This window comes from Peromyscus maniculatus, chromosome 3 (assembly GCF_049852395.1).
Source record: "Peromyscus maniculatus bairdii isolate BWxNUB_F1_BW_parent chromosome 3, HU_Pman_BW_mat_3.1, whole genome shotgun sequence".
In the NCBI taxonomy this organism is placed as follows: domain Eukaryota; kingdom Metazoa; phylum Chordata; class Mammalia; order Rodentia; family Cricetidae; genus Peromyscus; species Peromyscus maniculatus.
In genome coordinates, this window is record NC_134854.1 from 34439 (window position 1) to 1187871 (window position 1153433).

Below are 1153433 nucleotides of genomic sequence, written 5' to 3' on the forward strand. Positions count from 1 at the left end.
TATCTTCTCCTGTAGAAACAAAAGCAAAACCACGTCCCCAATGTAATACATACCCTGGTTTCCATTCTGAGGTCAGCACATCCTTAAAGTATATAGGCTGATTTAATTCTGTAGTTTTTTCTATTATCCAATGTCTCTCTGCAGCTGTTGTTCCTTTCTCATTGGCATTCAGAAAATTCAAAGTTAGAAGAGCATTATGCAGTCTATTTCTGGGGGTTTTTGTTACCCATTTCTGTTTATTTAGCATATCCTTTAGAGTTCTGTTTGATCTTTCTATAACTGCTTGACCTGTAGGATTATGTGGTATGCCTGTAATATGCTTTATATTGTAATAAGCAAAAAACTGTTTCATTTTAACAGAGACATATGATGGAGCATTGTCAGTTTTGATTTGTGCAGGTATACCCATGATGGCCATAACTTCTAGCAAATGAGTGATTACAGAATCAGCTTTTTCAGAACTCAAAGCAGTTGCCCATTGAAATCCTGAATAAGTATCGATAGTGTGGTGTACATATTTCAATTTTCCAAATTCTGCAAAGTGAAACACGTCCATCTGCCAGATTTCATTTCTCTGAGTACCCTTTGGGTTACATCCTGCTGGTAATGGCGTCTGATTGTAGAAGGAACAAGTAGGACATTTCTTTACTATTTCTTTGGCTTGTTGCCAGGTTATGGAAAAATCCTTTTTTAAACCTTTACTATTAACGTGATGTTTTTTATGAAATTCTGAGGCCTCCAGCACATTTCCTATCAATAATTTATCAATTTCATCATTGCCTTGTGCTAGAGGGCCGGGCAGACCAGTATGGGATCGAATGTGAGTTATATATAAAGGATGATTCCTTTTCCTGATTGTATCTTGTAATTGAATAAATAGTGAAGTTAATTCTGAAGCATCAGGGATAAATTCTGCAGTCTCAATATGTAACACCACTCTTTCAGCATACTGAGAGTCAGTTACTATGTTGAGAGGTTCTGAAAAATCCATTAATACCAACAGAATAGCATACAATTCTGATTTTTGAACTGAATTATACGGACTTTGAACCACTTTACTTAAATTTTCTGATTTGTAACCTGCCTTTCCTTCTTTGTTGGCATCTGTATAAAATGTACGAACTCCAGATATGGGTTTTTGCCGTACAATTCGAGGCAAGATCCAATCAGCTCTCTTTATAAGATCAATTCTATTGCTTTTGGGATATTTGCTGTTAATTTCTCCCAAAAAATTACTGCAAGCTCTTTGCCAAGGTTCACTTTCTGTCCATAATTTTTCAATGTCCTCCTTAGTTAATGGTACGACAATTTCTGCTGGGTCTATGCCTGCTAATTGACGAAGTCTCATTTTTCCTTTGTAAATCAAGTCAGAGATTTTTTCCACATAAGTTTTTAATTTTTTATTTGGTTTATTTGGTAAAAATATCCATTCCAATATAATATCTTCCCTCTGCATTAATATTCCAGTAGGAGAACGCCTAGAAGGTAAGATAACCAAAATGCAATCCAGCTTTGGATCAATACGATTCACGTGTCCTTCATGCACTTTCTTTTCTACCAAGGCTAATTCTTTCTCAGCTTCAGGTGATAATTCTCTTGGACTATTTAAGTCCTTGTCACCTTCTAAGGTTTTGAACAAATTAGTCAGTTCATCATTTTTTACCCCAACAATAGTTCGTAGATGAGAAATATCTCCAAATAATCTTTGAAAGTCATTAAGAGTCTGTAGTCTATCTCTCCGAATTTGCACCTTTTGGGGTCTAATTTTTTGTAGCTCTATTTTATATCCTAAATAATTAATAGAATCTCCTCTTTGTATCTTTTCAGGAGCAATTTGTAATCCCCAGCGAGGCAAAATTTTCTTTACTTCTTCAAACATTATTTCTAAAGTATCTGCATTTGAGTCAGCTAGTAAAATATCATCCATATAATGATAAATTATAGATTTAGGAAATTTTTTACGTATCACTTCCAATGGCTGTTGTACAAAATATTGGCACAGAGTTGGGCTATTCAACATTCCCTGTGGGAGGACCCTCCATTGAAATCTTTTAACCGGTTGAGAATTATTATAAGTAGGCACTGTAAAAGCAAATCTTTCTCTGTCTTTTTCTTGTAAGGGTATTGAAAAGAAACAGTCTTTTAAATCAATAACTATGAGAGACCATCCTTTTGGTAACAGAGTAGGCAAAGGCATCCCAGATTGTAGAGAACCCATTGGCTGAATTACTTTGTTAATTGCCCTAAGGTCTGTTACCATTCTCCATTTACCAGATTTCTTTTTAATAACAAATACAGGAGAATTCCAAGGGCTGGTTGATTCTTCAATATGCTGAGCATTTAACTGTTCTTCTACCAGCTCTTCTAAAGCCTGGAGTTTCTCTGTTGTTAAAGGCCATTGCTGGACCCATACAGGCTTGTCTGTTAACCATTTTAAAGGTAGAGCTGTTGGTGTCTTTGGAAGATCATCAGTTATTGTGCCCTGTTCTTGTATAATATGGATGGCTGGTGACCACTCATTAGAACAATATCTTCTAATATTTCTCTCAGTAACATGTGCTAGTTTATGATTTGTTTCTGAGATTGGAGGGATGTTAATCTGAGTATTCCATTGTTGCAACAAGTCTCGACCCCACAGGTTCATAGTTATGTTAGCCACATATGGTTTTAATTTTCCTCTCTGTCCTTCTGGACCTATACATTCGAGCCATCTTGCACTCTGTTTCACCTGAGATAATGTCCCAATTCCTAACAGTTGAACGTTTACCTCCTGAAGAGGCCAAGTTGGATGCCAAAATTCTGGTGCAATTATGGTAACGTCCGCACCTGTGTCTACCAGACCAGACAACAAAACACCATTTATTTTTATCATTAATTTTGGTCTTTGTTCATTAATAGAAGTTTGCCAAAAAATTTTCTTTATGTTTTCTCCTGAATTTTCTATTCTCTCTGTTTCATCATTCTGACCAGCATGATTTATTCCAATAGGCATTTGGTTATTTAATCGCTCTCCAGAGCAGGCATTTCCTCTATGGCTGCCGGAAAGGTTTGAACTGGATTTGCACTGGGGGCCTGCCTGAGGCCCCTCTGGGAGTTTCCTGAAGACTGAGGCAAAGGATTACCCTGTCTGTCCTTTGTTGATCTGCATTCGTTGGTCCAGTATTTTCCCTTACCACACCTTCTGCATACTCCAGAAGGAAGGGGCATTCTGTTGCCATTGTTCCTTGAAGAAACATTGTTTCTGGAAATGATCTGTCTACAGTCCCTTTTCAAATGTCCTTGCTTTCCACATCCAAAACATCTAACACTCCTCAAACCTTTTGAAATTACTTCTCCTACCCATGTATCATCATGCTCATCAGCTTCAACATTAATTGTTTCTCTAATCCAATCTTCCATAGGTGAAGATCTTGCCCTTAATGGCCTGATTATTCTTTTGCATGCTGCATTCGCATACTCAAAGGCCAAAGATTCAATTATTGCCTTACCAGCTTCTGAATCCGAGACCGTTCTCTTTACTGCTGAAGCCAGTCTTTGTAAAAAATCTGTAAAAGACTCTTTTGGGCCTTGCTTCACCTTTGTAAATGACTCAGATTTTTTTCCTGGTTCCTCAACTTTGTCCCATGCATTCAAGGCTGCCGTTCGACATAAAATTAGGGTTTGGACATCATATAAACATTGTGCTTGTGCTGAAGCATATTGGCCTTCGCCCATAAGCTGATCCTGGCAAACTTGTACTCCTTTATCCCTCCATTGTTTTTCTATGTTTTTAGCCTCCTCCTTAAACCAAGTCAGAAATTGAAGTCTCTGGCTGGGTTCCAGAACACCTTGTGCGAGGTCCCGCCAGTCCTGTGGTACTATCCTATTATATGTTGACCAAGTGTTTAACATTTGCTTTACATATGGGGAATGCATGCCATAAGATACTATTGCCTCCTTAAACCTTTTTAAATCCAACATTTCAATTGGAGCCCAAGTATTTTGTGTAGGCATTTGATCAGGCATCTGCTGTACTGTTACAGGATAAATTAAGGGTGACTGTGTGAAAACAGGCTTTCTTTCTGCAACCTTATGATCCCGACTTGAAACAACTTCACTGTTAATTTCTTCTGTCTGAATTTTTACAGGTTTAACAAGTTCTTCTAACGCTGTTATCCTGGCACTTAAATTGACTATCTTTTTAAATATTAAAATGTGGATTATTATAGTGATGAGGTGCATAATTCCACCAATACTAATATTATATAGTTGTTCCATTGCCAGACTGCCTAAAATTTCGAACAAAAACCAATTTTCTTCCAATGTACACATAAAACCCATTTGTTTTTTAATGTGGAAAAAAATTCTCTTTTAGATAGTTTCCTTTAAAATATCTGATATATTATGACTTACCAAATCTGCGTAGAACAGTAGAAATCCGAGGGGATTTTCAAAGCAGCCACCTAGTGTCCCAGGTGTAAATCCAGAGAGAGAGAGAGAGAGAGAGAGAGAGAGAGAGAGAGAGAGAGAGAGAGAAGAGAGAACGCACAAGAAAGCGTAGCCGGCTAAAGCTTAAATGCAGCCACGTGTTCCCTCTTGTGCCGAGTCAAGGCTTGGGTCTGGCTTCCTTAAGCTCCGACCACGTGCGTTGGCTTTACAGGCAGGGTCCTGTTCGGCAGGGCAGGTCTGAGTTGTTTGTAGCACCGGCTTTAGGCAAGCTGCTCACAGACCTAGGCCCGGGCTAGAAGTTGCTACCTGGACTAGGACGCCAGCAGCTCGGACTAAGAAGCCGATCCACGCCGGCCGCCGTGTGCCGCCGCTGTCGCCGCCGCTGCCGCCGCAGGCCGCCTGCCGCCCTTGCGGGAAAGCGGACCTGCTGCCAAGCCAAGCAGTTTTTAATGGATTCTTGTCACGTTGGGCGCCAGATGTAGATGTATCCAACCGTCTTATTAAATAAGAAACACAGAAACAATGTAAAAGAGAAAGCCGAGAAGTCAGAGCTCAGAGCTAAAATCTCACCCTTCCTCCTGCTGTCCCAGCTTTGCGAAAAGAGACCTACTTCCTGTCGGTTCGTATTTTTAAAGTATGTTGTTCTGCCTTCTCATTGGTTGTAAACCCAAACACATGACTGCCTCGTCACTGTCTGAATGTACAGCCCCCTAGGTCTTAAAGGCATATGTCTCCAATGCTGGCTGTATCCCTGAACACACAGAGATCTTATGGGATTAAAGGCATGTGCCGCCACCGCCACACTCTTGCTATGGCTCTAATAGCTCTGACCCTGAACACACAGATATCTATGGGATTAAAGGCGTGTGCCACCACCGCCACACTCTTGCTATGGCTCTAATAGCTCTGACTCCCAGACAACTTTATTTATTAACATACAATCAAAATAATAATTCAGTACAATTAGATTATCACCACACCCCCACAAAAGACTGCTGGCAATGGTCAAGAGACAGCCGGGACTGACCTACTCTGGTGATGGGATAGCCAAACACCCTAATAGTTGTGCCAGAAACCCCATCCAAGGACTGAGGAATCTAGATGCAGACATCCATGGCTAGGCCCCAGGTGGAGCGCTGGGAGTCTAATTAGTGAGAAAGAGGAGGGTTTATATAGCGAGAATTGTTGAAACCAAGGTTGGATAAAGCACAGGGACAAATAGCCAAATGAATGGAAACACATGAACTATGAACCAAAGGCTGAGGGGCCCCCAACTGGATCAGGCCCTCTGATTAGGTGAGACAGTTGATTGGCTTGATCTGTTTGGGAGGCATCTAGGCAGTTTTACCAGGTCCTGGGCTCATTGCATGTGTTAGCTGTTTGAAACCTGGGACTTATACAGGGACGCTTGGCTCAATCTGGGAGAAGGGGACTGGACCTGCCTGGACTGAGTCTACCAGGTTGATCTCAGTCTTTGTGGGAGGCTTTGCCCTGGAGGAGGTGGGAATGGGGGGTGGGCTGGGGGGAAGGTGAGGGGGGCAGGAAGGGAGAGAACAAGGGAATCTGTGGCTGTAATATAGAACTGAATGGTATTGTAAAATAAAATAAAAGGAAAAAATAAATTAATTAATTAAAAAATAGTATAAATATAAATAAAATCTCATGGTATTTTTTTTTAACAAAAATAGATTCATAATAAGACAGATTCAAATGTAATAGTTTACCATGTGTGTAAAATATATGTAGGCTTGAAAGAGTCAAAAATGTGTTATTTACAGTTATATAAACAAATACATAGTTTTAAAAAATAACGTTTTTAAAGAGACAGTAAAACTAATATAAAAAATAAGCCACATAAAGATGAATATTACACAGAGAATCTGGATTGTGTTGTCTTTGGGATTTTTTAACTGGAGAAAAACATTTGATCATAAAAGATGTTGAGTTAAACCAATATGTATATTTTAAAGATACCTTGACTTCAAAGTTTGAATGTAAAGATGTGTTACTTTGGAAAGGAGACTCTGCTTTTGTTTCCACAGAAAGCCAGAGGCTATGGATTTGTTCTAGATTAAGATAAATTAGGTTTGCCGGGCGGTGGTGGCGCATGCCTTTAATCCCAGCACTCGGGAGGCAGAGCCAGGCGGATATCTGTGAGTTCGAGGCCAGCCTGGGCTACCAAGTGAGTTCCAGGAAAAAGGCACAAAGCTACACAGAGAAACCCTGTCTCGAAAAACCAAAAAAAAAAAAAAAAAAAGATAAATTAGGTTTGACCACGCAAGACCCCTGAAATTTCTCCAATGACACCATGGCCCAGATGATCCAACATCCAGAATGGTTTGAAGGCAACTGGCTCAGACAATACAGTCTCATGGACTATTCCATAATCCTAAAATTTTCTTTGTGTCCCCATAAGATAGAGCGCCCCCTCCAGCAGGAAGTAGTAAGAGAAGCTAAGCCCAGATTCCAAAATTATATGTAATTTTACTTTGTTTAGGTTAAAAACTACTTTTTGAAAAAAAAAGGGGGGGGTAGTGCTGTGGGATGTTCTGTATGGTAAATGTGTTGCTCTGATTGGTCAATAAATAAAACACTGATTGGCCAGTGGCTAGGCAGGAAGTATAGGTGGTTCTAACAGAGAGGAGAAAAGAAAGAAAAGAAAGACAGAAGAAGTCACTGCCAGGCGCCGCCAGGACAAGCAGCATGTGAAGATGCCGGTAAGCCATGAGCCATGTGGCAAGGTATAGATTTATGGAAATGGATTAATTTAAGCTATAAGAACAGTTAGCAAGAAGCCTGTCATGGCCATACAGTTTGTAAGCAATATAAGTCTCTATATACTTGTTTGGGTCTGAGTGGCTGTGGGACTGGCGGGTGACAAAGATTTGTCCTGACTGTGGGCAAGGCAGGAAAACTCTAGCTACAGTTCCACTCTGTTTGTGAAGGGGAAATTAACATTGAGTTGCATACAAGAAACATAATCTGCTTTTGAGAAAGGAGCACCCTACTACTCAACCGTGTTTCCTAAATAGTCAGAACACAGAGCTTGCTAGAACAAAAGAAGTGTGCTTTCTACATCAATGGGCCATATCTAGTTCAATTCTGCTTAGGAAACAGAAGTAGCTTCTCGTACTTCCAATGCACTGTACTTGCTGGGAACAGAAGACGGTGCTATTTGCACTGTGGAATCAATAACAGCCCAATAGTGTCTTTCCTTTCCAATAAAGAACTGTTGCTCATAGGACAAGAGACAGCATGTGAGAAAATTCTTTTTATGAAGGGGAATTCAACACCAATTTGCTTAAAAGAAACACACTTTGCTTTTCAGAAGTGAGCATGCATCCTCTATACTGTGTTTCCTATAGAACCAGAAAAGTGAGGTTATGCAGAACAAAAGAACTGTGCTTCCTACTTACACGGGCCATATCTATTTCAACTCTTCTTAGTAAACTGAGAAGAATGATACCTTCTCTTACATCCAATATGCTGTAGGTGCTGGGAACACACACGAGTGTAATTTCCATGGTGTATTTCAACAGGAGCCTGAGTGACTTTCCTTACCTGTAAAAAACTGTTGCTTGTAGGACAAGAGACAGCATGTAATTCAACTCCTTTAAGAAGGGGAATTCAACACTGAGTTGCCTTACAAAAAACATCTTCTGCTTTTGAGATAGGAGTACTCTTCTACTCTACTGTGTTTCCTAAAGAGCCAGAACAGTGAGCTTGCTCAGAACAAAAGAACTGAGCTTCTTACACACAGGCCATATTAAGGTCAACTGTGCTTAGGAAACTGAGAAGAAGAGTAGCTTCTCTTCCATTCAATGCACTATACTTTCTGGGAACAGACGCAGGTGTTATTTGCACTGTGTATTTCAATGGGAGCCAAATAGTGACTTTCCTTACCAGAGAAGAACTGTTGCTCATAGGAGAAGAAGCAACATGTGGTTCAACTCCATTTATTAAGGGGATATTAACACTGAGTTGCCTTATAAGAAATACACTCTGCTTTGGAGAAAGGAGCTCCCTTCTATTCAAATGTTTCCTGTAGAGCCAGAGTAGTGAGATTGCTCACAAGAAAAGAACTGTGCTTCCTACACACACGGGCCCTATCTAGTTCAACTCTACTTTGGAAACTGTAAAGAACCATAGCTTCTCTTAAACCAATGCACTATAGTAGCTGAGAACAGATGCAGGTGTTATTTGCATTGTGTATCTCTATTGGAGCCCAATAGTGACTTCCCTTATTTGAAATAAACTGTTGCTGGTAGGACAAGAGACAGCATGTGATTCACCTCCTTTTATGAAGGGGAAATTAACACTCAGTTGCCTTACAAAAAACAGACTCTGCTTTTGGGAAAGAAGCAGTCATCTACTTTACTGTGTTTCCTATAGAGCCAGAACTGCGAGGTTGCTCAGAACAAAAGAACTGTGCTTTCTACACACGGGGGTCCATATCTATTTCAACTCTGCTTAGAAAACAGAGAAAAACCATATTTTTCTTAGATTCAATGCACTGTATTTGTTGGGAAAGGACATGATTGCTATTTGCACTGTGACTCAATAGGTACCCTTATTGACTTTCCTTACCCGAAAATAACTGTTGCTGTTAGGACAAGAGACAGCTTGTGATTCAACTCAGTTTATGGAGGGGAAATTAACAGTGAATTTCCTTACAAGAAACACACTCTGCTTTTGAGAAAGGAGCAATCTTTTACTCTACTGTTTTCTATAGAGCCAGAAGAGTGAGCTTGTTCACAACAGAAGCAATGTGTTTCCTACACACACAGGCCATACCTAGTTCAGCTCTGCCTAGGAAACTGAAAAGAAATATAGCTTCTCTTACATCCAATACACTGTCGTTGCTGAGAACAGATGCGTGTGTTATTAACACGGTATATCTCAATGGGACTCCAATAGTGACTTTCTTACCTGAAAATAACTATTACTCGTAGGACAAGAGAGAGCATGTGATTCTACTCTGTTTATGAATGGAAAATAAACACTCAGTTGTCTTACAATAAACACACTCTGCTTTTGAGTAAAGAGCACTCTTCTACTCTATTGTGTTTCCTTTATAGCCAGAACAGTGAGCTTGCACAGAACAAAAGAACTGTGTGTCCTACACACATGGGCCATATCTTGTTCAACTCTATTTAGGAAACTGAGAAGAACCATAGCTTCTATTACATCCAATACATCATAGTTTCTGGGAAGAGACATAGGTGCTACTTGTACTGTGTATCTCAATGGGAGCCCAATAGTGACTTTCTTTCCTGAAAAGAACTGTTGCTCATAGGACAAAAGACAGCATGTGATTCAACTCCATTAATGCAAGGGAAATTAACACTAAGTTGCCTTACAAGAAACACACTCAGTTATTGAAAAAGAAGCACTCTTCTACACTACTGTGTTTCTTATACAGCCAGAGTGTGAGCTTGCTCAGAATGAAAGAACTGTGATTACTACACACTCAGGCAATATCTAGTTAAACTCTACTTAGGAAAAAGAAATGTAGATTGTATTACATTAATGAACTGCAGTTGCTGAGAACAGATGAGGGTGTTATTTGCACTGTGAATCTCAACGGGAGCCCAATAGGGAATTTCCTTATCCGAAAAGAACTGTTGCTCATAGGACAAAAGACAGCATGTGATTCAACTCCATTTATAAAGGGGAAATTAACACTGAGTTGCACTCTGCTTTTGAGAACCAGAATGCTTCTACTCTACTGTGTTTCCTATAGAGCCAGAACAGTGAACTTGCTCAGAACAAAAGAACTGTGCTTTCTACACACACGGGCCATATCTAGTTCAACTTTGCTTAGGAAACTAAGAAGAATTGCAGCTTCTCTTACATTCAGTGCAATGTAGTTGTAGGGAACAGACTTGGATGCATTTGCACCGTGTGTCTCAAGGGAGCCCAATAGTGTCTTTCTTGACACAAAAAGAACAGTTGCTCATAGGACAAGAGACAGATTGTGATTCAGCTGTGTATATGAAGGGGAAAGTAACACAGAGATGCCTTACAAGAAAGACGCTCTGCTTTTGAAAAAGGAGCACCATTCTACTCAACTGTATTTTCTATAGAGCCAGAAGAGTGAGCTTCCCCACAACAAAGGAACTGGGCTTCCTACACATGGGCCAAATCTAGTTAAACTCTACTTAGAAAACTGAGAAGAACCAAAGCTTCTCTTATCCAATGCACTGTAGTTGCTGGGAAGAGACTCGGGTGCTATTTGCACTGTGTTTCTCAAAAAGAGCCCAATAGTGACTTTTCTTACTTTAAAAGTACTGTTGCTCATATGACAACATACATCATGTGATTCAACTCTGTTTTTAAAGTCGAATTCAACACTGAGTTGCCTTAAAAGAAACACACTCTGCTTTTGAGAACGAGTACTCTTCTACTCTATTGTGTTTTTTAGAGAGCCAAAAAAGTGAGCTTGCTCACTGCAAAGAAAAACTGTGCTTCCTACACACATGGGCCATATCTAGTACAACTCTAATTAGAAAACTGAGAAAACCATAGCTGCTCCTACATCCAATGTGATATATTTGCTCAGAAGAGAACCAGGTGCTATTTGTATTGTATATCTCAGCCAAATAGTGATTTTTATTATCAGAAAAGAACCATTGCTGGTAAAAGAAGAGGCAGCATGTGATTCAACTTTGTTTATGAAGGGAAAATTAGTAGCCTTACAAGAAACACACTCTGCTTTTGAGAAAGGAGCACTCTTCTCCTCTACTGTGTTTCCTATAGAGCCAGAACAGTGAGATTGCTCAAAACAAAAGAATGATGTATCCTACACACATGAGCTATATCTAGTTCAACTGTGCTTAGGAAAATCAGAAGAACTGCAGCTTCTCTTACATCCAGTGCACTGTAGTAACAGGGAACACACAGGTTCTAATTTCACTGTGTATCTCAATGGGAGCCCAATAGTGTCTTTCGTTACCCAAAAAGAACTGCTGCTTGTAGAAAAAGAGACAGCATGTGATTCAAATCCGTTTATGAAGGAGAAATTAACACAGAGTTGTCTTACAAGAAACACACCCTGCTTTTGTGAATGGAGCACTCTTCTACTCTACAGTGTGTCCATTAGAGCCAGAACAGTTAACTTGCTCACAACAAAAGAACTGTGCTTCCAACACACACGGGCCATATCTAATTCAACTCTGCTTATGAAACTGAGAAGAACCATAGCTTCCATTATATCCAATATACTGTATGTGCTGGGAACATTTGAGGGTTTTTTTCCACAGTGTAGCTCAAAGGGAGCCTAATAGTGACTTTACTTACCCAAAAAGAACTGTTGCTCATAGGTCAGGAGACTGCATGTGGTTAAACTCCATTTATTAAGGGGAAATTAACACAGAGTCTACTTACAAGAAACACACTCTGCTTTTGAGAAAGGAGCACCATTCTACTCAAGTGTGTTTCCTATAAGCCAGAAGAATGAGCTTGCTCACAACAAAGGATCTGTGGTTCCTACACATAAAGGCCATATCTAGTGCAATTCTACTTAGGAAACCGAGATGAACCGTAGTATCTATTACATCTAATGCACTGCAATTGCTGAAAACAGATGATGGTGTTATTTGCACTGTGTACCTCAATGGGAGTCCAATAGTGACTTTCATTACTCTAAAATAACTCTTGCTCATAGGAGAAGAGACAGCATGTCATTCAAATCTGTTTATGAAGGGGAAATTAACACTGAGTTGTCTTACAAGAAACATACTGTGGTTTTGAGAGAGGAGCAAAATTCCTGTTTACTGTGTTTCCTATAGAGCCAGAAAAGTGAGCTTGCTCACTGCCAAAAAAACTGTGCTTCCTACACACACAGGCCATATCTAGTTCAACTCTGATTAGGAAACTAAAAAAAAAAAAAAAACACATCTTATCTTACATCCAATGCACTGTAGTTGCTCAGAACAGACCCGTGTGCTATTTGCATTGTATATCTCAATGGGAGCCCAGGAGTGACTTTCCTTCCCTGAAAAGAACTCTTGCTGGTAGGAGAAGAGACAACATGTTATTCAACTAAATTTATGAAGGGTATTTCAACACTAGTTTGCCTTACAAAAAACACACTCTGCTTGTGAGAAAGTAGCCCTCTTCTACTCTACTCTGTTTCCTATACAGCCAGAACAGTGAGCTTGCTCAGAACAAAGGAACTATGCTTCCTACACCATGGGCCATATCTAGTTAAACTCTATTTAGGAAACTAAGAGGAACTGTAGGTACTATTACATCCAATACACCATAGTTTCTATGAAGAGACACAGGTGTTATTTGCACTATGTTTCTCAATGGGAGCCCAATAGTGACTTTCTTTCCTGAAAAGAGACATCATGTGATTCAACTCCGTTTATGAAGGGGAAATTAACACTGAGTTGCCTTACAAGAAACACAATCTGCTTTAGAGAAAGGAGCACCCTTCTACTCAACTGAGTTTCCTATAGAGCCAGAGGAGTAAGCTTGCTCACAACAAAAGAACTGTGCTTCCTACATACAAGGGCCATATCTAGTTCAACTATGCTTAGGAAACTGAGAAGATCTGTAAGCTTCTCTTACAACCAATGCACTGTACTTGTTGGGAACAGACATGGGTGCTATTTGCACTGTGAATCACAATGGGACTCCATTAGTGATTTCCTACCCAAATAGTACTGTTGCTAGTAGGACAAGTGATAGCATGTGATTCAACTCCGTTTATGGAGGTGAAATTAACACTGAGTTGCCTTACAAGTAATACACTCTACTTTTGAGAAAGGAGATTTCTTCTACTCTACTTTTTTTCCTATAGAGCCCAAACAGTGAGCTTACTCAGAACAAAAAAACTGTGCTTGCTACAAACATGGACCATATCTAGTTCAACTCATCATAGGAAACTGACATGAACAGTAGCCTATCTTCTGTCTAATACACCGTACTTGCTGAAAACAGACACGAGTGTTAATTGTACTGTGTATGTCAATGGGAGCCCAATAGTGACTTTCCATACCAGAAAAAGAACTGTTGCTCCCAGGAAAAGAAACTGCATGTGATTCAACTTTGTTTATTATGGGGAATTCAACAGTAGCTTGCCTTACAAGAAACACACTCTGCTTTTAAGAAAGCAGTATTCTTCTAGTGTACCCTGTTTACTATACAGTCAGAACAGTGAGCTAGCTTAAAACAAAAGATTTATGCTTCCGACACACACGGGCCATATCTAGTTCAACTCTGCTTAGGAAACTGAGTAGAACAAGAGTTTCTCTTCTGACCAATACACTGTACTTGCTGGAAACAGGCGCAAGTGCTATTTGCACTGTGTATGTAAATGGGAGCCCAATAGTGACTTTCCTCACCAGAAAATAACTGTTGCTTGTAGGACAAGAAACTGCATGTGATTCAACTCCATTTAGGAAGGGGAATTGAACACTAGTTTGCCTTACCAGAAACACACTCTGCTTTTGAGAAAGAGGCACTTTTCAATTCTACTGTGTTTTCTATACAGCCAGAACAGTGACCTTTCTCAGAACAAAAGACCTGTGCTTCCTATACACATGGGCCATATCTAGTTCAACTCTGCTTAGGAAAACTGACAAGAACAGTAGCCTCTCTTCCATACAATATACTGTACTTGCAGTGAACAGACTCGTGTCTGTGGATATCCTTCTCTATAAATGAAACACTGACTGACCAGTGGCCAGGAAGGAAGTATTGGTGGGACAAGCAGAGGGGAGAATTCTGGGAAGCAGAAGTCTTAGGGAGACACTGCCAGCCACTGTCATGACAAGCAGCATGTGAAGATGCTGGTAAGCCATGAGCCACGTGGCAAGGTATAGATTTATAGAAATGGATTAATTCAAGACATGAGAACAGTTAGCAAGTAGCCTGCCACAGCCACACAGTTTGTAAGCAATATAAATCTCTGTGTTTACTTTATTGGGTCTGAGCCCCTGTGAGACTAGGGCATGACAGAGATTTGTCTTGACTGTGGCCAAGGCAGGAAAACTCTAGCTACAAATGGCACCCAAAGTGGGGCAAGAGTTTCCACCTAAAACCTGAGAAAAAAGATTTCAAAATGGAGCTAAAAACAGTTCCTTGTCATTTCTCTCAAGTTAGTGGCAGCCTGTGTATTTGAGCTACTAGTGTGGGTTCCTGGAGTGTGCGCTCGACCTGCAATATGGCTGGAATTAGGCCTCTGCAAGTGGTGCATTAAGCTGCCTGGTTGATTTAGCCTTTGCTAGTGTACAAGGAAAAAAAAGAGGTTTCCAGGATACACGCTGCTTTGATAGAAACATAGACCCACTATTTCTGAGAGTTGATGGCTCCCAGAGCAGGCAGAAAACATACCACCACCATGTTTAGAAGCTGAAGTTGGCGGAGCCAGCAGCCACAGTGCCATTTCTGTCTTAGAATGCTGCAGTTTATAGCAGCAGTTTCAAGGTAATATAAAAAATAAGCCACGTAAAAATGGCTACCACACAGAGAATCTGGATTATATTCTCTTTGATATTCATAACTGAAGAAAAACATTTGATTGTAAAAGCTGTTGAGTTATGCCAAAATGTATTTTTTTAAAGGTACCTTGATTTCAAAATTTGAATGTAAGGATATGTTACCTTGGAAAGGAGGCTCTGGTTTTGTTTCCACAGAAAGCAAGAGGCTATGGATTTGTTCCAGATTAAGTAAGATACATCAGGTTTGACCAGCCAAGACCTCCTGAAAGGTCTACAATGACACAATGGCCCAGATGATCCAACATCAAGAATGGTTTAAAGGCAATTGGCTCAGACAATACAGCCTCATGGACTACTCTATGATTCTAAAATTTTCTTTGTGTCCCCATAAGATACAGCGCCCCCCTCCAGCAGGAAGTAGTAAGAGAAGCTATACCCAGATTCCAAAATTATATGGAATTTTACTATGTTAAGGTTAAAAACTTCTTTTCTGAAAAAAAAAAAAAGAAAAGGGAAAGTGATGTGGATATCCTTCTGTATAAATAAAATACTGATTGGCCAGTGGCCAGGCAGGAAGTATAGGTGGAACAAGAGGAGAGGAGAATTGGGAAGCAGAAGGCTGAGAAAGACACTGCCAGCCATTGCCATGATAAGCAGCATGTGAGGATGCCAGTAAGCCATCAGCCAAGTGGCAAGGTATAGATTTATAGAAATGGATTAATATAAGATATGAGAACAGTTAGCAAGTATCCTATCATGGCTATACATTTTTTTTAGGCAATATAAGTCTCTGTGATTACTTTGTTGGTTCTGAGAAGCTGTGGGACTGGTGGGTGACAGAGATTTGTCCTGATTGTGGGTAAGCAAAGAAAACTCTAGCTAGAGACACGAGTGCTATTTGCACTGTGAATGTCAAAGGGAGAGAAAAAATGACTTTCCTTACGAGAAAAGAACTGTTGCTCATAGGAAAAGAAACTGCATGTGATTCAACTCTGATTATGAAGGGAAATTCAACACTGCTTGCTTACAAGAAACACACTGTGCTTTTGATAAAGGAGCACTGTTGTACTCTACTGTGTTTCCTACAGAGCCAGAACAGTGAGCTTGCTCAGAACAACAACAACAACAACAACAACAACAACAACAACAAAAACTGTGATTCCTACACAAATGGGCCATATCTAGTTCAACTCTTTAGGAAACTGATGAGAACAGTAGCTTCGTTTCCCTCTGATAAAATGCATTTGCTGGGAACAGTTGCGAGTACTATTTACACTGTGTATGTCAATGGGAGCCCAAGAATGACTTTCCTTACCAGAAAAGAACTGTTGCTTGTAGGACAAGAAACTGCATGTGATTCAACTCCGTTTATGAAGAGGAATTCAACATAAGCTTGCCTTACAAGGAACACACTCTGCTTTGGAGAAAGGAGCCTTCTTCTACTCTTCTGTGTTTGCTAAGGGCCAGAAGAGTGAGCTTGCTCAGAACAAAAGACCTGTGTTTCCTACACACATGGGCCATATGTAGTTCAACTCTGCTTAGGAAACTGACTAGAACAGTAGCTTCTATTCTGCCAAAAAACACTGTACTTTCTGGGAACAGACACAAGTGCTATTTGCATTGTGTTTGTCAATCGATGCAAAATAGTGACTTTCCTTACCAGAAAAGATCAGATGCTCATAGGACAAGAAACTGCATGTGATTCAACACCGTTTATGAAAGGATATTCAACACAAGCTTGCCTTACAATGAAAATGCTCTGCTTTCGAGAAAGGAGCAATCTACTATGTTTCCTATGCAGGCAGAACAGTGAGCTTGCTCAGAACAAATGAAATGAGCTTCCTACATCTACAGGCCATGTCTAGTTCAACTCTGCTTAGGAAACTGACTAGAACAGTAGCTTCTCTTTAGTCCAATACACTGTACTTGCTGGGAACAGATGTGAGTGCTATTTGCACTGTGTATGGCAATGGGAGTCCAATAGTGACTTTCCTTACCAGAAAAGAACTGTTGCTTGTAGGACAAGAAACTGCATGTGATTCAATTTGTTTATGAAGTGGAATTCAACACAAGCTTATCTTACAAGGAACACACTCTGCTTTTGCGAAAGGAGCACACTTCTATTCTACTGTGTTTCCTATACATCCAAAGCTGTGAGCTTGCTCAGAACAAAAGAACTGTGCTTCCTACACACACGGGCAATATCTAGTTCAACTGCTTAGAAAATGGACAAGAACAGTAGATTCTTTTCCATCCAATACACTGTACATGCTGGGAACAGATGCGAGGGCTATTTGCACTGGGTATGTGAGTGGGAGCGCAATAGTGACTTTACTTACCAGAAAAGAACTGTTGCTCATAGGAGAAGAAACTGCATGTGAACATGTGAATCAACTCCATTTATGAAGGAAAATTTAACACCTGCTTGGCTTATAAGAAACTCACTCTCCTTTTTAGGATGAAGCACTCTTCTTCTCTACTATGTTCCTATACAGCCAGATCAGTGAGCTTGCTCAGTACAAAAGACCTGTGCTTCCTACACCCAGGGGCAATATTTAGTTCAACCATGCTAAGGAAACTCACATGAACAGTAGCTTCTCTTCCGTCCAATACACTGTACTTGCTGGGAACAGATGCGAGTGCTATTTGCACTGTGTATGTCAATGGGCACACAATAGTGACTTCCCTACAGAAAGGAACTGTTGCTTGTAGGATGAAATACAGCATTTGATTCAACTTGTTTATGAATGGGAATTAAACACAAGCTTGCCTTACAAGGGACTCACTCTGCTTTTGAAAAGGAGCCCTCTTCTACTCTACTGGGTTTGCTATAATGTCAGAAGAGTGAACTTTCTCAGAATAAAGAACTTTGCTTCCTACAAATGTGGCCCATATCTAGTTCAACTCTACTTAGGAAACTGACAAGAACAGTAGCTTCTCTTCCATCCAATACACTGTACTTGCTGGGAACAGATGAAAGTGCTATTTGCATTGTGATTATGAATGAGAACCCAATAGTGACTTTCCTTACCAGAAAAGAACTGTTGCTCATAATACAAGAAACTGGATGTGATGCAACTCCATTTATGAAGGGGAATTCAACACTAGATTGCCTTACAAGGAATTACTCTGCTTTGGAGAAAGGAAGAATATTCTACTCTACTGTGTTTCATTTACAGGTAGAACAGTGAGTTTGCTCAGAACAAATGAAATGTGCTTCCTAAACATACAGGTCATATCTAGTTCACCTCTGCTTAGGAAAATGACTAGAACAGTAGCTTCTATTCTGCCTAAAACACTGTACTTGCTGGAAACAGACGCAAGTTCTATTTGCACTGTGCATGTCAATGGGAGCACAATAGTGACTTTCTTTAACAGAAAAGAACTGTTGCTTGTAGGACAAGAAACTGCATGTGATTCAACTTCATTTATGAAGAGTAATCAACACAAGTGCACCTTACAAGGAACAAACTCTGCCTTGAGAAATGATCATTCTATAATCTACTGTGTTTCCTATACAGCCAGAACAGTCAGCTTGCTCAGAACAAAAGAAGTGTGCTTCTGAAAGACACGGGCCATACCTAGTTCAACTCTGCTTAGGAAACAGAGAAGAACAGTACCTTCTTTCCCATCCAATACACTGTACTTGCTGGGAAAAGACGTGAGTGTTATTTGCACTGTGTATGTCAATGGATGCCCAATAGTGACTTTCCTTACCAGAAAAGAATAAATGCACATAGGACAAGAAACTGCATGTGATTCAACTTTGTTTATGAGGGTAATCAACACGAATGCGCTTTACAAGATACAAACTCTGCCTTGAGAAACGATCATTCTGTAATCTACTGTGTTTCCTATACAGCCAGAATAGTCAGCTTGCTCAGAAGAAAAGAAGTTTGCTTCCTAAACACACGGGCCATACCTAGTTCAACTCTGCTTAGGAAACTGAGAATAACAGTACCTTCTTTTTTTTTTTTAATTTATTTTATTTTTTTCCATCACAGGCAATTTATTTTGTTCTATTCATCACAGTTAATACAGAAAATACTTGGAAACATTTCCATATAATGTTTGACACAGAAATCATCAAATAGAAGTATACAATGTTGACAGGAGGCAGTACATTTATAATTTATAACCCCAAATGTATTTATAAATTAGAAATGGAAAGATCTACAAATGAAATTATGAAGGTTCACCAAAGTCATTTAATCTGTCAGTTTCTCATTCATTTTTATGTCTTAATAATATTCTACTGTATGAATAAGCCACATTTTATTTCTCTCCAGTATTTGATAGCTATTTGAGTTGTTTTAACTTTTTTACTATTAGCAACACACTGCTGTAAACTTTCATGTACATGTTTCATAAGTGCACATTTTCAGTAGTTTGAGGATATATTCCTAAGGGTAGAACTTTTGAGTAACAGAGTAACAATGTTTTGCATTTTGACCAACCACCAAACTCTTTTGCCAAAGTGGCACACCATTTTACAATCTCACCAAATCCTTGTTTTTAAGGCTCTGATTTTTGTACAAAAGCATTCAATCATTCTGTCAGACCAAACCAGGAAAAGTAAGCTATAGTTCAGAGCTGTTCTATTCCGTTTACTATGCAAAGCCATTCTTGGTGTTTGCAACTCTCAGCCCTTTTGAGTATTCTTGCAGTGTTCACCTTTTCCTCCACCACTTTTTTTTCTTCTTTTTTTTCTGGTTTATTTCTATCTATTACAAATGTATAAAAAATCCTCCATCAATGCTGCTGTTAGCAGCAGAACCTTGAGAAATATACCTTTGGTTTGCCTCAGAAAAGGAACACATATTGCACTGTAAAGTTTATAAAATTGGCGCAAAACATTGTGATAATGTTACAATACCAGTTTTAAGAGTTCAGTGACTAATGGGGAAACAGTACCTTCTTTCCCATCCAATACACTGTACTTGCTGGGAAAAGTCTTGAGTGCAATTTGCACTGTGCATTTAAATGGACGCCCAATAGTGACATTTCTTACCAGAAAAGAATGAATGCTCATAGGACAAGAAACTGCATGTGATTCAACTCTGTTTATGAAGAGATACTGAACACAAGCTTGCCTTACAATGAACACACTCTGCTTTGGAGAAAGGGGCAATCTACTATGTTTTCTATACAGGCAGAACAGTGAGCTTGCTCAGAACAAATGAAATGAGCTTTCTACACCTACAGGCCATGTCTAGTTCAACTCTTCCTAGGAAACTGACTAGAATAGTAGCTTCTCTTCAGTCCAATACACTGTACTTGCTGGGAACAGACGCGAGTGCTATTTGCACAGTATATGGCAATGGGAGTCCAATATTGACTTTCCTTACCAGAATAGAATGGATGCTCATAGGACAAGAAATAGCATGTGATTCAACTCTGTTTATGAAGGGATACTCAACACAAGCCTGCCTTACAATGAACACACTCTGCTTTGGAGAAAGGAGCAATCTTCTACTCTACTGTGTTTCCTATACAGGCAGAACAGTGAGCTTGCTCAGAACAAATGAAATGAGCTTCCTACATCTACAGGCCATGTCTAGTTCAACTCTGCTTAGGAAACTGACTAGAACAGTAGCTTCTCTTCAGTCCAATACACTGTACTTGCTGGGAACAGACGTGAGCGCTATTTGCACTGTGTATGGCAATGGGAGTCCAATAGTGACTTTCCTTACCAGAAAAGAACTGTTGCTTGTAGGACAAGAAACTTCATGTGATTCAATTCGTTTATGAAGTGGAATTCAACACAAGCTTGTCTTACAAGGAACACACTCTGCTTTTGCGAAAGGAGCACACTTCTACCCTTCTGTGTTTGCTATACATCCAAAGCTGTGAGCTTGCTCAGAACAAAAGAACTGTGCTTCCTACACACATGGGCCATATCTAGTTCAACTCTGCTTAGAAAACATACCAGAACACTACACTGTACTTGCTGGGACCAGATGCGAGTGATATATGAGCTGTGTATGCCAATGGGTTCCCAAAAGTGATTTTCTTCCAGAAAGAACTGTTGCTTGTAGTACATGAAGCTGCATGTGATTCAAATGCATTTATGAAAGGAATTCCACACTAGCTTGCCTAACAAGAAACACACTCTGCTTTTTTGAGAGGAGCCCTCTTCTATTCTACTGTGTTTCCTGTACAGCCAGTTCTGTGAAGTTGCTCAGAATAAAAGAACTGTGCTTTCTATACACATGGGCCATATCTAGTTCAACTCTACTTAGGAAACTGAAAAGAATATTCCCTTCTTTTTTGTCCAATACACTGTATATGCCTGGATCAGATGCGAAGGATTTTTGCACTCTGTATGTCAATGGGCACCCAATGGGGACTTTCTTTGCAAGCAAATAACTGTTGCTTGTATGACCAGAAAGTGCATGTGATTCAACTTTGTAGCTAGAGTTTTCCTGCCTTGCCCACAGTCAGGACAAATCTCTATCACCCGCCAGTCCCACAGCTGCTCAGGCCCGACCAAGTAAACACTGAGACTTATATTGCTTACAAACTGTATGGCTGTTGCAGGCTTCTTGCTAACTGTTCTTATAGCTTAAATTAATCCATTTCCATAAATCCATACCTTGCCATGTGGCTGGTGGCTCACTGGTGTCTTCATATGCTTCTTGTCATGGCAGCTGTCAGTGTCTCAATCTGCCTTCCTGTTCTTTCTTTTCTCCTCTCTCTTAGTTCTGCCTATACTTCCTGTCTAGTCACTGGCCAATCAGTATTTTATTTATTGACCAATCAGAGGAACAGATTTGACAGACAGACCATCCCATAGCACTTCCCCTTTTCTTTTTTTAAAAAGATGGTTTTAACTTTTACACATCTCCAAAGCCAGTTTGGTATATTTGGGAATTTGGGCATACCTTCTCAATAATTTCTGTGGGAGAAGGGTGCTGTATCTTATGGGGATACAAAGAAAATTTTAGGATCATGGAGTAGTCTGTGAGGCTGTATTGTCTGAGCCAGTTGCCTTGAAATGATTCTGGATGTTAGATCATCTGGGCCATGGTATCATCAGAGACCTTTCAGGGGGTCTCAGCTGGTCAAACCTGATGTATCTTAATCTGGAACAAATCCATAGCCTCTTGATTTCTGTAGAAACAAAACCAGAGCCTCCTTTCCAAAGCAACATAACCTTACATCCAAGTTTTGAAGTCAATGTACCTTTAAAATATACATGTTGGCATATCTTAACAGCTTTTGCAATCAAATGTTTTTCTTCAGTTACAAATATCAAAGACAACATAATCCAAATTCTCTTTGTGGTAGCCATCTTTACCTGGCTTATTTTTTATATTACATTGAGCCTATTGCTTTAAACTGCAGCCTTCTAAGCCTGAAACAGCACTGATTGGTGTCTCTACCCACTTCAGCTTCCCAACATGGTGGTGGTACATTTTCTGCCAGGTCTGGGAGCCATCAACTCTCAGAAATAGTGGGTCTGTGCTTTTATCCAAGCAGAGTGTAGTCCAGAAACCTTTTTTGTTTTGTACTAGCAAAGGCTAAATCCACCATGCAGCCTATTGTGTCACTTGCAGAGGCCTCATTCTCAGAGGCCTCATTCCTGCCAAACTGCAGCTCAAGTACACACGCTAGGAATGCACCAGTAGCTCAAACTGGTAAGCTGGCACTCATTTGAGAGAAATAATTAGGAAGTTGTTTTTAGCTCTGTTTTAGAATCTTTTCTCAGGTTTTAGGTAGAAACGTGTGCCCCACATTGGGCGCCATTTGTAGCTAGAGTTTTCCTGCCTTTCCCACAGTCAGGACAAATCTCTATCACCTGCCAGTCCAACAGCTGCTCAGAACCGACCAAGTAAACACAGAGACTTACATTGCATACAAATTGTATGGCTGTGGCAGACTTCTTGCTAATTGTTCTTATAGCTTAAATTAATCCATTTCCATAAATCTCTACCTTGCCATGTGGCTGGTGGCTCACCGGTGTCTTCACATTCTTCTTGTCATGGCGGCAGCAGTCAGTGTCTCCATCCACCTTCCTGTTTTTTCTTTTCTCCTCTCCGTTAGTCCCACCTATACTTCCTGCCTAGCCACTGGCCAATCAGTGTTTTATTTACTGACCATCAGAGCAACAGATTTGACATACAGACCATTGCACAGCACAACTCATTTTATAAAGGAGAATTCAACACTAGTATGCCTCACAAGAAACACATTCTTCTTTTGAGAAAGGAGCACTCTTCTACTCTACTGTGTTTTCCATGCTGCCAGAACAGTGAGTTTGCTTGGAACAAAAGAACTGTGCTGCCTACAGACACGGGTCATATCTAGTTCAACTATGCTTAGGAAACTGACTAGAACAGTAGCTTCTTTTCCATCCAATACACTGTACATGCTGGGAACAGATGCGAATGCTATTTGCACTGGGTATGTGAGTGGGAGCCCAATAGTTACTTTCCTTAACAGAAAAGAACTGTTGCTCATAGGACAAGAAACTGGATGGGATTCAACTCCAATTAAGAAGGGGAATTCAACACTAGATTACCTTACAAGGAAGAAACTCTGTTTTTGAGATACGATCACTCTGTACTCTACTGTGTTTCCTATACAGCCAGAACAGATGCTTGCCCAGAACAAAAGAACTGCGCTTCCTACACTCACAGGCCATACCTAGATCAACTCTGCTTAGGAAACTGACAAGAACAGTAACCTCTCTCCAACCCAATACACTGTACTTGCTGGGAACAGACGTGAGTGCTATTTGCACTGTGTATGGCAATGGGCGCTCAATAGGGACTTTCCTACCAGAAAAAAACTGTTGTTCTTAGTACAAAAAACTGGATGTGATTCAACTCTGTTTATGAAGGGGAATTCAACACTAGCTTGCCTTACAAAGAACAAACTGATTTTGAGAAATGATAATTCTGACTCTATTGTGTTTCTTATACTGCCAAACAGTGAGCTTGTTCAGAACAAAAGAACTATGCTTCCTACACACATGGATAATATCTAGTTCAACTCTGCTTAGGAAACTGACTAGAACAGTAGCTTCTCTTTCATCTAATACACTGTATTTGCTGGGAACTGACGCGATTGCTATTTGCACTGTGTATGTCAATGGGCGCTCAATAGTGACTTTCTTAGCAGAAAAGAACTGTTGCTCTTAGGACAAAGTACTGCATGTGATTCAACTATGTTTATGAAAGGGAATTCAACACAAGCTTGTCATACAAGTAACACACTCTGCTTTTGAGAAACGATCATTCTGTACTATACTGTGTTTCCTATGCAGCCAGAACAGTGAGCTTGCTCAGAACAAAAGAACTGTGTTTCCTACACCCACAGGCCATATCTAGTTCACCTCTGCTTAGGAAACTGAAAAGAAGAGGAGCTTCTTTTCTATTCAATACACTGTACTTGCTGGGAACAGATGTGAGTGCTTTTTGCACTGTCTATGTCAATGGATGCCCAATAGAGACTTTCCTTACCAGAAAAGAACTGTTGCTTTTATGAGAAAGGAAAGCATGTGATTCAAATTCACTTATGAAGGGGAATTCAACTATTCCTTACAAGGTACACACTCTGCTTTTGAGAAAGGAGCACACTTCTACTCTACTGTGTTTCTAACACAGCCCAAACTGTTTTCTTGCTCAGAACAAAGAACTGTGGTTCCTACACACAGGGGCCATATCTAGTTCAATTCTACTGCAAAACAAACAAGAACAATCAATTCATTTCCGACCAATATACTGTACTTGCCGGGAACAGATGTAAGTGCTATTTGCACTGTGTAAGTCAAGGAGACTCCAATGGTGACTTTTCTTACCAGAAAAGAACTGTGGCTCTTGGCCACAAAACTGTTTGTGATTCAACTCCGTTTATCATGGGGGATTGAATACTAGCTTGTCTTACAAGAAGCACATTCTGCTTTTGGATAGGAGCACTCTTCTACTCTACTAGGTTTCCAAGACCGCCAAAACAATAAGCTTGCTCAAAGAAAAGAACTGTGCTTCCTACACACCAAGGCCATATCTAGTTCAAATCTGCTTAGGAAACAGACTAGAGCAGTAGCTTCATTTCCATCCAATTCACTGTACTTGTTGGTAACAGACACAAGTGGTATTTGTACTGTGTATGACAATGGGAGCAAAATAGTGACTCCCTTACCAGAAAAGAACTGTTGCAACAGGACAAGGAACTGCATGTGATTTGACTCCATTTATGAAGGGGAATTCAACCCTAGCTTGCTTTTCAAGAAACACACTCTACTTTGGGTAAGGATCCCTCATCTACTCTACTGTTTTTCCTATACAAACAGATCAGAGAGCTGGCTTAAAACAAAAGAACTGTGCTTCTGACACACTTCCATATCTCGTTCAACTCTGCTTAGGAACCTGACAAGAACTGTAACTTCTTTTTTGTGAAATACACAGTACTTGCTGGGAACAGATGCGAGTGCTATTTGCAATTTTAAGTCAATGAGACCCCATTTATGACTTTCCTTACCAGAAAAGAACTGTTGTTCAAGGACAACAAACTGCTTGTGATGCAATTCTGTTTATAAAGGGCAATTCAACATGAGCTTGCCTTGCAAGAAACACACTCTGCTTTTGAGAAAGCTGCACTCTCAACTCTACTGTGTTTCCTATACTGCCAGAACAGTGAGCTTGCTCAGAACTAAAGAACTGTGCATCCTACACAAAGGGTCCATATCTTTTTCAACTCTTCTTAGGAAACTGACAAGAACAGTGGCTGCACTTCTGTCCAATACACTGTATTTGCTAGGAACAGACTGGAGTGCTATTTATACTGTGTATCTCAAAGGGAACCAAATAGTGACTTTCTACCCTAAAGAAACCTTTGCTCTAGGACAAAAAAAACTGCATGTGATTCAACTCCATTTATAAAGGGAAATTCAACACAAGCTTGCCTTACAAAGAACACACTCTGCTTTTGAGTAAGGAGACATCTTCTACACTACTGTGATTGCTATAGCACCAGAACAGTGAAATATCTCAGAACACACGGGCCATATTTAGGTCAAATCTGCTTAGAAAACTGACCAGAACAGTATCTTCACTTCTGTCAAATACACTATACTTGCTGAGAACTTAGGCTGAGTGCTATTTGCACTTTGTATGTCAATGGGAGCACAATAGATTTATTCTTTACCAGAAAAGAACAGTTGCTAGTAGGACAAGAAAGTGCATGTGATTCAACTCCATTTATGAAGGGGAATTCAACACAAGCTTGCCTTACAAGGAACAAACTCTGCTTTTGAGAAAGGATCATTCTGTACTCTAATATGTTTCCTATACAGGCAGAACAGTGAGCTTCCTCAGAACAAACAAACTGCTTCCTAAACACATGGACCATATCTCTTTCAAGTCTGCTTAGGAAACTGAGCACAGCAGTAGCATCTCTTCCCTCCAATGCACTGGACCTCCTTGGATCATATAGGAGTGCAATTTCTGCTGTGTATCTCAATGGGAATCAAATTTGACTTTCCTTACAAAAAAAGAACTGTTGCTCATAGTGTAAGAGCCTGCATGGGATTCAACTCTGTTTACTGAGGAGAATTCAACTCTGGTTTGCTTAACGAGAAACAGAATCTGGTTTTAAGAAAAAAGCACTCTTCTACTCCTCTGTGATTCCTATAAGGCCAGAACTGTGAGCATGCTAAGAACAAAATAAGTGTGCTTTTTCACACAGTGGCCATATCTAATTCACCTCTTCTTAGGAAACTGTGCACAAACATAGCCTCTCTTCCATCCAATGCACTCTTCTAGCTGAGAAGAAACAGGAGTCCCATTTCCACTATGTGTCTGAAACAAAACCCATTATGGATTTTCCTTACCCAAAAAGATTTGTCGCTCACAGTATAAGAGACTGTATGTGATTCAACTCCATGTATGAAGGGGAATTTAAACCTGGGTTGCCTAATGAGAAACACAGCCTGCTTTTGCAAAAGAGCACTCCTCTACTCTACAGTGTTTCCTGTATAGCCAGAACAATGAGCTTGCTCACAACAAAAGAACTGTGCTTCCTACACACACAGTCCATAACTAGTTCAACTCTGCTTCAGAAACGGAGGACAGCAGTGACTTCTCTTATGTCCAATGTACTGTACTTGCTTAGAAGAGATGCTAGAGCTATTTGCACTGTGTATGGCAAAGGGAGCATAATAGTAACTTTCCTTACCCAAGAAGAATTGTTGCTGCTAGAATGAGAAACTGCATGTGATTCAACCACGTTTGGAAAGGGGAATTTAACCTTAGCATGCCTTACAAGAAAAACACTTTGCTTTTGAGAAAGGGGCACTCTTGTACTCTACTGTGTTTCCTATAGGGCCAGAACAGTGAGCTGGCTCAGAACAAAAGAACTGTGTTTCCTACACACACACACAGGACATATCTAGTTAAACTGCTGAGGAATCTGACTAGAACAGTAGGTTCTCTTCTGACCAATACACTCTACATGCTAGGAACATATGCGAGAGCTATTTGCACTGTTTATAACAAGGGGAGCACAATAGTGACTCACCTTACCAGAAAAGGCTGTTTCTAGTTTAACTCTGCTTAGGAAACTGACTAGAACACTAGCTTCACATTCGTCCAATACACTACTTGCTGGGAACAGACGTGAGTGCTATTTGCACTTGGAATTGTGGTGGGAGCAAAATAATGATTCTCCTTACAAGAAAAGAATTCTTGCACGAAAAAGAAGGAACTTCATGTGATTAAACTCTTTGTAGGAAGGGAATTGCCTTAAAAGAAACACTCTGCTTTTGAGAAATCGGCACTCTTCTACTTTACTCTGTGTCTGAAAGGACCAGAACAATGAGATGCTTAGAAAAGTAGAACAGTGCTTCCTAAAAATAGGACATATCTAGTTCATCTCTGTATAGGACAATGACTAGAACAGTAGCTTTTTTTCTAACCAATACACTCTACATGCTGGAAACAGACATAAGTGCTATGTGCACTAAGTATGGCAATGGAAGCTCAATAGTGACTCTCCTTAAAGGAAAAATACTGTTGCTCATAGAAAAAGAAACGGCATGTAAATCAACTCCTTTTAGGAAGGGGAATTGAACACTAGCTTGCCATATAATAAACACACTCTCCTTTTGAGAAAGGAGAACTCTTCTACTCTACTGAGTTTCTTATATGGCTAGAACATAAGAGCTTGCTCAGACCAAAGAACTGTGCTTCCTAAAACAGGCTATATCTAGTTCAACTCAGCAGAGGAAACTGACTAAATCAGGAGCTTCTCTTCCGTCCAATACACTGTACTTGCTAAGAGCAGATGCGAGTGCTATTTGCTCTGTGTATGGCAAGAGGAGCATAAGAGTGTCTGTCTTTACGCCCAAAATACTCTTGCTGCTAGAACTTAAAACCGAATGTGATTGAACTACATTTAGGAAGGGGAATTGAACCCTAGATTGGCTTACAAGAAAAACACTCTGATTTTGAGAAAGGCACACTCTGGTACTCTAATGTGTTTCCTGTAGGGCCAGAAGAGTAAGCTGGCTCAGAACAAAGGAACTGTGCTTCCAACACACACGAGAAATATCCAGTTGAATTCAACATAGGAAACTGACTAAAAGAGGAGCTCCTCTTCAGTCCTATACACTGTACTTGGTGGGAACAGACTCCAGGGCTATTTGCACTGTGTATGGCAAGAGGAACACAAGAGTGGTTGTCCTTACCCCAAACTTACTCTTGCTGCTAGAACTTGAAACTGAATAAAATTCAACTCCATTTAAGAAAGGGAATTGAACCCTAGCTCTGCTTTTGAGAAAGGGACACTCTGGTACTCTACTGTGTTTCCTAGAGAGCCAGAAGAGTGAGCTGGCTCAGAACAAAAGAAATGTGCTTCCTACACACATGGGCCCTATCTAGTTCAACTCAGCATAGGAAACAGACTGAAACAGGAGCTCCTCTTCATTCCAATACACTGTACTTGCTGGGAACAGACCCAAGTGCTATTTGCACTGTGTATGGCAAGGGGAGCACAAGAGTGGTTGTCCTTGTTCTAAACTAACTCTTGCTGCTAGAAGTTCAAACTTAATGAGATTCAACTCTGTTCAGGAAAGGGAATTGACCCTAGCTTGGCTTAAAGAAAAACACTTTGCTACTGAGAAAGGGGCACGATGGTACTCTACTGTGTTTCCTATAATGCCAGAACATTGAGCTGGCCCCAAACAAAAAAACTGTGCTTCGTACACACATGGGCCATATCCAGTTCAATCAGGGTAGGATACTGACTAAAACAAGAGCTCCTCTTCGTCCATTACAATGTATTTGCTGGGAAGAGACAAGAGTGCTAATTGCACTGTGTATGGTAAGGGGAGCTCAAGAGTGGTTGTCCTTACCCCAAACGAACTCTTGCTGCTAGAAATTCAAACTGAATGAAATTCAACTCCATTTAGGAAGGGGCATGGAACCCCAGCTTGCCTTACAAGAAAAACACTCTGCTTTTGAGAAAGGGGCACTCTGGTACTCTACTGTGTTTCTTATAGAGCCAGAACAGTGAGCTGGCTCAGAACAAAAGAACTGTGCTTCCTACACACACTTGTCATATCCACTTCAACTCAGCATAGGAAACTGACTGAAACAGGAGCTCCTGTTCATTCCAATACACTGTACTTGCAGGGAACAGATGCACGTGCTATTTTCACTGTGTATGGCAAAAGGAGCATAAGAGTGGTTGTCCTTACCCCAAACTTACTCTTGCTGCTAGAACTTCAAACTTAATGAGATTCAACTCCATTTATGAAGGGGAATGGAAGTCTAGCTTGGATTACAAGAAAAACACTATGCTCTTGAGCAAGGGGCACTCTGGTACACTACTGTGTTTCCTATAGAGCCAGAACAGTGAGCTGCCTCAGAACAAAAGAAATGTGCTTCCTAAACACATGGGACCTATCTATTTCAACTCAGCATAGGAAACTGACTAAAACAGGAGCTCCTCTTCAGTCCAATACACTGTACTAGCTGGGAACAGATGTGAGTGCTATTTGCACTGTGTATTCAAGAGGAGCACAAGAGTGGTTGTCCTTACCCCAAACTAAGTCTTGCAGCTAGAAGTTCAAACAGAATGTGATTCAACTCCATTTAGGAGGGGGAATGGAACCCTAGCTTGCCTTACAGTAAAAACACTCTGCTCTTGACAAAGAAGCACTCTGGTAGTCTACTGTGTTTCCTATAGAGCCAAACAGTAAGCTGGCTCAGAACAAAAGAACTGTGATTCCTACACACATGGGCCATATTCATTTCAACTCAGCATAAAAAACTGACTGAAACAGGAGCTCGTCTTCAGTCCAATACACTGTACTTGCTGGGAAGAGACGCGATTGTTATTTGCACTGTGTATGGCAAGAGGAGCACAAGAGTGGCTGTCCTTACCACAAAATACTCTTGCTGCTAGAACTTAAAAGCGAATGTGATTGAACTCCATTTAGGATGCAGAATTGAACTCTAGATTGGCGTACAAGAAAAACACTCTGATTTTGAGAAAGGTTCACTCTGGTCCCCTAATGTGTTTCCTATAGGGCCAGAACAGTATGCTGGCTCAGAACAAAGGAACTGTGCTTCTCACACACAAGAAATATCCAGTTGAATTTGACATAGGAAACTGACTAAAACAGAAGCTCCTCTTCAGTCCAATACACTGTACTTGCTGGGAACAGACTCAAGTGCTATTTGCACTGTGTTGGCAAGGGGAACACAAGAGTGGTTGTCCTTACCCCAAACTAAGTCTTGCAGCTAGAAGTTCAAACTGAATGGGATTCATCTCCATTTAGGAAGGGGAATGGAACCCTAGCTTGACTTACAAGAATAACACTCTGCTTTTGAGAAAGGGGCACTCTGGTAGTCTGCTGTGTTCTATAGGGTCAGAACAGTGAGCTGGCTTAGAAGAAAATAAATGTGCTTCCTACACACGGGCCATTTTCAGTTCAACTGAGCATAGGAAACTGACTAAAACAGGATCTCCTCTTCAGTCCAATACACTGCACTTGCTGGTAAGAGACCCAAGTGCTATTTGCACTGTGTATGGCAAGGGGAACAAAAGAGTGCTTATCCTTACCCTAAACTAACTCTTGATGCTAGAAGTTCAAACTGAATGGGTTTCATCTCTGTTTAGGAAGGGGAATGGAACCCTAGCTAGGCTTACAAGAAAAACACTCTGCTTTTGAGTAAGAGGCACTCACTCTAGTACTCTACTGTGTTTCCAATAGGGCCAGAACAGTGCGCTGGCTCAGAACAAAAGAAATGTGATTTCTACATACAGGGGCCACATCCAGTTCAACTCAGCAATGGAAACTGACTAAAGCAGGAGCTCCTCTTCAGTCCAATACATTGTACTTGCTGGGAACAGACGTGAGGGCTAATTGTACTGTGCATGGCAAGAGGAGCACTAGAGTGGATGTCCTTATCCCCAAATAACTCTTGCAGATAGAACTTCAAACTGAATGGGATTCAAATCCATTTAGGAAGGGGAATGGAATCCTTGCCTTGTTTAAAAGAAAAACATTCTGCTTTGAGAAAAGGGCACTCTCATACTCTTCTGTATTTCCTATAGTGCCAGCACAGTGACTGGCTCAGAACAAAAGAAATGTGATTCCTACACACACGGGCCTTATGCAGTTCAACACACCATAGGAAACTGACTAAACTAGAAATTTCTCTATAGTCCAATATCCTGTACTTGCTGGGAATAGATGCGAGTGCTATTTGTACTGTGTATGGCAAGGGTAGCACAAGAGAGGTTGTCCTTACCCTAAACTAACTCTTGCTATTAGAAGTTCAAACTGAATAAGTTTCAACTCTGTTTAGGAAGGGGAATGGAATCCAAGCCTGGCTTACAAGAAAAACACTCTGCTTTTGAGAAAGAGGCACTCTAGTACGTTTCTTATAAGGCTAGAACAGTGAGCTGGCTCAGAACAAAAGAATTCTAATTCCTACACACAGGAGTCACATCCAGTTCAACTCAGCAATTGAAACTGACTAAAAGAGGAGCTCCTCTTCATTCCAATACACTGTACTGGCTGGGAACAGACGCGAGTGCTATTTGCACTGCATATGGCAAGAGGAGCACAAGAGTTGTTGTCCTTATCCCAAAAAAGTCTTGCAGCTAGAAGTTCAAACTGATTGGGATTCAACTCCATTTAGGAAGGGGAATGGAACCCTAGCTTGCCTTACAAGAAAAACACTCTGCTTTTGAGAAAGGGGCACTCTGGTAGTCTACTGTGTTTCCTATAGGGTCAGAACAGTGAGCTGGCTCAGAAGAAAAGAAATGTGATTCCTACACAAGGGGCCATATGCAGTTCAACTCAGCATAGGAAACTGACTAAAACAGAAGCTCCTTTCAGTCCAAAACACTGTACATGCTGGGAGCAGATGCGAGTGCTATTTACTCTCTGTATGTCTAGAGGAGCACAAGAGTGGCTGTCCTTACCCCAAAATACTCTTGCTGCTAGAACTTAAAAGCGAATGTGATTGAACTCCATTTAGGAAGCAGAATTGAACCCTAGATTGGCTTACAAGAAAAACACTCTGATTTTGAGAAAGGAGCACTCTGGTACCCTAATGTTTTTCCTATAGGGCCAGAACAGTAAGCTGGCGGAGAACAAAGGAACTGTGCTTCCCACACACATGAGAAAATTCCAGTTGAATTTGACATAGGAAACAGACTAAAACAGGAGCTCCTCTTCAGTCTTATACACTGTACTTTCTGGGAACAGACTCAAGTGCTATTTGCACTGTGTATGGCAAGAGGGCCATAAGAGTGGTTGTCCTTACCCTAAACTAACCTTTGCTGCTAGAAGTTCAAACTGAATGGGTTACAACTCCGTTTAGGAAGGGAAATGGAACCCTAGCTTGACTTACAAGAAAAACATTCTGCTTTTGAGAGAGGGGCACTCTGGTACTCTACTGTATTTCCTACAGTGCTAGAACAGTGAGGTGGCTCAGAACAAAAGAAATGTGCTTCCTACACACGGGCAATATTCAGTTCAACTGAGCGTAGGAAACTGACTAAAACAGGATCTCCTCTTCAGTCCAATACACTGCACTTGCTGGTAAGAGACCCAAGTGCTATTTGCACTGTGTATGGCAAGGGGAACACAAGAGTGGTTGTCCTTACCCTAAACTAACTCTTACTGCTAGAAATTCAAATTGAATGGGTTTCAACTCCATATAGGAATGGGAATTGAACCCAAGCTTGCCTTACAAGAAAAACACTCTATCTTTGAGAGAGGGGTACTCTGCTACTCTAATGTGTTTCCTATAGGGGTAGAACAGTGAGCTGGCTCAGAACAAAAGAAGTTTGATTTCTACACACACGGGCCACATCCAGTTCAACCCAACATAGCAAACTGACTAAAACAGGAGCTCCTTTTCAGTCCAATACACTGTACTTGCTGGGAACAGTTTTGAGTACTATTTGCACTGTGTATGGTAATGGGAGCATAAGAGTGGTTGTCCTTACCCTAAACTAACTCTTGCTGCTAGAATTTCAAACTGAATGGGTTTCAACTCCATTTATGAAAGGGAATGGAATCCTAGCCTGGCTTACAAGAAAAACATTCTGCTCTTGAGAAAGAGGCATTCTAGTCCTCTAGTGTGTTTCCTATAGGGCCAGAACAGTGAGCTGGCTGAGAACAAAGTAACTATGATTCCTACACACACGAGCCACATCCAGGTCAACACAGCATAAGACACTGAATAAAACAGGAGCTCCACTTCAGTCCAATACAGTGTACATGCTCAGAAGAGACACCAGTGCTATTTGCACTGTATATGGCAAGAAGAGCCCAAGAGTTGTTGTCCTTACCCCAAACTAACTCTTGCAGCTAGAACTTCAAACTGAATGGGATTCAACTGCATTTAGGAAGGGGAATGGAATCCTTGCTTGGCTTACAAGAAAAACACTCTGCTTTTGAGAAAGAGGCACTCTAGTACACTACTGTGTTGCCTATATGGCCAGAACAGTGAGCTGGCTCAGAACAAAAGAACTGTGACTCCTACACACAAGGGCCACATCCAGTTCAACTCAACATAGGAAACTGACTAAAACAGGAGATCCTCTTCAGTCCAATACACTGTATATTCTGGGAACAGACATGAGTGCTATTTCCACTGAGTATGGCAAGGTTAACACAAGAGTTGTTGTCCTTACCCTAAACTAACTCTTGCTGATAGAATTTTTAACTGAATGCGATTCAAATCCGTATATGAAGGGGAATGGAACCCTAGCTTGACTTACAAGAAAAACTATCTGCTTTTGAAAAAGGGGCACTCAGGTACTCTATTATGTTTCTTATAGGGCCAGAACAGTTAATTGTCTCAGAACAAAAGAACTGTGAATCCTACACACACAGGCCACATCCAGTTCAACATAGCATAGGAAAGTGACTAAAACAGAAGCTCCTCTTCTGTCCAATACACTGTACTTGCTGGGAACAGACGCCAGTGCTATTTGCAGGGTGTATGGCAAGAGGATCCAAGAGTGATTGTCCTTACCCCAAATAACTCTAGCAGCTAGAACTTCAAACTGAATGGAATTCAACTCTGTTTAGCTCAGTCGGTAGAGCATGAGACTCTTAATCTCAGGGTCGTGGGTTCGTGCCCCACGTTGGGCGCCATTTGTAGCTAGAGTTTTTCACCTTGCCCACAGTCAGGACAAATCTTTGTCACCCGCCAGTCCCACAGCCACTCAGACCCAACCAAGTAAACACAGAGACTTATATAGCTTACAAACTGTATGGCTGTGGCAGGCTTCTTGCTAACTGTGTTTATAGCTTAAATTAATCCATTTCCATAAATCTATACCTTGCCACGTGGCTGGTGGCTTACCGGCATCTTCACATGCTGCTGGTCATGGCGGCGGCTGCAATGTCTCTCCCCTCAGCCTTCCGCTTCCCAGAATTCTCCTCTCTCCTTGTCCCACCTACTTCCTGCCTGGCAACTGGCCATCAGTGTTTTATTTAGATATAGAGCAATATCCACAGCACTAGGGGAATGGAACCCTTGCTTAGTTTACAAGAACAACACTCTGCTTTTGACAAAGGGGCACTCTGGTACTCTACTGTGTCTCCTATAGGGCCAGTACATTGAGCTGGCACACAACAAAAGAACGGTGTGTCCTACACACAGGACATATCCAATTCAACTCAGCATAGGAAAGTGAATAATACAGGAGCTCCTGTCAGTACAATACACTGTACATCCTGGGAACAGATGCAAGTGCTATTTGCACTGTGTATGGCTAGGGGAGCACAAGAGTGGTTTTCCTTACTCCAAACTAACTCTTGCTGCTAGAACTTCAAACTCAATGGCATTCAAATTTGTTTAGGAAGAGGAATGGAACCCTAGCTTGCCTTACAAGAAAAACACTCTGATTTTGAGAAAGGGGCACTCTGGTAGTCTACTGTGTTTCCTATAGAGCCAGAACAATATGCTGGATCAGAACAAAAGAAATGTGATTTCTACACACACGGGCCATATGCAGTTCAACTCAGCCTAGGAAACTGACTAAAACAGAAGCTCCTCTTCAATGCAACACACTGTACTTGTTGGGAATAAATGCGAGTGCTCTTTGCACTGTGTATGGCAAGGGGAGCACAAGAGTGGTTGTTCTTACCCTAAACTAACTCTTGCTGCTAGAATTTCAAACTGAATGGGTTTCAACTCCATTTAGAAGGGGAATGGAATTGTAGCCTGGCTTTCAAGAAAAACACTCTGCTTTTGAGAAAGAGGCATTCTAGTCCTCTAGTGTGTTTCCTATAGGGCCAGAACAGTGAGCTGGCTCAGAACAAAAGAACTGTGATTCCTACACACACGGGCCACATCCAGTTCAACACAGCATAGGACACTGACTAAAACAGGAGCTCCACTTCATCCCAATACACTGTACATGCTCAGAACAGACACGAGTGCTATTTGTACTGTGTATGGCAAGAAGAGCACAGGAGTGGTTGTTCTTACCCCAAACTAACTCTTGCAGCTAGAACTTCAAACTGAATGGGATTCAACTCCATTTAGGAAGGGAAATGGAACCCTAGCATGGCTTACAAGGAAAACACTCTGCTTTTGAGAAAGAGGAACTCTGGTACTCTACTGTGTTTCCTATATGGCCAGAACAGTGAGCTGGCTCAGAACAAAAGAATGGTGCTTCCTACACACGGGCCATATCCAGTTCAACTGAGCATAGGAAACTGACTGAAACAGGAGCTCCTCTTCTTTCCAATACACTGTATTTGCTGGGAACAGACCCGAGTGCTATTTGCACTATGTATGGCAAGGGGAACACAAGAGCCGTTTTCCTTACCCTAAACTAACTCTTGCTGATAGAAGTTGTAATTGAATGGGTTTCAACTCTTTATATGAAGGGGAATTGAACCCTAGCTTGGCTTACAAGAAAAACACTCTGCTTTTGAGAAACAGTCACTCTAGTCCTCTACTGTGTTTCCTATAGGGCCAGAACAGTGAGCTTGCTCAGAACAAAAACTGTGCTTTCTACACACACAGCCCATATCCAGTTCAACTCAGCATAAGAAACTGACTAAAACAGGAGCTCCTTTTCAGTCCAATACACTGTACTTTCTGGGAACAGACGTGAGTGCTATTTGCACTGTGTATGGCAAGAGGAACACAAGAGTGTTTGTCCTTCCCCAAACTAACTTTTGCAGCTAGAACTTCAAACTGAATGCTATTCAACTCCATTTAGGAAGGGAAATGGAATCTCAGCTTGCCTTACAAGAAAAACATTCTGCTTTTGAGAAACGGGCACTCTGGTACTCTACTGTGTTTTCCGTATGGCCAGAACAGTGAGCTGGCTCAGAATAAAAAACTGTGCTTCCTACAAACACTGGCCATATTCAGTTCAACTCAGCGTAGGAAACTGACTAAAACAGGATCTCCGCTACAGTTCAATATACTGTACTTGCTGGGAACAGATGCGAGTGCTATTTGCACTGTGTATGGCAAGGGGAGCACAAGAGTGGCTGTCCTTATTCTAAACTAACTCTTGCTGCTGGAAGTTCAAACTGAATGGGATTCAACTCTGTTTAGGAAGGGGAAATGAACCCTAGCTTGGCTTACAAGAAAAACACTCTGATTTTGAGAATGTGGCACTTTGGTACTCTAGTGTGTTTCCTATAGAGCCAGAACAGTGAGCTGGCTCACAACAAAAGAACTGTGCTTCCTACACACAGGCCATATCTAGTTCAACTCAGCATTGGAAACTGACTAAAACAGGAGATCCTCTTCAGTCCAATACACTGTACTTGCTGAGAACAGACTCGAGTGTTATTTGCACTGTGTATGGCAAGAGGAGCACAAGAATGGTTGTCCTTACCACAAACTAACTCTTGCAGCTATAACTTCAAACTTAATGGGACTTAACTCCATTTAGGAAGGGGAATGGAACCCTAGCTTACCTTACAATTAAAACACTCTTTTTTTTTTTAGAAATGGGCACTCTGGTACTCTACTGTGTTTATACAATCCCCATCTTGTGGTTATATTTTACTTGTGCAAAAATGTTATTTTTATTTGTATGTTATAAATAAAGTTTGCCTGGAGATCACAGGTCATCACAAACCAGGGACAGCAGTCAGAGTCTCTGTGTGGTCAAGGACACAGCCAAGCATTGTGTCCTTTGAGTCTTTAATCCCAGTACCAACCATATAGAACAAGAGGTCTGTATAGACAGACAGTGATGAGAAAGTCACTTGACTGGGCTTAGAGTCAATGAAATTCATGTGGCAGAACAGGAAAGCAATAAAACTCAAGACACACAGGAAGAAGCTCTCTCTCAGGGGAATGATGACAGCGAGTGGTAAGCTAAAGGGGGTCTTGGCTCTTGCTCTGATCTCTTAGGCTTTAACTCTGTATTTGGCTCTGTGTTTCTTAGCTAATAAGACCATTTAGAATTTTGTCTACACTGTCTTAATTCTAACACAAATTTTCACAGATCTTGAAAGATCAATTTTCAGCTTCATATGGAAACTCTCTCTCTCTCTCTCTCTCTCTCTCTCTCTCTCTCTCTCTCACACACACACACACACACACACACACACACACACAACAAAGACAGAACAAACAAAACAAAACAAACCCCCAAAATTAAGGATTGCGGCGCGCTCCTCGGCCAGCGAGGAAGAACGCCCACCATGCGAGGATCCTTCTCAGAACACACTTTATTGGAGCGCCTCTTGATCAAGGGAGAGCGGGAGGTGAGGGGCCCCGAGGACTAAACTGCAGCTGCTTATAAAGGGAATCAGGCAAACGTGCCGTACTGTGATTGGGTCCTGCCAGAATGCTCACACGGGGAGCCACGGGATAGGCTGAGGACATAAGGTCGATTACCATACTCGTGCATCATAGCCAAATATGGAGTTGTTTACAGCTAGGCTACCAGGAAGCCAGCGCCATCTTAGAATGGCGGCTCCCTACATCTCCCCCCTCTTTATTAATTAAGCCGCAGGAGAGAGTATAGGTCTGATTTCTGCAACACAAGTATTTCATCCAATCAGGTCCCCACCTCATGATGTGTTGACCGATCGAGGATGAGTTAACTGTGCATACTTGCCTGCATACCTTCCCGAGTGCAATGGACCAACCAGTCCCTGGGGTGCAAAGGCTATGCATGTAACAATTGTCCGCATACCTTCCCGTGTGCAATGGACTAACCAGTCCCAGGGGTGCAAAGGCTATGCGTGCAACAATTGTCCACACACCTTCCCGAGTGCAATGGACTAACCAGTCCTGGGGGTGCAAAGGCTGTGTGGATATTAGGTAAAGCCAGATCTGAGGGGAGGAGCCACACTCCAAAGCGGCTAATGCTTGAGTGATAATGACCTTGTCCTTTTTTAGTACGTGCTTGCAAATGGCAGACCAACCACAGACAAAACACACATCCTCCAAGGCAGCATGCCAAAAATATACCCTACCCCCACCCATTCTAAACAGGGAGAAGGTAGAAGCAATCCAGGAGGACAGTCCCTCCGCCATGCTGAGATCCACTCATGTAGAGTTGATGGTCACCACTGCCACTCTCAGTTTTTCCAGTGTCTATTCAAATTCTCCGGACCAATTTCCTATAAGATAACTGGACAATCGTTTAGACAAATTCGCTGCTCGGGAACCATTTTGGAACTGTACACTAGTGACACACAAACCAGGCATTCTCCACTCACAGCCCAATTGGGCCAGGTGCCAAAGGATGTCAACTTGTTCTTGTACCAAGTCAATGCACTGGTTAAGCACCATAAGGCCACCTTTCAACTGTGCATTTAGAAAAGTAGAGGTATGAAGGATGGTTTGGAGCCATTAACTCCTTCCACCTGAAGAGGCTGAAATGGCCAAGCTTGCATCTCTGGAGACAGGGACCAGCTGCAGCAGTTTGAACCTCCACTGCAAAGGTGATGCCTAGCACCTGGCCCCCAGCCAGCACAAGGATTCCCCATAACATCTCTGAGAATGATTAGAATAACAAGTAATGTGTGATATCTGTTGTTTGCGGATCTTCAAAGACTGGAAACGCGGAAGCTAGCCGCGCCCAATGTGTCTCTCCTGATAAAACGACAACCTCCACCTGTTTGCGGATACGAAGGTGTTGCCGGGGGTGGATGTGGTCCCGAAGGCCCCATTGGTTCCACATTCACCCCAGCAGAAACATTATAAGGAGGAGGCCGCCACCGCCACCCGTATTTCTCTTCCTCATATTCAGCGGTGGCTTTCTCTAAATTTTCCTCCTCATCTGAATCTAATTCATTATCAGATAAATCAAGTTTTGCAAATTTCTCTAATACTAGATACAAAGGGTTCCCTTTCTTTTCTGAATTTCCTTCATTCTCTGGCTTATTTTCTCCATTTTCCTTTTCTTTATTCTTTTCTTTCTTCTTTTTAGGCCTACTTAAGTTCTCCCCTTTAAAGTCTGATTCTGATAGACTATCCTGGTGCTTAATTAATGCCTTGCGTCCCTCTCTAATGATTTCCACATTGCGTCCTTCCTTAAGACATGCATGTACAAAACAGCAAAGAGGAACAACAATTGTCATAAGAATGAACACAAGAGCAAGCACAAACGGATTAATCCCAGCAATCAGCATACCTGGAGAACTTACCGACGTCACCGCCGTTCCTGGCGAACTTACCGACGTCACCGTTCCTGGAGAACTTACCGACGTCACCGCTCCGTGTGCTGAGTTCTGAATCCTCTTCGACCCCTCACCTGGTGTCCGAAGTTTCCTTCCCGTCCTGGGTTTCGGCACCAGTTGGTGTCCGAAGTTTCCGTCCCGGGTTTCGGCACCAGTTGCAGCGAGCTCCTCGGCCAGCGAGGAAGAACGACCACCACTGAGGATTCTTCTCAGATCACACTTTATTGGAGCACTGCTTGGTTAAGGGAGAGCGGGAGGTGAGGGACCCCGAGAACTAAACTGCAGCTGCTTATAAAGGGAATCAGGCAAACGTGCCGTACTGTGATTGGGTCCCGCCAGAATGCTAGCACGGGGAGCCACGGGATAGGCTGAGGACATAAGGCCAATTACCATACTCGTGCATCATAGCCAAATATGGAGTTGTTTACAGCTAGGCTACCAGGAAGCCAGCGCCATCTTTGAATAGCGGCTCCCTACAAAGGATAGCTCAAAACAATCCAGAATAATAAAAGAAATGCTGGAGCTAACACTATCCCTGATTCAGATTGTACCACAGAACTATACTATTTTAAAACAATATGGTGTTGGCACAAAAACAGACATGTTGATCAATGGGATCAAATTGAAGACCTGGACATTAATCCAGTCATTATGGACACTTGATTTTTTTTGATAACGATGCCAGAAATATACACTGTAAAAAAGGCAGCTTCTTCAACAAATGGTGCTGGTCAAATCACATAGCTGCAAGTAGAGAATCCAAATTGATCCATACTTATCACCACGCACAAAACTCACCTCCCAGTGGATCAAAGACCCCAAAATAAAACCAGATACACTGAACCTGAGAGAAGATAAAGTGAGGACTAGTCTTGAACTCATAGGTCCAGGAAAAGACTTTCTGAATAGAACACCATTACACAGGCACTAGGAGCAACAATTAATAAATTGGACCTCATGAGACTGAAAAGCTTCTGCATGGCAAAAGACACCATTATTCAAACAAAGTGACAGCTTACAGAGTGAGAAAAGACTTTTACCAACTACACATTTGATGGGGACCTAATATGCAAAAACATAAAGCACTAAAAAAACTAGATATCAAGAAAGAACCCAATTTAAAAATGGGGTACATATCTACAACAAGAATTTTCAAAAGAGGACACTCAAATGGCCAAGAAACACTTAAATGTTCAACATCCTAAACCTTCAGGGACATGCAGTCAAAATGACGTTGAGATTGTATTTGCCTGTCAGAATGCCTAAAATCAATGAAAGAAGGGACAGCTCATGCCAGAGAGGATGTGGAATAAGAGGAATACTCATCCATTGCTGGTGGATGCTGCTTGTCCAGCCACTATGGAAATCAGTTTGGCAGGTTCTTAGGAAGATGGAAATCCATCTAACTAAAGATCTAGCTATATCACTTTTGGGCATATACCCCAAAAACTTCAACCTACCACCGAGGCACTTGCTCAACTATATTCATTTCCAGAAACTGGAAAAAACCCAGATGACTCTCAACCGAAGAATGAATAAAGAAAATGTATTACATTTACACGATGGAGTATTACTCAGCTGTTAAAAAAATATGACCTCATGAACGTCACAGGTAAATGGATTGGACTAGAGTAAGGTATCCCAGACTCAGAAAGATAGGAATTATATGTGCATATTAGCTGTTAATTAAATGATAACTAAGCTACAGCTCATAGAACCACAGAGGTTAGGTGTAGAGTAAGGGACTGGGGGGGTGAGTAGGCAAATAGATCTCCTTAGGAAAGGGAAATAGAATAGATAGCTTTGGATGGATGGGGGATGGAATGGGAGGATCGAGGGGAGAAGGGGAGGAGAAAGAGGGATGAGGGAGGGAATATAGGGAGAGATAGTTAAAATTAAAGGGCATTTGAGGAGTAGTATGGGAAACTAACACAGCAGAAACTTCATAAAATATACATATATGAAGTTTATCTAAATGAAATTGCCAAATAGTGGGGAAGACAGAGGCCCAACTGGTCATCATTTGTCACCAAATGACGCTTTCAATACCAGGATATGGTTACATCTAATTTGGTGGTTAGACAAAGGGTTCCCAAGGGAATCCCCAAACAACCCAGGCTCTTATCAAGACTACACACTGCTCTCGACAAACTGATGGCAAGGTCCCATTGCTGAAGACAACACTTGCACAACTCATTGAACATGGAGAAGTTGAGCTGGTGCCTTCATAGAGGTTTCACCCCTATGTTCTAATGTCTTTGGTATAGGAAGGTACTCTGCATGCTAGCAAAAGAGATTTAAGCACAAACCCAGACACAATCCTTTTGATCTATAGTGCTGTCTTGCTTGCATGAAATGTTAAGGCCATGGTGGCACAAAGCTTGTGGAAGTAAACATCCAATATCTGATTTGACTTAAGTCCCACTCCATGAGATGTAACCAATACCTGACAATGCTTGGGTAACTAAGAACCTGAGACTAGATAGGGTAAAACCAAATAATAGTGTTCTAAAAAAACAGCAATAAAATGCCTTTTAATGACATTCTATTCTGCTATATTCACAGATCAGTGCTTTGCTCAGCAACCATTGGAGAAGCTTCCTCCTTCAGCAGATGGGAACAAGTATAGAGACTCACAGTAGAGAGCAAGAGACCTTGGAACATTCAACCCTAAGTGGGATATCTCCAACAATTCCCTCCCTTCAGAGCTTAGGGAACCATCTGGAAAAGGAAGTAGAAAGAGTGTAAGAACCATAGGGTATCGAGGAGAGCAAGAAAACAAGGCCTTCTAAATCAACATATCGAAGGTCATATGAACTCACAGAGACTGAAGCAGCATGCACAGGGCCCACATGTGTGTGCACCAGGTCCCCTGTTTATATATTATAGCTTCCAGTTTAGTGTTTTATGGGACTCCTGAGTGTGCTAACTAGGGGGCCTCTGATTCTTGTGTCTTCTCTTGGGCTCTTTCCTTCTGATTATTTGTTTTGTCTAGCTCTGCTGTGTTAGTTTTTGTTCTATACCATGCATATTAATATATTACGTTATTATATCTTAAAAGCCTGTTTGTTTTCTAATGAGAGACAGAAAGGGAGTGGATCCAAATAGGAGGGGCAAAAGGAGGAGCTGGGAAGAGTAGGAACAGGGGAAACTCTAGTCAGAATATATTATGTGAGAAAAATGAATCTATTTTCAATAAAAGGGAAAAAAAGAAACTAAACTATATTTTACTGGGGAAATGAGAAAGTAAAATGTATCATTTTTACACTTGATATATGTGTGTGTGTGTGTGTGTGTGTGTGTGTGTGTGTGTGTACACATATGTGTGCAATGCTCCTAGAAAGCAGAAGGGAGAGATAGCTAGAATAAAATTTGGAAGGAGATAATGTCAAAACAAGCAATATCTTCAAAGACAATGAAGTAGATATTCAATGGCTTCATGAAAAAAAAATGACTTTCAGGATGTATACTGTATTTTCTGCTTGTGCATTTAGAAAGACGGAGTAGACCAGGCTGGTCTTGAACTCACAAACATCCACCTGCCTCTGCCTTCCAAGTGCTGGGATTAAAGGTGTGTGCCACCACTGCCAGGCTGGTCTACAGAGCAAGATCCAGGAAAGGCACAAAGCTACACAGAGAAACCCTACCTTGAAAAACCCAAAAAAAGAAAGAAAGAAAGGAAGGAAGGAAGGAAGGAAGGAAGGAAGGAAGGAAGGAAGGAAGGAAGGAAGGAAGAAAGAAAGAAAGAAAGAAAGAAAGAAAGAAAGAAAGAAAGAAAGAAAGAAAGACGGACGGAGCAAAGTTTTACTTTTCATTACTTATGTGCCTTAAGCATCATCATCTATCTGCAGTATGCTCCAGTGCATATCTAATCATAGATTAGCTAACTCTAATCCCTTTCCTATCCTATGTACTATACTATTTACCACCATTGGCTAGGAATAGCAAGTGCTGGGAAAAAAGAGACAACAAATGACTAAATGAAACAAATTGAATACACTTACAAGAAGCAACTTACAATTCTTTATTGTTGCAAAGAGCAGCCTTAGGCAATTGTTTCTGGATTCTCAAATTCTCTCAAGGAACTATTATCTGTTTTGATTCGTCCCCCTTTTCTCTTTTTTCCCTTCACTCCTTTCAATAGATAGTTTTTTTTTCTTTTATTGAAAATAGATTCTTTTCTTATACAGTATATCCTGATTATAGTTGTCCTTCACTCTACTCCCCTCAGTTCTTTCCTGCCTTCCTTCCCCTCCAGAACCATTCTCTTTCTGTCTCTCATTAGAAAAGAACAGGCTTCTAAGAGATAACAACCAAACATGACAGTAAAATATCATAAGATGAAGCAAAAACTATCACATCAAAGTTGGACACAGCAACCCAACAGGAGGAAGAGAGTCCCAAGAGCAGGCACAGAATTAGAGACCCACTCAGTCAGGAGTTCCATAAAAATACTAAGCTGAAAGCTGTACTATAAACACAGAGGACTTAGTACAGACCTGTGTAGACCCTATGCTTGCTGCTTCAGTCTTTGAGAGCTCATACGCACCCTCCTTAGTTGATTCAGAGGACCTTCTTCTGGTATCCTTCATCCCCTCTGGTTCTTACAATCTTTCTGCTTTCTCTTTCTGGGAATTCCCTGAGCTCTTAAGGGGAGGGATTTGATAGAGACTTCCAATTTAGACTCTCTCTCCACATAATTTCTGGCCGTGGGTCTCTGCATCTGTTTCTATATGATGCTGGAGGAAGCCTCTCTGATGATGACTGTGTAAGGCACTGATCTATATGAATATAGAAGAGTATCAACAGGAATCATTTCACTGACATTTTTTTAAGACTACTAGTGTTTGTTTTTACCCTAGATCTCTGAGCCATCTAGTCTTTGGTTCTTGGGTATTCAAGCAGTGTTGGGTATGGGTTTCTCCTCATGGAGTGGGACTTAGCTAAAATCAGACATTGGTCGGCTACTACCACAGATTCTGTGCTACCATTGCCCTGGCATAGTTTTCAGGTAGGACAGATTGTAGGTCAAAGGTTTTGTGGCTGGATGAGAGTCCACATTTATTTTTTAGTAGCCTACAGAGTACTTCCTCACATTAAAGAGACTAGAACATAGGGGTGAGGGCTCCATGTGGGCATCAACTTGACTTTCCCATGTTCAATGAATTATGTGAGTGCCATCCTTGGCAATGGGGCCCCACTGTCAGTTTGTGTAGAACAGGGTTTTGTTTCAGCAACAGCCTGGGTTGTTTAGGGATTTTCATGGGACCCCCTTGGCAAACAACTCAATTGAATGTACCTAGTCCCAACTCTGGAAGCCTTGCCTGGCTACAAGAGATGATTAGTTGAGACTCTCTATCCCTCTTTACCAGGACTCATTAGGATCACATTCATGGATTCCAGGAAGTTTCCACAGCACTAGGTCTTGACACTACCCTCTCCCTGCACTCTCCCCCTCCACCTTATCCCTTTCCTTCCACCCCTTCTCACCCCAAGTCTATTAATAAAATCTAATCTATTTCCCACTCCCAGAACCCCTAGACTCCTCTTCTTTATCTAACCTCTCTGGGTCTATGGATTGTAGCTTAGTTATTATTTACTTAATGGCTAATATCTACTTATAAGTAAATATATACCATAATTGTCTTTCTGGGTCTGGGTTACCTCACTCAGAATGTTTTATTTTGCCTAAAAATTTCATGACGTCATTTTCTAAACAGCTAAGCAATACTCTATTGTGTAAATATACCACATTTTCTCTATCCATTCTTCTGTTGAAGGACATATAGGCTGTTTCTAATTTCTGACTATTATGAATAAGACCACAATGAACATGGTTGAGTAAGTGTCCTGTGGTAGGATGGAGCATCCTTTGGGCATATGCCCTAGAGTGGTATAGATGGTTTTGGAGGTAGATCTATTCTCAATTTTCTGAGGAATTGCTGTATTGATTTCCATAGTGGTGGTACAAGTTTGCACTCCCACCAGCAATGGAGGAATGTTCCCCTTGCTCCACATCCTTGCCAGCATGAGTTGTCACTTGTGTTATTGATCTCAGCCATATGAGATTACTCTATTGAGAATTCTCTGTCTAGATCTGTACTTCATTTTTAATTAGATTGTTTGGTTTTTTGATATCTAGTTTCTTGAGTTCTTTATATATTTTGGATATTAGTCTTTTGTTAGGAGTTTAATTGGTAAAAATCTTTTCCTGTTCTGTAGTCTGCCACTTTGTACGATTGTCCATCGCCTTACAGAAGCTTTTCAGTTTTATGAAGTCCCATTTATTAATTATTGATCTTAGTGCCTGAGCTATGGATGCTCTGTCATTCAAAGATTTTTCTCCTGTACCAATGTGTTCAAGGCTATGCTTTACTTTCTTTTCTTTAAGGCTCAGTGTATCTGGTTTTATGTTTTGGTCTTTAATGCACTTGGACTTCACTTCTTGCAGGGTGATAAATATGGATCTTTTTGCATTCTTCTACATGCTAACATCCAGTTTGACCAGCATCATTTGCTGAAGATGCTGTCTTTTTTCCAGTGTGTATTTCTGGCTTCTTTATCAAGAATTAGGTGTTCATATGTGTATGGATTTATGTCTGCATCTTTCATTTGATTCCATTGGTCAATGTGTCTGTTTTTATGCCAATATCATGTGGTTTTTCTTTTTTTTATTACTATTAGCTCAATAGTACAACTTGACATCAGGAATGATGGGACGCTCTGCAGTTCTTTTATTGTTCAGGATGTTTTAGCTATCCTGGCTTTTTTCCCATATGAAGTTGAGAATTGACCTTGGAAGGTCTGTAAAGAATTATGTTGGAGTTATGTTGCAATTTTAATGGGGATTTCATTGAATCTGTATATTGCTTTTGGGATGATGACCATCTTTACGATGATAATCTTTCCAATCCATGAACATGGGAGATCTTTCCATCTCCTGATATCTTCTTCAATTTCTTTCTTCAAATGCTTGAAGTCTTTATCATTCAAGCCTTTTACTTGCTTGGTTAGAGTTAACCCAAGATATTTTGTATTATTTGAGGCTATTGTGAAAGGTGTTATTTCTCTGATTTTTTTCTCAGTCTGTTTGTCACTAATATATAGAAGGACTACTGATTTTTGTGTGTGTTAATCTTGTACCCAGCCACTTTGTTGAAAGTGTTTATCAGGTGTTCCCTGGTGAAATTTTTAGGGTCACTTATACATATTATAATATCATCTGTAAATAATGATACTTTGACTTCTTCCTTTTGAATTAATATCTCCTGATCTCCTTCAATTGTTTTATTGATCTTGCTAAAGCTTCAAGAACTATATTGAATAGATATGGAAGGAGTCGACAACCTTATCTTGTTCCTGAATAGCAGAATTGCTTTGAATTTCTCTCAATTTAAGTTGATATTAGTTAGCTATGGGCTTCCTGTAAACTGTCTTTATTATGCTGAGGTATGTCTTCTGTCTCCCTAATCTCTTCAGGACTTTTATTATGAAGAGGTGTTGGACTTTGTCAAAGGCCTTTTCTGCATGTAATGAGATGATCATGCAATTTTGTTCTTTCAGCTTGTTTATATGGTAGATTAATTTGACTGATTTTCATATATTGAACCATCCTTGCCTCTCTGGGATGAAACCTACTTGATTAAAAAGATCATGGTGGATGATCTTTTTAATGTGTTCTTAGATTTGGTTTCAAGTATAAGGGAAGTTGATCTGTAATTTTCTTCCTCTGTTGAGTCTTTATGTGGTTTGGGTATCAGGGTAATTGTGGTCCCATAAAATAAATTGAGCATTGTTTCTTCTGTTTCTATTTGTGGAATAATTTGAGGAGTGTTGACATTAATTCATCTTTGAAAGTCTCATAGAATACTGTGCTAAAACTATCTATCTTTGGGCTGTTTTTGGTTTGGGAGACTTTTAGTGACTGCTTCTATCTCAGTAGGGGGGTATAGGTCTATTTAAATTATTTATCTGATCTTGATTTAACTTTGGCGAGTGGTATATATTGAGAAAATCATCCATTTCTTTTAGATTTTCCAGTTTGGCAGAGTACAGGTTTTCAGAGTTTGTCCTGATGATTCTCTGGATTTCCTGGGTCTGTCGTTATGTCCCTCTTTTCCTTTCTGATTTTGTTGATTTAAATATTCTCCCTCTGCCTTTTAGCTTGTTTGGATAAGGGTTTGTCTATCTTGTTGATTTTCTCAAAGAACAAATTCTTTGTTCCATTGATTCTTTGTATTGCTTTCTGCTTCTATTTTATTGATCTCAGCCCTTAGTTTGATTATTTCTTGCCATCTACTCCTCTTGAGTGTGATTACTTCTTTTTGTTCTAGAGCTTTTAGGTGTGCTGGTAAGTTGCTAGTATGATATCTCTAATTTTTTTATTAGACACTTAAAAATTTCTCCAATTTTTTTATATCCATGCTCTGAACTTCCCTCTTAGTACCACTTTCATTGTGTCCCATAAGTTTGGTTATGCAGTTTGTTCATTTTTCATTGGATTCTAGAAGGTCTTTAAATTCTTTTTTGTTTTTCATTCAGTAGTGAATTGTTTTGTTTCCATGACTTTGTAGGCTTTCTGTTGTTTCTGTTGTTGACATCCAGCTTTAATCAATGGTGGTCTGATAGAATGTAGGGAGTTACTCTAATTTTTTATATATGTTAAGGTTTGGTTTGTGTTTGAGTATGTGGTCCATTCTGAAGAAAGTTCCATGAGGTTCAGAAAAGAAGGTATATTCTTTTGTGTTTGGGTGAATTGTTCTGTAAATATCTGTTAGGTCCATTTGGTTTATAACATTTGATAGCTCCTCTGTTTAGTTTTTGTCTGGATGGTCTGTCTATTGGCAAGAGTGAGGTATTGAGGTCTCCCACTATCAGTGTGTGAGAACCAATATGTGATTTAAGCTGCAGTAGTGTTTCTTTTACAATCTTGGGTGCCTTTTGGGGGGGCACAGGTGTTAAGAATTAAAATGTTATTTTGGTGGATTTTTCCTTTGATGAGTTTGTAATGAACTTCCCTATCTCTTTTAATTAATTTTGTCTTGAAGTCTATTTTGTTAGATATTAAAATGGCTACACCAGCTTTCTTCTTATGTCCATTTGCTCAGAATACCTTTTTACAACCCCTTACCCTGAGGTAATGTTTATCCTTGATATTGAGGTATGTTTCTTGGATGCAACAACAGGATGGATACTGTTTGCATATCCATTCTGTTTGTCTGTGCCTTTTTATTGGGTAAAATTGAGACCACTGATATTGAGAGGTATCAATGACCAATGATTGCCAATTCCAGTTATTTTGTTATTGTTATTTTGGTGGTTGTGGTGTGTGTGTGTGTGTGTGTGTGTGTGTGTGTGTGTGTGTGTGTGTGTGTGTACTTTCCTTCTTTTGATTTTACTGGTGTGAGATTATTCCTTTTGTTTTCATATGTATGTAGTTAACCTCCTTAGGTTGGAGTTTTTCTTCTAGAACCTTGTGTAGGGCTGAATTTATAGATAGATATTATTTAGATTTGATTTTACCATGGAATCTTATTTTTTTCATCTATGGTCTTAGAAAGTTTTGCTGAGTATAGTAGTCTGAGCTAGAATCTGTGATCTCTTAGAGTCTGCATCCTTTCAGTACTTAAATACACACTCATCTATATTAAAAATGCCAATTAAATGTGAAGATGTGAAAAAGAGTGATTGTCTTTATGTGAATCTTTCACTAAGCTCCTAAAATTCTACATAAGGGAGTAATCACTGAGGGAAATATTTTTAAAAATTACATAGAACATAATTGAATAATTCAAGTATTGAAGCCATTTCAAATTGTTTTATGGTCTTCCCCAAAGAAAACCTGAGTGTGCATGTATGCATATGTGTGCAAATGTGTGCATACTGTGTTCCTAGGGAGCTGGAGTGAGGGTTGGTTGAAATAAGACCAGGAAGGAAATAATATCAACACAAGAGATGTTATTAAATTGATCATCTGTATCTGAGATGGTCAATCTTTAGAAAGAATCTCAGAACTGTTAATTTAAAGCATGAAAGAAAATAGTTGTTTTCAAGGACATGAAAACATCTGAATTTTGCAAGTAGTTGCTCAAAGGTATTAATTAATGTTTCTGCACTTTTGAGTTACATTTTTAGGAGTACAAGAAAGTCATATATGTTTTCTATGCCACCTGAGTAGAAAAGATGCAATAAAGGAAGTTGGGGAGAAGTATCAAGGGCTATGGATTAAGAATTGTTGAATCACGTCTTTAAAAGATGACAGCAGCTGTCATAGAATTCATTATGATGGCTGTAGCTGAACATGGAGACAGGAGATTTTGAGACAGGACACAAATCAGTGGATCTATAATCATGCAAAGTGTCAGAATTTCATCACCTTAGTTACATAATAGACTCATGCCAGGAAGAAAGCATTCACCAGATAAGAACCCTAGAACTTGGACCTCTGAAGAATGAGCCAAAATAAACCTCTTTCATGAAAAGTTTAAAACATTGTATTTACCACTTTATACCTATGGTATAACTTATCTATTGTTTAGTGTTTAGCTTGCATTTCTTTAATTGTGAGCTCCATTGGGATAGGAATGTTTGTTTCTCTCACTAATGTCAGCCACTAATGCTATTCAAATATCTTTTGAATGAATGATTGGTACATTAAAAAAAAACTCACCCCAGAAATGATCTTTCATTATTTGAAAACTACCAACCACCATGATTGCCATTTTCCAAGAAAGAAAACTGGAGCTCAGTGAGGTTAGCTATCTTGTTCAATCAAAACGAGTTAGTACAAGCGAGTGACATGGCATATTCTGGTCTTTTTGTTTCCAAAGTCTGTGTGCTTCCCTCAGCGCCAGCCTCCCACCCTCTGGAACAGAATTATGGTTCCTAAAACACAGAATGAATCATGGTTTGCTATAGCACGATGGAAGAAAGTCACACAGATCAAGGGAGCTTGTGGGCTTTGTGAGTCTAAGCTTGAGCATGAACTGTGATGTAGTCTTGAGATTTTAGAGTAGGGGCTTGAGGATCAGAGAAAAGGTGCTATGAATGATCTGAATGCTTATCCCTCTAAAAATGTATGTTGAAATTCTAAACCCCTGAGTTGATTATTATTAGCAGCTATATACTTTGGGAGGTGGTTTGGCTACTAGGATAGAACACTTAATAATGGGATTTGTAGAGTTTGAAAAGGCAGGTACTCTACAAGACTAGATGATGCAGATCCTAGAAGCAATACATTATTAAATAAAAACCCCAGTACTAAGTGTGGCAGACCTTTAGGAGTCATTGGTCAGAGAAGCCCCAGAGGTACCCCAAACAATACAGGCTCTTTTAATTCTTCTTGATTACCCACTAGAACAATTGGTGAGATCCTAATGCTGTAAACATCACATGTCTAGGATGCATAATATAGAGAAATCAGGCTGAAATTGGGCTAGAAGATTCCTCCCTGCCTGCTGGTTCTCATGGTCCTGAACGATGCTATGTAGGCTGCTGGGTGATGAAGGCACTGATAGTCTAGCCCAGCTATGAACTTTACAAGCTGTAACACCAACCCCCCAGGAAGGATATGACCACTGCTGTCATTAGTGGCATTACTGTTATGGGAGTAAACAACCACTCTCTAGTTGAATTTGAGGTTTGCTATAAATAAAACCCCACCTCTTAAATATCTATGTTTATATACACACAGACTCAGCTTTAAGTAGAGAAGCCTATCCTTGCAGTAAATGAATATAAATGCAAAGACCCATAGCTGTACAGAGTGCTGAGAATAAAGGATATTTAAGGGTTCAGCCGTAGACAAGAAAATTACGTCACCCCCTTAAAACACAGAGAATGTTGTGGAAGAGGAGATGGAAGGAATGAAAGAGCCAGTTCATGGGGAGAGGGGCTGCAAAGAGAACACCTCCTAAGTAGGACACAGCCATGGCTACCATGAAACTGACCAGAATGGCTATGCATCGGGCCAACCCTCCTATAAGTCAGCTGGACACACACGCACACACACATACACACATACACGCACACACAAACACACACACACACACACACACGTGCGCACACACACATGCACACGCACACACACACACACACACACACACACACACACACACACTGTGCATTCTTATGCTTTTGCTTCCCCATCCTTTCACATTTCCTTTTTGTCCCTGCAGTCCTATAAATTTCTTTCCTCTACTAGTTTTAGTAAGGATGGCTTTTTTTCCCCTAATAAAAAGGGTAATTCACCTGCCACAATGTGAGGCTCCAGCTAGAAGGCACCATCTATAAGTGAGAAAGGCCTTAACAGACACTCTATCTTTGGGTACCCTTGATATGAACTTTGTAGCCTTCAGACCTATAGGACATAAATTTCTATTGTTTATAAGTCACATGTTTTGTTATAACAGCCTGAAATGACTCGGACAGAGGAAATGACTGCAGAGAGATGAACTACATATTATTGAATTTGCACATAAAATAAACTAATCTAGAGGAAATGGGAGAAGAATCATATAGATATAGTTGACTAGAATGTATTAATAGAAGAATGGAAATAATTGATAGCAAGCAATGTGACATTTGGCTTGATTTTTATTTTTGGGTCCTTGTTTGTCCAACGTCTCTTAAGATACACCACTCAGACTTGTATGTGTTTAGATATTTCCTAAGCAGTATATTAAAAATTAACATCTGCTCAACTCCAGAGGTGCTCAGTAAGTAAGTTTGTGGACCTCAAAATCTACATTCTCAACAAGCTTTTAAGTGACGGTTTTGTCAAGCAGGTGACCCAGAGATGACAGCCTGAAACCTGGCCCCAAGGCTTGTAAATGAAAAAAAAAATGACTTCAGGGATGTATCAAATCTCTGAAATGTTGAATATTTAAATTTTATCCCTTTCTCTAAAAAAAAAAAAAGTGGAGAATTATGTCATATTAAGACATTTAAATTGGCTTAACAGCTCTCTCTAGGGAGCCTTTGCCATTTGGCTGCTTAGTGGTTGGAGCCTGCTGACAGGGAGAGATTGAAATATGCAGTCCTTGGGTGCAACATGCCTTCTGGTAATATTTCTTGAGTCAAAATGCAAATGAAAGCTAATAATTATTCTCTCTACATCACCAAGCTTAAGCATTAATGTCTTAAGCATCCACGTTGCTAAGCCACTCTCCCAAGCTCTGTCTACGAGTAGTCCAGGGTGGTGAAAACACTGAAGAGAAGCCTTCAATTGTTGAGAAAATACACTTCTCCTTAAGTTCTCTTTGTTATCAGCGTGTAGTGGCCATATATAACTCAACAGAGTTGTCGTTAAGAGGTGGCCTAATCGTAGAGTTTGCTAATATGAATAGCATTCTTCTATTGCCAACAGGCAAGCAGAATTCTCACTGTACCCTCACTCCAGTTTCAGGTAAGGGGTTGGCTGGTTGTCTTTCTCAAGGGCAGCCTCAGAGGTTGCAGTTTTAGACTGGCAACTCTAGCTCAGGGTAAAAGACGATTTATTTATTTGTTTGTTTGTTTATTTGTTCGTTCATTCATTCATTCATTCATTTATTTTTAATCTATTTATTTATTTATTTTGGTTTTTTGAGACAGGGTTTCTCTGTGTAGCTTTGTGACTTTCCTGGAACTCACTTTTAGACCAGGCTGGCCTCGAACTCACAGAGATCCGCCCGCCTCTGCCTCTCGAGTGCTGGGAAAACTATTTTTTTTTGGGGGGGGGGGAGACTATTTTTTAAAGCCATGAAATTAAACTTGTTATTTCATGAGGCATAACCTGTCTTAGGGTTGACTATATAAAGATGAATTCACAGGAGACGTTAATGACAAACTAGAATCCCAATGTACCCCTCCTGGGTGGGTCTAGCAGGATTGCTGGGAATGTCCCCAGGCTGTGCAAGCTGAAGAGTGAGGAAATAAGGTGTTATGAAGATAGTACTTAGCCTAGGTAATAGTGCTTTCCAGGTTATTTTTCTCCAGTTTAGGATTTTGTTTTTCAATAGGGCCTGATTATCTATTTGCAAGAAATTCTCTTTTTTCTTCTGAGCTGGAGTTTCATGTATTTATTTAGATGAATCCGTTTTTTTTTTAATTTTTCATCAACTACCACACACTTTTATTATAACATCTCTTCATAATGATACAATAACTTCATTTTTATTGAAAAATTATTATTATTATTATTATTATTATTATTATTTATATCCTGACTGAAGTTTCCCCTCCCTCTTCTCCTCTCAGTCCCTCCCCCGACCCCCCCTGTACCCACCATGATGATAGGCCTCTCATAGATATCAACCAAGTGTGGCATATCAGATTGCAGTAAGACAAAGCACCTCCCCACATATTAAGGCTGAGCAAGGCACCCAGTATGAGGAAAAGGGTTCCAAAAGCCAGCAAAAGAGTCAGAAACAGCCCCTGCTCCCACTGTTAGGAGTCCCACAAGAGGACCAAATTACACAACTGTAACAAATATGTGGAGAGCCTAGGTCAGTCCCATGCAGGCTCCCTGATTGTCCGTTCAGTCTCTGTGAGCCCCTATGAGGCCAGTTGAGTTGGTTCTGTGGGTTTTCTTGTGGTATCCTTGACCCCTCTGGCTCATACAATCCTTCCTCCCTCTCTTCAGCAGGATTCCCTGAACTTGGCCTAATGTTTGGCTGTGGGTCTCTGCACTGTTTTTATCAACTGCTGGATAAAGTCTTTCTGGTGACAATCGGGCTAGGCACCAGTCTCTGGGTATAGTGGAATCTCATTAGGATATAATTTTATATTGTTACATTTTTAATCATTATTTTCTGATCCTCAATTTTATTAGCAAACTATCTGAATCAGCTGTAATAAGAATGATAACAGCTAGTTTCTCTGAGGACTTAATCTTGAGGATGACCTTGAGGATCAGAGTGGTTTATGACATATCTAAGGCCACTTAGTTTGTTAGTGTCAGAGTCCTAAGTCCTTCTGTGTCCTCAGCATGGCCTCTTTCCTTTGGCTTATATTGTCTTCCACTCCTATAGAAAATGGAAGCAAGGAGAACAGTTTTCAGTGGTAGAACTCAACATCATCTAGGTCCTCTTACAAGAGAAACTATGGTCTAGATCTTCTCTTCACTGCATTCTGAGGAGAAGCCATTCTGTAGGCTTCTTCAGATCAACAGTCATCTCCTTGCCATTATGGAGGGGATGATGGGATATGCTTGTTTCCTAAAGACCTCAATTTAATTGCTGCATCTTGAGGGACTTGCTTAAGAATTGCCTAAAGTTTTCATTATCCTTATTTTCTTGAAAATTTCAAATATCAGCATTTGGACCTTGTATTTTCCTTACCAAGTTAAAGCCTTATTTTTACAAAGTCATAGAATTTCAGAGTTTAATTGCCTTCCAATAAAAAAGGAACTATTACATGTTTTTAATATGTTAAAAAACCTATTTGATGGCTTTGTACAGCCCTATAATTTGAAAGTAATTGCAATTTCTCAGAAGTTCATTTTTCTGCATTTATTAGTACAGAAATATGTACATTCTCAATAAATAAAAAATGAATGAAAATATGTCTACCTTTACCTTTGAAAGATTTAATAATTGTCTTGTTTACCAAGACTGAACTATCTGTATTTGTATTAGTCACTGAGGGCAAAGGATGAAGATAACAGGACTGTTAGAGAAGAGAAACCAGATGCCTAGGCACTAGCTGATGTCTGAATGCATTGCGGAGCCCTAGAACCAGGAGGAACATTACCAGATGCCTAGGCACTAGCTGATGTCTGGATGCATTGCGGAGCCTGAGAACCAGGAGGAACATTAGTTACCAGATGTTTCCTTACTGATGTGTTTTCAAAATCCCTGATAATTTCTGTAAAGAGAAAAATTGTGATTATTTCAAATATAAAACAAACAATTGCCAACATTTTACTCTATTCGCTGATGAATAAGGGAACCAGTGATATGTTACATCTGAGTAAGAGAATACTTCAGGCATCAGGCATTTGTAGGCAGTGCCAAAACAGGATGGAAAGATCAAATTCTAAAGTGGTTAACAGATAACAGAGCCATAAAGCATAACCTCTCTGGTTATCTGTTCTACCAAAAGAAAGTTTACAAGTTAACTTCTGTCCCTACAGACTTATCAACTGGCCAGAAAATAAAAAGCCAAATCTAGCACAGCCCTATAAGTGTTCCTGACAATCCCTCCCTCTTATTTTGGTATTCCCCCTTCCCAAGTCCTGAGAGTACTGGCATGCAGCAGTATGCCTGCCTAGCATTCCTCCCTCCCTCCCTCCCTCCCTCCCTCCCTCCCTCCCTCCCTCCCTCCCTCCCTCCCTCCCTCCCTCCCTCCTTCCTTCCTTCCTTCCTTCTTCCTTCCCTCCCTCTCTTCCTTCTTTCCTTTCTTTCTCTTTTTTTTTTGAGAAGATATTTTGAATAGAAAAGAAAATATAAGGGGACTTGAATATTCAGGGTGTTTCTTTTTAAGCAATTGAGTGAAGAAACTCAATAATGGGTGTATTAGCTAGCTCCCCATTACTGTAAGAGAAATATCCAAGGTATTTCACGGAGAGAAGATGTATTTGGTTCACAGTTTTGGAAGATGGCTCTGTTGCTTTGGGCTGCAATGAGGTGACACATCATGGCAGGAGTATGTAGTAGGACAAAGCTTCTCACCTCATAGCCTGGGAGCAAAGAAAGAAAACTGTGGAAGAGGTCTCCACAGTCCCCTTTAAGGGCATACCTGATGACTTAAAGACTTCCTGGTAGGTTTCACTCTCTTAAAGACTCCACACTCCTGCAGCATTGCCCCGTGTACTAAGTTTTAATCGTGACCCACTGATCCAAACTACAGCACAGGAATTCCAGTCACTTAAGAATGTATTTGCTGTAGAATTATTTTATTTTTGGTTTGTGTTCTGGAGGACAGAGGATTGGCTGGTTGGTTTTTGATTGGTTAAAGAAAGAAAGGAATAGAAGGGAGAGAAGGCCATCATAGAAATTCCACCTTGGTGTGATGCACCCCAGACAATGGAGTCCTACTGAGAAGCGGGAATAGAGCAGGCAGAGAAAATGAGCTCTCCAGAAGCAGAGAGGGCTCCACAGCCTGGCTATTATTCATAGACACTTGTCTCAACCTTTTAGAGAGATTGGACTGTAAACCACTTGCAATCCACCCCTGAGAAGCCAGGTACCTTTGCCCTAGATGAGGGCAAATCCTAAGAAAAAGCATTTCCTTGTCTATACAATTTGCATGTGTATGGATGCTTCCAGGACTGTATAATTTAGTTTGACACATTTTAGTTGTCTGAGCTGTCTTCATTAAAGAAGAAATACTCTGCATGTGTTAAGAACAGAGTTTCCATTATTATCCTGGTGTAAAAATGTTCACAGTTCAGTAAGACAGTGGCCGGAGACCCAGGTGAGATTAACTTAGGGTGAGAAGCTTGGCAAGGTTTGCCAATTTGTCAGCATGGCCAAGAATTTAATCCCATTTTCACTGAGAGGTACAGGACCTGTCCTTTCTTATTAATATATCTTGAAAATAAGATTAAATATATAAATCTACAGCGAGGACAATGCCATGCTCAGGCATAGGTGATGCATATGTGCTTTGGGAATCGTAAATAAGTTTCAGTGTTCATGTTCTTATCTGTCTCCTTCTTAGAAACTGCTTGTGCTTAAGACTTTTGGTCAGGTAAATTAAAAAACTCATTAAACTTCAAAGCATGATTTAGTAGAGAGCGTATTGTTGCTGTAGTTTGTAAAGTATGTTATATAGATCAATCTATGAATACAGATGAAGACCCTATAATGCTACTATAATAATATAAACCTTACCTAATAATATAACAGACATACACAGTGTGTGTGTGTGTGTGTGTGTGTGTGTGTGTGTGTGTGTGTGTGTGTGGAGAGAGAGAGAGAGAGAGAGAGAGAGAGAAAGAGAGAGAGAGAGAGAGACTGATTAAGGTGGAGTATACTTTCCCCCCTTATATTCTTAGGTCCAGAAGTATTTTGGAGTTAGGAGATTTTTCTTGAAGTTGGGAATATTTTCGTATATGTAATGAGATAATTTGAGGATGGGACCCAGGTCTAAAGTCAGAGTCTTCAAGTTAACTTGATATAATATTTTAAATAACTTCATGCAGGAAGCAAAGTGTCATGGTACAGAATTTCCACTTGAGGCATTATGCTCCACTCAAAGTTTCAGATTCTGGAGAATTTATCACTTCAGATTTTAGGGCAATGGATTCTCTACCCGTATATTCATTTTAGTTCTTTTTTAATGTAACTGAAAAAAAAAAAAAGGTCCATTATACCCATGGCTAATGCCAAGTTCAGCAGCTCCAGTCTCCTAAGAGTTTGTTAGCAGCATGATTCTGAGAATTCTCTGCACACGTGTCTCTCATGAGGCCAGTCTTTTACTTACATCCTTTTTCTCAGCACATTGGGGGACCTTGGACAAGCAATTTTCTTGCTCTGGGCTTCAGTTTTCATTATGATTGATATGAAGACTTGGATAAGATTATCTCAATAGCCTTGTCTAGTTTGAGGATTCTAGATATAACCGAGGTTTGAATTGTGAAAAAAAAAATCTGCTTTTTTTTGTGACTTTAATTCTGTTCTTTGTTCTGTAGCAACTTTCTGGATTTTCTCCCTGCCTTGTCTTATTTTCTTTTCCCCTTTTGTCTTTTTCTTTGTCTTTCTTCAGAGCCCAGGTGGGAGTGCCAGTTCTCATTAGTAGAAGAGAGATACAAATTTCTTCCCCTGGATACTTCTGAACATTTTATAAAAGAAATTCTCAGTGTTTATTTGCTTAATTTTTGCTTAAAAACTGTATGTGAGAGGATGTATTTGTCTCAAAACACCTCTTTAGAGGAAGCTGGTCTTGCCAGATGAAAAGATGTCTCCCTGCCTGCTCTGATGGGTAGCCTCATTGTAGCCTGGGAAGAGAGGATTGTATTGTCTGTTTATTATGCAGTTTACAAGGCCCCTGTCTGATTCAGGCTTGAACACAATAACATATATAAATATCTTTATGATAGGGTACTGGGTTTGCCAGCAATGGTTCTGGTGTTGAGAATGCTTTTGCCTTGCCTGGTGGTGGTAAAGGTGAAGTCTCTCCTGGACTGTAGCAGCTGGGTAAGGGGTGATCCAGGGACACTCAGGTGTCTCTGGGATTTTTCCTAGTCAGCGCATGGCTGTCACACTGTTCTCATTAAACTGCGGCAGTGACAGGATTACACCTCATGGTGCAGCAGCTGGAGGCCCTGCACATGCTGCTAAAATACCCTCAGTACTGAGGTGAAAGGTTTAATTTTAGGCCTTTAAAAATCTAGGCTCCCTCCTCTGAGTCTGAGATTAAATGGTTGAGTGTAGCAGGAATCTTAACAATTCTTATTAATAAAATCAAACCTGAGGCCAGTTATTGGGGTGAATGCTGGTAGATGAGATGCAGAACAAGCCACAGCTACCTCACCTTGCCAATTTCTCAGCTGGTCCTGTTTCCTCAGGCTGGAAGCCTTTGAGTCCTCATCCCAATGGCTCTCAGCTGAACTGCTGCTCGAAAGTCTGAAGCTTAACTAACCAAATGCTTAACCAGCCAAATGCTTCTAGTTTCTGGTCTTCACGCCTTATATATCTTTCCTTTCTGCCATCACTCCCTGGGATTAAAGGCATGTGTCACCATGCCTGGCTGTTTCCAATGTGGCCTTGAACTCACAGAGATCCAGAGGATTTTCTACCTCATAAATGCTAGGATTAAAGGTGTGAGTGCCACCATTTTCTAGCCTTTGTATCTAGTGGCTGTTCAGTCTCTGACCCCAGATAAGTTTATTAGGGTGCACAGTACCACCACAGTTGAGTCCATCTTTTGGCGTCATGCTGGCTGTGAAGTTCTTGACTGTCATTTGTCATAATGTGATATTGTGTTTGCAACAGCAGAGTCCCTCTTCGTACTGACTTTGTACTGTAAGAAGCCTTCCAGCATTAGGCTGTCTGATTTTAAATTTGACACAGATTTGATAGTTCATTCTACTTTCCAATCGGAAACCTTGGGGCTTATTTTGGAAAATAACCCTTCTGTAAATGGAGAATTTACTGATAAGGATATTCTTGTAGCCTGACAGCCGACTATAACACATAGGGGCTCAGCTCACTTCAGAGTTCTCAGTACGGTTACAAACTTTTGTTTTTCATGGAGAGAAAATGAATTGGCATTCAACACACTACAAATAATATAACGAAGTTAAAACGAAGTTTTCTAACAAGTAGCCAGCTATCTAGGTTCTTCTCCTAAAAACAGGGAACAAGTCATTCTATTCTGAAAGTAAAACACATAAAAATACCCCCGGTTCTTGATAAAAGTCACTTAAGGAGAGAGGGCCAAAAGAAATGAACAAAGAAAGCTGAAAGGAAGGGAGAGGGGAAGAGAAAGTTAGGGGACAACGGTAGAGAAGCTGAGGTAAGAGAGAAATGAGCAAGCACAAGACAGAGAGGGGGAGTTTGCATGGACCAATCTGAACCCTTCTTAGTTTGCCCCCGCCCCCATAATATATCCCTGAGGACAGATTGCTTCTTCCCTGGCTCTCTTCCAAGTTCTCAGTTTTCATAAACCCTTATCTGGACTTAGATCTGCCCGTAGCTTCTGAGCTGAGTAGATCCCCCTCGACTGCTTATGGGCGGGCCACTGCCCTGTGCTCTGTTTCCATAGCTACTGCCCATCACACTCCAACACTCCTTACAGCCTGCAGTGTTCCCGGCAGCGCCCCGTGTCTCCTACAGGCTGCGTGTTTGCCCCATCGTCACGTTTCTTCCCAAGCAAACACACAAAACAACAACAGCACAACAGTAACAAAAACCCGACTACACCAGAACTTGCCTGGGTTTTCTGGAGATTCAGGTTTCTTCTTCTGAGACAAGAGGGGGATCTTTATCCTTCACATTTTCAGTTTCAGGCAATAAAACACAGCAGTGACTGAGGCTTACCACCCTTGCTCCTCAGGGGGTCGTGGTGGTAGTGGGTCACAACTGCCTGTAACTTCCACTCCAGTAAATCTGACTCTAAAATACTCTAAGCAGTTGTTTCATAGACCACCTACACAGCATTTTCATTAACAAAGAGCGAACTGTACTCTGCAAGGGTATGCCACACACTAACCTCACATCTCCCTGTGGCAGCGGACTGCTGGTAGAGGTTCCCATAATCCCTGTTTTCTTGTACCCACACCATACGTAATCTCCTTGTTTCGCTTCAGTGTGGGCTGGACCTAGAGTGTCACTTTTAATGAACAGAATATGACAAATACGATGTGATGTCACTTCTGATATTAGGTTACAAAGGGTTGTGACTGCCATCTTCCTGGCGTTCATTGCTCTCTTTCTTGCTTACTAATATGATGAAACCTGATGTGGTGTGAGCTCCTTACTGGGAGGCTTGTGTAGCAAGGAATTAGCGGTGATGGCCAGTCAACAGCTAGCAAGGATTCCTGATCAACAGAAACTGGGAGACACAAAAACTGCTACAGCCATTCGTTTAGAGGCAATTTGTTACATAGCAGTAGGTAGTATGAAATGAACTCTTTAACAGGCATACTCCCTCTGTTTCTGAATATAAAAATGAGTTCATGGTTTGATTGTCTTTAGTTATATTTTACAACTAGAAATTCGCATTTTAGTAAGATTCTTTTGAACAATTCTGGAAGGGGAAGCTGTGTCTTACAAGTGTGGTAAACCACAGGTTACTCTTCTCTCCACATCCTCTCTGAACCAGCTTGATCTTTTCCCACAGCCTCTCCAAACTCTCAACATACCCCAATCTGACCTACATGATTTAACGGCAGGTTGTTAATTTTGTTGCATTATTGCACATCTGTCAGGGAGGATTGGAATGCCTTATGCTGTAGTGGCTATGGCTTCATTTGGGTCCCTGAGCCAAACAGTAATCATGAGTCATTTGATTATTAACCTTGGAAAGATTCAAATAGCTTAAGTGGACTTATTATTGAGTTCTTGATCATTTATGTACTTTATTTGGCATCAATACCTAGCCAGCCAATAGACAGCAACAACAAAATTCTGCCACCGGAAGTCTCATTTCTGAGTTTCACAATTATCACAAAAATCTTTGTTATAAATCTGAACTTTCATGGAATGCAGATTGTTTTCTAGATAATATGAGCTATAGCTCCCTCGTATGTTCTTTTTATTTGCCACCATGCTAAGCACTTTCTGATTCAAATCTCAGAGATCCATGTTTAAAATTCAATTAATAATTTAAAAATAATATAAAGTTTAAGTAAAATTTAAGCTCAAAGAGCTGAAATGGAAGTCACATCAAGACCCAAGTTACATGTAGTGGTTTCTACAAAATGATTGAAAATTATGGTATGTGCTAAGATTTCTTTTGTGTCACTTACTAGCCTGAGAGGGGATGATGTTCTGTCTAGGTGCTGGTGACAGGGCTAGTGGTGGTGGTGGTGATAGTGGTTGTGTGGTGGATGTGGAGGATGTGGCGGGTGTGTGTGTATGTGTGTGTGTGTGTGTGTGTGTGTGTGTGTGTGTGTGTATGTATGTGTGTGTGATAGTAATGATGCTGGTAGTGAAGATGTGTCTATTTGATTCTTTGCATGGTCAATATTCAAGCAAGTTCTGATTATCTATTATATGCTCAGGGACCCAAAAGTAGCCATTACCACTAGACCAGAGGACAGTCTAGTTCAGCATAACAGACATATGACAAGAGACAAAATAAAGGAAGACCAGCAAAAACATCTGCAGTCTGTGGACCACATTTGTTCTGGGAATTGGAGAGGTGTCTGAGGAGATGATAGTACTAACTGGCCTGCTGAGAAGCGATCTAGAAGGAATAACATGCTCCAGTACAGGTGTGAGCCACAGAGTTCTCAGGTGGTGTAAGAAACATGCTTTTGGAGACTTGGAGGAAGTCACATGAAAGCTGAAAGGCAATTCTTCTCTTTGGTACAAAGACATCTCTGAAGCCAATGCTTCAGGAAAGAGGCAAACACCACACTGTGGCATAGAGCTGTCTTCTCCCAGGCTAGGCCAGGCCAGTGGGAAGGACCAGGCCAAGGGAGGACCAGAAGGTAGCCCTGTGCCTTTAAGTACATAAGTGTTACTAAGGAAGGACATGTAACCAGCATTTCACTGGGACCACACATTACCATGCTCACTTTATTAGTATGAATACCACTTGGTGATGTCATGATTAATTCCCAAGTTTCAGTGACTTAACACAAGTTTCTTACTTTCTTAACAATGTGCAATCAATGTGAATACTTCTGGTGGGTAAGCAGCATTCTTCAGCATGGAGACATGAAACCCAGGACCCCATCACCTTAAGTTGATATATTAACTTTCTGTCACTATGACAAATATTCAAAGTTTTTAATTAGTGAAATTCATTCTTTGATAATTTCATACATTATATAATGCATTCTGATTGCTCTAGCCCTTTGATCTCCCTTCTTCTCCTGTCCACATGCCCCCACCCACTGGACTCTTTCCCATATACATGTCCTTATGTCCCTCTGGGTTTAACTAGTGTCTTCTGTGCAATATTGTGATTGGAACTTGCCATTGGAGACTGGGGTATATCATTTGGTACCCAGCCAAGGACAATGGCTTCCCCTTTGCCAGAGCCCCTCAGTAGCCTACAGTTTAGCAGTAAAGGGTAGGGGATCATGAGCCCCTCTCTTTTCCATGACTGACTGTTGAGAGGCTCTGACCTGCCCAGGCCCTGTGCAAGTAATCACAGTTGCTGTGAGTTTGTAATTAATCACTTATGCTGTATCTAGAAGATGGGATGTCGCTGCCTTTCTCCTCACCTTTTGTTACCTACATTCTTCTGGCCATCTTCTTTCTACCTTCCTACATTTTTTTATTCTCTCTTTATCAGTGTTTGCTAAAGCATCGGAAGAATGGTATAAAATGGCCTGTTAAAGGCTAAGCCCTCATCTGTCACCTATTCACAGCATCTTGGGGCAGCCACAAGTCTCTGCATTTAGCAGTTATCATTGAAAACAGAGGCTTCTTTCTATGGGTTGAGAGAAATGTTTATATAAAGATGTAGACATAAAAATTAGAAGGCAGATCAGTTTTATGTCTATTTGGTGAAGCATCAATAGTAATTTCCCTCAAAGGGACTATGACCTTACAAGGCACAAGGCATGGGTTTTTGCCCAGGCACAAGGTATGGGATCAAATCCAATCAGAGAGCAGTTGGTTGACACCATAACTATCATGCCACTACTACACAAGTGGGCCTATCTTGCCAGGTATGCTATAGTTCATAGAGTTCACTTCTGGGTAAGACCACGGATGTCTTTTCTTCCCCCTGCAGCCTGCACAACACCTCTTAACACTCTGAAAGCTAGCCAGCAGAGAGGAGGCCTCCAATTCAATACCAGATTGATTCCTCTAAATCTTAAAACCATGGTGTTTTCAGAAAAAGGGTTTTATCATCTAGTTTTGCTGGGAAACCAAACAGAAAGGTAAGAGTCTGTGTTGCTTTGGAGGCTTCTGAAACCTCCCTGACAAGTAACTCCTATGGAGGTAGTCCATACCTGGCACTGAAGTTCTTGCTTAGGGCCTTGTTGCTTCTAGGAGCAGAATTATCTAGCCAGACTGGGAAGCCTCCTTCAAACTTTTTAATATTTTTTAATTGAGTTATAAGATAATGGGTTTCCACATGGTATGTTTTCCTTTCCCACACCCCACTTCTTCCCCATCTCTATAACCCTCTCCCTTTTAACCCTTCATATCCCTGGTTCTCCCCCTTTCTACTTCCATTTTACCAATGTTTTAGTATCATCCATCCCTTAAAATGCCTACTTCCACTTGCCCCTCTGTAGTTACGTGGCTTCTACAGGTATTTTAAGTTAAACACACAAAAGAATTAAAACTACGATCCACTTATGAGAGAGAACACTGGTATCTGGTTACCATACACAGAATAGTATTTTGTAGTTTCATCCATTTACTTGTGAATTACATCTCTTTCTTTATTGCTAATAAATTTTTATTGTGTGTATGTATCACATTTTCATTATTCATTCATCCATTGTTGGACATCTAGGCTGATTCCATTTCCTAGCTGTTGTGAATAGAGCAGCAATTAACATGGATGTGCAATTATCTCTGCAGTGGGGTGTAGATCTGTTTGGGTATCTGCCCAGGAATGGTATAGCTGGGTTGTATCAGTTTTATTTCTAGTTTAAAACAATATTTACTTTTATTTGTGTGTGGGTTTCTTTCTTTCTTTCTTTCTTTCTTTCTTTCTTTCTTTCTTTCTTTCTTTCTTTCTTTCTTTCTTCCTTCCTTCCTTCCTTCCTTCCTTCCTTCCTTCCTTCCTTTCTTTCTTTCTTTCTTTCTTTCTTTCTTTCTTTCTTTCTTTCTTTCCTTCTTTTGTGTGTGTGAATGTGTGCTGGTGTCTGCAGAGGCCTGGAGAGGACATTGGCTCCCCTAGACCTGGAGTTATAGCTAATTGGGATCTTCCCAACAAAGACGCTGGGAACTGAACTTAAGAAAAAAAGGAAGTGTTATTAACCACTGAGCCATCTTTCTAGTATTTATTTTCAGTTTTTTGAGAACCCTCCAGGTTGATTTTCAAAGTGGCTTCACTAGTATATACTCCACCAACAATGTAAAAGATACCCTTTAGCCTACAACCAAACCAGCATTTGTTGTCATTTGCGGCCATGAACAGGTATGGGCAGTCTAGACACCCATTCCTGGGGTATCCAGTTCCTAAGACCTGCCTCCTTGGGCAATGCACTGACTGTATGCAGGAGAATGATTTCTCAAATGCTCTGGATTTCAAATTTTAACAAGCATTCATCAGACTCACTATGTATTTGGAAAACATGCAGATTCCCAAGACTTACATTATCAAATCTCATTCAGACAACTTTACAGCATAGCCTATGAACCTGTGTTTTATAACTGGCATCCCAGTATCCCTGAGGGCAAATGGGTGATTAAGTCACTCATGAAGAGATAGCACTTTGATGATAGTATGCTTTATGAAGTTTGCCTGAGACAACTTTACAGACTGGTCAGTACTTATATATCACCTGCCCACTAACAGCCAACACTTGTACCATCTCCTACAAAGGGAGTACTGGAGATTAACATCATCCTAATCAACAGCTGATAGGTGCTGGGCTATGGATCCTCTACTTCCTTCAGCTGTCTGTTGGAGCCGCTCTGTTGTATATATTTTATACTGGTTTGCAGAATTCTCCACTGGGAGAAGACTGAGAACAAGTTCCAGGTACCTATAGTAGTGCCTGGCTTCATTTCTCTTCCTGACAACTCAGATTCACTTCTCTTCCTGATGACTGGGATTTCCTCCTCCTCCTCCTCCTCCTCCTCCTCCTCCTCCTCCTCCTCCTCCTCCTCCTCCTCCTCCTCCTAATTAAACTATCTGCCCTGAAATCTTTGTCTTAGGTTGTGTTTCTGGGAACAAATGAAAACGACAGAGACTATATACATCCTCTCTGGGAATTTTCCCTGTGGTTCCACGTGGTGGTTTGAATGAGAATGGCCCCCATAGGCTCCTATATTTTTCGTGTTTTGTCCCTAGTTGATAAAACTGCTTTAAGAAGGAGTAGGAGGTGTGACCTTGTTGGAGGAGGTGTGTCACTCAGGGTGGGCTTTGAGCTTTCAAAAGCCCACACCAGGCCCAATCCCTCTTTGTCTCCAGCTTGTGGATCAGAATGTAAGTACTTCTCCAGTGGTAAGCCTTCCTGCCTTCCTGCCGGGATGATCATGAATTAACCCTCTGAAACTGTAGGCCAGTCATGGGTTAAATGCTTTCTCTTATAAGTTATGTTGGTCGTGGTGTCTCTTGACACTCCACTCTGTAGGTATGCAAAGTGTTCTGACTGTTGCTCTCATGAAACTCATTGGCTCTGGGTGACTGTCACTCTAACATGTCTGATCTTGATTGCAGCAGACAGAACCCACGTGATACACTCACTGACACTTTCAGAAGTCTAACAGAGAAAGTACTGTCATTGTTTCCAAAATCTGAGGTGCCATTCCTCTTGGGGGAGTGGCCTTCCTGATCTCACCATTGTCCCAACCAGGAATTGCAGCATAAATCTCCACATGTGGACTACATCTTGCAGTTTGAGTTAAATGGCCCCTAAACATATGGTATTTTTTTTTGCATTTTCCCACACATGGACAGTTTCTCACATTTTAAATCAACTGAAAATGAGAAGATTATATTCAAATCTTCTTGGAGGATTAACTACCAGGAAATGTGTTTGATTTACATAAATATTTGTGGTGGATATGATAAGGTCAGACTCTTTGCAAAGACATATTTCATACCGAAGAAATTGGAATTTCAAGAAGTGTCAAGGTGGATGATTCTGGAATCACAGGCTTGTCGGGGCTGGACTGCCATACTCTATTGCCTTAGACTGTAGCAAAAGGGAAGCAGAGGATGGGATGGGGATGGATAAACCAAGTTTAAACACCTTTAGATAAGAGGTGTTTTTTTTTTTTTTTCATATGAATGCTGCCGACAAGGATCCATCTCCACAGCAGACAATCTCTCTCCTTTTGTGATATTACTCCATGTAGATTATAATGTATATATGAGCCCAAGTCAGATGTTCAGGGACTTCAAGGTAAAGCCATTGGAAATACTTGTATGTAGAAAGGTTCTATTCCCTATTGACCAGATTTCATGTGGGGTTTGAGAGATGATGATTCTATACTGTGCATCGAAGAAAGGATGATGCAAAGGATACTGTCCCTGAGAGAGATCAGGCCCACTTATTTCTCAGAGGTCTGCATCAGAAAGGGCAGCAACATGCCTGGAAGACAGTGGTTCTCTGCAGGTGATGATCAATAGGAAAAGGAGAAAGGCAGCTCATTAGCCACTTCTCTCCCTAGCAGCTCACTGGGCCTTGTCAAACGTCCAAAGCCACAGCCAGCTGTGTTGTCCTCATTATGGAAATGGGCCCACCAGAGCACTGCCCTCTTGGCTAACACTAGGCATTAACACTGCAGGGACTCTGGGCCAGACCCTAAAGACCAGAATGTGGTCAGCAGCTCTGTTTTTCAGTGTTTTCAGCCTTGAGCTGTCTTCTGCTTCCTTTATGTTCATCTTTCACCTAAATGTACCAAGACACACGCAGTAAAGAGCCCAAGGAGGAGTTTATTCAAATCCATACACATCCTAGGATAGCTTTACTCAGACAGAGGTCACCAGTCTAGATGACCGCAGGGCCCAGATTGGTGACCTGAGCTGGGCTGCCTGCATAGAAACCAGGCTGCCAAAATTGCCTCCCTACCTCCAGGGGGAGGAGGGAGCAACTCAAGTCCCCAAGGAAACTCCTCAACTCCACCGCAGAGTTGCAGTCATTGAGCCTATTCAGTCCATTTCGGCATCATTTCTGGTTTCTCTTCACCTTAAAAGGTACTGGCTTATCCCTCCAAATCCCCCCCCCCAGTTATCTGTGGCCATAAAAGAATGATTTTAGAAGCCAGGAGTTTCTCTTGTAGAGACAAGAGACAGAGTGAATGAATAGGGAGGAGGACCCCAGATCTGCAAATCTATTGACTCTTTGCTAACAGGGTCTGGGTGGCTTTAGGAAACCAGGGAGGAGACTGTGGTCTTCTCATTGGAAACTTCATGCCTTAATGCCAGACTTGGGGACAGCGAGGGCATCGGGGAAGTAATCATCTATAGAGATTTTCAACTCCGATTTCCAAGGCTGGCACTTTCCAAGAGTAGCTATAAATCCAGATTTCTTTCTTCCTCTGTAGAGAGGGATCAATAATTTTGATCATTTTAGAGTTGGTTAGAAAGTTAAAGAAACGTGAACAGGATAAGGTTCATAACCTGTACCTGTGACCTGTGATGAAGCTTATAAAGTTCACGATGCTTATGAAGTTGAAAAAAATCTCTGTAGCGTCCTGGGTCTAACCTCCTCCCGCCTCAACCCCTCTCTTTTCATTGATTACGTGCCCCCTCCCCCCAGCCCCCAACTCCCTCCTCTCTCCTGGGCTCTGGTCTTGGGCTGCAGTTGCGCGCGGCCACCTCTAGATGGAACTTTCTCACCAACCCAAAGCTAGACTGGCCAGAGCACCCCTGGTTCAGGGTGTTGCGGCGAGGGGGTTCCCTCCTTCTCTCCGCGGGACGGGCGCCCAGTGGAGGCATCTGGGCGGTAGCCAGCAGGAAGGGGCACGGGCTTGTGCACTCGGAGCCCAGCGGGTTCTGGGCCGCTGAATGGGAGGGAATCCTGAGGTTTCCCTGGTGAGCGAGCTCCTCAGGAGTTTCACGCCTTGATCTGGGCTCCTCTAATCCTCTCCACAAAATGACAGTCACCTCGGTTGCCTGGTCCCGTACAGTGCTCACGGTGGGACTGTGCTCTGTCCCTCCTCCAGCTTCAGGGGCGCGACAGAAGGCGTCCCCTGGCATCCTCCGGTGTCCAAGCCACTGGGCTGTACAGAGGACCAGACAGCCCCTAGCGGGAGGCAAACTTTGCATGGAAGTGCGCGGCTTGCGGGCGCTACTTTGAACATCACTGAAAGAAAGCAAGTGTCAGGACACTTGTCATCTGTCATGGTCACCCTCCTCGGAGCTATGCTCATTGGGAGGGAAGGGGTCCCGGGTTCGCCAGAGCCGTCTCTCCCCACCCCCCCCTTCAGGTCTGCATCGAGCAGCGCTTTTCCGCGTGGGTCTCGAGCTCACTGGGCCGCTGCCGCGGTTCTCTTCCAGCCACCCCGTCTTTCCCTATCTTCGAACCCTCCCTTCTTTGTCCGGGGCGGGGCAGGTGGGGGTGATATTTAAACAACACCAGCAACAATAAGAACAAAAACCAGAACTCTGTTATTCCTGGTCCCCGAGTTGATTCCGACTTGAGCGCCGAAGGGGTCCTGCCACTGGGACGTCCCCGTCACTACCCACGCCGGGGCCTCTGCCCCTCGGGGATCCTCCTCCCTCTTTCCGGGGTGACTGGTTGGCGCGAAGCGATTGGTGATCCCGGGCGCGATCCCGAGCGCGGATCCACGCGCCGCGTGGGGTGAATGGCCGCGGGAGGAGGATTGCGAGGCGCAGGGCGCAGACCAATCGCGGCCGCCGGTGGGAGTATTTGTTATTCACATGGAAGAGACTCTCGGGTGGCTCGGCCAGCTCAACCCCCTCAGCCCGGAGATCAGCCACAAGTGCGGCCGCGGTGCTCGCCTCGCGCGGTGGCGACGGCGGCGGCGGCGCTGACTTGGAGATGCGGGCCCCCAGCGGGCTTCCTCACCTCGCCCTCTGCGGGGAGCAGGGTAAGACTCTCTGCTGAACAGCAGGCACGGAAGAAGAAAGCAAGTGCTGAAGCACGCCAGAAAAGCCCCCACCTTTCAACTCTCCCCCAGCCCCAAGCTGGCTGCAAAACTAGAACCCCCCGATTTTATTGCCATTTCCATTTTCTCTCCCCAAGCCATGCAGCTGACAGCCAGGTGTATGCTTTCTTCTCTGATTACTTTAATGATCTGCTTTTTCTGGGCACAAGTAGATGGCTTTGCACACCAGAGTCTGGGAAAAAAAATTGGCGGGCGGAGAAACGCGGATGGGGAGAGAGGGGGAGTGGGCACCAGGGGGCGAGGGGCTGGCCGGGCATTGGAGCTTGATTGGGTGTCTGTTGATTTTACGTTGCAAATAACAAGGCGGCCACCCCTCTTGTCTTCCCATGATTACATTCCAGTGAAGAGGTGTGGAATAGAGGGAGCTTAGCTTGGATTTCCCAAGACTTGGAGATGTGATCCCCCGAAAGTTTAGACGGTGAATGGGAGACTGAAGGGTGACGGGAGTGGGCCGGCGCTCCTAGGATGCTCTAACCAGGCGTGCGGCGGCAGGGTTTTAAATCGCTCTAACTGAGATTGCTTGGCCTGAGTAACCTCCTGGACCTGCCTTGACGGAATCTGGACTTGCCCGGCCGAGATGTCCAGGTACATTGGTTATGCGAATCTAAATCGAAGGATTTCCGAAGTTAGCGGCTTCCGGGATGAGTTGGGGTAACCCCCGCCTTCCTGAGCTCCAGCTAGATGGATGTGTAACAAGGATCTGGGGAAGAGTGTGTGTGTGTGGGGGGGGGGTGTCGCAGGAAAAGCCTGATGATGTAGGGGGTCCTCGAGACCTGCAACCCCTGTGTAGCGCACACACTCTGCCTTGAGTTTGTGGTCCCCAAGTTAGCTCCGCGAGGTTGGGATTTCCTTGCCCCTCCCCCCAGCTCTGGGGAAAACGCTGGAGTTCTGAGTCCTGTTGGGGGTGGGGGGAATCTAGATTCCAGGATCTAGAGTTTCCGAAGCCAAGGCAGACGCTCCCTGCAGCTCCTCGGCAGCACCTACGGTCAGAGTGGCCCCTGTATCTGGCGGACCAGAGAGGGGTGTGGGCGTCTGCAGCCGGCAGGTGTGGCGGGGGCGGAGGCGCTCTCGGACCGGTGCGCTCAGGAGACTGGAGCCTAGGGCGCGCGGGGGTGTTGGTGGCGAGGACTGGGGCGGTGCCGGGGTGACTGGGAAAAGCTAGAGTAACCAGGTCTTTCCCCGCGGCCCTACACTCTACTGTGCGTTGGGATTTTACTGTTTAAGGAACTGGGAAGGAAAAGGAAGATGCGGCGGGGAGGAGGGGACCCCGGGTGGGGTGAGATTTAGATGGAGACCTCTCAGCCGCGAGGCCGGAGTGAGCCCATCTACTCAAAGGGCTCCTAGGTCCCTTGAGGTTCATACAGTTGGTGAAAAATATAACAGAATCATATCCCCACCAGTACCCCCCACCCCCGTTGTCTGACACGCTTCTTTGGTGCAAATGAAATGCAGAGGCGCGTGCGAGTCACCCGTTGCGCAAGAAGGCACCTCCGAGCTTCCCTGAGGAATTGCTTCTAGCCTAAATTGGGGAGCCAGTCTTCAAAGGATGTCTGAGTGCTCAGGATAGTGGTGGTGTGTGAATTGCAGAAGACCGCCCCCCCCCGGGAGTTCCACCCCTGGAGGGAATACCTTATTTGTCAATTGGGGAGTGATCTTTTCCCCTAGACCCGACAGTGTGGGAATCTCGTGAACATCCGAGAATACACTAGGATCTTGGCCATTAATCTTACCACTGGAAGAACTGAAGACAGGGTTTGCGGTGGAGGTATTTGCAAGAAAAATTACTATCATGACAAATGCATTCCGAAGATAGCTTGTGTTTTGCTTGAAAGAAAAATGAAAAGAGAGAAAGAGCCACCAGCAGGTAGATCTTGGATAAACAGCTTATTGCACTTGACTGTAATTTCCATTTTCCGTTATGAAACTGTTTGTCAATAATTGCAAATGGCTACAGGAACCACTCGAGTTTATCTTGGTCACTTGCTTGTGAATAGTGTCTTGAAAGATCTCGATAGGAGACAATCAGCTGTAGAAATGCATTCTCCGGGTCTTGCAAATATATGGCTTGATAATTTTGAAAAGAGTCCCATTCACCAGAGAAATGCTTTTCTAATGCAATTTTCCTATCTCAGAGTCAACTACAGGTTGTACTATACCCGAGATAAAGAGAATATCTGCTCTTAAATAAGGCATGTGGAAACAATTTAGGAGGGGAAGCTTTCTAGGAGACATTTTCTCAGAAGATGCTGAGAACACAGTTGAATACTGTATTGTAGGCTCAATTCATTCTATTTGGTTTGTGCTGGCTAGCTCTGCCCTGCTGTGCGCCCCCACCCCCACCCCCGCCTCCCATTACAAGTTGTGGCTGATTGAACAGTTCTAACCATTCAGATGCAAAAGAAAGAGGGGAAAGGATGAGCCTAGATGAGCTGAACTGGAGGAGTGCAGAAGAAAGTTAGAGGTCTGGAGTGATGTGCTCTTTTCAGACTTGGCTGGGCAGGTTGAAGCTGCTTCTGGGCTTATTTAATTGATATTTATGCAGCAAACAGCCCAGCTGACATTCACGTTGGCAGTATCAAGTGCCAATCTTTGTATAAGAATGTTCCATTGTCTTTAGGGCATGGCGCACTGAATACTGCACACACATGCTTGTGCAATGATATTTTTCCTTCTAAGTTTTTATCCCACTGTCTTCTCCCAGTGGGGAACATCAAGAGGATCCTGCTTTAGTCAGAGTGCCATTGCTCTGTCTCAGTATCTTAGACCAAGACGCTATATGGATTTATCTTTTGCTTAGAACCACAGCAAAAATCTGACCATATCCCAGTGCCTGTTGAATAGGCTGGCTTTGAAAGGTCCAGGAAATGGTTTCTGTTTTCAGGACAGAACCTGGGTGTTACCAGACTCTCATACTAGATTTGCCTAGCAGGAGTGCTTAGTGCATGTTGTAAGAGGAGAGGTTGTGACCCTGGCAGTCAGTTGTATCATATTTTTATTTCCATTTCAAGGGAGCTTTTCTTTACTGTTAGGAATTTAGGTTTCCCTCCCTCCCTCCCTCCCTCCATCCCTCCCTCCCTCCCTCCCTCCCTCCCTCCCATCTTCTTTTCCTTTCTCTTTCCTTCCTTCTCCTTACCCCCTCCCTCCCTCCCTCCCTCCCTTTCTCCTACCCTCTCTTTCTCCCCTTCCTGTCCACTTGTCCACTTACGTTTTTTCTGATTTTAAGTTCTTCTTGGTACTTTGGCAAGTTGGAGCAGACTCATCCACTGACTGGGAGGACCTTGAACATAGAGTTGTCTTATCTGGGCCCCATCAGGTCTTGACACCTGCAGATGAATGTACTTACTCCCCCCAGGAGAACCAAGGCCAAGAGAAACATAGTTTTGAGGTCCTTGACTACAGGACACATCAGTCTGTTGGGCAGCAGGAGCCCACTCTGTAAAGGGGCAGGGAACAGATAAAGGGAAGTGGGAAGATGTAGAGAAAGCCCCAGAGGATTATATAGCAGTTATTGAACACATGTATTGTCAATTTCCTACTTTTCCTGGCAAGGTAATGCATTCAGATGCAAATCTGCTGGCTGGGTTTTCCAGTGCTAATAGTGTTATATTTTGTAATACTTTAGTACTTTGTACACTTTAGTACTAAAAGTGTTATATTTTGCTTACTACTAAAAAAGTTTTCCTGTTTTCACTGAAGAAGGATGTCTTGTATTTTAAGAATGGCCCTTTGGGTGCTTTGGATATCTGTGGCCTTCAGGTCAGATATTGTAGTTCTAAGAACTTCCCCTCGTGCCTTCCAGTTTTCCTCTGAGATCTCCTTTTTGGTATGGACTTTCTAAAGTTGATTCTTGGCTACATGCCTGTTGCTAAGGTCTGACCCTCCATGCTGGTCATGGGAAAGTGTTTCCCTCAGCTCCAAGTATGATCTATGAGTAAAATATTTTAGTACCGGGACTGGTTATTACACCAATACTACCCCTGTGCACTCTTATATCACTTGACAGTTCAACAAGTCCCTTAATGTACATTATGACTTTTGATGTCATAATTCAGCAGGGGGGCAGAAATCAGTTCACACTTTAGGAAAAACAAACAAACAAACAAACAAACAAACAAGCAGGCTAACTAAGTAACTTACCCAAAGACTAGACTTAGGCTCCCCTAGGATCCCAGGCATCCTACTAACACCTTGCACAGTTTGGTCAGAGTCTCACGCCCAGAGGCTTTGGGGGTGGTGGTGGACAGAATGTAACTATAGTCCTGCATGTGAACTCTGGCCTGAGCCTCCAGACAGCCACAACACCTGTCTGCTATCAGGTTCTCACATCCAGATGGGGGCTGTGATGCCAACCTTCTAGGTGAATTTTAGGAGGAAATGAGACTGTGTGTGATGGTTCCACTGTCAGCATTAAGGAAGCGGGTTTCATGCTCTTCCCCTCCTCTAATCTGATACATACTATAAATGTGCTCTTTTTATCCAATGGCTGTGTTATCTACAAAGAAGGATGTAAATTGAATTCTACTAAATCAGATTGTTTTTTAAATGCATGGGGTTTAGGTATTTAAAGGAAACCTGTGGTGAATTCTTTTGTTATGCAAATAACCACAGTCTAATTTATCTTTTTAGTAGTTGAGAGTCTTCTGGACCCGATTTTCTTCATGTCTTCCCTGCTTGTATAAATGAGCTTTTAGAATCTTCTCTCACTGATTGGGGGTGGGTGGGGGTTACCTGCTTGCAAACAAAACCAGTTATTGTACTCAGTTGACAAAGCCTTGCACTCCTGTTTGAGTGCAATCCCTTAGTCCCTTATTACTGAGTAACACAGTCTTAGAAGAGGAAGCTGGAAGACACCTTAGAGCTGGTCAGCCACAGCACCATTTCACAGACTAGCAAGTGGGAACACAATGAGATGAGGTGACCTGCTCAATGTCTCCAGCTAGTGACTGACTGTCAGTCAAAGACCCAATTCCAGGCTTCTGTTGCCAGGGGAGCACTCACTCTGTCTCCACTAAGAATCCACACAGGCAGCAGTCTGGGACATAGACAAAATATGATGTATTTCCAAACAATCTCAAGAGCTGCAAGTGTGGAAAGTGCCTGGGTTTGCAGCCTTAGGAGCTGATGGCAGTGCTTCCCCAGGATAGCCCTTGTGTTAGAGAGCTGAACAGATACAGTACTTCCCCAGGATAGCCCTTTGTGTTAGAGAGCCAGACAGATCTAGGATTGGACTGCTGCTTTTGTAAGAAATGCTTTTTATTTCTTGTCTAATGCTATTTTTTACACAAGAATCTTACTCTGGCAGTGCTACACACTCATGGAAGGCATGAGGGGTGATCTTGATAGACCCTGTTTGTGCGGGTGGTCTTGTCCCATTGGCAGTAGCTGGCCAGGAAACCAGATCTGAAGTTTGGAAGTTCAGGTATTTCCCGACCCTTTGAGGGGTTCAGAAATATCCCTTCTGGAAATGTCCCACAGCTGTCCCTTTCTAATTTGCACATTGTTTCTTGAGCTAACCATTGGAAAATATACACAATTATAAAAGATTTCCGTGGAGTGGTGGGGTCCTCACCCTCATTATACCGTCACAGCCAGGCTCTGCACTGCTGGGGCTGTCTCAAAGAACAGCGCCCACCTTGGGGATCTGATGATTTTGGGGGTGTTGCTGTTTACTATATATGGGCTCAGGGCTGAACTTGTTTTATCTGAGTTTTTTTCTCCCTCACTTAAACAGAGTTAATAATAAGCAGCATTTGGAAATCCTTTGAGATACAGTTATGTTCTTGGAGACTTTGACATCGGGAACACACATAGAAAGTAAAATGTGGGCCTGTATCACAAGCCTATCATCCAGCCAGGGAATTTCTTGTAAAGACATCCAGGTCTGTAGGACAGTCAGGGTCAGTGGCACAGCACTTAGAGGGGACAGAGAAAGAAAGGTGAGATGGAAGAGTGCATGGTTAAGCTCCCTGAGTGTTAGCCACCATGGTGTGTCAGCAGCTTACTGGCCTCAGAACTGCCAGAGAACAGGACTCTCACCTTCTTGAAAAAGTCTATTGGAGCAGGAAGGGTTTCAACCAAGCTGAGAGTATGGTCAGCTTGGGGGGAAAGCTATTTTACTTCAAATCAAATACAGCACATGAAGAAAAGCTGTATGGATCTGTAGGTCAGAAAGGTCATTATTTCTTTAAAAATATTGATTCCATCACTGTTTGGATTAAAGTCCACCAGAATTCTAGGAGAGCTGGATTAAGCAGTATAAGATTATGCTGTGAAACATAAAGTTTGTAGTTATTTAGTCTTTCACACATTATTTGTCCTTAGAATTTAAAAGAGAAACTGAGAAACCTATCAGGTCTGTGATTTTTATGGCAATGTATCAGTCTCTGAAACAACTGCAATATTTAAATATTTTATACATATTTTTATGTTTCAAGCAGTAAGCAGAATTCAGTAAACACTTCACCAACTGGGCGAGTAGTCAAAAAGTTGCTTTGCTTTCCACTTAAAAAGAACGACAGACCAGACTGACGCCTGTTTCCAGAGCACGTACCCTGGGCCAGATGCAGTTTTGCAGTGTGTGCCCATTGGCAGGTGCTCTCCCCCCTTACAGACAAGAAAACCAAGGGTTAGAGAGCTTGCCTGCAACGAATTTCATGCTGCAGAGGAGGAAACTCCAGCAAAAGTCTAACAAGCTGTCCAATAATCGATAACCCAAGTGGAAACCCCGCCCCCCACTTTCCATTTCCGTCTTTGTCTGCTAACCCAAATGGTTCCCACCTCATTGCTTTCCATACCCCAACCTTTCTTTAAATTAGAGCTCTGAACAGAGTTATGGGATGCTGAAGAGACTACACATTATGGCAAATACCAATAATTTGAAAAGAAATTAATTTTTAGGAGTATACCAGCAAGTGGAACTAACTTAGTGCCTCACGAGTAGATGTGGAAATGTGAGCAGCTGATGGAGTGCATCTTTGTAGGTGAAAACTGTTTGTCCTCTTAGGCGTGTAAGGGTGTTTGCGGTGGTTTGGCTCAATGAAGACAGGCTTTGGAGTACGGGCCTACCCTTGAAATTTCTTCTTCTTTTTTTAACTTTCTTTTTATTTATTCTTTGTGTCTTTCACATCATGCCTGCTATTCCCACCCATCTCTCACCCCTCCCATAAAACAAAATAAAATGTAAGAGAAAAAAGGGGGGCGGGAGGGAAGAAGGGGAAAATCTGATCATGGAAGCTCCATGTGGCACAGTGAGTCACGCAGTAAACTCCTTTATTCATATATTTTTACATGTGGACCTTTATCAAAGAGAATCATTAGTCTGGTTTGAGGCCCCTGGTGTCTGCTATAACATTGAGTCCTCACTGGGACTCTTTCTGGACATCCTGTTGCTGCCCTGTGTTGTGGAGACTTGGGTCTGCAAGACTGACATCATCCCCGACACCCCCTGCCCCTGTGCTCCAGTAGATCACAGATGGGGTGGATGTTGGGGTGGGCCAACACATAACTCTGGTTCTGGGTCTGGGTCATTGTAGGGTTGGTCAGCTCACCAGCTCTCCCCTCCCTGAGTGAGCTCTCCAGCAAGGGGTGGGGTCAGTTCTCCCACACCTGTACCTTCAGGGCCCCAGCTCTGCTGTGTTGCCCAGGTGAGCTGTGGGTGCTGCAGCTGATAAGGAGCTGAGACAGTTCTCCTGCTCTTGTGACCTTAGGGCCAGCTTTTCCACTTGCCTGAGGCATTGATGGGTGGGGGAGGGGGCTTCTCTCCCCCTCCCATGCTGCCACATGACAGATGAGTCATGGGGACGGCTCTCCCATGCTCATGACATCAGGGCTGGCTCACCCACACCTCCACCAACATGGTTGGCTCTACTGTGCTGCCCAGGTGAGGTGCAGGGCCTGCTCTCCTGAGTGTTGCTGCTGGTTGGGGAGGGGCAGAGCCATTGAAATTTCTTCTTCATTTGCCCATTTATACTAGGTTCAGCCAGTGTGGACTTGGTCTCAAACTCTAAATTAGTGGTCAGCGTTAACGACATTTTACCATGATGCGACTAGTCTTCTCTGTGAGACTGTAAGACAGAGTCCTAATTGTACTCACCAGTAATTAATTGCATATCCATGTTCATCCAGAAACTCAGATGGGCTTCCTTTTGTGGACTACTTCAGGTCAGGCTGTTGTGAACTCCGACGGGAAGCAGCTGCCAGGTGAATTGGGTGGTGAGGAAATCGTAAAAGGACTACATGTCTGGGGCAGTGCAGAGGGAATCAAGGTACAGCACGTGCCAGGAGGCAAGGGACATTTTTGTGTGAGCAGCCTGGAAACATCTCAGCAGAAGGGCCAGCACTTGGCTGGGGCTCCCAGCACACACGCCGGAAGCCAGCACAGTGGTCGGCTAAGAGCCTCTTTTCAAACCTGGAAGTGAAAAACAGTGTAACTTTCCATGAAGGCGCTTGGGCATATGTTCAGTTGTCCCCTGGGGAGGCACCATCCTTTTTTTTTTTTCCCCTAGGACAAAGAAGATGGAAAGAGAATTTTATGAACTGGAACTTGAAGGAGTGAATGGGAAATACAAGCAGATGTGGGTTGGCTGGGGTGAAGGGAAATGGTCCAGATTTCAGATTCAAGTGGAAATAGGTTAGAAGTGAACATTAGATTAAACATCCTGCCAGGAGATATTGTTGCTGCTCATGCTCTTCATTACAGGAACATTTCAAATCTCAGATTCCCTTCGCTAAGTCAGTTCTCGTTTCCAGTTAAACTTCCTTCAGAATTGTTCTGTAAGGGTCTTGTGGAATTCTTTAAGGACAAAGGCCCCAGAATGAGGTTTCCTCTCGATTTGCCCATAGACACTTTCACTCTAGGTTATTTCTAGTCTTGATGAAATGACTGTTTTCCCCACTGAGTCAGACAAAATTAAGAAGCTTTCCAACTGATCTGCAGCTCCGATGTGTTCCTAGTGATTCTCGAATCAAGGCGTGTTTACTTCAGAACTGCAAGCGTGCCCATGGCTTCCACCCTGACAAATTAATTGGGAACTCTGACAATGGTAACAGGAAGATCTTCACACATAACCCTCCCTATGTGTTTAATTTTCAAGTCTTTGTTTTATTGCCAGAGAACAATAGGATAGTTGCTATGAGGTAGCGGATGTTCTCTGCTAAATGTTTCTGCAAGCTACAAGGTATTTTCAGACCTTTTGGCAGCTTGTCTCTCTTTTTCTCCCTTCCCTCTTCTTTCTTCCTTCCTTTTCTGTGATGGAATAGTCACTGTTTCCCACTGGGAAATCTGGGATACTAAAAAAAAATTCATTAACAGATGACTGGCTTGTTGAACACATCACAGAAAATAACTTTTCATTATCTTGTGGACAAGATTTAAATGTGAAATTTATGTAGCTGTAAAAGGTAAAGCAAATTTGACAAATAATGCCACCGATCACAGGAATTTTACCTTTCTAGAAATAGGACTTATTGAAATAAAATGATAAATAAAAATATGTTCTGGTTTGAAAGAAGTGAGCTAGCTGCTGATACTTTTCTGTTTCTCTTGCTCTAAACATGTCATCAATCTCCCTGCTTAGATGTGGTGCAGCCAGGTGTTCAGAATCACAGGGGACCAAAAAGAGTTAGTTCTTAGTGAATAGGGGAAATAAAAAAGTTGGAGCAGACAGGGCTTAAGTATATAAAAAATACAGCCTCATTGAACTGAATTTCCTCCTTTTCCTTTCTCCCCAGGAGTAATTCTGCTACAGGGCTGAATTCAAGGACATGAATTGTTGACCTCATCCCAACATCACAACCTCAGATGTTATTCTAATTTATTTGCAAGCTGGCTTTATGTGGAAATAAACTTGAACCGAAGGTCTGTTGGAAATTCACTGTGACGTTCAAATCAAGAAAACTTGCTGAAACCCCCGGAGCCTTCCCCCATGGGCCCTGATGGTAGACTCCAACAGGTGCAGCTTCAGGTGGTCCCCCTTCTTCTGTGACAAGAATAAACTTCAGGTCACTGATTGCAATACCACCTGTGGAGAAAATGGTATGCGAGGGAAAGCGCTCAGCCTCTTGCCCTTGTTTCTTCCTCTTGACTGCCAAGTTCTACTGGATCCTCACAATGATGCAAAGAACTCACAGCCAGGAGTATGCCCATTCCATCCGGGTGGATGGGGACATCATTTTGGGGGGTCTTTTTCCTGTTCATGCAAAAGGAGAGAGAGGGGTACCTTGTGGGGAGCTGAAGAAGGAGAAGGGGATCCACAGACTAGAGGCCATGCTTTATGCAATCGACCAGATTAACAAGGACCCCGATCTCCTCTCCAATATCACTCTGGGTGTCCGGATCCTTGACACATGCTCCAGGGACACCTATGCTTTGGAGCAGTCACTAACCTTCGTACAGGCATTGATAGAGAAAGATGCGTCTGACGTGAAGTGTGCTAATGGAGATCCACCCATATTTACTAAGCCTGACAAGATTTCTGGTGTCATAGGTGCTGCAGCAAGCTCCGTGTCCATCATGGTGGCTAACATTTTAAGACTTTTTAAGGTAGGTAAAGACATTGCCTTTTCAACCAGTGTGAGAGAATCAGGAATCTTTGTGACTCAAAATGTGGATTTAAAGAAGAAAGCGGAGATGCAGATGCCAGGAGACACTCTGTGTCACTGGGGTCCTCAAATGGGGCATTTTGTGCTGGGTTTTTTACCTGTATCACTTTAGTTCCTTTAGTTATGATCAAATGGACCAATCCTGACTGTGTTTTCCCAAAGAGAATGTGAGTAAGTTCTGTGAAGTGTTTGTCCTTGCTGTCTTGGGATAACCTCCCCAGGGAGGCTCACTTTAAGTCAAATCAAGCATCTTTAGAGACTCATAAACCCTTAGCACATTTATCATACAGAACACTTCCTCTCTACTAGAGGTATGTGTGAGATAATTTACTTGGTGAAACTTCTTCAAGGTGGGATGCTCTGTTATGACAAAAAATTTCTGTATGAAGAAACAGTATTTATTACTAATATGTAGATGGTAGTGACACTCTAGGAGATAAGATGGCCATAAAGTTGTCAGGCTTATTATAACTTGAATAGAGCAGAACCTCATTAATTCAGAATACTGTGATGCTGACTGGAAATAATTACATATAATTCTTATTGAGTTAATAGTTCAAATTTAGTAGGAAGCAATCAAGACATTTTGACTTAGGTTTGATGATCTATTATCAGTACACTTTCGTTATAATATTGACTAAAATTTCCAATATAAAATAATATATGTGAAAACACTTTGGAAGTAAAAAGTACCATAAAAATAAAACTATTGTAACTCACCATTTTTATTAACTTTCTCATTTTATTTATTAATATCCATTATGTAGTCTTTTGAAGTAGACATGATTTTTTAAATTGAAAATACTTTTCACTCTGATTTCTTACTCATTGGGATTTGACTTTTCCAACTGAACTTGAATTAATGAGGCTTTATTTTATATTAGAAAAAACTTTTCCTATGCATATCAGATTTAAAGTTGGGCTGATGACAGAGAGAACGACAAAATTGAACAGAGCGGTGGAAAACTTCACAAAAAAGGATGAAAAGGATTGAATCAAAGGCTTTCTGCTTTGGGAAGATATCTTAGGGGCCGGTCTAGTTTAGTCTGTGTTTCATATTGGAATCCTCTCTGTAACATTCCCCAAGAGACTTCCCAGCCTCTGTATGAATCTCCTTCATTAAGGGATGAGAATGCTAAGCGGTAGTTTAATGGCTGTTTCCAGATTGATGGCATTGCCTCAAAGAAGGAGGCTGCTCTTTGTGTCTCATAGAAGCCCTGTGTCTAAGGCATTCTGAAGGGGAACAAAAAGACCCTAGGGAGCATGGGAGACACTTTAGCAAGATATTAGAAGAGTCTCCTGGCAGTGAGAGGACTTGAAATGAGAACTGGCAGCCAAAAGTCTCTCATTCTCCATCTCAGGAAACATCCAAGAGAAGCTAGGCAGTTGTAAATAGTGCCTCTAGGGATGACAACCTCCTCTCCCAGAGGCAAGACACAAAACTGGAACTCCTCCAGGATCCTCCCACCTACAGGATCTAGGGTTCTTCTTGGGAATTCTGATCTATGCCTCATGGTGTTTTCTGCTCATGGTTAGGGTTCAGACCAGCTATTTCCCAAGCCCTTCAACTTTTTCCCATTCAACCTCCCTCCTCACTTGTTCTAAAATGTTTCTTGACGAACCCATTATTAGAGATGAGGGAAAAGTTCATGATGATTTTCTCTCTTCTGGGAACTTCTCTGTGTATATTAATTACTATTCCTGTCACCCCATAGTTACCTTTATACACTGCTTTCTTCTGTGGTCTGGTTACCATCCAAAAACGCACAAGAATTTGAAGAATGGACAAAAGAGATAAGGTACTTACCTGAGATAGTCAAAGGTCATTTATTTATTTATTTATTTGGTCACAGAATGAACTTATCTATAAGACAATGTTAATAATAATTCTATATTAGGTTGTTGGGTTTCTTCAGTGAGAAAATACAGGCAACATGTGCTGCCAGTACTTGGTTGTACTCTTTGTTTCCTAGGCTGCTAAGGGACATTTCAAGCCATCTGAAGGTACGAGGGGGCTTTTGTTTTATAAAACTGGGCCTGTCTTGTCTCTGCTGGGTTCTTCCCTCATTAGACAATTCTGTTGCTATTTTTGGATACTTGGAGAGGAATTTTATTTGATGGAGCGAAATACTCTTGGTCCTTTGAACACCAGACACTGGCCTGCACACCTACGGGTCCCTTGTCTACCTCTTGATGGACATGTGGGGATGAGGTCACTTTTAGCCAGAAGAGGGCAGTGACAGTGATAAATGACGCTACCACCATCAGCACACTGGCACAGAGAAACACTTAACTAATGTCTTAATCACATTACTAGATTTGAAAAACTGATCTCATTCAAAAGTCAGTCAGCACAGGGTGTAGGTAGATGCTCCTCCTATCTTCCAGCTGAACCTGAATCGCAAGAATGCAAACCAAATCATTTCAACTTCTCATCGTGTTGTCTCCATTTACTTGCATGATGGATGTGCAACCTTGAGCTTGCACTTCACAGTGATTGTAATTAGGAGATAATGATGGCTGTTCATGGGGAAGAAAATGGCCCTCTTTAATGTAGATGACTTCTGCTTACACCCATATGCTAGGACAGACTTGAAATATTATAATAGTTATCAAAGGAATGATTAACAAATTATTACACCAGAGATTGAGATATAGTTCCACTTTGAAAAATATTAATTTTCTTAGGGCAATACTATGATGAGATTGAATGACAAATGAAAGTAAGTTTTAGGAGTGAACTTTGGACAGTTTGTAGTCCCTGCAGGACAGTACATGACCCATAGAATTCAAAAGGATGCCCAGAAATCCATGTGTCGCACTTACCTCCCCTTGGTTCTCGAGGGAAGCAGTGTTGTTCTATCTTTGTTTCTCGTATCAAAACTCTGAGGCAAATGAGAAAAATCAGCCCCTTAACTTAGAGACACGCTAGACAGGGAGTTGGAGCAGGGAGTTTCTGAAAATAGGAAATGCCCACCATCTCTGAAGCTCCATCAGAGGAAGGGTCTTCTGTCCTAGGGAGATACAGCTTCTGTCACTTTTCTACTCACCTTCAAGGAAGCTTTTCAAACTGCATGGCTTGTGAGTAAGTAGAATTACTTGCTCTCCTCTGGGGACTGTTTCCACCAAGAGAGGAGAGGATATGACTCAACATCCCTCAGATGTGTTGGGAGTGGAGCTGAGCTTGAAAGCCACAGAGTCAGATTTAATGCATTGAACTTTATAGAAGCATTACTATGCAACACACACACACACACACACACACACACACACACACACACACACACACACACACACACTGATATCAGGCAGAGTGGTTGTCTAGGTGACCTGCATAGCAAGTTAATGACTTTAGATAACAGTAGTATCAATTGGGATAATGTGTAATTCTGAAGTAGCAGAGTTCCTTTGATTTCAAAGGTAAAAGTGCTGTGTCTGGGATTCTGAACCTTAGAAAACTCAATGAAGCCAGGGACTTAAAAAAGTTTCAAAATCAGGTGTCTTTTGAAAACTCTAAGATGCCCAGAGATGAAATTTTTTACATTTATAAAAAGCTGTTCTCTAAAATGTTTCCCATCTTCATCTTAGAACGGGGGGGGGGGGGGAATCAACTTCTCAAAACATTAACCATATGCCTTACTTTGAGTAATGATTGAGTTTTCTAGGTTAAAGGTGACACATTGACACTGGAGTAACTCACATTAATGTCCACAAAGACACATGGCTTACAAGAGGACAGTGTCAGATGCAATTTCTCTCTGTCTGGTTTGGCTAGTTAACTTTACCTGGATTGTTAATTTTCCATTCTTGAAAAATAGCCCTTAGATAGCCTGTGGTGTGTCCTTCCAAAGCAATCAAATGAAATGTTAGTAGAAATCATTTGTGTGTGGGCTAGATAATTTCTCCCCATGTGGATTTGTGCTAGTTATAAATGACTAAAATTGATCTTTATGTTAAGTCAATGAAATACAGAGAATTCTCTTATTCTCCTGCAAGTCTTTGTCTACCTTACAATGAGACCTATTTTTCTCCATGAGACTCAATTGTACCAACTGCTAAAGCCATGCGTCTTGTGAGTTATTTATTGCACGCAATGGGTTTTATTAGCTGTGAACAATGAAAGGAAAATCTGCCATGTTCAGGTTCACCCAGTTAGGATGGATGGATAAGTGGGCATACTGAATAACATGCAGGAGATAACATTTCATGTAAATCCTATTTGATATCAAATAAACAGAGAGAAGTGGAAAGTGAGACTCCTTCACACAGTCCTTCAGTTTTGAAGCATCTCTGCTTGAGAAAGAGCGGCCCCTTTTCAGAGGAGTCAGATGGGCCCTGACCGACAATGGTACTGGCAGTGGTGTCACACTGAGAAAGGGCACTTCTGGTGGCCAGTGGGAGCCATCTATACCACACTCAGACTTGTTAATGTCTCCCTCCTCAACACTCTCTAAGAGCTACGTCCCCTGCACCCCAGGACAAATGCCTGCCTCTGCTATGCAAAATCATCGTCCCTTGCTTGCCTAAGTTAACAGAGAAGCAGCCCATACTTCCTCTTCTTGGCATTTATCCTATACTGTTGTAGTTGCTTACCTGGCTGTATCCCCCACTATACAAGCACCAAGTGGGCAGGATCCATTTCTTTGTTATTGGCTATTTTATTTCTAGCCCCTAGTCTCTCCCTGTCTAGGAACCTAATAAACATGTGAATGAATGAATGGCTGAATCCACCATACCTTCTACTCACTTTCTTATTCCAATACCAAATACTGGAAATAATATTTACTTAGATAGGAAAGTAAAATCAAATTTTACTCTCTGTGTACACTGTTAGGAAGAGAAACAGAAGGAGTAAGGGAAGAAAAAAAGAAAGCAGTGCATTTTGGGAATTCCTATTTTCACATGCTTCCTTGTGCCCCGTGCCTTTGCATCTTCCTTAGATAGACTTTCAAGACTGAAGATTAAACAAGTACTATGAGTGAATTCTCATTTGGGAAGATTTAAGCAACAGATAATAGTCTGAAATGGAAGGAGTCCATTTCCTGGCACATCTATTAATAAATTGACACATGCAGACATGATTTTATTTATAGATATGCCTTATGACTTTCTTTTCTACTTAATATATGCAGGAGAGACTTCTGTGTTGGTTAATGCAGGTCTGCTTTAGTAACTCTCAGTTCTGCAAACCAGAATTACCTGGCTAGATGGATGCTCAAATTCTTACCCGATACCAAAGAAAGTGGGCAAAGCCCTACCTTTATACATCTTAGAGTATTTCCAGGTGATTCTATGTTGGTCTAGGATTAGGAAGTTACAAGACTTGCCCCTTCATTTTAGTGGCTAGTGGGTTTTAATTATGGATAGAACATAATTTATTTTTACAAATCCCTAAAAGGGAAGTAATCAGAGATTGTTCCTTTTTATTTCATTTGAAAAACTGTCATAACAATGCCAAGGCCTTATCCAAATACTGTTTGCTCTAGTGGGAAGTTTTGCATCATAGAACTCTTTCTTGGATCAACACAGAGGCTACTTATGAATAACCAAGCCCATTTCTCCATAAGGCTGTCTCACACAATTCAGGCGTGTATTGCAGACCAAGACTTTTCTCAAGATGCAGTAACTTAGAACCAGTGTCTTAGTCTCATGCCCAGACTATGAAAGGGAAGTCATGGTTCCCGTTTTGTGGAATAGATTTTTAAGCTTAGTGAATTTAAATCTTTCTTACTTTCCTTTTCTGAATCCCCAAATAGCCTGAAATCCTACAGTGAATACCGAAGACATCTTAAGAGCTTACTTGGTGATTAATGCCTATCTTTTGGGCTCTTTGAGCAATGAGGGTGTTTTAAAAGTAGTGAAAAGGCTTTCTAAGAGAATGGCTGGTGATGAGATAAAATACGACTTTTTTGTTATTGTTCTCGTTTAAGAGTGGTCTGCAAACCTTTCTGAAAAAAGTTAGAGTAGAGGCAAATAAATAAATAAATCTGTATAAGGAGAGTACTTTTCTACTCATTTTCCCTAAAGATGCCAATTAAAATAAAATAAAATAAACATGTTTCTTTTACAGGCTTTATTTATTTATTTTTCAGCCAGTTTTGGGTTTACAGAAAAGCTAAAGATTGCAGTGATTTCATTTGGCTTTCAGCACAGGTGTCTTTCATAGATTTTGTTTTTATGTTATTTATTTTTTTATTAACAACGAAAGGCTACCTCTTCCTAAGAAGGCTTAAACCCTGGAGGCAGTCTTGTGGCTTCGGTTCAGTGGCTCTCCAACTCAGCTTGCATCAAAATCACCCTGGGGCCTTGTTGAAACACAGATTGCTGAGCCCACCTTTGGAGTTTCTGATTCAGTAGGTCTAGGAACAGTCTGAAAACTGGCATTTCTAAAGGTTCCCAAGTGTTGCTGATGCTGCTGTTTCACAGCCCATGCTTTGAGAACCAACGCTCCACATAAATTGCTGGCTGGCTGACTTAGCAAGTCAAAGGATGCAAAACAGAAATGAGATTTAACCACCTTCTGACTGACAGCAGCCTTTGTCTTTGACTCATACCTGGTTAATCTTCTGTTCCGGCAGGTTGCAATCACTGCGGCTGCCTTGGGGATCTCGGTTTAATTGTGTGCTCCTTTGGAAGTTGTGTTTTTTACTAAATAATGCGTAGCTCAGAAGTCACAATCAGTGTCACGGTCACTTAAACATGATCTCAAAAGCAGGGCTATCCAGATTACCATTTTTTTTTTTTAACTAATGAGACCATAGAGAAAACTGATTTTAAAAACTTAGACTGTAAGATACACATTAACTGGGAGTTGAGAACAGTAAGAAGTGAAGAGGCTATGATTTGTCTCAGCTCCCAGCAATTTGTCTTCAGAAACCATGACAGCTACCTCCTGATTTCCATTATGCAACGGGATTGCAAATAACACCCTACAGCAGTCTTAATCAATAGAGGGTCACCAGAGCTCTTCCTCTCCCACACTGGGGAAAGGGCCTATCTATCCACTTAATTGATATAACACAGAATCTGGCAAAAGAAGGAGACCCCTCCCTCTCTCTTCTCTTTCTCTCTCTCTCTCTCTCTCTCTCTCTCTCTCTCTCTCTCTCTCTCTCTGCTGTAACAGGGGGACTTTTCCTTCTCCTAAGCATTTTTAAGAATATAAGCATATGTAACAAACACTTGGTAAGACAAAGATGTCTGGGCATAGCTTTGTCCACAGACACCTTGATCTGTCGTCAGAATGAGGCTAATCTCTGCAGTTTTCCTGATTAGATCCAGAAAACCGGTAGGCATGTGTTCAGTGATGGCCATTCATGTTCTCAAGTCTCTTCAAGGTTCTGGCATAGGGAAGCTGATTTCCCCAATGTGCTAGGCTATTGGCTGGTCAAAGTTTTAGTGAAGCCATATTTATTTCTCCACATCTCCCACAGCACAGTGCCACACAAGGCCCGTCATGTGTGCATGGCAACATTCTTACACTAGCAGCTCCTTCCTGTTTCTCTTCATCTGGATTGAGGAGAAAATCCAGTTTTGATTAATGTTTGCATTATCTCTTACCTTTTAAATCTAAGTATTTTCATTATGACAGTTCCATTTATTATCATCCTTAGAAAATGTTTGTGTTTATGTTGCTTATAGAAATGCCACATCCTGCTGCTTATGTAGATTTCTTATATTTTCTTATAGATATGATCAATATTCTTATAATAAGATGTCTATTGAAATGGTAGATCATTGTAATGATTCTTCTAGTAATATTCATATTCTTTTGATTAAAACAGATGAATATGAATTTTATGAAACAGGTCAGGCTCTATAGTCAGACTTGCTAGGTTCAAAATCTGATATAACATTTATTAGCTGTGTGATCATAAGCCAGAGAATTAATCTCTCTACGGATAGTTTGCGTACATAGAAACAGTTGACAGGAATTCTAGTTCTTCAGAAGGTTTTGAATGGATGCTAACAAGACAAACTGCAGAGTCCTAAGTAAAGCTCTGATCCCAGTGAGCACTGTATTTGTTGTGATAACGTTGAAGAGGAAATTATCTACCACTCTTAGATGCTTTGAGTTGTACCTCTCGTCCAGTTCCTCAACCATTTGTATTAACCCTGTCTTGTGAGAACAGTACACTAACATAAAATCACTGGTCAAGAAATAGAACAAAGCAGAATTTTGGTCAACTGAACTTTGGGATATGGCATGGCTATCCCGTGGTTAAGGTTTTCAGTGGGAACTCATTGGCTCCATATCTAGCCAGGTGAATTAAGAAAGTAGCATATTGAAGTCTATGTGGTCGGCCCTCAGAAACACTTTATTTAAAGAAATAGCAAGCCAAGGGAATGGTTAGGTGACCCAAAGATAAACTTTGCTAAATTTTAACAGTGTTTATATATTTGAACAAAAATTTCCATTATGATTGAGTTTTGAAAAAAATAAAAATCAAAGCATTGGCTGGCCTAGACCTTTTTTTTTTTTTTTTTATAAAAGATTTATTTATTTATTATGTACACAGCATGTATGACTGCAGGCCAGAAGAGGGCGCCAGATCTCATTACAGATGGTTGTGAACCACCATGTGGTTGCTGGGAATTGAACTCAGGACCTCTGGAAGAGCAGTTAGTGCTCTTAACCTCTGAGCCATCTCTCCAGCCCCTGGCCTAGACCTTCTTAGAAACTCCAGACTTTCGGTGGAATTGTAGGCGAGGAGGAACAACTGACTAACCCTTGGGGATGGGTGGTAGATGTAAGCTCATTTTGGATGTAAATTACTTTTTCTAATTTTCATTTTATTTATATTTTTTTCTGTGTTTGTTGTGGTGACTTGAAGAATCAAATAGCAGGCTCATGCTGGATAATGATGGCTCTTCTTTGTTGAGGGGAGAACTCCTTTCTCCCAGAGATGTAATGAGTATTCTGTGTAATACTCATTCCTGCCACTGGGTACAAGGGTCATAAATGACAGCACTGAATGAATCCAGAGGCACTTGCTCTTGAAGTCAGATTCCTCCTCGGACAATCAGAAGAAGACTGCAACTCACTATGTTAAATTTTGATTCCAACTGTCACCATCTTCTTCTATTTACATGGGAATAACTAAGTTAAACATTTATTATGTTATGCTAAGTTGTCATTTTGGTGAAATATGGATAATTTAGTCCATTGGAAAAGAATTTCATAGAGAAGGAGAACGTGTTTGTTCAATGCATACTTAACCAGACTGATGAGAATGAACCCATGTAAAACAGAATGCTATGATAGGCATGGTCAAATAATGGCAAATAGTTCTTGGTGTGAGTGATAAATTTCCATTCGACAAAGAGAAGTAGAGTAGTGTGAAGAGATATGAGCATTTTATCCATTCATTGTTTTTCTTTTTCTTTTAAAAAAATTTTTTATATCAATTCTTTTTGCATGTATGTCTGTGTGAGGGTGTCAGGTTCCCTGAACTGGGGTTACAGACAGTTGTGAGCTGCCATGTGGGCTCTGGGAATTGAACCTGGGTCCTCCGGAAGAGCAGTCAGTGCTCTCAACTGCTGAGCCATCTCTTCAGCCCCCCCTTTTTTTCTTAACAGGCAAAATAGTCAATCAAGTCACCAATTGGTATTCATTCAGAAGCATACATCCTATAGATATATACACCATATTTTACATAAAGATTCAGACAGTATGTAGGGAGATACCAAACTAAGCTATCCTGCTACTTAAAATCCTGCTGAGGAGACCTCACTAACATATAAAGTAACAATGATGTGTATGAGATGATATAATAAAGACTACATCATTGGGGAAGCTCCTGGGATGCAGTAGAAAGTTTGACTTCATCTGAGGAAGGCAAAGTTATTAGGCAAGCTGTTTTAATTAGCTTGGGCTGCTCAATAGAATGGCATAGACCCAGATATTTAAAATGTTCTCCACTTAATTACCCTTTGTTGTCTGCAAAGTTTTTATGCAACCACAGGAACGTAAATACATAAATAGATATACACATCAAACATCTACTGTTAGTATTCATTAAGAAACTTATTTTAAAATAGTTCTTTCACTTATGCAATTTTCCATTATAAAAGATAAAAGCAAATGTACATAGTAGTGAGGTAGATATGTTTGCTTATTTTTACATAAATATTTAAGTCTTAGGTGAATATTTAATACTGCAGGATGCTGAGCATCTTCAGTGCTTTTTTTTTTGGAGTTGATCAACATTTTGTAGCTATTGATGATGAGCAGTACAATTCACAGAAATATTTACTACAAAACATACAGAGGTATGTTTACAGTGATGTAGATGTAACCAACCGTCTTATTAAATAAGAAACACAGAAACAATGTAAAAGAGAAAGCCGAGAAGTCAGAGCTCAGAGCTAAAATCTCACCCTTCCTCCTGCTGTCCCAGCTTCGCGAAAAGAGAGCTACTTCCTGTCGGTTCGTTTTTTTATAGTATGTTGTTCTGCCTTCTCATTGGTTGTAAACCCAAACACATGACTGCCTCGTCACTGTCTGAATGTACAGCCCCCTAGGTCTTAAAGGCATATGTCTCCAATGCTGACTGTATCCCTGAACACACAGAGATCTTATGGGATTAAAGGCGTGTGCCACCACCCCACACTCTTGCTATGGCTCTAATAGCTCTGACCCTGAACACACAGATATCTATGGGATTAAAGGCGTGTGCCACCACCGCCACACTCTTGCTATGGCTCTAATAGCTCTGACTCCCAGACAACTTTATTTATTAACATACAATCAAAATAATAATTCAGTACAATTAGATTACCACCACACAGTCCCCTCAGAAACTCTTGGAAAATATATCCTAATTCCAAACCCAAATTCATTTAGTATTTTTTTTTAAAGTTAAACTCAAGTCAACTACCGAAACGATAGTTGGGTATGTATGTGTGGTGAATGCATGTGTATTTGCATATGTGTGTGTGCATGGAGGCCAGAGGTCAATGCTGGATAGCTTTCTTTATTGCTTCTACCGTAATGTCCGACATAGGCTCTTTTATTGAACGTCAAACTGGACAGCAAGATTCTGCGATTCTCTTGACTCCACACCTGATGGCTGGCATTGCAGGCATGCACTTCCACACCCAACATTTTAAAATTTGCTAAAAAAATTTCTTGTACAATAAATTTTGGTCAATTCTTTTCCCTACCCTAGCTCCTCTCAGATGTTCCCCTCCTTACCCAGCTTCTTGTTCTCTCTCTTAAAAAACAAAATGAAACCAACACAAAACAAAAACAGACACACAATCACACCACCCCCCCCCAAAAAAAAAGAAAAAGTAAAAGGAAACTGAAAAACAAAAACCATGGAGCCTGTTTTGTATTGGCCAACTATTTCTGAGCATGTAGCCTGATTTGGGATGTAGTTGCTATATTCAGGGCCACTCCATTTACCAGCAGCTATCAATTGCAAATAACTTCTTGCTTGGGAGTAGGACTTTGTGCCCACTTCCCCTTTTCATGCTGCACATCCGACTTTTTATGTGGGTGCTGGAATATGAACTGAGTTCTTCATGTTTGCATGATACACACTTTTCTGTTAGCTCTAGCTCTTTAGTTTCTCAAGCAGCAATTAAAAAACAAACAAACAAACCAAAAAACCAAAAAAACCAAAACCCACAAATATCATAATACAATGAATACAATCCAAAGATATATTAATTTGGTACTTAATGCTCAAGAATGACAGCAGGAAAACGTTAAAAGCCTATTTTTCATACATTACAAGAGCAGATAGCTGTATGTACAGTGAAAACTCTGCAGTTTATAACATACAGTAGTCTAGAATCTGGAGGTGTTTGGGGTTGAATGGTGGTATCTGATCTGTTGTCATATGCAGTGCTTAGTAGACAGTATGTGTTCAAAACCCAGGTTGCCATGAACGCTGCCATGGAACAAGGTGAGTGCTTCCAGGAACATCTTGGGCTTTATGATGTTTGACTTTGAATTAGTTTTTGACCCCTGCATGCTCAGAAACCTCTTACTGTTGCTATATTTTTCACAACCCCAACATTCAGGAATGTGGTCCCATGTAGGGTTGTGACCCATAGTTTAAGAATCTATGCCATAGAGTGGACGGTGGATGGTGCTTATTTCTTAAAGTGGAATGTCTGAGACCAGAGTACTTCATGAAGGGCTCTTGGTGAAGTCCTCTTTCCTGATTTGTAGATGATTGCCTTCTCTTTTTGTTGTAACAGGGGAGCAGGAATGAATGAGAGAGAGGTGGGGGAGGGGAGAGGAGACCCAAACAACAACAATGAAATCCTTCAAACCAAGACTCTCACCCCTTTCTTTTAAAAATATAATATTTTATTCATTCTTTGAGAATTTCATAAATATCATTTTGATTATATCCACCCCTTCCCCCCCCAACTCTTCCCAGACCCACCCCTCTTCTCTACCCTTATACTTCACCCTCCCACCCCCCAAGGACACTGTCTCAAAGCAGATGCTCTGGTCCTTTGGCTCTTGCAATCTTTGCCCCTGTCTCTTAAAATGGCACTAATCCAGTCATGAGGGCTCCACCTTCATGACCTAACATCTTCCAAAGGCCCCACCTCCTCCTCACATTGCATTGAGGGTTAGAATTTCCAACTGAATTTGGGAGCACCGGACATTCATTTCATAGCACAAGGCTTTGTACAGTGGTGTAGAACTGGGTTGGTCTTAGAGGAGTAGGTAAGAGTGTATAAACTTAGAGGCCAGAGAGAGGAAAGGACCTTCTAAGCCTGAGATACCCATAAACTTTTGGCCTGATGTCAGCTCATGCTAACCTATAAGAAAGAAGTAAGTACAAATGTCTTTTTCTCTTCAGGCCTTCTCTCTGCTATGGCACAGCTTCAAAGATTACTTTAAGGGTCTCCTAGGAAGGTTAAAGATGAAGCAGTTGGGAATACTATACCCCTTGCTTCCACTGAGCATGGAACTGGGGGTTCCAGTTAAAACCCAGGCCAGTGGGCATGGAGCCCCGAGAGAGCAGAATGCTGCACCTTAGGAGGTGAACTGGGTTTAAGGAAGGAGCTATCAAACCCAGGAGACCTGCTGACCTGGTTCTTTGGAAACTTATAGAACCTAAAATCAAAACTTACTCTCTTTTTCGCTTGCCCTGTGACTATCATTACAGTTTGGACTATTTTCATTATTCACAGATACACGGATAATGGCTCAAAGAGAAACTAAGCACACTGTCAGTGAGTTGATTTTATGTTTCATAGAAGAGCCCGTCCTGCAGGGCTCACTGCTTTCTGCCTTCCTCCTCTTGAGGCTCATCAGATCCACACTGTCTCTATTTCGTCAGGTGGTCATAGATCTCAGTAAGGGAAAGTGTGGGTGAACAGGCAATGTTTTGATTGGAAAGCATTTAAGGTGTTTGGAAATAGGATCTGGATTGAAAATGGCATGTGATTATTTTCCTTGTTAATGTTGCAGATTTTGCCTTATAATTTCATCCTCATAACCTCACCTATTGAAATGGGAGGTATTTTGTTGTCTTAGAAATGACAGGGATGGAATTTTAAATTCGTGGAGTTTTCCCCCTTTTGCCTGAGGAAAGAAGATACTGTAAATTCAATTTTTAAAAAAGTTTAGATTCCTTTATTTCATTGATATTCATGCAGCTGAAGCATCTAGTGAGTTTGGCTGGTGTATAAATTAATATTTACAGGTAAAACCTTGCTGAAAATAAAATAGATTAAGTGGAGAATATTTTTCCCATAGCTTCCTTCTCCAAAGAAAATGAAATAACTCTGTACCATTCCTCTGCTGAATGCCCCATCTGTCAGCTGCACACTGATCTGATCCTGCACCATCTCAGGAGTGTTTTGGGCCAGGGGCTTCATGAGAAGCAGGGTGGTGGTGTGCATGAGTTAGCACCCACTGGGAGAATTGGGAGTTAGGGATTTAGACTTACCTTTAAATATTTCTCTGATTATAGGGTTCTGAAATGAAAATCTAATTCTAATCTGGATTCTAATTACAATTACATTTTAGTCTCTGCTGATCAATATTATACATACATAGCATGTAACTATTTTAAAAGAGATATTTATCAAGGATTCTAAAATACATGCTATAAGATCAATGAATAAATATTATTTTAGCATATTTAAAAATTTTATGATGCTTAAACTAAGTATTAATTTTATACTTCACTAAAATAGTATGAGTCTAGGTTTGGATGTAAAAATAAATATAAGGCTTATAAATAGTAAATACAACATGCATGATGGGAATTACCCCTGAAGGATCTATGCCCACATAGAAACTGGTTCTCAGGAGGGTACACAGTTTTGCATTGTGCTTTGTTTCAAATACCTCAGAATTAAGTTGAGCAGGTTTTGGCTCAGGCCCAGGATTGTCTGTGGGCAGTTGAATACTGTGCCCAGTGACTTCTAGATATTTTAAAGGTATTTTAAGAAGTTTGACACATAATAGAGATATATTTTTAAAAAGTGATTGTTTTCCTTAGTTTCCAAGTACTTGGAGTCACAAAATCATTGTTATGTTAGAAGAAACATTTAAAGTCTTCCTTTGTAATCTGGCACACAAATCAAAATATATTCTGTGGGACCAGACATAGTGGCACATACCTGTAAGTCCAGAATTTAGAAGGCAGAAGAATACAACAGAACAAACAACAATAACAAAACCTCGTCTATTAAGACCTTCCACTGGGGTAGACTTGTCTCTCTTGGGCCAAGTGTAACTCCACCTAACCCTGTCTTCTGATGACCTCTCCATCACTGAGCAGCCCTTCAGCTACCTGAGGGCCCCTTTTGTTCCCAAGCCCTGAGTTCTCCAGCATCCATCCCTGCTGCCTTATCTGCTTCTTAGGCCAGCAGCACAAGCACTAACATTTATTGACAGCTTCCCAGATGCCAGGCACGGTGCTAAACACTCGATATACCTAATCTTGTTTGCTCCCCATCACAGCTGTCAGGGAAGCATGGTTTTTGGATGAGGGAAAGACGTTTGTCTAAGGTCACTCAGAAGGCAAAGGCCACTCCATAGAAAACCTGGGTCTGATGGACCCATACATCTTCAACTATTGCTTTATGCTACCTTTCTGTGGTATATTTTCAGATTTCCCGATGGTTTCCTTTATTTAACTATACTCCTGCTGTTACTTTAATCCAATTCTGAGTTAAATCCATTTTTCCTTGCCATTTTCTAAAAGCTTGCCTTTGAGTAGAGAAGTTAAACCCTCCAGATGGGAGGTGTCAACTCTGCAAGCCTCACATTCTCAGTGTGTAGGTGGCCACGATGGTAGGTGGGCTGTTCAGCATATGCACAGTGGACAGTAGCCTCCATACAAGGATGGGAACTTACTTCCCAGGACCCTGTGTGCCTACTTTCTTCTGGATTGGTCACGTGGCTCTCAGGAAATGTTGGGAGGCTTGTATTTCTGTAGCAACTCTAATGGGGAGCTTTCCATTGTCCCAGATGTTTTCTGAGGACATTGGACGGGAAGAGTTTGTATTATTGCAGATGGTCAGAGCAATTCATGAAGCAGGAAGCTTTCCATGGAGTGGCTATCCATACAGAATTTTTTTCTGAAGTTGATAGCAGGATGTAGTGAAATTACTTGAACTTTAGGAAAACACTGAAAACATCAAAATAAATACATGTGTTTGTGCCTACTCCTTTCCCAAACTGAACTGTTCCCCGTGACTGCATTTCCTGAACATATGGAATCGAGTTTCAGATCAAATGGAGAGATAATAAAGGAAGACTATTCATGTGAAGGCTCTTTCACTTGCTTCTTATTTCAGTAGAGTCTGGACTTGAGTAGCTGGGCTCATATGTTAGGACAGGGAATGGATGGCATTCATGATGTCTGGAAAATAAGCAATTCATACTCCTATTTGTGAGGAGAGGCCAGAATTCAGCCCTCATTCTTGTACCTGGGCAGAAGAAGAGAATCGAGTTCTTTCAGCCTCTTCATTTGGGGAGTAAACTTGGCCCCACCTGCCCGTGTGTTATACCAGCCCAAGAGCTCCTCCTCAGTGCTGCTGCCTGTCTACCACTGCTCCAAGCCCCGTCCCTCCTCTCTTAACCCATCTTGATCCTCTATTCCAAGGCTGTTTAAAACCACAATGTTTGGTTATGTCTTTACTTTGAAAACACTTTTGATCTTTTTCAGAGTTCCATTAGATAAAAACACCTTTTTATACCTTTTGTTTCCATGGCAATGGATTCTGGGACTGCTTTCGAAAGCTGCTAGCCTCATGTGCCCATGGAAAAGCTTCATACTGTGGGTGAATACAGCAAATACCGAAGTACCTGGATAAGGAGCACAAGGCTGATAGAAGCACTTAGAAGACTTGTGGAGAGATGAAGTTGTTCATGTGCACATGTGTGTGTGCTCATCTCTCTCTCTCTCTGCATGTGTGTGGATACATTTTAAAAACTGCAACCAGTGCAATCTGGAAACAGAGTCCTACACTGCAGGCAAATAGCTTGTGAACTTCAGAATGAAATTTAGTGTTCACTAGTCAGTTTAGTGCAGAAGGAGCAAAATTAACTTGAGACGTTAGTTTCAAGTTTAATAATATATAAGAAGCAGTGGAAGCCCCCTTTCTGAATTTTGTATGACCTTCTTTCATTTTTATAAGTGCCATTTCTGTTTCTAAGAATTTAAACATGGGAAGAGAAGCTTTCTCGAGCTGTTTGCCTTTTGCTGGAAGAAAGAGTATTTCCCTAATCCCAGGATTGTCTTTCTGGTAGTGTCTACAAACACATCCTTTGGGAATCAGGGGGCATGTATCAGAGTGCAACAGAAGATTCTGTTAAGAGAGAATTAAATAAATACAAAATAGAGTGTTTCTAGGAAAAACAGAACGGCTGTTGCAAGATACTTGAGGCTGCTGAGACTAGAAAGATGTATTCAGGACCACCCCCCTTATCTTGTCATTCCTGATTTTGTCCCCTGCAGACATGGTCTTTGTTGTGTGGGGATCAGGGCAAGGTGGAGGAGTGGAGAGAAGTGAGAATCAGACTGGAGGGAAAAGGGTTGGAGGTTGGGAGGAAGAGGACAGGAGTGTGCTAACTTGGTTGTGATTGTGCTTTTTTGGAAAGAGGCAATGAATCAAAGCCCCATTTTCACTAATGTAGATTTTAATATTTTAAATTGCCAGTGCCATTATTAATAATATTAAGATGCTTTTATGTTGAAATGACTAAAGTTACTTTCAGAATAAAGAATGACATTGGCGGTAGGAATACCCTTCCCAAGATTGCTTTTTCTTTAAACTTTTTTTTTAAAGACAGGGTTTCTCTGTGTAGCTTTGGAGCCTGTCCTGGATCTCACTCTGTAGACCAGGCTGGCCTTGAACTCACAGAGATCCACCTGCCTCTGCCTCCTGAGTGCTATTTTATACTTATTTATCTGCTTCCTCCTATGTGTGTGTTCATGTGTGCAGGTTCTTGTGGAGGCCAAAAGACCTCTTGTAGGAGATTCTCTCCTTCCGCTTTGTGGGTTCCGGGGATCGTACTCAGGAGGTCAGGCTTGGCAGCAAGCACCTTTATCTGCTGAGCTGTCCCTCTGGCCCTGCCTTTTCATTTTATGCCTTATGTGTAAACATGGTCAACAACTATAAAAATGCAATATTTTCAAAAGTGTTTTTCTAGGAGACACAAAGTTGAGGGGCCAGAAACCCAAGTCCAACACACCATATAAAATGATTTATTGTAAGACTTGGGGAAACCCCACTTGCCCAGAGAGATTCAGTACTACTGTCCCTTATAAAATTAAAAGGAAGACCATCCATTTCAACATTCGGTATTCATTTTCATCCCCATATTCTTTGATTTTAAAGTACCTGCTAGAACATGCTTCTTCTCTGCTATAGACCTTTCACCACAGCGGGCTTTGGGAACCTGTCACCGGAATACAGGGGACACTGCTTCAAACAGTTGTTTCTTCTTGCTCCGCCACACAAGACCTTATAGAAATCTCCCTAGCCCTATTTTCTTACTACACAGGTTACACACCAAGAAGGACTTTGGACATTTGTAATCAGGATGTAAGCAGAGCCTCTCCACTCAGAGAGAGCATCCTCCAAGCAGAAGATTAGCTAAGACTCAACTCCTGGCAAAGAGTCCTTTGGGTGTGTTGGCAGGTCAGCTGATAACCTTTGAGAAGTGCTCTTTGGGGACATCAGTACAAACTTTATCAGCTACCATTACACCCAGAACAGAACTCAGAGGGGTAGACTGCTGGGATCTTCCCCTGTTGCACTCCAGACATACCCTCAGAGCAGCAGAGGGACTGTGCGTCCTGAGAAGAAGGTCCGGTTTGCAGCAGAGTGGCCCTGGCAGAAAGGGAGATGACTCTACCTCCCTTCATTATCTCTTTCACCTTCTGCTTGCTTTCTTCTAGGTAATTTGAGCTTTTTATAGAATCCATTCTGGTTACCTATAATGTTTTAGAGTGTATCCCTTTATATAGCTTTTTACACACACATGTAAATAATTTATTATGGTCTTCGGGTGGTGCCATTTCGTTGGTTCCAAACAAGTATAGGAACTAAACTCTTACTACCTGTTCTCTTTTCTAATATACTGTGCTAAATATTTCCTTCGTGTCCTCTGAGAAGCATGTGAGGTGGTGATGTGCTTTTTGTTTTAATCATTAACTAAATTTAGAAAATTCAAGAGAAGCAAATTCTATTGTATTTACCCATATTTTAAATTCTTTTTTCCTTCCTTTGTGCCTTCATTCCTTCCTTCTCCCTCCCTTTCTCCCTTCTCTTCTTCCCTCCCTTCTTGATATCTTGACTTTTTTTATTTTGCTTTTTGCTCAGAGAACTTCTTTAGCCACTCTTTTAGGGGCATGTCTGTTAATGACAACTTGCCTTAGTTCTCCTTCCCCCGTGGATGGCATCCTTGAGGAATACTTACTCTGGATGTGGGTCTGATTTACAGTCTATTCTTTCAGCATTTGAAAACATTGCACTACTTCCTTTGGGCCTCCTTGACTCCTTTGGGGAAATTCTTTGCCATGGATGTTTTTTCCTCCATGTAAGTGATGTGCTGTTTTTCTCTGGCTTGTGTCTTCCTCGTCACTGTGCCCATACAGCGTCTTGATGTGGTTTCCTTTCGTCTTGTCTGTTATTGCTTATTCGGATTCTCTTCTCTGCTTTTTGCCAACTTTGGACAGTTTTTATCCATTATATCTTTAGCTACTTCAGCTGCACATTTATGTTTCTGATCCTCATGCGAGTCAGCTGACTTACATTTTAATTCTTCTATTGTCCCACGGGTCTTTGAAGTGCTATTAATTTTCCCCCAGTGTGAGTAATCATTATCATTTAGCTTAGGCCATTTTTATTCTATCTTGACAGTCATGAAATTTTCCCTCTGATTTACTCATTCTGTTGTGGAGTCCATCTAGTGAGTTCCAAATGTTTACTTGGTTCTTCTATATTCATTTTCGTTGCTGACTCTGTTGCTTTGCTAGCTGGCTGAAGACATCCTCTTCCCCACCAAGACTGTTGGCTGTTACTCTTTGAAGCCAATAATGCTTTGGTTGTGAGGTGTAGAAGGGTCTTGTTACCCCTTCCCATGTGACTTCCACTGATACTACCTGGACTATGGACCACCTCCCACTGCAGAGTAAGAAGTCCTTACTCTCTCTACACCCTGACAGCACCTCAGTGAAGCATTGTTCCTGGCAGAGGTAAAAGTCCAGCCTCCCCACTTAGCTCTCTTTGAAGGAACTGTGTGGTAGGGGTGTTGGTCACCTATGTAGAGTCTAGGCTCCTCACTGTGCCTCGTGTGCGTGCATGTACATGTGTGTGCTTGTGTGTGTGTGTGTGTGTGTGTGTGTGTGTGTGCTTGTGTGTGTGTGTGTGTGTGTGTGTGTGTGTGTGTGTGTATGTGTGTATGTGTGTGTATGACTACAGTTCTTCTGTGGTGTTTGGCTCCAGTAGAGGGGTTTATTATCTAAATATTTCCTATTTAAAAGGGTCCATCTTGTTCATTTTCCAGTTCTTTGGATAAAGTAAGAAGGCTTTTTTGTTTCTTTGTTTTTAATCTATGCCTGTTGGATCTTTAGGATGAACATATATGGAGGTCTTTTATTTAAGGTTTCTCTAACTGTGATAAAACACCAAGGCCACAAACAACTTGGGGAGGAAAGGGCTTATTTCAGCTTACCACTCTCAGGTCACATTGCCACTAAAGGAAGTCAGGGCAAGAACTCAAGGCAAGAACCAGGGGCAGGAACTGAGGCTGAGGTCGTGGAGGAGTGCTGCTTACTGGCTTGATCAGTACGCTTCCTTATACCATCCAGGACTAGGGGCTCGGAGATGGCACCACCCCCAGTGGGATGGCCTCTCCCACATCAATCATTAATCAGGAAAATGCCCGCACAGACTTGCCTACAGGGAACGTTTTCCCAGTTAAGGTTTCTCTTCCTAGATAACTCAAACATGTGTCAAACTGACAAAGAACGATTCAGGATAACGGGAAAGCAGCAACAGCAATAACACTCAGAAGGAATATGGAGAAAGAAGAAAACCCAAGAACTTTAGTACTCTTTTGTTCCCTGGGTCCAAAGGTCATTAACCTGCTTAACTCATATGTCTACCTCTCAGCATCAGTGTTGGATCTAACGTCCAGACATTAATTGGACTCATTGGATTGGTAGGGAAGAGCACATCTATTCTAGCATTCTGTCAAAGCCTCTTTGCACCTTTGTCTTTTTACATACTAGATGTCATCTATATTGCTCTCCCTTTCAAGGTCAGAGGATTTGATGTGCTTTCAAGAACACTTAGTTACTCTTAGGAATCTCGGCTTGGAATAGAAAGAGCTGCAGCACAGAACCATTCTTGCACTAGAGCAGTAGCAGTGATGAAGTGGTACATTTGCATGCTTTGTTGTTAGACAATCCTGGGTTTGAGTCCTATTTTTACTGTGTATTTGTTATTCAATCTTGATAAAGGCATTCAACTGTCTATTCCTTTCTTTTCCCAGACGATGAGTGAGGAGTGGTATGCTTCTTGTGCCTGGCACGTATTAAGTTCCATAAAAATACGATTGCTATAATGCAGATTATAAATTTCCCAGATATTTTGTTAATAATCTCATCTTTACTAGGAAAGAAAACAGTCCTAACTATTTCCTAGGATGCTGTTTTATACAAACAAAGTTATCATTAGACAGTAACTCCCAGGAACCAGCTCCCCATTCTATATTCTGCCTCCAGAGAAGAGCACCAGTTAGAACATGGAGCAAGAACAGTGATTTCTCTGAGCAATGATGTGACATTACTTTGATGGAACCCATCGATTTACTTAAAAGTCAGTTAAAGGGTGCTTGGGGATATTTCTTTGTTCCCCAGGAAGGACTGAAAAAGTGAGTATTTTAGAGAATATTCTGGTACTGGGAACCTCAGCTTGATCAATTTTAGAATATCTTTGAGGCCCTCACTACAGGTTAGATGAGAGTGGAGGGGTCAAGAAATAGGACACTGGTACTTTTCCCTCGAGGAAGAGTAGCATTCAAAGCCAGAAGCGAGATTAGGTTATTTCTGTTGGTCTTCTAGATATGGAATCATGGAGGTCATTTGGTCATTCTGGGCTTGAACCAATGTGCCAGCTTGAAACACTCATGGAGAAACTCTCAGGTCAAGCCCCCTAGAAGCAAGGCTGAAGAGAGGCGAGCCTATGTAAATTATCTGTTAAAGAGCATTCTCAGGAGAAGGGATGTGGTCTCAGGCAAAGTCTAGCCTCGGTATGATCCAGTGGGATGTTCTGGAGTATTAATCACAATCACGTCAGAGTCTACCCTGCATTGAGACAAGGAAGTAGGCATTTTGTATCTTTACATCCTGAGCTACATACAGCCTAGTATTAAGTTAGGGAAACTTCCTAGGTAGCCTTGGGCAATGAGACTCTGTAATTAAAGAGCAAATCTCTGTATAAAGTGTGAGGGTAGCCACAGGACTCAGAATGGATCGAAGAGAGATCCCTGAGAATACAGGTAGGGCTCCACGTTTACAAGTTTCATCGTGATCATGTGAAAACCAGTGGTTTGTACAATAGGAGACCTGGCTTGTAGTCCTTAATTGCTGTGTGACCTTGAATAAATCTTTGAGTCTCTGGCTTACAGGAGAAAAGGATTAGCATACATAGATGCTTAAAGTCTGTTTGACTCACTCAGCTCAGGTGATTGAAAATGTTTGATTTGGTAAGACTAGGGCTTCCTGGCCTATGGACCATGTAGATCACTAAGAAGACCAAAGAAGGTAGGTATAAAACTGTTGCTATGTGGCTTGCAGTCTAGGCAGACAACTTTTGGGGTCTGGAGGTAAGGAGGCTTAGTAGCTTGGTGTCTTCTTTAGGGTTTCTACTGCTGTGAAGAGACACCATGACCTCGGCAACTCTTGTAAAGGGAAACATTTAATTGGGGCTGGCTTACAGAGATTTAGCCCGTTGTTCCATGGTGATGTACAGGCAGACATGGTGCTGGAAAAAGGATTGAGAGTTCTACATCTTGATCTGCATGTAGTAGAAGTGAACTGAGACACTGGGCATGGCTTGAGCATATATGAGACCTCAAAGCCTACCTCCACAGTGACACAATTCCTCTAGTAAGGCCACACCTACTCCAACAAAGCCACACCTCCTAATAATGCCATTCCAATGGAGACCATTTTCTTTCAAACCAACACACTTGGTGACTGAGGGATAATCAGGGAGTTCACATCAAAATTTGAGTCTTGGAAGTGGCTTCTAGGAAGAACTAAGTCTTCCTGTTCTTTTTCTGTGTGTTACAGTGGGACTCTGCTCTTTTTTTTTTAATTTTTAATTTTTATTTTTTTTCCCCCTGAAACAGGGTTTCTCTGTGTAGCTTTGGAGCCTGTCCTGGAACTCGCTCTGTAGACCAGGCTGGCCTCAAACTCACAGAGATCCTGCCCCTGCCTCCCGAGTGCTGGGATTAAAGGCATGTGCCACCACTGCCCAGCAGGACTCTGCTCTTTTTAGGCATTTGATAAAATATTTCAAGTATCTGAGCTTCAGTTTCTGCATTCTGTTGCTTTCCCCTTGGTTTTCATTTTATCCATCTAAAAGAGATCCATCCTTTCTTTTTACAAATTGATTGCATTACTAGTAATATTTTACAATCCTTATTTTGCAATAATCTTTGGCTCATTAGTACAGTTTGTGCCTTATCAGGATGACACAATTTTTTTCATATTTTTATATGTGCCCTTGTGTTGAGACTCAAGTGTTCTAGGGAATAGTGAGAGAGGTGAGGCTTCATAGATGGATTAAAACCATAGCAAAGCCAGACATTTCCCATATCAAGGGTAGGAGTTACTAAGGATAATATGTCATTGTTATCTGACACAAGTGGTTGATGGTTCACCATTATTCTTGCTGAAACAGTGGCACAGACTCACTGCTAGTGTCTGAGTTTGATGTCTCATGAACGTAGAGGCCAACACTCATCAAACTAGACTCCTGGATGGTTTCTCCTTTTCATGCAAGGGATTTGGCTTAGAGAGCCATCCCATTCTCGAACTCCAGTTCCTCCCATGTGTACCCTTCCAGGCCAGAGACCCTGCATTGAAGAGTTGAACTTTAAGGCCAAATCAACAGGCTTTGTAGCAGACTGTGGAAAAAATTTTGAGCAGGCCTTTTTCTCTAGGTGTGGTTACTTTTCATCAGAAGCTACGTATTTCTTGCTTGAAAAAAAAAAAAGATGTTTCTAAGGAGTTTTCAAGCTTGGTTAATTTATTAATAAAATGACTGAGTTCTTATGAGACCTTTTCCTGGAAGATTTTGCAGGCTTTAGAATATTTGAGAGGGAAAAAAACCCAGACTGGTATAACCAATGGGAAGTCTTGTCAAGCAGGGAGCTGCTTATTTGTGTGGCTCTTCCTAAGTTTGGGTGGGTCCTGCTGAGATTGGGTGTTGCTCAGTGTGTTGACTTTTTAAAAAGAAAGCCGCCCTCTGTGGTTGGCAGATCTGTAGTCTGCTAGGACTTAGAATTTATATGCCTGTCCCTCATTCCCACCTCAGGCCCCATCCCCACATCTCCTTCTCTGCCTCCTAGGTGGATGGTTTGGGATGAGTCCAGATGCTTGTCTGCACCAAAGGATTTCAGTAAGGCTGGGGTGACAATACCACCTTTTTTTTTACTGACTCTCCTTTCCCCCTGCACCCTTGAATTATCTATGGTTGTAAATAGTGATTTGTTTAAAATTTTATGTTCAACTCTAAAAATAGTTTTATTTGGAGAGGAAAAAATTAATAATTTTAGTACATCCTTAAGATTTAGTAGAAATATGACTTTATAGAGTAATTTCTTGTCAGAAAGGTAAAAAGTTATTTGTCTTGTTTCTGAGTTTCAATCTTGAACTCTCGGCTGACATTCTCAGGGTGTAGCTTCCTTCCTTGGCAGAGATGTCATCTGGACAGATATCGCCATTTGCAGCTAATGATGACTGATGTGAGTTCCAAAAGTTCTTCTGTGTCAAGAGGGCACTTGGGAAGCTGGCTGTAAAGAGCGCTGCCCGGCATGGGAAAGCATTTGTTATCACTCATGCTTTGATGCGGCAACCCATTGCAGTTCTTGGCATAATGAGAGTCAGGTTTCAGGAGTTACTGCTGCACCCAACTCGTACCTGCCAAACTATAAAGACAAACTATATTGAGGATTAAAGGATGGAATTCCTTTGTGTCTCAGAGGAGCAGAACTGAAAGGTTCATAATGACAGACAGGACCATTAGGAGGCATGAAAGGAAAAGCAAAAAGCCAGGCTGAAAATGTTCTGGGATAGAAAGGAGTTGATGCCCTTTGAACATATAGGTTCAAATAGCGTGGCATCCTTTATCTCCAAAGACAACACTCCTGACCTGGAGAGTGTGGAGCATGTGCTGCAGGGTTGTTCTCCAGCAGAGAAGATGGGTTTTCTTCAGCTCCATCTTGTGCTAACCAGAGTTCTTATATGGGGCCAGTGACAGGCACTGAAGTGCCTGGAGGAGAGGAGGTGAGATGGTGGTGGCCAGTGCATGAGTGCTTTATGTTGACCAAGTCTCCTTGTCAACACATTGCCTGCATCACTTCCATTATTCTTCACACATAACACTATGAGGTAGGGATGTGTCTAATTTGCACCTAACAAATGGGGCCATTGAGACCCAAGGAGGCAAAAGAACATTCCTAAGGCCGTACAGACAGTGAATGGTGTGGTAGAGTTTGAACTCATCGATTTTGGCGTCAAGGCCCAAGCTCTGAAGTATGAAGTACTTTGTCCTGCTAAGGTTTAGTGACAGTTGGAAACATATCTGGGAGCCAGAGGAACAGGAGCCTTTCCATAGTGGACTTCCGTGTGAACTTGGGAAAGCTTCTTAAAATGGTCGAGGAAGGAAGGAAGGAAGGGAGAAAGCCCATTGTTGCCTTTAGTATTTTGTTTATTATTTGGCTTTTGCCCCAGATCAGAACAAAGCTAAGGGCTGATGCTTCTCCTCTTGAGGACTTGTAAGAAGGCATTACTTGGGTATTGTCAGTGTTAGCAGTGCTTTACTGACTTGGCCCCACTCAAGAGGGATTCCCAGTTAATGGCTCTGGGGTATAGTGGTTGGCTGCATACAGGAACCTGAGTTTGAAACAAGGGCTTTAAGTGACATGGAGTGAGTGGTCATCCCATTCCACACTGAGAAGCTCTGCAATGTGGGAATCATAGGCCCAAGGCAGCTGCCCCTGCTCTGGTCCAACCTGGCAAGACTAGTTCTTCAATAGGTGTCATGAACAAGGCTTTACAAACAACCTGATTTAAAACTATTTTGTAATCAACTTCTTCATTTTGTCATAACTGAGTGATGAAATGGAACACAGACAACCTGTAGATTCTTTCTCTTAATAACTAACAAATATAAGCCAATAAAACATGTAGTTACTGTAAACAGCCAATGGGTTTCAGTGCTGGGCTGATTCAGCCCAGAGAACCTAAGGGGCTTCAGGCTTGGGGAGCTTTAAAGATCCCTGCTTTGCATCCTGCTTTTTATAGAGGCTGAGCCCGAGGGCCCAAGAACTGATGGCATCTGCTGAAATGTAACATAACCAGTCCATGTTTGGACATGTGGCCACCTCTAGACAAGGGGCCCAAACTTGAACCATTTGGGAAGCTCTACACTTTTCTAATTCATGCTGATAGCATAAGGAAGAAGAGATCTCACATCTCCTGGGGCTCTGCAAACTCATTTTCTATGTGAAGACTTTCTCTTTTTCTTCCTTGAGATGCAGTTAGGGGATACATGTTATCCATTTGCAGACACCACTGATTATTCATATGAATCCTAAATGGTCTTATAATTAAAAACCCAGAGCCAGATATTGGGGAAAATGCTGAAAGATCAGAGGAAACAAGCCACAGCTACTTCTCACCTTGCCAACTCCACGAATCCTCAAACTGAATGCCTCTAAGTCCTCAGCTGAGGCCTCTTTAGTTCCTATCTCCTCACACTTTGCATACCTTTCTTTGCCCAGCCATTTCACTTCCAATCTCAACCTTCCTAGTGCTGGGATTAAAGGTGTGTGTGCTTCCCAAATGCTGGTAGCAAAGGCATGAGATCTCAAGTGCTGGGATTAAAGGTGTGTGCCACCACTGCCTGACTCTGCTTCTTTTAGATTGGATTAATCTCCTGTAGTCTAGGGTGGCCTTGAACTTACAGAGATCCAGATAGATCTCTGCCTCTGCCTCCTGAGTGCTAGGATTAAAGGTTTGTGCCACTACTGCCTGACCTCTGTGGCTAAATCTGTGGCTAGCTCTATTCTCAGATCTTCAGGCAAGCTTTATTAGAGAACAACAAAATATCACAACAGAACTGAGCACTTGGTGTGTATGGCAAGGGTATCTGGAGACTATAGAAAGATGTGACCACCATAAATGAGAAAATGCAGAAATGACTAAGTGTTTAGATATTGATATGGATGCTGAAGGAAGTAAAACATGGATGATGTCATAAATGATCTGGTTGGGGGAAGTCATTTTGACCAAGTTGTCAGGGAAGGACTGCTCTCAAAATATCTTGTGTGAGCTGAGACCCAGGTAGCAAAATGTGGGATCCATGTAAATATCTGAGAGAAGAGAATTCTAGATACAGGGCAAAGAATATGCAAAAGAACTTAAAAGGGTATTAACAGAAAGAGTGGGATGGAGTGAGCAGATTAACATGGTGAAAAGACAGGCCTATTGTAAACCAAGGAGTTTGGACTGTAGTATAGAAGAGGTGGTAGGAGACACTTATATATACTTAAGCAGGGAATTGGCATGGTGTAGTTCACCTCTTACAGATCAGTTTTATTCACTGAGCCAGGACTTGTCTCAGATTCTCAACACAATGCTCCGGGCAGTCTCCAATTGTCAGTCAGTTTGCATATCTTGAGGAAAACATTTGAAAGATTCTTGCTATGCTGTGTGAGGACTGAATTCACGTTTTAATCACTTTTTTAGGCTTTGCATTCGGCCCCTGGTAAAGAATAAGTACTTGGTTATTCTGTATAGAGCTGAATGGTTTCTATATTATTGTTCCTTTGGAATAAAGGAGGGACAATCCTGTTCCTGTTGAGTGACTTTTTAGCAAGTGATGCGTGCAAGCGTATTATGAAAGAGGGTCAGTTGACATCCCAGCTTAGTTGGCCTCCCTATTTTTGGGGGGTGAGTGATGTTCTAGAAAGTTAGCTATAGTTCAGCTAAGAGGTGAAAGAGTGTACAGGTGCAGCAATATTGTCATAGCAACCTTTAAGAAGCAGGCAGAACTTGGCAAGTGTCTGCCGTTGGCACACTGACAGATTGGATACCGAGACTCTTTTCTAGAGAGGTGTAGATATGTTAGACATTATATAGAAAGCAACCTTTTAAATGCCTAAATAAACGTATAAATTACAAATTAAATTCATAGGTGCTAAAAATGGGGAGAGAGCTGACATCAGGGTGATGAGCAAACAACCAAGCTATAGGTTGCTTTGCAGGATGAGGGTGTGTGCTCATCACAGAACGCAGAGCTCTGGTTTTTAATATTACACAGTAGGAGATAAGTAGGTAAGTGTGTTGGGGTGGGAAAACAAAGTGATGGGTACTACAAGGTTGGTAGAATTGATAGGCAGCCTGCAAAACTAAGAAGCTTTAAAGATGTGAGTTCTTAATGAAAAAAACGTGTTCTTGGTGAAAAAAATCCATCTAGCAAAAAAAAAGTTGTTATGAAAATTGTCTGTCTCAGCCTTTGCTGGGAATTGGGAATAATAAAAAAAGAAGAGTTTCACGTAAGAATTCAGACCTCATGAGGGTTTGGGGTTTAAATTTATATTCTTTGTGTATGCTGTCCAGGAACTCTCAAGGGATCAATTAATTAAGTTGATTGTGGTATAAAAAAAACTAAACTGGGCTGACAGATTCAGAGACGAATCCTCTCTAGAGGCACTGTCCAAAGTAGGGGCTCTTCAGGAGTTTCACAGATTAAAACCAGCCATGTATGAGCTCATGACAAATAGCTACCTATTGTATGCGATAAACAAGTAGAAACAACAAATAGTAGAACTAGGCTTCCCAAGAATTTAAGTGTGAGAATGATCAGGGGTCAGAATAGAAATGAAGTATCCTTCAGACGGATACTAAAATAAAAGATGGAATAGAAAGCATGAACAAGAAACAAAGGCAATTTAAAATGACTAGACAGTGTTTGAGAACAGAATCAGAATAAAATTCTAAAAATAGAGACTATTATATTTGAAATAAAACCTAAAAAAAAAAAAAAGCTTTAACCTTCAAATATTTGGAAAAATCATTGACAGGAATTCGAGCATACAATGTTTTCAAAATGTGATATGCATAGAAAAGCATAAAAATAATAAATATTCCATGATGAATTCCCAAAAGCTAATGTGCATAGAACTAGTACCCAATTTAAAAATAGAAAATTAAAAGCATCTCCGAAGCTTTTCCCCTGTCCCTTTCCAAGCAATATTTCTCCAAGATTAATGACTAATTTGACTCCTAATACTGTTAGTTTTGCCTGTTTAAAAACATCTTATGAATGAATTTATATGGTATATACTCTTTTATTCATGACACTTGGCTCTCAGTATTTAACAATAAGTAAAATAATCCATATTTTAAGAATAAATGTAGTTTTCTTATTTAAGGCAGTATTCTATTATATAAACATACAATGATTTAGTCAAGGAGCATTGGGTAGTTACCTACATGTGTTTTTACAGTTGTCTATTTTCACTCATTAGGCTTTTTTTCTGGGATTAGAATTTCTGGTTGTAGAGCAGGCATATGTTTATTTGGTACTAATAGAAACTGCATAAAAACTTACAACAATATAAAGAACTCAAGAAACCAGATATCAAAATACCAAACAATCTAATTAAAAAATGGGCTATGGATCTAAACAGAGAATTCTCAATAGAAGAATCTCAAATGGCCAAAAGACATTTAAGGAAATTGCTCAACATCCTCAGTTGTCAGGGAAATGCAAATCAAAATGACTCTGAGATACCATCTTACACCTGTCAGAATGGCTAAGATAAAAAACAATAATGACAGCTTATGTTGGAGAGAATGTGGAGCAAGGGTAACACTCCTCCACTGTTGGTGGGAGTACAAACTTGTAGCCACTTTGGAAATCAGTATGGCGACTTCTCAGGAAATTGGGAATCAATCTACCTCAAGACCCAAGGATACCACTCTTGGGCATATACCCAAGGGGTGCTCAATCATACCACAAGGACACTTGCTCACCTATGTTCACAGCAGCATTATTTGTAATAGCCAGAACCTGAAAACAACCTAGATGCCCCTCAACTGAAGAATGGATCAAGAAAATGTGGTACATTTACACAATGGAGTACTACTCAGCAGTAAAAAAAAAATGACATCATGAAATTTGCAGGCAAATGGATGGAACTAGAAAATATCATCCTGAGTGAGGTAACCCAGACTCAGAAAGACAAGCATGGTATGTACTCATTCATAAGTAGATACTAGAAGTAAAGCAAAGTAACCAGACTACAAACCACAGCTCCAGAGAAGCTAGCTAACAAGGAGGACCCTAAGAGGGATGAATGGATTGTCCTGGGAAGGGGAAATAGGTGAGATCTCTGGAGTAAACTGGAGGTGAGGGGGGCAATAGAGAGGAGTGGATGGGGCATGAGAGCATGAGGGAACAATGTGGTCAAGCTAGGAGAGGAATGGAGTGGGAGAGCAATGAAAGAGATATCTTGATAGAGGGTGACATTATGGGGTAAGGAAGAAACCTAGTGCTGGGGATGTTCCCAGGAATCCACAAGGATGACCCCAGATTAGACTCCTAGCAATAGTGGAGAGGGTGCCTGGCCAATCCTCATAATCAGAATGGTGAACACCCTAAAGTCATCATAGAGCCTTCATCCAGTAACTGATGGAAGCAGATGCAGAGATTCACAGCCGAGCACCAGGCCGAGCTCCAGGAGTCCAGTCAAAGAGAGGGAAGAGGGTTATATAAGCAAAGGGGGGGGGGTGCGGTGAGGCGGGGGGGGGGGGGGGATCAAGATCATGATGGAGAAATCTACAGAGACAACTGAACCAAGCTCGTGGGAACTCATGAACTCTGGACCAATAGCTGTGGAGCCTGCATGAGATCGAACTAGACCTTCTGTATGCAGGAGACAGTTGTGTAGCTTGGTCTGTTTGAGGGACCCCTGGCAGTGTGATCAGGATCGATCCTTGGTACATGAGCTGGCATTTTGGAGCCTATTACCTATGGTTGGATGCTTTGCTCACCCTTGATTCGGGGGTGGGGGGAGAGGCTTGGTCCTGCCTCAACTGAATGTATCAGGCTTTGCTGACTCCCAGTGGGAGGTCTTACCTTTTTGGAGAAGGGAATGGGGGTGGGTCGGGAGGGGGAGGGAGAAGATGGGGGGATAGGAGAGATGAGAGGGGCATCTGTGGTTAGTATGTAAAATGAATAAATTAAAAAAAAAATAAAAACAACAGAAACAAAAACAAAATTCCAACAATTTTCTAACTCAGTTGAAATTTTGTATGGGAATTCAGTGAACAATACCACATTAAAAATGCCAAGCATGGTGGCACAAGCATTTAATCCTAGCATTTGGGAGGCAGAGGCAGATAGATCTCTATGAGTTCGAGGCCAGACTAGTCTAGATAGTGAGTTTGAGGCTGGTCAGTGAGACTTTGTCTCAACAAACAAACAAAAAGCCTCAAATGTCAAGACACATAAAGACCAGATGGGATGGATAGGTGGACAGCAGATAAGGCTCAGTGAAGGAAGGAACAGATTGACATGATAAGACTCAACTTACACCTACCTGAAGAAGACCCAGTAGAATTGAAGAGAGCTCAAATTTATCCAATTCAGCATTACCTAACAGGAGTAGAATGTGAAGCATGCATGTAATTTAAAAATTCCAGTATTTAAATTTTCATTTAATCCAATATATATTCAACATATATAAAAATTTTTAGATAGTTTGCATTCTTTTTTATGAATCATTGGCTTTATTAAAACAAGTTTTTAAATATTTGTTTATTTATTATTTTTAAGAGTATGTGTGCATGAATTTATATGTACCATATGCATTCAAGAGCCTGTGGCTACTGAAAGAGGACATTGAATTTTTTTGAACTGGAGTAACAAAGTGTTGTAAGCCACATGTGTGTGCTGGTAACTGAACCCTGCAAGAGCTGTGAGCTATCACTATGAGCTATCACTATAGCTCCAAAACAAGTTAAAATTTTTTTATGGTTTGGGTATATTTATATATAAAGGTGTTTGTGTTTTAAAAAAGAAAATATGATCACATGAGTGTTTTCCAATTACCTTAAGATTAAAAATTATGAGTTATTTTTCTTGCTTTCATTTTTAACTTTAAAATTATTATTTTTAAATTAAAATATAATGACATCATTTCCCTCCTTCTCTTTCCTCCCTCCAAAACCTCCCATTCTCCCCCTCATTCCTTCTCAAGTTGATGATCTCTTTTCTTTGAATTTTTGATATGTATGTCAAAAATTTCTTTGATTATTTTGTTAGATATATACAAAACACAAAATACACACATATATATGCACAAATATATAAGTGCAACCCACTGAGCCTGTTTTCGCATATATGATTTCAGAACACTAGAATTTTGTAAAAATGTTTTTTTGTGTTTGTTTTCACTTAATCTTTTAAACCTAAATATTCTCTGTATTAATAAATATTTAAAATTGACAGTTGCCTTCTAAATGACCAGGTGGTATTGTATCCTGTAGCTGCCTAATGCACATAAGATACTAGCTAACTCAACTGGGTGGCACTTTAGGACCCGCTCCCCCATCCATGCTGGAGTTTGTCTGTCTTGATCTTGTATAGGCAGTCACAGCTGCTGGGTCTGTGTGTAACTGCACTATCATGTCTGACAAAGTCTGTTTCACTGCCGATGTCCAGCGCCTCTGGCTCTTTCTGTCCTCTTCTACCTTGGGGATAATTGTCCAATTTAGAACTGAACACTCCAAAGGCATGCTTTCATCCATACTAAGCCTTTAAACTCTAGTGGTTTTATGCTTACTATGTATTTAATTCCAGACATGCTATATTTTAAGATATATTTTAAGAGCTCCATAGTCATGTGTAGCTAGTGGCTACTATATTAGTACAGGGCTAACCAGGGAAGGTGAAGGAATGAAGCGAAGACCATTAGGGATTGGGAGAAATCGGCCAGTTACAACAGAGGGCTATGTCATGGAGATGGGAGGAATGTGTGTTGTTGAGTTGCCGGTGTGGCAGCATCCAGCTTTGGGTTTATACTCACTCATATCCTCTGTATACTTGTTATATCCTCCAGTGTCCAGTGCATGATAAAATACAGCTGTTGAGTAGTTCAGAGCAGCAGTAAATAATAGCTGAGTACAAGAAGAGAAATATATCATATCTTCTGAATTAAAGAGGGACTTGGGAACTCAAAATTTAATTATCCCCTTGGAAATTTGACCAGAAGCCTAAAGTGACTACTTCTGACATTTACATCAAAGTTCACTGTGTGTGTTAATAAAAGCAGGCAGATTGGAAGTGGTTTTCATTCCTTTGGCTGTAATGATATGAAAACTTGACAATGAATACAAGGAGATTGTTACTTTGGTTTTCACATCTCAGTTAAAAGATAGTGTCATATCCTTGGGTGCTCACACAACACAAAAGGCATATTATTGGGCTCCGGATCAACTACCATATAAACTTGACTGGAATAACCTCAGACTTCTGGAAAATTCTGTGTCTGAGTAAAATACGTGACTGTAGGCAGTTGGTTTGCTTTTGCAACAGCTTCAAAAGCAGTGAAGCAAGGCACTTGAGTCTCTTCTAGCTTCTGCTGTTTGAAAGGTAGTAATAAAACTGAAAATGTATTTTTGTCCTGAGAAAAACCTCCAAATGCTGTGTTTATTTCTGCAAAGATAACACTTTTTAAATGTCTGCTCTGTCATCCCAAAAGTCGGGATGTGAGGACTACACAAAGAAGTCTGTTACAGAAGCTTGTGATCTGGATGACAAGGATGTTCCTCTTTGCCTCAGACTTAAGAAAGGAACTGACTCAAATATGTGTCGCAATTATGTTTGATTATGTGATCAACAGTGAAAATTTTAGTTTAATGCAGCTAGCCCAAATGCTACAACAGAGTATTGTCTTACTCCAGTCTTAATGCAATAAGAAAATGAGTAATTTATAAACAACAGAGCCTTATTTCTCAAAGTTCTGGAGATTGGGTTGGCTAGGACCAAACTTGAGTCCTCTTTAACAGCAGTTCAAAACCTTAAGCTTTGCACCACCTCTTCACCCCCTCCCCACATTTCAAAGGGACACTTACATTTACATCATGCAGGCGTTCTGGAATGTTCTATCATAATAACTCTCAATACACTTTAAGTTGGCTTTTGCAAGTTTTTGAAACAGCTCAGACTAAAGTTACCTATGCTCAGTTGATACCTTACAAAACGTGTGAAAGCATATCCATCAGACATTGTGCCTTTTATTTGTGCTCCTTGTCTGTGAAACCAAGAGCCAGTGTTCAAGTGCCCTGGTATCTTGAGACTGTGTGAGATCATTCATATCCAGGTGCGAGTTGGAGGGTCTGATTATATAACTTGGTGCAAACTCACACATCACTTTACATGTGGGTGCCTTTGCCCTACAGGTTCATCATGTGTGTTAGGATCAGAATGAATCATAGGGGTTGTCTATTCTTACCTCAGATCAAAATGACTAGAACTCTCTAAAACATTTGTGTTAAATTTTTGTCTGAATGGGCCCTTACAACACTACACATTCCATTGCTTAATATCTTACAGTTAGAGAATTCTCCTGTGCATTAGAATGCTCTACTTTGTGGATCTAGAAAGGCAGCTCAGTGGTTAAGAGCAATGGCTGCTCCTTCCAGAGGACCAGGGTTCAATTCCCTGAGCCCACGGGGCAGCTCACGGCCATCTGTAATTACAGTTTCAGAGAATCCTCCACCCTCTTCTAGCCTTTGTGGGAAATGTGTGTATGTGATGTACAGATATACATTCAGTCAAAACACATACAGAAAATAAAATAATAATAAAATATAAGAAGAATGGTCTATTTTGCATTTGGTCAATACCTTTTAGCCAGTGTTCAATTCATAATAGGTTTGTGAACTAAAATATAACAAGTTAACTTTTTTAAAATAAAAGAGTAAAAAGACAGTATGCAAATATCTATTGCTGTTTTCTAGCATAGAACTGAACAGATAGATTCTAGACTAAATACCCAAATTTTTGCCTTTATTTTATCACCCTTCCCCCAAATGGGAGAAGTAGTCATATTTGTGGTGTTACTTTATAATCCAGGCACTTCAAGTAGGGAAAAGAATTTTGCCTACAGCCTGAATATATACTCTCTCTCCCTCCCTCCCTCCCTCCTTTCCTCCCTCCTTCCTTCACACACACACACACACACACACACACACACACACACACACACACTGATTTTATGCTTACCTTTAGAATTTATTATTGAAACTCTTTATGTGGTTAGAAATTCTCCCACTTCCACTAAAGGCTTGCTTGGCAGCAGGTAGAACCTTCTAATTTTCTGTAGTTCAGAGTGTTGGAAGAACTGTGTTCTGGGGATGCCATTGTATAATGGACTATCCCAGAACTACAGTGTGTCTTGATTTATTCTGTATACATATGGTATTTGCTCATTCATTCACTCAGATACTATTTCCTGAGAGTTACAGTTAGTTCTCACCACTGCTTTGAGTCAGGAAGCTCTAAACATTCTCTCCAGCCTCATGTGCCATTGTCAGGGGTCTTTGATGAAGATGGCACTATCCCACCTGGCTGTGGAGGCCAAAGGCCCCTGCATCTACATCTCTAGGATTTTCCCTGGGGTGAGTTTGTATCTCCCTGTTAATCTTTTTCTCTCTACAAGCCTGGGTGGAGAATGCTGGGCTCATCCTTTGCTTGCTACTCTGCATTCTCTGGGTCTATGTTTGAAGGCTGGGGCGTAGACTCGCAGGCACAAAGGTGGTAAGTCTCAGCAACCAACCAGGCAGAGGCTGCTGAATTCTCAGCTTACCCCACTGTTCTGCTCCCATTGAAGAGCAAACAGTCGAAGTCTTGGCTGAGCTTCTTCTTGGACAGTGGATTCCTGGCTTTTTAAAAGATGGTGGGGAGTTAATGAGCTTCCTTTCTGATTTAGCACTTCGCTGATTTCTTTCCAGCAGCTGCTGTGTCTCCTTGCTCCTTATCAAATGAGGTTTCCAGGTGAATTTACTTCCCCAACAATCTCAGGATGCAAAATGAAGGCACAGTGTCCTGTTCTAGGGGCTAAATCTTGTTGAGGTAGAAAGAGAAGAAACCTAAGCTATATTTAACTCAACATGGCAAGTCCCTCAGCTCACAATTGGGCTGCCCTTGGTTTCTCACAGTAGTGGGGCACAGCAAATGAAACCTCTATTTTAGGAATTTTATTCCCCAGATATTAAAACAAACACATGCTACTCAGCATTCCAGAGTAACACTTTTTGTGGGAAATGGAATTGGGAACTACATGTCTCAAAAGAAACACCAGGGATCCAGGGGGGGAAATTGACAGGGAAAAAGCTGGGTTTCTTGCAAACTGGAAAACTCAACACTGCTGAGCATTGAAATGACTGAAAACAAAAGACTGCTGTGATCCCAGGAAGGGAAGGGAGAGTGTCAGAGCACATCAGGTGAACAGCCAAGTGCACTGCTAGAACCTTGGTGATCTGGGAGATCTGAGATAACAAACTGGGTGGTAACCAGGAAAGCTTTGATATAATTTGCTCACAAGTCCTGCCAATCCAAGGGATCTGGAATTCCCTGAGATGGTACAGCAGGATCTGGCTGTACCAGGTGTACACACACACACACACACACACACACACACACACACACACACACACACACTGTAGCTCTTGACTCCTGATCCAAGTCACTGAATATATTTCTACATTAGCTTTATTACCTGTAAAGCAGCAGCTGTAACATCTACCTGTGCTTAGCATGGAGGTTGCAGCTCCTTTCTTGCTGTATATTGGTACTATATTCTATAGTCCAGATCAGTACTTGGATCATGACTAATGCTCAGCAAATGTTTGTTGAATAAAAGTGAGTTTTTCTTAGTGTTTTGAAAAAGTCTCATCTTCAATTCGTCATCTCCCTTATTTGCTGGCTAATATATAGTTTGCTGTACCATTAAGACAGACATCTGTAAGGGCTCTGAAAAATAATGATCAAATGCATAGATAATAAATGTAAATATTTTCCTCTTGGGAATATAACATATATTTTGTAAAAATTAGGAATATAATTCCCACTATATGTTTCATCATTTTTCAAATATAAATCACTATGCAATTACTCATATTTCTTTCCAGGTCTGCCCCTCCTATGTTTCCTAAAAAGCTGCCCATAACTTTTCCACTCTGTAGAAAATCTTAGTTACTGCTTACTTACTGCTTTCTTTCCTCTATCCCCCTATGTGTTCATGTGTATAGGCATGAAAGCCATGTTTATTTCTTCTTCTGGTTGGCCTCCGAATCTGTCTTGTGTACCTTCCTCCACTATTATTGGTTTAGGCCAGCTACTGTCATCTCTTGTCTACACTAATACCATAGTGCCCTGACTGATAATTAAGGGAAGATCTTCTAAGAATGTCTGAGGTAACCGATGATTGAACTTCCTGCTGGCAAGCTCTCTGGTGCTCATACACATAGGTCTTATGAATGATTTAAGCAGCTTGGATTTCCATGGGCTTGCAGAATGTTGGAGGTGCTTGCTTTCTCTCCTACAGAATTATGTATGAGCAGACTGCTGCTGAGGCTAGTTGGATGTGCATTTGAAGTGCACAGAACTTTAGGTTGTTCTGAAGTTTGTTGCTATCATGGAGGGAGGTATGTTAATTCTGAGGAAATAAAACTTACCATTGCAGAAGATGTAGCCCCACAGCAACCCAATACAGAAAGATGAGGACTTTTATGTATATTATGCAAATATAATGTATTTAATCCAGATTTCTTCAGCAAAGTATGCATGTATACTTACAGTGCAAGGAAAGTCATATAGGGTTATGGAATCAATAATTCAGAATTCAGAGGCTGAACATTGCTGTATTGACTAGGACACCTCAAATTAAATGGATGCAGAGACTCAAATCAGTGCTCCTAAAAGATGATATTCCCATGTTTGGGAAAGCTTATTGATGGCTTACCAGGATGGCTATGGGAGCTGACATGGCAAGGATCATAAAGTTAGCATGCTGATGAAATGGTATGGCTACAGCTCACCCACAAGGCCCCGTTCTCGGTGTAGGAAGATGGTGAGGGAAATGCTCAGATATAGTGGTTGGGTGGAGAACACATTTGTCAGAAAATAGAATTGTCTGGTTCAGAGACTGGCTCTGTTGCCGGTGCTTTTGGTGCCAGTGGCTTTCAGTTTTCTTATCTGTCTCCAACCAGCAGGGCCTCCTAACAGAGCTCAAGGTGGACTGTGGCTTTTAGAACATTGGGTTCATCAGTCCCATGGAGATGAGGTTGCATGAGATTAATGTTCACATGTTCATAATTAGTCCTGTTTCTGAAAGAATAAGAAGGGATCTGGTTTTGTGTATATGTGCCCAGAGAGAAGAAGAAGAGTAAAGAGTAAAGGGAAATGTGTTGAATCTTGGGGGGTGGGAGAGAGAGAGAGAGAGAGAGAGAGAGAGAGAGAGAGAGAGAGAGAGAGAGAGAGAGAGAGAGAGAGAGAGAGAGGTTGGGCACATATAGAACTGTGGGACTCAGGTGGCCAAATGTGACATTAGCAATGAGCCTCCAGTTTTCTCATTTTGCCATAGATCTCCCAGATGAGGTGTGACACATTGCATGCCCACAGTGAGTGCAGCAGAGTGACAGAATTACAAGTCAGTGGCATCATGGGAGCCTGGGAGTTAGAGCAGCGAGTGTGCATTTTACCTGACTCATGCAGAAGTGACTGGTAAGTTTGTCCCAGTGTCAGTGTGGAGCATCGTGACTGTTGGTTTTTTATTTATTGGATACAGCATCTGTTAGTATCTTCAAATGGGGGGAGCTTGAGGAAGTCTGAGCCCTGGTAATTCAAGCAATAGTGGAAATATGATTGGATTTGTTTGTATCCATGGGCTGGTGACATCTGGAGTACTTGGAATTGTATACAGTCTCTTGCTATGATTATGCTATATTTAATAGTATTCACACATGGTGAGACAAAAAACTACTTAGCACTGATTTGCAAGTGAATCACAGAATTTTTAGCCCAGGAAGAAACTTTAGGAATCATCTACTTCAACCCCCACAGTTTAGAAATTAGAATCAGAGAGCAAAAGATGGGAAGTGACTAAGCCCTGGGGTGTCAGGCATGTTAGTAGCAGAATTAAGGCTGTATCTAGATCTCCAGGGCCCTACATTTGGTCAATTTAAGACTGAAAAGAGGAAGGAGTTTTATTTTTTTTTAAATCAGTAAAAAAATATCAAATAAAACTTGGCTTCAATCAAATCACAAGTTTTAAAAATCATATTTTCCCCATAGTTTTATACCAAATCCCTTAGTGGCTCTCTAAATAATGGCGCCCATTTAAAGGAAGGATCACACTCCAGCTGTGTGATTAGGTTGCAGCATAAATTGTGTCTTTGGTCACTGCATCTTGTCTCTCCATCCCTGATGGATTTCTATTAGGTTTTCTTTTTTTTTTCTTTTTTTTTTTTTTTTTTTTTTTTGGTTTTTCGAGACAGGGTTTCTCTGCGTAGCTTTGCGCCTTTCCTGGAGCTCACTTGGTAGCCCAGGCTGGCCTCGAACTCACAGAGATCCGCCTGGCTCTGCCTCCCGAGTGCTGGGATTAAAGGTGTGCGCCACCACCGCCCGGCTCTATTAGGTTTTATGGTGGGATTGCTGCTGAAGGGAGCTCAGGCCTCAGATGCACTGCTTGCTCACAACTGAGAGCATTGTTCTTCTCTTTCTTCTCCCTTAAGTACTCTTCCAAGGAATCATCCCCAGACTCTTTCCTCTTCTACATGCAACTCAAGCATCATCCTTTGAAGGACTTCTCAGCGTCCCCATTCCCCAGGTTCCTGCCTATTTCAGTGGCTGCCAACAGAAGTTGCCCCCCAGGGAACATCGCCATCATCACCGCTGGAGTGCTAGTAGGTGGGGGCCAGGGGTGGTGCCAAATAGACTACATTCCATAGACACCTCGCTGAGACTAAAACTCAGCTAGTCAAATGTGTCCGTAGCACTGACATTGAGAAGCTCTCTTCTAACCTATTCCCTCTGCTCTGCTGTCCCCAAACACTTCACTGAAGGCTTATTTATTTGTTTATAAGCTTTCTAGTCCATTTCCTCCCATTCCTCTCTCTCCCCCCAGTGAAGACTCTGTGAGTCCAGGAAATCTGTTTTGTTCATTGTTGCATAAGCTTCCAGAACAGTACTCTGCACCTGCTAGGGACTCCATAAATATGGATGGAACTGATTGAATGAATGACTCCATTACCACTGCTAGAAAAATAGCATGCAGGCCCAGCTGTACTGACGATGCATCATTCTCACAGAGGGAAAAACACAGGCAGGCCCAGGTAACACAGAATACACAGATTTGGTCCTCACTCAGTCCTGATGCTGATGATCAGGGTCAGTACATTTTTTTTTTTTCTTTCTGAAAATGAACAAAGGGTGAAGGTTACTGAAGACAGGTGGATACTGCCTGGGTGACAGCTGTCAGTGCAGCCCTGTAGCTCCAATAACTGTGGTCATTTCTGCTCCTATTGAACAGGGATGGGAATGAAGCCATTTGTGCAGAAGCTACAATTGGCGAAGAGTAACAACTTATTGATTCCGTCTGTCCAGGAAGGCCATGTTTCTTCTCTGTGTCTTTTCACTGCTAGTCTAGGTTGAACTGAGAACACAAATTCTTCTCAAATGTATTAACAGCTTTCTAATGTAAGCTATCAGTTGTGAAGAAATGAAAAGAATGATTTGAAGCACCAGAAAAGGCCTGAGTTTCAAGCTGGTTTATTTTTACCTTGTATGTTATAAATAAAAAAGGAAAGAAAGAGCAGCCACGCACCAATGTCAAGTTGGAGATTGATCTGGCACTACTTTCTCAGTAGAACAGAGTAATATAGTAATAAGGGCACCTCAGTAGCAAATGCGATTAGGAGCTTTGTGGAAATAATGACAGAAAAGTGCCTTAATAGCTTTAAAATCCACAGATGGCAAATCAAGGAAAAGATGTATTTGTCATCCTCCAAACACTCTGTAAAATGCACACCACAGGGCTAGGATGCTTCTTTTGGCAACTCCTGCACTTCTAGAGACCTCAGTAGGATCGTTGTCTCTCTGATATTCAGCTTTTACAGTGTCTGGTGGCAGTCTGGGGAAGCCACTCTCCTGACCACACAGTGTTGGTTAATTGCAGCTGGGCAACCTCTGCTTTGCCTGGAGCAGCTGCAGGGGGAAACCGGGGAGTCAGAAATGTGTAATCATGCATTTGAGATGGGTATGCCATGTGCTGTGTTTCATTAAGCCTTGCACAAACAGTTTGGTATAGAACAATGTGCAGTATTAGCAGCTGCTTTCAAGTGTTTGAATTCTTTCTGTCTCCAGTTTTACTGCATGTTGTGTATAGTAGCTACATGACTCAGTGTAGCTGAAGTATTCCTGGTCCCACTGGCTCCCATGGTCCTGAACCAACTAAACACATAGAAGCTTATATTAATTATGAACTGTTTGGCCTATTGGCTCAGGCTTCTCACTAGCTAGATCTTACTATCTTAAATTAACCCATTTCTATAAATCTATACTTTGCCACATGGCTCGTGGCTTACCAGTATCTTTACATCTTGCTTCTTCTGGTGGCAGCTCACAGTGACTGCCTTGCCTCTCCTTTCTCTTCCTGTCTATCTGTTTGGATTTCTTGCCTGCCTCTAAGCTGCCTTGCCTGCCTCTAAGCTGCCAAATGGCTTTGTTTATCAAACAGTCAGAGCAACACATATTCACAGCATACAGAAAGACATCCCCAGCACTTCCCTTTTTCTTTCTTCTTCTTCTTCTTTTTTTTTTTTGGCAGCATTTGTAGCTGGAGTATTCCTGTGTCCACCTGGCTCCTGCAGCTGCTCAGACCCAAGTAAACACTCAGAGACTTATATTACTTATAAACTGTATGACCAAGGCGGGCTTCTTGCTATTTGGTCCTTACATCTTAAATTAACTCATTTCTATTAATCTTTAAGTTGCCACGTGGCTTGTGGCTTACCGGTACTTTCACATCTTGCTTTCTCTGTGTCTGGCTGGCGACGCCCGACTCAGCCTTCCTGTTCCAAGAATTCTCTTCTCTGCTTGTCTCGCCTATACTTCCTTCCTGGCTACTGGCCAATCAGCATTTTATTTTTTTAACCAATCAGAGCAACAAATTCACAGCATACGCAACGATATCCACAGCAACTCAGAGGGTACTTTCCTGTAACATCACAAAAAATATGAGTCAATAAATTCCACACTTGCCTAGAACTCAGTACATTTTGACCACAACTCTTAGATTTAGCCCATTTTATATATCAAACACATTGCAACCTCAGCTACCTTTATTTGCATATGTATTAGAATATTTTACAAAAGTAAAAAAAAATGTTCTACAATTAGGATAGACTCTCTCTAGCTATGAAATCTCTTATTTTTCTCTCTCTCCCTCTTCTGCCTATCTTATTCTCCTTTCTCCCCTCCTTAAAATAATTATACCAGGCTTGGCCATTCAAGAACCCCAATCTAATCGCCTTTACAGAGGTTTTGTTGGGGCTGGAGAGATGGAGGGTGGTTAAGAGCAGGTACTGATCTCGCAGAGGACCTGAGTTTGGTTTCCAGTATTCACGTTGGGTGGGCTTGTAACTTCACCTGCAGGAGATCCTATGCTTCTGGCCTCCATGGGCACTGCATTAGCACACACACACACAAACACACACACACGCACGCACGCACGCACGCACGCACGCACGTGCGCGCGCGCGCGCGCACACACACACACACACACACACTTGAAAAGAACTTTAAAAAATGTTTGCATTTAAACACAGTAATGACTAATACATAAAATAATGTAATTTTTTTTATGTCAGGAATCTTTATGGGATGGATTGAGCTCTGCTCTTCTGAAACCTAAATCTTGGTGGAAACTGCTATGTGGCATAGGGCCTTAAGACAAGGTTTAGAGGTGCCTTCTAATTGCTAACCAGTAGAGGCTCAAGAGCGCTGACTTCATTGAGATGAATTTATCCTGAAGGTGAGGGCTTATCATTAGATAAGAAGAATCTCAAAAGATGAGAATGGCTGATTAAGTTTTCTTGAAAGGTTCATAATTTTGTAACTGGACCAGTGGCTAGTTTTCTTTTGTGGAGGTAGGCTTTGGAGTTAGGTAGACTCGAGTTTAAATTCTGTCTCATCCATTTACCAGGTCCTGAATGAATGACTAAAATTTCTCAGATGAGTCTGATATCCTTATGCCTGAGGAGGCCGTGTGTGTGTGTGTGTGTGTGTGTGTGTGTGTGTGTGTGTGTGTGTGTGTTCTTGCCTAAAATAAACAAATGAGGCAAATATTTATAAGACAAAACTGATATAATTCAGTATAACACACACATACACACACAGTGAACACATATACATGTATTCTATTCTGGAGTCTGTTCTGAGACTCAAGAAGGCATCTTTTAGTGAATTTAGCTTCTCAGTGAAGGCACAACTCCTTAAAGGCTGAGTCAGAACTGTGTGTCCTCTACTCTACTTTGTAAGGTATGTTTAACAAGTTCTGGTTGGTTTGCAAGGTAAAAGTGTGTTCAAGTTGTCCTCATTCAGGAAAAGTATCTTTCATCTGTTTTCTTTATTAAGGTTATGGCAATTTTCACTTTTTAGGTTTGGGGTGTAGCCCTCTGGATGGATCCTTCTATCAAATCATTGGGTCCCTTCTCTGTCTGTTGAAGGGGGTCATATGATAAGATCACTAAACAAATTTCAGGAAATCCTGATCATGAGTAGGTTTACTAGAAGGCAGGTTGTGTTGGGAGGGAAGATTGGAAACACTATGGTCTGGGAACATAGCTCTAATGGGGATGTTGTCCATCCCTGATCTGCTTTTACCACTTGCCATCTCAGGCACATGTACCTCACTCATCTTTACAATGGAAATGGTACCACATAATGCTTACCTTGCAGTTTTTTATGGATAAAATGAAATTAATCACGTAACAGTAAGGATACTATGTAGTAGAGCCAGTATTTAATACATTTCTTCTCTCTCTGATTTAACTATAAAGAGTTTAGATATTCAGCAGGCATGTCTAAGGGTGACTCTGTGAATTTGGGAGCACTGTATTTGAGCATCAAATGAGATAGTATCAAAGCACTTTTCAAATGTAAAGCATAACATCAATATAAGCAATGAAAATGATTATGATTTTATAATTCCAGGTATGACAAACTGTACATTTGTTGAGAATGACAAACTGTACATTTGTTGAGAATTTGGTCAAGATTTCAATTAACTTTGACTCACTTAGAAATTACTTGGTAGGGGAGAAGCAATTGGTTTTGTATCCTATATGCAGTGGGTTGAATAATGTTGCCCAAAACTCTTGTGCATTTGAAATTTAAGCATCTGGCTTCATTTGGAAATAGTATTCACATATGTAATAAGTTAGGTGAAATGAAATCATATTAGCTTAAGGTGAGTCCTAGAGGAATGACTTGTGTGTGTGTGTGTGTGTGTGTGTGTGTGTGTGTGTATGTGTGTGTAGTGTGTGTGTGTGTGTATGTGTGTGTATGTGTGTGTGTGTGTGTGTGTGTGTGTGTGTGTGTAGTGTTGTGTGCATACTTGTTAGTGAGGAGGATATATGTTGTTGTATAGCATTTCTTCCCAGAAGCTCATTAATACTTAGCGAAGTTTGGAAGGGAGCTCCTTAAGACTCTGAAAGTAAAGAACTCAGAAGTCTCAGGAAGTCCCTAAAACTGACTGGGTGTACTAAGCCTTTCCATCCTCAAGGTTATGTAAGTAGTAAGGCACTCGCAGGCCAGAGGAGCTGCCCAGAAGAGAAAGACCAGCCAAGAGGCCTGGAAGAGATACTCCCTCACCTGTTAAGCAGCCCACAAGTCATGCAGACAGTTCTGTGGTGGTGCAGATAGATGCCTGTGAGTCATCCAAGCTCCTGTTAGTAACTTCTAATGTGCCTGCCTGTGATTAACCCCGATAAAATCCACTAGTTTAACAAGCTGTTGGTTCACTATCTGGGATGATCCTATATGGTGTAAGTAGACATTTGTTCATGACTCCCCAGAAATAGTATTACCCAACATTTGCCAGTATACATGTGGAAGTCTGAGGTCAGTGACAATGTCTTTTCTCAATCACACTCTGTTTTTATTTTTTGAGGCAGAGTCTCTTGTTGAACTTGAAGTCATAGATTCAGCTAATCTGACTGGCCAGCCCTGAACTTCAGAGATCTGCCTATCTTTGCACTGCCACCCTCCACCCCCACTCGCAAGTTGTAGGGTTACAGGAGCATGTGGCCTCCCATTGGATTTTTTACATGGTTTCTGGGGATCTTAATACAGGCGCCCATGCTTATGCAGCGAGTACTTTACTTATTTTCTAGTCCTATCTCTCTAGTTCCACCATGTTTCCATAAGAAAAGAAACAGATGCAGGTGGTTGTATGCAGGGAATGAAACCCCGTGAACTGGAGCAGAGATTAGGGTGATATATCCAAGAGCCAGGGAAAGTCAGGGATTGTCTGCAATAAGCAAAGAAAGATCCTTCCCAAGATTATTCACAAAAATAATAATCTTCCTGATCTCTGATGCCAGGAACAGAACCTCCCAAACCCAGAGAGAAAACATTTGTTGCTTTGAGTCACTCAGACTTGTGGCATTTTCTTACAGAAGTGTTCACCATACACAGGATCCTTGACTTAAGGTGATCTGACATTTTTAAACTTTGTGATGTGATCTGACATTTTTAAACTTTGTGATGGTACAGAAGTACCCCGATACAACCATCCTGGTTTTCACTTTCAGTGTGGTGTTCCATAAGGTCCGCTAGGTAGTCAACACTTTGTTATTAAATACATTTTGTGTTAGATGATTTTGCCTATGTGTAGGCTGAAGTATTTTCTATGTTTGTTCCATCTAAAGCAGGCTAGGCCAAATTATAATGCTTAGTAATTTTGGTGTATTAAATGCATTTACTTATTTATTTCCATTTTATGTGTATGGGTGTTTTGCCTATATGTATATGTGTGCTCCATGTGTATGCATGGTGCTTGCAGAGTCTAGAATAGGGTATTGAATCTTGTGGAACTGGACTTATAGATAGTTGTGAGCCACCATGTGGGTGCTGGGAACTGAACCTGAGTTCTCTGTAAGAGTAGTAAATGATCTTAACTGCTGAGCTGTCTCTCCAGTCCCCATATTAAATATATTTTGATTTACAACATTTTCAACTTATAAGGTTGTAACTCAACATAAGTTAAGGAGCAGCATTACTTGCCCTCCTTTCACTGAAAGAGAAGTGGGAGAAATGGCAATTAAGTTTTAATTAAAATAAAAAATGTATTAAAAAGTGATTTGCATATTTTAAAATGATGCAAGAATGTCAGTTTAACTTGCAAACAAAGCTTATTATGAGGCATAAGCATTCTACTGAAATCTTGATGTAAGTGGAAGTTAAGTCTGCCATTATGCATATATAAAAGCTTCCAACATGCTGGATTTTTTTTTTCTTTTTTGAAATCCATTAAGGAAGATGGAATTAGCTCAGAGTTGGGAAAAAGCTTCCAGTTTCCAGATGATCAGTCCCATCCACTGGATAATCATGTAGAGCAGAAATGAAGTGGTTGTTTTGGTGTGTGTGTGTGTGTGTGTGTGTGTGTGTGTGTGTGTGTGTGTGTGTGAAAACTTGGTAGAGCTTTGTAATAGATTTGAAAAAGTGCTAAAATCATGTTAGATGTCTTAATCATTGTCTTAGTTACATTTCTATTACTGTGATAAAACACCAGGACCAAAGCAACTTGGGCAGGAAATGGTTTATTTCATCTTAGACTTCCAGGCAATAATCCATTGTTGAGGGATGTCAGGGTAGGACTGATGCAGATGCCATAGAGGTGTGCTACTTACTGGCTTGCTCCTCATGACTTGCTCAGTCTGCTATTTTATAGCACTCAGAACCACCAGCCCAGGGGTATGACCACTCACAGTGGGCTATGCACTCTCATGTCAATCAATAAGAAAATGCTCTTGTTCCCTAGCTTCTCTGGAGTTGTGGGTTGTTGTCTGGTTATCTTTTGTTTTACATCTAGTATTTACTTATGAGTGGGTATATACTATGTTTGTGCTTCTGAGTCTGGGTTACCTCACTTGGAATGATGTTTTCCAGCTCCATCCATTTACCTGCAAATTTCATGATGTTATCTTTTTTTTTCTTTCTTTCTTTTTTTTTTTCAAGACAGGGTTTCTCTGTGTAGTTTTGGACTGCCCTGAGTGGGGGAAGGAGATGAGATATCCATTAGTAAACTGGGGAATGAAGCATAGGCATTGGAGGGTAGGGAATAGGGGATGAGAACATAAGGGAATGGGATGGTCAAGCTGGAACAGGGATGGAGTGGGAAAGCAATGAAAGAGATACCATGACAGAGGGAGACATCATGGGAACAGAGAGAAACCCGGTGCTAGGGAAGTTGCCAGGCATCCCCAAGGATGACCCCAGCCTGGACTACTAGAAATAGTGGAGAGGGTGCCTGAACTGAACTGGCTTACCCCCATGATCAGATCAGTGAATACCATAACTGTCATCACAGAACTTTTCTCCAATGGCTGATAGAAGCAGATGCAGAGATCCACAGCCAAACACCAGGCAGACCTCCAGGAGTCCAATCAAAGAGAGAAGAGGCATTCTATGAGCAAGTGCATCAGGATCATGATGGGGAAACTTGCAGAGACAACCAAACCAAACTGGTGGGAACTCATGAAAGTTGGATCAGTGGCTGTGGAGCCTGCATGGAACTGGACTAGGCCCTCTGTATGGCAAGATCTTGTATCTTGTGTAGCTTGATCTGCTTGGGGGAACCCCTGGTAGTAGAGTCAGAATCCTTCCCTAGTGCATGAGGGGGCTTTTTGGAGCCCACTACCTACAATGGGACACCACATGCAGACTTGATGCAGGGGGAAGGGCTTGGACTTGCCTCTACTGGATGTGCCTACCCATGGGAGGCCTTGCCTTCTTGTTGGAGGGAGTGGGGAGTGGGTTGGGAAGGGAGGCTGGGGGGTTCAGGAAGAGGGAAGAGGGGTATCTTTGATTGGTGTGTAAAATAAAAAAAATTTAAGAAAAAAAAAAGAAAATATTCAATAGGCTTACCTATAGCCTGGTCCTATGGAAGCCTTTTCTTAATTGAGGTTTCCTCCTCTCAGATGACTCTAGCTCGTGTCAAGTTGACAAAAAACTAGCTAGTACAACCATGATCACATAACTATTTTATCTGACAAACAGTTGTAGGCTATTGTGTAAACTGCAGAAGGTAGGAAAATGGAGTGAGTTTGGCAATGCTTGTATTAGTTCTCCCAGGGAGAGAGTCTGTTTTCTTCTTGGTATCTGGGCCTCCAAACCATGTGCAGACCTTCCCTCAGGCCTCTGGCAGACATTGGTTGCACCAATATGAAGTTGGGTTAAAGACAAATGGCAGCAGGATTGAGTTGCTATTTCCTGTGGGAATAGAGCCACACACTGAGAACATCTCAATTACTGTTCAGTTTTAACTTGTGTAGATCAAAGAAATGCACAGAGTTTAGGAGATTTCATCTTCTCACCTGTCCCCAAGATCAGACTTGCAGCTCTGCAGCTGATCCATGTTTTGCTTCTGTTCTTTAAGAGAAATGTATTTATGCATGACAGTACTTGACATGTGATCTAAAATATTCCTGGTTATTGAACACACATATGAAAGTGAAACAAGTTAAATATTCCAAAGAGCAATAGAATAATGAACTGAATAGTATTTTATCTGAAGTCTTCTTTTCCTTTAAAGACCTTTCTGCCTAAAATAGGCCCTGCCATCGTCATCATGTTCCTCTGGTTAATTAGGATCTTGTGCAGTGCTTGGATTGGGGGCAGGCATGGTTTGAGTTTTTCTAAAGGGAGGCACCGTTTGCATCATTTCAAACAATAGGCTGTATGGATTCAGACAGGGCTGCTGAAAGGTAAGTGAAGAGAAACCTATCCTCAAGTGCCCCTTTTCTCATAATAAACCACAAGTGATGCGGATGCTGGGAATGGAGTGTGGTGTCGTCTGAAAGGGGACTTGGCATGCAGAGGAGCAGAAGCCAATCGGAAACATGTATTTTTACAAGGACCCGAAGAACCCTCGCTTTTTGCTTTATACAGACACATGTGCCTGTAAGAAAGAGAATTCTAACCAGTTCAGTGTTTTAAATGTATCTTGTCTTTCCATGTACATTTGTGTTAGGACTGCCTCCTTAAATCTGTGGTGTAACTTGTTTTATTTGAAAACAATTTAAATGCCTCTTTACTAAGCATTCATGAGCTGTCTCCCAGAATTATCATTAAAGAGAGCTGAGTTAAAATCTATCATAGAATATGAAATGAAAAATAGCATATGTTGTTAGTATTGGACAATATAAGCCAGAGATCAGGTCCCAGATAAACATAATAGACCCCCAAAAAAACAAACAACACAAACCAAACAAAATAGACAAAATCTTCACACAGTATTTCAATGAGGGCAATAACAATAGCTAGGCATTTATTAGGGGCTGTCACTCACTGGGTGTGCTACAGAAATTAATGTACTTGGCCTTTCCAGCATTTATTTAGGGACAAGTCCCATAATTGCTATCACTTAAACTTCTTTTCTAGTTGGTTTGATAACATGTCTTAGGCCATTGAGTACATTTGGGATCCAATTCAACAGTGACTACATGTCTGTGCTTATTGTGACATAAAGGTTTTTGTCTGGCTTCTATACATCATGAGGACATGATCTGTGCCTGTAATAACATAAATATTGGTTAGAATTAAGCAGTTGGTATTCAAAATGAAGGGAAATATCAGCAGGCCTACATAAATAATAAAATCTCCCTTGGTTAGTCCCTGTCTAGAAGGCATAAGGCAGAGAGCAGTGTGCCATGATTTGGAATTTGGATTTTGAGTAGTTTCTGATAAAGGAACAGCAGAATCGCCATGTACTAGTACTCAGAGGAAGTCAGTTTATAAAGTATACGTTTTTTTTAAACCACATTTTGTGCCCTAAATCTTTAACATAGATGCAACTGAAGTTAGAACAGTAGAGAATAATGTTGTCTTTCTACTTGCCTATGCCAAAGTTGCATTCAGTTTCCCCTAAGTGTTAGATGTTTGGATGCTTTGTTATTCCCAATAAACAGGCAATTTCAAAGAATTTCCTGGCACACATTTCAGTTTCAGCTTCTATTTTCTCTCTTTGCTCTGAGGGATGTTTTCCCTTTGCTACAGCCCCTTTTTCTTTTTCTAACAGACATGTTTCTTTTTTCATTGAAAGAGATGATAGAAACTTTTTCGTTTAGTGAGCCAAAACATAAAAAAATAAAAATGCCCATATCAATCAATGACTTTTGAGTTACTGTGTGACTCTTTCTGGGAAGATACAAATAAATGTCTACCTAACCCAGACTAGAAATGAGAACAGAACAAAGTAACAATTCTACCAAAGTCTAGCTTGGCCAACCAATAAGTTTATTGAGGTTAGTTACAAGTGTGTACGTGAGGGTTTACTTATGGGAGCATTGATGACTCAAAAGCAGATGCATCACTAAAAACCTCAACTTAGCATGGGTGATAACTCATAGAATCTGAAATCTCAGAGCTCTCTGTATGACTTGCAGACTGCTTGACTGGAGGGAAAGTCTTTCCCTGGCAGTTTACTGCTTCCATATTGGGCAGGAATCCTGTGAATCTGGTTAGTTTTAGAAACTTCCTGAAATTTGTGAGTTGTTTATTTCTTGAGTCTTATGAACCTCCTTCCACCTTTCAGTATAATATCTTAGAGTATCTCCCCTTGATGGTTAATGAATGACTTCTCTGAGATGAAAAATAGTTACAGTGAAAGACCAGGCTTTGGTTTTGGTGCCTATTTATTTATTTATTTATTTAATAATTACTTGTCTGTATACGTTGCTAAAATTTTGTGGAAACATCTTCAAATACTGTGATAGTTTGAGTGAAAATGTGCCCCTTAGGCTCATTCAACACTTGGTCCCCAGTTGGTGAAGCTGCTTGGGTAGGTGGTGTAGCCTTGCTGGAGGAAATACACTACTGCAGATGGGCTTCATAGCCCTACCCCACTTCCAGTTCATTCTCTCTCTGCTTCGTGCTGTGGTTGTAGATGAACTCTCTTAGCTTCCTGCTGGAGCCCCCCTCTGCTGCCATGCCCACTCCATCACCTGGACTCTCCCTCTGGAACTCTATTTTTCATTAGTTGCCTTTGGTTTCATATTTTATCACAGTAACAGAAAAGTCACTAATATAGAAGCAGCTTAAGTAGACATAGAAAATTAGGTAATTGTAACTTTGGAACGGGGGAGGGGGATTAACCTGGATTATCTTATATAACAAGTCTACTCAAGTCCTTAAAAGCTGAAAATTTCTCTTGACTATGGTATAAAATTGAAGGTAGTAGAAGGAATGTGTAGCTGAAGTTTTCCTGTGTCCCGGCCTGCCAGCAGTCGGGACAAATATCTCCCACTTTCATCCCCCAAGTAAACACACATAGACTTATATTACTTATAAACTGTATGGCCATGGGAGGATTCTTGCTATCTGTTCTTATATCTTAAATTAACCCATTTCTGTAAATCTATACCTTGTCACATGGCTTGTGGCTCACTGGTATCTTACATCATGCTTCTCCTCGTGGCAGCTGGCAGCGCCTCCTGACTCCTCTCTCTTGTTCCACCTACACTATACTTCCTGCCTGGTTACTGGCCAATCAGTGTTTTATTTATCAATCAATCATAACAACATATATTTACAGCATACAGGACATCCTACAGCACTTCCCCTTTTCTGTTTTTTCAAAAAGGAAGATTTTAACTTTAACATAGTGAAATTACATATAACAAAACAATTATCAAGCAAGAATTATAGTTACAATATATATTTATAATATCTAGTCTATTTGTATTTGGCAAAATTAAAGAAGATATTTTACCTATCTTATATTTGTGAGTCTAAGGTTTTATATCTAACTTATCTTTTATCATAACTAAGGAAATTAAAACTATCTAGGCTTCAACTACATCAAAGACCTCAGAAGGATATAATATTACCTGAGAAATGGGAGAAGGATGTAAGCAACTTTTGGGAGTCTTGTGAGAGTAGACAGAGACAGTTGGCAGCCTGGAAAGTCATCCAAAGTTCTTCTGTAAAGTTGGGGGCATCTGTCTTCAGCCCACAGGCCTAGAGTCTCTCAGTCACGTCTCTCTGTGTCCTGTTGAATGACTGGTAGTTTCCTCTGTGAAGCAGGAACCTGAAGGACCATTTTACCAAGCAAAGTTCAGTGGTCACCTTCCTATGGTTCTTGCATGTCTAGTTGATCAAGCAGTTCAGGCAAGAACAATTTCTTGCCCAAATGGCTATTTTTGCCAAGAAGAAGATAAACTCCATATATAATGTCTTCGATGCCCATCCTCCTCTCTGAAGTAAATTTGTGCTGCCAGGAGCAGACATGTCTCACTGTCCAAAAAGTCTAAATCTTTAAAAATATTTTAAATGACATATTCTGGAGGTCTTTGAAGTGTTTGAGGATTACCAACCTAACTGAATTATATCTATGCATACCTAGAAAACTTAACATGACTATAAGTTTGACTATCATAGAAGACTAATTATTAATCTGTATTTCTTAATTATCCATTACAATCTAAATGATTTACATAAACATAATACCTTAAACAAGAGTAGAAATATATATAGTAGAATAAATCCAACTCTAAAATTGTATCAATAAACTAAAATCTATATCAATGTAAAACATTTTAAACAAGTTGCTCTTTAAAAGTAGGTTCAATAGTCTATCCTTTCATCTTATCATTATCTATACTGTCCCCTTTTTTCTTTAGAAAGAGATTGCATTTATAATCAACCTGCTTTAAATAAAAATATTGGTTTTTCTCTGTCTCATACTAGAGAGCTCTTCTGATATAGGACACAAGAATCTCTCAACCTTTTCTTTTAGGAATATGCTTGGGTTTTGAGAAGGAGTGAGCCAATTTCATCTCTAAAGTCAGCTTGGTATATTTGGGAATTTGGGCGTAGCTTTTCATACTACTTCCCATTGGATGAAGGCACTGTATTCTTTTGGGGACATAAAGAAAATTTCAGGATTATGGAGTGATCTGTGAGGGTATATTGTCTGAGCCAGTTGCCTTGAAACCATTCTGAATGTTGGATCATCTGGGTCATGGTGTCATCAGTGACCTTTCAGGAGGTCTTGGCTGGTCAAACCTGATGTATCTTAATCTGGAACAAATCCATAGCCTCTAACTTTCTGTGGAAATAAAAGCAGAGCCTTCTTTCCAAAGCAACATATTCTTAGATCCAAATTTTGAAGTCAAGGTATCTTTAAAATATACACATTGACTTAACTCAACAGCTTTTATAATCAAATGTTTTTCTGCAGTTAAAAATCCCAAAGATAACACAATCCAGATTCTCTGTGTAATATCCATCTTTATGTGGCTTATTTTGTATACTACCATTACTGCCTCTTTAAAGCCTTTATTTTTAAAAACTCAATTTCTTTATATAACTGTATATATAAAGAAATACATATATATATTTCTCTCTTTCAAGCCCACATACATTTTTATATACATTGTAAACTGTTTATCCCATCTGAATCTGTCTTATTGTGAATCTATTGCCTTAAACTGCAGCATTCTAAGACTGAAAGGCAGCTATGGCTTCTGGCTCTGCCCACCTCAGCTTTTCAACATGGTGGAGGAATGTTTACCGGCAGCTCTGGGAACCATGCTCACACTGACTATGGGAAGCAGTGGGTCTATGATTCCATCCAGCATCATGCAGCCCAGAAACCTCTTTTTTTCTTCTTCTTCTTTTTTTTTTAACTAGCAAAAACTATATCCAACACACAGCATAGTGGGCAGCTTGAAGACACCTCTGTGTAACATAGTGTAGGTCAAGCCTGCATGCCATGAGCCTACCATACAGTAGCTCAAGCCTGCAGGCTGCCGCTACCTTGAGAGAGACAACTAGGAAGCTGTTTTTAGCTCTGTTTTAGAATCTTTTTTCTCAGGTTTTAGGTGAAAACTCTTGCCAACCCATTGGGTGCCATTTGTAGCTGAAGTTTTCCTGTGTCCTGGCCTGCCAGCAGTCGGGACAAATCTCTCCCACTCGCATCCCCCAAGTAAACACACAGAGACTTATATTACTTATAAACTGTTTGGCCATGGCAGGCTTCTTGCTCTCTGTTCTTATATCTTAAATTAACCCATTTCTATAAATCTATACTGTAGCATGAATCTTAAAAGTTCTTATTAATAAAATCAAACCTGAGGCAAGTTATTGGGGTCCATGCTGGTAGATCAGAGAGACAGAACAAGCCACAGCTATCTCACCTCACTGGATCCTCAGCTGGTCTTGCCTCCTCAGACTGGAGGCCTCTGAGTCCTCATCCAGAATGAATATCAGCTGAACTGTGTTGCTCCATAACCCGAAAGTTTAACCAGCTGAAAGTTTAACCAGCCAAATGCTTAACCAGCCAAATGCTTCTAGTTTCTGGTCCTCACGCCTTATATATCTTTCTGCTTTCTACCACCACTCCCTGGGATTAAAGGCTGGCTTTCTGGCATTAAAGGCATGTGTCACCATGCTTGGCTATTTCCAATGTGGCCTTGAACTCACAGAGATCCAGAGGGATTTCTATCTCTGGAATGCTAGGATTAAAGGTGTGAGTGCCACCATTTTCTAGCCTTTGTATTTAGTGGCTGTCTGTTCTCTGACCCCAGATAAATTTATTAGAGTACACAATATTTTGGGGAACACAATACCACCACACTATACCTTGCCACGTGGCTCGTGGCTTACCGGTATCTTACATCATGCTTCTCTTCGTGGCGGCTGGCAGCGTCTCCCGACTCAGTCTTCTTCTCCCCAGCATTCTCCTCTCTCTTGTCCCACCTACACTATACTTCCTGCTTGGTTACTGGCCAATCAGTGTTTTATTTATCAATCAATCATAACAACATATATTTACAGCATACAGGACATCCCACAGCAGGAATGCAATGTTGCTGGCTTTGAAAATGGAAGAAGGCCTGTAGGCCCAGAATGTGGCTGGTTTATAGAAGTCAGCAAAGGTAAGAAGATGGATTTTATTGTAGAGCCTTCAGGAAGGAATGCATCTCTGTGACATATTGATTTTAATACAGTTGTAGCTAGAGTTTTTCCTGCCTTGCCCACAGTCAGGACAAATCTCTGTCACCCGCCAGTCCCACAAAATGTAGCTTGATTTTTCCTGCCTCGCCCACAGTCAGGACAAATCTCTGTCACCCGCCAGTCCCACAGCCGCTCAGACCCAACCAAGTAAACACAGACACTTATATTGCTTTCAAACCGCATGGCCGTGGCAGGCCTCCTGCCAACTGTCCTTATCTTGCTAACTGTGCTTTTATCTTAAATTGATCCATTTCCATACATCTGTACCTTGCCATGTGGCTGGTGGCTTACTGGCGTCTTCACATGCTGCTGGTCATGGCAGCGGCTGCAGTGTCTCTGGTCATGGCGGCGGCTGCAGCCTCTCTGGTCATTGCGGCGGCTGCAGCGTCTCCTTCTGCCTTTCTGTCCTTTTATATCTCCTCTCTGTTAGTCCCGCTTATCTTTCCTGCCTAGCCACGGCCGATCAGGTTTTATTTATTAACCAATCAGAGCAACTTGACATACAGACCATCCCCCAGCACAGCCAAGTGCAGACCATCTCAAACACCTGCACTCAGGCCCATGGTCCTAATCATCCTCTATACGGACCTGCTGGGTAACACCACAAAGAACCTGAGAATGGGCTCCCACAGGACATACAGAACATCCCACAGCACTTCCCCTTTCTTTTTTTTTTTTTAAAAGGAAGGTTTTAACTTTTACACATCTCCAAAGTCAGCTTGGTATATTTGGGAATTTGGGCGTAGCTTCTCTTAACTACTTCCTGCTGGAGGGGGGCGCTGTATCTTATGGGGATGCAAAGAAAATTTTAGGATCATGGAGTAGTCCGTGAGACCGTATTGTCTGAGCCAGTTGCCTTGAAACGATTCTGGATGTTGGATCATCTGGGCCATGGTGTCATCGGAGACCTTTCAGGTGGTCTTGGCTGGTCAAACCTGATGTATCTCAATCTGGAAAAAATCCATAGCCTCTGGCTTTCTGTAGAGATAAAAGCAGAGTCTCCTTTCCAAAGTAACACATCCTTATATCCAAATTTTAAAGTCAAGATATCTTTAATATATACATATTGGTTTAACTCAACATCTTTTACGATCAAATGTTTTTCTGCAGTTAAAAATCCCAAAGACAATATAATCCAAACTCTCTGTGTGATATCCATCTTTACATGGCTTATTTTTTATAAACCTCTTTTTTTTGTTTTGTACTAGCAAAGGCTAAATCCGCCACGCAGCTTAATGTTCCATTTGCAGAGGCCTCATTCCCGCCATACTGCAGGTCAAGCGCACATGCCAGGAGCCCACCAGTAACTCAAACTGGCAGCTGCTGCTCATTTGAGAGAGAGAATTAGGAACTGTGGGGCGTTTACCGACGTCACCGTTCCTGGAGAACTTACCGACGTCACCGCTCCGTGTGTTGAGTTCTGAATCCTCTTTACCACCACGTGAGGATTCTTCTCAGATCACACTTTATTGGAGCGCCTCTTGGTTAAGGGACTTTGTCTTTAGTATTTTTTTTTTTTTTTTCATAACACCGGCCTTTATCCCTGTTCATTTGTCCTTTTTCTTTAGTCCCTTTTTTTTTTCTTCCCTTTTTTTCTTTAACCCTTTTTTTCTTTAGCCCCAAGTTCGGGCGCCAAATGTAGCTTGATTTTTCCTGCCTCGCCCACAGTCAGGACAAATCTCTGTCACCCGCCAGTCCCACAGCCGCTCAGACCCAACCAAGTAAACACAGACACTTATATTGCTTTCAAACCGCATGGCCGTGGCAGGCCTCCTGCCAACTGTCCTTATCTTGCTAACTGTGCTTTTATCTTAAATTGATCCATTTCCATACATCTGTACCTTGCCATGTGGCTGGTGGCTTACTGGCGTCTTCACATGCTGCTGGTCATGGCAGCGGCTGCAGTGTCTCTGGTCATGGCGGCGGCTGCAGCCTCTCTGGTCATTGCGGCGGCTGCAGCGTCTCCTTCTGCCTTTCTGTCCTTTTATATCTCCTCTCTGTTAGTCCCGCTTATCTTTCCTGCCTAGCCACGGCCGATCAGGTTTTATTTATTAACCAATCAGAGCAACTTGACATACAGACCATCCCCCAGCACAGCCAAGTGCAGACCATCTCAAACACCTGCACTCAGGCCCATGGTCCTAATCATCCTCTATACGGACCTGCTGGGTAACACCACAAAGAACCTGAGAATGGGCTCCCACAGGACATACAGAACATCCCACAGCATACAGTGACACTTATTTTTGACTTATCTCGATGATTTTTTATTCTACTAAATTTTGATAATCTGTCATGACAAGGGTGAACTACTAATAGGTATATTGAAAAGAAATACTATTGTAAGGTTATTTTTGTAACCCTCTATATTATGGCTTGAAAATTAAATCTCCCCAATGAGATAATGTATTGATTACATCATTCCCTTGCGGTGATGGATGCTTTAGGAAATGTGGTATAGTTGGAGGAAGAAGGTCATTAAGAGTATGTCTTGCAAAGACTTGCTCTGTCCGTGGTCCTGTCATGTTTCTCCATCTCTGCTTCCTGGCTGTCAGGAACTGAGCAGCTCTGCTCCCCACATCATGATGTTCTGTCTCATCGTGGGCTGGAGACTGAGTCAACCAGTTCTATATTAAAACTTCTGACATTGTGAGCCAGTTGGAAACCTTCCTCACTTAAGTTGTCTCTTTCAACAAGCTTAGAGTTTAGATTTGTCACAGTAATGGAAAAGTGACTAGCACTCTCTGCTCAACACAAATATGGCATTAACTCTGTTTATTAAAAAGTATTCCATCACTTACAGTTGCTCCTCTTCTTGTGCCTAAAGACTTCATTGGAAAGTTGTCATTTTGTTTCTTTTTAAAATAGAAAAGCTTTTTATGTGTATGCTTGTTTTGCCTGAAGGTATGTATATATACTACATGTGACAGAAGAGAGCTTTGGATAGCCTGGAATTGGAGTTAAAGGGCTAGAAACAGAACCCAGGTCTTCTGCAAGAGCAACAAATGTTTTTAACCATTGATTCATCTTTCCAACCTCCAACTATTTGTCTCTTAAATCATCTATAAAGTTAAAAGCCTAAACTTCATGTTACTTATAGATTATTAATAGTCCCATAGCATCAACATATGATAATTTTTAGACAAAGAGATAACATACCACCAATCTGAATGAGGTAAAATGTAATTTTAAAAAATTGGTCATCATCTCAACCTATTTACCAACACAGAATTGTGCTTTCTTTTAAAAACTATAAATTCTCTATTTTCTCCTTGATTTTGCTAGTTGAGAAGTTAGTTTTACTCATATTTAAGCAAGGCATTGATGATTTCAATTTTGGAGGTAGTTGCTATGAACTTGAGTCATCACATTCATGTTTTTTATTTATTTTAAACTTTTTATTGATTATTTGTGAAATTTACATCCTGCACCCTGATCTCACTCATGTCCCCAGGCCCTTTCTTCTGCCCTCTGTCCTTGCAACCTGCTCCCAAAACAAAAGAAAATTTAAAAGTAAAAGCAAACCCCCCCAAACATAAACAAATAAGCAAACCAAAGCCCCCAATAAAAAGAAAGAAAAAAATTTCAGTGTGGAAGCTGTAGTGTGATGCAATGAGTCACGCAGTAAATCTTTTTATCCATAATGTTTTTACTTGCAAGTGTTCATTGCAAAAGTCATTGGTCTGTTCAAAGCCTCTGGCTTCTGCTACACTATCAATATTGGACCCTCACTGGGACTCCTCTTGGATAGCTTACTGTTTCCTTGTCTTATGGAAATCCTGTAGCTTCATATTTGCAGGTCTGGCTCCTTCACATGCTCCAGCAGTTTATAGATGAGGTGGGTGTTGGGGTAGGCTAACACATAGCCCTGGTTATAGGCCTGGGTGGTAGCTGGGTTGATCAACCTGCCAGCTTTTCCTCATTGTCACCACCCTGGAGAGCTCTCCATCCTTGTCCCAGCTAGCTCAAGCGATGCAGCAGGCAGGAAGGAACTTGGCCAGCTCTCCTGCTCTCACACCCTTGGGTGCTGCTCACCTGTACTCACACCACCAGAGCCAGCTCTATCAGAGCCACCACATTTGTTTAAGAGGTAGTCTGTCTTTGTGTTTAAGACACATTGGTTACTACACAGTGTTGAGTGTTGGTTTTAAAACTCATACCTTCAGGAGCACCAGATGGTTTCTTTGTAGGGTTTAGCATTCGGGTAGTGAAGACTTAAGCCAGTATTGGGAAATGGGACATAGTAAGTTTATTTTGGAGAGTCAATCAATTTAACATGGTTGTCAAGATGCACTGGATGACTTTGAGACTATTGGCATTACTCACTTACATGGAGCTAGATCCATGTAATATGGATTTGCATGTTAGAGCGTACTTTCTCTCAAAATAACCACACACGGTAGCATTGCTACAGGGTTCTTGCTTATTCCCCTTTCCAGACACAAATAATTTACTGAAACTTGCCACAATTATTTCAGCACTTAACATTTTTTTTTTTTGTCATTGTAACACATAGAGAAAAATGCTCTTTGGGAGAGTTTGAAATGTAAAATTAGTATAATGTGAATTACAAAATCGATCTTAGGGAGAATTGTGTCTTTGTCAACATAATAATGTCTTAGCCTATTATTGCTAAGAAGAAAGATCCCTCTCATTTCTTCCTAGATTTGTTAATTAATTGCTTTATGCGGGAAGAACTCAAAAGAGTGTCTAAAACACTGTAGGGGTTTCAGGGAAGCAGAAAACAGTGTTTTTAAAACAGAAAGTGTAAATATATTTATTTTATCACTTTTCAATAAGTGAGAAAAAGGCTAGAAAAGATTCAGTCCCATTTAACCTTTCAACGCCGTGGCATGATACTGTTATCTACAGTGCTCATGTTTGGAAACTGTGATCAAGTTACAAAACAGTTTTTAAAAAAGCAACTCAAAATGTGTTAAGTAAGTTTGTGATTTCGTGTTGGGCCACATTCATAACTTACTTTGAGTGCATATGTCATGCCATAGGTTGGCAAGTTTTTATTCAGTAGCAGGTAACATTTTTCTGGTGGAATGAAGTCTCAGGCAAGACAAATCACAGGATGGATGACTAAAGTCACTGGTGAGAAATATTAGGCTTATGGAACTAAAATTTGGGGAAACACCTAGGGAGGTAAGGAGCTGGGTGGGCTGAGTTAGGAAAGCTGTTCTTATTGTGGTGAGGGAAATACTTGAATTGGAGTGTAAACACATGAAGATGAGCAGGGGAAATGACGGCTGAGAGATGCAGGGAAGGAGGAAGGCTGATGGGGTTCTCTGCTACAGGATCCCCACCCAACTTTGGTAAAAGAAAGATGTGTCAAAATACTGGAAGTCAAAGTACAGCTTTATTTTTGATATCTGTATGTTCCATTCACTGTTTCAAGTGGAATCCAATGTGGGAATGGGGGAGGGTACAAACTGCCTGTTACCTGGAAGCTCTTGAAAATTATGCTTTAACTCATACTCATTATGTCCTATAACATATTTTAAAATGGTTTTTATTACGTAAGTGTGACTCAGGAACAATTTATGCTGATTTTGCTGCATGTCTTGCCAAAATCAGTCTCATTACTTGGTATTCACATTTTCCAACCCCTATGTAATTAGTCTATCAGGAAAGCTAGTTGAATGAGGGAGTTAGGATCACTTTTTATGGATTAACTATCAAGAGTTTTGTTGACATGGGGCCATTTTATGAAAGTTATGTTCTTAATTTAAAAAATAAAATTAATTTGATGCTTAAATGAAAAAGCCCAGGGTCAACAGTTACCTTTTCACAGTGCTAGAGGAGGAGCAAATTAAACTGAAGGGTAAATAAAGTCAGAGGGTAAATGATGGAGCAGAATGGATGTTTAGAAGACAACTAACCCAGCTTCAACAGAAGAACGGTATTGATGATAATAGTGCTTATTGATACCTTTATGTTAATGCACTCAAATCTCATCATTTCCACGAACACAGATGGATAAACCAAAGCTTTGATTAATTACTACTCAATTTCATATAACAAGTCATTGTTGGGAATGCTGTTTGAACCTGTGTTTGTTAGACTCCAACGTCAAAGGTCACAGTTTTTGTTATTCTCTACTGACACATGAACGGGGACATCAAAGCAGAGCAAAGCTCGGTTAATGAAAACGTAGGAGTTGTTCCTTACAGAGCTGGGGGCGGTATGTTTTTGAGTCAAAGTCATTAAAGGAAGGCAGTACCTGTGGATTTGGTAATAAAGCCTGTTTTCCTCTCATCCTTGGATGTCCTCTGTCACCAGAACTTACAGCTGCTTGTCTAGATGGAGTCTCCTGTGGCTTGTTCATGATTTAATTATTATTTGTATTATGTCTGGGATTGGATGTTAGGGTTCTTGAGATCTAGGCTAAAATATGCATGTGTGAATGTGTGCATGTGTGTGTGTGTGTGTGTGTGTGTGTGTGTGTGTGTGTCCCGAAGCTTGTAGAAATAAGGAAAATGTTTCCTGAAAACGGATATTGCACTCAGATGGACTGGACTCTACATTTTTGGGACATCCAAGCTTGCAAGGCAGCTTCCTGACCTGTAGACTGTTCTCTCATTTTTTTTTTTCTTTGAAAGTTTCAGGACTTTAATATCTGAGAAAGCGATTCTGAGGATGCATTGCATAACTGCTGTTCTTGGCCCACAGTATTAACAATTGCTCAAGAGAAGCTACTACCTCATTCTTCATGCCCCAGGAACACCTGGAGCCTCTTGAAACGCCCCAGGAGTGTTGCTTTAAATTAGAATTGGGAATTAATCCATCTCACATTCACTTTGAAGTTTTGTGCTATGGAGTTGACCCACACAGGGATCTACCCTGATAAGGAAGTAGGTTTTGACTGAATTGGGTCTTCCAAAAAAATAATATAAAAATTTCCACACCACAGCTTGAAATACCTGCCTGGGCCAATGGTGTGAACTCTTCTACCATGGAATAGTTCTTTGATTACAAGTTAAAGGGAGTTCTGACTTCACATTATCATTCATGCTTGAGGGTCATATGATGTTACTGTATTCTATTTAAGAAGAAAAGATTTAAAATAACAGTACAGAAATTATATAAAGCATAAAAATAAATTTGTCTTTTCTATTTACTCTAAGTAAGGCTCTATGCTCAGTGTTTTGTGTCCTAATAGTGTGTTCTAACATGATTTTATCCTTACAAATTATGACTTAATAGGGAAACAGAATATTGATTTAAGGCATATGGTAGACACAGGAATGACAGAGAAAATTAATAATGTAGTCTATGAAGATAGTATCGACTTTGGCATGGGGTACTGCAGGAGAGTAAGGAGAAATGGATGACCCTTACAAAACGGAAAAGGCATAAGCATGGAGAGATTTGAAGGTGACAAGCATGAAGTCTGTTTGGGGAGATGGAGATCAATCTGGCCCGGTGGGATGAGAATGTGGTATGTCTCCAGGAGAGATAGGGTGAAAGCTGTATTCCAGCCCAGTACCTCTTCTCCAGCATAGAATTCGGGATTTCTCAAGAGTGATGAGCCATTGTGTTTCAATAACATGTAGAATGTAAAGATGGCGGTCAGTTTGCGTTCTTGTTCCAGACTCACCTACATCATCAGCAGTTCCAGAGGCCCCTGTGCTGTTTGCAGTATGAAATGCTCCCAGGCTGGGAGTTCAATATTTTTCATGTCTCTCAGGCTTCCTCTCCTTTGTAGGTCCTGATGGGCTCCCTGCGACTCGTGATAGGGCGAAACCCAGTGGGAGGAAGCTAAGAAGCCATAAATTAATGTTTATTAGCTCAGATAGTCTTCCCTGGGACAGTTTGGCATTCGAGACCACAGTCTGAAATATCGCCCAGAAACAGATTCTTAGAGTTCAACTCCCTAGAGAGAAGCTATTTCCTCTACCTACACCCCTGTCTTTGGAGTTGAAATAAAAAACTTTAAGTGGGCTAAAATTTAAACAAAGCCTTAGTCTCTGTGATACACTTTGATTAGCTATTCAAAATAATGATGACTACTTTGGCAGCATAAAACATACATTTCTTTTTTATGTGTATATTCTATTTACTTCCTCCAAGTTTTAATTTAAAAGGAAACTTTCATGTATTCTCTGCCCAGGTAGTGTTTCCTCATTAGAATTTGGTGCCGATCTTCCCATGTTGAGTATACTTAGGATAGGGGAAAACATTAATGGAAACAGCAGTTGTTAAACATCATTTTACAAAAAAAAAAAGAAAGAAAGAAATAGGTTGATCAGTTTCATCGACACCCATAAATTGAGTGTATATGCAAAAGCATGTGATTTAATAAGTGTGACATAAATTAACAGAGCATGGATCATAGAATGGAGAATGATGTTCCTAAATCAATTTAATGTGATAAGAACACCAACTGAACAACAGATTAGGCCTCTTCAGCATAATATGCCAGAAAAACGAAGGTTTTCAGCTATTGTTCATAGTATATTCTTCATTAAATTGTGGTGGAGAATGTCTGCCAGAATTAAGTACAAAGTCACTTATGAGAGATTTGTCCTCTAGGTAGCTAATGCTGAGAAAACTATTTATATTATCAGGCAAAATAGGCTGGCAGTACCCAAGCAATTATCTAAATTTTATGGATGTGGCTCTGCCCATAAATCTAGGTAATGATGACATATATCTTATGAGACTACATTAGCTCATGGGTTACCATAATTGTATTAAACCAATGGAACATCCACATAAAGATTAAGGCATCAGAGTGACAGTCACAAGCTCATAGACAGCCAAGAAGGTACTGTTCTCCAGCAACAGCAGTAACAATAACAACAGCAAACAGCAACTGTCCAATTAAACATAAAGGAACATAATTTGAATACTATCCTCTTCTATTCAGTGTATTCCCCAGAACTGTTTCATTGCTAGAAAGTTAAGGGATGTGAAATTAAAGTTCTCGGCTTTTTCATAAATAAAAACAATGCAGGTAGTTAAACAGTCAGATGCACTGAACCCAGAAATGGAGCTTCTGAGTTCTGTGGAGATGTAATTTCACTTTAACATCCCTTCACTCTGAAGCTGCTTCTGATATTGCACAGTGATTCACTCTTGGCCCTGATGTGACTGAGTTGGTATTTCCAAAATATAAGCTTACATAATTGAATCAGGTGAGAAATGTAGGAATTGGCATGTAACACCATTTTGTTTTTGTCAAAACTGCTAAACAGAAGTAATCATTAAACATAAAATACTAAAACAAACTTTTAATTTTTCCATAATCTTTATTTTATCTTGTAGGATATTTTATTTCTTCTATTTTCTAAAAATTAGTAAAATGTGTTGTCATCATGGATTTGCAAAAATGTTCAACTTCTTATTAGCTTGTGAAACTATTTATTGTACTAGGCCACTTGACAGAAGTGTTCCAAGAGAAGATGTCAACTCATACTTAGCATAAATGCCATTTACCTCAAGGTAATGCTTACCTAGTTATAATAAAAATAAGATCTGGTGTTCAATAATAATGTCTGAGCAAGATAATATTCATTAGAAAGATAAGTGTCCTCTTTCAGTTTAGCCGACGAGTTCAGTACCTGCACTCATGGATACTCCATGTTAGCAATTAAAATCACTGTTATTTTCTTTATTTACTATTGATTTTATGTTTTTCAGACAGGGTCTCTTGATGTAGTCTATACTGGCCTTGAGCTTAAAATCCCCTCACTCTGGTCTCCCAAATGCTATTTCTTCAGGTGTTCACACCATGCCTGGCTTTGTGGTGTTTTATTTTTATGAACACCTATTTTTTTTTGGTAGAGTACACCATTGACCTCAGTTGTATATCATTCTCTGTACAGCTCCTTGGCCATTTAACTTTATTGTCCATTTCCACTGAGGGCAGGACAAAATTCCCTATCCTTGGGTTTGACCGTTTGGCTCGCTTTGGGTGATAGAATATGGAAGATGGGAGAGGACGGCAGGTTTGCACTTGGGCCTCAAGAGCCCTTGTGCATTTCTAGTGGCAGGCTCTTCTTCCATTGCCATGACAATGCATCTAGATAGTCTGTTGCAGGGATGGAGACATGTGGAACAGACATGAGTCACTCCAGTTGCCCTAGTCAAGACTGGCTGGTATCAGCTAACAGCCAGCTTGCTGTAGACCTGTGAGCAAGTCTTCCCCGGATTCAATGTAGAGCCATTGAACCAACTCCAAGCTGACACAGACATAAAATATGCTTATTACTGAATGCTACTGAGATTTATTTCTGGCTGTTTGTTATGCAGTACTATGACGAAGTAGCTAGCTGAGACACTACTTCTGTTGGTACACTATCAGAGCCTAAAATGGACCTGTGCTTTTCCAGTATTGAGGGTGAGTTGTAATAAATGGGGTTGCTCTTTTTCAGAAGTTCTAGCTGTGTAAATTCAAGATGGACTGATTGGCTTTTGGGCTCCCACACTATTGTTTAATCTTGAAAGGCTCAAGTGGGTCATGAACCAGTGAGAGATACAGTTCGACTTTGACTTCTTCCCACCCGCAATTACTAAGTTTTACTCCCCCTCCCATTTCTTGCTTTTATTTTTCCTTTTCCTTTATTATTCAGCAAACATTAATTCAACATTTTTTTGGTGCCTTCTCTGTCCATCACTGTCGGGATCCATGGAATAAAGGGTGGCTGGCAAAATGTAGTTTTCTGAATTAATCAAGAAATTAGTATTTAGGTAAAACACCAATTTGGGGACATTTGCTGAAATGTGTGTGACTTTTAAGAGACAGAAGTGGTAAGAAATGAGACCTGCCACACAGGGCGAGCCAGACAATTTCCACGGATGCTCCATCAAATTGAATATAATGATACCCATCCCCCTCCAGCAAGTGCTATATAAAGCTGCTTCTCTGCACTGGAGATGAATCATTGTGTTCGAGATAAGGCACTGGAGAATTACTGTTGTTTACAGAAGGCATCACCAGCAGCAGGGTTAAGAATACCCCACAGTTAAAACCCAGACACATTTGCAATGATGAGTGATGGAAAATAGTTTGAACCAGCATAGGTCTGCAGGTCTTCCTCAGCCACTGAATGCATTCCTCTTAGGTAGTGGGGGGAAGAGATGCCCTGTGGAAGGACAATACCCAGGGGAATTGTTTGACCCACATCCAGGTTCTGATAAAGACACTTTCCAAGCTCCTAACTTTTATGGCAGTTTTGGATTTACAGTGTAATATAAAGGTCTGGGTGATTGAAACCATGAGACAGTAAAAGTTCCTTTCAGGACTTCTGAGGCTCGGTGTTTGTAATACCTTTTAATACAAGATAAAAGTCACGGGGATGGGAGTGTGGAAACTGGACTAGAGGACATTTGCTGTCAGCTCTGTCTATATGGACTGGCAGGGGAGCTTCTGCAAGGTCAAGATGAGTGTCTTCACACTGGTCTAGATGGTATGGATTGGACTCTGAATAAAATGAGCTACTTAATTTATTTTTTACTTATTTTTTCAGTATGTAATATTCTCTTTTTATTTTTTATTATTTATTTATTTTAAATTTTATAATTAGTTTATTTTACATATCAGCCACAGATTCCCCTCTCCCTCCTCCTGCCCCTCCTCCCCCTGCCCCTGCCCCTGCCCTCCCCTCAATTCACCCCTCATTCCCACCGCCTCCACTCCAGGACAAGGACTCCCCTGGGGATCCAGCTCAGCCTGGCAGATTCAGTTGAGGCAGGTCCAGTCCCCTCCTCCCATCACCCAGACTGAGCAAAGTGTCCCAGCATAGGCCCCAGGCTCCAAAAAGCCAGCGCATGCACCAAGGACAGGTCCCAGTCTGGCTCAATCAGTTAGCATGCGGTACTTATACAGCAGTATAGGTGTGGGTGATGCCAAGGTTGTGAGTTACTTGATTTATTAACGAGTCTTGTTTACTGTTTGACAAACACTGTAGTCTTGGCTGTAGGTGTCTTTCGTAGATGAGTGGGGGAGGTGAAATGTGACAAGGTCAAGTTAGAATAAAAAATCAGATGTGGAGTTGTGTCCAGTGTAGCCATCTTCACAGGTATTAAGTTGTAAAGCCCAGTCTTCAAGTAATTCACTAAAGGTGTTTCTCCAAGATGTCCATTGTTTTCCTAGTGCTGGAGATAGAGGATTTGGTAGAGATGGTTGCATGGATGCCTGACACCAGCAGAGGAAAGGTGGGGAGATCTTGGAGCTGAAGCAGCCCTTGACATTTTAGCAGAGCTAAGATTTCCCTTTTTAGTATTCTCTGAAGATCTTTTAATGTTTTCACTATTGTTTAAGAGGTGTTTTCATTTAGAACTGCTCACTCTTGGCTTACCACTCATTTATTGTCTGACTTGGGCTGTGTAGGTGGCCACAGTTTTCCCATTTATGAGTCCTCAGTCGTCCCCATCAGGGGTTCTGCAAGGACATAGCAAGCTTTGTTTACAGCCCCATGTAGAAGTGCTCAGATGTGCCAACTGCTCTTGTGCTGTCCCTCACAGCTTCAGCTGTCAACTTGACACAGCACAAAGTCGTCTGATTTCAGCTAGGAGACTGTCCAGATCAGACAAGCCTGTGGCAATGTCTGTGAGGAATTCTCTTGATTGTTGATTGATGTGGGAAAACCCCGCCCACCATGAGCAGTGCTGCATAAGGAAGGTAGACCAGGGTATAAGACAGCTAGCCAATCGTGAGCCAGTGAGCAAGCCAGGAAACAGCATTCCTCCATGGTTCCTGCTTGAATCCCTGTCCCTTCTTCCCTTAGTGATGGACTGTGAACTGGAAGTGTACACTGAAATAGACCATTTCTTCCTCTTAGCTTTTTTTGATCATGGTGCTTACCATCGCAATAGAAAGCAAATTAGAACATGCCTGCCGACGGCAGGTCTGTGTTCTGTGTTCTGGAGCTCAGTCCTGCCCTCTTCTCTGGCAGCCTCCAGCAAGCATGGCTGGGCGTGTGAAGAATGGCAGATGTTGAGGGGCTACCTCTGCAAAGATTATTACATGAGATTGGGAGAATTCTGCAGAGGCATGATAAAATCAAAGCTAAAAGAAACCTTTAATATCACTTAGGCCCTGTCTGTTATCATTTTTATAGATGGAAAGCCAGTCCTGAGTGCGTTCAACATTAATCTGAGCCATTTGAACAGTGAACAGGAGAGTGATATGAGAATATTGTGCTGGGAAAAAGTGAGTGTGGGTGGCAAGATGAAGGAATGAAGGGAGTGAAGTTAGGAGGGGCTGCGAGGGAAGGAAACTGGCAAATCTGACACAGAAGAAAGGCCAGGAGTTCAGGATTTGGACAAGAGGTGAGAACCCTTAAGGCAGATATACAGCAAAGGAACTTGTGCCTGTTCCCATCTGCTACCTGGTACTCGGGGCTCATCTGGCTGTGCAGAAGCTCCCAACTTTATATTCTGATCTCAGGAGTTGGAGGTTCACTTTGATTATTGTACGTACACATACATAATACTTTCTACATGAAAATACATGTTAAAAACTACACTCGCTTGCTTTGGCATGGACACTTAAAAGAAAAAAAAGAATCGCCGGGCGTTGGTGGCGCACGCCTTTAATCCCAGCACTCGGGAGGCGGAGGCAGGCGGATCTCTGTGAGTTCGAGGCCAGCCTGGGCTACCAAGTGAGTTCCAGGAAAGGCGCAAAGCTACACAGAGAAACCCTGTCTCGAAAAACCAAAAAAAAAAAAAAAAAGAATCTTCTCTCAAAATAGTTTAGTGTTGGCAATGGAAACAAAAATATAGATGAGTGTGTGTGAGTTTATGTGTGCACGTGTGTGTAGACATACGTATGTGTATGTTGTAGATGCATGTTTGTGTGTACTTGTATCTGTGTGTGTGTGTGTGTGTGTGTGTGTGTGTGTGTGTGTGTGTGTAACATCTCAAGGTACACATTGTGGTGGTATTGTGTTCCCCAAAATATTGTGCACCCTAATAAACTTATCTGGAGTCAGAGACAGAACAGCCACTAGATACAAAGGCTAGAAAATGGTGGCACTCACACCTTTAATCCTAGCACTCCAGAGGTAGAAATCCCTCTGGATCTCTGTGAGTTCAAGGCCACATTGGAAACGGCCAGGCATGGCGACACACGTCTTTAATCCCAGAAAGCAAGCCTTTAATCCCAGGGAGTGGTGGTAGAAAGCAGAAAAGTTTATAAGGCGTGAGGACCACAAACTAGAAGCATTTGACTGGTTAAGAGGACCAGAAACTGGAAGCATTTGGCTGGTTAAGCATTTGGCTGGTTAAGCTCTCAGGCTTTGGAGCAGCACTGTTCAGCTGAGATCCATTCTGGATGAGGACTCAGAGGCATCCAGTCTGAGTAAACAAGGTCAGCTGAGAAGTTGGCCAGGTGAGGTTAGCTGTGGCTTCTTCTGTCTCTCTGACTATCCAGCATTTCACCCCAATAACTGGCCCCGGGTTTGATTTTATTAATAAGACCTTTTAAGATTTCTGCTACAACCCAGTGCTTAGTTTATACTATCTTTGATGTATTGATGTTAAATGATGTTCTTTCAAATAGTTTCTGCTTGTCTGTGTGAGAAACGACACTTGGACAGTAGCTGCATTTATTAGAAGGATTAAGTTGTGTGTATTTTCAACTCAAGTTGGAGGTCAGGCAGTGGCTCTAGAGATACGAATAAAAAGAGGGTGAAAACACCCTTGTTGGTACTACTATTTGAGAAGACAGATTTACTGAGAGGAAAAGGAGCTCCCTGAATTGTGTTACACTGGAGGTCTCTTGGCTGCCTCCAGGCAGAAAGCCAATTGCAGCTGCTTCAGTGGCCATGGTTCCAACCATCAGAACTCTAGATGTGCCTGTGCTTCTTGTAGCTCTCGCTTCCCATTGCTCAAAGGCTGGCTTCTATTCTCCACTCCTCCATGCCCAGCATAGCCTCGTGACAATTATATGCTACATGTAAGGAAGAGAACAAAAAGGAAGGCCTAGCCAACTCTTAGGACTCAGATAAAGCACATACACTACTTTTGTGGAAGATCTAACTCATTAAAACCATCTTCTCCTGTGGACTGCATAGGGCAAGGAAGCTACTTTTGCCAAGGTATTGACTGCAGACTCACAGATGAGAAAGAGGGACAGAGAAGACCTATATGACAACCCCTACTCCCCCACCCCTCAGAAAAGTAATGTCCTAGATATAAAGCAATGGAAGAGAACTCTTAAAAATTGTGATAAGGCTGCTGAAGTGCAGCTCTCCACAGGTGATGGCTTCTGGTGGGAAGTGCAGGTGGGGAAGGACTCTGTTTTCTTTAAGGGACTGGCAACAGGGAGTTTGATCATGCTCCAGTGAGTATATGGGCAACACAAATTGTAGTTGTTTCCTTTCTTCCGTCCTTCTGTCCTTCCTACCTCTCTATTTCTTTCTTCTTCTTTTTTGAGGGGGAGGGTTACAAAGGTTGGGGGATGGACCTGGGAGAAGTGAGGACTGAGTGTGATTGGGGTTCATGTTGTGAAATTCCTAAATAATCAATAAAAATGTTATGAAAAGATAAAAATCATCAAATTAATACATTGTTTTTTCTCTTTCTGTGGATGCATTTTATACTCCCATCAGTCAGATTAAAGGCATTAACAGAGGGGGAGAAATACAGGAGTTATTTCAGAACTATGAGCAGCGTCGATGGAGGCCAGCAAGGGATAGTATAAACATGGAGGCTGATACTGTTTTAGCTGATGGTACCATCTGCTAATGGTTGTCTTCCAGATGCTCTGGCCTTAAGAGGTGTACATTGTGCATCCACAGGACAATAGGAAGGGGCTAAGAAACTCACTGTTGCCTCTTTCTCTCCCACACCTTTAGTCTCCCACAACTTAGCTTCCACAGAAGCTAGAGTGAAGGCATCATTTAGTGAGGTTCAGAAAGGTCAGGCCTGGGAGGCTTTTGGTTGGGAAGGTGAAGTGCTGTTTTTAGAAGGGTCATGGAGAGCATCCAGCACAATACCTGTTTTATTTCTTGGCTTGACCCTTTAATATGTGGCCCTGTCTAATGAAGACATAAGATCATTTCTTTTCCTCTCCAATATGGGCATAGTTTAATCATAAATTGTAATGACTTATAGCTGATTATTGTTTCTCTGTCCTGTTTATTGCCTTATGTGTGGTTTATACATTTTTTTAAATCATCCTTCTGCACATATCCTGCTTCATTTGCCTGGACAAAACCTTTTGTTTTCTCCTTTAGTAGCCTCTTTATCATGGTGCAATATCTGTGTGTGTGTGTGTGTGTGTGTGTGTGTGTGTGTGTGTGTGTAATTTTCTTTGGCTTCTTTGCCCCTTTATGTCTCAAATCAGTGCACACTACTAATTAAACCTCAAAATACCCCAGTGAGATTGATAGTAATGCACACATAATGAAAAAGATAAGAAAAAGAGATTTATTAAGTTGATTGTTGATTCAAAATTTTATGTATGCAGAAGTGAAAGATTAAAATACATACAATACGGTTTATGTGCAGATCCACATTTTGATTATCTGTTCCTATACAAATATGATATTATCAGGAAGCCTAGATTCCTTCCTCTTAGATCTCCTGAAAACAGAAAAATTATGAGCAGTGTTGCCACCTGAATAGATGAATCTGACTGAGCTCAGGGTATGAGCATTCATCCCTTTATTTAGGTCAGGGAGTAGCATGGGGAAGGGATGCTGTTTAATAAGGTCCAGCTTATTATTACTTTCTATGGACTTTAATGGACCATCCTTTTGATGGTGAACCTACAGATTCATTGTCAAACCCAGGCCACAAGGATGTTTTCCTAGAGATTTATAATTTTGAATTTAGATCTCTGATTCATTTGAGTTAATTTTGTTAAACATGTGAAGACTATGTCTATGTTATTTTTCTTTTATTTTATATAAACAAAAAATCCGGTGCAATATTTATTTATAAAAGCATATGTTTCTCCACTCAACCACCTTTTTGTTTTTGTCAAAACCAGTTGATTATGTTTGTGTGGATACATGGCTGAACTGTCCACACTGTCTGTGGATCTCTATGTCTGTCTTGATCACTATGGCCTTCAGCAAAGGGTTGGAGTTGGCTAATATGGATCTTTATTATTGATGTTCCTCAGTATTGCACTGATTACTCTGCATCTTTGCCTTTCCATATATACTTAAGCATACTTGTATCCATAAAATAGTTTGCAGGGATTTCAATTAAGATTGACTTAAACCTACAAACCAACCTGGGAAAAAATGGATATTTCAATAGTGAGTCTTTTTACAATGAACATAGCATGTCTCTGAATTTCCTTTGTTCTCTGATGTGTTTACCCAAGTCTGTAGTTTCTTCTGACAGCTCTTGTGCACATTGTGTCAGATTTATACTTAAGCACTTCATTTTTGATGTGATATCTCAAATTTGTTGTTTAATTTTAGATTCTAATTGGTTATTGTTAGTTATATATATGCATATATGTATATATATGCAGTTAACTTCTGTAGAGTAACCTTTAATCTTTGTGACCTGACTCTGCTATAGTCATTTTTTTAGGAGCATCCCCCCCTTTTTTTTTTGACATTTTTCTACATAGATCATCATGTGTGAACAAATAGTTTTACTTTCCCCCTCCCAATCTGAATGCTGTTTTTTTTTTAATTGTATTAATTTGTAAAGTAGGACTCTAGTTCATGCAGAAGACATTATTGCCTTGTTTACTATTTAGGAAAAAATTTTTGACCAGTTTCTCACCATAAGTTATATGTTTAACTTGAGGGAAAAATATCCTTTATCAACTTGGATAGGTTTTCCTATTTGAGTAGAGTTTTTAAAACACAACAGTGTTGGATTTTACCAGGTGACCTCTTTTTCTTTATTGTTTTCGTGTGTGGTATGTGTGCTTGTGTATGGGTATTTGCACATACGTGCATGTGCTTGTGTGTATGTGCATCTGGAGGTCCAAAGTTGACATTGGGTATCTTCCTTGATTGATTTCCTGGGCTGCTTGTTCTGGGGATCCATTTCCTTCAGCTCTCATGCTGGTGGGTTTACAGGTAGATCACCACAGCAACCTGGCATTTTGTGGGTGCTGGGGATCTGAACTCTGTTCCTTCCTGTTGAGCCATATCCTCAGTCCCAGATGTCCTTTCTGCATAAATTAATGTAATACTATTTTCTTCTTCAGCTTCCTGTGTAATAGATCACATTAATTGATGACTAAATGTTAAAGCAAGGTTGTATAGCTAGAAGAAATTCTATCTAATTGTTATTATAGTTTGAATAGTAATAGTTTCCACTGCATCAGAGTAATTATCAGTCTTTCTTTGTATGAGTTTTGTTTTTCAAAAAAATTGTTTCATTTCTTATAACTTACCAAGTTTGTTGGCAGAGAGTAGTTATCCTTTCAATGTGCACATGAGTGATAGTGATGACCTTTTATCTCTGGTATTAGAATTTGGGTCTTCTATTTTCTTGGCTAGTCTGGCTAGAAGTTGTAAGTATTATTGATATTCTCAAAGAATCAGCTTGTGATTCCATTGACTTTTCTGTACTGTATTCCCAATTTCAAATTCATTGCTTTATATTCTGATTTTTCTTCTTTTACTTTAGAGTTTAAATTATCGGTTTCCCTCTAACTTCTCATGGTAGAATTTAGACTATGTATTTAAACTCCTCCTACATTTTTCTTCTTTTTTAATGACATAAATTACCCTCTAGACCTGGTTTATTTACCTTTACCTTCTAATAAGTTGTATCTTTATTTCCATTTAGTTAAAAATGCATTTAATTTTCTCTGAGACTTCCACTTTAAGCTCTGTGTTACTTAGAACTGTATTTATTTGATCTCTAAATAATTCTGAACATCCCAAATCTGTTCCTGTTATTGATCTCTAATTCCACTGTGATCATATGCATGTGATTTATGTTTTAATTCTGTTAAAATTTTTCATTTTAAGGTCTAGAATGTGGCCTGTCATGAAGAATACTCCATGTGATCTTAAGAAGATATGTGTAAGGATAGTTACATACTTTGGCTAATAGACCTTTTAATCATTATATATAACCCTATCCCTGATAACCCTTATTTTCTGAAGTCTGACTTGTCTAAAACTGATATGGCTAAACCCGGTTTCTTTAGGTAGCATTAAAGTGGCTTATACACTATCTACATTCCTTTGCTTTGAACTTACTTGTGTTTTTGTATTTAAAGTAGATATCTTGTAGCAATAATAGGCCTTATTTTTTAATGCACTGAAAAAACCTGGTCTTTACTTTATATATTTCACAATGAAAGTGATTATGAATGTGGTTGACATACATGTACTGTGTTTGTTCTAGTAACTGCATTTAATTCTTTGTCCTTTGTTCTGATATTTTCTGTCTTCAATGCTTTTTTCAGTCTCTCTCTTCATGTATGTGTGTGTGCATGCATGTGAACGTCTGTGTGTGTATGTGCATTATGTTCATGTGTGTGAGTGTGGTAGCACACATGTCACAGTGCCCAGACAATGTTGAGTGTCAGTCCTGGCTTTCTACCTTGTTTGAGACAAAATCTCTAAAGTTCACTACTGTGTGCTAGGCTAGACAGCCTACAAACACCTGGAGTTTCTCCTGTCTCTGTTTCTGTTCCCATCTCATATCAAGAGCTCTGAGATTAGAGACGTGTGCTACCATGTCCAGGTTCATATATTTTCTGAGTATCTGAAGGAAGCTCCTCACTTTTGTGACACAAGTACTTTATTCACTTTGCTATCTTCTCTGGTGTGTGCGTGTGTGTGTGTGTGTGTGTGTGTGTGTGTGTGTGTGTGTGTGTGCTCTCGCGCGCATATGAGTGCAGGTGCCTATGGAGGCCAGAAGGTGCCTGATTCCATGGAGTTGGAGTTACAGGTGGTTGTGAGCTGCTTGGCATGGGTGATGGGAACAAGCAGCTCTTCTGCAAGAACAGTGTGTAGTCTTAACTGCTAAGCTACATCTGTAGCCCAGCTTTTAATTTATTTATCTTCACTTCAGTTTCTGACCTGCACCATTTTCCTTCACTTTGAAGAACAACTTTTGTTGTTGTTTTGAAGTAAAGCCCATGATGTATACTTAGAAGTCTCCTGCTTCAGCCTCTCGAGTAATGGGATTACAGACATGTGCCATCACTTTTGGCTTGAAAACTTCTGTAGTGTAGATAATTAAATACATCAACTTTTTTTAAATGAGAAAAATCATTTTTTAATTTTTTTTTATTTTGATGGATTTTTTTAAAGATATGCAATTCTAGTTGATTTTTGACCCTTCACACTCATGATATTTCTTTCTACCCTTCTTGCTTACTTGGTTTTTAACAAGGTGTCTGTCATTTTTCTGTTCTGATAAAGATGTTAGCATGCCAGTGTTTAAATGGGAGAACTTTGTGAATGATGTAGTCAAGACGACTTTAAATCCATTTGAGGGTGAGGAGGGAACTATCTTATATGGGCTGCCAGGGTGGAAGCTGTCACATACAAAGAAAAAAAAAGAAAGGAAAAAAAGAAGAAAAGAAAAAGGGAGATCAGTTACATTCAGTACAAACCTCCCTCTGTGCCCACAGCTGATTGTTTCAAGAAAAAGGTGTAATCTAAGCATTTAGATGTGGGCTTGAGAAGTTCAGGGTGACAAAATTACCATCTCAGATCTATGAGCACTGGCAAAATACTTGGTGTGAGAAAACATCAGAGGAAACTTTCAAGCAGCTTGCTCTTAAGAAATAGTCATTTTTTTATTTGTTCAGTTCTAGCCTTAAAGTCTAACCTTCAGTGGGAAGTGTGGGTAAAACTTGGCATTCGCCTTGATGCATTTCATCTTGCTTTTGATAAGGTTTCCCTCTTGGAAGAGAGTTTAAAAAATAGGAAGTTAAAAGATTTCCATTGTTACAAAGCCATTTTATTGAAAAAGTCTAGGGGGAATGAATGCACTAATCACACACACACACACACACACACACACACACACACACACACACACACACACACACACCAAAACAAACAAACAAAAAAAACCCAAAAAAACAAAAACAAAAAAGCATTCAAGGACCAGGAAGTCTAATTGGCTGTCAGGAGACAACCTTTGGTCTGGTCTCCAGGGAGGAAGTCAGGAGAAAGAGCAGGACCTCAGAAGACATTTTTTCCTTTCCTCCTAAAGCAAGTGACTCAGTCTGATGTGGACTTTGGATCTGGTTCAAACTTGGAGCTACCAACCCTCTCCCCAGGGGTCTCAGCCTCTGTTTCCCACCTCATCCTGCAAGTACCAGGCACTTTTCCTAGGATGGCATTTCTTTTCACTACTTTTTCCCAATCCCTTCATGGAAATGAGAAAATGGGGAACACCGCAGGACAGTGAGTTTTGTGTCTGTCAGCATTACAGTCAATTGTGGCTGAAAATATCTATGAATGACGAAGAGAGAGAGAGAGAGAGAGAGAGAGAGAGAGAGAGAGAGAGAGAGAGAGAGAGAGAGAGAGAGAGAGAGAGAGAGAATTCTTGTGCATGTTTAGGTCCCATTCCTGCTGAATTGCTTGAAAGTTGCTTGGTTACTTATCAGTTAACAGGGATGGATTAACTTACACCAAAAGGTAATTTTCACAGGTTAAAAACATCCCGGTGCAATGTATAGTCTTACAGAAAATTCTTGAAGATATCCAAGACAAAATGATTGATCTCAAGTGTTATAATTTTGGCGTCTGGCAGCACCAGTAGACCCCAGTCCGAGGAGCACTTCCACATGCAGGAGAGAGGGTCGGATTGCACTATCAGGAGGGCTGAAGAGAAAAGGCCAAGGAAATTCGGCTTTCTGTTCAGTTGGAGCAGATGGCTCAATCTTGATGTTGAAATGGTGTTTTAGTCGGTTCTCTCCACATTTGTCTGGGCAGGCTGAGGACTTCTAAGGTGGTTTACTTCACTTTACAAGGAATATTCGTTCCAAAGTCATAACCTGTGTCATGCCATTCTTCTGTTGAAAATCCCACAACGGTTCCATTTTACCCCTAATGAAAGACAAATCCCTTTTAGGGGCTCAATGAGATGGCAACACCTCAGCCTCCTGCTTTCTGCCTTCCTCTGCCTTCACTGTCTCATCAAATCTGCCCCGTCCGCAAGGTTTTCCTTCGAGCACTCCAGGTATGCTTGCTGCTTCAGGCTTTGAACTGACTGTTTTCTCTGCTTTTATTTCTGGAATGTCTACAAGGCTAATTCTTACCGTTTGCAAGTTTTGCTCAAAAATCATCTTCCTCAGGACCCATAACCACCCTATTTAAAGCTTTAACCTCCTGGCGCTCCTTTACCACACGGGATGGATTGTTTCTCCCCACAGCAGTTACTGCATCCGAACACACTAAGCAATCTAGTTGTTTGTCTCTTCTTGGCTCAGCTCCTGTCAAGAAGGCGTTTGTTTGCAGCTGCCTTGGAATCATGCATACTAGGCCAGCTCACCATTTTTGAGGCAAACTTCTATTAGACCTGAGATATAGACCAACTGTTACCAAATCAGAAAGAGCCTAAGGAAACTCCAGAAAGCCAGCGTTGTGTGCAGCACATTTATGCACAGAGTAAATGATTATTGTTAATGTTCCCCTACTAGGTGACAAAGCTATTTTCAAAATGATTTCCTATGAAATAAATGCATGGCAATAACAGCCATAAAAGAAAGGCATAATGTGGAAAAAGTTTATCGAACTTCATATATATAGAAGTACATAATATATCATCAGTAAAAGTAAAAAATGTGTTATAGACAAAAATAAAAGATAATGGATTTGTACTTAATGTTTATAACACCATTTTAAAAATTTTCCTGTAATTTATAAGGTATGTTGAATGTAGTAATCCTTAAGATTTGAATGGGGTGGTGGTGGTGAACCCCTTTAATCCTAGCACTTGGGAGGCAGAGACAGGCTGATCTCTTGAGTTTGAGGCTACCCTGGTCTACAGAGCAAGTTTCAGGATAGCCAGAGCTACACAAAGAAACCCTGCATCAAAAAATAAAATTAAATTAAATTACAGATTCCTAATTGTCAGTAACAACAACAAGAGAACCTTCTTTTCCTTACTACATAAGATAAGGAATTAAGAATACTTTTTTTCTTTTAGTTATGAGATATATAAGAATTCATGTTTCTAAATGTTTTATAAAGTATACATTAATACATTTTACTTATCTAATAAGTGTTTTCTCTTAAACCTGCTTCAATGGGAGAAGTAAAATTTACAATATAAACTATTACAAGCAGTTGTTTTTATAGACTCTACATGTACCTGCACTTTCCATTTTAATGATATTTGTATACATACATATTTACATAAATATTTATAAATTACAAAGCTGTGAAAATGCATTTTACATATATGATCTTTTTCTATAAATATTTTTATTTTATAATTAATTTAATTTTACATATCAGCCACGAATTCTCCTGTCCTCCCTCCTCCCACTCCCAGCCTTTCCCCCCAATCCACCCCCCATTCCACCTCCTCCAAGGCAAGGTCTCCCCTGGGGATTCAGCTCAGCCTGGTAGATTCAGTTGAGGCAGGTCCAGTCCCCTCCTCCCTACACCAAGACTGAGCAAAATGTCTCAGCATAGGCCCTAGGTTCTAAAAAGCCAGCTCATGCACCAAGGACAGGTCCTGGTCCCACTGCCTGGGGGCCTCCTAAACAGTTCAAGCTCATCAATGGTCTCACTTATCCAGAGGGCCTGGTCCAGTTCCTTGGGGGCTCCTCAGCTGTTATTTCACAGTTCACGTGTTTCTGCTAGTTTGGCTATTTGTCCCTGTGCTTTTCCAATCATGGTCTCCATATCTCTTGCTCATATAATCCCTCCTCTCTCTCGCCTATTGGACTCCTGGAGCTCCACCTGGGGCCTGGCCATGGATCTCTGCATCTGTTTCCATCAGTCATTGGATGAGAGTTCTAGCCTGACAGAGTGTTTGCCCATCTGATCACCAGAGTAGGTCAGCTCAGGCTCTCTCTTGACCATTGCCACTAGTCTATAGTGGAGGTATCTTTGTGGATTTCTGGGGACCTCTCTAGCACTCCACTTCTTCATATTCCTATGGGGTCTTCATCTCTTCTATCCTATAATTTTAGCTAATGTAGTCTGTACATGTAATCAGTTTTCAGTTACATTATTATGCTAACACTCTCCATAGTATTGGATTGATATTTTAATATTATGTTAGTGTAAATTTGTGAAGAAAGAGAAAACCTTTATTTATTGGTCCACAATAGTAATGAATGATATTACAATTAGATATCAGTCGAGCAGCAATTCTAGAATTTAAAATGGAAGGACCACAATTAAAAATGTTATCTAAATCTAGGGAAATAATTCATTTACAAATTGAAAATTACACTTACTGATAGGAATATTGCATCTTGCGTTCTATACTTGGGATGATTAATTTTCATCACCACCTGTCTGTGAGAGTGTTTCCAGAGTGGCTTGGGTAAGAAAAAAGACCTTCCTTGAATATAGGCAGCACTGTCCCATGAGAAGGGGTCCTGGACTGAGCAAAAAGGATAAGCGTGGGCAGGACATCAGCATCCGTCTCTCTCTGCTTCCTGACTGTGGACTCAGTGTGACCAGTAACATGTTACTCATGTTACTATTGCCACAGCTCTAACTGCCGGATATGCTTCCCAAGCATAACGGACTGTACCCTCAAACTGTGAGCCAGGATAAAGCCTTCTTTTAAGTTGTATTTTTCAAGGATTTTGTTACAGTAACAAAAAACAACTAATACAATATTCTGTTTTTTTTTTATATTTTTAAACACAAGCACTTCAATGAAATAAAATGAAAAAATGAGTTAGCTATAAGTTGTTGCTGGCGATTAGGATCTTAGCACTGTTTATTACCAATCTTCCAAGGATTTTGATCCAAAAATAAGTGAAATTTTAGGTATACATAATTTTCTTTCCATAAATATATCAGGAGACCTTATACTTTCAATAGTACTTCTTAGAAATGCAAGTATAGAACAGCCATAGAAAATTGTAAAAGAAAGCATCAATTTTGTTATATACTAGAATATCTTATGTTTCTATATCTGATTTTGGATTATATGGTAACTGAAAATTGTAACACACACAAAAAAACTCACTCCCCCCCCCCCCGTGCATACACACACATATACACGTCAACAAGACATTGAATTGAATGTACTCTAAGGATACGGAATAAGACAAGACTTTTTCAGACTGGGATGTGTAAACTCACTTATAGAGTCTGTGTCTGGGACCATGTATGTGTGAGCTCAACTTTGTTGCTGAGAGTTGTGTGAATTAATGTGTAGTCTAAGTGTATATTAAAGGATGAACAGTAAAAAGTATGCTAATTTGCATGTATAATATTAAACCCAGCTGCCACCCAGCAGTAGTAGTATCACTTAGCACTATGCAGAGTTGTTGGTGCATGGTGATAATAATAAGCAGTCTGGTTTTTAGTTAGTTTAACTATTAAAATATTATTCTTAAAATAGAATGCTTAATGATGCTTTAAATTCTTTTCAGAAAGGGCACCTTTTGGCCTCCATTCCAGCCAGACTCTATTTTTTTTTTTTTTGGTCTGCTTTTGGCAAGTCACTGGAAATACCAGACTCTTTCTAAACCTTTAGACCGTAGATTCATTAAAAATTAATTGACTTTGATTGGCATGTTTTTTCTACATATTTTTGAGGTACAGTGTGGTGTTCTGATTCATGCATGTGTTGGGTAGTGATCAAGTTAGGGTAATTAGAAGACCCATCACCTGAGGCTTTTGTCATTGCTTCATGGTGAGTATATCCAAATCCCTCTCTATTAGCTGTTTTGAGGTATATAATGCCAGTCCTCAGATGTTAAAGGATATTTTTAAATTAATGATTTGCTTTCTCAGTGAAGAAATGTTCAGTGTTGTTCAACTCTGGCTCAGTGCTCATAATTTTTAATCCATACACAATAGGAGGTAGAAAAAAAATATCCTCCCTTTGATCTGAATAAAGCATTGTCTGGAAGATTAAAATAAGTTCCACCAAAGGCCACCAGAAGGTGAAACAGCAGTAGTTTAAACATGTTATCTAAATTGAAAAATAAAAATCCTTAAAAATTAAAACTAGAACAATGCATGGCTTTTCTTTTTTAATGAGGCAAATCTCACCAAAGGGATGTAAGAGAGTGGATGGCCTGGGATCTTGGATACTTGCATTTTCCGTGATGTAACACTAAAGACATTGGGCTTTTGTTACCATAGAAGGGAGCAGCATTTTCCTGTCAATTTTTGTTTCTGGAAGTGTTAGCACTTCTGTTGTTCTATGCTGGCTTTCAGAGTGCCTACACCACCAAATGCTGGCCAGTCTCCCAATGGTGCCTCAGTCCTTGCTCCAATGTGGGACATGCAGCGAATGGGAACCTGGTCAGTGTCACATGGCTCTTATTAATCAACATGTTAGGAATCAATTTTATTAATCTAAGTTGTTGAGCTCCTGAATAAGAATTTATGTGGTCTTAATTGAATTCCTGAGATGTTAATGACAATTTAATTTCTAAGCCTTTTTATATTTTCTAATCTTGAATAAGTGCCTCTGAGCTGTATGAAAAAGAAGGGCAAACAGATACACACATTTCACCTCAGTGTAGCCAGGTACAATGGCTCATGTCTATAATCTTAGCACTTGGGAGGGTGAAGCAGGAAGATTGCCATCAATTTGAGACCTGTTGGGCTACAGAGTTAGGTCCTGTCTTAACCCAAATCAGCAAACAAACAAATAAATGAGTGGAAAGACTAACCAAAACCAACAAATAAGACATACCCAGAGCGAAAAACTAGGACTCAAAGAGGAATGTTCATCTGTCCAAGACATCTCTCACATATTTTCAGGATTAAACTATCATGTCCAGATAGCTAGGAATGTTCATGCTTGTGTTTTAAATGCATTCCCTTAAGTCACTTACACAGGACTCATTAGATGAAAAATTTTATTAATAGAATGTTTTTCCCATGGTGGAAATAAGCATTGTATTTATCTTTTTGAATCTCTTGGCACTTTCTAGCCCAAATCCTTATTTGATTACTTTTTGATTCTAATTTTGTCAGAAAAATGATGACAAGGCTTGCCTCGCTTCTTCTCTCCTATGTTCCATTCCTGTCCGTCCCTCCCCCCACCCCGCTCCCATCTGCATTGCATCATTTCTCACTTGCCTCTTCTTCCAAACACTCACCTCCCCCAGGACTGGCAGCATCTTTTGGAATCTCCTGTCACCTTGGCCATATTTGGAAGTAAAGCGAGAGGCAAGGAGGATAGAACTCAGGGACAGTGACTCTACTATAAAAGGGAAGCAGGTGAACAGTAGCCTAAGAGCTGTTTAGAGGTATACGTCAGGTGACTTTTTATGAAATAGAGGTGAAGAAATTAAAAGGCTACATCTGTGAAATGGCAGAAAGAAAAGAACCTGTCGACACTGTGAAGAAGTTGTGAACAGAGAGCACTGTATTTCAACAACTAGGTTAACATTTAAAAAGGTGAAGAAACATAGCTTTAGCCAGATATTGAAGGTTTTAATTTAACTGTGTATTGTCACGACTGCTAAGCTGCAAAACATATGGTTCCCAAATATTTAAAAGCCTTTGATAGCTAGGAATTTTCTTAGGCAGTAAAACTGATTACTGGTTTTAAAACTAATTTCAATGTATTCCTAGTCATCAAAATGTCACCTGCTTAGGGAAACCATCCAAGACCATTTTGTAAAATATTGCTTCTACCATTTTTACTTTGTTTTAGATTTTTCATGACATTTGTAAGATGTTTAAGACCAAGTTTAAATAAGAGGTAAATCAAGCTGAGTTCTGAGATGCAGAAGCTTTGACATGGAGATGAGAGAACCAGATGTGCATCATGACAGGGTGAGGAAAAGCTCACCCAGGAGAGCTGTAGGGGAAGTCTTCAGAAAGCTTTCCAAAGAGGAATGGTGGTTGAGATGAGATCAGAGAGCATGTAAAGGCCAGTCTGAGACAGAAGGTGAATGAATTGTTAGATTTCAAACAATGAAAACTTATATAGATCTTTCCTATATAAGTTTTACAAAATTTTATTGTCTAGTCAACCACAAATTCATTATTTATAGCCTTGCCTTTAAAAATATACTTTAAAATCGACACACCATAATAACTGAACATATTTAAAGGGCATATAGTGATGTTTCTATACATGCAGGCAATATAGAAGGATCAGACGGTGGAACTTGGGATATTTATTGTCTCAAACATGTATCACTTCTTTGTGTTAAAACACTTTTTGCATTCAAAGTTCTCTCTCGCTGTTTTTGGAATATGTAAACAATTTGTGTCAACACGTGTTGATGATTGTCATATTCTCTGTTGTGGGACATTAGACATTAATCTTGCTGTCTAACTGTAAGAGCCTCTGTAAGCTCTTGCGATTTAGGGGTAGTTCCAGACATACTATAGAGTGCAGGTACTCTGTGTTCATTGTTCTATTCTGGAATAAATCCAGCTTCCCATGGAAAGCAACTAGTATCCCATAGGAGATGCATAAGAAGAGTTTTGTTTTTCCCTATAAAAATCTCTGTATGTAGGCTGGAGAGATGGCTCAGCAGATAAAGTGCTCGGCTTGCAAGAGTGAGGACCAGGTTGTTTAGATTCCCAGAATCTATCTAAATGCTGTATAGGTGAGGTGGCCGGTCTTTAGTCCCTACCTGTAGGAGGCAGATACAGGACATCCCATGAGCAAGATGGCTAATAAGGCTAACTGAAACAGTAAGATCTGGGTTCAAAGACAGACTCTGCCCCAGTAAATAAAGTGGGAATGGCAGAGAAAGATAGCTGACATGAATGCCTTGGATCTCTGCACATAGATGCATGAACATGCATGCACACTCCACACATACGTATGTTAAAAAAATTTCTGGGATGTGTAGATGATGGTTCAGTGATTAAGAGCATATATTACTCTTGCAGAGGGTGGCTCACAACTTCAGATCCAGCGTACTCTTCAGGACTTTGTGGGCACCTGTATTCACATGTGTGCATATGTACAAACAAACACACAATTAAAAATGAAATAAATCTTTATAAAAAATTTTATGTAAACAATTTAAAATTGTGCAAAGGCAGAATATTATGAAGACTCTATACTCAATTATTTATCTCTTAGTTTGATAATCATCTGTTCATAGCCAAACATGTTTCATCTAAATAGCACTTAACCCCTAAATATTTTAGGATGTATCTCTAAAAGATCAATATTACTAGAAACATGGCTACACTATAATTGTCATACCCACAGAAGTAGTAATTCTAAGAACATTGTTACTGGAGGGTATATTCTTCAAGAGTTAAGGACAGAGGAACTTCAATAGGGATGACAAAGCATCTGTATTGCTTACTTTTCTCATATGTGGGACAGAAAGCAGGCTGAGGGAGTAAGGGTTTATTTTAATTTGAGGTGTTTAGACCACCATGGTGGGGAACCTGTGGCAGGAAGAGCATAAGGCATTGATCACACAACTTCAGTAGTTAGGAAGTGGAGAGAGGTAAGTAGCTGTACTTCTACTTGATTTCTCCTTTTCATTCAGTCAGGAACCCCATCCTATTGGATGATACTGTCCACAGTAAGGGTGAATCTTCCTTCTTCAGTTTATCTTCACTGAGAACACCCTCAATAAGGCACAGAGAGATGTGTTTCCTAGATAATCTTACCCTAGTCCAACTGACTGTGAAGATTATCATAGAATCCAAGATTTAGCCCAAGAAGAAGCCCTTCTAACTAAGCTTGAAGCTGTTTTAGTTACTAGAATTCCTGTAGCTCTGTAACTGTAGTAACTGTGTCTATGGCAAGGAGCCATAGTCACCACCAATGCCACAGAAATAGAGCAAGTACCATAAGAATTATAGCTGTTCCCTCCTGCCTTCCCATCTCTGGCAACACCCTAGCATTGGATTGGACTCAGAAAGAAGCCAAAAGGAAGGTCAGGCTGCTATGGTTCCTAGCTGTGAGCCTCTGAATAGTAAGATGGTGAAGGGTGCATAGTTGATTCAGAGTTGCAACTCATTCCCACCTAGCTTCATGCAGGTCCCTCCAGGACATGCTTTTCTTTTTTTTGGTAAGGATTCATTTTGAGGCATGCTCTTTACATCACAGCACCTGAAGCCATTCATGATCACTTTGAGCTGTACACATTATCCAGGTAACTGAAGAAAATGATCTACTCTCTCAACAGTCTTGAGCTGATGGAGTTAGGCATTTTGTTAAAGAGCGTTTCTTTCCTCCCTTCCAATGGTATTACTTTTTGCAGCTGATCTCTGTGCTACCAAAAAAAAAAAAAAAAAAAAAAAAAAGAAGCTGTGTTTCAATATACTAGCTTCCAACACTGACAAACCAAGGCATAAGGAAGCGTCACTAACTGCCTTTCGAAGATGCTTTGCTTTGCCGTGTTCCAATTAGGTTTAAGATATTTAGATGAGAAAATGTGGTTCTGGTTCATTTAAGATAAGCCTCCAGTAAGAGGCAGTTTGGAGTTTGCCGTTGGAAGCCGGCAGGGGTTATAAAATCCAGAGTCTAGTTAAATAAATCCTTTAACTATTAAGTCTGTAGTAAGATGGGAAGGAGGAACCAGAAGACTGCCTAGTCTAGCAAGTAGGGAGAACAGGTGTTATTTACAGTTGCCTTGGCCATCCTAGAGACTTGATCAGATGAAGAAAAAAGACCCATGGTCTTGATGCCCATGTCTTAGGAGAAAGACAAAAAAGGCATAGAGGATAAAAGAGTGGGAAATCCATGAACAGAGGTGTTTGGTGAAGGAGGGCGGATACTGGGAAGGGAGGCTTCCAGTGACTGGAACACTCTGCTTGAGCCTGAAGAAAGGGTCAGAACAGGCTCAGAGTCCCCCCAGACTTTCCAAAGAACAGACTCCACCTGTAACTCCCATTTCTCATGAACTGGAAGGCCAGATTATTGCAGTTCTGGAAAAAAAAACCAGAGATTGGCAGCCACAGCCCTTTTAGAACATAAAAAGATCATCTAACACTTACAACCAAGAGATGTGACACTTCTTACAAATATAACCAAGAGAGTTAGGAACTTATCACATATAATGGTGCTTAACAGAGTTGAACATCTTGATCAAGAAACAATCCCAAATATGAAATGATCCAAAATTCCAACCCTTTTGAGACACAACATAACAGAATAAGTGGAAAATTATAGCCCTGACCTTATGTGATAAGCTACAGTCAATACACATACACATTAAAAATATTGTGGCTGGGTGGTGGTGGTGCATGCCTGTAATCCCAGCACTTGGGAGGCAGAAGCAGGCGGATCTCTGTGAGTTCAAGGCCAGCCTGGGCTGCAGAGTGAGTTCCAGGAAAGGCACAAAGCTACACAAAGAAACCCTGTCTCAAAAAACCAAAAAAAAAAAAAATGTGTAAAATCACCTTCCAGGAATCTGGATAAGGCATATATGAAACATAAAGCAATTGCATGTTAGACTTGATTATCATTTCTAGACATCTCATTTTGCATATGCATATTACAGTATCTGAAAACATCTGGAATCCACACAAGTATGGTACCAGCATTTTGGATAAGGGATTCTCAGCATCACTTGAGTTTTTTTCTCTAACATCCCCATGATCAGAAGACCCTACAGCTTATGTGTTAAGAAGGTACAGCATTATAATTCACAATAAAACAATTTTTTTTTTACGATGACACATACAGTAGTACCAGACTGAAGACTGACAACTACCACTTGTTATTCATATATGGGAGGTAAAAGAATTGATCTTTCAGAGATACTCAGTAGGATAGTAGTTACCACAGGTTGGGAAGGGCAGCAAAAAGGGACAGAGGTTTATTGGGATAGAGTATTAATGATTAAACAGATTAAATTCTAGTGCTCCATAGCAAAGTAGGGTCACTATAGCTAGCAGTAATTCATTGTATGTTTTAAAATATATAGGAGGAAAGATTTTTGAATGTTTCAAACACAAAGAAATAATAAATGTTTTAGGTGATGGACATGCTAATTACACTGGTTTGATCATTGCCCATCATATCCAGGAATTCCAGTTCCACCGTACCCCATGATTATGTACAATTACTCTGTTTCAATTATGAATAAAAATGAAATCAGCCATCAAAAAGATAATGGTGCATTGTTTAATCAAGTGATCCTTACGTGTGTTAATATAGAATGAGCAGTGATGGACAGGACATCTTTCTACTGCTACAATCCTGCTCACTACAGTCTTGTTGATTCATCTCTAACAGAGATTAAATTATGAATGGATTTACATTTCAAAAACTTTACTCAAGTAAAGAAATGTGTTTTCTTTCAGTTATAAGTGGATCATATTTGGAATAAATCTTTCTGCTTTTCTTGTCCAGGACTAACACACACACACACACACACACACACACACACACACACACACACACACACACACGTTAGATCAACATTAACTTTTCCTTGCATGTGGGAATGGCAGTTGTATAACGAATCTTCAACATATCATCCATATAGTGCTAACATTTACATTTTTGTGAAGAACCAAGGATATTCATTGTTCTGAGATTGCTTTGAAAGCACACACACACACACACACACACACACACACACACACACACGTGTGCACACACACAATTCCTACAAATAGGAATACATGGAAAAACACATGTTTTGTAACTCAGTTCTCATTTCTGGCATCTTCGTTGCTTCCCTGGTCACAGCTGATAGAGAACTGGTTTTGAAGAGTTGACTTGCTCAGTAAGGGGTGGATCTTCTCAGACAAGAAGACAGAGTTCATCTCCCCAGCTGCTCACATAGACCTCCATGTTCCAGGTGGAGGGTTTCTTTCTTTGATTTTCTTGTTTTCTCTAAATATTCGTATTTTCTTCCTTTTTCTATGACCTTCTTTTCCCCCTCATGGGTCCAAGTACCAAACACTGGGCTTATTTAATGAAGACAGGAAACTCACCTGGTTTGCTATCCTCCTGCCTCAGGCTCATGAATTAAGAATCAGAATAGTCACATTTTTCCTTTCAATAAATTAAATTATTTTTATAAAATTTGTTTATTATAAAGAATAGTGAAACAAATAAGAAAAGTATAAGGAACAAAGTAAAGAAATGATCTCCAATTCCACTGAAATGACAAACAACTACTTTGTCTTAACAAAAATCTTCCATTTCAACTCTGAAACTCCTTTATTGACCAAGAAAAGACAACTCCATTAATATTTGACATATGTACTTAGGAGAAGTTTCACTGTTGGATCTGCTGTTCTTTTTCCTGAGAACAGTCAGGATAAGAGGGCTCAGCTGAGGTGGGCACATTGGTTAGTCTGGACATGTCTCTGAGAAAGAAGCTACCAAATGCTCATCCAATGGTGGGGTGTAGCTACTATTCTAGGAAGGCTCCCCACAGGCTTCCAAATGCTCCCCACATCCATCTTGTGGCTTAGAGGCACCTCTCTCACCAGAGAATGGTTTTATCTCCCCAACAGTCTTTCTATAACTCCCGAGGGGAGAAAAAAATGACCAACAAACTAAGTTGCCTCTCTCCATATTTATTTATTGATGTGAGGGCTTGGGATTTTGTAGCTCTCTGGGGTACCTTGTGAGGGTTTTGTGGGAGTATGTGGGCAAGCCCATGTGATGGCCAGCACAGTTCTGTTGTAGTCCAGAATTTTCTTTTTCTTTCTCTAGGCATTATTTTCTGAAGTGGTGGTCTTAGATTGTGGCTTTTTGTGATGGTTTTAGTTTTTTTTTCATTGCTATTAGCAAATTTTTGTTCAAAACTTTAAACTAGTTTTTGTTTATTTCATTATATTCAGTTAGAAGGAGATGGAGAGGGGAAGGGGGAGAGAGAGAGGGGGAGAGGGAGGGAAGGAGGGAGGGAGGGAGGGAGGGAGGGAGGGAGGGAGGGAGAGAGAGAGAGAGAGAGAGAGAGAGAGAGAGAGAGAGAGAGAGAGAGAGAGAGAGAAAGAGAGAGAGAGAGAGAGATTATAGTCATTTTATCCCAGAAATCCTGTTGGCAGATTTGCATGCTCAACTTCATTGAATTTTGAATTCTCACTACCCAATTCCCAATCTTCCTGCACAGACAAGTTCTGCGTGTCTGAAGATAAACACTGTTGGTTGTTGGTTGAGGTGTTGTCTAGTAGGCAGTGTGACTTCTCTCCTTTGCTACACAGTATTAGCTAAGTGTTTTCTTGAAAGAGATGTACATTAATAGTCTTTAAAGCACCATTTCCTGCTTTTCTCATGCTTAAGTAATGCTTTTGGTAAACCTCTCCATTAAGTGTGTTCCTTTACATTCACCGACATATTTATTCTTTAGCTGAGTTCTGCTTTCTAACTCTGGAAGCAATGGCAATTTTCAAAATTATCTTTTTTTGTGAAAATAATAAAGTAGTAGGCTTTAGTCTTTTGAATATGTTTTATTGCACTTTATATCAGAACTTCAGTGGGAAATCCAGCACTTCATTATTTTGTTTAAATTTGAGGAAGTCTTAATCTAATAAAAAGACAAGTCTTGGGCTGTGATCTATTTGCATTTACACAACATTAACTCTCCTGGAAAGCAGTGTAACACTCAATGGTCCTGTGCACATGTACTGATTTTTAAAAAAAGCCTGGAATTTGATTTACTGAATGAGGAATGTGTTAAAGAGATACATTGGATTTTAAAATTATTAGAATTGTTTCTAGAATTTTTTTTTTTTCAATCTCATCCTTTTTCTTCTCCTAGAGATTTAGGTGCATTCATTCTGTCCTGTTTGGCAATTATATTCAGTTCACATGATCATCTGTGCAGTGGCATACATCTTAAGTTTCAAATGGATTTCTCTAAGAGCTTTTATGTATTTCTTTGTCCCCCATATTCTGTGTAACAATTAATTAGGTCATCTATAAAAATAGATGCTGGTGGCTAAACTCAGCATACGCTTAGACAGTGTTTCCTGTCTATTAATTTTCTGTTTTCACAAGTACTTTAAGCTTGCATCTAATTATCAAACAATGACTAAAAGGCTTAACTTAGATAAGTAATTTTAGATGAGAAAGACCTGTTTGCAGATCATATCTGCTATTATTAGCACACAAAAATAACCTGAAGAATCCCCAAGAGAATCAAAGGCAAAGCCTTCATTGTCCTACATGCAAGAAAGCAAGCATCAGCATTATTTTATCTACTGGAGAGCATACTCTTGGCATGTTTGGGGACCTGCATAACTTGCTTGGAGAGCTTCCTAAGCTGTTGGACTAGCTACGTGAGAACTTTTTAGGAGGCAAAGACAGAGTGGGAATAGTTAGTTGTTTATTGCGCCTTCCTACAAATACAGGGCAGTGAAAGGACTGGGAGAGCATACTTAGTTTCTGTTTCTTTTGTATCAGTGTTGTTATGATTGGGTTGTCTGTCACACCCTGGAACCCAATAACCAATGTGGCTGTACTAAGAAGTAAGGCTTTTGAGAGAATGATTAGGTCATGAGGGTAGCCCTCAGGAATTGGATTAGTGATGTCATAAACAAGACTCAAAGCAAGTTGTCTTGTCCCTTTTTCATCAAGGGAGGACATAGCATTCGGGCACAATCTTTGCAGCAGGAAGGGAGCTCTGAGCCGATGCTGGTTTGAAGGATTCTACAAGAGCAGTGGGTGCTAAGATGTGTGCAACATTGTATTTCCAGTTAAGAGTCTGGACACTCACTGGATTCCTAAGTTCATGCTGCCTCCACTAACAACAGGACAAGCAAATAAGGGCATTGTCCTCTGTTTAAACCAGGAAGACAATTTGAGAACAGTTTCATGGTGAGACAGTTCCGAGTGTTGTCCCCATTCTTCCTTGTGGGTCCATAACATGTCAGTGCATACCCATGAAATGGACTGACAGCATGTCTTCAAATACCAACTTTAGGTCTGATACATCTGACCAAATTTGTGTCCATTCATCTGAACTTTTTAGTTGCTATGACAATTATTTTTTTCCTTCTATATATACTAGTCCATGCCAATAAAATTCCTATTTTCAGTTTCCAATAATCTGTCATGGTGTTGTTTGCTTCTTTTAATTAGACTCAGGCAATGAGAGTCAAACAAATGCCTCTTTGTCCAGAGCACATTGCTATCATCAGTGGGCACACAGCTCTGTACTCACGTTCTTTCTCTTTCATTTTTCCTGACCACGATTCTAATTTCTTCTCCTCCTTAGCATTTACTCTGGTGTCTTTGATATACTGTTTTAAATCTGTGTGCATATCTTTATGAAGTCTTGCTAATTCTTCTATGTGAATGTATTTTTAATTTACATCAATAGTATTGTATCATCAATTGTGCTTTCTCCTCTACTTATATTCCTTAGCTCCATCTAAGCAGCTGGATGTATAATAAATGCTTGTCTGGGCCATAGACAACATAGTTTTCTCACTCAAGCTGCAAGCTTCTTATATGTTGGCTGTGGCTTTTCCAAACTTAAAAGTTACTAAACCTCCCATGAATCTTGTTGTGGAACATATTAATAAAGGAAAACATGTATTATTATATTACAGCTTTGTTTACACTTACATTTTAGCAACTATATTTCAATATAAACTGCTCTATTTATAACGTTATGCTCCATTGTGCGAGTATGTGTGTGTGGCAGGGTTTTTTTTTAAAAAAATGAAACCAAGATAGCCCCAGACTTACAGTCCTGTGGCTTATCCCCTTAAGAACTAATGCATCAACTGGATTTTATTTTATTTTTTACATTCTATTTATTATGTGCATGTATATGCGTGTGTATATGTACATTTACATGTATGTGTATGCATACATTTACATATATGTGTCTTTCTTTTATATGTATGTGTATGGAACATGTTTGCAGGTCCATACAGAGGCCAGAAGAGTGCACTGGATCCCCAAGCAGGGAAGTTACAGGCAATTGTGAGCGACCTAATGCGAGAGCTGGGAACTGGATCAAGTCCTCTCTGGAAGAGCAGCAATGGTTAACCTCTAAGCCATCTCTCTAGCCCATCATCTGGCTTTTAATCCTTTGTATCCTGTGTTGTGAGTTTTAAAACAGTATTTTAGAATGAGTTCACACTATTCACCAGACTGCCAAAGTGGCAGTTTTAACCTCAGTTAAAACACTTGTTCTTAATAATATATGGAATTCATTATTATATATATTTTACCTGCTTTATCTTTTTCCCCTTCTTTTCCTGTGTCTCTTCCTCTCTTTTTCTTTTCTCCTTTCCTTATATTTTCTCTTTTTCTTTCTCTTCTCCCCTTCCCCTCATTTTCTCCTGCATTTAAAAGTCTTTTTTATCCACGGCCGTTTATCGCTCTTTAATTCATAGACATGTCCTGTAATTGTTCTTTCACTGTGGGCTTTCTTCTTTTTCTTTGTTGAGTCCCTTGTCAAAAGACACAGATGCATGAACACCACACATTGTAACTCTTATACTTCACCTCCGTTTTCCTCTCTCAGTCTTTTATGGGAGCGTGCCTAGATTTGATTTTCCATTGACTACATTTTTCTTCAGCTGTACACACTCTGCTTATCATTCTGTCCATGGAGTGGCTCCAACTGTGTTTCTCACATCTAGAGTTTCTGTTAGTTCTTAAGAACTACTTCCCCATTCTTCATGAGCTGGTTTCCTATCCTCTCTCTTTGATGGCATTTTTCCCATTTTTACTCTGTACTTTTATTTTCCATTAGTTCTGATTTATTGGGTATAGGCTGTTCAGCATATTGTCTTTGTGTCTGACTGCAGCTCTGCTGTTTAGGATATCATTCCTATAGAGCATGGTCAAGCCAGTCCTAACCTGTACAACACTGGTATAAGAGAAGAGTGAAGTTGTTCACCAGAATAGAGAGGTCATTGCACTGAGACCTAGACCAAACTTTATACTTGCTGCCCCCTTCACTAAGAAACTACCCATGAGCCAAACTCTCTTTGCCCCTACTCCACACCATTCTGTTCTTAGTCGTTTCTACTTGGCTGCTAGATTTTGAGCTTGTGCTTTCGATGAGTCTTGGAGCAGGACAGTCAGGATAACCCTTTCTAATACAGGCCCCATTTCAGCTCTGAGTGGAATTTACCCCTAGTGCAGAGACACACATATGCTACCAGTCTACCAAGGGGTAAGAGGGTAAGAGGATTCCACAGAGAGAAAAGAACTCAACTCAGAAGCACACACACAGCCAGATGCCCTTGTATGGCTCCTGCTTCCTTCACTCTGAGACTGTTTTCCTTTCAAAATTGTTCACTAGCCATATCTTTCTGCTTAGTGTTTCTTCACAGTTTGTACATTAGATTTTCATATCCACATACTTTTCCTTTCTCTGTGGCTTCTTGAGAATTGGACCAATCAAGGATTTTGAGAGCATTATTGTAGTAGAAGAACTACCTTTTAAGTTCATACATAACAATCACTATATCTGAACAAATATTTCACCAATCACTTGCATATATGTTCTGGCATATGATTTTGTCAATGAGAGAGGGAAAGGATATCAGTCAATGGCTCCTTTACCTCTCAGAAATTCCTTTTAAGAGAATCCTGTACACATACATGACCCTTGAGAGAGTTAACCTCACTTTGTAACACTGGGAACTTGGGTCAGGGAGCATCAATCAGTGAGGAGGGCCTCAGTGCCCAATTTTTTTCCCCATTCTTCTCTGTGCTGAGACAGGAGCTCAGTGTTCTGTTTCCCATGGTATCATGGGAAGAGATTCTTTGATGTTCTTTCAAGTGTACAGAATCAAATTTAAGTTGAAATGAACCTAAGAAGGTAAAACTTGTTTCTCTCTTTTATTTTCTTAAACAATGCTGTAAGGGGTTCCAGGTTGTATATATGCACATTTTAGTTGACTGATGGATTGAGACCGTCTCATGTAGCCCAGTCAGGCCTTGAACTTGCTATGTAGTAGCCAGTGAACTTCTGGACCTAGTGCCTTTACTTCTTAAGGGCTGGGATTATAGGTGTGTGCCACCACAGCTGCTTTTGGATACGATGCTGGGCATTGTACTTGGGGATTTGTGCATGCCAAGCAAGCATTGGTTCAAAGGAACTATCTTCCCAGCCTTCTGTATACTTTAAAAAAAATATTTGTTAAGTGGAGTTTTGAGGTCTTCACACAGGAAAACTTGTGAATAAAACTGTTTTGAATCAAACTTGTTAGTTTCAGCAAAGTTCTTTTTGTTTTTTTCCATTTACTTCCAACATGTTTCAAAAGTGCTCCTCATTATCAAACAACTACTTCAGTCTTATTGATACAGATAGGGTAGAAAAATATTCTGGTCACAGATATCCACTCCCCTTGACTTTCTTCATGTACCCTTCCAAATGAGTCAGCAGTTTAGAAGTTGTTTTATTTTAAATGATTGACAACAGGTGATATAGGATGTATTGAAAGAAGAAGAGGATTTTGTTTTAAGAAAACAAATTCTCCCAGACAAATGGAGCTGTGATTTTCAAAGGATATGAAAGTATCATACTGAATTAGATCAGACAAAAGTGAAGGTACCCTGCTCCTGCCACAGCTATTCTAAAGAAGCAGGGGGTGCTTTATGGGTAATTATTGAGTGGGGCTCTCTGCTGGCAAGGCAAATGGCTCTAATTTGTACTCAGTGACATGTTGGAACCATCACCCTAGATTATAGCTGAGTCTTTCTTGGGACCTTACTAATATTTTCAAGTCAGTATCAGGTCTCAGAATAAGAGTCCCATGTCTGACTCCTGCTATGGAAAGAGGCACTCTCATTTATTTATCCTAAAGTTATCTTTTATTTTTCAGGCCCTAAATCCCAACATTTCCCCATTTGGTGGTGCATAGTCTCATTTCCATATCCAGCCAGGCCTTTTGTAATATTTTATAGCCATTGAAATAATATGAACCTTGAATACATCCCGACTGTTTCACTTAACTGACAGGAGAAATAATCAGGACTCATTTAAATTATTTTCTCTCAAGTTCAAGTAGTACATACATAGTGTATACCATAAAGTTGTGTACAGTTTGGAAAAAATGATTTGTCCTATGATTAAAAAAAAAAAAAAGAAAATGGCAAAATGGACTGATCCCTAGGAGTCATTTGTCTGCAAGGCAGAAAAAGTCAATTTGATAAACACACCTTGAATGTTTATGATTTGCTGGTTGTTGTCAAGTTACAAGAAGACAGGGTTGAAATACATATGTCTTCTTTTATGCCCAAAGATGCATTCAGTACAAAATAGGGATAGGCTCCTTTACTTGAAGGGGCAGGGCAAGCCATACAGAAAAGGAGCTACCTCAGAAGGAAATGCATGCATGCAGGGTTGGTAGGTGTTTATAATTGGTATGATGAGCAGAGAAAGGTCTCATAGTGGGAAGGAAAGTTCCTTACCGAGCTCAGAATTAAAGGCAACACGCAGTGTTCTACACTAGGAAGTAATTTGTAATAGCTGGAGCATAAGGTGTTGGGATGGAAGAGGAAAATGGAGCTGGAGGTAGAGGCAGGTGGGAGACAGCAGCTGGGTCCTGAGGAAAGCGGGGTGCACCTGTCCTATGTCAATGCAGAGCCCAGGCCTCAGGGTTTCCTTGGAGCACATGTTGGACATCACTCTCACCAATTCATTTTGCAACTTAAAACTTCTGATGTACCTTTAGCATCTGTGCATGCTCAGACAATTCAGATGTTTGCTTTTTTAAATGAGTTTCTGACATTCCTCTGTTTCCCATTGACTTACTGGATTGCTAACCTCTCTTTCAGGTCACCATTCTTGCCCGAGAGTCTTCTCTTTACATCTTTCTACCATTTCACAGAGAAATAGAAGATTCACGACCCCGACTATCTCAACATCTGCCAAACATAATCCAGGCTACAGCCAAACTCACCAGGTGTCCCTCCTAGGAGTGTCTGGCAGTTGTTTGGATTTATTCCTCTCTCCCATCCTCATAGTCCCCGTAGTATGAGTTTTTGTTTGTTCATTTCCTTAGAGAATGATTTTCTTTTTTCTTCCTTCCTTCCTTCCTTCCTTCCTTCCTTCCTTCCTTCCTTCCTTCCTTCCTTCCTTCCTTTCTTTCTTTCTTTCTTTCTTCCTTCCTTTCTTCCTCCTCCTCCTCTTCCTCCTCCTCCTTCACATTTCTGGCTTCCAGAGACATTAGGACTGCATGAGCACTGTCTTTGCATAGCACTTGGTTGGCTGTACCTTCTTGCCTGCAGAAGTGCCTCTAATAGCCGTGAAATACATCTTTCCTATGGACTATAAATAAAATGAGCCTCACACTTCATTAACGAATCCTTCCTCTTCACATCCCAAGTGATCCAAATGCTAAAGATACAGTATTTCACAGCAGGTTGTGCGACCTTTTATGTAATATACCCTGTAAGTGGGTTATGGTCTTGTGATTAATGTGGCCTGATGTTCACATTGAGAAAATGGGAGTGTTAACTGGCTTAAGAAACCCAAGAGCCTCAAGAATGCCTGCAAATAAGATTGACTAATTATTTTATTCTACGAATGGGATGTTTATAATTTAATTTTGACTGACAAATGGTTCCAAATTGTGAAGAACATAAGCAGCCTATAACGGTTAATGCTAACTTCTATGACACATGCCTGAAAAATACATTTATTCATGATTTTCCTTTTTGGCAGATTTCCTTGGAGATCTTTGACTATTTTCTCCAAATGTCATCAGATGTGCTTCTGATTTAAAGGAAGGATTTCTCCCTCAGAAATACCTGTACTCATCTATGAAAAGAACTCAAAGCAAATTTGTAAAGGAAACTGCCACTCAAGGGTAGGCTAGGGCAGATTTCCCCGGGATCAGTTATTGATTACCCTGGAGTTTGATTCTGAGGATGGACTGAGGTGAGATCAGATTTAACTGGGATCTTCCTGGAATCTACAATCTAGGCTGAGTGGGTTTCCAGGCAGGATGAAGTTATTAATGGGGTTGGTAGAGTATTTCATTCCCTCATCATATTTAGATTTGTAGAGAAAACTTTGTCCAGATCCTTCATGTCATTTACTGTCTCTGCTCTATTTTATCACCTTCACTTGTCATCACCATCACCATTGCCATCATCCTCTTTGCTGTGTTTTGGATCTACCACACCCAGGGACTTTGTTGGAATTGTCGATTACCCAGAGGCCGGACCCTGCAAAGTGTGCATTGCTTTACAGTTAGTTCATTTTCTATTCAGCAAGTGATAAAACCGGCATGGGAACTCATCTGCTAACATCTGCTCTGTCCCCCATCTGTCCCCTCACCTAGTCCTGCCAGTTGTCCCTATACTTGTAGCTGCTATACCATCACTTTTCAGTAAGGTGACAGGAAGTGGAGCAGAGATAGCAGTTTCCCTGTTCTCAAGCTTAAAATTAAACATGAAAATTCAACCATTAGCAAGTGAGAAAAAGTGAGCATAATGTTAAATTAGCCTAGGTATGTACATACCATATTAAAATAGTCTCTGAGCTGCAAAATTAAAGAGAAACATATGAAACTCAGAATATAAAATATAACTTATATTTAATACATTCAAGAGAAGGAAAATATAGCATCTGGCCTTCTAAAGACCTCTCAATGTACAGAACATCCCTTCTTTAGACTTCTACTCTGCAAACTAAATAGAAACAGCTGTTTCTGTCCGTGCTTCCTAGACATTGTGTCACACGGAAGAGCCTTTGCTCTGTAATTCTCTGCAAACACACAGGCTCAATATTTGATGAGTCTCAATGCATATTTTCTTAAAAGGCCAATAGAGAGCCATAAGCCGAGAGACAAGGACTATGCAGTGACGATGAGAGGGACGTTGGGAGCATGCAATGGAACAGTCCCCAGAAGATCACCTGATGTATTTACTATTGAAAATGTTCATGCTTCCCTCCATCTGGTGTGACTTTCACAACTTCCTTCAGCTAGATTTCGGGGTCATTTTTTTTTATGACACAAACACATAATTGAAAGGGAAGAGTGATCCTCAGGTAGAAGACGGAGGTTCTCGGCAGACCTGTGGAAGAGATAAGTAAACATTCACTTGCAGGTGGGAGATTTATGGGGTGTTTTTTTCTACCTACTCAGGGGAAAACAGAGCCCTTGGGTGGCTGAGTTTATTTTAGATGAGATTTCCTCCAGGAAAGCTGAGGTTGGAGGAGGATGTAGCGTAGCACATCCCCTAGGACTGAAGTAGAGCCCATAGGCCAGGTCAGGAGGCCAGGAGAATATGGAGTTTCAGAGCTTTCCCAAGGAGACCTGACCTCCCACAATGTCCTTGTACAACAACGAGCCAGGTGGCTGTACACTTTGCCATGCAAGCATATGCTATTCCCCAAGGAAGGAAAAATGCTTCATTTTTGCTAACCCTTGGTATTAATTCTAATGTATAACACGTATCAACTGGGGAAATCACAATGTTAAGACAGCATTTTTCAGTGCTAGCCTTCTTAAACTCATGGCAAGGGCAATCTTGCTTTTGAAGCTGGGTCTGCCTGTGTCAGAAATGGATATTCAGTAGCACCCTGAGAGTATTAACTTTGGACTTTGTGAAGCCAGCCAAAGGGACAGGTCTGGTAATGTCTGAGTCCACACTGTGATGAGACCCACATGCACAGCCCCAGATCAGCAGAATGTGGGATAAAGGAGGGCTCAGGTGGGTTCACATCACATGTCATAACTTTCAGTAGTATGCTTTGCTATGAACTTCCAAATCTTTCAGTTACTTCATGTCTTTTATTGCCATAGCCTGAAGGACACAGGCACCACATCTAGCCCTAGGTCAGCAATACCAAGTGTAAGAGACCCTGAAGGACTCTGACTGTTGTTTTCCCACCCAGACGGCAGGCATCCTGTCGCCATTGGTTTTTTTGTCCCCGTGACAAGCCTCGTTGTCCTCTGAGCCCTCTTGTACCCCCCTTTGCCTTTGTCTCATGTCTGAGGATATTCCCAGTTTTAGGGACATTTTTAGGCCACTGCAATGCATCCTTAGTCCAGGACCAGATTTTTAGCTTTTTTTTTCTTTTTTCATCTGGTAAATGGGTTGTTTTTTTTAATCTTATCTAAGCCTTCTATGTTTTCTCCACTCATTTCTTGGTTTACTGAGAGAACAAAAAGGTAATGTTATTTATTTTCATGTATATGTTTAAACAGATTTTACTGTTTGTATTTCAAGTATGTGACAGTGTAAGAGTTACTGCAGTGAAGCAAATGGGCATTTCCATTGTTACATAGTTACCATGTCTTGTGGTAAGAGCAGTTGAAATGTACTCAGAAGCTACATAGTTACCATGTCTTTTCTTTTCTTTTTTTTCTGTTTATTTTTTTCTTTTATTTTACAATACTATTCAGTTCTACATAACAGCCACAGATTCCCTTGTTCTCCCACCTCCTGCCCCCCTCCACTTACCCCCAGCCCACCTCCCATTCCCACTACCTCCAGATCAAGGCCAGCCCCGAGGACTGAGATCGACCTGATAGACTCAGTCCAGGCAGGTCCAGTCCCCTCCTCCCAGATTGAGCCAAGCGTCCCTGTATAAGTCCCAGGTTTCAAACAGCCAACTCATGCAGCGAGCCCAGGACCTGGTACCACTGCCTAGATGCCTCCCAAACAGATCAAGCCAATCAACTGTCTCACCTAATCAGAGGGCCTGATCCAGTTGGGGGCCCCTCAGCCTTTGGTTCATAGTTCATGTGCTTCCATTCGTTTGGTTATTTGTCCCTGTGCTTTATGCAACCTTGGTTTCAACCATTCTCACTCATATAAACCCTCCTCTTTCTCGCTAATTAGAATCCCAGCACTCCACCCGGGGCCTAGCCGTAGATGTCTGCATCTAAATTCCTCAGTCCTTTGTAGATGTAACCAATCGTATTATTAAAATAAGAAACACAGAGCCAAGGTAAAAGAGAAAAGCCGAGAGGTCAGAGCTCAGAGATAAAATCTTACCTCCTGCAGTGCTCCTAGCTTCCCCGAGAGAGGGAGGTACTTCCTGTGTCCCTGTTTAAATAATCTTTCTGTTCTGCCTTCTCATTGGTTGTAAACCCAACCACATGACTGCCTCATCACTGCCTGTAAGTACCGCCCTCCAGGTCTTAAAGGCGTATGTCTCCAATACTGGCTGTATCCCTGAACACACAGAAATCTACCTAGCTCTTCTAACCACCACGCTCTCACTATGGCTCTAATAGCTCTGACCCCAGGGCAACTTTATTTATTAACATAAAATTAAAATAACATTTCAGTACAAATAAAATATCACCACATTTCCCCTTTTCTATTTTAATAAAAAGAAAAAAGGCAAAAGGTTATAACTAACAAAAGAAAAACTATATACAAAAGTACAATAACTATATACAATATATACAAGTAACAAATACCTAAACGATGTCTAGTCCATTTGTATTTGACAAATCAGAGAAAATAATTCCCTTATCTATCCTATTTTAGTAAGTCCAAAATGTATCTAATTCACTTTCTATCCTAATTAATCTTCAACTATAACTAACTAATCTTCAACTCCCTCAGAGACCCAAGAAGGAAATAATATTAGCTAACAAAAATAAAAACAGGAAGTGCACAAAAGCAACTTCCAAAAATTTTGTGAGTTGACAGAAACAGCCAGCTGCCTGGACAGTCACCTGAGGTTTCTCCACAATGTTGGGGCATCATCTTCAGCCTATAGGCTTAGCGTATCTGACAGACTCATTTGTGAAGTAGGTTGTACACAAGGTCAACAGTTCAACCTCACACTGGGTGAGAGCAGTCCATGTACCAGAAACACCTGAATTCCACTAGTGTCATGTCATGATTCAGGATTTTAAATTCTGGAAATTGTTGATGGTTTTTGAATTCAGCTGTCCATTCTTCTTGGCTGTGTACATATGGCTTCATCTAAGCATGCCCTTCTCCACATCCCTCTATTAAATGCCAGTCTACTATTGAGAGGCGTGAGCTTTCAGTTGCTGTTCCATTGCACAACAGAAGCCATCGGCCCACTGCCTGTTCAGCTGCCTTCAAAGAAAAGGGCACTGTACCTTTTCCAGATTGTGAAGGCCACTTCAGGGATGGTGCCATATTGTCCTGGCCTCAGAAGATGCCTTCTGATAAAGCCATAACCATACTTGTTTTGGCAGGAATCGGTAGTCCTTTGTTTCGTGTTCTGTCTGTCCATTTTGTCCTGTTGATTTGAGGATACTTTGTTGTCCAGTGGCTAACTTTTGCCACAATGAAAATTAACTCCATATGCAGTTTCTTCAATGCCCATATTTTCTCTGAAGTAGATTGGTACTGCCAGGAGCTGACATGTCTCAAAAAAGAAAAATTTCTAAGTTATTAAAATATTTTAAATGCCATATTCGTTAGATCTCTGAAGGGTTTGAAGATGACCTGTCTAAAATATATCTGCTCAATTTTTAAAACATATCTAATATGACTACAATTTCTATTGTAATGTCTAACTACTAACTTTAATTTCTTTATATCCTAATAGTTGGTAATAATGTAAAGTATTTAAAACTAGTAATTGTCTTTTTCTTTTCTTTTCTTTCTTTCTTTCTTTTTTTTTTTTTTTAAAACAAGAACCTTAAATCTAATCTCCTTTGCTTAGCCTTTTTCCTAACCCTTGACAACTTGTAACCTACCCCCCTAAATAATGAAAATTATCCCAGACCCAAAACCCATTAAAAGAACCAAAAAAAAAACCACCCGCCCCACACCACCTCTTTGGGAATGTGGGCGTCATTCTTAAAATTGCTTCCTGCTGGGTATGGGCGAAGTTATCTTTATCCTGAAAGAAAATTTTTTAGGTTAATTGTCAAATTCTAGGAAAGATAACTATATCCTTCATTATTATCCAGTCTATGTATAAAGCCAAAGTTCAGGGTTTATCTCAAGTCCTTATTCAAGTAGTCTTTGAGACTGGATCATCTCAGCTAGTCATCTCAAAATTGCTCTGAGCACCTTGTAGTTCAAAGCTGATCTGTAGATGATGTTTGTCAGCTTAGTGATATTATTATTGTCCACGTGGAATTGTTGTTGTTGTTGTTGTTGTGGGGCCCCATCTTCTTTCTGGAGACTTCAGTTGATGTTAGGCCTGGCCGTGATTTCCTGCAGAAAACTGATAAGAGACTCGAACACAAAGACATATATATGCAGCTAACTGAAGCCTTTTTTCTAGAATTAGTTAGTACTCTATATGACCATTCATATCTTAACAAAGTTTAAAATGTATATATATATTAATCTTGTAAATTTTGATATAAAATTTATACTTTAAGAAAAGTTTAAAGAATCAGAATAGAATCAAAGAGTTGAGATTAGTAATAGAATAGTCCCTTAATTAATTTGGCTTTTGTCCTGTCCCATAGCAGAAAATGGCTCTTTTATTCTGTCATGATACAGGGAGTTTGTATTTTCATTTTAACAACATGCTTGAGTTTAAAGAAGGAGAGAGCCATTCTCCAACTCCAAACTCAGCTTTAAATTTTAATTGAACTGGGACTATTAGAAAACCAATAGTGTTAAATCTTTAGAGAAAAGCAGAAACAAACATTTAAGAAGACATAAAATTTTTTAGATAATATATACCCATATGCCATATACTCCAATATACTCTGTTTCCTGGGATAGATGATTTGTCCCTTTTCTTCAGTTGTCTCATTTGTCTTGTGTCCTTCAGATTCCTTAACCTTCATTCTCCTAAAAGACAAAAACAAAAACCTTCCCCCAAGACTAATTTTGGGGATGTTCCTTTTTGGCAAGTTATTATCTGATTAAATGAAAAGACATGTGTTACAGGTACAAGTTAGTTTAAATTGGATGTTCATGCTGGTTGATGAACTATCACCTCCTCTAATTAAGAGGTTTCTCTTGTTCAAATCGAACCTTTATCAATTTTGATGGTACCCACAGCTTATCTTCTCCTATAGAAACAAAAGCAAAACCTCGTCCCCAACGTAATACATACCCTGGCTTCCATTCTGAGGTCAGCACATCCTTAAAGTATATAGGCTGATTTAATTCTGTAGTTTTTTCTATTACCCAATGTCTCTCTGCAGCTGTTGTTCCTTTCTCATTGGCATTCAGAAAATTCAAAGTTAATAGAGCATTATGCAGTCTATTTCTGGGGGTTTTTGTTACTCCTTTCTGTTTATTTAGCATATCCTTTAGAGTTCTGTTTGACCTTTCTATAACTGCTTGACCTGTAGGATTATGTGGTATACCTGTAATATGCTTTATATTGTAATAAGCAAAAAACTGTTTCATTTTAACAGAGACATATGATGGAGCATTGTCAGTTTTGATTTGTGCAGGTATACCCATAATGGCCATAACTTCTAGCAAATGAGTGATTACAGAATCAGCTTTTTCAGAACTCAAAGCAGTTGCCCATTGAAATCCTGAATAAGTATCGATAGTGTGGTGTACATATTTCAGTTTTCCAAATTCTGCAAAGTGAAACACGTCCATCTGCCAGATTTCATTCCTCTGAGTACCCTTTGGGTTACATCCTGCTGGTAATGGTGTTTGATTATAGAAGGAACAAGTAGGACATTTCTTTACTATTTCTTTGGCTTGTTGCCAGGTTATGGGAAAATCCTTTTTTAAACCTTTACTATTGACATGATGTTTTTTATGAAATTCTGAGGCCTCCAGCACATTTCCTATCAATAATTTATCAATCTCATCATTGCCTTGTGCTAGAGGGCCTGGCAGACCAGTATGAGATCGGATGTGAGTTATATATAAAGGATGACTCCTTTTCCTGATTGTATCTTGTAATTGAATAAATAGTGAAGTTAATTCTGAAGCATCAGGGATAAATTCTGCAGTCTCAATATGTAATACCACTCTTTCAGCATACTGAGAGTCAGTTACTATGTTGAGAGGTTCTGAAAAATCCATTAATACCAACAGAATAGCATACAATTCTGATTTTTGCACTGAATTATAAGGACTTTGTACCACTTTACTTAAATTTTCTGATTTGTAACCTGCCTTTCCTTGTTTGTTGGCATCTGTATAAAATGTACGAACTCCAGATATGGGTTTTTGCCGTACAATTCGAGGCAAGATCCAATCAGCTCTCTTTATAAAATCAATTCTGTTGCTTTTGGGATATTTGCTGTTAATTTCTCCCAAAAAATTACTGCAAGCTCTTTGCCAAGGTTCACTTTCTGTCCATAATTTTTCAATGTCCTCCTTAGTTAAAGGTACGACAATTTCTGCTGGGTCTATTCCTGCTAATTGACGAAGTCTCAATTTTCCTTTCCAAATCAAGTCAGAGATTTTTTCCCCATAAGTTTTTAATTTTTTATTTGGTTTATTTGGTAAAAATATCCATTCCAATATAATATCTTCCCTCTGCATTAATATTCCAGTAGGGGAATGCCTAGAGGGTAAAATAACCAAAATGCAATCCAGCTTTGGATCAATACGATCCACGTGCCCTTCATGTACTTTCTTTTCTACCAAGGCCAATTCTTTCTCAGCTTCAGGTGATAATTCTCTTGGACTATTTAAGTCCTTGTCACCTTCTAAGGTTTTGAACAAATTAGTCAGTTCATCATTTTTTACCCCAACAATAGTTCGTAGATGAGAAATATCTCCAAATAATCTTTGAAAGTCATTAAGAGTCTGTAGTCTATCTCTCCTAATTTGCACCTTTTGGGGTCTAATTTTTTGTAGCTCTATTTTATATCCTAAATAATTAATAGAATCTCCTCTTTGTATTTTTTCAGGAGCAATTTGTAATCCCCAGCAAGGCAAAATTTTCTTTGCTTCTTCAAACATTCTTTCTAAAGTATCTGCATTTGAGTCAGCTAGTAAAATATCATCCATATAATGATAAATTATAGATTTAGGAAATTTTTTACGTATCACTTCCAATGGCTGTTGTACAAAATATTGGCACAGAGTTGGGCTATTTAACATTCCCTGTGGGAGGACCCTCCATTGAAATCTTTTAACCGGTTGAGAATTATTATAAGTAGGCACTGTGAAAGCAAATCTTTCTTTGTCCTTTTCTTGTAAGGGTATTGAAAAGAAACAGTCTTTTAAATCAATAACTATGAGAGGCCATCCTTTTGGTAACAGAGTAGGCAAAGGAATTCCAGATTGTAGAGAGCCCATCGGCTGAATTACTTTGTTAATTGCTCTAAGGTCTGTTACCATTCTCCATTTACCAGATTTCTTTTTAATAACAAATACAGGAGAATTCCAAGGGCTGGTTGACTGTTCAATATGCTGAGCATTTAACTGTTCTTCTACCAGCTCTTCTAAAGCCTGGAGTTTCTCTGTTGTTAAAGGCCATTGCTGAACCCATACAGGCTTGTCTGTTAACCATTTTAAAGGTAGAGCTGTTGGTATTTTTGGAAGATTATCAGTTGTTGTGCCCTGTTCCTGTATAATATGGATGGCTGGTGACCACTCAAAATAATGCCTTCTAATATTTCTCTCAGAAACATGTGCTAGTTTATGATTTGTTTCTGAGATTGGAGGGATTTTAATCTGAGTATTCCATTGTTGCAACAAGTCTCGACCCCACAGGTTCATAGCTATGTTAGCGACATATGGTTTTAATTTTCCTCTCTGTCCTTCTGGACCTATACATTCCAGCCATCTTGCACTCTGTTTCACTCCAGATAATGTCCCAATTCCTAACAGTTGAACGTTTACCTCTTGAAGAGGCCAAGCTGGATGCCAAAATTCTGGTGCAATTATGGTAATGTCCGCACCTGTGTCTACCAGACCAGACAACAAAACACCATTTATTTTTATCGTTAATTTTGGTCTCTGTTCATTAATAGAAGTTTGCCAAAAAATTTTCTTTATGTTTTCTCCTGAATTTTCTATTCTCTCTTTTTCATCATCCTGACCAGCATGATTTATTCCAATAGTCATTTGGTTATTTAATCGCTCAGAGCAGGGATTTCCTCTACAGCTGCAGGAAAGGTTTGAACTGGTTTTGCTATGGGGGCCTGCATGAGGCCCCTCCGGGAGTTTCCCGAAAACTGAGGCAAAGGATTACCCTGTCTGTCCTTTGTTGATCTACATTCGTTGGTCCAGTGTTTTCCCTTACCACACCTTCTGCATACTCCAGAAGGAAGGGGCATTCTGTTGCCATTGTTCCTTGAAGAAACATTGCTTCTAGGATTGACCTGTTTACAGTCCCTTTTAAAATGTCCTTGCTTTCCACACCCAAAACATCTAACACTCCTCAAACCTTTTGAAATTACTTCTCCTACCCACGTATCATGCTCATCAACCTCAACATTAATTGTTTCTCTAATCCAATCTTCCAAAGGTGCAGATCTTGCCCTTAACGGCCTGATTATTCTTTTGCATGCTGCATTCGCATTCTCAAATGCCAAAGCTTCAATTATTGCCTTACTAGCTTCTGATCCTGAGACCATTCTGTTTACTGCTGAAGCCAGTCTTTCTAAAAAATCTGTGAAAGATTCTTTAGGGCCTTGCATAACCTTTGTGAATGACTCATGTTTTTTTCCTGGTTCATCAACTCTGTCCCATGCATTCAAGGCTGCCATTCGACATAAAATTACGGTTTGAACATCATATAAACATTGTGTTTGTATTGAAGCATATTGGCCTTCTCCAATAAGCTGATCCTGACAAACTTGTATTCCTTTATCCCTCCATTGTGTTTCTACGTTTCTAGCTTCCTCCTTAAACCAAGTCAGAAATTGAATTTTCTGGCTGGGTTCCAGAACAGCTTGTGCAAGGTCCCGCCAGTCCTGTGGTATAATCCTATTATATGTTGACCAAGAGTTTAACATTTGCTTTACATATGGGGAATGCATGCCATAAGATACTATTGCCTCCTTAAACCTTTTAAAATCCATCAGTTCAATTGGAGCCCAGATATTTTGTGTAGCCATTTGATCAGGCATCTGCTGTACGGTTACAGGATAAATTAAGGATGATTGTGTGAAAACAGGCTTTCTTTCTGTAACCTTATGATCCAAACTTGAACCAACTTCACTGTTAAAATTAACAGGTTTTTCTAAAGCTGTTATCCTGGCACTTAAATCGACTATCTTTTTAAATAGTAAAATGAGACTAAGCATGGTGATTAACTGCATAATTCCCATAATACTAATCTTTTCATATAGTTGTTCCATTGTCAGACTGCCTAAAATTTCAAACAAAACCCAATTTTCTTCCAATGTACACAGGAAACCCATTTTTTTAAATGTGGAAAAAATTTGTCTTTTAAATAGTTTCCTTTATGACTTACCAAATCTGCGTAGAACAGTAGAAATCCGAGCGAATTTCAAAACAGCCACCTAGAGTCCTAGGTGTAAATCCAGAGAGAGAGAGAGAGAGAGAGAGAAACAGAGAGACAGAGAGAAAGCAAAAGCGAAAGTGAAAGTGAAAGTGAAAGTGAAAGTGAAAGCGAAGGGGTAGCCGGCTAAAGCTTAAAGCCAGCCACTTGTTCCCTCTGAGCCGAGTCAAGGCTTGGCTTTACAGCCAGGGGCCCTGTTTAGCAGGGCAGGCCTGAGCTGTTTGTAGCACTGGCTTTAAGCAAGCAGCTCACAGTCCGGCCTGAGCCCAAGCAGACCTGGGCTGGGGCTAGGGAGCCGGCTGCTCCGGCTAGGGAGCCGGCCCCAAGCAGTTTTTAATGGATTCTTGTCACGTTGGGCGCCAGATGTAGATGTAACCAATCGTATTATTAAAATAAGAAACACAGAGCCAAGGTAAAAGAGAAAAGCCGAGAGGTCAGAGCTCAGAGATAAAATCTTACCTCCTGCAGTGCTCCTAGCTTCCCCGAGAGAGGGAGGTACTTCCTGTGTCCCTGTTTAAATAATCTTTCTGTTCTGCCTTCTCATTGGTTGTAAACCCAACCACATGACTGCCTCATCACTGCCTGTAAGTACCGCCCTCCAGGTCTTAAAGGCGTATGTCTCCAATACTGGCTGTATCCCTGAACACACAGAAATCTACCTAGCTCTTCTAACCACCACGCTCTCACTATGGCTCTAATAGCTCTGACCCCAGGGCAACTTTATTTATTAACATAAAATTAAAATAACATTTCAGTACAAATAAAATATCACCACAGTCCTTGCATGGGGTTTCTGGCACAACTATTAGGGTGTTTGGCTATCCCATCACCAGAGTAGGTCAGTCCCGGCTGTCTCTCGACCATTGCCAGCAGTCTTTTGTGGGGGTATAATTGTGGGTTTCTGTGGGCCTCTTTAGCACTTTGTTTCTTCCTTTTCAATCATACCACAAGAGCACTTGCTCAGCTATGTTTATATCAGCATTGTTTGTAATAGCCAAAACCTGGAAACAACCTAGATGCCCTTCAACTGAAGAATGGATAAATAAAATGTGGTATATATACACAATGGAATACTACTCAGCAGAGAAAAACAATGACATCATGAGGTTTGCAGGCAAATGGATGGATCTAGAAAAAATCATCCTGAGTGAGGCAACCCAGACTCAGAAAGACAAATATGGTATGTACTCACTCATAGGAGGATACTAGATGTGGAACAAGGATGACTGGACTGCTACTCACATCACCAGTGAGGCTACCTGTAAAACAGGACCCCAAGAAAGACACGGGGATCACCCAATGACGGAGAAATGGCTGAGATCTACATGAACAGCCTGGACATGAGTGGGAGCAATGAACGGTGAGGGTCGAGGGAAAGAGAGTGGGAGATCCCACCTGGATCAAGAACAGAGAGGGAGAACAAGGAATAGGAGACTATGGTAAATGAAGACCACATGAGAAAAGGAAGAAACAAAGTGCTAAAAAGTTACCATGTCTTGTAGTAAGAGCAGTTCTAATGGACTCATTACCTCTGAGCCATGAACCTTCCTCTTTGGCCTGAGGTTTGCTTGTGCGCCAGGTTGAAATTAGGAGTCTTTTCAAGCTATCCTTACGGAAACTATATTGCTTCCAGGAATTTTCCTGTAAGGGTCCACAGAGCCACGAGCCTGTTCTGTACTGTCTCGATGAAAAGAGTATCACCCTAGAATTCTGTGTTAGGATTCCTCTCAAGGACCTGCATGCTTTTTCTTTATCGTTCCAGAATATAAAATGTAACTGAGAGGCTTGCTATCCTTTGAGACTCATCTATTGCAATTAAAACATAATTAAATCAGAGAAGATTGAGCAATGGATCAATAACTTTTTAAACTTACAGATATGGCTTACTAAGTAAACAGGAGGATTGTCTCTCAGAACTGTTTTCTCTTTTCTTTTTTAAAAATATTTTGATTTTATTTATGTGTATGTGTTTGAACACTACATGTATGTGGATGCCCTCAGAGCCCAGTAGAGGTTGTTGGATCCCCTGGAGTTGTAGTTAAGGAACTGTGATCTTCCAGATGTGGGCACTGGGAATTGGCCTCAGGCTCTCTAGAAGAGCATCAAGTGCTCTTAACCGCTGAGCCTCTCCAGTTTCTGGACATTTTTTTTTCTTGATACCCCTGTGGCCTGATCCTCATATCCTCTGCTGTCCCTGGCAAGGCCCAGAACATCTGCTGGTACCAGATTTTTTGTTTCATAGTTCTCCTTGTCAGAGTCCAAGAGAATGCAAGGAATGGAGAGTCCACTGTCCCCCTTTTCTCAAAGGGACATTATTTATTTTTATTTTTATTATTGTATTTTAAGTAGGGTTCCCATTAAGATACAGAGGACCATTTAGATTTGAATGTCAGACAGACAACGAACAGCCTTTTAGTATAAATACGTTCTGTGCAACGTGGCGAAAACCAAAACACGCTTTTTTGTTTTGCTAAATCTGGCAACCCTCAGAGCACAGCTTGTTCTGCTTTCCTGACAGCACAGCAACTGTTAATATCCTAGGCATCATTTTTCATCCTTTCATACCACTTGTCTTAAAAACATTGAGTAGAAATATTTGCTTTAAGAAATAAAGTGGATTATGCCTAATTTTACACTGAAAAATTAATAATGCCTCTTGACATGATTCAGCACCCCTGCTCTGTTGCAAGGCTAGAGACAGGTGTTCCCAAGATCTGGTAACATGAAAACTGGGGTACCTAAGCTTGGTAACCTGTTTGTTTGGGTCTAATAACCAAGCATGTACCTAATTGGAGAGCCAAGTCCGTACCCAGTTTAATACTGTGGTTTTCCACAAGGACACACAAATGCCGGAAACATGCATGGTATGCAGCAACACTGCTGTTTCCATGTGGTATGAAGGGAAGATGGCTCATAGCATTGAGAAATGGAGCCTGCAAAACTGATTTATAGGCATGACATCATAACCAGGAAAGTACACGAAAGGGAAATGTTTCTGAGCCTGGGTAGTTTGAGGTCACTGTTTTTGCAAGGAGGAATATTTAACTAGAATCCAATTTAGCAATAATTTCGATCAGGCCATTTACAGTTGGGAAAATTAATGAAAATGTCATCTGTTTAATTACTGTTTGTTACTCTTAATTAAAATGTTAATTGAGTACATTTGTGTGTACAACATACTTAATGTGTTTACTTTTGGACAAAGGAGGCAGCAGTGCATTTTACCTTCTGTAGACAACTGTCTAGTTGTCCACTTCAACATTTTGGAGAAAAGATGAATATATTTAGGGGTTTTAAGATTGGGGTTTGAAAAGTCATTTTTCTGCTAGGGCTGAAGGTAGAAGATATGAAGAAAATCAGCTTTTTAATCAGCAGAGAGGAAATCTACCGGAAATGTGCATTTTAGACTTGTATTTGCATATGAGAAAAAGGACAAAAATTAATCAGCTGTAAAATGTCCATTTAGGATGACATTTGTAAGTAAAGAAATTGATTATGGAGAGATGCGCTTTAAACACAGGCTGGGTCCTAACAGTGGAGATTGGAGGATAATGAGGACCTTTGTGCTCTTTTATAGTGATGTGATTTTGACCTTTTCATTTGACCAACATTTGAAATAGTTGTTTAAAACAACATGGAGACCTATGCTTCAAAAGTGGTTCTAATTCTCTTATGAGGATGGCCATGATTTCTCTTTTCCACACAGTCTGACCCGTGTTCAGCAAGTAAGCGTGTGCTATTTTTCTTCCGAAAGGCAAAAATATATCACATATCAGCATAAAAACAAAATGGTTCCTTTTCAAATAATTTATGAAGTGTAATGCTTTCCAAAAACAGCATCAGCCAGGCAGCAGCTTCCACTGTGCAGGATCCATCAGCAAACCCAGCAGCTGAGGAGCATGGAGACAGATGATGGAATAGACACACTTCTCCGCTGTTCCAGGGCTTCAAGCTTAAAGTTTTCTTCTCTCACTGAAATTGCTCTTGTTTTTCTTATTGATACAGTCCCAGACTAGTTTGCTAGAAAAAGACGAACTAGTGCACATGGGGAAGCAATAATCATGAGAATAATAAAGTAACTTTTCTTCTAAGATCTCATTCAGTCATCAAACAATCCTGTGGGTAAATACTAGCATGATTCCCATTATACAGATGAAGAAACTGAGGCATAGCCTTTGCCAGGCTACACAGCTAATAACCAGTGGGGACAGAAGCCAAGACATTTTGGACTCAGAGTCTATCCTGTTTTTTTTTTTTTTTTTCCCACTCTCCCTGTGACGATTGAAAAGATCCAGCTCAACACAAAAACGTGTTGAACAATCACATCTCAACCTACTGTGGCAACTGTAGAAGGTGCTTGTGTTAACACTTCAGCTTTGACTTAATGGCTTGTTTATTTATAGTCTTTTAATGACCATTAACAAATTAAAGGAAGATTAAGAACAGGCAGGAAAGCATACGCTTGTAAAATAAAGTTTTTTTTTTTTTTTTTTTTTTTTTTTTTTTTTTTTTTTTTTAGAATATTTGATCATTTTCTCATACCTCATAAACCATCTCTTTATAGCAAATACATTTGTGGAGCTATGTGGCATCTGAGTTCTGCCCCTTGCTTGCTGGATGATCATGGACAACTTATTTAACCTCAAACAACTTTTCTGTCTTCTTTCAGAAAGTGAAGATGGTAATTTGACCCTCACAGGGTTGTTAGAGGCTTAAGGACACAGCAGAATGTTAAATGCATCCTTGAAGAGTCCAGCCTCAGGTCACACTGCTAAGTGGTTTTTTCCAATTTTTACCCTAAGACTTTACTTGGCAGGTCTCCTGGGGGAAAGCATCCCTTCCATAGACTCCATGGGAGGAACAGCTAAGACAGCTTGGTCTCCAGCCACAACCATCTGCCTGCTCTTATGCACAACTGCATTCCCAGCCAAACACCTTCAGATGACTTGGCTGTGGCCACTTTGCTGGCAGGTCTTGAAGATACTTCTCTATTCTGACTTAGTAGTCAGCAGTTTTCCAATCCCCCTTTCCCTTCTCTTGACCCTTCCCACTAGATCTCTAACATAGCTGAAACCTTTTGTTGAGGGCCACCTTGCCACTGAGATGGTCTTCCATGTTCATATTTCATAGGTAGCTGACCTGCCTCCACAGGTAAAATAGAAAACTGAGAGAATTGGTGTTTTTTTTCCTGTTTAATCTCTTGCTTGTAGATTATCATAGAGATTAAAGTCATGATAGGTGCTGTACAAACAAGAGACAGAGCATAATGATGAGCACATGCTGGATCTGTACTACATATGAGCTACAAGTGGTGCACATTACATGAGCAAGTCTCTGTGTTGACAACGAAATTATCAAGTTGCACATTAGTTAGTGCCTATTGGGATATCTCTGAAGAGATTTCGGGACAATGTATGTGGTTATGTACTTTAACTTGCCTAAGAGAAGAGTTGATCACAAATTTAGATGGTTTCCCTGTAACTAGCAGTGGGTATTTATTTGAAATTAAGATTGAAGTTCTCCATCTGTTACACTATTAAAAATATTTACTAAGAGCTGCTCCACTTTGCAAATTTCTATTCCAACAGCCTTGTCACTTATTGGCATTGTAGAAAACAGATCATCAAGGAGGAAAATGCAGGAGAGCGTGGCTTCAAGGAGCTTATTCTTGAAGATGGGTTTAGAAAGGGACTGGGGACGTGACATGGGCTGTTTTAGCACATTACCCCTGCCCAGGGTTTTCTACAATGAGAAGACAATTATTGGTAATAGTCTCCCCACAATAGGTGTTGGAGAGAATGCATGGCATTGTTTTTTAAATTGTGAAATGCTAGGAAGTACATTTTACATTGTTATGTATATTATATTAGGCATCATAAACTTTTGAATTTTGATCTATTGTTGCACATGATATCCAAGTGTTTAAAGACCCTGATATGTGATAGATACTGAGTATGCATGCTTGTCTGCATCTGTGTGTATACATATGCATGTGTGTGTTGTGTATCTAATCTATATGGAAAAAGTTTCATCATACATTCTTTAACTTACAATGTATCCTGGATTTTTGTTCCATTCCACAGAAGAAAAAGAGTACAGTTAAGGCTTACTACATTAATTTTAGTACCCTCATTGGGGATAGTACCTTAGCAGGGTATGACTTCAAGTTCTTCGAATTGTGATCTGTATTTTAAAAAAGTGCCGCTTGTCACTGGGAACGATTGACTTTATGTGTAAATTGGCTTGTGTCATTGGGACTTCAGTGCCTAGTTCAGCTTGCGTGTTTCCCAGTCCATGCTCTACCTGGGTCCATGTACTTTAGCCATGCTGCATGCTGGGAAGGTAAGTCAATTTATGTGGGGGTATTTGTTCAACTTCTTGAAAGTTCTAAACACATAAGCTGCCCCCTTAGTGTCTCTGTTTTTTGTGAATCCCCAGTAGTACTTGGGTAGTACTTGAGTCTAACCAGGTGTTGTCTGGCACTATTTTGCAATCACAGCAGCCATCATCTTCATTGGAATAGTGGTGACTGCATTCAAGAGATCCTCAATATTAGGCTTGTCAACTGTTGATGTTTCTTCATAGAATGGAAGGTATGGGGAAGGTCATTAACCTGATCTCAGTCACTCCTCTTCATGCTGTCCAGCTAGATGAACATACTTCTATCCTAATTGCACAAGGCCTTATGACTTTAAGATGTGCTAGGGTATGTGTATAGCTTGTGGAATGTTAGCTGAAGAAGGAGCTCCACATGTGCAGCTGTAGGGAAGTCATAATCCATGCTGGGTGAGACTTTCTGGTTTTTTTTGGCACTGGGGTCACCCACACTCCTGTAAGTAACCCCTATCTGTGCTCTGTAATTCAAGCAAGATCATTTTCTTACTGAGTCACATGCGGGTGGTGTCAGGTTTGATGGTAGTGCTTTGTAAGGTGGGTGTACACATTTGTATGTTTCCCTGGGACAAGAATTCCTGAAACACCAGGGTCTATACCTTGCTAGAATGGTGTAGATCCTGTACTCCATTGAAGGCAGAGGATTAGAGAAAAGTATGCCCTGTTAAAACACTTTCTGTAATGAGGTTTTCAGTCATGGAGATGTTGAAATAAAAATTAACTAAAGTAGATCTTAAGACTCAGTCTTTCTGTTTCTAATTTCCTTCTGAGTTATCTGTTCTTAAATTTTATACTCTGTATAGGTCGGAAGAGAAAAAGAGGGTGAAGTAGAGAAATTGATGCAATAAAGTCCTTTGGTAGGTGTGAGAATTGCAATACTCTGTCATTTGCTGAGGAAATAACATGAGAGTAGAAAGGATGATGGAATCAAATATTACATCCACTGTGCGGGGGACTGGAGACTCTGTTCCTGTTGATTTTCTGATCTTCATCCCTATATGGACCATATAACTGAGAAGGTAATAATGGTTACTCTTAATTTTTGAGTAAAATAACTAGAAAAGTTTATAGAATATTAAGTGTAGCATCCCAGGTAGATCTAAGAGTGGCAGCTTACTTAAGGTTACATAGTAGGAGACCTGGAAACTCTGTAAATCTCAAGTATGAAATAGGTGACTAGAAGGAGACAAGACTACAGAAGGAAGCTGGCTGGTGTATGCTAGCAGGCTGCATGTTGGTGAGAAATCAGGTGATAACCACCTACCTAATACAGCCATTGGCATCATACGGGTGTAACTCGGTTCAGTGATAGCCAACTCTGAAGCAGGTTTTGTTAGCCTTCCAAAGGATAAACAAAACAACAGTGGTTGTACAATTCCATCAGCGTGTAGACAGTCACAAATTCTGAATTGGGACTGACAGTGAAGTTCAGGGTCCTAGTCCTGGAGGTCCATGATATCATGAGAGCAATTACAGAAATGTGGAGACAAGACATAAATTATCATCAGTGGGCGACAAGTGGAGACTTTGTCTCCATTTCAGTGCACACACCTGTTTTTCAAAGCTGGGTCACAAGGATACGATTTAATGAAAAATAACAGGTACAACTTGACTGTGAGTGTCAGGATATGGGACTAGACAAGACCAGATCAACCACTGGGAAAAGACGGTGTTGGGAGTGAATCTAAAGATGGGTAGAGTTTGGGACCTGGGGGCTCACAACGGGGAAATAGAGAGATGAAAATTATTTGGAGCCTGGCAGTGAGAGAGACTACTTACCTTTATGAAGATCATTAAGTGTCTTAACACTAGACTGTAGAAGGCAGGCCACTTGAAGTCAGAGTAAGTTATAATTATATTTTACAGGAACTTTTAAAAATAATTGTTGTGTAGTATAGAAGTATTGCATTTGTGTTTCTTTCTGGTTATTGCTTTTGTAGCTCTGTTATTCAAGGTAGCACCACATAGATATTACTATAGTATTTCAAGACACACCAACTCCTAAGTTCGCCCAGTGGTTTTGATATATCTAGGCTACATTTTGCCATCATTTTCCTATAGAAGGAAGACCAGGTGACCCTTAGTAGATATTGAAAGTGTTCAAGGTTCTGAGTAGCTTGGCATCTAAACTGTAATGTCCTGATCCATAGGAAAGGCTTCTAGGTAACTCATAAATCAAGAAATTAGGAGAGATCATTGCTTTCACCACTCTTCACCTAATTTGGGTGAGTGAGTTGGAAGTCATCTCAGAGGCATAATTTAAATTTGTGGGCCTAGAGATCAGATATGCAGTCAGAGCCCCATTTATTATCATGGAAAGTGTTGGACATGTGTCTTAATATCTTAGTGGCTCTTTTTCTTTTTTCAAAATGCTGTGAGCATTATGCAAAACAATTGGGTCATCTGGAAGAATACTAGTGTCAATAAAGTCATAACAAATATTGATTGCTTTAGTTATTATCACTGCTGTTGTTAATCATATTGAGTCATCCATACTTTCAGATTTTCTTATTAAACACTGAGTGAGAGGATTTCTGGGTTTTACAGAAGGGAGGTATGCTGGCTAGTTTAATGTCAACTTGACACAAACTAGAGTTATCTGAGAGGAAGGGGCCTCAGTTGAGAAAATATCTCCATGAGATCATGCTGTAGGCATGACTGAGGGTATTTTCTTAATTAGTGATTGATGAGGGAGGTCTCAGCCCACTGTGTGTGCTTCCATCCCTAGGCTGGTGGTCCTGGGTTCTATAATAAAGCAAGTGAGCAAGCCATGGGGAGCAAGCCAGTGAGCAGCATCCTTCCATGGCCTCTGCATCAGCTCCTACCTCTAGATTCCTGTCCTGTTTTAGTTCCTGTCCTGACTTCCTTAAATAATGAATAGTAATGAGGGAGCATAAGCCAAATAAACCCCTTCCTCCCCAAGTTGCTTTCATTGTGGTATTTCATCACAGCAACAGTAACTCTGACTAAGACAGGAGAGTACTGGTTATTCTTCAGTATCTTTCCTGACTAAATAAAACTTTTTATTGCTTTGGTGTATGTCTATGGAAAATACAAATTTTAGTATTTATGTTGATGTATGTCAAATTTCAAGAGGAAAGTGCTTTATTCACCCAAATATTATTATGAAATATAAATGAGTAAGTCTAGTGCTGTGTCTAAATGCTGGCATTTCAATTCTGGCCGTAGGGTCAGTCAGATGGCTGTGGGGCCTTCATCATATTTATGAAAATGAAAAGATGTAAAGAAAATATGTCTGCTTGGGCTCTATGCTAAATGTCTGGAGAGGTGTTTTTTATGTGAGGACTACCTGAAGTTCTGGAGAAAACTCAAGACTCCAAGACCTGAGGGTGTATAAAATCTGTTCAGGTTGCTAACTGATTTGACTCCCAGTAGATATGTGCAGGAAATATTCAGGCCTCTGGGTATGCCAGCCAAATTATATAAATGTCAGAAATCAACATAAAGTAAGAGGAGATATTCCAGAAAGAGAGTGGAATGAGTGAGAAAAACCTCAGAGAATTATTTGTTTGGAAAAGGTAGAGAGAGGGAGGGTCTTTTTCAGCTCTGTTCTGTAGGCATGATGAAAACTGAAATTGAGGATTGTGAGGTCATACCTGTGCATCTTGTTTGTGTCACACTTTGGGTAGAGGAGATATTCCTGAAGACACTGTGTAGGCAGGTTGAATGTTCCTTTTGCAAAGGGCTTTTGGATTTTAGGTTTCAGATTATTTTTTGGATTTTTAATTATTTACATGTATGTAATGATCAGGACCCAGCGGTAAAATGTAAAATCCATTATGTTTCATATATACCTGGTCCCATAGCCTGTAGGCTAACTTACACAATACTTGCAATGCACCTGCATTTTGACTGGAACTTATGGCATGAAGTCCAGTGTGAAACTTTCTACTAGTGCCAGTCATGTTTTCGAGCATTTGGGAATTAAGAGTTCTGGATTAAGGATTTTCAACCTGTGCTCAGGCTTGGCTTTGTTTCAGTGCAGGTTCAAGAAACCTGGTTGTATTAAGCAGTGTTGCTGACCTCGTGGTAGGACTGAAAATTAGGGTCTCCATTTTAAAAGGGAAACAAATTTAAATACAAAGCACAAATTCTAACTTGAAACATCCCTATGGATTTTTAATCTGGCAAAAATGTTTTCATGCCTTTCCTTTTAAACAAGATTTACAAAAGGAGAAGATTGCCCAAAGGCACAGCTTCTTTTTCTTTCTTTCTTTTTCTTTTTCTTTTTTTTTTTTTCAAATCTAGATAATGATTGCATTTTGCATCAAAAAGCAACTTACCTGCTATTCAGGGCCTACAGTTCTGTCATTAAAAAAAAAAATCTCAAAACAAGTTAAATTTTGCAAAGGGGCCTAGACAAACTCAGGCATGATTAAACACTGTGGGAGTTATAAACTTTAAATTTTAAGTAGAAAAACAACAGCTGATTGCCATAGCTAAGCAAGTCTCGGCCCACGTATATTTAAAGTGGTAGGAGAAAACTTAATAGCTCGTGAACGGAGTCTCTTCATTTTATTTTATGTGAGACACACATCTGCCCATGGGAGGGGGCAGTAGGTATCACCATTTGCAGGTTGGAATTGGTGCTTGCTGCTATGCCCCATGTGATGTGCAACGCCCCTGGGGTTATGGCATCCATCCAGGGTGATCCAGCCATCGAAGGCATTGGCACCTCACATAGGAAGGAGGAGAGGGCAGAGCAGGTAAAGTCTACACAGCGTGGGAATTTGGGGCTCTAGCGATCATTCATCAATATGCTTTCACAGCTGTGTTTCCTAGGGAGTCTGACCTGTGACACTGTGCTAGAGACTTGATCACGTGGTGTGTGTGTGTGTGTGTGTGTGTGTGTGTGTGTGTGTATGTGTGTGTGCACATGTACATATGCACAGATCTATACTGATGATATGATGAAAATTATAATTGAAGGTAGTGCCACATTGTCTGTGTCCTGTTCGGGCCATAGTCTGTGGAGGGGGCCCTGGAGATGCGATAGTTTGAGTACTAGGAGCCAGAGGATCTCATATGTTTGCAGACTTTGGAATATTTTGCACATACATGATGAGATATCTTGGAGCTAGGACCCAAGTATAAAAAGAGGCCTATGATGTAGGATTTCTCTCTAATATAGTAGTATCACATCTACTTTTATCAACATTTTAAGAAGGGGGAATCAGCAAAGCCTGGTACATTCAGTTGAGGCAGCCCCTCCCCCCCATGCATCAAGGCTTTGCAAGGTGTCCCACCATAGGAAATGGGCTCCAAAAAGTCAACATGGGAGGCCTTACCTTTTTGGAGGAGGGTGGGTTAGGGGTGGGGAAAGCTGGTGGTGGTGGGGAACAGGAGGAGGGATGAGAGGGGGATCTGCAATTAGTATATAAAATGAATAAAAAATTTCTTAATAAAGAAAAACAAAAAATGAGGGGGAAAATAAATTTAAGTTATCCAACTTTATCCAAATAGCTATTTTTATTAGTGATTTTACTTTTTATTTTTTACATTTTTATCGTGTGTGTGTGTGTGTGTGTGTGTGTGTGTGTGTGTGTGTGTGTGCATGTTCATGTGTGAGGATGCATCTGTCCCGTCGCTCTTGTGTGTGCAGGTCAGTGGATAACCTAGGGTGTTGGTCCTTATGTTCCACTTTGTGGCAGGGCCTCTCTGTTGTTTCCAGCTACTTTTTGTCTTGCCACAGGGATCACAGATGTATGTTACTACATCCAGTTTTGACATGGGTTCTTGGGATTTGAGTTCAGGTTCTCGTGCTGGTGTGGTGAGCATTTCCATAGCCCTGAAGCTGAGATTAGAATTTAGAAGTGCACACAAACTTGAATTGAATCCTGTGCTCTTTATATCAGAACATTGTGACTTTTACTCTAACCCAAGCCTTTTAAACACCATCAGGCCATTTTGCAATTATTCAGTTTCCAAGATGTGGAAACCTCCTCAATCTGAAATTTCTTATATATGATGGAGATCTTTCTCAGGAATAGAATATTTTGAAAAATCAGCTAGATCTTTTGAGAATATTAATCTGAACCACACTTGTGCACATTATTCTGGGAGAAAAGCTCATGAATGCCTAATACTTCCCAACTGCATACCAACTCACCCTGTTAGATGAGCACTAAATGTGTAGCTAGAGTTTTCCGGCCTTGCCCACAGTCAGGACAAATCTCTGTCACCCGCCAGTCCCACAGCTGCTCAGACCCAACCAAGTAAACACAGAGACTTATATTGCTTACAAACTGTATGGCCGTGGCAGGCTTCTTGTTAACTATTCTTGTATCTTAAAGTAACGCATTTCTACAAATCTATATCTTGCTACTTGGCTCGTGGCTTACCAGCATCTTCACGTGCTGCTTGTCCTGGCAGTGGCTGGCAGCATCTCCTTCTGCCTTCCTGTTCTTTTATTTCTCCTCTGTTAGTCCCGCCTATACTTCCTGCCTAGCCACGACCAATCAGGTTTTATTTATTGACCAATCAGAGCAACTTGACATACAGACCATCCCCCAGTACAGCCAAGTGCAGACCATCTCAAACACCTGCACTCAGGACCATGGTCTTAATCATCCTCTATGCAAACCTGCTGGGTAACGCCACAAGGAACCCAAGAAGGGCTCCCACAGGACATACATTAACATCCCACAGCATAAATGTGCTCTTTGTGAAACATTGAGTTGAGGCTTAAAACACACCCTAGAGTTCGACATATTTTCTTAAACTGATCTCAGGTAGGAATATTGGAAAGATTTGAATCAAATAATATTCCATTCAGTGGAAAGAGGGGTGTCTCAGGTTTACCACAACCTATGTTTAAAGTGGCTTCACGTTTTATGCTACAGGAGTTCTGCTGGTTCATGCTTTATCACACACAGTTGAATGGTACTATTATGGATGTCAACTTCCTTCCTGGAGGTAGAATGCATATAACATAATCCATTCTGCCATAAGATAAGTTATAAGAAGTGACGCTTCTGGCTTTTAGAGGTAAATCATATCTATGGAATGAATTAAAGGTTGGGCTGTTTGTAGTGTATTGAATTTGCTTGTTTCACATAGCATTCATTGAATTCAAATTTGATGAAAGCTGTTCATATTAAATTTGATAACTTTAATTCCAGCAAGCTATAATATCATAAAACTCCTTAGAAAATTATATGGCATTTGTGTTTTTTTTGTCCTTTAATAACTAAGCCATTTTTAAATTAGGTATCCTTATTTAACCATCTATTAGTAGAAGTCTTTCATAATTTATGACTTCTATTGAATTAGTTCTGAATTCAATGGTCTTGTCTGATTTTATCTTAGTGATTTGACATTGGAGAATCTAAAACTAGAAAATAATATTAGTCTTTCAATAGAGTTTGATGAACTTTGAAAGAAACTCTACAATGTACTCATCAGTGTGAAAAATGTAGTTGGCTTGAAAGAGAAGAAGAAGAAATTCCAAGTCTTAGAAAGCATTTTCTGTTGGGATGATGACAGGTAAGATCTGTGTCTCAGGCACTTCCCATGTTGTTTTTATGAAGGACATTCTCTCTGGATTGAGGTAAAGGAGGAAATAACCTGTCTTGTCATACTTCAGAGAATTGCATTTCTTCCTCTCCTTTCCTTTCTCAAGGAGAGGACGGTGGAAAGGGGTCACTTAGAATTAATGAAACATCTTTATTATGAATAGTTAGACTTTTAGCATCATTATTTTCAAATATCTGTAACTACAAAGAATACCTAATGGTACTTCTTGGAATGTCTTCAATTAGAAATTTCTGTGGACTTGTTTGAATGAATAACTAGAATATTAATTGTAATAGGCTTTAATATAATGTGTACATTTATTGATATGGAAATAGGCATTCTTAGGTTTTTTTCAAAATTGCTGTTTTTCTCATTTAGGTTAAGTATTGCTTCACTGTATTCTGAATATGTTTCCATCTTGCTAGTTTACTGAGTCACACTCTCTTTTAAAATAGGTGATAAAGGGTGGCCATGGTGGCGTGTGCCTTTAATCACAACATTTTGGAGGTAGAGGCAGATGGATCTCTGAGTTTGAGGCCAGTCTGCTTTACATAGTAGTTTCAGGCCAGCCCCAGCTGAAATAGTGAGACCTCACACTTTCTTCATGAAATCATAACAGATTTGAGGAGTAAATCAGGTACAGTGGGATTTATGAATGTGGTTTATCAAGCTGAGGTGATATTTCAGGAGGTGAGATCTATAGCAAGGATGCAACTGTTTTAATTGATCTTTGAAGTGTTAGGCAGCCTAAGCTGTTGCAGCATTGTAGATATTTTCTCACCTTTTTGGTCATTCTTTTTTTTTTTCTCAGAGAAGAAAACTATCTAACCTAGGACAAATATACTCACCAACAAGCTCATGATTTGCTTATTCTAATAAGTTTGCTTCATGCTAACAAAACTATCAGTGTTTTAGCTAACGCTTAATCAGCGTTTTATATACCAGCCTCTGTGTTGAATTCATTACCTGAATTACTTTGTTGAACCTTCAACCTCCTCTGTGGCTTGAGAAGCTGAGTGATAACCCTGTGAGGGAGAGAGATAACATCCAAGTCATGCCAAGTATGTGAGGTGGAAGTTAGGATTGGCCAGATGCCGAGTTCATGTGCCTCATAACTGTAGTCACCTCAATTAAGTTCATTGTCTTGGAAGTTTGCCTGCCTTAGCTTGCTAGAATTTTTTCAGCCAGCCCTAGGTCTTACTACATTTCCTGGTACAGACTTAAAATGACTTTCTTTACAGCATTAGGAGATAATCCTAACTTTTAACAACTCTGTGGTTCACTAGCGTGCATATTAAGGAGGATAAAGAAAACAAGAAACATGAAAAGAAATGGCCAATTTAACTTGCTCTTGGCCTCTTATCCCACTCCACCCTTTGCTTCCTAAAGAGTGAGCAAAAAAAGTATGAAATCAATTCATTTTCAAATTGCAACTGCTCCAACAAGAACTTTCCCTAAGAAACATAGGTCTGCAGATATGATGTGCTGTGTGTTCCACTTTTCCCAGTGAGTATGGATGCACCCATCTTCTCTGGTCACCACAGTCTTCTAGTGGACACAGCTGTCTCCTGCACTCAGAATCTTCCACTACTTGCTAAAATTCCTTCCTGGGTGAAATGCTGCCTCTTCAGAAGGTCCTTCTCTGATGCCACAGCTATGGTGAGACTTCACTGGTACCTCTGCAGTACGCACTTCATACTTCCAGCATCATGCTCTTCCTGTGGATGATTGCAAGCTCTACCACCCACTAGCTCCTGAGTTTTCCAATCATGTCTGTCTACCCCAGTACCTAGCAGTGGGCAGGTACCATGCAGGTGCTCAGCTGATACATGAGAAGTGAGTGGAAGGAAGAGTTCTTATTAAGGAGAGAAAATAGACGAAAAGCACAAAATGTGGCAAAACATCTTTTAAATAAACAGCTGAGCAGAGCTAATGGGATGAGTAGCAGCCAGAGGCAGATAAAGGCACTTTAGTTTGTGAATCCCAGCCTCAAGGACCACTTTGAAACTAAATAAGGCCATCCCAGCTTCATCCTCAGAAAAATAGCTATATTGCCAGCTACTTCCTTTATTATGTGAAGACCCAGGTCCAAACTCCAGACTTCAGCTTTGCTGTAACCCCAGGGAAGCAGCTTGCACCCTGCCACAGATAATGAAGACTGGTCGGTGGTGCATAATGGCTTCTTAGTTGTCTCAATTTTTCTTTTCAAGACTTCAGAATTCAAAATAAATGACATGCTATAATGTACTGTTCTTTATTTTGAAAAATGTGATTATTAGAGTTAAAAATTAAGTTCACACTGCTCAGCTTACTCTTTTGCATTTAGGAGTTCAGAACTGCATAGGGTTAGGGGGAAAGATATAATTAAACATAAATAACAGCTGCCAGGAAACAAAAGATCAAGGGAGGAAATGTTAAATTGTAATAGGAGTGTGGTCAGAAATACCAGGCCTGCAACAAATCTCCTTCCACTGCAAACTCATGGTGGAAAGGGTCATTCAACTCTGTCTTTCAAGCCTGGATTGGAGAAACATGGAGATGAGAATGAGAGAAACTCACTTGCCTAAAATATGTGAGCGATGTTATTTCAAGGAAGTTGAAACCTGATGTGGTGAGCTACCCTAAACTAATGCCCTTACAAGCAGGTGAGGACTGAGAAAGGATGCCTGCCATTCTCTAGCTCTGAATTACGGTGCTTATATATGTGGCTGCTTAAAATGAGACCAAAGTGTACAAGGTTAAAAAACAAACAAGAAAACAAAATAATGATTGAAGCTTTAATCTTAAAAATCAAATAGATAAGAAACCTTTCTATAGTTATCCTTTGGTCGAACTGTCCCAATGCTGGTATGTCCATGGCTTTGCATATGTTTCTGGAAGGTCTCCAATGCTGATTTCACTGACTTTATATAATCTTGAAACACGCCCCCCTCCCCCGCCTAGCTTTCTCATTTCATTTTGCAACTGATTTGCATTGCACTGTTGGCTGTTGTAAGTAATCAACAAAAGGTTGATTACCAGGATTTTGACCAGAACAAAACTGATGGTTTGGAAGGGACTAATTTTCAGAGGCCAGTGAATTTGTGAAGATTTTGTTATGACAATTTGCTTCTTCATGCAGCCCCTTTACCAAGGGAGTTGGCTGACACATGCTCAAACAATTAAGAACTCTTGTAATTCTGCTTCCAAACAAAAGCCTTCTTCAGCAGTGCCACAGATCCTCCTACAGAGAAATGATTGGGAGATCGGGAACTTCTAAATTATCTTGATTGGCTACAACAGTGGTTGAAATTCAGAAAATTATTGTTTGATCTATGTATTAGTTTGCTCGAGCAGACTGAACTCACACAAACACCACCTCTTAAGGCTCTGACAGAGGGGAAATGACTACATTTACTATGTGTCTGCCCAGGGCAGCCTTCCAGATGGGCTCACAGCAGTTTAGCTTCCTCTGTCCAGGGAATAAAATCCTTCACCATGTGCAATTCAGACTTACTGAGAAGGTTAGTTTTTTTGGCAAGCTACTCCATGCTTTGTCTTGATAAGGATGAGAAATGAAATTTTGAGTTCTTTAACACAAGTGTTTGGGAATTTTTTAAATTATTATTCTGAGTATTTAAGTTTTATTAGTATTATATTTCTTTGGAGTTTTAGAAGTGATGCTTAAAATTACATTCCAGACCAAGAAGTTTGTTTTGATATCCAAATTCACTTTCTCAGAGATACAGAATCCTTGCTTTGATGTGGGGAAAGTGTTTCAAAGGAAACAAATGTCTTTTCAGAAATTCAAGCCATTTGCTAATAGCTGCAGCAGGAAATAGTAAACAGAAGTGTTAAGTCTCTTTAGACCTCCACTGAGGAGATAATAGCTTTTTTTACTTATACCTTCGATTCTATAGATTTATTAAAAATGTCAGGATGTGAAAATGTTGACTTAACTGGGTTCCTGCAATGAAATATATGATGGATGAAATCCTGACACACTTATAGGCATTCACACTCATTATTTATTTTTAAGAAATGATTTTAGTTAACCAGTGAAGAAGGCATTCTTTTGAAGTCAGAGGATTAGTATTGATAATACCATGGCCTTAATTCATCTGTTGATTTTTCTCCTGTCAGTTTCCTTCCTGTGTACTCAGATATTAGCTATTGTTCATTGCTTTGCTGGGTCTTCTGTGGTGGGAGTTGATATCCACATGCTGATAGGGAAATAACAAATTCTGAATATCAATGTGTGTGGCAGGAAAAACTTCCTGCTTCTTCCTAGAGAAGCTATACAGCACCACAGAAAAGATGTGGTCGTTAGAATTTGACCCATTCTGGCCTAAGCCTGTTTTAATCCTTCATCATGAGCTATATATCATCAATGGATTTATTTAGCTTCCCGAGTCTCAGTTTTCTTATCCATAATAGGCAAATATTGATGCAGATAGCGATGGTATATCAAAAGTGCTTCTCAAGAGTTACCTGAAATGGTGGTGGTTATTGCTGCTATTTGGCCAAATTGAAAGGAACATTTAAAATACACACCGACACTTTGGTAAGAATGAGGGATATACCCGATGTCCTGTGCCAGACTGCACAGGTACTGTAAATAAAAGGACTCTACTTAAAGGTGGGGCTCACTTTCATAGCCTTCAGGCAGTAAGATTTTTAAATCTGGATGGTTATTAGGATACTTGGACGAATCATCATATAGCTGGACTCAAATCCTCACCCCAGGGTTGTAGATGAGGATAGGGAATCAAATTCTTTAAAAGTTTCCCTGGTTTTGTCTCATCAGTCAGCTCTGGGAACTGCTTCTTAAGATTCAGACCCGATCTTTAGGAACCATGGAGTTGGTACATACACATCATTCTTAGGACTCCATATATATATATGTATATATATATATATACACATATATATATTATTGTGAACAGTATTAACATAATACCTTATTTGAAAACTCAATACATAATCTATATTAGCTCTACCTAAATTGTATAAACTTTTTCTTCCTATGGTTGGCTTGTTTGAATCAGTGCCCAAACAAAGAAGGCCCACAGATGGCATTTGGTTGACATATCCATTCATATTATCTGTTTTTAGATCATCGGTTCCTTAATGACACGGTGTCATTTACACTGCACAGAGTTCTACATTTGGGATTTGATTGCCCTCTCACAGTGCCAATTAACACAGTGCTTTATTTTGGTGGTTTTATGTAAACTAGTAATTCAATATAGAGGAATGGTTAGAATCAGGTTCAATTAATTTTTAGATTGTTGCACTTTTAGTGAGTTCCCATTCATTGTGGTAATTATTCCTTTTAATGAACATTTTTGTGTCTAAGGTAAGTGGGGCCTCTAAATTGGCTCTGGTGTTTTTGGACACAATCTGATGTCCTGGATATTTTTCTTGCTTTCCAACCAAATAAGATATCTCAGGTTTACCTTGTTTATATCTAGAAGAAGTGAAAAGAGCCTTGCTTCAGTGGGTCATGGTATTTTGAGATCATAAATCTAAGTACCAGAAGAGTTCATTGCTTCTGTGTGTCAGGACAGTTTTTCTCAGAAGAGAGATGTAGACACTAACATAAGGTAAGTCTTCTTTGCTGAACACACTACACACTTTGGCTACAGGACATAGGGAAATGAATTTTAAACCAACCAGGAAACTTGCTTCCTGCTGGCTAGCTTTCATAGTGCTGGAAGGTGCTATCCAGGCTGCTAGGGGAGGTCTTATGTGGTTCTGGACAACGCATTCTGCAATGCCAACCTGCCAAGAAAGATGTGCCCATGGGTGCAATAGTCCCAGGGCTGTTATGGATAACTAATTGTATTCTGATTGGATTTGAGGCCAACTCCACAGGAAGGATTTTTTTTTGCCTAATACTGTAATCTTAGTCAAAAGCCTGTATCTAGGGAGGTCATATGCCCTAGCATATGTTATTGTTATTTTACTAAATGATCATGTTGTCCAATTGCCATCTGAATGTTATTTATATCCATAGACATAAGCAGCTTTCAACTTTGGTCAGGCAACTTTTATTATTTATTTATTTTACAATCAACAGCAGTCAATGGTGAGAAGCATAATTGGTCAAAGTGCTAGGAATGGGAAACTGAGTGTCCAGTCCTGAACAGGACATCTATCTATATTAACCTTTCATCTCTACCAAGGCTCAGGAACATCTTGGAAGAGGAGGTGGAAGGAATGAAAGACCTGAGGGATGGAGAGGAGTGCTGTGAAGTGCTGTCTTTGGGATATAACATAACTATTGCAGTAATGAACTCACAGTAGCTATGGTTACCAGCAAAAGACCTATGCAAGATCAAACCAGCTGAAATCTTAGATGGGAAGGTGATCTCCAGAACCCACCACAAACTGAGGAGCTATTGGTGATGGGTGAGAGGGGAGGTTGGCCTTGTTTCAGTGGATAGTCCTATACCCATGTACTAAGTCCAATCACTAATTGGACTTTATTTAAAAAAAAAAGACATGAAGTTGTGAGGGGGCCATGTTGAAAAGGAAATAGAGTTGGAAGTGATAAATGGTGATAGAGATGATTGTATTTTGTTGTATGCATGTATGACATTCTCAAAAATAAAAAAATTTTGAAAGCATAAATCACATCAGAGTTACCATTGAACAGTTAGCTTGAGATGTGCATCTGAGATCCAGTTGCAGTTGAGCAAATGAATAAGGAGCTCAGTGAGAAGGTCTGGGCTGGTGATGTAAATGGTCACATGGTGAGAGATTGTCCTGCAAGGTTGAAAGTAGAAGCCAGTATGTACAGTGTTTCTGATGTGCACCTCCATTCTATATCATCTTTATGTACCCCAGATTTCTCATTACCTTTTCCATTTAGGGCTACATGAACAATGAACAGAAGTGTGTCTAGGAACTACTTCAGGACCCTCAGTAGTGCCATCTCCTTCCTCAGCAATCCTGAATTCATCTGTCAGTGTTTGTCAGGTCTAGTCCCCAAATACCTATGCGCTTGTAAAACCCCTTTCTGTTCCATATCAGATGTAGAACATGACAGAAAAACAAACATTTATGTGTTAAATCATGGGAATTCTGGGGTTCATTGATCTTATCCTGTGATGTGTCTCAGCTACTTGGGAAGCCGAGGCAGGAAGATCAAAAGATCAAGATCTGCCTGGGCATTTCTGTCTTTTCCACAGAGGCTGTGATATTTAAAAAGTCTTGTGGACAGACAAAAAAAATCAAACTAGGCTTAGAGGCAATGAGAAAATTTGAATTTTGCTTCCATAGAAATGATTCTTCAGTTATTGGAGGAATTCTTCTATGAAGAACTTTTTTTTTTGCATCCAGTATTTTTTTTACCCTGAATTACTAAAAATGTTAAATACTTGATTTTTAAAATTTTGATTATTAATGTTCAGAGAAATGAGTTGATGTTCATGCAACTTCTAATGTTGACAAATAAACACTTTATTACTATGAGTCCACACATTATTATACTTTTATATTAATTTAATTTTATATTAATTTAATTTTCTTTGGTATGAACATTGTCTCATCCCAGGTAATGAATCCATCTCTTTTGGAGTTTAAAACAGGAATTATGTTGACTCAGTCCTTACTGACAAAATGACATTCACAGTTTATAGGCTTGTTTATTCTATTCTGAGTCCTGTGTCCCTCTGGACTCATTTTAAAAGCAAAATGTCAGTGATTAAATAAGATACTTGCTCTTAGAGAAGGTCATTGTTGACACTTTATTTTATCAGCATCGTGGGCCCACTTGGATCTTTGTCTTAGGCTATATTAATTCATTTATTCATGTTTGTTGAACCTTTTAGTAGTAGGTACTGGGGATATGCTGGTGAATATGATAGACAGGGGTTTGTTCTTGTGAAGCTTAAATCTACCAGGAGATACTAAACCAATAATGATATAACTCTAATGGAAGTGAAAACTATGGAGATACCCAAGAGTGCTGTGTCAGGGGCCATGACCTCAGGGGAATGGGGCAGGAAAGTTCTTTTGATGAAGTGATGTTGTGCAGAAACTTGAAGGATGAACAAAGATTTAGGTTAACTGGCTGTTTGAGCAGGGAATACAGCAGGCGAAAGACAGAGAACAAAGTAAGTGATCGCCGCTTTGAGGATTGAACAAAGGCCACTATGGAAGGCGTGTGGAGACCAAGAGGACCACTGAAGTGCAGAGGCATGCAGGGAGAAGGTCACACCAGACTTTCTTGCTGATGACAAGGACTGCTATGAGTTCAGAGAGCTGTCAGAATATTTTATACACTTGTCTGGAGTATGGGGAATACACTGAAGGTACACAAGAGTCCCTGATGAGATGTCAAAGGAGATTGAGTGAGAGATAATGGGATTCAGGACAAGAGATGAGAGTATGGCAAGGTATGGAGATATTTTGAAGGAAGACAGAACACAGCAACTGCATGAATATGAATGTTGAGGGTGATGAAAATGAGCTAGTATGGTCTCAAATAACTTGAAGGATTTGATTTTGAAGGTACAAGCTGGGGTAGAATGAGAGAGAATATTGATTCTAGTGGATGTAACAAAGAAAGAAAAAGAGGCTATCATTTTGAGAATGAGGTGATATGGAAGAGATGTGAGCAGTCATGGGAGGGCTTGGAGATAGGGTATTTGGGAGGAGCAGAAGGAAGGAACATGATATAATTCTATTGTAATTAAAATGTATTAAAATAAAACCAAGAGAGATAAAAATTAACCTTATTCAAAATTCTCTTACTCTCTCCACATGTACGTGCGTGTGCGTGCGTGTGTGTGTGTGTGTGTGTGTGTATGTATGTATGTGTGTGTGTATCTTTATCAAATTGAATAGTATTATCATTAGTTGTTATTTGAAAGCCTGGTAGAATTCTGTAAATAGTCTTTGTGGCCCTAGACTTTGGAATTTTTTTTCTTATGGCTGCTTCAATCATGCTATATAAATTTGTGTATGTTATTTATTTCATCCTGGTTTAGTTTGGGTGGGCCATATGCATCTAGAAAAAAAATCAAAAAATTCATTTGATCATTATACCATATTAGGTTTTTATATTTGTATATTAATAGGTATTTAGATTTTTTTTCAATTTTGTGCTAAATAAAGTACATCTTGGTGTCAGCCCATAATTTTGTGTCTTCAGTAAATATACTTAGTAAGTGGGAATAGCTGAGCCATATGGTATGTACATATATTTAACTTTCATAACATATATTAACTTTTATAAATCTAAATACATATAAATATAAGTGCATATATATATATATATATAATTTATAGATATAATTCTGGCTGTATAAACTGCCAAATTATTACTGAAAGTGTTTGTGCTGATTTCCATGACCAAAAATGTGGTTTCAGTTGCTCCATGTTGCCTACGCTCCATATCGTCAGTTTTAACGTTAGCCATTATAGTGAGTGTTTAGTTCTCCGTAACTGATTAGAATGTAATGTTTATTTCCCTGAACATTAATGTAGCAGAGCAACTTTCAGTATTGATTTGCATATTTTCTCCTGAAATTTTGTTCAAGTCTTTGGCTCCTTGTGATTAAACTTTGGACCGTTTATGTCATCGTCTTGTGAGAGTTCTTTAAAAGTGTTGACTAACTGGGACTTCTCTGTCACCTCCCTCCTCCCATGGCTCAGGAATATTCAAGGGAGAGGGGCTAGAGAGACTGTAAGAGTCAGAGGCAGTGGATGACTACAAGGAATCAGTGTTTTCCTGACATAACAAGGCAATGGATGTAGGAGCTCATAGCAGTGGTGGCATCATGCATGAGAACTATTCGAGCTGAAGCCAAGCCCAAATCCCACCATGGAGAGATGAAGGTGGGCATGAAGTAGTACCCCAGTCAAGAGGCAATTGCAATTTTATAGCTGCTGAAAAAGGAAAAGTCAGTTTTCTTTAAGGATCTGATTCCCTAGTAGGTCCACACAATCTAGTACAGGCTCCAAACTCAAGAGTATTTGGAAAACATTTTGAATCAATAGGTTAAAAAAGAAAAAAAAAGAGAGAACAGGTAGTTGAAATGGTGTGGAAGGCTGCATCCTTGGAGGAAGGAGTAGTGAATGTGATCTAAGTACATTGTATGAAATTCTCTTATATTTTTGGTTGTGAGCCTAGCCTTTAACGGCTGAGCCATCTCTCCAGCCCAGTTGACGAGAGAGAGGAGGGATTATGAGCAAGAGATATTGAAACTATGATTGGAAAAAGCAGAGAGACAACTAGCCAAACTAGTGGAAACACATAAACTGTGGACCAATAGCTGAGGAGCCCCCATGGTGCTAGACTAGGCCCTCTGAATAAATGAGACAGTTGTTTAGCTTGAACTGTTTAGGGGGCCCCCAGGCAGTGAGACCGGGACCTGTCCTTAGTGCATGAGCTGGCTTTTTGGAACCTAGTGCCTATGCTTGAAAGACCCTAACCCTTCAGGCTTACACCCCCAAGCCCCAGGAAATGAGAAACTAAAAAAACAAAAAACAAACAAACAAAAAAAACCAAAAAACTAGTTCCAAGGGCCACTTGACTTAGCCATTATTCAACCTATAGCAATGTAACAATGTAAAAAGATTTCTGTTAAGAGATGTGCTCAACTGTGACTGGGATAGTTGCAAGTGTTCCAGGAAGGACCACTGTGACCTTTGTGTAAACTCCACTCCCACCCTGATACCCTCCTTGAGGTTTCAGGAAGAATGTACATGCGGACGAGACTGTACCCACTCTGTGATCACACCATGATCTTGTGAAACGAAATTGTATGGGAATTGTAATCTTATGGCTTTTGTGGGTTTTTTTCTTTAAAAGCCCCCATGGGGCTGTAGTAAGAGGCGGCTCTTGCTCTTAGGAGCAGAGTTTGCCCGTCTGTACAGTCGCTTCAATAAAAACCTTGTGCTGTTGCATCAACTGGACTGGAATCTGGGTTCTTGGGGTGCCCACTTGAGACCCAAGATTTTGGGGTCCAACATGCTGAGACACTTTGCTCAGCCTTGGTGCAGGGAGGAGGGGCTTGGACCTGCCTCAATTGAATCTACCAGGCTCTGCTGACTCCCCAGGGGAGACCTTGCCTTGGAGGAGGTGGAAATGGGGGGTGGATTGGAGGGGAAGGCTGGGGGGTGGTAGGAGGGAGGACAGAGGAATCTGTGGTTGATATGTAAAACAAATAGAAAAATATCTTACTAAAAAAAAAGAAATTCTCAAAGCATGAATTATGAATAAAATTATATTGCCAGATCATACTGCAAATATCCCTCCCTTGAAATGGTGCTTACCTTAGAGTTTAGTAATGAGGCTTTGTGAAAAACAGAGCCTCATTTATTTATATTTATTTATTCTTTTTTATAATTATTTATTCTTTTTTTTAAATTGAGCTGTTCTGTTTGAATCCTATATAAATAACTTTGTTTAAATTTGTGAAAATTTTCTTTTACCTTCTTGTGTTTTTAAAGTTTTATCATTTATTTTGATTTACAGTTGATTCACTTTGAATCATGTTTTTATGAGTTGTGTGATAAAGTACATGGTTTGCCTCATATGAATATTTAATTATTCTAAAACTCTTTATTGAGATAACTACCTTTCCTTAAAAAATAATAAAACAGTTACTTTTATTTTCTCTCTCATATCTTATGTGTCTTTTATCTGCACTCCTGACTTCATTGTTAGCTAATATTACTCTTTATCATTCTATTTTCTGTATGTTATAATATGCATATTTGTTTACAAACATACATGAATACATTATATTCAAGGACCCATATGAGGAAGAACATGGTTTTTCTTTCTTTTTTTCTCTTTCTTTTTCTTTCTTTCTTCTTTTTTTCTGAGGCAGGTTTTCTCTGTGTTGCCCTGGTTGTCCCAGAACTTGCTTTGTAGACCAGGCTGGCCTCGAACTCACAGAGATCCTCCTGCCTCTGCCTCCTCAGTGCTGGGATTAAAGGCATACACCACCACACCCAGCTAGTGGTTTTTCTTTTTGAGAGTGGGAGACCTTGCTTACTATTATACATAATAAGTATCTCCATTCCCATGTGAATTTTGTGAATTCATTTTTCTTTAGAGCTAAATAGTATTCCATTTTACACATGTACCAGATTTTCAATATCTATCCATCTGTTGTTGAATAATTAGGATGCCTCCATTTGCTTGCAAATGCCTCCATTTGCTTCCAAAGCAGCCATAGATATGGGGTGCAAATATCTCTGTGGTAGAATATGTTGTTCTCTGAGTATATACCCAGGAGTAAAATACATGGGTCATGTATAGTTACATTTTTAACTTTTTGAGGAGCCTCCACTCTAATTCCCATAAAGATGATGTTAATTTGCACTCCCACAGGCAGTGGATATGAGTTCCCCCTTCTCTACATCCTCTCCAACATTTGCTGTTAGAGTTCATTTTTTAAATTAAATTAATTAATTTATTTTACATCCTGACCAAAATTTTCCCTCCCTCCTCTCCTTCCATCCTCTCCCCTCCTCTTCAGACCCCCCTCATCCAATCTTCCTCTGTTTTTGTTCAGAAAGTGACGGGTCTCCCATAGTTATCAACAAATCATGGCATATCAAGTTGCAGTAAGACTAATACCTACCTTGTATTAAGGTTGGATAAGGCAACCCAGTATGAGTAATAGGGTCCCAAAAGCCAGCCAAAGTGTTAGGGACAGCCCCTTCTTCCACTGTTAGGAGTTCCACAAGTGGACCAAGCTACATAACTGTCACATATATGTAGAGGGCCTAGGTTTGTCTCATGCAGGCACTGTGGTTGTTGGTTCAGACCCATCTGACTGCAGTGAGCTGCTTTCTCAAAGTACTTTTAATTCACATTTTCCCAATAACTAGAGATTTTGAACACCTTTAAAAACAGTTATTTATTTTGTTTTGAAAGCTGTCTATTTAGGTGCTAAGATTATTTGTTGATTGACAGTTCTGTTTCCTTGGTGTTCAATTTCTACAGTGCATTGTAAATTCTGGATATTCACCCCTTGTCATACAGCTGGTAAAAATCCTCCATTCTGTGACTTATCTGTGTACTCTGATGATAATTTCCTTTGCTTTACGGAAACTTTTAATTTTAATGTAGTCCCATCTGTTGACACGGTTAGTTCCTTTGCTATGAAAGTTCTGTTCAGAAAGTTCTTCCTTACTCCTCCAGTATCTTGAAGGGTATTGTCTATGTTTTGGACTATAAGTTTCAGTGTTTCAGGTTTTAAATTAATGTCTTTGATCTATTTTGAATTGATTTTTGTATAAGGTGAAAGATATGAATTTAATTTCATTTTTTTTTCTGAGGGGGACATCTAGTTTTGTTAGAACCATTTGTTGAATAGGCTGTCATTTCCTTCAATATATTTTTTTTTTGTTTTTTTTTTTTTGCCTCATCTGTAAAAGTTTAAGTGGCCATAGCTGTGTTAGTTTATTTTCAGGTCCTCTCTGGTCCCACTAGTCTGCCTGTCTATTTTATGTCAGTACCAGGTTGTCTTTATCACTATAGCTCTGTAGTATAAAAAATTAGGAAAAATATCCCATCCATGATAGCTTAAGAAATTTCAGTGCTAAAGAATATTCTTAACCAAAGATAAGTGAGACCTTTATAATGAAAATTCTGAGATAATGAAAAAGGAAATCAAAGGAGATACTAGAAGATAGAATGACTTTGGATGTACTTAGATTAGGAGAACTAAAACTGTGAAAAGTCAACTATGAAAATTAATCTACATATTTGATGTAAAACTTATCAAAGTTCTGCTATCATATTTCACATTTATATTAAAAAAAAACCCAAGAATTCACATGGAGTCACAAAAGACTATCTATAGCCAAAACAATCTTAAGGAATGCAAACACAGCTGGATGTGTCACAATACCTGACCTCAAATTGAGCTACAGAGCTATAGGGACAGTCTGGTATTCTTTCCTTATGAACTGTCTCAGCACATTTATAGGAATTTAGCCTGTTCTTTCTGGACTTTGTATTTCATTGAGTTCTATGTATAGTCATTTTTTTTTTTAATTTTTACCTCACTGTATGGTTTCTAGTGAGTGTTGAAATAAAATAATGAGTAATTCAAATTTCTTCTTAGTTTTCAAAATTATTTTAGCTATTGTTAATTCCTGGCTTTTGCATCTAAACAAAGGTTCAGGATGCTAACTTCTACAGAAAAGCTTGCTGGAATTTTGGTGGGATTACATTGAACCACTAGATGAATTTGGGGATAATTGATATCACAACAAATTGCGTTTTCTGATTAATGAACATATTATATCCCTTCATTAACTTATGTGTTATTTCAATTTTCTGTGCCATGTTTTGTAGTTTTTTAATGTGCATTTGTTTTAGTTTCTGTTCTATTTCTGTGAAGCGACACCATGACCAAGGCAGGTCGTAAAGGAAAGCATTTAACTGAGGGCTTCTTTAAAGTTTCAAAGGATTAGTCCATGATTAGACCATGACCATTATGGCAGAGAGCATGGTGGCAGGCAGTCAGGCATGGTGCTTTGTTGATGTAACCAACCGTCTTATTAAAATAAGAAACACAGAACCAATGTAAAAGAGAAAGCCGAGAGGTCAGAGCTCAGAGCTAAAATCTTACCTCCTGCAGTGCTCCTAGCTTCCCCAAAAGAGAGCTACTTCCTGTGTGTGTCTTTAAATAGTCTTTCTGTTCTGCCTTCTCATTGGTTGTAAACCCAAACACATGACTGCCTCGTCACTTCCTGTATGTACAGCCCCCCGGGTCTTAAAGGCGTATGTCTCCAGTGCTGGCTGTATCCCTGAACACACAGAGATCTACCTAGCTCTTCTACCAAGTGCTGGGATTAAAGGCGTGTGCCACCACCACCACCACCACCACCACCACCACCACCACCACCACCACCACCACCACGCTCTTGCTATGGCTCGAATAGCTCTGACCCCTGGGCAACTTTATTTATTAACATACAATGAAAATCACATTTCAGTGCAAATAAAATACTACCATATTTCCCCTTTTCTATTTTAATAAAAAGAAAAAAAGGCAAAAGGTTATAACTAACAAAAGAAAAACTATATACAAAAGTACAATAACTATATACAATATATGCAAGTAACAAATACCTAAACGCTGTTTAGTCCATTTGTATTTGACAAATCAGAGAAAATAATTCCCTTATCTATCCTATTTTGGTCAGTACAAAATGTATCTAATTCACTTTCTATCCTAATTAATCTTCAGCTATAACTAACTAACCTTCAACTCCCTCAGAGACCCAAGAATGAAATAGTATAAGCTAACAAAAGTAAAAACAGGAAGTGCATGCAGTGCTTGAGCAGGAGTAGAGAGCTTTACGTCCTGATCACAGGCAAAAGGCAAAGAGGAGAGGAACAGTGGGCCTGGTGTGGGCTTTTAAATCTCAATCCCACCCCCAGTGACACCCTTCCTCCAATAAGGCCATGCCTAATCTTTCTAATGCTTTGCAAACAATTCCACTCTCTGATGACTAAGATTCAAATATAAGATATGAGCCCATGGTGGCCCTTCTTACACAAACCACCACAACATATTTTATTTTGGTAAATCTACCTATAAGTAGTTATATATGATATTAGCATTGGTGTTTTTTGAAGATACCATTCAAATGATGTACTCTATCCATAGTATATAGGAATTGAATTTGCCTTTTATAATAAACTTATCCTGAAATATAACTTTACTTATTCACTTTATTGTACATTCTTTAGGATTTTTATGTAGATAATTATGCCATTCATAGCCTTTTTTTTCAATCCACATGCCATTTAGTTATCAGTTTTTTCATCTATCCATCTGTCCTCCATCCATCCATTTACATGCCTACCTCTCTACCTGTCTGTATATTCATTGTTTGCTAACTCTAACTGCACTGGTTAGGTGCTCTAGCACACTGATGAACAGAAGCCATGGGGTAGATATCCTAGTCTTATATGGACTCTTAGCAGAAAAGCATTGGGCAATTTAGTGCCAGGCATGATCTTGGATGTGTTTTTATGTATGTGTTGTTTATTATGTTGGAGATTTCTGTATGGTTCTACTATGGCAGTAATATATTTACTTAATCACTAAATACTACAACATTTCAAATAACTCTTTTTTAGGAAAACTAAAATGATGATACAGTTTTGTATGCATTTTGTTATATGGTGAATAGATAGCATTCTTATAATTAATCTTGGTCATTGTTTATTATCCTTTTGTGTTTTTCTGAATATTATTGTTAATATTAAGGGTGAGGGATACTGGTCTGTTCTTCTTTATTCCTCCATGGCCAGAAGCACAAGTCTATGCATTTAGTTTGACTCATTTTAAATTTTAAAATAAAATTGTAAAATACAACTGAAGGTTGAGTATCCAGTTAGTGTTTTGATTTTAATTTTAAGGAGTAGTCTGGGTTGAGATAAACTTTGGAATTAAATTCCTAAATATTATAGTCAAAATCATAATCATGATTGGGTATTATTGTATGAGAATGAATGAATGTGATGGAAACTGGGCCTGGGTTAAGGCCTCAAGAAACTTCATTTTTAAATACTAGGCAGAGAAAGATGAACCAAGAGAAGTGACAAAGGAAAGAACATTGAGAGATGAAGGAAATTCCCAGAGAATGTGTTGTAGAAGTCACGGAAGCAAATGTCAAGATGTTAACGTTGCTAGGTCAGGTGAAATGAAAATTGAAAATTGGTCATTGCATTTTGGGACATGAAAAGGTTTGGTTGGTGACCTGGCCCAGAGCAGTTTAAGTAGATATTGAAACAGGTACCAGCTTTAATGTGGTGGAATAAATGAGTCACAAGACAGTGAAAAAAGAACATTTTGATAATTTTTTGAAAATTTGACTGCCAGGGCGAGACGAAGCTAGTTTGAGAGCTGGAATTGGACACAGGTTTGAATAATGGTTTCTTCTTCTTTAAAACAAATTTCTTTTTAAATTAGGAGATGCATGGATTTATAGATATTCTAGTGGAAGATCCGTTTGAGAGAAAGAGATTAATGAGTTGAGAAGAGAGGTGATACCCAGTACTGCCTAGCTCAGAAGTTCTGCTGTGAGTGCAGTTCAGAGTCTAAGTTGAGGCTTGATATCAGACACCAAAAATGACATTTCTTCTTATAACTGAAGGAAGGAAAAGAGAAAATGTGCCCAGGAAGTTATCTTTGCAGGTTTGATGGTAGGAAGTTGAGAGTAGCATTTAACTGATTGTTGTTTCCTCTGGGATAATGTTTGAAAAACATTTGACCTACATTAAAAAAGATTAGAAGTTCTTAGACTACCTGTTAGTATTTAACCTGAAATAATCCATAAGATTAGTCAGCTAGGATTGCTTAGGCTCAGCCACATTGGACTGTAACCTGGCCAGTTTTGTTGTGAAGGGACTGGAAACTGTGGTATGGATGTTGGTGATCACTTTGACCCACGGCTACTTTCTTCTAGAAAAACTGTAGACAAATAATTCCCACAATGGTGGCCCTGAAGCAAGGGTGGGAGGTCCAGGGTGGTGGTGGGGAGCAACGGCGCCTTCTTCTGCCAATGGGAATGGGAAACCCTGCCCTTCCTCCCATTTCTGATCCAGTCCTAACTCACTACATTGGTTTCTCTAGGTACAGCTGTTTTTCTAATCCTGTGCATTTAACTTTTCACACTTCTTGGTCCCTCACCTGGAGTCTTTACATCACTTTCCTTTGTCATACTGGGAAATCATACCCAAGGCCATACCCATGCTAAGCAAATGCTCTGCCACTGACCTACATCCTTTGTCCTCACGTTGCTTATTGAAAATGGTTTTATCAAATATTTCAGTTTTCCCATCTCCTCAAGTGAATTTTTCCCCTGAATTTTTTTTTTATTTTTTAAGATATGGTCATTTATTTGTTACCCTTAAAGACTTATTTTTGACTGAACTCAGACTTAGAAGTAGAAGCTCTCAGAGAGGACAGTTACATTCTCTCAGCCAAAAGTTTAGCATATTCTGCAGCCTCCTCCTTGTTTGTCTTTGTTTGCTGTTTCTTCAGAGCAATACACCGGCATCTGTGTTGCAGGGCACGTGGAGTAACAAGACATTGAATCATGGGTGCTTTGGTCCTGGGCTTCTTACAATAAGGGCTTTCTGACAACAAAGATGGTGGACATCATCTTCTTTAGAGAGATTAAAAAGCTTTAGGATTTTGCTAGCTCTTTTAGGTCCCAACCAGTGAGGCACAATAGTATTTGTCAGTCCAGGAACATCCTTCTCTTCTCTTCTCTCTTCTCTCTTCTCTCTTCTCTCTTCTCTCTTCTCTCTTCTCTTTCTCTCTCTCTCTCTCTCTCTCTCTCTCTCTCTCTCTCTCTCTCTCTCTCTCTCTCTCTCTCTCTCTCTCTCAACAAGAGCTAAGTTGAGAACACTGATATTGGTATCCATGATGCATCCTTGAATAGACTTGTGCTTCATCTCTCCCATTCTCCTTGGTCTATAACAAGAATGCCCCTTACTCAACAGCAGGCTCACTCTGCCATGGGCCAAAATGCCTTGGTTCATGGGAAAACCTGGTTTGTCATTCCCGTCACTGGTTCGGACCACACAGACCTTTCACTTTTCACCCAGAGCATCAGCAGCTACTTCTGTGGCCATGTATTTCTCATAGAATGTACGAAGCTTGCATTCAACCTGTACTTCGATGTGTTTCTGACAGCCGGCGGCAGGGAAGGAGATACTCAGATTCATCTTGACACAGCCAACCACCTAGGAGGTGCCACAAAATAAAGTCCCCTGAATTTTTAAAGCCACTTCAAATTCCACTAATGGTCTTACTTTCTGTTTACAAAAAGGAAAAAAAACAAACAAACTAAAAACAAACAAACAAAAATGTAGTGGGTAGCCATTCCAGCTTTGATCTGGAAGTTCCAACCCTCATTGAGGCTTCGTTAACTGTCATGCCCACAAGGCAGGGCCAAGAGAGGACCCTGAAGACTGGAAATCTGGATGCGCGAGTTCTCTTGGTTCCTAGACCCTGGACACTGAGGGTAGACGGAGCAGAGTTTTCCAGAGAACACCTCTGGACTGCACCATGCCTTTCCTAGACCCTGCAACCTACCTATCCCTTCATTTGTAAGTTACACCACTAAATAAACCTCCCTTTTAACTATGTGGAGTGGCCTTAATAATTTCACCAATACAAAAACCCTCTACATGTTTAGAATTCTCAACCTGAATTTAAAGCAGACTATTATTTCCTTTGTGTGTTTGTGTGGTGGGGGGTATATCTGCTCATCACTGTGTGTGTTTAAGTCAGAGGACAGCTCCAGGCATTGGCTTTTTCTACCATGTTTGAGGCAGAATAATTTCTTTTATTCACTCCTGTACACTAGGATGGCTGTTTTGTGAGCATCCAGCAAGGCTCCTGTCTCTGTTCCCGTCTCCATAGAGTGTTCTAGAATCATCAACACTTGTGTTACTGTGTCAGCATTTAAATGGGTTCTGGGGATCAAAGCTCAGGGTACTGGGTTGTCATGGCAAGGGCTTTAACCATCCAGCCATCACCCCAGCCCCAGGTTATACTCTTAAATACCATCTTGAGCTGCTCTTATTTTCTCCAGTTTTATTCCTTGGAATTAAAAAAAAATAAAGGGCTTCTAAAACACTCTTATGTGGTCAGGGGCAGAGGATACTACTGATTCTAATTATTCCATAACTTAAAATTTGAGACTGAAATAGTTTAAGGATAGAAATACCCAAAATGTATTTTTGCCGTGATTTTGTTTTCTTTAGAAATAGAGTACCCAATGATATTTACATATAGTCTCTGGCAAAGTGTTATGAAGACATTTACATATTTAGATTATTTAGAGAATTAGAGAGAATTGGAAAGACAATAAATGTCTTCATATATCTAAGTTATAGCCTATGAAAAAGGAGTTAGTTACTCATAAAACAGAAAAGTATATTTTTCATTTAAGAACCAAAAATATGGGATGCTTTTGAGAAGCAGTTTTGCTAGGTAAATACTGGATGTTAAAAGTAGGAGCCCTGTATTGTTTTACTTCCATTAGCAGGCAGTTAATCAACAATATATATCCACTGTAGACTACATACAAAGCACTTTCTAGAATCTTCTAATGAATCATAGTATACCCAAGAATATTAGCTCTGCCACTCTGAGGGGAACACAAGGGATTGATTTGTCCTTTGAAACTCAAGTGCTAGGAGCCTTTTTCCATATCAAATAATTGACATTGAGCCACACCAAGGAGGGTGTTAAGAAATATATAATCCTACATTGAGGGCTCAAGGTCTAGTAGTTAACGTTGAAGGAGTATTTACTACAGAGATGCAGCTTTGGTGGTCTATTGAAATGAGGGGGGCTCCCATCCCCTCCATGGAGAACACAGGGAATGGGCTCCTTTGATGAGATTTCCAGGTTTTAGGCATGCTGTTGGAGCCAACTGAAGTTCTCCATCATTTCTTGATATGTGGTGGACCATTGTCCCATTTCTAATTCCTCCTCCTTCTCTACTCTGCAGTTCTGATTTATAGCCTCTGTAAGTCAGTCAAGGTTTCTGGATCAACCAGTGAATCCTCCAAGTATGTTGGTTTGACTCCTTGTAGGGAGGGCACAGAAAGAGGAAAATCTTTTGTGGCTCACCTAAAGCAGCAAGAACCAGGCAGAAATGAGTATCTCACTCTTACTGATGACAAGGTGTATTGCAACACGTTGCTGGCCCTCCATCATCTGGGCTTTGTCAAATTTTTATTTTTCAAAAACTCATCTGTTATTTTCAAATGAATATGAAATATATTTAAAACCCTCTTACTGACTCAACACTTTGTATGATATTCTCTAGTCTATAGATTTGCCATGAGACTAAAAATAAACTCTGTGGCAGCATCTGATTTAAAAGTTGAACATAATGATCTTAAAAATATAACTTTAGAAGCAGGATATTTCTAAAAGAAATTTCTAGTTATTGGGGCATGCTCACCTTAGGGGAAGTGATAAAGTAAAATAGAGGGGATTTTTTTTTTATATCCTTATGATGACTCCAGCCAGCCTGACCAAAATAATGCTTGCAAGGAATGCATTTAAACCCCTTTGAGAATGATATGGATAATTATTTTTTTTAAAAAAAAAACATAGGGGTCTGAGTGCACATTCAGGTTGTTGCCATTATTATTATTATTATTATTATTATTATTATTATTATTATTATTATTAATTTAGCACTGTCTTTCCAACATGCTGGTGCATTAGAGGAACCACCCAGAGACCACATTAAAGTGCAAATTTTCATTTACTAGGTCTGGGGTGGGGCCTGAGGTTTTCCAGTTGTAACGGGCTGCCAGATGATGCTGGTATTGAGGGTTTGCTGAAAACACTGAGGTGGTTATGAAGTCAATGCTACACTTACTGCATTCTTCAAACTAGAAACCTGACCTTCTGTGATGTAAATATATCTGTTTTACCAAAAAACACGAATTTAATGTTTAAAAGGTTATTATTTCCAGTGGCTAGCTCAAAGCCATGCTTTGCATGGCATAAGGGGAAAGCATTCAACACAGCTGCATAACTGGAAGTTGTCACATATTTCAAAGTAAAATATTGTGATATTGTGGCACTCACATGAATTTGGAGTCAGTGTAGTTGGAAATCAACAACCCCCCACCCCCACCCCGCCGCCGCTGTTCTTCAGTTAACTTCTGTTTCACCGGGGTGGGGGGATGGGGGGAGCAGCAGTGTGACAAGTTTTTGTTGCACACTCAAGATGCACTATCATGTGAGTAGGATGTGAGACTGGAATTCAGTTAGAGATTTAAGCCAGTTATAGTAGCGTTTGTATGAAGTAGGAAGAGAAACACAGTACAATGCTGGTGTGGCAGGAGAATAACCAACTAACGTGTTTTAAGAGAAATTTGGACAGTGATTTCTCACACAGGCAAGTAGGAGAGTGGCAGTGTAGCAAATGTTTAACAGACACTTTTGAACTGAAAACCAAAATCAAACCAATAGAAAACAGACTGATGTGTGCTCATGAGCCCACAGTAGCTCAGGGCCTGATGCTGAGTCACTGTATCTCCTGTTTCTCTAAGCAGTCCGTAGTCTTCTATGTTCGTTTCTGTCCAAAGCTGCCCATGTTTCTTGGAATGCCCTTCCATCTCCTACCTTTTCCTGTTGTTTGTTTGTTTGTTTTTGTTTTTGCCTCTGTTCCCTATCTCCTCTTGTATTTGGCTGTGCTTTCTGCCCTTCATATATCACATGAAATGTTGTCAGCAAGAGGGTTTAAAATATTTTTCTTATTTGAAAGTAACAACTGAGTTTTTTGAGAAGTATAAATTTGACATGTTGATCTGGACAATTTTACTGGTACCCTCCTGGGCCCTGAGGAGTGGCAGTTATTTCAATGGATGGATATTAGCAGATGCTTTTCATTCTGGCACTGTGTTGACTACTTTTCTCATCACTATGGCAAAATGCCTGACAAATCATTTAAGGGAGGAAAAGTTTAGTTTGGTTTGCGATGTCAAAAGAAACAGTCTGTGGCAGAGGCATGCAGTGGCAGGGGCATATGGTGGCAGAGACATACAGTGGCAGGGACATGCCATGGCACAGGCATGCAGTGGAAGAGGCATGCAGTGTTAAATGTGTACAGTGGCAGGTTTTCTCATCATTACCTCAGACCAAGAAGCAGAGAGTTCTAGAGTCACCCCTGCTAACGTGTCTTCCAGCTAGACTCCCACATCCTAAAGGTGCCACAATCTCCCCAAATAGTCCCACCATCTGGGCAGCAAATGCTCAAAAAAAAAAAAAAAAAGCCATGTCGTCCATTCCAGAGTCAAACCCACAATGGTTTGTGATGTTTAAGCTGTGGACAAACCATGGCTTATGCTGTTAAAGCAGTTGTGTGAGTGGGAACAGTGAAGTCTGGTTGCTTTTTCAGGATCTTGAACACTCAGGGAATACAGAGCTAACTAGCAATGAACAGAAGCCTCTAATCTGGGAGCGAGAAGTTATTAAAGGGTGGACTGTTAACAGGGATGATTCTTGAGCCATTTTGTCTAGGTTTAAATGCTACTTTGTTATTTGCAAATTAGTCTTGGAAAAATTATTTCTTCAGATCTCAGGGTGTTTTTTTTCCATGCACAAATTGGAAATCAAACACTTAGTATAATTCTTGCCCTAAGCATTGTTAAATGAATGTTGGCAAGAGCAGCATATACCCATGTGCTCACACACACATGCACCATACACATATGCACTCTCACACACACATGCTCCATACACATTTCAGTGGTTAGGTGTAATATGATACATGAAGGAGGTTAATAAAGAGCAGTAAGCCAGGCTTCTCAAAAAAGAGATTTAGATGAGCATAGAGGGCAAATAAGATCACTTTGGGGACATTTAATGCACTGCTCTTTAGACACTATTGATATTTGTCAGAAGAACATATTTTTCAGAGCACTCTGCAGCATGTAGTAGAATAATGGAATGTGGGTCATTTGAGTTCTTTTATCTTCTTTGCCTCTCACTCAATGATTGCCATTTATGAAATCCACTATTCATTCTTTGGAGATGGAGCTGAGATTTTTTTTTCTATGTAAACGGAGCTCTAATTAAGACCTTTAACATCATGAGGTCCTTCTAACAGTCGAGTTCACCAACTTGGATACCATTAAAGAAATGAAAATTCCCACTGGATTTAGGTGTTTAGAATCAGTACCTAAATGACAGCTAGGAGACGGATAATGATTCCAAGACCAGTATATCGGTGAATGTGGATAATCACTGAAAATCACAGAGACTGTCAATCAGGAAACTGATTTACATAGACAAATGTCCTTATCACCATTTCCCTCTTATTTGCAGGATTCAAATCATGGATTATTGAATGGCAAAATGCCAGTCTAAATGGAATATTTGCCAGCTTAAGGTTTATTGACTTCAATTTGTTGGTTATAATTACTAACTTTTATGTGTAAGTGTTCTAGTGCTGACATGCTTGGGGGAGAAATTGAACCACAGTGGTGATTGCACAGCAAGGAAATCAGCAGAAGAGGAAAATTAAATGCTAGGTGATCGTTTGAAGTCAGCAATGATGGGAGTGAGTGGGTGGGTGAGTTAAATTTTTAAGTGATTTAGCAAATGATGCTAAGAAAGTACCATGACATCATTTTGGATTTTCTATTATAACAAATTGTAATTGATCATCTTTTGGTACTCATGTAAGAAAAACCACTTTACAGAAAATTTTTACTGCCCTAAGCAACTCATACCAAAAAAAAATCCCTTACCTTTTGTTGAAAAGAATACCCTGAAATAGATTTCATTTTTAAATCCCAAGTTGCTTGAAAACTTTGTCAAGAGGTATCAAAGAAGTGCCTTTTACTCCAGAATGCACTGAAATCAGCAGTAATAGTTAGAAATAATGAAATCAGGAATGACATTTTTCTGTGTCTCCCTGGGATGGTAGGTCATGGTGTAAAGTTTTCAGAGGAGGACAGATCCATTTATTTCTCTTTCCATATTGTGAGCAAATGTATATTATCTTGTTAAAAAAAAGATGACAGATTATCTTTCTGGGTTAGTTTTAATCTGTTTCTCATGTATATTAAGATCTTACTCCGAGTCGCCCCTGCCTGAGGAGAATGAAGACGGTGATTCCTTCAATTTCTCTTTATTTTTACAAGGAAGCAAATATTAGAGTTTCTAAGTAACTCAAGTTCACATTTCTTTCAGGAGGGTGGTGGACTAGGGTCTTGTCTTAGAGTTGTTCCCTTTTATAGGATTAGTTTCTGCTGTATTTTGTCATTGACTCATACTCTATTGTTCTTCTCATCCACTCATTCATTCCTTACCCATACCCTAGAATTTAGAGATATATGTTTATTCCTTATAACTTTTTTTTTTTTTTTTTTTTTTTTTTTTTTTTTTTTTTGGTTTTTCGAGACAGGGTTTCTCTGTGTAGCTTTGCGCCTTTCCTGGAACTCACTTGGTAGTCCAGGCTGGCCTCGAACTCACAGAGATCCACCTGGCTCTGCCTCCCGAGTGCTGGGATTAAAGGCGTGCGCCACCAACGCCCGGCTTCCTTATAACTTTTTATACTTACTCTCTTCATAGTTATGAGATAAGAATCCAAATTAGGTACATTTCTTGAAAATACATTAATAGGGTGGTTATAGTTCACACTCCTGTATACAATATATTTCAAAGTCTTAGAAGAGAAAACTTTGTAATGTTTTCCGTGAAAGAAATAATGATGTTCAAGGTGATGGATATGTCAATTACCAGGACTCTATCATTATATAATGTACATACATATTTAATGTGTATAAAATCACACTCTATCCATAAGTACATACAAATTATTTTAGGTAGATCAAAAATAAAACAGAACTTAAAGAAAACAAAACTTGTAAGAAGCAGGGAGTTTGATTATTTTAGTTTAATATGATTCAGCCTCAGGCAAGTTTTCTAAACTTAAGTAACTGTCACTTGACTGGGCATCTTCTCTACTTCTACAATTTAGGTGTATACACGTTTGAAAGATAGATGAATATGAAGTCACCCTGGTGGGGTTTAGTCTATGCCCCCTTCCCCCTTTTTTCATGTATTAGCTTAATGTCACTTCATCAAGGAAGCATACTTTGTTCCCCCCAGATCAGGGAAGAGACACTGAGATACTTAGTAGCACTCATTATGACTGAGTACTTATTTGGATTATTGTTTACATAATGCCTATCACTTCCATATGCTCCTTCATATGGGAGGACTACTTGTTTCTTACCGTCTCAGGTTGTCTCAGTGCCTGGCACCTAGTGTGAGCAGATTTGTTGGATAAATTATTAAAAGACCAAAAGTAGTCATTCAGAAATTTACTTTAACCACTCATCAAAAGAAATGCTTGGCTGGCTGCTATGGGCAAGGAAGCTTCTTTTGCAACGGTATTGATGAGTGCAGACTCATTACTGAGAATGAGAGACACTAAAGGCTTCTGTGACAGACCCTCCACCAACCTCCCACCCCCAGAGTCCAGAGAGGAAGCTATTTGAAGACAGTCCTTAAAAACTGTGATAAAGACATTGAAGTGTAGCTTTCCACAGTTGATGGTTCTGTTGGGGTTCGGAAAGGACTCAGTTATCTTTAAGGGGCTGGCCACTGGGAGTTGACCATGCTTCAGTGAGTAGATGGGCAACACAAATTGGACTTGGTTTTTTTTGGAGGGGGGTGAGGGCACACTTGTGGGAGGGTGGACTTGGGAGGAATGAGAAATGAGTGTGATCGACATACATTGTATGGAATCTGAAAATAATTAATAAAAATATTATGTTTGGTAGAGGGAGAAGGGTTTTACTGAATTAACATTTTAAACATGTGTGTGTGTAGTATTGAATTTGCACTGGTAATAATGTCCTAGAAGTCACAGTATAGTGAGTTGTGGAGGAATCAGAAAAGAAGAAAATTCATGACCAGGAGAAGATTTAAATGAGACAAAATATAAAGTTATTTGTAACAGTGAAGTCCCTATATTAAGTAAGGTTTAATCCTACTTGTTAAAACATTGAGATGAATATGTATATAGAATGGCTAGGCTTAAAAATCTTCACACTGTAGCCGGGCGGTGGTGGCGCACGCTTTAATCCCAGCACTCGGGAGGCAGAGCCAGGCGGATCTCTGTAAGTTCGAGGCCAGCCTGGGCTACCAAGTGAGCTCCAGGAAAGGTGCAAAAAACTACACAGAGAAACCCTGTCTCGAAAAACAACAACAACAACAAAAAAAAAAATCTTCACACTGCTAGAGACTTGATAGATTATAGTTGCTCCTTCCCTTAGGAGCTGTTATGCTTTCTCATTGTAAAATGTAATTAGTAGATGTACAAAAAACAGCATTATTAATCATACAGGACATAATTGTGGTTGTTTATATGTAAATTCTTTCATGTTTGTGGATTGCTTGTTTTTCCATTTTAAATAGGCAGGTTAGAAGTCAAATGCTCTCTAGCTTCCTATGGGTTCTGTGTGGGACCAAATAGGAGGTTTATGTGGGAGGAGTTCCTGGTGTAATTTCTTTATGAATTTGTCGGTTGCTGGCTCTGTGACTCCCAAGAAGTCATTGTTTTTCTCAAGATAGCTTCTGCTCTTATGGTCTTCTGATGTCTGTGACTGGTCCTTCCCTTGGCCTGTAGAGCTCATGCATGGCAGTCACCACGCCCTAGGTCCTAAGGCATTATGGCTTCCCACTTTACCCTTTCCATACTGTTGCCGCCTTGAAAATTCCTATATTTAGAAGAGTTGTTTGAATTCCAGTATGCTTTTTGCTCTTTCTTTCCTCAAATCACACAATAGCCTTAAAAAATAGAAGAGTAAATGTGTTCTTCTTACGTTTCAACAGACCAGCCAAATGGATTATTAGAAGCCAACAAATGACCACAAGTGTAATCATACTTAGAGTTTCAGAGGCACATGGAGACAAAACCACTCTCTTTGGGTTTTGAAGAAGGTGTACTGCCTATGACATGATGTGTTTTCTCATTTACTGTTGAAGTTTCAAGTTCATCCTCAGTCACAAGCCATCTTTGAATGATTTATTGAGCAGTGGACTAGCCTTGCCTTTCCCATCACTGGTTGCTTTTGTTAGCAGTGCTCTGCATTGTGAATAGGATGCTCTAGTGGAGGGTTTAGGCTGCATTTTAGCCCATAATGAATAAAACTTATAACCTTAAACTTCCTTATGCAGGATTGTATTTGCTGTGCTAATAAATATAGGCACTTTTAGTGTGGGTACAGATATAGAGCGTCATTTAGAGTGAGCTGATGTAAGGGAGAGAATAAAAATGCAGTACAATACAGGATGAAACCTCTCTTGCTGTCCCTGGGCCCAACAATTTCTCATTTAATAGGCTTCCTGGCTTTATTTTGCTAGTCTCTATCATGTATCAAAACCCAATGATGAGTCCTCCTTGAGAGTCAAGTATGGGAACTCAATTGAGCAGAAAGACAGGGATGAATATTTCACATTTGACATTGACTTGGAGCTGGACGCTTAAGAACTGGACAAACTTGTATTGAGTAGGTCTTGATTTGGGAAGGGAATCATAATTTTGAATGCAAAATTGGGATACTCATCACCCTTCCTTATTTTATTAGCATTTGGCTTCACTTTTTTTCCCTGTCCTCACACTCTCTTTATGTGATTTTCATGAAGCTGAGAGGAGCATGAAAGCTTAAGGCAATGTTGGGAGAGGGGAACCAGTGCTGGGCATTGACTCCTCACTCTTATCTAATTTCTGATTATACACTCATGCCTTGCCAGAAGCACAGGTAGATTTAATACTACAGTGCAATGAAGTCTGAACAGACAAAGTTAATGGCTACAACAGTCATTATGCTTTTTCTGGTCCCCAGTTTTGCAGCTGCAACAAATCCATCCTAAGGATGGGTGGCAGGAAGCAAGCGTTGTGATGGCCATTGTTGCTAAGGCCACCATCACTGAGGAAGTGCTCAGGCAAGCGCTACCTCCTAGGGGAAGAGTGGAGTTTCAAGCTGTTGTCTCACTGGGAAAAAACAATGATGTTATTGAACAACACAGAGAACCCGTCACTAACCTGACCCACCAAATATAACAATGAATAAACAAAGTTGTTTTCAGGCAGGTTTTATCAGCCCCCTCTCCCCCGAATCAACAGTGAAAATTCATGTGAGCCAAGTTTTCTGTCTGTCCATGTTTGTATTCAGATATGTGTGAGCTTCTTTTTTGAAGATGAGCTTACCACAAAAACTAGGACTTCACCTGAGCTGTGTTTTTGGTGCCTCATGCTAGCTGGTCAGGGTTGGGTCTTGGCTTCCATGAGATTGTGGGCAAATCAGAAAGTATGGAAATCATGCAGGACTCCTGTCATTTGAACAGAGAAGGAAAACGTCAAGATTTCAATAATATTTTGATGTATAACCACTGAGAAACCTTTACTAACTGAAACTATGCCCATTTGGGACCAGCAAGACTACAAGTCTCATTTAGTACCAATCTCACCCTTTGGTGATGTAGACTCAGTAAAGGCAATGGGAAGCAACACAGTTTGTAGGAGGTCTAAGCAGCTTTACATCTGTCTTGAATAATCAGTCTACAGGAAACAGTAAATTAGAAGGGGTCTTTGATTATAAGTGTAATTTTTATTCAGTGTTGGATTGAAGTCCATGGGCTTCCAAAGTGTTCCCCAAGATGTTTCTGAAGTCATTGCTGCCATTTCTAGCACCCCAAAGAGTTGACTGACAAGGATATACTTCCCTGCTGTGAGCATGCTCAAGACACAACTGAAATGCACTTAGTTGATTTGAATCGGAATTCTATCACTTCTGCCTGGTAAAACAGATGATCTCATGCTGATTAGTAGATGTACCATCTGAGTGGAACTTTGATTAATAAATAATTTGAAAATTGGCAACTTTCTACTGAAATAGTATTGTAGAAAAATCATTCAATGTTGGTATACATGGAGGAAAGGATGAGTGACCCTTGAGGTTTTCTTTTTCCATTAATATTTACTGACCTTTTACTATATGTTAGGAACTCATATAACATCTATAAACACCACAGCAAATGCCTTTTTAGAGTCTATCTGTTAGTAGAGGAAACAGAATATATACACACAAGTTGTGTACACAGAAGGAAATGTATAGGGTGATGAGATAGTAACTGGAGGTGGGAAGACACAGAAAATGGGGGGGGGGACCAAAGAGGGGTTCTGTTTCAGGAAGAAACAACTGAGCAGAGGCTAAAGGTTAAAGAAATCCAGAGAGGAAAAGGAAGACATATGGACTGCTATGATGAATGAGAATAAGGGAATTTCCTGGGCCATGAGTTGAAGAAGGGCTTTATGGTTGGATCAGGTGATCAAAGGGGAAAGAGGAGCAGATACCAGCTCAAAGGACCCTGTGGCAAGAAGTTTATGCTTTATTCTAAGATCAAAGGGAAAGGAAAATGGTTGAGAGTGTGAACAAGATTTTTATATTACTTTTCGATTTTAAAAGAACGCTTTGGTTGTTGATGTAGTATGGATTTGAAGAAGGAAAGAATGGAAACAGCAAACAGCCAGAGTTATAAGGAATCTAGGCATCACACTGATTTGGTCTAGAGAATGCCTTTTATTCCATCTTTGCTTGGGTACTATCTGTGATAACCCATGGAGCTATAACCTTTTTATGTTTGAATTCCAGGAATAAAAGATGGGGAAGGCATGCCTGGTCCCTCCAGGGACATTTTCAGAAATTCTCTTCACCACTGCAAAGAAGGTTGGAATGTGTAGTTCAGTTTTGAGTGGTCAAGTGCCTAGAGAGTAGTCTATTTTACACACACACACACACACACACACACACACACACACACACACACACACACACACACACACCTATTGTAGCCTTTAGAGGCTACAAGTCAAATGTGGAATCCTTTTTAGGGTATATAAGTCTTAAGATTTGCAGACTAGCTAGTTAAATGTAGATCAAGTAATTAGCTTTATTAACAGCCAGGAAAGCACCAAATAGCTCCCAAGACACATGGCTATCTCTTAAGAACTAGATTGCAGAGAAGCCAGCTTGGGCCTGAGGACAAAATAGTACCTCCTACTCCAATATCACATCTCAACCTTGGGACCTACTTTGCCCTCAGATCAGATTTGAAGTCCTGTAAGTGTAACCAGGAGTGTGGGCTTCTGTCCCCCTTTCACACACATGGTTACCAGAGGTCCATAGCAGGGAGGAGGATGGGCTTCTGCACAAGGAAGAGAGGTCCTGCCCACATGTAGAAAGGAACCCTGGGATGAGGAAGTCTGTGAATAAAGAGCTTGTTATGCACTCTTGTCCAGCAAATGTAGACCTCTGTCCTCAGGCTTAGTTTCCTGTCTGCTGGGGTGAGGACGAAGAAACAGACAACTAGATGGGAAACTTTTGTTCTGTAACTTCCCAAAAGTATGGGATGGGGGTGGGAATGGCACTTAACAGAAAAGTGGAAGCTGAAGCCTTTTTTTAAAGGGAGGGTCTTGTGATGAGTCTTGTGTTGTATAATTTATTGCCTTAAATATGCTTTATTTGGGTAATGGAAAAGGCCTTATTTTAAGCATACATTATAGTCTTATGAAACCTCAGCAGAAAGAAAATGAGAAATGAAGGAAAGCAAGATGACAGGTGTTTTCAAATATGCAATTTGATGCCTTTAGGAGTTGAAAGAGAGAAAAGGGGGCAAAGTCAGTTGAAGACAGCAGCAGAGAGTGTTGAAAGGAAAAGTGGATGGAGGACCAAGAGGTTAGGGTAGGACAGAGGGTCGGGGTACAAATACATGCCATAGGGCTGCATCAGTCAAAATAGCCAGGCTTGCCGGGCGGTGGTGGCTCACGCCTTTAATCCCAGCACTCGGGAGGCAGAGCCAGGCGGATCACTGTGAGTTCGAGGCCAGCCTGGGCTACCAAGTGAGTCCCAGGAAAGGCGCAAAGCTACACAGAGAAACCCTGTCTCGAAAAACCAAAAAAAAAAAAAAAAAAAAAAAAAATAGCCAGGCTTCTGGAGTCCTGGAGAAATGATGGGAGAGGTTAATACAAAGGCTATTTATAAGGTTTATAAGGTGTGAGCAGGTATAGAGGAACTACCATTGGATGATGGGGTTCTCAGGGATGGGCAATAGCAAGTAGACCTGCAGGGGTCAGAGTTGAGGATGTCCATTAGAGCCTGAAAGTGCAACAGCTGAGGCTCAGGAAGAGACCACCTCCACCTACTGGAGGAGTAGATTTTGACCTCTGTCTGGTCTTGCTCCCCTTTCTTACTCCTGTGTCTCCTTTGGACCAAATTCAGCTGGAAGCTAGAAACAGGAAACCCAGGTGATAGAGTAATAAAGAGCATCCTCTTAGACACAGGAGACACAGAAGGGTGAGGAGCGTTGATGGGCAGATGGAGAAGATCCTTGCCATACTGTAGCAGAATGTGGCAGGAGGCAATGCCAAATTTCCTGTCATGGGTGGATTAGTCAGTTACCTCTAAATATTTATTGAATACTTGATTAATCATGTATTGTAGATACCAAATAACTAAAGAGCTAACTTCTGGGAGCATCATAAACCAGCCACCACTCAGGATTCTAATTTCAGATGAGAGGCGCTGAGGGAGTGAGGGCCACTGCATGACAGAGCCAGAGGAGGATTCCTGTGGAGGGAATGACATTGGTGGTCTGTACATCAGCAGGCAGAGGAGCACACTCTCCCTGCACTGTGGTGCACCTGTGGGCAAGGGTGCAGGTGTCAACCACCTGGGTTTTCTGTTTCTAACTCCAATTGACTTTGGCCCAAAGGAGGCACAGCAGCAGGTCAGGAGAACAAGACCAGATTGAAGTCTGGATCTGTCCTCCATCTCCTTTTGCTATGGATGGAATATAACGGGTGGGAGGGGGGATGAGCAGAGCTGACTGGTATCCTGAAGCAGATGGGAGTGTAGATTTTATCCTTAAAATTGTCAAGTGGGGCCTGACACCGTAAAGGACATTAGTTCTTTAGAAGGATAAGTGAGTGATGAGCAATGCTTTCCTTAATGCCTCCTTTTGTTGATACATTTTTTGTTTTTGGTTTTCCTCCTTTGCCGCTCCACTTCTCTCCCCCACCCAGCACCTTTATATTGTTGTTTCTGATAGATAAATCCCCGAGGGTTAAGGGGCTAGTTAAGATGGATCTGACACAGCAAAAAGAAAAAGAAACAGCCTAGGTCTTTAATAAAATTTCACTTCAGTTGCTAGTAGGGGTGTAATTTGAGGGTAGTGGTAATATTGGGGATGCTGGCATAGAAATTAAAATGCTTAATGAGCCAATGCTTAGTGGTTTATGGCAAATGAAGTAAAAATAGGATGTGACTTCATGACAGTTTGAAAAGTTGGCTTGAAATACTATCACTATAGCATGATGTTATTGTAGACTGCAACATGGAAGAATTGAACAAATGAAATTGCAAACACGTACTTGCACATTACTGCTTCACACATCGATCTCCAAAGAGTAAACTCTTCAAGACATTGGGGAGAAAGCCCATTACTGGATTAATCAAACAACCATTTCCTAGCTGCACTTTTATTTTATATACCCTTTACACCTGTTTAATTAATCCTAAACATGATGCTGACTGCTAATTAAACAGCCCTGGAAGTGACTGACTGAAGGTAGTCATTTGAGATAATTAGCTTTGGTTTCAAACACTCAATTTTCACACTTTGTGCTCATTTTTAGAAAGGGGTGGCTCATTATTACAAGCAGGGTGGGGGTTGTGGAAGACATTTTACTGTTGGACTCTGAGAAGCTGAGGCAGTGGGAAGGCTATGTTTTCAAATAGGGCAAGAAGATGGTACAGTGCCGTAGAAGTCCTTACAGAATTCTCGTCCACATACTCACCCACATATACTCACCCACCTACCCATACCTACACCACACCAGCACAATATACCCTAGGTCAGACTGCTGTTTTCTTGTTTAACCTTTTATCGACTCTTTGTGGATTTCACATTATGTATCCTGATCTCATTCATCTCCTCATCACTTCTAGTCCACTCTATGCCTTTGAACCCCCCTCAAGATAAAACAAAATGAAATTTAAAAGAAAAGAAAAAAAAGAAATGGAAGAAAAGAAAAATCTTGTCGTGGAAGCTGTAGTGTGTCACAATGAGTTGCACAGCAAACCCTTTAGTCCATACATCTTGCAAGTGTTCACTGAAACAAATCATTGGTCTGGTTCAAGGCCACTGGTTTCTGCTACACTACTGATACTGGGTCCTCACTGGGACTCCTCTTGGACATCCTTCTGTTGCCCTGTGTCATGGAGATCCTGCTGCTTTGGATCTTCAGGACCCACCCCTTCATGTGCTCCAGCAGATTATAGATGGGGTGGATGTTGGGATAGTTCAACTCATAACCCTGGCTCTGGGTCTGGGTGGTTGCTGGGTTGGTCAGCCCATCAGCTTCCCCTCCTCCTTACCACCAGGATGAGCTCTCCAGCAGCGCCCCCAGCTAGCAGCTAGCTCAGCTAGCTTGCTTTGAAAGAAGCAAGAAGTGGGGCTGGTTCTCCTGCTCTCAGGCCCTCAGAGTCCACTCACCCACACCTACACCACCAGGGCCAGCTCTACTGTGTTGCCCAGGCAAGGTTCGGGGGCCACTCTTCTGAGTGTTGCAGTTGGTTAGAGGCAGGGCCAGCTCCCTCATTCTTGTAATCTCAGGGCCAGCTTTCCCACCTGCCACAGGTGGCAAGGGGTAGGAGATGGGCATTCTCTCCCTTGCTCATACCACCATCTGGAAGATGAAGAGCAGGTCCAGATCTCCTGCTCATATTTTCTGGGTGGCTCACCCATGTGTCATCAACAAGGTCAGTTGAGGTGCAGGGCCTGTGCTCATGTTTTCTCCTCCCTGCCCAGGATGCAGAACCCTGGGCAGGAGGAGGTATGGGTCTTCTTCGCCCCTTCAGTCTTAATCTGCTGAATATTTTTTTAAAATTAGAATATAGAAATGCATATGGGTTGATTTTTGGGAATTTTTTTAATCTAGTACAGGACACGGGAAGAGCTCACTGAGCGGCCAGCATCTCTTCTTCAGGTTTTCTAGAAGCAAGAAAAGAAGTTGAAGAAGGCCAAGGCTGCCATGCTTTGAGATTTGGAGTGGTGTCTTGCTGAGCAGTCACGTACTACAAAGGCACAGAGCCTAATTGAGACATCTGCCTGTCAAGACAGAGCTGGTATGTCTAGAAGAGAGAGCAAAAGGCAGCAGGAGGAGGCTCAGACAGTTGTGATGGCCACACAGTGTCAAGTAAGTTAACATGATCCCCACCAGGAGAAGAGAACTAGGGAGAATTTAGTAAAGGGGCTGAGCCGAGCAGTCACTGCCACTGCTGGAATAGGTGGGAAGCTGGAGCCAGGTTGTGCAGGGCGCAACTGGTCTTTCAGAACTTGGACAGCTCTCAGTACGGTACTTGCTTGGCTTCTGAGTCTGTGAGCAAAGCCTTTGTTTGTGTCTTTAGTGTTGCTTCACTGGGCACCGATATGGTGTGCGGTTCTGTAGATGTAGAGGGGTTATACAGATGTTGAGTGACCTTAAAAATGTCAGAAATGGTTAGGGAATCAACTGGTTAGAGACTGGTGAATGACCATTAGGCCCTGGGATGTACAACCTCTTGTGGCAAGTCAGAATAACTCTTCTGACATCCCCTTTGAGCCCAAGACTTCACTAAATTCTCATTTCAGTTGCCAGCAGGGATTTCATTTGAGGGTATGGAAGTACTGGAGGTGCTGGCATAGACATTTTGTTAACTGCAGGATCTTATGGTGAATGGAATTGTTCTATGTATGAGTTAAGCTGTATTTTCAAGAAACCACCTGAATTAGGGTCTCTTGGAGTCATTTTGACCTCTCAATTTATGCCCACACCCTAGGATGATGACTTAAGAGTGATGAGATGTCCAGGTACATAGTGTACTCTCAGATCACTGAGGAATGACACAGGATTCTCAATTTTAAAAACTCTGTGGAAATTTATCCTGTTGGTGCCAGAAAACATTTCGAGACAGGGTTTCTCTTGTGTAGCTTTGTGCCTTTCCTGGAACTCACTTGGTATGCCAGGCTAGCCTCGAACTCACAGAGATCTGCCTGCCTCTGCCTCCCGAGTGCTGGGATTAAAGGCGCCACCACCGCCTGGCGGAAATATATTTTTATTAGAAGACACACAGTTCACTAGTTGCAAATATTATTGTGTTATTCAATGACTATACCAATAATCAGCGAGGGGAATAGAAAAAATATGTATTTAAAATAATTTATAGCTAGGTATGGTGGCACAAGCCTTTAATCGCAGCACTTGGGAGGCAGAGGCAGGCAGATCTCTATGGGTCAAGGTTAGCCTGAGCTACATAAGTGAGTCTAGGATAGCCAGGGTTACATAGTTGAGAGCCTGTATCAAAAAATAAATTTTGATAATTTAATTTATCAAAATTATAATTTCAAAATTTAAGTGGTATCAAGTGTCAAAAACATAAACAAAAAAACAAAAGCAAAAGTACAACAGTACCTCCCCCCCCAAAAAAAAAACCCTCTCTGTAAATTCCCACATACCCTTTATGTGTTAAAGCCAAAGAGAATTTCTGAGGTGACCTTCTCTGATGCATGTTTGTACTATAGCTTCACTTCTCTTTCATTTTCACACTAGAACAATCATGTGCAGAATAAAAAAGCAGCAACAAAAAGCATGAAATGTTTTCCTTTGGCCTTCGACACAAAGGAACTTGAAGCAAAGCTAAATTGTTTCTCAGTGTCGATGTGTCTGTGCTTCAAAAGGAAGTGAAGCCGTGGACTAGTAGGGAATTATTTCTAATTAAACTGGCAGTCCTAAAACCATATTTTGACCTTCAGGTGGACACATCTATGTTTCTACTACAGCTTTGACCATTTAGTCTCTTATGATACTCTATCAATGTACCAGACACACCATGGATTGAAATGACCTCTCATTTGTTTTGCAGATACCTCAAATTAGCTATGCATCCACAGCCCCAGAGCTGAGTGACAACACCAGGTATGACTTCTTTTCTCGGGTGGTCCCGCCTGACTCCTACCAAGCCCAAGCCATGGTGGACATTGTGACGGCCCTGGGATGGAATTATGTGTCAACATTGGCTTCAGAGGGAAACTATGGAGAGAGTGGTGTTGAGGCCTTCACCCAGATCTCAAGGGAGATTGGTGAGCATGTATTTACCAGTTGATTGTATTTGGAGGAGGTGACAGGTTGTACTTGGGCACATCCAAGTGCTGTCTAATGTCTGTGAGATATTAGGGCTCTCACAACTGTGCGACCCAGGCTGTCCTCTGTATGGAAAGCAAGATTGTAGATGGGTTTATTGTTCTTATTTCTAGCAAGCTTCTAATTTGAGCAGTAGAGATCCCAACTTCAGTGAACATATTTTGAGTTGTCTGTTTTGATGAGAGAGTTTGCAGGCACCTCAGAGCCACAGTGAATTTGAATAAATGACATACTGTTTGATTGTTCTAGATATAAGTTTACATTAGCAAGATATCAAATTAAAAAAAGTCAGTGGAATTTAACATGGATCACTAGAGAGATCAGTGCTTAGAATCATCTTAAAGCAATATTAGATCAGTCCCCAGGGTTAGTCCTAAGTCACACTCTCATTGCCATATTTGACTTTTTCCATTTTTCATTTGTATATAAAAGTCTGGAGCTTACAGTGCAATAAAGGGAACATCATGAAAACTTAGTGAGGGGAAAGTGCTACCAAGCTCGGTCCTAGAATGTCTTCAAAGAGCTTTTCAAACCCCTGTAGCTGTCTCACCAACGTGTATGTTACCTGTGAGGCTGTAAATCTATCCTATGTCTCAGGAAAACCCAGAACAAAGTGACAGCAGGAGGCAGCACACAGAATAAGTCTTACCGATAGTCATTGGTAGAACTTAGTAGGTGGAAGGAGACATTTCACTGGCTCTTTTTTTTTTTCATTTTATTAAAGGGAACTTTTTTGCATATTGGTAATCATGATGTTGTGGAAGTACTAAGTGCCTCGACTATCTTGGAGCCATTTTCAATTTCAAGAAGGAAATTACGTTGATCAGTGAATGGTTAGAAGTTTCAGTTCAGAAGAAGATCATGGAAATGATTGAGATTTTACTATAATTACCTGGAAAGTTTTTCACCTGAGAGTCATAGATGCCTGAAACCTTTCTTCTGGATGTAACAGGACAGGGAAATTTATTTTGCTCAGGACTTTTTATATTTAACATGTGCTCTATGGCCACATGTGCTCTATGTGGCAGAAACTGTAGAGACGAGCCTAGTGAGCAGATGGGGTTAATGGATTTAATTGGACAAATGTTCACGCCAATGCATCTGTGATGCTATAATCTTGGCTTTTTGGAATTTTAAGTTATATCATTATAGCTGTATAGGTGATTCAAAAGCTTCCATTAAACTTTAAATTATATTATTTTCTTGGAAAAAAGTCCTGTGTTTATCCTTAAAGGAAATGCCCATTCAGATGAAAACAATAGCTTTTGGAAGCAGGGTTAATACATTATTCAAGCAGCTGATGTCAGTTCTTACCAGAGTGATAATTCAACATGTGGAGGAAAATAATAGAGTATGTACTGAAATAAGTTTTCTGCAGTGACTCTGGGCATTCTTCAATGCTGGGGCACATTTTGTGTTCATGGAACAGATTACTATGAAAAATTTAATAAGGACATAATTTGCCTATTTTAGAATCTGATGTAATGTATTGTTCTCTAAAAGTTAAGTGAGAGTACGATTTTATTTTGTTTTATTGACTAAAATAAGAAATACTTGATTGTCTTTTTAGGATATATTGCTATAATACTGTCACATAAGAAGACTCAGGTGGTGCCATTCATTATTGCTGTTTCTTCTTAGTCATTAGTATGGGAGAAAATAATTTTAGCACCTCATGTATGCTCCTGATTAGAGCAACACATTTTTTTTTTCCTGTGTTGATCCTTTCAGTATTCTGTGACTTGATTGGTTGTCCATTCTATTTCAGTTCTCACTTATCTGGGGAATGAAGGAGGGATGGATTGTCACTTAATATTCAGAATGCTGATAAGGCCAAATTAGTATCACACCAGAGTATGCCATGGAATATATTAAATATCAGAATCATCCCTCATTTTAATGACAAAGATTTTATCTAGAACAAAAATAGCTGAAAATTCAACCTTTCACATGACAATGATATTAATGGGAATGGCGAATAGTAGCAACTTAACCCGTTCTGGAATTATCTGATGATTCTAATGAAAATTCATTAGCTTGTAACATTTGCCACTCTTACTGAATCACTGATAGAATTTCTGTCACCATGTTACTAGTATCAATTTAGAAATTTCAGTGTCTTGATGAGAGAGAGAGAGAGAGAGAGAGAGAGAGAGAGAGAGAGAGAGAGAGAGAGAGAGAGAGAATTCAGTTTTTGGAATATCTGCCCATTAATAAAATTTTGTATTTACTCAACTCAATGTTTGTATTCACTCAATTTTGTTTTTAAAAAATCCCAGTTCTGTTCTGAGCTTCTCTCTTCAGCAACACTGATTGCTAAGAAATTTCAGTGTAAGTTGAGGCATCCTATATTTTAGCTCTGATTAATTCAGGTAGATCATAATGGGATTCTAGCAAAATGAAAATCCATTTAGTGATACATTGCACGTCTGGTTTAATTAGAGTGTTTTGCATTTTAACAGGATCTGAGTTTCCGGAAGTAGTCTTGGTGAATCTGGGAGAATTAAGATTATGTGTAAATGGTAGTCATGAACAGGTGCTGATGATGGCTAATCTCTGGGCAATATCCCTGTGAAGGAGATAGAAGAGGTATTTGATAAAGTAAATATTTGATATTTTATCTGTCTTAGTGTCAGCCTGGTCATATCTTGGCTATCTCTTTTACAGGAGAAACTCAAAAAATAACAAATGAAACTCTAAAGCAATATAAATTCACAAAGCACAGTTTGACTAGAGTATGGTATATGATGAGGTATGAGAAACAGAACTGTAAACCAGACAGTGATACGTATCTTAGTACTGTAAGTCAAAATATTTTTTTATCCTTGGTGTTCTAAATAATGTCCAAAATTTTTGAGGGCTGAGGAAATCTATCAGGATGAGTAAATAAATGAGGGATGTGAGACTAAATAAGGGCTCTCTGCAGTATCAGTCTTGGTTGAAAAGGAAGCTGAGATAGTAGAAGTAAAAAAGTAGATAGACATGAGAGACATGTCTGAGAAAAAAGTTATAGTTGACCACAAAATTCTGTTGCTGCGTGGTTCAGAGGAGGCAAGTACAGTCACAGAACCATAGTGGGGAGACTGATGTGGAGTGGGGGCATGAGTTCAGTCAGGAACACATTGCTTCAGATATTAGTGGAGACCTTTTGTGGGGAAGAACAGCAGAAACATTGGGCTAGCTAATCAGGAACCAACATGCCAACCCTGAAGGCCAGTCTCACAAAATCATAGCTGAGGAGGAACTGTGGGTGCTGAGGCAGAACATGGAGAAAGTGAGAAACAAAGGAAGCTAAAGATAGACTCCTGGGCTGAGGTTCATGAGAACAGTGGCTCCATATACTAACAGGGAGCAAAGATTGGGGCAGTCTTCTCTCTTCTTGGTGTGTTGGTGGTCATGGAAGGCTTAGTCACTTTTGAAGAATGTTTTCATTAGAGCAAACTTTCAGATATTTTCTTTGAGTATTTTATTTTAATTCAAGGATTATGAATAGTTTTTCAAAAGAGAACAGGAACTTTAGTGAGCATAATGGAAAGTGTGTTGTGCAGTTACAAAGACCCATGATGTATGACCCACAGAGATGAATTATCTTCTCAGAAGTACCAGGACAAAGAACAGTCTGGGTGATTTAAGATGATGCACACTGCTTCTCATCTCTGATATCCAGAAACCTGAAACGTAGGTGGCTTCAGGGCTGTGCTATTTCTGATATCTCAGAGGAGAATCACACTTCCCTTGGATCTTCTGAGCTGTGCCAGCATTCCTCTGTCTTCCTTAGCTTGAAGACACATCACCTCAGTGTCTGCCTCTAAAATCACATAGCCACTTTCTATCTTGTTGTAGGTGTCTTTGTCTTCTTTTGTCAAAGAGATGCAGCCATATTGGATAGGACCATCTTACTCTAATATGAGCTCATCATGATTATTATGTTTGCATTGTATCTATTTCCAAATGGTCTCATTTTGAGTTACCAAGGTGAGAATTTTAGCATATCTTTGTAGGCATGGTTCAGTGCATCACAGGGTATAATTGTGACTGTCTCAGAGAGATGGCATCCAGAGACAAGAGTGGGAGGCAGGCCAGAAGAACAGATTAGCAAGAAACATGTAAAGTGTACTGACTAGACAGAATTTAGTTAATAGAGATGCCTATAATACAGCTAATTTAAATGTTTCTTTGGCATTTTGTGCAATCCACTCTTCTGGCCTTGATTACTTGATTACAAGGACAGGATGGCTTACTATATAATCTAAGATTACAGACTAAAGTAGGTGTGTGTGGGATCCCAGTGTCTAGCTATCCCTGGCTTGGGTTGCCAAGAGCTTCCAGAAGGATTGGCAGGGACACTGTAAATATGACTGTACACTGGCTGTTCCACTACTTTGTTCTGTGCAGTTCCAAAAAATGTCTTTTTAAAAATATATATAACACCTAGAAAATTATCAACTCTCAGAGTGTGACTTCTAGCTTAATTTATTTTTATTTTCCCCTTTGGTCTCTTTTGGCTTGAGGAAAGGGAATGGCTTGGTTGCTCCTGGGTTAAGACTTATTCATCATCCATGTTACATACCCTTGATTGCTGGAATCACACTTCTCTATTTGTCTTGTTTTAATTATTCAATACAAGGTTTCACTGATACTGTAATAAAGGGGTGGATGATATTTGCTCATGCTTTTCCATCACAAACTGTGGGGCTTGTAGTTCCTGACTCAATAAATGACTTCCTTGGGTCTTTAGATGGTTTCTTTCACTTTTTTGTCTTACCTTATTATACCATTTTTAAAGAAAGACAGGATAATAAATGTTAATGCTACTACTATCATTATAAAGGGCAAGAACATTAAGGCTTTATCTTTGGAGATAAAAGGATTCTGTGAAAGCATGATATCTTTTCATTGTGGATTTTCACAGTGAGACGACACGAACACCTCCTTTAATCAGTCATCATGTTTATGAATGACTTATTGAAGATGACAAGGCTTCAAGTCATCACTGCGTATATTACAAGCAGCGGGATAGACCCAAATCTGTCAAACCTTCTACTGTATGTGACTTTTCTTCTAATTTGCCAGTGTTGGACATTCCTGACTATTGCCTGACATGTGTTCAGAATCTTAAAATCTCAGTGTTAGAAAGGACTGTGAAGAGAGTTGGCAATTTCTGTCTGAATAATGGAATGCACCATTTAATTAATTAATTTTGGTATGCAAAATGACTGTTACTTGCCCCTAAATTTGAGTGTGATTTATTTTTTGATGAGGATCAAGCATTAATGGAAAATTTTATTCCTAATATAGAATTGACAAGTACCCACTGATCATATTTCTTAGCTTAGTATATTGTTTTAGAAGAAAGCATTTCCCCCCTTAGGTTATAAACAGGAACCAAATTTCTATGAACAAAAACGGATTCAGTTTTAAGACTAAACATATTTTCAATGACAGAAAGAAAAGCATACATAAAGAACATTTTCCCCCTCAGATGTTCATTGCTTTGGAAAAATGACTTCCAGCAGGCAAAAATCAATTTGACAAAAGTATTAATGTTCTAAAATACTATGAATGAAAGGAAACATTTTAATTCAATTGAAAATTTTACTTTATATTCATGCAGCTGAGTTCCATTGATAACACTACATTTCAAGTTGCAAATCACATTTAATTAATATTAACACCAGGTAATTGGCAAAACTAACTTCAAAGGAGGGCTGAGGAAATCGCAAATTGGAGCTGCAGGTGCAGCCATACTGCAGAGGCTTTGGTGGGATCCAAAGAAAGTGTATATGATTTTAACCATCACTGCAGAACCTGACTGATCAAATAGAGTATCATTTCAAAGCTGTTCTTCTCTCTGGCCTTTCCTAATATTTAGGGCTTAGTAACTGCCAAGTATCAATAACAGCTGTTAATGTGAACTGGCAAACAGCATCCAAACAAATGCTTTAAGACCTGTAATTCATAAGCTGTAGTTAAGTTTTTAGTAAACAATAGTAGATAGATCAGAAAGATGACAGGCACCATTGTCCAGATGCAGGATTTGAGTAGAGAGGGCTTTCCTTGACTTGCTATTGCATCCAAACTAACTGTGTAGTAGTTCTGCCTGAACGACCAGGGAAGGCGATTCTGCGTGGCTCCTGACCACATCCCCCCTCCTGTCTCTTTGCTAGTTCTCCAGGGATATCCCAGCAAGTATTCTGCCCCAAGTCTTCTTTTTGTCACCCTCAGATACCTCAGATAGTAAGTGTTACTTACTATCCATCTGATAATTGTCTTTTCTTGTGTCAACTCTGTAGCCACTTTAACAGTTCTAAAATTCTTTACAAGTTTGCTACATTGCTCCTGTGAGTCCCCGGGCATCATGGTGAGCCACTGCTCACTGTTCTGATAAGAATGCTGATTTGTTTCTGTATTTGCTTCACCTGAGTGTGTTTTTCTAAGTGGAAAACCACCCAGTACCTAGCAAGCTGCCTGTCCCACAGCTCATGCTTGATGGGTTTTTCTTTAATGGCTGTTGTCATCACATTCATGGTTGGACTCTTCGTGTAATTCTAGAGGGTAGACTTCCTCAGGTTCTGGGGATTGAAAGGCAAAGGTGGCTCCAATAATAGCTTGTGCATCTTATTAGCTCATGTCTAATTGTAAGGGAACCTTGAAGGGCTTCTGCACCATTAGGTTACTGTTTCCTTGGTGTTAAAAAATACTAAACCCTGTGTCTTGGGCTCATCCTGACTCTCATCCATTAGCCAGGTAGTGCTGGGCAGTGGTTCAGAGCTTCTGCTGGCTAAGCTTGGGTTTCCATTTTGTCAATGGGACCTCTGCTATCTTCACTGTGTTGTAGTCTAACTGCCTTATCTGTAGAATGAAGATAACAACTGTCTGAGGATGGAATGAGAGCATATATAAGTGGGAGGTTAAGTAGTGGACAAACATCTGTTATTATCATTGTTACTGAGACCGGGCCTTGTTATATACTCCACACTGGATTCAAACTCACAACCCTCCTGTCTTAGTCTTCTGACTACTGGGATCACAAGTGCGTGCTATCTTACCAGGCCTCAGTTTGCATTCTGTTAGAATCCTGGGGCTTGGCAATGGACTTATTTCTGAGTCTGTGTCCTGTTTGCTCAGGATGCATGAGGCAGTGTTCCTGGTACTGACTTAGCATGACAAATACATTACCTAAGATAGAGCTAGCATATAGTTGAATACATGAATTAATTATGTCATCATCGGCACACACCAAATCTGCGTGCTCGTCTTTCTTTTTCACCCTTCTAAATATTATGTGTCAGCTAACATTGCTAGTGTACCTACCAGGTATTAGGCTATATTTGCATCAGTTGTGAGGACAAAGAGATGGACCACAGTGTTTTCTAGCAGGTCCCTGCTGTTATGAGTCAGAGAAAGACCTGCACACAAGCAAACAAAAATTCAGATTATGAACAGTGCCTTGGTAGGTGGCATCGTTTAGAAGCCAAATCCAAGAGCAACACGTCTATGAGAAGGTCTCTTTCAGTTCACATAACAAAAATACTTGTCAGGAGACCTCAGGAAAGTGATTGGTAGGTCCCAAACTCAAAGTATCATGGGAGTTACTTTAAATAACTTCAGCAGAAGAAGCTTTCTGACATAAAGCTTCAAAAAAAAAATAAATAAAAAGGAATGCTGACTATGCCCACTTTGTAATGTAATGCATGTTTGTGGAGTGGTCAATATGTCTAATACACTAGTAGTGTCTCATAATAATACCGTATGTGTTTAATCTACTGGCAACTACTCAGGAGTATTGTCTCCTAGGCCATCCATGTTAGACCTGTTCTAATGTGCAAGTCATGGTCCTTTTGCTCGAACATCACCCATGCCCTTGGCAGAAATTTCAGTTTTGCTCAGTTTCTGAGAGTGAGCCAGGGACCATGGTTAAAATTCAGCCTCAAACCTTAAGTTGTCAGGTTTGAAACTGTATCACTGAATGTGCATCTTTTCATCAGGAGTGAACCCTGGGCCCTTTGCTGTTATTGCAAACCTACAGTGTTCTACCCTTGACTTGACTGCTGGATCTGTTCCTACACTCTGTTTTTTCCAGACTTGGACCACAATGCAGCATTTATTCTGTGCCAGCTTTCACCAGGGCATCTGATCATCTGCTCTACCCAGTGGATAAAGTCTGGCATGAAACCACCAAGCAGGACCTCTACTGTTCCTGACCTCTAGTATGCGCAAGGGTTCTGATCTTGCCTAACTTGCTGTCCTTTCAATTCCATGTACATAGTTAGGACACTGTGAATGAATAGTCATACATTCTACAGAATAAAAGAATTCGCCCTTAGTCTCTAGTCTAATTCTCTCAGAGATTCCTTTCTAAATACTTAGAAAAGGCCAGGCTCTGTCACATTAGAAGTATGATCTCTGAAGTTACCTTTTCTTGTTACCCAACTTGTTTTGCCAACTGCATTAGGTACCTCAGGATGCTGTAACAAAATACTACAAATCAGGTATATTTAAAGAACACAATTATGTTGTTTAGTGGTTCTAAGAGGTTGGATGTTCCAGATGAAAACGTTTTAGCAAGACACCCAACTCCCCCATGCATCTCCTTTAGCGGTATAGTAACAGCTATCTGCCAATTCTTGCTGTTTTCCAGTGTCACTGTGACCTCTGTGATATTGGATGAGGGACTCATCTTTCCTCAGTATGACTTCATTTTAATTTGATTAATTAAATCTACAGTGGCCCTTTATAAATCCAGTCACACTCAGAAATACCAAGCCTTAAGAGTTTTTTTTTTTGGGGGGGGGGAGCACAATTTAATCGATGGCACCAAATACAGTTACTGATTGAACTCAGATTGATGGAGTCCTGTTTGAACGGAGCCCATATTTGCATTTGTCCTTTGCCTGGGTTTCTGATCGCCTGTGTTCCCCTGAGAGACCAGTGTTGGTAGTCAGATAAGCTGTTCCATTAGAACCAAATGCCCAGGTCAGGGCAAGAAGTGTGCTTCCCTCTTTGCTTAGTCCCGAAGAAATCACATTCCTTTACTTTCCTTTGTGAAGACATTTCTATGTTAAAGGCATTTTGCTCAGAAACTTTCACAGTAGCTGAGAGCTTTAAGGTGCAATCTATACTTTATAGTGTTGAGAGAAGCACATAATATAAACACCCTTCTGCAGAAATGAAGCAACATCAGACTCCATTTATGTCATTTTTATAGACTTTAAAAGAGTTGGCCTGAGAATTAGAAGTGTGTTTTCCCAGTTTCCTTCATAACGTCTCAACTAAGCAACAATTATAGTTTCCTTAAAAATAAATGGCTCAAGAATAGTAAAACCAGAAGGCTGTAAGAAGAACAGTTGATTGAACTAGGTGCCAGTTATTTCAAGGGTTATGTCCCTTGGCAGGACTGTGTTGTGTGGGCTCTTCTTCAGCATCTGCATGTCTAATAGACCACGGTCCTCTTTCCTGGCTGTGTTCAATGCTGCCTATCCAAAGCTCTTTCATGACTCCCTGGGGGCTGCATAAGGGGAGAACAGGGGAGGGTGAGAACATGGCCCGCAAGTCAGCACATTTGGTTTCTTGTTAACAGCTCTGGGAAGAGGCTTGGTCAGGAAAGGGATCTGGACTAATGATTTACACATATCTTCTGGCAGTTGTAACAATGATGGGAAACTGCTGCCTCTTATAGCAGCTTATACCCACTTCCCAGGCAGTGGCATACACAGCCATGTGACTCTGGAGTCACATTTGAATCATGTATCATGGCTGGCATGCATGTAATGGGCTATTAAGGGAAAGAGGGATGTTTGGAGTACACTGCCAGTCTTTTGTATTGGATATCATGGAGAGCAATCGCTGTGTTCTCCTTGAAATTGTTGCTTGGTGTTATTGCCTGCAGAAACTCTGTGTCAAATGGAACTATTTATGAAAGCTGATGTGACATGTCTTTCCACAAATATTCGAGTACCCACTACATAGTGGGGCATTGTTCTGGATGGCAGGAATGCAGTGTTAATGAAACTGACCAGGCTTCTGACCTAGTAGGGTTCTTAGTCAAACTTTCTTATAAAATGTGTAAGCTTCATGTCCTTTTAAATAATGGATCTTTCTGGAGTGTGAGAATTTAGTCTAAGCTAGAGTGAGATGTGACTGAAGCCATGGAAAAACTGAGAGTGGGTTTGTCTCTATCAATATACAGCTGGATCTCGTGGGTGTTCTGGAGATGCTGAAGTTTGGTCAGGGTGTATGTGGCTTACTGGTAGTGGTGAGAACCACACATTTGAAAGAAGTAGCATGTGTGCGTGTAGAAGATTAGGTCTGGAGCAGGCAAGGAAACAGGAAGAGTGACAGATTTGGGAAATGCCATGTGTATGAAGGGAACAGAATTCCACACAGACATGAAGTGTAGATCAGAGGTTGTGGTTCTGGTGATGTCCTCAGCCTACAGCAGCATAGCATGAGATTCACGCTCATCACCTTTCTGCCCTGGGTTGGCCTGGTTAACACCCTTTTGTTCTTCCATTCTTGGTTACTTCCTGGAAGCCTTTATTGATATTTACCTCCTCTGCCTTTCAGCTACATAAATTGTCTCTTCTAGATGTTCATGTGTGTGTGCATGTGTGTGCATGTACATGTGTGGGGGTGTGGGTAAATGCGTGTGTATGTGAGCGTGTATGTGCTTGTGTTTGTGCAAGTGAAGGTCTAAGGACAATCTTGGATATCATTCTCCAGGTGCCACTGTCCTTTGTGAAACAGGGTCTCTCCCTGGTTTAGAACTTACCAAGGAAGTTAGGATGGCTGGCCAGGGAACCTCAGGAGTCATTTGACTCCACCTTCCTAGAGCTGAGCTTACAAGCACATACAAGCACACCTTATCTTTATCATTATTTTTTCTTACCATGAATTCTTGGCCTTGAACTTAGGTCCTTGTGTTTATAATGAAGGCGCTATCCAAACCTAACCATCTCCCCAGCTCCTCTTCTAGGTATTCTATCAAGGAAAACTTAGCCCAGGTTTAGACAAAGAGAGACTTTATTTAGAAGAAATATCGCAGTAAAAATGATGAGTCAATCCCAGATGTTAGAATCTATCATACATTTTTAAAAAATAGCCTTTTCTTTTATAATGTGGAGAGCAATAAGCAAATACCCTTTTTTTCTTTGCTCATTCATCTATTCACACAATAAATCGCTATTGAGTTTATGTTCTTGGTAACAAGTATTTATGATTTGCCCTCAGGTTTGACTCAGGATGATCTTTTTATTAGCTCCCACACCCCATCTTCTGGCAGATATCAGTTTGCCCACATGTTTTCAATATGTAATAGAGTGGCTAAAGGGAAGTTGAGCATCAACAACCGGATCTGACAGGACAGCTGCTTGCTGTGATCAGCTGATTTCCAGGGTAAACAAATACAGGGGGCATACTCTACCTTTTGCTCTTTGTGTAGGTTTGGGGAAAACAGTTCAGGGGCCTCTAGGAAGAAGCCCCTGCCTAGACCATATGGAGTATAAGAAGCTGGCCATTGTAAATACTTTTATGGTTCCATGTAGATATTTTACTATTTCATCTTTTAATCCTCTTTCTTTCTACAAAGGTAGAGCACACATTTGTTTATCTTTGCATAGTTGTAGAATCTTGAAGGATGCTTCTTAAATATGTGAAGAAGTGGGAACCTGACAGATGAGTGTAACCTGGAGATAGGACTCCAGGTGGCTTGAGGAAAGGTAGATGAACAGCATAGGAGTCCAGATTAAGAATTCTGTAGCAGATGTAAGACTCTGACCCAGAGTTCAGCATCACATTTTTCCTGGTGGCACTTGAGAGATATTTTTATGGGGCCATGGCTGTTTGCAAAAGGAAGGTATATAGGAAGGAAGGAGAGTCAGAAAAATAAGGTTCAGGGCCAGGTTTAGGTTAGGAAAGAGAAGCATCAGCTTAAGTAGATGACAGTAAGTCTAGGCCCAGATTGTTGTACCAGATGGAGAATGTATAGTTCCAGTAGGAAAAAGCTAACTTGAGGCTCAGAGCTTTGCTGCATTTGACAAAGAGTGTTGGATGCAAAATTCAGGAAGTAGATTAATTTGCTTAATGCATCATTCCTCTTTCAATTGATTTTGGGTTTCCAGGTGTATAAATGTGTGACGTGATTTCTGTTTGCAAGATTCTGCCCAGGTCCAGGGCTCATGGTGCTTCTCATGTTTCAAGTCCTACTCTGAGCTCTGGAGTTCTCCTTGTTCATCTTTCCCTCTACACATGCTGGATGCTTATATGAAGTTCTGTGCTTGTGCTGCGTGCTGTGTGCACTGTAGCCTCACTGGCCTTGGATTCTGGTGAGGAGACTAATTTTAAAAGACAGAAAGGAAACAAGATAATGATTACAGGTTTTGCTTCACCAAGAAAGAAACAAATGCATGCTGATGGTTTATTTGGGAAATGGCCAGGAGGCTGGTGGCTACAATGTTGTAGGAGTGGAAGCAGCAGGATGGGGTGGCAAAGGCTTAATTGACTACAGCTGGCTAGGCCATGGAGGGAATGTGTGGGTGTTAGTGTAGCACAATGGGAATCCTTTCAGGGGGTTTTGATAATGCTATCCTGTTATGCAGGCTTTAAGATAATGCATGGAGACTGGATTTCAGGGAGAAATGGAACAGGAGATGAGTTAGAAGTTTATTGCTGAGCTCTAGGCAAGGTCTGGGGTTGACTTGGATCAGAGTGAGCATGAGAGAAGAAGCAGAAGTTGGCAATAGCAGGAATAGAGATAAGATCCCAGGTCTGGGAGACTGAGAACTTTGATTCTGTGAAGGTCTACATTCTTGAAACAAAAATCCTACATAGGATACATCAGTCAATATCGGGGTGTATTCTACAGCCCTTAGATTGGGATGGTGGTGTCAAGGGTGGCTAGTCAGCTTTCCTGAAAGTGTGGCTGAAGGGTAGAACATCAGAGAAATCATTTCCTTGGAAAAATTTCACTCTAACTGGTGCTTTCATGAGGAATTTCTAAAAAGGTAAATGCCCCCCAGGTTGTTACTTTTCAAAAAGTCTTTTTGGAGATCATTAATTCTCTTTCTCTTGGTAGTAGGTGGACCTGGAATTTAGAGTGTTCTCAATAGTTGTAAATATTTTCCCTTGAACTCATATTTCTTGTTACTTTTTCTTGCTTTATGTATTAATAGTTAATTTTAAAGCTCACTAATTATTATGCAGTTTCTAGACTTTTTTTGTGCTCTCGTAACACAACTGTAGTCATTTTGTGACTCCTGGATCCACATAATCAAAGGTCATGGGAGTGGGTTAGTTCACATCTTTATCTCTAGAAATTAGATTTAGTGTACCTTCTATTTTGAGTACATAAAATTATAATTTGACTTAACTTTTTTTGATTTATAAGTTGTAATGTGGACCATATTCTATTAGATATAACCTATTTACTTATCTGGCTCTTCAAAAGCCTAGGTGGAAGTTTTGGGGCCTTCCTAGGACCCTCTCTTTTTAATCCTCTTATGTAAAAATATAAACTCTCTTTAGCTATTAAGGGGAATGGGAGGGAACTGATGCACAAGTGCTACTTGACATATGCCTTCTAGTATGTTCCTGTGCCATTAGGCAGATATTCTTGTTTCACAGACAATAAAACTAAGCCTTCAATAATATGTATAGACCAAGTTAGTCTAGTTAGTAAGTAGTAGTGTTGAATACATAGCCAGGGTTCCTTGACTCCAATGTACAAAATTTTCATTGCCTCTTCTCTTTTGAGGTTGTGTGTTTTGGATTCTGCATGTGTGGCTGCCATCCTTGCCTTGTGAGGCTGCTGCAAGACAAAGAAACTGTGCTTTGCACACAGCCTTATTTGTAGCTGGAAGTTTTCCTGTGTCCTGGCTGGCAGTCAAGACAAATCTCTCCCACTTGTGTCCCCCAAGTAAACACACAGAGGCTTATATTAATTATAACTGCATGGCCATGGCTCAAGCCTTTTGCTAGCTAGCTCTTATATCTTAAATTAACTGATAACTATTAATCTATATATCACCACATGTTCTGTGTCCCATTACATGTTGCTCCTTGGGCAGATTGCTGGCATCTCCCCACTGCCTTTTTCCTGTTTCTCTTTGAATTCTCCCCTGCCTCTAAGCTGCCTTACCATAGGCCAAAGGATTTTATTTATTAACTAATCAGAGCAACACATATTCACAGTGTACAGAGACATTCCCCCATCACTTCCTCTTTTCTGTCTAAACAAAAGGAAGGTTTTAACTTTAACCATATCAAAGACCCCAGAAGGATATACTGTTACCTAAGTAAACAGGAAGTGCATTGTAAGCAACTTCCAAAAATCTAGAATGACAGAGACAGCTGGCTGCCTGGACAGTCACCCAAAATTTATCTGCAATGTTGGGGCATCCATCTTTAGCCAATAGGCCTTGAGTTTTTTAATCGCTTCTCCATGTGTCCTGTGGAATGTCTGGCAGTCTCCTCTTCGAAGCAGGAACCTGAAGGGCCATCTGGTCTTGCAAAGCTCAGTGGTCACCTTCTTATGGGTCCTGCATGTCCAGTTTATACAACATTTTGTCAAGCAGTCCAGGCAAGAACAATTTCTTGCCCAAATGGCTATTTTTGCCAAAAAGAAGATAAACTCTATATAGAGTGTCTTTGATGCCCATCTTTCTCTTTGAAGTAAATCAGTGCTGCCAGGAGCAGACGTGTCTCACTGTCCAGAAAGTCTAAGTTTTTAAAACATTTTAAATGCCATATCCTGTAGGTCTTTGAAGTGTTTGAAGATTACCTACCTAACTGAATTTATCTATGTATACCTAGAAAACTTAACATGACTATAAGTCTGACTATCATAGAAGACATTATTAATCTGCATTTCTTAATTATCCATTATAATTTAAATGAGTTACATAAATATAACACCTTAAACAAGATAGAAATATATATATGTATATATATTAAAATAAAAAAATCAACTCTAAATTTGAATCAATAAACTAAAATCCATAGCAATGTGAAACATTTTTAAACAAGTTTTTACTATTTATCCTATCATATCTATATTCCCTTTTCTTCTTAGAAAGAGATTGCATTATAATCAGCCTGCTCTAAATAAAAATAAACATTCATAAACAATATTTTGGAAATTTGGACATAGCTTCTCATACTACTTCCTGCTGGATAAGATCACTGGCAATCTAATAGGCATCCTGAGAAAATTAAGAATTATGGTCAAGTCCTTACTGGAGTAGTCTGTGATGCTGTATTCTCTGAGCCAGTTGCCTTGAAGCTGTTTTTGGATGTTGGATCATCTGGGCCATGGTGTCATTGGACACTTTTCAGGGGGTCTTGGCTGGTCAAACCTGATGTATCTTAGTCTGGAACAAATCCATCACCTCTTGCTTCCTGTGGAAACAAAAGCAGCACCTCCTTTCCAAAGCAACATATCCTTAGATCCAAATTTTGAAGTCAAGATACCTTTAAAAATACACACACACACACACACACACACACACACACACACACACACACACACAAACACACACACACATGCTTAATTTAGTAGCTTTTACAATCAAATGTCTTTCTACAATTAAAAATCCTAAAGACAACAACAATCCAGATTCTCTGTGTGATTTCCATCTTTATGTGGCTTATTTTTTATATTACTTTTACTTTCTCTTTAAAGACTTTATTTCTTTAACATAACTGTCTACCTTCCTTTTCCTCTTTCTTTTAAGCCCATGTACAATTTTACACACAGTGTAAACTGTTTAGAGGTTTATTTCATCTGAATTTGTTTTATTGTGAATCTATCGCTTTAAACTGTAGATGGCTAGGACTGAAATGGCAGGTTTGGCCGTTGGCCCCACCCACCTCAGCTTTCTAACCTGGCTGAACTACATTTACCACCTGCTCTGGGGGAGCCATGCTCTCTGCTGACTCTGGGAGGCAGTGGGTCTATGCTTCCATCCAGCAGCATGTAACCTGAAAACCTGTTTTCCTTTTTCTTCTTCTTTTTCTTTTTCTTTTTTTCTTTTTCTTTTAGCAAAAGCTAAATCCACCACACAATGTGCTGCATGGCTCACAGATGCCTCTGTGTACAGTGGCAGGAACCCACCATACTGTAGATCAAGCCTGCACACCACAGCGTCTCTGTATCACAGCTTTCCTGAGAGACACAACTAGGAAGCTGCTCTTGGCTCCATTTTAGAACCCTTTATTAAAGCTTTCTCAGGTCTTGGGTGGAAGTTCTTACCCCATGTCTGCATGCCATTTGCCTGCATGTATCTATGTTTTTTGTTTGTTTCTTTGTTTCTTTTAATTACGATCTCTATGGCCTAATGGACCAGACATTGTTGATGTATTTATTGCTTGTATATACTGTATATAATTACATAGTTTTTCTTATATTAGTTATAACATTTTTATTATTTTTTGTTTTTATTAGACAAAAAAAGGGGAAATGTGATATTTTATTTGTGCTGAAATGTGGTGATATTTTATTTGTATGTTAATAGATAAAGTTTGCCTGGAGATCAGAGGAAATAGCAAACCATTAACACAAAAGTCAGGCAGTGATAACATATGCCCTTAATCCAATCACTTAGTAGGCAGTGTCTCTGTGTATTCAAGGTCATACTAGGAAACAGAGCCAAGTGTGGTGACACACACCTTTAATCCCAGTACCAACCATAGAGACCTGGAGGTCTGTACAGACAGGCAGTGACAAGGAAGTGAGGTAGCTGGGCTAAGAGCCAGTGAGAAGGCAGAAAAGCAAGGCAGTAAAGACACAGGTTAGAGAGGAAATAGCCTGCATTTTGGAAGCTACAGAGTTGGTGAGGTAAGTTGGTTGGTGGCTCTCACTATTTCTCTGATCTCTAAGGCTTTCACCACTATATTTGGCTCCATGTTCTTTATTTGATAAGACCATTTAGAAATGCATCTACACTTATTTCTCTCCTTTCTTGTCACGTTAGCCTGAGCACTTTCTGGTTTCCTGTATGGATCCTGTCTGCCTGTTGGAAAGAGTGTATCCACAGTGTTTTCCTGGAGTGAATTTTATGCCTTAGTCCTGAGCATAAGCAATGACTCCCTGTGCAACATTCTAGGATTCTCTGAAGTAGCTCTGGCTAAGTTTGTCTCTGTGGTTGTTGTACTCAGTGCATAGGTTAGGACAGAGAACAATTTGTCAGTCAAAATTCATACTTCAGCAACAACAACTTACAGACATTAGAAATCAAAGGAAATTTAGAGGCTACTTTGGCTTCAAATGGGTTTAGTAAGTTCTACATTTTAAGATGAAGTTTATAGGATTGTGTCTGGCTATAGCTTCAGTCTGTTTTCTAGTGCATTGGCTCTATTCTTTTTTTTTTTAATCATGTGCTAAGAAGATGACTATCAGTAGCTGTAGGCTTTCATTACTACCACTTATCAACTGTGTTAGTTTTTTAGAACTACCTCAACACATCCTTGCATGGTGGGTGGCTTAAGATTTACTCTACTGTATTGTGGAGTCAAAAGTTCAAAGTCAGTCAGGTGGTAGTAGTTGCACTACTGGCTTTAACACCAGCACTCAGGAAGCAGAGGCAGGCAGATCTCTGAGTTTGAGACCAGCCTAGTCTATAGAGAGAGTACCAGGACAGCCAAGGATGATACAGAGGAACCCTGGCTTGAAAATCCAGCCCCCACCCTGAAAAAACAAAAAACAGTTCAAAGTCATGATATTGGCAGGGCTGGCTTGTGAAGGTGCTGAGGGAGCCACTGTTCCCGGATCCTGTGGTAGCTCTTGATGGTTGCCAAAAATTCTTGGCTTTCAGTTGCCCAGCTTGGTTTCAGTCTCCATTCTTATAATGCCTTCTTCTCTGTTTTTGTGTCTTCTCCTTTTCTGTCTCTTATAAGGACTGTCATCACTGAATTTAGGGCTTCCTTTCATCCAGGATGATCTCATCTTGAATTCACTTTCTTAATGAGTTTTATAGATGCCCATATTTAAAATTAGGTCCTTTTCTGGGCTTCCATGTGCATGCATCTTCTGGGGGCAGGGGGTGCCATTAGGCTCACTGTTAAAATTCTAATGGAAAGAGTATATTATCTTCCTTTGCATTCCTGTAGAAATTCCAACATGCTCCTGCTGTGTGTCAGGTGACTATACCACTCCATAATCACTGTAGCCTTCAGAAGGTCCTTGCCACTTGTTTATATGCCTCTCTTGGGTTCTTGGGAAAGAAGAGAAGGGTTAACCTCACTTGAAGCACCCATAGTCCAAGCTATAGAGTGCTGTCACTCTTCAAAGTTAAACTGGGTTGCTCATCTAGAATGAGGAGAAAAGACTGCCTGGCCTGAGAACAATATAGCTGTCTGCTGTACACACTGCAGCATCAGTCTGTTGACATCTCTTCCTTCTACATAGACTGTGACCTTCTCAGGGGTATGAGCAACCTGGCCTTACTCATCAGTGCCTGGGGCATGATAAAAACTCTATCAACATATGTTAAATTAAGTTACAGAGACCAAAATTTCTCTAAAATAATCCTAGGATCTAAATGTAACTATGAATCATAATATTTGTTAAAAATAGTGTTGGCTTCTACCTAAATGACAACAAAACAGCAGTTTTAAAAATAAGAAAAGGCTTGTGTTGAGGTATTTGTCTCTACTCTGAAAGGCTCTGTGATCTGTTCTACCTTCATCAGTCCTTGTGTACTGGGAACCAAAGGATTTAATCCAGGGACATTACGGGCATCAACAGGGTTATATCTTCCTACCTAGTAGTTACCTGTGGCAGAATGTGGACTCTTTTTTCCCCCTCTACCACCATTGTATTGAATTTCATCAATGAAAATAGCAAATACCATATTGTAAACAAAGAGTTTCCCTAAAGGGATTTCTCAGCCCTGGGTCAGTTCTGCCCATTAGCTATTTGGATGACATCTAGAGGAACCTATATCAAAAGGAGGAAAGACTAGGTAGACATTTTGCTTGGCTGTTAGAAACATGGCTGAATCTTTTACTCCTGAAGTTATTTTTTTATGATTTCTAAATCAATTTTTAAAAATTTCCTAACAAATATGGAATTCTCTTTGTCAGGAAGCACACAAGTCATATGCACCTTGTGATCTTGTGACTCTAGAAAGGAAAAGGTGCTATGTTGCAAGATTTCTTGTCAAACTATGTTTGGATCTCTAGCCCCAAATAATGACATGGAGACTTCTTATTAATTATGAAAGCTTGGCCTTTAGCTTAGGCTTCTTGTCCCCAACTGGTTATTATAACTTAAACTAACCTCTTTCTGTTAACCTATGTTTTACCATGTGACTTTTTTAAAACCTCTTCTCCATTTTGTATGTCTGAGTTGGTCCTTGTCTCATAGGAGTCTCTGTCCACCTAGATTTATCTCCTCTTCCTCTCTGTCCCAAGAAATCCCACCTATCCTTTCCTGTCTAGCTATTGGCCATTCAGTTCTTTATTAAACTAATCAGAAGGAGCCTGGGCAAAGACACATCTCCAAAAAGATTATTCCACAACAGTTCTATGAGAAGTCCTACTATTGAAAGTTGTTAAAATGCAAAAGTAAGTTAAAAGAAATCCTATTGTTAAAATGTAAGAATAATAGACATGTTGACTAGGGTGACTTAATTGTATAACCTCACTGTGTTAAAGTAGACTTCTGTGTGTCCTGTTTTCTCTCTCTCTCTCTCTCTCTCTCTCTCTCTCTCTCTCTCTCTCTCTCTCTCTCTCTCTCTCTCCCTCCTCCTCCTCCTCCTCCTCCTCCTCCTTATTCTATTTGCCTTTTTTTGTGGTGAGAATTCAAAACTGAGATCTACCCTCAACATACCTTGACTACATGAAGCTTTATTGTTGACTGTAGATACAGTGTTGCTCAGCAGACCTCCAGACCTTATTATCTGTCTTGAATGAAACTTTGTTCCTGTTGATTCATAATTTCCTATTTCCTTCCACTTTTATTCTTTGCCAACAACTATTCTACATGTTTTTTGTTGTGGTTTAGAGATTAGTTTAATTTTTACAGGAGTGAGTGTTTTGCCTGCTGTGGCCAGAAGAGGGCATCAAATCACCTGGAACTGGAGTTACAGATGTTTGTGAGCACCATGAGGGTTCTGGGAACTGGAGCTGGGTCCTCTGCAAGAGCAGCTAGTGTTCCTAACAACTGAGTCATCTTTTAAGCCCCAATTCTTCATTTTGAAGCTAACATTTTTAACTTTTCATATTCCAGTAAGTGACATCTTGCAGTGTTTACCTTTTTTGTAAGTAGCATATTTCATAATAGCCTCCAGACTTTTTTTTGTTTTGTTTTCAGAAGTAATTTTCTTCTTGTGGAGTGTACACATGTCTAGGTTTCCCTTTCTCTCCCTAGGAGGTACCTTGGTCTTATATTCTTGCTCCTCTAGTTGCTACTAAAAATATAAACAACATCGTTTCAGTTATTAAAATACTTAAGATCTGTGTAATAAAACTTTGGAACTCAATTGGGATGAAACTTCTCTCCTCCCACAGTTGGGGCTATAACTGTGGGTGTGGAAAACCATTTCAGTGCTGCTCACTTACGTTAATTCTCCTGCTCTGTTGCCTATCCCATGTAGGCATTGCAGTTAAACTAGCACCTAGTGATAAAAGTATTTCTGGAATAAGGTAGCTCCAGGACTTGTCCTTCACTGGAGTTATTTTATCCTGTTTACCAAGGTGTAGTGTTCCTTGGAGAAACTTAGGCTTCTACCTGGGTTTTGGCATTGAGCCCTCCATTAGGTCCAACATATGCTTTGGGTCTTGATCTTAGCAGCATGAACTTATGAGTTCAGCTTTTCTCTTCCTTGTAAATAAAAGCTAGAGGTAGGACTTGATTAATGAGTGAGCGAATGCTCAGCAAGAGCAGACTCTGGCTTCTTTTATTTATGTTACAACACACCATGTCCCTTGATCACACTCAATGAGATGAATTGTACACCAGCTGCAGGCAAGACACTGTGATAGGCACTGGAGAGGGACACAGAGATGGATATGATATGACTGTTACCCTTAAAAAGCTGAAAGCCAAGATAAGAAATTAATTACTGAATCCAGATGTAGGCTGTGGACTGTGTAAGTACAGACAATAAGGCAGTTAGCTTCAAGAGACATTTTGGGAGGTCTTGGTGGAAGGGATGCATGTAGACAGAGATGGGTGGGGTAGGGCATAAAAACCTTTAGACAATGTGTGTTTCGTAAAAGCTAAAGGCATTCATTGATCAACAGTGCCGATTGCTTTCAAATTTGGATACTTATCTCTCTCAATTATAAAAATAAAAACTAATTTGCTTCTTATGTCATGATGCCTTTGTTTTCTTCCTCCTTTCCATTTTATGGTCCTAGAGCGACCTGATCCAACAAGAGAAATTATATTTGTTGATCTCCACATTCCACAGGATGCACTATGCCATCCCCTTTCCTGTTCACGGTAGTAAAAATTTGTTTCTCTGTTCTTACCCTTTTAGCAGTGACTTCTGAACAATGGGGATGGGTTTAGTAAGTGGTGGAAAAGAAATACTCTCCTGGTTCCTCAGAGTAGCATCCACCTTTGTTCAAATGAGTAAGGCCTGAATCCTACCTGTTTTCTAAACAATGACTTTCTTTTTCCTTTCTGTGGTAACAAAATTGTGCTGTAAATTAATTTTATTGGATTCAAGAATTTGAAACTTATTGCAATGGTCTTATATTTCCAAAGAAGTGTAGGACCTATCTCTATGATAAAGGTGACTTGTGGTTTCACATAACAAACATGGTCTGTGGGATACCAGCAATCTTCTGGTCTACTGCTGTAGTTCAAGAACTCAAATGCTTAGCTGCTGGAGGCAGCAGGACTTCGTTTGAGCATCATTTCCTTAAGGGAGCCCACCATCTATCCTGTGTTTTGCCTAGTGTATGCAGCCATCTTGAAGCGGCAGCCTGGTCTGGCCTGGCCTTTCTTACCCCCCCCCCCATCCAGTTGTATTTGTTACCACCTTTCTTTGGAAGTTGACAAGCTGAGCTTTTTATCCCCCAACAAAAATATGCTACCATATGCAATTATTTGCCATTTCTAGGTAATGCTAGTTTTTCTTTTTAAAGACTTGTATTACATTCTGAGATATGGAGTACATTGTTTCACCAAGGGAGCAAGAAAGGCATCAAACTTGGGTTGTAAAGGCTGAGTCTCTGCCAAGATCTCTAATATGTGTACAAAGTATTTGCTTGATATTAGATGTCCAAGTTCTACATTGTTAGGTATTCAGATTATCAAAAGAAAGAAAGTCTTCTGAAGAATTCATAGCATAGAGGAGAATTATTTTCAGTGGTTGGAAAATTCTGTATGAGGCCCCAGGAGGATAGCATGGGTGTATTTTATTTTCCCCCCGAGATATCAGTTAACATGAAATAGTTATGTTTGAGCTGATTTGGGGAGAACAAAGCTGACATTTGAGGTGGAGGAAAAGAACATCTGAAAAACTTTAGAACCAAGAAGAATATGACAATTTCAAGGGAGTACAGAATTTTTTTATAAGGTGGGATGCAAGGAAGGTAAGATTTATGGACCAATGACATAAGATGAGCCTGTAAAATAAATGGGGGCAGGGCTGTCTGGGAACTTCTCAAAAGATTGAAGAGATAGGGCTATTGAAGGATTTAAAACAGGGTGGTAGCATGGCCAGATTTGTGTTTTAGGGAGGTCCTTCTGACAGTAGGTTGAAAGATGGATGGAGTTTCTCCATCCATCTGTAGGTAGTTGGATGAGTTAGAAGGTTATTGAAATAGTCCAGGCAACAAATGACAAGGCCTTAAATAAAGCTGCGCTAGTGAGGCTGGAGGGGAAGTGATGAACAGGGGACAGAATCAATAGGTCACTGCAAGCACTTGGGTGCACAGCAGGAGAGCGGAAGCAAAGTCAGGGCAAGCCTCAAATGTTTGGGTTGAGTATCTATGAGGATGAGTCTGTTGTTAACAAAAAGGAGGAATCTGAAAGGAAGTGTTTTGAGATGAGCTAGTATTTTTAAAGATATTCTTGAGAACCTCTTTTAAGCACAAGTAGACAGTTAAATTTGATGTGTAAATGTGACAGGGTCCCATTGAATAGATGTGTTCAAGCATTGCTCTGGTTGTTTTTGTTAGAGTGTGTTGGATGGGATTGATACTTGGACTTTGAGTATGGTACAGTGCCCTCTATTGTGTGTGGGCAGCCTCATCCTGTTGGCTGATGATCTGAATAAATCAAAAAAGAATTAACCTCCCTTGAGAAGGAATTTGCTGCCTCTTTTCCTCCGGTGTAGCAGGAAGTGGGGTGCTCCGCCTGAGCTGGATCCTGCTCTTGCCACTTGACTGTTATGTGGCAGTGACAACACTGGGCAGACAACTTCTCCAAGCCCCACCTGCCCCACCTGTACCCCAAGCTTAGCAAGGTTGCTAGCTCACACGGTTGTTGTGGCAATTGAAAGATAAAACCAGGGCTGGCAAGATGGCTCAGTGGGTGAAAGCACTTGTTGTCAAGACTGACGATCTGTATTCAGTGGTGTGACCTCACAGGCTGCAATGAGAGGACTTCTATTTTCCTTACAAGCTGTCCTCTGACCTCCACATAATTGCTGTGGCATGTGTATCCCATAAGTAAAATAAGTAAGTTAACACATTAAAAAAAATCAAAAGACAAAATCTATGTGGTTAAACACCCAACAGGTGCCCCCCCCCCCCCCCAGCTTCCAAGCCAGTCCTGGTAGTGTGGCTGTCCTACTAGGTAAATATATGGAGACCTGGTTCCTGAATAGGCAAATCTTCAAGGCTTTTGTTTTATTAAGTACGACTGCTTTCAGGACTCTCAGTCCATACGATATGTAACAAAAGAAGACAAAGAACACCGTGCTATGTTTGCCTCCTTCTGGGAGGAGCCCCTGACCAGGGATTTGTGCTCACCTTGTACCCACCAACACTGTTCATGGTCTCCCTAAGCCCCCGGCACTTCTACCTTTTCTGTTCATTCTGAGGTTACTTTCTTAGAGGTTGTCTCTGAGGCCAAAGCTCAGCCTTTTCCCCAGCCTGCTTCCTTCTTGGCCCCTCTGCTTTCTGTAGCACTGTGGATATCCTTTTCTCCTTGAAACCATTTCTTTTAGCAGCAGGCAGCTCTCCTTCCCCTTGTTCCTTCTCAGCTCCTTTACGTCCTCTTCTCAGTGATTGTATTGAGGGAGCATTCTTGGCAGTCTCTTCCAGCTGTTTGTCTTCAGTGGTCATCTGTATGCTGATGACTCCCCACATGGTATCTGTACTCCTGATGTCATGTCTGAGTTTTCGATAGGAACTATCATTCATATTCCCCTCCCCTCCCTTCCTTCTACTTCTGATCTTCCCTTCTGGGCCAGGCACTGTCATGGTATAGGGTATAACCTATATATAAGTTTTAACCCGTAAGGTCAGGTCTTAGGGAGAGAGAAAGGTGTTAGCTGACATTGTCATAGAAATTCTAACAGTTCAAAAATGTTCATGTGTTATGATGAGAACGAATCTAAGTTTCTGTGGGAACACAAGAAAAGTAAGGATATTAATGTTTAATGCTCATTGGGTAGGGGGAATGGCAGAATTAATTCCTTGAAGCCAGTATCTGAATGACATTGTGAAGAACGAGAGTGTGTTATCCGGGGAAGGTGTGTGTGTGTGTGTGTGTGTGTGTGTGTGTGTGTGTGTGTGTGTATGTGTGTATGTACTTCAATAGCACCAAGGATGGAGGAAATAAGACATGTTCACATTGACAAGCTGGGTGCTTGGGATCAGGAAGAAAAAATAGGCTGGTTCAGTTGGCAAAGGCAAGGTCATGAAATATTACTAGTGCTATTCTGGGATTTTTAATTGTCAGCCAACCATCTTTAGTCAGAATCACATTCTTATAATCTCTCAGAGTGAGACTATCTTTTACTTCAAAAACCTTTGTTTATGTTGTTACAGCTAGAGAAGGATTGCTCAGTGTTTTGTTTATGAAATGAATTAATTTCTGGGAGAAGGAAGAGAGGCTGCCTCTGATGGCCAGCCACAGAGGATCCACTTATACTTTGGTGAGATCAGGGCTGCATTCTTCCCCCATATTCCCAGATGTCTAGAGGTGTGGTCATTCCAGGGGATAGCTATTCGTTCTGTCAGTGCACAGGGAGAACAGGGAGGCTTCAGCATCTCTCATTTTTCTGCTGTTCTGAGCACATGGACTTTCTATCTGTCTAGCTACCGTTGTGATCTCTTTGAAGCATTTCTAGGGACCACATACAGATGGTGCCATCTATAGAAAATAAGAGAAGTTTCTCTTTGTGGATTTCATATTTTTTATTTAAGACCAACACACCCACTCCCAGAAGCTTCCAAAAGACATCATTATGTCTCCCAGGCCAGACATCTACCATATGACTATTTATAAATCAGCACTTGGGAAAGAGAATGGAATTACATTGTCTGGGTTAGATCATGTACTCAACCATGAGAGAGTCATCCTGGCAGTGATGGAAAAAACTCCTTAGGTGAGCGAATGTCAGTGTTCTATGCTGCTACTCTAGGCCACCCAAAATTGAGTGGGTTTGAACAGCTCAAATTTATTATCTTATAGTTTTGAATGCCAGAAGTTCAAAATGGGTATCATTGGCTTGTAATTCAGAAGTAACCATATAGCGGAACTGGGTTTCTGTCTGAATCCATTTCCCTGCCCACTTCAAGGCCCCCTTCTGTTGTCAATGCCAGAAATGACTAATTTTGTCTTTTTCATCATGACTTCTCTGTATTTCTGACTCTCTTGTCTCCATTTGTCTCATATAAGCAACCTATGGTTACATCCAAGACAATTTTTTCTTCTCTAATTTAGTGTATTAACAACTTCATTTTACCTGTAATCTTTTCTTTTTTTCCTTTTTGTTATTGCGGCCCACTGCATACACAGGTTCTAGAGATTAGAAGGTGGACATCTTTAGGGACCATTATTCACCATGGCAGAGGGACACAAACAAGTATCTTAGATGTTACAATGATCTGAGGTCCTTCAAAGTGCAGTATATCTGGGTGTTCAGATTTATTAAGATGAAGATGAAATCTGGAGGGAAAAATAACTACCAAGGCACTATGGGAAGAGAGCTATTTCTGGTTGAGAAATACACATGATGCTTTATGTAGCTGAGTTCCATATCAATGGATTTCATTAATTGTAGTTTGAAGTATTTTTAAAAATATCGCATCTTGCCGGGCGGTGGTGGCGCACGCCTTTAATCCCAGCACTCAGGAGGCAGAGGCAGGCGGATCTCTGTGAGTTCGAGGCCAAGTGAGTCCCAGGAAAGGCGCAAAGTTACACAGAGAAACCCTGTCTCGAAAAACCAAAAAAAAAAAAAAAAAAATATCGCATCTTTAATATATACAGAATTTTTGTTATTCTTCTACACAGTATAATGTTACATCTATTTACACACCATCTATATTGTTTTAGTTATTTCAGTAACCTAGAGATAATTGAAAGCACATAGGGGAATCCACTTAAGTTTAATGCAAATATTGCCACTTCAGAGAAGAGACGAGTTTATCCAAATGCTGGTGTGGGGCTGGATTCAATCTCAGACTGCTGAGGGTTGACATTACTGCATTAGGTTAACTACACGACTGTTTACCTGAATCTCCGAGTTTAATCAATGTACCTGGAAGCAAATGAATACTGCTTTCTGAACAATCTATTAACAAAGAATGACTTTTGAGTACCTTGTCAGTGGAATCTGCTCCAGGGGAGTCATTTGAAGCCAAGACAGGAGAAACTGGAATCAGTTTCAGTGAAGTTTGATAAGACCAAGTCATATAAAACCTATATGATTTCTGTGACCATTTTCTTTTCCTTTTACTATTTTTGTTTTTCTTTAGCTCTGTCTTTAAATAAAAGCAATGAAATGTCTATTTTTGAAAAGCATCAAAGTCTGATTGCCATTAGTTTAAAAAATATATGTTTGAAGGCATTGCCAATACCGTGATTGTGCTTATGGATGCCATGGTTGGGTGACCTGATGGAATAGTATCTGGAAAATGAGATTACAATGGTTGATTAGAAATGTCATAATAAAATTTTATTTCCTTATATGTGGGCAATATTTTTTTTTCTTTTTCACGAACTAATTGTTTATCTAGAAGTTACCATTTGAAATTCCATTACTTCATGAACTGCTCACAAAGCCTTAGAAAATTACTGCTAATTCTAAAATAATTGTACCACTTATCATTTACCCAGTCAAGAAAAATGGGCATTTATGTGTGCTTTAGCAATATTTAGATAGGCTGTTACACCTCTTCTTTTAAAATAGTCCTGATTGCGATGCAAATTGCAAGCTGTGATGGCGTTGCTGAAAATTGGAATGGTAACAATCTCAGCTGGTGGATATCCTCTGTTGACAATGGGAGCCTCTGAAAGCTGTGCTCAGTCGTCTTTGGATCTCTTCACTAAGAGGGTTCGTGTGTGGTCTTTCAACTGAGGCCATACCTTCCATCATTATGCAGTCAGCCCATGGCAATGCATGGCTTTCTTCTAACAGGAATTACGATTACCCACAGCTGCCAATACAACCCCTTCTATTATTCCAGGTTTCATACTAAGACCAGAGGGGCTGCTATATGAACATTCAATTCAATTACACAAGCACTATTAAATACTATTTCTGTGCCAGGGGAGCTGAAAGAGAATGGTCTATGCTGCTAAGCAACTGGGCTGTCTACCAGGTGGGTGAATGGCTGAACTGTAGTGTGTAGTAAGTACCCAGAGAATACAGATGAAGGGGTGACTTGCAACAGTTAAATTACCCTGAAACAATTATCTAACACCCAGCCCCAGCCTTCTTACCACCGTGGAATTTTGGTCCAGATAATCCATTGTTGTGTGGGATTCTGTTTGATGCATTTGAGATGTTCAGCATATTCCTAGTCTCTACTTCATAGATGCCAGTGGCCATCACCTCCTTATTTATGGCAACCATGAATATCTTGCTATAATTGTGAAATGTCCTCTAAGGGGCAAAGTAAATTCTAAGTAGTATGATAAGAACACAGATTCACCAGCTGTCCTGAAGAGATGTGTAAAGGGGACAAGAACATAGCAAGGAAGAATGAAAAGGAATTAGGAAATGGTAAAAAGGTTGTGTTACCAAAGGTTACACAAATGAGGTTACACAAGTGAGGTTAACTTGCCAATAAATTTCCTTGGAAAAGGTCACTTTTAAAACTGGAATAACTTCTGGGCAGCTTGAAGTGGTTAACTGTTTTAATGTAAAACTCGAATCACCTCTCATCCTCTCATATGCACAAGGCTTATGTGGATGGGCTTTGTTTTTGGTGTTTTTTTTTGTTTTTTTTTTGAAGGGATTTGACAACCACATATGGTAAAGAACAGAGAATGTCACATTCATTGCAGTGCCTAATCCATAACTGGAACTATGTTTCAGGAAATAAATGGAAGACCTTTGCGTGGGCAGACAATGCTGTTTTCAGAAGCCAAATGTTACTAAATTAAAATACCAGTTCCATGTGTTGTTGTTGATCTGGGAGATCCCAGAGACACTCCCTTGCCCAGTAATATAAACTATTGCTATTGGTTTTGATTACCCAATGAAAGTGGTTGTTAAGACCCTATTGCTGAAGACAACACATACTTTGAATGCAGGAAACAAAGAAATCAAGCTGGAACTGAAGTGGGTTCCTCCATGTTCACTAGTACTCATAGCATTATAGGCTGCTATGCAAGCTACTGGAAAGAAAGGTAATCGATGGCCTTACCTTTGGACTAAGCTTGGATATTGAATGCTAAAATACCAACTTGCTGGACAAGATACTCCCACTGATGTAATAGTGGCATGATTGTTATGAGGACAACCACTTCATACAGTGAAATCCATTCCTTATCATTTAAATGTGGCCCAAGTCCACGGATGGGTAATCACAGCCCCAAGAAGGAGGATTTTACTATAGTTATGACCCACTTCCTCCTTGAACCCATGTGCCCTTAGGGGTTGTTTCACCTTTCTGGATTTGCTTTCTTCCCCATGAAGACCCATTGTTGAGATACATGGTTAGCTACTCACCGTGGACCTTTCTAGCTCTAACATTCTGAAAATTCACAAGAAGTGAGGCATATCTGACATGCTCCCATTTTCCACTTGGACAAGCCCTGCTTATGAAAGGTCTTTTGTTTATAGAGCCTGGCCAGACTGGCTGGGTGGCGGGAACACTCAGGCTTGGAGCAGGTATGATGGGCAGGCAATGGAGCAAAGGTTCCAGTGGCAGCCTGAGCCTTCAGTCAGCCAATAGATCTTGGGGCATTTCAACCAAACGCTGCTTGTTAGAACTCCTTAGGCAGCATTCTGCTCTGAATATCGTCATTGGAAAAAGCAGGATGGCAAGAAGAGAAGCCTAGGAGCCACTTCCACAGCAGGCACCAAGCCTCTGGCAGGTATTTCAGGAGCTTTCTGTCTCATCCTAATCTATGGACTCTGTTTTCTGTTTTCTCGGACCCAAAGTCTCTGCCTTTTAGTGATTGTTTATTATTGGTAATGATAGCAGCCACCCTTTTCCAGATCCCTGATTTTCTGTCTTCTGGGCTCTCAAGGCAGATCAAACATCAAATAGAAATACAGGACTTTTGTCGTGTACAGCATTAGAAGTCTATCTGCTTCTGTTATCGCTTTTGTTTTTTTCTCAGCTGATCCATTCCTGTTTGGGACTCGGGGGTGCTTTAATAAATTTTTAGCCGTACTATGGCAAGTAGTTTGCTGATTTCTGCTTCTAACACAGCTGTCACATACTCAAACTGTCTATTAGCCAAACAGACACTCTATCAACCACCTTTTCTAAGCTTCTCCCTCTGAAACACAGTGTTTTTGGCTAAACTAAGCATTTTAGTTTTAGTGCCTTTAAAGCATGGTATATGCCACCATACAGTTCAATTCAATATGCATCCCAGCATTTTCTCTGTGTAAGTCCATCTGCTGGTTACTGCTGGGTTGTATAAAGATAAATACAATTATGCTGTTTTATTCAGTTTGAGCTCCAGTGAGAAACTGGGGGCAGGGCAGGGATGGGTAAGTGGAGGGATTTGCCTTCTGTATTCCACACAGTCCACTTACCCCACTAGTTGGTTCATGGTGGCTATTTATATGATTCCCCCCCACACACTCAATAATAGAAAAATTCCCTTTGATAATTGACTAAAAATCAGGACAGTAAAATGATTCAAAATCAGAACCAACAAATCCTTGGAAGATCACCCCTACTCTTTCTGAATTGTCCCACATTAAAAATATGACTTTGTTGTATATATGAGACAAATTCCCTTGTTTACTTCTGATTTCTCTGCTTTTAATTAAACTTCTCACTTTAACATCCCACTCATCAATGTTTGAAATTCCTGCTAAAACAATTCAAGTATTTATCAAGTAAGTTCTGTGCCAGTGAGATTACTGCTTCCACACATTTTATTTAATCAATTATCAGTTTCATTTTCCTAACTACCAATATAGCCACATTTTCTGCAGTATAATCTGTTAGCTGAGCCATTGTGGTGAAGTATCTACTTATAATAGACTTAAGGCTTATGTTTAATTAAGGATCCAAATCCTATTACTGGAGCATCCTGTAACATAGAGTCCTACTTGGTGAAACTGCAAGGTATTACCTGCCAACATCATGCCTTCCACACTATCACTGAGGTCTTTACTAGGAACTTGACTATGAGCAGCAAATTTATGCCCAAAACTTAGTGGAATTAAAACAAACCTTTATATAAAATAGCTAGGGGCTGATATATTAGGTCATATGGGGGAGAAATCACATTTATACTGTTGAGAGCGACACAAATTTCTACAGTGACCTGGCTTTCAGGTGAGGCACACTGATGGGAAGAATGCCACAGTGGGACTCTGATGTATCCCTGAAAAACTTCTTAACCACCAGAATCTCCAAAGAGAAGAAATAGTTAACTCTAGACAGAACTTCACTATACCACTTAGAGTGGCAGGAAAGAAGGTTCCAACAGAAGATGGAATCAATGTAAGACATAGAAGGTAGATAACAGAGATCACACATGTCAATGTGTTCAGATAGAGGACCAGTAGAAGGGATCAAATATTCTGACCCTAGGGATGGACAAACGAACCTGTATACATTACAGTATTGCTAGAAGAAAGTCTAAATTAGCTCTCTTATTTATAATTATAGTGAGGTTTTGTGTGCATTCATTAATGTAAGCTGGTCCCCAGGTGTCTAACAAAATCGTATTGTTGGATAACAGAGTTGAGAATCAGCATGCAGAAAAGGGCAAGTGGGGACATCCCAGAAGCTCTGTCCCCAAGGAAGAGCATCACCCTGCTTCATTCTCTTCCAGCACACACATCTGTGACCCTCTGCTGTCCTTGTCGGTTGCCTATATTGCACAATTTCATGCTCAGTTGTGACGGGTGAATGGAAATTGGAACTATAAAAATGGACTATGTAAAATTAAATTTTCATAAGTAACAAAAAGGCTGCATTTTAACGTGAAGTCCTTCAACCCTTCCTCTGCTCCATTAATGGCACCTGTACTTGATATCATAATTAATCATGATATTATTTTATTGCTACCTTTAATTATTTTACAATTTCAATATTGTTTAGAATATCCTATTAATTCAACACACTATTATATTACCATCTGGGCTTATCAGTGAAACTATTTCATTTACCAGTCTTATTAAACCAAACACATTACAGCAATTTGTATGTGAAACACTCCACCATCACTAAAACTTGTATAATGCTGAAAACACACTAAAATAAGGCGTACTATTTTGGCTGCCTAAGCTTTCAACAATGTTGAAATCTTATCTGTAAAGGATTTTCTCTTCAAGGACAAAATGTGCCTTATAAAAACCTCAAAATATTGAGTCAATGACACATACTAGACAAGATTTTCTGTCTAGTTAGAACACAGTCTTTTTACAGGCTGGAAAAAACAAAACAACAACAAAAAAAAGACCAACTGATCATAGAAGGAATTGTGCCCTAGGGGTTTATCTAGGGCTGGGTCTTCCTTCACCTCTCTGATCTGGTAGCCTGTCCTTTGCTTATGACCCTGGAGGTTCCCCAGTGGCTCCTAATGCTTGGACTCACATGTTCTCATTCCAGCTACTAAAACCCATCCTCCCGGTGTCAAACTTTGTTTCATAGACTTAAGGAAAAACAAGCCATCTCTCCCATGCAATCAAGCAAATACTGTTGTTGGTTTGTACTTTTATGCCCTTGAAAGAGTCCTTGGGAAGTGAAACTGTTTGTGATCTTAAGGCCTGTATCAATTGTGAACACCTCAAGTGGACATCTTTGGGTTTTCACTGATGACTCGTAGACAGTGTTTCTCTGTATTTACTCATTTTGCAGAGATAGTTCATTTTTATGCTCTTTCTACTCATATGGTCAGACTAACCCAGAGGATTTGGGTTTTTGTCCCTTAGGCTTTTTGTGTGGCTAACCCTCTTTGGTTAAGTGGTTTTTTCAATAATAGGTCCCTCTTGCCCATAGAAGTTTTATACCTTGCTCAGGTTTGCTCAGTGGCCTGGAATAGAGTAATGTTTTCTCCTGCCTTCTGGCAGAGGAAGGCTGCCATCCTCCAGCTGTGCCTGTGATGAATGACTGGCTTTCTCTCCTTATTCCCCCTTCACCTTCTCTGCCCTCCTCCAGGACTTGTCTCTGTAGAATAACAATTTTTGAAGCAAGAGAAAAAAATGAGAATGGAAAGAAGGATGGCTTGTTTGCAAGCAACCAGTGAGCTGGCTTCACCTTCCTTGGTCCCTTGCCAGAATAAAAGAAGGGAACTAGAGCAGTAGCTGCTCTCACCTCACCATTCTTCAAACTGCTTCCATATGATGTCTTGAGTTGATCGGGTGGGCTGGCAAAAAAATCAAGACTAGTCTCTCTCCATGTTGTACTTTTTGCCTATGTGTGATCATTCCTTGCCTTTATATGTGCCTTAAGGCGTGTAGAAATCCATCCATTCATCCATTCAGGCATCATGCTTGTGAAATGAGTCATCAGTTTTGGGTGCCCATGCTCTGTGGGGTGCTGATCCGGAAGCCACAAACCTATGCAATTACAGTTCAGCATTTAGCAGTTGCTAGGACAAACAAGGAACAGGAACACTTGAAAAACCTATGGAACAACAGAAGGAAGAATATGACTCAGTTTGAGAATGACTGATACAGATATAAATTCTAAAATGTGAGGAGGAAATCAATGCAATCTGGAGTGACTAGAGGAAAATTTCATTTACACAGTAAAGCCTTGGAGGGTGTTAAATGACAGGATCCTTGGATTGAACTTTATAGACAATGGGAAACTTTAGGGAAATATAAAAGTCTCAAAGTGTCTTATTGGAAGAGGTGAGCACACAGGACTCTTTGAGGAGAAAATGGATCAGCAAAACTTGGAGCAAAGTTTTTCCAGCCTCCAAAGAGCTTTCTTTCTTTTAAAAAGGGTGATGTGAGTGCGTGCGTGCGTGCGTGCGTGCGTGTGTGTGTGTGTGTGTGTGTGTGTGTGTGTGTGTGTGTATACCACAGAATAACCTCAGTTGTCAATCCTATTCTTCTTTGTTTGGGACAGGGTTCTCTCTCTTATTGCTTATCACTGCATATGCCATGCTAGCTAGTCGATCCACAGTTTTGCACACACTTTTCTATGACAACTTTTCATCTTTCTGTAGGTGCGCCAGGATTACAGACACTCACCCACTATAGCACCCAGCTGTTTATGTGAGTTCTTTGATTTTGAACTCAGGACCTCATGCTTGTACAGAAAGCTCTTTATCCACAGAGCTATCTCCCTAACCCATATGAGCAACTCTCTCATCTCTCAAATGCAAACTGTGAAGATAACATATACCAAATCAAGACAGAAGGTTGAAAAGGTAAAGTCTGGGTGAGCCAGATATTGAGCAAGTAGGCAATAGGCAGAGAAACATTTCTGTATGAGGATGAAGCAAGAAATGTGAAAGCCCTGGAAACAGCAAAAAACTTCCTAAGTCTCAGTGGGCAGCATTACAGCTCCTAATACAGCTTGAATAAGGATTGGATCATTGAAAGGAACCAAGAGAAAATGGTGAGTATAGGAGCTATAGAGTTCCCAGGATCAGCAGCATTCCACACAGCAGTGATGTGTGCAGATAGAGAAAAAACCCTGTAAAGTGGCTATTTATCATCTCACCACACCTAACTTTAGTTGGAGGCCTGATATTCCATTTGAAATATCTCGGAGAAAGAAGAGTCCACTTTGATTTATTTCTGCCTCCCCCGAAATATAGAAAAAGTCAATCATGAACTTCGACTCTGCCACCATATTTTTAATTTATTCATATGATTTATACTTAAAGACATGCTCTTTTGAGTTACTGTGTTTCTCATGATCTCTGAACTGACCCCCACAAATAGGAAGAGGAGAGGGAAAATGTCTCTCTGGCCATGCAGGCTGATCTTCCACCCAGCTTTTGATCTGGACCAACTAATAAAAGCCTTGTCGAAGGCTAACACAGGAGGTTCATTGTGGCTAATGTAGAGAACAGAGCCCCAAATGCTCTTAAATTAGTGTCTGTTCACCTTCATGCTTGACTTTGAACTTAATGGCATCAATGTGCAAAGAAGGCAGGATGAGGTGGTCTCAAATCATTATCTAAAACCCAAACCTGTAGAAAAAGGTCCAGTTTTAAGCTCATTATGGGCTACTGCTGAATACTCTAGAATATCAAATTAACCATTAAAAACCTTTGAAAGCTGAGTTGAAAAAACTGGGACATTTTCTCAAACCTTTAGAGATTTCATTTTTGAAGTGAATACAACTCACTTTTTAGTTTTTCCCTCCGCCATGATGAAGAGAACATTAAAGGGCATTGCTTGAACTACTTACAGAAAATCTAAGAAGTACTTTGGAGAGGAATTTCTATGGCAGTGACATTCTTTTCGATAGACTAATAACAGCGACCAAGGCCTGAGATTCATAAAATGCAGTCTGTAACCACTGGTAGGTAAAATCAAACTGCCTGTTCTGACACATCATTTGATTATGTTAGAAATGTGAGGTTGATTCCTGGGGTTTTCTGGCCTTCTAGTCTAGCTGAATTGAGAGTAAATGAAAGACCTTGTCTCAAAAATAAGTGGAGAAGCAATTGAGGAAGACAGCCCAGCACCTACACGTGCACATACATGTACACCAACACACATACCAGTAACTAAGGCAAAAGAAACTGGCATTTGAAGCAGAATATTACTAAAAGGAAGAATAATTCACTTTCTTCTCTCACATAATTTACTGGCAGCAGAGTGGGTTTTAAAGCCTGCAAGACAGCCATTCAAGTGTTACTGTGGTTGCCACCAGTTCTGGGACCCTGAAGAATTTTCCAAGTCATAGTTTAATCACCTGCAAAATGGAGATAATGATAGTGCCTTTAGCACGGAATTATTGTGAGAGATGAGTCAGTTTCTCTAGTTCATATTATATGCTTGGGAAAATCCCTGACATGTGGTAATGGAGTCTATGGCCATACTACTCCAAACATACCTGATCTCATCTGATTTTATCTACCAATAGAAATCAACATTGAGAGAAATAACTCTGATACAAGCCTCCCTTTTCATCAGTTTCTTTATAAGGGCCAGATATCAGAAAAGTTACTGGCTATTTCTTTTATTCATGGAGATTATAATATAATTATAATTTCAGTTATAATTGAATTATATAATTGTATAACATATAATTTCAAAAAATAATTATATTATTTACCCCTTTCCTTTCCTCCCTCCCATGTAATACCCCTTGCTATCCTCCAAATTCATGGCCTCTTTTTTCATTAATTATTGATATATACAGGTATCTCTCTCTCTCTCAAAACAGCACAAAACTTCCTAAACTTGAAAGTGACTTATTTGTTCATCTGTGGACAAGGTCTTGTCATAGAAAATGGAAAAGGGTTAACATTTGTTGATCACCATCCATTATCACACATGCCACCCCATGTATTTTTTTTTATTATCTTCCTCATGTGGGCAACATTCAACCTTACAGGTCTTTAAGTACAGTGCCGACTCTTCAACCCAGGTTTTACATTGAAGATAATAAAAAAAAATACATGGGGTGGCATTATTTTATACAACTGTCCTTATCTAGCAGCAGGTGAACTTTTGGACAGACATAGAAAAGTGAATGGGTTGATTGCCCAGGTTGCATTTTTGAACTTTTCAGGTACAAATATCAGGTTGTCTCTACTAGACACCCATTTATTCTGATGGGTGGTATTTTCAGAAGACATTTATGATTTTGAAGGGTAAAATAAACGTAAAAGGCAAAGAAAATGAACTGGGTTAGTACTCATCATATGGTGATTGAGACTGGCAATAAACAGTGATAATGAACCATTTTCTAAACTTGAAAGTGACTTATTTGTTCATCTGTGGACAAGGTCTTGTCATAGAAAATGGAAAAGGGTTAACATTTGTTGATCACCATCCATTATCACACATAACATCCAGCATGTGCTGTCTTGTGTTCTTCTCACAAAATCCTGGACATTGTGAGTTTTGCACCTTAATTTTTATGGGCGGATAGCTGGCTTCTAGAAGTTAGAGAACTAGCTAAGATTATAATGTCTAGCAATGGAATAAGTGGCTGCTCTAATCATGACACCATGTTGTGGCTCTGTTTGTAATAGGGTGTCACTGCCATGAGCAAAACAACCCATTATGTTGACTATCACTGATAAATTCTGAGATAGGAAGCAAGTGGTGGGACAGGGTGTATGTTAACAGCCCTATTTTACAGATGCTCTCTCATCCACTTCCATGGATTGCACAACCACTACACCACAGCCAGTCATGTTCACAAATATCCATCATTATAAGAATAGAATTTTCTAAACAGAAAAGAAAGATTTCCTTCATATTTTCCTTCTTCAATAACGGCTATCATAGGTGCAGAAAGCTACACTTTCAGTCCGTGAGAAGGATGGGAAGGGGGTTTGCTTGTCTCCCTGTGAAAAGTATGCAGTCTAACAGAAACTAGAACTGAGCATTATGTACATCATGTTTTTAACAGGAAGACTGTACTTCACAACAGCTGGGGAACCTGTTATCCTCACCTTCTTATTTGGGCATTGAAATGGGAGCTTTGCTGTGCTCACACATGCTTAAGGATGAAACAGTTCAACCTGGCTGGAACAAAAGCAAAACATCAGACTGATGAGATAGAGGAAAGCACATGAATGTTAATAATAATAAATTCTTCAAATTTTATTCTCACATTGCTCCTTGCTCTATTGTACTGCCATGTGTATACCAGGTGAGGATCCAGCCTGTCTGCTCTGGGGCCATCTTGTCTTCAACTGAGTCTCAGTGACAGGCTTTAACTGGATACCCATTATCCACATGATGCAGCTTTTGTGTCTCTAGTACAACTTCCACACTGTGTTCTGCTTCTGATGATGCAGCTTTTGCTTCTTTCCTAGGGACAAGTTTTCTGTCTTTTATAGGTCAAATTGAAGAGAATTTCCCCACCTGAGTCTAAAGTGGAGCCTGGTTGTCTAGGTCTGTCCTAGTTCCTACACTGAAAGCCCCAAATCTCAGAAAATTCTAGACTTATAGGCATCCCAGAATAGTCAATGATCCTACAAACTCCATTGTAATGGCTGCCACCCCATTAGATTGATACATGATACCAGATATTCTGATTGTTTCTTGCTGAGTTTGAATCCTCCAGCTAAATTACTACAATCCTCTGTTTATTGCTGGGTGTGTTAATAAATTAAATTTGGGGTACCAGCTGCAAGTTGTCCTAAATGACATGTTTTTGATGAGCAAACAACTCACATCCTTTGAGCACAAATTATAATGATTAAAATTTCAGTCCATTAAAAGGTTTGGTTGATAACAGACATTTGGAGAGGTTGTTTTTAACTGATACAATGAGATGGAAGAAACAGAGAAGACTTCAGCCTCACTATACAAGTACAAACATTTAATTTTGTGGTAAAGCATTTCATGCTGCTGTTGGTTTTCATTGGTCTGAAGGTACAAGGTGCTGACAACTATCAATATGCCACAGCCCCTCCCATGCATGCTTAATCACAAGCCTTTTGCAGAACTTTGTCTAAGGATGTTTTATGTGGTCCTTATATTATTATCATATGTGACTAAAGATTTAAATAATACTAGAAATTAAGATGAAAATATTGTTACAAAATGATTTGTAGAACCAATGAAGACTGTATTTAATATACTACTCTAAATTGAATAAAATTTATTTTTTGCTATAAAAGAAATGCCAGTTTTATCTAATGTTTATCTTAATGTTTGTGTCAAATGTAGAATAATATGCCTTAAAGCAGAGAGGAGACATTTAAGTTCAATGAGGAACTTGGGAGCAGAAGAGAGAGAGAGAGAGAGAGAGAGAGAGAGAGAGAGAGAGAGAGAGAGAGAGAGAGGAGAGAGAGAGAGAGAAGAGAGAGAGAAAGAGAGAGAGAAGAGAGAGAGAAAGAGAGAGAGAGCAAGAGAGAGAGCGAGAGCGAGCGAGAGAGAGAGAGAGAGCGAGCGAGAGGAAGAGAGAGAGAGAGAAGAGAGAGAGAGAAAGAGAGAGAGAAGAGAGAGAGAAAGAGAGAGAGAAGAGAGAGAGAAAGAGAGAGAGAGAGCAAGAGAGAGAGCGAGAGCGAGAGAGAGAGAGAGAGAGAGAGAGAGAGAGAGAGAGAAAGAGAAAGAGAGAGAGAAAGACTAATAAATAATACTTCAGAGTTTCTCAAATGGGCAAAACAATTTTTCACAAAATTAGCTTATAGGAAAGTAAGTCTCCTTTAAGAATATGATCAGAATAAGTTGTATGGAATTCTCCAAGAACTAATAAAAATAATGTATAAATAAGAATTTCAAATAAAAATGAAATTGCATTTGGATACAGTCCTAAGCACTGTTTATATCAGCTATCTTACATAGCAGGAAGCCCATGCTCATGGACAGTTAGGATTAACATAATAAAAATGTCTATCTTACCAAAAGCAATTCAGATTCAATGCAATCCTCATCAAAATCCCAATGCAATTCTTCACAGACCTGGAAAGTACAATACTTAACTTCATATGGAAAACAAAAAACCCAGGATAGCTAAAACAACCCTTTACAATCAAGCCACCTCTGGAGGCACCACCATCCCTGACCTCAAGCTCTACTATAGAGTTATAGTAATTAAAAACAGCTTGGTATTGGCATAAAAACCTACATGTGGACCAATGGAATTGAATTGAAGACCCTGACATTAACCCACACACCTATGAACACCTGATTTTTGACAAAGAAGTATAAACTATACAATGGAAAAAAGAAAGCATCTTCAACAAATGGTGCTGGCATAACTGGATGTCAACATGTAGAAGATTGCAAATAGGCCCATATTTATCGCCATGTACAAAATCCAAGTAGATCAAAGACCTCAATATAAAACCAGTTACACTGAATCTGATAGAAGAGAAAGTAGGAAGTAGTCTTGAATGCATTGGCATAGAAGACTACTTCCTAAATATAACACCAGTAGCACAGACACTGAGAATAACAATTAATAAACAGGACCTCCTAAAACTGAGAAGCTTCTGTAAGGCAAGGGACACAGTAAATAGGACAAAACGACAGCCTACAGAATGGGAAAAGATCTTCACCAAGTCCACATCTGACATAGGTCTGATCTCCAAAATACATAAAAAATTCAAGAAACTAGATATCAAAATACTGAACAATCCAATTTAAAAATGGGCTACAGAGCTAAACAGAATTCTCAACAGAAGAATCTCAAATGGCTGAAAGACATTTAAGAAATTGCTCTACATCCTTAGTCATCAGGGAAATGCAAATCAAAATGACTCTGAGATATCATCTTAAACCTGTCAGAATGGCTAAGATAAAAAACACTGAAGACAGCTTATGTTGAAGAGGATGTAGAACAAGGGGAACACTCCTCCACTGTTAGTGGGAGTGCAAACTTATACAGCCACTTTGGAAATGAGTATGTATGATGGTTTCTCAGAAAACTAGGAATCAATCTTCCTCAATACTCAGCTATACCACTCTTGGGCATATACCCAAGGAATGCTCAATCATACCACAAGGACACATGCTCAACTATGTTCATAGCAGCATTATTTGTAACAGCCAGAACCTAAAAATAACCTAGATGCACCTCAACTGAAGAATGGATAAAGAAAATGTGGTACATATACACAATGAAGTACTACTCAGCAGTGAGAAACAATGACATCATAAAATTTGTAGGCAAATGAATAGAACTAGAAAATATCATCCTGAGTGAGCTAACCCAGATTCAGAGGACAAACATGGTATGTACTCACTCATAAGTGGATACTAGATGTAAAATGGATACCAGACTACAACCTACAGCTCTAGAGAAGCTAGCTAACAAGGAGAACCCAAAGAGGGATGAATGTATCACCTTGAGAAGGGGAAATAGATGAGATCTCCATGAGTAAACTGGGGATGAGTGGTGGACAATGGAGGGTTGGGGGTGGGGAATGAGAACATAAGGGGATGCGATAGTCGAGCTGGAACAGAGATGGAGTGGGAGAGCAATGAAAGAGATACCGTGATAGAGGGAGACATCATGGGGATAGGGAGAAACTGAGTGCTAGGGAAGTTTCCAGGAATTCACAAGGATGACCCCAGCCTAGTCTACTAGTAATGGTGGAGAAGGTGCCTGAACTGGGTTACCCTAGTAATCAGATAAGTGAATACCCTAAATGTTATCATAGGCCTTTCTCTAGTAATTAATGGAAGTAGATGCAGAGATCTACAGCCAAACACCAGGCCAAGCTCCAGGAGTCCAGTAGAAGAGAGAAAAGAGAGATTCTATGAGCAAGGGGCATCAAGATCATGATGGGGAAATGTACAGAGACAACCAAACAAAACTAGGGGGAACTCATGAAATTTAGATCAACAGCTGTGGAGCCTGCATGGGATTGGACTAGGCCCTCTGCATAGTGAGACAGTAGTGTAGCATGATCTGCTTAAGGAGCACCCTGGCAGTATCAGAATCCACCCCTGCTGCATGAGTAGGCCTTTTGGAGCCCACTTCTATGATGGGACACCTTGCACAGCCTTAAGGCAGGGGGAGGGGCTTGGACCTGCCTCTACTAAGTGTGCTTCCCCATGGGAGGCCTAACCTTCTGGTAGGAGGACATGTGGGGTGGGTTGGGAGGGGGAGGCTGGAGGGGCAGAAGGAGGGAAGAGGGAGATCTTTGGTGTGTAAACTGAATACATATTTTTCTTAATTAAAAAATACTATCAATATTTTGACATATCTGTGAATGATATGATATGATATTATGTGATATATATGCATATATATTTACTTGCCTATGTCATTCTAAATATATTCAACATCTTTGAACTTTAAAAAAAAGAAATAGTGATGGGGTCAGTTTTACACAGGTCTTGTCCAGGTAGCCACAGCTGCAGTAACTTCATGATTGTGATGCTGTGGCATATTCAGAAATCACTATGGCTCTTTCTTCCACCATGTTCTCTGAGCCCTTGGGAGAGCAGATAATATAGGGCAGAGCAGTCCATAGTCACTTATTCTTCACTAGTGACTGGTGAATTTGTGTATAAACTACTGCCCACTGCAAAAGTAAGCATCTCCAATGAAGGCTAAAAGCAGCACTAACCTATGGGTATAAAGATAAGCATTCAGAAAGCAATTTGACACCATGTGCATTTAGCAAAACAACAGTAGGAGATTCTCCCCAAGAGCCTATTACCTCCCCAGCCACAGGTACATGACCAGGTTTACAGTACCAGGTATGAGTTCCCTCCTGTGGAATAGGTCACAGATCTAATCAGAAAGTGGTAATTTTCATCTCTAGAAGTTTGACAGGCCCTTTTAGAATATTTTCATGTCTCCATCCTCATATTTTAAAACGCACAGGACTGAGTATGTTGATCTGATAACTTTGTTTCTTTATTTTCTCTGAGTCAATATCAGCAGATCAACTTTTGCTGATTTGTTGCATACATGGTTTTCCTTATTTGTTGAATACCTGTTTATTTTTTAATTTTACATTAAACTTTGTGACTTATAAAAAAAAAAGAATTCAACACTTGTTAGTCCAAGATGTGTACCTTCCTTTGCTGCAGGATGCTAAGTATATGTTATAGAAGTGCTCACATGTGATTTAGTTCATGAGAAAGTAAGTAATTTTGCTTTAGAAATGTTAGCTTGTGATGTTCCACTTGCAGAGTCTATCATGAGAGTTCCTGGTCACCAGAGAGGGGTGGCCAATAAAATCACAGAAACAGGCTCATCATACAAATTGGCTGTCATCTGGGTAAGGATAAGGCCTGTCTAAAAATCCTTTGACATTAACTTTTACCATGTCTATACTGGAGACAGCTCAAACTTTTAACACCAGACTCCTGACTGTAGGTAGGAATCTTTAGGCAAATCACTTCAACTCCTCTCTTGTTCTCAGGTGTGAAATAAAGCCTCTGTCTCAGGGTTGAGCTGAGTATCAGATGAGATAATGTCTGAGAAAGTGCTTTGCAAACTCTTAAATGCTACACAAAGGTTAACTGTTTTCCCATACTGTGGTTTATAATTGCATGTGCTTAGGTATTCTGTGAGTCACAGTGTTCTCTCCAAAGCCCAATGCTGAGAATAGTTGTTGTGTGACACAGATATTAGTTCTCTCTCCAGGTACAGGCATTATAAAAGGTTAGCACTATATTAAGTAATAGATGTATTATCCCGCTAAATTATTCATGGTTATGTGTCCAGTAAATGATTGGTCTGACTGAAATCATCATCAGATATTCCTGGGGCTCTAGGGAGAAAGCTGGTAAGTGACACAAGCTACCTTCAATGAGATGACTTTGCTACCACTAAACATTAAGAAAAACCAATTTATGGATTCACTGTGAAAAAAAAAAAGTCATCAAGTTCCCATCCGGACTTTTAAAGAAATTATCCTTTTTTTGTTGTAATTGTGCTTCTAAAGTATCAAAGATCTGATTTCAACCATTTTCTGCATGTGTTTTTGAAAAAGGAGAAAAATTCATTTCTTTTCAAAGAAAAAGATATTGTGTAGTTTTTGTTGTGAGATGGATGGATGAGTGGATCACCTTGGTTAACCTGGATCCCAGATTCCAGTAGTTGCTGGAAGTGTTTATGCTGAACCTTTTATTGAGAAATGGGTGTCTCCATTTCTAACTGTGACTTCTACATGGCCGTCATAGTCATGATAACCATGCTTAAGCATACTGTCATCTTCTCAAACTGCTCATGATGAAATTAAGTCAACTTCCTCCTCCTAGTCTTTTTCCTTTTGTCCCTCCTACATTACGACAAGCTCCTCCCCTGTCATTCCTCCTGAAGTCTTTGTGTTATATTTGTCTTTTCATTATATAAATAAAATCACACACACACACACACACACACACACACACACACACACACACACACACACACCGGGGGGCGGGGAGAGAGAGAGAGAGAGAGAGAGAGAGAGAGAGAGAGAGAGAGAGAGAGAGAGAGAGAGAGAGAGGGAAAGAGAGAGAGAGACTTCAGTCCACTTAAAATTTCTCTAGTTGGACCCACCCTAGCTTTCACCATGTCTCCTTGGCACCATCTTTCATGTATGACGTGTCATGGTGACTCTGTAACAGTCTGCACCTTCACCCTTCCCCAGTCTTTCTGTGATACTACTTCATTATAATATCCCTTCTATAAACAGCCAAGGCCCACTATTGCATGCTTCATCAGCTCCAGTTATTCTAGGTGTAGCCTTTTTGTTATGTATGTTCTCTTACATTTGCCTCAGCCACCAGTCTGCTCTTTCTTGCAGCTCTCACTCTCTAAACTCCCTGGGGTAGAGCACTCTCCTACAAGGAATTTGGAAAGCCCAGAATCACCGCAGGTTAGATGCTGCTTCAAAATTTGAAGCTTGCTGACTCCAACTTCAATTTTGGAACCCTTGCTTTATCAGAGCCCCACTCCTGTATAAAAAACAGATTCCTCTGGTATGGAAATGAAGTAGACCATTTCTATTGTGATGGGAAAAGCATAGTTCTCAGTTTCTGCATCTGCAACACTGAGTTTGAGAGGGTGAAGAAGAAGAGGTTGGTATGGCTTTAACATCATCCTTAAGAACATATGAGAAGTATGATATATACCCTGGGTATTCTAAACAAAAAAACTTGTGTGCTTAGAGGAGGATGGACACTGGAGAAGATGGAATTATGACTAAAAATTAAATTAGAGAGGCCTCAGAGCTGCAGATTATTAATCAAGCTGGTAACTTAATTTGTGTCCACCTATCTATAAATATCATGAAAAGGATAAGTTTAGTTAATTTTGAAATTACGGTTATCAGCTTACAGATGTGTTTAAGATGTTAAGATATGTATACATATCTATATATTTCAAAAATGATGGACTAACAGATTAATTCAAGCAATAGTTTTAGGTTGTATTATTTAATAATTGTGCTCTAGACTGGCATATCCCTATAATTCCAGTTCCTGAGAGGCATACACAGGAGGATATGGAGTTCAAGTCCAGCCTGGGGTACATAGTGAGACCCTATACTCCCACAAAAACCAACTGTATTTTACTTCAAGATCACCGGGATTAACTGAACTGAGTAAGATAATATATGTAAAACACCAAGCATAATTTTTGGTTAACCAGTAGAGCCTTAAAAAATGAGAGTGCTATCACTCTTTTCTTTCCCTGAATTCAGTAATTTAACTATAATTATCAACATAGTTAAAATCAAAGAATCTCTGTGTGCTGTCTTGTTTTGGTTTATGGCAAAATATACCTCTGAAAAATACTCGAGGTAGAAGGAAAAAAATCTTGGCTAGATTTCATAATTTTGGAAGATGCTATGTACACTATCAGGGGAGAAAAGTAATCACCATTTTACCCAGCTATGAATCCTGCCAACTATAATAACTGGCCTAGCAAAATATGCCCACTGGTGCAATGGCAACAAACATATAGGAGTATCCAACTACCGTCTGACTGGATTTAGGGCCTACTTCAAAAGAGGGAACTCATGCCTCATATTGTTAACTAGGCCTAAAACCAGTGGCTGGATACGTCATAGGCTTCAGGGGAAAAATGAAAACTTATTCTGCTAAATGGATATAATAATAAGCTTTCCCCTAAGTTTTTATCTTTAAATCCAGAGAGTAATTCAACTCTCCACCCTCATCAGTGAAGCTTCTTTTTTCATAAAATGGCAATCAGTACAGAAACCTATGACTAGTCACTGTGCAGAAAATAAGAGGCTGGAGTGCTGGGCTTTGCATCCGCCATTTATATTACAGCCCTTCAGCCACGGAGCAGGTATCATCACAGAAGAGGGTGCAGAAAAACTGCAAGAGCCTGAGTGGGTACCTTCAGTGGACAGTATTTGCCAGACACATCAGGACCATTGCACACACAAACTCACAATGGCTAAGATTGCAGGTAAAAGACCTGTACAAGATGAAGCCAGGCCAAATCCCAGAATAGAGGGGAGACAGGCTCATGAAGTCAAACTTCTAGCTTAGCAGCTATTGGAAATTGATGGATGCACACAGAGAGAGAGTCAGGTTTCTTCAGTGAAAATGGCTACTCATACTCCAATAATGGTCTTACACCTGTGCACGTACAGGTAGCACAAAGGTTTAAAAAGAGACCAGGTTAAATTGAGAAATAAAAGTCATAGGGGGAGAGGAGAAGAATTGGAAGGGTAGTAATGGAGTTGGACTAGATCAAAGCACATTATATGTATGCACAAAAATTTCAATTACTGAAAAGGGGCAAGTGGGGGTATGTGTTATACTTGTCTTAGGTATATAAGTTAGTTATAGAGTATGGAAGATGACAATTTACACATGAAGGTTTCCAGCCCCCACTCCCAAGCTTACTCTATCACTAGTATATAATGACACAGTTAAACAAATGGGTCCCTGTTTAAGAGTGGATGCATGTGGAACTCTAGAATCATAAAGCAGGCAAGTTTATTTGCAGTCATTCTGCTACAAAATTATTTGCTCTCAAAGATACAAATTTAGTTTGAAAATTTTGCAACATGTGTCTATTGCACAAACTGAATTCTAGAAGAGAACCCTAATATAGAGCTGAATAAATCTGCAGAACTTGGAAACTCTGCTCTTGCTATTCTTGCTCCATTTTTGGACTTGGAATTTTTTTAAAGATATAATTCTTTAGGAAACAAATCTTAAAAAGGTCCCTTAAGTTCTGTTGCACTCCAACGGAGTCCAATCTTCTGCATATCATTGTCCCTGTATCTTCTATTGAGGTGGTCTCTCACTTATAATGATTTGATTTACAGTGTCTTTCCTGACTAGCCATAAGGTATGATGCTGTCCTGTAATGCTGCTTGATGGCAAAGCAAGCCGTGGCTCAACCTAAGATTTATTTACAACATTTTCAAGCTAAGCTGTAACCCTTCATCAGTTGAAGAACATCTGTGCTCTGTTTTCTAAAATATATCACTTATTCTATTAAATTTCCTGTTTGTATTTATTATTCCTATTTTGTATATTCTGTATGAAAAAGATTTAATTTGGGGAATTTCCCACCAATTGTTGCTTATTGATGTCTTTGTAACTCTTGGTGTGAATAGTCTTTATATATTCTTATCAGTTATTTGAGAATTTTGTATTAATAATCTTTTTACTCACTTCATAAATTGATATATTAATGAATATATACTTTTCCACACATTAAAGTTTTTATCTTATTTTTAACTAAATAATTGATCACTTGAATTCCAACAAGGTATATATATATACCAGGCTTAGAAAGGCATCTTGAACGTTGCTTGGAAACTTCTTTCTAAACATGAGGAAACTCTCAAAAAGATGAAGCCAAGTCTCTGGAACTTGAAATCTCCTGGGGGTTTCACTCTCTCATTGCTTCTTCTAGGTTTGAAACATCCATTGGGGATTATAAGAGTAGAAAATATCTACCAGTGGTTTTCATGTGGGATCAAGCATCAGACTCTGTTATACTTACCATTGACTGGGTGGAGGTAGTCTACTAATACATTAAAATACAATTACTCATCAATGCTCATTTCAAAGAGGCAAAACATCAGCAAGGACTTTTCTAATACATTTTTATATGCTTACCAGAAAAGAAGTTGCCAATATATCTGTGACTACTCAACTGCTTTCACAAAAGGCTTTGATTTTTATTGTGTATTTGGTTATAAAGAATGAAAGGGTGTGTTTAACTCTGTGGATAGAATATTCTTCTAAAATACAACTGTGCTACGTGATGGAGTAGTTTAAGAATCATCAGAACACTGTATTTAAGATGAAGGATTATGAACATCTGAGTCATATCCCTCCAACTGCACTGGTTTTAACAGATCCTTCTTGAGAAAATATCTACAAATGAATAAATTTAATCTAATATGTTGCAGTCTCCCTTATGTCTAGTTTTTTATAACATCTGAATTTAGATTCTCTTCTCCTTTTATGTTAATTTTCAAGAAAGAACAAGACAATGAAAGATGTTACCTCTTTTGAGGATCATCTTGGCTCTTCTCTACCATCTTCTCCTTTGCTGACCCCCCAGAATCAGCATGTCTCACCGTCATTAGAGCCCTTAGAAGATTGTCTTCAAATCTGTTCACATGTCTCCCTTACTGCTGCATGAGCTTTGCAAGGTGACTCTGCTTCACCTGCCTGACATGAGCCTTTGAACCAGAACAGAGCCTGGCATCTAGCAACTGTATTCATGAAAGAAAGGTCACTCACTGAGAGTATGCATAAACTGCTCCCTTTGTTTCATTAGCTGAGAACTCCATCTCTTTGGAATAATTCAAAAGTAAAGTCAGATAACCTTTGGGGTAAATGTCTCATTTGACCACCTAGGTTGACAGTGGGTGTGAACTTGGAGAGGCTGCTTGCCACACAGACAGTGATAGTGAGAGGCTTTCTCTTACAGATTTCCACACCTCTCACACCTAACAACTGTTTCTAGTCAAAGCCATTTTGCAACACCTATTTCTTACTCTCTCACCCTTGAGTTTTCAGTACACTGTACAGAGGAATGCCAGGGCAAAGGATTCAGAGAAAGTGGATGAGAAGAACAAGAAATGAAGAACAACAAATTAATTTTCTTTTCACACCAACCCAGTGTGATTATAAGCCTTGGGGGACAATGGAAGGGTGGGCATTTGTAAATGTTTAGCTTTAAAATCAGGTTCAAGTGTTATTAGTTATGGGGCAAAGCAAGTAGCAATCAATGAATGCTATCCCCATGACAACCAACCCTTGAACTCTTCCTTGTGACTTTCAAACACTTATAATTGGAGATCAAAGAAGTTCTAAGAGGACAGGAAATTATTTCTCCAGTTGCTGTTTTCTTCTATCAACCAAGACTCTTGACAAGAGCAAAGAAAAACTGTCCATTGCTCCTGCCCTTCCCTGGGGCCAGGCTGTGGGAGTGCTGACGCAATTAATTTGATGATATTATGCCATGACATTGTGTCAATATGCGATGATGTGTTGTGATGGCACAGCGTCATCACGTGGTGACGCAACATCATGACGTAAGACATCACATCGCCAATTAAAGAGGTGATTCCACGAGGTTTTTAAACTGAGCAACTAATGTTGAATTAAGGCTAAATCTAGATCTGAGGTAGTATGGCATCTGAACTGTAAGATACAGGTTGGAAAAATGTTTCTTTGCATGTTTGTAAATCACTCCTAAGAAATTACAATCTCTATTTTCACAAGTCAGGTTTAGAAATCAAAATATAATTCATTTACTAGACTGCTACTCTCACAGGAGGTCAGTGTATGCATTATTTTCTGTAGAATACAGGCTGGTGCTAAATTTAAATATAACTTCACAATGAGATTTAGAAAATATAATCTATTCTTAATTTACATATTTGTTAAAATTATTTAGTGCCTTATAGAGCTCCATGTAAAATGATTTATAATTGAAATTACTTTGTAACTAATAATTTTATGTGCACATATTTTATAACAATAGTAATGATAATAATGTTGCACTAAGAGTCTAATAATATGAAAATGCTAAAAAGGAGAAATGATTTGTGATTATAGTTTCCGTATGTGTTTATGTGTTGTGATCCTGGCTCTATTTTATATCTTGGTTTTACTATTTTGAAAATGAGGATAATGTATTTTCCCTTGACTTCCATAGGGATATTGCAATGGCAAATTATTGGATGTAAATGTAATTTGCTATTTAGAACAAATGTTATGTAAATTTAGAGTAATATTCAGTATTTTCTCCAGAGTTTACATAGGCTCTACTTATGAACTTGACATCAAATGAAGAAAATGTAGTTAAACTAGAACTGAGGTGGCTTTCATATTAGATATTTCATCTTTACTTTTTTTCTCCTGACTGCTTCAGCTTTAGATTTGTTTTCAGAACAAAGCAGATGCTGAAACGAAGACGGTGACATACACAAGAGATTCTATTTGTGACGTTTCTAGGCTTGTTAGCTCCTTTTTTTCCTGAAAATGAAGGGAGGTGTATATGTGTGAGTGAGAAGAGGAACTTTGCATTCACATTAGGGAGAGGAGAGTTCGAGCAAAGGTTCAAAGTCCCCTTATTCAACAATACAGGTTGCTTCGGCAGTTTCTAGTCCAGAGAATAAGAGACAAGTGTCCTTTGCTACTTCTGATTTTCTGCAGTGAAATGAAGAGATTGTTCTGTTGTCTTAAATTTCACATATGCTTCAGCATCCCTTCTATAACTCCAGTAAATTTCATGCCTTCTGAAAGTGATACATGACTTTTTGATGGAGTTTGAAATGGTGGTTGATTACTTTTGAATACTGAAATGCCACTGGCTGCTGGCAGCTCACATCTGCAGCACAGAAAAACAATTAACAAATTTGTGGATTTGCTTTGGTTTATAGATTAAACAAGTGAAGTAATTCTTTATCTCTTTAACCAATAGGCTGTATCTTGACTACAGGATATCATCACTCATTAATAAATATAACTATTTTTAGGTGCTCTCAGTGCCTCTCTATCTTATGAGCTTGTCTTTCTGTACTGCAGTGACTACTGGTCTGTCTACAGGAACCACCTACATCATGCCCAGGGTCTGAAGTTCAAAATCATTGTAGCTTTAAAGACACAGACAGAAGAGCATTAAGCCAAGTACATGTAGCTTCTACACACAGAGCCCATGCAGCTGCACAGGTTGTACACCCTGCTCCCCCATCCAGCTCTGCCAATCACACATCTGGATACACTTAATTCTGTGTGCTGACTCAGAGTTTCTCGAACTGAAGACCAGCTCCCATGTGTTCTAGCTTACCTATAAGGTAAGTTTCAGCTGATTTATAAGACTTTCATCTCTCTATAGTTGATAATCACTTTTTTTTCTTGCTGGTTGTGATATATGGTCATTTTCTTGCTTATCCATACTCAAGGAAACCCAAGGCAGTAAATCTAAAAAAAATTCCTAAATTACTTGAATTAATGAGACTTGATTTAAAGTTTGGCGATGCTGGGTTCAAATGAAAGCTCTTAAAAACACTTTAATTATCTTTGACTTTATGGAGTATTTAGAATAAGTGGTGTTGTTAAGATCTTACGAATATTAATCTTAGTAGATGACTTAGGAGATTGAGAGCATTTGTTCATATAGAAACCATAACCTAATTATTTTTAATGATGCGTTTTCTTGACTGGAAATATAAAGGCAAGCTTTTCTCTAGCAATCTTGTTTACATTCACAATTTACTTTGCAAAGTTTTTTTTTTCCTGAGAGAAAGTAGACTTCAATTCTATTTTCTTATATTTTAAAATTCCAAATAATTGAAAAATTAAATGGTGAAATCTGAACTAATTAGAATTTGATTCATTCTACATTGAGAAAAATGACAGGTGTTTTATGGATGGACAACAGATTGAACTTCAAACCATTGGTTGGAATAATATGGATAGGCCTTTTTCCTTTGTGCTGGAAAAGGAACTCAACATTCATTCAGGCAAAGTCCTGCTGATGTCTGCCTGTTCTCTCAAGTAGCATCCCAGCAACTGTGTGGATTTTTTTCTGTAACCAATATGGAGAAACTCACTTTCATATGCTCTTGGCATACGTTTCTATCTGTGCCATTTACTTCCTTAGGTCCTTCAAATAAGACTGTTTCCATTCTCTGGACAGTTAAAGGTATTTAAAGATTACTCTTGTGTTCTCATTCCATTTTCTTTCTTTCAGATTAAACACTCCTTTTCAAACGTCTCTTTGCTTGATATGATGAACTTTGATTTCCTTGTACCATTCTAGTATGGAAAATTGAATATCTAGTATGTTTTTTTTCAAGATTTACTATCAATTTGTATTTTTAAATTTCAACTTCCAAAGATCTCCAATGTGGAGCTCAGTTGCCCATGCTGACAAGAGCAGGTCTGGGCCTCACTTCTCCAATATATTTTTCTTATTACCATTACTGCACCAAAATGGGTTGCAAACCTATAAGGTAGGCAGACCCATTGATTCAAATGGAACTGGTGTTACCCAACTTTCAATGTCTCTTTCAAAGTAGGTATGCGTATGTTTTTTTAAACATTATATACCTGAGAAGTCTGTTTTTTGAATCCTAAAATTATCTCTGTTAAATTTCAATTTGTTCAGCTTGATCCATCTCTTCACTCTGTCACATCTATTTTGGTTTATGTAACATATTTATTATCCTTCTCAGCTTCTTGTCATCTTTCTTTCTAAGACCTCGCTGACTAAGGCACTGAAACTATTTAGGAACACAAGACCAGGGGTAAAATACCATAGCATAATTCTTTGTGCAGGTCAAGATTCTTTTCTTCACTACTAGCCTTTTTTTTTTTCAGAGCAGTCAACTAGTTACTGGTTATCCTACCCTCCAGTAAGGATTCTTCCAGTTTTTTCCATTCACATGTGAAAAGCCTTGTTACATGTTTTGCTATAATCCAAAGCAAGTTACTGACTTCATTTCTTGACTATGCAGACAGCCTCTCTCAGGAAGTTATGAAGTTCACATACAGGACATGCTATGTAAAGAAGTTTAGTGACGATAAAATAGATGCATAGTCGAATCACACTATCAATAATCCAAGGTAATAAAAGTTTGTTGTATTATCTAAGTGAGAATTAGTTCTGGACAGATTCTACTGAGTTCTTCCTCATTTGGTACCCTCATTATTTTAGCTTGGAGTCAGTTTTCTAATCACTAGCAGAAAATAGTATAAAAATTCATACTAGAGCATTTCAGAGGAGTATTTCATTAGGAATCGTGAAAGTTTAGGTAAATGTTGAAGTGGGTAGAATTTGGAGGGATCCACATGAGAGAAGTACTGTCAAGTCTTTTCAAAGCACTGCCTTTAGGTATTAACACTGTCATGAAAGTGGGTCAGACAGACTCAGACCCTGACTGGGTTTTAATATACAATGATGCTATGCTAGGTAGGAAATAGCCACTTTTCACAATTACCCTAAATCTCAAAGGAGAAATATCCATAAGTTCTTGGCATAGTCTATGACTTAGTATGAACTTGCTAATTAGTCCTATTAATTAATTAACTATATCCTACCATGTGACTGGTATGGGGGATTTTGTAATTGAGAAAATGTGCATTTCCCTTTCTGCTAAATATAAAAACATAATTTATATAATAACTATAAATAAACATAAACACACAACACTGCATTGACTCTAGAACAGATAGATACTATGCATTAATATGTTCATCATTTTCCAACAAAAAGTTGAAAATTTAAATTCAAATATCTCCACAGGGAAGAACAATTGGCTTCTTTGGTTTTACACAGAATCAAAAGATTTCAGATATGGAAGGAACACTTTATACTGCATAGGAGCATTGCACTATGAGATGCTGAATGATTTAAGAAACCCTCTTAGTCCATCTTAGAGCCAGAGCTAGATTTGTTGACTTTTTAACTGTTTGTACCTCGTTTCATTCTTTAATACACATTTGTTGACGTTTTATGTTTATATTATATACTTTTGTTTTTATAATACTTTTATGTGTTTTGAAATTACAGTATAATCACATCATCTTCCTCTTTCCCGTTCCTCCATGCAAACTCTCCCATGTACCCCAACCCTTGCTTTATTTAAACTTACATTTCTAGCCACTCAGAATGACATATATTCTTACACACTACACTAGTCAAATGCCGAAAATGTGCCTGGAACCCTGTAACTTGTGATACAGTATCACAAATCACAACTTGAAAAATACCATTTAACTTGGTCTGCTGATTAGTGGAAAATTATAATAAATATTAGTCAGATATATGTACTTTTTTGTACATTTGAAATATCTTGAAATAAAATTGTCCAATTAGTCATCCTTTGTTCTGATCCTCATGCGACTGAGATAATGGATGACTTTTAAAGAGGGTCTACAATCAACCTATTTGGTAAGGAAATTTTCTATGATAAGGTCTAACCTACATGAAAACAGCAATTTTCTGAAAGTGAGAAGCTAAGCCTTTCTTTATGGTCAGCTAGATAGTTGGGTGGGATCATTTCTGATGCTGGGTAGGGGACAGGGATGCAACTAGGCATAAAGAAACATCACAGTAATGTTGAATATGATGTGCTTGGTGAGATGCATAGCCAAGAAAAAGGACTCTCCTTCAATAAGGGTGATTATAGATTCAAGGTCAGTTGCTCTGTATATCCCACACCACTTGTCTTTGGGCCAAACAGTTCTTTGTTTTATTTTTATTCTTTTTGCCTTAAAATACATCTTAGAGCACATTCCTGTTTTGCGACATGCTATTAGTCCTGTCTCATTTTTCTGGGCCATTGTAAACAAGGGGCTGTTAGGGCGGACAGCTGGACAAGGAGCAAGTGCCTGCAAAGCGCAGCCCATGCATAGACAGAGTAAGAAAAGGAACCGGGGATTTTCTGTTTGAACACAAAAATAGATCAAAGAGAGAATGAGAGTACAAGAGACGGAGGACTGTAGAAGCCTCAGAACTCAGCTTCCTTGGTTTTGCAAGTTAGGAAAGTGAGGCTCAGAGAGATAACACGGTATAACAATAAGGAGCTCTAGCTCCAGACTTGCCCTTAAGCTCAGGCAGTTTGACAGGTTCCAACTAAGGCTTTCCCCTTATCAATATTTTAATGAGGGATCTCATCAGTTTGAAGGAGCATAGCAAACAATGGAAGAAACTCATGCATCTATATCTCTGCTCCCTGGGTCACACCTTAATCAATTGTTGTGTTTTCTTCTGATTTTCAAAGAAACAGAATTGACTAAGCCCTGCTGGCATGCTTTCTCCCCTCCCTTTTCATTCAGTGCTACCTACTTATCACTGCTTTTCTTCCTTCTTCTTTTGTTTATAATTTTACTAATAAAGGCATAATAATACCTTATATTTTAGCACATTGTAAATATTATATAAATGTTAAAAAGTTATACATTCTAACTCTCTTGTTCAACATTATACTTCTGAGATTTTTCTCTGTCGAGCATATGTAGCATCAGGCATTCATTTTTAACTGAGTGTGATTTCAGTGCACAAATACACCACAGCTTATGCGATCTTCTGTAGTAATAGGTATTCAAATAATTTTTCATTATTAGAAATAATGCCAATGGTAAATATTCATATGTATTCATTTCATTTTACTCTATATGGTTTCTCTGCTGCTTGACTGTGAAAGGGCTAGTTAGGTCAGCAGGACTGGGGGCAGCTGAGCCCCTGGGGGTACAGCTTGTAGGCTCTGGCAGCTTCATGCACTTGGCAGTTATGTTCTATAGGCCAATTGTGCAAACACCATCATCTTGCCTTTTTGTTAAGTGTGGGAAGGTGAGGAGGCACTGTTCCCGGAGCAGCAGTTCTTAAAACCAGCACACACCAAATTACCCAGAGGCTGTGTTAGAAATCCTATCCCTGAATCCTCTGATTCAGTGTGTCCATAGCAAGTGAGACCAAAGTATTTATATTTTAGTGAAAATCATAAGTGATGGTAATGTTACTGGTCTAGAGATCACTTTTGAGAGTCATTAGGGTGTGTGTGTGTGTGTGTGTGTGTGTGTGTGTGTGTGTGTGTGTGTGTGTAGGAAAAGAAAGAAGTTGCATTGTCAGTTTCAAATAATTATTCAAATATTTAAAAAAGTCCTATCCTAATTAATTTATCACATAATCTAGAAAGTAATTTAAAAATTTAAATAATGTGATTCTTTAACAGCTTAGAATTTAGAAGCTCCGTGTGGAAGATAGCATTTATATCATGCCATGCTGAGAAACAATTTCCCTATAATAGTAAATTTTTGCATTCACTTGTGAGTAAATAAGCCAGAGGAGAAATTTAGAAAGACAAAGAAGAAAGCAGTCCTTCCTTCCTTTCTTCCTTCCCCGTTATCTTTATGGAGTAATCAATAGGTCCAGTGCCCACTCACTAAGGAAGGAAAGGCTAAAAGGGAAATGCTACAACCAAACCCGTGTCAATCCTCTGCAGAATCAGAAAGTCATCGGAGTGCTGTGGTAGGCAACTTTTTAGAGTGAGCTGTGTCTATTGAGGTCCACTCCAATTTCTACCTGCTAGGTTTGAATATAACTTGAATGTGTACCTTGAAGATTCATTATCTGGTTATGTATACATGTGCACATGTGTACACACAAACATGCATACCCAGATTTAAGGGTTGAAAACTTGGTCTCTGATACAGGCATTGAGAAATGGTGTATCCTTAATAGATAGCACTAGCTTGTGAGTAGGTCAAGGAGAAACTATCACTGGAAGGGTTTAACTCTGCTTTCAAGGGGTGGTTGGATCTTACAGGGATAGATTAGTTCTTGTAATATCAGATTGTTATGAGAGCAAAACGCCCCAGCCCTTTGCTCAGTCTCCTGTTTTCTCTTACTTTGGTGCAAGTCAGCCAGAGGCCATCAGCTATGACAGCCCAGTCTTCCACAGTGTGAACTCAGAACCTCTGTTCTTTATACAAGCAAGCACCAGGTGTGGGGCACTGCCCACATCATTGTACCCCACCTGGGACTCGGCCTTCTCTGGACAACATGGCCTTCATTCCTTTCCTTTCCTTCTGCCATCCTTAAAAGGTACCTATTTCTTTCCCTTTATAAAAATAGCACCCCTCTTTTATCTTCAATGGAAAGAACACACGGAAATAAAATCTTGTGCAAATAACAATTCCTGTTGGTGGGAAGAAGTGATGCTGAAATGGACCTTGCTCTGTCCTTCAGCCCTAAAACACAGCTGGGGTGAAGTTGTCTCTTTCACCTTCCCTTTCTAGAAGCCCTTACATCTTCCAGAAAATGAGGGCTCCTCCCTAGCTCCCACTTTTCATTCACCCCCATATGGACACACTCCTGTCTTGAATTTGTTCACCTTCACCCACTCTTACCTCTACTCTGTCCACATCACCTCACCTCTCCATTCTCCTTCCCTTCTAAGTCACTTTTTCATGGTGGCAGACAAGTCTTTAAAGAGTGAGCTCAACTTTACCACTACTAAAATCCCCCATGAAGTGGCATCTCTTTGCTTTTAGTATTTAATCCACATCTCTTACCTGCCTCCAGCATAACCTTGCATGGTAATTGCCTTGACCTGCTCTGTGCACACCATATCACAGTCTCTTTCTTCTCATTTCTAAACTTCTGACTTGCTCTTGTACAAAGCCCTGGGTATAAGTTCTCTGGTTACTTGAGAAGAGGGAGAAGAGAGGCAGAGGACTATAGATGAATTTCTAATTAAATATTCTAATTTCTTATTAAATAAAAAACATGGAGCCAAATATAGGGGTGAGAGACTTAGATCAGGGAAATAGGGAAAGCCACCAGCCAACCTTACCTCACCAACTCTGCAGCTTCCTAATGCGAGCTACTTCCTGTCTACCCACGCCTTTATTGCCTTGCTGTTCTGCCCTCTCATTGGCTATCTTAGCCTAGCTATCTCACTTCCTTGTCACTGTCTGTCTGTACAGACCTCCAGGTCTCTATGGTTGATACTGGGATTAAAGGCATGTGTCACCATGCTTGGCTGTGTTCTCTAGTGTGGCCTTGAACACACAGAGAGCCTGCCTGCTAAGTGATAGGATTAAGGGCTTGTGCTGCCTGACTTCTTGTTTACTTTAAATGGCTTGCTACTTCCTCTGATCTCCAAGCAAGCTTTATTAAAGCACAAATAAAATATCACCACATTTCAGCACAAATAAAATATCACCACAGAGGACAAATTTGCAAAGGAACTTGGTGGATCCCACTGAGCAGGTACCAAGTGCAAAAAGACTTGAAGAAGATGACAATGAGCAGAAGACCCATAGGAAGAGGACTTCTGTTATGTGCAGGGGGCAGCAAGGAGGTTCAGTGGCTGGGAGACAAGAATAGCTGAGCTCTGGAGAACACTGGGGCTAGAAACCCTGGTGGGCTCTCCTCTGAACAAGAGTTATGGAAGGATTTGGAGCAGTGAGATAGGATGGATTTTCACAGAATGACTCCATGTGTTGTAGGAAACTGTCTGAAGAAGCCACAAGGTCATTGAGGCCACAGCACTACTGAGAGAATGCTTACAATTTGATCTTTATTACATTTATTTATGTGGGGAGGGAGGAATGAAAATGAACATGCCATTGTGCAAATGCTAAGGTCAGAGTCTAGCTTTTAGGAATTGGCTCTTTCTTTCCACTATTAGGGTCCTGGGGAATCAAACTCAAATTGTCATGCTTGGTAGTAGGGGCCTTTTCCATCTGAACTATCACACGGACCCCCTGGTATTTTTATTTTAATTGTTTGTTTCCTCCAACTAGAATGTAAGCTTCCCAAGGGCAAGAAGTATCACTTGGTTCATTTCAAGGGCCTACAGTGGTATCTAGCAAATGGTGTTGAGTTTTCTGAGAGGATGAGTTTGAATGAAATAATCTAGTGAAACATGTGGTACAGACTAGACAGTGAGACGGTCTGGCCAACTTTGTTATGTAATCAGAGGAGTAGATCGTGATTGTGTATTTTTAGCACTTTAGAGTGAGTAAGAAAGAAAAAGGTGATGAGAAAAAGTAAAAAAAAAAAGGAGACAGGAAAGGAGAGACAAAAGGAAAAGGGAAAGAGAGAACCATAAATAAAGAGGAAATAGAAGGAACAGAAATCAGGGAAGCTTAAAAATAAATTACTTTCATTTTGATGCAAGAATGTTGCTAGCTCATTTATGATAACGTTATAGGAATCTAATAGGGTAACTCAAAACTAAATATTTTGAGTACTTCTCTGATGCAAGAATTTACTAAGTTTTTGAGTATCAGGGTGGAATTTTTTTTCTATAATGAGAGGGAGAAGATGAATTCTTTTAGATTTGTGGTCTGTGTTATCTCTGGGTCAGCTATTTAACTGATCTCATAGCTTGAAACCAGCCATGGAAAAAATATAATCCAGTGGTGGTAGTCACTGCGTCCCAATAATTTCCCCATTCTCCTTCCTATCCTCCTTTTGTTTGTTTTTATTTACTTGTGTAAACACAAATAGGTGATGTAGGCTGTAGCTTGCTGACCCCTGGTCCGATCTGTATTGTTGCTTAAGTACTGTTCAGTGTAGACAGCAAAGTAGGGATTAAATTAAGGAAGATGCAGCACTCATCATGACTCAGCTGTGAAAAAAATACTCATAACAAACTAGAAATTCAATGGGCCTGAGTTAACCTGGTAAGGGATATTTATCCAAAACCACAGACACACAAAATAGAGATGAAATTTTGTATGTGCTTTTAAAAGAGATCGATGCAAGAATGTTGCTAGCTCATTTATGATAAGGTCATAGGAATCTAATAAGGTAAAAAAGAAATATGAGTATAACAAAGTAGGAAGGAGCTAAATTTTTTTATTTGTATAGTGTGTCATTATTAAAAGGAAAATCCAAAATAATCCATAAACTGTTTGAACTAACAAAAGAGTTTATAAGGTTCTTAGATAGAAAGTCACTTATGCAAATTAATCATTCTTATAATAAAAGCTAATATTTACATTTGATTAATATGTGCCAGGAACTTTGCATATATTAGCTTATTTACTCCCATAACTTCTTTATAAGGTGTTGCTGGTATTATTTGAAAATTGAGAAAATGAGGGTTTGTACAATTAGGGATTTTCCGCAGGGGCTGGACTAGATGAACTGAGAAATGGAGGCACTGCTTCTCCCTCTTTTTTATTAGAACGCAACCATTAAAATATAGTAGAAGAAAATATTTTCCTTAATGTGAGTAAAATGTATATAGTACCAGGAATAAGTGTGAGAAAACTATATTAAAGCCATTATATTAAATAAAAAAAACATAAGAGAGACTGAGAAGTCCTAAATAGTGAGATAATGTGCCATTTAAATTCATATATTGAGTGTTTCAATACTGCAAAATTGTGTAGTTTTCAGTCAGTTTATAAACTCAATGAAATTTTATTTAAATGATGACTAGTTATGACACATAGATGAAAGAGTTGACATGATTTGAAGTTCATATAGAAACCAAATCATAAGAATTGAAAATTCCAGAATGATTTAGAAAGCAGAAAACAAACAACTGCCCATATAAAAATTTTTAAAAAGGCTTAAATTAATGACAGCAGTTTGGTGTTCAACATTGCCTTGGAGATAAACAAACAGATCAAGTGGAACAGAATAGGTGGCTTGAGAGGTTACTCACCTATAGAACGTGGAAAATGGGGTTGAATTGAAAAGTATTGATCATTAATTATGTTTATTTAAAAACAAAATTAACGGGCTGGAGAGATGGCTCAGAGGTTAAGAGCACTGCTTGCTCTTCCAAAGGTCCTGAGTTCAATTCCCAGCGACCACGTGGTGGCTTACAACCATCTGTAATGAGATCTGGTGCCCTCTTCTGGCCTGTGGGGATATGTATAGACAGAACAATGTATACATAATAAATAAATAAAAATAAAAAAAAAAACAAAATTAACTCATAACTTTACTATGTTTATAGAAATAAATTTAAGGTGCATTAGGGATCAAATGTGGAAAAGGAAACTATGTTTATGAATAAAAGTGTTAGAAAGATAGATAGATAATAGATAGCTAATAGATAGATAATAGAGAGATGATAGATAATATAGTGATGAATGATAGATGATAGATAGATAATAGATAGCTGATAGATAGATGATAGATAGATAGATAGATAGATAGATGATAGATGATAGATGATAGATAGATAGATAGATAGATAGATAGATAGATAGATAGATAGATAGATAGATGATAGATATAGATAGATCTTTATGACATTAGGATAAGGGAATACTATTATATTAAACTATATGAGGTTAGAAATTCCCTAAGTGACAGAAGATCAATCACAAATATAAACTAGGCCACATTTTGTCAGAAGATACTGGCATATATAAAGATGATGCCAATAAATTACCAGGAAAAAAGGCATAAGGAGCCCATACAAAGAAAAGGATACTTAAAGAGCCAGACCATGCATAAAGACTGCTCAATCCAGTAATGGGTGATCAGAAAGTATACATTAATAAAGTATAGAGATAGTGTCTTTATTTTTCTCTAATTGGAAAGAGAAACATTCTAGTTACGTTAAGTATCAATGAGTCTGTGGGAAAGCAGGGTATAGTGAGAGGTGGTAAGTACTAGGACTATTTGGTACTATCAAGTACAATTTGAAGTATTAATATACAAATCCATTGAGTAAGTAACCCTAGGTAAGTGGCTCCAAAGGAATTTTGCTAGGGTATATAAACATTTCTCACAAAATTACTTACAATGTTAAAAAATTAGTAATTATTTAAATACCTTAGTACTAAAGTTGATGGATTCTGAGTCACCATAAAATAGGATATTAAGGAAGTTAGAGTGGCTGAAATTATATTACTCAAAAAATACTTTTAAGCATCACTGTTAATGTGGTCAGTAGAAAAATTATTGAATAAGTTTAAAAAATCCTTCTTTTCCCTTTTAATGAAGAAAAAGAAAACATATAAGAAATAAACTTAATAGATTCTTCAAAGCTTCTATGTCCAATGCAATAGATTAATCAGTAATGATCAATTTTAATTCATACCTTTGAGTTGAGAAAATTTCCAGAAATTGAACTAAACTAAAATAATAAAATCATATTTACATTAAATATTGAGTTGATGCGATAAGTATGTTTTAGGTGATGGACATGCTGATTTTACTAATTAGCTCATTACACATTGTGTATGTGCATTGAATCATCTAACCACATCCCATAACATCTAATGATATTATGTGTCAAATAACAATGAATAAGGACAAGAAGACTGGAAATGTGCCACACTCATGGCATGAGTCACTATCTCTGAGGAGAAAGAACTAGAATTTGGAAAATATAAGTTATCATCTCCAGTTTTTTTTGACAGCATCTGGAACTCATGATACAGCCTAGGCTATTCTTGAACTCATGACAATCCTCCTGCCTCAACTTCTAAGTCCTGGGATTACAGAATGAGCCAACATTATCTGGCCTATATTTTTTAAAGAAAAGTCTGAAACTAATATAACAAAGTGTTATTGTAAACTGTGGGTACCAGATATGCAACATTACAACATTTTTCTTTGTACTTAGAGAAGGTTGAGGGAGGACTTTCCACAAAGCCCTAGGCATGCTGTTGATCATGGGCCATGGTGACTAAACTATAGCTGGTGCTGTCATTGTCTTCAAGATTGCTCCTCTTTATCTCTCCTTTTGCAACATCCTTATTTAACTTTCAGCGTTGCCTGACTTCATCCAAGGCTAGACTTTGACACTGACAAACTTTGTTACTTGAATTCCCTACCGAGGTCTTTTTTCCCCCACTTAAATAGCAAAATTCTTTATTTCAAATTCCTCTTTGTTTTCTCCCCAGATAAAAACATCCCCAGTCGATATCATTCTTTCTAGCACTTCACTCCCCACCCACCACCACCAGAGTTCTTGACTTTCAGTGCAACTATGGATGTGAGTAGTTCCTACTAAGAGACTCTCTATATAATTTAGGTAAATTGCCAAAAAAATTATTTTAATTACTCAATGTATAAATTGTGTTGGAACTAGGTAGACAGTGAGCTCTAAATGGAGAAATAAGTGACCTTTCTCAGCTTGATGGTTGTGGGGCAAGGTGTCATGAGCCAATGGATTGATCTTCCTTCAGTTCCACAGGCTTGTGGAGTTGGAAATCTGGGCTTCCCAATACACTGAGGATTGATAAATCCAGCTCTTGAACTGGCTTATGATCTCCAGTCAGTGATTTGTGCATATGTACATGCATGGGAGAAGCCAGGGCACCACCCCTGAGGTGATTTTACACATGGTGAATGATTTCCTGGAGCACTAGTTTCTCCTCTCAGATTCTTTCATGTCAAATGACATTGCAATATAGATAGTTGTGAGTCACCTCTTCCTTCAGGTGCTCCCATAGTCACTCCCTCATGGAGCCAGCTTAGTGCTCTATGACATCCTTTGCTTTGTGGGTCTCTATCCTGAAAGTAAATGTTTGGATAGGGCTTGATAAATTTAAGTCCTAAGCAAAGTTTTACCACAAAGCTCACCAATGGGACTAAGGAGATGGTCCAGGGCATAAAAACCACTTAGTGAGTAAACATGGGGACCTGAGTTCATACCTCAGCACTCGTGTAGAAATCTAGGTGTTGACACGACCCTGTAACCCAATGCTGTGGGGGATGGAAAAAACTCCTGGTCGCTGATATAGCTCTATGTTTATCAAAAAACCCTTTGTCAAAGGAATAGGAGATAGGAGGTAGACAGTGATGGAGCAGGACACCTGACATCCTTCTCTACCTTCCAGGAGCACACCCAGAGAAATGAGTGTACTGCACATGTACACACTCCACAACACCCCCCCTCACAGAGTGGGGGGGAGAGAGAGAGAGAGATATGAGTGTACCTGTACTTGCATACCTCCAACACCATATACACACACATCAACATAACAATACACACCAACACACACACACACACCAACACAACACACACACACACACCAACACAACACACACACACCAACACACACACACACACACACACCAACACAACACACACATACCAACACACACACACACACACCAACACACACACACACACACACACACACACACACCCCAACACACACTCACTTTTTGTAAAGATTCCCAAGAAGAGTTCATGTGAAAACGTGAAGAAAAATCTTTGTATTTTATTTGATATTCTTTAAAACCTATTCCCTCACACCTATGCAATATCTCTAGGTCATTGTTCTAGAAGCTTGTATTATACTATGCCTGTAACTACACAGAATCTTCTTCAGGTGACCCAAAAGCCACCCATATGCTAAGGATTTTATCTTTGAAATTCATTTTCTTTCCTTCCTACGACCCAACCTCTCTGTGCCTTTGCATGGGCTGTTTCTCCCTTTTCTGTCTAGATCAAATTTGCTTCTGTTCTCTGTGCCACTTGGCTCAGTTCAGAGGACAACCTGTTGCAATCCCAGTGCTCACCCTGCAGCTATTTGCACTCCCTTATCTTTGTTCTGGAGGCCATTTGTGCATAACTTTTTTAATAGAGCTTATCGTTGTACTATAATTGCTTGTTGATCCATTTGTCTCCCTCTTTAGTGTCAGAGACACCAAATTAATTTCATTAATTTGTGTTGCCTTAGCCTTGGGTTTGATCAGGGGCAATAAATGCATGAATAAATAGAACTTCAATTTTGTCAGTATCAGGAGGTACTGGTCAATTTTGAAGTGCAGTGACGCTGTTTGGAGGACATGGGCCATGTATTTCAGCTCCCTCTGACAGTTTTTCACTAAACTTGTCTGATAAAGGGGAGGTAAGATGAAAAATCTCAACCTCTTCTCTTTTACCATATAGCTCTGTCCTTAAAGTTTGTTGGGCCCATTCCATGGTTTGTGACTCATTTTGCTCTCATGTTTTTTGGGTTGAGTCAGGATTCAGGGGACTTCAAGAGAGTCCATTGCAGCTTTCTGCTCTGGATAATTTACTCCTTCCTCACCTGACCACAGACATGCTAATTACAGTCATTTACAGGAACCATTTCCATTTATTACTAACTACCACAAAACTCAGTGATCCAATATGTGTGTCATAATTTATTCTTCATATATGAATTGGACACCTGCTATCAATCACTGAGTTAAGCATTTAACAGAGATACAAATATTTAACTTGCCTGCCAGATTAAGTTAGTTGTATTTTCTTTTTTATTTAATTTTGGCAAATTTTATATTCATGCATTCTTATTTCTCATGTTCTCCATTTTTACATGACTTGTTGGCTAGCCCACAGTTTTTAAACCCAGCCATTTCAAGGAGGACCACAGGCTTGAGACCAGCCTGATCTGTACTGCAAGACTGTTTTAAAACGAAACACCACCACAGAATAAAAACATAAATACCAAACAAGACCAAGCTCAAAAAAAGCACCTAGCAATTTTGGTTCTGTATTCGAAAGAAAGAGAGCAGCTTAAAAGGGGAAAGGTTGAGAGAGTTTGCAGAGCTCTCAGTGACAAACACCTGGCATCCTTATATCCATCCATTTTATAGTCGGCAAGTTGAATTTTTACCATGGTTCTAGTTCACTTTCTATTCCTGTCGTAATAGAAAAGCAACTTGGAGAGGAGAGGGTTTATTTCATCACACAAATCCTGACAACCCTCCACCATTGAGGGAAGTCAGGGCAGGGACTCATGCAAGGCAGGTAGAACCTCAATTAGAGAGCAGAAAGGAACGCTTCGTACTGACTCTACCCTTGGCATGCTCAGCCTGCTTTCTCATACAACCCAGACCCAAGGGTGGCACCTCCCACATCAATAATGAATGAAGGAAATGCTCGACAGACTTGTGTAAAGGCCAACTTACAGAAGACTTTACTCAACCAAGATTCCCTCTTCACAGATATGTCTAGGTTTATGTCAAGTTGACAAAAACCAACCAGCACCAGCACCCATAGCTCCATAGTTTGGAATCCCCCTCGTAAGGTCACCACTGTCCTGTGTTTATATTTTCTACTTGGACAACTTATTCTTCTGACAAGGAATAAATAATTAATTTGTAGGACAGGTATTTTCTACATAGCTAGATTTCTTTAGTCATTTTTTAGAAATCTTTAGTCATGCAGTGTTGAACACTTTACAGAACATAGAACAATATTTGCATTTGAGCAAAATGAGAATACTCTTTAGTCCACATTGTTAACCACATAGAAATGGTTGTTCACTGGTGGAAGTCTGGACAGGCATTTTTAATGTCTGAATGGAATGCCATGTAGAGTGCAGAGGACTTCAAGCAGGTCAGTCATGAGAATTATTCTCTCAGATTTCTGGGTTTAGGGAGTATAATAACTTGACAATTGACAATCCAACTGTATTGTTCCATGAAATCCAGCATCTTTGATGCCTGTGAGCTCCCCTCAGTCAGTACTTGATGTGACCAGGAGACCAAAGCATCCCAGGCCTGGGAGGTAGAGGATTCGTTGTGGTTTTGTCAAGCTTGTCTTATCTGTGTGTGGTGTTCTCAGATACTGCCATCCTCCCCTCTCTGTTACCTTTCTTCCTTTTCTCCACCCAGAGCCAGGCTAACACCATGGACACAGCCAGCCCTGACTCCTTTCTCATTTCCTCTCAAAGGAATGTCTGCTATTACTCCAGTCTTCTAGAATTGCCACCGCTAATATTAAAGACTGGGTGGCTTAGTATCAGAAATGTACTTTTTATACTCTAGATAGCAGAAGCCTGAGATCATGGTGTTGTGAAGGCTGCTTTTGTCTGAAGTCTTTCTCTTTCTAGGTGGCCATCTTCTTTTGTGTCTCCACTTGGACTTTCTACTGTGTCTCTCCCCAAGTCCTCCTCTTACCAGGGCACTGGTCCTACCTATTCCTACCTGTTGGATTCAGAAAAAGACCTTATGATCTCATTTTGACTAAGACTGTATGAAGACTCCTATCTCTAAATACAGTCAGCATTTGAGCTGTAGGAAGTTGATGATATGATGGGTTGGGGGCAGGTAGTTACACAATGCATTCTATAACATCTAATAATCTAATAATAATCTTTATTTGATAATAATGAAATAAACAAACATTTCTTTAATCCTGTATTTACATTTATTTTTGCTTTTCAGAGGATGTGGTTTAACACATTCAGCTAAGGACGTATGGCTTGTCTGACTGAGGCTGGATTGATGCAGTGATTTTGCTAATTCTTAGAGACAGCTGAGTATATGGTGTTCTTTCCCTCTTATCTGTTTTAATGAATTTTCCAAGCCTTTGGCTGTAATTCAGACATGCAGACACTTCATTGCTTTCAACATACACAATGTAATAAGTTTTGCTTTGCTTATCATGAATTTATTAGCCAGTGTCATTAATTTTAGTTGTTATTTAGTCAAGCATTGTCATTACTTTATTAGGCTCAAAACAGGAAGATGAATAAATACTTCCACTTAATCTACCACCTCATTTATGTAGAGAATATAAATTTTGGAGTGTCATCCATTGTTGGAGATCTTATTGTTTAATTTCAAATTATTATTTAATTGTTAAAGGTAGCTCCCTTACTTCTGAATTTTTGTGTTTTAAACAACATTCTAGTCTATGAATATATAAATATATATTTCTATGGATAAATAAATTAAAATGATGTTTTAAACTCTTTGTGAGTTCACTCAAAGCTTATGTCATTATTCTATAATGGGTACATTAAGGTGAATTAATGAGTTATTTAAAAGTCTTGAATGTCTTCTATATCAATGAAAATAATACATATGTTTGAGCTGGAATACCCTTCTGTTGGATTCATACCCTTGATTCTTCTTAGTGGCTAAGATCAAAACTGTCTTTTTCCTTAGGGATAGAATGGTAGTAAGAGTCAGAGGACCAGTATTCTGAGTCAAGGTAATGTCATTTCTGTGTGACAGAGAACTGTACCCATGAAGTCTTAACAGTGTGGTTGCCTATACAAGATCTGTATAATGACAGTTGATATTCCAATGAAAATGGGGAAAATCTCACAAGGCCCTGACCCTTGTTGAAGAGTTATAGGCAATTAATGGCTGCCAGGAGAGGGAGAATCAGTGTTCTCCAGGGCAAAGGCCCATATAAGTTATCCAATCCCAAGTGGTCAGCTCTAAGCACATATACATATAAGCAGCATTGCATGGACTTAGCAGGTTATGTTTATATATACGTGTGTGTGCATGCATGTGCATGGTGTGTGTGTGTGTGTGTGTGTGTGTGTGTGTGTGTGTGTGTAATGATTAGAGGTGCTCAGGAGGAGTTGGAGGAGTATAAAGTGGCGTAGAAATGATGCAAATACACTACACACCTACAAAATTCTAAAGAATTTCCATCTTTCCTCATGTAGGTTTTTTAATTTGGCCTATGAAAAATTTTCCTCTTCCTCCATTTTTTTCTGTAAATAATGTGCTATGGCCTTTTTAGTTATTGTCTCATATAATTTTTTGCTGGTTTCAGATACATACACATCCACAACTAGATTATCAATTTTCAGGTATCTCTTGTGTTATTTAGATGTGAAGGAAAAAAGCAAAATTACTGTAAGATATGACTCCTGATAATATCTCCTTCAACCTTGGAAGTTGTGAGCAACAATCATGATGCTCTGCTCACAGAAAATCACTGTGAACATGCTTGCAAATATTATTTGCAATAATATTAATCATATACAAGTATAGCATTTTACTAGTACTACATTGTGTTAGTCATAAAATATATTTCAGAAATGCATTTATATATGTATATATATTTCATATATATTTTGAAATATATTTCATACATAAATATATAATATTTTATACAGTTAAATTATAGCTTTAGTTTTTTTCTTCTTATTAATTAAGTGTAGACAGCACCAGAGTTTGCAGTTTGCAAGGGTTTTTGTTGATAATGTGTATAGTGTTATTTACACACACACACACACACACACACACACACACACACACACACACACACACACTTCAGCTGCTTCAGTATCTGGTTAATTATGGTTCATTGCCATCCATGTGCTCTGTAGACCTTCATTGCCATCCATGTGCTCTGTAGACCTGCAGTATCTTCCACATTGATGCCTGGTTTTGCATTCTCCTCAGCTTGCATCTCTCTGGTAACATACAAGGTCCTCATAGGTCCTGTGTCTTCTGTACTCAGTCCACCTCTGAAGTAACGGTACAGCAAAACTTTGGGAACAGAGCCCTGATAGCACAGCAGGGTCATGGGGTCACCATATTTTGAGAGGTAGTAGGCGGGCATGGTATAGGAATGCCTGGCAAGGTTACAGAATAAGATGAGTCAATGATATAACAAGAGGGACTATAATTTCACAGTACTTTGGTGGAGAAGGAAGAAGTGAGGGAGAGATGGAGGGATTCAGACTGGGGGAAGTTGGGAATCCTAAGCTCAGCCTTGGTGGCAGGTAGCTGGGAAATTTCCCCAAGTCTTTATCCTGCCCTGCTTTCAAAAATTTCTGGGAGGAAGTATTGAAGTCTTTTGGTTTACTGGAGAAAGTATTTGTTCATTAGAATCCACATGCCATGCTCCAGCCTCAGAGACTGTGAACTCCTGGGCATGTATTTAATGATTTCAGATAAAGTTAGAGTATTTTTTTTCTAGTGAGAAGATTAGTAACTTTATCATTGGTTTGTGCTTTTGTTAGGACTTATGATTCAATATTGGTTAAAAATCCTATCAGTCTTATGTGAAATCATTTTAAGTTCAGTTTTGTGACCATTGTAATATAGTATGGGAGAAGTGTGGACACATGGGTTCTGGGGATACCTGAGTCATAGCAGTATCTAATCTCCACTTATCCTGTTGTTTGTCTACTTTAAATTACAAGCACGGGAAAGCTAAAAGGAAATAAGTGTTGTGTCACTAAGTGGAATCAGGAACAAGACTAAAATGACTATAAAACCTATTTACTTGTTTGAGATAGATCACAAATTTGGTTGTAACCTGAAAGGGAAACCTAGTTAGTTAAGAGCCCCATAGGGTTCATAAGAAAGAGCATTTGCTTTGAGTAAGTTTTGTTCTTGGTACAAGGACCAAGCCAGGATTCTGTTCCAAGAATCTTAATGAAAGATTCTTACTTACAGTTTCTTAACCATGATTCAAATCCCGTGTTCAAAATACATGTTCAAATCCCACAGAGTTAGCTCTACAGGTTGAATAAAAAAATAAATGGTGACGGAAAATATCAATTTCACAAGCATTTCTATCAGAGCCAGTACTGTGGGGATCCAATTGTCCAGCAGTTTGCTGTTCTTGTTTGCAAGATAGGCAGCATATTGAACCCATGGTAATGTAGCTGTAATCCAGGTAGGCTGTAAAATAGATACTTCTCCCATACAGATGGGAGAGCATCAAGTTTGCATTAAAATTGTGGATTTTATGTTGACTCTTGTGCCTTAATGATGATGCTGGAAAAAAGGGTAGAACTCTTATTAAAAAAAATCATTAGAATATGTTTCTTGGTATGTAAAATGAACAGAAAATTTCTCAATAATAAAAAGAATATGTTTATTAACAGAAAAACAGATACTCCACTTCCCTTAGGAAGAGATATAAGAGAATTTTACTATTGTGTCATATGCTAGCTCCTTAACTTCTATATGTATCTGTTTGTTAATACATATGTCAGGTGTGGGCATTACAGCTTTCCTCACATCAGCTTTAAATAAAGCATAAAACAAGGAACAACTGATTAGCGATTTACTATTTAATGCATTACAAAGATCAAACTAGCATAGTTTAACAGATCTGCTCATCCAAAGTTTGAGGAGTTTAATAATCTTTGTGGTTGATAAATATGTACTGATAAACACAGAGCAAACTAGTCCTTTGTAACTGATTGCTCAAGCATCAGAGGCAAGTGATAGAAGAACTCAGAATAAATATCTGCCATTCTATGAAATAATACTTTGTTGAAAGTATGACACATGAAATTGGAAGACGTTAGGGCAAGTAGAGAGGGATAGCAGTACGGAGATGGGAAACTGTGCTGCACACTCATGGAAGAGCCCAGCCAACCTTTGTTTATAGGATATGATGTAGCAATGTATAGGGATTAAGAACCATGATCAGTTCCTATCATAGCACAGTTTGTAAACAGTCAAAATTCCTGCAGGACTGGGTTCTAAGGAGTCAGGTGCTGACCAAGGTGCTGAAGCAGGAGGTTGCTATGAGCCTGGTCTTGCTCTTGTTCAGAGTTCAGCAAGGCAGAAGGGCTTAGAAACAAGCAGTGTGCCACCACTGACTCAGAAAGACAAACATGGTATGTACTCACTCATAGGAGGATACTAGATGTAAAACAAAGATGACTAGACTGCTACTCACAACTCCAGGGAGGCTGCCTAGAAAACAGAACCCCAAGAAAGACACAGGGATTGTCCAATGACAGAGAAATGGATGAGATCTACATGAACAACATGGACATGAGTGGGAGTAAGGAAGGGCAAGGGTCGAGGGAAAGAGAGCTTAGGGGAGTGGGAGATCCCAGCTGGATCAAGAACAGAGAGGGAGAACAAGGAATAAAAGACCATGATAAATGAAGACCACATGAGAATAGGAAGAAGCAAAATGCTAGAGAGGTCCACAGAAATCCACAAAGATACCCCCACAATAGACTACTGGCAATGGTCGAGAGACAACCGGAACTGACTTACTCTGACGATAGGATGGCCAAACATCCTAATTGTGCTAGAAACCCCACCCAATGACTGAGGGAACTGGATGCAGAGATCCACAGCCAGGCCCCAGGTAGAGCTCCAGGAGTCCAATTGGCGAGAAAGAGGAGGGTTTATATGAGCAAGAATTGTTGAGATCAAGATTGGAAAAAGCACAGGGACAAATATCCAAATGAAAGGAAACACATGAACTATGAACCAATAGCTGAGGAGCCCCCAACTGGATCAGGCCCTCTGGATAAACAAGACAGGTGATTAGCTTGATCTGTTTGGGAGGCATCCAGACAGTGGAACCGGGTTCTGTCCTCAGTGCATGAACTGGCTGTTTGAAACCTGGGGCTTATACAGGGATGCTTGGCTCAGCCTGGGAGGAGGGGACTGGATCTGCCTGGACTGAATCAATCAGGCTGAACTCAATCCTCAGGGGAGTCTTTGCCTTGGAGGAGATGGAAATGTGGGGTGGGCTGGGGGAAAGGTGGGGGGGGGGAGGGGGAGAACAAGGGAATCCGTGGCTGATATGTAAAATTAAATTTAATAAATAAATTTAAAAAAAGAAACAAGCAGTGTGTCTTGTACTGTGAAGAAATGGGCAGTGAATGCTGTGGGGGATGGTGTGGTGGTATTGTGTACTATTGTACTAAGGACAGTCAGTGAGAGAGCAGTCAGGAGTCAACCAAATGTCTAACCTATCAAGCAAACCAGTCAATCACTTTAATTTAGGCAAACAACACGGGCTTGAGTAAATGTTTCACTAAATTGACTGGTTGCTTGAGTGAATCAGCCTAATCAAGTGTGTGCTGGCATCTCATAGACATAGTCTTAACAATGCAAATATCATTATAGTCCTTTGCCTTTAAAATAGTTCTGCAGAACTTTCCTGGGGATATGGGCTGAGTACAGTGATGCCACCTGGGTTTTGACTTTCTGCTATATGGTGGGAAGATGATTATTTTTAATAGGACATTAGTCATTTTCTACAAGTATTTCCAAATATTCCTAGCACTGATACTATTCCTATCATTTTAAAAGATCCATTTGAAGTCTGCCTTTGAAGTTTGATAGTCTGTCTGGCTATTCATTGATAACTGCTCTGAATTGAGCTGACTTGGTTTATGACTCTAACTACTTCCCTAGTTTTTAGTAATACCTCCTTTTAAGGTCCTGTAGATATATTTTTTTCCATGCCAACCAGTAACTTTTAAAATGACTTGAGTGAAAGTTCAGAGTTTTATGGGCTTTCCTATAGTGATACTATTTTTAGGAAGGCAAACAGGATTTTTAGTTATTTTCTTTTCCTAAAAAAAGCCACCTCATTTTTGTCTTCATGATCCACTCTGTTATCAGTGTTCAAGGTTATTTGAGGGATGGAGTGAGTACAATTTTGCTTTTATCCCCAGGAGCTTGTAGCAATACAAACACTGGTTTTGTTAAAGGTCGGGTGTATGCTTCTGTCTGTGACGTGGATTCTGTAACCAATTTTGTATTTTAACTATAGCCTCTGGGTCTGAGTGTGTGCCAACAGTAGGAATGACCATAAACCTTGTTACTTAGAGCTGGGTCTGTGGAAGAAAGCAGACTTTGCTGAGAGAACCAGAGCTGGGATTGCAGAAACACCATTGGTCATACAGTGGGGGAACTTCTTGCCTTCTTAAGCCTGTGTTTGGGGAACTGTATTTTTGAGATTTGGGTTATAAGGCCTTCTAATATTGGCTTCTGCCTTACTGATCTACCTAAGGGTTGTGAATAAAAATGCCTGTAGAGATTGGTCCATATTATATAAATAAAGCACACCAGGCTAGCTATGATACAACAGGAAAAGTGTTGCCATCAAATACACTTGTTCAGGACAACTGACATTTTTACATAGGCTGAATTTGTCCACTGAACTTATCGATTTGAAACTCCTGAATTAAAGTGCACAGGAAGGAAATACATTGATACGTAGCTAATGGAGAGATGCAGAAACTAATTATGCAGTGGTGTCTCTGTGTAGTTTTCCTTCTGTGCCCATTTCCAACATGGTTAACGAGATGAGGAAACAGTGAATTAGTGACATTCCATCTCGTAGATTCAGAATTTTCATTTTCGCTGAAAACAATCCCATTAGAACATGGCAATGAATCTTCCGAGCTTTCGGTTTTGTGGTATATTTTCCAGACAGTGTAATTTGTGATGCATTGTTAGTGCTTATGGGAAAATAATTGAATGAATTAAAAGCAATGTGTTTATACATGTGATTTTAGCTTTCATTTATTAATGGACTCTATTACTTTTAATGTATGTGTCCAGAATTTATATTAAGGTAGATTATTCTGTGGGTCACCATTTTTTAACCTCCTAAAACTATGGGGCTGTAGTTTAGTGCTAAGGAAAATTGCTTCCATGGTATCTAGAGTTTTTTTTTTTTAAGTGAAATATAGGTAGGAATTTCTGTAGTCATATAATGCTATGGTTTTTTGCATGGGCTTAGGGGACACCTAAGTGTTCCCATACTTGAATCTTAGTTCTAATCCTTATGACTTTTGCAAACTTGAGAGAAATTCCTAGCCTTTGGAATCTTCAGTTTTTTCATCAATTTTATAAGGTTTTCCTGTATAAAGTTTCTATAAAGCTTAAGTGAATGGCACAGCTAGGATGGATATACACTACCCTCTGTTCTAATCAAGGCCTATGCTATTCAGTTCCATAAAATTAAAGAACTAGTGGATGAGATAGAAGAATATTTTTTTTATAATTTTGAATGGGGAATTTTTTAAATTAAGACAAAAGATAAACAGTAGAACAGACAACAAAAATTATGGCACATACACCACAAAGAGGATTACTATATAAAAACAAATATTTCTATATTTAGTTGGAAGTCAACATCCAACTCATGAAAGTACAACAATTAAGACAGACACTTTGAGAGTAAAAAGATTCCTAACTCACTAGGATCAAAAATATAATTAAAGCAAGATACTATATTGCCAAAATAAAATAAAAATAAACCTGGAGAGAAAAGAAAGGCCTCCAGGTAATTTCCAGAGACCTACTTACTAAGGGTATATAGAATGGCCTTGGAGAGAAATTTTAAATAAAAGTTCTTCTAACCATCAAAGATCTTTCCCAATGCAACCGTTAGCAGAAATAACAATAACCTAAAGGAAAATAAAAATTTAAAAATAGAAAACTCTTATCTTCCTTACATTATGGGAAAAAAAGCCACAAGCTCTTTTACTATCCCCTTTCATATCCAGATCTGGAGGGTATCCAGTTCAGGAAAAGTGGAGTTCTGAGAAGGAATGCATAATTTGAAGGCTAAATGTCCATTTTATATTTTCTTAAATTTCCTATGTTCATACATAGTTAAAGATTTGGGCTATTTGTCTCCAGTGGGAACTAATATTGCTATTGATTTTTTTCTTTTGTGTAGCTTTTATTTATTTATTTTATTTTTTTTTTATTTTTTATTTTTTTCTTTTATTTTACAATACTATTCAGTTCTACATAACAGCCACAGATTCCCTTGTTCTCCCACTTCCTGCCCCCCTCCCCTTCCCCCCAGCCCACTCCCCATTCCCACCACCTCCAGATCAAGGCCACCCCTGAGGACTGAGATCGACCTGGTAGACTCAGTCCAGGCAGGTCCAGTCCTCTCCTCCCAGATTGAGCCAAGCGTCCCTGTATAAGTCCCAGGTTTCAAACAGCTATCTCATGCAGCGAGCCCAGGACCTGGTACCACTGCCTAGATGCCTCCCAAACAGATCAAGCCAATCAACTGTCTCACCTATTCAGAGGGCCTGATCCAGTTGGGGGCCCCTCAGCCTTTGGTTCATAGTTCATATGTTTCCATTCATTTGGCTATTTGTCCCTGTGCTTTATCCAACCTTGGTTTCAACAATTCTCGCTCATATAAACCCTCCTCTTTCTCGCTAATTAGACTCCCAGCGCTCCACCAGGGGGCCTAGCTGTGGATGTCTGGAGTCCTTGGATGGGGTTTCTGGCCCAACTATTATGGTATGTACTCACTCATAGGAGGATACTAGATGTGGAACAAGGATGACTGGACTGCTACTCACATCACCAGTGAGGCTACCTGTAAAACAGGACCCCAAGAAAGACACAGGGATCACCCAATGACGGAGAAATGGATGAGATCTACATGAACAGCCTGGACATGAGTGGGAGCAATGAACGGCGAGGGGCGAGGGAAAGAGAGTGGGAGATCCCACCTGGATCAAGAACAGAGAGGGAGAACAAGGATTAGGAGACCATGGTAAATGAAGACCACATGAGAAAAGGAAGAAACAAAGTGCTAAAGAGGCCCACAGAAATCCACAAAGATACCCCCACAAAAGACTGCTGGCAATGGCCAAGAGACAGCCGGAACTGACTTACTCTGGTGATGGGATGGCCAAACACGCTATTGATTTTTTTAAGTACCCCAAATTGAGGCTGTAAACGAACCTTTATAAAGTACAGGGCTTCAATTTCCCTTCAGTCGCAGTGCTAGGAAGATGGTAGGAGCAATCCTCTCTGGTGGGAGACTGTATGGCATGGGTGTCTCAGTGAATATGTCCTCGAAGGAACAGACCTTTAAAATGCTTTTATTGGTCATTAAACCACCAATAAAAGTGAGCTGAATGTGAGAGGTTTCAGGAAAGAAGTTCTGAGAAATTGGTCATGTAAAAAGAAGAAATGTCAACGTAGAAAGTGGGAGACAGTTGAGCATGTCTGGAAGGTTCATGTCCCTGGGATGGGCATGGTTCTGTTGATGAGGCTCACACAGAGAAACTACAGTTCTGAAAAATGTTAAACCATAAAATGTTTTAAATCTATACAGAACAAATGGAATCATGAAATAATATGCTTACTGCTTAGAGATGATGGTGTAGTTGGATAGATTATTGAGAAAATGAAGAACAATTTTAACCTTAAATGTGTTTCTATTTTATTGTCTTCACAAGAAAATATAATTATGAAGCTGAAAACTGTCTATAATAACAACATAAATACTATAAATAAAGTAAAAAGTAAAAAAATACTATAAATAAAGTAAAAAGTGTATAATATGGATGATAAGCTAATAGGAGATTTAGCTAAAGCATGAGATATGCTAGTTCCTAGTTACCAAAAGATTGTGAAGATGAGGCCTTGGGATTGACAAGGTATTGAGGACAGGTACATTTATGGAACTTAATAGAAATCTGTATATTGGCAAATATCTAACGAGGCAGCAATGATTTATGAAGTTCAAAATAGTATGACAGGATAGTATTTGGTTATTTCCAAACAGTTAATAATTTTTTATGAAGAAAGTAAGCTAAATATTCATATATCATACTAACTGAGGCATGCTTTTAAGATTTAGATGATTTTATTGAAAGAGGCCATGTAACTGTTGTTGATTAACCTACCATTTTATTTCATCAAACTGTTTCTCAAACACTGTAACTCAGTAGCTTTTAAAGGGGGGAGAGAACTAATGAATATGCAAATACAGACTGCATGCGTAGACTAGGTAGATTTGCCCTTGAATGAGCAGCCCTATCTAAAACTCACCAATCCATACATGATGATCTTTTGTAAGATTCCAGAGTCCTGCCTTGGTTCTATTCTCTGCATAACATAGAAAATGTATTAAATAATGCCTCAAGTAAGCATATAAAAATGTTAGTCAAATTTGTAGATAATGACAAATTAGATATCAAAATACAATATAAAATTTTAATAGTCTCTAAATACTAGAATAATGAGAAAAATAAGGGAAAAGCTTACAATTTAACATTTATACTTGAAAAAAAAATCCCTGGAATCAATATGTAGGAGTTAGACGTCTGACTGAAAGATAGAAGATAACCTGGGCTATGAGTTGACCACACAGACATGCCAGTGTGTAGTTGAGCCACCATGTGGCCTCTCTGTTAATAAAATTCACCTCACACAGCAAATTCCTGTAATGTTATGCCAGTATAAACTGTAGAAACAAAAAGGCTGATCCAGCTCTCAGGAGGTGATAACTTGGCTGCTCTTAATTGGTGGTAGACAGCATCTTAAAGTCATATTAATGCTCCTGGAGCAGTGGTTCTCAACCTTCTTAATGCTGCAACCCTTTAACACAGTTCCTCATGTTGTGGTGACCCCAATCATAAAATTATTTTGTTGCTACCTCATATCTGTAGTTTTGCTACTGTTAAGAATTGTAATGTAGCCGGGCGTTGGTGGCGCACGCCTTTAATCCCAGCACTCGGGAGGCAGAGGCAGGCGGATCTCTGTGAGTTCGAGGCCAGCCTGGGCTACCAAGTGAGCTCCAGGAAAGGCGCAAAGCTACACAGAGAAACCCTGTCTCGAAAAACAAAAAAAAACAAAAAAAAAAAAAAAGAATTGTAATGTAAATATCTAGATTTCCCAATGGTCTTAGGCCATCCCTATGAAGGGCCATTTCACCCTAAAGGAGTTGTAACTCACAGAATGAGAACTGCTCTTCTATGGGGTCAGCAAAGGTAGTTAGTGGATTTAGAAACCACATGACTTGAGAAGCCTGGAGAACAGTTGAGAACTTCATCTTTTCTGGAAGACGTTTCAAAAGGATATCATTAAGAAAAGAAATCATTAATCTTCTGTATTGGACAGAAACTGCCTAGAGTGGATGCATATTTTAGCTACAAAATTCTATGCTTCTTTTGATTTTTGTACCAGTAGGGCTATTCAGCATAGTATGATGTACTTGAATCTATACTTTAGAGACTATGCAAACAGTGTTCACTTAGCAGTCTTTTAGTGACCACCTATTTTGTGTACAGCACTGTTTTAAGTGCTAAGGATAGAAGATTATGATGGAGATTATGCAAGGGACATGATCAGAGAGTGCAATCCAATACATGGAGATGTTATTTCTCTTTGCATCTGGGAACTGGGGATTTAGCTCAAGGAAGAACAACACAGGACTTAAGTTCATCTCTTTTTAACTTAGAGTGCTACTGGCCCCTGGAATATCTCTCTTTCAGCACTTACTTGGAAACACTGGTTAAGAAATTGTCATACCACCACTAAACATATCCTTACTAGTGATAATAAGAGGCAGGAGCAGTCAGCTTTTGAGGGAATATACTTAGCACTTGACTATTTCTATCCCTCCTCATGAATGAAATGGGTGTAGTCATTTCTTCTGCTTGAAGCCAAGAAAATAGAGTTCTAACGATCAATTTTGGGGCCCTGCAGAATGGTGGAGTGTCATAGCATTCCCTGGCAGAGTTGTTAGGACTATCTTGATGTTGATGAAGGAACAGAATGGGAGAAACTCTTAAGTGTGGCCTTAGAGGCTAGCAATAAGATGAAGGGTGGGGTGGGGAGGAGGTTGGGGGGAGTAGAAAGAAGGGATGGAAGGGGAACTGTGGTTGGTATGTAAAATGAAAAAAAATAATAAAAAGGATTTCCTGTACTCCTAGTGACATTCAGTTATACCCATAGATCAGTGCCTTGCTCTGCCATCAGAGAAGCTTCTTCCTACAGCAGATGGGAACCAAAAGAGAGATCCACAGACAAACAATATGCAGGATCCACAGACAATAGGCAGAGAATGAGAGATGCTGAAACACTCAATCCTTAAAGGAATGCCTCTATCAAATCCATCCATGTAGGGCTCATGTACCCCTGCAGAAAAGAAGGCAGAAAGAGTGTATGTGTCAAAGGGGATGGAGGACGGTAAGAAATAAGGTGTTCTAAACAGCAAGACTGGCACACATATTAACTAATAGAGACTGAGGCAGCATTCACAGGGCCTGCATGGATTGGCACTAGATAGGGTCCTAGAGCTGAAAGGAGAAGTAGACACATTCCCCTATCCCTAACTTAGAAGCTACCTCCAATTGATAACCCTCTGCAAATAAAAATTTAGTTTCCTTCAAGGGAGTCTCACTGAGGAAACGAATTATTCTTAAAGGCAGGCTGTGTGCCCACAAAGACAGCCAGTAGAAGACAAACTGAACCACATATTTGGAGGTTCCTTGTCTTACAATGTCATGCCAAGGCTTCTTCTTTCTTTTTTTAAAATCTTTTTTGTTTTTTACTTTAAATTTTTCCCCTGTGGGTTCTTGTTCTTTGTGTATACATTACGGCTTCCAGTTTTGTGTTTTATGGGATTCCTGAGTGTGCAAACAAGTGTGTCTCTTAGTCTATATCCGATTCTTGTGACTTTGGGGGGCTCTTCCTTCTGTTTGTTTTGCTCTATTCTGATGTGTTTTTGTTTTATCATATGATGCAATATAATATAATAAATATACTATAATATAATTTTATTACTCTTAGAAATCGGTTTTCTAATGAAAAACAGAAAGTGAGTCAATTCAGATGGGAGAGGAAGTAGAAGGAAGGGAACTACAGTCAGGATATATTCTATGAAAGAAAAAGTCTATAATAAAAGAAAGTAAATAAATAGAGAGAGAAACAAAAGAACACAAAGATTTGCTGCACTTTCCCATCCTCTGATCCTCTCCAATAGAACAGAAAGTTGCTATCTGACTTGGGCTCTTTAAACATAGGGAAATTATATTTTAAATTATGTCTTGGAGACTGCAGACCAGAGCCTAGGGCAAGAGCATGTGGTACAATGGTGTGGGGATTTCACCACATTCAGATGCATTCTAGTTTTCAGAAGTGTGCAAGAGATCCTCTGTTTTCAGCCTGGCCCCAGTTGCAGCCATTTGGAAAGAAGGTAGTGTACAGGAGCTTGGACAAGCTTTGAAATGTTCCTTCTTGGGAAAGACATAAGAATCATGACTGTTCTTGTGAATGGGTAAGAGACAGGGTGCTGTCCTCTGTAAATCCACTCTTCACCTCCACAAATTGCCTGATCAGAGCCAGCTATACAAACAAGAATGAAAAGCTGGAAGACACCACAACCGGCTCCCAGCTTTTCGTTTTCGTTCATCTAGCTGTCTCTGATTTATTCCAGGTACATGAACTAGCTTTTTAGAGCCCATTCCCTATGGTGCGATGCCTTACTCAGCCTTGATGCAAGGAGGAGGGCCTAGGTCCAGCTCCAACAACCCAAGGGAGGCCTTACCCTCTATGAGGAGGGATGGTGGGGAAATAGGGGTACATGGCACGGAGCAGGAGAGGTGGAGGAAGGCAGAATAGGGGTTGGTATGTAAAAGGAAAGAAAATATTTTTTTTAAATAAAAAGGGGTTACTTTAGTTACTTAAAGGGATTTTAGTTTATATGATTAAAAAGTGACTTTTTGTCTCCTAATAAATGTTAAAAACCCTAAAAAAAAGACATCTGAATAATAAAAATAAAGGTATGATATGGCCTTTGTCACACAAAAAGAAAAGCTGGAAACTTTTTGTTGTCAGGCACATAGTAAGAGTCTCCTCAGAGGTGATGGTGGGGGATCTTGTAGGTGTAAGAGGGGGTGGGCAGGGCTCTGTAAGAACTCTCTGTACTTTCCACTCAATTTTCTTTGAACCTAAATCTTCTCTTAAAAATAAATTCTATTAAGATGATATGTTATCTGACAAGGAGGATCTCTATCTCTTAGAGTCACCTAGAATTGATATGATTTTAATTGTTAATTAAAGCAGCTCAAGCCATTTCTATGGAGAACAGGCCTAGCTTCTCTATTCTGAAAACTGATAAAGATTTTGCTAAATACAGATAATAGAGGTTGCTTTTGGCCAACTCTCTTGTGGTCTATCTTTGGATAGGATATTGACTGCCAAAGAATTGTACAGAGCTTGCAAGATAAATAAAAGGAGTAAATATTGAAGATATTGGAGACTCCAGGAAATGTTTGCAAATGTACCTGTTGTAACTCAGTGTGTGTTTGTTCAGATGAAGGAGCAAATTAATGACTGAAAACAAGATAGTTTTGGATCTCTAAACTAACACATACTAGTGCAAAAAATTACACACTTTGGCGAGAATGGGAAAAACTGTATCTTAATAGTAAAATAAAATAAAAAAGCAGAAAGAATCTCTTCCTTGATGTAGCTCTTCTCTGGGGTGTGGTGGGTGAGTTGACCTTCCCAGGAGGTCAAGTGTCTACAGGGAAAAGACTGAAGACATTTAAAGAGATAACAAATGGGAACTGTCATAGAATATGGGTTAGCTGTGCTTGGGAAAGGGCTACAGAACAGCTTTGAATCAACCATGAGACAGATGTTTTGACAATGAGTAGGGTCAAGCCTTAGATGCCAAATTGCAGCTGCTTTTATGAAGACTAAAGCTATGGGATTTAGCAAAAATTCTAGAAGAGACATATTTTCTCACATGAAAGGATTGCCTATGTAGTACCAAGGACAGTGGTTTAATGTTTATGTCCCACAAAACAAAGATTTCTCCATAAATCAATTACATAAGCACATAAGCAAGTAAAAGAAAGCATAAGAAGAAATATGGAAAATAAGATAGAGTGAATGGGAGAGAATGGTGAGGGCCATCCTGGGATGAGAAGAAGAAGTGTTTTTCTTGGTAGGGAACCACAGAGTTACCAGGAAGAGTAAGTATAGCTTTTGAGTAAAATCTATATGAAAGGAGCACCCAACTATATAGACATGAGCAGTGAGCTTGGTAGGCAATGGTAAAAGCAGTTGCAAAGTCTCTGAGTGGGAAAACTATGGTCAAGATTAGAAACATAAAAACTGCCAGGATGGCTAAAGAAGAGAGGTGGTCAGGGATGAAGTGAGGGAGTAGTTTATGGGAGTCCTTGTAGAACCAAGACGGAGGCTGGATTTTATGCTCTGTGTGAAGTTAAGTCTTAGAAGGGTTCCATAAGATGGATGCAGTCTCCTCTGTGTATGGAAAGGATGACTTTGAGTGGAAACAATAAAAGCAAGAGTGGAAGGAAGGGAGAAGGTTAAGTACCAAGCAGCTCCATTTCCTTACTGATATGCTAAAGTATCAGTTGCTGCTTATCATCATTAATGGTGAATACAGAGAAGCAATAAAAAACAAAACAAAACAAAACAAACAAACAAAAAACAAGGGATATCTCTGATGGTGGGTTCTTGTCAAGTCACTCTCTTTACTCCTCAGTTGTAACATGACTGCTGTTAAGATATTAGCAGCTCCCATGGATTGGGTGCTGATGAACTGCCATGTGCTGAGCCAGGCATGCAAATGAGTCTCACCTTATTTAATCCTCACAAGAATATGCCCCAGTAATGCTGTAGAAGAGGTGGCAGCTGTTAATAGCCAAATACAAGACTTGACAAGCTATCAATTTAGTCAAGCAAATGATTAGCAGTGCAGTGATTTTAAAAACCAATTCCATATTCGACTAAATTTCTTCTTTAAAAAAAATGACTTTATTTACAGTACTAGCTTTGGCGAAAAGACTTTAATATCAAAATGAGTACATGAAGTGTTCTCTAGATGCAGATATTTTGAAACCACAGTCATTGTCAGGGATATATCCCTTGCAAATTACTAAATAATTTTGTGAAATGCCCTTAATTTGTCATGGCTTTTAATATTCTGAAATTTTATGTAACATAGAAAAACCATATTGAAACCCACCATTTATGGAGAGTCTCCCTCTAATGAGCAAACAGGCTTCTGCGGAACTGTGTAAACACTGAATGAAGGGTGACCAAGGATTTAAAATTGGATTTTTTTTGTCAGCTGAAGATATTTTTTTTTAGTCTGTCTCCATGAATTCAATTTTACAGTTTTTGCTTGATGAAATGATCAAAGCCTCATGCTTCTAAGCTACATTCCTTTGAAATGTAAAATTAATAGTTCAAACCTTAAAGGAGAAATAAGTGTGATTTTTAGGTTTCTGAATATGACTAGTTGTGATGAATATTTGGAAAGAGAAAGTCTCCTTCAAATCTGAGTGTCCAGATTTGAAGAGTAATCAGATTTTTTTTTTTTCTGTATCAGTGGAGGATTTCCCAAGTGTTTGTCCATTCGGCACAGTGCTATGTGGTTCTGTGATCAGCATGAAAGTTGTTGGCACCATGTGATCATGGAAACTTACAAATATATTTTGCTACAATCATAAACTAAATATAAAGTATGACTTATCTAAATTTTATAAACACTTAAATATCATTTTAAATAAAAGGAAAATTTGTATGTGCATGAATATCTTGCTATGTGTATGTCTGTGCATCACATGTATGCAGTGCCCATGGAGGCCAGAAACTGTCAGATTCCCTGTGACTGGAGTTATAGATGGTTGTGAGCTGCCATATTGCTGCTGGGAACTGAGCCTGGGTCCTCTGCAAGAGCAGCCGGTGCTTTTAATCACTGAGCTGTGTTTCTAGCCAGGCAGTGGTGGCACACGCCTTTAATCCCAGCACTTGTGGGGCAGAGGCAGGTGGATCTCAGTGAATTTGAGGCCAGCTTGGTCTACAGAGTGAGTTCTACAGCAGCCAGGACTGTTACACAGAGAAACCCTATTTCAAAAAACAAAACAAAACAACCCCCAAAACAACAGCAACAACAAAAACAGCAAAAGGAAAACACCCATGATAACAACAGAGAAAGCCTGTTACATAGAAAGTAGCTTGGAAAGTCAAAACACTGATGAAAACATGAGAGAAACAGTACCATTTTTGAGTATTAGAGGAGTGGAGATATGCAGTGATTTCACGCATTATGGCACACGCAAGGACATGAGGCATGAGTGGGCTTGCAGAGAGCTGGATGATATTTTAATATGTAATGTGCTACATCATTATAATATTGGACATTTTATAAGCATTTAAAATATTCTAACATAGATACTATTATCCATTTTATTTTATTTATTCACTTTGGGATCAAGTTGCATGTAGCCCCATCTGGCCTTGAACTCACTATGTAACAAGGATGACATTAAACTCCCCATCCTGCATCTCAGGTGCTGGAATCTCAGACATGTGTCCCCATACTCCCCTGCAGGGTTGAGAAATTTGAGGGGGGAGGATTCAGCTTTGAATTTAGGTCACTCTATTACATTATTTTCAGTGTTGAAAAAACTACAAAATTTAGGTCATTGGTGAAATAAAATGTGTAGAAAGATGTATGATTCTTACATTAAAATCAGTGGGATTCATTTCAGTTACCTTTCTTTCTTGTGCACAGGCTTCTTTCTAGGGAAAGATTGGGAAAGAAAATTCTAGCAGTGGTTGGGAAACTCTGTCTGCTTTTTTGTTTTTTTTTTTTTTTTGGTTTTTCGAGACATGGTCTCGAAAAATGGTCTTCAACTCACAGAGATCTGCCTGGCTGTGCCTACCAAGTGCTGGGATTAAATGCATGTTCCACTTTTTCTACTTTTTGCCCACAATTATTCAGTGCTTTGGGTTGGACAGAGTTGGTGGAGTATTTTTCTTTCCTGATAAATTTTCTATTTATGGCAGAAACTCTCTCTCTTAAAAAATGTTTTTTTATGTTTAAGTGAATTAAATTTTGAACAAATCTCTAAGCACCCAGGCCATCCTTATAGACCTCAGTAAAAACAACTGCTTATAAGATAGGTTAGAATTCAGATAGTTGCCAGGAAATGACATTTGCTGCTATAATATCATTTAGATAGAAAAAATTAAGGAAGTAAGGAAACATGATCAATTGAGGGGAGCAGAGAAAATGGTGTTATTCCCAGGAAGTCCAAACACCATTTCATCATGAGCTGATATCATGTGTGGTCTGTGGGCTGGTTCATTCCTAGGCAGACAGTTCAAAATGATAAGTGCAATTTTAGCACCATTGCCAAATATTAATTGCCTAAGACACAGGACTTGAGTTTGATGGCATATTGTTTTGTCAGCATTCAGCTCAACTCTAAAGTTGGAATAGAAGGAAACAATAGTAAAATTTCCAAAAGCCTGGCATAAAAATTACTCAGAAATTTTCAGTGCATTTTACAACAAATTCTAATCTTATAATGCTCTTACTGCCTTAAAACATAATGAATTTTAGTCCAACAAATGTAGTATCTTGGCGTTCTCAATTATTAACTGATTGTTTTTACTAAAAATGCTTTTTGTGTGTGTGTCAATAATTGAGTTCCTTGCTTTAAATACTATGACAAGAAGTAGATTTTCTAATGATACCATAAACATATGTTGTCTTTCACTAAGGGAAGTCTACCCCAGGGTGTTCAGTGTAACTGTATGGGCTTAGAAGATTTCACAATTGAACAGTGCAGACTGTGGAGAAGGCCCACCTTCTCTTTTGTGTCTCATACAGGTGCTTGGCTCCCCTACTTAGATATGTTGACCCATAACACATAGTTAACTTGCTAGAAGTCAGTAACAGCTGCAGTATTGGTTATTAAAAGGAGTAACTACCAAAGAGAGAAAAATAATTTAGAATTTAGACTTGAGCTTATGTTTCTTTGTGGTCCTCTTCCTTCCTTCCTTCCTTCCTTCCTTCCTTCCTTCCTTCCTTCCTTCCTTCCTTCCTCCCTCCCTCCCTCCCTCCCTCCCTCCCTCCCTCCATCCATCCATCCATCCTTCTTTCTTTCTTTCTTTCTTTCTTTCTTTCTTTCTTTCTTTCTTTCTTTCTTTCTTTCTTTCTTTCTTTCTTTCTTTCTTTCTTTTTTCTTCCTTCATTCCTCCCTCCTCTCCATTCCTCCTTTCCCCCTCCACACTTCCCTCAATTTGCTTTCTGAGACAAGGTCTTGATATGTAATATAGCCCAGGCAAGATACACACACACACACACACACACACACACACACACACACACACACACACACAAACTTGTGGTTCCTGTGCTTCAGTCTCTGAGTGCTGAGGTTACAGATATGTACTACCATGCCTAACTCAAACTTCTATTTCTTTGAAATATTCTACTTCTGAAGCTTTTGGACCAGTATTTCTTCAAGAAGCCATAAGTTCATGCATACATGCATCTGCGCACACAGACGTGCACAGAGCCCAGTGGTGTGGAAGCCAAGACTTCATGTTTCTTCTCTTTCTCCATCTTAGTCTTTCTCTTTAAATAATAACTGCTGCATTTGCAGGATGTACAAATGTGAGTGAGTGTAAGTGGCTTTCTTCTATAGCAGCATTTTGAAAAATGTGGAGATGTTATTCCTTGTAAGCATTAAGACCTGAAGTCAAAGACTAGAAAGTGTTGGCAATTGTACATGACACGATCGCTTATCTCTGTTTCAGTAATGTGTACTTCAGCACAGCACACATTCCCCTAGGAAGCTCAGTTGAATCATCCTTTCTTCTACTTAGAAAGAGAGCTTTAATTTCCTTCCTGTGTCTATTCTGAATGGTAATTGTACATTGAAATTCTTGTTTCCTGATTTATGATGATGATTAGGGCAACAGAGGAGTAATACAAATTTGGCTACTCTCACATAAAATAAAATGAAACGTTGTCTGAATAATTACACGGGTCGATAATGAGGATTCTCTATCCTCTGCCACTTTCCTAGGAGGAAATCAACAAGGCAACACATTTGTATCAACAGACAAATGAACTGACATTTTAAAAACTGGCCAAGAAAATGTTCCCATTCATAGTTCCTTCAGGAAAAATAGGGAGTCTATATGTCCATAAATATTACAACACTTTATCACTAGGGTCCTACTCACATATGTATTGCTCTTACTATCTATTGTCCGACAGCCTGCTCTAAAAGAAGTGAGACAGAGACAATGCATCAGGAGTCCATGCTTAGTGAGGGGCTGCCTTATGGTCTTGAGAAGACGTTTGGTCTGTGTTGTTTCAAGATGAGGGGGCAGATAATCTCTGTGAATGTAAGAATCACAGGAAGGTAAGACAGCACAATTCATCATACCGTGGCTCTATCCCTCACACTTCTCTGCTCAATACTGGTCCTGACATAGCAAGTACTCCGTGCTTACAGTACTGAGAACAATTTCCCAAGGTTCTCTTCTGGTGCATCACTGTGATTATGCAATGCTTTAGCCTTTTGCAAATGGAAACAATCCTTAAAACATTCATTTTAGGGCCCACATTACTCTTTAAAAATGGGAGCAATTGCTTTTTACCACCTTTCCCTAAGATTCTGTAAGGTTATAATCCTTGTTTGAAAATTTAAGTAGAACCTCTTTTTATGTTGCCCTTAATTAGATTGGGATGTGCTCTGCAGAAACAGATTTTACTAGCTTTTACTTCTGCTTCCTTTAATGAAAATTCCTCAAATAGAGTTCAGTGTAGAGAAAGGGCAAATGAGAAAGAAGATATTGTTTGCAGAGTGCTTACTACAGTGGTGTAGACATGACTTTATGCTCACTCTATTTGTTTATAGAAGCTCTGATTTAATACTCACAAAATGCAGGTATTCAACACCAAAGCTCAGGCAGACTGGGTATCTTATTTCTGGTAACCCAATTAGCATAAGATAGAGAACTCAAATCCTCAGCTTTGAGGGCTGCAAAGCTCCACCAGTTAGACATAACTCATATGGAAATGCATGTTCTAGTAGACAGAATTCTACAATTCCCAAGGTAATGATTCTCTGTGTTTACAATGCTTGTCTAAGCTGGCCAGAGTCAATTTTACATACCCTGTAAAACGGCAATGACATGACAGATCAATGTGTATAATTAGAAAAAGGAGAATGTTAGAAATCTATTTATGCCTTAGTAACTAAAAAGGTACTGGTCTCTTGCCAAATTGACATACATTTTGGAGGCAGAGACTCCAAGACACTCTTTGCATGGTACTTATGATAAATAACACTATTTAAATGTTCAGTCAGCTCCTGTAGCACATAGCTCAGCTCTCAGAAGAATATTCTTATCGCTGTCTAAGGTGGTATGGACTGATGTAGAATAATGGAGAAAGCCTCTCTTTTTCTAAGAAAATATTGAGATGCGACAGCTAGATGTTTCACCAGTTTTCTGTAGTTTAAAAGCTAAAGAGCTTCCAAGGGATGACACTCATATTTGTAAGATACCTTCATAAACATATTTTATGTATAGCTTGATTATTCCATGTTTGTGTAGTGATGACAGTGTCAATGTTTCAAAACAGACCCTGAAATAGTTTTCTGCCCATACTCTATCATCACTATTTGATCACAACAATAACAACCCCTCCTGCCATCTCACATAATCTTGTGCCAATGAGGGATTATTTTTGTCTGTAAGTAACAGGTACAAGTCTACACTAACTACCCAGATGGAAGTGTGTGCTTTGTCTTGTAACAGAAGACCCACAGATAGGAAGCACAGGTGGAGCACAGTAACTCTGGGATGCTATCCAGCTGTCTTCTTTGTTCCAGGTGTGTCTTTTTCTAATTGGTGTCTCTTATTTCTGTGGTTGCCTGGCATGACAAGATGACTGCACCATGTTCAGCATTGCAGTGACTTTCAGACAGGGAAAGAAAACAAGGTGTCAAACAGGAAGGAGCTGTGCTGCTCTCTGGAAGCAAAGGTGTTGGGACATCCTCATAGACTCCTGCATGTCTTATTAATGAGACTTGTCAAGAAGTGACTCTGAGCAGGCTGCCAAAATGACTTAGTGAGCTAAGCTCTTAACTGCTCCACCCTCAATAAAGAGTTAGTATCAAAGAGGAGTAGGTGGTGGGTAGAGTTAACTTTGTTCATCCTGATCCTAAACCTAATACTGGACTGTTTACTCTTGCTGTTGAGCTAGCATGAAAATAGCTTGAAGAGAAGGAGGCCTCTTCTAGGCTGCCAGTGGCCTCTTTTTTTAAAACTGAAAATAGATTCTTCTCTCATCCAATACACCCCAACCACAGTTTTTCCTCCTTCCACTGTTCCCAGCTGCTCCCAGACTTTTAGGAGGTTGTCTTCTGGGGGAAGTGTGTTATTGGGTGGAATCTGCTGGAGGTAGTATGTCATTAGCTGCTATCTGCTAGAGGAAGCACATCATTGAATAAAGTCTACAATAAGAAGTATGTCACTGGGGATCTGTGTTGAGGTTTGTAGCCTGGTCCCACTTCCATTTCTCTCTGTGCTTCTGGGTTGTTGATGCAATGGCATAGGCTGGTCTCATGTTCCTGCCATCATGCTTTACTTGCTTTGATGGACCATAACCACTCAGGTACTATAAGCCAAAATAAGTCCATTCTCCTTTGAGTTGCTTTTATCATACGAAGAGCAAAGAAGCCAGGACATTTGTTGAATGAGTTAATAATGAATGAGTATATTTTGTTGGCTCTATCATCTGCTCACTTTCCTTTTTATAAATTTCCTTTTGTCATCTTCCTTTTCACATTAAGCATTATTTAAATGCTGTCATTCATATCCATCTACTCGTTTGTGTTCATTTTCTCTGTCTTTGCCTCTCGATATTCTTTGTCTTCATTTCAAACAGGTATTGTCTTTGTTCACAGTGAATGTTAACACTTTTGTACCAGCTCTCTTCCTTAGATTTCAGTATCACATGTCCAACTGCCTGCAGGTTTTTAACTGGGATGCCTTTCTATCACCCCACATGCAACAAGTTCCAAATGACACTCATCAGATCCCCATCTCAATTTTCTCGTCATTGAAAATAATGACACCTTTCAGTTACTTGCACTTTAAACTTGATGTTATTTGTGGCATCATGTATTTATATCATTAGCTGCTGTTTCTTGAACTTAGCAAATAGCTCTATCTGTTCTCCTTTGTGACTGCTGTCGTTCTGGTGCATGGTGTGTGGGTTGCAGATGCTGGTACATGGGAGATGGCAAGATCAAGGGGCATTAGTCAACTCACTGAGGTTCTCCATCAAGCATGGGGCAGAGGCTTCTCTGGTTCACCACTCTGGAAAATTAACTTTAACACCATATTCTATTGCTTATGACTTGTGCAACAATTAATTCAGATAATGTGGGATTACTCTGCTGTAAAATTTATGAGTGTTTGGCTACTTAAAGTTAGTTGTACATTTTAAATGACAGTAATCATACTGTTGATAATCGCACAATTGATGAAAAGATTACAAAATTCTATTAAAAACTACAGAAGTACAGCTGTAGTAACAGTGGGCTGTATAAAGACAGATTAGATGTTCCCACTCAGTCAACTCCGTAATACAGAAATTAGTAGAGACTTATTGAAATTAATAGGAATGAAATATAGAAAAGTTGGCACAATAGCTTCTCAGATTATCTCATTAATCAAGATGTATATTTTTTCTTTGCAGAAAAATGGTGAATCATAAATACATTGGTTGGATAAATGACTAGGAAAATGTCCCTGATGCAGATTAACTGACTGAAAGGTGAACATTTTCAACAAACTGTTTAGCAATTGTAGTTTAAAAAAAACTGACAAGTTGTTGCGGAGGGGGTCATGTTTGGAAAAAAATCTCTGTACAAACAAAGTCATATTTTAACGTGAAGTCTTTATCAGCATTGTATGAATGGGTAACATTTACATGGCCTTGGATACATGCCCATATAGTATTAGGATCATTTTTCCCATTTCTGTCTTATTCTATAGAGAAGGCACATTTCTTCAGTACCCTTCCTGTTTAGATGGAGAGAAACCAATGGTTTATAACAGTTCATTTTCAGTTTGCTCTATGTCATGCTGAAATTCATTGTTGTCACCATCATGTTCTTTTGGGATAAAGTTTTGGGTAAATAGAAATATAGAGCATAACGCTGAGGTAACACAGCTGGTGTTGAAAACATGGTCACAGTTTCCCTGATTTTGTATCTTTTCTTTGCTTTGTTATTTAAGCATTCCTCTGGAATCTATCTATCTATCATCTATCTATCTGTCTATCTATCATCTATCTTTCTATCATCTATCTATCTATCTATCTATCATCTATCTATCTATCTATCTATCTCTGTTATACACACACACACACACACACATTCCAGGTGAGTGTTTTATAAGGTGCCCATGAAATATTTGTTTACTTTTAAATTTACATTTTTAAAACATAGCTAGTAATGGAATATAGAAATTAGAGCCATATGCTTAGGTTTCTGCCACATTGTGACCCCATGGGAGTACTGATGTCCTGGAAAGAATAGCAGAGATCCAAGAACTAGTCCTCCTCTCTTTCATTTATTATGTCCACAGTTTCTCTCCCCTGGACATGTTCATATTTTCCAATAAGGTAAAATAAATATTGTTTGGGTTTTCATCCATCCTAATACTGCAAGTTACTGTCATGAGGAAAAAATGGAGAGTTGAGTACTAGGGCAGTTAAGATAACTGTGCTTAGTCATGTGGCAAAATGGTGAGGGAAAGGCATAAAAGATACAAGAAGAAGCACAGTTTCATCATTTCTTTCTAATCTCACCGTCATGGATGTCTCAGAACAGATGGATGTAGTTCAGTTCGGTAGAGGCAAGCCAACTAAAGTCATTTTCATTGGTTGTTATTATTCAGCCTTTAAACTGACAGCATCTTCCCTTTCAGCTGGTTGGGTTGGTACTTTTGTGTATATCTAAGCAGTATTCTTTCCCTTGATATATGTCACTCTACTGAGAAGAAAATCATCTCTGCCAAGAATATAAATATAATAGCAGCTGATATGGAGCTTGCATCCTGTTTGTAGAAACTTTATCTTCTACTTTGATTTCTAGGGATGTTAAAAAAGATTCAACACTGGGCTAGGGAGATAGCTCAGTCCATATTGTGTTTGCTGCATTAACATAAGAATCTGAGCTCAATCTCCCAAGCCCACATAAAAATGCTAGGTGTGGTGAAACACACTTGTAATCTTACACTGGGAAGGCAGAAACAGACTGATCCCTGAGTCTGGTTGACCAGCAAGCCTAACTGAGTCAGGAAGCTCAAGGCAAAGGACAGACCCTATCTTTAAAAAGGAACAGACTATCTGGGACTTTGCTGTGAGACAGTAGATCCAAATAATGCTAGAAGCTTCACAGATAAATTACCACCAACATGACTGCCTAAATGTGAGCTGAACAAGGACAGCAACAATAGACATGCCAAAGTGAACGAAGGAAAGATCATGAGACCTCACTATTACACAAACAACTGTAGGACTAAGGAATGCTGTGAACAGGATAGTCTTCCCCAGGGAAGATCACACAGATTGGTTATGTAATACAAAATGGTCATCCCTGAAAACATATATAAAAATGACATTATACAGAATGAGCAGGTTATATGTAGGAACACACACACACACACACACACACACACACACACACACACACACACACACCTGTGCGCATAACAAATGATGAAACACAGAGTCCATGAGTTTGAAAGAGAAAAAGGAGAGGTATGTGGGAGTGTTTAGAAGAAGAAAAGGGAAGGGGAAAATGATGAAATTATAGTATAATCTTAACAAAGAAAAAAAAGACCTTAAGACCTCCAAAGTCATCCTTTGTCCTCTTTATGCACACATGTACATTTTCTATGTGTTCTAGAACACACATAAACATGCACAGATACACAATACACATGTACACAATACATATACATGTGCATGGGCACAGACACTATTCAAAAGCAAAAATAGCTCACACCCAACTTTATGTTTTAATGTGATATATCAGTGAAAAGAATTGTAAGCAATAAGATTCATATTAAGCATACTGTTTAGTGTCCTGTACCTTAGGGTTTATTAAGTTCAACAGGTGAATAGAGAAATGATTTTAAAACTATGGTGGGCTACCTGCACAGTATCCATCCTGACCATTGTTCTATCTATCTGTGCCTTAATTTCCTAAATATTCCAGCTCTGTCCATTGCCTCCCAGTCATTCTGACTCAGGGATTGGTCTCATGATTATCATGTAACCTACTACTAGTACTGTCATTGGAAGGTGAGAAGATCCCCGTGTTGTGTGTGTGTGTGTGTGTGTGTGTGTGTGTGTGTGTGTGTGTGTGTGTGTGTGTGTTGTGTTGTGTGTGCTCTTCTCTCATGTTAGGTGTGAATGAAATGCATGGTTTTATGGCTTCAAGTTGAGTGATTTTCATTCATGAAGACAGATGATGAAACTAATGCTCAAAGTACCAGAAAGAAAGCGTCCTAACTGGCTTAAAACTGTTCCATTTAAAGGTGAGTGACAAAATAAATTCAATGGGCTGTAGTTAATTTACCACTTATTTTAGAATTTTAATGAAAAATTTGAATGTGATGTTTTAGAAGTGGAGAATCAATTTTTTTCCAAGGATGAGACCTTTGATTGGTTTATCCAATCTGAAGTGGTCATCACTAAACATATATACATATGAGCAACATTAAGTGGACAATGTAGATCGTGTGTATGTATGAATGTAACAATAATAGTTAAAAAGAAAAAAAGCGACAGCCTACAGAATGGGAAAAGATCTTCACCAACCCCACAGGTGACAGAGGACTGATATCCAGAATATATAAGGAACTCAAGAAATTAGACATCAAAACGACCAACAGTCCAATTGAGAAATGGGCTTTAGAACTAAACAGAGAATTCTCAACAGAGGAAACCCAAATGGCTGAAAGACATTTAAGGAATTGCTCAACATCCCTAATCATCAGGGAAATGCAAATCAAAACAACTCTGAGATACCACCTTATGCCTGTCAGAGTGGCTAAGATCAAAAACACTGAAGACACTTTATGCTGGAGAGGTTGTGGAACTAGGGGAACTCTCCTCCAATGCTGGTGGGAATGCAAGCTTGTACAACCACTTTGGAAATCAATATGGCGCTTTCTTAGAAAATTGGGAATCAATCTCCCCCAAGATCCAGCTATACCACTTTTGGGCATATACCCAAGAAATGCTCAATCATACCACAAGAGCACTTGCTCAGCTATGTTTATATCAGCATTGTTTGTAATAGCCAAAACCTGGAAACAACCTAGATGCCCTTCAACTGAAGAATGGATAAATAAATTGTGGCACATATACACAATGGAATACTACTCAGCAGAGAAAAACAATGACATCATATGGTTTGCAGACAAATGGATCGATCTAGAAAAAATCATCCTGAGTGAGGTGACCCAGACTCAGAAAGACAAATATGGTATGTACTCACTCATAGGAAGATGCTAGATGTGGAACAAGGATGACTGGACTGCTACTCACATCACCAGTGAGGCTACCTGGAAAACGAGACCCCAAAAAAGACACGGAGAAATGGATGAGATCTACATGAACAGCCTGGTCATGAGTGGGAACAATGAAGGGCAACGGTCGAGGGAAAGAGAGTGGGAGATCCTAGCTGGATCAAGAAAAGAGAGGGAGAACAAGGAATAGGAGACCATGGTAAATGAAGACCACACGAGAAGGGGAGGAAGCAAAGAGCTAGGGAGGCCCACGGAGATCCACAAAGATACCCCCACAAAAGACTGCTGGCAATGGTCGAGAGACGGCAGGAACTGACCTACTCTGGTGATGGGATGGCCAGACACCCTGTTAGTTGTGCCATAAACCCCATCCAAGGAGGTCTGAGGAATCTGGATGCAGACATCCATGGCTGGGCCCCTGGTGGAGCACTGGGAGTCTAATTAGTGAGAAAGAAGAGGGTTTATATGAGCGAGAATTGTTGAAGCCAAGGTTGGATAAAGCACAGGGACAAATAACCAAATGAATGGAAGCACAGGATCTATGAACCAAAGGCTGAGGCCCCCAACTGGATCAGGCCCCCTGAACGGGTGAGACAGTCATTTGGCTTGATCTTTTTGGGAGGCAGCTGTGTGTTGGTGCCGGGTCCTGGGCTCGTTGCATGAGTTGGCTGTTTGAATCCTGGGACCTATGCAGGGATGCTTGGCTCGGTCTGGGAGGGGGGGACTGGACCTGGCTGGACTGAGTCTACCAGGTCGATCCCGGTCCTCGGGGGAGACCTTAATCTGGAGGAGGTGGGAATGGGGGGTGGGGTGGGGGGAGGGGGAGGGGGGCGAGAGTGGGAGAACAGGGGAATCTGTGGCTATTATGTTGAACTAAATGATGTTGTAAAATAAATTTACTAAAAAAAAAAAAAGAAAGAAAAGTTTAAATTGAGAGGGAGTTGGGGGGACAGATGGGAGTAATTGGGCTGTCTCTGGGGTTAGTAGACTCTATTTGCTGCTCTTTCTTCCCAGTATCCCCAGGCACCCTGCCTTCCCATCTTTGACCTTGTCATCATCAATTACCACGCTGTGGGAACCCAGATGCTGCCTTGTCGGATTAACCTCACTGTACTCTGAGGGAAATGGTCCTTTATATTTCTACAGAGGCCTGAAGTCACCAAGAGTCTTCTGTACAACCTATGAGATGGGCAGAGGACTCTTAGTTCCATGATGAGATTAACTGATTTTAAATTTCATGTGCATGGCATTCTTTCGATTATTACTGCTCCTTAACCTTCCACTGCCCCTTACCCTTCCATGGCCTCCTGTATACATAGTTACTCAAAACAAAAGCAAAGGTAAAAGCAAAAATTCCAACTCTTTAAATTAAAACTCGAAGCAAAGAAATGTGTCTAGTTTCTTCTAATGGTGTGTCAATACTAGTGTCTTCAGGAATGGGACAGCTGGCTATGTCTGTGAACAATTTGACACCTACGGTGGGAAATTAATATCATGAGAATTAGCAAAGGGTGTAGACACACTAGAGAAATCCTACCTCCCTACCTCCCAGGAGCCTGTAACCAGGACATTCCTGGTAGTCCCATTTCCTATGGTCCAGAAGCAACCATCTTTCTCCTTTGTAGGTTAGCTCATGGCCATTGAGAGAAGGTGAAAACGAGGTCACAGGTTTATCTCCATGCCTTTTGCTGCTCTGTGGCTCAGAGAAGAAGATGCTGGTTTATGTTCATTGTAATAAACTAGGCTGCTGAAAACTGATCAGAGAAGAGTGAGTTTAGAGGCCCAGGATGGGCACCAGGAGAAGCATCTTTCTTTCCTGTCCTGGCCGTATGCTTTCTAACCATCCTTGACTGATTACCACCAGTTATCAGAGTTCTCAGAAACTGTAATGGGATGCTTTGGGTTGCAGGTGAAGGCTCCCTATTTGAAAGCAGCACACACCACAAGGACATTTATTCTTTGCTAATCATTGTCTATAATTGAGAGGTCCAGTGTTGGCTCATGTCTCAACAGTAACCTCCCTCACACCTAGCTGTTTCTTGTCCTTTCTTTGCCATCGAATAATCTGACCAGTGTTTTCCCTTCCTGTTGTGCTAGATCTAAATGACAGGAAACTTATATAGCACCCAAGCCACGAAGAACATTCCGTAATTGTAACAGAAAGATTAGAAAGGTTTGGTTTTATAAACCTATTCTCCAGATAACTACATTACTTTCTCCTTAAATAGAGTACATGGAATAGAAGAGAATGACAGATTTTATGGGTTATTAAAGATATCTTTATGGTAAAAATAATTTAAGTTATTCACTTCCAATTATTAGGAAACTCTGGTGATTCTATGAGATGAGAAATTAATTAAGGAAGCTAGCAACCAAAGACTATCATACGAGCTTTGGAATGAACTTACAGAAAAAAACATTACATGAAGAATAAGCAAATGTTTTCATTATAACATCCAAGGCACTAAAATGCTATTTAAGTGTAATTGAAGGCCCAAATGACTACAATTATGAAGTATTGAAAATTTTTCACATTAAGAAAAAATAATATTTTTACTTTTATGGGAGGTAAAATGAGATGAAATTGCCATAGGAGGCAAGCTATCTGAAATCATAGGAGTCTTGTGTGTGGCTCCCCCCCCCCCAGCCTGTTAAAAGTGACTTCATTTTCTGTGCTTTCTACTGCTGACGTACGACCTGGAACACCTTGTCTGGTGTCTGTGCTCCACAAGAGGAAAGGACAGTAGAAGAGGAATAAAGAGAACAGTGGTTCAATGGAGAACTGTCAGGGCAGACAGGCCCAGACAGGATGGAAATGACACAGATTGGTATCTGACGGACTTGTGTTCTGATCCAACTCCTCCTTTGTCTGCTTCTCAGGAAGTGGGGTTGGCTTCAGAGTCTGGCTTGGTGAATATGAAAGTCAGTTAGCTTCAGAGTGAGGGATATCTAAATCCTTTGGGGAACCCATTTTCTGGTTCAGTCTTTTTTGACACCTAATATTGCCTTTCTTTTCACATAGTTGAGCAAAATTGTTGACTCATAAATGGCAGATATTTGTATTTAAGAACTCGATTATCCATTCTAGAATAATTTTTAAGGGAGAAGGAGATGGTTAATCCATATGTGAACTCCACTGAGAGGTCAGCTATTATAGTCAAGTAAGATTTATCATGAGCATAAAATGTATAGGAAAACATTTCATGTCTAAGGGAAAGTACTGCTCCATATCTACAGCTCGGGATATGGAGTCTTACAGTTTTTCTTCAGGATTTTTATATTTCAAAATAGTCCTGTGTGAGTACATGTGATATAAAACTTGCTGAAAATTCATCTTCAGTAAATGAGAAATTAAAATTCCTTCAAGTAGGAAACACTGACATTCATTTTTGCATTTAAGGCGTCACCAAACCATTCTTAGAATACAAAAGCTTTTGTCTTTTCCTGTAGAAGTCCTCATTAGGCATCAGACACATAGAAAAGAGGAAGATCATTATACACGCAAGACATTTAATTAATGTGGTATTAAAGCATCACAGTTCTACATCCTAAGCAGGATGGGTAAATCCTGTGAAAACTGCCACTGCTATTACTGTGAAAGCTAGCATTTTTTTCCTCCAAACAAATTTAATCTGTTCTTAAACGCCAAGTTGCGCTCTGCTGAGTATTTGATAGCAAATGCATTAACTTCATTAACTTCAAGCAAACACTGTGACTTTATTTCCCCAAATGTGTAGTCTTTCTTCTCCTAGGATAGCATCATGTATTTTCCAAAGAATATGTCAAAGACTGAGGCTGGAGAGTCTCATAAACCATGCTGTGTAGTTTTAAGGTTGTCTGGTTTTATTTCCAGTGAATTTGTTGTTGACTTTCATAGAATCTGACACTCAAAGGAAATATCTCTTAAGTATTACCTCTGACTGAATAATACATGACTTCTTTAAAAAGACAATATGCAAAAAAAAATGAAATTATATTTAGGAAGGTAAGTAAAATTCAGGGACAATAATAAATAATAATGAACTTGATGATGACGTCAGAGTTCAGCATCCTTTTAACCATAATTACTTTCTTCTTTCTCTGCCTCCTCTCCGTCCTTTAATTAAATCCTTCATGGTTAGTACCTTTGTATATCATGGCTACTCAAAGTATAGCTTTGGAATGAATGATTAATACATAAATGTTTTTATTATACTTATAATGAGGGTCAATATGTTAGCTGTAACCAAATGACTGATTGATAAGTATCCATTAAAAGAAGTTTCTGAACTATGGACTTTCATCTAGGGAGTTGAATTTGATTACTCTTGGGATTTAGTTGAGCTGAACAAGAAACTACCCATTGATTTTGAATAGAAGTTTACATGGATCAACTTTAAGAAGTAAAAAGGAAACATATAATTAAAAAACAATAGTATGGAGCTAGGGAGATGGCTCAATTGATAAAGAGCTTACAGTGCAAGCTTGAGGATCTGAGTTCAGATCCCATCTCCCACATAAAAAAGCCAGACATGATCCTTAGTTTTATTTAATCCTCCCTCTTCCTCCCTCCTACCATCCCTCTTCCCTCCCTCCCTCCTCCCTCTGCACCTATTCTTTCTTGAATCCTCTACTTCTCAAACCTTCCCTCTCTGTCCTCATATCTCTTGTGCTAAGCTGTCCACCATCTTTCAGGGCATCCCTACCCAATGGACCTTTTTGATTTTGATTGCTTCTACGGGTGCTCCAGGTTGAACACAAAAATAAAAGATTTGGCTCTAGGAGCCACTTATGAGAGAGAACACAGAGCATTTCTCTTTCTGAGCCTGGGTTGCGTCAGTCTAGTTTTGTGTATTTTTCTTCATTTATTGTAGATGAATCTTACTACTTTACCAATTTAAAAATGTCAGTTAAAAAAGAGAGAGTTGGAAGGAGACATCTTATATGACAGGATGAAACCTTACCTGAAAGCCCAGGGGTATTAAACAAAAACCCCGGTGCGAGGTATAGACCATCTCCTGGTGAGTTGTTGGCCAGGGAGTCTCTAATGGCCCTGGAAACAGTGGAAATTCCTGCTATTCTTTTTGTTTCCCTACCAGAGCTGGAGGATTAGAACCTGTTTCTGAAGACAATGCATACCTTGGTTGTAAGATTTAGAAAAATCAAGCTGGAGCTGAGCCCTAAGTTTCCTCCTAGCTGGCCAGCAGTCATAGTGCCAAAAGGTACCATGCAAACCACTGGGAGAGGACAGGCATGAATTATCTTATAATTCTAACCTACCCATGATCTATAATTCTAACCTACCAGGCAAGATATGTCCATTGGCGCAGTAGTGACATGACTATGGGGTGGCTAACTTCTCACAGCTGTATTTGAGGACTGCTCCATAAGAGAGAATTCATTCCTGGTACTGTAAATCTGGTCAAAGCCCTACTGATGAGGCGGTCTTAGGCCTCACAGGCAAGTTGAATACTGTTGGTTAACTAAAGTGTCTTAGCAACAAGCTGCCTCTTAAATATTTATGTTTACACCCATGGAAAAATGCCATTCCCAGCTTTTTTTTTTCTTCCAGAAAAGCTTGTTTTCACAATGAACCATGATGAATACAAAAACACATGACTGCTTAAGGTGCTGATAGTGAGTGAGAGTTGACTCTTCCATCCTTAACATAACAAACTGCCAGCATACCATCCCTTAAGGCTCAAAGAACATCACAGAAGCAGGGGGTGGGGTGGGGGTGGGAAGAATGGAAGATAGGAAGATAGAAAGAAAGGTAGTGAAGTGCTGTTTTCTAGGAAGGGCACAACCAGTGCTGTCATGACCTTACATCAGCCGTGGTTGCCTGAAATGGGCCTGCACAAGCCCTGAGCTGTCAACAGTCAGCCATGGATCTGAGAGGAGCTTATGGGACCACACCCTTCTTGATGAACTACTGGCTACTTACATATTCTCGGGGAGGGGAAGACAGTGTTTTCAGTTGGGTCCCACCAAGAAGCCCATTAGGCTCCAGAAGATAGTTTCAAACTCATGGTCATACAGATGATTCTCAGTGACTCTCAAAAACCAAATAAACAACAGAAAACAACAATGACAAAAGTCATGACTGTGGGATGGAGACTTGTAGGCAGGAGAGGTAGTCAAAGAGGTACGAGTGAGACAGAGGTATGCAAATCAGAACCACATTATATGTGTATGAAATTGCCAAAGAACAAGCTCCATGTTTTTTTTTTTTAATCAACAACAATAATTGATACATGAACTATCTTCAGAAGAATCTCCAAGACTTCATGTGGGTTGGAAACAGTCAGTCTCTAATGTTTACATACTTTGTGACTTGCTTTGATTTATTCATGTTACTTTATAGAAAACTATAGTGATGAAGTAGAAGATTATTACTAAAAGCAGACAAAGATAAGTTTTGGAGGCAGGGCAATTTTGCAACAGTAATAAAAAGAGTCATATTTTTCTGTATCTTAAATATAAATATATAGAAGTAAAAACCGTGTCAGATATGGAAGTGGTATATACCTGTAATCTCAGTGCTGGGAAGGCAGTGACAGGAGATCTCTGTGGATGGCTGGGAAACTGCTATAGTCAAATGGATGAGCACCAGCCTCAGTGAGAGAACCTCTCTCAAAAAGTAAGGTGGAGAGTAACTGAGGAAGATATTTGGTGCCTACTTCTGACCTCCACATGCATGCATATAGACATACAAACATGTACATACATGTAGAAATGTATACACTGCGACACACAGTAACACAACCATATACATATACAGAAAAATGATGATAAGAAAATAAACACTGGGAAACAGATTTAAAAAATTGGTTATCCAAGAGGATGGTTTTCCTCTTACAATTCTGTGAAGATTTTTTTCATAGAATGGTTTATGTTTAGTTCCTTTTCTGTTGCTGTAATAAAAGATCATGAACAGAAGCAACTTGTAGAAGGAAGAGCTCATTCATGGTCGTGGTTCAGAGGGACAGAAGTCCACCTTGAAGGAGAAACATGGCAACAAGTGACATGTGTGCAGCAGGAACAGCAGGCTGGGAACTCATATCTTGAACTGCCAGCATAACGGCGGGATGGGGTGGGGGAGAGAGACAGAGAGAGAGAAACAGAGAGAGGCAGAGAGAGCAGAGAGAGAGACAGAGAGAAGAGAGAGACAGAGACAGGCAGAGTGACAAAGAGAAGATAGAGAGAGACAGAGAGCGAGAATGAGAGAGAGAGAGAGAGAGAGAGAGAGAGAGAGAGAGAGAGAGAGAGAGAGAGAGAGAGAGAGAGAGAGAACTTTAATGAGCATGGGAATTGTGCGAGTCTTTGGAAACCTTGAAACCTCTTCTCCAGAAACACTAAGTCCTCCAGCAATACTGAACCACCTAAACCATGCCAAACAGTGCTGCCAACTGGAGAAAAGTACTGAAATGCTTGAGACTATGGGGGGCATTTCCCACCCCAAACCACCAGTTATTTCCCGACATCTCACCACTTTTACTACTTTTATGTTTTTTTATACACTTGCTTACCACCTGCATAGTTATTACTCAGTATTATCTTTACATTTATTTACTTGAATTTTTAATACAAATCTATTTTATCATAAACTTTATGTTAGGGCTAGGACTGGGAAACCAGTGTTCTTTGATGCAAACGCAACACCGAGTCCAGAAATAAAAGTGACGTGACGAGCATGATGTGATTACCATCTGACTGAGATAGCTTGTCTGGAGGAAGCTGGAGCCAGAGCCAAGTGTTCTGGAGGAGTTTGGCATATATTAGAGAAGTCTGAAGACATACAGATGCTAAACTGAGCTTTGGGCTTGAGGACATTGTAGTAGTTGATAAAAAAATAATCACAGAATAGCACCCTGTCTCTACATTAGGTGTATCAGTTTCAAGAAAGGAAAAGAAATAGCTTCCCCCTGCCTCAGGATTCCCTCAGTGACTTCAGTTTCTACTCAGGGGGTCAGCTGAGTGATGTTGGGGATTCTGTTATAATAGCATAGACTGAGCCAGACTTAACTTACAGTATCATCAGTGCCTTGCTGAGAATGTAACTCTAGTAGTGTTCATGAAGTTATGATATTTGTGTGAGTGAGGTTTATTTATATTGTAGTGTCTTGTGGGATTAACTAGGCAGAAAATAGGTTTAAATGATAGCATTTCCAAATTAAGATAAAGAGCTTTAGTATATCAATTCTGAAGTATTTTAACTCATTAGAGATTTCTTTGGGCAGGTAACTCAACATTGGAAAGATTAGTTTTGCTTATATCTGAAGCATAATCAGTTTGATCCTCTAGACTGAAAGAATTGATTTCCTAACAATACAATAATCATCTGTCAATGTGGTCATACTTCTAGCTGTCAGTGACTTTAATCAAAGTCAAACTGATTGTATACAGAGATAGGAAAGAACCCTGTAAATGTGGCACCATCAGTCTTCTTGTCATTTCAGGAAAAATCTCCTTATCCAAAACTGGCTTGGTGAGTTTAAACAAGCAAGCAAAGCAAATGGGAGATGTGATTTGGAAGTTTCAGCTATAATGTGGCTTGCATTGTAGAAGGCTTTTTATGAGAATTTCATAAGTGATTTATTAGATTGGAGCAAGCAGAAAATATATTTGAAAGACTGAAAGGCAAAAGAGTTGACATGCTCGATGAGCAGCAGATGTCCAGGAGACAACCCGCAAATATATAGAAAATACCAGCATGGCCAGTAGTTGAGGCTGCCTTTTAAACGGCCACAGGAGGGTATTGCTCAGGTGGTCCAGTGCCTGTCTGCAAGCATTAGGACCTGAGTTCAAATCTCTGGCACTCATGTAAAAATCTGGGCATTGTGGCCCACATTAGCACTCCCATTGCTTGGGAGGCTGAGGCAGGAGTATCCCTGGATCGCTGCGTTGCTGATCTATTCAGTGAGCTCCAGGTTAAATGAGAAAACCTACCTCAAAGATAAGGAGGATTTTGGGCAGGTCCCATGGGCAGGAGTAGGTAAACACGGAAAGATTCTGTGTTTTTGTGTTATAAATAATTTAAATTGAAGTAAAGGTAGATGGAGAACAACCGAGGAAGAAACTGACTTCCACACGCACATGCCCCACCACACATGTATACCCACACAGACATGTACTTACACACACACACACACACACACACACACACACACACACACACTAAAAGAAACAAAACAAAACTGCAATGTGCTTTTTGAATATTGTCTTTGTTCCTCTAATTGGTTCAAAATAATAATAATAATAATAATAATAATAATAATAATAATAATAATAAATTAAATAAAGCTGAGCAGAAGTGCTATTAGAAAAGAAAATAAATTTCAAGGAAACATTTAACTTTTGGTAGTTTATCTGAACAGACATTGACAGATTAAATTCCAACATAAAATTGTAAGTAGTTTTAAATAATGTAGAGAACGGAGCATCCTCTTCACAAATGGACTGAAAACAGTTTAGTACCCAGGTGCTCAGGCATGGGGAATAATTTCTGGAGTGTTGTTGAAGGACAGGGGATCTCGGGCTGTTCTAGAAATCAGGGAAAGGCTGCTCCTTGCTGGTGGGGGAGGGGACTTCCCTGGGGAGCCATCCAAGGTGGGTGGGGGTATCCTGCACAGGACCAATCAGGGGGAGAGGAAGTCCAGAGTGGGCGGGGCCCCAGCACTGTGACTCCTCCCATCCCTTGATGGGCGCTGTTCTAGTAAAGTTTGTAGTTTCTATTCTTTCCAATCTGTCTACAGCTGGTGTTTCTTTTCCCCATGAATCTGTAACTTTGTGTCCGGGACCCTCAGGATCTCCACTTTCATTCTCTCTGCAGTGGCACCACCTGTATTGGTGTTCTCGTCTCAGATCTGTAAGTGTCAGTATCTGTCAGGAACCCTCTCCTGGTGACATTTGCTTTCAAGTCCCTGCCTCAGATCTCTAGCTGTCACAGTCTCAGTGGCCCCCTACTCTCCAACTGTCACTTCATTTTCCTGTCTGGAAGCTCTTCTTTCCAGGAGATTTGATTCTTTGTCCAGGAGTGGACTTGGTGGCACCCCTAACTGATCGCCTCTCACCCAAGACCCCTGGAACATGCAGCCATGTTTATCTGCATGGATGTACCTTAACTATAGATGATGATTGGATTTGGGCCTATTATTCGATTCTGAGGTATTTCTGAGGGAGTCTAATTAGTTGGATCAGATGCAAACAGGAGCCACATGAGGCTTGAAGGTCTTCCTAGTGTCGTGCCAGTATTGACAAGCATATGTTCAAACCTTGCTGATATGTGGGACTACATGAGAGATTTCAGGGAAAACCTGTTACTCTTTGAATGGTGTAATCAAATGCACGCTTCAAACCTGTAACAGAAAGATAATGACAGGAATGACTGGGGACCACACTTCTGAGCTCACTTGCTTTGCTTGTCCTTCCCTTGTTTCGTTCTCTTTAATTTTCAGATCAGAGCCAAAGCTATAATTAGTCCTAGCAAGCAGTGTGGTTGATCGCTAAGAACTGGTTGCCTGTTACAATTTTAAGAGGATTCGGTAAAACTAATTCTTTAAGGAACAAATAAATGTTTCAGGAAGGTAGAAACCCGTAAAGGCTGTGAATATACTTTGCTAAAATTCCAGATGCTACTGCAAATGAAAAGGTTACATGATAGCTCCTGTTATAATAACTTCTGAATTGGGGCATCTTTGACTCTCAAATTCCATGTTATTGCAGATAATTTGGAGGTAGCCATGGGTATGGATTTAAATCAAGGAGACACTTGATACCATGTTTCAGGATAGGGTTTCACAAGTGTCTTTATGAAATTCATGAGAAAGCTGTTTTAAAATCTGTGATTACAAGAAAATTATCTTGGCCTTGAACTTTCTAAGAATGCAAAAAAATGTTCTCCTCCTTTATTAAGATGTTAATCCTTACTGTATTACCCCATGGTAGCTGATAAGAATTCACTAGTGATAAAACATTGCTAGGAGTCAAAAGTTAATAGTAAAATTAATGAAAAAAAGTTATTAATATAAAGTAAAGCAGAGTGGTGGGAAGAATCAAAAGATCCTTCCCTTAGGGATAAAATGTTTTCTTATTGAAAGATTAACATTTTTTAAGAAATAGAACATGAAATGACATTAGAAACCCCTATACTTTTACTATGTATATTAAGGAAAATATCCCTTCCAGTAATAGGTGATCAGTGAAATATTTATCTTTTAAAATAATGATAATTAAGCAGAAATTACTTCCCATTTTTATAAATAAAAATAACCATGGTATCTATAATTTCAGCCATTCATTGTATCAAATTTATATTCAAATAGTTTTGAGAACATCATGAAACAATAATGTTCCTGACAAGAAGAGAGTTAAGGATTTTCAGCTATCTCTGCTATAAGAAGAAACAAAAAGAATCTTCTAGAAGAGTAGATTCTAAGTTATACAAAAGCTTCTGATTTTAAATAGGCAAGACAACATTTTAACAGTATGATGACATGTGTTCTGTAGAAATGATTCTTGACTTTTTGAATTTGATGTTTCTTCCAGGTATTCAGTCATATGTAGTAGGTCACCATCTACTGATGCTGGGCAGCAGCTCCGGGCTGCAGCTAGGAACTAGCCATGAGATCCCGAGGAAGCCACAAGCACTTTGCATATTTTGTGCCACTAGGTTATGATATCTAGCTTGATTAGTGTATGAAGTGCATTTTTACTTCACTATATTTTCAACTTCCAGTGGGCTTTTCAGGAAATAATCTAATGGCTAAGTAGAGAATCATCCAAGCTAAGGATCCCAGTTTCTGCACCATTTAGTTGACAGACTAGTTGAATAAAATAAATGTTAGTAATGTTATATAGAATGTTATTAATGAAGAAGGAAATAATAGGTGTTGGTTGGGTGTCTTTCACACTGAGAATTGATTGTAAGACTCCTTAGAAAACAAAGAATAAAGGTCAATGTATCCATCTGGGTTCTTCAGAGAAATGGAACAAATAGGATATATTAGTATATTTATATTTCTTCATATGTACAGTATTATTGGGAATTGGATCTTGTGATTATGAAGATGAGAAGGTCCAACACGTACAGATTGAAAGTTAGAAAAGTACAAGAATGTAAGCTGACAGTTCTGATCTGGATCCAAAGACAGGAGAATACTGATGATGTGCTCAAGACATTCAGAGAAAGAATTCTCTGTTTTCCATTCAGTCATTAAGAGACTGATGCCTATCAGCACTGGGAGAGTAGCCTGTTTTACTCAGACCCCCCATTCAAATGTTATTTACCCAGAAGTTCCTTCACAGATACACCCAGAACAATGTTAGCCAAATTTGGTCACTGTGTGGTTGGCTTCAACTGACACTTAAAATTGATTTTCACAGTCATGTCTCACTGTTCATTGGAAACTATAATCAAGATTTCTTATCTAACGTAAGTAAGATACTGGAACTCTCCTTCAAAGGAAAAATGGGGGGGCGCGCAGAGAGGGATGGCTGAAGTGATACACAGAGCAGGAGTACCTTACAAATACTATGCCTTGTGTCATCAAGTCACCACATGCACCTTACTTTATGGAGGAGATGCTTGGCAAGGTGGGGGGCAGGGTGAGGAGGAGTGGTTCAACACAGACTCCAGAGAGGCTCATGTGTACATGTGGACAGATGTAGGACAGCATGAACAGCTGGATGGTGGTGGAAAGGGAGGCACCAGAGAAAGCTAAGGTGTTCCAAAAATTACTAAGCTGAACATGGCCTGTGATGAAATTGTAACTAGTTTACCACATGCTCATACAGAAGACAGTATCAAGCAACACTGTCAAAAGCCTATGGTATCCATAGCAACCACGAGGCAAATCAGCTAGGTTGGTTTGGTAGGTAAATTGTATTTATTCATTCATAGATGAAATACTTCTTGAGCACTTTCTGTGATGCTGATAAAAGTTTCTGACCCAGAGACACAACAGCATTTTTTTTTTACTCTAAGGTTTATAATTTAGTGATTAAAAATAGCGAAGTAGCAGCTAAACACAGAAATCTAAGTACGTACATTTTAATAATGTAAAGCATTATCAGAGTAAAGCAACAAAACTAAAGAACATAGGATAAAATATTAGGAAAAGAAACAATCATTAGAGAAGGTAATCTACATACCAATTTATGGAAAGGCAACCATATATGTGTAAGTACCCCCAAGAAATGGGAAATTAATGTCTTCGAAAAGGCAAGTGGGTCCATGTGGTTCAAACGGTGTGAATAAATAAGTAGTTGAAGGGGTAGGTAACAGCCAGATCATGTGCAGCCTGGCTGAAGAGGAGCTAATAGATACCTAGTTTTCACCATCAAAGAAATGATGTAATCTTCTTTAAAAGTTCAAAAAATGTTTAGTAGAGGTAGGAAGAAGAGTAAGTAGTTATTAGGTGACTACAGTTGCCTGAGAGGTGGAATAGCTTGGACTACGGATAATATTGGAGCTAATAGGAAGTGTTGGGTTTAGGGTTACTTGAAGGTAAAACTGGGAAGATTTCCTTATGGTTTGGACAAGGTTGGGAGAAAGGGGATAATAATAGACCAACTGCTACATTAGTTATTTTTGTGTTGTTTGGATTTAAATACCAGACAGGAACAACTTAAGGGCTGAAGGATTCATTTTATCACAGTGTTCCTGAGGGTTTCAATCCATCGTGATGGGGAAAGTATGGCTGAACAACTCAGTTTATAGTGGAGGGAGCATGTGGATGTTCTTATCTCAGTGGAACAGGAACCATGATGAAGCAGGAAAAGGGCAGGGATCACATACCTCCAAGTACCTACTTGAACAGATCTACTTCTTCCAGGTAGTGGTGTCTCCTAAGGGTTTCATAACCTCCCTAAACATCACCATTTTGTTTGCTAGGAATCAAACATTCCAAACATGCACTTGTTGGGGGATATTTCAGATTCAAACCACAACATCTGCTACAAAGACTACAATTAGGTATTTGGTTTGAAACACAGCAATTGATGGTGCTAGTAGCTGAGGCAAGAATAATCAGAGGATTCTCAAATGTTTTGAAGATATAAATGGAGAGCTGTCTTTTGATTGTTTAAAAGGCTTTTAGACATCTAAGTGAAAATGTTAAATGGGCACTTACAGGATCTTAAGGATTTTGAGCTTAGAATAGAATATTAAACATATAGACTATAGATTATCTATATGATTTGAAAACCATTAGCATATTGGTCATTGTCAACATGAAACTCAACAAGATTATTTATGGAGAAATAAACAGAAACAAGAAAAACAGCCAAAGAATTGAGCTCTGGAGAATGTAAAACAAATGAAACAAGAAGGAGCCAGCAACAGAAAATGAGAAAAAAAAAGAGCCAAAGAATTAAGAGGAAAATCAGTAGAATACCTTTCACTGGATGCCAAGTAAAGCACTTAATTTGAGGGGAAAAAAGCTATTGTTCATTAGCTTAGCACTTTTGAGAAGTTGAGTAATTTAGAGACAGATGTAACAAGATGGAGGATCTTAATGGCCTCAATTTTAACGGTTCCTCTGGAGTGGTGGTGACAGAAGCCTGATTAGACTCAATTAAAGAATGAATGGGAGAGAGGAGAGACACCATCTCCCAAGAAAACAGTGGGGAAATAGGGTAGAGGCCGAAGCTGGGGACAAGTAAGATCAAGGAAGCTCACATGTTGGATTTTTCAAGATGAGAGATGTTTTAAATGCTAAAGGAAGTGATTCAGTTGAGAGGAGTTCTAAAAAGGAGCTAAGAAGGAATGAATGCAATGCAGTTTGGATGGCTGACTTAGATGGGCCACAGAGACTTCCTCCATCATTTATCAGTAAGAAAGGCAAAGTGGGCTTATCAGATGCAACTATGTTAGACAATTTGATGATGGGGGGATGATATTTTCTTCTATTGGATTTTAGGGGCTTTTGAAAATTGTGAAATAGAAGTCAAAGTCATTAGCTCCAAGTGAGGGGCAGAATGAGGAGGAGATATCAAGGATTTGGGGTGAGAAGAAATGTGTAAAATAAATTTTATGGAGGGATAGAGATGAACTTACCATGGAAATATAAAAGGATAATTAAGATACCTGAGGCAATTGATTTATGAAGAGGGAATTTCATTTATTTTTGTTGTTCTGGAGAGTCTAGTCTCATATGAGGCTGCCCCATTGCTCTGAGCCTCTGTTGAGAACAGCACACTATAGAGGGAACATTTGGCACAGTTAATGCCTCACAGTGTGAGCCAGGAAACACAGAGATAAGAAGAGACTAGGATTCCATGAGTCCCTTTGAGCACACTGCCTAAGCAATTTAAAGAACATCTCACTGGATTACAACTTCTAAAGGTCTCAGCACCACCTAGTAGAACCATGTTAGGGCCAACCTCATAATTCATGGACTTTAAGGGTAATAACCATAATATAGAAGTGGTCATAATTTTATAAAAATGAAAGATAACAGTGAACTCAGTCAAATGTTCTTGTCTTTTGACATAGGCTGATGGGGAACATGGCATACATTTTCTTCCTGTCAAATAAATGTTTTTCTTCCATACCAGGGAGGCAATTGGAAGTTAGATTTTAACAGAATTTGAATTGTGGAAGTTAACATGCCGGGAAAAAGGAGAACACAACCATTGGAATCACTGAACACTGCATATGGAACAGTGACAAAGAGATAGTGGACTTGTCACTAAGCCTTACATGAAATGCAAGGGAGTGATTGGGAAGACAGCAGATACTGTAACTGCAGAAGACTTCTTAAAGATAGAACCATGTTTGATAGGGCCACTTTGATCTGTAAATTATGTCTAGTTATGACAGCTCACAGCTCAGCCTTAGCAGAACTATAACAATATAATTATAACCATCAATTAGCTTAAGATTTTTTTTGTCATTAGTACTTCCAACATATAAAGCCAGACATCATCTGGAACAAAGAAAAGCACAGCCTGTGTCTCCAGGGAATTGACATTCTACCAGAGGCTCGCTAGGAAAGATAATTAGATGTAGAAAAAGATCCACAATTGTTTTCTTGAGTAGAGCCTGTTGAAGTGAGAAAGCAACAGGCACATCAAGTTGTTTCTCCACTCTCGTAGAGTAGAATGTAAATATTTATGGAATACAGACCTCTTATAATCAGTAGCACAGTTGGATCACCACAAAATTAGTGTTCTCTATCAGATACTTCAAATTAGAGAGAGGTATCAGGCAAAATTACACAGCAAAATTCTAACATATAAAGTATGAGCAGGAATTTCCAGGAAATGACAAAGATGGCTTCTCATTGATGCAAAATAAACAATGGTCTTTTCTTTATCTCCCTTCATCCTTTCTAATTAATAGTTAAGTGGGTAGGCTATAAATAGTATATTGTTAAATCATTAGTTTCTGCCCACTTCATCTTATCACTTTATAAATTATTAACAATAATTATATTGCTTTGTTGGTTAGTATTAATTACCAACTTGCCAGGATCTAGAATTATCCAGGAGACAAGCATCTGGGCACATCTGTGAAGATTTATCTAGGTTAGGTTAGTCTCTTGGCAAGCCTGAGGAAGTTTGTCTTGATTATATTGATTGTTATGAAAAGACCCATCTTAATTATAGGCAAGACCATTCCCTGGACAGTGGATCCTGGACAGCATACAATGGAGGATGATAGCTGAGCACTAGCATGCATTCATTGTGCTCAGTCCCTGATTGTGGATGCAATGTGGCCAGTAGCTTCAAGTCTCTAACACCTTGACCTGTGAGCCAGAATAAATCCTGTCTTTCATATGTTGCTTTTGTTAAGATATTTTATTGCAGCAACAGAGAAAAATTACTAAGACAATTGCTCTTACAAAAGTAGCACCCACTAATATTACAAATACACTAATGGAGCCATGATACTTATAGCTGGACCACTAGTCTGTTGACAACTTACTGTTTCTGGGAGAGGGACCAGTGAGGCATCCAGTCTTGTGCCATGTGGGGGAGTAAGGGCATTTTTGAGATGCTGTTTGCAGCACCACACATACCCATGCACACCCATTCACAGCACAGACACAGACACAGATACCATAATATACACACACACACACACACACACACACACACACACACACACAATATTTTACTGGTCATTCAAACCGACAGCCAAGGTTCTATAAGGTCCTCACCCATTTCAAAGCTCTTAGCTTTACCAAGTGTTCTGGGTGCTGACAACATAGCATAAAACAAATAAAATGCTTTAGAAAACAGATATACAAACAATAGAGTAAAATCCAAGACAAGATAGTAACTCACCCCCAAATCCCACCTCCACAAATAATCATTATGAATTTGGTGGTTCTTATTTCTGAAATTTCTCTGTTCTTGCTTACACTGGTAAAAGAATGGGTAGCAGTATTATTGACTGTGTTATTTAGATTCCTGCTTTAAAGTTGGATGTTAGTCAACATAACTAAATACTCATGGTACTTATGTCATAAAGAGAAAAAGTTGTTTCTTCTTGGAGTTTTCAAGCTTACATTCTATGATCTAGAGGAACCATTTCTTGTAGGCATCTGGTGGGGTTTCTAGATAGCAGTGGTAGAGAGTGTGTGGTAGAACAACATGCTCACCTCATGGCCAGGGAGAAACCATGGGCCTGCAATCTACATGAAAGCTGCACCCCCAAAGAGCTAAAGGTCACTAATCGGCCCAACTCCTGAAGGTTTACCGCATCCCAGCTGTGCCACTTTGGAGCCTAAGCTTTACCACACAGACAGTTGAGGGACAAACCATGGCGTTAGGGCAAAAGCTGAAGCAAAGCATCTTCCTACAGGCAACCAGACTCTGATCCTTATGCTTGTGTGGCAAGCCCTTTATCTGCTCAACAGTGTCTCTCATTCCCTAGTATATTTTTGCTGTACTCAATGTTTTTCAAATGTTTCTCTATTGAGTAATTTACTCTTCAACCTTGTATAGCCATTTCTTTCATCATGTTAATTTATTTTTAATGTTGCTAATGGTATCCTTTTTGTTCGCACTTTGTGTTCTTTTGCTGTTTTTCTTTTATTTATTTATTTTATTCTTCTCACATATTTTACACTCTAACCACAGTTTCCACTTCCTCCTCTCTTCCAGTCGCTCCCTCACTTCCCCCTTTCTCCCAGGTCCACTCCCCTCTTCCATCTCCTCTCATATAAGAGCAGGCTTCCCAGGGACATCAATCAAACATGGCATAATATGCTACAATAATACCAGGTACTTACCACAGTATTAAGGCTGGATGAGGTGACCTAGTAGGAGGAAAAGGATCCCACAAGCAGGCAAAAGAGTCAGAGACAGCCTCTCCTCCCACTGTTAGGAATCCCACAAGAACACCAAGCTACTCTAACCATGTAGGAAAGACCCTTGCAGGCTCTCTTATCTCTGAGAACCCTCCTGAGTCCCAGTCATTTGATTCTGTGCGTCATGTTCTTGTGGTGTCCTGACCCCTGACCTTGTCTGCTTCCTCAGATCCTTCCTGCCTTCCTCAGCAGGACTCACTGAGATCTGCCTAATGTTTGACTGTGGGACTCTGTATCTGCTCCCTACGAAAAGCAAACTACAGATTCAACACAATCCCCATCAAAATTCCAACACAGTTATTTACAGACCTGGAAAGAGCAATACTCAACTTCATATGTTGTGTTTCTCTTATTTAATTACTTAATTATCTCTTGCTTATTTTTGATTTAATTCATAGCCATGCAACTTAGTTTATTAGTATAGAACATTCATAGTGAAATTTCTCAACATCTTTCTTAGTAGAGTCCTCAGTCCTAGATGTGGTGGCCCAATGCTTGAAATTCTAGCACTTGGAAGGTGGAGGCAGGAGGATCAAGAGTTCAATATCAAACAAATAGCAAATATCAAGTTTGAGGGCAGCTTGAACTACATGAAGGCCTAAAAAAAATGAAAAGAGAAAAGAGCCACTGGAAAAATTCTTACTCACATCTAATCATAATTAAATTGTTGATTAGACTAGCTAGTTTAACACATTATAATATCATTATTAACTATTAAAAGGATTTCCTGAGAATTGTTATAGTTGAATTCTGCCAGTTTTTTTTCCCCCAAGTTGTCTTTCATTTCTCTATCCTTGTCTGAATCCTATGCGGAATCATGCTGGCTCAAACAGGATTGCTCATTTTAAAGATCAAAAGCAGATATAATGGTGGAAAATTTTCAATCTGTCAACCATTGTTCAAAGTGTAGACTCTCACATATTACTTCTGTATCAACTCAATTTTTGTAGTTTAGTTATTTTTTCTCTATTTGACAGGACACAGTTACCCGTAATGTAGAGTGCTCCAGACATCACGGTATACTTTCAATGCACAAGTTACAAATTTTTTTTGGCACAAAACATCCTCCCTTTCTTCTGCTGTTGTGGAAGCCATTTTAGACTCCCTTCCTGTGGGCAGAAGGGGGTAATTTTCCATCTGGATGCCACCTGTAAGAGTTCACACCTTTCTCAGAAGGAATTGTATATATCATAGCAAATCAGTTCATGTTCTTTTAAGCAATCCTTAACACCATTCTCTAGGACTTAAGTATAAAGAGCCTTTATAAGCTGTTTTCATAAGATGCTGCTGTCTATAGATCCATGTCACTTATGTTTGTTTATACATGGTTAACAGAAGCGAAGGTCAGCCATGACTTCTATATTGCCTATGCAAAAATACTCATGCTGTGTCTTTATAAGGGTCACTTTATGGAATGTGTGTGGTGACCCATGTGTTTTGGAGTTCAGATTTGGTTATGAATGATAGCTTGTCAGTCAACTCACTCCAACAAAAATGGATGACTTAAAAACATTAAGTGTTTCTGGCAGAGCAAATGAAAGAGTCTCTCATCAGAATGATATTTCTCCAACAGCATTTGAAGGCCATCTGTAACACATAAGGAAAGTGTTATAGTTTCCTATAGAATAGGAATAGCCCCTATTCCAATAGGCCCTAACTCCAGCCCCTTACATGTTCTGGAGACTTGTTTCATCATGTGAGCATTACTGTTCTCCTGTATACTCATCAGAGAGAAACAAACTTTATAAAGACATTTATAACATCTGCAGGGGTCTAGGTCTAGATCTGCACCACTTGAGTTATGCTTTCTGTAGTTTGTTTTGATTATTTCTTTTTATCTTTGAGATTCAAATATATAATCTCCCTTTCCTTTCCTCCTTCCAAACTCTACTTGTTTCTTTCAAAATTCATGGCCTCTTTTTTCATTATTTGTGGTTATATGCCTCCCTCCGCCCTCTTTCTCTCCTTGTATATATATATATATATATATACATATATATATGCATGAATTCATATGTATATATGCATGTATTCATAACTATATAGATATATATTCATAAATATAACTTGATCAGTCTGTCTGTTACTTGTATCTATGTTTTTAGGGCTGACCATTTGGTATTAGACAATCAACTGGTGTGTTCTTCCCTAGGGAAGATGATTTCTCCTCCTTTCAGCATTATTTATTTGCCCATAGCTCTTTGTGTAGGATTTATGCCTCATAGGCTTTCTTCCATCCACTTAGCCACGTGTATTGTTGTTGTCCTTGTTCTCCTCATGTTTAGGCATTATATGGTCTTTTCACTTGTCTAGTCTTTTTATTTTTAGTCATTTTAATGGGCTTATAATAGTGTTGAAATATGGTTTGATTTGCATTTTCTGATGAATCGTGGAGCTGTGCATCTTTGATGCACTTAGTGGACCTTTGCATTTCTTTTATGAAGTGTCTGCTAAAATCTGTTGTCAATTTTGTTAAAATGAGCTTTTGTTTCCTCATTATTAAGCTGTAAGTTATTAAGTTCTGGATGCAAGTCATTTGTCATGTACATGATAGCCTCGACTTTTCCTTTCATCATTTAGTATAATTTATCAAATTTGGGGGTTTGAAAAATTTGTTCCTTTAGGAAATTTATAGTTTCAGTTTCTACATTCCAGTCTATTTTGGGTGAAATTTGTATATGATCTGAAAAAAAGCAACAATTCACTTATTCATTTGCATTTCTAGATTCCCATACTATTTGAAAGATTCCTTTTTTCCTTTTACTATTAATTATTTTGGTAACTGGTAAAAATTTAATTGGTCACATATGTGAACACCATGTTCTCTTCTATTTATTGATCAATATATCAACTTTTTTTTTTGGTTTATCAAAGCAGAGAGAGAGAGAGAGTGTGTGTGTGTGTGTTTGTGTAGCCCTGGCTGTTCAGGAATTCATTCTGTAGACCAGACTGGCCTTGAACTCAGAGATCCTCTTTTCTCTGCCTCCCAAGTGCTGGGATTAAAGGCATGCACCACCAATTCCCAGCCTATATATCAACTTTTATATAAATACTGTATTATCTTGAGTATTATAACATAATAATTAGTAGTTGGGATAGGTAGTGTAAGTCATATTACTTATCTTTAAAAATGGTTCAGGCTATTATAGGTCCTTATATTTTTACTTTATTAAGAATTTTTTAATTCATTTTGTATGTCAAACAAAGCTCTCCCTCTCTTTCCTCCTCCTTCTCCACCCCCTAGCCTTCCCCCACAACCCACCCACCATTCCCTCCTCCAAAAAGGTAAGGCCTCCATGGGGAGTCAGTGAAGCCTAGTACATTCATTCAGTTGAGGCCCTCCTCATTTATATTTTATCAGCAATTTGTTGATTTTTTTTATGAAAGAGCCATTGAGGATTTTGCTTCATAAAAAATAAGTGTTTTATTATATATTTGCATTTTAACCAATTTTAAATCTTCTGATTGGTAGATGTTTATAATATGTCTTCATCCTCTTCAACTTAGGCTGCCAAAACAAAACACTATAGACTGGATGTCTTATGCCAAAATAATTAATGTTCTCATATTTCAGGATGTTAAGGAGTGCAATCTAAAGTTCTAGTAGGCCAGCAGTATCTTTCTGAAGACTTTCTTGTATGTTTGTGTTGATTTGTAGGCTCCTTTATCAGAGTTATGGCAGGACAAGATTCAGTGTATAACAAGTCTTGATTTCAGTCTTTTAAAGTTTTCCTGTCAACTGTGCTACTTGCTTTTTTTTCTGTGTGACTTAACACCTGGCAAGAAGCAATTTAGAAGATGAAATGCTTATTTGGCCTTAGAGTTCTGTAAGGATACCTTACGTCATGGTTGTGAAGGCATGGAAGCTTGAGGAGAAGGAGGCTTATTATCTCGCAGGAAACTGAGGCACAAGAAGTAGGGCTGCATGACAAGGCCTCAAGTCTCCCCAGACCTCCAGTAACCCATGTCCCGTAGATTCTACAACCTTCTTAAATGGCACCACCAGCTGGGGACCAAGTGTTCTAACACTTGAGTATACATCATACATTTTACATTCAAACCAGATCAGTTGATCTGACATCCTTCAAATTTAATCATTTAACTAGATCTAGTAATTATTTTTGTGACTTTAAAGGTTTTCTATATGCCTAGTCATGTTGCCTATGAATGTGGCTCACATCTTCCTTTTATCTCATCATGATTTTTCCTTTTCCCTCTCTCTTTATTGTCCTGAGTGGGCACCTCTGCACAGTGTGTCATAGAAGCAATGAGAGAAGCATCTTTGTCTTTTCTCAATTCTTTGAATTGTTTTTACATTTATTTGTTTTTCTGTGTGTGTGTTTTGTGGTTGTGCCTGTGTCATGTAGCAAGAATCTTAAAAGTTCTTATTCATAAAAACAAACCTGGAGCCAGGTATTGGGGTGAACGCTGAATGATCAGAGAAGCAGAACAAGCCACAGCCTCCTCATCTCGCCAGTTCCTCAGCTGATCCTGTTTCCTCAGACTGGAAGCCTCTGAGTTCTCATCCAAATGGATCTCAGCTGAACTGCTGCTAAAAGCCTAAAAGCTTAACCAGCTCTAGTTCCTGGTCCTCATGCCTTATATACCTTTCTGCTTTCTGCCATTACTTCCTGGGATTAAAGGCTCATGTTACCACGCGTATCTGTTTCCAGTGTGGCTTTGAACTCACAGAGATCCAGACAGATCTCTGCCTCTGGAATGCTAGGATTAAAGGTGTGTGCGCCACCATTTTCTGGCTTCTATATCTAGTGGCTGTTCTGTTCTCTGACCCCAGATAAGTTTGTTAGGGTGCACAATATTTTGGGGAACACAATATCACCACACTAACATGTGTGTAAAGGTAAGACAACTGCTTGAGGATGTGGGCTCTCTCCTTCCAACGTGTGAGTTCCAGGGTTTGAACTCAGATCATTAGGCTTGGCAGCCAGCACCTTTACCTGCTTTACTTCACCAGCCCTGCTTCTGGGGAATGCAAAAGAGCTGTAAGACATTCTATTTTCATTTTTGTATTTCCAACCAAATGAGATAAAACAATCAGTTTCTTGCTTATATTGGTTTTTCCCCCTTTACCAAGATTCTATAATTAGTGATTATGGAAGCTTCATGCTCTTCAAACCCTGTTTTGATTAGACAATTTCTCACTTACCTATATCATTCATCTGGTTTCATAGCTAAAATAATTTTAGAATTATTGGTCTAATCATATTGACATTTATTCAAGTTCAAAATACCCACTGAACCTTACTGCTGGGCAAGGTGTGGAGGGGGAAACTACTGGATTTTGAAGACCAGTTTTACTTAAGAAAGATGAGCCCCCCCTTGAAAAAAAAACCCTACTGGAATTTAGTACCAAGACCACACTTATTGGTAGTAATGTCTAAAAATATAGATTAAAAAAAGAAATGATAAGAACTGCTTTATGGGATTTTCATTTGTTCTTTAGTCTAATAGAAGCTCAATGATTTTTTTTCATAATCCCAACTATGATGATCTTTATATATTTCTATCTTTTTCAATTCTTTCTTTTGTTGTGACTTATTTAACAATGCTAATTTAGCTGTGTCTTTTGTTGTAATTCAAATCAAATCCTTTTACAAAGGATTTAGAGGCATAAATTATAATTTCCTTTTGAATTAATAAAAACTATTTCATAAAGAGCCTATCTTTTAAATATTTAATTGGTATAAATACTTACCTTTAAGAGGCTTAATGGAAAGCTATAAATGGGATGTCTTTAGGCTTGGAAACAGTGTTTTACTGGCTCCCTAAGATAAGCTTCTAAAGAAAAGCCATGGGAATAATGATCTTGTTGAAGGGAAGCTAAAAAGCTTTTGACTAAAACAAAACAAAACAAAACAAAATTTGGAGATCTCCTATTTCCTTCAGTGATCCAAGAGAAATGAGGGTTAGGTATCCTAAAAATTTTCTAGTAAATGAAGCACTAAAGGTCCAGTCTCTCAGGTTTCTGGGTGAGGTGGTGACATGTCCTTGTGAGCCTACTGTCAGAAAGTTCCAGGTCACACAGTTAGTTAAGGACAGAGTGATTGAAACTGTTACTGTCTTAACCACTGTATCAGCTGGAAGGTATTCACTGTAATTACTTTAAACAAAAACAAAAGTCTCTTTTTACCCTGCACATTAAGCTGGCTGCAGGTGGGGGCTGCTCGTTTGGTGGGCTTGCTTAAAGATCCCCCTTGCTTGCACTCTCTGCAGTGAGCTGGCTTCTCCTTTTCATGCTTTTTGATTCCTGGTTGAAAATTCATAATGCAGGCCCAGCTATCCACAGAGCAAAGAGTGGAGCTGGCAACAGCAGCCAGATTCTCCTTTATGAAAGTCTAGAAACCAGATTCTTCTCAAGAAGCACCCCCCCCCCCGCCACCCCTCATTGGATTTTGCTTCTGTCTCATCTGCCAGCCTTGTGTCGGTGTCTCTTCCAATGCACAAGGAAGAGCAAAATGTTCAGTGGTCCCCGCCACCAAGAGAGAGGGGGCTGGGTCAGACAGTGAATGTTTGGCTCATAAAACTGGTGTTTGACTTGAATAGCATGCACTACTGATGCTCTCTAGGGATTTATGCACACACCTTACACATAGTGATCGAGATGGGGAGCATGAATAAGAATAACACGCCCTTTTTCTTGAGAGGTTACAGCAGAAGGCTTTGGGGTCCTCTTCTCCGTCTTTCAAGGTCTTGTTATTGTGTAAATATGTCCTATTTGTTGACCAAGTCCCTGGAATGGGTGAAATAGCAAACATCTTGTCCCGGTCAATGGATGCCAAGAAAGAGAGACAAGACCCTGACTCTTGCTGTAGTATATGTTTAGTTGAGAGACAAGACAAACAGCATAATAAAGGGTACAGGGGCATGTGATTGACAGTACAATTTTCATCTTAGTAACAACAATATAGGAAAGAAGTATGCCTGAATAATCATGCATTATTAATACAATTTAAGCTAGTAACCCTTAAAGCAGAGTTATAATTTATTACATTGTTGATTTCTACCTTAATATTCAGAACAACTTGAAGGTTAACAAAAGAGAAAAAAATTTAAAAATGAAACACTGTAGTCAGTGATGAAGGGGTAGGCACTACGGAAGTCAAACTGAAGTTAATAAGTGTTGGCGAGTTACAACTTTTGTTGGTTAATTGAGCTAGTTCTATTTAAATTGTTGTGCCTCAAGAATTCAGTATGTGCTCTGCATTTAGGAAGGGTTAACATAAGGAGGGCTATAGTTGGGATATATTTTTATGTGTAAGAGAAAGGTTAAGTGGGGTCACTCATTCATTCAAACAATTGAATATTGATGCAGAGTCTGTGCTAGGGAAAGCATGAAGTCCTGGGGCTACAAAAGTCATGTTTCTTATTCTCAGGAGCTCTGGTCTGGGAGAGAGCTGGCCTTCCAGTGATCATTTACCTCTGAATGAATCCACCAGCCCTAACATCAAATACCAAAGCTTGACTTGACTATTTAGTTAACTAACATTCAAATTCTGCAAAAATGCAAAGGGAATAGTGATAGCACTACAAACACCACACACATACACACACACACACACACACACACACACACACACACACACACACACACACATTGCCATCTGTAGAATTATTAATGTCATATAAAATTGTGTTCTTCCTTACTGTCAGTACTAAGAATTGACTGTCAATGTTATTGGGTCTGACAAAAATCTGGGAATTACTAACCTGATTTAAAATATGGCTTTGCTGGCAGAAAATGATTTATACAAGTAGACCCAATAGAGCACCTAGCATATAATAGGCACATAATTAACAACTTGATAAGTGAATGTTGCTGAATGAAGGGAAATAAATCACAATTTCCACACAGTTTCCAAGAATTAATAGGACTTCTATAACTAAAATTTCTTGCTTATGAAAATAGCAGGCATTTTGAAAAGTTATAGTTCGTGTTGACTAATAAGTCTTATTAGATTCAAATTATTTTGCCTGAAAGACTTCTGTAGGAACTCTGCTGGAAATGCTTAACGTTTTACACAAAGGGCTTCTCGTGGCATATCTAAGCCTACTGTTACGCTGACAAGTTGTTTTGATGTCCTTTGCACAAAATGACACAGTGTCATTTCTTGTGGAGAGCAATGTGCTAACTGGCAATTGCTTGCTTGCTTTTAGGTTTTTCTGGAAGTGTATAGTTATAGAGACTTGCTATGTATTCCAAGACTTACAGTACTCAGTGTACCTATATTGGCCCTTCCCTAGATGAGGGACTTTACAATCTTTGAGATTAAAATCCCCAAAAGTTTGCCCTGTTGCCAGGACAGTATTAGACTACTTATTAATGTATTTTTGCTTACTTATAGATACATGCTAGGCTTAAAACTGGAATGAGTGCATAATCCTATAGGTTAAGAGAAGAAATGATTTATGATCGGAATTGAACTTGAAGTCATTGTAACTTTGGCTGTTGGTAATTTATAGCCATGTTTTATCTATTTTGGTATATATGTTGGTGACACAACTGCAAACAAGATATGCTCCCTGCCCTGAAACAACTTAATATTTAATGTACCAAAATCATGCTAGCTTTGGCTACCCATATTCTCCTGTGTATTCTGCCTTTCCATTCCCAACACTAATTTAACACTTACTGTTCCATTATTATTTCCCTTAACACTGTGTACCACTGAGTTCTCTTTCCCCTCCCTTGAAAGCCCCCACTCTGTGGCCCCTTACTAATTTCCTGACATCTGTGCATAATCCAAATGAAACATACATATATGAAGATTCAATGATAACGTTCAAGAATGAGAGAAAACATATCATTTTGGGTCACCTCACTCACAATAATTGTAGCTTCATCCATCTACCCATGAGTTTCATAATTTAACAGAGTAATACTAAATTCTATAAATATACCATATTTTCATTATCCATTTAGCAATTGATGGTCATCTAGGCTGTTTGTAAATGGCTTTTGTGAATGGAGCAGCAATGGACATGGACCAACAGCTATCTCTAAAGTAGGTTATGGAGTCTTTTGGTTAGATGCCCAAGAGTGGTATAGCTGGATCATGTGGTATATCTATTTCTAGCACTTTGAGGACTCTCCACATGAATATCCATAGTGGCTACAGTAGTTTGTGCTCTCAGCAGCAATGACTAAGTGATCCCCTTTCTCTATAATATTTGTCATCATTTTTTATCTTTGCCATAGAGAATATATACTTACATTTTGTAGATGAATTTCTAAATGGTCTTATTAAATAAAAAACATGGAGCCAAATATAGGAGTGAAAGCCCTAGAGAAAGATCAGGGAAATAGGGAAAGCCATAGCTAACTTTACCTCACCAACTCTGCAGGTTCCAAATGTGAGCTACTTTCTGTCTACCCACACCCTTATTGCCTTGCTGTTCTGTCCTCTCATTGGCTCCCTTAGCCCAGCTACCTCACTTCCTCTTCCTACACAGTTCTTTCAATTTCTGCCTATCTGTACATACCTCCAGGTCTCTATGGTTGGTATTGGGATTAAAGGCATTTGTCACCATGCTTGCCTCTGTTCCCTAGTGTGGCCTTAAACACACAGAGATCCTGCCTGCTAAGTGATAGGATTAAGGGCGTGTGCTACTGCTGCCTAACTTCGTTTACTTAAAATGGCTTGCTATTTCCTCTGATCTCCAAGCAAACTTCATTTATTAAAGCACAAATAAAATATCACCACAATATTTCCATGCTAGAGATTAAATTTGGGGCCTAATGAATACTATCTAAGTAAGCACTTTACCATAGAACTATACTTTGGCCCCCAAAGGACAAAGTTTCTATATGATTAATATCATTTCCAAACATGAAAGTAACTTTAAATATTCAGTGGTAGGTTACTAGAGGGCTTAAGAGCCCACACTTTGGAGCCAAACTCATAGGTTCCTGTTCTCACCTTGTCATCCACTAGTTCTAAGGACTTGGACAAGATGCCTAAACATCTCCAGGTTCCCACATTCCTGTTGGTAAGATGGGATGTGACACCATCTAACCCATAAGGTTGTTGTGAGAATCAAATAAAATTAATATTTATAAAAGGCTTAGAATAATGCCTGGGATAGCAAGTGCTATATTAGTGTTTGCTAAATAAATATTGTCATACAAATACAGAACCATTTTCACACAAATATTTACCCATTACTTTGATTTGGCTTTGCCTCGTCTCAGCTAATGGGGGTAATTCTAGTGCTTCAGATTACAGGAAAATGGCATATTGATTAGATTAGGGGAGGCAAACCTTCTATGTATATTAATATTTATGGATTCATTATATCCATATAGTTATAATTTTGTACATTTTATAAACACTATATTTTCTCAGATTCTACTATATTTATAATACCAGAAACAGTAATTATTATGATGAAAATTAACAATAATATGGACTTAGTAACAAGCATTAGGTAACTTCTATAGTTCTATTTAGGATATACTATAACTACAAAATTAATGTAGCTGTATTAAAATTGAACAGAAAGCTAAAATAATCTCTTCCCCTTTTTTAACTATTAGCATAGCAATAAAAGGAAATTTAATTTTTTGTACATTTAACCTTCAAGAAAAAGAAATATTTTTTAAAGGTGATTAGAATATCCTAACAAAGATTCCTTTAAGAATATTGCTTTAGTGACTAATACATTTAAATCCTAGCTTTGGTTTGGGGCCTTTAAGCTACATAGAAGTCATAAATACAGTTTTGGTTAAAGAGTTTTCTTTTGACCAGTGGAAAAGTTCTTCCAGATTATTGAGTCAAAAGCTGAGCTGATTTTAGCTTGTGGATGTTGATGTAAAAATTGCCAGCTGGAAACTATCCTGTGACTAATCCAAGCTGTTGAGCTTGGGGCCCTGTGGAAAAGGACATAAGGCTGGCTTCATGTGGGTGAGAGGGAAATGGGAGAAGTGTGTAAACTTGGCCACAAGGTGCTAAAAGAATTTTCTGATGCTTCTCCAAACTTCCATTTGTGTCAGACAGTGCAGTAAATTATCTTAAAAATTAAAAAAAAATTGTGTGGATGAATGCTGGGTAAGAAGAAATTTGATGATAAAAGTAGACAATTATCAGCAAAGGTTGAACTAGATAAAATGGGTATACATACATAGGCATATAATGTCACAGGTACCTTGGGTAGAAAACATCTATTCCAGAGACCAACCCTGTTACAATTCTAACTTGTAGATGAAATGGTCATTTTAATAATGGACAAGTCAATTTTAGGCTTATCTTTTGTAAATAAAAAGAAACTTGAGTCCATAGGTGACAGAGAGACCATGGTATGTTCTTGGCTAGAGCAATGCTGTGACTTTTTTCTTATTAGCATATTTATATATTTTCTTTCTGTTATTTATATTCCTTGTTTCCTTCTGAGCCAACTACTTCCCTAGGCTCACCAGAGAGGTCCAGGAGAAGAAAAACCTGAAGCTGATGAGACATAAGGAGAAGGACTATGAGGTGAGATCACTGTTGCACATGATATTGAGAGAGGCCACTAGCAGATAGAGGAGCACCATGGTTTCTCAGAGGGTGAGGTCTAGAATACAGGAAGTGTTGATCCAGAGAATGGGCTCCTGGAATAACAAATGCATCCACAAACCCTCTCTCTTAATTCTTTTCCCAAAGCCAGTTGATCTCACTGTGTTAGCGTTCCAAGCCCCAAGAAACTTAGCTTTTGTGTCTACCCGAAAATAGTCTTGTTTTTCAGGCTGTAAGCAGGGAAAAGGAGGCTGGGAGACATGGAGAGATGAGACTTCTGTTCAGCACTGTGGTAGATAGTGTAGATCAGCACTAGAGAAGTGCCTTCAACTGTAGTTGGGATATGGAGATGAGCTTGGCAAAGGAGCACATGTTCAGGAAGTAAAGGGCTGTGACAGAGGAGATGTTCCAGGGAAGAGAGGGCAACAGCAACTTTAAGATTCATCATGAATTATGCAGATGATCAATTGCAAGGAAAAGAAATTCTGACATCGAGCCTTCTGAGAAGTTTGTTTCAGTGATCCAGGAAAGAGAAATTACAGCCTGGATAAAGGGGCCCAGTCTGTGAATGCAAAGGAGACAATAGTTGAGCAAATGAAAGATTGAGGAGCTCGTGGTGAGAATTTCCAAGAGGGTATGTCTAGAAGTTTGCTATATTGTTTGAGAATATAAAATTTTATATTATAATTTTATAAGTACTTATAAATATAAAAGTAATATATAACAAAAATATAAAATAAATAGAAATATTTATACTATAAATATTTAGTTAAGACATTTAAAACTGAGAAAACAAGCATGGAGAATTACGAGGCAATCAAGTACAGGCAAGAATTATGTCTGGGAAAAATATTAAAGAAACATAGATTAAGTAAAATCTGAAATTATCAATGGCTTCTAGATGCAGGAATTCAAGATACAGACCAACTGTAGTGAGAATGGCTTCTTTATATTAAAAAATAAAAAAATTCACATTTTGCTACAGTGAGGCTAATAATAACATAAACTAGCTTGAAGTTCATAGCTAAAAGCATTGTTTCCACTAGCCTCTAACTATTTATTGCTGGTTTTGGTTTCCTCCAATGAAACTAGGTGAAGGTTGTTTTGTTCATGAATATAGGTTCAATAGCTAGACAGTAATCAGAAACCAGACAGTAGTTTTATAATGGATAATTCAGTAAACACTATCATAATCTGCTATTCAATGAGAGATAAAGTCTGTCAAACTCTAAAAACCATGTTCATCAGGTCATGAATAACATAGAATCCTAGAGCAGTATGGTCCCATGAGGCATGACAGAAATGTGTGTACACCCAGAGCCATGTGACTTTTGAACACTGAAATGTGGCTAGTAAGACAGAGGAGCCAGCATTTTTATCATACTAAATTTAATTAACTTAAGTTCAAATAAGCTCATGTAGCCAGCAGCTAGTAAACTGGAGGACAGTCAGTTGTATAGGATGGCTTCACCAGTCAGGAAAATCTGTCTCCTCTGGGCGTATGTAACCTATGCTGGGACAGTGTCTGTATGCAAAATATGATATGCAAAAGTCATAAAGAATTTGATGTTGGTGCTTTTTAATTAATCCTGAGCCCAAGGGGCAAGAGCCGTTTCCAAACTCACATGAGGTACAAGTCATTTCACCACAGGAGGAGACCTGGGAAGTGTTTGGATCTAAAGCCTCAGTTAGCAAAGAAGCTAAATTAACTTGATGGTCTTGGTGAACTTATACATTAGGGATCTATAAATGCAGGGCAGAGCCCTCTGTGGGAGACTAGGAGGAATTCGACATGTAGAAAGCCTGCATACTTTCTTCTTTGGGCTACAGTTAACAATAACTATATTCAGTTATTAAGAATTCAGCTTGGGAAAGCATCAGCATTGAATATTATAAATATATCAGGCACTCATAATACTTGTAAATTCAAGAATATTTATTAAATTAGACAAACACTTATTCTGTGTATACTTTACAATATCTACTGCTGATAGATTTGGAATGCTTCACTCCTACTGTGTTTTCTGTTTCAGCAGATCCTTCTCTTTAGTTTAGATTCTTCAACAAATAATAGCATCGTTCTGATTGTCTTCAGTTTCCTGTAGCTGGGGTGTGGGGATGCAGAGACTTGTTCAAGAATGTGTTCAATTGGCTTTGTATTCTGAATTCACCGAGCAATAATACATATCAATATCATACGTGTAGGAGCAGATGTTTGGCATGTTTCAAGCTACTTTGGGGAACAGTCCCTATTGAAGAAAGGAAAGAGTGCTTCAGATCCATTCACATAATTTAGGAGACTGAATAGGGATTTCTTACAAAGGAGGAATGCTGGACAGACTATTATATTTAGCAAGATAAAATGAGCTGTGTGCCAATTCCCTAAGTCTGCTAGTATAGCAGAGGACAAGGGGTTATTAATTCATTCCCCAGGAAAGAGATTAGTTCTCTACAGAGCAAACAAGAAAGGAAGTAGAGGAGCCCCATAGGATTTCTTGACAGCTAGGTTCATCAACCTGAGCTTAACTATTTGTTTTCATTGAAAAAATTCTTTTGCAAGAATCTAATTTACATTGCAGGAAAGTATTTGAATATTTGAATCATGAGATTTAGAGAGACTTTTAAAGATTATTTAATCCTATTACGTATTTTATGCCTAAATTCATTTTTACAAAACTTTTGCCTCCGGTCATCCCATTAGGACTTCATCATCTCCTGGAGAGAATGGTCAGTAGCTCTGAACTTGGGGCATTTTGTTCTTTGAGAGCTTCAACACCAAAGTTGTGGTACCTTCCATCGGTCCACCTTGTTCCTCTGGGGTCAATACATGTCTCCATCTTTTTCCTATTAAAGTTCCTGGGATATTTGACTATGGTGATCTGGTCTCCAGACAAAGCATGTGTGATTAGTTTGAGAAATTCATGGATGTTGCTGATTTGAGTGTATGTCTGTGGTCATTGGAATGTACTCCTTACTCAGACTGGTAGCATGTCATGGTCATGCTTCAGATGCAAGTGGGACATTTACTTCTTTGTTTATAGATTTTTCTCTTCTCCTTCATTTCCTTCCCTGCCCTTTCCTTTCCAATGACCTCCTTACTTGCTGTCTTACCTTCTTCCCTTCCCTTTCCCCCACTTTTTCTCTCCCCTCCCTCTTCTCCCCTAGATACTACATTGCATTCACTCAACATGTATTCCACTTACAGGTGCTTGCTTTTACCTTTCTGTAAGGTAAAATCTCCACCTGCCTTAGCTGCCTGTAGTTTTATACGGCCACATCTTTTCCATTGGTGCAGAAGAGTGGTCCTTCAAGCTAGTTCATCTCATTTTAATCTTGAAAAACTTTTTATATTTTTAGACTTAGCTCTTGTTTTTAACCTGTTAGCTTCTTTTTCAAGCCTGATCCAATATGGCCATTTCTCCATCTGCATATTTTTTGATGTCCCCTATATATTCTCATGTAGGACATTGAGTAAAATGTTGGAACAAACAGAACCCAGGGAAACATCTTTATGATTCTGAAATATAATCTGGGTTGTCATTGCCCATCAATTAGGATCCTATGAGCACAACTCTTGGGATGTTTGTTCCTCATCTCTGTCACTGTCCACATACTGGCCACCAACTTACTGCATTTTCCCCCCTCATAAGTAAAAGTTGAAAGAACTAAATAAAGTCTTACTAGGTGTAACTCGTGCTATGTCATCCTTACTTCCCATTCTCCTAAGTATTGTGTTAAAGGAAGAATAGGGCTTTCAAATATTTTTATTTCCTCAAATTTTTGCTCATCATTTCTTCACTTAAAGAGGGGGTTAAAAACATAGAACTAATTGATTTAAAAAATATTTATTGATAATAGATTCTTCTCTCATACAAAACATCCCAACTACAGTTTCCCCTCCCTCCCTCCCTTCCTCCCAGCTTCCTCCCTCACCTCTCCTCTCCCCTAGATACATTCCTACTCTGTTTTGTCTTTAGAAAAGATCAGGCCTTCAAGGGATAACAGCCAATCAGGAAAAAGCAAGATACAATAAGACAAAGCAAAGTCCTGATATGGAGAACAAATTGCTTTGATGTATAACCTGGGTGCTACTACATGCTCATCAGCAGAGGGCTTGCTGATTGATGTTGTGACTAACATAAGTCTGCTCCTGAAGTGGTACCAATGCTTATTTGTTAGAGATATTTTTATATTTTCCAATGAACTGAAAGTATTTGAAATCATTAACTACATCAGTGTCACTAATTGTCAGGAAGCAATGCATATTTTGATTTAAATAAAACAGATATACAAAAAACTCAAGGAAGCCATGAGATAATGTCAGTCAGATAATATAAAGATGGGCAGTACTGGAGAATTTCAATACTAAGCATTGTCTTCTATGTAGTAAACAGGGATTAAATCTGTCCTGTACCTTAACTTGGCAAAACATAGTTAATAAACAAAACAAGGCAATCAATAATCACAATAGAAACCACCAGAACCCTGCCAAGTCTAATATCACAAAACAGTAACCAGTTTCCTGTAGAAAAGTTGACATTCTCTATGGCCAGTATATGTTTCCAAGTTGTTATTCAAGTCATAGGTTTTATACTAAATAATTTTCTATATGTAAAGTTGTTTGAATTACACATTTTATTTAAAATCAGTGTATGTTTTCTTTTTGGATACATTATTTGGATACATTGCTATATGTTTCATAAATTTTGCATTTTCTATTCTATAATTAAAAATAGTAATTCAAGAACATCGTAGCTTTTAAATGGTAAAAAAAAAAAAATGGCCTTATGATGAATCTTTAATGTGTAGTTATTGGAGGGGCTTTTTTATGAGCCAAGACTGAAAAAAATTCCCATTATAAAAATGTATTTTAGAAGGTATAGATTTCCCTGATAGTGTGTAGTTCTTTGCAGTATAGTGAGCAAATACAAGAATTATCATATTCATGTGTGCTTTAACTGGAGGGTTGCTACTGTCCCTATACTCCCTGACTTAAGCATCCCATGTTGTTTTGTCCATTATGATGAGTAGTAGTTAGAACCTGAGGTGAGTTATACTACCCACTTAATCAGGGACTGGTGGTCCTCAGAGGCACAGAGTTAAAAGTTGGCAAGTGTAACTATGTTATTATTTCAACATTTCTTCAGAGATCTTTATGCTTAGATTTTTTTTTAGAAGTTAAAATGAACATTATATTATTTTCTTTATAGAATTAACTCACATGAATGGCAACTGTGAATGATCATTTGTGGAAGTTACTAGAAATTTCAAACTCCCCATAAAAATGTCCAAAGATAACTTCTGGTTTTGTGTTACCTTACAGAGTGGATACATTTCATTTGGGTGAGGATGTGAATGTCAAGCTGAGGGTCGACGCTTTGACTCCCTCACAGTGAAGGGAAATTGCAGGTGCTCTAACTTGGTAGGATGATATTATCTTTGAAATCTCACTTTAAATGTTCAGATGGAGAAGTACTTTTTAGAGCCCAGATTTAATAACGTGGGCAATCTTCGTAGTCCTTCCAGTCTCCATGGGATGTTAAGTCATATTGCCCCTCTTTCAAGGGAGAAGTGTTGTACTTATAATCTCAAAAATTAAAGAAAGTAAGTTAAAATAGCTCCCCTAAGAATTCTAAAATCTCAAGAATGGAATTCATGGTTATGAAAAACAAACAAACAAAAGAGAACCTCACCTCCCCGAACAAACTGTCAGTACTGGTACTCTACAGCTTCCTAGGGGTGCACCACTGTGCTTTGATCTGATTAGCTGTATCCCAATTTGTCCTCAACATGAATGTAACTGCTTGTGGTGGTTAATATTGATCATCAACCTGACACTGTTTAGAGTCACCTAGGAGACAAATCTCTGGGTATGTATGTGAAGGAGTTTCTTCTACATCTCACTAACAGGGATAGGAAGACTGTAATTGTGGGTCATGTCATTCCACAAGCTAGAGTTCCAGGCTAAATAAAAGTGAGAAAGCAAGGTGCACCAGCATTTACCCACTTCTGCTGCTTCCTGACACCAGGGGCATGTGCCCAACTGCCGTGTGCTTCTGCCACCTGTGCCATCTCTACCGCAGTGGGCTAGGGACGCTGAAGGGACTCTAGCCAATGCCAATGTGGCAAACATGTCTCTGGCTGGCCTTGCCCTTCTTCCCAATTCCCCCTGCTTTGCTAAAACTGTCAGATTACATTTCTAAATCTAGCCACCAACTCTATTCCCTTATTTTGCCACTAACTCTTCCTGAAGCTGACTAGGAAAGTCTAGCTATCAAAGTATTGAAGTCCAGCAATAAAAATCCCCCTTTGGCTCACCTAATTAACATGTCCAATTAAAATTAAACACTTCATTCTAACATGGGGTTTCCCCTTTTACCTTTATAAACCACCATTTGACTATGGGCTACATCTATCCCCTCTCTATCCAGAGGCAGTGTCTTGTCCTTCCAAGATGATCTCTGACCCCTCTACCTTGTTTCCCTTCTCCTTCTCCCTCATCCTCTATCTCCTGTCCTTGTTTCTTAGTCTCTGCCCTCTGTCCCTCTGAAGCAAATAAATCTTCTTTGTGCTGAGAACTTACTTGGTCTTGGGGTGTCCTGAGGCAATAATGTTCCTTTCACCCTAAATCAGTAATCCAAAATAAACCTGTCCTTCACTGAGGTGTGTTACCAGGAATTTTGCCTAGGCAAGGAGAAAGGTAACTAAGTTGCTACTGCCTTGTGGCCAAGTTCTCCTCCAAGTTTAGAGGGTGGATGCTGTGACAGCATTTCCTTGACAGCCTACAGAATAATGTGGCAGGTTAGACACTTGCCTACATTGCAGCCTAAGAATGGGATTTCCAACTGGAAACTTCAAGGCATTGAAACTTCCAGTCTTCTTTTCAACTTTCTTACTCACAGGTTAGTGGTTTTGAAGCAGAACTGCCTATCATATAAGCTGGGAAATAAGCCCCATTTCATATCCTTTCATAATACATCTTAGAAATCTCATGATGTGCATTTTATTTTTATATTTTATTATTTCTAAGATTCTGATGTTTTTTAAAAATAAATTTATCGAATTTAGTTGATGTTTGCAATATAATGCTGTGAAATACAAATAGTAAATGATTAATATGATAAATAAATATGTCTGTCCTTGAGCATAGTTGCTTTTCTGTTGGTAGCAGCTGAAGTCTATATATTTAGTTTAAAAAATCCTGAATATGAACAACTTTATTAACTATAGTCCCCATGGTGAACATAAGATCTGTAGTCTTATTTATCTTGGACAGATGCTTCTTCTTTTGATATAATTTTCCTATTTTGTCTCTCTCTGCCCTTGGTGAAACTATTTAGTTTTTCCACTGTATTGTTTATTCACCCTAGAAATTCAATATATGAATCATCAATATTTTTCTTCTTGTTTCTTGCTAATTGCACCTAGATTAATCATGGTTTAATGGTGGCATTTTCTTTCTTACTGTACAAAAGAGAATGATGAATCTTATCTTATACTCAATGAAATATGGAATATGACAGAATTTCTTGGGGCAGAGAATTTTTCCAAATGTTTTTCATTTGAGTCTGATGCTCACCATAGCCTAGGGATATGTTGAACTAGACCTGGGATATGTTTCTTAGTTAACCATAATTACACCCTGATTGTTTTATTTCATTTATTTTTCCCCTTGACATGAAATACTACAATTACCTTTTACACTTTTCTCTTGTTTTATTATCACAACCAATCTACTTATATGTATTTTCTATCCATTGTAAGAATTAAGGAACTGAGGCTTGGCAGAGTAAAGTTATTCACTCAAAGACATGGGCAGTCTGAAGATGCAAACTCAGATGGCTTTGACCTCAAAGCTCTAACCATTAGGTAATATAGCAGTGGCTCTTAAAATGTGGTCGCATCCAGTAGCAGCAGCAGCAGCAGCAGCAGCAGCAGCAGCAGCAGCAGCAGCAGCAGCAACAGCAACAGCAACAACCACAGTAGCATCCCTTGTAGAGAATGCCAGAAATGAAAGTGTTAGGGTCCTACCCTGTGCATAAGGAATGAGCAGCTCTGAGGGAAGTGAGGGAAAGACCCAGTAAGACTTTTACTTGTTTGTTTTGTTTTGTGTTTTTAAAGAAAATTCCTAGTTAACTCAGTGAACACTGAAATTTGAAGACTGTTGCCATACAGGATACAAGACTCTTACAATAAGAAATAGCAGGCATGGCTAATAAAGATAGGACCTCATAAAGTTGATTGGATAGTTGGCTGGCTCATATTATAATCTTAAGATAATTCCATATTTGCAAGGTTGACTAAGCTTTTAGTTGCTTAATAACAAATAAAATTGCATTTGCTCAAATGTGCTTTAATTATAGTTCCCTGTAGGCAGAACTATGGTAACAAAATATACTAGGCACTAATGTTTCTTGCATAATGAGCATATTCAAAGTGGTAAGCAGGAACGTATTACCATTCTCCTCACTAGATGGGACAGCTTTAAAATTTTCACATGTTTTTCTGTGGTCTGACATCCGCTTGTCCTGTTTTAGTCTAAGCTTACCATTTCCTTTCTTCAAAAGTACAAAATGTGGTATTTTTGTTCCTAAGAGGAAAGGACAAACTGACAAGATCCCTCCTAATATTATCTTGAGCTGATTGGTTAAATCTAGCATTCGTAATGTAGATAGAAATAAACAATTTCTGAGCTAAAGCTGATTTAAATTTAGTTGAAAATAAAAACACAGGGCCTGCTTAGTTAGTGAAAAATTGATTGACAACAAGGACTTAAGTATCCAAAAAAGATAAATAAGTTTGATTCCAAAAAGAAAAGGCAGTTAAAAAATAACACACCAAACTGACACAGTATAGAGATGCCTCGTGAATATAATTATATCCACCTAACATCAGTGTAACTATTTGAAAAGCACAGCATTCAAACAGTAATTTTTTTTGCTCTGCATGATGCAAAATAAGCAATTTAATTTTTCTTTTCCCACTAAATTGACTGGCTCTGGAATGCATTATTTGACCTACAGTTCTGTATTATCCACAGCATTTCCCAGATGACTGAACTAAGTCGATGTCTTATTGTTTTTTCCCCTGATAGGCACGTATGGGGGCTGCAGATAGTAATAATTAGAGAAAGGAGGAAGGCATACCATTTGGAACTTGGGAGTAATTTTAGAAACTTGAGTGCTTCTCAGCCTGGAGACTAGTGTTGCTGCACAGTGACCTGCAGACCCTGTCTCTAGCTCCAAGGGCTCGTGCATATTTAGAAATGCAGATTGGTGTCTTATAAGTAGGGCAAAGGTGTTCATGGCTTATTGCAGATTCTGAACTGGTCCTTTTCTTATATCCAGTTTTAACCTTTCTCTCATGTATGTCTTGAACTTTGAGGTGCCACTTGATTTACACCCAAGAGCGGTTTCATCCCAGGTCCATCTGTCTTGAGAGAGTCCTGATTGTATTTCTATCCATGCCCACTCCCTACCCCCTTGTTTGCATGGCAGAATTTTGGGCTCCTGTTACATGCCCAAACCTCAACTTCTGCTTCTAAGATCTACCTGGCCAGAGCCTTGAAAACAAAGTTATCTTTCCTCATAGATTATTTGTTAAGTAGGGAAGGTGTGATAGTGAACTAGTTAAATGAATTCCTGCAAACTGGCATATAATTGAGGTATTTGTTAGCAATTAGTAATTGTGAGGTTTGGAGCAACTGGGCTTTAGTTTCCTCGTGTACCTCCTATCTAGTCAATGAATAAGGTATCCGAAAAAATAAAATATCCTAAAGTGTTTAAGGTGCATAACAAAACCTACACGTGGGGTTTGTGTTCAGCATTGGTTTGCCATGTTATTGCGTCTCCCTCTGCAACATTCTTTGGCTATTTGGTTTTCAAATTGGTACTATGTAGTCTTTGACTACACAAAGTAGTTTCTGGTTATGATCTCTATCTTTTTATTAATGGTGTGTGTGTGTGTGTGTGTGTGTGTGTGTGTGTGTGTGTGTGTGTGTGTGTGTGTGCTGTTTGTTCACATGTATATATGGGTGTATGAGCCTATGTGTATTTTTTTGTATACAGAGAGGGACATCAGGAATCAGTCTCTATCTCATTATCTTAAGACAGGGTCTTTCACTGAACCTAGAGCTTTACTGGCAGCCAACAAGCCTCAGTGATCCTCCTGTCTCCACTCCTGATAAGGATAAGGTTATAGGTGTGTACAACTATATATAACTTTTTGCCTGGTTTCTGGGGACTTAAACCCACTCGACTTCTTATGTGTAGACAAGCAAATGCTCTTTCCCACTGGACCATGTTCTCCGCCCATGATCTCTATCTTGTTGCATAGTTTTGTTTGTTTTTATTTTTATAAGTAGATATCTTATTCACTTGTGTGTGTGATAGCGTAAGTTCACCCAAAATGTGTAATCCTCCTGCATCCACCTCCTAAGTCCTAAAACTAGAGGAAGGCAGCATCCTACCTGGCCCATGGTATTTTGATATATGTGTACCTTGGGACTGACATAATGAAGCTGTTTGGCGCATACATTACCTCCCAGGTATGCCTGCTGCTTCATTCTTGTCACCTTTATCTCACAGTCTTCCTCACTCTGCCCTTAGCAAGAACAAACTGTATTTACCATGAATTTCATAAGCTTTCTAAGGAAGTTTATTGCTGTCCACCATGGCTGATTTTATTGAGCAATATTCAAATGCATTCCTTTAATCCTTGCATCAAGAAAAACATTTTGGGGAGGGTTACTTAAAAAGAAGTCTATGAAGATTGTTTTCAGGAGAAACTGAGGGAACTATAAGAAAGTACAAATGTTTGCCTCCGTGATTCTGATTTCCTACTTGAGTAAATGCCAGAATTTTAGGAATACTACAGCTTAGCCATCTAGCGCTGAGGCTTGCCGGTTTGTTTTTTAGAGCTGCTCAGAAATAATCACTTGGCTTAGTTTAGAGGCTTGACTTTGACTGTCCTTGCAGCAACAGTCAGCTAAGCTAAACCACTTGTCATTCCTTCAATAAAATGACAAAAGGGAGAAGAGTCAGAAGTGCTAAATGTGTTTAAAATCATTACAATTAAAACGATAAAATTTGGCCTTATGACTGACAAGGGAAAACCAGATTGACCAGGATTTGATAACCTCACATGTTTAATGTCCAAAGCATTCACAAACTTCTGAGTTGTTCACTAGATAAATCTTCTGTGGTATTGTAACATGGTGGAGATACAAAGGCAAAACTCATGAATCATGTCTAGTGGGTACCAAAGTGGATGCTTCTCTGATACTAATGTGTGTTCAGAAAACATTTTCATAAGTTGAAGCCATAATGCATATTTATATTGATATATGTGCCTGATACATTCCAAGGTGCACCTTTAAAATGAATGAATATTTACATGAGTTGGGATTCATTATGAGTGCTGAATATGGAATTGTAAAGTCATGGTGGCTTAAACCACTTTCTGGAAGACCTACTTTTTCCTGATTATGATTTATTAGTTTAAACTTAACAGTTGCATGTTAATAGTGCTACTCTCTTTGAAGAGAGAACTATTGGTTTCAAGGTGTATAAGACTTTATGTGAATTTTGGAGCTATATAAGACTTGACAAATTGGATAAAGAAAAAGCATAAAAATATAGTTGAGTTTCTAAACACAAAGCCTGCTTCTTGGTTTGTATTACTGAACATTTTAGACACTTTTGCATAAGCAGTTGCATTTGGGGAGCAAAGGAAGGAAAGATTTTCTAAAACAGTATTTGTGCAATGCATAGAATAATGCAATGCTGTTTTCTCCCATCGCAGGTAGATTTAAGAGTTTTGCAGATGAACTTAGCTTATGGGGTTCTTATTCTAACACAGATTACTGCTCTACACTGCACTTTACAGAATTGTTTACATTATTTTTTCTTTGATGACATAAGTAACAGGAAGAAGCCTTGATAATTCAAAGAAATCTCTGAATTGATACAAGCAATGCAAAAAGTAGGAAAATCCTGACCTCTAGTTCTGCTGAGAGGATTCCAAATTGGCTCAAGTTGAGTTTATAAGTTTATCTAAATTTTCTCTGGTCTAATCATATGTTTGTTTAAGTCCAGTAGTGTCAACATAGTATACAAGGGAAGGATCATGAAGCAGAGAGAGATACGAACCACATAGTGAAATTGTCTCATATGATCATATTGCTTGCTAACATCATAGCCATATGTTTGTGTAAATGCTCACACAGTAATGACATTATATAATGAATAATTTCTTTGAATATATCCCTATCTCCAGGCAAAATATTTGTCTATATAGATGCATGCATACATGTGTAGGTATGTACAAGCTAATAAATAAACTGAAGTTGAAAGATCAAAGCATTGTGAAAGAATGAGACAACATAAATAATTACTGAATACCCACCGATCACCTACTATGCAGTGACTGATCTGTGACCGTCCAGGTATTGTGATGTCTCTAGTATGAGTAAATTCAAACCCAAAATGAGTTAGGACACTACTATGTAAGTCCTTATTTTTCTTCTCTCCTAAGGAAATTGAGGGATGTAGAGAGGGGTTAAGAGTGATAAACAATAGTGCAATGCAATGCAACACAACACCACATCATACTACAACACAAGGTACAATCCCAGCTACCTCAAATGTTTTCCCTATTCTCTGTTCTGTCCCTTCCTCATGATTCTTACCCATCAGACCAGAGCTAAATTGTTCTATCTCTTCCAAAGCAATTATACTTTTCATTGGCTTAATTTTTTCTCCAAACTTGAGGGAAGCCTTAGGTATCAAATTATTATTTTTATTGACCAAATTACAGTGTTTTATTAAGATGACGAGTTTACTAAATCAAAAGTTTTCTGGCTGAGCATGCTGATCAATATAACAGTGTCTCTAGTAATTCTGTTATTTTAAAAAAAATCCCACAAAAACATGTTCACTTTCTAAAACCTAAGTAAAGATATCATGACACATGTTTCTTTCTTTCATGGTAAGATAATCATAACATTAATTACTCTCCAGTGTATAAGTTGATATCTCCTATCTCATTGCTTTCCTTTTAGGGATAAATAATTTAAAATATCCTTAAAGAAATTTCTATGCATCCTTACTTAGCACACAAATTCTTCCTTGATTCTTGTGGAAATACATTTTGACACTTAAGCTGGATCTACAAAGCACCATTTTATCTATTCTGTTTTCTGCTAATTAAAATGACATTTTTGAGTACTTAAGATGTACCATACATTTTACTGAGGTCTGTCTGGAAACAAAAGATAAAAAAGACATGAGTTTGAATTTATGTTACTTACAGTCTTTAAAAAATTATTTAGGTTTTCTGGTTATTTCTTTGTAGGTATAGTTATAATGAGATGCTTATCAGTCATGCATCTTAAATAAAAATGGTAGAGTCATTTGAGGAGGTAGCTGGGAAGGCCTCATGGAACTCAATCGCTCTTAACTCCCTTTGTTGTTTGTTTATTTTTATTTTTAACAAATTTTATTTTTATTATTTTATGTGCTTTGGTGTTTTGCCTGCACATATGAGAATGTCTGAACTGGAGTTACAGAGGGTTGTGAGCTAACATGTATATGCTGGGAATTGAACCCAGCTAAACCAGGCTCTTAACCACTGAGCCGTATCTTCAGCCCCTTATTGTTTATTTTTGAGATTTGTAATTTAATTATTTTTCTCCATTTCCTTTCTTCCCTCTAAACCTTTACTCCTCCACACTTTCCTTCCAATTCACAGCATCTTTTTTATAACTTATATGCACACATATTTGTATATACATATATATTCCTAAGTATAGCCTATTGAGTCTTTATAATGTTATTTGTATGTACGTGTTTAGGGTTTAACATTTGAGACTAGACAACCATTTGCGATGCTCTCTTTTTGGGGAAGACCAATTCTCCCATTCCCAGTTTTCCTCAGTTGTTGATAGTTCTTTGTATAGGGTTGAGGACTCCTGGGGTTTTCCCCATCCAGCTTGGCATCTTCGTTGGTGTCATCCTTGTTGAACTCACATTTGGGCGATCATGTTGGTGAGACTTTATGAGTATAGTGTCTGATAGTAATAGGAGACAGTCTACCCCAAACTTCCTGGTCCTTCTGTCCTCTCTTCTGCAATGTTTGTTAAATCATGGTTATTAGAGGACAATCTTCAACCACTAATCTGCTAAAACAGAATAATCTTTAATAACACTTTATAAACATTTATTCTTATACTGACAGATAAGTGCATTTTCAGCTCTCAGCAAGGGAATTTTTATTTGGAACAGAAGGAGACCACTACAGAAAACCACAACCAATCAAAATGCCAAATTGTAGGGCTGAATTTTAATGGATGCATCTACAAAACACTGTTGCTCCTAAGGATCAGGGAACATTGAGCTACATTTTAAGAAAAATGAGGAAATAATACATATTAGATGTATAAATCCTTAAGGAAGTATATTGGTTAATCTTCATTTTTCAACTTCACTGGATTGAAGATACCAGAGATTGACAGAGCTCAATATTAGGTATCTGTGGTGAAATTTCTAGAGACCATTAGCATATGGGTCAGCAACTGAAAAGAGAAGACCCACCCTAAATGTGAGCAGCCCCTGGCTGGGAGCCAGAATAAAATAACAATGGAAGGGGGAAAGTGTTCAGTAGGGCAGACATGTCTGTGCTCCCTGGCTTCTATTGAGGTGAGCAGCCCTGCTCTGTCATGCTCTCTCTGACATGATATCTGCCTTTCCTCAGGGTAAAAACAATGGCTTTCGTTAACCTTTGACTGAAATGACATAAAAACACAGTGATACAGTGACTCTCCTTTTCGACTGTTGGCCTCAGTTGTTTGTCACAGTAACAAAAACCTGAAGAGATGGGAAATATAGGACACCTATGTCCTTCTTTTACAACTGTATTCAACAGCACTTCATATTATATATCAAAATGATAAAATTTCATGTATATAGTGGGTCAAACAAAATTAATTTGCATGTATTAGACTTTAATTGATAATAATAAAAGTTAGTAATGAACTTGATTTTTTCCCTTTTTAAAGAATGTGTGACTACTAGAAAAATGTTAAAAAAGTCTATTAAAAATTGAAAAATAGATACTGTTTGAATTGTATTTCTATTAAGAAGCACAGATCCACATGAGTTCTTAAACAGAAGGTCCAGAGGTGTTTAATTAACAAGACAAATGCGTAATATATGCCTTTAGACAAGCTAGTTGAGTGTCCATGTTTTGTTCAGTTTGGTACAAATGGCCTCTCCCTTTAGCTACCTATATATATCTAAATAATTCAGATCCAATTAATATTTATTGATTGCATATGTTGTTGAAACTACTGTGCTAAGAAGACAAAATGCTTGTGAAACAATCATAAAACCATTATAGATTACACTGTATCAGATGTACAAAATGAAGTAGTCAGTACTACCGAAAGGAGTTACTTGAGAGTGACCCAAATAAAGAACAATTAAGAATATATAAATTGTTATTTTTTGCCTCACAGATACATGCTAGGGCAAGTAAAAATATTCGTAAACTAGTATCTGTCTCATCGTAAAAACAACCAAATGAAAATCCTGTGATTATTAGCTTTTCACACACACACACACAAAGAGACAAATCCATTCTTACAAGCATATGTAAACATAGATGTATGCTCATGAAGGTCGGAAAGTGATACATAGGAAGATAAACAGAGACACAGATACACAGAATTTAAGACTTTAGAGAATAGGATCATTTTGGATAATAGATGGAGTTCATTTTAGGGTAGATTCCACAGGGATAATCTTATAAAGGATAAAACACTGGGCAAAGCCTGTATGTTGAGAGTGGTGGTGGAGTGTTTGATGTGGGCTGGGGTCATCTGGTTATCATGGTGGGCAACATTTGCTCTAACCACAGGTATTCAAAGAAAACCATGTTAAACGTTTTGAGCAAGCTCTTATTGAAGGGGATTGGTTAAAACTGGAAATTGCTAACTGTGAGTTATTAAGAGACACAGTACCCATAAATCAATTAAGGAGCATTACAGTCTATCCATCCCCAGCTTTCATTTAGAAACATACGGCTGTTTGCTTTACCAAGGCAGTATAAATCAAACATCTAGGCTACCTCAATTTGTTCTGTAGTGTTTGTCTTTTGTTAAAATAAAATTGAAATACGTCTTTTCAGACAAGCTTGAAAGGCAACGCATTTGTATTCAACAAGTTCCTGGTGCTCTGATTTTATTTTTGCTCTGATTCTTATATTCTGACCTATGCATAGAGAAAGCATTGCTTAGTATAGAGTTTTGTCTGAATTTGCAAATGTTACTGGACTGGACATTGTTATATATTAATGGAGTTTTTTTTATCTAAATCTGTCAAATGTTAATGGACTAGACATCATTAATGTAATTTTTGGCTGTATATATTGTATATACTTATTGGATAGTTTTTCTTGTATTAGTTATAAGCTTTTTAAAATTTTAGACAAAAAGAGAGGAAATGTGGTGGTATTGTGTTCCCCAAAATATTGTTTACCTTAATAAACCACTACCATAATAATTGTCATCGTCATTGTCATCCTCATCTTCATCACAGGGTTTTCATATTGTGGATGGGAAATTTAGTTTCTGTGCAATAAAACTATAATTCAAATGAATATTGTAGGTATGAAAAATATTTTTACTGGTGTTACTCCCAGGGTTGTGAAAAAGGGAGGAGTTGTAGGGGTAAAGTCCATGATGGGAGAATGAAGGCACATAGAGTCAATAACTACAACAAAAAAGTTGCCCTATGGCTATCTAGACAGTGGTTCTCAACCCGTGGGTCATGACTCCTTTTGGGTGTTGAAGGATCCTTTCACAGGGTCATTCAAGACCATTGGAAAACACAAATATTAACATTATGATTCATAACAGTAGCAAAAATTATAGTTATGAAGCAGCAACAAAAATAATTTTATGATTGGGGTCACCACAGTGTGAAGAACTGGATTAAAGGGGGTCACAGCATTAGAAAGATTGAGAACTACTGATGTAGAGCTTTGGGGGGCAGAGTAGTGGTGGTGATGGTGGCTTTTAATCTTTCTAGTGAGTGGAGAGAAATCCTCACAATTGGAGCAGGTGAGGAAGGAAGTGTCACAGAGTTAAGTGATCTTCTGGACTGAGGTGCTTGACCAGCAATGTCTGTCCAAAGATGGCTGTAGAAAAACTTTATCCCTCTATCTCCTAAGTCTTGTGCTGGGACAAATGCATTTCCCTGGACTCCATTCATGTCCTGCCTGATCCTCTGTAAGTAGATGAACATGTAGAAAGAACATGTAGAAAGCATCTTTCCCTAGGCTTTTCTGAGACTGAGATACATCAACAGGCTGGACTGGAGCAAATACCAACCTGGCACCGGGTAAAGGTGTATATGTATTGACAGGTTCTCATAAATGCACACATTCTGTGCTTTCCAGGCCCCACAAGTATCTGGAGCGTTCAGCATCTGAATTGTTCCAGGTTTGTGAGAATCTTGTTGTAATTCCTTACACACAGTGGTGACATAAGAAAAGAGAATGGAAATCAGTGAGAAAATGAGGAAAATGTATTAACTTTCTAAAGTCAAGCACTTGAAATGCTTCTCAGACTTCTGCATTTGCATGTTTTACAAACCACTTTGACCAGTGAAGTGAAGTAGGTGCGGAGGTTCACACTTCTTGATTCGTTTTCCAAAGCCTGTTTAGAAGGAACCAGAAAATAACCTTTGTCCCCTCTAAGCTTAGTATTTTATAAAGAAAGGAATTTCGTTATCTCCAATTCAAAAAGACTTCAATAGCTAAGATCAATTGAGTTTAAGAGCCATGCACTTTATGATAATATGGCCAGAACTGTCATCATGAAAATGATGGAGGAGGAATGTGTGATGTGTGACCATTTGCCAGTGCAGAACTGGCTCCGTTCTGGCCATGGCATTTGTTTATATGTCAATCATCCATAATGCTAAAGGTGCAGCAGCTCCTGGAGCTGGAAATGCTTTTTGCTGAATATTAAGTGTTACTAAACCATTTAGCAAGGGGATTTGGGATATCATTTAATTTGTAGAGGAAGTGGGGGTGACAAGGAAAGAATAAAACTAAGAGGCACCGTTTTTAGTACGAGAGTAGTCTGGGTTTAAAAATTTATCTGTCTTGAAATAGCGTAGACCGATGTAGTCACATATTTTAATTCAGTGGTTTTTCACTGTGGATCTGGGAAAGAACATGCAAAACCCATTTTTTTTTCTGGGCCTAGAACAGAGTCAAATCTAAGTCTAATTTTAACAATCCAATATTGTTATCTTGGTTATACTCAAAATAAATTAAGATACTTATTTTTTCACCCTCTGATAGCATCTCCATAGATAAACTTCATGAACTCTAAAATAATTTCCTTAGCAATTTAAAGCCAATAGTCTAAAAATAGTATATTTATCTGTTTATTCTCATTCTACTAAAAATTTACTTCTTGATAATAAAGCTGGTTTCTGTTTTGCTTTGTTTCCCTTTCAAAGTCAAACACTTGAATTGCTTTTCAAAATTTTCTGAAATTTTTGTATGCACGTATGTATTCATGTGAATGGATGTGTGGGTGTTTTAAGCCTGTGTGTATACATGTAAGTGTATGTGCGGGTGCACATGTGTGAAGTCTAGAGGATGCCCCCAATGTGATCCTTAGGAATAGCATCCACCTGGTGGTCAGAAGATCACCAACTGGGCTAGCAAAGCTGACAAGCCCCAGAAAGCCTCCTGGCTCCACCTCCTAGGTGCTTGGGTCACACATGCATCGCTGTGTGAATTCTGGAGCTCAAATGCAGGTTTTCACAATTACAGAGCAAGTGCTTTTCCTACTGAGCCTCCCCCTCCCATCCCGAATTCCTTGTTAGGTTCAGTGCTTTCCCCTTGTGTTTTAAAGTGAGAGTGTGTGTGTGTGTGTGTGTGTTGGTTTGCTGGTATTTGAAGATTGTCTGAGCATCATAGTGTTGTATTAAAAATTTGTCTTCATGTATAAAGACATACAAATTCTGAAATGACTGTGACCTGAGTATTTTGCTGACAAAAATCATGTGTCTTTGCAACAGGTTTCTTGGGTTTTTTTTTTTTCAGCTTGTCTATCTTTAGTTTTTCTAGGTGTTCTTTACCAGTCAGTGCCAGGACTTGTCAGAGTGGAAAAATTGGAAGACTGATTGTTGTCCTTTCTTTTTCATTGATTTATCTGAGTTTCTGGCTGGCTAATAAATGTGTAGCATGAAATAACGTCAGGTATTATGAGTTACGTGTGTGAGAAGAAAAATAAAGAGCTCAGTGACAAAAATAATAAAGATTATTATTTTTAATGTTTTCAGCTTGTTAGGTCTTGTGATAGTTGCTTCAAACATTTTCTTTTAGTGTCTCTCTCTCTCTCTCTCTCTCTCTCTCTCTCTCTCTCTCTCTCTCTCTCTTTCTGTGTGTGTGTGTGTGTGTGTGTGTGTGTGTGTGTGTGTGTGTGTGTGTGCACATATTATAATGCATGTGCATATGCCCATATAGGGCAGAGGTGGATGTTAAGTGTCCTCTTCTGTCATTCACTACGTTATTAAGACTTACTTTTGTGTATGTTGCCGGGGCATGTGCTTGTTCGTAAGTAGCTGGAGGTCAATGTTGAGTGTTTTACTTAATAAGTAATGGAGCAAAATCTTTCAAATGCTAAATCCCATAGTGTTTTAAACCCCAAAGGTAGCTGTATATACATATTTCTTCTTTTTATTCAAATAAAATTTACAATACCTTATATTTAGGCTGAAAACTTGTATTTTATGAAATACTTTAAAATACACATTTTGTTTGTTCACAAGGCTTTTAAGCTCCATTTTCAAAGATAGTTAATAATTAAGCAAACATCACTGATTTGGTCCTATATGTTAATGATATGATAAAGACATATAAGGGCTACTATTTCATTTAATTTGACTATTTAATTCCTATGTGAGATGTGAGTGTGTGTGTGTGTGTGTGTGTGTGTGTGTGTGTGTGTGTGTAGATGTGTGTGGAGACCAGAGAACAATGCTGGGTGCATTTCTCAGCTGCTCTTCAACTTACTTTTTGAGACAGGGCTTCTGACTAAACCTGGAGATCACAGATTCTTCGACCCCAGGCTCTTCCTGTCTCTGGCTCCTTAGTAATGCTATGACAGGCACACAGCACTGTGCTGACCTTTGACCTGGGGTCACACTCAGCTCCTTATGCTTCTGCGGCAAGTATTTACTGTAGACTCATCTCCGTAGCCCCCAGAATTACTTTCAGAAAATTAAAAACGAGACTTCCGGTGGGAATAGGATTCCCATAAATTGCGGAACAATTCTCTTCTCCAAGGAAAATCAGAGCATGTTTGTGGAGCTGACGAAGTCATCAGAATACTTCTTATTAAGGAAATTAGAAGGAAATGGAAAGCCCTATAGAGACTGCACAATTAACTCACAAGGTAAAACAGAACAAAAATATTATTAAAATGTTGGAATCTGTACTTTTTTGATTGTGTAAGAAAAAAGGGTCCACTGGGATGTGTTAGCAGGAAGACAGACTCGAATTGGCAGGAATAATTAATCTCCTGAGAACTGATGAAGAAAAAGAACTCGTTTGAGGCTATAGAAATTTCCCAAATACCTATGAAGACTAGTTACAAAGAAAATGAAACTTTGAGGTGGATTCCGGCTCCTTGAATGTTAGGAAACAATGTTAGGGATGTGCTGGTGTGACTGGACACTTGGAGCCCTTATTTATTTTTTTTTATTTATTATTTATTTATTTATTTATTTATTTATTTATTATTTCTTCATTTATTTTTCTACCCTCCTAGCCGACAGAAAGAATGAGTTGATAGTGATTCAAACAATCAGCGTTGAGAACCTTCCTGTGCTTCTGGTTTTTGCATTCAGCCAAGAGGAAAATGGCATTTTCAAGCCTTTGTATTGGTGATGATGGGTTCTGAAGAGCTTCTGGAGGAAGGGAAGGTGGAGGAGGGAGATAGGATGCTTCTGAGAGAGAGCTTTAAATGCTGGCTCTTATCCAGAGCCAGGTAATCTTGGGAAAGGACTGAAAAGCAGCCTCTCCACACAAATATCTTGCTAGAGGTCACTGTCAATTCTTTTTCTTGTAGGGTTGGTAATAAGTGTGTTTTTAATTTACATATATACTTTTACTTCCTTTTTTGTTTGTTTCAGCTTATCACAGTTGTTTCACTCCAATTCTTTTGCCATTTATTCTAAATTGAAATGAAATGTATAAAACATTGCAAGAAATGTCTGTAAGCTTTCCTTATTCTAAAGCCTGACAGTAATTATTATTAAGGTATTACAGGAAAATCTTACGGTATAATTTAGGGACTCCCAATTTATTCACGGGCTCTCTTCTATCTCTCCCTTGTTTAGCAAAGATACTTTCTGTCTCTTTGAAAAAAATCTAAGCACTGTTTATTAAGTTGCTTGCAATTGCAACAAATATAGTTCAGTGCAAATAGTAATGATGAAAAATTATAACAAAACAAGCATTTATTGAATATATAATGTATAGAGCAGTTTTATACGCTATCCAGGTAATTTGATATAGTTCTCACAACAACCCTATGAAGAAATCAGTGACATAATTATACCATTTGACAGATGAGGAAATGGAGAGTTGATAGGCATGACAAAGTACTCAAATGGTACATATTGAAAGTAATAGGGTCTGTTAAAAAATCTGGGTCTGGCCGGGCGGTGGCGGTGGCGGCGGCGGCGGCGGCCGGCGGCGGTGGTGGTGGCACACGCCTTTAATCCCAGCACTCGGGAGGCAGAGGCAGGCAGATCTCTGTGAGTTTGAGGCCAGCCTGGTCTACAAAGTGAGTTCTAGGAAAGGTGCAAAGCTACACAGAGAAACCCTGTCTCTAAAAAACCATTAAAAAAAAAAACAAAACTGAGTATGGGAGCTAAATTGTGACATACTTATCCACTTGTGAGAGAAGGGAGGGGACTGGTCAGATAAAATGCAGGGCAACCACTTGAATGTGAATTAAAAAAAAATATCCAGATAATTTCTAATGTCTGTATGTCATATTACTACATGGGATTAGAATCCACCCTACATTGATAGCTCTGTATATCCTTGGAATTCTCAATTATTTGCAGAATCAATTTTGACCCAGAAAATTATCCAGGATTTATCTAATTTCATGTCTTAGGGTGCAAGAGAGGAAAGGGTCAGGCATCTTGGATGTTTATACTCCCATGACTGACATCCTAACAAGGAACAGGGCCCTGCTGTGCAGCCTCCCTGGACTTCTCAGTGTTTTACATTTGCCTACCAAGTGAGTTTCTCCCTGTTATTTCTAAGATTTTATCTGTTGCCTGTTTTCAATTTGCTTGACCAGAAAACGAGGATTGCTAACGATGTGAGTTACTGTGAAGGCAGAAAGGCAGAAGCAACAAGTTACAGATCCTGGCTGTTGTTTGTTGTGTGCTGACAGTGCCTGGTATTCTCTCCATGTGCTATCTCATTTGGTGGAACGAGAGGCATGAGGATAATGGTGTATATTTAATATCTACTTGTCCCAGTCAAATTTCTTTCAGACTGTAGCTGGGAGAGCCAGTTTGAATGACTGGTACTGTTATCGGAAAACGAATAAGCAGGAATGCATTTATAAAGTAGTCATCCTTGTAGCAGATAGTAAATTAAAATGTTGTATAATCCACTGGAGTTCAATACTGGGTCATTTTCTTCCAGGAAGAGAGAAGTATTAATTAGTCTGTTGCTCCGAGGCTTCATTATATATGCTTCATTCCCTTTGCTGTTGTAACAAACAGTTCCTGGACACTTGGGCACTGACTGATTAACTTTCGAGCTCCCTCTTGGTAGCTTTCCTGACAGACACTGGTAAATTGGAGGGAATGTGGTTCTAGGGTAGGAAGAACAGAAAACAAAACCAGGCTCGTTTTCTAGTGTGAGAGGGAAAATACACGTGGTACCATGGCAGACCAAATCGAAACACCCCTCCTGTGATGTGTCTTAGTGAAGTGGTTCCTTCAGGCCCCAAAGCAAACATACTGGGAGCTTCCTGAATTGGAGTTGAAATCAACTAAGGTCAGATCTTCTGGGTGAGGGCCTTGTCTTTTGGAGGAAAACTAGTTTACCTTTGAAAATGAAAAACTAGGAGAGATTGCAGTTGAATAAAAACCCCATGTGTAGAGTACTTGAGATAGGTGGTTGATAAGATTCTTAAGTAATTACCATCAAATATAAGAAGTTCTAGGGATATTATTTTCACACGAGTGGTGCTTCACTATGCCCAAATTTGACCTGTCCTCTCAAAAGTGTTTGACATCTTCAAAAGTATTTTCAACCCTATGTAAGAAAAGATAATACCATTTAACTTATATTTTAAAATACTTTTAGTCTTACAATCATTTTGCAGAACTGATGCAGAGTTTCTCTATGTCCTTACCATGGTCTCTTTCAGTACTAAAATCTTACTTAAGCAGAATGCAATAATTGTGAATCAAGAAATTAGCATTGGTGTAACACCAAAAAGTGAACAACCTACAGACTGCACTCAGATTTCATCTGTGTTGCATTGCTATCTTCTCAGAATCCCATTCAGGATTATGCACTGCATTTTGTTGTTATTTCTGGCTGGTCTCCTGAAATCTATAACCATTCTTCGTCTAAGTTTAACCTCTGTGACCTTGACATTTTTGATTAGAACAGATCAGTTATTTTTGCACATGTCTCCCACTTTGGGTTTATCTGCTGTTTACTCATAATTGGACTGAGGTTATGTATTTTTGTAGGAATTACACAGAAATGATGCCGTGTCCTTTACTGTGCATCACATAATAGGGGTCAGGATGTCAATATGTGTTATTACTGGTGGTACTGACTAGGACAATTTTGTTAGCTGATTTCTGCTTCATTTTACAGTTACTATTGTGTACCTTATTGCTGGAAAATATTTTGGGAGAAATGTTTTGATATTACGCAAATCATATTTGTCCTCAACATTTCATCCAATGACTTTGGCCTACAACATTGGATGTTGACTCAGTAATTATTTCTGTGGTATTTACTTAATGATACTTTCCTATTTTCTTCTTTCTATCAACATTTATTAGTTGGAATTATTCAGCAAGGAAGAGTGATCATTCTATTTGTCTAGATAAATATTTGGTGTTCTTGAACATGTCCATGTGGGAATTAATTTGTTTCTATGGTGTATTAGTTACTTTTCACTTGCTATGATAAAAACTTGGGGAGAAAGAGTTTGTTTTGATATACAGTTTTTAAGTGGATACAGTCCACCATGGCAAGGAAGGCAATAACCTATCATAGTTCATCAGCACATAGGAAAGAGAAGGCAGAGTTTGTGTTGTACCTGGCTACAAATGTCAAAATCTTCCCACTCTAGTGGAATTACTTCCTCTAGCAGAATTCTATTTCAAAGTTTCCAAGGTCTCCAAAAATGGCACCATCGGTGGGTGGGGACCAAGTACTCAAACAGAAACCTATGGGGAGCATTTCTCATTCTAACCACTGAATATGGGGATCATCTCCTCTTGGTTAAGTTGCTGCTTCAGTTACTCTAGAATTGGCCACTGAGCACTCCGTCAGATAATTGTTTCTGTTCTTTGGTAAATGCCATATCTGCTTTTTTTTTTTTTTTAAAGAACTTCCTTCCCTGTCTGCTTCATACTACATTATAGGCTTATTTGCGCTTTATCCATTCTGTCTTGATATTGACTAGCTTTCCACATTTTCCTTGGTTGGAGGATGGTCTTCAGGATCTTGGATTATATATAGAGACACTGTAACCTCAGGGTTAATTATTGGCACCCTCTATTTGTAACTTATTTCTCCAAGAGTGAAAAAATATAGTTTTGATTTTACACAATATATTTACCTGTTTAATTGTAATGTGCATGGGTCTAGAATTAAATCATACCATGATGAGAAACATATTTACTACCTAAATTATAGCACTCATAGAATTATTTTTAACTGTAGTCTAATAATATCCAAGAACCTACCACTTTCAATAGTTATTTAGGTTCGTTTTATTATTTATTTCCTTCAGTATGATTTTGATCATTTGTAGTAATGGTTTATCTTTACAATATGTCTGGATTCCTTATCAAACTTTTAGTTGTCAAAAGAAAATTAAAAGGGGTATCAAGATCATGATGGGAGAGACTTACAGAGACAACTGAACCAAGCTAGCAGAAACTCATGAACTTTAGACCAACAGCTGTAGAGCCTGCATGGGGCTGGACTAGGCCCTTTGCATAAGTAAGACAGTTGTGTGGCTTGGTCTGTTTAAGGGGCCCCTGGCAGTGGGATCAAGATCTATCCCTGGTGCATAAGCTGGCTTTTTGGAGTCCATTACTTATGGTGGGACACCTTGCACAGCCTTGATGCAGGAGGAAGGGGCTTGGAACTGCCTCACCTGAATGTACCAGGCTTTGATGACTCTTCATAGGAAACCTTACCTTTTTGGGAGAGGGGATGAGGGGGTGGGTTGGGGAAAAGGCTGGTGGGGGAAGTGTGAGGAAAGGAGAGAGGGGGGTCTGTGGTTGGTATGTAAAATGAATAAAAAATTTCTTAATGAAGGAAAGAATGATTTGTATCACAATAAAAATGATATCTAAAAGGTATAAGGAGATTTTTAACTATATTATTGGTTTTGGAAGGCAAAACTTTACAAATTGTATACCAGAGAAGTGGTATTCCACCCTTGCCCTTGATACCCCAAATCTTTTCCTTCTTTCTTTTTATCCTAACTCCCTCCAGACAATATATATATATATATATATATATATATATATATATATTTGATTTCTAAAGAATTCTTACAATATTTCCTTTTTAAAAATGAACTGTCAATACAAATCACTCCTTTCTTCTACAAAGAGTAGCATACTCTTTCACATCGTGACCTTGAAATCATCATTCTGTTCAGATACATCTTCTTCGGCTAGTTTGTAGCTACATTTTACACAGAGATGACAATACATTCTTTATGTCTTTAGAAGAAAGTCATGCCCTTAGTAGAATAAAGAAATTTAATATTATCATACTAAGAATAAGGGGTGGAAAGCTGTAAAAAGATCTTAAACTATGAAATCTGCATGTCAGACTGCTACATGGCAAGACAAAATAGTAGTGAGTCCTAATGATTTACTAACTTAATATTCCTTAGAGTATTTCTTTGCCCATGTCTTTGATTTCTTAAAAGCACCTAAGGAAAGTAGTTAATTACATTTTTTGCCATTAATGTTTGGGGCATCAAAATATTTTTTTAATAGTTTACTAGTGATATATGTTTGTACAAGTTATTTATCATCTGCATGCCTCCTCTCTGCAAAAGTGTTTTCCATATCTGTTTCTCATATCTGTAAAATTGGGGAAAATAAATCAACTTTTCCCCATTATTAAATATCATCTAGAGGATATACTTAAGGCACTATATGAATAAAAAGCTAAAACATGGGTTTCATGTTTTTTATTTATACATACTTGACAATACTTAGTACTTAAAACTATCAATTTGAGAGAGAGAGAGAGAGAGAGAGAGAGAGAGAGAGAGATACAGAGCAATGAAAAATAAACATTTTTCCTAATTTTAATAACCAGATGAAGTCATTGCTAGTACATAGTGATACAAGTGATACAAATTCTTCTAGATCAGTGGTTTTCAATCTATGGTTTGTGAACCCTTTGGGGGTGGAACGACCCTTTCATAGGGGTCATGTGTCAGATATCCTGCATATCAGATATTTACATTACGGTTCATAATAGTAGCAAAACTACAGTTATGAAGTAGCAATAAAATAATTTTATGGTTTGAGGACACCACACTATGAGGAACTTTATTAAAGGGTTATAGCCTAGGAAGGTTAAAAACCATTGCCCAAGATAATTTCTGATGCTTATGGGTAACATGTATATATTTCAACAAGAGTTGTATAAGTTAAATAAATTATTGTCATATTCATACACATGCCTTACTCATTTAAAATAGTGTTATGGGCATCCACAGTGTTATGTTTTCTGCCTGAAAGCCTGGCCAAATCAGTCTGAATTCTGATCAATCTAATGTGAGCTAAAATTAAACAGACACTAAAACTAGACAAAAACTATCAGTAAACCTGAGTATTTGAGTGCCATGGCCCTTTATCAGTTATTTATTTTTCTATAAATGCAACACTTCCCGGGACTTGCCTAGAAAAGATAGAGTTAAATCCGAGAAATCTATCTTTGCTTTTTAACTTTTGTTGTGATGTTCTTTTTAGTGGTATTGCAAAGTGAAGGAATTAACCTCAACTTCAAACCCACATCTTTGATCAAAGATGCTCTCCAGAAGCCTGCAGGCATCCTCGAAGGCTGTAATTCTAAAGGAGGCATTTTACACCATGACTATGGATTTTCAAAATCATAAGTAAAAGTTTTACAGTTTTAAAGAAGATTAATTAGGTAAAAGTCTCCCAAAGGTCTTCTTTACCCATTTCCTCTTTCCCACTCTTTCTCTTTGCTCCATCTCCATGATGCAGGAAATGTAGCTGGCGTCTTCATATTGCCAACATTTTAGATGGTGTTAAAACATATAATATTTTCAGGCATTGTAAAGAGTGTGCTTTATTCTCCACTGTAACTCATGAGGGTGATAAGTGAGTGGATGAGAATTCAACTAAGTTATGCTGAAGAGGGCATCTTTAATCCTAACGTTGATGTACAAGACCATCACCTAGATGAGCATGCTGTCTTTTCCATGTGAAACATAAGCTTGTCATATGTTCCGTTCTTATATGTAGATGTAACATTCTTGTTAAATAAGAAACACAGAGCCAATGCAGAGATGAAAGCCCAAGAGGTCAGAGCTAAGCGCTAAAAACCTTACCCTTTACTGCTGCTTCTGTCCTCTTCAGCCAAGAGACCTACATCCTGTATGTTTGTCCTTTTTATTGACTTTCTATTCTGCCTTCTCATTGGTTATAAACCCAACTACATGACCTCCTCATCACTGCCCATCTATACAGACCTCCAGGTCTTCTATGGTTGGTATTGAGATTAAAGGTGTGTGTCTCCATGTTGGATGTATCTTTGAACACACAGAGATCTGCCTAACTCTGCCTCCAAAGTGCTGGGATTAAAGGCGTGTACCACCACCACCCAGCTTCTGCTATTGCTTGCTATAAGTTCTGACCCCCAGGCAACTTTATTTATTAACATACAAATAAAATCACATTTCAGTACAAATAAAATATCACCATGCTTATAGCCTTTGAATCTTTTTAAAAGAGGGCCTTCTTGGAGATCCTCTTTTAAAAACATTCTCACTCAATAGTCTATCTAATTCTTTTTTGTACTGACCTAAGTCTACATCATAGCAATGTCACACAGCTCTGGAGCAGGGATGAGGCTTCTTAAATGTAATACTTCCATTTGAGATCTTTAGAAGAAAAACTGGGGCTTGAGATATTGAGGTTAATGCTTCTGGGATCATAGAACTACCTTCCAAGTTCCAGACTCCTTTGGAATGAGCAAGATGTTTGACTGCATAATAACAACTGTTAAAATCATACTTATACATTATAACATGCCTGCTATTTGCTAGGATCTGTGAAAATACTTCTCATAAATTATATACTGATGACACTAGGCAGATGTCATCATTGACTCCATTTTATAATGAGGACCTTGAGTCTTAAAAAGCAAAATCTCCTGTGTGCCATTTTTATTTTGCTTTTCTTTTTTGTTTAATTTCTATTAGTTATTTGAGAATTTTCTATAATGTATTTTGATTATCTCCAACTCTGTCCTCCAGCTCCTAGCATCCCATTCTCCTCCCTTACCCACCCAGCTTTGTGTCCTCTTTTAAATTCATAAAGTCAAATTTGTGCTGCTCATATACTCTTTTTGCTTGTGCCATATATCTTATTCATTAATCTTTTTTTATTTAAGAAATTATTTTTATTCATTTTACATACTCTTGATTGTGTGGTCACCTACTGAAGTAGAGTTGACCTGGTAGTGGCCACGACCTTAAAGAAAACTGACTCCCCTCTCCCAGCAGCTATCAAATGCCAACAGGGCCTCAGTCAGGAGTAGGACTTTATGTCTACCTTCCTCCCCATGCTAAGATTTTTGCCTGGCTTGAGCTTGTGCAAGTTTGTGTATGTTGTCACAACTGCTGTGAGCTCGTGTGTGCAGATGCCCTGCTGTGTCCAGAAAACACTGTTTCCTTATTGTCAGCCACCACCTCTGACTCTTAAAGTCTTTCCTCCTCCTCTTCCACAATGATCCCTGAATGTTGGGAGAGGATGGTGTGATGCAGATATCCCATTTAGGGCTGAGCATTCTGTAGTCCTTAGCATACAGTGATTATATTAAGCAACCATCTGCTGGGATTTAACCCAGGCCTGTGGTGCTCTTTTTTTCTTTCATTGTTAGCTGTAGTTGAGACTTGTGAGTCTCTGGTATCCTGCAAAAGCCCCATTGCTTTAGAACCAGCACGGCCTTTATGTGCTGAGCCACCTATGGCAGCAATGGGCTCTGGTTGTAGGATTGAGCCCTCTAAGACTCCTTCCTGATCATGTCTCACACTTGCCCTATGGGCTTGAGTCCTGGCTTCTGGTAGTGAAATCTAGCAGAGACTTCTGGAAAGAGCAGCACAGATGGACTTGCCTCCTACAGCTCCCATTTCTACTCTAACCATATTTCCTTTCTGAATTATTAACTGAGTTTTCTTGTCTCTTCTTTAAACGTGTGCTCTTAGTTGAGAGCAAGGGGAACTATGTTCTTCATCTGTTATGCTCATTTCTCATTTCTTCTGGCAAAAGTCAAAACTCCTTTCCTCCGTGTTACATGCTCTTGCCCATGTCCTTTCTATCATTGCCTGCCATTCGTAACTTGCATGTTAGGTTCATGTTTATCCATCTGTTCACAATCTCGTGTGTGTGTGTGTGTGTGTGTGTGTGTGTGTGTGTGTGTGTGTGTGTGTCTTTAAACTCTAGACACACTAAATTCTACTACTAGGTTTTCTGTCCCACCATGTCCTGTCCATCTTCCAAATTCCTCATTTTTCAGAATGCAGCTCTTCTGTTCGGTGAAACTTTCTCTGTGTCTTGGGTGAAGGAGGCTTTTGAAGCATCCCAGAAAGGCCTTGCTGAAACATGTTTCACAGAGTTTGACACTTGCTCATTCATTGTTCACTCCACCAGGCTGTGAGCTCTGGGCGAGTGATGAATTTGTCTCAGAACTCTTCGTGTCCCTGATGCCTAGCACAGTATCTGCTGTGCACTTGACAAAATTTTCTTGAACATATTAATAGGCAGACCAAGAATCAGATAAGGTAAAAGTATAACTTACACTGCTAACAAAGTATGATTAGTGACTTACAGAATCTCCAAGGGCCTTAATTTTCTATCCCTGAGATGAAGATCTTGACTGTAATCTCTCTTGTCTGTTACTCGGAGGACATTTAGCTAGTTAAACAAGTAAAGAATTAAGGAGTTGCTTATAGCAACTCCTTTTCAGCTTGCTTTTTGTCAGAATCATCATTTCAGTGTGAGTCTTTCAAATGAGTGATTTGGGCTGCAAGGAAGGATATCAATGTCTCTGGAGACTGGAGTGCATTGGAAAGGTTGCTTTTATAATAGGTAGCCCTGGGGGCTTGTTTCAGGGTCACAGCCTCTTGGAGTGTCAGACCAGGAGGGACCAAAGAGATTAGTTATTGAGCTTCTTTATTAAAAATAGAGGATCTGGAAAGTTTAAGTTACACCTTCAAAGTAATGAAACTAGGCTGTCTCAAAATGCAGTCTGTCACCAGGCAGTGTGGCATATACCTGTAACCCTAACATAAGGAAGCTGAGGCAGAGGGATCCTGAGTTGAAGGCCAGCCTGGGATAAATAGTGAAACTCTGCTTAATAAAGCAAAAACAAACAAACAACCCCCCCCCCCCGAAAAAAAGGAAAATTTTCACTTGTATTCTTAGATTTGTTTTCATTCTGCCTTCTTAAGCACATAATCTCCATAATTAAATCAATATTTTGAATAATAATGTCTGCTGAGATGTGTGGGGAATAGGAGTATTGATGTTATTCTCCAAGCTTCTGGGTCACAGTTGGTTCAGCTTAGTAAACTCAATGACTTGTTAGACCCCCTTGGTTTGTCTTCATCTTCCTCTTGGCTTGGTCTCTATCTCCTGATGTGGTGCAAGCATGCAAATGGTTTGCACTCTGTTTGTTGTTGTTCTTTGTCATTCTCTTTATCAGAGAATCGAAGAAAGGGTAAACAAAAAGGGGATGAACTTTACCAAGGATAGCTGCAATGCTGTATGCTAAGAGATTCAAAAAAGTTATATCCAAGGGGCCACCATTCATGAGGAGTCAAGTTTTATGTAAGATAAAAGGTACACCAGATAAGAAAGTGGACATTATATGGGCAAGCTATTGAAACACCTCATGCAAATTTATGACAATGTCAATCATGGGAACTTGGAGTTGCTACATTTTTTTTTGTCTAGGAGTAGACAAGTCACCTTTGTTATAGTGGATGAACCTTTGTCCAGTCTTAAAATTTTCATACATGATGAACTTTATTGTTCTTTTCTCAGTTGCTGTGATAAAACACTCAAACACTCAGATAAAATGTACCTTATGGGAGAAAAGGGTTTACTTGACTTACACTTCCAAGTCACAGTTCATCATCGAGGGAAGTCAGGGCAGGAACTTGAAGCAGAAACCATAGAGGAATGCTATCTATTGGCTCACTCACAGGCTCATGCTTAGCTAACTTTCTTACATATCCCAGGACCGATTTCTTTGGCAACTACTGTAAAGACCCGGTACTCTATTTTCTCTGAGTTTTTGCTTATGCCAATACCTCAGATTGGACGAGGAAATCTTCACCCTTTAAAAATATTTTTGTTAATTCTCAGAGAATTTTATACAATGTATTTGAACATATTTACCTCCTCAACTCTGCCCATTACCATTCTCTCAACTTTCTCATCCATTCCCATCTAATTTTGAGATTATTTCTTTTCTTTTCTTTTCTTTTCTTTTTTTTTTCTGTTTCTCTACAAAGTCCAATTTGTGTTGCCCAGCTAGGCTTGGGATTGAAGACTTCTTTGCTATGTAGTCAGTCTATCAGAGATCACACCATTAAAGGAAACTAGCTCTCCTTTCTCAGTAGCTAGGAAATGCCAAAATCTCATCAATCAGTGGTGGGACTATGTGCCCCTGCCCCATGCTGAAATTTTGTTTCACTATAGCCTATAAAGGTCATATGCATGCTGTCACAATTGCTATGAGTTTATAGGTGTATCTGCCCTGTTGTTTCTGGCAAACATGGTTTCCTTGATGTTATAAACTGCTTCTGGCTCTTAAGAGTCTTCCCAACCCTTCTTCTTCTTCTTCTTCTTCTTCTTCTTCTTCTTCTTCTTCTTCTTCTTCTTCTTCTTCTTCTTCTTCTTCTTCTTCTTCTTCTTCAAAGATCCATGAGTCTTGGGAGAGAGTTGTGAAGTGACTATTCAATCCAGAGCCGAGAATGCTACAGTGTTTTTTTTTTTTCTGTGTGTTGACCAGTTATGGGTCACTGTTGATCTCGATCTACTGCAAACGGAAAATTCTCAAATTAAGATTGAAAGATGCATTGATCTTTGAGTGTAATAATAATTTACACTGTGTCCATTTGGAATAGTAATAGTCTGTGTTGTGGCTTTTAGAATTCCTGTGATGAGCATCTGACAGAAGCAACTTAAGGGAGGAAGGGTTTCATTTGGTTTACAGTTGCAGCGGTATATCATGGCAGGGAAGGCATGCTGGAGATGTTTCTTTCCTGGTGGTGGGGTCTGATGTACAGCTTATTTATATCTTCCATGAAGTAGAGAGAGCTAGACAAGAATCAGGGCTGCTCTGATCTTCTTTTCAAAGCCCCTGCCCCCCACATCCACACCCACCAACTAGGATCTATGTTCAAAAGCTTCCACTAACCTTCCAAAGCAGCAACAGCAGGTCAGGACCAGGTGTTCAAATGCTTGAGCTTGTGGGAGACATCTCAAATCCAGAGCACAGTATCCTGTCTCCTTGTGCCCAGGGCCATTTGTGGCAACTTCATTTAACTAGATATTACCAATTTTTTCCCAAAAGATTAATCTCAATCTTTCCCAATTGTAGAGTATAGAGTTTATCCTTATTTTAACTCATAATTATTATCAAACTTTAGAAAACATTTTAAAACCTGATGTATATGAAATAATATATTAGGTATTTTTCTTTTTGTAATTGTTATTGAAACTAAGAATTTCCCCACACATATTTTAGACTTTATTTTATTTTTTTTCAATCAAGTATTAACATGACACCTTTTCATACCTTCATTCATATTTTCCTATGGGATTGTTTGGTTTTTCTGAATTGGGTTTTATAATTTCCTTATATATTTGGTAATCATTCCCCATCTTAGGTCAGAGCTAAAGTCACAGTTTCAAGGGCCCTATTCTTGGAATTCCCCTTCAGGATTCTGCACAAAACTCGAGCTCACACTCTTGACTTTTACTTCTCTATTCATGGTCTCTAACTATGTCCTGTCTTTCATTTAAATTTAAATTGCATCGACATATTTATTTTGGTTATTTTCTGTTTGTTAGTGGTCTGACCTATGTTTGTATCAGCCAGTTCTCATATTGCTGGGAGCTCTGGCTAGTATGAGTACATACCATGATTCACGATTCTGATGAATCCTGCCGGTGTCTCGGGTTCTGGTCTAAAGTTCTGCATTCTCTCTCTCTATCTCTCTCTTTTTCCATGCTGATAGATTTATCCCAGGAAAGGAATTAGCTGAGCTATCAGCAAGATTCAGTAAGTATGTGCATTTTAGCCCAGGCATTTTATAATTAAACTTTCATGAAACTCATGGATGAAATGACTCCTTTAGAAAGAAAAAAATACTCAAAATTTGTCTGTCTTAGACAAGTGAAACATTATTTGGTAACTATTTGACAAATGTCTAAACTGATCCATATACAAATGCATATCTGTCTACCTATTTGTTACTTATTCAGTTCATGGCCAATCCACACCCATTTACAGCATTTTTTCTGTGAACCCGATTCTATTGGCCTAATTTTAATGGCCCCACACCTGGTACACATCTAAACTCAAAGGAGAAAAGAAGGTTAGTGGTCAGTTCTCATCTTGAATTATCTCAAAAGTTTCCTACACCTCTGAGTCAAAGGGAAGCTCGAGGCAATGGCGATGTGTCTGAAATCTGCAAGATTTCCTGCAAAGTCCCCAGCATGGGCCAATCTCTGTAGAAGGGATCTGTAAGCCTTTACAGCTTTGCCTTTCTTTCTCTGTATGACAGGGACCTGTAATTGCAGTGTCTTTTATTTCTTTGTTTCCTGTAAGTGCCCACCACACCTATGTCTTTATTGTCATCATGACTACTTCTGTCCGCTTATGATTATGAAGCACCAGTTAAGTGGGATCATCTTCCTGGACCATTTCGATTCTATACTCTTAAAACTTAGATGATGCTGACCAACTAATATCAGTTTTTTTTTCAAATCTTAATTGCCTAAACTCAGGAGACTTAGGAGCATAGTAACCCGAGAAACTCTAGAATCTCACTATATAAAGTGAGGTCCAAGGATGCAGCTGATTTGGCATCATTTGGAAATTTACTAGAACTGAATCATCACTAGGGGGTTTATCTGAATGGATAAAGTGCCTTTAACACAGGTATGAGGGCCTGAGTTTGGATGAGCTATGTAAAAGTGTGGGTTTATCAGTTCCTGTCTGTAGCATTAGCACCCATCCATGGAGCTTTTTTGGTCAAGCAGCCTAGCTGAAACAATATACTCTAGATTTAATTGAATAAGAGAATAAGGTGAATAGCTGTAGCTTTCAGGTGTTGACTCTGGCCTGCATATATTTGTGCAAAGAAATGTATGTACGCATACATAGGTGTATACCCCCACACAAACATGTACTTTACCCTCTGCTCTCCAGAAATGTAGAATTTCAGGTCCCTGTCAAGACTTGCTATCATAATTTTAAGAATAATTTAATATCATGTATTTTAGGAAGAACATCCCACTGTGATCTACATACATTGTTCCATTTTATAGAATCTCAATTTAGTCTTAGGTATCAGGATAAATTAGGGTTCTTTTCATTTTTAAATCTATACCCCACAAAATGATGAAAGCAGCTTCATGTACTTGCCACAGAGGAATGTACCCTATATTTGTGAACCAGGGCTCACAAGTCTGTGTTATAGGTGGGAATGTGAATGTTACTTAGATGTGTCAGAGAGAAAATGATATATAAGAAACAATGAGCCTTAAATTTACAATGCCTTCTTCTGTCCCTAGCCATTGCCCAGTTCCACACATTTACTTTCATCCTCATCCGGGTTGTGTTAAGGACTTGAAACAGAACATTCGTATCCTTCTTATGGCCTGATCTTACCACCACACACTGGGTTAGAAGCCACATGTGCCCTGGCATTTGGGTTATTGTCATGGAACAGAGCAAATGTCCACCCATGACAGGTTCAGAACCTTGGCCTTATTAGCACTGACCTCCAAACTGAGCTTGTTACTGTGATGCCCATAGTTAGGTAATGAGTACTCAAGCACCCACTGCTTCCAATTATAATGAGTTATTGGCAATATGGTCTCAGCCCTCAAGCAACTTTTGCCGTCTGAAATGGGCAAATGATCTAAAGAAGTGAGGACAAAAGGCATGCAGAATGGGAAAAACTGCAACATATAGGCCTTCTGGGCCTATATGTTGTCTTGGGCCACATGCTGACAAGTTCATTGTTGGATGTGCTGGCATTTTAAAACTAGGCACATTCTCAGCATAGTGATGGTGGACTTCCATGCTGTCACTTTATTGGGAATAGGGATGTTTGAGGATATATTTGCTCACACAATCAAATGATTTAGAGCACAGTTTATTGGAACAAGACTCTTAAAAGGTCCTCAGTCCTCAGCAATTCCTTCCTTAGGGTCACTATTCAGAAAACAACTCATGAGGTTAAAAGTCTTTGATGATTTTTCTCTAAATTTTACTGTATCTAAGATGCAGTAAAGTATTATAGAAAAATATGCTAAAATACATTTCAGTTATGAACAAGGTCTACTCTTTATTTTTAAAAATATTTACTTATTTAGAATTTAGTACTTCTTCATGTATGCAAACATTCTACCACTGAACTACAGTCCAGGCATTAAACTTCAGTTTTTTTTTAAATGACTGGGAAATGTGTTTATACTATATACTTGGAAGAAAATACTCCTACCCTCTTTGATGGAAAAGTGGAGAGATTTGCCACTAGATTGCATATTTAAAGAAATGCTTTTTAGCTAAACTTGATTTCTATTTCCAACATTGGTTATTTGTAGCACTATCAAACCTTTGAGGTAACAATTTCATCAACATGTCACAAATGATCTTGTTTGGTAGTTTTTTTGACTGAGAAAAACAAGTGTATGAATTTACTGTGCTAGTGGTACATTTTCAAACACATTATTTTTATTATAATCCTAGGGAGGGCTTTGATTTGCTTTCTTTGATTGTGGCAAGGTTCCATTTCAAAAAGTGAAGAATTAGGGTTTGTTCCTACTTGGGCTAAGGAACTCCCTAGAATGTACAGTGTGCCCAGGGCATCCTATGCCCATGGTAAGGGTGGTCCTCCTTCACCATGAGTTCATAGATAGAAAAGGAAATCAAAAGATGGTGTGAAGCATTTTGACATGTGTCTGGAAATCGTTATCATGGAATGTTTTAGAAGAGGTTCCATAACTGTTCAGAGAAAGGCTCAGTAGAGCAGGAACAAATGAACACAGTCTGGGTGAAAAAGGAAGAATTTGAATATAGATCACAATCCTAGAGAAACCCTGCATTGAAGATGATGAATAGAAACATGTAAAGCTTTGGGCCCAGTTCTCATTTTCTGTCTCATGGCGATGCAAACAAATAGCCTGAAGACTGTCTAAACAAAGAAATAACGGTGTATAAACCCCCCTCCAACAATGCCATCGGCAGTGATTACACAGAGCTCGGCTCTGGGTTGAACACTTCTCTGGGACAGCCAGCCAAGCAGCAAGCAGTTGAACAGACAAAAGAACACATCTTCAAAGGAAGAGAAAGGACACACACACACACACACACACACACACACACACACACACACGCGCGCGCGCGCTCTAAAATGACAGTCATAAAAAATAGCCAAAACGCCTGAGGGAATGCTGTTGTCCAGCCAGGAGTCCTAGAATAATGGTGTGTTGGAAGTTACCTAGCAGAACACTTCAATTCTCCTTTAATTTTGTTTTTGGTTTCAGGAAATCAAGGACCTGTCTGCTTAGGGATAACACAGATAATGGATCTGATGTTAGTTCTGGCATTACCTGGCTATGTGACCAGGGCCTGCAAACCCCCATGGCCTCGGTTAAGAAGGGTGGCAACATTGACTTTCTCGTCAAGTGCCCAGAGGTGCCTACCAGATGCAGCCAAGGCGGCTCCAGGGTCTGTGGCACCAGGGAGTAGAAGCAGATGAACTGTGAAGCCACCCAGCAGGCAGTTCCACAGCTGAGAGAAATCAGCTTAGAAAATTGGGTCAGGCTCTGGTTGTGACTATAATCAGAAACCCATGAGAAGAAGCACTGTGAATGTATTAGCCTCGCGAAAGCGATTGTTTTAGAAATAGCAATGAAATGATGCATTGAAAGCAGCAGTGCTAAATATTGCTGGCCCTGATCCAGGAAGGAAGAGGATCTGGGATTGAAGGTGGAGGGGAAAGGGTTATATTTTAATCCAGAAACGAAAAGGTTTGTTTTCTCTTCAGTTTCCAGCATCATTTTTGGTTTCATGCTCCTCTTGGTGTTATGTGTGGAAGATGTAACCAGATGTTGGGTTAGCCAAAGTTACTAACTGCCCAACTCAGCTCCCTGAAGACTAAGAAAGCATTTTCTTTGCAAACTTAATTTTAGTTTTGTGAAATCATTAGGCTCTGTAAGATGCTGGGTGACCCACGTTGCTGGCATTGTTATTTAGCCAAGCCTGGAGCGGCCATTTGGATAGAGTATATGGTATTAATAAGGAGCAATATGGTGGAGAGAATTTCATGGGAGTCATTTCGCTTGACCCAGAGGAAGGATCTGTGTTTTGTGAAGATATCCTACCCATAGACAACAGATACTCAAAAATAATGTCATGGTACTCATGGAGAATGAGAAAATATGCTTGGATGAGCAGTAGGGTATATCAGCATGATAAACAAAATAGCATAAAGCATGTACATACTTTTCTGTATGTCTAAATCTTATGCAGATACCATTGTCTGATGATACTATTTTATTGAACAATAGCAGTAAGCATCTTACTTGCATTTTCTTACTTAAAGCTTTGGCAATCTACATTGTAGATACTATTGTTTCAACTTTATAGATGATAAAGCCTTATATCAAAGCCCCAATCCTCTAAATATCCCCCCATTGTGGGATAACAGTTCTCAAACCGGTGTGCTTATTTATGTGGATTAGGTATGAGGAAATGGGAGCTAATCTCGCAAACCTAGAAGCTGCACTTTAAAGCTATTGTGAATGCGAGTTTTAAAATAGGTGTATTTATTGTCTTATGTTGGTTGTTTATTTCATGCTAAGGTATTGATGTATGTGCTAAACAAATAACTTGAACTTCTCTTTCTTTAAAGTCCAAGGCAGTAGCCATTCCATGGCTCGTCACAGGAGAAGAAGCTTTCTCCTTGAGGTCACTGTGCTGGTCTTCAAAGAGGGAGCTTTTCAAAATCATGCAATTATTTTAGATGGATTCGATAAAATCTCATAAAGAACTGGGTATCGCCCAAGTGTACTGTGCCTCATCTCATCGAATCCATAGTAAATGCCTGCAGTGTAGGTGCTTGAGGCTTACAGAGCCCAGGCAAGTAGTTCAAGGTCAGAGGCTGAGAACTGGAGAGTTGGGATGTATATCCAGTCTTTCTGTCTTTAGTATCAGGCCCTTTACTCACAGTGATCAAATGCCTCTCTACAATCAGGTTTCCTTTTCTGATGTTTGTATTAAGTATTTTTGATTATGTGTCTATTTATTTCTTAGATGAGTTATTTCATTTTTTATTTTTTTGGTTTACAGATCTTTTTAAATAAATGAGGTGACTTGCTATTACCTTTATACGATTAAAATAGAAGAAAAAAGCTTCCAGGTCACAATTCTTCTTCAATTTCAGATACAGTTTTTCCTATGGATTTTCTCAGCCATGCCTTGGTGAGGGCTAATGGATTTTATAATGCATTCATTTTAGGGCTCCTGTACCTTTTAAAGTGACAGTTTTTTTCCCCCTTGATTTTAGCTCACATATATACAAATACTTGCATACACTAATCTGTACTTGGTATTCAGATCACACTTTGCTCTTCAGTTTTCTCCTGGATATGTGATGAATTAGGGTACACACTTAACTGTTATACAAGCAAGGCTCTGAAACAGTTGTCTTCTCCACTATTTGGAGGAGGCTGCAAGACCATCGGAGCACACACACCCTGACCCCTGCTTCTTTATGCCTTTTCTCTGTGTCCCATGATACTCTCCCTACTTGTATGCTCAGTGCTTAGTGATGGCAGCTAGCATCACATCTGCATTTTAGCCCCTTGCAAGGGACCAAGGGGCTAAGAGGAGATCATGTGATTCCATTTTAAATATCTACTCCATTGTCCACCATCTACACTCTTTTGGTCAAAGTCTGGTTATGTGGCTATTCCTATTCAGCTACAAGAGACTCTGGAAATACAGGATCTGGCTCCGGGCGTTTGTCACTCTCTGGGAGTTGCTTATGTAAAGGGACAAGAGGAGGATGAATGCTGAAGTTAATTAACAATTTCTGTCACAGTTTGGCCCTCCAGCATTCAAGTATCCCTTCCCACCTGTCATTTCAGATAGAGGCTGTGCTCACTGGAAAGAGGCAAAAGTTTTCCCTACTCGCTTCCCGTGGCTGAGAGTTCAGGATGTCTTGTGGATGTCATCACCTCTTTACCAGATCACACATGGCCCCAGTAACCCCTGCACTGAATACAACAATTTATTACTTGGTGCAAAACTCTCATTTGGAAAGAAAGAGGATAACAGGAATCTCAGAGTGGAGGCTAGGCAAAAACTGCTTTGCACTTCTTGTTACATCAGTTTGGCCACACTGAACTTGCTCTCTGGACTTGCTCACCAGCTGTTAGCACCCTTGTTCATTGTTCCCAGTGACTCCTTATGTTTTCTAGTCCCATGTGTGGTGGAAGTTGCAAAGTGCGGCTCCTTGCAAGCCATCTATTTTATAGACTGCGTTTTGCTGTTGCAGGTTTGGGAACTTGGGACCTGGTGTAATAGGTGTGCACACAGTAGTGGTGTCAGTCAGGCTTCCGCTTTCCTTGTGATGTAATTTCCTGTCTATTTGCTGCCAACAAGTTTCCTATGAAACAAGCCTTGGATATAGTTAAATCTGTAGATGAAAACTTTTGGTATATTTGCTTCCGAGCACAGCCCATTCCAAGTGGTGTTCCTCAGTTTAAAGGGTTCTACTTGGAGGTCTTTTGATGAAACAGTTTTGCATAGGAGAACTATGCCTATTTCAGCTGAGTACTTGTGGTTGGACTAGCTCCCCTTGGGTGGCCCAAAAAGACCCTCCATAGGGAGTTTATAAAGCAGGCTCTGCATAACAACCTCCTCTGCTCTTTCGGGAGGCGGAAGCAGATGGCTTTTCAGCAGCAGATAGGAAACACCCTGTGGTTCTGCATCGTGTAATATCAGTTCTGAGCCTCTATGACCTGATCTCCTAGCCACTGCTAAGATGTGTTTGGCTTTGTTACACCGGCACCCCACTGTACAGAGCAGCTCTGTATCAGGATATAGGGCTGCTGAGGCTTAGAGATGATGTGGATTAAACAAGGGAGACGCTTATTTTTCTCCTAATGGCCCCCTCCCCATTGACTGATTACACAGCTAGGGGTCAGTGCTTCTGCTCTACAACATCCATTAGAGAACAGGTTCCCTTTGTTACTATCTCAGTCTCCAGAACATCTCTGTCGGCTCCCACCATTGTGCCCACTTTCTAGTTGGCAGGAGCCCAGAGAGTGGGAGACCAGTTAGAGGGTAAATGATACCTTTAGGAAAACAAAATGGGTTACACACATCTCTGCAAACTGTATTTCACTGGCCAAAATAAACTGTTAGTCACCCTGGATGACTGACTGGTGGAAGGAAGGAGGAGGGTCTAGTGAGCTAGTCCTGTGCCTAAATACCATTCAGAGGATCCTGCTGCAGGCAGGAAGAGTGTGCGCTGGAAGACTAGAGAGGCTCTCCCGGAATACTGCTGTTGTAGAATAAGGTTAAAGCATGACGCGATTCCTGGAAGGTCTTTAGCCGTTTCTCCTTCATAAGGAGCCTATCCATCATGGAAAGTGATAAGAAGAACAATGTCCTATTATCCTAGCCTATTACTTGTTCAGCATTCTCTCTCCTCCTCCGTCTGTCTCTCTTCGCCCCTACCCCTTGCCCCCCCCCGTGTGTGTGTGTGTGTGTGTGTGTGTGTGTGTGTGTGTGTGTGAGTGTGTGCGTGTGTTCTTGCATGTATACTGTGAATAGAATTTTAAGAAAAACTCTCTTAAGACAAGTGACCAATTGTTTTTTTTATTTTATTTAAATAACATTTTTTTTCTTCATTTATTTTATATACCAACCACAGTTTCCCCTCCCTCCTCTCCTCCTGGCTCCTCCTGGCCCCTACTTCCCATCTACCCTACTCCCCTTCCTCTCCTCCCCCATCTCCATTCAGAAAGGGTCAGGCCTCCCATGGGCTTGAACAAAGCATGGCACATCAAGCTGAGGCAGGACCCAGCTCCTCCCCTTGAGTCAAGCAAGGCTGGGGAGTAGGTTCCAAAATCCAGCTAAGCACCAGGGGCAGGCCATGGTCTCACTGCTAGGAGCCTCACAAAGAGACTAAGCTAAACAACTGTCACACACATGTAGAGGGCCTAGGTCGGTCCCATGGAGGCTCCCTTGCTGTTGGTCCAGAGTCCATGAGCTCTACTGTAATCAGATTGGTGACTACCCTAATGGTCATCAGAGATACTCTATTCAGTAACTGATGGAAGCAGATGCAGAGATCCACAGCCAAGCCCTGGGCTGAGCTCCGTGAGTCTTGCTGAAGAAAGGGAGGAGGAATTATATGAGCCAGGGGGGTCATGAAGGGGGAACCCACAGTGATCAAATGTTTTAAGTGTGAATATACATTTTTATTTTTGAGTTCCTTTCTGCCAACCCACATTGTAATTCCATCACAGGAGTTCCATCACTGCTTCCCTGGAAAGGTGTTGCTATCGCTAATTTCAAACAGCATGGTTTAGGCACTATTCATCTTTTTTTTGATACTGACCTTGTTGGCAGCCCTGAATGGAATACAGCTGGGGAAGGATACGTGCGAAAGCAAGCATTTTATCCCAGTGAGTGAAGATGGGAACGCAGTGAGCTATCAACCAGCTCATGCAGCCTAATTTTCTGTTACCTTCAAAAACACTGAATCTATGAACAGAAGTGCGTTTTGGGTTTATCCTGGGGAATAAGGTTTATTTACATTGGCAAGAGAAGGAAGCACCAAAGAGCTACCGCACCTGGAAGAGCAGATCGGGTTGAGAAATGGAGTTTGAAATTATGCGTATGTATTGTTTTCTGACATCGCACGTCCATCTGGACCACCAACAAGTAATTTTTCTTTGACCCTGGCTGCTTTGTTATCAGCCTCACATACAAATGTCAAAAAGGCTGGGTGCATGTGCCCTAGCTCCCCCTCTATTCCTGGAGGCAGCAGAGAGCTGAAGTCGGAGGTGCTGGCGTTGGTCCTATCCCAACCTTGACATTGTTGCTTTCCTCTCCATTTCCAGGAATATTTTGTCAGTTCTCTGTGCTGCTTCCTGCTGTGTGGTGAAGGGTTGCTGGCTTTGTTGTGCTTGGATTTTCCTGGCATTACTGCGGCCTTGGCTTCTTGTACTCCTCTGCTTTAGAATGAGGCTACATCTCAGCCGGATTCTGAGCCTGGCTTACCGGCTCTTCTCATTCTTCCCTTCTTCTGGATGAATGTTTACCAGTGAAATCTCTCCAGCCCAAATCACTAGGTGACTTAGTAATTTACAAAAAACACCACTTGCTTTGTTGCTTCAAGTTTTATTTCTAAACCTGAATCTGAATCTTGTATTCTATAGTACAATTTAACCATTTGTTTAAATAAATAACTTTAATTAGCTTCAGTTAAAACATTCATCTCTATCTCCTTCCACTCTTCCAAGAAAGACTTGACTCGTAAGAAAGCATGCTATGGTTTATCGTGTGGCCTTGAACAGTCTTTTGGCACATGCTACAAACCTTCAGGGAGTTAGTGTCCTACCTGCTTTCTTAGCTAAAGAAATTTGTCTCTAATTGCGGAGCTTGTGCTAAGGCATGTTGTTTTTGAAGGGCAAGTTTTTCTTGCCTAAAAATCACACTACAAATAAGGTTATCCCTCAGGAATTCAGTCCAACCTATGGTTCTGCCCAGCTCTTATTTGACCCCTATCCATAATTATCACTTTTCTTCTGACCTTGGGGCACAAAAGACCTGGCTTTTTATCCCTGGCATGACCAATAACATACCATTTACTGGTCTTTCAACTTCAATACTTTAAACCATTTGAAGACACATTTTTATTCATTTGCCTTTTTTTTTTTGTAGTGCTGCTTTTTATGACCTAGAAATTACTGGCATGTTCATTTTTAACTTTGTGGTTTAGCCTCTGTGTATACCATTATGGAAATCAATCTTTAGAAGTCATAAGTATGCTGCAGAGACCCATCACCAAATGTTTATATGAATGATTTAGAATGGGGCTAAATAATTACATTTTTGTGGCCAAAAGACTTAGCTTAGAAGTTAGAGGAATAAGCCATTTTGACATTTCTTAAATATATATTAGAATTATGCATTTTAATATAAATTTAATAATATTAAGTCATTTTGATAGTGTAGTTGAAGACTGGGAGAATCTGCCTACACCTACATTTAACTAAATTTGGCTCCTTAAATATGAGGAAAGTAGCTGGTTAAATTTAAGTATGATTATCTGAGCCATTAATTGTACAGGACGTATGAAAGGAATGAGTTCTTGCCCCTAATACCTTGGATATATTCACCCCAAATCTCTTCCTTTCCAAGCACTGTCCTACATTTCTGAGGAGTGGTAGAGGACATGGACAGGATCCCTGCTACCATGGATCCAGGGTTATTGTGCTATTATTTATTGAGCATTATTTGCACATCAAACTATATCTCTATAGCACAGTTATAATTTCAGACTCTACTCTTACAAGATCAGTCAGTATGTATGTCATTATCAACCTATAAACTGTAAGTGCTAATATGAGAAACCAGTAGGACTAACAAGAGATGTGGGTGGGTTCAAGGAAGGCCACATGGAGTCTGCTGTGAGTGAAGAGAAACAAGGCAAACTGAAATGCAGATCTCAGCTTTTATTAGGTAAAGCAAGCTTCCAGATGCTCTCTATCCAGTCACCAGTTTCTATGATGTTAATTCCATGGGGCACTGTCTTTTGCATTGCTCTAAGTAACTGTATGACTGTGTGCAGTCTGAAGGAGTCCTCTACTTTCCTCACTTAGCATTGGAACCTACCCTTTTTGAGATATTTTATTGAGAGAAGAGAGAAAAATACCTTTTTAGTTCACTGTATCCTTTTAGAACCAATTCATCTCGAAGTTGAGTATCCAGGAAGGATTCTGAGGGCTTTGTCTTTCCAAATGCGTGAAGGTTGATCTTTTCAAGAGGCTATACACACAGCGGCTCTTAGGGAAATGTCTTGAGTTTTTTTTTAACCATCAAAGTCATTCTCTCTCTCTTTTTCTTTTTCTTTCTTTCTTTTTTTTTCTTTTTTTTTTTTTTTTTTTTTGCTTTTTCTGAGTAGGGAAAGGTGATCAGGGCCCAGAACTATGACAGAACTTTTAGTTGATTACATCTTGATATTGTATAAATCTATAACTCTCTGTCTTTGAATCATCTTAGAGCCAGTTTGGTTTTAATCTAGTATTTGCAAGGATCCCCTCTCCCCACTTCCTCAGCATAGACTGTGCATATTAGTTTTTGACTGTGATTTTGACTGTTTTTCTACTGAGTGACTTGACAATTTTCACTTTTGCCTGGATATGGGATGCTATGCTATGGGTTGCTATGCTATGGGATACTATGCTATGAGATGATATGCTATGGGATGCTATGCTGTGGGATGCTATACTGTGAGATGCTGTCATCCTTTGTCACATATCTTTTTTTTTTTTTTTTTTTTTTGAGACAGGGTTTCTCTGTGTAGCTTTGCGCCTTTCCTGGAACTCACTTGGTAGCCAGGCTTAGCCTCGAATTCACAGAGATCCACCTGCCTCTGCCTCCCGAGTGCTGGGATTAAAGGCGTGTGCCACCACCGCCCGGCTTGTCACATATCTTAATATACAAGATTTGTATCTAGTTAAGAAATTTTTTATTATTCAATTCATTAAAATTTATTGCAAATCTCCAGATATATTTATAAGTTATTTACATGGCATTGTTTGAACTGAATAATACCCTTGTTTATTTTCCCCAGCTAGATTTCATCGTCCTGTTGGAGGGTGAGAACTGTGTTTTTTCTTTGCAGTTTCCCACAGAGACCTTAATGTTGACTAGCTGTTGAACAATCAACAATATATTTCTGAAATAATTAATACTATGTGGATTATTTATTCAGTTGTCTGTAACTTTTTGTTGATGTCAACTTCAGCTGTACTGTGCCAGTTCAAATATGCTCTTTGTTTGAAATTAACTAAGGATAAATAAGCATAAATAATATGCTCATTGAATGATTTTTTTCTTACTTTCTTTTGACATGAAGACATCAGCCTCTTTATGAAAGTTCTCTACTTCTAATAAATGTCAAAGCCTGTGATAGATGTAGACCTTGTTATTCCACACTTAGAAGAGGCCAAGTCAGAAGGATTGCATGAGCCCAGGAGTTCTAAAACCAGCTTAGGCAACACAGTAAGAATATCTCAATAAAAAAATCTAGATGTTGCAAAGAACATACAGAATCTTAAGGAAAGACAACCAAGTTGATCCAAACAAGGAGGCCTACTCACTAATAGACAAACAATGCTGCAGAGAACAGGAAACTAATTTATAGTCACCTGTCAGACAGAGAGATCCTATATTAGAAGGTTTAACCCTTGACAATTCTTGTCTAGGGTGTTGTGGTTTTTTTAAAGTAGACATGAAATTGAAGATATTTAAAAGGAACATTAGCAAAATGAGTATAAAAATGAGGCCTTTGAATTTGTTGTGTTGGTCAATACCTATTTTCTGTTGAGTTGGATGCAAAGTGCTGTGTGGTGCTTTCAAAGCAACCATGATAAATTATTAAGTATTTGTAACTTATTACACACACCAGAGAATAATATATTGCTGTATGAGCTGATGTCACTAAACAGTGCCGGTTGGAGCACTGTCTAGATATTGTGCGAGATTGTCTGAGAAAGCAGTGAGCTCATTAGTAACTCACATTACAGCAGGAGCCTGTTTTCTTCCTCAAGAGGGTTTGTTTTTCAATTCCAGATAGAAAAATGAAGAATTCTGAACATGTGCTTCCAATTATTCAAGTTTCTTAGAGAGAGCTCTCTTTTTGATAGTAGTAGAATAATTACTAACGTTTTGAAAAAAATCATTGATTTATTAAGTTTATTAAGTAAAAAATGACTGAATTTGTTCCTTCCATTTAAACTAAATATTTCCTGAAGCCTTGCTAAACATATGCTTGGACTTTTGGCTTTATCTATGACATGAAATAGTTGTGATTGTTTTTGTTTGCTAACCAAGTTTCGAGCTATGGTTCCTGCTATGTGTAGTGTGATTTTATGAAGAATAATTCAAATGAAACATGCAATAGCATGCTCTAGGTAAGGATTAATTCATAAAGCCTGCAGATACTATCGTTTTTCATCATATCTTTGTAACCTGAGTGTTTTCTTCTACTGATTCAAAGCACATCATTGAATCTATTGTTGGAGGAGAATGAAAAACATTCTTACCTTTTCTTTCTAATGATTACAGGATGCTGTGCCCTATGTGTGGTTTTTTGGTTCTACTGTGACTTAGAAATCTTTAATTTATTTCACATTACTCTTAAAAAATGATTTTTTATTATTATGTATTTTAACTAATGCTTTCTTCTTAGATAATCTCTAGTTTATATCCCTTCTAGTGCATCCAAAAATCAACTTTGATTATAGACAAATTATTTAACTGTATTGGAGAGTTTCTCCAAAAGATTTTAAAGCTTCTACGCAGCCTTATACCAAGCAGTGAGGCTATCTGGAAGGAGGAGAAAGGAAAGGGAAGGGAAGGGAAAGAGGAGGGAAAGGAAAGGGGGTGAAGAGGGAAGGGGAAGGGAATGTGTGAGTGTTAGATGGGAGGATATTGTAGAGAAAGAGAGGTGGTGTGCATAGGTGCAGGCCAGGGTGAAACCAAGATTCTGAATGCAAAGAGTGTCTGAGTAGAAAGACAAAGAGCAGGAGGTTGACAAGAATTACATGATTTTCATTGGTAGCACTGTGTTTACATGAAAACATTTAGCAGTGGGCAGCTTAACTAAGATTTCTAACCCATTAAAAGGAAGGAAGAGTGGCCACCCAATGGGAAATCACAATATGGCTGCTAGCATGATGGAAAAAGCAAGTATCAGGCAAAAGTGAAAACTTGGCTGAACACTCTTTATTACCATTTATTTAATATTACATTTTTTTATTGTCTGGGCACTTGTCTCATTCCTTGTCAGACATACATGAACAAAGTCACGTTACAGTCAGAAGAGGACTGACCCAGACCAGAGCAAAGTGCTTTCCCCAAAGCTTCCTCTAAGACCCATGACCTCAATAGCCATGTGTAATTGCCTAGGTTTACAGTATCAGGCATGAGTTCCCTCTTGTTTGATGGACCTTGTGTTCAATTAGACAGCTGTTGGTTATCACTGAGATGTAAGTGCCACTATTGCAACTTTAGGGGATATCTGCTGTGCTGGCTATTGTGTGGTTCATAGGCATTGATAGTGGGTAAGACTATTTATTGCTTTCCTCTCTTAGCAAATTACATAGTGCCTTCTAGTAATATGAAAACCAGTCCTCAGGGTAGAAGTTTTTGGGTCCATTTCAGCTCAAATTCTCAGAGTGCCATGTCCAAATTGCTGCTTTCAGCATAAGGAACTTACCTTCAACATCTGGAAGGCAACCAAATGCATTAACAATAGGCTATACTATTTTGAGAGTCTCTTGGAGTCCCCTGACCAACAGCTTGAAAGGAGATTTCTCATGCCTGGTACTGCGTTTTTATGAAATAGTCTATGGCTTTTGGGGGGGAAGTATTATGACTCAAAATGGTATAACGTCACTTAATCTATTACTGGATCTGTGTCTGTCATCTATTTATCTATCCACATACATTTATTTGCATTATATATAATTTTATGTAAATACAGAATGATTCCCTGTGTCCTTTTCAAGTGTTCTTTAATGTTACTTTGTCATCCTTCCTTCTCATTCTGTATTGTCCTTGTGCATCATAGACTTATACACTCCCATGCCAAGCTTATAAAAAATATTGGGTAGTGTACTCTGTCTATCAGACACTCCATTCTGTTCAAATGTATCACTTAGAAGTTAATACTACTGCTATTCCCATTAAGCTGAGGAGGCAGTTGATATAAAGAGGTTACGTAGGTTAAGTATGATTAGATGGCTAATAAGTCAGCAGTGGCTTCTGTGAGTAGCCTGGCTCACTATGTTCTTTGCTGCAAGGAACCATATTTAATTTAGGTAGGGACAGAGAGCCAAGGTTCCTTTCCTATTGTCTGCAAATGGAGAGTTCCATATATGATTTTATATTCTTGTTAGATATATAAGAGAACATAAAAACGTATCAATCAATAAAAAGTATTATTTCTTTACCTCTCAAATAGGTAAATATACCCCTTAAAGTTCTCTTCACCTCAAAAAATTGTTTCATTATTTTACTTTTTCTTTTGTATTTTATTTTTTACATTTTAATTAAAATACAATTGTATCATTCCCACCTTCCTTTCCTCCATCAAACTCCTATTTCCCTCCATCCAACCCTCCCATATCTCCACTACTCTCAGATGGACAGCCTCTTTTTATTACACTGTTTTCATTTTACACACACACACACACACACACACACACACACACACACACACACACACACAAATATGCAAATACAATCTGCTGGGTCCATTTTTATTGTTTGTATGATTTCGGTTTCAGGGCGGACTACTTTGCATTGAATAGTCAATCTGGGGGTTAATCCTCAGGAGAGGCTAATTCTCCCTCTCTCAGCCATTATTAATTGCCTGTAGTTCTTTGTCTACACATTGGACCACCTGAGATTTTCCTCTCTGCATTAGTGTGTCTGTTGATATTGTCTTGTTTATGCAGCCATTTTCGTGAGAAGCATTCTCATGGCAGACTTCTTGGTTTTCTGACTCTTAAGATTTTTTCACTAGCCCACTTACCTCTTTTGTAATGTTCTCTGAGCCACAAATGCTGGAGCTGTACTGCAGATGTACCCACTGGAGTTGACAGCTTCATAATCCAATGATCTTTGCATTGTGTCTTGTAGTGTTTTTGTTTTGTTTTTTTGTAAGGGTCTCTACACTGTTATGGGTAGAAGCTGCTTTGATGAAGAGTGATAAATACATTTATATGTGAGCATAAGAATAAGATTTAGTGGAGACCCATACCCCAAGAAGGAGCTCACCCCTGAGGGTCAGGACCTGGAGGTGGGGAGGTAGGCCAGGACATAGAGGTGGGGAGATGGGACAGCCCAGAGACCTAGAATAGAACCAAACATGACTGGAAAAAAAGGGAAAAGTCAATGGAAAGATTCCTAATGATATTCTGCTGTACTTATGGATCATTGCCTAGCCCAACTGGCATCAGAGAGGCTTCATCCAGCAACTGATGGAAACAGATGCAGACACCCACAGCCAAACCTTAGGCGGACCATATTGTAGATAGAGGGGGATACATATTGTAGAAGAGGGGGAGGAAGGGTTATAGGAGCCAGGGGGGTCAAGGGCACTACAAGAAAACTCACAGAACCAACTAATCTAGGCTCGTAGAGGCTCACAGAGACAACTGAACCAACAACCAGGCTCCTGTGTGGGACTGACCTAGGCCCCTTGCGTATATGTGACAGTTGTGCAAATTGGTCTTCTTGTGGAACTTCTAACAGTGGGAGCACGGGGCTGTCTCTGACTCTGTTGTCCGCTTTTGGGACCCTTTCCTCCTACTGGATTGCTTCATCCAGCCTTAAGAGGACAGAAAGTGACTAGTTTCACTGCGACTTGGTATACTATGGCTGGCTGTTATCCATGGGAGGCCCACCTATATCTGAAGAGAAACAGTGGAGGACTGGATGGGGGTGGGAGAGGAGGTGGGAGTAGGAACTGGGAAGAGGAGGGAGGGGAAACTTTGGTTGGTATGTAAAAACAAAAAAAAAATAAACAAAAAACAACTAAGAATGAGATATATAATGTAGTTAAGAAATTATGCTGTACTGGCAAACTGGCAGACCCATGACCTCACTAGTCCCAGGAATTGTCTAGGTTTCTTGTACCAGACATGCTTTTCCTCCTGTTAACCTGGTCTTCAGTAGAATTAGACAATTCTTGGTTGACATCAACATTGTGAGTGCCACTATCACACATTTATGGCTATCTTGCCATAGTTGTGGTTAATAGGTATCACAGATGGGGAGGACTATTGATTGTTCTCTTCCCTTGGCAGTTTACATAGTATTTTCCGGGGCCATGGGAGCTAGATGATAGGAAGGAGACTGTCAAGTTAGATCCAGCTTGAATAATCTGGGTTCTATGTCATAAGTGTGTGGTACTTTTAGCAATAGGGCTTATTTTCAACCTCTGAGAGGTATACAAGGGCAAAATCAGTAGCCTATATTATTTTAGAGAGTCATTTGGATTATCCTGACCAACCATTTAAAGGAAGGTTTCTTGTGCCTGGTACTGACTGAGGTTTTAGTTAGTCTATGGTTCTTGTGGGGAGAATTGTCAACCCAAGTGGTAAATCAGTGTGTATGTATATGCTTATATGCCTTGCATATAATTTGAGGTTAGTATAAAGTAGCATTCCTTGAGGCTTTATCAAACAATGCTGGTGTTATATGTGCCCCCTCCTTCTCTTTCTGTATTACACTTCCTCCTCACTCCCACATTTCAGCTCCTTCTCCACTTTTCCATTTAGTGCTTTATTTCACTGTATCCTGTTGTTCCCTCTCAACCTTCTGCTATCATCCCCTTAGACTTTCCTGAGTTACTCCATGTTACATACTCATATCTAAACATTTGGAAGTAGGAAGTGGAGATGAAATAGAACATTCATCATTTGTCTTTCTGGGTCTTAGTTACCTCACTCAATATAATCTTGTTTTATATCTATCCATTTCCCTGAAAATTTCATGGTTTCATTTTTCTTTATAGCTGGATAATATTCCCTAGGGTATGTGTATCACATGGCTTATTATACATTCAGCAGCTGAAGGACACTTGGGCTGTTTCCATCTTCTATTATGGACAGAACAACAACGAACATGGCTGAGAAAGGATCTGTGGAATAGAATGTTGAGTCTTTTGGACATATGCCAAGGAGTGGTGTAGGTGGGTCATACAGCATATTAACTTTTTTTTTTTTTTGAGAATTCTCCATACTGACTTCCAGAGTGGCTTGACTAATTGCATTCCTGTCAACATCATTGTCAATTGTTTTGTTGATCTTGGCTATTCTGATTGGAATTAAATGAAATCTGAGTTGTTTTCATTAGTAATTTCCTTATTGCTATGGATGAAGAACGCTCTGAGGTATTTCTTGATTACTCTCTTTAGATTCCTAGTCTATTTTTCAATTGGGTCATTGTGTTCTTGACTTTGTTTTTTGAGCTCTTTGTATATTCAGAATATAATTCTCTGTCAGATATATAGCTGGCAAAGGTTCCTTTCCATTCTGTGGGTTTCTCCTTCACTCAATTGATTTTGGCCATTCCGCTTGGGGTGAAATGGAATCCGAGTTGTTTTCACTTGTAGTTCACTCAACTGTTTCCTTAACTGCACAGAAGCTTTTATGATGTCCCACTTGTTGGCCTTAATTCTTTGGCAAATGGAATCCCACTCAGAAAGTCCTTTCCTATACCCATATCACCTAGGGTTCTGCTTATGTTTTCTTCTAGCAGTTTTTGCATTTTTGATTTCTAATTGAAGTGTTTATTTTAAAAATGTCATGAAAGTTTGAAATTCTGCTGTGCTCCAAAATGTTAGTCACTAGCCTCTGTAACTACATTGATTAACTGCAAGTCTTGCAATCACCAGGCCATTGCTTTAACTTTTAGACAGGTTCTCACTGACTTGCTCACATGAACCTAGTCTGTAGAACAGACAGACCTTGAACTTGTGATCTTCCCTCCTGGTGCTTTAGAGCAGTTGAGATTACAGGAAAGGTTGCTATTTAAATTGAAATCAAATAAACTCAAAAGCTCAGTTTGTTAGGTAATAGGCCACCTTCCACACGTGTAATAGTCGTATGTTGCTACTGGATACTGTACTGGATGAGGCTGCTGTATATTGATCACTGTTATCTGCACAGAAAGTTCTGTTGGACAATGCCAAACAGATCGAAAGTCACACTACTCCTTTCCAAATGAGGCAAAATGATAACTCACTCACCTTGCTTGTGAACTATCTCACTTTTTAATTTCATTCATGTTTATAGCACCAACATGTCATCTCTTTCTTTGTCTCCTTACTTATGAATTACTTAAATTTAAATAAATATATTCCCTCCCCCATTTTCTCCTGTTCTCTTCATTTAACCCAGCCTTCCCTACTGAATATGTGTGAAAACTCCTGCTGGAGCTCTTTAAATGCATCAACACCTTTGTCTCTGAGCAGCCTGCTTCCTGACTTGCAGCCTCACACAGTCTTTTCTGAGTGGCACATGGGTTTTCTGAGGCAGCCAGGTTACACCAAGGTATAACATCACTTTGTATACAAGATATCCTGAGAAATTTAACTTCCCTCCTCCTTCTATCCTTCTGTCTTTTCTTTTTCCCTCCTTCCTTTCCTCCTACTTTCATTCTTCCCTATTTCCTATCTGTACAGTGCTTTATTGTAGATTTATTACATTCTATTTATATAAAGAAATTTCACACTTACTGCAAGAGTAGTGTATTTAGTAAGTCATGCAATAGTAGTATTTTGTATATATTTTACATTATTTTAACAATGTCCTTCACATTTTCTCTGAAGATGGGCCCAGTCAAAGGTGGGGGAATTTAAAAGTAACTCTCCAGTTTTAAAAGAATTTAATTTTTATTGTTTTTGATTCTGTGCATGTATGTGTCTGTGCACAATTACAGGTACCTTCAGAGGCTAGAGATATAGGATCCCCTAGAGCTGGGATTACAGGTCATTGTGAGCTACCCAACAAAAGTGCAAAGGACTGAATTCAAGTCCTCTGGGATGAGTGTTTTTAGCTACTGAGGCACATCTCCAGCTTAAGTTTCCAGATTTTAAATGCCAGAATAAAACAGGATGAAAGGTTTAGTGAAATATTTTTGCTAGAAGACATTGTATAGAGACTGTTACATTCATTCATCTGTTTATTAATCCAACAACTATGGATTTACATCACTAAGGGCATGGCTTTGCAGGTCCTTGGAGACCCAAAGTTAGAGGCACATCTTTAACCTTATAGAGACAAAAATCTGTGTAGAAATCTGAGCATCTAAAAGGGCAGCCACAAGACAGTGAGATAAATGTTCTGGTGAAAGGGTTTTAGTCTTTGATGGTGGTGTATCAGAAACTTATTTAACACTGGGAAGGCGTGGATTTGGAGTAGCCTATGAGGGGTCTAGTCTATGATGAACCAGGCAGGGCATGTTCAGATAAAGGCATGTTGCTGAGAAGGTGCGGAGTTAAGGGTCTAAAGCAGACACAACTCTGAACTAGATTATATGCTATGCCATTGAGCTAATATTTCATTTTGAAAGAAATAAAAGACATTTCATAAATATTTGAGTAAAAGAATAACATTCTACTTCAGATCAACATTTTAGACTACATATAATACCAACCACTGAAGTAGAGGCAGAAATGTGGCAGAAGAAATTACTGTGGTAATCCATGTGAAGGGTAAGGGCATAGTGAGGTTTGGGGAGAGGTATGTTTGCAAAGATTTGGGGTTTGAAACACTAGTGCCCCGTGACACACTAAACAAGGGCAATTAAGCACAGTAAGCAGGCTAGGGTAATTGGATAGGCTTCTGTTAAAATTATTGTTGCAAAACCCTGTCTACAAGTGAAAGACTAGGCTAAATAAGATAGTCCTTTTACAGGTCTATGAGTCATAACTTAAAATTTTATTAACTTTCCGGTCAACTAATTATCATAAAATGCAATAAATCCAAAATTTAGCATCTACACAGTACAATGGGACACTGTTTTCAGTGATCACACTAGGAAACCATTAATCTTATGCCGTTTTCTATGGGCAAGGCTCATGGACAATTATATATTGTTGGTAAAAGTATCACTTGGTATTCATCATTCCAAAATTATTTTAATGATGTGTAGTTGTCTATGTCTGTGTGAGTATGTGCACATGAGTGCATGTGCCTGTGAGGTCAGAGGTTTCAGGTCTCCTGGAGCTAGCATTACAGAGAGTTGTGAGTTGCTCCACAAGTGGGCAGAAAACCCAACTTGGGTCGTCTGGAAGAGCAGTAGTACTCTTAACCACTGATCAACTCTCCAGCCCCTGGTTTTTGAAGAACAACTTAGTTTAATGTACTAAAAGCTATAAGTGAACTCTCCCGGCCGTGAACTATGTCACACAGAGTACATAGGAAGTGGGATATAAGAAAGTAATCACGGCAATGGAGGGTATATTGCTGTGGTATTTAGCTCTGTGAAATATTGGTCACGATCTGAAGGTCCAAGAACAAGGATGGGTAGATAAATTTCCTTCCATTCATTCCACAAAAGATAGGGTAGATGAGACAACGATGACTCCATGAACAGTATGGCATGTGCGGACACACCATGTTTTGCTCAGAACCCAGTATTACTTTTGTTTCTTTTTTAAATAGACTGAAGGAATGCCAATGAGATCGTGCTCAGTGGCAACCCCAATGTAAGAAAGTGTATTTACATTCAAAATCACAGACGATGGTAGGTTTCTGTGGATAAAGCCATGATACTTTTAGTGCTAAGATTGTGAGTGCAGAGGCAGCATTTCTCCCCCACTATTTTCTTTAGTGCTCGCTCATTCTCTACATTTTCATGCTGTGATACCATGGTGATATTTTAACAATTATAAAAGAAAATAAAAACAAAGTCTTATTTTTGTTTCAGGATTATATTTTTTAGTCCTACAGCTTTCCCACACGATGGCTTGTTATTATCCTTTCTAATTTAGAAGAGTTAGATATTTAATAATAGAACCCATGTGCAGAGGTTCTAGCATTGCACTCTGCTTTCTAAAAATCCATTCAGCACCAATTTCACAGAAGCCCACCTACACTCTTTGAGCTATTTAATTTTTCACAGTTTTATGCTCATGTTGTGCTATGGCACCCATGCAAAAAAGAAATGAATCCCAACCAATCCACAGAAAGAGAGAAGAAATACATATTATGAGCTCTAGAAAGGATGAGTCTAGTGTTATTTTAGATAGCTTTTTAAGCTTAATAAACAGAGAACTAGAAAAAAAGCCCCTGTTATTAAGATCTTGCTCTCCAGGTGACATTAACCCTAAGTAGTTAAAACATTTCCTAACCTCTGGGTGCTATACCCTTTTACCTTCCTTCTATTCTCTCCTGGTTTGCAGAATTTTCTCTTTCTCTCATGCAGATCAAGTTATTGCCAGCCAGAGTCCAACAGACATCCACCAGAAGCATCTCTTCTGGAAGTAGCATTTATTTGTTTATGGATTTGGTCCACATAAAAGGCTTTTCTGTCCCTCTGGCTCCTCACTTAAGTCCCACATATATTTTAAACTCCAGGAAGTTGTGTTCATTAATTTCCTGCACACAATGCTATGACCAACTATGATATGATAAGAATTTGACTCTCATTTAAAAAATTTAAATTTTAACTAACACATGATTACATCATTTTCCTTTTTTTCTCCCTCAATCTCTCCCATGTACTCCCATCCCTTGCTCCCTTTCAAATTCATGACATCTTTTTCTTTTATATATATGTATACATATATATACATATATAAAAATATATGTCAATTATATATATGTATGAACAAGTACATATATGTGTAAACATACTATAATGCATACATATTACATATATATGCTTAAATATATCAATACATCCTTTTCAGTCCATTTAGTGCTGCTTGTATGTACATGATTTTAGGGCTGACCACTTGATATTGGCCAACTAATTATGAGTCTCTTCCTTGGTGAATGAACACTATATTCCTGGCTCCCTGGACTCCTTAGTTTCCTGCAGTTCTTTGTCTAGGGGTGGGAAAAAGAACTTGATTTTTGCTGAGACCATTAATAGCCACAAAGATTAGCAATCTCTCTTTTCGAGAAAGGAAGGAAGGAAGGGCAGATGGGCAGAGGGAGTGTGAGAAGGAAAGGAAAGAGAATAGAAGAGGTAAAGCAACATTACTCTTGTGAGATCTGTGGACAGGAGTTGATGGAAGGTGAAAAACTATTGTTCTTAGTAAACAATGTGAGAACTAGATTTCCTATAGTCACTGTATCAGGAATGTTAGGGAGACCCAGAGGGATTACATGCTTTAATCCCTGTTATAGAATGACAAGAAGCAGGGAAAGAACTTAATGCATTTTGAGCTGTGTGATTTCTCTCCAATTTTATGCCTAAATAGTGTTATAAAAATCTCCGAGACTTAAGATGAATATTTATTATTTGATAGTAAAATGAAGGAATGCCTTATGAATCTAATTCTTTCATTTTTTTTCATCAGTTTCATCCTGATTCTCTTAGGATCAGGATCTGGCCTTGAGTCCCCTGCCTGTTCAGTGTTCTTCATGAGATTATTCTCTCGCTGGCTAGTGTTTGATTCCCTTTTTTCCTGGGTCAGTGCTGAGAGGCCAAGGAGTCTCCTCATTCTCCATGTGGATTGGAAATAGGTTGCCCATTTGGTGCTGGAAAATAAATCATTACAAAGTCTTTCTAGAACACGGAGAGGTAATTAATTCCAGATTCCCCCAATGCATACCATATATTTAAAGCTACATGCGGATACATTCCAATCACAGATTAATAAAATCTGTGATTTATTTCTCACGTAGGATTCATCAAGTTTCAGTCAGAATGAGTTAGCTGAAATTTGCCAAAAAGCTTTTCCAGATCTTCCTCTCACCTCTTGAAGCAACCTAGTCAGGGGTTCTACCTCGAGGGCTGTGGATGACAGCCACTAGCATGTTTCCTCATCTCTTAAATCACTACTGAACACCCACAAACCTAGAACTTCGTTGACTGACAGCTAGAATAGTAGAGAGCTGACACCAGTGCTCTGCCTCTCAATATTCCCTGTGGTTCCCCCCGTGTTCGCTTCCACCCTGCTCCCATTCTGCCATGGAGCTTCACCTTCTTTGTGTTCCTTGAAATGTTTATATAATATTACTTGGGTAATTATTGCCTATATGTGAGCTCTTGTTTATTTAGGTTTTGGTTCTAATGACAGACATAATACTGAGTGACAAATAGTACCAGGTAGAATACCAGTTATTTAATTTCAATGATATGACTCTATGCCATGAAAACCAATTATTGCATTTGTCTATTGTACTGGGAGCCTTCACTTTGATCCCTACTACCACTAAACAGAAAAAAACCTACTTATTGATACATCTGAAAGGTGTCTTTGGAGTTTAAGCATGAAAAAACTTACAGACAGGTTAGCAGTGGGCACCATAAAATGCTGATTCTTTAACCGTGAAAATATGATTGTCATGTGTTCTTATTTCAGTTAATATATACAACTAGTGTCTGCCTTGTGTACATAAGTAGATTGATCAAGCATCTGCTATACCACTAACCAAAACAAACAAACACATTAATACATGATAATATTAAGGCACAAGTATTAATAGACAGGTTTTAAAGAGGAATTCATCTAGGGAAGATGCTTGCCTTACAGGTAGGATCTGAATCACATTGCCATCTTGAAACTCTTAGGACTTTACAAAGCAAGGTCATTTTTTTTTTTAACAAAATGTGATTGTTCAACCCAAGTGATGTCACATACAGTACTATTGTACTTGATAAATAATTTGTCCCATTCTTCTCACTTGATCTGACTTCAAACAAAAATTGTCTTCAACATCATTAACTATTTCATTGTCTCCAGATTTCCACATAACATGTTTGTACTGGATTTCCTAATTTTTTTTTTTTTTTTTTTTTTTTGGTTTTTCGAGACAGGGTTTCTCTGTGTAGCATTGCGCCTTTCCTGGAACTCACTTGGTAGCCCAGGCTGGCCTCGAACTCACAGAGATCCGCCTGCCTCTGCCTCCCGAGTGCTGGGATTAAAGGCGTGTGCCACCACCGCCCGGCGGATTTCCTAATTTTTAAGCCTTGATCCTATTGTCTTCATAAAATGATGACTTAATTCACTGCAATACACAGATTGGAAACAGTCAGACAGAAACACAAACAGAGACACATATATGCATTCCCAAGCAAACATATATAATTCTTCTTCTTTGAAACGTCTAGTGATATTCTGTACAATTTTTCTTTAATTAGTTTTCAGTGGTTATATTATTATAATTGTGTACATAATGCTACAGTTGGTTTAGATATTACACTAAAATAATTTTTCTTTTATACAACATTTGAGGTTGTTTTGGAATTAATCATCATCCATCATCATATGCTTGATTTTTACATATCTATTATCTATTCATCCCCAGCCTCTGACAGAACTAGACATATTCTTTTGGTATATCTAAACACCCCAAACAAACAAACAAAGCCACAGTTATGCTTCCTTTTCACTTGGAGAGACTTCTAGAGTCTTCTACCTTTCCTCTTTGATCTGGATTTGATGATTTGATCTGGATTTCATGATTGACAAACTTAACACTGACCTCACTTGTTATAACTTTGGGAAATCCCTTTACCTATTAGGCAGACTTTGGGTTTTCTTTCTTATTTCTTTTTTGATTGGATGACATATTCTTCAGAAGCTTTCTAATAAGTATGTATTGGAAGTAGATACTCTTGAGAATTCTGCATGTCTAAACTTGCCTTTATTCTATCCACACACCACATGATTTATAGTTTAACTGACTCTCTTTTTGTTTAGAGTAGAACACATTTTTTTTCCTAATTCTAAAGGTGTTGAACCACTTGCTGTTCTTTGAAGTAAGTAGAGTATCTCAGCTCAGAGTGCTGAAACAAAATACCCTAAATGGTGTGACTAAAACTATAAATACTGATTTCTTGTAGTTTTTGAAACTAAAAGTGCAAGGTCAGGGTCCCAGGAGGGTCAAGTTTTTGGTGACAGTTACTTCCTAGACTACAGATGTCTGTGTTTTCACTGTGTCTTCATGTGTTTGAGAGCAAGAGAAATCTAGATGCTTTTTCTCATAAGACTCTAACCCAGCCCCACAACTGCCACTTAATTTGAACTTAGTAATCTATCAGAATCTCTACTTGTGAATACCAGTAATCATGTCAGAGATAAGGGCTTAAACATAGAAGTTTTAGCAGGACACAAATAAGTAATATACAACTTGGAGATGAGCAAACATATTCTATTTCCAACACCTAGCCAGAGCTCACAACGTGAAAATACTCTTAATAATGTAAGTATGATTAGATTTTTTTCATTTCTAATTGTGTATGTCTACATTGTTATGTAAATGTGTGCCTGTGAATGTGTCAGACCCACTGCAGTTGGAGTTATAGGCAGGTGTGGGACACTTGAAATGGATTCTGTAAACTAAACTCTGGTCCTCTGCAAGAGTAGTAAGCTTTCTTAACTGCTGAGTCACCTCTTTAACCCTTAAAAAAGATTCATGGGTATTTTTTAACTGATGTAGTTATTTTACATCCCAGTCACAGTTTCCCCTCCCTCCTCATCTCCCAGTCCCTCCTTCTTAACCCCTCTGTTAACACGCCCCAATTCACCCTTCCTCTGCTTCTGTTTAGGAAAGGGCAGGTCCCCAAAGAATATTAACAAAATGTGACATATCAAATTGCAGCAACACTGAGCACCTCCTCATGTATTAAGGCCGGGCAAGGCCAAGGTGACACAGTATAAGGAATAGGGTCCCAAAAGCCAGTAAAAGAGTTAGACACAGCCCCTGTTCCCACTGTTAGGAGTCTCACAAGAGGACCAAACTACACAACTATAACATATATCTAGAATGTCTAGGTCAGTCCCATGCAGGCTTCTTGGTTGTCAGTTCTATCTCTGTGAGTCCATTCGAGCCCTGACTAGTTGATTCTGTGAGTTTTCTTGTGCTGTCCTTGACCCCTCTGGCCCCTAAAATCCTTTCTCCCCATATTCTGCAGAATTCTCTGAGCTCTGCCTAATGTTTGACTGTGGGTCTGCATCTGTTTCCATCAGTTGATGGATGAAACCTCTGATAACAAATGGTCTAGGCACCAATCTATGAGTGTAGCAGAATATTATTAGGCATCACTACACTGACATTTTTCTCCCTCCAATCATATTTGGTTCTATCTTAGGTCTCTGGGTCATTCTGCCTGTGGTTCCCCATGCTTCAGGCAGTGTCAGGGATGGGCTTACTCTTCTAGCATGGGTTTTAGGCTAGACTGGTTATTGGCTGGCCACTCCCTCAATCTCCAGGTCACCCTTTCCCCAGGACACCCCATAGGCAGGAGAGACTGTGGGTCAAATGTTATGTGGCTGTGTTGATTTCCCACTCCTTCCACTTGAAGTCTTGTCTGGTCACAGGAGATAGCCAGTTTAGGTTATGTATCCGCTATTGCTAGGAGTCTTATCTGGGGTCATCCCTGTAGATTCCTGGGAGATTCCCTTGTACCAGGGTTTTACCTGACTCTCAAATACCCCCTTTCCAATAGTCTCTTTCAGTACTCTCCCCCTCCACCCCCCAATCTGGTTGTTAATGTTCCCATCCCCACTTACCCACAGTCCAGTCACAAAATCTCTTCTATTTTCCCTTCCCAGGGAGATCTGGATGTCCGCTCGTGACCTGCCCCCTTATTACCTTGTTTCTCTGGCTCTGTGGATTGTAGCATAGTTATCTTTTATTTTACGGGTAATATTCACTTAGGAGTGAGTACATATCATTTTTGTCTTTCTCAGTCTGTATTACCTCACTTCAGACGATTTTTTTCTAGTTCTATCCATTTGCCTTCAAATTTCCTGGTGTCCTTGTTTTTAATAGCTGAGTAATACTCCATTGTGTAAATGTACCACATTTTCTTTAACCATTCCTCCATCAAGGGACATCTAGGTTGTTTCCCAGTTCAGGCTATTACAAATAAAGTTTCTGTGAACATAGTTGAACAAGTGTCCTTGTGGCATGATTGAGCATCCTTTGGGTACATGCCCAAGAGTGGTATAGCTGTGTCTTGTGGTAGATTGATTCCTAGTTTTTTGGGAAACTGCCACACTGACTTCCAAAGTGGCTGTACAAGTTGACACTCTCACCAGCAATGGAGGAGTGTTCCCCTTACTTCACATCCTCTCTAACATGAGCTGCCACGTGTGTTTTTTATTTTAGCTGTTCTGACAGGTGTAAGAAGGAATTTCAGAGTCATTTTGATTTGCATTTCTCTGATGGTTAAGGGTTTTGAGCATCTCCTTAAGTGGTTTTTTGGGGGGTGGGCATTTGAGATTCTTCTGTTAAGAATTCTCTGTTTAGATCTGTACCCCATTTTTAAATTGGATTAGTTTGATGATGTCTAGTTTCTTGAGTTCTTTGTACATTCTGGAAATCAGTTTTCTGCAGACATGAGGTTGGTGAGGATCTTTTTCCATTCTGTAATCTGCAGTTTTTGTCCTATTGGTAGTACCATTTCCCTTACAGAAACTTTTCAGTTTCATGAAGTCCCATTTATTATGTTGATTTTAATGTCTACCCTATTGGTGTCCTGTTCAGGAAGTTGTCCCCTGTGCCAATTCACTTTTCCACTTTCTCTTCAATCAGGTTCGATGTATCTGTATTGATGTTGAGACCTTTGAGCCACTTGGACTTGAGTTTTTTGCAGAATGATAGATATGGATCTATTTGCATTGTTCTATTCGTTGAAGATTCATTTTCCATTGTATAATTTCAACTTTGTTGCCAAAATCAGGTGTCCATAGGTGTGTGGATTCATATTTGGGTCTTCAATTAGATCCCGTTGATCCACCTCTCTGTTTTTATGACACTACCATGTGGTTTTTATTACCAAAGCTCTGTAAAAGAACTTGAAATCAGAGGTGAAAATACCTCCAGAAGTTCTTTTATAGTAGACGGTTGTTTTAGCAATCCTTAGTTTTTTGTTTTTTCATATGAAGTTGAGTACTGTTCTTTCAAGGTCTGTGAAGAATTGTTTGGGCATTTTAGTGTGGATTGCATTGAATCTGTAGATTGCTTTCGGTAAGATGCCTATTTTTACTATGTTAATCCTACTTATCCGTGAGCATGGGAGATCTTTCCATCTTCTGATAGCTTTTCCCATTTTATTCTTCAAAGACTTGAAATTCTTGTCATATAGATCTTTCACTGGTGTGGTTAGAGTTACAGCAAGATATTTTATATTATTTCAGGCTATTGTGAAGGGTGTTGATTTTCTGATTCTTTCTCAGCCTGTTTGACTTTTTTTTTTTAGTTAATCTTGCATCCAGCCACTTGACTAAAGGTGTTTGTCACCTGTAGGAGTTCTCTGGTAGAATTTTTGGTGTCAATTATGTATACTGTCACATCATCTACAAATAGCGAAAGTTTGACTTCTTCCTTTCCAATTTGTATTCCCTTGATTTCCTTTAGTTGTCTTATCGCTCTAGCTAGGACTTCAAGTACTATATTGAATAGGTATATAGAGAGTGGAGGCCGGGCGGTGGTGGCACACGCCTTTAATCCCAGCACTCAGGAGGCAGAGGCAGGTGGATCTCTGTGAGTTCGAGGCCAGCCTGGGCTGGGCTACCAAGTGAGTTCCAGGAAAGGCGCAAAGCTACACAAGAGAAACCCTGTCTCGAAAAACCAAAAAAAAAAAAAAAAAAAAAAAAAAAAAAAAAAAAAAAAAGAGAGTGGACAGTTTTGTCTTATTCCTGATTTTAGTGGAATTGCTTTGGATTTTTCTCCATGTAATTTGATGTTGGCTGTCAGCTTGTTGTATATTGCTTTTATTATGTTTAGGTATGTTCCTTGTATCCCTGATGTCTCCAAGACTTTTATCATGAAGGGATATGTTGGATTTTGTCAAAGGCTTTTTCAGCATCTAATGAGATGATCATATGTTTGTGTTTGTTTTATGTACATGCTAGTGTAGTTATGGGTAGAGGCCAGAAGAGGGCATCTGATCTCCTGGACTTAGAGGCAGTAAGTAGTGAGCTGTATAGTGTTGGAAACAGAACTGGAGTCCTCTGGAAGAGCAGGCAGTGGACTTACCTGGTGGGCCATCTTTGGAGCTTATAACTCTTCCTTTTTGTTACCATTCTCCCATTAATGAGTCTCATACTTAACAGAAAGAAAATAATCTGAGTCTGCTGACTCCACTTTCAGGTTTATTTTTATTTTATTTTATTTTTCACTGATTAGGTTTTAATTTTTATTTTTTATTTTATATCCGGACTACAGTTTCCCCTCCCTCCTCTTCTCCCATCCCTCCCCCACCTCCTGTCTCCCCTCTGTCTCCACCCCCATCCACTCCTTCTCCATCTCCATTCAGATAGCAGCAGGTCAATAAAGCATGGCACATCAAGTTGAGGTAGGACCAAGCACCTCCCCCTGCACCAAGGCTGAGTGAGGCCACCCAGCATGGGGAATAAGTTCCCCAAAGCCAGCTCAAGAGCCAGGGACAGGTTCTGATCTCACTGCTAGGAGCCCCACAAACAGACCAAGCTACAGAACTGTCACAGGCATGCAGAAGGCTTAGTTGGTGCCATGCAGGCTCCCTAGCTGTTGGGTCAGAGTCCGTGAGCTCTCAGGAGCCTAGGTTAGCTGTCTCTGTGGGTTCCCCTCTCATGACCACCCTGGTCCTTACAATCCCTCTTCCCTCTCTTCCACATTGTTCCCCCTAACTTAATCTCTTTCATTACTCTCCCCCACCATTCTGCTCTTAAGCCACCCAATCCAATCCCTCATGTTCCTATCCAACTCTGCCCAAGGGGTGTGAGAAAATAGAACAGGATAAAGAATTGTGAAAGGGGGATGTAAGGATGAGATGAGAAGGAGACCATTGTTAACAGGCAAATGGAAGCCAGTACTGGACAGACCTCCACAGAGATGTTTTCGAGCTTGTCCCTCATGCTCACTTCATTTTTATTGAACTGTTGAGGGATTACAGTTACTGATGCCCAACACCTTGTGGAGGTTCTAACACTCTTACAAAAATTGTCTTTTACGTTACCCATCATACTGACTTAGGAAGCCATGATTTAGACTTTAGAGTTGGACCTGTTTTCTGTTTCCTCAAGTTGTTTCCCTGTAGGCTTTTAAAGAAAGCAATTTATTGTATTTTACATGATGTTCTATTCCCATATTAGAGCTTACATAATTCACAGTACTCATGGGAGGTAGAGTATGTGGTATTCATAGAAACACAAATGGTGAAATTCAAGGGAATTTGGAGCTTGTCTTGCCAAGTACTCTTTACCCAAGAATGGATCGCTGGGCTGAGTGGTTTTGTGTCCTCCTCAAGGTCAGGAAAGGGGCAGGGCCATGATCCAGTGTGGGGATAAGAACAAGATTCTGTGGCATTAATGAATTTGTTATAATGCTAGAATTCAGGCTTCTGTTATGACATTTATATTCTTGGATTTGTTTCTCAAAGCTGAACTGCTTTTCATTTATAGATATTTATGTGCCATATATATGACTAAGCCATAATGCATTTGTAAGGAAGATGAATTTGATTTAGGAGTCACTTCATGAGTGGAAATTATAGAGATTTTATTACAGAAATATACGAGGCAACAAATTATTATCCCTTTGTCATTTACAGTTCTGAGAAGTTTTCATTTTTGAGCTTCGATGATGAAAGTGTTAAAAGCTTCAAAGTTTTCTAAGAAACCTCTTAATAAACAATATAATTAATACAGTATGATATAATTAATATACAATATGATAATTTAATAATGCAAAATATAACATCCTCGCTATAGTTTTATAGCAATGAGGGTTACAAATGTTTATTTTGTTTCCATGAAAGTATATTTGATAGTCAATCCATAAATTATGCAATTTTCAACTGGTGTGCCAATTTATAAAATTTATAATAACAGGAATAGACTTTTTTAGGTTTTGCTATGTTGTAACACTAAATAAGGCTATTCGAGATAGAGATAGCCACTCAGTGGGTTGTGATTAGCATTTATTAAAACCAGCTGGAGTCCTTGGTGCTTAGGCTCACACTTTGCCATTTCCTTTTCAAGGAACCATTTTAATGGCTAATGATGTGCTCAGTATTCCTCCCACCTCCAGGTGAATTGTCTGTTCCTTATCATCAAAATGTGCAATTAAATACCCTTTAATACATAAATATAGGATATTTATTTATACTAAAATTATTAATGACAATTACATTTTAATGAGCAATGCCATGCATGTGTATTAGAAAAAGATGTTTTTCATATTTTGGGATGCTAAATTAATCAAAAGGGTTTTCTTCTGAAGTGTTTTCTGTCATGTGATTCTGGCTGATGCCAAGGTACCATATACAGTGACTCTGACCATATGTTTCCAAGGTCACTAGCAGGAGCCAGTAGATATTATTTACCAGGTTCCAGTCTCTTGATTCTGCATTCCTAAGATGTAGTGTACTATAATGAGCACTTTTCACACCAAGCTGACATACTTGTTTGCATGGTGTATTGTGCATTAGGAGCTACTGAAGACTAGAGGATGCATCCTATTCACTTTTCAAATGTCAAATTCCAACATAGTGTTCAGAGTGTATGAAGAGCTCAGTTAATGTTCTATGAGTGATGGCAAGTATGCTTGAGCTTGTAGGTAGGATATTGTTTGGCAAGAATATTGGTGAAAGTGAATTCTTCTCAAACTAAACTAGACCTAAAACATTTTGTTAAACATAAAATGTTGGCATTCATATATCGACTGTATTCTCTTACCACTGATACTGTGTTTAATTAAATGTATCAAACAGATATAATGGCCACAGAGATATAATAGCATAGTGCAGTGTCTATACTTAGCTATTAGGATGAAGTTTGTGAGGTATGAATTTGACAAAACTAGCTGGGTGGTCTTGCTCAGTTTCTTGTAAAAGGAAGTTTTAATGTCTACCCACTTCTTCAAAGCACTGGGATATTATAAAAGTGAAGTGAGGTGTTAGAATGTGATGAACTAGTATCTTCTATTCAAATACATTATTTTCCATTTGTTCTGAAACAAATCTTTTAAGGAGAAAATAATAGAGTTAATATGTTTAGGGTGGGATGTCTTACATCTCAAGCTACTAATTACTGTCTATTTTAGATAAAATCTGGTCCATAACTTATTTTTAACAATAATTCTTTAAAGAATGACATTGCTAGCCATTTGTTATCTAAAAATTCCATTAACTCTTCTCTCTTAGTGTGGTTGGAACCCAAGACGTTTTCTAGACAGTTATATAATTAACTCCTTCATATTGCAATATGATAACATAGACCAACTTTTGCTGTGGAAAATGATTTTGGCATTGCCAAGAGTAAATCTTTAAGTTGCTTGAAAGTTGGTTGAAAGAGAATGTTACATGTTTTGTGCCTATGTTTGTTTTATTTTCTTTGTCGAAGCTGTACACTGGTCACAGTAGGAGCCCTGCTCTTAAAGTTGCTTAACTAAAATGATAATATTCTTTCTATTCTCAGTTTCTTCTTCCTTAAACTGAGAATGTCACTCCCACTTTGAGTATATGTTGAAAAACTTCTTGAACAAAGACCACTTATTGAAAGCCAGTATGGAGCTGTGCTGAGAACTAGAATAAAATGCAGCTTGATACTTAATGGAGGTTGCTCATTGGTTTGTAGTCTCTCAACCTTCTTCTGAGATGCTATAGAGTGTCCTATTTGGTGTTTGGGGAATAGCTTAAAAGATGTGTGTGTGTGTGTGTGTGTGTGTGTGTGTGTGTGTGTGTGTGTGTGTATGTGTGTGTGTGAATATGCTTTGCCTTTTCTTGATTGACATGACTATAAGACGCAGGCATGCTTATCTTTGTATAGAACAGTCCATGGTAACATTGAGTGGGGTGCCTTGCTTATTTATTTGCCCCTCACATATCCAATGGATGCTTACATGCATCAGGTTCTACTAGCCTCTACTAATACTCTCTGTGATGTCAGAAACCTTTTGCATATTGTTCACTGATATTATCCCTTGTCTAAAAGGGATATCTGATACATATCATGCACAAAATATTTGTCAAGTCACTGAAGAAGAACAGAGATGATTAATGTCTTCCTTCCCCTTTACTAAACCACATGATGGAATTATGTGATGAATTTCTAAGCTAAGTCACCAATTCTGAAATGGACTTAGTGTAAAGCCTAGTGTTTTTTTCTTTGAATCCAGAATAAGTGAGAAATTTAAGCAATGCTCATTTTGATTCAGTACTGTCTTTGGCATAATGATTTTCCTGGGCAATGGGCTGGAAAATGTGAACTTTTTCTTTCCTGGATCTGTTCATATTGGGCACTTGAGCATGTAGGGAGTTTGAGGCCTTCCTGTCATATTGTTGGCTTCAGTTTCTGGAACTGTACTTCACAATGGCAAAAAAAAAAAAAAGAAAAAGAAAAAAGAAAAAAGAAAAAAAACATTTGTGTAAAACTAAAGTTTCAAAATACTCTCTTAAAATACTTAAATGCTTTTGGCTGTTTTGACCTCCCAGAGGATCTGCTTGTTATCTACTTCTGTGAGGACTTCAGGGTTAAATGTTTGTACTTCTCTCTTTTCTTCCTCTGTCTCATTTTCTCATCATTCCTCCATACCATAGCTTACTCAGCATCATAGTGTTTGACCACAGAGGAGAGATTTGTGAATACCATATCACCCTCTTCCTTGAGATGACCATTGGTTCTGTGATGAGTGATGGTTGTGTTGGCCTGGTATAAACACTGACTTTGGGAGCCTGATTCATTCCAGTCTGCCTCCAGACTGGACTCTCACTGAGGGTAGAGATTGAGACTGGTAGTTGAAGGGCCCCTTGGGCTTGTTTTTTATATAATTAAGTGTCCCCACTGCTATCTTTCAGAGCACTGTTGAGAATGGTCATGCTGGATTCATTCCTTGCCTATACAGGGAGTTGCTTCTCCTATAGCACTGCTTGTCATGGTTCATTTAAGAGTCCAGAATGGAATTTCATGGAGGAAGGAGAAAGGCGGGGGTGGGACAGAGAGATGGAGGAGGAGAGGGAAAAGGAGAATAGAATTGGGTGCAGTTTTACTCTTTTAATTCATGTTGGTGAGGAAAGCACTTTTCTTTTACAGTGATGTGCCAGATAAATCTTCACTCTCATCAAGTGCATTTTGAACTGACAAACCTCCACAGTGTCTTCATGCTGTGAACTTTCCTGCTAAGTCCCAGTTGTATATCACATGAGGAGGTGAAAATATTGTTACAAGAGGTGTGATTACACTTATTTGAACCCCAGAAGGAATTTTACACAATTCCCACTAAAGGACCAATTATAGCATGTCAAATTGTTATTTTATTCATCTCTTCAGAAAGATAGAATGAAATGATGCTATGGGTACTTAGGGTGGAAGTCATGTGATTCTGCTATCTTTAAAAATGAAAAAAGAAGTAATCTGAGTACCATGTTTTGGTTATTTGTACAAATAAATAAGAGTTGAGTAACTCAGATTTTTTTATATTATTAGAACATACTTCATAACTACCAATAATTTCTTATTGTTATACAAACCAATAATTTAAATTGATAGTCTTTTTAATAACAGATAAAGTGATATTTTTTTGTATGTTTGTTTGTGAACTCCAACCAGTTTGCAGTATAGATTCATCAAGTTATACAGTCAGGCTGGGTGTGGTATGCATGTTATAATCCCAGTATTTACTAGGCAGACACAGAAGGATCAAAAGTTGGAGATCATCCTTGGTTACATAGTGGGTTTAAAACTAGCCTGGGCTATAGGAGACACTACCTTAAACTGTTATACAATCAGAAACTTGGTCATATTTATAGGAATTAATTTGATAGAAATTATGAGTTAACTTGATATGTTACCACAAAACACAATAGTGGTTGTGTTGTTTTATTAAAAATTATATTTGGTATTCTACACATGGCTTAGTAAGTAATTTCATTCTAATAAGTTAATCCTCAATTTCCATCACAGTTGGAACTTGGTACTGTGGTATTGTTTTCTTCCTCCATGTACTATACCATTAATAGAGATTTGTGTCTCTATTAAAAATAAGCAATATCTAAAGAACAAATCTTTATCCTTTCAGATATTCTTTAAACAAAACTTCTCTACTAAAATACTTGAAAGCTTTATGGTATCTTATCTATGCTGGTTACAATCTCAGCTTCTGCTGTTTGTAGAGCTTGCATTTCCTTGTACAGTAATTCTCCTGAAGAAGATTTTAACATTAAACAGTAAGATTTTGTAATAAATTGATACATAGTACAATTTAAAAGATTTAAAATCTTCCTTTGTCTTTACATTTTAATTTGTATATGTGGTGAATCATCCTTCAAGATCACCAAACAACAAGGGACTTCTTGTTCCTGCCTCTGAGACTTCTGTAATAAAGCAGCTGTCATCTTTCAGTCCCTTGAGGGACTTCCTTGGTTGCCAAGTGCTGGCTCATGTAAAGCTGCCTTCACCCATTCTAGAATGGTCCATATACAATGATTAATTGTATTGACCACTGTTCTCCAGATGAATAGAACAACCCACATGCGTGCATATACTTGAATAAATTTATTATCAGGCATTTGCTTATATAGGCATGTAAACTGGGGAGTCTCTCAATCTGTCATTTGCAGGCTAGAGACTCAGCAACACCTACAGTGCAACTCTAAGGCTTGAGAACCAGTAGTTCTCAGGGTAGAATGCCTGTGTCCCAGTTCAAGCTGCCAACCCAAATCAGTTCCACCTTACTCCACGTGTTTATTGCATCCTGGCCCTCAATGGATTGGATGATGGCAGCTCATATTGGGGAGGACCACCTGCTTTATACAAACTCCCATAGGAATACTCATAAATAATGTTTAACTAGCTGTCTAGGCATCCAACAGCTTAGTCAAGTTGACCCATAAAATTAATCACCTTAATTTACATGGAGAATTAATAGCCTGGCCTCTGTGGCTTGTTTCAAAGTTTCCTCTCTTCTCACAATTCCCTGTGGAATTAGGACTTGTCACTGGGCCTCAACAAGTTAGACCTTTTCACTGACCATTCCTGAGTCTTCTGTAAGGCAAGGGTGGTTTAAATATCTTTCAAACTCATTTTGAGGGTTTGAATTCTATGGCTCCTAATCTGAAGCAGTATTATCTCAACACTCCAGATTCTAATTCTTAATGAGCTACAGCAAGCAATTTGTTAACTTTATCAATGTCCTGAGATTATTTCAATCCTTTCTTTCATAAATGAATATTAAAAAATAATAGGAGTGTTGGTTTAATCCTCTCCAGAGATGGGTAGAATGTGTCACAATCCACTCCCTGGGTTGTCTTTAATTTGTCCTCTAGAGAAACCATGTGAGGAGAAGCCAGAAATGATTCTACAGGAACATGTTTGTGAAGGACCTAGCATGAGGGCAAGTGTGGCTGGATGGCAATACTGGGTCTTCTACTTCTTCATTTGTCATTTGACTCACCCTAGAAAGTTGTCTTGAGAAAAATCCTGCACCATGTAGACAGGAGCACTTTTTTTCTGCTGTCATTGTAGGGCATGGCTATGAAGGAACAGAGGAAGGCTTTGCTAATGCACAGTGCATGGTCTGTACAATAGTATTTTACACCAAGTATTGCTGGTATTAAAGAAAGAAAGAAAGAAAGAAAGAAAGAAAGAAAGGAAGGAAGGAAGGAAGGAAGGAAGGAAGGAAGGAAGGAAGGAAGGAAGGAAGAAAGCCCTTGGGCAAATTCCGAGTTCCTAGAAATTATTATTTGTTTTCTTATTCAAATTATTTTCTCTTTCATGAATAAATTTCATATCATCTTATAGTCAATTTATATATTTTCTAAAATTTAAATTAAAAAAAATTTATTGAGAATTTCCTGCTTGCATACTTTATGTAAAATTCATGACCTCTTCTTTAATTATTCTCATTACACACACACACACACACACACACACACACACACACACACACTGCTAGTTGATTTAGTGTTGCTCACATGTATATTTGTTTAAGGCTGACCTCTTGGGATTAGATCACCTATCAAGGGCTTATCCTTGGAGAATACTGATTCACCTTCTGTCAGCAAGCCATAGTTCTTATTCTAGGGGTGGGGACAGCTGGAATTTTCCTGAATTTTTATATGAGAGTATATAACCTGGAGTAACCCATTTATAGCTTGTGACAGTAAATTCGCATTGACTTTTACTCTGGGTGTGTCTCAGGGAGCCTCTTTCTCCATTTTGCTCTGGCTCAATGCAGTCAATATGGAGAGCAAAAAAGGAGCTTTTCTCTCTGGTGCTCACATCCTACTTAGTTTAATGGTCATTGCCTGATGTGATGGGTTGTCACACTACCTTTGCAGCAGTTGGATTGTTTTCTCAGAATATGAGTCCTTAACCTGAGCCAGTTGTACACTGGAGGCCCAAAGTGCACAAACAGAACTGTCTCATCCTTTTCACAGCTCCAGGGATGGACCTGACTGGGGTCCAGTGGTCTGGGCTGTCAGATGGAGAAGTCACAGCTCTATCTCCACAAACACATCATGTTTGTCACATACAACTGAATAGAGAGGTGAGGTTATTGCATACAGCTGAACAAGCAGGTGGGTTTATATACTGTGTCAGCTAATTTTGGGTTTACTTGACACAAGCTAGAGTCATCTGGAAGGAGAGAACCTCAGTTGAGAAAATGCCTTCATAAGATAGGGCTGTAGGACATTTTCTTCTTAATCAGTGAGTGATGGGGCATGGGGCAGTCCATTGTGGGTAGTTCCATCCCCAGGCTAATGGTCCTGGGTTCTATAAGAAAGGAGGTTGAGAAAGCCATGGGGAGCAAGCCAGTAAGCAGTACTCCTCCATGGCCTCTGCATCAGCCCCTGCCTCCAGGTTCCTGCCTGCTTGAGCTCCTGCCCTCACTGCTTAACTCCTAAATGGGACTGTGAGTGAAATAAACCCTTTCCTTCCCAATTTGCTTTTGGACATGATGTTTCATTACAATAATAGTCACTTTAAGTAAGACACATACAGATAACAGGTTTGTGGTACACATTTAGATTGTGGATCAGTCTCTGTAAGGGAGCAGCCTTCAAGCTGTAAATATATGAAGGAAGAAAGCTATGGTGGATGTTTTCTGCATACACTATCAACATTTGCACTCAGATCCAAGACGAAGGCTTTGTCATTCCCTCTGAGCCTTACCTCAGAGTGGGAGGGAGGTTTTGCCATTCCCATGGGACTAGAGTCCCTGACATGGCCTTGCCCATGTCAACAACACACATTCACCAAGGGCTTTCTCTCCTTTGCACACAAAGCTTCAGGAGTCTGTAGAGATCATTAGGGAACAAAAATCTCTTTTAAATCTGGTTTCCTACCACAGTAGCTCCCAAAGTGTTAGGTGGCTGGTGGCCTCCAAAGTCTACCAGGTCATCATGGGTCCTGGGACCCTCATTTGAGTATTCATGGCTCCCTGGGTAGTTGACAGGAGCACTGGCTGGGAAGACCAGCACAATGATCTCCAGGGCTGCCCAGAATGGAGACTGCCCTGATTCCTGGCAAACTGTTACAGGAAGCAACATGTAACTGTTTTCATAACTTTTCCATCATAGTTTGTACCATTAATACTTGAATAGTATTTCTGTTGCAATTCTCTTATTTTAAAAAGTCAAATTTTAATTAAAATGTGTGTGTGTGTGTGTGCGCGCGTGCGCGCGCGTGTGCACGCACACATGAGCAGAGGTCAAAGAACAGTTTGATAGAATCAATTCTCTCCTTCTATCTTGTGAGTCCTGGGAACTAAACTCAGAATGTCAGGCTTAGAATCAAGAGACTTTGCTTAATGAGCCATCTCATCAACCCCTATTTTAAAATCAAAGTCTTTGAGATACTACTTTTGGACTGCCTTTAGAAAGGGACCTATATAATTGAGGCCAGGAAAAATGCTACTGCATTTCTCCTCTCTATCCTCTCCTGTCCTGTCCTGTCCTGTCCTGTCCTGTCCCTTTTCCTTCCGTTCCCTCCCCTCCCCTTCCCTCCTCTCCCCTCCTTCCCTCTCCTCTTCTCTCCTCTCCTCTTCTGAAATATACTCATTTTGTTCCATGGTATACGCAAGTGAGCAAATGCCACTTCTCAGAACTTGGGATATTTGATGGTGCTATACAAAGAATGATGGATGGTAGAAAAATCAGATCTGTTGAAAACTCCATGTTTCAGATCTGAACATCAAACATCCTCTCAGTGTTGATGGTTTGATGATGATGAGTATTGGAAGTGATAATGTGCTGCATTTTTGAGAACTGTAACCTTCTTATTGGTTTCCTACAATGCACTTGGGTGATGTTATGACTTCCTCTTCAAGGTCACATAGGACCCACTCTCAGGTCTGCAGACAGCAGGTTCATTTTCTTTCACATATCACTTTGTTTCTATACTACCAGATCAATGCACACAAATCTGTCATCTCCCAGGTCTGAGACACAGACCACTCACCCCTAAGTCTCAGCTTCTTCAAAAAGTAATAACCATGACATTGCTTACAAATCTGTTCTTGTAACAATACAACAAATTATAGTGCCACAATACAGATGAGTGCACTACAGCCTAGATAGCTTTCTAACTAATGACATCCTGGTAAAAACAACGTGGGGAAGCTGAGTCCATTTCAGTGGTAAAGTCCTCTGTATTACCATAGTCCCTATTTTATTTTTACATCTATTATCAAGACACATTTTTGACCATATATTCATATGTATCCAATCATTTCTCTACCTGGCTGATGGGCCTATGAAAGCAGAACTGTCTCTATTTATTTTCCTATCTCAAAACTTAAACTGTCAACCACAGACCTTACATTTATTCATCCAATATATGTCCACTGAAATGTCTATGTAATAAGAAAGGTATAGGTATTGGGATTGTTGTGATGAGTAGAAGCAGCAGGATTCAATGGTTGTTGGGTTCTAGTGGAAGGAGGGAGAAGGCAACACATAAATATTGCAGTCACTGTGGTTGCTGCAGTACAAAGATAAAACAGGAGACAAGGGACCCAAGGAAAGTCTTCTGAGAATGCACATTTACAGAAATGATTGGGAAGCACTGAGTATGGAATGACTAAACATTGAAGTTTAAGTCAAGTCTATAAGCTTCCAGAGTTCTAAGTATCTTAATTAAGTTCCTAATACTCGATAGAAGTGCTGTATTTATGTGTCTGTCAATCAGATTTACCAGGAATAACCTGCTGGGTTTTTTAAATGAGTCTTTAAATTTGCTTTATCTTATTCATCAGTGACCTGCAGCCACCAAACCATTATGCTTACAGGTATAGTCAATCAAGGCTGGGCATGGTGAGGGGAAAGTCTGCACTTAAAGTGTTCTGGCTGTGCAGTGGCACTTCAGCCTCCAGCAGCCTATTGATGCACCTGTTTCTGTTTCCCTGTCAGGGAAGTGGTGATGACAGTAACCTCAGGGTGCTGCTGTTAGCTGTGGTGATGGAACCACAGAATGGATGAGAGCAGAAAGCAGTGATGACTAGGGGTGTGCTTACATAGCAGATGATCCTTAGTGATTGCTAAGGAATGAAACAGGGAAAATTATACAAGTGGCAAACAACCAGTCAAGAGATGTTGGAAAACAGTTATAAATTCGGTATTTTTTTTGGGGGGGGTGCTATATGCCAAGCTTGTATACAATTGTTTCTTGCAGCACTGGGTGCTGTAGAAAATGAAGCTAGTGCCCCTTGAATCATACTCTGTTAGTAACTCCTCAGAGTGAAATATCACAGCAGAGACACAATGGACAAATTCCCCAAGGAGAGGCCCTGTCTCCTCTTCCTAGGTGTTTAAACTAAGGCAGTTTCTTCTGGAAATAAAAATATATTATTGAATGCTATGTGGGAAGTACATCTTTTATGAGGACTGAATATTTGTCTGAATCTCACTTTATTTTTAAGTAAATTTTAACATTTGAAATGATTGATTTTTAATATGAATCAGTGGACCATCTGGGACCATGGCTTGTTTGCCATTTATTTCTGTGTTTTGATAGATCTCTTGTGCTACTTTTCATTGTTATCCAGTGTTCCACTCTTGTCTGACTTTCATATGCACGTCTTGTCTCTCAGCTAACTGATGAAACTGCTGAGTGCAGAAAATCTTTGAATGCCTATATAGCTCCTGAAACATAGCAGACCATGAGTGCTTATGAATGGATTAACTGTCTGTCTTTTTGAATGATGTAGAAATAGAAACTGTGAATGAGTTTCAAGGCTAAGGAAGATATTCTAATCTTCTAATGCAAATCACTGGAGAAGCAGTCCCTGTATAACTTAATACAATATCCATAAGGTACCAAACATTAAAATGCCACGTCCAGTGGATTTTCTCCAAAGGTATTGGTTCAGCTGAAATAGATTAAAAATATAGTCTCTACAGAACATTTGGCCAGATTGGCAAGTATAAGGAGAAGGGCAATAATTTGAAAAAAAGTGAAGTGGACATAACCTTTTGTTAAAATCTAACATGCCTAGCTCAGAATTTTATAAACAAAAATCTCTACCAGGTCCTCAGTGAAAAAGTCAGCCACTGAATTCAGACTAAACCATATGTGAAGAATGATTCACCTGAAATGGTTATAATGAAAAAAATTCCAACTGCCATTTCTTCTGGCTCTGGAGTTGGAAGTAGTCTCAGAATGATGCCCAGGATGTAACAGGCCTTTAATGCTTAAGTAGTACTTAAGTAATCCTGGCAATTTAATTAAAAAGGCAATCATATTCTGAAACATTCATTGTTCCTTGAAGAGTTGTCACAGTTTCATGTTGCCCTTCAGCAGTTACCTTATATTGTCATTCAGCCATTCTTGATTTTCAAGGAAATTGTAGTTCTCAGCATTTTTCCAGTCTTGGTTCCAAAATTTTTCTCAAAGATGTGATCTTGGTTTCCAGTCTCTCAATGGATCCCTATCCACAGCACATGATTTGTTTGGATCTCCATCAGCTTCCTTCTTTCTGCTGATCTAAATATCAATCCTCAATCTCAATGCTAGACAGAGTGGTAGCTGCAGTCTCCTTTTTCTCTCCTCAGCTCTAGAAACACAGCCTGATGGATGTTCCCTGGGGATTTTGAAGACACCTGCTTGGAATCAACCCTACCCATATACCTGCCAATCCTCTTGAATTATCCACTTATTTAATCATGTCTTCACAAAAACTGGTCACCATGACTGAATCCATGGAAGCATACTTCGTGCCTTCCTGTTGCGTCACTGTTTATATCAAATCAACAGGAAGCATCATTGATTCTAGCTTGGAACTTCCAACAGAGCTCTCTCTGTTCTTCCTGTCTTACATATTGTTCCCAACCACGTATACCAATAACCTTCTCAGTGGGATTTTTTCTTCCATTCTTTACACTTTGGGTCTCCTTGACATCAGTAGTCCCCATCTGTTTTCCTCCATGAAATGCCATGTTTAGGCAGCCAATGTTTCCTATGGGCCATCAAGGATTTCTCCATCCCTTACATTGTTCTAGCAGCTCTTTCCTGACATTTCCAATACTATTCTCTACATGCGTTTCATCCTTTTGAGGCCAACCAAATTATACCTCTTCAGAGTAGTCTTTCCTGACCACTGACTGGCCAGCCAACTTAAATACCCTTGTTCTTCTTCATAGGGCTTGCAATAATTCATACTTATGTACTTACTGTTTACATGAAGCCTGATTTACTTATATTTCTAAATTCTCTAAAGGCAGAGGCCATGTCCATTTTATTAACCATTGTATCCTCATTCCTTACACATATTTTATAAATACTGGATAAACCTTTGCTCTGTAATGAATTGATCACTATAACTCTCCCTGGTATACTAGTAGACTGGCTAAGTATAGGAAGCAGCAAGGCTATGAACAGCTCTGTCCCCAAGGACTAAAGAATAAGGTTAGTACATTTCTGTGACGGTGTGTGTGTGTGTGTGTGTGTGTGTGTGTGTGTGTGTGTAATATATTCAAACATATATGAAAAATAATCATTGTTTACTCATCCATTCTTGCTGTACACATCAGGTCTGATACCCACGTTCAACCAGTTGTCTCTTGTTAGGCTTGGTTTTCTTCCTAAAAGAAAGCTTATCTCTTTCTGTATTGTTAGTGTTAAATGAATTCTGTTTTTTCAAGATAAAGTCTAAATTATGTAATGTCTTAGTTCAGTCAAGCTGCTGTAGTAGATTACAGTAGGCTGGTGGCTATTAAACAATGAAATTTATTTCTCATACTTCTGGAGGCCAGAAGTCTGAGATCAGAGTGCCAGAAAGGGTAGATTCTTCTGATGGTTCATTTCTTAGTTCAAAGATAATTTTTTTATTGTGTTCTCAGAAGGCCGGTAGTGTAAGAGGGTTCTCTGGTCTCTCTTCTCACTCCTCTTTCTCTTCTCCTTTCTCTATTTCCTTCCTTCTTCCCTCTCTTCCTCCCTCCTTCCCCCTTATTTCTTTCTTCTTTAAGAAAGGATACTAATTTGGTTCATGAGGGCTCAATCCTTGTTACTCAGTCTCCTTCCAACAATGTTGTCTCAATGCCATCACACCAGGGATTAAGTTTCAGTGCATGATTATCTCATATACAGTCCCTCGGAATCCTGACAAATGTATTCTTGCTCTGAACCTGGCCATTCTTGCCAACTTCAACTTTAATCCATTTATACTGTAGGCTGACATTAAGCTAGCTCTTTCACACCGTGTAATCTATTATGTATCTCTCATTTTCCCTCACACAGTGGTGTGTGTGTGTGTGTGTGTTCCTTGAAATCTGGCTTTTTCAAGCTCTCATTTTCTTTCCTCTCTGCTCCCATAACATGATGTATTTTTGTAATTCTCCAGTTTATTACATATTCCATGGCAATTTGTTATAGTATCTGTCTCCAGATTAGATGATATCTCCTAGATTAGACAGATTTTGCAGGATCTAAGGCATAATATATAATGGTAGCCAAGAATTGTTGAGTGACTGGTTATTATTAGTTGTTGATAGTAAAAATAGCCTTGCCTACTGAAGCAGTGTCACAAATGACAATTCATTCTTAGCTGACTCAAAAAAGCCCATTTAAGCTACAATGCAATAAAACCTATAGCTAATTCTATTTTATCTTCCAGTGTTAAAATATGTTTTGTCTATACTCCACTGCAATCAGGAAATCAAAGAAAAACCAAATAAAACAAAACTCTTTCTCTGACCCCTATCTTGGAGTCTCAGAGGTAGAGTCTTCTCTGAATACCTCTTGGCTTCTAATTGTTTTAGAAAAGGCTGAAAGAAGAGTCCCAGATCCCTCCTTCTTCCTCTCTTTCTGTTCTTCCCCCCTTTCTCCCTTTCTTGGTTTTGGCTCAAGTAGCTATTTTGATTTGTATGATGGAAGCCTATGTCGACCGAAGACTTGAGTCTTTGAGACTTGTTGGATAGCCTTGAAGACTATTGTCTCATAATGTACTCTGCTGATGTGTGAAGCAATGCTATGAGCAACACGACGAAATTAACTTTAAATGAGATCTACTAGTAAAGGAAAACAGACAAAGGGTCTTGCTATTTGATAGTAGCCTCATGTGCAATATATAGTGAGAGGTAATTTTATCACTTGCATTTAGTTTTATAATAAATAAATGTAAAATGTCCCCCTTTTCCTTCCATCCCCAGGATCTCCTTACAGATCTTAGAACAGTTACTGTACTTCTCTAAACCTTCACGATCACCACCATGAAAAAACAACAAATGTTTAAATTTGTGAAAGGAAATCAAACTCATATTGATGTTGTTTACTTACTGCATATATTATAATAAACAGATACAATTACTTAAAATAGGCCAGAATGGCAAATGTTTGGAAAAATAATACTTTGTAGTAAATAATGTGCTTTTACAATGCAATTAACCTCATTAAGTTTTAATTAAATAATTGCCTTTTCTGAAACAACTCTTTTCCCCCTCAAACAGGTGGTGTTTGCATTGCTCAATCACAGAAAATCCCACGTGAACCAAGACCTGGAGAATTTGAAAAAATTATCAAACGCCTGCTGGAAACACCTAATGCTCGAGCAGTGATTATGTTTGCCAACGAGGATGACATCAGGTGCTGATTACTTTCTTCCAGGCGATAGGATCAGATTTGTGCCCCACATCCTTTCCAGACATATTTTCTGAACAGTGTAAGAAGCTTGTGAGAGTCACCAGAATTGCTAGTTTCTTAACCCAAAGATAACCTTCTGCTTCTGATCCAACAGCCTTCTTACTTCTATGTCAGCTATGCCTACAGAGTAAAAACTGGAATTGAGAGAGATGAGATAATTCAGAACAAGAGACAGAGTGATGAGAACAGGTCAAGAATTAGCCCAATTAACACATGCTGGAGTCTCAGCCGCATTTCCTTTAGGCGATGATAAGACTCGAGCAATTAGAATGATTGACTAATTGTTTAACAGTGACCTACTGAGTATTTTTAACTTTATAAAACTGGTTGTGTTGGTTTCACTTTTTGTTGCTATTACTGAATACCACACACTGGGAAATTTATTAAGGAAAAAAAAAGTTGTTAGGGCTCTTGGCTCTGGAGATCCAAGAGTATGGGTCTAGCTGCTTCTTGGCATCTTTTAAGGGCCTGTCTTCTAGGTGAAGACATGGAGGGCGTTATATGGTAAGTCAGAGAAGTGTCTCACTCTGGGCTCTGCTTCTCTCCTCAAAAGGACATTCATGTCATCCTGGTGGAACCCACATTCCTGAGTTACTCAAACCTGATTTCTCCCAAGAACACTGCCACCAAACCATTAACATATGTATTGAAAAATTAAGTTTCCATGATACATGGAATTTGGAGGACACACTCGGATCTGCGCACTGGTGTTATGAGCTTCATAATTGTAGTGATTCTCAATAAATGACATGCGTTTGTTTCATTCCATTCCTATAGGAGGATACTGGAAGCAGCAAAAAAATTAAACCAAAGCGGGCATTTTCTATGGATTGGCTCAGACAGTTGGGGATCCAAAATAGCACCTGTCTACCAGCAGGAGGCGATCGCAGAAGGGGCCGTGACAATTTTGCCCAAAAGGGCATCAATTGATGGTAAGGTTGCAATAAGGATAATTCATTTCATTTCAGTCAAATCACAGTTCAGATGCAGTCTGTGGACATAACTTGGTTAGAGTACATATAGCTTTGGGTTTAAACCACAACACTGGATAAAAAAAGGGAATGAAATATTCAAAGTTATAATTCAAATATGAGTTATACCCATCATTGATGATTCTGAATGGAATGTACATACACCTCTGTTGGCACAGTAGTCATATCCACTTTGCAACCATTATATGCTAATAAGTGTACTTTAAAGATTGTTTTCCTTATAAAAGAGTGCTAATATTAAAATCAGACATTTCCATGATGCTAGTTACTGTAGTTTACTTTTATACACATTTTTTTTTGGTTTTTTTGAGACAGGGTTTCTCTGTGTAGCTTTGCGCCTTTCCTGGAACTCACTTTGGAGACCAGGCTAGCCTCGAACTCACAGAGATCCGCCTGCCTCTGCCTCCCGAGTGCTGGGATTAAAGGCGTGCGCCACCAGCGCCTGGCAACTTTTATGCACTTTAATGGGCATTTATGAGGGTTATAGATTGTTGGAGGGAAATAATTTGAATAAAACACCAAACACATTATATTAATTGACCCTATGGAAAAATTGAAACAGAGAAATTTTGGAGGAAAACTTACTTAGATATGGATGTTTTTTCCTAAATATTGTCTGAATACTCTTGACAATGACTTAAATTCCTATTTTTAACATTATCTTCTGAAGTAAGGTATTGTTTCTAGATGTCTTCCCTTAAATGAGGTAGTTACCTGAGAAAACTAATCATTTAGACTACTTAGCCATGACTCTACAAGATTGTATCAGTTCTAATTGCCTTATTGTTAGGAGAGAGAGAAAAGGATTATTTATTTGTTATATATATGTGTGTGTGTGTGTGTTATACATATATAGTATGTATATATTATATACGTATCACCTATAATCATATATAATACATATAATAATTTATAATGTGTTATAAATGTTGTTCAATAAAACATTTCTTCAAAGTTATGGTGGTATTTTGTTTTGGTTTTGAATGAATACTGAAACCATACCTTTTTCCTCTAACATAGGGTTTGATCGATACTTTAGAAGCCGAACTCTTGCCAATAATCGAAGAAATGTGTGGTTTGCAGAATTCTGGGAGGAGAATTTTGGATGCAAATTGGGATCACATGGGAAGAGAAACAGTCACATAAAGAAATGCACAGGTAGACACACATGTCTCCTTTGTTATACTTGTTTTCACATGACCTAAGAGAGGAAGTGTTTCTCTGTGTCATGATAGGGAATCACCTGTTTTCCCATGTCCCATATTTCCTTAGCAGGGATGAACATGAGCTCATCATTCAATAAACTGAAGCTTGTTTATTGTTTCTTACACTTTATCAACAACCATTCATCAAAAATATACCATGTAGGCAGCATTGGGGTATTTCAATTGTATTTGACTAACATATTTTAAGTATCTTCTTTTGGGAAAGTACTTTAATGTGTTTTAAGACAGGCAGTCAAGATATGGTACTATTTTCCAGGCATTCAAACACAGTGAGAGTAATTGATCATAAGTTGTTGCAAGACAAGTGTTTTTAAACTATTACAATGCATTCCTCCATTATACTATTATTCGCAATCTAGCATAACAGTTATTCCCCCAGAAGCCCCAGCAGCTGTGATTTCTGATGCTTTTAGTTTCTATTGCTTGTCCTTAAAAGAATAATCCTTGAGTGTCCCTCTTTAAATGCAAGAACAAAACTATTTTATTTGCAGAGAACATGGTCATGTACATAGAAATAGTACCTTTAGCAGTTACTACTAAGCAGTAAATTTAATAAGCTCATAATAAAAGGTTAATATAAATATTTATCTGTGACATAATTAGAATCTAATATATCAAAACTGATATTTAAAGAGTATTGTTCATAGCATGATTTTAAAACCTCAGAAATCGTTAGGGATAATGACACTGAAAACTACAAGAGTTGATGTGATTTTTCCTCTTCACCTATATTTTGAGATGTCGTACTTTCTGTCTATCTTGCATCTTGTTCAAATGAAGTGGTAATATGCTAAATGTTAGTAAAGCCATCTAATCAGAAAGAAAATGAAGATGCAAAAATTGGTGCAAAAAAAAATCTTACTTCATGCTTCCTGTGCCAAGCATGGAGGGAAGGAAGTGAGACAAGATCCATGTTCATAAATTTACACATGCATCTGAGGTGACAGGAATGAATTAAGTAAATATGAAAGTGAAGCAATATTTCCAGATGCTGAGATAAATTTAGAAGAAATGAAAGAAAAACGAATATGAAAGCGAGGCAGGATGGAATTGGGAGAGAGGATAGCAGTTAGTTTGTGTGGTCCAAGGGTGATTCACACAGGGGTGACACTTGAGAGGATACCTTGCTATCATGTGAAGATATCAGCCCTGTGAAGACAGGAAAATAGCAGGGGCTAAAGCTGGAATGACTTTCTTTTGATTGGATGGAAAAAAAAAACCCAACTGTTGGAAGCCAGAGTTTGAGAGTATGATGATTAAAGAGAAGGATAGCACTGGGCATATGAAGGAAGAATAAGGGATGGTCTTCAGAGTTTCCAGTTGAGAGTTGTGGGCTTTATCCTGCTCACATGGCAGAGCGACTTGGCTTTTTACTCAGAGGAATTGCTAAGATGGGAGTTTCATGAAGATTCTTTTAGCAGAAATGTAAGAAGGTTGAGAGTTCAGGGGAAAAAAGAGGGGATGTCAGTGAGCTCAGCCATAGTCCTGGTGATTGACAGCCACTATCAAGGGCAGTATAGTGTATATACAGGGTGAATACTCTGGTGATATAATTAGCTGACTGAGAAAACAACAGAAAGAAATAGATGCTTTGGGAACTAACTTGGACTTAATTTAGATACAGTCTGTGCAGTTTTTCAGTGGGTGGCAACATAAGGTCTGGGACCCTATGTGGAGTTCACTAAAAGTTCAAATAAAGTCATAAATAGAGATTTTGAAATTAGACACACGGACAGAAGTGCATTTAATCATCAGAGAAAGAATGAAGAATGATAGGAAACTCAAGGGTGGTGTCTGAGTTTGGCTTCTGTCACTGCGATAAAACACCATGACCAAAATCAACGTTTGGATGAAAGGGTTTGTTTCATTTTAAACTTCCATATCATAGCCCATCACTGAAGGAAGCCAGGGAAGAGAAGTCCAAGGGGAATATGGTGGCAGGAACTGAAGGAGAGACCATGAGGGAATGCTGCTTATTGACTTCTCTCTGTTACTTGCCCAGTTTGCTCTCATAAACAACTCAGGACCACCTGCCCTGGGGTAGCACCACCCATAGCAGGCTGGGTCCCCCCACATCAGTCATTCTGGGTCCCCCCCACATAAGCCATCCTGGGTCCCCCTACATCAGTCATTCTGGGTCCCCCCACATCAGTCATTCTGGGTTCCCCCACATCAGTCATTCTGGGTCCTCCACATCAGTCATTCTGGGTCCCCCCACATCAGTCATTCTGGATCCTCCCCATATCAGTCATTCTGGGTCCCCCCACATCAGTCATTAATCAGGAAACACATCATAGACTTGCCTACAGAACCATTTGATTGAAGTATTTTCTTAATTGAAGTTCCCTCTCCTCTGACCCTAGATGGTGACAAACAAGAACTATAACCAGTATGGGAAAAGAGAACAGAATAGTGGGCTTGAGGGAGGGAAGTGAACTGAGTGTTGAGATTATTCTTAGTCTGTGGTGGGGAAGACACAGCACTCAGAGTTGCAGAGAGATATGGACCAGGGAGAAGAAATGCGAGAGACACAGAAACCCTGGGGGAAAAGTAGAACAGAAGAGAGGAAGAAAAGATGCTTCGAAGAGAACTTTAGCAAATAAATAAATAAATAAATAAATAAAATATGCTAAGAAAATCTGAGAAAAAAAATTAAAGGTAAAGGTTTGAAAAGGCTCTAGCACATAAGCATGTTTTCATATAAAATTGGAGAGGAACTTCTAGAGAAACTCCAGGGCGGGCAGTAAGAGGCTGGTATTACTCCTAAGTAATTATCTTTATTTTGGGGAAGTATTATATTTTATATAATACTTTATATATAAAAACCAGAGTGGGAAATTTAGTGATTAATAAATGCTAATTCTCAACTTAGATATGAATAAAGTTCAGAAAAGTACATGGCTCCAAGTACAATGCATATTTGGTCACCGGAAGGATTTGGGAGAGTACCGCCAAGATGGAAGCAAAGGAGGGTCCTCAGGTGAAATCATGGAGCCCTCCTCTGTGACTGACTGGTGGATGACCAGCGAAGGCCCAGCTTCTTAGAGAGGAGGACTCATAAGGAACAGCCGGAAATAAAGGACCAGTCAATAAAGCTTAATAAGAAAAGGCATCCATTACTTTTCCCATCTCAGTGAAAAACAACAACAACAACAACAAAACCCCACCCAATCAAAACAATAAAAGCCAGGTAGGATGTGCTTTGGTTCACAGTTTCAGAGATGCCATTTTAATGGAGTCCGTGGCTCCACTGATTCCACTCCTATTGTGAGGCAGAACATATGGAAAGAGAATGTGGATAAGGAGGTTGTTCACCTCTTGGCAGATACACAGGAAGCAGAGAGGGAGGGAGTGGGAACTGGCTGTGGCTTCAAGGGCACACCTCTACTGATCTAATTCCTCCTACTCTCCCCCGCCTCCCAAAGCTTTCAGGGCCTTCTCCACTGGTAGTGCCACCTGAGAACCAACTATTCACAAAATGCCAGGCTATTGGGACAATTCAGATTCAAGCCACAACAGAGAATTTATATATAGAGTGGCCTGTGTTTCTCACTGATATATAGGAGCCATGAAATATACCAGCTCTTGAAACAGAGAAACTTACTTTTCCTGGTGTGTGTGTGTGTGTGTGTGTGTGTGTGTGTGTGTGTGTGTGTGTGGTAGGAAATTGATTATTAATCTATCACACACATTATTAATGGAATCACCAGGTTTTCCTAACTCCTATTTTCCAAGTAAATTGAGGCATGCAGTTATACCACTGGCATCTTTAGATGACATATGCTTAGTATATTACATATACTAATACTACATTAGTATATATATATATATATATATATATATATATATATATATATCAGATATAAATACTTGTTGAATGAAGCTTTGGTGGCAGGTCTGCTTCATAGTTCCTTGAATTATTTGGACATTGTTATAAATGTAATAATTTGCTCAATCAGAACTATTTTAGTGCAATGAAAGTGGTGTTTAAGTGCTGGGGAGAAATGTGGCTTAGGGAAGGGGGTCAATAAGATTTTCATTCAAATCCCATTTAGGGGACACTGAAGTAGCTTGCCTATACTTTCTAAAAAGCAATGAGTGGTGCTATAATTTACTTTAGGAAAGTAACTGGTGAATGTTTGCAAATTGTAAGAAAAGATATTTGTGCCTTAGATTATTGTCATAATCCATTTTCTTCTCTATTTTGGGGAAGGAGGGAAAATGATAAAACATGTTAGTGGTTAAGTACTTGAGAGGAAAAACCACTGTATTTGCATGAGTTAAGGTTTGCAGGGTTTGGAGATTATTTTTTTTTAATTGACTTTTAAAATTTTAGGGCCACAGAAATGGATCAGTGGGAAAAGGTGCCTGGCACCAAGCGTGATGACCTGAGCTGGGTCTCTGAGATCCACAAGGTAGAAAGAGAAAACTGATACCTGCAAGATGTTCCCGGAGTGCCACATACCACCCCACCCATAAGTTTATTTTTCAGTTCTTGTTTAACCACTCACAATGAGAAAAAGGAACTCTAAGAATGAAATATTCCCAAGGATACCCTCTCCCATTTAGACCATCACTTGTGGATTGCATGTGTTGAGTAAATTTTATATTAGACTATGGTAATTGGTGACTGTAGCAATTTGCTTCCATTGGGGGTGATGCTGGCAATATATTTACATGGATAAGAGTGTGCTTCCCAGCAGCATTGGCATCTGTCTTATTAATTTTTGGGAGACAGAGTATCTTCCAGCAGTGAGGGGCATCCTTTTCCTAACATTAGTGTGGTTCGGGCAGTTCGAGATGATTTCCTCCCCCAGTGTCTCAGGAAAGCTTTCAGAGAGATGTGTTAGCACTTCTAACTTTTGATATGCTGGCCAAACTCCAAGTGAGGTAATTCCTAGCATCCACTTAGCTCTTTATGTAGTTATTATTGCTTCTGAGAGCTGCTGAGTTCTGAAAGCTACCACTACTTAATCCTACTTAAAATTCCCTTTGTCTTTCTCAAGAAGAGAAAAAGAACTCTCCTATACTTGTTATCAGTGATGATGGCTGCTATTTGATAGACATTTATCTGACCTTCCCTCCTTCCTTCCCTCATTCACCTCAGCGTCAGTGTCTGTCCACTCTCCCAAACCCAGACACCCAGACACTCCTGAGCAGTGTGTCTTCATTGTCTCCTCATCTCCACACATTTCCCCCCCCCCCCACATTTCTCACTCTGGCCCTTGCCTTGACTTCTTCCCCATTGTTTTCTATGTTACCTCCTTTTGTTCTCTTTCTCTCTCTTTCCTCTGATCAGTCTCTTCTGTGACTTGACTTTGTTCAGCAAGATTACTACTGGCAGAAAAGGGGTTTTCTTTAGAGATGTCATGTGCTTCATTTAATGACTGTCTTTTCCACTTAGTGTTTTCTCCTGTGAGGGCCGATAATGAGTATTACAGGAACCTGTACATACATTTGAGCACTCATCTCACAGCTGGGCTGTTTTTCAGCTCACATTGTGTCTCTGCATTTATTTCTGCATCAGGAATTAAAAATGTCTTTGCTATTGTCAAAACACCAAGAAGGCCAATGAACTCCATCTACCTCCATAGAATTTTCTGGTGATTCATTTATCCATTCATCCATCAGCCATTCACCTGATGATACATTTGACTAGACCACTGTACGACAGGCACTATGCTCCACCTTTATAGACAAACAGTGCTCCTCCTTTGCCCCCCAGGTGGTCATGGATGAATATTATCCTTTTAAATCTAAAATTATTCCCTTGTTTGTTCTATTTTGATCCTCAGCCAGCCCACTGGGGCACACGGCTTAGCCTGTATGCAGCCGACACTGAGGTTATAAATGGTGGTGAGCATATGCTACATGAAATGGCCTATTGATTCTTATTTATGATGATGGAAATAGTGGTAATGGAAAAAGCAATGCACAAATATGTTTCTTCCTACAAACAAGCAATTTTGTCAGTGAACCAAATAGCAGACACAATAATTAGCTTCTGGAAAGGGCCTGTCAGTTTGTTTCATAGTGCCAGAGCGACTAGGTAAGTTTTCCTGGATCGCCACCTCTCAGCAGCCATTTATTTTCTATGGAAGGCTCTGAAATGAGGATGCTCTCCTCCATTCTCTCAGGGCTCCTGAGGCTCTGCAAATGAATCAGATAGTTAGCCAGGGATCAGATTTCTGCAATTTGATTTGGTGATTCCAAATGAAAAGAGGCCCAAATCATAATAATCTCTGAATTATAGTGTGCTCTAGTAGTCTCGTTTGTCTGCTTGCCCAGACTAAGATTCCACCAGGAAGAGTGTCTGCACATTAGCACTCTGAGGTGGCCATTGGCCGATTTGCTTCTGCTCTTGGCAAGGAAAAGAGCAAAAATTCCAGAATGACTTATTTATTCCATTTCTCAAATTCTGTATTGAATTCCAATAGGTGCATCTGAGATGGCAAAACAGGCATTGATTTCAGACATACTAGATTTTAGAACTCAGAGAGAGAATGTAAAATCAAAATCCTTCTCCAATCTTCTAGATAAAGAAACTGGAAACCAGGGAAGTGAATTATTAAAACCACTCCAAGTGTTAAGTCTCAGAGCTGTAACTGGAATCCTGGAGTCTAATTTGAATTCGTCCTTGTATTTTACCCTCAAATGGTTATTTCCTTACTTCATAATTTTTACCATACTGTCCAAAATATTTTTGTTTGCGCCTCTGTCATGCTTTATGTATATTTTAGCAACCTTTCTCATTGCTATGACCAAATGCCCAAGAGAAACAATTTCAAAGCATACAGTCTATCAGGGCAAGATGGCCATGGAGTCTGGGTTAACTCTGTCTGTGGCAGCTGGAGCTCTGACAGTGTGGCTTGTTAGATCTCATAGGCTAGAATCAGAGAGCTGTGTATGAAATGGTGCTGGGCTGTATTCAGCTAAGCCGGCTCCCACCCCACCCCAACCACCCACATCCTTCAGCCAGGCCTTGCTTCTGAAAGGCTCCACAATTTCCCAACACAGCATCTCCAGCTGGAAACCCAGTATTCAAATACACGAGCCTGCGGGGGACTTTGCATATAACAATAATGCATCGCTGGATTTTAAAATCACTAGCTAGAAAATGAAAAAAAAAAGCAAAGGATATAGTTGGTTGTTATCCAATCACACAGAAAATGGTAAATATTTTAATATTCTTCATATGGCCTTTCAATTATATATGTGGTTTTTGCTAGTGACTCTGGAATACCTCGAAGGTTTTTATATAGTTCTGTGTTCCCCAGCCATTTATAAGAACAGAACTAAGACTCAGATTTTATAGCTCCAAATCCAGTGACACTGAACTAAAGCAGGCTACTTTGCTAAATTATAGTTAGTTTGCCTAATTATTCATTACTTTTGAGCAAAATGAAACCAAAACAAAAACCCCAAATCACTTACTTTTAAGATCAGTTTTGGAAGAGCCATAATTATACCAGTACCTCTAGAAAGGACATTTGCCCACAAATTACCCATGTGCTTTTTTAGGGTGCAGATTTAATTTTGTGGGTCTGGGACGGATTATCCTATATTTCTAAGCAGTTTCCAGGTGGCTTGAGTGCCAGCAAGCTCTGGGGACATGATAGTTAGCTTACATTGATATCAATGCCACCTGAAACTTACTGAGCAGAATAAATATTCAGCTGTACTAAGGATTACAGATAAACTCAAAATGTTGCCTACACAAGATCATATAAATAAAAATTTTAATATTTATCAGCAAATGCAAAATTATGCAATCAGTAACCTATGCTTCATACATTATCCTCAATAAATATGTAGATCAGTAAGCTATGCAGGTGTGTGTGTGTGTGTGTGTGTGTGTGTGTGTGTGTGTGTGTGTGTGTGTGTTTTCCCATAAGGAAATTTGAAAGTGGAAAGCTTTAATTTAACAAAATGCATGCAGATGCACCTGCATTTTTAAAATCTGTAAAGATTATAGACCTTGCCACATCAAGGACAAAAGAAACTCTGAAAATGTCAGAAAATGTACTTTCAATTCTAAGTGCACATAAAGTACAGGAGTTAGAGGTGTTCAGCGGCCAGCTCAATTCTTTCATGTTGGAGAAAAACAAACTGGGGTCCATGTGGTCTAGGCGAACTATCTAAAGCCCTTTAACTGTCTGAAAGCCTGAAGTCTGATTGATGCTTGGTTCTTTCTTTGTTCCTGTCTTAACTCTGAAGGTCTTTGCCAAAATGGGGCTGAGTTACTTTGACCTACTCCACTGATTTTCTTGGGTTAGTAGCCAAGTCTCTCAATGGCTATCCATGTTATTTATTCCATCTGTGTTACTGTGAAGGGTCATATTGAAAATCTTAGTCTGGGAATATTAATTCTGTTACCAAGTAAGTATGCCTCAATGGTCTGTAAATGCTAACATTTTCCAGACAAGAACAAAACAGAAAAATGCCCATTTTTAATGCTAACTAATGCAATGTAAGACTTGATGGTACTCTATTCCTGTAAAGACCACAAGACCATAGAGTTAGTGGGGTCAAGTGGGAGCTGAGCATGTCCAGATGATCTCTTGGATATTCCACTGAAACACTCAGATGTGGAGAAGACCTAAGCAACTGAGTGCTCTTTAAACAGTTTCAGGATCAATCTTGGGATTCTTTTAAACTGGTGTGGTTTAAGGAAATGCTATAGATATTATCATTTGATGAACCAAGAGAGCATTAGCCCAAACATTTAGGAAAACACCTGAACAGAAGAACTATCCAACTGAACAACAATAACCACCACCACCACCACCACCACCACCAACAACAACAACAACAAAAACAACAACAACAACAATAACAACAAATTAAATATTTAAAGGCAGAGGAGAGCTAAAACAAAGTGACCTGAGCTTCCTGGGTGTAATGGAAGAAACTGGAGAGTCTGAGGGATCTGAGGATGTTCCGGTTACTTAGGAGGTTTGTGGAATGCTGTAGTCTGTTTCACATCTCCACTCACAAAGAACATGCTTGGTGAAGACAGTGAGGAAGATCAGGCTAGAGCAACAGTGGTTCTCAATCTGTGGGTTGCGACCCCCAGGGTTGAATGACCCTTTCACAGCACATACCAGATATCCTGAACATCAGATATTTACATTGCAATTTGTAACAGTAGTGAAACTATAGTTATGAAGTAGTAACAAAAATAATTTTATGGTTGGGAGTCACCACAACATAAGGAACTGTTTTAAAGGATGACAACATTAGGAAGGTTGAGAACTACTGTGCTAAAGTTTGCTATTAGGCAGGGCTTGTGTCTTCAGAACTTAAAGTATACTTACTATCTTATAACTTTTAGATAAATTGGTCAGTAATTATGGCCTGCTTTATATTTTGTTTTAAAATCATTGCACTTATTCTATGTAAAGGGACCTCACTATCGCTGACAAGGTAACAGTAATGAAAAGACAACTTGGGAAACAATGGAAAAGATGAGTTAAATATGTATACATAATTCAAGCTACATGTGTTTATTTACTCATTGGGTTTTTTTTGTTACATTCATCAACCCTAGAAGAATAAAGGCTTCATGAGGGCAGGAACTTTATTTCATCTCCTACTGTATCCAGTTCCTTCCATGGCACTTGGCACAAATCCTTTTGTTAAAACATAAATTAATGAGCCCCTGTCATATTTTATTCATTATCTACATTTTGACAAACATCTTCTACTAGATACCAAGGATGTGGCAATGGACAACAAAGAAACAGTTGCTGTTCAAATTGAGCTTAGAGGCTATTTGGAAAGATGAATTATTAAGCCACATCCTTACACTTTTATTTATCCTGTAATAAGATAGGAACACACAGAAGGGAGAAGTAATGTAGGGAATGGAAAAAGTTGTAAACTTTAAGTTGAAATTAAAATATGAGCAGAATTTAGACAAAATGAAGAGATGTATGTTTCTAGAAAACTTTTGTGGAAGAATATAATTGACATGTAGAAAGAATGGAGATGCCAGATGGATTGCCTAAGTATGATCAAGATATTAACTATGCCTTTATTTGCATGTAGGAGAGATAGTTCAAGATCTTTCTAAGTATATCTTTGCATCTGTGGCTAGTAACCTCAATTCTAGATGAATGCAGGAAAAGAATATTTACCTTACAAGGCTATTGGTGAAATTAAAAGAGATACTGTGCACAAAGCCTGTTGTCTATTACACAGAAAATACAGTAGACTTTGCTGCTAGGTGTTGGGCAAAATTTTCTTCTACTTTAGGTCAGAACTGCCCAATAAAAATTTCTTTGGTGAGTAAAATTGCTTTAGATTTCTGTTGTCCAATAGAGTAGCCACCAGCTATGTGTGGCTATCAAGTACTTAAAATATGGCTAGTGCAAACAGAACAGAACACTTTATTTACTTAAGTTATTACACTACATGTAGTGTAAGTGGTCTCCTATGGTTCGTGGGTCTCCTAGTAGACAGAACCATAGAACAATTTTGTTTCAGCACACCCCCAATGCAACTCATTTAATCATGATTTTCTTCCAATTATAGCAGTACTACCTTGCTTACCAGTGTGTGGTGAAAGAGTGGTTGGTAAAGTAGTTCTAGCCAGTGATATAGATGGGAAAGTCTTCCAGGACCCCTAGGAATGGGGTATCTTTGTTGCTTTGGTTACTGTTATGTCTGTAGCTATGTCTGGATGTACAGTTGAGAAACCATGCTGAGCACAGCACAATAGACAGGTGGAGAGAATTTAGTCTGCTACAACTTTGAGTTAACCAGCTCTGCATCACTGACTTTCTAAACTTGACTAGCCAGTTAGTGAAGATAAGATGTGATCTAGTAAGATAATAATGATGTTACAGCTTTCCGGCAATATTTTTTCTGATGTATTTCAACATAATTAGAAAATTATGACATATATAACAAATGATATTCTTTAATTCATCAAAAATAATTCCCCTTTAAACATTATGCCCTCTCTTCTACCAGGATATTTTACAAATGGTACTGATATTTTAGTTACGCTCAGGTGGACAGGATTCCAGCTAAGCACTTTTCTTTGCAGTGTAAGTTAAAACCTGTTCAAAGTGTTGGCAAATATGTCAGCTCTAACATAATACGTAAGAGGAACATGGCATTTCTATTAGGTTTTCTGTATATAGTAAAGTTCTCAGTGCCATTGGTACCTATATCCTAGCTGGATGGTCTCACACAGGTAAATTAATCTTGTTGCTTGTTATATTCTTTCCACACCTCATTTCTTCCTGTTTCTAGAGTTTAGTTTAGATGATGGTGCTCAGTGCTCACAAATGTCATTCAAATTTGTGTTTCCTCCTTCTGGTACCAACATTGTATTACTAAACCATTGACTTTAAGTATATAATTTCCTTTGTTTTCAGAAAGGTTGCCTAAGTTGTTATACAACTCTACATTGTGCCCAACAGTTGGCAGATATGGAATGTGTCTAGCAGTTCTGGAAGAAGATAGTATTCTGACAACTGGGGAATATCATTCAACCCATGGGTTACTTTCTATTAAAGCCATTGACCCACCCATGACCTTCCAGCTGTGGGTGTATTTGCTTACGTTACCACACTCACATGGTTAGAATTGCAGATTTTCATTTGGGAAAATGGTTAATATTTTTCATTAAGGACACTAATGCTGGCTTGAACTCTCCCTGTGTCTGTGGCCCACAAACAGCACAGCTCTGTCCTTGCTATGAGACTCAGGTAGAAGCAGGGTCTGTTTGTATTTCTACCAGACATCTTTTAGAAAAAGTAGGTTGTGTCAGTTAGCAGAGCTGTGGGATGGGAGCAATACTCATTTCTTTGCCAAGAAAGGGTCTCAGATCTCCAAATATGCTGATTCGGCAGACCACAGGGAGATTACCTCAAACCAAGAATGGCTCAGAATTCCATCAGACTGTGAGACAAATTAGATAAAATTCAAATCCCCCCAGCCATCAGAGCCAGAGGACATCAAAGAAGAAAGGAAATGTAGAGGTCATAGTGTCTGGAGTTTTGCTCAGCTTTGCCTCCAGGCTGATGTGAAATGAGGACAGAGAGTACACAGAAACATTTTGGTTTTACTGATTCAGTAGAACTCTTGAAGGCTCTTATTGGTACAAAATGAGGCTTTCTCGTTGACTCTAAATAGGCTTATTAGCAGCACACAGAGGATTTCCACTGTGATCTTTCCTTTGTCCCTCCTCAGAGGGAAGGCATAGGTCTGAAACAGGCTGATAGCTGTGGAAGTGAAAAGTACCCACAGATGGAGGGCAGAGAGCGGGCTGACTGCCAGTGTAGGGCTGACACCCTGAGGAGTGTCATTTGTCTGAGCCACTTTGATGAAACAGAGCCCTCTTTTGTGCATTTGTACCTGTGAAAGGGAGCAGCAGTGCAGCAGACCCAAAGCCCCAGAAAACAAATCATTCATATTGATTTAGGATGCCCACCTACTCACTATGTTTCTTGAGTGTTAGTTTACATTTCAATACACGGCTGACATCCTGGAATTATAACTTGTTTCCCACAGGGGTTTCATTAATTGGTGCAAAAGGTTTAATTTAGTAGAGTCCAAGGAACTCTTTAGCTTTTTCTTCCCTGCCTAGTGACAGAAAGTGTTCCTATTGTTGGTTTCTGTGTGCAGTTGGTCTACATCCTCCCTAAGACTGACACAAAGCCTGGCTTTAGTGTGCTATGTAAGCTGGAGGACTCCCCCGCTTGCCCTAAGGGCCAAGGGTTTGATTAAATGTTTAAGTGACCTTTTAGGAGATATGATTATGAGAATGGGCAAATAATTTGTTCTCATCCTTAATAACAGCAGTGTGTATTTGGGATATGTTTCTACAGAGTTGGAAAAAGGGTGGATAAGGGAGCCATTGGTGATGTGAGGGAGGGGAAGAATGATGAGGTTTTTTTTTTTAATTTTTTGAAAGTACACCATTTCCTCCACTATTAGAAGCTACGTCCATAAAGTCTCGCCAACATGTCTGCCTAAACATGAGTTGAACAAGGAGAATAATGAGTTTTAATATAAACAGGGAGTGTGCTCTCCCAAAGAAGAGACAAACTCAGCACAGTTCCTAATCTCCTCACTCTACCTCTCATGTGTAGATACCCACAGAACATGTTGTGTTGCTAGAAACTTTCTAGCCACATGTGGCTGCCAGTGTTTCTCAAGGACCATACCCTGTGGCTAGGGTTCCTTTCCATTTGAGCATACTCTGGGCAGTTCAGCAGCAACTTCAGTATGACAACTATAACTCAAGAGCAGATTTCCTTAAAGGGAATTTCCAGGAAAATGCTGAATTCATTTGTAAACTATGCACAATCTTATCACTCAGTCTATGAACCTTAGACACTGACCTCCCAGGCCATATGCAATTCTTTCCACTTGCTTCTTTCTCACTCCAGTTCTTGCATTTGCAGTGTTTCCTGGCTTATTTGAGGGTGTACCAACTCTCTTCTCAGATTTCACGTTGATAGCTTCTGTCTTAGGGTTTCTATTACTGTAATGAAACACCATGGCCCAAAAACAAGTTAGAGAGGATAAGGTTTATTTGGTGTACAGTTCCACATTGTAGCCCACCATTGAAGGGAGCCATAACAGGAACTCAAACAGGACATAAACAAGGAGGCCAGAGCTGATGCAGAGACCATTGAGGGGTTCTACTTACTGGCTTGCTCCTTATGACTTTCTCAGCCCGGTTTCTTACAGAACCTAGGACCACCGCCCAGGAATCACACCACCCACAATGGGCTAGGCCCTTGTCTATCAATCACTAATTAGGAAAATTCCCTACAGGCTTTCCTACAGCCCAATCTTATGGAGGCATTTTCTTAATTGAGATTCCCTACTCTCAGATGTCTTTGGCTTATGTCAAGTTGACACAAAACTGTCCAGCACAGGCTCTTTATTGAAATACCTGCAGGGACCATACCTTAGTCTACCTGGATCTTATCATCCATTTCTCTTGAGTGAGACTTCCCTGTATAGATATATTTCTAGAACAATATGTTTCTGCCTTTTGTCCTTTACTTTGCTCTAGTGCATTAATTCATTGTCCATCATGATTAACACTAGACAAGAATCTAAGTTTCCATGGTATTAAGGCATAGAGTTGTTATTCAACAATATCTTAACATATATATTTATTATGATGGAGTTTTGATTGTATGAGATGAATTAGCTATCATTTTCCTAGAAAATATGTTTATTGACTTTTCACTTTTGTTTTAGCATGTAATTAATTTGTAGGCTTTAATGAATTTGTTCAGCCTACTCAGAAATTAATGAAGCCTTTTTATCCAATGGATTTTGTCATTAGCTCCCTTCCTTTTCTCTTGTCTTCTTGGCATCATTGCTGACAACATAAAAACCCTTGAGAATCCCCCACTGAGCCTTTGCAAGTACTTGGGTGGTAATTTGACATTCACAGATCTGGACTGTACTGAATCTCTCCTGAAATTATTTTGAAATGTCACTACAAAGTTCACAGAAGTCAACAAAAATGTACAGAACTAGGCACAATTTCCTCTATTAGGCATGTTATCCAATATATAGCAAGATGTACAATATATATCCAGAATTTTCCTGACTTATTTTATCCATTTGTGGATTTACGTACTTGAGTGGTTGTTCTCGAGGTGTGTGAGTGGATATAACACTAAGTGTATGTAATTGTGGGAAACTCAGACAATTTTGCAGTGCATTTTAGTATGAAAAATGATACTATCATCAAAGTCTCTGTGTTATAATACCTGCTTTGGCATCATAATAAAATACCATTTGCAAGAAGACCACTTGAGCCAAATAAGATATTATTGTACCTGCCCAGAATTATAAGGGTTTCCTGCAGCTACAAAGAATGAGGAAAACATTCTAGTACTATAAACACCTGAGGCTGCTTGTAAGGCATTTAATAGAAATGATGCTATGCCAAGAGCATAGACAAAGGATATGGAGATGTTGCCACTGCCCTTTGAGGAGCTTATGTCTCTAAGGGACAAGAAGGCATGCCTTTGCACTCAGATAAGAGCCTTTGTTGGAAATTTAAATTATATTTCCTCATCTTATATTAACAAAGTTATGCATAAAGATAAGGATAACTAGAATTTTCTTATCTTCCATCCTCTGAAATTCTGAAAGAATTCATAATTTAGTAAATGTACTCAAAATTAAAATTCAATTAATATTTATTGTATGACAGTATTTAAACTTAATTTCTTGATTAGAGTTATTTTAGGCTTACTATATTTTTTTCAGGTTTAACTATGCTATGGTTTCCTACTATAAGGAACAGCAATAGATTTTCTTGCTGCCATAAAAGATGAGGATTCTTTTTCCATTTTCTAAGCTGAGAGGCGACTTTCTAGAAAGGAGTTAGATTTGACTAGAGAGCCCCCCTGACTGCTCAAAAGATACAGATGGTGGTGAAAAGAATGCTGAGACTGGGAGATAATCTTAAATTTATTTTGTACCCCTTTTTTGACCAATTCGAGAGCAGATCCAGATTTGGATATAGAAGTATGTATATAGTCAATGGATGCCCAGAGAACAGGATTTTGTGGTACTCAAAACAGCATGTCCTTAGAAATAGGTGTTTTACCTATCTGCTGATGAGCAGGACTTTAGGAATAGATCAAGTCTCCAGCCCACGATTTCTCTGCCATATGCCCATTGAGCATTATATACCATGCATCTTTCTGTTATATGCCTGTTGAGCACTATTCTCATTTTCAGCTTATGCTATGGTATGGTGGCACGTTGATTTGTCAGATCTCTTGACTGCTTATCACCTATGAAGTGGCAAGCTCCATGAGAACAAGAAGCATGTATTTTCTCTCATTTTTTTGTTCACTGTGCCTGACATATAAGAGGTACTATATAAATATTGGTTGAATGAATAAATAAATGTAAAAGTACTGTGAAGCAGATGATGCATCCATTCAGTTTAGCTACAATAAAAGATGCTTCTCCCAAATAAGAATACATTCTTATTTCTATGTCACTCATAGTTGCTAAGTTTCCTATGAGGTTGAGAAATTGGGCCATGATTGTGCACATAAATTCTTCAATAAATAATAGGCTTTTATAAATTAAATAGGAGGATAGAAAGTAAAATGACAAAGCATAAAGTAGAAATATTTAAAGCTAGTGATATATAGTCGGGTAACGATGTTTTGGGGTTGTTTATATTTGGTGTGACCATGAAATTTCCACATAAACATTTTTATCTTTCACAAGTATATGTGATCTGAATCTGCCCAGTCTCGCCCCTTAATTTAGTTTATTTTACCCTCAGATAAATAGTGCTTGGCTCTTAGCCATGGGTACTGTTCTCCTGTCTTCATCTTTAAGGAAATGTCTCCATGGCTTTGTCATTTTTGATATGCTTTCATTTTGTTGTTGTTGTTGTTTTTAATTTATAATACCTCACATTGTTAGCCAGTGCTCACAGGATATTAATTCTAAATAAATTCTAAATAAATAAAAAAACAATAATAGGTTATTTTAGCACATGTAGAGTTAAATGATAGACATACACTTGATCTTTTGTTATTAAACTACATTTTCTCTAGTGTGATTTTTTTTTACTTTTAGTCTAGCTATTTACACTTAAAAATATATCTAACATTTTGGAAAATGTGATTGTTTTATCTGTCGATTATCTACTTGTCATCTCTCCATCCATCTATATAATTTGTCATCGTACCCAGTTTTTTATATCATACATGTTAGCATATGGGTATGCAAGAGAACAATGATATAATTTAAGGCGTGATGGTCTTGGTTGAAGGCTTTGGTCCATCTTTGTGAGTTGGCCTCTTCAGTTTTGCCTGGCTCTAGCTAAATTCTTCTTTAATCTGGAGTTAAAGAAGTTGGGTTTTTTTTTTTTTTGTAAAATTTATTATTTTTAAAGTTTTCATTGTGTAGATCCATTATACATAGTACTATGTCTCATAAGTACATTTTTGTTCAAATGCAAATTTTACTTTTAGTATATTTCCCATGTCCTTGTCTTCTTTTTATTTCCCTCCTTCCATTACTCCCCTTCATCTTTCTAAGCATGTCATAGCTACATGCATGATTTTATGTATTGGTACAAATTCTAGGGACCACAGATGAGAGAAAACTAATGATATTTGCTTACTATTGGCCTAATTTGTTTAATGTGTATATTCCTTGACCCAGCATGGTGTTACATGCCTTTAATTACAGCACTGGGGTGGCAGAGACAGGCAGATCTCTATGAGTTCAAGACCCACAAGGACTGTATAGCAAGTTCCAGGCTAGCTAGTGAAACCCTGTCCTGAAGACAAAACATGCTTATTCCAGTGGCATCTACTTTGCTGTGAACAACATACCTTCACACTTCCTTGTGGATGAGAAAATTTCCCTTGCTTTTATGTACTCCGTTTTCTTTAGAGAGTTTTACAATACATACCAGGCTGCTCCAATTCACCTGAAACAAAGCCTTGTGGGAACATAAGCCTACCATCCACAAAATTGTAATTTGGTTGTATTTGGAATATATATAGCTTTTAATAGAGTTGAAATAAATTTTAGAGATTATTTACTATATGTCTTTTTTTCATATACTGGACTTGGAATCAGTTAGACTAACTAGTTCAGGAGCCAAGGGAAGGGGCTAGACATCCCTCTACATCCCTATCTTTCAGGGACTTAAGGCTGATTTAATCTACTAGTCTTAGTGATTTATGCACACCATCCTGTTTGTCTCTCTGGCATCAAAATAAAAGAAGACCTAATTTGTTTTGTCTTTTACTAATTGCATAGTTCAAGGGATGTTCAACATTTTCTTGCAAATTCTAAATGTTTATTTAGTTTAAAAAAATTGGACCAAAGCAGATGAAGGAGACTGTGGATGATTGATCTAAACATCTAAATTGTTGCTTACTTACTTGCCTGTGAAGCTTCTTGTGTTTGTTGTGGTTCTCTGGCCGGAGGCCAATCAGAAATGACCCAGAAGTTCTGACTCAATCTTGTTTGTCTCCCCTTGACCAAGGAGAACATTTAGGCATGAATTGTGGTTTTCATTGTCCTGTGACTGACTCACAATAGAAACAGCTACCTGAGGCCAGCCTTCGGTTCTATTTTGATCTAATTATCTTACAGAAACAGCCTTTAGTGTTTTCTTTGACCTTTCAAGACTGCTCCAAGGCACAGGGAAATTACAAATACTATGGAGGCTGATAGTGCTTCTGTAATGAGGATGCTATTTTATATGGTTAAGGGATAGATGCTTTTTCTCTGTGGGATGCCCGAACAGGACATTTTGATGGCCTCAAATGTGGACTCAACAAACATCAGCAATGTCTTCTGTTATAGAAATTCTTCTGATACTGTACCCTAAAGGATGAAATTGTCTCTAGTGCAAACCTTGGATGTTCAAAGAACAACTTTGTGTTCATACTGTGCATAGCTATGTAAGCATGCACTAACTTTTACTTACAAATGGGAGATCAGTCTAGATCCCTAGAGTTCTTGTTTCCTGGCATTTAAAATATTTAAATGTTAACATATTGGGATATTAGAGACCTCAAAAAAGAATATAATGGTGTCCCCTTTACTCTTTTACTGACACAGAAAGGACAACCAAAGCATTTTAAGGTATTTTCTCTTTCTTTTTTTCTTTTTTAATTTAATTTAATTTTATTTTACAATACCATTCAGTTCTACATATTTTTTCTTTCTTTATCAAAGAGGTTGAATTAGAGACACAGTAAAATAAGCAAAAACCTAAAGCTACATATTTCTGGGTCAATACAAATACATAAAGCATTAAAAAAATGTCAGTGATGAAGCTAGATACAAACTGACAGGAAGAAAAAAATCTGTGTATTTACAGCCCCAAACCAAAAGCAAAATTAAAATTTGTGCTGACCCTTCTCCCTTGGGGCTGCAGATGTCACTGCTGTCCAGGGCAGCGTCTGTTACTGACTAGAAGAAAGAGCAATGGCATGCAAGTCCCCGGTGTAAATAAAATAGTCTGTCTGCCAAATCCTCGAGATGTCCTGCAACATGTCTTGAGGCCACAGAATGGGGGCTAGAGGTAAGTGGCAAAGGTGACCACTAACACTCCCTGATTCTTTCCTTTGATGGCTCATTCTTTATTATGTTTTGTAAGAGGCTGAGTATACACAGGTATACTCGCAGACTGCAGTCTTTATTTAGTATGCAACAGCAGTAATGATCATTTAGTGTTAGTAAAACTAGACATTTTATACATACATCAAATGATTCTTTTTATTAATTCTTTGAGAATTTCACACAATGCATTTCACTCATACTCACCCCTAACTATTTCTCTGAACTCCTCCCAGATCTACCTCATGTCCTCATTTAAAAAATATTAATTTAGTAACCCATCAACTCTAATTTGTGCTGTTGATATACTTCCCAGTATCTGGCTTCCACTGGGGAGAGCTTGACCTAACAGATGTTATGCTATAGGGATCACAGATTTTTCACTCCCCAAGATGCCATCAAAGTTCCTCAGTTAGGAATTCACTCTTTGCTAGAATGTTTAGTGGCTTGATCTTGTGCAGGCATCCACAGCTGCCAGGAGATCAGGTATTTAGTGGTCCTGACATCCAGAAGGCACTGTTTTGCTCTGGTCCTCTCTGATGTCTGGCTCTTACAATCTTTTTGCCCTGAGTTTCTGAGGTATCATACAGATGTTCCACATGTTGCTAATCACTCTGCAGCCACTTATTCTCTGTACATTGACTTGTGTTAGCTTCTGCAGTAAAGAAACTTTTCAAATTTGGTCTGAGAGCTACTCTAATCTACAGGTAGGGGGATAATGAACTTAGAGGTTAATTTGATACTATGTTTACCAAAATAATTGTAGTATGTGCTCCCTGAGAGAGTAACCTGTGAGCTCTCCTGTAGCAGGAATCTTAAAAGTTCTCATTAATAAAATCAAACCCGAGGCCAGTTATTGGGGTCAATGCTGGTAGATCAGAGAGACAGAACAAGCCACAGCTATCTCACCTTGCCAATTCCTCAGCTGGTCCTGTTTCTTCAGACTGGAGGCCTCTGAGTACTCATCCGGAATGGGCCTCAGCTGAATTACTGCTCAGAAGCCTGAATGCTTAACCAGCCACATGCTTAACCAGTCAAATGCCTCTAGTTTCTGGTCCTCACGCCTTATATATCTTTCTGCTTTCTACCACCACTCCCTGGGATTAAAGGCTGGCTTTCTGGGATTAAAGGCGTGTGTCACCATGCCTGGCTATTTCCAATGTGGCCTTGAACTCACAGAGATCCAGAGGGATTTCTATCTCTGGAATGTTAGGATTAAAGGTGTGAGTGCCACCATTTTCTAGCTTTTGTATCTAGTGGCTGTCTGTTCTCTGATTCCAGATAAATTTATTAGGGTACACAATATTTTGGGGAACACAATACCACCAAACTCCCCAAACATGAAATTCTTTTTTTGCCAGATTTTTGTACCAGGCATGCATTTCTGCTTGTAGACAAGGCTTTAAATATAACCCAAAAGTGTTACTCCTATAACCTTCATGTCACTATTGAAACCATGGACATATCTTGTCATGCTGGTCATCTTTTCAGTTCATAGACTTCACAGCAGGATAAGACTATTGAGGAGACCACCACCACTACCACCACCACCACCACCACCACCACCACCACCATATATGAAGCTTATAAAATAGTAGATTTGCACATGGCTTTTTCAAGCAGCCTTAGAGTTAATCATCTGTATAGTTTTCATTTACTCTTCAGGATAATTTTACAAATTGATTATTAATATTATATTAAAGGTAAGGAAACTGAGTTTCTAAGTATACTTAAAGGTGTGTGTGTGTGTGTGTGTGTGTGTGTGTGTGTGTTTGTGTTGCATAGGTGAATAGCTAGCTATTCTTTCATCCCAAATATGGGCAGCTAGCATCACCTTCCTCCACAAAGCTACAACAAGGCTTTGAAATAATTCATACTCTCATCTGGTCCCTACCATTTTTCATGGTTCAGGATTTTCTCCCTCTTTGTATTTATCTCAATTTGGTTCAGCTGAGAGTTATCTAGAAAGATATCACTGGAAGACAAGAAGAAAAGGGAGGAGTATTTCTTCTCCCTTCCCTGCTTTAAGCCCAAGCCCTGGCCTTTGCAGTGTCTTCTCAGTTTTTGACTTTCTGCAACTGCTGCCCTTCATGCCTGCATGTATAGTAGGCTCCCAAGACACTCTATTTTCCCTTTATTTCTCGATCCCTAACCACAGTGTTATATTTTCATCACTGCTAGTCTTTATATATCTCAGCATCTATTTTGCTCTCTCTTTACTTCAACCATCTACAGCTAATTCTGGTCCTTCTGGGACCCTAACTGACATAGAGACTGATGGTACATCTGTAAGAGAGTATGTCAGAAATAATTTGTACATCTTGCTTTAAAGTTCTAAATTAGGACCCCTTGATGACAGAAGACACAGACAAAAACAAAAACAACAAAAGAAAGAGAAATAAAATAAAATACAGGGCCCAATAGAAGATTGCTTCGTCTTATAGCAAATCTGCCTTAGGAAGGAGCTATGATAGCAAGAGGGGCAAAGACTTTTTGAGTCTGTTATATAGCAGGCTTTAGAGAACTGTGATAGGTTTTTGATCTTGTGATAAAAGCTGTCATTCGGGAATATTATCCTAGCATTTGTAGGAAGAGTGAAAGTAGGGGGAAGGTCGATGTAGAGAGAACAGGTGAAAGGCTTTCAAAATAAGACAGTTGTCAAGAACTGAAGACAAAGTCATAAGGAATGCAACAAACATTGCTGCTTTTGAGTTTGCATTCTTCCCCATGTGATGTATTTGCTTTAAATTAGTATAAGCTCTTCACATGTGGAGGGCCCATATGCCTTGATGTAGCAACATTAGATCAAATGGCAGAAGTTAAATTAGGAATTAAGGCAATATTTGGCTGCAGGGAATAGCATTCTTGTTCCTAGCTCTTGGACTTTATGTGGTAGCTCTTAAAGTCCTAAGAGGCTAATTTCAGTTCAGCCTATTTATTTAACAATATTTTAGATCCTTAAATTTCTCTTTCCAGATGATCAAACTCCCTAACTTGAAATCCAAGGGCATTATACCAAATTGCATTGACATTAAAACTGTTGAACTTGGGTGGAGTAATCCCATAAAATCCCCATCACCGCTGAAACATTTTCCTAATCATTTATGTCTCCTGAATGTTTGTTTGAAAATGTCCTCTTTTTGTTGGGAGGTAAATGAGCTAAGGTATGTTGAGTTGTACCTACCAATTTGCTTATCTATTTATTCATTTGGTAAACATTTTAGTAAATAGGTACTGGGCACATTGATGTTTTACTCACGAGGCATTTTACTTACTATTCAGCTGTTCTCCCATTTGTTTATTCATAGTGAAAAGGTCACAAGCTTTGGAATGAAGCAAGCCTGGGTTTGAAACAAAACTTTGCCATGTGCTGTAATTACACTGGGCAAATTATTTTACAGACACCTTTTCAGCTTAGATGGAAAACTCATTGTTCCAAGAATATGCATTATGGCTGAGATAAGACACTCAAAATACGTGAGTTTAATCCTCACCCATGGCTAACTGTTGTTATACATATGTTATACATATGTAAAATCACACCGGGTTCCAAGTTTAAGTGGAAAGAACCTGTGACATCCAACCTTAAACTAACCACAGATAAAAGACTGTTGTGTAACTTTGGGTTGTGTGTGAATAAGTGTCTATTCTTTCCAGAAAGTGCATCACTGACACCAAAGAAACAATTTCATGAAGTCTGGGTTTATAAATCAATGCAGGTGTTAGGAATGCTTACAGCTATATGGGGTGGTGGTGGTGGTGGTGGTGGTGGTGGTGGTGGTGGTGGTGGTGGAGTAATTATAGACTCAAAGGTCTTTCCAGAAAACCAGCATAGGAGGTGACTCAAAGATGCAACCCCAGAGTTCTCTGCAGGATTTTCAATTAGGCCAGTTGGAGAGTTTCCTTTCACTAAAAGTTTTTACTGCATCTAGTGGTGAGGGCTTTGTGAATCATGGGACTTTCTGGGCCTTTCAAGTTGTATGAGATTCTCTCCTCTTTCCAGGACAGATTGGTTTAATTTGGAGAAAATGGCTATACAACATTCCACTATTGTCTCTGACTCTTACATTCTTTTTATTCTTTTTTCTGTGATGTTCCCTGAAACTTGGTGGTGGTGATATAGATGACTGATTATTATTCTTCATTTATTGATAAGTATTGTGCCACTATGACACAGCAACTGTAACTTGTCTCTGGAGCTTATGGGTTATGAGTCTCTATAGTACAGAACACTTGTTGAAAAAATTAACTTTTCCCATGTCCAAGGGTGCAAGTACTACTAAGTTATGGGCATAAACACATGTTTAGGAAGCAATTTGACTGGTACATCACATCCATTTAATAATCAATAGTTGTGCTTTCCCTGGCGCCTATGACCTTTCTGCCACTGGCTTTGTCCTGTATCAGTATACTAGAGGTATATTCTCTCTTGTAGAGCAGGCTTTAAACCAACCAGATGGCAGTTGGTTGTGCCTATGTGAGTTGTGCCATGGTTGCAGTAGTGGGCATAACTTACCTGGTAAGTTGGTAGTGTAGCACATAGGATCTGTAACTGACAAGGGCTGTTATGGATGATTTTCTCCCAGAAACCTGCATAGGACTCTCCAAACACCTTTCAGTACTATGAATGTTAGAGGGTTGGGAGAAAACTTACAGCTTCATCTCAGACTTATTTCTTTGTTCCTTCTATCTAGAATGTGCAGTGTCTTCAACAATTGGGCTTTATGATCTAGTTTTACCATTTAACTGCAATGGTAATAGCCATATGATTTGTGGGGCCTCTGAGGCCTCCCTGGCCCACAACTCTCAGGAGGTAGCCTATTTCTGGGACTCATGCAGCAGCTGTATGGCTCCTGGGAGTGTCCTTTGGCATGAATGCAGGCATGCCTTAAATTAAACTCCTTAATGGTTTTCTTTCCTGTTCCTCCAAATGTTTTTCCAAATCCATAAGACACTTAAGGGCTAGCACTATATACTCAAACCTTTTTGTAGAAGGCCGGCAGGACCTGTGAAGGTTTACTGTCATCCATATCAAGTAAGTGCCAATTGATCTTGAGTAACAAGGGACTACTAATAAAGATACATTAGAAAAGTCCAACACAGCATGAAACCATCTAATTAATCGTACCAATTGTTTTGAAACAGTCTATTCTGCCTCCAGCTGGGCTCTTGTCTTGCCTCTCCTCTAAGAATGGAGTGGGCAGACAGCTAAGGGTGAACAAGTCAGGAAGGACTTCTGTTTGCCACACAGCAGCAGTTCGTATCGCAAGAGTGCTAAGTCTTCTTCATATTTCAGTGTGACTAGCTGAGATCTTACAAATACTGTTATGCTGCCTGCAGGCTTTAGGACGCCAGTAGAAGGACTGTCTGCAACTTTTATAGCTAGAAAGGTCTCAGAAGGCTTCGGGGTGCAGCTAAGAGCAGTCCCTGGCAGAGCAATTCTGCAGACAATGGACCACTGATGAGGGTAGTGGGAGTGGCAGGTCTCAAAGGCCAGGGTGAGTCTTTCCCTTTGGAGAAGAAGCAGCAGGTTTTAAAGATGGAGTCCTGAATGGTGCATCTTGAAGCAGGAACAGTGTCTGTCAGGAGGAGCAGTGGGAGGCAGAACAAGATTGCCTGCTGATGGCAAGAGGTTGATAGGTCTACCTCCAGGGGGAGCCGCAGTAACAATCTCCCTTCTCCAGGGAATATCTAGCAGCCAAGTCTCTAGCCAGAGCTGGGACCTGGCTGATAACCACAGTCTGGCCAGAAGCCAGATGCTGAAATCTTCAGGCTTCTTTCTCTGGAGAAAGCAGGGCCTACTAGATACCAGTCCCAGCCAGAGTCTGAAGTGGGCTGTTGGGCTGGCAAAAATGAGGGGTTGTGCCCTCTTTTAGATACAGCCCAGTGGGCAGTGTTTGGCTGAGTATGTGTATCCAAATGAGGTATGAAATGGGACCAATCAGAAGAGAGCAGAGAAAGCACTTTCACATGAATGGAAAGTGTTCTCAATTAGGGCTACTGGCTTTACTGTCCCCTCTCCTGCTTCCCCCTGTGTTAGAAGGGAAGTGGGGAGAAGAGGAAATCTCTTCTGTGGCTTTTCACTATGCTTTCCATGCAAACCAGGGTCTTGACTTAATTTTGGCTGCCAAGGCATTTGCTAGGCTTGAGAAAAGCCCCAATCTTTGTCTGGAGCCACCTAGCTCTCCCTGTGGGCTGTCAAATGCAGCCTGCTGTGTTCCAGGGAGAGGAGTTCTTGCCTGGGCTCCTAAACAGCTGTGGTTTAATGTTTTCCAATTCTCCTTTCTGCCATGGCAGCTAAGGAGAAGTAGGTATCTGGCTCTCAGAAGAGTGGTACCTCCATTTGTTCCTGGGGCCCATGTGATTGGTCATGGCAGCGGGTTGTCAAATGACAGAGGGCTGCCAGCATCGGAAGCTGGGGATTCTGCAGTTCTGCTGTGAAAGTGTGACTCCCTTTGAACCCAGGGTTCTTGAGACCAGGCTGCTGACTTTTTTTTTTAGTCAAGCACCCTGCTATTGCTACAAGTAATGATCACCACTGTGCTCTTTTGCCTTTTATCAGTCTTAGATACAGTGGCATGGACAGAAACTATAACCTCAATCTAGCCTTCCCTAGTCCACAGTCATTTTCCTTGAGCTATCTTGGGATACAGTAGGTAATGTGCATCTCCTCTATCCCCATGTTCAGACGTGGGATACTGCTTAGCCTGACTCTCAGCGGAAGTAGAGCACACTGTTATTTGACCTATCTGCCTCTGGAGTCAGCTCCTGGTTCAGATCATCTCCAGGCTAGCAACCCCAGGTTGGGAAAGCTCTTGCCATTCAGTCTGCTAGATCTGGCTATCGGTAGGGTCTCAGGCTGGGTGAACAATCTTTGCCCCCAGTATGCTTTCTTACAGTGGATAAATATATACTGCATATTCTGGGGAAAATAATTGTCCATCCCTAAGACAAACTTGATTTTGTTTTATCCACATTGTTTTAACATTTATGTCTTTTGTGGACAGTTGTTCTGGCTTTAAAACACTTCAGAAGCTCACCAGTTCAACATTTGGCTTTTGAGCAATTTTTTTCTCTCTAGGAACTCCAACTTGACATAAATCTTACCACATTCCCTTCTGAGCAACCAGGATAGAAATCCTTTGTCTGCTTTGGTCTTTTATCCCCTCTTGATGTATATAGCAACATAACTATGCACTTATGTAAATAATCCAGATCCACTGACTACACCATCCTAACTCCTAGAAATCTTTCCTTATCATGAGCTCAGCAAACCTACTAAAGCTCCACACTAGTCTTGCGGGGCTCTGGTGAACCAACCTCCTTCTCAACACTCCAGCAATACAGTTTTACTGGGCTAGAGGTGAACTGGACGTCAATCCCTGCCTCTGTCATGCCCACTTCTCTCGGTAATGCCTGTCTTTCCTTCGTTTTCCATGATGTTACAGTAACTTCAACTGGTGATAGTCAAGTGTCCTTAATGGTTCCTATGAGTCTGTCCATCAGAGGCTGGTTTCCCTCATAATGCCTCATGTTATATAGTTTTTGTTTTAAGGAAAGAATGTTTCATTTAAAAGGGAATGACTATACAATGAAGGCAAAATGCAATACTGTTTAATATATGAAAAATGTATATAACAATGGCTAAAATAAAGTATGACCATTTCTTCTATTTCTTAACTGCTCTGAAATCAACTTCTTGAGTCAAATTTTGTCAAATATGGTAATGTATTATTTGGACTTGAGAAAGAACAACAATTACACTTGATCTTCGCCAAAAGGCCGAGAAGTGATGAGAAAGAACAACAATAATAGCTATAAAATATTTAAGACTATTCTGGAAAATTAGACTACTAAAATTAATTTTTCAAATATTTCCCAAATAATTTTGACAGCTTTCCAAAATGAGTGAAGGAAAAAATAAAGGAACTTTCAGACACAATTAGAGATTAAAAATCTGTACATGATACATGAACTTAAAAAAATAACCAGGCACATTCAAAGATAAATTGCCAAGTAATGTTCCCAGAATTGTTTTAGTGTTAACAAATTATCTTAATAGATTTAGGGCAATACAATATGATAAATATCTACACATGTGGCTATTTTACCAGAAAACTTGAAACTTCCTCTTTCCCTTCCCAAGGATGTAAGCAATGAAACCTCATTATTATGTTTTTAAAACAGTACAAAGGACTATAGAAACAAGTATATTTAGATATACCTTGGTTAGTTGCTAATGAGTTGCAGATGCTCAGGAGCTTCAAAAGAAGTCTGATGAAACTTGAAGACAGAAGATGGAGGTGAAGCCCTATCCAAGTCACTAAATACCAATGTGAACTTCTCAGTATCTGGGAAACAGAGATAACATTTCCCATGGCACTGTCTCCAAGTTGCAGTGGAAATAAATTGTGCTGTCAACAAAAAGTCTTTATGTCCTGTAAACTATCCTCACATAAAAGACACTGGTCCTTAGTCACTCATTCACCAATGGAAGAGTGCTTGGTGTTATGAGGCATGTCATAAGTGTCAATAGCGGATATAGAAGCTGTGCATCAGGATGGTGAAGGGCTTGGGCTCCAGAGTTTTACCCACTTGGAATGGCTCAAACCTCAAAACTGATTTTGACCCAGATGGTCACCTCTTGTCTTGAGGCTTTCAGTTCATCATCTTAAATCCTAGTGTCTTTAAGATCAAGGTGACAAAACAGCATGTTTTTGACAAGGCGTTAAGGAGATATAGAAACTGTCACTAGGCATTTGACCTCCCACATTGAGAGCACTCAGTGATGGTTGTCAACTAGGAAGACTTCAGACCCTTTGTAGGCAGAGTAGGCATCCACACCAACATGGACAGAGCAAAGCAACATGGGCAAGAGTAGTACAGAGAGATGTAAGATTTGATGGTAGAACTGTCATCCTTTTAATTAGAATGACTAGTAATGATCGTAAGGGAGGTACATAGTTTGGATGAATCTTGCGGAAAGAATCAGAACTCAATTGGAGATGATGTGGTCGGTGAATATCATTCCATGAAAAACAAAATATAATGAGCTGAGTGGAAATGTGCAACTTGAGTGATCCAGCTGTTCAGATTAGTGTTGCACATCAGAAACTTTTCACATGATAACAACATTCTATAAACGTTTTGAATATCTCTAATGTGTCTATCAAGCACTTGACATATGGACAGGGAGAGGTGGCAACTGAATTTTTAATTTAGCTTAATCTTAACAGAAAATTTTAAGTCTACATATGGCTAATATTGATATGATGACTAGGATACATGGAGCATTTAATATGATGAGATTAAAACATTTGGCCCTAGAGGGAGAAAAATTAATGGCTTGACCGACAAGTTTAGATTCCAAAGCAGAAACAAACATAGTGAGAAGGAGAAAATCAATTGGCCATGAAGACCAAAACCCAGAAACAAGGGAAGGAAGACCAGCAATGGAAGAGTGCCAAAGAAAGATTTGCCTTGATCTGTTAGTTACAGGGATTAATGTGCATGGGGAAAGAGTTTGTTACATTAGGTAACTGAAAGATTAGTAGAGATCTTCAATAGCAAAGTTTCCTTGACCTATGGTGATAAAAGTAAAGATGCTGTGGCGTCAATTAAAGGTCAACGTGTACTGAGGAGGAGCACCATGGAGCACAGTCCTTTTTGAACATGTCTCTCTTGTGAGGGCTAGAGAGTAAACCGTTACACACTAAGTTAGTTTCAGCAAGTACTGCATAATTGCCGAGGAAGTGGTGCTCTTGCAGGCAAACTAGGTAGTTTCAATGCCAGGTGTGAAATTATAGTGGTTTAGATAAGAATTTGAAGCAATTCTACAAATAACTACTCTGAGTCATGACATTTTTAGGCCACATTGAGAGCACTGGCAAGAAGAATACAAACAATGTCAAATGATAACAAAGCTCCTTGCTGAGTTTATATTCTTAGCTGCTCAGGATAGACTATTTTCATGCCTTTGCTTTTATATGATGAAAGACTAATTTTACATGCACACAGTAGGTAGTTAACAGAGCAGGTAAAAAAGAGTATCCCTATGGATATGTCAAAGAGTGGTAATCCACAGACAAGGTTACTTTATACAAAGATATATCTTTCATGATGAAATGGCTACAGTACTTATTTCAGTGCTTCTATGAAAATCGCTTTTGATACTTGATATAGATACAAAATATTTGTGTCCAGCCCATGTGATAATGAAAATTTTAAGGGATTTGCTTTGTGATAATACATTTTTTAGTGTTCCTCCAGCCCCTCCCATGTCCCTTCTTTTAAAGTTCTTTTATGTACCCATCCTAAAAATGATAGTCTCATTTTCTTTAATTATTATTGTTACACACACTCACACACAAACATATGTATACACAAATACATAAATAGAACCCACTTAGTCTGCTTTCATTGTTTGTGTGTATATGGCTTCGAGGATTACCATTTTGTATTGAATAATCAATAAGGGTTTCATTCCCGAGATAGGATTTTTCTCCCTCTCTCAGCAGACACTAGTTGCCTATAGCTGTTTTTTGGGGTTGGGTCCTCATGAGATTTTCCTCCTTCTGATTTAGCATGTCCTTTGATAATGCCATTGTGTATGTCAAGTTTATACAGCCACTTCTAGGAAAGACCATTTCACAGGAGGCTTCCCCATATTCTGGTTCTTAAAATCTTTACATCTGCTCTTCTTCAATGTTTTCTGAGCCACAGATGCAGGAGCTGTAATATAGTTGTATCCATTGGGCTGAGCTCTCTACCATCCATTGATCTCTGCATTGTATCTGGTTGTTTGTTTGTGGTATAGAGAAACTTCTGTTTAGGAGAGGTGTAGGCTAGGGATTTAAACAGCTCTCAGCAGCAGCAACAAAAATAAATAAATAAAAATGGCTTAGAAATAACTTAAAAGTATTCATCATTCTTAATAATTAGGTAAATACAATTTAAAAGAACTTTGAGGTTTTATATTACCCCAGTCCAAATGGCTAATATTAGCAAAACAATTGACAAGAAATGCTGGTGCCGTTGTGGAGAAAGAAGAACCCTCATTCACTGTTGATGAGAAAGCAAATTGGTCCAACCACCCTATAAATCAGTATGGAGAACCCTCAAAAAAATCTAAAAATAAATACACCATATGACACAACTATACTACTCCTTGGCATGTGCTCAAAAGAGTCAGCATCCTACTCTATGGATACTTGCTCTGGATAATCTATGGATCCATGTTCATTGCTGCTCTATTCACAATAGCTAGGAAATGCAAACAACTTATATGTCCTTGAATAGGATAACGAATAATGAAATGTTCATTACGAATATTTATGTTACAAATAACAAAAAATGAAATAGTGGTACATATACATAATGAATGCTATTCAGCTGTAAAAAGTAAGATCATAGAACTTACAGGTAAATGGATGGAAGTAGAAAATATTATATTGAGTGAGGTAACCTATACACAGAGAGAAAAACAACACATGCTTTCTCTCATCTGTGGTTCCTAGGTCCAAATGTTCAGATGTGACTACATAATACCAGTTAAGTCAAAGGAACCATATTGGGGGACTTGAGGGAGGAATAACAGGATACAGATGATATGAAGCAGGAAATAGAAAAATGGAGAAGAGGTTCTGACCAGGGAAGGGGAAGCAGTTCAATACAGAAGGAGAGGGAAAGAAAAACAAACAAATAACACAAAGATTGTTTGAAACACCTCAAGGACTCATATTATTTTATATTTACCTTGTATCTTAAAAGAAGTTATGACACTTGGGCCAGCAGTGCCCCCCCACAAGAACCATAGACTAAAACATACCCCAGTACTAGGCATGATAAATCTCCTTTTGAATAGTTGGTCAGGATAGTCAAAGTGACTCCAAAACAACATAGAATATTGCCTATAGAGGCACCTTGGATGTCTCTCAGAAGTTGAAGATGAGCCCTATTGCTGAAGATACTACAGATTTAGGATACAGTACTTGGATTATTTGAGTTGGATCTAACCTGAAAGCCTTCTTCCTGCAGTCTAGCTTCCATGGTAGCAAAATATACTGTAAAAGTTTCCAAGGGAGGGAACAAATTGATCATCTTACCCAGCTGTGATACCTACAAACCACAACAATGACCAGCATGGTGAGATATCCCTAAAGGTTCAATAGTGGCAATCTGCTGCAAGCTGCAGTAATATGAAGTAGGAAATTCATATTACGCTACGCTAATACCTGGAGGAAAGAGCCAAAGGCTCTTTCAGAGGATAAACCCAAAACTCAAGGAGTATGGGTGATACTGGATTTTTAATCAGCTGTGTCCTGCAGTGAATTTCTTGTGTGCTATTGTAGCTTTCCCATTTGATTCTTTTCCCAAGAACTTCTAACAGTGTGGTTGATCATTCATTGGCACAATTTCCCCTATGCTATTGGGGTATTTGGATAACATCTCCCAACTGTGTTGACAACAGTCACACAGCCAAGACCTCTTTTTTTCCAGGTCTTTGTTCCTTTTTTAGCATTAGACTCAGAAGTCTGTCTTTCTGTAATTATCTTTATTAGCAAACATCTCACCAGGGCCATCTCTGGACAAAAAGGTATTTTATTTGAGATACTTCTCAGACGTCCAGAGACAGACTGCAGATAGACAAGCATTCAGACTATCTGCTAGTTCCTGAGATGAGGTAAATATTTTCACTGAGACAACTGCCCAGGCCAGGCAGATGCTAGTTACAAAGTTTTGTCTCTTGTGCAAATTAAGCTTAATTCTTCCTTTTTCCCATAGCCCAAATGTTACCCTTAGTTCTAAAGATTCCCCCTAGCCTTAGCTCAGAACAAAAGGGCTTTTACAAGCCAGGTGCATCATGCTGTGACACAGGTTGCCCAGCAACCCTGAACACTTCCCCTGCCAGCAGATGGGAAAGTGCTGCCCCAAGCTAACCTCAAACTAACAAATTCTTAACTCCTTTTACTTTCACCTTGGTTTACTAATCAGCTTATTATCTAACCACACTTTGGAATGCAGTATTACATATGGAACCCCCTTTTCCTTCTTGGATTTTCCCTAATTGATTCTAGGTTCCTCTCCCTCTCATTTGACCTTTTCCCTTTAAGAGTTCATCCTTGAGTTGTAAAGAAAGCCTGAGTCACTGCCTGGTGTAAACTCATTTTTTTTTTTTAAATTCATTTTACATACCAACCAAAGATTCTCCCTCATCACACCTTTTATTCTCTCTACCTTCTCTCCCAACCCCTCTTCCAACAGGGTAAGTTCTCCCATGGGGGGATAGCTAAGCCTGGTACATTCAATTGAGGCAGGATCAAGCCCCTCCCCATTTTATCAGGGGTGAGCAAGGTGTGTAATCGTAGATAATGGATCCAGAAAGCCAGCTCATGCACCAGGGATAGATCCTGATCACACTGCCAGGGGCCCCTCAATCAGACCCAGCTACACAACTGTCTCCCATATGCAGAGGGTCTAGTCTGTCCCATGAAGGTTCCACAGCTATCAGTCTAAAGTTCTTGACTTCCTTTGAACTTGGTTCAGTTGTCTCTATAGGTTTCCCCATCATGGTCTTTACCTGCCTTGCTCATGTAATCCCTCTTCCCTCTCTTCGACTGGACCCCTGGAGCTTGGCCTGGTGCATGTTGTGGATCTCTGCATTTGGTGTACACTCTTATCTGCTTTTATGACCTTGATAGAATTCAAGCCTGTGACTTGCTTTGGCCAGAGAATTGCTGATTATATGGGTACATAAACCGGAAACCTTAGAGACAAGGGAGAATGAAGAGACAGAGAACTAAGATAGAGCAATGAGAGAGAAAAGAACTAAGATAGAACTATGAGAGAACAGCAGCAGAAGGGACAGAAAGAAGCTAAGTGTGAGAACAGAAAAGAAGCTGTGTAGATAGAACTGACTTAGAAGAATAAAGTGAATGGACTAAAAGATCTCAGTGTACATAGATTCATGCGATATCCATCAAATTAATTCTTTGATGTTGGTAGTGTCTTTTCTGGAACTCTGGGAGAATTCCCCTCAGGGCAAGTACCTGGGGAGAATTAGAGAGCAGTCACATGCTGGTGGTAACCAACCATTGTCTAATTTGATTTAAGATCCTCTCAACATGAGAGAAATCATGTCTGGTACTAGATACCTAGAAAACTGGGCTAGATGAGGTTATGGGTATTAGAAGAGGATCTAGTACGCTTACTTTGTTATAACAGCATAATTCCTAACTATATTCTAAGTTTTAACCTTATACTCAGATAATTTTGAGTATCACTCCCCATCAAACTTCAGTGACTTTTAAATTGTGTCACTTAGGGAAAAATATTGCTTAAAGTTATTTATTCATACTTTTAGTAAATATCACTTAAGCATTTTCTTGTGTTTCAGGCTCTGAACTAGATACTGGTGAAAAGTGGTGACTAATATGGTCTCTGATCTCCAGTCATTGCTCTGGCTGTAGAAAGGTAACAAAATTGTGAGATACATGATTTGGATGATGCTGTAAAGGAACCCCAGAAGAATCCTTGGGGAGATCATGAGAAGTTTTACTGGGGGCACATAGGCTTGAGGAAGATGTTCATGGATAAGCCAATGAGATACTGATGACAAATAAAATAATTCTCTTCCAGGAAAAAATGTACAGAAATGAAAGATAAATTATACTAAGTCTGAAAATAAAATTTAATTTAATCCAGCTGGAAAACAGGTTTCCTGCGAAAATGTCTAATGTGGCTGAGGAAGACTCTGGTCATAAAAATGTTTCTATTTATTTATAAGGTAATTGAAGTCATTAAGGGTAATGTGAGGCTAGTGAGATTGTAGACAGGTAGACCTTCCAAAGCATAATTTGATAATTGAGGTGAGAGGTGTTGGTATTTGACTCAAGATAACAGCTTTAAAGGTAGAATGGAAAGGACATTTTTGAAAAATAGTTGATGATTTATGATGCATGATAGAATCAGATGATGCTTCTTTTGACTCTTTTATTAAGACTGTCAAAATGAGATGAATTGAATTGCTGAATAATTGATTGTATAGATGGCACATACTGGACATTTTAACCACAAGAGGTGCATATAATTGTCCGGTTATGCATAGCTACAGACACTGTCCAAGTGGGGTTGCAGTTGGAAATAGTTTCCAGTATTTCCTGTTGATTCAAGGAGATGGAGGAGTGGAGGATGAGAGAAATTCCATGGTTGCTTCTGTGGGAATCTCAAACTTTTTGTGTTATATTGTTTATTACAAAGTACATATAACTCTCTTTAAAATCTTCTAAGGTTCTAACTGGTAGTAGTAACCCCTACTTTCCTGCTCCCTCTTTCTGGCTACTTATAGCTTATTATTATTTTTAAAACTTATTTTATACCCCCTCCTTGACCCACCACAGTCCTCATAAATACATAGAATATGCAGATATCCAAAATGATAGTGAAAAAAAAATTATTTTTGAGATTTGTTGATGTTTTCTAAAAGATTTAAGATATCTTGAGATTAAATCTGAAAGGTAGTGACTTCTTATAGTAAGGATACTTGAAGTGATGTAGAAAAAAGAACACAGGAAATTTCCATGAAGTTTAATAGAAACTGAATATATTAATTACCAACAAGTAGAACACAAAACATTATCAAATTTGGCTGTCTTATAATGTGCAGACATGTTTTATAAGCTGGAACAACTAGAGAGTTTATAGCCCTTGGTAAAATATGTGGTTTGTTGTTAACATATTGAAATTAACATGATTGTATTGTGGAAATACCATTGTCATCAACTGTCTAACAGTTAAAAAGGTCAAGAAGATTTCTGTTCTTTATACAGTTTGTTTTTATAGGGAAGAAGGAAACAGGTGATGCAGAAGGAGCATTAGTCTAGAGTAGCAGTCTGAAGCCAGGGATTTGAGTGAGGGAGCCAGCGAGGAGTTTTATCTCCTCCAATGCACTGGCCTGGATGAACGGTTTCATCTAGCAGAACCTCACTTTCCTTGGTGGCTGGCGATAATGCTTACTTTTTGATATGTGTTGAGGGTGGAATGAGATAATGCAAAGCAGATACTCAGTATGGTGAGTGACTCACAGTATACCCAGTATAAAACTAATATAAATTACAAAAAAATCCTCCTGATTCAAGGTTCTGTTGGGATCTAAGGCATAAATTCATGATAATCTACAGAAAGTCACTGTTTCAGGGTTGGAGCTTCCTTATCTGCAAAGGGAAGCAAGAGGATTAGGTGAGCTCCAAATTTGATGACTGGGATTAGGATTCAGTGATGCATATGAGTCATATCTGAATTTTGTCATTTTTGACAAGTTTTATTTTACTCCCAGTCATGCATTCCTTCTGAGAACAGAAAATACATTCAATATGAGCAGAGTTAGAGGGTTTAGGAATGATTTCAGAAGCATGGTGAGTATCTAGGTGAAGAATTCCATTAAGCAGTTAGAAATGAAATTTGGCAAGGGGTAAGAAATTACAAAATTAGACTATCGATCTATATATATAAATTTTTGAGACACAGGGTTTCATTGCATAATTCAGGCTGGCTTTGAACACACTGTTCTGCACCAGCTTCCCAAGTGCTGGGGTTATAGGCATATACCACACAGCTATGTACACAGCTAAAATACCCATAAGACCTTGATAAGACTTGTGCTATCTAAAGAATGAAAGCCTCCAAGTGACTATATTGGGAGCCTGAATATAGATTACTGTTGAAGACAAAAACATCCTAGCAGAGATGGAGCTGGGGACTGAATGGATTTTACCTTTGTAATTACATGCCGTTCATTAGACTGAATTGTGCGTCTCTGCCCGTTCTTCTTTGCATGTGCTCACCCTTAGGGAAGTTGTGGAGCATGGTGATTGGGCATCTAACTTTGGAGTTCAGGTTCTTAGATGAGAGTACCTTAGGCACTCTATAACATTAGGTAAGTTTTTTTTTCCTTTCTGAATGTTGGTTTCTCCAGATAGTAAATGAACCATAGTGTTAACCTTAGAAAGGTTTGTTAGAGTTAAATTAGATAATGGGTAGGGCACTAGTCTGAAACAGACAGGTGTCAAGGATCAACTGTTTTCTTCCTCAGTTATTAAAATAAGTTTATGTTTATCAGGAAAAACTAGAAAGGTTCTTTATTTTAAAGGAAACGGATATGTTCTGTGAATTTGTCCATGAACAGAATAAAAAGAAATTTAGAAAATGTGGTTGTTTTTGAATTGACCTGTCAATTTCTTCAGAAACGGAAATTGAGTATACTGTGCAGATACAATTTAGGCTGAACAGTACTTCTCAATGAAATGTATCAAAAGTGAAGCAATAGAGATACATGTCAGAAAAGGAAGTGTGTGTGTGTGTGTGTGTGTGTGTGTGTGTGTGTGTGTGTGTGTGTACACGTGCAGGACCACACATTTCAAACTATAGTATAGGGTCTAAATATCTACTAAAATATTGAGAATTCAATAATAAGAAAAATTTGTTTTTAATATAAAATTAATTTTAAATTCTTTGTATTCTGGGTATCTTGTAACCATATTCAAAGGGAAAAGGGAAATTTACAAAATGTATCTTTGTTTTCTCCTTCTGAAACTATGACATATGCCTGATGGATATAGATTTTCACTTTAAAAATTAAAGAGGGGCTCAAATGAGTTTAGTTATTTTCTTCGGTGATAAAATGCTCCCCGGAGGTGGACTGGGAGGAGTGATAAATCTTTGATGCACCTGTGTAATATATGCAGTACACTGCTGAGAATGTCTGGGTGTTGAGGCTTCAGTGGCAGAATACCAACTGGAGGGAATCTGGACATTCTAATACAGTTCTGACCTTAAATGTTTTATCCACTGAAAAGAATAATGCACAGTCAAGAATGCTAGCATGATTCTCCCAAAGCGTGGGGATTGTTTCCTCATCCTCTGTGACTGCAATCACACTGTCTTTTAAAAGAAGTATCATGGTAACTTTAAATCAGAGATCCCTGTTGGCTCACATACCTACAGCCAGGATCCTCAGGAGGTATCTTAAGAGCTAGGGTTGGTGCTTTTAGTTCTGCAGAACGACTCCATCTGAGATGAAGAAGACATGGGCTACAGAAGCAATGGGGTGGGAATAGCATCCCCCCCCAACATCTGTGGCCTTTCAGAATGAAGTGGAAACGGAAAGACAGAATGGAGTCAAGCATCCCTTTAGAAGAGTTTCTCTTTCAGAAGCAAGAGTTGGAGCTGAGTTCCCGCAGAAGAGCACAACTGTATCCTTACCTCTGCTCCATGCAGCACCAAGATCGGAGCAGCAACAGTCTTTAATGCTACGGCATAGATGTACACAAGTTTGCTCTACAGTTGTGTGTGTGTGTGTGTGTGTGTGTGTGTGTGTGTGTGTGTGTGTGTGTTACCACTGTTGCAATTTGCTTCCCAGGAAGGGTAAAATTCTTAATGGATGAGTCAAAATCTTGGCCATATGCTATTTTATGAATCAAAACATTAGTTAATATTGAACAGCTCAGAATGGTCAATTGGATTTGGAATTTCTTTCTTCAACATTCCTTTTGTTTACTCTATGCACAAGGTTAAGTACATATGATGCTTAGAGATGTGTTGTTAATGTTGCTTTCACAAGTCATTTTTCAGATGAAAGTCTTCTCTATAAAATGAAATATACAAAATAGCTTATGACCTTTACTTTCATAATACATTAGTATCCTCTTTACCAGAAAGATCTGACGTGATAAAATTAGGACCAATATTCTCACACTAGATATCCCGCAAAATAAAATAAAATAAAATTTATATGCATATAGGATAAGAGGGTTAATCATCCTCCATCATAAAACTGAATGGATTCTGTTGTAAAGCCTCCTTCCTTGATTCTCAAATAGTACATACTGTGTTCTTTAAGAAATAGTTTGGTCATTCAGTTTCCCCCAAATAAATTCCTTATGAATTTTATTTTTAATTAATTAATTAATTTTGTTTTTTGAGACAGGGTTTCACTGTGTAAGAAAATTTATTTCTTATAAATATAAATATTTTATTAGTTCTTTGAAAATGTCATACAATATATTTTGTCATATTCATCCCAACTTCTTTTACTCCTCCCAGATCCACCCCACCTCCCCTCTACCCCAATTTGATGTACTCTTTTTTTTAATTTAATAATACACTGACTCCAATCTGTGTTGTTGTCCTTCTGGTTGTGTGGCCATTTCCTGGTGAGTGATTGAACTATGAGGAACCATATGTATAAAGAACACCAACTCACACTCCCTAGAAATGACCCAACTGTCCATAGCACCTCAATTTGGGGTGAGGTCATGAATGTTTCATTCCTGACCTCATATTCTTGAGCAGATTTCTGGAACCAAGCATGTGTTTCCTCCTATGGAATGGGCCTTAAATTCAATAAGAAAGTGGCTGCTTACCCCCCAACATTCATTCATGCCACAATTGCACACATGGGCAGATCTTGCCATCCTTGTTTTAATTGAGGTTTACAGGACTTACAGCTGGGTCACACTGCTGATTTATTTTAGCAGCAGCCTACCTTCCAGTACTATGTAAGCTATCCAACTGGTGTTTCACTATAAGTTTTACAATATTGAGAAGCTTTATAAATAATTTTAGAAATGTAGTTTATTTGCTATTTCTCTTGAATTTCATTTATGATTTTGTTGTGACTCGAAACCTTCACACAGTTCAGTTGTGATTGTTGTTAATATCAGGTCTTTCACAGCAACTTTTATTTCTTCTCTTCTCTGGGTTCCCATCCTTATATTCCCATGTCTGCACTCTGGTTTTCCTCCTTTTTATTTCCTCCTCTTATTTCTGTTCACATTCTTAGAAGTCTTTGTTTCCTCTGGCCCTTTTGATAGAGTCTGTTTCCCACACTTCCTATTGAATCTTTCAATTATTTTTCTGATATTGCAATACAAAGAGAAATGCAGACAAGAATTACTTACTGGGATTTACCATATTGTAAAGAATTTCTGTTCTTTCTTCTTTACCAGTGATTCATTACTTGAAAATATTGGCATCGATTTGAGACACTTATAAAAGTCTCTAGTCAATACATCTAAATTTCAAATAAACCTCCAGTGATTTGGCTAAGAAAGTGCCCAATTTATTATATTCCTTCATTTCTTATAAATCACAACAGTGGATGTTTGGAACAAGGTTACGCCAGGACACCAAAGGAAATCAGCCTATGTAAATGTTTTTTTTTTCTCCTGTTTCTTTATGTCCATCATCCTGGGACAGTTTTTGGTTAGGTTCCCTGGGCTGTTTGGTCACTGGGACTTCAGTACTGCCACTTCATCTTATAGTAGGAGCACAACAATAATGTCTCCTTTTAGCTGTGTTAAAACAGACATACCTGGAAACATGTGAACATGTTTCATGTTTCTGAACTAGCAATTTGTAACTCCACACTTCTTAGAGAAATTAAAGTATAGAAGGCTGATGCCTCGTGCCCTCTATCATTGCTGTGACAGCAATTATGCATAATATAACCCAAATCATGTCATTTTCTTGTCATATCTTCAGTGCCTAAAGACCTTTACAGATGGTAACCACTTTAAGAATTATCACTGTTCTCATATTGTAGAAAAGATAAAGTTAAATGAATCAAAGAATTAAATGTAGTCTTTAAAACTCTGAAGACCTTAGAAAAGGATGTGTAAGTCTTTGTGACCTTGGACTAAGCCATAATTTATTAGCAATGGCATCAGAAATCACAAGATATAGGGAAAATAGATTATTGTTCATCTTCAAAATTAAAAATTGTGAGCTTTTAAGGGTATCATCAAGAAAGTGAAAAATACTCAGAAAAATGGAAAACATATTTGCATGTTATATTTATTGCAAAGAACTATTGCAATTCAATAACAAAAGACAACCCAATTAAAAATAAACAGAGGCTGTAGCTAGATATTTCTCCAAAGATGTAAAAATGACCAAGAAAAAAGTGCTCAGTATGCTTAGCACCAGGGAAATGCAAGTCAAACCATAATTAGATGCCACTTTAGACACAGTAGGATGGCCATCAGAAGACAAGTAGTAAGTGCTGGCAAGGAGGTGGCAAAATTAGAGCCCTGTACACTCTGCTGATGGCACTTTAAGATGGCACAGCTACTTTGGAAAACCATCTGACAATCACCGAAGCAATGAAGTAAAGTCACTATATATTCCACCAGTTCTACTTTAACTGCACATCCAGCAGATGTGAAGACACAGTTTCACTCAAAAACTTGTTGGTGATGGCCTTTTTTCATCATAGCTAAAAGCAACTGAATATCAATCAACTAATGAAGGAGTAATCGAATGTGTCATGTTGTACCTGCACAAGGAAATTATTTAATAGTATAAAAAATAGTGGTAGATAAGAGAATGGCAATTAATTTTTAAAGCATTATTCTAAATGAATGAAGCCAGTCAAGACTCACTAGATTTTTGCATAAGTCTACATGTATGAGTAGCCCAGATTTGGAAAATTTATAAGGATTGAAATAAAGCAGTAGTTGCATGGGCTGTAGATTGGAGATAGGGGAATAAGATGACTGGGGAAAGATGGATATGAGCAGCACCTATGTCTTTGGAGTACTGAAATGTTTCAAAATTGATGAACAACACTGTGAATAAATTAAAAGGAATTGAATTACGGGTAAATTATACAAGTTATAAATGTTTTTCAATAAAACAAACAAAAATCTCAACATTTTCAGATAGTTCTTTGTTGGGTTAGTGGTCTAAAGAGGACCCTCCACAGAAATGGGGGTCAAGAAGTAACTTTGCAAATACCTCAAGGAGAAGAAGCTCACAGAAGGCTCTTTGCTTTATGCCAAAACCACTTAAGCACTGGAAAAAGTATAGTGAAAATACACAGGAAATTTCGAAAGCTAAGTTTTCAGGTAGCATAAACATTGAAGAAAATCAGTAAAGAGAGCTCAGGGAGTGTCAAACTGGATGGAAGAAATCAATACTGGATGCTGACATAGGCATTGGGATTGGAACCAAACTCATGAACAAAATTCTGGAGCCAGAAGTCTGCTTAGCCATAAAGAGCAATAGAAAAAGAGTCTGCACAAGTCCTAGGAAGCAGAAAGAAAATTGCCTGTTTGTTTAGGGCTCTGATTTGGAAAGACTACATCTGTGCTATGTGTGTGTTATGTCTGGAGTATCAGTATTTTTAGAGAAGTCCTAATCTGAGGAAAACAAATTAAAAACTATTTATGACTGACTAAAAAATTGTAAAGGTCCCAGGAGAATAAAATTAGCTATGCTACAGGAAAATTTCTTGTAGGTAGATCTTCATGTAAAACAAATGCCATAAAAGTTAAAAAAAAAATCAACTAATAGTAGAAAAATCAAATAAAATAAGAAAATTAATCACCCTAAGGTAGAACCAGTAAAATCTAGAAATGTAGGATTGTTTAACATTTAAAAGGTACATATATGAGGGTGTGGCTCCAGTGTAGAGTACCTGTCATATCCTTGAGCCCTTGGGTTTGATCCCCAGAACCACAAATTTATCAATCACAATACCAACACGAAAACAAAAAAAGCCCCATCAATAGATGTGTTTTTAAAAGTTAAATTTAAAATAGTAAAAAGTATAAGTTAATAAGCCAAAACTGAAAGACATTTATGAAAACCAACTAAAATAGAGTTTCTAGAAACAAAATTATCAGTAGATTTGATGGATAATGGACTAGAGAAGTCTAATGAGATTCTCAACTTGAAGGAAAACAGAAGGACACCACCTACTATACAATGCCCTGATGTAGAAATACAAATATTTTATGGTATTGTAGAGAACAAAAATCAGAAAACTTAAACAGTACTTACAGTATAAATAAAAAGACTATGACAGACTAGCCAAATAGATAACAGTAGAGAATATTCTAGATATACAGAACACAGCCAGTCCCCAAACTGAAGGAAACATAAGGCTCATTCAGAGAACCATCACAGAAACAGAGGTATCCAGGCACTGTGGTTCACACATGGTTCAGCTACTTGGTTAGGCTGAAGTGGAAGGATCACTTGAAGGCAGATCTTTTAAATTTTCCTCCACAGCATAGCTAGAACCTGGGAACACTGTCATCTTGACAGGATTTAGAATCCACGTGGAAACAAATCTATGAGCTTGTCTGTGAGGGATTGTCTAGATTAGGTTCATTGAGGTGGGAAGGACCACCTTGAATGTGGAAAGCACCATTATATGAGCTGGAAAATGTGAAATGAGCATTCATTGCTGTGCGGTTTCCAACTGGGGATTTAATGTATCCACATGTCTTCTTCGCTTTCCACTGAATTTCCCTGCAATGATGGATTGGATGTCCATGAGCTGAGAGTCAAAATAAACCCTCCCTCCCTATGTTTGTCAAGTAATTTGTTACAGCAACAAGATCAGTAGCTATTATACTCATTCTTGAAAAAATAATTAAGAAATTAAAATATACTAAAGGAGAAAATCACATTATCCATGATGATACAAGACTGATACAGCAGAATATTAATGATTAAAATGGATACCAGGAGACACTACAAATACAGTCTTTAATTATTGAAAGAAAATTAACCGTAACTATAATTGTGTATAATTTAGGGATGATGGGAAAATGAAGACATTTGTTTTCAGAAAGAATGAGAAAGTTTCCCTTTTGTCAACTCTTGCTAAAGGAATTGCTAAATTCATACAATAGGACATTGATTCTAGAAATATGCAACACAACATAAGAATCATTGGCAAAAACAAACTATTATTCTGATAAAGGAGCATAGCAATAAAATGACTCCTAAGACACACTGCTATACTCATAGATCAGTGTATCACTTAATCCTCATCAGAGAAGTTTATTCTTGCAGTAGATACTCATTAACAGAGACCCACAACTAAACAACGTACAGAGAGTGAAAGACTTTGGAGCATTCAGTTTTAAATGGAATTTCTTCATTGAACGCCTGTCCTCAAGGCTCAGAGATCTATGTAAAAGGGAGACAGGAAAACTGCAAGCCAGAGGTGACTCCAAGGAAACCTTGTTTTGCAGATCCAACAGGACTGATGTACACATAAATTCGAAGAGACCTTGGTCACACAAGCAAGACCTGTGCAGGTCCAAACCAGACAAAACAGCGATGAGAAGGGGGAGTGGACAGAAATTCCCTTCCCTAACTGAGAAGTTATTCACAATTGATAGCTGCTGGGAGAGGGAAAACCCGTTTTCTTTGATGGGGTATCATGGGATATATCAATTACGCTCCAGGACAGGCTCCATGCTCAGGAGTAGTTGATTAACGCAAGAGACCCTGAGTGTTTTTTTGTGTGTGGAGTGGGATGTGTGTATGTGAGCTTTTGGTTTTGTTTGGGTATTTTTTATCTTATTGTATTTTTGCTATTTGTTTTTATTTTAGTGTTTTGTTTTGTTTATTCTGGAGACAGAGACAGTCAGAGAGACAGACACAGACATAGACAGAGAGAGACAGAGTCACACAGAGCAAGACAGAGAGAAAATATATATTTGGCTGGGGGAAGATCTGGGAGGAGTTGGGAGAAGAAAAACATGGTTAAATAATCAAAATATATAAAAAATGTTTTTAAGTTTTTTTTTAAGTTAAGAAAAAGAAAATAGCTGATGTTGGTTTTATTTGGGTAGAGATAAAGTTATGGACACATCGCTGTTCTGTGGTTCTGGGATTAATAAAACCTTCCACAGCTATTCATAGCTCAGAATTATTACTGTGAAAATGAAATGATCAAAGCATACTATGCAAGTATGAAAATGTCACAATGAAACCCATTATTTTGTACAATTAATATACACTGATAAAAAGGCAGCTGTATCACTAGAAACAAAAAGAATGAGCCATCTTGTAAGGTTAATCAATCAGGTTGGAGAAAAGAATAAAAATATCAGTTAAAGGATATTAACTAGATCATATAAACCAAGTTAGTGCAATGCTAACACTCAATGGCTAGAGTTACATATAGAGCCTGAGGCATAGAGCAAGTATTGGAGGCATCCTCAGCTGGTAATGACATTGAGAGGTGAATGTATGACAAGAAATCTGCCTTCATCAAAAGATTTAATCTGTTAGTTGATCCATCTGTTGATGGCATTATTGGGAAACTGGCAGAGACTTAGGAAGTGGGGTTTGACTGGGGCAATAAGTCACCAGCTTGGTGACTTTGTATGGTTTCCTGCTCCTATCCTCTTCTTGTCTCTCTCTCTGCCCCTTGGCTATTGTGAACTCAGCATTTTCACTCCACGATGCTTTTTATCCCACAGTGTTCTGCCTCACCACCACCTACCAGCAATGGAATTAGCTGACTGTGGACTGAAACATTCAAACCCTAAACCAAGATAAATGTATCTTCCTTTAAAGTATTTTATCTCATATAGTTGTTACAGTGAGAAAATTCTGAGTAACATATCTAAGTTTTTAAAATTTATTTTCAGTGTAGAGGATTAAGCACGAGGGCTGTGCATGTTCAGGGTAATTACTCCACCTCTGAGTAATGTTTCTAGCACTGAATCCAAGTATTAAGATACAGAATTTCTCCAAGTGAATAAAACCCCAAATCCAATTTAAAAGTTGTTTACAACATATAAATGTGAACATCTGTATATACTGCATATTATATATTATTAATTTAAATATATATTATTAATTTAAAAGGAAAATAATATTTCAGTCCAATCTGAACAAATATTTAAAAGCAGGTAGTATAGCAAATACATATCAGACATAATTGAATTTATTGTAATGTATAGTAGAGATAAGAACACCACATTATAACTCAATATATTTGTTAACTGAAATCAACTTGTGATATATAACATTAGCAATGATTTTATGAAATTAATAAAATTATAATCCAAATAGGAAATGCTAACATATTTGTCAGAAATTAATAAACTAACCAGGCAAAATAGTTTGAAATGATAAGATTTCAATGACTCAGTTAACCAAGTTGATCTGACATATGCACATACAACAATTGACTCAACAAATGTATACCTCTGGTCTCTTCAGACACAAGTTCAGGGGCAGCTTGAGAGGTGATAATTTGGAGGCTGATCAACTCCAGTTCCTTGAACTGCAACTTACTAGTTGTGTTATTTTACCATCTTATTTCTCATAATTGTAAACTTAGATAGTTATTTGTAAATTACAGGTAGTAATATTACCAAGGTGTTTTTATGATTCCTGGCAAAGTAAAATAAATAAGCCACCTAGAATAGTGCTTAATGCCAGTAAATGCTTGACAAATAGAAGCTGCTATAACTAACATACAAGTATATAAAATAAGTCACACAAAATTCTGTGAAGTAAATTCAATAAAATCAGATACCAACTCTAGAAAATGGCCCCCACTCTTCCATGTAGCTGGAAGTTGAGAAATAGACTTTTTAATAATTCATAAGTTAATGAAGAAAGTAAAATAGATATCATACAATATTTATAATTGAATCAGTAAGCATAGTACATATAAAACCTCACACACAGAGTATCCTAATCACTTAAAATAGAAGCTTATAATTATAAATGTATTTATTAGAAAATAAATCATTTAACCCTTCCCATTCCATTATTCTCCCTTTCCCCTTCACACCACTTCTATTTTCTCCATTTTGCCTTGAAAGTCCCATCATGGACCTTAACTAATTTCTTGATTTCTTTGGGTACTTAAATTTAAACACACATAACTAAGGATTCAGTTGCATTCACATATGAAAGAGAAAATGTGGTATTTGTCTTTCTGTCATCATGCATGAGGATTATTTTCAGTTTCATCCAAGTTACTTGCAAATTTGAGGTCAGGGAAGATAGAGAAGGGAATTTAGGGAGGAGTAACTAAAGCTGAAGAACACTGAAAAAGTCAGATGGAAACTACTTCGGTGGAAGCTTCCTAAAATGAATGCATATGTTAAAGGAATGAATATGGAGTTACCCTATAAGGAGGATACCTCTCCCAGATGCTGTAGACTTTCAAATAAAAAGTCCAGTGCCAGACTTGATGTTAAGAATTCATTGTTGAAGACACCACATAGTTTAATCAAAAGAGGTGGAGAAATCAATCTGGAAGTGACTGGGGAGCCTCATCCCCACCAGCTAGCTTTCATAGTGCTGAAAATTTCTATTTAGGATGCAAGTGGAGAAGTCAACATTCTCACCCAGCTGTGAATGACTATCTTAGCCAGATAGATCTATTGGTGCAACAGTGGCATGAATGGTTATGGGAGTAACCAACCACGTTCTGATTAAGTTTAAGGCTTACTTTGTAAGACAGAATTTGTGTCTGCTATCATTAATTTGGCCAAAGACCTATGGTCAAAACAATTTTGGGGTATATGCACAAGCAAGTTACAGTAATAAAAAAAAAGCAGTTAGTCATATCATAACAAATAGGGAATCACTTATTCAGGTAACTGGGAACTTATCTTCCAAAGATCATAAGCCTTGGGGAGAAACTAATACTATTTATTATCCCAGTAAATGGACATAGTATTAAACTACCCCCTTATCTTTATAACCATAAAATAGTGAATCTCTTAACCCTCGTCAGAGAAACTCATTTTATTTTTTGCAACAAATGGATGCAGAGACCCACAACTGGTCAATTGCAGAGCATAAGAGACTTCGTTGTGCTCATATCTAAGTGGGATATCTACGTAACACTTTCTCCATCCAAAGCTCAGGGATCAGCATGGCAGAGGGTGAAAGAATCGAAAGAGCCAGAAGGAGCAGACATCTGCAGTGAAAATGTTTCTTGGATGTAACAGGGCTGTCATACTCATGGACTCATAGCAGTTGTAATTTTGAAGGCCTGTACAAGCCCAAGCCTGCCAAAGTCCCAGTATAGATGGAGGAAGGGTTCATGAAGCCCCACTTGTAGTTGAGATGCTTCTGGTGTCAGGTTAGTCAGTCTTCTACAGGAATATGAGGCTACCCAAGCTCCAGTAGATGGTCCTATGCCAAATGCACATAGAGCATCCACTAAGTGGATTCACTGGGTTATAAAACAACACATGATATTGGGAGAGAAAATTAATGGAGAGTATAGGGAGAAATGAGAGGGGAGGGGAAGGGGTTAGACTTGACCGACATTTGTGACATTCTTAAATGATAAACATAAAACAAACGAGGTAAAGAAAATGAGTCATTTGAAAGTTGCTGTGTGATACAGCAGGTAGAAAATGAACAGCAGAAAGCCTGAAAGGAAGGTGGGAGGGGAAAATCACACAAACAGGAACCAAGTAGAAGTAACAATAAAAAGAACAGAAAACAATGGTGCTAAGGAAATACAGAGCATGCTGCCCATGCTCCATGGATCACCCTGAACTCACGTGCATGCCAGCAGTATTAAGCTCATTCGGTGGGTTTAGAAAGAGAGCATATGTCTTTCTGAGTCTGGGTTACCCCACTCAGGATGATTTTTTTCTAGATCCATCCATTTGCTTGCAAATGTCATGATGATGTTTTTTTTTCCTGCTGAGTATTATTCCATTGTGTATATGTGTCACAATTTATTTATCCATTGTTCAGTTGAATGGCATCTAGGTTGTTTCCAGGTTTTGGCTATTACAAACAATGCTGATATAAACATAGCTGAGCAAGTGCTCTTGTGGTATGACTGAGCATTTCTTGGGTATATGCCCAGGAGTGGTATAGCTGGATCTTGGGGGAGATTGCTTCCCAATTTTCTAAGAAAGTGCCATATTGATTTCCAAAGTGGTTGTACAAGCTTGCATTCCCACCAGCAGTGGAGGAGAGTTCCCCGAGTTCCACATCCTCTCCAGCATAAAGTGTCCTCAGTGTTTTTGATCTTAGTCATTCTGACAGGTGTAAGGTTGTATCTCAGAGTTGTTTTGATTTGCATTTCCCTGATGATTAGGGATATTGAGCAATTCCTTAAATGTCTTTCAGCCATTTGAGTTTCCTCTGTTGAGAACTCTCTGTTTAGTTCTATAGCCCATTTCTTAATTGGACTGTTGGTCGTTTTGATGTCTAATTTCTTGAGTTCCTTATATATTCTGGATATCAGTCCTCTGTCAGATGTGGGGTTGGTGAAGATCTTTTTCCATTCTGTAGGCTATCGCTTTGCCTTGTTGACTGTATCCTTTGCTCTACAAAAGCTTCTCAGTTTCAAGAGGTCCCCTTGATTGATTGTTTCTCTCACTGTCTGTGCTACTGGTGTTATATTTAGGAAGTGATCTCCTATGCCAATGTGTTCAAGACTACTTCCTACTTTCTCTTCTAGCAGGTTCAGAGTAGCTGGATTTATGTCCTTGATCCACTTGGACTTAAGTTTTGTGCATGGTATGTACTCACTCATAGGAGGATACTAGATGTGGAACAAGGATGACTGGACTGCTACTCACATCACCAGTGAGGCTACCTGGAAAACAGGACCCCAAGAAAGACACGGGGATCACCCAATGACAGAGAAATGGATGAGATCTACATGAACAGCCTGGACATGAGTGGGAGCAATGAACGGTGAGGGTTGAGGGAAAGAGAGCGGGAGATCCCACCTGGATCAAGAACAGAGAGGGAGAACAAGGAATAGGAGACCATGGTAGATGAAGACCACATGAGAAAAGGAAGAAACAAAGTGCTAAAGAAGCCCACAGAAATCCACAAAGATACCCCCACAAAAGACTTCTGGCAATGGCAGAGAGACAGCCGGGACTGACCTACTCTGGTGATGGATGGCCAAACACCCTAATAGTTGTGCCAGAAACCCCATCCAAGGACTGAAGAATCTGGATGCAGACATCCACGGCTAGGCCCTGGGTGGAGCGCTGGGAGTCTAATTAGTGAGAAAGAGGAGGGTTTTTATGAGCGAGAATTGTTGAAACCAAAGTTGGATAAAGCACAGGGACAAATAGCCAAACGAATGGAAACACATGAACTATGAACCAAAGGCTGAGGAGCCCCGAACTGGATCAGGCTGTCTGAATAGGTGAGACAGTTGATTGGCTTGATCTGTTTGGGAGGCATCTAGGCAGTGGTACCAGGTCCTGGGCTCGCTGCATGAGCTAGCTGTTTGAAACCTGGGACTTATACAGGGACGCTTGGCTCAATCAGGGAGGAGGGGACTGGACCTGCCTGGACTGAGTCTATCAGGTCGATCTCAGTCCTCGGGGGGTGGGGGGGTGGGGGGGTTGGGGGGGAGGGGGGCCTTGATCTGGAGGTGGTGAGAAAGGGGGGTGGGCTGGGGGGAAGGGGAAGGTGGCAGGAAGGGGGAGAACAAGGAAATCTGTGGCTGTTATGTAGAACTGAATAGTATTGTAAAATAAAATAAAATAAATCTTTCCATTAAAACCTAAAAAAAAAAAAAGAAAGAACGAGAGCATATGAATTTAGGAGAGAAAATTGGTAGTGAGGGATTTGGGAAAAGTTGGGGGAGAGAAGGTGGGAGTAATTTGATCAAAGTATATTGTGTGTGTGTGTGTGTGTGTGTGTGTGTGTGTGTGTGTGTGTGTGTATGACACTCTCAATATATTAAAAAATGGATTTTGAGGGGAAAAGGTTGAGAAATAAATGTCCAAAAATGATTTATCAGCTTAGAAAAGTGCCTACTGACATATACAAGGAACAAAGTGTATGGAATTTTGGGAGCACTGAAGAGTTTTAAATCTTAAGAGAATAAATTGATCATGTAATGCAGGATATTTAACTGTATGCTTTTCTAAATATAAATTCTAATATGAACATGGAATAAGAAAAAAGTAAATGTACTAATTTTAAACATTGAATTGATAGTAAAAATGCTACCTTGTTTCTCAGATACATGCTGCTGCAAAATTTGTATTTAATATATCTGGGACCCAGGCCCATGAAATAAGAAAACATGTAATATAATTATTGATTGTAAAAGATAAGTGTATAAATGGAAAACTCAGAAGTATCTACTGACAGGTTTTTGTATGCCATAGTTTTGTTGTATATAAGCAATATTTAATAATACTTTACATTAATTGTAATAAAACATGTATTATTATCCTTTAAAAAGTAAAAAAAATAGCAGTAATAATTATAGAATGCTTATGAGATATCTAATTATTAATTTATTCTCTGTCTTTATTAAACAACCGGACTAGATATAACTCCCAGAATTAAGCCATCTTGGAAGTCAAATTAATGGGTGGTATAAAAATCAGTGAGACTATAGATTATTGATTGTATTTACTTAACTGGTTAAGTAGAAAAATAGGCATATATCATACATTTAAAACAAAAAGTTGCAGAAAAATTAAGGTAAGTATAACTTTTTTTTAAAAAGGAAAATAAAGTAAGAAAAACATTTTTAATTGTATGAATATATAAGAGGAATATGAATATATTCTGCCTTATAGTAGCAAGTTATTTCTATAAATACATGTCAAAGGGATGTGAATGTAGTACGGTGGCAGACAGTTCATTGGTGTATAAAAGTGTTTGATCCCAAGCCTTGAAAAACAAACAAATACATAAACAAGGAACATGCCAGAAGGAAAACTGAAATGGTTACTCAATTTGATTGTACAAAAACAACTTATAATTTCAGTATATCAAAGAAAAAGTAAAAAAAAAATTAGCTAAGACCAAAAAATTAAAATCATTTATTTTCTAGAAATTTTATATAACCAACTAAATTAAATGATTACTTTACAGGCTATATATATATCATCAACAACAGGATGGTGGTGGCACACAACTTTAATCCCAGCACTCGGGAGATAGAGCCAGGAGGATCTCTGTGAGTTTGAGGACAGCCTGATCTACAGTGTGAGATCCAGGACAGGCACCAAAGCTACACAGAGAAACCCTGTCTCGAAAAACAAAATCAAACAAACAAACAAAAACAATTGGTAGGAAATGAAGAGCAACTCACTGAGTAGCATTAAAAATTGTCAGTAGGAACAGGCCATCTACAAAGATGGCCATCAACATTCAGCTTACAATTATCAAGGGCAACAAATATTAAGAAATCAAGGATATATCATTTTATATTTATCACTTTGGAACATTTGAAAAAATTGGATAGTAATAGCAAATGCATGAGAGTTTGTTGGAATCTGGGGACAAATTTTGTTTCTGGGAGAATAAATTGCCAAACCTCATCACAAGTCATTTTAACAATATCTAGACATATTGAAAATTTATATATAAGGCTAGTAATTGCACTGCTAGCATGCACTATAGGGAGATTCCTTATCTATGCCATGAATTTTTGTTGCTACATTGATTTTAGTATTGGAAACTTGGATATAATACAAATAGCTATGTAGATGAATTTCTAAACAGTCTTATTAAATAAGAAACACAGACCCAAATACAGAGGTAATAGCCGAAGAGATCAGAGCGAATAGCCACATTTAGCCTCAGCTTTCCACCAGCAGTAGCTTCCACAGAGAGAGCTTCTTCCTGTCTGACCTGTGCTTTCATTGCTTTTCTGTTCTGCCTTCTCATTGGCTCTAAGCCCAGCCACATGACTTCCTCGTCACTGTCTGTCTATACAGACCTCCAGGTCACTATGTTTGGTCCTGCCTGCCATGTGATTGGATTAAGGGTGTGGGGTACCACCACTTGACTTCTGTTTATGGCTATTTGACCTCTGATCTCCAGGCAACTTTATTAACATACAAATAAAATATCACATTTCAGCACAAATAAAATATCACCACAAAGCTATTTATGGTGGAGAGGGTAAATGTATTGTGAATATGAATTAAAGCAAATGAACTAGATCTTCATGTAGCAATATTAGGTGTATTTTGAAAATAAAACGGCTACAAAACATGAAAATACTGTATGTTAAATTATTTATGAATAGATACTTATGTGACCAAATATTGATAAGGAAGTATATTCAGCTACTTCAGTATGATAATTACATCTGGAGAAGGAACAGAAGAGGATTATTGATTCTTAGTGATGAGCATGTGGTTATTTTATGTAACGCTCCTTCTGTATTATTACATGATATAAATCTTAGCACAGTTCTGACTTACATTACGTTCTTATGAACTCCTAATCTCCAACTTCAGCAGAGTAGCTGCCAGGTATAGAAGGAAGAAGACAAGTCTGATCAGGGTTAGCAGCCACACAAGAAAATCATCAGAGAGATTTATCATTATTGTAGCAGACACAAAGTATGGAACAATCAGTCTGCCTTTATCTAACATATTCTTCCTCATGTGTGTGCTTTCTCAGTTCAATACTAAAGGACAAGTTAGGATTCTCTCTCTCTCTTTCATACACACACACACACACACACACACACACACACACACACTCACTCACTCACTGTTCTTTCCCAATATCCCTGAGTTAGGCGAGTGATTCTGCCAGTAAATGTATTATGCAGAATATTTGAATCCAGATGCTTATAAGTTCTAAGTGAATTTTCTGATTTCTTAACTGTATAAGAGAAACAGTATATACAAACTGAGTGTAATTTTAGCATATTTTAAATTAGGCTTTGTTTATACTTTTATTGTAAATTTATTTGTTTTTAAATCATTTTAATTAGTAATTATTTCTTCATACATTTTAATTAAATTTCAAAAAATATCTGTATTATAAATAATATTAGTTAATAATTTTTAAATAATATTATTACCAAGCTATATTTCTTCAAAAGCATATACTTTTACTTATGCATATAAATATAATTTTACAATAGTACTTACAAGTCTCTTAATTGCTTCCACAGCCCATTTTTCATGAAGGATCTTAGTCTAAGAGCTAGTGGGGAGGAAGATGTGGTGTCTTAGATGAAGTGAGTACAGTGACAGGAAATGAAGTCATAACAACACATGGAGTGTCAATTAATTATATGAAAGAATTAGTGGCCCACTTAAAACATGATTAAATGGTCCATAAAGAGTATGGATTTATAATCTGGATATGAGTACAGGCTTCACTGGGGGACTTCTTACAAGCAACTTATATGACTTACTTTCCATTTTGCAAAAATGGGGCTCATAGACTCACAGAATTGCTTTACCAGTTAGAGGTGAGAATTTAATTTTATGATGAATAAATATGAGAAATATTTAAATCAGTTGTATTATACTCAATGCTTTAGAGTTCAGTAAAGGTTACTGTTCTTTTCACTGCTTCCCCTACTTCCACATTCTTTATCTTCATGCTATAAGGGAAATGAACAGGTTCTGATTGCTTTGAGAAAGAGTTAGATGCAAGACTAACTTCCCAGAGGTGGGTTAATTTGGTGCAAATATTGGTCTGTTTAAGGGGCCCCTGGCAGTGGGATCAGGATCTATCCCTGGTGCATGAGATGGCTTTTTGGAGCCCATTACTTACAATGGATGGAACACTTTGCATAGCCTTGATGCAGGGGGGAGGGGCTTGGATCTGCCCCAAATGAATGTACCAGGCTTTGCTGACTCCCCATGGGAGGCCTTACCTTTTTGGAGGAGGGGAGAGGGAGTGGATTAGGGGGAGGAAGCTAAACTGGAACAGGAGGAGGGATGAGAGGGGGATCTGTGGCTGGTATATAAAATGAATAAAAAATTTCTTAATAAAAAGTGATATAGTTTAGACAGGATCTTGGCAGACTGAGTACTGGGGTCTCCCAGAAGGAGCCATTGGACAGAGAGGAGAGGACTTCTGTAGACAGCACACCTTACACAGCTCAGAAGGGAAACACAGCAATCACTTAGCAAGTAGACATGGCTATTGGGTGAGACCTGGGAGGGTCTCTGCCTTACCTGCTCTTTTAAGATGGACTGCTTTAGAAAAGACTTATATATGGATAGAAATGACCCAGTTTTCAGGAGTAAATGATGATGCCAAAAGATGACTCAGTGGTATAGTGAGAGTTGAGGACAAAGCCATTTTCTTCTATCACAGGGTCGGCTAGCCAATGACCTTTCTTTATTTCAGTAATTCAGTGGAAAATGGTTGCTTATGCATGCAGCTGCCACCCCTGCCTGCAGATTTACAGGAAATTACAAAACTTGGCTCAGGGGGTTTTATAAAGTTAAGACAATCTTCTCTAGGCACCTATACAAGCAAAGATACTTGTATTTTTTCTTGTCCCTTCCAGTACAGGTATAGTTTCTACTTGGTTAATAATTATGTCAGATTTTAGGACCCTTTGAGTGAACATCTTCCTATTCACAGAAAGTTTATTTTGCTTTTGTTATTCAATAAATGTACCATGCATTGACAAGAAACATCTATCATTAAGACCTTTGAATTGTGAATCTAGATACAGATAACTCTCTCAAAGGACTAGAAGATATGTCCATTCCTTAATATTTCAGGACAAGGGAAATTTGACCCACTGAGAAGATCCTTCCACTGGAATAATGAAAGAATGCATAGATCTTATATAGGATGGCATACCTCCTTTATTTTTATATTTATCTATTTTTTATTTTTCAATTATTGGAAATAGATATATTCTCACAGAATATATCTTGATTACAGTTCCCCCTCCCTTTATTCCTCCAAGTCTATCTCCACCTCTCCTACCTTCCAGATCTGCTCCCTTTCTGTCTCTCAAAAGAAAAGAGCAGGCTTCTAGGAGATAACAACCAAACATGACAAAATAAAATATAGTAAGATAAAACCAAAACCCTTACATCAAGGTAACCCAACAGAAGGAAAATAGTGTCAAGAGTAGGCATAAGAACCAAAGACCCACTGAGTCATACACACAGGAGTCCCATAAAAATACTAACATGAAAGCTGGAATATATACACAGAAGATCCAGTGTAGACCTGGGTAGGCTCCATTCTTGCTGCTTGAGTCTCTGTGAGTTTATATGAGTCTAGCTCAGTTGATTCAGAAGGCCTTGTTCCCCTGGTGTCCTACTTCCCCCCTGGATCGTACACTTTCCACCTCCTCTTTGGTGGGGTTCCCTGAACTCTGAGGGGAGAGATTTGATGGAGATCGCTCTCTCTCTCTCTCTCTCTCTCTCTCTCTCTCTCTCTCTCTCTCTCTCTCTCTCTCTCTCTCTCTCTCTAACGGCCATGGGTCTCTGCATTTGTTCCCATCTGCAGCAGGAGGAAGCCTCTATGATGATGGCTGAATAAGGCACTGTTTTATGAGTATAGTTTTATCCTAGCTCTCTGGGCTATCACTTAGTCTCCAGTCTTGGTCACCCAAACAGTGTCAGATATGAGTTCCCCTTTATGCAGTGGGCCATAAGTAAAATCAGACACCAGTTGGCTCTTCCCACAAGTTCTGTGCCACCAGTGCCCTAGTATATCTTGTAGGCAGGATACTGCAGTTCAAAGGTTTTGTGGCTGGGTTGGTAGTTTAGTTTCTTTTTTGGTAGCCTGTAGAGTACCTCTCTGCACCAAAGACACTAGAATGTATGGGTGAAGGCTCCATGTAGGCACCAGGTTGATGTCTCCATGTTCAATGAGTTGTGTGAATGTTGTCTTTGGCCGTGGTGTTCCACAGCTGGTTTGTGGAGAACAATTCATTTTTTTTTGTTTTGTTTTGTTTTGTTTTTTTTGTTTTTTTTTTTTTGTTTTTCGAGACAGGGTTTCTCTGTGTAGCTTTGCGCCTTTCCTGGGACTCACTTGGTAGCCCAGGCTGGCCTCGAACTCACAGAGATCTGCCTGGCTCTGCCTCCCGAGTGCTGGGATTAAAGGCGTGCGCCACCACCGCCCGGCTAACAATTCATTTTTTAAGCAACAACCTTGGTTGTTGAGGATTTTCATGGGACCCATTGGCAAACAATTCAAATTAATGCAACCTATGTCTGGTACTCATTTGGTGACAAGAGATGGCCAGTTGGGACTCTGTCATCTCCATTATTAGGAGGCCTTACTAAGGTTGCATTTATATATTTTGGGCATTTTCCACAGCCCTAGGTTTCCATACCATCCTTCAAATGCCTCTCAGTTCTGTTTCTCCCCTCATTCCCTCTCTCAACCATATGTTCCCCCCACCCCTCCTCATTTTATCCTCTGATTCTCCTTTGGCTTTGCCCGGACTCCACCCATAAAATCCATTCTATTTTTCTCCTCTAGGGAGATCCCTGTGTCCTTAGCCCCTTTCTTTTTAACTAACTTCTCTGGGACTACAGATTGTAGGTTTGTTATCATTTATTTAATGACTAATATCCACATGTAAATGAATACATACCACATTTATCTTGGGTCTGAGTTATCTTACTCGGGATGATTTTTTTTTTCTGGTTCCATCCATTTACCTGCAAATTTCTTTTTTTCCTTTTTCTTTATTAAGAAAATTTTTATTCATTTTACATAGCAACCACAAATACCCCTCTTTTCCCTTTCCTCTCTCCTCCTCCCAGTTATCCCCCAACCTACCCACCATTCCCTCTTATGGAAAGGTAAGGCCTCCCATGGGGAGTCAGAAGAGCCTGGTACATTCAGTTAAGACATGTCCGAGCCCATCCCTCCTACATCAAGGCTGTGCAAGGTGCCCCACCATAGGTAATGGGCTCCAAAAAGCTAGTTCATGCACCAGGGATAGATCCTGATCCTACTGTCAGGGGGCCCCTTAAGCAGACCCATAAGCAGACCAAGCTACACAACTGTCTTGCTTATGCAGAGAAGATAGGGAAGTTTCCAGGAATTCACAAGGATGACCCCAGTTTAGACTACTAGTAAGAGTAGAGAGCATGCCTGAGCTGGCTTACTCCAATAATCAGATCAGTGAATACCCTAACTGCATCATAGAGCCTTCATCCAGTAACTGATGGAAGCAAATGCAGAGGTCCACAGTCAAGCACAAAGCCAAGCTCCAGGAGTCCAGTCAAAGAGGGAGAAGAGGGACTCTATGAGCAAGGGGCATCAAGATCATGATGGGGAAAACTTCAGAGACAGCTGAACCAAGCTAGTGGGAACTCATGAACTTTAGAACAACAGCTGTAGAGCCTCCATGGGGCTGGATTAGGCCCCTTGCCTGCAAATTTTATGATGTCTTTTTTTTTTTTTTTGAGTCAGGGTTTCTTTGTGTATACCTGGCTTAGATCTGCTTGCCTCTGGCGCCCAAATGCTGGATTAAAGGACTGAGCCACCACTGCCCAGCCATAATGTCAGGTTTTAAGGGATGGATAATACTCCAGTGTACCATGTTTTCTTTATCCATTCTTCTGCTGAGGGACATTTTATTGCTCTAGCTAAGACTTCAAGTACTCTATTGAATAAGTATGGAGAAAGTGGAAGCCTTGTCTTTTTCCTGATTTTAGTGGAATTCTAGGCATGGTTGGACTTTCTCAGGTTTTATGCATGCTGTTATAAGTGCTGTGGGCTCATATTTGAAGCTGCCAGGTTTTATCCAGTCATCCACTGACTATGACTCATATGCTCTTTCTATCCACTCGTCCACAATGATTACTGAGCCTTTGGGGGAAGAGGTGCAGCACATATGTTTCACTTAGGGTGGTGCATTATGCAGTACTTTATTCTCTGAATTTTTGCTAGTTGTTGCAGCTTGTCTAGTAAGGGTTGAGAGATGCATTAATCTATAAATATAATAATAACTCATTAGGAACTGGATTAATACTTTATCCATTTAGCATAATAATGATGGTAGGTTCTCCCTATGGCCTATAGCCTGCCTAGTCATAGGTTCTTGGCCAAATAATAATGCCAGAAATGTGTTTCATTCTGTAGAATTGGACTTTAATCCAATGAGAAAGTGGTTGGTTTCTTCCATGATGTTTGTACCACTATTGCAGCAGTGGCATATAGTCCATATAGTCCTAGGGTAGTCTTTAGTGTAGCCCACAAGGTTCGTAGCTGGGTACAATTGATAATTACTTTTTCCCCTGGTAAAATGCATAATCCCTCCAGCACTATGAAAGGTAACCAGTACAGATGAAACTTTATCTCCTTGAAGCTTGGTAATTTTTCCTTAATCTATTCTAAATCATTAAAAATTTCATTTTGAAGGTTTAGGGTAACAATGCAAAGTACCCAAATAATTTCTATATTACTTCTTGAATTCTTAGTATTTCAGATATGTTGGCTTACCTAAAATATATTAAAAAGAATTTTATATTGTATTTTTACTTCTTAAAAATGGACACTAGAAATAAAAAATGATAATTAATTGTCCCATTATAATTCTATTAGGCAGTTAATCTACTATTTCAATGAAAAAACAGTAACTTGGAGCATGCATGTTGGAACATTTAACCTAGTCCTTTACTATACTTGAAAGCATAGGATTGGATGAGATCTCAAAGAATGAGTTAGAAAGCAAAGAGATGAGAACACATCCTTATGGAATGCTTTAATTAGAGATAAGAGTAGGAAGTGTTCATAGATTCACCTCTTACACTTATTATTATGGTATGTTCTATTGATATAAATACTTCCTGAGAGAATAAGTATATGGGAAATGATGAATGGATTAACATTTGCTTACTTCAAGTAAACACTTGATTCTGCTCTGCAATCATGTTTACATCCCTAGACTCTACTTTCTTTACTTCTCTTATCCATGTGCTACTGTTTTCCCCAACACTCTAATATCACTCTCCTTTCTATCCCCAGTCTGACAACCCATCTTCCTGTCTCTTTCTCTGGTATATATCATAACAAAAGGAGGTCCTTTTCTAATTCTACCCCACACATCTCTTTTGATTGGTACACACTCATACCATCATGTTTTTATCAAATTCCTGCTTAGCAACTTGATGCATTTTCACAGAAGAACATGGCTCCGTCATTATTTCTCTCCAGCATCACAGTTTCCCTGTCTTGACTGGAGTGCTCTTATTAGTACAGGGAATTGCTTTTTCTCTCATCTTAATGAAGCAGTCTTTTGATCCCACTTTGTTCGCCTGTGATTATACTTTTTCTCTTCTTGTCTTCACATTAAAATATCTTAAAAGGGTTTCCTGTACATGCTGCCTTCAATTTCTCCTCCTTATCCCCTTCTGAACCTCTATCAATCATAGTTTTCACCATTTTGCTGCCCTTTATCAAGGTCACTAACAACTTCCAAGTTTCCACATCATTTATTGGTACTCATCTTACTTGACTTCTCAAAAGCACTTGATCCAGTTGATCTTATTTGCCCTTGGCTTCCAGGATGCTATATGTTCTTAATTTGTATTCTGTGTCATTGGCTATTCTTTCAGTACCTGTGATCACTCTCTCCCTGCTTTTAAATCCCCCAACATATAGTATTCCTTTATTGTTTATATTAATTCACGCCATGGCTGTCCAGTCAATTATATCTGGAACACACTTGTCTGAAACAAGTTGGTTTTATTACTCATTGCAGCAGGAAGAACACATCACATGTGTTTTTTATTAGCAAAAAGTAGGAGTTTTATTAAGATTATGATTGAAGTGATTATTATAGGTTTTGGGGTTTGATTGGATGTTGATAAATAGAGCCTAAAAAGTGAAAGGTCACTCTTGATTGACTACTGTTGGACAATTCTATAACCTCCTTAGTAAGCAACATCTACAGGGAAACAAAGACTTGATCAAGACTGAAGCTACATTCGGTAAAGATGCAATAGTTATTAATTATTAGATTGAGGATAGTTGGTCTTTTTGTTTGTGCCTGTGCTCTAATCATTCTTACAAATTCCATCAGTGTGTGAGGAGTTTCAAGTTCATATCCATAGGTTTTAGGGTAATGGGTTGAAATGACAGTTGGAAAGCCTTTCCTTGTAGGGCTTTTCACACTGAACTTGTCTGAGTCTAGGATCCTGATAGACGTCCCCAAATCCACTCATCAATTTTTGTTAGATAATTCCATTCTTTTCACTTGTTCATAGCTCAGAAGTTTTCTTCTTTGGCTTTTATATTTGATATCTGGGAAATCCTGTAGGCTGAACTTATGAAACATATTCAGTGTTGACTACTTGTAGCTTTTCCTGAGTTTTCACTCTGATCCAAGTCACCAGCAACTCCTCCCAGATTATCAAAAGGCATCTATTTTGCCCATATCTGTTTTTTCCCTACTTAATCCATTGTCAGCTTAGTAATCATCATTATGCTTTTAGAAATAAGATCATTACACCCCTTGCAGGAAGCCTTTCAATAGCTTCCTATGGATGGTTTCCATCTCATGGTAAAATCTAACATCTTTTCTCAGACATATTTGGTCTGATACATTGACTTCATCTGTTACTTCCACCATTCCCAAACTGCTTCAGCTACAATGGCCTCCTTGCTGACTTTTGAACATCTAGAATGTCACCTATTTACTGTTTAGGACTATTGCTATTGTCTTTCCTCCAGAATGTTTTTTCTCCAGGTACTTCCTTATATTAGTCCTGCTTTTCTCAGGTTCCTAGGCCAATGTCAAGTATTCTTCCTAACGTTATCTCTGAAATGATAACACCCCACACTAGCATTGTCTCACCACATTTCTTACCTTGTTTTATTCTTCTGAATCTGGAACTCTGTTATGCACTACATTTTCCCCACTGGTTTTATTGCTTCTCTCATTTCCTCCACAGGGGACAGAACTTTTGCTTGTTTTAACTGCTGTATAAAAAGTATTTGTCCACGAGGACTGCCTTGTCATTTCAGGGACAGTAGATATTGGATCACTTAGGGAGTCAGAGGAAAGTGATACGAGCAAAGACCAGACTTCTACATCTCCAGAACTAGAGTTGTCTATGTAAATCCTTGCCATTATGCTGCTGTGGGTAGTGTCAAGCTCTATTTCCTCCTTCTGGCTTCATCTCAGTCTTGGCCTCAGAGTCTAATTTAGGCATATGCTCAGGGCAGAGGAAAGTACCTTCTGAGTCACTCTTTTCTGTCCTTGGGGGTGCCCTGTGCCAGTCATTCTGTATACTTGTTTTCAAGCATCCCAGACACCAGACAGAATGGTCTCCTGTAATCCACATGCCTTATGAAGCTAGACATTAGTGTGTGTCTTTCCTCATGTTAAATATCATTACAATAATGTTTAGGTAGAGAGAATGCAGAATACAGTGCTGACAAAATAAACTGTGGTCACAATCTGTCTGTCAGTAGTTTGAAGGGCAACCATTGCCAGGGGCAAGCTGACATTGAGTAAATATTGCTTGTTTATCTTTTATCTCCAATTAAATTATCCTAGACTTTTCCAACAAAAGGGATAAAATTAAATGAAAATTTGAATTGAATATTGCTTTTCAGAACTGAGCTAGAAAGTTCAGAACTGGTTTTGGACTAAACTGTATCATTCATTAAGCTTTCTGAGATATCTTAAAACATATTAAGAAAATTTTCTTTAAAAAAGTTTTTTTCTTTCATTCTTTTTCAAGTTTTGAGACATAAATTGTGTTCTGTACTCAAGGGCTGGATTGGAACTCACAATATCACTATGTAGCCCAAGCTAGCTTCCATTTTGGAGAAATCCTCCTTTCTTATCCTCCCAAGTGCTGGAATAACATATATGAGCCAGTACATGTAACTTTAAATGAATTTATAAGAGCTATATTTCCAAAATCTAGAAATTTCTAACTTAACACAAAACATAGTCTAACCAGCATCACTAATCTTTCAACCAGGTTATATGTGTGTTATGACATTAGCCTAAATGTGTTTATGCTTACATATTTGAATATTTGCATTTCTACAAAAGCATAACTCACCCTCAAAGAGAGCTATTACCTTAGGGTTAAAAAAAGGTGGAACAAGATGTGTGCCTGGTTCAATCCTCACTAGAGAAATTTCTTCTTGCAGTAAATGGGGATTAACACGGGGACCCACAGCTGAACAATGTGCAAAGTTTGAGAGATGTAAGTGGGAGGTCTTTATCAATCCCCTTCCCTCAGGGCTCAGGGATCTATGCAGAAGAGGAGGCAGAAAGATTGTAAGAGCCAGGGGGATGGAGGACTCCGTGGAAACAGTGTCTCCAAACACAGTAGGACTGATGCCCATATGAACTAACAGAGACTGTGGCAGCATGCACTACACCTTCGTAGGTTCAAGCCAGATGGGGTCCCAGTGCTGAGACAGGGAATATGGGAATGGGGTCCCTCCCCTCACCAAGAAGCTGTTTGCAGTTTATACCTGTCTGAAAATCAGTTTTCTTCAATAGAGTGTCGGGGGTATATCAACTACATACCAACTATGTCCAAGAGGTGTTGGCCAACACAAAGAGTCCCATTTTTTTTGTGTGTGGGGGGCTTTTTGTTTTGGTATTTTTGTATAATTGAGGTTTTTTGTTTTTGTTTGAGAGAAAGTGAGAAAGGTCACATAAAGTTGGGTAGGTAAGGAATAAGGTGGATCCAGGAGGATTTGGGGGAAAGCATTCTTAAAATATACAGTTTATATTTTTTAAATTAAAATAACAAAAATTATTCTTTGACAGTTTCATATATATATATATATGAAACATATATATATATGAAACATATATATATGAAACATATATATATATATGAAATATATATATATATATATATATATATATATATATATATACATACAATGAACCATGGTCATATCCACTCACTAGTTTGCCCTCCAACTTTACCTGGATCATCTTCCACATTTTTTCTTTTTAATTTCATGTCTTCTTCAAAAAAAATTAGTAAGCCAATAAGTCCAATTAGTGCTGCCTATAGATGGTCAACATTTTTAATTTAGTTTTGTTTGAATGGTCTTACTTTGCTCCCAACAATTTAGAAGTAGTTAATTAATTGGTTTTGTTAGCACTTGCATTTTTCAAAATCCCAGATCTCATGAAAATGATTTTCAGATAGATGGAACATTTTGTAAATATAGGCCTCAAACCCTAGTTGTTTTTTTTTTTTAAAGAATGTACCATACATAGGAATTTCAGTATTACTCACACCCTTATTTCTTTCAGCTATTTCAGGTGAACACTGATGTACATGATTGGCCTTCCAGGCTGAATAACTCAGTTCACAGGAGGCAGTGATGCCTGGGTTTGGCATTAACATTCCTCTTCACCATCAGTTACTGATATTTTGATTTTTAATATGTAGTAACAGATAATGGAAGTGTTTCTTATTCTTTGTTGCCCTTACTGTGTTCAATTTGTGTCTACCTGACTTGTACTTATTTGAAGAGGCATTGCATCATAGAAAGAAAAGGTTGAGCATATGGTGGGTGAGACTTGAAAAGACTCCTTCTAGACACAGCAAGCTTGTGGATCTCCTAGGTCTTTTAATGGACCAAGAAACTTAAAAGACAACCTTTCATCCATGGCTCATACTATATAGTCAATATTTGATGTAAGGTTTTACACACACACACACACACACACACACACACACACACACATACACACATTAAATTTGATACATGTTTTGTGTAAATAGCTTACACAATATGGACATTCATGTAAGAAAATGGTGATCTGAATATATTGTATGAAAAAAATCTATTTTCAATAAAAGAAAAAATACAGTAAATACAGTAATGCTTTGAACCTAATGGTGGAATAATGCTTGTAGACAGGCAGAAACCAGAACTGAAGGTCTGCAGGCAGCAGTCCTGTCCTCTCCCATCCCCTTCTTATCACCTGTTCTCAGTTCCTATGTTATTTTCACTTGCCAGTATCCTTCTAGCTATTGCCTTCTTTCAATTATAAAAGTTGCCTTTCCTATCACAATAAAAGAAAATATCTTCTAATTGGCTCTGGTTGAGTCTAATCCTTGTGGCCACCATTGGTTGAGGTTTCATCCAGCTTAGTAAACAGCTGATTGGAGGGTCACAGCTGTGAAAATTAAGATGGTGTGAGGACTGGGGGCAGGGCATGGTGCCCAGAGAAGTGACCTGGGAAGCCAAATTATAATGCCCAGTACTAGTCCTTTCTGGTTTGGTAAGATCTTGGGGAGACACAAAATGCGATGTTTCCATTTTGAAAATCTTTCTCAGTATTTAGATTCATGTTCCTAAGGTGTGCTGAAAGCATATATGTAGAGTGTAGTCTTCAAAAATGGGCCCCCAAATATATTTATATCACATGCTCTCATCATGCCACACGTAGCTGACGATTCTCTATGGAGACCTGAGATCCATATTCTTCTTCCTGTGTCTTGAGAGCCTGAAAAATCCAAAACAAATCTAGGATGCATAACTTCTAGGGTGGGCCATGAAAAGCAATATGGCTTCTACCTGGCTGTCTTAAGTACATGTTCAGACTCCTTAGTCAAAACATAAAAGAAGCCATCTTAACAATACATTGTAGAAAAGATCACATGGAGAGGTTACATGGAGACAAAGATGTCTAATGGTCTCCAACCATTTTAGGTCTATCTGTTGGAGCCTTCAGATACCTCTGTTTCTCATTCCTGAAGGTAATCGTAGCTGACCCCAAGTGAAACAGTGATGAGCTATCTCATTTATACCATGATTAGAAACTCAAACAGAGTATATTTTACTGTTACTTGTAGCTGTTAAGTTTGGGGGCATTAAATAATCATTAAGTTTGTCAATAATCCGAGCCTCAACGAATTTTCAAATGTTAGCTCTTCCAAGATCATAAAGATCTACACTAATAAAGAAGTTCATTAAAGTAAATCTTTATTTTGTTGGAATAAAATAGATCTCTGGGTGTAGGGAGTTAGATCAATGTTAAAGTGTTAGAAATACTCAGCTCAGCATAAAGTGTTAGGAATAGGATTCAGTTCCCCAGTGCACACATGAAAGCCAGAGGGAGTCATGGAGGTTAACCTATAGTACCAGAACTTTGGATGTTGCAATTCAGATCCCTGCAGCAATCTGGCTAGCTAGACTGAATAAATGGTGAGCTCTGGATTCAGTATGAGACCCTGACTTAGTAAATAAAGTAGAAAGCAATGGAAGAAGATACCTGCTGCCATCCTTGGGCTACCATACCTTCACACACCTTTATACATACTCACACGTGTCCCTCTCCTCCTCCACACACCATATGAGTAAAAACACAATGTTTTATAAAAAATATAGCCTTTTGGCTACTTTTCAGTTACCAACTTTTCCCTTCTGTATTACTTCATAGACACAACTTTAAAAGGGTAAGATACTATTGCACGTAAATGCATACTACATGATTATTTTGGAGAGGAACTGATCTTGCCACTCCAAGTGGCAATTTGTAATGGATAAAAGGGTCACTTTTTTTTCTGTATTTCATAATAAATGCCTTTGTCTCCAAGTTACTTATTTAGTTGATTTTTTTTAAATGAGAGAATTTCATTTTGAATTTGAGTTTTAATGGCAAGTTTCTGAACTCGTAAACCTAAAACATCACACTCAGATTTTCCAGAGTGTACAGTAAACCCTGGTTCTGCATTCAATATCTGTATGGCTTGGGCGACTTAACTGATCTTCCTGAACCCTAATTATCTATGAGGTTGTCAAGATTTTTATGGTACACATCACATATAATATGTACCATATATATCTACTTCTCCATAGATATTATGTTTGTCAAATTAGATATAATATTTATAATTTATATTTGGGAATATAATAGGAAATAGAATTAATCATTATTTTTATTTCTCATTAGGAGGGGGCATAGAATAAGTGATGAAGATCTGCTCTTCCTTGCACCTATCTCTCATACATTTGGCTTTCTTTCATTCTTCCTCCATGCATGACTCTTAGAGCCCAATACTTGTCATTGTCCTCCATCCAGCAATGACACCAAGACTACAATACATGACAGCAGATTATAATTCATCCTTAGAAGGAATTACCCTGATCTCTACTCTCTTAAATGAATAATACAGTTTTCATAATGCATGCTCAATATCTTTCACAGTAGAAGTTCTGATCAAAGCACAAATATTCATGAATTCACAAGAAATGATTCTTTAAATGATTCTTGACTTTACCTAGGTATTGAAATGGTATTTTTACAAATATGTTTTTGTATTTTCATTTTAATTCTTGTTTCTTCAACACACTGTGGTGGGTAGAAGAAGATTATTTTATATGCAGATTGTAAATAGAAAAATGTTTATTTGCTACACTTTATTTTTACTACATTTTAGGAGAAGAATAAGGATAAGAAAAAGTCTTTTGAATTGAAGCTAAGAATTCTTGCTTTGAAAGAAAAGGTGGCTGTGTACTATTTGGAGATGCAAATACAACCACTTCAACTTTTTTCCAATATCCTCTCTTAAAGTACTGAAAAAAATCTTTCTTTTTTATTAGCTTTTTTTGAGAGATTCATAAAACATATTTCCCCCTCCCAGTTTCTCAACACTTTACTGTCAAACCTTTTTTGTGTCCTTTTCTTAAAATTATTCTTTCAATACAAACTCGTGCTGCCCAAATATTCTTGAAAGTGCAGTCTTCTACTAGAGACTGGCCAACTTATAATGGGCTATAGTCTTAGAGAAAACTGCCCCTCCCTCTCCAAGCAACTAACAATTGCCAATAGCTCTACCACTTGAGTATGCCTAACTCCCACCTCCATAGTGGAATTCTGTCTGTCTTGGACTCACATGGATTTTGCACATGCTAATGCAACTTCTGTGAGTTTGTGTGTGCAGCCATCATTCTGTATCTAGAAAATAATGTTTCTTTGAAGTCATCCACAGACTCGGGTTCTTATATGCAATCCTTCCTTTCTGCAAAGGTCTCCGGGCCTTTAGAGGTGGGTTGCAGTATATATGTTCCCTTTAGGATTCAGTATTCTGCAGTTTCCTATTCTCCACATTCTCTTGGCTAGCTGTTGGTCATTGTGTTAATAATCATCAATTGCAAATAGAAGTTTCTCAGAGAGGCACTGAGAGATGCTTTGTCTATGCATAAGCAAAGTCATGAGAGGTCTAATACTATCATCTATTTATCAATAAAACAGTAGTGTATGGCCCATTACCTCTCTGGATACATATTCCTAGCCTGATAGTATGCCAGGTATGGGTTTTATCTTGTGGTGAGACTTACATTCTGATTGGTTTTAGTCCTCTATCTTGATGGAAACTCTTGGACTATGATTTTTCTATGAACAAAAGTATCACTACCAAAAATGCTACAGTGAGAAAGTATGCATAGTCAACAGAATGCAATTCTCAAAGTATAACAAAGAAATTAGTGTTATATTAAAATCAGTCTTCAAGTACCTGGTGACCAATCACTATTCCTTCTCAGTGGTCAGATGGATGATAAGAGTGGTGATGCTTGTGGAAATGCTTTAAGTTGTCAAACCGATTTGAGGGCAAAATATGGATACATCTAATCATTTTAATAGGCAAATGATTTGAATTGAGTTGTGTTCCCTCCCCACCAACACTCATATTTCTTTGCTGAAGCCTTAACCTCCAAGGTGGCTGTACTTAGAAAAGAAGCTTTCAAGAGCTAATGGAAACTAAATGGTGGCATAGAGCTGGGAGACGAATCTGGTGGGCTGATGGTCTTCTAAGAAGGGCAGCGATAGAGCTCTGTTCCCATGGACAAATGCCAGAAGAGTACAGGGAGAAAAGGCAGCCATCTGCATGACTGGGAGGCAACTTTCACCAGAATCTCACCATCCATCCTAATCTCTGCCTCCAGAACCATGAGAAGCAAATGTCTGTGGTTTACAACACCGAGCTGAGGGTAATTTAGTTTGAGATGACAAGTGAGTCAATTACTTAACCCTTTGTCTCCATTAAATGGAGGAGATAATAATTTCTACCTCCCAAGATGATAGCAAGAACTAAACAGGTCACATCATAGAGCTTGGGGACTTAAAGAGAAAATTAAAAGATTGTGAGGAAAACTACTTAATAGATTTATATATGATTGCAAAACCACTCTGGTTACATATCCTTGACTCCATGAATTCGAGCTCCCAGAACATCTGTTGCAAATACAGATTCCATCCTTACATAGGCCCAAAGAATCAGAATTCCTGGTAATGCCAAGAAATCTTTGATTGTACAAAATTCAAACTTTAGTAACATTGCATCAGAGAAATATTATATGAATCAATGTCTCAAAATGTTGGTTTACCGATGCACAAATGCCAGGCATTCAGATTAAAGCAGTTTATGTCAGTAGATGCTAATCAGCATGAGAAAGATTAACAGAAGTCCCTATCTGGAAGCTGCTTCTAGCCTCTGCCTTGGCCATCATTGATTAGTATGGAAATACCTTAGAACACAAATACAGTGTTGGCTGGAAAATTAAGATAGTTTAATGAGATTACTGTACCATTTTATAAATCTTGAACCTATTTACATACCACTTTTTGATCAATAATATATGAGACACAGTGTGTTCAGGGGAAAAAATGAACTGGAGGAAGCTACTGTTTCTAGTGTTTTATCTGTGTTGTCTTGAATAACTAGCAGGTGAAGCTGCCTTTCTGTGGGCACGTGTAACAGCTGAACAGAAGGCAAACATCAGCGATGTTCCGTCTCTGGCTCCCAGAAATATTGACTTCTTTTTTTAGTGATACTAAGTCTCATCGAAATGATTAAATCTTTAAAAAGAATGCCAAAGACCCAGCAAATGGTAATTACAATGCCTAATCCACCTCCACACATCTTCCTGCAAGACAATATTTACTCTGGGTTATGGGCTTGCCAGAACAATCATAGCTCGGCTTCAGCTGGTGGGTATTCAGCTGTATCTCAGCCATGCATTTTTGCAAGATGTTATGAAGATCCAACTGAAGCCCAGAAGCTTTGTCAATGGTTAAAAATGTCTCACTAGAAATATATTAGCATTTGCACTTGGATTTCAGTTTGATTTCTTTTTTTTATTCCAAGTAATTTTAGCTCTCTTCTCTCTCCTTCCCTCTGCTAATGTACCTAATCTAACAAGCCATATGTGATCATGAGCTTTGCGATTTTTAGAGACCTATTTAGATCCTAGGATGGATTTATTCCTTCTTGAGGTTCTACTATGTATCAGGTGCTTAGCTGGTTGCTGAAGGCTAGATGTATCAAAATTGACCATAAATAAAACATGTATCTGGTGTTTCAAACTGTACATGGAGCACCTTCATTGTGTACCTGGTGCAGTTATGTTAAGAACTATGTTACAGGGTTTTCTCCTTTTAGCACAGCCATCTTCTTTGGTAATACATTTGTAAGTCTCAGTATCATTTCCTAAAATCATTCTGAATGACTATCTGCAAATGTTTTTGTTTTTCCTTTTCATGTCTCCCATAAAATTTTCTCAACTTGTGTTAATTTCCTGTTGCTGCAGTAACAAATCACCACAATGGTGGTGCCTGAAAACAACACATATTATCTCACAGTTCGGAAAGTAGGAAAACTTGGAACAGGTCTCACTGGGCTAAAGTTGTCTGTAGCTGCACTCCTCCTGACAGGTCCTAGGAGATAATCTGGGGGCAGAGGAGGCAGCTCCTGTGTTGCTTCTTCCCTTTCTAGTTTTTAGGGGCTCCTCGTATTCTTTGTCTTTGCATGATCAACACTTATCTTCAAAATCAGAAGGAAAAACGATACTTGGCACCCTTTTTTTCTTGCCACCTCTCCAAGTCTTCCTCATCTGTTTCCAACCCCTACTATTGAATCCTTGTGATGATGTTAGATTTATGTGAGTTATGTAAACCTTAAATTTAGCTGATTAACAACTTTGGTTCCTCTTATATAGCAGTACACTTGAATGTTCATGAGATAGAATATGATCATTTTATACTACATATACGTAGTTACTGTCTGTCTGTCTGCCTCTCTCTCTCTCTCTCTCTCTCTCTCTCTCTCTCTCTCTCTCTCTCCTACCTTTTGCTCCTTCTGTCAGTGTTAAATATTATTTACTAAGTCTTCTCCTGTGATCTTATTGTTTTAGGAGAAATGCTTTCACCACCACTACCCCCCCTCAGCAACGCAACATAAAATCACCTGCTTACAGGACTAAATACAAAGGTTAGACAAGACCATATCAGCATTGTATAGCCTCTTCAATGTCTTTTTGCTAATCCCCCTCTTTGTTTCTTCAGGCATCCCTCTGCACAAGTCTGCACTGAATTCTTTCCTGGTGCCTGTGGTGTCTAATAGGTCATCAGTTTCCCTTTCCATCTAGTGTCTGTGTTCTCTTCAGAGCTGGGCTCAATTTTATTTCAATATAGACAGACTGAGATATTTAAAGTTTAAAGTTTTCCTTCAAATTACTTTGTTCTGTGTTTTTATCCCATGGATACCAAAATACTAAATCATGGATAATTCTGCCAGTGTAGGTATGTGAGCTTTATTTTTGATTCACATTAATTACCTCATTTCATATCAAGTATCCTACATTTACATATATGCACACGAATACACACATATAGATATACTTGAACTAAAGATGGCATTACATTCAAACTTCTTTCATTTATCTTTGTCCATTTTATGTTCTAGAATCTACATTCCATTTAGTGAGTAAATGCAGTGAAACAACACTTAGAGACATCTGATGGTAACACAAGTTTCACCTTCTGTCTAGGTGTCTTAGAATGTACTCTTCAGGAACTTTGAGCTGCCAGGTAAGGCAATCAGTGAACTGCAGTCACATGAGACTTTGCACTTACTGCTCCAGCTGCACCCAGTCTTCTTTCACTTTTCTTTTCTTTTTTAATTTAACTTCTTTCTTTATTGATTCTTTGGGAGTTTCACATCACGCACCCCAATTCTGCTCACTTCCTGGTCCTCCCATATTCTCCCCTCACCTCTGCAGCACTCCCACACAAGAAAACAAAACAAAGTAAGCAGGCAAGCAATCAAAGAAGAACAAAAACAAGAACCCAAAACAAAACAACAACAAAAAACCTCTTTGCTTCTTCATCTTTCCCACCTCTCCAACACCTCTTCACTCATCTTGGTGGCATTGAGGGCCTCAGTGTATCTTTTGTCCTTTCATCTTTACTAGCAAACGTTCATTGCAACGAGTCACTGGTCTGATTCAAGGCCTCTGGTTTCTGGTACACCATCATCACTGGGTCCTCACCGGAACTGCCTCTAGAAACAAAGAAGGCTGATGTGGACGATCCCCAACAGCCTAGATAATAAGCTCATGCAGAAAACTACCAAGTGATGTTGGACGATGCCACATGCTACCAAAGAGTTGCTCAGTCAGGGCTTTCCTGAGTTTTGACCTGTACAACTGTAACAAATGGTCAAGTGGTGGTTGTTCTAAGCCATGGAATTTGGAGATAAGTTGTTGTGTGCCAGGGGATGACTGGAGTATTACTTAATAGCTTTCAGGGCCTGAAAGTGAGCTGTGCAATACATGTTAAGTCTCATTTCATGAGATTTTAAAGCTGTCACAATGCTAATACATGCATTTTTCTAGCACAGAAAATAAAGGGCTTCAATTTTAGACACTGCCAGAGCCTTTAATCTTCACATACACTGCTGCTTACACAAAATGAAATACACCTACTTTACTGGATTTTTAACCTTCCTCAGATAGGATTCAGAGTAAACTAACAAATATTGGCTACAAAAAACAAAAAACAAACAAACAAAAAACCCAAAAAACAAAACTCTGATGTCATCTGTCACATAAAATTAGTATATACTTACAGTATTAAAATGAAAATCTGATGGAACATTGACACCTTTCTTTCCCATGAGGCAGTTCTTATTCTTTCATTTGTAATAGATACAGGCATAAGGATCCCATTTTTTCCCTTGGATTAAGCATGCTCATGAGTAAATCATACTGTAACTTAAAATTTAAAAGTTTACATAATGAAGAGTACTGGTCAAATTTTATTTTTAAATAAAAAAGAAGCCCACAGAAATAAGTATTAATGCAACATAAATGTATTCTTGATTCCCATGATTATAAAAACAATCTAATGAGTAAGAAAAGTATAGTTTAAAAATAGCAGTATATTTTCCTCCATGAGAGGCTGAAAATAAAGTAAGAACAGCAATGTGTGCCTGTAATTTCAGGCTGTCACTCCAAGATTTTTGAGACTTAGGTAGCATGAGGCCAACTTGGACTATACAGGAAGACCTTGTCTAAAAAATGGGTAGGTAGTATGACTGTCACTCACTAAAATATCAGATGGAGGAAAAGTATAGTATATTTTAGCAAAACAAAATACAATAAAACTAAATAATTATGAAAAATTGAATTATATATAATGTATCATTTATTGCTTTTTGTTCTTGTAACAAAAAGATTAGCTTGGGAAATTGCATAATTTAATACTCTAGCAAATAAGTTTAACTGAATTAAAATTAAAGGAACATTTTAAGATAAGATATTAATTTACATAAACAATATTTCAAATATGTATCAGACCTGATAACCATTACTGCAGATCCCAACTGGGATTAGGAAGATAGTTTCACTGGTTAATATCATTTGATTTATTATATTTGATGAAAAATAAACCACTAAAACTGGATATAAAAAGCTTTTTGACACAAACATATTTCCATGTGTAGGAATTGGTGAAGTAGTGGTTGTCTCAGAAAGCTCAATACTGAGCTGATTGTCATTGGAGGAATCTGAGGTAAGCATATGCATCCAGCACAAGATTGTCTCTCGGTCTTTTCTCTGTAGCAACACTTGGCATATAAGAATCCTGTGCTGTTCATAGTTCAATGAGTTTGCTTGTAAGGGCATAGGATGTTAAGACCATTGCAGGCAGTGGGGACCCATTTGATGATAAGTCAGGGTTAACTAGCTGCAAGTTAACATTTTTTTACAGACTAGCTAGTCAGCCACCTGACTCTTTGGCTTTTCCTCATTGGCTAATCACACACGTATAGACCGTCAGTTGTTCTCTAGTAACTCTAGTGACAAAGAGTCTTGAGAGTTCAAGATCAAGTTGTAGGGTCTGTGGGGGAAGTTCTTACAGAGCACTAGTGCTGAGTTGACATTTTTCTCATGGTCTGATTTAGATGTTTCAAGAAGTGTGTTCAGGATATGTTGTAGAGAGTCTTGATTCTGTTTTTGTTTGCATGTTAGTTATCTACAGACATAGCGGACCCTTCATCAAGTGTTTCAATAAGGAAATAATTCAAGGACATCTTATACTACTCTTTAGAAATAATAAAATAGTATGTGAAAGACAGTAGATCATAGGTAACTTAAGGAAAGGAGATGGCATATCATGCCCATCTCACTTTAGCTCTGGGCTTATTAAATAACTTAAATGGAATAGTTTCTTCCCCCTTGGTAACGGATAGGGGCCAAGGGAGGCTAGAAGATTTTTCTTTAGTGTTTTTAATTGCTTGCATTACACTGTAATTCCAGGAGACTGTATATAAATGCAGAAACCCTGGAATTTCAGTCCCTCAGTGCTGAACAAGCAGAGCAGAGAAATAAAAGAAGCAAGCTGATATTGCAGGTACTTGGCTATCACTGGACTTTTGCAGCACATGTTTTCTTAGGAAAAATGCCTTTTCTCTTTTCCCTAAAGATTAATTTTCTAAAAGGTCAGTTGTCATCCTGCTATTACTGCACATTAAAATGTGGGACTCATAAAATTAGATTAAGTTAAATACTGAAGCAATTCACATTATCTTGAGATGTTATTTTTAAGATTAGCATGTTTAAGGCATAAGTAGTATTTACAACCGGATACCTATCAAAATGCTCACTCTTGCGGCAATGGTTATCTTTCATAATCCATTTGAAACATCCTTCACGGTCCCGTTAACTTTAAGAGGATATGGATTCCTCCTCAGGATTTTTAAGAGAAGTACTACAAGTCTTTGATTTTCTCCAGTCCTGCTTGAAAGATGAAGATGTCAAGATGGATGACAGCTAATGAACTGAACGTTCAATAGTTCATCACCTTGGTTTTTCCTGAAACCATCCCTTGTCCTTGCTAGGTAAATTGAAATCACTTGACTTTGTTGCAATGCCTGACAGGAGTCAAATCTCTGAAACATCCAGGCAGACTAACTTCTTTCAGCATCGCAAATCTTGGGCTACCTGTGCCTGTTAGGCCAGCAGGTTAAGGTGAGGAAAGATGAGGCCACAGTTGTGTTCCATCTGGCCCTTGGCTCTGTTCACACTGATGAAACGTGCTCTGGACATAATTCTTTCACTGTGACACTGGAAAAAGGACTAAAGAGAGGTTTGTGCACAGAGCAGTATAAATGATTTACACTCTTGGAGAAATAAGCCCACCCATGACTGACCATGTGTATCATATCTTTCTGTAAAGTGAACTTCTAATATTCTTGTTCATTGAAGTGATGGTAATGCCAAGGTATATCTGAATTATAACATGGCCATACCCTGTTTTTTAAATAAAATTCTGAAATAGTTCCCATAAATAAAATTTAAATAAAATCAATTGATTTATTTTATGTGACATCCTTGTATAGATTATATTATAGAAAATGGCCTAAATGAAGAATTTAGGATACCTGATGCAGCAATACTTTAGCTGTAATTTACAAATTATTATTATTTGTCATTCAAAGTCTGTAATATTCAAGTCATATCTTGTTACTAATAACTGTGAGATCTTTTTGGTTATATTTATACATCTATACATAATAAAAAATAATTAATAATATAATGGCCAAATATATATTTATTTGGTTTTTATTGTTTTCTGAGACAAATCTTGGTATGTATCCCAGGCTATTTTTCTGCCATGGTCTCTTATGTGCTGGGATTATAGGCATGTACTATCATGCCTGGCTTGGTTGAGTAACAAAGATAATAATACTTGAAGCTTGCAAAATGCCTTTGTGAATATAAACTTACTACCTGAAATATGTAGAATCCTTTTGGTACTATTCATAATTATAGATAAAACAAACCCCAAGAGATCAGAGAAGTTGCATGACTCTTTTTTAATAACATAGGAACTATAAATCTTGTGTTTTTTCAACCCAACACCATGTGATTAATTTTTTACTAATTGCTAGTTATCATATATGCTCCCACAACAACTGTGTGTTCAAATAAAAGAGAAATTAAATGATTATACAAATTTGCAATAATTAATATTGGTAAATGTGTCAAAGGAAAAACAGAGTATCCTTTGAAAGAAAATAGGCCACCTAATTGAGAATGTGAGTTAAATAGGGACTAAATTTAGAAAATCTGTAGTCTGAGGCTTGATGTAGTGAGAACCCTTAAATATAGCCTATTCTTTTTAGAAGTGAGCAGGTGTATGTGCCTCAAAGCCAAGAAATCATTACTCTGCAGTTGTCTTTAAAACAACTGATACTTCTGTCTTATAAATTAATGCCTAGAAGTTATACAGAAGCAATTTGACACTTAAATGTCAATTGCTACTCCATTTTTGTTTTTCTGAAGCAATTTTTGTGCCAAATGGCATTCTGAGACCAGTTCTTATAAATTACTGGAGACCAAAATCTATCAATAAACTTTCATCTTTGGAAGATATTGTATTTTCAAAGAAATTAAATGGATTTTAAAGATATAAATATTGAATGTGATTGGAAAGTAATTCATTATAGACTGATTTTGATGTTTATAATAGCTGTTCCACTTATATAGTATGCCAGAGGTAAACTGTAACACAAATCTTAAAAGGTCTTAGTAATAGAAAAACCTGGAGCTAGGTATTGGGGTGAATTCTGAAAGATCAGAAAAGCAGAACAAGCCAAAACTAACCTCACTTTGCCAACCACTCAGCCCATCTTGTTTCCTTAGACTGGAAGCCTCTGAGTCCTCATCTGAATGGATCTCAGCTGAACTGCTGCTAAAAGCCTACAAGCTTAAAAGGCTCTCGTTCCTGGTTTTCACACCTTATATACCTTTCTGCTTCCTGCCATCACTTCCTGGGATTAAAAGGTGTGTGCCACCATGCCTGGCTCAATTTCCAGTGTGGCCTTGAAATCACAGAGATCCAGATAGATCTCTGCCTCCAGAATGCTAAGACTAAAGGCATGTGCTATCATTGCCTAACCTCTATGTTTAATATAGTGGCTGTTCTGTTCTCTGACCCCCAGATAAGTTTATGGGGGTGCATAATATATCAAACACAATAAACTCCTATGTACTTGACACTTGGTGAATGGAACACTTCTCTAGATACAATAATGTTTCATTTGGTGTTACAATGTCCTTTACCTTTAAAGAAGAGTGTCCTGTAGAGGTTAACTTTGTTTTTCACTTGTTTGTATCATTCCAGTTTACACATGGCTTAATGTTAAATAGCTCTATGATGACACCAAGTTTTATTTCTCTTGAAGCATCAGTAATATTTTGCAATTTTATATAAAGGACACCTTGAATTGTTATTAAAAGAAAACAGAGTGTACTAAAAGTAATGATAATTGAGTCAATGTTCTCAGTCTCCCTTCTGTGTTGCCCCTTATACTCATGAACAGCAATGATTTAGAAATCATGGTTGCATGTGTTGAAAAATACTTTGAAGCTATTAAAGCTTAGGATTTAAATACTGAAAAAATTAAGCCTCAGCAGTTAATTTTATTAAAGCCTACCCATTCTGGGTTTTCAATCTGATTACACTGCACTATCTTCAGGATAATTCAATCTTTCATTCTTGTGACTTTTTTCTGAATTCCATTGTTGTTTGAACTGCTTATGATTATAGCTTTCCTTTCATGTTTAGCACACTGATGTATTAACAAATACAATTGAAAGGGTTTCACATAATTAAGCAGTCCTTATAGGTTCTTTATTTTCTGCTTCATGAGATATTTTCCTTGGTATTATATTTTAAGGGGGTGCTTTCTTGCCTTGTGAAGCATGCACTCTCCTTGACCACACCTAGCCACTGGGCGACAGGTGCATATATCCTCAAGGATCAATCATTTTCTATCTACTATTCTCATAAGTCAGTCATAAGAATTCCTATTCAGGGGCTGGATATGCTGATGCATATTAATCCCTGCACTTGGGAGTCAGAGACAGGTGTAGATCTCTATGAGTTTGAGGCCAGTCTAGTCTTACAAAGTGAGTTCCAGGCTAACCAAGGCTACATAGAGAGAGACCCTGTCACAAACAAACAAACAAACAAACAAACAAACCCTATTTATGTGGAATAGGATACGTGACAGTATTTTTTTCTTTTCTTACTATTATGTTTTTTTCTAAAGACCACAAGAGAGTTAGGGGTGAGGATTAGATAGTGTGTGCAGATACATTACACAAAGCAAGCGCTGTTTGGCTGAAATTTATATAGGTTGGTATATTCTGATTCTCAGTATCATTGTCATCTATACATTGACATATACATCTTAGTCCAGAAATATCCTAGGAAATTGTGAGCCATGTGTTCTTCCCAAAGTTAACCCTAGTTTAGGTTAGGATCTCCCATGATCTGAGCATGTAATCCAGGATTATCTGGATTTCTTGTGAAAGTATTTTCTGTCTACTTTCCAGGTGGAATGATCTGAATCAAAAGCATTGCAGCACTGGTGATATGCACTTTTTCTGTATCTTCCCACATGACTAAATGCTTATATTCCTCCAAATGCATATATTGAAGCCATAATCTCCTATGTGATTGTGTCAAGAGATGGGTCTATTAGGAAACAATTAGACTTGGGAAGGTAATGAAAGTGAAAGATCCATGATCTGATTAGTTCTTTTATATGAGGAGAAAGAAACACTTGAAGTCCACTTTCAGCTCTGTGATATAGCAAGAAGGCATCCATCTGTGAATCAGAAACATGGCCCTTACCAGAACATGTCCATACTATACAACAGTTTTAGACTTTTAGCTTCCAGAACTTTAAGAAACAAATTACTGTAGTTGAAGTTATCTATCCTGTAATACCTTCTTATAGCGGTTCAAAGAAACTAAGCCATCTAGTGTCTTAAGGGAAATTTACCATGTCTGGACCTACAGGTAACATTATCCTTCAGTTTGGTGATAAAGACCAAGGAATGGGAAGAATGAAAATGAATGAATGGAAAGAATAATTACTAATAGCTTACTAGTTCTAACATCTAACCTCAGCTTTTCTACTGTAGTAGATGTTGACTACTATCATGTTTCTTTCTATATCCTTCTTTCTTGTTCCTTCGTAAGTTCCTTCCAGCAGCTGCATTCAGTACAGCAAAGCACCATGTGGGTATTTAAATGCCTAAGTGTCCTGGTCCCTAGTCTGTCCTTGGCCAGCTAAGAGACTGATTGTGTAAGACTCCTTAAATTTCTGCAGACATAACTGAATTTGCCTCAGCATTAAATTTAAGAGTATCGTGTGACCTCCCAGTACACTTTAAAATTGACAATATCCCTTTAGTCTTCCACATAAAATCATGCTATTTTTGAGATACTGCAATATTCATAAACTGTCATTGAGTTTTCTGAAATTCAAACAACACATTAAGAAATGGCAGTAAATATGATTTATGTGGTGATGCATCTTTTTGGCATGTGCTGTAGCTTTTAATTCTTGGTTATTATTATCTAGGAGATCACAGCAAAGTGCTTGAAAATGAGCTAATGGAAAAATGTTTATATAAAATAAAAACAGAAAATAATGTCTCTTCCTAAATTTTGTTGGGGAATCTAATCTGGGATTCAAAAACTTAGAATTCATTGCCTTCTTTACAATAGAAGCTTTACACGAGTATCTTCTGAGTTGTCAAGCTATGCTTGATTATATAAATATAGATTAAAAATGAAAACATAAGGTAAATAGATTAGTATTTAAATATGAGTAAAAAAAAAGTAAGTTGCTACTCCAACTCAAAAATTTGTACAGCTTGATTGTAATCATATTTCTTTTGGATATTGTTGACCAGAGATTGACTACAAATAGATTTAACTCTAAATGTAAATTACTTAATTAAACTATATTCACTATGGATTGATAAGTGGAAGATATTTATTATACAGCCCTAGCTTTATGAAGTTGACATAATAAAGCATTCATTGCTTCCAATATGTGTCCTTATCACAACAGAACTTGTTTCCAGTACTTGGAAGGCAGTGCAGGTGGCTCTCTATGAGTCTGAGGCTAGCCAACTCTATATAGAGAATCTGGGCTGTCTAGGGCTACATAGTGAGACCCTGGTCTCAAAAAAATCCAACATTAATGTTTTTTTATAAATTGTTAATTAAAGCTAAAAATTCCAAGTGATTTATTGATATATTAAATATAATAACAGTAATAAACCAAAATGTTTCTCACTTAATTCTTGTACTTCTAAAGAAACTCACATTTAGGAAATTGCTTCACAAAGTGTGATACAGTGACAAGCATCCAGAGTTTCCTTACTTGGTGTCCCAGAATCTGCTCTTTCCACAGCATTTTCCTGAGGAAGAGGGCCTTGGGCAGAGGTCTGGGATCAATAACTTTTCAAGGCTAACACTCATCTATCCAACTTGGCTATTATTTTAATTTTACTAACATTCAAGTTAAGAATAAAGAAACTCCATTGGCTTAAGAATTCACAAGAGCTGAAAGATTTCAAAAATATTTCTTAATTGTTAATCACAAGTGTAAATGAAATAATAAAACATCTTATATTCTTGGAATTTTTGTATATTTAAAATATTCCCATTGATGTCTCAATTGATATTTCATAAGACCTATCTGTGTTTGGGACACATGAGATAACTAGGCTTGATAAATATACAATGGAGACTGTCAGGAGCCAAGCCACAATCCAAGGCCTAGATGTTACTTTTACATGGGACATGATATATACCATGTTTACATGACATATTCTGTTCTCTACTCCCAAGGCTCCTACATGACAAATGATGAAAAGGGATAGATATATAGAGAGATGCCATTATTAGGCAATGATGACTTCCTAGAATATAGTTCAACAAACTTTTAGAGCAGAGTGTGTTTAATTTGATTTTATTCATCATTGATTATGACTCCTTTTTGTCCTCATGTGTAGTTCTGACATACATGTAAAAATAATTATTTTTAACCTGTAACACCTTGTTAAGGTAGCCATTGAGACACACATAACACATCACCTTGCTAATGATATTCCAAGGCTGTCTGCCTTGGGAAAATAAGAGGTGAGTTAATAAGAAATGGATAGTGACTATCCAACTTAAGAAACAATAGCAATAGCAACAATGAAGATATTTCAAACAATAATGTTTTATATACAAACAAATAAAAACATTTCAGGTGTCCTATTTTGGGTGATTACAAGCATGCATTCCAAATAAAGAGCAGTGTTCTTTTTGTGCAAATATAGAGTTAAGACACATAACCTCTCTCTCTCTCTCTCTCTCTCTCTCTCTCTCTCTCTCTCTCTCTCTCTCTCTCTCTCTCACACACACACACACACACACACACACACACACACACACACACAGAGGGATGGGAGGAAGGTAGGAGGGAGAGAGAGAGAGAGAGAGAGAGGAGAGAGAGAGAGAGAGAGAGAGAGAGAGAGAGAGAGAGAGAGAGAGAGAGAGAGAACAAATGTGTCCTATGAAAAATCCATCATTCATTGCTGATGGTGATCCTGGAAAGTCTTGGTTGATTTTCAACCATCTGTTTTTGTGACAACTCCTGTTTATCTCATGTTCTTAGAGGGCTGGATTAGTAAAGCATGTCATAGGAGTCACTTTTGAGGAGGAGTTTCTGTGAATTGATTCTTCAATAGGTGACACATTTAACCTGAAACTGTCAGGAGACTTGTAGGAAGGCGCTCAAGGACAAAGAATAAAGCTCCTAATTCCTGGAGCACATCACACGACAGTATGTAGAACTATGAATTGAATGCAGAGACAGTAAAAACGATTATGTTGTAGCTAGATAAATAACTGGACCATAGGCTGCAGTTAATGGATTGGCACACAAATATGGAAATTTCCAGTTGTGTGTGGGAGACTTCCAGCTTATTTATTTAGTTTTCTGTTTTCTACACTGTTTTAGATGAAGAGACGCTTGCCAAAATTTCTGATGGGTGGGTAGACAAACTCAGCATGGTAGCTTGCTCCTGTCTTATGTTCTTCAGGTTAATAGTTTAGTCCCTACACCAGTGGTAGTCACAAATATAAGAACCTTTCTTCTATGCAAATGAGGTGAAGGTTGAGGTGTAAGTTTCACTCATGATGCCACTGTTTGGAACACCTGTCTGGAAAGCACCATATCTAATATGTATCATGCAGGATAGTAGCCACTGGCTACAGAAGACTTCGGATCCTTTGCATTGTGGTTGGAGTTTGAAATGTGCTCAGTGTGCAACACGCATTGGTATCAAAGACTTACAGTGGAAAGCAATGCACAGGATCCCATTAAGTTTATGTTGACTACATGTTGAAATGTTAATATTTTTGGATTTATGGATTTAAAATTAAATTCTAAAATTAATTTTTGATATTTCTTCTTCAGCTAAAAACCGAAATAGGGACTCCATTATATTTGTTGTTAGATAGCATTTCAGTAAGAGATGGCCAGGAACCCACGTGAAATGACAATACCAAGTGACAAGGAGAAAACATAATTAGAATGACAACTCTCAGTCACCCCACTATTATATCTCTAAGACTTTGCAGGTATTGAGCACCAAATGCATGCTCAGTGTATGTTGACTTAACGGCCACTTGTATTACTGATTTTATGTCCAAAAATATATCAGATTGGGTGATAGGTCAAAATTTAAGAGTTATGTAGTATATCCTAAGTTTCCCCCGTACAACTACAGGACTGTGAAATCAGCTACATCAGTATGTTTATACTAAAAATTTGAGGGTTGATGAACTGGTTTAGCAAGTAAAGAACTTGTCACATAGGCATTATGACCTGAGTTTAATCATTGAAACCCACATAAAAGTAAAAGGAGAGAACCAATCCCTAAAATTTGTATTATTGCCTCCACATACATGCCTACACTTATACAGAACTCTCTCTCTCTCTTACACACACACACACACACACACACACACACACACTACACTCACACATACACACAAATAATAAATTTATGTATATTTTGAAGTCTTTGAATAGAGTGTATCTACATAGCCAGTTTCAGGCCAGCCAGGGCTACAAAGTAAGTTTTTTTCTTTCTTCTAGGTTTTAAAACACCTAATTAAAAAATAAAAAATAAGGATATTTCTTTTGTTAGTTGTTTAATTTATGACAATTACATGATGAATTCACAACGAAATCCAACACAATCTTTGATTAGGATGATAAAAATATATGTCAGAGCAGAGTCAGTGACTTGATATACATATTGGTTTTTCGAGACAGGGTTTCTCTGTGTAGCTTTGCGACTTTCCTGGAACTCACTCTGTTGCCCAGGCTGGTCTCGAATTTACAGAGATCCTCCTGCCTCTGCCTCCCCAGTGCTGGGATTAAAAACGTGCACCACCACCACCAGGTGACTTGGTATATTTTTAAATCAAGCCATTTTTAGGCTATTTGCTCAGTTTATGATTCCTATAAGATGGCCCCATTAAGATGTTTTGAATACAGTTGTGTGTATGTGAATTGAAGTCTAAGAAAAATGTGTTAACAACATCGATGTAAAATATATCTGTGGTAGTTAGTTAGAGATGTAGATGACTTTGACCAGGAAGAGTATATTTCTGGAAGCAATCAGTATCATATGTAGAGAGACTGATGAAAAATGAGACCAGGCCAAAAGAACTAAGGAGAGCACTCAGAATAGTTAATGATCAGTCAGGAAAGTGTGGCATTGTACCAGGAGCCGAGTGCAGGTGTGAAAAGTATGAGAGTTCTTAGCAGCTCTCTGGCTACACCTGGTCCAAGAATAAAAGGGTAAGATAGTCCTTTTACTTTGAATAACTAGAGGGTTAGTGGTGTCCTTAAGAAAAGCAGTTTTAATGGACTGATGAACAATGAAGCCAGGGAACAGTGGATTAAAAAGCAAAGGAGAGGAGATGAAGTGGAGCTGGTGAGAGGAGATAATTCTTATTGAAAGTCTTGTCTGACATATTGATATCATGAATCTCTTGACAAGATGCCCTTGGAAGAACACAGTATCATTTCTATCTGATTCCTGCTAAAACTCAAGTAGTTTTCAAATTTCAGTCATGAAAAAATATGTGACAAGCCCAAACTGAAGGTCATTCAATAAAGTAACGAATGAAGTCTCTTGAAAAGTGCTGAAACTATGCATAGGAGCGACAATGGAGGCTGGGCATGTAGGTGCCTAAAATCCTAGTCAGAATCGGTGCTTGAGAGTTGAGGGCCAGCATCCTGGGTTTCAAGAAAAACAGTGGAACTGATACTGAGCATAGGGAACTACAGAGAAACAGTGGCTGATCGCAATAGAGGATCCTGGACCTGGAGTGTGTGTGTGTGTGTGTGTGTGTGTGTGTGTGAGAGAGAGAGGAGAGAGAGAGAGAGAGAGAGAGAGAGAGAGAGAGAGAGAGAGAGAGAGAGAGAGAGAGAGAGAGATCAGTGCAAGCTGGTGAAATTTGAAATGCCTTTCATTCAGTAGTTTTACACTAACTACTTCCTTGTTCTACAATGTGTTAACTTTAGGGCGCATTGGAAAGGGATATAGAGTCTACTAACTTCCAAATTTTTCTGTAGGTCTAAAATTAGTTCAGAATCACATTTTGCTCTGAAAGGAACAGGAGAGATGGAAAAGGTTGGAAGCAACATGAGGCCGAGGAGAATTTCAAATTAGCTGTAGAGATAAAAAATGATTGGTAATATTTCTAGGAGATTATCCTATGCTGTGTACCATGCAAAATGCCTTGTGGAAAAATTTTAATTGTTTGAACATAGTTATAAAATGGAAGAAATCTGTCTTTGCTGTTAGCTACTCTACTTTTAAACATATGGAAAGGAAGCCATGAATGAGGTTAAATATGACCACACAGTAGCAAGTGGCAGAGATGACGTTATGATGCTGACTTGCAAATTTGTTATATTATATTTTTTATAAGATGGTATACATTTAGGCATATTTAATGGTTTATTTGTTTATTTATTTATTTGTGTGCGTATCTGTGTACGTATGTGAGTGCCTGCATCTATGTGTGTATACCACATACATTCCTGGTGCTCATGGATGCTAGAAGAGGGCATAAGGTCCTTTAAAACTGGATTATAAGACATTGTGAGCTGCCATAGTGACTCCTGGAACCAATGATAGGTCTTCTTCAAGAGCACTAAGTGCTTTTATCCACTTAGCCATCTTTCCTGTCCTTAAATAGGTATCTTTAACTGATTAAAGCACACGTGCTATTAGATGGGGAGAAAGAGCACACAAAACAGAGACAGAATAAAAAGTAGAGTGCTAAATCAGCACATGAGTAAAGTAAAGGGATTGGCACTTAGCAGGGACACAGCATCCATGGTAAATGTGAGAGAAACCCAAGCAATAATAGACAGGCAATGTGTAAGCTGTTGTAGATGGAGACTGAGAGTTTTCAGATGGTCTTCAGTTTCTTTATGAAGCAGGAGCTGATGGTCCAGTTAGATAACAGTACATCTGGTCATTGGAGGCAGTGGAGAGATTATAAATAGCCAATGTGGAGGAAAGGAAAGAGAACTGGTAAAGAACACAGAGAAGGTGACCAGGATGTGCTAAGGGCAAGATAGCAAGATCACACTTACCAGCATGAGTACCATCTTTGCAGAGATACAGCTTCTACACTGTGTTTTGTGGCTCATGCTATATACTGTTGAGTTTACTCAACTTTGTAGTTTTGCTGGTTGCTTGCTAGCAATGTATTTGACTAAGACATGGAATGATATTGATAAGAAAGTGGTAGAATAGGTAAACTCAAATCTAGTAGAAATGGTTGATGGTAGGAGAGGACAGCTAAGGAGAATTTAGAGTAGTCAGTGTATTATTTCAACTTTTTTTTTTTTAAAGATTTATTTATTTATTATGTACACAGCATGTATGACTGCAGGCCAGAAGAGGGCACCAGATCTCATTACAGATGGTTGTGAGACACTATGTGGGTGCTGGGAATTGAACTCAGGACCTCTGGAAGAGCAGTCAGTGCTCTTAACCTCCGAGCCAGCTCTCCAGCCCCTATTTCAACTTTTTAAAACTACCAATGCTTTCCATATAATGACTAAATACTTCTAGTGATTATGATAATTCTATGTATTACCTATGGCTATATTTTCTAAAAGAGATCTTTGTTTTTACTGCTCAAGAATAATTCATATTTAAGGATATGATGTTAGTTAACAAGTATTTCTCAAGTATCTTCTCAGCTTTGTGATATATTTTTAGTCTTTTGTAAAATATTTATTTGAATCTCTAGATTTATCTATTCAAATAACTATAAAGGGTTATAGAATTTGAGTATTATTTGAATATCATTTAAATTAAATAAAATTAAGAATCCATTATGCAATCTTAATAACTAAATTTTAAGTGCCCAATAGCTACATGTAGCTAGTAGATACTATATTACACTGTGCAGATATTGAAATTTTAATTATGTTTGAAAGTTATATTGGAAGGGATTGCTATAGAATTTTTTTAAATTTGGAAAGCCAATGTTGCTTTCCTAATTAATTTTTGCTAAATTCTTGGAGAAGAATTTTCGATACAAAATGCTAAAAATGTTACACTGAAATTTTTCTCTTGATATTTCTATAGTTTTTCTAGAAATTTATTTGCATTATTAATGGATCTGAAATATTTTGCCATATGAGATGATCTAATATCATGTATAGTTTTTAAATTTCTGATAAATAAATTTAATGAAGTTGAAACCATTATCTTCAACATTTAATATTTAGCATTGAATATTTATGTTTTATTTATTGGATATTTGATGTTTCACATTGAATTATTAGTTAGAATTAATTTCATTTTTATGAAGTGGTTTTTGACAGTTATGAAATGGGTTCTGTGTTAGGGAAGTTGAAGAGAAAATAAGTTAATGTGGTGCGTGCGTATGCGTGTGCGTGTGCGTGCGTGCGTGCGTGCGTGCGTGAGTGTGTGTGTGTGTGTGTGTGTGTGTGTAAAAGAGAGGGCGAGGGAGGAGGGACTATGATAACTGATAATGTATAGTGAAAATATTGTGGATGTATTTGGATGCCACTCTAGTTGGTCCTCCTGAGAAATCAGCTTCCTTTTGGTTCAGCTAAGGATCAGTTACTGAATAGAGGTGTACAGAACCAGGAAATCGTCCTAGAAATCCACAGTTCACGTAAAAGGATTCATTCTGGGGTATTACCAGCTGCAGGAATGAGAGCGGTGCTCAGGAGCAGAACTGAGAAGTTTAAGGAATGATTAAATTAGGAGGGAATCAATGAGTGACATTCCAAAGGATAACGGTAGATGAGTTAGATTTTCCTCAAGGTCTGCCAAGAATGACCAAATTGATAACACATGGAAGCCTAGTGCTGGGCAATAAGCCATTACCTGATTGCCACTACTATCAAGTTCTAAATAACTAGATGAGATTTTTGTGTGTGTGTGTGTTTAGAGTTGAAATTAAGCTTATAAACTATCTTAACACTGAAGAAAGATTTACTTACCTAAGTCATTGGAATGCTAAGATAAATTTTGATAAAAGTGTTGTGGTGGAAATATGGCAACTACATATTAAGATAAATGGGCTGGGTCCTATAGTACAGCCCACAGATATGTTCATTTTATTGTAGCAATTGAGTAGGTTCTCAATTGTCAGTGAGTGTGGTTATATGATTTTTAAATTTTCTTGTATTTTTGAAATAATTTACAACATATAAGTTATCATGGAAAACAGAAACTTAAAAAAAAGTAGAGGGTACAACATTAATATATTTTATTGTATGATAGACCATATTACTTTTACAGAACTGATTTGTGACTGACAGAATCAGCCAAAAATGGAATTATTATATTGAAAGATTTGACATTTGATATTTTTCATTGCTACTAAGGGTCTATAAACTAGTTTAATAGCAGTAAGCAAGAATAAATTATTTTTTATTCTGCAATTACATCTTCAGTTACTTCTTTCCAGAGAAGTATTTAACAGAACAGTTGATGTTTCTCACTTAAAGAACACAATCAAGCCCTAAGCCAGTGTACAGAAAATTTAATTTAGATTTCATTGTTTTTAGGACATACTTCCACGAATACATTCAAATTATATTCCCTACAATTTATTGAGAGCAAATGCATCATCTGGAAACAAATTTTATTGTTTGGCAGATGAAAATGAGACATATCTAGTAATATTACAGTTGACTAAAATATTTCTAATAAAAATGTTACACGAATAGGCAGTTACACTTTTCTTGAACATTCTTTTCTGTTTATCATTCTTCTATATTCTGGATGGGAAAGGAAACCTGTCTCTTAAAGATTTTAAATTCCATTTAGTTATTTTTATTCCCTACAAAGTTATATTAAAGATAATGGTATTTAAAACTTTTGTGTAGTAACTCACCTTTTTTTTTTCAGAGCTGAGGACCAAACCCAGGGCCTTTGCGCTTGCTAGGAAAGTGCTCTACCACTGAGCTAAATCCCCAAACCTGTAACTCACCTTTGAGTGACAGTTTTATTTTGTTTATTATAGTTAAAAATTAGAATGTGTCAAGATTAAGGAAGAGAAAAGAACATCTAATTATGTAACTATATATAATGAATATAAATATAATGAATATTAGATACTTTCTCTTTACCCTTTTAAAAGTATAGTTTACTTAACTCCATAAAATTAAGTCCTTCCTTTGAGATGAATTATTGACCATAAAAACAGGAATGTTCAAACAACCTTCCTATCCACTCTCCTCAAATGTCTGCTCCTAAAATCAATTGCTTAAAACTGATGATGGTGAAAGTGATCAGGATGTGCTGAGAGAATGATGAATGATGGGGAAGGAATTTCCATAAATATGCAACCTCTAGAATATCTTCTGAGTTTACTGGTAACTTCCTGTCAATAGTTCTCAGTAAATAAACTGAGCTTTATAAACATATTAGATAGGCAAGTCCTCATTATAATTTCTGAGAGAAATGAAGAATATTTTAAGTACATTTATGACATTATTGAGTTGGTGAATTATCATGGGTATTTATCATGATAGCATTTTACTGTAATTTTCTTTGTTGTACAAAATAAACTAAACTATACATATTAAATAGTTCATATATTTGGCATTAAATAACAAAACTGTAATGAAAACTCATAAAAGATAGGGAAGATGCATGTTTTTAAATTAAATTTGCTTTTTGACAATTTCATACATTCCTATAGTGAATTCTCATTATTTTTAGCCCTTGCTCCCTCATCTAGTCCTTCCACCTCTGTCCAAACCCTACTTTCCTATAAGTCCCTTTCTCACATTAAAGATGTTTTATTTTGTTTTGTGAGCAACTGTGCTTAACAAGGGACATCTGCATGACTATGGGTTTAGAACTATCCAGTGAATCCTAGTAGGCTCACCAGTGGGTATACCACTGAAGACAATGACTTTCCTTCTCCTAGAGTCTGTCAATAGCCGATAGTATGTCAGAGAGTAATAGGGCCCCCTGAGTTCCTCCGTTACCCATGACGGATTATTGATAGGACCAGTCTTGTATAGGGTTGGTGTAAGTTACTTAAGGCTATGTAAGAATATGACTTCAATGGCTGTTTTCTTGCCCAGAGGACAGTATTTGGTAGCCTTTCCCCTGTCTTCTGTCTCTTAGGTTCTTTATACCATCTCTTCTACAATGACACCTAGAACATGAGGCATTGAGGGGTGGAAAATAAATGTATATTTTAGGTCTGAGCACTCAATCATCACTTCTCAGGACCTTGAGAAGCCACAAGGTTCTATTTTCATTGGAAAGAGAGGCTTTTCTGATTATAGCTGATAGCAGCATTTGTCTATAGGTATAAACAAATACTTAAAAGGCAGTTTGACACTCTGTTAATTTAACTAAATAATAGTATGCATCACACCTAGTGTCTATGACTGTATGTCCCCAGCTATATGTTTCTCACTAGGATTACAGTGTGAGTCATCCTGTGGATGAGTTTCAATTATAGACTGTGACTGGTTGGTTACCCTCAGAACAATTGTGCCACTACTGCAGCCTTGGGCAGCACTTGGCCTGGCAGATGGGTATTGCAGTCCGTTGGTTCTTAACTGAGTAAGCCTGTTGATGCCTTTCCCCCCAGCAGCCAGTGTCGCACCTTCTGATGCTGTGAAAGCTGACCAGGAGGAAGAAGTTTTCAATTATAATTCCAGCTTGATTTTCTCTCTATCTTGTAACCAACATGTGTGGTATTGTATGGTATCTTCATCAATAATCATCTTACCCTACAGTTCTGTGGGTTACCAAGGGTACTGACAAGATGCAGTATTGACAAGTACTAATTAATAACTACTGCATCATTTTGTATGCCATTGGGGGCTGTTTAACCAAAAGCTTATGTGTAAATATCCCTTGTCTGGTACTAGGGTTTTTGTTTAAGAATAGCATTATTCAAAGACAAAATATGGTTTTATTCCAGATTCTTTTCCTTGTAAAAAAATTATGCAGGTAATCAGTAACCATTTTTGTAAGCACTGTTTCAAAGAAAAGTAAAAATAAAAAAAAGTTCATAAATGTGAAGAAAAAAATTGAAGTATGTAAAATTCAATGTTGAACTTCTGTGCATATATTAAATCAAAGAAGACTTCATGGATAATATTGAGGAATGTTTAAGGAGAGATATCGATTTACACCTATACTTTGCAAAAGTTATTTAAAATGTACAAGATGAAATTTTGCCAATGGAATGATAGATATGAGATTTGATTTCTCTTAAACAGAAGGGAATGAAAGATAAATTTGGGTAACTATATATGAGGATTTTCCATGAGTTGATTGGTAATTGGTCCAACAGGATAATGACTTCAATGAAGTTCTTTATACTATCTGTGTACTTCCCTACAGAAATTTTAGAGACATAAGACATTTATTCCTTGTGCCATACATGAAGTTTTCTTTACATCACTGTGAGCATATGATGTACACCATAGCAAGACAAAATTATCATCCAATTTTTAAAACACAGAAAATATAGGAAAACATCACCCTCACCGCCAACATCATCATTGGTTGCTTATGTGACAGACAATAGAACAAATATATCCATATATTATCACACTTAGTGATTATACATCAATGTAGGTAACTGCATTACCATCATTTCTCAGAAGAGAACTGAGAACAAGAGGCATTAATTAACTTTCCAAGATTAGATCTATACTGAATGGTAGAACTAGTAATTACTAAGCTGTGTATTTTCTGCATTACCAAAAGACTTGGTAGTATTGTTTGTCTAGTTGCTTGTAGACAGCAAGTAAATGTGTGAAAATGAATTAATATCACCAGAATTAACACAATTCATGCAGAGCTGGTTACAGCTATCATCAGGACTATTTTTCAGAGATTTGAAGACAGGCAAAAACTGAAAAAACTGAAGGAAAAGAAAGGACAAAAACAAAACAAAATGAAAACCCTAGAGGTGCTGTCATTAGAAATTGTTGGCATAATGAAATATTTGATAGTAAGCTAACTTAAAGTGGGGAATCTTATGTGAATAGAATCTTATATGCCTTTGTCTGTCATGAGTTGAAAGTGGGAAAGTAATAGTAATAGTTGAATAAAGTTTGCTGAAGAGTTTATAGTCTTGATTTTTATTGTACATATTAATTGGTTATCTTCCACTTATGGATTCTTCATTCCCACTTTTGAGTCATTCTACACTTGTAAGGGTTTTGCCATTTCCTAGAAGACTAGAGATCATGATTTCTCTCCCTAGGAATTAGCCAGTTGTTGTCGAAGTCTTTGTATTCTGAGGCTTTAAGCCTCCTTTAACTGTTGTATTATTATGACTGTCATGTGATGAAAGAAGAGATGCACAGAAGTATTTGAGATTTTAGATAGATCACAACTAATCATCATCATGACCATAAAAACAGAAACAAGGATGAATAGTCCCTGTAAGATGTTCTGTAGCCAGGAGACTTACCAATAAACCAGAAACTAGGTCACAAAAACAAATACCAAAGAACAAGAGGATCACCTTCGCAATCCAGTTTCTTCCAAGGTAGAGTATATAACTTTTCCTGTTTTGCCTGTTTCATTGATCCATGTAGAGCAAGAAGTATTAGCAATGACATGGATGTTGGCAGGGATAGCCAATGAGAAATGTAGAGCAATTAGATTGTCCAGTGTATGCCTAGTGACTTGAAACTGATAGATACTCCTTTTATAACAACTTCTATTTGAGCTAGTGGTAACTTTCTTACAGCTGTGTGTGTGTGTGTGTGTGTGTGTGTGTGTGTGTGTGTGTGTGTGTGTGTGTGTGATTTTTACTACTGGCACCATTTCTCTGATTGTTCACAGAAACAAGGAATTTGTGGTTCTCTCATGTAGAATGTCTGAGATGAAAGGTTGGCCACTTTGGAACTTATGTCTGTGTCAGAATTTCTTGACTTAATGAGTCACAGATTTAGAATTTTTGTGAAGAATGGCTTAGACTATTAATGTTAAAGTGCTCTATGAATTATTCTAAGATGAACAGGAGCAGATATTGTGGTTATAACAAAAGTTATAGCTAACAGGGGAAGTTTGAGAGTCATGGGGAAAAACACTCATGGTACCATTGGTAACATTATATTATAGTAGCCACTACAGTATTTTATTCTCTTATTCTCCTCCAAGTATCAAGTGATCGACTCATTAAACAGCAAACATTATGGATCATGTTTAGAATTATCTTGGTTCTGATCAATAAGAAGTTATAATTGTCTCTTTATTTTAAGATAGAGGACATTTTGATAAGATACAGGCTGGATTGTTTAAGGTGGATATGGCATCAGTTATAATCATCTGTGACATTTGATAAGACAAATATTTCTCATATCTTTATCAGAGAATTTGGTCATGTGTTACCTATAGAACAATCTTCAAGGTGGAGGGTGTAACTACTGTTTGGGAGAATCTAGGAATGATGAAATGATGGGTATTCCCTGACATAACAAATTATCAAGGTATAAGCACTATTATAACAAATAAAAGTCTATAAAAATGTAAAGAATAATTTAAAAAGAAAACAAAACACAAATAAGTGACTTAACCCAATTCAACCAGAAATTAGGACATTTGGTCAAAGTTATTGGACAGAAAATACCTATTTTCTGAGGTATAATCCCCATTTTTTTTCTTGAAATGTGGCCTTTTTCTGTAATAGATACTTTTCAATTGTTGTGATAAATGTCATGACCAAAAGAAACTCAGAGAGGGAAGGGGTTATTTCATCTTATAGCTCTCAGATCACAATCCATCATTGAGGGAAATGTGGCCAGGAACCCAAGCATGACCGTCAATAAGGAACTAGGCAGAGACCATGGAGGAGCACTTCTGAGTTGCTTGCTCTCTATGGCATGCTCAAATTGCTTTCTTACACTACCCAGGACCTCCTTCCCAAGGGTGGTACTGCCCATAGCAGGTTGTTCCTCACTGAAAAAAAATGAACAAGAAAATTTCTCACAGACTTGCTTACAGATAATCTGGAGGGAGGCATTTTCTCAATTGAGGTTCCCCTTCCCAGATAGCTCTAGCTTGAGTGAAATTAAGAAAAAAACCCAGCCAGGATAGCTATTAAATGCTAGGTCAGAGTTTGCAGTGTGAGTCACCATTCAATGTGAGTACAGAAAGTTCCCCAACCTAGGAAAGATCATTGATGAATGTCCCTTCTTCTGGAAGAAGCAGGAGGGCAGCAGTATCTAGGCCATATTAGTAGTGAATAGTATTGTAAGAAAGAGAGAAAAACAGCGTCACATGAATGGTTGGATAGAGATTGATGATGATGATGATGATGATGATGATGATGATGATGATGATGTTTCAGTCTATAATAGTATCTGCACTGTGTGAGGAGCTATGACTCCAAATCAGGTATTGGGGACCAGTTCAGAAACATTGTGAGGTTTAGCATCTGTAGCTGCTATTGTTCTGAGATGACAAGTTAAGCCTTTATAGCAGGGGCCAGGGTGAGGTTGCAGTAAGCAGCAGGTTCTTTATGTTGCTCCTGAAACTGAACTTAAAGCTCATATTGTCTGTCTCACCTGTGCACAGATATTTTAAATGAACATTTTGTAGTCAAGTATACCCAAGCAATATAGTTTTGAGGAGCCGTCTTGATCTGATGATGTAACCATATGGTAGACCACTTGTTTAGTATTCATAAGACCCTAGGTTTGCGCACTAGCTCACAGAGTCAAAAGCAAGAATAAAATGAACAGAAACAATAAATAAAGAACCTTCTTTAGGTTCTTTTGTGGTTCACTCTCAGAGGATCTCTTACAGAAGCTATAGTCAATTCATAATAATGCATTAACAGAAAACTCTACACCCAATAAAATGTAACAATGCTTTAAGTTGTTGTTTTCTTAGGGAGATAAGTGCAAATAATCTTTAAAAGGGAGTATCTTCCCCTCTATCAATAAGGTGCACCTTGTGTAATGGACTGACTTGACAAAGTTGTAATTTGTCTTTTGAGATATTATATGTCTTTTTCTGCAAAAGTAAAACTTTTAATAGGTCTCGCTGCCCTTTAAACAACAATGTAAAATATCCTCTCCAAACTGTAGAGGAAAGGAAGCAGAGGGAGGTTTATACATCTGAATATTTATTTGAGAATCTCAGGAAATGGGAGGAGGGTTTTAGCAAACTCCCAATGTCTGACTGTTCAGGTGCAGAGCTATCTTCCCCAAGGTATAAAGGTGACAAATTTTACCTATTTCAGACCACTGAAAAAGAGCAGAGCAAAGATTTGCTGTGAAAAGTAGTTTCATTTGGAAATGGAGGGTAGTATTTGTGTTAGGTAGTACGGGAAAGTGATGGCAGCATTTGTTGATGGCACCCACATATTGAAAAAGAATATTAGTTATCTCACTTTTGGTTTTCTGTTTGGCAGCATGGGAACATAACAGACCAGTACAGGATAAAGGAAATCCTTTGAATATTATACTTTTATCATAGAATGGAGTTCATGTTTTGTTTCTGGATTCAAAGGATGTTGGGAGAATTTTGAAAAAGTATTTGGTAGATTCTGCCTGGATTTTAATAGATTCTCTTCCAGGTACTTTTAATGTATCAGTGGAAATTTTAGCCTATAGGATATAGAAACAAGTTTGGGATAACAGAATAGTAGTAACCATCCAAAATATCTACATCCTACTCTCCAGAGCTGTGAATATGTTATAATCTATCACCAGGGGAACTCCAATTTGCAAGTTGATAATCAGCTGACCTAGAGAAGAAGATAATTATTCAAGATTTTCAGTGTTAGTGGTGGTAGGGAGTCAATGTAATCACACAGTCCTCAGTAGAAGAAATTCAGAGTTAGGCATTTCAAGACACTTCACTGATTATTTTGATGGTTGAGTAAGGGGCTGTGATACAGGAACGTGAATATTCAGGCAAAGCTAGAAAATGAAGGCTATGTATTTTCTACAACCCTGTTGAGTTTGTAGAATTGCTTCTTCAATGACCCCTGGATTTCAGCCCAAGAGATGCATTTGCACTCTAGAGCTGTAGAACTGTAGAATGACTAATGTGTGTCCTGTTAAACCATTGCACCTGTGACAATTTGTTCCAGCATCCACTGGAAAACAACCATGAATCTAGGTGTTCACTTGAGGTATATGGAATGTGATGGGAGTAAAGGTACCAGAAGACACTCATCATGACTATGCATAGACGAGTCCTCTCCTCTGGAACCTTAGGGAATAGCTGCTTTGAATGTAATGTCACAATTTCATTTGACAAGTAAGTCTTTTCATTTTAAATAAACCTGCTACAATCAGAGAGTAGAGAGGTTTTGCCAGGATTGCAGTTGAAGTTCACCACTGATATGGTTTGTTTACTTTCAGGAAGAGATGGGGCAAAGGTGGGAGAGGTTAATAAAGAGAGAGTGGCTGTTGCCCTGCCAGGAGGCTGGCCATCTAGATTACTGTGTTTTCATCTTGAGTGTTTAAGGCAGGATGTTGAATGCTTTCTCCTTCCTCAGAGCACTCCAAAGGTCAAATTGAGAGATTTTCCTTGGATTTGGCATTTCTTTTGTAAGAAGGAATAATCTTTTTGCTTCCAGTGTCTTTTCTGTTACCGTGAACAAGTGTCCTTGTCAGAAAATGGTCATTTGGAAAGGTATCTGTTTGAGCTGCAGTACTGTAAGTTTATTTGGGTCTTTGACTTATTTTTGTTCAAAAGTCTTTTCTAAATGCTACATGGGAATCCTTCAATGACACTTCTCTGATCTAATTCTTGTCTCAAAGTGTCTCTCTAATTTCAGGTGTAACTTCATTGACAAAATTGCAAAGGTGCCTCTTACCTTCTTCGATTCCCAAATGTTGCAAAGATGAATTTTCTGGTCTCTCCTGAAAATGCCCTGTGGTTTTTTCACCCTGTTTGCATGACTGCTAACCCATTTAACTTTCCTGGCAAGTAGAGATTTTGCCCTGCATTTTTAGACTCGATCCCCCTCATCTTTATTGTGAAGAGGGAAATTTGAAAGGTCCTTATAGGATCAGTCTCATCAATATTTGCCATCTAGGACTTGGGGTTGGTGGTTATAATTAACATTTTTCCAGGCTGAGAGAATAATTTCAAAATTTTGTATGTGTGACTAGTGGTCTTTTCTGTATTCAGAAACATCTCTAACTATAGCTTCTAGTTTGGCTCAAGTCCAAGGTGTAATTCTAGAGCTGGCTCTATCCCTTTGTCTGGAGAAACAGGTCCTTAATGGCAACTAGAATTTTAGAATTTACTCCTAAAATCATCAGGGAAAAGTCTAGGGAAAGAGAAGGAGAGTGAGGAGATGACAGGGTTGGGGGGTGGTAAACATGAAGAAGGAAGAACCAAGTCTTAGGAGGCTCGCAAAACATAAGGAAAGCAAGGGACAGCCGGGGAACTGCACTGTGTTTACTAAGCAATTCCTCAAATTGTCCCTTAGCTTGGGACAAAGGATCTTTACTGGAGTAATTTTTTTATGGGAGTTACAAATAAAATCCTCTGCATATCATACATTAGTAGGACGTTGTTGTCCATACTGGGCTTGAGAAATCTTACTCTTTTTCCTCAGGCTCCTCAGATGAGCATTTTTACCTGAGCCAGATTTCCTCAGAGTGACCTTTGAAGACTCACATTTTCTATGGGGTGGGGGTGCGGGTGGGATCTTGCCATTTAGAATGCTATACTGGAAAATTAGGATTGAAATAGAAGTACATAGAAACATAAGTAGTTTTCCTTCATTAACTCATGAAACTAGATGATGATTGGTGTAGTGAGATACTTATGTAGAAACTCCATGTATCAGGCATTGAAATAGATGGAGATAATGTACACTGCCTGGTGTGCAGAAACAAGGAAAATATTTCTCTGGATCAAGGTGAGCTCTCAAGACAAACTCTGAAATAGACATAAACAATCATCCAGTTTTATTGGTGAGGCACAATAATGCTTTTACAAATGAATACATTGCTGGTGCGAACTGAGAAATCATTAGTCTTGAGGCCAGATAGAGCAACAGGCTTATAGGAGCTGAATTCTAAGCTATGGTTTTGCCTCCAACTACTAAGAACACTTTTAGACAACAAAACACAAATATGAGCACAAAAGAGAGCAAAGAATGAACAGAAATAATTGACTGAGGATGTCAAACCAATGGACCATAGAATTAGACTTAAACATCAAACTGAAAATAAATAGCCAAGGGACTTCATGAAGAGAGCAGGTTCATCCTTTGTGTTGACTTACCACATTGGTTTGGACTCAAGTTGCTGTGGGATGGTCTATATGTCAAAGAGGAGAAGAGAGAGGTAGGGGTAGTATATAGTCTAGGTCTTTCATCAAGACATTCTGAGATCAGTGGGTAATGACATAATGTTTACTTCAAATGGCTGACAAATCTGAGGACTCTAACAAGATAATAAACTAAGAGAAAGGGCCATGAAGTGGAAAGGTGTTGGAAGGGAGAAAATGATCGTGACCAGTTGTTTTTAATAAGTCGTGCTATGTTCAGAAAGATTCCTAAAAGAAGTGACCTTGTGAAATAAGATACTTTTTAAGGTAGTATCTATATCTACATGGGAGTGGAAGGATCACCCCTCCCCCCATACACATGAATCTTCTGGAGAACAGGCCACTGGGCTTCTAAAGTAATGAGAAACACACCTGCAAAGACACAAACCAAGAGATGGTTTGGAGAGGAGACTGAAGTCAGTTGTGAAGGGGAAGCCAGTCTCTTTCCCGAATCCTTTATAATTAGGATAGGATGTTGTAGTGAGTAGAATCTCAGTTAAACGATTTTCACCATTCAGACAGAGATGTTCAGTCAAGTATGTACTATATAGTTAGTGACAATAATGAGCATCAGTGAGGACTTGCTTTGGGCCAGGCACTATGATGTTTTTATACTTAGCACTTTGAACATTTGCTCTTTCATTTAATTCTGATGCAGGTGTTAGCCTTCTCTTACTGATGAGGACACTTAGAGTTAACAAGATTAAATAATTTGCCTAAGTAAGTTGTGAACAATTTAAGACCACTGTTCTTTGACACCGGGGCCAGAGCTGTTGACCACTGTGGTCAGCACCTCTACTTAGAGATAATTAAGGACACCAGTTTACTTGCTTATAAGGATCATAGAACAATACTTAAAAATTCACAATAATTTGCGCAGGCAGAACTGAAAGAGACTAATGCAGTCTCTAGGGATGTAGAGAAATACAAACTGTAAAGATAACTGCAGAAGAGTTCATTGATATTAGGTAGCTATGAGATGCCAAAATGCCTAGAGATGTTCCACCAACTTGATCTGTATTTGGAAATGAGTATTTTTTTTTTACAACTTTCTTATATGTTTTCATACATTTCTCTCTTCTTCTCTATTAAGTTATTGAGCCTTCCTCATTTTGCACTTAGATAGAAATGAACTCCACATGAAGGGAGCACATTTGTGGAGCATCCAATATTTAATGCCCAATGACAGGTTCCCATGACATTGCTCAACAAGGCAACATTGCCATCTGCTGGTAGGTTCTTTGAATTGCAGACACAAGGTTCCAGAGTCCTTACTATTTAAGCAAGAAGTGATGGCTTAGGGATGGATTCTTAAGTGGAGAATGAAACTTCAAACATTTACAGTAAATGCCCAAGATGATTTTCAGTCTTACGGGGACAATAAAGTTTACTAATTTATTCAAAGGGGGATTTCACTCAGTTTACATTTTGGAATCTGTCTGTTTGACCTGCCTTTGTGAAATCTGCCTGGGTTGCTCTTTTAAGGTCAATGAAATTTGCTAGGAGTGACATGGCTATTTATGGTTGCCTATCAGATTCATGCCTCACTGTCTATCAGTTGAACGCACATGATACTATGATTCTGGGAATGAACCTCTTATTTGGAGCATGCAGATGATCTTCACTATAGTCTCTGAATTTGCTTTTTAAATCTTTCAGGTTAAAATTTTTAAAAAGTTTTGTGTGCTGAGGATGTCTTTCTGTATGCTGTGAATGTGTGTTGCTCTGATTTGATTGGTAAATAAAATGCTGATTGGCCAGTAGCCAGGCAGGAAGTATAGGCGGGACATGCAGAGAGGAGAATTCTGGGAATAGGAAGGCTGAGTCAGGAATTGCCAGCCAGACACAGAGGAAGCAAGATGTGAAGACAGAACTGAGAAAAGGTACCAAGCCACGTGGCTAAACATAAATAAAAATTATGGATTGTTTTAAATGTAAGAGCTAGTCAGTAGTAGGCCTGACCTAATGGCTGAGCAGTTTTAATTAATATGTCTCTGTGTGTTTACTCGGGTCCAAGCTGCTGCAGGACTGGCGGCTGAGCGAGATTTGTCCTAACCATGGGCCAGGTGGGACATAGGAAAACTTCAGCTACTTTGGTTTCCAGGACACTCTTGTAAGAATATTACCTATATTGCAGCTGCCAATGTATATAGACAGGGTTAAGATGGTCACACTAGTATCTAAATAAGTATTCTGCACACATATATGAAAAGGCTGGCCAGGAAAAAAATTACAGGCATGGGGCTTGCTCAAAAGTTCTTGTTATATGTTTTCCAGGCTCACATGTGCTGTTGCAAATGATGGGGATTCCTTCCTTTTTAATGTCATGTTTTCTGGATGCAATACTTTGTAATTACATACTTAGTTTACCAGAAGAGGTCAGATATAGAAAGACCATGGCTTACTCAAATATAGAATCCCAACATGCTGTACTCATAGAAGCAGTGCTCAGAATTGTCATTCCTAGAGTATGAGGAAGAGGAAAATATTACCCAGTAATGCAGAACTTCAGTTAGACAGGAGAAATCAGTTAGAGAGATCAGTTTCATCTCATGACATTGATAATGATATATGCTATCCTTAACATTTGACAACTGAATAAATTTTAGGTGCTTTAATCTTATAACTTGTGTGAAGTAAATTCTATGTTAGATAGCTTTATTTGTTCTCTCTATGATGTATACATAGCTAAAACATCATGTATATCATATAGGTTCAGTATTTATTTATGGAAAGTTCTCCTGACAGAAGGGAAACAGCCACCTCTGTCTTTTGGAATTGTGTATAATACTGTGGTGATGGCACTGCAGATATTGGCTAGGTTAAACCATTGGGTATTTCTCACCAGTCAGAAGTCAAGAACAGTGCTTATGGATGTTTAACTCATTGTATCTCCATGGGTAGTTGAGGAGATAGACCGAACAATGGGATGGAACTCAGCCAATGACATAACATTACATCGTATCTTTTGTCCCCTTATAAGCAGTCATTGTGAAGGAACCAGGCAAGAAAATCAGATTTAGGTATGCTAAGAGGAGCTCTTTGGAATATTTTGTATACTTGTCCTCACTCTCCTTCTTCCCTTGCAAGTTACAATCATTTATTTTTAATTATATCAGCAAATATTTTAGTAATAGATACATACATGTTGCATATAACACTTGTAAACTCTATATATAAAAATCTATAAGATTCATCCAGATAAGTAGTGTTGAGAATTTTAGTGTCCCATATGAATAAATTACTATGATTGTTTCCATTTTACACAAAATAAGTGATAAAACTCTCACATATTCAATTTTTTAAATTAATTTTATTTTTAATTAAATTCATTTTTTAATTTAATTTTTAATATGACATGATAATGTCATTAATATCCATTAGGTTAATAATTAGAGATCTAGATCATAACTTTTTATGGTTGAAGAGTATTCCACATGTTTTCTACTTCTGGTTGCTTTAATAAACAGTAACATTGCATTTAATTAACATACTTTTAAAAAAGTGGCATTGCTGGGTAAAACTTACTCACATTTTGAAACTTGTAGTAAATGCTGACAAATAGTTATGCAGAAGATACAGGATTTCATTTATTACTACTGTTAGGAAATGGAATACCAATAGATGAGAAATTATGAAGACTGGCTTTAATTTGTCTTTGCTTGATATGAACGAAGTTGGTCATTCCAAATCTCCATTGGTTGATAGAGGTTCTCTTTAAAACCCTCTTTATAACCTTTGCCTATTAATTTTGAAAATGTATTCTTAATATATCCTTTTTTCTTTAGTTTGGACAGTTTTGTCTTATATAATATTTTTTTGTGTTCTTTCAGTTTATATCTTCACCTTCAGATGCTTATTTGGCTTTTGATATTATTCACTATATGATTTTATTTTGCACTTCATGTTTTGTAATTTTATTCAGTTAAATGTGTCAATCATCCTTTTTAAGATTTCTAACTTTGGCATCATGCTATAAAATGTTTCCCATTGGAGTGATATCCATGCTCTGTTTTCTTCTGAGTATTTTACTTTTTTTTTATTAAGGAAATTTTAATTCATTTTACGTACCAATCACATATCCCCATCTCCTCCCTTACCCCTCCCCTCCCACCTTCAACCCCCCAACCCCCCCACACACTCTCACCTCCAACAAGGCATAGTCTCCCATGGGGAGTACACAGAGTCTGGTACATTCAGTAGGGGTAGGTCCAAGACCCAGCTCTTGCATCAAGGCTGTGCAAATTACCACACCATAGGTAGTAGGCTCCAAAAAGCCTGCTCATGCACCAGGGATGGATCCTGATCCTACTGGGGGGTGGGGAGGCTTAAGCAGATCAAGGTACACAACTGTCTTGCTTATGCAGTGGGCCTTATCCAGTCCCATGGAGGCTCCACAGCTGTTGATCTAAAGTTCATGAGTTATCACTAGTGTGGTTTAATTGTCTTTGTACATTTCCCCATCATGGTCTTGATGCCCCTTGCTTATAGAATCCCTCTTCTCTGTCTTCGACTGAACTCCTGGAGCTTGGCTGGTGCTTGGCTGTGGATCTCTGCATCTGCTTCCATCAGTTACTGGATGAAGGCTCTATGGTGACAGTTAGGGTAGTTACTGATCTGATTACAGGGGTAAGTCAGTTCAGGCACCATCTCCACTATCAGGCACCCTCTCCACTATTGCTAGTAGTCTTGTGGATTCCTGCGAACCTCCCCATCCCCATGACGTCTCCTTCCATCATAGTATCTCCCTCACTGCTCCCCCACTCCGTCCCTGCTCCAGCTCTCATGTTCTCATCCTCCTAACCCCAACCTCCATTGCCCCCCATGCCCAGTTTATTCATGAAGATTTCATCCATTTCCCCTTCCCAGGGTGATTCATGTGTCCCTCTTAGGGTCCTCCTTGTTAGCTAGCTTCTCTTAAGCTGTGAGTTGTAGTCTGGTTATCCTTTGCTTTATACCTAGTATCCACTTATGAGTGAGTACATACCATATTTGTCCTTCTGAGTCTGGGTTACCTCACTCAGGATGTTATTTTCTAGTTCCATACATTTGCCTGCAAATTTCATGATATCATTGTTTTTTACTACTGAGTAGTACTCCATTGTGTATATGTGCCACATTTTCTTTATCCATTCTTCGTTTGAGGGGCATCTAGCTTGTTTCCAGGTTCTGGCTATTATGACTAATGTTGCTATGAACATAGTTGAGCATGTGTCCTTGTGGTATGATTGGGCATTCCTTGGGTATATGCCCAAGAGTGGCATCATTGGATTCTGAGAAAGATTAATTTCCAATTTTCTGAGAAACCACCATACTGATTTCCAAAGTGGCTGTACAAGTTGGCACTCCTGCCAACAATGGAAGAGTGTTCCCCTTGCTCTACATCCTCTCCAACATAAGCTGGTGTTAATGTTTTTGATCTTAGGCATTCTGACAGATATAAGGTAGTATCTCAGAGTTGTTTTGATTTGCATTTCCTAGATGACTAAGGATGTTGAGCAATCCCTTAAATGTCTTTCAGCCATTTGAGATTCTTCTGTTGATAATTCTCGGTTTAGCTTGCTCTGTAGGCCATTTTTTAATTGGGTTGTTTGGTATTTTGATGTATAGTCTCTTGAATTCTTTATATATCTTGGAGATCAGTCCTTTGTCAGATGTGGGGTTGATGAAGATCTTTTCCCATTCTGTAGGCTTTCATTTTATCACACTTACCATGTACTTTGCCTTACAGAAGCTTCTCAGTTTCATGAGGTCCCATTTATTATTTGTTGCTCTCAGTGTCTGTGCTACTGGTATTATATTTAGAAAGTGGTCTTGCTGGGCAGTGGTGGCGCACGCCTCTAATCCCAGCACTTGGGAGGCAGAGCCAGGCGGATCTCTGTGAGTTCGAGGCCAGCCTGGGCTACCAAGTGAGTTCCAGGAAAGGCGCAAAGCTACACAGAGAAACCCTGTCTCGAAAAACCAAAAAACCAAAAAAAAAAAAAAAAAAAAAAAAAAAAAAATGGTCTCCTGTTCCAATGTGTTCAAGACTACTTCCTACTTTCTCTTCTATCAAGATCAGTGTAACTCGTTCAGTGTAATTTATGTTAAGGTATTTGATCCACTTAGACTTGAGTTTTGTGCATGGCGATAGATACGGATCTACTTGAAGTTTTCTACATGTTGATATCTAGTTATGCCAGCACCATTTATTGAAGATGCTTTCTTTTTTTCCACAGTACAGTTTTGGATTCTTTTAAAAACTCAGGTGTGCATAGGTGTGTGGATTAATGCCAGGGTCTCGATACGATTGCATTGATCCACATGTCAGTTTTTTTGCCAATACCAAGTTGTTTTTATTACTATAGTTCTATAGCAGAGCTTGAGGTCAGGGATGGTAATGCCTCCAGAACTTGCTTTGTTTACAGGATTGTTTTAGCTATCATTGAGTCTTTGGTTTTCCATATGAAGATGAATATTTCTCTTTCCAGGTCTGTGAAGAATTGTGTTGGGATGTGGATGTGATTTCATTGAATCTGAATTGCTTTTGGTATGATAGACATTTTTACTATGTTAATCCTACCTATCCATGAACATGGGAGATCTTTCCATTTTCTGTTATCTTCTTCAATTTCTTTTTTTATTCTTTCTCAAAATTATTTCTTTTATTTATTTATTTATTATTTTTATTTTATTTTATTTTACAATACTATTCAGTTCTACATAACAGCCACAGATTCCCTTGTTCTCCCCCTTCCTGCCCCCCTCCCTTTCCCTCCAGCACACCCCCATTCCCATCTCCTCCAGAGCAAGGCCTCCCCCAAGGACTGAGATCAACCTGATAGACTCAGTCCAGGCAGGTCCAGTCCCCTCCTCCCTGATTGAGCCAAGCGTCCCTGCATAAGCCCCAGGTTTCAAACAGCCAACTCATGCAATGAGCCCAGGACCTGGTACCACTGCCTAGATGCCTCCCAAACAGATCAAGCCAATCAACTGTCTCACCTATTCAGAGGGCCTGATCCAGTTGGGGGCCCCTCAGCCTTTGGTTCATAGTTCATGTGTTTCCATTCGTTTGGCTATTTGTCCCTATGCTTTATCCAACTTTGGTTTCAACAATTCTCACTCATATAAACCCTCCTCTTTCTCGCTAATTAGACTCCCGGCGCTCCACCAGGGGCCTAGCCATGGATGTCTGCATCCAGATTCCTCAGTCCTTGCATGGGATTTCTGGCACATAAAATATAATAATAATAATAATAATAATAATAATAATAATAATAATAATAATAACACTAAAATAAATAAAACAAATAATTTTAAGAAGAATAAAAAAAATTAATCTTGTATCCTGCCACATTACTAAAGGTGTTTATCAGCTGTAGGAGTTCAATGGTATAATATTTAAGGTCACTTATATATATACTATCATATCATCTGCAAATAGCAAAAGTTTAACTTCTTCTCTGATTTGTATCCCTTTGATCTACTTTTGTTGTCTTATTGCTCTATCTGGTACTTTGAGAAGTATATTAAATAAATATGGGGGAGTGGATAGCCTTGTGTTGGTCCTGTTTTTAGTGGAATCACTTTGAGTTTCTTTCCATTTAGTTTGATGTTGGCTGTTGGCTTTCTGTAAATTGCCTTTATTATGTTTAGGTGTGTTCCTTGTATTCTTGATCTCTCCAAGACCTTTATCATGAAGGATTGTTGGCTTTTGCCAAAGACTTTGTCAGCATCTAATGAGATGATCATGTGTTTTTTTTCTTTCAGTTTGTTTATGTGATGTATTACATTGACAGATTTTTGTATGTTGAACCATCCTTGAATCTCTGAGAGGAAGCCTACTTGGTCATGGAGGATAGTTTTTTGATGTGTTCTTGGATTCGGTTTGCCAGTATTTTATTGAGTATTTTTGTATCAATATTCATGAGGGAGATAGGTCTATAATTCTCTTTCCTTATTGTATCTTTGTGTTGTTTGGGTATCAGGGTAGCTGTAGCTTCATAAAAAGAGTTTGGTAATGTTCTTTCTGTTTCTTACTGTCTATTTGAGGAATATTGGTATTAGCTCTTTTCTGTAATTTTGGTAGAATCTGCACTGAAACTATCTGGTCCTGGGCTTTTTTTGGTTTGGAGACTTTTAATGACTGTTTCTATTTCCTTAAGGGTTATAGTTCTATTTAAATTATTTATCTGGTCTTGATTTAATTTTGGTGTGTGGTACCTATCCAAAAATTGTCCATTTCTTTTAGATTTTTAAATTTTGTGGAATACAGGATTTTGAAGTATGACCTGTTGATTTTCTGGATTTCCTTGTTTCTTTTGTTATGTCCTTTTTCATTTCTGATTTTGTTAATTTGGATGTTCTCTCTCTGCCTTTTGGTTAGTTTGGATATGGGCTTGTCTATCTTGTTGATTTTCTCAAAGAACTAACTCTTTGTTTCATTGATTGTTTTTTATTGTTCTCTTTGTTTCTACTTTATTGATTTCAGCCCTCAATTTGATTATTTCTTGGTGTCTATTCCTCCTGGATGAATTGCTTCCTTTTGTTCTAGAGCTTTCAGTTGTGCTGTTAAGTCACTAGTTATCGAGGACTATGGGGGTCCAGCCCTTCGATAGTGCCCTCCCAGGGTCCGGGAAGAATGTACAACCAGGTGATAATCTTTGATGAAAAGAAGTGAATCTATGTACACAAAACTCCTTAGTCCATATACTTTACTATTATGTGACAGTTATAAGCTTATATTCTGCTCTCATATTTAGGTCATCTTTAGCCTGATTTCTCTCTACACTTGTCTGCGATCCCTTCTAAGTTCTACCTTAATTCCTTCATCTAGTTCTGCCCCTTCTAGGTTCTCATCCATCTTATTCCTTCCCATATCTCCTCTCCCGTCTCCTCTCTCATCTTCTCATTCTACCTCATCTTGTTCTTCCCCATCTGGCTCTTCCTCCTCTTCCATCTCATTCCTCTAGTACTCTCTTGTAGCCCTTCAATCTACTTCTTCCCCATCTCAGTTTGTTCCTCTCAAGTTCTTACCCATCTAGTTCTTCCATTCTCTTTTCTCTTCTCTGTCTTCTCGTGCCCTGGGAGTCCTGGTATATATACACTTACAAGCAATATTCCCTTAGCAGTGCAAAGGCTTCCAGGGTCAAATGGAGGGGTGATAAGAATCACACAGGGAGGCAATAACCCTTAATTATCACTTGCAACCCCAAAGGGAAGTGACCAATGGGGAAATGAATTAACTAAAGGCTAAATTCAGGTAATAGCTAAGAAGAGGGCTCTCATGTGCTCAACTATAATCTTAATTGTGGTTGGTAGAAAGTGTTAAGAATCTGTAAGTTGCTAGGTCAATGGGAGAAAATAAAACTGTCTTCTTTTTTCCTGTAGCTTCTATCTGTCCCAAGCTATCTGCCGTTTTTTTTGCAGGGTGGGGGAAAGTGTGCTCAGTCGCTAGGCAACCTGTGTACAGCTAGATGCCTCTGGTGATAGTTAAAGGGAGATCTGGAACTAGAGGTAAGGTTTGGGAAAGGAGGAAGTAAGGCTTAATTGGCACATCCGCCAGGCCTTCTCAAACAGGTAGCCTGGATGCTTAAGTCTGTTCTTAGAGAGTACAGAGGTATCTCTGATAAGGTACTTTCCTCCATCCGGTGATGGACCTGGCCGGATGCTACCAATAATGATAATTACAGGGAGGCTTGAACTGGGAGTTCTGGCTGAGCATAGCTGTCAGTGAAGAAGGTTATCTAAATATTCCTAGAAGTGGTTAGGTAAGGAGTTAGAGGTCTATAAAGTTGGTAAGGCTGTAAGAAAGGAGGGGTCTGAGCTAAATTGTGTAAAGCTATTACTTAATGTCTACCTGACCTAGGCGGTGTCCCCTTGTGGAATTTACCTTAAGTCAGGAGACTTGCCTGTGGGTTGTTATCACTGTTAATCCTCGGAAATTGGGTGACCACCTGGGTGATGTCTCCTTTAGTCCTTGAAAGTGGCTAGGGGAGATATCTGATTCCAGAGAAAGCCTTTCCTGAGGCTGTTCTCCAAATGCCTGGAATGTGTATGTCTAGAGAGTGATCAGTCCACATTGTTAGCCCTTCTTAGGGAAAAGTCAATTGGGAAATCTATGAAGGCACACATGATTTTCATAACAGAATACAGCTGATATATAACAAGCCAAGTAACACCAAAAACTCCTTGGGATTTGGCTTCCTCTGGAGGAATTCCCTGATTCCTCCAGGTAGTGACTTTGCCATAACCAGCTGAGTTCTTATGATATTCCTGCGGCCCGCAGCAACTAGTGTGAGTTTTCTCCAACTTCTTTAAGTCAGCATTTGGTGCTATAAATTTTCCTCTTAGCAGTGCTTTCATAGTGTCCCATAAATTTGACTATGTTGTATATTCATTTTCATTGAATTCTAAGAAATCTTTATTTTCTTTCTTTATTTCTTCCTTGACCCAGTGGTGATTGAGTTGAACATTATTTAGTTTCCATGAGATTTTAGGCTTTCTGTTATTTTTGTTGTTGTTGACACCTAACTTTAAACCATGGTGGTCCAATAAACTACAGGAGGTTATTCCAATTTTTTTTGTATCTGTTGAGATTTGCTTTGTGACCAAATATGTGGTCAATCTTAGAGAAGGTTCCATGGGGTACTGAGAAGAAGGTATATTCTTTTGTGTTAGGGTGGAATGTTCTATAGCTATCTATTAAGTCCATTTGAGTCATCACATCTGTTACTTCCCTTATTTCTCTGTTAAGTTTCTGTGGCAGACCTGTCCATTGGTGAGAGTAGGGTGTTGAAGTCTCCCACTACTAGTGTGTGTGTGTGTGTGTGTGTGTGTGTGTGTGTGTGTGTGTGTGTGTGTTCTGATGTGTGACTTAAGCTTTAGTAATGTTTCTTTTACATATGTATGTGCCTTTGTATTTGGGGCATAAATGTTCAAAATTGAGACTTCATCTTGGTGGATTTCTCCTGTGATGAATATGAAATGTCCTTCCTGATCTTTTATGATTGATTTTAGTTTGAAGTCTATTTGGTTAGATACTAGAATAGCTATACCAGCTTGCTTAAGTCCATTTGATTGGAAAGTCTTTTCCCAACCTATTACTCTGAGGTAGTGTCTGTCTTTGAAGTTGAGGTGTGTTTATTGTATGCAGCAGAAGGATGGATCCTGTTTTCATATCCATTCGGTTAGCCTGTGTCTTTTTATAGGCTAATTGAGTCCATTGATATTGAGGTATATTAATGAACAATGATTGTTAATTCCTGTTATCTTTTGGTGGTAGTGTGTGTGTGTGTGTGTGTGTGTGTGTATTTCCTTTCTTTGGAATTTGCTGCTGTGGGGTTATCTATTGCCTGTATTTTTTGTGGGTGCATCTAACTTCCTTAGGTTGGAATTTTCCTTCTAGTGCTTTCTTTAGGGCTGGATTTGTGGATAGGTATTGTCTAAGTCTGGTTTTGTCTTGGAATGTCTTGTTCACTTCATCTATGGTGATTGAAAGTTTTCCTGGATATAGTAATCTGGGCTGGCATCTGTTGTCTTTTAGTGTCTGCATTATATCTTTCCAGGACCTTCTGGCTTTCAGAGTCTCCATTGAGAAGTTTGGTGTTATTCTGATTGGTCTGTCTTTATAAGTCACTTGGCCTATTTTCTCTGCTGCTCTTAATATTCTTTCTTTATTCTGTGTGTTTAGTGGTTTAATTATGTGGTGAGGGGACATTTTTTTTAGAGGTCTAGTCTATTTGGTATTCTATAAGCTTCTTGTATCTTCATAGGGATTTCCTTCTTTAAGTTGTTCAAGTTTTCTTTCATGATTTTTTTGAATATATTTTCTGCGCCTTTGAGTTGGTATTCTTCTCCTTCTTCTATCCTATTATTCTTAGGTTTGATCTTTTCATGGTGTCCCAGATTTCCCAGGTGTTTTGTGTTATGACGTTTTTGGCTTCAGTGTTTTCTTTGACTGACAAACCTACTCCTTTATTGTATCCTCTGGGCCAGAGATCCTCTCGTCTATCTCTTGTATTCTGGTGATTATGTTTGCATCTAATTTTTTACTTAGATTTTCTATTTCCAGCATTCCCTCAGCTTTTGTCTTCTTCATTGTTTCTATTTCAATTTTCAGGTCTTGAACTGTTTCTTTCACATTTTTAATTGCTTTTTCTTTGTTTTCTTTGCTTTCTTTAAGAGATTTATTGATTTCTTCTGATTTTTTTTTGTTTTTCCCTCAATTTCTTGAAGGGAATTTTTCATTTCCTCTTTGAAGACCTCTATCATCTTCATAAAGTTATTTTTCAAGGTCGCTTTATTCTACTTCTACATTGTGATGTTCACGTCTTACTGTTGTAAAAGGGCTAGGTTCTGGTGATACCATATTGTTCTTTATGTTTGTTGTATGTATTTTGCACTGGTGTCTACCCATCTTTTCCTCCAATAGGTGCAAGAGGTTCCTGTGTCTGAAGGAGCTGTTCTTGGTCCAATCTGTGCTTGTTGTGTCTATGTTTCAGGGGGCCACTGTGGGTCCAATTGTGACCCTTGGTCTAATTGTAGCTGGCAGATTCTGTGTCTGAGGGAGCAGCTCTTGGTCCAATTGAAGCTGATGGATTCTGTATCTCAGGAAGTGGCTGAGGTTGCAGGGGCATGGGTGGGTTTGGGCAAGAATATGGGTCTTGTAGGTTGCAGGGTCTGATGGAAAATTTTGGTGGGCGAGCCTGCTCTCTGCCTGCTGGCAACTGGAGTAGCAATAGTGGGGGTTCCTGGGCATGGGTTGTGCCCTAGGGCCCAGGGCCTAGGTCCCAGACACAGGAATCTTTGGGTCAGAGAAGTCACTTACCTCTTGGTCCAATCAGAGCTGGAAGATTCTGTGTCTCAGGAAGCCACTGAGTTTTCAGGGGGATGGGTGAGTTTGGAGAAGGGAGTAGGTCTTGTAAGTACTTTACTTTTCACTGATAAAGATTGTGCACAGCGGTGGTGGCACAGGCCTTTAATCCCAGCACTCGGGGGGCAGAGGCAGGTGGATCTCTGTGAGTTCAAGGCCAGCCTGGTCTACAGAGCAAGTTCCAGAACATACTCCAAAGCTACACAGCAAAAAAAATAATAAATAAATAAATAAAGAAAGAAAGAAAGAGAGAGAGAGAGAGAGAGAGAGAGAGAGAAAGAAAGAAAGAAAGAAAGAAAGAAAGAAAGAAAGAAAGAAAGAAAGAAAGGTATATTGTTTAAAATTTGCTTTGGTGAATATATGTTAAAAAGCATTTAACCCAATCATTAGCTTTCCCCCCCAAATCATTAGCTGGGACACCACAAAAAGCTTATAGAGAGCTGGGTATTTTCCCATCTTCTATGCCTTTACTCTGTTGATACCTCGGTTGGAGTGAGCATAGGGTTCAGGTGCAGATCAAATGAAGTCAGCACATGGCGAGGAGACAGAACATCACCTCATTGTCTAGTGTTTGACATTTCTCTGTGTTAACTATAAAAAAATCACTATTGATATGCCAGAATATGGCTGCACCACAATTATAAATTTTTAAATGAAAAAAATAAGGACACAATTCTTAAAAGGCAGGACTTTCATATCAGGAAAGAGAGTAAGAAGCCTGACTACTGTGCTGATGAGGGACTTCGATAAGGAATCCAGACTGTCTTTGAATAGACACTGATGGATGATAGAGGCTGGTCACCTTCCTGGTTCAGTACAAAACAATGCATTAGGTTATGATGAGATTCATAGAGCTCATGGTTTTGTTTTTTTGTTTTTTTTTTAAGTACCACAAAGTAATTTACCAAGGTGGGATACTTTTAGCAACATTAGTTATCATTATGGTCATTGTTTTCATCAATTCAACAGGGGAAATGCTTTAAAAGCTGGAGCCTTTGTTGAGGGCAATTATATCATTGAACTTGGAAAAAGAGGATGTCTATATTGTCTGGCTTTATAAACTGAGATGAGTTTTCCAAATCCATTCCTTTTAAACAGGCTTTAAACTGGGCCTGATGACACAAGTCTATAATCTGAGCACTTGGGAGGCAGAGGCAGCCAGATCTGGAATTCTGGTTACCCTCAGCAATACAGTGTGTGTGGCCAGCCTGGACTCCCTGAACTCTGTCTCAGAGAGAAGGCAGGATGCCTCCGGATCCTTTTACCTGCTCCAGTGTCTTTGGAGTGCAGGGAGGAGGTGTCCAGGTTTTATAGCGAGATTGTTTCACTACAAGTCCAGATTTTCCATATTCTCAAAAGTCCTAAAGAGGTTATAAAAGCCCATCCTAGAGGGATCAGATTGGAAAGTAAGGGGAGGGGACATTGATACCAATGTCTTATTATTAATAACATTTTTTCTATCAATAACCACATTTATGAAACAACTGCTCTATTCCATGTAGTGTTACTCTACAGAAGCAAAGCTCTGAGAATGAGTAGCTGAGTACCTCCCCAGGGAATCTGTTTCTTGCATTTCAGAGATGGAGAAAGAAGTGGTGGAGAAACACCTATAAGTAGCTCCTAAGAATACTCATGCATGGTTTAATGGTGGGAGCATGCTCTGAAAAGTGTGTCACTAGGCAATTTTTGGTACCATGTAAACATGATAGGGTGTACATACTTACATGAACTTAGATGGGTCAGATAGTGAAGAATCACTCAAAATGGCTCTTGCTATAACTAAGAGACATGAGAATGCTGCTCGTCTAAACTGGCAGCATGTACAATGTCAGGGTCAAGTATTAAACTCTGTATGCAGTTGAATGTACTCTATTTCTATACTGCCAACAGCGTGGCAGGTTTGTCTGCACCAGAAGCACCAGGTGCACAAGAACAGTGCATACTGCTATGTGGTTTCATTGTGCCACCACTTACAATGTCACTGGAACCTGGGCAATTTTCAGCTCCTTGATAATTTTGAGGGATCACTGTGACATATGTGATCAGTTGATGACTGAAATACCATCATGTTATATGAATGTACAAGATGGATACTTGGTATTTAGTCCCTTCTATGTTTCTGTGACAGACTATGACTCAAAAAGGTTGTTTCAAGTTGGTCTGGCTAACTCTTTTCCTTCTACCTGATCATGTCTAGATTTTTTCCATGTCTTTTTAACTGATTGCAGCTTGAATCTTCATTGGCTTAATGTTTGAAAACTGCTGCCTAGTGCTTTCAGTCCTTTACTTGATTCAACTTCAAGCTTTAGTGATGAGGGGATTCAAGTAGATACAGAAGAACACCTGTGTTAGTAGTACCTGATGAGAACTGTGTGAATGCAAACTGTAGTTCAAGTCTGGGTTGCTTGTGATTACCTGCATTTCTGCAAGTTCCCAGATAAAGTTGGTGCTGCTAGTTTATGGGTCACATTTAGTCAGTGAGCTGAAGTGCCTCATTTAGTTATTAGTCCTTCTGCACTTTAGGACCCCTTTCAACTCTCCAAATGGACCCTTCAAGTTCCCTTTTGAATGCTTCTGAAGCAGTCAGATGGTCTCTGGAGTGTTCCTTGGTATTATTGTGTAGGCCCTGCTTCTGGATCTCTGACCTCATCATCGCTGCTATCATTCTGATCCCTGAGAGATCTTCCCAGGTTACTTCACAGGCAAGGCTTTTCCAACAGTGAAGCATTTAAATAATTACCCTTTGTCAATGAAATTTGGGAGTCAGATATTGGGGTAAGAACCTGAATGAGCAGAGAAGCTGTGGAGAAGCCACCAGTGAGCTCCCGCCTCTTTCATCCCTTCCACCAAAAGGGCCAAGACCCTCCCTAAGCCCCACCTTACTACATCCTCAGTCCTTCAAAACCTCTATGGTTAATTTTGGTCAGCTGGTGGCTAGCTCTGTCTTCTGACTCAAAGCAAACTTTATTGTCAAAATGCAATCAAAATATCACACAACACAACAGTCCAAATCTCTGAAGTTTCTGCTTTCTGACCTGATGGATGCCTTCAGTCATCCACCTTTGGTTATGCTGTGAGGCAGAAAGTGCTCTAATTTACCCCTGTAACAGGAGCAGACCAGTGGAATAGTCATCTTACACTAAACTTCCTCAGTTTCTCCTTGTACTTTTCTATGCAAGTGTTTTATTTGGCAGGAGCCAAGGACAGCTTGGAATCAATACAACCTTATTGCAAAGCCAGAGCTGTCTCCTTCCTTATCTGTTGATGTATTTATTGGAGGCTATCTCTTCACAACCTTATAGTTATTGGTAAATTGCACTCAACATTTAAAATAATCCTAAGTGTAACCAGGAGGAACATACTGAGTTCAACATAATCATACATTTTCCCTATTTCCACCCAGGTTTAAAAAAAAAATGTTCATATGTTTATCTTTTTTTTTTTTCCTTTGAACTTCCAGACCAACTTACCTGATCTAAATCATTCCCATCAGGACACTACTTGATGTTTTTGTTCTTCCTGGTAAAATACAAATACTGAAGCCCTTTCCTTTACCTGTAGTTATCTGCTTTGATCTGCCATTAATTATCTGATTTGTGGTTATGAAGGTGATGTGCACTACACAATGGAAGAAATTTTCTCAAATAGTAATCTCCATACAATGCATGTCACCTAATAGAGTGTACTCAGTATCCTATAGATTTGGAAAACAATTCTGAGACTTGAATGAAAAAATTGGGGTGTCATGATGCCATTCAGTTTCTTGTCAAATAAGCGTTTTCTTTTTCTATCGTTTCTGAGCATACAAACTTATCCTCAAAGAGACAGCCTCAAGTCCTTTTCAAATGTTGTTAGCTGGATACACCTCTAATAATAGATTTGTCAAATATTTTTTGCTCTCTTTAATCTTAACTTTAATGGGATATAAAAAATGTATCTTTCGGCAGCATCAGGGTTGAGCCAGAAAATAAGTTCATGTTGCTATTTAAGGGAGAAGAAATGAGGCAGGAAAATTTCAGATCTTTTGTTGTTTGACACCGCCTTCATGCTATTTATGGATTTTCCAATAATATTTCATGTTCTAGGGGTAGATTTTATTCAATGATTAGACCTTTCAATGTTTCAACCTTTTCTCCTAAATCTCTTAAGGTCAAAAATCATGAATAAATATGTGCCGAACAGACCGAAAGGCTTTCACTTCAGAGAGTTGTCAGTGGACTTCAAACTGGAGCAGTTTCTCAGTTTTGTTTCTTGGTGGTTATTGATAAATTTGTAGATTTCTGGCTGGAGTCCTGGTGAATATATTCATGGGCCATGGGCCATAGCTTGATATTTAGAGAAATCCAAAGTGTGATTTTCATAAAAATTTAAATAGAATTGGAAGTACTGTTTGTGATTAAATATTTTTTTTAAAAAATATAACTTAAGTACATGTACTGCTGGGTACTTTTAATTCCAGATTAAATGTAAAAACTGTAAATAATAGATGATAAACTACAAATCATGTTCTCAGCCCATGCAATCTAAGCCACCTTCACTAATGCTAATCACAACACAGATGAAGTATTTATAAAAATTAAGAGCTTTAGCTGATTAAATTCTAACCTTTATCCTGACAGAGAGGCGAGGAGAATTATAAACTGTGGATATCCCAAGAATTAATGAACTGCAGATCTGATAATAGCTTAGGTTGCGGGTAGGAAATTTTCACATTTAATGGTCATTTAATACTCTGGAGTTCACTTAGAACTTTTCAATTTCAATAAACACATTGTATTAGTCTCTGCTGAATAATGGGAGAACATAGAGCACCTGTGTTTCTGGGATTTAAACATAACCAAGAGACATGTATTTTATTTACTAAATCTGGCAACTGGAATTTAGTTGTTCTGAAGACAGACATGATGAATTTTAGTAAATGCTTAAAATTGAGACCAAAACCAATGTATCCTCCAATACATTTGTATGAATGATGTTTATTTGTTAACAATAAATATAGTAGCTAGGGCCAAAAAACTATTCTCATTGAAGAGTGCCATAACAGGAGAATCTTAGTCTGTTCATACAAAGCAAGGGGCCACACATATCAAAAGAACAAATGGACATGTTGTGAGACTCAAAGGAGGTAGTAACATTTGCACATTTTTGATCTTACCATATTTTGCATATCTTAATTATATAAAATAGTGAGGTTTACTTGACAATTTATTATTACTTGAGTTCAAGACTTATTGAATTCATCCAGTCACCCATTACCCTCTCCTCTCCTTCTTGCCTTCTTCCTCTTTGAAAATAATTCACCTATTTTCATGTCCTTTTTAAAGCTACACAGAGAAACCCTGTCTCAAAAAAACAAAAAAAGAAAAAGAAAATAATTCACCTATTTTCATGTCCTTTTTAAAGCTACACAGAGAAACCCTGTCTCAAAAAAACAAAAAAAGAAAAAGAAAATAATTCACCTATTTTCATGTCCTTTTTAAAATATAAAATATAGATTCCATGCATACCATTTGTTTTCTAGGTCTGGATGTGTGTGTGTGTGTGTGTGTGTGTGTGTGTGTGTGTGTGTGTGTGTGTGTATGTATATATTTATATATAAATGTTTTGGTCCTTTCACATATATTCCTGGCAGGCTGTAGCTAGTTCCTTAGAATACTTCCATTTGTAGGTTTTTGTGGAATTTCTATATTCCATAGGGACCAAATTAACATATAGGCATTCTTCTTTACAACATTCTTGCCTACATTTGAAGCCTCTATTTACATTAAGCAGCATTACAATCTAAAATTCCTTTTTTACTTATATGTTAGTTTTTACTGTAAAATATTGTTATTTGTAAATTATATTAATATTTTAAAGGTAGAGTGACTGTATTGGAGGAATTTGAACTCAGATATTTGGTGGCTATTATCAGTTTTACTGTTCTAACTTCACTGGCTACAGCAACTTAAATTCAGTAGCCTTATCTTCTTTACTTTGCAAACACATGCATGGCTTTTGTGTCCTAGTCACTGGATCACTAGGAAATATCTGAACACTCTCGATCTTTTGTTGAGGAGGAGGATATGCCATTATTTTTATGCCACATTCTAACATATTAAGGTGAAGAGTTGATGGCATTAGAAGAGGTAACTGCTGTGACTTCTATCCTGCTGGGTATGCTGGTGATATAGGGCAATGAGTTTGTAATTGCACAAACCAATTTACTCATGATAAAAAAGCATAGCTAATTATAGAACCAACTTTTATAAGCTGTAATTTCATCTGTTATTTTGTAGAAGACTATTTTATTTTTGAACTATATTGTTCTAATTACCTTAAGGTGCAGGGTAAAAGTAACTTACAACAGTTTAACATTCAGTTCAAAATAATTAGAAGAACATAAATGCTTCCAACACATGAACATGATAAATGTATGAGGAAATGGATATCCTGGTTACCTGATTGGACCATTATATGTATAAGTATTATACTGGAACTAGAAATATGTAAATGTTATCTGCAAATTAAAAACATTATTGTACAAGTAAGTCATGTGCATTGTATTAAGGCCTTTAATTTATTATGTACATAAATTGAAACCCACTAAATCTTATGACTTTTTTGAGGAAACAAAATATAAGAAGTCATTAAAGTTCACTGGGTACTTTTCTGAGTTTCCTATTTTGAGTTGAAACATCTCATCTCTGTCAGCACTAGCTGGAGTTTCCCATGAAGTGATACATTATAAGCTCATAAATTTGGTTGGTGATTTAACAGATAAGACTACAGTTTATCCAGTTAAATTTTAATTTCAGATAGATAAGAAACTTTAATATATATTAGCATGTCATGGAATCTCTTTATCAGGTAACTTTGGTCATGACCCAGATTCTGATTGAACTGATCTGGTGTGAAGTCTGGCCAGTGGCAGTTAGTAGGTACTTTGAGATGTGCTATGTGCAGTGGCTTTGGGAAACACAGGCTAGATGAACAGCATTTGCAAGTTATGCTATGAAAAGAAGTCCCCAGCAATATTTGTAAAGGCACAAATTCCCCACCTATTTACCCATCTCATTCACTGGGACAGGGAAGATAATTCACAAGCATCCTGCTTAAGTCTGGCTGTAGGTAGTTTGTGGACTACACTCTGACAAACACTATTTAAGGCATATTGGCAAGCACTGCTACTTGTTCTCCTTTCAAATTAGCATTATACTGCTTATGTTATTGCAGAAAACAAACCTGAGAATCCCAATGAACAACATGGTGTACTGGTTGAGAATGAGCATCATTTATTTTCATACAATAGAATGAATGATATGGATTAGGGAGACATTTTTCAGGGGGATATTAAGAATCTGTATGGATTACATTCTGGTATTTGCTATCATTTCTTGTGAAATAAATGAAAGGCATATATCTTCTGAACTGGAAGATGGGATCTTTCAGATGACAATAGGGTAACTTTAAGGGCTCTTCTTCTCTAAGGACTCTGACCCTGAGTAAGTGGAAGAAGTAACCTTTGAGGATACCAGATCTGAGGAACTCACACAATTTGGCATTGCGTGTAAACTCATGCTGTGCAAATGCCTAGAAGAATGCACTCTACAAGGTTAATGGGCTGATTTTTTCAGTATCATATACCAGGAAAAATAATGTAGATAATTAACACTGTTAGTGCCAAGGGCTGTTTTTTCATTTCTTATGTGGTTTCAGTAGTAAAGAGTGAAGGCATTTTCTCTTATTTTAGCTTCTTGGCTCTGATTTCTGAGTTCCAAATCAATATTTTTTCTTAGGACTTGAAGAAAAGCCAAGGAAGTAAATATTGTGCTTTATTTTCAAGGGTCATTTAAATTGATGGAAATCTATACTGCTGTTAATGATCCAAAGTGATTTCTTATGGGTGTGATTATTTCTCATGATCTATTACAGCATTATGGATTTGCCTCAAAGCCTATTTTGTTTTAGTAAACATTTTTGTATGCTATCATTGACCCAAAATACATTTTAGGTGCTGTGGTCTTTGGTGTGTTTATTCTTTTTGCTTCTATTTGGAAATAATTTGGCTATATTTTCTGAGAGTCTCTGCTTAAAACTACTTGAGTGAAACAGCACTTGCTATTTTCTTTTTATTACTAAACATTTACTAGCTAGGCAATTGGATCAACCTGTCTAGATTGTGGCATTGTGACTGTATATACTAAAGGGCTACTACCACTGTGAGACTTATGCATTCTTTCCAGTCCTGGACCAATTTGTTTTGTGGCTGGGTTTAGTAAACCCTTTCAGTGATACTAATTCAGGTCCATACAACTCTTTACAATGATTTCACATGCAATTCTAATTTGAACTTTCTAAGAGTGTCATGAAATATGCCAGACAGGGATCATGGTTCATTCCATTTTTTTTTTTTAAATCAGGAGGTGAGGCTCAAAGTTCCAAGGGACATATGCTGGTAAATTTGTAAGTTATGGGATTATCCCATGAATGTGGACCCTCTCAGCCATAGTACCTTTTCTACTCAATTATAATTGTTTCTTATTAGAACAGACCAAGGCAAGGAATGGTGAAAGTGCACGTGTGTGTGTGTGTGTGTGTGTGTGTGTGTGTGTGTGCACGTGTGTGCGTGTGCGCGCGCGCATAGTATTAACAGATTAACAGGGAAACTATTATTTCATTTTAAAAAAAATATTGATCAGAAAAGAATTAGATAAAGGGAACTTTTTTTTATTTAAATTAAAAGTAGGAAAAAACAAGACAAGTAATCAAATAGAAAGCTGAAGTGAAGCCAATAGCAAAACTGCCTTGAACTAAGCCAATAGAGTAGCACAAGTACATTGAACGTCAGGCTACCAGCTTCCTTCTTTACAGGGATGGAATTGACAAGGGGCTCAGCATGAACATGGCGCATGCCTTCTGCAGTCTAAATTATATTCAAGGGGTGATTATGATGCAAATTCCTTAGTGTGGACTTTAGCTGGGTTACCAAGGGATTTGTATCCTCTTCAGCTCTGGACAATGCAGAAGGGCGTGAATGCAAGTGGGAGAACCCTGCAACCAGTCATCTTTGATGGGCATCCCGAATGTCAGAGAGTCTGGCTTATTTTATTCCCCACAGTCACTAAAACAACCAATATTCAGTTTTTGGATAGGATGGAAAGATGTGCCTCAGAACCTACTTGGGGAATTGCTCCTTTGGATTGGGGAGCTAACTTTCTTTCCTGGAAATCTAGATGTGCAAGATGTTGAAAAGACTGTGATAGGAAAAGTCAGGAAGAGTAGGTCTTTCAGACACTTTATGAGTCACAGTTCTTTACATTTGTACCACTGGCATTGCCTGTTGGCAGAGTCCTAAAAGCTACTGAAAAGGTTGAGGCAGGAGGGTTCTAAGTTGTGGTGAGCTTCTGTTTCACAAAAGCAACCAGCTGACACAGATGTGGTATGTTCAGTGGTGGAATGATTGCCTTTCTGCACACATGACCCTAGTTTAAACTCCAGTCCCAAAAACATTTAGATCTTTGGAAAATTTTCACTTATAGTCACTGGGTTTTCCTTGAAATAATATTTGCAAATACAACACTGATAATTTTCATAAATTAATATTATAGGATAGCATACCATACTACTCACTTCTGAAGCAAGGTCACATCCTCTATGAAATGAGGAGTTACAGAGAGTACACAGGGGTGCCTATTCAACATCTCTTTCCATTTCTTCATCTTTCAAAAAAACCCTATTTCCTAGCAATCACCTGTTGATTTAAGTATAGTGATTAATTGCTTGATTAAAATTGAAATATATCTGTTTTAGAGTTGTACTTTATTTTTATGGAATTGAATTAGCCACTTCTCTGGTTCTTTTACCCAGAAGCTGTGCCCAGGTAGCTTTGTTTTACTTGATGGGAACCAATGACTCCAATGCATGGACCGATCATTTAAGTCTGTGCTTTTGAACTCAGTCTTATATCTTAGTACAATTTATGGAAGTCAGTTTCTTCTTCAGAGCACCCAATCAAGGAGAAGAGAGCACGTTTCTCCATTCTGTACTTAAATGAATGCAGAACTCAAGGGTGAGTCACCACCACAAGTTGGCAGCCTCCCTGGTTACAGCAAGACTTCAAAAAAACCCATCTGGGAAAGTAGCCTCATGTGAAACAATACAGACAATGCTCTGCATTTAAAGTGTGAACCTAGTACAGAAGGAGAAGGATAATAATGCCTGAAAGAGGGTCTGTGTTGAGAAATGCAAGTCATCAAGTAAATGTGGGCAGAGAAAGAAAGCTGGTAGAGTGGAAAGATCCAATTATGTAAGGAAGGCATTTCAACTTTGGCCTGTTCTTAGAAGAATGCAGTTATATAATATTCTAAGGACTGTATAGTATGCCTCCCCAAACCCCTTACTCTCTTTCTCTTTGCCTGGTGCAATAACTGTTATATAAGATGCACAAGTAATTAGTCAATGTTGTTTGGGTGGGAGTAAGACTGCAATGAGCATCTGGGCATCTGTAGGGTGGACATTTATTCTGGCAGATGCTTATTCTCCATTTTGAATCCTATCACTCCCATTTATACAGCCTTTCACCTTTTCTGCAGACTTCCCAAAGAACAGGAATCAGAGACACTTCTTCAGTCCAGACAAGCAGCTGCAACCCTGGGTAGTCATAGGAAAGTTATTCTAGGCTGACCCTCAAGTTCTCACCTATTGAACCACTGGGTGTCCCTGTCTGTACCCACACTTTATGAAGCATTACAGGGGTTCCTTTTCGTTCACCTTCACCTGCTTGGACCCTGAGCCATTCTGACCATATGTTCCTTCGATCATTAGTACTGCTGTGGCACCAGGGGTGGTCTCTGATTTGGCAAATACCTCTTCATCTTCTGACTGTCTTGGCACAGCTGTATGGAAACAGCTGGTTTACCTCTAGGACTTAATCCTAAATGAGACAAGCAAACTGAAAAAATGCTAATATGATAATACAATGGCTAATTCAACAATATGAATAATTGCTAAGGCAAAATTAAATGTCTAGCAGTTAATTAAAAATATTGATGTGAATTGTTATATTCCCCATAGTATCTTTATGAAGCTGCATAAAGCCATGTTTCTCTTTAGGAAGCAGAGCACCTCCACATCTATGAAGAAAACCCAATTTTAATGCATTCTTATTCCACCAATTTTCTTTTTTTCTGTTTTTATTTGTTTTTTTAGAAAGTAGAGATTATCCATATCACATTTTCAGGTGTCTGATCTTACACAAATTAGTTTGGAACTGAACAAAGAAAAATGGCTGTGTTTCGATTCTAAACTGCTAATCAATTAACCAAAAGTCAAGCATAGTTGCTTTGCCTGTGACTGTAGCACTCACTATAGGGTGGGGGTATATGGGACTTGCTGCCTACCAAGCTGGCTCAATATTTTGTGAGAGATTCTGTCTTAAAGGGTACAGTGGAGTGATGGAGCAGGACACACACATAAATAAATAATTAAAGACACAAACATTTTTTAAAAGAAAAATAAATGGCTGCAGTAGCAGCAGCAACTCACTCGCTGTTCACTTGAATGACACAATTTTAACAAGTCATATCAGACAGGATCCATCTGTTTTAGGGAGAGCATTTTTCATATTTCCTCAAGCTTGCTATCTGTCACTGACAAACAAGAAGGCACTTTCTCCTGAGGCTGAGTTGTAGTTATTTATATATTCAAACTTATGTTATTTGTCATGCTCTGTGGGGCTTTAACATTTAAAAAAATAAATTAGCTTCTGAGGAACATTAACCTGTACATTTGGATGTTGGTCCTGATGAGAGGCACAGAGACCTGAGAACTGCAATGTCCTCATCATCTCTCAGCGAGCCCAAGATAAAAAGGTTGAAGTCATCTTAAATGTACAGTATGGAAGCTGACTAGGAGTTTCTTGCTGTTTCTTTGTGTGTTGCCTTGTTTGTAGGGCCATGATTATAAACCAATTACAGCTAGGGGGAAAAACCTCCATTGTTCTCCCCACTGAATAGTAATTACTCTGTTGTTATATTTCTTTCTTTTTTTTTTTGCTTGTCTTTTGAACATTATTAAGCTATCTTAGATTTCAGTATGGCTTCTGGCAAGGGATAAATGCAAAATACATGTAATATATGTAAGATGTTTATAGCAATTATCTCACTATCTGTTATAAATCATGTTGCTCGTAAACTAAGTATAGCCTGGCAACAGAGCATCATGTTTTCCTGTGTGCAGTCATGGTGAGGGTGGCTCCATGTTCTGATTCTCCTTGACAGCATAGTTATCCCAGAAAGGCTGACTAGAAATCAGACAGCCACATGGCTTTGTTCTTCAAAAATATTCTTGGCACTATGTAAAATCTATTCCAGTGTGAAAAACAGCTGATCTTTCATTATCATAGTGTTTATACCAGCTGAAAGCATCAGGAAGTATGTGAGAAAGTTCTTTTACTTCTCTGGGTCTATGTACTATTAATTTTTGGTTTTGAATTAACCTGATTGGTCCAGTTACTGTCTCACAGACAATGCTTGTGGATTCTCTTATGGTCTAGGTCCAGTTAGTCTTAATTTATTCTTGGTTTGCTGCTAATAATAGGCTTAATTTTACAGTTATGATGAATCTTGTTGTAGAGAAAACGAGATTCATTCCTTATATACTTTAATGTGATTTTGTTTTACTTTATTATAATAGGCTGGCAAAGGATGCAAGTTTTCCGCCATCTAGAAATAAGATAGAAATGGCTAATCAATACGAGAAGTATCAGAAAGATATAGCATATCTAAGATTAAAAATATTAAAAAGCACTCACAAATTCAAGTGAACAACAATAAAATAAATGCAAGGATAGCTGAGAGATACTTTAATCGGTTAATTTATTGTAAATTTCCACCCCATCCCTGATAGACACTTTTAAATGATAGAACACCTGTACCGTTTTTTGATGTCTTGTTGTTATGTTGGATCCAACTGAATGTTTAGGGAAGAAAACACAGCACAAGTGTGTCTCTCTCTAATTGATACCTTCAGATAGAAACCGTTATGTGGAGATGCATCTTTCCGCAGGCATTTGTGATGTATTTGATTCTCGGTTACATCTTTTCTGTAAGACAACTGATGACAAACTGAAAGTTGTAGAGCTTTCTCTGGACACTACTGTAACACCCTAAACACTGAATTCTAGTAGAATTTTCCTGGAAGAACTTGTATAATTGAAACTTAATCACCTGCATATATTGACAAAGATATTGAAAATGGGAATAAAAGTTCCATACCAAATTGACAAACAGCACAAATAGAAGTTATAACAAGTGAAAGCAAAAGTGATTATGAAGCCAGGTGGAATGGTCCAAAATATAGTACCAGTACTCAGGAGGAGTAAGCAGGAAGCCAGCCTGGGCTACTTCACAAAGCCCCTTCTTTTTTTACTCCCTTCCTCCCTCTTTCCTTCATTCCTTCTTTCCATTCATTTGTTTGTTATAGAATATTGTTTTAAGATGTGTTACATTTGTTTGTGTTGTGGAACATTGGTTTAATGATGCAAAGAAGTGTTGCATTCTTTTATGTTGCATTTGTTTAACTCTGTGAAGCTGTGTTACTGTGCCTGCCTAAAATACCTGATGGTCTAATAAAGAGCTGAATGGCTAATAATGAGGCTGGAGAAAAGATAGGTGGGGCTAGCAGGCACAGAGAATAAATAGAAGGAGAAATTTGGAAGGGGGAAGAAGGAGCAAGAGAAGAAGGATAGGAGGACACTAGGGGCCAGCCACCCAGCCACACAGCCAGCCATAGAGTAAGAGTGAAAGTAAAATTTACAGAAGCAAGAAAAGAAAAAGCCCAGAGGCAAAAGGTAGATGGGATATTTTTAAGTTAAGAAAAGCTGGCTAGAAATAAGCCAAGCTATGGCCAGGCATTTATGATTAAGAATAAGCCTCCATATGTGATTTATTTGGGAGCTGCATGGCAGGCCCCACAAAAGAGCAAAAATAATCAACTACATTTGTTCATTCATATTTATAATGCTGGGAATTGAACTTGGGTCTTCTACATTCCAGTCAAGAGCTCTACCACTGAACTACATTTGTAGGCTGTGGAATCTTGATTTAACGGTAACAAAAAAGTGAAAGTTTATAGAGAAGGTAAAAAGGAGTAAAAAACAAATAAACAGCAATTTAGTAAATTGGAATGGAAAACCGGTTGAAAAATTCCCCAAAAAGTATAGAAACCACTGTTTTCTAAATAGAATGCCAAAAAAGAATAGAGAAGAACATTTTCTCATAATTTTAAATGTTTATTGATTAGACGATATTTTTCATTGGTATTTTACTTTCAATTATGAAAGTATGCACAAGAGATAATAAGAGTTAACTGCAATTGAGTAGATAGTGGTGGCATACCCCTTTAATCCCAGCACTAAGGAAGCAGAGGCAGATGGATTTCTGTGAGTTTGAGGCTAGCCTCTTCTCAGAAAGAGTTTCAGGACAGCCAGCACTACACAGAGAAACCCTGTCTCAAAACAAAACAAACAAAAAAGAGTTAACTGCAAATTGTGCTATGGCATTTCCACCTTCCTCAACATAGTTGCTGACTGATCTACCATGGTAGATCCCTGTAGATGTTAGGATCCCATGTAGCTTCTGAGAAAAAGAGCTCTTTATAAACATCTGTACACTCAATCCATCTTGCCTAAATGCTGCCTTTATCATGTACCCTCGATTTTCTCTCATAGTCCTTAATGCCAGTAACATAATTTGGGTAGCAAAAATAAATCACTGGGAAAAAACAGATTTGTTAGAAATAAATATAAAGTGCAGCTCAGGCTATGATTCTCACATTAGTTCTAAATTTATCAGATTTCTATTTATAGTTTTTCTCACAAAATGTGTTTTGATATTCAAAGCTTGTGATGAACATTCCAAGATGAAAATATTTTCAGTTTTTTATTGCATTTGCATGCAATGAGAGTTTAGAGATGAAAATATTTTCCATTTTCTCCTTGCATTTGCATACACAGTAACAATGAGAGATTCTAAGGCACCTTGCTCTGTCTCGAAAGCCGAACCCAGGGTTTTTGTCAGACAGGATTCTGGGTGGTTACTGTAGTCCTACCTGGGCTAGAATTCACCTTTGTTTTGAAATGTTCTCTACATTCTAGCATAACTTTTACAAACCACGAATGGTAATTTCGTTTATAAGTAATGGTGAAGAACATTGTTTTGTATTAGTGAGATTTTCCTAGGAAAAGCCTTGTCAAAGTAATTCACTTTCTCCCTTGTAAGTTAAATTCTTAGTAAAAAGCCACAGTTTTTATCTCGGGCAATGCTATGTATGAGTTCTGCTTAATGAATACGGATGTTTTATTGATTGTTTAGCAAGTGTTGAAATACAACCACAGGCTTTTGATTTATGAGAAACTTGAAATGAGCTGTCATGTGAGTGAGACTTTGCCTCATCTTGGGTCTGTTGTTTCAACACTGTCTAATGTTGTTAGCCTTAGATGATCTATCTCCTCTACTATGGAAAATATCTTCCTTGTCCTGGGTGGAAATAAAAAGAAGAAGCACCCCAACTAACTACATTTCAGAACCTTTACTTAACATTTACAAAAGGAGATGGGCATATAATCAGTTTATTTGACCAATGTTTTTCCAGCTCCCTTTTAATATATAGTCGTTTTCCTAGAATGGAGCATAACATAGAATATTCAAGTGAAAGAACAGTGTACTAATGGGATTGCTTTATTTATATCCCCTTCTTTAGCAAGGATTGCAGATTAGTTGGTTTCCAAACATTGCCTTTAACTTAAGATGTATTAGGTCTCTACACCACATCTAGTATGAACTTAGAAGATTTAAGTGCAGCTTCTGTTTTAAAACTTGAGGATCTTTATTATTGTGGTGGCAAAAAAGTGCAAAAAAATTAAATGAAAAAGGTGACTGAAAGATGAATCTTGCTTATCCAGTAAGCACAGGCAGAAACCTCCATGTTTGCTGAGTCCTGTTGAGGACTTGAGTACCGTTGGCATCCCTGAAGGTGTCTGACAGAAGCAGAGGCTGATTGGATTAATTGCAAGGCAACAGCAGAGGTCATCTTGTCTAGTCCCTGTCCTCATGAAGGATGGCCCTGAAGCTCTCCCAGACAGATTGCGACCTGCTTTAATCAGCCATTGGTATTATACCTACACCTGCTCTGTGACCCCTAAAATTGGGAAGAAAAGTCAAAGTCCAAGTCAGTCATGCAGAGGAGTCAGCGATCGTTTCTGCTTTGACCAGTGGTGAGCTCTACACACAGATGCTGTAACATCATCTTTCAAGTGTTCACATCTTACACTTGAGCTACTTTCTGTCTTTGAAAGTGTTTAGCTTCTGTTACAAAAAAGTTTGCTTCTGCCATTTCCACAACAATGTCTTTCTTTGTTGTTGGCTTCCACTGATTTAGTCCCCATGGGATTGAGACAACTTTCCTATGTCTACTTGTTACTCATTTCATCCTGTAATTTCTTTGACTTTCTTTTAGTCAAACGTATTTAGCTAATACTTTGAGCTTTACTTATCCTCTATGGAACATGGTGGAATTGAAATAGGAATAGTCATGCAGTTTGATACTGGGGTCAATGCCTGGCACTATGTTTTGTAAGCTACTAGATCTGGAAAAAAATCACTCAGTTTCTAATTTTTGTTGTTTTTTTTTAAACTTTTTTTATTTCCTTGTGTCTTTCACATCATGCATCTCCATCCCATTCATTTCCTTGTCCCTTCATATCTGCCCTCCCTTGCAACCTCTGCCCCCCCCCCAAAATAAAATAAATTTAAGAGAAAAAAAAGAAAATAAAAGAAAAAAGTGAGAAGGAAAAATCAATCTCATCACGGAAACTGTAATGTGACACAGTGAGTCATGCAGCAAACCCTTTTGTCCATACATCTTTCCTTGCATTGTTCAGTGTAAAGAGTCACTGGGTATGGTTCAAGGCCTCTGGTTTCTGCTACACTGTGGATGCTGGGTGCTCACTGGAACTCCTCTTGGTTATCCTGTTGTCCTGGGTTGTGGAGACCCTGCAGCTTTGGGTCTACAAGATGGGTCTCTTTGCTAGTTCTAGCAGACCATAGATGGGGTGGATGTTGGGGATGGGCCAACACAAAACTCTGGTTCTGTAATACTAGGGAGAACAGGCAGCACAATAGAGCCAATCCTATTGGCCAAGGTGTGGGTGAGCCAGACCTGATGTTGTGAGCATGGGAGAGCTGCCCCTATTACTCATCTTTCATGTGGCCACACGGGCTGGGAAGATATACCTCCACCATCAATGAGGCCTGTAGGAGAGTTAGCCCTGAGATCATAAGAGTGGGAGAGCTGTCCTTGCCCTCAACCAGCTGCAGCACTCAGAGAGTGGCCCTTGCACCTTGCCTGGGAAACACAGTAGAGGTGGCCCTGAAGGTGTAGCTGTGGGAGAACAAATCCCAAGGACATGAAAGCAGAACTCCCTCCCTCACCCCCAGCCCCTTGCTCTTCACTGCAAGGGGTGAACTAGCCAGGGCAATTCAGGAGAGCTTTCCCTGGTGGTGAAGACAGGGGAGAGCTGGCAGGCTGACTAACCCTGCAACTACACAGGCATAGCACCAGTTTCTAGTTTTAACTTGCAAAATGGTAAGGTCAGGTCCCAACTTTGTTTTCCAAATAAGGAGTCAGTTCTGGCATTGCAGAACTTCCTCCCTGTTCTCCTGACCCAGGGCTCTTTCTGAACTGGAACTCTGGTCATTCTATTGTTCTCTTACTGTCCACTGCTCTTAAGGAGAGGATTAATTTAATCTAGAGAGCCAGCTCGTGCTGCTATCTGTTCCATCTTCCTCTTAGGCCCCACCAGACACTGTCTTGCTTCCTCTACCCAGCTTCAGAGGCTTTACCCAGCCCCTCACACTCTTCTACATTCCCATTACTGAGGTTTTGCCACCACTGATACCTTCCTCCTGTGCTCGCCTTATATGCTCCATCCAACTAAGTAGTTTCCACGTGTTGCTCAGATCTAAGTCTTGCTTCCTCTACCCAGCCTCAGAGGCTTACTTACTTGTTCCTTACGACATCAGGAACAAGTCAATTTTCATTTATTATCACAGCCCACAGCTTAACAAATTACAAAACTGAATAAAGAGAATAAGGATGACAATAATAACATCTTACTAGGTATGGTATCTTACACATACATTCCCAGCATTTGGGAGGGAAAAGAATATCTCAAGTTCTGAATTACAAGTAAGGTATTAGAAGAGAGACAGAGACAGAGAGATACAGAGGAGGCACAAAACTTTTGGGTAATGACATCCTCTTATGTAGAGCACAATATTTTCAGCATGTTCTTCAAGCTGCCATACACACACACACACACACACACACACACATACATATATATAAATTCATTTAATTATGACATCAACCCTATGGAGTATATGCTAGTGTCTTCATTTCATAGATAGGAAAACTGAAACACAGCAGGTTAAGGGCCTAACTTGGAACCCTATAATGAATAAATGGAAGTCCTAAGATTTGAACCATGGATGATGGGATGCAGGGTGAGTGTCAGTTCTTGTTTGTTGAATAAACACATGAATCTCTACCCTGGGTTTGACTTCTGTTGTGATTTATTACATTTGTGTGATTTGGACAGTGTTGGGCATTATACAAGGTTAAACATTTTATGGCCCCACATATCACGTCATGATGTGCCACTACCTGGGATATTGAATGGCCTACATTATTTTATTGAGTCCTCACAAACACCATGTAACATAGGCAGTAAATTCCAATTTTATAAATGAAGGATAAGAGCCTCTGAGCCAGTGTCCAAATCTTGATCTATCTACTCCAGGAGCCCCGTCTTTCTTGCATTTTTCATGTTTGGAAGGGATAGGACTTAAATCTAGGGCCTTCTAGGATGTACAGAACTTAAACAGGAGTAAAAAACGGCACTGAGCATTAAAATTGAGCTGGAATTAATGAATTATGCCAATAACAGCAAATTGAAAGTCAAATGGAAGGCTCGTATTTTATAAAACTACATAACATGATATTGCAAGGAATTAATTTAAAATCAAATAGGTGACTGGCATATATTTACTAAAGATTCTGAACAAATATTTTAGTAAACAGAAATCCCATGTTTTCAGATGGGAAATTAATGTGACTGCTATGTCAAATCTTCTGTAATTAATAGTTACAAATTAACTCAACTTTAATAAAAGCTTCATTTTTTAAATTAGTGAGACTAGTCAAGATATTTAAAGGGAAGAGTGTGATACAATCAATGAACCAATAACCTACACTATGAAATCACAATAACCATTAAAAATGGGGTATTGGCATATAAAGAGATAACTGGCTTCAGGCAGAAACTTCAGATAGATATCCAAAATATATAAGATTTTGATATGTATTAAATGTGGCTTCATATAAATTGATGGGGGGGGGAAGAATATACATTCAACAAATACCATTTGCAGAACTGGCTCGCAATTTGAAAAACCTAACTGGGACCACTGACCTTGCCATAAACGTCACATTGAGAGCCGAGAAAAGAATTACACACAAAAATTCAAATCCGTTCAATGATGGAAGATTATATTCGAATCTTAATTAAAGATTAAAGACAGTATTAAAAGTCATACTTTCCTGCAATAAAGGGAAATTCCCCTGTAAGTGGAGTGAATACAGCATATTAAAAAGAATAGATCACTTTAATGTTTTTAGAGGAATAGGCAAAGAAATGCTGTAAGGCTACAGACCAATATACAAATGGTGGTAGGAAGAGCAAGCTGAGTGATGGTCTGTATTCTCTTCCTCATCCACTGTGTTCCCAATTCCACCCACCCAACATGCTACTTTTCTAATTAGGAATTAAAAAAAAAAGTCCAAAGCCAAGTCATAGGGTCTGGAGACTAAAACATGCAGGGTCAGAGTGGCATTTAGGTCTCCCTTATCTGCTGAAATGGGAAATAGGAATGAAAATTTGAATTTTTCTACAGAGGAGATATCTTTAACATGCTTTCAAGAAAGAAAACTTCACTGTTCATCAATATTTTCATACAAACTTTCACAAAATTTGTCTCCTAAATGCAGGATCTAAGACAGATAATTATGTAGAAAAATGCAAATGACTGGATTTAATCAAGCAGCCTTTTCTTTGTTTGGGGACTTAGGGATCAAGGTATAAAATAACTTAGTCTTCTCAATGTCTTTCTTTTAACCCGGCTGTTTTGCCTGAAGATATGCTCTTAATCTTATTTGCCACTTACTTGAGGGTTTTCAGTGCCTTAGACACCCTGGGGCATTGCTGGAAATTTCACCACCTGAAGGGGACACCTGGCACCTGCCTGAAGCACTTTTCATTTCCTGCCAGACACAAAGGAAAGAGTTATTGTAGACTGGAGAGCTCTTCAGTGGCTGATTTACAAGTGTCTCCTGGTGTGTCTGTCCACAGGCAGCTCAGGAGCCTTGCTTCAGCTACTGCAGTTAAATTACAAAGAATACAGAGGACAGGAGATTCTCAGCAAAGGACCCTCATCCTCTCCTTTCTTCTGCTCCTTGTAAATGGATAAGGCAGAGGTTCAAACCTCTTCATTAGTTCAATACATTTGTTTTTACAGGTCCTCAACAAGCCTGACACAGAATCCATGAAGTAGAATCTTAGGTGGAAATTCCTTTATGACTTTGATAGTATTTACCTACAGAAGTCTCACAGAGACACCAGAAGATATGCATACTTACTAGGCCACAGTGTTCCATCTTTGTTAATAATCTATTTATAGTCTGGCTATCTTTGAGTCTTCTTGCAAATATTTAGTCTGTTTGTTTGTTTGTTTGTTTGTGGATTTCAGCCATTTGACTTCAAATGTATAGTTGCATTTCACAAGCAAGATTCTGTTATAGTTCAGGAAAATGCTGAAAATATTATAGAGATCTATCTCACCTGTGTAGTTTATTTCAAAGTAAGTTTTATGTCTTTAATGTTTGATAATATTCATCAGTGTTTCTGTAAAAGCTCATATTCTTTAATTCTTGTTCCGGTGTTTTCTTTTCTTTTCTTTCTTTTTTTTTTTTAAAGGGGCTTCAGTCCTTCGAGGCTGAACCCCCCCTGCAGTCATGAAAGGCTAGATTCATTTTTTTTAAAGATTTATTTATTTATTATGTATACAGCATGTATGACTGCAGGCCAGAAGAGGGCACCAGATCTCATTACAGATGGTTGTGAGCCACCATGTGGTTGCTGGGAATTGAACTCAGGACCTCTGGAAGAGCAGTCAGTGCTCTTAACCTCTGAGCCATCTCTCCAGCCCCGAGGTGTTTTCTTTAAGATAAGCATCTGCCCAATATCTAACTACAGTATAGGAAGTGCTAATCAGTAATTTAGATCCAAAAATCCAAACCTGAACCTGCATTGGAAGAATCAAAGAAAATTTCCTGAGGAGGAGAAGGTTTGGTAGATATTGGGGGAAGTTTTGAGTTATAGACATCGACTTTAGATTATCATGTACTGCTTACCTTTCTGATTCTAGGGAAATTGCTCAAAACTTGGAGCCTCATCTTTTCTTTGTAAAGGAGGAATTATAGTATTTTAATATTATCGGTAAGCAAATGTTATCTGTGAGCATCCTGGCCATTTTAATTATGCATTCTTTCCCTTTCTTTACACTTCTCTGACTTCATTTTCCATAACAAGAACTGAACTAAATACTATATTTCTTTGCCAAGAACCTGATTTGATATGCAGTGGCTGCAGTCTAATAATAATGGAGTGAAACACTGGCCAAGACAGAGTGCAGGGATTACAACTCAGGCTTTCATCTGGTGCTTTAGTTGGTATGGAATTTCTAGGGCTCAACAGTAACTCAGTTATAAGATATCCCATTTTGGAGAAGTGGGCTTAGTACATTAGGTGATACCCTTGTATAATCTTCAAATGATTGTAAAGAGTTAAGGTAAGAAGAAATTAGAAAGGAACAGGATTTGGAATCTAATTAAACAATATCATTTACTTTAAGACAGATAGCCATATTCTATATTTAAAATAATTGCTGGGAATGACATACAAGTTGGAAGTCAGGCCATATAGAAATTGGAAATAGGATGCAGAAGTGGAAATGACCCCACCAGGCTTAGTGGGTAGTTCTGATCCAGTGGTCACACAGCTGTTCTCTGTTAAATTAAAAAGATGACAAAATAAAAACAAAGTCATGGAAAAATGCTATTCATGTTGATAGGGATGGGAGGGAGCTAAGAGAGGCTAGGAAGCAGTGTAATTAGAATATTTCATATGTATGTATGACATTACCAGAAACCAAAATTAATCAATGAAACAATAAAGTAAATAATATTTAATATTTAAAAAGCATTAAAGATGTTCCATGATCTAATCTAAACTGTTGAATTGAAAAAAAAAGTCATTGAATACCAACTAAATTGAGGTGGCATGTGGTTTGGCATAAGGCCCAGGCTTAGAAAGATTCTGGAATGTGTTCAAGGTATAACTGACTGTTGGGTGACTGTGGTGTTTTGAAGGAAAATGGCCCCCAAAGGGAGTGACACTATTAGGAAGTGTGGCTTTGTGGTAGTAGGTGTGGCCTTTTTAGGGGAAGTGTGTCACTGTGGAGGTGGGCCTTGAGGGTTTCTATGCTCAGGATACCACCCAGTGTCTCAGTCAACTTCCTGTTAGCTGTAAAATGTGGGATTTTCATCTATTCCTCTAGCACCACGTCTACCTTCATGCTGCCATGCTCTCTGCCATGAAAATAATGAACTGAACCTCTGAAACTGTAAGTGAGCTCCCTCAATTAAATGTTTTCTTTGTAAGAGTTGCCATGGTCATGGTGTCTCTTCACAGCAACAGAAAACCCTAACTAAGACAGTGACTGACTGACATTAGGATGACTGACTGTTGAGGCCTCTCCTATAGCTGACTGTTCCTTTTTGTGAACTTGATTTTCTGCCTGAGCTCAGGGACCAAGTTTTCATCCCTTTGTGGTTGTGGTCTCACACTTCTTATGTGTATCTTAGTGTCCAGTCACATTCCTATGTCTCATGTTTCCTGCTCATGGTTCCTTTATTGTATCTCTGAACTCATTGCACACCCAGTAAAAGATGACCTATGCTGGTCAACTCAACAGCAATTGGTCGCTCTTGAGAGAACCATGTTTCTTGCTGAGGTTCTTACTGTTTTAAGAGTCACTCTATGCTGCAATCACAGCCTCTGTGTGCAGTGTTAGGGAAAGCACATGTGAAACATTATTGTCGTGATCATGGTGGCCAGGAGTAAGGGCTGTGGAACTCTTGTGGAATTCAGAATAACTTTTAAATTCTCTCCCTGATGCATTTATTCATGGCAGGCTCACAAATTCTTGCTTTCCTCTCACCAATTTCTCAGTAGCAACTTTGAGGAAATTGTTTAATTATTTAAAACACTTGCTGCATACTTAAGAAAACACCAGGGAGGAATGTTATAAAAGAAATACTTTTTAACATATGAATTTAGAGTCTGAGATGATTACCAGCCCAGTGAAGACAGTAATAATAATAAAAATGATGCAAACAATTGGAATGTTTGGTTTCCTGTGAATAAAGCAACTGATAAGCTTTATTTTTTCACTTCAGTTCTTTTACCTCTTTGCCTTGAATTGAACACTGTTTATTCCATTATATATTGAAGCATCCCATGTCTAATTTCAAGAAAATGAACACAACTCTCTGAAATTCCAATTTTACTAAACTGAACTCTATCTAGAAAAGTGGGAAATGCATAGAAAGCAAAACTGTGCAATAGTAAATGTCTAACCCCAAACTGTAAATTCCTGCTCAGCTTGTCTCAGGAACTCCCATTTTAACCTACACAGCATTTCATAGATTTGAGCTCATTTTTCTTTTTACTAAGAAGCAATACACAGTGAGACTCCATTGGAGAAAAAACTAATTTTTCCTTTATAAGAGAATGTCAATTGTGTTTTACTTCTTTTTCTTTTAATTCTTTTGGTTTGTTTGTTTGCCTGATTATTTTCTAAAATGTGAGAAAAAGAAAGGACATGGAATTTTGTGGATGGGGAGGTGAGCAGTATCTGGGAGAGTTCGGGGAGGGGGAACCAAGATGAGAATATATATATTTTCAATAAAATAAGTATATTTAATTGAAAAATTATTTTCAATAAAAAGTTTTAGAAGAAGCAATAAGCACCAAGATGATATACCAAAGAGTATGAAGTACTTGAACTGAGGTCCACTTGGTATTTTTGGACCCACACACATTCAGTGTTTTCTAGAAACATAATGTGTACTCAGAAGTTTGAGATTTCATTACGGAAAGCATCAATCTTGCTGTCCAATTTGTGAGGCTGACTTCATCTCCCCACATGCAAGAGAGCTTTGTTGCTGTATGCGGTTAATTTTAAACCATGCACTAAAACACTTCAGAACTTTACGGTGACATTGTAAATGGATGGCTGACAGCCTTTGACAATATTTAGCGCTTTACAGTAATACATTAACGCTAACTTTAGAAACTATAGCATAATGAAATTTTATAGCCAATTAAGTTCACGAGTCACTGTCAGCTTTCAAAACTGTAGATGAATGAGAGAATCAGATATAGAAAGGGAAGAGCCAACTCTAGCTGCTATAAAATCCTAAACATTACCGTGAGAACCACACCACTGCAGAAGAAAAAATGCAGGATTTGAAAACAGCCTGAAAAAATAAATAAGCTATTTCTTCACAAATTTTGAAATGTGTTTCAGTCTGTTTGTTGACACATGCTTTTGCTGCTTACAGGAGAATGCTTCATAGTATCTGCCAATTCATATGAGGCTACCAGTCATTGGGCAGCCTTCTCAGCTTTTACTAAAGGTAGAAGAAGTCATGTACAATTGTGATCCCAGTATTCTGGAGTCTGAGGCAGAAGAATAATGAGTTCAAAACCAGTCTGGATTACATAGGAGACACTGTTTCAAACTCACACCCCTCAAAAAATGTTGAAAAGAAAAACTGTTCAAGCTGCAATATTATTATTCTTCATACACACCAATTGCATCTTACATCTAGCTAAGGACACAGTTGTAATAATGAAAATCCTATCAAGTCCCTTTACTAAGATGCTCTGACATGTATGAATGCATAGAAATCCATTATGTATGAAAGCATGAAGCTGGATCATTGAAAGAACAACCAAGAAAAACTCTACTTTGTCTCTCTGTGCCTTTATATCTGCTCGTCAAGAATGTGTGTGTGTAAATATGTCCCATTTATTAAACAGGGAATGGGGAGTATCTTTATAGATGAACAGATCTTCCAGTAGCTCTAAAAATCATAATTTATTGTTACAGAATATATGGTGACATTATAACACTATTTATTCACACTTGTGTGTATGTGCATATATTTGTGTGCGCATGTGTTTTCATGCACACAGGAATGTGTCAGGTCCACAAGAAACCCCATTTCTGCAAATTCTGGTGGTTAGATAAAAGCCAGGATTCCTTGGGAACTTGTGAAGCTACTTTCCTCTACCAAAGGAGCTATTTCCCTTACCACTGGCATTAAGGGATAAATGGCTCTCTGTGGTGCCTGCTAGTGTACCAAAGCATAGCTGGTCTCCAGGCTCCCTCAGTATCATAGCTACCTGTTACACATTTTAGAGTCCATGCTGGCATCCTGGCTGTTCTTCTCAACCCTGCCCCTTCAACTTCCTTCAGCACAGAAACTCTTCCTTCTCATTCTTCTTATAACCATGCTATTTTGGCTATGTGCTCTCTCGGGCTTCTCTGTCTTCATCTATCTCCCTGCCTCCCCCCTTCTCTTTACTCTCCTCTCCTCTCTCATGGCCAGGTCCAATCCGATGGCCACGTTCAGTCTACTATATCCTCTCTCTGTCCTGGACTCTTCCAGATGCCTTAGCCCATTTTCTCCCTCATATTTACAATAAAAACCTTCAAGTTAACCATACTTTGCAGCTGACCTGTTACCAGTGTCTACATCATGAATGTATAGTTCTGTGCATGGGTATTTATGTGTGCCTGAAGGCCAACAGGTAATGTTTAGTCTCCTCCACAATCACTTTCCACCTTAGTGTTTGAGATATATTCTTTCATTGAATATGGCTTCACTGATTCATGTAGGCTGGCACACTAGTGGGCTTCAGAATTTATCTTCCATCTCTGTTTCCACAGCACTGGTATTATAGATATGTGTCATAGGTGGCTGCTGAGGATTCAAATTTAGTCCCTTAGTTTACATAGCAACCTCTTTACCAATGATTCCATTTTCTCAGATCCTGGTTACAGGGCCTTTCTCTGTATTTCATGCTTTTCTTGAACCTGTAATCATTCTTTAGCCTCCTACATAGTGTAATTATAGGTATACACTATCACAAATGGTAACCAATTGAAAAAAAAACTAAAAAAAAAGAAATCATATAAGTATAACTTTTAAATATGTTCCTTCAGTGATGGGAAATTGCAAAATGCCTGAATTTTTTTATGGCCAGGAATTTGGCTAAGGTGTTCCCTGCCAGTTACACAACTATCCATCATCTGCCTGTAGTGATGGGCAAAGAAACCCTCCTTTTACCCCTTTTCCTTAAAGCCAGCAACTAAAAAGAAAACAAAATCAGATAAACTGCAATGTTTACAGAGGAGGAAGAAGAAGAGGAAGAGGATGAGGAAGAAGATGTGTAGTAGAGTGATAACATAAAAAGGTCAATTATTGAATCTACTTTTAAAAAGGAACTACTTGTTTTAAATAAGATAAGTAATGAAACTTTTTGTCTGAATTTGTCAAATGTTAATAGACTGGACATTGTTAATGTAATTCTTTACTGTATATATTGTATATACTTATTGGATATAGTTTATCTTATATTAGTTATAAGCTACTTTTATTATTTTAGACAAAAAAGGGGAAATGTGGTGATATTGTGACCCCCCAATATATTGTGCACCCTAATCAAACTTATCTGGGGTGAGAGAACAGAACAGCCACATAGAAGCCAGGCATGGTGCACACACATTTAATCCCAGGGCTTGAGATCTCGTGTCTTGCTTGGGAAAGACACACGCCTTTAATCCCAGGAAGAGGTGTCAGGAAGCAGAAAGGTATATAAGACGTGAGAACCAAGAACTAGAGACTTTTAGGCTTTTAAGCTTTTAAACTTTCAGCAGCAGTTCAGCTGAGATCAATTGGATGAGGACTCAGAGGCTTCCAGTTTGAAGAAACAGGGACAGCTGAGAAGTTGTTGAGACAAGGTTAGCTGTGGATTGTTCTGCTTCTCTGATCTTTCAGCATGCACCCTAATACCTGGCTCCAGGTTTGGATTTTATTAATAAGACCTTTTAAGATTTTTGTTACAGTAGAGAAATTTTCCAAGCCCAGTATGAACAGCTTTATAGGGAAGGGGCACATTCTTGTGTAAAACGTTCCCTCTGCTGTGTTTGCATCTGGAGCTTCAGCCTTTTCCCCTGTGTCCACTTTCTCTGCTCCTCTCATCCCTTCTGTTTCCACACTCTCAAGAGGGAAATATTTAATCTCTCATACTTTCTTGTTAATAGACCACTAATGTCTTTCTGACTTCTACTTGAAATAAGCTCCAGGCCTCCCTATATATCTAAAAACATCTAGAAAGTTTGAAATTTATGGAACAGCAAATTATACAGTTATCCCTCTTGATCCACACATTTTACAAATGAAGATGAAGCCAAACATAAGATGTTTCTAAATGCAGCTATATAAAGTGTGCCTGATATATTTCTCTCAGGCTTATTTCTGCCACAATCAAGTATAACAACTATCTATGCAAGATTTGCCTTGTGTTAGATATTACAAGCAGTCTAGGCATTTTTTTAATGAATGTGCAGTAGGTGAATACTACCATGTTTACTAGGGGAGACTTCTTGAATATTTGTGAATACTGTTATTCACTTGAGATCTAGAAGAGAACTCCACATAGACCCTGAGTGGTGACTACATGGCCCTCAACTCTTTATCTGATGGGGAAAGGGGAGGAAGATTTGATTAGATTTTTTTCCTGTTTGCACTCCAATGAAAGAATTATCTTGATACAGCGGTACCATAAAATAAGCTGGGTCAATTTATACCTCTCATTTTAAGATTAGTAGACTAAGGAGTCATGGTTCCCAAGAGACAGTACCCAGCCCAACCTGGCTAGGTTACAATTTTCTGGGTAGTTTTTGAATTAACAGATTCTTCTTGTCTCCATGTCAGGAGATTTGAGTTCAGCAAACATAGAGTGGCACTGAGAGTCTGTGCTTGTGGGGATGAATGAGATTTGGAAGAGCAGCTGTAAGCCTGCTGAACTTCACATTGACTCATCAAGTCCAGTAAATCAATGCCAAGGAAACACTGAATAACCATCCAGGCCTCAATCTTAGATGCAGGTTTTTTTTTTTTTCAATTTTCTCTCCTGTCTTTTCCTGCCCTTTGTTTGTTCAGCAAATACCATGGCTTTTCCAGGACTGCTCAGGTCTCAGTCTCATGTCCTGGGAAAAAGTCTCAATTCAGAACTTACCAGAGTAGCTGGTAACCAGCTAAGATTCTAAGAAGAAAGAACCAATATTTTAGTTGCTGTTTTCTTTCTTTAATATTTATTTATGAGTTGTCTATTTTGTGGTTAAAACTGTGGGAGATAAATTTGAGACAGAGCTGGAAGAGTTGCTTCCCAGGGAATATGGTGAAATTATGGGCTTAGCAGCACCATGGCTGACCTGGTATTCAGAACATGAAGAGAACACATAGACTAGGAGAGGAGATGGTTCCCATATCTGCATGATATATGACTTGGATCAGGCTGCGAGGGGTCGGCCTAGCCCTGGAGACTTGGAGGTACTCTTTGTGAAAACTGGCTATGTTTCCTACTTTCCTAAACCTGCAATAGCCTCAAAAGGAGACTTTAGGAAAATACTACTTTTACATCTGACAATGAAAACCCAAATTTAGACTGAGTGTGACTTAGACACCTGTTATTTCTAAAGACAAAGCAATTGCAAATATAAGTGTTGCAATCAAGTGACAAAAACGATACACAGTTCCTGATTTCCAAGGCATTAGTTTTTCCAAATGACTTCAACTGATTAGTGTTTTGATGTAGTATTTTAGTCTCTGTTTTTGATTCTACTACATCTAGATGCAGGTATTGATAGTATCGAGTAGATGTAGATTTTGAAGTTGGGAGAAAAGACATTGAGTTTTTGAGAATGGGCATTGGGGATAGAAAAATTAAAGAAAACCCAGGTATGAAGTGGAGGAGCAGTATTTAGCATCATGACAGGCTTTGAGATCCAGAAAACCAGCCAATAGGATCTGAAAGAATGAAGTGCTAGAAATGACTGAGAGTAGAGGAAAAATCTCTAATGATCAAATGAAGGAAATTGAGTAAACAGGTAACTAAATTTATTTCAGTATAAACACCCTAATATTAACCATTTCAATCTAACCTACTAAACTTAGAAGATGTATACATCAGTGTTAGGAAAGTAATTATTTATTGTATTAAATTTTTTTTTGATTACACATTACTGGGATCCATGAGCAAGTCTGAAGTACATGCTTTTGTTTCTGAGGAATAAAGTTTGGATAGGTTGTGGTTATAGGTAGGACTTTCTAACATGTTATTTTTGTTCTTTTCCTCATACCTCAAGGTCTGGATATTTAGAATGTTTTCTCCCAGAAGAAAGAGAAAACATTGAGTTTTCAGTTTGACACAAGGGAAGCTTCTAGAATCTGTTCTATGTGCCTTGTGACCATCATCCTTAAAGGTCCCAGTTTCCTCAGCTTCAGAATGGGACAGTTAGATTATTGCTGATGTCTAATTTATTTTTCATTTTTAAACTCCATGCTGCGATTGCACTTTAAATAATAAACATCAACCTACACACTGCAGTTATCAGCCTTAACTATGCCAAAATATGGGTACAATTATTCCCACTGACATTCATTTTGAGAGACCTACATCTTTTTAATAGAAAAGAGAAAATTGAGTTCAAAGAGAAAATAAATTGAATGATTCTTTTAAAGATATCCAGAGTCACTTAAGCAAGCATTATCATTTAATACTTACAAAATTACTTCTAAATACAGCACTTTCAAAACAAGAATTGATATGAAGTGGAGAGGAACCTTGCATTGGACCACTAATACAGTGGTTCTCTGGAAACAAAACTCCATGAAAAGAATCAACATTTTACAAATTTTCCTTAAAAAATAATAGCATTACCTAAAAGTTACATAGTTACAAGAAAGTAAAATAAAATGGGACTCGAGAAGGAAGAAACAGAGATTGTGGTCATATATTATCTTTATTGTGGCTTTTATATACTCATGCTGCTAGTTAAATAATTTCTGTTCTTTACAAATAACAAAAATTCAAAACCAAGTATTAAAATCTCACTTTGTAAGGATAGGACCAATATTTAAAAAAATAACAGTATCTCATTAAGTTTAAAGGATGGAAATCACCATGCTTATCTCTTTAAAATCCAATACTGTCCATTGATGTTTTTCATTTTTCTTTGCAGGACTGGAGCGAATTGCACGGGATTCGTCTTATGAACAAGAGGGAAAGGTTCAGTTTGTAATTGATGCAGTGTATTCCATGGCTTATGCACTGCACAACATGCACAAAGAACTCTGCCCAGGATACATAGGCCTTTGCCCAAGAATGGGTACCATCGATGGGAAAGAGCTCCTGGGTTACATCAGGGCTGTGAATTTTAATGGTAAGTCACAGCTTTATTTCTATCTCAACATTAAGCTAGAGGGTTTTGCACACCCCCTATCCAGAGAAGGTGTTTGGACGAAGTAGAAATCCAAAGATAAGAGGCAATACGTCTTGCTCAGAAGTGTGAATTTTTCCACCTGCTTTTCAATCTCAAACATATTTTTGTACTGCCCTTAATCTGTTTCTGAAAGAAATGAAAGTTAAAAATAACTCTCTATCAATCAAAATATTCTACTTAAATATTGCTATTTCAGAAATCATTTAGAAGGCTTATTCAGAACCACTGGCAATAGATCAGATTTATTTAAAAATATTTTGCTCATACCATTATTAGTGAAGACCTTATAAAAATTTGTTTTTCATATGATATTAAGCTTCTTAAACACTAAGCTGATGAGGAAAATAGGTGGAGTTACTTTAATAATCAAGACTGTTGCATTTTTATTTTTATGTCTATTTTTCCTTCTATTTTCTTCAATGGTTTAGTCATGTGGTAGCAAGGAATTGAGTGATGCAGTGTAGATGGTGTTTTTTATTTTTTTTAACTGTAGAAGCAGAAATATTGCTTTTGTGACTGTCACAAGAACCCAACACAGGATATGTTGGATTCACAGTATTTGATTGTGAATTGCTGAACTGTCTGTTTGAAATGATAGAGTTAGTGAATGCTTCTATCCTTTTATGAAAGTGGTAATGGTTGCTGCCCATGACTTTGACCATCATTTTCAAATAAAATGATAGAATGCTCTGAGCTGTCTAATTCTTTCAGCTTGGCTGTAACCCACACAATGGACATGCCTTCGGGCCATGCACAGTGCCACACTGTCTATCACAATACACTTCGGTGACCTCAGCTGCCAGCCTTTCTCAAAACAGCACAAGGTCATCTTCAATTTAGAATTCAAGTGGAAATGCCATCTCTTGCTTTGTATAGGCAACATAAGGAATAATTTTGTCTGTAGTGAGTACAGGACACCCTCTTCTATAGCAAAATTTGCTAGAATCATTATATAGCATTAACTCTTTTGTTAATATAAACACTAAGGGGAGTTTGAAAATAATTTTCATGCAGCTATAAAATTGAACAAAAGAGGATTGTTACAATGTAAAGTTATTTACTCTAATGTGAGGTTAGGGAACACTTCATTTCTCTAACAGTGTTAGGAAGTAGGAAGAAGAATGCAAATGAGCAGATTTTTCTCAATAACTGAAGCTCACCTCTGAAAAGGAACTATTTTACAAAAACACTCAATGAATGCAATTTAAAGGTGAATTACTAATTTTACTTTTATCTTAACCATGCATCAAGAGCTAACCCTTCCTGATGGCTTCAATTATTATACTAACCTCCAATGTAATGACGCAATTATGGACTATTAGAGAGTGTCTTAATGTCTAATGGCTGTTAAGACAATTTGCCTCTGGACTCCAATGATCCCTGAGTTCTTCAGTCCACGTTTTATAGGTTAACTCACTTCTGTATAGTCAGTCACTGTTTCTGTTCTTGCCTTTCATACTGATTTCTTCCATAATCTTCTACCTTTAATTTGCTATAGACAAAGAAGTAAACATAACTAATTTAGTTAATGGGTATCTATTGAGCACAGACTATGTTCTGTCTTATAGATGCTAAAGATATATTACAAGTAACAGACAAAACAGAGGAATTTGAGTTTATTAGAAAAGATATTGACCTGATTAAAAAAGAAACTGTAATGATATAAAACACAGTGGGTACTGAAAGAAAAGAAAATGTTATTATAAAATTTATAAAGGAGAGATTTATTCTAGAGAAGAGAGCAAGGATAAAGAAGAGACATCTCTATAGAGACCAGGTGTGATCTTGTAGGCATTTCTAAGGCTTGTTTATTTAAACTGTATGGGGAACATGCTGAATCAGCATAGTATCTATGCCGGATACAATAGTCCACAAGCTCCCAACTGGGCTCTCGGGAAATACATGGTGTTTAGTGCAGAGACTTGAAGGAAAATTTATCCATGGTCCTCAAAGTTATGTTTTATGAGGGCTAAGATTTGTTTGTTGATGATACATGGTGAGAGACTGGAACATGAACTTAAGGAAAGCTTAAACAATTATTTTATTTTTTCTGGCCATTAAAAAAAATCTCAGTATTGAACTACCTACTAATGTTTGTTCATTATTCATACCTTGGCTGTTCATGATTTTTAGAAAGGCATATAAGTCTATTCAAACAGAAGTACAACATCAAAGTATTAATAAGGAAGAAAACACTGATTCAGAAACTAAAATTAAGGACTTATGATGCATTTTCAGTACAATCAAAACCTAAAAGGGACCTGCAATAAAATCAGTGTAATGAGGAGAATTCTAAATAATCTCAAGGGAGACTACTCTTTAAAATTCTTTCTAAAAAGAGGTATTTCATGGACCTCTTTCAACGAAATGAGCAATGTTATTTTTCAGTCATAGATGATGCCATCTCTTTGACTGTTTTGCATAAGTATAATCAAGCTAAGAAATATAGTTGGGTGTTTCATGAAAGAAGTTTCCAAGGAGGGTGGGAATAATACTCTTTTTTGCTGTCCACGGATATGGGGATGTGCTCTCTGATGAATGAATAAAGAAAGTTTGTATACCCTGTTTTCACAGTTCTGTCCTCTATGTCATACTCACAAATAAAATATTTCAGTCACTTAATGTAAGAATTTCTGGGTTAAAGGGAATTGGCATAATCAAGGCTTCCTTTTGGCATTAGCTGGCCTTAGAAGCTCCTTAAAGGGTCTCCATTGCTGTGTGGTGCTCATTTTCTGACCACACACTTAGTCTCACTACTTTTTGCAGGGTTTCATAAGTTGTATATTGATGTTTGGAATTTGGATTCTCTTTTAGGTTCCTAGCAATCTGCTGTTTTGTGTCATTAACTGCAATCTCATTGAGTAGATTGTGTTGGCCATGGCCAGTGTTCTCACTTAACTGGGCAGACAATCAAGGACTGGTTGTGTGATAGGTTCCATGGGCCATGCCTAATATTCTTCAGGACCAAATTTTACTTTCCTAAGAGCCCAGATGTGCTCATGTAGAACTAGAGCTGCCTATACTACATGGCAGCAAATATGTTTCAGGAACATTCTAGCAATGTTCTTAAAGAGTATTTTTTAAAAGGGAGCTTTACAGGGAAACTTACAATTTTGTACAGTTTTACTGTCCAGGATCAATGAAATACAAAATGTTCTTTCAAGTAATTAAAAAGTGATATTCCAGAATTTACCACTGGATAGAAGCATTTAATAATGATCATTTTCATACCAAATTGTGGCTGTGTCAAAGAGAAATGGCTTCTTTGTAATAACTTTACCAAGCCGTTTCTTTTTTTACATGAATATCAGGAAATACTGATTTATTTTGTCTGTTGGACTCATAAGTTTGAATTAGTAAAACCATGCAGTTGGTTTGGATGAAGAATCTCCAACTCTGTAAAGAGGAGGCAATAAAGTAGCCCAAGCAACTGGTTGCTGTAAAGACTGTTGGTATAATGGGATCATGTTGTATAGACTGTTGGTATAACAGGATCATGCATAAAGTTGTTCTTACTGAGACTATAACCAAGGATAACTACTTAAACAACAGTTTGGAGATACATACTTAGTTTAAAAGATCATATATCTTATATTATGTTTGAAAATTGAGAATGTAAAGAACGTGCTAGAATTTAGGATGACAAATCATTATATTTTAGATCCACTTTATTCTATTACAAATAACTATTTAAAGATGAATTATGTTGTCAAAGTACTAAACTAAATATTACCACTTGACAACAAAAGCATAAGCTGCAATAGTAGTTTTATTTATTGTAATCTGATTGATTTCCCCTATTACTAGAGCATTCATTCCTGATTCTGTAGTGTATGCATGTTCTGAGTCCTGGCATCTGTAGAACTGATCATGTTTTTCATCCATGTTTTTCCACCTTTCCTCTCCTCCTGGCCAAGACTTGCCTTTTAGGTTACTTTTATTGCAACTATTTGAACAAAACGTTCTTTTTATAAATTTTTAAAAATCTAAGATCTATCATAAGAAAAACATAAAGAGAGGAGTTCATTTTTTTTAAATTTAAGCAACCATGTCAATTCCTTACTCCAAAATGATAAAATATTAACATTCTACATCTTGTATAGAATCAAAGGTTTTCCAGAACAAAAGAACCATACTTAGCATAAAAAAGTGTTGAGCAGAATTTAAGAGATAGCTTGCCATTCTTTTTAGTTTTCCTTGAGCTCAGATTAGTGAAATCAGTTTAGGGGAAAGTTGAACATAATAGCATGTGTTAATTAGGATTATTTGTTTGTTTGGTAACAGAAACAACCTAAATGTGCATAACTAAGGTAACACAAAGAAGTTATGAAAACATGTCAAGAAAACTCAAAGGAGAATGTGAAATATTTAAAAAACGAGATGGTTCTAACAAAATACAAGCCAGCTCTCTCTGTCTCTGTTCATTATTGTACTGACTTTTCTTATATTTGATCTTCAGAGCAAACCAAGTACACCCTACCAGCTAGGATGCAGTTTCTTTCACTTCAAGACAACAACCACTGAGACTTATGATGCCATATATATTTTATATTATATTATACTAATATATGTAATACATGGTATTTATTTGGCTATAAAGTCTCAATTCCAACTTTGAGGCACTTGAACCTTCTGAACAAACTCAGATCAGACAGCCAATGCTTTCCAAAGCAAGTGGAGCATGCCTGATTGTCAGGTGTGCTGCTAGGGTTTGAGGGGGTGCTTGTAACATTTTTTTATGTGATTTAGTCTAACCTTGGGGGTAGAAAGGAGAGGAGGGTACTATTTAGGTCTCTGAGTTTGGTTCCTTCATTAGGTGACAAGCATTTCTTAGGCTGAGGGAGACACACTTCGGACTAGAGCAGCATCTGTGAGAAGTTATATAATGCTAGCCTTCACATTGTGCCTTGATGCCCTGACACCAAATGTGAGGTGCCCCTTACCTGTACTGAGAGGTAGTGGGTACATCATTACTATGCTCAGCTTCTAGGATAAAACAGGACCATTTGCAAGAGACAGGCATTAAGGTAAAATTTACCAATGCTTTTTTTCATTAGAAATTTTATTCATTTTAAGAATTTAATTCAATTATTCTATAAAATACAAGTATGAGTCTCTGAACACTGTAGTCATATTATGAAGCAAATTTGATTTGCATAAGGTATCTTTATCTAAAAAAAGTCTAATTCAATATTAAGAAAATGCCCTGCAGCCATGCTAATAGGTCAACTATGATTAATATTTTATGATATTGTATAAAGTCATCTTGTTAAAATATAAATTGCATTGTTGTAATAAGTACAAAATAAACTATGTAGAAAGAGAATGAATTTTAAACATGATAAAATACAGTTCTCTCCGTATCTAACCAGTATATTTATAGTTATTTCTATTAAGCAGATATACTAGACATATTGACACTGTCATTTATGTCCTGTAAATTAAAAATACTATAGCAAAATATAAAACAAAATAGCAAAGGTTATTATTAAAAGGGAAAGATTATCTTTTTTGTGTCTCTATTAGATTTAAATCATTTGATCAGACAATATATTTTAAAAATGAAAATATTTGTTTTTAAAAAAATAAGAAAAGAAATTAACATAAATATTAAGAGACTTCTTACATAATCATTACTTTATGTAAAGTCAATCTCTGGGATTTTTTTGAAAAATTTTTAGAATACTGACAACAAACAACACATAATATGAGAGAACATTTTTTTAATCATAGATTCTTTTTTCTCAGATAATTTTAAAATTAAATTATTTCTTTTAATTTTTGAGATCATAATATAATTACATCATTTCTCTTTCCCATTTCTTCTGTCCAAATTTTCCAATATATCCACTCTTGCTTTCCTTCAAATTCATGTCCTATTTTTCATTATTTGTTGTTATATTCCTATATACATGTATACACATATATATTCTTAAGTACATAAATCCAGTGTGAGAGTAACTTTGGCAGATATATGATGCATTTGAAAAGATGGAAAGACATTTCTTGTCAATGAATAGAGGAGATTATTATTAGAACATTTAAATAATTTTCTAATAAATCTACATTGGTGCTTAGTATAACTATAAAAGAAAAAAGAATATTTTTCTGAATGTTTAGATAAATGATATTATAAAATTTAATGGTCAGAATAAATGAGCAATGTTAACTAAGGTTATTTTGGAGATATTCTTCTTGCCAAGCATTTAATATGGATGCAAATATTAAGCTTTAAGATTGCAATGATCTATCTAGTGTATAACCAGTAATAAATATATAGGTTATGATAAATGGGACTTGATAGAAATAGCCAGGAACAGGTAGTTACTATAAAGAAACAAATTTATACATTTCTACTATCATTATGGAGGAATTTAGTTATAGTGTGATAAACATAGATTTAGCCTTCTTTTGGGAAGGTTAACTTTATTTTTATCATTTGCTTACCAATTACAGTAAAATCAATTGAACAATAAGTGAAACTATTTCCCTGTACAAAGGTGAATTTGATTTTATATTTAGCTGGAAAAAGGATGAAAGTTGTGTGTGTGTGTGTGTGTGTGTGTGTGTGTGTGTGTGTGTGTGTGTACGTGTGTTGAGAGCGAGACAGAGAGCGAGGGAGACAGAGAGAGAGAGAGACAGAGAGACAGAGAGAGACAGAGAGAGGGAGAGAGAGAGAGACGGAGAGACAGAGAGGGAGAGAGAGAGAGAAAGAGAGAAATGATCTTATTTAGATTGGTAAGTTTAAAATCTACATAGAAATAGGAAAATAGGACATCTTTGACTTCATGGAAATCATAAGGTTTCAAACATTGGAAATTATAAAGCCATTCCACACTGAAATAAGCTTAGGGATATACTAAATTGTGTGTAAAGTGTTAATATTTAATATATTGAAAGACACATAGATTGGCATAAAATATAAAATTTCCAAGGATTGACTAGTGAAACTTGTGGATTTTAATAGGTATTTGAATATGTTAAAATTCTATATGTTAAAATTCTATAAAGAAATCTGATCCCCAACAACAGACTGTTTACAATAAGCCAAATCTGCCAAAATTAAAATGACAGTTGTAATTATTAAAAGATAATTATGCCAAGTGTTTCAAATATGTGAGAATAGATGTTGATCTGATTTCTTTGAAAGGATAAATTGATCAGTATATTTCATAAAAAATAAGTCCTCAGCATAGAGTCCAGGCTTGCCTTGAACTTGCTATGTGGCTTAGATCACGGTGATTGGTTATCTTGACTCAGCTTCCCATGTACTTGGAGTACAGGTGTGTTCTACCATGCCTGGATGATTAGTATATATAAAATCCTTATTTTCTTAATTTTGTGACATATATTCTAAGGACATTATTTGAAATATGTGTATTTGCAGACATTTATTGAAAAAGGAAGAAAACTATTTTTATTCTGTTTTTATTTAAAAAAAAAAAAAGCATTATGCTGGATGTTATGACTGAGCAGTGGATCCGAGTCTTTCTCTGCCTCTGACACCACTTTGCTCTGTTGAGTCCACCCTAACCATCAGCATATCTCTCACCCAGAAAGACTTTAGAAAAATGGTGGAGATTCTGAGGTTTCTTTCAGCTCTAAAATCTCTACAGATCCTTTTAAAAGAAAAAGGTGTGTTTTTAAAATACCATACTTACATTCATTTCATCCTTATAAATTGGGTAGACTACGTACATTTCAGTGGCAAATCTGCAAGGCACAAAGCAGAAGGGTTTTGCATGAGGTAGCATGTGCACAAATAGTAATAAACTATGGTCTGTGAGCTGTCAAATTTCATAACCTAACAAAGGAGGCACAGAAAGTTGTTATCAGCGATAATTCAATTCGATAAGGGATATGTTGGGATATGGGCATGTAAAAATCCTAACAAGTAGAGATTTAGCAGTGACATAAGTGAAGCTTGAAGACTACAAAACCATCAGGTTACATGTGACTCAAGTTGTGAACCGAATGTGACATTTCCATATACCGACAAGATGTGGATACAGCGTTTAGATGGAGAGGATCACAGTAAGAACACTGAGCATTCACAGAGAAGAGCGCTCAGGGGACCACTTGAGATATCAGGCTGACGGGATGAAGTTGGATTCATTTGAAATTACTGCCAAGCTCTGCTGTTCAAATTTGGAATACCAGGCAAAGGGGAATGGAATGAAGCATTTTGAATAAGATTTAACTTTCTAGGAAAAGTGTTGCAGAAAAATAACATCAGGAATTTGAAGACTAATTAAATGAGGATGAAGGCAAAGAAGCTGAGTCAAAAGACAGCAGTCTAGGTGAAGGAAGAGCATCGGAAACCAGAGAATGGATGGACACAGGAAATGGAGATGGGCCTGCCCTCTCACAGGCTCCCTAAGAGCTTTCTCTGCAATTTTGAAATAATTTCAGTATTATTTTGCATTTATGCTGTTGATCAAATCAATATGATCTGCTACTCCATTAACTTCTATAAATAGAAAGTGAAATGCAAATGGCAGTAGATGGACAAATTGAAATAAAATCACTGTTTTAAGTGATGATATATGATTTCTTTATGATTAAAGTTAGCTTATCTACTAAACAGAGATAATGCAAAGTTGAGCAGTTTGAAGTGATTATTAATCCTGAAAATACTAACCTTTTGGATAGTTACCCAATTTGAAATTAATCAAGATAGCATTATTAATAATTTGGAGGTATGCTACATTTTAGTTTATGTGGTATTGTATATATACATGTGTGGTGTGTTTTATGCTTATGTGATAAGTGTGTGTATGTATATGTAGTGTGTGTGTGTGTGATGTTAAGCACATATGTGGTTTTGTGTGTGTGGTGTTTGTGTATGTGTATGTGATGTTTAGTGCATATGTGGTATGTGTGTGTATGTATATGTGGTGTGTGTGTGATGTTTAGCGCATATGTGATTTGTGTGTGTATGTGTGTGTGTGTGTGTGTGGTGTTTATGTATGTGTATGTGATGTTTAGTGCATATGTGGTATGTGTGTGTATGTATATGTGGTGTGTGTGTGATGTTTAGCGCATATGTCATTTTTGTGTGTGTGTGTCTGTGATGTTTGTGCATGTGTATGTGATGTTTAGTGCATGTGTGATATGTGTGTGTATATGTGTTGACTTGTTCATGCTGTGCATACTTGGAGGCTGCAGGTTGATGTCAGTTGTCTTTCTGTATTGCTCGCCACCATAATTTTTCAAACAAGATCTGACACTAAGCCTAGATCCCACCTATTCAGCTAGATTGGCCAGAGAACTCAAGAAAGCTGCTTTTTCTTCTGTGATAGGGTTTCAGGCACAGGCTGCTGTGCCAAGGGTGCTCAGAGCTGAAATAAATTTCTTATACTCGCAAAGCAAATGTTTGGTAAACACTGTGTGTCTCCAACCCCACTTAATAATTTTGAAATGAACAGTTTTCAGGTTATTTCTATAAATATTTATTTATACATTTATGTAAAGTGAATGTAAAACACAGAAACACTGACTATATGAAGATAAATGAACAAGGTTATTTGAAATTAAGTAATTTTTTTCTTAATTAAGAAAACTTAAATTGGCTACAGAGTATTAATCTTAAAAATTAAGGCATAGAGAAATTTGACAGTAAAATCATACCTGCCACTGTTTTCTGAGTAATGTGATAAACTGTGGATTTTAAAAGTCAACTTTCTTTTATAGCCATGAACAATAAGGTTATCAGTGTTTTATGTATTTTCTTAAAATGAGGTATAGCTTGCAGGACATAGTTGAATACTCTATTTTTAAGTCTTGCTCAGCTTCATGGACTTTATAGGCTCCTTTGACTTACTGTAATTGTTTTTAAAATCACATTTACTTTTTATGACAATTTTATTTATTTATTTAGTGTGTGTATTCTCACATTTCGTGACACACATGCGTGGGCCAGAGGACAACTTGCAGACATCAATTCTCTCCCCCCATGCTGTAGGTATTAGGGACTGAACTCAGGTCATAGGGCTTGGTGGCAAGATCCTTTATGTGTTGAGCCAACTTACTGGCCCTTACTTGTTCTTTGTCTTGTGATTCCTCTCACCCTTCATCATTCACTGCAAAGAGAAGGATGGGTGATGAGCCAATCCCAGAAAGAGATGGGTCTAGTCTCTGGGGGTTGAAACCTGAATTTAACTGGAATACAGAAGTCAGTCTTGAATAAAGAATGAGGAAATGAGTGACCAAGGTCTGGCAATGAAGAATTTCAGATGGTGTTTACAGCTTGAATTTCTCACAATGATCAGAAACTCAAACTTTAGACTCAGAATTGCAATCCAGCCCTACCATTTGTCTCTTTGTGAAATCCATTAAATAAGGAAATCTTATTAAATGGTTTCCTTGTCTTTAAAATGCATATGGTGACAGCATAGGTATATATGACCCTAGAGTTCCTGTGAATTATAAACATACAGTAACAATTAGAAAGTATTTAATAAAGGGATGATGGACCGGACGATAAATACATAAGCAGGGGCTGTTTCATCAATAGTGCTATCATGACGAAAGTGCATGTGCCACCCTGCAGTGATGATGAGATCAGTGGCTGGAGACTGGGGATTTAGTAATCTTTCAGAGCAGCCAACTTCAAAATGCAACATATGAGGATCGATAACAGAAGTCCAAGTCAGATACTGGGGAAGATGCTTGTGTTTTACATGACCAGCAAGATTTTGCCAGCAGTGTTAGCCTCTGGATATAGGCACGGAAACATGAATGCTTCTGCCTTCTCAGCAGAAATGGGAAAGTACATCACTGCCAATATGAGTGTGTGACTTGTATAAATCAGGCTGAATGGAGTTCATTCTCTCTTTATTTCCTCTGTTTCTTTAAAAAATTATATACATTCCTTTTTTAATGAACTAAGGTATTTAATGGAAAAGGTCCCATGTTATAAGGGGTAATTATTTTCTGATATTTTCTTTTAGAAAGAATCTGCCTGGAAATGAAAATGGAGCCTTGATTATTTTTCTCTTTAAGGTTATTAACTCTTATAGTTACATTGAGTTTTAATCACAAAGTTAGTTGAAAGTGAAGGATGTAAATGGGAAAGTTCTTTTAAATTTTGTTGGATAATCATTAAACTAGGGGATTTAGTTTTCTTAGTTCTTTGGATATGTTCAAAAACTATGACTATCAAATAAACTATATAAATACTTTGAAACAGTTAATAACTTTATCTCCTCTCTCCCTCCCTCCCTCTCTCTCTTTCTTTCTTTTTTCATTCTTTCTCTCTTGCCTGCCTTTCTTGCTTTCTTTCTTGTTTAGACATTGCCATCTTCCTGCCTTAGCTTCCATTTTCCTGCAATGATATCCGTGTACCATCATATCTGAATCACGAATTTTAACTCTTTTAAAGTATTTATTTGTGGAATTTGTATAGACATGTAGCACTTACTTAAACACTTGGCAAATGTCTTTTGTCTACTTAATATATCATTTGTATTTTTCCTCTTTTCTTTCTCACACTTATCTCTTCATTATTTGTTATATCTTAAGCTCCTTTTCTTCCATTCTAAGCTGTTGATGGACAGACATGTGCTCAAGTTCTAGCTCTCCCACACAGGCTTTGAAATTTTGAGTAAGTCAATTAAATCTTATAAACCTCTATAGTTTCATCTTTCAATTGGAATAATAAGCAGGCACATTTTATAAACATTTAATGAGACACTTCTTGCTTAAGGGCTTAGTGCGACACCTGCATGCTGTGAATAGTCAACATATGCTGTTATTTTTCTTTCTGCCTCCTGAAAATAACAAACCCTCTGAATATGTCTACTGAGCATCCAGCAGACACATAAACTACCCAATTACACAGATATTCTTACAAACCTCCTCTGTATATGGTAGATATCAAATATCTGACATCTCCTATAATTAGAGACAGTGTGTTGTCTGAATGGAATTTATTATTTCCTCAAGGTTTTATTAATCCTCTATCAAGATTGCTTACGATTTTTTCTCCTTTTCCTTGTAGTTACCTTCTGAGTCTTTCATTTATTGTTAGAAGTTTAGGGTGAGAGACGGGAATAAGAGGGCAGGTCACCCATACTAGTCCATTTTGCCTGGAGTGAATTGACAGGATAGGTAGAGGGTAGAAACCCTTGCTTCAAATAGCACCCATGTGATGTGTACTAGGATACAATATACCTTCCATAGTAATACTCATGATGGAATCTCTCTTATTTACAAGCTAAAGGAGAAACATAGACTCTGTGAAAGAAGTTAACTAAAACTTGTTAGTTACATCCAACTCAAGCAAAAGAACTGTACACACTCATAACTATGCTCACAGGTGAGAGTAAGCCCCATACTATAGAATTAGTTGAAAATCAAAATTTGTATTCATTTTGTTCTTTTTCCTTTTGTGTATGGTGTGTGTTTGTCTTTGTGTATGTGGACCAGTGTACATGTGCATTCAGACCATACATAGATAATGGGTGTCTTCTATCATTCTCCAGATTATTTTTGATTCATCATCTTTTACTGACCCCAGAGTCCATCAGTTGAGCTAGACTGAATGGCCAGAGAACTCCAGGGCACTTCCTGCCCTTGCATTGCCAATGCTAGATTTACTGACATATGCAGACATGCCTGATATTTTACATGGGTAGCAGTAGAGATATGAACTCAGGTCCCATACTTGCACAGTAAGCATTTTTGTATATTGAGTTATCTCCCTAGCCCTCTATTTATTTTTTTTAAAACAGAAAAGAAAAGGCAAATTTTGGCAAATAAATGGGATAAGGTAAAATCTCATAAAAGGTAATAATTTCTCAATTATTCTTAATGCTGCTTAAGGAATCTCTAATGTGCCCCAGATCCTCTACTTTCTTTTGCTGATTAGTTATATAGGAGGCCATATTATTTATATTAGCTCCTGAGAAGTGCTGCGCAACTCTGTCCTGTGTAAGAATAATTCTAAATGCACATTCTTTTCAGTTTCTGGAAGTATCTTTAACAATGACTAGATAGCACAGCATATAACAAAACAAAGTTTCTTTCCAAAGATAATAATTTGAAATGAGAAAATGAGTACTATTATAATAAAAATAAAATTATATATAATTGTATGTCCCATCGTTATTGACATTCTGAGCCCATGATTTTTGCTCTGTACAAATAAGTTTAGAATAGTAAGGTATAATGAAAATATGTGCAATACTGTTTATTATTTACATATTTTTCTTATCATTTAAAAATATAAATGAAACAGTGATTATGGGATGGAGGAGTAGATCTTGAAGAGATGGGGAAAATGTGGGCATGAATATGTTCAAAATATATTTTATGCATATATAACATGCCCAAAGAATAAAAGTATATTTATTTAAAAGTCAAACAAAAATAAGCCTGTTCCACATCAGTCACCATCCATCACTCTCTTCACAAAGCAGACTGAATTTCCTGCCTTTGTATTATGTAAGTGAAATTACTTGAACGTCTGGCTTCATTTCACTTCAGTTTTCAATGCAGAGCAAGTAACGGACATCTCCACTAGCAATGTTAGATTCAATTATTTAAATTTACTTTGTTAGATATTCAGTATTTAATTTTAAAGCCCAATGAACTATTTTATAGAATAATAACATTTAATCTCTATTAATGAGGTTTAAATATATGAAGAATTAAGTTTTTATTACAATACCCATAATTTCTTTGAAAGTGGTAAAGAGAATATTAGTTAAAAAACCTCCTCATCTTGGATATGTTACTACCATATTAAGAAGAATAATAGACTTTACTTTTTAGAAAAGTTTTGGTTTCACAGAAAAATGGAGAGGCCAGTACAGGAAAATTTATAGTTGACACAAGAATTCATTATGGACATGCATTTTATGAGCTATCACAATTATAATGACATATAGCCAATGCTGTAATATCATGTGAAAATAGCTCTAGTCCCCTAAAAGTCCCCTGTCTTTCATGTATTCATACAGACTACCTCCCTACAATGCCTGGAAATCCTGTATTTCTTTTTAGCATCACCATCCATATAGTTTGAGTTACAAGATGGCCTTTGTTGATTGGTTTCTTCCACTTAGGAACACATATTTAGGTGCTTTTTTTCCACATCTTGGAAGTGAAGTTTTTGGAAGCATATAATATTTCATTGTATAGATACACTTACGATTTTTATCAATGTTTACACTGAAAGGCATTTTTCTTGCTTCCAAGTTTGGGCAATTGTGAATAAAGATCCACGGGCAAGTTTGTATACAGACTTAAAATTTCAGCTTTTTGGGTAACTATAAAGTTAACTTGTTCCTTAAGAAAGTTCATCATAAGCTGAGTGGTGGTGGAGCTCACTAGCACTCGGGAGGCAGAGCTAGGCAGATCTCTGTGGGTTTGAGGCCAGCCTGGTCTGCAGAGCGAGATCTAGCACGGGCACCAAAACTACAAAGAGAAACTGTCTTGAAAAAACAAAACAAAACAAAACAAAACAAAACAACAACAAAAGAAAGTTCATCACGTTAAATTGTTGAAATGTCATTTGAAGTGAAGTGAACCTTTCTTTGAAGCCAGAACTTAATGTGTATGTGTGTTTATGTATCGTCACTGTGTGTTTTGTGAATCATTAGAATTGAAGGACCTATTATATTATTATGTAAAAAATTAGATAAACAAAAACTAAACTTGAGTTTAAAGACATTTAATAAAGAAATTTCCACATAGACATATATTTCAGAAATATTGAACACTTGATTTATACATGTTAACTTTTGATGTGAATCCTGGCATACATTTCATCCTTCTTCCAGGGAACAGCACTCTCATTACTTTCAGTTTTAATTTGCATTCCTGAAAAGTACTTCCCATGGCCTAATTTCATCAGTCTTTGTTCTAGACATGGAAGAGAAGGAAATTGCACAGTTGCATATAATTCTCCAAGCAACTAAAAATGTCAGTGTGAGGTTTGCCAACACGTTCTTTTCTCCTCGGAACACACTTTCTCTTTACCAGGGAGCAAAGCACATTTGCTTTGCCCAGTTCAGCTATTAATGACAATGTGTCAAAGTTGTCACAAACTATGGAGTCAATAATGTTAGAATGCTAAGGATATAAGTGAGGAAACCTCTGCATTCTTCAGCATGCACAGCTCCCATTCCACATATATTCAGAAATAATTTTCTACCCATACCTCTATATCCTGAAATCTCATTGGCTAGTTTTCATAAAGCTTCAATCCCCAAGCCTTGGAGAGTAGCTTTTTTCTTTCAATTTTTTTTTATGGTGGATTACGTTGACCGATTTTTGTTTGATGAACCATTCCTGCACCACTGGGATGAAGTCTATTTGATTATAGTTGATTATCTTTTTGATGTGTCAGTGGATTCATTTTGAGAGTATTTTATTGAGTATTTTTGAAACAATATTCATGAGGGAAATTGGTCTGAGTTCTCTTTCTTTGTTGAGCCTTTGTGTGGTTTGGGTATCAGGGGAACTGTGGCCTCATAAAATGGATTTGGCAATATTCCTTCTGTTTCTATTTGGTGGAATAAAATGAGAAGTACTGGTATTAGCTCTTCTTTGAAAGTCTGATAAAATTCTTCACTAAAACTGTCTGGCCCTGGGCTTTTTTGCTTGGGAGACTTTTAATGACTGCTTCTATTTCCTTAGGGGTTAAATGTAGGTCTGTTTAAATAGTTTATCTATTCATAATTTGACTTTGGTAAGTGGTATCTATTAAGAAAATTTTTCTTTTAGATTTTCCAATTTTGTGAAGTACAATGTTTTGAAATATGACTTAATGATTCTCAGTATTTCCTTGGTATCTGTTGTTATAGTCTCAGTTTTAGTTTCTGATTTTGTTAATTTGGATATTCTCTCTGCCTTTTAGTTGGTGTGGATAAAAGTGTGTCTATCTTGCTAATTTTCACAAAGAACTAAATATTGGTTTCATCGATTCTTTGTGTTGTTCTCTTTGTTTCTATATTACTGATTTCAGCCCTCAGTTTATTTCCTGCCTTATACTCCTCTTTGTGTGTTTGCTTCTTTTTCTTCTAGAGTTTTCATGTGCACTGTTAGGTTGCTCATATGAGATCTTTCTAATTTCTTTATGAGGCATTTCATGCTACAAATGTTCCTCTTGGCACTGCTTTCATTGTGTTCCATAAGTTGGGGTAAGTTGTGCATTAATTTTCATTGAATTCTAGGAAGTCTTTATTTTTTTCCTTGACCCAGTGGTGATTCAGCAGAGAGTTGTTCAGTTTCCATGAGTTTGTTGTTTCTGTTGTTGAAATCCAGCTTTAATCTGTGGTGGTCTGATAAGGTACAGGGGGTTAATTCAATTTTCTTGTATCGTTTGAGACTTGCTTTGTGACTGAGTGTATGGTCAATTTGGATAATGTTTAGTGAGGTCCTGAGAAGAAGGTATATTATTCTGTGTTTGGGTGAAATGTTCTGTAGATATTTGTTAGGTTCATTTGAATCATAACATCTATTAGCTCCATTATTTCTCTGTTTAGCTTTTGTCTGGATGACCTATTCCCTGGTTAGAGTGGGGTATTGAAGCCTCCCACAATTAATGTGTGAGTTTTGATGTGAAAATTAAGCTTTAGTAATGTTTCTTTTACAAATGTAGGTGTCCTTGGGCTTGGGGCATAGTTGTTAAGAATTGCAATGTCCTGTTTGATTTTTCCTTTAATGTGTATGAAATGTCTTTATCCATCTCTTTCAAATAATTTTGGTTGAAAATCTATTTTGTTAGATATTAGAATAGCTACACTAGCTTGCTTATTAGGTTCATTTTCTTGGAAAATCTTTTTCCAACCCTTTACTCTGAGGTAATGTCTATCTTTGAAGTTGAGGTGTGTTTCTTGTATGCAACAGAAGGATGGATCATGTTTTTCTATCTATTCTGTTAGTCTTTTTATTGGGGAATCGAGTACATTTATATTGAGAGATGTTAATGACCAATGATTGCTGATTCATGTTATTTTGTTGTTGGTGGTGATAGGGGTGTGTGTGTGTGTGTGTGTGTGTGTGTGTGTGTGTGTGTGTGTGTCCCATCTTTGGGTTTTGCTAGTGTGAGATTATTTATTGCCTCTGTTTTTGTGGGTGTAGTTAATCTTCTTGGGTTGGAGTTTTTCTTCTAGTATCTTCTGTAGAGTTGCATTTGTGGATAGATATTGTTTACATTTGACTTTATCATGAAATATCTTGTTTTCTCCAGCTACAGTGATTGAAAGTTTTGCTAGGTATAGAAGTCTGGGCTGGCATTTGTGGTTTCTTAGAGTCTATAAGAAATCTGTTCAGGCCCTTCTGGCTTTTAGAGTCTCCACTAAGAAGTTGGGTATAATTCTGAGAGTTCTGCCTTCATATGTTACTTAGCCTTTTTCCTTTTTAGCTTTTAATATTCTCTCTTTACTCTGTATGTTTAGTGTTTCGGTTATTATCTGGTGAGGGGACGTTTTTTTCTTGTCTAGTCTATTTAGTGTTCTGTAAACTTCTTGTACCATTATAGGCATTCTTCCTCTAGGCTAGGAACATCTTCTTCTATGATTTTGTTGAATATAATTTCTGGGCTCTTCTCCTTCCTCTATTCCCATTATTTTTAGCTTTGATCTTTTTATAGTAGTGTCCCAGATTTCCTGGATGTTTTGTGTTAGGATCTTTTTGATTTAGTATTTTTTTTTGACTGGTGAATCTATTTCCTCTATTGTATCTTCAATGCCTGAGATTCTCTCTTCCATCTTTTTATTCCATGGGTGATGCTTGAATCTGCCTGTAGTTCTTGTTCATTTACCCAGATTTTTCATTTCCAGACTTCCCTCCATTTGTGTTTATTTTTTATTGCTTCTATTTCTATTTTCAGGTCTTGAACAGTTTCTTTCACCTGTTTGCTTGTTTCTTCTTGGCCTTCTTAGCATTTTTTAAAGAGATTTATTGATTTCCTCCATTTTTTTGTTTGTCTTTCCCTCAATTTCTTAAGGATTTTTTTATTTCCTTTAAAAAAACATTTATTTTTTACATCCAGGTAATAATTTCTCCTTGCTCTACTCATCCAAGTTCTCCTCCTCTCTGTTCCCAGCCCCTGATCCACTCCTCCTCCATTTCTGTTTAGGAAATGGCCCATCTCCTGTGAGTATCAACAAAACATGGCATATCAAGTTGCAGTAAGACTAAGCACCTCCCCATGTGTTAAATTTGGGCAAGCTGACCCAGTGTGAGGAATAGGGTCCTAAAACCCAGTAAAATAGTCAAAGACAGGCCCTATTCCCACTGTTAGGAGTCCCACAAAAGGACCAAGCTACATAACTGTATCATATATGTGGAGTGCCTAGGTCAGTCCCATGGAGGCTCCCTGGTTTTTGGTTCAGTCTCCGTGACCCCCTATGTGCCCAGATTAATGGATTCTGTGGGTTTTCTTGTGGAGTCCTTGACCTCTCTGGCTCCTACAATCCTCCCCACCCCCTGCCTCTTCTGCAGGACTCCCTGAGCTCTGCCTAATGTTTGGCTGTGGGTCTACATCTGTTTGCATCAATTTCTAGATGAAGCCTCTCTGATGACCTTTGGGCTAGGCCCCAATCTATGTGTATATCAGATTATCATTAGGCATCATTACGTTAACATTTCTTTCCTCTAGTATATTTAATTCTATCCTAGGTCTCTGGGTCATCCAGCCTGTGAGTCCTGGTACTTCAGGTAGTGTTACAGGTGGGCTTACTCTCCGGACATGGTTTTGGCCATTCCCTCAATAAAGACCTCCATTCCCTCAATAAAGACCTCTATCATCTTCATAATGTTGGTTTTAATGTCATTTTCTTGTGCTTCAGCTGCATTGGAATGTTCAGGTCTTGCTGTCATAGGATACCTGGGCTCTAGTGGTGCTGTATTGTTCTTCTTGTTGTTAATTTTGTTCTTACACTGGTGTTTAGGCATTTGGGTTTGAGATGATTATTGGTCTAGGTATTGTTTCCTAAGTTTGTCTTTAATGGATGGTGTTTTGTTCCTTGATTTCTGTTTCTCTCTGATCTTCTGATGTAAGTGGCCAAGGGTTCTGGTAGTAATGAATCTTTGGGTCTAGTAGGTTGTCTCCAGTGAGTCTTATATAGCTTGCAAGACCTGTGGAGTTTTGGGTGCCAACGTTGCTTCTGGGGTTCCAAATACTTGTGTGACCTCTGGGGTTTTGGGTAACTGCTTGATCTCTTAGGACTCCTAGTATGACATGGCCTCCTTTTCTCCCAAAATTGTGGAGTGGGATATGATGCTCAGGGGAGGCGGTCCAGTTGGGGGCTGTTGGGCCAGCTTTAGAGAGTGCTAGCTGGCTGTGGGTAGTTCTTTCCTTGGGTCCCTGGAACCAGGCTGACCTCAGGTAAAGCAGAAAATCTGCCAGAGCTCTGGGCTGGAATATGGAGCCCAGTGGAGGGGGTGTTGGAGTCCCCAGGACCAGTCTGCCTCTGGTAAAACAGCTGAAGTTGTGGTCTATTAATATATTTTTAATAATATGGTTGAGCAATAATCAAAACACTTTAAAGTAATGTAAACCACATTGACCACTTTAGTTCACCTTTACAGTATCAGAATTTTGGTGCAAAATGCTTTCAGATTAATGCAATGGGCTGTTTAGAGTGTTAAGCATCAACTGTGGGGTTTTAGGGAGCACAATCTAGTGAGCCCTGCAGGAACCCCATCTTTTACTTACAAATAACAGATTAAGTGATTCAACTGGATAGTTTAAGAGAATAAACTTGGAGATTTGTCAAAGCATAAAGACATTTCAAGGGTTTCTTAAAATAATAACACCTAATTGGCCTACCTATCACTGGCATTTGGTTGGAATTAGGAAAAAAACTGTTAAATGCTATGCCGTGATCCAGCAACAGTTCTCTAAGACTTTAAGCACTTCTCTTTATGGAAAAGTGAATATGATTACTTAATCACTGTGATTGCAAAGAATTTTCATAGTTTTTGACAAGGATAACAATATCATACATACATAAAATTGATGGGTTTGAATCATTTGAAATGTAAATTTGAAAGGATCAAGTATACTGAACTCCGCAGCCTTTAGGGAAAACACTAAATTGCTTCAAGCTTCATGTTGTTTTCCTCTCTTCATGATATTTAGGTTATAATCCTCTTACTAGTATTCGAGATAAAAATAGTATTTTTTTAATTTGGCATTCTCATTCAAACAAATTATGTATATGAACATGAGAGGCCTCTAATAAAAATACCCCAGACAGTTGTTTAAATTTGTTTTAACCTCACTGCAGGTTTTCTGATGTTAAATTTGAATTCATCCATACTGAATATTTTTGGTCTCTGATTAAGTCAAGGAACTGGTACAACACTTATGTAAAACGTTCAGTTCTATATTCATTCAATGGTTCAAATACCAAAGGGCCCAAAGCAGGCCAACATCCTGAAAGTAGCCAATTAAAATGGCTAGGAATGCATTCATTCAATAGATTATTCATGCAACCGATTGTTGATGAGTGTTTTCTATGTCTTTGTTAGAAACTGGTCAAGTAAAACAATCCATTCCTTTGTGAGCAAGCAGTTAAAAAGCAGCCTACGAGATCCTCCCAAGAATTACAGTGATAAAGCAGAGACCGCGGAAGAAGAGGGTGGTGGAATTGATTCTGCAGGAATTAGAGAAGGTGCTATCAGGGTGGAGGTATTTGAACTAAGGTTGTTGTGATTATGAAGAGTCTAGGAAACAATGTGCTTTTGCTTTAAGATAGAAAAGAGATTTGCTCTATTACTGTGAAAAATTCATTTATCCCATGAATTAGATCCCTTTTACTAATAAGTACAGTAGTTTTTGTAATTCTGAGGATTTTTTTTTTATTATTTCTGGGTTTAGGTGGCTCTTCAGGTAGTTCCCGCTGTATGGACACCCAAAGTGCTCCATGAACAAATCTCAATAGGACTCCTCAACGCACAACATTGCTGTTGAGAAGTGCCACTTTGAAAATAGAAGTATTTTCTTTGAAGTTCACATGATAGTACTGAACACTGTGGGACCATTTTGTCATACAACTGTGTCCTCCATTGTAATAGCAGCTGTTGGAAAGCAAATAGCATAAAGTACTATGTTAGATAATAGTCATACTTTAATCATTTTTAATTTTTTGAGTTTGTAATATGAGTACATAATTTCTACCTTCCCTGTCTTCCCTTCAATTCCTCCCAATTGTCTTCCTTGCTCTCTTTCAAATTCATAACATCTTTGGTCGAAAGTCAGGTTGGTCATGCTTTTAGCTACCCCTACCAGCAAGCCATTAGCCTATTGTGGGCTTTTATAGAGAGCAGACTTTCTCTATCCATTCATTTCCTCCCTTCTCTGACCACAAGGAGGATGTAGCTGGTTTGGTGGAGTCAGGCACAATATTGACTTTGTACACTTCATATTCTATTTGAATGTATGTGATGAAGGTTTTTATTATTGGAATCCTCAAAGGAAAGCAGGAATAAGTGCTGAGACACATGAAGCAGGTTGGACTTTTCTGCCTTTTTTCAGTGGAAGTGTTTTTTCACATATGGCTACTGACCAAAGATGGCTGTCTTGACCTGAGAAGCTCAGGCACAAGCTGGTCTAGTTCTGCTGAAAATTGGGCTCTGATGTATAACTTTTCCTAATGAAGCTAGGGACAAGGAGACTTCTGCAGTATCTCCTCCAGTTAGGAAGTTTCACTATGGAGTTTGAAGTCAAAGCTACCATGAATTCAAGCACGATTGTGTCTTCCTTTGCCTATTTGAGATATATGTTTTCTTGGAGACCTCCATAAAAGAGGAAACACTCGCCGGGCGGTGGTGGCACATACCTTTAGTCCCAGCACTCGGGAGGCAGAGCCAGGTGGATCTCTGTGAGTTTGAGGATAGCCTGGGCTACCAAGTGAGTTCCAGGAAAGGCACAAAGCTACGCAGAGAAACCCTGTCTCAAAAAACCAAAAAAAAGAAAAAAAAAAAAAAGGAAACAATGGATAAGCCCAGGGGAATCTGAGTAACGTAACTGTAACTTTCATACCTACATAATGCAAGTCCTTTACAGAGCATGAAAGTAAAGAAAGTCCTTTAAAGAGAATGAAATGAAGGTTAGGCTTCACAATGCGAGCATGAGCATGTCCGCACATGATGGAGAATTTGGAACAAGTATAAAAGGTATCCCTCAACACATGATGTTTCTCTCTCTTGTCCATTGTAATACAATAGAGAATTTAGGAATAAAATAGTATCAGAAACACAAAGAAACTACACAACACTGCAAAAGAGAGGATAGGATCTGCCTCTGCTTGCGACCCATGCTGTGGCAATGTGCAGTTCCTGACTTGGAAACAGTTTATTTTTCAGTGCCTTGTTTAGCTACAGTGGTATACTTAGCAGTATTTTATTATATATTTCTCCAGGAAGCTCCAACAGAAAATATGAGGTTGATAAAAATGTCAACATTTATTGAGCCTCTATGATGTACCAGGTAGGTTTCTGAGATCTATTCATATATGATCTCATTTAATCCTCAAAATAACACAACAATAAACACAGGGATAAACATCACACCATTTCTGCAGATGAGGAAGGTGAGGCATTGATCCACTCCCCTTGCCTGAAAAAGTAATGGAGTCAGGATTTGAGCCTTTGAAAAATTACTTAGTTCATAGTTGCAGCTCTAATTACTGTGGTGATTATGGTAATCACCCTGGTAATTAAGGTATATCACCTCTAATGATAACACTATTGAAGAAGTAGGGGGACTTGTTAGTGAATGAAAACTTGTCTAAAAGAGAAAACAAAACCCTTTACAATTTAGTTGAGACCCTGGGACTGATGGGGTCAGGTCTGTTCTTGTAACAGTACAGTTAAGTGAATCAAAACAGGATGAGTAGCACAATTCAGTCTTTCAACTGTTGAAAGCAGTGAATCAAATAGATATGAAGTCAACCTTATTACAGCCATAAATGAGCCTTAGATGTATAATGTTTATATGCTTTCTTGAGACAGAGGAAGAGATATTAAAGTTTCTTCCAGAGTAATAGTTCAAAAAACCATTTTCAGTGAAGAAAAGTATAATTCCATGAGGTAATACATGCACACACACTCACATAAACACTCACACACACACTCTCACACACACTCTCATGCTTACCTACACATACCCTTACACTCACAAATACATATACTCACTCTCACACATACTTATTCACATGCACATACATTCACTTATACACACACACTCACACATTCATACACACATACACACTATAAAAGCCTTCCATTCTAAATTTATAGTTTGTTGTTTTATAAAAATATAACCATGATTACAGACATGGTTTAGAATATTTTCATCATCCAAATATGTCCCTTCAATCTCCTTGCATTCAGTCATCCTTGCATGCCATTATGGGAACCATTTTCTGTAATTAGATTTGTGCTTCTTAAAAAAGATAACAGGGGTAGAAGCAGCAATTTCAACTTCTGTGTCCAGTTTAGTCCATTTAACTCAAAACCTTTGAAACTCATGTCTGCTATTGTGCTTTCAAAATCATTGCTTTTTTTTTCTTTTTTAATGAGTTTACCAAAATTTGTGTATCCATTCCGTACTTGATGGAAATTTTAATTGGATTCATTTATCTTTGTATTATGAATAAGTAAAATGTTCAAGAATGTTTTAGGAACATTCAAGGATCGCTCTTTGGAAAGTCTTATCCTCTTGTTTCCTTTGTGTAAATACTTGGGATTAGAATTCTGGATTGCCTGGTAAGAACACATTTAACCTGATGAGAACTTGTCAATCATGGTTTGGGAGTGTTCACATCACGTGGTACACCAGTAGAGCACATCTGACAATCAAGTTTGCTCTGCTCTTCTCCAGCGTGTGATAACATCAATTATTTAAGTTGCAGCTATCTATGTAGGTAGTGATTTATCACTATGGCTCTAATTTGCATTTCTCTGATTGTGTGTAATCTTGCTTCTTTCCGTATACTCATTTTCCACTTCTTAGTCTGCAATTATCACTTCAAATATATTGCTCACTAAAAAAAAATAATAATAATAATAAAATAAAGATTAGAATCTGTGGACAGAGAATTGGATCAAAGGTTAAGAGCATGCTGTGCTCTCACAGAGGGTCTGGGTGTGATTCCTAGCACCCATGTGACAGAACACAACAGTCTGTAATTTCATTTCCAAGGGATCAGTGTCCTTTTCTGACTAGATATGCATGGGGTTCACATACACACATGCAGACAAAACCTCATAAAAATGAAATAATAAAATAATAAATCTAAAAAATATGTAGAATCAAGCCAGGCACAATAGTAGCAAATACCTTTATTCTAGCATTTGAGAGGCAGAGACTGGTGAATCTCTGTGGGTTTGAGGTCAGCCTGGTGAACACAGGGAGACCCTGTCTCTAAAAAGAATCATTTATCTTATTATTGAGTTGTAGAAATCCTTATTCAGTCTGCGAATTCTCTATCAATTCTGTGTAATTACATATAACAATTATTTCACATGTAAATATACAATAGCAGCGTTTTTTTTTTCATTTTTATTACTGTACCATTTGACAAGTAGTTTTGCTGACAGTAAATTTATCAATTTTTCTTTACTGTATAATTTTTTTCTGTCATAAGAAATTTATGCCTCACTCAAGATTACAAGTATCTTCAAAGATTTCCTTTGAAATTCTTAAAGGTTTAGATCTAATGTTTAAAACTATGATCCTTGAAAAAGTCACATTTGAATATGGCATGAGGTGAGGGTTGAGGTTTAGCTTTGAAATATGCATGTCCAGGTGTTCACCATCACATGGTGAAGAGATTGTCAGTTCTTTACTGGATAGTCTGTATATTTGTTGATATTTACTTGTGTATGTATGTATCTTTATTTCCTGACTTACTAAATTGCCTCAAAGGTCTATTTGTTTATGCTTATTTTTAATATCCCACTTTAATTGTAAGCAGCTTTACACTAATAACTTAAAATAAGTAAATAATCTTACTTTAAACATGTTGTTTGTAGGAGGTGGTAACACATGACTTCAATCCCAGCACTCGAAAGGCAGAAGCAGGCAGCAGCTTTCTGTGAGTTTGAGGCTAGCCTGGTCTACAAAGCAAGTTCCAGGATAAATAGAGAAACACTGTCTGAAAAAAACAAAATAAATAAAATAAAAGTAAAAATTGTTGGTTGCTGTTTTTCAAGATATGTGTCAATATTTAAACTTTTTGATCAATTTCTAGGAAATAAGCCACAAAACAGAAAAAAAATCTTTTAATTTTAATTGAAATTGCAGTGAATCTAATTAACTAATTAATATAATTTTAGAAATTTGACATCTTAACATTATCACTTATTTAACTTTTAAAACGTTTGTCTATAATGATTGTGTTTTTCAATGTAAAACATGCACCTATTTGGTAATATTTATTTTTATTTTCCTGTTTAAGATGGTCTCATGAGTACAATTATTTTAAAATTTCTAACTCTAGTTATATTTTGGTAGAGGGAAAATATTTTGTATGTTCCCTTTCTTTCTCTCTAGTGACTCATACGTTTTCTATTCTTTATAGATTATTCAGGCTTTTCTGCAAAAGAAAACATGGTATGGACAAATAATGCAATGTGACTCCAGCCTTTCTTGTGCACATAATCACATTTTCCCTTTGGTTTATAGGACAGGCTATGTCCTTTGACAGAATGTTGAATAAAAATGATAAAGGAGGAGATGGGTTAGAGGGTAAACATATTTGTGACATAAAACTGAGGATCTGGTTTATAAAAATCGGCCTAGAACATGGTGGGAAGAGGACTATTCCATGTGCTCCTTCACCTTTCTCTCTCTCCTTCCCTCTCTCTGTCTCTCTGTCTCTGTCTCTGTCTCTCTCAAGAATCAAAAGAAGACAATAGCTTCTGTACATATGTCTATCCTCCGGCAGCAAAGTTTTTCACAGAAATCTGAAGGGTGGCTTCATACTTAATCGATCTGAAAACAAACTGCATGGAAAGTAGTAAATAAGGTCCTGGGAAGACACTGAAGACATGTCTGATTGATGCACTGCCTAAAACTAATAGAATGTATCTCAATTGTGAGCTGAAACATGTATTTAAAACAACATGTCACGTAAAGTAGGATGGACAGATTAGCAGCACAGGAACTACTTGAAGGTTTATTGTGTTCTAAGTTCTTTATATTTGGTCACCAAACAATACATATAAATTTGAAAATGAAGGCCTTGTATGAAAGATAACTACCAATATCTTTAATGCTTACTACCTAACTTTAGGTATTATAATTTTAAATTCAGCTTTTTATCATCAATTACACAATTTTTAACTCAGATTACATTTCTTATGGTGATCTCAATGATGTAAAAACAGTATCTAATTTAGAAAACTTCATTTAACTATTTCAGAAAACAGTGGATAAACTTTCTGTTATTCCTAAATAACTGGCCCTCCATTATGGATGATTTACAATATTAAAAATATTCAGAAATCCTCATGATTTATTAATATAATTTCAGTAATATGAATATTATGATATAGAGATATCTCCATGGACATGGGTGTATATTGAAGTTTTGTTGTACTTTTTTCTAATTTACAAGAAATATTGCACCCAATAGTTTGTGCCAGTCGTCTTCATATTATCCGCAGTGAATCTGAAATACATTTTTGGCTGCTGAGATGACTCAGTGAGTAAAGCTGTTTTCTTCCAAAGTTAATGGCCTGAGTTCAGTCTCAGAGTCCAACATGTTGTAAGGAGAGACCCAACTTCTGTAAGTGGTCCTCTGATTGCACATGTGTGCCATGAAAGGTATGTGCATACACACAAATACATAATTTTAAAGAGCTATTTTCAAATTATCACGTTGAAATACTGATTATACTGTTTTACAAAAATATGTGTTTTCCACTCTAATAAGCCATATTTACTTCAATTTTCTGAGTAAATGAATACATCTAAATCTATAGAGAAGTTTTAGAAGATGTAATATTATAATATATCTGTGTCAGAACTGCTTTTGAGTTAGGAAAAGAAACATTAAGTGGACTGCACAACATCCTCCCCCAATTCTGAGTCATCTTTTTTGTCATCAGAATGAGAAAAACACAACATATGAGAAGCAATCTTGAAAAAAAATTCAGTGTGCAAGAAAAATTCAATACTCATGATTTAAAGAGATTAGGTTTACAAACAGGGGCTGCAGTGTTATTGAATATACCGAAAAAGAATAAAGATTCACAGTTATGATTAATCATCACAATAGAAAAATGTTTTCATATCTTATGTGTACTGTTGATATCAGGGAAAATCCACCTAACACATAATGGGAACTATTACCTTTAATTGAATATGTGAAATTTAGTGGATGATTTCAATTTTAGACTCTTTAAGGATTCTCTGTGGATCACTCAGATGAAAATATTTAGAGGTGGAATGGGAATAAATATGGAAATATACGCTAGCATTGATATAAGCATCCCTGTGATAGGAACTATGTCTTATCATTTTGAGCCCCTCACCGAAATGGCCTATAACTGGGGATAAAAATTCATTGTTGAATGAATGACACATAGGACATTGCATCTGTGCACACAAGGACTCACATTTCACAAAAGAAAACATCAGAAAATTTGTCTTCTTCCTATCAAATTATGAAAAATGGCTCATGGATTTTCTAAACCAGCACCCATTTGGCCCTGGTACCCTTCGCACTTAAAAATGGTTAAATTGGAGGAGAGAGGTGATCAGTGGCTGAGAGTACTAAGTGCTCTCGCCAAGCACCCAGGTTTGCATTGCCAGCATCTGAGGGTTCAGACCCATCTGGAACTCCAATTCCAAGGGATCCCGTGCCCCTTCTGGCCTGTGTGCACCAGACACGCAGAAGATGCTCATACATACATGTAGCAAGCACTCATACACATAAAATAAGTGTAATAAAGTTTTTAAAGTGATTAAACCATCAGAAGGTTCTAGGGCCTTTTTTAGAGGCTCAGTTAAATATTAGGGTTGAAAAATGATGAAAAATTAAAGTATTAATTCATTAAAACAATTATAAATGATTTAAATGTTTTGATACATAGTATCATAATGGAAATTCTATTAAAGAAGAATCATATTTTGAGAAAAAGGTAATTGGTTCACATTTTTATGTTTCTTTAATAACTAGGATTATAGAAAGTATAGTTAATCTCAATTGTTTCATTTGTAAACTTTAAAATACATTCATTTGCCACAATGTGCTTAAGGGCACAAAGACAGAGAAAGTGATGTTCAGCTGCCATTTCCACATTATTTTCCTTTTTGTCCTTATGGTCATGCTACTACTTAACAGCACAGTTTTAATAACTTGTCAAGAGTATCAGTGTAAAGTATGACATAAAGTGGACCTTTTTAGTAGCACATGTATCAATAATTAATTTCTGATACTGGGACTTTAGGATGTATGTATTCAAGTATTTAAAAATAAAAATGGTAGAATTTTATTGGCTCTGTATTGTAACACAACTATAATTTATATATTAAAAATGATAATTTTATCTATGAATTAGTCATATCCTTTCAGGGGTGTCCAATTACCTCTTCTGACCTCATATTCCAGGCTCTGTTTCATGATAGTCTTCTTTTTAAAGATAAAGGACTTTATTTATCAGAGAATCTGCTCATCAGGTACACATCACACACCAAGTTCAAGTCCACTTGGCATATATCAAGTGATTGAGTTTTTCCCTGGGTTCCATCCATGGCAATGGCATCATCAAGGACAAATAGAGCTATATTGAATACTTATTATATATTATATGGCAAATCAACTTCTATGGGAAACTCAAAGACACATTAGATCCTGTTTTTTAAAGAAGCTTTAAGTTTAGTGGAAATATAGCTAAATTAAAAGTAGTTGTGAAAATATATCAGATTTAGTTAGTAACTAGGGATATAGAAATACATACAACTATTCTTTGGTAATCTAGTAATTGGAGCCATGCATTCTGCCTGAGGAACTTAGAGAAGTAGCAGCATTTGGCCAGGTATTTTAGAGTAAGATAGATAACCCTGGGTATGGATGAACTCTGTGAGGTGTATTCTGAAGGTGGTAAGAATCTAGATACTGAACAGTTGAGCTCAATGAGCTGTGAAGCCTGGATTTGTAGTTAATGGCATGTGTGGTTAGGGTAAGATGGGATCATTAACATTGATTAATCATTGAAATGCTCTCAAATCCTGGGAAACAGATCTCTATTTGTGGGAGCTTTATGGCTGTAAAATGTAACTTCTGGCTGCTTTCTCTCCCTCCTGATTTAGTCTCTCTGATCCTGAATGCTCCTTGATGGTACATGAGTATCCTTTTCCTTCAGCCTCACCTGGATGTAAAGTTATAAAGAATGGAGACAACAAGATTTAAAAATCCTTCACTGGCCTAGTTCAGTTTCCAAAGCTTGATTTAATTACTGCACCAGTCCCCTAGTAATAATGCATGTCTTGTCGCTCTTCCTCCACCCCTCTCTCAGAGGCTTGTGCTCTCTGAAGCCCTGTTTGGTGGATTACAGACTTGATTGTAGAGAAGTAGGTGGCAGGGTTGGGATTTGGAGCCACTGTTTAACATCACACAGTTCTCCTGCTGTAGCCATGTGCCTACGTCTCCTGGTACTGTGTTTTGTGATTAAGGGAGCCAACACTTGGGAAATCAAATCATTTGCCTGTAGTTTTACACTTTCACAGATGCACAGCTAGGATCTTAGTGTCTGTTTGTTGTGTCCCTGAAAATCTTTGTTCTTCTTCTGACATCACCTTACAAACTTATCTTGAAGTGGTTTGCCTGAGAGCATAGCAGTTCTCCCACATTCAAAAAAATCAAGTTGAAAGGAAAAGAAAAATGTGTTCTGTTTTGAGGGTAAACAAGGATAGCAATTGGCACTTACATAATTTAATACCCTTGCAGACATGTGTGTGCATCTTTGGATTTAGCAAAGCTATTGTGTGATGTCTTCCAAGCAGAAGACTAAATGCTTGGCCATAGAGTTTTCCTTTCTATTGTTGCAAATAGCTTTTATTTTTACTTTTAGTAGGTGGCCTAGGTTCACGATTTCCATGCATTGGACATAGCCTGTTTAGAAACAACGTGGGGGCATTGAGTATGCATGTCCACAGTGCACATACACATGACCAATTTTGGAATTTTGATTTAAAAACTCAGATGTTAGTCAAGCTCAGTGGTATACATCTGTGATTTTAGCTCGTGCAAGGCTATGGAAGAAGGATCATGAGCTCCAGGCTAGCTTGAAATATATTGCCTGACCTGTCTTAAAAACTCACAAAGCAGAATGGATAGCAAGATGGCTTAGTGGGAAATGATTCTGTCAAGCCTAGCAATCTGAGTTAGCTCTCTGGGACCTGCATGGTTAACAACTGTGCCCCACAAATTGTCTTCTGATGTTTTCATGCATGATGTGGCATTTGTATCCTATTCTCAAATAAATGACTTAGAAAACAACAACACAAAGCAAACAAACCAAAATATCACACATCCCAAATCTCCCTAAAACAATCAAGATGGCAAACAACAGCAATGAAAACAGCCCAAAAAGCTCAGGTAATGATCATATACCAGTAGTAAATCATGCGGTGCTCAGATTCTGTTTTCTGACCTTCTTGCTTGAAATGGTATCCTGCAGTGGTGGCAAGATTGCTCACTAAAGGCGGATCTCATTGATTTCTTTTCCAGATACACAGCCACGACAAGGTAGATAGACTTGATGTTCTTCAACTTTCCATCTATCTATACATGAATTACACATATTTTGTTATTATTATATACAGTATGACTTGAGAAATACTGTAGTAGATGGAGATAACAAGCAGTGAGACAAAAATATGAATCTGGAGAACTGCTTTTGTAGTTAGGTAAAAAGTAGCTACATGTGAATGGGATCATGGCAATAAAGGCATGCATTCTACTGATGTTCAGTGTGCATTCTTCCAACATTATAGTAGGACTGCATTAGCTTGGAGCTCACTAAACTGAACTTTGGATGGTTTGGATATGAACTAAACTATGTTCACCCTTAAACCACATACAGCACCAGCGTTTCATAAGTACATTAATTTTGCAATCAAACTACCCTAGGGCCATTTGACCTAATTAAAAAATACAAACAAACACAAACAAGATCTCCTAGTTCCCTCTAGTGTGTACTTGCATTCAATTACATACTCAACATTTCCCGGAAGTAAATCTGCTTAGAAATGCTTTTGCAGAATCATGGGACTTTGAAGCATTAATACTAAACAAATTATCCATCTTCACAGATGAAGAAATTGAATGTTAGGAAGGTGGGAAGACAGTCTGGAATGTCACCATTGGCTAAGATCCAGATTTTTATTGTTTGCTTGAACTATTCAAAGCTCTGTTTTACTCAAGTCGGACCAAGATAGTAGAACACTGCAGAATCAAACAGGCTGGGAAAAATTGCATTGTAAAATAAAGAAAATAGGCTTTTGAATTGTTCCTATGTAAGTGCGCTGACTTCCTCAGACACTCATTTAGTCGGTACAAGCTTAGACAGAGTATTGCCACCTTACCCCACTTCAGTGTCTCCTTGGCTTATAAACATAGATCCATTAAAACTGACCCCTTTTCATTCATGGGTTTAGCATTCCCGTGTTGGTCTAGTTAACAAAAATCTTTCAAAGTTCATTCAGGTGTAACAAACCAAATGGTTAATAACGGCTGAATCTATGAATTAGTGAGGAAGCATATTCAACCAGGCAGATTTGCTCTTTAATGCATTTGAATATCATAAGTACCTGTGTTCCTCTTTGTCTGTTTCTGTCTATCTGTCTGTCACTCCCCCATCTCTCTCTCTCCCCTCTCTCTTTATTCGGATAGTGATTTGGAGAGAACTTAATATAGTGTTAGTCTTTAAAACAGAAGTTTTGATAAGTAACAGAATAGACTATCACGTTGTATGTGGGTTCAGATTTAATATGACTAGATCTGCTCTAAGATTAATGCATAGAAACTAGAGAGAGCGGTTTCTAAAATTGTTCCAGTGAATGCTGTAGTCTTTGCAAAATGACCCAGTCAATTCAGAATTTAAGTGCAAGCAAATAGTAAATATAGGTAATATTGAAGATCTATAAAGGAAATACTTAAACATAAATACGGCTTTGATTTTGTTCCTTTATTTATTTGTTTATTTGAGATAATACCTATGTGGCCTAGGATGAGCAGAAACTTGTCCCCTTGCCAAAGCCTCCAAAATGTTGGAACTATGGATGTGTAAACATCAGGCTCAACAGATGAATCAAACTAGAAACTTCCACTTTAATTTTCATATTTGTAAATTGAACAACTTGCAAGAATGTGGGGATATATTCCATTAATAATGACTGCTGTGGGACGGTCTGTATGTCAAATTGCTCTGATTGGTCAATAAATAAAATACTGGTTGGCCAGTGGCCAGGCAGGAAGTAGGTGGGACAAGGAGAGAGGAGAATTGTGGGAAGCGGAAGGCTGAGGTGGAGAGACACTGCAGCCGCCGCCATGACCAGCAGCATGTGAAGACGCCGGTAAGCCACCAGCCACGTGGCAAGGTATAGATTTATGGAAATGGTTAATTTAAGATAAAAGAACAGTTAGCAAGAAGCCTGCCACAGCCATACAGTTTGTAAGCAATATAAGTCTCTGTGTTTACTTGGTTGGGTCTGAGCGGCTGTGGGACTGGCGGGTGACAAAGATTTGTCCTAACTGTGGGCAAGGCAGGAAAACTCTAGCTAAAAATGGCGCCCAACGTGTTGGCAAGAGTTTCTACCTAAAACCTGAGAAAAGATTCTAAAATGGAGCTAAAAACAGCTTCCTAATTGTCTCTCTCAAATGAGCGGCAGCTGCCGGTTTGAGTTACTGGCGGGTTCCTGGTGTGTGCGCTTGACCTGCAGTATGGCGGGAATGAGGCCTCTGCAAGTGGCACATTAAGCTGCATGGTGGATTTAGCCTTTGCTAGTACAAAACAAAAAGAGGTTTCTGGGCTACACACTGCTTGGATAAAAGCATAGACCCAGGATGGCTCCCAGAGCTGGCGGAAAAGGTACCACCGCCATGTTGGGAAGCTGAAGTGGGCGGAGCCAGCAGCCGCAGCGCCGTTTCAGGCTTAAAAGGCTGCAGTTTAAGCAATAGGCTCAAGGTAATATAAAAAATAAGCCATGTAAAGATGGCTACCACACAGAGAATCTGGATTATGTTCTCTTTGATATTTGTAACTGAAGAAAAACATTTGATTGCAAAAGCTGTTGAGTTATGCCAAAATGTGTATTTTAAAGGTACCTTAACTTCAAAATTTGGATGTAAGGATATGTTGCTTTGGAAAGGAGGCTCTGCTTTTGTTTCCACAGAAAGCCAGAGGCTATGGATTTGTTCCAGATTAAGATACATCAGGTTTGACCAGCCAAGACCACCTGAAAGGTCTCCTGTGACACCATGGCCCAGATGATCCAACATCCAGAATCATTTCAAGGCAACTGGCTCAGATGATACAGCCTCACGGACTACTCCATGATCCTAAAATTTTCTTTGTGTCCCCATAAGATACAGCGCCCCCCTCCAGCAGGAAGTAGTAAGAGAAGCAACGCCCAAATTCCCAAATATACCAAGCTGACTTTGGAGATGTGTAAAAGTTAAAACCTTCCTTTTAAAAAAAAAAGAAAGGGGAAGTGCTGTGGGACGGTCTGTATGTCATATTGCTCTGATTGGTCAATAAATAAAATACTGGTTGGCCAGTGGCCAGGCAGGAAGTAGGTGGGACAAGGAGAGAGGAGAATTGTGGGAAGCGGAAGGCTGAGGTGGAGAGACACTGCAGCCGCCGCCATGACCAGCAGCATGTGAAGACGCCGGTAAGCCACCAGCCACGTGGCAAGGTATAGATTTATGGAAATGGTTAATTTAAGATAAAAGAACAGTTAGCAAGAAGCCTGCCACAGCCATACAGTTTGTAAGCAATATAAGTCTCTGTGTTTACTTGGTTGGGTCTGAGCGGCTGTGGGACTGGCGGGTGACAAAGATTTGTCCTAACTGTGGGCAAGGCAGGAAAACTCTAGCTACAAATGACTATAATAACAACTCAATAGTTGCTGTATTATTTATAAATTATGAATTAAGTATGGTTACTTGTTTTTATCAGTAAGTCCTAATTTCCTCTTCTCTGAATTAATTTTCAGCATAAAGTCAATTTTTGGAGATGAGAATATATTTTTGGACAATTAGGTGTGATTAACATATTATGCACTTTATTAACAGGTGTTGTGTATGTGGTGTGTGTGTGTGTGTATGTGTGTGTGTGTGTGTGTGTGTGTGTGTGTGTGTGTGTTATTTTGCCATTTATTTGTTTAGATGCTAACTACTGAATCCAGAACCACATATAGGCTAAGCCAAACCTCTATGCCTGACATCATTATGATCCTTTCTGGTCACTGAAGGAAGTATTAATCAGGGTTTCTCTACTGCCTATTTCAGTATGTGTTTTGTTTGTTTGTTTTTGAAATTCTAAGTTACTATCATATAAAAAAGCTGAGTCTTCAGGATCAGACTCCAGTGGGAAAACAAAACAAAACAAACCATGTATGCTAGAGGAATCTTTGGGCAGACTTGAATAACTTTTGAATCCAGAACTGTTCAGTTCAAATAAGAAACAATAGAATTTTCCTTCCAAACCTATGAAGCCAACACAGACAGTAGGTGATTTGCTCATGGGTAGGGAAGAAGGGAAGATTTGAATATCAGTTTGTGGCTTCAGAAGCATGCTTTGAGACAGTAATTAGCACTGCTGTTTAGCAGTAAATGTTGAGTGCAAAAAGGAAGTTGTTTTTATATTTCTTCTATGCATAAGTACCTGTATTTTAGTCAATACTTTTAAGACGACCATTGATCTTTTGAGAAAGCTAATTCAACTTGACTTGATAAGAGTTATATCCTGGTGAATAAAAGCTGGCCCTATGTTAATAATTGGAGGTGGTGTTAGCTTATGGAGATGAGTGGAGTGTCTCATCTCCTCTCACTTTGTGAAGTGAAGCATCTTTATTTTTGAAAGTTAGGTGAGCAATGAGTGGACTGGCTGTTTTCAGCATCCATGAGATGGCATGGCATTCATTTATGTAAGAAGGGTACACATTGGAATGGTGCTTTAGGGGCCCTTAGGGTTGGCAATGCTATATTTGTGATCATGGCAATAATTAATAATGTATGGCTTATATTAAATTAGACTTTTAATTAACAAGGGGAAACTAAAATACTTTTAGAGGAGGATAGTGGTAGGATAACAAATTTCGAGAAAGTTTAGTGAGAGAAGTCTTTACTAGAAAAATTGAGAGCAGTGATTGAAATCTCCAGGGAAGAATTAATCTAAAGCACTAGTATTATTTAAATATTAGGTGATTAAACATACACCATGCTTTTAGAAGATAGGTAAGTGTTAATGAACAGAACATAGTGCATTTATTTACACTTACAGTGTAAATTACTTTTGGGAAAAATGTTTATCCATGGCTTTACAGCCATCCCCCAAACAGCTTCCTTCTTTTTGTGAATGTGGCCAAAATATGTATCATGGGAAAATTATACATGCCAGTCATCCATATAAAATGATGGCTAATAAAAATATGTCTTTTGTCTTTTATTTATTTAATAATTTTTTAGGAATACTGGTCTATGCTGTATGTCTACAACCTTTTACTTCATACTTCATGCTAGAATCTAGTTCCTATTCTTCCTTACCATCAGATCCTTTATATCTGACTTGTGCATTGCTATTCGATCTGGACATTGATAAGGACTGCACACTTTCTTGCTCGCCATGTGATCTCACTGGAGTATCTGAGACACTTCAGTTTCTTTAAGGTCATCATTGACTTCTTTGGATGATGGTGGCAATTGCCCATTTCCATCCTCTGCAGCAATGAAGTATTTGTTAGAGTTTCCTGGGATTCTATGCCCTGTGTACTTCCTTTCTTATATTTCTCCCTGATGAGCTTAATCACTTTCATGTTTTCAGCTACCTGTCTGCCATGGTTGGTTTTCTGTGACTGTGATAAATCATCAACAAAAAGCAACTTTGTGGGGGTGGGGGTGGTATTTCATCATACACTTCCAGGTCATGAACCATTTTTGAGAGAAATTAGGTCAGGGACACAAATAAGATTCTGAAGGCAGGATCCTGGGCTAGCAACCATGGAGGAATGCTGGTCACTGGATCACTTAGTGGCCCCTACTCAGTTAGTCGTCTCATACAGCTGAGGCCCACTTGACTGGCGGTTGTGTCAACCACAGTGGGATGAAAACTCACATAACAGTCATCAATGATGACAAGTTCTTACAGACATGGCTTATGGTCTTTCTGATCTGGGCAATCCCTCTGTTGAGATTCCACTTTCCTAGGTGATTCTAGGTTGTGGCAAGTTGACAAACACTATCAGGACACTCTTCTACAATAGATGATCACCATATGTTTGAACTAGATGGTTAATTTATTCAACTGCATTCTGTTAGTTTTCCACTTAGTTAACTTAACTACAAAGCTAAGTTTATAAGCTCTCTCCCTGCTGATTTACTTTCTTGGATTTCTCATCTCAGTAAGTGAAATCAGACACCATGTCTTCCAGTTCAGAACTCAGAGTCCCTTTGATTCCTAGCCCACTGATAGCATTTCACTAATACTGAAATACACTCCAAATCTCTACTTTTGAATACTCTGACTTGAACTGAAGCTATTAACATTTTTAACTTGAACTGTGGAGGTCATATTCTATTTCCCATTCTCTAATTGTCTTCCATCGTGTCCTCCATTTAAACAATCAGTGTTCATTTTTATCATATTTTCCTCCTACCTAAAGTCACAGAATTGCTTGGTACAGCCTTCTGCCTCTTAGCCAGACTTCTTAGCTTGTCACATTACTTACTCCAAATATTCTTATTTTCTTATTTCTTCACCTTACTGCCCTTGCCTCTGGCTCTAGTGGACTTGTCATCCTATAAATTGATTATGCTATATCCTACCTCTGCTGTAACTCATGCTATTCCTTCTCCTGGAGAACTCCCCTCCCGTCTGAAATGCCACTTTTTTCTGCATCATTTTAAGAAACCCAGTTCAAGGTTCACTTCCAGCAAGTTTTCACTGACATTAGATCATCCTCATTAGTGCTAATCTGATTTTTATGCTCCACCTGCATGGCCCCTAATCAGTTGGTAGCACATATTGTACTGCAATTAAATTGCTAATTTTCTTGTCTACTCCCACCCTAGACTGTAATTTTCTTGAGGGCAGGAGTCACGACTTATTTGGCTTTATAGTCTCAGGGCTTCATGCAGGGCTTAGCTAAATAGTGTTCAATAAATGTTTCTTGATGAGTGAAAAAATTAATTAGTAGGCTTTTGAAATAAGGGAGCCTTTCTATTTGAATTTTTCCATTGGTCAGGAATGGGATGGAAAAATTATATGCTATTTAATATTTGGCCTAGTGTTAAGTTTACTAACATATAAGAGTTATCATTAGAGTGAAATGAGATTGACTAAAGAAATAGTCATTTGGGACCTAATTTTGAATCTCTATGAAACTTGACAACATTGTTGTAACACCAACAATATTGACTAAGATATTTTGAAATGAGATGAATCTTAGAAACGTAAGCGCATTTAGCTTCATATAGAAAAGCTATTCGGTGTAATGATTGACTGCACTTTTCTGTTTCTATTAAGCTATTCTGGCATCATGCACACACAGAGGATAAATAGTAGCAAAGGTTAGAAATATTTAAAGCAACCCCAATATATAATGAGAGGGATTCACAAACATCCAGATTGCAATTATAGACTCATAACATTGACACACATAATTAATGAATGACCTTGCCCAAATTGCAGGATAGCCTGAATATATCAAGCCTAAGAAGTGGAAATGCCTTTGCTTGGTTCAGCAGGTTATGTTTACAAATTCCAGGACATTTTTGATCCTTGTTTTTGAGGGTTATGTTTACACATATTTTAAGAAACTTAAAATAAGCTAGAATTTCAATAGGTGCAAACTTTCAAAGATGTTGCAATTTTCCAATTAGCGGTAAGACACATCTAAACACATGTCCTAAGTGAAGAGATGTTTCTGATTTAATATGTAGTATGTTTTGTTGAAAGATTTCTAGATTCTGATTTAAGAAAAGATCACAGCCTTTGTGGTCATGTTCCTTGAAGCAAGGATAGTGGTGCTTGGTGTGGGAAATGCTCAGTTTGTGCTGAGCCATGAGTCCTTTGTACCCAGAGTGTGCATTAGCCTTCTGGGAAAGATTAACATTAACAACCCATGCACTTCTGTTTAAGGGAATGCATACACACATTGTGCACTTTGGTCCTTGAGTGGAGTTTAGCATTTGCAAGGCTTCTTTCATTTCACTCAGGGAAAGGAAGTGGGTTAGTGCCCAGGTGTCCCTGTTTCTGCTTACAGCTTTTTAGTGTTCCAGAGAACCCATTTTCACAGGTGCACAAATGGGACTCACTTTGTCCCCGTCTGCCTCTTTTATTCTGTTTCTCGCTTTTTTTCTTATGAATAGAGCTTTTGAATCATGGGTGCCTTTTGAGGGAAAAAAGACTCACTGCTTAGTGGATTTTAGTGTACTGCGAGGACAGGGTCTTTATGATACTAAATAGCTTTTAATTCTGGAAAACCAATAATTCATCAGCATCTTGATAGTAACATGCCTTTCTTTGTATATGACAAAGATGACAATAACCATTCAATTACTTCCTTAGAAAAAAATCTTAGATGTGTAATTTCTGTCTTTAAGATTCTTAATAGATATTCTCAAATTACTCTTCAGAGTTACTTAGCTTTTTATAATTCAGCAAAGTGGGTTTTATTATTTTTCATCTTTATCACTATCAATGGTAAAATTCGCTTTTTTTCAGTTTTCACATTTTTTTAATTTAAAATGAGCCTTCAAGCATTTATATACTAATGGGGCAATTGAATTTATTCTTTGTAAGTAGCTTGTCCAGCCCAATTTTCTTTTGGGATACTCCTTTTTCTTTTCTGGTTGTGTATGAATGAATTTTAGTCTGTGTATATCAACACATTTTGTCTGGCATGTAGTACAAAAATTGGCTTCTCTAATTCCTCTTTTCATATTTGATATTACCTGTCTTACACCAGCTGAAACAAATTAGGAGCGAACATGCAGCAGTCTTTCCCTCTCTATTTTCTGCTGATGTGTAATCACTAGGAACAGGTGTCAACAGTTCCATGGGAAAATGTGTGATGAAAAGACTGAATTTTCCCAAAACATTACCTCTCAGTCAGGCTTTTTTCTTCTTGCACCCTGGAATCTCCTCTAAATTATTTGGATTCTGAATTCCTCAATTTGAAATTCAAATGATGCAAATTTATTATAGTATAATGAATTAAATTGAGATGAATACTATATTTCAAATTATAAGATTATACTTCTGCACCTATTATAATTATTACCATAATAAAATCTGATCAACACACACACACACCTACACACTCACACACACATACACACACATGCGCATGCAAGCATACAGACACATGCACTAGGATACTGAGATTTTGGTAAAGAAGCAGTATCGTGTAATATCACTTATGCCTTAATAAACTAGTGTCCGACTGTTTGGGTTCTCCTGTGAGATGTTACTACTGTTAAGCTCATCTCTAAAAGGTGGGAGAGTTAGTCTTTTGTTCTTCTTAGCTGTAGATAGAAATTCAAGTAGGTGTGCATGTACTTGTGCGCACCAATCTATATCTGATCCCTGTGTTGACAGCTCTGTTCAGCTGGAGGCATGCAGTTTTTTTCACGACCCAGTGAGGTGGCTGTAGCTTTTATCTTACTTTCAGCACTCCATACTTTCACCTCACTCCCATTTTCCACTCTCCAGCTGGTATACTGCTTCAAGAACTGACTACAAAACATGTTCCAACTCCCAGCAGTAAAGAAGCTTTCTTCTCACCACCATTGTGGCTAGGAGTGCAGGTCAATAAACACTTTTGATGAACACTTGATGGGTCTGTCATCATTACGTACTGATTGCACTTTGATGTGTGACTATAAAACCAAAATAAAATAATTATATGCTTTTAGGATTATTGTGTGTTTGTTTTACAGCTTTATTATAAATAAAATGTTTTAATATGTTAATTCATTTTCACTTTATATTGTACAACCTGAGACTGACATCTAGCCTTTTAAATTTCTAAATAGCCAGTGTCTAAGCTTATTCGTAGAAAAAAATCATCAGTTTTATTTTTCTTTCTTGAAATGTCACTTTAATTGTTTACTACTTTATTACATTTTCTGATGAGGCTTTTGAATTCTTACGTATCTGGCTTTATGTACAAGAATATCTCAAGTGCATACTGTATTTTACTATCTATCAGGGAAATTACTGCTACTAATGTGTATTTCAAATTTCCCTTGCCTTTTTTCCTGTAGTTGGCTACCTTTGGTAAAATCCCACCCCCAAATGAATAAATGCTTTCTTTAGTAATAGATTAACTCTTGAGATCAACTGGAGACACTATTGTCTCTCTAAGGAATGTGATCTAGGAATATATGTTATTTATTAAACTCATGAATGATTCTCAACAATATATTATTTTTAATATAACTATAGAAATCTCATAATTAATGTACATTTTATGTTGACTGTAACTGTTAACGGGATATTTCTCTATAATATTTTAAGGTAATTATTGTAGTATGGCACAAAATAATTATTATTAAAATGAGAATTTTAAGCACCACTTTTATTTTTTAAGTGCTTCAAGAGGAGTTTAAACGAACCAATTAGGTTTTCATGTAACTAGTTGTGCCTAAAAGTAAGTACAATTTTGTCCCTTCCTTCCTCATATCTGATTCTATTTTTTGTTAGAACACCAGTGACTGAATGTTAATTGCAACACTGGACATCTTTGTTTGACCTAACATCAGTGTGATTCTTTTGTATAATGCTCATTGATCACTAACAGTTTTTGTTTTTTATGCTAGAAATTACTTCCAATTCACTTATTTTCTTAAAACATGATACCATATATTTTTTCAATGACTCTACACCCAGTTTTTTTTTTTTTGTGTGTGTGTAGATATTTTTGTCCATGCTAGGAACTGAACTTCAGACTTCACACATGCTAAGAAATCTTTCTGCCAGCCCATAACATTTTATATTTTGTAGTTTATTTGTATTTATTGTACTTTTCCTAATGTTTGACTATGCTTTCATTCATGAGATCAAACTTCTTTGATGTGTTTTTTCAGCATAATGCTTCATTTAAAGTTCCTTGAATTCCAGTGTACACCCTGCTTTCTCCTCTATCAGTTCATAGCGTCAGGCCTGATAGTGAAGTCTTTGATCTATTTGGAGTTGATTTTGTGCAGGTTGTGAGATCAGGATCTCACATCTATTTATCACATCTCATATTTATTCTTCTACATGTATCTATCCAGTTTGACCAGCACCATTTGTTGAAGATTCTTTTTCTCCAACATAAATTGTTGGCTTCCTTGAAAAAAAAATCAAGTGGCTGTAGGAATATGATTTTATATGTGAGACCTAGATTCTATTAACTTTTCAGAGTCCATTTTCATGCAAGTACTGTGTTTTTTTTAAATCACTATAGCTCTGTAGTATATTTTAAATGGGATGGTGATACTTCTAGGATGTTATCTATTTATAAACTATTATTTATCAATACACCTTTGACTACTTTGGCTTTTTGTGCTTCTATATGAAATTTAAGATTATTTTCGACTTCTTTGAAGAATTGTGTTGGAAGTTTGATGTAGATTTCACTGGTTTGGTAAATTTCTTTTTGGTAGGATGGCTGTTTTTACAATATTAATTTTGCCAATCCATGAGCATTGGATTTTCTGGTATTCTCAGTAATTTTCTTTACTGATGGCTTAATGTTTCATTCTTCAAGGTTTTCCCCTCCTTGGTTATGTTTTTCCCAAGGTATTTCATTTATTTTTGAGGCTGTTTAAATGTAATTGTTTCTCTAGTTTCTTTCTCAGCATGCTTCTCCTCTGTGTATAGGAAGAATACTGATTTTTCTGTGTTAGTTTTGTATCCTGATATTTTGCTGAATGTATTATCAGCTGTATGAGATTTCTGGCAGAATCTCCCATGTCTTTTGTATATAGATTCATGTCATCTACAAATGAGAGACTTCCTCATTTTCTAGCTCTGTCTAGGATTCAACTACTATATTAAAGTGGAAAGAGTGGATATTCTTGCTGTGGTATAATGCCTTTTTACACTGGTTCAATAAAATGCCAATTGACCAGTAGCCAGACAGGAAGTATAAGCAGGGTAAACAGATGAGAAGAATTCTGAGAAGAGGAAGGGTTGAGTCAGGAGCCACCAGCCAGACAGAGAAGAAGCAAGATGTCAAGGCAGAATGCAGAAAAGATTCCAAGCCATGTGGCTAAACATAGATAAGAATTATGGGTTAATTTAAGTGTAAGAACTAGTCAGTAATAAGCCTGAGCTAATGGCCAAGTAGTTATAATTAATATAAGCTTCTAAGTGATTATTTTATAAACAGGCCACAGGACTGTGGGTGCCTGGCAGGACCAGAAAAACCCATCTGGCTACAAATGGCACCCAACGTGGGGCATGAACCTAGGACCCTGAGATCAAGAGTCTCATGCTTTACCAACTGAGCTTGCCTGAGAGACACATATTCCTGTTCTGTCCCATATTTTGTGAATGCTTTGAGTTTTTTTCCATTTAATTAGATGTGGACAGTGGGCTTGCTGTACATTGCCTTTGTTATGTTAAGTCCCCTGTATCTCCAGATTCTCTAAGAATTTTAGCATGAAGGGATATTGAATTTTTTAAAAGGTTTTGCATTTTACATATATGAAATGATCATGTGGTTTCTGTCTTTGAGTCTCTTTTATGGCAGATTGCATATATTGATTTTCATATCTTGAACCATTCCTGCATCTATAGGATTGAGACAACTTGATGTTGTGGGTGATGTTTTTGATTTGTTCTTTTATTTGGTTTGCAAGTATTTTATTGAGAATTTTTACTTTAATGTCTAATATATTGACCTACAATTTTGCCTTTTTTTTGCTGAATCTTATTCTGGTTTTGTTTCCAATGTAATACTGGCTCTGTAAAAATTATTTTAAAATGTTCATTTATTTTTTTATTTTATTTATTTTATTTTATTTATTTTACAATACTATTCAGTTCTACATAATAGCCACAGATTCCCTTGTTCTCTCCCTTCCTGCCCCCTCCCCTTCCCCCCAGCCCATCCCCCATTCCCACTTCCTCCAGATCAAGGTCTCCCCCGAGGACTGGGATCAACCTGATAGACTCAGTCCAGGCAGGTCCAGTCCCCTCCTCCCAGATTGAGCCAAGTGTCCCTGCATAAGTCCCAGGTTTCAAACAGCTAACTCATGCAACGAGCCCAGGACCTGGTACCACTGCCTAGATGCCTCCCAAACAGATCAAGCCAATAGACTGTCTCACCTATTCAGAGGGCCTGATCCAGCTGGGGGCCCCTCAGCCTTTGGTTCATAGTTCATGTGTTTCCATTCATTTGGTTATTTGTCCCTGTGCTTTATCCAACCTTGGTTTCAACAATTCTCGCTCATATAAACCCTCCTCTTTCTCACTAATTAGACTCCCAGTGCTCTACCAGGGGCCTAGCTGTAGATGTCTGCATCCAGATTCCTCAGTCCTTGGATGGGGTTTATGACATAACTATTAGGGTGTTTGGCCATCCCATCACCAGAGTAGGTTAGTTTCCTCTCTCTCGACCATTGCCAGCAGTCTTTTGTGGGGGTATCTTTGTGGATTTCTGTGGGCCTCTTTAGCTCTTTGTTTCTTCCTTTTCTCATGTGGTCTTCATTTACCATGGTTAGTTCTTCTTTGAAAATATGGTAGAATTCTATGCTGAACCCATCTGGTCTAGTATTTTCTTAGTAAGGATAATTTTAATTACTGCTTCTATCTCTCTGGTTGTTATGAGTCAATTTAAATCATTTATTTAGGTTTAGTAGAGAATATATATTCAGAAATTCATTCATTTATTTTAGTTTTTCTAGATTGGTGGAATATAGGACTTTTCCTTTTAAAAATGTTAACTTTTATGTGTATGGGTGTATTGCCCATACATGTGTCTGTGTTCCACATGTAACCAGGTGTCCCTGGAGGCTAGAATAGGGTGTTAGATTCCCTGGAAATGAAATTACAGACAGTTGTGAGCACAATGTCGTTGCTGTGAACTCTGTTATTCTAGAAAAGCAAAAAGTGCCCTTAACCTGAATCATCTCTCCATCCTCAGAATATAGATTTTTAAAGTATGTTTTATGATTCTGTGATATTCTTTGGTGTCTGTTATTATGTCTCTCTTATCTTCTCTAATTTAAGCAAGATGCTCTCTTTCTTTTGTTTAATTTGGCTAGAGGTGTGACACTCTTGTTAATATTTCAAAGAAACAATTCTATACACTGATTCTTTATATCATTTTTACATTTATGTTTTATCAAGTTCAACCCTACTTTTTTTTATCATTCCCAATCATTTTTTTTGCATATTATTTGTTCATTTTTTCCAGGTGCATCATTAAGTTATTAGTATGAGATCTCTCCAGTTATTTTTTTAAATGTAGTTACTTAAAATGCAGTAAATCTTCCACTGACTTCATTGTGTCCCATAGATTTGGGTATATGTCGTTTTCATTTTTATTTATTCCCTATATATTTGAAGTTACTTGATATTCAATAAATCATTGAGGGAATTTCTGTCTTTATATTTAGAAATAATATAACATAGGTTATTTTCTATTTTTATATTTTTCCTAGTAAGTAAATGTTTTGATTATGAAGAGATACTGTTCCTTGACAAGCAAAATTGACATGACCAGGATACCAATGTGAAAAATTAAGTTTGCTATTATTATTATCTTAGTTAATGTATATATGTACATCTGTGTGAATACATGCCACTTACATGTGAATGTTTTCAGAGACCATAAGATGGTGGCAGCATTACAGGTGTTTGTAAGCTTCTGAAAGTGGGTGCTAGGAACCAAACTGAAGTCCTGCAGAAAACAGGAGATACTCTTAACCTTTGAGCCATTTTCCAGACCTTCAAGAAAAAAATTAATGAAGTAAAATAAAAAAAATGCTAACTATTCTTTTAAACAAGTCAAAGTAGTCAAATTAGTCAGTATAAAATTCTTTTTAAGGTTTCTTTTTTTTTAGTTTATTAGAAAAGACATTCCTTTTATAGTTGAGCTAATGAAGGAGAAGAAACTTCACCAGGATGATCTGAATATATTGGAGTTAGCTTGGATATACTTTAAAATATACTGAACATTGCTGCATTACTTATATCTTCTTTGTGTATTTGTGTGTGGGGGGGCAGGTGCATACACATGAGAGTGTGAGTGTGTACTTGAACACATATATTGTCAAGCCAGAACAGAACTTCAGAATGTCTGCTGAATTATCAGTTTGGGACAGTATCATTTACTGCATTATCACCCTGAACAAAGATTTTTTACTGAATCAGAAGCAGATTATTTGGGCTGTGCCACCTTCCTTGTGGGCTTTCGGAATCCATCTTTTTTCATGTCCACTGCTGGGGTTGCAGGTACACACAGACATTCCTGTCTTCTTATGTAGGTAGTGAGGATCCAAACTCACCTCCTCATGATTTCAGAGGAAGCACCATTCCCATTAAGCCATCTCTGCAAACCCATCGAACTATTATTTTAAATACATATTTTTCATTAACATTTTGATTTAGGAGATGACAATTACATGGAAGAGTCTTGTCTTGATAATGAACAATCCCAAAGTGAAAATATGGTATTGTTTTAGGCTCCTGTTTCTCATATTTACCTGTGCAATGGCAGATTTCCTTAGGTTTGCACCTGAGAGACACAAACTCTACAAGTGAGCGTGGGTTTTTACCAATTAGCTTTATAAAGCTCTCTGCTTACTATATTTGTATTTTTAGAGAATAGGTAAAGTTTTCTTCCCTATGCTTTAGATGAATATAGCTAAAGAGAATGACTTTGCTACTGCAAATTATAAACATTAGATTAATAATATAGCTTACCCATAATTTTCAAGGGGAAACTCTTAAGATACAAAGTTCAAAACGTAGTCAATTGAAGACTAAGTTTTTGTAGATGTTTTAGCTTTTGCTCTGAGTGGATGTCTGAGACATAGTTACATAATTTCTTAATTTTTTAATGGGTCTTATAGTTTTTACAACAGATGTCCTTTTACAACTGGTCTTCAATCATCCTTAATAACCTGCCTGTGGTTTCCTACATCATAGCCCCAATTAGTTTTCTATTAAACATCTAATATGGTGAAAGAACATATGATCATTTTTTTTGCTGCAAACTAAATTTGGTTAATAACTGCAGACAAAACATCACAGCTGGCACATTTAACCAATAATGGTTTGTGTGGAGTTTACATTCTGAGGAATAGTCACTATGGGAGTTTGCTGCATGTCTCATAGCCCAGGGTAGTTCTTCATGGATTTACATCTCCCAAACAGGAACTGCACATTATGTCTAATCTAGGAGAAGCTTTTACAACACTAACCAAGGGAATCCCAATAAAAAGTCCTTATTTTGTAAACAAACAAAAATAGTCAAAAACCCCAAACAGCAAAAAACATATTTAATTGCTTAGCTTAGATATGTTCTATTGGTAAATATTTATTAGACATCACAGAAAATCAGAAAAAGACAACAATGTATCCCTATTGTCTCATGCTGGCATTATGTTTATAATTTATATGGATACATACACATTTGTCTACAATTCTCTGATTATTATGATGAGAATTCATTTTTCTAATATTAAATATTTTAATTTAAATTTAAGCTTTGATGAGAGTGACTTATTTTTGGTAATACAGAGTACATTAGATGAAAGAGTCCTGAGTAGGAGAGTGCAGATGACCAGGAAGGGTTTGTATTTGTAATAAGATGTCGGAGAATGCCCGATTTTGGAAAGGGTTTTGCTTTCTTCCCTTTATTGCCATTTGGAATATTGATCCAAAGTTCCTGTAATCTATTGCTGTAGACAGTTTGGAAGTTAAGGATGGGTGAGCTATAGAAAAATGACCAAGTATGATATAAGAAGAAACTGGGAAGTCCACATTGTTTCTTTTCATTTCTGAGGTGATTCTGATTCGCAGGAAATGTTTGCTTTGAATTTGGGTCTAGACTTGACTTAGTTACAGAAATTCTCAGTGTCCAGTGGTTCTTTTACTTTTTCCTGAGGGCAGCCTGGCAATAAGACTTAATCAAATGTCTTATCTATGTGGCTGAATTCTAGCTAACCTGAGTTAAGCCATCTCATTGAGATATCAGCAGATGATATGGTTAAACAATGGAAAAATGTTTTCACTTTCACAAGTTTTCTTTCAGTTGCTGAATTTTGTTTAATATGACAAATGAAGCAGGGGCTCTAGAGGTTTCTCACCTGGTAAAATACTTGATGTGCAAATGAGTGTAAGAGTATATCGAAGACTGTAAGAGATATGCGAGTGTGTTAAACATTGACATCAGATTCCCAGAACCTTTGTAAAAAGTCTGATGTAGTAGCACAGGCTTATAATCCCAGATCTGGGGAGGAGGACACAAAGAGACCTCTGGAACTCGCTGGTACTAGTCTTGCAGAGTCTGTCTGCTCCATGTTCAATAAGAGACCATGTATCAAAAGCTAACCTGGCAAATGCTGACAGGAGCCTGCGACCATCAGTCACACATGTGTGCACACACTATGCACAAACACACATGATAAACAACAAAAGAGTGATTTCGAACTGCACTTCTCTATCATCTTTTTAAGCAGAGAATTACATCTTAAAAGTAAAAGGAATCCTATAAAAGAAGATGAATGATTTGGGAAAGATAAGGGAGAAATTTTGCTCCAAATTATAACCTCAAGAAGATAAAAAAGAAAATAAAAAGTTAAATTATAGTTTTGACAATATTTCTTAAATATGTCAATTATATGCAATCAAATCTGTTGTGTGTAATTATCAAAACTCAAATTTGGTAACTTGTGGGTGCCAACTATAATCCCAAGTACACATAGGTAATAAGTAGGTGGCAGCATTTCTTCTGTGTTGTGTCTAAAGTACATGTTTTATTAATTTTCTGATTTAATCCATGTCCTCAATGCTTTCTTTCCTTTGATATTTCATAGTGTGTTTCTCCATATCAGCTTCACATTTATGTGACTGCCCAATACTATCATTCTTCCTTGATACTGTTATACTTGTATTTCCCTTCCTTTCACAAAATCATTGCTATAACATTCTGTCCTGCCTCCTTCTTGTACAAATATACAGGTAACTGGCACTCCACTATTAGATTTTTCATGTTCAGGTATTTTTAAATTTTATTTATATTTTATGTAATTTCTGTTTTTCCATGGATGTCAGGTCCCCTGGAACTGGAATTACAGACAGTTGTGAGCCACCATGTGGGTGCTAGGAATTTAACCTGGGTCCTCTGAAAGAGCAGTTGGTGCTCTTTACTACTGAGCCACCTCTCCAGCCCCAGGTGTTCAGATTCATGTATTATTTACAAAACAGATTTTCAACTTGTCTAGACTGCAATCCAGGGCCCACAGCAATTCTCTCAAAGCCTCCCCTTTGGATTTATGCCTGCCATTTTCTTACTTTTCTTTCAGTGTCAAGAGAGCAAACCCTCGATATAGTAAGCGAGCATTCTATCACTGAGCCAGCAACACCCACAGCTCACCAAATCTATTTTTAATACTTTCAAGTCATGTAGTGTTTGTTTTACTCCCCAGTTTCCCCTTTGTTGCATTCACTGTATAAGCATGCTGGGTCTGACACGAGCATGGTTCATGTGTGAATTTATTGCTAATCATCTTAACAAGCCCATGAAACTCATGCCATGAATAGAAGACACTCCAATGTTACTCTTCCATGACAATTTCCTTTTACATTAATCCTTATTTTTGACTAACTTCTCATTTGATCAATGTGTTTTTTAAATATAGTATTCTTATATATATTTGAGGATTTCATACATATATACAATGTGTTCTGATGATATTCACATCCCCATTGTCATCTCCAACTACTCTTGGATCTTCTTATCTATGCATCAACTTCTTGCTATCATTTCTTTCTTTTGTATAACGCACTGGCCAGTGTGCACAAGAGTGTGGGGCTATCCACTGGATCAGGGTCACCCACAAGGAGACATACCCCTAAAGGAAATCCCTATCAGATATCCACTGTCACTACATCCTTGGCTGGGATTAGGGTTTCATGTGCCCTCTCCCATCCATGCTGGATATTGACTTGTTTTATCTCATGCAGTTCTGGCTCAAGCAACCACAGTTGCTGTGAGTTGATGAGTCAAATGGTTCAGTCATATCCAGAAGACCCTGTTTTACACCATCTTCCCTGACCTCTGGCTCCTACAGTCTTTTTGCCCCCCTTCTGGCATGTTCTCTGTGCCTTGGTGGAGGCATGTGATAAAGATGTACCAATTATGACTGAACACTCCATATTCAGTCTTTGCCCTTTGATAAATTTATTCTCTGTATTAGTTTCCATTCACTGTGCAATGAAACTTTTCTGACAAGATCTGTGACTTACACTAATCTATAAGAATGGAGAGATATACATTTAAAAGGGTCCTTGTTACTGTATCCATTTATCAAACTAATAGCAATAGGTTTTCCCTTAGAGCCTATGAGTTTCCTAGCACAAGATTTTTGGCCAGATTTTGTCCCTGTGGAAAAAGGTTTAAATCCAATCAGAACGTGGTTGGGAATTCCTGTGATGTTCATGCTGCTATTGCAACCATGGGCCTACCTTGCCAGGCTGCTGGTTTCTGCAGCTTACGGGATTCCTAGCTAGGTAATGCTGTAGATGATTTCTATCCCTTAGAAGTCTACATAGCACCTTCCAGTACTCTGAAAGATAACCAGCAAGGAATAAGCATCCAGGTCAGTGTTGGCTTGAATTCTCTATATTCTGTGATCAAGCATATAGCGTTTAAGCAATAGAGTCCTGCCATCTTATTCTAGTAGGCATCGAAGAGTAATGGCAGCAGCATGCATTTTGATAAGAGACCCACCAACCAACAACTTGAGGGAAGATATACCACATGTGATACTGGACTTTTTATTTGGGGGTTCATGGCTTCTAGAAGGAACACATCCCTGATGTAAATTAACTCCTTTTAGACTAATATGATGCTTATAAAATGGTAAATTCCATTATGACGTTTACAAAAATTCTTAATATTAGTTATCCCTTTCTCCATTTCCTTTTCTGCTCTATTCCAACATCACTTCCCCATTGATCTCGTCATTATTCTCCTTTCCCTCTTCATATGGCTTATTTTGTGTTTTGTAGTTAAAAGGGTTTACCTTATTCCACAGAGCAGGAGGATGAAAATTTGGGAAGGTTTCTTCTAAGGCACAAACTCTTTTATGTCCCCAGAGAAATGTGGCCAGACACTGCCATCCATTCAAAGAGATGAATTAGCATTTGAGTTTTGGTTTACTTTTTGTTTGTTTATTGGTAGGTATGAGAGAGCCATGAAAAAGATGAGAAAAGTAGAAACAACCCCTTAACAGATTTTTGCATTATTGTTTTGTTGCAGATAATTGGAACTGCAGATCTGCATATGCAGTCCTACTTTATCTTTTACTATTTAGCCTTAGTTTCCTTTGGCTAATATTACAATTTCTAAGGATAATTACTTTATTTCTTCCTCACAAACTAAAATTTTTGTTTGATTCTTGCCTTTCTCCACGTTCATCATATCCATTCCATGAACTTTTACCTCCTTTTCCTCATTTCTTTATATTTTGGAATGGACATGACTCTATCTTTATATTCTCAACATATTCTTTTATAAATGTGATGTTGGAACCTTATCATCCTCCAACTTGAAGTCTAATAGAGTTATTACACTCCCCCATGTAGTTCTGCATTATACCCATCTTCTTTTCCTCTCATACTAGTGTGTTTCATTTTTATCCTCACTCCAAAACATTCACTGAACATGAACCTCTGACCAGACATTGTCCTAGGCACCAAGGTATATCTATAAACAATAAAAACGACGTTTTCTGAGTGTTCACTGTTTTACTGAGCTATTTTACATACTTGCTACTATTGCTGCTTGCAAACTCCTATTGTCTTTAACCTAGGTGCTACTGGCTGGGTTTATTTTGAGGCAATCCTGAGGATCAGCAATAGAGTGTGTACTTATGACTTTGATCATTGCTGTGCCAGGATAACAACCAAACTGAAGGTCAGGAGGAGTTACATAAGCTGCTGGTTTCAGTGTATGTCAGTCCATCCAGATGTGGAAAGCATGACTGGCCTGGTTCATATGGCTGTATCTTTGCATATCTTGCCCCACCATTTCGTTAGCTGAGGTTTTGACAGGCTTGGGTATAATTTCTGCTCCTCGTGACAGATTTCCTCCAGCCATACCCCTTGCCCCAAAGGATACACAACCTTGCAAACAGCAGCAGTTGAGAACTAAGTGTTCAAGCACATACCTCTATAGGGAACATTTCACATTCAAGTCGTGACAGATTACAATCAGAAGGTATTCTGGGATGCAGCGGTAAGGAAGTGGAGAGCTAAACGATGAAGAAAGAGAAAGGAACGTCTTCACCAGATGTTGTTTGGACAATTGAGCAACTATGGCTTAGATCACCTGCAGACTCTGGTATGGCAGAATCAGGCAATGAAGGTGCAGGAAGCTGTGGTTGGCAGGTGGCCAAGAAAGCCCTCCCTGAAATGACAGATGTGGACAGGACCCTGAGTGAAGGAAGGAATCAAAGATAGTAATGTACTCAAGGAAGAAACTACTAGTGTGAGGAGTGTCTGGCATCCTTATGGTACAGGGTAGTGCCCAGACTACAGGAGCAGGGTGATATTATGGAATGAGCTCAGGCAGATATGGGCACAAGGCGTCCTCTTTTGCATGTTTTTCCATTGTTGACACTATTTCTCCTCAGCTGTGGTGTTGAACAATCAGCAAGCTGCTCTACTGAGGTGTTTTCAATCATCACTTGCTATGGCTTTGGAGAACTGACTTCTCCCTTGCTTTGTAGTGCTTTCTAAGGATGCTACCTGTTTTTAATATCTATTTGTTTCTTTGCTTGGTAAATGGAGCTACCTTTTTGTGCATTTACTACTTTTCTATGAGTCTTGTGCCTTCATTTGCCATGCACACACTGAGGAGGCAACAGGAAAATACAACAGCACCAAGCACCAAACTGGGTCTGTAGTTTGTGCAGTTTGTCTGCCTGTCTTCTTCTTCTCCTCCCTCTGGTCTCCTCCTCCTCCTCCTGCTCCTCCTCCTTCTTTTCCTCCTCCTCCTCCTCTTTATTTTTGTCACCAACATTAGCTTTCTGCAATAGAAGTCTTTATTCCTGTTCCCACTTCAAGCCAAGCAGCTGAGTCTTCTGTTTTGATTTTCTAAAGGACAATGAAATGAGTTTTGACACACAGATGGGAGCAGGGACTTAATACAGGCAAGGGCACAGTCAGGAGGAGCTCTGTGTGGAATAGCACCCGAGAATAGGCTTAGTCATGGAAGTCTTTCCCCCTTCATTTGCTCCTAAGAGCATTGGTCCCTCAGGGATCTGAGAAGAGAGACACTAAAGACAGAGAGCTTTGGGAGTACTGGCTGCTAGAGACCACCAAGGTTACTCATGCAGCTTCAAACAGCCAGGCTGTGAAATTCAGTTTCTCAACATTCCCCACTCCTGATATTTGTTAAAAGATGGTTTACATGCATATGCAAACCTGTTCCCTTTGTGTCTACAGAGCTTTTTGTAATACCTTGCATGCTAGAATTACGCTGTTCTCCATCCTTTCTTTTCAAATGAGAAACTCTTACCACAAAGCAAGTACTAATAATGTCCCCTTAGGTAGAATGCTGCAGCAGTGCCTGGGCATAACAGTGTTAAAAAAAAAAAAAACTACACAGTGCATGCTTCATAGCTGGCCTTAGTGCCCAGCTGGTAGGCTGTCAGAAATCAGTCCTGTCTTATCAGTAGTCGGAGGGCAGAGATAGGATGTAGCAAGGCAAACAGCCAGCATGAGGAGAGAGGCCTGTGGGCCTTTTGCTTTTATTTCTTATTTCATTGTTGCCTCAGGTGAACAGGTGTTCTCTTTCTGGGAACTCCGTCAGGTATGTTTTTAAATCTACTTTGAGTCATTTTCCAATTCTTTCTAGATCCCAGAATGCAGTGAGTATTTGCTTTGGTTGATGCACTTTCTTCAGGGTTTGTCTTGTGTTTACAGTTATGTTAGTGGGAAAGTGAAAAAATCCATAGGAGAGAAATCTATCCAATGATTTATTTCTTTGAGAGTTTCAAACTCATTGGGCCAGTTCTGTGGTATATCAGATGTAAATTTTAAATGCATTCACTATATTTAATACAAACTGTGTATTTAAAATTTATACTTTTCTCTGAATCAAATATTTTCTACATTTATGAAGATCTCATTAATTTATGAGTACTACTGGAGTTTGTAAAAGTATTTTCTTCTTAATGCACTCATGTCTCATGCCAAACCCATGTTCTAAATACTTCCCTATTCAGCTTACATGCTGGCACATGTGAACATATGAAAATAAGTATTTTTGTATGTACACATTTTCCTTCACTTAGTTTCTAACCCAGATCATTTTTATGATCAAATGATAACATATAAGCATATATTTCATAGTTTTATTCGAGAGTTTATTGCATTATAATTGCAACATTGCTAAGGAAACACTGGGATACCGCTGGGTGAATGTTGTTTTGTTATAAGAAAGTAATAGTATTTATGTTTATAACTTTAAGTACATTTTAGAAGTGTTAACATATTTCTCATACCATAGTGAAACATTTATAACTCTCTAATGGCCAATGTTGGGTGGCCAGTCTCAGTTTCAGCAGAATTTAACTGATTTATTTGTAAGGTATCTTTTGTCTTTGTATAGTTATGTGATGACACATACCACCCTACAGGAAAGGCTGTTTTCCCACAAGTTAGGAAGACCTTGCCAACTTGCCTTCTGTGTACTGAATTGGAATGGACCTAGACTCAGCAGGAAGAAAAGACTATCAACACCTAAGGATTCAGGGATATCAGCCCAGCAGGGGCAGGACCCAAGTCCTGATCTTGAGCCAGAAGGGAAGAAGTTAAAAAAAAAAAAGTTGTCCATAAGGGTAATTGAGTCCAACTCAGTCCAACTTGTGTAAAGAAGCCCTAATGGTCAGAGCAGAAATCAGAGAAGGGAACCAGTCCCCGACACTGCTAAAGAGATAGCTCTTTAAGTTTGAATCTATATGCCTGTGAGAAGACAAAACACACACACACACACACACACACACACACACACACCACACTCAAACACATATACACACATGTACATCCATACACATATCAATATATATACACACACACACTCACATATACACTTTTACAGATGATAAATGAATAGACTTAATGTGTATTATAATGTTGCTTTCCACAAAAGTTCTAGGAGAAAATATTATTTTAATCTAATAGAAAGGAAAATGAACAGATAATGGACTTGCATATTCTATCTGGAAATTGGGAATGCTTAATTAGCTGACATTCTTAGTTTCTAGATTATCTCCCTTCTCTTTTGGATCTTTTGCTGCAGTCACTACATTAGACAAGAATACAAGAGACTGGGTTCTTGTCTATCCACACCTACCTCTCACCCCTATATTAGCAGCAGGGTCTTTAGGACCTGTCTCTACTTTCTCTAGGGTCAAGTATATCATGGAAAGGGCACAGAAAACCTCTTGATGCTATTTATAAGTCTTTGAACAGCATCTTCTGGAGTTTGAACATCACAATGTGAGGCATATATTTTGTACCAGGTGTAGATGTAACCAATCGTCTTATTAAAATAAGAAACACAGAGCCTAGGTAAAAGAGAAAGCCGAGAGGTCAGAGCTCAGAGATAAAATCTTACCTCCTGCAGTGCTCCTAGCTTCCCCGAGAGAGGGAGGTACTTCCTGTGTCCCTGTTTAAATAATCTTTCTGTTCTGCCTTCTCATTGGTTGTAAACCCAACCACATGACTGCTTCATCACTGCCTGTAAGTACCGCCCTCCAGGTCTTAAAGGCGTATGTCTCCAATACTGGCTGTATCCCTGAACACACAGAAATCTACCTAGCTCTTCTAACCACCACGCTCTTACTATGGCTCTAATAGCTCTGACCCCAGGGCAACTTTATTTATTAACATAAAATTAAAATAACATTTCAGTACAAATAAAATATCACCACATTTCCCCTTTTCTATTTTAATAAAAAGAAAAAAGGCAAAAGGTTATAACTAACAAAAGAAAAACTATATACAAAAGTACAATAACTATATACAATATATACAAGTGACAAATACCTAAACGATGTCTAGTCCATTTGTATTTGACAAATCAGAGAAAATAATTCCCTTATCTATCCTATTTTAGTAAGTCCAAAATGTATCTAATTCACTTTCTATCCTAATTAATCTTCAACTATAACTAACTAATCTTCAACTCCCTCAGAGACCCAAGAAGGAAATAATATTAGCTAACAAAAATAAAAACAGGAAGTGCACAAAAGCAACTTCCAAAAATTTTGTGAGTTGACAGAAACAGCCAGCTGCCTGGACAGTCACCTGAGGTTTCTCTGCAGTGTTGGGGCATCATCTTCAGCCTATAGGCCTATTGTATCCGACAGACTCATTTGTGAAGTAGGTTGTACACAAGGTCAACAGTTCAACCTCACACTGGGTGAGAGCAGTCCATGTACCAGAAACACCTGAATTCCACTAGTGTCATGTCATGATTCAGGATTTTAAATTCTGGAAATTGTTGATGGTTTTTGAGTTCAGCTGTCCATTCTTCTTGGCTGTGTATATATGGCTTCATCTAAGCATCCCCTTCTCCACATCCCTCTATTAAATGCCAGTCTACTATTGAGAGGCGTGAGCTTTCAGTTGCTGTTCCATTGCACAACAGAAGCCATCGGCCCACTGCCTGTTCAGCTGCCTTCGAAGAAAAGGACACTGTACCTTTTCCAGATTGTGAAGGCGACTTCAGGGATGGTGCCATATTGTCCTGGCCTCAGAAGATGCCTTTTGATAAAGCCATAACCACACTTGTTTTGGCAAGAATCAGTAGTCCTTTGTTTCGTGTTCTGTCTGTCCATTTTGTCCTGTTGATTTGAGGATACTTTGTTGTCCAGTGGCTAACTTTTGCCACAATGAAAATTAACTCCATATGCAGTTTCTTCAATGCCCATATTTTCTCTGAAGTAGATTGGTACTGCCAGGAGCTGACATGTCTCAAAAAAGAAAAATTTCTAAGTTATTAAAACATTTTAAATGCCATATTCTGTAGATCTCTGAAGGGTTTGAAGATGACCTGTCTAAAATACATCTGCTCAATTTTTAAAACATATCTAATATGACTACAATTTCTATTGTAATGTCTAACTACTAACTTTCATTTCTTTATATCCTAATAGTTGGTAATAATGTAAAGTATTTAAAACTAGTAATTGTCTTTTTCTTTTCTTTTCTTTCTTTCTTTCTTTCTTTCTTTCTTTCTTTCTTTCTTTCTTTCTTTCTTTCTTTCTTTCTTTTTTTTAAACAAGAACCTTAAATCTAATCTCCTTTGCTTAGCCTTTTTCCTAACCCTTGACAACTTGTAACCTACCCCCCTAAATAATGAAAATTATCCCAGACCCAAAACCCATTAAAAAGAACCAAAAAAAAAACCACCCGCCCCACACTACCTCTTTGGGAATGTGGGCGTCATTCTTAAAATTGCTTCCTGCTGGGTATGGGCGAAGTTATCTTTATCCTGAAAGAAAAATTTAAGTTAATTGTCAAATTCTAGGAAAGGTAACTATATCCTTCATTATTATCCAGTCTGTGTATAATGCCAAAGTTCAGGGTTTATCTCAAGTCCTTATTCAAGTAGTCTTTGAGACTGGATCATCTCAGCTAGTCATCTCAAAATTGCTCTGAGCACCTTGTAGTTCAAAGCTGATCTGTAGATGATGTTTGTCAGTTCAGTGATATTATTATTGTCCACGTGGAATTGTTGTTGTTGTTGTGGTTGTGGGGCCCCATCTTCTTTCCGGAGACTTCAGTTGATGTTAGGCCTGGCCGTGATTTCCTGCAGAAAACTGATAAGAGACTCAAACACAAAGACATATATATGCAGCTAATTGAAGCCTTTTTTCTAGAATTAGATAGTACTCTATATGACCATTCATATCTTAACAAAGTTTAAAATGTATATATATTAATCTTGTAAATTTTGATATAAAATTTATACTTTAAGAAAAGTTTAAAGAATCAGAATAGAATCAAAGAGTTGAGATTAGTAATAGAATAGTCCGTTAATTAATTTGGCTTTTGTCCTGTCCCATAGCAGAAAATGGCTCTTTCTGGCATGATACAGGGAGTTTGCATTTTCCTTTTAACAACATGCTTGAGTTTGAAGAAGGAGAGAGCCATTCTCCAACTCCAAAGTCAGCTTTAAATTTTAATTGAACTGGGACTATTAGAAAACCAATAGTGTTAAATCTTTAGAGAAAAGCAGAAACAAACATTTAAGAAGACATAAAATTTTTTAGATAATATATACCCATATGCCATATACTCCCATATACTCTGTTTCCTGGGATAGATGATTTGTCCCTTTTCTTCAGTTGTCTCATTTGTCTTGTGTCCTTCAGATTCCTTAACCTTCATTCTCCTAAAAGACAAAAACAAAAACCTTCCCCCAAGACTAATTTTGGGGATGTTCCTTTTTGGCAAGTTATTATCTGATTAAATGAAAAGACATGTGTTATAGGTACAAGTTAGTTTAAATTGGATGTTCATGCTGGTTGATGAACTATCACCTCCTCTAATTAAGAGGTTTCTCTTGTTCAAATCGAACCTTTATCAATTTTGATGGTACCCACAGCTTATCTTCTCCTGTAGAAACAAAAGCAAAACCTCGTCCCCAACGTAATACATACCCTGGCTTCCATTCTGAGGTCAGCACATCCTTAAAGTATATAGGCTGATTTAATTCTGTAGTTTTTTCTATTACCCAATGTCTCTGTGCAGCTGTTGTTCCTTTCTCATTGGCATTCAGAAAATTCAAAGTTAATATAGCATTATGCAGTCTATTTCTGGGGGTTTTTGTTACTCCTTTCTGTTTATTTAGCATATCCTTTAGAGTTCTGTTTGACCTTTCTATAACTGCTTGACCTGTAGGATTATGTGGTATACCTGTAATATGCTTTATATTGTAATAAGCAAAAAACTGTTTCATTTTAACAGAGACATATGATGGAGCATTGTCAGTTTTGATTTGTGCAGGTATACCCATAATGGCCATAACTTCTAGCAAATGAGTGATTACAGAATCAGCTTTTTCAGAACTCAGAGCAGTTGCCCATTGAAATCCTGAATAAGTATCGATAGTGTGGTGTACATATTTCAATTTTCCAAATTCTGCAAAGTGAAACACATCCATCTGCCAAATTTCATTCCTCTGAGTACCCTTTGGGTTACATCCTGCTGGTAATGGCGTTTGATTATAGAAGGAACAAGTAGGACATTTCTTTACTATTTCTTTGGCTTGTTGCCAGGTTATGGAAAAATCCTTTTTTAAACCTTTACTATTGACATGATGTTTTTTATGAAATTCTGAGGCCTCCAGCACATTTCCTATCAATAATTTATCAATCTCATCATTGCCTTGTGCTAGAGGGCCTGGCAAACCAGTATGAGATCGGATGTGAGTTATATATAAAGGATGACTCCTTTTCCTGATTGTATCTTGTAATTGAATAAATAGTGAAGTTAATTCTGAAGCATCAGGGATAAATTCTGCAGTCTCAATATGTAATACCACTCTTTCAGCATACTGAGAGTCAGTTACTATGTTGAGAGGTTCTGAAAAATCCATTAATACCAACAGAATAGCATACAATTCTGATTTTTGAACTGAATTATAAGGACTTTGAACCACTTTACTTAAATTTTCTGATTTGTAACCTGCCTTTCCTTGTTTGTTGGCATCTGTATAAAATGTACGAACTCCAGATATGGGTTTTTGCCGTACAATTCGAGGCAAGATCCAATCAGCTCTCTTTATAAAATCAATTCTGTTGCTTTTGGGATATTTGCTGTTAATTTCTCCCAAAAAATTACTGCAAGCTCTTTGCCAAGGTTCACTTTCTGTCCATAATTTTTCAATGTCCTCCTTAGTTAAAGGTACGACAATTTCTGCTGGGTCTATTCCTGCTAATTGACGAAGTCTCAATTTTCCTTTCCAAATCAAGTCAGAGATTTTTTCCCCATAAGTTTTTAATTTTTTATTTGGTTTATTTGGTAAAAATATCCATTCCAATATAATATCTTCCCTCTGCATTAATATTCCAGTAGGGGAATGCCTAGAAGGTAAAATAACCAAAATGCAATCCAGCTTTGGATCAATACGATCCACGTGCCCTTCATGTACTTTCTTTTCTACCAAGGCCAATTCTTTCTCAGCTTCAGGTGATAATTCTCTTGGACTATTTAAGTCCTTGTCACCTTCTAAGGTTTTGAACAAATTAGTCAGTTCATCATTTTTTACCCCAACAATAGTTCGTAGATGAGAAATATCTCCAAATAATCTTTGAAAGTCATTAAGAGTCTGTAGTCTATCTCTCCTAATTTGCACCTTTTGGGGTCTAATTTTTTGTAGCTCTATTTTATATCCTAAATAATTAATAGAATCCCCTCTTTGTATTTTTTCAGGAGCAATTTGTAATCCCCAGCAAGGCAAAATTTTCTTTACTTCTTCAAACATTCTTTCTAAAGTTTCTGCATTTGAGTCAGCTAGTAAAATATCATCCATATAATGATAAATTATAGATTTAGGAAATTTTTTACGTATCACTTCCAATGGCTGTTGTACAAAATATTGGCACAGAGTTGGGCTATTTAACATTCCCTGTGGGAGGACCCTCCATCGAAATCTTTTAACCGGTTGAGAATTATTATAAGTAGGCACTGTGAAAGCAAATCTTTCTTTGTCTTTTTCTTGTAAGGGTATTGAAAAGAAACAGTCTTTTAAATCAATAACTATGAGAGGCCATCCTTTTGGTAACAGAGTAGGCAAAGGAATTCCAGATTGTAGAGAGCCTATTGGCTGAATTACTTTGTTAATTGCTCTAAGGTCTGTTACCATTCTCCATTTACCAGATTTCTTTTTAATAACAAATACAGGAGAATTCCAAGGGCTGGTTGACTGTTCAATATGCTGAGCATTTAGCTGTTCTTCTACCAGCTCTTCTAAAGCCTGGAGTTTCTCTGTTGTTAAAGGCCATTGCTGAACCCATACAGGCTTGTCTGTTAACCATTTTAAAGGTAGAGCTGTTGGTATTTTTGGAGGATTATCAGTTGTTGTGCCCTGTTCTTGTATAATATGGATGGCTGGTGACCACTCAAAATAATGCCTTCTAATATTTCTCTCAGAAACATGTGCTAGTTTATGATTTGTTTCTGAGATTGGAGGGATTTTAATCTGAGTATTCCATTGTTGCAACAAGTCTCGACCCCACAGGTTCATAGCTATGTTAGCGACATATGGTTTTAATTTTCCTCTCTGTCCTTCTGGACCTATACATTCGAGCCATCTTGCACTCTGTTTCACTCCAGATAATGTCCCAATTCCTAACAGTTGAACGTTTACCTCCTGAAGAGGCCAAGCTGGATGCCAAAATTCTGGTGCAATTATGGTAATGTCCGCACCTGTGTCTACCAGACCAGACAACAAAACACCATTTATTTTTATCGTTAATTTTGGTCTCTGTTCATTAATAGAAGTTTGCCAAAAAATTTTCTTTATGTTTTCTCCTGAATTTTCTATTCTCTCTTTTTCATCATCCTGACCAGCATGATTTATTCCAATAGTCATTTGGTTATTTAATCGCTCAGAGCAGGGATTTCCTCTACAGCTGCAGGAAAGGTTTGAACTGGTTTTGCTATGGGGGCCTGCATAAGGCCCCTCCGGGAGTTTCCCGAAAACTGAGGCAAAGGATTACCCTGTCTGTCCTTTGTTGATCTACATTCATTGGTCCAGTGTTTTCCCTTACCACACCTTCTGCATACTCCAGAAGGAAGGGGCCTTCTGTTGCCATTGTTCCTTGAAGAAACATTGCTTCTAGGAATGACCTGTTTACAGTCCCTTTTAAAATGTCCTTGCTGTCCACACCCAAAACATCTAACACTCCTCAAACCTTTTGAAATTACTTCTCCTACCCACGTATCATGCTCATCAACCTCAACATTAATTGTTTCTCTAATCCAATCTTCCAAAGGTGCAGATCTTGCCCTTAACGGCCTGATTATTCTTTTACATGCTGCATTCGCATTCTCAAACGCCAAAGCTTCAATTATTGCCTTACTAGCTTCTGATCCTGAGACCATTCTGTTTACTGCTGAAGCCAGTCTTTCTAAAAAATCTGTGAAAGATTCTTTTGGGCCTTGCATAACCTTTGTGAATGACTCAGGTTTTTTTCCTGGTTCATCAACTCTGTCCCATGCATTCAAGGCTGCCATTCGACATAAAATTACGGTTTGAACATCATATAAACATTGTGTTTGTATTGAAGCATATTGGCCTTCTCCAATAAGCTGATCCTGACAAACTTGTATTCCTTTATCCCTCCATTGTGTTTCTACGTTTCTAGCTTCCTCCTTAAACCACGTTAGAAATTGAATTCTCTGGCTGGGTTCCAGAACAGCTTGTGCAAGGTCCCGCCAGTCCTGTGGTATAATCCTATTATATGTTGACCAAGAGTTTAACATTTGCTTTACATATGGGGAATGCATGCCATAAGATACTATTGCCTCCTTAAACCTTTTAAAATCCATCAGTTCAATTGGAGCCCAGATATTTTGTGTAGCCATTTGATCAGGCATCTGCTGTACGGTTACAGGATAAATTAAGGATGACTGTGTGAAAACAGGCTTTCTTTCTGTAACCTTATGATCCAAACTTGAACCAACTTCACTGTTAAAATTAACAGGTTTTTCTAAAGCTGTTATCCTGGCACTTAAATCGACTATCTTTTTAAATAGTAAAATGAGAATAAGCATGGTGATAAACTGCATAATTCGATCAACATTAATCTTCTCATATAGTTGTTCCATTGTCAGACTGCCTAAAATTTCAAAAACCCAATTTTCTTCCAATGTACACAGAAAACCCATTTTTTTTTAAAATGTGGAAAAAATTTGTCGTTTAAATAGTTTCCTTTATGACTTACCAAATCTGCGTAGAACAGTAGAAATCCGAGTGAATTTCAAAAGAGCCACCTAGTGTCCTAGGTGTGAATCCAGAGAGAGAGAGAGAGAGAGAGAGAGAGAGAGAGAGAGAGAGAGAGACAGAAACAGAGAGACAGAGAGAAAGCAAGAGAGAAAGCGAAAGCGAAAGTGAAAGTGAAAGTGAAAGCGAAGGGGTAGCCGGCTAAAGCTTAAAGCCAGCCACTTGTTCCCTCTTGAGCCAAGTCAAGGCTTGGCTTTACAGGCAGGGGCCCTGTTTAGCAGGGCAGGCCTGAGCTGTTTGTAGCACTGGCTTTAAGCAAGCAGCTCACAGTCCAGCCTGAGCCCAAGCAGACCTGGGCCGGGGCTAGGGAGCTGGCTGCTCCGGCTAGGGAGCCTGCTGCTCGGGCTAGGGAGCCGGCCCCAAGCAGTTTTTAATGGATTCTTGTCACGTTGGGCGCCAGATGTAGATGTAACCAATCGTCTTATTAAAATAAGAAACACAGAGCCAAGGTAAAAGAGAAAGCCGAGAGGTCAGAGCTCAGAGATAAAATCTTACCTCCTGCAGTGCTCCTAGCTTCCCCGAGAGAGGGAGGTACTTCCTGTGTCCCTGTTTAAATAATCTTTCTGTTCTGCCTTCTCATTGGTTGTAAACCCAACCACATGACTGCCTCATCACTGCCTGTAAGTACCGCCCTCCAGGTCTTAAAGGCGTATGTCTCCAATACTGGCTGTATCCCTGAACACACAGAAATCTACCTAGCTCTTCTAACCACCACGCTCTTACTATGGCTCTAATAGCTCTGACCCCAGGGCAACTTTATTTATTAACATAAAATTAAAATAACATTTCAGTACAAATAAAATATCACCACAACCAGGCATTGAAGGAAAGATAGTTGGAAGTAAATATATGCATCCCATGCATTCATGCATGTGTTTATGAGAATCTAAATTAAAGGCGGTATAAGGAGCAAATCACTTCTTTTTTATTGATTATAATGAGATTACCCCTGGATATGTCAACCTTATCTGAAGGTACAGATGTAAAGACTGCTCACAACCTACTGTCAGGTGATGACTTGTAGACTGTGTCATTTGATGCTTTCACACACATCTCCAGACACCTTGAGCAAACATCCATACTTGCTCCTTCTTTATATAATCTCTTTCATGGCAGGTACCTAATGTAGAAGAATCTACAAACTGTAAGGCTCACATAAGGCACTATCAATTTCTAGCTACATGTAAAAACATGCATCATTGTAAGCAATTTGTATAGTTTATTTCATTCCCCATTCCACCTCAACCCAACAAGTTCTCATTTGGTAGAAATTGCTTAAAATAAATTTTGAAGACAATCTTAGGGGATGTGTACTGAAGGCATCAAAATTTTATGAGCATTATTCTTATTAAATAAACATTTATTACATGGGTGCAGCATTTCCAACTGTCCCCTTTTAGACATGCACTTTAAAATTTTAATGCTTAAAAATTATTTGATTTTGTGTGTGGGAGTGTTTTCCTGTATGCATGTCTGTATCACACGTGTGCAGTGCCTGCAAAGGTCAAAAGAAGGACACGGGATCCTTTGGAGCTGGAATTACATATTTTAGCAGGCCTCTGTGTGAACAGTCGAGTCATCTGTCCAGGCCGCAGGCATGTACTTTAAAATGTGCCTTTGGTGAGACATATTTTTAAATGGCACATTTGCACTGGTGGTTCACCACAAGTCATCAGTGAAATATCCATGCATAGTTTTCAGAATAACACATAACTGGTGATGAGATCTCAATGAGTTAGCAGAAAAGAATGATTTTCTTATTAATGGATGGAGTCAAGTGCATATTAATGAAGTGGAGGAAGGTAATTTTGTTACATTCAGCTTTTCAGGGACTCACATTCTTCCTACATAGTGATATGCCATCTCTGTGATCTCAAGTTTTACCACTGGTTCTCTACCCCTAACTAATAAATAAGGAAGAAGAGAAGAGAGGCATAGGAATAGGAAATGCTTCGGAACAGGTCTTGAAGTATGCACACTTCTATCCCTATTTCATTGACCAATGAAGACTCAGTGAGGGTTGCACCTAACTGCAGTGGATTCTGGGAAAGGAAACTACCAGCTCAGAAAAAAATGGAAATAAAATGTGGGAAAATTAGTTACATACATATTTTTCCAACATAATAAATATATATACTGTTAATGTAAATGTGAACCCCTGCATGCCAGGACTGATATTTTGTGCATAGGCCCTGAATTTTGTAAAACTAGCTCCCTCTATGCTTCTTGTTATTTCTGTTCAATTGTGTTCTTACCCATGCCTCAATTGCTTAATGCTTTGACTTTTGACCCTCTTCCTAGAGTGGCTGAATTTAGCTAGATGTCATCAGAATAGTAATTTACTTAACTGATTCCCATTATGATATAGTTAATTGTAAAAATTCTCTTAAGGGCCAACATGGGATGCACTCTTGATATTGGCATTCACACTGCTCACTTAGGCGTTTTCAGTGTGCCTTTAGACTCTGGAGATGCAGAGTGTATGTTTTCAACATAACTGCTGTTCCACTTGCCTATGCCTAGGTTCAAATTGTGCAGTTGCTCTTAACACAACCACTGATTTCCTTGATCTATTTTATCTATTGTTTTCCTCCTGCCTGAAGTAAAGATTTGATTTGATTTTGAGCATTGATAACTTCAAACCACTGAGATATTGTTCTTACTCTATGGTACTTTAATTTTCAGTATCCACGAGGAACTTGGCTAACTCACTTTTTAACCTCCATTTCTCAAACTTTTTCTGACCACAGGTCAAGATCTGGAGTAAATCCTTTCAAATGAAGCCAATAGTCAACAGCAAAGGGGAATCATTAAAATAAGAGATTTCTAAAAATAGGTGACATTCACAAATAATCACAGGTTTCATGAGGAAGGAATGTTTGTAAAGAAGATGTTCCTTGTATCCCTTTTCTGCTACAATCTTCAATGATGCCAATAAGGTCAGATCAATTTAAATTTACATATGAGTAAGCAAGGGTATATTATTAATAGTTATTCAACATTTTCCTCATTGTTGAGACAAAGGAATCAGCTCTTGAAATAAAAGGATGAGTGCCTACCAAGAAGGCCCTACAAGGTGGATAGCCAGTCCCAACTGATTCATTTATGTATCATCCCACATACTTTTTAAGAAGAAGGAGGAGGAGGAGGAGGAGGAGGAGGAGGAGGAGGAGGAGGAGGAAGAGGAAGAGAAGAAGAAGAAGAAGAAGAAGAAGAAGAAGAAGAAGAAGAAGAAGAAGAAGAAGAAGAAGAAGGCGGCTGATATCTTCACATTTCTAGGTTACTTAGAATCAATTCTAATTCTAAAACTATTCCTAACAATGAGGCTAATTCTAATACATCAGTTTCTACCTTACTTGAGTCTTACCACCTCCATTCCTTAACCTGCTCATTAATGGTATGAGACCATGTATAAGAACACTAATTGTCCACCAAAGTAATATTTCTTCTTGGTTAGACAGTCTTTCCAGACTGCCTTGTATGTCAGTGTTCCCATGTCCCATGGTTTTCTTAGGAGAGAGTGGGTCTATCTCATGTGAGGCCTAGCATGTCAGCTTTTACCCTATTCTTCATCATTCCTTATAGCTGACATTTAACAACGTGGTCACTGAGACTGGAGTTACTCAGAAGTCAAATGATGCTAATGCTGGGTTAATGAATGACTGTGTGAAGTAGACCTGTTCTAATGTCCTGAACTCAACCTATAAACTATCATATGAGTAAATGTTTCCTTGATCTCCAAGACAAAATAATTGGCAGGAGTCTATTTTTCTTTCTATATATAGTAGTTTAAATTGTAATAGGCCCATGAGGTTATTTTAATACTATGGAATACCCAGATATGCTAGGATTCTTTACTCGGAACTATTTGTCAAGTGTGTTACAATTTCATGTTAATTTGTGTTCAAGTGTACAAGGGAACTGAAATATGTTACTGGGAGGAAAGTGTCAGGAAAATCTTTATGTCACTCCTCATTTTACCTTCTTTTTTTTTGCTATTTTCTGTATTTGTTACCCATATAGTGTAGCCCCATGCTTACAGCTATAAAGTAAATATCAAACATTTCTGGTTAAAATTGTACATCTGTACATGGTGAGTTTTATATCTCGACATGTCATCCCTTATATTTTATGTCTTTACTGTAATATGAAGTTTATAATATTATCAATGTCAAAGAGAATATATTCAATAAAAATGTGGAGTGATTTGGTGTGTGTGTGTGTGTGTGTGTGTGTGTAAAGCTCTGTATTCATGCTGGGTGGTGGTGGCGCTAAAGCACATGTTGTTATCACATCGTCCTTCTAGTCAGAAGTCTAAGATATCTCTTTCTCAGCTAAAATCTAAGTGTCCATAGTGCCCCGTTACTTTTTGTAGTCTCTAGGACAGATACTGTTTTCCCTGAATTTTCCAGCTCTTCCACATTTGTAGCTTAGATCTCTCCTACTTCATCATTATCAGCCTTGTTAAGTTCTTGTCCTCACTGAGTCTTCCAGATCTCCTTCCACGTGTCTTCTTCCACATATAAGTACAACATGATGCCATTGTGTCTACCCAGAAAGTCAATATAACTTCTTTATTTTAATTGCTGCATGCTACCGTAATATTTTTTTGCCACAAAATGTAATATATTCCAATGTCCTAATCATTGAAACAAGGACATCTTTGGTAGAACACTCTGCTGTCTACCACAGCTTAGTACTCACAGCTAGATTATTGCTCCTATTGTTATGGAAGCCTATTATAGACAACTTTTGCAGTGATAGATAATAATGAAGTCAAGATGAACCAAAAGCAGTTATTGTCATATATGAGAAGACCACTCAAACTACAGTGCAGACAGAGAGAAAGAATATGTTGTCTTGGATGCATCCTGGTTGAAACTGATTGCTTCAGTGAGGAGCAGGTAGAATTAGCTGTGATTAAAAATACAATCATTATCAAAATGTTTTAAATTATTTTGAAAGTTATAGGAAAGAACAAAGACTTTTCAGACAATATAGTGATATGAATAATGTCTATGGAATATTCATCCTAATAACTACATTAGAGAATGATTGCAAAGATATAATTCTAGAAACAGGAAATTTTAAATATCAATGATAAACATCCACTGAGTGTTAAATGGTACTTGTTAGGGTAGAGAAAGAATGTGAAGCTGATTTCAGAATTGTGCAGGAGACAGATTCCATGAACTTATTAATACTTGACTAGATATAGAAATAGCAGCAATTCTATAAGAACTCGGACTCTCTTAGGCAATGTAAGTATATTTTTTAGCAGTTAAAGATTATTTTATTGCTTTATGTGCATGGATGTTTTGCCTGCATGTATGTTTGTTCACCACATAAGTGCAGCGTCTGCAGAGGCCAGAAGTGGGGGTTAGAATCCCTGGGACTGCAGTAATAAACAATTGTGAGCCTTCTCTTCAGCCCCAGTAAGTGCTAGTATTCATTAAAATAAATATGCAAGGAGGAACAGATCTATAGAGAAAGAGTCTTTTTTGACATATTTGGTTGAGGTCCCTGTGGGATATCTAGGTAGAGGTTCAGTTGGAAATAAGAGAAAGGAGCATGGAGTACAGTAGCAAAGTGAATGAAATACAGTTGAGATTCGACACTTAAATGCCTTCTGATGGTCATGGTACCAAGCTGAATCACAATTTTATCAGATACACAGGTATCATTTAGCTGCTTCGGATGTGGAACTCTGGGGTATTCATTGATACAAACAACTCTGCCTTTCAGGTTTCATGGTTAGGAGGTCTGCTCTTAGTTCAGTTGTCAAAGGACCAAACAGCTACAATAACATCAGAACAGCAATAAAATCAACAAAGTGAAGTGAACATTAGATCTATAAAGTAAATGAGGCTCCATTACCTGCATTTTCCCCTTCAGAAGTTAATAATGGAATAGTGGGAGGTGGAGGAAGAACTTCACAGTGTGTGTGAACCTGGATGTCAGAAGTTCAGTTCACTGATAGAGCTTGACTGTCCATGAACACTTGCTAAATGAAAGTGAATCAAAAGTCACAGAGATGCAGGAGAGGTCACATAAAGACAGAGAAAGGGAGGGTGAAAACAGACAAGTTGAATATCTTGTCAAAACAAATCGATAATGACTATTTTTTGAAGTCCCTTCCAAAAGGAACTTAGAACTACATATTATGAGCAATGGCAATGGCAATAGTATTAAGAAGGGATTTAATCTTTCAAAGGGTCACAGAGGAACACATCTCTTTACATATGTGCATTATAGTACAATTGGTAAAATGACATCTATTTCATTTAACCCTTTTACGTCTATCTGCCAAAAGCTTAAGTGAGAAAGTGGGGCCTAAGTGATTTTGTCTTTACTATTGCAGGTTGAGTCTGAACTGGAAAAAGAATTTTGATTGTGTGGATTCAGGATCAGATTCAAAATTGTGTGCCATTGAGTTTGATCACCATTCAAGACAGGCTTCTAGGCTTTTGACATTGTGAAGAAATGGTGACAGATCAGAGGATAAAAAGAAAAATCATTGCAGATAAAATTCGGTTCACACATTTTAAAGACAGGTGTGCACTCTATACTGTCGGGGTGCAGGGTCAAGCTGTTAGTGCTGATGAGATGGCAGCTCTGGAGAACAGAAAACATTTGATGTTGTGATGACAGTGAGTGACCAAGACATTGATCTTTAATCTCTGTGTTTGCCAGAGGGAAAAAGTGAGCTGGGCAGCAAAATAAACACTCTCAAAGCAGCATCCTCAAATGCTACCTGAAAACCTCAAGTCTCCCCTTCTTAGGGGTGCAGATGAAAATCTAACCCTGTCTACTGAAAGTCATTTTTTCTTGTCTTTTCCTTGCTCATAACAAAGAAGAATTGCAAAAGAATAGCTCAAGGAATTTTTCTTGTATTATATTAATTCATTTTTGTGTGAGCTTCATGACATTTTTTCTAATATATTTACAACAGCTAATAAATTTCATTTTATTAGTGTTAGTCCTTAAAATTAGAATTATGAAATCTCAGAATTTTAAAGTCTATTCATTCAAAAGCAAAAATTTGCCTTCTTTACAATCTTATATAATTCTCATTTCAGGAAGGTAATACATCATAAAATGATTACTGCTTTAATAACTGTCAATTCCTTTTGATATAAATTGCAAAATTAACATGAGTAAAATATACACAAAGTATCAAATCAAGAGAGAAAGAGAAAAGGGAAAGAGGGAAAGATGGGAAATGGAAAAGAAAGTATGAAAAACAGAGTTACAATACATGTATATAAAAATAACTTTATCTAGGGATACTATAAACTAAAGATTCTGATAGAAGTTATGACCATTGACTTAAAAGCTGTAATATTAGAATTCAAAAAGGGAAAGATGAAACCTAGGGTGTTCTATAGAAATCAGTAAATGCTGTAGATTTCTTGGTTTATTTTATTTAAGGTCCGAGTTCCTTTTATTCCAACTGCTACTGCTTCAAAGGAAAAAAAAATCCACCCACTCCTCAAATCTCTGTCTCTATGTAATTTCCAAGCTCCCTGGAGGCTTAATGAATTGTGTAGCATTTTTCCAGAAAAGAAGATTGCCTGGCTAAGAACTGTAGCGGATTGCAGCCTGGGTACAGCTCAGCTCTCAGCATTTCCCAAGAAATGTACTTCTGAAGTCTGTTGGTGGTTCCAGGCACCCTGTTACCACTCTTCGCACAGGTTGATGGTCTCAGACTGCAGCAGCATGCTCTCATGGAAACAGAATGAAGGCTTGGCAAAACCCTATGCTGTATTCCCAAGTGAATGAGTGTAGTAGATAACAGCAGAATACCCACGGGGTTAAAATATTTATACTAATGTTACATACATATTTCCATTTGACCATTTAATGCAGTTTAGAAAATGAAATCTATTTATGTTAAAAAATTACTTTCAAAAGGATCCCTACATTGCAAGAACTCAGTAAGTTAAAAGTGAGTAATCTATTCTTTGACATTGTTTTTTATTTTTCCCCAAATTAAGCAAAGTTGCTTACTATGTTACTTATGGATGTATTATTCACAATTACTTTTCTAAGTATATGCTTGCATAAAGTTTGGTCTATTATTGTGTGTACATGTATAGTGTGTGCGTGTGTGCGTGTGTGTGTGTGTGTGTGTGCGCGTGTGCGTGTCTAAGTGCATGCAGAGAACAACATGTAATGGTGAATCCTCTACTTTCGTTATGGGTTCCAGGGATTGAAGTCAGATTTCAGGCTTGTGCAGCAGATACTTTCACACATGGAGTCTCCTTTCCAGCCCAAATGTATATTTCTATAATAGCTGTGCTCTGGGTGAAGGAGCACAGAATGTAAATACTTTATCAAACATTAACTAGGAATTTTGCTCATATCTTCTTTGACTTGAAAACTCAGATACCAGTAACTATTTAACTGGGAATGTTCCATGACAAAGACACACAGCTATGTTCATGAGAGGTGTAAAAACTGAGTAACTATAGGGAGAGCCCAGCTGAGAGCAGCTGCTACAGATGTACAGTGCTGTAGTTACTATTTACTCTGCAAATGATGTTCAGATTAATGTTGAAGAGAGTTCATTTCTGACATGGCCAACTGTCTCTTCCTTGACTATGATGCCCTCAAAAAGTGGTAGAGGTAGTAATAACCAGATGAACTCTACCTTCCTCCTCAAATCATCAGAGCACCACAGAGGGGATGCCCTTCCCTGTGAATTCTGGTATTCTTGACTCACCCCAGGCTAGAGACTTTCTAAACCCCAAACCCAACCCACTGTGAAACAAATATCTTCTAGTATGCTAGAACCTAAACTGAATTGGGCAGGTGCAAACATACTTCATCTCGGAGACCACTTATAAATACTGCTCAGTGTGGAGCAAGCATAGCCTTCCCTCTGAAAAACTGAGCAAAAAGGAAATTAAGAACTATAACATGGAGTTATAAAAGATATTACAATTAAAACCAAGAGACACACGTGCCTATTTCTTAAGAAGGAAATTACTTCCAGAAATAAAATAGGTAAATAGCTTCATGTTGAATGTTCTCAGTTTTTTTTTTTATAAAATTATTAACCAGGAGAGCTAATTGCAGTCTACTGTAATTTTGACTGAAATTGGTTGTTTTGTAAGTTTTAGTTTGTTTTTAAAGTAAGTAGACTGCTGATACATAATTGGAAATAATATGTATTTTCTTTTCATTTTAATGTTTTATTGGCACATATTAATTATATATAACAATGTGTTTTATTATTACATTTTAATACATGTACATAATATATTTCAATTATATTAACCCTGATGCTACACTCTCTTGTCCCCCTCCCACCTCTGTTAATTCTCTTCCTCTTTTTCTTCCTACTCAGTACTCCTTCAACATTCATGCTTCTTTTTCTATGACACAATGGGCTACTTAGGGTGGTTTACAGGTATGCAGTGGGAGATTTTATACAGTAGATTGCACACTTTATTACTGGGTACACTTGGAAGAAAATGTCTCTTCCTCTTCCATGAGTTGTTATCTGGAGTTAAATTCTTGTGGAGGTATGAGGCCCCATGAGCTCTTTCCCTTACCATGACAAGAGGCTGACATGGCTAATTTTGTGGCAATCTATAGCAGCTAACCACAGGTTCGATAATCACAGTACAAGAGCGCAATATCCATGCCACGACCGTAAGTTGGCGTTCTACATACCTCTCCCTGCCCCTCTCATCATTCACATTCTTGGTGCTGCTTCTTGTATAATATTCTCTAAGTTTTGTGGGGAAATGTGGTCAGCTGAGCTGTTCATCAAGAGAAGAATGGACAAGGATAATATTGTGTATATACACAATGAAATGTTATTTACCTACAAAGAAAAATAAAAGTAAAAAGTTTCAGAGAAATGGATGATATTAGAAAATATGTTAAGGGAGACAACAGGCTCAGAAAAACCCATACTGTGTGTTCTCTCCCTTATGTAGATCCAATGTTCTGTCTCCTACATCTGTCTGTTTATGTCTGAATGAGTACGTGGGTAGCTCAAAGAAGTAATGGGGCCCATGAAAAGGGAAGAAAAGTTCCTCTAAGGGGGCAGTTAGGTAGTTAGGAAAGTGGAAGGGAGAATAGTGGGAAAATGAATGTTTAATGAATGAGTGGGACATGAAGATGGGCAACAAGATATGTGGGAAGACCAACCAGAATTAGGGAAAATTAAACCATAAGGAAATTTTATGCTTGCTAAGCTAATAAAAATAAATGAATAAACAAACAAATAAATGTTTCAGTGAAGATAACTGTGTGAATGGATAATGTTGCTCCCAGAAGCTATAGGTTACTAGACAAAAATCCCATTACCTTCTGTATGTTACCTCCCTATAAGTTGGGTCTTCAAAAGTAGTATAAGCCCCACAAAACAATACTGGCAATTGCTTTTATTGTTAGTTGCTCACTAGAATGAATTGGTGAGAACCTGTAGCTAATGAAGCCACACACCTGGTTTGCAGGACATAGAAACAATAAGCTGGAACTGGAATGGAAGTTTCCTCTCTGTTGGCTAGATTTCAGAGTGCTGGAAGTTGCTAAGCAGGATGCTAGAGGAAAATTGTCACTGACTGTCTTACTCATCTCTGGGCCCTGTATGCAACAATATCAACCAGCCAGTCAAGATGAGTCCTCTGGTATTGTAATGTGAGTCTATAATAGGGGTAACCAGTTGCATTCTATCTGACTTGAGAACAGCTACATAGGAGGGAATTAACATCTGGTACTGTAAACCCAGTCAAAAGCCCATAATGGAGAGGGTCATGGCCCTAGTTGGGATGTTATTGCTGTAACTTTGCTAAATAGGCATGGTGTGCCATCAAATAGCTTTCCAAATAAATCTGTTTATGCATATCAGTTAGTCTGTTGTGAACTTTGGTCAAGGAAGCTTCTTTTTTCAGTGTGTGAGTGTGGGGGGAGTTGGTCAAAGAATACATGGCTGTTAAATGTTCTGTTTTAAATGGAGCATCTATAAGAGCCCTCCAAGGTTTAGAGAATGTTGAGGAAGACTGTGTTTTTAAGAACTAGGCCCCACAGTCCTTTGAAGAAGATCTCAGGTTATGCTAAGAGAGGAAAGTCTGTCTGGTTGGATCCAGCTATTTTCATCACACTTGTTGCTGGATGGTTCACAGGTGTCTTGTCCAGTCCCTGCAAGCCCCACCCCTCTCCCTCCCCCGTCCCATTCTCCAAGCCTGGAGCTCTCAGCCAGCAATACCAGTGTTTTCTGTTTCTGTCACTGTAGAATTCTTTAGCCTCCAAGATTAGTACCATTGGTTGTGTTTTCTTTTTCTTTCCTGTCCAGAGTTGCCATAGAGGCAAACAGTTCCAGTGACCACACCTTGTACCTTTGTGGTACAGACTTTTCCTTGGCTCTTCTCACAATTTATGAACCCCCCGTTGATGTCTAAATACGTTTCTCACCAAATAGCACCACATCCTATTTCTTGCACCTCCAAAGTGAGGGCTCTTAGTCTCAACTATCTTAAGGAAAAAATGTCAGACCCTCTATGATGAGGTTGTGTTAGCAATTTTTTCTCCACTTTTAACAATGATAACCCATTTTCTCTCTTTGGCGTGCTTATTATAGCTATACACTGCTTGAGAAGGATCTCCAAGGTCTCTTCACTGAGAAGAATCCATTCTTGTTTGAGCTGCTTCCTGTTCTCCTTCGTTCCTCTTGCTTTTCCATTCAGTGCCTTCATCTCCTTTCTTCCTAATGCTTCACTGCAAACTTCCTCAAAAATGTTCTGCATGCTTGAGAGCATGGAGACCCTCACAAACATCCTCTGCAAGACTGCAAGTTCTTGGTCCTTAAAGTCTGAAGGTACAGACACAGATGGATTAGATAATGCTGCAAAAGTTCAGATGAACTGGAGTTTGGGACAGAAAGACAGAGGTAAGAACCTGTGTTCTAGCAGGGTATTTCAGAAAGGATTAGTGGACATTAGGTATATTTCACCATGAAGTCATATTTTAACACAGCACCTGCCTGTAGGACCCTGGTGAATAACATAGACAGAAGCCTTAGAGGACCAGGGGCTATTATAGAAAAACAGTAGAAATTACAAGACTAACAGGTACTTTTCTAAATTCCAGGACATTTCTGGGGAAGAAATGACTTATCTGTCAGATGTACTCCTCTGGCTAACTATCTTATAATGGTAGATAGTTTTAAAAATCGTTGCTGCCAACATGATTTTTAAATTAGACCAATTAGACTTCAGAGTCAGAAGTCTAAACCCCTGAATGCATGTAAGTAGTGGTAATTCTACTTTGAGAAAAAAAAAAAAACTAAGGTACCTTTTTAGGGGACACTGGAAAGATGCCTTAGCTGGTAAAGTACTAATGGGGTAAACCCAAGGGCCCGAGTTTGAAACCAGATCCCAAGTAAACTTGACAGATATGGCGATGCGAATTTGTAATCTAAGCAGAGATAGGAAGATCCCTGTTGAGCCATCCTACCCTAATTTGTGAGATACCCAATGACAGACCTGGCTTCATAAACAAAGTGGACATCTCCCAAGCAATGACACTTGAAGTTGTCCTCTGTCCTCCACATATTCACACATATACATGCATACAAAACTGCTTGTATACAGGTGCAATTGTATATAGACAAGCAAACATGTACACAAACATATACCCAAAGAATAAGTGTTGACTTGATTTACATGCATACCTTTAAATGCTTCTTAATCTTATTCAATCACTTTGAATAAATTGTTGAGCCTGCTAGCTATCTAGCTGTTCTAGAGGATCCAAATATATTATGATATGCATATATGAAATCTGTTTCAGGTGAAAGGTTTTATGCATGTGGGGAAATTAGGAAACAGGTTGAATTTTAAGCAACTGTGAAAGTATTTGCTCAGTGAATAATCTGTAGGGGTGCTCCCCATGGAAACTAAGTATTGCTGGAAATGCCTGCAGAAAGAGTAGGAAAGTATCATCAAGAGAGTAGATAGAAAGACTGTGGGAGGAGAGGGGGTGCTGTGTTAGCCTGGGATTCCTCAATTTTAGCAGTAGGAACGTGAATAGGAGCCTGGCCTAGTTATTGCAAAATTTTAATATTGGAGTTAGAGAGATAAGGGTAGAGACAAATACATACATAAAACGTAAAGTTATCTTCTCTGTCTGATCACTTCCAGGGACACCCTTCATTTGTCCTCTTGTGGGCTTCTAGATAAGCCTTTCTTCAGTTCATGTCACAAAAGAATGGGCTCTGAAGCCAGCCCGTCTCTTTGATTGCTTCTATTTCTTTATCTCATACCACAAGGCAGGGAACTGTCTTTGCTTAAGCATGACTTGGCATATGTAAATGTTAGCACAGGTGTGCTGCTGCTGCATTGAGGTGAGTGAATGAATGGATGGGCACAGCCTACCTGCAACTGTTCTGTCTCAAACTCACTTGGAGAGCACTTCATCAGTCTCTGGTAGGAGCCTCCTATGTTTAGGATGGCCACATAGTTTATGCCCAAGAAGGAGCAGTCAGGAGAGAAATGGATGACGAAATCAATAAACTAAGATATCAGGAATGAAATACGACTATTCAAAAGAAACTGTTCTTCCTGGATTTTCTCATAGGGATCCTGAGGCCTTTCCCTAGTATGTATTTTTTTCTTCATCTCCAGGGGTGAGAAGAGGTTTCACTTAGGAAAACTTGAGAGAATTTTTGGTATTTTTTATGGACTTTTTTTTAACTAAAATTCTTACAAAACATTGTTATCTTGACCATCTGGCTTGATTCTAGATGTTGTCCTAGACATTGTAAAATCAAAAGCAGGGGTCTACTCTAACATTTTCTAATACCATTTTTTTTTAAAGCATGGAACTCAGAAATCACTGGGAATTTTTTCTAAGAAATAGATTCAAAAGGAAAATGACTTCTTTAAAGGACATGTTGAATTTTCTAGGGGAATCCAGGAATCAATTTTTTATGAAAACTCCTAGTGATCATAGGATATAATCAGATTTAGGAGTATGAGAAGAGACATCTGTGAGATTCCTTCTGCATTAGACTCAAGAATAAATACTTTGCATTGGCTAAGGTAAGATATGTAGAAGGGTCAGTAGTATGAATTTATAGGTCTTAGAGCAGTACCTCTCCATCCCAGGTCCCATTTGTTTTTACTTACATACAAGGTGTCTTTCTCCAACATTCTCAGCTGAAGATAGGTTCAAAACCAGCTGACTTATTTTCATTCTCTACTTTATTTCCCTCAGAATTTTTACAACAGAATGTCTAATAGCCTGTCCTATGTGTTCTTGTTGCTTGTTCTCCAAGGGACACGACTGCTTTTCACTAGTCACCACATCTGGAAGGTTCTGTCACCTCCTGATATGGTAATAGTGACTAAGGTCATGAACCTTTGTAATCACACTCAAACCATATCTAAACCATAACAACACAGATACAGCTATTTAAAAAGGTCACTTTTTGTCACACTCTTTGGAGCCAGCATTTTCTATGTTTTACATTAGAAACATACAGCTCAGAGATGTAAGCCCTTAGTGGCCTTTGGGCATATCTGGGTCACTTTGGCATTTTGTCTGGAGCCTGGAAATAATTGATTAAAAGATACCAAAGGGAGAACCTCATAAGGTATGAAAATGGAATCTTGGGGCCAGAAGACCACTTCCAGTTTCATTATGTGTAGAAAAAGGCAAAGGTGCAGAATAATAAAAGTCAAATCCAATATGTAATAGAAAAATGAAAGAAGAAACAAAGGGAGAAAGTGATGAAATGAAATGTATAAAATGCTGTTTTACTTAGAAGTCTCAATAAAATCATGTGGTATGTGTTTTATCTCTCCCAATCCAAACTCTAAGGGCATCTAATTAAAATATTGTGCTTTACAGTACCCATTTTTGAAAGGAGGGGGTAATTTTACATTTGGTATCAATCCAATAGATCCAAGGTATCATGAGAGAACTCACAGGAGCTTCTTTTGGTTGAATTCACTCCTCATAAAAGTAGGATAGTTACATTTCTGAGAAACAATGGAACATGGCTTTACATGAATTTTGATGGCTTTGTTCAATTTTTAAATCCACCTGCATTCCATCATTAGTCTTTTTCTTTTGAGTCCTCTGACGTAATGCTATTTTACAAATAAGTCTTCCATTTCCCTTGGAGATTAAGTGATGAGCTTTTGCCTGGCAGTCAGGTGCAGGGTTAAGATTAGGTAATAGTCTATCAGGGTCCAGTGCTTGCTAGACTTCCAAAGACAGGTTTATTATGTAACTTGATATTCAGAAAGAATATACTGATTTTTTTTCTGCCACATTCAAAAGATGTTTGTATTCCTTTGCAGACAGAGTACACATGAAGATTTCAAAGGTCAAAATTCTCAGACCATTATTCTTTTTCTTCAGAAGCTAGCACAAACCAGGGAGAATTTCTTGAGGAAATGTATTTCAATTTATGCAATAACTATATGGGTAGTTAATAATACAATGAGTATTTACGTGCCTTGCTGTTTCCAGTCACTTACCACAAATTATGTAGTGTTTACAATAAAGAGTACAAAGGATTTACAACTATATGTAGCCCAGGGAATCAGTTCATTATTAATTCTTTAGTATTTATCCAATTCATTTATTTATGATTGTTAAATTAATGAAAAGAGAACTTGATCTGGAAATGACTAGAAGCATCAGGTGAATAAAGTTAATGGGGCAGAGGTCTGGCTTATTCTAGTCACAGGACATAACCTCACATTTTCTCTTTCAAATACACTCCAGAGCAGTTTATGTGAACAACTTTTGTTCTGATAGACCTGGAATATTCCTGACATGAGTGTGATTGAGAATGATTTCAATAGAAATTAAGTATTGAAATTTTCATGACATAGCTGTTTAGTTTTTTCTTTAAATGGGGGAAATAGAACAACTTGATTATATCCCACACCCTTTAGAACCCTCTCAGTAAAAGCATCACAAAGAGCAGGCCACTACAAACACTTAAAAAATTCCCCTTCTACTTACTGTAGGAGAAAAACAACCCTTAAGATTAATTGTGAGGCTTTCAGCAGAGTATTGCCTAATTAAGGATGACCAAAGAAGAGGGAGCCTCCGAGACTCCTTTAATTTGACAGGCTGGATACTTAGCATGTTAGAGAGGAGGTTCTCAGGGGCAGATCTGCAATCTATTCCATTAGTATAGACCTCTGGAGCTGTGCTCAGACAATAGCAGTGCACAAAGGAATAACTTGCTTCCACGAATAGCAAACATTTGCTGCATTTGCTTGCCCCGTTTCTCACCTTTTTAGTGGAGATTTCATTACTGAAATGAAAGAATTGTTTTATGGAACAATTGCTGCAGGCTTCCCTAAAGTTGTGGATCTAGCCATAGCAGCCTTGAGTATAATCTCTACCTGCAGGTTGGGTCAGAACATTTTGAAGAGATGTGAGCTGCACGGAAGCTCCACGTGTATTATTTTCAGCAAACGGTGTTTTTAATGCTGCTTTGTTCTTCTCTGTTAAAGCTTCACATTAGTAAATGCTGATTGATGCTCAAAAGACAGAGCATCACAGGAAGATAAGCACTGCATACTAATTACTCTAAATATGGGGATGGGGAGAGAGGCAGAAAGATATAGAAAGATATGAGTAAATGTTATAAACATTTTAGAAGAAAAAAGATTCACTCACAGAGGAGAGATCTGCTAATGTGGTATTCGGGCAACAAAGCAGGCACTTGGGCTCTGTAGTTCTCTCTCTCTCTCTCTCTCTCTCTCTCTCTCTCTCATCTCTTTCACTTCACTTTCAATCCTCCCTTCTTCCCTCTCTCCATTCCTCTCCTCTTGTAAAGGTATATAACATAGTTTGGATACACACATGTATAGTGGTCAAGAAAATTAATATACATTATATCACATAGTTGATTTTATGTCATACACACATGCATACATATGTGTGTGCTTGTCTATATGTGCATGAGTGTACCAGTACATGTTCACCTGTGTGTGCATATCACATATGGGAGCAAGAGGTCAATGAATGTCTTCCTTAATCACTTTCCACCTTATTTTTGAGACATTGTCTCTCACTGAATCTGGAGCAATTTGGCTAGGCAGCTGGCCAGTAATTTCTGGGAAACTATCTGTCCCTCTCTCCCTAGCATTAAGATTATAGGCAAAAATGAAAACTCTAGGCTTTTTACATGTGTGTTGGGCATCTGAATAACAAGCACTTGATTGACTGAGTCATCTCTTCAGCTCCTGGGATAATTAGTTCTTTTAATGATAGGAGCACCTAATACTATTATCAGCAAATCCCCAGTGCACAATGCAACATTACTACATTCCTTTTGCTACACAGTAGATTTTTTTTTCTAATATAAATGCAACTTAGAATGTACATCTCTCCAATCAATGCTCTGCTTTATCCCTAAGAGCACTTGCTATGCTCTGTTTTGGCAAGTTGTACATTTAAAATGATTCCATATCTAAATGAAAATAGTATTTCTTACCCCCATTTGGATTATTTTCCTTTGACTCTTTGGATCCATCCTATTTTGTAACAAGTGACAAGTCTTTCTTATAGCTGAATAAGGTTCATGTGTGTGTAATATAATTGATATATATCACATTTCCATTATCCATTCATTCCTCATAGAACATGTGGATCTCTTCCATATTCTGGGCATCTGCAATAATGCAACAGTGAGGAAGGAAGACATCACCTTAAGATGCTAGTTTCATAACCTTGTCCTGGGAGAGGAAAGGCCAGGTGATTTGGTTTCACATCTCAGATGACTTTAGACAGAGTGACCTTTATTCTGCTCGTATATACATCTTCTTGTCTCCTAGCCACCTTTTGATTGGCCAGTGATTGGAGTGTCAATAGTCTTAGACTTCTCACCCCTCTCCTTCTTTGCCTTCAACCCTTTCGGACTTTAGCCAATAAACAAGCCCATGTTTCTTGTTACATGCATGATAAGTAAAATGGAATAAATACAAGTTTTTTCTTCCATCTCACTAGTCATGGATCCTTTATATAGGAGGCATGCCCCGCCCCCACTTATCTACTTGAATTATGTGCCAAGATTACTGCTGCTGGTTTTCCTTTTATTTCAGTGTGGTTTTTACTATGCATTGTGGGTGATCTTGCTTATATTTGCAAACTGGATATTTCATGTTGTTGTTGTGGTTTTTTTTTAACTATTTGGGATCTTTACTTTTTTGGGGGCTCACCAATGGCTCCATAAATCACACATGGAGACTTATTATTTATTTATAAATGCCTTGCCTGAGCTTAGCTTGTTTCTTGCTATCTTTCCTTAACTTAAATTATCTCATCTACCTTTTGCCTCTGGGCTTTTACCTTTCCACATTTCTGTATATATTTTCCTTCTTTCTTTTTCTTTTTTTTTTTTCTTGGTTTTTCAAGACAGGGTTTCTCTGTGTAGCTTTGCGCCTTTCCTGGGACTCACTTGGTAGCCCAGGCTGGCCTCGAACTCACAGAGATCCACCTGGCTCTGCCTCCCGAGTGCTGGGATTAAAGGCGTGTACGCCACCACCGCCCGGCTATTTTCTTTCTTTCTTACTCTGTGTCTGGCTGTGTGTCTGGCCCCTTCTTTTCTCAATTCTTGATCTCTCTTGCTTCCTGATCACTCTTTTTCTCCATTTATTTCCTCTCTCTGCCTGCCAGCCCCTCCTATCCTTTATCCTGCCTTGCTATTGACCTTCCAGCTCTTTACTAGGCCATCACATGTTTTAGACAGGCAAAGTAACACAGTTTCACAGAGTTAAACAAATGCAGCATAAAAGAATGCAACACATCTTTGCATCATTAAATAAATGTTCCACAGCATAAACAAGTGTAACACATCTTAAAATAATATTCTACAACAGTTTCACTCATTTTTTGCCTTGAATTTGTTTTTATTTTTTTTCAGTGTGCCCTAGTTTGTTTTCTATTGCTTTGATAAAATACCAGGACCAAAGACAACTTGAAAAGAAAATAATTTTCCATTTTCTTCTACCTTTTTTTGCTTCCATTCCTGAGTCATAGTCTATCCACACAGGGTAGGAACTGAAGCAGAGGCCACAGAGAAGCAGAGGAACACTGCTTACTAGCTTGCTTCTAATGGTTTTCTCAGTTTGCTTTTTTATACTACTCAGGATCACCTGCCCAGAGGTAGTACCTCCCATAGTGGTCTGCCCCCCCCATCAATTATTAATGAAAAAAGTATGCTGTGGGATGTTCTGTATGCTCTGAATATGTTGCTCTGATTGGTTAATAAATAAAGTGCTGATTGGCCAGTAAGCCAGGCAGGAAGTATAGGTGGGACAAAGAGAGAGGAGAAGGCTGGGAAGTGGAAGATTGAGTGAGGAGAAGCTGCCAGCTGCTGCCATGAAGAGCAAGATGTAAAGTACAGGTAAGCCACAAGCCACATGGCAAGGTATAGTTTTATAGAAATGGGTTAATTAAGATATAAGAACTAGATAGCAAGAATGAGCCACACGGCCATACAGCTTATAAATAATATAAGCTTCTGAGTGATTATTTTATAAGTGAGCTGCGGGACTGCAGGGGCTTGGCGGCACCTGGAGAGAAACTCTCCAGCAACAAAAGTGCCCCAAAGACAAAGCCAGAGGCCAGTCTGATGGAGGTGATTCCTCAATTGAGGTCCCTATTTCCAGATGATTCTAGCATGTGCCAAATGACAAAAATTAACTAGTACAACTGAAATATGTGCCACTAAACTATCTTGGCACTGAAGTTTGTATCATTATTTTGTGCTTGATATTTTGGTCCTTAAAATTAGCACCCCACTGAATGCCCTACTCTCCTCATCCAGTGTATTCTTATCCAGGACCTGGACACTCATTTCTTCACAGTAACTCAGGCCAATTGTAGGCACAATAAATCCCATCTTCCTCTCAACCTTTGCTTCCAGTCTCTGCATTTTTACCTTATTGCCAAAGCTATAAACCCGGGCCACATCCGACATTACTTCCCCATTTCCTCTGTTCCTGTTTCACTGACCATATAATCAAAGTATTGTGCATCCTTTCCTACTTATATAACTTCCTCCAGAAATACTGTCTCTATTTGAAACCCTCATCAATATTTCATGAATTGTTTCAATATGACTTTTGTCTAGTGTGTCCCCAATCTTTCTCCAAGCTATTCATCACACAGTTGCAGCCAGTGATATATTTCTAATGTGCAAATCTGATATCTCAGGCTAAGTAAAAATCCTTCAAACCCCTTTTTGACTTAGAATGACATCTATAATCCTTCACTAGACACTTACAAACTGTCACCAATCGCTACTTGTAAGTCCTTTGTTTTCATTTCTTTCTACTGACCAATTATGGTCTTTGTTGAAATACTTGCAGGATGGTTAATAGACTATTTTTATATAGTATTCACCTTCTAGTTTTCTATTTATTTCATTTCTTTAAAACACAATTCATTATTCACCTTGTCCAGGAATTCTTCCAGGTGTTTGCAGTCTGAACTAACATCTATATGATCTGCCCTCTATCATTTAGAATCATGTGTCAACATTGTTTTCTAGAAAGCCTTCTCACCACACTGTAAGATACTTGAGAGCAGAGACTATATATCCTACCCCTGTATTTCTAGCACATAATACACTTCTGGACAGAAAATAGGTACTTCCCAAATGATAGAAGAAATTATATGGGAATAATTTTCTAGCCAGTAGGCATGGAGCCAACAGGTCAATGCCGGATTAATATTTCCACGTTCTATGAGTCAAGCATGTGATGCCTTCAGCAGTAGTTTTACCTTCAATTTCTGGAAGGTAACCAATAGGACTGTCAGTAGCATTAAATGGTTTTTTATTTGTTTGGGTTTTGTTGTTATTTATTTGTTTGTTTGTCTGTCAGTGTCTTGCTACTGTGTATGCCAGGTTAGCTGGTATGTAGGCTTTCAGGGATGCTCCTGTCTCTGCCTCTCATGTTACCATAGAAGTACTGGGATTTCAGACAGGGACCATTCCTAGATTTTGTGGGTTTGTGAGATTCAAACTAAGGTCTTTATTCTTGTATAGCAAGCTGTTTATACACTGACCTATGCCTCCAGTCCAAACTCTGCCTTTATATTTACTTATTTGTTTATTTATTATTTGTTTGCCTGTCTGTATTTATTTACATACTTGTGTGGGTGAGTGATTTGCCACATGTGTTTCTTTTCAGAGCCAAGAAGACAGTGTCAGAGCTACAGGAACTGGAGTTACAGATAGTTATGAACTTCCCTCTGGGCGCTGAGCACCAAGTCCAGTCCTCTAGAAGAGCAATTGATGTTCTTAACTACTGAATAGTCTCCCCAGTCCTGCTTTTCCATTCCCAGAGAACTCCAGATATAAGGAGTTATATAAGGAGTTGGTTATTACCAAACCAACAAACTGTTGGTGGCTAGGGAAAATTTGCCTGGATAGACTGTAGCACAGGGAAAGTACTGACATGACACCTTTTCTAGGCAAGGAACCTAGAGGGACAAACATCTCAAGGTTGTGACTGATCCAGACTGACATAACCTAGTAGCAAATACATGAAAGCATCGTTAAATCTAACAAGTTTGCTTAAGCCAAATCTAGACAAGAAACAGAGATCTAAAATAAGAGTTAGTATATTTTAACACTAGAGAGCTTTCTCGATCACATTAAGGCATGCTAACATTTCCCATAAATATGACAGTTATGAGGCAATTAATGGAATACTTTGCGAATCAGTTGCAAAAAAATGAGGGAAAAAACTGGATAAGTAATAGCTGAAGTAAAAAATGAAACTGCTATAAATATAGATAATAGCTTCCATTAAAAGTGTCTTCCAACATTGGAAAGTTTAATCACAGTAGCACTCAAATCATTGGTTACACTCTATTTCACAGTTACCCAGCATGGGAAAATTTACCCCTCATTAAGTGTGATAGTCTCCATGTTTTTTATAATATCTGGCCAGCAGTGGAAAAATTGTTAGCTGATTTCATTAGGAAGTTTTAGTTTCATATAATTCTGAGAGTAATAATTTAAAAAGCAAGTGCTGTCTGTTAGTCTGCAGCTACCTATTGGTATTTATATGAGTTTAGGGATACCCTGTAGAATGAAAGGGATTTTTCTGAATTCACATGAACTGAGAAACTATGTAGGGAAAGATAAAAAAAGTTAACCAAGTACAAAGCTTATATAACCCAAACAAAGTTATAGAAAAAGTAGGGGGGAGGGGTATTTCTTTCAAATATAAGAGAATTATTAAATATGTTGGGTATTTACAATGATCATATGCATTCCTAACAACCTCCTTTTAAAGCTTAAAATATTAATCTACAATGGTCTACTCCAACAGTTCACAAGTCACTATTTTTCAACAATGCATTTAAACACATTTATTCTTATAACTTACCATTTATTGTCTTATTTCTCTTAACTCTACAATGTTAATTACTTCCAAGAATTTTATTCTAAGAAGTAATATAGAATTTGTTGCACAAAATAATTTTAAAGCTCTTCTATTAAACATGATGCATAAAGGTAAATAAAGTGGAATATAATGCAAGCATTAAGATTTATACTTATAATAATTTAATGAAATAAATCATCAGGTGTAGAAATTGCAAAACAAGTGCTTACTGGTATGTATACTATTTATATATCAATTACTGAAAGAATAACACAAATTGACTAATCTGTGTTTGACAGTTTTGTTGTTATTGATGACTTACTATATTTTTAGTTTCTGAATTGCTTTAGCTCTGGATTTTGGAAAAAGGAGGCATTTATTAGTATTATAATGAGGAAGAAAACATTGTTAATAAATGAACTCTAACTGGAAATAAATACAATAAGGGAATAATGTTAATAGGATATTTTGTTTGATTCCATCACTTCTAGTCAGTTAGAGGTTTTATACCCACATTGACAATTTTGTTTTCTGCCATCTCAGACACAGTCCTACTAAATGTTCTTTTAACAAATGGCTATTATGACCTTTAGAGGAGTTAGCATCCTAATTAGTATCCATTTGGTTTCAGGTGATGATAATGTTATTTGCTTTTCCATCCAGCTATACACTGTTGCTTTGAGTAATGGGATAGGCAGAGAGAACACCATTCTTTGTGCTAAAGTAATTTAATAAGGATATTTAAACAAATCATTAGGTTCTGAAAAGAAATTAGCTGTAAAGCATTGCCTACTAGTTGACTGAATTTTTATTTGTCTCACAAAACTGATACTTGGAAGGTGATATTCTATGTTTCCTTGTTTGAATCTTTGATGAAAATCAAATTCAGTAGGAATAATTAAAGTAACTTTTATAGACGTCAAGGTCACCAAAGAGCTTCCTTGATTGAGAAGTGAGACTGATTTTTTCACTAAGAACAGGATAAAGTCTGTACTCTATAGTGAGAAGTGATTGTAGATGTCTTTGGGACTCTGATATATTCTCAGTGTATTACTTAGTGGCATAGTATGTTTTCTCATTGTGCTGCAAGAAGAACTTCATCTTCCCAGGCTGGCACATTGAATACACCTTCCCAGTGGAGAATGCCTTGTTCTGCAGATAGATTCCTCTTTCATTACAACCTTTAACACATATCACCTAATGTTGGCATGAAGGGCATGGAGCCTGGTGTCAGCCATCATTGCTCTGGGTGAGGAAATGATTAGAAACATTTAGAGTCAACTGGAGGCATTCCCTCACTGTTCCTTTCTCTATACCATGATTTCTGTTACTGCCCTAGAGTCTGACTCAACCTTTGTTAAACTTCATAGTTCAAGATTCTGGTCTTTGGTAATTTGATGATTGCTGAGAGGCCCTTAGAAATGTTTGTGATTCAGAGAGTGCTGGATGGTCATCTGGCATCTACATCAGTGAAACTCCCCATTATGGGGAAAGTTCTGATCTCCTGATATTAGGCAACCTTGATTCTTTCACTCCTGAACTCATTTCTAGTTTTCTTTTGATTTAACCTGTATATCTCTCCATCAGAACTCTAGAAATGTCTCCTATCTCCCATCCTGCTCCTTAATTGCTTTGAGAAGACACAGCATACAGTGATATATATCCAAACCAGAATGTCAAATTATTTATTGTATTCTTACCACTCTTAGTTCTTGTTACATTTAAAAGACCCCAATATCTCCAGGTAACTAAATTTTTAGTAGAATTCCTTGGCTTATCAAATGTGCAGGACATGTTTAGTTGTTTCCTCTTCTTACTTCTCAGCCAGCCTTAGGTCTTAAGAGAGGACTATCCATCAAGAACTGGATCATTCTGTTCTCTCTCTCCTACTTGGTGATACTTTTTTTCCCTAAATCATTTTCCTTTTGGTGGTTCCACTCAGAATCTCATTGCACCATATAGTCCTAACCTGGTACTCATATCTCAGTTTTCCTGACAAGCTCCAGAAGCGATAGTGATTAAAATCTGAGGTAAGCTTTATCTCTAACACAAGAAGGTCAGGTCCACAATTTATCATTCCATTGACTGCTTTGCTTATTTAAGTTGAGCTTATATTTTTTTGTCTCCTTTATCACCTGCTCGATAGAGATTCTTCTTCCTCATAGGAGGTCCAAGAAAGAAAATATCACCCAATAAATACTTACTCAGTTTGACAGATATTATAGACACATAATATCTACTCACTGTAGTCACATAAACATTTTTGTACCCACAATCACGAATAGATTCTTGCTCATGTGTTTAGTATGTAAATAAATTATATGAACATATGCAAGCAATTTAAATGCATAACAGGTCATTATTGAAGTTGAAAATGAAATGTATAATGTTATTGGGGTACATTTACAGAATAATTCTTCTTCTGTCCAGGTCCTCACTTTTCAAAACTCTACTTTCAACCTCCTCCTAGACTTGGCCCTTACATTGTCTTTTTTTTCCATGTCCAGAAAGCATCACTGTGGCATTATTATTAAGTTAAAAAACTGAAACTGCAGATTTCGGCTTTAATTAGTTTAGCTATAACTTAGTTTCTTCTATTAGCCTTGTTAAACATGTTAAGTGCTGGTCATCCTAAGCACCTTATCTTATTCAGTCTTCACAATAACTTACTGAAGTTGGGATAATAATAATGATTCCAGCTTTATACACCAGAATACCAAGACTGAGAATAGTGGTTACTTGCTACAGCCATTGTTAATCAACATGGATTAAGATAAATTTCATAGAAACACATGGTTAAGAGATGGGCTTTATTGGAGAAACCACTGAAATGGAATCTATTTGGGAGGTTATATCTCCTGGAATCCTCCCGTCACCTTGCTGTAGGAGATGTGAGAGGCCAGACCACTGCAGCAGGCATAGAGGCTTTATGTCTTGCTCTATTTAATGTCCAATGCCCATAGTTGTTTTCATTTCTTCTAGAACAAAGACAAGAGCAGCCTGTGATAACATGCAGGTCATTTGGCTGACAGACATGGTTGTCAGCTGTTTTCTGTAGGTCTCTCATGAAGGCAGCTACTTTGAACCTGGGTGCCTTGGAGCTCAATGGGAGGATGCCATATTTCATCTGAGAAGGAGGGGATAGTTTAGTTTGTTGCCTTGGCAATATGAAATCTTTCCTTGCCAGATAAATTATTAGCTAGAGGACTAAAAGGAAGAATTCCAGCAAAGCTTTAAAAATTTAAATAGTCTGTGTGTGTGTGTGTGTGTGTGTGTGTGTGTGTGTGTGTGTGTGTGTGTGACAGGAGAGAATAAATTCTACAGAATTTAATAAATCTGCATTTCTATTTTCAAAAACTGATGTGTTATCCATTGCCTACAAACTTGCCAAGCTGTTGTTTACACACTCAACTCCTCCAAATCCATCTCACTGCCATGCAGCTGAGCTCTAATTCACCCTCAGGGAAATCATACTTTTCTTCTGTTCATTCCCCTTTTTTAAAAAAAAATAATGTATTTATTCTTTGAGAATTTTATACATTGTATGTTGATCATTTTAATTTCTCTTCCCCAACTTTTCCTAGATCCTTCCCTACACAACTTACCCAACTTCATGTTCTTTGGCTCTCTTCAAAACAAAACAAAACAATGGGGTCCAGTTACTGTTGACAGACTCCTGAGCATGAGGCCTGCCCTGGAGTATGTGGTTAATATATCCAGTGTCACTCCACTGAAGGAAAATGGTTTTCCCTCTTCCTGCAGCTATCTCTTGTAAATATTTCATTGGCTAGGTATAGGACTCCGTGCCCAGTTCCCCTCTTCAGTGCTGGTATTTTGTCTGCCTTAAGCTCACACAGGTGTTGTGTGTGCTGTCACAGTCTTTTTGAGTTCAACTTCATATCTGCCCTGTTGTGACTGGAAAATGCTTTCTTTGAAGTAACCTACCCCCTCTGGTTCTTACAATCTTTCTACCTCTCTTTCATACAGATTGAGGGGAGGAGTATGGTATTGGTCCATTTACCTCTGAATATTCCAAAATCTCTTCTCTGAATGTTCACCAATTGTGGGTTTCTATGTTGATTTACCATCCACTGCAAGAAGAAACTTCTTTGGTGAAGGTTGTGTGATGCACTGACTTATGAGTATAGCATATGGCATTATGCACTGTTTCATTGTTGTATTCATTTAGCAGAATAGTTGTAGGGGATTTCTCCATATCTATCCTATTTAACCTCAAGCTCTTGACTTCATTGACAATGTCAACTGGGGTTCTATCTCATAGAGTGGGCCTTTGGTTAGTCCAGTAACACTTGTGTGACTGTTGTATCAATAAGCTTATCTTACAGGCACATTATTATTATAGCTCAAAGGGCTCATAGCTGGGTAAAGTTGTGACTTTTTTCATCAATGCTAGCACCTTCCGGCTACATGAGAAGGGCAGAGAGATGACTCACAAATTCTGTTTCTGTGGAGAGCTTATGCTCTTTTTTCCTGGAAAGTATGAAAACATGTTTTCAGGAATCACTTTACTTCTTTGTGACAATTTCTCGAGTTCCCATCCCTCTTGCTTTTAATTATTGTTTCTTCTGAATATTTCACACTACCCTAAATATATACTTATTCAAGAAATTGCCACAAGAACTTTGTTATAAATATACCCCCTTCTATTGATTTTGAGAATGTTCAAGGAATATATAGAGTAAAAATGCATGTTGTAGAATGGGACAGAATATAAATGTGTATGCAATTATTAATGTTTGTTTATAAGATGGAATATCAGTTGAAAAACCCACACCTATATAGTATTGAGAAAATAAAGATGGCCCAATATAAAAAAATTATGTGATTGAACATATATTCACTAATGCAAAAAAAGAAAATTTAAATTGTCTTCCAATTCCATTAATATCAAGGTAATATTATTTTAGAGTACAAAGAAATGGCAATGTAAAATTTACCAATGGTTAAGTTAAAAAAGAAAACTCCACCAAGGATCTGATGCCATGAGCATTCTCATGAACTGCTGTGAAGAATATAATTGATTGGGCATGTTCTACTATGCTTGAATATGAAAACTAGCTGATCAGATCTTTCATTTCCATTCTTATTTACATACTTACTGGGAATATTCATCCATTTGCAGCAGTGATACACACACACACATATATATATATATATATATATATATATATATATATATATATATATATATGGCCCCAAACTAGAAATAAGACATGTGTTTATCATACTAGACTAGATGCATAGAAAATAAAGTACTATTTCTCAATGAAAATCATAAATTCTAAATAACTAATGCAGAAGATGCTTTTTTAAGTAAAGTCAAAAATACTCAAATGCATAAATTAATTTTATGATATTGTGTTAGTTATAAAAAGTTCCAACAAGGTAAGACAATATTGGATTTTTTTAAGGTAAACTTACAAAAAATAAAACAAAACAAAAAAGAAACAAACAGGTGACATTAAACTAGGAGGCAGAGAGAAGCACAGCTTAAAATAAGAGAGCAACGACCTTGAAAGTCAGCATGCTCTTGCATTACACAGAAAGAGAGCACTGGAAAACCAGCTTTAAATGAGATGTCTCCATCAAATCCCTCCCCTCAGAGCTCAGGGAACCCCACAGAAGATGAGGCAGAAGACACCAGGATAACAAGGCCCTCTAAAACTGAGCAATGCCCATATGAGCTCACAGAGACTGAAGCAGCAAGCACATGGCCTACACTGGTCTCCACCAGGTCCTCTAAATATATATTACAGCTTTCAGTTTAGTAGTTTTATGGGACTTCTAAATGTATAAACGAGTGAGTCTCTCATTCTTGTTCCCCTCCCCACTTTTTCCTATTGGCTTGGCTTGTCCAACTTTGATATGATGGTTTTTGTTTTGTCTTATATTTTACTTTGTTATGCTTTGTTATTATCTCTTAGAAGCCTGTTCTTTTCTAGTGAGAGAAACAGAGTGAATTCAGACGGGAGGGGAGATAGGGAGCAACTGAGAGCAGTAGAGGAAGGGGAAACTATTCAGATTATAATAGAAAAGAATCTATGGTTAATAAAAGCGGAAAGTAAGGATGATTATCTTTAGACAAGAGGAGAGATGAGTTGATTTGGAATAGTGGAGTAGGGCCCATGATGGCAGAGCAGTCTGGAGGAACTAACTCAGAAGTAGTTGATTTGTAATAATCTACATTGCTGTGCCGTTTTATTTTTAAGTCACCAAGGTTAGTTTTATTCTGTACAAATTCTATATTTCATGTTTTTAAACATATACAATGATACAAGTAAAAACAAGCTACTAGAATTACAGTGTAGAAAGACTTTGAAAACAATGAACAGGACCAATGAATTTCTGGCTATTAGATTGTTAATTGCATGTCTGAGTTGAAGGAAATAGTAACACCTTAGGTCAGATGTTGATGCAGGTTTTACTTTGAGATCATTGTGGAAGGTGGAAAGTTTAATTGCAAAATGAAGCTTTTCTGGTTAAGACTGAGAGCAGCACCTGCATATGGACACCAGCACAATTATGATACCTACAGGGATACAGAAGCAGGTAATAAGATGGGTGGAAGATTAGAGAGTGAAGGTGACAATGATCAGTATGTACTACGTTTATGTGCATAAAATTGTCAAAGAACAAATTAATAAAAGATTAAAAATATTAATGATGTAGTTTGGACAACTGCCTTTAGCCAAACAAAAGAAGGAGGTTCACCCATAGGATGCATGGCTAACTTAGTTTTGGGTCATTGACTAGCTCCACATCACTGAAGCATAAACACCGTCCTGTGGAGCAGGTCTCAGATCAAATCAGAACGCAACTGGTTACTCCCACAACAGCATGCCACTATTACACCAGCAGGAAAATCTTGCCTGGCAAGTTTACTATGATTTTTTTCTTAGCTAGTTATACCTGAGAAATCGGAATTGTTGTTGGTAAATTTTAATCTCATGATTAAATGTGGTCATGCGTGTTCCCCTTGCCCTAAAGAAAAGCAGTCCAAACGGTGCCCACCAAGAATGCTCTACAGAAACTGCGTCTAGCAGGCCGCTTCCCTGTTGAAGCCTTACACTCTGATAGACCTTCATGTATGGTGGATAATTAGCTCCCAACCACCACTAATTTCAGTATATTACTAAAGGACACCATATCCCAAGTGTAGAACTTTTGCACTCTTCCTAAGTCTTGGCCATTACAGAATGATAGAGGTGGGGGTCATTTGAATTTTTTTAAAAAAATATATAGTCAAAGTTAGTATGAGCAAGGTATAATACACAAATGTCCCTTCCCCAGTCTGGGGCCTCCATGCTAGGAGATATTCCAGTAGTGGCCACAATCTTCTATGACTGCACCAGCCTTCGTCTCCAACACACAACAACCAGGTTTAGAGACCTAGTGTGAATGAACCCTTCTCTGCATTATGGGGAGTTTTCTGTGCTGACCTTTTATCTGGCTTCTATTTTGATCTTCCTCCACATTTCATCTTTTTCCTTTCTCCCGTGATGTTTACCTTCTCTTTATGCACAAATAATTCACATTCTGGGAAATGTACATGGCAATGCAGAAATAAGTATTGAAAAATTAACTGGTTCTTTCTTTAATGGAATTGACAGTTTCTTGCCTTCTGTCATTATTTGGCTTAACTAGAAACCCCAGAAATATTTAAATAATTATTGCACAAGATTTATAACCTGGCCAAGTCACGTAACCTCTCTAAGTATTTTCATTTTTTTTCACAAGCACATTTGAAATAATTATGCCTGACTCATAGTACCATGAGAAATAATGATATTAAATTTTCCCATATATAAAACATATCAAGAAATGTATAGGGCATTTAAATATCCCAACACATTAATTGACTGATGCATTTTATATTTTTGATAAAGTAATCCATCATTAGTGTCTCACTGTTCATTCATTCATACAGCAGACATTTAGTAAGTACTTGTCATGTATCAGGCATTTGGTAGGTTAAGGGTACAATGATATGTATATTCCTGAGCTAAAAAACCATATAGAATAAAAGAGAAAATATTAACATGTGTACACTTATAAAGCTAGAATGCCATGAAAATAAATATGCTGGCCTCTTAAAATACATATTTTAGTTTTGAAACTCACCTAGTACTGGGAATACAAGCATGTACTACAATGTTCAGCTTTATTTTGGGTTCTTAGGATCAAATTTAGGTCATTTTGCTTAAAAGATAAATGCTTTATTAATTGAACCAGCTCTCCATCTCTGTGGTATCTCTGACAATCCAGGTAAAGAACATTTATAAAAAGAGTGGTCCAATTACCCTTGAGAATTAACCAGGAATAATTAAAACAGCAAATTAAATGGAAAGTTAAAAATCACATCCAACATAAAATAAAAACTCTTTGTGAATATGTTTGGATACATAGTTATACTAATTAAACATATGTATTAAAAGAAGGGGGAATCACCTGTGGTTTGAGTGAGTTGTTCTCCACAATCTCAGGAACTTGTACACTGCATTCCCATTAGGTGGAGCTATGTGAGGAGATTTAGGAGGAAGTGTGTGTGTTGGAGGAGCTGAGTGTTAGAGGACATATGCACTGGAGGTGGGATTTTAGAACTTAAAAACCAGCGCCATTCCAGGATTACTGTTTCCTACTTGCACCCTGAGATACAGCTGTTTCTGCAACAATGCCTAGCATCTGTACTGTGGTTCCTTACCATGATAGATTCCTATACCACTGGAATTGTGATCACAATATTTTATTACAGCAATAAAAAAGTAACTACTACATCACTTAAGTTACTGGGCCATTAAACTTGATAATCAAGACACATCTGCTGTAGTGTGGATCTTAAATATCCATGTGTAAAAGCCTAGGGCCTAGCATGCTGCTAATGGGAAGAGATAGAAGGCTTAGGTGATGAAACCAAGTAGAAAGTTTTGAGTCTTTGGAGGCATGGTGCAACAGAGATGTGAGGTGGGATTCTGACCCTCTATTTCCTCTTCTGTCTTTTACTACCTGAACATAAGTTGTGGGATTTTGCAGCACAACATGTTCTTGCTATGTTCATGTACTTCTAAGACTCGAAGCAATGGAACCAACTACTCATTGACTGAAACTCCCAAAATCATAAGCCAACAAACACTTTTTGGAATTATCTCAGATACATAGTAAAAGCAAGTTTACACAAGCTCCTTCAAATACCCACCTCTAAAAATGCATATCTAGTAATTATAAGTTAATTCATGTCAGTGCTATGCTTTGTATTTTGCATAATTGTCAATGATAATAGATTCCTGTTCTCTCACAGATGATTGGTTCAGTTTGGAGGAAAACCCTTATATTCTTAAGTATTTATGTTTCAAACTAACTTTTACTTTTCATGGTAAGAAGAGGAGCTGGGACACAATGTACTTTCTGGCTCATTCTCAGTGTTATGTTAACATTACATTGTTGATAGTGGCATCCCTAAGTTTTGGGTCATTGGATTCAGTTCCATGCAGTACATCTGTGATTGTGCTCCAGAAGGGGAAATTATGAGAGGATGGGGGTTGGACAGCTTTCTGAAGGTGCCCTAGCTGGAGAAGAAGACATGCTGCCATTCCTTAGAAGAACAGACCAATTTTTGTTAAGTGGTGAGATATCAGTGGGGAATATTAAGATAGTGATGTGTCTGTAGGAGAGGTTATTTCTTTACATTAATATAAGGGACAAGAACCCATAGGAGAACAATGATAGATGTTGAGATTGGGAAGTCAAATAGCTGACTTCAGAGTCATTTACTTTCTGAACCTACATTCCATTCCTAAATATTTCCAAAATACTTAAGGTCCAGAAAACTAAAATTTTTTGGGCAGCTATATCATACAAAGTTTTAAAAATGATAGTGTAACTCAGTGCTCTCTCTCTCTCTCTCTCTCTCTCTCTCTCTCTCTCTCTCTCTCTCTCTCTGTGTGTGTGTGTGTGTGTGTGTGTGTGTGTGTGTGTGTGTGTGTGTACATTTACTAATGCAGAGGGATGTATTGCTTGTTATCAGGAATGTGCCTTGTTACCTGAATAGTGCCTAAAAGCTACAGTCAACAAATATTTCTGGGAAAACAACAGAAAATTAGTTATTCTTGAATCCTCCTAATCAAGGCACACGACTAACGAAGTCAATAGGACAAACGGGCTCTAATAAAGTATGTTTATGATAAATAGGTGAAATTTAAAAGTTATAATCTATAATTTTCCTTCCTTTCTTTGCATGATTTAATAATTGTCTCAAATGGCAATGAGAAACAAGATAAAAATAATACAAAAACTGTACCTGCACTTAATTCATAATAATATACTCTGTTCCCTTAATTTTTATAGTAACAGCTGTAAACAAAATGATTTAACAATTTGAGATATAAAAAGCATTAAAGTTATATAACAATTAAAAGAAAGTCCTAGTTATTTAGAAACTTCAAGATATAATAACAAATACCTCTTAATGAAAGGATATGTTGTATATTTTAACCAGAAATGTATAAATTTTGAGTTCGTCATGAGCTGGCTTGGTGAATCAGACCAGAGGCAAGCTTATACATGAAGTAGCTCATTTCCTATTGACACTCTCCTTTTCAGTACTCTGCGACAAAAATGCTCGTTGGGAACTTGCCATCACAAAACATGTACCACTTGCTCCTTAACAATCCTCCCTCTATTCTACTTGTGTCTCTCACTAGTTATGCCGTTGTGACAACTCTGCAACTCACCAAGTCCCATCTTTAGTGAGGCCCTGGGGGAGGTGTAGCCTTTGAATGTGCAGATTGGATTCCATAACCCCATTTTATACTCTCTAAACATCTTCTATTTCTATGTTCCCAATTACTGTAATTATAATTTAATTATATGTTAATTACAGCAGAGCAATGTGGGTGCTATTCATCATTGTAATTCCAGCTTCTACCTTACTGCTTGGCATATGGTGATGCACCAGTTATGTTTGTTAAGAAAAGTTCCTTCCCTTTCTTGATAGCAGAATTTCCATTAGTAAGAGAATATTTCACTATGAGATCTCTATACAGTTTCTATGTCCTAAAATTCTGTATTAATTTTCTTGTAATGCATTCTCATTTAAAACTTTATATCAAAGGAAAATCTAGCATTTACTCTTGAATTGTTTGTGCTTCCAACTATAATAATATATGGAATATCCATTTGGGATGGATTTCCTGCAGCAGGTACATTTTATGTGATCATTTTAGTGGTATAAAAATGAAATATTGAACTCATTAAACATGTGCTGGCAAAATATAAGCCCCCTGTAGGGAGGAAACATGCTTACATATCTTTTAAAATTCTAATTCTAGCACAGATGTTGGAAGAAAACACAAATATTTGTTGGGTTAGATAGGAAAGATTAAGTGAATAAAAAGTTAGGGAAACAGGAAAAAGCTCTAGGAAACTTTGGCAACATTATCATCATACTCCACATTTCCCTGCCTCCATGTTCTACCTCTGCAATGCTAGTATTACAGGCATGATCAAACTTGCCGGTGGAAGTTTCAGTTTCTATTAATAATTTTCAGAGATGCAGACATGCCTATTTCTAAGTCAAAAATAATATTTCTTATATGAGTTTGGAGTTATGGCTAAGGAATTAAGTTTCATACGTGTATATACTGCACCCTGTTGAACCTTACCTCCACTCTCTTCTAACTCTTCCCTGCCTCTGGCATCCTCCCTTTCTTCACACAGGCTCCTTCCCACACTCATGTTTTTTTTTTAATTTTTGTAACTTTTCTTAGATTTTTTTCTTTTTCTTTTTTTCTTTTTTATTTTACAGTACTATTCAGTTCTACATAACAGCCACAGATTCCCTTGTTCTCCCACTTCCTGCCCCCCTCCCCTTCCCCCCAGCCCACTCCCCATTCCCACCACCTCCAGATCAAGGTCTCCCCCGAGGACTGAGATCGACCTGATAGACTCAGTCCAGGCAGGTCCAGTCCCCTCCTCCCAGACTGAGCCAAGCGTCCCTGCATAAGTCCCAGGTTTCAAACAGCTATCTCATGCAGCAAGCCCAGGACCTGGTACCACTGCGTAGATGCCTCCCAAACAGATCAAGCCAATCAACTGTCTCACTTATTCAGAGGGCCTGATCCAGTTGGGGGCCACTCAGCCTTTGGTTCATAGTTCATGTGTTTCCATTCGTTTGGCTATTTGTCCCTGTGCTTTATCCAACCTTGGTTTCAACAATTCTCGCTCATATAAACCCTCCTCTTTCTCACTAATTAGACTCCCAGCACTCCACCTGGGGGACTAGCCATGGATGTCTGCATCCAGATTCCTCAGTCCTTGGATGGGGTTTCTGGCACAACTATTAGGGTGTTTGGCCATCCCATCACCAGAGTAGGTCAGTCCCGGCTGTCTCTCGACCATTGCCAGCAGTCTTTTGTGGGAGTATCTTTGTGGATTTCTGTGGGCTTCTTTAGCACTTTGTTTCTTCCTTTTCTCATGTGGTCTTCATTGACCATGGTCTCCTATTCCTTGTTTTCCCTCTCTGTTCTTGATCCAGGTGGGATCTCCCGCTCTCTTTCCCTCAACCCTCACCGTTCATTGCTCCCACTCATGTCCAGGCTGTTCATGTAGATTTCATCCATTTCTCCATCATTGGGCGATCCCTGTGTCTTTCTTTGGGTCCTGTTTTACTGGTAGCCTCCCTGGTGATGTGAGTAGCAGTCCAGTCATCCTTGTTCCACATCTAGTATTCTCCTATGAGTGAGTACATACCATGTTTGTCTTTCTGAGTCTGGTTTACCTCACTCAGGATGATTTTTTTCTAGATCCATCTATTTGCCTGCAAACCTCATGATGTCATTGTTTTTCTCTGCTGAGTAGTATTCCATTATGTGTATGTGCCATAATTTATTTATCCATTCTTCACTTGAAGGGCATCTAGGTTGTTTCCAGGTTTTGGCTATTACAAACAATGCTGATATAAACATAGCTGAGCAAGTGCTCTTGTGGTATGATTGAGCATTTCTTGGGTATATGCCCAAGAGTGGTATAGCTGGATCTTGGGGGAGATTGATTCCCAATTTTCTAAGAAAGCGCCATATTGATTTCCAAAGAGGTTGTACAAGCTTGCATTCCCACCAGCAGTGGAGGAGAGTTCGCGGAGTTCCACATCCTCTCCAACATAAAGTATCCTCAGTGTTTTTGATCTTAGCCATTCTGACAGGTGTAAGGTGGTATCTCAGAGTTGTTTTGATTTGCATTTCCCTAATGATTAGGGATGTTGAGCAATTCCTTAAATGTCTTTCAGCCATTTGAGTTTCCTCTGTTGAGAATTCTCTGTTTAGTTCTATAGCCCATTTCTTAATTGGACTGTTGGTCTTTTTGATGTCTAATTTCTTGAGTTCCTTATATATTCTGGATATCAGTCCTCTGTCAGATGTGTTCCCATTCTGTAGGCTGTCGATTTGCCTTGTTGACTGTATCCTTTGCTCTACAAAAGCTTCTCAGTTTCAAGAAGTCCCGTTGATTGATTATTTCTCTCAGTGCCTATGCTACTGGTGTTATATTTAGGAAGTGATCTCCTATGCCAATGCGTTCAAGACTACTTCCTACTTTCTCTTCTAGCAGGTTCAGAGTAGCTGGATTTATGTTGAGGTCCTTGATCCACTTGGACTTAAGTTTTGTGCACAGTGACAGATATGGATCTAATTGCAGCCTTCTACATGTTGATATCCAGTTATGCCAGCACCATTTGTTGAAGATGCTTTCTTTTTTCCATTGTGCACTTTTGGCTTCCTTGTCAAAAATTATATGTTCATAGGTGTGTGGGTTAATGTCGGGGTCTTCAATTCGATTCCATTGGTCCACATGTCGGTTTTTATGCCAATACTAAGCTGTTTTTATTACTGTAGCTCTATAGTAGAGCTTGAAGTCAGGGATTGTGATGCCTCCAGAGGTGGTTTTTTTGTACAGGATTCTTTTGGCTATCCTGGGTTTTTTGTTTTTCCATATGAAGTTGAATATTATTCTTTCCAGGTCTGTGAAGAATTGTGTTGGTATTTTGATGGGGATTGCATTGAATCTGTAGATTGCTTTTGGTAAAATTGCCATTTTTACTATGTTAACCCTGCCTATCCATGAGCATGGGAGATCTTTCCATTTTCTGACATCTTCTTCAATTTCTTTTTTCAGGGACTTAAAGTTCTTGTCATATATGTCCTTCACTTGCTTGGTTAGTGTTACCCCAAGGTATTTTATGTCATTTGTGGCTATTGTAAAGGGTAATGTAACTCTGATTTCCTTCTCAGCTTCTTTGTCCATTGTATATAGGAGGGCTACTGATTTTTTTGAGTTGATCTTGTATCCTGCTATGTTGCTGAAGGTGTTTATAAGCTTTATCAGATCCTGGGTGGAATCTTTGGGGTCACTCAAGTATAATATCATGTCATCTGCAAATAGGGAAAGCTTGACTTCTTCCTTTCCAATTTGTATCCCCTTAATCTCCTTATGTTGTCTTATTGCTCTGGCTAGACCTTCAAGTACTATATTGAATAAGTATGGGGAGAGTGGACAGCCTTGCCTCGTTCCTGATTTTAGTGGAATTGCTTTGAGTTTCTCTCCATTTAATTTGATGTTGCCTGTTGGCTTGCTGTAAATTGCCTTTATTATGTTTAGGTATGTTCCCTGTATTCCTGATTGCTCCAAGACTTTTATCATGAAGGGGTGTTGGATTTTGTCAAATGCCTTTTCTGCATCTAGTGAGATGATCATGTGGTTTTTTTCTTTGAGTTTGTTTATATGGTGTATTACATTGATGGACTTTAGTATGTTGAACCACCCTTGCATCCCTGGGATGAAGCCTACTTGATCATGGTGGATAATTGTTCTGATGTGTTCTTGGAGTCTGTTTGCTAGTATTTTATTGAGTATTTTTGCATCAATGTTCATGAGGGAGATCGGTCTGTAGTTCTCTTTCTTTGTTGGATCCTTGTTTGGTTTGGGAATCAGGGTTATTGTAGCCTCATAGAAGGAGTTTGGTAATGTCGCTTCTGTTTCTATTATGTGGAACAATTTAGAGAGTATTGGTATTAACTCTTCTTTGAAGATCTGGTGGAATTCTGCGCTGAAACCATCTGGTCCTGGCCTTTTTTTGGTTGGGAGACTTTTAATGACTGTTTCTATTTCCTTAGTGGTTATTGGACTATTTAAATAGCTTATCTGGTCTTGATTTAACTTAGGTATGTGGTACCTATCCAGAAAAATGTCCATTTCTTTTAGGTTTTCCAATTTTGTGGAGTAGAGGTTTTTGAAATATGACCTGATAATTCTCTGGATTTCTTCAATATCTGTTGTTATAGCACCCTTTTCATTTCTGATTTTGTTGATTTGTATTCTCTCTCTCTGTCTTTTGGTTAGTTTGGATAAGGGCTTGTATATCTTGTTGATTTTCTCAAAGAACCAACTCTTTGTTTCATTAATTTTTTGTATTATTCTCTTAGTTTTTATTTTATTAATTTCACCTCTCACTTTGATAATTTCCTGGCATCTATTCTTCCTGGGAGACTTTGCTTCTTCTTGTTCTAGAGCTTTCAGGTTTGCTGTTAAGTCACTAGTGTGAGATTTCTCCAACTTCTTTATGTGGGCATTTAGTGCTATGAATTTCCCTCTTAGCACTGCTTTCATAGTGTCCCATAAATTTGGGTATGTGGTGTCTTCATTTTCGTTGTTCTCTACGAAGTCTTTAATTTCTTTTTTTATTTCTTCCTTAACCCATTGGTGATTCAGTTGAGTATTATTCAGCTTCCATGAGATTGTAGGTTTTCTGTAGTTTTTGTTGTTGTTGAAATCTAACTTTAAACCATGGTGGTCTGATAGAACACAGGAGGTTATTCTAATTGTTTTGTATCTGTTGAGATTTGCTTTGTGGCCAAGTATGTGGTCGATTTTAGAGAAAGTTCCATGGGGTGCTGAGAAGAAGGTATATTCTTTTTTGTTAGGATGGAATGTTCTGTAGATATCTATTAGGTCCATTTGGGTCATGACATCAGTTAAGTCTTTTATTTCTCTGTTAAGTTTCGATTTGGGAGATCTGTCCAGTGGTGAAAGTGGGGTGTTGAGATCTCCCACTATTAATGTGTGGGGTTTTATATGTGGTTTAAACTTTAGTAATGTTTCTTTTACATACGTGGGTGCCCTTGTGTTTGGTGCATAAATGTTCAGAATTGAAACTTCATCTTGGTGGATCTTTCCTGTGATGAGTATGTAATGCCCTTCTTGATCTCTTTTGATTGACTTTAGTTTGAAGTCTATTTTGTTGGATATCAGGATGGCTACCCCCGCCCCCCCCCCCCCCCGCTTTTTTCTTAAGACCATTTGATTGGAAAGTCTTTTCCCAGCCTTTTATTTTTAGGTAGTGTCTGTCTTTGAATTTGAGATGTGTTTCTTGTATGCAGCAGAAAGACGGGTCCTGCTTTCGTATCCATTCTGTAAGCCTATGTCTTTTTATAGGTGAATTAAGTCCATTGATATTAAGGGATATTAATGACCAGTAATTGTTCATCCCTGTTATTTTTTGTGGTAGCGTGTGTGTACTTCTCTTCTTTGGGGTTTACTGCTGTGGCTTTATCTATTGCCTGTGTTTTTGAGTGTGTATCTGACTTCCTTCGGTTGGAACTTTCCTTCTAGTGCTTTCTGTAGGGCTGGGTTTATGGATAAGTATTGTTTGAATCTGGCTTTGTCTTGGAATGTCTTGTTCATTCCATCTATGATGATTGAAAGTTTTGCTGGGTATATTAGTCTGGGCTGGCATCCATGGTCTCTTAGTGTCTGCATTACATCTGTCCAGGTCCTTCTGGCTTTCAAAGTCTCCATTGAGAAATCGGGTGTTATTCTGATGGGTTTGCCTTTATAGGTCACTTGGCCTTTTTCCTTGGCTGCTCTTAATATTCTTTCTTTATTCTGTACATTTAGTTGTTTAATTATTATGTGTCGAGGGGACTTTTTTGGGGGGTCTAGTCTGTTTGGTGTTCTATAGGCTTCTTGTATCTTCATAGGCATTTCCTTCTTTAAGTTGGGAAAGTCTTCTTCTATGATTTTGTTGAATATATTTTCTGTGCCTTTGAATTGGTATTCTTCACCTTCTTCTATCCCTATAATTCGTAGGTTTGGTCTTTTCATGGTGTCCCAAATTTCATGGACATTTTGGTTCATGACTTTGTTGGCTTTAGTGTTTTCTTTGACTGATGAATCTATTTCTTCTACTGTATCTTCAATGCCAGAGATCCTCTCTTCCATCTCTTGCATTCTGTTGGTTATACTTGCATCTGTAGTTCCCAATCTTTTATTCAGATTTTCTGTTTCCAGCATTCCCTCTGTTTGTGTCTTCTTCTTCATTTTTTTCCATTTTTCTTCTCAGGTCTTGGACTATTTCCTTTATTTGTTTCATTGCTTTTTCATGATTTTCTTTCAGTACTTTATTGTTTTCTAACAGAACTTTATTGTTTTCTTCCAGGACTTTATTGTGTGCTTCTAATTTGTTTGCCCTTTCCTCTAGTTGTTTATAGCGTTCTTCCCATTTTTTTTTTGTCTTTTCCTCTACACAAGCCTCTAACTTCTTCATGATTTTATTCATAAGGCTGTTTTCTTCTGCTTCTTCCAATTTTTGATGTTCAGATCTAGATGTTAGAGGCGGGCTAGGTTCTGGTGATGCTGTATTGCTCTTCATTTTGTTGTATGTACTTCTGCCTTGACGTCTGCCCATCTCCTTATGGTTCATTCTTGGCCTTATCAGTGCACTTGTTTCAGACAGAGCTGACAGATTCAGGAATTCTCTCTCTCTTGTCCAGATGGGAGCTCCCTTGTCCAAATGGGAACTCCGGGGCAGGATGGAAGCTCTTATCTGGATAGGAAACTGGGGCAGGATGGGAGCTTTTGTCCAGACAGGAAGTCAGTGGTAGGATGGGCTCTCTTATCCTGAAGGGAAGTCCAGGGCAGGATGTGCGTTCTTGTCCAGAAGGCAAGTCCAAGGCAGGATGTGAGCTCTTGTCTAGAAGGGAAGTCCAGGGCAGGATGAGAGCCCTCTCTGGTCCAGAAGGGAAGTCGGGGGCAGGATGGGAGCTGGGGGCTGGACTCTAAGTCTCAGGAAGTGGCTGGGGTCTTGGGCAGATGGGCGTGGGGGCAGGGCATGGAGGTTGCAGGGGCTGCAGGGGGCTTGGACAAGGGGATCCTTCCTGGTAGGGCTAGAAGGGGACCTGCCCGGTGGCCAGAACCTGGGGCCAAGTTGGGCAGGTGTTCCCAGAAGTGACTGGTGCCCAGGGATGGGGTCTGGGTTGGGCCCGGATACTCACCTCTGGTCCAGAAGGGAAGTCAGGGGCAGGATGGGAGCTGGGGGCTGGTCTCTAAGTCTCAGGAAGTGGCTGGGGTCTTGGGCAGATGGGCGTGGGGGCAGGATGTGGAGATTGCAGGGGCTACAGGGGGCTTGGACAAGGAGATCCTTCCCGGTGGGGCTAGAAGGCGATCTGCCCGGTGGCCAGAACCTGGGGCCAAATTGGGCAGGTGTTCCCAGGGGTGGCTGGAGCCCAGGGATGGGGTCCGGGATGGGCCCGGATACTCACCTCTGGTCCAGAATGGAAGTCGGAGGCAGGATCTGATTTTCTTTTTTTGTATATTTTATAATCCACTGATTTTAACTATTACTGTTTATGAATTTAGAACTATCCATTTTCACACAGCTGAAGGCCCTGACTGCCACTCAACAAAATCTATCAGTGGCCTTTAGCCACTAGTTCATCAGGGAAGGTTGAGCCCTATGAACCCCTTCCAGATCTGTAATTGCCTCTTGAGAAGTCTAGTCTTCCACATGTCCAGTGCAGGCAACCACTGCCCCTGTGACATCTTGTTTCTGATGGTTGTGTCAACCCTTGAAGATAGCATTTTACAATCCTTATCCCTGTCTTCTAGATCTTAAGGTTTTTTTTTTTCTTTTTCTTTTTTCACACATTGTTCTGCAGTGTTTCCTGATCCTTAGAGAGGGTGAGATAAATGTCCTATTTAGGACAGAGCACTCAGTGATTGTTTGTTCTAAGTATCTTGAGAAGCCATGAGTCTCTTCCTTCTGCCATTCATTTGCCGAGAGAAGCTTTTGTGAGGATGAGAGTAGCATTGCTCTACAGATCTAAACATAAATGTTTTGTGTCATGTCAATTTAGCTATGTAACTGTAGTTAGCTTCCCCTTAGGGTCTTTGACATCAGCCATAGGTTTTTGAGGTAACTAAAATTTGACTGGTTTTGAAGAGGTTATGTATCTCCTATGGAGCAGGCCTCAAATCTGATCGTTTAGATACCCTATAACAATTGTGCCACTACTGCAGGCTTTGGTACAACTTGCCTGGCAAGTTGGCAATGTAGTTTGCAAGATTAACAGCTAGATAATGCCAGTGCTGCTTTATATGCCCGGCAGCCTACATAGCTCCTTCCAACACTATGAGCTAGCAAACATGGAGGAGTTCATCTAAGTTCCAGCTTTCCTTCAGGATATCTTATTACCATGGTGTGTGTTATGTTGAGCATTAAGGTCTTATTGTCTAGTTCTGATGGGTAATCCAAAGGAATGAAAAGAATGGCAATAGCCTGAATTGTTTGGGAGCCTCTGGAATTTCCTAGACAAATAACTCCTATGGAGATATCTCACACCCAGCACTGGGATTTTTTTTTTATATAAAATAATGACTCCATGTAGCTATACAGGATATTTCTTTTATAACAATTTTTAAATTTTTATTTATTTTTAGTTGACTCACAAGTAGTGTGTTTCCATATTTTGGTAGGTTGTTCACTACGGTAAACATTTTCTTCCCCTAGTCTCCCTCATGCCCTAGTCTCCTGCTTAAACTCCTCTCCACAGCATTACTGCTTTCTTTTTCTATCACATATATCTTATCTTATATGAGATATTCATTATCAGATATATCTTCTATCACATATATCTTTTTCATGTTCCTGTGATTTAAGAAAAAAAAAAAAACCACGGACAGCAATTTAGGGGAAAGGGTTTATTCAGCTCCCAGCTCCAAGTTACAATTCAATGTTGTAGTGGATTGCATTTCTATGACTCAGTGCCTGGTCTTGATGTTCTCTCTGGTTCACCCAGCCTTCCATGCTTTTAAAACAAGAATCATATGGATAATGCTTACAACATTATCAAGTTCTGCTACAAGCTGGGGATGTAGCCCAGCCCTCTTGGGGCACAGATGTATTTCCCTGTTGGTTAAGAATTCTGAACACTTTAAAATTTTATTAACCATTAATATTTCTCATTTGAGAGGCTGGAGTGATGGCTTAGTAGTTAGAGTACTTGCTGATTTTCCAGAGGATCTAAGTTAACCACTCAGATGTAAGGTAGCTCATAGCTGCGTATAACTCCATCTCAGTGGATCTGATAGCTCTGGTCTTCACAGGGTCCTCTGTTTTATTCAATTATATTTGATTGAATTTAATTGAGCTGTGTCTACTTTGTGACAAAAATTTGTCATGTTATTAATGTGTTTTCTGTAGTATAACTTGAAATTAGATACAAAAATATTTCCAGCAATATTCTTTTTTAAGTATTGTATTATCTCTTTGAGAATTTTACAAAGTATATTTTAATTATCTTTATCCCAAGTCCTCCCATGAATTAACTGGCCCCAGATTTGTTCCCACCTCCCTACTATCGACAAAGTCATGTCTTCCTTTTTTGAAAATTTAACAACCCATTGACTCTAATTTCTGCTGCTCATAGACTTACAGGTGTGGGGTCACTCACTAGAGTACGTTTAGCATACTTAGAGCCATAACATTAAAGAAAATCAACTCTCTCTCTGTCCTGGAATCTATTAAATCTAAGTAGCACTGCATTTCCAGTACTGTTCTTATTATCTGAGATTGCTTTATGTGGAATGTTGTGTTTTCATGTAAATTTTGAATCGTTTTATTTTCTACTTTTGCGAAGAATGAAGTTGCTGTTTTGACTGAGATTATGTTGATTCTTCAGATTGCTTTTGGTATTATAATCATTTTTTATAATAATAATTTTACAAATCCATGGGCATGGGAGATTTTTTAATCTTATAGTGTCTTCCAATATTTCTTTATTCACTGTTTTGAAATTTTCATTGTACAGATCTTTTACCTCCTTGGTTGTGTTTATTCTATCGAATTCTTTGAGGCTACTATGAATGAAATTGTTTTCTTGGTTATTCTGTTTGTCATTGGTATATAGGAGGGATACAGATTTCTGTGTTAATTTAATATACTGCCACTCTGCTGAAAGTATGCATAAGTTGTAGTGGTTGTCTGGCAGAGTCTTCAGCATCTCTTGTCTACAGAGTTATCATTTACAAATGAGGATTATTTGATTTCCTTATCTATTTTGTATCACTTTTATTTTCTTTGCTTGTCACATTGCTCTAAAACTAAGCACTGTGGAGAAAGAATAAAGAGATTTGACATATTCGTCTCTTTTTTGACTTTAGTGGAAATTGTTTAATTTTTCTGTTTAGTACAATGTTGGCTAAAAGCTCATTGCATATAGCCTTTAATATGATGAAATATGTTTATTCCCTGTATCCTAGAAAATATGTTTGTTCCATGTATCCTAGTCTATCTTGGTAGGATTTTTTTTTTTTTTTGGTTTTTCAAGACAGGGTTTTTCTGTGTAGTTTTGATGCCTGTCCTGGATGTTGCTCTGTAGATCAGGCTGTCCTCCACTCACAGACACCCTCCTGGCTCTGCCTCCCAAGTGCTGGGATTAAAGGCATGTGTCACCACCACTCAGCTTAGGTAGGACTTTTTTAAAAATCTGTCTATCATCTATCTATCTATCTATCTATCTATCTATCTATCTATCTATCTATCTATCTACCTATCTTTTTACATTCCAACTGCAGTATTCCCCCTCCTCTCCCCCCAGCCCCTCTCCTCTCCTTCCTCCACTCTTCCTCTTCTCCCATTCATTCCTCCTTCATTTCTCTTCAGAAATGTGCAGGCCTCCCATAGATATCAACCAACTATGGCATATCAAGTTGCAGCAAGGCTAGTTACCTCCTATTCTATTAAGGCTGGACAAGGCAACTTGGTAGGCATCATTGGTGGACAGGGGTGGGGGATTTGGATGGAGATGGGGTTGGGAAAAGGAGGGATCATGTCAGGGGAGGATGGAGGAAAATAGTACTGGGAGAGACACCTGGAATCAGGGCAGGGGACAGGATATATGGGACTAGCTAGAAACCTAGTGCAATAGAAACTCCCAGGATCTATGAGAGTGACCCTAGCTAAGGCTCCTAACAATGGGGGATATGGAGCCTGAACTGGCTATCTCCTGTAACCAACAAGACTTCCAGTGGAGGGATTGGGACACCAACCCAGCCACAAAACCTTTGACCTATAATTTGTCTTGTCTACAGTATGTGCTGGGGTAAATGTGGTGCAGAAACTATATATAGGTCTTTTTTATCATGAAGGGATGTTGAATTTTGTTAAAGGCATTCATTTTCTGTATCTACTGTGATTTGTATCATTGAGTCCATTTATATGGTGGATTACTATTATTCATTTACTTATGTTGAAATATTCCTGTATCTCTGGAATAAAGCAGATGATGTTTTAATGTGTTTTTGAGTTTAGGTTACATGTATTTTACTGAGAAGTTTTCTGTCAATGTTTATTGGAGCAATTGATCTACAGTTTTCTTTTTTGTGTATGAGTCATTATCTTTCTTAGCTGTCAATGCAGTTCTGGCTTCATAGAAAGAATTCAGACATGTTCTCTCTTTTCCAGCTTTGTAGAGTTTTTTGAGAAACAGATTCTTAGCTAAATTCATCTGGGTTTTGTTGCTTTTATATGTTTTTTTTATTTTTAAGTTGATACTTCAGTCTTTTGTTTGGGATGTATCTCTTTACATTGTTCTTGTTTTAACTTTCATAGGTCATATGCATTCATAGATTTATCTATTTCTTTCAGGTTGTTCAAATTAGAAGAAAATGAGTTTTTCAAGTGTGTCCTTATATTTTCTAGATTTCATTAATATCAGTTATAATATCTTTGTTTTCATTCTAATCCTATTAATTGGACCTTTTCTTTCTTTAGGTTGATTTGGCTAAAGATTTGTCAGTATTATTTATTTTTTTCAAAGAACCAAATCTCTTTGCATTAATTCTTTAAACTTCTCTATTGTTTGTTTGTTTGTTTGTATTTCATCTAAGCTACCATCACTGGTGTCAATTACCATGGGATTGGTAATTTTGGATAGAGATGTTTTGTATTTGACTTGCATGTTATTAGTGCTTGTACATTGGGATTTACCCATATGGAGTCAATTTGTTAGACATTCTTGTACACATGTGTTGAATGAACACTTGTTTCTGTACTTAAAATTCCCTCTGATTTGTGAAATGTGATTGGGCTCAGAGTTACATAAAAATCAACTATAGAAATATGTGCTGTTAATATGTGTGTGTGATAGTTGAAGGTGATCTCAGCTTTGTTGTGCGAGTCAGTTAAATATGATGGGGGCGTTGCAGCAGGGGTAGCAGTTTGGTATGCCCTCTGATCAGAGCCAAGATTTGCCAGGTATTGTGGGAGTGTGCTTTCAAGCTGGGGATCTACTTCACAAGCTTGTGTGTGTGTGTGTGTGTGTGTGTGTGTGTGTGTGTGTGTAAAATAGGGTATGTGCAGCAGGTATGGATAGATCACACCCAGCAATAGAAGTGTGTTCTGATGGTGGTGGTGGGACATGCTCCTGTGGTGATATTTTATATTTTTGGTTGTGAGCCTAGCCTTTAACAGCTGAGCTATCCCTCCAGCTCCTGTGGTGATATTTTATTTGTGCACCCCAATAAAGCTTATCTGAAGATCAGAGAAAAAAGCCAGAAACTATATTGAACATAGTGGTCAGGCAGTGGTAGCACATGCCTTTAATCCTCACATTCAGGAGGCAGAGATCCATCCAGATCTCTGTGATTTCAAGGCCACACTGGGAACAGAGCCAGGCATGGTGGCACATACCTTAAATTCCAACACCAGTTAACCATAAAAGTCTAGAGATCTGTACAGACAGACAGGGTGTGATAGAGCTGGGCAGAAAGAGGAAATGAGATGGCAGAACAGAAAGGCATATAGGCGTGGGTAGACAGGAAGAAGATCTCTTTGGAGGCTGAGGGCTGGTAAGGTGAGGTTGGCTGTGGCTTGTTCTATTTCTCTGATTTCTTGGTTTTAACCCCAATATCTGGCTCCGGATTTTTTATTTATGAGACCATTTAACAATTCATCTTACATGCTCTCCTGGCTTCACCAGCAGCTTTAAACACAAGGTAAGAAATTTGACTCATGGCTCAGAGGTCCAGAGACTTATTGCCTACCTTGTTGGGGTGAACATTTTGAATGGTGAAAGTATGCCCCAGAATCAGAGGGTCCAGAGACCCTTTCCCTGTCTACACTATGTGTTGGCATGTGGGGGAGGTATGTGCTGGAGGCAAGAGGATTGTAAACTCCTTCACTTCTGGACTGAGTGCTGGCAGGACTAGGGAAGTATGAAAGGGAGGATCAGGGTCTGAGATGTCTTACTCCTCAGGGCCAGAGAACTGGTACAGTGGCAGAAGTTTAGAGGCAGAGGCTCTGGGGATGCCTTCCCTGTCTATACCCACAGAGTGTGGACAGGGAAAGGAATCCATGGGCATTCACTTACTATATACTCTGATGTTTCCTTCCTCTACTTTTCCTGTTAGGTATTTACAAACCAATGGCAGTTGTTAGGTGACTTTGACCTGGGATTCTGGCTAGATGTCTAATAGCCTGTTTTGTTGCCATAGCAGCTTACAATAAACAAATTCCATTTCCCCTCAAGTCTAAGGCTATCTTGATTTAGCCAATTGCAGTTTCTTTCATTATTATAATTATATTAAATCGCCTTCTTCTTTTAAACATGTGAGTTCTTAGAGGCCAGAAAATTGTTTCTCCAGTATCTGACACAATTAATTATGAATGGAAAGATTCTTAGGCACTGATTTGATCCATAGACCAGTATAACTGAACATAATAATGAACATGAACCTGGAATTACTGTGATGTTTAGAGTTTAGATAAACCTTAGTGAGCATAGATGCAAGCATAGGGATGTGAATACCCGTATCAGGAAGACAACATGCTATCTTACATAAAGAAAAACACCCCCCTCATAAAAACACATAGACTGTAATTACTTGCATTTGTGCATTATAACTAGGGAAAACACAATTCCTGTTTTTTCTCCCAGTCCTGATTCTGACAACTGTAAATCCACTCTGTTGTTACTTTGAGATTTTGAGATCTCTGTCAAGCAGTAATGGAGAGCAGGAGTGTGGATTTTTCTGAATTTGCAGCACAAAGACAGGAAGAAAACAAGTGAGGTGGACACAAGGTTGAGAGTCAGAGTAAGAATAGGAAGTGACTGAATTGTGATGTTTGTGTTAGGTAGAAATGATGTTGAACTCTAGTACAGGTTATATCTCACTGAATCCTTTAATAGAGTGGAGGACAAAGGTCTATATTGATGCATTTAAGTCCTGGGTTCACATTGCAGCATCAGTGAAGAAGGCTAATAGAATGCCAGGTAAGATTAGAGGAAATATTAATAACAGGTAATACTTTTCCAGAGTGACTCATAAAACTAAAGATTGTGAGTTGGAAAGTCTCTTAGAGGTCACACTCTCCTTCTTCCGGGCATTGTCTACTTAAAGTTTCCATGTCAAGACATACTTCTGAGTCTTAGAATTCAGAGCAGCTTATTCAGAAAGATGGGATTAAGATACACAACTTAACAACTAGTGTCAATAGTTATTAAAACTCAGGATCTAGCATGATGAAGTTTTAAGCACAAACTTGTTCATTGAAAAGATAGCAACCCACACTGTATCCTCAGGTACCCCAGGCTCCCTCACCTCTCAATGAAGTCAGTAGGGACATGGCCACTCATGTATTTTCTTGCCATACTTGTCTTCATAATTTCTCCTATGTACAGTACAGTCTATTTTGAGTGATACCATGTAATTTTCTAAAACTTTGATCATAATAACATATAACTTAAAGGGGCACACCTTGTTAGACACCACTAAATATCCTCCAAGTCCCTGTGAGCCTTTCCTCTTAATTGTATAAGTGTACTGGCAGTGGAGATGTACTCTGTGTGCCTATGCTGTGGCTTTGCTTCCATCACCAGGTGAAAGTGAGTGGAGTAGTCTACCAGTGTGCACTCGCTGCTTTTCATGGCCACATGTTGCTCTCTTCTGATCTTTGCTATAACAAATTCTTTTCTTGTCTTGACAGTGTGCCCTTAGTTCACACAACACAGATCCAGCTGTTTTGCTACAAACTGTTACTGCAAGATCTGGCATCTATATCTGTAACATTAGTTAGTGGCTGTACCCGTCATCCATGTAGATTTCTACTTGGGGTCTTATAAGTGAACTTATATAACCTGCTTTCTTTTTTTAAAAGGAGGAATATATTTAATTCCCTTCTGTCATCTCCATACCTTTGACTCCTGGAGATCAGCTATCAGATTCTCAATCTCTTTTCCAGATGCCAAGGTTCTATATTCTAGCATCTTTATGGAATTGTGGTTTGATTCATTTCAAAATACTATATTTTCTGTTTTTCCTCTTCCTTAACAATTGACCCAGACACCATTTTTCTTCTGAGATTACAGAGGGAGAACACATGAACACACACACACACACACACACACACACACACACACACACACACACAGGATCTACTTCAAGATATATTTAGGGAAGCTATTAAAATTTTAAAAACAATCTGTATTGGCACCACAATTAATCTCTGCCTTTGAAGGTGTCCTACTAATAAATTAATCTTTCCACCTGATGACTTATAGCAACAAATATTCCATCAAGATGAAAATTTGTGCTTACTGCCATGTGAATTTGGATAAATCTCTCTGCTTCAGTTATCTCTAAAGTGAGAATAACAGTAGTAATACAAACATTCCAAGTTTTTAGGATTAAATGAATAAAATATGGAAATTACTCAGAAAAGAAAGTACTTTGCACTAGTAATCGGTTTTGCATGAGCCATTTTTATTAATTATTGCTTATTATTATTGCTTTGGTCATAGGAAGACTTGAGAGTAGGTGTACTTTGAACATCTTATTATTGAAGTTTTGTTTAAAAGGCAATATGGAGACACATTGGTCACATTAATTTTCTCAATGAAGCATGAGGTAGAATCCTATGAAAATGCCTTAGCATTTTTGCAAACAGCCATGTCAGTAATTGGAGCAGATAGACTGCATGTCATTTTTAATTCCAAGTTGAGATTTGACAACAAATATATTAGAATATATTCTAATTTTCAAACACTATTATTATTATTGGTTTTCCTTTATTTGTTGAAAAGAATTATTATAATTAATTTTCCTGATTATTTTGTATATTATTTCCAGTTTACTGCTATCCTGTTTACAGTGGAACTGGTAGAACAGTACATGTTATATAGGGTGTGTCAAGTTGGGTGATGTAGAATTGTCCTATTGGCATGTTGACCTCTTATACTTGACGTGAGTACTTCTGTGGACTATTTGCTCCACTATAATTTCAGTCAACAAGGCTTATATTTCTGTTTCATATGTATTCCCATATAAGCTCAGACTTTTTCTTTTACAACTGGTGTTTAGACAATAAATTTCTATCTATGACACCAGTTTCCACCATGAAATGTAGTTTTTTCAGGTTGGCATGATTTTCAAATCTAATGAGATATCTTTGGATCCTGATGCTGTCATCTCAGTGCCTTCCATTGTCAAGCATTAGATGCAACTTTGATTAGCATGCCTTAAATAAATTTGGTGAGAAAAACATTAAAAAGGATAGCACCAAGGACAGAATTGATGTTGCATATTAGAGACCATTAGTCATCATTGTTTGAAGTACTCAGACAACTTACTACAATATATCACACCATATGACAATTTATGTTTCCATATTTGTTTATAGCATTTTTGACACTTTTATTTGAGATCCCATTGAAATCCACCCCTAATCTACCTACAGAAACCCCATGGCATGGACTATAGTAACACTCATGAAGAAGTTGTTAAGGAAGCTTTCACCAGAATCTTTTTTTTTTTAAAAAAAAAAAAAGATGGTTAGTGGCTTCCTCCCCTCTCAAAAATAATTAAAAATGTGTCATAATATTTTCCTTAGATTTATAAATTTATTTTTTCCTCTACATCTAGCAACAATTTCTTCTTTCAACGTGTGAAGATAAGAACATAGCTTTATCTCCACATTTGCAGCACCACTTATATTATGCAAGAATTATCCAAAATTGTCTAGCACTTGTGGTGTGCTGATGTGTAGTAAAGACCATATTGTTCAGTATCCTAATGAAGGTAAATTTAAAATGAAAAGGCACTGATCAATAATTACAGCAAAAAGTAAAGCCAAGCCAGACTTATTTGGGGCAAATGGGATGCATGGTCATCCGTAAGTGAACCCAGATGAGACTCTTTCATTCATTAATTGAGAAAATGCCTTTAGAATAATTTCACCCAATTTGCTTCATGTCACTGGCTTCACGAATGAACTGATTATTTCCCTCTACCACAGAGGAGAATGAAAATCCACACCCCACTCCTTAACTGTCCTCCTAATTTATTAACATCCATGATAATAAAAGAATAATTGCTTGTATGCTTTTCTTGTATTTATGAAACTCCTTAAAGGGAGAATATTATACTGTCATGTATATTAATCAAACTGTGACTCACCTATGACATTAGATTTCTTATATTTAACAAACTTCTCTTTTTTACTATATTTTCTTGTATCATGTGTATAAATTCCTGAAACACCAGGAATTCCTATTGATCTATTTCAGGTTGCCCTCCTATATTTTTTTTTTTTTGTGTGTGTGTGTGTGTGTGTGTGTGTGTGTGTGTGTGTGTGTGTGTGTGTGTGTGTTTACTGAATTATTTGTAGGAGAAAACTGGAAATAGCTTTTGATCATGCAATTATTCTCCTGAGTTTTCCCCACACTCTAAAAACTCTGTTATGATTTAACCTTTCATTTTATTTGGGCTTTGAAAGTTGCCATCCTGGCTTTTACACATCTTACTAACAGTTCAATCACTAGCTCCTATGAGGATATTTCCTGTTTCTGTTGTGTTCCTGCTTCTCACTTACTTGATAGCCAAAAGAAACTTTTAAAAAACCTGCTTTTCTCATTATATATTTTGTTCAGTCTAATTTTCACACTTCCTTTTCCCCCAACATAACAATTTCATTGATTATTTGGAGATTTCATACAGCACACCATGAGCATCCTTGCTTCCCATTCCTCCCCAAGTCCACCCTCCCACTCTTGTGCCCTCCTCAGAAAACAAAACAAAACAAAACAAAAAAGCACCAACCAAGTCCAATTTGTGTTGTCCATGTACTCACTGGAGCATGGTCTAACTCCCAGTGGCCCACCCCTTAAAGAAAACCAAGACCTTCCCTCATCCCCCCCATCAGAAGCCATCAATTGTGAAGAGCTGCACTTTAGCATCTTCATTGTAACTTTAAAGGACTCTCTTCAATAGCTTCATGTCTGGACTGGTTCTCTCTCTCTCTCTCTCTTTCTCTCTCTCTCTCTCTCTCTCTCTCTCTCTCTCTCTCTCTCTCTCTCTCTCTCTCTCAATCTTTCTTCCGGAAAAAGGTTGAGAAGTTGGCACAGAAGCCTTCAAAGTCTCTAAGTTATGGGTCTACAGTCACTGACATCACCACAAAAGGGGCCTCCCTGCTCACAGTAACTGATGACAGCAAGGATTGTGAACATCAACATGGACTTCAGCAGCAGCTTGGACCATGGTCTTTAACCTGGTCTGCTGTAGCAGCACAGATCACAGGTATCAACTTATTTTCTCATGGTAGCACAGACCATGGGCATCAACATGGTTTCTGGTGGTAGCACAGACCATGCGCATCAAACTGTTCTCTGTAGCAGCACCGATCAGGGACATCAATATGGTTTGCACAAACCACAGAAGTCTTTCCAGAATTAGCATGGAAAATGAACCATTCTTTGTCTCAGAGATCTTGTTGCTCAGTCAAGGTATTCAAGCACTTGGGCAGTGTTTGGGAGACCACGACCTACAGGAGCTCCAGGCTTCTATACACTACTTTGCCCTCAGCACTGGCCACCCTGCTATTACCTCAAGTATGACCATTATGTTTGCTACCATTATGTTCGTGGCCAGCAGGTAGTTCTGCAGCCTCTATGTTCATGGCCAGCATGCAGTTCTGCGGCCAGCACGCAGTTCTGCAGCCTCCTGCTCACCCCACACCCCCAGTCAGGGCTGCCAGCACAAGCTGAAGCAGCAGTAGAGGCTCCTCCATGTGGTGGGCTGGGTCTGAGGGCTGAGCCTTGGACCATGTGGCAAAGGGGCAAGTGGCCAGAGTCTCCTGGTGGCCTAGGACAAGTAGGTCTACTCAGCAACATGTCCTCTCAAAAAAACTATCATAAAATTAACTTATTTAACTTATCTTTATACACACACACACACACACACACACACACACACACACACACACACACACACACACACATATATATATATATCCCTCCTCCAAGACTCTTGGTCTGCAAGGGCCGTAATCAAGCAGGAGCTGCCAGCTTAACCCAGGCCTCAGTCAGCGATACTCACAATGCAGCGAAGCAGGGTCAGGGAATTTTAAACCTGGCCCCACTGCAGACCTCTAGCCAAGCACCCATCCCAAGCCTATGGCCCCAGGTAGTTCAGCGCTACAACAATCTCTTTGTGGTGAGGAAGCATGCCCCAGCCCAGTGTCAGGGTGACCTGAGCGAGACGGGGAGACCCACACAGACCTGGGCCTACATACCCTGGGATCCGAAGAGAAAACATGGGCCCTTCAGTACCTTGCAACATCAGCCAGAAGGCCACTATTAGAGTGAGCAGGAATATGGTATGGCATCTTCTGGGAGAGAGAGAGGTTCAGGTTCCATGGACAGAGGCATAGCTGAAGAGATGAGAGAGGAAGGGGTGGGCTGAGATGGTGATGTCACTGACCCCTTGACCAGGGGCAAAACACAGCAAAGGGAGCCGTGCACTTTGGGCAGCACAGTAGAGAGGACCCTGTTGATGACAGTACAGGCGATCCAACTTTGAGGATAGGATCCTGGGAGACCTCTCTCCACCCCTCATCTGCCACATAGCATAGACTGGGGAGAGATGCACTTCCTGCCCCTCCCCCCCATCAATGCCTAAGGCAGTTGGGAGAGATAGCCCTGTGGTCATAAGAGAGGGAGAACTGTTCCTGACCCCCACAAGCTGCAACACTCTGGAGGGCAGGCGCTGCACCTTGCCAGGGCAGCATATAGAGCCAATACTGTTAGGGGAGGTGTGGGTGAGCCACCCCCCAAATTGTGACCATGACAGAGTCATCCCCATTTCCCATCTGGCAGACCAACATTATAGCTGCCCAGGCCCAGACCCAGGATTATGACTTGGCCTGTCCCAACATCCACCCCATCTATGATCTGCTGGAGCACGTGAGGGGACCTCACCTGCAGACCCAAAGCTGAAGGATCTCCATAGCACAGGGCAGCAGCAGGATGACCAGGAAGAAGCCTCGTGAGGGCCCAGTATTGAATGTGTAATGGAGACTAGGGGCCTCAAACCAGACCAATGGCTCTTTGCAGTGAGCACTTCCAAGTAGAGATATACTGACAAAGGGTTATATGGCATGACTTGAGTCGCACTGCAACTTCCTAATGAGGTTTGTAATTCTTCCTTTTAAAAATATTTTTCTCATTTTATTTTTTCCCTTTTTTTGATGTGAAATTTGTTTTACTTGGGGTGTGTGTGTGCAGATATGGAGGGCAGATTGTGAAGGGAGGGGGAATGAATGGGATCAAGATACATAATGTGAAATACACATAGAATAAATTTAAAAAATTTTAAAAAATCCCTGGAATCATTGGATATGAGATAAAGCAGGAAATCAGGCCATCATGAAGACAAGGCATCATTAAAATTGTGTACTTGAGAAGATTTAATTTCATTTACTTATTTTAAATTTTTTGAGCCAGGGTCTCACTATGTAGCTCTGGCTGTTTTAGAACTCCCTATGCCCACCTGTTTGCCTTCCAAGTCACAGAGACCTGCTTGCCTCTGCCTCTCAAGTGCTTGGGTTAGAGGCATGAGCCACCATACCTGGTTTCAGGAGTGATGTGAAATGAGGTCTTCTAACCATGATGTAGTTCTCACAGCCATAAACCCACCACCATGTGGTTTTCTTAACAAAATCTGCACAATGGAAAGTGAGTCAAAATTCTGACATAGATGTGGTAAGTGATTTCCATGTCCCAGGAAGTGGCTTCTAGAAGGTCTTCCATGATCCAGGGGACAGACTAATACCAATGCATATAGGTGGGCAGCACTAACCAGACTTAGTGATTTATCTGGGGGAGGTATGGTAGAGGAGTATTCGGAGAGTTTGATGGTGGAAATGGGGGTAGATATGATTGTGTTTCATTTACAGAGGTATGAACTTCTCAAAATTAAATAAAAGTTTTAACAAGGAAAGGTATCAGAGATCTGAAAAAGGAAATTCAGTTTTTAATTATTGTGTTGATAAGCTTGGACAAAAGTGGAGAATTGAAATAGAAATTAAACCAAACACCAACTACTGAATTTGACACATGCAAAAGAGCGCCAATCTAATTTAACTTGTATGAACCTGATTTATAGTACATTTTTGTTTTTTGTAAATTTCATCTTTTCCAAATACATGTTTACAAAAATTATCTTTTTTAAAAATAAAATGATTATTTTCCTAACAAAGGCTGTATGTATTGATTTAAGACAATTTGCTCAAAAGTTCCTACTTGCTTCTTTCTATTTATTCTAATACATACACATTAGAAGAAGGGGGTGATTGACCAACTGAGTGCAGAGTAACCATCCCATGAGTGAAAATCAAATGGCTGTATCTACGTGGGTTACTAGGATGTCTGTTTAATTGTCTTGATTTGTGAGTCTCTGTTTTGAGACAGTATCCAATAATGCTTTCATTTACTTTGCTGTATTTTGTGTAGTTCAATGGAAATCAGAAATTACTACACTCCAACACTGCTCTTACTTGCTCAAGATTGCTTTGTACATTTAAGGCCTGTTTTACTTAAGTCCAACCTGAGCTACGTAGTGAGGTTGGGACCAGCCTGTACTACATATCAAGATTTAAAAGGGGTGGCGGGGGCGGGGGGGGGGGCGGTTGTAAGAGGATGAAGAAAAGCCAAACCTATTAGAAAGTCCTTTTCTCATTCCTTGCTGGACAGACACTCATGAAGAACTGGCACTTGGGTGATCTTTCTTAGACTGTAGATGTTTAGTTTCTTCTTCCTTGTGGTGTCTGCTAAAGCAGGATTTGCTTAGGTTTTGGGGCCAGTATTCTGTGGCTGATGTTATCTATGGCTAGGATTATGAAGTGACTTAGGAGACTGAGAATGTCCTCAGATATATTCTTTAAGGACTTGACATGGATGCGATTAAACCCTGATTCTTTTGTTAAGTTGTATTGCCATTTATACTCTTCATGGTGTTTTTATAATTCGTTTATCCAAACCTAGGAAATGATTAGGGGTGAAGTTAATTCTGGTAGAAAAGTTCACCTTGGAATTTCCCTAAAAAATGTCAGTTGGCAAGCTCTTTAGAGAAACGACATTTTCATATACTTTTGTTAATCCCCTCTTGGAATTTTAACCATGAATTTTGGCAGCCTGATTAGCCAAGGGTATTTTCTGAAAGAAAAAAAAAAGAATAATTATGGGAGATAATTATACTAAAAGTAATTAAAACATTATTCAGCCATACTGATTTTAATATAATACCAGTGTTACATTAAACCCAACAGATCAATAGGTTTCAATAAAAAGGCAAGAAATCTATCCAAACACCTGTAAGCATTTAGTATGTAAAATTGCAAATTAATGGGATACAATGTATGTTATTCAAAATGTGGTATTGGCACAACTTGAAAAAACTAAACTTAGATTAATTTTTGTCATATCCTCCAAAACAATGTTCACATGTACTAGGGAGTTTAAAATAATCTAGGATTTATTAAGGATTTATGTGATGTTGTAGATGTTATGTTGTGTATTTTAAATTGATTTTTTTTCCCATTTACTCCTAACTGGTCTGAGAAGCAGATGTTAATATTAATCATACTTTATAGTGAAGAAACTAAGGCAGGAATCAGATTAAATATCAGACAGGTGGAGGTAAATTAAAGCATACATTCAAAATGAGCATTAGATGGTTCTAATACCTGCACTCTTAACCTTAAAGCCTTAAAGAACTCATTATGTGTACTGTTTTGCTGTGAGAGCAGAGAGACTAGCTTTCAAAGCCTGACACCAAAAACAAAAGTCATGAAGGAAAATATTCTGCCACATAATAAAACGTAAGTCTTGTCATATAAACAGAAATGTCATAAGTAAAGAAAATCAATATTTTTAAAGTGTATGACAGAGGATGGGTTAATGTACTAAGTGTATGGGCAGCTCTTAGAAATAGATTAAGGCACTGCGAGGAAAATGAACAGCAACATTAAGGCTATTTAGAAAGGAAGAATAAATGGCTAAAACCAGAAAAATACATCAGTCTTATTTGTAACCAAATTAATCCAAGTAGAAACAAGCACATTAGCTGACAGATTTATGTAGAATAGTGTAAATTTGGAGATAGCAAAGTTTTAACTGTAAGAAAAACAGGCTAAAAGCTGTAGAACCATGTAGTATTCAAAAGAATGTCTTATAATAAAATCACAAAGTTCACAATGCATTGTCAAAAACAAAACATTGGAGTTCTAATTCTGTTTGTATAAAGGCACAGGTGTGCAGGTGACTCAAGATTGCATTATGATGTAAGATCTTAACAGTGGCCATTTCTAATTGGAAAATGTAAGGTTGAACATTTATCTATCCTCTTCTTTCCTCTCTGTTTTCTAAGTAGTCTATAATGCATGTGGTGGCTATATCTTAAAAAAAGTACAATATGATATGTGAAATTAAGTTAATTATAAAATAAAAAATATTAAATAATTTTTTAAAAAAATTCAATAAACAGTTAACTCCCAAGCCATTTCAGAACTTCATTTCCATTTTCTAGCTATTTTTAGTTTGCATAGTTCAATTGCACATTTCCTCATTTAACAGGAATGCTAGCCTATGCAGGCTCTTGGTGTAGTTTATGGTTGCTTAATTTTTTAAATTTTATTTTGATACATAAAACAAAAAAGGATGCACATATACATGGGATATGGTGTAAAGATTTACTGCATTAACTTTCTTAGATTTCTAGCTCACCAATCTGGAGATTACAGAAGTCTTTTCCAAAGAGCCTGATATACAGAATTGGTGTCCCTGCTTCCTTCAAGCTCCTTAGAACATGTTTTCCATTGTTCTTGAGTAAACCAGAGAATTGACCCCAGTTAACTTAGAAAGTGGCCTTCATGCACAGTAGTGTTGATAATAGTTTAGGTCAGAAAACTCAGGTGGACTGTGGGACCAGGCAAGTGGTGTTCTGTGTGCCTCTGGCATCACCTGAGAAGGTCTTAGGTTAGGTCATCTCTTAAGTCCCTTTGTGGACTGACATTTGGGGATTTTTTTTTTCTGTTCATCTGGTCTACTCAGTAGTTGAAGTCACTGGTTCCCCTCATTTGTAATTCATGTCACTTCCACCCTCAAGTCCAAGGTCAGATGACTTTCTTTGGTCCCTGGAGGAGCATGCCCTTATCATTTGTAGATTCTGAGTTCACTACATTTAGCTTCTGCTAGAAACTGCCTTTTGCAGCTTTGTAAGACATAACTCAGCCTGTGGCTTCTGGACTGCCCTAAGAAATTGTATTCTCAGCATGCATTATGCCATCAACTTCACTCAGCAGAACCTAGTCTACTTTTTTCTGCCTGCTTCTTTTTGCTTATTTATTTTTTCCACATTTTCTCCTTGCAAACTCACATGCTTTAGTTGTACTAAATCCTTTCTCAGTAGTCCAGTGAAATTTGGCCTCCAGTTGTTATTCTTTTGAAAACATGATGGCATTAGCCTCTCTTCTTCACATAATTGCATTTGGTTTCCGGCTTCAGGGAGAACAGGTAGAAAAAAAAAAAAAAAAAAAAAAAAAGGAAGGACACAGAGGAGTTTCCCCTTAAGGGCTGAAACTGTACTTTCCTGCATCCCTCACAGCATTCTAGGGAGGTGCAGCATCTGCTGCCTCTTCCTTCCATCATCGCCCCCCCATGCTCCACTAATTAAATGAATGAAATTTAGGGATTCCACCACATCCTCGGATTATAAACCATGGAAATACATTTACACACTCATATAAATTTTAGAGAATTTCTTCTTTTTAACTATTAAGCTTAGGCAAACATTTTCTCCCTTTAGCCAATGGTCCTCAGTCTTCTAAAATCCAGAGTTTCTGGCATTCACAGATACTGAGTAATATAAGTCTAGAACTATTACCCATGCTCTGTGATTTAAAATTTAACATTCATAAACATATTGATTGCCATAATAACTAGTAAATTAGAAACTTTTATTTATAAATAATAACAATACAATGTAGTTATCTTCTTTGTAGAGTGGAACTGAAACTTTTGAGAAGGTTTTGTATATAAGAACATATTTCAGTGCCACTGACTGTTTGGTCAAAAAGTCTCTCAAGCTCCTTTTGTTCTCTTCCAAAAGGTTGGTTTTTTAGTGTACAGATACAACCTGGCTCACTCTGTATGATTCCATATTAGCCACTCTGTGTCTTATTTTTCCTCACTTAAAATGAAATAGAGGTAATATTGCATGCATTTGTCTCCAAGAATAAATGATACAAACCACTCTAGCACTCAGTAAATATAAATTGATCCATGCACATTACTAAATCACCACTATTGTGTTGTATGCATAAGCAATTTTCATTTGGGTTCCTGGTCAACACACTAATCTGCTTCCAGAGGTTAAACTCTGCAGATGATATCAGAAACATACAAATTTGCTCCCCGGTGTGCTCATAGCCTTCAAAGACAATCTTTACATCATTGAGATAACAGAATTTTTACTTTTTTATTCTGAATAACACACAGCTTGTCTGTAAAAGAAAACAATTTAATATCCAGAGACATCCCCACTCTGTCCCACCCATTAAATGATCCTCTGCTAGTGTCTGCTTTTCAGCTAGCCAAGTCTTGCTTCCAAAAGGATGGCATGAGGAGAGGCTCCCACCAAACAAAGGACACTTTCCAGGTAGTCAAAGCAGACCTTTGATGACATCCTTCTTTCTGTTCCAGAGTTCTAATCTCCAGGGAGGACACAGGTATCAGAGTCTCCCTGTGACTAAATGGTGCCATTAACTTATATCTTATGCCCCATATTTCCAAAGCTCTAGCTTTCAATAACTCATGATTTTTTTATCTTTTATTATTCTCCTTTATAATCATAAGTCCCCCAATAGAAAAGAATGCCAATCCTGAAAATTCAGAAGTCAGTTACTTGAATCTGATAGTTGATAGATTATCTAGAATACTTTATGTTATTTGTATTTCATTACCAACTTGAAGTGGCTATGTACAGGATCTATTTCCTAGAGAAGAGAATGCCAAGGCCAGCTCATTTTCTGTACATCTCTTTAATGCAGTTTTCCTAGAGCACAACTTTAATGCACTATATTCCCATATGCCATGTTTGGAAATGTAACTATTCCAGAAATTGTTTAAATCACATGTAGATGGTTTCGCATATTCTTTTTTGTTTAAACATCTTTCTTAGTTTTATAGCAGCTATTTAATTTCCATTACTTTACATTTTAGATGTCATGTGGTAAATTGAAATAGTAACACTAAATCAAATGCCCAATATATGTTCCTATAAGATATCTGAGAAAATATCATCTACATGTTCAGTTACAGATTATTTCATTTAAGAGCTTGCCTGGATCACAATGAATATGAAATTATAAAGGATGAGATGTTTTAAGCTTTCCCACTGTATTTCATAAGATGATGGCATGTACTTAGATTGATTCTAATGAGACAAGAGAGTGGGGGTGCTTGTGATATAGAATTTAACATGATGATATGATGGGCTGAACTCTGAATGTCATGGTGAATGAATTACTGGTAGGAAAGTGAATGAATGTGAAGAGCTAAGAATGATGTGGTAACCATTACAATGCTATCAATTGTTTGAACCAAACATTTATGGAGGACTAGTATTCTACTTGAATATTGAACCAAACATTTATGGAGGACTAGTATTCTACTTGAATATAAAGTCTACTATGTCCTCATTATCTCTCTCTCTCTGTGGTACTTCTCTAGCACATTTCCTTAGTGCCACTGCTTTCAGCCATTCATTGCATTTTCCAGAATCAGTTCCAAATCAATGATAATTAGCATTAGTTCCTTGTGGCTCCTCCTTTTTTTCCACCAGAATAGTAAATTTTTAAAGCTTTTCATACTGCTTTAATTTTCCCTCCTCTTTAAATTAATTAACTTCAAATAAGCTTTCCCGAGCCTTCAAAACCGACAGAACTTTCTTAAAGTTAATCATTTGATTTGCCAGCTCAGCATTCCCAGTCTCACCTAGTTTTAAGATTTCTAAATCGAAAATTATTCCTTAGAGATGTTGTGAGTACAGAGGAGAAAATAAATTGTGGCATTATTATGAAATGAGTGATGGATTTCGCTTGAAAAAAATCTCACACTTTAGTGTTCTTTGTGTTTCATGCTGATAAGCAGCTAATAATTTAAAGACCTTCATTTTAGATTTAAAAACACTTAAGTCCACATAAATAGTGGCCACATGCATATTTAGTCTGGAGGAAAATGTACCTTACATTATTCTTTATGAATTGTGTTGCTTACTTTTGCAAGTCTTTTTTAATTTAATTATATAGGGCATTAATAATCTTAAACCTGACATATGTTTTCTGCCTAGGAACTTGGAACTAGTGCTTAATTTTAAATTATTGTATTTTCATTTATTTTAGAGAAGAGTACTCAAGAAGAAGGGTGGACTTGTGGTTCATCCACACCTCAGTAGCTAGAGATGTTAACCAGACAGATATGTCTGGAAAATCGATATTGTCATCTTAGCCCAAAGAGGTAGAGGAAGCATGTGAGCACCCATGCACCTGCCCAGGGCTCTGGTTGTCCCAGAAATTTGCATAGGCAGCAATAGCTCTGATGCTAATGCATGCCATTTTCTCTTGGCAGTCAGGAAAGTTCTAACCCTCTTATTATCCTCGTCTCCAAAGTCTGGATTTTAAACTAATTGTTTATTGTATGTGTTATAGGATGTGCCATAAATTATCAAATGATGTAGTTTGCATTATTGGAGGTTATCCTGAGCCCACTCATTCCCCTTTCTTTCCTATAACATATATTTTCACAATACTACTTCAATTACTCCTTTTGAGGAAGATAAATACAAATATTGATTTCTCTTTGATTAGGAAGAAAATGATATATTGAACTGAAGTTAATTAAAATATATACCTGGAGTATTCCTACAAATTAACTGCTCTGGTCAATTCTTCTTATGTGGACTTATTGTTTTTTAACATTTCCTTAGATAATGTAATCTTTCATTTAATTGTAAACACTTGGGGGATAAAAAAATGAGCCCCTTCAATATGATACGGTTTAGGTGCTTTTAGATGCCAATTCTTAGTGGCTGAAGAGATGGCACAGTGGTTAAGCATCCTTGCTGCTCTTGCAGAGGATCATAGTTTGGCTCAGAGCCCTCACATTCAGCAGTACACAGCCATCTGTAACTCCAGTTCCAGTCTATCCTCCACCCTCTTTGGGCCTTCATGAGCACCAGGCAGGCACATGTTATACCTTCCTACCTACTTACCTACATACATACAATACATATAGGTATACACATGTAACATATAATAAAAATGAACAAATTTTTTTAAAAAAGACATTGATTCTCTTCTGTAGAATCAATAAACTTGTCTCCTCATCTATTGTGGAGGTATCAATGGGGAGACATACACATACTTAGTAAATTTTGAGAAAAATAATGGTTACCTTGAGACCTTTAGAAGAGTTTTTTTATTCTTTGTGAGTCCTTAAGGATGAAGTCAGTTCTGTGGTGAAGCAGGAATGATACAGTATATGTCACCGAGGAAAGATGACCTTTGAAAATGAAGAGATTCTTAATACTGAGAAAATGGAGTTGCTCCGGGTTAATCTTACATAAGTAGAAACAAGAGCATAATACCACTTTTTCTGGGTCACTCACATTTGAGGTCCATATTTTGGATATTGTTGAACATAACACAACTGGATAGAAAATAGCTAGCAAGCTAATATGGCTTCTATATTCCAAATCTATGTGCTTGAAGCTGTCTTTCCCTACACACATCCTAAGCAATTTCAAATGCAGCCTTGGATTACCTTGTCTTTGCAGTGATGACACTGAAGTAGAGAGAACCACTTCAGTAAAGCAGGTGATGTTTTCTGTTGCCCATCTAATGACTGTATTGTTCTGTTAATCAGATCTTAAAAAACAGAGCCATTGTTCCGAATGTGTTACCATTTGTTTCAGAGTACATATATCTGTTTGGAGATTAGGTGTGAGTTTGAGATAATGGAATTTCTAAATTTTTGACTTAGTATCTACCAGAAAAGTCATTCTTAATTTAAAATTATAATTACCTCCAGTTAACTGAGAAATACTCACTGTTGACTCTTGGTGTGGGAAATTTGACTACTGAATCTGTCCTTTCACCTAATCCTATCTTTTTCACCCTTCATTTTGACTAGCAACACAGAGTGCCTGGCATCATGTTAGGAATTAAGTGTCAGAGGTGATCAAGGCAGATTGTTTGTTGCCCTTACAAAAATCACATGGAGCAGATGCGTAATAAACAATCACATCAAGAAATAGTCTATGTACAGCTATGATCCTCATGACAGTGGGACCGAAGAGTGTAGCAGGAATCTTAAAAGTTCTTATTAATAAAATCAAACCCGAGGCCACTTATTCCGGTCAATGCTGGTAGATCAGAGAGACAGAACAAGTCACAGCTATCTCACCTCACCAGTTCCTCAGCTGGTCCTATTTCCTCAGACTGGAAGCCTCTGAGTCCTCATCCAGAATGAATCCCAACTGAACTGTGCTGCTTCAAAAGCCTGAAAGCTTAACCAGTTGAATGCTTAACCAGCCACATGCTTAACCAGCCAAATGCTTCTAGTTTCTGGTCCTCACGATTTATATACCTTTCTGCTTTCTACCATCCCTCCCTAGGATTAAAGGCTTGCTTCCTGGGATTAAGGGCGTGAGTCACCCTGTCTGGCTGTTTCCAATGTGGCCTTGAACTCACAGAGATCCCAGGTGGATTTCTGCCTCTGGAATGCTAGGATTAAAGGCATGTGCTATCACTGCCTAACTAGTGGCTTTTCTGTTCTCTGACCCCAGATAAGTTTATTAAGGTACACAATATTTTGGAGAACACAATACCACCACAGAAGAGAGTACTAGAACACTGTTGACATGAACACGATAAAAAGTTAGTTTTGCCAGAGTACAAACTCACAGCTTCAGAGAAGCTGTCTCACAAGGAGGATCCTAAGAGGGACACATGGATTGCCCTGGGAAGGGGAAATAGATAAGATCTTCATGAGTAAACTTAGGGTCGGGGGGCTATGAAGGGTAGGAGATAGGGGATGAGAACACAAGGGAACTGAATGGTTGAGCTGGAACAGGATGGAGTGGGAGGGCAATGAACGAGATAGAATGATAAAGGGAGACAGCATGGGCATAGGGAGAAACTGGGTGCTAGAGAAGTTCCCAGGAATCCACAAGGATGAACTCAGCTTAGACTACTAGCAATAATGGAGAAGGTGCCTGAACTGGCCTACCCAAGTAATCAGATCGGTGAATACCCTGTCATCATAGAGCCTTCATCTAGTAACTGATGGAAGCAGATGCAGGTATCCACAGCCAAACACCAGGCCAAACACCAGGAGTCCAGATGAAGAGAGGGAAGGGGGATTCTATGAACAAGGGGCACTAAGATCATGATGAGGAAACCTACAGAGACAACCAAACCAAGCTAGTGGGAACTCATGAACTTTAGACCAACACCTGTGGAGCCTCCATGGGACTGGACTAGGCCCCCTGCATAAACAAGACAGTTGTGTAGCTTGATCTGCTTAAGGGCCCCCCTGGAAGTAGGATCAGGATCCATCCCTGGTGCATGAGCTGGCTTTTTGGAACCCACTACCTATGGTGGGATACCTTGCATAGCCTTGATGAAGGGGGAGGGGCTTGGCCCTGCCTCAACTGAATGTAGGGGGCTCTGCTGATTCCCCATGAGAAGCCTTACATTGTTGGAGGAGAGAATGGGAGGTGGGTTGGAGGGGGGAAGGCTGGGGAACAGGAGAATGGAAGACAGGTGGATCTGTGGTTGGTATGTAAAATGAATAAAAAAATGTCTTAATTAAAAAAAGTTAGCTTTGCAACTTGTCATGGTCACATTTGGATGAAAGAACTTTCCTGGCAGAGCAAACAGCATGAGTGGAAGAGTTGAAATAGGAAAGCCTGCCTGATTTTAGGAGACAACATGAATGAGGATTCTGGTGAAGTCAGGGGGGAGACACAGTCATGTAATGCAGCTAGAGTGGCATACAGAAGTCAAATTATTCATTGTTTTGGAAATGAGAGTAAAGTCTGTGTTCTCACCCCAGGGTTAGAGAATACACAGTTGAGAAAATTTGAGGAACACAATTCCCGATTTAGAAATATGTTTTTGACTGTGAAAATATGTTGAAGAAGGGTGGGCTTGTTGCTCAGATTGGTAGAGCACTTCACTATCATGCATAACGCTTTGCATTTGATCCCAACACTGCAAAAAATGGGTGTGTTGGTACATGCAAATAACCCCAGCACTTGTGGAATAGGAGCATCCTCAGCTGCATAGCCAGTTTGATCTAGCCTGAGCTGCAGGAGACTCTGCTTGCAATAAATAAATAATTTATAAATACATTGATCGAGACCAAAGTAGAAAAAGAATACTCAGATATTCTATTCACTTATGAGATAATGGTTATTTGACTCAGAAGGGTAAAAGCAGAGATTTTAAATGAAAAGCAGGCAAATTTAAGTTACAATTGACAGCACAAAGTGTCACTTGGAAAATATGAAGAGTAAAGGAAACATTAAATGAAGATTCTGTGTTCACTATGTGAGCAATTGTGGGTGATGCTGTGAGGTGCTAAGTTACATGTGTGCGATGGGGGAGAGCAATAGTTTAGTTCTGTATTATACCTGAATTTGCTAGAAAATATCTGAGTAAGGTGAGTTATTGGACTTATAAGTTAGAAACTTTATTCTACTTTCTTGTTTTCCTGTTTAATGTTTATGCTAATACTCACGTGTGTGTGGGAGGGCAGCAAGGATATATGTCTTAGGCTAGGATCCATAAATGTGGGAGAACATGTACTTTTTGTTTCTGTCTGAGACTGACTGACTTCACTTAATATTGTATGTTCTAAATCCACTCATTTCCCCTAAGTTTTATGATTATACTTTTTTATTTGAATATTTTCTTTTATATATGTAAGGAAGGAGAGAATGCAGGTAAAAGATACATGAGTTAAGAAAGATGATATAGAGTGATTTTTTTCTCTAGTTTTAACTGTTATTTTTTTTCTTTTCTGTTGTCGATAAGGGCATAAAAATGTAATTGATAATGAATGTGTAAAACCCTAAGCTCCAAGACTTCAGAATGACCATTCTAATTGTATAGGTCATCAAAGTGTGTAGAGTTTGGTAATGAGGCAAGTGTTTGTTCAAGTGGCTCTGCTAATTTAGCTATATGATATCTTTATTTGTAAGCTCATTACAATAAAGTAATTTAAGCATCATAACAAAAAGAAATTTTAATTGTAAGTAATAAAAACCAAAGAAGGCAAATCCAACCCCAAAAGAGATTTACTAGAGGTGCATAAACTTTTCCATGAGCACCTCTGTGGGAGTAACAAAGCCCCATTTTCTTCCCACAGACATCTTCAGCTGCACACTTACCCTGTCTTGAAGTTTAAGTAGCCTGTATGCTGTATGCAAGGAAGTGAGCAGCCATCTCTCTCCCTTTGGGGGATGTTTTTACCATGAAATGCAAGGTCCGGGGACAATTAAGGAAACACACTAGCAATAATGCTACCAATTTTAGAAACTAAACTACAGAATCCTTGCTAAGGTGCCAACATTAGCTACTTTGCATGGATTATCAAATTCAATCACCACTCAAATGTCACTGAAGGAAGTACCTGCTGTCTTTACTTCATAGATGAGGAAGTTAAGTTGATTGGTGAATCAGTATGAAGTAGTCCTTGTATTTCAAGTTACAAAAGATAGAGGAACTCATTTGTTTAACCATGTGAGTGGCACAATAGAGGTGAGAGCAGTGAAAGTAAGGATTTATATGTCTCTACTGGTTTTGAAAGTGTGTTAGATGGTGTGGGTCCTTAGAACAATGCTTATGATAATAACATTAAAAAGGGGAATGGTTTGTTTGGGCTGATGGTTTTGAGTTTTTATACCAGGGCTTTCTGATCCTGGTGTTTTGGGGTTTACTAGAAAGCAATATGGTTTGAGAATGTGCTGCAGGATGTTGCTTATCTCGATGCAGAAGGGAAGTTAAGAAAGGCCGAAAGTGATTGAGATCATAATAACTTCAAAGGCGTGTCCCAGTGTTATCACTTCCTTTTCCTAGATTCTACCCTTAAGATTGTATTATCTTTCAGTACAAGAGCCTTTAGAAGACTGACAAGACTCAAACTGAAGTATACAGGAAGCCTCAGTTAGGAGGGCGTGAGGGTACAACAAGGCTTAATAATGAGGGAGAGGGCTGTTAATGTAATCACTATAAGATGTTGGCCCAGAGAATAGGCAGACAAGAGTGGTAGTTTGATAGGGATCAACCTAAATAGGAAGATTCTCCATGTCTTTTCCTTCTCTTTTCTCTCTCCCTCCATGCTGTTATCAGTTCTAAGATAAACTGGCACACCTGTTTAATGCAGATAAGCAAGCTTTCCACCAGGTCTTCTTTAGATTTTCTTTAATTTACCTAATTATTTTTCTATTGAGATACACTCAGAAGCCAACAATCAGCTACTCTAAGGATTTAGTTTATGTTGAATGTACACAGGTGTGTTTCAAAGAGACATGGGGTGGTCAGTGTAATGTAAACTTTGTGATTAAATGCTATCTACTGTAATTTGTATAAGAGGAAGAAAAAATTGAAAATAAACATTTCCATGATGTTATTTATTGTTCCTTTTTAAACAAAATATATTTTTTGATTTACCATCAGAAAAATAGCTACAAAATTTCCATGAAACTGAAAAGGTTTGTGGAATCTGTCCACATTTTTTATTTGTTAGGAATTGATACTATTTTGTAAAGCTTGTCTTCAAGAACCAGCTGCTTGTCTTAAGAAATGAATATAAACCACAATAATTTACTAGTTTGCCAATTGTTCTATTCCCACAGTGGGCATTAGAGAGAATTTGGAAATTGGCCACAACTTATAATGCTTGCATGGTAGATTCAGCCTTTTAGAGTAAAATCAATTCAGGCAAATGTCTATTCTAAGTGAAGTGTGAGATATCCACAGAAAACAAAGCAATGTTTCCATGAGGTCTTGATTGACTAGACTAATTTTTCAAAGTAAGAAAATCATCTTTTGCTGCATGACTTAGGGGCTTAGGGAGATATATCTGCCTGTGGAAAACATTGCCATATGGCTGTGATATCAGACATTTTTAATCCTTGAAAATTGGATCTTGAAATCAAAAAGCCAGGAGATGATGTGGGTTCTCATACTTTGTCTACATCCCTTCCAAAAAAATCCAACCAAATTACCACAAGAAAGGGAACATTTATTAGAAAAATATCAAGCTGCTGCTCTGAGAGATTTATGTTTAAAAGTTTAAATTCAGCCATAAAATATATTAATATGGAATGCCATTCTGCAGATAAAGTTCAAAATGATTCATTTATCAGGAGTTCTCAAGGACAAATTTTGGAATTGGAGCAATGTTCAAGATTCCATCAAATATCGGATTCACCTTTTACTTGATACACAGTTCTGAAAAAAGTGAAACAGTTATGTTAGATATAAAATTTTTAACAAGTCTAGTTTTTCTGTGCCCATACTCAAGTCTCATTGTTTAAAGTGCATCTTCTGGACCACAAGCAAAAGTTGAGTGTGAGCCTCCCCGTTATGCTAATCCATGCATTCCCATGGTTTCTGCCCTTCAGCAGTGTTCTGGCATACCTTCCTCAGGATCTCTGCTGATGAGCTCGACCTCTTGACTTGCTTTTAAATTGACAGAATAATTTAGAAGCACTTTGAAGAACACCAGTTTTTGTCTGTATTTCCTATTTGGTTGGATTTACAGTTTCAAATTTCCATGATAGAAATATATATTGCTGGATATTTAAGAATTTCTTCTGAATACCTCCTAGAATCTTTTGATAGTGACTGAATTTTAGTCCTAATGAAACTTTGTATGTCTCAGGAATTTCTCTCAGCTTTTTGAAAATCTTATGATTAATTCTAAGATAATCGGCATTTTCTATTACCTTGGTTATCCCTTCCCATTTGATTCTATTATTTTGTAACTATATATGGACATAAATTTAATATATATGTATATATAGACATACATATTTATATGCAAGTTTAAGGCACATGTGTATACCTTTTTTTCTTAGGAATTATAAAGCATTTTACTTAGAGATTAAAAGATAACATTAATGTGAATTTATTTTTCTACCACGGAACATCACTCAAAGTAATATCAATAATAACGTTAGCCAACATTTATTTATTGTTCTCTGGATGCCAGATGCAATTCTTTGTGCTCTATTAACTCACATAATCCTCATCCTGACTTTGTTGTCACACTCATTTTACAGATGAGCCATAAGAGAAAAAGTGAATTCACAAGGTCAAAAGCTCCTCCACTGTGGAAGCAGAACAAGCTTCTCTTTCCAGCCCCCAGATTCGTGATCATTAATAATATTCCCTCTTATTACAGATTTATAGTCTTAAGCTTCATTTTTTTTGTTTTGTGTAATAGAACTTTATTTTAAAGTTATATCATGGAATTTTCTCTTTTGATCTCTTTTATGTAATGATTAGAATTAAAATGCAAAGCACAATCATATATGGTATTATCTGTGAAAATAATATCATTGTGGTGATGCAGAGATGAACATCAATTACTTTCACCACAAAACAAGGTCTCCATGTTTTCATTGGCATCCACTGTGGACTACATACGTAGTTTAAATGTTTGAGTGTGTGTGACATGTTGACTTGGCTAGTTTTATGTCAGCTTGACACAAGCCATAATGAACTGAAAGTAGGGAAACTCAACTGAGAACAATTCTGTCTATAGGCGGTTGTCTTAATTAGTGATTGAAGGGGGAATAGATCAGTACACTGTAGGTCTCAAGGTACCATCCTTGAAATGGTGGTCCTGAGTTCTATAAAATGCAGGCTGAGCAAGCTATGGGAAGCAAGCCCATAAGCAGCATTCCTCATGGCCTCTGCTCCAGCTTCTGCCTCCAGGTTTTTGGCTTGTTTGAGTTTCTGTCCCAATTTCCTTTAATGGTAAATAGCGATATGAAAGTGTAAGCCAAATACACCCTTTTCTCCCCAAGCTACTTTTGGTTATGGTGTTTTATCACAGAAATAGTAATTCTAACTTTAACACATGTGTTTCTAAGAATTAATGATATTCAGCAATAATAATTAAAAATATTAAAACTTACCTTTTCCCCAGTGAGTCCTGTGTATTAAACACAATGTGACAAATGTGAGAGACATTCCAATATTCATCATCATTTTTGGTCTAATGTAATCTCATTTGTCTTTGGGCTTATTATGTGCCCACCCTAGACAACCAGAGGTGACTTACAATCTGCTGGCCAATGAAATGGAATGGAAAGACAGGAGCTTAAGATCTATGTGGACCATTAATTTTCTGTAGACCAAAAGGAGCATTTTGCCACAAGACAGACATACCTCAGTTGCACTAAAATACTTTGATTTCTTTTCCATTTATGCTTCAATCCATGCTGTATCATCTGTTATCTTAATATTAAATATTAAAACAATCACATGCTATCTACCTCCTTGTCAGGCTGCAGTACCTTCTCGTGCATTAGTGGAAAGTAATCTTGTTGACAAACTACTTTGGATGTTTCTTTTTTGTCAAACTAATGAATTTTTCTAGACTACATTTTTCTCATTGCAAACACTGTGTGCTTGTTAGGGATGTGAGGATTAAATTGGTAATGTGAAAAGAAATCAACTCAGGTGGTACCTGATGCAAACAAAGAAGTTCCCCGGAGATGCTTTCCATGTGCTCACCAGAAGGAAGCTTTCTATTTCTCCCCTGACTACTGCTCTATACATCATATTTACTAGATATTGTACACTAGTTTTCTTCTTTTTCTTATGATAACCCTAGCTTCCATACTAAGTAAGGTGAAATATCATGAGACCAATTGACCCTTTCTTATATTTAGTATTTGTTTTTGATGGCTAAAATATATGTTATGCCAGAGGTCCAGCCTGCTTGAATTCACCTCACAGATTTACAGGCTTTTTCTTTGTTTTGGGTTCAGAGCCATAGACAGTTCAAAAGGTTTTATTGAATAGTCACAGATCATTGCACAAGGGACAGAAAGATCAAGGAAACGATCTAGTCAAGAGAAACTCAGGAAAGTCAAGCGTTTTCCACTACCAGCAAAACACCGGAAAGTATTATTCAAAATTCAGGTTGATAGTGATGACGTCCTGTTTCAGAAAGGAACAAAGAAACAGGATGTAGAGTAGAGGATGATGACATTTTAAGATATATTTACATGCATTAAAAAAACCACTGCTAATGATATTAGAATAAATTGAGCCACATTAAGGAATGAAAGCTCACTTGATTAGAAGAATTCATACCTTTGATAGGTGTTACCAGCCAGTATTTGCTTTTAAGGTTAGTAGGATTTCTTACTGCAATGTTTGTTGATATAATGGCATACTTAACATAAGCTCATGGTCCTGTGTGTTTGAAGTTCAAAATTGATGGCATCTGAAGTCTTTGTCATGGGCTTTCCGAAGAATGGCAAAAAAAGGAGTGAGTGAAAAAGGAAAAACTGAGGGGAACTTTCTTTGTTGCAAGTTATTCTCACAGTAACGAATGCAATTCTAGGACAGCTGTACTTCTGTGTTTTAAGAATCAACACAGTTCTTGGACAAAGGCATTATTTTCTCTTATTACATAATCACCTCTTAAAGAATCCACTTCTCAACATGACCACCACAGTCAGATTTACTTATGAGTTTTCTGGCAAACATGCTATTTAAGCCATAACATTTGGCAAGAAACACCTAAAGTTTGTGGGCTCCCACTAGCTCATTTCAGCTGTCTCTGTGGGTTCCCTTGTCATGATTTTGACCCCTCCTCTTGCTCATGTAATCCCTCCTGAGCTGGCCTTCTCCTGTAATCAGACTGGTGACTACCCTAATTGTTATCAGACAGCCTTCATCCAGTAACGGATGGAAACAGATGCAGAGATCCACAGCCAGGCCCTGGGCTGTGCTCTGGGAGTCCAGTTGAGGAGAGAGAGGGAAGAAGGTTTGGCATAGTACTTTTGCCTTGGCTATTTGCATAAATACTTCCCAGGGCAGAAGAAATCCAATGTGTACAACCATAAACTCTTTAACCTCTGCCCCTTACCATCCTGTAAAGGGGAACTCTGCCCACTAATGGTGTAACAAACTACCAGATTCCCAGTAAATGTACTGGTGTGTTTGAAACATTTAAAAAGCTTCTTTTTGTTTTATTTTATTATTTTATTTTTTCTGGGTCTTATAAAATGTATTCTTTGATGAACTAGGTTGTAAGTGGAGCTGTTGAAAAGATTTCATACCCCACATTCTTCAACTGCTCTATTATGGCTTGTGTGCTCTGGTTATGTGTTAATAGTTTTCTGACATCTGAAATAACAGCCCCATTTGAGCCACATGGAGTGCTTTTATCTCAAAGGGATTCAGCCTTAAATACAGATGGGCTTGTCGGCATGGTCTAGATGACATTTTTATAACCTGTAATGTTCTTCAGCAAGATGTGGTTAATGATCCTTCACATCAGGCAGTCAGTGAGCACTTAGTTCCTGGTGGAAGGTCTCATTCACACCATAGTTTCTGAGCCCACTGAACACCAAGTGATTACTGTGGGAAACAGCTAATGACCCCCAAGACATCGTTATATTATTCATTCTATCATGATTAGTATGAATCCCAAGATCACAGCCTCTTATCTGTACCCTCATCATACTATTTCAGCATATCTTACTTTGAGCTTTTTCTTTTCAACAACGTGCTTCCCATTCTTGGAGGGAAAGAATATATGCCTGACTGTGCCTCCTCTTGCTCGCCTATAACTCCAAAATGAACTGCTTCTGTTCAAGGCTAGCTTCTAGAAGTTTTATGGATGCCTCTGCTAATGTGATAATAATCTTTAAAAAGCCATGGTGGGGAGCACAAAGAAGCTGAGAAATGAGTTGATGAAATACCTGATATGCTTTCTCTGCATGTCCCTTCTTTTTATTCCTTTACATTCATGGGGTACCTCTTGGCTTTTGGAGTTTCAAGGCTGTAAATAAATTCAGTAGATGGTTGCTAAACATATGTGTTCGACATGGGTACGGTGCTATAGAATAGGGAAATACACAGCTTATACTTTTCCCATTGTATGAAAAGAGATGATATAGTTTGCAGACTCTTTCTCATGCAAAACAAAACAAATGCCATAACAACACACGTAGGTAAAGTCATCACACTCACTTCAAATGTCAGGAAATGAGAAAGTACCAAGGAGCAAGCATCTGGATGGGCACTTGACATAGGATTTAACAGTTATTAGTAGAAAAAAAAAGACATGTACACTCTTGAGGGTGTTTGAAGTACTTGAACAATTTTGGGTATGTGTATGCTGCACTCTCAGAATACAGTAGATAGCTACAGCAGACCATGCATCTAGAATATGTACAACGAGATTCAATTTTATAATTATATTTGTTTAATATAACATATATTTATATGTGGTAAATAATAATTGGAGAGGACACTTGACATTGACTTTGACCCTTGACCTCTGTCTTTCACACAGGTACTTGCACCTATATACCCATATACATGCACATGAAACATGCATATATAAACACACATGTATACAAATATTACACACATACTCATGTTAAAGGAAAGTCTTATTTATAATACTTCTATTATCATAGTGTATTTCTAAAATTAAAAGTGTTAATGAAAATAAACTTTGGCAACTATGAAAATAGGGGATGAAAATCACTTCTGATGATGGTCCTTTCCAAATACTCTCAGGTAGCTTTGCATCATCAAACTTCAAAGCCGTAATTGTTCATGCTGAGTATTTCTGTAATACAGGAATCATGTTCCCTCCTGCTGAAATGCATCCACCTCAGGGGCAGATGGTAATGACCACTTGAAAGAGCAAAGACTGCTCTAAACAGATTACGTGTAGAAGTGACACAGATGATGAGAGACTTCCAGGGACTTCGAGGCAGCCAGAGCATAATCACACAAATTAGATTTGGCCTAAACAAGAGCCTAATGCTTCTTCTCTCACCACATGTTCGGGGAGCGCTCTATTGCCTCATTTTCTCTGCAAGGAGAAACAGACATTTTAAACAAAAGTAGCCATTTTGAAGCCGTGTGTGTGTGTGTGTGTGTGTGTGTGTGTGTGTATGTGTGTGTGTGTGTGTGTGTGTGTGTGTGTGTGTGTGTGTGCGCGCGCTTGCCTTTTGGTTGTTAGACATTTGAAGATGCCCAGAGTCCTTCCTTTATATATTTGATTTTATTTAATTTATCTGTTTGTAATTTATTGGTGTTAAGATGGATAATGATAAAAGTTGCCATTTTAATCACTTTTAAATGTCTAGTGGCATTAAGTATATTCACCTTGTGCAGCCATCAGTACCACACATTTTTACAGTAAGAGCCCTTATTTTCTTTTTCCTAGCTTGTAATTTTACAAGCATAAAGAACCATCATTTTTGGTTATCTTTTTTTTCTTGTGATTGCTTGTTATCACCCCGCCTTACCTTTACTGATGGTATGACTATTTTATGAATAGATTTATGATTTAAAGTGTGTCTGAACCTCCGGAAAATGAACTAAATTTTCCATAAATAAGGAAGTGGCATGTCTATGTGTAAGATACACAAAGGGTGGGGTGGCTAGTCTATCCAGGCTGCCTTGCTCCTGCTTTATCTGTGAACCTTCTGGAACTGTGGTGATTCTTAGCCAAGGGTGGAGAGTAGGCATTGTCATACCTCACAGCAGTTTTAGGGGATATTGTAAGAGGATTACTATTTTCCATCCTCTGAGAGGTAAAACCTAAACTTCCAGTTTTGATTCTTTCAAACGGTTTTAAATTTTATTTGTTCATTAATATGACAAACACTTGGTCTGCCTCTTGTGCACTCCACACACAAATACTGAGAGAGAAGTGTGCTGTGTGAGCATGACACAGCAATGCGTGAACAGGAAACAGAGCTCAAACTCATCATGTTTTTATCAGTTGACTCACAACGGAATAGCATCCATGTGGCTTTTTTGAACCATTATCTCTTTGAGTTCTGGATTAATGTAATTGTTGTCTCCAGAATAATATACCTTTCTATTTTTAATTAAATTATATTATTCCTACTTCCATGTTCTTCATCCAGCCTCTCCTATTTACCCCTTTTAATTGTTTGACACACATGCACATGCACATACAGACACACATACACAGACAGACAGATAGATAGACAGGCAGAAAGACACAGACACACATATGTACCTAAATACATAGATGCAAGTTTCTCAGTCTATACAATGTTACTTGTATGCACATGATTTTAGGACTGACAACTTTCTATTATAGAATATATTATTGCATGTCTGTTATTTTCTATACATTATAGGCACATATACATATTTTATAAAGCTTCTTCCTGAATGTTTTTTGAGGACTATGAGTTATCTATCGTTGGTGTGCTGATGGGGAAGTTAGAACATTCTTCAGATCTGTGCTGCTCAGATCAAATCAAGCAAATCAGCATCCTTTGCATTATCTAAGACATTATTAGAAATACACAGTCACACTGAATTCTAGCTCAACTTTATTAAAATTCCCATTTTCCAGAATTCCTGGGTATTGGTGTGTATGTTAAGCTCTATATACAAATGCAACAGAAAGCTCACTCTGTGTATCTGTATCCAGAATAATTTATAAATATATTTTCATGTCACATAATAACAGTAATGTCTCATCATTTAACAATGATATTTACATATAAATTACTCAAGGAAAGAATGTAATCTGCATCATAATTTGAAACATATACTCCATTTGACTCAGAAAAATAAATAAAGATGGAAAATTCAAAGAAAACAACAGTGTTCTGTACAAAGAAATCATTGATATTTTATGTAAAATACTCTTACATCATTGTCATAGTATTTCTCAATAAGGATGTGATAAAACACTGTGACCAACTATAACTTGGGAAGGAAAGGATTTATTTCATTTATACTTCCAGGTAACAGTGCAACAGTAAGCAAAATCAGGGCAGGATTCAAGAAAGGTAGGAACCTAAAGGCAAGAACTGAAGCAGAGACTGTGGAGGAACACTGCTTAATGGCTTGCTCCTTATGGTTTTGTCAGCCTACTTTCTTATACTACATGAGACCACCTACCCAGGAGTGGCACTCTCTACAGTGAGATGAGCTTTCCCACGTTAATTATCATTCAAGAATGCATTAAGGGCTTTCCCACATGCCAACCTGGTGGGAGGATTTTTTCAATGAGGTTCTACCTTCTCCAATGACTTTGGCTTGTGTCAAGTTGACAAAAAACAACCAGGACAATGATCAAATTGGCAATGATATGAATACCCTCACACACTATGGGATTGGTGTCCTAAATTGTAACACATACACACACAAAACAGTGCATGGACAGTTAGTGTTTTAGTGATCTTTGCATATTAAAATACAGAATTTTACTTATATCATTCACTGAAAAGGGAATTATTTAATATCATGTGTGTTTGTATAACTGAAAAACTGTATAGCAGTCTAGTCAATGAGAAAGAGTGAAGATAAAGCAATAACAATTATTGTCATTAAATAGCAATAGGGTTGTAGAACTATGTTTTTACTTAGTATCCTCTGATAACTCTACATTTTCCTTCATTAAAATTTTTGATATCTTGTCTATCTATAGCTATGTATCTATAACCTATGTATAGATCTATGTATCTACCTATCTATGTATCTATTATTTATCATCTATCATCTATCTATATTATCTATTATTTCTGTCTATCTATCTATCTATCTATCTATCATCTATCTACTATCTATCTATCTATCTATCTATCTATCTATCTATCTATCTATCATCTATCTATCTATCTATCTATCTATCTATCTATCTATCTATCTATCTATCTATCATCTATCTGTTTATTTCTATCAACTATCTGTGTGTATACATATGGAAGTAAGAAGACACCTTGTGGGAGTTGACTCTTCTCTATCATGATGTGGGTCCCAGGGATTAGAGTCAGGTTGTCAGGCTTATGGGCAAGTTTCTTTACCCACTGGGCAATCTTACCAGAAACTGCCTTTTCTTAATAATAAATTTGAGTACGCCTATTGTAAATAATTTAATTTGAAATAAAATCCCAGCACTGCTTTCTCAGGATAATAAATCCAAGTTCTTTCTCCTCATCTATGATGACAGTCTATTCTCTTAAATTTTCAGTGATAAACAAGAACAATTAAATAAGTTTGGTATTAAAGAGCAATAGAAAATAGAACATATCTAACTGAATGCTGTTTCTGCATATAGTTTTTTTGTACACAATAGACAAGAATGTGAATTAATTAAGGATGAACATTCTTTTTTTCTTTTTGATAGCCTAATTTGTAAGGTAATACAGTAAATTATCCTTTATATATGACATGACTACTTAAGTAAAACACTGCTACTCAGATGGTGATGAACTTTAGAAACTAGTGTAATCAAAGTCAAATACATTAAGAAATGAAAAAATATAGAGTTATAAAGTACCATGGCTAAAGGATAAAATACCAAGTGACATCTAGTTCATTAAAACGTGCTTCTAATTATTGTGCGTTTGATATTTTTTTTTATTTTCTATCTTAATTTTGAACTCAGTTTATGTTTAAAGTTAGTTAGGGTGGAAGAACAAAGTAATTAAATATGAAGTAGCAAAAAGATTCTAATAGAATACCTAGAAACTATCAAATAAAAAATTAAACATAATTGTGGTCTCTGATTTTATTTGCTTCATATAGACAGGCTTACCAGAGTCTTACTCTCTAATGTATTTTATATACTCTATTTTCCAGGTTATTGTCATGATTTAAAAACAAAATAAAATTGTTTACATGAATCTGAGGGTGTTTTCATTATGAAAATTTCTCCATCAACTTGAGAACTCAATTTTAGAAGGCATTTAAATCAGAGAGCATAAAACATTTAGCAATATCAAAGGAATGAAAGTAGATGTTCATAAACATTCCAAAGAATATCTTTGTTTTTACTTTCAGGCATTTGTTTTTGGAATAAATAGGCTGCTACTGTGTTAACAAACAAAAGGGAAAAACAGTAGTGTTGCATTCAACAATGAGATGTATAAACTTTCTAAAAGAGAAATTATTCTGCTTTCATTATTGAATTTGTGATAAGCACATGCTAGTGTGTATTCAGAAAAATCTAATATTGTTTCAGTATAGCAGTAAATGTATTATTTCACTTGCTATTGTGTTAGTGAGTGACTGATGGTTGAATTGAGTCACAAGAGGCTAGTGCTCAACAGTTGTATCTGTAAGTCAAGTGACAGCCAGAGCAAGACAAGGGACCAGGTTTCTCTCTGCCTGCAGGTTATGAAAAGGTTAACCATCTGAACTGTGCTTTTGGATAGACTACTCTCTGAACTAGTGCTAAGTCTAACAGTGTGCCCAAGTTCTTGGAGAGTAGTAGATAAAAGCGAGACATTTATAACAGAAAATTATTTGTTCTTCAGAGGCGCTTGGTCAAATTTATTTCTATTTCTAAAATGTAATTTTCATGTTTTACCCAAATTTTAGTTTTATTCATGAAAAAAATTAATTGCAGTATATCTCCAGTAAGTATGGTCCCAGATAGAAGGCAATGAAGCTCAATGTAAAGGGTCATATGGGTTTAATGTTTTGGATTATTATGTTTTCTTTCATTTGTTTGGACCCAGCAGATCAATTTCTGAATTAGCCAAATATGAAGCTAAAGTCTGATGCTAATCACTAATATGAACATAAATAGCTATAGGGTATTAATTCTTTTCAAATGGGAATTTATGTTGACAAAAACAAAATGTCAACTTGGTTAATTTGTTTTAAAGTCTTAATCAAATCAATGAACAAAAATTATATTTCTGAGCTAATTAGTTATCTGGGTGAACAATGTTATTGATTGAAGATTATTGATTTATACTCCTTTCACAGTCATGGCACAGAGGGATGAAAAATATAACAATTATTGACACATACCACTTTTTGAAATGCTTCATCTCTGGGTCCTCTAGCATCTTGTAATGTATGTTGTAATACTCTTCCAAGTGAGATAAGTGAGTAAGCACAGCTATGTTTTCTCAGGGCTAACACAGGTCCTGCAGGTTTAATGCCCCAAATGCTGCTCTTTCTACAATCATCCTTTTCCTTCCGATGGCTGTGTTTGCACAAATGTCATGGACATAAACAAATTTTGCACTAGTAGAAGTCAACATTAACACCAATAATTTAAAGAGAAAAATCATTAGGATATAATGAATGTTCTTTTGAAATTTATTTTTTTATTTGATGCTGGAGGGGATCAAACCTAGTGATCACTTTACCATTCTGCTATACCCCAACTCACAATATGGAGCAAATAATGGCTCAATCATGGTTTGATAGTATTGGTGATGGTACCAGTCAAGATTGTAACACATAGTTTTCTAAAGGGATGGAAAAGCTGGTGAGGGAGGAGGGAGGAGTGAGAAGAGAAGCTGATCTGGGGACTGGTTCTAGATGGCTCTGTCAAGACATACTCTAAGACAGAAAGAAGAATGAGATCCTTATGGAGGCTTCAGGCAACATCGAGAATAAACAGACTTGAGCTAAGTTTCTAAATGCAAAGAGAACAAGGAAAATGAGAAGCCAAGATTCACAGCCTGAGGAGTCAGAAAACCTATTTAGTTGATGAATGAGAATGGGAGATATCTGGGTCTGGAGAACTTTCCAAAGTGGAACCATATATTCTTCAGATAGGACTTATTTTTATGCACTTCTTTTGACTTGGAGATTGGAATGTTGAGGACAATTGAAGATGTTGAGAGCATACAGCTTTGCATAATATATTTGCAAATATATTTATAAATGACGCTTAATCATTTATATGATTAAATCTTCCTATTTTAAATCTTCCTATTTTAAAACCCAATGGATTTCATAAAATGAAACTTAAAACTGCACCAGGTTGTTTCCTCTGGAAAGCACTAATAATATAACCTTTCCTCTTTTTAAATGAAAGTGACAAGTTTATTCCTAATTAGAGGAAATTTCTATGTAGTATTCCACTGTAAATTGTAGTAAATACTATACTGAAAATATCTTGAGTATAGACTTGAAGTTTAGATCTCTATTATAACACCAAGCAGGCATTTTCATTGTATTTGTGCTAAGTCTACTAGAAAATATGGGACTTTAAAAGGTATGTCTACATGTATATCTATTTCTATTTTCCATCTGTCTGTCTATCATCTATCTATCTATCTATCTATCTATCATCTATCTATCTATCTACCTATCTATCATCTATTCATCTATCATCTATCTATTGATCATCTATCTATATCTATATGTATCAGTTTTAAAGACTTCTTTAAATATATAAAACCATATATATATACATATACATACATATATATATATATATGTTTTGAAGTTAAAAGATATCACAGGCAAATACCCTTATTAATAATGTGTTTATATGACAATTTCCATGTGACTATTTCTTTATCCATGCCTAATCAATACATTTATACTGTTTTATTTTCATCTCACTAGTTTTTAATATTAGTATCATACTTACACATCTATCATCTGAGCATAAGCAAATAAACAACCAATGCCAAAGAGTCAGCACTGGCATCTCATGGAAATTCACCTCCAGGGAAAAGAAGTACCCATATGACCCCAACTTCCCCTGTGGGGAAGAGTCCCAGATCAAATGTGAATGTTTCTTTTCACCAATGTCTTCAATTAGCACTTAAATCCATTGCTGTCTAGATTCTTACTATGGCTACAAATTTTTCATTTTTGAATTTTATATTGTTTTCTTCTCATTGTGCTAGAGGTTAAAATTTTAATTTCAAGAGGTACTTAAAGATTAAGAGTTTTTTCATTAGTATATTTTTATAGTTTAGTTCTTCTGGAAGTTTATTGAATGCCATTTAAATTTTCTTAATTTTGCATTAAGATGATCATTATTTATCTCTATGGTACTTTTAAAACTTGGCACCTTGCTTAATAATCTCTTTGTCATCCCAAGATTATATGTTATGTATGCACGTATTCACACATATGACTATAACAAGTTTAAATATAACCATGTTTTATTTATTAATTAAATTTTGTTCTTTGACAGGTTTCTTCTTAAGATAGACTTGTCCAGACACATTAGCTTTTGAAATATGTTGTTATATGTTAAACAGTATTCTATAATTACACATATTTAAATTTTCTGTAATTTAAATTTTAATTGTGTGTGTGTGTCCATATGTGGGACTATGCATGTGAGTGTGGTGCCTGTAGACAACAGAAGAGGGCATCACTTTCTTCAGAGCCGGAGTTACATTCAGTTGTGAACAGTCTGGTAAAGGTACTGAGAACTCAACTTAAGTCCTTGGAAGATCATTAAGAGATCTTAATCTCCGACCATCTTCTAGTACCAGCTATAACAATATTTCTAAGTTTTTCTGAGTAAAGAATTAATTAAAACACGTTCTTAATTGTTTTACTAAATCTTTGGCATAGTAATAAATGTTTTTAATTTTATGTATTAACTTTACAATTTTTTCATAAATTTTGAAACCATCAAATGTTATACAACATTGGTCAGAGAATATGAGCTAAGGTTTGTAATTAACAACTATCCACATTTTAGTTTTGGAGGAAACAGTCACTATAAGTGATTATTTTAAATAATTACAAATATTTTATTTAGATTTGAAAACCAAATATTTTATTTATTAGACATTATTTTCATATGATAAGTCAGGTCCTGAATGGATATGCTAAAGTCAGAATATATTGTTATGGTTTAATTTATGACTATTTTTTCTCATGTGTTTAGGTGTTTTCTTTAATTGTCTTCCAAATTTTTGTGCATGGAGTACAGAATCCCAAATCACCATAGTAATGAAGACAATTTATACTTATCACGATGGCTTAATATATACTGACAGTTCTTGTAATTATAGAAAATCAAGTCTATTATAAATACATGATTTATATCCTTTTTAAATTCTACCCATAAATTATTGTCAGAAATGAGTAGACCTCTACTAATTGATATTTTATTCATTTCTTTAGACATTTAGCATCTGTTCCTATAAGGCTGTCTGTATTTGATTAGCTCATGGTGGTTCTGTAAATATTAACAAAATATTAATTTTGAAATATGTGAAAAGACTGTAATTTAATAATGTTTACAACGATGAATTATTACAAATGTGTCCATATTTCAGAGAGCTGTTTCCATACAAACATTTCTATCAGCATGTGTAGCTGATGTTTTTCTGTGTTTGCCTGGTATCAAGGTCTCACAGCTTCTTATAAAATTCCGGTGTCCCACCTGGTCCTGTAACCACTCAGATCCAAGTAAACACACAGAGGATTATATTAATTAAAACCACTCGGCCATTAGCTCAGGACTAACACTGACTAGCTCCTACAATTAAACTTAGTCCATTTCTGTTAATCTATAAATCGTCATGTTTTCTGTGGCTTTACCTGTGTGTCGTTACATGCTGCTCCCTGGATAGCAGGCTGGCATCTCCTGACTCAGCCTTCCTCTTCCTAGAATTCTTCTTATCTGATTATCCCGCCTACACTTCCTACATGGCTACTGGCCAATCAGCATTTTATTAAACCAATGTATGAAAGCATTATTCCACAGCATTTCCCATTTTCTGTTTAATTAAAAAGGAAAGTTTTAACTTTAACATAGTAAAATTATATACAACAAAACAGTTATCAAGCAAGAATTTTAGTTACAATATTTAGTCTATTTATATTTGATAAATTCAAAGAAAATATTCTATTTATCCTATATTTGTGAGTATAAGGTTTTATATCTACCTTATCTCTTATCATAATCAAAGAAAACCATAATTATAACTACCTAGTCTTCAACTACATCAAAGACCTCAGAAGGATATGATATTATCTAACAGGAAGAGCATTGTAAGCAACTTCCAAAAATCTAGAATGACAGAGACAGCTGCCTTCCTATATAGTCATCCAAAGTTCCTCTGCAACATTGGGGCATCCATCTTCTGGCCATAGGCCTAGTCTCTCAGTCATTCTTTTCTGTGTCCTGTAGAATGTCTGGTAGTTTCTTCTGTGAAGCAGGAGCCTACAGGACTATCTCTCCTTGCAAAGTTCAGTAGTCACCTTCCTATGGGTCCTGCATGTCCAGTTGACACAACATTTTGTCAAGCAGTCCAGGCAAGAACAGTTTCTCACTCAAATGGTTATTTTTTGCCAAGAAGATAAACTCCATATGGAATGTCTTCGTCACCCATCTTTCTCTTTGAAGTAAATCTGTGCTTCCAGGAGCAGTTGTGTCTCATTCTCCAGAAAGTCTAAGTTCTTAAAACATTTTAAATGCCATATTATGTAGGTCTTTGAAGGTCTTGTAGGTCTTTGAAGTGTTTGAAGATTACCTACCTAATTGAGATATATTTATGTATACCTAGAAAACTTAACTAACATTACTATGTTTGATTATCATAGAGGACTAATTATGAATCTGTATTTATTAATTAACTATTACAATTTAAACGAGCTGCACAAACATAATACCTTAAAGAGCAGAAATATACATACAGTATAACAAAATTAAATTTGTATCAATAAACTAAAATCTATAGCAATGTGAAACATTTTAAACAAGTTATTGTTCTTTAAAAGTAGGTTCAATAATTTACCTTTTCATCCTCTCATATCTATACTATCCACTTTTTTCTTCTTTAGAAAGAGATTGCATTTATAATCAACTCCTTTTAAATAAAAATAAACATTTATAAATAATATTCTGGCAATTTGGGCATAGCTTCTCATACTACTTCTTGCTGCATGGAGGCACTGGCAATCTTATGGGGATCCTGAGGAAATTAAGAATTATGGTCAAGTCCTGACTGGAGTAGTCTGTGAGGCTGCATTGTCTGAGCCAGTTGCCTTGGAGGAGTTTTTGGGTGTTGGGATCATCTGGGCCATGGTGTCATTGGAGACTTTTCAGGGGGTCTTGACTGGTCAAATCTGATCCATCTTAACCTGGAACAAATCCATGGATTCTTGCTTTCTGTGGAAATGGAAACAGAGCCTCCTTTCCAAAGCAACATATCCTTAGATCCAAATTTTAAAGTCAAGATACCTTTAAAATATACATATTGGTTTAACTAATCAGCTTTTACAATCAAATGTCTTTCTGCAGTTAAAAATCCCAAAGACAACACAATCCAGATTCTCTGTGTAATATTTATGTGGCTTATTTTACATACTACCTTTATTTTCTCTTTAAAGACCTTATTTTTAAAAAACTTTTTATTTCTTTTTATAACTGTCTATATTACTTTTCCTCTCTCTTCCAAGCCTACGTACATTTTTACATACATTGTAAACTGTGTAGGGCTTATCACATCTGAATCTGTCTTATTCTGAATCTATAATCCTTTTCTGGTAAACTGCATGGCTAGAACCAAGGCAGTAGCCTTGGCTGCTGGCTCTGCCCACCTAAGCATCCCAACATGGTGATGGTGAGTTTACTGCCAGCTCTGAGGGAACCATGCTCACTGCTGACTCTGGGAAGCAGTGGGTCTATGCTTCCATCCAGCAGCTTGTAGCCCAGAAACCATTTTTGTTTGTTTGTTTGTTTGTTTGTTTTAGTAATATATATATATATAATATATATATATATATATATATATATATATATATATATATATATATATATATATATATCCCATGCACCATGTTGCATGATTTGCAGAAACCTCTATGTAACTTAGCCAGAATCTGCCATGTTGCAGGTCAAGCCAGAACACCAGGAACCCGCCATAGAGTAGCTCAAACATGCATGTTGCAGGATCTCGCCTCCCACATGATACATGAATCTGGAATCTGTTTTTGGCTCCGTTTAGAATTGCTTATTGAATATTCTCAGGTTTCAGATAGAAACTCGAGCTGTTGGGTGCCATTTGTAGCTGAAGTTTTTCTGTGTTTGTCTGGCACCAAGGTCCCATAGCCACTTCTAAAATTCCTGTGTCCTGCCTGGTCCTGTAACCACAAGTAAACACATAGAGACTTATAGTAATTAAAACTGCTCGCTGCATGAGATAGCTGTTTGAAACCTGGGACTTATACAGGAACACTTGGCTCAATCTGGGAGGAGGGGACTGGACCTGCCCTGACTGAGTCTATCAGGTCGATCTCAGTCCTCGGGGGTGGCCTTGATCTGGAGGTGGTGGAAATGGGGGGTGGGCTGGGGGGAAGGGGAGGGGGGCAGGAAGTGGGAGAACAAGGGAATCTGTGGCTGTTATGTAGAACTGAGTAGTATTGTAAAATAAAAGAAAAAAAAATAAACAGGATAAAAAAAAAAGAAAAAAAAACTGCTTGGCCATTAGTTCAGGCCTGCCATTGACTAGCTCCTACCATTAAATTCAGCCCATTTCTGCTAATCTATAAATCGCCACATTTTCCGGGCTTTACCTGTGTGCCATTACATGCTGTTCCCTAGATGGCAGGCTGGCATCTCCTGACTCAGCCTTCCTCTTCCCATAATCCTTGTCTGCTTTTCCCACCTACACTTCCTGCCTGGCTACTGGCCAATCAGCGTTTTATTAAACCAGTGTACAAAAGCATTATTCCACAGCAAGCATGCCATTCCCATTGCTCCTTAAAATGGATTTTCTTTTGTCTACTTGTTTCTGTTATTGTTTTGATTTGTTGACATGCTGGATTTTTAATTGAAATACTTCTTGCTTATTTTATTTTGGATATTCCAGGTATTGAAATCATTGCCTTGTCCAGGATCTGACACACACTGTGCAAGAGTTCTACCACTGAGCTAGATGCATAACCTTGGTTTTTTTCTATACAAATTCCCCCATAAAATTAAAAATTAACTTTTGATAATTTTGTAAATTTCATTTTATGAAATTACATTTTCAACTAGTGTTGCTAAAACCCACTCTACATTAGTGACTACCTTTGTAGTTCATCCTTTTGACTGGCATGTGATATTATATTATATGAATATTTTATACACCATTATGGATTTATTTATTCTCTTTCAGGTATTTGGAATGACCTCAAGTTTGTTTTCTATAAAAATTTTAAAGAAAATATTAGTAGAGTAGTATATTAATTTTTCTAGCAATAGAAGAACTCTTTATCACATAATATTTTTAGGTTATATACATTCCTAGCTAGACCCCAAAAATATTATAAGAAAAATTTCAGACCCACTTCACACATAAATATGAATAAAAACACTCTAAACAACACATTGGCAAGTTAAATCAATAATGCATATCAGTATGAGACGTTGAAATCAAGTTGAATACATCCTAAGTCACATTATATAACATTGAAAGTGCATAAATATAACTCATTAGAGTACATAAGAGTAAAAAATTTCAATGGATGTAAGAAAAATTACTTATACAATGAAAATATATTTACAATAAAATATTATTATAATTAGAATGGAAAATGCTTTCTTAAACTGATAAAAGTTACTTAAGATGCTAAAATAAAAAAAGTATACTAAGTCAAAAGCAATGATAATGTTCACTACTCCTCTTCTTGGTAAACCTTTATAAGAATAAAGATTGTAGTGGTGAGGGCTGGCGAGATGGCTCTATACAGAAAGACTTCTGCTACCTAGACTGTAAACCTGAATTTAATACACAAATCTACATGGTAGAAGGAGAGAATCCACTCTAGCAACTTGTCACCTGATCTACTTATATGCACTGTGGCATATACCCTTCCATCACATAAACAAAGGAAATTAATGAAATATAATAATACTTTTAAAAGTACAGTAAGAAGAGAATAAAATACTTGCCCATTACCAGAATAAATGGAGAAAAATAAAAGATTAAATATCTAAGAGTTATAAAGGGAGAAACAAAAGCATAAGCATTTGTGCATATTATGTTTCTTTGTGTAGAATAAGAAATCTAGAGATAATTCACTGGGTATAATGAAGAGTCTTTCAAAGGACTCTCACTTTTGTAACTATGGACTCTTTGAAGGTCATTCTTCCTTATGGGACATGTCCTGAGCACGTCTTGGCGTTAGCAGCACCTTCCATTAGTTGTCAGTGGCACATCTCCTGGGAAATAAATTCACCTGTAGTTAAGAACAAGTCTCCTAGATATAAAATGTCAACTTATTTATACACTTGTAGCAAAGTCATCAGTAATGTTATTTTTACATTCATAGTCGTGATAGATAATATGAACGTTAGATATGATATTACCTACAAAACTGGGGAATTACTATGGAAAAAAAGGTTTAAATATGTCTGTAGAAGTAGTTCCATGGTAGAGTGCATTATTAATGTGTAAGCTTCTGCATTCAGTATTTAATACCTACCAACAAATTGGAGAAAGAAAAAACTAGAGAAGAGAAAATATAATTTAGAAAAAGGTTTAAAACTTCCTGAAGAACTAAATGCTAAGCAATCATCAGGAAACAGAAGCTCATAAGTAGGAAGATGGTAAAAATATATTGTTTTCCATAGATAATTTGTATATTCTATCACTTTTTGATCCTAAGCCACTTAGATGATTCTAATTTTTACACAGAAAAAAAAAATAAAACAGAGAGGAAGAAGAAGTCTTAGGATAAATTAAAATTGCCAGTTTAAGTCTTTGTGTGATTTGTATAACATTAGATAAAAACTGAACAAATGGGCCAATGGTATAATAAAGAAAAAGACAAGGTGATTTCTTTGTAGATCTCAGGTACAAAACTGTAGCTTTCCAGTCCATGAGAAAGAAGGAATTCAATAGAAGTGTTGAAAATTTATTGGTATTTAATCCCCATAGACCTTCATGCATCATTTATAATAGGATCAAAATGCACATGTATATTATAAATTTGAAAAGTCTCAATACAAATACAAACTAATAACTTTTAATCTTTGGGATAAAAAATTATTTGTTACATGGAAATAAAATCATTCACAGCAAAAAATTGATGAATTCAGTTACAAATTGTGTTGGTTTAAAGAAGAATGGCTTTCATAGGCCCATATGTTTGAATGCTTGTTCCCCAGTTAGTGGAACTGTTTGGGAAGGATAAGGATCTGTGGCCTTGTTGTAACAGATGTGTCACTGGGGCTAAGCTTTGATGTTTCAAAAACCCAGACCAGGCCTAGTGTGTTTTTTGTTGCCTGCTGCCTGCTATTCAGGATGTAAAGCTCTCAGCTACTGCTCCAATGTCATGTCTGTCTGCTTCCTGCCATAATGATTATGTACTCATCCTCTGAAACTGTAAGCAAGCATCCAATTAAATGCTTTCTTTTATAAGAGATGCTTTGGTTGTGGTGTCTCTTTATAGTACTGGAACAGTAACCAAGACAGAAGTATCCTTATATAAAAGGGAAATTATATCTCTACCTCACTTTACAAAAATGTGTTTGAAAATGATAAATTTTAAAAGTCTCAGTAAAAATATAAACTAATAACTCTTAGACTTTGGGTTTAAGATTATTTGTTACATGAAAATAAAATCATTTACTGCAAAAATCAGTACATTTGGTTATAAATTTAAATAGCATGATAATCTCTCTGCTACAAAAGATAAAAAGACTATTTGATTAAAGTTCTCTTCTGAGTGTATGTTGTCCATGTGTCCCCTTTTGCCTTCTCTCTCCTTTCCTTCTCTTTTAATTGTTCCTCTCATGTGTATCAACATCATTGTCAGAGATAGAATTATTTACACGACACAGTCATTCTTTCAATGAAGATTTCATATGCAAATTACTAGGTATTGGATATTCAGTGCATCAAAATGATGTCATAAGGAAATTCAATGGCACAGGATACAGAGAAAATTTCTCATACAAAATGAGAATATATTGAGTTTGTGGAGTAGTAGGATATTTTGCTTTGTCCTCAAATTTCTCTTAAGATGTGTTACTTAATCTCACATAATTATAATGTTCTTTCCCCCCGTTCCTTTGCTTTAACCAAACATTTGATACTTTAATAGTCTCTTTGGTCACTTTTCTTACAAGAGATTTCATTTAAACCTTCTAATACATCTGCTTCCCTGAGATGTGTATCACTAAGTAATGGGTCTTTTCTTATGTTAAAAGTGCAATCAGCTTATTTGAGTACTATAAATGCAATTATAGCTTGCATTTCTATTTCTCAAATGGGGCTATTCATTAACAATGATGACATTTCGCAATCGTAATGCACCTTTAATCCAAGGATCATAAAGACATTTACACGAGAGAGAAGGCTATTGTAAGTTCAGTTTCTTAATGGAAAAATCAAGAAGGAGGTTTGGCTCAGAGAATCAGAAATGCCATTCAATTATATTCTTTATCCTATCTTATTTTTCACTCAGCAGCACAGAAAAACAGTCATTTCAGCCTGAAATGAACACATATTTTGAAGCCCTTTGTGTTTAGATTTTATGGGAACATCTAATTACATGAGTACCTTTGCACTCATTTAGGAAAAAAAAATTAGCACAGATAGCTACTCCATGGAATTCTAGAGAATGAGTCTACATAATGTAACATGTATTAGTATGTATAATATATATATATGTATATATATATATATATATATACATACACACACATTGTATACTTTATATGTTCATGCATTGTGGTAATTGGCATTAATACTTCAAACTCTGAAACCAGTTACCAATTCATCCCAGTTTCTTTGATCCTGATCCTCAATTTTAATGTTCTAAAGTGTTCTTATCATGTACAATATAGCATGAAGTGAAGCATTTCATTTCTAGTGATAATCTGATTATGCTTGTTGATTTTTAAATAATGTGAATTCACCATACTAGGCAGTAAGTTATGATTGTCTACTGGAAGCAGTGGACTCAAAATCTACAGTGACAAAGAGATGCTCATATAAAAGACTGGATGAACGAAGGTAGCACAGGCCTTTTCACACTACAGTTCATGCTCTTGCAAGCTCTGCCATCTTTAACATGTAGATCCTCAATTTACCCAAAATCTGATTTCCATATAGCCATTTGGAAGAAGAAAAGAACACAAATGTCCACTCAGGATGCTTATGATGAATTTTCTAATACCCCTCAAATCTCCTCATATATGATTAGCTACAACTGATCATTTGGTCACACCTTAGTGAAGTTATTGCAAATAGAACCTAGCCATTTACTAAGGAAAAATTGAATATGGACTCTAACACTTAACCAATAGTCCGGTGTGACTTATATGGTAGTAACCATGACATAAAAATTTTCTTAAATGCTAAGTATATAATAACCAGCATTGTGTATTGAGTCCTTTAAGATCTGGTATATTTTAGATACATGTAAACGTCATGAAAATGAACTTTGTATGTTACACTGAATTGTAGGGACAAATACTGACTCTATTAGATGAGAGTTTACTTTGTGCTACTTGAAATAGAATATGGCCAAGAGTGCATGAAAGTATTCAGTGTGAATAAAAAGTATTTTCTCAGGGTTCACAGAGATATCATAGTGGCCTGGAGCAGTTTAGTGGAAAAGAGAGAAAGAATGTGCAAACTAGGTGTAATTTTGATCTAGGATCTGTTAATGGATGGATATGAGTAATTGTTTGCTTATATTGTTACCTCATGGAACAATGAAGTGTTTCTTTTAGGATATTATTTCCAGATCTGGCATCTTCTGATGCCTTGGTCAAACTTTGGTGAATGCATATACTTTAAAGGAAGTAGCAAGTGAAAGATATACAGTTAAGTTTTAAGTAGAGCTCAGGAGAGGCTTTGTCTGTGAATCTGAGTATGCTGATTTAAAATGGTTACCTGCAATGAGAATTGGTGAATTATGAAGCATTAGTTACTACACAGCACAAATTTAAGATGGAAATGTTTATAGCAGATGTTTATATGCAAGAAAATTAGAAGGAAAATGAAAGTTGTAAGTAAGTTCATCGAGTTAATCCAGAAGCCAATAGATAAATGTAAAACTGTGAGATACAATAGCAAAGGTGTGGATGGAGAAGGATATGTTAAATCCAGTGCAAACATCTTCCATGGATGACACTAAGTCCTGTGGAGAGTATTCTTATCCCTAAACACTTACATTGTGATGTGATTTAAATTTGAATATTTGATTCTGTTTACTGGTTGTAATGCATAGTTGATAAATAGTATAAAAGAAAGGAAGGCACAAATAACCATAATATGTTGAGTATTATTATTTTCTATTGGATTTGGGCCATTGTTTTAAATCTCAAGTAATCATTAAAGGTACAGAAACTGATAAATTAACTGATTTCATTCTTAGTTTCTTCTGCTTGCTAAGTGTTCTAGGTGGTGATGAGATCACTAACCAGTAACGAAGTGGGAAAGAAAAAAAGATTTTAAAAGACTATTGAGTGACAATTAAAAGTCAATTTATCTTTTTTACAATTAAAAGTAAACAAATTGTTCTTGCATTCTTTCCTCCTTGCCCCCACTGAGGAAACAATACAACATGAACTGTGTCATCAAAAGTGTAGGCAAAGACTGAACTATACTGAAGACAGTTTTCATTCACATTGCTCTATTATGCGCCAGTCACATACTAAATGGTTTTCATGTGCCATGTCATACAACACTAGTTGGGAGGAACTGCTATTATTATGATCATCTTGGAGATGAGAAAGAGTTACATGTAAATAGGGTCACTTGTTTAGATAACCACAGTTAATTTGAAGACCAAGAAATCAAACTTCAGTCTTGAAATCCCAAGACTAGTATTTCCCCATATCACAGTCAAAGGAACCAGCATTTTGATGTAAAATTTTCCCTGCAGAAACATAGTAGAAGTGCATTGATATGTTGAGTAATAAAAATATATTTTTTCTACACATTTCCTATTGAACAGAAACTACTCCAGGAGATGTGTAGACCCTGAAGGCAGTTCCTGACTAGTAAAAACGTCACCTCACAAATCTATGTGTTTGTTCCCCATTTTCACAGGTCCACATGGATGGAAAGCATTTGAAAAATGTAATGTATTACAAAATGTACAAAACACCTATAGTTCAAGATGAAATGAAAGAAAGAAAATCTAATGGGGTATAATTTATAGTATATAAATAACTATCTGTATAGTCTCAATTAAAATGTATTTGCTATATTTCTTATGATAGTTGCTATTAAATCACAATAAATTGATAAATAGTTGAGTTTTTCATAAGTGAAATTCACTTAGTTTTATTTTTCAAGGTGGCCAATTTCAGAAGAAAAGATGATTTTTTTTATAAAACAGAGGGCAAGCCTGGGGAAAGGAGTGAGCTATTAATGAGTCCTTCCTGGCTATTGAAGGATGCTTTGTTTCATAGTCCAGAGTACTAGGGAACTTGTCTTCAGTGAGTCAACACTCAATGGTACTGGCTCCCAATGGGAGAAGGTTGAGTAATCCAATTGTATGCTTAGCCTTGACCAGAAAGCAGACTAGGAAAACAAGAAGCAAGACTGATGAGTAATAAAACATGCTTTAGCTATAAGTAATTAATTCAAAGACCACTCAAACATAAGACATAGTTTGGGGTTGGTTTCCACTGTGACACTGATGACAGTGTGAGGGTTGGGATGTGGTATAGATTAAGTTCATGGTGTTATGAAGAAGATGGACAAGAGTTTGCTTGAGAGTATAAGTGGGTAATTCTTTGTTTGCCTATAATTTGTGGAATGCTTGTTCTGTATTGAGCTCTAACTTTGAATAATGCTTGCAACAGATCTGCTTATACCAAGGAGACTATTGCCATGAGAAAAAAAACAACAATTTTATGTATTGAGATTTCAATAAATACCTCTCGAACAAATTTAAGATCATATATGAGATGAATAGTAAAATATGCAGAGGAAAATGAAGAATTTGGTGGATCCAGGTTGGAGAGGAAGAGGTAGATGGGTCTCTGACCAATTTTGTATAATCAAGTTCCTATAAGTGCATGACTTGAGTCACAGATTATCAAGAGGATTTAGGAGAAGGAACAAAGAGTTGTGTGTGAAAAGATAGAATGGTAAATCAAATTGTGAGGAATTCAGGGAACTGAACTTTCAGTTTATTTGGCATTCTATTGATATCATAGGGATCAGAAAGAGAAATATGAAAATCATATTTGCTCACACACTGCCATAAAACAAGGATGATAGTAATTCATACTTAGGTTATATTCACTGTGTATTTACATAGATTGGTTCATTTAATCATGGAACTCTTTGTGTAAGGATTACTGTTATGTTAGTTTACAGATAAGAAAAGTGAGATAGAATAAAATTAAGAATGTACCTAAAACATTAACATCCATTAAGTAATGGAACTGGGAGTTTGAACCCAATTTGATTTCAGAAACCATTTTCTTGACCACTTTCAAATATTCCCCTTTAATGCAATGTCAAATCTGATAAAGTTGATATTGAAATGATATTAAAGTATATAAATTACAAGTTAATATTTTGGGGATAGTGATTCTTTGATTAACTACCAACAGGTGTTCTTTTAACTGGAGAAATAAGATACCATAACAGCTGGTCATAAGTTTATACATAACCCAGTACGCTGTCATCATCTGTACTACAGAAGTGACACCTTCTATCTTGAGAACAATTATGGCATGAAAGATTGAAAGACAGTCATTTGATAAACACGATGACAACAATGGGTATTTTAGATATAGAAGATTAAATATAGTCTAATTTTTAAATGATGTATAGATATCAGAAACTGATGTTATTATGTGCATAACACATGTGTTTTTCAAGCAGAAACCTGTTACTGAATCCTAGTAACTGTTTAGGCATCATTTAAAGAACCTTTCATATTCTTTCTACCAGTATATATATTGATATTTACTAAAAATGACTATGGGGTAGACCATAGTATTTAATTTTCCTATGTATTGCTCTAAGTACTTCACAAGAATTGACCAATTTAAATTTTATAAAATCTCTATGAAGAAAAATGTCATTACTTCTACTTCACAGAAGTCCACAGGAAATACTGAAGAGGCTAAACAGCCTGAGAAATGTTTTGTTCAGGAATAGAAAATAGATTTCTTCTTGATCATATAAGGAGTAGTAAGATACTACTGGCTGATCAAACAGATTGACTTTTTCCCTCAGTTCCTCCCTTTATTGGATTATAAAATCATTTCCCACTTGAATGCCTGAAAATAATAATTAGTAACAAAGCACATGTGTACTGATCCTCATGACCTCCAGGTCCATTCATGTTCATTGTTCAGCCTTTACTGCACATGAAAAGAGTTATACAAATGAATGGAGAAGTCAACATGAGCATGGAGCCTTCCATTTCTTTTTTATTTTTTTGTTTTGTTTTGTTTTTCTATTTCTTTTTATTTTATTTTATTTTACAATACTATTCAGTTCTACATAACAGCCACAGATTCCCTTGTTCTCCCCCTTCCTGCCCCCCTCCCCTTCCCCCCAGCCCACCCCCCATTCGCACCTCCTCCAGATCAAGGCCTCCCCCGAGGATTGAGATCGACCTGATAGACTCAGTCCAGGCAGGTCCAGTCCCCTCCTCCCAGATTGAGCCAAGCGTTGGATAAAGCACAGGGACAAATAGCCAAATGAATGGAAACACATGAACTATGAACCAAAGGCTGAGGTGCCCCCAACTGGATCAGGCCCTCTGAATAGGTGAGACAGTTGATTGGCTTGATCTGTTTGGGAGACATCTAGGCAGTGGTACCAGGTCCTGGGCTTGTTGCATGAGTTAGCTGTTTGAAACCTGGGACTTATGCAGGGAGCCTTCTATTTCTTATGCCAGTGGCCCATTCTTCCTCTCTGTGCCTGTGGGCTCACCAGTTCTTGATAGTATAAGATGTCTGTGTTCTCCTTAGAGACTTCATGTCATGTTCAAATTTTAGAATAAAGTCAAGAAAATAGAATTATAATAAACACACCTCTGTTAAATCCCATGAAAACATTCTGGTTGCAATCTGCCACTCTCATTCTAGTTATATGCAAGTTGATAAATTTCATTTATCTTTTCAAATAAATTAATAAGGTCATTTATGGATGGAAATACTTAACATTGACCCATTTCATTGTTAATTGTATATAATTTGGAGACTATAATGTAGAAAAGGACAGCAAGAAGAGGAAACTGCATCACAGAAGAGAAATTAGCTCTAATACCCTTTGAGGAAAAAGGGCCTGCAGGGACAAGATAGGAACCATGTAAAGGGATTTCTGTCAACTGAATGTTTCAGCTGAGAAAGAGTAATCCATGGAGATGAAGGGAGCTCTAAAAGCTGTTAGAGAAAAAGAAAGTCTGTGTAGACAGTGCAGTGAGATGGAATGAAAAATCATTGCGGTGCTCATTCCGTTCTACTCTTACACCTGTGATTATATAAATGTTAATAAGAAGGAAAGTAAAAGCAAGCAGAAGTTATCAAGGGAAAGAATGAGAGCTTCCAAGAGAAATGGAGTTTAGAAGAGACTGAATTCCTTGCATCCTGCTGTTCTGCTACCATTACACTCATCACAGTGAACCATGGGGCTTTGATGATCTAAGTGAAGTGGGGCTTCTCCACTGCTCGCTCTGCCTTGCCCAGTGGAGGTTTCCAAGAGCAGCTTACAATGACCTACTCAAAAGCAGTGGAGCTGAAAAGTGCACCTGCTTCATATTGGAGCTGAACTTGCCATTAAGTCAAGCTCCTTAGCCTTCTGGCTTGGATGTTCTGTTGATTTTGTGTTGACATTCGTAGTTTGTATTGTACCATAGGTGTCATATTTCAATACACATATATTTACCTCATTAAGTCACATTCTACAAAGCCAGTGTTGAATATTCAGACTATTGATTTTTATTTATTTAGCTTGTACATATATTACTTAGCTTGACTACTCATCATTTACTTTCTAATGTATACAATAAAGTCTATCTTATTCTTATATGTGCATCTAGGTTGATTTTCATGTAAAAGAATTTTACTATCAAGAATAACCTTGCATGGATTACAATCTTTGCATCCCTTAGTATACACAATATATTTTTATCTAACATTCTTCCTTAGAGGAAAATAAGCCCACTGGGCTATGTCATATACTTTATTTATAGTCTTTTCTAATCTTCATAGGCAGCGCTGGTACACCTGTCACTTTTAATGAAAATGGAGATGCTCCTGGACGCTATGATATCTTCCAGTATCAGATAAACAACAAAAGTACAGAATACAAAATCATCGGGCACTGGACCAATCAACTTCATCTAAAAGCAAGTATCACCATCATTGTGCATTATTGTATCTAGCTCTTAAAGGGGAATATTCCTTTTAAAGCACTAAACTTGAACTTCTCCAGAGAAATCCAACAATATTCATAAGAATAGAAGAAATCTAATTTTATTTGGACTATATGCACTTAGAGCCTTGTCTGATGTGGGGTCCCAGTGTGTAAGGCAGCTGGCATTTATTTGTTTTGGTTTTACCACTTAGCTGGCCTCAATCTTTTCCCATAGGACAACTGACAGACTGAAGCAATGATTCATCAGTGTCAGCCCAGAGAATCTCCCTAATTTTTATTTAAATATTTTTATTCATTTTTACATACCAACCAGAGATCCCCCTCTCATCCCTCCTTCTCACCAGGCTCTCCCCTCCCCTGCCAAGCCTTTCCACCCCTGACCCACTCCTAACCCCTTCTCCAAAAGGATAAAGTCTCCCATAGGGAGTCAGCAAAGCCTGGTACATTCAGTTGAGGGAGTACCAAGCCCCCTCTCCTTGCATCAAGGGTGACCAAGGAGTCCTACCATAGGTAATGAGCTCCAGAAAGTCAGCTCATACACCAGGGATAGATCCTGATCCCACTACCTGGGGCCCCTCAAACACACCAAGTCACACAACTGTCTCCCATATGCAGAGGGCTTAGTTCAGTCCCATGCAGGTTCTACAGCTGTTGGTCTAAAGTTCACAAGTTCCTACAAGCTTGGTTCAGTTGTCTCTATAGATTTCCCCATCATGATCTTTAAGCCCCTTGCTTATACAATACCTCTTCCCTCTTTTCAAATAAACTCCCAGAGCTTGGCTTGGTGCTTGGCTGTGGATCTCTGCATCTACTTCCATCAGTTACTGGATGAAGGCTCTATGATGAGAGTTAGGGTATTCATCAATCTGATTACCAAGTTAGGCCAGTTCAGGCACCCTCTCTACTATTGCTAATAGTCTAATATAGGGTCATCCTTGTGGATTCCTAGGAATTTCCCTAGCATCAGGTTTCTCTCTTACCCTACAATGTCTCCCTCTATCAAGATATCTCTTTCATTACTCTCCCACTCCATCCCTCCCCAAGCCTGACCAACCTTTTCACTCATGTTCTCATCCCCCATCTCCTCCCTATATTCCCCCCCTCATCCCCAGTTTAATCATGGAGATTTCCTCTGTTTTCCCTTCCCAGTGTGATCTATGCATCCCTCTTAGTGTCCTCCTGGTTTCCTAGCTTCTCTGGAGCTGTGGGTTGTAGTCTGATTATCCTTTGCTTTATATCTAGTATCCACTTATGAGTGAGTACCTACCATGTTTGTCTTTCTGAGTCTGGGTTACCTCTCTCAGGATGATATTTTCTAGTTCCATCCATTTGTCTGCAAAGTCTGAATGGCTAAGATCAAAAACACTGATGAAAGCCTATGTTGGAGAGGATGTGGAGCAAGGGGAACACTCCCCCACTGTTGGTGGCAGTGCAAACTGGTACACACACTTTGGAAATTAGTTTGGTGGCTTCTCAGGAAACTGAGAATCAATCTACATCAAGATCCAATGATACCACTCTCAGGTATTTACCAAAGGGATGCTCAATCATACCACAAGAACACTTGTTCAAATATGTTCATAGCAGCATAATTTGTAATAGCCAGCACCCAGAAACAACCTAAATGTCTTTCAACTGAAGAATGAATAAAGAAAATGTGCTACATATACACAATGGAGTAGTACCCAGCTGTAAAAATAGTAACATCATGAAATTCAAAGAGAATCTCCCTATTAAGCAAGAATTCCCTGGGATTTTGAGGCATGATACTTCATGATGGCGCCCAACAGTAGCATAGGGGGCTTTGGCCTGTGATGCCATTCTGAGCTTGAAGGTTAAGAGATATCTGGGAAAGCCCACAGTGGTGCAAGGGGCAGGGTTGGAGGTGGTAGAGAGGGATTAGAGCATCTTTCATCCCAGACAAAAAGATTTATTTTACATTTCAGTCACTGCAGCTCTATTAGCACACACTGACTTCACATATAGAATGTGTCCTGTTACTCAACCAAGAATCCAGTTCTCCAAGGATTAAGAATGCTTACTCCCACTTAGTGTCTGAGGAATCGCTAAGATAGGTAGTACTTTCTCTGTGGGCCATACGATGCCTATAAAAGTATTTTGTATGACCTAGAAAATGGTTCTCCACTGCTGTATATTTGCAATATGCATTTAATTCACTCTTTTAATGAAGTACCCTACTCAAAGCCACATAATTGCAAGTCATGCTCATGTGCTTTCTTGCATTTGAGGCCATTCATTTTTCTCCTCCTGTATGTTCAAATGTCTCTTGGAGTGACATAGTTTTGTTGAATCTGCCACTCAAGTTCACAGCCAAGAAGTGATGATAATAAATTACAGATCTGTAGTTTGTTTCTTGAAAGTGACTTCCTGACGGCTGACACAGTTCTCATTCAGCCGTGCGGAGGCAGCTTTGATTCTAGCTAAAGCAAAAGGCAGCTACAAATCTCCACAGTTAGGACTTTAGCTTCTTTGTGAAACTCTTATATTGTTCTGAAACTCAAATTAATTTATTCAAACTTAACTTTGAAAATGTCCCAGATTGTTTATAATCTTAAAATTGGTATCTTTTTTATGGCCATCCTTTGTAAATATATTTTCTGTGAAGAAAGCTTAATGTGACAATGAAAACTTTGAGTATGGTTTAAATAGCAAAACAACTTTTATCTGACTTTTGTTAACATCAAAATTCTTATCATATTGTTTTGGCTAAGAATTTACATTGTAAAATGAATTTCGTGGCACTGTCATATACTTTGTATAGTACCAAGGCCCTTATAATGTACCAAGAACCCAAATAATTATACACATAAATGAACACATACATATCTCTTCTCTGTATCCATAATCTGTTTATTCTAAAAGTTAATATTGAATCTTAAGCTGTACTTTTATGTACATTTAATGATGCATGAATGCTTTATATTTGGAACTGTTATCTCCCATAAATACATCAAATGAATTTGTACAATTTTTCATACAGGCTGTGATCGTTTCTACTAGAAAGTATGGCTAGAGTCATTGAAAAAATGAAATTCCTGCTCTCAGGAACAATGGTGAATGAGGCTGTGGTGGGCAGTTATAAAGCAAGGACTGGATTCTGCAGACTATCAGGATAAATCATGTAACTCTCTTGAGAAACTGGAATGGACTCTTGTTTGAAGGAGGAGTGGGGATGCTTGGGGAGCTACTGATTTATAGGCATTCTGCTTAGATATCTGCATAGTGTACAGTATTATTTTACCCTAGTTTAATAAACTCCAAGGTGAAAATAGTAGTAACTACCTCATATGGTTGTAATACAAATTAAATGAAACAAAGTAAGGATTCATTTACTCCATTTCCTGATGCACATGATTTCCATAAACACTGCCTCATGTATTACTCTTTATCTCAGAATTCTATCAAAACTGTGGGATTCTGATAGAGTTTTGCAAGTAGAGAATTGAAGTCCTTTGAGAAGAAGCACTTGAGTTTTCTTTAGAAAGTACAGATGGGAGGAAGAGAAAAAAGAGAGGAAGAAAGGACAGTATGAAGAAATCTTACAGAGAATCCCTGCACTTAAAATGTTAACATAATCAGTTCTTTTTACTTTTCTGATAGTTGGAGAGTTTTCTCCGCACTTACAGTGTAAACTTCACATAGGATAAATGCATAATTTTCTTCTTCCTCCAGTAGTATTTGGATATATATTGTCATCTGGGCAATTATGTGGGGATGAGAGGTTTTCAAGGTTTTATTCTAAACCAATCAAATGCTTTCTTTCCAAACAGAATTTAAAATTTCATTTTTAATTACTTTATACACACACACACATATAACATACTGTTTTGATACAAGATTACAATGTTGAATAGTTATAATAAATTAATGAGCAAATTTATAACCTTTGTGCTACTCTAAAATTTTTGTGACAGACATTTAAATCAACACCTGTAGAAAATTTGAAGTCAGTTGTGGTAGTGCATGCTGATAGAATTTGCTGAAGAAGGCAGAGGCAGGAGGATCATGAGTCCAAGGCTAACCTGGGTTGTACACATTGGCATGTGATGACCACACAACTCCTGTAGTAGACTCTTCAGAGAACCCTTCTGTGCCAGGACTCTGGAGGCCTACAGTGGAGCAGATACCTGGTCAAGCTGGTCAAGTACTTACAGCATTATAGTTCTTGGGCTGGATTAAGTCAAGTCTGAGGCAGTCTGAGCCACAGTGAAGTGTGCTTTTTTGCTTTGGAAAGAAAAAAATCTGAAATCTGCAAAGCAGCATTATTTTTGTTTTGTCTTTTTGTGGTCACTGTTCTGTGCTCAAAGGGTACAGAATTTCAGATCAGTGGGAGTAATAAGAACTGCTATTTAATGATCCTGATAAGCTCAGTTGTGCTGCTAAGAGTTTTCATGGATGTAGATGTGGATATGTGGTTTCTGCCTTAAGACACTCCATGCTAGGAGTGGGCACAGACTCAGAGCAGAGCTGCTTATGTAAAGACACAGGTGTCCTGATGAAGGCATCCACAGATTGTTCGGCACAGCAGCCTGGTGAGAGATGCCTACTGGTCTTGTCCACTGCCTGGAATCACTGTCAGAGAGCACAGTCAGGAGGATTTATTTTCCGTATCTGCCATTTCTCCTTATTCTATTAAACCAGATTTACAACTGGTTTCACATTCTCAATGGTGAGCATTTATCAGCCGTTTATTGGACTGTATTCTTGTTTTCAAAGAACCAGTTTTGCTTTGTTTTCCTCTGGCTGAATTCAAGCACAGAACGATTTTCCACATACACAGTAGATGGTCAGGCACATCTAAGTGCAGCAAATCTCTCCTGAATACATCTTAGTGAAGTGAATGGATGTTTGAAGTAAGCAAACCATTCTCTACCCTAGAAAATGTCTCAGATACATTTGATTCTCAAAAGTATCATCCTTATTGTTGGAAATATTGCTGTTTCTTTTTCCTTTTGCTGGAATGAACATACGATTTTAATTAATCATTTAGTGTAATTGCTTATTTTGATGTAGGATTTCTACCCAGGAATCTTGGTCTACAAGTGAAATGTGTATTAATTTTCCTGGGAGTGAAATGGCAATTCAGGTCTCTATTTTGATAGGAATGTATGTCTCAAGAGACAAGTGATCCTTATAGGGATTACAAAACAGATTGTAACCAAGAGGTTTGGGCTAAGCAGAGGAGTTAAACTGCAAGAAAAACAACCATATGCTGCTTTGAGTCCACAGGGAGAAGGAGCAATGAGGTTACTGGGTGGACTAAAGATAACCCAGGCCTCACTACTGTATGCTTCTAAACAGAGACACTTTTTCTGAATTACTGTGAGAACAACAGAGATTTTTGCCTGATTTGTTTTTCTTGTCATTTTATTAAACTAAATGAAAATAAATATAAAATAAATGCATAAAATAACTAAAATAGTAGCACATGGCTGTATCTTAATAATGACTCAATCAGGATTATTCATTGTATAGACTCTATTGAGAGGGTATTGCACAGGAAAAAGGTGTCTCTGAGCCTGACTTAATTGCTTAGTGGAAACTTCTCTAGAGGAGTGACTTCTGATGAAGCTGTGAATGCTGATCTATGAATGGACTTCTCAGCTGTTATAGGGATAAAAGTGTCTATGACTGCTAAATGCATTGTCATGTCATTGTACAGAATGAAAGTTTGTAGTTACAAAGCTGCTTGACCTCTAGTATATTGTTTTTATATCTCATAAAATTCATGAAAACTATAATATCTACTTCCTGGAGTCATTGAGACATGGTAGGAAATTATAGATACATATTGAGAGCTAAGTAATGATGATGATGATATTGTTTTCACAGAATAACTAGCATACCCACAAGGACTTAAGATGGATTCTTCAACATGAATTTAGATAGAAATAGTATATGAAAATTAAAATTTTTGACTCTTGCTTTGATATTCTGAGAATTGAATGGTTTTAAAAGAAGGTGATATCCCATGGTAAGTTGTATCTATTCATTAAGAACAATCTATCAAAATATACTATACAAAAACATAACATGGCCTCCATCATTCAAATTCATAAACAGAAACTTAAGAAAAAAATTCTAGTGGCAATGAACTCCATTAAGTTACTTGATTGTAGCCTCTGTTGTAGTCCCTATAACAGGTATTTTAATTGCATATATAACTTTGCCTCAAGGGTTTGTTGTTTTAGGTAAATGTCAGCAAGTTTAACCAAAATCATTAAACTCATTAGTTTAATGCAGTCGAAAGCTGGTGCAATGAAGATTAAAGTAGTCTTGCAGTAGTGATGAACTGAATGGAGCGGGAAGTGTTTGAAGAGAGACTCACTTACTTTGATTCCTAGGAGTTGCTCATTTTCCTTCTGTCCTGGTTTTCCTATGGGCAATATAGCTTGCACCTGAAAATGCTGTTTTATGTTACTCTCCAGGATTCCCTATGTCAAAATTCGCCAATATGAGATAATTAAATATAGCACTTCCTTTCCCACAAGCACAAACGGCAGTTAGTTCCAACTGACCTTCTACATAATCCTAGGTCCTGAAATGCCACTCTGGTTACTGCCTTTGTGCACTACTAAGAAAATCCTTCCTTTGATTTATTTTCCTTGTAATATGATGGTTAATCTTAAAACCTGTATTATATTACTAAATAGAAGCCGATTTAATAGATACCTATTAAGGCATCAATAAATCAGCCCTAAAAAGTCATTTTAGTATTATTTCTTATATATCTTTTTATGATATAAAAAGCATTGATAAAATCATATATTGACATGCCAAGTAAATACTAATTAAATTTTTAATTATATCCTTATATTCTTGACAGGCCCAACATTCAGTAAGTATTTATTGAATATTCATTCATAATACACTGATATTTTTCTACAAGAAGGTTGACTATGAGAGATGATCAATGAACATTGACTATGAAATGCCCTATGAACTTATTATTTATTCACTAACTACTTTCTGCTAGACAGAATGGTAATCTATTGAGGGATACGTGATTCAATAATGTGTATTTCTAGATATCAAAAGACTTGCAATATATTAAGAGCTACCATACACTTGAGGAACAACAGTAAAAGAATGACTATCTAGGGGTAGATCAAATAAAATTCTTGGGACATTCAGAGACTCTGGTGTATATCTCCAACCAGAAACACTTTATAAAGTTTTGTTACACAGATGAAATTGAAAGTATTTCTTAAATTAATTTTGTGCCTAGAAATTGTTGTAAGAAAATATCAGATTGGAAAAAGCACCTGTAGCTAGAGTTTTCCTGCCTTGCCCACAGTCAGGACAAATCTCTGTCACCCGCCAGTCCCACAGTTGCTCAGACCCAACCAAGTAAACACAGAGACTTATATTGCATACAAACTGTATGGCCGTGGCAGGCTTCTTGCTAACTGTTCTTATAGCTTAAATTAATCCATTTCCATAAATCCATACCTTGCCATGTGTCTGGTGGCTTACCGGCGTCTTCACATGCTACTGCTCATGGCAGTGGCTGGCAGTGTCTCTCTGCCTCAGCCTTCTGCTTCCCATAATTCTCCTCTCTCCTTGTCCCACCTACTTCCTGCCTGGCCACTGGCCAATCAGTGTTTTATTTATTGACCAATCAGAGCAATTTGACATACAGACCATCCCACAGCACTTCCCCTTTTCTTTTTTTTAAAAAGGAAGGTTTTAACTTTTACACATCTCCAAAGCCAGCTTGGTATATTTGGGAATTTGGGTGTAGCTTTTCTTACTACTTCCTGCTAGAGGGGGGCGCTGTATCTTATGGGGACACAAAGAAAATTTTAGGATCATGGAGTAGTCCTTGAGACTGTATCGTCTAAGCCAGTTGCCTTGAAACGATTCTGGATGTTGGATCATCTGGGCCATGGTGTCATCAGAGACCTTTCAGGTGGTCTTGGCTGGTCAAACCTGATGTATCTTAATCTGGAACAAATCCATAGCCTCTGGCTTTCTGTGGAATCAAAAGCAGAGCCTCCTTTCCAAAGCAACATATCCTTACATCCAAATTTTGAAGTTAAGGTACCTTTAAAATACACATTTTGGCATAACTCAACAGCTTTTGCAATCAAATGTTTTTCTTCAGTTACGAATATCAAAGAGAACATAATCCAGATTCTCTGTGTGGTAGCCATCTTTATGTGGCTTATGTTTTATATTACCTTGAGCCTATTGCTTTAAATTGCACCATTCTAAGACTGAAAAGGTGCTGTGGCTGCTGGCTCCGCCCACTTCAGCTTCCCAACATGGCGGTGGTACGTTTTCTGCCAGCTTTGGGAGCCATCAATTCTCAGAAATAGTGGGTCTATGTTTCTATCAAAGCAGCGTGTAGCCCAGAAACCTCTTTTTTTGTTTTGTACTAGCAAAGGCTAAATCCACCATGTAGTTTGATGTGCTACTTGCAGAGGCCTCATTCCCGCCATACTGCAGGTCAAGCACACACGCCAGGAACCCGCCAGTAACTCAAACCAGCAGCTGCAGCTCATTTGAGAGAGACAATTAGGAAGCTGTTTTTAGTTCTGTTTTAGAATCTTTTCTCAGGTTTTAGGTGGTAACTCTTGCCAACTCGTTGGGCGCCATTTGTAGCTAGAGTTTTCCTGCCTTGCCCACAGTCAGGACAAATCTCTGTCACCCGCCAGTCCCACAGTCGCTCAGACCCAACCAAGTAAACACAGAGACTTATAGTGCTTACAAACTGTATGGCCATGGCAGACTTCTTGCTAACTGTTCTTATAGCTTAAATTAATCCATTTCCATAAATCCATACCTTGCCACGTGGCTTGTGGCTTACCAGTGTCTTCACATGCTGCTGGTCATGGCGGCAGCTGGCAGTGTCTCTCTGCCTCAGCCTTCTGCTTCCCATAATTCTCCTCTCTCCTTGTCCCACCTACTTCCTGCCTGGCCACTGGCCAATCAGTGTTTTATTTATTGACCAATCAGAGCAATTTGACATACAGACCATCCCACAGCAAGCACCTATGCACTCAGCTATCCTTATTCACTATCCACATATTCATTTATTCATTCATTCATTCTGGAATAAAATACCTCTCTTATGAAATTGCTTTGGTAGGTGCAGAAGTAGTTTAAAGCTGTCTCAGATTCAATCCTTAGTGCCATCTCTGAAATAGCAGTGATATACAGTAAAAGAAGGAAAACATATACTTCTTTCATGGGCCCTGATATATCCATCATTTTTTTTTTATTATTGTTCATGTAAAAAAATTCTTAATATCCAAATAGAAACAACATTCTCAAGGAAATGCTCTATGCAGGATGAAAGACTGGAAAATTGGAGAACTATCTTGCTCTTATCTATCTGGCTAGTAAATTCTAGTGAAGCTACATCAGGGATGCTCTCGATTTTGAATATTTTGACAGAGTAGCCGCATAGTCATAATTTCCCTGCCTTCTTCTTCACAGAAGAGTAAAATTGAATAGGTACTAAGAATATTAATGGGGGGTCAGTAGGTAACATAAGTACTCACATATCATCAAGGAAGCCAAAGGCAAACTCTAGAATAGAGGATCTATTTCTAATATTTGTGTACTCAACCCAGATAAAAGCTACGAAGTTCAAAGTTCAACTCAGAATGAAGAGGGATACATTTATGGAGCCCAGATAAAATTATAGTGGCATAATTTTTATCATTCCCACTGGCATTTCTTTCTTCACATGACTTTTGTACAACTTTATGCATTCTTGAGGTCCTTGGAGCTTCTGAGCAGTTTCTCATAGTTATCTTTGAGGAGTAGTATCCTTCAACAGGCAGTCCCCCTGCTCCTACACAAGGATTTCATGATGTTTGAGGTCAGCGCAGTGATACAGGTGAAGACTCTTGCAAAAACAATCAAAGACAGTGATATATTTAATAAGATGAATGACCCAGAACTCCTAGAATAGAGACCAATCTGATGGGAGAACATTGTAGGAAATGAATAAAGATGGCTGGAAAGTAAATTTTGTGTTGTCTCTACTACTATGGGGACAGTTTTAGGCATGGTATAAAGTATCGTGAGCTTTTCAAAAAAAATATGCTCAGCTTTGAATCTACTAGTACATTTTGTCAGCAAAAAGTATATTGTCTAAAGAAAAGGTTGTTTTATGAATTAGTGTAGCTAAAGTTTTCCTGTGTGCCGCCTGGTCCACAGCCACTCAGACCCAAATAAACACACAGAGGCTTATATTAATTATGAACTGTATGGTGTAATGGTTCAGGCTTCTCACTAACTAGCTCTTATATCTTAAATTAACCAATTTATATAAATCTATATTTTGCCACATGGCTTGTGGCTTACCAGTACTTTTACATCTTGCTTCTCCTGGCAGAGGCTAGCAACATCTCCTCTGTCTTTCTCCTTTCTCACTCTCTAGTAAGAATGTCCCACCTAACCTTATTCTGCCTCACCATTGGTCAAACATCTTTATTTATCAAATAATCATAGCAACACATTTTTACAGCATACAGAATAACATCACCCATCAAATTAGGAAAAGACTTTAATTAAAATTATTCTTCTTGTTTTATGTAATTTTTGATTGATTCACTTCACCTTGCCTCTCCCAGAAAAAAAAATTTAAGGGACTCAGTAGATAATTTTTATCCTTGGACAATAAGCAAATTAAGACACAAGAAAGAAAGGTTAAAGAGATTTGGAAAATCCCATCTAAGTTGTTCAGTATAGTAAATGGCTGAACTGTGCTGTATGTTTTATAAAGTACTATACTGTGTGGCATTGTCTGCAGAGACATGCCTTTTCCATCCAGAGGACTGATGACATAACAAGGGAAGGATTCCACCTGAACCCAACTTGGTTGTAAACCAATACATTTATTGGAAATTCTTATAGGGACATAGATGAAGAGTGAACTTAAAAGAGCACAAGTGACTCAAGGGTAACTTGTCACTGAAAAGTCCATCATCAGTAGTGATGATTCGCAAATGCTATGTCCCTAGAGCTTGATGCCCAACTTGTAGGCAGCTCTATCACCCTTTCCTCAACAACTGTTCACTGTATAACCTTGGAGCGGGGCCCTGTAAGTCCTATACCTTTCTGTACATATTGGATCTCTTAAATTTCATAGGTTTCTAGATTCCTAAGAGTTCCTTTCCTCCATCCAGGACATAACCAACTCTGCAATGCTATTCCTTATCAACTATGTTTGAATTTGATTATGAGTTTAAAGGCTAAATTCAGTATCTGGATCTACTTTCAGGCAGATTCCTATGGCAATCTAATAATATTAAGGGGATTTACTAGTTTATTTTTTTAAATTGGTCATTAAAATATCCTTTGGTACAAGAGCAAGGGAATTCACAGGGGCCTATTGAAATCCTAAGTCACAAGGGACTACTGAATTCTTCAAATAATAATGAAAATAACACAGAAAATGATAACTAATGATAACAAAATAATGATGGGGTCAAATTGGAAAAGACACAAAAAAGAATATGATGTGAAGAATGGTATGACAAATTAGAAAATGCCTCCCTACACCAGTGTCAAGAAAGGATAAATGAAGATGGTTCTTCCAGACTGTTATTGGGACTATCATGTAGTAAAGATAAGAAAAAAATGGTTTCCAATCATGATTCTAACCTTGGAAGAGTAAAGTAAGTTAGATTTCAACACAATGCATAGAATAAGTAAGGTTAAAATAAGGTTATAAACATAAAATGATACTCTGCAGTAGAATTGCTGGCAGAAATCATTTCATATGGTAGAGTTACAAAAATGTATGTAGACTCTGTATCCTATGGTACTTTTAAAAGCTCAAAGGACTCATCAGTGTTATGTGAAATCTACACTATACAAGAGAATTACAAGTAAGAACTCAGAAGCATGATTCACGAATAAAATATGTAGTCCCCAGCTGTAGATAAAGGTCACTGGCTGGCAAGAGCATAAAACCTTAAAGGATGAAGTTATTATGCCTGTTGACTGCATCAGTAGTCTAGATGTGCCATTCCCATTAAAGTTGTCAATGATTAAGGAGGGATAGATCAGGCAGGTAGGTTGTTCACAGTTCTCTCACTCACCTGCCTAAGATTACAAATGCTTGTCTCTGAGTGAACTTGAAAATATCATACGCAACACTGTTTTTTTAGTATAGTGTTCTATACTAAAGAGTTAAATACAACTTCTGAAAATTGTGATAGATGGGATTTTGTTCAGTTCTGAGAAAAGATGTCACCCCTAATAGACCCCAGTGACTTTTATAATGATGTAGACAACATAACTTGGAGTTAAGGTATTAACCCTCGGCTGGATTTGTGACTTATTAACTCAATATGTAGTGCCTTAACTGCTATACTTGTGAAGTTAAGAATTCCTTGTGTTCACTAAAATTTCTTCCAAACCTCTGGCTTTCAATGGGATATTTCAAATGCCTAGGGTGGGGCTGGAATGCATGTTCTGTCTGTTTATGTGATGTGTAAGTGTAAGAGCCAACCATGCATCCTCACAGAATGGAGGCTGGTATCTGATCATAGTGTGATGTCACATATCTCCCATTTTCAACTTGGAGCATTTAAAGAAGATCCTTTACTGTGGGGTGTTTACCCACCACCCCCACAGCTTCCCAGAGTTTTCTTGAGTGCGAGCAGCAGGAAATATTAGATAGAAGGATTTATAGCGGAGAATCTTGCGGAGATAAACAGATAGAAAATAAAGGATAGCCTCGAGAGGGCCTAGAACCTATTCCAATGGGCCTGGACTGTCTCTGGTCCAGGGTTTTTATAGAGACGCCAAGGGGTGGAGCAAAAGACCTCCTCCCCCAGCACAGCCAAGTGCAGGCCATCTCAGACACCTGCACTCAGGCCCGTGGTCCTGATCATCCTCTATTCGGACCTGCTGGGTAAAGCCACGAGGAACCCCAGAACGGGCTCCCACACTTGACCATCTGTGAAAACCAAACCTGTAAAGTAAGAGGATAATGCTATAGTAATTGTGTTGGCTTTCAGTGGAATAAAAAAAAGTTAAAATTTATTAAAAATGACATGGAACTTACTTTTATTCTTGGGGTTTTAAAACCTGCTTTAAAATTTGGGCTGTGCTGTAGATAGGAGGGTGAGGGTTCTTCTATTGGACAAACTGAATTTGAAGAATGACAAGTAAATAATATTAATATGACTTGTGAAATTTCAATTTATTTCAAAAACACTTTTCCATTAACATAAAAGGATAGTTTAGGCCTGTGTTTCTGAGGCATTTTAGTGATGCCCTGGTTGAAAGAAAATCAGGCTATGAATGAGCAATAAAGATGAACACAACTTTATTTTTATTCTCATAAAAAGAAAAAAAAATAAAATGATTTTGGAATTCCCACCATGCCATCTAAAATGTGGTGCATTCAGGTTGTAACATCAAGACATTCACCTAGTAAAAATGGCAATCTTACCAAAAGCAATCTACAGATTCAATTGCAATCCCCATCAAAATACCAACACAATTCTTCACAGACCTGGAAAGAATAATACTCAACTTCAAGTGCCATTATTTTCAAAGGTAATTATGATTAGTCATAACTACTATTTAGAGTCAGTCAGCCACTGGGAGCATAGGTCAAATTTAAAAACACATATATATGTGATCCCAAAGGTATGCTTTTAGAAATACTGGAGAAGTAATGTCAAGTAGAAGTTGGTGACTGGATGTAGCAAACAAGGAAAAAGTGGCACATAGTATGTATTCAGAATACAGAAGGAAAGTGGAGACAGCTTCAAGGAAGTCACATATAATTCTGGATTCTAGAAGGTTCTAGATAAGTGACAAGAAGGCGGGATGTGGCTTAGATATGGAGTGAATTGCACCCAAGCAGACAGAATGTGGAGAATATTCATGAAGAACTAAGGGTACAGAAGGAAAGTTGAAGCAATGTTGACTATAGATTTCTTCCTGTATCTAGAATCAGACACTGGAAATAAATGTCCTGATCACAACTGGACATTATAAAGATTAAATTTATCCATCTGTTTGATTTTAAAAAGATGGTCATCACTTATTAGAAGATCATCACTTATTCTACTTGATCAGTGAATGTGAATGTCTTAGTTGAGTTTTTTTTATTGAAAAATGTATTTTTACCTTAATTATAATATATTCTTAGTGAGAAGCAAAGCCAATGCCTCATACATGCTAGATGAGTCCTTTGCCCCTGATATATAGCCTCAGCCTTCTGGGACATTTACTTGAACTTAATATTAGTGTGCTAACATTTTAAGAAGGTTTAGGAAATATGAGACAGGGACAATATTAAACCTTTTGATAATTCCATAATAACTACCGAATCAGTGTATCACATAGATATCTTATTGTTAAAGTAGACAACTTTTACTATTCCCTTAAGTAGTATATTTTAGCATATGGAAGTGAATCATGTAATGGATAAAAGCAAGAGACATCTAGGCTTAGCCACAGTTCACTGGAAAAATGAAGGACACTCTTAATGTCCCAAAGCTGACAGGCAAGTATTTTGATATCTCCCATCATCTATGGATTGACAGCTCCTACTATTTAAGGGTTTCTTTTTAAAATAATATTTTCTTAAAGATAAAACACATTTTGAGGTTAAGAAAACACACTTGATAAACTTCAACAAGTTATATAATTATAATCTATTATTGGTGGAGGTCATCATATTTTTGAATACAAAATACCAGTCACTCAAAAACACTGAAAACCCTCAAACTCTACTTTGCCCCTTTGTTCTTTAGGAGAATTTTGACATATTTTAAAGCAAGTATAACTTTAGTCAAAACTGGATTTGAATCTGTTTAAATGAAAATAAATTATAATATTTTTGTTTCTTATTTCTCTTTATGAAATGAAGGAAAAAGGAATTTCTGTAGCTATCTTATAGAAGGTTATGCCCATGGAAAAACTCTCATATTGTACTTGAAAATGAAGTATTTCACAGTCAGTGTTGGTTGAATCTGAGAAATTTCATTATGTTTGTCAACTGACTACGATATGTTTAAAATAGATAAAGCCACAACGAAAAGACAAAATTATCCTGTTATTTCTCTCTCTTTCCCTCCCTCTCTCTCTCCTCCCTCCTCTTTTGGATGTCAGCCAAATTGCTCTCCTATGGCTGATATGTTGTATGAAATACTACTGGAAACAAAGAAATGAATTAAAAACTCAAATTAAAGAACGTTATTTTTTTTCATGAATGTCTCTTTCTCCAGCTTCCTAATAGATCATGTTTAAAGCATATAAATACATTTGCTTTTGGTAAAAGGAGATCTCTCCATTCAAGAGTGCACCTCCACAGCATGGCATCCATCTGTTAGTGCTCCCTCGTGGCTGCCTCCAAACTGCCCAGACTCACAAATATTAAGTGGAAGGAGAGAATGGAGCAGCTGTTCTGGAGCTCAGTGGCTGCCTCTGCCCTCCTCACCACCTGGCAAGTATACGGTTCAGCTGGAGTTGCAGGCACAGTAAGCCAAGCTGTGTCCCTCTCCACTGCACTAGCTCATGTTCACCAGAACCACTGACCTCTCCTGCAAAGCCTTCTCCTTTACCTTATCGACATTCTAATGAGAGACTGCTTGCAGTGGGGTGCATAATCCTTACCAAAGGATCTTGCGTATTATCTCATTATTATTTCTTTGACCAATAAGTATGAGTCAGATATATATCTATATCTATATCTATATATATCTATATCTATCTATATATATATATATATATAAAATCTGACAGACTTTTTCTGATGTAGACAATATTAAATATATAATATTCTATAAATATAAAATATATAATATACACATTTTATTCTTAGATTCTGACAGTATTTTATATACAATTATATATAATATATCATATATTATATTTTTAATTTCTTTCCAATCATCTAGGATAAACATTGCTGTCCATATATAACAAGAACAATTATTATACACTATTGTGGAGTTCCTACTCTGTCTTTTAGAACAGAATTATTGCTGCTGCTTGTAAGTGGGGTGATGAATGGCAAGAGGACCAGTAATAATTCAAACAGCCTGACTGATTCACAATGACAAGACTAGGAAAACAAGGAATGTATCTAGGAGATGAAACAGAGGAAGATAGAGAAAGAATACTGATTGGGGTTTGTGGGAAACTGAGATTTAAAAAAGTAAAGACAGGACATTTAGGGGGAATCTACAGAGTGAGAAAGACGCATGTCTGGACAGAGGGGGGAAATGAGAGAGAATGACAAAATGATGATGTGGCAATATTTTTGTTTTTGTTTTGGGAGACATGATTTATATGTGTAACAGTCTTGGTTGTCCTGGAACTCACTTTTGTAGACTAGACTAGCCTCGAACTCACAGAGATCCACTTGTTTCTTCCTCTGGATTGCTGGGATTAAAGGCACATGCCACCACTTCCTGACTATGTGGGAACATTTAAGAGCTCTTCTATGGAGCAAAATATGCTTAAGATGTGGGAAATCCAAGAGTTTAAGAAATTATAATGGTCTATCTGTGTTTTATTGAGATTCATATTTTGTCACTGCTGAGACATTTCAATGAATATTTAAGTTGCCTCCAAATTATGTTTTGGCTTTATGCCATAGTTTTGTGAGGCAGATGAGTTCCTGAGATTTTACCACTGGAGTGTAAAATGTCATATTTGTATCTTTGGGGATGTATCATCATATAGGATATAGAAAGAAGTATAACTTCATAGCTCTTTAAAGTTTGACATGTTATAGGCATTTCAAGATGACTAGGTTTGTATCAGTGGTTGCTTCTGGGATACTATACCAAAGTTGAAGGGAAACTCTGCTGTGGAGACTAGAATAATGCCTTGGGGATAGTGAGATGGTTCAGTGGGTAAAAACAGTTGCTGCTCAACTGGTTTGAATCCCCAGAACTCATGTAAAGAAGCTGGGCATGTATCAAGAGTGTCTGTAATGACATCTCCCTTAGGGACATGGGAATAAACAGAGAGGCTTCAGAAATTTCCAGACCAGGTGATATAGCATGTACAGCAGAAATGTAAGAGAAACTGTCTCAAACAAGGAGGAATATGAGGATCCACAATCAATGTTATCATCTCACCTACAATTGTACCATAATACATATACCTGTATTCACACATAGTAATGTTCACGTGGGCACCCATATGGACATTACACATACACACAAGCGCGCGCGCACACACACACACACACACACACACACACACACACACACACACACACACTTTCTTAAAAAATAATTATTTGGGTTAATATACTATTTTGATTTTAGTTACTTTAAAAATAAATTATTTTAAATGAATACACTAAATCAATACTTTCTAAAATGTTCTTTTGGCTAGACAAAGTCTATCACACAATTTGTTTATTTTGAATTTGATATATTAAAAATGAGTAACCATTATTCAATTCAGAGTGGATGAAAGAATTTCTTGAATTGCTTATGTCTCAAAATTCTATTCCTAGAGGTTACATCTAAAGCACTCAAATGTTACTAGAAATTTAAAGAATTGATGGACAAAGACAGAAAATAGGTTCTGAGTTATGGATATAATTTCCTACTAGAACAAGACAGCTAGGGTAAACATTGAAGGTCACACACTGAGGGATTACAGGTTTGATATGGATGCTTTGCCAGAGTCAAAAACTGTTTTTACTTTGTAATTTTGAAGAAGACTGCCTTACTGACCTAGAAGGAGATCAGTAGGCACAGTAGAGACTGAGACTATAGTATATTATTTTATCTATGTTGAGGCTTTGATAATAAAGTTTGCCTTCCATCTATGCATTTAGACTGTGGGGAACACATACTCTGAGCCTATAAAGGTAAAGTTTCATAGAAATTTTTAAGGGTTAGTAAAGGAGTCTGCCAATAGTATAAAAGAACAGAAAAAAAATCAGGCACATTCTGGAACAATTACTAGTGTTTTAAAGGAAGGAAAAGACATGAGGACAGTTGAATGCATTTGAAATATTAAGAGGGGTAGGGAAGCACGCTGCTCTATGATACAAATTTAACCCTTTTTTGGCCTCTGTGAGTAATATTAAAAATTATTTTATTACTTTCAACATTTAGTGGAAATATGCGTTTGAGATATTCTACAGTGCCTGACCCAGTTCCCACAGTGTACTGGCTTTGCAAGTTGTGTTAATTTGAATGTAATTGGCCCTCATGAACTCATAGCGAGTGGCACTATTAGCAGGTATGGCATTTTTGGAGCAGGTATGGCCTTGTTGGAGAAAGTGTCATTGTGGAGTGGGCTTTGAGGTCTCCTATGCACAAGCTATTCTCAGTGTCTAAAAATACTTCTTATTGCCTGTACCTCAAGATGTAGAACTCTCAGCTTCTTCTCCAGCACCATGTCTGCCTGCATGCCACCATGTTCCACCATGATGATATTGGACTAAACCTCTGAAAGTGTAAGCTAGCAAACTAAATGTTTTCCTTTATAAGAGTTACCATGGTCATGGTGTCTCTTCACTGCAATAGAAACCCTAACTAAGACATAGGGACTAAGACTCCTAAAATAGAAACCTTTCTTCATAACTACCCAGCTCTCACATTTGTGGAAGATTGCCACACATTTTATACTAGCTGCCTACACCACATTTCTTATTTTGGACCATCTGAGAGTTGTGGGGATGAAAGTCTAGGATGTTGTTGACAATAAGAAAGTCCAGAAGTGTGCTTGGTTAAAAGTCTTAAAATTAAAATTGGAAATTAAGTTATCAGAATAAAAACCATAAATAGATGAAAATGAGTGAAACTCTCAATGTCTCAGGTACTAGACTGTATTTGTTTTCTGAGGAGATGATGCCTCATAAATATGAGTACCATGATCTCACAATGTCAAAAATATAGTGTACGCAAGCACATGTGATTTATTGGCTCCTCCATGATTATTAAATTATATCAATTTTTTTTACCCCATTAAATATGAAGACAAGTGAATCTAAAATCAAATTTTCTTTCACTTCTTAAATAATCAATTGCTTACTGCTATGGTACCCCATGGCAGCACAAAGTTAGCTGCTGATAAAGAACCACCACACAAATCAAAGGGGTAGCAAGCCAGTTCTTGGACGGAGCTTAGGAATGTCAGAGGACTGTGAGTTCTGTGATGCTATTTCTGCCTAACAGAGTCGGTACTCCTCAGGAAGTGTCAATGTCATGCCTTAGCAGCCAAGTCAATCATTAACATCCGGCAATGGATGTAGTCTAGACCAGTCTGCAAAATAGCTTTTTAATTATTATTTGAAGGAAAAAAATACAATGCATTTTGTATTTAATTTTTAAAAAGAAAAGCACAGAGAAATAATAGAACTTAAGTGGCCTTGGTAGATTTCAGATCTCTAAGCACTTATCGATTTAATTTTCCAGAAAACAAAACAAAACAAACAAACAAAAGCAGACAACAACCAGCAATTGCATACATTGGGGAACATATGAGGATTTATGCAGTTAATATTTAAAACAAAGTTCTGCCTCATGAAACTGATAAGCTTCTACATAGCAAAGGACACAATCATACAGAAAAAGTGGCAGCCTACAGAATGGGGAAAGATTTTTTTTAATTACATATCTGATAGAAGGCTAATACTCAAAATATATAGAGAAATCAAAAATCTGGATCTCATGAAAAAATAACCTAGTTAAAACATGGGGTACATCTTTTGCTGGCCAGAATGTGGAGTAAGAGAACACTCATCCATGGCTGATGATAGTGCTGACTCATACAGCCACTGTGGAAATCAGTATGGCAGTTCCTTGGGAAGATGGGAATTGATTTTCCTCAAGATTCAGCTATATCACTCCTGGGCATATACCCAAAGGACTTTTAATCCTACTGTAGAGATGTTTGCTCAACCTTGTTTTTGTTGCTTTGTTCATAGTAGTCAGAAATTGGGAACAACCTAGACATACCTCAACAGACGAATGGATAAAGAAAATGTGGTACATTTACACAATAGAGTATTACTAAGCTGTTAAAAAAATTAAGTCATGTAATTTGCAGGCAAATGGATAGAACTAGAAAATGTCATCCTGAGTGAGGCAACTCACATCCAGAAAGATAAATATGGTATGCATTTGCTTATAAGTAAATATTATTTTTAAGTCAATGAAAACAAACTACAATCCATAGAATCACAGAGGTTAAGTATAGAATAAGGGACTGGAGAGGAGAGACAAATGTCCCTAGGAAAAAGAAACATAATAGATGGTATGGATGAAGGGGAGACCTGGAAAATGGGAAGGCAAAGGAAGAGGGAGATGTGGGATTGAATACTGAGGGAGACAACTAAAATTAAGTGCCTTTTGAGGAGTAATATGGGAAACTAATGCAATAGAAGTGTCCTAAAATATATACACATACAAAAGTGATCTAATGAAATCACCATATAACGGGAGACAGAGCCCCAGTTGGCTATGTCTTGTCTCCAAGTAAAGCTTCTAGTATAGGGAATGGGTTACAACAATATAATTGAGTGGCAGGCCAAAGAGGTCCCATGAGAATCTAGAACAACCCAGGCTGTTGCCAAGGCTGTAGGTTGCTCTCTACAAACTGATTAATGGCAAGGCCCTCTTGCTGAAGACAACATCTACACAGCTCATTGAACATGGAGAAGTTGAGCTGGTGCCTATCAAGAGCCTTTACCCCTATGGGCTAGCATCTTTGGTATAAGAAAGGTACTCTGCATACTATCAAAGGAGAAACATCAATACCAACCCACCACAAAAATTCTTTTATCTACAATGATGTCTTGCTAGCAAGATATGCTAGGGAATGTTGCCACAAAACTTGTAAGAGTAACTAACCAGTATCTGCCTTGACTTAAGGCCCATGACACAAGATGGGACCCATGCCTGATCCTGCCTAGGTGACCAAGAACCTGAGAATAGATAGCCTAGGGAAATAGGAACCTAGGGAATAAAAACAAATAGTACTGCTCTACTAAAGGGAAGTACTGAGAAAATAACTCTTACTGACATTCTGCTATACTAAGATCATTGCCTTACTCAGCCATCATCAGAGAAGTTTCCTCCTGAAGCAGATGGAAACAAACATAGAGACCCACAACCAGACATTATGCAGAAAATTAGAGATCTCAGATCATGCAGACCTAAACAGGATGGCATCATAAAATCCTTCCGCTCAGGTCTCAGGGAACCCTGTAGAAGAGGAGGCAAAAAGAGTTTGAGAGCAAGAGGGCATGGAGGACACTAAAGAATCAAGGCCTTCTAGACACAACAGGGCTAGGGCACATATGAACTCACAGAGACTGAAACGTCATGTACAGGGCCTGCACTGGTCTGTACCAGATGTGTTACTAGAGCTAAAAGAGGAAGTAGACACATGCTCCATGTGTTTACTGGAGATAAACCAGAAATGATCTCTAATTGATAACCACTTGCAAATGAAAATTCACTTTTCTCCAACAGAGACTCACTGGGGAAACTTAGTAGGCTACATGGCTGACAGTAGATGATCAACAACAACAAAAAAAATCAACTCACTGAAATCTATGGAGTTTCATTATCTCATAATGTGCTGTCGAGACTTTTTCTTTTTCACTTTTAATTTATTTTCAGTTTTCTTTTCCCTCCCCCCTCCTTCCTTCCTTTTTTTTCTTTTTATTTGTTTATTATTTTACCCTGTAGATCCATTGCATATATATTACGGCTTCTAGTTTTGTTTTAATGGGATTCCTGAGTGTGTGAACAAGTGTGTTTCTGAGTCTTTATCTTTTCTTGTCTTTTTTTCTAAGCTGTTTTCCTTTTGTTTGTTTGTTTTGCCCTATCTCAGTGTGTTTATTTTTGTTTTATTATAGTCTATTAATTATATTATAATGAATTATATTTTTTTATCCTTTAGAAAACTGTTTGGTTTCTAATGAGAGACAGAAAGGGGTGGAAGAGAGAGTATGTGGGTGGAACTGGGAGGAGTAAAGGCAGGAGAATCTGTAATCAAAATATATTACATTCAAAAAATCTATTTTTTTTATTTCATGTACATTGGTGTTTTTCCATGGGTGTTGGGTCTCAGAAACTGGAGTTACAGACAGTTTTGGGCTGCTATGTAGGTGCTGGGAATTGAACCAGGGTCCTCTGGAAGAGCAGTCAGTGCTCCTCACCACTAAGCCATCTTCCAGCCCTAAAATTTTATTTTATTTTATTTTATTTTTTTTTGTTTTGTTTTTGTTTTTTTGAGACAGGGTTTCTCTGTGTAGCTTTGCGCCTTTCCTGGCGCTCACTTGGTAGCCCAGGCTGGCCTCGAACTCACAGAGATCCGCCTGCCTCTGCCTCCCGAGTGCTGGGATTAAAGGCGTGCGCCACCAACGCCCGGCCTAAAATTTTATTTTTAATAAAAGAATAAAAAGACCCCTGTACTGCAGATAAAACTTCTCCACTGACTGCATATAATATGCAGGGAAAAGTAGAGCTCCTAAGAAGAGGGAAGTCCACATTTGTCTTTGGGATGTATTCATGCAAATAAGTGGTTGTTTTCTGCCTTGATTACATTAATTGTATCTTTGTTTCATACACAGTGCATTCTGTGTTTCACCTGCCATGCAGTGTTCACAGTGACTGGACCACTTGCTCCCTTCAGTGAGTAAAGATAAAATCTCTTTGCTCAACTTTTGAAGGAGCACACCCCAGCTGAAAGCAGTCTATTTGCTTATGTTTGTTATTGATAAGCATTCAATATTCTAGTAAGAATAGTGATGAGTTTGAAGTAGAGTTTTACTTATTTATTTTGCTTTGAAGCAGTTTCTTATATCCTGTTCTATCTTGGACATGGTATATAGCTAATAATAAGCTTGAACTTCTGATCCTCCTGCCTCTGACTCATCCCAAGTCTGGTGTTTATATGTACACACCACTCACACTGGTTTATTGAATGGGCACAACTTTCTGAACCTAGAAATATATATATATATATATATATATATATATATATATATATATATATATTATATTTATATGAAATGCACATTAGATGGTGATGATGGCAGTATTTTCTTAAATGCTACATTTTTTTTAATTATCCTTTCATTTGGTTTGATATTAGAAAAAAATCTTTGAGTAGAATGCAAGTATTTTAATTGCATCACTGCAGATCATAGGAGTCTCACAGGAAAACAATATCCCTTATTTTATCATAATTTGTGATATTAACTTTAGACATTTTTATGTTTTAAATCTTTAATTTATTAGGTTTCTTAATAGGCTCATGAAAAGAAATAAAAATATAGTATTAGATTTTGCTTTCCATTTCATTCTCATCTTTTCCTAATATCTGCACTTATGATATAATTTTGAAATTTAAATTTTTTGCTGTGATGAATTTTTGCTCCACATCCAAATATACACAACTCAATTTCTGGTTCTTACTTTATAACATATATCTTATGACCCACATTATCACTCCATTTTTTATAAAATAATCATAATAAATATATATTATACATAATACATTTGCACACACTCACATTTTCTATTCTTTCTTCTGTGGTTACAACACTGATGAAAATATCTCCCTCACCCAGCACGCATTCACTGCCAACAGTTTCTGGAGGGAGGACGGGAGACCAGGCAGGAATGGAATTATGAGGTCTTCCTGCATCCAGAATTCTGTTGGGCCCTTTGTGGTGCAGGTAATCACAACTAATGTGAGTATTCATGAGAGCAATGGCCATATCCTGTCCAGAAAATAGTATGTCACATTCCTCCCATTTTTCTGGCATTCTTTCTGTTCCCCCTTTTTGTTCCAAAAGCCTTATAATCGGCCATGCCGGTATCCAACTTAGTGATGAATATTACTCAAAGTAATTACCAACTCGTGGTATGTTTTCAAGGAGTTCCCTTTGGGAAAATTGCTCTCATTGAAGCTTTCTTGCATTTAGATTTTTGCCCTAGGTTTAGGTTGTGTATTTTTGACTTACTTTATCTTTAAGACTGTGAGCCTAGAGACTTCTCATATTCATGGGATTTATCTTTAAAAATCAGTATTGTTGCAATTTCCATTTGTATTTGGGTACCTAAATAATATTGTTATTTTATTCTTTATTGTACATCTAAACTTTTAGTGATTGGGGGTTTTGGAGAGATGTAACAAATTTATGCTTCATGTCCTTATCGTATATGTCAATGTGAATTTCAAACAACTTCACAAAATGCTTCCTGGAGGGTTAGCTGTAGTTCTACTGCAAATGACTAGATTTATTAAAAAAAAGAGATAAGCATCTTAGAAATGACATTTTGGGATCCCCAAACATGGGATGAATGTTTAAGTTAATTTGTCATCCATTTTCCAGAAACAGTTACAAATTGTGTGCTGCTTTTCCCTATATCTAATTCCCCTAGGATGGATGAGGTAGGAGTAATACTATCATGGTTACTCTTATAAATGGGAGTGTTGGGAAGAAATGAAAGAACGCTCCTTAAATTTTTAATAGTTTTAGAATTTGGTGGCAGGCAAATAAAGAATGGTATTTTTCAAGAACTCTTCAACTTTCCAAAAGTAGATAATAGGAATAATACTGTAAATTATTCATTGTTTCTACTTATAAAAATATATTTAGAGATTTCTAGTCTTTGTGGGTTGGTTGAGTTGCTACCTGAGTATAGTACATATTTCTCATTTCTAGTTTATTTTATATTCATGATATGAGCATGACTTACTTTGCAAGTAGGTTGCTACTTGGAGTCTCAATGTTATTTAAGAAATGCCTTACTTGACAGATACCTAAGTTTTATATCATATTTCATGCTCAATGATACAAGGATCATTCAACCAATACTATTTTATACTGTCTCCCACTAGGAGAACTGAAATATAAAACAGTAACCGAAGGCAAAAATATAAATATGTGATGTAGGGGATGGGCATGAGAAATGTACTGATCGATAGAAATTAAATGAAAAAGAAGCAGCTGGGGAAGAAAAATCCAATGGAAAGCTGAAGAAAGCATTATTAGCTTTACAGATCAGGCATACTGAAACAGTGGGTTGTACTCCAGAGCCAAAGAAGGTTTCAAAAAAAAAAAAAAAAAAAAAAAAGCACGGAAGGTAAAAGTGGTCCATGCCTTTAGTCCCAGCATGCTGGAGGCAGAGGCAGGCTGGATCTCTGAATTTGAGGTTAGCCTGGACTCCAGAGGGCGTCCCAGTTCAGCCAGGGCTACACAGAGAAACTCTGTTTTGAAAAACCAAAAAAAAAAAAAAAAAAAAAAAAAAAAGAAGAAAAGAAAAAGAAAGAAAGAAAGAAGAAAAAGAAAAATAATGTACAAATTGTCCAAGTGAATATCCAGGTGAATAGGCAATAAAATTCCATTTCAGGTGAATTTGAAGAGAAAATTTGATTCCATGGAGATGGGCTGCTTTTCAGGACATCATGGGTAACTCCAAGCAATTTTAAGAACTAGACTTTTAAAAGATCTTTTATAAAAAAGGTATTGTTTAAATCTAAAAAACTGGTAGATCTTTGGTGGATTTTGGAGCCTGTAATTCACTTTCTTTTGCTCTACTTCTACACTGACAGTTTTGAGTTGATGATAGAGTTTGTTTCTAAGTAGATTAGACCACATTTTTGGATAATCTATGTTGTCGGATCGGTATGACTGAAGTGCCCTCCTCTAATATCATAGCTAGCTGAGTGCCACTGTCTGAGGAAGCATCCCTCCTCCCGTGGTTCTAATTCTAGTGCCAGCATGCGTACTCTGCTGGAAAAGTACTGGCTTGTCAGCATGCCGATGACTGGCAGTTCAGATCGGAATACCAAGTGTCCTTTCCTTCTCCTAATAGAATAACTTAAAAATAAAATTCACTTTCAGCAGTTTTGTTCTTCTTTGAAGAATTTTAGTATATCTTAGAGGAACAAAACTTCAGTTACATAGAGCCTGTCATAGTTGTTAAATACGAGTTGAAAAGGAACTCTTTGCAAACAATGGCTACTCAGCCCCTTTGCCAGGTTCATTGTATGAGGCAAATTAGAGAATCACAGGCTTGTAAATTATAGAAAACAAAAACGAAAAGTAACCAGTTTTCACAAGGCCCTAAGTTTTGAGTAGAGACACACATTTTTCCTTGTTAGACAATTGTGAACCTCTTTTGTGTCCCTCTCAGGGAAATAATTTGAGGGCAAAAATTAAATAATAGTAATAATAATAATAAGGGCTGATGGAATGGAACTCTGAACAAGGATGGAGTTTGGGTTTGGGTTGTCACCGTGGAGTGATTAGTTTCCAAAGACATTGTCCTCGGCTGTTTTTCAGGGATGGTATGTCTTAGAGTTAATTTGTTCTTCACCTAGATTTCTCTTGCAGTACTAGAAACCTTGATAGTGATTTTACATTTGCTTAGTACATTTTTCTCCTCACCAGATCGCAGTCCCTTATAAATGATTTGTAATTCATCAATTTCATCAATGCACTACAAACAATTCTTACAAAGCTGAAAACACCAAACAGGTCTAGCAGCAACAGCTTCCTTGGATTATTATTATTATTTTTTTTTTTGGTGACTCTTACTTTTAAAATTTATTTAAAAAATAGGTTTTTTTTATTTTACATACCAATCCAAGTTCCCCCTCTCTCCCTTTTTTCTGCTCTCCCTCATCCCTCCATCCCACCCCATCTACTCTTCAGAGAGGGTAAGGCCTCCCTTGGGAAGTCAACAAAGTCTGGCATACTAAGTTGAGGCAGGACCAAGCCTCTCCCCACTGTGTCAAGTTTGAGCAAGGTATCCCACCCTAGGGAATGTGTTCCAAAAAGCCATTTCATGCACCCGAGATAAGTCCTGGTCCCACTGCCAGGGCCTTCCCTAACAGATATAGCCACATAACTGTCACCCACATTCAGAGAGCCTAATTCAGTCCCATTCATGTTCCTCAGCTGACAGGCCAGAGTCCATTTGTAATAGACCAAACATGGAAACAACCTAGATGCTCCTCAGCCAAAGAATGGATAAAGAAAATGTGGTATATTTGCATAATGGATTATTACTCAGTGGCAAAAAGAAAATGACATAATGAAATTTTTAGGCAAATGGATGGAAACAGAATCATCCTGAGTGAGGTAACCCAGACCTCAGAAACACAGTATGTACTCACTCTTAAATTGATATTAGACACAAAACTAAGGATAACCAGGCTACAATTCACAACTCCAGAGAAGCTAGAAAAAAGGAGGACCCTAAGAGGAACACACATGGGGGTGCGGGGTGGGGGCAGGAAGGGAAAATAGTTAAGATCTCCTGGGTACTGGGAGGGGAGGTAGCAGGGAAGGGAGGGGCGATGGGAACAGGGAGGGAGAGCAGTGAAAGAGATATCTTGGTAGAGGGAACCATTAGGGGGTTAGAGAGAATCCTGGTGTTAGGGAAATCCACAGGGATGACACCAGCTAAAATTCCTCGCAATAATGGAGAGGGTGACTGAACTTACCTTCCCCTATAATCAGATTAGTGACTACCTAATTGTTATCATAGAACCTAAATCCAGGAGCTGATGGAAGCAGATGCAGTGATCCACAACCAAGCACTGGGCTGAGCTCCTAGACTTCAGTTGAAGAAAGGGAGGAGGGATCACAGGAGCAAGTGAGGTCAAGATCATGATGGGGAAAACCACAGAGACAGCATCCTTGGTGTTTATTTGCTTGTAATGTTATAAAAAACATTACAGAAAAATAGTTCCACTTTTTAAAATCTTATTGATGCTTTAACATAAGTATAGCTATTTATAACATAAAATTTAAAAAAAGCAATGCAAAGGTATATAATACTTTTTAACAAAGAGCAAATAAATGATATGTATACAAATTTAGGAATGTAACAGTTTACGATAGTTAATTATTTTTAAAAAAGATTAAGATTTGCAATTGAATAAAGCCATTGATGGGGGAAAGTCAATTTGATTACAAAAGTGTAACCCACAGAGGTAGAATTTTTTGTAGGCTACTCAGGTAACCTTAAATTGTGTAAATATCTGCACCCACTGTGAAATACCAATGTTGCTAAAGAGTTTCAAAAGAAAAAAAGGAACATATTACTAGGTATATATTTTGGAAATGTTTCTTCCTGTTCACATAAATGTATTTATTCCATGCTTTTTAAATTCTCTGGTTCAGTGCAATGGATTCATGTTGGAAAGGTGTGAGGCAAGAGGCACAATTTAAAACTTTCATCTTATTTTGCCCTCTTCTGCTGCTCCTCTGTTCTTATTTCCAAACTTGACAGCCTCAAACTGACATGAAATAGCAGCCATATTTATGTTTCTTATTTTCTATTGTAACCACTTTGCTAAATTTTGATTCATTAGAGTCTTTTGGAAATTGACTGAATTCATCTAATAAGATGATTTCTAGTTGAATTTCTTTCTGCAAATGACATAATTTCAGTTTTTGTTATGGCCAAGTGAATTTACTCATGTATATGTGCTTCATTTTCTTCATAATTATTCTGTTAATGGAGACCAAACGAAGGTTCCACCAGCATTTACTGTGAATATTATTGAAATAAAAATTATTGTGCAAAGTCTCTGTGAGCCACTCACTTATCATATTTGGAGTGATATTTAGGTGTGGTAGAGAGGAGTCCTGCAATGGAGCTATTTCTAGGTTTTTAAATAGATCTCTGTAGTGATTTTCACAGTGGATGAATTAATTTCATTGTCACCACCGGTGTAAAGGCTTTCTGTTTTTCCTCAACAATTATCAACAATTATTCTTATTTTTTTGGTCTGTAACGATTGCCCTTTTCTCAGGGTGAAATGGAATCTCAATGTAGTTTCATTTTCACTTTCTGATCATGATCATGAACATTACTGGATATTTGTACTTCCTCTTTTGGGAGCTGTCCATTCCTTTCCTTAACATATATACTATTGGTTTGTTCAATTTCTGAATATTAGTTCTTTAGATCTCTTCATATTTTCAATAGTAATTCTTTGTCTTATTTTTAGTTTAGAAAGTTTTATCTTCCATTCTCTGGGCTGTCCCTTCTTTCTTGACTCCTTTTCTGTGTAGAAGCTTTTTCTTTCCATGAAATCCATTTTTAGTTGTTGGGGATGTTTCCTGAGTGATTGGTTCCTTTCAGCAAGTTATGGCAGATGTTTACAACATCAAATGTTTTTCTTACTTCTTCCTCTAGCAAGTTTCTTAATTTTAGTTCTCTCCTGGAGGTCAATCCCACCATTTGGAATTGATTACTTGTAAAGGATGAGAAGTGGGGGTCTAGTTTCATTATTTTACATATATATGGATGTCCAGTTTTCCCTGCCTAATCTAACAGTGATAATTCTGCTAGATCTATAGAACAGAAAGACACATAACACACACAATCAAACACACATGAATACATAAACATTCACATGCATGCACACGCATACACAGACACACACTCACTCACACATACATACACATACACACACATAAATATAACACAAACACACACACATGAATATAGTGGTATTTACTCTGCCCATGACCTTGGGCTATAAGGCCTGAGAGAGGTGGTGCTTCCTGCCATTGTATGTGTCCTCTTAAAAGGAGTAGGGAGGCCGGGTGGTGGTGGTGCTCGCCTTTAATCCCAGCACTCGGGAGGCAGAGGCATGTGGATCTCTGTGAGTTCAAGGTCAGCTTGGGCTACAAAGCGAGTTCCAGGAAAGGCACAAAGCTACACAGAGAAACCCTGTTTCTAAAAACAAAAAACAAAAAACGAAACAAAAAAAAAAGGAGTAGTGAGAAGGGTGGCATCACCTCCTTTGGGCACTATACCCCAAGGTCACAGGAGGAGCAAATACCACTACACATGAATACACACACACACACACACACACACACACAAGCACAAGCACACACACACAGACACATACACAAACACACACAGCCTCACATGCACACACATTTGATATCGTGGATATCTGGAAGGTTCAGCAGCTTGTGTGGCATGTCTGACATGGAAAGGAAAATATGACTATTATAGTCTTACATAAAATAGATAATTTTAAGTATCATACTTAATATTTTTTACAATAAACTGAAATTAAGGAAATGGTTTAGGAAAACTTAACTAGTTTTAGACTGTTAAAGTTAAACTAATTACAAAATTGTCATTTATGGATTGATTTTGCTGTTTTTCCTGTAATCCAACCTGATCAATATGTGTTTATTTTTGCTAAGTAGTGATACTCTCCTCATCACATTTTTAAATATTATCAATCACAGAATTGTTTAATCCTGCCTGAGTGCAAGGGCTTCACAGTGGTGTCTCGAGCTGGAGTTCAGGGCTGCTTTACAATGTCTTTGGTCTTTGGGAAACATGTTACCAAAGGGAACCTATTTATTCTATTGGGCCTACCTTCCTTCCACTCCGTGTTCTTGCTGACATGCATATTTTGATTAGTAAATCCTATCGGTGCTATTACTTTGATATTGCATATTGTACTCTTTGCTATTTTTCTGGTTCATTTCATCTCTAGGCAGAAGTTTCCATTTATTTATTGGCTCATTCAAAAGTAACAATAGAAGGCTGACGAAAAGCACTTTCTCCAGCTGCTTAAAATCTCAGTGTAATGAAAAAAATGTCTAGAATTTCCAACTTCAGAAATGCGGTAATTTTATATAATTTTTCACTGTTCCTTTTCTTTCCACTAAACAGAATAATGATATTTTTCACTTAATGAATCAGATAAAAACATTCACAATTAGTTATAATTAGAAATCTTGATGCTGACATGATTTTCAGCGAGAAATCAGATTTAACACAACTAATACAGACAAAATTATGTGGTTTGGAAAACATTTTAATTTTCTTTCTATAAGCTCAGTCATGCCTTTAAAAATGGGGTAAAGGCGGTGCAGGATGCAGGTGCTGCTGCTGAAGAAAAGAGCTGCTCTACTCTGACAATACAGCTCTCCGTTTTAGGGTCACATTTCAAGTGGCAGTGTACTGTTGCTCCAGCTTTCTCAGACGGCACTGATCATGTCTGTTGACACAATTACAGATGCTTCCTTCTAAGTCTCGAGAGTGATTGAAGAGAATTTTAAAGAGAGAACACAACATATGCAGTTGCAAATAGAGCTGTGTGCCATTTAAAGAGGCAGTGAAGTCACCACTGTTAAACTGAGCCTGCACAGCACAAAAATATGATAGAAAATTTTGTTCCAATTTAAAATAATGGTTTATATTCTTCCTATGTGGGCTTCTGGACATTCCAATTTGCACCCAAATGTGTTTACCCAGGTGGGACAACTTGCAGAATCAATTGAGAAATTTTTAGTTCTGATTTGAAGCTCACTTCCCCTAGTTTAAGTTGCTAAGCCATGTATGTCTATGGAATTTTAGAAAGAATCGTGGCACCACAAAGCTATGTGACCTGGTCAAGAATTATCTAGCATGGCAGTAGTTGTGATCTGTTTTGAGACTTGTTAAACTTGAGGACTTTCTGCTGCTCTACCCCTGATGTTGAAATTATTGGCAGTTGATATTATCTCAAGATCAGTACTTAACTTTTTTGAGGTTTTCAACTAATTTCAACATATCCCCTTGTGCACATGAATTGTGGATTTAGATGTTGTAGCAAAATAAATGGAAGGATGCCTTACACTGATCTCTGTCTTGTCACTGATTTTTATGCTAGCACCACATTTTAATTCTTGGACTCCTGATTCTTTACCTGCCACTGGTTTCTACTTACAGTCTATGTCCTTCACTGTTCTACATAGGGACAAAGTCAATTTTTAATAATACTAATATGAACTATGATATTTGCAATATAGCAAACAGGGATGCAGCAGATGGCCTTCTAGAGTTTTTCTATGCCAAAGTTTCAAAAAACTTCCACATCCTCCCTGAAGCAGTCCCAAAGTCTAGTACCCACATCCAGGTTTGTCATAACTACACTCTCATTCCTCGTACCAATTCTCTCATTTAATTACCCCACAGTTTGCTGATAGAAGACAATTATAAAAAGCAATTACAGGGAGGAAGGGTTTCCTTTGGCTCATAGTCTAAGGTATCACAGCAAGGATGTCAAGGCAGCAGGAGCTTGTCACTCTTGGTCACATTGTGGCTGCATTGAGGTAATGGACATGCCTCCTTTTAGTTTTGTGTCTTAAAGAGTCCAGAATACAAGACTTGGGAATAATGTATCCCAACTTTTTTGTGCAGCTCATTGGCTTTAATTAAAAGTAAGCCCTTAACAGCCTGTCCAAAGGCTAACAGAATCAAAATAATCCTTTTCAGGCATGCCTAGAATGTTGTCTCTTAGGTGACTCTAGATCTTCTCAACTTGACAGCCAATATTAATCTCACATCATGCATGTAAGAAAGGATAGAGAATAATCAAGAATTCTTACTGAGAAAACTTAAAACTAACTTTAGGTTGGAAGCCATTATATTGCTGCTAGCTATTTTCATATTTAATTCTTCATTGTGAATTTTATAGTGCACTGAGTTAGGAAGCCACAGATGTGATTTTCTAGATAATCTCATAGTTGCCACTTACAGGTCTACTAAATGTGGGAAGAAGGATCTATTTTTAAGCTTGAATATGAGTTTTGACAATTTGGAAACAGGAAGAACAACAGCCTCCTGCTGGTGCAAGGGAAAAGTATACAAGGGGTATTATTGTTTGCTTTATCTCTTTTGGGAGGCCTGTCACCCAGCTCCCAAATTAATCACACACATAAGCTTATTCTTAATTTTAAATGCTCAGCCTTAGCTTGGCTTGTTTCTAGCCAGTTTTCCATAACTTAAATTGGGCTTTTATCTTTCTCTGTTTCTTTTTATCTTATTTTTCCTTCTTACTCTGTGTCTGGCTGTGTAGCTAGATGACTGGCCTCTGATATTCTCCTCCCCCTTCTCTGGTTACTTCCTTCTCCTCCCTTATTTCTTCTTCTATTAATTCTTTCTGCCTGCCAGCCCTGCCTATTCTTTCTCCTGCCTTGCTATTGGCTGGTCAGGTCTTTATTAGACCATTAGGTATTTTAGACAGGAACAGTAACACAGCTTCACAAAGATAAACAAATGCAACATATACAAAGTAACATACCTTAAAATAATATTCTACCACAAGGAGAGTGAAGGGCACCACAGAATGAGTTCATGGGCTGAGGAGATGGCTCAGCAGGTAAAGATGCATTTTGTGTAAACCTGGTGACCCAAGTTTGTTCCTCTAAACTCATTTAAACCTGCAAGGAGAGAACTGACTCCAGAAAGTTGTCCTCTGACTTCAATGTGTACACTATGACATGCATGTCCTCCCACATATCATGCATGTGCACATATATGCACATAATAATGTTAATAACTATTACATTAATATTTATTGTGCTTGTGCATAACTATACAATTATTATATATAATATAATTTATTATTATTATTATTACTATTATTATTATTATAAACTTAACATGTTTAAAAGAATGAGTCCATGGTGAGATGTAACTTCTACTTTCGATTTTATTCACTACCATTCTTGTGCTGGGGGTTGACATTATTTCATCTCATCCTAATAGAGCTACACCTAGCTCTGTCTTAGGATTTCAGAGTCTTAAAAATGACTTCGCTAGGAGGTAGTGAGCCTAGTTCATACCCAATGTGCCTGCCAGTGTCTTCTAGTTAGAGTATTGCCATAAATACTACAGGAAAGAAGGAGCTTACATTTTTGAAGCTGGTTATTTTCCAGGGCAAGATTTTGTTTTTCTCTGTGGGTCTTTCTTGCTTCATCCTTTGACCTATATTTACAACAATATACATTTTGCTAAATCCTTAGTTTTTTCCATCCGTCCATGCTTTTTCAATAAAACTATAGATAGCAATGAGGAAATCTTGGTATTTACATTTAATTGGAAAAATAAAGACAAAGGAAGAGAACTAACATTTGCAAATACTTTTCTCCCCCTTTTCTTCAGCAATACTGTATTTAGAGTCTTTTGTTTATAACCTTGTTTTGTTGCTGTTTGGTTTTATTTTGTCTCAATCATAACTGATATGCCCTTTGTAAAAGACAAAAGTTCTCAAATTAATATTTACCTTCAATAAACCTGAACACTCTTTTCCTTGATTTTCTCTTGTAAGAGAAATACCTCTTGTAACTCTGACTTCACTGGCTCCCCTGATTTGTTCAAAGGAGCCATGGTGTGAACTTTTATGATGTGGGTGTATGTCTAAAATCCACAAAACAATAAGCAGTTTAAACTGCCTGCCTCATTTTGGAAATAGCTATTATTCAAACCTGCATCTATTCTCTTGAGTCCTTTCATTTTATAGATACAAAGTGCTTTGTCTCAATAGCTTTATTCAATAACTTTAAACAAAGGAGTATAATTTTCTAACTTTGTATGCCTGTCGCCAGAAGAATGTATGTTGGGGACAAAGGATGAGAAAACCTCAAAGCTTGAATTTTGGAATTTTTGTGATGCAGCTACACTTGCTTTCCAGCTTCATGTCTCTGAGGTTTGTTGTCAGGATCATATTATTTTATTTGGTATTGTGAAGTGTGAGAGGTTTTTTTTTTGTAGCTTATTCATTACAAAAATATAGTTGTTTTTCATAGGTTTTATCAAATTTTATGTGATTATTCTGAGATGTGATATTCAATATATGATTCATCTGAGAGAATTCATAATCACATTTATTCTGGGAAGAATAAAATATTTGTACATTTGCATTTATACAAACAAACAATTCACCAGATATAAAAAAAACAAAGCTACGGAAATTTAAACATCAGTAACAAAATTCTAGTAGTATTTTCATTTAATAATTTGAATTGTCAAAAGTCATTGCAAGTAAATTAGTTTTTAAATTAATCAAATGATCGATGACAATTATAACAATTTAAGAACAATTATAATTATATATAATACTTTAGTGCTTTGAACAATTAAAATATGGGATATATAAGAAGTACAGTGAATTTTAGTGTTTATACTAGTTGATCTTTTCTAAAAATGGATTGGTAAACAGAATTATTTGTGTAACACAGCAGGTTGTCTACTTCATAGTTATTTCTTGGATGGTATAATTTTCAAAGCTATATACTTTCAGCCAGGTTCTGTTGGAGTCTACCTAGCTCTTAGCTAAGGCTGCAAGATAACCTCTTGGCCTGAGAAATGTGTTTGTTCCTGAATCATTTCTTCAGATCCATCTGGGGACACTCAGCTAGCAGCCTAACTTGGCATGGGATCAGGCTATAATTGTGTCTTGCTCTCTTCTTGTCACATGGATTAGATTAAGCATCCCAGGACTCCATCAAAAAGATAAATTGCAACTGTTTTGCTCCAGTGGTGTGTCTGTTCCTAATGCTGTCATTTATGTTCCCTGTGTTTGTTTTGTTTTAAAGTGTTTCCCTAGTTTGGAGATCATAATTTTTATTCTCCCCACTTTCACTCCTCCATTTTCACTTGTAGACAACACATTAATCATCCCCATGATGTTTTTCTGGAAATAATAGGGCTCTGTGCCTTACCAATAGAAAGTTCAACATCAGCCTTTTTGTGTCTTTCTGCATCCATTCTATTATTTGCCAAAAAGGCAGATATTAGCTATGTGATATTAAATATTTTAAACAGAATTATAAACACTTGTGTCCTAGAAAATAACATAAATGAAAATAATGGAGACTGAAAGCAGAAGTCAGAAAAAAAAACAAAATACTTCTAAAATCATGTGTAAACTAACTTTCATTAATCATGCTTTCTAATTCAATTTTCCTCTTAAAATGAATAAATTTATAAGTGTTGTTACACCATGCACACATTTTTTTTTTTTGGCTCTTATTCTTGTACCTTTTTTTTGCTTGATTATCTGTTCTCCAGCAGTATCTTTATCCTTGACTCTTATCTATCAACTTCTGGCTTCTGTGTTTGTCTTCACACAGTTACTGATTATAGATATGAAACTTTCCATTTCTTCATACTGAATCAAAATGCTTTTAGAAAGTTCTGTTTAATACAACCAAGTCTGTTAACCTGAACATTGTTTTCTGTTTGTTTGTTTCTTCTTTTTGTTGTTGAGGTGTACTTTTAATACTTTGAAAGCTTAATACATGTAGGGTATGATAATTTGGGTCCCTTTTGGCACTCTGTTAAATACTGAGGAATTATTGCATATGTCCATGCAAACAATGGAATTTGAAGTTTAAAAATAAAATAACAAAACCCCCACAAATGAATAAACTATGAGTGTGATGGTACCACCTGTATCCCTAGCACTCAGGAGCCTGAAGAAAGGGGAACCTGAGTTTGGAGATGAACTTAGCTATAAGAAAATATCAAATTCAAAAGAATATCATGAGTTTTGAGAAAAGGGGAAAGTCCTTAACCTCTCCCGAGGCTTGGTGAGAAGTAAACCTCCACTGGCAATTCAAAGGGTATCTAATTTCCTCTTGAAACCTCATGAATTTGTAGTTGAATTGATAAGGGTACTGACTTCATTTCTTACTATGTTCATAGTTATATGTGTGCTCCTTACACAATCATCATCACCTAATTAATCTCTGGGGACCTTAGGACAAAGAACTCATGACTTAAATGCAATATAGTCCCTTGTTTCTCAAGTGAGCCATATGGTTGGCTTAACCTGCAGTTCAATGCATGAGTTTAGATTACTTGGCTAGACTAGATGTATTAGAGTTCATGCCATGCTTTAGAGACAAAGCCATATTATAATCCAGACAAAACAAAGAATCTCATTTGGCTTCATCCATTCCACAGGACAGATTCATTTTTTAGAACACGTAGGTCAAACACAATTACAGGTCTTAGAGAATTTAAGGTAACAGAGGTATTTTAATATTCTATTGTCATGTTTAAAATGAAAAAGCTTTTTTTTAGAGAAATACATTTTTATTTAATTAATATAATTAAAGAGAATACAGCACATAGAACCTACTAAGCATATTTTTATAAGAAAACAGTAATGATGGAGTCTTCACAGCTATTTATTTTCTTGAAAAATTTCTGTAAACAAATTGAAGTTTGAGATTTTTCAAGTAAATCATATGTTTTTATCATAGGAAATTTTTATTCTACTTACACAAGAATGAAAGTTTATGGTTACTTTGTATTTTGGAGCTAGATGTACTAGTCCACATCTATAACTTGAGCACATAGGAGATGGATGCTGGGAGATTAAAGATCGAAGGGCAGCCTAGGATACACGGATAGACCCTGCGTCAAACACAAAGAAATACTAGTTGAAGACAAAAAGCAGCACCCATAGTGTTTGGCTGAATCAGTCTGTGATGAGAGAGGGTTGATAGTAACTGTTGATGGTGATCACTAGGCCAATAATGATGGCTCATGTCTAGACCATTTACATATAGTGAGCATTCAATTTCCAGAAACTCGTTTGAAGTAAGGTATTATCAATTTGTTTTCATAAATAGAGACATGGAAGCTCAGAGACATATGTTTAGCAAGTTACATATTACAGATGTAAAGCTGTATCTCATTTGAACTCCAAATGTTAATTTGAAGGTGGAGATTTTCAAGGTACTCAAGACAAAGTAGTTTTTAGGTTATGTAAGGTGATATTCTTATTGGAAAGTTCAAAATTATAATAACATAAAAAGCAAGATGAATTTTCACATTTAAAGATAAACCTGAACTGCAACATAAATAACCTTTTAAAATATATGCAACTAGAAAAAAATATTTTGAGCAACACCTTATACACCATTAGCAGTAGGAGATCTTGTCATTACATATTATATTTTGCATTGTAGAATGAGGTTAACTAGGGGTTTTAGCATGAAAATCATTTGTAATGAAGAGAAAGTACAAAGAAACAGATTTTAGAGTATTAATGTGCTTTAAAACTCTCAAAAATGCGCAAAAGGTGAAAGTGCATATTCACTTTATTGCATTTTGCTATTATTTCCCAATGTTGCGAATTAGGTTACATTATTTTGTGATTGTACATTAAAAATATCATTAGGACCTGCTTTGTGTAATGCTAGGTTAAGTAATGCAATATGGATCTAATATATAAGGTATACTTAAGGCACATATTAGACATTATCTCCAACTTAAAGGAGATTAAAAAGCTAATAAAGTAGTTAATTATAACATTAGAACATAATGAAATTTCACACAAATGATTCAAAGAAAATTCATGAGGTGAGGAAAGAAAGACTACTTATGAGTTATGTGATCAGGGAATTGATTCAGGGAAGCATTTAAAAATCATTGTTGAAGACATAGTATTTTGACAAATATTGAAATAATCTTCTTCTAGGTGGAAATAACCAAAGAATAAATAGTCACAGAAAAAAGGCAGAAATATCTGTAGGAAAAGATAGATAAAAATTAAGTTAATAAGCAAGACCTGAAAGAGGTAATTATATATATATATATATATATATATATATATATATATATATATATATATATATATATATATGTATATTCCTAAGATATTTGGGGCAGAAATTTCAAGAGTTCAAGTTACCAATATTTAATATTTTTCATTACCAATTAGAACTTTTAACAACTTTCCAAGAGGGAAGTATATAAGCAAAATAATATTTGAGTGCTTTGTTCTTGTCTTGAGGTAGGATCTCTTGTTGTATCCTAGGTTGGTCTCAAACTCAGGATCCTCTTACCTCTGCCTCCCAGTTATTGGTGTTCTGGTTATGCATTTGCTATGTGGCTGGAATATTTTTTATATCTCGTCTGTCCTAATTTCTGTGTGGAGATGGAAGAAGAGAAAAATAGAAAATTGCATACTTTTTTATGGTTTTCAAGAGATGACAGTTTGATGAGTGATTTCAGAGGGCTTCACAGGACCATGGATGGCTAACGGGGAAAATAACTATATATGGTGGCCGATATGAGTTATGAAATTCAGTTCAAATTTAGAAAAGCCAAGAAGAGATTGTTGTAGCCCCAGTGATGTATCCATTTTATGTATTCATTTTATTATTAGAGAGTTTCATACATACTTGTATATGTGTGAAATTATGTATGTGTGAATTTTAGTGAGATTTCTCCCCATTGCCTCTTCTTATTCCTTTTCCACTGAAAAGCTTTTACTTCCCAGAAAATCCTCCTTCTACTTTCATGACCTTTTGTGTTTCTCACCAACCTATCTACCTTAATTAGGGTTGCTTTACATGGGTGTGGGTGCAGGGCTATTGTCTGGAGCATAGGCTGAATACATATTTACATATTTAAATTATTTGAAATACACCTGCATAACTTTCTTTCCTCCTTTTCCTCTCTCTAGCCCCTAGCAGTAATCCTCCTCAGATCAACTCCTATTCCTCTGCTGCACTCTGAAGTTGGTAGACTCTTATTCATTGATTATTATTGTTTTACGAGTGTGTGTGTATGTGCATGTGTGCACATGCTTGTGTGTGTGTGAATGTATGTATGTGAATAGAGAACCTGCTGAGTCCAACCAACAAGGGAGCTCTTCCCTGGGAAAGGCTAATTCTCTTCTCAGCAGTCATTAGTTGCTGTAGTTCTTTGTCTAGGAGTGGGACCCTGTGAATTTTTTTCCTTCTGTGTTAATATGTCCATTGACACTGCCGTTGTTCCAATCTTGTACATGCAGCCATTTCTGTGAAAGACTGTCTTACAGCAGGATTCTGGTGTTCTGGTGCTTACTGTCTTTCTGCCTCCTCTTCTGTGATATTTCCTGAACCATAAATACAGGAGCTGTGGTGTGTGTAGATCTCTCTATTGTGACTGTTTCTCCAAGATCTCTTGAACTCTGCATTGTGTGGAGTTGTGGTTTTCTGTGATGATGTCTACTTGTTGTAAAGAAAGGATTCTTTGATGAGGGGGGTGGGTAACTACACTTAGATTTGAGTATTTGGAGCTAGGAACCACAGATGACAGAAATCATGTGAGTGGTGTATATCTTTCGTGGTCTAGTTTACCTTATTCAATATAATCTTTCCTAGGTCCATCCATGTATCTGTAGATTTCATGATTTAATTTTTTACAGATAAATAGTATTCCATTATATACACGTAACTTATTTTTATTATTCATTCATCTTTTGAAAAACATTTAGGTTGTTTCCATTTCCTAGATATTGTGAACAGGATGACTATGAACATTGTTGGTCAAGTATCTATGTGGTATGATAGTTCCTTTGGAACTATGTTAAAAATGGTATATATCAGTTATATGTTGAATTTTATTTTTGTGTTTTGAGGATTGTCCATAATCTTTTCCAGAGTGGCTATACCAATTGGTAAATACATTAACTCATTGATACTAAAAAACTCATTATTGAACAATGAATGGGTCAAAGAAGAATAAAGATAGAAAAAAGAAACATTCCTTAGAACTAAAAAAAAGTGAAACCCCACAAAACTTCCAGGACACATTAAGTAGTTCTAAGAGACACATAGTAGTTCTAAGAGAGAACATTTATAACCCTAAGTACTGACATTAAAAAATCAGAAAGAAGCCAGATGTGGTGGTGCAAACCTTTAACCCCACACTCAGTAGTCAGAGGCAGGCAGATCTCTGCGTTTGAAGCTAGCCTGATCTACAGACCAAGTTTCAGTAAAGCCAGGACTGTTAAACAAATAAACCCTGTCTCAAGCACACACACACACACACACACACACACACACACACACACACACACACACACACACAAGTCAGAAAGAGCACTAATAAATAAATTAATGATGCAGCTCAATAATTTGGAAATAAAAGAAGAAATAAAACCCAGTAGATGACCATAAATAACAAAAATCAAAGCAGAAATTAATGAAATAGAAGCAAACAAAATATTACAAATGTTTGGTTTTTGAGCATGGTAAATAAGATCTACAATCCCTTAATCCAATTAAACAAAAGCAAGAAAAGGGGAACCAAATTAACAGGTTCTAAAATGAGCAGGGGGAGCATTAGAGAAATCACCAAAGAAATTATAGTATTATGAGGGGATACTTCAAAAACCTGTACTCCGTTTAGCAGGAAAATCTAGAAGAAATGGATTAATTTCTTGATTCATCCAAACTGCAAAAGTTAAACCCAGAAGAGACCAAGAACCTCAACAAAACTGTAGCAAAGGAAGACATTGAAACAGTAATCAAAAGCCTTCACAATAAGCTGACCATCCCTAGATGGACTCACAGTAGAATTCTATCAGAGTTGAAAAGAATTGCTATTCTTAAACTCTGTATCATGGAGTGCTTCTTTCATTCCACCTTCCACATGGAACATACTCTAGCATTTTCCAAGGTCACTTGAAGGTCTGGGAGGGCAATGGGGAGTCATAAGTGGAGGTCCTGCCTCTCCTCCTATCACAGGGGTTTATATAACATCCTTGTCTTCCTCCTAGAATTGAATGCTAAGTAAGTTCACTTAAATTTCATATTCTCTGCATACGATGAACACATTGCAGAATGAAAATTTGTCTTCTAGACACAAATATGTTTGTCTATATTACATGTGCTTTGTTTGCTCTGTTTCTGTTACATTGTGTTTCTAAGTGGTTTTAATTGTAGATTTAACCAGATTTGTGAAGAGAGTCATTCATTTCTAACTTGTTGTATTTCCTGTTTATGACATTCATTTATTTCTAGTTTTTCTAAAAACTGTCATCAAGAAATGTGGTCCAAACAAGATTTAAAAAAAAAAATCTTTATAACCTTCTTCTTAGTACGTTTTATCCAAGCTTTGGGCTTTGTCAATTTATCGATTTTTGTTTGTTTGTTTGTTTTCTGACAGTTTACTTGTGTGCTTTCTTACCCATAAAAGCACGTACAAGTTAAATTTTCATTGAGACCTAGGTGATTGTATCATGTTTATTATAATTTTGTTCAATACATCATTTTAAACTACATTTCATAGTTGTATCCAGTTTTGTAACTAGATTTGATCACATTATTGAAAACTCTCAGAGGCTCCTTGGATTAAACTCATCTTATGTCTTATGACTCTTTCTTGATTTTTCATGTTTGCTTTAATATCCAGCAGGAAGCACTGGCTTTTCTGGTGTTTTTTTTCTGTTGTTGTTTGTTTCTTACAATACAATGATTTTTATGTGTTTTGTTTTCAGAGTGGTTACTGATCAGTCAAAGTTTTTCTCTAGTCCTTAAAAATGGAAAATAAGTTGCCAATTTTATTTTTGTTAGAAAAATCCCCTAAAAAATCAAAATGAAACTATATTAGGATTTTTTTAACTTATAAACTTTTACCAGGCTTATGTTTAAGATCAATCTCTTCCATTTATTTATTGTTAACTTTAAGTTTTTCCACTTAGTCTTTAGAAAAAATTCTTTCACCATACCCTTATTTTCTTTGTTGTCTTTCCATATAATTTATTTTACTTTTTATTTTTAGGAATGTAGGCATTCATTGTTCTTAAGTTGCCTTTGTCTTTTGTTTTAATTTATATTTTCCAACATTATAAGCCTTTCCTCCATTGTTTGAGCTTTATAAATTAGCCTCTCACCAGTAATTTGTTTTTATGTGAATTATGATGCTCCAACATTTCCAGTTTTTATTTGTATTTGACATGCCTTTTTAACTCTCTAAATTTTATTTCTTATGATCTTTTTTACTGGGCTTTTTACCATTTTATTTCAACCAATTTTTTAAAAAATGTTTATTAAATTTTTATACACAGGATTTCAAATTAATTATTTTAGTAAAGCATATATGGAAAAGGTCAGCCCATGATATCTGTGTACTAAAGACATAATGTCTGTATTTATGAATGTATCTGTTCTCCAATGCTGAGAGATAGCTGCCTTCAGCCTTTTAAACAAATTGGTTTCTTGATGTGATTTATGACTTGTTTCTAAATAAGACACTTATCTTGCTTGCTGCTTTGTATCTTTCTGTGATGTCAGTTTTGAATAACTTCTCATATGGACTATCTGGTTCTCTCCCACACCCGTCCTCCTCTGTAATTGACAATTCCAACACTGATGTATGTCTTCCTTACATATATCACAGTCATATAATTTCTGTTTAAAAATGTGCTCCCAAGTACATTGTAGTTAATTTTGATTTTTTGGAAATTTGTATTATCCCCATAGCTTACAACCATCAGTTTAGAAAGTTATTTGTTTCATTTCTTACTGATGTTTTTTTCACATGAAATAATTAACTTCAAACTTTCCCAAAAGGACAGCTGGCTAGTTTACAGTTTCATGTTCTGTGATAGTCTCTGCCATGACTGTTTAACTAATGCCCCTCAGATGAGATCATGGCTGTGCTGGAGATCTGCCTTTTAGGCCATTCAGGAGAATCCTATGAATCTTGCTTGTTTCTTGTAAAATCACATCTGCCAATGGTTTTGTGGGACTGAAAAGTGAAAGATTTTTGAGAGTGTGAATACATGAAATGAATACATAAAAATGTCTTTTATTATCTTTGAAGTGATACTATTATGCTTAACAATAAGTTTCCAAGACCCAGGCTAAAAATAATTTTACTTCAAGATGAATAGGTACTACATTATGTTCTGTATCTCAGGTTTCAAATAGACTATGCTATGCAAACTTTTTGTGGCAGGGAGGGAAGGGTAGCAAAGTCTCCAGAATCATTTAATATCTGTTCACTGCCAGGATTTTGGATTCATAACATGGTAAATCCTAAAATTTGCATATGTTTATATATTGCCTGGGAATCTCAACAAAACCGTTGGATTCAAAATTTCATCTAATTTTACCTAGACCAATCTTAGTGTCTTAGTGTCTGTTCCTTTCTCCTAGATGCTTGTTATGTAGATGTTGGGACTCTTGGGTTCTCTTTTAACTCTATTATTGCTTTACTTCTCACACATTGCCCTTTTTTTACTCTGATTTTGAGTAAGCTACTTCATGTTTACCTCTCAATTTTTGTATTTACTTAACTTTGAAATTATAATTAATAATACTATATATATTATAATTCAGTATAAATTAAAATAATAATAACCAAAACAACTATAATTAATATATTATTAACCATGATGATTATAACATATAAGTTCTTTAATGCTCTTTTAATATTCTTTTACTAAAGCAACATTTTATCGTTTCGTGCATGCACTTTAAGACATCTCAAGGGCCAGAAAGATGGTTCAGCAAAATGTCAGTCAGAAGAAAACTGACTGCTCTAATTTGTTCTCTGTTCTCTGAATGTAGAAATACCAACGTGCAATCACACGCTAAATGTCGAAAAGCAAGGATATCTCTGAAGTCATTTAACATCTTTTGTGCCTCCTCTATGCACTGCTTCTGCCTTCTCCAAGTCCCTCCTGTTTGCTTCACATCTCTTTCCATCAAGAAAAATCTTTCCAATGCCTGATAATATTTGGACTCCCATTAGAGAAAAATAAAGGCTCATTTAAAAATTTTTGATACATGAGTATTTTTTGTTTCTGTTGTTTCATTGGAAAATACCTGATATCAAATCTAAACAAACCAAATTTGATTTATTAAATCTGCTGGATTGGAATGCTCCAGGATAATAGCATTAATAGTCCAGTTCCAACTGTGTCAAGTGTCTTGGATCAAACAAACCTTTAGTACACTTTCAGGAACTGTACCAATTAGAACTATTTTCAATAAAACAGGCCAAGTGGATAATGTAGCCTCTGTTTTGGTCTTACATAAGAAGACACAGCTAGACCTCTCCTAAGAAGAACGAAACTTTCACTGTAGTGATTGTGAGGGGAGGGGCGCCACAGGGTTATAAGGATTCTGATCCAGGACATACTTTTCTTTTTAACCTATCTAAGGTGTGTTGTGTTAGCTCCCCACCACTATAACAGGGGCATGAGACACTCAGCTTACAAAGAAAAGGGGGCTTCTGCCCACGATGAAATGAACCTATTGTTACTTGCTATAAAGGAGTTTCATATGGCAACGATAGAGTATGCATATAAGTGCAAAACTGTTCGCTTTAATGGTCACGAAGTGAGAGAGACGGGGATTCAGGGTCACTAAGGAAGACATAACCCTCAGTGACTAGATGCCTGCTATTAAGCCTCATCTCTAAAGTTTACATACCTTCCCAAAGAAGCCATGGTGGGAACTAAACTTTCACTATACTGAATGTGGAGAAACACTAATATATTGATCCCTTTTCTACTCAATCTTTTCTTTCCATCTTCAGTGAACTGAGTCTGCTGGTAAGACTCCCCTCACCTAAGGAGTTAAAACTATGCCTTCTTCCCTGTTTCCTGTCCCCTACTTCCTACTCTGTATGTACTTAATATAGACAATTTCCATGAGCGTTTAGCTGTCTACTGTTGTCCTTCACTGGTCTGGAAGCTATGCAGAGAGGCAAAAGAACATTATTGACTCTGTGGCCTGGACATGAATCTACTCACCCTCATTAAATAATAGTGTGATACAAGTAATGTTATCTATAGTCTTGTCCTCCTTAAATAAGTTGGGAAAAAATGCCCAACTCAGGATTGTTAAAACTCTCAGTGCTCAGTCTTATAACACACCGGCGTATAGTGGACCCTCAGTAAATGTTATCCAACATTACAGTCAGTGTTCTTATTATCTTTATGCCTTGCAGGTTCTGTGCTACAAAATGGCATGCTACTGAATGTGTGCATTCCAAGTCCACCTGTGCATGTTTCTATTTATTTTTTAAGACTTATTTTTAATCCTGTGTGTGTTTATATCCATATGTGAATGTTTTTGTGTGTGTATGTGCATAAATGTATATCTTTGTATGTTGGTGTGTGTGTGTGTTTGTATGTATGTGTGCTCATGTGTTGTGCACCTTAGTGCAAGTGCCTGCAGTGTCCTGAGGCACTGGATTCCCTGGAGCCATAGTTACAGATGGATTCTCTACTGTGTGGGAGCTGAGTCCTCTGAACTGAACCTGGGTCTTCTGCAAGAGCAGCAAGTGCTTTTAGCCACCGAACTTCCTTTCCAGCCTTTACATGTATATCTTAATGTTCTGAAAGCATTTTCCCCCCAAAATCTTCTATAGGCTGAGCTATATAGTCATCAAATCATATGAGCTAAGACTGAATAAAAATATTCTGAGTGAATTATTGAGTATGTTGTTTATATAAACACAGAACATTTTGCAATGAACTACATTAGTATATGTATGAATTGAGAGTCATGTCATGTCAGAAGAAGTAAGAAACATGCATAATTAAATGGGATATTCTGAAAGTTTAAAGGATTGCCTCCGGTGAGTTTTAGAACTGAGCTGACTTTCACATTATTTACTTTCCCCTCCAATTAGTAGTGAAAGACCCATTTAACTGAACTTAGCTTCCATAAACACTGACACTTTGTGTTTAATGCAATTAGTCATGTGACATTTAAATGGTATTTTAATATTTAGCTGAATTTAAGTTCAAAATATAAATGCTTTGAATACTTTTTAAGTATTAAATAAATGTACTAAACCAATCTGAGAAGTTAAAGAATTAATTTCCATAGAAAACATCTAGATAACTTATTCCTATATAAAAACATTATTAAAAGAATTACTTGAAACTCCAACTGTAGTTATCTAGAATATGTAATAGTGCATATAGCAAAAACAATCATACAATAATGGCTTATGATTAAAAATTATCACTCCATGGTATTCAAATTAGGATGGCCATGGATGTAGAACTAAGATTTTGTCTTGATATCATTGTAGCAAATAATTCATGGTGCTTAGGGATTTGCACATACATGGTGCTGCGAAGAGGTTCTGTTTTGGGCTTGTTTTGTACTTCCCAGTTGGCAATAATATTGCAAATCTCATTTTCTGCACTCTTCATTAGCCTACAAATTCTGTTGTATATAACCCAACAGTCATAATCTGGACATTGTATTTCCAAGTTCAAAGTCAAGATCTAGATGACTTCTTTCTTTGTATAGAACTAGGGGTAAATACAGAAGACCCATATGATAATTGCCAGAAAACATCAGGCAGAACATAAGTTGTGGAAAGATAAAAGCAAAACAAAGCAGACTTGATGAAATGCAGGAACAACAATGTTTGACCTGTCACTGCTCATATTTTTCAGAAGAAAACAAAACAAAAAACTAATCATAGATAGAATGTGGATTCTTCTAAATGTTGTTCACCAGTTCTATATTGAGGAATTTGCATTTTTTTAATTCACAAAACATTTTGAAGCTCTTGTGAAATTTTTCTAATATCACTTCAACATACATGGCTGATGACTTAGTCTCCTCAAAATTAGTTGCTTTGAAACTGTAGATAAAATATTCTAGTTACTTATTCAACATGAGCAAAGCTCACAGGAACTAAAGTCATATGCACAGGGCCTGCATGGGTCTGCACCAGGGCCTCTGTCTTCATGTTGTGGCTTCTACTTTAGTGTTTTCATGGATTCCTGAGCATGGTAAAGAACAGGTCTGATTCTTGTACCTTCTCTTGTGCTCTTTTCCTTCTGTTGGTTTTTCTTGACCAACTTCAATGAGATGGTTTTTATTTTAATATATTTCATTTTATTATAATTTTTAAATGAATGAATGAGTACATCAATGAATGAAAACCTAACCACTAAAATAATGATTAATAACAGAACTGTCATTAGATCTACTGGGAGAGGGAAAATTATAGTTTTCTTATGGAGTGACAGTAAGTGTATCACCCACTCCAGGGCAGACTTCATGTTCAGAAGTAGTTCAGCAACACATAATGGACTTTTCATTCTTTTTGTGCTTTTATTTGGATACAGTTTGGTGTGAGTGTTTTGTTTGTTTGTTTTTCTTTGGGATGGTATTTTATTTGTTTTCTTGCTTTTTTGTTGCATTGTTTTGTTTTTTGCTTTGTTTTTTCAATACAAGTTTTCTCTGTGTAGCTCTGATTATCTTGGAACTCACTTGTTTCTTCCTTGCGAAACAATTTAAAGTTGAGTGGATAGGGAGGGGGAAAGGATCTGGAAAGACTTGGGGAAGGGAAAGAATATGAACAAATATATTTAAATTTAAAAATTGTTTTAATACAAAAAATTAAATAAGAAAGAAAAGAAACATTCTAGTTACCAAGCATATATAGGGAAGTATTTGTCTCTTGCTCAAAGCCTCTCAACACCAAATAGAACAATTACTGATGTAAAGTTACAGGCTAATTCTTTGCATATTCTGTTTATTCATCAGTGTATGCCAAGCATGAAATTCTACAGTACCAACATAAACTCATACAAAGCAAAATTGGTGTCTTGCCACTATCAGTTTGCTCTCCACCTAATAAAAAACTAAATACACAGTACAACTGCAATATAAAGCCAATGAGTTGTAAAAGATGTATGGGCTGGATATTAACAAAATATAGGGTTTTGTTTACTTGTGTAGAGTAGAGCAGATGACACAAAATTTCACAGAAAAACTAAATTTTACCTCATGAAGAAATCAAGGTATGCTGATCAAATAATTTCCTCATAAAATTTGACTACCTCTGAGAATCACTGACCGCTTCTTGTTCTTCTTCCCTAACATTATGAATCTACTTGGCTTCTTGGCTAACAGACTGGATTCTTCCCTTATATCCTTCAGACCACACCTTTCCCCCCCTGCACTGATCTTCCTGAATCTACTGTGTTTTACTGTGTTTATGGTTCTGCTTGTGACGTCTTCCCTTCATATTTCATCCCATTTCTGGAGGTTAGAATAAATATTATGAATATTTATTGCCCTAATTGCCTTGCACATGACTGAGCCTTTGTAATCTTAGCTAGCTCTAGGCAATTTTGACTCAGAAATTCATGAACCAAATCATGATTTGCTTTTCAGTATCAATTATTCTCCCATACTATCCTTTTCATTGAAGACCACCACTGCTCATCCTTACCCCTTCATTCTTTCTTTATTCATTCAACAAATATTCACCAAAGATTATTAGGTACTAGTCATCACATTAGGATGTAGAATGCAATGGTAAATAAGTGGCCCATAGTGTCCCTAAGAAAATGCAATTTAAATGAACGTTTAGCAAGATATGCTTGTAATTACTGTGCAAAACCCAATAAGAATAAGGACTTTTTAAAAGAGGGCTTAGTGTTCCTTCCCAGACACATTGAACTGTAATCTCTAACAAGGAAGAATGTGTACTTTAAGTAAACCTTTTAAGTGTGTCCCAGGTTATAACCTAAATCTTAAAAACACATCACTTTATATAAATTAGAACCAATCAAATAAGTACATAATTACATGCCATTAAAATGCTAGGTAAGAATGTTATAAGTACTAAGGTATTTTGACCCATAATGGCTATCCATTACCGTGGTGTTGCGCAGGATCACGGTTTCACATGGCTATGGAAGTTAGTGATGGATTAAACTTAAGATGTGGGAGGGACTTGCTACAACAGAATTTCAGATCAGAAATCTAAAAGTCATTTTGATTCCTTTCTTGCCCTTATTCTTTGTCTATTTTTGTTGTCTCTAAAGCATTTCAAGTCTGTACCACTATCTTTATTACTATGCTGATATGAAATACAGCTCTTACTCCAAAGGAAAAAAACTGACTTAAACCTGAGCTGAATATGGGTGACCATTTTACTTAATGTGTGCAGGGTTTCACTTTACTCTTTTGTATGTAAATAAATGCCCAATAGTCTTAAATTTAAGAAAAAAATCAGTTGGCCATGCATGCATGAATTTATTTCTAAATTATTATTTCTAGTTTGTTTATTTTATACCAGTATCATAATTCTTGAATGATATATTTTAAAATCAGTTTTAGTGAGTGAAAGAGATGCTTCAATGGTTAAGAAGATTTGCTGCTCTTCTAGAGCATGCAGATTCTGTTTCCAGTGCCCATGTGGCAGCTCACAGTTGTCTGTAACACCAGGCAAAGGGGATCCAATGCCCTCTCCTGGCCTCTGCTTGCACCAGGCATGCACATGTTGCACATACACATATGTAAGCAAAACACATAGAAATCAATATATAAAAAAAAAAAAAAAACAGTGTGGCCGCGCAGTGGTGGCGCACGCCTTTAATCCCAGCACTCAGGAGGCAGAGGCAGGTGGATCTTTGTGAGTTCGAGGCCAGCCTGGTCTACAGAGCGAGATCCAGGAAAGGCACAAAGCTACACAGAGAAACCCTGTCTCGAAAAACCAAAAAAAAAAAAAAAAAATCAGTGTGAGTACCATCTTTGTTCTTCATTTTCAAAATGATTTTGCTTTTTCTAGATCCCTTAATGTGAAATTTTGGATCCACTGGTAAATTTCAACAGAGAATCCACCTGAGGTTTTGACAGACATTATTTTTATTCTATAGATAAATTTAAAGTATTATTGTCTTAGAAATAGTAGGTATTATTGTCTATGAGCATGGGATTTCTTTTAATTGATTAAGCTTTATTTTGTTTTATTTTTAATAATGTTTTGTAGTTTTAATGAATAAATCTTATACTATTTTAGCTAAGCTTATTTTTAAGCATTTTGATTTTAATGCTACAACAAATGAAATCAATTTTATTTTTATTTTTATTGTCATTTAAAATAAGATTTTTTGCATTCTTTAAAAAACATTATTCATTTTTATTTTAAGTATATGTGAGTGCACCATGTGTGTACCATGCCCACAGAGGCCAGAAGAGGGTGTCAGATTCTCTGGAACTGGAGTTACAGTTATTTATGAACTGTTATGGGAGTGCTGGTAACCATACTCAGGACCTCTGTAAGAGCAAATGCTTTTAACTGCTGAACCATACTTTTATAGCCTCCCTATGTTTTTGTTTTGTTTGTTTCCATTTTTAAATGTTGTCTAAGTTTGAAATATTAATTAAAAGTGACAATTTCTTCCTCTAGTATCTTCCTCAACTTCTTTCTTTAGAGATTTAAATGTTTTATTGTGTCTTACTTTGACCTCCTTAAGTTTATACCTATATATTTCTGAGGCCATTGCAAATAGAAGTGGGTATATGATCTCCTTCTCAGCGTGCTTGCTATGGGTATACAGACAGGATGATTTTTGTATCCTGCCACTTTTGTTGAATGTATTGATCATTTCTAGATGTTTTCCAGTGGAGTTACTATGATCTCTTATATGTAATAGCTTATCATCTGCAAATAGTAATTTGGTTTCATTTTTTTTTTTTTGCTGTTAATTTTTAAGTTTAAGGTTTCTGAGACTTTTATGCTGGCTTTAATTTCTGTGTTGGATTAGACTACCCTAAATCTCTCTCTTCCTCTCTTTTTTATAATCTGAAGCCTCAGACAAATTGCAATTCAGGTTTATAATAATTACCTTTGAAATGTAACTTTCAAGTGTCCTTTATGATGAGTCCATTATCGTCTAAAATCAATATTTCAGCCACTAAATGGAATATTTCAGTTTTTCAATATTTTTGAGAAGGTTCTGACTACATGCTTTTAGTCCAAGATTTCTTTCTGTCTCACTGAAACCCTCCTAGTAAATAAATTTCCCTTTAGAGTCATTAAAACTTAATGGAAAACTAATGGAGTTGTTAAAAAAAGTTAGTCTGATTCTTGGGAAGCAGGCAGGATGTGATGATGTGACACGCAAAGCAGCATCACCTTTCTCAAAGGACTGTGCATTAAAGACATTTCAGTTCTTTACTCCATCCTGGGTAGATTCAGATATTCCTAGCAAGTTCATAGTTTAGGTACCAGGGACTGCAATTCCTGCTCTCAATAGTCCCAGTCAGGGAAGATTCAAGGGAGGAAAGCATTCTTAAGTCATTTTCCATAAGAATAGCTCCCATCACCTGGTCCTCAAAGGGAGGCCACTTTAAAAGCAATAGGAAAGTAAGGCTGACATTGCACACTGGTGACTTTAAGATACATGACTGCTCTTACCTGGTTTACCTTCTCCATGGATTACCTAGCTGATGTTAGAGTTATAGTGGCCACAGATTGGGCAAAATTAATTTGAGCTGCATTAGTTTTTTTTTTTTTATTGCTGTATAAAAATAGCTCCAAAACTTATAGGCTTACAACTAAGTGACCATAATTAAACTTAATGGGTTTCACAAACAAACAAAAGATATGAAAGGAGAAGATGGATCAGTTGGGGAGAGGAAGAGGATTAATGGGAGAGGGGCAAGGGAGCATAATGGAGGTAAATATGCTCGACATATATTCACTCAAAATATATTCTACACACGTATGGAACTGTCAAAAATATAGAAACTTAATAAACACGTATTACCTTACATACATGTTGAGCTTGAGAATTCAGGAAGAACTTAGCTGGGCTGTTCAAGTTCAGTGATTTCTACAAGTCAAGATGGAAGCAAGGGCTGAATTCCTCTGAGGGTGTGACTGAAGCCAAGCAGCTACTTTCTAGGTGGTTCTGAACATGCAAACTCATTGCTGTAGCTGGCAAGAGACTCCTGATCTTCACCTAGTGCTTGCTTGAGAGGTTTCAGGACCCCATGTTGGTGCTTTCCTGAGCATGAGTGACACAAGAGAAAACAAGGGTGAAGCAAAAAGTGACTTTTATGACTGAGCTTCAGAAGTCATGACTATAATCCCTTGAACACTGCATTGTTTGAATAGGTCACTCTTTCAGGGTGAGAATGGACCACATGTGTGCACAGATTCAAGGAAGCAAGGGCACTGGGGGCTACCTGGGAAGATGGCTACCCTGGGGCATAGTAATTCTTCTTGTAGACTGTTAATGAAGTTGGCCTTGGTAAATAAAATTTTCACTTTGGCTCTTTATTTATTTGTTTGTTGGTTGGTTGGTTGGTTTTGTATGTGTCTGTGCTTCTAAGAGGCTTCCAAATCCCAGCACTTTCAAATTTGCCCTCTACATGTCCCATCTCTGTGTGGTACCTTATTTGTTCTCCCTTCTGTATCCTCATTGGTAATAATTTCATTGCTTTCAGCCACCTTGAAGATTGCAAGCATTCAAGAGTAAACATTTTCTTTAAGTCTTTTATTGAACATATCTTTGTCAGTGTATGCCTAGCATGTAAATATTGTTTTATCTGTGAGCCAATGAGAAGTCAGAGAATAACTGCTTGCATCATTTCCTTTCAAAAATCAGCATGTAGTCTCTGAATTTACCCAACTATTTTAGAAAGATATGAATCATTGGTTATATACTTCTATGTCTTAGTTTAGTGTTTGAAAGATTTTGACTTATGTATTTGTGTTTAGTTACAAAAGACCTTTCCTTGGGGGAATTTTTTGCTTTGTTTTGTCTTTATCCCTCTTATTTAATTTTTAAAGCTTTCATATTAAAACTGTTTGGGCCAATAAATCTTTCTTTGATATCATAGTGGTCAGCCATGAAGAGGTAAGTGGAAAGTAATGACACTCATCTAGTTGATGATCCAAGTGACTGATTGGATCCAATCATTTAACACTTTCATAAAGTCAGTATCAGGGAAAGAAATGAGACTCTTATTATGGTAAACTGTATTTGTACTGTCAGCCTTCTGTGATTTATTACAAACCTGTGGCTGGGATTAGGATATTATAAATGGGGGAAAATGAAAGGCTCATTAATTTTTTATACCCACAGGTGGAAGACATGCGGTGGGCTAATAGAGAACACACACACCCAGCATCTGTCTGCAGCCTGCCGTGCAAACCCGGGGAGAGGAAGAAAACCGTGAAAGGGGTCCCTTGCTGCTGGCACTGTGAACGCTGTGAGGGTTATAACTACCAGGTGGATGAACTCTCCTGTGAACTCTGCCCTTTGGATCAGAGACCAAACGTCAACCGCACAGGCTGCCAGAGGATCCCCATCATCAAATTGGAGTGGCATTCTCCCTGGGCCGTGGTACCTGTGTTCATAGCAATATTGGGAATCATTGCCACCACCTTTGTGATTGTGACATTTGTCCGCTATAATGATACACCTATCGTGAGAGCTTCTGGGCGGGAACTTAGTTATGTGCTCCTCACGGGGATTTTTCTCTGCTATTCAATCACTTTTTTGATGATTGCGGCACCTGACACAATCATATGCTCCTTCAGACGGATTTTCCTGGGACTTGGTATGTGTTTCAGCTATGCAGCACTTTTGACCAAAACAAACCGTATCCACCGAATATTTGAGCAGGGGAAGAAATCTGTCACAGCACCTAAGTTTATCAGTCCAGCCTCCCAGCTGGTGATTACCTTCAGCCTCATCTCTGTCCAGCTCCTTGGAGTGTTTGTGTGGTTTGTTGTGGATCCCCCACACACCATCATTGACTATGGAGAACAGCGGACACTAGATCCGGAGAATGCCAGGGGAGTGCTCAAGTGTGACATTTCTGATCTGTCACTCATTTGTTCACTGGGATACAGTATCCTCCTGATGGTCACTTGTACTGTTTATGCCATTAAAACCAGAGGGGTCCCAGAGACATTCAATGAAGCCAAACCTATTGGATTTACCATGTACACCACTTGCATCATTTGGTTAGCTTTCATCCCCATCTTTTTTGGTACAGCCCAGTCAGCAGAGAAGGTAAGCAGCAGGAAATTCTTTTGACAGCCCTTTGCTTGAATTTATTTAAATTTAACTTTATTTAGAATTATTTTTCCTACTTTCAGTTCATTTATATTCTTTCAAGATGCTTTAGTCTGTGAGGTGTGTGTGTGTGTGTGTGTGTGTGTGTGTATGTGTGTGTGTGTGAAGGTTACATTGCTTTGAGTATGTATGGCCTATGAATGATTCCCCCCACTCCCAGTACCACTATTGCTTGCTCTTTAGCAGTGTTGAAGATTGACAGACTTCCTATCATTTTCTAGGTCTCTTTTCCTATCCCTGTTATCTACAATGTCACTGTTCTTTTCCAAATGTTAATTAAAAGACAGAGGCAGAAAGGGCATATGGGCTCACAGAGGTGAGCTGTCCCTGAGAGATCCCACTGCAAAGCAAATGACATCTTTTCTGTTCTGTGGAAACTCTGAGGAAAAAAAATTCCTTGACAATTATGATTCCAATCATAGAAGCAGAATTTATTGCAACACAACCAAAACCAAAACATACTGAAATGTGTTAATACACCCCAACCACTTACCACATCTCCCCAGCCCCTATTCTCGTTAATTTTACATTTACAAATGATTGTGGTCATGAATAATTAAGATAGCAGTGGACAATTATATAAAGTTGTTTGTATTTGCAGGTGAAGATCAATTGACCTTCTTGAAGTAATTTCCTTTGTCATTAATCTTTACATTTTCCCACATTAAACATTGATAGTAGAGAAAACACTCATATGCAGTGTGTTGTTTGTTTATGTAGATGCATGCAGTTCTACAGATGAGGAAGCTGAGAACCAAAGTTAACTCTGAGTTCCCAGATTTGGGAGGTGGGATGAAGAAGTTTGTAGCACACAAGGAGATGTTAGATGTCTATAGTGATAATCCTTCAGCCTTAATGTGTATGTAAGAAAGATCTCTCAAAGAGAGGACTTAAACATCTGCCCACCCTCCATCATTAGAAAGTCGTCAATGATCTCATGGGAAATTATATTCCTGGGACTGTAAAGTTAAAAGTGAGGTCCTGTGTAACTTAAAATCTCAACCAAGTCAGATGAAAAGTCCTCCACAAGGGGACAGCAAGCTTATTAGGATGACTACTCGGCCTTCTCTGGATCCATGGGGCTTGCAACTATGTTTGGACAGAGGGGAAAAAAAGGACTTTAGTAAATTCTGATGACTAGCATGAACGTGCTATAGATTTGTGATCCCCACCACTATCCTGATGGCCTGGCTTTGTGGGGGCCATGGACATATGACATGGGATCAAGCTTGGAGAGGGAAGTTAAAAGTGAGACAGTCATGGGCTAGACACTTAGTAATGAAAAGATGTATTTCAATATATAAGGATGGAAATGTAGTATTAGAAATTAGACCTTTAATTCTAACTTGCGAAAGAATATAGAAGCTGGAAAATATGTGTCACAAAGTCCAGTGTTTCACTTGTTGGTTTAGTCATGTAAATAGTACTTCTTTGAGTTTGGAAATACCCAAATATATATATGACTAGTAACAGCGATGTAAGCAGTTGTTCTATTGAGTGTTGGAACCTCTTCTTGTCTACTGCATTACCTATGGAGGACCATTACAACATTAACTGTACTCCTGGTGACCAAGAAGTATCTGAAGCAGAGGAGATCTTCTGTGTAATCTAGCTTGTTGTTCATCCTCTTTTCTTACATTTTAAACAACAGAACTGTTAATTTTCATATAATGACTTCTACAGATGGAAATGTTTAAAAACAATTGTGAATATGTTTGGGTCTTTTTTTTGAGAATTCAGTGCTTCAATATTAAAATAAATTGTCATCTTGTATCAAGGTATTGGATAACACAGTATTTCAGATTTGAGTTCTTAGTGGGCCTTTAAAATTGTTCAAGTATCTTCTCCCAGGGAGGAGCTCCTGAAGTCCTGCCCAAACTGCGGAGCTGTCAATTGACAGCCGCTGGGGGATGAGAAGTCATTCTTCTTCAGAAATGGGGTACTGATATAGGCTACCCATGCTCCAGTGGTAATCTCCATATCTATTTACATATGGCCAGCATTAACTGGGCTTTGTGTTTTGTTTTTATTTAAAAGAAGAGAGCATGAGTTGGAAGGCACATTTATTGGATGATGGACCTGGGGAAGAATGGGATGAAGAAAGCACAGCATGGATATTATCATATTTCACTGTACACATACATAAAATTCTTAAGGAATAATTTTTCTAAATAAAATATTTTCTCCCAAACCAATAGCGTTACAGATTTGTAGCTGTCTCCGAAAAAGCAGCAATTGAGATAAAGGTTTGAATGTGAATTGAACACAGAAACATGCCAGGGAATTGAGGCTGCTCACTGTGATGCTGAGCCTGTGAGAGGTGTATATCTATTTTAAAATCTGCATATTATATTTACTTTTATGTGCATGGACATATCCATGCCTTTAGAGACATGGTTGAATGTGGTTAGCCAATTTGTTTTTCTCTTTCTCAGCTTTGTGGAATAAAAGTGTGTTTTAGAAACAAATTGTAAAACAAATAAAAAATATGCTAACTGGAATTTATTTTGTATTTATGATGTGATTAAATGTGAGACAGTCTGCAGGACTCAATAATAAGTAATAACTGTTGGGATTTTCAGAATGTTATAGAGATGTATCCTTTAGTCTCCGGGTTGTAAAATTTAGACCGTCACTATAGCAAGAGCTGTTAGATCATAACTAGTCTTTGCCATTGAAGTACTTTATATAATAGAATTACGTGCTATCCTAAAACTTATCTTAAAATTTACTGTCTGCTTTTCTCTCAAAGTATCTTTGTTATTCAAGATGATAGATAAAATGCTTCAGAGTATTTTTAACATTGTTAAAGCTATTGGTATGGACATTAAAAATGAACTAGACATTTCTATCTCTAAAAGAAGTCTTTAAATAAGTTTATTGACCTGGCAGGAGAGAAGAGCTGATCACTCCTCCATTTTCATTTATAATGCTCAGCCAATTAGCCCAGGTTATCAACTTGAAGCATTTACAACAGCCAGGCAACACACGCATCCATTAATTCAGCAGATCCTTATTGAGCACTGTGTCTGGCATTGTGCTAATTATTGACCCTGTGTCAGTCGGCCTCTCTGAGTGCCCTTGGAAGGATCAGCTTGGCTCTCAGCCCATGCCTTCTTGACGCCTGCCAGCACCAGCACGATGCCAGGCTCAAGGGCAGGGGAGATAGATTGTGAGAGGTCAGATTTGAGATGTGAAAGCAAATAACTATGCATCCTATAACTATACATTAGTGACACAGAATTTGTAACATGGAAAACAGCAGGGAGAGCAATTTTCTTCCAGGGTGCATATCATCGTGCCATCTGAAAGTAGTGTCTACTACAGGAAAGTTGTTGAACCATGCAGCTCTCTCAGAAATGACAAGAAGCAAGAAATGAAAGTAAAGATAGTTGAATAATCTGTATGGATGCTTCAGCAGACATTTCTATATAACCAAGTTCTCAGTTATACAAAGAACATTCAGTGCAGAACCATAGAGATTGATAGCTCTTTGAAGTGTAATGTGTCTGCTTTCCGTAGCAAACAGCATTTAACTTCTCCACCCTTTTTTTTCTTTAGATTTATAATTCTGTAATTTGACCATACTTCTGAATTCTGCTAAATATTGCAAGAAATTTACTTTTCCTTTTCTTATGGAGAAGCAGTATAAAGGAAATATAGAATTACTGAGGCATTCCATAGGTATAACCAAACTCATATAATTGTGCTAAAAAGACAAAACTATATTTAAAATCATTAACTTAATAGTCAGGAAAATAATCATCTGTGGTAGTTAGAGTCTGATAGGGTGGCAGAAATCTTAAAGACATTTTATCTTTCCTAATTGGACTCATAAAATTCAGATAGCCAGACATGGTTAAGACATGGCCAGACTCCTAGGAGTACAATGTTTCAACTAGATAATTGGGTATAAAAACAAAAACAAAAACAAAAAACAAACAAGCAAAAAGCAATATCAGAATATAAAATATAAAGCTGAAATATGTCTTAGTTAGGGTTTCTATTGTTATGATGAAGCACCATGACCAAAAGCAAGTTGGGGAGGAAAGGGAGGATTATTTAACATACTTTTCCGCATTACATTTCATCATCAAAGGAAGTCAGGATAAGAACTCCAACAGAGCAGCAAACTGGAGGCAGGAGCTGATGCACCAGCCATGGAGGGGTGCTGCTTACTGGCTTGCTCATCATGGATTGCTCAGCCTGCTTTCTTATGAAACTAAGGATCACCATCCCAGGATTGGCACCACCCACAATGGGCTTGTCCCTCTCACCTCAATCACTAATTAAGAAAATGCCCTCAGCCTTGCCTACAGCCTAATCTTATGGAGGCATTTTCTTAATCAAGGTTTCCTCCTCTCAGATGATCTTACCTTGTGTCAAGTTGACATAAAACTGTCTACCAAAGTTAGTAAAACAAACAAATGAATAAACAGCTCCTCCACAACTCTGCCAAACAAAATGCTCTGTTCCACCCTGTCCATGTACAGCATCTACTCCCTAACTCAAGTCAGAGACCCAGAGTTATCTTCAGACCCACCTTTCTAGTAGCTCTACTCTCTTGTTTGCTTTTCTTGCCTTTAAATGCTATCCCATATAAGCTTGTAGACCATACAGTCTGTGTAATAGATATGCATCTGAATGAATACATTCCCTAATAGAGCCCTTTATATAGTATATTCTCAGCAAGTGCCCATTAAGTGAGTGGATGTTGTAGTTTATACAATAGTGACAAAATAATAATATAAACATTTACTTGGATTGATTTGGTTAGTGCATAATTTGAGTTGTTTATATACTTCTTCCTGTGATCAGCATTATACCTTTGGTTGGAATTTTTGCTGTTTAAACAATTGGTCACATAAATCCCTCAAAATCATTTGTTACTTTCACTTATTCTGAAACTACTAAATATTTAAACCAAAGCACAAAAAATAATTATAATGATTGTGCTTCTTCCTGTGTAAAATTCACAAGAGAAGAAGTACTGTAGTGTCCTGCTGCTTTGGGCCTTTCGCCTCTTCCTTTGGTTTCCATGTATCTGCTTTGTAGAGAAAACAATGCAGGGGTAAGGGGATACAGAACTGCAGTGACTGTAAGGAAGTGTAGAGCTCTGGAGAATCAGTGCCGGGAATTAATTCCTGTATCTGTTGAGTAAGCAGAGAATATATAAGCATGAGGCCATACTCCCACTGATGGGAACAAATTCCCCCAAGACTACAAATTCAACTGCAGAGATGTATAAAACAATCACCCTCTAACTTTGCACATTCCTATTCTCAACCCAGAATACACTTGATTTTATGCATTATGGGAAAGGACAGGAAGATGTTTTATTTGTTTTCAAACGTGCTTTTGTCTCATTCTTATTTTTTGAACTAATAGATCCTTCATTCTAGTTTTGCACTTACACAATTTGTGAGTCACAAAAAGTATTTAATACACAGTAAGCAATGAATCAGTGCTGGGAATCATCACCGTTAAGGTATCATCCATGAAGATGGGATGGGGAGTTTCTTTGGCTTTGCTCAGCATTGCTTTCTAAACATATGCATGACAACAAGTCTGAAACAGTCTTCAAAATATTTGTTTAATGACTAAAGTATCTAAATAAATGGAAGTCATGGATCTCATTTGATTTAAGCAGACAATCTCTATTTCTCTAGCCATTTGTACCTAGACCATAAGTGTTTTATCAAACATAGACATATGCTTGCAAGTATAGGTATGTAAATACATCAGTGAAAGAAATATGAGGGAGACATTAATCTGTAGCAGGAGAAGGGAGATGTTCCTGAGGCAATGTGTAACTGGCTTCAAATATTTAGCAGAAAAAAATGTAGAAGAAAGCCCAGGAAGCAGTTGCCAAAAATTTTTATGCTGTAATTGGAAATGTGAACAGCTTTAAGGGAGTTGTGTATGAGATCTCTCTGACTAGTAATAAAACACCTACTCTAAAGAATAGTCCATAAGCATCAAGAGCTGACAGAACCTGGAGTCTGATACTTACAAAGCCAGGATATCAATGGAGAAAGATGCAGGACACACAGCTCAGACCAAAGGTCCTTACAGCCAACTTGTCCTTTAAAGGGAGGAGATTAGAAATAATGAACAATATGTGCTTTGCATGTCTGTACCTGTTTGTTGTTCTGTCTGTTGATGAAATATACATATATATATATAGTTTTCTTGCTACCTTGTACTCATTTGAAATGGTTCCCTTTGGAGGATTCAGTTATAGCTCAAGCACTATCTCAGGTGGTGTGGTAGTTTTTTCCCTAGATAATACCAGTTGCACCAAGATGTTTTAATATTACTTTAGAAGGGGAGAAACAAATGAGAACAGAAAACTGAAAACATTTATTTGATCTTACTTTTCCAGGTAAGTAAAACGATATGCATGTGTGAACATTTAAAAAAAGACAGGAAAACAATTTTTTTAGAAACACATAATCATGTCTGGGAAGGAGTTTGGCTTTGCCTTGTCTGAGTTTTTGTGTGCTTGTTTATGGTTGTGTACATATTATCGCTACAGAAAACTTCAACTTTGCATATTTCATACAATTCTTTCGGAGATTCTTATGCTCTTTGACACTACAAAGGAATGCTTATTCAACAAAACCTGCTTAAGTTCCATAGTGTGTTGTTTGGGACTCCAGCAGAAACTATGGTACTAGAGCTATTAATGGTAAACATTTGGTGGTTATGGGTTTGTGGTATTTTCTCACATTTTTCTTTTAAACTGAACTGAGTTTTAAAGCATTGTGTCTGAATTCCAGTGACTTCATGACTAGATCATGACAAAGTCAGCTGGACACTCTATGGAAGGCCAAAGAACTAACACACCTCATCAAAATCATACAGTTGATATGATCCAAAGATCTATGACACTAGATATAATTATTATTAATTTTTTCATAATATATAGATTGTGGCTTTATTTAAAAATATTTAGAGATTTGTCATATAAAAGACTTTTTTCTGTATTAATAGAGTGTTAATGAAACCCAGACACTTGATAATAGGGAATGTATTAACTAATTTACTTATTGTAAATTCAAGTTGCATTTTCCATGACTCAGTAGAGACTTGTGTCTCTTTGAAGCATACAGAGTGCCAGAAATAGAAGATGATGACAAGTAAAGAGTTACTTTGGACTAAAACCATAATACAATTTTATGTGCAGAATTTTTTAAAAAAAATCTAAATGGTGTATCACATATATGTCACTATCACTCACCTTAAATTGTGAAAAATATTTAACCAAGTGTTTATGTAAATTCCACCTATGTAAAATATAAGTAAACCAAACATATTTAAATGAATGAATGAAAATAAAAACTCAACATTCTTCTCCCTCCATGCTTTACATAAACCAAAGGGCATAAATGGTTATCATCAAGGAAGTCCTAAGCTATTTCCCAATAAAAGGTCAACAAGTAATCTGAAGGTAATGATCATGTAAACATGAAAAGGGATGCATGTCAGAATAGTGACTCTTGAATTTCTCCCTTCTATTCCAACCTCAGTGTAAGGAGAATGATAAAATTATAGTTTTGAGGAATAAGGAGTATCTATCTGGCAGAGGTGGACTTCTGCGGATATAAGACACAGAGAGAGAAGGGTGTAAGTACTTTTATATCAGACATAGGTGGGCATTGGGTACCGGAAATGCACCTCTTCTTGTGTTGACATCATTTCCAACTGTTCAAACACCCTCCTGCTGTAAGTACCCAGTTCTAGTTTGCTAGCCTCCTTTTCTTGAAAAGAGAAATCATTCAAGAAAAATAATCATTATCTCACAAGTCCAAATCTATTCATCCTAAGCAAAGGAGAAGACCTCTACTGGTAATCTTTCTCAGTTAGCCTGGCCTGGCAACCATAACTATACATCAATAGTCATGGCTTATTGAGATTGAAATAAAAACAATAATACAAATTATAAAGAACTGCAATGCATATTGAAAAGAATAACTAATTCTAAAGGAGAAAAATCACAGAAGTAATTCAGAAGATATTTGAATTTTAACATTCATCATGCTCAGATAGAACCAAGAAGATAATGGATATTCACACATATGCCTAGGTACAGGATCCCCAACACAGATTAAGAAAAATCCTAGACATGGAAAATAGAAGTAAATGTATAGAGAAATAATCTAAATATTGATGTGAAACAACAATAAAAATGTTTATGAGATATCAGATATTGGTGATAATCACAGAGGATCAAGTAGAATTGAATCAGTTTATGAAGCAATGGTAAATGTAAAAGCATTCAGTTATACTTTTTCTTTCTTTTTCCCTTCCTCCTTCCCTCCATTCTTTCTTTCCTTCCTTCTGCTCTCCTTTTTTTTCTGTTAAAGTGTGTGTGTGTGTGTGTGTGTGCGTGCATGTGTGTGTGTGTGTGTATGTGTGTGTGTGTGTGTGTGTGTGTGTGTGTATGTGTGTGTGTTTGCTGTAGACAGTTGAATCTGGGGGTGGGGCATACATCTTAGAGAATTTTACTACCACTGAACTACAAATCTAGCTTTTTTCTTTTCTTCTTTTTTTTTTTGAATTGTATTATGAAAGTATTCTAAAGCATCAGTTTGGCCCTGAATTCATTTGGTATCCCAGACAGGTCTTGAACTCTCTTGGCAGCTCAGGACAGTCTTATGCTTATGCCCCTTCTTATCAAATGTCTGGGGTTACACAATGGTGCCACTAGTCCTGGCTAAAATGTTAGAATTTTGATAATTATGCTTACTTTTTTCTCTGCAAATCTAATTATGCTTCTTGGGTGAGTCTGAAGTAAATAATATTTAACAACTATTAAAAACAATCATAGTTGGTAATGTTCTTACATTATTAAAAGGATCCTGGAGACAAAACATAGAATAGGAATTCATTTACTTGAATGAAGGTAAAAATCATTAGCTCTGTATTTCAAAATTTGTTAGGTGACTTAAAAATTAGGTAGTTTAGCTCAGCATGGCAGTGCACACCTTTTAATCCCAGTACTCAGGAAGCAGAGTCAGGTAGATCTCAATGAGTTCTAGGCCTGCCTGATTTACACAGTGAATTCCAAGCCAGCCACAACTATGCAGTGAGACCCTATTTCAAAAAAATATACAAAGAGAATGAAGAATCATAAAAGAAAGTCTGAAAGAGAAATGCAAGAGGGTAGGATATACCAGATCATCATATTCCCCACCTTTTCCTTTGATTGGCTAACAGGTAGAATTTAAAATGAAGACTCCAGATACATAATTATACTCTTTGTAAAAATAAAATGAAAAATTATTCAAGCTTATTAGTTTCATAAAATGATACAAGAAGATAGGTAGATATATAATAGAGAGATTCATTTTGTTGATTACATAGATTTAAGTTAATTACTTAACTCGTGACATAACAATAATTGTATACAGTAGAAACTAAATGAAGATCTCAATATGCTTTCCTAAGACAACATGAACATATACTCTATATTAGGAACCTTTAATGTTTACTATACTTTAAGGAATCTTATAGACACATATATGTACAAAGACACATTACTTTAACTTAAAACTAGTAACTGCAACTTTGGGGGTTTTGTTTATTTGTTTGTTTAATATTTGTTAAATATTTTATATGTGCACGAACCTTTGCTCTGTTGCTTGGTATTCAAGAAAATGAAGAAATTAATAAGAAACTGTTATCCAGTTTCTTAACATTAAGTAGTGATGAATGTGAAGCATACAGGTACCTTCTACAGAGCAAAGTGAATAATAAAAACATTGAGATCAGAGATGGTAGAGGGAAGAAAATAGCACGCCTCTAGAGAAATCAAGCAGGTCTTACAAAAGAAGTAGAATTAAGTTATGCCTGAGGATGTGGTCGGGCATAAGAAGTAAATAGCCCCATGGACTGTTGCAACACTGGGTGTAAATATCCAAGAAAGGAAAAGGCAGGTGTCACTTCAAAATCTCTCAGAAACTCTCCTAGGATTGGAATAGCCACAAGAGGCCTGGATGACCATATAACACTATTTACCCTGCTAATAGTACACCATTTACTTTGAAAAGGTATTTCCAAGTATGGGCAATAAATTACATGATTACTTATAAGATTAGGGTAGCCAATATTTGGAAGTCATTCCATGAAAGGACTTCTACCAAGTTTGTGTGTTATTTACCAGGGACTTGAGTATATTTGAATCATTCAAAACATTAATATAGGAAATGTTAAATTCCTCCACCCTTGCCAAATTGTATGAATTATAATGTACAAAGATAAGAAGAAAGTAAAATAAGTTTTTATTGAAGAAATTCAGGCAAGAAAGGTTTGGGCACATTTCAGATTGAATTGAGAGCAGAAGACAAAACAGATCTTGGCTTCCAGTGTACAGGCTATCTGTGCACCTGCAATAGAAAAGCTTGTCTGGGGCGTACGTGAGGCTTCTGCACAGTTCTGCTTCCAAAAAAACTGAGGTTTTCTCCTGGTCTTGCCTAAGATAAGGAAAACAATTCTTCTGCAGGGAGATAGAACCCAAAGCCTCACTTATACTAGGCAAATGCTCCCTCTGAGCCCTTTAAATTTTGTCTTATCATTACACTAGGAAGTGGTTCTTTTCAATTTCTGATTACTGTATCTAGCCAAGAATGGAGAGGCTTATTTGAGATTACACCCTGGAAAACAGGTAAAAAGTTTTCACAAATAAAAAACAAAATACACTTCATGGAGAACATCTTCTGTATTATGATTTTGAATAAACAAAACTACTAAATAATGAAATAAATGTTGAACTATCTTTAAATTTACATATTGTATGTGTTGTGGGGTCATGTTGGGGTCAGAGGCCAACTAGTATGAGCTGATTCTCTCCTTCCACCATGGAGGTTTCAGGGATTGAATGCAGACCTCTAGACATGGCAGCAAGTTGCCTTACTTATGAAGCCATTTTTTGCAAGGGAAAAATTTATTTTCTCCCATGGAATCTCACTTTGTATACAAACCACACTTAAGCCTAGGCTCCATTCCCAGAAGGAGAGGGCCAACACAAAGTGAACTCAATGGTATTTTTGTAGATATTTCTCCTTCATCTTGCTTTGTTTGGTCATTTTTCATTTTACTGGCCCTTTGCTTATATATTATGGTTTCTGATTTTGTGTTTTTATGGGTTTCATTTGTGTGTGTGTGTGTGTGTTGTGCTTTCTCTTATTGATTCTTATTTATTCCTTCCTTTTAATTGTCTGTTTATTTCTAAAAAGAGGAAAAAAGGAGCCATGGAGTTGGATGGGTGGGGAGGTAGGGAGGATCTGGGAGGAGATGGTGGAGGGAAAACTGTGGACAGATGTTTTATGAAAAAATCTCATTTTTTCCATTAAAGACAGCCAAATTATTTCTAAATGATAAACTACATCTAGATAAATAATCTTGTTTTTATTTAGAAACTTGAGTATTAAGTGAACTTGGGCAAATTTTATGGTAATCTTGATTTTCTCTATTTGCCCTTGCAAAATGAACACAATATGCATTTTTCTTTCTAATATTTTTATGTAATTTTGGCATCTTGCATGTAAATCTAGGATTTTTTTGTTGTCTCTATAAAATTACTTTTTAAAATTCATGTAAATGAGTCCTTGTAGTCACTTCAAAGATTTTGCCTTTTGATAGGGTCCTGAACTCTGTGAACAGGTTAGTTTTAAACCAATAAATAACATTAATACTAATTGTAGGTTTGAGTTCTTCTTGGCTTTGAAGATGAATTAGGTTACTCTCTTTTTTTATTTAATTAAAATATAACTATGCCTTACTCCTTCCCCGTTAGAATCTTACCATTCTCTTCCCACTCCTTTTCAATCATGGCCTCCTATTTGTAAGATGAATTGCTAATGGTCTTACTAATGAAACCCAGAGCCAGATATTGGGGTGAAAACTGAATGATCAGAGAAGCAGAAAGAAGCCAGCCACGTTCTTAACAATAGGAAAGCCTCAACCTAAGAAAGAGCTGCTTCCTGTCTATCTTTCTGTGCACTGCTATGTTACTTTTTCTCTCCCCCCAGCTATATCACTTCCTGTCTGTCTGTATAGACTTCCAGACCTCTATAGTTAACTAGCACTGGGATTAAAGGAATGTACCACAATACCTGGTTCTGTTCCCACTGTGGCCTTGAACTCACAGAGATCAGGATGGATCTCTGCCTCCCACATGCTAGTATTAAAGGCATGTGCTACCACTGCCTGACCTCTATGTTTAATATAGTGGCTCTCTTTTTCCTCTGATCCCAGATAAGCTTTATTGGGGTGCACAAATAAAATATCACCATATTTATTCTCTATTATTATTATATTATACATGTGTATATGGGTATATAAATATATAAATATAACCTACTTAGTCTGTTCAGTATTGTTTAAGTGCATATCTAGCCCCTTGGGATTAGATAATCATATAGTTTGCTCATTTTGGAGAAGGCCAATTCTCCTTCTCTCAGCAGTTTTTAATTGTCCGTAGCTTTTCATCTAGGATTTGGATGCAGTACAATTTTCCCAATTACTAGTGTTTACCAAATAACTTTATAATTTCAAAATTTCAATGAGTTCTCACTGCACACTCATATCTGTGTATACAACCACAGAGCCACACTCCCACACATTCCTACACACATATACCTTCAGTAGAAGATTTCAGCTTCTCAAGCAATTTTACCTGTTAAATATTTCTTTTGCCAGCTGTTTTCTCTCTAAAGTTCACATCTACTTTGAATTGAAAATAATATTGAAAGCTGTAAGCTTATTCTCAAAACTCTTGAAGTGTTTATGACATCAGCAAGAAAGTTATCACCATAGTACCTCACCTCCCTTTCTTCAAATAAACTCTCCTGGGTCTAAAATTACCAATCAAATTCCTCTTTATTGAACACTTGGTTATGCTGGGGACTTATTCTAAAGAAGTGACAGAGACAAAGCAGTAAATAAGTACAATCAGAATGAAAAAGTCTCTTCCAGATAGTGGCAATGGATGCAGCTAGGAGCACAGGCATTGAGCACCACAGGGCTGCAAAACAAGTCGCAAAAACAGAGCCTTTCTCCGGGTGCTTTCTACTTTGCTTATTATTTATAATATTTTACATATGGCAATACACATATTTGCCCCATGCCCTTAGTTTTATATCTTTCTTTTGAATACATCCAGAGAAACCATGTTGCTTGCTTTAAGTCTCTTTATTTCTTTGTCTTATCTCATCTTCCCTCTGCTCAACTCATCCCTGATTTTGGCTTTTCTCCCAGTACCCTTCTCTTGAAGTGCTCATCATTAGCATAGCTTCTGCTCGCCCAAGCCCACTGCTCTGTGTCCCTGAGCTCTGTCCTTTCCATGTTCAAAGAAAGGTTCTGGAACGAAATAACACTGAACTCTTAAAGCTACTCTAAACCCAAGTGTGAAAATAAGCTATGTAAAAAAAAAAAAAAAAAAGAAAAAAAAACTATTACAATGAAAATAGCTGCTACTTACCAGATGCCTTTTATGTACCCAAAACATGGTTAAATTCTTCATATTTAAAGGCAATTCCTTTCATCCCAAAGAGACTCTAAGTCACTAAAGTGAATTTTGCAGAAAAGTTACACATGTTTGCATTTGTATTGAAAGTGGAACTAACTGTGGTTGAACTTACTCTGTCCATGAGTTTGGGGATGTTTAGCTTTGACTTCTCATTTCTCCACTGTCTTAATTTCTTTCTATCTTATTACTTCTTTTCCAGAAACATAGACAGGTTGTTCAGAGACTTATACATGGCAGCTGACTTTGACTTCTCCTTTACTCCTTTTTCATTTCTGTTAATAAATTACAGAATTGTGTGTCTTCCTGAAATGTCTACTGTACTCATACTCTCTCCCTTACTTCTAAGGTCAAATCCTTAGCTCATGCCCATGCTCCTATTGGGTCATACGGGTTAATCTACTTGGTGTGCTGTTTGTCAGTTACTTTTCTATCACTGTGAAGTGATAATATGGCCAAGGCAAGTTAGAGAAGAAAGAGTTTGTGAGGGTTTACAGTTTCAGAGGGTGAGTCCATGATCATCATGGCAAAGAGAGAGCATGGCAGCAGACTGGCTCACAGGCATGGCTCTCGAGCAGTAGCTTAATGGTTATATCTAACTTGTAAGCATGAGTCAGATAGACAGCAAATTGGATATGGTTTAGGTATTCAAAACCTCAAAGCCTAAATCCAATGGCACATGTCCTCCAGCAAGACCCCACTCCTAAACCTTCTCAAACAGTTTCACTTAGTGACTACCAAACTTTCGAATATATATATGAATTTATGAGGGACATTCTTATTCAAACCATCACATTATTTGGTAATTATTCTCTGATTTCTGTCATGAAGCAATTTGATAATATTCCTGCTTTGTTAGTTCTTCATAGCTCTTCTCATTCAGCCACACTGTTCTTAACACCTTCACCTGGTTGAATATAGATAACATGATTTGGGCTGCATTCATGGAGTTAAGTATCGCTAGCAGAGCATCTGGATTAACATGCATAATTACATAATTAGTTACTCACTAGAAATTCTAATCTGTGTTATCAACGATCCTATTAAACGTCTTAAACTAAAAATATTATCTCTACTCCATTAGTTGAGGCTTAAAGTTTCTAAACTTTGTCTTCCCAACTTTTTTTTTCTTTTGTTGGGTTTTTTGAGACAGGTTTCTCTGTGTAGTTTTGGTGCCTGTTCTAGATCTTGCTCTGTAGACCAGGCTGGCCTCTCTGAAAAGATCCCCCTGGCTCTGCGGCTGGAGTACTGGGATTAAAGGTGTGTGCCACCACCACCCGGCCATTACTTTTAATTTCATTGAAATTATATTTCTAAACAAACCATAAAATCTTTCTTGCAAACATTACAAATTCTACATATATGCCTATTTAACATATCAAAGCTGGATCTGGTGCCAGGTTCTCCCAGTGTCCCTCAGTCCCTACCTGTTACAGGGTTATATATGCAGCCCTCTAGCCTGAACTCTCCAGCCCAGGGGCTGGGCTGTTCTTCCCCCACAGGGTTTTCCTATCCAATCCAGACATTTTGTTTGCCCCTCCCCTCTGTACCTTTTGCCTTCTGCTACTGCCATTGGTTCCCCTCCTTCCCTTCTCTATTCCCCTGGTCCTCTCCTTTCATGGCCCAACTCAGTCTGGTCATGTCTGCTCCACATTCTCCCAGATATCCCTGCTTCTGACTACACTCTCCCTTTTATCCACAGTAAACATTCTCCTTCACTATACTTAGGAGCAGTCACATCCTTTCCTTTTTCTTTCTTTTCTTCCTTCAATATGTATTCTGGATTTCTACTACATTGCATTTCTAAAACTGTGTTTTATTATCCATCAGTAGCAGCCAAGGACTCCATCTTAGAGGTCTGAGTCCAACCTTGTAACCAGCCTGAGGCTGTTAATCCAATACCACAATACCAGAAATTCTGGGAATGCAAAAGACCTAAATGATCTCTCATATCTGCAGAAGTGCACATCCCTAGGAACAGATTGTGACTTTTTGCCTTTAAAACACTGCCTTCTCCTTTTTAGCTGTGCTACAGTCTGAAAACCAACCAAGGAGACTGTGGTCAGCTGCAGCTTAAATCAAATTTGACTGATTGAAGTCTCAATAGAGTTTGGGTTGTCTTTCCTGGTGGTCTTGAACTCCACAACACATTTATGCTTCTAACCCTCTTTAGTCTTTTCAGGAAGAGACAGTAGTCACAATTCTTTCGTGTTTTTCCCAACTCTCACTCCATCCAGCCCCAAAATGCCTGTCAAAGTACTTTACAGATAGGTTCAGATAAATGTATTTGTAAAACTCGATAAAAAGGAAAGTGGTAAACATATTCAAGCCAAGTCTATGTCAATGTATTGGAAAACTGATTTAACAACAAAAGTGGGGAAAGTATTTGCATTGAGAGGCAGGAAATGGAGTTTTTTGTCTCTTTGCTTTGGCTTTGATCATGCAAGTTATCTCCTCTGAATTTTATTTTCTCCATCTCAAATAAAAATGAGGCCGTCTTGTCTGAAATTATAAAATGCTCCTATTGCAGAGAAAATTGACAGTTGCATAAGAAATGGTCATCCACTTAGAGGCATGACCTAATTTTTAACCAAATGCACAGAAAGATTGTTCTACATATGCAGTAACGGATGCAAATTAATGCACAAAGCATTTTAGAAGGTAAATATACTTAAGGCAGATTATTGGTCTCATAAACTTTAGTCCAGTTCATTCATATCAACATAGCATGATACAAATGTATGATCCAGAATCTGAATTGCTTTTCCAAAGAGCCCTATGGGGCTTCCACTCACACCATATGTTTCTTTCGGTTTTATGAGATATCTTAGGGCAAGGAAATGGAAAATATACTAAGCACATTGATTTCTCAATATCTTTGCTCTCCACTTTAAAAGAGAAAAAGAAACAGAAGAAGGACGAAAGAAAAGGGAGAAAAGTCTGACTGACAGCAGATATACATTGCATGGGTCATCAGATTTTGCTAGCTGCCACGCTCTCTACTCATTCCTCTTTATTTTTCATTCAAATCACTTTTCTTTTGCTAGAAAAACTTGTGCCGCTGGCTGGTAGACTTGGATGTGACTCCAGAGAAGTTATCATACACAGTAATCTCAGGCTGGAGACTGCTTTTGATTTTACCTCACATTAGTGAGCTCCTTATCCCCTTCTACCACATTTTCCTTGTACTTGCAGTTAATGTGGTGTCATAAATCGGTCTCCCACAATGCCTAAGGAAGAGAGGGAAATTATGTCTGCCCAGCAGACCTCTCATGATTAGTAGTGAGTCTTGATAACAAGAATATGTTAAGTTCTCTTTCGTGTCTTTGATTTTTTTTCTCGTTTGCTTTATCTAATATCACTCAACCTATGAGCCCTGGGAGAAAGCCTATATTTTAAAAACTTTTGGCAATAGGAATAAGAAAGGCTATTATTTTCTTGAAGAAAAAAGTTGAAATAATTTAAAGCTTAATTCAAACAAAAAAGCCAGACATCTGGGTTCTCTTTCTTTGCTGAAGAAGATCATTAATAGGTAAACCTGTGTGTATATTATCCATGTTATATATATATATATATATATATATATATATATATATATATATATATATATATGTGTGTGTGTGTGTGTGTGTGTGTGTGTGTATTATTTGTATATATGTACATATACACATATATATGTTATATATATATATATATATATATCCCTTAGACTTGAAAGCATTCAAAAGTAGCTGCTTAAACTCTTCATTTCTCAAACATTTATGGGATCACACAATCTTCCCTAGAGATACTAGTGGAAGTTTTATATGGATTTTCATTCATTTTTTTAAAATAATAAAAGCCAACACATAATTTTTAGACCAGTCCTAACTGACAGCTAACTGATCACATTGTGATAGTTACCAATTATAGTAATACGCTGATGAAGTAAATTGCATTCAGTTTTTAGCGTGGAGGCTGAGGCATGGTACAATAGTTATAGCTCTGTCTTCTGAGCCTGCATCAGTTGGAAACAAAGCCACTTGTGGCCATCCACCAAAGGATGCTCCATTTTACTTCTCCAAGCTTCAGCTCTCCGTTGTGAAAAGTGATACAATGCTTAGCACACATGACAGATTTGAGCATTCAGCAAGGTTACGAGCCATCCTTGTCCCATTGTTGATAATGCTGATGAGGAGCTGGTGAGGCAGGATGTTCCAGGCCGAATGATATTAAACCGTTTGATATTCTCAATCCCTGTTTTCCCTGCTTTTATGTTAAAGGACTTGTGTTTGATTCATTTCAAATTTATATAATACTGTGTACATCTCTTGCAATTACAGAAAGCTCTTCCTCTAATATAAAGCTAGCCTAAATAAACACTACATTTTTGACATTCTCCTGTGGTTTGATGAGGAAGAGCCTAGGTTTCAATGTTAATTATTGCATAGTTTCATACTTACAGGGAATCTTTTGTCAATCCAAATGGACCCATGTTATAATTCAGTTTGTTTATAAGATTTTTCCTGATGTTTTCTGTATTGCAGTATTTTTTGTCAGGGACCCATCTTTAGCTGTGTTACTTTAAACATAATGTTTTTCACATGTAATGTGTAATTAAGAACAATTAATAATAGCTTTTTTCTGGAGAAAATCAGGTATACCTGTTAAACATAAGCCAACACACAAAAGAGATCTTTCTCCTTAGTGAAATTCACTTGAGATCATTTTAGAGCATGCCTTAAAGTACACCTATTTTGAATCATAATAAAAGAAATTTATAGAAATTAAAAGATAATTACATGCAACATTTTTCTTTATTCTTTTTCTCCCTCCATTCCCTTTCATGTACCTTCTAACCCTATTTACTCTGTCTCAAATCCATGGCCTTTCTTTTAAAGAAAAATATTTTCTTTAATATTTTTACACCATAGCACTTTACAGTTTAATCCATTAATGCTATGAATTCCTAAGGCATGCTTTTTTTCAAATGGTTTTGCATGCTCTTGTTTACCAAATATTATAATAACATAAGGCTGTCCCATATGTTAAGTATTATAACAAAAGGATCCCTCTTTGTCACTCCAGTCACATTGTGAAGAAGCAGTCTGCCTTCATTTCAGGCTTATAAGCCATCTTACAGTAAACAAACAAGGTTCATTCCTGTTTGTGAGGAGTGGGCTATGCCCCACCTGTAACCTTAAGTACAAATGGAACTGTAACTGCCTATTCTGGGAATGGCAATCTTGTCTTTGTTTCAAAACATTGTTTATAACCATCTTGCAAGCCTACCATTGTTTTAAAGGTTATGTGACCACCTATGACTACTTCGTTATGATTATCTGGTACAACCTTGAATCATGTCTCTGTTTCCAAATGTCATTAGGACTAACATGCATGCTTGTGTTCTACTCCTGTACCCCTGTCTATTTTGTTTGCAGAATCCTCCATTTGGAAACCCTCCTATACCTGTGAGCTCTAAAATCCTTTCTCCTACATCCAAGGCTGACCTCTCAATCCCACCTTAGGGATAGGAAGACCCCATACATGAAAAAAATAATACTCTAAGTAATTAGGCCATGATGATTTGGATCAGTGGTCTTTCTCCTCCCATCTTTGGGATTAACAACATCCCATCAGGAAGGCGTGGAAGCCTGGCTGATTAATCTCACAGGACACATTTCTTAACACTTATTTTTAATCATCTAGCATTCTGGATAACTTGTCTTCCATTTGGAACCATCTCTGTATCAGTTGCATTTGTATACGGATTCTATTTGCATATGAACGTTCTTACCAACTGTGGATTCCAGTTTAGTTCTGCAGAAGAGCAGTATTTGTGTTCTTTGTACTTGGGAGGCACTTATTGAAGAATAGTTTACAAGGGATCCCAATCCTGTATTTTTGTTAATCACCGGAGCTCTCTTTTCATATCCAATTTTTCAAATAGAATACTTTAGAATAGTTGGTCCATTTCGACCAGTTCTCCAATTATTGAACTGTAGTTCTACATTTCCAAATATCAAAGAAAGAAATATATTTTTCTTTTAAAGTAAAATTTCTTAAAAACATTCTGAAATCTAAATTTCTTGAAATATTAAGGCCAATTAGGAATTTTTAAAGTATATACATGTGTATACAAAGATAATTATTAATACTTTTAATAATAGAATATTCTATTTTTATATGAAATGCTATTAAAATGTATCATTACATTTCACATCTCAACTCAATATATATTAAATCAATATTTTCAGCACTTTAAAAATGATGTTTTATTAGAGTTGACAGAATTAGGAAATAAAAATACAGACGCTCAATTAAATATGAATTTAAGATGAACAACAAATACTTATTTTGAGTATGATTTGCATATTTATGACATAAAATATTTGTTTATCTGAAATTAAAACATAAATGAGGGCCCTGTATTTCATCAGGCAGGTTTATACAAGGTTGTTAGCACCAACTAATGAGATGAATGCAAGTAATAAAAAAAAGGTTAAAATCCTCAAGTTATATGCTATGAGAATTAATAAAGCCTAATGAATGGGCTCAATATACTGAATATTTTAATGCAAATATAATTTTAAATCATGAGAAATAGAACAGTGTTCCATCTCTAAATGGCAAATAATATGATGAAGACTAGTCATAGAAAGTGGAATCAAAGTATCTCAAACATATGAACATTTTAATCACCTGTATCTGTGAATATATTTTATCCATTAAAGGAGAATTGAGGTAACGGATGGAATTAGGGTTACTTATCACACACTGATGAGGAAATGAGGAAGTTGTGTGGGATTGTCTCAGTGGGTCCAACATAGCCCTAAGAAAATTGAAATGTGGAAGAGGTACACAGAAATAAGTCATTGCCTCAGAGTTAACCCCAAGAACTTGGCTGTAGGACTCTGTGACTTTTGAAGCTGGTGTTTAAACTCTTGCTAGTTATGAGGACAGAAATCTCCAAATCTGAGCTGTTGAAACAGTATTATGTTGGTTCACTTTAAACTTTCACTATAGCATTATTGAGTTGGGCCAATATAAAACCCATCACATTGAAGTGCACCTTCCCCCATCTGCAGTGACGCCTAATTGCTTATTGGTATCCCATTTGCCAGTCAGTGGAGAAGCAAAAACAGGTGGATTGTGGCTGGGGCATCATCTGCTGCTTTGGCTGCTGATGTTTCAGTCAGTAGGTACTAAGATTTAGAAGGGTTGAGTCACTGCTTTGTCTCCATATCTCCTGAACCAAGCGCAGTGTTTGACATGAAGTGTGTAGAAAACTACTTGGAAGAACCAAATAAGTGAATATAATGAAGAATGTTGGCTTTGCTTTCTTCACATTGTGAGGGTTTTTGTTTTGGGCCTAAAAGGTGAAATTATGTTCTTTAAAAGTCAAAGCAAACTTTATATATAAAAAAGACACATACTTTATAAGGAAAGCAACCAAATATTTTATGGCATATACCCTAAGCATATACAAATTGGCATCAGTATTAATATTTAGTTTGATGAAAAATTAATGAGGATGCACGTATCTATCTCCCTTCTGCCATTACCCATGATCTTAATGCTTCTACTACTTAGCTTTGCTTCATAACCAGAAAAAAAATAAAAAGGTTGTAGCTGAGTTCCTGTCTGTTTAAAGATGAAAGTAAAAAGGGGAGAGGAAGTAATGAGTGTGGAAGCAAGTAGACTGTGACAGTGCAATAATAGCAGAAGGCAGAGGAACAGGGCACAGAAGCAGCAGACGTCATGCTGACAGTGTTAGCTCGGTCTGGGACTTGGCCATAGGAACACATTGCTCTGAGATGCACCGTCAGGCTTGTGAGCACCCTTCGGAGAGTCCCTGTGAATTCTTGGTTTAAGCAATACAAACACTCATACAAATCGGGGGAGATAGTTGTGGAAGGAGAGCTGTTATTAGTTTCATCAGCCTTTGAAACACACATGTGGTATAGGTTGTTGCTGTGTCTGCACAGACTGCCATTGGGCTTCTTAACATAGACAAATGCTCAAAGCTTCTAGTAAGTGACCAAATATGATCATGCTGTGGTAAGCACAGGGTTTAATCCCTAGGAGTTCCAGACACAGTTTCAATAACTCATGTTTTAATATGAGAGGCTTAATTCTTTACTGGAAGACTTGACTATATCGAATAACACTAATGTTTACAAGCTAACCACACTGTCAGAAAGAATAATTTTGTTGACTGTGTCACACAAGAATTCAGAGAATTGGTAATTATAGAAAAACTCCAGACATCTCATAACTGACATTTTGAAACAGAATGTCAAAGTATCACTGCCATTTGATGCTTTAGGGATTTTGGTTTGTGATAACAAATAATGGGTCCATCTTAAAATCTTCAGTTTACAGACATTGTGGTAAATTTCGGTTTTGCTTACAGACAATGCATTGTCTTGCCAAGACATAGCAGCAATAACAGCTTCTGCCTCCGCCTCCTGATTCTTTCTGTGTGTGATGAAATATCTTAGAGAGGAAGGAACTGCAGTATGTGTCCTTCAGAGTTATGTATTTAACACTGTTCCCACATTTTCCAATCAAGTTCTCAAGAAGTTTTGAGGATCAGGGTTCAACTTTTTTTTTTTTTGGTTTTTTCGAGACAGGGTTTCTCTGCATAGCTTTGCACCTTTCCTGGAGCTCATTTGGTAGCCCAGGCTGGCCTCGAACTCACAGAGATCCACCTGGCTCTGCCTCCTGAGTGCTGGGATTAAAGGTGTGCGCCACCACCGCCCGGCCAGGGTTCAACTTTTTAAGTTTGCCCTTTATAAGCACTAGAAGCAGCATGGAAAGGCCAAAGGGCTGTTGTCCCTGTCTTTGAACTATGGTATTTGTAAAGTTTATCAACTAAGATTTAGACATCTGGCAGAAATATAAGCTATGATTTGGAACAGATAGCAGATGATTAATCTCTACTTAGTGGGAATATGCATTTGCACAGGGACTTTACTAGAGGCCACACTACACTGAGACCAGGTATTAAGGGTATGGCCCAGGATGACATATTATTTCATTATTCCTGCTCTATATTATTGTCAGTGATATGAGGTCCCCTTTGAGCCACACAGTGTGATGAGTAGGAACACCTGGACAAAGTAGCGATCTACACAGCCTAGTTAAGTGGGTGTCAGGTTCATTCACTAGTTAACTAGCAAAATCTCTTTGTTTTGTTTTCTTAGAAGAATGTTTTGTTCACTGATTTATTTTATGTGTGTATATGTGTGACTGCTTGGTTATACATATACTAGGTGCGTGTGATGCCTGTGGAGGCCAGAAGGAGTTGTCGTTTGAAGTGAGTGATGAGAACTGACTCCAGGTGCTCTGCAAGAGAAGCAAGGGCTCTTAATCATAGAGCCACTCCTCCAGCCCCACATATTCAATGAAATATTAAATTTGTATTAACTGAGACTTAAAACACAAAAACATATATGTTAGTGGGACACCTGTGACGTTTCAGTACACATATACATTCTGTATTCAGGCTAAACCGCACCAATCTCTCCAAACTCTTGTTATGCCCTTGTGTTGGAGGCATTCAAAACTTTCCTTGTAGCATTTTGAAATGCACAGTACACAATTATTGTGGCATTCCTATTAAGCTATATCACCCTGGAACTTCTTGGTGGTGTGTAGTGGCAATCTAGTGCCCATTTACAAACCTTCCACTCCTATTCTATTAGCCTCCAGTAACCACCATTTCTTCTTTTGGTTTCTCTGAAGTTAACATTTTGTATTGTTTATAAGAATGAGCTCATGAACTACTTGTTTTGCTCATTCTGTTAATATAAGTCCCTGACTTATTCTGGGTCGAAGTATAGTGGCTTGGAGAACACAGTGGCCCATTTTTTCCCTCTCTGCTTTGGGAGATGAGAAGAGATGCATCTGTATTGTTGTGTTGTGATTATTAGCAGTCCATAGTGAGAAAATCCCTTCTGAACATTTTATTTACGGTGAATTTTTTTTTTTTGGTTTTTCGAGGCATGGTTTCTCTGTGTAGCTTTGCACCTTTCCTGGATCTTGCTCTGTAGACCAGGCTGGCCTCGAACTCACAGAGATCCACCTGGCTCTGCCTCCCGAGTGCTGGGATTAAAGGCATGTGCCACCACCGCCCGGCTTTACAGAGAAATTTTTATTCTGTAACTTTGGCCTGTTCTATTGGTGAGTCTCATTTCAGAATATCAAATTTTTATTTTAATTTAACTCAATTAGTTGTCTATATGTTAAAACTTTCTCCTACACATAGCAGCTCATTTAGGAGCAGATATAATCCTGATACTTTTTAAAACACTTTTTGGTTGACCTTTTGACATTCTTATGGTTGTAACTCATAGGTACAGCAGAGATCCCTTTGGGGTAGCACATCACTTTAACACTTACAGTTTTATCAGGTTGATTGAAGTTTTCTCTCTAGCATTAATCACACACACTTTTGCTGCAGGTTTTCCAACTTACATCATTAGTGCATCCCTTGTCCTTTTTTTCCACATTTGTTTTTCCTATCTTCAAAGAATCTGATCCCATTAACACAAAGTTAACACAGTCAGTTCTTAGCCACATCTTGTTCATCTTCTTGAGAGTTTCTGTGGTGACTTTCTAGACAACCTCCTTTCAACAGGATAAAAGGCAGAACCCATAGTATCATTCTCATCACAATACCCCTGGAGGGAAGAATTACTTAAAAGTCACAAGAATTATTTAAAAAAAATGTCTGTTTGTTCATAGATTTGGCCAAGATCAGTTCAACCTAAAATCCTCAAGGAGAAGATTATGTCAAAGTTCATCATACCATATCCTCTGCCCCAGCAACTACTAGAATTTGACAAAAATGGAAGCCAGGGAGTGTTGATTTATCTTGTCATAGACAGACATGAGCAGGTAGTGCAGCCTTGAAGTTTTGAGTATTGTCCTGTGATTTTTTATGATGACATGAGTCTTCTGTATACATGGAGACCCTAGAAAATCTGATACTGTTCTCCTTATTCCCACACCCTCTTGAATGGTGCCTCCATAGTGAATGAAATGCATTTTTAAAAATATTTTTATGTTTGTGAATGTTAATGATATCTCCATCTTTATCTATATTCTTTGTTAATACTCTTTGGCAAGGGCCATATAGTAATGTAGGTTGCAAGGATGTGGTACTGATGAAGGCAAGTCAACAGGTTAAATCCCCAAGTAGACAGTAATACAAGTGCTTAAGATTCATCCTTTGGCTGTATCTAATGGGAGATTACTAATTTTAGTCAAATTTTTTCACTAGTACGTGCCACTGTGGGAAGGGGGCTGCGAAGGAATCTGTGCAGATCACAGTATCAATATCAATAATTAACTTAAGTGGAGATAAAGCAATGGACTGGTTGGGAAAGTGCTTACTCCAATCCCTAGCGCTCATGTAAAAATCCAGGCAGAGTGGTGTGCATCTATAACCTCAGTGCTGGACAGGTAGTCAGGTGGATGACTAGGACTTGCTGGCCAGCCTATCTAGATAAATCAGGGGGCTTCAGGTTCTCTAAGAAACTCTGCCTCAAAACATCAGGTGGAGAGTAGTGGAAGAAGACATCATTATGTCAGCCGCTGGACTTCACATAGACAAACACATCAGCACATGCATGTGCATACAGACACATACAAAAGCAGGCCACATACATCCTCACATATAAAAAAATAATATTCAGAGATTCTGAGTCCAATTACCCATGAAGAACTGATGGTAAACCTTGAATGTTCAGATGATGCCTAGAGGAACTCTTTAATACCTCAAGGTATCTCAAGACTCTAGGTGAATATAGTGGTTAAGAATTATCTTTTAAATCTACACTGATGGGGTCATAAAAGAATACAACAACAAGACAAGGCTAATCTTCCATTTTGAGAGCAATGGATCTTTTCTAGATAGGAAGACAGCCATTCTGCTTGTTTTCGTTAAAAGATTCTTTGAATATTTTGTTCTGTTTCTCTATTTCAAATATTTGATGGATTCATCTTGAAGTCTTTAATAAGAATGGATTCTAATAGTCCAGTTCAGTTTTGATGGAAAATCAAAAAAAGTCCAGTTCAGTTTTGATGGAAAATGCAGATCCCTTTCTTAATAGGAAAATCACATGACTTGTTATTTGGAAGTCATGTCACCTTTTGAATACTGTTGAGTTTTCTTAAACCATCTTTTTAAATTGGAATTTAGGTGAGCCAGAGATGTCATTGAGTGTCACTTGATGGCTCAATGTAGTTCATAAAGGCAATAGAGTTTATAAAGGGATATAAGATATGCAGTAATGCTAATTAAATGTAAAAATAAATCCTTGCTTCCAAATCCGTCTTGTGCTAGTATTAGAAACTTTTTATTTTTGTCATTTGGCCCTGGTGTAATTTAGTATTTCTATAGTGGACCTCAAGATGATTTCACCTTCCTTCATTGACTAGATGTTATCATCATATTTTCATTGCTTATACCATGCCTATAGAGATGAGTGATATAATTTATGATTTTGTCTTGCCCTTTACCCTAGATACTTCTATTTACTGGGTTTAGCTCTAAAATTAGATGGTTCTGGTTTTGAATGTTGACATTTTACTACCTCTGAGATTTTAGTAAGGTTAAACCAATAAAATTACAATTTAAAAAATCTGTGTATTGGGTATATCAGTTATTATCAAAGGGATTTTGGAACCTTGAATCAGGTTGTTTTTTTTTTTTTTCCTGACATATGGTGTGTCTTCAGTGGATGCTAACAATACTTGTTTTTATTATTACCTTGCTATATTGAGGTTTCTGCACTGTATTCATCTTCTTAATGTGCCTAGCTTGTAATTGACTTCACAACTTAATTTGGCTTTTGTTCATCTCCCCCCATGTTTAATTTAAATTAATTACAAGTCCATCAGCAATTCTCTAAACAAATATATATTCTCTGAGTCTCATGAAATAATGTACTCAGTCTCCTCAAGGATCTAGCTTTCTGGTATCATAAACCACAGTTCAAAAATCATAATCCTAGCATACGACATCACCTATGTGGCCAATTATTCTTCTTCAGGGTGTTTTAAGCATCAATTAGAAGAAAAAGCATTAAAACCTTTTTAATCTCAGAATATTAGTTTTCCCTCTCCTATTTCAGAGTTCTAGTATGATTTCCCATTTTTTATATTCAAAATTTGGTTTTTTTTGTCCAATAAATAATTAAGAAACAGTTACAATGAGAGAATGTAAATTTCAGCATCCTGTATGTAGTTGTACTTGGTAGGAACTGGTTCTTGCAAACATAATTACAACCTCATATACCTCATATCGGCTAATAGTGCTCATAGGTTCATATATTTTATGTCATTCCAGGGTTTCGAGATTTCATTAAATGACTTTTATCTCTCCCATATATTGCTCAGAACAGATGCTAGATCATTTGAGAGGCAGTTCATATGACGTAACCAATTTACCCTTCCTCTAGTGTGGTAAAATAAACTCTTAGTAAATACTGTAGTTATTAATTGTGAGTCAGAAATTTTCTGGCAGATTGATAACAGTTATTGCATCAGTTAAAGTAAAATTCTGTCTATTTCAGAAATTACTAAAATATATAGATAAAATAATAAAATACTTTCATTAATTTACAATGAATATGTTTTGAATATTTGTCTACCAAAATACATTGAAATTTATTTGTGAATTTAATAATCTTGAGAGGTGGGGCTAACAAGAGACTTTAGGTTATAAGGGCTCTGTATTCATGAATGAATGCCATTTTGTATAGGACTTTTATGATGAGAGTCTTTATTTTTGGCTTTTGTCATGTAAAGTTGCAACATAGAGTCTTTGCAAGAGTCATGCATTTGGTTTTTGGCTATTCAACCTTTGGAATTGTGAAAAGTGTTGTGTTCTCTATATATCACCCAGTATATATGACTGGGGACTAAGGAGTCACGTAATTTTTAAACACAATTTTGTCCAGAAACTTCAACTTGGAATGTGGTTTTCTTCCTCAATCCTGATTAATATATATGTTGATGAGCTCATTATGTTGCCATCCTGTCCTGCCAGTGCTCAGGCAACTTTCAGTGTCAGTGTGAATAAAACAATGAAAACCCAATTCTCTTAAAGATAAAGATGAGAGCTCAGAAAAGTGAGAGTCCAGACCCAGAGAAGATGTTTCAATTGATAGAGATGGCATTCCTTAGAACAAACTGAGATTGTAGGAAATGCTGGGGAGAAATAGAGGGGCAGTAGGGTTGAGGAATAATGGTGAAGGAAAGAAGAAATTCCAAGCAGAAGGAACTAACTCCTAGTAGATGCAGAAGCTTTCCTCTGCTCAGGACATGATTTTTGACCTTGGTTCAAGAGTATAGTAGCTCAATAAAAACTGACTAAAAGGCAGGAACCCAGGGATCTATAAAAACAATCCTCCATCTGGAAGAAGTGGTGAGCATTTATTGTTTGAGTTTAGTCATTTTGAAGAGCTTTCAGAATTGAAACTAACTTTATTAAAGATTGTGTTTATATAAACATACTTCTGATTGCCGAAGAACTGATGTGTTAAAGCCAATATTTTTTGATTATTTAGGAATAGACATTATTGTAGTAGTATTCTAAATGTATTGATCTTCACTCAACACCATAAAACATAAACTCTGTTTATTCAATTTGATGGATGAAATGGTAGAGAAATGTATCTATACATAGGGGAGGTGCCTTGAATGAAGACACAGAGCTAGGAGACTGACAGGTCTGGAGTTTGAAGCTAGGCTGTCTAGTTGCAGAATTAAAGCCATTGTCATAGAGAACACTGCCCTTAGGCAGAGTATGTGGGGTAAAATTAAATTAGCTTTCTCTGCTTGTACTTCTGTAATATCCTCGTTCCCCAAGCCTACATAATTTGCTGCATGATTGTACTTTACATATAAATTTCCATCAACATCATCACTACTAGCTTATGTTTTCCTTAAAGTGAGGAGTTACCTCCTTTATGTCTTCTGCTGCCTAGCAGAGGCCACACAGACACACATTTGATAAAATTTATTGACTGGATACATGTCTGCAATCCTAGTACTTGCAAGGCAGAGGCAGGAAAATTACAACTCTATGCCAACCCGTGTCTCAAGAAAGCAAACAAAACAAAATTCTTAAATAAATTAATGACACTTTAAACATCGAGTATGATTTTTACTGAAGTAAACCAGTTTTTAGGAAGTTGGTTCCTTATGAAAGCATATAAAGAATGGAGTAGATATGATGCTCGTGTTCCTAAGTATTCTGCCATGAGCATACTTGAGAGAAGCATCATAAGGAGGTGGAGGGCCATTTAAATGTCTAGAGGTTGATGGAATAAGAACACATGCTATGCATGTACAATAGAGTGTTACATAGACTTACAAGATGAGGAGGTCCTGCCACTTGTGTCAACATGGATGAAACTAAAGAGTAAGTGAAATAGTGTAGACATAAAAATAACAAATACTACATGATTTCACTTACACATGTAATGTATTAGGCAAACTCATAGAAACAGTGTAGACTAGTGGTTCTCAATCTGTGGGTTGCAACCCATTTGAGGGTTGAATGACCCTTTCACAGGGTCACATATCAGACATCCTGCATATACAATATTTACATTATGATTTATAAAAGTAGCAAAATTACAGTTATGAAGTAGCAATGAAAATAATTTTCTTGTTGGGGCTCAACCACAGAAACTGTATTAAAGGGTTGCAGCATTAGGAAGGTTGAGAACCACCTGTGAAGATTGATGCTTGGCAGAAATTGGAGGCAGAGGAAAGGGAAAACTAGTCAAAAGGTACAGAGTTTTATTAATACATGATAGTTAATGAACAGTACTGTGACTGAGCTTAACTGATGGGCTATAATCTTGAAATTTACTGTGCCTCTACCATATAGTAAAAAAAGACAACAGTTACCATGTCATAGACATGATCATTAGCTTACTCACAATGATTATTTCATAATGTTAAGATCAGACCTCAAGCTATATATTTTAGAATAGATGATGTTTGTTTGTCAATTATACATGAATATTTTTAAAGAGAATTAAAACCTAAAAAAATTAAGAAGGTCAGTGTCTATCTAGTCTCTCTTAACTTTTCTTTGCAGACTTTATTTGCCATCTGCTTTGTAAAGAGAAACAGTCACAGAATGATGTAATTGCTCTTTTGCTCCATGGTATGGGCAGTACTAATTTTTGCCCTAGACTTGGAGACGTCTAGACTGGATAGAGATCTGAACTGGATCTGTGGAGTAAGGTCCATCTTTAAATTTAGGGTACATGAGAAAGCACTCAATCTCCACATTCTATAAGAAACCCTGTGGAAAGAGGTGATGGCCTATTTGTGCCAACCTTGGAGGTGTTAAATTTGGGCCACTCTGATTTATGTTTATGTTAATTAGTGGTTGGAATAATTAGCTTGCACCATAAGTAAATTACTCTTGGAAAGTTGATCATCTTGGAAAGATGATCAGAGGCAAACAGCATGGTTGCAGGTTTTATGACTGTGGGTCTGTTTTTACAACAGATCAGTTTCAGTCCCAATAGAGGTTGCATCCATCAGCATGCAACCTAATTGGTGACAAGAGTTGTTCCTATGTTCATTACTCCACTTTGGAGGCTGGAAACTGATGAATGAGTCCAGCTGGATAATTGAAGATATTCATCTTTCCTTCTTGGTATGAAGGTCTCTATAATTTCGCTTCCATGTCAGTTATCCTCATTTGCAAGAGTTTGAATTTGATACAATGCATAAGAGTTAGCAACAAAAACTTAGTTAATTGGAAATTTGTGGTTAGAAAGTTATTTCTACAATACTTTCATAAAATTTCTGGCACACAGAAATTTCTCTTGTATAAACAGTAGCTAAATATCTTAGAGAAATAAAAAACAGAGCTAATCAACTGACAGGATAGAATTTTCTTTATTGTCATGTATGATTTTGACAGAATAACTTGAAAGTAATTAATGTATATATTAAATATATTTAATTTATAATAAGTATCATATTAAAATATGATGTTTCATATGTTTATTGAGACATAAAATGTGAAAGTCACCTACAAAATCATTTTCTATATACATATTATGATATATATAATCCTTATTACAAAAGTATTAATCAGGGGAAAAAGTTAGTATGAAAAGTCTGTAATAAAATGGAAGGAATATTTGATATATACTACCAAACTTGTAAAAATATTTTGATTTCAAATTTAATGTTTGCATCTTGTTAAGATATTACCTGTACAAGCTGGTCAGCAATTATGAAGCATTTTTTTTATTATAATGACTTAGAATTTTTATAAAATGTTCTGACATTTCCAAAGTGGTACTTGCATGGAAAATTTTGGGATCTCATTCTGAAAATTTCTTCTTCACATTGTATCAAACTCAATCTCCTGAGTAAAATGAAATTGGATAGATACATAATTGGTTACATTGTGTCAAGCTAACTCTCAAGGCTCAGTGCTCCCTATGGACAGAGGTTTCTTTTTCAGTCATGCAAAGCTTGAAGTGGCTTGGGTGACTCTCTAAGGACACAGTCCTCTAATGAGGCCACTCCTTAGAAACATGGACTCCCCTAGGAGATGAAGGCAGAGGGTGAGGGGGTGGAGCATGGACTCTGTGATTCCAGAGATGGGTACTGCCTTTGCTCATGCCTCATTGGTTGGTCTTGCTGGCCATGTGTCTCCCTTCTTACCTGAATGTGTGTGTAAAGAATTCTTTTCACACTGGTAATGAGTGAATGGTAACTGTCTGCTAAGGTGGTTGACTTTTCAACAATTTATTTTTTTGTCATATTAGAAAAATAGAACCTAATAATTATATAAAGTAAGGGAATTTTCATACTTGTATGTGTATACTGAATTTTTTCATATTATCTCTCTATTATAACTTTAGGTCATTCTCTGATCTCCTTTAACATCCCTAATAATCAACCTTTTAATTTCAAATCTTTATATTGTATTTTCCCCTAAATTACACATATGAAATAAATTACTCACACTGGCCTTTGTGAGTCTGGTTGATTTCACTTTACATGAATATTTATCTATTTTCTTGCAAAAAATGCATTTCATTTTTTTCTTTGTGGATGAATAGAGTCCAATTATATGTACAGCAATATCTTAATATGTGTAGGTTAGGTTTGTTTTTCAGTATATTCTATACTTATTATTGAAGTATACATTAAATTAAATTATCTTAAACTATAATTTGTAAATCTGCCAGAATTCCAATATTTATCAGTAAATTATCATCATATCTTCTTGCTTAAAAAAACTGTCTTTAACCAAAAAGCTAGGTGTAATGGTTTCTTCAAGTCTTCCTTTATAGATTCCTTTCTATCTAGTGTTACGCTCACATCACTATTTTACATTCCCCAAGTGCTTCTGTGGAACGCAAGTAACTTGGTCATCTTATTTTGCTTGCTTAAACTTTTATTCATGAAGGGAACACTAGGCTAATGATGTGAACATTATTGCCTCATGTGAGTTCTCCTTTTTCCAGAGTCACTCATGTTCATCTTACCACTGTGTGCTCTGACCCACTTTCTCCATCCTGTTACTCCTTTGCTGTGGCACTGTTTTCTTTGTCTGCATTCTCACAGCTGCAGATGTGTTTTCATGGTGGGAGAACATCAAGATTAGCAGTCCCACATCATTTCCTCCCAGATCAGCAACTCCATCAGAAAGAGAAATTAAATGTGCATCAGTTCTTGTGAATGACCCTGATGGAGCCTCCTTGAATCTCATTCCCTAACTTTTACCTAATCTTGGTTGCTAAAGGAATGTGGTCCCTCCCCATATAAAGTCCAAGACCCATGATCTCAACATTGAGGGTGGTAGATGACTATGAGGGACTTTTCATGGAACATGAAGTTAGGGACTGTTCTCTGAGGAACAGATAAGCCTCAGTCATCAGTACATGCTGCATTATATTTGGTCTTCATGTCTACTCTTCTAACTATCCATATTGAACAGCCCATATTACTTGTTATAAAGTATACATTCAGTCAGCAGCACTTTTATGTATGCTTATAGTTTTTAAACTGTATTAACTAAGCAGCAAGCTGGAGATAAAAGCATTCTCTAACACTTTACCAGCACAACTCATGAGAAATATTTTAGAATATAAAATCAGGACTTGAGAATCTGCAGAATTTTTAGTACAACAGTCTCAGCACATGAACTAGAGGTTTATTTTTCTGTCAATATTTTGCCAAATCTTCTTTACAAGTCAAGTACAAATATTCATGTTTACTCTTTAAAATTAGTATTGTTTTACATATGCTAATTTAAAAACATTTGCATATTAAAAAGAGACTATCTGCAGTTTAGTTTTTCTCTCACACTTTAATCAGATAGTTTTGGAAATTTTCTCCCTCTTGTAAACACGTCCTGGAGGAAGGCTCATTTGCATTTTGTTTGAGTACTGCCCTTGCAGACTGTCAAAGAGTCTACCCTACTATGGCATTACTTAGCTTGCCAGTACATAGACTTGGCATCATACTGCTGTAGCTTTCATTCAAGGATAAGTAGCTGCTTTCCATCTTTTTCTCATTCTGAAATAATCAAATTAAGAATCAGTTAATTTTTTTTTATTCTTGTAATAATCATTCCTAGTCCCTGAAGCTCAAATATTTATAGGCAATCACGAACTCTTATAATTGCACGTTTTTCCCCATTAAAGAAAGGAGTTTATGTCTAATCCCAACAGGTTGTATGGTAACTGAAATCAATCCAACCTTGCTTCTGGTCCTGCTCTAAGAAGTAAATCAAATCTAGCCAGTAACCCCTGAAAACACTTTATAAGCACAGTATCAGCCAGACATTGATCCCCCCATAACACATTCCCTGCTGCTGCACCTGAGTTCTGACTGATTAAAATCCATACTACCCACAGGTGGCCTGCATAGGCCTGCTGTCAGTCTTCCTGGAACCATCCACATGCTCTTCTTCAATGAAGCAGCTTTCACTGATGTCATGTTCTCAAATACCAACTACCTGCCTGCCTGGACCTGCACTCTGACTTGGGCTTTGAGTCTCCCAGTGGGTTTGCTAGATTTCTAGAACTGGTCCAACCTCATCTGGCGTCACCTAAAATTATCCAGACCCCATGATGACAGCCTCTGTGACTACTCTGGCTCCAGGTGCTTATACAGTCTCAATGTAAGAAGTGTTACCTTGGGAGTCTTGATTCCTTTCAGCATGATCAAATGAGGCATCAGATATATGTTGAATACTTTTGTTATACCCAAATATTCACAAATGTGGTCTGTCACTCTATAATACTGATTCACAGACTGCCAGTATTTCATGCACCTCTGCATAAAGCTAAGTTCTTTCAACTACTGTATGAATTTTAAAAAATCAATTTATAGTTTCATGCTCATTTTAAATTGTATTTTTTAAAACTTTTTTTTGGTAGTACTTGGGATTGAACTCAGGTACTTGAGCATGCTAGATATATATTCAACCCACTGAGATAACACCCCCACCTGCTTACCCATTTTTAAAAGATCTGAAAAATTAAGATTCTTATATTTACTTTTATAACTCTCCCTGCAGTTAAAAATCAGTAACCCATGTAGAACTTTCAGAGATTCATTCACAAATGACTTGATAGGTGTACAAAGTCTTACCATTATTCAAATAAATATCTTAGTAATGGTTGTTTGCAATTCTAATAAAAAGCATTTATAGAGGAATTATGAATATAAAGTATAGGATTAAAATGATTTATTTTTAAAATTTAGAAAAATTAAATATTGTAGTTTTATAAACCAACACTGGCTGAGAACATAAAAGAAAACAGATAACTTAATGATCAACAAAATATACAAATATTCATAAATGCTAATTTGACCCAATGCAATTAAAATTAAGTTGAATGCTTTTTTGGTTAATACCATGACTCATAATTTATATTTATAATGCATTAAAAGCCATATAAGGGAGGCCTACTCAGATTACCAGCAAAGAATGAGCCTCTGCTACACAATAATTGGTCATGCTTTTTTACATTTATTACTTGTGCCAAGCACTATTTCATTTCTTGTGAACTAAATTGCAGAGTATGTTTCACACAGTATCTCTTTTGATGCTGTTTCTCTGGCATATTATTTTCATTTCTGACCTCTTCTTTAAGTGCCAGCCCTGCATTTCTAGTCTCTGCCGAACAAAGCGGCTCATGCATCTGGACTATATGCCAAAGAGAACAAACCAAGAGTGGAGATGGGTTTTCCTAGGGTCTAACCTCTGTTATTGGTACAACCCTCGGCCCATGAACATTAACTCCTCTGTCTCTTTCATTCCCTACATGCCTCTTAAATCTTCCATTCTATCCTCATTACTACTACCTCCAGAAGACTCTGCAATTCATCACCTATGAGAGTAGATGTGCCCCTACTCATCTCCTAATTGCCAATAACCTCTGCCATTTAAAATCTGTCCTCCACAAAGTCTAGTGATGGTTTCTTACAAAGAATGATGGGAGGAGAAACTTGTCAAGGGATTGAAAATCATCATCATTTTGTGTTGGCTTCAACTTCATAACGCATATTGCCTTTTTTCGACCCTCAACTTTAGTTCGGTTGTGTCCATCATGAGATTTACTGCTATTCGACCTGTTTTCTGTTAAGACATGTTCTGTATTATGTGTGTGTGGAAAATATAGGATAAGATGGGACACCAGAATCCCTTTTCTCTTTCTCTTATCCTCATCAAACTGAATTTATATCACAGCTTGTATAGCTGTATTCACTGAATGAGTCATGTTAGACTCATCTTGATATTCTTACTATTTAGCATGCTGGTTTGCTCAAAGGAGGAATTTCTGATGGTTTGCACAAATAAGTCCATCCATATACTTATGGTAATTGAGAGTTTTTCATAATAACATAGTTTAGATTATATAAATAGCTTAGAAAATATCAACAGTTATTTTACTTCCAGAAGGTAGATAGAATCTATAATGCCAGCCATAATTTTAATTCAAAATACTCCAACTATTACCCATGCATTGACACCACCAACTTAAAGTGCTCTTTGTTGGACAGGAACATTGTTCTTCCAAGGAACCATGTGCCTTGAAGTGTTCTTATATGATATGTAGGTTCTGGTGTTGCTATTGAGCTGATCTATGTGTCTGTATGTGCATGTGTCTGTGTAATTAAGTATGCTATAAACATAGCATTGAGTCATGTCACTGAATCTAATTTATATTATAATAAATTTATTAAAAATTAACAGTGAAAGACAGGAAGCTAAAGACCAAGAGTTTGTAGATATAAGCAGGCCAGTTGATAAAGGTGGCCACTCTATCGCTGTGGTCTGTTCCATTTGAAGTAATATCAAGAAATTGTTAAATATTAAATAAATCAATAGTAAATTAAGACAGTTTATCTGAATGCAGGAGGACTCTTGATATATGCATACTCTGCTCAGTATGAGTTCACAGAAGAATAAAAAGCAACAAGAAGTATTAGAGGTAAAGCTTAAAAAGGAATTTGAAAAGGTACTGTAGCAATAAAATATTGGAGAAAGTGTTAATTTAATTCATAGTAAGTTTAATAATTGAGATCTCCTTGCTAGTTCTAAGGAGGCAAAAAGGAAAACAGTGTGGACTACAATAATCTTGAAACTAGTAGAGGAGTGAACCTGTGATTAAATATCAGACATCGGGTGAGAAGGCTTTCTGAAATAAAGGAGTCTTTTAGAGGCAGAGATTGGCTTTCAAAGAATGGAGGACCATGTAGATGCCTCTGGTGCCCCCAGAAGCTTGCAGAAGGACCTCCTGGACTTGGAGCTCAGTCTTTGGAAAACAGAGTGCAACTAACTGGGCTAGTTCTCAATGGGGACACACAAGTCTCTTCCAGAAAGGATGATGGGCCCTAAATGCTCCTGTTGGGACTTTGGATCATTACTGGATGCCCCTGGAAAGAGGAATTTGTTTCTCTCTTCCTAGTAAGAGGAATTTGTTTCTCTCTTCCTAGTATTTGCCTCTCTTCATTACCTTCCATTCCCAAACAAATAAAAAATTGAAGCAGAAAGAAAAAGAGTATGTTTTGGATCTAGAAAAGTAGAAATGAAGAGTATATTGGTGGTTACTAGTGACTGAAGGCAGAAGGGAAATAAACAAAGAAAGAATGACACTCAAACTGCACATTTTCAATTGGAACACAGGTTTTTGTGTTCTGTTTCACAGAAAGATTAGGAATAATATAGTTAATAACAACTATTTCAATTAGCTTTAAAAAGCAGATTTTTATTAGTATCTTAAAGATATGAGAAGGAGAAGGGGAGAAAGGAAGTTTATAGGAAGCCTGCTCCATCAGCAAAAGCTGAATGTGCAGAAGGGTACATTCAAACTCAGAGATTCAAACTCAGAGATAATGTAATGTCATAGCTATATATATATATATATATATATATATATATATATATATATATATATATATAGTCTGGACTCTAACTAACTCTCAAATGGATTTTACCCATAAAGAAAAGTTTATATTTGTATTAGTGGGACTTTAAAAGTTATACATGCCTAAAAACAATAAATATGAATTTGTATTCCTTTCATAAATTTCTACTTTGTGCCAGCAGGAAATGCAGAAGAGCCTCACTGTAGGTCAGTACCTTTGATTTCTTCTAATTAACAAGTTACTTTCATCAGTTAATGTAAGAGAAATACATAATTTATGACCCATAATCAGATTTCACATAATAAAAGGCCTAATTTGACACCATGGCTACATTATGTCCATTAGAGCTCATCCTCTGCAGGTACTGCCAGTAAAACTTGTGCGTATTGCTATAGAGCAGGGAAGAAGTGAGGTGGAAAAGTGAACTAAATTATGCTATGAAATATTTAATATCAATTGTCAGCTCATTAATCAGACAAACAGTGGCTGCAGCCAGCAGTACCATTCCTGCAATTCTTGGAGACACAATGTCTCCTGCGCTGGTGAGTGTTTTCTGTTGTGGACTTTTCAGTTGCCCTGGGGTGTGTGCCAGAAACATCTTCCTATGCTGTTTCAATGGAGTCCTGGAAAGTGGTACCGTTGCCTCAAGCTTCCTCTTCTGAGGACCCTGCTAGTGATTATGAGCCAAAGGACTAATGGCCCTGCTTTGTAGTGAGGTAGAACCAGAAGTCTTTATGCCCCAGAGCTTACCTTCCCACCCTTGGATAAATGTGCTGGGCTTCTTTTAATTTCCGCCATGCTTCCTGTCTTCTCCAGGAGATGTGTCAGGGAGAAGGTATTTCATTGCCTTAGTCTTGATTGCTTAGTTCTCATCTACAAATCTGCTGTCTTACACTTTGAGTTTTTCTTAAACTTTTAAGTTCTCTTTAAGAACAAGAGGTTCTTCCTATCCTCTACTGACATATACCACTCGTTGCTCTTCATTCATGTCTGATCCACTGACTTCCCTTTTCCCCTCATGCTTTGCAATATGGAACTTTCAACGTGATACAGATTCCAATTGTCTATCATTTAAGATTCACATTGTTACACCAGTTCCAATAGCATTAGTCCAAATTGCCAAGTAAATGTTGTTTCTCCTCTACCAATTGCAGATAGACTGTAAGCCTTTCAGAGAACATAATGTTCTATTCAGGAAAAAAACAAACAAACAACAACAAAGTTTTAAATGATTTCTGAGTAGTTATGATGATAGACAGGGGACAACAGTTCAAACAAAATGCATATGGTAGTCAATTACAACTGAGACTGTTAATGTTAATTACACACACACACACACAGGGAGAGAGAGAAAAAAGGGGGGTGAGTAGGGAGAGAAAGTACATGGACACGCACACTGGTCATTTGATGAGGAGAACTGTTCAATCCATCTTTACAAATGAGGAAATTTAGGCAAATGCAGTTTTAAATGCAGTTTTATCTGCTAAGGCAGATAAATGCCATTGGGCTGACTGAAGGAGCCTGGAGGCAGAAACAAGCATGTGGCAAAGGCATCTTCTTGGCATGCTATTTTGCTGTAAGTGACTAAGTTAAACTGGCTACATCTAAGCTGCCTTGTATTTAGAGTTTATAAGGAAGTTATGTAAATAAATGAAGCAGCAAATGTAAAGTTAAAGCATAAAGTGCAGTTTTGTAATGATTGGTACCATTTTTCAGATACACCTATGCTGTCTTTGTATATTGCTGCTTCTATTTCAGGGCATCAAGAATGTGCTCCTCTGGTCTGCACAGATGCTGAAATTCCTGATTGCTATGATACACAACATTTCTTAAATTCCTTCTGTGTACATAGTTATTTAATATTGCCCTATTTCATGCCTTCTCCATGGAGACAGTATTATCCCAAGTAGACTGAAAATTGATTTGGGGGCAGTAGAAACACATCTCATTCTATGAATAACCTATAGATATATATTCAGTACACAATATAATTTATTTGTGATATCAAAGTTTCATTTGGTGGAAATTAAGAAAACTTGCCTATAAAGACTCCTGGTGGTAATACTGTGAAAAGGAGGTAACATTACTTAGTTTAATTGGGATGTCCCAATATACTGATTAGGTGTTTTGTCAAATTGACACAAGCTGAATTATTTAGGAAGAAGGACCCTTCATTGAGAGGATGCCTTCATCAGATTGGGTTATAAGCTAGGATGTGGGGAATTTTCTTTATTGGTGATTGATATGGGAGGGCTCAGCCCACTGAGAGCCATGCCACTCCTAGCCAGGTTGTCCTGAGACATCTCAGGGCAGTGACCTTGAGCCTGCAGAGCAAGACAGTAAGAGGCAATCTTCCTTGACTTCACTTTAATTCATAACTCCAGGTTGCTGCCCCGAGTGCTGTCCTAGCTGCCCTCAATGATGGTCTGTGGCAACCAAAAGAACCCTTCCCTCCCCAAGTTGCTTTTGGTTATAGTTTTTATCAGAGCAATAGAAAGCAAAGTAAGGCAGAATGACTTCTTCTGCAGCTGCCCCTATGTATTCAACATTAAGTTCTTGAAGGGCAGAGAGATTGTAACAGTCACATGGTGTGAGTGAATCAGACCTCCTAGAGATTGAGACTCAGAAAAAGAAATGGACATATTACAGATATAGTTAAAAATATACTAGAAAATTGGCTCCACCAGGACCTCAGAGATTCAGAAAAGTCGCTAACATGTGCCTTGGTTTCACTATGGATGCCAGAACCTGAGAACCCTCCTGAAAGCACAAGTGGAACCACTGATGCCTTCCTTGCAGAGGAATTGAGGAAATGAGGACCACGGCTGGGTCCTGTCTGTGCGATGAATTCAGGAACCATCACTGAGCACCCGTAGAACTAATGTGTCTCATTCGTGAAGTCTCTATGTGCTTTGTCACTCCCTTTTCTCATGTAGAAAAAAAAAAACTTATTCCAGAAAGTATCTCTTGTAAGATTATAACTATAAAATAGAAGAGACAGGGCTCTGGGTCTCCCTGCACTGAATTCTACTACAAGTCATTGACTTTGCAATTGGTAGGAACAGACTTCAGCCTGCTCAGCTGGCTGTAACACAATTTTGTGTTTGAATCCCCTGCAGACTGACCTTAGTTTTAGAGCAAACAGGTTTCTGGTGCCTCACTGAGTCCTTTATTTGAAATGGTCAGAGTCACATTTCTCTGCAGGGTTCTTTCTTGGCCTTGGAACAAAGACTGTCTCAGTGCTGTAGCACAGTTTACAAGTACTTTTTTTTTATTATAATGAGCCATATGCACTTGAAAAAAAAGCTATATAATATTTAAATACAGTGTTTTTTGTTTACTTAGCTGGTTTTTAAATTGTTTGCTGTCATAAAAGGAAGCCATTAGTAAATGCTCACATAAAATTATTTGTGCTGTGAAATTTGTGGAGCATACTTTTTATTGGCAGTCATTTACTTTAACTAGATATATAACATCTCAAAGTGTTAAATTTTATTCAAAGGGAAAACATTGTATACATATTCAAATGTTGAATTTTGTGATTTTTAGTGACCTGGGCCAGCACAGTGTCAACAAACTTTCAAGAAAAGTACAATTTAATGTCTGTATTGTGAGTTGAAGACATTGAAATGTATGAAAATCCTATTTTTGAAGACTTGAAGTATATATTTTTCTTTAATTTTTTATGACAGTTGAAGAAATCTATATAGGATTCCATGAAATTCAAAGAACACAGTTCAGCATTTTGCCTGATTTATCTTCTCCAGGAAAGAAGCCCACCCAAACAGGAGGGCTCATCCAAATACTTTCCAAAATCACTCTGTTATACCATGCTTTTCTTTTTGTTTGGTTGGTTGTTTGACACAGGGTCTCACTATGTAGCCCTGGCTATCCTGGAACTTGCCCTTGCCTCGTAGATCAGGCTGGCCTTGAACTAACAGAAATCTGCCTGCCCCAACCTCCAGAGTGGTAGGATTAAAGTCATGTGCTTCCATGGCAGGTTTATACTATGGTTTTCAATTTGACTGATTTTGTTTAAAGAGACAATCATGCAAATTTGACTAATTTTTGTGTTTGTGTCAAGAGATAAAAAATATAGGTTATGAGCACAAAGCTTGAGAGTTAATGGTGTGGAAGAAGCTAGGGCCACTAAAAACCAGCACAGATGAGATATGTACACTGTAAATTATGCTGAAGATGGTCTGCTAAGATGCTGTAAGATTGAAATACTGTTTTCTCCACACGGTTTTAAGTTGTGTGCCCATCTTTTTGAATGAGGTGGTCTTGGTTGTAAAAATGCTGAGAACTTACACCACTGACAGGAGAATCTGTATGGATCTGAGAGCTTTGCATTGACTTGGTAATACTACCTTTCCGTGAGTGTTCATACAGCCTGATTCTCAAACCTCATTATGAAAGAGAAAAAATAGAACAACTCAGAACTTAGACTTCACCTGTCAATCATGCCAGAGGATAGTGTTCCTCATGACAGCAGTAGTAGAGAGCCTGATATGCTTCCTACAGCAACTGATTCCAAAGAAGAGAATCTGGAAGGAGCTCAAGGGCACATTCTTTGAGTCTTTGCCTTATGTTAGAGATCAGATAAATCACACACACACACACACACACACACACACACACACACACACACACACACACACACACACAGTGGAAAACATACAGGAGATGGCTGGGCCGGAGAAAGTTTAGGAAAACCTCTAGATAGAGGTCCTAATGGAAAGCTATTATTCCAACTTAGAAATGAGAATGCCACCTGGTAGAGGTGAGCGGCTTGGTCAAGGTCACAGAGCTAGTAACTGATGGATCTAAGTGTTTGGTGTTCTACTCAGTGAGGCTGCGATAGTCAAAGAAACACAGCTGTAAGCCTGTGTGATTGTCCATCTGCTTGCTTTCTTCTCACAGAGAGGCTGCCACAGGAGTTTTCAAGGGCCCTGCCCTGTGCTAAAATTTGTTCTTCAGGGAAAACTGTTAATTGCTCTCTTAGCACATTTCTCTGTATCTTTGGTACAGGCTTTTCTCCTTTGTGTAGGAAAATCTGTACCAAAACTCTGAGGGAGGATTTCCTTTGGCTCAAGGTCACTATCCTCTGCTCAGCTTCTCCTCTCTGCTTCCTTCTGGATTTGGAGTGTTCTGTCCCTCCTGCTTGGAGTCCAATGTATGTATCTTGTAACAGAGCCCCCCCCTTTAAAGTTAGATGCCTTTAACCTCCATTTTCTACATTAGCTATAGTAATATTCCCTAAGATACTTAAGCAAAAAGGGACAGGAAACTTTATAGTGGAACAATTTTAATAGGAGAAGATAGTTTTTGCTCTCCATTTTGTAGTAGAAACAAACAAGTGGGCAAGTGAGGAGGCTTGGTGAGTTACTGTACCTGCCACCAAGTCCAATAAGCTGAGTTCAAGCCCCAGGACCCATGTTGTGGACAAGAGAACAGACAGTTGCCAATTGTCTTCTATCTCCCCACGTTTATTTGTGACTGCTGCTCATGTTACTTTTCGACTATATATGTGTATTTCCAAGAAAAATAAAGAGTTCACTTAATAGAATTACTTAATTTTGAGATTTACTTGTAAGGGACACCTTTGAAAGTGTTGGGGGAAATATAGTTCTCTTTCTAGAATAGGCATTTGCAACCTAACAAATACATTCAAATTCAAATTGTGGGCTAATTCCAATGTTTGAAGAGCAGTTGTGCTTAGTGATATATCACTGCAAACCTACCATATTCATAGAAAAGTGGCATGAGGCCAAGTAGTAGGAACAAGCATGCAGGAGAGAAGCAAGCTGAGTTAGGGACTAGCTGTACTGTGTACTGTGTTACTGCTGCAGGCTAGAGATTCCTCACCTGTGTAGTCCAAGTTTCTCCATGCATACTGTGTAAAGAATATTACCCAAGTCATGGGCTGTAAATGCATTATCAGATAATGAATGTAAAGTTTGGAGCACAATGCCTGAGTCATAACAGTTCCCCATAATTGTTAATTATGTAGCTACTTGGTTTATTAGCCTTGCAAAAATTCACCATAATTAATATTTTACAGAGAAAATGATTTGTTTTGTCCTCCCTGAGGTCAACTTACCTGTTTAGACATAGACACAGTAAGAAAAACAAATGAGGAATAAGGAATAAAAATTATGGAAATGTAAAAATCTGTGTTTTGAATTAAAGTATTCTGAAATGTATTGAAGGGTAGATATATATAATGAGACCCCTTTCCTCATCCACAGATGTATTAATTTCTTTTATTGCTGAACTATTTCTAACTGACATTTTATTTTCAAAAGCACTTCTATCATTAACCCAATTTTAAACACAAGCTATCTATGGGTAAATAAGGTAAATTACATTGGTTAAGGTTTATGGAAAGGATATGAAAGGAGAATGAAGCAAAAATACATGTGTTTTTTTTTTCCTTTCTCTACACTTGGCTCTTTCTATGACCTCATTCTTCCTAACAGTATGAAACTTTGCAAAAAAGTTCTGTGCATTTAGTTTTATATACTTATAAAAATGCAAGCCCTCTAAATTTGCGAGTAATCTTTTTTCTAAAGTTCCTTGAAGAGGCATATAAAAGTTTTATGAAAATACAAATGACAAACAACAATACCCATTTCTTTTTAAATGACTGTAAAATGTAGAGCGCAGATCTACAGTATTTTAGGACTCATTCAGTTTTCAGACATTTATAACAGTGTCGAATTAAATTTCATTATAATAAAAGCAGAAGATTGGTTACATTAAGGAAATTTTCTAGGGTCTACATAGAAAGAAATGCAGTTTCTGTAAAATAACACATTACATTGTGTAACTCAACACAGAATATGTGTTTGTAGGACATTGCTTACTGCTCAAATTTTAAGATGAATTGATTTTATCAGAAACTTCCAAACTCAGACTCTATAGCATATGGGGTAAATGTAGATTAAGGAAACCTCTCTAATTCTTTGAAATATTCTTTCTTTTTTTTTTGAAGTTTTTTTTTTATTAAGATATTTTTCTAATCATTTTACACACCAACCACAGATTCCTCTGTCCTCCTTCCTTCCCGCCCCATCCCTCCCCCAACCCACTCCCCATTCCCAAGATGGAATTATTGTTTCTAAGGATAAGACATATAGGAGGGATTTAAGCTTATTTCTAGTTGTTGATGAAAGTACCATAACATAAGAGATAAAACAGTTTAACTTAGTGTTGAATGGTTCTACATATGATTTTTCATATTCTGAGTGATATGAATTAACTCTGTGGCTTTTAACATATAAGCAAACTACTTTTTAAAATAAAACTATCTTCTAATCTTAAAGTAGGAACCTACCAGGAATGTTTCAGAATTAGACAGAGATCATCTGCTTGAAGAGTCTTTAATATATCATGCAGCTTCCATAAAAAGTGATGGCTGTCTGAGTTTGAGCTTCATTGAAAGTAGAAGCCTGAGGCAAAGAAGTGAGTGGAACTAGGAAGGAAATACTGGAAGCAAATGTGTGGGAGGTGCAGTGAGACATGGCAGGAAGCAAAGGAACATCAACACGGTGAATGAATATTCGATCAACCTGCAGCTTTTGGAGACCTTTTTACATATAGATACTATGTCCCCTTCCTGTCTATCTAACAGACCAGAGCAATTGTCCACAGAATAGTTACCTCTGTATAGGATGTTTTCCTTTGAGTTTTAAGAAATAGGTCACATGCTTAGATAGAGCCAATTTATAGTACAAAGGTTTGACTGCCAGAAGTTTCATAATGCTAGTGTTTCTAAGGTGGTTCTTTCCCGATGAAATAATGAGATAAGCACTATGTTGCTATCATATTCAAGAGCATCCTGGTCAGCATGGGAAACAGTGTCTTTAGCAAGGACCTGGCTGAAGGGAAGATGCTGGGCACCTACAGGAACTTGGATATGAGGAGAGAGATGAATTAACCAGGACACAGTGCATTGGTAAAAATGTTTTGTCAGAGCTATTCATACAAGCTGAAGCAATAAGATACAAAGACCTGCCATCTTCAAGATGAAGAAACAGAAAAGCAAATGTCCAAGAATTAGAGGGAGGGTGATTCATTGGTGTAAGTCCTGGATTTAAAGTTTAAGAACCAGGAGCTCCAATGTATGAGTACAGGTGAATGTCCTCAGTCACAGAACAGGGAATGGAAGAGTATTTACCTTTGTAAATACTTTTTTCGAACACTTGAATGATCCACACCACATTGCTAAGGGTGGATGAACTTTGGCACTCTAGTGATTCAAATGCTACTCTGGTGTAGAAGCACCTTCATAAACATATCCAGAAACAATAATTACCATCTGGGCATCTAACACAAGGGACCCACCCATGGGTAATTTTCAGAAAATGACAAACAGAAGCAGTGGGTGGGGATAAAAATTTTAAAGGACAACAAGAAGTGTTTAGAATTTTGAACTTTTTTTTTTAGTGGTGATATGTACCATAGGATTTGCCCTTCTTCCATCTTGGTATTTTTCAAGGCTTTTCATAACAGACTGCTAATACTGGAACACAGCCCTTTCTTTATGTGCGTTTCACACAAACACACAAATATATGCACACATAGAAGCTGACCAATATGCAAGCAGTTCTCTCTAAATGGAGTGCTAGGTACCTTGAGCCAGTTGGATTTAATTTTCCAATATATCTTAACTGTGTCTCAATTTCTCCTAGGTTCTGGGATGTCCATTTAGTCCTAAAATTGATAAGGATTTACAATCAGTGTGGGAGTCCAAGGCAATTGTTTTATCAACATATTGTGGGTGATGATGACTTTTTTTTTCAAAAATAAATTCCTCATTTAAATGTTTCAGCAGGGAGAGCCTTTTACTGTTATAGATACTGAGGCTCAGATTGTTTTTGTGGCTTCTATACAAGCATTTGGTTCTTTACGTCTCCACTGTGTGGATTCTTTAAGGTTTACTTTCCATTTTGATCTTGTCTTATTTCTACTTACTGAGTAAAGAAAGCTTCAGTATCATAATGATTACATGCTTAAAACAGTGCTTTTAAATTGGTATTCTATAGCAAATATAGTATGTCTATGATGTATATTAATTATCTAACATCAAATATATCTAAAATAACTTATATGAAGTGCTATCTCTGTCATTATACTCATAGTATCATATGTATGTTTGTGGCCTTCTCGGAAATAGTGATATAAATTTCAAAGTATTATTAGCATCACCATTATTATTTACGTATTTCTGGGCAAATGCAGTAAAAGCAGAAGAATTATAAGTCAGTACTCACTCTGGTGAACTAATAAACTAGGGTAGAGACAATACTAATTCCCAAATTAAAATACAAACAATATAGAATTGAGTATATGGTTCAATGATTACGATGATGATGATGAGGCCTGGTTTGTTTCATACTTGCATCAATACTATTACCTCCATCTCCTGATTACTGGGCTTATAGACATGAGCCACTACTCTCAACAATATGCCTTTAAACAACCCCATTTCAGGTAAGTGCTATCGATAAAACAGTCAAAATCATAACTTTCTTAAAGTCTAATTTTACCAGGTTTCTGCATCATAGAAAAGAAATACTTCTTGTCCCAAAATTATGGTTGTTTCAAGCTCTTATAAGGCTAAGCTGCAGCTGAACTAGTAACTTTTTTCACTGACATTTTTACTCAAAGGAATAACTGACACAAAAATTATGGTTATTCAAACTTTGGGATAAGGCAGATATTTCCTTGAAAAATGAATGGACTAAGCTTGTCACTTTGAAGAAAATAACTAGCAGCATTTTTTTTCCAATAGTGAAACTGGAGCTTTCAGGGAGAAAAACAGGGTTTTTTACCATCACCATGAGTTTGATAACTTTCTATTTGTTAGATAATTTTCTGATTAGATTAATAGTGATATTAACAAATGTAATATTTGTGGCATGGTATAATGAAATATGTCAATAAGAAAGCTTATGTTGCCTAGTGAATGAGTATTTACCATTTGATAAATGTATGATGCTATGAAATTATTGTGACTACATAGATGCGAAATTGAAAAATCTATTCAGTGTGCAAACTGGACCAGTAGCTGTTGATACAGTAGTACATGGAAAGGTCACCTGTATTGTTTTGGATTCTTCATCACATCTAACCTTTAAGAACTACCATAGTTAAATAACTTGGTAACATAAAAATATAATTATCAGGAAAGGTTATTAAAATACTTTTTCATTTTTCAATCTTATTATTTGTGTGAGGCTTAGTTTTCATAATAGCTTTAACTAAAAAAATCTTATACATTAACTTTAGAAGAAAATAAAAAAGACCAATTATGTCTTTTTAAGCTAGGAATGAAAGAACATTACAAAAATGAAACAAAATGGCCACAATTCAATAATGCTTTGTTTTTAAAGATAATTTTATAACATACACTTTTTGAACATGTGTTGGCTTTCTGTTATTTCTAAATGCATATTCTAGGTAAATAGCAAGAGGAGCAGCCCTTATAAATAAAAGCACTCACGTATACATAATAAACACGTATACATGTATAGACATCTGTAAGCAGGCAAAGGACTTGAGGACCTGGAGGATGACTGGTAATTTAGTATTTTGACTCTGACTTTTCTATAAAAGAGAGTTCTGGCTTAAACTGATATGAGTGTTTGTGCCTAGTCTCATAGTAACTTGTTATGCTGGGTTTGGTTGATACCCCTGGGAGGCCTGGAGGAGGAGTGGACCTGGGGGTGAGGTGATTGGGAGGAGAGGAGGGAGGGGGAACTGTGATCAAGATGTAACGTGTGAGAGAAGAATGAGAAAATAAAAAATACGATATTAGAGATCAATGGATTAAATTATTCTTCAAGTCCCCTTAGGGAGCAAGCACTTCCACAGGCCTTAGTTCCTGCAGAGGTTCCTCGGTTTTCTCTCTCAGATACGATTCAGTTCACAAACCAGAGACTGATGGGAACTAAAGCACACCCCCGCCCCCTCCAGCCTGCAATGCTGTTACACCTTAGACTTCTGCTGTTTACCTTGCTACCAAAGCCTTCTTGCTTGCTTAATAAATGATGCAATAAAATATTAGTTCTAAGAATGAACGAGGTAACCACTTCAAAATGATTTCAAGTCCCAAAGGATAAATAGTATGATTTAAGAACAATTTTGATGTACCAACACAAATAATGAATGTATCAGACAAATTCACTTTTCCCTGCTTTATAACTGAAATCAAGTAACATTAAAATGTTTCACAAAAGGGTGCTGGAGGTGGTTCAGTGGTTATGAAGAGTAACTGTTCTTGCAGAAGACCAAGGTTCAGTTCCTGGGACTAATATGGAAGCTCATCACTGCCTGCCTCCAGTTCCAGGGGATCTAAAACATTCTTCAGGCCTCTGTGTGTGCCCTCATTCATGTGCACAGACACACATACAAATTTATCAATTAAATCTTCAAAGGTTGACAAAAGCATCCAGCAGTAGTTCCATACAAATACAATTTTACTCAGTTTTCAAAAATGTGTTATTTAACATTTTAATGTCACTTACATTTTACAAAGATTTATTTTAATGCCTTAACCTTTCAATAACTTTAATGGTTAGTGATAATCTAACTTCATAAAAAATATTGTGCTGGAGTTTTAAGGAAACAAAAACCAGGTGGTTTTGAAATACGATTTTAACTCCAATTAAGAAAACATTATGACAGTGTTAAAATAAAGAATAAATTGAATAAGTTTTTTTTTATTTTGTTTGAATAGGCCAATGATAGCTACTTGAGCTCCCTTGCTTCAAAATAGCTAGTGCAGCTGTACAGAAGTTGACTGAGATGTATAGTTTTGGGGAACTGAGAAGGTATTTTAGTGATCACTTATAGTAGCAGTACGATGCTTATTTGTGAGTTAATTAGAATAAGTAATTTTATTTCAAATAGAAATAATGAGTGGACTTTCATGCAAATGTTCTCACTGCCCTAGATTGACTGACTTATCTGCACAGAAGAAACATTTTGATCACAGAAATAAAAAACATTGATTTTTAATACTAATACTTAGTGATATTGAAATCATGCTAAAAATTGTACGGACTCATTGGAATGTTTGCATCCCTGGACATCATTCCATGCCAGCTATTTTCCTTAGCCATAATAGAAGTGTATTAGCATACTGTGTGGATTCGGTTTGCACAGCTGTCCTTGCCAAGGGCTTCCCTGCAGTTGCTCCATCATTGGGGTAACCAGCTGTTACTTATTTAAAGCTTCCATCATTTTGTATGACAGAGTAACTTAATTATGCCCTGCTTTAGAGATGTTAAATGAAATTATCTTCAAAACAAGTGCACTTCATTTAATATTTTTCTCCATCAAGTACTTGAACTGTGACATTTACGTCATGAGCACTAAGTAACTAAATGCTTTATGAATTGAAGCTTTCTGATGGGGTAATTATTGTTGCAGCACAGCTTTATCCTCAAAAACCTGTAATAAACACGGTGGTAGCTGATCCTCTTGTCTTGGCTATAAGGACTTTAGAAAATGAAAATTTGATAAAAATATTTAATAAGCTGTAATTTATAACACCTCCCCAATTTATTAATATTATTTTCCAGATTTGGAGTCTAGGTATCCCAATTATTTTAAGGAGTACTTAAGCAGATCATAAAATTTGTTCAATAGATTTTGACAAGCAATAGAATGGACAGGAGGAAGCGAAGTAAGGAGGCATGGAAGGGAGGAGGAAGGGAAGAGAAAACAGGAATGTGCAGAGAAAGAAACAACAAAGTTATAAAGCCTATATTAGGAAAAACTTGACAACTTAGTTTTACACACACACACACACACACACACACAAATCCTGGATTACATATTGATATTTTACTATGGATGTTGTATCAGAAAAGTTTGAAAACAAAAGCTAACCAGGAATTCATATAAACATTTTGTGGATGGTTAACATTTTCATCACTGAATATGATGTTACACGTGGACATGGTACATATGACCTTTCATAAATTGAGGAACTTTCTATTGCAAGTGTGCTGAGAGTGTGCCACGAAAAGTTGCTGCATTTTTTTAAACATTGTGTCTGTTGAAAGGCTCACAGGATTTTTATCCTTCATCCTATTATTTTAGCGTGTCATGTTTATTGATTTGTTTATGTGGAACTATCCTTGCATCAGATATAATCCCTACATGTTAGTGCATGATCCTCTATGCTGTTGAATTCCTTTTCAGCAGTTTCATGATAGGTGATGTGCCTTCATCTAGAGGGCTATAGGGGAAAAGCTGTAATGGTGCTCCAGGTGTCTTTAAGAAATTTTGCATCCAATCTTGGCAAGTCCCTAGCCTGCTTTAAACTATTTTTCAGTTTGAAAAAGGGTCACATAAGGCAGGATATGAATGTGTCTGTGTATATGAATATATATGTGTATATGAATGTGTATTTATATACATATCTCTATATCTGTATTTATCTAGATAGATATACATCTAGACATATGAATGTATATTTATATATATGTATGTATTTATCTAGATAGATACACATCTAGATAGATGTACATCTAGGTAGGTAGGTAGATAGATAGATAGATAGATAGATAGATAGATAGATAGATAGGTAGATAGGTAGATAGACATATATATATATATATATATATATATACATACATATATATATGTTCAATTAGGAACAGGAGAGAAGCATAGGTAGATAGACACACACACACATATATATATATATATATATTATATGTGTCTATTTATATATATATAGACATATATATTAGTTCAATTAGGAACATGAGAGAAGCAAGTGTGTTTATTGTATGTGGACAAAAATCTGATTGAATACTCTAAAATTATGAAAATTATTTTTAATATTTGTACCTTATAAGGTCATGATAGGTTTTTGATAAAATAGTATATGGGAGCTTCTTTGTATCATGATCAAAATAATTTGGGAAGACTGGAACAGCTGAGAACATTGGTGAGAGTGTAAACATATCCAAGGTATTGTCCTTCAAAAGGTAAAGGGTATGGAGTGTTTTGTATACATGGGGTGTTGGCCTGAGATCTTAACAAAGCTAAGACTGAAATAATTATCACAGAAGACTGTAGGCTCCTGAAAGTGGTATAGAAAGTTGTGTCTCTACAATTATCTCTTCTTGTTTCTAAACTAGTTATCAGAAAAAAGTATGGAGAAAAGTGTGCACTGTGGTTTTAAGGAGAAAGATGCCAAATTACTCATATATACTTAAGGAGTAGGAGAACAAATTGACATGTCAATGTAATAATATAGTAGATTGACTGAGGCCAAATGGGACTTGTCATTAACAGTTGAAACTTATCTTAGAACAAAGTAGAGTTTTAGCTTTCTGGCACATACAGCTACAGAAGTAGCAGTTCCATGTAAATGAAGTTGGAATTCTGTACTCTAGACATAGACAATGACAAGACAGAATAAAACAATGTGGGGTAGTATCAAAGCCAACCTTTGAATGACTGATGGTGAAGTCTAAGACTGATAAAGAAGGATTAGAGAATTTGGAAAGGACTCATGCACTGGTTTATTGGAGGACATTGCATAGTTCAATCATATCTAAGAATGCTTGAAGTTGAGACATGGGTAATTATTCACTTGTTAAGAAATAATGAGATGAATGGTCTGATTAGTGCAAATGAGAGATGACAAGATCTAAGAGGCCCAGGGATTGGGTGGATCATTAGGGAAGATGTTGATGTTAGCTAGAATAATGGAGAGAGATCTAGCCAGCCGCCAAAACTTTCAATGTTATAATACTCACTGTCCTCTCCCTTGTGTTTTTGTTGTTGTTAATGAAAATGATTTCATTTTTGCATTAATTTGTGCCTGGTGGACTGTGGATAAGTGAAAAAGGAGAGCAGAAGACAACCTGCAGGAGTCAGTTCTTTCTTTCAACCATATGTGTTGCAGGGATTGAACTCAGAACGCCAGGATTGGTGGCAAACAGCTTTACCAAGTTAGCCATCTATCCAGCCCGCTTTTAGATTTTTCCTTTCAGTAAGATTGTGCCCTGTACCTGCTTTGCTTTGCCTGGTTTATTTAACTCAACACTCTCTTCTTTTATCCATATTATTGCAAACAAGAGGGTTTCCTTCTTTTGTGGGATACTGTTATTCCTCTGAGTACATGACATTTTCTATCAGTTGATGAATACTCACATGCATTCCTCATTGTGCCTATTGTGAATAAACTACAATAAATATTATAGTTTCGGATCTATTGATTGGTTCCGAGTAAGTGTACATACTGTGGTGCTAAAGTATGTACCTTTGTAGTCCAAGCTGTCCTCTTCTCTATTATTAGAACAGTGTACCTAACATTGGTATATGTGTTTATTAAATTGAAAAGTTGAGACAAATACATCCATTCCTTCCTCAAAGAGTTGTGTGTGAATTCATCCATAAAGTTTGGCTGCATATATAATGGTTAAAGGGCCTGTTATATATCAAGCAATGATAAAATTGTTTATTATAATCTTGTATTTTTGGGAATTCTCCCTCTGGCCTGTTGTATCTCAGTTTTTGATCCTGTCTATATATCAGAATATTCTCTTTTGTTACCCTGGTTGGAACTTTAGGATTCCTACCTGGTTCATGTCCCAGGCCAGATGAAGTGGTCACTGCCTCTAACTACTCTCTTGGCCTGACTGTGTTTATAACTGTCTTTTTGCCCCTGGTCAACATTTAGTGAAAGCAGGGAGTTGCAAAAGACCAATATTTGACAGAAAAGCTAAAAATAGAAATACTTGAGGGAAGGTATTGATACTGAATAATAATTAGCACCTAACAGTTGTGGTCTATTTCAGTACTTTCACAACACTATTTTATTCAATTTTCACAACTAATCCTGTGAGTTTATCAGGAATAATCTTCCCTGTTTTACATATGAAGACTAAGGCTCACAGGAGATAATTTATTAGCCTGGAGTTATCATATCCATTGGTGGTGAAGTAAGTGTTTAATGTTGGTTTTGTTTGTTTGTTTGTTTTGGTCTTCTATGTAGAATGGCTCTAAATGTATTAAACATCTCCAGGCTTTATTTATATGTACCATTCTAATAAACATCCCTCAATTCATTGGCTTACAAGACTCACCAGCATTGCCGGCTGCTGCTGCTGCTAGACAGATCACATCTGGAATAAACCATCTCCTGCCAGAAGTAACCAGCAAAGACCAACTGTGTCATGATAGTCAAAGCTTCTGGTCCCGTGCTGTGGAAGTTACCACTGCTAACATTCATATTCTGAAACATATCACAACGCACTCTCATGTGAAGGGGAAGAGAAACAAGATCTTCCAAAAGGGATAAGCAGAAAATCGAATGGTCGGATAGATGATCTTGTTATAGAGAATGGAGGTACACAGTTGAGGGTGGTAACATGATGTGTAGCAGGATGGAATTCAACAATAGGATGTGGAAGGCCTTTGAAGTAAATATGCAAAGAAAAAAATCAACACTAAAAAAAGAAACATGAAAGTTTAGAACTTGGGGAAAGTTTACTGGGCATGGGAAAATTTACAAGGGATAATTTTAAATTATTTCCCGAACATTCAGAGATCAGGGATCTTTATTTCTAGTGGCAAAGAAGTTTTCTAGAGGCACTGTCACATGGGACTGACTTGTGGGAATGAGCTCAGGGAGAAAGATGTAAAGCAGGTGTAAGCTCAGAGCTTTGTTTTCAACAAAACTGCTTCCTTCTGGAAGAGCCAAGTGATATAGACTTGTTTTCCTGTAAACCCCTTCTGGTCCTATAGCCTATATAACATGTATGAAATGATCTTTCTTGAAAATTTAATGGGAAATGTAGTTAAGTACCCTCCATAACCAACACCCGAGGTCACTGAACCTAGGAATGGATTTAATGGCTTGCGGTCATATTTGATGGACAAGATACTTTGTTAGAACATGGTAATGGTGTGAGCAAGGTCAATCACTGCAGTCCATCTGAGGATGTTGTAACTTCATTTCTTTTTCTGTCACAGCATTACAAACCATTCTTCATCCTGATCTGTCACCCCCCATTAGTCAGAGGGGCTGACTAACCATATGTGTGATACATATAGAGAAGCAATTTAAGATGCATGCTTTGAATATATAATATATTTTCTCACACTGAATAGTCTAAGATAGTTTCTGGGTTAGTGGCAACTCCCCCTCCATGTGATTATTAAGGAACTTTTAATGATTCTATCCAATAGGATCACCATTCTCAGCTGCCTGATTCTCATAAATGGAGAGGCAGCAAAGTTGTGAGAACTTATGCAGAAAGTTCATATATCTTTAGTTTCTTATAATAAACAATATAAAAATTTCATGACATTCATAATTTTTACACTATAATAGCTGAGAAATCAGTCCAAATTGTACACCACATCTAGAGAGAACACCCCATGAATAGCCAAACTTTCATCAGAATCAGTTCTATACAATGGAATGGAAAGCACCCACTGTGTGCATTTTGGGCTTTCTATGACAAAATCCTCTTTCTGTTAACAATGCTTATCTTTTCTTGCTAATTTTTCCTTCATAAGTTACTATACTTTAAGTATTTCTTGGTAATATAACAAAAATGGGGGAAAGTGTAAGGTTTAAAACAACTTATTCTATAACATTTGAGTAAAGAATACTAAATATTTTCTCTGTGGCAATTCAAAGTTTTATTTGGTCTCAATCTGCCTGAAAACCAAAACATCAGTATTTCAAATATATAGAACTTACTATGCTACTTTTGCCAATGAAATAACTTATGCATGCACTTCTTAGCCCTACACCTAAGAGCACAGTTTTGTTAGTGCCATATAGATGGCACTCCAGTTCCTGATCAGGTTACCTTCTACAATTCTGCTTGTAAAATTAACTTGTGGAATTAGAAGTATTTTACATATAATAGCAAATATGATGATTCTCTTTACACCAACCACAAATTTTCTTATGTTAGCTATTTAGCTGAAATACAGAGCCTTCACAGAAAATGCCTTTGGTCAAAACTTGACTAAATATTCTTCAGATGTTGGTAATTACCATAAAAAACCCACAAATTAAAAGATCTTTTAAATATAAACTAATTGAAATCTTGGCAGCATAATGTATAGAATAGTTATGATGGTGGCATATGGCTTACTTGGTAATAGCTGGTTTTATTTGTTTACTATCTAGGAAAACATGAGTGATATTCAATATTTGCATTTTCCATTATTAGGAAAGCACACATCCTACCACAGTGAAAAGTAGTCACACTTAGCTTCAACTTTCAAATATTTTTATTAGAACAGATCTGTGTCAGAATTTTCAATAATTCTTGTACAGTGGTGGACTTTTTGTCAATCGCTTTGATAAGAAATAATCAATGCTCACCCCTTTTGCGTATTAACTTCTCAGTCCCGGACAACAGTGTTCATATCATTGAAGTCTATGAGCATAACTGTCTGTTTCTTGAGTGGCAAATTTGATAAAGGTATTTAAAGACAGGCTTTAGGTTAAGCATGTAGGTTAAGAGAAAGAGGTAGTGAAAAGAGAGTAAGACACACCAAGGACGTTAAGTGTGGGCTTTTAAAAGACAAGTCCAAGAAAATAAGGTGCATACAAGTGTGGGTATGGACTCTTTGCAGGAGAATCATCTACGACATTTTATATTTATTTTAAGGGAAAAATAGGATGGCTTAAAGGAAAATAGGATGCAATAAATGCTGCTTCACCTCAAACAGGATGTTATACAGAATTTATTGTACTAAAATGTACAGCATTTAAGATGTAGTCTATGGTAAGACTGAGGCTTAACATGAGCTAAAGAACAACATCACTGGAAATGAGCAGCTCTGTTAATGACAACCTATGGCTCTTATGCACTCAGATTCAGAGTCAATACATCTTCTGGAGTTGAAAGCAGATGTTTCCAGAATCAGAACCTGAACCACAAAAGAATGAAACAAAAAGATAACATGTACAGGAAAAAAAGATTAAAGAGGATTTACAATTAAGGTTATGATGTTTTAGATGTCAGGGTGTTCGGCCAATTTCAACAAGAGGGCCCCAATTGCATCACCTTGAAAAGCTGTAGAGGAAATGTGCTTGAGTCCAAGATTGCCACTAGGTAGGGACAGAGAGAAGAAGCTATAGGCACCAACTGGGTCTTTGAGAAATAGGTGTTGCCAAACTCTCTAAGGCAGATTTTACAAGTGAGCAAAGAGGAAAGAGCCAGGTGAGGTTGGAGAAAATCTAGTACATTTTGATCAATTTCTCCACAACTATCAGCATCATTTGTGAACACTTTGATGATTGGAGGAGTAAACTACAGTTTTACTCTAGACTCAACATAGATTCCCCAGGAAGGGAACATTTAATTGGATTGCCAATGGCTCGTGCCATTTAAGCCTTGAACATCATGTTGAGAAGTCTGCGTGAAACAAAAAGAATCACATGCAGCCAGGATGTAGATAAAGCCAATTACATTCTGTGAAAAGGAGGGAAAGTTGAGAAGGTAGCTGAGCTTACTCTCCCAGATTTAAATGTTTGATAGCTGTGATTATGTTATCTCCCTTAGAATATTCTTCGTAAATATCTTGGTTCATAGGTCACAAGTCTTGTAAATGGAATGTCTTTAAGAATAACTTGCAGGAAATGATTCTGATGTCTGGCTGAAATCTTGTAGGAAGGCACTCAGCAGAGTTTTCCATGGAAAACTCTACAGAACCTCCTCTTTCCTTTTCTTTTATGTGGCTACTTTGTGTTCCTGATGAGAATATTGAAGTCTTTCTAGGTTTTTCAAGAGTACCCTCCACTGCTAAAGTTAGACAAAGGGTTGCAGCCTTCAGATTATAGAGTGACTAGACCCTCTTTCACAACATGGAGCATACAGTACAGGGATATGACATTTAGGAGTTCCCTGTAACTTGAACAGTAAAAAAAAAATGTCTTCTGTATCTTTCACTGGTTGGGACATGGCATGTATAACATTTTGCATTGGGGTCCCTGGGTGTTCACGACTTTTTAACCATTTGAAATATTATGTCTTGTTCTGAAACAAGATGGCAATGCCTTAACAATTGCAACTCCAGCATGAGAGCCATAGTACCATTTTAGGCATCAAATACACCATACAGCTGTATCCTCTGATGTGAATGAAGTGGCTTCACTGTGGCCAGGTGTGGCACCTCAAGGAAGTCACTATATATTTGCATGAAATTTTAATTCCCCTTAAAATTTTTTCCAGAACTACTTTCCATAAAGTGTTTGCTGTTCTTGTCCAGCACCATATTAGATGGTTACACAAAGTCTAAAGTTGTAAGTGTGTGGGTTTCTTCTTTAGAAGCCTTAGTATTTTCACTTTCAGACATCCACCTCTATGTTTTAGAGGCTCTGTTATTTGAAATAAGAATTTCATATAGTGAGAGATAGTTTTGTATAGCATGACTTAGAAATGGTCATGCAGTTAGTCCTAGGATGCCAGGATCAAGACATCTAAGAAAAGAGAAGGTACAGTAGAGTGTGGCTGAGTCAAAGATGTAATTCATCATGGTTCAGAAAATAAATGAAGTTATGAGTCTTTGAGGCCGAGTTGGATTGGATAGCCATTTTGTACTCACTGCCTTTTTTGAAAGAGTTCATTAAATCTTCCCAACTAACATAACCTTAGGATTAATCAAAGTTAATAGACCAAACAATAAATATCTAGGCTCTTCAGAGATGGTTTTAGGAAAAGGGGGTCAGTGGCAGCTTTGCATTGTCAGAGTAATTAGTGCTTTCAGTACTCAGGAGGAGGACATACTTCATGGTTTTCTTCATTTCAAATAGCAGCAATGCACTAGAGAGTATTAGAGGAAGCAGCCAGCAAAAGTCCTGCTGCCAGTCTGTTTCTGAGCACTTGGAGCTTGAATTCCAAAAAGGACTCTGCACATTTGAAATCTTATATACCCTACAGATATAAGGACAAAACCCACAATAAAACATTGGTGCAAATTTCTCAAAGGTCAAGAAGTGGAAATGGGACACATCCTTTCTGTGAATTCACTCCATAGCCTAAGAACAATGTCAGTACACTTTCTTTCTGGTTTCCACCCTATAATACTTCAGATCCACCCCTTATCACTTGGATTCCTAAGCAATTATGCATTTTCCCTAAATGCATATAGTTAAGTGCATGAAGTTATGCATAATTTGTTCATTTAATTTCAAAATCTAATTTTGTACCTGTATTTATAACTTCTTTCTCATTTCTATGTTGATTAGTCATATATTACCACTTTTTCTTTTATTGAAAATACATTTTTTGTATAATATATCCTGATTATATTTTCCCCCTTCTACTCTTCCCAATTACTCCCCACCTCTCCTCCCATCTAGATCTACTCCTGTTCTATAGCTCATTAAAAAACAAATAGGCTTCTAAAGGATAATAATAAAATGAAATAAAATAAGACAAAGAAAAGCATATCAGAATAGTAAAAAACAAACAAACAAAAGGAGCCCAAGAAAAGGCAAAAAAAAAACAAAAAAACAGCCAGATATAGACACAGAGACCCACTCATTTGCACAATCAAGAATCCCATGAAAACATAAAACTGGAAGATATAATATGTGTGCAAAGGATCTGTAAGGAAAAAAGTAAAATAAAGATAAATAAAAAAGTCCAGCACCACAAAATGAGACAATAAACCTCCATAGATTCCATTGAGTTCACTTTCTGTTGGCCGTCTACTGCTGGGCATGCAACATATCCTTAAAAGTAGTTTGTTTCAGGCCGGGCGGTGGTGGCGCACGCCTTTAATCCCAGCACTTGGGAGGCAGAGGCAGGCGGATCTCTGTGAGTTCGAGGCCAGCCTGGGCTACCAAGTGAGTTCCAGGAAAGGCGCAAAGCTACATAGAGAAACCCTGTTTCGAAAAACAAAAAACAAAAACAAAAAGTAGTTTGTTTCCCCAGTGATATTTTCTTGGAGAATTTTCAAGTAGTTATAATTGAAAATAGCATCTGGTTAGAGATGGAGGCATATGTCCTCTTCTTCTTTCAGCTTTAGGACCTCATCAGAGCTGACCCCACAAGTGCCAACTGTGCACACTGCCTGAATTTCTGTGATTTCATATGTTCTTAGATCTTGTTGTGTTTAGAAGGCTTTATTTCCTGGGTGTCCTCCATCCCCTCTGGCTCCTACGCTCTTTCCGTATCCTCTTTTGCAAAGGTTCCTTGATACCTGAGCGGAAGAATTTCATGGAGACATCCTATTCAGGGCTGAGTGTTTCAAGGCCTCTCACTCCCTGTACATTGTCTGGCAATGGTTCTCTGTCTTGTTCCCATCTTCTACAAGATGAAACTTTTTTGAGGATGGCTGAGCAAGGCACTGATATATGAGTATAAGGCACTGATCTATGTATGAGTCTAGCAGAATGTCATTAGGAGTCATTGTATTGCTACTTAAATAAAACAGTGTGTCTCAGACGTTTGCATTGCACTTTTCAGAATTATCCATTTAGATTTGTGACCCATTTTTAAATTGGGGTACTTTCTTCTAAATATCTAGATCTTCAGATCTTTATATATTTTGGATATTAGCCACCTATTGGATACAAGGTTTGTAAAAACCATTTTCCATTCTGTAGACTTGGACTTTGAATGATCATGTCCTTTGCCTTGCAGAAGTTCTCAGTTTCAATTAGGTCCCATTTATTAATTGTTGATCATAGTGGCTGCACTAATAGTGTTCTGTTCAGAAAGTATTTGCCTGTGCCAATGAGTTCAAGGCTATTCCTTACTTTCTCTTCTTATCAGGTTCAGGGTATCTGGTTTTATGTGGTGGCCTTTGATCCATTTAGAGATGAGTTTTGTGTAGGGTGCTAAGTATTGATCCTGTACATACAGTTGTCCAGTTTAACCAGCACCATTTGTTGAAGATGCTGTCTTTTTTCCAGTGTGTATTTCTGGTTTCTTTATCAAAGATGAAGTGTCCATAAGTAGATCACCTTATTCTGGGTGTTCAATTTTATAGCAATGATCAATGTATCTGTTTTTTGTCAATACCACACTGATGTGTTTTTAATATAACTCTGCAGTATAATTTGAAATTGGGTATGGTGATACCTCCAGCATCTTTTTTTAATCATGACTGTCTACTCTCAAAGCCATCTGGCCCTGGGCTTCTTTTGGTTGTTAGACATTTAATTAGTGATTCTATTTCTCTAGGGGTTATAGGTCTATTTAAATTGCTTATCTGACTTGAATTCAACTTTGGTAGGTGGTATATATGGAGAGAATTGTCAATTTGGTGGATTATCGAATATGTCATTATGAATTTTCAGATTTCCTCAGTGTTTATTGTTATGTCTACCTTTTTCATCTCTAATTTGTTAATTTGGACCTTTTCTCTGCGTTTTAGTGAATTGAGATAAGGGTTTTTCAATCTTAATTATTTTCTCAAAGAACCAACTCTTTGTTTCATTAATTATATGTATTGTTTTTATTTGTTTGTCTGACCAGTATTGATTTTAACCATGAATTTGATTATTTCTTTACATAATTCCTTTTGGGTGTGTTTTCTTCTTTTTGTTCTAGAGATTTCTGGGTGCTATTAAGTTACTAGTAGATCATTCCATTTTTTTTAAATATAGACACTTAGTGGCTATGAACCTACCTCATAGAACACCTACACTGTGTCCCATAAGTTTGAGTAGGTTGTGTTTTCATTTTCATTTAATTCTAAAAATTCTTTAATTTCTTCATTATTTCATATTTTGCCCCATTTTTAATTGAGTAGTAAATTGTTTAGTTTTTATTAGTTTGTAAGCTTTCTTTCATTTCTGTTGTTGATAGGCAGCTTTAATCTGTGGTGGTAAGATAGGATGCAGGGTGTTATTTCAATTTTCTTTTGTCCATTGAGACTTGTTTTGTGTCTTAGTATGTGGTCAGTTTTAGAGAAAGCTCCCTGAGGTGCTGAGAAGAAGGTACATTGTTTTGTGTTTGGGTGAGGTATTCTGTAGATTTCTGTAGGTCCATTTGGTTTATGATGTCAGTTAGCTCCAGCATTTCTCTGCTAAATTTTTGTCTAGATATCCTGTATGTTGATGAAACTGGGGTATTGAAGACTCTCAATATCAGTATGTGAGTGTCAATATGTGCTGTAAGCTGTAGTAGTGTTTCTTTTATCAACCTGGTTGCTCTTGTATTTGGTGCATACATGATAAGAATTGCAATGCCCTCTGGGTAAATATTTCCTTTACAGGATTGACGTTCTGACAATCTGTCTTCTGAATGTAAAGAAACCTTATTCTTAATGATTGTCAGTGGCAGGTTAGGTTTTATGAAGCATGGTCTCTCTATGTAAGTAGCCTTGCATGGCATTGATGTCATGTTGCTTGTGGCCATGGCCAGAAACACACAACCTTTCTGCCTCAGTACCTGACTGCTGGACTTGCAAGTGCGTACCTGCACACATACTTAAAAGATATTTAACATCCTCAAAAAACATCAGTTCAACTCTTAACAAAGCTGATATTCTACTTGTCATTTGAACATACATTTCTTTTTCTATAGCTCCTAACCACCATTACTAGTAGTTCAAAGTTAAAGACTCAGAGACTCTTCGTGACCTGGGCCAACAGTACACTGATAGTCTTTATTCACAGTGCTCATATGGAGCCTTTGATTTGACACTCCATTTCACAAATATGCATCCTAATCCCAAAGAGAGTGTAATGAGGATCAGCAAATAATTCAAATCAAAGACATCTGTGTCTTCTCTAGTGAAATCACAGTGACGTCTCTAACCTATTGATAGGTTCAGAACACCCAGGACAGTGGTATTTCCCAGAGTGAAACTTTAACATGATTCTTTGAATGAGCAGAACCTAGAATTTCACTTAAGCATAATAAATATTTATTTTTCCTGTTGCATTTATTCAGCAATTTCTAGGAGAGACTGTTTCACAGCTCTATAGGCACGTGTGTGCTCAAGCATATATGTATACACCCCCCACACACATTTATAAATGTTTGTGTAACAAATATAATCAAAAAGAGGCTATCAACTTGAGAATGTGGACCAAGAGAGAGTGTGAGAGAGGGTAGCTGGGACAGGCTAGAGGGAAGAAAGGAATTAGAGGAAGGGACATAATTCTATTTCAAGTAAAAGCATAAAAGTAATTTGAAAAGAGAATATCCATATTTTTTCACTTGATCTTAGGCAGAAGGCCAAGAAGAAATAGAATGTTAATTTTTTACAATGAAATACTTTAATTTGCGTTTTTTTATTTTTTATTTTTTGGTGTGTAATAATATCAAAAAGAGCTAAAAATGTGAAGCTGATTTGAGAGGGTGGCACTGTCCAGTGTTTATAATGTGAGAAATGAAGGAAGATTAGCAAAAAGCTCCATTTTTTTTTCCTCTGGATAGATTACCTTAGTTGCTAAGAAGTTGAAAGAGTATCAGTTGAGATGTTGGCATCTATGGAGGTCTGTATTCAGGTAGCTCATGAAAGAAAAAGATTGAGCATTATCACAGAGAACTAGAATACCCTCCCTTCTTACTTTAGGATTCTAGGTCATAGCATACTTTTAGGAGATCTTGAATGTGTGCAAATGATGTAATCAGAATGAAGAGAAGGCTGTGATAGGTTCTTCTAGGAAAATATGTCACATTTGAGTACCCTGTTTTGGCTTCTCCTCTGTGGCTTTTCCAGAGAGTGCTTGCATCCACTTCAGTACATCTGACTGTTTCAGATTCAAAATATTGATGGGACTTGAAAGCTGAGGACATAGCAGACCATCAGAGGATATGAAGGGAAAAACAACTCACCTTCTTTGGTCATGGGAGTTTAGGGGGTGGAGGCAGGGTGAAGAGCTAAGAATAGAAAGTAAAAATTATTAACACAATGTTCCTGTCAGCATCTCTTGATAAACTTAGATAGTTTAGTGTGAGCTAATACAATCCCTTCCTTTACCCAGTGACCTATCACATCAAGAAGGAAATGGTATTCTAGGCATGTAGATCTCAATTATCAATAAATAAGTTGAATTAAAAAATATTTTCCTCCATCAAAATAAGATTACAGTGACCTTTTCTTGGACATCTAATAACACACAACTATCTGTTCATTACTACCCAAACTATCTGGTTTATTTAGCTGTCTATGGATTATCTCTTTTGTCACTATACCTGGAAGGAGGCTTTGTTGGTACCATTGTAAATGCAAAGTTGTATGGTGAGTAACTTTTTTGAGTTACTATTTTATGTCTATATTTTAAACAAAAATATATTGTTTTATTAAATAACACCCTGTCTTAGTTAGAGTTTCTATTGCTGTGAAGAGACACCATAAAACATGGCAACTCTTGTAAAGGAAACAATTGGGGCTCGCTTACGGTTTCAGAGATTTAGTCTATTATTGTCATGTCAAGAAGCATGGCAGCATGCAGGCAGACATGGCACTAGAGAAGGAGATGAGAGTCCTACATCTGGATCTGCAGGCAGCCAAAAGAGAGACCACATGTACTGGGTATAGCTTGAGCATACATGAGACCTCAAAGCCTGTCCCCCAAAGTGACACACTTCCTGCAACAAGGTCACACCTACTCTAACAAAGCCACACCTTCTAATAGTGCCACTCCCTGTGTCAAGCATTCAAACACATGAGTCTATGGGAGCCATACATATTCACACCACCACACATCCTGTAAGTGTGATTTTCTAGATAACAAACTAAAAGCCACAGAGGAAAACCACATCATATATTTGTCCAATCATCAGATATAGATGAAGCTTTTCTCAGGGAAGCAAACTCAGATTTTGCAAACTTCCTCCCTTGTCTATACACAAACACCCATACATATACACATACACACAGGCACACAAACTGCACACACAAAAAATTTGGGATGGAGCTACAATTAAAACTTAGGCTTGCTGAGACATGTTCCTTTCCAGGTTGTAATCAATCATTGTGTGGAAAGTCAGCGCATGAACTTGAATCAGCTAGTCATGTCCATAATCAATGTTCAGGAGAAAATGCATATTTTACTTGTGTACAGCTCTGTCTTTACACTTATATGGTCTAGGATCCCGTCTAGGGAATGGTGCTTTCTGTAGTAGGCTGGTTCTACCCACAACAATTAACAATATAAAGATAGTCTTCTACAGATATGTCAACAGGGTGCTCTGATTTAGACAGTCCCTCTGGGATGCTCTGATATCAGTGATTCTGATGGTGCCAATGTGACAATTAAAACTCACCAGCAAGTACTATTTGGGTAAATACTATATGCCTTAGGAAGGCTAACTGAGTAAGATACATTTACAAATCCAGTCAACCACTTTGTGAGTTTATATCATATGAAACTTACTTGCATTCTAGATTCTCTTTGCTTGTTTTTAGTTTGAATGAACTTAACAGTCTGACTGAAACAATCCTGATGATTATCAATTCAAGAGGCTTTAGAGTATATGTGGGTGAAATTTGAACTTTGTCACATCCTTTGCATGCTTTCCCTCTTCTTTATGATATTTATTTATTTATTCTTTGAAAATTTCAAACAAATATACAATGTATTTTGATGATATCCACCACCTACTTCTTTCGTAAGTCTTCACAGACACCCTCCCATACACATATCCTTCCCAATCTCATGTTCCTTCACTTTTTCTAAATTTCTCACTAGAACAAAGAGTTAATATTAGTGACATGTAGCAAGGAATCAACAGAGGAAAAGGATTTTTCCCAATATGCTGCTGAGACTTCACTGCCAGAATAGATATCTGACACCTGAAAGAAGGAAATAGTTCCTTTTCTTAAATATATTTTTATTATATTTTGTGTGGGTACGTGTTTTGCGTGCATGTGTGTCTGTGTACAAGATGTGTTCCTGGTGTGCATGGAAGTCAGTGAAGAGTGTTGCATCCCCTGGAACTGGGGTTATGGACAGTCATGTTCTACCATGTTGGTGCTGGGAATTGACCCTGGGTACTCCTCATGGACTACAAATATTCTTAACCTCTGGGTCATGTCTCTAGCCACAGGAGGAGATCTTTACATTTTGTTGAGGCTCCTATATTCATTTTGACATGATATAAACATTGAGAAAGAAGGTGTTCTTTAGACAGGCTGTTAAAAAACAAACAAAAAACATGAAAAACAAAAAACAAGCCCTTTTGTCATGTTTGTGATTTTTACCAGATATAATGATTGGAACTACACAATGCTGTGAGAACCATGATGCTCCATAAACTATGTGTATCGTGATGATCTAGATTGCTGTACTGCCTCTGTCTTTACTACATGTATTTCTCTCTTTGCTTAAGTATTGGGATGGTCATTTGGCCCACTAGTACCCTTTCAAGAAGATGTATGTGTGGGGAAATGTTAGTCTCTTGTCTGACTGTCTTTTGTCCCTTTCCTCATGCAGTTTATCATATATAAAGTTACATAAGCTCCACCCTTTTCCAATTTGTTTTTAAGGATGAAGATCTTAAAATATAAAATCACTCATTTTTACTTGTAGTTTGTCAAAATCAAAACTTGACTGCAGTCAAGGGCAATTTCAACAAATATTCTCCAATATATCTATAGGAGAGAAGCTGGAATAATTTTTGAAAAGTCAGACTTCATAACCACGTTTCTTTTTCTTTTTTCCTCTTTTCAGATGTACATCCAGACAACAACACTTACTGTCTCCATGAGTTTAAGTGCTTCGGTGTCTCTGGGAATGCTCTATATGCCCAAAGTTTATATTATAATTTTTCATCCAGAGCAGAATGTTCAAAAACGCAAGAGAAGCTTCAAGGCTGTGGTGACAGCTGCTACGATGCAAAGCAAACTGATACAGAAAGGGAATGACAGACCAAATGGCGAGGTGAAAAGCGAACTCTGTGAGAGTCTTGAAACCAACAGTAAGTCGTCTGTAGACTTTCAGATGGTCAAGAGCGGGAGCACTTCCTGATAGATGTACGTTGAACATTCTTCTGCTAGTCTTGGGACCTGTACTACCTGGTTCTGTGGGCACAATGGTACACATACCCTGAGACTGTCACAGCAGTCAGAGCCATTGGATGAGGACTCAGTGTTTACAAGATGAGCAGTGGTTCCCAGCATACAAACTGCCACTTGAGCTCTTTAACAAAAATATGGCAGTTAGCTCTATATTGAGATATCATAGGGGTTGGCATTTGGGATGCCTTTTTATTTGCCAATTCACTTTTGAAACTTAGGAACTATTCTACAAGATTAGTTGCTTCAGTATTGGATATAATTTATTATTTTTATTTATCAGTGATATTTCTGGAATGAGGTACTCCAGATCTTGCACAAATAAATGACAAGTTGTTTGAGTCTTTGGGAAAATGAGAAAAGACTTAGTTATCATGTATAATGGAGTCATCAAAAATACTTGGTTTCTCCATACTCTCTCTTCTTCTTTTGACTTTCCTCAATTTCTTTTTTGAATATGTTAATTTCAAATAAACCTTGAAAACCTCCTGATGCTGAAGACAGAATCCTTTTTACCACTTTCCTCACCTACTTTTCTTTGCTCTGACCCAGAATCATCATATGGTAACAGTACACTGATACCCAGAATAATCCAGATAAATTTACTTTATTAATTAAGGATTTCTTGGTATCCACGGAAAAGCATTAGACAGGCTAGATATTTGTATTGTAAAGATTCAGAAAGTAGAATATGACAAAAGTTTTATTTACATTATCTGATTACATAAACAGATTAAAAAGAAATAAATTAAAGGTGAAGTCCTTACTCTAGAATTCTTTTGGGAATGCCATAATATAAGTCTATAATAATTAAGGAAAGTTTTTTTGTTGGTGTTACACATCTGTAATCCATGTAATTGAGTCAAGAGGATTATGTATTTAGGGCTTAGGCTATGTAACAAGACCCCATTTCAGAAAAATAAGAATATCCAGCAACAACAATACTCCCTTTCCCCCAGAATCCTTTCTCAGGCTTTATTCCCTGCTTGCTATTCATTAAACATTGTCTTAGTTAAGGATTTCTATTGCTATTAAGAGACACCATGACCAGAGAAACTTAAAAGAAAACATTTAATTGGGGCTGGCTTACAGTTCAAAGGTTTAGTTCATTGTCATCATGGCAGGAATCACAGTAGCACACAGGCAGACATGGTGCTGGAGAGCTGAGAGTTCTTTATCCTGACCTGTAGGCAGCTGGCAAAGAGAATGAGCCACTGGAACTGGCTTCAGCATTTAAAAAACTCAAAGCCTGCCCCCTAGGGACACACTTCCTTCAACAAGGCCACAACATCTAATAATGGCACTCCCAATGAGTCTATGGGGACCATTTTCATTCAAACCACCATAGACATTAAATACAAAAGAAGACTAAGGTTTGGTTTCATTTGGCTTAATTACTAAAGAAATTTATAGTTTCCACTGAATTGACAAAAGTTTCTCTGAGTTGAGGTATCAAGATTATCTATGTAAACATTGCATATTGTAATGTTTTATGCATAGAGATGTGGTTGATATATTGTACACCCTAATAAATCTTTCCTGGCGATTAGCGAACAGAACAGCCACTTTATTAAACATAGAGGCTAGGCAGTGGTAGCACACACTTTTAATCCTATTACTCGGGAGGCAGAGATCTGTCTCGGACCTCTGTGAATTCAAGGCTGCACTGGGAACAGAGCAGGGCGTGGTGGCACACACCTTTAATCCCAGCACTTGAGATCTCATGTCTTGCTTGGGAAGGGCACATGCCTTCAATCCCAGGAAGTGGTGACAGAAAGTAGAAAGGTGTATAAGGTGTGAGGACCAGGAATTAAAAGGCTTTTAGCAGCAGTTCAACTGAGGACCTCAAGGGTGAGGACTCAGAGGCTTTCAGTCTGAGGAAACAGGATTGGCTGAGGAGTTGGTGAGGTGAGGTAGCTGTGACGTGTTCTGCTTCTCTGATCTTTCAGCATCCACCCCAGTATCTGGTTCCTGGTTTGTTTGTTTGTTTTTATTAATAAGACCATTTAGCAATTCATCTTACATAGAGATAATCTCTGTTGTATAATAAACATGTTGAGTAAACTTATAAGTTTAAGGGCTGGTGAGGTGGCAGGGTGGGTAAAGGTACTCACCATCAAATCTGAGGACCTCATGTGTATCCTGGGACCCAGAAGAAAAGAAGCAACACCTGCAAGTTGTCCTCTGACTTCCACATACATGGTGAGGTACACACACACACACACACACACACACACACACACACACACACACACACTATACACACACACACACACACACACACACACACACAAACAAATAAATACATGTTAAAACAAAAATGAAAAAAAACTTAATGGCTTAAACCTCATCTGAAGTCATCTTGACTCTGGGAAGATTATCTAATAAAAGTCTCAGTTATCACTAAAGAAACTCTTCCTACACAGACATCATTCTGTCAAAGAGCAGCCTTGTGAACCTGCAAGAGCAAACAGTAGGACAGATGTCAGTAACAAATGCCTATAATCAGCTCCCATGATAGATAAATGATTTACCAAAGACAGGGATATTATCAAAATGCTGGTGATTTAGGGGCAGAATTTTTCTGTTTTCCAACCTGAAAGTATGAGTACAGGGATTTAAAACCCGGGCAGATGCCAGTTAGCTGCTGTTGGCACTGCACTCTGCACGTTCAAGGTTGGCACTGGGAGCATGAATCACCAGAGTCTGATGCTCTACCTGTATTTTGTGACAGTCCAGAAAAGGACATAATGGGGTTTCAAATGGGAGCAACTACCATTTTTGTGGAATAAACAGCAATCATCCCAGGCCCACCCAAGGATGGGAGGAAAAATCAATAGCCTTTTCCAACCCCTTGAAGCACAGATAGTTTCCCCTGAAAGTAAAATTCCTACCATCAATAACACCAGCCTTGTATTGTTAAATAAGCCTCAAGTACTGGTTATTTTCCACGGATGCTGAAGTGGAAATTTTATAACCTATATACATTTCTCTAAAATAAGAAAGAAAGATCACAAGCATTAAGGTTGTTGGGGTGAGCTTATTGTATTCTGAAAGAGTTAAAGTTCACATTTGGAATGTAAAGGAAAGCAGAAAAGATAGCTCAAGGTAACTGGAATTACTGCCTGAATGAAAGTTCGGGGTGTGGTTAATATAACAATATTTGAAATTAAAATAAAAAACAACTATTATTTCAGCACACATATCCTTTATTTTAGTAAAGGGAGAATTTTGATAACTGTGGCTACTAATCTGTTGTTGGAATTTTTGATTCTGACTAAATAGTGACACATTTATATATATATATATATATATATATATATATACACATAGATATGTATATATATACATAGATATGTATATATACATACATAATCCATATATATACAATGTGGTATAGCTTCTTGTATTCAGAAGACTCATTTTAAAGATTTATTTTAATATATATGCATGTATGTGTATGTGTATGTGTTTGTATATGTATATATATGTGAGTGAGTGCTATGTGTGAGTCTGGGTGCCTGTAGAGTCCAGAAGAGGGCCTCAGATCCCCCAGAGATGAAGTCAGAGATGGTTGTAAGCTGCCTGATATAAAAACTGAGAACCAAACTCAGGTCCTCTGGAAGTAAATGTTGTTCTTGAGTTTTTTTTTTGTTTGTTTGTTTGTTTTTTTTTTTTAAGTCCAACATTATTGGTAGCTTATTTTGGGCAAAAGTATAATAATGTTACCATACAGAACAATGGAAAGAAATGAGAAAAAAATGGTTTTTATTGCTTTCTTATTCTGTGTGTGTTAATCAATACCAAGGAGCAGTAAATACCTGAATAGATAATTCAGGTATTTGCAAGCTCTGGATTGGTGACAGGACTGTATGCCTCAGTAGTCATGCCACAATTGGTCTATTCTGTAGGTGACCAGACACTGTCCTGTCCATGCAGGGCTACCCAAGGACTGTGGTCCTATCCCTTTTCCTCTCCCTGACTCCTGTAGGGGCAGACCTGTGTCCCTCAAAACCCATCTATGGTTATAGCATTCCAACTAGCCTAGAACAAGACAAGTACCCACTGTTATGGAAAGAGCTGTTCCTTTGGACATTTTCTGACAGAGTTTGCAAGCTGAAGCGTTGTGGAGTTACTTTCATACCCTCATTTTATACCAGAGACTCAACATTGTCTATTTTAGAGACTATGTGTTTACGCTACAAATGTAGGCAAGTGTGTATATTTGTTTGAAACCACACCTAGTGGTTCCTGGAGTGGAAGCATGTACTTCATACCAATAACCAAGCCCTGTGTATTGACTTTCCCATGCCTGCTAACTATCCCAGATCACCAGGGCTTAGCCTGGGTATGGGGATGACTGCAGGAAGGTGTGCATACCAGGAAGATCCCATCCACACCTGGGCTGTTGACCAGGAGTCCTCCAAAGAATCCAAGGTCCCCATGCAGCAAGCTTCAAACTTGAGGATGCCTGTGTTGGAATTTTTTGTATTTTTTTAATTTTTTTTTCAGGATTTCATTAAACTGATTTTCTGCTTTTTCTTTATTTTTAGTTTATTTATTTACTTTGTTTTTACATCTTGACTACAGTTTTCCCTCCCTCCTCTCCTTCCAGTGTGTGTCCTCATCCCCCAGCCTCCCCCCATCTGCTCTTCCTTCTCTTTTTCTCTTCAGAAAAGGGTAGGCTTCCCATGGATATCAGCCAGCCATGGTATATCAAGTTGCAGTGAGAATAGGCATCTCTTCTACTCTTCTTTTATGGCTGGACAAGGCAACCCGGTGGGAGGAAGGGGTCCCAAATGTAGGCAACAGAGTCAGAAACAGCCCCTGCTCCCACTTTTAGGAGTCCCACAGGAAGACCAAGTTTCACAACTATCACATATATGCAGAGGGCCTAGGTCAGTCCATGCAGGCTCCCTTGTCCTTTCAGTCTCTCTGATTCTGTGGGATTTCTTGCGGTGTTCCTGACCATACTGGCTCCTACAATCCTTCCTCCCTCTCTTCTACAGGATTCCCCGAGCTCTGCCTAATGCTTGGCTATGGTCTGCATCTGTTCCCATCAGTGGCTGCTTGAAGCCTTTCTGATGACAGTTGGGCTAGGCGCCAATCTATGAGTATCACAGAATATCATTTGGAATCATTTCATTGACCTTTTATTTATGTTTGTTTGTTTGGTGGTCCTGTTTGGTTCTATCCCAGGTCTCTGGGCTATCCTGCCTCTGTGTCTTGACCCTCGGGGATGGGCTCCTTCTCAATATATGAGTCTCAAGATGGACCAGTCATTAGTCGGTCACTCCCACAATTTCTGTGCCATCTTTACCCCAGCACATCTTGTAGGCAAGACAAAGTGTAGATTGAAAGTTTGGGGGCTCACTTGGTGTCCTAATCCCTCCACTGGAAGTCTTGCCTGGTACAGGAGATGGCCAGTTCAGGCTCCATATCCCACCCCACCGCCACCCCCATTGCTAGGAGTCTTAGCTAGGGTCACACTCAGATTTCTGGGAGTTTCCATTGCACTAGGTTTCTAGTTTATCCCAGAGATGCCCCCAGATTCCAGTTGTCTCTCGAAGTACTCCCTCCATCCTTCCCCGACCTGATCCCACCTGTTCCCATGCCCATCTCCCATTCAGATCCCTCTCCCTCTCTAAAGGCCAAATCTATTCTATTTCCCCTTCACAGTGAGATTCTACTATCATCCTCCCCCAACTTGAGCCCTCCTTGTTACTTAGCTTATCTGGGTCTGTGGATTGTAGTGTGGTCATCTTTTACTTTATGACTAATATCCACGTATAAATGAGTACATACAATGTTTGTCTTTCTGGGTCAGGTTACCTCACTGGGGATGATGTTTTCTAGTTCCATCCACGGTTTTAAAGCCAATGAATGTTCTTAAGTACTGAACAATCACTCCAGCCACAGAAGACTCAACTCATTTTAAAAGTGAATTGTGGATCCCATCCCAGACTTTCATGTCATACAATTAAAATTTCAGAACTCCATATAGTAATTTTGAGGAGTATGAAGTTAGAAGGAAAACTAATTTCCTGACTTTTCATAACAATGTGTTTTCTATAACAAGAAATCCTGTTGTTTCAGAACAGAGAGGGGAGTGGAAACAAAGTTGATATATACAAGATTCTCTGCATGGCCTTGTCACTGCCCTCCTGGTGTTCCTTATGATATATTCTTTGTAAGTAATGACAGCAGTTGCCCTTTCTTTAGCCTATGAACACAGTGGGGCATACCCAAAGAAGTTTACCATTGTCCTGTTCAAAACTTGTTTTCAACAGAGCATATATACATGCATGAACATTGTCAACACAGTTCCCCTATTGGTTCATCTGCATGTCTTTAATCTATTTTTATCCATAATAATTCTGAAATAGTGATTCATGGAAGTTATCTGACAGTCAGAGTCATCCCTTACTGGTGCTTTCTTTATATTTCCTTTTATTGAAACTATATTTTCCTTTCATAATACACTCTCATTATGGATTCCCTCCCCACTCCTTTAGTTCCTCCCCACCTCCTTTCCTATCTGGATCCATACCCTCTTTCTGTCTCTTAGTAGAAAACACACAGGTTTCTGAAGGATAATGAAATAAGATAAGATATCATAAAATAAAACAATAATATAAAATAAAAACTAATAAACTGGAATTGAACAAGACAAACAGAAGGAAAGGAGACTAATAAAAGACATAAGAAACAGATATCAATGCAGAGACCCATTCATTTCCACATTCAAAAATCCTACAAAAATCCTAAACTGGATGCCATAATATGTATGCAAAGATCTATAGGGTAAAAAGAGAGAGAAAAAAAGTTAGATACCCACACATTTATAAACACACACACACACACACACACACACACACACACACACACACACACACACGCACACATTAGCCTAGGGACCTAGAGTAAAACTAAATAATACTGTTAAAAAAGTAGCAATAAAATGACTCTTAATGACATTCTGCTGTATTCATAGATCAGTGCCTTGCTCAGCCATCATCAGAGTTGGTTCCTCCTTCAGCAGTTGGGAGCAAATGCAGACACAGTTAGACACTGGGCAAAAAATTAGAAACCCTGGAATCCTCAGCCCTAAATGGAATGTCTCCATCACATATCTGTCCTCAGAGCTCAGGAAACAGCCAGGAAGAAAATGTAGAAAAAGTATAAAAGCTAGAGAGGATGGAAGCCACCAAGAAACCAAAGCCCTCTAAATCAACATGATCAATGCACATATGAATGCACAGAGACTGAGGAGGCATGCACAGATCTGCACTAGATGGGGCCCTAGAGATGAAAGGAGATGTGGACACATGCCCCCATCCTTAACCCAGAAGCTGTCTCCAATTGATAACCACTTGCAGATGAAAATTCAGTTTTCACCAAAGGAGTCTCACTAGGGAAGCAAACTGCTCTTAAGATCTGGTCACCTGCTCAGCAATAGACAGCCAAGAGAAAACAAGTGCAATAGCATCTTTGGAGGTTCCCTGTCCCATAAGGCCATGCCAGTGTTTTTCCTTTAAAAAAATCTGTATTCATTTTCATTTTTATTTAGGCTTTCATATTGACTGAAGTATTTGTTTCCAGATTTTGATTTGCTTTATTCTGGAAAAATTAACTTTATTTTTCTGTGAATCATAGTCTCAAAATAAGACTCCACATAGTTGTACATTATTTTTCCCTAGAAATTGCTTTTAATGCTTTAGTTCAAAATCTTGTTCAAAATCACTTAAAAGAATAAAGTATGAATTCTTGATTTGTGATAAACTCTCTAAGTTACAATGATCCTTAAAGGCAGTTTGATAACAGTCACTCCATGTTGAGTACCATCTTTAGAAAGCTATACTGCTTAAGGCTATTTTTCCCTATTACAGCTGTGATTTCTCCCTTTTAAAATTTTAATTAAAGTATAATTACATAGTTTTCCCCCTTCTGCCCTCCAAGCCTCTCCTGTACCCTCCTTGCTTTCTTCCATCCCATGGCCTCATTTTTTTAATCATTTAAGTTACACACACACACACACACACACAATCTGTCTGTATATATATATTCAGGACAGAGTATTTCGCATTGAATAACCAATTGGCATGCTCTTCCCTGGGAACAACTACTTCTTTTTTCAGCATTCCTTAGTTGCCTGCAGTTCCTTACCTAGGATTGGGGCACAGTGAGATTCACCCCTTCCACTTTAGCATGCCTGACGGTGTCGGTGTCTTTTCTTTCTTTCAGTCTACATATTTAGCAAAGGTTTCCAGATCCCGGAAAGTTCAGTGACATTCTTACTGCCACTTTTCTAACTAATGGCAGATTTCCTTCATCTCAGCTACAGCAACTAATGAAAAATCTACCAGAAACACGCACACACACACACACACACACACACACACACACACACACACAATGCTTAGAATTTGTTTACTTCGAGAAACCTAGAAGCAAAAAATGCATTATATTAATTGAGAATGAGAATTAAAATTAAGCCAATATAAAAAACCACTGTACCTCACTTTTCACAAAAATAAAAATAAACTCAGCAGCCAGCTTACCTTTCTAGAAATAGGGCTATCCAGTAGGATCACAGAAGCATGTGGCATGTCTCAGTCATTAAACGCTTGCCTCCAAAGCATGAGGACCTGAGCCAGATCCACAGCACTCACATAAAAATCTGTAATCCAAACCATGGAAAAGCAGACATAAGTGAATTCCTGAACTTACTGGCAAGCCAAGCCTAGCCTAGTTAGTAGTCCCCATATTTGAGGAAGAACCTCTGTCCCAAAGAACAAGATGGATGGCTTTAAGGAATGATACCTGAGATTGAGCTCTGACCTCCACATGAATGTCTATATGTGCGTGTACACACACACACACACACACACACACACACACACACACACACACACACACAGTGATATATACAGAGACACCCACACACCCACAGGGGCATACACATAGGGACACACACACACACACACACACACACACACACACACACACACACAAGGTAGAAGAGGGAGACAATAGTATTTTTCCCAAAGTAAAAATTATCCCCCCCCCAATTATTCTCTCTTTTCTCTCTTTCTATTCTTACCTGCTATAGCTTTCAATTAGTGGTGAGGATGATGCACATGGATCTGCTTAATTGCCATTCATTGTGTAGAAATAGAATGTAATGTATAGCTGGAGTCAAGTCCACTTTTCCCCACTATTCCATGATAATGATAGAGTGTGATTAGTGAAGATAATATAAATTTATGAGCAACATATTTTGAATACGTACTTAATATTATTCAATTAAATAAAAGTTATTAAAGTCATGTATAATTAGCACTAGCTTGGACTGTGTTAATTTTAGTGATAGACTCAGTATGGCTTTATCTGTAAGCTGGATGGGTCCATCATAGGTGTTCAGAATTTCAGAGGGATAAGTCTGATTATCAGGTATGTTCAAAGAATAGCTTTATGATTTCTAGCAGTGCTCAATTTATACAACTATAATAAATTATTTAAGAATATTTTCATTCTGAATTAAGGCATTGAAAAACGTGTTCCAGTTTTTAATTATTCTAGTATTTAACTTAAAGTAGATAACAATTTTGAACATCTTCACACAATTATGTTTGAATTGTGCAATTATTTATTTTTTAGTTTTGAATTCTCTGAAAGTGTCAGCATGAGTGTAAATTTGACAGAATATTTTTTTATTTGTATCTTTCTAATAGTCTTACAACAATGAGTGTTGTTTCATAGTAAGTTGGTAGCAGTAGAGTTAAATATTAATTTCAAGCTTTGAGACTTTATTTCCATGTATACCTTAGTTAAATTTTTTAAAAAGCCACAAATATCTATTGACTATGTCAATATTTAGCTAAAAGTTGTGTGTACTTGAGATTTTGGTTTGTTGATTTCTAAAGTCTGAGATTAGTATTAATTTTTAAATGGAAAATGTACATTTTCAAGTTACAAATAATTATAACCATTGGATTATGATTGGCTTACATGATCAAAATCTTTGATTTAGTCTGGTAGATTTTTTAATGTCTTTTTGTAGTTTATCAGTGTCTTCTTTCTTTTTATGTGTATGAAAATTTGATTTGTTAAGGTAGTGTGTAAATAAGAATTTACTGAAGTTTTCTAATAATTAGCATTTTTTGTATTCATTTGTCTGTTAATTACCCATGTACTACTACACACTGGACTGGGGAATTTGTGGATTAACAATTTGGCTGAATTTCTCATTGAATTTCTACTGCATGGTTTAAAATACTAAGTAACACATTACAAAACATTATCATCAGACAGCAGAATTTGAATTTTGAAATTATATCAGCAAAATGATTATTATTTGCACTATTAACTTGGTCTATTTTTTTAACAGCTTCCTCTACTAAGACAACATATATCAGCTACAGCAATCATTCAATCTGAACAGGAAGATGACACTATCTGAAGAAAGGTGGTGTGTGTTCTTAAATATTGAACATGAGACTGCAAAAAAAAAAAATTGCTCCTGGAGATCTCCATAGACTACAATCAATCAGATCAATAGTCTTGTAAGGAACAAGATTAACCATGAGCCAAAAGTATCAATATTGAGGAGCAAAGGAACCAATTTTATACAATACAACCATTGAGTGTCAAGCTAAAGTATTGCTTACTTGTGAGCATAAAAAAAAATTTCAAAAGGAAAACTAATGTTAGCTTGTGAAAAAAAAATGCTGTTGAAATAAATCATGTCTGATGTTCTTCTTGTAAGTATTTCTCTGTGATTGTGAGAACTCCTGTTCCTGTCCCACACTGTTCAACTTGTATAAGACTCTGAGTCTCTTTCTTGTAATGGCTGACTGGATTGAAGCCCTGGGTTGTGCTACAAAATAAATGCAATGATTGACGCATGCAATTTTTATACAAATAATTTATTTCTAATAATAAAGGAATGTTTTGCAAATGTTGAGCGTTGTTTCGTTGCAGTTTTAAAACTAGGGTAACGTCCTCTTTCCAGTGACACTTGCGTTGTTTTTAGGTCTTTGTCTTGCCCCATGTTGATAGTACCTCCTTCTGGAACGTGGTTTGGATTATTTGTGTTTATGAGGAGAATTTTATTGCTCTATGAAAAGGTATCACTTGTATAAGATTTTGTAAATACTTTTGATTCCTGTAATGGGTTTTCATAATGAGTATCCTATGAAGAATCAAGTTGTAGCTTGATATAAATTTCACTAAGTTGTAATAATTGACAGATAGTGAGTTAAACTTTCCCTTGGAGACTATATCATAAAAATTGTTATAGAAAAAATATATCACCATATGACCAAATTGCTTCATAATACCTCTAATTAAAAACCTTTGCATACTGAAATATTCCCTGCTACGTGATGTTAACTTTCTCTCACCTGAGCCTAACAGACACCAAAATCAGTGGAGTAATGGGCCTTACCCAGGTCATTATTCAAAACTCTGCATTAGCATATTTATTTCCTTGGTATCATTAAAGAAACCACAGTTCAGATAACATGTCAATGAATTCTTATTTTCCAAATGAAAACATTCATTGCTTCATAAAACAGTATCATTAAAGAGAGAGAAAACAAGAAGCCTGTCTGGTGCTAATAAACCATGCCAGGGCAGATAAGAAGAATCTGTTAACGGTTTTAAAATCTGTGACCATTTTTGTCCTGGGTTTCCCTATTACACACAATCCCAGACATCCATCAAATCAATGGGTCCCTACAATCATTTTGTTAGTAAATGTTCTCTATGTTGAGTTAGCTTAGACGGCTCATTGCTTTCCTTATAAATATACAGAGCTATCTCCGTAGCTTCAACCTAGACATTAACAGCCACTTTATTTAATTCATAGGGTTCATGTAGAACCATGCAGGCTCTTTTCATACATAGAATCATTTTCTACATTCCCAAGAAGACAGATGACAATGGACAGAAGGGAATGCATATTGATTGGCTTTATATTGAGTTTCTCAAAAATAATATTTGTTCTTTGAGGGTAACATTTTAATCAAAGAATAAAAGTATCTGAACAATGGAAAATACAATTTTATAATATAATCCTAAATCTATTTCTGGGTGTGCTTTCTAGATGAAACCTAGACTGAGAAAAATAAAGCCAACACCCTATTTTATTTTACATGTGGCTCAGGACTGGTAGAGATGTCAAGAAGTTTTCCTTTTAAATTGGTCAGTTTCTTTATACTGAAATTTTGATGATTCATTAGATGTTTTTACTTAATTTTAACTAAATATTCATGTTTAATTGAGAAAAATGGTTGAATTTAATAATTCTTGCATTTCATCCACAGGGAAAAACCCAAGTACATTCCACATATTGATTGACACTAATCAGGGAGGATTGCTGTGACATGGTGAACGAAAACAAAGTGGACTCACAGGGCAATTGAAAGGGTTTATTATTATTAAATTTTTTTAATATTTTAGAAAATATGAAACATGACTCATGTCATTTCAAAATTGTTATTATTATAAATTTACCAATTGGTTGTTTTACTTAAGTATCTTTTTTATAAATAATTGAGAATGTTTGGTTTCATACACTGATTTAACTCATAGTAGCGTGCATAATGGTTCTAATGAATTTGGATACACTGATCTACTTCTCTAACATTGCACCATTAGAAAACTGTTTCCTGGAAGACACTGCCATCCTCCCTATCAGTGGGGCAGACAATTCCAACACCTTCTTATAATAGAAACTAGAGCATTCTGCCCTCCACTGTGATTATTTTCTTGAAGATTTACTTTCTTGAAGATTTTTCTGAGGGTTCAGATGGAGTTGCAGGCTGGGACAATGGTAGAATCCTGTGAGCAGGATTTAGCATGTGTTTGGTAGTGGTCCATGAAACCTGTGATTTAAAATGAACTGCCTGTGTCCCATAGATAAGCAAATTCAAAGTTGCACAAAAAAATACAGTATTATATTCTTTAGAATTGACCTTGTGTTTTATTCTGGAAAGAAATGTCACATCTAATCTCAGCATGCCAGAGGGAATGCTAAAAATGTAGCTTCAAGTAATATTCAGCAAATGTCACTTGTAGACAATGAGAGATGTATTAGGGTGACCTTGGGCCAAGTCTGACCTGAGTTTAAGAAAAATTAGCTTATTATAGGGGATACTAGAGGCTTAAATCAATGATAGTATGCCACAAACTGATTCTATTTTTTAAGTAATTTAAACTTGAGGATAAGCATTAAGATATGAATTGGAATTGCAGACTAACTTAATTTGTTGTATTTTTAAAAATCTTTACAAAAATTAACATTTAAAATTAACAAGATTTTATTTTTCTCCTCTCAATTACCATAGCACAAAATACCTAACCAAGAACAGAAGTTTTATTAGACATTATCTTTTCTGCCTTTAACTCAGTATTCTGCATATTTATCAATACTTTTTGACACTAGAAATAATGATTTTTTGAAATACATTATCGAGCATTTATGTTTTATTCAGACTGTGGGTAGAAGTGACATCTTACATATCTGTTACACCATTATCATTTTTCTTCCTTCATTTATTGAATTGTATTTAATATCAGTATTTTCATTCATTTTCTAGAATGAGATGACCAAATGGAATAATGAAGTGCAAGCGAGGATGAATGAGAAGTAATTCCAAAGGACGTCATCATACTCTAGTCCTGAGGAATAATCATCAGAAGTGCTTCTATGTACCTCTATGGTTGTCATTTAATGACAACAAGAGTAATGAAGAAAAAATGGAGCTCATTCAGAAGAAATGATACCTTCAAAAGAGACTCACATCCAATAATGTTCAGAAACTTGCTGAATGACACTTTGAGGGGTCCTATTACTGAGATAAAGAGAAAACGCAGCTTATAATTTTATTTTAAAATAGACCCAATGCGGTATTATTGTATTTTTTCTTTCTGCAGCATAATCTTCAATGCTAATAACTTCATTGTTACATTATTTTCTTCTCCTTTAATACTCTGTAAGTCATTCAGATTTTTTTCTCCATTTTAAACCCAGTCTATTAATAATATAAAGTCTTGCACCACATTTGACTTACAATTCTGTTTTCAAAACAATAAAGATGAACAAAAACAAAGTTTACCAACTAAATATATATTTGTGTTTGTCTACTGATAAGTGGTTCAAGAAAACCTGACTTTGCTGATACAATTTATAATTTTTCAGTCTTTATTATTTAGTTTGTTTTTGAGATTATAATATAATTGCATTGTTTTTCCTTGCCTTTCCTATCTCCAAACTTTCCCATTTACAACTCCTTGCTCTCTTTAAAATTCATGACCTCTTTTTTACATTAATTGTTGTTACATGAATACATGTATATATGTAATATATATATTGTATTTTTGTTATATATATTACATTAATTGTTGTTACATGAATACATGTATATATGTATTATATATACACACACACACATATATATATATATATATATATATATATATATATATATATATATATCAAAGTAATGCTTACAGTTGTAAATCAAGCACACATAATTGCCCATGTTTTAAACCCCCACTAGGTAAACTTACTAGTTCTTAGAATGGTTTTGATAGCCAGTGAAATGTATTAGTGTGTTAAATTATAATACTAAAAATGTTTTTTTAACTTTATAAAAAAGTTAAATGAATAAGTCAAGAACTTTATCCACTTCATTACCTCATAATGGAATTAAATGGCAAAACCAGTATAAATATATTTGAGTTAGCAGTAATGTGCACTTATATAAAGTAAATGATGAGATAAATGAGAGAGATTTAGATCTGGTGTAACATCCTGTAATATGATAAGCTATAGTCACTGAGGTCATGTATTCCATTGGACAGATATGTTTTGGGATTTGTACTGGATGAAATTCCTTAATTAAGTCTTCTACCTAGAAAAACAGCTGTGTTAAAGGCGTTCCAGTACTGGAGGAACACTCTTCTTATACTCTGCCCATTGCTAGGCTTTGGCTTATGTCTCTGATAAACATGGCTCTTCATTGCTTTGCTTCTAACCCAGTACATATGGGAGGGGCTCATAATAAAACTTTGTTTTATCTATTCATTCTCCACTCCAAGTCCATCTTAGAGTCAGGATATTATGACACAGTGAGAATAACTGAGTAAATAAAAACATAGTTGCCTGTTTTCCACAAATAATCTGTGAAAATGCACCTTTTGTCCCACAGAAATTCTTTTTTCTGATAGGTATTTTCCTTCTAAATTTGTAGTATATTACTCTAAGGATGGAAATCAGTTTATCAAAAGTGCCCCTGAAGATGACAAACAGGAGATAATTTACTGTATGTCCATGAGTTGTTCTTCCTCTCACTAATGATTAGGGAATTTCCAAAGCAAAGCTTTCTTGGGGTCTTACCACTGACTTCTTGTAGACAGAAGAAACAAGAACAAAGACTGTTTCCTAGTCAAAGTTGAAGGGTGGGGACCGTGCCTACAATCCACCTTTCCTTCTCACTTTGGCTCTGCAGAGCAGGGTAAAAATTGTGAGTACAGAGGCCCAAAGCTCCATTTCCAAGTGCAATTCTTTCTTGAATGGAAGACTAGTATTTCTGGAGTTCAAGAGTCCCATTGAGGATCTTTACTAATCTCCTGGGAGAAGAAAGGGGAAGCAACTAGAACATACAGAATTATGAAGTAGATAAAATGTGGTTTATTGATTTGTGCTCTGCCTTGTTATGCTCTCCAATTTTTTGTAACACCTGCTAACACCCCCCAAGTGGCTAATGTCCTCATTGTATGTTCTAGGCTCTCAGAGATCCGTATTTTTCCTGCCTTCAACTTCTGACTCACTAGTAGTTTACTGGGTGCCAACAATTCAATGCCAAATGACTGTTTTATACCAAACATTTATTCAACCAATATTCACCGAAATATATCTAGTCATTCTAGAGGTTCCCAGGGAGACAATCGAAGCTGGGTTTTAAATGATATACTTTCTTATTATTGAAATAATTTCTTCATTCATTTTAATCAGACACAATGTTGCAGACATTGTGTGTAGATGCTGAGACTATATCAATGGAGCAAAAATCTGTCTATGCCCCCATGACGATTCTATTTTGGCAGAAGGGAAGATAAAATATGGTAAGTATAAATAAGGTTTTGATAGTGAAAAATACTGACAAAAGCAATAAAGGGAAAATGACTAAGAATTAAGTTAAGAGGAAGCATTGTAAAGTAGAAGGTTGAACTGGCATTTTAATTTGGCCAAATTATTTGAAGAGAGATGTTTGGGTTAAGATCTGGAGGAATAAGTGTTTGATATGTACAGTGTCTTAGTGAAGAGATATTTGGGAAAGAACAGGAAAGAGAAATGTCTTGAGGCAGAAGACCATCCAGACTAATGATGACAAGAACAAGAGTAGATTATATGATTTTAAGATTTTGTATGGCATTGAAAAATCTGTGACTTTTGCCTCTGTGGGTGAAAATTCATCAGAGGGCTTTGAGCAAAGAGATGACTTGAGTCTTACTTTTAAGTGAGTTCTGCTGACTTTCAGAATGAGGAGGGGGAAGATGTAAGACTACAATGGCAGAAACAGACTTCTATCAGAGGACCGAGATGATGGGTCAGAAATGACCACTACTTGCTGAGAGAGCCACTGTTAGTAATGTAAAGTGCTTTAGACGGGGTGCAGTTTGGCAGGAGATCCTGACTTGCTAATGAATTACAGTACTTTGAGGGAAAAGGATGATTTCTGGGCTTTTTATGAGTCATAGAGAAGACTGCATTGCAATTAATAAAGATGGGCTACAATATGAGGAGCACTAGCTCCAGGCAACAGAGTTACTAATACAGTCTGAATGCTCAGGACCTCTTCTCTCTTACGCTGCTGCATTTGCATTTTAAAGAGGTATGAATTATTAATTTGAATAACTGGAGAAGTCCTGAGCCAAATTTTGGTGAATGAAAGACTATGGGTACAATCATTTGTTCTGTCTGATTCCTATAACAGTTTTTTTTTTTTTGGTGGCTATTCTAAATTTTGTTTAGTTGTTGTTATTGATACTTTGTTTTGTCATCTTCCCTATTATGCATGAGAATCTTTGGGTCAACTTTGATCCCCACATTTCTGTTTTCTCTTTATCATCTCAGGAAAGTAAGTGGCGTTTCAGTAAGTTTATCTTTCTAAAGCAGAATGGATGGGGGGTGGGTATACTGCCTGGTCTCACAGGTGCCCAGAGCCTGCAGGCATGTGCTGCTTTAATAGCTGTGCAGTCTTATGTCTACAGTTCCTTATCAGTTAAGGGCTTGCCTAAATTTTCTTCCATCATTTTACCCATTTAATCATTCACTTTTTCATTCCTGCAGCAATGATAATGTGAAAACTTATTAAGTCCTCTCATTGACTTACAGGTTATTGGAGGAATGCCGCCTAAGAATGGAGTCCTGGGAAGAGAGTTCTGAATGCTTGTGAGAAAACTCCAAGAAAACACAAGAGTTCTGTGACTTCCATTTCTTCAAAACACAGAATTGTTCTTGAAATGTGTTTCCATGCTCCTCCCAGGTATAGCAGGCAGGAGAGAGTTTATTTCAGCTGTTGTTATTCCTATGACTGGAAAAATGTGTTTTGTCACATGTAGCTTGCCCTGGTGATTATATACAGCTTGAAAACATGAGAATTTTATTCAGGTGACCTTTCTTAACCCCCAGAGTATAAACATCTGATGCTCTAAATAAAGGTGGCTATTGCATGAGACTTTAGTCTGCCTCATTTTTAGGCCCTGGTCTACCAGGCTTGTGCTGCCAACTAGGGTGGTAAACATTATGTAAAGAATGTAAAGTACCTACTAGAATTTACATCAATGATATTAACGATAATTATAATAAGTGAAGTTATTAACCACTTATATCAAAGTCTGCCAGAAGATCTTTACAACTTTTCTTATCTTTGGGGAGTCATTTATTCAGAGGGATATATTTCTGATGAATTATAAAGTTAGCTTCAAATTTCTATTTGATTAGGTATTTTGTTTTCATTGAGCTTCCCCGGATGGAGAGTTTTTAGGATCCCAGGCACACTGGAAGACCAGTTCACACGGAGGCCATTTTATCATGGTTCATGTTCTATTTTTTATACCACATTTTAAAAGTTCTCAAGTGCAGTGAAAGAATTTAGGAAACATGACAAGACCACTTGAGGGACTTACTTCAGCTTCCTCTTGTGTCACCCTGGTTACACAAGTTTTTATTTTTAAAGTAATGTTTTTCAGAATTTTATCCACTATGTTTATAAAGGTGATTTTTATTACAGCACTGAGATGGCAAGCTGTGACTGTTTCTTTCATGCACAAGTAGTTCCTTAGTTAACTAGTGCATACATTTCTTGATAAGATACCGTGCATTATTATTATAATGTCATCCACATGGGATGATTTGCCCTAACAACTAGTAAAACTCAATTTCAAATCATACACTAGTCATCGGGCCAAGAATAGAACCTCATGATCCACAAGTCTGGGTTAACACCCCTCTGCTAGAGCAAACTGTGCCTAGTAATTATCATTTAGTCTCAAGCATGATTACTACCTAGTGATTGTTTCCTGGATCTAAAACCTTCTTACTGTTTTTTTTTTTTTTTTTCAATAGAAGCTGTGTGCATTCTCAAAGTCTATCACAAGGTAAAATCTTGACAGAAAAGGACAATAAAAAAAAGATTGCTGGTTGTAGACAAATTTCTAAATGGTCTTATTAAATAAAGAACACAAAGCCAAATATATGGGTGAAAGCCTTAGAGATCAAGGAAATAGGGAAAGCCACCAGCCAACCTTACCTCACCAACTCTGCAGCTTCCAAATGAGAGCTACTTCCTGTTTCACCCACGCCTTTATTACCTTGCTCTTCTCCTCTATCATTGTCTCTTAGCCCAGCTACCTCACTTCCTTGTCACTGTCTGTCTATACAGACCTCCAGGTCTCTATGGTTGGTACTACAAAAAACAAACAAATAAAAAAGAAATGGTGGTTGTTACCCCTCCCCCCCCCCTTTTTTTTTTTTTGGATTTTTGAGACAGGGTTTCTCTGTGCCGTTTGGTGCCTGTCCTGGATCTCTCTCTGTAGACCATGCTGGCCTTGAACTCCCAGAGATTCAGATGGATCTCTGCCTCTGGAATGCTAGCGTGCGTGTGCTACCACTGTCTAACCTCTATGTTTAATATAGTGGCTATTCTGTTCTCTGACCCCCAGATAAGTTTATTGGAGTGCACAATACATCAACCACATTTCCCCTTTTTGGTTTAAAATTTTAAAAAAAGTTATAACTAACATAAGGAAAAATATATACAATAAGTATATACAATATATACAGTCAAGAATTACATTAACAATGTCCAGTCCATTAACATTTGACAGATTCAGACAAAAAACTCCATTATATATATTAACAATGTTCATTCCATTAATATTTGACAAATTCAGATAAAAAATTGTCACTTTTCCATTCAAAACAAGTAGTTCTTTTTAAAAGTATATTCAATAATCTCTCTTTTTATCTTATCATATCCATATTCTCTATTTTTTATTTTCTTAGTAGATTCAAAAATCTACCTTTTATCTATCATTTCTATAGCTCGTGATCTTTCTACATTTTTCTGACAAGCTTAAATCTTCTAGGTAAAAGACAAGAAAGGTGTTTGGACACTCACTTCTGCAAGACTGGAATTCGGCAATTGATTTTAAAAAGCAGGGCTTCAAACTGTTTTAAAATTTTCAATGTCTAGGTCCTAAGCTGTTATCTCCCCTCCTCCAGAGTCCCCACACAAGATTTCTCTCTCTCTCTCTCTCTCTCTCTCTCTCTCTCTCTCTCTCTCTCTCTCTCTCTCTCTCTCTCTCTCCCCTCACATGAGTGATGATTTTTATGAAGTTAAAACAAGACTCCATTTAAAAGTGAATGTAAAATGAAAATTTCAAATTTGCAAATTCTTACATATATACTTTAATTGTGTATCTTGGATTTTTGAAGATGACCCTCCAACTGCAGAAATCTGAGATATGAAATAGGTATGTTATGTGTCCTTGGGGCTACTGTATGGGTACAAAATTCCATATTGACTTTATAGACTGGAACAGTAAACCAGAACACAGAAGGGTTTATGGGCTCATGTGCTGTGGAATAATCCTTATGTACAATATGAAGATGTGTTGCTCTTGCTGTTAATAAAGAAGCTGACTGGCAATGAGCTGGACAGGATAAAGCTAGGTGAGAAAACCAGACTGAGCACACTGGGAAGAAGAAGGGCAGAGTCAGAGAAGTCGAGAGAGATGCAGAAAGAAGCAAGATGAGTGTCTGCTGCATGTTGAAAGAAGGTACCACCACGTGGCAGAGCACAGAGAATTATGGGTTAATTTAAAGTGTAAGAGTTAGCTAGTAACAAGCCTGAGATATTGGCCAAGCACTTATAGTTAATATTTAAGACTCTACATCGGTTATTTGGGAACTGGCCGGTAGGAGAGAAAAGTTCACCTAAATTCATGTGTTAGGCATTAACTGTTATGAAGAAGCTGAAATAGCCTATTTAAGAAAAACAAAAACAAAACCCTCAGTTTTTAGAAAGTACTTAAATACAAATATTCACAATAGAAGTTGCTAGCTAACAGTGGCAGCTGTCTCTCGTTGAAGAGGGAATTTTCTTTCTTCCTTTCGTTTTGTACTAGTAACTAACAAGAGAAGAATTTGGATGATTCTACTTAATTTCTAAGTATATTGATTGTATACTATTCAAATACAATTACCATATTATGGGTCTCATTTTACCTACAGAAAAGCAGAATCTTTAATATGAATAATAACAAGAAAATGTCATTTTTGTACTTTCATTATTGCTGTCAGCTTTAGAAGCACAGGAGTGTGTTAAAATGTATTTTAACTTAATTTTCACCACTTATACATGGTAATGATTTATTTTTTTCAACCATTTTATGTTGTGAGGTTAGCATTAAAACCCAGAACAAAATGATTCATGGTGAATTAACCTAGATAAATGCTTCAAATTACTGTGGACATGCAGTAATCACAAGGTTCAACTATGCTATGAAATTGAAATATTTAATGGGGGCATTTTACTTAATGGAACCATTTTGTTTAAAGGCTGTGCAAAGGTCAGTTGCATGAGCACATGTTAATTTTTTTAAACTTTTCATTATTGGAAAAATTATACAGATTGCAGATCTGTTTTATTTTATTTTAATTTTTTATCGAACTAATGACGTCTACTAATAACTGGTCCAAAATTTTGTGACTAGCTAATTCACAGGTGCTAGGGGAGAACCTAGTGCTATAGTTAAACTGCATTTTGAGTTCTTATCTAAATTATACCCACAGATCAGCACATCTCTCAAGCATCATCAGAGAAGCTTCTTTTGTAATAAATGGTGATTAACCCAGAGAATCACAACTGTTCCACATGCAGAGGTTAAGAAACTAAAAGGCTTCCCATGCTGTGGTGGTGCACAATTTTAATCCCAACACTCTGGAGGCAGAGACAGGCAGATCTCCAAGTTCCAGGCCAGCCTGATCTACATAGTGAATTCCCAGACAACCAGGGCTATAGAGAGAAACCTGTATTTTTTTTAAAAGAAAAAGAAAAAGGAACTATAAGGTGTTCATCTCTAGACAGTACACCTTTATCAGATCTACTCCCCAGTAGGCTCTGGAATCATTGTGAAAAGTGAGGCAGAGAGAGTGTAAGAGCCAAGGGTACTAACATTATACAGCAAAACAGTTCTTTGTGGACATGATAGGGCCCTTGCACACATGGACTCACAGTGGTTGAAACTGAATGCACAAGATCAGGCTAACCAAATCCAAGCATGGACAAGAAAATAGCTCATGAAATCCCACCCCTAGCTGAGGAGGCATTGGCAATGGATGGCTACTGTGAAGAGGAGGAGTCTGTTTTCTTTAAAAGTGCTGCTTCTAAGAAGCTAAAAATGCTCTATTGGATAGTTCTACATTCATGTACAAACAGTTTGCATTAAGTGAACTCAGTGGGGTTAGAGAAAGAAGAGAAATACTGATATGTGTGTGTTAAAATTTTCTTTCATGGTATGAATAATCTGGATAAGAAGATTATTTTGAGGGTAAATAGGAAACATATTTCAGAAACCACATAAAATGACAATGTTTTCAAAATGATGATAACCTAGTGTTTCTCCAACAGTAGTCTGGGCATCAGTTTTACCAGAATCAATAAATATGTGGCTTTAGAATATGCATTGCAATATTCCAACCTAACAAATTAGAATTTCTTAGTTCAGGGCTCGAAAAAACTTCATTTTAATATTAGTGTCTTTGTTAGTCGATACTCAATAAGTTTGACAGTCACCGGCAGGCAGAGGAGTTGTAAAAACTCCCCATCTAAATGTGGTCTACACTCCTAAATATTCATACTATTGTGTATCTTCATTCAGTATCTATGATATTGATCGATATTGTTATTATTAATTTGTGAAGATTTCAACTATTTGGGATTACAGCAAAAAGGGATTTGTGACTCGAGTGATGGATCAGCAATTAAGAACACATACTTCTCTTGCAGAGGATCTGTGCTTGGTTCCCAACACCCATGCTGGGTAGATCACAACCACCTGTTATTCCATCTCCAAGAGGTCTGACATACTCTTTCACCCTTCTTGGACACCTACACTCACATGTGCACATGCAAATGGAACCACCCACAAATTCTCTCCTTCAAGACAATCAAACTTGCTCAGCCTTTAAATAAATATAATGTTTAGACACAAACTGAAGAGTCTATCACATCCTAAAGTATTCCAACCAAACTAATAGCTTCATATTTGGTCATAGTTGAAGTGAGATAGTGGCAATCCAGAATATAATGAGAGGAACATGAACTGAAATCATTATAGGCAGAAAATGTATAAAAAAAATGTGTCTTAATTTTGAAGACTATAGTAGAGTACAGAAGCAGGTAAGTGATTCCATATATAGGACAGATGTGTTGTCCTCAGAGGGACCAATTTGGCCTAGTCATAAGAGATATGAGAAGCCAGCACAGACAGTGGAAAGAAGCAGGAAACTCTGGGAACTGGCAGTATTTGTATATAACACCAGGAGCTAAAATACTGGAACAGAAAGACAATACACAGAGTAGGCCCAAAGTTTCTAAGGTGTTTTTGCGCTCTTCCAAAGCTCCAGGCTGAGAGGCCTTTTTGAATACTCTTGATTATTCAGAACAAAAGCACAAGTTAAACTTTGGGAAGGTTGGTGTTTAGCCAGGTATGGTGGTGCACACCTTTAATCCCAGCACTAGGGAGACAGAGGCAGGCAAATCTCTGAGTTTGAGGCCAACCTGATCTACATAGTGAGTTTCAGGAACTGGCGCTGTTACACAGGGAAATCCTGTCTCATCCCCATACCCCCAAAAAACAAAAGTTGGTATCTAAAAGCATCTGATTCAACAGACAAAAATCCAATTATAAATGGGTAAAGAAAGAGACATGTTTTGTTGCTTCATAAACCAAAAATGTATGACAAATTTGCCAGATAGAAAGCTTGACTCCCTTTCAGGTTGGTGGATGACAAAACAGATATTTCACACAGTGGGGTTTTACTGTTTTTATTTAAGTCTTACACCCTTGACCTGAGAAGCATAAGGGATTTAGATTCTCTGAGGCTACAAAGCAATCATTTAGCCTTTGGGCCTTGATTGCTTTATCTGTAAAATGGAAGTAATAAGACTTTCTATTTCCTGCAGAAGACCTCAATGTTTGATAACTAATAAGAAACTAATAATAAAACATCTACAGCTCCCTGGAGGTCAGCCACTAGCAGGATAAAGCACATTATTACAGCAGTACCTCTTGAGCTATTGGTACTTACAGCAACCCCAAAACAAAATACATCATATCCTGTTCAAACTGCCCTTGGATAGAAAGAATGAAATTATCCCAGGTGGAAATTGATTGCAGGGTGTCTGTGAACATCTGGACTTTTATAAAATGTGTCTTTGGAGCCTGAAGATATGTGCATCATTTGTAGACATGACTGCTCTCACAGAAGAGGTAAGTGCAAGAACTCTTCCCAAGAACAAGACCCAAATATAGCTTTTAATTTTTTCTTCTCCCTGCATCTTTCTTTTTTTGGCCATTTTTTTTTGGCCATTTTTTTTTTCAATCAGCCCTTATCTACTTGTAAGCCTGTGACTTTTCATGTCCTGATTTATATCTCAAGGTTAAGGAAAATGGCCTGTTTGGGAACTTTTAGTAGTGTGAGATGGTAAGAATGGAGAGAGAATACTTATTTTCTTTTACAGTGTCATAAGTAAGTCCTTACAATCTCCCATTATAAAATCAGATCTACTGAAACAGATCCTACAGTAATGCAGTTTAGCCTGGTTTCTCTTGAGCAACTCACTCAAGAGCGGCAATGAAGTAGTTGAGAAGTTGACAGTGCAGATCTGTTTATGAGGTGGTGTCAGGCAGCCTCATGTTCCTTTTCTGTAAGACCTTTTGATTAAACAGTTACTTTATTATTATTATTATTATGCATGTGTGCATAGGATGTGTAACAGTCAGAGGACAACTTTGCAGAGTCAGCTTCCCCCTTCTAGCTTTACATGGATTCTGGGAATCAAGTTCAGGTCACCAGGTTTATTAGGCAAGCATCTTAACCCACTGAGCCATGCCACCAGAACCTCTTCATAAGCTCTTAAGACCCAACTTCTTTCTGCAGCAAAGGAAGTTTAGCTGTAAGGACCTGTCAGTACCATCTCACACTCTGACTTTCCTACAGGGAAAAAGATAATAATGATGTCTGGGGGATAGTTTTGTTTTGTATCCCTTAGGGATACATTAAAACTGAAGTCACTGCTAAGCTAGATTTTATTTTGGCCATTTTCCTTGACCTTGAAATACAAATCAGGACATGAAAAGTTATAGGTTTACCAAGTAGAGAAGGGCTGATTGGAAAAAAATGGCAAAAAAGAAAGATGCAGGGAAAAGAAGAAATTAAAAGCTATATTTGGGTCTCATTCTTGGGAAGCATTAAAAGATTAATTTTATCCCAGACCAGCAAATAAAAAGAGAGGAAACATGCATGTACACATGTCTGCTTCTACACACACACACATACACACACACACACACACACACACACGCACGCACGCACACACGCACACACGCACACACACACACACACACACACACACACACACACACACACACACACACACACACCTATGGTAGAACCTAACAAAAACCAGAATGGTATCATCACCAGAATGTTAAATTTCAAAGCAAGACTAAAATAGAAAGTACCATAATCAAAGCATTATTGTGTTACCCGGACAATTGCTGGAAGCATGCATTCTCAGCCCAGTTCAATGTTCTAGAATGATGCCTGGAAGTTTATTTTTAACTGGCCCTCTAGAGGAACATACTTTACTACTCAAGCTTGAGCACCACTGTCAGAGCAATATTGATTGTAGCTACAAAATCCTCCTGCTTTTCCAAACCCTTCCCCTCCCCTCCCCTCCTCTCCCCTCCCCTCCCCTCCCCTTTCCTCTCCTCTCCTTTCATTTCCTTTTCTGTTTTTGGTCTTTCTACCTCAGGCAATAACTCTTGGACTGCTGAAACACTGAATAAAAAACACTAATTTGATCCCATTACCTATTGTGGGACACCTAGCCTTGATGCAGGGGGTGGGTCAGGCATGGACCTGTGTCAACTGAATGTACCACACTTAGCTGAAGTACCATTTTGGAGGAAGGAATGGGGGGTGGGTTTGGGAAAAAATGCTGGGGGCAAGTGGGAGGAGGGATGAGAGGGGGATCTGTAGTTGGCATGTAAAATGAATAGAAAAGTTTCTTAATAAAGAAAAAAAGCCCTTGATGACCTACAATTGAACTGCCATTGTGATGAGGGAAATATTGGGTTTTTTTTTGTGTGTGTGTATGAGAAATATTACTGTTCAGTATATCAAATGTTTCCTTTTATAGTGATACATACTATACCATGCCATCATTTTCCAATGGTTTCTAAGTATCTTAAATTTGTTCTAGAAGTAAGAGTATATAGAATATATACTCAAAGTGTGAGAGCTAGCCTACAACTTTTCTCACTTCAAAGCCTGGGATACCAGTTGCCCTGTTTCCCTTAGGGCCCTGTGGATGTTGTTAAGCTATACACTGATGCTATCTACCTTTTGATGTGTATCCACTGATTATTGCTTTCAGTTTGTATGTTTATATTCTCAACAATCAAGTAACAAACACTAGATATGGGTGGAAGGGACTCACTTCTTATCGGTGTTGTCTTCAGGGGAAGACATAGAGATGTGATAAGTTCTTTGACTCTCTCAACAGGTAGAGGCATTTATGTGTGTATTCATGGACCACATCCCTTCCTGTCACCATTACACAAAAAAGATAGTTCTTTGTGTGCCCCAATACAATGTTTTAAGTAGCATACTTTTGACATTTGCCAAACAAATGCTATTTCCCACAGACAGCCACAGGTGATTGCCCTGTTTTATAAATTATTAGATATCTGAAAATTGAAATTGTATTTCTTAATTCCTTGAGCCATATTTCAAGTGTTCAGCAGCCCCATGTGGCTAGTAGATTCTGTACTTGGCACTGTATATGATGAACATCATCACAATAGCTGGAGGTCTGAGAGAAAGAGCGGTGGGGGAAAAGTGGCAAAAACTTAATGTTATTGTCAATAAGTCATATGCTAGGGAAGCAACACTTGACACAGATTTTCACTAGTTTCTCTGAGCACAGAATACGTGCTTTTGAACTGAAGGGTCAGCATTAGAAGGGAACAGTATCCTGCATTTCAGGCCAGTATATTCCAGGGACACAGCTTTATAATCACTCCCAATCACCAATTGCTTTTCTATCAAGCATCATTTTGTTCTACAATCACAAAGAAAACAACTGGTTTTAACTTCCCAGTTTTCCTTACTCCTTATGCTACTCTCTGAGCTGTATCCATATGTTCAGTCTAGATCCACACACTGGTAAATGCAAAAGCAAATACACAACTGAGCAATGCCTTGAAATTCATGTCTGCACCTGCCATATCATATTTATGGCATTCTTTCTCTTCTCACCATTGTATCAATTTGCTCTGTCCCCAAGGAAACTTTGCCTGGTAAATGTGAAAACTTAAAATAGTTTCTAAGTTGCTTTCCATAGTCATAGGGACTAGAACTTAGTGTAGAGTTCTACAGGGGCCCATGATGCCATCAACACACACTTCTTACTTGCATGTGAGAAAAGTGTTGATCATATAAAACAACTGCATTTTAAAATTTCTTCTATTTTTAAGGTTATAATGTAATTCACATCATTTCCCCTTTTCCTATCCCTCTTTGTTCTCTTTCAAATCCATGCCCCCTTATTCATTAATTGCTGTTACATATATACATATACACACATACATATATTTTCCTAAGTACGTAAGTACAATCTGCTCAATCTGTACATTATTTACATGTTATGTGTTTGGCGCTAGTTGGTATTGTGTTTCAAGTATAAAGACTGAGGTTTCTCAGTTACTTCTGGCCTTTTCAGTTTTCTGTGGTATAAGGAGAGATAATGATTTATTTTTTTCTAGCTCCTGGAAAACCAGGGAAAATAGAATGGGGCCAATTTTATGTATGAAATACAGGTGAAAGTGTTAGTAAATCCATATGCTCCTCCTAGCATTTATGTGTTCTGTGTTTTTATTTGATTTTTTTGATATTTTGTCTTTGTTTTGTTTGCTTCTGCTGATATGACTAGAAGGAATCTCTAAGCTCTAGTCAACTATTCCAATTTATAGTTTGTCTCTTTTATTAAAGTTGAATGATTTGCAAATGTTAAGCAGTGTTGTATCTTGAGTTTAATTTTCAACAACTCCACATCTGGAAGGATTAAAGGACACTTTTACTTGTCAATATTCAGTTTCTGACAAAGATAAATATCCTGAAGGATGGTTATAAGATTATTATAAAACTGAGTTCTCATGTCATAAATACAAGACATCTCACTGAGTGTTATGTTTTGTAAATAACATTTTCTGTTAGTTTCGTACAGAATATGGCATACTCTAACAGCATGATAGGAATAGATAAAATAAAATTGAAATGTCTTCATCATTAGTAAAAGTTAGACTACTGTAGATTTTAGATACTATTGTAGCCAGAAGTTTTCTCTAGTCCCACCTGGCCCTGCAGCCACTCAGACCCAAGTAAACACACAGAGGCTCATGTTACTTATAAACTTTATGGCCTAATGGCTAGTTCTTATACCTTAAATTAACCCATTTCTATGTTTTTCCATGTGTTCTGTGCTTTGCCAGTCTGCTGGCATCTTGCTTCTCTTTGGGCGGCAGGCTGGCGTCTCTTCTGCCTCCACCTTTCTTCTTCTTTCTGTCTCTCTCTTGGATTTTCCGCCTGCCTACAACCTGACTTGCCATAGGCCAAAGCAGCTTCTTTATTAACCAATCATAGCAACACATATTCAGACCATACAGAAAACCTCCCACAGCATATTACAGATGAAATAACCAAATGATGACTTGTACCAACATTTATTTATTTCAATTAGCTAGGTAATCTTCAAACACTTCAAAGACCTACAGAATATGGCAATTAAAATGTTTTAAGAACATAGACTTTTCTGGACAGTGAGACGTATTTGACAGCACCAATTACTTCAAAGAGGATGATGGGCATCGAGGAAACTTTATATGGAGTTTGTTACTTTATGGCAAAAATAGCCATTTGGGCAAGAAACTACTCTTGCCTGGATTGCTTGATAATATGTCCTATAAACTGAACATACAGGACACATAGGAAAATGACCACTGAATTTGTGAAAACAGGGTGAAATGGTCCTTCTGATTCCTGATTCAAAGAGGATACTGCTAGACATTCTACAGGACAGAGGGGAAAGTGAGTGAGAGGCTCTATGCCTATAGGCTGAAGATAGATGCCCCAACATTACAGAGGAACTTTGGGTGACTGTCCAGGCAGCCAGATGTCTCCATCATTCTAGAGTTTTGGAGGTTGCTTACAATGCACTTCCTGTTTATTTAGGTAATATTGTATTCTTCTGGGGTCATTGATAGAGTTGAATGCTAGATAGTTATAATTATAGCTTGCCTTAGTCATGATAAAAGATAAATTGGACTTTAGACTTTAGATAAAACTTTAGACTTACAAAAATAGGATACATGGTAGAATATTTTCTAATTTTGCCAAGTATAAATAGACTAGATATTGTAACCATAATTCTTGCTTGGTGACTGGTTTGTTATATATAATTTTACTATGTTAAAGTTAAAACCTTCCTTTTTGATTAGATAGAAAAGGGGAATTGTTGTGGGATGTCTTTCTGTATGCTGTGAATATGTGTTGCTCTGATTGGTTGATAAATAAAGCTGAACTGGCCTATGCTAGGGCAGTATGGAGCCAGGCAGGAAAATCCAAGAGAGACAGTGAAAGGAGAAAGGAGAGTAAGGGGAGACAGGCGAGCCAGCTGCCCAAGAAGTAACAAAATGCTAGCAGACTGGTAACACCACAGCCACATGGCAACTCATAGATTAATAGAAATGGGTTAAGTTAAAAGAGCTAGCTAGCAAGAATCTTGAGCCATAAGCCATCCAGTTCATAATTATTATAAGCCTCTGTGTGTTTACTTGGGTCTGAGTAGCTGTGGGACAGGGCAGGACACAAGAAAACTTCTGACTATGAAAAGCATAGTGTTTTCCTAAAGAAACAAACTATTCTGCTAATCTCTTTAGCATTATTGAAGGTGAACTTGCATTCTTAGGGGTGGTTCCTTAGCCAGGTGGCTGAACTGGCCCAACTGAAATGCTATGTCTCCACCCAGACCAAAGAATTTCTTCTCTTTACCAGAAGGATTTTTCTTTTATGGCCTTTATTTCTACATTAACTACTGTAAAACACTAACTGATGCAAAGAAAGTATTTAAAAAATATTCTTTTTGTTGTTTTTTTTTTCAGACAGGTAAAATGTATTTTCTGTGCTACTCTTCATGATGTGATTTCTTTTCTTTTTTTTTTGTCTTTTCTTTTCTTTTCCAATACCATTCAGTTCTACATATCAGCCATGGATTCCCTTGTTCTCCCCACTCCCGCCCCCCTCCCCTTCCCCCCAGCCCACCCCCCATTCCCACCGCCTCCAGGACAAAGCCTCCCCCGAGGACTGAGATCAACCTGGTAGACTCAGTCCAGGCAGGTCCAGTCTCCTCCTCCCAGACTGAGCCAAGTGACCCTGCATAAGCCCCAGGTTTCAAACAGCCAACTCATACAATGAACACAGGACCTGGTTCCATTGCCTGGATGCCTCCCAAACAGATAAAGCCAATCAACTGTCTCACCCATTCAGAGGGCCTGATCCAGTTGGGGGCCCCTCAGCCATTGGTTCATAGTTCATGTGTTTCCATTCGTTTGGCTATTTGTCCCTGTGCTTTATCCAACCTTGGTCTAAACAATTCTCACTCATATAAACCCTCCTCTTTCTCACTAATTAGACTCCCGGAGATCCATCCAGGGCCTAGCCGTGGATCTCTGCATCCAGATCCCTCAGTCATTGGATGGAGTTTCTAGCATGACAATTAGGGTGTTTGGCCATCCTATCACCAGAGTAGGATCCTGTTTTCCAGGTAGCCGCCGTGGTGATGTGAGTAGCAGTCCAGTCATCCTTGTTCCACATCTAGTATCCTCCTATGAGTGAGTACATACCATGTTTTTCTTTCAGAGTCTGGGTTACCTCACTCGGGATGATTTTTTCTAGATCTATCCATTTGCCTGCAAACATCATGATGTCATTGTTTTTCTCTGCTAAGTAGTATTCCATTGCGTATATGTACCACATTTATTTATCCATTCTTCAGTGAAGGTCATCTAGGTTGTTTCCAGGTTCTGGCTATTACAAACAATACTGATATAAACATAGCTGAGCAAGTGCTCTTGTGGTATGACTGAGCATTTCTTGGGTATATGCCCAAGAGTGGTATAGCTGGATCTTGGGGGAGATTGATTCCCAATTTTCTAAGAAAGTGCCATATTGATTTCCAAAGTGGTTGTACAAGCGTGCATTCCCACCAGCAGTGGAGGAGAGTTCCCCTAGCTCCACATCCTCTCCAGCATAAGGTGTCTTCAGTGTTTTTGATCTTAGCCATTCTGACAGGCAAAAGGTGGTATCTCAGAGTTGTTTTGATTTGCATTTCCCTGATGATTAGGGATGTTGAGCAATTCCTTAAATGTCTTTCAGCCATTTGAGTTTCCTCTGTTGAGAATTCTCTGTTTAGTTCTAAAGCCCATTTCTTTTTTTCCTTTTTTCTTTCTTTCTTTTTTTCTTTTATTTTACAATACTATTCAGTTATACATAACAGCCACAGATTCCCTTGTTCTCCCCCTTCCTGCCCCCCTCCCCTTCCTCCCAGCCCACCCCCCATTCCCACCACCTCCAGATCAAGAGCACCCCTGAGGACTGAGATCAACCTGATAGACTCAGTCCAGGCAGGTCCAGTCCCCTCCTCCCAGATTGAGCCAAGCTTCCCTGTATAAGCCCCAGGTTTCAAACAGCTATCTCATGCAGCGAGCCCAGGACCTGGTACCACTGCCTAGATGCCTCCCAAACAGATCAAGCCAATCAACTGTCTCACCTATTCAGAGGGCCTCATCCAGTTGGGGGCCCCTCAGCGTTTGGTTCATAGTTCATGTGTTTCCATTCGTTTGGCTATTTGTCCCTGTGCTTTATCCAACCTTGGTTTCAACAATTCTCACTCATATAAACTCTCCCCTTTCTCGCTAATTAGACTCCCAGTGCTCCACCCGGGGGCCTATGTGTGGATGTCTGCATCCAGATTCCTCAGTCCTTGGATGGGGTTTCTGGCACAACTATTAGGGTGTTTGGCCATCCCATCACCAGAGTAGGTCAGTTCCGGCTGTCTCTCGGCCATTGCCAGCAGTCTTTTGTGGGGGTATGTTTGTGGATTTCTGTGGGCCTCTTTAACACTTTGTTTCTTCCTTTTCTCATGTGGTCCTCATTTACCATGGTCTCCTATTCCTTGTTCTCCCTCTCTGTTCTTGATCCAGGTGGGATCTCCCGCTCTCTTTCCCTCAACCCTCGCCGTTCATTGCTCCCACTCATGTCCAGGCAAGGATACAGTCAACAAGGCAAAGTGACAGCCTATAGAATGGGCAAAGATCTTCACCAACCCCACATCTGACAGAGGACTGATATCCATAATATATAAGGAACTCAAGAAATTAGACATCAAAAAGACCAACAGTCCAATTAAGAAATGGGCTATAGAACTAAACAGAGAATTCTCAACAGAGGAAACTCAAATGGCTGAAAGACATTTAAGGAATTGCTCAACTTCCCTAATCATCAGGGAAATGCAAATCAAAACAACTCTGAGATACCACCTTTTGCCTGTCAGAATGGCTAAGATCAAAAACACTGAAGACACCTTATGCTGGAGAGGATGTGGAACTCGGGGAACTCTCCTCCACTGCTGGTGGGAATGCACGCTTGTACAACCACTTTGGAAATCAATATGGCACTTTCTTAGAAAATTGGGAATCAATCTCCCCCAAGATCCAGCTATACCACTCTTGGGCATATACCCAAGAAATGCTCAATCATACCACAAGAGCACTTGCTCAGCTATGTTTATATCAGTATTGTTTGTAATAGCCAGAACCTGGAAACAACCTAGATGCCCTTCACTGAAGAATGGATAAATAAATTGTGGCACATATACGCGCAATGGAATACTACTTAGCAGAGAAAAACAATGACATCATGATGTTTGCAGGCAAATGGATGGATCTAGAAAAAAATCATCCTGAGTGAGGTAACCCAGACTCAGAAAGACAAATATGGCATGTACTCACTCATAGGAGGATACTAGATGTGGAACAAGGATGACTGGACTGCTACTAACATCACCAGTGAGGCTACCTGGAAAACAGGACCCCAAGAAAGACACGGGGATCACCCAATGACAGAGAAATGGATGAGATCTACATGAACAGTCTATAGCCCATTTCTTAATTGATCTGTTAGGCATTTTAATGTCTAATTTCTTGAGTTCCTTATATATTCTGGATATCAGTCCTCTGTCAGATGTGGGGTTGGTGAAGAACTTTTCCCATTCTGCAGGCTGCCGCTTTGCCTTGTTGACCGTATCCTTTGCTCTACAAAAGCTTCTCAGTTTCAAGAGGTCCCATTGATTGATCGTTTCTCTCAGTGTCTGTGATACTGGTGTTATATTTAGGAAGTGATCTCCTATGCCAATGTGTTCAAGACTACTTCCTACTTTGTCTTCTAGCAGGTTCAGAGTAGCTGGATTTATGTTGAGGTCCTTGATCCACTTAGACTTAAGTTTTGTGCACGGTGATAGATATAGATCCATTTGCAGCCTTCTACATGTTGATATCCAGTTACGCCAGCAAACTCCTTCTATGAGGCTACAATTACCTTGATTCCTAAGCCAAACAAGGATATGATGTGATTTTTAAGAGACAACATTAAAATGTAACTATATAAATTACAAGTAAATGATAATATTTTTTTCATTATCAAAAATCTGCTTTAGTAGCATTCTTGTGTGACAAATTCTTGCCTTTAACTACCTGAGCACAAAAGACTAAGCCCTCACCCTGCTTGGGTGATTGAGTCACAGACTCTCTAATCAACAGGAAGGACTTCAAAGGCAAAGACTCCTCTGGCCTCTGTGTCTGGTTTCTGCTGCTTAATGTAGAGTTCTAGTTTTCTCACAATGTCTAGACATCACATGGCTTTAATCCCTAGGAATTTAGATATTAAAGATCTTTTTTTCTTCAGTAAATTGTGTTGCTCTTACTTTAAAACCAAAAGAGAACAAACTCACCCAAAAGTTTCATTTTACTTTTTACTTTTATCACTAAAATGAGAGGATCTCTCTGATGATCCCTTTATAGCTAATCTGAAGAAATGAATCCATATATATATATATATATATATATATATATATATATATATGTTACTTTTATACACAAAGAAAACAGCACACAACCAGTTTGAGATATGCTGAATTATAATTATCTTGCTAGACGTAGCTGAACTAGGCATAGTTTTGGCAAGAACAAGACATGAAACCAGAGATTACACAGGCTACTGTGTTGGTGAGGTTGAACAGCTATTCTTCAGCACACATCTCCTCAGAAAATTTAGTAAACAATGATCACTGGAATCATAATATTTGTCATAAAATCAACAATTTTTACATTAGTAGAAGGGTGCACTTGTCAAATCTGACTGCTATAATAAAACACCACAAACAGAGAACCTATATAACATACATTTTTAATATCTCACATTTCTGGAGACCAGAACCTCCAAGATCAACATGCTACTTTTGTTCCTCCTGAAGTGGATTTACCAGTTTAGAGAGTAAAAGAGCAAGCACTTTTTTTTTTCATATACATGCACTAAGACCCCATCCTCATGATTACATCTCAACCTATATACCCACAAAAGCCCCATCTTCAAATACTATGACAGTGAGAGTTTAGGCTTCAATATGCGAATTAGGAGTTAAAATAACTATGTCCATAGCTTAGGCAGGGTTGGGGAAATGTTCATTAGCAGGAAGCTTGCAGAAGCAGGAGTCTGAGAAAAAAGCCTAACCCCTTGATCAATCTGACTTCTTTAAAGTACAAAATAAATTGTTATTCAATTCTTTTGTTCTATGTTATCAAACAACAATAAAAAATGAGTTCTAAGAATGACACTATAAACCCTAGGGTTAAAAAAGTTACATATTTTAAGTGTATCCTCAATGTTGGGTTATTGTTCATTTTTTTGTGGACAACAAAATAGTAAACATAGAAAATAAATTCATTTAAGCTTAAACAGAAATTATAGTAGTTGATTGTCCCTCAGCTGCTAGCTCTTAGGTACACTGGATCCATTTCACCAAGTGTGACTTCTTCATTTGGATCATCTTGATACTAGCCAGTCACTCCAGTCAGATCAATAACAAAATACTTCAATTTATATCCTTATATCCAAACTACATTCTTTAAAATGTAAAATACCTTTCCCCATGATCTTATCACCATTGTTATTTAAGATTCATTATGCAAGAACACTTCAGAACATCTTATTAGTAATTCTGTAAAACTTTGAGAATCTTAACCTAATGATAATGACATAAGCTGACCGATAGTTAAACTTGATCAATCCTTTTTTGTTATGAATATATCTCCTTGCTAATTATGGTATTAGATTCTGACCCACAACTTTGTCAACATTATCCCTCAATTGGATCAGTAAAGAGAATGTCTCGTATAGAAACATGGAAGAGAAAACAAGCAGTAACCGCAGGGCTTTGAGGATGAACAAATGTCCTATCGAAATTCTGCTACAGGTCCTAAAAATGCTAACTGGATGTCTGGAAATTGCATTTCTAAATGTTATGGGCTTTGAGTCTTTCAACCATGTAATGAATGTATACTTTTTTCCCATTTATTTATTATTGGTAGAAATGGAGTGATGGACTTTTCCACTGACGTTCCTGTCCATGTGTGTTTTCGCTACTCTAGTCGGCATTGTTATCTGACAATACAAAACAAGTTTCGTTGGGGCTGATAGACAGAGCAATCCTTCTTTCAAAGAACTTCCATATGTCACCATCATCTCCACTAAGATGCAGAACAGGGGATGACAGAATGATTGGTTTTATCTGTATTTTCGTATATTTTTTCTCTGAATGGCAGTCCCTGAGAACACAATTGTTGAGATAAAATAACAAAACTGTGATTACTTCAAATGGCAGGGTCTGATGGAGGTTTATAAATTATTGCCTGAAAGTGCCAAATATTTTAAACCCAGAGCTGAAATTGTGTTCTGGAGATTGTTTGGAGTAACTGCTTCTCTGAATCTCTCTTTCTTCATTTAAGAAAATGAACTGTTTCTTGAAAATGGCTGGATGCCAAAGGGAAAACAAAGAAAACCCCTAAAGACACACACACACACACACACACACACACACACACACACACACGCCAGCAAGGTCAAAAGAAATTCAAGTAAAACTGGCCATGCATTTCTCTTAACATAGTTGAATTTGTCAATGCATTTTTAAAAAGTGCTGTACCCCTTGGTTTTCAAATGGAGAAAAGTTTTTCTAAACCCATTTCTGATTCAGATGCCAAGTGTTGCACACTTAAATACACCTGCCTAAGTCTGATAGACTCAAGATAGACTCCTAACAGCAAGCTCATTACAATAGTAAGTACATTATGTCAAAAAGAGAAGCTGGGTAGAGATGAAAATACAGGTGAGGTTTGACTTCTTATTTAAGATGGACCCTCAGAAAGGCTTCTTGGGCTTGGGGTTGAACCCAACAGTGAAACCCAGGAGATTTGGAAAATGATGGCCATCATGACACAGTACTCTACTCAAAGTTTCCTAGTTTTCACAGCAGAACAGTAACCAGGTTGGCAAACTTAAATGAAAAGATTGCCATGCTGAATCCTGTGTGTATTAAAATGTAGCAGTGCATGATCTGACCATGTTTGTAAGTTGGCTCCTTAATTCCAGAGGAGCAGGGAAGGTTACAAACAATTGTCTCCATACCCCACCGTGTGTGTCCATTATGAATTCATACAAGAGAAAACTATTCAGAAAGTCCAAGGTGCAGATTTAAGAATAGATTATCTTATTTCAGGGAAACTATTTTTGAAATTTGAATATGTATCTAATTTTAGACTCCACTGATGCCCCCAGCCATCTTCTCCATTAAAAAAATTAGGGATGATAATACTTGGTCAATATTTACTTCTTGTAAAAAAAAAAAAACAACTAACTATTCAAGTGGCTGAAGCAGGATTATCTCAAGTTTGAAGGTAGCTTGAACAATTTTAGGTTGTCTCAAAATAAAACTTAAAATGGAATTTTATTCAGCCTGTGCTGGTTAATTTTAGAATCTCAATTGTGGAAACACTCTTATCAGATTGGCCTTTAGGTGAGTCTCTGGATCTTTTCTTCATTGATGATTGATGCGGGAAAGCCCAGCTCACTCTTAGGCAGGTGATCCTGAATAGTAAAAGAAAGCAAACTGAGGACAGCAAGGAGAGCAGGCTGTGTTCCTCCTGTCCTCCATGTTCTCTGCCTCAGTTTCCCCTTTCAGGTTCCTGCCTTAGCTTCCTTTGATAACAGAGTATAACCTGAAATTCAAATAAACTTTTTTTTTCCTCCACATTAATTTTGGTCAGAGTTTATTAGAGTAACAGAGAAGTAAACTAAGACAGAAGCTGGTACCAGAGATGCTGCTGTTGTTGTGATGGACTTGGCCATGTCTGTTGCTTTGGGGGAGGATTGTAAAAGTGCTTGGAATATTGGAATGGAAAGCCATGAAATGTTCAAAGCTTATAAACTGCTTTTTGGAAGCTTGGGAGATAAAATTGTTGAGAAAAATCAGATGAGGAAGGCCTGGCTTGTGAGATTTCAAGGGATATTTTGGGATATATTTGAATGAAGAATATATGGCTTCTGATCAGTTGGGGCTGAAGCATTGACTGTGATTAACAAAAGGACAGCACAACTGAAATTAAATCTTTTCTTAACTGTGATAATTGATGCTGGTTATTTGAGGCTGAAAAATCAGCTGTCATTAATAATGGACCAGCACCACAGAGATGGAATATTCTGGGCTGTACTTCCCTGGTGTCATCTCACAAAAACTAATCTCGAGTGGACACGGCTGATCCCACAGCCAAACTTTGTAATGTGTAAGAGTCCTGCACATGGTACTCATTTTGAAGGAATGAAGAGTTTGTAAAGAGCAGATGAGGCCTGGTACTACATAAGGTCATGAGAGGTCATTACTAAGGGTACAGCCTCGGTTGCAATGTGACCCCAGGATTGTATGGGTCAGGGAAAGAAGCCGAGGCTTGGCATCATGAGTCAAGAGCCAGAGGCCTTGAAGAGCCCAGGCAAAACTATCTTGAAGGTACAGCCTCAGCTGCAGTGGAGACTTAAGAATATTGGAGATTCTTTTATGAATGTCGGGGCCCTTGTAGGGAGGCTCTCAGGAATCCACAAGGTTGACCCCACCTTGGTCTGCTGGCAGTGGTTCAGAGGGTGCCTGGACCGGTCTACTCTGGTGACTAGCCTAGCATATAACCTAACTGTCATCATAGAGCGTTTGTCCAGTGACAGATGGAGGCAAATACAGAGATCCATGGCCAGACGAGAGATACTGCAGGCGACGGACGTCGAGATCATGATGGGAGGATGTGCAGAGGTGACTGGCCACACTAGTGGAAGCCCATGAACTGTGGACTGGTGGCTGTGGAGCCCTCCTGGGACTGGACTAGGCCCTCTGGATACAGAAGATGGTTGTTTGGCTTGAACTGTTTGGGGGGCACCCAGGCAGGGGGATCAGGATCTGTCCCTGGTCTATGGGTAGGCTTCTGCAATCTGGTGCCTGTGGTGTGACACCTTGCACAGCCTTGGTGCAGTGGGAAGGGGGTTGGACCTGCCTAGGCTCAGTGTGCTGGGCTCTGCTGACTCCCCATGGGAGACCTCGATTTGGGGGATGTGGGGATGTGAGGTGGCTTGGGAAAGAGGGCTGGGGGTGGGAGGACGGAGGAGGGGGGAAATCTGTGGATAGTATGTGGAATGAGCAGGAAATTTCTTAATAAAGAAAAATGAAAAAAAAAAAAGAATATTGGAGATTCTAGCACCGCGGAATGAACACCAAGGACAGGGCAGGTGTGGGGTGGAGCTAACCTGAGCCTACCAGAGACTATTCCTCTGAAGAGGGCAAAGCCAGAGAAGTGGAGCTTTGGGTCCAAGATGATCATGAGTGAGTTCCAGACATCAGACATTGAGCTATTTACTCTGTTTGATAATTTATTTTTTTAGAGACAGGGTCTTGCTGCATAATCGTAGCTTTCCTGTGTAGCACTTTTAGGTAAATATCAAATAATAATTCCTTGTGGTCTTTTCAAATGTCTTTAGTGTTTTTTGTCCCTTGTCTTTCTCTGTTCTTTTCTATTTTCCACCTTCCTTCCAGTGAGAGCCTTCCCCCACATTCTCTTCACTTTTCATATTACCTGTATGCCACTATTCTCCTCTCTAGCATTTCTCCCCTCCCTCATGGTTCCCTTTACTTACCTGGGTTCTGTGGCTACTCCAGGTTATAGACTCACATCTGAAGATTTGGAGCTGGGAACCTCAGATGGTAGAGAACAGGCAGTGTTTATCTTTCTGTGCCACAGTAACAACATCTATCAAGTGTTACCTCATTCAGTAAAATGTTTTCTAGTTCCATCCATGCAATATTTACTTGCAAAGTTCATGATTCCATTTTTCCTTACAGTGAGATAGTATTGAATTAAATTATTTTAGACTTGTTGCTAACAAAATAAAAAAAAAATACATGTATCGTTTTCTACGTAGTAGAAATAAATCATTTGAATGAAAAAAAAAGCTACATGTAGTAAATGGAGCCCTGTCCAGAGCTTCTGATCCTATTTTCGAATAAATAGAGTTTGTCCTCAGAATATTTATAAAAATAGGTTTATTTTCTTTTCCCTGGCATGAGAAAAATAACATTAAGAACTGTAGCAAGTGACATGTTGTCCTATCCCTTTTAAAAGCATATTGAAGGAAGAAAAGTGTTTTTGTAGAGCCAAAGGCCAAGATATAAAATTTAGAATTGCTACTGGTATCTCCCCAAAGCCATAGTAACAACATCTATCAAGTGTTTCCTTTTCTTTGTGAAATAAAAAATTATAATTAAATGTATATGTTTTTATTGTGTTGCAATTTTAAATTATATATATTTAAATTATATATATACTGTGTCTGATGTAAGGTGCTGGCATTTGAAGAACAGCTAAATCAAGCTAATTAACATATGCATTATTTCATGTATGTTTCTTGTTTCAAGTTAAGACAGTTAAAATCTATCTGGAGCCAATTCCAAATATTCAGTCAATAAAAGATTTATGTTCCACTAAATCAAAGCTGTATTGGAGTTGTGTCTAAGTTCTTTGAACAATCAATGGAAAGAAAAATATAGTGATTAAAATGAATAATAATGTGCAAGGTGTCCTTATGTAACAGCAGTTTGAACAATCATGTACACAATGAAAAAATTTTAAAGTTGAATGAGCCATTTTAAAACACATTAATGAGCCAAATTATTTGAAGGTGTCCTTAAATCCTAATATGTATTGTACATATTCTTCTCAAAAGCCAATATTTTTTATTCACCAGTGAATTCTGAACTACTAGTAGAACACAAATAGATATTTAAATATTAAATACTTGTTAATGTGTAAGTAAATGAGTAAATACTTAGGACATATTTTATTACATTATCTGAATGAAAAACTCAACAACCACAACTTGAATGGATTAACACCTCTATTATGGGTAGTTTTTAACAATGTCCTAATTTACTTGTAATAAATGAACGCAGAGATTGATTATTTCACCTGAGGATACTATCTATTAAGGTTGGAAGCATTAGAACTAGTCCATTTGGCCTGAGAGTCCCATGTCTTAAGTCCTTCCTACTCCACAAGCAATTGATTTTGTTGCTTCTTTTTCCTAATACATTCCAAATTGTGAAGAATAAGTCAAAGATAATTCCTGAACATACCCTTGTACATGTGTCAAAACTCACTGATAAATGTGTCAAAATGCACCTGCCATTAATGATCAAGTTGAATATGTAATGCTGAAAGTATTTAATGGGTTTGACATATTCATATAAACCAGTATTGAAGCTGATATGGTTATCACTGGCTGATAAAAATTCTCAGTTTTCTCCTGCTTTAATATTATTTGGAATCTTAAATGTTATATTTGTAATGCTAAAAAAGAGGTATAATCATCTTCTAAAGCACTCTTGAGAATTCTGAATGTTGATCTCCCTTTCTGTCAGTATCGAGAAAACCTAGTTCACATTGACAAGATTTAGCAGTTTTAAAAGGAAAATAAAGTAACAAGAATGTCAGTTCCTCCCCCAGTGGGTCACAGGCAGTCTGATTCATCTTTTGATGACATTCACTGCCTGCTCCAGCCAAGCTCCCCTTCCAGCTGCAACCTGATGCCAAGTCTCCTGGATGCAGACCAGCCTGATCCTCCCCTGGAACCAAAAAGAGCTCAGCAAGTGATCGTATGGGGCACATTTTCTAATGATATTTGCTTCCTCATCTGAGTAAAAAATGTCAGTCACCCCTTGGGCATCATTTAGAATATCAAGTGAAACCAACTGCCACCAATCAAGATGAGCTACAGCCAGCTCTGCTCCCCTAATTGTCCCAAGTAACTTTGGGCTGAGGTTCCTTGGTGTAAACATGTCTTTCCCCCAGAAATTTAATTCAACACCATTTTTTAAGTTCATCACTCATTTCTCCCTGGTAATGCTCATTGCTGGCAAAAAAACAAATCTCTATCATAAACATGTGAATCAGTAGCTATTATATCACCCAGAATTTACTTGGGTTGAGTTAGAGATCATAAACCACACATGAAGCAGAGCCAAGAAAAATAATTCAAGGGTGGTTTACCAAGCTCAAGCCTCTGCTACTCCAGTTAGCATCTAATTATGAAGGAATGAAGACAAAGGGATGGCATTCAATATTATAGCTTAAACAGTGAGGCAGGCTGAAAGACTTAGAGAACTTCAGCCCTCAGACACATAAGCTATGCCATTTCTCTGCCAGATCTCGATGAGAAGAAAATCTGCCAAACTGCTGAATCATCATGGCTTTGGCTTTGTTTTTAAGACTAACTGAAGATTTCTAATTGTCCCTGAATATTCATTACTCTTTCCTTATACAATAGACACCCAGTATTTAGCAGAACACATGCTTACATGTAAAAAAGACCCTATTTCCTTGAAATCAGCAGGTTAAAGAGACATCTGAACTCTTCTGCTCATTACAGCACTATTTAAGTGAGCTGAGTAATGGAACTAACCAAGGAGTCAATTCATTCACCAGAAAATGTGGCACAGTCACAATGGGATATTTTCCAGTATTTGAAAGATTTAAATTATGTTACTTTGGAGAACCTGAATGGATTTGGATGTCATCATACTTAGTGAAATAAGCCAGGCACACACCAACAAGTATATAACTATAACGTATAAAACTGTAAAACTTAAGAAATAAATCTTCATTACCATTCTGCAACAGATTCCTAGAAACCACATGAAAGTCAAGATCTGTATTTGTTAGTCACTTGAATTTCATTTTTGTGTAAAATTGGAGATTGAAATCAGGGCCCTATGTACACAAGGCAAGCATTCTACCAACTGAACCATGGAACCATGTTCAAGCACTTAAAGTCAAGATGTATAAGAGAAAATAATTATTATTCTCTATAATAACTTTGTCTTGATTGGGAGCTTGGTTTGATCAATACTTTCTATTGAAATATGCCAATGTTTTTCTCTGGAAGGGAATTTTATAGAAGATTAGATAGTGAAGCTCTGGTCTAACCAACCTATAAAACTCTCAACAGATTCATAGTACACATTATTTAGTGGTGTTTAAAAAGTAAGAGATGAAGCCATTGGAGGAAGTAAGTGTTCAGGGACATGTCAATTTGGCTATATTTCTGCTCACAACTCTCTGTGTTTCTCTCTCTCCTTCCAATCTGCTAGAATGTAAGATGCTTGCTTGGTTATGTCTCTTGTATCATGGTGGACCAAACATTCTGAAAACATTAGCCTAAATAAATCTCCCTTCCCTTAAGGTTCTCCCTCAAGTATTTTGGCTTCACTAATTAAAGCCTGGTAGTACAACTTTCATCAGAATTAAATACATTCTGTGGAAGATGAGGTTAAGTAAATGAAGAGACAAGCCATTTATTCAGAGACATTGCTTATAAACATAATACATAGGGATCGTATACAGAGTAGAATGACCTCTCTCAGCCCCTACCATCCTACAGCTCAATTTGTATATACGTATCGGTAATGTCAAATCCTGGTGAGGTTGTAAATTAACTGGATTTCTCATACATTGCTAGTTAATGTGTACACAATGTGAACACTGAAGAATTCACCCTGTCTTTTTTTCTAGTTCTATACCTATATTTACCATATGACTCAGCGCAGAATTCTAGGCAATTATCTTGGATAAATGAGCATCTGTTTATATGCAAGTCTGCACATGAATATTTATATCAGCTTTATTTGTTACACCTCAAATTGAAATGAATCAAGTATCCTTCTGTGAGAATGACTGAACAAAAAAAATGGTGATGTATACAAAAAACAGAAAGCCATTGGGTGATAAATCCTAATACATTTAATGAATTGATTTTATATGAGGATATTATGCTTAGAGAAAAAAAAACTAGCCTTAAGAGCTAGTTCACTGTGTGATGTTCTTAATCAAGCAATCATGAAGTATCCAAGGATAGAGAATCAGTGATTATGAGGATTTATGGAAGAAAAGGCCAGGTGTGACTACACAAGGGATAGCATGGGGAGGCAGATTGGAGTGGCGGGACAGTCCTGTATCTTCTTTCTGAAGAGTCCATGAATCTATTCATGTGACAACCGTCACAGAAATAGTCAGTCACACTTACCAGTAACAGTGAGAGAATGAAGCATCATGAGACCCAAGCAAAGTCTACAGTCTGGATAACTTACTCTTTTAATTAATTTTTTGAATTTAAGGTGCTTTAGAGTTTTGTGAGCCATCCCAATTGGTACAGTTGGGTGACAGGTTCGCAAGACCTCTTTGTGATATTGTCATAAGTCCTTGTTAATCTTTGCTTATAATTGTTTCAAATTAAAGTATATATTTGTGGTGATATATTGTGTACCCTAATAAACTTACCCAAAGATCAGAGGACAAAGCCAGCCACTATTTTAAACACAGAAGTCAGACAGTGGTAGCACACACCTTTATTTAATCCTAGCATTCAGGAGGCAGAGATCCATCTGGATCTCTATGAGGTCAAAGCCACACTGGGAATAGAACCAGGCACGGTGGCACACATCCTTAATCCCAGCACTAGGAAGGAAGGAAGATGGCAGGGCACAGAGAGTTATATAAGGCATGAGTAAACAGGAAGTTTCTCTCTTTAGACTGAGGATTTTGTAGAGATAAGAACTTGTGGCTGGCTTGCTCTGCTTTTATGATCTTAAACATTTAAATATGATGCACCCTACTTTATACAATGCCTTCGATTGTATATGGATGATATTGTTGATAAAACAAAGATTAATTTCAAAGACAAAAGAAGCAAGATCCAAGTATAACAGAGTTAAAGATGCTTTCAGGGTGAGAACTTCTGTTAAAAGATAGCAAAATGACAGTTAAGAGAGAGCTGCATGCACAACAGATAACTGAAATTCTAGAGTACCCGTTTATAACTGTTCTTGTTTATATATGCCCTGCTTATGTCAAATTTATTTTGGATTTCTATTCCCCACTGATCCTAATAGTAGGACTATTGAAAATAGGTAGCTATATTTTATTATGATATATTCAAACAAAATCACAGTAGCTGCATTTGATAATGAATTAAATATAAATAGCTTGTTATATCAAAAATTAATCAAATATAATTAGCATTTCTTTCTAATGCTATGCTGACTCAAATAATGAGAACTGGGAGCTGCTTGTTTTTTGTTAAGACATGTCAAAACAATTGTGTGTACGTGTGCATATGTATGTAACTGTGTTCCATGTTGAGTGTCTGTGCATGTAGGGGGTGTGTGGGCGTGGGTGTGTATGGGTCCATGTACAAGTGTCAATGGAGGCCAGAAGAGCATGTCACTTCCTCTGGAGATGGAGTAATAGAGGATTATTAGCCTCATAATGTGAATACTGGCAACTGAACTCTGATTCTCTGGAAGAACAAGAAACACTATTAACCACTGAGCCATAAAGACATTCTCGGGATCCAGGTCTAGTTTTCCTTACTGGTTTATTGGATTCCACATGATGTTCCTGGCATCTTCTAATCATGGTCTCATCATTGAAAACCATATGAAAAATGAAGACTGTATTGAATGCAATGAATAGTTTTTCTATTCAGAGTATAATATGAATTAGGGGTGCTACTTTCTAAGGCTCATAGACTCTTACCTAGACTGTGTAGTACAAATTCCCCTTGAGACTGAATTTCTATCTCTGCTCTTATTTTTTCCAACTTGGCAAGAGTTCAGCTGGGTAGAGAGACTCTCAATTGAGAAAGCGCCTCCATAAAATTAGTCTGTGGTATGTCTGTGGGCATTTTCTTGAATAATTATTGACATTGGAGAGTCCAGCTGACAGTGGGCAGTTCCATCCCCAGGAGGTGATCCTCAGTTGTATAAGATAGCAGGATGAGCAAACCACAAGGAGCAAGCAAAAGTCTGCATACTTCTCAAGGGCCTCTATTTCAGTTCCTGCCTCCAGGTTCCTGCCTCTAGTTCCTTCCTTGACTCATCTCAGTGACAGATTGTGATCTGGAGCTAGTTTGATGATGTGAACCCTCCCCCCACCCCCAACTCCACCCCGACACAAGTTGGCTTTGGTCAGTGTTTTATCACAGCAGAAGGCTAATAAGGAGACTTAGTCTAAACAAAGACAAAATTTTTGTTGGCTACTTGATTTGTATTCAGCATTGTACCCTGATTCTATGGCATTCTGTTTCATACATTTAAATAAACAAATTTAATATTTTATCAATTTTAATTAACCCTCTTTTGTCCTTATGGAAGTTGATCTCCACTGAGATTCATTTCTCAGTGCCCGTCTTTCAATACAAAGTGGCTGATAACAGTGACTAGGGAGTACCACTGGACACGGGAAGGTTGCCCTCGGCAACATTTCGCCCTCACAGTTGCCTTAATTTATACATGGTTTGTGATTTTGAGGATTTTGCATCAAGTAAATTTCCAAGTCTTATTTCACATTTTTATTTTTTTCACCCAGAATAAGATGACTCTAAAATATGTTTTTACATTATTATCTTAAAATTCTTTTAGATATATGTGACATATTCCAGAGCATTAAATATTGTTCATTCTTTTTTCCATATTAATTTGAACACAGTTTTGATCTACTATATATTCTTCATTCAAAAGTATAAGAATGATCATAGATGTAAGCAGTCCAAATAATGGGTTAACTTATATCTTTTACCACAGGATGGTGTAACTGTCTTATTAAGAACTGGATTCTCCCCTTGTTATTTACAACAGATCATAGTTGTTCAATAATTATACCTTTTTTCATTCATTTTAGTTATGAACAAATATCAAAGGATCATAATAGACATATCCCAAATAAGTGATTTTTACTTGTCTCAATTTACAAATCACTGCTTCCAATGACAGTGTCCCTAATAATGAATAAAATTTAAGCCAATACCCACCTCTCAGTAAGTGATCACCCCTATCTAGTAGATACAGGCTGGTGATTTTCATGCTTGTTTTATGAGTGCAGAAAGTAAGCCCAACAGCATTCTCTATATTTATTAAACTGTGTTAAGTGAATAATTAAATGCATACATGAAGAATGAATGGCGGAGGGAGAAGCTTGCTTCCTATCAACAAGAAAACTATAATCTTGGTAAGTCTTTTCTAGTGTAACAAGTTGTTTATCATGGCATAACAGGGTTGGATAATTGCTTTCTGGGGAAAATTTGGATTTAAGAAGGTGAAACAATTACCCATAATGATAAATGTTATGAATCCATCATTAATTCATGATACATTGCTGCAGTAAAAAATTTTGTGCTGAATTATCCTTCTTTTCTTTCAAATGTATAATTCATCTTATTCATTTAAATTAATGAGTTTACTTAATGCAGCTTTTATTGGCATATATTCAAGTAAATGGAACTGGGTTTGATAAGGTCATTTTTTCATATGTTAATATTGAAATAGAATTATTTGAATTTCATCTTTTCTTTATCCCCTCCTCTGACACTTCCCATGTTACTTCCCCCAATTTCAAGTTGGTAGCCTCTTTTCCTTTATTATTGTTACAAATATGCCTATGTTTTATGAGTGCCTATGAACACACACACACACACACACACACACACACACACGCATCATGCTGCATCCATTTTTTGCTGTCTGTGTGTAAATGGTTTCAAGTCTGTCCACTCTTCATTGGACAACCAATAAAGGGATTTATCCCTGGGAGATGCTAACTCTTCTTTAAGTAGTCATTACTTGCCCAGAGTGAGACCTCAGGAAATAGGCTCTTTTCAAATTATCATGTTCCTGATATTTCAATCGATCCACTTTTATTTGTGGCCTATTTCTGTAAGAGACTCGGTGGGAAAGAGCATTTGATATGCAAGCATGCGGACCCAAGTTCAAAGCAAACTTTCTGGTGTTCTGGTTCTTACAATTTCCACCTCTTCTTCCACAATGTTCCTCGATGTAGGTACAAGTAGTACTGTAGATGTTTCCATGGGGACTGAGCTCCTCCTGATCTGTTGATTTCTGTATTGTGTCCTGATGTGTTTTTCTGTCATGGTTTCCATTTGCTATGTAGAGGTTTCTTTGATGAATGGTGGTAAACACTTATCTATGGATGTAAGGATTAGACATTGAATATACAAGGAATTATGCTGGTCTAGCAAAATGGCAATTTCTTTTCTAAGGCCCATGACCTCACTAGTCCTAAGAAGCAGGCTAGGTTTCTGGTACCAGTCATAATTTTTCCTCTGTTGAGTGGGCTTTAAACCCAATTAAGCAGCTGGTGGTTGACACCACCATGCAAGTACCTCTTATTATACCTTTATGCTTATGTTGCCATGCCAGCAGCTGTTATGGTTTACATGTGTTGCAGGTGGGTAGGACTGTGTAACTGCTTCCCTCTTTGTGAAGTTTGCACAGTATTTTTTGTTAAGCCATGTGGGCTGATTAATCCCCACAAGAACCATAAACTAACAAAAAACGCAACACCAGCTATGAGAAGCCACCTTTCAAGTTGATGGTTAGGCTAGTTCCAGTGACTCCAAAAACATAGAGTATAGAAATATCCCTTGGTGTCTCTCATGTGTTGAGAGTGGGCTCCTACTGCAGAAGACACTGTACACATAGGACACAAAAAGCCATCACACAAAAAGTCAGTGATCTGCTCGGGAAACAGAGGCAGAGGCAGGCAGATCTCTGTGAGTTGAAGGCCAGCATGGTATACTGAGCAAGATCCAGGACAGGCACCAAAACTGCACAGAGAAACCCTGTCTCAAAAAAAAAAAATAAAGGTCAGTGTTTTACAAGTGCTATTTCATTGTCTTTGCACCTAACCAATTTGGATAACTCAGAAATGAAGAATATTTCTTTAGAAGTTTTAAGAGATTGGCCATCATATACTGTACTACCTCAAAACAAACAAATAAAAGGAGAAACTAAACAGCAAAATAAAATATCCTTCCAAACAAATAATAACCCCCCATATTTCTTATTATAACCTAATCAAATTCTAACATGTGTCCAATAGCTAACCCATACTTAAAGTTGGGCTACTTCATGTAAATTGAAAATTTTAACATGTGTGACATAGGTGTATAACATGAATTTTAAAAGGTCTTATTTAAAAAAAAACAGAGCCAGATATTGGGGTGCAAGTTGAAAGATTAGAGAAACAGAACAAGCCACAGCCAACCTTACCTCACCAACTCCTTAGCCAAACCTGTTTCCAGGAATCCTCAGACAGAAAGCCTCTGAGTCCTTAGCCCTGAGGGTCTCAGTTGAACTGCTCTAAAAAGCCTCTAGTTCCTGTTACTTAGACCTTTATATACCTTTCTCCTTCCTGCCATTAATTCCTGGGATTAAAGGCGTGTGTATGGTGGTATTTTATTTGTACTGAAATGTGATTTTAATTGTATGCTAATAAATAAAGTTGCCCAGGGATCAGAGCTATTAGCAAGCCATAGGAAAGCAGGGCGGTGGTGGCCTACGCTTATAATCCCAGCACTTGGTAGACAGAGCTAGGTAAGTCTCTGTGTGTTCAGGGATACAGCCAGCATTGGAGACACATGCCTTTAAGACCTGGAGGGCTGTACTTACAGGCAGTGACGAGGTAGTCACGTGTTTGGGTTTACAACCAATGAGAAGGCAGAACAGAAAGACTATATAAAGACAAACACACAGGAAGTAGGTCTCTTTTGGAGAGGTCTCTTGGCTTAAGAGGCTAGCAGCAGGCAGTAAGGCTCTTAGCTCTGATCTCTTGGCTTTCTTCTTTGCACTGGTTCTGTGTTTCTTATTTAATAAGACTGTTGGTTACATCTACAGGTGTGTCCTTCCCGAGCAAAGTTATGAGTTCTCAAGTGCTAGGATTAAAGGTATGTGCCACCAATGCCTGGCTGTGTTCCCAGTGTGGCCTTGAACTCACAGAGATCCAGAGGGATCTCTGCCTCCCAAGTGATAGGACTAAAGGTGTGTGCCACCACGCCTGACCTCTATGTCTAATTTGGTGGCTGGCGCTGTTCTCTGATCCCCAGATAAGTTTTATTGGGGTGCACAAATAAAATATCACCATATAGGTGTTATTTCCATGAACAATAAAATATACCAACTCTCTTCCAAAATTACCCCAAATGTTAAATTTCTTCTGTTATATGCAGGCACTTATGATGATGCATATAGGAATATAGTTTTTGGTGGGAAGGAGATTAATCAAGTCTGAGTCTTATATCTGACCTTGCTATGAGCCTTTCAAACAGATAAGGTCTTTTGCAGCAGTCCCATACAGTGACTTAATGGTTAGATAACACATAATTTGTCTAGAAGTTCTCTATGTAAGCAACATTCAAATAAAGCTAATGAAGGAAATCTATACTTTTCAGCACATGGAACTAGAAAAGACACTACCAATATTCATAGTTGAGCTGAAGAGATGGCTTAGTGGGCAAGCTCATTTAATATACAAGCATGAGGACCTGAGAGTTCAAATCTCCTGAACCCCAAGCATTAAAAGCCTAGCATGGTTGCACATACCTATAATTCTAACATTAGGGGAGGGAGTAGGGATAGGTAGATCCTGAGAGTTTGCTGCATGGCCAACCTTACAGTAAAGAATGAATATTCAATTTCAGTAAGAGACTCTATTTAAAAGAATAAGTAAAACAGCCACAGAAAAGGATATCTATGTCCTCTTCTGGCCTCTGAATATACATTTATGTTTGTATGTACCTGTAAACACATGTCTGTATGTACCCCCCACTCCCAACCCCACCCCCATACAAAATATATCCATAACCTCAGATGTGGCACTAATTTCCATGTGCAAATCGGTTTAAACTATTTCCATTTGCTCAGTTATTAGATTCAAGAATAACTAGGCACTAACTAGCTGGATAAGATCCAAGAAATTACTGATTCATAAATGATTAGCTGTAGGGAAAAGTAGTAACTTAATATTTGCTGCTTATTTTGCCATATTTTTAATAGGGCATTTGAATTCCATTTTTAATGTGTATTCTATCTTAAGTTTGGAGAAGAGCAGAATAGATTTCATAGATGTTTTCAAAAAGTTTTTTCTAATAAAAAGCCAATATTCTAATCCAGAAGGAAATATTAGGAGGTAATAAGGAAACCAGCTTTTGGTGCATAATAATGAAAGACATTTTTGCTTTTAAATGGAGTTATATCTTTGAGTGGCTTACATTCAAAGGAAAAAAAAGATCAGTATAACCACCGAAAACATAGACGGCAACAGTTTTTCTTTTTCTTCACTGTGAATTTCACAATGAGTGAGAGAGGGTCTATGGTGATATTTTATTTTTACTGAAATGTGATTTTAATTTTATGTTAATAAATAAAGTTGCCCTGGGGTCAGAGCTATTAGAGCCATAGACAGAGCGTGGTGGTTAGAAGAGCTAGGTAGATTTCTGTGTGTTCAGGGATACAGCCAGTATTGGAGACATACGCCTTTAAGACCTGGAGGGCGGTACTTACAGGCAGTGATGAGGCAGTCATGTGGTTGGGTTTACAACCAATGAGAAGGCAGAACAGAAAGACTATTTAAACACAGACAAACAGGAAGTAGCTCTCTCTTGGGGAAGCTAGGAGCACTGCAGGAGGTAAGATTTTATCTCTGAGCTCTGACCTCTCGGCTTTCTATTTTACATTGGCTCTGTGTTTCTTATTTTAATAAGACGATTGGTTACATCTACAAGGGTCAGAACTTGAGACACCATAAGAGTGGATTTCACTCTCATGTGTTTGGGAACTAGCCCTTTGAGATAAAAATGTAGAAAGGTTAGGAAAACTCACCCTTCAGGTGGAACCTGGGATGGCACCTTACCGAGGCTATCTTTCCCCCCTCTTAATCTACCTTTTGAATGTCTTTCTTTAAAAACTGTCACAATTTTAATTAATTCATTCATTTAATGTGTGCCATGGCATGAGTGTAGATGTCAGAGGACAATTGTCAAGAGCAAATTCTCTCTCATTCTAGGTGATCCAACCAGATTTCCAGGCTTAGCTGCAGACAAGCAACCCATCTATCTCACCATCTCACTGGCCTTCCTTTGTTACACTCCCCTACCCTTCAGCTATCCTCAGGATTTTGGTGATCTTTTAAAAGTTTTTTAGTTAAAATAATAGGCAGATCTGAGAGGTGCTGGGATGCCAAGGGAATGTTTGCATTGTCCTATAAGAGGGATCCGTATGAAAAAGCATTGTCCAAATTAGAATTGACAAGAGATTAGAACACTGCAAGAGGAAAACAGGTGTCCACGAGGCTGCACAAAACACAGCTGAATATATCAAGGATTCTCAAAAATGAGGAGAGAAAAACCTGGCTTGTGTTGGGCATCTGTGACAGATAAAGCTTGGCTATGAAAGGATGAGACAGAAAAATTAGGCAGAGACTTCCAAGAGCAGGCATACAAGAATATCTGATTCAATGCATTGATTGTTTAAATAAAATTGCACAACTCATTTTGATAAAAAGCTATCATTCAAGTACAAGTTTCTAGGGAGGCTGACGCTTAGGAAACTTGTCGTTATTTGTTGAGGTAAATCCTTTGAAAAATAATCATATTGAGTTTGGGTTTGTTGTTGATTTCTGCCAATATATATTTTAAATACAAATGGTATTATTGTGAGACACAGCTACTTGGAGCACAATAATTAGCCTATGACTAATTGATTCAAAGACTCAATTTGAGAGGGAAGAGAGCAAAGTATACCCCATGGGGTTTAAGGCTTTAGGACATCTAAGCAGTGATGACAAAACAATGCTGAGTGATTAATCAATCTAATAAATTAGATTAATGCAGCCAGGCAACTTGAATAATATGGTGGAAATACTTTCATTTTCTTCAACAGCAAGTATTTTTACCTGTAATTGTTTTTAATTATCCAAATAAATGAATTAGCTGTTTTATTCTTCCTGTGTGTGGATTTTCTTGACATACTTAGCTTCTCTCTGTATGCTAAAGATTTTATTTCTGAAAAGATTCTACCATATCCCCTACCTTTTTTGGTGATTATCTAAAAATGTGTCCCTGTCATGTAATTTTCCCTATAAGATATGTATCATTTCAATTATCTCCTGCTTCTTCCTTCTTCATCTTAACAGTATAAATATATTTGATGATAAACACACATAGATCGTGACCTTGATGTTCCTGCTTAAATCTCACTTTATCTCTTTCATAAATTTTTCACTTTGTTTGTCTATACATTTATCTTAATTAGCTTGCATTTCCTTCCCTTAAATATATCTCTATCATGTTTGCTGTGACCAGGACAAGTGGTGGATAACAGTGCTATTTTAAGCAAGTATGAGTCAGATAGTTGTGGCCCAGGAAAGCTGTGTTTTTCTCTCCTCCTTGAGAGTCCAAGGACCAGGAAAGGACAAAGAAAGTTATTAGAGTGAGACCTAGTCCTTCCTAAGGGAGGCAAGCATTAAAGTTACTCCTAAAGTTTGTTTTACTATCAAAGTAATCATTCCTTTATTATGAAGATGCTAAATCAAGTGTTTGTATAATTTTCAGTAATAGTCACATATGTATGGGGACCTTATTGATTTGGTGAAACTAGTACTTATTTCGTGGAGATCAGGAAGTAGAGTTATGAAAATTTGGTTAGGAGGAAATTAGAGAAGAGAAAAAGTCGTTGTTTTAGCTAAGAAAACATGACCTGACATATAAGAGTGCTTGATTTTCCTAATGCTCTGTTGTCATGAAAGCAGTGATAGTAAGGCAAGATAGGAGCCATTTTCTCCCATGCAGCTGAAGGCTTTTGTAAAGTTAGTTTTGTGTCATGTGGTAAGATGTGCTGTGTATAGGGAATCATTGCTGAGCATGAGGTGTTAGTATGTTTAGACACACACATTTATAACACTTTTCTTAATCTATATCGTTTTTTGCTGAAATCCTATTTTATTTCTCTGTAACCCTCTATGTGATTTGTTGACTGTCTCTACTCTCCTGCTTTATAAGATTCCTAAATAATTGTTACTTGCTTTATTACTATGAGTTGTGAGTCTGTAGCTTCCATAAATCTTCTCTTTCTAGAAAAATGAAACTGTGGTTGACTATATCCAGCTAATCCTATTGTTGGTCATAAGTGTATATGATAACACAAAAGAAGCAAATCTGTAGTTTATCAGAAATATCCTTTTAAATAGCAAACTAAGGCCCCAGAATTTTTTTAAGTCATCTAATTTTAAATGTTTATAGAATAGTAAAAGGGATTTTACCCAAATTATTTTGTTTTGTAATACATTTTTATTTATTTGGTGACCATTTCACATTTGAAGACAATACATTTTGGTCACATTCTAACCCCACTACCTCACTCTCTACTCGAACACCTGCCCCACCACACTGAGGCTTCTCAACTCCATGTACACTTCTTTTAAATCCACTGAGTCACATTACTGCTGCCAATACCTGGATGAGTATAGGTGAATCCACTGGAGCATGGGAAATCTACTAAAGTCTACATCGCTGCAGAAAACTGATACTCTCTTCCATTCCATCCATCAACCACTGATAGCTCCCAAGCTAAGGGTAAGGTTTCCCCATCTGTGTGAACTTCTGACTGACTTACCTTGTACAAGGTTTGTTTAGCTAACCATAGGGCCTTTGTCATTTCTGAGGACACTATTTGCTATAATTTTCTTGACCATTTGACTTGTATGACTTTCTGGTCCCTCATCCTTGAAGCTCCCTGAACACCAAGAGAAGGGAGTATGATGTTATAGTTGTCTCATTTAGAGCTATAAATTCCAGAGGCCTTTATTCTTAGTGCTTTGATCAGTTATAACCCTCTGTATTAAATGCTGTTGACTCTGAAAAGAAGCTTCTCTTGAAGGTTGATAGCTGTACTCATCTAAGGATATAAAAACAAGTGTGTAGAAGACACTTTGATACTATGTCCACTTAGCAAAATAGTAGTAGCAGATTTTCCACGAGGGCCTATGACCTTCCCCACCATGTTTTCTTAGTCCAGTTTAAAGTACCAGGCCTTCATTCTTTTTCATTGAGCAGGCCTTCAGTCTGATCAGAAAGTAATTGGTAACCCCTTTAACAGTAATGCTGCTATTACACTGTGTGCATATCTAACCAGGCTAGTCACTGTACTTCACAAGAGCTGGGTAAGACTAAAGACTTCTCCCTGATTGCTTGTATAGCAATTCATGTTGAAAGCTAGCCACTACGGTAGAAATGAGAAAACAAGGAAAGTACCATACTTAAGCATCTGATATTTTATATTTTTTTTGGTTGTGAGCCTAGCCTTTAACGGCTGAACCATCTCTCCAGCCCATTTTTTTTTAAAAGATTTATTTATTATGTATACAGTGTTTTATCTGCATGCACCCCTGCCCGCCAGAAGAGGGCACCAGATCTCACTATAGATGGGTGTGAGCCACCATGTGGTTGCTGGGAACTGAACTCAGGACCTCTGGAAGAACAGCCAGTGCTCTTAACCTCTGAGCCATTTCTCCAGCTGCATCTGATGTTTTAAACAATAGGATTTTACCATAATGTTTTGGTGAGAACCAATACAGAAGATAATAGCCTGAACTGTTTGGGGATCTATGAGACCCCCTTGACTAATAACTCGAAGGGAAATATGCCACATCTGCACTAGACTTTTTGTTTAATAATTTGTGGCATCTGGGAGCAACAGCCTTTGTAGATGTAACCTTCTCTTTAATTAAGAAACACAGAGCCAATTCAGAGATGAAAGCCAAGAGGTCAGAGCAATAGCTAAGAGCTGAGATTAAAAACCTTACACTTCACTGCCACTGCTGTCCTACCTCTCCGCAAGAGACCTACTTCCTGTGTGTTTGTCCTTTTTATTGACTTTCTATTCTGCCTTCTCATTGGTTGTAAACTCAACCACATGACCTCCTCGTCATTGCCCATCTATACAGACCTCCAGGTCTTCTATGGTTGATATTGAGATTAAAGGTGTGTGTCTCCATGCTGGCTGTATCCTTGAACACACAGAGATCAGCCTAGCTCTGCCTCCCAAGTGCTGAGATTAAAGGTTTGCACCACCACCACCCAGCTTCTGCTATGGCTTGCTATTAGCTCTGACACCCAGGCAACTTTATTTATTAACATAGAAATAAAATCACATTTCAGTACAAAAAAAAATCACCATAAGCATTAACCACATACACCCATTGTGGAGGGTAAATCTATTCATTTAAATGTGGGTTGGTGGGTTTGTATGTGTGTGTTCAAAACATCCATATGTGTACATGTATGTATGTGTGTGTATATATATGTATGTATATGTGTGTGTGTGGTTTATAAAATAGTAGTGTTTATATTTATAAAATACTATTTTTCCATATAGGTAACCCAGACTCAGAAAGACACATGCAATAATTCTCTCTCATGTGTGGATTGTTGTTTCAAACTGTGATTTATGTCTTTAATTTTGGGTATCTATTTAATCCAGGGCATTAGAACATGTCCATTGAGAGCGAGGATTTTAACGAAGATGGAATGGTAGAACACAGGGCACAGGTGCTGTGCAGGGTGCACTGGGCCTATGAGAATATTTAAAATGGAAGAGAGATAGACAGGCTGTGAGGACATGGGAGGAGGTGGGGGAGAGGAAGAGTTCTTACCGAATGTTTTTGATTTTCTAATTCAGAAACTGAAACTCAGAGATCTCAAAGGACTTTCCTGAGCTGTTGTGTCAGAGTAAAATCAACTGTAGGTTTGACTTGGGTCTCTGCATCTATATATGTTCCTTGTGCTTTTTCTTTGGCTCTTTTCTTCTGTTCGTTTTGCCCTGTTCTGGGTTATTTGTTTTTGTTTTATCTTATTTTTGTTTTTTAGATGCCTGTTTGTTTGAGAGACAGAAAGTATGTGGATTCAGATAGGAGGGGTGGGGGCTATCTTGTAGGAGTTGGAGGAGAGGAACTATAAACAATATATTGTATGAGAAAAATCAGTTTTCAATAATACAAAAATTTTCCACATAATAATAAAGTTTTTATGAGATAAGTGTTTTCCTAAATGTAAACAAGGCATATTGAGTATTAAAACATAAATCTCTTTATACATACATTAATAAACCTTTCTACATTATTTTTACTTAACTTCTCTTGCTAGGTGTGTGTGGTTAGCCTACCTTCTCATCTCTGCCTTCTTAACATCCTCTGGGCTATGCCTGAGGACGAAAGAAATGATGACCATTTTATCTTGGATTTCTCTGTCTTTTACCTACCTGAGAGTCAACTCTGAAATTTTGATCAGTGAGCTTTTTGCTATTAAGGACTCTGTGAATTGAGTCCTCCAGATTACCCTGAAATGCACTTAATACAATAAAATGAACTGAAAATTTTACAGAGAAATTGATGCGTTTGTCTCAGTGGAAAATCCCATTTTGAGTGCCCAAGGCAAAATAAGACTTCATTTCTATCTTTAAGTTTTCTTAGAAAAACCTAAGGAAGCCCAAGAAAGATGGATGCCTTAGATGCATCTCAAAGATGAATGCAGAAAGGAAAGGGTGCTAAAAGATCTTAAAATAGAATTATGATCACTTTTATTAAATAAACAAATGATGTGCAAAGACACCACTATGGAGTGATCTCTACCGCATATGATTCTGCTTTAGTTTTAAACTGTAAGTCCCGTGGAGTCTCTAAATTCTATCAAAGACTACAGTATCCACTCTGAGGATGCACTTGCCCTGCTGCAGTAGCTATTGCTATGAACACCAGAAATGGAAATTGAATACATTAGAAACATAGGTTGAATATTTGGGAGCATGGTTTTCTCTTCCTGTGTCTTACATTCAGCACTATCTGAGATCCTGCACCAATAAAACCTACCACATAGGTCTGCTGCCTTTGACTTCTTCCCCAGCTCCGACACTCTGTAAGCGGACCACTTTTCCAAATATGGTGCAGACAAATCGTGAGGGAAAAGTTCACTTAAACTTGAGAGAAGGCACCAGCCGCTTACAGAAAAGCAGTCTTCCCTCATTATTTGCTGGTATTATACCTCCTAGTACACAAAGACAATTTCAGTCTTCTTAGGTATGCTAATCATTTTCCTATGGTATGTATTCTCCACTGTAGAAAGCAAAATTTATCCACCTTATATGTGGACTGACACCAGAGCCTGTATCTAAATGCAAGGTAACCTTTGAAAGAATAAAGAAAAGCTTCATATTCAAGGATCTTGCTTTCCTTTGCTGAGTCCATCTGTCCCCTCAGGGTATCATCTACCCTAATTGTTTTTCAAATGGTTCTAGTGATTTTAACAACCTCATATTGTGGTTTTGTTTTGTTTTTCCTGTTTGTTTAAAGCTTTTATGACAAGATACTCTTTGACATTTTCTCTCTTTTTTTATGTAATTTTCATTTATGTCTTACTGTCTTTGTTTCTAGGAAGTGGGAAATTGAAAGTCTGACTGTGCTCAAGGCTATTATTGAGTAATTGTTTCAGTTGAAACCTGGCAACATTATTTTTTGGGTATGAGCTTCAGTGTGGGAAATAAAGGAAAAATGTTAATATTTACTTGTATATTTTGTTCTTTATTTTTATTTGATTTTAAGAACCAAGGTATAGTGGCTGTAATTCTGATGCCCCCAGGACAGGAAGGTTCATGCTCATCTATAGGTTTCAGATGCCATTTGTCAATACTTTAATGATGTTTAGTTACACTCTGCTCCAGTGTGTATTTGCCAGGATTTCAGCTTTAATTTTTAAAGTTTAAGTAGGGACCCATGGAGCTATAGTAGATTTTAAGCAACTAAAATTAATAACAGAGATGATTTAGTCTTTTAATATAGTAATCAAAACGTGATATATTAAAGTCCATCTGAAAATTTGTATGGAATTAGCAACTATGCATTTATAAAACAACTTATTCTTAAGAGTTAAAATTACAGAGCTAGCATAATAAATCTTGCAAAATTTTTCCCTCAGTCTCTATATTCTTTTACAGAGCATATTTTTAAATTAAAAATTAGGAGATCTGAAATTAGGAGTGTAGAAATTAACTAACTCAATACAGTGGATTTTGCTATGTGTCTGTATCTGTTCAGCCACTACAGACACATAGAAACAACAGTTGTGAATAAGTGTGGACTAAGAGCTTCTGATGTGGTCCCAGCATCAAGACCATGCTACCAACTCTTGAAAAGGAAAGAAAAACAAACAAATGAACAAACAAACACCTAAACTCAGATTTAACAGTTGCAGATTTAGTTTCAAGTCCTGTCTGGAAATAATCTACCACCTTTACGTGTTTCACTTTTATATTGCAAAGCACAGACAGAGAAAATACACAGCGGAATTATAAGACCACTCGTATTAAGACAAAGAAATATATCCAGGACCCATGGCTGCTGCACACATTCAGAACCTCATCCTTCCTCTATGAGTAACCACTAATTTTACTTAGAGAAGTCAGACTTCTGCATTTCTTTATCATTTCATTACCTAAATATTAAAGTAAGTAAATTGAAGCCTTGAAAAGAGCACACAACTAAGCAAATTGCCATTGACTATGCATTGTTCAAGTGAGGACACCTAGGCTCTATGTTCAGTTGTGTCCATTTTAATTAAAATCTTTACAGAGTTTTTATACTTAAAAAATTGTGTGTATGTATGTGCGTGTCCATGAAGACTCCATAGAGCATGTGTGGAGGTCAGAGGACAGCGTGCATCCTCGGTTCTCTTTTTTTACCGTGTGGTTTCTGGGGCCTGAAGTTAGGTTGTCAGGCTTGGTGGTACCTACTTCCACTTGCTGAACCATGTTGTTGGCCCCACTTCAAATTTTGGCTTAATATTTTTGTGAATTTTGAATGTGTCTCTAATGTCACCATGATGGGAAATCTTCATCACAAATACTGACTTTGGAACAGACATACGTCTGTGTCTCTGAGGTTGTTTTTCCTGACTTTTAGTTGAAGACTAAAGAGCCAACCTGAATGTGGGCAGGACTATGCCATGCGGTGGTCCTTACCTGAAAAACAAACAAACAAACAAACAAGGGAAAAGGGAGCTGAGCACTGGTTTCCCTTTTATCTGCATCCTGATGCATCTGTATGTGAGCAATCCAATCACCACCAGGCCTTTCCTGCCATGTTGGAGTGTATTGCTTACACAGAGAGTCAAAATAAATCTTGCTGACTTTAAAAATTTTTTTGATATTAAAATTTGATCTTTATTCCTTCCCTTTCCTCCTTTCAAACCATCTCACAGAGCCTTCCTCACACCCCTTCAAATTCATGGTTTCTTTTTTCATAAATTATTATTTTATGTATGTCCCTATATGATCCTAAATATAATCTTCTCAGTCTGTATAATGTTACTCATATGTATGTATTTAGGACTGATGAAAAAAGACATATTTTGTTATTTATTTACCTGTATGTATGTGTGTGTTTGTGTCAGTATACACTTAGGACAGCAGAAGGTGTTGTGTGCCTTGGTGCTGCAGTTACAGGCAGTTGCAAACTGTCCAACAGGATGGTGCCTCTGAACTCTGGTCCTTTCAGTACTGAACCATCTTTCCAGCCCCAGAGCTTTCTCTCTTTAAGTTGCTTTCAGCCATCTGTTTGGTCACAACAGCTAGAAAAGCAGCTAGTCAGTCACTGTCATAGTGTCTTCTTCCATGCTCTAATTTTTGCTGCTCTTTGTGAGATAATGGGATCTCATTGACATGTAGTGTTGATTGTTTCTGCCCTCCTTTTCTTACATTTGACAGATGAGGCAGACATCTGACTGGACTCATTTTCAGTTCCTTTGGCAATGATGTAATTTTTATTGTGTTCTTTTGCTGGGGGCGGGGATATGTCTGGCTGTCCTTTTTTATGCTACTAACCACTGTGGATGCTATGACTAAGCTCACTAATTAGGTGGAGTTGTAAAACAATATTAGTCTACTGCTGACATTCCTTGCCTACCCATTGACTGCAATAATCACATTAAAAGAAGCATTTCCAACTAGCAGTTTGGTATGTGATAATATTGCTGAGGCATGGTATGCTTCTTCATTCCTTCCTTCTATTTCCTGTTCTTATAGCAACCCATTTATTCTCAATCGCATCCTCAAAGTAGCTTTTTACCTCTTTTTTTTTTCTTGCTTGCTTTTTTCCCCTTTTCTTTCTGGAAGCTTTAGGAACTCACATTTTGAAATGTTTCATTGATTTAAACCCATCACCTCCATCAACCTTCTTGGAACTGAAACACCTGACTTCTTAGCCAGTGGGGATGTCTCTCCTGCGTCTGGCTCCTGGTGTGACTACGAGGGTGAGATGATTGACCCATACATCTGTCACCTCTACCACACTGGCCTGTACTTCCTCACAGGAGTTCCAGGCTTCCAAGAGCAGTAGGAGAGGGCAAGTACCACTAGGAAGGCCGTCATGAACTCTCTGCTTGATTCTCATTTTGGCTTGTCTCACTAGTCAAAGTCGCAAGTCAGAGGGCTGAGCCAGGACAAGTGTTGGAGAGGATTACTGCAGAGTGGACACTAGAAGTTCATGGGATTTACTGCATATTCTGATTTTATTTAATATGTTGCTCTCTTGTCTAGATCTTAAAACATTTCCTGTCCTGTCTCTTAAATCCAGTAATTTTCATAGACTTTTTTCTTTAGATTTTTAGGGATTTTAAAATAATAGCTTTTGGTGTGCAGGAAAACATGGCAGTTTGAAATCTGTTTCATTACTTTGTGGCTGTTTTCTTCACAATTTTTTTTATAATTCATTTCACTTTTCTATTGCTTTGATTTTCTGTAAGCACTTTCTTTATCCAAATGCTTTTATTTAGCCTTGCTTTTATTAGTCAGTCTTGGAAATATGTTGTGTTATCTTAAATTTATAATATTTTCTTATTATTTTAAGACTTTGTTATGCTTCATTGTCTTGTTTCTTGGAATTTGTCTGTTTATTTTTCATTTCTGAGAACTTTCCCCAATTTGCTATTCTTTCAAATTATATTTTCTCATATCTTGGTTTTATAATTTTGATTTATGTTATTTTGTATGTTCTGTAATATCTAAATATTTTAGTTCATTTTGAAAGAGGCTATCAACTGAATAGTTGGGAGGAGACATGGCAGAGGTTCAAAGGGAGACAGGTGGAGGGGGCTGGAGAGTAGACTGGAAGGGGAAAGTAATGGACTCTATTTCAATTAAAACACTAAAGGTAATATGCAGGGAAGAAAGATAACTCTTTCAATAATGCATTATTTCATGATGTTCTTGCACTTAAATTTCCACTCCAATATAGCATGAAAAAAAATGCATCACACAGCATCAAGAAAATTTTCTCTGGGTTAGGTACATAAAATGATTTTCTATAGGGGATTTTAATTTTCCACTTATAAGCAAGTTTTCACTAAAGCATGGGAAGTTATTGCCTAATCGTCTTTGAAATTAATGATAATAATTTGTAATAACATGCCAGGGTAAAAGAAGTAAGTAACTATACCTGACTCTCAATACCTTCCCTTAACTATATGAACTTAGAGATTAAATGCAGTTTTAAAGAATATTCAGCATGTTTCTATTAATGCAAGCTCTGTGTTGCCAAAGTCATGTTTATTCATTTAAAAGTAAGTGACACATTTCTACAAGTACCAAAAGAGAGTGGCCCATGCTGAATTCAAATTACATATTGCAAGTCTCATGTTTATAGATATTTCCTTAATTACAGAAATTGCCAGGAACCAGCCTTTGATCTAAAGCAACTCAGGATGCATTGAATTATAATGTTATTTGCTTCTCCTTCCCCCAAATGACAAGTTTGAGCTATAATATAATGTAATAATGTGATGCAGAGTGCCAGATCAAATAGAATAGAACTTGTCTGACAAGTAGATATAAAAATAGTGCTGGGACGACACTCTTACCTTGACAGGACACTAAAATGTCTTCCAGCCAACCAAGTTGCCTTAGTAAATCTGTATTTACAGTTTTGCATCAAAAGAGTTGCTGGAAATGAAAGACAAGGTCCCAATGAAATATTGTTGAATATGATGACAATTTTACAAGAAGCAAATCCAAGGCAAATTCAGTATACCTTTTTTGGTCATTTGAAACCTTCATTGATCAACTATTTTCAAATCAGTTTGTCACTTCAATATAATTGTGACACTAAGGATTTTTCTTTGTAATGTTAGAGGTGGGTGCATGTATATTTGGAAGAGAAAAGACATATAATTGTCAAGTCATATTGCTATTATGAAGAGATAGCTGTTTCCTTCACTACTGTCGTTTTGGCTACCAATGATAACAGATACTTATGAAGTCAATGTCTCTTCTCACAGTAGCAACAAATGTTTTGGAGTTTATCCAGAATGGGTGGAACTATAGATTATGAAAACACTCCAAAGGCACAATTTTTTCTTGACAGCAAGTGAGGTTCACAATTCATTGTAAAGTCAAATGTATTGGCAAGAAAAGAATTCAAAACAGTTTGGACATAAGTTAGGTTACCTTAATTCACCTTAGTCTGGTGACACACTGATGGAATATGTGCTCTCTCTTATTCATATTAATTTTTCTGAACAGCTGAAGTCACTAAATTCTCCAATGATTCTTTGAGATGTTGTAGATTCATTTATATAATACTGATGATTGTTTTCTGTAAATCAGAACAATAAGATAAATCTCTCCAAGTCCTTTGTAGGATGTTCGCCAGAACAGAGTGCTTCTGGCTTCATATCTTGGGTTGCTCTCAATTTAGAAAAATTTTAGCCTGAAGATAGGCTTTTTATGATAAAATGGCTGGTCATGGATGAGAAACATTCAATGTTTTTTTTTAACCTTACCTTTAATATGTTGTTGCTATAAGACTCCAGTCTGAGAAGAAACTGGTTAGCTATAATATTAAGGAAAATACTAAACTGTTTTCACAAATTGCATTCTACCAATAATTGATTTTTAGCATCTTCGGCATTACAATCTCCTCTTCTGGGTCTCATTCTTCTGTTGTATCACAGTCCCCAAAGTAGTCACTAAAGCTGAAATATCAATAAATAAAGTTACTTGTTTCCATCTTATCCCTTGTATCAATTCACACTAATAATAATCTCTTGCTCCTGCCCTGCTTCAACAAATGCTGTTTATAGACAATGCAGTTCTGGTAGTGAGTGACAAAGTTAGCACCAAATCAAGAAATCATCAGCTACCACGGTGAGTCAAGTTCAAAAGAGGCAGAATTATTCTATAATAAAATGTCAGTTATTAGTAAGTACTCCAGAGGACAAGAAGTGAAAGAATGAGGGGGATAGAAACAACATTCTAGGGAGGTGCTCACGGTTATTCTAACCTAGAACATGAATTCAGTTTGGAAGTGAGCAAGATGAATTCCTGAAGAATGTTGTTCTGTCACTTAACACACTCCTAGACAAAGGGAAAAGAGAATCTCAGTGGAGGAACTGTATCCTCAGATTAGTCTGTTAGTCTGCTGTGTGTCTTTTTTAACTGCTATTTGAAGCAGGAGGGCTTAGCCCACTGTGGGGAGGGGAACCATACCAGGACAGGTAAGCCAGGGCTGTAGGAGAAAGGTAGATGATCTAGCCAGTTACCAGTATTCCTGTTTGTTTCTGCTTTGGTTCCTGCCTCCATTCTTACTTTGAGTTCCTCCTGCCTGCACTGAATTCCTTCACTTATACACTTTTACCTGAAAGTGTGAGATCAACTAAATCCTCCCTTCTTCAGGTTGCTTTTGAATAGTGTCTTGTCACAGCAACAGAAAGCAAACTAAAACAGAAATTGGTACCAAAGAATATGGCAGCATTGTGGTGATATACCTAATCATGGTGTGTGTGTGTGTGTGTGTGTGTGTGTGTGTGTTTATCTGTCTGTTTTGTTGTTGTTGTTGCCTGAGGATGGTGGAAGTGTTTGGAACTTTGAGCTGGAAAAGTCATTGAGTATTCAGAGTTTAATGAGCAGTTTGGTAGAACCTAGGAAGGTAGTGCTGAGGAAAATGCAGATGAGGAGACCTATTTTGTAGAATTTCAGGAAGAAACAAAAACTCTATCAGGGTTGTTCAGGTAATTATTTGAATTAAGTATCTGTTCTGTTAATCCTTTATTTTATTGTGACAATTGATGCTCACTAGCTAGGGCTGAAAAATCAGCTGTGATTAATAAAGGACCAGCACCACTGAGGTGAAATCTCCTGGAAAGTGTTCCTCAGGGTCAGCACACAGAATCTGTTGTGGGTCTAGAGGAGACCAATCCAGCTTCTCAACTTGGCAGCTGGACACAGGTGATATGTACGAGTCTTCTCTGTAGTACTGGTTTGGGCAGCATGGGAGCTAAAGGGTTGAAGTAGTCATGGAGAACAGTGGAGACTTGGTAGCATAAGAGCACAGCTGAGGCCATTGAGAAGGTATAGGCTGACTTGCAGCACAGAACCATAGATATAAATGATGCCAGGATCATGGGATGTCTTCCAAGAACAGAGCAAGTATGTAGTGAAGCTTGACTGAGCCAATCAAGAAAGGAAAATTTATGGTTTAAACAACCTTTTGTTGTTTTTTGAGACAGGTTCCCTATACAGTCCTGGCTGACCTGGAACTCACTATGTAGACCAAGCTGCTCATGATCTTACAGAGATCTACCTGCCAGGCTTGTAATTATTATTATTATTTTTTTTTTTTTGGTTTTTCGAGACAGGGTTTCTCTGTGTAGCTTTGCGCCTTTTTCCTGGAGCTCACTTGGTAGCCCAGGCTGGCCTCGAACTCACAGAGATCCGCCTGGCTCTGCCTCCCGAGTGCTGGGATTAAAGGCGTGCGCCACCAATGCCCGGCGAGGCTTGTAATTATTATTTGGGGAGATGGTAGATATGTACGAGGGTCTTATATGGAAGACATGGGCATCTGGATGAGTTCTTTCCTTTACTCCTCACCTGACTTTTCTGTAGCTCTCTTTTTGCTGGCTTTGGGGGAGAGACATGTTTCTTTGCAGTCCTACAATGCTCTCCTCCAATCATCAGTAAACGGAGTCATCCATCCAAGGACTGAAACATCTAAAACTAAGAACCAAATGGCTTCTCTCTCCTTTAAACTGTTCTTCTCAGTTACTTATGCCAGCTTAAAAATCCCGATTAACAGAGTGGATGAACAAAGACTGAATGTAGATAGAGAAGTGAAGCTGAGGGGAGAGAGAGAGAGAGAGAGAGAGAGAGAGAGAGAGAGAGAGAGAGAGAGAGAGAGAGAGAGAGAGAGAGAGAGAACAGTTACCTAAGCTGAGAACTGATTGTGGGAAAAGAAGGACCCTAGGAAAGATACTAAAAACAGAGGTTAATGAGGCGGGAGGAAAACAATAATGAATCCCTCAGAGAGATACAGCAAAGAAAGTTTGCAAGCATGAACTGAGTCAAGTGCTTTGGAAGAGAAAGAATGATAATTTCATAGAATCTAGCTTTGAATTTGGCAGTGTGCAGTCACTGGTGACCTTGACAAGATTAGTTTTGATTAAATAATGGAAACAAAAATTTACTTTGTACAGGCTTCAGAGAAAATGATCAGGTCTGGAATGATGCAATGTGAAAGGACAGGAATGTGCTGTTAAATGTAGCATTGAAAAAGAAGCTCCTGTCAGGCAAAGTCTGAGCTAAATCCTGGAAGAAAATCAGGGAGGCATTCCACGTTGTAGTTTCAGAGCCATAAGCCCCCAGGGAAAGATTATGGTTGATGTATGGACCCACTAGCTTGGATTTACAGAAATACAGACTAGACAAGGAAAAGAAGAAAGAGCCAAGCAAAATAACATTTAGTACTTTTGGTTGAAGCATTTCAATGTTTCTGGGCTCTGTTTTCATTACTTAAAGTTTATAAGATATTCTTGTATAAAGGTGCTTTAGAAATAGTAGAGAGGGACATTTGTGTTTGCTGTTTTCTTATCCACTATTATTGACTTAAATGCAGCTTTTATCTTTCTGTGTCTCAAAAGTAGAACTTGTTCCTAAATCATTATTTGAGCCTCAGACCCAGTGTATTAGCTAAGGAGTTTTAGGGGATCATAACCAGTAGGGTGCATATGTAATTATAAGAGGAGATTTCTTATCTTGGCTTACACAGTTAGGTGCTTGATACCTTCACAATGGCTCTGGACAGGCTACAGAGTAAGAGAAAATAGTAGCTGCAAAGACCATGATGCTTGGGGTCCAAGAAAAAAAAAAGGGTATCAATGATGAAACCACAGTCAAAGGTTAAAGGTCTGTGCAAATCCATATTCAATGCTGAAGAATTGGGAGCCTGATGAGCAGTGACTAGAAAAATAACACACATGGGCTGAGGGTGTTTCTTGGTATTAAAGTACTTGTTTAACAACTCCCAATTTTGCACAAAAAAATAATGAACAACAATAACAAAAACCCAGAAGCCACATCAAATATGCATACCCACATAAGAACTGATCTTGTAGGAACAATTGCTGTTTTCCCCTTCTTTTTCTATTTGTCCTACCAGGTCTTCTGTCTGTTTCAACCAGCTCCACTTTCAGCTGGTTCATTTCACTGATCTGCATGATAACTAACCATGAAAAAAATCCTTACTAGTGTACCTGTAGAAGTACTTCAGCAAGGTTCTAAGTGTTCCTCATCCAGTTAACTTGACAACTAAAGTTAATCATTACACCCCTTAACAACTTCTTGCTGAGTATCTACAAATCAATGACCAATTGATATCTCAAACTGAGCATGCTTAGAGTCAAGACTATTATCCCCCTGAAATCTGCCTTCACTCCTGACATCTCTCCTCCATAAATAGTCTCAAGCACTCCTGAAACATGCTAATTGGTAGGTAAACTTGGCTTCTTTACCCAGGGTATCTCCATGCCCATCATTTACAGAACTACCTTAAGAGTGTCTACTACTTTACTTTCTTGTTCACATTTGTGCAGCCAGTCTCTTAATACAATACACCTCCTTGTTAATGCCTTAATTTATGCTTGCTATAGATGTCAATGTGTAGCTGGAGATTTCTGGGCCACAGCCACTCAGACACAAATAAACACACAGATGCTTATATTATTTAAACTGTTTGGCCTAATGGCTCAGGCTTCTTGCTATCCAGTTCTTATATCTTAAAATAACATATTTCTTTCAATCTATAAGTTGCCACATGGCTTGTGGCTTACCAGAACTTTTACATCATGCTTCCTCTGTGTCTGGCTGGTGACTCCTGACTCAGCCTTCCTGTTGCCAGAATTCTCTTCTCTGCTTATCTCAACTATACTATACTTCCTGCCTGGCTACTGGCCAATCAGCATTTTGTTTATCAATCAATCAGAGCAACACATTCAAAGCATCCCCAACACCAATGTCTGCCCTGTATTGTTTTATAATCTGATCTAGTACATTGTTAAATTATTCTTACCACATGGGAATTGATAACACTTTTACCCTCCACAGTCTTCTTGAATGTTAGTATATAAGATTGCTAACTCCTTAGTGTTTCCATTAAAGTGTCTAGTCATTTCATTTTATTCTAATTTTGATGGTAAATAATTTCCTGAAATGTCGGAACCTACGTAGTAAAAAAGGAAACAAGTTATGACAGCCCAAGACTGAATTTCTTTTTCTGCTAGGATGGAGAGAACAGTCTTGTAATGTTGAGTAGGAGGACAGTTGGCTTTAAGTTTTTTTTTCTATTGATTGAAAGTAGAATTGAACATATTTCTCCTAAAAACTAATGAATAATCCCAATTATCAAAATCTGAAAAAGAATAAAAGTAAATAAACAAGTTTATCTAATCTCAAGAATCTAGCTTTCCTGGGCAGAATCCTTAGCAGCTGATTGATGCACCCTGAAACTCAGAGAGAATATGAAAATTTTAGAAGGAAAGTAGAACAATGGTTAAGGTATCCTATAATTTTACTTCATACAATATTGATGGTAATGGTAATGAACTGTCTAAACTATTACCTGAATTTAATATTTCATATATCTAGTGTTCAACAGCAATGGATATTGGCATTCAAGGAGGCTAGTGCAGGAGGATTGTGAGCTCAGAAGTGCTTTGACTACATAGAAAATTTGAGCCCAGACTGGGCTAGACCATGGAACTCTGCTCCACAATAGCAAATGACAAGCCAACATTGTCCATTCTGAGGAGCAGTACCCACCCTGAATCACCTCACCATAGACTTTCTATATCATATTCCTTCACTATGTTTTGTCATTGCTATATCCTTGCTCCTACCATTGGTTCTACTTTCCACACCTCATTTTTCTCAATAATGAGCAACATTTCTCCTATATTTTAAGGTACTTTAAAAACTATTTCAAAGACTCTTTCTGCCGTACTTTGATTTTCTCTTTGATTTCTGCATTTATTTTAGCTTTTTTTTTTTCTTTTCTGGCTGAGAGGTTAGCTGATTTTGTGTCTGAAGCTAGCAATATCTTCATTTTCTTTGTCCTTATAGCAGCTGTCATAGGTTATCTCCAAGTAGTTGATTGATTTTATTTTCAGTGTTGGGTCTAAACAAGCACATCTAGGGGAATCTTTTTTTTCAACATTAATTGCATACTTCTAGAAAAAGTATGTTTTTCCAAACAAACTATAAACCTATTTCTTCATTATAGCGGTTTTATTGTTGTAATATAATAGGCAGTATTTTTAAGTAACTATGCAATTAAGAATTTTAATATGTTTTTAATTTTGTGTAACCATCAGCAGTGTCTAATTCCAGATTCTTCCCAAGACCTCACTAATATAATGGATTAAAGTAAATCTCTGACAATTAATTATCACAGTTATTATCTATACAGATGTCTATTGTGGACATTACATGCAAAAATTATATACCATGTGACTGAATCGTTTCATTTACTTACAGTAATCTATCAGGGTTAATTTGTACCATAGTAGATACAAGCATTTCCTCTGTTCCATTGTATAAATGATATCATGTTCTGGATATACAACATTTTATTTAACTATTTGGCAAATTTTTGGTAACATATTTATCATGACCTAATAAAATTATGAATGATCAATTTCATTTTTAAGTGCAGAGCTTGTATTTGCATTTTAATTCTTTATAAGTTTATTTTTGTGTGATATGATTTAGGTGTTCAAATTTACAATTATGAATCTGGATGTCCAGTTGTATCAGTACCATTTGTTAAAGATGATATTATTTTGTCGTTGAAGTGTTTCAGAGCCTTTGTCTGCATCAATTCAATATAGATATATGCATTATAGATCATATATAGAACAATGCAATATAGATATATGACATATGTACATGCATACATTCATACATATATCTGCTTATGCCATTAGTTAAATGTTTTATTGCTTATGCCTTGTACTGTTTGATATAGACAAATACAATCCTTCCAATTTTGTTCCATTTCTAGATGATATTGGGTAATTTGTTTGCTTTATATTTACATGGGAATTTTAAAATCTCCCTGTCTCTTTCTTAACAAAAGACTAGAAAAAAATGGGTTATGATTTGCACTGAATCTATACATCAGTTTGGACAGTGCTACCTCCTTGCCACAACTAAGCTTTCTAATGTATAAATACAAGGTGTCTACTTATTTATGTATTTAACAATCTAATTGATCATAGTTTTTTTATTGTATAAGTCTTTGGCTTCCTTGGTTATTCATTCTAAATTTTTGATTCTACCTAATTTAGTTTAAATAAAATATCTTGTTTTTATTCTAACTTTATGTACACTAAAGTGTTTCAAGAGATTGCATGTTTTTTTTAAGGTTCTGTTCAATTTCTTCATTAATTTTAAATTTTGCTCCTTATACTAGAATATTATCAATTGGCTTTTATTTATGTTTGTACGTTTTCTTTCCACTCGCTAAATTAATGGTTGGGAAACTTCTCTGAATGTTTGATTTTTGTTAGTACATTTCAGTTCCAGAACGATGATTTTTATCACTTCTCATAACTTATGTCTGAATGTCTTTATTTGTGAGATATGATTTCCTTTAAGTCTTTATTTATCCTGTCCTTTTTATCTTATGATAAATCAAAAGTGACTAATTTACAATTTACACCTCTGCCTGGTCTTTATTTCCTGCTCTTGCAGAACCTTGTTCTGAAACACAGAAGTGGTTTAAGTATCGTCTCATATATTTCTTGAGCACACACAAGTTATATCATTTGACTTTTAAATTCCCATTGATGTAGTAAAGCCTTTTAGTTTCCTGTTCCTGAGGCATCATTTTCCCCAGTATATGTTCAAGCGTTTGTGTTAGATTACTGTTGTTCTAGCTGGCTTAACATATTTGTGACTAATACTGTCAGGGCAGTGACTTAAGTGTTTGCTGAATTCCAAGCTAGAAAAGATATTTGAACAGGTAGGAAATGATGTCTTATTATAATTAAAATAATTCAATTATTTTTATTAACATTATTTATAAATATTAGGGTTTGAATCTGAAAGCTTCCAACAAAGCTTGTTTGGTATGCTTGTTTTGAAGGTACTGGCACTATTTGGGAATGCTATGGAAACCTTATAAGACAGAACACAGCTGTTAGAAGTGGATCACCAGGGGAGGCCTTCTTAAGATCATCTGCCCATCAGTGTGTCATACTCTCTCTTCTTGGTACACTAGATCAGTGCCATCAGAGACTAAGTTATTTCATTCTATTTTCCTTGCCAGGTTACTCTGTATTACCCTGAAAAATATGATCTCAAATGAATAATTTTTCCCCCAGGGTATTTCTCTCAGATATGTTGATCATAGCAATTAAGACAATGTTTAAAATTGACCATAAGAATTAGGTGGTTATTATAAGTATATTCTACTACAACAATGTACTTAGACATTTGGAATTGGTCTATAGAAGGAGTTTGGGTAAATTTGGAGATGTAGGTAAGAGAAATCCTTGTATGTGTTAATTTCATAGCATGAAATTCTGTTGAAAATTTAGAGAACAGAATGCTAATAGAAAGTCAGACAGTCGAGAGGGTACTCGTGAGGCTTCAGATGGACAAAGACACCTTTGGGTATTAGACAAGATAATTCTTTTACATTCTCAAAAACAATTTGTTTACATTCTACACTCAATTTGAAAGTTCAGCTGAAGCTCTGTCAAACAATAATGGACTAATTAGTTTGATATAGTAAAATTCAAGACAACAAAGCATTGAATTGTAGTGTGGTTGTTGATGTTGACTTTTATCCACATCATTGTAAGAGCAGGGAACAGAAAATGGAGATGTGGAAATATCCGTTTTTGTTAGGAAAAGAGTGCATTTAAAGTTGTAGATAAAGTATATACAGGCTTCAGTTGTTAAAAAGATTAATGCCATTGAAAATAAGCCATACATTTCATATTGATAAAATAAAGCTGTCTTGTTTGTGTTTCTTGAAGTTATCAAGACTCTACTTCACAGAAGCTTGAAGGGATAAAACTGAAAAACCATTTAAAGGTCTCTTTTTAGAAGAACGTATCACTGTGTTACTTGATTGACAAGGGATATCAAAGAAAGTACTTCCTTACTCAGCCAGCAGACACTCAGAGGCCACTATAACTGTATTCTAATAAGTCTCAAGTACTTGAGTTGGTAACACAATTTGCCATATTTCAGTAATTGTAATTTTACAGGCAAGCAGAATGCCATAGTGATAGGATTACACAGTCCTGCATTAAAATTGTTTACAGAAAGCCTGTAAAGACATGCAGTGTATCACAGAGTTTGAGTTTCTTCAAGGAGTGTATGAGTTTGATTGTTTCTGTAATGATGAAGCCTGGCATGTAATGGAAATCATAGGATTTGGAGATGCCAATGGATTGTCTGCCGATGAAAGCCTCAGATACTGCATGGAAGTAGACCAGCAGAGAGACCATATGTACAGCAGGTGGCAGGACAATAGAGGAAAAACTTCCAAAGCTCATTGGATCTCATCTCTTGAACTATGTGCTCCAGATGGTAGGCAAGCAATTGCAGACTGACTTGCTGGGTTCAAGATATTTTACTCCACATTTCTTTGCTAGTCTCCTGTTACTCCCTTTTGGAATGGGAATGTGCCATTTTATAGTGGAACTACCTAACTTTTTTTTTCATTTCATAGGGACTTACAGTTAAGAGTTTGTACTCAGTCTTAGAAGACACAGAATTTAAGAGCTATGGATAGTGTTAGAGCTGTTAAAATCAAAGGCAATTTATTTTATTATTTTACATTCATTTTTAATTAAAATATAGCACTCTCCACTCCCTTTTTCTTCCTCCAGCCCCTCCCAAATTCTCTCCTTCCAGTCCCTCTCATGGTTCATATTCTCAAATTGATAGCCTCTTCTTCTCTGATTATTATTGTTTCACAGAAACACACACACACACACACACACACACACACACACACACACAAATACAATCTGCTGTGGTCATCTCTGAAGCTATATACAATATGACAGAGGGCTCTTGATCTTGCATTAAATGCATTATAAGAGTGCCATGTGTCTTTGGAAGCAGGGGTGGAAGATCATGATTTGAATTTGAAATGTCTTTCAGAAGCTCATATTTTGGATTGTTATTTGCCAGCTGAAGGAGATATTTTGAAAGACTATTGAACTATTATTATCAGATGAGGAGTAAGTAGCAGAGGTTGTAAACTGAAGTGGGCCTTTGAAGACTGTAGCAAAATCCCTGGTTCAGCCAGAATCTCTGCTGTCTCTATGTCATGATGTGAAAAACCTGAGGTGCTCTGATTGGCATGTACTTAGCCACTCCACCTTGCATTCCTTCCCATGATGGACTAAGTCCACTGCAACCATGAACTAATATAAACCTTTTCCTCTATAAATGAATTCTCTCAGGACTTTTGGTCACAATAATGTAAATGTAACTAATATAGCCCTTTTGATTTCTCCTCCTTCCTTCCTGGACTCTTACTGTATCTTTTTTAGACAGGTTTTATAAAAAGAAAAATAAAGCAAGCACTGCACAAAAGGATTTTCCCCATCACTATAATCAACTGTAGAAATAAAAATTTCATATCACAGTAGTGAAAACATTTTGTTACAAGAAAAACTGTGTCATTGCAAATCTCATGTATTACCTAAATGTGGGTAGATAATTTGCAGTGCACTAGAACTGAACTTGGATAAGACCTACATACTTTGCATTTTGGAAAATAAGTATGTGCATATTTTCTAATATGATTACAGGAGTTAATTAAAGAAAACTGTTGTTCAATTATAAATATCATTTACGAAATGATTAGAGAGATTATCTTGCTTCTGAAAGAAGAATGTCATAATTGGGTGATAATTTTTGATAGATCACATTAGAATACTTTTAGTTTGCATTTGATTACTGAAAATAAATTTATATCGCTTATAAAAATACCTATATTTTCAAACATAGAAGCCAAGTTTTCTAACATAGTTAGGAATCTTTCTCGTGAATGCTTCAGTATTTGTTCAATCTATTGTCATAAACAGAAGAGACAGCATCTTTTGTGTAATTTTAAATGAGCAATTAGTATTAGAAAATTTGAAATTTTATCAGGTTAATTTCAATAAAAACTCAGGGAATTTTTTTGTTTGTTTGTTTTGAGACAGGGTTTCTCTGTGCAGTTTTGTGCCTTTCCTGGAACTCGCTTTGGAGACCAGGCTGGCCTCGAACTCACAGAGATCCACCTGCCTCTGCCTCCTGAGTGCTGGGATTAAAGGTGTGCACCACCTCAGGAATTTTTTAAATGTGATTAAAATGTCAACACCATGATCTAATAAGTATAGTTGGTAAGGTTTAATTTAATTTGGACACAATATTGTAAGATGTCTTTTCCACTTAGGAAAGTTATTACAACCAATTATCCAAGTAAAATGAACTTAGAATTAAAACTAAGAATTGGAAATCAAGTGTTTTAGCTACATACTCAAAATTTGCAAAGAATGATTATTCCAGGATATATGAGGAAAATGCTTTTTAATCAATGAACACAAAACATTCTTAAATATTTTATTTTTCTTTGAAATTTTTATTCTAGTATATATTCAAACCATTTCCATTTTAACTATATAAATTTGTTCTTCTCATATTGCTAAGGAAGAGTTGTGGATCCCAGTCTCAATGTATACATCTACAAAACATTCTGGCATTTAAGGCTTACAAGAGGGGGCAAAAAGATTGCATGAGACAGAAAATCAGGGACTTTGCTGTGAGATTGTATCTCCTAGTAACATCAGAAGCTACATCCGTGGACTCTCAAAATCATGACTGTGCAGACTGGCACTAAATAAGGACTATATCACTGGACATACCAAAATTGACAGGGTAAAGCCCACGAGGCTTCAACCCTAGAGAAGCTATATACCATTTCTCACTAAATTCTTTACAATAATTTTATACTTCTAATGGTACTGCAAGTATATAGTTATACTTTCATTTTAAAATTCTTTCCTGCCAGTTTCTAAATACATCTTCAGGCGTGGAAGTAAAGAATAGAATTGTGGATGTGTAATCAGGTGCTGAGTGCTTAGGACAATGAATAAATACTGTAAAAATCTGAAATTTTACTTTGGAAACAAATTATTTCTTGAGACTGGCAGTAAAATATAGTCCTTAGATTTAGTCAGGTTGATCCCAGTCCTCGGGGGAGACCTTGATCTGGAGGAGGTGAAAATGGGGGGTGGGCTGGGGGGAAGGGGAAGGGGCAGGAAGGGAGAGAACAAGGGAATCTGTGGCTATTATGTAGAACTGAATAGTATTGTAAAATAAATTTAATAAATAAATAAATAAAGTCCTTAGATTTAGCAACACTGTGGTAAGCACTTAAAATTTTGTTAAAAGAGAGAATTTTGTATGTGTTCTTAGCACCAAATTGAAACACAACACAAAGTTGATGCAAGGCATCTTTGAAGGTCTGGATATGTCATTGGGACAGAGTGACAGTTATGCTCGTATATAGTTTCCATAGTCATGTATTTGTGTGTATTGAATATAAGCAGTCCATTTACCTCAGTGAGCTATTGGAAGAAAAGAAAATAATGCAATTGATTTCTGTACATTGAATTTGTGTTTTGCAAACTTGTCCGGTCACTTGTAATTTCTAATGGTTTAGTGGTAGGATGCTTAGAGATTTCTAATTGCACAATTTTATTACCTATGTATTAAAACATTTTACTTCTCTTATTTTTATTTGTATGCTAACCATATAATCTGTATTGATCTGCTACACAATTCTCTTACAAAACATAAATACTATGATACTTTTTTGATTTTGAAAATTCAAAGCAAGTCGCTTTTCTAAATATTATGGTTGTGAAGCCTGATAACTATTCAGGTGTGCTTGAAGAAGGGTAGAGAAGGCTCACCTTGGCAACTGACCTGGTTACTGAGCCATGGATCCAAGAAGTGTTCAGCACAGGGATGGTGACTCTAATTGAAATAGAAATATGTTCTAATTCTTGCAAATTAACTTAGATTCAACAGTCACCTGATAATGGAAAGAAAGCTTTAATGTGAAGAAAGAAGTGAAGATATGTAGAAAGAACTGGGTAGCAAAGGGTAGAAAATGAGCATTCAAAAAATAGAAAATGTACTGAATAATCACTTCTGTTTTGTTTGTCAGTATATTCTTTGTGGTTATGACTAGACTCAGTGCATTCCTTTAATGCAATAAGCAATACAAGTGGCAAGAGGCCGCAGCTCTTTCTTTCATCAATTTTTTGTAGACTATTATTAATACTAGATATACTCAGTATACTTCTATAATATAATAAATAATAGAAGTGGCAAGGGGACACAGATCTTTCACCCGTCAAATTTTTGGGATGTATTGTTAATACTAGATCCTGATGTGCAAAAATGACTAATATGTAGTTCCTGTTGATGTATCTCTTCATAGGAACTGCCGTCCTATCTTCACTCAGGATAGTAGGGTGGATTTGACCTCGATCACCTTCATTCTCTGTTCTTGACTGTATCTTTTATTAAATACAGCTGAAACTCCATAGTCTGATCATAGTAAATGTTTTAGTCACAAGCAGATGATTCAGTGGATGAAAGCAGTATCTTCTTATGTATTATTTGGGTGTTTAGCCAATGCATACTTTTTTCCATTCTACATAAGCTACTTGAGATGTTCCTCTATTGGGTAGAATGTTATGCTATACTAAGTAGAGATAGCTTAGTTAGTTGGAATTAAGAGGATATGAATATGAATGTGCATCTGTGATAGGCTAGGAGAAGTGAGTCTTGGAGGTAAGAGTTGAGTTAAAATAATTTTGAGTTTGATAATCTTGGTATTTAGTCTATAACCATTTTGGAAACATGTATAGTTATGTCCATGTGAGAACCATCCTCAGTGCTATCTGAACAAAAGCTGTAATTAATTGAATATCATCAAGGTTAATTGCAATCTGAATGGTCCAGGATGCCATTGTTCCTATTAAATTTCTTTTAAATCTTTTTTAAAAGTAAACATGGTGTTTAGATTTTAAAGTCTTCTCCCAAGCATATCTTTCCAACTGACATCTTTTCATTATGAACGGGAAAAGTGATGTGCTTGACACAGTGAGATGAAACACATCACCATTATACCTTACAGTTAAGAAATTTAAAGTGACAAGAAATTCTTAAGAGTCAAGAAAAACGTGGGCTTTCAGCTAAGACTTCAGCCAATAGACACTGGCACAATAGGAAGCCTGTTTTTTGTTTGTTTCTTTGCTTTTTTTTCTACACATCTCTTTTCTTCTAGCTCTATTTAAGAAGCTAAGGTTCTACATTCTAGAAAACTTTGAGTATCTACACTATTCAAAGCAAACACAGTGAATTGAAAATATGTATAAAGACTGTTACCCACTGTTTTAGCTTTAGTTCTTAGAAGTAAAACTCAGCTGGGAATCTCTTTTCCTCAATGAGAATGAAGAATATACACAGATAAAGGGTTATAATATACATTATTTTAATTTAATTTCCTGTATTTAAACATAAAGTTGATTTTTTTCCTTGCTTTCATGAGAATAAAAACCAGTTCTCACTTGTGCTTGTTATTTGTCACTAGGACAAAATAGCTCAGGTAACATAAATGTTGTTCTAGAGCAAAGTTCTGGAGTTTCCAGATCATAGTTGCACTGTTCTAATATGTTAGGTCTGTGGTGTGGTGAGGCCAAGAATCATGGCAACAGATGCATGGTATCAAGATGCCCACACATGGCATTTAGTGGACATTTAGGTTGTAAATTATAACACCATTTGAGCTAATAGCACTTTTTGTCACTGTGATAAACACTTGAGGCAAAACTAGCTTAGTGGTGACAAGCTTTATCATGTTTAGGTTTTAGCCACTGGCTCCTTGTTTCCAGACCAAGGTTGAGTTCAATCAACTTGGTGCAGAGTAGTGGGCATAGTGGAGTAAAACTGCTTGTTTCATGGTAGCCAAGAAGCATAGAAACAGAAAAATGTGAGACATTAGTAAATCATTCCAGATCAGGCCCCTCATGGCTTATTCTTTCCATTGAGGCCTGACCTAATTTCTACTTCCTCAGATATGCCAACAAATAATGAATCAATCAATCAATTAATCAATCAATTGATGAAGTCAGGCACACATGACCTAATTATTTTCTAAAGTTCCATCTCTGAGTACCACCATATTTGGAATCAAGCTTCAACAAATGAGCTTCTTTGGAAGGCACTTCATCCAAACCATAATAACTACTTGTTCACACAGTTGTGATTGACACTTGGCTTCCTAAGCTGATCAAACTGCAAGATTTGCCTAACATCTAATCAACAAATTTGGTTGCTTCTATATACAAGTATATTAAAATTCTCTATATCCATCCCTTCCACATCTTCAGTATGCACAATCATTATTTCATCTAATGTGCTTGTTATTAGTTATACTCACTAAATACTTGAACCTTTCTGAGGTGGGAAATTGCCAAGATTATATCTTTCTCATTGTATATTACTCATAACCACGTGACTTTCTATGACAAATGAATGTCAAGGGAAATGATTGGTGCTATTTTCATATAAAAGCATTTAGATTCCTTATGTATTTCTCAGTTTTCTATTTTAGTCCTTCATAATTAAGGAAGTCCAAAGGTATACATTCTTCTCACAGAATAACATCAGACAGAAATTTGTAACTGACACTCAGTGCCTTTTTGATTAGTTCAGGCCATTGATATGTGAGAGATAGTCGCATATGGCCCTTTTGATTGAGAACAGTAAGTTTCCTCTTTCCCAAGAGGCCCCAACCCTACACAAAGAACTACATGTGACTAAGGAATTCCAAGAGTGAGAAATATGGTCTTCCCCAGGGAAGAGCACACCAATTGCTTATCCAATAACAATGTGTCAGCCTTGAAAACATACATATGAGTAACATTATATAGATTGAGGAGGTTGTATTTACAAATACGCATGTATATACATATGCATAGATGCATGTAACAACAACTAATGAAAAGATACCATGAATTTAAAAGAGACAAAGAAGAGATATATGGGAGCATCTGGAGTGAAAAAAGGAGGGGAAAATGATGTAATTATATTATAATCTCAAAAAAAATAAAAAGCAATAATTAAAAAAGAGATGGCGATGAAGCAACACCCTGGGAAGATGTCACTTCTGTGTTGCAGCAGTCTGGATCTCTTAGTGTATACTCTAGCGTATTCTTTTATATGCAGTAGACTTTATATGAATATAAGATATAATGATATCAATATATAATGATAAAATGCTCAGCAAAATAGATGTATATTGTAGAATATAATTTTAATGTTTATTACTTTTGTTTATGTTGCATTTGTTTAACTCTGTGAAGATGTGTTACTGTGCCTTTCTAAAATGGCTGATGGTCTAATAAAGATCTGAATGGCCAATAGCAAGACAGGAGAAAGGATAGGTAGGGCTGGTAGGCAGAGAGAATACATAGAAGGAGAAATCTGGAAGAAGATGAAAAAAGTAGCCAGAAAAGGAGGAGGACATCAGGGGCCAGTCAGCCCGCTCAACAGCAAGCCATGAAGAAAGAAAGAAAGAAAGAAAGAAAGAAAGAAAGAAAGAAAGAAAGAAAGAAAGAAAGGAAGGAAGGAAGGAAGGAAGGAAGGAAGGAAGGAAGGAAGGAAGAAAGAAATGTATACATGAATAGAGAAAGACAAAAGCCCAGAAACAAAAGATAGATGGGATAATTTAAAGTTAAGAAAATCTGGCTAAAAACAAGCTAAGCTAATACTGAGCATTTATAATTAAGAATAAACCTCCATGTATGATTTATTTGGGAGCTGGGTAGTGTGGTGGTAATCTAATTGTATTGAAATATTATTTTGATTTGTACTGAAATATTAATTTGATTGTATGTTAATAAATAAAGTTGTCTGGGGGTCAGAGCTATTAGAGCCATAGCAAGAGTGTGGCGGTGGTGGCACACGCCTTTAATCCCATAGATATCTGTGTGTTCAGGGTCAGAGCTATTAGAGCCATAGCAAGAGTGTGGCGGTGGTGGCACACGCCTTTAATCCCATAAGATCTCTGTGTGTTCAGGGATACAGCCAGCATTGGAGACATATGCCTTTAAGACCTAGGGGGCTGTACATTCAGACAGTGACGAGGCAGTCATGTGTTTGGGTTTACAACCAATGAGAAGGCAGAACAACATACTTTAAATATACGAACCGACAGGAAGTAGGTCTCTTTTCGCGAAGCTGGGACAGCAGGAGGAAGGGTGAGATTTTAGCTCTGAGCTCTGACCTCTCGGCTTTCTCTTTTACATTGTTTCTGTGTTTCTTATTTAATAAGACGGTTGGTTACATCTACATCTGGCGCCCAACGTGACAAGAATCCATTAAAAACTGCTTGGCTTGGCGGCAGGTCCGCTTTCCCGCAAGGGCGGCAGGCGGCCCGCGGCGGCGGCGGCGGCGGCGGCGGCGGCAGCGGCGGCACACGGCGGCCGGCGGCGATCGGCTTCTTAGTCCGAGCTGCTGGCATCCTAGTCCAGGTAGCAACTTCTAGCCCGGGCCTAGGTCTGTGAGCAGCTTGCCTAAAGCCGGTGCTACAAACAACTCAGACCTGCCCTGCCGAACAGGGCCCTGCCTGTAAACGCACGTGGTCGGAGCTTAAGGAAGCCAGACCCAAGCCTTGACTCGGCACAAGAGGGAACACGTGGCTGCATTTAAGCTTTAGCCGGCTACGCTTTCTTGTGCATTCTCTCTTTTCTCTCTCTCTCTCTCTCTCTCTCTCTCTCTCTCTCTCTCTCTCTCTCTCTCTGGATTTACACCTGGGACACTAGGTGGCTGCTTTGAAAATCCCCTCGGATTTCTACTGTTCTACGCAGATTTGGTAAGTCATAATATATCAGATATTTTAAAGGAAACTATCTAAAAGAGAATTTTTTTCCACATTAAAAAACAAATGGGTTTTATGTGTACATTGGAAGAAAATTGGTTTTTGTTCGAAATTTTAGGCAGTCTGGCAATGGAAGAACTATATAATATTAGTATTGGTGGAATAATGCACCTCATCACTATAATAATCCACATTTTAATATTTAAAAAGATAGTCAATTTAAGTGCCAGGATAACAGCGTTAGAAGAACTTGTTAAACCTGTAAAAATTCAGACAGAAGAAATTAACAGTGAAGTTGTTTCAAGTCAGGATCATAAGGTTGCAGAAAGAAAGCCTGTTTTCACACAGTCACCCTTAATTTATCCTGTAACAGTACAGCAGATGCCTGATCAAATGGCTACACAAAATACTTGGGCTCCAATTGAAATGTTGGATTTAAAAAGGTTTAAGGAGGCAATAGTATCTTATGGCATGCATTCCCCATATGTAAAGCAAATGTTAAACACTTGGTCAACATATAATAGGATAGTACCACAGGACTGGCGGGACCTCGCACAAGGTGTTCTGGAACCCAGCCAGAGACTTCAATTTCTGACTTGGTTTAAGGAGGAGGCTAAAAACATAGAAAAACAATGGAGGGATAAAGGAGTACAAGTTTGCCAGGATCAGCTTATGGGCGAAGGCCAATATGCTTCAGCACAAGCACAATGTTTATATGATGTCCAAACCCTAATTTTATGTCGAACGGCAGCCTTGAATGCATGGGACAAAGTTGAGGAACCAGGAAAAAAATCTGAGTCATTTACAAAGGTGAAGCAAGGCCCAAAAGAGTCTTTTACAGATTTTTTACAAAGACTGGCTTCAGCAGTAAAGAGAACGGTCTCGGATTCAGAAGCTGGTAAGGCAATAATTGAATCTTTGGCCTTTGAGAATGCGAATGCAGCATGCAAAAGAATAATCAGGCCATTAAGGGCAAGATCTGCACCTATGGAAGATTGGATTAGAGAAACAATTAATGTTGAAGCTGATGAGCATGATGATACATGGGTAGGAGAAGTAATTTCAAAAGGTTTGAGGAGTGTTAGATGTTTTGGATGTGGAAAGCAAGGACATTTGAAAAGGGACTGTAGACAGGTCATTTCCAGAAACAATGTTTCTTCAAGGAACAATGGCAACAGAATGCCCCTTCCTTCTGGAGTATGCAGAAGGTGTGGTAAGGGAAAACACTGGACCAACGAATGTAGATCAACAAAGGACAGACAGGGTAATCCTTTGCCTCAGTCTTCGGGAAACTCCCAGAGGGGCCTCAGGCAGGCCCCCAGTGCAAATCCAGTTCAAACCTTTCCGGCAGCCATAGAGGAAATGCCTGCTCTGGAGAGCGATTAAATAACCAAATGCCTATTGGAATAAATCATGCTGGTCAGAATGATGAAACAGAGAGAATAGAAAATTCAGGAGAAAACATAAAGAAAATTTTTTGGCAAACTTCTATTAATGAACAAAGACCAAAATTAACGATAAAAATAAATGGTGTTTTGTTGTCTGGTCTGGTAGACACAGGTGCGGACGTTACCATAATTGCACCAGAATTTTGGCATCCAACTTGGCCTCTTCAGGAGGTAAACGTTCAACTGTTAGGAATTGGGACATTATCTCAGGTGAAACAGAGTGCAAGATGGCTCGAATGTATAGGTCCAGAAGGACAGAGAGGAAAATTAAAACCATATGTGGCTAACATAACTATGAACCTGTGGGGTCGAGACTTGTTGCAACAATGGAATACTCAGATTAACATCCCTCCAATCTCAGAAACAAATCATAAACTAGCACATGTTACTGAGAGAAATATTAGAAGATATTGTTCTAATGAGTGGTCACCAGCCATCCATATTATACAAGAACAGAGCACAATAACTGATGATCTTCCAAAGACACCAACAGCTCTACCTTTAAAATGGTTAACAGACAAGCCTGTATGGGTCCAGCAATGGCCTTTAACAACAGAGAAACTCCAGGCTTTAGAAGAGCTGGTAGAAGAACAGTTAAATGCTCAGCATATTGAAGAATCAACCAGCCCTTGGAATTCTCCTGTATTTGTTATTAAAAAGAAATCTGGTAAATGGAGAATGGTAACAGACCTTAGGGCAATTAACAAAGTAATTCAGCCAATGGGTTCTCTACAATCTGGGATGCCTTTGCCTACTCTGTTACCAAAAGGATGGCCTCTCATAGTTATTGATTTAAAAGACTGTTTCTTTTCAATACCCTTACAAGAAAAAGACAGAGAAAGATTTGCTTTTACAGTGCCTACTTATAATAATTCTCAACCGGTTAAAAGATTTCAATGGAGGGTCCTCCCACAGGGAATGTTGAATAGCCCAACTCTGTGCCAATATTTTGTACAACAGCCATTGGAAGTGATACGTAAAAAATTTCCTAAATCTATAATTTATCATTATATGGACGATATTTTACTAGCTGACTCAAATGCAGATACTTTAGAAATAATGTTTGAAGAAGTAAAGAAAATTTTGCCTCGCTGGGGATTACAAATTGCTCCTGAAAAGATACAAAGAGGAGATTCTATTAATTATTTAGGATATAAAATAGAGCTACAAAAAATTAGACCCCAAAAGGTGCAAATTCGGAGAGATAGACTACAGACTCTTAATGACTTTCAAAGATTATTTGGAGATATTTCTCATCTACGAACTATTGTTGGGGTAAAAAATGATGAACTGACTAATTTGTTCAAAACCTTAGAAGGTGACAAGGACTTAAATAGTCCAAGAGAATTATCACCTGAAGCTGAGAAAGAATTAGCCTTGGTAGAAAAGAAAGTGCATGAAGGACACGTGAATCGTATTGATCCAAAGCTGGATTGCATTTTGGTTATCTTACCTTCTAGGCGTTCTCCTACTGGAATATTAATGCAGAGGGAAGATATTATATTGGAATGGATATTTTTACCAAATAAACCAAATAAAAAATTAAAAACTTATGTGGAAAAAATCTCTGACTTGATTTACAAAGGAAAATTGAGACTTCGTCAATTAGCAGGCATAGACCCAGCAGAAATTGTCGTACCATTAACTAAGGAGGACATTGAAAAATTATGGACAGAAAGTGAACCTTGGCAAAGAGCTTGCAGTAATTTTTTGGGAGAAATTAACAGCAAATATCCCAAAAGCAATAGAATTGATCTTATAAAGAGAGCTGAATGGATCTTGCCTCGAATTGTACGGCAAAAACCCATATCTGGAGTTCATACATTTTATACAGATGCCAACAAAGAAGGAAAGGCAGGTTACAAATCAGAAAATTTAAGTAAAGTGGTTCAAAGTCCGTATAATTCAGTGCAAAAATCAGAATTGTATGCTATTCTGTTGGTATTAATGGATTTTTCAGAACCTCTCAACATAGTAACTGACTCTCAGTATGCTGAAAGAGTGGTGTTACATATTGAGACTGCAGAATTTATCCCTGATGCTTCAGAATTAACTTCACTATTTATTCAATTACAAGATACAATCAGGAAAAGGAATCATCCTTTATATATAACTCACATTCGATCCCATACTGGTCTGCCAGGCCCTCTAGCACAAGGCAATGAAGAGATTGATAAATTATTGATAGGAAATGTGCTGGAGGCCTCAGAATTTCATAAAAAACATCACGTTAATAGTAAAGGTTTAAAAAAGGATTTTTCCATAACCTGGCAACAAGCCAAAGAAATAATAAAGAAATGTCCTACTTGTTCCTTCTACAATCAGACGCCATTACCAGCAGGATGTAACCCAAAGGGTACTCAGAGAAATGAAATCTGGCAGATGGACGTGTTTCACTTTGCAGAATTTGGAAAATTGAAATATGTACACCACACTATCGATACTTATTCAGGATTTCAATGGGCAACTGCTTTGAGTTCTGAAAAAGCTGATTCTGTAATCACTCATTTGCTAGAAGTTATGGCCATCATGGGTATACCTGCACAAATCAAAACTGACAATGCTCCATCATATGTCTCTGTTAAAATGAAACAGTTTTTTGCTTATTACAATATAAAGCATATTACAGGCATACCACATAATCCTACAGGTCAAGCAGTTATAGAAAGATCAAACAGAACTCTAAAGGATATGCTAAATAAACAGAAATGGGTAACAAAAACCCCCAGAAATAGACTGCATAATGCTCTTCTAACTTTGAATTTTCTGAATGCCAATGAGAAAGGAACAACAGCTGCAGAGAGACATTGGATAATAGAAAAAACTACAGAATTAAATCAGCCTATATACTTTAAGGATGTGCTGACCTCAGAATGGAAACCAGGGTATGTATTACATTGGGGACGTGGTTTTGCTTTTGTTTCTACAGGAGAAGATAAGCTGTGGGTACCATCAAAATTGATAAAGGTTCGATTTGAACAAGAGAGACCTCTTAATTAGAGGAGGTGATAGTTCATCAACCAGCATGAACATCCAATTTAAACTAACTTGTATCAATAAAACATGCCTTTTCATTTCATCAGATAATAACTTGCCAAAAAGGAACATCCCCAAAATTAGTCTTGGGGAAAGGTTTTTGTTTTTGTCTTTTAGGAGAATGAAGGTTAAGGAATCTGAAGAACACTGGACAAATGAGACAACTGAAGAAAAGGGACAAATCATCTATCCCAAGAAACAGAGTGAAACGGTGTATGGGTATATATTATCTAAAAAAATTTTATGTCTTCCTAAATGTTTGTTTCTGCTTTTCTCTAAAGATTTAACACTCTTGGTTTTCTAATAGTCCCAGTTCAATTAAAATTTAAAGCTGACTTTGGAGTTGGAGAATGGCTCTCTCCTTCTTTAAAATCAAGCATGTTGTTAAAAGGAAAATGCAAACTCCCTGTATCATGCCAGAATAAGAGCCATTTCTGCTATGGTACAGGACAAAAGCAAAATTAATTAAGGGACTATTCTATTACTAATCTCAACTCTTTGATTCTATTCTGATTCTTTAAACTGTTCTCAAAGTATAAATTTTATATCAAAATTTACAAGATTAATATATATATATATATACATTTTAAAATTTGTTAAGATATGAATGGTCACATAGAGTACTAACTAATTCTAGAAAAAAGGCTAGCTGCATATATATGTTTTTGTGTTCGAGTCTCTTATCAGTTTTCTGCAGGAAATCATGGCCAGGCCTAACATCAACTGAAGTCTCCAGAAAGAAGATGGGGCCCCACAACAACAACAATTCCACGTGGACAATAATAATATCATTAAGCTGACAAACATCATCCATAGATCAGCTTTGAACTACAAGGTGCTCAGAGCAAATTTGAGATGACTAGCTGAGATGATCCAGTCTCAAAGACTACTTGAATAAGGACTTGAGATAAACCCTCAACTTTGGCATTATACACAGACTGGATAATGAAGGATATAGTTACCTCTCCTAGAATTTGACAATTAACCTAAAATTTTTCTTTCAGGATAAAGAAAACTTCGCCCATACCCAGCAGGAAGCAATTTTAAGAATACGACGCCCACATTCCCAAAGAGGTGGTGTGGGGCGGGTGGTTTTTTGGTCTTTTTAATGGGTTCTGGGTCTGGGATAATTTTCAGTATTTAGGGGGGTTGGTTACAAGTTATTGTCAAGGGTTAGGAAAAAGGCTAAGCAAAGGAGATTAGATTTAAGGTTCTTGTTTAAAAAAAAAAAAAAAAAAAAAAAAAAAGAAAGAAAGAAAGAAAAAAAAAAAAAAAAAAAAAAAAAAAGGAAAGAAAAGAGAAAGACAATTACTAGTTTTAAATACTTTACATTGGATTGAATTGTTTTATATTGTACACAAATTTGAAACTGATATTGTTAGAAAATGCTATATGTATATTTCTAATTGTATTTATTCCATCCATTTAACAATGTAATGCAAATTTCTGATCCTTGAATGTTATTATTATCAACTATTAGGATATAAAGAAATGAAAGCTAGTAGTTAGACATTATCATAGAACTTGTAGTCATATTAGATATGTTTTAAAAATTGAGCAGAGATGTTTTAGACAGGTCATCTTCAAACCCTTCAGAGATCTACAGAATATGGCATTTAAAATGTTTTAATAACTTAGAAAATTTTTCTTTTTTGAGACATGTCGGCTCCTGGCAGTACCAATCTACTTTAGAGAAAATATGGGCATTGAAGAAACTGCATATGGAGTCAACTTTCATTCTGGCAAAAGTTAGCCACTGGACAACAAAGTATCCTCGAATCAACAGGACAAAATGGACAGACAGATCACGAAACAAGGGACTACTGATTCTTGCCAAAACAAGTGTGGTTATGGCTTTATCAAAAGGCATCTTCTGAGGCCAGGACAATATGGCCCCATCCCTGAAGTGGCCTTCGCATCCGGAAAAGGTACGGTGCCCTTTTCTTCGAAGGCAGCTTAACAGGCAGAGGGCCGATGGATTCTGTTGTACAATGGAACAGCAGCTGAAAGCTCATGCCTCTCAAAAGTAGACTGGCATTTAATAGAGGGATGTGGAGAAGAAGGGGATGTTGAGATGAAGCCATATATACACAGCCAAGAAGAATGGACAGCTGAATTAAAAAACTGTCAACAATTTCCAGAATTTAAAATCCTGAATCATGACAGGACACTAGTGGAATTCAGGTGTTTCTGGTACGTGGACTGCTCTCACCCAATGTGAGGTTGAACTGTTGACCTTGTGTACATCCTACTTCACAAATGAGTCTGTCAGATACACTAAGCCTATAGGCTGAAGATGATGCCCCAACACTGCGGAGAAACCTCAGGTGACTGCCCAGGCAGCTGGCTGTTTCTGTCAACTCACAAAATTTTTTTGGAAGTTGCTTGCATGCACTTCCTGTTTTTATTTTTGTTAGCTAATATTATTCCCTTCTTGGGTCTCTGAGGGAGTTGAAGATTAGTTAGTTATGGTTGAAGATTAGTTAGTTATAGTTGAAAATTAATTAGGATAGAAAGTACATTAGATACATCTTGGAATTATCAAAATAGGATAGATAATGGAATTATTTTCTCTGATTCGTCAAATACCTGTTTAGGTATTTATTACTTGTATATATTGTATATAGTTATTGTACTTTTGTATATAGTTTTTCTTTTGTTAGTCATAACCTTTTGCTTTTTTCTTTTTATTAAAATAGAAAAGGGGAAATGTGGTGGTAATCTAATTGTATTGAAATATTATTTTGATTTGTACTGAAATATTAATTTGATTGTATGTTAATAAATAAAGTTGTCTGGGGGTCAGAGCTATTAGAGCCATAGCAAGAGTGTGGCGGTGGTGGCACACGCCTTTAATCCCATAGATATCTGTGTGTTCAGGGTCAGAGCTATTAGAGCCATAGCAAGAGTGTGGCGGTGGTGGCACACGCCTTTAATCCCATAAGATCTCTGTGTGTTCAGGGATACAGCCAGCATTGGAGACATATGCCTTTAAGACCTAGGGGGCTGTACATTCAGACAGTGACGAGGCAGTCATGTGTTTGGGTTTACAACCAATGAGAAGGCAGAACAACATACTTTAAATATACGAACCGACAGGAAGTAGGTCTCTTTTCGCGAAGCTGGGACAGCAGGAGGAAGGGTGAGATTTTAGCTCTGAGCTCTGACCTCTCGGCTTTCTCTTTTACATTGTTTCTGTGTTTCTTATTTAATAAGACGGTTGGTTACATCTACAGGGTAGAGCCCCCCCCAAGAGAAAAAAAGAAAAAACAAAAAACAGATGTAAAAGTTATAAACTTGAATATATCTAATGAAAATCAAACTATCGAAAGCTAAGATTAATAAAACTACAATAAATGATTTCAAAATTAATAGTCATAGCCCTGTGTCTTAGGGTTTTTTATTGCTGTGGAGAGACACCATGACCACAGCAACTCTTACAAAGAAAACATTTAATTGAGGTGATGTCTTACAGTTTCAGGGGCATGGCGGCACACAGGCAGATGTGGTGCTGGCTAAATCTTGACCAGAGGCAGCAGGAAGTCACTTGACTGAAGCTTGAGGAAAGAGACTTCAAAGCCCACTGTGACAGACTTCCTCCAGCATGACCATACCTACTTCAACAAGGCCACACCTCCTAATAATGCTACTCCCTTTGGATGCCATTTTCTTTTCACCACAACCTGTAAAGAATAGTCCTTAAAATAAATAGTTAAGAACTTGAATGTCAGACAGAAAAACAATTAGTTTAGTTCAATGGGCATGTACAGAGCTCTGTATGTAACATTTATAGGGTCTATATTCAGAAGGATGCAAGAAATACTTGTAAACAGTCATCTGGTACAAGAGCATGAACAGCCAAGAAATCTCCAAGATGAGCACCATGGAAAAGCCACCCTAACCCCAGAGCAAGGAGGACAGAGGAAAGATTATTCTGCTGCTCACTATGTAGCCAAAATTTCCTACAAACCTTAGAGATGAGCAAGAATAACATATACAAAACATAAAAATTAATAAAGAACATACAATAATGTGTGAATACCATAGCAAAATATAAAAACAAAGCTAAGAATTTATCAATCAAATGTCGTGACTTAGGCAGGTGTATTTAAAGAATGCATAACTGTTCATTTTTAAATTTAATACTGCCAATGAAAATGAAGACACCACATACCCAAACTTATGGGACACTATGAAAGCAGTGCTAAGAGGGAAATTCATAGCACTAAATGCCCACATAAAGAAGTTGGAGAAATCTCACACTAGTGACTTAACAGCACACCTGAAAGCTCTAGAACAACAAGAAGCAAAGTCTCCCAGGAAGAATAGAAGCCAGGAAATTATCAAAGTGAGAGCTGAAATCAATAAAATATTTTTTCTTCTCTTATACAATACATCCCAACAACAGCCTACCCTCCCTCCTCTTCTCCCAGTCTCCCCCTACCTCCCCTCTGCCCCAGATTCTCAGCTTCTTCATTTCAGTTCAGGAAAGAGCAGGCCTTCCAGTGATATCAACCAATTTTGGCATAACAAGATGCAGTAAAACTAGGCATATACCCTCATATGAAGGCTGAATGAGCAAACCTAGTAACAGGAAATAGGTCTCAAGAGTAGACAAAAGAGTCAGAGACACCCCCAATCCCGCTGTTAGGAGTCCAACAAAAACCCCAAGCTTAAGAACCACAAAATGTATGCAGAGGGCCTGGTGCAGATCCTCGCAGGCTCCGTGGCTGCTACTTCAATCTCTGTGATCCCTGCTTCATTGATTCTGTGAGCCTTGTTCTCCTGGTGTCTTTAATTCCTCTGGCTCCTACAATCCTTCCTCCCCCTCTTCTTCTGAGTTATGCCTAATGTTTGGTTGTGGGTCTCTGCATTTTCTCCCATCAGTTGCTGGATGAATGGTCTCTGATGACAGTTGGGCTAGGCACCAATCCTATGAATATAGCAGAATGTCATTAGAAATCATTTCATTAACTTTCTTTCAGTCGTGTTTTGTTCTACTCTAGTTCTCTGAGCCATCCAACTTTTAGATCCTGGCCTTCTAAGCAGTGTCTCAGAACAGATTTAGATGTCTATTATGAATCAAACTTAAGACTATAAAGTAAGATTCTGAAGATGAGAAGTTTGTCCACATTAAGCACTTTCAGGACTGAATGGGAAAGAACATAGACAATTGCCAATGACTTTGGGACACTTGCTCTAAAACTTGATTTTAAAAATCTGACAGCAGTTAGTTTGTCTTTCAAGCAAGTTTCTTCCTACCTGTTTGCAGATGCAAACCTCTTCATATAACAAAGGATGTGCACTGATTAAATTCCACATCAGCCTAAATCTTTAGAGAGAAGTAGATAAATTATTTCCGTGGAAGCAATACACATAATTCTAAGTGATTTGCACTGCTGAGATTTGGAAATTTAGGTGTCCTTTGTCTCCCATGTCCTTCCTATCTCTTATCATCTAGAGAATGTCAGTCTATGTAACAGATTTTGTCATCTATTAGTAGCTCAATGTCTGCTTTGCTTGCTTCTCTTATCTACTTTTCTGGGTCTCCATTTATCATTATTTTTAACTGTTGTCAGCATTAAATGTGATTTGCCACATCAGCCAACTTCCATGGCAAATGCAAATCCTTCTGAGTCTCACTTGCAATTTCTCTGGTTTCTAATCCTTCCAGGTCTGCTTTGTCAGCACCATTTGATTTTTTTCTGCCATCAGGGACAGGGCTTCTGTAGATTTCTATTGTTTGAAAGACAGCAGAGAATAAAACAAGTATGTTCAATTGCACATCATTCTCCAGTTATATCAGCTGGAGCACTTATTCCAAGAGCTACAGTCCACAGACTGTGCCATCCTGAGAGAGTTTTATACAGTTAGAATTGGTGTGTGCGCTTAACCTGCAGTATGGCAGGAATGAGGCCTCTGCAAGTGGCACATTAAGCTGCATGGTGGATTTAGCCTTTACTAGTACAAAACAAAAAAAGAGGTTTCTGGGCTACGCGCTGCTTGGATAAAAGCATAGACCCAGGATGGCTCCCAGAGCTGGTGGAAAAGGTACCACCGCCATGTTGGGAAGCTGAAGTGGGCGGAGCCAGCAGCCACAGCACCGTTTCAGGCTTAAAAGGCTGCTGTTTAAAGCAATAGGCTCAAGGTAATATAAAAAATAAGCCACATAAAGATGGCTATCACACAGAGAATCTGGATTATGTTCTCTTTCATATTTGTAACTGAAGAAAAACATTTGATTGCAAAAGCTGTTGAGTTATGCAAAAATGTATATTTTAAAGGTACCTTGACTTCAAAATTTAGATGTAAGGATTTGTTGCTTTGGAAAAGAGGCTCTGCTTTTGTCTCTACAGAAAGCCAGAGGCTATGGATTTGTTCCAGATTAAGATACACCAGGTTTGACCAGCCAAGACCACCTGAAAGGTCTTCCAAGGTCTCCGATGACACCATGGCCCAGATGATTCAACATCCAGAATCGTTTCAAAGCAACTGACTCAGACGATACAGTCTCACGGACTACTCCATGATCCTAAAATTTTCTTTGTGTCCCCATAAGATGCAGTGCCCCCCTCCAGCAGGAAGTAGTAAGAGAAGCTACGCCCATATTCCCAAATATACCAAGCTGGCGTTAAAGATGTGTAAAAGTTAAAACCTTCCTTTTAAAAAAAAAGAAAAGGGGAAGTGCTGTGGGATGGTCTGTATGGCAAATTGCCGATTGGTCAATAAATAAAACACTGATTGGCCAGTGGCCAGGCAGGAAGTAGGTGGGACAAGGAGATAGGAGATTTCTGGGAAGCAGAAGGCTGAGGCAGAGAGACACTGCCAGCTGCCACCATGATCAGCAACATGTGAAGACACTGGTAAGCCACAAACCACGTGGCAAGGTATAGATTTATGGAAATGGATTAATTTAAGATATAAGAACAGTTAGCAAGAAGCCTGCCACGGCCATACAGTTTGTATGCAATATAAGTCTCTGTGTTTACTTGGTTGGGTCTGAGAGGCTGTGGGACTGGCGGGTGACAAAGATTTGTCCTGACTCTGGGCAAGGCAGGAAAACTCTAGCAACACTGGGGGCCTACCTTCAATAGTAACGCATGGAGGAAGGAAAGAACCCACTCCTGAAAGTTGTCCTCTGTGTATGCCTACACACACACACACACACACACACACACACACACTCACACACTTGTGCATACACACACACACATAGAGACATTAAAACAATAAAAATGAAAGAAGAATAGGGTACCCTTGTCCATTCTCACTTTAACACTAGAGGAAACGGGAATGAGCACTGAGAAGCAAACATGAAACTAGTGAGATAAACAAGATTATATCATAGAAACCCGAGGCTTATGTGTCACATGAATTTGGTAAACAGTACATATACAATCGCTAAAAGAAGATATTGATGTTCTAAGAACTCTAGAACTTTATATGAAAAAGAAAAACAAGATCTATGTCCCTGTGTCACACATCTTGAGATGGGAAGACTTTTTTTTTTTGTTTCTTTTTTTTTTTTGGTTTTCCGAGACAGGGTTTCTCTGCGTAGCTTTGCGCCTTTCCTGGAACTCACTTGGTAGCCCAGGCTGGCCTCGAACTCACAGAGATCCGCCTGGCTCTGCCTCCCGAGTGCTGGGATTAAAGGCGTGCGCCACCACCACCCGGCCAAGATGGGAAGACTTTTGTGTGTTGTCTAGGTGAGCACATGTACTTTTATAAAACTAAGCAGGAATACCTCTCCAGAGAGAGGTAGGCTTAAAGATGGAGGCAAAGATAGAGAGATCAAAACAGAGGGGAGAGTAGAGAAGGCAATGGGGGGAGGAGACAGAAGTCAGAAGTACTAGAAGCAGAAAGAGAAGTTGGCTCATGAAGTCACTTCTTCAAGCCTGGTCTCTCTGAGAGCATGTTTTCCCTCAATCCTGATACCCTTTCAACAGGCAAATCATGTTTAGTAATGAACCCCAAAGGCATCTACAGTTTACAAGCTGTAGTTTGTAGTTTGTAATTTACAAACTACAAGCATAGTTTCTTGACCTGCACTTGGAACTCTTGCAGACTTCCCTATCTCTGGCATATGTTTAAGATTCTAAGGACTACCTTTCTTCTTCTTAACCTGTAATGTTATTTATTCTGATATTTATGTCTGGTCTTTTTGCTTTGGAATTACCTGTATCTTCTCCCCACACCCAGAGAAGCAATATGAATGATATTAGCAATATTGACATGGTGCTCTATTACTAAAATAATAGTCAATACTTTCATTATTTTCTCTACATTATTTCATTTCCATTACAAGAAATTAATTTTGTTGAGGCCACTTAGTGTCTTTATGAATTATACTTATTGTATATAAATACATAATACATAAATAAGTAAATAATCAAGTTAAGAAAGAAAACTTTAAGACATATAAAAACTATTCCTGGCATGAAATAATTTTTCTCAAGTACTATCAAAAAGCTTTTTATGTCAAATGTTGAACTATTGAGATTAGCTTCATATAAATAGAGAGTAGACTCTTTTTTTAACAATGATGCCGTTTATTTAAAATGTTTACTCCAAGAATATATATATATATATATATATATATATATATATATATATATATATATATATATATATATATATATAATAAGACAATTAACAGCACTAAACCAGGCACCTTCAACCGAATCACATCATCCTCGCTTGTTCCCTTCATGCTACCTTCTTGTTGATGACCGGAAGACTTAGGAGCCCACGGGCGGCCAGAGCCGTTTCCACCCAGGGCTTCCCACCATCCCCCTGTTCTAAAGGCGTTTCCCAGTGGAAAAGCTCAGGTGGACATTTTAGCCTAAAGGAAGGGGTTGTGGCTGGGCTCAAGGGTCTCTCCCTAGAAGCTATTTTAACTCACTCCCCCATGTCCCCTCCCCCCTGCTCTATCCAGAGGGGCTGACTGCTGGGTTTAGTTTGCTCCCTGGAAAGATGAGCCCAGCTCAGCTCAGGCGTCCTCAGCCCTCTTGGTGACCACACAACTCCAGGACAGAAGGAGCAGACACTGAGCGTCACTAGGCAGAGACCAGGGAGGGCTCAGGCAGCACATGGAAGCGAGGGGTAGAGTCTGGGGTGACCTGGACAATGCAGGTTAGTTTTGCAGAAGCATTGCCACCCTGGAAGCTTGTCCCCTGACTGACTATAGTCAGACACACGATGGGACACAGTGGGAACTCGGATCCGTTCCCGCCAGGCCAAGGCAAGGCTGAGACAGACACACCTTGCGAAGCCAGCTGCTGGAGTGTGCTGGGGCAGGAGGAAAGCATCGACTAGACCATTTTTGGCATTTTAACACAGAGACAGTAACAAGCGTCACAATAGCAAAAGCGAAACCATAAATTTGAAGACCAGAATTAACTTTCCCATTCATCCAGCCTCACACTTCAATCCTTCTCCCCATCTCCCCCAGAGCACCACTGAACTAAACCTAGTTAAAGCAGCCGAAACAGCCCAGACCCTCTGGAAACCAGGGGCCCCAGCCCGAGCTGCCACCACACTCGGGTCCAGTGAGGAGGGATCCGGGAAAGGCACCTCGGAACTCAGCCGCAAAGTCAATACCAGGACGGGCTCAGGCAGAGGGCACTTGTGGGGATGTGGGCGGCAGTCACAGCATCTGCGCTGACACGCGGGGCAGGGGATTTGGGCAGGAATCCCAACTATTTGGTACCAGAGCCAAGCAAATGCGAGCGTCCCAAGAGCATTGGGACCAGCAGAGGAATGACCAAGTCTCAGAACAGGGTGGCCATCCCAGGCAGAGGGGAAGGCAGGAGCAGACAGGCCAAGCACGCAGGTGGTAACAGTGGGTCACAGGAGACTGAGAACACACTTGACTGCTGGCTGGTCTCTAACTGGAAGCTCGGCCTGGGCTCCACGGGGAGCCATAAAACCAGGCCCTTCAACAACACAAAGGTTCCCCACCTCGCCCACCCCCACATCCCATGGTCCCCAATTCTCATTTGGACTTGAGAGCTAAACACAGACCCTAGAGCCCCTACCAGGGGGGAAATGGCTGGTTCCACAAATGCTTCAGCCAAAAGGCAGTGGGCCTTGCAGACAGCAGGCCAGCAACAGCTATGGGGAGAGGTGAGGGCAGGCAGGAGGGCCCGCAAGCATGTGACCAGGTCTCCCAAAGCAGGCAGGCGGGCAGGGAGTCTGGGTGGAGACCCACCACTGGGGAGTTCTTGGCCTAGAGGCTGCTGGTTCCTGGAAGGGCCGTTTCTGTCTGGGAAAGTGGCCATTTCTCTCCCACGTGGCACCCACTCGGATCACAATGCTAATTATGGCTGGAATGGAAGGGCTGGACAAGGATACTCAGGAGGGCGAAAAGAGAAATACAACTTGGAAAAACAAACAAACAAACAAACAAACCCTAAATTGCTCAGAGTTTCTGCCTGTCTTGCAGAAAGGCAAGCTGGCTATGAGCAAATGTTTTAATCAAACAATGAGGGAAAAACACTTTGGAAAGCATACAGAAAAAGTAGTTAATGTTGAATCCTTGGGAATGGAACCGCAGGGAGGCTGACCCAGTGCACCTTCGGTCAACTTTTGCTTCCTAAATTCCTTGTCTGACTTCAGGTCCCAGTGCACGTGAAAACGACAGCTGCCACGGGGGGTGCCACCCTGCCTCAGAGGGTGCGTGGGGTCTACTCGGGCAGCCGTTTGAGCTTCTCTTTCTCGGCTTCACTCTCATCTAGGGCTATCACCAAGGAGTGTGAATAGCCCATGGCCACCTGTTCTGAGAAGATGCCATCCAGGGTCTTCACCTCCTGAGCTGTAGTGGAAGATTTGGGCTTGTGGTCCCCATATCCCAGTTCCCCGAAGGTTGGCGACGGACCCCAGCTGATGGTACTCTCATTAGCTGCCACAATGATGCTGCTCTTCCCACAGGCGAGGCTCCGGATCCGCCAGCCACAGAGGTCCTGCACTGCTTTCGGGTACATGGTAGACTCACGAGACGTATTGGTGGCCCCCCAGAAAAACAGGCCACCCACTTCACTGACAGCAAAGGAGCAGGTGTAGCCCGCGTAGATCTGGGTCGCGCCATGCCCCGGGAAGTCAAACAGCTTCACTAGGCAGGGTACCATCTCAACCTTCTGCTCCGCATGGCCCAGCCGGCCATAGCCACCGAAGCCCCAGGAGAAGACTCGCTTCTGTGAGTCCAGGACCAGTGTGTGGTTAGCGCCACAGGCTACATCTCGAACCACCACATTCGGGACAGGCAAGATCTGCCCATCCTTGGTCTTCTCGATGAAGATGGCTACCCGCCGGGGTACCAGCTCACAGTCATATTCTATCCGCTGTGCCTGGGCGATGAACTTCCCATCTGAGTTGTGTCCCAGCTGGCCATACTCAGGGCACCCAAAGGAAAAGAGGTTGACTTAGCAGTCCATCAGCATGCTGAACTCAGCCCCGCAGGCCATCTTGGTAATCGGCTGCCCATTGTACATGATCTGAGCAGGGCTTGGGACTGCATCTGTCTGGTTCCCGAGGCCCAGCTGCCCCATCTTGTTCTCTCCAAAGGCTAACACAGAACCGGTGTCTGTCAACGCCAAGGTGTGGTTACGCCCACATGCTGCCAGCATGATAGCCTCCTGACTGAGGGCCTCAATGAGTCTGGGGGCTTCAATCCTCTTGGTATCACCCTGGCCCAGCTGCCCCTTTTCATTCCGACCCCAGCTCCATAGTTTCCCTTCTGTGGTGATGAGGAGGCTGTGGGCAGCACATGAACCCGAAACCACAGTCCGCACCTGGACTTCCGACAGGCACCCATACCTATGGGGCCCCCACAAATTCTGACCGAGGTTGCGGTAAGCAGCTTGCTGTTTAGGGACTTCCTTCTGTCCCAGTTGGTCGCCCCCAAAATCAAAAGCTGCCCTTTGCACTTAGACCCTTCGAGTTTGACTCGCTCCTTCGTGTGCTCGGGCTCCGTGATAACCGCGGCCGCGCCGCCCGCCTTGCCCGCCGCCGCCGGGGGCCCTGTCCAACTCCGGGCAGTCCTCGTTGCCGCTGCTGCCGCCGCCTCTGCTACTGCTGCAGCGCTCGGGCCGCTTGCACTTCCTGCCCGCCAGGCTGCTGGGCCTCCGAGCCCCCCCCCCCCCCCCCCCCCCCCCCCCCCCCCGCGCACTCCGTGCCTTTGCCGGAACTCGGCTCCTCCCAGGCCGCCCCCTTCTTCCTGGGCATGGTCGTGGGCTGGTTGGAGTGATGAGAAAAGGGAAGGGGAGCGATTGAAAGAGGGGTCAATGGCTTTGTCTCTCCCCGGCCGGGACGAGGGCTCCAGCCCACTCACCAGATACACTTAAAATGTCGAGAGTAGACTCTTGATTCTAGCATTTTCTTTCTAACTCTATTATGAAGTCTCATAAAACTAAAACTTCGAATCGTTCAGTATTTTATAGTGGAAGGTAATGTGTTGACTGGCATTAGTGTGTTAAGATCATTTAAAATTTGACTAACTATACTTTCTGAAGCAAGGCATGTATGTATCTGTGAGTTCTAAAGGCACCATAAATGTACATGTGTAAGGAAAAAATAAGAAATAAGAGGAGAAACAGATAATGGCTGAGCAATATGATGAGAATGAAATGGACTTTGAACAAATATAGTTCAAAGCAATGTTCAACTCTTTTAATATGTTTACTGTAGGTTTCCCCCTTTTTTGTGTTTTGATCTTGCTCTGTAGAGCAGGCTGGCCTCAAACTCATAGAGATCTGCCTGGCTCTGCCTCCTGAGTGTTGGGATTAAAGGCACGTGCCACCATAGGCCGGCTAATTGTAGGTTTTCATGGCCTGTGTTGATGAATATCTTTAAGTACTGTATACGGATACCACTTGCAACTAAATTTCATCCAGTAGTCAAATTATACTGTGGTCTTCAAAGTAGGCTTCCAAACAAATAAAAATTTTACTGTTTGCATTCTTTCCAAAAAGAAATCTGTGCTTTGCAGATTTTTATCTTGCTGTATCAATTCACATACTTCAATAAACATACAGAAAAAAATTAGCTATTTAATACATTGTACTTCTTGGAAGTTAAAAAATTGATCAGAGTATTTAGAGAGACATCCAGTGAAGTATTTCAGTGCCATGCTTAAGAGTCATGCTTATTGGAATATGTAAATGTAGCATATATTTATTAAAATTTTAAAGCATGTTCTATACCTTGACAATAATATTCATTTTAGTGGGATAGCTGTTTGATATTGTTTGTTCCCTGTATGTGTAAAAAAAGATTATATTTATGGGTAATTTTATACAATTACATAAAATGAACACATTAATTTTTTTTTTCTTCTTTTCTCTCAAGACATGGTTTTTCTGTGTACCTCTGACTGTCCTGGCACTCACTCTGTAGACCAAGCTTGCCTGGAACTCAGAGATCAACAAGTTTCTTCCTCCTGAGTGCTGGGATTAAAGGTGTCACCACTGCCCGATTCATGACTTTTCTACAATGTAGATATTTCATCAAATTTTCAGAGAAGTAACTTAAATAGCTCAAGTTATTACTCCTTAGATATTTGTCCTAAAAGTCTGTTCAAAGAAATCCTTGCTTGACTAGGAGTCAGAAGGCTTCAAAATGAATACTGCTGAAATGGCTAATTATGAATGAAAAATTGCAAATGGGCTTGTGTCATGATGCAATTACAAAAGATAGCAGAAGACACCATTCAGCTTTCCTGGGGATCTGGGGATGAAGCCTGTGTAGAATGTCCACAGAGCAGAAGTTACTAGTGCTGATTGAATGTGGGGAAATAATTATGCTCAGGATTCAGGATTTGTACACTAAGTGGAAAACTATTGAATCTACTAAGAGGAGAATCTTCTTATGGATATCTGAATACTAGATAAGTTAGTTTAAGCTGAACTTTGACAAATTTGGTCATATGAAAGCAAAGGAAGGTAGAAGAAATGGAGAAAATGAGGAAGGATCTCTCTCTCTCTCTCTCTCTCTCTCTCTCTCTCTCTCTCTCTCTCTCAGTATTGTTGGGATGAATCTGGTGACTTGCATGTGCTTGGTCAATACTCTACTACTGAGCTAAAGGCCCATCCCAGAATAGTGATTTTGATACACTTGGCACAGTTATCTAATCAAATGCATCAGAAGAAGAAGAAAAAAGACAAATCATATGAACTGACAAACAATATTGATAAAATATCACATGAAAAACAAGTAAAATTAATACCAACAGAACATTCAACATGTTTGAAAACTAAGTTGCAAACTGACATAGATAACAAACAGGTGGAGAATATGCATTTACATAATTGTGTTGAGCAAGAGTTAATAAATAACACTGGCATTTTAGCTGCTTCTGAGGAAATCTTTTGATACATTTTTCAACAAATGTGAGAAGCCTTGTGTTTTTCCAGAATGAAGATGTATATCAAATCTGAGAAATTATAGTGAGTTTATTATTACTAATGGTCTGGTTAGGAGTAGAGTTCCTTTGAACGCCCCTTTTTCTACAGACTGAGATAGCCAATCTATTTAAAACTATGTGATGACTGAGTGGTTATAGTTGAGAGAGCCAATTAGGAACTGCTTCAACATAGAGAATGAAAAACTCATTAGCTTAATTTCCTGTCAACAGGTCTTTGGGATGGTTTGAGCCAGCACTAAGTTGTCATGGTGGTGACAAAAGCTAGTGGAGGATGAGGTGCGAATGCTGACCTGCTCTCTCATGTATCTAACAAGGTTGTTCTGCCACAGAATGGAATCCACACACTTGTTGGAGTTTGCAAGGGCAAGAATCATTTTTAATATAGGTTTAGGATCAGAACTGTACCCTGGGGCTCTCAGAAAGCCCAGCTGCCATTCAGTGATCATCAATAACTGTGTCTTTCGATTACTTGAATATTTTCTTATGTTTCTTTGGACAGGATTATGATGTGGCTAAACCTTTGGAAAATGTTCTGTTTTGATGTGTCCTTATGTCATTATGAAAACCACAGCAAGTACTATTTCCTTTCCTCTTTTAAACCACTATTTTACTCAGCATTTTACATGCAAATTCAATAAACCCAATTATTTTTCTTTCATGTACCATCTCCCTTCTCTTTCCCTTGCAGTATAATATGGAACTATATCAGAGAATAAGACTTAAATTTGACTTATGTGAGAGTAAACATTCCTACTTGTCTGATCAGAATCTATTTTTGAGATTCATTGGATTTCAGAATAATATAGAATAATATGCAGAAGTGAGATACTAAGATGTGCCTTTAGGATGATTCACAAAGCCTAGATGCAGTCCTGTGCTGTGAATATGATTTCTATAACTCACTGAGAACACTTCAAAGAGAGTGATTTTCCTTACAATATGACTAAAGTAGAGGGGATCAGGACTAAAGGGCTAAAGGAAAACCTCAAAGGATTTTCCCTGGAAGACAGACATTGGCATTTATCTACAGACAATCAGAAAGACACTTCATAATGGAAGCAATCTCAGCCACCCTGTGTCTGGCTTAAGCTGCAGGACATTGCATAACACTTGTGTATACAAAATATCTATTTTGGGGGGTGGTGAGAAAGTTATCATTGCATTTGTGATCTTTCACCTGTATTACCAACCCAACTGAAGGGAATTACTGCCAGTAAAAAAAATTACTTGTGTGTGTTTCTTCCTGGCATGTTCTCTTTTAAATTGATGGATTTATATTTTGGCAGGAAATGATCATGTGCATATAAAATGCAAATAATCCAGATCTGAATGATGTTTCCAAGCCTTACTAGATTCAAAGACTCCAACTATGGTCAACTCCAAAAAATTGTCATGCCCTTCTCCTGCTCTGGAGGCTTTACAGGATTTATTAGATCCTGTTAGGGTCATTGCACCACATCCCTGAGTGCAGCTTTACGTCTTTGTAGGCTGTTCCTGTTTGGCTTGTGTTCACTATTCTTTGACTCTGCATTGTCAGACAGCCCTCATTAGTGTCCTTTCTCTACTTTCTGCTCATCCTTACCTCTTATAATCTTCAACAATGTTCTCCATACTTTGAATGGACTTTCCCTTTTATTTTCCACTAGAAAAAAAATCATATTGATATCTCACTCTTCAGAAAATTGGAACATGCACAGCCAGCAATAGCTAAATGGGCCATTAAAAAATCTATTCAAGGCTTACAAAACTTAAATTTGCTTAAGGTTGAACTCATGACATCATGGGATTCTCCTGAATTAAAATCCTATGTTTTTAAGTTTAATTTATTTTTATATATTACACGGTCACATCATTGTTTAGAAGAGGTTTCCTTGTATTTCATTAACATAGGCCTGCAACTAATTTAATGAAGTGTGTTTAACCATTTTTTGAATTAGAACTGGGGAGATGGGTCAGTGGATAAAGAACTTGTGTGGCAAGCATGAGGAGCTGAGTTCAGAAATTCAGATCCCTAGAACTCAAGGAAAATCAAGTGAGGCAAGTACAGTGACTGCATTCTGCCCACTAGTGAGGCAGAGATGGAGAACCTCTGTAGTGAGTGGGCTAGCTGGACTAGCTCAAACCGGCAAACCCCAGGCTGAGAAAGGGGCTATGACTCAATAAATAAAGAGGAAATCAGTGGAAACATTTACAAATATTCATATGTGTCCTTAAAGGTGTGTGTACCATCACACATTCAAAATACACACACACACACACACACACACACACACACACACACACACACACGCACACATGCATGTACATATGCAGAAAGTTATTTTCAATAAAATTAATAAGTATGACTGAGGTCTCCTGAGCTAAAAAAATTAAAATAAACTGTGAGAGCTTTACTATTGATGACACATATTGATGTTCACCTTACAAACAGAAAGGATTTTAAACTTTGATCCATCATTTTAAAATATGTATAGCATACATTTGTTTTTCAAGTTTTGTTCCAATTGTGTCTTAGTTTGTTATGAACATGATATATTAGAAAAATAGGCATTATGCCTTTCCTCAATATCAGAATTTATTAAGTAACAATCAATTCTAAAGCTTCAGTAACAGCAATTTTTCAGATAATACCACCTACTTTGTTAATCTGATTGATACAAACACAAATTATTTTGTTCTTAATTACTAATACTATCACATAATGCAGAAAATGTGACTATTTATGCACATATCTTGGCTATAGAATGAATGCAGCTTAAGGCTACAGAAAAGTTCAAAAGGTTTTGGAAGTGAGCTGACAGTTGTGGAAGTATAGTCTGTATTCATAAGAGAGACAACTTGGACCAGTAGCAAAAGCCCTTGTGCAATCAGGTTTGAAAGAGAAGATATATTCAGCTTCAGAGGACAGACCTGGATAGGGACAGGAGACTGTGGGTTCAGACCCGTCAATCTGAGTAGGTGGATAGGCAAATGCCATTGAACAACCCTAGTTGACAACTGGGGACAGAGCAGAGCTGAAGATCTTATGGAAATACTGATGTCTATTATTTAAGATGATCAATAGAAATTAGCTAAATACGTGTTTTAATGAAATTATTCACATGCAGGTTTTATATATTGTACTATAACATATGTATAGGCTACTTGGTAGTCAACTTTTCCAACACAAGAATCCATTAATATTCAGCATATCGATATATGAGCATTTATAATTTCAATGGCAGCATTTCATTGCTTAAAATACTACACATAATTGAATGTCTATTGGGGCATGTTTGATTCTATTTTGATTTAGAACATGTATGCTCTAAGTTTTATGATGTTTATGTTTGTATGATATAATATATACCTAAAATGACTTAAGTGAGAAATGTAATATTTTAGGTTTTTTGACATATATTCCTAAAAATATTTCCAAAGTGTTCTAATATGTACCACAAAAAGAAATACAACATTATTCATGTCTCATACATATAATAACATATCTTCTTAGGCTATTAGGGTGTTTAAAATTTGCTAGTAGACATTATCATTTCAGCATGTAGTCAATGCACAAACATTTCAAAGTCTATTCTTTCTAATAACTCTTAGACATAATATCTATATTTTTAATAGATTTACAATATCTCAATTCAGTCTGAATTCATATGCAAATTAGATTGACATTGTAATTGAAAACTCATAATTGCCTACCACATTGTTTGAAATATGCATAAACGGTTCCTAATAATGAATCAAATATTATCTTTTAAAATTTAAATATAAGTTATTTCAAGTTAAATATAATTAAAATTTAATCATTTTAGTTACATTTCAATGGCTCACCAAGCTATGTCTGGCTCATGACCATAGCCCTCTACTGCAGAGATATAGAGTTCTCAGTCTGAAAATTTCCCTGTGTCAACCAGGTGACCATGAATTCTGTGATCTCTTTCATTTCCTACCACTTTCTTGCTCAACACCACCCCCTCCCTATAGTCTGTCTTTCTGGAACCCTTCAGCTCCCCAGGGCCTTGGCATCTATTCTGGCTGCCTACAATGCTGCTTACTCCAAAAATCCTCATGAGTTGTTATTACTACTTCATATCTTTGCTTTACATGTCCCCTTATCTATGACAGCTTGTCTAACACTATTATTTATTTCTCACTTCTTACCCTTCTCTGTCTTTGTTTTTTTTTTTTTTCAGTCTCATTACTGGAGAATGTGAATGCTATGGAGGCAGAACATATACTGGCTGTCCTGACAAGCAGCAAATTCTCAATTTTTGTTTTTTTGCTTAGCATGAAAGGTTACATGAAATTTCTAATTATCATAGGCCCTGTACATGTGTGTATGCATGTCTAGAACTGTTCCCTGATGCATTCTTTTAACTTACTTTTCGCTATGATCATTCCTCAATGCCAATTTTCCCTACTCTAATTTTGCCTTGATGGCTACCTAAAAAACTAATTTTCACTAATGGTAGAGTGGGTAAAAGCATTTTTTTAAAATATGTATACATGGAATATGAGTATACATAGAAATTTTAAAAAACCCTTGGAAATAACTATTCAGAATTCAGAGTAAACAATGCTATGGGTCACAATTAAATTTTACCATTTAAATGAAAATAAACAGTGTAAATAGTAAAGTATCTCTCATATCTTCTGCTTCAAAAATCAGTTTTCCCAAAATCTATGATTATTGTATAGAGCAGTTGCAGACTTGTGCATGTATGTATTTTAAACTCCTTGCATGATGAATATTTGTTTCTGAAGAGAACATAAACTCAGAAAATTGTATCAATATTATTAAAATAGGAACCAAATCAATAGCTCTATCAGCCATTTTCCACTAAAAACTTAGATCACATTTATAAACATTTACTATGAACACTGGTTATCTCATATAAGACACATCCCAATTGTAATTATGTATCCATACTTATGTAGCAAGTAATCATAATTCACAGGCAGCTCTCCTCTGTTTACGATGTATCCTATAACCTTATTTCTGATGTGTCTTATGTAGATACACAATGCAGAAACTAATAAAAGTAAGGTTTTAATGAAGAGACCAATTTCACAAATATTAGCATTCTGTAAAAGCTTACATGTTCCAATTCTTGTTGTGATGTAGCAAAATAAATGCCCCCAGAGGTAACTTTCTCATTTGCCCATTTGCTTAACAGCACCTGCTGTGAATCCTCCACTCCTCAACAGAGTAATGCCTTCATATAGCTTACCACTGTCTTTGTTATTTCAGGATGGGTTTTCCTAATGCTTTCTAATTAAATCTCTATTTGAAGACTCTCAAGGGAGTCAGGTTGTAAAGCTGCTCATTTGTAGTGAAATTGAGCATATGGAACATGTAGTGTTGGACTAGCATCCCTGGAATAGCTCACTATTGAATTCAAGTTAGCTATACCCTATTTTACCAAAGCTCACACACAACCAGATTAAATAGAAAACAAGAACTTCAGAGGGAACTGTTAGCTTGCTCTGTGGGTCTTGGTGTCATCTAGTCAATTTTCCATGCACTCTTCATACATTTCTGTGTATGGAAGTTTTCTGGCAGTCTTACAAGCAAGACTTGTGGAAATGCCTATCTTTTCTGGAAAACCTTCAATTTTTATGGGCAGTTATTTCTTATCCCAGTGTACTACAGTACTCTTGTCCATAGGAAAATGTGTAGTGCTTTGGCTATAGATAAGAGACCATTTATGTGCAAGAGTTAAATGTCTAGGAACCACCCAAAAGGCTTTTCTCTCTGTTTCCTCACCTCAGTCATCAGATTCTTTACAGTTTGTTGTCACCATACGTAGGAGGTATAGTCAAGGTTCCTAAAATGACTAAGTCTTAGCCGGGCGGTGGTGGCGCACGCCTTTAATCCCAGCACCGGGAGGCAGAGCCAGGCGGATCTCTGTGAGTTCGAGGCCAGCCTGGTCTCCAAAGCGAGTTCCAAAAAAAAAAAAAAAAAAAAATGACTAAGTCTTAACTTGACCTTGGGCAGAATCTGTTAGCACTCTGCACTTCACATTCTTCACGAGTAAATGGTGGTTATAGAAGTCATAGCTCCTTTTACAGTGTTGTGTCCTAAATGGATCAATTGGACGTAGGCTCTACAACTCTGCATATTGATTGGTTGTGGTTTTCTGCAAAGGTCTCCATCTATTCCAAAGAGAAGTTTCCTTGATGAAGGATCAAGACGATGCTTATTTGTGGGTATAAGGACAAATATTTAGAATGCAGTTAGAGATTATGATGTTTTGGTAAAATGGTGGTTATACGCATATGTTCTCCTCCAATATCCATGAGTTCATTAATCCTGAGTAGTTGGCTAGGTTTCCAGTAATGGCCAGCCATGGAATCAAAGAAAAATAGGCCACAAATTTGAAAGAGAGCAAGAGGAGTGTTTGAAGAGAGGAAAGAGAAGTGTGATTATATAATTATAATATAATCTCAAAAAAGGGAAAGATAACAAAATCTTCAATGTGGTATGTATTAAATGAATTTTTAAAGGAACTAAGTGAATAAAGTTTTAAAAGATGCTTTACACTTCTTTTACATGAAGAGTGGCTAGTGTTTTCTAGGTAAGAAATGCATATTGAAGTTAAATTATTCCAAAGAAAAATAGAAAGTGGTCTAATTAGACCTTTTGAGTTTTTTCTTAACTAGTACATTTTCTCCTATCTTTAAGAATTTTCATGTGGACACATTTTCACAAAAGGATTATAAACTATAATTCGTGAATCAACACTAATGTGGGAGTTACCAGGTCAAGACCTGTAAACTATGTGGTTTACCCACTATTCATCTGTTCATTTATTTATTGCACTAATTATTGGGCCAGAAAATATCTGTAGGTATTTAGGATTTAAAAACAGGGATTGGGGGTTTAGCTCAGTGGTAGAGTGCTTGCCTAGCAAGTGCAAGGCCCTGGGTTCAGTCATCAGCTCCGAGAAAAAAAAAAAATAAGACACATGGAAACCTATTACTATTGTTTTACTAAATGATCATAACATGAGACTACATTCTAAGTATGTATTTGCACACAGAGATTATTGTTGTTCTCTTCATTGGTCATAGAAGCTTCTGTTTGTAGTGGACAGCAGTTAATTCAAGGACTCATAACTAGTCAAAGAGCTGAACCATAAATGGAATTTCTGTATTATTCCCTTCAATGTTCAGAGAACATTGAGGAATAAGAGGTGGGGAGGTAGATGTGTGTGCTGAGAAAACATGTCCTTCATACATGACATGGTTGGTAAACTCATGAACCTACAGCAGCTGTGGTCAACGTGCTGGAACCAATCAACATTTCATCATAGGTTGGGTAGGAGCTGATGGCCCCAGCTACTTAATTATTAATTGATGGGTAAGGCAAATAAAACAAAAAAGTCATATAGAATAAAGTAGCACTGACTATACATATATACAAGCATATGTCATATATGGTAAAGAAAAAGATAGATTTTAGATTCCAGAGAACATAAGCATTATGAAAGTAAATAAGCACATTGCCACATAATATCGCTTACATAATCTGCATTGCATGACAGGTAAGCCAATACACATAAGTGATTTGTTACTTGAAAATAACTATGGTTAAAAATTCTGATTTTTCCTTTAGGTTTATGTGTGTACTCTATTTGTTTAATCAAGTTTGAGGGAAGTCTTTGGTAAGTCAGATCAGGAACAAAATCCTCATCCACAGCCTCTGCATCTGATCAGCCTTCACATCTGCTCAGGTGCTTCATCCTTTACCACTACGGTGTGATGTTTTATGCCTTCCTCAGCAACAATCCTGGTAGTTCATCTTAGCCCAAAATGCCCCCCTCCATGAAATTTCTTCCCAGTGATTTTCACCTCACACATTCCTCACTGTCCCTTGGCTGCAAATTTATACTTTCCCATGCTGTTTTCTGAGCTGAATCTGTTCTTTTCTATCTACCTCATTGCCCTGTTGTAGGGAGCTCTGTACTGATTGAAATGATTTCTTGCTGTACATTGACAAGCATCATCAAGCCATCCACTCCCAACAACATTGTCTTATATTTATGTTTACAATTACATCATTGGTGCTAGAGATCAAAGCCAAGACTTTATGCTTGCTAGGTTGGCTTTCTACCAATGAGCTGTGTGCTTGCTTTGCCCTTCATTAGCAAATGTTTGTGGGTTTTACTTTATAATTTACTTTATAATTTGCATTTTTGTAATTATAATTCCAGAAAATAATTTTGGTAAATATTTTTGTCTTTCTGAGGGAGAAACTTAAGACACTTGTTTATTAAATGATCACCTCAAATTTATACAGGTAGTTGTGGAGAAAACAAGGTATAATAGTAGTTGTGTACTATAAATGCAAATTTTGCTAATTTTCTAAATTGTATTTTTATATGAAACCTGTTATTATACTATTAAATAGCAATCACTTTGTTGGTATCTGTAACATAGAACTCAAATTTACTTTTCCAGCATGATACATATCCTAGATCATGTGGGAAGTCTACACTTCTAAGATAATAACTGTCTTGGAAGTCATATAAGTTCAAATAAATGTGGTTGATGGTAATTAATACATATATTTACATCTGTCAACCATGAACAAATACATCATTTTACAAAATTTCTAATGTGAAGAATTTGGGGTTTGTTTTAAAAAAAAGAAACCCAAATTTCTGTTTGAAACCCAAGATTAAGAAAGAAAATATCAACCATCAACTAACTTTAAGACAAGCACCTACAAAGGTAATTTATTTACTGCAAATGATGACGTTCTATAGATGAAAACAATCTGTACTCTGCCTATTATCTACTCATCTACCCAGAACAAAGCAAAGACAATTCATCTCATTCCATCTTTTCTCCAGTAACTCAGATTAATGATTATAAAAACATCAGTGAGCAATCGTGTTAGCTGCTGTAGTGGTTTAAATGAAAACCTCCCCCACCTTGCCCCACCCACCTTCATAGAGAGTGGCATTATTTGAAACAATAAAGACATGGGGCCTTGTTGGAGTAGGTGTAGCTTTTTGGAAGAAGTGTGTCACTGGAGTGGGCTTTGAGGTTAAGAAGCTCAAGCCAGGTCCAGTGGCTCACTCTTTATTCTGCTACCTGCTGATGCAGATATATAACTCTTGGCTCCTTCTCTAGCACCATGTCTGCTTGCATGCCACCATATTTCTTGCCATGTTGATAATGGACTAAACCTCTGAACCTGTAAGCCAATCTCAATTAAATGTTTTTATTATGGGATTTCCCATCTCTTCACAGCAATGGAAACCCTAACTAAGACAGTTACCCTTCAGTTAAGTGGCCTCATGGGTACTTTCATGTGAAATCTTCTATATATTTTGATGTTGAACAAACTTCTTTCAGTAGTTGGTGGAGAGACCATATCTCCCATAGAGGCATGGACTAATGAAGTCCAGCATAACTGCAGGAGATGAAGCTGGGCAGCTACTGGAACTCTTGTGGATCTGGTAGTGAATCAAGGAACAGGTTTTGATTATTGGAAAGGGAATAGGGACATAGGTGCCCCCTATGTCCTCTTAACTGACCAATTTTGAGCATGATGAGACAATTTCCTTTAGAAAAAGAGAATACTATAAACAACAATATAATGTATGATGATTTGTAGACATACAAAAAGTTAACAACATGATTCCATAAATAGCTAATAAACAATTGAAAGAAACTTTAAAACTAGTACCTAAACTAATGAAGGGGAGTTATCCATAACACTGGGATAAAAAGTCACAGAAAAAGAACTACATAGGTAAAAGTACAATAGGAGCATCATTTTGAAATGCACAAAATACGAACAAATGTGGCAAAAGTGAGATAACAGAATGATGAGAGCAAAGTACTGAGAGGGATTGAAAGATGGATGGTGGATAGAATCCCTATCAGCAGCTACACACAACAGTAGTTTTGTATCACTCTTAGGGCTATCTATTTAAGAAATTCTTAACTTGAAGGTTAGTGCACAAGTTTCAGACAGTTTTTAAACTACAAAAAAACTAGTTAAAATCTTGCTGCATTTTTGTGTAGAGGAGGACTTGTTTGCTATGTAGAGGCACACATCCTTCATTGAATTCTTAAAGGGGTTTGAAACCAAGAAGGTTCAGAGGTATGGTTCACTATAAATTCAAGATGAAAAGATTATGAGCAAAGAATTTTATATTCTTGAGGATTGCTTTCATGTGAGATGGAAATAGAAGAACATTCTGAACAGAAAGCATTTCAGAAATATATACCTTCAGTGACCTTGGAAAAATTTCCTTCAGCCCCTAAAAGTTTGAACCAAGTTTAAAAAATGCAAGATTTGCAAAAGTGCGAGATAAATGGTAGATAGACGTTATTGACTAACTTGGTAAACATTTAACAAAGTTTTATTATTTAAAGATCATTGGAAAATAGTATATGAATTCTAACTTTGAGGTAAGTTAAAACATAAAAATAAAGAAAATAACAAAAATTAAATTAGATGAGAGAATAAGCAACATTATAACCCTATATGCTATAGAAATCTCTGATAAATGTAAATTTTTTTTCATCTTAAAAGTTTAATTGAATTTATCCTACATGGAGGAATCATACTCAATACCCAGTGTCACATACAAAATACTTTCTTTCTAGTTGTTGATCAGCTAAGACACAGAACCATACAAAACAATATAGGATATTGTAATTTCTTTTTAGAAATTTTTGAAATACCATGTTACTGAAAGTACCACACACTTTGGTAACAGAACATGGAGAAATCAAGTTGCTACTGATGCAGGAGTTTCCTTCACACTGGGGAGGTTTCATGATACAGAAACACACTATACAGGCTACTGATGGAGGAGAGTCATCAACACTTTTACTGAGCTGTGAACTTTTTGATCTATGATAATGACCATCTTGGCAAGGTGGGCACATTCATACAATGGTAGCATGAATACATGGGGTAACAAACTGTTTTCTGATTGAATTTAAAGCCCGTTCCATAGGCAGGAATTCATACCAGGCAGGAATTCATAGTGTAAACCTGATAAAAAGCAAACAAACCAAATCATCATTGATGAAGTCATATACACAGATGATAACCAACTACTCTTATATTATAAAATAAATATAGCATGGATTTCTTTCTAAACAATTAGCTTTATGCTCCATGATTAGTGAAGCGCCAAATGGTTGTTCTAATTGGACTCAGTGGGTTATAATGAAAACATCAAATAAAAGGGAGTGTGAAGCTTAAAGATGGACCAGATAGGGATATACAGAGAAAACTATCAGGTAAGGGTGGATATGATCAAAATGCATACTCTATGTGTGAAAAATCTCAAGAATAGTTAGATACTATTTTAAAATTGCCAACATACTTTATAAAAACATGCTTAAATAAATCAGAATTTGAATATTCAAGAGACATAAAGATTTCTTACAAATGAATAAACCAAATGCATATGTCATGATCACATTTATGAGTAGAAGGATATTCTTTTAAAACAGCAATACACTGGGGCTGGGGAGATTTCTCAGTGGATAAAATCCTTGTCCTATGAGTATAAAGACTGATGTTTGAAACTCCAGAACCTATAAAAAAGGGGTTTGGTACAATTCAGGAAGGCAGAGAAAAAGGATGTCCATTGACAGGTGGCTAGCTAGATGTGGTTTGAATAGTTATGGTCCCCATAGTTTCATGTGTTTGAATGCTTGACCCATAGCGGGTGGCACTATTAGGAGATGTGGCCTGGTTGGAGTAATTGTGTTACTGTTGGGTAGACATTGAGTTCTGTTATGCTCAAGCTATACCCAATGTAGCTCACCGTCTCTTGCTGCCTGAGCATCAAGATGTAGAACTCTCAGTTACTTCTCCAGCACCATGTGTGCCTGCATGCTGCCATGCTTCCTGCCATTATGATAAAGGGACTGAATCTCTGAAACTATAAGCCAGCCCCAATGAAATGTTTTCCTTTATAAGAGTTGACATGGTCATGGTGTTTTATCACAGCAATAGAAACCCTAAAAAGACACCAGACTAACCAGAATCTACAAGCTTTAGGATTAACAACAGAACTTGCCTTAATAAATCAAATGGAGCATGATAAAGAAAGCATCTCATGTACTTGGATATCTCATATAAATGACTCTAAATAGAAACCTATCTAAATTTCTGTGCAATTGTTTGTCCTTTTATTATTAATAGACTCCAATTTTTGCTGTAGCTTACCATAACATAATAATATTTCTGAGCTGTGGAGCAGGCATGCCATGATACAGTTTCTTCTCATTTCTTCCTATTCCTTGATGATACACAGATGTCTTGGTTGGAGCTAGATTTGTTATTTGGGATGAGAAAGTGCAAGTCAAATACTGAGGCTAGTAGAGAATGAAAAAATACAACCAATCCAAACCAACAACAAAGAAAAACAGAAGGGACTTGGATATGTAATAACTGATTTATGGAATCACCATTTTTTTTCTTTGTTTTATAGTAATATAAGAGACATAAATCACTTCCATAGTTTTTGTTAAGCTGCTATTTTGTGATCTTCCAAGCACGTGATGATGGATTATCAGCATTTTGGTATATTTGTTTTGCTTTTTTTTTCAGTCAAACAAATGGATTTGACTTAGTGTATTTTTACTAGAATCAGAACATGAGGAATATCTTTATATACAGGAAGGTTTTATGCTTTTAAACACTGAAAATATACATTCATAATAACATAACATAATACCACTTAGTTTGAAAACAAGGTATTTCCTATTGTTTCCTTCACAGCATTCTAGCTTGTCTTTTACTCACCATGGCTCCAATCTAGAAGGAAAATAGCTATATTGATTTGTTTTTCAACATTTCCATGTTAATACATTTGCAAGAAAGCTTGATGGTAATTATTTTCTAGACTTTTAAATTTCAAAAATATTATAACTTGCTGTGTATAGTTTGCCAATTACTTTGTCTCTAACTGCCACTTTTTCTAGACTAATACATGGTGATATTTTCCTTTCTGGTTTATTCATTTTTATAGTAATGAGAATCCTTGGAGATTGTAATAGTTAACCTGCTTATTAATTTTCTCTTTGATGGCCTTTTATTTTGTTTCTGCTATTTTCATCTCAAAATAAATTCTGTCATGAACAGGCCTCATGTGTTTTTGTGGATGCATGGCAGTATCAATAGTGCATAGCTAGTGATATAAATTTTACATGTGTGAGAATGTGTGTGTGTGTGTGTTCACTTATACAAGTTTTTTTTTGAAAAATGACACCAACAATTTAACAGTCCCCAAGCCCATCCTAGTGTATATGTTAGGAACAGGTCTCTAGTCGCATTTGATCCTAGTCAGCAGCTGTCTCAGTCTTTATGTATCAATTTAGATGGGACACAGTAGTAGAGCAAATAGTAGTCAAGAGTTCCACCAGAGCATGAGTAAGCAAAAATAGACTCTAGAAAAGTAGTGGCCAAGAAGAACAGCAATAACCCCAGTCTAGGCAGATGTAGGACTTAGAGTTTTCTATAGGCCCCTCCTCTGTGCCTATTCCAAAATGTGCACCTGTAGGAAAAGTGCATACATTTCTCAGGAACCCATTATCCCCAGAATCCAATCTGTTATAAATACGTGTATAAGATGCAAAAGTATCTATAGTGAGTTGTGTACCCCTAAAGTTGAAAGGTTTATTGGGGGAAAGGGCAACAGCACTCTATCATACTTGTTTGGAGTGGAAGCTGCTTTACTATGACCTAGATAACATGAGAGAATATCATTCATTATTACTCACATCTGTTCGGTGGTCCTGACCACTGCTTTCTTTTTATCTTAACCATACGTCCACTATTGCCATTATCTTTCACCCTGTTTCAAGGCTTGGGCTGGCTCTGGTTGTTTATGTTCTATCATTGGGGGTCTGTTGATCAGTCTCTTCTACAGGTACATCTATGTCTAACACTTAGCATTGCCAGTATTTTAGGTTAGCAATCTGTTAAAAGTGAAATATTCTTAGTTTGCTTTGTGTTTATTTTCATTAATAGTGTGGTTAAGTTTTCCGTGTGTTTCTATGTCACTTAATATTTCTTGTCTATGACTAACATGTTGATATCTTTGCCTGATTATATATTCAGTTATTTGTTATTCTGTTAATTATTTGTTAACTGAGACTACATTTTAGTTAAATAAATCTCTATAAAATGGATATTTATTAAGACACCCAGGGTATACTTTGAAATTTGTAGATACTTGAGGTGAATAAACAACAGACATTTATTTCTCATCAGTCTGGTTGTGGCAATCCCAAGATGGAGGTGCTGGTAGCTTCTGTGTCTAGTGAGATCCAGAGATCTATCTGTTGGGGAATATTCCTTTACACTGTGTGAAGATGTGTCACTGTGATTGGTTTTTAAAAAGGCTGAATGGCCAATAGCCAGACAGGAAGAGGTTAGTTGGGACTTCTGGGGACAGAGAGGTGGGGGAAGAGAAAAGGAGGAGTTGCTAGCTAGACTGAGAGGAAGCAGGATGAGCAGTACAGAGTAAGGTAACTATGACACGTAAAAGAGCATAGATTAAAAAGTATGGGGTAAGTTATAAGAACTAGTTAGGAACAAGCCTAAGCTAAGGTCAAGTTTACATAATTAATAATAAGCATCTGTGTTGTGATTTGGGAGCTGGTGGGACAAGGAATGACTCACTTTATCCATCTTTTTGCTGCAATTGTACCCAGAGAAAGGGGCTAGCAACTTCTCAGATACCTATTGAATGGGACTCTGTTACTACTCTTGAGAGCTCTATCCTGTGGCCTCTTAAGTCTCCTATCTGCATTTACCATCATTTGTGGGATTAAGTTACAGTGTGTAATTTTGGAGAGTCACAAATTAATATTGCTAATGCAAGTAGGATCATGGCTTATGGATTTTTGTGTGTGATATTATATTAGTTTTCTATTGCTGGTGTCATAATCAGTGAACACAAATATTGAAGCCTTGAAGCTCAAAATAACACAACTATGAACTTCTAGTCTGGCAGATGAGATGACTGACTAAGGTTTCTGAGGTAGCCCCAGGGAGCATTCTCTTCAGGAGGTCTATGAGGGAGTTGCTTTCTTAGCCTTTTCAGGTCCTAAGAAAGATACCCTTCTCTGTTGGTTTATGGTTTTCTTCCTGTGTTCTCACAACCAGCAGCATTCTGATCACAGATTGTCTCCCTGTACACATGTTTCTCTGATCAGCTTCTGGCACTCTTTCCTTAAGTGTTCAAGTGATCAGAACTTTAATCCCATCTGTGGAGTCTCTATTCATGCAATGTACCATGTCCACTGGTTTTAAGAATCAGAGAACAGTTATTTTGAGAATATCTGTTCTCAACATATGCCCATGTGCATAGAATGATCATGGTCCTTTAGAAATTAAAGTACTACATTTATAACATCTATGAAATCCCTAGACTTGCATGAAAAGTAGTTAATATCGGCTATTTAAAACAATGAGTCTAAAGTAAGGGCGTGGCTTTATTTCCCCTTTTTGAAATATGGTGTAGATGTAAATTGATTTCATCCCTGTGGATGAATCCCCTCAATACTATGAGGGTGGATATGTGAAGAGTAACATACGTAGTTTAGGAATCCCTGGGAGGCTAGGCAAGAATGTTAGTGGTAAGGGAGCCAGTCAGGAGTTGCAGGTACTGTCACTAACACCAATTCACTCACCTTCCTCACATGGAAAGTCTCCTTGTGTTTTTATGTCAGCACTTCCACAGGAGTCAGGCTAGAAACTTATATCACATGAGAAAAATAAAAGGTGAAATTCTGCTTCTTCTATTAGTATCATCTTTCAGAGCCTGAGTTGGTAGTTTCTCCAGTTATAAGTAAAAGAACACAGGCAAAACTAGCAAAATTCACCTCTTAAAGGGTTTTGAGAGACTTTTCATTTATTATTATTTATTTTGTGCACATACATAGATGTGTGTCAGTACACAATCCCAGGCACACATGTGGAAATCAAAGGATGGCCTTCAGGCTTTGGTTCTCTTCTCCCGTTAAGTGGGTCACTGGGGTTAAACTCAGGCCATAAGGCTTGGTGACAAGGAACTTTTCCATCACTAAGCCATGTCTTTGTACCCACTTTCAAGGTTTTACACCTAAAGCTGTGACTCAAGGACACAGATGTCTAGATAGTTGAATGTACCACTGACTTATAAACAAATGTTTATTTTGAGAATATTTATTTAGGTAAAATGAAGTCTCATCTATCAAATAATTAGCAGAACAATAAGTAACTGAATACATAATCCATCAAAGATTCCCATATGTTGTCTTTATTTCCTATTCTGTGAATTTTACCTCATCTTTCCCTTCCTTCCCATGTTTTTATTCATGATTATTACTGCAGAATCAGCAAATATTCTTAATGATCTCTGAATGCTTTTTACTTTCAAAAGAAATACATTGTTTTCCTTTGCCTTGCCTCCTGAATTTCAGTCAAAGAATATTTAAAATATATGTATATATTTAAAACTAAAATATTTTGAATTTTGGTTTATTTAATATTTTATTTAGTATTAAGTCTTTACCAATATAACCTTTATACTTCTGCAGATTGTTAATTTTTACATGTATTAGTACCAGTGTCAATCCCACTTTTGAGATGCATTTAATAAGCCAAACTTTTATTGGACATGTATGTGATTAGTAATTAAAAACTGAATTTGCTTTGAATAATTAGGGAACTAAAAACAAAAAGGTTAAGACTGCAGAAATTAGAGACCCTGATACTACTTCAAGTGTATATAAATTCACCATTACAGACTCAAAATTTATATTTCTCTATAATTATATGTAAGGAACTTAGCTCCTAATTCAACTTTATTTGTAAATAGGACAGCGATGATGTAGCTAAATAAAGTTGTTAGTGTGTCTCTCTTGTTGCAACTAATGAGTACCCTCAAAAAAGTAACATCAACAAGCTTACTCTTTGTCTCTCTACTCCATGGGGACATCCAGAGAAGATGATGTCTACAAATAAGGAAAGAAAAATCTACATCACAAAACCAAACTGGTTAGCATGTTTGTCTAATCTTTAGAACTGTGAGAAACAATTAAAAGCTATTGTTTAAGATTATTTAAAAATGACACTTGGAACATTTTAAGCCAGTTGTACAGTGATCTTCAAGATAATACAGCTATTGGAGTTACATATACACCAGAGGTGTCCATTCCTTCACATCCCTTCACTGATTCATTTGCCATTCAACTTGATTCTAATGTATAGATTAAAAAAAAAAAAAAAAAGAAAACTCATTCCTGTTACTTAGGGCTTGGGAACTCCTTGTTAACGGACGTTCAGCAGGTGTTCAGAGTAGGCTATGATCAAGATTTCATTTCCACTCCTGTCATTGGATAGCCCATGAGTGAATTCACCCTATCATTAAATTGGTCAGTCATTTCCAAGCCATTATCTTGACTATCATGTACCTCCCGGCCACTCATTTATAAAGATCTCAGAGTGCCTCATCCCTTACTACTGAACCCAGATTTTCTTGGAATTTTTTTCTAACTCTGCTTTTTTTTTTTTTTTCACAGAGAAGCATTTGAAATGTGTGGGATCCATCTTCTTTTCCCTTGTCTGTTCTTCATTGCATGTTATTAGATAAAGAGAAAGAAAACAAGCCAGTGTGGAGAGAGAATAAAAATGGGGAGGGAGGGAGAAAAAGAAGGAAGGGGATATGATGATGTGAGACAGGAAGCAAAGGAGAGAGGGGGAGGGGATGGAGAACAAGCACATTTCATTATTTGGTTGCTGCTTCTCTCTAAATTGGGCTTGGTGAGCCATCCAAAGAAGCTGATCAGCATTGTAAAGCCCTTAGCCCTTAGAACACAAAACCTTAGTCACTCAGTTGTGAAAAGCAGAAAGTTGGTTCTCCTGGATGGAAGTGAGCATTGTTTGGTTCCTACTATATTTCCCATCTTTAAATAATAGGCTGAAGAGCTACTCTTTAAAATGATGAAGACTATCAGACTATCCAAAAGCTATAAATCCTCATACTTCTAAATTTGTTTTCAATTCTATATTAGTCACCCACAGAAAATCAGTTGTTTAACTATCTATGTATTCTAAAACAAGAACAATTAGTACAAACTTGTTTAATAAATGATCAATACATCCGTTCCCCAGGTACAAATGATTCCTCTGGGAGAAACTACCAGATGGTCCCTATCTCTTTTTCTTATGTAATCATCCCAGCTCTTCCATAGGCGTTATTAGGATATCCTTGGAGATTTCAAATATAAGGCCATGTGACTGATCTGCTCTGTAGTCATCAGGGCACCAACAGCCAGCCTGAACCACGTGATTCCAGCCACCCTGTATAAGTTCTGACAGCACAGTTCCGGAAAGAGAGTGTCATCTAGCCAGGAGCAGCAGAACATGCTGCCTCAAAACATACCACTTTGACATAAACAATATTTTGAGCTAAAGCACTCAAAAACACTCTGATTTTCTTTTTATAAAAGGAGTGGCATTTTCCCCTGTAAGATGGCTTTCACATACTAAAGAAAAAAAATTTTCATCCTCAAAGGTAAGAATTGAGGTTAAATTCATTCTGTCTTTTGTTGTTAGCACCTCTGCATAACATATTTTCTTATGACTGATTGTACTGGCTAGTTTATGTCAACTTGACACAGGTGAGAGCCAGTTGAGAGATGGGAACCTCAATTAAGAAATTCCTAAGATCTGGCTGTAGTCAAGTCTGTAGGACAAGTTCTTCTTGTTTAAAACAATTTTTAAATATAAATATATATGGATCATATTCTTCCCTCATCTAAGGTCCTCTCATCCTTCCTACCTACCCAACCTTAAGCTCTTTTTCAAAAAATGAACAGAAACCGGATTCAACAACTCCCCCCACAAACTAACAAAATAGAACAATACCCAAAACAAAACACCAAATTATAATCAAATAAAGTAACATACACAAAAATGTAGAGTTTATTATTTGTTGGTCAACTACTCCTGAACATGAGATTTGTCCTGGAGTGGTTGGCAAACACAGTGTCACTCCACTGGAGAAAACTGATTTTCCTAACTCCCACGAGGTATAAATGACAGTTCTGTTGTTAACTTTTACCCTAGTGGCTAGGTTTTCATTCATTCAAAAATATAACAAAATAAAATACAATAGGATAACATAAAAACTATCACATTGAAATTAGATAGAAAAAAAAAAGAAGGAAAAGCCCAAAAAAAGACACAGAAATCAGAGACCACTGAGGATTCCCATAATGACAATAAACTGGAAGCCATAATATAAGCACAGAAAATTCCACTGCAGACCTGTGCAGGCCCAGTGCATGCTGCTTCAGTCTCCATGAGTTCATATGAGATTTGCTCATGCTGATTTAAAGAACATTATATTCTTGGTGTCCTTCATCCGTGCTGATGTTTACACTCTTTCTGCCTCCTCTTCTGCAGAGTTCCCTGAGGGGAGGGACTTGATGCAGATACCTCATTTAGGGTGAGTGTTCCAAGGTCTCTCTCACTCTCACTTTCTGCATGTCTGCCTGTGGGTCTCTATATATTCACAGCTGTTCCAGGAGGAAACTTCTCTGATGATGGCTGAACAAGGAACTGATCTATGAGTTTAGCAGAGTATCATTAGGTGTCAGTTCATCATTACATTGTTTTTCTTTTTTAGACCAGCATTATTTAATTTTACCCTACATCCCTAAGCTATCTATTCTCTGGTTGTTGGTCACCCAAGCAGTATCAGGTATGGGTTCCATCTCTTGGAGTGGACTGTGAGTCAAATTAGTTATTGGTTGGTTACTCTTACAAAGTTTGTACCAACATGGGCTTAGCATATTTTGCAGGTAGGACAGATTGTAGATCAAAGGTTTTGTGGCTGGGTTGGTGTTTACATTTCTCTTTTTGTGGCCTGTAGAGTACCTCCCCATGCCAAAGACACTAGAACATATCAGTGAAAGTTCTATATAGGCACAGCTCAACAGCTTCATGTTCAGTGACTTGTGGAGATGTTGTCTTCAATAATAGAGTCTTGCTGTCAGTTTGTGGAGAGAAACCCTTAGTTGGCTTGTTTAGGAATTCCCCTGGGAGCCCCTAATCCAACAGCTCAATTAGATTTAACTCAATGCTGGTACTGAAGGCTTCATTTGGTGACAAGAGATGGACAGCTGGGACATTCCCTAATTATTTGGCAATTTCATTTAGATCTCCTTTATATGTGCATATATTTTAGGAAAATTTTACTGTATTAGGTTTCTATGCTACTCCACAAATGCCTATTAATTTTAGCTCCCTCTCCCATATTCCCATTTAATATTTCCTTCCCCTCTCCACACTTGATCCTCCTGTGCCAGCCCCCACCCCCATCCATCCATTATTATCCATTCTATTTCTTATTCCTCAATTTCTGTTTCTCTATAGAATGAGATCCATATGGTCCCTCTGGCCCCTTACTCTAAACCTAATCTCTGTGATTCTATGGACTGTAACTTTGTTATCATTGACTTAACAGCTAATATCTACATATAAGTGAATATATGCCATATTTCTCTTTGTGGGTCTGCAATACCTCATTCAAGATGTTATGTTTATTTTTCTACTCCTATCCATTTGCCTTCAAATTTCATAATATAATTTTCTTTTAATGGCTGATTAATAGTCTATAGTGTAAATGTACCACATTTTCTTCATCCATTCTTCTCTCTTGGGACATGTAGGTTGTTTCCAATTTCTGGCTAATATGAATAGATCAGCAATGAACATGGTTGAGCAAGTGTCTCTGTGGTATGATGAAGCCTCCTTGGGTATATGCCCAAGAGTAGTAAAGCTGGATCTTGAGTCAGATTGATTTCTATCTCCCAGAGGAACTGACACACTGGTTTCCATAGTGCCTGTATGAGTTTGCACCACCACCAACAATGTATGAGTGTTCCTGTTATTCCACATTCTAAACCAGATGTGCTGTCACATGTTTTGTTGATCTTAGCCATGCTGACTGGTATAACATGAAATCTAAAAGTAGTTTAGATTTTCATTTCCATGGTGGCTAAGGATGTTGAACATTTCTTTAAGCATTCCTCAGCAATTTCAGTTTCCTCTATTGAAAATTCTGTGTTTAGATCTATACATCATTTTAGTTGGATTATTTGTTATCTTTATATTTAGTTTCATGATTTATTTATATATTTTGGATAGTACCTATTGGATCTATAAAAAAATCTAATCCCATTCTGTAGGCTACTGCTATGTCCCAATGGCAGTGTGATTTGCTATATAGACACTTCTCAGTTTCAGGAAGTCCCATTGATTACTTGTTAATCTTAGTGCCTGTGCTAATGGTTTTTTGTTTAGAAAGACTTTTCCAGTGCCAATGAGTTCAAGGCTATCCCCCTCCCTCTCTTTTATTAAGCTCAGTGTATCTGGTTTTGTGTTGGGGGTCTTTAGACCATTTGGAGTTGAGTTTTGTGCAAACTAATGTGTGGATCTATTTGCATTATCTTATGTGCAGCCATCCAGTTTGATCAGTACCATTTGTTGAAGATGCTGTCTTTATTCTAGTGTATATTTTTGGTCTCTTTATAAAAAATCAGGTGTCCATAGATTTGTGGGTTCACATCTGGGTTTTCAACTCTATGACACTGACTCTTTTGTGTCAATACCATGTTCTTTTGTTACTATAGCTTTGTAATACAACTTCAAATCAAGGGTGGTCCAAACTCCAACACTTCTTTTATTATTCTGCATTGATTTAGCTATTCTGTTTTTATTTTTCTTTTTTCCTGTGTGTGTGTGTGTGTGTGTGTGTGTGTGTGTGTGTGTGTGTGTTTCCACATGAAGCTGAAAATTGTCATTTCAAGGTTTTTGAAGAATTATATTGGAATTTTGATTGGTATTGATTGCCTTGAATCTGTAGATTGTTTTTAGGAAGATGGCCACTTTTACTATGTTTATCCTATGGATTCACGAGAACGGGAAGTCTTTCTATTTACTGACATTTTCTTCAGTTTCTTTCTTCAATCACTTGAAGTTTTTATCATACAAGTATTTAATATACTCGGTTACAGATAACCCAAGATATTTTATATTATTCGAGGCTACCATGAAAGGTGTTATTTTTTCCTTGATTCCTTTCTCAGTTTTTTGTCATTTGGATATGGAAGGACTACTGATTTTTGTGGGTAATTTTGTATCCAGACACTTGGCAGAAAAAGTTTATCAGCTGTAGGAGTTTTCTGGTGGAGATTTTGGCATCACTTGTGTATACTATAATATCAGCTGCAAATGAAGATATTTTAACTTCTTCCTTTACTATTTATACCTAATTAATCTCCTTCAGTTTGCTTACTGCTCTAGCTAAGACTTCAAATACTCTCTTGAATAGGTACAGAGAGTGTGGATTACCTTGTTTTGCTCCTGATTTTAGTGGAATTGCTTTGAGTTTTCCTCCTTTTTTAAAAAAAGTTTATCTTAAATTTTAATATTCTTCTGAGCCACCAAGTGATTGCTGGTAACTGAACTCAGGACCTCTGGAAGAGCAGCCAGTGCTCTTAACCACTGACCCATATCTCCAGCCCTGAGTTTTCCTCCTTAAAAGTAGATGTTGGCTATGTGCTTCCTATCAACTGTCTTTACTTCCTATCAGCTATGTTGAGGTGTGTCACTTGTATCCTTACTCTCTCCAGGATTTTTATCATGAAAGGTTGTTGGATTTTATCAAATGTCTTTTCTGCATCTGTGAAATGATCATGCTTTTTTTTTTTTATATTTTAGTTTGTTAATACGATGGATTACATTTGTCAATTCATGTATGTTGAACAATTTATGCATGTTACAGGATTTATACATTTTCTCTTTAAGGACTTCTATCATATTAATAATGACTATTGTAAGGTATTTTTCATATGCTTCAGCTGTGTTGGAATATTCCGGGCCTGCTGTGGTAGTTTTGCTGGCTCTAGTGGAGGCATATTGTTCTGGCTGTTACTGATTTTCTTTTTGTGCTGGCGTCTATGCAATTGGGGTTGGGAAGATTGCAGTTCTAGCTACCAATACCTGGTCGTGTCTTCATTGGGCAAGTGTTTTGTCCTTTGTTCTGTGTCCTTTCTGGTTCTTTGTAGTGGCTGTAGGAAAATATTCCGGGGTACTGATTGGTTAGGGCACTGGGGATTCAGGTTAAATATGCTTCAAGATTTTGGGAGCTGACACTCAGGAATGAGTTTGGGCTGAGAGGGTGGTGGAAGAGCTTCACAAAAGGCAGAAAATAAAGCGTTGCACCAGAATCTGCTTAATTAGTCCCCTAGGAATGGGGGCCCAAAAGGGAGGAGACGCCAAAGCAGAAGGTTTGCTCCACATCTGGGAATGAGACTGGGGTATTAGACTTGGAGCAAGAGGGAGAAGTGAAGATCTGCAGTTTTCCTATGTGGCTCTCTCTTCAGAGTGGCCTGTGGCTTCCCAGGTAATGCCTGCTAGACTTGGGGGCTGAGGCAGGGGGAGGAGGTTAGGAGTGGATGATCTGGAGAGTCTACTGGAGATGGGGTAGGAGGAAGGGAGGCTTCAGCAGGTGGTCTGTTGTAGAGCTAGGGATGATACTAGGGGATTGGATTGGAGGATTTGAGGGAGAAGTGAAGTTCTGTTGTTGCTCTACTCTCCCCGCCCCCACTCCCTGACCAGGGTGACCTGTTGGTTCCCAGTGAGTGCCTGCTGGAGTTGGGGCTGGGACAAAGCAACGAATTGGGGAGGAAGACTGGAAGGGTAAAACTGTGGGTTCCACTAGGAGTGAGGTGTATGTGTTGAGGGGGAGGATTGAAGGTGTTCTGTTACAGAACGGGGACTGAGACCCCGGTTTGGACTTGGAGGCATGGAAGGAGAGGTGAAAATTTGCAGCTGTCCTACTTCCTTGGCTGGAGTTGGATATTCTAGTGACTGGTGTGGGAGGGCCTAGTCCATTATGGATGGGGCCGCCCCTGGACTGGTGGCCCTCAGTTCTACAAGAAGCAGGTTGAACTCCCTTGGTAGACCAGGCTGGCCTCGAACTCACAGAGATCCGCCTGCCTCTGCCTCCCGAGAGCTGGGATTAAAGGCGTGTGCCACCACCGCCCGGTGAGTTCCAGGAAAGGCGCAAAGCTACACAAAGAAACCCTGTCTCGAAAAACCAAAATAAATAAATAAATAAATAGATGGATGGATGGATAGATAGATAGATAGATAAATAGATAGATAGATAGATTGATTGATAGATGATAGACAGACAAACAAATAAATAAATGAATGAATGAATGAATAAATAAATAAATAAATAAATAAATAAATAAATAAATAAATAAATAAAAGGAGCAGGTTGAGCAAGCCATGGGAGCAAGCCAGTAAGCAGCATTCCTTGATGGCATCCGCACCAGCTCCTGCCTCCAGGTTTCTGCCCTGATTGAGTTCCTGCCCTACTTCCTTGGATGGTAAAGAGTGATGTAGAAGGTAGAAGTGAAGCTCTTTCCTCCTCAAGTGCTTTGGTCACGTTCCATCACTGCAATAGTAACCCTAACTAGGACACCCACTCTCTTATTTTAACATACTATATAAGCACATGGATTTTGGTATTTCTTTGTTATAGTTTCATTGAAAGCTACCTCATGTAAAACTTACACATATTTTTTGCTTTTCTTCTAAAACTTTTGTTTTATGATCTCTGAGAACTTCGTTCAAGGAAATGCCCTAATTTTTCCCCTAAAAAAAATTAGAACAAAAACCAACTTTTCTAAAATATTTTTCTGTGCCTACTTTTTTAGGTTTGTGTTTTTGTTTGTTTGGTTGGTTCAGGTTTCTATTTTCCTAGAAAAACTGAAATAACTATTTGCTCCATTCCTATTGTACTGCTGCTACTTCAGGGAAAGGGGAAGGAGCTCCTTCATTCACATGTATGCATTCACATGTATGTAGACGAATTTTTAAATGGTCTTATTAAAAAAAACAAGGAGTCAAAAATAGGGGTGAAAGCCTTAGAGATCAGGGTAATAGGAATAGCCACCAGCCAACCTTACCTCACCAACTCGGCATCTTCCAAATGTGAGCTACTTCCTGTCTACCCACACCTTTATATGCCTTGCTTTTCAGCCCTCTCATTGGCTCTTAGCCCAGCTACTTCACTTCCTTGTCACTGCCTGTCTGTACAGACCTCCAGGTCTCTATGGTTGGTACTGGGATAAAAGACATGTGTCACCACGCTTGGCTCTGTTCTCTAGTAAGGCCCTGAACACACAGAGACCCTGCCTGCTAAGTTATTGGATTAAGGGTGTGTGCTACCACTGCAGACTTTTGTGTTTACTTAAAATGGCTTGCTATTTCCTGTGATCTCCAGGCAAACTTTATTTATTAACATACAAATAAAATATCACCACACTTCAGCACAAATAATACATCACCACACACATATGCATAAACAACTATAAAACCTTAGGGGGCTTTCGGCCTTCTCCCTATATGAAGGTACTCACCCTGGAGAACTGCCCTTGGCATTATCTATGAGCAGGGCACTGGACAGTTGGGACTTTAGCATGTTCCCATAGACATGGGGTTTTTCACTACCCAAGCAATTATTTCAAACTGCAATTTCTTGGCCCTAAATAAATCTGTGGCATTTTGAAAATGTATGTGTTTCTGTGTACATGCATGGGTAAGTCTCACTCCAAAGCACTAATTACCACCTTTATAACATTTCTGGTTTCATCTATATTCTTTGAGACCAATACTTTTCCGATACAAATGCAAGTCCCTTAACCTTTCTGACCCTCAAAAGCTGTAGGAAATATTGTCTGTCTCCGTAACTGCTGTGGAAATTAAATGTTATGATGCATCTACAGTACATAGCCTGAATATTCAATGCATATAATTATTATTATGAAGCAAAGTAGTGTCAGTGTGTCCTCAAATAGCAGATGAAAACCGTACCTACTCATTATGATAATTAACAGGAGTAAACTTCCTTAAGAGAAACATAGAGGTAATGCTGCTTTCAAATATTCTGTTCTGGTAAAGCACATTTGGTCAAAAGATGGTTTTAAGATAAAATGAAATAAATAAATAAAATAAAATGTAGGCTAAGCCCACGGAAAGAGCTATCAGAGACACTAAAGACATTCCATTTAATTCTTTTCCTAAGCTTATAAATAAACTCTGAACTTGCCTCTCTATTCAATGTGCCTTCAGCTAAGACAAACAGCTCAAATCCTTTTTTTTTCTCTCTCATAGATGCCCTTAAATGAACATCTTAGTTATTTGTGACACCTCTAGTCCCACTTGGAGTTCTCCATACATTCTAGGGTTGCAACTTATTTTCCCTGCAGTCTAATAGATCCTGTCATTCTAATGATGAATTCAGAAGCCCATCTGGATTCCCAATTTCTGGTTGTTTTTAAGTGAGGGAATTTACTAAAAACCCATCATATTACAAGAAGTAGACTTCAGCAACTCCATATATGAAAATGATATGAGGCTAGATAGAAAACTTGCCTTACTACTTTCAAACTAAAGTTTGAAGATACAATTACAGAGTCTGTAGTGGATACATATTACACAGTCTGGGCTACCAGATAGAGGCTGTACTTCACAGTATGTCTTAGTCAACACTGTGAGAGCAGTAACTTCCAAGAAATTCACATTAAGCATCCCTCAGTCTCCCAAATCAAGGAATACCATGTTACTTATCCCATCAACATATTGGTGGGGGACAGTAGAAAAAGTTGGAAAAGAGTGACATTCATAAGTGAGCATTGTAACCTATAGAAATGGAATTCTTCTAATAGGCACATGTATCAATTTTTCCCTTCCCTTATGAAAAGAGTGTAAGTACAATATTACACTATCATCAGCAATGCATCTAGTTGAGATAAGAGTGTAGTAACAAATATACAATTCATTTTATATTTGACTACAAGCAAAGTGTACCAGAAATGCTGATAGAATGACACATAGAGTAATAGTTATCAATGAGACCAAGAAGACTTCATCCAGCAGCTTATGGGAACAGATAAAGAGTCCACAGCCAAACATTAGGCAGAACTACAGGAGTCCTAGGGAGGAGTGGGAGGAAGGATCTGAGAAAACTGAGGGTCTAGGGACACCAAGAGAACACAGTCCATAGAATCAACTGACCAGGATTCATGGGGGATTGCAGAGATCAGGGAACCTGTATGAGTCTGACCTAGCCTCTGTCTCTAGATGATATGGCTGAGTACCGTGGTGTTCTTGTGGGATTCCTAACCATGGGAGTAGGGGTAGTTGCTGACTCTTTTGCCTACTTCTGGGACTCCTTTCCTCCTACTAGGTTGCCTTGTCCAGCCTTGATGTGACAGTATGTATCTGGTCTTATTGTAGCTTGTTATACCATGTGTAGTTGATGTCCCTGGGAGGCCTGCTCTTTTCTGAGGGGAAACAGGGAACATGGATCTGGGATAGAGGGGAGATGCGGGTAGGGTACGGGGGGCGGGGGGGAAACTCTGCTCAGGATGTAATATATGAGAGAAAATAGTAATAATAAAAGAAAAAAAGAAAGAAAAATATTTACCTTTTAAATCTAAACCTAATTTGTCACATGTATATATTAAATTTACTCAATCTCTTGATTTTATACTAGACTTTTTTCTAGATAGATTGAGCTTAAATAATTAAATAATACCAACAATTAAAATTACTAATAATCAAAATAATAATTAACAATTAAATATTATAATTAAATAAATCACTATAATTAAAATAAATTAATCAAGCAAAAACATAATTATTGGTGAAATTATTTTAGCCACTCCACGTAGTTAAAGGGATATTTATTTAATGGCGTAACTCACAAATTAAGTAATGGGTAGGTTGCAGGGTCTGGGGAAGGTGTATTGCAATCCAGCAGTGTTCTCTGGAGCTCTGCACAGTCCACCTATCACCGTTCCGTGTCGGGCACCGAGAGAGCACACAGAGCGAGCGCTGGCCCATCCAGCTCTCGGGTCCCCAGGCGCCTCCCCTTGCCCTGCCTCATAGGCGTGACAGTTGCCAGAGTCTCAATGGGGGTTGGAACTTCCAGATCCAAGCTGGAATGGCTACCCACTACACATAATTAAAATAAAACAATTAAAATAACCAATAATCAATAATAAATAAATAATTTCAATTTGACAATTAAATAACTGTTTAATAATTAACAATACAATTATTTCTATTAACAATAACAATAAATACATTTACATTTGAATATGTTTTAATAATTAAAATAAAAATATTTAATACTATTAAACTTACATTCTACCTGTGAGTCAGATACAAAAGTTACAAGATCTGAAGAGGAAAATAAAATAAAATGAAGGAAAAACAGATGTGGACTTTAGAGCAGAGGGCTAGAGGTTAATTAATGGAAGCCATCCCCAACAGGACAGGTCCTAGCAGAGGATGTAAAGAGTTGGTGGGAGAAGGAGGTAAGCCAGGCCATGGTGGTTGGGAGTCTTGCAGCCTAACTGACTAGCAGCTATAGTGTTTATTTATTTATACAAAATTTAGTAAGCAGGGATAGATGTTCCAAAACATAGAACATATCAGTTTTTTTTTTTTTTTTGGACATGTGTTTCACTTCCTCTTGCTCATATTTTAGTCATCATTAATAAACTATGGCAGAACAGAGTTATCATTTCTAATCATTTTCCCTCAAGTTTTGACATCATTAATAAACAGATTCTTACTCATTAACTTCATAACCCCATTTTTAAGAATCAAGATGCTTATGATAGAATGTTCTCAGGCTACTATCTTTTGTGGCTACAAGGACATTAGACCAAAACAAAATCTTCAAGCTAGCCTGGGCACATTGCTATGTCCCAATAGTGTATTATTAACTCTTAGTGGTTAGAGTGTCCAAGAAAAAAAAGTGTCCTCAGACCAAAGCTGCTACAGTTATTCTTCAAATTCTGGCATAATACAATGTTTATATTTATACCTTTGTAGAATTTGTCTATATGTCTAATCCTGGTATTCTATTGTTTCTTGGTCATATGACACCACAGTGGCTCTGCATGTGCTAACTCTCCTAAGAAAGGGAAGTCTCAATATCATTCTTTTATTATCATTCCACTCCATTTTTTGTTCATCAATATAAGTCTCTGTGTAGGGCAGAGGTATATGCCACATAATTGCCTGAGTATATAGTTGGAAGAGGCTTGCAATCTGAACTGTCACCAATTCTTCTAGCCCACCAAATCTTGTTGAACTTTTTGAGTTTACTTTGTTTTGAATATCTTGTTCCTGATCAAGTACAGGAACAGATGTTTAAAGAATGTCTTATAGGCTCACAAAGAGACCTCTGGCTTCTTTATGTGTGTCACTACCTTCAAGGCATAAGGAAGACTTTCAATTAGATAAGGATATCTCCCTAAAAGCAGGAGGGGTAATATATTTAGGACTTTCCTGGGGAAGCCTAAAAGCATACTCCTGGGAAAAGGCATAAATTATTCACAAGAAATTTAAGTCTCCCAAGTATGCAACAGGTGGAGATGAAAACCAGAGGTGGCATGGTGGCCATCATGTGGCTTAGCTTTCCTGGATCTCTGTTAAGCAGCTGTGCTGGCCTTAAGTCTTTTGCCACTCCCATCAGATATGACTGTGCCAATTAATAGTTTAAACTTTAAGAAAAATTGTTAAGGCTGGCTGAAATACATGCCTTTTCAATAATGTCTACCAAGGAGGATAGCTACAAAAGAACTTGTTTGTGTTCAAGAAAATTAGCAAAAAGATGCTTAGAAGAGAGTGCTTCCAGTGTGTACTAAGCATGACAAAAAGGGCAGGATATTAGAGCTAATAGAGAATCCTAGGGGAGTGGTGGGGTAGAAGACAAGGCCAGGCCTCAGGCTAACTGTTGGTGGAGAAATGGTCCTGTCTTGCCATGCTCATCCTATCAAAGACTGCTTCATTGTGTGTGGATTGTAGAACCACTGGAGGGAACTGAGGGATACAACTTATGTTCCAAATGGGCTCTGGCTTCTTCATTGGGAATAGGAGAGAGAAAAGAAAAAAAAAGTGTGTAGGGAGGACTAGGTAAGAAGTTATTGTAATCATTACGATGACAGTGTATGGTCCTGACATGTCCTAGAATAATAAAAGAAATCACTAGCAAAATAAAAATTAAACAAAACTTGCCTTTACTAAGTCCCTAATTATTCTTCCTGTGAATGGATCCCCTTTTATATCCTTGATTTTTTTTCTCCATGATAATCTATTTCTGGCCCTTCAGAAAACAAAGTTGAACCCTCGTGACTACCTCAGAGCTTCACTGTGTGCCTGGTACCTCTGAATGTGGGGCTCCGGCTTAACTCTTCCAGAAAACAACCCACAAACTAAGTATCTGGTGCTGTTTGGGAGGACTGTGGTATTCAACCAGGCTGTACAAAGTGTCTTCATGATTCAGGTTTCAGAAAGTTGAACTTCCTGTTAGTATTACTGCAGAACTCCAGATTGTAACATTTGTGACTAGAATAATCAGTATCTCTTTTTGATTTTCTCTGTTTTCTATTCAAGTTTCTTTACTAAAATCTCAACATTTTAAAATGAACTCACTCTCATTTACATAAATTGTTTTATGAAGAAAAAATAAGAAAAAGTTGTGACCATTCTTGATGGTTTTAGCTATTAGCTTTGTTGGCTTAGGGCACCCATGTGTTCTGTGAAATGTTTTTCTACATAATTGTATGGTGTTTTCTGGAAGAGGTTAACATTTAATGGAGTCAGTAAAGCAAATTACTCTCTACAGCAAGGTAAGCTTTTGTAATTGATTAAATGGTCTTAACAGACAAGATGGAATCCTACCAGCAATTACAGTTCTTTCTTGAGTCTTATGCCTACTGGTGTTTTCTACAGAATTGTGTTTATCAAACCCCTTAAATGTGTTAACTGCTTAAAATAAATTCCTTTTTCTTTTTCCCTCTACCCCCTCAATATCTTTCTCTCACCTTAAATTTATGATAGACCTGCATCTCAATAAAGCTAGTATAAGAAGATAAAGTAAGTAAAAACTGCGTGTAGAACATGCAGTCCATCAAACATCACAGCTTAGAGGTACATTACATTGTAGAGTATCACATATTTCCCCTTGTGATCACTTGGCTGACAGGAAACAGATGGCTGCTGCTGCCCAGAATCATAACAGAATGTTTTATCACATATTCTCATCTTGAGAAAAAAAAATGTTAAAAAAACCCAAAAAATATAGTTATTGAGCAAGACAGGAATATGTCCTTTGTGCCATTATAAGATTGATAGATCCTAAATCATTAGGCTATCGACTTATCATAGTGAATAATCCTGATGATTAGGTTCATTTGTAGAACCATACATAGCACATTGATCTGTAATTTTCAAATACATGACAAAGAACATCTCCTCTGCCTCCCACTTACTTCCTGTACAGATGTTTGGTACTTGTTATATCTTCATGTGCATCTAAATGCAGGTGGACTCCAAATGCCAGCTGAAGTAAAATCTTAGTGTTTACAATTGAGCAATCAGGGAAGTAATTTCTGCATCCTAATTGTTCTTAATAAGATATATTCCTCACTGTTTTGCCAGATATGACAGCTGCATTTTACATTGTAAGCTGATGATCTCATGAGAATTGAGCACTTTCTACCTACTAGACATATAATATCATTTACTATCCAATTATTTAATTGATTATGTCCTTATTGAAAATATCAAGTCCATAAATTCATCCGATTTAGAGCTCAATTTGATTGTAGATTTTTCCCACTGAAAAATAAATTCTCAATCTGTTAATTCTTTGGTTTCTAAGTAAGTCATTCATAATACCCAATGAGGAATTAGTAAATGACTTTTAACAAAATGTCATTTATTTGTTGGTAAATCAGCCTACGTTCTTTAATTATTAAAATACCAAAACAAGGGAGAAAAACTTCACTTAAGGTACATGGATTTTTTTAATGCATAGCACCAACAATCCATTTACCCACATGATAGAAAATTTATAAAAGTCAAGAATTTGTAAGAAGAAAAGAAGCTGGCTAATAAAGGGGAAATATCTTAACAACTTCAATATCCCCAGGAGTGGAGTCTAGGAACTGCTGTTAGCACTTGTCCATTTGTGCTAACTTATTCCCTGAAAGGGCATTATTTTAATTACTTTTCTGTTGATGAGATTAAATACCATAGAAAACCAACTAAAAAAAGAAAGGTATATATTTTCAATACAGTTCCATGGTATGACTTATCATAGAGGGAACCATGCCTCTAGGCTAACCTAAACTAAACTTCTTTGTAAACATGCTTAGAAGGTGGTCTCCTGGATGGTTCCTGTCAAGTTTACATTTATCACATAATTCCATGGCTTGTCAATTAGACACCAAAACATGTCACTTCTAAGGCAGAATTTTCCATCCTTTGTCCTTATAGGCTCATGATCATTTCAAAAGGTAAAAATAACATTCACTACAATGTCAATAGTCGCCGGGTGGTGGTGGCGCACGCCTTTAATCCCAGCACTTGGGAGGCAGAGCCAGGTGGATCTCTGTGAGTTCGAGGCCAGCCTGGGCTACCAAGTGAGTTCCAGTAGAGGCGCAAAGCTACACAGAGAAACCCTGTCTCGGAAAACCAAAAAAAAAAAAAAAAAAAACAATGTCAATAGTCCCAGTGGTCTTTAATGATTCCAATTCTACTTAAACATCCAAAGTCCAAGTCTTATCTGAGACTCAAGGCAATCTGTCCAATATGTGCTCCTAATATTATGAATCAAATTATATAATTCCAACATGTAATGGCACAGAGCGAATATTTTTATTCCAAAGGATAAGAATTAGAGTGTATCAAAGAATGAATGGATCAAATAAAAGAACAAAAGAAAGCACAGAAAATACCAAATATTGCAAGTCCATGTTGGGACTCTGGGACTCAAGATGGAATTAATGCAAGTTCTGGCAGAATGACATAGCACTACCATTGCAGTTCTGATGCCATAGCACACACAACCTTTCCCTAGAATTGACTTTCTCATCTCATGTACAATGGTTCTGACATTTTCAACATCTTAGAATCACCACTGAAACTTAGAGTTCACTTTAAAGGTTTCAGACAGTAGCTTGTTAGGGTTCCCTTGCCAGGAGTCAACCCTATCATACATTGCTTGGCCTTGTATATTCTCTGAAATCACAGGGCTAGACTCCATGATCCCCATCAATATTGTATCTTTCATACCTACAAAACCAGTATCATGTGGATGTTGCTGCCAATTTCTTATGTCTGATGGATCCTTACACCACAGCTGAACCAACTTCACTGGGCTGATCCTGGGGAACCACTTTAGCTTCAGTTCAGGCTCTTTTCTTTCAAGGAAATTTGCATTGTCATAGATTTGAACATTTGTTTGGTGTAGTCTTTTCCTAAGTGCATGTTTCCTATTGCCCAGTGCAGATCAGAATGTTTCTCTTTAAATTTATAGCCCATTTTTCTCCACATACTTTGGCTGCACAGTTTAACTTGATTAAAAATCTTTCTCTACTTAAAAACCTGCATAATGTATTATTTCCATAAAATTTTACCCAATATTTTGATGATTTTCTCTCTAGACTAGGTGAAAACTAATAAAAAACAGTGACATCACAGCCTAAATTCTCCTTTCCTTGAAATTTGTTCCACCCTATTTGTTTTTCAATTCAATTTCACACAAGTTCTCAGGACACAGGCAGAATGTAGCCAGATTCTTGCTCAAGATACCACAGAAATGGCTTCTAGCTAGGTTCTTGGTAGAATACTTTCCCTCTTCTGGAGCTCTATTTTTTTTTTGTAGTTCTCTCAAAGTACTTGTCTCCCAATCTTCCACCAGAATGGCCCATTTAGCTTTCAGTATGCTATGGTTTTTCTATCCTGAAATATTCAATTCAATTCTAGGAAATTATGTTTTGTTTAAGTTTCTCTTTGTTTTGCTGTGATAAAATACTCTGATGAAAATCAACTTAAGGATAGAAGAGTTTATTTTGGTTCATAATTCCATGATATAATCCATCATGGCAGAGAACATGCCCAAGTGTTAACCTAATCTAGATAATTTCTCTCATCTTTGCTTAGAGGATTTTCTCCTATGTTATTCCAGATCATATCAAGTTGAGAATTAAAAGGAATCATCACAGGTACTAGCTGAAAGTACTGGAAATTCTTTGGTGATGGTATTTTTTCTTCTCCTCATCACACTTAAACTTTGATCACAGGAGGCCAATGACAGGGCAATTCCTCTCTCCTGAGATCATCCTTTGTCTATTGCTAAGAAGATTTAAATATAGTACTTAATTGTCATGTTTACTTGCCCATTTGTTGAGGTATCATTTTTTAATTTTCTAAACATTTTTATTAAAAATGATAAGAAAAAAATCTTGCAAATAAAATAAACCTCACACACTAAAACTAATCATATCTAAAGTGTATGACTATTGAGGTATCTTTGAAGAGCAGGCTCTACCTTGGCACTAGGCATCCCTATAAAATTGTCCACTCTAGTGTACCATTGTCACATCCTATGGGTTGATTTCTAGCACTGAAAATCATGACCAGACATCCTGTACTACCACAAGTGGCAAGAGGTTCAACCCATACTCAGCTTTGCTGGTGTATAGGCAGAAGAAGAAGAAGGAGCTGCATTGCTTATGTAACATCCTTAGTGTTTTAGAAATCAAAGCACCACTGCATGATTATAAGAATTGTATTGAATCAAGAAGGCATTCCATAGCCATTTACCCTGTTTCTGACTCTCATATACTTTCTAAGAAGTCTTCTGATATATTCTCTGCATCTAAGAGTGGTTTGTATACATGTCTTGTTTAGGACTGTATCCTCAACTGTCACTTATTCTCAGAATCTTGAACAGTCATGAATCTCCAAATTTACCACTGAACACCACAAAGAGACTTCTTTGATTAAGTTTGAAGGTAACTTTGTCTATGGGTACTAACATAGAGATTTGGGAGACAGTTTGATACTGTGTCCATTTAGACAAACAACAGTAATAAATTTTCCATATGGTCCTACAGTCTCACCAGGTATAGGTGGTTAATCTGGTATAGTATAAAGCAAGAGTTCCCTTATATGGAGTGGGCCTCAAATAAAATCATAATGGGGTTCAGAGCTACACAAGACTGCTGATGACTGCCCCAATCCTATATAGCCTGTATAGCACCTTCCTTCCAGCATTTTAAATGATTCTATAAAAAAGATGTGTGTACATGTATATATGTGTATGCATGCATGCTTATTTATTATGTATTAATTACACTTATTAATGGATTCAACAAAATATTCCAGGATATACATACAGAATGAAATGGTCAAAATACAGAATGTCTGCATTCAATTTCTCCTTCAAGTCTTATCAACCTTTAATAATCACTATTATAAAATCAAATCAAGTTATATTATTTCTACATATGAGAGAGACAATGAAGTACTTTTCTCTTAGTGACTAGTTTATATCACTTAAGTTGGTAATAAGAGATAATTTCTGCAAAGCAAGGAAGTAAGCAAGCAAAACAAGGAGGGAAGGACATAAAATTGCAAATAAATAAGGAGAGAGGAGAGGAAGGAAGGAAGGAAGACAAGCAAGAGAGCAGAAAGGAGGGAAGTTGGGAGAAATAAGGCAAAAAAAAAAACTGTAGTAGAGTCAACTATGTCCGCTGCTGCAGCTTCTTCCAAAAAATGAGCAGTTATCAGTGTCTTAGTCCATCTTCTGCTGCTCTAGTGGAAACTCCAGACTGAGTAGTTTACAGGGAAAAGAGATTTCCTTTACTACATTCTGTAGGTTAGAAAACATAAGAACATCATCTTAGTATCTGGCAGGGGTCTTCATGCTACATGAAAATAACACATGAGCATGTGAAAGACAGGGGGAACCACTCTATATGTGAAATTATTAAGGCCACTCCACATAGTTAAAAGGGAGGTTTATTTTGTGGGGTAACTTATAAGTGTAGGGATAGGTAGCAGGGTCTGGGAAAGGTGAAGCACAGTCTGGTGGTGTTCTCTGGAGAACTTTGCTCCATCTACCTTCAGCGTCCTGGGTCCAGGAACCAAGAGAGCTGGCCCATCCGGATCTAGGGTCTTCAGGGTCCTTCCTCTCTCTGCCCTGCCTTGTAGGTGTGACAGTTACTGAAGCCTCAATGGGGGTTGGAACTTCCAGGTCAAAGCTGGAATGGCTACCCACTCCACCACTCCACTCATGCTTTGTCTCTTTGCCTTTCAACATGGGAAAACATGGAAATATGGAATATAATGTGAAGTTTTGACATGCATTCATAGTATAATATTCAAATCAGAATAAATATAACCATTTCACAAACATTTATTATTTTTTATGTTAAAACTTAAAAAAATTTTTTTGGATGACACACACACACACTATACAATATCATTATCACCCAACCATGCAATATAACACTTTAAAATTATCTTCTGTCATAATATGTAAGTTCATACCTAATAGCCAAGCTGTCCCTCCCAGGGATCAATTCCCTGGATAATGCATTCTTTCCCAGAAAATGTCATAAGTCTGTTTATGAGGGTGGAAACCTCATGACCCATTCTCCTTTTTATGTCCTACCTCTCAGTGTGATTTCAAATTACATCAGTCATCTTATTTGATAGTCATTGTTAAATTCCCATCACTTTGTACAAATCCTCAGATCTTTATCCTTGAAAATGAGAGCCCTTGGTGAGCTGTTGCTGAAAGTGGCCGGTTATGTTTACCACCAGTATGAAAGCACTGAGCAACTTCACAGTAAATCATCGCTCCAGACTTCCACACTCCATGTGGCCTCTATTATGTAACAGCAAGTCTGTCTCCTCACAAAAATCAGACTCAATTACTACTGTCAGCAATTCCTGTCTTTCTCTGCTGGATTGTTGGCATGGTTGCCCAGGATGTGAATAATGTTTTTTCTTTAATATCAGTCTGCTTTGCATATCTCTATGGTTTTATACTATGTTTTTGTAGTTTAACTGTATGTGGATAATTTTATTTCATTTCTTTTATTTCCAGTGATTTAAGAAGTGTCCTCCATGTCACCCTTAAGTGCAAACTGTGCTTTAATATTGCTGGAGTTTAGTGTGCATAAGAAAGGGCTGGCAGGCCTTAATTCTGAAGGGTAATTCAAAAGCAATTTGTGAAGGAATTCACAGTTTATGCAGGATACTATGGGATGTCCTTGAGGTATTGTTAAGTAATGGAGCAATGGGTCCAGAAAACTAATTAAAATGGCTGGGTGGACTGAAACTAGAGGAAGATGAAGAAGTCAAAAGGACCCCTGTGATCCAGCTAAAGACCTGCAGAAGATCATCAACTATTGGATTATGAGGGGCAAGGCCAAACTGAGAAGTACAAGTCTGGGAAGAGATGCTCAATGCTGGAAACAGTTTTCAGAGTGGAGAGAGTACTGATTGATTTAGGCTTGTGTGGATCTCTGAGATTTGATCTCTAGCATCTCGACAGTTGCTATGCCTTCTCATCCATCAATTATTCTCTCTCTTACTCCTCCCTGACTCTTTGTGCTATCTGTTGAGAGAAACCAGACGAAGAGCACTGAGGTTCTTCAGTTAACCCTCACTCTTGGGGTTCAAGTCTTTAGATTCAACCAAGCATGTATCAAAAATATTTGAAGAAATGTTGAATCTGTACTGAGTATGTCTAGACTTTTTACTTATTGTCTTAAGTCTTTAAATAATGTAATGTGAAACCTGTTTACAGAGCATTTATACTGCAATAGATGTGATAAATAAGACAGAGATAACTTGAAGGATGTGAGGTGTGTGAGTTTCTATAGACACACTACACTATTTTATTTTACTTTTTAATTTTTTTTGTTTTATTTTTATTGTATGTGTATGGGCATTTTGCCTATAGGTACGTCTTTGCGCCACATTCATTTCTGGTTCCCTCTGAGGCCAGAGAATGGCATCAGCTCCTCTGGGACTGCAATTGCAGATAGTTAATAATTACAGAGAGCCATGTAGATGCTCGGAAACAAACCCAGGACAAGTAGGAGCACAGCCAGTGCTTTTAACCACTGATCCATCTCTCCAGCCCTCACTATACCATTTTCCTTAAGGATTTGAGAATGTCTAGACTTTGGTACCTGTGCAGGTCCTGGAGTCTATCTTCTGTGGAGACCAAGAGATAATTTTACTAATGAAAGCTACAGAATCTTGGTGAGGTGTCTAATCCACTGGCTGCTTTACATAGTTTCTCATTTGAACTATTTTCAGTTTCTTACAAGTGTCACTTCCTTTTTCTCCTGACTTCTGGGATCCTTCAGTCTTTGTATTTCTCCTGACTCTGGCTTCCTTCTAACTATTTTAGCTGATCAGGATTCCTCTATTTGAAGTATAAGTACAAGAATGCACCCAGTATCCAGTCTTGGCCACGTTCCCATTTTTTGCCTATTCTTTATTCCTGCATAATTTTTATTCCTAGATGATATCCCTAGATAATACCTTGGGTTTAAGTGCTCTTTCTGTGCTGATGGCTAATAAATTCTTTGTGCATTTGTTGCTCTCTTTCTTTCTTCTCACTTTCCTTTCTTTTTATTTTATTCTTTTTTCTGGAATTATAGGATTAGACACTGTGAAATACACACAAAGGATTTAATTTGAATTAAAAAAATCAGAACAGCATTCTGACAAGAGACAAGAGGGAAGAGAAATTGCATTTATGCTGAGTAAATCAGCAGCAGCATCCCTAATGGGTTCATTATAGAAAGCCTCTTATCTCAAAACAACAAAAAGGTTTGGATTGTCTTACAGAGGAAAAATAAACTTTGTTGGAAATATGGACTATATCTCACAGAATCTATAATGAAGCTATAGCAAAAGCCTGTTGTTGAGACTGAACCAAGTAAATACGTCTATCACCCTTGACCTGGACTCTCCAATCCATGGGGTGATAAAAGAAACCTTCTTTTGCTGATTTTTCCTCTTGTATCACTCTTAAGGTTCAGATAGGTCAGCTTCCTGGTGGAACTCAGATCACATGACAAGTATCAGAGAAGTACCTAACTTCCTTTCAGAGTGTACAGGAAATGTGATTGGATTCTCTCAAATAAGTACATAGGTGTGACCATTACAAAATCAAATATAAAGTAGAGGCAGACTTAGAAGAGCCACATTTTAGAATACAGTCGAGATGGAATTGTCTTTGTTAGTCTGGGCTCTCATTCGTACCTCTGTGTCTTTGTGTCTGCAATAGACCACTTTTGCTCACTTCTCTATAAAGTGAGGATATTGTTTACACATGTTTTCTCACAGATCCTAGTCCTAAGATTCTATGCAACATCTTTTTTTATTAAGAAAATTTTTATTCATTTTACATACCAATCACAGATCCTCTTCTTTCCTCCTCCCACCCCTTCAGCCTTCTCCTCCCCCAACCCACTCTTTATTCCCTCCTACAAGAAGGTAAGGCCTCCCATGGGGAATCAGCAGATTCTGGTACATTCAGTAGAGGCAGGTCCAAACCCCTCCCCCTGCTTCGAGGCTTTTTGAGGTGTCCCACAATAGGTAGTAGGCTTCAAAAGGCCAGCTAATACACCAGGGATGGATCCTGATCCTACTGCCAGGGGGCCCCTTAAGCAGAGATCCACAGCCAAACACCAGACTGAGCTCCAGGAGTCCAGTTAAAGGGAGATTCTATGAGCAAGGGGCATCAAGACCATAATGGGGAAACCTACAGAGACAACCAAACCAAACTAGTGGGAACTCATGAAATTTAAACCAACACCTGTGCAACCTCCACGGGACTGGACTAGGCCCTCTATGCAACATCTTACAGCTGAAGAAATGAAGTTGAAATCCAGTTTGTGCCCAGGGATGTAGGACTTTATGTTATGACCCATCTTGCAAGTCCGTATTGGGTTAGGCCTGCTAGGATAACTTCACTCGGCATTAGTAAGGTAGATGAACATAATGAGAAGCAGCAAAGGTCATGTACTCACTGGGCAGATAAACTGAAGTGAAACTCAGAGAGACAAGATGCCAACACTATGGGGGATATGTCTGCTATTAGAAAAAAAGGGAAATAGTGCTCAGGGAGCCAGACTTTCCTCTTAGCAAACAGTTAAGCAAGCAGAAGCAAGGAAAATATCACCATGTAAAAGGCATAATATGTCAAGTCAACTCAGAAATCAGCTGGAAGTAGCAAGCTAAATACAATTAAGGTCTCTGTTCAACAGAGACATCTTCGGAGCCAGGGGGCTCTGTGATGACTGGCATAGACTACAAATGATGTGCGCCTGTATTCCCAAAACACCATCACATGCCTCAGGCTAATGCACCAAGAGGTTTGAAGTTGAAACACAAAGTATGTTTTTAATAGTAAATGTTGCAAAAATAAAACTAGTTAATGAGCTAAAATTTGTTTTCAGTCCTTAAAAATTTTATAGTAAATATACTATGTTTATATTACCTAAGGGTATTATCACTCATCTGGCTAATGGACAAATGAAGTAGAATTAGATTGGGTTTATTAGGATATTATTGATGCTTTACAGAATAATAGACACTGACATTCAGAGGGGAAATCTTTTTCTTCTGACACCAGTTGCTTAATTTAGTGTTCAGTTCAGGACATGATGAGTACTATGAGAGCAATCTAATTGATGGCATATCAAAACATGATCTATTACTTATAACCTCATTTTTCTAAGAAGATGCTTACTTGATTTGGAACTTGACCACACTGATGTACATATGTGTCTATGAACATATTTGTATGTGTGTGTACATATATGCATACATATGTGTGCATATATGTATGTGTGACTATGTATATAGTTTGTTTTTTATGTGTGTATGCTTGTATATTTGTATATGTGTATGTCTATATGCTTGTATATTTGTGTGTGTGTTTGTATGTACATATATATGCATGCACATGCATGTATGTGGTGTATGTGCAGTGTGTGTGTGGTATTTGTGTGTGTTTGTATATATGTATTTGTATATATATACATATGAAGAAGTGGTGTATATGCAGTATGTGTGAGTATGTATAATGTTTGTGTGTGTATGCATCTGTGTGTTTGTATATATGTGTGTGTATATTTGTATATGTGTTTATATGTGTATTTGTATGTCAGTATGTGTGTATATATGTGTATGTATGCATATATGTGATATATGTGTGTATGTGTATATATGTGTATATGTGATTGTCTATAATACAAAATTCAATTGTCAGGAAATAAATAGATGCTTTTTGTGTGACAAAATAATATTTTATGATTGGAGTAAGGCAGCTGCAATTTCAGGAAATGTGTTAATTAAATAAGTAGAGTGAATTGAAAGACGAAAAAAGGCTTTGTGACACATTGAACTTACTGTGTTGGGAGGTAAACACTCAGAAAACCACTTGTATGAACTCTAATCATTAAGACAGAATATTAAGATGTGTTATGGTTATGTTTGTGCTCTGGAACATTTGTTTAATGATGCAAAGATGTGTTGCATTCTTTTATGTCACATTTGTTTGACTCTGTGATCTGTGCCTGTCTAAAACACCTAATTGGTCTAACAAAGAGCTGAACAGCCAATATCTAGGCAGGAGAAACAGCTAATATTCTAGGCAGGATAGGTGGGGCTGGCAAGCAGAGAGAATAAATAGGAGAAGATATCTGGGAAGAGAAGATTGAGGAGAGAGAAAGGAGAAGGAGAAAAGGACACCAGGGCCAGGCACCCAGCTATACAGCAAGCCATGGAGTAAGAAGTAAAGAAAAGATATATAGAAATAGAGAAAGCTAAAAACCCAGAGGCAACAGATACATGGAATAATTTAAGAAAAGCTTACTAGAAACAAGCCAAGCTAAGACTGGGCATTCATAGGAAAGAATAAGCTTTTGTGTGACTATTTGAGAGCTGGGTGGTGGGCCCCCCAAAGAATTAAAAAAAAAAACAACTACAAATCATGATACTGGGTTGGAAAAGAGTAAAATGGGTAGAAGTGTGCCAAGGCACTGTGAGAAGGTTGTGAAGGGGATGTCCCCAAGAGAAGGCATCTTGAGCTTAAGGTGATAGAGGAACTTGCCACAGCAAGCAGTCAGCATGGCTTCTTTACAGAAGTGGTCACTCTGTGAGGAAAAATTGATTTTAACATAACAATGCTAAAAGAGAGCAATGCTAATATTTTGCATTTGTATTAAGTAGGTAATTTCAGGCCCCAGCAACTTTTACAGTTCTCAACCCTAACTACATTCTCAGCCATATATCTTGCCAGGATCAGGCTTTGTTGTATTATTCACACATACTGCAGCAAGGCTTACACTGTTCATATATGTTTTCTGACTAAGGAAATGCTTAAAAAGGAGGAAAAGGAATTGTGGAATAGGAAAATATTGTACTATGTAGGACACATGGATGAACTTTGAAGTCCCTTTGTCTTTCTAGATGATATTGAGTAAAGCATGCAGCCTCCCTGTGATTTATTTTCATATTTAAGTATAATTTCTACCAAGGTTAAGTGGAACAGTATCTACAAGTCTCTTGGGATAGCATCAGACAAATATCTATTATAAATATTAGTTTCTCAAATCTTAGCAAATTGTTGGGCAGGTGTTTGCAACATAGACACTATTTACTACATTTCATGGTTGAATATTTTTAAGTAACTTTGTAGTCAGTGACATACACATTCTAGCCATTGGACTGTATTTAAGTAGCTTAAGTTCTGCCAGGCAGGCGATGGTGGCCCATGCCTTTAATCCCAGCAGGCAGGAGTTTGAGGCCAGCCTGAGCTACGGAGTGAGTTCCAGGAAAGGCTCCAAAGCTACACAGAAAAATAAAAAAACAAACAAAACAAAAAAAGCTTAAGATATACTATATACTAAAACAGGAAATCTATGGGAAACAGCTTAGATGAAATTGATTTTATCTAGCAACTGAATTTTGGAAGTTATAGTTACTTCTTAAGCTTATTCTATTGACTAATTCAGGATTATATTGAAATTAGCCTACAGGAATAAATGATTGCCCATTTTATACTCTTCTTTATGTTCTATGAAAACAAGTAAAAACAAACAAACAAACAAACAAACAGAAAGATGAACTATCAATAGTAGTATGACCAACCAGATCTGGAAGCATGAATGGTTTTAAGTTGTGGTAAAGAAACATAATGGTTAGCAAAGTGCTGGCATACTGATTCAGGGCCCTTTAGAATAAAAAATTATTCTGTAAGCTTTTAAAAATCCTTGAATGATGATTGAAATGATGCCATATTCACTTATTTAGTTTGTGCTTTTCTCTCTGTGTGAGTAAAATATAATTTTAATTAAATTTTAGTTACTTTCATCATCAAGTTATATTAATAAATATAAATATTATGTATGATTTCATTTCTTCAATGTTTTTAATCTGAACATTCTCAACTTAACTATGAGAGAGAGAGAGAGAGAGAGAGAGAGAGAGAGAGAGAGAGAGAGAGAAAAATCATCTTGGACTGACAAATACTACTATATCTTGTCAATCGGGGCCTATAAGAGCTAGCAGAAACTGAAAGCTTTTCAACTCTCCCATGAAGATGATATTTATCAATATAATCAAATGTTATTTTTTAAAAGAAGAAGAAGAGGAGGAGGAGGAGGAAGGGAAGGAGGAGGAGAAGGAGGAGGAGGAGGAGGAGGAGAAGAAGAAGAAGAAGAAAAAGAAGAAGAAGGAGAAGAAGAAGAAGAAGAAGAAGAAGAAGAAGAAGAAGAAGAAGAAGAAGAAGAAGAAGAAGAAGAAGAAGAAGAAGAAGAAGAGAAGCAGCTCAGGACCAAATTACCCCAGATATAGCATCTTGTTATTCCTTGTGCCTCTTAACATAAACACCTATGTATTGCTCTGGAGAAAGAGTGTGCAAACAGAAACAAGGAGGAGAGTGCCGATTACGTTAAACTTTTGGCCTAGAGAATGAAGGAAGCCAAAGACAAATGCCAGGAATTGTAGCTGGAGAGTTTTCTCTCTGGGTCCCGCCAATCCCCGGCAGTCCGACAGCCCACTTATAAAATAAGCACACAGACCCCTATATTATTTAAACTGTTTGGCCTAATGGCTCAGGCTTCTAGCTATCTAGTTCTTACATCTTAAATTAATCCATTTCTAGAAATTTATACCTTGCCATGTGACTCATGGCTTACTGGCATCTTCACATGATGCTTGTCATGGTGGCTGCTGGCAGTGTCTCCCTCTGCCTTCCTGTTTTCTCAATTCTCTTTCTGTTAGTCCCACCTATACTTCCTGCCTGGCTACTGGCCAATCAGTGTTTTATTTATTGACCAATAAGAGCAACACAGTTGACATACAGACCATCCCACAGCAAGGTATAGATTACCAAGAGAGGCAGACTGTCCTAATAGAAAGCTTCTACTTCTAAGTCTGAGTCTAGAAAGTTGTGGTGGAGCATACCTTCAATCTGAGCTCTTGGGAAGCAGAGGCAGATGGATTTCTTTGAGTTCAAGGCCAGCCTGATCTACAGAATGAGTTCCAGGACAGTCAAGGCTAAATGGAGAAAAACTGTCTTAACAAACAAAACAAAACAAAACAAAAGTGTCTGAGAGTAACAAATAAATAGTCAGATCTTAAAAAAGAAGAATATAATTTGGTAAATGTATGTATAAGTGAGTCTCACATCTCAGAAAATTTGATAAAAATTAAAAACTTACCCTGAGAAAAAAAATGAAGGTGTCCATTTGAACACTGTAAAGGCTTCTGGAGCCATGATTACAAAATTATATGTTGTGAATCAAAGCCTTGTATGCATCTGTCAGAAAATTCTGGAGACAAATCTTCTAATAATTTTCCTTTAAATCAAGAAAAAATCATGTACATTAAGTAATGATTAGGTAACTTTTCATAAGATTGTGTGTGTACATGTATATCCTGTTTAAAAAAAACATACTGGGCACTATTAAAAACAGATATGTGTGTGAGGTTGTGTCTCCTAGAAATGTTAGAGATGTTACCCATGAAGTCTCATTGACATAACTCCTTAAACATGACCTGAACAAGGACAATACCAATAGACATATGTTAATATGTAAGGGAGATGCTTAAGGAGTCTCAACCATAGACAGAAAATAGCTAAGGAATACTGAGAGTGGTAGAGATGGTCATCTCTCAAAACACGTACATACAAGTAGCATCATATGGACTGAAGAGGGGAATATATATTCAACAACATGTATTCAACAATTAAGGAAAAAGAAGCCATGAATTTTACAGAGAACAAGGGGACTGCGCTGTGGTAAGTACTGAATTTGTGCACGAGATTTGAAAGTGCTCCCTTACACTTAAGACTCTAAAACAAGTCAATATATGTATATCTATGTTTATACATCGCAGGAAAGAGACCATGAGAATCATACTGTTTATCTAGGAAGAACTCAAGGATGCATACCAATTCACAGTGGCAGAGTAAACTCCTTATAAACATATCACAAACTTCATTTTCTCAGTATTGGTTGACTGGCAATTGAACAAGTACTGAAAATATTATTTTATTTATCAAGAATCACATGAGAAAACAGCCAATGTCATTAGTAGACCATGAGGTATTCCTATAGTGTGTAAAGATGTACAGCACAGTCCTTATTTTACAAGTACTTAAATACTAGCAAGCTGAATTTGACAACATTGGCAGCGTTATTTAGATGGCCATTGGTGATGCTTAAAAAGAGAAAGCATGCTCATTTTCAACCGAGCCTGATAGCATTTTATGCATAGGCCATGTTGACAATTGAACCAGCTGGTTCCTTACAGGAGATAAGTCTATCAAAAAAAAAAATCAAACAGTTTGTACTTGCACACAGTCACAGGAGAGACTGAAACGTTTTCATTGATGTTAGAATCATATTTTTCAAGAGGAGTTAACAATAAAATTTTTAGTAGATGACCCATAGTGAATTTTGTGATATTAATATGTTTGAATATGCATTTGATAGAATGTCAGTATTTAACTGTAGTCAATATGGCACTAATTGACACATGGTGTCCTAAAAATGATTTAAATTTCTTACTAGATAAATTGCCCTAAGTTGTACTGAGAAACCAAGTTGGCTATAGGAGAGGGATCCAGACTTGGACCCTTGCCATGAGCTTCTAGTCCTAAAGATGCACAGCCATCAGCACAATGAAAGGAGTTGGATGTGAAGAGTTTTCTGAGTATTTTCTCTTGTCTTTCATAATGCTCTTCTCTTAACATGTCTCCCCATGACTTCATTTGCTGAACTGATTGGAGAGGAAATTGGCCATGGAGGTGAAGGCAGAAGAAAAGCCACTTTATCTTACACATGAGTGATTTGCTAGATTACTTTGCTGTGATTAAGTTGACAGAACTCTGTATTTCATCAGTTACCCAAAAAGTCTGAACAGAAACTTCTGACAATGAAGCTACTTACTTCAGGATTGCCTCAATTACTCTTAGAATTGGAGCACTTTTCCCACCCCCAGTCAAAATCCTAAAGCCTCTTACTTAATAGTATTCATTTCTACCACTCATCTTGTAAAGCAAAAGAATAATGTAGGTGATTAATTTAGATGAAAACTATCTAGGATTGCTTGGGAATTTATCACATATAAAATATGACTACTATACTTCTTGGGATTGGAACTTTTGAAGACAATATATCACTCAATCTAGGATGTTGTAGACCCCCTATGGTATTTTTATCTTACGATGGTGTAGAAACACCTTAGGAAGGATATCAATGAACTAATCTCTAAGCTTCAGGTTCTTAAAGTAAGAGCAAAGATGTACAGGTGGCTAAACCAAATGATAATTCTTTGTTCCTACACCTGGAGATTATTAATAGGCATCACCTAGCTGTTACTAGTATATAATTTTAAAATAGGAACACAAATTGCTGGGTTTAGTAGGTCCCCTGCACAAGCCAACAGGGGATATTAGCGAACAGGGTTTTATTAAATACAAATTCTTAGAGCCTATCCAGTGGAGGGTAAAATTGATGTGATTCAAGGATTAATTAAGCCATTCTGAAGTTCTTTTTCAGTTGCCAAATATAGAAAAAAATCGACTTAATCATAGACAAGCACTTTGAGCAATAGAATTATGGCATACTAAATCACCCATCTCACTTAACATCCAACTACCACCTACCAACTATCAACAGGTGTCTTGAATGATAGGTTCTGTTCGAAGCACAGTGCTCTATTTTTAATGAACTGAATTAGGTACCTCTGAGAAATTTTGGAAATTTTTTTAAATCAGTTCATAGAGCTTCCTTAACTTTTAGATTGGATCAGCCATCCTAGAGCATTTTAGAGCTTATTCTAAGTTTGGGAATGTCTGAATTTAGATGTCATAAATGTGTGGTACAGTGTAAGAAATGCACATAGCCTCTTTAGAATCACAGATTTAAATGCCAGTTTCTAGACTCCTAACCATTGTCTTGTCCTCAGCTGGCCACTTGCTGAAAGGAGCTTTTCAGAGGCAGGCTGAAAGACACACACTGAAAGTCCATATGAAGATATGCTAATAGGTTTCACCTACTGTTGAGATGTGTAGGACACCTACTGTTGAGAAGCATAGATATGAAATGTTCCCTGTTGAAAGTAATGTTTACTGGGAAACCTTCAAAATCTATTATAAATCCTCTAACATTTGTATTCAAAGTGTGTTCTTTGGAGTAATTTCATGTTTGGTATAAATTTACTGGGATTAAAGGGCACACCCAAGATCCATTAATCTGCATTATATATCCAGGATATATAAGAAAATCAAGAAATTAGACACCAAAATGCCCAACAGTCCAATTAAGAAATGGGCTAAAGAACTAAACAGAGAATTCTCAACACAGGAAACTCAAATGGCTGAAAGACATTTAAGGAATTGCTCAAAATCCCTAATCATCAGGGAAATGCAAATCAAAACAACCCTGAGATACCACCTTACACCTGTCAGAATGGCTAAGATAAAAAACACTGAAAACAGTTTATGCTGGAGATGATGTGGAGCTAGGGGAACTCTCCTCCATTGCAAACTTGTACAGCCACTTTGGAAATCAATATGGCGCTTTCTTAGGAAATTGGGAATCAATCTCCCCCAAGATCCAGCTATACCACTCTTGGGCATATACACAAGGAATGCTCAATCATACCACAAGGGCACTTGCTCAGCTATGTTCATATCAGCATTGTTTGTAATAGCCAGAACCTGGAAACAACCTAGATGCCCTTCAACTGAAGAATGGATAAATAAAATGTGGTACATATACACAATGGAAAACTACTCAGCAGAGAAAAACAATGACATCATGATGTTTGCAGGCAAATGGATAGATCTAGAAAAAAAATCATCCTGAGTAAGGTAACCCAGACTCAGAAAGACAAACACGGCATGTACTCACTCATAGGAGGATACTAGATGTGGAACAAGGATGACTGGACTGCTACTCACATCACCAGGGAGGCTACCTGGAAAACAGGACCCCAAGAAAGACACCAGTGTGGCTTTGAACTCAGAGATCCAGATGGATCTCTGCCTCTGGAATGCTAGTATTAAAGGTGTGTGCTACCACTGCCTAACCTCTATGTTTAATATTATGGCTTTTCTGTTCTCTGACCCCCAGATAAGTTTATTGGGGTGCATAATATATCAACCACATCCCTCTCCAATTAACTCTTTGAAGCTACTCAAATTTTCTAAATTTTATTCACCCACTTAGATTAGTGTTCCAACAGGTAAAATGCATTTAGCAGGTATAACATAAATCCAATCCTTGCTATAAATTATTTAAATAGCTTGTTGCATCTCTCTTTCAGAAAATGGAGGTGGAGTTAACCTCTGTGCAGTTTACCTAGAGATTGGAAAGTTACTAAAGGAAGATGCTATAAATTGGATAAAGAGTAGTTATAATTAAGCTCAGCATTCTAAAAGGGTTAGCTTAGCATAGTCTAGATTAATCTGTAACAACTCTGAAATTTTAATCATGAACTACTGTACATTTTTACAGTCTTTTGTTTGCTTATTTTTTGGACTAAGGATATAAGCAAGAGCTTCAAACATGCTAGAAAAGTACTTTAGTGATCTGTATGACCCCACCTTATCCTGCATAGTCATAAGAAGAGAAAACACATTAGGCATGCTCCAGGTAAAATAGTTCCTTAACAGCTTTGACTCTGTACTTGACTGCAGTGAAGAGAGGACTGGGTGTTTTGGGTGTTATTTTGTTGCTAAAAAAGAATTGGGAAAAGTGGATATTCATAAACAATAGGAGTTTATTAGATTCCCAGTTCTGGAAGCTAAGGTGCAAGGCAGCGACCTCCAACAAGGGCCTTGGTGTCTCATGCATCAATAGCATGGTAGAAGGGCAAGCAAGCATGTATGACACAGAACGAGCTAGTGCAATTCATTATTTTTATCATGTGCCCTCTTCTATAGCTGACATTAATCCGTTTATAAACTCAGAACTTTCATGGTTTTGTTGCCTCTTGAAAGTTCTTCTAACTATTTTAGATATAGAAATGAAATTTAAACATGAGGTTTGGAGGGCACATTCAAAACAGCATGGAGAAAGATTTTTATTTATTTATTTATTTAATTTAGTATTTCTAGGGCACAGTATCAAAGTGTTTATGCTTCTGAATTGAAGAGTATCACACAGTCCCTGTCTTTCCAGAAGAAACTGTCCCCACCTCTAGATCTTACTCTACCACTGGAAGATTGAAACTACTGGCTGAGTTAATCCTTGTTAATCACTTGTACCCATGGGGCTGGAGTTGTGACAAATGTCTCACTTCTTCTTATCCTAGTTGGTTTTAGACCTTCAGTGCTAAAACCAGGAAGTCTGACAGCGAGTCAGCCATCCTCTTTTGTGACATATGAGCATTTTATTTATTTGTTTATGTGTGTGTGTGTGTGTGTGTGTGTGTGTGTGTGTGTGAGAGAGAGAGAGAGAGAGAGAGAGAGAGAGAGAGAGAGAGAGAGAGAGACAGAGACAGAGACAGAGACAGAGACAGAGACAGACAGACAGACAGACAGCATGTGCACAAGTGTATGCTCATGGGCACAGCTACCAGCCCATGTGTATGCAGTCAGAAGACAATATGCAGCTATGAGAGCAAGGTCCCTTCTTCCATCATCAAACTTGAATCATCATTATGGGTATCATTGCCTTTTCCTGCTAAACCACCTCCTCAGTCCACCTTTTCTTTCTCATATAAACCAAGAACTTCTTATGTTATCTAATATTTGGTGCAGTCAAATGCAGAACTATTTATTAACCCCAGAAGGATCCACTTTTTCCACCCCATGGTCTTTTGAAAGAAAAGATTTATTGATTTTGATTTTATGTGCATGGGTGTTTTTTGACTTCACATGTGTGCACCCACATGTGTTACTAGTGCCTGTGGGGGCTAAAAGACTACATTGGTTCCCTCTGGCAATGAAATTACAGGCACTTGTGAGAAGCCATGTAGGTGCTGAGACTTAACCTGGCTACTCTAGAAGAGCAACAAATGCTTGTAACTGATTAACCAGTTCTCTAGACCCATCCACAATGGTTATTAGACCAAGCAATCCATGAATAAAATGCACAAGAAAGGTGAAATTCAAAAATATTTTTAGATTGAATGGATAAATAAGTCTTTGTCAAATTACCACAAAACTATGTGAGTAGCTACTTCTAACATTGATAATTATTTTAAAGTGGGCATGTAATGTAACACTTGGCCCCAGATTTAGGAATTATTTTTCTGATAACCATCAACAGTTTTTTTCTCATTTATTAAATATTTTACTTCATGGTCCCTTATTATTTTCTCCTATCATAATTCTTTTAAAAAGTTAGTTAAAGTATAATTACAAGATTTTTCTCTTTCCCTTTCCTCTATCCAGCCTCTCCTGTGTCCCATATTAATCCTTCTAAAATCTATATATTATTTTCTATGATTATTGTTGTCATATGTATGTGCGTAAATAAATATACAAATATGACCAGCTGAGTTCATTTAGTTTTGCTTGTACATACATGATTTCATGGCGCATCACTTGATACTATGTAAGTATTTGGGGAACTCATACTTGGGAGACTAGTTCTCCATCTCTCAATAGTCATAAGTTGCCATTATTCCTGATGATTCCATTATATAAATAAGTAATTCTCCCAGTCACCTCTCAAACATGTAATCTTTGTTTTTATACTTCTCCATCAATTAAAACTGACAAACACTTTACAGATTGATATTAAAAGCTTCTATTATTTAAAGTATGGGAAACCAAAATCAAAAAAGTCATCTGATGAAGTGTTAATATATTTCGTAACAGTGCTTATAGACAAAGATTAAAAATATGCAAAATATGACATACTTGTATCATTTTGAGCTTCCATGTCATGTAAAAGTTAGCTTATTTATTTATTTATTTATTTATTTATTTATTTATTTATTGCAAGGCTAGGGTCAAATCCAAAGTTTCAGGTATTCTAGGTAAGTTTTTAGTTTCTTTATGTTCACCACTACACTACATTCTAACACTTGGTGTTTAGTGTACAATAAATTTAACTCATCAAATATTCATTAACTATGCAAATATATTCACTGTGAAAAATACTATATAGTGATACTGTAGTGCAAGTATACATTAGGAACATTCTACAATGCTGTAAAATAGAGGTATTGGTTGACTTTTAACTATGAGTTTTTCCAATGGAAGCTACATGTAATTATATTTCTAAATGAAAATAGGAAGATGGAAATCGGTACAACAAACTTTATTACATTAAAATAGCATATTCACATGGTTTTATATTTGCATTTACATGCAAAAAAGAGATGAAAATGTACCATAAACTAAGAGTACTTGAATTTCACATGAGGAATTCTTATTTTTTAAATTTGATTTTTATATGTGTATAAAATAAAACTACATCTACCCCAAGTTACCCCTTAAGTTCCCTTCATAATCTCCCATCCCACATCCCTGTCTTTTTTTTCTTTTTGCTTAGCACAATAAGTCCAGTTTTGTTTGTTTGTTTTTGAGGCACAGTCTCTCTTTGTTGCCCCACACTGTCCTGGAACTTAATGCATAGCTCAATCTAGTCTTAAACTCATACTGACCCCCCTGCCTCAGCCTCTCAAATACTGGTATTTGAATAACTACACCACCAGATCTGTATATTACTTTCTAATAAAGATTACTGAATATATAAAGGTGAGTTAAATGCCAGAATGCCTTTTAGTCCTAACAGAACTGAAATTTTGGAATAAAATTAAACATATTTGCTATTAAAGGTATACTGTTTCGGGAGACAGTTAAGCAGACATGGTATGGCTAAATGAACAGGACAAAGACTAGTATTACTACAACCCATTCTTTGACCATAGAAGTAACTTCAAAATGTAAGGACTCAGCTAACTCAGAGAGTCATTCACTCTGGGAATGGAAGTAAATCACTAACATGGGCTTAACTTACACATTTAGTGCAACATGTTAACACTCTGAAACTCTAGCTCTCGTTGCCTAATTACCAGGCAAACTTCTCAAACTGGCTTCCCTAGATTTACTTGTATTATAAATTAATAAATTGATATTCTTATTTATACACCATGCTTTGTGAGCTTGATAAATGTGAGTTTAGTCCACAGCAATTGACCCACTCTGGAAATGCTGACAAAATCAAATCCTGATCATATGAAGCTAATCTCAGGCCCTAGGGTTTGCTATTATCTCCAAGGCAAATGCTATTTTTAGAAGCCTCTCATTCAAATTAATAAAACTTTTTTTCTAAAAGCGGTTCCTGTACCTAAAGTGTTCCATTTCTGTCAAAGCACAACCACTGTTCAAAGCTTGATCCAAGCCTTCACCTCCTACATGGAAGTCTTTCATCATGGAAGGCGACTTACTTTGACATTGCTATAGAAATTATTTTCTTGTACTCTTTGGATATTTGTCAACCATTGGTTGTGTTTCTGTAAGTTGATAAAGATCAAATCTTATATGACAGTAAGCTTAGTTTTTCTGTAAACAATGCTATTTATTATAGTTCTCACACTAACTTGTTTGAATTGAGCTTGTATTTGTTAGTTTAAGTGCTTTTCATTGACTTCTGCTGCAATCATGACTTCTCTGGTGTCCTCCAATATCATTGAAGCATGTAATTTCTTACTCCTGTCTAAATTTTATTTTATATTGTTCACATTAATAACTGTCTTTTCCTTGTTTAATTTTGTGCTAATACACCAAATGTGAAGAATACAGATATGATGAGGTATCCTCCATTAATACATGGATATACTGTAAAATATTGAAAGCTGATGCAACATAACTGTGCTCTCAAACACTGGTCATTTCTTTGTAGTGCAAACTACCGGGACCTATCTCTAGCTTTAATGAAATACACATTGTAGTTATGTAGTCTCATGATGGAAATTATTAGCACATGTGAATTGTATTCTTAGTGCTTTGCACCTCTTTATATCAATGGAAAACTTAGTGTCTTGGTTTACATAATATTGACCCTTATATAAAATAAATAAAAATAAATTGATGTGCTCGTAAAAATACAAGACCTTTTTATTTAAAATAAATTTTTCATATAATAGATGCAATATGGGCTGGAGAGATAGCTTGGGGGTTAAAAGCACTGCCTGCTCTTCCAGAGGTCCTGAGTTCAATTCCCAGCAACCACATGGTGGCTCACAATCATCTATAATGAGATTTGGTGCCCTCTTTTGGCATGTAGGAATGCATGTAGGCAGAGCACTGCATACATAATAAATAAATAAATCTTTAAAAATAATAATAATGACATATGCAATATATATGATTATAGCTTCTCTCCTTCTACTCCTCCAAGTTCCCCCACACACCACTCTAATCTGGATCATCCCCTTTCTGTGTCTCATTAGAAAACAAACAGGTTTCTTTTCTTTCTTTTTTTTTCTTTTTTGGTTTTTTTTCGAGACAGGGTTTCTCTGCGTAGTTTTGCACCTTTCCGGGAGTTCACTTGGTAGCCCAGGCTGGCCTCGAACTCACAGCGATCTGCCTGGCTCTGCCTCCCGAGTGCTGGGATTAAAGGCGTGCGCCACCACCGCCCGGCCCAACAAACGGTTTCTAAGGAGAAATAATAAAATAAAATAAAATCTAATGAGATAAAACAAAAACTAACACATTGGAGTAGAACAAAAGAAACAAACAGAAGGAAAATAGCCCTAGAAAAGGAACAAGAGAGAGATCCACTTGTTCATACATTAGGGAATCCTATAAAACAGTAAACTAGAAGCCATTATATATATGCAAAGGACTTATAAAGTTAAAGGAGAAAAGAAAAATTATAAATAAAGTAAAATTAAAAGAAATTAAAAATATAGGATAGATTTATTATTTTTATATGAAGGAAAAGCCCTGACATGACAGTATGAGACTTCCAAAGGTGCCACTGAAACTCAAAGCAATTCCACTGAAATCAGCAACAAGACAAGGTTGTTCACTCTTCCTATACCTATTTAATATAGCTCTCGAAGTCTTAGCTAGAGCAATAAGAAAATGGAAGGAAAACAAGGAAATGCAAATTGGAAAAGAAGAAGTCAAATTATTTTTATCTGTGGATGATATGATAGTATACCTAAGTGACCAAAAAAATTTCTACCAGGAAACTCCTACAGTTGATAAAAAGTTTCAGCAAAGTAGTTGGATACAAGATTAACTAAAAACAAAAACAAAAACAACAACAACAACAAAAAATAACCAACAACAAAAACCCGGAAGCTCTCCTATATTCAAATAACAAATGGGCTGAAGAAGAAATAAGGGAAACAGCACCTTTACAATTGCCTCAAAAAAATAAAGTATTTTGACCTAATTCTAATGAAGCAAGTGAAAGACATGTAAGATAAAAACTTCAAGTAATTGAAGGAATAAATTAAAGAAGATATCAGAAGATGAGATTCTCTCTCATGCTCACTGCTACAGATTGGTAGGTTTCATATAGTAAAAATGACTATCCTACCAAAAGCAATCTATAGATTCAATGAAATCTCCATCAAAATTCCACCACAATTCTTTTCAGATGTAGTCAGTTTCCTGTGTCCCGCCCTGCTGTGCGGTCCTGAAGCCACTTATAAAATAATTACTAAGAGGCTCATATTAATTACCAATTGCATGGCATATGGCAGGCTTCTTGCTAGCTAGCCCTTATAACTTAAATCAACCCATTTCTATTCATCTATGCATTGCCATGTGTTCCGTGGCTTACTGGTCTGCTAGCATGTTGCTTGTTGGGCAGCAGGCTGGTGTCTCCCCTGCCTCTCCTTTCTCCTTTTACTATCTCCTTTATATTTACCCACCTGGCTCAATCCTGCCCTGCCATAGGCCAAATTGCTTTATCAACCAAACAGAGCAACACATATTCACAGTATACAGAAAGACATCCCACAGCATTCAGATCTTGAAATGACAATTTTCAGCTTCATATGGAAACACAATAAACTGAGAATAGCTAAGTCAATCCTGAATAATAAAAGAACTGGTGGAGGTATGACCATCCCTGATTGGAAGTTTTACTACAGAGCTATAGTAATAAACAGGATGGCATTGGGTATTGACATAAAACCAGATATTACAATCAGTGGAATCAAATTGAAGACCCAGACAAAAATATACACCCAGACAAAAAATATACAACATCTACAACAAACGGTGCTGGTCAAACTGGATGGCTCTGTGTAGAACAATCCAAATAGATCCCTGCTTATCCCTGTATAAAACTCAAATTCAATTGGATCAAAGATCTCACAACATAAAACTAGATACACTGACCCTGATAGAAGAGAAAGTGGGGGATAGCATGGGACTCTTTGGCATAGGGAACAAATTTCTGAACAGACACCATTAATACAAGCACTAAAATTAACAATTTACAAATGGGACCTCATGAAACGAGAAAGCTTCTGTACGGCAAAAGACACCGTCATTTACACAAAGTGATAGCCTACAGAATGGGAAAAGATTTTTATCAACTACATACACATCCAATAGAGGGCTAATATACAAAATGTATAAAGAACTCAGAAAACTAAACCTGAAGAAAGCAAATAACTCAATTAAAAAATAGAGTACAGATCTAAACAGAGAATTCTCAAAAACAGGAAACTCAAATGGCTGAGAAATATTTAAAGAAATGTTCATCATCCTTAGTCATCAGAGAAATGCAAATCAAAACTACTTTAAGATTTCATCTTACTCCTGTCACCATTGTTAAAATCAGTAGAATAAGTGACAGCTCATGCTTGTGAAGATGTAAGTGGAACTCTCATCCATTGCTGGTGGCAGTGCAAACTTGTACAGCCATTATGAAAATCAATGTGACAGTTTCTTAGCAAGATAGGATCAATCTAACTCAAGATCCAGCTCTACCACTCTTGGGCGTATATCCAAAGGACACTTTATCTTGCACAGAGATATTTATTCAATCATGTTCATTGCTGCTGTATTCATAACAGCCAGAAATTGAAAACAACCTAGTGTCCCTTAACAGACAAATGGATAAAGGAAATTTGGCATATTTATACAATAAAATATTACTTAGCTATTAAAAAATGAAATCACAACAATTTGCAGGAAAATGGATGAAACTAGAAAAAAAATATTCTGAGTAAGATAACCCAGACCCAGAATGACAAAAATGCTATGTATTTATTAACTTATGTGTGGATATTAGCTGTTAATTCAATGATAACCAAGACCCACAAACAATAGATATAGAGTAAGGGTTGAGGTGGAGGTGGCAGAGAGATCCCTTTAGAAAAAGGAAATAGAATAGATAGTTGTGACAGGCATGATGGGGGACAAGAATGTGCTGTGGGATGTTAGTGTATGTCCTGTGGGAGCCCTTCTTGGGTTCCTTGTGGCATTGCCCAGCAGGTTTGCATAGAGGATGATTAGGACCATGGGCCTGAGTGCAGGTGTCTGAGATGGTCTGCACTTGGCTGTACTGGGGGATGGTCTGTATGTCAAGTTGCTCTGATTGGTCAATAAATAAAACCTGATTGGTCGTGGCTAGGCAGGAAGTATAGGCGGGACTAACAGAGGAGAAATAAAAGAACAGGAAGGTAGAAGGACACACTGCCAGCCACTGCCAGGACAAGCAGCATGTGAAGATGCTGGTAAGCCACGAGCCGCGTGGTAAGGTATAGATTTGTAGAAATGCGTTACTTTAAGATATAGGAACAGTTAACAGGAGGCCTGCCACGGCCATACAGTTTGTAAGCAATATAAGTCTCTGTGTTTGCTTGGTTGGGTCTGAGCGGCTGTGGGACTGGCGGGTGACAGAGATTTGTCCTGACTGTGGGCAAGGCAGGAAAACTCTAGCTACAAGAATGTGAGGAGCAAATGGGGAGAAGGATGAGAGAGGGGGAGGAGGGAGGGAATACAGGGAGAGACAGCTAAAATTAAGGGCCATTTGAAGGGTAATATTGAAACCTAATGTAGTAGAAGCTTCCTAAAATATGTACGCATATGAAGGTGGTCTAAATAAAATAATTAAATGAGGGAGACAGAGCCCCAGCTGGACATTTTTTGTTACCACATGAAGCTTCTAGTACTGGGATTGGGTTACATCTAATTGAGTTGTTGACCAAAGGGAAGCCCCAAACAACCCAGGCTCTTACCAAGACTATCGATTGCTTTCCACAAATGGATAACAAGCTTCCATTGCTGAAGAAAATGTCTACAGAACTCATTGAACATGGAGAAGTCAAGCCGGTACCTACAAGGAGCCTTCATCCCTATGTACTAGTGTCTTTGGTATAGGAAAGTACTCTGCATGCTACCAATGGAGCAATGTCAGCAACAACCTAGCCCCTTATCCTTTGGTATACAATGGTGCTGTGCTTGCAAGATATATTAGTGCTGCAGTGACACAAAGTTTGTGGTAGTAATTGACTAATATCTGACTTAACTTAGGCCCACTCTACAAGATAGAACACATCTTCAACACTACTTGGGTGACCAAAAACCTGAGACTAGATATCTCAGGTATATTAGGTAAAACAAATGCTAGTGTTCTAAAAACCGTAGCAATAAACTGACATTCTGCTGTAGTAATAGATTAATGCCTTGCTCAGCTGCCCTCAGAGAATCTTCTTGCAGCAGATGAAAACAAATAGAGACCCATAGCCAGACACTGTGCAGAACATGGGAGACCTTGGTATAACCAGCCCTAAATGGGATGTCTCCATCAAATCCATCCTTTCAGAGTTTGGGAAACACCACAGAAGAGGAGATGGAAAGAATATAAGAGAGCATGGGGACAAGAGAAAATAAGACTCTCTAAATCATCATGATCAATACACACATGATCTCATAGAGACTAGGGCAGCATGCATAGGACCTACATGGATATGCACCAGATGGAGTCCTACATGTGAGAGCAAAAGAAGACATGTGTTCATATCCCTAACTCCAGTTGATAACCATGGGCAAATGAAAATTTAGTTTCCTCCTTGGATTGGAGGGGAATCAATCTACTCTTAAGTGTATGCTATATTCCCAGAGTAGATGGTCAAAAGAAAAATGAACTCACTATAGGAACTCTTAATAGAATAATTATGAATTGGAATGATTCTTGAACTATATTAACTAATGGTTCTTAGTTTGCTACAAAGAGGAAGAGAGACATCCAAGTATGATTTGGAGGCTACATTTAATTAGTATGGGAATAAGGAAGTGGTAAATGATGTCATTACTATGTAATAGTTGTTTTATTTATGTGTGCTGTGTCTACTTTCATAGCAAAGAATGTTCTGTAGGCTGATACACATTCTTCATATATGTTTGAAACACCACCTTAGTTATTAAAAATTACACTTAATTATTATGACCCAAATAATTGTAAATGTTGATGGAAATGTTGACAACATCTAAAATAAAGAGGCTACCTTACACAAGCTAACCACCTGTGCACTCTTGGCATGAACTGCATGACAACCATTGCTGCTTAAGAAAGTTCCAGCATCTCAACATTGCAGACCACACTTCTCCAGCACCTTTTTACTTTCATTTTAAATGATTCTCACAATTAATGCCTTTCTCATTGGGAAATTTTGTGTGGGCTCTGGTAAAAGATGAAAATGTATACAATGGCAGCCTTTATAAACAAATAATTCTTTGGAAAAAAAAAACCCTGCTATCTTGGAACCAGAAATCTCATTGTACCCCCTAATTTCACCAGGAAATGGAAAGTTAGAGATTTATTAGACACACTTGACTCCAAGAATGAAATGCCTACAATTCAGATCCACAGCCTGACACCACTAAAGGCAAGAGTTCAGTTAGCAAATGTTGAGATCAGAATGGTACGGTATAATGGGAAGATAGTAAAGAATCAGGACCTTCCCTTGTAGGAGCATTATGAGAGGAACAGGCCCATATAGTGAGACTAAGACATAAAGGGACACAATTAGGAACAGTTCTGTGCTTATCCCCTTGAGGAATGAAAATTGCTCTTAAATTGTAGTGGAGTGTCTGGTCCCCAGAAGTCCTTTTCCCAAGGTCAGGCATTTGGATAAGGGTCTCCATTCCTTTGGGGGACTTGAGGAAACTCCCTGCTTGCTAAAGCAGTCTTTCTTATCTCTGGAAAGAGGAACTTTGGTCCTTCCATTAAGATATGATCCCTGTCTATTGTCAAGGTGAATGATAAATTCTTCAATCCTTGATCTCAAGCCACGCTTACTCCTTTCTCAACTACAAAGTATAAAAAGTATATTCTTTTTTCAGTAAATGCTGCTGGCAGTCATCCTGATTGACCTTCAGATTGTGTTTGTGACCCACCCACCCCCCAACCCCATCCCACCCCCATCCCCCAATCTTATCCCACACCCATCCCCACCCCTGCTCTACACATCCTCTCTGGGACCCCAACACCTGCCTAAGCAAGTCTCAGGTACAGTCGGCCTAGTGTTTTGACTTACTAGTATGTAGTCAATATAAATTATGTAGTTTGACCATCTTTCTACCACATTTTAGACAGGTTACACAAGCATGAAAGATACATTGGATGTGAATCAAGAAAATATTTTAATATAAGTGTAGGTCGGTTACTTAGACTCCATGTAGAGAATATATATATTTATACATATATATGTGGCTATTCATATTGAGGATATAAGCTATCAAATATTCAGTGAATCAGTAGTGCTTACATTTTGTGTTTTTGTTCACATCTTTGTTCTCTCTGGGTTACTACCTTCAATTAAACTAAAAAGCAAACTTGTTTCTCAAGATAAATTCCTTTATTTTTCAAGGTACAAAATTGCATTGGTTTTTTTATTCTCTGCCATTTCTGCCATTATTGCTTTTCCACAAATGCCAGAATTCTGAACATTTTTCCTGCTGCTGTTTATATCAGTTTTTAACACTTGTCAAACATTTCTTGTGTAAGAGAGAAGGAATAAGAGAAAGAAATGGAGGTGGAAGAGAGGGAGCAGATGGTTTTTATGTTCTTCATTGAACCTCCATTATGTGATACAAGAACGCATAAAGGGTTGCACTGTGTTTGGGAAGATCTATTCAGGTTTATTTTTTTCGAGCCATGACAAAAATATTGATTATTTTATGAAAGTAAATCTAAACATATCATTCTTAACTTTAAACATTTTTACTCTGTGACCTTAAATGTGGACCCTTAGTGGTGTATGATGGTAACCCAAATCTTAAACAGTCTTATTAAATAAAAACCTGGAGCCAGATATAGGGGTGAAAACCTGAGAGGTCAGAGGAAGGAAAAGCCACAAGTTAACCTCAACTCACCCACACCTCAGTCTCCAAAGAGACCTACTTCCTATATGCCTTTCTGTTCTGCTATATCATTTGTTTTCTCCATCTAGCTACATCACTTTCTCTTCCTGCCCAGCTCTGTCACTTCCGGTCTGTCTGTACAGACCTTTAGACTTTGTGGTTAACTAGTGTTGGAATTTAAGGCATGTGCTACCACATCTGGCTTTGTTCCCAGTGTGTCCTTGAAGTCACAGAGATCCAGAGAGATCCCTGCTTCCTGAATGATAGGATTAAAGGTGTGTGCTACCATTGCTTGACTTCTATGTTTAATATAGTGGCTGGCTTTTTCCTCTGATCTCCAGGCAAGCTTTATTTATTAGAGCACAAGTAAAATATTACCACATATGATCTCAAACATCATTATGTCAGTTTCATCATTTTTCACACATATATTATGTAGCTCATGTCAACATTTTGCCCTTCTCTGAAAATAGCACTTAATTTTTAATCCTCACATTTTAAAGATAATGTTATAACTTTTTTAACCCAAATTCTTAGCTAGCACAACTTCTGTAGACATCAATGTCATGAAGGAAATGAAGCATGCACTTAGCTCCATTACATCTATTGTAGTTGTTTTCTGTATTGTTGGAAAACAGGTAATAAAGAATAGAGTACCTCTAAGGTAAACTTCTCTTCACTTAGTCATGTCAGAGTTATAGGATGGAAACAAATTAATGAATGCAGACACATATCACACAAAATGCATTAGTACCCTCAGGGCTTATAAAAGATTTAGTTTAGGATAAACATCCATCATTGGATTGAAGGATTTTTTGTTGTTGTTCTCTTTTTCTTCTTTTCTTCTCCTACTTTTTCCTTCTTATTAGCACCTAGTTTAATTTCAAATTAAGAAATTTGATAACTGCCAGGCCATTTCTAAGACATTGGATTGTTCTCTGCAACTGGAAAGCAGAGTCCCTACTGCCAAGGACAGCACCCACAGAGCTTAATTGAACATGTAGAAGTCAAGCTGGTGCCTATATGGAGCTTCACTCTTTTGTTCTAGAGTTTTTGGTATAGGAAGGTACTCTGCAGGCTACCAAACTAGACATAAACACCAACATAGCTCCAAAACCTTTGAGGGACAATTTGTCCTATCTGCAGAATATGCTAGGACAATGGTGGCACAGAATTTGTGAGTATTGCCAAATAATGTCTGGTTTTACTTAAGGCCCATTTCACAAGACAGAACCCATATTTGACACTGTTTGGGTACTCAAGAACCAGAGACTAGAATAAAACCAAGTCTATTTGTTTTTTAAAAATTAACAATTAAATGACTTCTAATGATATTTTGCTATACTCATAAATCTGTGTCTTACTCAGCCATCAACAGAAAGGCTTTCTTCCTGCAACAGAGGGGAATAAATGCAGAGACCTATGGCCAGACAGGATGCAGAGAGAGAGACCTTGGAACATACATCTCTAAATGAGACCACTCCATCAAATCCCTCCCCTCAGAGCTCAGGGAACTCTGTAGAAGAGGAGATAGAGACTGTAGGGGACAGAAGCATTAAAGGACACCAGGAGAAGGCTCTCTAAGTCAACAAAGCAAGGTGCATATGCACTCACAAAGACTGAAGCAGCAATCACAGGGCCTACATGGGTTTGGACCAGATCCTCTGCCTATATATTATAGCTCTTAGCTTTGTATTTTTATGGGACTCCTGAGTGTCAGAATGAGTAGGTCTCTGACATTTGTGCCTGTTGTTGGAACTCTTTTCCTCCTGTTGGGTTGCCATGTCCAACTTTGGCATAATGGCTTTTGTTTTATCTTATTATATTATATTTTATCTTGTTTGGTTGTTATCTTTTATAAGTCTGTCCTTTTCTAGTGAGGGATAGAAAGGGAGTGGACTTAGAGGGAAGAGGAGGTAGAGAGGAGCTGGACAATAGTAGAAGGAGGAAAACTACAGTCAGGATAAAATGTATGAGAAAAGAAAGTATTTTCAATAAAAGGAAAAGAATTAGACCTTGATTTGTGTTGATAAGTTAAAATTAAAAATATGTCCAATCATACAGAGACATCTTTTAATTTGCTGAAAGATTTTTGGCATCTCCTCTAAGTTGTATTTATCATGTTTACTTACAGACACTTATGAATACATTTTCAAATTTCAAATTAATAATCTGGCATTAAAAATGATATAGGAGATTTTTGGCAATCATCGCATTTCTCATTTTATATATACATATGAAACAGGAGCAATTAAATTCTCAAAGCTTCATTTCCTTGGCTGTATATTAGTAACAATACCCCAGCTAGATTCACTAGGCCAGCGATGGTAATATGGGAGTCACATGTGACTGATTCATGTGCCAGTTCCTGTAATGAGTACTTAATGCAATCTATTTTAACCCCATCCTATCTGAGCAGGTTATTATCATATTTATATGTATATATGAAGATTATTGACTAATTTTTTCTCATGTGCTATGTGTGGGAGTGTGCACACACATGTGTGCACGCATGCTGAGGCTCAAGGTTGATATGAGAATCTTTCTTGATCACTCTCTACTTTATTCTTTGAGGTAGGGTCTCCCTAGGAGGCCTAGAACTCACTCATACAGCTAGTTAATCTAGTTAACTAGTTTGTTTCAGTGATCACTGTCTCTGCTTTGGAGCACTGAATTATAGATCTGTCATGCCTATTGGCATTTATTTAGGTCTTGGGGATCTGAACCTCAAAGCTCAAACTCCCTGGCAGTCCTTTAATAGTGGAGCCACGAAGCCCCTTAACTACATTTTTTACAGGAAGCAAGTGGCAAGAGTATAGCGTAGGAAGGGAGATTACAAAGTTAAGTACTTACCTGCTATGTGTTGTTGAAGCCTCCTCTGACGAAATGCTCCACATACAACATAACTAATTTCTAAGGGATTGTACGTGCTAAGAAGAAAGTATTGAATTTTAAGTGAAGGCTCCTTCTGGGAGTCTAATAAACATGATTCACTAATGGATTGCATAACTGCTTTCATCTCCTCCTCCAAACACAAAAAAGGATTATTATACTGATTTCCTTCTTAATTTACCATAGGGAGTTAATGTTCTATTATGCATTCAGTTCTGGTACCAAAATAATGTAATTCTATAAAAAACAAATTGAAGTATTCTGCATAGATGGCAAGTAATTAACATTGCTTTATTTGGGTTTTACTGAGTGAAGTAATGTGTTCTATAAGTAAAAAAAAAGTGTTCAAATCTATTCGTCTTCTGTAATATAGTTATAGTATTCACAATTTTCTCTGATTCTACTGCTTTTTCTTTTGAACTTTCAAACTGGTTATAATTTCTACCAACAATATAAGAAAAATTGTTACATGATATTACATAGAAATAAGCTAATACCTCCCTAGGGTCTCTTTTTAGGTACACTAGATTTCATGATCTGCAAATTTTGTTTAGTTAGGTATAATTTATGAATCACCAAAACTTACCTTATAATAAGTTTCTATTGCTGTTATTTTTGAAACTGTATGAACTTCAAGCCAGCCTTATACCCCAATACAACCCTGGGTCAAGAATGGACAGAGGTTCTCATTGTGAGGTAAATGATGTATACACTCAGTTCCTCAGAGTCCAGGTGGTGTTACTAGGAAAGAAAGTGCAGGACTGATAAGAGAGGAAAATCTGTGAAGAAGGAAAAGGAGGATAAATTTATATATATGCCATGAATGTTACTTTCTAAATTACAATTACTTTTTCCTTAGTTTATAAGCATATAACCCAAATAACCTCTTTACTTTTTTTTGTTGTTGTTGTTGTTTTGTTTTTTCTGAGACAGGGTTTCTCTGTGCAGCTTTGTGCCTTTCCTGGAACTTACTCTGTAGCCCAGGCTGGCCTCGAACTCACAGAGATCCTCCTGGCTCTGCCTCCTGAGTACTGGGATTAAAGGCATGTGCCACAATTGCCTGGCCCTCTTTACTTTTAAAATAGGGTATTTCTACCAAATATTTCTTTCAGATGTTTTACAATAAATGTTTTAATTAACCAAATATACTTAAATACAACATTTATCTTCAGAATTTTTCTTGAGGTATATTTTTATTTAGTTACTTTTATAACACTGAAAATATATTATGAGCAAAGCAACTTATAAAAGAAAGCATTTGAGTCTACCTATGGTTTCAGAAGACTTAAGTTCACACAGCCAGACCAAAGGCATTAAAGGCTTGGAGGCTGAAGCAACAGAGAGCTGGCATCTTGATTCACAATAGTAGAGTGAATGAGGCACCCTGGAGATGGCACTAGTCTTTTGAAATCCCAAAGCTAGTCCCCAGTCACACACCCCCTCCAATAAAGCCACACCTCCTAATCTTTCCAAACAGTTCCACCAACTGGGGATCAAGTGTCAAAGCATATGAGCCTATGACAACCATTCTCCTCGGAAAACTAAAACTACAACAAAACAAACAAACCCCCACTGATATTGTACATTAACTCCATTGTCTCTCAACAGACATGAGTGGGAGTAATGAAGGGCAAGGGTCGAGGGAAAGAGAGCCTGTGGGAGCGGGAGATCCCAGCTGGATAAAGAACAGAGAGGGAGAGCAAGGAATAGGAGACCATGGTAAATGAAAACCACATGAGAAAAGGAAGAAACAGAGTGCTAGAGAGGCCCACAGAAATCCACAAAGATACCCCCACAATAGACTGCTGGCAATGGTCGAGAGACAGCCAGAACTGACCTACTCTGGTGATGGGATGACCAAACACCCTAATAGTCATGCCAGAAACCCCATCCAAGGACTGAGGAATCTGGATGCAGAGATCCACTACTAGGCTTTGGGTGGAGCTCCAGGAGTCCAATTAGCAAGAAAGAGAGGGGTTTATATGAGCGAGAATTGTTGAAACCAAGGTTGGATAAAGCACAGGGACAAATATACAAACAAAAGCAAACACATGAACTATGAATAGCTGAGGAGCCCCCAACTGGATCAGGCCCTCTGGATAAATAAGACAGTTGATTAGCTTGATCTGCTTGGGAGGCATCCAAACAGTGGGACCGGGTCCTGTCCTCAGTGCATGAATTGGCAGTTTGGAACCTGGGGCTTATACAGGGAAACTTGGCTCAACCTGGGAGGAGGGGACTGGACCTGCCTGGACTGAATCTACCAGGTTGAACTCAATCCTCCGGGGAGTCTTTGCCCTGGAGGAGATGGGAATGGGGTTGGGCTGGGGGGAAGGCGGGGGTGGGGGGTAGGGGTTAGAACAAGGGAATCTGTGGCTGATATGTAAAATTAAATTTAATAAATAAATTTAAAAAATGAAAAAAGGTAAATGGTGTGTTGCTTTCATAATTGTCCCACTTTTCACAAGGGAGTTTCAAAATGATATCAACACAGGTAACTATCTTTGCAAACAGTTTGGATCTTACCTGATAAGACCTATCATAGTAGCAGATAACATGATGCACAGAATGAGAAAGGAGATGCAGAGAAAGGAAAGAGAGATTCCAGAGTTAGCTGCTGCTTTTCCCCATGAGTACCCATTTATCCATTCCTTAAACGAGTATCTATTGATGCTTGGCCATAAGTAATACAGTTAGCATTCTGCCCAGCCCCTTGGGGATCTGCCCAGCTTCCTGATGTCATCTTAAGTAGAGTCTCCTTTAAGAGAAAATCCCTCCCCCTTCTCGCTCTGCTCTCTTCTTTCCTCTCTCCCTGCCTGCTTTCCACTGGGCCATGCTGCAGCTTGCAGGGCATGGCCATCTTTTCACCTTGACTTAAACCCTCCAAGGTCCCGGCACACCGTTTTACCACAAATACTATCTAATGGCAATTCCCTGTAGGAATTAAATTTCAACTAGAAGAAGTTGAGTTTATTAAAAAATTAAATGGAGATGGGAATAAAAAAATAAATTGCAGAAAAAGAATTGAAGTATCTCAGAATCATGGAGATTTTGAGGTAAATATCCTTAATTACATGTTTGACTTAATTTTTTTAAAGTTGAGAATGTTATTGTCTTATTTCAATTGAAAAATTCTAGCACTCACTGCTTTTCTGCTAAGAATATGCACTCGTGTATGGGTTCCACTGCTTCAGATATTTAGCAGCACTGAGTTTGGTTCAGATCCATTTTGTTGTTGTTGTTTCTGTTCAGAATTGCTAATTTTTATTAGTATATTTTTAAAGCATAAAATTTGTTAGGGTTTCTGCGAGGGCAGGGTACCTTGACAGACCGATTGCAAAGTGGCGGTGGGGGTGGCAAAGAATGCCACGAGATCACATCACACAATCAATCTCCCCCAAGAAATTCATTGGTGGGGGTTGTTAGACAAGGCTGCCCATGAGAGAGGATGGAGGAGCAAGAGAGAAGCGAGGAGAGAACAAGAGAGTCAGCTGTGGTGACAGGGACCTTTGAAAGGCAGGCGTATAGTGCATGCACATTTGGTGGCATGCTGGGGGAGCACCTGGTTCCTAACAAAGGTATCCAATGCCTTTCTTCTACAAAGCACCTGGCTTTAATACTCTGATTAGTTGTAAATTCTGGTTGTCTTTAACTATGCATTTTTGAATATAGATTTATTCTCTTATTTTTCCTAGTGTATCTATTCTGAGCCATTGTCAATCATTTATATGATTTATACAGGGAATATATTTTCTTCTTAACTCTGGATCACAATATGATTTTTGTTAAGTTTCAAACCCCTAGACAAAAGATTGAGGAGCCTATTTAAAATATCAAAGCATATCTGGACACCAGGTTTTCCCAGCATCCCTCAGTCCCTGATATAGGGTATGGTGTAGATGAATTTCTAAATGGTCTTATTAGATTAAAAACAAACAAACAAACAAAAAACAGGAGCCAGATAAAGGGATGAAAGACTTAGAAATCAGGGAAATAGGGAAAGCCACCAGAAAACCTTACCTCACCAACTCTGCAGTTTCCAAATGCCAGCTACTGACTGTCTTACTGGCGCCTTTATTGCCTTGCTGTTCTGGCCTCTCACTGGCTGTCTTAGCCCAACTGCCTCACTTCCTTGTCACTGCCTGTCTGTACAGACCTCCAGGTCTCTATAGTTGGTACTGAGAATAAAGGCGTGTGTCACCATGCTTGGTTTTGTTCCCTAGTGTGTCCTTGAACACACAGAGATTCTGCCTGCCAAGTGATTGGATTACGGGTGTTTGCTACCACTGCCTGACTTTTGTGTTTACTTAAGATGGCTTGCTCTTTCCTCTGATCTCTAGGCAAACTTTATTTATTAACATACAAATAAAGTGTCACCACATTTCAGCACAAATAAAACATCACCACAGTATGGCTTGCATACCTGCCTGCTTCCTTAAACTCTCCAGCAAGGTGGCTGGGCCACCCTTCCCTCAGAGGCTCTTTCCTGTATAATCCAGACATTTTGGTACCCTCCTTTTTTTGTGCCTTTAGCCTCCTGGCTACAGCACCTGGTTCTCCTCTCTATCTCTCTCCGTTCTCCCTACATGGCCACTCTGGACTCTCCCAGATAGATATCCCTACCTCTGACTACAATAAACTTTCTCAGCCATCATATCTAGGAGCACGCATGTCCTTTCCTTTCCTTCCATTTCCTTTCTACTTCTTTGTTTTAATTCACTTATAATTTGGCAATAAAGTATCCACCCAGTCTAGCTTAGTTACAACTCTCTAAGCCATAAAAACTGAGCATCCCTGTGAAGGCCTGTGAGGTATGCAGGGATTTGTCTCAGGAGCTGCAGGCAAAGAGTTTGAAGGCTTAGTCTACGCATTGGAATGAGCTCTGCAATCACCATCCAAAGGGTGCTCTAAGTTTGTTTGCATTAATAATTGTGCCAACAGTGTGTGGGAGTTTGGGAAGCAATTTAAAGGTGACAGAGAAAATATATTTTCATATTAAAATATTAAAATCTAAATATTTGCATAAAGCAAACAGCAGGAATTATTGAACAGAATGAGGAATTTTAAAAATATGTAATAAAGTGCACTGAAAGAGCTTTGAATAAATGAAGACACATTCATCCCATGATTTAATTTTATAAATATGTCAAGTTTTACAAAATTAATTTGAAATATTTCAGTTACACTATTGAAATTTGATAATTTGAAACATAAATGGATGAATAAATAGGTGGAAATAGCAAAACAAAAGTTGTAGTATTTATAAGATATTGATGGAAAACCAATTCAATAAACATTCCGGCTTTTTATATACCATTATAGCAGAATTAGACTTTAGATTGAATAGACATGGAGATAAAATGGAGGCAGACTATGAAATTGTGAAATAAAAAGATTTTCTTCTGTTTATCTTCCTCATCTCTAGCAAGTGATTTTGGACTATCTAAAAAGACAATGTATACAGTAGTCAACACATATGTATGTATAAATATTATGTGTCATTCAAAAAGTACAAAATGCTAATTATCCAATTGTATGTCAGTTCTGCCTGAATTGCTAAAGAGTTGGATAGGAATGTTAAGGTGACCCTAAAACCTCAGGTAGTGTAATATTTGTAAGTGCATACATATTCATCTAGTGTTACTGTTTTAAGAATTACTGTTTTATTTAACTATTGCATATGCTTTATATTATGCAAATAAATTGCTTATTTAAAATGAAGTAAAATAACCTATGTATCTCATGTAAGCTTGGGTATAAAATTAAATGACTTAGAGAAAAGTGCTCCGAGTCAGTACGTAGGTGATTCTGTCTTTACTCTGAGAGAGGCACCCCCTCTCTAGTTGTTTCCTGTATTACAAAGCTCTACCAACTCTCTAAGAGTCACTGCTGTTTGCAGTCAGAAACCATAGACAGAATGAAAGAAAATTTTTCCTCCCTGGAATAGATCTGTGACTGTAGCCTCATTAGTTGAGTAGAGTGTACTGAAATAGCAAGTTGTTGCCCAAACAGTTCAGAATTATATTAAAACTACAAACATGCTAATTTTTCATCAGAAATAAAAAGCTTCCTAAGTTTTCATTTACACCTAGGGATGTGTTTATTGCCTATTCTTTACATCCAACAAGGCTGTGACACCTGCTCTCAAGCTACCTTCAACGTCTTCTTGACTCCCTGGGAAATTTTCTCTGATTATGTTCATGTTTCTTCATTGCAGACAGAGCTCAGGCTACTGGCTGCTGAAAGTCAGACTCCAAAAGGTTGTTGTCACTGTGCAGCCTATAGAGATGCTGAATGAAGAATCTCAGGTCAATGATGATCCAACCAATGCCAATACTGAAGCTGCAGCCCAGGGATAATAGCTACTAATTTATAGTTTTCAAGAGCTTGTAGCTTGGGACACCCAGTTTGCAGCCCCCAAAAAGCTCAGTGCTGTGGGATGATTTTTCTGTACAATGTGAATATGTACTACTCTCATTGGTTAATAATAAAGCTGTTTGGCCTATAGGGATAAATGCATGATGAATTTAGGCAGGAAAATCCAACTGAGGACTTGGATGAAGAAGGGCAGAGTCAGGAGAGATGTGAGTGAGCTGCCCAAGAAGCAAGAGAGGAATGCCGTACTGAGAAAAGGTACCAAGTCATATGGCTAAACATAATAAGAATTATGGGTTAATTTAAGGGTAAGAGCTAGTTAGTAATAAGCTTGAGCCATTGGCTGATCACTTACAATTTATATTACACATCCGAGTCAATTATTTGGGAAGCAGCTGTCGGGTATTTGGGAACAGGTGGGCAGGAGAGAACTGTCCAACTACAGAACTGTTTAGAGTTTTGTATTTTGACCTTATGTTTTAGTTCTGACTATAGGAAAGAACTAGAGTGAGAGGAGCTAACAAATGGTTGGTTAAGAAATTTCTTTGCACTGTGTCACTCATCTCAACCTACATATGTTTCATGTTCTATAACCCAAATTAAAGAGTTGAGCTAGTGGGCTTGAAGTTACCTCTGCACCCCAAGATATGTGATTTCAAATTCAAAAGAAAAATTTCACTAACATCTTTATATGAAAAGTTTTGATTCAAGATCTCTGTCAAAGTTTAGACTTGCTAGAAAAATAAACGAAAAAGAAACACCATGACCTACAGCCATGGTTGCTAAGGAGACCAGCCACATAGTGCTTTGGGTTATTAATCAGCAATATCTTCCCAAGGAGTCTGCCATGATGGCAGAAATAGCACTATTGGACCAAAATTTAATTTAATTAAATTCTATCTATAATGACATCTGATTAAAATTTACATCTCTATAGGGTTATAAGTCTTTTGTTAGCTTTTAACAATTTATTGCATAGATTTTCAAGGATTGGGACAAGCCAGAGGCCTGTTGAAGTAGAGGGAATGAAGAAAAGAAAACCTAGAATATGATGAGCTGTCTTCCTGGAGGAGAAGTTTGGTGCAGGTTGTCAGGATGGAGAGTGGATGAAAGGACAGTTCAAGAAAGACATGTGTGCATCCAGGGAAAGGGTCACCATGAGGGCAAGGACAGAGACATGGCAAAGACGGGGGTGGGAAGGTCCTCAGAGCAGCTTACCTAAGAGTGATGCCCCTGTTTCATAAGTGAGGTGAGCAGGTGAACAGAATAAAAAAGTTCAGTGTCTAAAAGCATTGTAAATCTTTCCATCTAATTGGAGGTTCTACAAAGCCTATTCAAGATTGACTCTGAACCTTAAGTTATTAAGGCAAAAATCAACAGTTCTTAGTATGAGAGTGGGTTTACATAATTATGGTTATTTCATAAGAAATCATCATATGCTAGCATTATCATGCCTAAAAGATATTTATTTTTAATTTTGAAACAGAAAAATGAAACACAAATGAGCTTTAGCTAGTCCTGCCAATCAAACATCAAGGTGTGGTTTATTTTATTATGTTTTGACTTTACAAGTTCTTATGAAATATATTATAAAAATTCAGGTAATTCAGACACAATTTCATATCTCTTGAAACTAATATAGCATATACAGCTGAAAGTTTTTTTGTTGAGAAATATTTGAACAAGTCCATTGCCTTACTGGAAGTTCTTGAATTTTCTTTTTGTGAGTAAAGAAAACAAGAGTCTTAAAATGAAATAATCTATCTATGAATAAAATGATCCACACATATTAATTCTTACATTATACCTGAGCCACCCCAGAGAATTCCAGAGTGCTGTACAACCTAATATTTTATAATATATAAATATATGTGAGCTGAGAGACAATCCACTTTCCCCTTTACTGCTTTATAAACTAGGAAAACTTAAAATTGATAGTTTTCTCATGAGAAAAATAGCACAATATCTAAAATTGTAAACAAGAAAAGAAAAAGATAGGAGATTTGGGAAGAAATTTGTAAAATCTGGTATGGAAAATAATACAGCACATCCTCAAAAAAAATAAACTAGAATTACTATATTATCTAGCAGTCATATTTTGAGTATTTTTCCAACAGAAATGAAATCAGCATCTCAGAATCATATTAAAACTCTATGCTCATTTTAGCATGATTCATAAGAGCCAGAACTTCATACTAAATTAAATACTCATTGATGAGAAAATGTTTTATATTCATAGAGTGAACTGTAAATTCCTCTTTTTAAAGGAAGGAAATTCTACAACTAGTGGCAACATGGACAAATATTGATGGGTAAGTAAAATAGACCAGAGCCTTTCAAAAAGGCCAGTGCTGCAGAATTCCACGAATATGAGGCACCTAGAATAGGCAGATTCAGAAGTAGAATTAAGAAAGTTAGGGGAATAATGGAGTCCAATAGAAATAAAATTTAGTTGTACAAGATGATTATGTTGTAGAGAGCTCATGAGTTTCTGTTTGCACCACCTGAGTGTACACTTACAAATTAGTCAAAATTCGCTATTGATGTTCTTACCATAATCAGAATTAATGCAAAAAAGGAAGAAAGGAAAGAAAAGAAAAAAATGAAAGAAATGAAGGAAGAAAAGGAATCCTATAGACTTCTAGAGTTTTCTTCATGACTTAGCTGGTTAAAAAACTGAAAAGAAATGCTTGTTAGAGCTTTGAGTAGAAACAGAACCTAAGGAAAGAAGGCAGATGTGTGTGGTTTCACAGTACAAGGCTGATCATGAGGAGCTGACAGTTTCTTTCTGAACAAGGCTCACACTCCTCTTTAGGAAGGATACTTCAAGAACTGTGTTTAGCAGGCATAGGCTCAAAGCAGAACACAGAGAACAGAGCAGGTCAGCACCTGGTGTGCTTGAGACCACACCATTGAAGAGAGAGGCCTTAATAGTTGTATTAAGAGCTACACACGAGGAGCAGAGGACAATTCTGGAAAACAAAAAAGATATTTAATACACAGCTTTTTATCAACAATATGCTACTTGTAGAATTTCTACATTGATAATATATATCAACCATTAATTCTCAGTATCCTGGAATGTAGGCAAAGTTTTCCCTTACTGGGAGCCTCTTCTAAATTGCCACACAGAAGCTTATAGTAATTGTAAATGCTCAGCCAGTAGCTCAGACTTATTACTTACTAGCTCTTATATTTTAAGTTAACCCATATTCCTTATTTATGCTATGCCATGTGGCAGTACCTTTATTAACACGGCATATTCATCTACTGCTCCCTTTGCATCTGGCTAGACTTCTGACTCCACCCTTCCTTATTCCATCATTCTCAGTTTGGCTTTCCTGCCTAACTTTATCCTGTTAAGCTATTGACCAGTCAGCTTGTTTATTAAACCAATCACGGTGACATATACTGTGAATATTCCACAACACTTTATGATTCAGTAAACTCTTTCTTTTTTAAAAGTGAGACAAGAATTAAACCTTTATTGTTGCTGACAGGCTTCATACTCTCCAGACAGTATCACCATCACAAAAAGCTCATTTAGTAAAGTATTAGGTAGCCAGTAACTTTACCAGTTAGTTCTACTGGTCCTGACCCACTTTCCCAGGATAGTTAAGAGCCTGGTTTAATCTGAATATGACCAGCATCTCGGATTAAATTTACAGTCAGTCCCAATATTTTTGCATGGGTCAGTAATTCAATGAGGCTGTCTTCATCTGGGGCTTTGACCACCACTTTGGGCTGGCCACAGTCCTCCCACTCTTTGAGCACTCGAGAGTTTCTCCTTTGAGTCTGCTTGTAGGCAGAAACAGCAGCATGAGAACCCTGGGCAACAAGCTTTCCTTTTCCCATCTTTAGATCAGTTCAGTTCAAACAACAAGAATCATTCTGTACTCCCCACTCTCTCCCAAGATGTGTGGTGATATATTGTGCACTCCAATAAAACTTATCTGGGGATCATAGGACAGAGCCAGCCACTAGATTAGACATAGAGGCCAGACAGTGATGGCACACACCCTTCATCCTATCACTCAGAAGACAGAGATCCAAGTGGATCTCTGTAAGTTTAAGGCCATACTGGGAACAGAGCCAGGTGTGGTGGCATACACCTTTAATCCCAACACTTGAAATCTCATCCTTTGGAAGCCCACACACCTTTAATCCAAGGAAGTAAGATGGCAGGGCAGAAAATGTTATATAAGGCATGAGGAAACACAAACTCACTCTCTTGAGACAAGATTTCATAGAGTTGGGAACTTGTGGCTGGCTTACTCTGTTTCTCTGTTCTTTCAGCTTTCACTCCAGTATTTGGCTCTGGGTTTTTTATTAATAAGACAGTTTAGCAATTCGTGTTACAAAGATGCTTGCTTCAGTTCCCATCTCTGTGTCTGTATGTGTCTCACTTGTTGAGGTCTAGGGGCAACATTCCAAGGTGGCCCTGGAGACCACAGAACAGGCACATGACACAAGCACCTCAGCCAAGTTGAGTGTACCAAAATGAGACCAATACCCCATAACTAAGGATTTGGAGGGCATTTGAAGCACTTCTCCTTATGCATGCCTTGCGGTTCTCCACTCCCAAGCGAGGAACATGCTTTATGCACTGATTGTGTAAAGTCTTGTTTCCTTGTACAGAACTATGTCTTTGGCCAGAAGCGATTTGGACAGTGTCTTTTGTTTCTTCACAATCACAGAATTGCAGACTGCATTTACTTGGAACGTTTCTCCTTTTTTTGGTAGAATTTTCTCAGTAGAATTGGTTGTCTCTCAAATGGGTAAGCTAGACATGAACCTCAAGAGAAGTAAGAGAGACAAATTATACAGTGACATCAGTAAATTATCTGACAAAACATGGTACTTTGTGGGATACAGATTTAAAAATATACGCCATGCTTTATTTTATTTAGAATTTAACTTGTCAGATCACTTTGTTATTGGCTATCATAAAGAAATAGTGCTGTTTCTATACTCTCTGAAGGATAATGCATACCGTGCAAGTGAAGCAATTACAGTCAGCGAGTAGTTTGGAAAAAAGACCACTGGTCTTCACACACTAATTGGCAGCTTGTATTGAAACCACTAATGGTTTTTCTAATTTTGTTCGTTATTTATGTAAATGATAGAAGAAACATGTCAGTTACACATTTTCCTTCTTTTCCTTTGACTGATTTTCCCTGGATCCAGGTGATCCCTGGATAAGCTGAAACAGAATGATAAATATCCTTTACACCCTGTTCCACAAATAGAAAATGAAATTTAGCAATTATCTATTTAGATATTTCAAATTGGCTCCATGACTGAAAATATTTCATTAATACTAGATTTTAAATTTACATTTGGAATAAATTTTGTTTTTCGTGAAGCCTCAACCACATTGTGAAATAATTTTTCAGAATCCACTAGAATTTATTCTATTTTCAGAAGAGTCCAGAATGATATGCTATTGTGAACTTACAAATGATCATGCAGATAGCTTTATTTTTTGCTTTCTTTCTGCATGCATAAATGCACACCTTGAGTATGTGTCCATTCAATCACAAAAGCCTTTACTATTTCACCCTTTGCTCATTCAACTGAGCTACCAAAGGTGTTCATTTCTTTTAGATGAATGGGGAGAAACACAAGAACCATATGTCAATTTTAAAGATCCATTCTACTGTGTGGGTGGCAGGCCTAGGTGAGCCTGGGATTTTCAGGAAGGTGAGAGTGAGTAACCCAGCTTAATATCATGCTTCTTGAAGCTGCAGAGGGTTCACAGACTTCATGAAACATTTTCAACCAGGGAATTGGTCATGGAGCTTTATGTATATAGTTTTCTCCCCAGCAGCTCAGAATGCATGAGAGTCCAGAAACCCCTAGTTTTGCCTTCCCCCTCTCCTGAAGAGACACAGGGCTGAATTTTAGTTCCTCACCCTACTTTGTCTCTTTCATCTTTCTTGTTGTGGGGAAAGGACAAGGTGAAAAGGGAACCAAATGATGATGAAAATCCCATGATACTTCTGCCTTAGGTAGTTACTATATCTTTATTGACTTGGGATTGCTAGCAGGTTTAGCAGGTAAAAGTATTCAATGCTAAGATTGATGACCTGAGTTTACTCCCCAGGACCCACATGGTGGTGGCAGAGAACTGATTCCTAAAAGTTGTTGACCACATGTGTGCTGTGGTAAACACAGAGAGAGAGAGAGAGAGAGAGAGAGAGAGAGAGAGAGAGAGAGAGAGAGAGAGAGAGAGAGAGAGAGAGGCTGGGGGCAGGAAGAGGGGGATCTTTGATTGGTATGTAAAATGAATAAATTTTTTTCTTAATAAAAAAATAAAGAAAGAAAAACATTTAATTGAAAAAAAAGAAAAAGAAAAATCTAAATGTATAATTTTGAAACTCATAGTCAAGAAACCTGGTACTTAAAAATCCCCCTATTCGTGGTAATTTCTGTCCTGTCAAAAGCTAGGCTGAAAAGCATTAGAATGTGAGGTAGTGAAAAGGAAGGCACTTTGCTGCATGAAAAACCTGGGGTAGATTTCTCATTGATCTTCCTATTCTCTGTGGTTCTTCCTGGGCCTTTATAGTTACCAGTTTTTAAATCAGAATTAAAGAGTTAATGAATCCTGAATATAGAAGAGGGGGAGTAGAGCCTAATAACATTGGCTTTTCAATAACTATTTGTTCCTTCCCATTAAACAGGCATGAGCATGATCTTTAATCCTCACATTCTTTCAACTGAGAATTGAATGATAATATTTATTGAACATTTACTATGTTCCAGGCATTGGGCTAAGTGTTTTCATACATTAACTCATTTAATTCTTACAACAACTTTATAAATTAGGAACTATTATGATCTCCATTTTAAAGTCAAGGAAAATGAACCATGTAGAGTTGTAGTCATTTGCCAAAGGATCTAGAGTCAAGGCTTTCTTTTCTCTTAGTTTTGCTATAGTCCACTAGGCTATGAGTCTTTTCACTTAACACAATGAACCTAGAGATCTCTTTCAAGTCAATATTGCATTAAAACTTAAGGACATAGTTCTACTAGAACTAATAAATATTCAAGTAAGTTATTATCATCCTGTTCATTTCTGATGGGATATACAAGAAAGGTAATTTGAGAAAGTAATGGAAAATGCCTACATTAGATGATATGGCTGAGTGGTTTGATGGTTATTATACCAAATGACAGCTTACACTCTTCAGCTCCCTGAGAAGTAGCCAATAACTGATTTCTCTGTCATCAGGCATATTTGATCAGTGAAGTTACTCTCAATATTCCAATATTATTTTGACATGAATAAATACATTTTATTTATAAATGTGCTGTAAAATTATCTTTCTCATTTAGACTAAAAGTTATGCATAAGGTTTCTAAGAAAAATAGTTTACTTTTGAGTTTTCTACCCTAACGCAGCCCAGTCACTTTATATTTCCTGTTCTTATCATCAGTTTGCTCTTATGTAAAGAGAAATAGATACCTTAAATAAAAATAAGAACTTCGGTTTTAGTAATAAGAATTTTAAAATATTAGAGAAAATAACTAAATGAAGGTAAAAATACCAATGTATCAAGACTTTTTTAGTAGAGGACAGGCAATTATTCACTTTGTTAGTTTAATCATCTACTTTTTTGTGGTTGGTGTGTGTGTGTGTGTGTGTGTGTGTGTGTGTGTGTGTGTGTGTGTGTGTATGTTTGTGTGTGTGTGTGTGTGTATGTGTGTATATGTGTTTGTGTGTGTGTATGTGTGTGTGTGTTTGTGTCTGTGTGTATTGGAGCAGTTGTGGAGCTCTTTACCTTCAGATTGGTCTTGAAATTCTCTCAAGCTTCTTTAAATAGCATCTAAGGGAATTTCTCTCTGACCCCAGGCCAATGAATCTGATGACTGATTTCATTTCTGTCCAGTTAACTGCTAGACATGAGAGCTATGAGTGTCCCTAAGCCCCTTATCATCTTACCCTGTGTAGCTCTCCTTTTTTTCTGTCCCCATCATTGTACTTTGGCCCTTCAATCATCAGCTCTACTCTCACACTCAAAGCTCCTACCGAACGGTTCCAAAATGTCACACAGACAAGATACATGGATGTATGGAGGAAATTGAGAATCCTCAGTTCTATTTGTATTCCCTCTCATCCTGCCAGTAAGAAGACATTGATCCATATTGCTTTCTGACTGGCTAACTACAGGGAAAAGGGCAGTTTACCACGGGATCTTTTTCTTCAGAAAGTAACTGTTGTAAAGCTCTTGGGAAACTTTCTCCTTCCTCCCTCTCTCCTTCACTCCCCCTCCCTCCCTGCTCCCCAATCTGTGTTTGTGTGTGCATGCATGCATACACACACATGCATGTTGACTGATTTACCAAATGGATCTCCATATAATCTAATTACAAAATAATTATCTGGTGTTTTTATTCACTCTTTGGTAATTTCAGAGATGTTTATAGTATATTCTGGTCATATTAATCTTTTATTTCCCCTCTAACTTCTCCCAAACATCTCTGATACATTCACTTCCTAAGTTCATGTCCTCTTTTCATAGCCCACTGAGACAAATCAGTGCTGTTCTTATAAAAAAATGTATATGGTAGTGACATCTACTAAAGTCATGGACATCCTAAAAGGGCCAGTTCCTTGAAGAAAATTGTTTCTCACTATGTAGTGTCTTTCAACTTCCAAATCTCCTTAGCTAGGAGTGGGGCTTCATAATGTCTTCCCCAGTCTATGGTGGAAATTTTACTGGCTTGATCTTGGATAGATCTTCTGTAGGCAATCACAACCACTATGAGTCTGTGAGTTCAATGATATTGAAGTGTTCAGAAGACACTGTTTCATATCAGTCTACCCTAATCTCTGGTTCTAATAATCTTTCCTTAGTTTCTTCCAGGATTTTCCCTGAGCCATAGGGTAGGACTTTTTGCTTTGTTTTCACTATAGCATAGGTATCTCAATAAAATTTTTATTTTCTAAGTTTCATCAAGTAACAACTGTGTTGTATATAAGATGGTTAGCGCTAAACCACTTTCAATGTATATTATAAGATCCATATACCTTCACACACTTAAGCAACTGAAATTAGAAAAAAATCAGTGGCTTATATGGGCTTCCTACTGCCCTTCACAGCAGTGAAAATATATCTTCCTTGCCTGGTGTAATCCTTACATTCTTTAAGTGTCTATGAAGCATCCTTATCCTATGTTTTCAATGTCTTCATTTGAGACTGATATTTCAATTTTTTATGTATAAGACTTTAGATAGCTGTAAGATTAGTAAGATTTGCCAAATGTTAAGATTTCATAACATTGATATTGCATGAAATGTTAGTATTTCATAGTATCTTTATGTCACCATGCTCCTTTTTCTCTATTACATATCTTTAAAGGTATCTTTTTTGAACATTTGAGAGTAGGTTGCAGACACAGTGCTCCTAAATAATTCAATGTTTTCCTATAAACAAGTACATCTCTTCAGTTAAACTATAGTCAAGTGTAACTATCAATGTTAAGAAACATTATTGATGAGTCGGGGGAGACATTTCAATGAATTAATGTGCTTGGTGGCCAATCTTGTTGACCTGAGTTCAAATTCCAGAATCCAGGTTAAAAGTCAACATGGTAGTGAACATTTGTAATTCCATTGCTCCTATGGGGGAATAGGAGGTAGAAAGGTGAGAATCAAAATGGCAGAATCTTACAAAGAGACTCTGCATCAAAACAAGATGGAAGATGAGAACCAACTCTTAAAAGTTGTCTTCAGAGCCGGGCGTGGTGGCGCACGCCTTTAATCCCAGCACTCGGGAGGCAGAGGCAGGCGGATCTCTGTGAGTTCGAGGCCAGCCTGGGCTACCAAGTGAGCTCCAGGAAAGGCGCAAAGCTACACAGAGAAACCCTGTCTCGAAAAAACCAAAAAAAAAAAAAAAAGAAAAAGAAAAAAAAAAAGAAAAGTTGTCTTCAAATATCTACAAATAGCTCATGTCATATCCTTGAAGACACACACATAGGCATGCATGCAAACACACACATACACACAGACACAGACACACACACACACACACACACACACACACACACACACACACACACATTTTTTAGAAATCATTAATAAGCCCATAACACATATAAGTAGTGCTGAGCACTGTTCATCACAGAGGGGAGAGGTGCTCCCCTGTGCTCCCTCTGTGGCTCCCTGTGCTTTGTGATGGGGGTGACATGATGGAAGCACATTCAAGTAACTTGGAGAAATTTCTGGAATTAACAATATATTGGAATAAATTATATCAGAAATGCTATTGCAGTTTCACATGGATTTGTAAGAGGCACAGAAAATATTTAAAACTAAATAATAACACTTCTATTGATGTTAAAATATTTAAGAAAATAATAATTTGTGATTATGTGAATAAGAATACAAAATGTCAAGGAAATATTGAGCTGACCTCAGTAGCTTTACTTATAACAATGGAGATCTACAACATAATTGATGACTTTTTATGTTTGTTTTTGTTAGTTTCTTTATATCAACTGAAATTTTATTGTTACTTTTGTCACAGCCTACATTGTAGCAGAAACACACATTTTTGAGTCTGTGACCTGAATACAAATGCATGCTTCTTTCAGATTTTGTGAATATTTTCCAGCTGCTTTGTGATAGGAAGCCAATTATGTACAATATATCATACAGGGGAAGCAATTACATTCATTTTCTTGGGCACTGAGAAATTTGATAAGGTTGACACTTGGCACATTGAGCTGTGATAACAGTTAATTTTTTAAAAGGCATAAAATATAGGCCAGTTGAATTGAAGTCATTTGTTTTTAAATTGTTGAAAATTGTGTTACCTTAGATGCTTTCAGATGACAAGGGGAGTGAAAAATTAATTTAGAAATCTATTCTACATGCAGAATGTGTACTAGGCTCATTCAATTAGAACAAAATACTTCATTCTGCAAGCAAAACAACTCATGGGACCTTGTGATTAGCTTCGGATGGGCTAGACTTTGGGAAAAGGTTAAGAAGGCAGATCTTATTGGACTCAATATTTTAATGAACCACTTTTTATTTTTAAAAAGTTCTTCTTTATTTTCTTTTTCTGCCTGTCATACAATGTCTACCATTCTTTTTCTTCTCTTCACTGGTATTCTGTCTGGAATACTAGACATACATATTAATCACTTGACACAGATAACTCATAGTTATAAATGAATGAGGTGTTCCTATTTATTTACTAAGCAGCTCTACTGAGGCAAATGTGTTTTTAACATGTTATGTTGCTTTTGAGCAGTTATGCATCAGGTTTTGTACTTGCACAGAAAGAGCTCCTCTTGACCTTGGGCTTTAAATGAATTTGCTTCTTGGCTATGTCTGGATGAAGGACATAATTTAATTTTAATAAGAATATATAGTAAAATGATCAGTGATATGAGGAAAGGAATAGAGAAATTCCCTTGGAGAATTATTGGAGTAATGGAGACTCCCAACGATGATGTCAATATGTCTTCATTTTTCTGGAATCAACCCAGTATTCTCTCTTCTTACAAGTTCTCACTTCTCACAAGTGTCCAGGTTTGAACAGTGTGTGACAAGATCATTTTGAACATGGAAAGAAAACATGTGTAAACTAGATAGATGCTGCTGCTAAAGTGCTAGGCAGGGACTCCATTGATATGTCAGGTGTTAAGTGTTTATGTGAAGACAAGGGAAAGGTTAAAGTTTATTTAAACAAAAAAAGCTGCACATTTCATACTAATGTGTGTGACATTAATAACACGGGAGAGGCATGTCACTTCCTGACAATATGACTCCATGCCATATTAAGGCATATGCATAATCTTTCCTGGCAAGTAGTGTAGTGCTTTTTCAATGGTTAGTTATAACTGTCTCTTTACAGAAACATTAAAAAACATTGCAATATGGCTATATGCTTTATTGTTTTAAATATTAAGGTAATGCTTAAAGTTTCCTTGCATTATCTATCAAAGAACAAAGACTTCTTACTTGTTGTTTTCAAGTATATTCTATGGTTCATATTGTATCAGGAAGTTGTTATAGACCATTAGCAGCTATTTAAAAACGCATGGTGGTTCTTATGCAATTTTCTGTAACAATAGGCAGCTATTTAAAATAAAGGGAATGATTAAAATACATTTTCAAGGTTTTCTTTCTCTAAAATGAACTTCTACAGGTAACCTGTCAAATAAGTCCACATGTCCCCTGAGACTAGGTATCTTTTGTCATTTCCTTAGAGTCTCATCCTTCCCTAGATTTCATTAAGACTTGCTATGACAAATGTCTCCTATAGAGTGGCTCCAGAGGCTTCAGTGAAAGCTGTGGAAAATGAATAGGATAAATAATAGGTATCAGAGACAATTTTATAGCAGTATTTCCAGTGGTGTTTTTCCTGCACATACTGCAGCATGGTACATAGAGACCACTGGTCCATGCTGGGAATTTGACTGCAGCAACAATACATCACATCTATGTGGACAAAACGGAAAGCCACAATTGGACAAAATGGAAAGCCACAGATGTGTTTATTGTGGCTAAACTTAAATTTATATACCATAAGCAATGACAGTAGAATTAATGTGTTCCGCATCTTTAGGTATTGTCTCAGACACAAACTTCAACTTGATTTCATAAAACAAATATGGATATGTATTTCTTCATGTAAGTCTTGCTTTCTTTTTGAAATAAAGAAGAATATTATCAGGAGAGAGCATGTGTTTGTCCCTCAATTAGAAAACTGAATAAAATATGGTAGAAGGCAAGGTAAGTGTTTAGTGTGAAGAACTGAATTTGCTCATTTGAGATTCCTTAGAAAGAAATTAAATTGTGGTATCAAATTAGTTGTTCTTCTGTCAAACTTTTTTGCTCAACAGACTTGGTTCATATTTTATTTGTTGTTGCTGGTTTAAGTCCATACTGAAAGTGATTTATGCAACATGGATACCATTGGCTATTAACTGGAAGCTAAAAACAAAGTTGAAATAAAAGAAATGTCAAGATGATGACAATAAGTGGCAGCATAATAGTCAAAACACTTCATAATTAGAATTGGCTACAATCACAAAGAAACAAAAGTTACCCATCCCACAGCAGTTACAAAGAATAAACAGAAATGTTCTTTAGTTAGGGTAACTGCATTTAAAATATAATAAGTTGTAACTATATATGTAATTATTAAGAACATTAAATAAGTTGAAAACACAATACTTAAAAATGTTTAACAAACTATCTGTTTTTAGAATGTGGAATAATTAATAAAAATATACAGAGCATCATCACTTTGATAAAAAAGAAAAGGCAAAGCCTGAAAAATAAGGAAAACTGGATAGACAAGAAGTTCTCATAATAATATAAATAATATAAGAAAATAAATTCAGGGTTATATGAGGCCAATTTTCATCAATTAATTTAGAACTGAATAAAAAAAGCATACTCATTGTTCTAAGAGTCTCAAGACTGAAGACATCTCAAATATTGTAAGATGTGAAATCATATGTTTCATATAGTGATACAAAACAGAATATCTAAACTATGTTTTGTGTAGCCCAGTAATTATATTACTAAACATCATTTCTAAAATAGTAACATCATTGAAGAAATGCTATTCTATACTGTGTTATAGCTTTTAAATTTCTGTTTAGTTCAAATACCCTATATAAATACACCGCGAATAATCTTGTCATTCTGTGAGAAACCCTGGCATTATGCTTATTATTTTTGAAAATATTTAGCCTATACAAAACAGCAAGCCATAATATAGGAAGCATCAATAAATAAAATAAGAAACACATTTTTAAAATTTATTTATTTATTTATTTGTTTATTGGTTTTTTTCGAGACATTTTTTTCTCAGTGTAGCTCTGGCTGTCCTGGAACTAACTCTGTAGCCCAGGCTGGCCTCGAACTCACAAAGATCTGCCAGCCTCTGTCTCCCGAGTGCTGGGAATAAAGGCATGCACCACCACTGCCAGGCTGAGATACATTTTTAAAAAGAATTTGAGGTTGTTTTGAGATAGACAAATGTTCAAAACCTTCTACTTGAAACTCTGTTTTTGTTTTTCTGTTTTAAATAATAAATATGTATTTTTTTCATAAAATGAAAACGAAATGGTTAGTTAAAAACAACACGGTCTTGACAATGGCAATGCAATGCACTGAAGATAAATAGCAAACATAGTTGCGGGGCTGGTAGAGACAAAGGCTAGAATTATTACTAGATTTGCCTGGAAGCCCATGAGCTTTTGGAGAGTGCATCTAAATTTAGAAGGAAGAAAAAACGTCCATGGTAACCTTATAGAAGCTCCTTAACTCTGCCCCCGCCCAAGCCCCGGTGATCCTTCTATCTGTCTTCCTAGACCATATGCTCTCAGTGTCAAAGTGAGTCAAAATTTGGCATGAGCATAAGTAAGGTAATAAGCACTTACACGCTCTGAATTATTACAGGGAACAAGACTTTCTGTTCTTCTTATTCTTTTTGTAGCTTTGAATTTCTTTAATTCTTGTTAATTATCATTCTAGGTGAGTGTGAAGATTACCAACTACTAAGAGATGCTTTGTTTAATATTCCTGTATAATTTCTATTCTGTTCACATTCAATATTTTCTTATGAATTTTGTTCAGAATGTGCAGGGTTACAGTGACTTTTTATGTCATGAAGGAAAATACTTGTTTTTTTTTTTTTGTACTGTAGAAATAACAGTCAAGATGATTATAATTATTGATGGTACAGTGTATTATTGAAAAAAGCAGGATGGATTTTGTAATATTTGCACAAAAAATGACATCTGTGAAGAAAATTTGTTATTTAACAAGAACTAACCATTTCCTGACTTGTATATGTTTTACAGTATCATTTTGTTCATGATGAGCACATACAATATTGATTATCAGTTTAAAGAAAAAGTCAAAACTCAAATTAGTAATAAAATTATTTCAGATTCTTTTAGCCTATGTGGAAATCTCTCCAGGAAAGAAAGAAAAAGAAACATGAGTCATTTGTTTAAGGGAGATCAGAAGTGACAAATCCATTATTGTAAAGAACAAAAGACAGTGCTTGGTAAATGGACACCATTCCAAACAACTGTAACTGAACAGAGCTATTCCTTGAAGAACACCCTGTTGTGATCTGTGTGTTATACTACTGAAACATTGTAGAATACTATCCAATATCAATAAACCTCCCTTATCCTAATTCTAAAGCCAATTGTGATTCAACCTAATTTGGGATTTTGTATATAACGGTTGCTGTGAGTTGAATATAACTTATCAAATAATGCAATTAGCAACTGTTTCTCAGGAGTCTTCTATAATAAGTTAACTTCCTGTGTTGTCTTCAAATATGTACGCACTGCTACAGTCAAGTACTATGCAGTGGCTGTGAGGAAAAGCCGGGAGAGCAGTTCTATGTGCCAATAATAGTTTACTTGCTAGCTTTGTGACATTGAAAAAAAAAGTAATACTGAAGGATTTCTGGAACAGAGTAGTAATAATATGCTTCAACCAAGTGTTGTAAAAACAAAATAAAAAATAGTAGTACATATAAAATTCATGGAAAAGAGATACAGTATAGTAGTCCATAAATATCAAGTATCCCTGCTTTTATTAATATTGTTATCAATATCAGGTTATTGTTTGCTCACCCTTATCATGATGGCTAATCCTGGCTGTCAACATACCTGGGAAGATTAACCTCAGTTGAGGAAACGCCTTCATCAGATGGGCTTGCGATTTCATCTGCAGCATGTTCTTGATTAGTAATTGTTGTAGCAATTAAGAAGAGCCCTCTGTGGGCAGTGCCATCGCAGGTCTAACGGGCCTGGTCTGTATAAGAAAGGCAGTTGAGTGGGTCACCGGATGTAGGTCAGTATGCAGTGTGCCTCCATGATCTCTGCTTTGTTCCTGCTTTGAATTTCTGCCTTGGTTTCCCTTAATAATGAACTGTAACCTTGAAAAACAAGTACATCTTCTCCTTCACCATATTGCCTATGCCAGTGTTTCATCACAGCAACTGAAAACAACCTAAGACTCCTCTCTAATAATGATTATGATGATGTTTATCTTAAATGGACTGCTAGTGTTACCAAAATATAAATGTGACATTTCTGATAGGATAAGAGTTATAATTTGATTTAAAAAATATTTGTAAAATATGATATTTTGCTGCTTAGACAGTAAAGTCATTGGTTGAGCTCAGATTTAAATAATTTTTACATAGGATCACATCCATATCTTTTTCTAGCATTTAATTATTTGCTCATAAATGCTATGGATCCCATACTTTAAGCTCTTTTTGGTGCCCTCCATATACACTATTTTTCCTACTATATAAATATGAATAAAAGAAAGAAGAATAAACTCATTGTTAACCTGAAGTTATTTCTAAGAGATTAGCATTGCTTTTTATTTTACCTCAACTAAAAGTCCTAAAACGTAATTTAATTATTAAAAATTTAAGAGACAGTTCTGTATTTCAAGCTTTAACTAAAGGTTTTATATCAATAAATACCAAAAATGTACCCTAGCAGTTTGCAAAATTAATTGAGTTATTCCCCTGTGGTGGAGATTTAAAGAAAAAGAAAAAGAAAAGAAAACAAAAAAGAGAAAACCAGTTTCTATTTCAGTTTTGGGGACTCTAACATGTCACCTATTTCTTTTCTTGAAACATGTCAATAGAAGCATGATGAAGTTCTTTACAATTTTGTCAACGTAGTCCTGAACCCAAGGGTCCCCTTTTGTTCCACACAGCTGCTAAATCATTTCCTACCTTCCCCCCTCACACTTTCTGATAGTTGCATTGAAATATCACCCAGTTGTTGTGTAAAGTTGGGAAGAAATAAGGTAACTGCACTGTGATAAAATGGACTGGAATTGGAGTGTGCATTATTAACCTTAGAAGGAGAGTTCCAGTTTGTTTCTTGTATGATGGAATAGTAAGTACACAGACCCTAAGAGGTAGATAGATACTTTTAAAAACTTAAGGAACTGAATATATTTTTATACATTGAGTTTACCTCTTCAAGTAACATTCATTCATCATTTGGTAAAATTTTGCTATAACTCCAGGCAGGGAGATCATCAATATCAAAGATTAATAGTGAATGTCAGAAATTAAACCAAACTAAAATAGTAAGAGGCGCTGGCCTATGAGGGCCTTTTGGGTCAGGTTTATAACACAGGGGACTAACTTGACTGGGAAAGCTGTAATTGAAAACAACAAAACCATTTACTAATTATTTTAGGGTAAATTTTATTCATTAGATATCCAAAATTTGGCTAGAAGTCAGCTTCTTTCACAAAAGGGTCAATGGCACAATTTATTTTAGGAATTAATATTTTGAGTATATTCACAAGGGCCAACATCATTCCTTTCTTCAGTTTTTATTATTAAGATTGTTCAATTTCTTGTTAGGTACTTGGAACAATCTTATGTACTAAGATCAAGAACAGAAATATGCCCGGCCATCTGCATTGTCTTGGACCTCCACACCCAAGGTGGTGGGAGCTCAAAGTGGAGAGCTTTGTGCCTGTAGCGTTGCACTTTCTGATTTTCATTTTTTGTGATTATTGTCCCACTTTCCCTCACAGCATGGGATTTCATTCCATAGTTTAAACCCATAGGATACTCTAAGTGCATGTCTTCTTTCCAGATGGCAAATTATTTCTTCGCCTTATAGTCATTCTTAAGTAATTTTAAATTTCTTAATAGTAAAATTTGCTGTCAGTTTTTTAAAATAGTCATTCTTTCCTTACTGGAGTCTATGTTACTTCTTAGAGACAAAGTGACTAATATACTGGCTTTGTTCTAGTGCAGTTTGTTTACTAATACAAGTACAAATATCTGAAATGACAAGTACGCATAACTATAGAAATTCATCCACTAAGAAGGAGGCAAATTTCACTTACTTTTCCTAACTTTACTTTGACTCACAGGTGATAATATTTAACAATTGATCATCTAGTGGGCTGGACTCTGCATTCAAGATGAATGAGGATTAGTAAATCCCTCTGATCATTATTTAATAATAATTTGTGTCTTATTAGTATACTGCATAAAATCCTAAACCCAGTTGTGCCTGAAAGTTTCTAAATATTTTGTGATTTTATTTCTGTTTTCTCTGGCCTATAACTGAAGGAAGAAAGTTTAATATTGTCACTGACCTTGGTGTTTCCAAATGGTTATATTCATTTCCTTTTGTCTACGATTACGGTATTGATTTCTTGTTTCCAAACATGATGAACATATAATACCATTTTTACAGTTTCTGCTTTGATGACTCACCTTATGGTCAGCTTATAACTTTATATGAGTTTGGTTTTCAGGAACTGACTTAGGACATTGAGCATTAGTGTTCTAAATTTATTATGGATTACACTTTTACTGTTAAAAGCTTTGTTGACTGTATCTGATGTATTTTGCCTAGAGCTTAAAACTTGGCATTATAGTGTGGTCTGTATGTTTGATATTGTACTCAGTATCATCCTAATAAGGATAGTCTTTAATTTTAAATATTTAATTTTAACTTTGTTTTAGCTATATTTAAGGGGATAGGTGCTTGAGAAATCATCTCTCCTTCCATCTACAGGTTTCTATTCAGGCTCAATAGATCTGAAACAGTTTAATATGAGATGTATGTCATATATATGCATATCTCAAATATATATACATACAGTGAGTATGTAATTATTAAATACAATTATATATAATTTGCTATGGATTTAATGTCTCTTTCTTCTTCAGATAGATATAGAAGCTGTAGTCCCCAACATGACTATATTTGGAGATGAAATTTGGGGGAGAAAAATTAATTTTAGATGAATTCATAAAGTGGAGATGAATGATATAAGTAATGTCCTTATAAAATATAGGGAAATGAGACATTTCTTTGTCATGTGACTGTATGAGCAAGAAGAAGGCCTTTATCAACCACATGGACATCCATGAGAAATAAAAGCTTATTGTTTAAGCTATCTGATGTGTGGTGATTTGGTCTAGCAGCTTGAGCTACTAAAGATGTATTTCTAGTAATGGTCTATTTATCTGGCTGTTCAGGAGGCTATTGATGCTATTTATTGAATTCTGAAGATTGGTTTTGTTCTTTAGTATCCATAATTCTGTTTGATTATTTTGTATCACTTCTATTTCTTTATTATTTTGTCTGTTGTTTTCCCAGTTTTACTCAGTTGTCTTGATATCAAACATGTTTAAAGAATGATATATTAGCTTTCAATTTGTTAATCACTATTTCTTTGGGGTCAGCTACTTCTGTAGTTATTTTTTTTTTTTTGATGATGTCAGTTTTGCCAAATTCTGTGTGATTTGTGTGAACTTTGGATTTGGCATCTAGGAGCTTGAAAAATAAGATACCACTTCCAGTTTTCACTGACTGGTTTCCCATATATCCGTATTCAAATATGCCTCCAATCTGAAGATTTGCCTATGGGGTTTCAAATGAGCAAAATTGCATTTGCTTCGACTGCATATGGAACCCTGCTGTTGATGACCCTTTGATAGGTGGAAATCCTGCTTTGTCCCTTGAAAAAGGGAAACTCCTCCAGGACATGACAGGGGAAAAGGTGCTATATTATGATTTGTAGGTTTTTTTTTTTTTTTTGCAACTTCATGTATGTTTTTGCCATGTTTTCTGCTAGGAACTTAGAAAGCCTCTTTTTAAGCCAATGAATGGGTCCCTGAAAAAGCAGGCTTGTCCAACAGCATGGATAATATGGATTTTAACCAAGTCATTGGGTTATTTTTTGTCTATAAAAAGAACAAGATATGCAGGTTTGCATCAAAGGACAAGGATAACTATCCCTTCTAGCAAATCGCAACATTGTCCTGAAGGATAGCTGATGAGGCATGGGGTCTCTGACATCCTTCAGGATCTGTGGTCAGATCAAGGTCAGTGGTCTATGGGACAGTAGGTAGGTCTGTATTCCTTTCTGTCTGTCAAGCAGGATTGTTCCCAGATTGAGTCTGAATCTCTGAAGCCAGGTCATGGGTTGCTTCAGAACCCACTGCTAGAATTTGATAGACAGACATGTTACTCAAAAAGGTGGGGGTGAGGATGGCTTCTTCTAAGTATGGTAATGTATCTTACTAATAAACAAGGAAACTCTGTGGTTGGGATTTTCCCCAGTACCCGGTTTACTTTGGTTAGGTAGTCATCTGGAAGTGAAAATTCCTTTTTAAAATAGATATTCTATAACAATTTCATACATATATATTGGATTTTAAGGATTTCACCTCTATTACTCTCTTTCACCACTTTCTCTATATCCCTCTAGTGCTCAGACTCTCTGCAAAATAAGCCTAACAAGCCATTCAATCACTATATATTGTGTCTATATTGTGTCTATGTGTGACCCACTGAATTTAAATTAGGGCTGTTTACATGAGTGTGGAGAGAGCTATTTACTGGAACATGGGCAACTTGTTAATGGCTATGTCACCAAAGAAAATGACATCCCTTCTTCCCTTACTCCAGAGCAACTGTTAATTGATGCTAGGATGCCAGGAAGAAATGGCGTCTTGGGAGCCTTACCTCACCCATAATGTAATGTTGATGGGTAGGTTTCATGCAAGTAACCACAGCTGTAATGAGTTGATAAGTGTAAATAACATGTCATGACCAGAAGATATATTTTACAATATAGTTCTCCACTCTCTGACTTAGATTCTTCTCACCACCTCTTCTGCGATGTTCCCTAAGTGTGGACACCTTGGAGGGGGCACTGAAGATGTTTTCTTTAGGGCTAATCACTCAATGATTAATTGGTGTTGTCAATGTTTTCAGTTATAAGTCTCTGCCTTCACTACCACCTGCTTCAGTAACAAGCTTCTCTGAGGAAGACTTTGAGCAGCACTGGTAACTGTAAAAATATCATCATTTCAAAGGAAGTCTGAAAGCATGTCCAGTCAGCAAAATAAAAATTATAGGTTTTTCTTAGGGTCTTGTGTAAACTCTTCTTAGTCTTAGACTCCTTAGGGTTTTACACTCTCCTATCTGGAATACCATTGCCCACAAAGATAGAGTTTTCTATAGTGTATTATTATCTATATTATATAATATAGCATCTGTATTATCCTTGCTATGGCGGTACATGGACAAGATATTTGCTTTTCTGCTGTCTTGTTGAGGTCACTCCTGTGATCTCTTGTTTTGATGTTTTCCTCTTCTTTCCTTGACTATAGGATGGTGTTTCTTTTATATTTTCTTAAATGTTTTTTCAGGCAACTTAATATTGTCCTTTTGTGGTTAACTTGATTAGGGTAAGATTATAAAATACAATCATTTGTTGAGAGTATGTATTGGTCCTTCACTCTATGTGATGACTTAATTAGTATGCTTCTACTCCTTCCAGTTCCTCTCCTCACCTTCCCGAGGCTAATTGTTATACTCTCAGATGACTTTTGTAGCCCACTAGTGGTATTTTTAGAGTGAAAAATACATGCTTGTATTTTCTGACACCCAGTTTATCAATTTCAAAATTACCTTTGCTATTATCTTACTCCATCCTTCTAACCTATCCTGTACTTCAGTATTTAAGTTATTAAGTCCATATAGTTATAAATTATAAAAATTTTCAGTGGATTTGGTGCTGAGTTACTTGGCACAGGCTTTTCTTTCTTCTCTTTTTTGGGCTCATCCTCTTGAAGGCCTTTGAAAGGAGGACTTATGACCACTATATTTTATTACATCATGAATGAGTAAAAAGATTATTGCCTATTCCACTTTCTTGGTTGTCAGAACAGAAAAATCTGAGGTCTTATTTTCTTTTTTAGGGTATTTTGTAGTGATTTATCATTTTTCACAACTTCCAAAGTCTACTTAATTTATTCATTCTTTATTTCTGTATGAAAATATTTTGAAAGGACCATGTCTCTTAAAGTCCACATTGATTGGCTTTCTTCATTCTATGTTTTCTTTGGGACTTTGTATTCTTTAATTTTCTAGATATGATTTAAGAAACTTGTATCTAATTGAACTTCTGTTTTTAATTTGATTTGTTTAGTTTTTCTACTTTGGAATAGCTGTTCAAGTTTTCTGTCATGTGTTTTCCAAAATTAAAATAATTAGAGAAATTAAAATGTAATACTTTTCAAATTTACCTTCCTCATTTTATTTATTTAGTCTATTTTTCCAGAACATATTCCCCATGATCAGTTTTAGCATTGCTTGAATTTTATGCTTGTGTGTGTGTGTGTGTGTGTGTGTACACGCGCGCACATGTGCGTGTGCATGTTTATGCATATATACATGTTGTGGGATGTCTTTATGTATGCTGTGAATGTGTTGCTCTGATTGGTTGATAAATAAAGCTGTTTGACCTATGGCAAGGCAGCTTAGAGACAGGTGGGAAATCATAGAGAGAGAAAGAGGAAGAAGAAAGGCAGAGGTAGAAGCATCCCTTCAGAGAGCAGCGTGTAATGGCATACAGGTAAAGTCAGAGAACTCGTGACCACTTATAGATTAATAGAAATGAAAAAAGGTATAAGGGTTAGCTAGCAATAAGCCTGAACCAGTAGGCCTTACAGTTTGCAAATAATATAAGCCTCTATGTGTTTACTTAGGATCAAGCAGCTGCAGAACGTGGGAGGGAGAGATTCATCCTAACTGCAAGGCTCAGGCAAGTCTTGAGCTACACTATGGCAGGTTCATGTGCTGCAGCATTGCAGATTTAAACTGTGGTACACAGAGTTGTCTCTAAGCTGTGCAGTGGAGGCATGGACCCACTGTCTCCCAGAGTCAGAAGAGAGCATGGATCCCAGCACTGGAAGTAAATTGCCGCCACCATATTGAAAAGCTGAAATGGGGCCGGGCGGTGGTGGCGCACGCCTTTAATCCCAGCACTTGGGAGGCAGAGCCAGGCGGATCTCTGTGAGTTCAAGGCCAGCCTGGGCTACCAAGTGAGTTCCAGGAAAGGCGCAAAGCTACACAGAGAAACCCTGTCTCGGAAAAAAAACAAAAAAAAAGAAAAGCTGAAATGGGCAGTCAGCAGCCAAGGTTGCTGCTTCAGTCCTAAAAACACAGTTTAGCAGTTGAAAATCTCTCCCTGTCAGAGAAGGATTATAGATTCACAATAAGTCAGATTCAGATGAAATAAAACTCTAAATGGTTTACATTATATGTAAAAATGTATGTAGGCCTGGAAGAGAGAGGAAAAGGAATATTTGCAGTTATATAAAAATATAGATAGTAGTAAAAAGTAAAGTTTTTAAAGAGACATTAAAAGTAATATAAAAAAATAAGCCATGTAAAGATGGACACTACACAGAGAATCTGGATTGTGTTGTCTTTGGGATTTTTAACTGCAGAAAGACATTTGATTGTAAAGGCTGCTGAGTTAAATATATATATATATATATATATATATATATATATATATATATATATAAATTTTAAAGGTATTTTGACTACAAAATTTATGTCTAAGCATATATTACTTTGGAAAAGAGGTTCTGCTTTTGTTTCCACAGAAGATGAAAACCTGTGGACTGCTTCTAGGCTAATATGATATGATCAGCCAAGACTCCCTAAGTCTCCAGATGATCCAACATCCAAAATCATCTTCAAGGCAACTGGCTCAGAGAATACAGCCTCACAGACTACTCTAGTCAGGATTTGACCATAATCTTAAAATTTTCTTTGTGTCCCTATAAGAGTATCAGCACCCACAATCAGAAGGAAGCAGGCTAGAAAACTATGCCCACATTCCCCAAACTGTATTATGGATATTTGCCTTTGTTTAGAGATTGTTTACAAATAGTTATAGGTCATAGTCAATACCTTTATAAAGAAAAAAAGAGGGATAGGATATAGCTATGATAGGATGAAAGGGTAGATTATTGAATCTACTTTTATAGAGCAACAACTTGTATAAAATGTTTTACATTGCTATAGATTTTAGTTTTTTACAATTTAAAGTTAATTTTGTTATACTGCATGTATATTTCTACTCTTGTTTAAGGTATTATGTTTGTACATATATGTATGTACAGCTCATTTGAAATTGTAATGGATAATTAGAAATACAGATTAATAATTACTCATCTTTGCTAATCAAACTTATAGTCATGTTAGTTAAGTTTTCTAGGTATACATAGTTATATTTCAATTAGTTAAGTAATCTTCAAACACTTCAAAGACATACAGAATATGGCATTTAAAATGTTTTAAAAACTTAGAATTTCTGGACAATGAGTCACATCTGCTCCTACCAGCACCAATTTACTTCAAAGGAAAAGATGAGCATTGAAGACATTCTACAAGGAGTTTATCTTCTTCTTGGAAAAAATAGCCACTTTGGCAAAAAATTATTCTTTCCTGGACTGCTGATAATATGTTATATAAACTGGACATGAAGGACGTTTAGGAAGGTGACCACTGAACTTTGCAAGACAAAATGGTTCTTCAGGTTCTTGCTTCACAGAGGAGATTGCCAAATATTCTATAGGACACAGGGAGAGGTGACTAAAAAGCTCTAGGCCTATTGGCTAAAGATGGATACCCAAAATTACAGAAAAACTTTGGATGACTGTTCAGGCAAGCACCTATTTCTGTCTTTTCCAGAATTTTGGAAGTTGCTTAAATAGCATTTCCTGTTTACTTAGGTAATACTATATCCTTCTGGGGTCTTTGATGTAGCTGAAAACTAAATAGTTATAATTATAATTTTCCCTGGTTATGATAAAAGATAAATTAGATATGAAACTTTAGACTCATGAATATAGAATAGATAGAATATTTTCTTTAATTTTGCCAAATACGAATGGAATAGATATTGTAATTGTAATTCCTGCTTGATAACTGTTCTATTATTTGTAATTTTAGTATGTGAAAGTTAAAATCTTCCTTTTTGATTAGACAGAAAAGGGGAAATGATGTCAGATGTCTTTCTGTATGCTGTGAATATGTGTTGCTTTGATTGGTTGATAAATAAAGCTGTTTGGCCTATAGCAAGGCAGCTTAGAGGCAGGTGGAAAATCCAGGAGAGAGAGAAGAAGAAAGGCAGAGGCAGACAGGACGCCATCCTGCCATCTAGAAAGCAGCATGTAATGGCACACAGGTAAAGTCAAGGAACATGTGGCAACTTATAGATTAATAGAAATGTTTGAACTTATAAGAGCTAGCTAGCAGGAAGCTTGAGCTATTAGGCCATACAATTTGCAAGTAATATAAGCCTCTGTGTGTTTACTTTCTGAGTGGCTTTGGGATGGGCAGGTTACAAGAAAATTTCCAACTACACACACACACACACACACACACACACATGTTAAGAACTACATTAGTCATAGAAACGTGCATGCAGACAAGCAGATCCGAAGACAACTTCAGGAATTGGGTCTAATTTTTCACTTTGTTAATACAGGGTCTCTCTTATTGTTTGAATCTTTGCTAAATATGCTAGGCTTGTTGCCAGAAGAGAGAAGTATTTATTTTATTACCACAAAGGTAAATATAGAACACTGCAGAATTGATGGGAACACATTGAGGGTGAGATAGTATTTTTCTAGGGTGTCAAGAGGAAAACAAGTTTGTAGAAGGCACACAAGGTATTTTATGTGGTGTGTGTGTGTGTGTGTGTGTGTGTGTGTGTGTGTGTGTGTGTGTGTGTATTTGAACTTACATGCATGCATATAACTAACAAAGAGTTTACAAGCATTGGTAAAAAGTGATGGATAATCTTTAAACTATTCAATGTAGATAGTAGTGGGCAATGCAGCCATGGCCAAGATTAAAGCTCAGGACCTACATGGTTAGAAGAATCTGTTGAAACAATTGCATGATCTGAAGGGGAACTGTCTCAACTTTGCATCACCAAGGTGACAAGTAGTGTCATATCCAAGCTCTCTAAGATATGTCTCACCTCAAATCCATTGTATGTGTCCTCAGTTTCATTAACCAGACTCAAAAAGAAAACCTCAAAAAGGCTACAAGGACAAGAAATGAAAGCCTCGGGACTGGTGATCCAAGAAGACTAGACCCATGTGCTACCAGCTCGCCAAGCACCAAGAGAAGCTGAGGACCAAGAAGCAGTAGCTGAAGGAGCAACTGTATCGACTGTGCAAGTATAGAATCAAGGACAAAGAGGCCATGACAGTAAAGCACAAGACTGGTGAATAAAACAAGATAAAATACCCACTACAGTACAGAAGTACATATGTGAAATCAACTCATTGATTTGGCTAAATCTGGGGTGTAACAACACACCACATTTCTCTTTCATTCTCTCAGGAAAATGCATTAGGGCCTGCAAAGTCTATACTAGGATGTCATTTGTTTCTACTTTAAAAACAACAACAACAAAAACACCATTTGAAGTTTTTTTGTTTTTTGTTTTTGTTTTTTTTTTTTTTTGCTGTTTTTGTTGACCCATGACAGCCTCTTCATATAGATTCTGAAATAGACTTTCTGATTTGATTGTATTACAACTTCCTCAGCCATAAAGTTTTGTCCTGGATGTAAAGACTGACATTTTAGGAAGAACACATTTGAATTATTTTCAGAAAGACACTACCTCCATGGCCAGTTATTCCCTGAGTGAATTTTTCAAAGTGAAACTAATGACTGCATAAAAATTGAATGGCTATCTCATACTAAGAATGTGTTCAGTTCAGCTATTTCTCAGGCATATGACCTTAGGTGAGCATAAAGGCCCAAATATGGGCCTTCAAACATAAAATTTCTTCTTTATGTAAAGGATGTTATCATAATCTTCCTATATTTTTTAAATCTGTTCATTCATTAACAATGTTTTGAGAATTTGGACAATTTCTATGTGTGTATATGCCTATTCATCTGTATGTTGGTATATATGTATGTACAGGTATGCTTGCACATAAGTACAAGTGCAGATCAGATGATAATAAATGGTTCCTTAGGTACCAAATACCATTTGATCCTTAGGAACATGCCTATCTTTGTCTCCTAAGTTCGGATATTACAAGGGTAACCAAGTCTGGCTATTTAGTTGGGTTTCTGAAATCAAACTCAGACTTGGATGTTTGCAAAATCCTCATTGGATTAACTGTATTGTAATATGTTATCCTATGTTTAATATCTATCTATCTATCTATCTATCTATCTATCTATCTATCTATCTATCTATCTATGTATCTATCCATATGCTATATTTTCGTTCCATGAGTCAACCCAGAGCTTTACACAGTCTACTCACACTGCTCTCCAGGTACTTTGTCCTATCCTTTCCTTTTCTATAGCATTTCAAGAAGCCTTTGTTTAGACAAACCTTTTATGCCAACAATCAGGGAAATAAATGACATTCATTTCCAGGAATAATCTAGAAATATGCTACAGTAGTATTTTGGCTTAGTTCTTTTCCATTGTATGATGAAAGACCACTAAAGCATAGAAGATTAGATTCAAATAGTTTTTGGTGATATTAGACAGCTTCACATGAAATAAATAACTCAGAAGAAATTAATTGTTTATTCTATTGTTAAGTCTCTTTTCTAATAAAATGAGCTTACCAACCAGGTCTATTGAAGTAGGGTTGTTATGAAAACTAGTAAGTGATAAATGTAAACTATTTAGAGAAAATGCTATATAATATATAAAATAACAATGATAACATAGTGCTTGGCACAATTGAGTCACTAGAAAATCTTCACAGAAATGAAGACAAATTAGCAAACTGAGGGGATTTGTGTATGAGCAAACAGAAACAATTGGCTATAACCTAACGTCAAAAAGAAGTAGTAGCATCCATGGATCAGGGTATGAGCACAAATGACAATGTCTAGGGAGGCTGTAGTGTCTCGATGATATTTATATATCTTAGTTAGGGCTCCCAGAGGATATTTTTTTTCAGTAAGTTTTATGTGGAAGATAGCCTGACAGGTTTATGGGTATAAAGTTCTGCATGTTTCGTTGATAGTTATTTACTGCTATTATTCTATGAATAATATTTGCTGTATTGATTTAGGACTCCACTCTGAAAAGAAACTCTCATTCATTCCCGCAATAGCCTAATCAGGCAGAGAGGAAAACTGTTTGATAGTTTTAAGTTTGGAAATAATAGCTTGCATAGTACTTCAGTCAGTTTTTTAGAAGGGCATATTTCCTCATGGTTTTCCACTCTCAGCCATTCATTCATGGGAGTTCATTCTTGAGATTCCACATTGGAGACAGTAAGAGTTTACTTTTAGAAACAGAAAATGGGAAACAATATACTCTTCCTTTTAACTAGAAAAACTCCACAAGTAGAAATGTTTATAACTTGAATAAAATCATTCATTCATTATCATCATAATTCATTCAGATTAAATACTTTTACACTAATAGGAAATGCATGACTTTATGGTTTTCTGCAGTGTTTAGAGAGGGATGCATATTTGGTTCTTACCTATTTTAGTGCAACACACACCTTGAATGTGGCATAAAACTTTTAACTGCTTTGATCTTCCCAAGAAAAGAGTAAAAATGGTCAGGAGTGAGTGTCTGGCATTCAGCTCCTGCATGCTAATGCTTAAGCAAGATGATTTTGCCTGCAGCAGTCCTGACCCTCATGATATTGTGTGAGAAGAGGTGAGATAAGTATAGTAGCTCACTGTCTTTTGCCTTCAAACATTTCTAACTTTTTTTCAGAGGATGAGTGGGAACATTAATTGATGGGAAAAATAAATGGTTTTAAAACTAAATTTGGACTCATGTTTCATTCATCTTCATCCAGATGCTGATACATACATTTATATTTAAAGCACTGATAAAGAACCATGTCACCAAGAACCATGGATTATAGCAACTAACAACAAGTGTACCTGGGACATAAGCATCCAGTGTGATAATAGAGATGGATCAACAGGCTGCCCTCCACAGCACCAGCTGGACAGTCAATCTGTTGAAGTAACTAGCGAAGTAGTTTCTCTCTGTGATAGCAGCTTCACACATCCAAACATTATATTGAAGATGCAAGCAGGAATAAATTCTAATCAAACTTCTCTGCTATTATTACCCTGCAAATGTATACACTGAAAAGATGAAACGTCTCTATGAAGATCTCGATAACATCATTGCAATTGTAAAACCTGCTCCAGTTGTGGAATGCACCAAATATACCATGCAGTCTCTGTTTCCTCCCTTATGCATTTTCTTTACCTTATTCCTATTCCATCTGATGAGGCTTGTGCCACTGCTGCTGAATGCTCAGCATTCACTGTTTAGTGTTAATGGCTACAGTGTCTAAAGATGATTATTCTACTGTCTTCTGGACCTTTTCTTTTTCTACCTCTGCCAGAACTGCCCTTCTGATAGGAAACTCTTTTAAGTCTTACAACATATTAAATTGATGTACTAATAGGCAGGTGGCTGCAAAGTGATGCTCTCTTATTAAACATACCTATATATCACAAAAGGGCTTTCATTATTTTCATTATTTATATTTTATGGGTATATTTAGAAGTACAGGAAAGTAATTCAATATATGTACAATACATTAATGAAGGTAATATATTTTCTTTCCTTAAAATTTAAATTGTTTTCATTAATATACATTTTGGCTTCCCATATGTTATCCCCATGCATATATACCATGTGTTCTCATCAAATAAAGTAACTAAGCTAAATATTCATTGATGAGATATTTGGTATTTGGAGTGAAATTTTACTGGTAGAGGGCATGGGTGGAGAGTGAGATGCCACTTTCTTAGAGCCCTCAAAAATGACACAAGATGGGAACCTATTGAATTTGCTTATGTGTGCTCAAGTCCTTGTCCCTGGGTGAACAACTGGAGATGATAAGCTCATTCAAAACTATTTATGATATCAAATCGTAATCAATCTTGCTAAAGAAATATACATGCAAGTACACATCAAAGTTAATTACTTCTACAAAAGACATCTTAATATGTTCTAAATGAAAGTCAACAGAATAGTTCAACAGAGTATAGCTAGCTTTTTAAACTAACATTTTGCAAACATTCAAACACGCAAAAATGATTTAGTGAGGTCTGATTCTAACAAATCCTAAGAATAACTACGTTTTTAAAAGTTGTTACTATGTTTTAATTTGATGTGCACCAAGGGATGTTTAAGTCTGATGTTTGCTATATCTCACTGATAATCAAGTAATTTTCAGAGCAGTGCAATTTCGCAATTGTCTTTAATTGTGAATTTATGAGTACAAGACAACTGTAATTTTTCTGTGATGAACTATGAAGCTTAACCACTAATGAGCATGGAGTTGTTTAAATGTAGAAAACGAGCTTTATATATTCAGCACAAATTTCCCCAGAATGGATAGGAAACAGCATTTTAAAGACTGTATCTGCATATGTATGTATGTGTGAGAGAAAGTGTATGTGTGTGTGTGTGTGTGTGTGTGTGTGTGTGTGTGTGTGCGCGCGCGCGCACGCATTGCTTATTATTTGGCCAGAACCAATTCCAATAATTAGTAGACAAGACAAAGATCCTCATAGTTTCTTCCATTTCCTGACTGTTAGAGAACTTAGGCATATAGCCTCCCCACTGAATATCTTACAGTTTTAAACAAAAATAAACTTTAAATGTTTGAAAATTGTGTCTTTACTTCACATTACCTCCAAGCTATATAATTTAGGGATCATTTGTGTAGTATTTGTTAACTGAGAGAAACTAATTGTACTTTTGAGCAGATGAGATTAAAAAATTAAGCCCAGGATTTTCAAATATTAACACCAAGGTATGATTTTTAATCTATAGATTAAGAATTCTTAAAATTTTCCACATCTCCCATTTCTCTAAGTGTATTGATTGCTTACCTCAAGAAGTGTTAACTTAATTTCCACACTGGATGAGGTGCTAGTCTAGGCGACAAGAATAAAGCATGAGTAACTAATTTCCACAATGAGGTCAGGGTTAGCCAAAGGGGAGTGACAGTGAATTTCTTGGCACAATTGGATGTAATATATTAGGTGTTGAAAAGTGCTGTGACAAAGCTAAAACTGTCTAGGCATGATGAGAAAAAGTAGAGAGGTTTAACATTTTATGAAATGGTTGGGAAAAAAATCCACTTCTGGTGAGGTGATATTTGAGCAGAAATCTGCAAAAAGGAAGGGTAAAAGGCAGGCAGACAGACAGTCAGAACAAGAAGGCATCAGAAAGTGCAAATTATCCAAAGCAGCAAATGTAGTTGTGGAGAAGCAAGGGAGGTTCTGCAATCTTGTGACCAGTCATAATGCAAGAGCTGGGAGAGCATTAACTCGGAGAAGGAACAAATCATACTTAATCTTTCTCATTTGTTTATTATAATTTTCTTCAAGATTGCAAGAGAGCACATGCAGCTTTTAAATGGATATGCTTTTTAAAGAACTTTGTTGACTTAAAAAATTAAAATATTCAATAGTTACACAGGATTTTTGAGGGTCTTTTTTCATAACATTTTCATCATCGTCATCATTTTACCTTTTCAGTATTTTACTTCCTGCAATTCTTGTTCAATTTAAACTGCTCTTCTAAGTTTCATAATTAATAAAGATACTCCATGAAATATATTGACATTGCTACAGTCAAAGGAGTGTATTCAGACCAGATACCTCAGTGCTCTATTTGCTATTGGGTCTGCAATAGTCAAGGTAATAAGGCAAGAAAATAAAGCAATGCACATCATTTGCAAAGATGAATCATTCATAAGGCATTTTTACATAATATGATTATGCACATGGAAAACTAACAGATAGCTACAAAAATTCTGTAAATTAATTAGCTAATTTAATGTTATTATAAGATTCAATACAAATAAAAACCTGTATTTCTTTATATATTAGTGTTATATATTTATATATTATGTATTTATATAATTAAATATGTGATTTATTTTTATTCTGTTTTTCTTTATTTAGAAAAGTAAACAAGAAATTGAAGACAAATGTCCTAGATAAGTCACATGTATAATATTATGTAAGACTACATAAGTCAAATTTAGCAAAACATAAGTACCCCCCCTATAGTGAAAATTACCATTCCTAGTGAAGAATTTAAAACAATAAAATAAAGTAGCATATATTACTAGGAATTCTTAACATTTTGATGATATCTAATATTTTCCAATTATATCACAGAATTTATTCAACGAAATAAAAATCTCAATCAGTTCTTGAAATGTCCAATTGTAGATTTATTGAAATGCTGTTATTCTAAGACTAATTATGAAGTTATAGGAAACAAGATGATATAGTGTCTACCTAAGCATACACATGGATAAATGGAAAAGAATAAAAACCAATAATACATCTATACATATGTATTCTTAGTTTTTGTCAATGTTGTGATAAAATACTTTGATAAAAGAAGTTTAATGAAGAAAGGTTTAAAGGTTCTCTTCTAGCTGCTAGACCAAGTTTATAGTCCATGACAGCGGGGTGGACATAGCAGCAGGAGCTTGGGAGAACTCTTTGTAGTCACCCACATGCTAGAACAGAGAGAAGTGGATACTGCATTCTTTTGCTGATTTCTCTTTCTCTCGTTATTCAGTCCAGGACTCCAAGACAAGAGAACAGTGCACACAGTGGGCAGATCCTCCTACATCAATGAATGTATTTCAGGTAATACCTAAAAGACTTTCTCAGAGGCTTTTCCTGCAATTGTTTCATGACTGTCTCAAGTTAAAAAATAAAACTGACCAGAACAAAAATCAATAATTTTCAGCAAGATGCAAATGTGTTCAATGGAAACAAGGATGTTCTTAAAATGTATTTATTATTCTTCCTGTGTAGTGTAAGCTGCTCTTGACTCATGATCCTCCTGCTTCAGCCCCTGAATACTGTGATTATAGGCATGTACTCACACCACCAGTAGTAACATAGGTCATTTCTAAGAGACTGTGTTAATTGAGTGCATATATACAATGTGCAATGAACAAATCAGGATGATTAACATTTTATTATTTTCCGGCACTTCTTTGTGCTTAGATTCTGTAACTTTTCTTTGATATTTCTTTAAATATTAATAATAAATATGAACTATACGCCGCTGCATCTATATGATAGGATAATCAGACATGTTTAGAGTCTAAAACTCAGGATGGAGATTATTGCTTAGAGATTAAATATTTTTTTTTGCAAACAAAAAATGTTATGGGCATATCCCAGTGTCAAAGTACATGCCCAGCATACATGAGGCCCTGGAGTCAACTTTCAATACTACAATTTTTTGAGAGAAAATAAGAACCACAGACTTGAAAAAAATGTTTGTGAAACACATATATTACTTCCATTCCAGATGTGAAAATAAAAGGTGAAGATAATGTGACTAGATAGCAAAACAAACCATCAATAGACTGCTCTGCTTACACTTCATAGAAAATATACAACTGACAAAGAAGCACTTGAAAAGATGTCTTAAAGTTATTATGATAATGAAATGTAAAATTAAAAGCAATATAACATCTCAGAATTTGCATTTGTACCTGTGAAGACAGAAATGACACTGGCAGGCAAGTGTTGTAACAGCTTAGAAAGCCACTTAAAATTATTGCAAAATCCTAAGGTTCTACTGTTTGTGATTTTTCCCATGTTATGATATATATGACCATTTAAAACTTTTATATAAGTACACAGGGCAATTTATTCATAAAAGTCCCAAACCAGAAACTTCTGTCAATCTTTATGCCAGTGGTTAACACATTATGATATTATCAAGTGCAATAATCTCAATACTAAAGACAAATTCATTAGTGTGTCCGAAATAGGCAGCATTCTTTAAAATACGCAGAATGAAAGAAGCCAGATGCAACAAAATACTTACCTTACTCTTGAGGAAAGATAGGTTTTACTTGCAGTGATCCAAGGTAGAACAGAGATCTCCCATAACTCCTGTTGGCATGGGAACCAGCTGCAAAGACCTTCAGTGAAACTTATATATGATAAAAAATAGTGAGATGTTATATAGGTGTATACATTAGTCAAGTTAGATGTGTAAATAATGTACATATACACTAACATATATATTTTTATCACCTGAATAATAGGCAAAGGCAACAAAAACATGGGCATATGCACACCTCTGTATCTATAATGTGTAATTATCAGGTATGTTCAGAGGTTGAAACTTAAGACTGAGATTATTGCATATAGATAATATATTTTTATTGCTTATTTGATAATATAATGTGAATACATTAGCAAAAAAATAGTTTTACATAATGATCTTGGCTTAAACAATAGATACTTTACCTTTCATTATTTTAAAAGACGTACATGACTCAATTTTGGAAATTTTGCTAACTCACAATTCACCAAGATGGTGTGTAAATAATATTTTATCATTCCATATGGCAAATACTTAGGTGACACTTAAAGATGCCAATATCCATTAAACCTGTTTGTTTTTTGTTGGAAATGAATATGTTGTACAAACTTTAGGAGAGGTTACCTACCTGTTTTTTGGTGTACCATGCAAACTTTCTGTTATGATGGTCATGGTTTATATTTATTTTGCTCAATAGGATGTCCACTGTCATATGTAGAGGATTCTGTAATTCCTCCTTCCCACTATCCAGGATCACCTGATTTCATTGCAGTAAGAGCAACTGCTGGACTCTATTATATCTGCAAAATTACTCTGAATTAAAAGAGTTGAGAGAGTATGATAACTTCAGACCTTTTCCCAAACTAATATAGCCTATTGAAAAAGCGGAGCTCAATTTTGGGCCTAGGTAATGACAGGCATATTTTCCTCTTTTCTTTAGTACCATTTAAGTACTTAAGTGTTCCGGTATGGAGCTAGTATTAAGATCGATATTTGAGAAAGAAACTTTTGGAACCATTAGTTATTGTGTCTTAACCAATGTTCCAGTTCAGATTATCAAATAATTCAATATTGAGAGTTATGGGCAATGGCTTTTAGTGAGCAGACCTTTATTTGCTATTTTCTATTGCCTTTATGGATGTGGTAGCTTTTCTTACTTCACAGTGATTTAGGATACGAGAGACTTCTCAATGATTTCTGATCATGAAGAGTACTAACATCTTTTGTCCTTGTATATCTTAAAGTAAATCACAGTGATATTCTTGAATTATTTGTGTTTTGAACTTCAGTTCCTAGTGTGGGATTTTATCATGTTTGTGTAATATGACATATGTCAACCCTATAAATATATTTTTACTATCTCTTAATTTCATTCATAATCACATGCTTTTTACAACTGTATATATTGGAATAGATAGTTAACTAATCTTGCCCGTATAGCAATGGGAACTCAATATATACACAGAGCATAGGGTCAAAAGCAATTGGTCAGATTAGTATATTAATGATAAAACTGGCATATTTTGCATTGTACAGCAAAAAGGTGTTTCTCACGGACATTAAAAACACAAACAACAACAACAAAAAAAAAAAACAAAAAACAAAAAAACCGTGGAGGAACAGAAGTATTTTATGTGAAAAAAAGATAGCAAGTTGAATGATTGGTAGTACTTATGCAAATACTTATACCTTGTTTATTTTTACAAAACTAGAGGTGGAAACAATAAGTCCATTAATAAATAAAATAAGGTATGATGAAAGACATTTGGTGATATTTTTATGTATATATTCATGATTTATTTTTACTTAGTTTAGTATGCTCCTTGTCAGGGTATTAATTCTTTTTTTATATATTTTTTTCATTATTAAGAAATTTTCTACTCATTCCACATACTATCCACAGATCCCCTCTCCTCTGCCCTCCCACCCCAAGCCCTATTTCCCAAGCCACCCCGCATCCCCATGTCCTCCAAATTGAGGTCATTCCATGGGGAGTCAGCAGAGCCCAGCACACTGAACCTAGGCAGGTCCAAGCCCCTTCCCACTGAGCCAAGGCTGTGCAAGGTGTCACACCACAGGCACCAGGTTTCAGAAGCCTGCCCATAGACCAGGGACAGGTCCCAATCCCCCTGCCTGGGTGCCCTGCAAACAGTTCGAGCCAAGCAACTGTCTTCAGAGAGCTTAGCGAGAATTCTCAACAGAAGAATCTCAAATGGCTGAAAGGCATTTAAGGAATTGCTCAACAACCTTAGTCATCAGGGAAATGCAAATTAAAACAACTCTGAGATACCATCTTACACCTGTCAGAATGGCTAAGATCAAAAACACTGAAGATAGCTTATGTTGGAGAGGATGTGGAGGAAGGGGAACACTCCTTCACTGTTGGTGGGAATGCAAACATGTACAGCCACTCTGGAAATCAGTATGGTGGTTTCTCAGAAAATTGGGAATAAGTCTTCCTCAAGACCCAGTTATACCACTCTGGGCATATACCAAGGAATGCTCAATCTTCCCACAAGGACACATGCTCAACTATGTTCATATCAGCATTATTCGCAATAGCAAGAACCTGAAAACAACCTAGATGCCCCTCAACTGAAGAATGGATAAAGAAAATATGGCACATATACACAATGCAGTACTATTCAGCAGTAAAAAAACAAACAAAAAACAAAAACCAATGATATCATGAAATTTGCAGGCAAATGGATAGAACTAGAAAAATCATATTGAGTGAGGTAACCCAGACTCAGAAAGACAAACATAGTATGAACTCACTTACAAGTGGGAGGAAATGCAGAGATGACTGGCCATACTGGTGGAAGCCCATGAACTGTGGACTGGTGGTTGTGGAGCCCCCATGGGACTGGACTCAGCACTCTGGATGTGGTAGTAATTCTTAAATAATAAAATTAATAAAAAGAACAATTTATAAATCAATGAAAGCACTTTTCACTGAACATGTTCACTGTGCAGGGTATTGCATCACACAAGGACATTTTCATATGAGTATATATACTGCACAGTAAGAAGACTCTCCCATACCACTTAGCACCCCTTTTCTCTTTCCTGCCATTCCCATCAGTTCTGTTATTCCTCTAGTCAGCTTTTCTTATATTTTTCATAATATATATATATATATATATATATATATATATATATATATATATATATATGATTTTATGTATCTATACAGAACTCAGAAATCACACATGAGAGAAAACATGCAATATTTGTCTGTTTAATGCTGACTTAATTTGTTTAATATAATTAATTCTAGTTTCATTTATTCTCCTGTGGATAACATACTGAATAATCACTAATTTCTATAATTATCATATATGTAGAATATTTGCTTTGAAATATCTTGGTAAAGTATTTTCTTTTTTTTTCCTTTTATTGGAAATAGATTTTTTTCTCATACAAAGTATCCTGATTACATTTTCCCTCTTTCTACCCCTCTTAGTTCCTACTCCCCTCCCCTCCCCTCCCATCTGGATCCACTTCCTGTCTCTCATTGGAAAAGAACAGGCTTCTAACAGATAACAACAAAATACAACAAGTAAAATATAATGAGAGGAAGCAAAAACTATCATATCAGAGTGGGACATGGAAACCCAACAGGAGGAAAAGTGTACTAAGAGCAGGCACAAGAGTCAGGGACCCAGTCTTTCAGATACTCAGGAGCCTCATAAAAACACTAAACTGAAAAACCATTTTTTATATCTATCTATCTCTATCTATCTATCTATCTATCTATCTATCTATCTATCTATCTATCTATCATATATATATATATATATATATATATATATATATATATATATATTTTTTTTTTTTCCCCTGAGGAACTGGTCCAGACCCATGAAGGCCATGTTCATGCTGCTTCAACCTGTGTGAGTCTGAATGAGCTTTGCTCAGCTGATTTACAAGGCCTTGTTCCAGTGTCCTCCATCCATACTAGCTTTTACACAATTTTTGACTCCTCCTCTGTTGGGTTTCATGAGCTCTGAGGGGAGGAAATTGATGGAGACATTCTATTTATAGTTGAATGTTCCAAGTGCTCCCCCCCTCTCTCTTTCTGTTGTTTCCCTCCCCAGTCTCTCTTTGTCTCTCTAAATTTCTGAATGATATCTGGCTGGGAGTCTCTACGTTTTTTCCCATACACTGAAGGAGAAAGCTTCTCTGATGATGGCTGAATGAGGCACTGATCTATGAGTGTAGGAGTCATTTTATCACTATTTTTTTAAGACCAGTAGAATTTAGTTTTCTACTAGGTCTCCGGGCTTTCTATCAACTATTTTATGATTCCAAGTGTCTAAAAATTTCATCAGTATTTTAAAACACTGGAAGATGTATTCTAGTATCTATTCTAGCAGGGTTTTGGTTAAGCAGAGTTCCCTCACTATGTAACCATTTATTTTTCTCAATATTACAGATGAATCTCAAGCATTCCCACATGGTTAGTACCATCTGTTGTAACTACCAAAATGCTTGGGGGGCTTCTTTTCTCTCAGTCTTTATTTACAACCCAAAATGAGCATTTATAAACTTGTAAACTCATAAACAAAAATATGACATTCTATGCAGGAGCTGCAGGAAGGAAAATTCCCCTTTTAGATACAAGCATGTTATCGTGTTCCATTCAGCAATCCATAGAACTCAATTGTTTCAGGCTCTTGTGCAGTTCAGCAATAAGACAATGAAACTTGTCTTAATAACCCTGCAATATTATCTCTGTTGATTCAACACAGACAAATTATATTTTGTTTAGTAGAGGCTTAATGTCAAATGTATTTACTGAATTTTAATGTTTGGAAATTCAATCATGTGCAAAATTTATGTATCTACTATTAATCAGAATACCTGATTAAGCTGAGCTCTGATTAATCACTTTAAGATCATCCCAGATAAAAGGAATATGGAAATATGGATGCGATATCAAGATTTCCAAATTGATTCGGTTACTGGATCTATGAGTCGGACCTCACAAGGAAGCACTCACTAGAAGCACTCAGTTTACTACTCATTTACATAACAAATACACACGTTCTGTCTGCAGTCAGTACCATGCTTTTTGACAATCACTGTAATTCCTGTTCTGCTTTGGGTATCTTCCAATGCTTTTCTCTGTTCACTGTAATAGTTTCTCCACCTGCCCTGAAGTAAGGAAGTTAGCAATGAGCATAGAATGAGAAAGTGCAGATGTATGTGGAGGCCAGAAGAGGTTGTCTATCATTTACAATTGGAGTTACAGGTAGTTGTGAGCTCCTGAGGGCGGGGAGGGGGGAACCCACCAAACAAGGATCCAACCAACCACACGCAAAAATCTAAAACATATTTTCTACTCAATTGCCTCAATTTTCTCCAAGGTGCCCCTTGTTTTCAATTTGCTGTGATTTAAGATAAATGAATAATAGTTATTGAAGACTTAGGAGGTCTTGAAGGTGATAATTAAGATTTAGTTGTTTAACTCTTGTAGACTTTCCTTTTTACTCATACGCTGACATTTCTTCTCAGAACACACAGTTGAGAACGATTTGGTCTTTATTCCCCTTGGTTCTAGGATCATTTCTTTATTTTCAGGTTTAGAAGGTCATGCTTATGTATGACTGAATAATATATTGCTTTCACATTTGTTAACTTAGACAGCTGATTTACATGAAAGTAAAGACTTTTTCCAAGACTAACATGCAATAACTCACTGAGTATTTAATAAAACTGGCCAACTTTAAAGAAACAGCAATTGAAGAACTAAGGTTCTGCTAAAATGAATTTGAATTAAATTGATATTTTGGTAAAATTGAATTAAAATTAATATTCGTGAGAACTTGACACTCTCTATTGTTGCTGGAGAGCTTCTCTCCAGGTTCCCCAAGCCCCGGAGTCCCACAATCCACTTATAAAATAATCACTCAGACGCTTATATCACTTATAAACTGTATGGCCGTGGCAGGCTTCTTGTTAACTGTTCTTTTATCTTAAATTAACCCATTTCTATAAATCTATACCTTGCCACGTGGCTGGTGGCTTACCAGAGTCTTCACATGCTGCTTGTCCTGGCGGTGGCTGCAGTGTCTCTCCTCCTTCTTCCTCTTTCCCCAATTCTCCTCTCTCTTTGTCCCGCCTATACTTCTTGCCTGGTCACTGGCCATCAGTGTTTTATTTATATAGAGTGGTATCCACAGCACTCTATAATCCACAATTTCAATGTTATACATATTTCTTCTTCACCACCTATTCTCTGTGAATTTGTGCTACGATGCTAGGTCACCCCAGCCTCATATCTCATTAATCTCTACACTCTGGAGTCTTCGCACTGATTCATCCTGCCTGTTCTTGACAAGATGTTAATTTTAACGCCGGCCCGTTCTAAAATTTCCCTGGGACTCTTCTTATTACCACTGTGGTTGATTACAAAACAATCCGTCATTTTGTCCTCTGTGGCTAAGCTTTCTGCAATAATTTTCATTAAGAAATTTCTGTTTCTTTTCTTTTTTTTTTAACTCTACAGTTCCTTTGAGTACATTACAGCTTTTGATTTTGTGTTTTTATGGGACTCTTGCATGCAAACTAGTGAATCTCTGAGTCTATACCTGATTCTTGTGCCTTTTTGCAGGCTCATTTCCTTTTCTGTATTTGTTTCCAATGTATTTTGTGTTGTCTAATTATATTTTTTATGTTATTATTACTCCTTAGAGCCTGGTTGTTTTCTTATCTACCCCACCAGAAAGAGGGTGGATCCAGATGGCAGGTGTTAGTGGGAAGGAGAAACTAGGAGGGGTTAAGGGAAAGAAAACTATAATCAGAATATATTATACAAATTTTTTTTCAATAAAAATGGAGAAAAACCTAAAAAGTATTGCATTGTCTTAATTTTCATTTCCATAAAAAATTGGTGTTTATTTATAGGTCCTTTGATTCTGGGCTAACATTCTAGGTTTCGAATATAGCAGAAAGGCATGTTATTGCTTCTCCCCTGGGGACATTTTTCCAGCAAAGCCACACCTACTCTAAAAAGGCCACTGCCCTTAATAGTGTCACTCCTATAAGCCCATGAGGGCCATTTTCATTCATATCTCCACATGAATCAAAATAAAATACTTTTTCCTTAAGTTTCCCTGATCATGATATCATCAAAGCAACAGTAAAAGAACTAATAGGAAAGTTTTGACTTGCTGTTAGTGCTCACCATAGAGGCAAGAGTGGATGATTGCAAGACCAGTTTAACTCATTCAAATCAAACAGAACTTCCTAGTTGACCCACAAATAGCAAATATATATTAGGTAAGCAGGTTTGCCAGTGGTTTGTTAGACAACAAAAACTAAAACCATTCCATTGTCTTTCTAAACCCTGGATAACTTCTGCTTAGACTTATATGAAAGTATGTTGCTAATCTTTCTCTATAGAGACCCTCATATTCTCTATGGTCTTCTGAGACCTTTTAAATTGTATGCCTAGGCCTGGGGAGAAGGCTCTGTGGGTGAAGTGCTTTTGCTGCATAAGCATGAAGACCAAAGGCTGGACCCCTAGCATTTGCTTTAAAAACAAGGCTTTGGTCATATTTGTTGTCCCAGGGCTGTTTACGTTTTTCTGGAGCTGAGGACTGAACCCAGGGCCTTGTGCTTGCTAGGTAAGTGCTCTACCACTGAGCTAAATCCCCAACACTGGTTGATCACATTTCTGTCACAAGCAGGAAGCAGAGGGAGCAGGAAGAGGAAGGAAGAACAACCTCTCAAAGCCAACTTAGAAACACACTTCCTTCAGCAAGGCTTCATATCCTGATAGTTACAGAACCTCTCCAATGCTGCTATGTCCTGAAGAGCAAGTGTTCAAATACTTGAGCATATGGGGGACATTTCTCATTTAAATCACAGCACTTGATTTGTAAATCTGGCAGGACTTTTAAAAAGGATTTGTATCTCTAAAGAGAAGAATCAACATGAATTTTTTTGTTATTGCCATTGTTACTGTTTTTAAGTTATAATACTAAATATTTCATGATCATATTTTCACACACACATGTCATTATACTTTGATTCATTCATTCTCATCTTCTACTACCCTCTCCTTGTGTCTTCTTCATCTCTGTTGTTGGTACTCTTCTTGTAGGCCAAATATTCCCCTCTAAAGTAAATGGTCTGAGGACAGAAATTTAAAGTCTCCAGGCAGAATGAAATTGTCTAAAGTTGGACTCAACTGGGGAAAAATTGATCACAATTTTATCCAAATGAAATTATGTTTTGAATTATGGTTATCATAGCAAGGCATTTAATTGTAAGAATATAGTTCAAATCTAGGTATTGCTCTCAGGTCATAGTATCTACAGCAGATTTTTTTTCCTCTCACAGATACACAGCTCCAGAAATCCTACTGAGACATTGCCAGTAGGGCCCCAGCTAACAAATTTTTGTGGGACTATGATTTCTCACCTGGAAAAACCAGTTTACATCAAAAGAAGCTCTTGATGGACCACACTTTCTTTTCTCCACCCCATTTCTGCTTCCTGAAAGAAAACGAGAAAGCCTGGCTACAGATTTTTGATGTGAAATATCTCTCATATTCAGAAAAGTATGAAGAGAGACCCCTCTTCTGCCACGTGGTCTCAGAATCCTTTTCAGAGATCCTGTCATTCTATCCGTCTTGGGTGCTGGGGCCTGAACTCTCCTTGGAGATCCCATTATGTTGTTACCAGTCCATCTATTCATGACCTTGATATCTTTTCTAATAAACTCTTTACTTCCAGTTTTCCATCTCAGTGTCCATTTGGATCCCTCCTCCTCTGAATCCTTCGGCTAACAATGTTGTGGAGGTAGTTCTCATATTTAGAAGTATTTCATAGATTTTAGAAATGTGCTAATGTTAAAAGTTCTCTGATCCGGTCTATTCATTTTAGCAAAATCTTGTTAAACTCTGAGAGTTGGCCACACACAAAATTTCCTTTCACCTATGCTAACAATTTTAGTCATTACCCCTGAGACAGTTACTGTCTCTATATTATTCTAACTTTAAATTATTTCTGTATTGAGTTCTTCCCATCATGAAGAAGCTACTATTTAAAACATAAAAATTACTATTCAACAAGAAATTGTGGGGGAAAAGTGAACAATTCTAGATTTTTATTTTCAGAATAAAGATAATATAGCTATAATCACTATTTTTCTGAATTTAGGAGCGTGCAAACACAATTTATTTCCTTGGAGAATGTTCTTGTAATGTGTATTCTAGAGGTAAATGAAGTAATTATGTGTAAAAAGTACAAGTTAGCTTAACGGTAAGTTCCAGAATAGCATGGGCTACTGAGTGAGATCCGCCTTAAACAAAGACAAACAGAAAATAGAATGATGCAGAATAAAACTACTTTTACAATGCTTAAAATGTTTAGTTAACTATTTTCCCTAGCTGTGATCAATTTTGATCTCCAAGGCAACAGGATGAAAATGTCAAAGAAGTTCTTTGAGATCCTGTATCATCACTGTCTTCAGTGAAGTGCCTTACTGGTGTTGGCTTCATTTACCAGTTAAATACTGTTGTGTATCTTAGACACCAAGTGAAGACATCTAGGGAAATGTACCAGGTTGTTGTAGTCTGTTCCAAACCTTCATTTTAAATGAAGTTAAATTTGCCTTACTAATATGCATTATTAAGAGCTCCCAGGAACAACTAGAGAAATGTTAACTGTAGCCAGTGGTTTGAATGAGAAATGGCTCCACAGGTTCATATTTTTGAACCCTTGGTCCCCAGATGGTGGTTTTTTTTGGGGGGTAGGAGTTATGCTGAGCTATGGCCTATCTGGAGGAAGTATGACATAGCTTCATCACAGGTTCAGTATGCTCCTTTGACTTGTGCTTGTGATTGATAAAGCTAACTCTGTTTCCTGCTCCTGCTGTCTGCTACAATCCCTCCATATCCCAGGAAACTGTCCCACAGACCTTTGGTCAAGACGCATTATCACACTGACAGAAAATCAACTACAAAATACAATGTATATCCAATGTTAACTCCCTCCCTTCTTCTCCCCCGCCCCCACATCCATTAAAATGTAATTTTTCCCAGTCATGGAAACAGAAATCGAGATAATTCTCTGTCCTTGTGTTAAACTCTGCTGAGACCAAGCAGAACTGATTTAGCTAGTTGCTTTAGGATATACCTGCTTCTAGAAGATAAGAGAATGAACTAGCTAAACGGATTACTTATCAGGACTAACAGCTTCCTGATCAAGACTTGCTTCAAGACCCTTGGCTCTATATGCCCAGCAACCCAAAGTTATGATATCTAAGCACTCTACCTCATTTTAAGTTTTGAAAAACTCCTAAAAATTACTATGTACAGGTCTTAAAACCACAACTATTTTGCTTTAGTATCCTAGTATGAGATGACTAGGACTCTGTTTATTTTGTGTTCTTAATGTGCTAAACCTGATAGAACTGTCTTTAATTAACAATGCTTTCTGGTAGCCTCTTGGGGAGACATTTGGGAAAGCTCCATTCACAGGATGTATCTTTCCCATGCTGATGCAGCCATCCTCCACCTCTTTAATTTCTCAACCATTTTATTGTAAGCATATATAACAAAATTTCTGATAACACTTAACAGCCAATCTTTACACAAAATGACTGAATTTTTGTTTGTTTGTTCATTTTCTGATTGACAATATATGCCAATCTGTACCTTGAACCACCAGGTGTGCTGATGAGGCCAGTCTCCAGTCACATAGCCTCACTACAGTGTGCCTTCCCCATTTGTTGACAGCCAGCTAAACTTTCTCAACAACAGTTTTTGGAAATTTGTTTTTCTTGACATATGTTAAAATAGATTCAGAAATTTCAGCTGCTTTGTTATGTTTCTTTGTCTAGGGCAAGTTTTTGATCAGTTCTAGTGACCACTGAGCTGTGATACTATTTCCAACAGGTCAGCTACTACAGACCCAGCTCTCACCATTGTCTTTATATAGTAAGTATAGATAGGCTCTATATAATTAGAATTATAAATTAAGTTCTATAAATACGTTTGAGTCAATAACGTCATGTGATTGGTGTAAATTTTAGAAATACACTGTAGTTACTACAGGATTTCCTGGAGCTTGTTGCTTCTATGATAAGAAAAAAAAAAACCTTAATGTTAATTAAATTACATCTCCTGTCTGAATGAACTGTACAGATGTAAAGTAACAGAGATATAGTACTTAGTGACTGAGGCAGTGAGTTAGAATGCTAAATATACTCCAAAAAAAGTAGAAGGCAAGCATCAAAATCCTTTCAAGTTTAGATCAATAAATTATCTTTAGTATAGTTATATCGTTGCTGCTAAAAATATAAGATCTTGCCACCTTAAATATTATCAGTTGCCTTAAAGAATCACGTATTCAAATATTTCCATCTTCTGAAACTCTGCTTATATTCCTGGATCTTTCTGCTGACCTGTGGCCAATGTTGTAGTCATTAGCCTCAGAGCCTGAACCTGAGCAAGGGATGTGGGCAGAGATAAAACTGCATTCTGCCTATGACTTCTTGTTAGCAACCCAGAAAAGCATTTGTTAGAGGAAAGCCTTTACTTTCCATGTGTTTTCTGCACAGGGAAGAGATAAGTTTGGCATGGGCTATAAATTATGAAATATGTTATACACTATGACAACAAATGGCTTCTAAGAGATCACTATGCTAAAATGTGCAAAATTAACATCATTAATTTCTATAACATGTGTTATGATTTTCATTGTTAAATCTTTGCCATGTATTTATATATACACAACATTATACATATATATTTATGCATAGAGACCAATATATAGGTACATATTTCAAACTGATGTAAACTAAACACCAATTGTATTAAAAGTATATGTACATTCTGTGAGTATATTGATTTGTACATGAGTACCTAGCTGCTGATCTGTGTGTAACAGAAGCATGGAGATCAAAATGTATACTTGCAATGATGACCTCACCCTAAATTTCCAACTAAAATTAGTAAAAAAAAAAAAATGAGCAACTGAAAATCACAATATACAAGAGAGAAGACTGTCAGCTTTTAAATTCTCAACCTTTACATGACTGAAAGGAGATTTTCAGTAAATAAGTTTTGATTCAGCCATTAATATCAAATGAAACACCTTAGGAGGTTGGCATGGCTGGAGGCATTATTCACAGACAGCATTCCCTCTGTTCCCTCAGGGCACACATTGTTAGCAATCAGAGACAGTTAACAAGCTTTCTGCTGTGTTCTCCCCTGCTCATAACTCTGGAAACATTGGAGTAGCTCTTCAAGAAACCCTTGATTAGAATTCCTCACAGTAGTCCAGCATGGAGGGCAGAAAGGGCAAACCCAGCTGTGACCAGGCTATGTATAAGAACAAGGTTGGTGATTAAGAAAAAAAAAAAAAGTCTGCCCTTCAGATTTGAAGCTAATCTTGCTGTAACACAATGGCTTACCAGTAGATAACTAAACAGCCCTTTATTCATCTTAGTTACTCAAAATGATAGGATAGTGAGATTAGTAGTACTATTAAACCTACACGTAATTTTACTTCATTTTGAAAATCTCGCTGCAATTTTATTTAGTTTTGAAAATCTATCAGGCATGACTACAATAATGAAAGCCATAGATTGCAAATTCATAAACTGGGCTGGTTAGAATATTTCAGTAATTTATGAGTGAGAAAATACATTTCATTTCTCTGTCTGGCTGTGGTCTCCTGGGCAGTTCTAGGAGGTCAGCATTTGCTTCAAGGCCATGGAAACTTGAAGGTACCTTCAGGATCAATCAAGAGTGAACCCATGTGCAGGATGTCCTCACTTGCCCTTCTATTTTCAGAGAAACAGAGAGATCTTTGAACTAGTTAATACTCAAAGGAAGAAATTTAAACCAGGCTTTAAGACATAAAACATGCAAGTGAATGAAAGACACTATCAAAAGACAAATAGAAAAGGCACAGGATGATGTTGAAAGGTGTTTTATATATAGTATATACAGTACAATTCCATGAAAAATTATGTACCAAAACTAAAGCTTTATACATATTTTCAAAAGGAGAAGTTCAAAAAGCCAATAGGTATGGTTAAATCTATTCATCATAGTTACTATGGAAAACAAATTAAACTCTAAAATAAATGCATGTTAATAATAAATATGCACAAATAGCATGAAACAGCTAATGCATTGTGAGGATGTAACGTGGAACACCACTTGGAATGCTAGCAACTTCTTTTAAGTGAAACATTCTTTTGTTTGTTTGTTTGTTTGTTGAGACAGGGTTTCTCTGTGTAGCTTTGCGCCTTTCCTGGATCTTGCTCTGTAGATCAGACTGGCCTCGAGCTCACAGAGATCTGCCTGCCTCTGCCTCCCAAGTGCTGAGCTTAAAGGTGTGTGCCACCACCGCCCAGCTGCATTCTTTTAATGTGTTAGGCCACACATATTTATCCAATTACATTTCTATATATTTCTATTATCTATCTATCTATCTATCTATCTATCTATCTATCTATCTATCTATCATCATCTATCTATCTATCTACACACACACACACACACACACACACACACACACACACACATATATATATATTCTAAGAGACATAATTTGTGTCTTTACAGTGTTCTGTACAGCAGTGCTCATAACAGCCTTCTTTAGCCAAACACACAATTCAAGTAACTGTCAGTTACTAAATAAATCACAAGCTATTCATAATTAACTAGCATTGAAAGGGAATGAGGCACCAATGCATGTGACAATAATGACAAATGTCAATGGCCATCATTTTAATGAAAGGAAATAGTAACTGGATCTATGTTGAGGTCTTTGATCCACTTGGACTTAAGTTTTGTGCATGGCGACAGATATAAATCTATTTGCAGTCTTCTGCATGTTGACATCCAGTTATGCCAGCACCATTTGTTGAAGATGCTTTCTTTTTTCCGTTGTACAGTTTTGGCTTCTTCATCAAAAATCAGGTGTTCATAGGTGTGTGGGTTAATGTCAGGGTCTTCAATTCAATTCCATTGGTCCACATGTTGATTTTTATGCCAGTACCAAGCTGTTTTTATTACTGTAGCTCTATAGTAGAGCTTGAAGTCAGGGATTGTGATTCCTCCAGAGGTTGTTTTATTGTACAGGATTCTTTTGGATAGCCTGGGTTTTTTGTTTTTCCATATGAAGTTGAGTATTGTTCTTTCCAGGTCTGTGAAGAATTGTGTTGGGATTTTGATGGGGATTGCACTGAATCTGTAGATTGCTTTTGGTAAGACTGCCATTTTTACTATGTTAATCCTACTTATCCATGAGCATGGGAAATCTTTCCATTTTCTGATAGCTTCTTCAATTTCTTTCCTCAGGGACTTAAAGTTCTTGTCATACAGGTCATTTGCTTGCTTAGTTAGAATTACCCCAAGGTATTTTATATCATTTGTGGCTATTGTAAAGCGTGATGTTTCTCTGATTTCTTTCTCAGCCCATTTGTCTTTTGTATATAGGATGGCTACTGATTTTTTAAATTAATCTTGTATCCTGCTACATTACTGAGGGTGTTTATAAGCTGTATGAGTTCCTTGGTTGAATTTTTGGGTTCATTTATGTATACTATCATGTAATCTGCAAATAGGGAAAGCTTGATTTCTTCCTTTCCAATTTGTATCCCCTTGATCTCCTTATGTTGTGTTATTGCTCTGGCTAGAACTTAAAGTAATATATTGAATAAGTACGGGGAGAGTGAACAGCCTTGTCTTGTTCCTGATTTTAGTGGAATCACTTTGAGTTTCTTTCCATTTACTTTGATGTTGCCTGTTGGCTAGATGTAAAGCAAAGGATAACCAGACTGCAACACACAACTCCAGGGAGGATACCTAGTAAAGAGGACCCTAAGAAAGACACAGGATTCACCCAGTGACAGAGAAATGAATGAGATCTACATGAGCAAACTGAGGATGAAGGGGGTAATGGAGGTCAAGGGTTGGGGGAAAGAGAGCTTGGGGGAGCAGGAGGTCTCAGCTGCATCAGGCACAGAGTGGGAGAACAAGGAAAGAGATACTATGATAAATGAAGACCCCCATGGGAATAGGAAGAAGCAGAGTGCTAGAGAGGTCCCCAGAAATCCACAAAGATACCTGCACTATAGACTACTGGCAATGGTTGAGAGAGTGCCTGAGCTGATCTACTCTGGTGATCAGATGGCCGAACACCTTAACTGTCATGATAGAACTCTCATCCAGTGATTGGTGGAAGCAGATGTAGAGATCCACAAACAAACCTTAGGTGGAGCTCCAGGAGTATAATTGGCGAGAGAGAAGAGGGATTATATGAGCAAGAGATATCGAGACCATGATTGGAAAAAGCATAGGGACAAATAGCCAAACTAGTGGATACACATGAACTGTGAAACAATAGCTGAGGAGCCCCCACGGAACTGGATCAAGCCCTCTGGATAAGTGAGACAGTTGATAAGCTTGAACTGTTTAGGAGGCCTGCAGGCAGTGGGACCAGTGCATGAACTGTCCTTGGTGCATGAAATGGCTTTTTGGAACCTAGGGCCTATACTGAGACACTTTGCGCAGCCTTGGTGCAGGGAGGAGGGGACTGGACCTGCCTCAACTGAATCTACCAGGCTGGGCTGACTCCCCAGGGGATACCTTGCCCTGGAGGAGGTGGTGCATTGGGAGGGAAGCCTGGGGGGTGGGAGGAGGGAGGATAGGGGAATCCATGGCTGATATGTAAAATTAAATCAATTATAAAATAAAAATATTTATAAAGAAGAAAGGAAATAGAACAATATTATACATGCTAACACAGATATAAGTGTGTGTAGGTGTTGCATGTATTTGAGAAGATGGGTGGGTACATACATGTGTATGCATGTATGCATAGAAAGGCTAGAGATATGAGTGTCATTTCCCAGGAGCCATTCTCTCTCTCTCTCTCTCTCTCTCTCTCTCTCTCTCTCTCTCTCTCTCTCTCTCTCTCTTTGACACAGGGCCTCTTATTGGCCTGGATGAACCCATTAGACTAGGTTAGATAACCACAGCACCTGGATCCTCCTGTCTGTCTTCCCAGCACTGGGATTACAATCACACATTAACACACCCAGCTTCTTTCTATGTGGGTTCTGAGGATCAGACTCTGACTATCATTCCCACATTTCACTTTAGGACTTGACTCAGCTATCTCCCAGCACATTTCTCACTTCTCTATCTCTGTAATACTTAATGTTGTATAGTAAATCACTATTATTAGCATATTCATGTGTATTTGTAATTTTTAAATTTTCTTTCATTATGTTTCTCTGTGTATATTTGTGCACATGTGTATGTGCGAGTGCCCACAGAGAACAGTCACGTTGGATTCTTCTGGAATTGGAGTTATAGGCAGTTTTAAGACACTTAATATGGATTCTTGGAACTGAACCCAAGTACTTTGCAAGAGCTGTTCTCTTTAACCCCCTGACTTGTCTTTTCAGCCATTCATGTGTATTTAAATAATTATATATCAGCATATATTATATATATTATTTTTTTGAGATTTCTAAACACAATCAAGTTATTTAAAAGTAACAACCACTAAAATCTTAATATATAATCAGTTTGCTTGTTTTTCATATTCATGCCTTATTGCAATGGCTACCATGGCTAAACTAAGTGTTGGAACACTTATCCCCACCTTGTTTTTGAGCACAGCACTGGTAGAAAGTATTGAAATCTTTCATTGTTAAGTATGATACCAGTTGTTGTGTGAAACAAGAGGTCCTAGGTGATGGCAAAGAACATCCATCCATATCAAGTTTGTGGTTAGAATAAAGAATTTGGTTCTGTTACTCGTGTTTGTACAGAACTGTAGTGATTTAGATGCTACAATGGTAATATAGATTTTTTTCATATGCTATGACTTTATATCGTATGTCTATGTGGTATGACACACAATGTAAGGAAATTGAAACAAAAATGTGGGTTTTAGTAGAAAGACACATGAATGACATTAAAAAATGTATCCTCAAACACTAATCAAGTTGTCAACCTTAAGAGAAAATATAGATTATGTAGATTTTAGTTCCCCTTTATCTGGTGTGTGTGTGTGTGTGTGTGTGTGTGTGTGTGTGTGTGTGTGTGTGACAGAGAGAGAGAGAGAGAGAGAGAGAGAGAGAGAGAGAGAGAGAGAGAGGAAGTTTGTATCTAAGGACATGGTTGTATAGGAACAGAAACAGTATTTGGGGAGTTATACAAATTTAACATTGACAATAGAATAAAAATGCATTTTAATGAATGTACATGTGTTATAAGTATTTTCACCTAGTAATTATGTGACCTAAATCTCTATGCTGTATATGTTTATATATACATATCTATATTGTGTCATATCTACAATTCATATAGGTATTATATTATAATATACATGGATCAAACATTCATATATACAAACTTTTATAGTATACATGTGCCTCTTAGTTTAACATGATAAAAAACTGGAAGGTGTAATTGGATACATTTTTTATTTTGGTTGTCTGCTTTCATATTCTGTAATTATTAGAGTGTTGGCACACTTCAAGTTGAAAAAAATGTTGATGCTTGCAAGTCTTTTATTTATTTATTTATTTATTTATTTATTTATTTATTTATTTATTTGTTTGTTTTTGGTTTTTCGAGACAGGGTTTCTCTGTGTAGCTTTGCACCTTCCCTGGAGCTCACTTGGTTGCTCACAGAGATCCACCTGGCTCTGCCTCCTGAGTGCTAGGATTAAAGGCATGAGCTACCAATACCTGGCAAAACATCACACTTGCAAGTCTTAATAAATAGAAAAAACACTTTGGGAAAGAATAAAATAAGTCTTTCTCTTTGTGTTGTTGGCTTTAGTTACAGCATATAACTACTACCATATATTTTTTAAGTACATGGCTAAATTAGTTTGTCCAGACATTTGAAATAGATATTATCCTGTGAACAAATATGCTAGGCGAGGAATAAGTTACTAAGTGTTTATGAAATGTGGTAGAGGAGAGCAAAATAAACAAAAACAAAATAAAAAAAAAAACTCCCTTGGCTGTCTGACTCAGTGTCCCTGGAAAAGAAATCCTTCTCTATAGTTGCAGCTTTAAATTTTTTTTTTATTTTAAAATTTTCAAATAATATATTTTTGATATTTTCTCCTCCCCAAATACTTCCAGATGCTCCCTACATATCCAGTCTACCCATATTGATTTTCCATTTCCCATCAGGCATCAGTTTCAAATAGATTTTTGTTTAAGGATGATACTTTTTCCCACTTCTCTTACTCTATGCTGTTTTTTTTCCTGTCTTGGATTAGTGAAGGTCTTGTGGATGCTGTCACAGCTTTTGTGAGTTTATATGTTCGTCTTCCCCATTGTGTGTGATGCTATTTCCTTAGAGTCATCTACCATTCCGGCTCTCACAATATTTTTTCTAGCCCCTATTCTTCACAGATCAATCAATCTTGATGTAAAGGCTTTGATAAAGTTATACTTGTTCAGGTTAAGTGTTCCAAGGCTTCTTAGTGTCTGCACATTATCCAGTGTAGGTCTCTGTATTAATTACCATTTACTACAAGAAGAAGTTTCTCTGATGAGAGCTACTGATGTAATGATGTATGAGTATAGCAATTTGCTATGATGAGTCAATTTCTTAGTATGTACGTTTAGAAAAATAATAGATGATTATTACCTAGGGTACATGATTTATCTAGTCTCGGGTAGTTGGCTTCATTAATAGTGTCAAGTGTGGGTTCCGTCTCATGGAGTGTACTTTAAAGCCAATAAATAGTGCTTGTTTACTTTGCTAACATTTGTGTCAGCATTGCATCACCATATCGTACAGTCAGGTTGCAATTGTAGATTACAGGGGCATATGTTGGTGAGACTGACAAGTACTTTTCTCTTTGAGTAGTGTGCATAATATCTTCCAACACTGAGAACACTTGTCATTAGGCATGAATCTTCTATCTGGGTACCAATTTGATTTCTCCAAGTTTGATGAGCTAAGAATGTAACCAGTGAGGTCTGAATGTCAGGTTGTAGAGGGTACTCAATAGCATTAGCTGTAACCTGCAATATTTGGGGAATCTACAGGACCACTTTACTTCATAGATAATTATGTCAACAAGATGTAACCCATTCCTGACATTGGGAATTTGACTTGGTAGTATATAATATCTTCCCTGTTATATGACAGCTCCATTTACAATCCCTTTTTATATTTTAAGAAGATACTAGACTAATAGTTTTCCATATGACACTTTAATGGGACCTTGATGTTAGTTATCCCTCTCCATATTCACTCCTTTACGCTGACCTCTTACAATTTTCCACATTTAATTGTCCTATTTTATTTTTATGACTCTATTCTATTTTTCCCTTCCTTGGTATATTCTATCCTCCATTCTTATCCCACATTAGTCACTTAACCTCTGTGGTTATTCATATTGAAATAACATATATAAAACTTAAAAACTAGTATATACATATAAGAGAAAACATGTAATCTTTGTATTTGGGGGCCTGGGTTAATTCATGCAGGATTATATTTTTTAGCTCCACCCATTTGCCTGAGTTTTCATAATTTCATTTTCTTAAGAGCTGAATAGTTTTCCCTTGTATAAATGTAATACATTTACATTATCTATTCATGAGCTGAAGGACATCTATAATTTTCCAATTTCTGGATATTATGAATAAAGAAACAATGAATGAGCAAGTATCTCTGCAGTTGTATGTAGAGTCCTTTAGGTATACACCCAAGAGTGCTGTAGTTGACTCTTGAGGTAGATCAGTCTTCATATATTCTTCTTGTGCCTCGGCTAACAGACAAGGATAAGTACAATGTAGGAAAGTTTTATCCCTGCAGTTCAATCAGGGTAAGAGTAGGATCAGAAACAAAAGTGAACCTGACTTTAGAAATACTTCTTGACTAATGATCTCAATTAGGAAACATAGTTAAAGGATGCAGCTTGTCCAGCACATGGGAAGCTGGTGCAAGCAAAGGTCAAGTAGTTAGTATTTAGTGCTTCATCAGGGTGTCAATTCAAAGTTGGAAAGAACTGTGTGATTTTCCACCAAGGATTAGCCATGTCAAATTAGAACTGGGGAGTCAACAGAACTCAAGCCAGAATGCCAACCATAGAGAAAGAAGTGGCAGGAGGCAGATTTGACTGTGCCCAGGTGAGCAGACAATGATAGGTGACAAACAGGAGAGTGTGAGAGGAGTGACTCAGTGTTCACAGGAAACTGGGCATCGTGTGGCACATGTTGAAAAACAGAAGTTTCAGTAGCCAAAATATGGTTGAGCATAGGAAACAAAACATTGAAATTCAGAAATAAGCACATTCATGATTCACCCACAAAACTGAACACAATTTTCTAGAGTGGATCTGGATGGAAGGGTATGAGTCTTTTCAGAAGAAATGTAAAAATTTCTGCCCAAGTTAAATATTCCAGGTCTGTGGTGCATGGGTAATATACATGCATTGTTTTCACTGCTGCCGTTTTATTTTTCAGTTATGATGCAGTGGTATAATACAGAATCCAAGAAAATAATCTATGTCGTGGTGATTCATTGACAAAGAGATAAATAAATAATCTATGGTAGTCCGCTAAGAACATCTCAGCCTAAAATATATTCTCACATTGGTTTAAACGATCTAACAACAGAATATTGCCATGACTGATAAGGACATTTTAGAAACACTGCTCATTTTTATAGACACATGCCCTTTCTATGCATTTGTAGTTTGGTATTCTGAAGTAACAGCTAAGTATTTCAGGGAAGGGTTCAAGTCGAGAGACTGTTTCACATTGATGAGCAGGATTTTGGATTTTATGGAGAGCCTAAATATGCTCTCACTCATCTGATGACAAAACAAGACAAGGAGATATATTTGGGTACTCTAACTTTGCATAAAGTGTGTGATCAACCCTTTTCAGTGGAGCACATCATTTAGAAATGATTACAATCACAGCTGCTACAATGATGAAGGAGCTTCCAGTGGGTTCTTTCTCAGGTATATAGCATGTTATGACATTTTGTGAAATGGGATTTCACTTGCTTTTTCATCTTTAAAATTTAGATTACTCATCTATAGCTCATTATGCCACTGAAGATGGAGATTTATGTTTCAGAACAATGTATATATTTTGTGGCAGCAGACTGGATAGTGATAGCAGCCTAGTGCACACTTTCATAGAAAGAGTAACTCGAAAATGGATTGCAAAGCATTTCTCTGTCATATGCAAAAAAGCAATCCCAGGAAGCTTGCCAACAGAACAAAACTACACATCCTACCATTACAGCTAAAAATAACAAACCATGAGAGAAATCTCAGCTAGGTTTCATAGTTTCAATTAAAAAAAAATAAAAGTCTTACTAAGTAGAAAACTGTCTTAACCTTCACTTTCTATCTTTGCTTTCACAAATTTTAAGCGAAGGTCAAAGTGTGGTATATCGTAGTGAGGATTCAAATCAAAGAAAACATCCCATGTGCATATAGTGTTCTAAATAAAAATCAGGTATTTTTGTAAAAGTGACCTATGTGAGTCTCATTCTGAACTGTGTGATTTGAAGAGCTGGGGAAATTATACAAAATGAATAACAAGAATTTTAATTTCCTTTAGTTTAGTTGAATTTTCATAGCCTGTGAATTATATAAATGACCTATGTCTGTCTCTAAATCCAGGGTGGGAATTCTGGTTCTCTAAATTTAAGAGTCAGAAGTTTCTGATACAAGGAAGTAAGCCATGGATTCTGTTCAGTGAGAGTGTATTTCTTGGTAGGGAAGCATCAAAGTGTCTTTCCATTATAACATCATCATTGCCTTGGCAGCATTCACCAACCTACAGCACTGGTGGTAGCTCTGGCTAACAGGGCAAGAAGAATTCAGCTCCAAAGTGTCAATGATTATTCAGGAGTTACTTGAAGAATTGTTTTTAGGATTTTCTTTTCTTTTCTTTTCTTTTTTCTTTCTTTTTTTTTGAGACAGGGTTTCCCTGTATAGCTTTGCACTTTTCCTGGAACTTGCTTGGTAGTCCAGGCTGTCCTCAAACTCACTGAGAACTGACTGGCTCTGCCTCCCAAGGGCTGGGATTAAAGGTGTGCGCCACCACTGCCTGGCTGTTCTTAGGATTTTACACACATAATTTCACATTTGCCTAAAGTTCATGTGCTGAGGCCTATTTTGTATTTTTTTATTGTGATAAAATAAGCAAACAAACAAACAGAAGCATACTACATACGATTTACAATCTTCCCTATTTCAAGGAGTGTAGTTCAGTAACGTTAACTATATTCACATAATTCTATTACAAAACTAATAACTTCGATTTGGAAAAGTTGAAGTTCTATATCAATTATATAGCTTTTCATTGTCCCTATTTCCCCACTTCTTATCAGTCACCGTTCTGTTTCCTGTTTTGTTTCTCTGAATAACTTGCATAAATGGAATTGTTTTGCATGACTGACTTATTTCTCTCATCCAACTCATAGCCACAGCAAAAACTTATTTCTTCCTCGAGTATGAATGATACTATATTTTATGTCTATACTTAGCTTTGCTTATTCTTGCCTCTTCTGACAGAGGCTGGGTTTCCTCTGACTTCTGGGCTATTGAGAACTTTGTTTCTAAAAGTATGGATTTGTAAATCTATTTGATGATTATCTCTGTTGTATAACATACATTAATATTATTTCCAGAAAGATATATGCTTGTGATTATGAATTCTCTAAGGAGAGTTTTGGCAGATTTACTAGGTCCAAACAACAATAATTACCTCCGTTTGTGATTCAAGGCAATTGCTGAGTTTCTTGTTGGTACATCTCAGCCAAAATAATACTCACTGTGTGTATGTGTATGTATGTGCATGCTTGTGTGTGTGTATGTATGTATATATATATATATATATATATATATATATATATATGTGTGTGTGTGTGTGTGTGTGTGTGTGTGTGTGTGTGTGTGTGTGTGATTCTGCACAAATGATTGTAGGTGCCCCTGGATGAGAAAATTAGATTCCCTGGAGCCTATGTTACAGACAATTATGAGCTACCTGAAGTAGGTCATAAGGATGAACTATGGTCCTCATACAGAACAGAAAGCACCCTAACTGTGGGTATTTTGTTTTGCTTCTAAATTAATGTTAAAAATTGTCATCAATTTCTCTTTGTAAATATAAGGCAGTAGATAATTTCTGCTTCCATTTGCACAGATTCAATGGAATATATTTACTGAAATCCTCAAGTGATTGTACAAAAGGTATGACTTACATAGAATTTGCTAAAAGCAAAGTTGCCTGATTCTGATTGGCTTTTTACTGTGCTAGAGAATTTTCTCTTTGTTACTTTCCTTTAAAAGTATAATATCTTTTGAAGTGTTATCTTTAATTGTTAAAAGCTCTAAGGAAAAAAAGAACAAGCAATACAATAATAACCAATAGGTTTTAGTTTTAGCATTTAAAATTATCTAATAGACCCCAGTAGTGATCTTATCATTATTATTTTGGACATAGTATCAAACTTCCCTCTGAATTCATATCTCCATATCTGTGGATTAGTGTAGCTATCACACCTTATCCGAAGATTTTCTTCATTCGGCAGATGGTTGTTAATGTAAAAACTCACAACTTATCGAAGTGCATAGAACAAGTGTCTGTGGAGTGCTCAGCCTCAAATGGGGGCACTTCTACCATTCACCAACCCGAAGACTCAGGGACCATCATAGAAGAGGAGACAAGAAGGCTGGCCCAGAGGTCAGGAAAGACCAAAGCAGTGTTTATGGACAGGATAGGGCAGTAATATTCCTGAACTCACAGTAGTGGTGATTGCTGCTTAAGACTTGCACAAGATCAAACCAGTCATTATTACATTGATGGAGAAAGGCTCATGAGATGACTCTACCCCCAGATGAACAGCTACTTACAGCTGATGACTTTTGTGAGAGGAAGAGTTAGTTTTCTTTAAAAGTGTGGCCCATGGTAGGCTAACCACTATATTCCAGTGGATGAACTCACATCCACGAGTATATGGACAGCACAAACACACACACACACACACACACACACACACACACACACACACACACACACACACACTACACACACCTAAATACACACAAACCAACAAATACAGCTACACACAAAATAATATAAATAAATCTTTATTTCAAAATTGGTATTATCTTAAAAGAATATTTTAATATTCCAGAATTTTTTGAAGAAATGATTGTTGTAAGGAAAATGTATTTGGGGTCCCTTTCATTCAAAATAAAAACTAGAAGAATTGGGAGATATTAATAAATATGTCTGAATTTAGTACATAATCCAGAAACTTATATATGCTCTTTTCTATCGGGCATTATAAATGTTATATTATATATTATATTTGTTACTTTGGTAGGGAATATTTGTACTTCTCTGTTTCTTCATTTGAAAGTACAATATTGTACTTCTTTCAGTCTAGACCTTTAGCCAGTCTGCAAGAAATGAATTAGTAAATCATCTGTATATTCTTTATAATAATTTTTACCATTAATACATTTTTGGGTAGAACTGTAAAATTAATTGCATTAAGCTAATAGGGTTGGCTAGTATTGAGATATTGAGAATGACTTTTTAGCACTTTGTGAGGTTTTTTTTTTTTTGGTTTTTCGAGACAGGGTTTCTCTGTGCAGCTTTGAGCCTTTCCTGGAACTCTCTGTGTAGCCCAGGCTGGCCTTGAACTCACAGAGATCTGCCTAGCTCTGCCTCCCAAGTGCTGGGATTAAAGGCGTGCGCCACCACCACCCGGCCTTTTTTTGGGCAGGGGGTCTGGTGATTCTTATAGCTCACTGCTGAAACCCATCTTCAGTCCACAGAAGAGTGAAAGAAGAGAAAAAGTTTAGGATGATGTCATTATCTGAACTTCCATGCAGCTTGTTTCCATAGTCACCCAATCAAAGGGATGCTCAAGTGTCACTATACTCAGAAGTGTGATCTTGCATTCCTTGCAAGTACTTCAATAACTGTCACTTTGTGTGATGGGTAAAAGTTGCTAGTGCTACACTGGATATGGGTTTAGTTTTGAGGCTGTGAGTGGAGAATTGTACTCATCATCAGAATTATGCTTTTCTTATTTTCTATTCTGTACTTATATAGCCAATAGAATAATACAGGTATTTTTAACATTGAGGCCTTATAGGAGTTGCAAAAATTTTTTTTTTTTTAGGAAAATTAAGTCTTTTTAGCTTGTTCTAATTTATGTAATATTCTTTGTGACTATGAAGTCTGTTATAATAAGATACCTGTAGCATGAATCTTAAAAGTTCTTATTAATAAAATCAAACCTGAGGCCAGTTATTGGGGTGAACACTGGAAAATCAGAGAGCCAGAACAAACCACAGCTACCTTACCTTGCCAGATCCTCAGTTGGTCTTCTTTCCTCAGACTGGAGGCCTCTGAGTCCTCATCCAGAATGGGTCTCAGCTGAACTGCTGCTAGAAGCCTGAATGCTTAACCAGGCCAATGTCTCTAGTTCTGGTCCTCACGCCTTTTATACCTTTCTGCTTTCTACCATCACTCCCTGGGATTAAAGGCTCACTTTCTGGGATTAAAGGCATGAGTCACTATGCTTAGCTGTATCCTTGAACTCATGGATTTCTGCCTCTGGAATGCTAGGATTAAAGGCATGTGCCATCACTGCCTATCTTAAGTATCTAGTGGCTTTTCTGTTCTCTGACCCCAGATAAGTTATTAAGGTACACAATATTTTGGGGAACACAATACCACCAAAGATACCAGAGGAAAGCTGTATTGTATAAAGATCAAATCTATTCTACCTAAAGTCCTAAGATAGATCAAAGAATATTGTCTGTTAACTGCGAAGTGTATATTCACTTACCCATTGAAAGAATTACAGAAAATTATTTGCTACATGCCCTACAACCAAAAAGGTTAAAATTAGTTTCCACGGCACTTTATTTTTTTCTTTGGCTGATATTACCATATGTATTTATTTCTTGAAGAATGTTCTCCTGTCAGTCCCCTGGAGTTACTAAAATGAGAACCTTTACATTCTCTTTTTATTCAGACAATGTTTAGGCAACTACATGTTTTACTCACCTAATTAAGTCCCTGGATAAATTGATGAAAGAAATAAATTTTGACTTGTGGATTTCCAATTTAATTTCAATTTCCTAGCTATCAACAGCCAGCAAATGCATAAGAGGTTACACTTACTCTAATACTGTCTTTTTGGTTATCTTTCCAATCTACTCAACTTCAGGACTTGGGCTGCCAGAGGCATCTCTCGGGTATTTCTAATTATTCTCCCACATTGTTTTAGAGAAGATTGCTTTCAGTAGATATGCTTGAGGTTCCACTAGAGACAGCCACTTCTATTTTAAGTCACTAGTATGAGATTTCTCCAATTTTTTTATGAATGCCCTTAATGCTGTGGACCTTCCTTTTAGCACTGCTTTTACTGCATCCAATAAGTTTGGGTAAGCTGACCACTTACTTTCATTGAATACTAGGTCGTCTTTAATTTCTTTCTTGACCCAATGGTAATGCAATTGAGATTTGTTCAGTTTCCAGGAGTTTCTAGGCTTTCTATAGTTTGTGTTGTTAAACTCCAACTTGAACCATTACTGTAAATATTCTTTATCAATGAATTTTAGGAGTCAGATATAGGGGTTATGCCATGAAAGATCAGAGAAGCATAATAATCACCAGTACTCCCTATCTGCTGCATTGCTCACTCCAGACAGTGAGCCACATCCCTCCCCACCCCAACTTACTTCTTCCTGTTCCATCTGTTCTCAGTCTTCCAAAACCTCTGTGGTGAACTTTGGTAGACTAGTGGCTAACTCCACCCTCCAACTCCAAGCAAGCTTTATTTGTCAGAACAGAATCAAAATATCACACATTTCCCCCTTTTTGTCTATATACAATATGTGCAATAACAATATATATATATATATATATATATATATATATATATATGTAAGAATTATGTTTAAAATGTCCAGTTCATTTGCATTTGACAAAGAGAGAAAATACTCCATTATCTCTTCTATTTTGGTGAGTTCAAAGTGTACCAAATTCACTTTCCATCCTAACTTGTATTACTAACCCAAAACTATCATTTTATATCTCTCAAATGTATATGCCTTATACCTCTTTTGTGAGTTCCTTTTCTGAGTCTGGCAACAAGGAAAATTGTAACTATAACTATCTAATCCTCAAATCCATCAGAGACCTGAGAATGATATAATATTAACTGAGTAAACAGGAAGTTAAGAATGAACAACTTCTTAAACTACAAAGTAACAGAAATAGTTAGCTGCCTAAATAGCTACCCAAGGTTCATCTATAATATTGGGGTGTGGTGGTATTATGTTCTCCAAAATATTGTGCACCCTAATAAACTTATCTTCGGTCAGAGACAGAACAGCCACTAGATACAAAGGCTAGAAAATGGTGGCACTCACACCTTTAATCCTAGCAATCCAGAAGTAGAAATCCCTCTGGATCTCTGAGTTCAAGGCCACATTGGAAACGGCCAGGCATGGTGACACACACCTTTAATCCCAGAAAGCGAGCCTTTAATCCCAGGGAGTGATGGCAGAAAGGCAAGATATATAAGGTGTGAGGACCAGAAACTAAAAGCATTTTGGCTGGTTAAGCATTTAGCTAGTTAAGCTTTTAGGTTTTGAGCAGCACAATTCATCTGAGACCCATTCTGGATGAGGACTCAGAGGCCTCCAGTCTGAGGAAACAAGACCAACTGAGGATCCGGCGAGGTGAGGTAGCTATGGCTTGTTTTGGTTCTCTGATCTTCCAGTTCACCCCAATACCTGGCTCAGGTTTGATTTTATTAATAAGAACTTTTAAGATTCCTGCTATATTTGGGGCATCCATCTTAGGACTGCAGGCCTATAATATCTGACAGACTTTTCTGTGAAGCAGGGATTTTGAAGGACTGTCCTGCCTTGGCAAAGTTTAGCAGTCATTTACTTTTGTGTCCTGTTTGTTCAATTTGGACACCATAGTATCAGTAGTGAAGGCAAGGACAATTTCCTCTCCAGTGGCTAATTTTTGACACAAAGAAGGTAAACTCCATGTGGAGTTTCTTCGATACACATCATCTTCTCTGAAGTAGATAGGTGCTACCAGGAGCAGTTATGTCTCATTGTCATAAAAAACCTATTCTATTAAAATATATTAAATGCCATATTGTATAGATCTCTGAAGTGTTTGAAGACCACCTATCTAAAATATATCTCTATTTGACTTTGAAAATATGTTTAACATGACTACCAGTTTGATTGTAATAAGTGACTACTAACCTGCATTTCTTTATTATCCTAAATAGTTTGTAATAATAACTTTTCTTTTTTTTTTTTTTTTTTTTTTTTTTTTTAAAGATTTATTTTATTTATTATGGATACAGAAGAGGGCACCAGATCTCATTACAGAGGGTTGTGAGCCACCATGTGGTTGCTGGGAATTGAACTCAGGACCTCTGGAAGAGCAGTCAGTGCTCTTAACCTCTGAGCCATCTCTCCAGCCCCGTAATAATAACTTTTAAGGACTAGAAATTTGAATTGCCTTGCTAGATGAGCTATAAAGGCACAATACCTTAAACATGAGTAGAAACAGGTACTGTAGGATCTAATAAAAATAACCTTAAATTTGTTTCAACATACAAAAATATCTTAAACAAGTAGAGACTTATATATAGTATAACAAAAATAACCTCACATTTGTATCAATAGACAAAACTCTATACTATTGTAAAATATTTAAGACTAGCAGTTGTGTTTGTTTGGTTTAAAAGTAGATTCAATAATCTACCCCTTTATCCTGTATCTATATCCCCCCTTTTCTTTTTAGAACAAGATTCTTGAATCTAATCTCCTTTGTACAGCTCTTTTCCTGATCATTACCAATAATTACTTGTAACCAACCACACTAAATGATGGCAAATATCCATAACCCACTGAATGACCAAAAAACACCTATCCCACCTCTTGGGAATATGGACATCATATTCTTAAAATTACTTCCTGTTATTTGTGGATGACAGCATCTTTAGGGGACCCTGAAAAAATTAGGATAATTGTCATGTCCTGGGAGAGATAGTTGTATCATTTGCTTTCCAGTCTCTGTTTAAAAGGAAAACACAGTGGTTATATTAAGTCTTGGCTAGAGTAGTCTGTGAGGCTGGACCATTTTAGCTAGCCACCTTGAAATTGTCCTGAGCCACTTATAGTCAAAAGCTGATCTTTGGGTGGTGTTTGTCATCTAGGTGGCATTACCTCATGCTAGAGATCCTGGGAGACCTGTATGTGTCATATAAAAGGGATGATTTCTATTTCTGGCTATTTCTTGTAATTGAATGAATGCCAAAGTTAATTCTGTATCAACTGTAATAAGTATAGCAGTTTCAATATGCAAAACAACTCTTTCTGCATATTGAGAGTCTAAGATGTTCTGGAAAAATCTAATAATACCATGAGAATAGCATATAGTTTTGAGTTTTGAATATAATCATAAGGGATTTGAGCCAATTTACTGGCTTATAACCTGTCTTTCCTAACTTGTTTACATCAGTATAGAATGTAAGGGCTCCAGAAATTGGTGCTCTCCATACAATGTGAGGAAGGATCCAATTAGTTTTCTTTTAAAGTGAAGACTCTTGTTTTGGGGATATTTATTGATTCTTTCTCCAGTGTCTAAATTCTGTCCATAATGAGGAAATTCCAGCATTAGTAAAAGGTACCACAATTTTTGCTGGGTCTATTCCTGCTAATTGATAAAGTCTTAATTTTCCTTTCAGAATTAACTCAGAAACCCTTTTTACAAACATCTTTAATTTTTTGCTCTCTGTGCTAAAAGTATCCATTTAAGATGCCTCTCTATTAGAATTCTAGTAGGAGAATGCACAGAATGCAAAATAACCAGAATATAATCAAATTGTGTATCTGAATGATCAGATGAAGAACAGCAAGAAAATAAGGTCATCTAAATCAACATGGACAAAGCTTATGTTAACTCAGACTGAGGCAGCAGGCGTAGGGCATTCATGGGTCTGCATAAGCTCATATATATATGAGCGTTCAGTTTAGGGTTTTTATGGGATTGCTAAGTGTGTGAGTAAGTGGGTCTCTGACCTCCTGTGCCTCTCCTTCTGTTGGTTTGTCTTGTCCAACTTTGATGTGATAGTTTTTGTTGTATGCTTTATAATTTATTTTGTTGTATTTTATTGTTATCCCACAGAAGCCTGTTTATTTTCTGGAGAGAGAGACAGAAAGGGAGTAGATTAGGATGGGAGAGGAAGTGAGGAGGAACTGGGAGGAGTAGAAGGGGCAACCATAATCAAGATATTATGTGTGTAAAAAAAAGCTATTTTCAATATAAGGATAAAATAAGAATACTTTAATATCTTGGAAAAAGAAAAAGAAAATTTACAGAACTTGAAGTTGTAAAGAAGGTGTGAGTGTTTTGTCTTTGAAAGATTTGTACAGAGTTTTTTGATCATATTCATTCCCTGAAATTCTCCAAGATCCACCTCCTTTCCCTAACCCCTTGATTTTGTGTCTCCCTTCCTTCCTTCCTTCCTTCCTTCCTTCCTTCCTTCCTTCCTTCCTTCCTTCCTTCCTTCCTTCCTTCCTCCCTTCTGTTGCTGGAGGGCTTCTCTCCAGGTTCCACCAAGCCCTGCAGTCCCACAATCCATGTATAAAATAATCACTCAGATGCTTATATTACTTATAAACTGTATGGCCATGGCAGGCTTCTTGCTAACTGTTCTTATATCTTAAATTAGCTCATTTTTATAAATCTATACCTTGCCACATGGCTGGTGGCTTACCGGCATCTTCACATGCTGCTTGTCCTGGCGGTGGCTGCAGTGTGTCTCCCTCCTTCTTCCTGTTTCCCCAATTCTCCTCTCTCCTTGTCCTGCCTATACTTCCTGCCTGGTCACTGGCCATCAGTGTTTTATTTATATAGAGCGATATCCACAGTACTCTCCTTCCCTCCCTCCCTCCCTCCCTCCCTCCCTCCCTCTCTCTCCCTTCCTCCCTTCCTTCTTTTCTTTCCCCTTCCTTCCTTCCTTCCTTCCTTCCTTCCTTCCTTCCTTCCTTCCTTCCTTTCCTTTTTTCTTTCTTTCCCTTCTCTCTTTTTTTCTTCCTTTCTTTCCCCCATCTAGTACAATTTATGTTGGTCATTTATTAGCAAATATGTGGCCATTCACTGAAACATGATCAACTTACTAAGGTCCACACTCTTGAAGAAAACTGACTCTCCCTCTCTCAAAGATTAGCAAATGCAAATACTTGTTTAGCTAGGTTTGGGACTTGATGACTACCTCCTCTCTCCATTGTGCTGTTTTCTCTGGGTCGAGTTTGTACAAGTCTTGTACATCCTTTCAAAACTCTGTAAATCCATGTCTGTGTCTAGAAAATACATTTCCTTGAAGTTATTCACAACCTCTGGCACTTACAATCTTTTTGTCCTGTAGCTGAAAGTCCCACCTGGCCTGTAGTCAGGACAAATCCCTCTTGCCCATCAGTCCCACTGTAGATGTAACCAACCGTCTTATTAAATAAGAAACACAGAAACAATGTAAAAGAGAAAGCCAAGAGGTCAGAACTCAGAGCAAAAATCTCACCCTTCCTCCTGCCATGTCACAGCTTCCCGAAAGAGAGCTATATCCTGTCTGTTTGTCATTTTATAGTATTTTGTTCTGCCTTCTCATTGGTTGTAAACCCAAACACGTGACTGCCTCGTCACTGTCTGAATGTACAGCCCCCTAGGTCTTAAAGGCATATGTCTCCAATGCTGGCTGTATCCCTGAACACACAGAGATCTATGGGATTAAAGGCGTGTGCCACCACCGTCACACTCTTGCTATGGCTCTAATAGCTTTGACCCCCGGGCAACTTTATTTATTAACATACAATCAAAATCACATTTCAGTACAATTAGATTACCACCACATTTCCCCTCTTCTATTTTAATAAAAAGAAAAAAAAAGCAAAAGGTTATAACTAACAAAAGAAAAACTATATACAAAAGTACAATAACTATATACAATATATACAAGTAATAAATACCTAAACAGGTATTTGACAAATCAGAGAAAATAATTCCATTATCTATTCTATTTTGGTAAATCCAAGATGTATCTAATGAACTTTCTATCCTAATTAATTTTCAACCATAACTAACTAATCTTCAACTCCCTCAGAGACCCAAGAAGGGAATAATATTAGCTAACAGAAATAAAAACAGGAAGTGCATGCAAGCAACTTCCAAAAAATTTGTGAGTTGATAGAAACAGCCAGCTGCCTGGGTAGTCACCTGAGGTTTCTCCACAGTGTTGGGGCATCATCTTCAGCCTATAGGCTTAGTGTATCTGACAGACTCATTTGTGAAGTAGGATGTACACAAGGTCAACAGTTCAACCTCACATTGGGTGAGAGCAGTTCACATACCAGAAACACCTGAATTCCACTAGTGTCCTGTCATGATTCAGGATTTTAAATTCTGGAAATTGTTGACAGTTTTTGAATTCAGCTGTCCATTCTTCTTGGCTGTGTATATATGGCTTCATCTCAGCATCCCCTTCTTCTCCACATCCCTCTCTTAAATGCCAGTCTACTTTCGAGAGGCATGAGCTTTCAGCTGTTGTTCCATTGCACAACAGAAGCCATCGGCCCTCTGCCTGTTAAGCTGCCTTCGAGGAAAAGGGCTCTGTACCTATTCCGGATTGCGAAGGCCACTTCAGGGATGGGGCCATATTGTCCTGGCCTCAGAAGATGCCTTTTGCTAAAGCCATAACCATACTTGTTTTGGCAAGAATCAGTAGTCCTTTGTTTCATATCCTGTCTGTCCATTTTAAGATTCATGCTACATCCCACAGCTGCTCAGACTCAAATAAACACACAGAGGCTTATATTAATTAAAACTGCTCAGCCATTAGCTCGGGCCTAGCATTGACTATCTCTTATACTTAAACTCAGTCCGTTTTTGCTCATCTTTATGTCGTCACATGTTCTGTGGCTTTGCCTATGTACCCTCACATGCTGGCATCTCCTGACTCAGCCTTCCACTTCCCAGAATTCTCCTTGTCTGTTTATTCCACCTATACTTCCTGCCTGGCTAGTGGCCAATCATTTTTTTATTTATCAACCAATCAGAGCATCACAGTCACAGCATACAGAACATCATACAGCACTGTCCACACTTTCACATGATCTTTGAACCTTGGAAGGAGATTATGTAATATAGATCTCCTATTTATGCCTAAGGGCTCTACAGTTACTTATTCTGTACACCTTAATTAGTTTCATGTTAATTACCATCTATTATAAATAGAAGCATCTCTGATGAGGGTTGAGAGATATACTCATCCATGGGTATACTGATAGGTCATAAGGAAGTGGTTCAATATTATGCCTAGAATAATAGTAATGGATTACTTTCTCTTCCTATAGCATGCATAGCAACTTTCAAGTGCTAGGAAAGCTAGCCATTAGGAATAGAGCATCCAGGTTAATACCAGATTGACTTTTTTCATGTTTTATTATTCAAATGCATAGTACCTTCAGCATTGGGACTTATTATCAAGTTCTAGAAGCATTCTATGAAATGTCATTTTCCCCAAAACTTGAAAAGAAGTAACATTATTATCCTGTGGTGTCTAGTATGGTCAATTGTTACCCTTTACAGAGTAACCCCTTATATTCTCTTTTTGTGTATGTGTATGCATACACTATAGGAAGCCTTTATGGCTGTAGGTTTCTATGTGACTCTTTTGAAAATTCTTTAGTATTATTCATTCTTTCACTTATTCCCTTCTTGCTCTGCCTTCCCATTTCCCACCTCATTTAGCGCGCCCCTGTTCCATTATTCTCCATTAATTCTTTATAGGACATTGTTTCTCCTCTATTTAGAAAGCTTCCCCAATCCTGATGCTTTACTAATTTCTGGACCTCCAAATGTATTCAAAATGAAACATATTTGTTCTGTTTGTGGGTGTTAACTCTGAATCTACATACACTTGCATTTCATTTGAAATACCCCACTTTTAAATAAGTAGTTATTCAGTATTATAAAACATAAAACATGAATTTTTAGCAATTTTCCTTTTATTTAAAATTTCTTATAATGGATCACTAAACAAATTTTTGAGGGCCCTTTCTCTACCAAGATATTTGTGCTGCTGACTATATAAACTTGTAATTCAAGAGGTGCTGTGGACAGAATGAGTCTGACAAACATTGGCTATTGCTATTGTTTTTTCCTCACTCCTAGACATATATTCTCATTATCACAGGAGAAAAAAAGAAGGAACTTGATTTTGTTTCTATTGAAAACGACCTTGTGAGGACATCATATTATTCATATGGGTAAGAAAGTGTGCTTCTCTTATGTTTCAAAGGGACTTAGGATGGCTCCCTCATGGCCCATTGTTTAAGAGCAGACTTTGGCTTATGTTAAAGCTGCATGCACAGATGTTTCAAATGAATCTTTATAAAGAGTTTTATGGAAAAAAGGATCTATTTGCTAAGTCAAAGCAGGATTACTTTATCACTCTTCACTTACATACCAATTTTATATAAAGAGGTGTCTGTGAGCCTCAAGAGAGCTGATTCTGTTGCCTCAAAAACCCATGGGCAGTTCTGAAGATTTTGGCATGAGTTAACCTGTAAGATACTGCCCTACATCTTCTTTTCCCAAATCCTTCCATCCTGGATCTCATCCCAGATTTCTGATGTAAGACAGAAAATCATTTAGCATCTTAATGGAGATACAGTAAGTTTAGTGCATAATCTACCTGTACAACTAATGTACGACACTTGTGTTTAATGTGTCTTTGGGTAAAGAAAAGCACTCTGTGCCAAATTTCATTTACATTCTAGAAACATCTATTCTGGAGTGAAATAAATTTTTAGATAAATGTGATTAGTTGATTTGTAAAAAGCAAGCAGTTTTAGATTTTTAATAACAAATTTAGTAACTGACAAGATTTTCTCAAAATGGATTTGGACATGGTTATCTATACTGTGTCTTTTGTTGTACAGATATAATCATATATATATATATGCACATATATGATATATATATATATATATATATATCTTATATATTATAGAAATGTGACTATATACTTCTATAAGGGCCTGAATGCATCTTACTTATTATGAGATATGTTTGAGTCTTTCAAGTCTACACTCACACAATTGCAAAAAGATGTACAACTAAGACAACATCATGTAAGTATTTGAAAGGAGGAAATTACTTTCAAAAGAGACACTTCCTGGTATTTTTCAATCCATTTTTTCTTTTTGTGTTAGGTAGAGATTTTTAACTTAAATTAATAGAAAACTATTATACTAAAGCAAATAATCCAGTCACAGAAAATTCAACACCCTGTGATCTTACCCCTTGTAGAAACCCAAGTAGTTGAATTCATTGCATTCAATACTAGACTGTGCTTATCATATATTGGGGATGAGAGGCAAGGACCCAGGTAATGTGTTAGGTATCAAAATTTGAGCTATATGGAAGGTTAAGTTCAAGATATTCATTACACAACATGATTTAGATAATTACTAATGGTTTTGAAAGTACTGTTAGTGGGTGCAAAGTATTCTTATTACCCAAGTGATGACTTTGTAATGATTAAGTTAATTAATGGCTTAGCCATTCCAATGTGTAAACATATATTTCAATGCTTATGCTGTATACTACAAAAACTAAATTTTGCATGTAAATTTATGATAAAAATATAAATGGTAAAATGAGGGAGAGTTTATTTTCTTTCATACTTTCCTCCACAATCATGGCTTTCAGTTTGGATCTTCCATGTTATACCTCTCAGATAGGACTATTCTGAAGAAGTCAAGCCTCCAAAGTTCATTTAAGGTCAAGGGTCAGCTTCTTTGAAAACAGTTCTGTGCATGCACTGGGGATGCATGGAGGCTGAATGGCTGGCTTATGAAAGTAGTTAGTAAGAATCATTTCAAGCCAAAGATGTTGATTCAATGTCCAGTCTAATGAGATCCTTCAACAGATGCTCATACAGGCTTTACTTGTCAGAACACCAGGAGCAATATGAGAATGATTGTAGAGAAGGGGAAAACTGGTATATAAAGAAGATTAAAGGGGTCTGGAAAAATGGCTAAGTTGTTAAGAGAACTTAAAACTCTTACAGAGAGCATGGGTTCTGTTCCTAGTGTCCTAGGACCTCTGGACTGTGGAAGTACCTGCACATATGCAGTGTAAATAAAATCTCATGTAATTACATGCACATAAATACAAATAAATAAATGCATCTTTTAAAAAGGGTTAGAAATATGAACAAAAATCCGGAAATATCATTCTGTCAATATGACTCTAAATCATTTATCTAAAATCAGACAAAAGCTTTGTATGATATTTTATGCATTGTTATTTTTGTATGTGTGTCTGTGTGTGCTCTTAGGGATACTTATACTTGTCAATTTGGACACCAGAGGTTGACATGGAGTAATAACTATATTGTTATTCAAGAAGATTTGAGATAAGGTGTCTAACTGAACCCTAGTCTCACCATTTTGGAGATTTTAACTGGCCAGTGAGTCCCTGGGTCTACTGTTTCCTCCTGACACAGTGCTATGGTTATAAGCATTCACCACTGTGGTGTCTTAAATGAGATGGTCCCCATAGGCTCATATATTCAAATGCTTAATTCTAAGTTGTTGGACTGTTTAAGGAGCATTGTGAAGTGATGCTTTGTGGGAAGAGGTATGTCACTGAGGGTGAGCTTTAAGTGAAAAAAGCCCACACCTTTACCAGTCAATCTCTATGTCTCCATCTTGTGGATCAGAAACAAGCTCTCAGCTACTGATCTAACACTAATTTGCCTGACTGCCTGGCTGCTGGCCTCCATGTTTTCCACCATAATGATCATAGACTGCAATCTTTCCCCAGTAAAAGCTTTCCTTTATACATTGACTTAATCATGTCAAATAGGCTACCCATAGTTTTAGTAATTCTTGAATGAGCAGTGCTATAGATAGTTTATATATTTAGATGATTTTTTAGAATATAGATAATGTAAGAAATAATGCACCTTTTATTTTAATTATTAATTACCAAGCAAGATAAAATAAAATCATGACTGTTTTATTCCCATGCAGGATATTAGTATTGTAGTATTTTGACAATAAAATTATTTTGCATGTTTTCTCCATATTGATTACAGAAACATAATGAGCACTAAGCAGGGATTTTTCATGCTAGTTGTAGTCTATTGATATGCAAAATATAATTTAAAATAAAGCATTCTGAAGTATTTTTTATTGTTGAGACTCAAGAAATAAAAGTTGTGTATAAATTAAAGAGATGGATTATTTTTCTTTTATAACACTTGTAACTGTATTTAAAAGATTTGACTCTTTGTTGATCTTTAAATACATTACTTTGTCAATGATAATTATTCTGAAATTAATTCAAAGTACTGTTATCATCAAAATGAATGACCTCTAAAGGCATAAAATGAAGGGAGATTTTATAAACCCTTTGCAAATCTGTATGATACTAAATAGTGTTAATTAACGATTTAAACAATTAGGAGACGGAAAATGACTATGGCCCAAATATAAGTGGTGTCCATTCCTTGAGTCTACATGGAAAACAATGATACCCAACCATAGATCTTACTAAATAAAACACACTCATGTTTATTTCTAACAAAACCATGCAGAGATTTGTTTTCTACATAACATCAAGCACCTTATTGCAAATCCATTAATATGGGTTTTTCATGAACTGTATATATGACCTTGAAAATAAGGCTAGGGTTTAAAGTTATTATATTTCAATTTCCTGAAAGAATGCCATGAAGATGCACAGAGTTTTGTTACTGCCTGGTTGTTAAATTTGATAGGGCACTCATGAAAGCAATACTTCCTTGCATCATGCTAGTGTAAGTATATCTTCATGGGTCTGCAAAGTACTGCTCAGAAGCCAATGTGTGAAAGGTGCCATGAGTCTAATAAGACAGTCAGTTCAGTTTGCTTCTGATTTTTACTTATTTTCACAAGATTATATATTTGTGGCTCATTTCATTTTAGAAAATCTGTGTGTTCTCTGAGAATGTAGCATAAAGGAACAGTGATAGAAAAACTAGGAAGGAGCAGGGGCTGCTTAGTTCAGCTTCTGTGCTGTTAAGAGGCTTAGTATAGTTATTTGTGCGATTTGTGTATCTACGTGGTTGCATAGTACAGGGATACTGAAAAACATATAGGTGGATACAAAGAAGTATTTCTTTGTCAGACTGTTAGGAAAAGATCACATATATTACCATTTGTTGTCCCCTAAAGTAATGATGACCACGTGTGTTCTCAACAGAGCATAAGAAAAGCATAAAACTCCTAGCAATAGCAGATACGGAGCCCAGACTGGCCATCTACTGTGAACAGGCAAGAATTCCAGTGGAGGGATTTGGACACCAACACAGCCACACAACCTTCCAACTAGTCTATCCTGCCTATGGGATGTGCTGGGGTAAGGGTTCTAAAGGGATTGAGGGAGCAGCCAAATAATAGCTGGTCTAGCCTGAGACCATGCCATGAGAGTAAGCCTACCCTTGACACTGCCTGGAGCATCAGGACCCAGAGTGCTGGGTGGCCCATAGACCTAGGGTAGAACCAAACATAACTGGAGAAAAAAATGTCAATGTAATGATGCCTAATGGTATTCTGCTATACTCAGATTGGCTTTTCACCCAATTGTCATCAGAGAGGCTTCATCCAGCATCTGATTGGAACAGATGCAGAGATTCAAACCCCAGTATTAGGCCACGCTCGGGGGATACTACTGAAGAGAGGGAGGAAGAATTGTAGGAGCCAGAGGGGTCAAGGACATCACAAGAAAACTTACAGAATCAAATAACCTGGGCTCATAGGAGTTCACAGAGACTGAGCTTACAACCAGGGAGCCTGCATGGGATTTACCTAGACACTCTGCATGTATGTTACAATTGTGTAGCTTGCTCCTAATGTAAGACGCCTAACAGTGCTATCAGGGGCTGACTCTGACTCTTTTGTTTGCCTTTGGGAACCTTTTCTTCATACTGGGTTGCCTTGTCCAGCCTTGGTACAAGTCAAAGTGCCTATTCTTACTGCAATACAATATGCCATGATTGGTTGATATCCACAGGAGGCCTGCCCTTTTCTAAATAGAAATGGAGGAATGGATTAGGGGACAGGGAGAGGGGAGGTAGTGGGAGACTGACCAGGAGGAGAAGAGGAAGGGTGAAACTGCAGTCAGGAGGTAAAATAAATAAATAAATTTAAAATTAAAAAAAATTATGCAAGTCTATCCTCAAAAATCTTTGGAAATGTGCACCACCCTTTTCATAGTCAGTTTCAGGCCTGACTCTTCTTTAAATAATTCACTCAAATAATGTAGTAATTCTCTTACAACAATTCTACATTGTATACAGAGGTAATATATGTGGCATGTATATGAATTATGTGTAAGTTGTGAATCAAAATCAGTTCCTTTTTTTTTGAGCATCCTGTGTTCTCTCCCCCAGTTCTAGCTTCATGATTACCATTTAGTGGTGAATGCGAATTTTAAAGTTTTGCCATTTATTAGCAATAGATTTAAGTCATCATTTAAATGTACATTTCTAATAATATTGCATTCATTTTATTGGGTTTTAAGGTTTATTCTACTACTGTACTGTATAATATATATTCTTAAATTATTTGTTCTCCTAAAGATATTGAAAAATTGGCACTAAAGAGATGGATTAATGCATAAGAGCACTTGCTTACAAGAATGAAGATTCCAAACACATGTCCACAAAAAGGGTCTCGGTAGTTTTGTGGGAAAATTGGAACTTTTATGAACACTTGGTGGGAATGTAAATTAGGCTAGACACATTGGAAATCAGTTAGAAGGTTACACAAACATCTAGAAATAGAACTACTATATGACCCAGTTATCCCAGTTGGGCATCTACACAAAACACTCTATATTCTACCATAGACATACTTGCAAATCCATGTTCACTGATGCTCTATTGACAACAGTTTGTATATAAAATCTGTCTAGATGTCCAGAAATTAAAAATATGGTTTATATGTACAACGCAATTCTATTCATCTGCAAAGAAGAATGAAGCTATAAAATTTGTAAGTAAATGGATGAATTTGTAGAAAAATACACTGAATAAAATCATTCATTTCCCAAAGGAAAAAAAAGAATGAAGATTTGAGTTGAAATTCCCAGCACCCATATAAAAGAAGACATGGTCCCACATATCTGTTACTCCAGAGTTTTTGGGAGCAGAGCCAGGTGGATCACTAGACCAGCTGGCTGCAGTGTAGCTCAAAGTTGAATGACAGATCTGTCTTGAAGGAATAACCTGCAGACTAATAGATCATGACATTTCATATTGGCTCTACCAACCCCACCAGATAAGCACTCCACCACGCAGATATCACACACAGACTCACAGACACAGACACAGACACAGACACAGACACAGACACACACACACACACACACACACACACACACATACACACACACATCCATACACTTTTACACTGTCACATGGACTTATACACACTCACACACATTTTCACACTGTCACAAAGACTTACACACATACATATATATAAGAAAAAGACAACTGCTGGAAATTGTGTATGTTGATAAAAGTACTTTTTATTTTTTGTCAGTGCTGACATTTCTATGCTCCCATTATGTAACAGAATACGCTCTAATTTCTTTGTACATTACTCTCAGTTGCATATATCTTTCATAGACTTGTGTTTTCCTCACCCACAACATTACTCAAATTTTGTCTACACCTATCTGTTAGTGTGCATACGTGGATATTTTCCTAAGTCCTACGCATATGTATATCTTTTTTGTTGTTTGTTTTTTATTCTTTGTTTTTCTGGACAGGGTTTCTCTGTGTAGCTTTGCGCCTTTCCTGGAACTCACTTGGTGGCCCAGGCTGGCCTCGAACTCACAGAGATCCACCTGGCTCTGCCTCCCGAGTGCTGGGACTAAAGGCATGTGCCACCAGTGCCCGGCCAATATATGTATCTTTTTATAACAGTAAAGCTTATTATACTTTAGTGTATCATGTCTTAGATACGTTTTTGTTCATAGATGCACAGGTAATAGCACCATTCAAAATATAATACAACAATAAAACTTTGATTTACATAATTTCATTTTCCACATTTTAATTACCTTTTAAGAAACTACCACTTGAAAAGGCTATAATATATTCCTCTCCATATAAATGTATATGCTTGTGATACTAGATTTTTTCCTCATAAATGTATCACAAAAGAATAAGTAAATATTAAATAACTTATTAATTATTTATTAATAAAGAAATATGTCTGAGCATTCAGCTCTTCCATTCAAGCCAGTCAGTAAGAGGTTTGCAAAGGTGGAAAGCAACTTAATTTTTTATTGAATTATTTTAGTTTTGAAAAATAAAATTTCTCCATAAAACATACTTTATTTAAAGAATAACAGATTACATTTGAAAGTAAGTGCTTTTGTTTAATATCTGTTTATTACATTTTAATAGACTCAGAGCAATTTTAATTTTTCGAAAGAACTCAATTTTAATTGGTTGATATACTTGTTAAATTTCCTATTGCATTGCTGAATATTACACAGAGTATTCTTAGGTAGAACACATGAAAATAGAGGGCCATTTTCAGTCCTCAATAATGTTTTGCTTTTTACAACATAACTTATAAAACTGTTTTCAATCCCACATCTATGTGAATTCTCTGGTGGACCTTAGAATCCCTGAGCTTTGGATTCTGCTAGCTCCACCTCCACGGTGCTGGGATTATAATTGTGCTCTACCATGTGGAGTTTAAAGGAGTGGGTGCTTGAAACCAGGACTTCCTGCTCCCAGATGGGCAATTTTCCAATTTAGTTGCATTCCCCAGCCACAAAATGTGTAATGTTGAATTCAGATTGTCTACTTCTTCAAATATGTATCATATTTTTAGTAAAAATAATTTCTTTTAAATTTTGGAAATATCCATTGCCTTAGCATTATCAGTAGACAACCCTACAGTAGAGCAATCCATCAAGTCATGGGTACATGGGGAGGAGCTCTTCCAGTAGTAGCACTCCTGGGCTTTTGTGTGCCCAGTGCTTTAGGTCATCTCCAGGTCCAAACCCTGAGACTTAGTGTTCTGTTACTCTATGCTTCAGAGGACAGAAACAAGGGTTTAGGCTAGTCTTGGCTTCAATCCCCAGTGGCTCTGGCTATTAGGAGCTTTTGTCATCCTTGGCTTCCAGCAGTAGTGAGTGGCAGTAATAAGAAGCAGCAGCAAGTGCCTCCTGCTAGTGTTGCAGCTTCTCTTGCATGGGCCTTTGACACTCAGATCCACAGCAGAAAGCATTTCAGAAGCTCTTTCCTTCAGCCAGTGTGGCAGCTCTCAACCATAGGTCAATGGATTTCAGAAATGCTGCAGGGACTATCAGCAGCTAGACAGGCTCCCTGCCACTGAGAACTGCATAACCTTCATCTCATGACTGCTTTAGATGGAAATATTTTCCAAGTGTCATCCTGTGGTCTAACATCTTTTAAAGTGAGAAGACTGGCATGGCTGTGAGAACAGTCTTTCAAAAAGCATTGAAGGTAAGGATACCATGTAGTGTTGACAGTACTCAGGTGGGAAGCGATGATAATTGGATTTAACAGTGATGTGAGATTATGGAAAGATGTTTAAGCTAAAGATGGGAGCATTTACTCCTGTATTAAATATGAGATAATAAAGAGCAGAGAGTCAAACACATGGGCATGTGTGTGTGTGTGTGTGTGTGTGTGTGTGTGTGTGTATGTATGTAAGACATTGTGAGTTGAGTAGGTTGTAGGATAGTAAATCAACAGCTCAGCCTTATGCAGGCAATGATTGAAATATCTATTAAAGCTCTCAGTTGGAAATGTAGAAAGGCAATGCATATATCAGACACAGTGCATTTTTTAGTCTGGTGAACTTACCAGATATTTAAAGGAAAGAGAAGAAGTAGAAGGAGAAGAAGAAGAAAAGGAAGGAGGAGGAGGAAGAGGAAGAGAAGGAGAAGAAGACTCTATAAGTAAGATACTGTACTTTTAGGAGTTTATGATCACAGAAATGCCATATCACAAATGTAGAGCCCGGTTTCACTTCTCCTATTGTTATTTAATGTAGTGGGTAGCCATCCCAGCTTGGTTCTGGAAGTTCCAACCCCCATTGAGACTCTGGCAACTGTCACGCCTACGAGGCGGGGCGAGGGGAGGCGCCTGGGGACCGGAGAGCTGGATGGGCCAGCGCTCGCTCTGGGAGCTCTCTCGGTGCCGGAACGCTGACCGGTGCAGATTGACTGTGCAGAGCTCCGGAGAACACCGCTAGACTGCATTACACCTTCCCCAGACCCTGCGACCTACCCAATACTTAATTTGTGAGTTACGCCATTTAATAAATATCCTTTTAACTACGTGGAGTGGCCAAAATAATTTCTCCAATAATTTAATAATATTTTTATAATATCAATTTGTTGATAAAAATCTAAATGCAAATTTAATATTTATGTCTACACAAATTATAATGTTCATTGTGTGAAGAATGTGGCAAGGTAACAGAAATGATGAATTTTTGGAATTGCTTCCTCATGCTAAAGGTTGGAATCATAATGAAAGATTTTATAATGGTGCAGATATCTCACTCTGGCCCTTGCATTTAGAAGCTAGGTCCTAGAAATGTGTGTGTTGCCTTGGCCGTACTATGTTATTTGATATTTTAACTAGAAAATATTTTACTTTCTCTTTATTCAAGTCAAGAGAGCAAAAATCATGTGGTATTTGGTCCAATGAAACACCAAGTTACATGTTTTGAAATACAGTCTCCTCTAGAACAGCTAGGAAAATGGTTCCTTATAGTAAATTTTTAATAATAAACTCAGGGACCATGTCAACTTTCCCTATAAGCATGGAAGGACTAATTCACTTTCTGCACAAATGTAGGCACTGAAGTATAGACAGCTTCTCTGTAGTAAATATAAAATCTTAATGTCCCAATGAGTTTATTTAATGACATACCACTTAGTATATTGCAGAAATTTCTATGGGGCATTAATTTCTGAAGTGAATGATAACATCTCAGGATGCCAAGTGCTCTAAAATATTATGTGTCAGGTCCTGTGGGATTATAGAGCAAGACTATCTGAAGTTCAATTCATGTAAGTTAGTTTTAATCTGAAATGAATTGTCAAACTTCTCACTTCTTTATCAATTCTCCTCCAAATTCATGTAGTTGGTGTAATCCAATAAAATGTAGGTAAAAATATATGTATTCATTTCCATGTATACTTAAACCATTATTTTTGTTGGGATCATAAAATTGTTTATTTTTGATGGATTCAGACAATAGAATATTTCCCTTGCCCCAATCCTATTTTATAAAATTCAGTTGGTTAAAAACTTCCTTAAACTTTGGAAGGATGATGGGATTTTATAGCTGCTCTATTACTTTTATTCTCATAATAAATTTATGTGTTAAATTATTTTTTAAGTTCTTGAACAAAGGAGAAATCTTAGTGGTTAAAGAAGTTTATGAGGTTACACTGCTATCAAAGAGTTGAATTAATGTTAAAATCAGAACTTATTTTTGTCAGAGCACTTTTCCAGCTACACCTTAGGTAAGATTATAATTGGGAAACCTTTCTGCACTTTTATTGTGTTATAGTTCATGTGTGTAAATATCTTTTTATACTATATAATTCAAAATGAGATACACTCAATAATGTATAGCATAATTGACAGAAAATATTTTTTAAATTGTTGTATTTATTTTACATGTATGGGTGTCGTCCTGTGTGTATTTCTGTGCACCACATGCATGAAGTGCCTATGGAGGCCAGAAGAGTGATTTGGATCCCCTGAAACTGGAGCTATAAATGGTTGTGAGCAACCTTGTGGGTGCTATGAAATACACTGTGGCCTCTGGAAGAGCAGTCAGTGTTCTTAACTGCTGGGTTATCTCTCTAGCCCAAAACTGTCTTCAATTCTCCAACAATTCTCCAACCCCGGTGTTCAGCCAGGCTTTCCATTCCCTACCCTTGGTAATTATTTATTTGTTTCTATGCCTACAGAATTAACTTCTTACCTTCTGAGATAGGTTCTATTCATTCATGGTGTACTTAATAACTACCCTCATTATTGGCATAATGCCAGTGCAATCCTTGTTATTACTAAATAGCATTCTACCACTGCATGTGGTTTATGAAGGCTAGAAATTAAAACCAGGGCTTTGCCCACACTAGGCAATGGCCTCTGGGCTATGAGAATAGCCAGGATGTTTGTTTACCCACTGTTCATTGTGACCATGCAGATGTACTGTGCTACCAACACTCACATAATGTTTTTGCTCAAAGAATGCTTTCTATCTGTTAAACAGCAATAAAAAGTATAGTGTATATGACAAGTTCATATTAACTATAATATAAAACTATTTTATTGTTTTATGAACACGCAGCTACTCTGTGCCTTCACAGCATTTGTTATGGTCACTTCAATGACTTTTAAAGCAATTCTATAGTGATATCAGTGGGATCATTTTGTGACTTTAATTAATTACAATTTTAATTGTCCATGCAAGAGAAGCTTTGAAGAGCTAGTATGTGAAAAAAAACTTACATAGAAACCCTTAATGTTTGGTTTGAGGAAATTTAGATACTATGTGAAATAATCAGTCAAATGTTATAATAAAGTTTTATTTCTCTACTTCATTGCTTTAGAAATGTCATATGTAAAGTGATTATGATTCTGAATGTAGAATAAAACCACAATAAACTATACCTTAAAATATGTAGTTACATTTTGAATGTTTTTAAAATTAGGAAAGATTATGTATATTTTTTATGTTCTTGACATACATAAAAAATCTGTTCAGATAGACTATGTTTCGCTTACAGTGAGGGACACAAAAGCATAGAACAAACTTCACATTGTATATAAGAGTGTACCTTAACATTTTTCCTCATTTATGAACTTCAAACAGAAAAAAAATTTCTGCAATAAACATTTACTAAGTTCCATTTAGAGAAGAATTATGAAAACTTGTGATTACTAAAAGGCTGTGATATCTCCAGAGACATTTTAATGAAAACGTAGCTCATTATAAATCCTCAGAAGAGAATGTGAAGAGCAAAACACTTTTAAAATTATTTTATAAAGAACTTTTTTAGGACCCATGGGGAAACATTTCCTAGACTCTGCAGGACAAGCACTGTTAGTATCTATTGAATTGTCATCTTGCATTTGTTTTGAAAAGAATACACATCAGTAATGTAAGTACAATCACCATGCTCAAGCAATATTTTTAAAGAGTAATTGAATGTAAATTATATTCAGGTTGAGTGTTTGTAAAATGTTTATATATACAATGAAAGAAGGAAACAAGGCAAAACATAGAAAATCAGAACTTTCCTTTAAATGTTTACTGTATTAACATTTAGAGTGATAAGAGAATTAACACAGGAATATCATTGTCAACATTAAAAAAAATCATTATCTTTAGTAGCTGTAACCTACATGTGGGGCATCATACATGTGCTTCCTCCTTTCCTATTAGTAGTTCTGATTATGAATCAACATCCTCTAGAAATTGAAATCTAACTGTATTTACATATCAAGTAATTACATACGTGAAACCATGTGTGTAAAATTTGACTTACTCATGCCAATTTTGTGGTAATATTATGTCCCCCAATTATTGTGCACCCTAATAAACTTATCTGGGGTCAGAGAACAGAACAGCCATTAGACAGATATAGAGGCCATAAAAACGATGGCACACACACCTTTAATCCTATCACTTGTGAGGCAGAGATCCATCGAGGTGTCTGTGAGTTCAAGGTCACACTGGAAATCACCAGGCATAGTGACACACACCTTTAATCTCAGGAAGTGATGGCAGGAAGCAGAAAGATATATAAGGTGTGAGGATCAGGAACTAAGTTTGATAAGCTTTTAGGATTTTAGCAACAGTTCAGCTGAGATTCATTCGGATGAGGACACAGAGACTTCCAATTTGAGGAAACAAGATCAGCTGAGGAACTGACAGGGTGAGGTTAGCTGGGGCTTGTTCTGTTTCTCTGATCTTTCAGCATTCACCCCAATACCTGGCTCTGGGTTTGTTTTTATTAAAAAGAAGTTTTAAGATTCGTGCTACAAATTTTCATTACAAAGTGAACTTACTTTGCTTGTATGACATGTTTTCAATGAGAAAACAAAACTAAAACCCCATTTCTCTAGCAGTGCATTACTGTAGTATGCAAAAGTACATCAATTTCAACAGTAGCACTGTTCTAAATTATATGAAAATCTAACTGATATTGTAAATCATAAATGATTTTATACCTTATTGTTCTATAGAATAATCTTTATGCATTCAAAGATCTCAATGAGTAAACTGGTGATAAAGGGGGACAACAGAGGGTAGGAGATGGAGGATGAGAACATAAGAGAACAGGCTGGTCGAGCTGGGGGATAGACAGAGTGAGAGAGCAATGAATGAGATATCATATATATATATAATTTTATTTTACAATACCATTCAGTTCTACATATCAGCCATGGGTTCCCCTATTCTCCCCCCCACCCCCTCCCTTTACCCCCAGCCCACCCCCCATTTCCACCTCCTCCAGGGCAAATCCTCCCCTGAGGACTGTGATCAACCTGGTAGACTCAGTCAAGGCAGGTCCAGTCCCTTCCTCCCAGACCGAGCCAAGTGTCCCTGCATAAACTCCAGATTTCAAACAGCCAACTCATGCAATGAGCACAGGACTTGACCCCACTGCCTAGTTGCCTCCCAAACTGATCAAGCCAATCAACTGTCTCACCTATTCAGAGGGCCTGATCCAGCTGGGGGCCCCTCAGCCTTTGGTTCATAGTTCATGTGTTTCCATTCATTTGGCTATTTTTTTTCAATAATTGAGTAAAACCAAAATTTATTATAAGCCACAGTAGTCCTAGGGACCTCCATGCTATATATATTGCCTCCATGGTTCTATGGGTTGTGGTCTGATTGTTCTTTATTTTATATCTAGATCCATATCTGTCACCATGCACAAAACTCAATTCCAAGTGGATCAAAGACCTGAACATAAATCCAGTTACAATAAACTTAATAGAAAACAAAGTAGGAAGCACTCTTGAACACATTGGCACCGGAGACCATTTCCTAAATAAAACACCAACAGCACAGACCCCGAGCACAACAATTAATAAATGGGATCTCTCAAAATTGAGAAGCTTTTGCAGGGCAAAAGACACAATCAATAAGACAAAAAGACAGCCAAAAGAATGGGAAAAGATCTTCACCAACCCCACATCTGACAGAGGATTGATCTCCACAGTATATAAAGAACTCAAGAAACTAGACATCAAAATACTGAAGAGTCCAATTAAAAAAATGGGCTAAAGAGCTAAACAGAGAATTCACAAAACAAGAATCACAAATGGCTGAAAGACATTTAAAGAGATATCTTGATAGAGTGAGACATTATGGAGTAAAGGAGAAACTTGGTGCTAAGGAAATTTTTAGGGATTCACAAGGACAACCCCAGATTAGACAGTGTTGAGGATACCTGTACTGGCCTACCCTGGTAATCAAATTGGTAAATACTTTAACTGTCATCATAGAACCATCATCCAATAACTGATGGAAGCAGATGCAGAGATCCACAACCATGTACCAGGTCGAGCTCCAAGAGTCCAGTCGAAGAGAGGGAAGAAGGATTACATGAGCAAGGGAGGTCAAGGCAATAATGGGGAAATCTGCAGAGATAACTCAACTGAACTCATGAACTTTAGACTAACAGCTGTGGAACCTGCACAGGACAGAACTAGACCCTCTGCATACAGGAGACAGTTGTTGTAGCTGGGTCTGTTTGAGGGGGCCCTGGCAGTGTGATCAGCATCTATCACTGGTGCATGTGCTGGCTTTCTAGATGCTGTGGATATCACTCTATATAATAAAACACTGATGGCCAGTGACCAGGCAGGAAGTATAGGCGGGACAAAGAGAGAGGAGAATTGGGGGAACAGGAAGAAGGAGAGACACTGGAGCCAGGGCCAGGAGAAGCAGCATGTAAAGATGCCGGTAAGCCACCAGCCACGTGGCAAGGTATAGATTTATAAAAATGGGTTAATTTAAGATATAAGAACAGTTAACAAGAAGCCTGCCACGGCCATACAGTTTGTATGCAATATAAGTCTCTGTGTTTACTTGGTTGGGTCTGAGCGACTGTGGGACTGGCGGGTGACAAAGATTTGTCCTGACTGTGGGCAAGGCAGGAAAACTCAAGCTACAAATGGCGCCCAACGGCTTGAGTTTCCACCTTAAACCTGAGAATATTTAATAACCAATTCTAAACAGAGCCAAAACCAGGTTCCTGCTTCTTGTCTCATACAGGCTGCTAGACGCTGCAAAACGCAGGTTTGAACACTGGCGGGTTCCTGGCATTTGCATTTGACCAGCAGTATGGCTGTAATGAGGTGTCTCCCGGCGGCACATTACGCTGTGTGGTAGATTTAGCCTTTACTAGTATTTAAAAAAAAGGTTTCTGGGCTACACGCTGCTTTGATAAAAGCTTAGACCCACTGTTTCTGAGACTTGATGACTCATAGAACTGGCAGAAAGTGCCATGTTGGTAAACTGAAATGGGCGGAGCCAGCAGCCACACTGCCTTTTCAATCTTAAAATGGTGCAGTTTAAAGCAATAGGCTCAAGGTAATATGAAAAATAAGCCACGTAAAGATGGCTACCACACAGAAAATCTGGATTATGTTCTCTTTGATATTCGTAACTGAAGAAAAACATTAGATTGCAAAAAGTGTTCAGTTATGCCAAAATGTATATTTTAAAGGTACCTTGACTTCAAAATTTGGATTTAAGGATATGTTGCTTTGGAAAAGAGGTTCTGCTTTTGTTTCCACAGAAAGCCAGAGGCTGTGGATTTGTTCCAGATTAAGATACATCAGGTTTCACCAGCCAAGACCCCCTGAAAGGTCTCCGAGGACACCATGGCCCAGATGATCCAACATCCAGAGCGGTTTCAAGGCAACTGGTTCATACAATACAGCCTCAAGGGCTACCCCGTAGGCCTAACATTTTCTTTGTGTCCCCATAAGATACAGCGCCCCCTCCAGCAATAAGTAGTAAGAGATGCTACACCCAAATTCCCAAATATACCAAGCTGGCTTTAGAGGTGGAATTGGCTCACTCCCCCTCTAAACCCAGACATATTGCTTAAAAAAATGGTTAAGAGATTCTTGTGTACCAAATCAGAAGAGCCCTCTGGTGTGGGACAGAGAAAAAACAATATTTTTATTTAAAACAGGTTGATTATAAATGTGATCTCTTTCTAAAAATGAAAAGGGGATATGATATAGATATATAGGAGGATATAGAGATGATAAGATAAAAGGGTAGATTAATGAACCTACTTTTAAAGAACAACTTGTTTAAAATGTTTTACATTGGTATAGATTTTAGTTTATGTTTAAAATGTTTTACATTGGTATAAATTTTAGTTTATTGATACAAACTTGAAGTTAATTTTGTTATACTATATATATATATATATATACATTCTTGTTTATATATTTTCTTGTTTGAGGTATTATGTTTAACTCGTTTAAAATTGTAATGGATAATTAAAAATAGATTAATAATTAGTCATCTATGATAATCATATTTGTAGCCATGTTAGTTAAGTCTTCTAGGTATACATAGATATATTTCAGATAGATAGGTAATCTTCAAACACTTCATAGACCTAGAGAATATGGCATTTAAATAACTTAGAATTCTGTTGATGTGAGACACAGTTGCTCCTGGCTGCACCAATTGATCCCAAGAGAATGTTGGGCTTCTAAGACATTTCCATTTGGAAGTTTGTCTTTTTGGCACAAAATGGCCTACTGGGCAAAGAACTGCCCTTGCATTGACGGCTGACAGTACAAATGCAATGCTGTCCTTTCTGGACAAGTGGGACACAAGGAAAGCAACCACTGTACTCTGCCAAGACAGGGTAAGGTGTTCTCTCAGAATTCCTGCTTCTGAAAATGGTCTGTCAGATACTCTAGGCCTGTAGCCAATTTGAATGCACCAACAATGCTGAGAAACATTAGGTGACTGTCCAGGCTGCCAGCTGTCTTGGTCTACTCTTGCAAGATTCCCAAAAGTTGCTTGCATCCATCTACCATTTCTCAGGTACTATTATGTTCCTTCTCAGGTCTTTGATGTGGTTGAAAACTAGATAGTTGTAATTTCCTCAGTTATGATAAGAGATAAGTTAGATATAAATCCTTAAACTTACAAATATAAGATAGATAGGACATCTTCTTTAATATTGTAACTGTAATTCTTGCTCGATAATTATTTTGTTATATGTAATTTTACTATGTTAAAATTAAAACCTTCCTTTTTTAAAAAAAGAAGAAAAGGGGAAGTGCTATGGATATCATTCTATATAAATAAAACACTGATGGCCAGTGACCAGGCAGGAAGTATAGGCGGGACAAAGAGAGAGGAGAATTGGGGGAACAGGAAGAAGGAAGAGAGACACTGGAGCCAGGGCCAGGAGATGCAGCATGTATAGATGCCGGTAAGCCACCAGCCACGTGGCAAGGTATAGATTTATAAAAATGGGTTAATTTAAGATATAAGAACAGTTAACAAGAAGCCTGCCACGGCCATACAGTTTGTATGCAATATAAGTCTCTGTGTTTACTTGGTTGGGTCTGAGCGACTGTGGGACTGGCGGGTGACAAAGATTTGTCCTGACTGTGGGCAAGGCAGGAAAACTCAAGCTACACTGGATCCTATTAACCTAGGGTCAGATACCTTGCACACCCCAGATAAAGCGGGGATGCTGTGGACTGAGAGACACTAGGTCTGTAGGTGGAAAAACATTACAGAGGAACTTTGGATGTCTGTCCAGGCAGACAGCCGTCTTTGTCATTCTAGATTTTTGGAAGTTTCTTACAGTGTTCTTTCTGTTTACTTAGGAAATATTATATCCTTCTGGGGTCTTTGATGTAGCTGAAGACTAGATAGTTACAATTTTTCTTAGTTACAATAAAAGATAAATTAGATATGAAACTTTAGACTCACAAATATAGGATAGTCAGAATATTTTCTTTAATTTTGCCAAATACAAATAGACTAGATATTATAACTGTAATTCTTGCTTGATAACTGTTCTATTATATGTAATTTTACAATAAAAGATAAATTGGATATGAAACTTTAGACTCACAAATATAAAATAGTTAGAATATTTTCTTTAATTTTGCCAAATACAAATAGACTAGATAGTGTACCTGCAATTCTTGCTTGATAACTGTTCTATTATATGTAATTTTGCAATGTTAAAGTTAAAACCTTCCATTTTGATTAGACAGAAAAGGGGAAGTGCTGTGGGATGTTACTGTGAATATATGTTGCTCTGATTGATTGATAAATAAAATGTTGATTGGCCAGTAGTTAGGCAGGAAATATAGGAATAGTAAGTGGATGAGGAGAATTCAGGGAAGAGGAAGGCAGAGTCGAGAGATGCCAGTCCACTGTCCAGGGAGCAGCATGTAATGGCACACAGGTAAAGCCTGTGGTAGCATATAGATTAACAGAAATGGTCTGTGTTTAAGTGTAAGACCTAGTCAGTAGTAAGCCTGAACTAATGGTCAAGCAGTTTTAATTAATATAAGCCTCTGAGCAGTTACGGACCAGGCAGGACACAGAAAAACTTGCGACTACCCGGGGAGGGGCTTGATTCTGCCTCAACTGAATGTACCATGCATAGCTGTCCGTCCATGGGAAAACGTACCCTGTTGGAGGAGGGGATGATGGGTAGTGGGGGAAAGATGTGGGAGAGTGGGAGGAGTGATGAGAGGGGGGAATCTGTGGCTGGTATGTAAAATCAATAAAAAAGAAAAAAGTGAAATATAAGTTTCCTATTGACACAGAATATCATGTGACTTTTTTCTTGGTAGACAAGAACCAATTTCTTGTCACTCCAATAGAACACCAATTACAAACCAAAGCAATGATCTACCCAAACCTAATTCAATGATTCAGTGAATTTATTGGAGTTACTTAGAGTAGTATGAATGGGGAGGGGGTAGGTACAGGAATATAGGTGATCCAAAAGCAGCTGCATCACCTAAAAGCCAACCTTAGCATGGGTACTGAATCACATTATTGCATTCTTAGAGCTCACTCTGCAACTTGAAATCAGCCCTGTGCTTTGCCAGTCTCCCAACTCCACCAATTTTATAACTTCAGTAAATGCTTACTGTATCTCACAAGGATCCTGTGACATTCACTTTTATTTATTTCCTGGGGATTATAAGTTTTGTTTACTTCTTTAGGCCTATGAGACTCTCTTCTCCCTTCAGAAGGGGATGTTTCAAATCAGATGAAATACTTACATAACACAGGCTTTTCACCTTATAATTGAATTTCATGTATGTAATAAAACTTATCATAATGTGTTTACAACCTAAAAGGATGGCTCCTGAACAGTTTTCATATAAAAAGAAGGGAAGATATGGTGTAATATTATACAATCATTGTATTTTATTAAGCTAAAATTAACCATTGCCACACTCATGCATACCTATTGTGATAGTTCATATTGTCAACTTGATGAGATTTAGAATCACCATGGAAACAAACTTCTGGACATGTCTATGAGAACTGTCTATAATAATTCAGTTAGAAGGACCATCCTTAAATGTGAGGAGCCATTCCAGGGGAAGAGATCTAGGACTTAATTCAAAGTTGAGTGGAGCACAGGCATCCATCAGCCTCACTTCCTGACTGAAGTTGCATTGTGAGCAGTTATCAGGCACTCCTACCATGCTTTCCTTTTCTCATGAATTGTATGAATCAAAATAAACCCTGTCTTTAAGCTACTTTCTCAAGCATTTTGTCTCAATGATGAGAAAGTAACTAATGCACCCAGAGATTCATTCTTATTTAACTCCATTAATTAGGTGCTCTATATGTCGTGCCCATGAAAAACCCTTACTGTCTTTATTCCATGTTAATATAATAAATATCATTATATACTGTTTTAATTAATTTTATTTAGTGAGGTATGTTTTTAATGAAGTTCATAATTTAATGAGAATTTAAAACTTTGTGAAATGCTAGGCAACTGTATATGTTGTTTTTAAATTGTCACATAAAAGCTAGAGCTATCAAGTGAAGGACAGATCGTGAAAAAACTTTAGTACATCCTCTGGAAGATAGGGTTTTAATGCTTCAATAAATAGTTGAGTGCAATATAGTAGCCTTCAAATTTTACTTAGCCAGTGACTTCTAGTGCCACAGCACCATTTGACCCTATAAAAATGCTCCTGATGACTTTGTTTACGGGAATTTATTGCTACCAATTTGGAAAACCACAATCCTATGAAATGGAACCTCAAGCTCTGTAATGTGGCTATATTTTTATATCATTTAAATACAGATGAGGATCCAGTTAAAGACAAATATTGTGATTGCTTTTCAGATATTGCACAGTTCTTAAAATATATGTATGGGTGAGCATGTATAAATAACTTACACATTAGCATGTGCTAAAATTTGCTCTGATGTGAAGGGTCTTCTCTTTGGCCGATGATTTCTCAGTTATTTTAAAAGTGTTCTGACTCATCAAGTAATCAGATGAATATCCATTTTCAGCTCTGTGATTATAAATATACAGCTTTCAACATGTTTTTCACAAACTTTCAGGTGTTACCTGTATATGATATTTAAGATCCTTGATAACAGGGAAATGTTCCTTTTATAACTTTTTAAATATACTTCATAATATCACAAAGCATATAAAATCAGTGCTATTCTTGTTATAGGCAAACCACACTTATTTCCTAGTATATGTTTATTTGGATATATATATATATATATATATATATATATATATAATTAACTTATATTTTATATATATAATTAATTTACTATAAAATGTATCCATACCCACAGACTACTTAGTCCTTTTAGAAGAATGTGTCATCATTATCTAATTTATTTCTACTGAAAGTCAAATCTGTTGAGTTGTATTAACATATGAAATTTCATATGGTAATTGATTTTTTAGGATGCATGTTTCATACAATTCATATTTGATAGCCAGTGTGTTTGTTGAAAAGGTTGAAAATTTATCCATTTTTAGGGGCTTCCTGCTTTTTCTTAGGTCACTGCACATTAGTGTTGCTAAATGGACAAAGGAGTGTCCTTCACAGACCACTTAGATATCCTCCAGTACTCCATGCCCATTGATCCATAACAAGCTGTATTTTTACAAAATGTTACAGTGAAAGTTTATTATTGGATTTTTTCATTCGCTAGTTTGAAATGATGCTGTAGTTCTGGGAACACATTGACATCACAATTCCCTTTCACTCTAAAGTTATTTCAGCTACAACCATGGCTTTAATTACTATTTATATTTAGCAATAGCTCTAAAAAACAAACAACACCCTTCCTGACTGATTTTAATCTGCAGAGTTTCTATATATACATTACAATAACTTATGTCCTGCTATCTTACTGTCAGACCCAAGCTGCAACCCTTTGCTCCATCCTTCTGTCTAGAAATCACAGATGTAATCTGAAGAAGTGCCAGTTAGAGCTTTCAAGACACCCTTTGCTAGGTCCTAAGGCCGCATACATAGTTCATTGATCATAGTAGTTCCATCCTGTCTGGAAACTATATACCAGGATATGCAAATTGTCAGTCTTGGGAAGTTCATTGAATCCAGTTCTAGGCCAGGTAGTCAATACCATATCAACCTAAAAGACTTCACTAGTGTCCTCACTCACATCCTCCAGCCAGGGACAATTTTGCTTAATATCTACACTGGCTCAGCATGTGATTTACTCATGGTTCATGTCCTTGCTGCCATGTGTGGCTCTAACACCCAGGAAAAAAGCACAAAATTCCCTTTTCAAACATTTTTTCTTACTCTAAGCTATCAAAGTCACCAAGAAGAAAATGATAAGGTGACACTTGGAAATAATCACAGTGACAAATAGGCCAAGGGAGGAGATAGATAGATTATTCTTTCCAGGTCACCTCAATCTCTCATCCTAGTCTTCCCTGTTCCCACTCAGAATGAAGTTGAGGGAACTTTGATTGAGATTTCACACATATCCTTGAGAGGTAGGTAAAAGGACCAACTAATTGGCTTCTATCGTCTCAGTCTTTCCACTGGAAAATTATAAACAATCTCCATCTGTCTGTTCAGTAGAGTGCTAACACCTTCTAATACCTTACTGGGATTCTATTTAAGGAAAAGAGAATTTCCCCAACTTTGTAATCTATGTCTCAATCCTGTTAAAGACACCACTATGTCAATCTAGAAGGTCACACTGAACTCACAAACTTTTCTAATATGCCCAATATAATTCTTCCATGGATTATAAAACCATGAAACACCTCTTAATAACCCCTAATCATTTCCCTTTAACAGCTTTTATTGATAGATTAACCTTGTCCACATCCAGTTCCTCCACCAATGCTATATTCACCAGTTCAATTAAGAGCCTACTGGAGATCTATGCTTACTCAAGAAGAGTCCAGGTAATATAAACCCAAATTTCTAAGACTCATAAACTCATGAGCCCAAGCATTGATTCAAGTCCACTGCTACAAGCTTACCCCTTTTTCAAAATTGTTCTCTCAAATCTAGCTTTGTATTTCCTATCTCCTGATACTGTTGTATTCAGAAGCTTCCTTCCTTGAGAAGTCAACTTGATCTTATTCAAGATGACCTCATATATTTCATTTGAAATAAGATAATACATTTTCTGGAATTTCTTGAAACATCATGAAGTCTCTCCCACAAGAAAACAGATTATTGTTTAATTCCACCCTTTCCCTTCAGTTTGCCTCAAACCACTGAATGATGTCAACTTTAAATTTTCCGTGCTGTCTTGTTTTCTCTTTCTTTGTCTGAATACTTAATTCATCTTTCAACTGTCAATAAGACCTTAGTGTGTTTCAATCAGTATAATAATTGAACATATGCCAAATGCTGGATTTGTGCAGGGGTGGCACTAACTGCATCTCCTAGATTCTGGTCACTTTTGTCCTTCAAGGTCCACTCTTGTCAAAAGATGAAGTCATCAAACTATAAGGCTTAATCATCTATGAAAAGAGCACCAACAACTTCCATTTGAGGGAATCACCTTCCACTCACATGGCTTTCTGTATATGCTTCAACCAAATATATAGAAAGAAAGTAAGTGACATCCCTAGTTACAATTTTTATCAAACTTTCTCCCTCATATCAGGCTGAATTTACATATTTCTAATCTTTGAGTGTGTGTCTGCTTGCACATATGTGCCCCATATGTATACATATAACCACAGAGGCTAGATGAGGGTGTCTGATACCCTGATTCTGAAGTTACAGGCAATTGTAAGCTGTCCTACGTGAGTGTTGGGAAATAAACTAGATTTTGTGCAAAGGCAGTAAGTGCTCTTAACCAATGAGCCATCTCTCCAGAACTATAAACTTCATATGGGTTATGCTGCAATTTTCTTCCAAATCCTTATTGTAGTACACAGCTTACATCTTTACCTGTTTTTTTAATGCCTCACTGTGCATTCACTAGGGAGCAGCACACCCTCTAGCTTTATTTAATTTATAAATTTTAATTGTCCTTCTTAGCTTTAATTAACTTTAGTTTTTCTTACCAATTCAGGAACTAACTTTTCTTTAAGAGTTGAATCTTAAGAGATTTTTAAGAAATTCTGTTTTCTCCTGAATTCACTCATTTGTATCATGTTAATTTATATCTACTATGGCCGTGAATCCCTCTGCCCCCAATTTTTAGATGTTTAGTACATTGACTCATGCATCTGGTCATCTAATAAATGGTTACACAGTAAAGTATCAACCAGTGATTGAGAACCTAAGCCCTAACCTACAGCTGAAATGTCTCTTTTCCGAGTAAACCATTGTTTGTAGCACTCCTGTGAAGGATCATTCAACCATATCTTGTTCTACATTTAAAGGCATTTAGGAAATATTTAGTTAAAATCCAAAATACAGTGTTTACTATCTGTCATTGGTCTACTAGTTTGAAAATTCTTCTAATAATGCAATGTGCACCTTCTGTATTTGAAGTGCATGCTTCATGTTCATTTATTAATGTATTTGAAAATCTTATAAAAATTAACTTGACCTTGTTAGCTTATTATTAGAGAGCAAATTTTAATTTCTTAAGAATTAAATTTGTGCTTGTACTGATTTTATCCCTATGAAAGTTTATGGGTTCTTCAAAGTAACTGCCATCTCTTTTTCTGGATTTAACCACAATGCCCTGGGATAAATCTCTTCCGGCAGAGGAACTTTGTTAAGTTCCTTAGAGGAAGGAAGTAGTCTCACAAAATAACTTCACCTCTTTGATTTCAACTACTTTTGACCAATGTTGATTTATACTGTAGTCCAAAGATTAAGACCTTCTCAGAACAGGATGATTCTGATTCTTGTGCTATAGAAGAAGAAAATATGATATAATTTGACTTCTGTCCCTTAGGATAGTGCACATACACACACATGACATATTTGAGTCATTCATGGAGGAGAGGAGAGAGGTGAGAATAATGTTTCAGATAGCTTTCTCATATATAGTGATTTTAAAAATAACCACAGTAAGAGACCAAGTTTTTCAAATCACTTTTCCTCTTCAATCTCAATGCAGGAGTAAGACAATACCCTGGCCAGTTGCTTCTAGTTAAGACATATCCACAGATAATAATTTCTATGTATTTGATGACCTGAAGTGTGTGAGAACTAATTTGTGTCCATTTTGAAAATGGTGTTAATTGCTAGACATGAAAATTCCTTTTCTTTTCACCTCCCTGAATTACTAAGTGTGTGGGTATGCATTTGAATTGAATACTTAAGGAAGTTTGTTGTCCTTTCTAGAATTATGTGTCTAAGAGAGGGAAGATATGATAAGGTTACAGGAAATTAAATAGAGCATTCCTACTGTTTTGTGTTTTGTATATTGTGTGCATGCATGCATGTCTGTGTGAGTATGCTTGCAGTCCAGCAGGTTTGCATACCACAGCATGCTTATGGAAGTCCAAGGACTTTTCAGGAATATGTTCTTCCCTAACCCATTGCTTCAGAAGCAGCTTCTCTTTTGTTAATTCTGCCTCTGGGCTGAGTATGCCAACTTCTTGCTGATGCTCTTTTCTCCACTTCCCATCTCACAGTAGGTGTACTGGGCTGGGATTGTAGATGGAAGACACAGCATCTGGTTCTTTGATTTTAAACCAGGGATTCAGGGAAGAACTAAGGTCCAGGCATGCACAGCAAGCAGGTTTTCCTGCTGAGCCATCTCACCAGCCGTTGCTCTGCATGCCTTTTGGCACTGGAACATTGTGATCATTCGAAAAATATCGCTAGCTATGGATGAGACTGAATTCTGCTAATAGATGATAATCTAGCCCTTTTCATATTTGATTTACTGAGTGATAGTAAAATATGGATCATATAGTAGACATTTTTATTGCAGTTAATATTCTGTTATTTTTAGGTTGAAGCTCCACAAGGTTGCTATAAATTTTCTTTTCCATGGAAAATGGTCCACTCTTTATATTTTACTGTAGACAATTAAAAGAAAAAAGAACAAAATAGGATTTAAATGAACTAATTTTTCAGTAACATAAAATTTAATGGTTTCTTCTTGGCTATAGTTGTATAGAAAAATTATGAATAAACTTCACAACTTAATAGAATTAATGTTTTTGCTTTTTACTTATATCTAATTATTCATGTTTGAGTCAAAACCAACATGACAATTATATTAAGTGATATCAATATACTATTATTATTAAATAACGATATAAGAGTCATATATTAGCTATTGGACTTCACTTATAATTGCATACTATCTATACTGTATCATTGTAAAATTATTGATTTCTTTAAATACCAAATAGGTAACAGAAAACATCAAGCTTTTACTGTGGAAATGTTAAATCTATTGTAAATTTCTAATCATTTAGAACTTTTATTTTGTGTTATCTAATATCACTTTCACATAAGCACATGTATAGTAACTAATGATCTTGTATTTTAGTTTGCTGTAGACAAGTTGCAACTAATGTGGTTTGTTACTGTTATAATTATTTAACAACCCTTTATTCAATGAAGAAAGTAAAAATAATTGAGAGAAGTGTCTGAAAACAAGATTTATCATTCATCCCAATTCTTAAAAAGAACCCATCTTTGTAAGTTTATATATGAATCTGGATATGTAAACAAATACTTCTTTGCTTTTTTTTTTTGGAGCTGAGGACTGAACCCAAGGCCTTGTGCTTGCTAGCCAAGCACTCTACCACTGAGCTAAATCCCTAACCACAAAAATATTTCTTATATTTAGAAAGCTTTATTAGTGATGATGGCTTAAGGTTTATGTGATTCTGTCATGGATGTTTCTAATTTATTTAATGAATAATAAGAGATTTATTGTCTTTCTATTATTCAATAGCCTATGCAGAAAGGCTATTAAGTATTACAATATTGTCAGTTTTTAAGATTAGCTTTCTAATAGATTTAAATAGATTCTTTAACTAAATCTTCTCAAAGGTATTCTTATGTTATAATGTGTTGTGAAATTATGAGTGGATATAATACAATACTTTCCAACTTACCCTGCCAAGGAGTCCTGCTCTTGTCCCCAGGAGTGTCATGTGTGACCTCAGTTCCTTCAAACATTGTTGCAGAACATTTTTTAACTAAGCAAAGATGTATTATACAATTGTTTAACTGTGTAAAAATGTATTGCATTCGTTTAATTATGTAAAGATGTGTTGTTGTTTTACCTTGCCTGACTAATGTACATGACTGATCTAATAAAAAGCTGAACAGTAGGAATTCTGAGTAGAGAGAGTAAGTAGGAGGAGGAATCTAGGCTCAACAGAGACAGAGGGACTCAGAAAGAGAGGGGGAGACACCAGGGAGACTCAGAGGCTAGCCAGCCAGACAGACATGGAGGAAGCAGGAAAGGAGGACATACAGAATGAAAGAAAGGTAAAGATGATGGTTATGATTAATAGCGCTGGTTACCGGCAGAAAAATCATGGGCCATGCCCAGGACTACCAGAGTGACAAAGAGCTTTATTAGAAAGGAGGGTAGAGGATGGAGGAGAGCCAAGCATGGAGAGAAAGATGGCAGGAGCAGAGCAGAGAGCAGTGAGCAGAGAGGAAACAGAGAGAGAGCAGAGAAAGAGGGTGGGTGAAAAGAAACAGACTTTTAAATCAATAACTACGAGAGGCCTTCCTTTTGGTAACAGACTAAAAGATTTCAATGGAGGGTCCTCCCACAGATGGGGGGTCCACGTCCAGCTTTTTAAGGCACATACACGGCTGCCAGCGTCCCCTGATGACATAAGATGCAAGATCCCAAGCTGCACATGTGCCAGAGTGAGGGCAGGATACTAACAAAAAAGCTCAATGAAAAATGTAGATGAATAAAATAGATTAAACTAAGTTAAAAGAGCTAGTGGGACAAGCCTAAGCTAAGGCTGAGCAATCATAATTAATAATAAATCTCTATGTCTTTATTTGGGAGCTGGTTGGCGACACAAAGAAAATTCCAGGTGTAAAACACAATATGGGAAATGCTGATCCAAGATTTTGGCCAGATTTTTCCAAGAGTATAAACACTGTGGGTGAAATCTCTAAGTAACTTCATTTTAGACTCACTCCTTTGCTCAGCTACTCTGAAATATAATTAAGCACTTGTTGATAAACTGCTGTTTTTACTTTGACTTACAAATAGGATATAATTTTATGTATATTTTAACTGTTAGTATTAATCCAGCACCTTGTTTATCATATGTAAGTAAGAACAGTTAATAAAAACATATTAACCGATTCAATAAGTAGGTAGCAGTATTTATGATTGTGATGAAGATGGGTAATATTAGAGATGAGGAGGAGGCAACTTGTTACTATTGTTCCATTCAAAACTCCTGCAGTAGGAACTATATATGCAGTGTTTTAACTTCTGTGCTACAACCCTTTGCCACTTGTACCTCTTACAGCAGCAACAGATTTAAATAGTTGATTTAAAACTATATGCATAGTAAGTTAAGTTCTTAATCATATCATGGCTGACATTATCATTTCTGTTTAATTATTAGATATATTAATAAACAAAAGCATAGCATATATAAGCATATATACAATATCCTCTGTATAAATACACACTTTAGGTAAGTTTTTCTTTATTGACAATTTCACATGCATATAATGTACTTTGGTTATTTTCACTGCTCCTTGGCTTGCCGCTCTCATCACCACCCTGTTTTCTCTGGAACTCTTCTTTCCACCATTACCCCTCCTACTATTGTCTTTAATTTTTTTTTTATTATACTAGCTTACTGAGTTTAATTATGTTGCTTGCATGTACATACACTTATAACACAAATCTTAAAAGGTCTTATTAATAAAAACAAACCTGGAGCCATGTACTAGGGTGAACTCTGAATGATCAAAGAAGCAGAACAAGCCACAGCTAACTTCACCTCACCAGCTTTTCAGCCAGTCCTGTTTCCTCACACTGAAAGCCTCTGAGTCCTCATCCAAATGAATCTCAGCTGAACTGCTGCTAAAAGCCTAAAAGCTTAAAAAAGGCTCTAGTTCCTGGTCCTCATGCCTTATATACCTTTCTGCTTCCTGCCATCACTTCCTGAGATTAAAGGTGTGTGTCACCTTGCCTGGCTGTTTCCAGTGTGGCTTTGAACTCACAGAGACCCAGACAGATCTCTGCCTTTGGAATGCTAGGATTAAAGGTGTGTGTGCTACCATTTTCTGGCCTCTATATCTAGTGGCTGTTCTGTTCTCTGACCCCAGATAAGTTTATTAGGGTGCACAATATATCAGGGGACACAATATCACCACATAAATGTGAGAGTTATTTATTGGATCACACACCTTACTCAGGGATAAACACCTGAAAAAAATTATTCCCTCTCCCCCTGCAGTTCTAACTCTCAATAGTTCCTCAGCTAGGAGGGGACACCTCATGTACTTTTCACATATCCATGTTGGACTGTATATAGGCTAGATCTTGTATAGACTTCACATACTACTGTCTTTTGTTCCAGACTTATTCACTCATTATCAATTACTTTGATTCATACCTGCCTTGGGGTATAGTGGTAAAGTTCATTAATTTTCACTCATACAAATTCATTTATATGAAGTATCATTAATTTTTTTTATTCTCTTGAAATTCAAAAGGATTTCAATCATAGACAATAATGTGTTTACAAAAATAACATTTATATTAATTTTTAAATGTGCATATGCATGTTTTGGGGACTGTCTTCTTGCCTTCCTGTGTCGCCAAGTTTCACAATTTTCTGTATTCACTACTATGTTGCAATCTGTTTATTTTCTTTAGCTGTGGCTTAAAAAGGAACAGTTGTTTCTTCAGTTGTTTATGTATGGAAGATATGGTTACTTTAAAACTTTTCCTGGTCTTTAATAGTCATTTGAGTTCATAGTGCTGTTGTTATCCAAGTATATTTCATTATGCCTATGAATTACTTCATAGTTGATATTTCTACTCCCAAGAATGCTGATATTAAATTTTTATTTGACTTATGATGTGGCTATCACACTCAGGGATTTTGTTTGTTTTGTATATGTATTGGGGAGTGGGCTTTATACCCTCATACTTACTTTGTGGCTGGATGTCTAAAATGAGATTCTTTATGTTTTCTTCCACCAAATCTGAGTTGTTGTCACTAGCCTTTCCCCACCCCAGCTCAGGCATTGAATTCTGTAATATCTGACTTCTTTCAAAGAAACTTGCCGTTCCTATGTGAAAGTCACTTGGGTATCCCACTTCACTTTCCAAAACTTTTCAGCCCTCAATTGGGAGATTTCCATTGGGTTCAATTATCTTCAGTGATCCCTTAACATAAGAGTATCCTTAGGACCTAATTGTCTTTTGTAAATTGACTGATTCCAGCAGTTAACTCTTCCCAATCTTCATTCTATAATATTGTTGCTAATTGGGAGTTTCATTTTTCACTGGGATCTTGGGGTTTTGACGGAATTGCTTCCTGTCCCTGTCATTGTGCCCCAGCTTCAGCAATGACTCACATTACAGGCTAGTGCTCCCCAGATTCATATTATCTCTTTGTTTTGGTCTTGAGGCTGGAGGTGAAGCTAAGTGGCAGAATCCTTGCCAAGGTTCTGGGCTTAATTCCTTAGGTAATCATACAAAGTGATTGTCTATGACTACATCTGCATTTTCTTAAAACCTCTCATCTAGAAAGTTGCCCATTTCATAATCATTTCCCCCCATAGTTTTGCCCAGAATAAAATCTGTTGCAGATCTGTAAAATCCAAAATCCAGGAAGAGAGTATATAACAGACTCTACAAACATAGTGTGGTTGTATTAAATTCCTTGTTGCTGGTTGGTAAAGGAAATACAATACAACATTGTTTTTACTGTATTTCTTAAAATCTAGACGGTAAAGAAAATCATATTTGGTATCACATGATGGACCTATTACTATTGGGCTGAGAGCCTGGAGTCTTCTTAATATTTTTTTTTAACAACAACAAAAATGGAAACACACTGTTTCAGGAGACCAGGGTGTCTCTGTGGGTTTTGGTGTCCAGATCATCTGGGGAGAGAAACGTAACTCATTCTGAGCCATACACAATGGAGAAAACATTACTCTGTACACTATCAAGCCCTGGTATGCCATGCCACGTGAGCGGCAAACGTGGTGCAGATTGGGGATTTTCAGACAAACCTTTGAAGTAAATTAATGAATACAAACCGCTTGAACAGGATAACCACTTGTTCATACTTTTATTTTACACTCAGTCAAAACATTTGAAACAGTTGTATTACTTGCCTGACATATCTTCTGGTAACATGTCTCCCTCCTGACTGTGAAGGACACTTGAAAATAAAACATGGAATCTTAGCTTGACTAGAATGAGAGCTAGGAATTAGAAGTTTTAGAAATAATTATCTATGGGTTGAGAGTCTAAAGATGCACTCTGTCCATTTTTAAGTGAGTAGTAATGAGTAGCTAATCATTTCTATCATCATAAACTTAAGACTGAGCTAGTATCTTAGCACTGTCAGGCTTAGAAATTCTGTGCAAGTAAAACAAGCCACCATTGTGAATAAGCCATATTTGATTCTATTTAAACTGCATTTCCAAGTTTCTTACTCTCCTTACCTTTATTCTTTGTGTGTCATTGTGCTAGCATCTTCTACTGCAAGAAACTACTTTGATGAGAGTTGACAGACTCATTAATTAATAGATACATCAATAGTCATTAGGGGTTGTTTTAATACCATGTATATTTGACAGAATAATAGCAGTAGGTTCTCCCCTAGGCCCTATATTGTGTCTAGTCCTAGGTTCTTGGTAGTGAAAAATGATGCCATGTAAATAAAATTAGAAAATAGTTGGCTACTTCCATTATGTTCATGCATCTATTGCATTACTGAAGATGTCTTACCAGGCTGGTCATTCTTGTAGCTCCAAGAATTCCTATTTAGGTAAAACTGATGATTCTTTTTTTCTTATGGTTGCATGCATAGCCCCTTCTAGCACAATGAAAATAACAAATTGAGATGAAACCTCCAAGAAAGAATCAACTTTTTTTAATGTTTTATGACTCAAGTATATGGTGTCTTCAGCAATTGGGCCTTACCATCAAGTACTGGCGTGCTATACCAAGAGTGTTGGAAATAGCCTGCAATGTTTGGGGTCTTTGAAACCTCAATGTCCAACAACCCCAAAACAGGTAACCCATTTCTAATACCAAACTTTTATTTGTTATCCTGTGATGTCTAGTACGGTCATTGTTACCCCATTATAGGGCAACTCCATTCTTTATATACATATGTGTATGTATACATTTTAGGAAGTTTCTACAGTAAAAAGATTTCATATGACTTTTTGAAATGTCTTCATTGGTAGTTACCCCTCCTTGAATTCCCCTTCCCTCCTACTCTCCGTTAATTTCTGTCTTACCCTAATTCCTCTTTACCCCTTAGTATCAATGCATTCTCTGTCCTATTCTTTGAGATACTCTCATGGCCCCTTATTAACATTCTGATTTCTATGAGTATGCCAAGTGAAACATAAATATATAAATATTTAAAGCTAACATTCACAAATAAGAGGAAGCATACTTGTTTTTTTTTTTTCCCTTTTTAGGCCTGGCTTACTTCATTCAGAATGATTCTTTCCAGATCCATCCATTTACCTATGAATTTAATTTTTCTTAATACTTGAATAATATTCCACTCTGTAAATATACCACATTATCATTATCTATTCATCAGTTGATGGTCATTTAGACTGCTTCCCTTCACTATTTATTGTGAATAGAGCATCAATGGAAGTGGATGAGCAGGTGTCTCTTTGGTAGGATAAAGAGTCTTTTGGGTACATGGTCTTGAATGGTATAGCTGGATCATGTGGTGATTTATTTCTAAATGTTTGAGGCACCTCTACACTAATCTTCACAGTAGAAGCAATATAGGGTTTCATTTGCCCAAAGGCTTGCCTCAAACTTCCTAGGTCACCAAGACTTAAAATACTGATAGTCTTTCCTCAGCCTCCTAATTGCTGGTACAAGTATATGCCATAAAATCCAGATAAACAGTTCACTTTTACTGGATATTTCTTACATTGTTTTCTATAAAACAACTTTATTTTATTCTTGACTATACCATTATATTTCTAGTAAATATATCTCCTTCTAAATAAACATATTGTAATTAAATATTTTATTATCTTGATTCTATTTAGGTTATGTAAGACAAATACTTTGCATTCGGAGTGATACCACTTTATAAAAATATTAGTATCTTATTAAATTAATGAGCTAACCAATGTGATGAAAAATCTTAAATATGTGACTATAACATATTTGTAAATGCATTTTTGCATCTCTTTATAATTAATCCCTATAATTTTGTAAGAATAATTTTTCCACAGATTGTGTTTTTAATTCTTTTACCCAGTCTCCAAAGAATGTATCAATATTTCTTTAAAATAATATTTTTGCTGTTAATCGATAACCTGAGAAAAAGAATTGTTTTTACATCACAGCATAAAATACCTATGTTTAGATATAGTTCATTTAATAGGACAGTGTATTTGATAATACTTCTGTTGGTTCAATGTATCATAGATGAGTGCTTACACTAGTTTTCTTTATTCATTTGTATGTATAACCACTCATATGGTGTACATTAAGTTAATTTATACTTCTAAAATCACAAGATGATGTGAATAGAAAGTATATTCTATTTTATTGCAATAACCATCTCATAGACATTGAGTTATTACCTATTTTATTGATTAAAGATATCTCAATTTATTACTAATTTATTGTCTAAATGTTACTTATCATTTAATAATCTCAGTATTATGAGATCATCTGCTTTTAATTTTCAACACATGTATGATTATTAAATGTAACTTTCATTCATTCTTTAGTTTCTATCTCCATTAGCATATGGTATAGGCACTGTTGCTATCTAAACCTATAAGTTTAGAGAACACCCTGTGAACCTGAGATAGAGAATGAGCAGGGGTACAATGTAGTTGGTATCTGAAATTTTATGTTCAGCCGAAATCTATACTCTGAAGAATGATGACACTAACACACAGCTGCAGAACAGTTGGTCAGCACAGATGACAAGGAGGAAACTACACTCTTTAATAACCCATACCAGTAAGCTAAGCAATAACCCCTGTAACAACTACCCCAAATACCTAGGAATTTATTAAAGAGTTTCTTTGACTTTTGGCCAAATTTCAAACCAAAGACAAGCAAAGGTAACCAAAGCCTTTTATTCAAGTTACTGTATCAGAAGCCATATCCTAGTAGGTCAAGTAAGCTCCCTCATGCCCAAGGCCTCCAATCAAGACACACTGGGATCTTCTCTTTCTTCCCTTAATAAGCTCTCCTCTGTCTCCTGCATGAGATTGTTACCCAAGATCAAGTCATCTCTGCTTCATTCTATTTGAGAAGTCTTTGTTATTTCTTCAGTGCATGAATATTTTTAATTTTTACTTATTTATACTTCAACATTTTTTTTTACTGTTTGAGAATGTCATAAAATTCCACACTATTTCCTTTTCTCTAGTTTCTTTCCTGTTTCCACTACCATTTTTCCTCCAAACTTTACTTGTTCTCCAAACAAACAAACACCCTATAGCTCAATAAGATCACTTAGTGCTGTCTAAATGTGAATGGCTATAGGACCATCCTGGAGCACAAGTAGCCTTTCAGGAGCAGCATCCTTGAAGAAAAAAAACCAAGTCTCCTTCCCTCAGATACCATCAACTGTCAATAGCTCCTCTGCCAAGGGTAGGATTCTATGAGGCCCATCTTCCATTCTAGGATTTTGACTGGCTTAACCTAATTCTAGTCTTATGCATACTCCCATGTTTCTGTGGGTTCAAGCATATAATATCCCTGTCATGTCCAGAAGACAGTTTTGTGGCTGAAAATATTCTGACTCTTAAAATCTTTGTACTCACTCTTCTGTTGTGATACATGAATCTTGCAAGGAGAATGTATGATATAGATGTGTCACTTCGAGTGGGGAATTTCATGCTCTCTTATTCTCTGTATCTGTAGTAACTAGCGTCTACTGCAAAATAAAGCTCATCTTATGAGGTTTGAGAAGTGCACTCATCTTTTGTATAAAGATGAAAACTGGGACAGGGGACGGGATTTGGCATTTAATAGCATATCATTGAGCAAAGTAGTAGTAAGTTCTTTCCAAAAGCTTGTCACAAGGTTTTGGTAAAAGGGGCCAAACATAAGTTCTCCCACATAGCTTTTAAATTCAATCAGGAAGTATTAGGCTACTCCTATAATATTCACACCACTATTGCATCAATGGTCATAGCCTGTTACGCCAGTCTGAATGAGGTTACCAGTTAAGTAAGTCTGTTCAATACTTTACTTCTCTGGCATCATGTATAGGACCTTCTGGCGCTGGAAAATCCAGCCAGTATGGATGAAGCTTCCAGATCAGTTCATAGCTTGATTTTTTTCCATGTCCTGTGACTCAAGTTTTATGGCATCTTTAGGAATAGGGTTTTACCATCAAGTTCTCAGGGATAACCAAGAAGAATGATGATAGCCTAAAATGTTTATGAGATGTCCATGTTGACATACTAGCCAAATAACTAACAACTGGCAAAGAGGTAATTTATATCTCTCACTGGGTTTTTTGTTTGATAGTCTAAGGTAGCTGATAGAAGCATTGTTCCATGATTTAGAATAATTTGTGTTTTACGGCTTAACTCTGATTCCCTCCTTTTCTCACCACTGGCCCCCAACTTTTTCTTTCTCTCTCTTGATATATATTTATATATCTATATATATGATAATATAAGATTGTAAGATATATATAAAAATGACATATATATGGTATTTTGTGCTGCATATAATAAAGCTTCTAAAATATAAGGTTGCCATGTTGCATTTTCTAAAGTCTTTAGTATTACTCTGATATTTTTTATGTGAGTGAATATTTTCTGCACCAATAGTCCTTTTGTATTTTAAACTTTATTAGCTTTTTAAAAATTTCATTTCAGTTGCATAAAATTATGATTATAATTTTAGCCCATATTTTGTGGGTGCCTGTCTTAGTGTTTATGTTATAAATAAAAAATACCACAACCAAAAGCAATTTGAGGAGAAAGGAAAATCTACTTAGAAATTTTTCTCAATTAAGATTCCCTCTTGCAAAATTACTCTAGCTTATGTCATGTTAACAAAATCTTTGCCAGAACCATGGCTTTCACTTATAAAAAGTCAAACATATTCTACTTGTTTGTTATAATATTTAATTCGTTTTTATTTATATATTCATAATTTCAGATTTTAATTCTGCTACTTAAAAATAACTGTTATCTATCATTTTCTGTAGGAAACACTAACTTCTTGTTCTTATTAATTTTACAATATCAACTAACTCCTACAGAAAACATTCAGAAAGTGGTGTTGGTAAAATTTTTATATTTTCACTCACCAAACATTGACATCTTCCAACACACACCACTGTCTTTGATATTTATCTGTAGGTAATAGAGAAAAATCATGAGCTACTTCGCATTTCTAGTTTTTCAGGAGCTACTTATCAGAAGTTATTTTGAAATTCTACTGACAACTTTGTATTTCTGGATACAAAAATGTGTGTGTGTGTGTGTGTGTGTGTGTGTGTGTGTGTGTGTGTGTGGTGTGTGTGTGTGTTTGTGTGTGTTTGTGTGTGTGTGTATTTGTAATGTTGAAATGAAGTATAATACTAAATTTATTAATTTAACTTCCTTGAATTTCTAAAGTAAATCTTTTTGGTGTTTTTTTAATTAATATTAAGTAAAATACTGAAATAAAATTCTGAAGCTTTAGAAAATTTATAATGTGTATCTTTCCTTCTCAAATATGAAACTATGATACATAAATTTCAGTTATAGTAAAATAGTGAGCTTACTTTATTTTGGTAGTTTTCTTACAAAGATGATGTCTCTCATTTTCATTTTGAAAGGACTTACAGAAGTTCAAGAAAAAGAACAATGTGGAAAAAGTTTCACAAAGTTTTGGATCAGATCAGTAAAATTATATAAGTTTACAAACTTAAAATTTTGAGGATAAAACATTGACACTTAAACTGCAAATTAATGATAGAAAGTAGAAAAAGACATAAGGACTGATAGAATTATGCTTTATATATTCCAAGACTAGACCTTTGCAAAAGGAAAAGTGATGTAATGTGTACATGGATGAAGACATTTGAAAGTCTAGGCAGGTTCAGAGGTAGACCACACTCTCCCAGAATAGGAGAGACCTTGCATTTGATTACACATGCATTTCGGTTTTCATGAACCATGGGTCTTGTTTATGATAATTATGTACTTGGAAATTTATAAGAATTTGAAGTTTTTTCTCTTTCTTGTCACCAGGAAGGGCCATCTGTGAATTTGTCTCTGGAGTTTTGAAATTCAGGATTTAGAAAGGTATTCTGAGTTTCATACTTAGCACCCAAGTGTGTGCATACATATTCTAAATAAGCAAGGTACTATACATTGCTTTTTGTTAACCCTCCTGACTTTTTAAAGTAGTAGTAATATATGTCAACCATATGTAATTGTACATACATATATATAAACATGCCACATAGCAAATTCAACATTGTTAAAGAGATATAATTTTTTAAATTAAGGAACATTGATCCTGAGATAAAAAAAGAAACTGTTTCTTCACCTTTTAAGTGCTATAAAAGATTATTAGCTTAATTGAAATTTTTAATAATTTTTTTTTACTGCCAAGGAGAAAAGCCATAAGAATTCTCTTATAGACTTAATATAGACCAGATTTTTCTTTCTCTTTTCAATAAACTGATTCATAAGGTAGATTAATATAGGTAAATACAATGATATTTATTAAATTATTAGATTTTATTAGTTTGTATTTCTTTCCAATGTGTCATACACACATTTAAAAACATTTCTAGAGCCAAATAGCAACAGATTCATGTTTTTATATTTTGACATTTGGTATATTAAAACTGTTGCAGATAATTTGTGTTCTATATTGGCTGCAATTAAACTTAATGAAGTAAGAATTGATTTTTTATTACTCTGATTGAGAAATGCAGTCATAAATTATATAAGGCATTAGATCTAGGTAAAATTTTAATTTCCGATTGTCAGTTGTAATTTTGTTTCAAATATTACATTTATAGCTTCTGGACTAACAGCTACGTATAGAAAATATCTTCTTCTGCATGTACGGGTGTTTGTGCTTGATGTGTGTGTGGAGGGGTGTGGGTGGGTGGATGGGTGTGTGTGTATCTTCCTGTGTGTGAATGTGAGCACATGCTAATCATGGCACACATGAAAAGTTCTGAGGGCAACTTTGGGTGTGAGTCATCTCCCACCTTGAAACAGGAGTTCTTTGCTGTTTACCAGTGCATTGGTCAGGATATCTGGATAACCAGCTTCCAGGGATTCTCCTCTCTGCCTCCCATCTCATGTTAGGTACATGAGAATTACAGATAGGCACCACTGCACCAGTTTACATGTGGGTTCTGGAGATTTGAACTGATGTCCTCATGCTAGCATGGAAATGGTGTTTAACCAATGAGTCATCTCCCCAGTCTGGATTATCTTTTTGGTGTTAATACATTGTAGTTACATTGAAAATGGACAATTTGGTGATGAATTAGGTGTCAAGATCAAGTTGAACAAATGGCTAAAACGATAGATTATAGGGTGATAAAGATTATTTTTTTCATTTTTTTATTATTAAGAGATTTTTCTATTCATTTTACAAACCAACCACAGATTCCCCTCTCCTCCCTCCTCCCACCCCCAACCTTCCCCCTCAATCCACCCACCATTCCCACCTGCTCCAATGCAAGGTCTCCCATAGGGAGTGAGCAGAGCCTGATACATTCAGTTGAGGCAGGTCCAAGCCCCTTCTCCCTGCACCAAGGTTGTGCAAAGTGTCCCACCATAGGCATTAGGCTCCAAGAAGCCAGCTCATACACCAGGGACAGGTCCTGATCCCACTGCCTGGGGGCCCCTAACCAGTTCAAGCTAAACAACTGTTTCACTTATCCAGAGGGCCTAGTCCAGTACCATAGGGGTTCCTCAGTTATTGGTCAACAAACAGTTCATGCATTTCCACTAGTTTGGCTGGCCATCTCTGTACATTTTCCCAGCATGATCTCAGTGTCCCCTGATCATGGAATCCCTCCTCTCTCTCATCAATTGGACTCGTGTAGCTTGGCCTGGCACCTGGTAATGGATCTCTACTTCTGCTTACATCAGTCACTAGATGAGGGCTCTATGATGACAGTTAGGGTATTCAGTCATCTGATCACCAGAGTAGGCCAGTTCAGGCACCCTCTCGACATTGCCAGTAGTCTAAGATGGGGTCATTCTTGTGGATTCCTGTTAACTTCCCTAGCACTCTGTTTCTCCCTATTCCCATGATGTCTTCATTTATCATAGTATCTCTTTCCTTTCTCTCCTACTCTGTCCCTGTTTCAGTTCGAATCTCCCATTCCCTTATGTTCTCATCCCCTGTCCCTTGCCCTCCATTACCCCCCCAAACCCCACTTTGCTCATGTAGATCTCATCTATTTAGCCTTCTCTGAGCAATCCATGCATCATTCCTAGGGTCCTCCTTACTAGCTAGCCTCCATGGAGCTGTGGGTTGCAGTCTGGTTATCTTTTGCTTTACATCTAGTATCCACTTATGGGTGAGTACATAAAAAAGAAAGCATCTTCAACAAATGGTGCTGGTATAACTGGATATCAGCATGTAGAAGATTACAAATAGATCCATATCTGTCGCCATGCATAAAACTGAAGTCCAAGTGGATCAAAGACCTCAGCATAAATCCAATTACACTGAACCTGATAGAGGAGAAAGTAGGAAGTAGTCTTGAATGCCTTGGCACAGGAGATCACTTCCTAAATTTAACACCAGTAACACAGACACTGAGAGCAACAATTTTATAAAAGGGACCTCTTAACACTGAGAAGCTTTTGTAGGGCAAAGGACACGGTCAATAAAACAAAAAGACAGCCTACAGAATGGGAAAAGATCTTCACCAACCCCACATCTGACAGAGGGCTGATCTCCAGAATATATAAAGAACTCAAGAAACTATACATCAAAATAAATAACAATCCAATTAAAAATGGGCTATAGAACTAAACAGAGAATTCTCAGCAGAAGATCAAATGGCTGAAAGACATTTAAGGAGTTACTCAACATCCTTAGTCATCAGGGAAATGCAAATAAAAATGACTCTTAGATACCTGTCAGAATGGCTAAGATAAAAAATATTGAATATAGCTTATGTTGGAGAGGATGTAGAGCAAGGGGAACACTCCTCCACTGTTGGTGGGAATGCAAACTTGTACAGCCACTTTGGAAATCATATGGCAGTTTCTCAAAAAATTGGGAATCAATCTCCCTCAAGACCCAGCTATACCACTCTTGGGCATATACCCAAGGAATCCTCAATTATACCACAAGGACACATGCGCAACTATGTTCATAGCAGTATTGTTTGTAATAGCCAGAACCTGGAAACAACCTAGATGCCCCTCAACTGAAGAACAGATTAAGAAAATGTGGTACATATGCACAATGGCGTACTACTCAGCAGAGAAAAAAAATGACATCATGAAGTTTGCAGGCAAATGGATAGAACTAAAAAATATCACCCTGAGTGAGGTCACATAGACACAGAAAGATAAAATTGATTTTTAATTTTCATAATTTAAATTCTGTAGCAATTCTTCTTTGATTTGCTGGGTAGTGTATTATATAGAGAATGGTGTGTGTGTGTGTGTGTGTGTGTGTGTGTGTGTGTGTGAAATTTAACAAAGTAAGGCAAACTGTAGATGAATTTCTAAATGGTCTTATTAAATAAAAAATGCAGAGCCAAATATAGGGGTAAAAGGCTTAGAGATTAGGGAAACAACCTTACCTGACCAGCTCTGCAGCTTCCAAATGCATGCTACTTCCTGTCTACCCATGCCTTTAACACCTTGCTTCTCTGCCCTCTCATTGGCTCTTAGCTCAGCTACCTCACTTCCTTGTCACTGTCTGTCTGTACAGACCTCCAAGTCTCTATGTTTGGTACTGGGATTAAAGGCATGTATCACCATGCTTGGCTCTGTTCCCTAGTATGACCTTGAACACACAGAGACCCTGCTAAGTGATCAGATTAAGGGCATGTGCTGCTTGACTTTGTTTACTTAAATGGCTGGCCTTTCCCCCCTGATCTTCGGGCAAGCTTTGTTTTTCAAAGCACAAATAAAATATCACCAGAGCAAACAATAATCTCATTGACTTCCCGGTTCTTTGTACTAGAAAAGAATTCTTAAAAGTGTCAGTGTTAAATATAGGATACACATGAGAAGGAGACATGGAAAAGTGAAATCTTTGTATGAATTATTTTTATATATTATTTTATAAATAATTTAATTTTACGTATCAGCCACAGATTCCCCTGTCCTCCCTCCTCCCATCCCCCAGGCTTCCCCCCAAACCCACCCCCTATTTCTGCCTCCTCCAAGGCAAGGTCTCCCCTAGGGATTCAGCTCAGCCTGGTAGGTTCAGTTGAGGCAGGCCCAGTCCCCTCTTCCCTACACCAAGGCTGAGCAAAGTGTCTCAGCATAGGCCCTAGGTTCCAAAAACCCAGTTTATGAACTAAGGACAGGTCCCGGTCCCACTGCCTGGGGGCCTCGTAAATAGTTCAAGCTAATCAACTGTCTCACTTATCCAGAGGGCCTGATCCAGTTCCATGGGGGCTCCTCAGCTATTGGTTCACAGGTCATGTGTTTCCTCTTGTTTGGCTATTTGTCCCTGTGCTTTTTCTAATCATGATTTCAATATCTCTTGCTCATATAATCCCTCCTCTCTCTGGCTGGTTGAACTCCTGGAGGTCCACCTGGTGCTTGGCCATGGATCTCTGCATCTCATTCCATCTCTATGTGTGGAAATTTCCATCCCTTTCAAACATAGTTATTAAGTCTGAGAAAACAGATGGCTGTGTTTTCTCAGTTATAGGACAGCATCAGTGGGCCACTAACATTCTTTTCTCTATCAGTTGTTATCTTCAGTTACAAGTGGTGATCTAGTACCGCCTGGTAAATTGGGCTGGCTTTGTATACTTCCGTGTTCCTCCCTCTTAATCTTTTTGTTTCAAGTAATTGCTTTCAGCCACACTTGAGGACATGCACTCCTGAGGCATAGTGCATATGTGGTTAACTCATTCTTAATAGGTAATTTAGATAGTTTATAGTTAGTTGTTCCTTTTCTTTGTATATGATTAAAGTCATCCTAAACAAAACTTTTATTGTTGTATAAAAATATTTATGTAATTTTAAAATCCTGACAGTCAGTTGCTTATTCACTTAATTGAGCAGAATAAAAACAAAACAAAACATAGTGCTTTCCTGATGGATTCCTCCATAATGTTATCCAAGAACAGTATCCTCAAAGGTTTAGAAACATTTATTGAAGAAAGTGCTAATGGACTCATTGTTTGCCAATTTTAACTGGACTGACTCCATCCTGATCATTCTGAGACTGTGTAATTCCTCATGGAAATGCTATCTCTAGAGTATGTATGGTTGTGAACTATTTGAAATTTTGTTTTCAATGTAGTCTTGCCAGAACATATGGGCTTCTGATGAATAAGTAAGAAGCAACAGTCTCACAAAGCATGTGACAAGAAGGCTACCAGACTTCTGATATCTCTTCAAAAAACAATGTTCCAATCTGACACAGTGGCAGGTGGGTACATTGTAGCAGTTGCAGCACAGAGAGTGAAATAATCCAAAATGCTCTAAAATTGTATGTGTGTGCAAGTGCCCACATAAGCTGTCAAGGGGCACTGGGTCCATTAGAGGTGCAGTTACAGGCATTTGTGAGTTGTCTGGCATGAGCACTAGAATCTGAACTCCAGTTCTCATGATTGAGCAGCAAGTTCTGGGAACTTCTCAACCATCACTCTAGTTCCCTTTAATATCTAAATTTTAATTGCACTTAATTGCATTTAGTTGAAAATCAAGCCTAAATGACACATATCCGGTTTAAAGAAATATATAGTATTACATCGGGAAGAAACAACATTTTTATTTGTTTCTGGATTTTTTTCTCTAATCACCTGTTTTAGTGAAGTTATAATTGCATATCAGGTAGCTTTATCTTTCCTTTTGATTTGCCAATATATAAAATGCTGTTCTTAATGCTAGAGAATGTTCTTCTTGAGAGGAACGTCACAATTGCTCATCATTATAATAATCTAATTGCTCATCAGTCTAATAATCTCAACAAATCAACACTTAAGCTCCATAAACAAATAAATGCATTTCTTGCATATCAATGTAGCAAAACAACATCAAATCTAATTCCCAACTACAAAGAAACAAGCTTTCTTAAAAATCAATAAAAAGAAATGAAGTAAGTGATCACATTGGTGAAGAAAGCTTCATGGAAATGTTTCCACACTGTAAAGACTCTGTTGCTTGGCCCAATAATTATACTCTAAGGAAACAATTACAAGAAAACAATCATAAAAATAAAATAAACATATCTTTTGGAATACAGAGAAGTTAGAAAAGAGTTTAAATGCTGAGTTTCACAGAGACAATGAAATGACTTGTTGCCTCCAGCTTCATTTGGGCATTGATTTAACATGTTTACCAATAATATATGTAAATATTTTCTGCACTTCTCTCACATTGATCTTATCCATGTTCCTGCTTTATATTCAGGTTGTTTCCGCCCCTCAGCAGCATCTCAAAGTAGGGAGACTTTCTAATCCTCTAGCTCTCAAACAAAAGTCTAGGACTTTAATTAGGGTTACTCAACTTGTTTCTCCATGAACTAGCCTACTGTGTCAAGGAAGAGTGAAGTAAGAATCCCAGGAGCTCATGATTGATCAATACCCCTGCAATGTCAGACTTTTCTGTATTGGGGACAGAGTACCATGGATGCTTACGTGATAAGCAACCATAGTTTTCAAATCAAAGTGTGTGCAACAGTCACTTAATTAACAGATCTTAAATACAGACAAAGCAATAAAAATAATAAAAGCACCTATTAATCAGTTTTAAATGAATTAAGGCTTTATTTTGCCAACAAGCAAGCTGGAAAAATGGCATCTACCAACAGTTCAAAACTAGGAATACTGAGTCTTACTGGGCTGACATAATTAATTTGCTCAAAGTTATTGTCATTAGTTTTTGAAACTCAGTTTGAACTGGACATTTTATTATCTTTCATTTTATGGCTCAGGATCAGTTTCTGCTATAATAATAGGACCTTATAACCACAAAATGAACTCATAAGGCCGGCCTCCACTGTGTGCATTTCTCTCAGAGTCCTTATCTTCCAAGCTTCCACTTGGACATCCCTGTTAATACTGAGTACTCAACTGTTTCTCCAGCTCAAAGTTCCAAAATTCTCCACAATTCTCAAAAAAAAAGTCCAAAGGAATAAAAAGCCACACATTAATGTTTATCATCTCCACAAACTTACTCTGTGGCACCAAGTTGTGTTCTAGTTTCCCTTATGTATATGTGCTAAAACACTCTTGCCAAAGTAACTTGGGCAGGAAAAAGTTTATTTGGCTTAAACATATTGATGTCATAATTTATCATTCAGGAGGTTTAGGGCACTCAAGTAAGACCTGAAGCAGAAAGCAAGGAGGAATGTTGCTTAATGGCCCACTCACTGGCTTCTGGTCAGTTAGCTTTCTTATAAGCCCAGGACTAGTAGTCTAGGAATAGTACCATCATTGGTGGACTGTGCCTACCCACATCAAGACATTATGCCACACTCATCACAAGCCAATCTCATAAAACAATTCTCCAATTACAGTTCCCTCTTCTCTAGTAAATCAAGGATGAGTCTAATTGACACTAACAACTAGCCGAGGCACCCCAAATCGTATGAATCACAGGATGACAAAAAATTCTACAAAGTACTGTCTTAAAGTCATGGCATGGCCACAGAATTCGTGAACTCACAGCAGCTCTGGTTACCTGCACAAAGCCCTCACACCACCAAGCCACTCAAAACTCAGTCTCCGGAGAGGGAGAACGCACTAAGCTCCCCATTTGACTGAGGCACTACTGACATTTAATAGTTTCTAGGGGAATGAAAATAACTATATCATGGGGATATGGCCACTGGTATGTTGTCTATTGACCAGTAGTGAGCACTATCCCTTCTGTATATTTTAGATTATTTTTTAAAAGAATAAGAGGAAGAGGAAGAGAAGGATGAGGAAGAGGGGTAAAGCAGGAAGAGGAAGGGATGGCAGAGGAAGAAGAGAAGGAGAAAGCAGATAGGATGATTGGAGACAATATATATTTTTACACATACACATACACACACACACATATATATAGTCTGGATGATTTGAAGCTATAAAGTAGAATTCTGGCCAGTGGTGAAGATCACTTACCGCTCTTGCAGAGTACCCAGTTTCAGTTCCCAGGACCCACATGGCAGCTCACAACTTTGTGTGACTCCAGTAATACAATTTACAAGGCCTTCCATGCTATTAGAGAGCTTCTGGCAGTGCTCTCTCTCAAAAAGTTATTTGTCTGCAGCATTCAACCACCTTCTACAAAAATCTTAGATCTCTTCCATGATTTATCGTTTTCTTCCATGATATCCAAAGATATCCAATAAATCCAAAGACACTTGGAATTTATAAGAACCACTATCTGGCTTATATCTAGACATTTAATGACCTTCTTAGTCACTGTTCTGTTCCTATAAAGAAATAATGTGACCATTGCAACTCTGTAAAAAAAATCACTTACTTGGAAGCTTGGTTATAGGTTGAGAGGATTAATCCATTACCATCCTGGTGATGATCATGGTTGGAAAACATAGTGCTGGAAAAGTAGTTGACAGTCACATTCTGATTTGCAGAGAGAGAGAGAGAGAGAGAGAGAGAGAGAGAGAGAGAGAGAGAGAGAGACTGGCATTAGCTTTTGAAACCTCAAAGCCTATACACAGTCTACTGGCTGGTTTTGTGTATCAACTTATCAACTTGACAAAGCTAGGGTCATCAGAGAGGAAGGAACCTCAGTTAAGGAAATGCTTCTGTGATATACAACCGTTAGTCATGTTCTCAATTAGTGATCAATGGGGGAGGGCCCAGGCCATGGCAGGTGGTGCCATCTCTAGGTTGCTGGTCCTGGATTCTATAAGAAAGCAGGCTGAGCAAGCCAGTGAGTAGCACCCCTCCATGGCCTCTGTATCAGCTCTTTCCTCCAGATTCCTGCCCTGTTTGAGTTCTTGTCCTGATTTCCTTCAGTGATGAACAGCAATGTGGAAATATAAGCTGAATAAATCCTTTCCTCCCCAACTTTGTTTATGGTCCTGATGCTTCAATTCAGCAATACAAACTTGAACTAAGATATCAAGTGACACCCTTCCTCCAAACAAGGTCACACAATCCTTCTCAAATAGTGACACTCCATATTGACTAAGAATTAAAATACATGAGCCTATGGGCCATTCTTATTCAAATGACCACAATTAGTTTCCTAATAAAGAGAGATTGGAATCACCTCTTATGTTTCTCATCTGTTATTTTATACTTGCTTCTCGGTCTGTTTTTACTCATTCATTACTCAAAAGAATTTTGCAATTTGTGGTGTGTGTGTTAAATATTATTGTGTAGGTGCAAGATAGATAGATGATCATGATACTATCAGATATATATGTGTGGTTACTATAGTAAATGCATTTATAATCTCACATAGTTTACCTTTTTCGTGACAGTGGCAGCTAAGATCTATCTTTCTAGCAGAAATCTAAAATGCAGTATATATTTATTAGTTACTTTTCTCTTGCTGTGACAATAAAGCATGACCAAAGAACAACTTACAGAAATAAGAAAGTTTATTTTGTCTGTGGTTGCAGAAAGAGTGACCACAATGGTGGGGAAGGCATGGCAGTTAGCTGTTAGAGCAGGAATCTGAGAGAACCCACTTTCAACCATAAGCATGAAGTGGAAAGAACACACTTGAAGTAGGGTGAGTCTACTCAAATCCTGTGCCCAGTGACAACCTCCCCCAGCAACGTACTGTGTTGTAAATGTTCAATTAACTTCCCCAACAATGCCAACAGTTAGGTATTGAAATACACCAAATCATTTCTTCTACAAACAACCACATACTGCAGTTTATTAATGGTTTATAAACCTCTTATCATAAATTAGGTTCCTTGATTTATCCTCCTACATCCCTGCTACTTTATATCCTCTGATATATATCTGCCTTCTTCTTTTCTTTCCTTAATAGTGACTGAGTTATTTTCTCTATGCATATGTTTAACTCTGTTATCTATTTATATTCCACATATCAGTGGAGATCATGCACTCTTCTTTTTCTTTTTTTAATTCAACTGATACTGGTGCAATCTCTGTTTAAGAAGAAACATTAAAAAACTCCAATCTTAAGGAAATTAATCTGAAATGCAAGATTTTCAGAAATGATGGGAAGCTTTGTACTTTTAATTAAAAGAAGTTCACATTTAAGAACTGGTATTTCTCAAAACATGCATTTTTCCACCCATCCAATATTTGGAAACATTGTTTCCAAATACAAATTTTTAATATGATCAGTAAGCATGGGAAAATATATCACTAATAGGTTACTATTTGTTTACAGAAGTTCTACAATGTTATGGGCAACCATGTCTTCCTCCGTCCAGTATCAGTATGTTACACTAATATTTACACTCCAGATGTCCCAAATTTGTCCCATAAAAACTATATAGATCCTTTAATTTCTCACTAAAATCTTCATTTTAACTACTACAAACTTAACTATTCTATGAACTAATGGTTTGGTTTATATATATACTGAAAGACAATCCAGGATATAAAGTTGATGAAGAAATGGTGTGTGTGTGTGTGTGTGTGTGTGTGTGTGTGTGTGTGTGTGTGTGTATTGAATAAGTCAGTACTCTTAATAACAGTCATTCAGCTCATCAGAATAGTTACAGAGAGCCAGGTTGAGTTTCCACATTCTCAATCATATTAATATTTTCACATTGTAATTAGATAAATGAAATGGCCTCCTTCCTTTGCCAAGATAAGTAGACGTATCAATTATGTGAAATGTAATTTAATTCTTTTTTAGTAACATACAGCATAAAAGGAAAGATAAAGATGGGAGTAACATCCATAATCAATAAATCATAACTATCCATTCAGAAGTCTAGTCTAAAAGTCTTATCCAAACTTCTGTTTGTCACCCAAATATAGTATGGATATATGAATGAATACATGATCTCTATAGAGGCCAGAAGAAACATTGTTTGCTGTCTGATTGCTGATCATTGCTCAGCAAAGGGCAATAAACCAAGGGAAGTGCACAGAGAGGCAGCGCAGAGTCAGAATGAAAGGCAGGCAGGGAAGAGAGCCCAGAGGGGCAAATTAAGTGTCAGAGACCATCTACTTCTTTTTCTTCATTTTATTCCAAAGCATAGTGAAGGAAATAAATGACTGAAAATGAATAGCTTTCCCTCTGGGAATACTGTAGCAGCAAACGCCTATTTGAAGTGTTCCTTTTCAGTTAATACAGAAGATTTGTAAAGACGAGAATACTGTGATAACATGAGCCTAATTATGCCATTTTGAAAGAAGCCTTTGGAGATATCAGAGTCCCTCATAATTTCATAGCATTCTTTCTCTGTCTTTCTCTCTCACACATATACACTTACACATACACACTCAAGTATGTGATTTCAAGTATATAGTTAGATAAGCCTGCACCAAACACCAATAAAAGTTGACCCTGGGATTTAGGGAAGTGATCATAGTAAAAAGCACACACATAAATGCTCAATATATACCCAAATATTCAATGATTCTATACACAGCAGATACAAATTTAGCTAAAATTAAGTATTATGTAAAATTAGTTACAAATAAGGAAAACAAAGATAAAATTGATAAGTTTTATGATTCATTGATAACTTTAAACTGACCATTTTTCCTCTGGAAAATCTATTGTAATTACCTTGTTTCCCTTCAGACTGTATCCTATTACTTGGTAGAACTACTGGGGCGGGAAAGACTGGATATGCTATTTTGAATAGTAATTAGGAAAACTCCTTTTATGTGCCTAGAATATAACTTTATTTACAGTAAAGATGTACATGTGTGCATGTTTTCAATGATTTAAAATCTGGCTTTGTAATTTGTGAAACATTTTGTGTTCCAAGGATGAAGGATGAGGGTGAATGGCAGGTAGGAGGAAATGCTGGGGTAAAGAAGACAGTGCTCTGGCATGATGAGAGAGCACAAGCAGCCCTGCAGTCAAGGTCGGGGACACTCTAGGGCATCCAGGTTGTTAAGGTGATGTCCTTGGGCATGTGGTGCAGTGTTTCTTAACAGGTACCTGTACCTCCTGGATATTTCATGACATTTAATCATACTTGAATGATAGGTACTATTTTAGTGTGCAAAATGATCAGGATTAAATCAAGGATAAAAATAAAGCAATGAGCATGGACAGAGAAAACGAAATAAATAACACTGGTATAGTATACATAAAATAGACCCATAGATATCAGAATAGCTGAGCCAATATTTTCAAGGACTTTTTAGTGGGTCCAGAAAACATTATAAATAAAATAGGGATTTGCTGAAGACTTACAAGTGAAGTTATTGACATTAGTAGAATATTAATTTAGAAATAGGAAAGCAATGAATTTGTAGGTTTACCAATCAGTGAAATAGTCAGAATAGCAATGACTCCTAGCCAATAATCTGAAGTTCAAGGAAAAAGAGACCAAGGCGTAGAGTGGTAATCGTATCCCACGTCAGCTGATGTAAATACAGAAGGCTATGTGGCATAAAGAAAACCACCATTGAGAAGAGCACCTTTCTTACAATTCTCTGGATTTGAAGTTTAGATTTAAGGGTGTAGGTGTCCACCACAAAGCACACAAGCTTTCATGAACAAGAGTAACTTTGAAATTTAGAAGTTTCAGGAGTCATTTCTCTACTAAAATCTAAGTAGTAACATTCCATGTTTAGTAAACATTTTTGGAATGGCCTTGAACTTAAAGATACTTATTGAAGAATTTAAAGAGATATATTAATTCACTCACTATAATTGTATCATTAAAACACAAACAAAGAGCAAAAAGCAAAGAAACAAACAGAATTTGTATACAGATAAGAAAGATTATCTTCAAAACAGATAAATATTAGAGCTACAATGGAAACCTATGTCCAAAAACAAAGGGTTTGAAGGTTGACCTGGTGTCTGAGGTGAACACTGCTTGTATGTGAAATTCTCCAAAAACAAATAAAAATTTGAAATCTTATGAGAAAGGAAATACATATCTTAAAATCCATTGCACTCTATAGCAGCAATATGGTATAATAAAACATTTCACATAATGCAGAATATAAAAATCCAATCACAACAACTGGTAATATCTCAATGTTGTCCTAAGAGTGCACTTATTGATTTGTACCTGTGTTTAATTTTTTTCACTCTGTGTTCTGGTATTTGTGATTGTGGGACTCTCTTAGAGTTTTCGATCACAGTTATGAGTCAGGTTAGTGATTATTCTGCATTGGCATTTCTAGTGTTGTAAAATTGTACCACTGTATTCTTCTACCTCATCCCAGGCCTTGTCTTTCCTAGTAGTTTCCAATTCTGAATCTCACTGGAAATATATTTTTTGCTAAAGAAACACTTTAAGATCTCAAGTTCAGTTGTCATCTAGGAGTCCTTAAGGGTCTTCTGCATGGTAAATAGGAGAGGAGAAAGAAAATGCAGAACAAAATGAGAAAGCTCTTATGTTGTGAAATTCTTAGTTGTCTTGATGGTTGCAAGATGGTAGTTGACACATGAGGGAAAGAATATGGGCTCTTTATATGCCGACTGTCTTATTTTTTTATGTTTATTTTTCACTGGGAATTGAATCTAGGGCCTCACTTATGTTGCATGCTCAAGCTAAATCCTGAATTCTTATATTTTTCCATATGAGAAATGAGGATAATAATGGCAGTCTCATAATGTTGTAATGTATAATGCAGATAATATTAGTCAAGTGTTCAAAATCATTAAGGGTGAATCACTCAGTTGATGTAGAGTCGTAGATTGATATTTTAATATGTACTTCTTCAATACTGTATCAGATATTTTTTGTAAAGCAAATATATTGTAGAAACTACAGAATTTGTTGGCTAGGGTCAATAATCCTATTACTTCCATGAAGCTGCTTCATGTAGAGGCCTTTTCTCATTTGCCTTGCCAGTACATCACAATATACATGGAATCTGGCAAGTGCCTAGGATAATCTCAGAGAATGAAAGTGAAGAAGACAACAGGGAGAAACCAGCTCAAAATTATTTTTATGGTTTTTATTAAAACAGAGGTTGCTAAAGTAGATATGGCATTCTCTGAAACATCAAATGATTAAAAATGTTGAAAAGTAAGCAAAAATTGCCTCAATATTAATGAAATTTGATAAAATAAAAAATTTTAAATGATTAAGTAAAATGCAAGAGATGAAGTTATAAAAGAGAGACAACTAAGTAATATTTGATAATTTTACAGACAGTGACAAAATGTAGATAATTTTTGTGGTACTGGGGATGAGTTAAACCAAGAACCCCATTCATGCGAGGCAAGCACTCTACCTAAGCTGCATCTATAGCACCCAATGTAGGTCATATGCTTTGGGGTCTCTTAGAACAAATTTACACTAAACTGTTATTTTCTTTCTTGGATTACAAAATGGTTTTGATGGTTTTAAATGATTGTTTCTTTGATAAGATTATTTCTCGGAAATGGCTACAGGATTTGTTTAAAGAACCACTGTTTGGAAGTTCTCTCTGTCCAGATGACCATCATCTGTGACTAGGTCTTACCTTTGAGCCAATGTTGGCTGTGAGGTCCCTTTGTCCAGTTGATTGGGAAAAGTTTCATGTTTCAATTTGCCAAAGACTCCTGCATTTTATGTTGCTCTTTGGTATGATCTGCTTTTTTATTTTTTTTTTTTTGTAGGTTCAAATATTTTTGTTTGTCAGCAAAAAGGAGAAACTCTGTTTCATGACATCTGCTTCTATGCTAAATAGTTATTATTTGATATTAAGTTCATAAAAATGCAAGTCTTTCAAAGTAAAATCTTACTTTTATAACATCTCTAAACATACATGACTCTTAACAAAGTAGTTTACTGTGAATGTTATTTTGCAAACTAATTATTTCTGGGCA

General features: G+C 37.9%; 1 protein-coding gene and 3 pseudogenes across 6 annotated transcripts; 2 read left to right on the plus strand and 2 right to left on the minus strand.

The window, feature by feature from the left end:
- Positions 1-70037: 70037 nt before the first annotated feature.
- Grm8 (glutamate metabotropic receptor 8) lies at positions 70038-875454 on the plus strand. Of its 6 annotated transcripts, none has more exons than XM_006996266.4 (11): positions 70038-70319; positions 80127-80937; positions 238715-238931; positions 442196-442331; positions 443166-443320; positions 444401-444538; positions 584593-584793; positions 743553-743689; positions 797143-798078; positions 863745-863991; positions 874479-875454. In XM_006996266.4, the coding sequence occupies exons 2-11, from the start codon at positions 80428-80430 to the stop codon at positions 874526-874528; spliced, it is 2727 nt and encodes a 908-aa protein (XP_006996328.1). In that variant the 5' UTR covers positions 70038-70319; positions 80127-80427; the 3' UTR covers positions 874529-875454. The 6 variants fall into 6 exon arrangements, with proteins under 6 accessions (XP_006996328.1, XP_042128783.1, XP_076422243.1 ...); XM_042272849.2 differs by having other exon boundaries at positions 70216-70319; positions 863745-864046; positions 874479-875052; XM_076566128.1 differs by lacking the exon at positions 70038-70319 and adding an exon at positions 70737-70982.
- An 84264-nt stretch (positions 875455-959718) lies between these two features.
- On the minus strand, positions 959719-961548 carry LOC102921612 (protein RCC2 pseudogene; annotated as a pseudogene).
- A 75780-nt stretch (positions 961549-1037328) lies between these two features.
- Positions 1037329-1038324, minus strand: LOC102919619 (peptidyl-tRNA hydrolase 2, mitochondrial-like; annotated as a pseudogene).
- A 21174-nt stretch (positions 1038325-1059498) lies between these two features.
- LOC102922406 (large ribosomal subunit protein uL29 pseudogene) lies at positions 1059499-1059897 on the plus strand (annotated as a pseudogene).
- Positions 1059898-1153433: the final 93536 nt, after the last annotated feature.

What these genes read in the sequence shown, in the direction of transcription:
- Grm8 (XM_006996266.4), top strand. Translation starts at nt 80,428, where the DNA reads ATGGTATGCGAGGGAAAGCGCTCAGCCTCTTGCCCTTGTTTCTTCCTC. An exon ending in CCAGATCTCAAGGGAGATTG is followed by an intron (nt 238,932 to 442,195) that starts GTGAGCATGTAT and finishes CCCCTCAAACAG; the next exon opens with GTGGTGTTTGCATTGCTCAA. An exon ending in GCCAACGAGGATGACATCAG is followed by an intron (nt 442,332 to 443,165) that starts GTGCTGATTACT and finishes CCATTCCTATAG; the next exon opens with GAGGATACTGGAAGCAGCAA.